A 1,153,433-nucleotide genomic window follows, 5' to 3' on the forward strand; every position below is an offset into this window, starting at 1 on the left:
TATTCCTTATGATATTTTGAGATACTTTGATAGTTTTCTACAGTGACTAAGTCAGATAAAATTATATATTTATGGATCATTATCATTTGTATTGCTATTAACAAGGTACAACTTATAGGTATATAAATGTTCATAAAAAAAATGAAAGGCAAAATCACTATTGGCTGAGCCCATTTCAAACTCTTTCAGAAATTTTTCCTATAGTTTCAGAAACCAGTCTTTTACTTGTTCTTTCTCTGTTGCTCAGTACTTGTGATGGACAATTATTCTCCTTTGCTCCATATTGACCACAAATAGACAACAGCGTATCTTTAGTATAGCCAGGAGGAAGTGGGAGCATAAACTCTGCCTGTAAAGCAGAGAGGGTTCAGTGGTCATATCTAGCATCTTGGTGAAACTTCAGAAAGAAAACATGAACAATTATTCATTATCATGCTCTCTCTCAGCAGCATTGGAAGAAAAGATTTAGCCTAACGAGTCATTCAGGTGTTCTTCAAATTCTTGCTGAAAAAAATAACCAGTTACACTCTTACAGAATCTTATTCACAAAGGTTAAATTCTGTAATAGCTTCCTCTGTTAGCTTATTAGGATTCTAGGAGAATCTGAGATCTCACTTGAACTCATAAAGTCACCTGTTCCAACTTTTGCTTAATTGTAGAGAAGCAGGTGTATGTGTTCAGAGTTGGGAGCAAAATGGACCCTACCCAAGTTGAGCTGCCAACTCCCCATGTGTTCTTCCTGGCAATAGCGATTGCTATAGGGATGATCCTGGATCCAATGGGCTTTGTGCTCCCCATAAATCATATACTTTTTTGGATGCTAGTATAATTTCAAAACAGACAAAATTAGTATGTAAATTATGCAAGAGAACAAACTTGAAAGATTGTTGAACAAAATTTTAAAATGTAACATCCATAAATGGTGTAGGATTTAGGTAACTAGTTCTTTAGGAAGGTATGTAGTTTATGATATGTTAGTCAAAATAATCTACATAGCATCCACTATTTTATCTGACTTCTGATAAAATCTAATAGATGAAGCAAGAATATTTTCATAACAAGTGGGAAAAGCAAATATGCTTCATTGAGATTTCATTAACATTATGATTGTCCTCACTCTTTCAGTACTTTTCAATCCAAAGTATGAAATAGAAGATACTATGTGTGTATAATGATGGCTTTGTCTTCAAGCAGACATAAACAGTAAGTTTGTGTTTTATTTCCTCTAAGTTAAAAAAGCATATTGTTTATATTTTTAAACACATAATTCAAAATATTTAAGATTCTACATTTTTAAATGTTCTAAGACCCTTGCATGGTTTTTAAATAAATAAAATGCAATACCATCTAAGGAATAAAAAATACTTAAACATTTTGAGGCATATGGTTTGAAAAACAATACCTTCAGCCTTCCTTTATTACGTCCACTTCGGTGTTGGGCATTTGACAAATGTATCCATCTGTCCACTGTATCATTGATTTCAGAGGTGATTTCTGGCTCTGCAAGGGGCCTGCTCTTGAGTTTGACAGCTTTTGATGAAAATGTGAAATTAGAGAAGAATTACTTGAGCTGAGACAGATGATCAAAGTGACATGAGGCAGTGAAGATAAGTGCCCATCTTGTTCTCAGATTGATGATTTACTTATCAGAATGCACTGGGGAAAGTAAAGCTTATCATGAATGATTGAGGAGACAAGCAAAAAGGATAAAAGGGCAATAAATAAATAGCGTAACTTAAATACTGTATTCCTGAACTATCCCCTAATACTTAAGAGATGGAGAAGAAGGAAAATGTTAAAGCACACAAACATGCATGCACACACATACACATGCACAAAAAGCAGTGCAATGTAAGGCATTCCAAGGAAGAAAAACAGAACACTTAAACATTTAGTGAGATTCTAAGGTAGATAATAAGCCATGTAACATTAAATTTGTTAATGAGGAAATAGCCTCGTTCTGACCCATTCATGAAGGCTCTGCCCCCATGGTCTAATCATCTCCCCAAGTACCTGCCACCTAACACTATCACCTTGGAGGTGAGGATTTCAACATATGAAATTTGGGAGGATATAAACTTTCAGATCATAGCAGTTATCATGCTTATATTCTAACTACTAAATAAGAAAAATTGTAATGCATTTAATAGTCTATCTCATGCATTTCTGTTCCTCTTTACTCTAAAAGGGAATGGTGTTATGGGAAGAGGAAGATATGATAAACACTAATTTGAAACACCTCTTGCTTATTATACTCCTCTTTGTTTTGCTTAAAGTGTTTGGAAAGGCAGTAAATATAAAGAGATTTCAGACTGGATAGGGAAAAGACTAAATTTCTGAAGCCTATATTAAATATTTGTTTTGACCGCTAGCATTTTTTCTTAAAGAATAGACCCCTTTTATATATCTCAGAATGTCTATAATTTTATTATGTAGAGGAAATTGATATTTTATATCAATAAGAATATTAGTCTTCATTTCTACTCTCTTGGGTTACCTTGCATGTGTTTAATAATTTATAGACTTCCAACTGAAAAATCATGTGAATTAAAGAAGCTTCAATGTAACCTAAATTTCAAATTTTAATTTATGGTATATATATTGTACACAATTGCAAGTAATGAAAATAATCCCTGAAGACAGAGAGAATATTGAAATCTGAATTGATGAAAATCCAAAGCTAATTTTGGAGTGTGGTTCTTAAATTTTTCTGGAATTTGGATTTCCAAGATCATCTTTTCTAAAAAGCAAAATATATCCTAGAACACTTCTCACCATTCTTACAAAACAATACAAATGTAAGATACACACAGTTTTGATAGTGGCATAACTAATAAAATAATCTATTACTAGAATTAAATGTTTATATTTTTTAAAAAGTCAAAATATCACCTTCTTTCAAAAACAATTTAGAAACTAAGGTATTCACCTAATGAAATGTACTGTGGCCATCATCAAAATTTTATTTTAAGGAATTAAGAAGTTCCAGAAAGTTATTGAGTCATGTCACCATAAGTAACAATGAATTGGTTCTGTTATTTAATGTGTGAAATAAAATAAATTCCTACTTATAGCAAAGATCTTGTTTATTTTAAAAATCATTTCTAAGCTAAACTGGAACAGAGATTATATTGGTATAGATATATGTATAAGGTGTAAGTATAGATATGTGTATGGGTGTGGGTATAGATAGGTATATATAGGTATAGACGTATCTATGATTGGGGGGTGGAGAGAAAGGGAAATTCAAGGAGATCATGTTAATGAATTTATTTTTTTAAAGTTTACATAGTGTTCTATGATTGTGAACCATCTCTTATTTCTGTAAAATTCTATAGAAATACATCTGGAAGTAATATAAGTAGTTAAAAAATCATAGAGATCAATGTCAACTAAATGCAATAATCTCGTTTTACAATTTTTGAACATCGCCCAAAAATCATCCTTCATCTACATAAAGAACTATTCTGATGGGACATAAATATCTTACTAAGTAACATTTAAAAAAATAATAATAATTACAAATTGAAAAACAATTCCATGTAGTGTTTTGAACAATTAAGTAGAATTCAAGAAACCTGCCATTCTGCTTCTATTAGTGATATTGGAAATGCCATTTAACTTTTCTAGATTTTTTATTTTTTATTTAAATCAAAACTTAATTTGAGGTCTAATTTTCTTATTCCATAATGACTTGGTATTTACTTCCTTCTTCTGTTCTAAACATCAATCTTAAACTTACATAAAAATTCTCCTATATAACAGGCCACCTCATGTTTGATAATACTATGTCTCATTTTGTCCTTTTTTACTGCTTTATATTTCGCCAATGGTAGGTGGTTATAGCACACATTTGTGAATATCAAGCACTGATTGTAATTACTTATTTTATCTTCTTCATGGACAATGCAAAGAAACTTAAAACACATCATTTCAATCTGTCCCTCTTGACTTGTGTATTATTGTTATATATTTTTACTGTTCTTATATTTTAAACTGTATAAGAAATTCTTATTATTTTTTATTTAGGCAATCATTATTTATCCTTTTTATTGCTCTATGTCCTTCTTTCATCTCCAGACTAATATCCAGGATGACTTTACTTATAATAGAAAATATATTTTGGTATTCCCTTTGTTGCAGATACGTAGGTGACTAATTTTCTCACTATTATTTTTTTGGGGAATGTCTTTATTTCACCTTCAATTATAAAGGGTAGTTTTCTGAATTGGCAGTATTTTCTTCGAGCATTTTGATAGTATCATTCCATAATTATAACAATGTTGGCTACTTTTAGGATTTTTTCTTAATTTGGTTTTCAGAAGTTTTAGTCTGATGTGCTTAGATGTGCATTTCTTGTATTAATCTACTTAATTGTTTATAGTATTTCTTCAATTTAAAGTTTATTTAGCCAATTTTGATAAGTTAGCTGCTAAATTTTCTTATATCCTCCTTTTTCTCCTTCAAAAAGAACTCCAATGACCCAAATATTATGTATTGTCACTGTGTACCTCCATATGCCTCATTCTGTGTAAATTCTTTTTTGTAACACTTCAAGGTCAGATATTTTTCTCCAGCTCTTAACTCGAACACTAGTTTCTTAATTTTAGTTTGAATAATTTTCACCATAGTATTTTCCATTTCTTATCTGAAATTCTCATTTTTGTCTTTTTCTCCTTGAACATAAGAAATATTTATTAGCAAGTCTATTAATAGAAATGCTTATTACCTCCCTGAACTTTCATATTGATAGTCATGTCACATAATTAGTTTGATATTATTTTCACTTGCCAGTGGAATATGATCCCTTGGAGTGGTGGTGTTGTTTTTAAAGCTTTTTAAAAACTCTGTATAAGAGTCTTATGGATCCCTGTTTAAGTTTGTGTCATTAGTTTTAATTTCTTCTTCTTCCTTTTTGATAACTCTCTAAAACATTTTTGTCCTATAAAATGTTTCCCTATTCTTTTCTTTGTCTTGTAAAAGAATGTGGAAACATTGTTAATGTTATTATATTTGATATTAAATAGTTTGGCACCCTAATTTATTGTCTGTCCTTCCCACTCTAAAAGGTAAATATTCACTACAGGACCTCAGCACCTAAAAAAAAATGCCTGGCAAGTAGTAGGAGCTCAAGGATATTTAATAAAACAATATGCTAATATCCCTCTATGCCTTTCAATGTGTTATTGATTAAAAACTGAATAATTCTAGTGTCAAGGCCAGTACTTTATTCTTGGGAACATTCATAAATAAATTACTACAATATGATTGTTCAATAAATTCAGTCAACAGCCCATGTTGTTTTATTTTTTCATAACCATCTTCTGAAATTCTCTCAAATTCATTGCTAAAATAAAGGAATAATACATGCATTAATCATATTTAGTAACATGAATATTATTTATTGTATAATTTCAAGGGAAACCTAGAGGGTAATTATTCCTTTAAAATTTTTGCAATGTCATTTTATTTATTGTACTTTCTAAAATATTGGAAATTAATATTGTTAGCTCTTTGGTTGTTTCTTTAATCTTTGATTTCCAACCCCAAATTTCATTTTGTTAAAATCTTGATCTGCTGATTTTCATCAGGCAATATTAGAAACACACTTTTTTAAAAAAAACAAAATAATATATTCATGCTTGAAGCTCTGATTCAGGGAGGGCAAAGATAATATAGGTAATCTAAACATTTGTACAACCATAATATGCTGAAATAAAAAATAAAAATAAACAAAAATAAAAAAATAAAAAATAAAAGAAAAAATAGGGAAGTAGAAAAATAAATAATTAAATACCCCAAAATTAATAATTACCCATTTCTAGTTAGATGGTACCAGACGGAGGCACTGTTACAGTTTTAATACTGGAATATTTAACTGTCTCTGTGCTCCCAACACTTCCTTTCCCTCCAGGAAGTCCCAGCGACTCATGAAGTCTTTAAAAAAAATATTTATTTTTAACTAATATAGATACATAATAGTTGTACGTATTTATACGGTGCATGTGATGTTTGATACGGGCATAGAGTGTGTAATGATCAAATCAGGGTAGTTGGGGTATCCACTACCTCAAACATTTATTTCTTTTTGTTCACAACATTCTAGTTTTACTCTTTTAGTTAGATTAAAATATATAATAAATTATTATTAACTACAGTTGCCATATTTTGCTACTGAATACTAGATCTTACTCTTTCTATATAACTATTTTCATACTCATTCGATTTAATCTGTATTTATCATAAGGATTTTTGAATGATATTTACCTGATTTGGGAGATTTGAATTCGTTTAGAGGAAAAAAATCCTTTTTAATTACTCTCCTTAATTTAATTATATTTTAACTTTCTTCTCTTAACTATGTCTATCTTATCATTTTTAATTTTAAGATAATTATTTTGGATAGAAAAGGTAGAAACAAAATATATTCAAGTAATATACTATATCTGTCCTTTACTAAAAATACAAGTCCCACCACAATACTATTTTAATGCTCTGAATTAGACTAAACCAGCTGCTTTGCTTTGTCTTTCACTTTCTTCATTTAATTCTGGACTTTAGCTTTCCTGACTTTACCTAAGTTCTCTCCTTCTCTTTTGAATTGTGATACACTCTTCTAAATTAATATTCAATTTATAATATTGTACCCTTCATAGTTAGATCAATTTAAGGATCCAAGTGAAACATATAAAATGTTCAATTTGAATACATAAAACAATGCAGCAGTAGTTAAAATCGTATGTACCACATAAAAACTATGAGCCTTAAAGTATCACCCCATCAATTAAAGAGCATGGCTCTTTCATTCTTCCTTGATGGTCATTAGAGCAAAGGCTTGACTGACTGAAAACTTGATCTGAATTACCTGTAGTGCTTATATCTAAAAAAGCTCTGATTCTTTTCAACACAAAACAAAATTTCAAACTGATTTTTTAAAATATCATGTAAATATTTATGATTATATACTCATATATTAAACAAATATCAAAAAAGGGATTTTATGTCTCACTATCCATACATCTTTGAAATTCTCAGGTTTGCAGCAGCAGCTCTTCCCAAGTTACTTTCCCTTCTCATTTCCACAAATCTTACCATCAATTTTCTGGAGTATACAGATATCCTCAGTCCAGGCTAGACTCTGTCAGACTGCAATGGCTGCTTTTAGAAACAAATCCACTTTTGGTTTTAGAAGCACACTTTTGTGTGTTTGATGGAGGATGTTTATATGGTGTGGGTTAACTTACAGGGGTTGCAGAATCATTACACAGCATAAGAATGGGAGAAAGAGAAACTGGCTGAAAACAGACTTGAACTCTACAAATAAGGACATCTGCTGCTATTTTATCTAGAAAACAACAAGAAAAGGCAGAAAAAAGAAGAGAATAGATAAAGTAGAAATTATAATTTAACTTTTTTTTTTCCCAAACAGGAAGAACCCTTAGGGAGAATGGAAACAAAAATGACTAATGTTTCCAAATCTCTAAGGTTGTGCCTAAATCCCATTTCCTACCTAAACTCAAGATTCTAGAGAATGGTTTTGATTACTGGCAAAGATTCTAAGCATATGAATGCTTAACTTCAATCTTTTTTAGAAACCCTTTGTAATCAATTGATGTAATTGATATTTAGTGTAGGCACCACATCACACCCCTTTCACAATGTCTTTATAAATTATTATAAAATAACATCCAAGTTATACATATAAACATTCCAATGGTTGTTGTTTCCATGGGTACCAGGAAATTGAGATCGGTTGGTTCAGTTTCAGAACCTCAAGAAAATTCTTTCACTCACATGTTCCACCTCAAGTGAAAATTAAAGAAATTTATCTTAGCAAGAATTATGTCATTTAATCTTTTTATTTATTTATTTTTTTGAGACAGATTCTCACTCTGTTGCTCAGGCTAGAGTGCTGTGACATCAACCTAGTTCATAGCAACCTCAAACTCCTGGGCTCAAGCAATCCTACTGCCTCAGCCTCCCGAGTAGCTGGGACTACCGGCATGTGCCACCATGCCCAGCTAATTTTTTCTATATATTTTTGTTGTCCAGCTAATTTCTTTCTATTCTTTTAGTAGAGATGGGTCTCGCTCTTGCTCAGGCTGGTGATGATGTCATTTAAGCTTTATTCAGTTTTTGATTATTTGTGCTTATAACTATTTACAGATTTGGTCTCATCAAATTACTTTAACAACCTTCATCCTTTCAACAAGCAGCTGCCATATGAACAGATATGTCTAAAGACATATTCCTCAGAAGCACAGCCTGAGACAGGGATACTCATATAGGTGATTTCAGGGAATATTCTCAGGGGAAACCTATAAGGCAATGAGGGATACATAAACAGAGAGGGGAAGAGGTGAAGCGAAGATGTGAACTCAGGGAAAACTAGCCTCACCTGATCCCTTGAGCAGTTCTGGCACATAAACTACAATACCAGGCTTCACTCCACACAAATAAAAGGAATTGAGCTCAGTAATTGACTAGAAGGTGACCTAAGAGTGAAAGAAGGGTATATAGCTTTTCTGGCATCACCTATGAAGATTCCTGTTAACTATGGCAATCTTTGATGAAGGATGCAAGTATGTTTGTTAGCTTCTAACATTGCAGCACCTAATGGTGAGAGAATTAGCCTGGTTAAAAAAAAAAAAAATCTGGGTGATAAACCATTACTATCTGCTATAAGGAAGAAGAGAAATAATGAAAATAAATGAAGTTGAGAAAGATTTCAGTTATTTTCTTTGAAGGTCATAATTACTCTAGTGAACTATTTGCATCTTTGATTGTAGAGAAGCAATTATTTGCCACTACAAAACCCACAGATGGATGGAATCAGGCAGTCTCAGATTCTTGTTTCAAATGTTATCTCTTAGATTCATTCATGACTTTCTCTACCTCCTGCTTCATGTAATATCATCTAAATATTAAACAAACAAATCATGTACTGTACGTTCTCTAAAAAACTAGGGTAAAGATAAACAGGGCCAGCCTTTAATTATCTTACTATACTGTAATCTTGAATGAAGACAGTAAAAAATTTGATAGGCAAAGGCAATGCCAAGGATCTACGAAGAAAAAAAAGAAAGAAAGAAATACTCTTACATCTGTGTTTCCAGTCCTGTTCCATTGATCTATGTCTTGGTTCTTGTACCAGTACTATGTTGTTTTGGTTACTATAGGCTTGCAGTATAGCTTGAAGTCTGGTAAATTGATGCCTCCCAATTTGTTCTTTTTGCCTAAGGTTACTTTAGCTATATGGACTCTTCTCTGGTTCCATATGAAGCATAGAATTATTCTTTCTAGATCTGTGAAAAATGATGTTCGTATTTTAATAGGGATTGCATTGGATCTGTTGATCACTTTGGGTCATATAGACAGTTTAACAATGTTGATTCTGCCAATCAATGAGCATGGTAGGGTTTTCCACCTGATTATGTCCTCTGATATTTCCTTTCTTGGTGTGTCATAGTTCTTCCTATAGAGATTCTTCACCTCTTAGTTAAATATATCCCTAGGTATTTTATTTTTCTTTGTTGCTATTGTGAAAGATATTGAGTCTTCAATTTGGTTCTCAGTTTGACTGCTGTTGGCACATGTGAATGCTACTGATTTGTGTACATTGATTTTGTAACACGAGACTTTGCTAAACTTATTTATCAATTCCAGTAGTCTCTTGGCAGAATCTTTGGGGTTTTATAGATGTAAGATCATATTGTCAGCAAACAGTGATAGTTTGACCTCTTCTGCCCCCCAGCTGGATGCCCTTGATATCCTTCTCTTGTCTGATTGATCTGGCTAGGACTTCCCGCACTATGTTGAATAGAAGTTGTGATAGAGAGCAACCTTGTCTGATATCAGTTCTAAATAGGAATAATTTCCCTTTTTTCCCGTTCACTGTGATGTTGGCTGTGGGTTTGCCCTATATCATTTTTAGGTAAGTCACATCTATGTCTGTTTTGTTAAGTGTTCTTATCACAAAAGGGTGCTGAATTTTTTCCAACACTTTTTTTCTGTCTGTGGATCATATGGTATTTGTTTTTATTTCTATTTATGTGGTGAACTATATTTATAGATTTGCATATATTGAATCATCCTTGCATCACTGGAATGAAGCCCAATTGGTTGTGATGGATTATTATTTTTTTTTTGATGAGGAGCTGAATTTTATTTGCTAGGATTTTAAGGAGAATATTTGCAGCTATGTTCATAAAGGATATAATAATTTGATTTTTTTTGACAAAGAAGACAAAAACATGCAGTAGGGAAAATAATCCTTATTCAATCAATGGTTCTGGGAAAATTAGATAGCCACATTTAGAAGGCTGAAACAGGATCCGTACTTCTCACCTCTCAAAAAATCAATTCATGATAGATAACAGACTCAAATCTAAGACATGAAACCATAAGAATTCTAGAAGAAAATATTGGAAAAACTCTTATAGACATTGGCCTAGGAAAAGAATTTATGAGGAAGACCCCAAAAGCAATCACAGCATCAACAAAAATAAATAAATGGAACCTGCTCAAATTAAAAAGCTTCTGCACAGCCAAAGAAACTATCACTAGAGTGAATAGACAACATACAGTCTGGGAGAAAATATTTGCATGCTATACATCTGATAAAGTGCTAATAACTAGAATCTATATAGAACTCTGGAAAATAAGCAAGAAAAAAATCAAACAACTCCATTAAAAAGTGGGCAAAAGACATGAACAAAAACTTTTCAAATGAAGATAAGCTAATGGCCAAGAAACTTATGAAAAAATGTTCAAAATATCTAATCATCATGGAAATGCAAATAAAAACCACAATGAGATATCATTTAACTCCAGTAACAATAACTTTTATCAAAAATCCCAAAACAACAAATGTTGGTGTGGATGTGGTGGGATAGGAACATTCACACAATGCTGGTGGGACTCCAAACTAGTATAACCTCTATGGAAAGTAATAAGGAGATACCTCAAACAACCAAAAATAGAACAACCATTTGATCCAGCAATACCACTACTGGGTATCTACTCAAAGGCAAAAAGAAAACATTCTATAATGAAGATATCAGCACTAGAATGTTTGTGGCAGCACAATAAACAATTGTAAAGATGTGGAAACAATCCAAGTGCCCATCAATACATGAGTGGATTAATAAAATGTTGTATATATATACCATGGAATACTACTCAGCCATAGAATACGATGGTGAACTAATAATTCTTGTATCATCCTCAATGGAGCTGGAGCCCATTCTTCTAAGCAAAGTATCACAAGAATGGGAAAACAAGCACCACATGTACTCACCACTAAATTGGTACTAATTGATCAACACTTATGTGCACATATGGAAGTAACATTCATCAGATCCAGGCAGGTGGGAGGGGGCAGGAGGGGATGGATAAATGCATACCTAATGGATGTGGTGTGCACTTTCTGGAAGACGGGTACACTTGTAGCTCTGACTCGGGTGGTGCAAAGCCAACATATGTAACCAAAGTATTTGTACCTCCTTAATATTCAGAAATACAATAAAATAAAATAAAATATATATACATAACATTTACCATTTTAACCACTTTTAGGTGTACAATGGCATTAAGTGCATTCACATTGTTTTACATTGATAAATGTACATTTAAAAATAAAAAAAGAGAAATGCAAGTCAAGTTAAATTTTATATGCTCTCTGATATCAGACAACTGACTGTTAAGTTGGAGATGGAGTCATGGGAGCATTTTATTAAATATTTTTCCTTAATCTTACACAATAATCCATATACCCTATATGTGTGGTAGCTGTCTTCCAACAAAACTGATTATGTAATAAGTGCCTGTGGTCAAAATTTTACCAGTCACCTGGAAAAGAAAGTATATGTCCATCTTACTTAGTAGGACAAAAACAAATATCAATCAACACTCAATACAAATAATATATTCAAACACTCAGTTCAGACAAATACTTATAATAAATTAAGAAAAAGAACAATGGAATAACAATTCTTTGATGTTCAGATATAAGTTCTGGGGAAATGATAGATTATTTCGAGCATGAATCACTATAAAGCTTATATTTTATTTAAAAATATATAACCCTATGTATGTTTGTGTGTGTATATATATTCGCAAATATAGTTGTAAAAGCTGAGTTTGGTCATGTAGCTTGTTTCAAGAGAGTGGAATAAATAGACTCCGTGTGGAATGTGTTCAAGGTGTACTCTTGCTTTGAGGCTGGTTCCTCTTATTATGTTATTATGGCTCATTCTTGAGTGGGGGATTTAATCAGAAGTTTAAAAAAATTGAACATAGTGAAGGTTCTGCATATAGAGTTTTCCCAGTTTCACACCACAGAGCTATTTAGCATAGGTGTTTCTATAACTGTGAAAACAGTGCCAGGTTTTGATTTTGTTTATAGTGCCGTAGGGATCCACCGCAGCCTGTGGCATCACAGACAAGGCAGCATCTGGCACTTCGTGTTGGGAGAGAAGAATTCTACTTGCAGAGTACTAAAATGTTTGCTAGCACAAATCGGCTCAGGATTTCCTTTTCTCCTTCCCCTAATTTTCTTTCTCTCCATTTATACAAACTGTAAATAGATCAAAGAACCCATTTATTGAAGAACAATAAGCAGCCAAGTGAGAAATCTAATTTAGTTCAATTAGTCTATTCTTTACCAAAACAAAATGATTTCCCCTAAAATATTTTTATTAATATTTATTCATGCAATTAGACACTATGAGATACTTAGTTTTCCCTTAAATGTATTGAAGAAAATTTAAACAATCTCATATAGATCTATGATAATTTTTTCAGAAATTATAAGCTATACCTTTTTCATCCTTTTTAGAAGTGACATTTTTTGAACACACTGTTCTTGCTAGTCTTCTTCAGCCATCTACAAAACTATACAAAAGTGACAATAAAATGTTCATAATAAAACATGGTACTACAAATTATTTTTTACTGGAATGAAATAGAAAGATTGATATCTTTGAGTATGGTTCCATTGAACAAAATGATCATTATATCTGTTTTCTATATGATTTTGCTCTAGTTGTACTATGAGTTATTTCTACAATTTCATACACTCAGTTCTTCCACATACAAATTATCTATAATGTATTACATTTGATATTTTAAATACATGAAATAAATACCAATCCAGAATCTTCTTTGAAGCAAATTTTTTCTAGTCATAAAAACATAAATACTATAAAATAAAAGAGAATCACTGCAATGCTAGTCCAATATCATATCCTACTCAGTAGCCGCAAGAGACATTTTCTTACTTATTGCCACTTTGTGTCTTAAGTTTTTGGCTTTGTTTCTTAATAAAAGGAATGCAACTATCAGTCCAAGAAACATCTTTCTATAGACATGTATAGTTTGGTTTTATAGTGTTTATAATAAAAAAGTTGTAACTAACATTTAAAAATTACAAGACTTCACCTAAAGGTACACAAATATGACTTCTCTTGAAAAAATTGAAAGTGCTGGTGGCCGTGGACCCCGATTTTAACGTGGCCACGTTTAGCTGCAGTAAAATAGCAAGGCCTGCTTTAGTTGGCAGTGCCTTCCGTTGTCCCTGGTCACAAAGTGAACGCATACAAACTTAAACCCAGGTGTTTCCTTCTTGTTTTTTTGTTAAATCATTTAAACAGCCAACAAGGCCCCAGCGGGGATTTGAGTTTGGGAATCCTGCCCAAACAGATTTTGTTTATTATTGGTGTTATTTTCTTTGCACAGTCTAGGATAAGTATCCTTTAATTCAAATAATCAGTAGGTATCCTAGTTAAGCTTTTGGAAAAGATAGATGAATATTTTATTGAGAAATATAAAAATTAACTCTACTTTGCCTTTAATTTTTATAAAATTTTTCTTACACATATTCTTAATTATTAAAAACAAAACAGAAAAAAGAAATTAAAAAAATAAAAATATATGTTCCCTTCACAAAGGACATTCTAATGTAATATACTCCAGATCATTCATATATATATGATAAAAAGATACTCAAAATATACTTTTAAAGGTCAGAAATAAGCTGGTGACATAATATATATACATATATCTCTCTATATAAATAAATATGTAATATTTATTTCAAAAGTGATTATAATATAATTACTGATTTGCAGCATATATTTACACTGAAATATAAACACAGTTCAAGCCAAAATATGAGTCTACGTTATCATTTTAATAGCTATATAATATTCTATTTCATAAATATTAAAAAGATAATTACTTTAACTGGGCTTCCATTATTGGACATTTAGATTCCATGAAGGTTTTTGTTAATTTAAATAGTGTCTTCTGGACACCACTGAACCAGAAATTTCCCACCCATGCTTACTTTATTACTTGGGGAAAAATTCTTAAAAGACAATTAGCCAGATGAAAATATTCGTATTTTTAAGCCTCTAATGCTTATTAGAAAGTTGCTTTCATAAATATTATAATTATATTTCCTCCAACAGCATATGAGAAAACCTATTTTACCTCACCACATAGTGATACTAGCATTAGATTAAGAAAGATGTATCCACCTAAGGAGGTTTTAAATTACAGAAAACTAATTTGTAAATAGCAATCTCAATGTTATTTCAACACAGGGGATGTACCCTTTAAAGTCCATGGTGTCTAACCATTCATTTAGCATCACGACTAAAGCAGGATGATTGATGCTCAATGGCTAAGGATGGCTTCTGGGGACAGTCTGCGCAGGTTTTAAGACCGACATTACTTCTTGTTAGCAATACTATTTCAGACTACTTATTTTGTTTCTTTGTTATTCTTTTGGAAAATGGCGCCTATCTTGGAATAAGAGTAAATAAAATAGGGTAAATTTTATAATATTATAGATCATGACATATTAATTTTTTATAAAGTAGGTGTATGCTAAGACTAGTTTGCAGGTTTGAAACAATATCATTCAGAGTTATATTATTAGCAAGAAAGAGTTGTATTCAAACCAAAGTCTCCATGCTTCAGAAGCCAATTCTATTTTCTGCCTTTATGTTTTGTATTTCTCCTTGCAATATTTAGAACTCTATTTTTAACAACTTCAAAAAATCTAGGGAGTTTCAAAAAGAGATTTACAACAGATTTTAAAAGGTCCTTCACGTACTGGTAATATTTCCTACTTAATCTTCACCAAGAATTAGTGAATTATTTTCCATTAATTCACATAAATGTGAAATAGTCTTAAGACTTTTTTAATCAATTGCTTTAAAAAACTGTCCTCTAGGCTCCAAATTTGCAAACATTTAAAATTTTAGTAAGACATAATTAGGAACTCTAGGTTATCAAAAAAGAAAAAAAAAAAAACAACCATGGTTCTTTCTTTAAAAAGAATGTAATAGGAGTAAGTTAAATACAGGATAAAGAATTATTAAGTAGACAAAAAAGAAGACAAATGTACCTTGGAAAGTGACTACACAATATGGTAGCCTCTAGCCAGGTATGATTGTTTAAATTTACATTTATTGTAAGTAAAGTTAAATTCAGTTAAAATTTACTACTTCAGGTTCAGTGGCCATATTTAAAGTTCTCAATTGCTACAGAGGCTAATATCTACAGTACTGAACAGTGCATTTACAGAACACTTCCCATAAGTGCAGGCAGTGTTTCACTAGGACACAAAATAACATCTAACAGAGGGAAAGCATCACATCTGTCATAGTTAAAATGTCATTACCCAATCCTCATATTAAGAGTCTTTTTCTCAAAAAAGGCAAGAAATTAAAACAGCAAAGTAAACATCAACACAACGTATATTATAAACTTAGTCCAAATACGACCTTTAAAGGTGGTATATATAAATACAAAGACAATGTTGAATGAAAAGATAGATATGTAGATAGAGATAGATAATTATTTCTTATTTTTCTTTAGTTTGCTTTAATAAATTTTATTGTGTATGTTTAAAGTATACAATATGATGTTATGGGGTATATACAGATAGTAAAATGTTACTATAGCAAAGCAACTTAGCACATATACATTATCTCACATAGGAACCTGTTTTTTTTTTTTTTGTTTTTGTGGCAAGAGTAGCCAAAAACTACTCATTTGACATGAATCCCATATACAGTTCATAAGTTTCTATAATATTATAGGTAATACTTTCCTATAATAAGTTCATAAGTTTCTATAATATTATAGATAATACTTTCACCTGTTTCAAAGTCAATGTTAGAAAGAAGAGATAATTAATATTCCCCTGCTCCCAATATCTGCTCCCAAACAACCTCTCTTCTTGGGGCATCCAAATATCATTTTGTGATGCATAATAAAAGTACATGGTTTTGAGGTACATGTGATAATTTAATACATTTATAATGGTTGTAAAGATCAAATGAATGTGCTTGGGATATCCATCATCTTAAATACTTGTCTTTTTTTTTTTTTTTTTTAAGGCTGGAACCATCGAATTCTTTTCTTCTAGCTATTTTGTAATGTACAATGGGTTATTGTAAACTATAGCCACCATACTGATCTATCTAACAATAGGTCTTATATCTTCTATCAAACCCCTACTTCATTTTTTAAAGTAAAGATCTAGAGATATTTTATGAAACAAGAAATGTGCATACATATTTTTTTTCTTCTTTAAGAAAACAATATCATTCATCATGTTCTGCACTTCGGTTTAAACTTAATATTCATAGGAGATCACTCCATGTCAACAACCAAAGTATTTTCTTTTTTTTTCATAAACACACATTATCTGTGTGAGAATGCATCAAATCTGTTTCACCAGATCCCCAAAAGTGACATTTAATTTGCTTCCAATTTTTTGGAAGACATATTTTGTTTCCATTACAAATGATCATGTGGTAAATAGCCATATAAATAGCCTACATATCTGAGCATATTTGTAAGATAAATTCCTGGAAGCAAAGTTACTGAGTCAGAGGCTATGCTCTGATTATTTTGAAGTTCAGTATGAATTATTTAAAAAGACAAAAAAAATAATAAACTTTATTCTTTTAAATAGAACAATAATCATCAATGGTTACCATTGATAAAAGATAAAATGAAGTATTGATATATCTCATACTTAGTCTCTCAGTTTCACCCTTGTTTTGCTTCTTGCTTCTTTAAGAACTGACTCAGAGTGGGATATTGAAATTTATTTACACAGGTACATATAATTGAATAACTGATAATGGATGAAATTTTATAAGGAAGTCAAAAGGGAGGCTCAACAAGTCCAAAACCGTAAATAAAAAAACAAAACAACTTGAACTTACTGAATCTGGAATGTATCATCAAATTCATTATGAACAATAAATATATCTTTAAAGAAATTTATTTCATCGGTCTCTGGTACTTTTGTGTAAAGTAGAATGGCTTGCACACACCTTCTATCTTCTACTGGCTCTAGGGGTACAACTGGATAAAGTAATTTTTTCTCCTTTAAGCAAAGAACAGGACTGTAATAATCTATTAAGCATGATAATGACAATGACAATGATAGGAAATACTTTGTTTTGGAGGAGAAAGAGTAGCCAATGCATCATCTTTTTGCCATACCTAAATTCCCAAAGGATATATTCACTATTTTGTTGTACAAGGCCAAGGAAACCAACTCTCCTACAATAAAGACCTTTAAAACAAGCTCCGATGAAATATCTGTTAGTCTTGTAGTAGTTTCCTATTGTTGTCATAACAAATCACCACATGTTTAGTATCTTCAAACAGCACATGTTTATTTTATTGCAGTTTTGTGGGTCAGAATTCCAGCATTGGTCTTAGGGGGGCTAAACTCAAGCTATCAGTAATACTCTGTTTCTTTCTGGAGCCTCTAGAGGAGACTCTGTTTCTTGGCTCATTCAGATTGTTACTAGAATTCAGTTCCTTAGGGTTGTCTGATGCCTGCTGTCCCTGGTGTCCAGAGACTTCCCACATCATTTGGCTCAGGGCTCCCTTTTTTTTCAAAGCCAGCAAAGGCAGATTGAATTTCTCTCATGCTTAGAATCTCTCTTGCCTCTTATTACAGGGTATCTCTCTGGCTCAAGCTGGGGAATATTCCCTAGTTTTTAAGAGTTTGTATGGTTACATTGGGATCACCTAGATAATCCAGGATAATCACTCCATCTCAAGATGCCTAATCACATGTGTAGAGTCCCTTTTGTCATATAAAATAGCATATTCACAGATTCTAGGGATTAGGGAATTGACATCTTTGCAGGGGTGGGGATCACTTTTTGGCTTACCAGAACCGCTGCCTCTTTTACATATATATATGTATATATGTATATATATGTATGTATGTATGTGTATATATATATATATATAAATTAACAGACTTTATTTTTCAGAGTAGTTTAGGTTTAGAGAAAAATTAAGCAGAAAGCACAGAGTCCCATACTTCCTTCTCTACTCCCTTCTCCTACATAATTTTCCTATCACTAACATCTTGCATTAGTATTGTACTTTTATCATCACTGACAAACAAATATATAATGTAACACCATAGTTTACATTAGGCTGCAATCTTTGTGTTGTACCATTCTACAGATTTTGACAAATGTATAATGTCATATATACACCATTGTAATATCATACAGAATAATGTCACTTCTCTAAAATTTCCCCTCTGCTCCATGTACTCATCACTTCTTGCCTGTCCCCAACCTCTAGCACCTGCTGAGTTTGTACTATCTCTATACTTTGGCTTTTTCCAGAATTTTGTATAGTTAGAATCATATAGCATATAGTGTTTTCAGGCAGACTTCTTTCACTTAACATTTAAGATTCCTCCACATAATTTTGCAGCTTTTTTTTTTCTTTTTATGGTTGAATAATATTCCATTGAATGGATACACCGTATTCACATATTGAAAGACATCTTGGTTGCTTCCAAGTTTTGGCAATTATGAATAAAGCTGCTATAAATATTCATGTGTAGGCTTTTGTGTGGACATAAGTTTTCAACTCATATGAGTAAATACCAAGGAGCAAAATTTCTGGATCATATGGCGAGACTATTTTTAGCTTTGTAAAGAACTGCCAAACTGCCTTGTTATGTGGCTGTAGCATTTTGCATTCCCATCAGCAATTAGTGAGAGTTCCTGTTGCCAGCATTTGTTGTTGTCAGTGTTTTGGATTTTAGCCATGCTAGTGGGTATGCAGTGGTATCTCATTGTTTTAATTTTCCATCCCTTAATCTCATATGATGTTGAGCATCGTTTCACATGCTTATTTGACATCTGTATATCTTTTTTTGTACAACCTCTTCTTTAATTAATAAAAGAATCCACTTATATTCTGAAAAGCAGGTAAATGTAAGCTCATGTACAGATTAGTCACACATACTTCTTAGAAAAACTTTATGGGGATTGTGAAAAGATGAAATACTAAACCCTATAAACCTCTCCTGACTATATCACAACCAGATTCAAATCTTACCAAAGAAATGCCAGAAACAAAAGCAGGTAGATTGTGCGGAAGGCTACAAATTTGGTGAACTCTACAGTAAGAGAAAAGAGTTTAGCAGGAGAAGATGCATTGACCGACCAGCAAAGAGAAGGGTAGCAAAGTCTGGATAGGTGGTATTGAGACGTCTGCTCTCCAAAGATTGAGAGAGCTCAATAGATAGCTTGGTTCCTCTCTACTGAGGCTGGGGGCACTTGCTTTGCACCAGAGTAGATCAGAGAATAAAAAGTTTTCCCAGTCCATCACTTGCCACAGAGCTAGATACCCATGAAGCTGATGCTACCTTATGTGCTACAAAAGATCTTTCTGAGAAGAAACCAGAGATTTGGAAAACAAGTAGCATTCAAAATAGGCAATCTATGCTTAAAGACAATTGCTGAAGGAGACAAAGGGGAATGTAAATAACCATCACAACATAACAGCAGCACTGAAGGAGATTCTGTTGTACCTTCTTAGACATAATTTTCTAGTACAACAACAAAATATATGATTGGAATTTAAAAGTCCAAAACAGGAAAAGGAGGACCAACATTTTGATTTGGAAGTTCAGGCAGGAAAAATATCTCTACAATAGAGCCAAGTTACGAAGAATGAGAAATCAGAAGGGGAAAGATATAAGACTTGAAAGACATCTTGGGAAGACTTTATATATATGAATTATTGCAGATACAAGAGAATAAGTGATAAGAGATTGAAAAAGAAAAGAAAAGAAATTTATCCTGAGCGAAATCATATTTGAATCTACAGAGTAAAAGTTTGTATTGACTATAAGCAAGAATCAATAAAGATATATGCCCCTTGGCATATCCTGGTAAATCCTATATGTCTAATTCTAAATCTACAAATATTCAGAAGAAAGAACAAACATCATGTGGAGGAAAAAGAATTAGACTGGACTTGAACTTCTTAACGAAGATATTGAAATCTATAAAACAAGTGGATACTACTATATATTTTTGTAATTAAATTTAAATTGAAATGCATAGGCTGATGAATTATATGCTGTATTTGTGCTAAATAAGTTTTTTTAATTGAAAAGATAAGAGATATGTGAAACGAAAACATAGTGAGACTCTAAACTAAAAGAACTAGACTCCCACAGGAAATCAAAGTTTTAAGGAGTCTGCTGGGAGAGGAACTGGTGAAGCTTAAGCATTTAGCTATTTACTTCTGGAATAAAGTGAAGGAGAAAGTGATGCAAATAATTAGAAAGACTAATATTGTAAACTATGTAACTTCAAGTATACACATTTAAGCTGGACGCTTAGGTTCAATTGTTATGAAAAAGAAAATAAATATATCATGAAAGATAGGATTAGGTATGTTATAGACTGGGAATAAAGCTAATGCACAATACATGAATCACTACACAGATGTCTGTCTCCAACTGTCTGTGCTCAACCTCAGCTCCAACATTCACCAGCAGTATGACATTTGACAAATAAAACTGAAAACTTCTTTTGTTTATCTCTAAAAGGGGCATAATGATAGTACCAAATTCTTAAGACTGTTTTAAAATTAGGCACAGTATATCACGACACTTGTCATAAATCAAATTATTAATAAATGTTAGCTTCAAGAATAATTTTTAAATAATTCTATAAAATATAGATGTATTATTTGATTCTGGCACATTTATAAAGTCTTAAAAAATGTGGAATCTACAACATTAGTGAACATGTTATAAAAAACAAACCAAAGCCATAAACAAAACACAGCAATAATAAAAATGAATACAATCCAAGGAAAAATATCCTACAGATGTATATTTACTCCCCCTGATATATAGGAATCATGTCAAATAAAGATAAACAACAAGCAATATTGTCATTTACAATATTTTTGGTATAGTTACAGTGAACCTGTTGAACAATGTCTTCTACTCTACAGAAGTGCACTGCCACACATTTATATCATCAAAGAAATGGCCCCACCTCCCACCTTCCCACTTTTCTATCTTTAATAAATCAACTTCATCCTTAGTCTGGTAAATGCATTATTATATTAGTTCAGAACTCCCATCCAGACATAACCACATGCAGAGGCAGAAGGCAACTGTCTATTCCTCTCAATCTCTTGTAAGAATGAGGAAATCTCTTTGTTGTTAGATGAACTCCCATACACGGCTACTGGTTTTCTTATTAACAGAGGAATAGTTATTGGGTAGACAAATGATACTATCTGCTTGTGACAATATCAATTTGACTTTAAGATGGTACTAACAAGAATTAGGAAAGAATAGTCATGCATACACTACTTTAAAAGTAATATTTTAAAGTTCCAATTTCTAAAATAGTCACTAGAATCTAGTAATCTTACTTTTTATCTGTTTTCAACCAAAATAAATTTAAATTTTATGGTATTACCAGCAACACACACACATAAAGATGCATAAAGTGAAAAAACAGTAGTTGATTACCTATGTTAAATTATTTGATGTTAGGTCATTCCCTTTCAAATACTTTTCCATACTTTGACAGAACTTTCTTATTTTCACCAGGAAAAAAATAAAACAACTTATTGTGAAATCAACAATTCGATTTCAGTTGTTCCTTTCTCTTGCCATTTGTTTCCATTTTAAGGAAAATTACATGGGAAGGTGACAGGCAGATCAAAAAAAAAAAAAAAAGGAAGGGAAGAAAAAGGAGAAGGAAGAAGGCAAAGAATGGGAAGAAGATGTAAGAATAGAAGATGATGAACAAAATGAAAAATTGGAGATACAGGAAATTTTCTTCAATCTCCATAAATAGGTTATAATTTTTGAGGGGGAGGATTGCATCATTTTTAATGGGAATTATAAAATTTGCTTAACTTAGAAGAAAAATAGTCATATGATTCTGTGATTTTAAAAATAATCAAGAAAATATGGATTTTATAAAATGTTAAAAAATATAGAATAATAACTCAATACCCTAAAGTAGAAAAGAATCCTAATGGAGAAAGATAGACATTAAAAGGAAAACAACTAAAATAAAGAAATGTTAGAAGGAATATGAAAAATGATATAGTATAAATAAAATCTATCTTAGATATGGCAAAGGCTGGAATGTATATAACAAACATAAAATTAGAGGAAAGGTCATCTCTCACAGAAAGAAAAAAGGTCAGATATGAAATCATAAAGAAGACATTGATGTGTTAAGATTAAAAACAAAACGTGTGGTGTTACTGAAAAAGGTATTGAACAAATAGAAAAATAAATAGGTCTATGTTGAAGGTCTTAATGTGATAAATCAGTGATTTATTTAAAACCAAACAGGATTTATATCAGGAGAAAAATACTTCAATTAATTTGAAAGAAAAGAATGCATTTAACTGCAACCAAAAATATCCACGTTTTCCAAGAAAACCAGTAACTTTATATGGAAAGATAGAAAAATGTGTTGGGTTTATTTTCCATCATACAAAATGTCAAAGGACAAAAGAAAAATTGCTACATTATTTTGAGAGGAAATGTTTAGAGTGTAAGAATTCAAAACATAACCGCTTTGTTATTCCTTAGTGAAGGTAATCAAACGATACTCTTTGGATATGCAAATCTCAGAAAATATATCATCCATATAAAATTCATGAAAAACACATTCCCTCTGCAAGGTTATATGCCAGTCAACTGAGATTTTTTTAAAAAAATGAAAATGAGGGCATAGTATTGGACTGTCAGAGAATATTGAAAATAGTTACCCATGTATGATATATATATAACTATTCTATGTGTCTATAAATGGAATTCCAAAGTACCAGATGTCAACAAAACCTTGAAGCTGATAAACCGGGAATGATATAAAAATATACTACTGTTTTTACCTTACATATAGTATAAGCAAGTATAATTTATTGTATTATGTAAATATTAAAAAAAACTCTTCCACATATTTAAGTTCAAAATTTGCTTTTTTGATTGCTTCATATGAGTTGTTTTATTTATAAAAATAATACATGATCAGGCAAAAGTTCAAATACACTAAACTGTATAATGACATGATTATTAATCTGTCATATAATTCACACTCATGTGATTTTTGGGTATAAAATGTACATACAATAATTAAAAGTAGAACTCTCAAGAAGATTCTCATTGTAGTTTATGTTCTCAAATAAAATAACAAAAAGGATATTTTACCAACATCAGTATCTTGGTAAGATTTTGACTACAAGAGAGTAAAATTCAGGAATTTCTCCTCAGTAAAGTGATATTGGATCAAGTTTGAAATATTAAATATGGCCAGATTTATACCTTCTCCTCATGAGAAGTCCCAAGAGAAATTAAAAGATGTTATAAACTAAATAAAAATATAACATCCAAATTTGTGGGATATAGAAAAAACAGTGCTTAGAGAGAAATTTGTAACATTGAATGAACATGTTAGAAAAGCAGAAAGATCAACATTCAATAATCTAGCTTCTGCCTTAGAAAAGAGGGAAAGGAGCAATTTAAGCTTAAAGCACATTGGAAATAAACAATAAAAAAATGCAATAGAAATAAATGAAAGTGAAAACAGGAAAACCAAAAACTGATTCTTTAAAAGATCTTAAAGAATTGATAAAACTCTAGCCATGCTAACCAAAACGAAAAGAGAGAAAACAAAAATGAAAGTGCTTTTTTACTCATTAAATCCTAGCTAGTGTAATGAGATAAGAAAATGAAATTTAAAATTTGTACAAATTTGAATAAAAGAAATAGAATTTCCTTTATTTGCAGAAAAAAATGATTGTCTACATGGAAAATTCCAAAGAAATGAAAAACAAAAACAAAAACAAAAACAAAAAACCCTCTTGGAACTGAGTATAGCAAGGTTACAGTAAACATGTTAATGTAACCAAAGTAAATTACTTTCCCAACTCCTAGCAATTAATAATGGGAATTTGAAATTAAAAACAAAACAAAACAAAACAACAGTATTATTAGCAATAACATCAAAGAAGGAAATACTTAGGTGTAAACCTAATTAGGTATGTATATAGGCCCTAAATGTGGAAAACTACAAAACTCTGATAAAAGAAATCACAGAAGATCTACATACAGACAGATTTTTCATGGAGGTACATATTAACATTTCTGAAAGCACTACACATATATACTGAAAATGAACAATTATATTAGTGATAGCAGATGGTGTTGGAGAAATGATTATGAACCTATGGGTAGCTTAATATAAACAGATGATTACACATATAAATATTTATAAATATATGTATATACATGGTTTCATATAATGTAATATTATATGAAATGTATAATGAAATGTATAATTGTAAATATTTTTAAATTTTCTGTATATTATGATGTTTTGATATCTTAAAAATCTTTTTGGCTTAGGAGGGAGAGATTGCTCCTCCCAAGGCTAGCCAATTCTTAACGATAACAGGGCTCAGCCAGAGCATCTATTTGAGAGCAATTAGCCAGTGAAGAGCCATACCTCCTCTGGGTGGCCCGTGCACCCCAGGAGGCAATATTCCTCTGCCTTAATTATCCCAAGGCAAGATATCAGGTAAATAGGAACCACACCTATAGCTTAAAGCAAGTAAAAATCATTCCAATTAGCCAATTCTAAACTCTTCACCTTGCCCTGTCTTGCCTCAATCAAGACAATGTCCTAAACCCTGCCGTGGCTCCTGTCTTCTGCCTCCTGACCACCTTGGTGTCTTTCCCTTGTTGCCCTGTGTGATATGCTATGCCTCCTGTTTCTAGCACCCATGAGTATTAAAAACTCTGTTTTTTTTTTTTCCAGAGACTTCTTTATGTCTCCTTGTGTGGCCACACCTGAAAGACCATCCTATGAATAAATATAAGACATATTCATGCATACATTTCATTGCTCTGTTAACTGAGAGGACCTAAAAACAATGACACCCCAATAACCATGAGTACACCCAGCACCAGATCTTGGTTTGTAATACGACGTTCTGATAAATGTGACCAGGGATACTTGATAAATGGCTGATTCAAGAACTTGCAAGAAATATGCAAGATGAGCCAGGAGCATCTTATAGTGACAGAAAGTAAAGGAGTGTTCAAAACAAATAAAAAAACAAACAAACAAAAAACCACAATGATTGTGGTATGTCAAAGGGACCAGGAGCCAACTGAAACAGCCTTCAGTGGTCACAGATGAGAAAATTTGAGCAAGAAAATACATAAAATAGTGTTGAATTATAACCTAAAGTATAAAATACATATATGAGAGGCCATACTGATCTTAATGTATAAATAATTGAATACATAAATGAGTAAGGAAAAACAGAAAAGTCTGTGCAGAAGATATTCAAAAATTTATGTATATATAGCACACTCAAAAAGGGGCAGCATAACTCCCCACTTCTTACATACAGTCTGTGCACACTGACTTTCTCCCAAAGAGTACAGTAGGAAATGGGGGAAAAAAATGGTGAAAGTTCACAGTGGAGAAATGTGACAAACACTACTGCTTGAGCTGGGTTATCAAGTCTAACTTCAATAATGATAAGTGATATTGAAATATATGTCTTTGATAGGATGTGATAAAAATGGCAATTTACCTCTGCGATCTTCCTCTAAAAATATACACAACTCTAGTCTAATACAGAGAACTATATTAGACAAATCTCATTTGACAATGTTGCTACAAAATCCTTGCCAGTACTCCCCAAAACTGTCTGTGATTGCAGTAGGCTGAATAATTGGTCCCAAAGTTGTTTATCTCCGTATTCCTGGAACATATGAATATGTTAGCATACATAGTAAAAGGGATTTTGTAGCTGTGATTAAATTAAATATCTTGCGATCAAGAGGTTATTCTAGATCATAGAATACTCTGTACAATCAAGAGTCCTCACATGTATTACATAGAATTGTAATCACAAGGGTCCTTGTAAGAGAGAGGTAGAATAGTGAAAGTGAAGAGTAAGACATATGATGGTGGAGGGAGAAATTATAATGAAGAGAGGAAGGGTCATAAGCTAAGGAATATAGGCAGCCTCCAGAAGGTGTAAAAGGGAAGGAAAAGGATCCCCCAAGAGGAAACAGCCAGACTGAAACCCTGATTTTTCACCAATGAGACTGATTTTCAGAGCTTTAAGGTAGGTTCAGTATGGCAATTTGTTACAGCAACAATAGGAAAGTAATACAGTTATCAAATTTAAGGAAATTCTGAGACACTGACGCAACCAAGAAGAAACTAAAGAGACATGACCACTAATTGCAATGTGGTATTCTGCATGGGATACTGGAACAGACAAAAAGGACATTAGATAAAACTAAGGAAATCAGAACAAAATATCAGCTTTAATTAATAATAATTATCAATATTGATTCCTTAATACTAACAAATGTATCATACTACTGTAAAATGCTAATAATAGGGAAAACTGGGTGTGTTGTGTATTGAAACTCTTAATTATCATCATGATTATTTCATAAATTTAAAAACTTTTAAAGTTTATGAAATATGTATGGAGTGATTCTCCAACAACAGACTGATGAATATGGTCTAATGCAAAAAAGGTGAAATGTCTTTTAAATTAAAGTTTAAATTAAATTTTGTTTTAAATTAAAAACTGAATTAAAAGTAATCTGTTTATAACAAAAGTCAAACATTAGTAATATAGCTGTTAAAACTGAAAAATATTCAACATCCAGAAAAATATGAGTTTTTAAAAATTAGAAGACAAAAGTTAAGATATCATGGTTACAAAAAGTTAGTATATGGTTATAAACAGAAAGAAAACAAGAAAAATTTTATTTGTGCAATGGATGTATGAAAAAATGTTACATAACGAGGTTTATGTAAAATATTTTATTAAATTATCTTTGGAGGAAGAAAAATTAAATTTCAATAAAACATGTTTCAAAAACAAGAGTAATCAAAACACTAAATATAAAAATTACACATCACACATGACTTTTAAATTTAAAACAGTCTCATGTGCAACTCTAAAGTATTAAATTTAAGATATGTGTTATTATTAAAACAAGAGAACTGCTCAGTATTTACTGAAAAATTAGACAAATAGCCATAGAATGATTTTTTTTTAATGCAGCAAAGAATTACTTTGAAGAAAGTTTCCAGTCCCAGGTGCTTTTATGGGGAAGTCCTTTCAAATATTAATGGAATAGATATGTTAAAGAAATTGTTCCAGAACAAAGATGGGAAATTTAAGTTCATTTTGAACTCAGAAAAGCTCTGACAACCAAACCTAAAAGAGATGAACTGAGAAAAAAAAATCAACAATTTTTTTTTCCTGTGAGGATAGGGGCAGTAATATTTGTGGTAGAATTTTAAGATGGTGCCCAACTTTTCCATCCACCTGCCATACACATTTGGCATAACATATAAGATTGTAAACATAGTGGATTGTACTCTCGTGATTAGGTAATGTTGCATGGCACAGATGACCTTAAAATAGTAAGAATATCCAGGTGTGCCTGACAAAATCACAATACATCTTTAAAGCAGGGAGTTTTCTTTGACCGTTAATAGAAAAGGAAGTCAGATTTGAAATATGAGAAGAATCTGACAAAGTGAAGGTGAGAGGAGCATATGGTAAGGAACACAGGCAGCCTCAAGTAACTAAAAATGTCTACCAGCTGACTGTCAGCATGTGAACAGGTATCTCAGTCTTAGAATTGCAAACATCTGAATTTAGTCATCAAAAGAATAAACTTGGTAAAGAATTTTTCCCAAAAATCCTCATATGAGAACTGAGCTCAGCCAACATCTTGATTTCAACTCTGTGATACTCTGAACAGAGAAAACAGAAACAAAATGATTAAAAACAAGGAAGTTTTAAATAGCATAATTAATGAGCTTGACATAATTAACCTTGATATAAACCAAAGGATATTTGTAGAAATTCACTTTATATTAGCAATACAGTAAATATTAATATCCACAAATTTCACAGAATCAGTGTCATATGGATCATGTTCTACGGGCCCAACGCAATTAAGAATACATAAGCAAAATGTTAGTAAATACAACCTTCACACTATGGGAAATTAAAATAAAACATGTTTCTCAATAACAAAATGATTTTAAGACTGATCTTGGAAATTTTCAACATAAAAGTTTGAGTAAGACTAAGCATTCAGAAAATGATGGGGTTGTATATGAAAATAAGGTAAAAAGAAAACTGTGACACCATGGAAGCCAAATGAGAAAGTGTGACTACTGATGCTCAGTCTTAGAAATATTTTATTATGTAATGTCATCAACATGTTTGCAATACTTACAACACTTATTTGCCATCCGAAAATTTTAATTTGTTACTGGTGTAGTTCAAACAGGTTGTTAGTCATTTTCTTTTCTTTTTTCTTTTTTTTTTCATAAATTAATGTATGTTTATTAAATGGAAAATCTAAAGCCCTAGGTTGTAAATTACTGTTTCTGACTTATGAGCTGACATTTAAATACACATGAGATATATGATCTATTTTTTCTGAAACATCATTACTTCCAGGAATTTTTATGATCATTTCAGAAACATTATTTGAAACCAAGAAAATATATTGCAATTCTAAGAAATCTCAAGTATTTACTGAAGTCCTTTAATATTACATTCCGGTCTCTAACTCATTAAATCTCATTTCCTTTTGAACAAGAATTAATCTATATAGTTACTATCAGGAAATGCTTCTTCATGCTTAAATTTCATTTATGCCCAGAGCTTTGTTCATAACTTTGTTTCTTTGGGTCAGTTAATGGACTTTGATATTCTGGGATATTTAATTTTCATTATATAAGATCTAGACTATAAATTTATTTTTCTTTTTATATATTACATAAAATGTATTATTATTTATTACCCTTAGAATCATTAGTTCATTTGTTTTTAATTTCAAAGAAAAGAAACGGAATGTGCTGATATTTTTGATATAAAGAGATTAGTGATAAATACCTATCTTTCTTAATGCTTACCTTCTTAAGTCTTTATACACTTTAAATTATTTACAAAATTTGTCTTGGGTAAGACAGTCTGTAAAAAAGACATCTGCACTAGAATGTTTATAACTGCACAATTCACAATTGCAAAGATGTGGAAACAACCCAACTGCCCATCAATACTTGAGTGGATTAATAAAATGTGGTATAAGTATACCATGGAGTTCTACTAAGCCACAAAAAACAATAGTGATACAGCACCTCTTGTACTATCTTGGATAGAGCTGGAACCCATTCTACTAAGTGAAGTATCCCAAGAATGAAAAAGCAAGTACCACATGTACTCACCATCAAATTGGTATTAACTGATCAACACTTAAGTGCACATGTAATAATAACATTCATCAGATGTTGGGCAGATGGGAGGGGGAAGGAGGAGAAAGGTATAAACACACCTAATAGGTACATTTGAAGCTCTGACTTGGGTGGGGCAAAGGCAAAATATGTAACCTAAACATTTGTACCCCTGTGATATGCTGAAATAAAAAAAAATTAAAAATAAATAAATACTGAGAAAAAGTGGGCAAATGACATGAATAGAAATTTTTCAAAAGAAGATATAAGAATGGCTAACAAACATATGAAAAAATGCTCAACATCCCTAATCATCAGAGAAATGCAAATCAAACCCACAATGAGATATCACTTAACTCCAATGAGAAGGGCCTTTATCAAAAAGTCCCCAAACAACACATGTTGGCGTGGATGCAGAGACAGGAGCACTCATACACTGCTGGTGGGACTGCAAATTAGCGCAACCCCTGTGGAAAGCAATATGGAGATATCTTAAACAGATTCAAGTAGACCTACCATTCGATCCAGTAATCTCATTATTGGGCATCTACCCAAAGGAACAAAAGTCATTCTATGACAAAGACACCTGCACCGAATGTTTATAGCAGCACAATTCACAATTGCAAAAATGTGGAAACAACCCAAATGCCCATCAATCCATGAATGGATTAGTAAATTGTGATATATGTATACCATGGAGTATTACTCAGCTATAAGAAATAATGGTGATACGACATCTCTTTGGTTCTCCTGGAGAGAGTTGGAACCCATTCTATTAAGTGAAGTACCCCAAGAATGGAAAAACAAGCACCACATGTACTCACCAGCAAAGTGGTTTCCCTGATCATCACCTAAGTGCACATTTGGGAATAACACCAATTGGGTATCGGACTGAGGTGGAGGGTGGGGAGAGGGGATGGGTGTATACCTACATGATGAGTGCATTGCACACCGGCTGGGGAATGGTCACGCTTAAATGTTCTGACTGGGGGGGATGGTGGGTGGGAGGAGGGGATGGGGGTATAACTACATGATGAGTGCAATGCGCTCTGTCTGGGGAATGGACATGCTTGAAGTTCTGACTCGGGAGGATGGGGGGGACATGGTCAATATATATAACCTGAACTTTTGTACCCCCATAATAAGCTGAAATAAAAAAAATAAAAAATATATATTTATACAATTTGTCCATAATCCTTCTTGGTATAACAGTTCCTGACAATTTACTAAACTATGCCTTATACACCTTATGCCAGCACGTTTTCAAATCATCTCTGACCACCGAAGCCACATCATTTGCTTCATATGCCACCCAAAGTGGTCCAATAGCAAATTGCCAAAAAAGTGGGGGTAATTCTCAATTAATGCCTTTAACCTCACTTTACTCTTGTCTTTATTTTCTAACTGTTTGAGGTGGTTCCCTTTTTGTGGATTTAATCTCCAAACAATACACTGTAATTTATTTTCCTATTTCCTTTTAGCCCATAAAAATGAACTCCCATCATGTTGAACCCCAGTAGCTCTACATAATTTTCAGTTTTTCTAGCCACATTCAGTCCATGAAGTATTTACCAGACATCTACAATGTATTAGGGGTAACAAAAATACATCACTTCCATCTTAAGTTATGTTTTGTCAAGAAAAGTCCTTGTGTATTAGCCCATAGTACAAGACACACACACACACACACACACACACACACACACACTTTCTGAGGTTATGAAAGAAGGAACTATAAAAATTTAAATAAAATAGATTAATAGATATCTTTTAAGCAATGTTGCCAAACAGAAGTTCCATGCTAAGGAGAAGTATATTTGAAGATGTCAAGATATAGCTCAGGGAAGGGCCTGATTCAGTATTTTCCTCTATTTCTTCAGAATCATTCTGCTTCATATTAGAAAATCTTTGATTTAAAATTAATGATCCTAGCTAGTCTGCTGGTAGAAATTTGCTAAGACTTACTTTCAGAGCTTTTTATTGACTGATACCATAATTGGGCAAGTATATTCTAGAAAGAATTCACCATCTTTGAACAATGTTAATTCTAAAAATATTTAAACTTTTCTGTGAGCCTTTTGAGAAAGCAGAGTAAAACGGCAATACAAAGCTCTTACAATCCACTAAGCTAAAATTGTTCTCTGTATAGTTAATTATAGCCAATTTGTTGCATTCATTATTAAAATCAAGGAGATATTTGTCTGGGGTTGAAAGCATTACTATATTACTCTTTATCAGAACTATGGTCATATGCTTTGATATTTTTTTATGTGAAACATTGAAGTAAAAATTTATCTTTGAAGTCAGTGCCTGACTAAAATTTCAGATATTAAGATTAAGAAATCCATGACTCACTGTAACGAAGTTCCAGATATACACAAGAGTCTGTTTACACAAAGCTAATTGATGAAGCACTCTGAGTATGTCCTTTCAAAAATAAAAAGTACTAATAAGAGATATTTTTGAGCCACTTCATAGTAACAAAATGAAATATGGAATAAGACCATAAAAACATTGGGTTTTTTTTTTCCCCCATTTTGTAGGTCACTTTTCTGACAATTGCATTTCTAAATTCTTCTTTCTGCTTAACCCTTGCTCATTTAGTCAGCCATGTTGCTTCATCTATAGATGAGGCAACAGGTAAAAACACTCACAAATATAATTCCCAGTATCAATATTTTTCCTATATTTCTCTTCTTGAAGTTCCATTCTTTTAGTCTGCTACTCTGAAACTTGCTCATAGATTATTGTTTTCATCTTGGAATTTTGATATTTCCACATAACAGAGTTCGATTCCAATTTCCAACAAATTTGACTTAGGCTAGTCCAATGTGCTATTGTTTTCAGAAGATATGGATCTCTACTTTTAATCACAAAAAAGTTTATTTTTTTCCCAATTCAGTGAATATTTTGGAACATGCATTATGACAATGAGATTTTTTTCTGGAGTTTTTGAGGATTCATTCATCAAATATTTTAACCATTGTAGTCTCTATTGTTATCTGCTTATAAATTAGCTAAATTTTAGAAATAATATATGTTAATGGTCATGGTTTTAGGCTTTCAACTTAACAACATAAGAGTCACAGACACTGAGCAAAATACATCATGCCAAAAGGACTATTTTTCCTGATAATATTTCTAATTTCTTATGAGATAAACATACTTATACATTATACACACATACTCATATGCATATATATAAAGAACTATACACACACATAAAAATTAATGTGCAAACTGATTCCTCAGATGCAGTGGAGAGATTCTTACCATGAACTATTTTGAATATAGAAAAGAAAAATAGAATAATAGGTTTAAAAGGAGCATTCATAGTAATCAAGGTAAAAAAATTGATTATAAATAATTATTTCTTCTTTCCTCCTTTTCTCCAAAATTGTAGTGGACATTTCAGACCAAGTCAAAATATGCAGGTTCTGATTAAGTATATTCTACTACCTAACAATGGTGCACACATTTTATTAATAATTCATGCATTTAAAAATGCAGTTATGGGGTAAAGAAGAGTAATATAAAACAATGAATATGTATTTCCCAAGGTAGTATTTGAGGCCTAAATTTATAATTATTTACTACAACTGTTTTGTCTGTAATACAGATTTTAAAGGAAAACCAAGAAAATGTTGATACTTAAATCCAACAACCATTGCCATATTTATTTTTGAAAATCACAGGATTGAGCAATAAATTTCCTTGCTCTTTATATATGACAAGAAAAAAATAGTATTAGAAGTAAGACAATGCTTTTAACAAAAATTCATGTCTCCAAACTCATTTTTTCAATCTTTAATTTTAATATTTAATCTTATATTGAAGTATAACATACCTATGTAAAAGTACCCAAATCATAAAACTTAGCTCAGTCATTTTTTTATAAAGCAAACTCACCTATAAAACTAGCACCCACACTGGGAAACAGAATATCATCAACAATCCAAAAGACCCCTCAAGCTCCTCAATCACTGTAGCCCCTGAATTATACTTACTAATCTGTCTTCCCAAATTTTAGGTTGGCTTTACCTGTTTTAAAACCACACAAGTAGAATTATACAGTGGTTTTTCTTTTGTTTCTTGCTTCCACAAAAGGTTAAGTTTCCAAATCTCTAAATAGTTATTTCACGTGGCAATAATTCATTAACTTTCATTTTTATTTCATGAAGCAATATTAAATTTTATGAATCAATATATGAATATGCTACACTTTCCTTGTTTATTCCATTAGTGATGAAACTTAATATCTTTTACTTTATAGCTTTTATGAATAGCACTCTTGAGAACATCAAATAAATGTATTTTGGTAAATATATTCATTTCTTTGAGAATATACCTAGAAAGAAGAATTTCTAAATCCTCATCTATGATGTTGAAGGCATTGCCAAACAGTTTTCTAAGTGTTTTTAAAAAATTTTATACTCTCATCAACAGTGTTTGAGTGTTCCAGTGACTGCATGTCCTCATTAACTTTTAGTGTTTTTCATCTTTTTCATTTCATTTTCATTTAGTCATTCTGGTGTTTGTGAAGTGGTCATTCATGGAAGATGGCTAATGAATTTGACTACATTTTAATATGCATATTAATTACTTTAATATCCTCTTTTTTAAATGACTAATTAAACCTTTTCTTTGTTTTGCTATTGGCTTTTCTGTATTTTTCCTCAATGATTATAGGAGTTCATTTTAAAGTCTGGGTATTAAGACTTTGTGAGTAATGTGTGTTACAAATATCTCCTCCCACCTAGTGGTTTGCATTTCACTCAATGGTATCTTTTAGTAATGAGTTCTTAATGAAATCCAATTTATTGATTTGTACTTTTATGAATAGCAGTTTTGTATCTAGTTGTAAATATTATTTTCTATTCCAAAGCCAGGAAAAACTTTCTTATATTTTTCTCAAAAATCTTGCCTTATTTACCTTTTAGCTTTAGATGAATAATCCACTTGGAATTGATATTTCTTTATTTGTGTTGAAGTGCAGTATCATTTTTTACATATGGCTATCCAACTGATCCTTTTCACAAAGCTCTACGGTTCCGTGTTTGTCACAGAACAATTTGCAATATGTGTGATGAAGACTATTTTACTTCTTTGGACGATTTATATATGTGCCAAGACCACCACATCTTGATTATTTAGCTATATAAACCTTGAAATTTGATTTTCCTTAAGTTTCCTTTCTTAATCTTTTTTTCTTAGTTTTAGACTTGATTATTCTTTGCCAATTGTATTTCCACGTAAACTTTCTACTCAGGTTATCAGTTTTCACAAAAAACCCTACTGGAGCTTTCATTAGAATTTAATTGAACATGTGAAACAGTTTTTGGTGAGTGGACAATTTACATGATATATTCTATGTTTAGTTATTTGCAATTTCTGTAACTAAATTACTTCATCACATTCTGAAGAGGAAGTCTCCATAAAAGTTGAAATTACAAATGACTTTACAAAAATCAGAGATCTTCAAAATAAAATTAAATGAATATACATGTGAGATTGGACTTTCAGTAAGCAGGGCTATCACATAAGCAGAAAGGCATGACATTCCAACTTATAGTTTATATGGGAAATATTTGGAGGCTACCATAAACATATAAAATTCTATGAATCTTTTCCAATTCAATTGTTTAGATTTATTTTTATATTAGACCTAAAAAGTACTTTAATTGTCAAACACCAGAATCCAAAAGAAACATCAGGAGAAGACAGAAGATAGAAATACTGTTCAACTACTTTCCATTGTAGTGGCACTTACTTTTAATTAAACTATTTAATAAAAACTTTCATGGAGACAAAAGAAAATTAGTTGTATCAGAATACACTGTGATCTTAAAATGTTAAGAAAGAAAAGTAAGAAACTTTTTTTAAAAAATGAAACTTCTCTGTTTAGACCAAATCATAGTCTCAAGATTTCAGGTCAACATTTCATCTCAAGAAATTATACAATCAGATCTCTGATATAATGGACTATAAAGAGCAGCTCAATGTTATGGATAACCAGGTCTTTCTGAGAACTACTACTATTTTACCTGTTTCAGAATGTATTTAAAATAACGTTTTCCTCATATTCACTTATTTCTTGACAGCTGCTGATAACACAAGCATAAATCATCTGTAATCTAAATTGTGCAATATAACTCAACTTCAACCAAAGTTGCATGCATTTTATTTTGCTAGAATATTCTAAAGAGAAAAATTTTTTTGTCAAATTTTTACTAAAAAGATAATAAAATGCACTTTTCAATTATATTTAACATTTTCTCACATACTTTATTTAATTCCATAGATAAATTAGATGTGTGCACACTAGCTACAAACAGACAAGAAGAACAACATTGCTCTATTTTCTGATGACATTGTTGCAAACAATGGAATCAATAGTTATCAAAAGAAACATTTTAAGAGTGAATGAAATAAAATGAGCATTGTTGAATCTGTATGACATTCTCTGACAGGTAAATGGATGATACCTAACAATCTTTTTTGATTTTTTAACAGCTTTATCGAGATAAAATTCACATATCATACAATTCACCCATTTAAGTTTACCATTCAATGGGATTTCAATTAAAAAAAAAAATAAAACTTTAGGGGGTACAAGTGTTTTTTGTTACATTGATGAATTGTATCATGCTGAAGTTAGGGCTTTCAGTGTATCCATTACCAGAATAGTGTACATTTTTATTCCTCAGCACCTTCCTACCCTCCCGCTTTCTTAGTTTCCAATGTCCCTGACATCTGTTTATGACAATATATAGCCCTCATTTAGCTCCCACCTATAAGTGAGAGTATGTGGTATTTGTTTTTCCATTCGTGAGATACTTCATTAGGATAATGGTCTCCAGTTCCATCTAAATTGCTACAAAAGACATTATTTCATTCCTTTACATGGCTGAGTAGTACTCCATAGTTTATTTATACCACATTTTGTTTATCCACTCATTACATGATGAGCACTTAGGTTCGTCATATATCTTTGCAACTATGAATTGTGCTATAAAAAACATTCAGATGAAGCTATCTTTTTGATATAATGGCTTCTTTTCCTTTGGGTAAATGGTAGTTGGATTGCTGTACTGAATGGTAGGCCTACTATTAGTTCTATGATGAATCTCCATACTGCTTTACATGGAGGTTGTACTAGTTTACATTCCCATCAACACTGTGTAAATGTTCCCTTTGCACTGCATCCACACCAATATCTATTATTTTTTACTTTTTAATAATGGCAATTCTGACAGGGGTAAGGTAGCATTTCATCATGGTTTTAATTTGCATTTCCCTGATAATTAGTGATGTTGAGCATTTTTTTCATGTTTGTTGGCCATGTATCTCTCTCCTTTTGAGAAAAATCTGTTTATGACTTTTGCCTACTTTTTGATGGGGTTATTTAGTTTTTCTTGATGATTTGTTCGCGTTGCTTGTAGACTGTGGATATTAGCCCTTTGTCAAATATTTCTCCCATTCTGTAGGTTGTCTATCTACTCTACTGATTATTTCCCTTGTTGTATAGAAACTTTTTAGTTTAATTAAGTCTCATTTATTTATTTTTGTTGTTTCTGTATTTGCTTTTGGGGCCTTCCTCATAAATTCTTTGCCCCCATATGCCAATGTCTGGAGGAGTTTTTCCTATATTTTCTTCAACATTTGTTTTATAGTTTCAGGTTTTACATTTATGTCTTTAACCTATCTTGAGTTAATTTTTGTATGTAGTGAGAGATAGGGATCCAATATCATTCTTCTGTGTATGACTATCCAGTTTTCCCAGCACCATTTATTTAATAGAGTGTCCTTTTCCCAGTGTATGTTTTTGTCTGCTTTCTTAAAAATCAGTTGGTCATAGATAAGTTTTCATTTTGGAGTTCTCTATTATATTCCACTGGTCTATGTGTTTACTTTTATACCAGTACCATGCTGTTTTAGTTACTATGGCCTTGTAGTGTAATTTGAAGTCAGGTAATGTGATGTCTCCAGACATGTTCTTTTTGCTTAGGATTGCTTTGGCTATTCAGCCTCTTTTTTGGTTACATAGGAAGTTTATGATTATTTTTTCTATACCTGTGAAAAATGACATTGCTATTTTTATGGGATTTGCATTGAATTGGTAAATCACTTTGGGCAGTATGGACATTTTAACAATGTTGATTTTTCCAATCCTCTTTCATCAGTGTTTTGTAGTTCTCCTTGCAGAGACTTTTTCACTTCTTTGGTAAAGAATAGTCTTAGGTCTTTTATTTTCTTTGTAGCTACTGTAAATTGTATTGAATTCTTCATTTGCTTTTCAGCTTGACTGTTATTAGTGTATAGAAATTCTATTGATTTGTGTACATTAATTTTTCTACTTGGGAATACCTAACAATCTTATTCAATATATAAACTTGCTCAGCTAATTAAAAAAATACTTTATATGTCTTTATCTTAGTGGGCTAATCAAAAAGGCAGAGCTTTTCAAAATTAGGTCTTGCATTAAAAATATACAAAGGAATTTTTTATTAATGTGTTTCTTTTATTAATATCTTTCTTAAACATTGTAAGTCAAAAAAAATTCTCTTCCATGATTTTTGGAACAAAATCTTGGGTCTCAATTATATACCTATTAAAAAACATAGATTAAAATCTCTTTTTTAAGGGAAAACAAAGTATGTGTTCCATACTAGTAGGCATCTATGATGCCCGTATGTCTAATGATTGTTCTACATATGGTTAAGAATAAATCACAGGCTTCTAAATCTTCAGAAACTAGTTTTCTGCCCTACTTATATCAAAATCACATTTGGCACTTTGGACACTTGTTCTCAGGCATCAAAGCATGAGGATATATTTATAAAGCAATATGGCATAGTAGAAATAGCAACAAACAGTGAGACAAGGGGATAAGCTGTTTGGTTTAGAGCTGTCACTGCTCACAGTGGATCGTGGACAAGGTGCTTAACCTCCCTGAAGATGCCATATTTGAGCAGAATATTGACTGACAAAGAGGAAACAACCAAGATCTGTGTAAAAAAGCTTATAAAAGACACACTTTGCCTTATGTTCCCTCTGTTGCTGCATGCCTTGGATTTATAGGATGTATACCTTTTATGCCTCATGGAATTATTAAGATACTGTCTCTTTTTAAATGTATCCTTTCAATCCTCAGATCATGATTTTATGAGCATAGTATATTGGGGTCAAATTTTTGGTTATTAATCATGCTAAAACATATTATTTCAAATTTTTGTCTTCCTCTACAATGTAGAATATATCAACATGATAGTGCTATACTACAAAACTTTGTACCTTTGTACATAAGCTCTCTGCTGTTTAAAGAAAATCTCTATTCCTGTAACTCAGAAATCCCATAAGAAACTTTATCCTTGTCCTCAGTATTGCACTTTGTTTAACTAGCCTCATATTTTTGCTTACTCTTGTTAACCTTTTATCCTCTGAATAGCTACCAAATTATTACATTGGAATATTTAAGTACTGCCTTTGAATACATCATCATCTTCCTCAGGACAGAATTTTTTGAGGAAAAAAATGGCTTATTTACTTAAGGGAAATATTTCACTTCTACCTATCAAACATATATATTAGAAAACCATTAGAAGGAAAGGAAGAGTAAAGAGATTATATAATTTTATTTAGTGCCCATTTTAAAACTCTATAAATTTTTAGAAATTAGTGGAAAGTTTAAAATAACTTATGTCTCAAAATTCAGGTTCTTTTGTACACAGAAAAAAACCTAATGCTATTCTATTTTTCAAAAACACTAATTAAAATTTGTTTTTACTTTTTTTTCAGTTATAAGTCCCATTATATCTAATGACCCAGTTTATTTTGTTTGTCAGAAAACTGATAAGTTTTGATTTGGGGATAACTAATAGATTATAGTGGAAAACACATTTATACAATTGTATGATGACATATCCCATCTTGTAAATAAAAATTTTCATTCACTAAAAAAATGTTTTCTCGTATTCAGAATAGCGCAAGGACATACAATATTTAAGTCATAATTTTATCTATATTGTAGAATGCAAAATAATTGCATTTGTCAAAACATTTCAGCTTCAAGAACATTTGTATAATTCAAGATTTCCTGTTCTATTAGCTGTACTGAAAGTTATCTCAAATCACAAAGCGGAAATTATGTAATTGACAGAATGACTTTGATTAGATCAAGTACTTTGTAGATAGTGTGAGACAGTAGTGAAAAACTTTGTTTGAAATAGAATAACATATTCAATATTACTTTTAATAATCCCCTCTTATGTCTCATACATGGTGATGAACTATAGAAATAAAGAGATAAATAATATGAAGACTTTTGTTCTCAAAAGAAAAAAGCAAAATAAAGAACAAAAGCCTGGAGCCCTCTTTAAGGTTATAATCAGCTGTTTTCTATAGAATTAATTCTTTTAAAATTTTTATTCTGAATACTTCCTACCAATAGTTTACCCCTTTGCCAAAAATCCATTGTGGCTTTGTAAATGCATGTTATTTATATAAGCCAACTCCTCTGTGATCAATTTTAGTAAATTATTTACATACTTTCAATGTTTATGTTTGAATTGAAATATGCCAATACTTTTAGAATTTGTTAAATTAGAAAAAAAGTATGCATGCATACAAAGGAACTTGACTATCCATTATTTATTTAATGGAATTTGATATAAGGCAGATATATTTTTGACCGTTGTCAAAAATGTCAGTTACTGCATTAATAAAGCTCTTTGTTATTGCATATCATATTACCCACGTATATCTTAAAGAATAATGTGAGGTCCCTTTGGAAATGCAATTTTGTTTTAAATGCATTTTGGAAAATAATTGCACACTGGGATAACGTTTCAATCATTTTTAATGAAATTCATTTTTATTTTTGAAACCAAAAATGTCTACTGAATCTTGAGAAGATCAATATTCACCCTTTGAAAAAAAATAAATTAAAGGAGGTTATATTATGGATCCAAGTAAGGAAGCTGAATTTGAAACAGATGCTGACTTTCTTGTTGGTCCCACAGTATGAACCCAAAGTACAATGCTAACGCATAGCTTGCTGGTTTTTTTGTTTGTTTGTTTGTTTTTCTCTCTCTCGGTGTATCAAGAAGGGAAACAAAATGATCAGAGGAACTAGAACAAGGGTGTGAGAATCCACCTTTAGTCCAATAGCATTCAAAATATTTCAATTGCTTATGGCAGATTACAGTTCACATATTTGAATATAGGGGTTATTTGTAAAATAATTAAACTTGGAGACTATGGACAGAAAACTGCAAACTCATTTTTTTTACTGATCTCCAGCCTAAAACTTTTCACCCACTTTCATATTCAAAAGAATATGACTCAAACAGCAGTGTTGGGATGTTGAGCCTCTCCACTCTTACAGTGGTCAGTTGGGCATGGGGCTTTCAGAGTCCATAAGATTATTACTTTTACTAGAATTAGCCTCTGTTATTTATGCAACACATTATTATTTTCTGGGTATGCTGGGATATGAAAAACACTAGGGAGAAATATTTTAAGTTTCTAAAGAAGACAGAAAAAGACTCCCAAATCCACATTATGAAACTAAGGAATATTTTCATGTCCTCGAAGGTTCTGAAGCATTATACCTCTGTACACTGCAGTGAGAGAAAATCTCTCTCTTTACCTGCCCATTTTTATTTTGCATCATCATCATATTTTTATCTTCTGTAATTGATCAAAACCTGAGAGTGATCTGTTTTTGTTTTCAAATAACATTTAGATCTCAACTCTGGTATTCCGCATGTAGAATTAAAAATATGATGTCAACACTTTTATTGGTTAAAGGTTAGCAATAGCTGGGCAGTGGATGCAAACAATATGGTCTGGTTCTGAAACAAAACTTCTGAACTTGGAAACGGAACTGCAATTACAAGAAATGAAATACCCCTAAACACTGGTGGATTGGGGCACATTGCATAACTTTGAACAGGAATATATTTGTGGTTTAATACAGATACCAATAATTCTGTTCCCCAATTCTTTTTGTTTGCCCAAGTCTCCCCTTTCTCCTCAACAAAAATTTAGAATAATGAAGCAGATATAATAGGTCAGAACCTAATATGAGTGTGGTAGTTAGTAGCCTAAGCTTGAAGAAACTAGAATGCTAGTGGTAGTAACAGACAGCTCTACGGGCACTTGGGGCACGAAGCGAAGCCTCTTTACTTAGCCCCTTTGTTCACTTTGCTTTGGCCACACCAGCCTTCTTGTGGTTCTTTGTATACACCAGACATAGTCACAACTTAGGGATCATCGTTTTTGTTTCCCTTGTTTTTCCTGTTGTACCCTAAACACCTCAGGCAGTAACTTGCATGTTATAGATGATCAATACATTTAGCAAATAAAAAGCACCAATTACAATATATATGACAATTTCCATCACTCTGATAAGGGCTGTAAATCAACTTTGGATAGAAATGGTTATGGTAAAACAAATCTAACTTTTGAAATTTCATAAAGTTTATTGACCCTAATATCATAGAAAACATAAAATGTGATGTTTCAAATCTAGCTTTAAATCACTTTTTTTTCTGATATTTATTCTACCTGTTTATTTTGTAATCCTTTTTAATTCCTTCCTAGTTGTCTCATTATAACATAAAAATCCCACAACTCTGGGTGAACAATAGATGCCTTTATCCTGAATGGCAGTAAAGGGGATGCTTTCTATTAGGGTCTGATCATGGACTCTGTTTTTTGAGGCCAGACTCTTCATTTCTTGGAATGTATAATATATGGGCAACTGAGATTCAGGCACTCTCACCATGTCTGTACCATACATATTTCTTACTTAATCAATGCAATCTTCTAATTCAGGCAATGTTGATTTAAGAATAAAACTAGAATTACATATACCTTTAAGGAAATGGACTGGCTTTTGAAAGATTGCAATAATAAGTATAAATATGAAATTACCTATAGGAAAAGAAATGCTGTATGTAATATTAATAATAATAGGACTTATTCATTATAAAGGAAATATTCAGAAGATAAAAGGAAGCAGACTGCAAAGTAAACTGATGGGGCAAGTTTATGACAGCATCCAAAACAAATACCTGTAGTATACCAAATTTTCCATGGAGAAGTGCAGGACAAATAACACTATGATATGTACTGAACACTGGTCTGTGCCATTTATACTGGTTGACAGTGCACTTTACCCCATCTCTTTCTGTGCATCCCTCTTTATAAACCTCTACAACAACAAAGCTCTGAGTACTGTCTAGACATAAACTAGTTTAGGATTTCCATAAGATAGAATTGTGAGTGGATCCCGGTACTGAACATTTTTGTGCCTTAGATTATCAAAATATAAAAAAAAAAATTCAGGTTTGTACTTTTGAAAGATTGTGAAGGATTTTTAAAAATAACTGTGTTTTTATTTATGGTGGCTATTGGCTATTTTTTTTTCCTACTAGCCAAAAATTGTAATAAGGAAAAGAAAGTTCAATACTTCATATCATGTTTTCTTTTATAGATAACAGTCACTAGATTTGCCAAAAAATATACATGAAGCTTGCATTTTCATGATATATAAAAACCTCATGGATTTTTTTTTTGAATAGAGCTATGTCACTGATATTAAAATTGGCAGTCTTAAAGGGATTTATTTTATTTGACAAAACATATTGTGTTCAAGGTTAATAATACATTTCAGCAACGTACATAGCGCTTTTGGCAGACATGTGCTCAGTTTCATCATTTTGATAGGCAGATTCCATTCTTTTCCTCTTTATAATAAGTAAAATCCTGCCAAAAGTCAATGTTCTGAATTGCTTTAAAATTCATTTTAATGTAAATTTGGATAGAACACTTTTTCTCTTGCTATCAGACTAGCCAGTCTCTGCAAGAAAACTGCTTGGCTGGAAAGGAAGTTGGTGATTTTAATGTGAAACTTACTATAAAATAATGAATGGAATAAAATTGCACTTATGTGTTTGTAGGGAAATTTTAAAAAGTTTGCTTTTTAATGGGAAGAGAGAAAAGGCGACTACTGAGAAGATTATGTCTAAAATTGAAAACATCTTTTATCAGTAAAAACATGATATTAAATTTTGAGATCTTTTAGTGACAACACAACTCCATTTATGTATTGAGATTCTGGGAAAATATAAGACAAAAAGTCACAGATTTATGAAACATAGCTATTTCAAAATGGTCTTACTGTAAACTATTATTGGAGTTGCTCATAAATATGGTGTCTAAAAGCAGTCTTTATGTTAATCCACACATGAGACAATGTTGAATTCCAACATTTTTCTCTTGATTAAAAATATCTGAAATTATGCTACTTGTCAAAGGTTATATTACATAAGAGTCTCATTCTGTTTGACATAAAGTACTATTAATACAAAAATTATTTACTATAAATTAATAAATATTTATTGAAACTTTGTAATGTGCCAGCTTCAATGATAGTTACTGGTAAAACAGATTCAAATATTAACGTTTCCTGCCATTAAGTGTTTCACAGTATATCTGTAGAGTAACTCAATGTAACTAGGAGAGCATAATTGTTTCTGTGTTAATTTTGTATAAGTATAGGGATGTGGGCATAAAGGACATTGTCTAGGTTATCCTGAATTTTTCAAAAGAATTTTCTACAGGCAGAATGACTCATAAAGAATGAATAGGGACCATCTATATTAATTAATATAAAGAGGAAGACTTTTTGTTTGGAATACCTAGTAGATTTGAAACAATATATACCCTTTGGGTTATTACAGTTATGATAGTCTCATAAGCCTACAGCAAATATTATACTACCATTGGAAATAAGACTAGCGACATAAGCAAAAATTAGATGATGAAATGACTTATGTGCAAAACTAATGATTATGCAAATTATTATAAATATTATAGAGAATAATTACAGGATTTTAATATCAGTAAACATTAGGTCATTGTTGAAGACTGGTTTCTTCAATGGTACAGAATTAAGTGGAAAGGTACAGCACTTTAAGTGGAATCAACTGAAATGCTTGGGTTCCATAGCAGAGAAAACACACTTGGACAGAGCCAACTGAAATATTTATTAAAATAATTTTCAATTTGCTTCCTCTCTCTTTCTCTCTCTCTTTCTCTCAACAGTTGCCTAAGACATTTTATTTTTTAAAAAAGAATATAAAACATATGTTTATTTTATTTTTCTAAGTATCAGAAGTAAGTTCTATCAAGAACATTATGAAAAATTAATTTGTAGCCTTAAAGTTGACATATTTTTATTTTCATAATAAATACTGTTTCCTTCTATTAATCAAAGATGTTGTAACTAAATTGATAAAATATTAAACAAGTATAAAAATACCTAAAAATGCAAATAGGTATACACATGCAAACCCAGAACATTGAGTGAGAACTAAGAGATCATTCAGAAACTGATCTGTTCTGGCCTAATAAACTCTACATATATTCATTTAAAAGAAGTTAAACATTCTTTTAGAAATTCTGGACAGGATATATTTTCATCACAATGTTTTATGCATATTAAAATATTCTGTCAGGCCTCAATTTTATTGAGTTGCAACCTCCCAGGGAAGTTAAGCCTATTGCTTCTGACTCCTCCAAATTATCTGCTGATGCCTATCAAGTGAGAACCCTCAGGGCTGGCTAACAGGACACCTCTGTGGCTGAAGAGTTAATGCAGCTTCATAAAATGCTTACACTCAGTTTCTCCCTGGAAAGTCTGGCTCATTGCACATCCAGAATGTACAAAGCAATTTAGGTCTGCAGACAATAGCCAGATGGCTGCCTTGAAGACAGAAGTCCCTTGTTTATAGACAAAACAAGTAAAGAAATGCAGCCTAAGGCCAAATGTCTACAAACTGCCTAGGCAAGTTTCAGGTGATTAAATCCCAAACTCAACCTAATGTCTCCAAGAGGGTAGATTTTTGTATTAGAATTTATTATTGCATTCATGATAATTGATTATATTCTTCTGAGGCAACAACTCTTTTATTAATAGCATGGATTAGGAAGCCCTTTAAAGAGATATGTCATGAGGGAAAGAATTGCCTTTGATATAACAAATAAGAATAATTAACCTTGAAATGAAGATTATAATTCATTATAATGCTATGTAGAAAATACCAGAGAAGGCAGAAGTAACTCTGTACAAAGAGTAAACCTTGACAAGATTAATTCTTTTCCATTTTTTCCCTAGAATAGAGATTTGTTTTTATTTCCCGGTTTAAATGATGTGAGGATGATAACAAGCCTCAGGTATATACTTAAAGTCATACACTTCATGTCATTGAAATGAGACAGGTAACATAACAAGGTATCCTACACTTGTTACTTAAAAAAAAGTGAAAGAAAAATAGTATCTTACAAGATCAGGGATAAAGTAATAAATGTCTTAGATGATGACTTGGATTTGAAAAACATTCAAATTTTACCTTATTTTTATATAAATCTTTGACTGTACTGCTACATGCTATATTCTATAATGGTTTCTTCTCTTTCCCTTTCTTTTTTAGAAAGTTAAGATCTCTTGAGTTTGGGGAAATGTAATCAACTCAGAATCATTCAACAGCACAGAACATTGCAACGTTTATGGAGTGAAAACACAGCATGCTGGGAGGAGTTTCATCTGTAAAAAATAAAAAAAAAAAAAGATTTAACTTTTTTAAATCCTAGCCTTGGGGATATAGGGACATTGTGTGTGTGTGTGTACAAGTGTGTGCACATACACAAAAATGTCTGTTAAAAATAGCTTGTCTATCCAAACTAGAAACTTGGCATAAATCCTTGAAGTCTATAAGTAGTATATGGTAAACTGTGAAAAAAAAGTAAGATATTACTATAAGCTTTTCTGTTTTAGGGAAGATATTTGTCTACATCTGAATCAAGTCTGCGAAATTAGAGCCATTGTTAAACAACTAGTTGTTTACTTGTAATTACTTTATTTACATGACCGATAAAGGTGTGAACAACAAGTGATGTGTTTTTTCTTTTAAGTGTTATAAGTATTAAGTATTTTTCTTTTAAGTACATAATAGTTGTATACATTTACAGGGTATGTGTGATGTTTTGATATAGGCATACAATGTGCATTAATCAAATCAGAATAATTGGAGTATCTATCACCTAAGGCATTTATTGAGTGATGTTTTAAAGGTAAAAATAATCCTGTCTTTAAAAAGAAGTGGAAACTATTCCAATCTCAGTAGAAAAAATAGTATGTGTACATAGAGAAGCCTTAACTAAACCAGCATTTACTGAGCAGCCACTAAGTGCAACAATTCTGTAAAATACTGTGAGAATCAAAGGAGAAATGAAACAGCATGTCCAGAGAAAAGTGATTCTAACTTTCCCTGGACATTACAGTGGCCGGTGGAGTCTGTCAAAATCCCTATTTAGATCATAAGTAAGTCCAATTAAATCAGGATATTTTGGGGGTGGGAGTCAGGAATCAGTTCCCTCAAGTGATATAGATGTACAACCCAGCTAGAAAGGTTCTTCTCAAATGTTAATGTTCATAAGAATTACTTGAGAATCTTGATAAAATTCATATTATGAATTAGTAGGTCTGGACTGCATACAGAAATTCTATGAAAAACTTCATCTTCAATCAGGACTACATTTCAATTTGAAGGTGGAACTCAAAAATTGGATGCAGAAGAAGCAATAGGTAACCAAGTTAATTTAAAGTGATTCTAGACAGACAATGCACTAAATACCTGGCAGGTGAAACATATATCCTCTCTGTAGGAATCAATCGCTATTTTAGCATGCAGGTAAATTGCTAAGTAAAATAAGGGTTAAAAAAATAATAACTGCACTCTTTAAAGATAGTGATCTCCTTTCCTGAAGTAAGAATACACTGAGCTTTATGCTATGAACAGGTACTAGGTTGGTACAAAAGGAATCGCAGTTTCAGCATTGTTGATACTTGCTGTTTGATATTGGAATACATTCTTAAATAAATGTGGTTATGGTATACATAATTTTGTATTAATGTGCATTTCTTGCTTTATGATTTTTTGCTACAAAATTCTTACTTGCTGTTATTTTATATTTATTTTTGACTATGGAAATGATGTTAGACTAAACGCAAATTTGAGTGATTTTCTTACTTGAGTTCAAATTGGGTCATAAAGTAACAGAGATAATTCACAACATCAACAACACATTTGGCCCAGGAACTGCTAATGTACAGTTCAGTGGTGGTTCAAGATGTTTTGCAAAGGAGATGGGAACCTTGGGGATGAGGAGCGCAGTGGCTGGCCATCAGAAGTTGGCAAGGACCAATTGAGAGCAATCATTGAAGCTGATCCTCTTACAACTACAGGAGAAGGTCCTGAAGAACTCAAAAGTGGACCATTCTACAGTCGTTCAGCATTTGAAGCAAATTAGAAAGGTGGAAAACTCGATTAGTGGGTGTCTCATTAGCTTACCGAAAATCAAAAAATATCATCGTTTTGAAGTGCTGTCTTCTCTTGTTGTAGGCAACAATGAACCATTTCTCAATCTGATTGTGACGTGTGATGAAAAGTAGATTTTATACAACAACCAACCGGTGACAACTAGCTCAGTGGTTTGACCAAGAAAAAGCTCCAAAGCACTTCCCAAAACCAAACTTGCATCAAAAAAAGGTCATGGTCACTGCTTGGTGGTCTGCTGCAGGTCAGATCTACTACAGCTTTCTGAATCCCAGCAAAATCATTACATCTGAGAAATATTCTCAGCAAATTGATGAGATGCATTGAAAACTGCAATGCCTGCAGCCAGCATTGGTCAATAGAAAGGGACAGATTCTTCCCCATGATAATGCCTGACCGAATGTCACACAGCCAACACTTTGAAAGTTGAGCAAACTGGGCTACGAAGTTTTGCTTCATCCGCAGTATTCACCTGACCTCTGGCCAACCCACTACCATTTCTTCAAGCATCTCAACAACTTTTTCAGGGAAAACACTTCCCTAACCAGCAGGATGCAGAAAATTATTTCCAAGAGTTCGTTGAATCCCAAAGCACAGATTTTTGTGATATAGGAATAAACAAACTTATTTTTCATTGGCAAAAATATATTGATTACAATGGTTCCTATTTTGATTAATAAAGATGTGTTTGAGCCTAGTTATAATGATTTAAAACTCACGGTCCAAAACCACAATTACTTTTGTACCAACCTAATAGTTTTGATGGTATTGAGGGGAGAAATATTTGAAAATCTAGACTGAAAGGCAGCACAGAAAGTCATATCAAACGGAATAGACCACCAGAGATTTTTAGAAAAACTGTAGATGTTGGAAAAGTTCTTTAAGAGCCTACCTGCAAAGTCTTTCCTCTGATTCAGTATCAAAGGCAAAGAAAGAAAGGGCATTGGCGATTTCATTGATATAAGCCCATTTAGGGAGAATTCAGTAGTAGATCCTGAAGCATATGTGACTGAGCCTAATAGGGGTTTTAACACACACAAAAAAAAACTAGAATGAAAAATAGTTCCATTGCCTGATCTACAACACCAAGCTGTATATTTTGAAAAAGCTTACCAAAATAAAGTCTCAAACTAAATTTTTGGCATTGAGGGTTAAAAAATAAATAAATAAATAAATAAATTTTTGGCATAGAAAAATCAGAACAACTAGGTAACTTCACTTCAGTAAATAAATACAGTGAAATGGTTGTTTCTTTTGGGAAATATTCTTGTAGATAATACAAACACAAAGGATTTTGGAAAAAAGTATCAACCCACACTAGTAGGAAGCAAAAATTAAAAAAATAAAATAAAGTGAGTGATCAATGAAGGTGCTCAAACATAGAATCAGGAGCTAGTTTCCAGTTTTACCCTTAAATTCACAAAAAGGCATTTCTCTAAATATTGAAGAATAATATTGCAAAATTATTATTGATACAAGTACAAACTTATCATTATATAGCCTTTCACTGAGATCAGCAAACTACTCCCCTGGTAATAATCCTCAGATGTTTTCCACGCCTCAGCCCATAAATGTCACCTCTAACCTTTAATTAGGAAATATTAGGTCTTCCCTTGCGAAACTACACCTTCTAACTTAACAGGAAGGGATCAATTGTATGAATAGAATTGCCAAAATCATGCTAATCTGAAGATTTCTATATTGAAATCCTTATTCAAAATAGGTCATAGCTAATTTTGAAAGGAGCTTACCAGAGTCTGTGCCTCAATCAAGCCCAAATTAAAAGACTCAAATTGGTGTGGGACTTCTTGTAGGCCAAAAATTCTACTGATATAAGAAGCAAGAGTGTTTGGGCTGAACATATTTAGCTTCAGCTTGACCCATCTAACTTCTACCTAAACTCACAAAAGAACTTCTTAAATTAGAAGGTAAAGAAAGACAAATAAAAACAGTTGAAGGCTTAGTAGATAAAAGACTCGTTACACCAGGACTTGTACCATTCATATCCTCCTAGTCAAAAAACCCCAGAGTGCTATTCTCAAGTCCTCAACTAGAACTTGTAAAAAGAATTTTAAATTTCCCTTTAATTTTACTTTTATCTAATGTGTGGATGACCTTCTGTAGTATTCTAAAAATGAAATGAGTTCTGAGACTGATTCCATCTATCTACTTACACTTCCAGCTCAGAAAACAAAAAACAAAAAAACAAAAAAAAAACAAAAAAAAACAAAGGTTTCTAAAGATAAGTGAAAATTTTGTTCAAAGTTGATAACACAGGCTGAATTATCTCAAGGAAACAAATCCATTTTACTTGAAAGCATACAAGCTATCCAGAACTTTCTCAGGCCCAATGATGAAAGGAAAATTTAGAGGATTTTGAGGTCTGTTTGCAGGCAATGAGGTCCCAGGTTTTCTGAAATATCCATGTCACTCTATCTATGACTTAGCCAAGGATGCAGATATCTTAATGAAATGGCAATAGAAGTTGATATAATAGAAGTGGTCTTCCTTCAGAAAAAGTTTTCCACCCATTTAACAAAGCTACATTGCAGTTGGTTCCTCCCCTAGCTAGCTTCCTATTAGCCACTTTTGTGTGTTCATGCAGTCATGAATAGCTTATTCACAATCACAAAAATCAACAAAAAAATCTGAGCCCAGCTCACTTCTGGACCCCAGAGAGAAAAAGAATTTTCTTCCACCTTGAATTTAGTCCTGTCTTGGTGAGCCCTCTGATGTTGCCTTGGAATAAAATCCTTCCCTACGTGGCATACACTTTTGAGCAAACTACAAACACTCCCCAACCTTAAAGCTCAGTCAAGGTAACAATACAATAGTTCAATACTTCCTTTCCCAAAGTCAGTATTAATTACTATTATATATATTTAAAAAAGGTAGAACCAAAAGTTTATCTTGGGTTATGCATTTATTTTTCCAGACTTTCTTCTATTATAGACTAAAGAAATGTTTGAGCATGTGCTTGCAATCATTTCCATACAAATGCCACAACTGAAAATACCTGCTTGTAGAATTATATAATAAGAACATTCAGAATTTTATAGCAACAGGGAAGATTACCTCCATATTTATAAAATAAGTATTTTTTTCCTAAAGCTGTAGCTGTCAAGTTTTATATAAAACTTGTTTGTGGATATGGTTAGAAATGCAGGTTTTCACCCCATTTCATCCCACCCCCCAAAAAATGAAGTGATTTGTTAGATTACCATATAGACAAATTGGACATTAGCCAGAAGGATTGGAAGAGGAATAAAATGATGATTTTAGGAAAAGCATATATTACCAGGGATGTGTGAACCTGGTGAGGATTCAGGAAGAGAAAAGCAAGAGAAACACAAAAAACAGATGTTTTAAATTTATTTACATATTTTTCTTTGTAATTTTTATCTTCTCTGCATTTAGATTTGGCAGATTAGGAGGTGCATTAATAACTGAAATTATTTTATAATTCTGGGGGAAATGTCAACCTCAGAAGGTGTGGTCTATTCCTAGAACATGGACCAGTCAAGTTGACGGTGCCAGTTCAGACCCAGAGAGCACACGTATGAAGTTTAACAGTACATTAAGACACCTAGAGAAACCCATCTGCAGTGGGTACTGTGTTGAGAGTCAGTGAATTTCCCAAGGAGACTACTGTTTTTGATTGGGTTGTACAACAGCAGATGCTACTGGTGGATCTTAGCACCAATAAACTGGATGGAAAACACAGCAGAAATTCAGGAACTGCTTCTGCCAAGGCAGGTGAAGCCAAATCAGTTAGCCAAAGTTACCACGTTTTGAGTCAACTGGAAGAATACAAATCATGAGTTCAATCAAACACGGATTTCAGATCTGGAGGGCATGGAGCCAGTCCAAGAAGAGCCGAAGACAATACAAAGACACTGTCAATCCAAGTGCCCTCTCTTTGCCAAGCACTCACACCTTGTGTAAAAGAGAGAAGCAAGTGTGAGTGTGAGAGGACGGACGTGGATCACCAAGAGCCTGGGTACTTTATCAAATGAAACTAAGCCTTATATACATAGACTGTTAAAAATCACTATCTATGATAAATGTGACTGATTGAATAGCTGGGGCATTCCTCTCCCCAGTCCAGTTATGCAGCAGCACACTGAAGCCCTAGCATCTCTCATTCAGCTGCCATGACAACAAAGGGGCTGAGGGGGACAGCAGAGGGGAGAGAATCCTTCCTCTGTCCCCCTGGAACATGCTGTTCTTGCCCTCTGAGCCAACACAGTAATATTTTCTTTTTTTTTTTTCCTTCCAGAAGAAAGGTAAAGGGAGGAAATATATTTTATATCGAGACCACCCATGGTCTGTCATTAATTTACCATAGACCTGCAACAGAGTATTAGGTTATTAAGTATAAAATAGCCAATTCCTTAAGTACTAAGTTTGACAGTTGATATCTCTGAGATTTCACTTTGACACTTCTTGTTTTATTTTTATTGTGAAGGTACATATTCAGTCTTGCAAACACATGGCTTGACTTATAATTATATTTCAAAGTTTTTTTTAGAGCACTTTTTGTGAAACTGTGGATAAGTCCAAAATTGTTGTTATTTTCAAATAGGAGTTCTGTTGTGGAAACAATGCAGCACAGACAGCTTGAAATAACAACAAAGCGTTTAGGAAGGATGTGGTTAATGAATGCACAGTATGTAGATGGTTTGAGAAGTTCTGTTCTGGTGATTTTAATCTTGAAAATGAGCCATGTATAACGATGAGCTGAAAACTGTAATGGAAGCAAATCCACCTCAATCTATGTGTGAATTAGCAGCAAGGTTTGACGTTACTATTCCAACAATATTGAACCATTTAAAACAAATCAGCAAGGTAAAGAAGCTGGACAGATGGGTTCTGCATGAATAAATAAGCATCAGAAAAGAAATTATCTGGAAGATTGCCTTTCTTTGCCGTCACAACATAAAGACAAACCATTTCTACACCATTGTTACATGTGATGAAAATGGATTCTTTTGACAATTGTGAGCTTTTGGCACAATGGTTGGATAAACATGAATTGCCAAAACACAGTCCAAACCTGACTATTCATCAGAAAAAGCTAATGGTATTTGTTTAGTTGTCCAGTCCTGATATTGTCTGCTACAGCTTCATGAAATCTGGTCAACTGATTACAGAGCATGTCTACTGCAAGGAACTGGATGAAATGATGAGTATGCTTGTTATTAAGCAGCCCAGATTGGTCAATAGAGACAGCCCAATCCTCTTGCAAGGCAATGCTTGACTACATGTCACACAAACAATGCGGCTCAAACTACAGAAGCTGGACTTGGAAACTCTCTGTTGTCCACTGTATTCACCAGACCTTACATCAAATGACTAGTGTTTCTTCCAGACTTTGGACCACTTTTTGCAAGGAAAAATACTCAATTCTCAACAAGCTGTGGAAAACATCTTTTACGATTTTATCACTATGCGTTCTCCCAGCTTCTTTGCTGCTGGCATAAATAAGCTACTGTTAAAATCGCAAAACTGTGTCAATAGTTTAGGTACATACTTTGATTGATTGTCCTGCTTTTTGTTTGCGATATAATAAACTAACACTTTTCAAAATCAGACATTTCATATCAAAAGTGAAGACACTGGGAGAAAACAGTCATCTGCAATTCAATTAGAATGGTCAAACCTGCTGAGGACTTAGCTTGGACTTAGAGCCTCCAGAACCATGAGACAATAAATTTATGACTGAAGTCACCCAGTCTGTGGTATTTTGTTATGGCAGGCAGCCCCAGCAAACTTATCCAACCTTTTTATGAAAAGATTTGTTGCATTTATCAGCACCACCAGTTAGCATTTTATCATGTTTAATTATAACAGATCTGATTTGTCTTATTGCAAAAAGTATAGGTTTAAATTGACTTTATCTTTGGTTTGAATAAAGGCAAAGAAAATTAAAAAATATGATTCTAGAAATCAACTGCATGTCACGAATTACATAATTAGTTTTAAAAGGGAAGAAGATTACTATTAAACCACATGGTATTTGTGGGACACTGAAGGGATTTTCTACCTTTGAAGAATATTATACAATTACATTTTTATAAAAAATAAATTATTCACTAGAGATTTTAAAAATATATTATCTGTGTTTACTGAAATAAACTGGATGCATATGTTTACCATTTACCATCCAGTAAATGAGGAAACCAATATAAAGTATAATAAGTTATAAAAAATTAAAAGTGCAAAATATTTCTTCGTATATCAGAGTTACCATGTGACAAATTTGAAACCTCACTCTAAATGTTTTTATTATTGTTTTTGCACTTCCTACAGTGAAAAGAATTTAAATAATTTTAGGTCTTTTTCTAATTCACTAGTGTATTGCCAGGACTTAGGTCATGCCTAAGATACAGTAGATTCAAAATTATCATGGTTGAATAAAAGGATCAATATTTATTGAATATTTTTTGCTCCTCTTATGAATATTTTCCCATTTGTTGCAGATACTTTAAAATTTATAATTGTACATCAAAATATTTGTCTCTTTAGTGAAAAATTATAGTTTTCCTAACATACGGACCTTGAAATGAACCAGAAAAAAAGACAATATTTCCAGTAAAACTCCAGTAAAACTGACATATGAAACACATGTATTTACTAAACACAAAAATGGAACACATTTAAGCACACATATGTTTCAAAATAAGTTTCATTTTGACAAAATAAATAATAATGAAAAGAAAATTCCAGATATAATTTCTACATTTATTCTCTCTAGAAATATTGATAGAATGAGGAAATTTTTAGCACTGGGAAAATAGAAAAACATATAACACATGGTGTTTTTTCATCTCAAAAAGCTTACAATCTGTGTAGTGAGCAGTATATATGAGTAAACATTTGCAGTAAATGATGATAATTATCATTCACAGATCATTTAATATGTATCATCTATTGTTCAAAGCATTCATACATATCTCCTCATTTAATCATTAATACATTGTGGTTTATTATTATTACTTTCACTCTATAGATGAACACTCTCAACAACTGACAGCCAAGTAACTTGCTAATATTACAGAGTTTTGAAATTTCACATCATACTCAAGCCCAGGCTATCTGTTCTCAGAGCCCCTCCTTTTAAATTTCACCTCCAAAAAGCAAAGAGAAAACTTAAAATCGGCCAGGGGCAGTACTGCCTGCCCAGGGATCCACCCAGTGGGAGCCCTCCAGAGGACCCAGAGGAAGCCAAACCATTCCACGTGCCTGGTAAAAGGCCTGCACTCTGTGGACCCCAAAGTGGACCCTCATCCAGCACCAGCCCTATGGACCAAGGCCCAGGAAACAGTCCAGCCCACCCAAGAACTAGGAGAGATCCCTGCCCACTAGAGCCCTTGTAACAGGTCCACCAACTGGGATGTCCACTGTGGACCCAACCCCAGCCATGTGACCCTGATCCAACCCACTCAGCTGGGATCACAGGGAAAATTCCATCAGCCCAGAGACCTAAGAGAAGGTGGCCATAATGTGCCAAAACTGAAACAAAATACCCATTGAACGCAGATTCTACCCTTCCTCCCACCCCAGCCCTTGGAAACCACCCTTGTACTTTATGTGTCTATGATTTTAACTGTGTTGCACACTTCATGTGAGTCGAATCCTATGGTATTTGTCCTTTTGTGACTGGCACATCTTGCTTAGCATAATACCTTTAAGGTTCACCCATGTGGTAGCATGTGACAAGAGTTCTTTCTTTTAAGGCCTGCATAATATTCCCTTGTGTGCACGTATCATGTGTTCTGTATCCATTCATCTGTCAGTAGACATTAGATTTGCTTCTGCCTCATGGCTTTGGTGAAGAACGCTATTAATACAAGAAACATGAGTGTGTAAACATCTCTTTAAAAAAAAAAAAATCGGCCAGGGGGCAGAGAGAGTATTACACACAGTGGAATATTGTTCAACAGCTCACTTGTCATGAGAAACAGTGGGAGCTAGAAGATAACAAAATAACATGTTTAGAGTACTAAAAGATTTTTTTAAATTTATCAATCTAAAAGTAAGTAGATGTCTAGTGGGAGAATCCTTTAAAATGATTCTAAAAAAAAAAAAAATTCAAACAGAAATTCCTGAATTTATCTTCAACAGAAAAGAACTACAATCATAGTCAACAAAGTCTTCCGAATAAAGGGAAATGATGCAAGATGGAAATACAGATCTGCAGGAAGAAAGAAGAACACTAGGAAAGTGAAAATTGAAAATAACTGTAAATTACCTTTTTGTTACTTTTTATGAGTAATTTCATGTGTGTGTATTTATAGATATAATACTTTTTAAATACTAAATATTGTCAACTGAAGCAAATATGTTACAGATTTATTATGGGGGTTGTATTGTATGGGCAAGTGGGAATTATACTATATACAGCAGCAGCACGAAGGATAAAGAAAGTTACAAATAGAATAAACTGTTGTGAAATTCCTACGACATTTAAATAGTATAATATTATTTGCTGATTCAGTGTGATAAGTTAAAGATTCATACTATGAATTTGAGGGTAACAGTGTACAATAGAACTTTCTGTGATGAAAAATGTCTTTGATTCATTTATGCTGTCCAATCCTGTAGCCACTAGCTACACAGGCTAATAACAATTTGAAGGTGGCTGCAAAATTAAAATCCAATGATGTTTAATTTTCATTTTAAATTTTTTTGTTTCAGCATATTACAGGGGTACAAATGTTTAGGTTACATATATTTCCTTTACCCCACCTGAGTCAGAGCTTCAAGCATGTCCATCCCCCAGACAGTGTGCACCGCACCCATTAGGTGTGTATATACACATCCCCTCCTTGCCACTCCCATCTGCCCTACACCCAATGAATGTTACTTCTATATATGCACATAGAGTATTGATCAGTTAATACCAATTTGATGGCGAGTACATGTAGTGCTTGTTTTTCCATTCTTGTGACACTTCATTTAGCACAGGTGGGTATTGGCAACTCTATTGGATAATCCAGCTCTAATGCCATGAATAAAATTCAAAACATAGAAGAAGTATAGCTTAAATGTCAATAGAGCAGATAAAATAAAATAATAAAACCTATTTAGTTACCCCCAAAATGGGAGAGGAATAAAGGGAAAAAGAAACAAAGAACTGAGATATCCAAAACCTAAAATAAAGATTTTAAGCTTAAACATAACCATACAAATAATTTCATGTAAATAAATTAAGCCCTTCAATTAAAAAGTAGATATTTTTAGACTATATAAGACAGCAACTACAGATTGTACTGAACCCTATACATACAATGTTTTCCCCTATACATACATATGTATGTTAAATTTAACTTATAAATTAGGCACATGAAGAGATTAAAAATAATAGCTAATAATAAAATACAGCAATTACAACTATATACTGTAATAAATGTTATGTGAATGCGATCTCTTTCTCTTTATCTCAAAATATCTATTTTAGTGTATGGCAGATAACTTAAACCACAAAAAGCTAAACCAGGGATAAGAGAGGAGTATTGTACACACACACACACACACACATTTAGGCAATGAGTCCATTCATTCATATTACTTCCATGGCCTCATTATTAATTTTTTTTTTACTTTATACCCACGCTTAGCTGGACAAATATATGTAAGCATATCCAGAGACACAAGTTTGGGAAAGGAAATTTCAACAATGTGAGGACTGTTTATCTGTTCTGTCTTCTATGGACACTGAAACTTTGCCTGCAACAGGCATCCTTCCCATATGCCTGACCCACACAGGTGCAGAAGAATTTGAGTTTAGAACACTAAGAGGACAATAAAAAAATTAAGAATAATAAACCTAAAGAGTTTTCTAATTTACCAAAGTCTTAGTAATGTTAATTAGTGTTGATTTCTCAGATATGATATAATTTATGAGGGATAAAGCCCTAAGATCTTTACGCCCTTCCAAATCTTAAAAAAAAAGTCTCTAAAACATATAATTTCCCCAATCTACAAAACTGAAGATTCAGAATAATGATGGCACTTCGAAGAGATGTGATGAGAATGAATTTGGGCTGTGTTTGGGTTATATTTGGGCAGCAAATTTAAACTCACTGCAAATGACCACACACAAAATGTAATTTCTTGGTTTTCTTTAACTGAAACAATTTTATTAAACTTTTATAATCATAACTCCATCCTTCCCGTTTCCCACCACTATACCCAACAGTACAACTTTTATCCTCCTGCCTACTACCACCTAATAAAGAAAAAAAAAGGGTAGGGAATTTTAACTTGAATTATGTCTCAGTCTTTCCTATTCTAATAGGATGTTTAGATAACTTAGTTACATTTATAAAAATACTCATTCATATTCTCTCTCCTTACTCTTGGAAGTAACAATATAAAGTCTGAGTTTATGGAGATCTTATATAGACTCATGGGAAAGGAGATCTCAGATGCTACAAACTGGTCACTGTTTAAAGTGTCTTTTCCAGTGTGTTGTTTCTAGATGTGTCTCTTTGCTCCCATAATCTACTGATGATGTTACTGATTCTGTGTAGCCACTGGGCATCCAATGGCTATTACTGGTGCTGAGAACTAACCCTACGTTTTCCTCCAATCTCTGTGATGTCTACCCTCGGTAGCCTTCTCTTCCCATGACATGATCTAACTCACGAAACAGGATATTTTTGGATCCACTTCATATCACATGCTAACCATAATGATCTAGTAGTATAACTTCAGGCCATCTCTTAGTCTCCTTCAAAGAAATAATAGCAACAATAATAATAAATAATATATTAAATTTGAAAGTGCTATGTGGCTAGGGATGTTCTAAAGGCTTTCTATATGGTAAATCATTGATGTTCAAATAATCCTTTGAAGCAATTACAATTAATTCCTACTTTAAGAAAAAGAAAATGGAGAATAGAGAGGTTAAGTGGTATCCCCAAGTCAAACAGAAAGCACGTAGTAGAGTCAGGGTTTTGAACCCAGACTCAACATTGGGAGAGCCAGACTCTTCGGGTCATGAACTTTTACACAGACTTTCTAGGAAACCAGGCTGCTGAGAGGGAAAGCACCATCTAATGGTATTTTGGGCAGATCAAATCTTCCTTATGCCAGATTGTTTCACTGATTGCACAACATGTAACATCTCACTACATTTGAGGATCACCCTCATAGTCACTGTGAAAAAGATCTGAAAAATTTCTAAATTATCCCCTTTGGGCATTATTGACAAAGGAAAAAAAAAATCTTTCTAAAAGTTTCTATAGCCCAGTTCCTTCTGCCCTCTGGTACAGCAGTGAAGGCAGAGAGGAAGAAACAAACACCTTGAGACTGAACTTCTTAATTTACCTTTATCTCCTTCCCACACTTCTTTTTCATATGCCTGTATCTTGTTTCATCTCCCTATCTTCTTTCTTGAGGTGGCTCTCACACTCTACCCAAGAATGCTCTCCCTAACCATGCCAATAAAGAAAGATTCAAAAATACTACCCATCTGGATACAGGACAGTCAAATCATTGGTCATCTGATTAAAAGATAATTCCCCCCCCAATAAGAGTCTGGAAACATGTATGCCTCAGTTCAAGTCCTCATTGCTACAGATATACTAAGTGTAGTCAAAATTGCAAATGCTAAATGTGCATAAGGGAGGGATGTACTGTACACTCTGCAGCACGCTGCCTGATTTTCATATTATTCTATGAATTACTCTCTTTTGAGGCTTAGATGTTCGTACTAGCTGCCTTTTTAAAATCTGTTCTTGGTAATATTGAAGGTTCTGTATCATGGTAATATTGAAGGTTTTAAATTGAGAAACTAGCAACAGAATAATTGGGGACAAAACTACATTTCCTACATGGACTACAGAAATTGAAGTCCTGGGTTCCTATGAAATCCAATTGGACGTACTCTCCACCCAACACACATGGATACACATAGCATACACAAATTATTTGGCACAATCGCCCTTTGGCCAAGGACAGTCAGTTTTAATATTATCCATTTTATTAATATCAAGATATGCTGTAAAAGCATTTTTATGTGTCTTACAGCTATTCACTATATTGTTTCTATTAGGTGTTATTTTGGGTACCTATGATGCAAAAGAAACCACCATAAAGGAAGTGGTATAAAACAGCAACCATTTTAACGTACTCACAATTTTATTCAGCAGAAATTTGTGCAGACCACAATGGAGAGGACTCACCTTTCCTTCACAATGACTGAGCCTGGGTGGTTCAAAGAAGTGAAAATGGCCATGATGGCGTTCCTGGAGCCATAGGTCTGAGGTCTCAGTTTGGGCTGTTTTAGCTTCTTGAAAATGTTTTATTCAATCACATGTCTGACTCCTGGGCTGGGCTGGCTGGACTAGCAGAGGCTGTCTGAGCACCTTTCTCTCTTTTTTTTTCTGCACAGTGTGACAATCTCTAGGTTGGTGGATTCTTTACATAATGACAGGCTTCTCCCTGTGGCAGCATTCCCAGAGGCCTAGGTAGAAGCTGCAAGACTTCTTATGGAGTAGCTTTGGAAATCCCAGAATGTTTTTTTTCTCGCACATAAAATTGGTCAAGTAAACAATTAAGGAAAACCCAGATTCAAAGGAAGTAGAATTAGACTCCACCTCTTAATGGGAGAAGTAGCAAGAGTTTGAGTCCATATATAACATGTGACAGACTCGGATGTGCCTATGTAGCTCAAACTTACAGTGATACAGAAAAGTATAATCAACCTGATTACACAGTTGTCACTGTTTAATTCATGCAAGTCATACTGAAATACTTCCACACGCTGACTCCTTTTCTATTCCCTGATTCTACAGTAGGTTCTGCATTATCAAATTATGCACATTACCCAACAATTAAAGATTTCCTACCCTAATCCCACACTCCACTATCAAATAGGTTTTCTTTCATGTGAAACCTTTAGTTCAATCTAATTCATTCTTATTGTAACTTTATACCTTTATACACCATGCCTAGAGTTTTGTAGGCATGGTGTCTTTGGAAATATTAGCAAAAGTAGATGATTCTTGCAACCTTTCAATGAATGTTGTTCCTATATCATATCCTTTTTATCTTAATAAAGTGCCATAGATATGTAAGGTCTTAATAAAGATGACAAAATTTAAGAGTCTATAAGAAAATAAAGCCAACAAAAAAGGAAGAGAAAAGGATGAAATACATAAAGAAGTGATGTTGGATGTTATTTTCTATAATTACATGTCAATTTAACTAAAATAATATTAGCTCAAAAAGGATTATTTTAATATTAACTAATTGAATGTTTTCTGCGTACAGTACACAGTTGATCTCATTTTAAAAACACATAGAAATAAAATTTTGTAGAAACTTTATTTTCACAAATTGAAAAAGGCAAGCTCTTTCAAGTATTATAATGAGATTTCCTGCTTTTTAGAGTTATGCAATTTCTTAGTTTAAATTCTTCCAGGTGGAGTTTAATGTATTAGCATCCACTTGATGGAAGGAGAAAAGAAATGCAGCAAAGGCACTACAGTATAATCCCATTTCAATTTAAGATTATTTTTACTCAGAATTATTACCAAGATAATACTCAATGGATTTGTTAAACTATTGTGGCAAAACAATTTGAGTAGCACAAAAAGTGTATTCCTGATACTGCAAAACAAATTATATGGCTTTCCTAATGAGAAAATATTAATAGGATCAGAAACTTTGGTCTCTAGACATATTGGGACAAAAAGAAAAAAATCATGGTAATAGTATTCATCTTCAAACACTTTATTGCTTCACTTTATGAGTTCAAAATGAATAAACTAGAATTCATGTGTGTTCCTCACTTTATGAATTGAATTCAATTTTTAGCTGCTATATAAGCTTTCTAGTAGGTTTTCCTTAAGAGATTTAGTATTGATATGCTTTGGGACCATTTTATTAACCCAGAAAAATACATGTTTACCATATGAAAGTAAAAAATCTGAGACTATATGGAAAATAATACTAATTTGCTAAATTGTCTTTCTCGCTAGAATAGGAAAATGCATTTGATTCATAGACGTGGAAACGAGTATAGATACAGATATTCAAGCCATACACACACACACACACACACACACACACACACACACACATATCCATAGTTAAGTAACAAGACAGAAATGGTTATATGTCCCATAACTGATAAGTGATTAGAAAAATTCTGTTATGATGTTCAAAACAGTTAAGAGATTTTTGTTTTGCTTTTTCTACTGTGAAATAAGAGAGATATTTTTCAGCATAATACAACTCTTCCATTTACTTAACAATTTTCAGTTATTAGAAGCAGATGGTGTTTTGGTGGTAAACACAATTAATTTACATTTTAGGGAATTTACTTAATTAGAATTGGACTCCATGTCTCACATGCATTGGATCTCATCATTATACATTCTGTTTATAATTCTACCAGCTGTCATAAATGTACACTTATTTTTTCAATTCATAAAAACATAATTTCTAAACAGGAGGTAATCTATCCATTTTCCTGCAAAACCTGGAAATGAAATACATTATTTTAAAATTTAAGTTTAAAAGGATGTTATAAGCCATCAAATTACCTTTTCTACAATGCATAAAGAATGCCAAGTACTACAAGGTGAATGCCAGGCGCACTGTCTGGAGAATGGACACGCTTGAGTCTCTGACTCAGGGAGATGGGCGGGACACGGACAATGTATATAACCTGAAATTTTGTACCCCCATGAAGAGCTGAAATAAAAAAAAAATGCCAAGTATCTACAAATTTTAGTGCATGTCACCATTTTACATCTCTTCAACTATTTTCATTTCAAAAGTATTAACCAAAAGTATTATACTTTGAAGATCTATAAAAATAGTAATGATGATAAAATATATGTTTATTAGACCATGAAGATACTCTCAGTTTATTCGCTTTTTTTCAAAAATGTTGCCAAAGTAGATTATATGAAAGAACCAAATAGTCTGATTAAAAGTAAAAACTTTACCCAATTTCCAGATGTTGGTTCTGCATAATGCTACTCATTGAAATGATTGACATTTTATTCATAAACTTTGTATGTTCATGTATGTGTGTGTGTGTTTTTGGTGTGTGTGTTTCCTCTTAATCACACTTGGCATTCTAATATTAAACTGCTAAGGATTGCTTGAGCCCAGGAGTTTGAGGTTGCTGTGAGCTAGCCTGACGCCACGGCTCTCACTCTAGCCCGGGCAACAGAGTAAGACTCTGTCTCAAAAAAAAAAAAATTATACTGCTGAATTAAATGTAATAATAACTTAAGATTATTAATTTAAGTTTTTACATTTTAACATTTATAAAATATAATTTTTTGTTACTTTGTTCTTATTATAAAGAATAACACTTTCTTATGACTATAAGGTCTGTTACACCTGTCATGAATCACCAGCAAAGACACTGTGAGCAAATTATTCTTTTGCTTCAAGAAAGTGCAATTGATAATTTATTTTGAGTATTTGCCTGTTGTAAATAGTACACTATTACTTAGCATAGTAAGTATGCTATGGTTAAGTAAGTATCAGGCTATAGTTAAAACTCATGTATTTTTTTAATTTTTAAAATTTATTTTTAACTGTCTTTAGAGACAGGGTCTTATCAGGCTGTACTCAGACTCCTGGACTCAAAACTCCTGGGCTGAAGCAATATTCCCGTCTCAGCCTCCCAAGTAGCTGAGACCACAGGTGAGAATCACTGTGCCCAAGAGTTATGTATATGTAATCTAAATAGAATAAAATTGTAAGGAATATTTTAAATTTGTTAAAAACTCCTTAAGCTTTATATTTTCTCAGAAACTATTCTTAACAAGTTTCGGGGCTTAGGTTAATATTTGATTTTCACTTATCTTACTTATGTCTAACAACAAATTAATTATAGGTCACTATTAAAAATAATTTCCAAATATTGTAAATAATAATTTAGAGTACAAAAGTAATATTTAAGTGGTATGACTTCTCTTAACAGTAACACATTATAATTAATGGCTTACATTTATACTTTATATCTTATTAGCAGGTTTTACTGAACCAAAAAATAATCATCAGTAAAAATAAATTAGCCTTGTTGGTGATTATTTACTTCACTACTGTATCAATAGTTCAGGCATAAACTCTAATTTTTTACCCCCATTTAATGGAAAGATTTTTATTTTCAGGAAAAAATATGGCATCTCATATTCCCACTAAGTATTAGCAAAGCTCTCAAATAAATATGTTTAATGATTAGCAATAAATTTTTGTTAACTATACTATGAAGAATTTTTAGATTTATAGGAAATAGTATTTAGATGTCTCTTTCAGCATTAAGCTCTAGCTTATCCCTCCTCCACCATCAATTATTTAAAAAAAACTTTTCATCTTCTCATATTTATCATTTATCTCTTCTGAAGTAACAAAAGAGTCATGTTACAGATCCATAAGGAATTTTGAAAAGCTCCCCATATTCCTGTTAATCTAAAAGGCTGGATGCATGTCCCAGACTGTACACATACCCAAGCAAGACCTATAGAAGGAGAAGGCACCAGGCTCAGACCTCTGGCTTCAAAAGCAGGAAGTGAAAATTATGGCTCTATTGTAAACTGCGGTTTGAATGTGTGCCTTCTCACACAGATTCCCCTTTGTAAAAGGGTGGAAAACATACAGTCAAAATATTTAAGGAAATCTGAATAATGGTCTCCCATTCCATCCAAGTTGCTGCAAAAGACAGTATTTCATTGTGTTTTATGGCTGAGTAGTACTACATAGTATATTTATACCACATTTCTTTATTTTCTCATCAGTTGATGAGGACTTAGGTTGACTACCTTTGTAATTGTGAATTGAGCTGTGATAAACATTCAGGTGTCTTTTTAATGTAATGACTTCATTTCTTTTGGGTAGATACTCAGTAGTGAGAGTACTGGATGGAATGATAGGTCTAGTTTTAGTGTCTTAGAATCTCCATCATATTTTCTGTAGATTTTCTATAGAGGTTGTACTAATTTATATGCCCCACGAACAGCATGTAAGCATTCCCTTTTCACTGCAACTGTGCTAATATTTATTATTTTTTGATTTTTTAATAATGTCCATTCTAACAGAGATAAAGTAGTATTTCATTGTGCTTTTAATTTGCGTTTTCCTATTAATCAGTGATATTGAGTATTTTTTCATGTATTTGTTGGCCATCTGTACATCTTCTTTTGAGAAAAATCTGTTCTTGTCTTTTGCTCACTTTTTGATGAGTTTTGTTTTTTGATGTTTGAGTTCCTTGTAGATTCTGATTATTAATCCTTTTTAAGATATATAGTTTGAAAATATTTTCTCCCATTCTATATGCTTTCCATTTACTCTGCTGATTATTTCCATTTCTGTGCAAAAATGTTTCGGTTTAACTAAGTGCCATTTATTTATTCTTGCTATTGCTATATTTGCTTTTAGAGTCTTAATCATAAATTCTTTGCCTAGGACAATGTCCAGAAGAGATTGTCCTATGTTTTCTTCTAGGATTTTTATGTTTTCAGGACCTACATTTAAGTCTTTAACCCATCTTGAATTAATTTTTGTATATGGTAAGATATAGGGATCCAGTTTCATTCTTTTGCATATGGCTATTCAATTTTCCCAGCACCATTTATTGAATATGTCTTCTTTTCCCCATTATATGTTTTTGTCTGCTTTGTCAAAAATCAGTTGGTTGTAGGTATATGGTTTTGTTTCTGGGTTTTTTATTATGGTCCATTGATCTATATGTCTACCTTTATACTAGTACTATGCTGTTTTGGTTACCATAGTTTTTTAGTATAATTTGAATTTAGGTAATGTGATACCTCTAGATTTGTTCTTTTTGCTTAGGATTTCCTTGGTTCTCATGTTCTTTTTTAATTCCATATGAAATGTAGGATTTATTTTTCTAATTCTGTGAAAAAATGGCAATAGTATTTTGATGGGAATTGCATTGAATCTGTAAATCACCTGGGGCATCATGGACATTTTAACAATATTGATTCTTCAAGTCCATGAACATAAAATAAGGTGTTTTTCCATTTGTTGTATCATCTATGATTGCTATCATCAGTGTTTTGTAGTTCTCTTTGTAGAGATCTTTCACCTACTTGGTTAGGTATAGTCCTAGCCAAACGAATCAAACAACCCATCAAACACGTAATTCACAATGATCAAGTTGGTTTCATCCCAGGGGTGAAAGGATGGTTCAACATGTGCAAATCAATGTATGTTATTCACCACATAGTCAGACTTAAAATCAATAAAAACCATATGATCATCTCAGTAGATGCAGAACAAGCATTTGATAAAATGCAACATCCTTTCATAATAAAAATCTTCCAAAAATGAGCCTAGAATGATCATAACTGTGAATAATAAAAGCTATATATGACAAACCACCAGCCAACATAACACCGAATGGGGAAAAGTTGAAAGCATTTCCCACTTCGAACTGGGACAAGACAAGAATGCCTACTTTCACCACCACTATTCAACATAATACTGGAAGTCCTAGACAGAACAGTCATCCAAGTTGGAAAAAAGTAGGTCAAACTATCCCTTTTTGCAGATAATATGATCTTATAGCTAGAAAATCCTAAAGGCTCCTCCAAAAGATTCTTTGAATTGATAAATAAGTTCAGTAAAGTCTCAGGTTCAAAATTAATGTACATAGCTCTGTATCATTTCTATACACTAATAACAATCAAGCTGACAGTCAAATCAAGAACTTGAAATTTTGCTTTTATTCTACATTATTAGTGGTTTATATAGCCAAATTGCCTGGCATTGAATCCTAACTCACTATTTTTCTGCTGTGTTACTTTGGTCAAATTATTTAACCTGTTTCTGCCTCATTTTCCATCTTTATAAACTGAGAAAGTTCTAGTGAAGACTAAATAATTCAATTTTTGTAAAGTGCATATAAAAATGCCTGGCATGTAGTGAGCGCTACATAGCTGTTAATGTTATAATAATATTATCACACACAAGCACACATACAAATGTTTGTGCAGGTAATTGTTAACATATATGTAACATTTACTATGTGCTAGATATGAATATAAGTATAGCCTAATTAGGGTTTATTCAATTGGTAGCTTTGAACCTTTTTCACTTAAATGCATATCAAGATTAAATTTAAGTCAATTTATATAACAATCATTCCTAGTTAAAATTCTAGTACATAGAACGTTATGCAGAACCAATTGAAGGATATAAAGGAAGAATACGTATAAAATTAAAAGCCAAAGGGTAGGTGGTAAGCTAAATAGAATAGGTATATTTTTAAGGTGTTTAATGACATTTATTGAAACATATTCTTTGTAATAACATAGTAATATTTTTAAAATTTATTTGCATAAATAAAAGTTGATCTTTAAATGAATAATCATATGCAATATTAACTGATCTTATTTTTATAAATGTATGCCTTCAGGAAAATGTAAAAGTTGAATCTAAGGCATTGTATTTAGCAGGGTAATGTTAGTTACATTTGGGATTGAATATATCTTTCCACATCTTTAATAGATTTAATATTAAATTCACTGTAATATTGACCTAGGAAAAAATTATCAAAATTTCTGTGGCCATTTACACATTTTCTTTTTGGTTTTTATATGACTGTAAAACTGAAGAATGAGTGATAAGTAAGAGAAAAAGAATAAAATAGGGAAAGAGAAAGGGATAAACAATTATTAAAGTTTTGAACATATACCAGTCAACTAACCAAAAGAAAAAAAATGTATCACTTTTTGATGAATGGACTCAGTCTAAATTCGCTATCTTCACTATTTAATGTGTATCAGATAAAATTTCTCTTTTTTGTGTGTGTGTTTGGGTGTGTGGGTGTGTGTGCGGATATGTGTGTTTATGTTAATGAACAAACAAAAAAACTCCTCTGAATTATAGGTCATTTAACTACATGATTTTGAACTTATGAAAATACTGTATGTTCAAATTCTTATTGAGTTTGTCTCTGAAGAAACAACTAAACCTACCATACATGGAGAAATTGCTTCTCAGGGCACAATATTTTTTTGGGAAATTGCTGCATTGACTAAGGAACCAAGGAGACTAAGTCCCCTCTTCATACAATTGTTATCTCATTGACTAGTGTTACATGAGAAACAAGTGTCAGAGCCAAGGACCCAGGAACAATTATATTCCCCTGGGAACAAGCATGAAGCCCTGCAGGGACTTGAATTCTAGAATAAATCATTGGAATTGTATTGGCAGCAGGATGTACTGTTTGAAAATAAATTTATCACATGTGGTTACCATGCTGACTGAAATAAATACCCCACAATATACAAGCATAACCATTGTTCTCCAATGGAAATTATTTCAGTCATTGTTAGTGTATTTTTTCTTTAAATTATATCTGGAAATATACCTGATATCTGGGAATGTACTGACAGCATAAGCAACAAGAGGCTAATTTTATAGTGTTATATTTTTTTCTTTCTAGTAATAATTCATTTTAAATATAATGCCATGGCCCACAAAAGCTTACATAATTTTTAAGCCTAAATTGTATGATAAGCCCAATTTCTCAAAAAGATAATGACCATAATTAGAAGTTATATTCCTCACAGAAACTAGTCTCAATGTGGAAAGTCACGCATACTCTGGTGTTTATATATTCAGTGTAAGTGTGTTGTCCATTTATTCTCATTACTTGATGAATATTAAGGGAAAAATAATGCTGGTGAAAGAAATAAAGACTTCTAGTGTGTTGAAAACTACAGAATTAGCTTTGTGTTCATATATTCTTTTCTTTCTCAGATACTATGTGTGACCTACTTGTTTCTTTATTTCCACGACCATAATTCATCCTTTGCCTTGAGTCTTGAGACAGAACCATTCAGGTTCCCAGTGTCCTCTACCATGCAATGTCTCACATGTGGCCCCTAAATCATTCTCTTTATGTGGAAGTTTAATGCTCAAAATTACAGGAAAGCTATAAGCTTAATTTCTTCCTACAATTATTCTTTGCATTCATTTAATAAGTATTTATTGAGTATCTATATGTACTAAGAGCTGAACATATAATGATGAGCACAGTACGAGCTTTAAAATATTTACATAAATATTTTTATTTTAATAAACAATTATTCTGACCACCGATTTACTTGCAATTATGGTTGGAAATGACAATATTTCAAATATGAAATTATTACTTAAGTATGTGATTTCAAGTAAATAAAGTAAATACGAACATACAAAGGAAGAAGATATATTATATTTTTACTGATAGATCTCTAATTGGTATTTTAATCTATGAAAAGGTTTTGGCTTACAGTGCTACTGTCTAACAAATATTTGAGGAGTTTGCATGGAAACTGATGAAGTTTAAGTTATATCTCCCCTGTGCATTTGTCTCATAATCTTGTGCAAATTAATCCAATATCTAAGCCTCAGTTACATCATCTTTAAAATGGAAATAATAATAACAACTGATAGATTTATTATGCAGACTGGGATAATATAGGCAAAGTGATTAGCATCAGTGTCTGGAACACAGTAATATCTCAATAAGTGGCAGCTGTCATTTAACGGCATATTAGAAATAGAGCAACATTCCTTCCTACAAATGAAGTACCTTCCAGTAGGCAAATCATGGAAATGTAATTCCCAAAGCCACATTTCAGAACCTTATGCAACTATGATTCTGCTTTTATATAGATTTGGAAAATTCTTGAACATACCTTGGAAATGAAAGTGAAAAATATTTTTAGAATTATACATTATTTTAGATTTCCTTTTATCGCTAGTTCCCTTTGAAATTTCTCTGAACCCTGAGCTATCACTCTACTAATTTTCCTAAATTTCCTAATTTCTTGCTATTCACTTCTAGATTGCATAAATTTTTTATTTCTATGTCAATAAATATAAAATAAATTTAACATAATTTTCATTATCTAAAATCTTTATATACTTTAAGATTTCTAGGAAAACATTGCTTTATTAATTGTAGAGATAGATGTGATTCTTCTTTATCAAACTCTTTTATTTAAAGCTCACATTAGACTCACTTTAGTTCAGTTTTCCTACTCATTACAGTGAAACATTTACTCAAAGATGTAATAGAATGGGCTCTGTTAGGGGAAAAGATTTTGGAAGGGGGTGTACCATTCACAGTCATATATAGTACCATTAGTTGTTGATAAAGACGTTTCAGAAAAAATGACAGTGTTAATATTAAGTGTACCATGAAAATTTTTAATAGTTATTAGGGTAAATTCAGCTAAAAGTTATAGTGCTGTTAATAAAAACATCATCAGAATGCAGTGTCAATTGTAAATGAGTGTGAGTTTGAAAGGACATGAGAGTTAAAATAAGAAGTTAATAAATGCTAAGATTAGGGCATTTTATAATAAGAATAATAAGTAAAACCATCAAGCATGTCTGTTGAATTTCCAAGGTGATTTATTGTAACCTAAAAAGAACTCATCAAAGCCATTTAATATAACCTAGAAAATATTAACAACTGAAAAATAAGTGTAATCCTGTGAGAACAATTATACCCAGAAAGCAGAAGGAGATAAAATTTCAAGAAAAAGCCATTAGATGTGTAGAAAGACATACAAAGACTATCTCATTTTTCTTTAAAAAAGTTAAAACTCCATCAAAGTTGGAACTCTTGTGGCATGTCAGGACATTGCAATTGAACTAAATCCAAAGTATATTCAGACTTGGGTACTGTGAATGAATGACTATTGGATGTGAATGTACAGTGCCAGAGCATGGCTGTGGCATGTACACTTCTGTCCTATATTGATGAAAAGGATTGTATGAAAATAAAGGTTATCTTTTCCTTAAAGATATTTTTAAATCTGCCTCTGTATGTCCTCCATTTATAAGAGGAATATATGATCTTTATTTGAAAGAGTATGTTGAAACTTGTGTATGTAAACAAAACCATTCACTACATCATGTGAAGCTGGAAATTAGGCAGAAGTATTCATTAATTCTTGATATTAGAGTTTAGATTACACAGATCATATTCATAATTATAATGGTATTTTCCTTAAAAATTAAATTCTGGAAAAAATGTTCTTGCTCTCTTGCTTTTGAATTTGAAACAGAATTGAGGGAATGTTGAGTTATAATTGAAAATTTGCATTAACGCTGGGATTCGGCTCAGCTAAAGACATTTTCTAACGTTATGCACTTTCAATAAGAAGATATAATGGGTAACTATGAAAATGTAAAATACGTCACTGTAACTAATCGCTATTTTATATTGACAGGTTTACTTTCAAAATTTAATTTCAACTACATCCAAAAAAAATCTGGTATCTATTTCTGCACATATAGACTTATTTAAAGATCAATCATTCTAGTTAGCAGATTTCATGGAACAATGAGATACAAAATGTATTTTCAAGATGTTTTCGTATGACACACTTTTGTGATAAGCCAAAATGGAAAGAATTGCAAATGTTGAAATAGCTTGTGTGAGAAACAGCCCAAATCACCTCTCCTTACTATTATAGTCAGAAGAGTATGGATATGAAATTGATAGGTACTTATAGAACTAAATGCAGGAAGTGCTTTTGAATGTATTAGGATTACTTGGAATTGAATATTTGTTCAGCATTTACTGATATTGTACAAGAAACAAATAATGTGAGAAATAAGACACAGAAATGTTACTTAAAACATTTATAGCTATGTAAGGTAGACAGAGAAGTGAACAATTACAATGGAAAGGTATAAATTCTATGGCAGTGAACTGCTATGAATCCTTTGGGGCCTGAGAGAAAATAAAAACAGAGTCTTTGCAAGACTGAAAAAGAAAAGTTACTTCATGGGAAATTAATGCACACATACACATGCGCGCGCACACACTCACACACACACGCACACACACACACACACACTCTCCAATACTATATTTCTAGATAAAGAATTAAATCAGAAGAGAAATCAGAAAACATTTGTACCATAATGATTCTGAGGTTTGACAAGTCCCTTTAGTTCCAGGTGATCTCTGGTTTTGTAAGATATTAAATTAGAAACATACTATTTAAAATATAAGTTTATAATTGGAGAGAACTTTTATGTTCCTTTGTAAAGGAAGCTTCAATGACAATAGAATATTTGACAGGATCCAAAGTGTTTCCCATGTTTGTAATACTCAATATTTATTGCACCAAAACAGCTCTGCCATTATTATGGTTTTCTGTACTTATTAGCAGAAAGTAATATTTTAAATTGTCATAGCCAATGATAAATTTAGAAAAATTGCATTTGCTGAGTATTTATCATGTGCCAGGCAATGCATTGAAACCATTGCCTATACCCACTGATTTAATACTCACAAACATAATCTGAGATTAGACCTGCTATCATCCCATTTTACAAGTAAGAAAAAAATGAGTAAAAGAGAAAACGAAACTTCCCAAAAGCCCCATGGTAATTAAGGGGAAGAACCAGGATTTAAGAGCAGTTTAAGATCAAATTTTCATAAACCACACGCTAAAAACGTGGTTTAGCATTATGCGATTACGCGATTAAGATATCACGTTTTACTTTTTTCACTAGAGCTTTTTAGACTAGACAATATAAAATCACATTGGTTCTGTTAAATCAGCAGCCCAAGAATAGGATCTTATTTATAGGTAGCCAAGTTTACATTATAGAATAAAATTATAACCTGGCTTTTAATTAAAGGCCATTTTAACAGTTCTTCCAAAGAAATATACAAGTAAATTAAGGGAGAACGCACTTTCATTTAGTACTGTTAGTATTAGAGTAGTAGATGTAATTATTAAAAGTATAATAAGATTTGTGAAAAATTTAAAGTATGAATTACTGTCCTTTCAAATAATGTCTAAATGCTATGATTTGTATGGAAGAAATAAATAGTACATTATTAGTTATCTCAAGCTTTGGGGGCTCTTTAAAAAGCCCAAAGAAAAAAGCATATGATTTGACAAAGGATATCTAATTAAGAAAAAAAAATGTTATCTTAGCACTTAAAATTAAATGTAACCCGAGTTTTAGTACCAGTTCTTTTGCTAAGAAGCTGTGAGAACTATGAAAAATCATTTAACTTCTCTGAGCCTTAGTGTGCTGATCAGTAATGAAGGGGATAGAAATCACAAATTGACCTCTGAGGTCCCCTCAGACTATGAAAAGCTATGATCATATGAAATTAGCAGAGTTTGAGTAGAATAAAGTCAATAGAGATAAACATGCCAATTACCACATATTAATTCAGAGCTTCTCTCTCATAAACTCATGGTTTAAAAGACATGTACAGCAAATAGAAAAGATTTATGTAGAGATATTCAAATTATTCCACACCAAATTTTACTTGCTGTAAAGTATTTCCCGTATCAAATATTTCAATGCATTGTAATATTAAAATCATTAACTTTAGTAATTTGAGAAGAGACTTGGGATTATGCATAATAAAAACTACTTGGTACCTATTTGCAAGAGGAATGATGTTTCATCGCAAGTTGTATGGATGGCTGCATTTGTTGTGCAGCCCTCTTCATTAACTTCATTGCCATGTTCTGTCCAAGCAGCTGGTTTTTGTTAAACGTTATTGTACCTATTATGTTGCTTTGCTCTATATTATAACAAACACATATGCCACTAAATACTAAAATCTGATTAGAATTTGATCAATATTGCAAATATGTCTATTACTTTCATAACATTTTTGAAGATTCTGGAAAATGTACTCAATATTTTCCTAAGAACAAATAGAAGTTATGTTTTCAACAAAAACGTGTTCCTCCTAATAGTAATAAAGATTTTCCTTATAGTATTCCTTTCTCAAATTTGATGACAAACTATGACAAATTCAAATGTGAGCAAACTGTCCCTTTAGGAAAAAAGCCTCTATAATATTTCAGGAGATTTCCCTCCCACATAAATGCTTGATATCTAAAAAGATTGTTTCATATTACAAATGTGGAAACAATGACAGTGAGTGCTTCCATAAAAAAAAGATTGACTACTCCAGAGATGATCTACATTTTCAGGTCAATGACAAGTGCCTTGGACCTATCTCATGAGACAGAGAGGCAAGTTCTTCCATCATTCAGCCTTACCAACCATTATGTCCTCATTTCCACAGAAGTAGAAAGCAAGCATGGGGGGAACACAGCTCTGCATGAAAGACTTGGCTTCAAAATGCTAAATACAACTTATATTTCAATTCCTGTGATTAGAACAGATTGATGTGGCCATTTCAATTGACCTTATAATGTGGCCAATTGGAAGAATGACTGGAAAAATATGTGGGCCCACAAAAAAATGAATCAAGAAAATTTTGGTTAACAGTTAGAGACTCAACCATATCTGTGGCTTTAGTTTTGTATTTGTTTAGAGCTGCCACCAGTGAATTCTAACTTTTATGTTATAATGCAAAATGAATAATTTCCTTGAATTAAACTGCCTAAAACTTTGAGGACAAAGCCCATATTAACATAATTCTCTAGCAAATGTCATTATTCTAGCTAATAAGACAATAAACAAATTAAAATTATAATTGAGAAATGTCACTGCTAACTAACCAGTCTTTAAACACTTAAAAATGGAAAAATTATTAAACATTAGAAAATAATTTTTGTGTCTTAAAAAGAAGTACTAAATATAGTAGCAATCATGTAAATACACATAATTATGCTTATTGCTTTACATAACCCAAACCTTTATTACAATGATTAATGTTTTCATTTGTGCTATGTATAACAACAGAAGGTCAGAAATCTTGTTAGATCATTAATCCAAAGCTTAAACATCTAAACTGTGAAATAATTATCTTTTCAAGTAAAGTCGCAGTAACAACTATGAATCACGGTGGTATAAATCAATACAAAATTTTTTCAGTAACATTTTTAGTTGTGGAAATGATAACATTTGCAGAAAATGTCATTTTTCATACATGTAAACTTTCTTTAAACTGAAAAACCTAGAATAAATGAATCCCTAGACACATACAACATACCAAGATTGAACCAGGAAAAAAAATCCAAAACCTAAATAAACCAAAAAAAGTAATGAGATAGAAGCAGTAATAAAAAATCACCAATCAAAGAAAAGCCCAGGACCTAATGGCTTCACTGCTGAATTATACCAAGTATTTAAAGAAGAACTAATACCAATCTTATTTAAACTATTCCAAGAAATCTAGGATGAGAGAATATGCTCAAACTCATTCAGTGAGGCCAGTTTCACCCTGATACCAAAACCAGACAAAGACACAATAAAAAAATAAAACTTTAGTCCAATACCTCTGATGAACATAGATGTAAAAATCTGCCACAAAATACTGGCAATCCAAATTCAACAATATATTAAAAAGATTACTCATCATGACATAGTGAGATTCATCCCAGGGATACCAGGGTGGTTAAACATATGCAACGAAACCAATGTAATGCATCATATCAACAGAATGAAGGACAAAACCATATGTTCATTTAAATTGATGCTGAATAAAGCATTCAATAAAATTTAACATCTTTTCACAATAAAAACTCTCAAAAAATTGGGTATCGCAGAAACTTACCTCAACATGATAAAGATCATATATTACAGAGCCAGAGCTAGTATCATAATGAATGGAGGAAAACTGAAAGCTTTTCATATAAGATCTGGAACAAGAAAAAGGTGCCCACTTTCACCACTGTTATTCAGATAGTACTGGAAGTTTTAGCTAGAGCAATTAGACAAGAGAAAGAAATAAATGGAATCCAAATTGGAAAGAAAGGAATCAAATTATCCTAATGTGAGATGATCTTTTATCTAAAGAAACCTAAAGTCTCTAAAAAAAATGTATTAAAACTGATACCAAATTCAGTAACCCTGCAGGTTAGAAAATCAACATTAAAAAATTGGTAACATTTCCATATGCCAACATAAAAATTATCAAAAAGAAATAGGGTGATCAATAATAAAATGTGGTATATGTATATCATGGAGTATTACTCAGCTATAAAAAAATGGTGATCTAGTATTTTTTGTAACAACCTGGATGGAACTGGAGACCATTCTTCTTAGTGAAACATCACAAGAATGGAAAAAAAAAAACAACAAAACTTCACATGTACTCAATACTGAATTAGGAGTAATTGACCAACACCTACGTGCACATGTGAAAGTAAAATTCAAAAGAAATCAAGTAGGTGAGAGGGAGGAGTTGGGTAAATTCACACCTAACAGGTACACTGCACACTAAATAACTGAAGAGCAAACTTATAACTTTGACTCAAACTGTACAAAAGCAAATTATGTAACCAAAATGTATGTAGCCCTGTAAAATTCTGAAATAACAAAAAATAAATTCTTCATCTTAAAAAAGTGATCTCATTCATAATAGCTACATAAAATATAAAATACCTAGGAATGAAGTTAACAAAAGAAATGAAATACCTCTATAATAAAAACATTGATGAAAGAAATTGAATAGGATAGAAAAAAACTAAAAGATATTCTGTCCTTGGATTGAAAGAGACAATATTGTTAAAATGTTTATACCATTCAAAGCAATCTACAGATTCAATGCAATCCTCATGAAAACACCAATGACATTCTTCACAGAAATAGAAAAAAAAATTCTAAAATTTATATGGAACCACAAAAGACCCAAAATAGCAAAAAACATCATAAGCAAAAAGAACAAAACTGGTGGAATCACATTTCTTGACTTCAAATTATACTACAGAACTGTAGTAACCAAAACAGAATGATATTGCCATAAAAACAGATACATAGACCAATGGAATTCTCTATTCTTAGAGAGCCCAGAAATAAATCCACACGTCTATAGTGAATTTATTTTTTACATAGGTGCCAAGAACATATAATGGGGAAACGACAGTCTCTTTAATAAATGATGTTGGGAAAACTTCCATATGCAGAAGAATGAAACTACACCTTTATTTCTCCACATAAAAAATCAAATCAAAATGAATTAAAAACTTAAATCTAGGACCTGAAACTATGAAACTACTAAATGAAAACATTGGAGAAATGCTTGAGGACATTGATCTGGGCAAGGACTTCTTGAGTAATACCCCAAAGCACAGACAACCAAAACAAAATTGGACAAATGGAATCACATCAACCTAAAAAGAAAAGGAAACAATCAACAATGTGAAAAGAAAACCCACAGAATGGGAGAAAAATATGTACAAACTACTACTCATCTGACAGGGAATTAATAATTAGGATATGAAAGGAACTCCAACAACTCAGCAGGAAAAAAAATATCAAATAATCCAATTAAAAATGGGCAAAGGATCTGAATAGACATTTCTCAAAAGAAGACATAAAAATGGCCAATAAGTGTATGAAAAAATGCTCAATGTCATTTGTCATCAGGGAAATAAAATGCAAATCAAAACCACAATGAGATACCATTTCACTCCAGTTGAAATGGCTTTTATGGAAAAGACAGGCAATAACTAACGCTGCCAAGAATGCAGATGGGGAGCCCTCATACTCTGTTGATCATAAGGTAAATTAGTGCAACCATTATGGAGAACAGTATGGGCCTGTAGAAAACTAGAAATAGAACTACTGTATGACACAGAAATCCTACTGCTGGGTTTATATCCGAAAGAGGGGTAATCAGGATATTAGAAAAATATCTGCACTTCCAGGTTTATTGCAGCACAATAAACATTCACAACATTATTCACAATAGCCAAGATTTGGAATCAACCTAAGTGTCCAACAATAGATAAATAGATAAGGATATTGTAGTACATATACACAATGAAATATTATGTAACCACGATAAAGAATGAAATCCTGCCATTTGTGACAATGTGGATGGAACCAGAGAACATTATCTTAAGTGAAATAAGCCAAGCACAGAAAGACAAATCTTGCATGTTCTCACTCATTTGTGGGAGCTAAATATTAAAAACAATTCATCTTATGGACACAGAGAACAGAATGATGGATTCCATCAACTAGGAAGGGTAGCAGGGAGCGAGGTATAAATTAGGTCTGGTTAATTGGTGAACAAATATATTAGATAGATAAAATCAACAATATTTGATAGCACAGCAAAATGACCATACTCATCAATAAGTTAGGGGATGCTTTAAAATAACTAAAAGAATAAAATTGGAATGTTCCTAACACAAAGAAATGATAAATTCCCGAGGTGATGAATACCCCAGTTAACCTAATTTGATTAATTCACATTGTGTGCTTCTATCAAAACATCCCATGTACCCTATAAATATATGTAACTATTGTATGCTGATAAAAATTAATTCTTTTTAAAAAAATTAAGAGAAAAAGCAGTTAATTACAGCAGAAATCAATCTAAGCAAGCATAGAAGTTGACAGACAAGAACTATAAAAGAGCTTTTATAAATATGTCCAATGTATAAACAGAAATAGCGATCTAGCAATACTATGACAGTGGAGAAACAGAATCCAAAACAATGAACAAAATAAAAACTCTGGAATTAGAAATTCTGATTTAAAAAATTACTGAATGGTATTAACAACAAATGGGACAGTCTAGGTGGGGGGAAAAAGGTAGGTTAACTAGGAAAAACCAAGACAAATTACGGAAACAGAAAATTTGAAAATATAAAAGATTAAAAAGACAAGGTTACTGACATTTTACACAGTATCAAGTTGTCTGGCTAATGTTTATTAGAAAATTTGTCAACAAAGAAAGGAGTAGAAAATATCTTTAAAAATTGCTAAAAATTAACCAAATTCGCTAATATGTATTAACTTACACATCCAAAAAAGTTCAGTGAAGCTCATGTTAAAAAAAAAAAAATACGAGCATCATGGTCAAACTGATGAAAACAAAAAGAAAGGGAAATAATTAAAAGTAGCTTGAAAAATCATAAAAATATTCATGGTATACAAGAGGAGGGAACAATAATAAAGATGAATATGACTACATGAAAAAAAAGTCAATGAAAATGTTTTTAATGTACATAAGATTTTATATCCAGCAAACAGATTCTTTATATTAAGGAGAACTAAAGACATGTTTGGGTAAAGAAAATGTTGAAAGAATTTATTAAAGACAGAACTGCACTATAAAAAATGTTAAAAGATGTTGTTTAAGCCAAAAAAAAAAAAAAAAAAACCCTGAAAGATGGAAATTTGAATCCTTAGGAAGTATGAAAAACACTAGAAATCGGAACGAGGCAGAAAAATAGATGGTTGTGTTAGTTTTCTATTATTGCTGTAAAAAAATACCACAAACGTACTGGCTTAAATCTGTTTGCTCACTGTTCTGTAGATCAGGTGTCCTGATACAGCATGACCCAGCTGTACTCTCTGCTAATAATCTCACAAATTGGGAATTCGAGATTTTGACAGAACTGCATTCCTTTTCGGTGACTCTAGGGATAATTTCCCTTATAAACTGATTAAGGTTGTTGGCAGGATTTAGTGTTTTGTGGTTATGGGACTGAGATTGTTTCTTTGGTAACTTTGAGCCTGGGATCGGTCTTTGCTCCTAGATTCTGCTCACATTCATTCTCAAACATTCCCTGACCCCTTCCCCACTTCAGTGGTATCTTGAGCCCCTCTCAAATTTTGTATTATTCTTACTTCTTTGGCACAACTTGTCTGCCTATGTCTGGAGAAGGTTTTCTGTTTAAGATCTCATGTGATTAGATTGGGCCTGCCAGGATAATCTTCCTGTCTTAAAGTTTGTAAACTGAATTACATCTACAGAACCCTCACAATTTTTTTCTCTTAATTTTCTTGAGATTACCATCAATTTAAAGCCAAAAAAGACAAAATGTCCTTATGTTGTATAATGTATTATACTATATATAGAAGGAAAATAACAATAACATAAATATTGGGCCTGGAGGTAAAAAGAACCATAATAATCTCTTTTTTAATAATTTATCCAAAGTTATACAATATTAATTATGAATAGACAGTTGTAGTGGATGCATATTGTGATCTCAAAAGCAACTGCACCCCTCCAAATATATATATACATATATATATATATATATATATATATATATACAGAGAGAGAGATAGAGAGAGAGAGAGAGAAGTATTTTTAAAAAGTGAATAAGGAAAATAAATGGAAAATATTCATAAATACTTAACTGAAGACAGACAAGATAAAAAAAAGAACAATAAAAAGTGGCTAAGGTAGCAAAAAAGTTGAAAGTTAGTATATAAATATAAACCCAACAATATAAATTATTACACACAATATAATTGGACTAAGTACTCAGAATAAGAGAGATTGGGGGCTTTTATTTAAAAACAAACAATTGCATGCTGTCAACATATGAATTTTAAATATGAAGGCACATATATTTTGAAAGTTTCATTTGAATAATAAATGTAATTTACTCCAATAACCTAATAGAGGAGAAAATCATATTGTTATTCCAATAGATGAAGAAAAACTTCTTGATAAAAATCTATTATTTAAATCACTCAGCAAATTAGAGAAGGAAATATTTTCAGTCCAATAAATCAGCGGTTCCCAACCACAGTTTTTACACAGGCGGGCCAGGTGGGAGGGGAAGGTGCGTGAGAGGGGAAGGTGTGTGGGAGGCAGAGCTCAGGCCATGATGTGATGATGGGGAGCAGCTGTAAATACAGATGAAGCTTGACTGGCTCCCCTCACTCCACAGCTCACCTCCTGCTGTGTGCCCCTCCATGCCCCGCCCCCTGCCCCATTTGCTAAGTTTCATGGAAGACAATTTTTCCAGGGACAGGTGGGTGGGGGGATTTAGTGATGAACGACTACATGATGTCTTCCTAGGATTAGAATAAAGACAATGATGTTTGTTGTCATCACTTCTATTCAGCAATGTAATTAGGTTCTGTAGCCAATTTAGTAAGGCAAAATTTATGTATAAGACTTGAAAGGAATAAATAACTGTGTCTGGAGAGAACATGGTTGGATGCACAGAAAATCCTAAGGAATCTGCTACAAGTATTCATACGTACATTTTGTAAAGCCATGTACTACTAATAAATATCAAGTGCATTACTATATACTAGGAAAAAAAATGTAAAATAACAGTACAATGCCACTTACAACAGCATCAAAACCCATAAAATACAAAAGATAAATTTAGATAGATGATAGAAATATAGATAAACATTGTACACTAAAAAAGTAAAAATCATTTCTGAAAATAATTAAAGATGACTTTTGTAGATGGAGATGTATTATAGTATCATGGATTGGAAGATTAAATATTATTAAAATGTCATTTATCTCCATCTGTCTATAAACTCAATTCAATCAATAGACAATTCCAAAAGTTTTTATAGTTTTCTTTTAGAGATTGACAAGCTGTTTCTAAATGTATTGAAGAAATACAAACTGAAAAAAATACCCAAAATAAACTTTAAAAAATAATATAATGAAAAAATTTGGACACCCAATATATGATTTTAAGACTTACTATAAAGCTATAATAATTATGAATGTGTGATATTGGTGTTAGGAGAGGAAAATATAACAATGGAAGAAATAAAAAGCCAGGATATTGATTTTTCTTCAATCTTTCTTTTACCAGTTCTTCAAATTGCATAATCTCTATTGATCTATATTCAAGTTTGATTATTCTTTTGTCTTCCAATTCAAAACTGTTCTTAAACCTCTCTGGTGAATGATTCATTTTGGTTATTGTATTTTCCAACTACAGAATTTTCATTGTGTTATTTATAATAATTTCCATATTTTATTGATATTCTCTATTTGTCAATATGTTGTCAGCATATATTGTATTTTTAAGCATTGTTTCTTTAGTTTTTTAGCATATTTATGACAGCTTCTTTGAGGTCCATGATGATTAATTTTCTGGGTCAACTTTACTAAAGCAGGGGATGCCCAGATTAATTATTTTTTCTGAGTGTGTCTTTGAGGATGATTCTCAATGAGATTAGCATGTGAGTTAGTGGACTCATTAAAGTAGATTGCCTTACTCAATGTGAGTGAGTACCATCCAGTATGTTGAGAGCTCCCAAATAGAACAGAAAATTGGAGAAAAAAAGAATTTTGCCTTTTACTCTTCCAGGCTGCTTCCCTGAGCTGAGACATTAGTATTCTCCTGAGCATTGACTGGGATTCATACCATTGGCTCCCCTGGTTCTCAGGCCTTCAGACTTAAATACCACTGGCCTTTTGGGGTTTCCAGCTTGTAGAAGGCAGATTGTGGGACTTCTCAGCCTCTATAATTTTGTGAGATAATTCATCATAATAAATCTTCATCTATCTATCTATCTGTCTACCTATCTATCTCCTATTGGTTCTATTTCTCTGGAGAACCCTTAAAAATGAAAGATTTTTGTCGTTTAATTTCATCATCTGGACCCTTTCAAAGGCATTTTCCATTGTCTACTTTTCTCCCCTTTTGCATGTGTAAACTCTTTGTTTATTTACATATCTTATTTTTTTTCTAGAGAAAACTAGACATTTTAGATGATATAGCATAGCAACTCTTATCCTGATATTGCCTTCCCGGAAGTTGGGGATGTTGTTATTTGCTTGGTAATTTTTTATCTGTTTACTGATTTTGCTGAACTATTTCTGTGAAATCTATTTCCTCTGCAATTTGAAGCCTCTTATGTCCCTGCTCAGTTTATTTTCTCTTTGTTTTTATCTTTATGCCAGACTACCTATGGTTTACCCTTGAGTTGGCATAAGCTGCTTATTTTACAAAAGTTTTATTTAAGTTCTTTTAGCCATTTAGATTTTACCACTTGCTGTTAAGGAGGTGTATGTGTATGTGTCTTGTTATATTCTAAGTTTCAGCCAGAGATCACCAGTTTGAAGTTACCCATTCTGATCATTTCTAAGAGATTTTGGCCTTCAGTATGCACAGTCTTATGGACTGCCAAGGATGAAGGTTATTTTGTTTTAAATTAGATTTTTAAAGTCACAGCTCAGAGTAGCTATAATTTAGTCAGCATGTGGCTAGACATTTTGTTTAAACCATTGTGTTAGTGGGTCTTCCATCCTACATTGATGGGCCTGTTTGTGGCTTGAAGACACACTCAAGTCAGCCCCACATCCTGCCTCATTGCTCCTGAGGGGGTGCAAACTAGTTCATGTACATAAGCTTCCCAATTTTCAGAGATGACTGTCATCCTGAAGGCCTATTCTTGAATTTCTCTTTTCTTGTTTGTCTCTATTAAACATCTAGCTGCTGTACCATTTTGCTTGTATCATGGAGCTCCAGCAAGGGCTTGGGTGAGAAATAGACACCTGTTCTTATCAATGTGCACCTGCCTGGGATAGAACCTCTGCAGCCTAGGGCTGGGGAAGAATGAGAGCTATAGGGAGGACCCCATCTTCTTGGTGATACTTACCTGTAGCAGGATTTCCTGTGTAGAACTCCTGTGTCATGTTGCTAGGAAGTAGTGTAAGAGAGGTGGTCATGGCTTAAAGACCATAGACTTTTGCCATTCTTAGATTTAGTATTTTTTTTTTGAATGAAGGTTATTCTACTTGCTATAATTCCTTAGGAAAATTTCTAGATACTTTAAAGTGTTGTTTTATTATTTAAATGAATTATATTTTGTTTAACTGGGGAGATGGTCTGCTGAGCTTCTTATTCCATCATCTTGGAGGCCTCTTGCTCCTTCTACAGTGTACCTTTTTAAAGTATATTAAATTAGTGCTAAGTATTTCTTATATATATGCAAATTGAGTTTAAGGACTAAGCTTAGATGAGTATTAACTACTTTTTGTTCTATGTTTTGTTATATTTTCACCTAGATAGTTATATTGCGAGATATTTTAAAAGCATGCATTATCTGATTTTTTTTCTGTTTGTGCCATTGCATAACACATTGCAGGATTCATTTGACATTTATGTAATATTTCTTGCCACCCCTCACTGAATGTCAGTAGCACCATACCAATCACTGTGACTATTAAATCCCCCTAAAAAAATTTGTAAAATAGACACTTTTGTAGGAATGTGACTATGCTATGATTATATATTCTATAATTTGTGTGTATACAACTATATCTTTGACCAAATTCAATTTCAGTTTGTGATCTACATCATTCCTTTAAATTGCTATTTAGTTTCAATACTATATGTATATTCTATTTTCCTATACCAAAGCTAATATTAGGTTGGCCTCTGTTAAAATTTTCCTGGTAGATGTGATTCTATAGGCTCTTATTTAAAAACTGTTAAAAGTAATTCCTATCAGATTAATTTTAATCATCATGGTTAGGTGAAAGAAAATTATATTAAACTATATCATAGCTTTTACCTTAAATTTTATCTTTCATAAACATGATTTCTTTCAGCTAAGATTCTATTATTGTATTTTACAGAATGGAAAATGAGGATAAAAGGGGCTAAGCAATTTTGAAATGACTCGACAAGATTAAGAGACTGGGAAATTTAATACCAGCTGTTAGGTTTTCCTTTGCACTCTGTAGCTGGGCCTCTCTCCTATATCTGAATTGTTCACTCCACACTTCAACCAATGATCTTGAATTCTAGTCTTTTAAAATATTTCTACCATCATCCAACTCTCCTGGGCGGTAACTAGTGTGTAAATTGAAATGTCTCTTTCAAAGAAAGCCTATAAGCAACAAAATTGTTTAGAAATTGGGGAAATGTCTGTTACATTGCCTACAAGATCCTATTCCATTTATCAATTGCAATTGGTTAGATCAAAGTTGAAGGACACCTGAAATTCACTGTGAACCCTGCAAATAACAGAGCATGTAGCATTTATTTCTTTAGTTTGCTTCAGTACAAAACTTTGGCATTTTCCCACATATTCTGAGATTTTTAACAGGCATTATTGCTTTCATTGTGTGTTTAATACCAAAGTATAAACAAGGACAATTTCCTTAAAAAAATATTCTAATTGTTTCAAAAACATCAAACTATTAACAATTTTTATAATGAGTACATAATCATGCATTGTTTCATGAAATATAAGAATTTTATGATATAGAAATATGCCAGATCTTTATTAATTATACTTTGGTTACATTTTTTCCTAAATTGATATTATGCATGCTAAGAATTTATTATGAATTATTTTATATCTAATTGACAGTAAAAAAGGGATTAGCCAATTATATAAAAGGGTCATAAGAGAAAATACATTTTCATTTCCTGAAAACTTTGTTTCCCCCAAATTTCATTTTTACGGAGTCTACAAATTTCTTTTTCCCAGATTAAAATTGTTTTCAGACAAAACATCTAAAATAACAACTGGAGTATTTTCTTCTAAGTAAGACAGTGAAGTGGATTTAATTTTTTAAGTAATAATAGTACTTATCCAAAACAGAAATCCGGTAAAGAAAATGGAGAGGGAGTGGTACGGTTTGACTTTCTTTGATATATATTTTTTCCATTTAATAATCAGGAGCTCATTCTGGTTGCATGCATTATATAGTACTAGAATAACACTCGTTCAACTCCCTGAGCCTTTGCATTTCAACAGGGCATTTTATCCTCAAGTTTCTTGACTATAGCCACAAAAATTAACTCTGTAAATTTAAATATATTATTGGAAGTTGGGAGATCTAAAGAGCATATAATTAGGCACACATTATATCAGGAAAAAAACAAAACCAAAACAAAATAGCCTGTAATATATGGAACAATGTTTTAAGTTCTCTAACTTGAGTCAATAATAAAATATTTTACACACTGTAAAACAATGTTAAATTATAAAATAGAAATCAAAACTATGATGTGTAATATTGTCATAAGTTCATTCATTTGGGTATTTAGGTATTTAGAAAGTTATTAATCATCTTTTTTTTCCCATGGAAAGAGTTTCTTTATTCATTGTAATAACTGACACCACAAAAACTACATGAGAAATTAGCTAAGTTCAGAATCTAAGGAAAAGAAAAATAATTTTAAAATGCACAATCAAGTAAAAAGTAATTTAAGAAAATGCACATTTATATCAATTTGTTAAATGCCTATTCTGTGTTGTTTTCTTTATTTCCTTTTTTTTTTTGGTAATGCTCAATTTTTTTTTATTTTTAATTTTATTTCAAAATATTAAGTGGGTACAAATGTTTTTGTTTACATGGGTCTGTTTTATAATGCCTGAGTTAAGGTAATAAGTGTGTCCATCACCTAAATAGTGTTCATTGTACACTTTAGGTAGGTTTTCAACCATTCCCTTCTCCCCCCTTACCTGTGCTTGATTTCCCCTGAGTTTTACTTCTTGCTGTGCACATGTGTGATCATTGGCTAGTTCCAATTTAATTGTGAGTATATTTGGTGTTTATTTTTTCATTCTTTAGATACTTCACTTAGTATAATGGTCTCTAGTTCCATACAAATTATTGCAAAAGGCATGAAGTCATCCTTCTTTGTGGCTGAGTAGTACTCCATGGTATACATACACCACATTTTGTTAATCCACTCATGAATTGATGGGCACTTGAGTTGATTCAACATCTTTCCAATTTTAAATTTCGCTGCTATAATCATTCAAGTGCAGATGTCTTTTTGATAAAATGACATTTTCATTTGAGTAGATACATGGTAGTGGGATTGCTGTATTAAATGGAAGGTCTATTTTTAGTTCTTTGAGGGATCTGCATACTGTTTTCCATAGAGGTTGTACTAATATGCAGTCTGCATTCATATCAGCATATGTTGTTTTGGGACTTTATAAGTAAAAGCCATTCCAACTGGGTAAGGTGATATCTCATTGTGGTTTTATTTGCATTTCCCTGATGATTATTAATTTTGAGCATTTGTTCAAATGCTTATTGGTCATTTGTCTATCTTCTTTTGAAAAGCTTCTCTTCATGTTTTTTGGCCACTTTTTAATGGAGCTATTTGTTTTTTCCTTGCCAATATGCTTGAGTTCTTTGTAGATTTTAGTTATTAGTCCTTTATTGGATGTATAGCTTGTAAATCTTTTATCCCATTCTTCAGGTTGTCTATTTGCTGTGTTGATTATTTCCTTAGCTGTGCAGAAGCTTTTTAGTTTAATCAAGTCCCATTTATTTATTTTTGTTGTTGCTGTAATTGTCACTGGAGTCTTAGTCATAAATTCTTTGGCTAGGCCAGTATCAAAGGAAGTTTTCCTATGTTTTCCTCTAAAATTCTTATGGTCTCTTGCCTTACATTTAAGTCTTTTGTCCATCTTGAATTAACTTTTGTGAGTAGTGAGAAATATGGATCCTGTTTCATTCTTTTGCATGTGGCTATCCAATTTTCCCAGCACCGTTTTATCGAATAGGGCTTCTTTTCCCCAGTGTATATTGTTGTCTGCTTTGTCAAAGATCAGTTAGCTGTATGTGGATAGTTTTACATTTGGGTTCTCTGTTCTGTTCCATCAGTCTATGTCTCTATTTTTGTGGCAATACCGTGCTGTTTTGGTTACTGTACGCTTGTAGTATAATTTGAAGTCTGGTAATGTGATGCCTCCAGATTTGTTCTTTTTGTTTAAGATTGCTTTGGCTCTTAAGCCTCATTACTGGTTCCAAACGAAGCACAGAATTATTTTTTCTACATCTGTAAAATATGACACTGGTATTTTGAAATGGATTGCATTGAATCTGTAAATCACTTTGTGTAATATGGACATTTTAACAGCGTTGATTCTACTGATACATGGTATGTTTACAAATTGACCTTGCTGCCAGTAGGTGGTGCTTGCTGGAAAGAACCACCTGCAGTGATTTTCGGGGACCTGTGACTGGCTTTAGCCCTTCAGGAGAAGCACTAGAATGTCTGAGGGGGTAAGTGGGTTCCAAGTGAGTCCTTATTCTCCACCACAGCAGAAGCAAGTGAGGAGCTCCATTGGGCAGGTCTGGGTTGGGTGAAACTGCCCTCAGGCTCCACAAAAGGCAGTAAGGTAGCTGTCTGGTGGGGTTGAAGGTCCTTCCCAGGCTGCTGGGCATAGCCATGAGGGAGAGACTAAAGTGCCCCACCAAGCCAGAAAGTCTTCTTGTGGGACAGGGCCATCTATAATTCATCACTTGGCTGTTAGGAGTGGGTTTCACTCTTCCCCCCGCCTTCCCTGCTCCACAGTTTCTCTGTGCCATTTGCCAGCAGGCAGGAGCCCAAACAATCCCATCTTCCCAGTAAAGGTGCTGGGGGTGGGGGTTCCCTTGTCCAGGATCCTGCCTTGGTCTAAGAGCATGATTTTTCTTGTGGGGGAGGGTTGCTCCACAAGTGTGTTGTGGCTCAGCTCCACACTGCACTCTCCTCTCACTTCTGCCCAGTCAGGCTCACTTGCCTCCCAAGATTAGTTCACAATCTTCCCATGCCCCTGAGCAACATGCTTGAGTCCTGGGTGTATGGAAACTGGCCTGCAGATCCCCTCACCACCATGTCCCTGAACATCAGTCCCTGATCATGCCATTGAGAAGCGAGCTGGTCCCAAGTTGCATATGGGGTGCTCAAACAGGTTTGAAGTCCCTCTGCTTTGGGATGTGGAGCAGCCAGGTGAGCAGCACCCAGGAGGGCCAGTGAGCAGGGAGCTCACATTCCGAGCACCCCTTAGTCTGCTGCAGGTTGTTAAGAGGAAAGGTTTGAGCCCCACTCTCTGTTGAAGCCTCCATATGGTGTATGCACCAACAAAGGGGAAGCAGCTGCTCCTGAGAGCCCAGACTCAATAGTGTCTCTTGGCAGCCAAGGGTGACAGAGGGGCAGGGAAGGAAAAGAGTCTAAATGGAAGAAAGCTAGCACCCCGGTTGTTTCTGTCCCTCTATTCAGAAGGCAGTCCTCCCAGAATGTCCAGGCTCTGGGGTTACACAAATCCCCTGGGACCCACTAACACCCACGGCACCCTGCTGTCTGGGTCCGAGTTGAGAAATGTTTATGTGGGAATGAGCAAGACAAAAACTAAGGCTGAAGCTCCTTGGGGAAGACAAAGGCACACAGTGGGTGGAGAAGCAATATGGAGCCTGCCATCTTGGCTTGGGTCTGTAAGGATGGGAAGTGACCCCAAAGGGGCTGGCAGCCTGGTGCTTTGTCCTCAAGAAGCTCTCAGTTCACTGGTGGAAGGTGCTTTGGGGTTCATGAGGGTAGAAAGGCTCTCCAGCAGTGAGAGAGCCTGCTGACGGCCAGAGATGTGAGGAAGAGAGAAACTAACCACCCCACCTGCTCTTTTCACCAGGGTGCAAGCCCCTCGTCGGTTGATGTCTGCTGGTATCTTGCTCCTTCCTGTTCTGCTACACAACTTCTTCCTGTGGAAGCTCTGGTAGGTTCTGGAACTTTTCCCTTGGAATTATACCCAATCTATGTTTCTTCCCCCTTTTTCATCTAAAACTTTTTCTTCTTTCTGAGATGATGTGGCAGCTGATGTCTCAGGTCAACCATTTTGTCTCAGCTTGGCAATCAACCACAAATCTTTTTTTAAACATTACATGTTGCAGAAAATTCTTTAGAAAATAAAATTTGTTGGTGTAAATAATTCATGAACCTATGTACTTGACCAATAATATTGCAAGCTATATAGAAGATTAACAGACAATAAGTAGATTTTATATATGATTAAATGTTAATAATAGTTAAAAACTACAATTTAGTTATTAAAAATGAAAGCAAATTAATTACTGACAAGCTTGTTAATATATGTGGGGTGGTAATTGTGAGTGGGTGTGCATGTGTGTGTATACATATATCAACACATACATATACACATATAGTATATAAACCATTGAATAGTAATTATATCTTAATTAATTTATATCATAATCTATTATATAAATTCCAATTATAATGTCTATTTTTTTATAAACTTATTTTTCTAAATAACAAGTTCTAAGATTAAGCTGTCAGTATATTTCTTAGGATAAATAAAGCCTTTGGGCCTTTAAATATCTTATATTTTAAACTAATTTATGATAATTTCAGATTATGAATATGTTAATTTGTTCAACCGTTGTAACCACTTTACTATGTGTATGTGTATCAAAATGTCATGTTGTACATTTTAAATATATACAATAAAAATAAACTAATTTATGATCCAGGTTATTACTTATAATTTACAAACTTTATAAACAATTATGTGGTTAAATATTGCTTTTCACTTTTCATATAAAATGGAATTCTATTTTATGAAGAAGAAATAAAACAGATTGCCTTTGTGCAGTCATTCATTTTTCAAACATTTGTGGAAAGTAATATATTTTGCAACAAATACATTTTAAATTTTTTATTACTCTTATATGTTCAATTTATTGTATATTGAAGTCTACACTGTTTTTAAATATTTTAAATTATTTTAAATATGATTATCATACATAAATATAATTTGAATATGTTAAGTACTTTGTCCAAAACATTGTCTATTTGGAATTTGAAATGAGTCTGAAGCAAAGTTTTATTTCAAAACACTAATGTCTTAGCTAAGCCAAAAATAATGAATAAGTATTCATTTCAAAAAATAAAATGTCCAGAATATATAAAGTGGAAGATGAGTCTGTTTATTTTAACCTTCTATTAATATGTATTTGTCATTAGTTTATAATACATATACTGCCTTAAGTTAAACATTGGTATTTGTAAGAAAATTTAGGTGCTATGTACATGTTTCTCTGTGTTGAGTGTGTGTCTCTGTGTGTGCAAACATATGTGTGTGTTAGAGACAAAGTGAAAACAGACATTATTGTATTTGAGACTATATAGAAATCTCTTTTTGTTTTCATTAGATACAGAATATTTATTGTTTGAAGTCCCAGAAAGTGAAATAATTAATCTTCAAAAACTATGTAATATTAACTGAAAATAGATAATTTAAAAGCAAATATACAAAGGAAAAAATGTCTGAAGAGCCAGCAGGGCAAAGCAAATTTGCTAAAGGACTTCTTGCTATATTACAGATATATATTAGATAAACTGCAGTAAACATCTTTTTGAAATCACTTTTATGCTCAAAATCATTTATTTTAAAATCATTAAAAGAATATCCTCAAAGCCTTAAAAATACAATACGTAAATAGCTGAAACTGTGCAAGTTACTATCAGAATACATAAACTTATCCTTGATAGGATTTGGGGAGCAAAAGCAAATGCTGATATGAAGTGGAGGCATTGAATCTATGTAATGTTCCAAAATTCCACAATGGAGTTTAACCTCAAAGGTCCTCATTAAGTCAAGATCCAATAAGGGGAAATATTCAGTTGCTTAAATGACACAGAGACAGTTTTATTTATATAATTGATAAAGATATAAAAGGATTATTAGTGGATAATTTCAGGATATTTAAGTTGACTATATTTAGAGCAATATTTGATATATGCATACTTCTTTGATATAGTGATTTTGCTCCTAAAATTTTTACATATTGGGAAACTGTATAGATGTGTACAAATTTGTCAACAGCAATACAGTATAATATTGATTATGATAATAAAACTATGTAATTTACATTTTTTTTAAATTTAGGTGTTGGTAGTGATTTAAAGAAACATTATTTTTCAGATCTTCCCCAATAAACATGAGAAAATACATAGGGAGAAATTTCTGAAATATAATTTTAAAAAGTAAATATTTTAAAATATTTGAAAATGGAAGGAGGTCAATGTGGCTTTTTTCTAGATGCTAAGAAGTCCAAATCCAAAGGAATAAATGCATAATATTGTATATTATGTATTTATGTATTTGATATGTATATATCAATATGTGCATATATATATATATAATGAAATCATAATTACTAGAAATCTGACCTAATGAAAAGAATAACAGATAGTGTTAGAGAAAGGGTGTGGGATTGGGGAAACATTTATCTCAATTTGATTCCCACCTCTACCATCTGTATGATTTTCAACAAGTAATTGATTTTCCTTCATTTTTAATTTCATTACTTGAAAAATCAGGCTAGTGAAGACTTTAGTTATGTAACCCTGGATATTAAATAAGGCAATATTTATGATGTACTCAATACAATGCTAAGAAGTAAGTGCCCAGTGATGGTAGTTTTATTGCTGTTTTGTTATTATCATTATTGTTATTGGCATATATATTTATTAAAAGGATCTCTGAAATAATCTAAGTCAATAACTGTGCACATACCCTTTTTAAAGAGGTTAACTAGGTTCTGCTAGAATATTTCCTGAGACAGGGAGAACACAATGTTCTAAAAAATTTCACAATCTGTAAGTGGTATAATTTTATATAATTGTTGCTGTACAAAATGTACACATGTGTATATGTTAGCAAAATACATAACTTTAGTCTTTTTAGCAGCTACTCAAAATTCTTATGAGTTTGTTTAATAATTTATGAGCAAGTAATTTATATATTTAAGCTATTTTATTTAGAACACAAAGATAATTGCAATATAAAAGATAACCAGCACATAATCAGTTTGATGGGAAAAATAGTTTGGGATTTCCTTTGAAAAAAGAATAGAAATATATATTGAAGATGGAAAGTTTACATATTGCAAAATAAGGCTGAGGCTTTGTGCCATTCTTGAGAAATAATGCTTAAAAATTGGGAAAATGGCAGAATTCCCCCCACCCCATGTTTCCATTATAATAGCCTTATTTTGAAGATGAAAGTTTACTTATTAACGTGTTAAATCACATTTTGCAGGGAGGAAGTGAATAATGAGCTTGTGGCAATAACTACCCACGCACCTTTAAGAAAAGCATCCATATAGAGGAAGCCTTTGATTTTAGTTTTCTTAAATGAAGATCGGTTAGATTGCTTCCTTTTTGTACATAGCTAGAATATAATTTAAATAGATAATTAGAGAAAGTAATTACTGAGTTCTTCTTTCAGTCCTTGCACATTCACTAAGGATTATATGTAAATCTAAATTAGCCTAAAATGTACAGCAGTTGACAGCTCAAAAGCTATCTTGAAGTATAATATTAAGAACAGTCATATTTTCTCATAAATATCTGTGTTTCATTTGGAACTTTGCACAGTTCTATTAATTTGTATAATTGGGTTTTTTAATGATGCAAAGTAATGAATGATAGACCAGCAGAATAATCTGAATATATATTTTATATTTATTTTAAATAGAAAAACAGAGACAATTTTGTTTCCTTATTCCATTTTACGTGCCTATAGTTTTATATCCCAAATGTTTTGCTAAGTCACTGTTATGTCTATAAGATAAACTGTATATAAACTGATACCTTTGCCATCTTATTTGGCTGTTCAAAATAGATGAGCTATAGGCATATTCTTTGTATTAAAAACAAAGGATAGCCCAATAATGTGAAATGTTAATGCATTACAATCATTGATTTCTCCCTTCATGAATGAATTCAAAATATGTTAATTTTATAGGATATCAACCTAAATAAAGAATCATAAAGGAATCTCTAGCATTAGTAGATATTTGCAGTCTTGAATTAGATTACAATGTGAATTGCATGTGTTTAAAGGCAAACATCATTGTATTGTCATGGACTTTTTGCACTTTGCAGATACTGCGTTTTTTTTACAAATTGCAAGTTTGTGGCCACATTGCTTCAAGCTAGTCTGTTGGTGCCATTTTTTCAACAACATATGCTCCCATCATGTCTCTGTGTCACATTTTGGTAATTTTCACAATATTTTAAATATTGCCATTATTATTATATCTATCATGATGATTTGTGATCAGTGATCTTTGATGTTGTATTGTAATTGATTTGTGGTGCTGCAAACCACACTCACATAAGGCAGCTAACGTAACTGATAAATGATGTGTGTCTTCTGAGTGCTCTACCCATGGCTGTTTTCCAATCTCCCTCCTTTTCTCGCTCCCTTATTTCTTAAAACACAACAATATTGAAGTTAGGCCAGCTAATGACTCTACAATAGCTTCTTAGAAGTATTCAAGTGAAAGGGAGAATTCCACATCTCATACAATAAATCAAAAGCTAGAAATGGCTAAGCTTGGTGAGGAAGCCATGTCAAAAACCATGATAGGCCAAAACTAGGCCACTTGCATCAAACAGCCAAGTTGTGAATGCAAAGAAAAAGTTCTTGTAGGAAATTAAAATTGTTAATCCAGTGAACACAAGAATAATAAGAAAAGAAAACAGTGTTATTGCTGATATGAAGACAGTTTTAGTGGTCTGAATAGAAGAAGGATGATGGATGTGATTCAAGGTTCATTTAATACTTCATTTCTTAAGGAATTTGTGCAGAACATAGCCCTTTATTTCATATATATATATACACACATACACACACACACACACACACACGCACGCACACAATACATACATGTATATATTTAAAATAGTCCATTTTTAGGGTACATGAAAGCAAATAGAAACAAAAAATTATGAAAACTGGAGTAATGACTATTTTTAAAGCTAAAAAATTTAGAGGTCAAATGGCAGTTTTAGTTTAAGGAAAGTATTTAAGATAATGGAAAAATGGAGGAAATCTATTTATTTTAAATGGAAAATATTATTATGATGGTTTTAATCCATTAAACCAATTTTAATTTTAAAATGAATAGTATACACTATGGTACATGTTCAAAGCTTCAAATGACTATTGATATAATTATGTAAAGAATTTTAAAAACCAAAAATACACTTAACATCCTACATTATTACGGAAAAGAAAGAGGTGAAATAGAGGCCATAGTTACTGTGAAATGTTATTTTCCCCCACTTGGCAAATGACGAAGCATCCTCTGAATTAGAAGAATTATCTCTCCATTTACCCACCCTCATGGTGGCCCTACCACTTGACTTCATTTCTAAATGGAGTAAAGTACAGAGGGTCATTTGTGACAGACTGTTCTTGCTTAAACTACAAAATTTATTGCTTAATTTATTTATTAAAATAATACATGCTTATCTAGAGTTTACCTACCACATCATTTAATGTATTTGAACACATTTACCAAATATATCATTATATGCACTTAAAGAAGCATCTTCCTACTGAATTAAAATGAAACAAAATCCAGTTTGATTAGTACATATGAACAGATCATTGTTCAGCAGCTAAGTGTGACCTTAAGGAAAAAAATTTTATTGATACATAACACATTGATGTTTTTTCATCATTCTCCAATCACTATATATATGTGAATATATATATGTAATGTATTTATAGAGATCAAATGGGTTGAAGTGATTTATTATTAATTATATTTCTTTATAGCGATATTTATTGACAGTGACAATAGCCTACTTTTCTTCAGGTACCAGTTTTTAATTTTTTATATAATCATAATGGAAATATTCAGTTTAATTATTTACTTTTACTTCTAAGAGCATGTAATAGCTCAGGAAACACTATGAAACATATAAAAATCTAACATTATTAAGCTATGACAAAGACAACATTAATTACACAAAACTCATCTTAAAAGTTAATCAAATATTGGCAATAGAGATTTAGAAAGTAACCCATAATATAAGCCCAAACTAATTTATAGAAAAAGTAAGAAAAATATATTTTAAAAGATTAATCAGGGATATACTGTCCTCTTTATCTGGGAACAAATTAGAATAGGTACATAATGCTTCTTGTAATTGAGGTTTGGAATTTTTTTTCCTTTAATACTTGAGTGTCATAAAAAATTAACTAGATTTTATAATATTTTTCTTAGAAGAGAGGCTTAAAGAAGGGCCTTTTACCAGAAAACCTCTTAGTTTTAAAATTCAAGAATAATGCATCACAGTAAGTGGAAGATTCAAATAAGAAAGCCATTTCCCTTCCTTCCTTTTTTTTTTGTTTTGAAGCACATTATAACATCAAACTCCAGTTTGTTCTCTCCCCTAGTTTATTTTCTCCAATGTTTTCATTCTCTGAATTCTTTCCCTGATAACTTCTCTAATCTCATGGGGAATTCTGCTGCTTCATTTTATTGGATTATGAATTATTTCATTTGTCTTAGATATCACAGTTCAGCTAGATTGCAAGCCCCTGGAGAAATATCCACTGAATTAGAAGGATAATCTCTCAGTTAACACACCCTCATGCATAGGTCCAACACTTGCAGTGGCTCATTTGTGACAAACTGTCCCATCTTACATTACAAACAATATTGGTGAATTTATTTATTAGAAATAGCACGTTTATCTAGAGTTTTTCTACTACATTTGTGTATTATAGTGGATATTTAGCTATGAATGTCATTATAAACAATTATAAAAGAAATTTTCTTACTGAAGAAAAGTTTAAATAAAAATCTGGTGTTGGCAGAACATTGTGCAACAAGAAGTTTAATTTTGAGGAAAACAATTTCTTTTGAAGCACAATGCATTGCTTCCATTTAAGTATCTCCTAATCACAATAAAATATATATAGTAGAGAAGAAATGGGTTGACCTGAATACTAGATCCAGAGGACAAAAACTAAATGGGTTATGTATGGTCAGACTTGAACTTGAGCTGAGCCTTCAGGAATGGATAGTAGACACAGTATTACAAGAGGAAGGGGAAGAGCCTGCTGGAAATGAAATCAAAGATACAGGAAGCAGGGTTAATTTAAGAGAGGAAAACAAGATAAAAACTCTAGTTTAAACAAAATCAAAAGTCCCTGTCATTAATTCGGTCTAAAAATCTTTTTAAGCATCATCTTTTCTTGGGAGATGATTCTCTATGGCTCCCTTTTGTTTCTGAATCCTTGCAAGCAGAGGTACTGACAGCTTTTTTTTTTTTTTACTACATTTTTAAAATTGTGTGGATAGTGCACCACTCTGAAAGATAGAGATAGTGTATTTCTCTAGAGCAGAGAGAATTGTTTGCTGGCCATAGTAAAAAGCTGATGTTTCACTCTGGGGCAAAGGTTGGGCAGGTTTGATTGTATCACCTGAAAAAATATTCGCATTTTCTGAAATTGGAGTTCTTCAGATATGCGCAAAAACACTGCATGTGCTACATCCATCACCAATTTGGTTCACTGCCATGAGACCCTGGAGGCATGTGGAGCCAGAGCAAGCACAAAACTCATGGTATCTATTTTGTTGTGAGTAAAAAAAAACAAAAACAAAAAAGTCTTCATATTTGATGCAGGAGTCTTGGGTATCTTTGAAAGTAGAATAAAATCTCAGCCCGTTCATAGTTCTTGACACCTATTATGTGCCAGGCATATTTTTAGTCATTGTAGAACAAGAGTGAACAAAACTGGCAGTGATTTCTGCTGTATTGGAACTTGCATTTTAAGGAGGTAAAATTTTAAATTCTGGGGATTCAAAATTTAAAAAATAATAATTAAAATAATTAAATATAAAGTATGCAAATATTTAGAATTTTTATTAAAAAAATCAAAATGGGAGCTAATTTGTGTAAGGTGATGGCCTGAAAAAATGTGACATTTGGGCAAATGCTTGAAAGATTATTTTTAGTAGAGTGCATTAGTACTGCAGTCTAAGATTAATGGATTAAGATGTATTTTGTAGCAAACTGGAACCCCTTAAAAGCTTACGGTTTTGAAATTCTTAACCATAGTGAAGATAGAAAAAAGTTAATTATTTGTGTTTCAGGGACAGTAATATATTTATAATTGTAGCATTTGTTGGAAAAGGAGCTAATCTAAGATTAGAAAAATAATTATTAGTCTGAAGTTAAGAGAATAAAAAAAAAATTGACAGGGTAGTCTTGAAGTTAAAATATGGTCTTGAAAATTGCTAATCTCTAAGTTGATAACATAAATGAGAGTGGAAAAATTATCCAGGAGGGGCTTTCCTCATGTTTTAGGCACTCTTATTTGGAGATAATAGAAAGACTTCCAAATGAAAGGGCTCAACAGGCAGTTGAAACTTTGACCCTAGAATTTAGAAAACTGAATGTGAGACAAGATTTGGGATCATCCGTATAGTGTAGATTATTAAAGCTGTGAGAATAGATAAGCTCTCAAAGATGATGCAAAAATGGAAGAATAGATGACCAATGACCTAACGTGGCATCATGCTCACTATCAGAGAGTTGTAGAAAATAATCCACTAGAAAGAAGTAGAAGAGGAGAAAGAAAAGCAGGAGGAGAAGGAGGAGGAAATCCAAGATAGTGCAGAGCCCTGAATACAAAAGGAGATGAGATCATAAGCTAGGAAGGAATGACCACATTGCACAGTGAAAAAAGGATTTTACCTCCAGAGGAAAAAGTGTAGGTGACCTTCAGTTTTGTAAGAGTAGAGGTCATAGAATTCATAGAGATGAAAACAAGATAAATTTAAAACTTAATTATTTTTAATATATCTATAATTATTAAAATAACTTAAAAAAATAAATATTCTTTTGACAAATGCTTCTTAATATTTTAATTTTTTTGACTAACAGAAATAAGTTTGTTACATATGAAGCGTTTGATATGTAAAATATAACAAGCAAATCTTATTTTTTATGTTATTTCAATATTAACAATAATGATGGTATCTAAATATAATTTTATTCAATTCCAATAAGTCATTTCTTTATTATCATTGCTGAGTCCCACAGGATATTCATGAATTTCTTTCATCCACTCAATTTATATTAACAAATGTATAAAATGATGAAACCATTTAGTATGAGACAGGGAATAGCACTGGAATAGCAGTAACAATTCTTCAATATTTTTCTTCTTTTTTATTTCAATAACTTGCTGTAGGTATTTGGGAAAGAAATATAGTTTCACCTCAATTTTAAAATTTGTGATATAGAGATAATAATATTTGCTATAAACTTATCTAAAATGGTATGATTGATTTCTAAGCAAATGGGGAAAAAAAGAGAATGAGAATACAATTTAAAGTTTCCTTTAAAGAGTGTTTAAATAGTTTTGAGGACTTTTTACTGCATTGCTTGGTTTAGCTACACCATCTCCTGTTAAATAGTAATATTTTCTATATATATATATATATATATATATATATACACACACACACACACACACATATATACATTCTAAAATATATGTGAATCCTTAAGTCTCCATCTCCCTAAACTAATTCTAAATTTATGAATAACCACTAAGTCCATTAGAAACTACTGATGTGTGCAAAATAATTTGATAGTTCATAATTTCATGTATTTGGCTTTGTGAAAAAATATTTTAAAAGCTATTAGATTTGATGCCACTTTCATGTGCCTATGATCTTTTGCATCAACTAAAATGAAAATTAAAGTACAGTGCTTTTTTAGAATGTTAATTTTTACAACTTCTTGAAAAGGCTTCAGTAGACTATTACATACTCAATCTGGAAGAGAGAAAACCAAAAGAATGTTATAGATTATTTACTGTGATTTATGCCACCATAGTGACATCACAAGCCTCGTTAAAACAGCCATCTCATTTTCATCACTTTCAATTTTCATTTTCATTTTATTGTGAGAAATGATTGTGCAGACAAGGACACTAATGAAATTTAGTAGAAACATATTCCACAACTATATTAAAAGCAAAGGTAACAAATAGAGATTGACAGGTACATAGCACTATTTACAGTCTACAAATTAGTTATAATTTCAAGGAGTATCAGTTCATGTGATTCTGGGCATAAACCTAAGGCTACATGTTCACAATAGGAAATACCTTTCTTGTATTTTATTTCTGTGTAGATAGAGATGGGCAACTTATGTATTTTTATCACTAAAATGCTAGATTGAAGCATGTGACATTACTTAAAATTAAAATGATTATAATAAACTACTATTTACTGGGAGTTGACTATATTCTAACCACTATAATTGTATACAAGTTCTCACTTAATTCTCAAAATATCTCTATATCCGAGGAATTATAATTTCCATGTCTACATGAAAAGGAAGGAAGGAAGGAGGGATAAAAATGGAGGAAAGGGTCAGGTTTAACAGCATGCAAAATGATAATGACATACTGGCAATATAATTCATTTTATGTATTATAAATACCATATTAATTATTTCCAATGTTATGTTGTTTATAATGTCACTGTTATTATAATATACAATGTAAGCAAAAAACTATTTCTGTTTTTTTTTAAAGGAAAGTATTGGTTATTCTCATCCAGACCCCAACATTAATTGAAAGATCCTAATTTTTTGAAATGAAAAATAAATTTTTCTTGTTTGATGCAAGTTATAAGTAAATTTTATCTCTTCCATCACTTTCCCTGACATCAGCTTTATTTCAAGTAACATTTGTTTTTTCTTCCCTTTCTCCAGGTATGAGGTAGCCAGATTATAAAATTAGTACGTATAAATCAGCTTCTGCTCTAACTGAAAGACCCCAAAGAATATTAAGAAATTTACTTTTCATTTCATTAAAATAATGTTGTTGGTAGTCAATAAAACAAGCTTGGTCAGTACTGAAATATTCTCCAATGTCACTCACATACTATCACTCAGTTCACAGTGATCTTTCTAACCTTTCAGTCAAAGCTCTTTTCTGTATCACCACTGTCATAGGTAGGCATGCACTGAAGTATGAAATTGCTATATTCTTAAAGTATTATTATTTTATAATTTATGTTTGATTAGCCAACTTTTAAAAATTCATATAACCCATATTATATTACCTTGACAATAATCAATGTTCAGTAAATATTTGGTATTTGATTTCCAAGTATTTTGCATAGAGAAGACTCTAACACCACCCACCACATTCTCTGTTGCTGCATCTACTTTTTTTCCATTTATAGCTAACTAGTGGTATATTTCAGCCTCTGCTTACACTGAGACATCCCAAATAATATCAGGAGTTCAATGATAATGAATTTGAAATAGCTCTAATTTTTTTCGTTTTCTATACGTAACTTACTATTCCTTTTGGATTTCATTCTATTATATAGTTTCTGTATGGCACTACCCCCTCACCCTCCAATGGAGTGAGCAGAACATTTATCACATGTAACGTCAATACTTCCTTCTAAAGAAAGCCAATCAAACATATATTGTGTAGAAAAGTTCTTAAGTCAATGTTTTCCTTGACACTATGTTTCATTCTCAAGTTAGTTCCATTTTATTTTAGGCTCTGAGTCAAGTTTTTCTTCCAATCTAGCCTCCATTGTATAAATAGGTCTTAAACAGTGTGGATTTATTAGTGAAAAAAAAACTATTAAGAGATCTCTTTCTGTCTCTCTAATTTCAAAAATATGTTAGGACTTCTAATCACATCATATGGGGCATTATTGTTACATACTGTGATAAATTGGATTTTCTATCTCCAGATTTCTTATTGTATAGTTATAATGATTAAATAACTTTTAATTTACATCAGAGGGCTGCACATTTTGCTGGGCTGACATACATCTCTTCCAGATTCTAAGTATGCTTGAGTATGACTTACCAAGAAGCAAGAGAAATTTAAAGAAGGAAAACAAAACAAAGAGGAGTAAATGCAGACATTAAAGAAAATATATAAAACATAAAGATTTGCCAAATAAATCAGAAGAGGAAAAAAGAGAGATGGTAAGAGGATATGTACAAAAGAAAAAAGGCAAAGAGGAAAGCTTCTTTAATGGGAAGGAATCAAGATAAAAGACCTAGGAATTGTATATTTATGTAAAATCCCCAGAGCTTTTGATGTTTCTGCTAATAACTGATCTCTATTGCATATTCTTCCAAACCCAAATCTAAATTCCCCATCATTCCATTTTAAACAGATCTTTGATAATGAATAAGTTAGTTAGTTAGTTTCAACCAGATTAACTCATAGTTTTTAGTCCAGAAGTTTTTCTGTATTCTCTGCTGATGGACCAGTCTCATGGGAAATAAAGAATCTGTACTAAGTATGACTCTTTTTTACAATCCAAGGTACTATAAAAGTAAAATTCAACTTATGTTTTAAAGTAGTTTGAATATAGATAATCTTTCCTTTCCTGCTTTATAACAGTATAAGGGCAGAATGTCAGTCCAATGTGAGCCAACTGTGAACTACAATATGTCAGAATCTATCCTTAGCAATCACCACTTCAAATCTGAGGAAAGAAGTCAGATTTTCTATTTTAAATGAATAAAATTCACATGTCAAGAGGTGAATTGAAAGAGGATATTCTTTATCCACAAAAAGTAAAGAAGACAAAGTGATTTGGATTAAGGTTTTCTATTATACATAAAACTTGACATTTGACCTTTCAATTCCAAATAAGAACTAAAGTTTGGAAGTGTACGTTTTTAATTATGCTATCAAGAATGTAATAACATCTGAACTACAACACACTAGTGCAATTAATTTCAGTCAATCTCTTTATGGATGGATCTAGACATAAGATGTATATCTAAGTGCTTATCTGAGTTGAACTTAAAGAATCAAAATGAGAATATGCATTAATAAAAATCTCAGCACACACATTTGCAAAAATGCACCTAAATTTCTTGGTCTGAATTTATGCTAACACAAATGCCAACTTTGTCTAGTATTTTAAAATGATCCATGTTAATTAAATGTAAAACTAGTCAAATAAGGGGTTTCTTTGTCAACTTACCTTTCTCACTTTTTTTTCTTCCCTGAGCAAGTGGCAATTGTGAAAATGTGTATGCTCAGTCAGTACATTAGCAGGAGAGTCTCTGATATTTAATTATCATCTGTCCTATGTTCATCCACACACACATACATGGTGAGGACATCATTTCATCTCGTTCTAACATTGTCATCTCAACCCAGTAGCATTCACCAAGATGCTTGGCTCTGATCTTATGATCAATCATCTATTTTCCACGGAAACTTTCCTACCAAACTATTAGACCTCTCCAAGTCCCAGGCTTTCTTATGTGTCTCCTCATTTCAGGGGTCTTTCAATGTCAGGTAAGAGAATACTTGCTAAAAAGTAAGTTAAATAATAGAGGTTTATTTTTAAATGTAATAAGAATTACAGGAGTTATTAGTTATGTAATTAACACATTAAAAAAACAGTGTCAGTGCTGTGGGTGACTGTAATTTATTGTTCCAAGTCTCCTACTCTGCTTAAAAGTTGGGTCTTATATACTAATCCAAATATTGTTTGATTTCATCATGCCAGTAACTAAGGTGCATCTACCATAAACAGATTGATAAGACAAAAAACATTGTGCTTAGTGACCACCCCAAACCACCTTTCATCTATTATACATCATTAAATATGTATTCTTTCACTTCTTGCTCTAAAATATTAAATTAGCTGTCAGGAAATATAAATTAAAACCACATAGAGGGAGCTCTTAAACCCTGTGAAAATGGTCAAAATTGGAAATACTGATGTCCCCAAGAGAAATGAAGACATGTATATATTTATATGAAAAAGGGGGAAGGGGGCTTGTATAGGAAGGCTTATAGATAAATGCTTCTCATAATACTCCAAACTGGATATAACCCAAATATCCATCCATCAACAGCATAAAGGATAAGGTATAAACTGAGTTTTATACACAAATAAAATGTAATACCATTGAATCATCAAAAGGGGGAAAATAAAACTACTATATTTCCAACAACACAGATCATCTCCAACAACACACAAGGCAAAAATTCCAGACACCAAATGACATGAACAGGCATTTTTCAAAAGAAGATATACAAATGACCAACAAACATATAAAGAGATCTTCACTAATCATCAGAAAAATGCAAAGTAAAACTACGATGAGAAACCATCTTACTCCAATCAACATGTCCATTATTAAAAAGTCAAAAAAGTCAAAAAATAATAGATTCTGGCACAGATACGATGAAAAAGGAATGCATATATCTTGTAGGTGGGAATGTAAATTAATGAAACCTCTGTGGAAATCAGTATAGAGATTTCTAAAAGAACTAAAAGTAAATCTACCATTTGATCCTTCAATCCCACTAGTGGGTATCTACCCAATGGAGAATAAATCATTATATCAAAAAGATACCTATACTCGTCTGTTTTTGTAGCATAATTCACAAATCTGAAGTTATGAAATAGACCTAAATGCCCATAAACCCAATGGGTGGATAAAGAAAATGTACACACACACACACACACACACACACGCACACACACACACACACACACACACACACACACACACCATAGAATACTACTCAGCCATGAAAAAGAACAAAATATCTTTTGCAGCAATTTGGAATGATCTGGAGATCATTATCCTAAGTGAAGTAACTCAGTAGCAGAAAAACAAACACTGCATATTATCACTTATAAGTGGGAACTAAGCTATGGCTACACATGGTTATACAGGCTGGTATAATAGATGTTGGAGACTCAAAAGTGAGGAGGTGGGAAGGAGATAAAGGATGAAAACGTACCTATTAGGTACAATTACACTATTCAGGTGATGGGTATACTAAAAGCCCAGACTACCACTTTACAATACATCTATATAACAAAATCCTACTTGTACCTGCTAAATCTACTAAAATTTTAAAAATTATACAAAAAAGATGCCAGATAAAAAAGAATACATGATTTTATCCATATGAAGTGAAAAGATGGGATAAAAATCAAATCATAGTTGTTTGGGGGATTATGAAGGTAAGGATTAACTGGGAAAGGGTGTGAGAGATCTATCTGTCTCTTAGGATGTAACTCTTCTATATCTCGATACCAGGATGCGTTGCTCAGATGTGTGCAAATATAAAATCACAACCTGTGTGCCTTGTGTAATGCTATTTTTTTTTAAACACAATCTTACTATGTTGTCTAGGCTGACCTCGAACTCCTGTGTAAAGTATATACTCTCTTTCTCATTATAACAACTTATGTTTAATTTAATGTATCTGTATACATCTAATTAAAAAGTACACGTTCTTTTCACATACATTCACACTTTTAAAAATGTCTAGATATCATTCACTATCATTTACATTATCTCCCTGTCATTGCTGGAATATTTCCACGTTTCTTTATTTTTCTTTCTGCTTCAAACAATTAATCTCTATTAAAATGATTAAAAGTAGAAACAAGATTAAATAGGGAAGCAAAATTAAAGATGGTAAAATCAGATTGTTTAATTAATGTATGTAATTAAATATGTAATATTTTAATTTTACCTTCTCATTTTAAGAGAATAAATATAAACACTTTCTCAAATTTTCAAAAAAATATTTAATCCAAAATTATTTCCCTACTTTATTCATTAATTTATTTTAAACAAGAAAAACATTTATTTTATCCATCCGTAGAAGTAAAGATACCCATTGTTTAACTGGTGTGATAAAATGGCTATTAATGTTCTTTGAAAATCTTCTACTGGGAATTATTTCTACATGCTCATGTAACATTTTTAATAGACCTTTGATATAGAACTCATTACAGTATTTTTGACTCATTCATTTACTTTTATATTTTTTCTACTAAATTATAAACTTCCTCAATCCAAGAACTAAAGTGGATTCATTTCTGTGTTAATAATACCTAATTTAGTACCAGAATATATAGTTAATATTCAATAAATATTTTGGAATAAGGAAGTATTCCTTAATAAAAACATTTTCTAACCACCCAAATTCTATTTTTTAACTTCATTTGGTCACATTAGCTCAGATATTATCCATTAATTTTTATGTGAGCTAACACATTGGGAGTTTGTTACATAAATAACCTGGGAGTTTTAAGGGCTGCCATTTGTATAACTTAGTTTAGTTACTTGCTTTCCTTCTAACATCTTGAGGTAAAGAGAACAAAATGGGCATGTTAAGTATACAGTGATGCAAAAAAAGAAAGCAAACTTTTCAAGTGTGTGTAAATGAGGGGAGGAGTGAGTTCTGTAGGGCTAATTTACTGAGTCAAAAAGAAAGTTGAGGGCACAAAGTAACTGGGGAAAACAGAAGGATTTTGTGAAGGAGAAATAGGAGATTACTAAAGACAAACATTCACCGTTTGTCATTTTTGCCTGGAACTGTGTGGCTGTGCTCATTCCCCTCAACCTCTTCTACTTTCTGACTCGCTGTATAATACCATACATAGATTTATTTTCCCATATCCATATTTTTCACTTTTTCCAGTGAAGCCTAGTCCAGATTCTAGCTACTACACATGCTTTAATATTGTAAAAAAAAAAAAATACATAAATATGAACTCTCACAAGGATTGTTAAAAGTATGTTTGCTTCAATACCACATTTTCAAATTTAGTGTTGTGTTTTTTTAGGGCTTCCCTGAAGCAGTGTTTTTCAAATCTGGCAGCTTATTCCTCTAGCCTGGAGAGATTTTAAAATATACTGATATTCACACATCAGTACATATTTTTAAAGTACCCCTGGTGATTCAAATGCACAGCTATGGATGAGAGATACTACCAAAAATCGAAGCAAACAATTGATTCACTTTAGTGGACATTTCATATATAACTGATGATATCTTTAAAATCAGACAAGAAAATGACTTGTTAAAATTTTTTCCATATATAAACAGAGATAAAAGTGTTTATCAGATCTACCTGAAAAGAAGAATAAAAATATAAATGTCCAAAATGAAGATTTCAGGACAGCACATTGGGAAATGCAGAGTTTGCTTCCTCTTTTTTTAAGTTTACTTTTAAAATCAAAGATACCATATTTGTCCTCTTCCCTCTCTATTTCTTCTCCCATAAAACAACACAGGAGCTGCCACACCAGCAATCTCTTTTTAATTTTCTATTTGTAGAATCCTTAAAAAGAAATCGTGACCCATAGGAAAAGCAATTCTTAATGTGAAAAGTCTTTTTTTAATGCAATGTTTGTATTTGAATAACAAATTTGAAAAATAATTTTATTTTTAAATGTCTTAAAAAGGAAATTAATTTAATAAATTTGTTCTGAATAACAGAAATCAATAAGAAAAAAAGAATGTGACACAGAAATGCCATATAATATATGTTTTCTTTTACTTAACACATAGCTCTATATTCCACAGGGCAAAGGTGATTTGGTATCTCAATTTGGCCTACAAAGCTAATTTTTTATGTCCTACATTCCGTGAAATGTCCAGGCCAGGGCGGTTTACCCCAGAAATAAGCATCATATGTATCTTCTTAGTGATATATCTAAGATGACCTTGTTTTGTGCTGGTTCACAATGTGATTCATGATTTCTCATACATGGTGCACAAATTGTTTAGTTTTCTAAGAAACATTCAGTCCCAAGGGTTTGATTTTATTGTGTATGAAGAAATTCTGAATTCCAGAAAATTTAGGATTTAAAGACATTTCTAAACTCTTTTTATGTCAAGACCACGTGCTTACCTCAGGAAATATTGATATTTAAGACAAAAAGATTCACATAATCTACTAGATGTGGTTTCAGGAAGCTTCTGCTTCCCTGGCTTTGCATTTTCCTGTGGAGAGTTTTCAGCTAAAGTAACATATCTGGCTCTCCTACCTCTCACTCTCTGTTCTCTATAAGTGGTGACCTATGGTAAGTTTGGGGAAAAAAAAACTGAAGATGTCTGGTTCTTTCCTTTACTCTTTTGTAAATTTTAACTAACTTAAAGAAGGATGCATTCTGGCGTATCCTTTAAAATAACCTTATCAAGGCAGGGTCTCCTCCCTTGTGGATGTGGTGTGGGGTCAGTGGGAACTCATGAGACGAACAGAAGAACAAAGGCCTGAATTGTTTTTCTACGTCAGTAGTGAGGTAGAATATATGTACATGCCTGGGATAAATATTATCAAGCTGTTTTGGCTGAAATTTAAAGTCATGTTTCCAATGAGTTTATGTGTCATTAAGCTGACATTTCTATTTGCTAGTCCTTGTGTGTAACTCTCAATTCATTTTGACGTATGGAAATAAATAGGTCTGATTTAATTGACTTACTGAGACCTCACCATTTTGATACTTTAACCTTGAGACATAGATAAGGATTGAGATTTGGGGAACAGTGTTTCATAAAGAGATTGAGGAGCCTTGTCTATCATAGGATGTTCACAGATGGGCCTAAAAGAACGTTCAGAAGCCTGACTAAAATTTGGTCAAAGAATCTTTGTCAATAGGATCATACAGATATATGGTAGTTATTGGCATTAACTTATCATCATCTTTGGCAATGTGTTTGTAGATATTCATATGTCTCACCCAGGAAACAAAGATAAAGTAGAAGGAAAAAAAAAGGTACTTAATACCCAGAAAATTATGATAGCCCTCCCTAAAGGGATGAGTGGGAAGCAGATTAGAATCTAAATCTTGACCAAGCTCTCCCTCCTAGAATAATTATAAGAGAAATAGAAGAGAAAAAGTGAAAGATAAGAACATGCCCCCTGTCCTTAGTCACTTCAGGCTGATATAACAAAATATCATAGTCTGTGTGGCTTCTTTTTTTTATGGAAAAGAGACTGTCTTTATTTGCAGACAACATGGTTGTATCTATATAAATTCTTTTATTTTGTTTCAATACATTTACGGGGTATAAGTGTTTTTTTGTTACATAGATGAGTTGTATAATGCTGAAGTCGGGACTTTTAGTGTATCTGCCACCAGAATAGTGTTCATTGTACCTGATAGGTAATTTTTATCACTCTCCCCTTCCCTCCCTACCCCTTTCTTAGTTTCCAATGTCCATTATACCATTTTATGGCCTTACATACTCATCATTTAGCTCCCACTTACAAGACAGAACATGTGGTATTTGTGCACCCATTCCTGAGATACTTCATTAAGATGATGGCCTTCAGTTCCATCCAAGTTGCTGCGAAACACATGATTTCATTCCTTTTTATAGCTGAGTAGTACTCTATAGTGTGTGTGTGTGTGTGTGTGTGTGTGTGCATATGTATATGCACACACACCACATTTTCTTTATCTACTCATCAGTTGGTGTGCATTTAAGTTGATTCCATATCTTTTATTTATTTATTTTTTTTGGTTAAAAACCTGTATTGTAGTAATTTTACTATGAACTCCATTTTTTTTTTTGCATTTTACCTCTACTTTATTATTTGTTTTTTTTTGAATTTAGGATATTATGGGGGTACAGACATTTAGGTTGCATGTAATGCATTTGCCTTGCCCAAGCCGGGCTATAAGCGTGCCCTTCCCCCACACAGTGCACTTCGCTTCCATTAATTGTCGGTTTATCTCACTCACCCCCCCTCACCTTACCGGCACCCAGTGAGTATTACTACTATGTGAGCACCTTAGTGTTGAAAAGTTAGTACCTATTTGATGGCTAGTACATGTGGTGCATGTTTTTCCATCCTTGTGATACCTCACTTCAAAGGATGGGCTCAATCTACATCCGGGATAATATAAGAGGTGCTAGTTTCAATTTTGAATTTTGCTGCAATGAAAATTTGAGTGCAAGTGTCTTTTTGATATAAAGACTTCTTTTATTGTCCCAGAACAGTGGCTCATCGTAGCACTCTGTGAGGGTAAAGCAGGAGAATCACTTGAGTTCAGGAGTTCAAGACCAGCCTCAGCAAGAGCCAGACCCTATCTCTACTAAAAACAGAAAGAATTAGCCAGGTGTCATGGTACATGCCTCTATCTCAGCTACTTTGGAGGCTGAGGCAAGAGGATTGCTTGAGTCCAAGAATTTGAAGTTGCAGTGAACTGACAATGACACCATTGCATTCTTCCCTGTGTGACAGAGCAAGACTCTATCTCAAAAAAAAAAAAAAAGAAAGAAAAAAGAAAAAGAAAAAAATGGAGACTTGTTTTCTTTTGGATAGCTATCCAATAGTGGGATTGTTAGATAGCTAAATAAAAGAAATTTATTTCTCATAGTTCTGGAACAACTGACATAGGAGGACTGGCTTATTGGAGAAGCTAAATTTATTACTTCCTCGTAGAACACTGAGCCTCTGCTATCATCTTTAGCAACAGAAACAAAAGTTGAGATCAAAAAATGAGTTTGGTGAGTCTCAGTATGTTTGGGGAGCCTGCTATTGTAGCAGGGGTTGCTGGTATTTTTTCAATGTACTGCATCAGAGTTGATTCAGAGATGATCTTATGTGTTCTATTAACTCTTCAAGATACTAAAAAATAAAGCTTGATTTGAACTAATTGAGTTTCTGAACTAGTGAAGGAGCCAAGACCAATAAGTTTATTTTTTTCTTTTTGAACCACCCTATGGAAGACACAAGAGATGCTACAATTGCAGAATTAACCCCAATTTACAAAGGCAGTGGCTGCTGTTGAAAAACCAGTTTCATGAAAAGTGGGAACTAAGAGCCCTGACATTCTGCTGGTCTCTGCAGAAGGAGATTACCACATCCTGATGGATCCTGAGTTAATAAGTCCAATGCATTAAGAGAGAAAAACCTGGGGAATTATAAGAGGCATCTCCATTTCCATTGTCTAAAGTTTTCACTGGACGAATTCTCATGAGTATTTGTGACCTCTCTTCTCACTTCCCTACCCATAAGTAATCTCTTCGGCTCTACTTCCACTAATTTCAGTAATTTGAAAGTATGGTCACCTTAACTGCAACTAAGGCAATAATGTTGTAAATCATAGTCACACTCAATTCTTCAACTTCTAAGTCAATACTTTTAACATCATTCTTTGAGAAAAACAATATTTAAATTACCACATAACCTAGCAATTCCACTTTGGGGCATATACCCAAAAGAATTGGAGACAGAGATACAAATATTTATTTATATACTCATGTTCACTGCAGCATTGTGCATGACTGCCCAGTCATGGCTCATGCATGACTGCCCTAAAATCGTGTGTTTGAAACTTCTGTTCCAAACTTCTACATCCTGTGTAGTAGTTTTCCTATTAGATCTTTCATCAAAAAAAGCCTTTGAATGAGTAAGTCCTTTGTTAGGCTGGGACTTATTGTCTTGTATTTTTTTTTTTATTATAGCTACTTAAGGGAAAACACAGCACTACCATTTGACTTGTATGTTTATTTTCTATATAATCAGCATCAAATAATCAGCATCATCAGATATTTTTGCAAAGTTAACCTTTTTAAGTACTTTCAAGTATAAGTCTAGATGATTCATACCCAAACATGAACAAAATATATAAACTCTGGAAAGTTTCTTGTGTTTTACTCCTCATACAAGTTTAAATTCAAACTACACATATATTTCTATGATCAGAATTGGGTTTCAACCCTAATGAGACCAATACAGTCAAATATAACTCCCAGTAAAATTTTTCAAAACAAATACACAAGTTAGGCAACTAACACAAAAGTAATTGATGACTAAATTGAGAATTTGTTCAATTAGTTATGAACAAGAGCAGTAAATGAGAATTAGTTTTATTTTTTCTACCTCATAAAAGCTTTGAAATAAACAACGGAAGATGTTTGACAGTAGGAAATGTTGCATCCTCCAAAAATGCAATTATAACTTTATAAGCATTATTTTATGTCTGTATGTATTTGTGTAACAGTGTGTATGTGTGTGTGTGTATATATATATATATATATATATATATATATATATCATTAAAATTTAATCCAAAGTTATTATCTTCAATTCTACCAAATAGCATGAAAGGGAGAGAAACAATACTCAGTAAACTGGCTATTCTTTATCTGTTTCACTTCCTCAGCAGTGTGTTGGACAGGAATGCAATTCAAATAACATTGGCAAGACTTTTGTTATGTGACTATTTTTTACTTAACTACTATTTATATATTAGAATAAAATAGAGATGAGAGGTGAAGAGAGCAATCTTCTCAAAAGATGGAAAATGATCCTTTCTGCCTCCAAATAAAATTGAATTACAACAGTCTTCATGTCTCTCTGGGTACTCATGTTGCTTAAAGATTGGAAGTTAAATTTTAAAAGCAGGCAGAAGTTTGTATCTAGAGAATGACATTTTCACTGTAATAGTCATCATTATTTTAATGCTTGTAATGTCCAATCAATGATAAATGTCAAAATCATAACTGAATTTACTACATGCTCTATGAAAGTTGAGATATGTGGAGAAAATCTACTTCACAATGATGAAAAAAAGAAGAAAAGAGAAATTATTATGGCTTTTCTCTAGAGAATATTTTCTTTAAAAAAATGACAAAGGTGGCCTTTAAAGGACCAAAACCAAAGAGTACAGTAACATGTGAGATAGTTTTATGCATTGTCTGCTTTTTCCAACCAGTATTTGAGTATGATTAATAGTACTATTTAATATTACTGAAATACCGTGAACAAGGAGATGTTACAAGTAGAGACTTAGAATCAAGCAAAAGAAAAAAAAATGAAATTGAACGTTAAGCAAAGGTAATCAAAGTGTATGTCAAGAACTTTAAATATAGTATCAAATTTAATATTTGCACTAATATTAGATATTATTATCCTCCTTTTCAAGTGAACAACAACACAAGATTGAAAAAGGTTATGAAATTTGCAAAAAGTATATAACATAATACTAACACTAAGCACTTGCTTTATTCACTGGCTGTCCTCCTACCTCCCCGCCTAAAGCCCTGAGTGAATAAAAGAGGAAAGAAATATTGTAGGGTATGTATTTGATGAGGTAACATTTAGCTGTGATACTGAATTCACCTGGGAAAAGGTATAGGAAAAAAATGTGTAAGAAACGAAGAGATTTTTGAATATCAGTCAAAGGTCTCTGTTTATTGAATTTTTTGTCTTGGCTAAAGTGTGGCTGAGCAAGCACTAATGCATGGGAGTTCAACTGAGGTTAAAGAGAACCATATGGGGCAACACCAGGAAGCTTAAAGGCACAATTCCTCTGAGAACTTGTGTGACTGGGAACCTGGATTCACATAGTTAATGGAAAAACAGAACTCTGTAGAAACGTGTTGAGAGGAGTACAGCCAGATCACATTTGAATTGTGAAATTAAGTACATCAAAGGCACTGTTTCAGGGACCTGCCATCTGTAGGTCATGTTGACCTTCCTGGCCAGAGGCCCTCATGACATATATGTGTTGTGAATGGATTTGAAGCCTTCTGCCGGAAAACGGTTTAAGAAAAACTGGTTCTTCACAGTGTTTACTGAGTCAGTAAAGAGATCAAATGGCTGCAAAATATGATGAGAGAAATGAATATAATAGAAAGTTAAATGTTTTATTAGAAGTTTCTGAAGAAATAGAGAAGAATCAGGGTCATTGCTAGGATGCAAGATGTGATGGAAACAGAGATGTGGTGCCCAGATGGCCCCTCAGGAAAGAACTTGCTGCCAGTGCTGCAAAGTGCAGTCAATAGTATTTCCTCCTCTTTTCACACGTATTGATCCTTATTAAATGTTGAATACACAAAATTCTATGTCAGAATCTGTTTCTGGAAGATCCAACTTGCAAGATATGGAGTAATTAGTTCAAAGAATGTGTTTCCAAAAAAAAAAAAAAGTACTATTTTTTCCTCTAGAGATATGCAGTGTTTTCAGAGGATCTACAACAGAAGGTAACTCTTACAAAGGTCATCTAGGCTCCATTTATTTATAAAGATCTGAGAAAATCTTTAATCTTCTTCAATGGAGAAAACATTAAGACTGGAAAGAGAAGACTAGAATTTAGTCTTCCAGATTGAAGTGAATCTGGAATCTATCATGTGTTTAGTTGTGTAATGTTGGGCAAGTCACTTAGTATCACTGAGCCCCAGCTTCTTCTTTGGTAAGATAGTCTATTATTAATAACTAGCTAATTAGAGTACTACGCTCTCCCAGCCCCTCTCCCTGACTGAAGCATTTATTACTCTACCTTCTTTGCTCTAGTGTCCTTTGTCAATTGCACACAAATGTCCTAGTAACTAAAAAAAAGTATAGGTATGCAATAAATAATAGAGATGAATTGTACACAAGATATGACTTTTTAAAGAAACTGATCATTAACACTTCTGCTGTGTTTCAGAAAATAAAGTTGCTCCCCAAATTCCTCATCTTTACCTTAAACATATTTGATATTTTTGTCAAAGAATTTAAGTGTATAAAAGAATTTTTTTCCTAGTTAAATTTAGATCATTGCAACAGTATGCATCTTATTTAGAAAGCCACAGAAAAAAATTCTTTCCCGCAATACAAAACTTTTGAAAATTCCATAAGGATTTTTCTTTTAAGGTATGCATAAAAGTTCACCTATTATGATGACAATTTCAAGCTTCATGAACAAAACTGATAATTCCTTCCTTTGCCCCTCTAGTGTACATGTGCCTATTTCTTCAAAGGCACTGAAGACACATAGCATGTCATGGTTTTTATATATGTTTCTCTCTGGTAGACTACAGGACATTGAAAGCAATGACAACTTGAGCTCTGTGTCTCTAGAAGCTTTCAAGTGTTTGATACGTGTAATGGAAAAAAAAAAGATAAGTTAATTATAGGTGAGTTGGGTGCATATTGTAAGCAACATGTGACTTTCAAATTGTTCTTAGCTGAGTTCCTTATGTCCTAAGATGGAGAAGGAGAGGATAGAGAATTATTCCTTATGCTTGCTCTAACCACAAAATGATAATAAATTGCTTAAACCAGTAAGAGCACAGGTTCTTTACATATTTATGCACACACTGCATTCTGCCTCTACTACTTCCTGACAATATGATCTCATAAAACCTTTCTGAATCTCAAGAATTTGTCTTTGCAATGATTTTAGTAATCCCTACTTCATAAAATTCTTGTTTTGAAGAACAAACAAGATAACATATGCAAAGCTGTAATGTGGTGCCTGGCTAGAATACAGTCAGCATAACGCAGCAATTTTTCCTCTTCCCGTTCCCCGCCCAAAAGAAGAGCTGCATCATGTGGTGAGTTTTCTCAAAATTAGATGCTGTAACTACCAAGATCACTTTGTCAATAGATCATAACTTCTATATAGCATTTATTCTGGTTCTCAGAATCTTGGGTAGTTTATTAATATTATGATGTTTGTCACATCATGGAAAGTAGGATATGGACTTCTTCATAATTCACATGTAGATTTTGTTATTAAAACTTATAAAATAAAGGAAAGTGGAGTTCTGGTTCAAGATGACGAACTAGATACAACTAGCGTGTACTTCTCCCACAGAGAAAAATCAAAATTAGTGAGTATTCATGTTTCGAACAGATAGTCTAAAAAACAAAACTGGGATTTAACAGAGAAGTGACAAGAATCAGGCAGGTAGAGGAGAGGGAAGCCAGATACTCTGCTCAGCCAAGATCTGCAGGAAGAAGGGAGAAGCTCCCAGAGGCTGGGAAAATGTGAGTGAGAGGTCCTCAGGGTTCCACACTACTGTCAGGGACTTTTAAGATCCTAGCTATAGGAGAGCCCCTAGACTCTTGTGGGTCCCCAGACTAATGCAAGGAGCTAGCTAGAGAGCGTACAGATGAATTGATCAAACTCCTGTGAAGTCCCAAAGGCTTTTGAGCCCTGAGCAGCTGCGGAGAGTCTCATAGGCTTTTGAGCCCTGAGCCATTCAGGGAACCCATGCTCCACAGGTCTCCATCCTGCCCAGGGGCCACCACCTTCACTACTGGAGCCAAAGCCAAAGGACAACTGAGGGAGCAGGGAGGCTGGGCAGTTTCATGCACCCCAAGGACCAATACCACTGCCTCTGCTGAGGGAAGGTGGTGGAAGCAAACCAGTGCCCTACAGCTGTTTGCCTCTACTGAGTGGAACCTGCCCTCCCTTGTGGCAAGTCCACAAGACAAATGCTCTTCCCCTGTGTGAACATTCCAACCCATTCTGGTAGCCCAATCCCAGCAGTCTGAGCTGCTGCCACTGCCACCACCTCTGCCAGGCCAGAGAAGCAGCTGGCAATTCAGGTGGTTTCCTGCACCCCGAAGACAGAGACTGCTGCCAGTGCTGAAGGAGGGAGGTGTGCGTAGCGGGCGACCCCGTAGCTACATGCCTCCACTGGGAGGAGCCTGCTCTCCCTGGTAGCAAGTCCTTGGGGCACAACTGCCTTTCTCTCCTCCTGAGGATTCCAGCTGCAGCCCACAGCCATTCTGGAAGCCCAGCCCACAGAGCTTTGATTGCCCCCTGCCATCACCATGGCCACCAGGCCAGGGAGGAAGCATGGAAGCCAATGCCTTTGAGCTCCCCAAGAATGGTGTCTTCTGTTGCTGCTGAAGGACAAAGATGTGAGCAGGTCACGTGCCCCACAGCTGTGACCTCCACTGAACGGAGCCCACCCTCCCTAGTGCAAAGACTGTATCACCACTGCCTTGTCCTGCCTGAGCATGCCAGTTACAGCCCAGGGACACCATGCTGGGAGCCCAGCCCCCAGAGGTATGTGTCCTGCAGTGCCCACACTGTGTCCCACAAGCTCTACAGCTGCCTATCTCTGCTAATCCCTCTGAGACAGGCCTAACCCCTGCCGTGTGGCAGGTCTGCAGTGTACCCATACTGCTCCAGCTTGAGTGTTCTGCCCCCTACCAGGAGATCACCTTGTCCCTTCCTACCACAACCACGTCCTAAACTCAGGTGGACCTGACAAATTTACCATCTCAGTCTGAGCCTGGTCCCCCCAGCGGGCTGGGGACTGGGGATTACCTAACCTAGCCCCCTAGTCCACCATCGCTGGTGCCTGAACACTCCCACAGAGGTCTTAGGTTGTATCTATCAAAATTGTTAGCAACACTACAGCTGGTATCCACCTGAATGTGAATACCAAAAAGCAGGACACCTCTCCCTCTTCTCACAGAGCATCAGTGTTCCCTACAGAGGAGAACAGGCAAGCCACAAACCCATCTGTTTTAGGCTGAGGGAAAGGTTCTGCCTTAAAACCATCTAGGCAGAGAGATTCAGGACAGGAATTTTTTGTGACTTTCCACAACATTGAGCCTGGAAATAGATAACAGTATCTGACCTCACTGAGAATCACAATCCCCAAGACAGGCATGCGATACTGATACAGAAGTGGATAGTGTTCCTACCAGCCTAAGACAAGGAGGAGGTGCAGAGCTCTCCTCTCCCATTGAGGCTTTGGTGAAATTAACCAGGAGTTCCCCCTATCACCCCATCAGTGTTGGAGCTTTTCATTCATCCTTGGCTTACCCGTGGGTGAGCTTGATGGTCCAGCCCTACAGAGCTTTATCCCTCCCTCCAGGCCTGAGCAGGAAACTCAAGGCAACAGGCACTCTCCACACTAGTCTATCACCTGAGACAATAGAGAACCCCTCCTGGTAAAAAAAAAAAAGAAAAAAAAAAAGTTCAGTCACATGCCCACCAGCTTCGGCTGCAGCCAGCTCTTACACATAGTGCCACCTACTGTCCCTGGAGGTTGAAATGCACAACCCAATATAATACATGCTGTCAGAAGGGCATAGTGCTGGAGAATTCAAGAAGTTTCCTGAGGCTTCCATAATTCCAGTCTGACAGAAGGTAGTGAAGCTGCTCATACACCAGTATATCTCTACTACAGTCAGCATTTCAGAAAGCCATAACACTAAGACTATCTTTAACCAAAGAACACATACAGAGCTTTGGGCCCCTGAAAGCACCCCAAATGAAAGCCAAACAACCTAACACAGCAAACATTATAGTCACACCCTCAAGGTTTAACGGGGAAAAATAATAAAAATAAAAAGATAAAAAAGTTCCATCAAAATGAAACTAAATTCAAAAATAACAAATGACAGCTTCTCCAGATAAAAAGGATGAGGCATAAGAACTTTGGCAGGATTAGAAAACAGAATGTTTCAACACCCACTAAAGATCACACTAGCTCTCTAGCCATGGATCCCAACCAAAATGAAAATTCTGAAAGGACAGATAAAGAATTCAAGATATGGACTGTAAGGAAACTCAGTGAAATTCACAAGAAAGTTAAAAACAATACAAAGAAATCAAAAATTTAATTGAGGATGTGAATGACTTTAAAGGAAAGCCCATCAGGTTAACAAGAGGATTATCAGCAGAAACTTTGCAAGCCAGAAGTGATTAGAGTCCTATTTTCAATATTCTCAGAGGAAAGAACCATCACCACAAATTTTATATCCAGCTAAACTAAGCTACATAAATGAAGGAGAAATGAAGTTTTTCCCAGACAAGTAAAGGCCAAAGGAATTCTTCACCACAAGAGCAACCTTATAAGAAATGCTCAAGAAAGTTCTAAACATGGGAATGAAATGTCAATACTCATTACCATAAAGACATATAAAATTATAAAACTCACAGGTCCCATAAAAATTTTTCATAATTAAGAATACAAAGCAATTAGGTAACAATTAACATTATGAATAGAACAGAATCTTGCAAATCAATGTTAACTTTAAGCCTAAATGGACTAAGTGCCCTACTTGAAAGATACAGATTGGTGGAATGGATTAAAAAAAAAAAAAAACAGAACTCAAATATCTGTTATCTTCAAAAGACTCACCTGGCAAAGATTTTATAGACTCAAGGTAAATGGTTGAAAAAAATATTCTATGCAAATGGAAGTCCAAAGTGAGCAAGAGTAGCTATAGTGATATCAGATAAAACAGACTTTAAATCAACAACAGTAGAAAAATACAAAGCAGACCATTCTGTAATGATAATGAGATCAATTCAACAAAAAGAAATAGTAATCCTCAATATCTATGCACCTAACAACAGAGCACCCAGATTCATAAAACTAATGGACCTAAGAAAAGAGATAGACAGCAATACAATAATAGTGGGGGACCTCAACAGCCCACTGAAAGCACTAGGCAGATCATCAAGAAAGAAAATCAACAAACACTGTAGTTAAACTGGACTATACAACAAATGGACCTAACAGATATTTACAGATCATTCTACCTAACAATTGCAGAAAATATATTCTTTTGATCAATATATAAAATATTTTCCAATATAGAACATATGTTAGGCCACAAAAAAGTCTCAGTAAATTTTTAAAAAATCAAAATCATATCAAGTATCTTCTCAGACCACAGTGGAATACAACTAAGAATCAATTGTAAAAGGAACTCTCAAAACTATGCAAATACATGGAAATTGAACAACCTGCTCCTGAAAGATCAACAATTGCAAGAATTTGAAAGAAGTTTATTCCTACTCTCTTGGAGGACTTTAAGGGGTTTAAGACCTCAGTGAAGGAAGTAATTGCAGATGGGGAAAAAATAGGAAGACAAGGAGAATTGGAAGTAGAGCCTGATGTTGTGATTGAATTGCTCCAATCTTATGAAAAACTTGAATGAATGAAAGTTTGCTTCTTATGAATGAGCAAAGATATTTGTTTTTTGCTATGGAATCTATTCCTGATGAAGATGCTGTGAAATGACAACAAAGGATTTAGCATTTTACTTAAACTTAGTTTATATGCATTGGCAGGCTTTGAGAGGATTGACTCAAATTTTGAAAGAAGTTCTACTCTGGATAAAATATTATCAATTAGCATCACATGCTACAGAGAAATCTTTGGTGAAAGGAAGATTCAATTGATGTGGCAAATTTCACTGTTGTCTTATTTTAAGAAATTGCTACAATCATCCCAACTTTCAACAACCACCGGCTTGAACAGTCAGCAGCCATCCACAATAAGGCAAGAGCTTCCACTAGGAAAAAGATTACACTTCTCTGAAGGCTCAGATGTTTGTTAGGATTTTACAGCAAGAAATACTTTTTAATCAAAGTATATACATTTTTTTAGATACCATGCTATTGCACACTTAATAGATTAAACACAGTGTTGCTATAAATTTTATATGCACTGGGAAATCATTTTATTGTGACATTTGCTTTATTGCAACGGTCTGGAATAGAACCCACAATATCTCTAAGTTATGCATGTACCACTATAAGACTTTTGGAATGGTCAAAATCCAGAACACTGACAACATCAAATGTGGAGAAGACATGGAGCAACAGGAAAGCTAATTCATTGCTGATGGGAATGCAATGGTAGAGCCACTTTGGAAGACAATTTGGCAGCTTCCTACAAAACCAATCATACTCTCACCTTATGATACAGCAATTGGATTCCTTAGTATTTTCCCAAAAGAATTGAAAATGTACACCAAAACTTGCACAGTGATGTTTATGGCAGCTTTATTCATAATGGCCAAAACTTTGAAGCAACTAACATGTCCTTCAGTAGATGATTGGATAAAAAAACTGTGCTACATCCCAACAATGGAATATTATTCAGCACTAAAAAGGAATGAGCTATCAAGTCACAAAAAATATGGAGGAAACTTAGATGCTTATTACTAATTGTAAGAAGCCAACTTGAAAAGGCTACATACTATATAATTTCAACTATATGACACTTTGGAAAAAGCAAAACTATGGAGACAGAAAAAAGATAAGTGGCTGCCAAATTTTGAAGAGAAAGGAGGAAAAAATATGTGGAGCATATTTTTCAGGGCATTGAAACTGTTCTGTATGATAAAACAATGGTAAAAAAAAAAGTCATTATAAATTTTTTCCAAATCCAAAGAATATACAACTCCAAGAGTAAACCCTAATGTAAAGTATAGATTTTGCATGATGATGGGTCAATATAGGTTTATCAGTTTTAACAGATGTACTAGTCTGGTGGGGGATGTTGATAATAGGAGAGGCTATGCAGGTGTGAAAGCAGGAGATATATAGTAATTCTCTGTACCTCCTCTCAATTTTGCTGTGAATCTAAGACTGTCCTAAATAAATGAAGTCTATAAAAATGCAATTTTTAAAACTATTATTCTTTAGTTTGTAATTGCTGTGTGTCATAGAAGCTTATTTTCCTGATGTTAAAAGCATTATCAATAGGATATGATATATATGTTTAAAAGCTGTTAATAATAAATGCATAAAGGTTGGAAAGTGAAGAGACTAAAAATGAGAAACATTAATAAGTCAGGTTTACCCTCTAGTAGACATATTCACATATGTGCCTAGAAATATTTATCACTACCTCCAAGACAACCACACATTTATCACCTGAAAGAGTGGTTATTATGTTGGTTCACACTGGTCTAAATAATAAGAAAAAGGTAAGGAAGAAAAATCGTTGATGTTGGTGAAAAGTGAAGAATAAAATCTATAAGAAATATAATTTCAAATGTTCCAGAAGAGAGATTAAATACTTTAGCAATTTATCATAAACGCTGAGGAACACAAGACACACAGATTTTTAAAAAGCATGAGGTTTTGCTATAGAAGAAACACGTTCAGCCCTTCCTTAATTAATAAAAAGAAAATCTCATAATTAATTCCTAAAAACATAATATGATTGAGGTGTTTTTGGGTGCCCAATCCCCCTTTCACTCATGAATTTCTACAAAAGCATCATCACAGAAGGATCAAACCATTAATTTGGGTCAAATATTATATAAATACTTGCTCCTCAATTTTAGTTAGATGCATGGACTCAAACTTGAATCACAAGCAGCCAACATGAATATATTTTATTTGGATTCTATTTTGCATTTTCTTCCATTCAAGTCGAAATTCCTTGCAGGTAAGTTCTTCCACATATTATATTTAAAGCTGTTGTTAATTCTGCCTTCTGAAATGACATATAGAATAAGTTAATATTTGTTTTTTTTTTAATTTGCAACCATATTTATATTTTAAGATATTAGCTTTTTCTGTTAGACATTTCCACAGTATCCACAGTATTCTCTTCTACCATCTATGTAACCTAAATATTTGTTTAGGTTGCTTATAATAAAATGCAAAAGGATAGAATATGGCTTAACTCCCAATATGTACAACTCAACCAAAAACTAGAATATATCCCTCAATTGAGATTGAAATATTCTATGAAACAATGGCTTGATGACCAACTGGCAGGAATATTGCAGGAAAAAATTTTCTACATGATACATGAGGGGAAACTAAGTATTATCTTCACTGTACTTTTTTTTCATATACTATTCAAATTCTTTTGTTCCTTTATGGATCATAAAACATATTTTAAATACTTAAAAATACCCAAATACATTATAAGATATGTATAAGAAGTATTCTTATACTTTTATCTTACAAAATTTGGATTTGGTAATTAGTTTGTTCACCAGGAGAATCATAAAAGTTTACATAAGTTGCCTATCAATTTTCAATCATCCACTATCTAAAAATTTTAAACAGTTCCAAGGCCACACAATCTTTCTTTAATAAATCAGGCATATATTATAGATTTTTGGAAGATGTTTTATGTATTTATTTATTTGATACATGATAGATGTACATGTTTCCAGAGTACATGTGATATTTGATACATTCATATAATAAAATCAGGGTAATTAGGATATCCACTACCTTAAATGTTTATCTTTTCTTTACAATAGTAATAATCAAATTATTCTCTTCTAGCTATTTTGAAATGTACAATTGATTATTGTTGACTATAGGCACACTACTGATCTGTTGACTTAAAATGTTGCACGAAAAATTTGAAGACAAATATGAAATAACCAAGGCATGGATTTGTTTAAAATCTGGATATTCAGTAAACTTTACCTCCATTACTTTTACAGTAGCCTTATCTATATCTAACATGGCAACACTTTATTTAATGATTCACCTTTTTAAGTAAGACATTTATTGTAATTTTAATAGAATAAGCGACTGTCTTTACAAGCATTTTCATTAGTTTACTGAACTATTCTTTTAAATTAGAAATTACAACAAATATCACCAGCATAGCAATGGAAAATGTTGATTAATTCTAATAGTTGCTTTAATGCAATATCATTGAAAGGGCTCTTCTAGTATATAGATATTACCATGTTAAAATCAACATTAAGGATTTACTAATATAATAGTTTTCTTGTGTACATGTATCTCCCTTTTTAATAGATGTAAGAAATGTGAGTCTCTATCATTTTATATTTTACATAATTTACTATGAGTTCATGGTTATAATGGTTCTTTTATAATTAAGACAAAATTTGGAGAGAAGACAGTTTTCTATAGCAGTAAACACTACTTAAAATAGAAGAATAGTGAATCCACCTTTTCTAAAATTTTTTCTCCAAGTACAGAACACATATCTATACTTACATTTAATATTCACAGGGATTCCACCTGGTAGACATTCTTAACCCCATATTTTAAATGAAGAAACTGAAGGTTATTTGCCCAAAGATCCCCTAAGATAATTTGCATAAATTTTTTTTTCTATAAAGTAGAATATTCTTGTGACTTCATTATTAAAAATGATGAACATAAATTTCCCTGTTAGGTTTATGTTCTTTACTCTTGAGACATCTTTCGCATGTTTAATCCTCTCTGCCCTTTATCTCTGAGAGATAAATATTTCTCCAGTATCCCAACTGTCAGCCTCAACTATCGCAAACTTTATTTAAATCTCTACAGGCTTGCATCAGCTAAGTTACATAAGCTAGAGTTAGATTAAAATTGTATCCTTATTCATGCAATACACATTGATTTCTTTTTCAGAAACGGTTATGTCATTTTCAAGTATTACATACATTTTTACTTTCCTCTGAAATAGCATATTTAAGAAATTTTGCCAAAGAAATTCAAAGGTATAATTGTAAATAAAATATATTCTTTACACTAATATTCATAAAAATAAATACATTTAAAATTACATTTTGAAATTAAGAGGGTATGTTATTTGTAGTGTACAAGTGAACAGCCTTAAAAGATGGTGTAGTTTACTAGAAAGAAAATAAAATTGATTATGAAACTTTTTGGATTCTTCTCCTAGTTCTGCTGTTGCTTAGCTTTGGTAAGATTTAAAATATAGTCAACTCTTCACTTACTTCATGCATATGAACTAAATTAAATGATTCCCCTCCCACCCATATGGTGATATTTCTGCACAGATGCAGTTAGTATTACATGCTGTGCAAAATCCCAGCTGTAAACTGAAAACAGGGCTTTCATTTATTTTCTATTGTTTTTATCTTTTTTTTTAAAAAAAAAAAAGCTTAAGAAACAAGTGAAAAACAGAAAGGAGAAGCAGAGTATTGTCTAGGTCCAAAATTTAGTGATGGAGGATAGAAAGAGCTAGAAACAAAAAGGGAAATATGTAAAGAAATTTAAGTTAAAAGTATATTCCAAATGAGGAAAATTCACATTTGCAAGCTTCTTAAAATATATTATCTTCAAAAGAAATGTCCTTCAAAAGAAACATTCAGTAGCCACAAATGTTCTCCAAAGTTCTATTGAAGAAAATGAGTTCTTAGAGAAAAATTCTTATGCTCCATTTTATTCCACATAGTATAAAAATCTGAAAGCAGGGTATAAAATATGCAGTACCATATATATCAGTATTTAATTAAGGCTGTGGACAGTTCTCAGTTTTAATACTAACTTCTTAAACAATTGGGTTTAAAATAATTTCTTTGCTGTAATTCAAGTATTCTCATGATGAATTTCTGTCCAGTATATTCTTTGCTTCCAGATTCCTAAAGGAGTCTAAGTAGAGAAGCAGATTTACAATTCTTCAAACTAAAAGTCTATTTAAATATTTGGAAGGATACAGCATTGGTTATGTGTGTGTATAATAGCAGAGACAGCAATGTACTTGACTATGCATTGAGAACTTTCTAAATTGATGTACACAAAACCTATATAGAAAATTCTGCATCAGTTTTTAGATAAAATAATTCTTTAAAATTGTAGCTAAGTAATTAATTTTATTGCTGGCACAGTCTCTTAACTCTATGTCTCCCTTTCATTCTCTCTCTCTCTCAGTTGAAGTCATATAGGTAGGCTTCCCGGAGTACTTTATACTAGTGGCAAACATTTTGGCCTGCAGAGTATTAGAAAACTTCATTTACCTCTAAGTATTCCATCAGCATATAATAATGCAACTTTGATGAAAGAATAAGATTTCAAAAAAGTTCATGTCCCTCCCAGTTCAGCCTTCTACCTTTACCATAATAGCACATAATAAGATTAGCAAAATTACAAATAAAAATGTGATCTTTGCTATTTGCTCTCTTGAGTCTCTTATGTAATTCTCTTTACCTAAAATGGTTGTTATTATGTGATATATCTTAGCAGACAAGTTGTTCCTAGAAAAAATTTAATTATATTTGAATTGCTTATATTTCAGAGGGAAGAATTTTACATGTTCTTGCAAATATCCAGCAACCTTACATTAAATAATGGACAAATATTAGCAGTATATAAAATGTTTATAGAAAAATTGGTTAAAAGTGAAAACTTCAGATATTTTTAGCTAAACCTCAGTTATAGAGACTGAAAAATATTCTAAGTTAACAAAAGAAATGCTGTATATCATTGACTTGCATGAAGCATACAGAAAGCAATATGAAGTTGTAAAAGTTGTTAATCTGGTTATAGCTGTGTGGCTACCACTTCAAGAATTAGTGGCATAAAACAACAATTATTTACTGTGATCACCAATCTGCAATTCTGCAGGGCTTGGGCAGGATGGCTCCTCTCTGCTCCAAAGGATGTCACTGGTATGGCTCAACTGAGTCTGGAGAATCCACTTCTAGGAGGTCTCATTCTTATTAGTGCAAGCTGAGCCAGAGTGGCTATCAACAAATCTCAGCTGTGTTACTAATGGGCCTCTCCTCAAAGCTACCTGGGCCTCTTCCCAGGATTTGGCTGGATTTTAAGAGAGATTATTTCAAAAGGTAGAAAGTAGGAATTGTCACTTTCCTAAGACCTGAGCCTAGAAATTGTCATAGCATTATTTCTGACATATACTATCTGTCAAAGCACTCACAGAAACCTCCCGTATTCAAGGAGAAGGGAAATCAGCTCACCTCCACCTCTTGGTGGAAAAGTGTCAAAGAAATTGTGGTCAGCTTTACTTTTCCACACATATTAACAAGGTTAAAAAAGACAGCTATATGTAGGAAACTCAGTAAGTTAGACTTGCAATATCCACTAATTATAGATCTTTATTCCTCAAACTGTGTTCCTAGTTAGTGCCCTCCCATTTCAAGTGAGTATATCATTTTTCAAGCATCTCCAAAATACACATGCATCTTTGTGAATAACTGACTTTGGATGAATTCAATAACTTTGAATACACTGAAGACACATTTTATATGTAATACACATGCAGTTTATCTTCTTTATGTATCTCTTACTATTTTGTTAATAGAAAAAATGTCATTCAAAATAATTAATATAATTATGATTGACCTATTAAATTATAGCTAAATTAGTCAGCATTTTAATAACATTATTTATGGCATCTAACATTCACATAGTTATAAATATTATAATTATTATTTGCTAATATTAGAACCTATAACTATTATAATTGTCATTACTTTTAATTAACTAAGTTTATCTGAGATTGTCACAAACATAATTTGTCATTTTAGCTTATTAAAATAAAAAAATTCTATTTAAAATATAATTATAATCTAGTCCTCATCCAGCAATACTCAAAGCTAATCCTATCATTGCTTCAAAAATTTAATGTTTACATTTCTTTAAGTTGTCTAAAAAGTAAGTGTAATAGCTTTGCAAACCGATGTCTGTTTATCAAAAATACTGCAATTGGCCATGATCAAGGTTGTTTTGGTCCCAATTAAGCAGGTTGAAACACCACTGAAATATGAAGCTTCTGTAGCAAAGACTATTTTTGGTAAAGATAGGATCTCTGTGTAGCTGAAGGTTATAAAAGTCACGAAGTCCATTGGCTGTTTGTTTGTTTGTTTTTCTGGCCTGTTTAATTTTTCATTCTAAATGGAATACATTGAGCAAAAAATTTTGTCTCTGTCTCTTTCATGAAGTCCCTAAGGATATAGGTACCAGGAATCTATTTTCACCCATGTACATCTCTTTCTGATTTATCCTTTGTATTCCTTATTTGCTGGGACAGTGGTAAACTGAAATGACAGCAATTTTAGCTGAGTTTGGGTTGTCATCCTTGACAGCCTTTGAACCCTGAGTAGGCTTTGTAGTCTAGCTCACAAACTGACAGAGCTGTCAAAGGCAAGTATTCCATGTTTGGAACACCAGTGAAGAATACGATGATGCAAGAAACAAGAGATCTAAAGAGGTCATATAATCATAAACAAAAGGGCAAATATCATTCCCTCTAGTTTCAAGACAGTCTCTGAAATGTGTGTTCTTCTGTACATACAAAAATAATACACTTGTTTGAATCATAGACTTGAATCCTTGAAGTGGAACAGATATTCAGTACCAACGACTATTAAATCCGCACTTCACAAAGGAGGGAAATACTGAGAAGTTTAGGAACTTGTCTCACCCATACATCTCATTAGAAGCTGAGTGAGAATTGGGACTCCTACATTTCTAGGCCTTCAGTTTAGAGTATTTTGTATGGTTATTAAAGGGTAGTATTTTCTACTAAAATATGTTCTCAGTATAAGCGATGTGACAAACTATTTTAAATTTTCTTTTTATATATTTGTAATTGTATAAGGAGATCTATTTTGTTGATTAGCAATATTACCCCAAAAAGCAGTGCACATTAGTAAAGGAAGGAAGCATGGAGCAAATATTTGGCTGAGAAGATAGAGTGCTGTGTTTCTGCTATTGAAACATACAAATGCAGAATAAAATATATAACATATATAATATGTAATATATATAACACATACAGAATGATATAGAGTGCTATATCTCGGTTACTGAAACATACAAATGCCTATTATAATGTCTAATATTTCTTAGTCTGTATTACAATAACAAAATATCTAAGACTGGGTTATTTATAGAGAACAGAAATTTATTTCTCACAGTTCTGAAGTCAAAGGTCAAGGCATCAGTGAGGGACTTCCTACAACATCATATGATAGGAGGCAGAAGGGCAAAAAGGGGACCAACAATACATCCTTACATGGCAGAAGTGCAGAAGAGAGTCAACCTATTCTTATCAGCCCATTTTATAAGGATCATAAATAAATCATTCATGAGGCAGGAATCTCATGACCTTTTATGACCTAATCATAACACAGATGCCCCACCTTCCAATACCATCACCTAGATGATTAAGTTCAACATAAATTTGGGAGGGGACACCATATTCAAACTAGAGAGAGAGAAAGAGAGAGAGAGAGAGAGAGTGTCAAGCTTGAAATTAAGAAAGGGAGAAGTTCAGAGGCCTCAGCAGCAAATAAACAAATGAGGTGAAGGCTGTGTGGCATATGTTTAAAGTGACCTAGTTTGCCTGGGTGCTCCAGTATATGCCTATTGTACTGGCTTAATTAACAGCACTCCCTTATACTCTCAAATATTTTTCTGGGTTGGATGAAAATTTATCTGGTGGCTATAGCTATGGGGCTATGGAATTCCAATGTGTTGGGCAATGCCCATGAATTGATGGCAGATACAAGACCATAACAAAACCAAAATTAACAATCCTCTCCGTGAATAGGAAAGACACACTGCCAACTCCTCCCAAAGAAGCAGACAGATGTGAGAGGTTATGAGTTGAAAGAGCATCAGCTGTGACTAAACAGAAGCCTAAACTTGAACCTCATAGTTTCTGGTGACAAATCCTCTATCTGAAAAAACTAACATAGAAATTGTTCCGACTGAAAGGATTTCTGTACAGACGTATATTAGTTTTGGTTCTATCAGGAAAACAAAATACTTTAATGAAATACTTGGCTTAATAAATGCATCAGAATACATGTCTGTAGGGAGAGCTCGGAGAGCTACAGTCAGAGGAACTGTTGCCAAATTCAGCATTTGTACGTTGCCAAACTCCCACTGTTTCCTTACAGGTGGGAGGTAAGGAAAGCAAATATCAAAGGATTCTACTTAAGCACTAAATCAAATGGTTCTCAAACCTTGGCTGGTTAAAAGTTCTTATCAACTGTCTTCTCAGTAGAGCAAAGTAGGTGCTTCCCTCATGCTTGTTGAGAACCTGCTGTGACTCTTCAATAGGCCCACAAGACTGGAATAAAATATTTTCTAAATATTGTATTTGTTTCTCTTATTGGTAGCGATAACCCAAAAGTTTATAGGGAAAAGGGTTCTAGAAAAGGAAGTTCCCTGCTTCTCCTCAATAGTGCAGAGGAAACCTCAAAAGGAGTGGTGAGGTTGATGCCAAGTTGATATTGGACAAACTAGCACAGTGCCCAGCAGAGATAAATGCACTCTGATTCCCCATAGATACTTCTACAACCTGGCAACATGTGAGATTTCTTCTGCAGACAATTCCTTTGAAGAATTGTTCACACAGAAAATTATAAAGTACAGAAATACTTCCTTTCCTCTGAAAGTGAGCAGAAAAAAAAGGAAAATTCACATTGAAGAATCTACAGATATATAACAGTCTAAAATTTATTTTATAAGACATATAGTTAAATTATTAAAAGAGATAAAAAGAAATTGTTAATTGGCCTAGAACATTTTAAAAATATGTAAATTCTAGAAATGGTTAATATTTCTATTTAAATTAAAAATTGATGTATTACAAAGTTAATTAGTTATTTGTTAATTACTTTATTTGGCCAATCAATCTGGAAAAAAAAATACCAAGAATACATTACAGTGAGTTTAAGATGATGCTTGCATCAGCCAGATAGAATAAAAGTCTGAATATATATCTAGAGAAACACCAGGGAGTAAGAAGAAGAAAGTCTACCTTCAAATAGAAACAAATTAATCTTATCCAGAAATAAAGAAAAATGTATTCTTAAACTGAAAAAGCACAATGAGTTCTGAGTAGGAAAGTAAAGCAATCTCCACTTTCAGAACATCAAGAGTAAAGAAATAGTACCTCTATTTACTTCTGTGTATATGTAAGTAATTGTGGTAACAATTGAACAATTAAGACATAGAGTAATATCTAAGAATCACTTTCAACTCTACCAGCTAACAATTTGATCTGATTAAGATGAGCCTTAGTTTATTCATTTTAAAAGTGGAAATAACTTTATTGATTTTAACTGCATCAGAGGGATAAGCTTAATACAAATGCAGACATGATATTTTAAAGTTACCTAACAAACTATAGAGGAATATGCAAGTACGAGTTGCTTGCTATCTCCATTACTGATTTGAACTCTTAAGGTACCATCATGTGTCCTTCACCTATTTAATCATTGTTTCGAGATTTATTTAAAATGCTAATTAATATAAAAAAATTAAATCATAAAAATCATTGGCATGTAATAGCAATTATTTAGGGAAGAAAATTGTAAGAAATAAAAAAATTTTAAAAATCCTCTTCATTCCTATTGAAGTATCATAACTATATTCAAATGATGTTATATGAATTAAAGTGCTGCAGTAAGAGTATAAGTTCAAGATCAAAAACGGCTTTCAAATACAAGAATAACTAATGATGAAGGCTGAGGGTTTCAGGTTGTTCTGACCTCCCTAGAATTATAACTAAACAGACAAATCATACAGCTTTGGAGACAACATATTAAATTGTCACTTTTCAAGACTGACCTGAGTTATATGAGGCTGAATATGTGGAATATTAACTGTATTAACCCAAGCACTTACAAAAGGTTTTCTTTTAAGAAAGATGATTTAGACCATCAAGACTAAACACAAATCTTCCTGCTAATAGTTATATAAGCCATCTTAAATCTTTGGGAACTTGCATTCATCAGTGAATCAATAAATAAAATAAGTAGTAGCAAATGAGATTTTGAAAATGGAAGAAGGAAAGAAAACATTGTTTATGATTTTTTGTTTTCATTTTTGTAATGCATATTACAAAGTGAAACTTCATGTACTTTATAAAATATAGTATATATTATTTATAGAAAATGCTCCAGAAAAAAAATCAAGGTTCATAATACAGTGATTCCTCAAAGAACAGATGCCTTTAAAACCAAGTTATTTCATTCAAATGTTGAATAAATTTTCATAATGAAAACAGTTGTCTGTATCATTGGCTTTACGATGGAAAGTCATCGGTAGCTTCTTCCTCAAAGAGGTCAAAATAAATTGGGCCCATCTTAATCAAGGTTATGACTTCCTTGAGGCTTATACTCTGATGGAATTATTTTCTATAATCATTTTCTTTTCTGTTAGTAACTATTTTCTGAGACTTCTTCTATCACATTCCCCTGTCTACAAATCAAAAAAATGATTTGATACTCAATTATTTGTACTTTATTTAACAGTCTATACGTAATTAGAATTGATTCACAAATATAAATTAATTATGGTTTAAATTTCTGGTTTATGAGTGGTTGTCTAATTAGAGAAAGAGCCTGAACAATGCTGTCTGTCTCCAGTTGGAAAGCAGTGAGTATGGGGTATTGGAGAGGAACGAAAAAAGTCAATCTCTGTGGGCTGGTATCATCCAGAAGAAATGGAAAAATCCCTCAATGATCAGACATCTCCCTGAGTGGCAGGGCTTACTTTACTCTTGCTGAAAAAAGGACAAAACATTCAACATTTTCCTTACTTCCAAAATTAATAATTTTGTTCAATCATGGGCCATGTTGAATGCTGACTCACTAAAATACCACTGAAACAACTTGGCGAAACAAAGTTGAGTTCATTTCTTAACCATAGTAAAGGAGAAGAATACTACGTCAGCAGAGGGGAAGAGAGATTTATTGAGATTCTGAAATCCGATTTAGGTGAGTCTTACAATGTAGGGACTTGGTTAGGGTTGGGGAAAAATCATAATACGGTTGCTTAGAATTGTAAACACAGTGAGGAGAGAATTCTGAGGCAAATAATTCAAATAGTCTTGACATATGCCATTCAGTAAGTTCCTGGAATGAAAAATACTGTCATTTGCAATTTTAATCTTCTTGGGCAAGAGTTTGCTGTAACACTAAATACTAAAGTTAAGTTGATGAAGTCAGTGGAGGAGGAAAGGCATGTTAATGCAGACAGTAAGTTCTGGAAATGTAGAACGTCTCAGTTCTCGGCAGGGAGTCCCAACATAACAGTATCAAGACTGATGAAGCAGGACTGAGGAAAGCAGATACTGTAACAGAGAAACAGCAGGTTCAGTGAAGGGAAGCAATTAAACACAAAGAAACAAAGTTATAAAATCAGATTTTAAAATAAGTATGACTTTAAACACACATACACATACAAATACAGTAACACCATAAAATAAAACTAGGGCTTTTTAAAAATAAAATAAAGAAACCCCTCAATACTTACGCTAAATAGCAAAATGGATACTGTTGAAAATTAAACTAACCAGCAAGCATTTTTAATTGAGGGTTATTCTCAAAGGAAAGAGAAGTGGGAGGTATGAAAGAAGAGATAAGAGACTTGGGGAAATCATGCAATCCAGTATCTAAATTGCAGGAGTGCCAGAAAAAGAAACACAAAGAAAATTGTGGAGTCATTGTTATACAAATCAATTTCCTCTGAGCATGTCTAAAGACAGAGTTAATCATGCATTTGTATCCTAATCAAGAATTTTGATTTTAATATAGAATAAACAAAAAAACATTTATGATTCATGGAACAATGGTCTGTTACTGAGAAAAGCAGAAAAATATTTGAGCTACAAAAGAGCTCCTGAAGTTATACTATCTGATAGTCCTAGATAGTGCTTCTTACTTATTGCAATGTGTAGTAACTTGGGTCGGGGATGGTCCACCTGCGAGAAGGTCTTTTTCTTGGTAAACATTTCCTTGAGATCATGAATACTAGGAAGCTCTTGATGAGAGCTTCTGAGTGACCAGAAATTCTTAGGATGGAAAAGCCCATGTCTGGCATGTATGACTTTTTCCATTGCCTAGAATTCTCTTTGCTATGACTAACACAAAATAGACTGATGGCATGTCACTTGCCTCCAAAATTTTCGTAGCTTTTTTTTACTGAACCTAAATCTGTCTGCCTTTCTAGCTTCTAGCAACAACCCTCTCCTGACTTTTGCCTAATCCTTGAGATGCCTGCAGATCTGAAGATAGGAGCATTTAGTCCTTTTAGTTCCCTCCTCCCTCCAAAAAAATTAAAAATTTTATACATTGACTATTTTATGAGTCATTTGGTGATTATTTTGGATAATATTAATAACATTTTCCTACCAAAATCCATGTTCCCTATTACCACAAAGTATATTGTTACATACCTTTTATTTCTACATCTGGATGTAAAATTCCTTGAAAAATATGCTATCAAAATGTATTCATTTTATTAAGAAAGGTATTCATGTTTCTTCAAAGTGGTTATTCAGAAAAATAAGTACCACCTGTCAACTACTCTTCGCAAAGACACAAGGTAGTTATAATGCTATTGTGGACCAGGAACCACAATTTTATCTTTGAGCAGCTAAAATATATTACTAAAATGACCTTTTATTACCAGCTTCATTCTCTCTTTAGGTTCATAAAGACTGTTAACTATATTCATAGAGGAAAAAAAAAAGCATCCTACCTTGTTCTGGTTCCCACCATTACAGCCAGGTTTAAATGACACCTGCTGTTTTTATTCATTGCATTTTTCAGCACTAATATTAACATGTCTTTGTAAACTTTATCATAGGGGTTACATAGTAATGGTAATGAAGGTGCTATGTTTCTATTTTTTTCATCATTGTTAAAAAAAATAAAATCTGGACTAAATAGGGCGAGACTCTACTTGAAAGGATTATTGCAAGACAGGGAAGGACTATTGCAATGGGAGAGGGGCAGTATTCCAATGCGGAGAACATTCTAGTCATCAGATCTGCAAGCATCTCAAGTATAGGCAAGTGTATATTTTTTTCTTTTACAGAGGGCATGAACAAGGCTACAAAATAACCAGGTGTGATCAAATATGAGATCATAGAATTTTCACTGAGGCCAGCCTATTCTCAGGAAGGGCTGTTAAGGAGGAGCTGAGTGCTGACCAAAGTCTAAGACCTGGGAAAGGAGAGAAACGTAACCAAAGTTTGTTGTTGGTGGTGGTGTTTTGTTTTAACCCACATTTTATGTTCATAGATCAGTGGGGCCACGCAGTTCAACTAATCATTTATGAAGAATGGGAATTTGGAGGCTTTCTGTAGTTTTGCCATAGGTAAACAAGGGGAACATATATGAGTGTTATATAAATCATTTGAAAACGGTAGTTCAAGGCAGCAGGCCTTTTCAGAGAACACAAAACAGAAGGTGGTGGTGGGGGGGTTTCTTAACGTCTAGCATTTACCTGGGTCACAATATTCAGGTAAAATTCAACATTGCCATTAGGAACATTGTGAATAGGCACTAGAGATACCAAAAAACGTGTCTTGATATTTTCCAGGCAAAATATCTATCAAATTACTTATAGTCATCAGTGAGGTTAAAAATGAAACATTTAGCGGCTCTTTGAATGAAGGAAGATTTGAGCAGAGTCTGAATCTGGCTGTTGCATTCATTGTTTCTAAGTGGTACATACATGCATTAAAAAAAGGAATGTTTTCTGTTATAATAGTATTTAGACACTATTAAAACCAGAAGACTTCTATCTCTAAAATTATTAATGTTTTTATGTACAACACATGAGTTTTGTCAACACAGAATGGAATATTTGTATTTTATTTTGAATTAGGAATAACTAGAATAAGTGGCCTAGGCTTCTCTTTTCTTACTCAACATATAGAAAATGACTATATACCTATTCCAATGTTATGGATAGAATACAACTCAAAACAACTATAGAATATAAACTATAACTATTCTATAACAAAATTCCAGAGTAATACTCTACAGATTTGGGGGAAGCCTGACTTCCAATGCTGATTCTGCAGTTTATTACATTAGTGTTGCCACTTTAGTAAGTTATTAATTTCTCTGTGCTATATTTTCTATATCTATAAATTCATGACATCAATGCCTACTAAATTAAGTGAGAATTAGTGGGCCAGAGTTGGAACTCGGCCTTTTTCAGATCTACTGCAGAACAAAGCTTGGATAAAATTCAACATCACTTCATGATAAAAACTCTCAACAAATTAGGTATAGAAGGAATGTACCTCAACACAATAAAGCCATATATGAGAAACCTGCAGCTAACATGACACTGAATGGCTATAAATTGAAAGCTTTCATTCTAAACTCTGGAACAAGATAAGGATGCCAGTTTTCATCACTCCTATTCAATACAGTACTGGAAGTCCTAGCTAGAGCAATTAGGCAAGAAAAAGAAATAAAGGGCATCCAAATTGGAAAGGAGGAAGTCAAATTGTCCCTATTTGAAGATGACATAATCTTATGTGTAGAAAAACGCTAAGGACTCCACCAAAAAAAATTTTAAAACTAGTAAATTCAGTAAAGTTGCAGGATACGAAATCAACATACAAGTATCAGTAGTGTTTTTATACATCAATAACAAAGTATCTGAAAAAGAAATCAATTCTATTCACAATACCTATGAAAAATATAAAATGCATAGGGATAAATTTAATGAAGGAGGTAAAGTATTTACACAAGAAAAATTATACAGCATTAATGATAAAAATTAAAGAGGACACAAAAAAATGGAAAGGCATCTCATGTTCATGGACTGGAATAAGTAATACTATTGAAATGCCCATACTTCCCAAAGTGAATTAGTATTATCAGTATGAAAAACAGTATGAAGGTTCCTGAAAAAATTAAAATAGAAATATCATATGATCCAGCATTTCCACTACTGGGAAGGGAAATCAGTAGGTCAAAGAGATATCTGTACTCCTGTATTTATTGAAGCACTATTAACAATCATCAAGATATAGAATCAACTTAAGTGTGCATCTATGGATATAAAGAAAATGTGAATATTTACACATTGGAATTCTATTTAGCCATAAAAAAGAATGAAATCCTGTCATTTGCAACAGCATGCATGAGCCTGGAGGACATTTGGTAAGTAAAATAAGTCAGGCAGAGAAAGGCAAATACTGCATGATCTCAATCATGTATGGAATCTAAAATACCTGATCTTAAAGAAGTAGGGAGGTGCTGATTCGGGGAGGTGGGGGGGGGATGGAGGTATGACTATCATGGTGAGTGCCAGGCGCACTGTCTGGGGAATGGACACGCTTGAGGCTCTGACTCAGGGGGATGGGCGGGACATGGGCAATATATATAACCTGAGCTTTTGTACCCCCATAATAAGCTGAAATAAAAAAAAAAAAAACTGGAAAAAAAAAAAAAAGTAGGGAGTACAATAGTGGTTACCGGAGGCAGGGAGGATGAGAAGAGGTTGATCAACAGGCATAAAGTTACAGTTAGATGGGAGGAGTGAGTTGTAGTGTTCCTTTGCACAGTAAAGTGACTATAGTTAATAAGATATTACACATTTCAAAATAGCTAGAAGAGAGGATTTTGAATGTTCTCACTACAAAGAAATGGAAATGTTTCAGGTGATAAACATACTAATTACACTAATTTTATTATTATACATTGTACACATATGTCAAAGTAATATCTGTGTTCCCCAACCCTCGGGCTGCAGGCTGGTACCAGTCTGTGGCCTGTTAGGAACTGGGCAGCGTAGCAGGAGGTCAGCAGCTGGCGAGCAAGTGAAGCTCCATCTGTATTTACAGCTGCTCCCCATCACTTGCCATCTCCCTCCAAACACCAGTCCGTGCAAAAATTGGCTTCCATGAAGCCAGTCCCTGATGTTCAAAAGGTTGGGGATAGCAGCATACCTCATAAATGTACACAATTATTATGTGGCGATTAAAAAAAAAACTTTAAGTGAATATAAATATGTAAAGTCTATTTACTGCATGAGGATTAAAGTACCAATAAACAAAACAGCAAAACATAAGGAGAACAAAAACACTGTGATTTGATAAATTTCCTTATGAATGGATTCCAATAATATGGATAGTCAATACATGACATCTGAGCACAAGAACTGAGTTTATCTAGCAAAAGTGCTACAATTCTGAATCTATTTACTTAGTGAACTTTCTCCCTGGTCTGACCACATACAATATAAAACATTCTTACTTTTGATGACTTTTTTTGTAGAACAAAATCCAAAACATTCCATGCTCATATTTTTCAAACTTTATGAAATGTTTTCCACCAGCAATAAAAGATATGACAGATGCAATTTCAAAAGCAAATCATTTTCATGTTGCACCCCTAGAGTTTCCTCAACTAGCATAATAATAACTGGGTCATTATTCCACTGAGAACTGAAAATGAACGTTCATAAATAATTGAGTTTTTAAAAGCCATAATAACAAGGACTTTTAAATGTCACATTTACTTACCAAGTTCACCTTTTGTTCTGCCATGTAATTTTAATATATCTTTATGTGTACTGTACATAATTCCATTCTGTAGCATTATCTCTAGAGAATGGTGGAATTTCCATAACTCAGCCTGCAAGAAAAAATCTAGAGGAATCTTGGAGATTTTTAATTGCATAAGGAGGCATTATGATTCAATACTGAGTAATTTTTAATCTTTATGAGCATCCTTGATAATCATATTACACTGTTTAATAAGAGTGTCAGAAAGCAGTGGGGTGAACCTATAATCATTTAATAGCAATTAACAAGAAAATTTTTGTGGCTTACTTGTTCCTTTTATGTCTGTTTTTGTCAGGGAGATTTCATTACTACAGCATAGCACATCTTTCTGGCACCAATGATATGAGTCTGTTAAAAAGTAAATTAGGCCATAACACACAGAGAAAATGGGGCTATTCAAAAGCTATGTGCAATTATCTGAGGGCCCTAAGGAGAGCAAAGGGAAGCATTTGCTACTAAGGGAAGAATCAGAAGTTGATGCCTACCTACATGCAGTGAAAAATCAACCAAATAATATGTGCAAACATTTTAATATAACATCCATTTTGTAACTTCAGCTCCCGTCACATTTAAACTGGGCAAAAGCCATGGAGAACAAAAGGCCACAATCTCTGTTAAAAATGTACAAGGCAAAGTAATAAATTTATGATCTAGAGCCCTTCATATTGGTTATTTTAGCTATTCTGCTATTTTTTTCTAACTGGTGTACCAAAGTTAGAGTGTGAGAACATGAAAAATAAAAATAAAAAAGTAAAAGAAAATGTACTAGAATTAGTTTTTCCAATCATTTTCTCTATTCTGTTACCTATATAGGCAACAGATGGCTACCCATCAGTTATTATCTAAATGCATATATATTGAAGGTTTGTTTGCAACATACTTTGTAGACAGGAACAATGAAAGAACAGAAACCAAACCCTTACATGCTAATCCTAAGTATGTTGGCTGGGCGCAGTGGCTCACACCTGTAATCCTAGCACTCTGGGAGGCCAAAGCAGAAGAATCACTTGAGGTCAGGAGTTCAAGACCAGCCTGAGCAAGAGCAAGACGCCCCCCCCCCACCCCCCACCCCCGTCTCTACTAAAAATAGAAAGAAATTAGCTGGGCAACTAAAAAATGGAAAAATCAGGCCTAGCTACTTGAAAGGCTGAGGCAGGAGGATGGCTTGAGCCCAGGAGTTTGAGGTTGCTGTGAGCTAGGCTGACGCCACGGCACTCTAGCCCGGGCAACAAAGCTAGACTGTCTCAAAAAAAAAAAAATCCTAAGTATGTTTATGTGATCCACGGTGTTACTAAATTATTGTTGTAGTTCATACAGTCAATTTCAAGTGTTTAAAACTTGCACAAACACGAACACACACAGTGGATCTTTTTCCTTTGGAATGCATAAAGATAGAATTTATATTTCCTCAACAATAGTGTTACAACTTACTGTCATTTTTCGGATGAGTATACCAAGATTCAGAGAATTCAAAGAATTTCCAGGGATGCAACACTAAAACTACAAAAGTCTCGGGTCTACAATCCAGGAAGTCTGGTGGGCATTTCATTAATATTCTGTGCTTCAGGGAATGAAATGCCAAATTCAACAGGAGCTAAACAAGTAACACAAATAGAGGGCTGTGCTGAGTTGAGGGAGGTGAATTAAAGGGTACTTCCCCTTCGAAAGGGGCCAACTGCTACATAGCTCAAGCCAATTGTCCATGAGGTAATCAGCCTAGCATTTCCAGTACTTTCGATATTTTTTCAAGAGAAGGTAGAAGTTTCAATTTTAATATGAATTCTCAACATTATAAATATAGGCAACCAATTCAATATCATGAAAACACTACTTCAAAACACAAAAATCCACAGGTGGATTTCAGCTGTACCCAAACCCTTTGCCCTAATAAGTGGGGAACATTAAATCAGAAAGCAGTCTTAGTTCTCTCAGCCCAAAAGAGAATAAGAATTATCTCAACAAAGAAAAAGATCAGAAAGGTTCACTCCTGTTTGTTTTCTTGTTCCACAGGGAGAGTACCAAGAAATTTAAATCATGATGTCAGTTTAGTGTAAGCAGTTAAATTCACAGGAAGAAAAGTGTCTTTCAGTCATCTTTATTGTCCATTTGGTGACAGAGGGAATGGGATTAGGAGTCTACTTTTTAAGTTAAAATCAAGAGTTTTAATGGCAAATTCTGTGGCTTCATGAGAGTTAATGGTGGGACTATGTTAATGCTAGTTGAGCATTGTGATGACAGTGCTGCTACGAAGGCTGGCTTACGTGGGTGTGTGGTGGACTTCAGTCTCCACAGTCTTTATCTCTGCCAATAAAACCACTCCAGATTTTAAAATATGCATGCATGCTATTTTATGATAGGACCACTTTGAAAACATTGTAGAGACTAAATTTAAAAAAAATTATAAGATATTAGAAATTAATATCTAGATATAAGTGGGAAATATTGGGAAATTGCCATTTCTATGGCTACATTCAATGTAAGTGAAAAATAGTTTCCTTGTACTGAGAGGAAGACAAGGAAAGAGCTGGTGAAGGAAGGCAGTGAGAATTATGTTTAGGATGACAATTTTGTTGAGGTGGTTGATTTGATGTAATTATTACATTGCTTTTTTTAATGATTAATTTGTTTTTAAAAACCAACAATTTCATTTAAAAGTACATACAACATAGACCAGAGATTGAGAATGTGTTATGAAAACAAATTATGATTAATTCACTTTTGTGCAACTGAGCAAAAAAAATATACAAATCTCACAAAAGCATAAAGCAAATGGGCTTTCTATACAAACACAATTTCAGCTCATATCCATGCCTTCCACTTCCAGCTAGATACTGTTACTTCCTAATTTCCTTTCTTTATGAGATTCTGGTGCCAATAGGGAGACTAGGATAGTGGGAATATACCCATAGCCACATGCTGTTTGCATTTTTAGTTTGCAAGAACACATATCTTGGAATGCAAGAAATGAAATATATTTTCCTCTTGGAACAACCAGATCAAAATTGCTCTTCTTTATCCCTACACTGAATTATATTATTTTGTCCTTTGGTAGGTAAAAGGGCAGTACAGACACAGAAATAGGAAAGATTTGATGATGTCCATCCGGCACCAAGCCCAAAGTATGGGTGGTAAATCCTGTGGAGATATTAGTTTCAGCAGAAGTTGCCAAGACTCAGATTTTCAGGACCTGATAATACACTTAGTTTCAATAAAAATAATACACTTTGGAATTTCTCAGCCTCATGAGTGATCCTCAGGTAGGCAGCAGTGAGAGCCGCCATGGAGACCATGTTGTTTAGTGGATAATACCAAATATAGGTTAGACACATGCTGGGCCTGTTGCCCATAGAAGATGTCCAGTAAGAGAAGAAAGATTCCTAATGAAAATGGTGCTAGAGTAGTGCCTTTCATTAAGGTCAAACTGAATGTTACAATAAGGTAACATGTAAGGTTACCATAGGGAATGCTAAAAAGTATGTATTTTGAAGCTGTCCTCTTAATTTGATCAATTTAGGCTATATGTTTAACTAGCTCAATTCTTAAAAAGTATACTCATTGTAGACAGCTGACCACATGTAGCAAACCAAAAAATACTTTGTTTTAAAATAATATTTTGTGACTTTAGAAGATGATTTTTTTAGCTCCTGATACTGGTGCCCTCTTTGCTACAATCTGCTCCTGTGGCTAAAACCTTCTAAATGAAGTGGATGTCAATAGCTGACAGTATGTTTGTAGGGAGTCATAAAGTAGGTGGCATGTAGTAATGAAGACATTTGGTGTTTTTTGCTGCTGTCAAGAAAACTTGATTGTAAACTCTGCCCTCTAATTGACTTTTAGTAATCATTAGCTTTCAATCCAAACACATTTTTCCTCACTAACGTCAACCATGACAGGAGTAAACCTCCTTTGTAAAAACACATTACGCTCTCTTTCGTTAACTATGTAAAAGATGAAAGTCAGAAGCTCAGATAATGAATGAAAAGTTAGCTTAAAAATTGTTATTACTGTAAAAATAGCAATGAAATTAGGTAATATCACATGAATGTTTCCATCTAGAAAATATAACAAAATTTCTTGTGTCACTATCAGAAATAGTTCTCAGGACAAGTTTACCACTGGTCTCAGGACTAGTAGAAACGTATTCACAACCTGAGATCCTGCCCAAGCATAAGGGAAAAAATCAAATAAATTAATGTTATACATAATTACACAGAGTACATCTCAAGTACCTAGTACAGAGCTGAGCACAGGGCCAAAGCTCTTCAAAATGAATGGACAGAGGAATACATTAATAAATAAATAATACTATCAGTCAAAATGTCCTACTACAAATTAGATTAAAAATGGACTCAAGTTAACTCAGGTAGAAAATAAAATCATTGGAACAGTAACAGAAAGATCACAGAAGGGATGGGTGTCAGAGATAATAGCTAATCAGAACAGTAGCTCTGCAGTAATAAGCAAATCCAAGGACACTCCACAGAAACAATTGGTTGGGAAGTCATGTTAGTGACATTGCTGTAGAACACGTGATATCATCAGTACTGATCTTATGGTGCCACCCTCTATGATGCGAACGCCCAATTTACTGAGACTTTATCAGATGCCCAAGAGGGATTATCTAGCCCCTTAGAATTTTATAGTAGAGTATTGGGACCCATGTTCTCAGGAAGACTTACACAATAGAAATCCTGCTAAAGTAGAATATTAGTTTCATGGCAGTTTAAATAATAGCAAAATTCACTATAATATTGAAGAATATTATACCATCACTGTTTATAAATATATGTTTATATATACATATTTATAAATACATTTATATATTAAAATATATACTAAAATCACAACTATGATTAGTTTGAATTATGAGACTGTAAGTTTATTTACTTGTTTGTTTTCAGTTTGTATTTTTATATTTAAATAAAAATAAATAATTGCAATAAACTATAAAAAACAGATAATTTATTGCTTTAGATTATGCATTCATTCATTCTTTTATACATTGATTTATTCAATAAATGTTTATTGAATACTATATTTTAAAAGCTGTCAGAAACTGGTTTGTATACTGCAGTGAACAAAAAGACTGGTTCCTTACCTTTATGAAATATATAGTCAATTAGGAGAGAACACACTACACAAATTTAAAAACAACTAAAAATTTTGATATGGAAGGAGAGTGTAATTTTGTCTGTGATATAAGCTCCAACTGAGGAGTGACATAAAATATGAGACCTGAAGAATAAAATGGTTTGCTAAGAAAATTTGATGTAGACCAGTCTAGGTCAGCGGCAGGTATACTTTTCTGTAAAGTTCTACATTGTAAATGTTTTCAACTCTGCGGGCCATATGATCTCTGTTGCAACCACTCAAGTCCCCCATTGCAGGAGAAATGCAGCCACAGATAATGCACAATAAACAAATGAGCATGACTCTTTTCTAGTAAAACAGGTATCAGGCTTGATTTGGCCCAAGGGCAGTAGTTAGCTGATTTCAAGCTGAGCAAAGAGCAAATGAGGCATGTGTGAAAACTTCGATGCATAAGACTTGCATGTGTGGCTTATTAAAACATACAACATTCATTGTGCACTGTGTCTGAAGCTGGAACTAACCTTGAATTTATTATCTCATTTAATCCTCACAACTATTTGATTACTTAGGTACTATTATTATTCCAATTTTACATATATAAAGAAAATAAGAAATAGAAATATTAAGAAAATTGCCACAAGTCACATATTTGCAGAAGATGGTAATTGGACTCAGGCAGTTTGACTCCATAGATGACATTTGGAAGTGATATTCCAAAGAAAATACAGCTATAATTCTAATTGAAATATCATTACATTCTCTATTAATTTTGAAGAATTAAACATATTATGTCTTTGTATTTGTTCATGTCTTATTTTATATATTTCCATAATATTTTATAGATTTATTTAAATAGGAGCTGAGAGGTATTTTTTAGTGCTAATTACTTTACAGTTTTGTCACTATTGTAAAACAACTATTTATTTCCACATTCATTTTAAGTGCTTATTGCCAAAGTAAGTTTAGCTATCAATTTCAAGAAAATGATTATATAATTTCAATATTTAGGATGCTATTTGCGATTCCATTTTGTTATATTAGTTTTCTTCTTAAAAATTCTATTTTGCCTAGTTTTTAATAAGAATGTTTGCTATAGTTTACCATTTTTATAGCAATTATAACTAGAATCATGTCTTCTTATTTCCTTTAAAATTTAGATAAAATGAATTCTGTTGATAGATTTGCTAATGATAAAATATCATTGCCTTTCAAGAACAAAACCTTCTTGGTCATAGTACACCATTATTCTGATACATTGCTATTTTGTAAACATGACTGTATTTGAAATATTTACAACTGTATTTACACATCATATTGGCTTGAAGTTATAGTGTTAAACTGAGTTTTTTTTTCAGACTTTGATTTTAAAGTCTTGGAGGTTTTCCAAAATAAATGAGAACCCTTGATGTTTTATTCTATGGCATAAAATGCTATAAATGAACTTTAAATAATAGGTTATTTGACAACTAGAAAAAAAGATCTCTTGCTCCATCTTGTTCTGGTGTCTTGTTTTATTTTTTTACCAGTCGAGGAAGTATAATCACCTCTTAAACTTCTGCTATTTTCAATTGTTCCTCTCATGTCAAGACATAAAACTTATATTTTGTTAGAAAACTTTTCATTTTCTACTATTTTTCAAATTTAAAGCAGTAGAGTCATAGGTGTTTTTTCTTATATTTTTCTGTCAATTTTTCTTCTATTTATGATTATATCTCCTTCCTCCTTCATAAGCTTGTATATTTTGCTACCCCCATCCAAACACACACATGCATACACACACACAAACACACATGTTTCCTTAAGTTTATGATAGAAATGATAGAATTTTTCTTAATTTACTTTTTTCCAGAATTAACCTTTTATATCATTCTATGATTTTTCCATTAATTTCAGCTTTTATTTTTAATTCATTCTTCTTTAATTTATATTTAGCAATATTGAAATGAATAAGTCCTTCATTTCAATTATTTTTTCTTTATTAATAATGGCTTTTAAAGTCATACATTTCTAAGAACAGCTTTAACTATTTACCTTAAGGTTTTATTGTGAAAAGCTCTATTTTCATTGCTTTCTAGACAATGTTATGTCCCTTTTTGACCTAAGCTAGAATATGAATCTTAATTTCCCAGTGGTTACGATGGCTTCATGACCTTTCAGAATTTATTTTTGACTTTATTGGATTGTATTCAAAGATTATTACTTATAAAACTTTTACCTTTTGAATTCATAAAGCACTTCTTTAAAGTAAATTGCTACAAAAGTTTCATGAACAAATAAAAGATTTTTGAGATGTACTTTTTATAGATATTAAATCAAGATTATTAATTATTTTTTCTTAATAATGGATTTATTAAAAATACTTAGCCAATTCTGAGAGTGGTTTATTAACATTTCACAATCAAAATGAATTCAAATCAAGTTCTTGTATATTTAACGACTACAGTAAGTAGTTGATTTCTTATTTTACATACTTTTGATTGTTATGTATTTTCCATTAAGTGTACCTTTTATCATATTTAATGTCCCATTTTATTTTGATTAGTAGATTTCAACTTGAATTCCACTTTGACTTAATACTGTCATTGTTCTTTTTATTTGCATTTATCTAATATCTCTTTTCCCATCTGTATAATTTCTTTATCATTTTAAAATGTATTTATTGAAAAAACAGCATTTTTTAATTTATTTTCAAACCAATTTTTTCCATTTCTGTCTTATTACATGTTCAATTATTATATTAATTGGTAGACACGATTATTATCTCTTTCTCTTTGTGTTGAAGTTATTTCACATTGCTTCCCTTTCTATTTTACCTCTAGCTCATGTTTATTCTAGTTTGCTAAAAAACACATTTTATTTGTGTTTTCCTTTTGATCAAGAAACTTTTTTAAAATATTTTTTTATTTCAGCATATTACAGCAATACATTTTTTTTTATTTTGTTAATGGTCACTATTTTTCCTTACCTGCTCTTTTCATCCAAATGAATTTTTTTGTGTGAGGAGATAAAAATAAATTAAGAAAACAAGATTACCCTAAAATATATTTTCCAACCTAATTCCCCTAATTCCTCTTACATAAACTTCAAACCAGAATTAAAACACATTTTTTCATCCCATTTCACTTCCCTCATGCCAATATGGGAATCAGCAAACGCTTACTTACTCTCTCTCTCCAATCCAAGCTCTATCTTTCCAGTTTTGCTGAAATTATTTAATGCTTTTACTTGTATTTATTGTTATGATGACTCCTACATATTTCCATTTAGTTTCAAGGCTCTCTATATTTAACACTTATATTTACATTTACTTAATGTATGTCTTATCATTGTTTCCTCTTCTTTATTTTTCCTTATTTTAAGTTTGTATTCTTGTTCATTTTTGGTTTAGTGTAATAATTTCTCTCCTGCTTTTCCACACAGATTATGAATGCTATGCTGCCTGAATCCACGTTTATCATCAAATACCATGACTTCACTTGTAAGTTAGCTCTAATAGGTAACTGATATTTTGAAAGCCATACATATCTTGGATCATAGTCCTCTTATCAGCACTCTTCAGAAGCTATTCCTATTGTTTCCAGATTCCAATGAAGTAAATGTGAATTCTGTTTATTGTCTGATGCTTTTGATTTTTCCCTTTCTGACATTTTTTTTCTATATAGGTAAGTTATTATTGAACTCCAGAGTCATTTAATTAATTGTGATTTAATTAATTTAATTATAATTAACTGTCACTATTTTATTCCTATTAATGCCTATATTTTCCAACAACTTCATTTTGCTCTGTATATTATTTGTTTTTACAGATTAATCTTTCAATGAATAAGTGGGTGAGCAAAGACCTGAAATGATACCAGATTCCAGTTTTTCTTCACATAATCACTGCCCAAACTATGTTATAAGTAATGTAATTCAAAGAGAATGAACAAGAAATCCTCCTGCCTAAAATACTTCAGCTTTTACACTCATTACTCCTTCTTTTCTATTTTTTCTTATGTTGAAATTTTCTCAAGTATTTTTGTCAGATTAATGATGAACTACATATCAAAAGGCAATATTATTCTTTAACCAAGAAAACTGTGACTTCACTAAAACAAGTTACTAGTAATGACAGGTGTTATAAAGAACAATATTATTCCAAAGGTTTATATATCTTGCTTGTCTTAAGAAACTATCTGCTTACAATTGCAATAGATGGGATAACATGACTGCATAGTTTTTGAACAAAATTTCTAATCCTTAATAACAAAAAAGCAATGTGATAATTCTATGACAACACAGGTGCAATGTTACTACCTAATACCAAATAACCAAACAAGAAGTTTTTTTCCCCTTATGTTCTTTGGTTGAACATTGTTTATATTTTATAGGAAGAATTTTACATATTTGATCTACTCTATGTGTAGAAGATATCATGGGCTATAGACCGTTTGGCTATATAAAATAAACTTTGGCAGTTAAACTTAACAGTGCATTTAGAAACAATGAAGAAATACTTCATTTGAGGTTTTGTTTTTCTACAAGAAATGTGGATCTAAATATGCCACTCATTGTTTTGGTATTCTAATATGTTCTAATAATATTTCCAAATGGAAGGGAATTTTTATATTCCTATGAGCTTTTCATATTATCCATTGCTTTTAGAAAAGAGTAAACATGCAGCACCTATAATCACATGTAGAGCTTAGTTTACATTCCATTTATCATTACTCTTATGGCTAAAAACTATATTTCCAGGAATATTTCATTTGTGTGGCTCATTTCTGTGTTATATTAGACACTGTAACTACAAAAGGAAATATGATTTAAGGAGAATTATTTTTTTCAAACAATTTCACAGAAACATTATTGTGACTTTCTTTCTGGTTCTCCTAGAGAAAAGGAAGTAATGAAGAAGAATATGTTCGGTGTCTGATAGTAAAATAATATATTAGTCATCAGTTGTTTTATGGCCAAGTAATTGAAATCAAGTATGCTATAGATTTATACTTTGAAGTATATGAAAATAAATTTTTGATATTTAATATCAGTAATAACTTCAACAATTGAGAGAGATTGCTAATCTGAAGTGGTTTGTTTCTTTGTGAATAAAGAAAAGATTATTGCTTTTAGAAACAGTTCTGGTGCAGAAACACAGAACTCATTACAGAGAATGACAGATTGGGGGGTTACCATTGTCAACTTTAAGCTGTTTAGTTTAGATATTTGAGTGATTGTTACCTCCACTTGGAAAGATAAGGATAGTAAATGATGAATAACTTTGCAATGAGAGAAAAGTAGGTTCAGTTTGGGATTTTATCAGTCTAGTGTGACTTTTGGTCGTTCATACAGGTGTATCAGGCAAAAACTTCAAAGACTATGAAACTCATGAAGAAATTTTTCTTCAAGGACACCATGTTCACATCCAAAGCTTAGATGGAAAAAGGACTAGAAATAAACTCTGGTTTCTGGAATTAGAAAGAAGAGGAGTAATGGAGTTTAGAATGCTCTTGGCTAAAGTTTGGTAGTGAAGAAAAGAAAAAAGGTACAAAAAATAAAGATAGTACAGATGGAATAATGTCTCCCTGAGGGTGAGAGAAGAGAGTTTGTTCAAGATATCAACAGGAAAAGTTAAGAAGTTAAGCCAAAAAAATAAACAAATAAACAAGAAAAAGTAGGTCTTAGTGGTGAACTTTGATTTAAAGGGGGGAGGATCTGTTGATTTTCTATTTTCCAATTACTATATTAGTAGAAATTAAGTTATTTATACACAATGAGAGGTATATTGATAGTATACATTAGGAAGGTGATAACAGTTTTTAAAACTGTCTTGAAAAAGAAATACATACATTTTATTATACTTGTTTATCACATATCTCTTTATCCATCCTACTATTCATTCATTAATTTGACTCATTTTTTCAAGAATTTCACAGTAAATTACAGACATCATACATTATTTATAAATATTTTAGGATGTATATACTAAATTTATAATAACATTTTGTGAAATTATTTTAGATTTTTCATGTATCAGTAATTTTATTTATTTTATTATTGATATCTTTAAAAGATTCAGAAAAAGCTTTTAATAAAATTCAACTCCCATCCCTGAGGAAAAATATTTTAGAAAAATAGGATTAGAAGCAGTATTTTTTTCATGTGTGACAAAGGGTATCAACAAAAATCACACAACAAACATTATATGATGGTGAAATATTGGAGGCATTCTTCCTGAGATTGATAAAAAGAAAAGTACACTTGCTATAATCACTTCAAGTCAACATTGTACTGAATGTCCTTGCCAGTGGAATAAGAACAAATAAATGACCATGCAAGGATTGAATCCAAGAAATAAAATGTATTGTTTTCCCAAGTGGTAAGGTGGCATAGAAATTACTAAATAATTTATATATAGGCAATTGGAATTGATAAAATACTTTAACAAAATCTTTGGATTTATGGTGAATTTGTAAGTATTAATGTTGTTTCCATATTATCAACAACAAAAAATCTAAAAATGAAATAAAATACTGTTTGCAATAACATCAACAATCATCTAAAGGATGGAAATAATTGTAAATGGTATGCAAAAACTCTCCACAGAAATGTTTTTTTTTTAAATTGAGATAATAAATATCACAAATGATTTTATATGTATTACATTCAATGAATAGTATACTAAGTATTCATGTATACTGTATATAAATTTAATATAATTCCATATATGCAAATATATGAATATGGATATGTATGCAATAATTATTATTCATGTATACTATACACGAATTCAATATAATTCCAGACAAAATTATAAGATTGTCCATGTGTACACTTCATTCTAAAATTGATTGCACACACAAAGAACAACCAAAGTTGAAGGACTTACATTGTAAGATGACATGATTTAATACAAATTTATATTAATTAATGTAGCATGATTAGTTGTCATTTGGGCACAAATATTAAAAATAATTCAATGGACTAGAATAGTCCAGAAACAGAACTTCACTTATATAGATGCTTTAATTATGACAAGGACAGGACTTCAGAACAGTAAATATTTATGAATCTTAACCCAGTTTCACATCATACCTTAAACCACATTCTAGATAGACAGTGAAGATAGAGGATATCAATCTACAAGATAAAACCATAAAGCTTCCAGTGGATAACATAGGAGAAAAATAGCATGAACTTGGAATAGAATGACATTTCTTGAATAGAACAAAAAGTGCCAAATATGAAGAACACATACAATGTAAGTTAGGAAACTGTATTCTCTCATAGCTATTATTAACATGTGAAATGTAGAATATAGAGAGGTGGAATACATTTCCCACCTATTTAACTATCAAATATGTAGTTCCAGGTTCTATTCTCTAAGTAATAAGAAAAAGACAATAAATCAAACTTAATATTAAATAAATATTTCAACAAAGAAGATATCTACATATTCCATAAATATATAAACAAGTTCAAAATCTAGGTTTCAGAGAAAATCAAATTAAAACCAAAATGCACTATGCACCTATCAGAATAACTGAAAATGTAAAAATTCAATAATGCCAAGTGCTGTGGGGAGTGCAGCAACTTAATTCACACCTGCCCAGTGAAAGCATAAATTGGTACAACCACTTTGGTAACTGTATTGGTGTTAACTATAAAACCTGAACATAGGCACATCATATGATCCAGTACTTTCATTCCTAGGAGTATGCCCAACATAAATGTTCACAAAATGGTGGACTTCAACACTAGCAGCAGCATTAATCAGAATAGCCAAATAGTGGAAGTTAATTTCCATCAATAGCAAAACACATAGGCAATGGTATATGTAGTATCAGACAGTGGATTACTTCAGAGCAATGAAAAGGAGTAGACTGTAGGCACACACAATGGCATACATGCATCTCACAAACATTGCTATGGTTTGAATGTTTTTGTCCCCACTAAAATTCATGCTGAAACTTAATCCCCAAGGCACAGTATAAAGATATATGGATTTTAGGAAGAGATTGGATCAAAAGAGCTCTTCCTAACCAAAATGTTTGTACCCCCGTAATATCTTGAAATTTAAAAAAAGAGCTCTTCCCTCATGAATTGGATTAGGTGTATTATAAAAGGACTTGAAGGAGAGAATTCATACCTTTTTTCTGCTTCTGTCCCTTCCACTATATGAGAACACAGGGTTCCTCTCCCAGGCGGAGACAGCAACTAATTGCCATCCTGGACGCAGAGAGACTGGGCCCTCACCAGTCAGTGAACTTAATCATGGAATTCAGACCTCCAAAATTGTGAGAAAAATTTCTGTTCTTTATAAATTATTCAGTCTCAGGTATTTTGTTAAAGCAGCACTAACAGACTAAGCAAATGCAATCGATAAAAAAGGCAAAAAAAAACAAAACAAAAAAACCCCAAAACCTTAATATATGATCCCATTTATATAAAGTTCAAAAACATCCAAACTAATCTACAATCATAAACTTAACTAATTGCATTCTGGTTTTTTTGATCTAGATGGTGGTTTAATTGACATGTTCATTTTTATGCAATTTATTAAGCTGGTTAATTTTGACATATGTAATTACTTTTATGTATGTATGTATTTAAAAAATAATTTTTTCAATATTCAAAGTATCTCTCAATTTACTGATTACATTATTAATAATTCCATGATAATTCTGTACTTTATGATTCCATTTCCTTTGATCTTATAATTTTTTCTCAGAAAAAGTGATATCAGATTTTGATTAAATTTGAATATATTTTTATTATAATATCAATAATACCATATGTTAAGAGACAGGAATTTTATATATTTTCATATATTTTAATTTTCAAATGCATGAATAAAAGGCTTAGCTTGTATATTGGCATCTTTCCAAGAATTTAAAATTGAGTCTATCAAGTATACAGGCTTAAAAAGCACTGAACATACCTACTTATTTAACTGATAAGGGAATGGAATCCAAAGCATCAAAATGAGTTGAACATAGTTACATAAGTAAAACATGGCAAAACCTGAATTTAATTTTTTGATTATAAGTTCAATATTCTACTCTTTGATACTTTTATATATTTCCTAGAAATTCTCTTGGAATGGAAAGTATTTCTTCAGTCTCCCATTCCTAGGCTTGCTGCTTGTAGTAGCTTGAAATGTAATCTTCACTGATCATAAATTTTCAGAAAAAATGCTCTTTGTTACTGAGGGTAAGATTGAACGTAAGACCAACATCTTTTTTGCATGTTTTCGCAAGTAATACACCCAGTCCAAAAGTGGACAAAGTGGTTTCCTTATGAGATACAAAATTATAATATGAAGTAACAAACATAAAATCAATAATCATGTTTTCCTTGAAAATTTCATCAAGAAATGATGCATTTTCTGATCATTCCATCTTAATTTATAATATAGTTTTATTTTGTTTTGGCTACTGATATATATTTTAAACATATAAATCCAGCAGCATTAACAATCTTCTAAAACACTTTGCTAAAGCATCACTGTGGTGAATTTTTTTGTAAAGCAAAAACTCTTTTATAACAAGGATGATCTTTCTTTGGTAAATCTGCTTTCATGTCTGTTTTTCTGAAATTTAATTTTGCAAAACTAGAGCACAGTGAAAAAAAAGATCTGAACAGATAGCTCAGCAGAGAAGATATCCAGATGGCAAATAAGCATATGAAGACATGATGAACATCATATGTCATTGGGGATTGCAAAGTAAAACAATTATGTGATAACATGATACATCCATTAGAATGTCTAAAATCCAAACACTGACATTACCAAATGCTGGTAATGATAGGGAGTAACTGGAACTCTCATTCATTATTGATCAGAATAAAAAATGGTACAACCACTTTGGAGGACAGTTTGGCAATTTCTTAGAAAGCTAAACATAGTTTTCTTGATGAATAACATCCAGGAATCATACTCCTACACATTCACCCAAATGAGTTGAATACTTATGTCCACACAAAAACCTGCATATAAATGAATATAACAGCTTTATTATTAATTGCCAAAAACGGAAGCAACAATGATGTTCTTCAATAGCTGAATGAATAAAGAAACTTTTATACATCCATACACTGGGATATTGTTCAGTGATAAAAAGAAATGATCTATTAAGCCACAGAAATACATGAAGAACATTTAAAATCATATTGTTATGTGAACGAAGCCAGTTTGAAAAGTTTACACACTGTATGATTCCAATTGTATGACATTCTTGAAAAAGCAAAACTATAGAGGCAGTAAAACAATCAATGGTCACTGGTGGGTTGGAGGAGAAAAAGGATGAATATGTAGAGTATTATACTATTATGATGGAAACCTGACATTATGCATGTGGCAACACCCATGCAATTGTACAGCACAATGAACCCTGATGTAAGTTATAGACATTAGTTAACAATAATTTAATGCTATGGATTGAATTGTATCCCTCCCCCCAATTCATATGTTGAAGCCCTAACTCCCAATGTGGATATATTGGAGATAGTTAATTAAGGTTCAATGAGATTATAAGGGTAAGGATCTCTCTCTTTCCACCTCCCAGGCATACACCAAGCAACCTAAGCACACAGAGAGAAGGCAACTATCTTCAAGCCAGGAAGAGGGTCTCCATTAGAACCCAACCATGCAAGCACCCTGATCTCAGACATCCAGCCTCCAAAACTGAGAAAATAAATTTCTGTTGTTTAAGCAACCCAATCTATGGCAGCCTGTGCTAAGATATGTATCAATACTGGTTCACCAGTTGTAACAAATGTACCTCACCATTGAAAGATACTAATAGGGGAAAATATGGACCTGGAGGGAAAGGAGCTCTCTGTGCTCTCTGTTCATATTTTTAGTAAACTTAAAACTACTCTAAGAAATAAATCCCATTCACTAAAATGACAAACAATAACTAAAATCTTCTGCACAGCTAAGGAAATAATCAACAAAGTAAAAAGACAACTTACAGAATAGGATAAAATATTCACAAACTATACATCTGATAAAGGGTTAACATCCAGAATCTACAAAGAACTCAAGCAAACCAGCAATAAAAAAACAAACAGCCCCATTAAAATGGGGAAAAGACATGAACAGAAGTTTTTTAATAGAAGGTAGATAAATGGCCAACAAACATATGAAAAAATGCTCAGTGTCACTAATCATCAGGGAAATGCAAATTAAAACCACAATGAGATATCATCTTACCCCAGTTGTAACGACTTTTATTAAAAAGTCCATAAACAATAGATGCTGGTGTGGATTTAGAGAGAAAGGAATGCTTATACGCTATTGATGGGACTGCAAATTAGTACAACCTCTATGGAAAACACTATGGAGAGTCCTCAAAGAATTAAAAGTAGACCTACCATTTGATCCAGCAATCCCACTACTGGTATCTATGCAAAGGAAAAGAAGTCATTTTATCAAAAAAACTCCTCCACTCAAATGTTTATTGCAGTAAAATTCACAGTTGCAAAGATATGGTATCAACCCAAGTGCCCAATGCTTCATGAGTGGATTAATAAAATGTGGTATACGTATACCGTGGAGTACTCCTCAGCCATAAAAAAAAAAAAAATGAGTAAATTCGTTTTGCAACTATTTGGATGGAATTAGAGACCATTAATCTAAATGAAGTATCTAAAGAATGAAAAACACCACATATACTTGATATTAAATTGAAACTGACTGATGAGCACACATGTGCACAGAGGAAAGTAAAATTCAGTGAAGATCAAGCTGGAGGGAGCAGGGGAGGAACAAAAACCTACCTAACAGTTACAATGAACACTATTTGGGTGACGGGCACACTTATAGCCCTGATTCAAGCATTATAGAAGTGATCCATGTAACCAAAAACATTTTTACCCCCTTAATATTCTGAAATTAAAAAGAAACAAAATAATAAAAAATCAGAAACACAAATATGTTTCTATGCCCCCATTAATCACTTCTTTATCTTCTAAATTTTTTGATAGAGGCAGAAGATTCTTACAAAGCCAACAATGAACTAAGAAGGAGCCATGAATTTTAGCCTTTCTTCTACCAATTAGGTGACTGTGACTTCAGGATATTCATCAAAAGTGCCTAAGCTTTCAATTTTTAAAATTATAAGTTAAGATGTGATAAATTTATTTAAACAATTGCTTATCCTGTTTCTTGATCTAATTGTATTTTTACTTCTTGAATTTTTATTTGTTTAAGGAAATATGTTTAGCTTAGGAGCCACAAGGTCAGCTTACTGAAATATAAATAGTAAATTCATCTTTTCAAAGTAATGCAAAAGCAATGCTTTTGTTACAGTGGTTGGTTGTTTTTGAGTTTATGCCTATGCATGTGTGTATGTGTGTATATGTGAGAGAGAGAGAAAGAGAGAGACAGAGAATTTTCAGATTTTCATAGTGAATGAAAATTAGTAATTTTAATAATATGAGGTTTTGATAATTTTAATAATATGGGGTTTTGAGAATTTTTTAAATGTGGTTACATTTATGATTTTAGGAATTTTAATGTGAGTTTATGTGAGTTATTAAAACTGCATTACTATAAGGGAAAAGCATATTGTCTGTTACTAGAAAATTATTTTGGTAATGTGAACAGTCATGTTTCTTCTTACATTTTCCCTTGAATTAAATAGACTTATTTGCTTTTAAAACCATTTATTTGTCATAAAAATAATATTTGATATTTAAGATGAAAAGATATAATATTAATAATTATGAGAGAGACGTGTTTACAGTTTACATCAAGTTCAACAGGTATTATTCATATTACAGGCAAGGTATGTCTCTGAGTTTTGTGCATTCCAGTGATTGTTTAGCATTATTTCTTAACTTCTGGATTGATAAACCTAAAAGATTCAAAGTGGTAATATAAATATTTTCAGACACAAATTATATGTGATTTCCCCTAGGAATAGCCTTTTCTAAACTGTGAGAATCATGACAGATCATTTTGTTTAGACTTCCTCATGAGTAAATTTGGGGTTATTACATCTTTAACTGAAAAATTTTAAGCACGTATTTTAATTATCATTGTGTCATTAGGTACATGTAGTATTTTTCCGGATTCAATCATTACATGACTCATGACTTGCTACTCATGCTGTTGTTAAGGTTATAAAGAGATTAATATAATAACTTGTCTGTGCTTTCTCTTAATTAATGTAGAATGTGCTTCATTCTCTTACTTCTATTTGACTGAAAATTAGCAAGAAACATTCTAGTGTTAACTCCCTTCTATAGATTTCCCAAATTTTAGTATGCCTAACAATCACTGGAGTTTTTAAAAAATAAATTCCTGGGCTTCATCTGAAACCAACTGAACTTGAACGTTTTGAATGGATCTAGAGCAAGTGGTAGGTATTGTCCCTCCCCTCCCCTTGCCTCCTCCCTCCTTCTTGATTTCCAGTGACTTTTACTCCTCTCTGTGTGGCCATTGGTTAGTTCTAAGTTATTAGAGAGTACATGTGGTGTTTGTTTTTCCATTCTTGAGATACCTCACTTAGGATAATGGTCTCCAGTTCCATCCACATTGCTTCAAAAGACATTAATTCATTTATTTTTATGGCTGAATAGTACCGCATGGTATATACATAACACATTTTATTAATCCACTCATGAACTGATGGCACTTAGGTTGATTCCACATCTTTGTAATTATGAATTATTTTGCAATAAACATCCAAGTACAGGTGTCTTTTTCATAAAATGACTTTTTTCCTTTGCGTGGATACCCATTAGTGGGATTGCTGGATCAAATGGTAGGTCTGCTTTTATTTCTATGATGACTCTCCATACTTTAATATTCTTAAAGCCACTATATTCTCCAAATTGATCTACAGATTCAATACAATCCCTATCAGATTTTCAAATGCTTTCTTTATTGTTTGTTTGCTTTTGCAAATATGGACAAGCTAATCCTAAAATTCATGCAGAAATCCAATTTACCCTAAATAGCCCAAAAAAATTGGAAAAGAAGAACAAAGTTGGAAGAGTTTCACTTTTCAGTTTTAAAACTTACTATAAAGCTACAACAGTCAAAACAGTGTAATACTGGCATAAAAACAGAAATACAGATCAATGGATAGAACTGAGTCCAAACGTAAATCCAAACATCTGTGGTGAATTGATTTTTAACAAAAGTTCCAAGACCATTCAATGTGGAAGTAATAGTCTTGTTGGTGGATCAATATACATGTATATGCAAAATAAACAAATTAAAAAAAAAAAACCTAAAATCAAAACACCTCAAACCATATTTTGTACCTTATAAAAATTCAAAATACCAACAACACTTTTGTGATTTTGTTTTAGGAAATTATTTCTTAGTTTTAGCACAAATTCATGAATCAGAAAAAAATGGGATTAATTTGACTTGATCAAAACTAAAATTTTTTGCTCTTGAAAATACACAGTTGGAAAAAATATAAACTACAGACTTGCTATCCAGAATATGTAATGAATTTTCAAAATTCAACAATAAGAAAACAAAAAATCCAATTTTTAAAAATGGAGAAAGGTTTCAAATAAACATTCCAATAAAGAAAATATCCTAATGGTAAGTAAGCACATAATAAAATGCACAATGTAATTACTAGATATAAATTAAAATCAAGATAGGATACCACTACATGATTATTAAAATTGATTAGAAAAACAGACAATATCAAGTGATGACAAGGATTCAGAGAACTGGAATGCTCACACATTACTGGTCAGAATGCAAAATGGCATGGCCAGTTTGGCAAAACAGTTTGGCAATTTCTTATAAGGTAAAAAAAAATGTCTATATACTAACTGTATAACCCAACAATCCCTTTCCTAGGCACTTACTCAAGAAAACCAAAAATATATATTGTCATAAAAACATATGTTTGAATGTTAATAGCAGTGATGTTTATGATTAACCAACACTGCTAATAGTTCCAATGTCCATCAAATTTTGAATCAGTGAACAAAATGTTGAGCATCTATACTATATAATGGAATCCTACTCAGCAATAAAAAGGAACAAGCTATTAATAACCACAGCATGAATGAATCAGTGATATCCTACTCAGTGAAAAAAAAACTCTCTCAAAATGTTACATAGTGTGTAATTGCATTTATATATGTAACATTCACAAAATTCTAGGAATGGGAAGGAGTTTAGAGGTGGCCAGGGACCAGGGTTGGGGAAAGAAGACTGATTAAAAAGAGAAACAAAGAAACTTTTTGAAGTGATAAAAATCCCTTATATATTAAATGCAGTGGTGGTTACACTACATTTTTTTCAAATTTAATAGAAATGTATGTCTAAAGTGGGTGAATCTTATTATATATGTAAATTATGCAGCCATAAACCTGACTAAAAAAATAAGTACCATAGAATAATTATCACCACCCAACAACAAAAAGTAGGTCCTCATTTTGTATTCCCCCTGGTGCCCAAGGAAGATGTGCTTATTCAAACATATGTTTTTAAAATTTATCTCCAGGTCAGATCACTTTTGTGGGTTTCCCACCCATGTATACAATTGTCTATAATTACTTTCTTTTATATATCCTACAGATAATTCAAACGCATCATACTTAAAACAAAAATCATTTTCTCTGTAACCCGTGCATCAAAATTGTTTCTCATCCTTTGTTTCTCATCTCCCTTCTCATCTCATGTAACAGAACTCAATTGTTTCAACTAAAATTCTGGATACTATGGGTGTTTCGTTTTTCTCCCTTTCCCTATATTTAATCAGACCCAATCGATATCTATCAGATAGTAGACATTCAAAATATGATTTAGAATAAATAAATGAATTAAAGAATTCTGCTCTTGGGAATAGAATAAATGTTTGAATGGTACTGAAGACCGTCTGCGCCTCCAGAGGAACATCATGAAACATTAACTCTGCTTTTAGGAGCAAGAGTGCAATTAAGAGCAGGGTGTGGGGGAAGGGGTCAAAGTTACTTAGCTGCTCAGTTGCACAAGTTAAATATTTTTGAAAAATAAGAATAAATAGATTGAGTCAAAAGTGTCATAAACTCTCTCATGTTTATCTCCTTAAGTTTTATGCTCTGCATCCTAGATCTCATCTATAATTCTTATATCTGTCTCTACTTATGAATTCATAACTGCTTTGTTCTCTCAAAGGCACTCCATTTCTCTATATTTTATGCCTGGCTTTGCTAAATCAATTAAGTTCAATTGAATTTAGCTAAATAAGTCACAAAACTAAACCCAGAAGACCACAGTAACAAAGACATAGTGCTGCATTCACTCCCAATGAATATTTAGTAGTATCCATATTTCCTCAATGTGAAAGCTTACTTGATTTATTATTTAAGTCTGTAAATAGAATAAAATTGATTAGTCTTAAAATAATAGCCGCTATTATCTAAAGGGAAGAAAAATGTAGTAAACTGAAAATAGTGGTATTCATGAGACTATCCTGATTACTCAAAAATAAAATTTAAATAGGAATCTGAGTGGGATGTGACAAGCTTTCCCTGCCTCCCCTCCCCTGTCCCTGTTTTTGTAGAAATCAGTCTGCACTTGGAAGCTGAACTGGAACTGCATGTGACTTATTTTCACAAACCTGTGATGGATAACAGCTAATGGGCAGTACGGTGGTAACAAAGCACTGTGTTTTGAACAAAATAGCTGTGGGACTTGAGGATATTCTTGTGCTTCTTTTGCTTCACAAATACACCAAGTTTCCCAGAAGAACTGGCCAATAAAACTGCCAGAATGGGGAAGGTCAGAGCACAAAAGAACTAATAGGATCTCAAGGGAAGAGCAGTGCAGCTGGTGGTTATTACCACTCATGCCTAGACCAGGAGTTCTGCTAAAAAAAAATGCTAGAACTCTTTCAGAAGGTAGAATAAATAAACTTACTCTGCTTCAAGTTGATGTTCCTTTTGTTTCAGATAGTTGAGACAACATCATTTTCTTTTCTTTAAGATTTACATATTGATACACACTAGATGTACATGTTTTGGGGTACATGTGATATTTTGATACATTCATATAATCAAATCAGAATAATTGGGATATCCATCACCTGAAATATTTATTCTTTCTTTATGCCAGGAACATTCAAATTACCCTCTCCTAGCTATTTTGAAATGTACAATCAATTAATGTCAAATATAGTCACTCTGCTTATTTATCAAACACTAGGACTTATTTCTTCTATTTAAGTGTATATGTACCCCATTAAAGCTGCATAGTTTTCTTTCTTTAGACTGTGTTAAAATACGCAAGATGCAGTGGCTCATGCTTGTAACCCCAACACTTTGGGAGACTGAAGCTGGAGAGTCACTTGAGCCCAGGAATGTGAGACCAGCCTCAGCAACATAGCATAGACCCTGCCTCTACAAAAACATTAAAAAAAATAGCTGGGCATGTACCTGTAGTTCCAGCTACTTGGGAGGCTGAGGCAGGAAGATCACTTGAGCCCAAAAGTTGGGGTTTATAGTGAGCTATGATTATGCCACTGCACTCCAGCTTGGGCAACAGAACAAGACTGTGTCTCAATAAATAAATAAATAAATAAATAAATAAATAAATAAATAAATAAATAAATAAATAAATAAATAAATCTAGCCTTTGAAACTATTCTAAATATTGTCTCAGGGCAGGACATAAATCCTCAAGTGGTAAATAAGAGATAAAGCAGGGAATAATTTTAAATGACTTAAATCATAAGATTATTATTTTGTTTCAGAGTTATGGGTCTATGTTCATAGTGTTCCATGGATACTAAATTATATTCTAGGGAATCCTTTCTATAAGTTAGATTTTCCATGGATTAATTAATCTCCTTTCCTCCCATGGGCATATATTATTATTGTTTCTCATCAAATATAAGATACTAAGATAGATCATCAAGAAAGAGGCTGATGAGGTGGCTCATACCTTTAATCCTAGTGCTTTGGAAGGCTGAGGCAAGAGTTATCACTGGAGGTCAGGAGTTCGAGGCCAGCCTGAGCAAGAATGAGACCCCATCTTTATTAAACTTAGAAAAAATTAGCTGGATGTGGAGGCACACATCTGAGTCCCAGCCACTCAGGAGGCTGAGGCAGAAGGATCACTTGAGCCCAGGAGTTTGAAATTGTGGTAAACTATGATGATGCCACTGCACTCTAGCCAAGGCAATAGAGCAAAACAATGTCTCAAAAAGAAAAAAAAGAAAGAAAGAAAAAAAGAAAAAAATACCAATTAAAATGATACAATTCCTTCTCATCAGTTAGAGCTTTTTAGAAAAATTAGACATAGATTTTATTAATCAACCATCACCATTGTACATAAATACAATAGAAATATAATTATAATTAATTAGCATATTCTAATTATTGATATTCAGAATCCAATTGCAACATTTCTGAAAATAATTAATGAACTAACCAAAAGCCAGTGGTGATATGCTCTTAATCTAACTTCATAAAAAACCACTTTGAGATTATTCCTCACCCTGTCTGATTCACAAATTCCCCAATGCCTGCCTATGTAAATCCTTAAAATATAAAAGGACATCTAATATTGTCATTTAGATTTTTCTCCATGTCTCTGCGACTCATTTCACAAATTTTGAAGCTGAGTATTCATTTTTCCAAAATGTATGGGCAGTGATGATTACGTCATAGTGATTCTCCAGCTGACATCAATTTTAAGACAATACCAATAATAAGTTGCATCCAGATACTAGAGATACTAAGTTTAATGTAAACATATTTCATACCAAAGATAAACAGCTAGTAAAATGGTCATGCAAGGATTCAAAAAAATGGCCATCAGACCCAAGAACTCTCACTGTTAATATCTTTCAGTTGGACTTTTCTATACATTTGCATATTTAATAGTCTGCACAGAAATAAAACAGAAATTTTGCTCAATATGCTTTCCTAGCCTAAATTTCTGCTACACGTTTTAAACTGCTATCCTATTACCACCAGGTACACAGCACCAGAGTATTCCAGCCATGTAAAATTACTTGTCTTCAACCTACAAGTTCTTTCTTCCTTTAGGCACAATTATATTAGTCAGAGTTTTGCTTACTGTTATAACAAATTGACTCCAAAACAAAATAGCTTCAAAAGGAGTTTTATATAAATGATCCTTGTTGGGAGTTTAGGTAAGTCTTCAGGGGTCACTGATTAATGAAAAACAAATTTTCAACCAATGATTTTCAAGGTTGTTTTATACTATAAGCCAGAATAAACAGTGATGCCTTGCTGGGGGAGGCGGGCAGGGGCAGAGACATTGCTTGCCTGACCATCCTGTATAGAAAGTAGAGTTTTAGTTAAAGGAAAGGGGAGAGAAGGTGCAGCTTAGGTGTAGATCATAGAGAGAAGTGCTGGAGCCTGCGAGGGACCTCACAGAGGAAAACTGTGAAGCAAAAAAGGAAGAAGATACAGGAAAAAAGATACTGGCGAGGATCAAACCCAGAGAGACTCAGAACCCTGTGAAGGGGTGTGGTGGGGTCCTTTTGCTCTCCCACACTGCTTTGGTGACCAGTGGGCTGCCAAATTTCTTGGAAGCTTTTCCACCCCCATGAGCCCAAGCACAGTGGAAAACACGGAATAGGTGGGAGAACTTGTGTGATCTCAGAGCTTAGACATTCCAGGTGGGGCTCCCCTCCAAGGAGGTTGATGAGAGAGGTTGGAAAACTGACTTTTCTTCCATTCAGATGCTTTTCCTTCCCTGCCCCTGCCCCATCCAATGCAACCAGGAGAGCAGTTTGAGCTGAGAATCTGGCCAGCAGCCTCCTCTCCCCAATGGGCTTGTGCTACAGGTTGAGGTTTCCACAGAGAGTGGGACCCTCACCTTTCCCCTTGGGGACCTGCAGTGGACCCAAGGTGCATATTCTGGAAGCTCCCTGACCGCTGGAGTTTTGTAGAGATGCACACCAGTGGGTCAGATGTGCAGGCTAGATCCTGTGCTCCCTGGACTCAAGCAGGTTGCTGGGGGATACACTGCCTGCCTCCTCCACTCACCTCTGATGCTATGGTGGACATCAAGCAATGCCCTGGGAGCTACAGGGCCCCTCCCAAAGCCTGGGGCATTCAAGTGCTCCACTTGAGAGACCAGACTTACCACCAGCACAAAAGGACTTCTGGTCAGTTTGTTCTTTCCTGCAAGTATCAACAACTGACAGGGAGAACAACTCTATACAGCTCATTACAGCATCTATCAACTCAATCAAATAGGGTGTGGCTGATTCTTACAAGTACCACTCATCATTTCCAAGATTAAGCTGGGGGGCCCAATATAATTCACACTGCTGGGAAGAGGTGAAGACAGCAGGATAAAGGTACCCCAGGGGGACACTGTCTTTTAGAAGACAAACGAAACTTAGAGGCAGCTTGATCTGTGAGGCATCTTTCTCTTCCAGTGCAGACCTCTGGGCTGATCGGGGAACTGCTCAGAGTCTTTGGGGGACATTCCACCAGACAGCAGGCACAGCAGAGATCTGGTGTCTGCCAACCCTAGGCTTCTGCAATTGATGACATCTTGATCATTCTGGTGCATGGAGCCAGGTCTGCTCAGGACCCAGCCACCCAACAGTAGCCTTAGAATCACCACTGCTAGGCTGGGGAGGGAAGCGATGACCTCCCATATGGAGCCCTGTGACTGGGGGCTGAGCACACCTCTCCCCCAACATGGAAACCCAACAGAGTGGGAGCCTCAGATGACACAGGCACCACTTGGGAAGCTTTGGGCAACTGCCTCAGTGGGTTCTAGGTGTTGGAGGAGAACCTTGGCTGACCAGCAGCTCCAGCACACCTACATGGAGCTTTGGACACTGAGAGAAACCCCTGCCTTTGTGACTGGGCATCAGCAGTCCCCATAATGGTGGAATAACCCCCATGTGGGTGGCTCTACTCCCCAAATCCTCAGAGCCAGCTCTGAAGCTCTCACTGGGCCCAAGTCCAGGGCTCTCCATGGTCCCCACCAGGCCTGCGACTCAACCTCCAAAACTCCATAGTTGTGCCTGGACCTGAAGACTACTGAGTCCTCTTTTCAACGAATAATTCCTGCTGATCTAGTTAAACCAGAGAAAAAATAGGAATCGATTTCCACCTTCATTTATACTCAAGAATATATCTTCTCAGGAAACAGAAAGGACTATTCCATTCATAGTAGATTGGTGAAGATAAAAATGACAGTGAAGTGTGAATGCGTACCTGGTTGAAAGGAAAACAAACAAAAAAAATCTAAATATATAAAAGACATTTGCATTCTAATGCTCATTGCAACACTATTCACAATAATCAAGACAAGGGAACAACCTAAATGTCCATTGACAGATAAATCAAGAAAGAAAAGATGGCATATACATCACAAAGGGACATTATTTGGCCTTAAAACATAGATGAACATGAAGGACATTAAGCTAAGTGAAATAAGTCTGATACAGAAGGACAAACACTACATAATCCTTCTTATGTGAGGAATCTAAAATAGTCATACTCACAGAAGCAGAGAGTAGAGTGGTGGTTGCTAGGTGCTGGAAGAAGGTAGACTTGAGAAAATATTTGTCAGTCCTAGAAATCTACTCTATAGTATATATAGTGCCTATAGTTAACAGTCCTGTATTATACACTTAAAATTTTGTTTAGGAATGTATTTTTATTGATCTTATCACACACATGCAAATAAAAAGTAAAGAGGGTAGAAGGAAAAAATAGATATAAAAGAGTACATCATTCAAGAATATCATTGATCATAAAAAATATTTCATATATCATACAAGATCATATAGATGACAAACGGAAAGATGATGATTCCTGATGCAGTGGACTCACCCCCAAAATGAATACTTCTAATGTTCTTACCAAAAAAATGAGTTGGCGGAGGTATTCAGGATTGTGTAGAATTATGCATTTTGAGGTTTGATAACAGATAAAAATGCTAATAATAACTAAAATAATAGAAGTATATGCATTTCAGAGTACATTCTCATATACTATCCCACTCCGGCTTCAAACTACAATCTTTTATATTAGGACAAGTGTTATCACAATTTTAGAAGTAAAGAACTCACAGCACCAGTCAAACTATAACTGATGATTTCAAGAATTCAGCTCCATGGTTTTTCCTTTATATCATTTCTAGCATCACCTCTTAGAAGAGCAAGTCATGAGTTAAGTCATTCATTGACTTCTGGGAGTCAGCGTGGTGTGGGAAGAATATATGCATCACTAATAAATAGCCTGATTCCTCAAGCCAATAATTCCCTAAAGCTAGTTCATATAATTTGCTTGCCCAGATTTAAACTGTATGATATGCACCCTCTCTCCTTAAGGTCCTGGTTAAAGTAATCTGCAACGTACAGCCATGGGCCCCCAGAACTTGACCAGAATTATGTTCTTGCTGGCTTTTCTTGTTTTAGCAGAATTTTGACTGTTTTCACTTATATTGTTTTACATATTTACTTCAGTTCTACTCTGTATCTAGAACAAAAATATTCTCCCTAATCCCTCCATCTATTAATATTTATTGGAGATTTATTGCTTCTATGTTTTCAAGCCATAGAAACAGCATAAAAACTTAAAACCTCATCTCAGTCCATATCTCATTAGGAAAGTATTATGTGTTTAAAGAACTAGCTTACTCTAATTGTACTGACTTTACCTCAAAGGCAAAAGACTGCCCTTGCCCTTCCATGAATTTTTCCATTGAAAGACTTGGCTTGATTTAAATGCCCCCTTTCAATCATTTTGTGGTGAAATTAATTGAATTATCCAAAATTGACGGTGGGAGCTCACCCTGGATTTCCTGGTCAATGAGCTAGCTAATACTTGGGAGCAACACCCACCCCAACCCTATTCTTTCACCAGAAAGGGCTGCACCCAATCTCAGCTTCCCACAGGATGAGCTGCTGTCTTTTCTTGATGAGAGAAGATATACTATCTTATGGGCCCCAAGCTCTTCCTCATGGGTGCTGTGTATCTGGTATTCCCAATAAAATTCTATGAAGGGCTGGCATCAAAATTCTAGACTACCTGAGGCCAAGTTTCCTTTGTTTTTCCCGCTTAGAATACTGTTTTCTCATGCTTCCCCCATAAAATGAAGAATAAAGGGAAGGAGATGTCCCTCCACTACGACATTAACCACTCTCTGTGTCTGCGAGCACCTCAGGCTCTGAAAAGACTCTGTGGAGAGACCAGGGAAATTTGGGCTTTCTCTTCCTTTGCTTACCTGGCCTTGCAAATAGTACTTTGCTAAGTTTACCCAGATTATTGCCTGAAAGAAGAAAATTTAGACAACCAGAAAAAACCTATTTTGCACAACAAAATGCTTTGCAAACTCTTACTTCTGAATCATAAGTAAAGGATCATGTAGCATATCCAGGCACAGAAATTGACTCAGAAACAATTTGCACTAAATGTTATGGTTTTCACCTTCCAACCAGTATATTGTTACCGGTATAAGGATAAAACTAGCAAAACTCATCATTTCTCTCTAAGCTACCAATTCCTTTTATTTCCCTAGCTTCTCTGTAATAGTGGCTTAATTAATTGGAAATAATTACTTTTACTTAAGCAGACTTTACAGATGTTTTGGAAAAATTCCTTGTTCAAATTGTATAGAATTTTATTAGTTTTCATTGGGACATTTAAGCACCCATGGAGAAATATTTCCACAAATGCTATTTATAAAAATGTATGCCATCATTTCCACCGAAAGAACATGCTTCCTATTACTTAAGAATACATATTTCAACTTTTTATCATTATTACTATTACTACAATAATAACTTGATTGTGCAAATTAATTTATTTTACTGTTTAGGTGTTTTCCTGTTATATTTGCTATATTAGATTCTAACTTAAGAAATTGAATATTATCCAAAATATTTAAGAAAGAGAGCTAGACCTGAATTTATAGTTTGTAATATATTAATGATACTATGTTTTAGTACTCTGAAGTTCACCATAAATTTTTCATTACTAGTTAATTTAGAAAATGTAATTGACCTTTATATGCATTTTTATATTGTCTAACTACAAAAACAGGAAAATATAACAGTGGTTATCTCTGAGTAGTGGGATTATAGGTGACTTTTGTTTTCTCTTTATTGATACTCTACAGTTTCTAATTATTTTAAATAAATATTTATTATTCAAGAACATAAAAAATGATTTACAATTTCAAAGGTGGCATCAGAACAGTTTTGAAAAGGATAAAGACTTTTTCATTAGTCATTATTAAACACTTTATAGGGAAAATACTGTCTCACTCAGGGTCTCTGGGAGGAGAGCTACACAGATTTAAGAAGTAAGGTATACCAGATGACTTATCTTTTTTTTTTTTTATTTTTAATCTTAACAGAGACGAGTCAATCATTTCAACTTCTAGGATTTTAATCTTCTTGTTTAGGTACTCATCAGGTACATTCACTGCTTTATCACTTTTTGATATCCTAATTCTAAAATTACTCTGCTCTTTTTACTAGATAGGACTATCTTTATGATACCCATTATGACATCTAGGTCTTTGTAAAATAGCTCACATATAACTAAAACTCACTGCTTTCTGTGTGGCAGGAATAGTATTTCTATTTGTCAAAAGTACCAGGAAATGTAAGTTTAACCCAGTTTTAAGGTAAAGAAATTAGGACAGGTGTAATTACAATAATTTGTCCAAGGTCACTTACAAGTAAGCAACAGAATCAAAATTCAGATTTCATTTATTCTCTTTACCCAGCTCCAGGGAATACCATTCACCTGATAGCCTAAAGGAAATGGCACCCCCATTCCATCAAACATTATTGCCCTCTGCTCTGACTGTGAAATTGCTGTAAATTCCTTCTCAATATGCCAGGTTGCCTCCCAATCAGAATCTCAGACAGACAAATGTGGCGAATGGTTTGGCCTAGGAGCATACTGCTAAGTGCACAGGTAACCATAGACTTATCCACTCCCTCTGTGAATTCAGCAATGAAAAGACAGCTGCATTGTTGTTGCTGTGAGAGAGGAAGCCATTGATTTCAGGTTGCATTGTCATTGTTCTCTTTCTGAGTGACTCAGAAAAATAACACAAAAATGAGAAAGATAGCCTGTCTGTAAATTTATTTTAGAAAAGCCACAATCAATAAAAGTTTTAGCATTCATATCTCAGCAGCCACTGGCAGATTGTAAGGTTAGTTCACCTCTGCTGACTGTGTTATGTGAGAGGCTAAATTCTCTGACTTCAAACAACCCAGGATGCTGGGACTGTATGTCTAGACTCCAAAGAAATTTTCTTTTACTTTGATAAAGTGAGTTTTCTACACACTCTTTTAATAGCTGAGTACCCTCCCTTGTTTTAGAGAGGAAGTGCCCCTGTTTAATATCCCCAGGGGATTCTCCCTTTGGCTTAAATTAGGGTCTGTTACCTCCTTCGGATAACACCAAGTAATATGGTGGGGGCAGGCAAACAGAAGAAAAGTAAAGCCTCAAGTAAAAGTACTGACTGCTTTGTGAGTATTTACAGAAAAAACAATTGTTTCAGGAAATAACATGAGATGAAAAAGAAAAAAAATACATATATAAACAGCAGCTTAATAATGCTTTTACAGTTTTCTGAACAAATGTATTTCAGTCTAAGAATTTTATCTCCAAAGAGTATGTTGTAAGGCTGGGTACTGTGGTTCATGCCTGTAATCCTAGCACTTTGGGAAGCCGAGGCAGGAGGATCACTTGAGGCCAGGAGCTCAAGACCAGCCTGAGCAACAAAGGCAGACTCCATCTCTACAAATAATTTTAAAAATTATCTGGGTGTGGTGGTGCATGCCTATAGTCCCAGCTACTTGGAAGGCCTAGTCAGGAGAATTGCTTGAACCCAGGAGTTTGAGGTTGCTGTGAGCTATGATGACACCACTGCACTCCAGCATGGGCAACAGAGTTAGACCCCGTTTCAAAAAATATATATATGTATATATTTATATATACATATTTTTTTCTAAATACTGTCATCTTTTCTTCATACTAATGTGTTGCACTATACATAATGAAATTACATTGGACTAAGACTTAGTAATGTGAATTCTAAGAGATGTTAATAGCTCTTGATTACTTCTTAATTCAAAAGATTTTTTCATCATGTATTATAGAAATAATGCAAATAGCAATATCAGTAAGATGAGTTTTAAATAATGTTTGAAAAAATACAATTTGTGTTACTACTATTAATAATTGTTTTCAGAAAACAGAATTTATGTATACCTACTGGGTCGGGGGCTTGCTTAGAATGATGACAGACAGGGTAGATAATCAGAAACAAAAAATATTTAGCATAAAAGAAGTGGAGGGAAGAAAGTGGCCACTGAGCATTCTTCACCTTGTTAGGTTTCATGGGAAAAGCAAAAGGGATTAGATTAAATTTCAATGCACATAATATCTAGCAACTTTAATTATTTTAGGCAAATTTGGGTAAGGAAAGTGGCTGGCTGGTATTGAAAGCACAAGTGAGCAAAAGATCTCACTTTAGAGAGACAATTGTTAATTGGCATTGGTGTGGTCCTCAGTCACGTGACTGTTTCTTTTCTGTGTGTTCTTCACGTGCCTCCCTCTACTCAAAAAGGTAGTCCTAGACTTCAATACACTGCACTCTCCAATTCAACTTAAGACTTCCCATAACAAAAGTTAACTATATACCACTATGCCACCATGTTTTTCTGTAGGGGTACCCTTAATGTCACAAGTTGTCTACTTGGAAAAAGTCAAAATATATCTAGATCAATTTCCTTCTACTATGTCCACTTAGCTTAATAATGTGCCCTGCATTTTTGTCAAATCAAACTTTGGACAGAAAAATGGTTCTTATGATAGTCTAGAAAAGAAATTTTGCTATCGTCATGGAGCGCTCCAAGCAGACTCTCAAATTAAGGTTTATCAAGGAAAGATTCAGGTTCAGTTTTTATGCTCCAAAAACTCTAATAGTTCAAGTTGGTCCCCATAATGTCTCACTTGGTTCTGTGCTTGTCCCATAGCAATACTAGACTATTGTTAAAGAAAAAAAAAAAATCCATGACATTTAAGGCATTGTGAGGCTAACTTTACTCAGGACTGTCATGATAGAGACATAGGGCCCATGGCAAAGGGATTTTGTGCTGGGGAGAGAGATTGTGCTCAACTCCAAATACAACATGGGCAAATGGGAATTTGGAGACAAGGAGAAGGGTGTGCTGAGGGGGTGGTCAGTAGGTGGAAAATTAAGAAACATCAGGGGTAAGGGGGACTCTGGTTAAACCGACCTAGCAGGATTCTTGCTGAAGACAGGCCAAACATGATCCTACATCACCTAGGGGATGGTAGAGAATGAGGAACCCAGTTAAATATCAAAGTTGGGGGGTTCTTGCTAAATTGACTTAACAAGGTTCTTGCTAAAATTGGATTTTACAAGGAAGTGCACTGGATTTTACGAGAAAGTGAGTGTAGGAGAAGGGTCAGAGCCTGACTAAAGTTTGGTCAAGCAAAGACTTTTTGTCACCACACAAGTCAGCATCTTCCTTCTCACCTTCCACAAGTCCTGCAATTCAATTCCATTATACACATGTGACTTGAAGTTACAAAAAGGATAAATGTACAGCAACGACTACTACTGTTTTTAGAGAAATAGTATCTTCTCTCAAATCTCTTCTCTACTTGTATTTACTGGCTAAAAGTAGTTGCTGGGAGCCGGGCGCGGTGGCTCACGCCTGTGATCCCAGCACTCTTGGGAGGCTGAGGCGGGAGGATTGCTTGAGGTCAGGAGTTCAAGACTAGCCTGAGCAAGAGCAAGACCCCGTCTCTACTAAAAAATAAAAAGAAATTAGCTGGACAACTAAAAATACATAGAAAAAATTAGCCGGGCATGGTGGCGCATGCCTGTAGTCCCAGCTACTCAGGAAGCTGAGGCAGGAGGATCGCTTGAGCCCAGGAGTTCGAGGTTGCTGTGAGCTAGGCTGACATCACGGCACTCTAGCCAGGGCAAAAGAGTGAGACTCTGTCTCCAAAAAAAAAAAAAAAAAAAAAAAAGTAGTTGCTGGGTAGGAGTCAGAGAACCTGTTGTTGCTCACTGCTGAACAAGTCTTGCTCGTGGTGCTTACAGAACCTCTCTGGAGAATGTCTTCTATTGTCCCCTGCTTCGAGACTTCAGCCAGTATTCTGAGCTATTTTACTTCAGAGAAAACTAAACTCATTCAAAATGAAACTGTTTTTTTAGTAATGTATTAGAAAGTTTTAAACTGAACCTATCCAGAAGACTTTATACCTCATATTTCAGAAAAAACAGAGACAGCTTAGATATGATTTGTTTCATCAGAGACACTACAATTTAAAAACTAATAGTAGTACTAATAGCAATAATGAAGAGGTAGGCACAGGAAGTCAAAGGAAGCAAATCAATCTTTTCATTGATCTATGTATAAAATTTTGATTGAATACCTAAAGTAAGGATCACGATTAATGTGGACATAGTTTACTGGTAAGATCCAGCTCATATTCTTCTCGCTAACACACACACACACACACACACACACACACAGATACACACACTATATTTTGACAACAAACTCCACCTGAGAGACAAGAGTCTACAATTGTTCATAATTGTAAAAGACCTGCAAAGTCAGTCGTGAGACAAAATTGAAAAAGTTAAGCCTGTTTAACGGTGAGGTGAGGAGGGGTAGAGAAGAAAAAAAGGTCAGTTGCAACCAAGATATAAGGACATTTATGTTAAGTTAGAATTTAAGATTTAAGAGAATGTGAGGAAAAAAAGAAAGAATAGAATGTTCTTAACCGATGTGATAATTATCACATTTTAAAGATAATTTAACAATTCTTTAGATTTGGATTTCTTACTTTGATAACATTAAGCAACTGCCAAAGAGAGGAAAACAAGTTGACTATTACTTCAGAAAAAAATGTCTACTGAAAAGACTAAGAATCATACTAAAATACACACTGGGCACAGTGTGTATTAACTTCTTAATAAGGTAAGGAGACTTATTCAATTGTGTATTTTGAAGAAAGTTATTCTGAGTTCTAGGACTCATTTTAAACATCTGTGGGTTTCAATAAGCTGATTTTTCTAAAATTAAGATTTTTCTTAATGTGATATAGCTTAGAATTTTTAGAAAATCAATCTCTCACCCCCCTCCACTTACACATTTATTGTAAGATGGTGTCATACTCGTTTCTACATCTGGGTCCTTGGTAACCCCAGACTCTATGCTAACAGAATGAGGTCTTTACAAAAGTTAAAAAGATAAAAATAAACACTTTTTGAATACTAAAATAGAAAGACAGCTCTTTCATTCATTAGTTCATCAAATATTTATTGAGGACCAATTATACACTGGATATATACTAGGTATTGGTATTTGAATGGTAAATAAAAACAGATATTTTCTACCCCCATGGAACCCAGTTTGGTGAGTAAAACAGTGTTCAAATAATCATACAAAAATAGAAATTATAATTATCACTACAAAAGAGAGATGAATTATGCTATAGAATCTTAATAATAGGATTTGACTTGGTCATAGCCACCATGAAAGACATCACAGAGGAAACAACTGAGCTGTAAAATAAAGCAAGTATTAACTAGAGGAAGTTGGAGAAAGTTATTCTAACATAAGATCCTCTTGTGTAAAGTTCCTGTCTCAGAAGGGACATAGGGTGCTTGAGGAACTGAAAGCCAATAAAAAGCTAGAGAATATTTTACTGAGGATGGTGACATTATCAGATGCATATTTCAAAATGAACAATCTTTTTGTGACATATGGAGAATTGATTTTATGGGGCCAGATGGGATGAAAAATGATTATTTAAGAAGACATTGAAATATTCCAGATGAAGATGTTGATAGGAGAGAGAGGGAAAGATAATTACAAATGCAATTCTGATGTAAAATTGACTATATTTGGTAAAGTATTGACTATTGAGGAATCTGAGAAAGGAAGATATTGAGAAAATCTAATGTTCTAGCTTATATTTTAAAAAATGGATGATATTACACCGAACAAAGATCATATTGTGAATAAAAAGGTCAATCATAATTTCAACTTGAAACATGTTGGGTTTAAAGTAATTTTGCTCAAAGTAAGCAGAAATATCAAATACACAATTGACACATAGATTATAAGATGAGAGTAGAGCTCAGATGCATAGATTTTTTTTTAAATGAGGCTCATGGATAAGTAATAATTTATATACTGAGCATTAATGCTATAGCTTGATCAATAAAGACCATAGAAAGTTTGGATTTTCATGAAGGGCCAGGAAGGACATTGATCTTTTATTCTCTATTCCCCTAAACAGAAATATAATCCAATTTCAAACGCAATTCTCCAGTTCAATGGAAAGAAAATGTAACAGAGTTGAATGAAAAAAAGAAAAAAAAACTGAATCATAGAATTAAAGAAAGAAGAAGCATATCCTATTGCAAAAATTGTGCACAAAGGTCTGAGGCAATCGAGGGAAAAAGAAAGAGGTCACAGGTAAGGCACTTTCTTGTATCTCTGTGAGATGGATTTAGATATGGACTGATAGACTCAAAGAAAAATACAAAGTTTTTTGCACCATCTTTAGGTCAGAAAGAGAAGGGAGGCAAATTTTGCCATCAAATAAGACTTATAAATTACATTTTGCTTTCTTATGTCTTTTAGGGTGACAATCTATACGAAAATTGACCTGATATGCAGTATGTAAATTAAAGCTTGAATCTAAGCACACCATAGAAATGAGTTTGATTCAAAGCTCATTATAGAATTAAGCCATTTAGTAGGCCACCCTGACAACTAAATTATAGCTATATAAATGTAATTTAATTATATAATTTTAAAGCATAAAAATATCTGGCCAAAGTAGTAATGGTCCTGGGAATAACTCTCTCAGGAGGTAGATATCGTGAAGAAGGACAGTGATTGCAACTCTAAATGCTTATTGATTCGTGCATCATATTTTGAGGGTAGGTCTTTGAACAAAGATGAATCTATCACTTTGTCATATGATTTTATCATATAAGTCCCTATAGGAGACATCTGGGGCAAGGCAGCTCACAGACAATAATACACATGCATGCATTATCCAACACATAACTATTAAAAAAAATAGATTTACTTCTGAAGAAGGAAGGCAGTTTCTTGAGCAATGTTATGAAGTTGAGGGGAGGACTCAGAACAACAGATATGGCATAGGAAGCACCAGGTGTCTGGCCTGATGCCCTGGGACAGGGGATATATTAAGTGATGCAGCTTGTGCCATGGGACCCCAGTACTGACCACAGATTTGGTTCTTATTCACTTTGGGGACCCACAGGATTCAGCATGAAATCATGGCAATAATTTAATACAGTAAGAGGATGATTCCAAATTAGCAAAAGGAAAAGGTACATGGAACCTGTGATGGACTGAATATTTGTATTCCCACAAATTTCAGATGTTAAGCTCCAACACCCAATGTGATGGTATTTGGAGATGAGTCTTCTGAGAAGTAATCAGGGTTTGATGAGATCATAAGGATGGGGTCCTGATCTGATGGGATTAGTGCACTTATAATAGGAGACATCTAAGAGTGAGCTTCCTTTCTTTCTCTGTCTCCCTTTCTCTCCATCTCTATCTATCTTATCTCTATCTCATTCTCCCTTTCTCTCACTGTATCTCTCTCTGTCTCTCTCTCTCTCACCAGAACCTATCATGGTGGCATCTTGATCTCAGACTTCCAATCATCAGCATTAGGAGACAAAAACTTTCTATTCTTTAAGCCACCCAGTCTATGGTATTCTGTTACGGCAATGCACACTGACTAATGTAGGCTTTTCTAGAGGAAACCGGGTACTAGCTTCCAAGAGTCCTCTCTTAACTGAGTCACACAGTATGGGCTTAATTCCTCCAGCAATGAGCTGCAACAACACATGTAAAACGTTTGTTGTGTGTGTGTGTGTGTGTGTGTGTGTTTAACCAGAAAAACCTCATTAGAGACTCAGTGCCCAGGATTTTAATTGGCACTGCTCATAGAAATACCCTCTGCCTGATATGTTCCAAAATTCCAGACTTCCAGAAGGAAGGCAGGTGTTCAGCATAAACCACATCATTTGAACAAACAGGTTAGGCACTGCAAGCCATTCTTATTAGTTCCAGGAATGGTGGAAACTCTCCCTAAATCCAAGATGCCAGCCAAGGACCAGTCTTGCAAATGGGCATTTCAAAAGAAAAACGTTTTATGCCTGCTATGTTAACTCTTTTCTGCATATTGCCCAATCTGAATTCTGCCAGATACAGACATCTAAGGAATTTTTCAAAGAAAGCAAAGTGAGTGTTGAAAGATAAAGCATGTGGATGGTGCATAGCAGATAAGAAACAAATATGACAGCATAAAATTTCTGAGAGCTTAGGAAACAGACAGTTCATGGAAGCTTTGGTGGCCTAGCTGTGAGGTGGTACCTGGGGTGAAAGCCAAGATTGCACTCTTACCTGTACTTGACTGGTTACTGGCATTAGATGAGGAGTTTGACAGCATAGAAAGTGCCAAGAAAACATATGTGGACTGTGAGGCCATCTGGCATAAGAAGTTGAAAAGGATTTTAGCTTTGTAATAATATGAAAATATTGTTTGCAACAGGCAGTTCAGAGGGAGACTGGGGAATGTGGCTCCGAGAGCCAAGCTATGATCAAGCATATGTAAAATAGAGCTCACTTTATTTAAAACTAGGTTATTTTTGCCTCATCCCCAAGCTTTCAAGGAATCTGAGAGCTTCCCTCTAATATTTTCCTTTATTGTTGCAATTAATTTGGGTGCCATAAGAGAAAGTCATAGCACACAAACGCATCCTAGCCTTGGAATGGCATAATTTTCACTAATTAATAGATACTTTAAGACAGTACAGTGCCTTATACTTGAGGCAGGGAACCACAGCGTCAGGGATACATCATGATGCAGACAATAAATGAAGACTGATAACAGTGAAGAAGAAGTTCTCTAGGACAGGATTCTCTATTCTGCTTTCTAAACAAAGAAAACAATGTTGAGATTATTACTTTTGGCACGATTCAAACTGATGGAAATAAAAAATTCAAGGACTGTCTCCAATGATGTTGAAGGACGTGCCTAAATAAGTTAGTTTACAGAAATTTACTAAGCAAGCAGAGAATTTACAGACCAGAACAGAGCAGTCAGTGAAGCTGCCATGTATATTTACTTCTAAAATCATTTAAAACCATGATGATTGGAAGCACCCATTTCTTACTTTACCTCTTGATATTCAGGAGGAAGAGTGCCTTGATGCCCACTCAGGGGTGAATGACAAAGTTAGGAGCCACTTCCAAGTGGCATATTAGTTATCATCTTTGGCAGCATAACAATGACTTATGTCTATGTGTATACTCATATAAATATAGAAATTATATACACACATTTGTCTGTATATATATTATATTAGATATATATACATAATCATTGAAATGCTATGTCAGGGAATAGAAAATCTTGATACAGAAACTGAAAGTCATAAGTAGATATAAACTACCAGGCTGCTGCTGGAAGGTCAATTTTCATGTATTAATAATTATGGATGCACTCAATCCCCTATATATTAATAAAACGAAGCCAAAAGCATAATTAAAACCAGAGTCATTGTTGACGTTTTCAAGTGCTTATTCAACTACATATAATTAATCAGCCAGGGGACTGGCTTCTAGGGAATCTCCTGGGCTTTATGGCAATTATGATGACAGCTCTGGTCTCCATAGCACTTGTGCTGCCCTACAGAGATTACACTTGGGAGTCAAACTTTAGGAAAATGGAGGTGGAAGAAACTGGCAATGCTCAGGATAAGTGTGTATATCTCATAACTGTTACTGCAAGAATGGTGAATCCCTTCTCCAGATTGGTATTAATGGTATAATGATCAAGACTAGGAGGCACAATGTGTCTAAGTTAAACAAAAGAAAGGACAGCTTGATTATTTGGAAGGAGAAGGTAGAATTTCAGAGAAGCACAGAAACATCTCTCCTGAATACAAAGTTATAAATATATGTATGCATATATCCCAAAACACTATCAGTAAATAAAAATGTACAATATTTATACCATTAGTTAACATTGGGTTGGAATAGTTTCACAAAACATAAATTTAAGTTGACAAATATATTACAGGCTCAGAGAAAAATTGAGAAATACTTGGGATTTACATTTTGTTCTCTTTGTGGGTTTTACATATAATACTTAAATGAAAACTTTACTTTTTTTCCCCCCTCCTGGGAAAGTACTTTCCTAACATTATATAGAAAAGGGATACAAAATGAAAATGATGATTTTTTAAAAACATGGTCTTTAGAACCATAGTATCCCTTGGGTTAGTTAGTAGGCATTTCACAAGCACTCAAAAAAATGCTATGTTTAAATATGTGAAAAACATTATGTCAAACAATTACACAGGTTTCCTTGGTGCAGATAGGGAAAGAGCTATAAAATATTGTGTATACAATCAGCAAAGAATTGATGGAGCTTTATTTTCCAAAATGAAATCTGATGCTGGGAATACTAATAAGCTGTAAAAGACATTTGAAAAAATGCTGATCTCAGGAGGGTTTCTCAACCTTTTCATACATACAATACATCCTTTTTAGGGCACTGTTGTATGATAAAAATATACATTTGGTTTTTGCAATGGGTTTCTGACACAGAGCTCCAAAAGCCCTTTGAATTCCTTGAGTGATAGGAGTATCTTTTGTTATTCATAAAGAGCACCTTTAGACCATACCTGAGTTTAAGCTAAAGGGGTTGACTTATGGTGGGGTCCCTAGCTTCAGGATGGGGACTGGTCACCAGAAAGACCAAAGACAAGGTTAGAAAATTGGAAATTTCAGCCCCATCCCTCACCTCTGGAAAATAGAGAGGGGCTGGAGACCAGGTTATAAAAACTGAACCACAAGATTTGGAGAACTCCCAGGCTGGTGATCACATCAATGTGCTGGGAAGGTGGCACATGTAAAGAGGGAATAAAAACTCTCTGCTGTCACCAGTCTCACCTTACTTTGTCCGACACATGTCTTCAATTTGACTGCTCCTGAATTGTACCCTTTGTAAAAACCTGATCATCATAAGTAGAGCACTTCTCTGAGTTCTGAGAGTCGTTCTCGTGAATTGTTGAACCTGAGGAATGGGTTATAGGAACTCCCAAATTTGTAGTTGGCCAGGCAGAAGCATGGGTAACCTGGGAAGCCCATGGGCAGTTGCCCTCTGAAGGGTCAGTCTTGAGGGGACTGAGCCCTCAACCTGTGGAGTCTGCACTAACTCCAGGAGTTAGTGTCAGAATTGAATAGAGTTGTTGAACATGCAGCTCGTGTTGTATAATTAGAGGACTGGTTGTTGGTGTGGAAAAATGGCACGTATTTTGTGGCAGGGGAAAAAAAAAAACAAACAGACAAACTCAAGAGAGCAAAATAAAGGTGATCAGCCTTAGCCCCAGCCATGAACCATGCCTCACTGCCCTGAGAGCTGAGAGTGATGGATTCCAAACCCTGCCTCCATATAGGCAGCTTTTCCTTGGGCTCCACTCCACAAAATGTTGCTTTCAATTTTAAATGTTATTGTCCTGTAGTACATATAAAGAAAAGTCCACATTCTGTAGGGTACAACTTGATAAATTTTTACAAGCTGACTCTGACTCATGCAATCCAGTAACCAGCTTTTCTTTTCTTTCTTTTCTTTTCTTTTTTTCTTTTCTTTTCTTCTTTTCTTTTCTTTTCTTTTCTTTTTTTTCTTTTTTTCTTTTCTTTTTTTTTTTTTTAGATGGATTCTTACTCCGTTGCTCTGAGTAGAGTGCATGGCATCAGCCTAGCTCACAGCAACCTCAAACTCCTGGGCTCAAGTGATCCTCCTGCCTCAGCCTCCTGAGTAGCTGGGACTACAGGCGCACACCACTACACCTGGCTAATTTTTCTATTTTTAGTAGAGATAGGATCTCGCTCTTTCTCAGGCTGGTCTCTAGCTCCTGAGCTCAAGTGATCCTCCAGCCTCAGCCTCCCAGAGTACTAGAATTATAGCCATGAGCCACTGCACCCTGCCAGTAACCAGCTTTTATTTGAATTGTAGGGTTTCTTTATTTGTTCTGGCTATGAGATCTTTATTGGATATAAGAATTGTGAAGATGATTTTCCACTTTGTAGTTTGAATTTTTACTCCGAATGATGTTTTTAGGAAAATCAATGTTCTCAATATTTTTTATTCTTTTATTATAAAATATTAATGTGACACATTTTAATTTGTCATTTTTGCAAGTTTGGATCCTGTTTAAGAAATTATTAACTATCCTGATGTCAAAGTTTTTCTTCTATATTTCTCTCTCAAAACATCAGCCCTCAAACCATGATAATTTTATTATTAACAATATACATAGTATTTTTATTTTTTAATATTAAGATCTACAATCCATCTGTGTTTCATTTTTGTATACATTATGAGGTAGAAGTAAAGTTATTATTCCTTACTTCAAGATCAAAAAATATTTCCTTCTTAAACCTTTATTATTATTTTTTTGACATTTAGATTGGCAATACATCTGGAGTTTACTTTTGCATACAGTGTAAAGGAGTGAAGATACATCCTTTTCATAAATCGATATCCAATTGACATATAGTGAAACACAGTTATTTTTGCACTTCACTGAAGTGGCACCATTGTCATAGATTAGGTGACATCATACATTTGAGGCCACTCTTGGAATCTATATCCATTTCATTTTTTTCTTTTGCCAGAACCATAGTGTTTTTTTTTGTAAAACTTCATAGCTTTATGATAGAATTACATTTGGTACAGTAATAACCCTAGGCTTTTTCTTCTATTTGAGGGTCACATTGTCTTTTCTTGGTACCTTGAATATACATATGAATACGTAATCTATTTGTCAATTTCTGAGGGGAAAAAAGCCTACAAATATTTTGTTTGGCATTGTCAATATGAATCAAAATCTTTACAATATTGAGTTTCCAGAACATACACATAGTATTTATTTCGGTCATCATTAACTTTTTTCAATAATATTTTATAGGTTTTTGTATGAAGTCACTACAAAAATTCTGGATTTATTTTTAGATGTTTGATTTTATCACTTTATAAGTGCTATCATGGCTTAAATTTCCAACTGTGTTGTTTTATTTCTGGTAGAAATACAATTGATGTTGTTTTTATTTTTTCATATTGATTTTGGATCCAGTGATAATTGTAAATTTACTAATTTAGTCAAATAATTTATATGATATCTTAGAGTTTCTACTTGTTATATTATATACAAGCAAATGATAACTGCATTTCTTTCTTTCCAATTCTCTCCCATTTTTCTTGCCTTATTACAATGTTCAGGCTCTCTGCTATAAGATTAAAGGAGAAATAGCTAGTATCCTTATCTTCTTCCTCCTCTATGGGGGAAAGTCTTCAACTTTTTCCTTTTTTAAATCACTGAATGTATACCCACTGTAGGTTTTCTGCAGATAGGTCTTATCATTTTAAAATTTCACTTTTTTTCCAAGTTTATTCAAAGTTTTTTCATTAAGGGTGTTGAATTTTAGTCTAATACTTATTTTTTTAACTTCTGTTGATATATATATTTTTTTCTTTTTTGAGTCTCCTTTGAGAGTTTTTAGAATCATGGTTTTCTTAGCCTCAAAAAAGTAGTTAGGATAGGTCACCTTCATTTTTCTGCTTTTTAGAAGATTTTGTAGAGATTGAGATTGTTTCTTTCTTAAACATTTGGAAGAACTCACTATCCTTCACCATCTGCTTCTGGAGTTTACTTGTAGAAACTTTCCTAAAATAAAAAATTTAATTTATTTGACAGATGCCTCACTACTGTGATTGTATATGCCATCTCTTAACTTTGGTAAATTGTATTTGTGGAGGAATGTACTCATTTCCAGCAAATTACCAAATTCCTTTGCTTAAAGTTTATAATATTCTTTTTTTATTCATATGTATAGGGTTTGTATTTATGTTCCCATTTTTATTTTTTTAATTCTGTTTTCTTATTTTTCCACCTTGATCAATGTCAATGATTAATCTTTTCAAAGTTTCAACCATTGAAACCACTGGTTTTGTTACTTTCTCTAGTCTACATTATTTATTTCATGCAATTCTGTTCTTATATTTATTATTCCTTTCTTCTTTCCATAGTCTTTCTTCATGAGATGGAAACATTAACTGTTGATTTTTACCCTTTGTTCTTTCTCATCTATAGTTTTTTTTCTATAAACATTTTTCTAACTGCATTCCATAAATTTGGATCTGCCATATTTTATTAAAATTTAATTGAATAATTTTCTAATTTCCATACTGATTTCTTCTTTGATCCATGAGGTATTTAGCAGTATATTCTTTAATTTCCAGTAAGCAGATCTTTTTCTAGTTATAATTTTATTGCTGATTTCCATCTTAATCCCATAATTATACAACATATTTTGAATTATTTCAATATTTTAAGTTTTGTTAAGGCTTTGTTATAGATTATTACATGGTTGATTTTGATGTCACATGTACATTTAAAAAGAAGGTAAATTCTGTTGTATACAGTGTTTTATGTTCTGTGTATATCAATTAGTACAAGTATGTTAATTGTGATGTTCAGATCTATTTTCCTTTTGTCTTTACTTATTTTTGAGAGACTTTCTGTAACAATGGAGAGATACTCCAGATACTTAAAGTCAAAATCCTTCCAGGTGGGTTTCAGGCAAATGAATGTTTCAATATTGCTTCAGGTAATTCTAATTTTCAGCCAGCTTTGTGAAGCTTCAGTTGAGAGATTAATGACTTGGACATTGATGTAATCCTTAAATAGATGACAGTGATCCATTTAATGCACAAGTTTATATTAAACACACATCTCAGGATGTTCTGCAGAATAATCCATTAGCACCTTTTTTGTTTTTAGCAATATAGTTTTTCCAGTAAATGCAGTAAAGTAAAGGCATGTTTCTTTCATAGACATATATTTTTTTCTTTCTAACATTACAGCCTTTCATGAATGTATATGGTTGAAGTAGTAAGAAAGCATGATAATTCCATAAGATCTATCTTGAAGGTTTCGATATGCTAGGGAAAAAAAAGATACAAATACCATATTCCTCTTTGCTCATTATCTAATGAATTACAAAGGAATTTCCTTATTGTGATTTATTTTCCTCACCAAATGTTCTCGACTTATGTTTGCAAGTGGCAACTCAACAAATTTTTATTTTAAATGTATATGTATTTAAATGTATAGATATATTATGAAATGTAATCCCTAAATTAAACATTACAAACTGGTAGCCTAAGACCAAATTTTGCCCCTCATATATTTTTTGTTTGACCTGTTGAGTTTTTTTAAAAAATTGGCCAATATTTAAAAAATTAGAGATATTACATAAAAAATAAAGATTTTTAATTCTTTTAAGATATTAGAAATATGATAAGAGTAATGCCATAATTTTCTCAGTATTCTACAACCTCCGATATTGGAGCAAACATCTGCATTCTAGTAGCTTTATCCACTTAAGTATCTTGCTTGGCAAATGCAAGTAGATATTTCCAAGCCCTGCCATAAATAAATTCTATAATCTTAAGCATCTTAATTATCATCCTTCATTCCACACTTTGTCAAGTGGATGTGTTCGAGGTACTGATTGGGTAGAAGATACTATAGATCAATCTGTGGTAGATATTGTTTGGAGCAACTACAAATGTGTGAAAAATATGCATCAAATTTGTAAAATCATATGATTGGAGAAATTTCTAACAAAGCTGTTAGTGGAATTTTAATTAGGTGGATGTTAAATCTGAGGATTTTAATTTAAAAAAAAGATGCACAATCCTAGTAGCTGGTGACATGTTATCAGAAATAGGAGTAGCAATGGAAAATAGACCTAGAGGAAGAGATTGGGACCTATTTATTGCCCACTAGGGAATCTCCCTCCGCTCCTCAAGCTCCAGGTCATTAAAGCAGAGAAGCAATGAAGAATTCCCCGAAATGAACAACATATGCACATATTATGTGGGTTTCTTGAAGTAGCTAGAGAGTTCAGTGTTTAAAATCTAGGGTCAATGTAACTAGCACTTAATGTTAATAGAATTTAATGGCAGTTTTTGGAATGATGACTGTCATAAAAGTGTGTCATTTTTTGGAATCAGAATATTAGTTTAGAGAGAACCTGTAGGGAAGTTGACTTGATCATAAGCCTCTGAGTTCTGTGGAATCAGAGGTTATGACATCCTTCTGCCTAAAATGCTATAAGTCCCAGTGTTTGAGATAGAGATACTACTTCAAGGAGGAAGGGGTTAAGCTGTCCAGAAGTTGTGGCAAAATAAATAATCACAGTATTTTGTAAAGAGAGAAATAATTTGCTGCATATTCTATTTGCTTATTTAGATCCAGAGAAGCACAGAGGACAACAGAAATTGGATATACTTTAAAACTAAAAAACAAACAAAAAATCCATTCCTTGATTTCTGTGATTCCATGTAGACTCTGGAATGTGCTTTAATTGCACAAAACCAGAAAGCAATATTTTAAATCCTAGCAACTCTCTCTTTCATTAAGAAAAATAGATGAGACCAAATCATGGTTTAAACGTAACACAGAGCAAGGAATTTAACTGAAAAGAGTGTAAAAACAGTTTAGATAACTATACAGAAGGTTGAAACATTGAAGAAGCTTTCTTTTTCTGAACTTACAGATAAAGATAATTTTTTTCCTAATTCAATACAATTAACTTTAGCTGCTAGGAAAGGAAAGAATAAAAAATACACAGTACAAAAACATTTCAAAAACACTACAGTTAATCTTTGGATAACAGCATCAATGCATTTAAAAATACACTAGAATACTGAATTTTTTCCACCTTAATTTCATGCAATTCATCAACACATCTAGATAGGAAAAGTTTTTTAAAATAATTCAACACTGTGTTTGCTCACCCAGATTTTCCTGGATGAACTTCAGGCTTCCACAGATATCTATACCTTATTTTTTACCTTTCTTGAAACTTGAAACCATTCCCTGTGAAGAAATATTACGAAAACTTACACAGATGGCCTTGAAACTTAAATATATAATTGGAATTTCTCTTTTCTTCACCAAGAAAAAGAAACAATTCTGGTTTAATGTTGGGATGGCTAGTTATCCATGACCCAATTTATAGTTTCATTTCTAGCCCATTAAATTCTATATAGGCAGAGATTTAAAACTAGTCCAAAAAGGCAAAAGACATGCTTTTAAGCATTTTAGAGAAATTGCCAACTGGTCTTTCTCATTCTAGGACAAATATTTTTTTTAGGTTGTCTTTTCCTAAAAATTTTTATTGTCGAGCAAATAATAAAAGCATTTATAGAATGAGTTTGCATTCCCCTAACCTCACTCTAAGAAAAATAACTTATTGAGATACAGCTTCATTTTCATGTGTACAGTTTTCACTCATTTTATGGGCCTTTGATACATGAACATTTGGGAGATGAAATGTGGAGCTGGAGGAAGCATATCATCAATAGTCCAAGAGTCCTTTGTTATAATATCTTTCTAGATTTTCCCATAGCTTGGAAGCTTTTGTTTTTAGTTAATAGTCTGTTTGTATCATACTAACACAATTACTCTGTGACATGATGAAAATTTGAAGACTGCTCTCTTTATCATATTTCAGGAGTTTTTTCAATACATAACCCTTTATCATGCATTTTTTTTTTAAATTTGGCATATGCTCACAGTCAACATTTAAGGCATTTTATTAGGAATAAATGTGTTCATTAAACCAATATTTATTGAGGTCCTAAATGTATCATAAACAACTCTAAAGAACTGGAAGAGATAGAAAGTAACCAGACAAGAAATATAAAATGAAATATACAAATGGTATAATACAGAGGAGGGATTATCCAGTCATCTAGGAATGCTTCCTAAAGGGGAGGTCTGTGCTGAATATTTTAAGTTGCAGGAAAATTAACATAGGAAAGATGTGGAGAGGTTGTTCCTGGTGATAAAGGCTCAGAGGTGTTAAAAGAATGGAACAGCTATAGAGAATAACAAGTAGCCTATTATGCTGGAGCAAGAGTGAGAGTGGTGGGTTGGTGAGACCTGAGTTTAACTAGGTCATCTGAGACCAGTTCTCAAAAGGCCAGGTGAAAATTTACACTGAAGCTATTGAAGAATTTCAAACCAACTAAGATTGTATTTTAGAAAGATTATTCCAATAGCTGTCTTGAGAATTAATAGATTGAAGAAGGTTGAAACAACAGACAGAGAAATAAAGCAGTGAAAATGGAGAGAAAGAGAAAATGAGGAGGTATATTATGAGGGTAACAAATATAATAGAAAGGATTTGGATGTGGGAAAGATAGAAAGAAATAGAAAAGATTTCCTTGGCTACAGACTGGGTTTAGAGGCGACTCCCTCTGAGGCAAAATATAAAGGAGGAAGAATAGGTTTTGGAGGGAAGATAAGGAGATTGGTTTGCAGTATATTAATTGAGATTTCAGTATGACTAATATCATAATTAGTCAGTTGTGATATTCAAAATATTTGATGACTGATACAGCAAAGGCAATGTTAATCAGGATGGATATTGGCTAACTCCCTACAGCAGGATCCTTGGGGCTCCCTGACATGCCAGATAGCAGGGAGAGAGAAAGGTGCTTGACTCCTGCATGGTTGGAAGATCCATCACACCAGAATTAGAGCAAAAATTTCCCTTCCAGAGAGATGATACTTAGAGGGTGTGACAGCAACTTTAAGGGGCTTGTTAGTATATGTTCACATGTTCACAGCCGTACTGGTATACCAGGATGAACATCAGCTTGGAATATGTGGACCTGAAGGTCAAGAGCACACTCTATATTATAAACAGAAATTTGGGAGCCTTTTTCCTTTGTGTCAGTTACTAGAGTCCTTTGTAATGAAGATATTCCCTACTATTTCAATTTCATTGTTCAATAATGTTTTTACTCAATTTCTTAGGGGCTTATTCCCAAAGAACAAGAGATTCTCCTTTCTCCATGCTTGCACTAAATTAATTAAGTGGTTCTTTCATATGAGTATCAAAGAATTTTTTAAAAAGTCATATTTATATGGAGTATTAATGAAGATTCTTTTAATTTTCTATTTAGGATTATATTAAGTAATGACTAAATATCATGTACATTGGTTTCTTAATGCTTTCTTGATAATTTCTTTTCTTTTCTTTTCTTTTTTTTTTAAATCAGAACTAAGATAGCCAAACAGCATGTCTCAGAAGTGTCAAATACTGAGAAAATTCTTGGATTTTATTCCTCTTGCACGCCAAGTTAGCCTGCCACCGTTTTGTGGATGCTGGCAGAAGATATGACACTCCTGGGTGAGGCACAAATGGATGTATTAGTCACAACAATTCCAGTAGCCAGAATATCAACATTTTCTTGAGCAAGTGTCTCAAGCTCCAATTCCCACAGGACAAGCGGAAGACAGTTAGGGGAAGCTTGCACATAAAGTGAGCTGTGTTAACAGAGAAAAATCCTGAATTTAAGAAAGCTAATTCTTCTATAAGGGCAGTAGACATGCTTTCTCTTTGCTCCAGAGATAGACATTATTTGACCATACTAGACAGTAAACAAATCTGCCCTTTGTGCTTGAGGGAGATATTATTTCTATGTTCAAAGGCTTTTCACTGAGCAAACATCATTGGAAGGAGTCCAGACCGACAAGTACAGAAATAAAGGAGATCATAGAGGATTGTCTCCCAATAATATCTGCACATTACTTTACCATCTTGACATCTGGAAAATTTCTCCATAAATATACCTTTCCATTGACTACTCTGGTTAATCTGACAGTTAGTAGCTGAGAACAAATGTGTTCAATTTGTCTTCTTTAGCATTTAACTTCGGCAACTATCAATACCACCCTAAGCAGCAGGATGAGGTCGGCCTGCAGATTTCAACCAAGCCCCAAGGTCCTGGGCTCAGCCAGCTGAACAAACCCCTAAGCCATGAGGGTCTGCCTTAGAAAGCCATCATATGACTTGCTCCTTAGGTTTCCAAATGGCTGTTCCATGTGGTTGGAGTCATTAATTAAGAACAACAGAGTGTGTTAATGAATATATAGATTCCACTTTTGCATGTAAGAAGGGATTCTAGAAGACTTCTAAATCCAAAATAGTCCAGTGAATTGAGACTGAGCTGGAAGGGGCAAGTAACATTTCCTTAAATACTTGAATTTCTCTTATGACCACCTCTAATGAGCAAATCGCCTTATTTACAGAAAAGAGAAAGTTAACATCTGGCTTCTACTGGAGAAATATAGTACAGTAGTTTTCAGTTAGGGTTCAGTTTAGCTTGAATAATTGGGTTTATTCCTTGTTTGTGGACAGCCTGCTGAGGGCATTCTGTTCAATCTATACTGTCTCTATTATCAGCTGGATGGCATTCCTTTCCCCAGGGAATGACTGAAGGACAGCTATAAAAATGCATGTGAGTCAGACAGTACATGTGTTTGTTACAGGTTGCTTAGGACTTGCAAGATCAGGAGACATCCTCTCCTCTTTTCCATAAATTTCTCTATAAAATTTAGGAGAATTGTGATCAAATTGTGCAGAGAGATGAAAGACGTAGCTAACTCAGCAGGAAGTTAAACTGAAAGTTCTTGCAACAGTTCAGGAGAGATGCTCCCTAGTGTTTCTTTTATGAAGACAGCTCCAAAGGCGGTTCTCAGAGACAAAGATCTCCAATGTCCCTCCCTCCCCAAACCTGTTACCTGGGACATTAGGTAACCTAGCTGTTGTTCTCCATTTACTACCACAAAATCTATGTGTCCCATTTCAGTAGATATAATTTTACCTATTTTTCTAATCATCTTCTTTTTGTACTCAGGATTTTTATCTGGAAGGGTCAGGTGTATGAAGGGCAAGAACATTTTTATAAAAAAGAACTTACGGAGGAGATCTATTGTGTTCTCTAGGTTGGCCTGTTGCCAACTGTAATATATTCAACAAAGTAATCACTATCTTTATGATCTGGGACTATGCCTATCTTACATGAGAGTCCAGGTAACTGAACTAAAGTGGAGTCTAAGTTCCCTAGGCTCCCTTTTATCCAAGTTGCCACTCAGAGTGTATTCCAATCAGGTGGAACTTGTGTTGTTTTTACGGGAAAAAACGAGGTATCATTCCAAGAATGGTGATGGTAGACACCTGAAATGGGTATATATTATTCCCAACTTGTTCATGCTGATTATTACCCAGGAAGAACTTGAGAGTGGATTATCTCTTTTTGGTGACAGCCACATCGATTTTTAAAAACTACCTTATATATTTGTAAACCAAGAGGAGGTAAGGATGATAGTCAAAAAATTTATGTCAATTTTTGAAGAGGACTTTCTAACGCTCAAAAATACCAGATGCCTGCAGATGGCAAGGAACATGGACAATCCATTGAATCCTATGATAATCCCTTATTGTTGAGTGGGCTTTGTGGCAAAAAGCCCACCACTGTCAAGTTTCAACAGTCTGGAAAGTCAAAAATATGACTCATTAGTTCTGAAGGCTATGGTGGTGTGGCCTGAGTCAGCAGTTGGACTAGAGCAGTAACTCTAACTGAACAAAGTGTCAACAGCAGTGAGGCATGACAGGTTGTTCCATATGGGGTCAAATATCTGATATATTCATTCTGCCAAGAATAGGCCAGTGCAATACTTCATGCCATGTGGTTTCCTCAGCTCAAGATAAAATAAAAAGGTCAACATTTTTTGATAGTCACAAATGTTGCATGCAGTGGTAACCTCTGTACCAGAACATTAAGTTCTTTATTTTGTGCCTAGCAAACCATTGTTGAATTGTGGATGTGTTTTCATGCCCAGTATAATGATAAGTACAAGAAGCAATGGTAACAATCTAGGTGGTTTGTACTTGATCAGCAGGTTGGTTCCAATTGTTGTTATCAGAAAATGGATCCTTATTATGGACATCTAAATGAGTTACTCAGATGAGCAGTCATGTTTAGGAGTTTCTGGTCCCAAAGAGGGATGACTTTAAAATGCTAGTCTATAGTTTTCCAAGTAGCAGACCCCACACTATTGAGAAGAGCCAGTATTGGAGAAAGACATTGTTTATCATAATGGGCTGTTACCAAACCTGCATTTTGTTCCAGAGGGAAGCACTATCTCTATCTTCCAAGTCTGTTCACTCTACAAACCTCATGAAAAAATAGTCCATAAAAAAGGCAATCAGATGTTCATAGATCTCCGAATAAAAAAATGGTAGGCAAAGGTTTAACTACACTGAGAGAATGCTCTATTAGCTGCTTCACATAGTCTAAGTGTCCTTATTCCTTTTATAACCAAGATAACTGACAGTTATACCCACCAATTAAACCTTTTTTTTTCTAATTGGACTGATGACAAGTGGGCATCCTCTATTTTCTAGTAGAAATATCATAAGTACTAGCCATATTTATTTATTATATGTAACTAAAAGAAATAGAAAGTTTTCAGAGATTACTGTGTATTCATTTGGTTTGCTTGTTATCAGTTGTATAAATTACCTTTTGCAAACATGTCCTAGGTCTTGTGGTAGAATGTTCAAGGTGATAGTTCAGCAAGCAACTTATCCAGAAGAAGAAAAAAATTGTCACATGCAAATGGCCAACTCTCTGGACTGAAAGTAAAGGATTTTCTGCAAATATCCTGACATTCACACATGATAATAGTAAGTATTCCACATTTCAAAGTAATAAATATTTTACATTATTAATACAAAAATGGTTATTGTAATGCAACCATTTCTAGCTGAGTTCTCCTACACTATGTGAGTATGGGTCTTCTAAGTTCAAAGGCAATTGGATACTGAGAATTATTACATAAAGATTGAATGAATTCTCCTTTTCCAATGCGTTTATAAATTATAGCATCCATCATTATCTTCCCTATTTAGCATGTGTATTAGCTTGCTAGGCTATCATAAGAAAATACCACAGAAATTTATTTTCTCACAGTTCTGGAGGCTTGAAGTCACAGTCAAGGTGTTACCAGATTTGGTTCCTTTTGAGGCTTCTCTCCTTGGTTTGCAGATGGTCGCACTCTTGCTACCTCTTTACATGGTTGTACTTCTGAACATGCACACCCCTGATGTCTTTCTGTGAGTCCAAACTTCCTCTTTTTATATGGACACCAGCCAAATTGGATTAGGGTCTACCTCAACAGCCTAATTCAATCTTAATAACCTTTTGAAAGGCCTGTCTCCAAACACAGTCACATTCTGAGGTACTGGGGAGTTAGAAATTCAACATTCGAATATTGGAGGGACACAATCCAGGCTCTATAGCATGTTTCCTTAAATATTAGTTGGAAACCGTCTCATTAATGGCAGTATCTATGGGTTGTTTTCCCTTTTCATGTAAATTATAGCATATTGTAATGATGGGTTAGGTCACTTGGAGTGTCTGGAGGCCAAATATTACCATCTCTTATATACTACATGAGAAGACAATTTCTATAACTTCCATGGCATGGGCTCTGAGAAAGGAAAATTTAGAAACCAAGATTAAGCAAAGGGAGAAAAGACATGTTTGGCTCATCTTTCCATCGTCTCTCACAGAGACATCCTGGGGACTGGGGGATCTGCTGGTCACACACCGTGGGTTTACAGTCTAGTGAAGGGAACTTCTACAGGCTAAGCAGTAGAGCAAACTGATCCACAGAGAGATACTACAAGTTTCAGATTTGGGTGCCAGGATGTCTGGGTTGACTTCCAGCTTTTTTCAAGAGTTGTCTGAAAATAGAGGTGTCTTATAAATTGAATCTCTGTGTTTCACAGGAAACTAAATGTTGGTGTAGTCACTTCCATGGGAAGACGAGTGGCGGCCATGGTCCTGTGAAGCATGCAGCCGGCAAGACCAAAGCCAAAGCCTGACTGATTCAGCCACTAAAACCACAACAGCCTCTTTCAGATTCAGACAGATCGTTACTTACATATATTGTGTAAGGAATAGTAGCTAAAGGTGCCAGTTCCCCATCTCCTTATCCCACGCACCAAACAGGATGACACTTACAAAAAAGGCAATGAATAATTGCAGTGTGAGTTGTAGAAAACTGCTAAGAGTCAATTCCTGGCTGTGATTCATCCCTTTTATAGTCTGCAACTATACCCTGAGGTGGAGTGGGGACATACCTCTTCAGAACCCTGGAGACAATGAGAAACTATTTCATAATAGCCTCCCAGGGGAAAGAGAGGATGAGTTGGCAATGCCCTTGAGGAAGAGTCTCACAAGGCTTCCATCTTCTCCCATTCAGGAGGGAGGAGCACAGGGCATTCTGCCAAAGATTCCGGTAACGGTGTTTCAAGTCTTGGCCCACGTGGCATATGCAGATATGTGTAAGGTCTCTAGGGTACCATGGGGCTGCTGTTCTTGGACAGATCCACCTGTCTCACTGTCCAGGCAGTACAAAGTGAAGATTCACAGTCATTTCAGACAATCCTACTCCTTTATCACAGATACAGTAAGTCAACAGTAAATACTAAATCAACATCCACTTGAATCATAAGCAAGAGAAATGATTTCTAGGCATTGGTTTGAATTGCAAGATGTTACTTAAATATTCTGTAGACATAATTTAATCTCAAGGTCACAAAATAACTCATTTTAAGAAAAAAAATCAAGTTTAAGGTTGAAGGCAAGGATGCATTAATGGAGATTGTCTATTATTTCTCTCTTTGATCTTACTGACTGTAATATTACTGACAGGAATTCAATTATGCTGTGGGAGGTTACTAGGGTCCTTTGTAAGAAAATAATTTTAACAGATATTTTAAATTTCAAAACACCACTGTCCTTTTAAAGTCATTCTCGCACTTAAATTATTCAATGTTGGCAGATTGTTTGCGCCATCTCATTAATGGCAGTATCTATGGGTTGTTTTCCCTTTTCATGTAAATTATAGTATATTATAATGATGGGTTAGGTCACTTGGGGTGTCTGGAGGCCAAAAACTTTGAAAGAAACCCAGGAATTTTCAGAAATAGAAAAGCTCCATTTTACATTTCACTCTAATATGAAAAAAAAACACGAGATTGGCATCATCATACTGAGATTAAAATAGATTCATTCAACAAAGTATCTTTTTAGATGTGGCCTGTACATTATCTGATTTTTCGGAATATGAGACACTTTATCTTATTTCCTGCCATAACAGCATGTGATTCTTAAAGTACATAGTCACACAGATAAATTAATGTCGTTAACCAAATGATCATATAATTTTAGTTCATCACCTTTGCAAGTTAAGAAAGAAAATATACTGCATCATAATACCTTTTATTGAAACATTGCAGAAGTAGACAATTTTAATAAGCTCCACTGCTCAGGAGACATGAAAATAGAGTACTAAGAGTCAGCTTGGGAATACACAATGAGGATTAGTCACATTGCTTATTCAATATCATATCCCATAGCATCTAACTAAATCTGTACTGTATTTGTCATTAACAGAAAAACAAGTTCACAGTAGGAAAAGGAGAGACTCATTAAACAGTAGGAAGAGATATGTATTGGTCACCTAATACAGTGAGGTGCTGACAGAAAGTATTAGATATTATAATCACTGTGTTCTATCTATTCCATTTTTATTTTATTTTTCATCTTTTAAATGTGTAGATTTCTTAGTGTAGGTATTGCATAAATATGATTATACATTATATAGTTAGTTGCACATGACTATGATTTATAAGGAAATATAAATATGTTAGCTGCATATGCTGAGTTATTTTTGCCCCTGAAGATGAGAAAACAAATAAGTTTAGTAACTAAAGGGATAATATATTTCTCTTCTTTTAGACAAATCATTAAATTATTCTTTATTTTGTGCTTGAGATAAAAAGCAACAAATACACTTTTTACATTAGTAATGACTGAGTATTCAGAGCATATTAATGGCAAAAATATTGATAACAACTAATGAGCTCAAAAGCCAATTGTTAAAAAGAACACAAAAAATAGCTTCTAACAAAAATAAGCTTTCAAAATAACACATTGTATTCATTTTCTATTGCTGCTATAACAAATTACCACTAATTTAGTGGCTAAAAACAGCACACATTTGAACGTATTTGTAAGATTTCTTCTTTGTGGAAGTCAGAAGTCTAAAATGGGTCAGTAAGGCTGTGTTCTCTGGAGGCTCCAGGAGAAACCCCATTTCCTTGCCTTCTCCAGATTTCATCCTTTGGCTCATAGCCCTCTTTCTCCTTCTTCAAAGCCATAGATGTAATGTCTTCAAATTTCATTCTCTGTCCCTCTGTTTCAGTAGTTACATTGTCTTCTTGCTGTTTCTGTCTCCTTCTGTGTCCTTCTTAAGTGGACCCTTAGGATTCCAGTGGGACCACCTGTGTAATCCAGGATAATTTCCCAATTTCAAGTTATTTGACTTGATCACAACTACAAAGTCCCTTTTACTACATAAGGTCAGAGTCACAGATTCTGAGGATTAAGACATGAACATCTCTGGAGGCCATTAGTCAGCTTCATAAGTCATTTTAGCTTTCTAAAATCTTCCTAATCAAAAATATTTTTATTTAGTCATACTACTCCCTTAAAAATCTGTCTTTATTCACTTCTTTCTACTAATCTCCTCAACAATCATTCTTAAATAAGGTTACTTTTCTACACTGAAGGTAAAATAAAAACATCAGTAATCAAAATGTCAGCTTGAATATTTTTTTTTCTTCGAAATTCTCACGAAGACTCTCTTTGAACAAAAGCATTTCTTAGTGGTGTAAAATTTACTGAAGCTTTTGTGGGAAAGACAGAAAGGGTTTACATTACACCTACCCATTACAAAGCAAACAACCTTAAACATTCCTCCTCCAAGGCAGGTAGACCAGAACTCCATAGCTTCCAACACTGTTGTGCCAGTGCTCTCACTTCAACTTATGTTCAGACATAGGGACCACTTTAAGAAAATAGCAAAATGCCTATTTGGATTACAGATGGCTTGGCTCAGTATGTGATTACAAATCAAAAATAGATGGCAGCTGCAGTATGCTTCTTTCTGGGGTGATCGTGAAAGAGCTGGGAAAAAATGTTCCCAATGGGCAGAGATTCATAAGCAGCATCTCATCATGCACTTTATGTGAAAAAAAGGGAACCTATGGTTAGCAAATATATGGTCTTATGGGTAGTCAGTGGCTGGTGGCCTGGCCAGTGGGTCAGGGGCTTAGAAGAAAAGGATTGAAAGATGAGAGGTAAGGAATTCAGGGGTAGAGACATGAGGATAGACACATGGGAGTGGGCACAAAGCGTGAAGTTCTTTTTATAATATATTAACAGATACTAGAAGACATTTCATCACAATGTTCAATTAGATAACCAAGTAGACAAAATGACTGAATAGGTTGACATCCACCAGCCTCTGCCATTGACCAGTTCAAAACTAACCCAATAGTCAAACGAAAGAAGTGGTCATTAAAGGCAGAGATGGAGAATATGCATGGGGCCTGATAGAATGGACTTTCACTATCATGGCTGATCTAGCTACTTCCATTGTCAAGCAGAGTCCCCTGCTCAGATTACATAATTCTACCACCCAGGATATGCTGATATGATATAGAATTGAAGCAATGGTCGGTACATACCTGAATCACCAGTCTAGAGGCAATATTCTGTGACAATGAGATTACGTCCGCCAGGAGGCAGGATACACATCGAGAGTATTATAAGGCTCTGTGGTCCAAGATAGAGAATACACGCTTTTCCCACATAAGGACTGGAAGCAGTAGTCATCATTCTAATGATTCACTAGGGGACTTTGTACTTTCCTACAACTGCAACTCTAGACTCTAGAGTAGATATCCAGATTCTCAAAATTGTCATAAAAAGCAAGTGCCCGACTCAGCTAGAAACTACAGCTGCCACCTTGGCACTTTGAGTTTTCTGTTCTAGGGACAAGCAGACAAGAAATAGAGTCACATTCTTGGCAGTGGTAATTGACTGTGATCTTCAGGAAAATGTAAGAGTACTCCCAATGGAGGAGTGGAGAATATGCATGGAACCCAGGTAATCCTCTTGGTAATTCTTTGCCCAATTATGACGATTGAAAAAAGACAAATCCAGTAACCTGGACTGAGAAGCTGTGATGAACAGAAAGGTGAGATTCTCAGGGATGATGGCCTAGGTTTAAACATTAGGTCACCCATGAGGATGGCAGAGGTAGTAGCTGAGGATATGTGTGAAAGACATTGAAAAGTAGAAGAAAAAAATCTATGAGTATCAGCTGGGCCCTGAGAATAACTACAACACTGGGGATACAGTTCATTTAACTAGCCTGTCACTTTTAGTTTTCCCTCAGGAAAAGAGCACTGTGAATTCATGGAGAAATTGATCACTGAAAGTGTATGGAGAAGTGGATCCAAGAGGCACAGGGGTACACTGTGGCAGGCACAGGGATGCTCCATTTGTTCCCCCTTTAAGAAAGCACTTGCTGCCCAGCTGCAGAGAATGTAGTCAGTAGACACCTCCAGCTGTCATTTCCCTCTTGATTTGTCTTAGCTTCAGAGAGCTGCCTCCCTGAAGGTAACATGCCATCCAGGAAAGTACACATCCAGTTACCAAGAGAAGTGAGAATATAAAGACCTAACCATTTCACCTTGATAGGGAACAACGCTGGAGAGTGATATTTGCTCCGGAGTTCCAAGTTCTGTTTCCCAAGACATTGTCAAGCTTACAGAGCATGTGTGACTTCTCTTTGGAGAGAAGAATGAAGCAAATGTGAAGACATATGCCTAAAGGAGAGGTGCAGTGACCTTGGGCTAGGTTTCCCAAAATTTCCCTTTTCTTGAATAGTCCCTTTTGAAGATTGGCTACCCTTGAATTCTCTGTTACAGCCCTGGATACTTTCATAAAATCTCTCTGATTTTTTTTCTTAATCTTGGTAGAAGTGGATCTCTATTTATTTCAACTAAAATTTCTTAGGCAATCTTCCTATTTTCTACTTACTAATTTATGTTCTTTCATAGCCCACTTTTCTATGAAAAAATATCTACGAATTTTTGGGGGTTTTTGTAGTAGATAATTTTCAGGTATTTGTTTGGTTTTCTAGTGCATCGTTATGGTATTGCTTCCTTTACTTCACTGTACAAGAAATTTCACAGAAACTATGCTCCTTTAGTTTTTTTTTTATTAATTTCTTTACTGTAGATCTAACAAGCAGAAATTTATTCAAATCCATTATTTTCACTGACCAAGAAGATGTGAGAATTTCCCTTACCTAGGTACATTTTTCACATAAATGCTGTCTAAACTTGCCCATGTCTAGACTTGACAAGTTGATATTTAGGATGCAGTGTTCTGTCCTATTCCCATTAGCCTCTGAATTGACAGAACACAGGTTTCCTGTACTCAACCTCAAATAAGATCATTGCTTGTTTTTCTGATAATCTAAAATAAAGGACGACATGATGCTGAGAATTCACTATTTCCAAGAATATTCTCATATCCACCCTGCTGAAAGTGCTTTATTTTGGATGAAATTGCTTCTAGGTTGCAATACTTTATACTTCTACACCACTTTCAGTCTTTCTGACTCCCTGATGCATTGATTTCTTAGAACTGCAATCCCCAAGTGGCTATAAAACTATGGGCAAGAGTACAAAAACCTCCTCAGAATGTTTCCACTGAACATTATAAGGGTAACTATCTGGTTTTCCAGTTAGTAGAGACCTGAGTCTCTGGGTCAGATGTTAGAGTTAGAAAACAAGTGAAATTTCCTTCTATCTGTAGCTGTGGAGTCTGCTCTATCTCATAAGTGAAGTATTTGTAAGTCCATAATTATTTTTCTCAGTCTAGTTCCATTAACCTTATAGCTTGTGGAAAGATCTTCCAAATTCTGATATCAGTTATTTTAATGTTTCTACTCTGGTGATTTAAAAAAAAAAAAAAAGTAGCTAACTTCTGGCCTGAATCTATCACAATGATTTTGAAGTTGCCAATTATTTTGTGTTGTTTAAATTCACTATCAATTATTACAATAACCTTTATATTTACCACTTGGTTTGTGCCAGTTATTAAGCTTTCAGGTCTCGGGCTCAAATTCAGATTTCTGTACTCAGTCTTGTTATTCTAGGAACTCTAAAAGCCATCTTTCTCAATTGGGTTTCTGGTACCTCTGGGTTTTGCAGCAACATGAATGAAATTTTACAATGACATCTTGATTGTGAAAGAAGCCAAACTCTCCAAAAATGTGCACTCTACCTGATTTCATTTGTGTGAAATGTTAAAATTAAGCAAAATAAATTTAAGGTGATAAAATTCTGAAAAAGTTTTTGTCTCTGGTGTATGTAGACTGACTGTAAGAAGACACAAGGAAATTTTCTTGTATGACTTTATCTCAAATGAAGTATTGATTATACAGGAATATACAGTTATCAAAACTCGTCAAATTGTAAATACAAATATTTGTATATTTCATTATGTGAAGACTTTAACTCAATTTTTTAAATACCTGATAGAACTAAACCAGGGCTAAGAGAAAATGAATGAATCACAGTTATAGATAAAAAAAAAAAACAGCAAAAATACATTAGTAGTGATTACTTTTCGAGTAGGCAGGTAGTGATCTAATGGAGTATGATAGAAACTTCTGGAATGCTAGCAATATTTGCATTCTTGATTTGAATGCTAGTTTTGTGGATATGTTCAGTTTGTGAGAATTAATTGAACTGTGATTTTACTTATATATATATTTATGAAGTTGAAAATGGCCTATAATAATTTGTTTTTTAGAGTCAATGACTTGATATTCAATTACTTCTTGAGAGAATTATCATAACTGAGATAGTCATTCAACAATATAGTCATCTGCAAATTTGATTATTGTAAGTAAATGAAAGAAAAAGAAGGAAGAAAAAGAGCACAACATTGGAGAAGAGTGACAGACAAGATAGAAACAAAGCAACCTTGTGAGAGGCAAAGTTTGAATCTGAAGAACTAGTGGAGTCTGTTCCATGCTTCATGTGATGCAAGCAATAAATTTCAGCTTTGCCCTCTTGGCTGACAGCTGTTTTCAAGATGAGAAAGAGAAATGAGAATGATTTTTTCTTGAAGAAAACAGATGGTTACTTAGGTGTGTAAATTTTTGCAATTGAAGATTACAAAAGCAGAAAGAAATGCTCTTTGAACAAAGCTTTAGTTTTATACTTTTATTAAAACTGTTTGCCTGTTAGCTGCATTACCGGCTGTCATTTTCAGTTGTCACTAGTGTAACCAATGTAAAAATGAGAAATAAATATTATGGTCATGAAAACTGCTGCTTTATTTGATATATATGTATATTGTCTGTTCAATAGATATTTCTCTTTTGCTATATGTTTATTTTTCAATTTTACACATCTGTCTATACACATTGTCTTTCCATATATATTAACAGATGCAGCATTAAACTATTATTGGCATGGATATTAATAATTGCAAATCTGCTATAAAACCAGAACCATTCAATTTTTGAACATGAAAAAAATGCTTTTACTCCAGTTTAGTAACTGAGCTGCACTGGTATATAGATGTATGTACTTAGGTTGTTGCAAAAGTGTTTTAATGATTTAGCAATATTCTTTGTGATTTTTACTGGAGAGGAACCAAAAATATTGAGGCTGTTATTCTATTATAAATCTGTTAGCCTTACTCTCCAGATGTCTATCTAATTGCTTCCTCAGAAGCATTGCTAAATTGTACTCTGGTACAATAGGAGACTTAGACATGTGTGGGTCCTCATTGCACCAGGTTCCTTTAATCCCTAAAAGATAAAAATAAAGAAGCCATCTCAACCCTTCTCTTCAGCTCTTTCTAATAAGATGGAAAATATTTCAGCAAGAGGCCTGCTTAAATGTGATACAGGAAAGTACACAATATCACCAAGTGCTCAATATCTAGGTCCCCTCCCTTCATGATATTTGAGTAATAATGGCAACATAAAGTCATCAAGAGTAGTGTTATTTAGTCCATCTTCTGGTTGAGCCAGATAGATGAGAGCTATTTTCTGGGGAGGTAAAAGAGACTGAAAAATAAGCTAACACCAGAGTGAAGCCCTTCAATCTCATCCACAGACATAGATGGTACATTAATTTGCACAGAATGATGGCTTCAATTCTGTCTTTATTAAGCACAATCCATTGGGAGTTCTGTTTGGGCTGGCTTGAACACCAGGAGACACATCCAGTCACACTCCAAAGAACCAAAGAAACAAACCAACACAGAGAAGAAAGAATTCAGCAAACTATACCAATGTCATCCTACCTAAAGAATTTGAAATGTAGCAAGAACAACACAGCTGCCATAAGTACCTCAGTGTTAAAACAAAACAAAGTGCTCCCATCTTAATTTGGGCAATTTAATATTATTTTTTGTTCTTAAATAAAAGTTGTTTTCAGTAATTTTCTGTTGCATTATTCCTAAATACTGAAGCATAATTAAAATATATAATTCCAATTGTTTGGAAAATATTTAATTTCCAATTAAATATATATAATATATATGCATACTTGGCTTTATATATATACATATATACACATATATGCATATATAGTATGTACATATACATATCTTGAATTTAAACATGATCTTCTAATCAGAAATATTTATGTACTTAAATTCTTATCAAGATATTTAAATATATATGTTTGTCTGTATGTATATACATGTATATATAGACATGATTATGATCAAAGTAGAGAACTTCTAGAGAGAACAAAAGCTACAGACAGTAAAAAAACTTTACTTTCAGTGTAAAAATTTGAGACTATATTAGCCAAGAAATTGTCAGCTCTTCATTTTATTTTGAATAACAGCATCAATCATTACATGGAACGTTTACATGAAAACAATGTAGGGTAATTCTCTCAGAAACAGAATGTTTTCTATATTAGAGCATTAAATTTGAAATTTAGTATCTGTGCACACCCTGATCACTTTTATAAATTATATTGAACTTGTATGTCATGGAAAACAATGGAGGAAATATAGAAATATCTGGTTCTCAAATTTACTTTTATGAGAATGTAATTTTAATAGCTAATAGTTGAAAATGGCTAATCTATAATAATGACTTAATATGTGCTGTATATTTATCTAAGTAATTTATATTTAATGATTAATTTAATGTGCACTACACTCATAGCACATAGCTGATTTTACAAATATGTAACACAGAATAGAGAGAGGTAAAAGATCTTATTCAAGTTTATAGCTTTTATGTGGCAGAGTAAGAATTTGAATCTTGTCCTTGTTCCTAATTTAAATCATATGCTTAATTCTGTGCCATGGACTTTCTTTACTTCTAACAGATCATGTCCCCCTAGATTTATATTTTTAAATCTGTATGATGCTAACATCCTGAATCTTTCCACTAATATGATATTAGATAGAAAAAAAATTTTTTTTTTTAAATTGTGTGGAATTACTTGTCACTTCAAAATTCGGGGGAAATAAATGTGGAGTGCTAACAAGTATATAATATGATCAGAAACAACCTTACGATTTAAATGACCTCACTACTATGGACCCCAACTATTTTTTGTCTTTGAAAAAAACATATTAAAACAAAAGAGAACGTGATAAATGCCCTATTATTTAGATCTTGAAAAAATTCAAAGCAATGATAACATGGGATGAAGAAATTATCCCACTTTTCTTTCTGCTTCAATAATTAGTGATATGTTGAGGAAGATGAAAAGTTTACCCTAACTGGTGTCTGATACCATCCGTTGATTTTTGAGATATTCCCTACCTATATCTGGCTTTCAAGAAACTTTGTAAAATATAAATGTAAGCATGATGACCCTAATAAAATGTAAAAGTAAAATGTAAAAGTAAATCGTAGAAAGTAAAATGTAAAGGCATGTATGATATGCATGCTCCCAAAATAATAACTAGAAAAAAATCAAGATGAATCATAATTTTAGCTATCCTTCTTGGGACCTCTTTCCAGAAAGGAGATGTAAGGTTGTTAGACATTTAATCTTACCCTATCTCACTTTGTGCTTGAAGTTAAATAACTTTCAAGTGACACATGAGACTAGATAGGAGACTCATCACTGTTAAGTGATGTTCAAGTCTCAGTTCTTAATGGGGACTTTGTTCTTCTTTAGATCTTATAAATGGCATTTCCTTCTTACTCTTCCCTCAGTGATGGCTCTAAATCCTTTGAAAGACCCTCTAACGATCACTCTTGTCATACTTAGCACTGAATAGCTCTGTGCTGCCCAGGAAGGAAGAAATCAAATGTGTTTGAGGCATTGACATAGAGGCATATGTCAAAATAAATATATACAAAACTGCAAGATTTATTAAAGACATTGTCAAACTTTTATGCTTGAAAATTTACAATTAGCCACATGGGACTATAAAGTCATTCTTCAAACTCGTTTGACTCATTCTTCTATAGTGCTTTCTCTCTTTCTCTCATTCAGAAGAAAAACGAATATCATAATTTAGATGTGATGTAACATTCATCTCTGTAAGGGAAACGACTAATAAGATTGACATTGCCACAAACGAAGTCTATAATTTCTTCAGAAAAGAAGACAAATGGTATATGAACATAACCTGTCACCAATCTTAATATTTAGTTAAAGGAGAAAAAGTTCACAGCAAAAGAAAGCATTCAATTCTACTAGAAAATGATTAATCACATTTTTCCTGCTGAACAACATTAATTGTATCATCATTAATTTGGTTTTATTTATCTAATTTATATGAAAAGTAGTAACATTTTCAAAAATGAAACATAAAGTTCCCTGCACATACATATACTCAAGTTTCTCTATTCTTGAATTCTTTACCTCTTGAGTATCTAAAAACAAGCTCAAGTTAAAATACTGAGATCATACAGTATTGTTTCAATCTCTCTTGGTAATTATCGATGACTAATTTAGCAAAATTTATCTACAAAACATTAATATTTTTTGCCTGCCCTCACCATCCTCACCATAAGTTTCCTATAACAATCTCTTATCACCTTTCACTTGGACAATCTCAGAATTGTTCTCACTCCATTTGACCTCTTGAAACAAATTTCCATCAATCCTTAAAGATGATACATGCAAAAAGAAAATATGGTCACGTTGTGGCCCTGATTTAAATGCCTCATGGTGGCAAATGCATTACATGTAACCAAAAGGTTTGTACCCCCATAATATCCTGAACTTAAAAATAAATAAATAAATAATGTAAATGCCTCATGGTCACCCTGGCACACATAGTGATGGTTTATAAATAGAAAGATTTTGCTGAAGAAACTTTTTTGCACTTGAATTTCCAATCCACTTTATTTCCTTCCCCACTATTACATAGCATAAGTTATCTTAATTCTCATCACTCTCAAACTTCCACTTTACATATCACTCTGCCCATATTATCCCCAGCCTGGTTATACCGCTAATTCCACAGTTTAGCAAACATCTTACTAGGGATCAGGATACCAGTTTCCCCTGAGTGTAAACACTTCAATATTAAGGAATTGCCCCCTTGCTTGGATTAAAGAATTAGAAAGGAAACATCTCAGAAGTCCCCAGGAAACATGATTTTTCATCTATTCTCCGCTGCACTCTATATAGGTAGAGATAGATGGGTGGGAAACTGGAAGGGTCTTTGTTGGGTAGCAGAGTTATTGTGAGCAGCTATTATTAAATCCACAGAAATATTTATGACTGTAATTTCTATAATGCTTCCATGGTCATTTATTTGGAATATGGAGTGTTTAGTGTCTCTTCTTCTGTATCCTTAAATCCTAGTTGCAAAATGCAGAGCAGCTGGAAAAGGTCCACTCAAGATTATATCTCATAACTATTATAAGTTGAATCATCAGAGAGGAGTGGCTGATTAAGAATAGGGCATTCAAGTTACAGGGATCAGTATAGTAAATATATGGAAACATAAAAGAACATGGCATGTTGAACAATCCTGGATGCTCAGAATTTTGGAATGCAAAGATCACAAAGAAGAAAGGAAAATTGAAGAGAGAGGGGTTAACAGGAAACAGACAAGGAAGTGTCTTAAACATACTGTATTTAAATTTCAAGTATAGTCAAGAAATTTGCTTTATTAAAGAATAATCTGATGTATACATGAGGGAAATTTTCAGAAAATGTGTCTTAGAGAATATTTTCTTTAAGCAATTCTACAAAAATTGAGTCCTTTATCTTTATCCAGTGGATCTAAAGAATTTCACAAACATAAAGAGTAAAATTTATGTAAAATACATTTTTTATCATTTTCTACAAAGTATTACTTTAAATAGAAAGTATTCTATAAATGATTTTTATATACTTTAAATATTAGCATCATAAATGAAATAAAGGTCTTGAAGATATTTTAGTTTGTAACTCTGTGTGGAAACACCCAAGAGCTAGACAATTGAAACAAATGTCAAGTCAAGAAGATACTAAAGATGGCTGAACAACAGTAGACTATTCGGCTGAATATCTGGAAATCAGTTAACACACAAAAACTGTAAGTGTACTGAGTGTTCTGAAGCTATAAATTACTCTGAGTTACTCACTTACCTAAAGAATATGATTTCAGTGGGTTTTTAAGTGGATATTAAAGGAAGTCTCATTATACAAAGAGCAGTTTTTTATAACTCTGGAAAGAAGATGCCAAATAGTATAAAAATTTGGAAGCATGGTTGAATAACATTATCAGTTTCCAAAGATAAAATAGGAGATTCTAAGAATAAAAGTGTTGTCCATTTTAATGTTACATTCTGTGGTAAAAATAGCCAATGTTTCAAGTAATGACAATAAGTAGGAGCTGAGTAGTACAAATTTATTCCATAAATAAACGATTTTTACATTGTCAAAATCAAGAATGCATATTTGATGAAAATGTACAAATTTGTATAAGCATGAAATGAAATCTCCATAATAAGACTCAAATTTTGAAATCAGATTAAATATAGACTAAGCGTAAATGTATTCTTTCTTTTTAAATGATATACATTCTCTGATGATAAAAATCTATTGCCATTTTTGAACTTTTAAAAAATTGTTCATATTTCTATTGAGATAAATATTATATAAGCATAAATATTGTAAGTATTACATTTTTGAAAAAATATGTTTTAATATTACATCTACAAAGGATTCTAAAACAATCTATTGGGAAGACAATTATCAGTACTCATTTTATATTTTACAATTTAAAATAATGTGTTAGGTAAAAGATAAGGAATTTTTATTTGCAAATAATATTTCAAGAAAGATGAATAAATCTGAATATACTTTATATCAATAAAATCATCTACTCTGATTAGGTAAATTTTATTTTTAGATCTTAATATAATTTTTTTTTTCCTCAGGAGGAAATACTTTTAGGCAAGGACCATAACATAAAAATCAATCCTCAAAAAGTCTAGACAGAAAGCTAGCCTTGGTTGGGCACAGTGGATTATTTTCAAAACTCAAATTTTAGAAGCAATTGAAATCTACATCCTATAGACACGAAAGTAGAGATAAAGGAGTTAGTTATATTAAAAGAAAACTGGGCACTGTTGTGTATATACCTGGAGTCCTAGCTACCCTGTAGGCTGAGATGGGAGAACGTTTGAGCCCAAGAGTTCAAGACCAGTGTGGGCAACATAGCAAGAAGCCATCTTTACAAAAAAAATTAAATTAGCAGGGCATAGTGCCACATGTCTATAATGGTCCCAGCTACTTGGGAGGCTGGGGCACGAGGATTGCCTGAGCCTAGGAGTTTGAGGATGCAATGAGCTACTATTTATTGTACCACTGCACTCCAGCCTGGCAGGCGAAGCAAGACCCTGTCTCTAAAAATAAATAAATAATAAATAGAAAGAAAGAATAAAATGTAGCCTTTCTAGTATTATGTAATTAAAGCATGATTTCCTAGCATCTTATATTTTTAGCTGTGAGTAAAAACATCATTTCTTGTCAAAAAAGAACACATGTGGACAATCAATGTAAGGTTAAGTGTGGTAAATGAAAGAAAAAGAAAGCAGGACATGTCAAGCCTCATGGTCATTGTATCACTTGGAAGTCATACTTTATAAATGTCATAATCAGTAGTGATAATGCACATCTCTTTACATATATATTTTAAAGATATGGTGTCTTGCTGTGTTGTCTAGGCTGCACTCAAACTCCTGGGCTCAAACACCCTCCCACCTCAGCCTGCAGGATAGCTAGGACTTCAGGAACATGGACTACAGTGCCCAATTTTCTTTTAATATAACTAACTCCTCCATCTCTACTTTTGTGTCTATAGTATGTAGATATCAATCATTTCTAAAATTCGAGTTTTGAAAATAACTTGGCATATTTAAAGTTAATATAATCTTTAATCATCAAAAATTGTAAAGCCTTCATTGTGCTTTGTGAGCTTCTGCTAATCTTTAAGTCTTCACTAGTTTGAAATTTACTTGTATGGTAATTTTTATGAAACCACTTGTAATAAGCTGCATATATCATAGAAGAAAATGTTTGCAATTATAATAACATATATCTCTAATTGCTTTAATTCTCCAATCTTTCCCAAAAGGACTGCTGAGTTCCTAAATTCCCAATTTATTGTGTGCCCTAAACTTAACATGGTGATATTTTCAGTGACTTCCTATCCACACAGATTCTCAGGCTGTTTAATTTTAGTTATGACTCAATATGATTATTATAAGTAAATCATCTATTTGATATAGAATTAGGTTATAGTTTATTTATCATCTTTTGAGATTTATAATAAGAATCATAATAAGAGAGGCATGGGCAAGACATAAAGATTCCAAAATGAATCCAAAACTAGAGTTTCAATCCACAGACCCACAGTTTCATGGGGAAGAGGGATACATGGCAGAACATTATAATAACGTGAAAAGTTCAGTAATAGCGATTCACATAGTGTTGTGGTTTCACAGTGACAATACTTTACCCAGACTTGAGAAGTAAGAGGTGATTTTCTAGGTAACTACCAAGCTAGGGCTAAAAGCAGTATTTAGTGTGGGATTAGAGAGATGGGGGAAAAGGTGTTGTAGGCTGAGAAAACCACAAAAAACAACAACAAGAAAAATTAGTGCAGTGGAATTCAGGAAATTAAAAGCAGAAACAGAAGCATAAACTGTGGAAGCAGAATAATAAAATAATAAGGGAGGAGAGTGGGGCCGGGGAGTTCCTCTCAAGTAAAGTGGTTCTAGAAAGTGAAAGAGTGACACGGAGTATGGGATTATATTTGATGTGGGGAGTAGGAAGAGTGAAGTGGTAAACATTAATACACAAGGATGTGTATCTTGGGTACCTGGGTGGAGCATAAGGGCACACAAAGATATAGCAATACAGTGTAATTCTCACAGAATTTTAGGCTACAAGCACTAGAAGACAATCCTGGCTACCCTAAGTAGCAAGGAAAAGCCTTGGAAAGTATAAATATAGTAGGCAGCCTCTAAGATGTCCCTCAGTGATCTCTCCACCACCACCCCCTACCCCCACGATTCACAGCCTTGTATAATCCCTTCCACCTGAGTGTGGGCTGAATTTTGACTCACTTCTAATGAATAGAATAGGGCAGGAGTGATGGGATATTGCATCAGAGATTAGGTTGTCAGAACGCTGCAGCTTCAATCATGGATGCCTTCTCTCTCTCCTTGCATTGCTGACTGGTGAAAAGCAGTTGCCATGTGGTGAGAAAGCCCTGTGGAGAGGCTCACAAAACAAGGCTGGAAACAGATACTCGGAGTCCTGCCAAAACCACATGAGTGAGCTCACCTGCCCCAGATAAGCCCGACAATGGCTGTGGCATTACCAACAGCATAATTGCAATCTCATTTGAAACCTTGAGCTGGAGGTACCCAACACATCCACTCCCAGATACCTGACCCACGGATACTGAAAGAAACAATAAATATTTGTCATTTTAAGCTGTTCCATTTTGAAGTAATTTGCTTTACCTTTTTTTATTTTTTTTCCTTCTTTATTTGAGGTAATCTGCTTTATATCAACAAATAACTAATATAAGAAGATATCAGCTGGGACATAGTTGGAATAGTAGCCATGATAGCACAGCAACCAGGGAAGAAACTGAGGCAGCAAGAACTACTCAATCATGCAAGAAGGATGACACCACTGACATAAGTGGACTTCCAAGTTTTCAGTCCTTGTATCACAACGTTCAAAATGAAAAGTTTCTGTACGGAGAATCAAATTGTCTATGATTTCAGAATTGTGCTCACCCATAGGCCACATATTATGGTAAAGGAAAAGACCTAGCAAAAACAGCTCTTTAGATTCTCCAAAGAAAGACACCCTTGGCATCTGTAGAGAGAGGGTAGGGCCCCCTGGACTGATGAAATGTGAGGGGAGGAGTAGCAGGGAGAGAGAGAAAGAGATATTTCTCCAGAATAAAACCAAGGAGGCATCAAGAAGAATAAACTGGTGTTGGGTAGACAAGATAAGATGAATGTCCCTGTATGAAAAGAAAGGAATCCAGTATTGAACACAGTAACATTTTTGTGACATCCAAGTAGAGATGTACATGCACAGTTTAATACATCTGTCTAAACGTCAACGAGAGAGGCCAGGGACATAGTTGAGAGTCATCAGCACTTAGCTACTATTGGAAGAAATATAAATTTATTGGATCATAGGGGAAAGCAGGTTGAATGAGAAGAGTCTTTAACTGAAGACAGAATACCAACATTGCAAAGAAATGTCAATGTTTTGAAGAAAAAGATAAGCTCATAAAGATGCATAAGAAATAACAGCCAGAATGATTTGGGGTGACTCAGTAGAATCCTGGGCACAAAAGTCAAGAGAAAAGAGAATTTCAAAGAGGAAATGACTGGCAGGATCAGTTGTACTAGAATATTTCAGCAAAATATAAATTACAAAATGGCCTTCACAATTAGAAATCAATGTTGATAGATTCCTTTTCCTAAAATATCTCAAATTAATATCAAAATCCTGTTCATAGAAGTTGGTGGCTATACTATACCCCCAGAATCAAGTTCAAAGTTCTAAGCTTAGTGTTCAAGGTATTCACATAACTGATCTATTCAATTTAGCAACTGCAAATACGGCTTATCCCACTGACAAGCTTATAATTCCCTTGAAGATAGCGACTGTATCTTACTTTTGTATCTACTGCAATATCTACCCTAGTACTAAGACTATAGTAAGTTACCAGTAAATCAATTTTTAGTTAAAAGGTGTTTACATTGCTTACTGTACCTATATCTATCATCTATCTACGTATTTTTTATAAAACCTAGACTAGACTGTTTATAAGCTAGCTTAATTACAGTTTAAATTATAAAGTTGACACCAAAGTCTCTCTTTCTCATTCTCTCTCTCTCTTTCTAGCATGTGTGTGTGTGTGTGTGTGTGTGTGTGTGTGTGTGTGTGTGTACATTTCAGTTGTAGTCAATAAAAGAGAGTTTCCTATAGCTTCACTCTTTTCCCCCTTTGTATACTAATTCGCAAAAAAAAGCAGAATGAGTCTAAATACCAAGTGAAGTTGTTTATGGTTGTCCACCTTTGCTTGACAACTTATCCTTTTCATTTTAGAAAACCAAGCAGCAAAAAAAATAAATAAATAAAAATAATTATAATAATAATAACAACTAATTGCCAGTGTATAATTTATTCCTTAACCTAATTTTTCTTAAACTATAATTTGTACCTCCATCATTATTATAAACACAATTGCTTTTTTTACAAGTACCATTACTTAATGTATTCAAAAATAAGCTTTAATACTTGGACAAAGAAAAAGAATGAAAATAAGCCTGAACAAAAAGTACATAATATGTGTTATCTACACCCTTTCTTTCCATTTTTAATTTCGGAGGTATTATTTTGTTTGAGGATTTGCCAATCCATCAGAGCAGGCAAGCAAAGTGCTGGATGAGTCCTTGGAATAAACAATTTCCAGCTTTTGTTATTGTTTTTACTATTTAAGTCCCTGTCCTAATAATCTTACAAACTTTGGGAAATATTTCTTACACCTAGTTTTAGAAGTAAAACTTTTTGAGTATTTGTTTTATTTACACTGGATGTATATTTGGAAGATCTTTTCCCAGGTTAATAGTAACACTGATTTGTTTCAATGTCTCCTGATATTAATATTTTATAGGTCTTACATACAATTTGTGACATGACTTATTTAAAGTTAGCAGGAGAGCAGCCATCGTCCTTTTCCAATTGCAGTTAGCATACTAAATGCAGATATTCTCATGCGGTACAGCACCTGCATAAATTTGAAAAATTGAGAATCATGAAAATAGTATTTCAATAGCAGTTCAGTTCAGCAAAGGGACAAAATTTATCACGCAACATAACACCTTGAGCAAGGTTAATGCCCTGTGGAAACCATATTTCCCTGAAAAAAAATTTTATTATTGTTGATGATTATTTTAAATAAATACATATATAATCCTTCTATTATACATGTTTTTTTTTCCTTGCAGATGGATATCCAAGCACTACTAAATTATAGGTCAATATCATGAAAAGAAAACGGCTACAGCAAACTAATGTATAAGACTCACATAAACAAACAACACACATACACAGCTAAATGAGAATGAACCAACAATACTTCTTAAATAATAAATATCTGGAGGTGATTTTATTTCACAGAAAGACTAGTGCTGCTAATTTTTTAGTCTTCTTTTATCCATTTTCAAATTCAAAAGTAATGACAATTTACCTGAATTACACAGCTAATTGTGTTCTTTCTTTTTAACTAGAGAAAACTGTCCCATTTTAGCGCGCACACACGGACATGCAAAGAGACAGGGTGAGGGGAAGAGAGAGAAAATTCAATAATCTGTCACCTACTATCAAGCTATGAGTCATTATATTTATGAAGAATTTGGCAAATTTGGATACTTTGTAGAACTTGAAAATGTGTAATAAATGAAAAAAGTTTGTCTCTTTTAAATGGATTGTTAAACAGAACCCCTGTGCCGCACTCATATTCTCTCTCTCTCTCTCTCTCTCTCACACACACACACACACACACACACACACACACACGCCATGAAATTTTTTTCGGCAAGTAATCAAAGCAAAGAAAATTGTTGAAATTCCCTGAAGACCTCATTCTTTCTTAATACAGAAAATAAGATATATTGGCAGAAAATCTTATAGGAAGCTCTGAACATCAAATAAATATAGAATAATTTGTTCAGTAAAGATTTTCAAAATTTCTATTTTGTTTCATTGAAATAGAGGTGTTCATAGGGTATAAGCTGGATTCCAAGTTTAAATGTGCACATATGTAAAGTTATCATCTACTAAGTAATTAATACTTTGCACTCCTATTTTTACAATTAGTTTTTAAGACACACGTTAAAAAATCAGCTCAAAGCATTAATTTTCAACGGAAAAATAAAATTCTTTAGGAGAATATGACACTGTGGTTACCCAGTAATTGATTGTATTTGAACTTTAAATTTTTTCATTATGCAAGAATTTGTCCTTGGTAACAATATACACACTGTATACACATATATATAGATGTGTATATACGTATATACATTTGCAGAAGATGTTGGAGCTGCTCCAAGTGCAAGTGTACATACACACACATACAAATACATATTCATTCATTCAAGTTTTAAATTTCCTAAGGAATATTGCTTAAGGAATTTTATGCCATAATTTTCACATATTAAAATTTTATGAGATTTTCTTTAATAGCATTCAATTTGGATACTGTGAACTAGGCAGTATGAGAAGATGGTGACACATTTTCCACCTTCAACTAACTAATAAAGTCATGCATAATCTTAACAGTGCATAATTGAATAGCCATGACATATGAATAGGTAAATGTATTATTGTTATAAAAGTATCTTACACTTCTCTATACAACTTATTATCCTTATGATAGATAAATAATATAAAATAAAAACTTAAAATTATAGTTTAATAGATGGTGAAAGGAGAATGTTTTGGCTTGGAGGTATTAAGAGATGTGAAAGTCAGTACTACCTTTTTGACAATCATTTTTCTTTGACTATTTCCTCTGTCAGACTCTAGGGATAGAAAATGATCAAGATATATTCCTTCCATCAGGAAATTCAGAGTGTTATTTTTATGTTTTCTATTTTCCTGTCTTTGTCTCCCAAACATATTTTCCCTACCTACCAATATTTTTAATTTCTTTACTGGAAACACACAAGCACATTCACACAAGTGACATTCATTGTGGGATTCCTTGAAAGTAATGATAATTGTGTCAATGTTTCAATGGTAGTTCGCTTACATTCTAAGTAATCTAGGATCAGCTGTAGTCAAAGGCAATTCATTTGTACGAAGAATGAAGTGATTAGGAGTCAATGTATTTTTTCCAATTGATAGTTCAAAATGTAATTGTTTCAGAAATTGATTTACTCATTTATGCCTTTATTTACTTTAGAAACATTTATAGACCATCTTATTATACATATGGAATACTCTGTTATGAATTTTTAAAAATCGAAGGACTTAAGAGTCTAAAGTAGAAACATGTAAATAAGTAAAATTCAAAGAAAAAAGAGATACAGAAAATACTTGAAGGCATAGGAGAGACTGTGCCAACTCCTTCTGCAGTGTTGCAGAAAAGCTTCTGTGAGGAGGTCATAATTGAGTTGATTATTTAAGCTTGAGTAGGATTTTACCAGATGGTACCTCAAGTTGGGGATGTGGGAGGGGAAGCTGCTTTTGTCAGAGTAAAAGTCATATGAAAAAGAATAGAAGAGAGGGAAGGGGTAATAATTTTAGAGGCATGAAGTATATAAGAAGGTAGTTGTGTGTTAACACTAAGATACTTAAATCCTAGACAGTCAGGAGGTATTTAAAAAGTGAAACAGGGAAATGTCATTCTTAATTTTTCTCTCATATTTTAAATTTTAAGGGATGAGTTAGCATTTTTAATTTCATGTTTTTAGTTAGATTATTCACACATTATAGGAACCATATTTAGAGTCAGATAGAATTGGAGTTCATTCTGACTGTTCTGATAATGTACTGAATCTTCTCTATCCTAAAATTTGTCAGACTGAATTGGTATTTCCTGATTATAGTCTTATATCTCTCATGATTCAAGAGTAAGGACTGTATTTCTTATTCATGTAGGGACCCCTAGCATTTCAAATAAAATGAAATTGTAACAATTATTTGGTGTATAAATAAATGAATGATTCACTCTTCTTCTCCCCTTGCTCCTGGGAAATATTCACTCCTTACTCGTTATTTTATATCTCAGCAAATGCCCCCGCAATCTAACCAATTGCATAGGACATTTACCTGGGCATTTTTTTTTACTCTTTTCCCTCACAATGTACATTAATCCATGATAAAATTCTATCAGTTTTTGCTTTAAATTATGTCATGAACTTGACAACTTTTCACATGTTCAACCACTGTCTGAACTATGGCAATTTTTTGCTGACTGATGTCTTCAGGTTATACTTGACAGATCCCATAGAGCAGCATTATCATTCAACAAAGATATAAATCAGATCACATCACTACTATGCTATAAATGGTTTTCTCTTTTCACATCTGCCTAGAATGTAGAAAGCTGATAAGAGCATGAATCTTACTTAAACAATAATAAAATCCAGATAAACTACAAAAGTAAAGCTTTGTTTGAACTCACAACTCAGTTTCTATTTTTTCAAATATAATATTCAACATTAAATCACAAAATATGAGACACTCAAAAGAAGCAAGGAAAAAAGTGTTACCAATAGACAAAGCAATCAATAGAACCAGACTCAGAGATGACCCCGTGTTGGAATTCATAGAGAAAGTACTTATAATAACATTATTAGTATTGTACACTACCAAGTAGATCATGAAAAACTATATGAAGAATTTTGGTAGAGACATGAATGATATAAGAAAAGGTTAAATGGAGATGCTTAGTGGGAAACACACACACACATACAAATACAAACACACACACACATCTCAACACTATTAAGAATAGAACTACTTAACTGGAAGACAAAGCAATATAAATTACACAAACTAAAACACACAAAAAAATGTGGGACAAGAACATACATGTAATTTGAATTCCAGATGAAAAAGAGAGAGCAAGATGGGCCAGAAAAATATTATACCAGGCAAAAAAAGTGCATTCACATACAAAAAATGAAAGTCTTTGGAAATTATAATAAAAGTAAATATGTTTCTTTTATGTCCAATAATTCTATAGCAGGTTTACAAGCAGAAACAATTTTGTGCCTCAGAGCACATTTGGCAATTTCTGGAAACAATTTTAGTTTTTATGTTGGAGAGTGGAAGGAGCTACTAGAATCTAGTGGGTAGAAATAAGAAATCCTGCTAAACATAATATAGCACAAGGCAGTCCTCAAGAGCAAAGAATTACCTGATCTAAAATGTAAATACCGTAAGTATTGAGAACATGTGTTAAAATATAGTTGATGTTCTAAAGGAAAAAGGTAGTGTATTCTGTGGCTTTATAGCAAAACTAAAATTAAAACACATGATTACAATAGCACAAAAATTGGGAGAGAGAGATTAGAAATATAGATCTGCAAGGTTCTTACAATAAAAGTAAAATGGCATAATATTATTTGAAAAAATACTGTAATATATTAAAGATGATATTGTAAACCCTAAGGTAACTACTAATTTTTTTTTACAAAGATCTATGTGTGTACAAATAATAAGGGAATAGTGGAGAAGATAAAATTTAATGAGAAAATAAACACACAGATAATCCACAAATGAGGAAAATTTTTAAAAATAGAGGTCAGAGGAAGGAAAGAAGAACAGAAAAATAGAAATTAGTAAGGAAGAAGATTTAAATCCAATCATATAAAAATTATATTAAATATAAATAGTCTAAATACAAAAATTAAATGACAGAGATGGTCCAATAAGATGAAGAAAGCCACATTAAATACAAAGACATATGTAGGATAAAGATGCAAGGATTGAAAAATAGATACCATGAAAACACAAACAAAAGAAAGCTGGGAAGACAAGATCAATAACTGACAAGGTTGACATCAGAACAAAGAATATTACTAGCAATGTATAGGGACATTGCATGAAGATAAAGAGGTTAATTCACAAGTACAAACTTTAAAATGCATGAGCTGACAGAATTGAAATTAGAAACAGAAAAATGTACAATTATTGTTAGAAATATGTACACTTCTCTTTCAGTAATTGATATACCATGTAGAAAGAACATCAGTAAGAATATAGAAGACCTGAGCAACACTGACAACCAATTGATCTAATTAACGTTTATACCAAAGAAAAAGAAAAATAAACATCAGGATATATATTCTTTTTATGTACTCAGAACATATTTACCAAGATAGATAAAGTTATCAACCAAATAATACAAACCTCTAAAATTTAAAAATAATTAAAATCAAATTAAGTGATGTTCTAACTATAACAGAAATAAACCAGACATCAATTACAGAAAACTGAAATATCTCTCTAAAATTTAGAAATTGAGCAATTTATTTTTGAGTGACAGTTCTGTCAAAAAGGAAAACACTAGGAACATTAAAAAGTATTTTATTTGAATGACAATAAAAACAACATATCAACACAATACTGGAAGAGTTTGGAGCAAAATTGTATAGCATTAAAAGCTTATATAACATTAATAGTAGAAAATAAGAGGGGTCTCAAAAAAGTTTAAATGTTCACTGTATTAAAATTGAAAAAAAAAGAGAAAATTAAACTAGGATCAAGTGGAAGGACAAAAATAGTAAAGAAAAAAGAAAAAATGAATGAACTTTTTATTAAAAATTGAGAAGATTAAAACAAAACCTGGTTATTTATTTGAAAAGATCAATGAATCAATAATCCTAAAGCCCAATGAAAAAAGGGGGAGAATACAAAGATTACCAATATTAGGAGTGAAAGGCTGACTACTACTGCAGATTTGAAAGACATCAAAACAGTAACAATAGACAATTAGAAAAAAATAATGCCCCTAAATTTGACAACCAGGCAAATGGTAAATTAATCTAAAGACACAAGCTATCAAAACTCACTCAAGAAGAAATAGATATACTAAGTAGTCCTAAATATTTTATAGAAGTTGAATTAATCATTATAATATTTCCTATAAACAAAATTCTAGGCTCAGATAGTGTCACTAGCATCTGTGAAATTTTAAAAGGAAAAAATGATATAACTTCTACAAAAACACTTCCAGAAAATACAAGCAGAGAGAATATCGTCCAACTCATTTTATGAGGCCAGAATTACCCTAACAAAAAACAAAGTCCCTCTATCAAAAACATACATCTATCATTATATGAAATGGTGAAAAATTAATCCTTCCATACAAAGACCAGGAACAAAGCAAAGATATCCATTCTTACCATTTCTATTTAAAATTTTACAGTGTAAAACAAGAGAATTAAAGACCATATGAATAAAACATATTTGTGGATTGGAATGTTTAATTATTTTTATTTTTTAAATTTTAAACATTTAAAATTTTTATTTTTTATTATGTATGCATAATAGTTGTACATATTATCAGATACATGTGATATTTTGATACAGGCATATAATGTGTAGTGATCAAATCAAGGAAACTGGGGTATCTATCACTTGAAGCATTTAATATTTCTTTGTGTTAGTAACATTCTAATTCCATTCTTTTAGTTATTTTAAAATACACAACAAATTATCGTTTACTTTAGTGGTCTTAATGAGCTATTGAATATTAGATCTTATTCTAACTGTATTTTCAATATTGTTAAGAGGCAATTCCCCCACGAATTATCTATAGATTGAATTCAAACACAATAAAATTGCAGCAATATATTCCATTTATTTCACTTTCATTTTTAGAAATCAACAAACTGATTCTAAATTTTATCCAGAAAAGGAAAGGAATTAGAATAGGGAAAATGAATTTGAAAAATAATAAATAATAATTTCTTCAAAAGCTTCTTTTAAGAAGATAAAGTGAAAAGCCTCTGACTGGTGGAAAACATTTACAAACATATTTCATCATAGGCTTGTATCCAAAATACATAAAATAGTCTCAAAACTCAATAAAACACAAAATGATCTAATTAGTAATGGACAAAATATTTTGATGGAGAATTGATTAAAAATATTAATGGCAAATATTATAAGTTTATGAAAAGATGTTCAACATCATTAGCCTATAGGGAGTGACAATGAGATATCACTATACTTCTGAGTTTACAAAGATTTTGCCTTATGGCTTTTTCTAGAAATAGAAAGTTTCTATATAGTTTTAACTTTCACATGTAATTTTTGGATCCATTCTGAGTTAACTTATATTATATAAGATATGAATCAAGTCAATGCTTTTTTTTTTTTTTTTGGCATATGTATGTCAAATTGTCCCAGCACCATTTGTTGAAAAGACTATCATATCCCCATTTGAATTGTCCATGTACCTTTTTTGAAAATTAATTGACTATGTATACATGAACTATTTCTGGAATTTCTATTCTGTCCTATTGTTCTAAGCTTTAACCTTTTTGTCAATATGATACTGTCTTAATTATTGCAGCTTTCTAATAAGTGTTGCAAAAAATTAGCATGATTCCTTTAACTTTATAATTTGTTTTTAGGTTTTACTTATTTTTTTCTCTTACACTAAAATATAAAATACAAAATAACAAAGGCAATATTGTCTATTTGTGTCCATTGTGTTCACTGTATTTATTTGTAGTCACTAGAATAATCATAAGCACATAACAGACGCACAATGAATACTTGTTGAATGAAAAATAACATATGAAAATCCTATCCTAATTAGAAGAACCATATGAATGCAGATATTTATTATCATTGTAATCTTTTAAGAATACCAAATTTTACACTCAGTGTTCTATAAATTTCCTTATATAGATTCTTTTGGAAGTTGTGTGACACATTTGGTGGCCTTCTCAGAATATTTTAAAATCCTGAAAATATTAAGAATTTTAAAACCCACAAATATATTGAAATAAATATATAAAATAATTTATAAATTTATGGTATACTACGATGAATGCCTCATTACTAAGCACTTTAATATGCTTTAGCAAGGAATAGTCTAGTAAACATGATTGAAAAGTAGTGATGAAGGTAAAATTAAACTCATAAAAATAACATCATTTATAGAATAGAAAAAATCATATATGTTTTCCATTGGTAAAAATGTACCACAGATACTGCTGTGAGTTGTCATCCACACATATAATTGAAAAATAAATGTTAAATGTCAGATGAAAGGTAGATGAAAAAATGTGTAATGTTTGTATTTTTTTCCATCCAAGTTTATGAACTCATACAGGCATACCTTAGACATTTTGCAGGTTCAGTGTCAGACCACCGAATAAAGTGAATTCACAAAAAAGTGAATATGAAAACCAAGTGAGTTGTATAAATTTTTTTATTTCCCAGGGCATGGAAAAGTCCATGTTTATAATAGCTGTAGTCTAATAAGTGTTCAATAACATTATGTCTGAAAAATAATGTACATAAGCTTAATTTAAAAGACTTTATTGTTAAAAATGCTAATGATCATGTGAGCCTTTACAGAGTCATAATGTTTTTCCTAGTGGAAGGTCGTGCCTTGATATAGGTGGCTGCTGACTGATCAAGGTGGTAGTTGATGAAGGTTGCAGTGGCTGTGGCCGTTTCTTAAAATAAGACAACAATGAAGCTTGTCAGATCAATTGACTCCTCCTTTCAGGAACTATTTCTCTGTAGCATTTCAGGCTGTTTGAAAGTGTTTTACCCACATTAGAAATTCTTTCAAAATTGGAGTCAATCCTTCCAAAACCGTACCACTCCTTTATTAACTAAGTTTATGCAACATTCTAAATTCTTTACTGTCATTTTAACAATGTTCACAACATCCTCACCAGGAGTGGATTCCATCTCATGAAATCATTTTCTTTGCTCATCCATAAGAAGGAAGTCCTCATCTGTTCAAGTTTTATCATGAGATTACAATTCAATCATATCTTTAGGCTCCATTTCACTGAACTCTTGAACCTCTTAAAGCCATCCATGAGGATCGGAATCAACTTCTATCAAACTCCTGTCAGTGCTGATATTTTTATCTACTCCCATGAATCATAAGTGTCCTTAATGTCTGCTAGAATGGTGAATCTTTTCCAAATGGTTTTCAATTTACTTTGCAGAGATCCATCAAAGGAATCAGTATCTATGGCAATTATAGCCTTATGGAGTGTATTTCTTACATAATAAAACATCAAAATTACTCCTTGATCCATGGCTGAAGAACGAATGTCACATTATCAGACATGAAAACAATATTAATCTCCTGTACATCTTCATCAGAGCCCTTGACTGACAAGGTACATTGTCAATGAGCACTAATATACTTTTTTTATTGAAAAATCTTTTTTTCTTAGCAGTTAAGTTTTAACAGTGGGTTTACAATATTTAGAAATCCATGCTACAAACAGATACACTGTCCTCCAAGTTTTGTTCTCCCTTTTATAGAGTACAGGCAGAGTAGATTTAGCATAATTCTAAAGAGTCCTAGGGCTTTGAGAATGATACCTGAGAATTGGCTTCAACTTGCAGTCTCCAGCTGCATTAGTTCCTTACAACAGAGTCCTTAAGAGAAACATTGGTTTCTTCTCTCCAGCTACGAATGTCCTAGATAGCAATAGAAGGCTGTTTCACCTACATTGAAAGTCTGTTGTTTAGTGTAGCTATCTTCATCAATTATCTTAGGTCGATCTGGATAACTGTATGCAGATTCTACAACAGCACTTGCTGCTTCACCTTGCACTTTTATTTTATGGAAATGGCTTCTTTCCTTAAATCTCATGAACCAACTTTTGCTAATTTCAAACTTTCCTTCTGCAGCTTCCTCACTTCTTTTAGCCTTCATAGAATTGAAGAGAGCAAGGACTTTGCTCTGGATTAAGCTTTGGCTGAAGGGAATGTTGTAGCTGGTTTGATCTTCTGTCCACACCACTAAAACTTTCTCCATATTGGCAATAAGGCTATCTCACTTTCTTATCATTCATGTGTTCATTGTAGTAACACTTCTAATTTCCTTCAAGAACTTTTCCTTTGCATTCACAACTTGGCTGACTCTGGCACAAGAGGTCTATCTTCCAGTCTGTCTCAGGTTTTGACATGTCTTTTCCATTTAGCTTAATCATTTCAAGCTTTTGTTTTTCATTTTAACACTTAAAAGTCATTGTAAGGTTATTAATTGGACTACTTGCAATATTGTTGTGTCTCAGGGAATAGGTAAGCCTGAGGGAAAGCAGAAGGACAGGAGAACAGCTGGTCAGTGGAACAATCAGAACACCCACATTATCAACTAAGTTTGCAACTTATATGGGTGCAGTTCATGGTGCCCCAATACAATTACAATAGTAACATCCAAGATCACTGATCATAAATCACCATAACGGATATAATCATAATGAAAATGTTTTAAATATTTCAGAAATCACCAAACCATGACACAGAGCCATAGAGCGTGCACATGCTGTTGGAAAAAATTGTATCAATAGACTTGCTCAATGAAAGCTTGCCGCAAACCTTCAATTTGTAACAAGACACAGAAAAAGAAAAAAAAAAAAAGAAAGAAAAAGAACAAAAATCCCACAATATCTGCAAAGTACAATAAAGTGAAGTACAATAAATGGGTATACTTTATTCTATTCATAAAACTATTTTTGATACATACTATTAATAGATGCACATATTTCACAAAACACTTAAATGACTGAAGACACCAGATTAAGAATCATTGCTTAATGGAAATATACATTTTTAAATGCTACTCATTTGTAATATTAGAGAAAATTATCTTTAAAAATTTAGTCAGCAACAGTTAAGAATATAGAATTCCTGTCTCTCTCTCTTTCTCTCTCTATACATACATACATATATATATATATATATACATATATATATATATATATATATATATATATATATCTCACACCACTCCATAGGAATTTTGCAAAAAATACAAGTTAATAGAAATAAAATTTATAAAAATTTTCTTATCATGAGTGAATCAAAGAGACTTTTCTTCCTTTACAAAATGGTGTTTGCTTTTAAAATAGGTACCTTGGGAACCATAGCTATTTCACAGAAAAGAAGATCTGAAACAGTCTATTGCTCAGGTTCCCAGAGTTGGCTGCAAAACAGTTCTCTTGAAAGCTTCTGATAGAATCCAGAGATAAAGAGCCAAAGGTAACAGGGAGGTCTGCCAGAAGAGTCTATAGAATTGAAAGTACTTTATAGAGAAATGCCCTAAGGTAATTGATAAAAACTAGAGCTATAGTCCACTGAGATAAGAACTTACCAAACATAAGAGAATAAAAAATTCCTACTGGGAAATACTGAGATAATCCATCAACTTTATTTTTTTTTAGTCCCTTTCTATTTCACTTTCCTTCAATAAACTCTTTATTTTGACAATGCAGAAAGGTTTTCACAAACAGCTAGTAATGGAAACATATAATAATCTTTAAATTTACTTTCTGGGATAAGTTTACTTGCTATAAAGTAAGGTAGAAAGTTGGCAATTTTTTATCATATTTGGGCAGGCTAACTATAAGAAAGCAGAGTTTACAAAACCAGTGTGGGGATTTAATTGGTTTGTTTAGTTGAATGGAACTCTGGCTTTTAGTAAAGGAAAAAATAGAGCATGCATTAAACAGCTAAAATTCCTTTCTACCTCTCACCCAAAATATATGGTTCCATACAATATAACTCACGTTTAATAAAAATTTGTACATTTAAACCATTTCGTACTTATATAGGATGGCCTATAGAATTATGAAAGAAGGAATCATTATTCCTTGATAGCCAATATCTACCAGATATTGTTCTTAATATAACCAAATTTGCCCTGAAACCTAATAGCTTAAGTAACATAGAAAGGGCATTTTAGCAGTTTGCCCCCAGTATTCTTGGATCATTGGACATCCAAGATATAAAATAAAAATAAAAGCCTCAGCCCATTAACCTGCTTGGGGCTCTCGACATTCCCAAAGTAGAAGTTTCTCACAAAAATCCTATTGCTTGGTGGCCTATAGATCTCTGGCCTAATTTGTTCCCTTAACATGCTTTTAGCTCTTTATCGCGTTGCTTCTCTTCTGCATCAGTTCACCTGCAGCAGTCTGGTCTACGAGCTGAGCTCCTCTTGAGCAGACTCTCCAGAGTCATTGCACTGTACTTGATCTCTGACAACCTTGGGAGTATTAATCACTCTGCAGTCACTGCTTTGAGCTCCATTATTTTTACCTGCTTCTTTATCCATGAGGTTTACTTCTGTCTCTGGCAACTAGGAAAATAGATTCCCTTTATCATGTCTGACTCTTGTAGCAAAAGATTAGAAAGCAGAACTTCTTGGCTGCTAAGTCACATGGTTCTTAACATGCACTTATACAGGTCTTACAGACCCTACCATGCAGTCTTCCTTCCAGCATGCCTGAGATGAGAGTGCCGATAGGTCAGTGAACACCGTGTTCGCATGCCTGCTTTGTTCTAGCATGTGAGCCCTCTGCTGAGTCTGGCTCACCTCACCAGGGTCCTTTCTCATTAATGGGCATATTTTTCTCTAAGGCAGCCTCATGGTCTTTTTCCTGTAATCTGTATTTTATGGCATTCTATTCTCACCACCATTTTGTTAGATGAGTTTTGAGTCCTTCTTTTCTATATTCGAAGGGGATTTGTGACTGTAGATTGGGGGTAATTATGGGGTATGTTAGATATGAAAAATATCTTACACATTTGATAATCATTAAAAAGCTGTGCTTGCCCCAAAACACATTTGGTAATTCTTAGAAGGCAGGCTAATCACATTGGCCGGGTTAACTAGTTTATCCCAAACTCAGCTAAAGCCCAGAAAGAGCAACCTGTTACACAGGCACTGACGTAGATATCGTTTCACTAAATTCTTAGTATCACTCAGTGTTGTTGTTTAGAATTATTATCATATATTCATAATAAAAATAAATTGAAGTCAATTAAGATGTGGCTAAGTTGAAGTAAAACAAGTTATATCTAAATCCCAGAGATACCATTATGCAGAATGTTATTGGAGTTATAACAATTAATTGCTGCAAAGACTAATACAGTGCAACATATGTTTTTCTCTGTAGCCCCAGAACATGGAGTAACACTGCTAACTTTGGAAACTCAGGAAGCAATATACCCTTTCTTATTCCTCCTGTCTTTTAACCAAACCATTCAAACTCCTTCTGATATGTTTTGGAAGACAAGGTATGTAGTGGCTAGACCCACAGTCTCTGGAATCCACAATCAAACTTGTTCAAATCTCGCATCTACTGCTGATTGTGTGGGTTGAGGTAAAGAATTTAACATCTTTGTCTTTACTGTCTGAACTGAAAAGGGGATAATAGTAGAAAAAAATAACATTGTTTTGAAGACTAAATGAGATATGACCTATAAAAATGTGACATTGCCTGGCACTCAGCAGGCACTCAAAAATAATTTTAAAATTGAAAATAAAATACAATGTATACATCGAGACAGAAAACAAAAGAAATGGCCGATGAGTGTATGTTTTAACATTCCCTTTTTTGTATCCCAAACATATTTACTAAATCATAGTAGAAAAATGATCACAGATTTTGGTTAATATCTAGCTTCAGTGGGCTAACACTATTTTTTCTAGTACTGTTATTTATTACCTATTGTAAAGCATGAAACTATATGTTCAAAGACAGAGCAGAAGGTATGTAATAGTTGCCTGTGAGTGGGAGGTTAAATGCACTAAGAAAATACGGCTGAATTGCAAAGCAGCATTAAGAAGCCACATGCTATTAGTGATCTTGAATTTAAAATTAGACCAATCAGTAAGCTAGTCTAGTTTTTCAGCAACATATTAGTAGTTATAACAGAGAATAGGATTTAACCAAGTTTGGCTTTTTACTATTCAGGTGCAAGGTGTATCAATTAAGAAAAGGTAAGTTATGACACAGAAAATAAAATAAATGATTAATATTCAGCAGCATAAAACAATCCAAGTTTATTTCTGTCACACTACATGCCCAGCATGATCAGTGGGGGTAGAGGATTGCTAGTTGTACTCAGGCTCTGAAGGGTCCAAATTAGACATTTAAATGCTCCAACTTCAAGGAATACTTCATTCACTTGTACTCGCAAATTATATACCAGAGCTAGGCAGATGGCCACCACCCAAGAAAGAAACCAGGAAGTGCAATTCTACCTGAATGGAAAACAATCAGAATATTTGGTAGTACCATTGAAGTTTTCCACCCCTTAGAAGTAGAAGGATCATCTTTGTATGTACTAATATTAACAAAAGGTGTTAGAGAATCAGTATTGGTTTCAGCGAGTACAGAGTTAAAATCTTAAAGAAATGAAGGATAAATGACTAGGAAATCTATAAACAAGTGTAAAACAAAAGGGAGAATGTGTAACAAAATCTGATAAGTGTTTTAAATCAGTGATAGGGAGGAGGGGATGTGCAGGTAGGTAGAATAATAAGTCTCAGTAAATGAGGAACAAAAAATAGTTGTCCACTTTTAGGTTCAGTTGAAACCAGCAAATAGAAACTATGCTCTCTGGTGAAAGCCAGGTATCATTTGGAGCAAGAAAGTGAGGAAAATGATCAGGAGAGAGTTTGTGGTTAGAAGAGATTTTGCTAATAATGGATCATTTGATTTAAGAATATAATGGAAGAATTTCAGAAGTTGGCATGAATGGTACATGGGGTCAATGTACAGATGCATACAGGATGTGTTTCCAGGGAATGAAGCATGATCTAGAATTTCTTGGTGTCTTATATTGTCTGATATACAAATACAAAGTACATTATGAAATTTGTCTTCATGCTTTCTAAGGCTGATTATCGTGGTATCACTGTGGAAAAAAAGAAATGTTCTTGCCAGGGACACAGAGAATTTATTTGTTCCATCTAATCTGCACCATCTTCACTATCATAAGTATTGGAGAAGTCAAAAAGTGAAAGGAGTTATGCTACAAGGAGTTTGCACCGTGGCAGCAACAAATTCAGACAATAATATCTTGGAATGCATTCAGTGTCCCATATAAGATAACCTTCCAGTTTACTAGCAAATCTGACTAGAGTTTATTTTCTGTGTGGATGAAGAGCCTAATAAAAGTCCTAATTAGGTCGACATTCACTTCTGTGAAATAAGTAATGGGTATGTATATAATTAGATGTTGGACTAGAGAAATTGCTGGAAATGTGAATATGATTCCATTACTAAAGATTTGTTATAGTGATGAGGTTTTTGCCTTTGTATTTTATCTAGCAGAATTGTCGAGTAGGTAATTATTTTAAAAAATAGATCTATTCAACTAAGGGATTAGAATGAAAAGCTATTAAAGAAGATAGTGGTACAATTGGTTTCTGACCCAGTAAATGGTAACTTGAGGAAATAAAAATTTTAAATCACTTAATTTATCACATACCTTTTTTTAGTTTCCTGTAATTTAAAAGCATCATTTTCCCCATCTTTACTTTTAATGAACTCTGCTGATTAGATCGATGAGAATCTTTCTCTAAATTTGAATTATTAGATGTTTATATGATGAGCATACCTATTGTATATTTCACATAATCAATTAAAAAGTCTACTCTAAAAATGAAAGGGTTTGAATTAAGAAACGTATAAAAAATGAACATTGTATGGTAGCCTTGAAAGAGAAGTGTATTATCTTAAAATTAAAAGTGTGAAACTTCCTCTATAAATAATATAAAAAGGGAAATGTTTTATTAATATGCAGAAATCAATCTCAAGAAGGTATTTCTAAAACTTAATAGTAAAAGAACAAAACACTGAATAATAATCATCCTGGCTTTATAGTGAACAGACATTTTCAAATCACTTCCTATTTAGCTCCAAAAATCAACCCACAGTGAGGTTTTGGTTGGCATTAAGGACTCACTGGGGAACCTCTCTCATACTTCCAAGCCCAAGATGAGGTTACCTAACAGGTAAACCTCAAACAAATTCAATCTGCATTACTACTACACTCTACCTGCTTCTTATTTTTAATAAGTGTGTATTTGCCTAATTAGCTGATTTACCTAATTGAGTAGGTCTCAACCACCTTTAAGTACAAAACATAAAAATATGGGCCTACATTTCGAAATACTCAGGTGGGGCATCTGAGATGTACAAGAAAATAAGATTCAAGTCAAAAGAGTACGTGTACCAGGTTTAGATTGTGTTATGAAAATTTATAAATCAGATTCATGACTAGATGTGAAGAAATTTTAAAAAATAGACATTTGGATATTTACACTCTTTAAAATCAATTTAGGGAGATTTGAAGATGATTGTGGAGATTTTATGTATTTTAATACAGGTTGTTGACGTTTTTACTTAGGTGATATTTCAGATTAATTTGTTAACAGATATGTTCAGTTTTGGTTAACAAGGTTACAATTCCTTTCCTATGGGATATGAGTTATGAACCCAATGAACTTGAAACTGCAGAGGAAAAATTGCATTGCTGATTTTTTTTAACTGATTGGATGTCTTCAGCTTTAGACTTCATTGACATGTATATAGATTGTACTAATTCTTCATGGTAGAAATGCCAGCAACTCAATAAAATTATGCTTTCAAGAATTACTGAGTCATGTGTTGATAACTGAAATTTGAAATCATAATTTCAAAAATGATTCATTGATTTAAGTGGAGCACATAGTGAGGATATGTGTGAATTATAAAACTTTTCTCGTGTGTATGTGTTTCCGATTCAAGTGAAGCTGGTTAAACTAAGAGAAAACTTTGCCTTAAAACCAATGACATACCTCTAAAGTTGTGGGGGCTAGCTCTTGACTTGAAGAACTATTTGGAAATGTTTAAACAACAGTGGTTAAATTTAGGGTCACTTGAATCTGTTTAACCATTGATAATATAAATATAGTTCAGATATATTACTGATTTAAAAATCCTCCAACTATTAAATACTACATTCTTAAATATTTTAAAATTTCTCAGAATGTTACATAGATTCTTCAATAAAGGTACTTAGTAACTACTTTTCCTCTCATTGGCTGAATAAAAATCTATTAGTAACTAGCACTAGGCTTAAAACCATATCATTGCTAAAAAAAGTCTACATTTGAAGAGTAAAGGCTGTATACACTTAACCCTGCATACCATGGGGTAGATTTTAAGCTCTATAGCATGATATTGCAAGACCATTAATATTTGTGTGTTTCCTTGCTTTTTAAACTTATCTCTTCTATACCCACCTTGTTCTTTATGTTCTAGCAGTTCAAATTTATTATAGTTTCCAGAATCAATCTATCATATTTTACACTTTGTTTTATATAGATATATATCTAGGTAGATATATATAGAGAGAGATAGATATTTTCTTTTTGCTAGGTAACATTAACTCAAATCTCCTAAGTCCTACATATTATGTTGTTATACTTCTAATCTTTTATGTTATCATTTACATTTTTAAAAATTTTTAGACTTTTTTGGAGGGGCAAATTTTGTCTACATTTATATTTTTTGATATGTAGCTCCTTTTCTAGATAATTAAATAAGTTAAATACTCTATTCTTTATTCAGTTATGAACAAAATATTTTCTGTACAAAATTATATGCATAATAATAATTTCTTACTTGAATGAACTTTTTACAAATAAAAAATCATATGTGACAAATTGATATACATATAGAGTTAGAATATGGTTATATCATTGAAAAAAATCTGTGCAACTTTTAAACTCTGGAACTTCAGGAGTTCTAGAAGAATCTCAGGGTCATTAGAGTTGCTCAGAGAATCTTCTGTGACTCACAAACTCTCAAATAGACTTTTCTTCAGCTCAGGTTTTTCTGTAGTCCCAAACTAATATTCCCTTGTAACAGGAATGCACAGTTGACATTGTGAACAAAGAGTTTCTGGTATAGAAGAAATATGTTATGTTTTTATTCCATAAATTCTTGCAGATATTTCCCTTATTACTTACATTTTCAAAGATTTTACTGAATATGGTTTACCTTTTCTAAAACAAAACCAGACTATTTTCAGTTTCATTTTTTTTTCTTCTTAGAGTATTCATATACAGGCTTTTAAAAAGCGTAAATTAGCTTGAGGCTCTGACTCAGGGGGATGGGTGGGACATGGGCAATATATATAACCTGAGCTTTTGTACCCCCATAATAAGCTGAAATAAAAAAAAATAGCTTTTCTTTCACCTCCATCCCTATGGAACTGATAAAAATATAGTAATGCTAGTATGTTATGTAACAGAATATTTGAAAAACAACTGGGCACTTCACATGTAATCAGAAATCCTGCAGGAGGACTGAACTCATGCACAAACATGGTTGAACTGAAACTGATAAGGCCCCATGACATTTGCAACCCCATAATATTCTGAAATAAAAACCAAAAAGCCTCATGATAATTAAATGTGTTGATCCTTAGAAAAGTACTTAGGGCTGTGAAAGATACAGAATTAGCATCAAAGTACTAAATAGTTGCAATCTATTTGGAAAGCCAAGATTTACTAGCCTGAAACCAAAGTTTATAGTAAAAAAGAGCACAAATTTTAGAACATTAAAAGATACCATTGAAGGGAAGAGTGATAGAATAGATTATTGTCCTAACTACTTGTACTCCCTCATAATAGACTTATAGATTCCTGTCTATTATCAAGTCACTTTCCCAGGCATTCTGTACATGGAAATTATGCATTTATCTCACTAGCCTTTAGCTTTTTATCATGCAGTGTACTTCGATTGATGGAATGTGAATGATGGTGATATTTATGTCAGAACAAAACTTTAAATGTGATTTCATGGTCTGACTCAGTTCCTCTCTCGTTTCTGCACTCTTTCAGAGAGAATACCATGCCCCAGATGGCGGCTGCTTCATTCAGTTCCAGAATGAGAAGACATGGGGAACAGAACTGAGCTGCACAGCTGCCAACTTGTCATCCTCATTGTAACATGAGTGAGACATAAATGTTGTAAAGTGCTGATATTTTGAGACTGTTGTTATTGCAAGAATCACATAGAATAGAAGTTAATATTACAGTAAAAGTGCTATACTATAGCACACATAAAACCAAAACACGGGCTACTGTCTTTGGGCTGAATGACAACCAGTGCAGAAACCATGAATGAAGTTAGATAAATGACAATTCATGTTATTTAACCCAAAATATTTGGTAAAACTGTTCCCTTTCATAAAATTAGTTAATGTACATAATGAATTTGTGTCCTTAGTTTTTTTTATTAGCTGTGTTTAGTATGAAACCACAGGAAAGAGACGAGTTTATAAAAAACATCAAGCTGTTGGCAGACACAGATAAAAGAGACAAAAAGAGAATTAACAAAATTCATGACTTGTATGTTTGAAAGATACATTCAACTCCAGTCAGTAAAACATAAATTTGGAAAAAGGCATGAACCACAAAAACCAATGAAGACAGGTCCTGGTACAAATAAATCAGGGAGGGTGGCGGAGCAGTCTTCAAACTCTTTGCTAAGACAACTCATTGACTTATGATCAGGAAAAGAAACCAAATATGTGACCCCAAAGGAGTCTGATAAGATCACTTTACCTTGTCTAGACAAGAGATACTGTATGTCTCAAAAAGAACTGTGGATGTGACTATTGGCACAAAGAGTTAACTGAAATCAAATATCTAAAAGCCAGAAAATGTTAGCAAGTTATATTTTTCAAAATGCCAGAAATCTGGTTTAAAGAAACTATAATTAAAAGGCAAAATAATCTTTAGGCCCTGAATTTCATAACAGTAGCAAACAGGCAAAGTTGCTCAGCTGTGATGATAGACATATTCTCCAATGCACCTTTCGGATATGGCCAAGGAAGGTGTGGATAAAAGAATAGCCTCTCAAAGTGCATGTTTAAAGTTATGTGAAGCAAAGATTGGAAATCTACAAGCAGAGAGTGGAACTTGGGTCTAATCAGGGAATACATCCTGCATTCAGAGATGGCCGAAGCCGACTTTCAATATTGTCACACAGGGATTAACTGCCATGAAGCAGTGACTCTGAGTGTCATCTCGTCTGCCCCTATCTGACTGGGTATGTTTGTTATAGTATCCCTGTTAAATCAAAAAATATTGACTGTAAATAGAGAATATACTTATATTATTAGTTCATAAATTTCCAGATCAAAAAGAGCTACATCTGGACCTGACTGAGATCATGAAATATAGGACTTTGCATGTTATGCCAGGTTTGGAAAAGCCATTTGCTTTATTCATAAAGGAAGTATTAAGTATATTTTACGTGCAGGAGGAAAGTGAATTATGTGCCATCACATATGTGCAGATTAGGGTAATTGGTATTATTGTTTGAATATTGGCTCTCTCCCCTCTACCAGTGTTATATAACAGTATCTCCCAGACAGTGAAATACACTTTATTATGCCAATGTCAGTCTTGGGTAAGTTATTTGTTTTGGAATGGAATAAGAGTAGACATGACATTTAACATGACAGAGCAGAGTCTTTGGGTACACCTATGTAGTTTATTTTAGACTCTTGCCTTCAGAAAAATATATTCCAGATAGTAGTCAATCCTAGATTGTGTTCTGGAACTAGAAAATACATGGAGCCAATCTGAATCCAGTTCAGTCCAGCCTACTCCAGTAGACCTTAGTTAAACCCAGAGCTTACCTATTGTCTACCTTTTATCAACACATACATTTTATTTACTGTAACAAAAATTAATGTTTTCCATTGCAAAAAAGAAAGAACAATAAGCAAAAATCTTGTAGAACAGATGGGACTTAAGTCACATTGTGAAGAATAGGCACCTGGATAAGAAGGGGATAAATAAGGTCCTGGATATAAAGTTGGCTTGTTAGAGGAGAATAAAGAAACAATTCTGATTGTAGAACTCACTGCATGAAGGCGAATTGCAAAAAATGGAAACTCTAAGCAAGTTGGTAAGACCATCTTTGGGGCTTTATAAATGGCAGAGAAGTATAGCATAGCCAGCCTATATTGTAGTCCCATTTTTCTAGCTTCTATAGTCTTATGACTCATGTATGTGCTGGAAGGTGGCTTCCTTTTAGAGTGCTCTGAATTGCCACAGAGAGGATCTAGAAAAGGAAGCATATTTCCAGTGTTTTCATTCTCATATTACAATTTGTTAGAACATATTTGAATCTTAATTTGCTAATATGAAATCTTTTAAACATAACCTAAACATTTGTACCCCTGTAATATGCTGAAATAAAAAAATTAAAAAATAAATATATATACATACAAAAAATATTAGTATATATTAGCTTGTGTAACAGCTAGAGCTAATGAACATTAAATGGATGTAAAAAAAATAAAGGGGCAGAAATAATTATTATAATTATTGCTATTGTTTAACCACATTCTTACCCCTAAATATTCACCATCTGGGGGATGGACACGCTTGCAGGTCTGACTCAGGTGGGCCAAAGGCAATATACGTAACCTAAACATTTGTACCCCTGTAATATGCAGAAATAAAAACAATTAAATATATATACATACATACCAAAAAATGTTAGTATATGTTAGCTTGTGCAACAGTAGTTGTAGTATCTTATTCAGTAAGAGAGTAACACTGTCAGCGACTGAGAAAGGCTATATTTGAACTATGCGACCTAAGACCTGTGGTCCAGAGGGTAGAGCCATCAGTGACATTTCTTTCAATCTTTATGTCATCAGAGCCAAAGTTTGGGAGACAAGAGTTTATTTCAAAATGACAGGTGAACACTGTAGCAATTTTTCTTTCTCTTTTTCTGAGAAATGATGACTTTCAAAGTATGGCTAATTTTTTTTTTATCATTTATAGATGGTAAGTAGTCTGCAATAGAAAATTGTATGTTTGTTTTTATTTAACCTATGAATTCCCTCTGTCATTAGATAATTGAACTCATTTTCTGCAAAAAAAATGTAAATTTATCTATTGGCATAAAAATGAGTTCTAACATGAGCAGATATTAAAGCATTTAATAAGATGGCTCAATTCATAATTCAGTCATTCATTGATTCAATTGGTTATTTTATTTTTTAGTCTCAACTGAGTGGTATCAGTTCCTTTAATTAAGATATTACTTAACAGAAAAATGAGCTCTTCATATTTTCCTTCTTTGTGCAACTATAAATTTGATATTGGCTTAGCAAGCCACATTTGAAAAGCAGTCATGCTGCTTTAGCATTGTCTTATATAGATATGTACATAGATATGAACCAAAAATAATTTTTAGAGTATTTCTTTAGGCATTGAATGTTGAAAATATAACCACATTGGTTTAATTAACTTAGTGATACAATTTAAGATTTGCATTGCATTATAGCACAGTAGATAGAGTGGCATTCAGGTTTTTGAAAGCCTCCTCCAAATACCTGCTCCTGGCTCAAATGGATGTTTCCAGAAGCTGGACATAGGACTAAGAAAATTCCTCCCTACATCTTACTGTTACCTGCTCTCTCGTCTACCCGTTTCCCCAGTCCTGTTTTCTAGTAGGAAGTATATGAACTCCAGTATTATTATTTCTATTTAGTGTCTGGATGCTTGTAAAGCTTTAAATTAAAACCGTGTTAAAACACATTATCAGATATTTTGGTATTGACAAAGACTCTCCCCTTAACCAAACTTCCGTCAACCTCCTCTAAGCCCTCTAGACTTCTACTTTTGCATTCATACTCTTTGGGGCTACATTGCTCAGTTGTAGTAAGAGTCTTCCTACGTCAGTTTAGTGAGAATCCCCCACCCTTGGTATCTGATCACTCTCAGTATGTAATCAAATTCATCATCCCCTACAACCCCTTAGGTGATGTCTGATAACCCTGCCCTGCCTTTTGCAAAGAACCCTGTCAAATTGGTTCAGCTAAATCTCCTTCCTCTTACCCATAATGTTTCTGTTTAGCAATTTTTCATCCACTGATCCCCATCTCTACGCTATATATTCCCACTATTCTTGTTGTATTCAGATTTGAGCAAAGTTCTAAACTGAGGTCTCTTTGTCCTATTGCAGTAGCTCTGAATAAATTTGCTTTTATTGCTATAACTACTGTCTAGCTCTGGTTTTCTTTGACAGTACTTATCAAGTGCTATTTAGAAGATTTAAACTTTTTTCCTAGGTAATAGGATATATAATATCCCCCATATAACTTTGTTAAAAATTATTCAATGATACTTATTAAAACACAATAAGGAAAACTTTATTCAGGACCATTGCAATAAATGTAGGTACCATTGCAACAGAGTCTAGGAGTAAAGGAGAGAGTTTGAGCTCAACTTATAATACATCATGAACAAGTGGGAATCTATAGCCAAGGAACAGTGTTAAAGGTCAGTGGATGGAAAATTACTAACAGGAAACATCCAGCATAAGAGGAATTCTGGCTAAACCAACCTAACGTGATTCCTGATGAAGACAGGCCAGGATGATCGCACATCACCTGGCGCATGGTGGGGGCATGAGGAAACTGATCAAAATCAAGGAGGGGTGTTCTTCCTAAACTGACTTAATGGGATTCTTTGTTAAAGTTGAACTTTACAAGGAAGTGCATAAATGAATCTAGCAGAAGATTCAGAAGCTGACTGAAGTTTGGCCAAGCTGAAAATCTTTGTCAGCCTCAAAGGCCCTGTACCAACTGGTCCTTGTATCATTCTCCAGATGTATTTAACACCACACATCTGCATCCAGATTCCTTTGTACTCCTTTTTGTTCCTCTAAATATTTATGCATCACAGAGCCTCCAGTTGCTTGAACATTATGTACCCACTCTCCTTTGCCTTGTTAATGGTGCCTTAATCTTTATGTCTCAGGACCCAAGTCACTTTTTTTATCAAATTTTTCTGAAGTCCCAGACTAGTTTATATGAATCCATTACACACACACACACACACACACACACACACTCTCTCTCTCTCTCTCTCTCTCTCTCTCTCAGAAAATAATACCCCAAAATATGGCACTTTGGCATGTTCGGGGCTTTGAATTATAGAAAATTGAGAGGGCTCAGAAATAAGTTTCAGAATCAAGGTCTTTTTCTGACCTTTCCCTGTCTCCCTGTCTCTGTGATCCTCTTTCTTTTCCAAAGTGCTAGGAGGGGATCTCTCTCTGAAAGTTCCCTTATCTGAAGGAGAGAACTTCTTTGCAAAAGTAATGCAATTGTCCTTAGGAATCTTATCAAACAACCAGAAGAGGTTAACTAACCAACAGAGAAGAAAAGAAACTGAGAGTCGTCATCACACCTGGACAGACTTTTCATCTATCCTTCTGATGGCAGCTCTAAGAGATTACCTGGGCAAACTATACTTGCATAATAAGAAAACCTTGGTTCACCATGCATATTTTCCCCTCACCTTTCTGTAACTTGTCCACAATCTATTGTTTGTTTTTTGGTCCCATTCAGCATCCAAAGAAAATCATTTACAAACCATTTTCTTTGGATTTATTCATTTACAGCCCCTCTACTTCCCTCTCCCCAATGAAAAGAGTATGTAAGTGTCAGCCATCTGACCCTTATTTGAGCTTTCACATATTTTTGCGTGGCTCTCTTGCTTATGCATGCTAATAAATTTTTTATGCTTTTCTCTTGTTAACCTGCCATTTGATATAGGGGTGTTGACAGTGACCCTTATAAAGGGATCACCCTGTTTCCACATCCATAGAGTATAGCTTTCTAATATTTATATTGTAATTTTAATTAATTTGTTTATCTTTAAAACTATAATATAGAATAAAATAATATGTTTGCTAATTCCCTCTTATTTCTTTATAGCAGCCCTCATTAATTTTTCTGGCAGTAGTTACCCAATTTTGAAAACAAATGTCTGGCTGCAATGAAAAGATTGCTAAATTCTAGAATTACAAAACCAAACATGACTCAGGAGAATGTCTAGCACATAGGCAAGAAACAGGTGATTAACTCTTCTATGTATTTTTAAAATTAGGTAAATGTCTTACTTCATTTGAGAGTGAAATTTTCACTGAGTGTGAACTCTTTACTGGCCCACTTTAATTGCCTGTCTTGGAAGATATTTGATAATTGCAATGTATAGTTCAAATAAACTCCCTAACTTGTTTTCAGCAATTTCAGTAGGCTTCCTGTAAGTTAAATGAAAGTATCAAATCAAAAATTGCAATATTCTTTTTTTCCCTAATTAGAACAGATATTTTATTACCATTTTGATTCCTGCTATTTCATCTGTGATCTCAAAGTAGCTGCTGTTTGATGACTGTGGTAGGGGATAAAGGTCATGGCTAACTTTGTATTAGCAGCTTGCTTTTGTCTAGTAAAAACAGAACCCATTGCTTTTTCACATGTTTACAGAAAAGAAGAAATCTGTGGCTTTTATGATGATTGAGAAACTGCACAATGCCTGAGTATGGGTTTAATCAGGAATGAAAAGGGCTTAACATCTCTCCCCAAGCAGATATCTTCTGGGAGGTCGTTTTCAGAGAGATGCAGACTTATGCATCTCTGAAGTCTTTTTTAGAAGAAATTCTTTTAGATAATGAAGAACCAGCCAATCATCATGAGGATCAGAACTAGAAAGCATTCATTAATGAATGAGAAGTAATTTCAAAAGTACATTAAGAAGTCTAGTAATTTCTGTCTGTTAAATCATGCAATTTGCATGTATTTTTCTGTAGATGTGATAAAATAATAATACTAATTTATGGCAGACATTTTGTAATCGATTGCTTCAGTCATTTTTCTGAGTTTGTACTAAATGAGAAATATTATTCAGTTTGTATTTATGATTAAAGTGTGTTCAGAGTAATGAAAGGCAATTATAAATTGTTTGAAAGAGAGAATCTGTTAATTTCATCCTATTCACATCACAAAATATAGACAAGGCATTGTTGTGACTATAACAGCAAGTTAGTTTATTCATTGATTATCAAATAAGTATGGGGTCTTATGTTAAACACAAGAATAAAAATATAATAAAAAGTAAAAATAACCACAAAACAAAAATAAAATACAAATTTACATAGAAAATATTTTCTACCTTACAGTAGTTTATAATCGTCTAGCTACTAGAAGATATGTGATAGCTTCAAAAATTAATATGAGATAGTAATTGCTTACTGCCAGTAGTTATTTGATGCCCAAAATGCATCCAAATAACCTGTGGATAAAGCAAAGCCAGATTTATTCCTATTGCAGTAGGGGAAACCACTACCTTCACAGAGTCTTAGTAGAGTCTCAGATGAGAGACATCAATAACAGTATATTCAAAAAGTTTGGGAGATCTCATTTAAGAAGGATCTTCTATAAAAATAAGCAGAAATTCAAGATAAGAATTTTGAGATTCCCCTCCCTGCCTATTTCTTTGAGCATTTACTTTAGAAAACATATAATTTTCAGTCCTTTCTTCTCTCTTTGAAATCTATATGTAATAAAGCCTTTTGAAGACTAGATTGGCATTTCGTCAGCTTTGTGTTCTAGGAATGTCTTTCTTAAGGACTGAGAGTAACCTATTTGAAAGGTAAACATCAAGGGACATAGCACCCCTGTATCCCAGCTTCTGTGAGAGGTTAGGAGAATAACTTTGGTGGGCACCTTGCTTCAACTTATGAAATTACCTCCTATCATAAAGATATGAGTTCATTTTTTTCTCCATCTAAAGGTCACTCCAGTTATGGTAAAGTTAAAAAGAACTATATGTGACAAATGGTGCTGTCAAGTCCTCTGACTTGAGGACTAGTTATTGTTTGTCTTGAAACATGTAAATATGATCCCTGACTTATAATGGTTCAACTTACAACTTTTTGACTTTACAATGGTGCTTTTGTTGGGTAGTTAGCAAGGGATTCCGGGTCTCCTAGGGACAAAAGTTTGGACCTTGCTTGATGCAATAGCCCCACTTAGGAAGAAGAACAAATTTAGGCCCCGGGCCCCCATCTTGGTCCTGCCCCACCTTAATCCTTCCCTGAGTACTTCCATGCCTATGGGGAGAAACGAACACCCTGTAAATCTGCCAATTAGAACTTAGCGTTCCAACTGCAGAAGAATGCAGAACTCTCTAGCCCGCAGGGCAAACAGTATAGGTAGGATAGAGTCTGGAAGAGATCTAAAACCCACATGCATAGTAAGACTCAGGTCATGCAACTCCCAGCCGTCCAATCAAAGTGGTTCCCTGGTGACCTCTGAGCTTTAGGGAGGTCCCAATCCAGGCACTTTTAAAACAAGACTGATACCATAACCAAGCCTTTTTTAATTTGTTTTTCTTTTTTGCCCTTGTCTTTGCTCTCCCTTTGCTGTGACAATGGGTCCAGTCAGTGGTCATCTATGACGTATGTATCACGCTCTGTAAACCTACATCTTGTTCTTGCTCTGTAATCCTATCTTTCTCTCTTCAATGAACCTCATTTTCATGCTTGCCTTACCTTGGTGAGTCTGGTCATTCTTCGGCCATGAGCATGTCAAGAATCAATATTTCACACTGAAATCTGACACTTTCAGCTGTATATATTAATGATGAGTACCCATGCAATCATTCTGTTTTTTGCTTTCAGTATTGCATTCAATAAATTACATGAGATATCCAATATTTAATTATAAAATAAGTTGTATTAGATGATTTTCCCCAAATGTAGGCTAATTAAGTTTTCTGAGAACATTTAAAGGAGGCCAGGCTATCCATTTTCAATTTATGAAATTTGAAACTTTTCATGGGTTTATTGATATGTAATCCCATCGTAAATGAATGAGAATATGCATGTAATGAAAAGTGTGTTCTTAACTATATGAAAGGTTAAATTTCTTTTTGTTATTTTTAATCTTTTAATAGATTTCCTGTGGTACACATCACATTTAGGTTTAATGCTTATTCAATAATAAAAATGTTCTTTCTATACTACCTTTGTGGAAAGCATTTCTAGGTTGGGAGATGGTTTTATTTTTAATTATGTTTCCCCAACACTTCCCATGCACAGAGCCTATTTGGGACTTGGCAAAGTTTGTGATGTAATAGTTTAGGTTTCATGGGCACAGCGAGAGAAGAGTTTTTTAAGTGAGTCTTGAACTGTAAAGGTTTGCTTATTCAGCTGAACTGAGCATGTATTGTTCTGAGAAAGGGCTATTTACCATCAGGAGGGAAAGTAGGCTAGTCTATTGTTCAGATAAATGGACAGTCAGGAATTTTTTAGAGCAAATCATAAAGTTGTTACAGTGCTGGCTCAGAAAACGATACCCCAAAGTATGGCACTTTGATATGCTGGACTAAAGTAGCAGTTTAAAGGTCTCTCTCTAACATTTCCCCACTTCCCTGTCTCTCTAATTCTCTTTCTGGGAGCCCTGGGAGAGACTCATCTTCGAATTTCCTTATCTAAGAAAACTTCCCAAAAGAGGTGCTATTGTCTTAAGAACCCCTCCTTAGGAATCTCATCAAATGACCAGGAAAAATTAACCACAGGAGAGGAGAAAACTGAGAGTTTTTACCATGTGCATACAGATTTTCATCTATTTTTCTGAGCGCAGCTCCCTGACTACCTCAGAGGTTTTATCTGCATAATAAGAAAACATTTTTCCCAGAGAAGTTTAGCCTGTCACCTACCTACCACCTTCCCAAGGGTTCGGAAGAAACTTAATTCTTGGCCACTGTGTTTTAGGCTCACTCATTTCCCCTAGAAATCATTTACACATATATGCCCCATTTCCTCTTACCCTTGAAGAAGGGTATATAAGCACCTGGGGCTCACTGTGTTATTGAGTAATCATCCTCCTGTGATTCTCTCATGGTATGTATGTTAAATAAATTTGCGTGTCTTTTCTCCTATTAATGTGTCTATTGTCAGTTCATTTTCAGTGAACCTGCAGAGGGCAAAAGCGAAGCTTTCCCTTGGCCCCTACAACAGCTTCATCTTCCTGGGTTAAAAACTTCTGGACTATTTACTTCCTGTTAATTGCAGACATTGGAATAGTAAATTTATGTTAGTTTAGACAACAAGCTGTGTGGCTGTAAATGGTTTCAGTCCTCATGTGTAAAATTGTCATTTGAATGGTACAAGCCAAATGTTGTTGGTGTTCAGGGTAAAGAGACATCATATTTCAGTTATGATGCCAGAAAACATGTTCATAAATTTTTGAAATTCATGACTATTCTTGAAGACCAGAAAGAATTTCAATAGGAAGGCATGGAAGGGAAGGATGTTCTTGTTACAGATGATTGTTTGGACATAAAGCAAAGCTCTAATCTAGGGAGAGGAAGTGACTCTGAATATGCAACTCCATCAATAAACAGCCAGAAATGAGGCTGGAAATAAGATAAGGGAGAGAATATGAACTTAACCTAAGGACATAGGCCTCTACTTTGTAGGAATGAGGGGAAAAATTAAATCAACTGTTAATTCAATAAAGACATTTCAGTTCATTATATCAGTAAATAAACCAGCTAGGATGTTCTTAGAAACTGGATATATTATTGGTGACTTTAATTACCCAATATTAAATTATATCTAGAGTAGATGAATCAAGGGTTGGATAATTCTGCTTCTCAACATTTCTAGTATTCTGGGTCAGTTTCATACTATTCTCTTGGTAACGAGATGGCTGTCCTACAGATATGGTATCACATACTCACATGATCAAGTCAAATTCAGGATTTAAAAGGTTAGCTCTCTGTCTTTCTGCTAATCTTTCTCTATTTTGTTTTGTTTTGCTAATCAGAAAGGAAAATCTTTCCAGAAATCCTCCAGAACACTTCATTTTACGTCAAAATTGGGCAGGATTGGAGTATATGCCCATGTCCTTGCTGCAAAGGAGGGGGTATGAAAGTCAACAGAGAGAAAAAAAAAGAGAAAAATATATCAAAGTACATTCTACAAAGCTATAATAATGTAAAAAACATCATTTTACCTCAAGACATGAGATTGAATTGACAGACAACTTAATGGGATAGTTAAGATGAAAACAAATGAAAATTATTAAATAAAATATCAGAGGGGTTGTGATAATAGGTTAACTAATTCAAAAACAATTAAGGTATAATGTAATCTCATGTCATATTATTGCATAAGTTCCAGAGAGACTAGCATAATTAATTGAAGAAGTTGAAACCATAACATAGATTTAAATAAATATTTTTTTGATATTGAGGTCAGAATATGTCTAATCATAAAAGTGAAATCCCAAAGGAAAAGGGAGATCACAGTGGGAAAAAAAATTATAGTTTTAATGATTTAAACAAAATAAAGGATAAGAAAAAAATTAAAAGGGAAATGCTCTGAAAATATTTATAATCTGTTTGATGAATATATATCTATTATTGCTAAAATTAAAGAGCTTTTACAGAATGATTTTTTTTAAAACTCACAAAATTTCCTTAGATGGGAAAATAACAGAAAGAAAAACATATAAAGAAAAGATTGTTGAAGAAAAGCTACTAATAACCAACATTTACATGTTTAAACACAATATTTTCTACCATCTTGTTAAAGAAGAATAAAAATGAATATACAAGGGGTGTTAAGGATGTTGGAAATTGGTCTTTCATATCTTGCTTGTTGAAATAAAAAAAATACTACCATTAATAATTTCTGGAAGATTATTTGATGCTAGATATCAAAATATTAAAATGTGCTTTTGACTTATTAATACTGTGGTCAGTATAATACTGTATTTGCTCTACACATACCAATCTGTGTAGTCTCACAAGCCTATGGTGTACTTATTGCTATTTCCCTTTTACAGATGAGAAAACAGAGATACTGAGATGTTAAACTCAGGGCACACAGCTGATACATTGAAGCCAGATTTCAATATCATGTGTCTGTCTGAAGAGCTCATAAACACCTTGCCTTTCTACTTTTCATACTCTTATTTACAGAAGTAATCAGAAGTATTATAAAGATGTATGTAGAAGGTATTTGCATAAGAATTTTTTTAAAGTAGCTAAACCTTTAATAGGAAGTAAGTGTCCAAATACAAGAGAGTTTTGTTTCACATATTTACGTTCATCATAATTGGTAGCCATAATCCCTTGCTTCAGGCTTCTGATTAATCCTACTCATAATGTCCACTTCATAGATCTTAACTAAATGACACAAAATTGTCCACACCTAAAGAATTCTCTAAAAGTATGCTATTAGAAAAATCAGGACATGTCATGTTGTAATTATTACCTTTTATGAAACATCAGTATATTTAGAAAAAATAAATACACTAGGGTAAAATAGCCACTAGCTTTACAGACAAAAAAAAAAAACTAATACTAATAAAATATGCACTTATATATGATAGTTTGGATAAGTACTACTAATCTTTTTTTTATTTCAAATTGATTTCTTCAATTGATGATTTTTTTGTCTAGAGATGCAATGACATCTCTTGAAATATTAATATCAAAGAATATATGTCACAACTCATTAGCATCAAATTAGCTGACAGCAGAAACATAGATAAATAGAAATTTTAAAATTCAAAGATGTCAGCTTATTTTTGCACATTTTCTCCACTTGTATTGAGGAAACTCAGACACCTACCTACCTTAAACTCACAAATACTAACAAAAATAGATACAGCACATGAGTTTAAATTGTATTGATGAGGGATATGAGGGAGCTGGGATACAGAAAAAAGGAGTAAGAATATGAAAATCAGAGGTAAAATCATAGCCAGCAGTACTTGTCTAGTGTCATTGTTCAAAGATAAGGGGATGGGGGTACAAATTCAGGTCTTTATTTTCTTGGTTGCTACCTTTAAAGAGTGAACAGGCTTTATTCTGAGATTCTTAATTTATTTAAGATAAAAAGAAATCACTTGCTCACTTAATCAAAGTTTGTCATTTGTTTGTGTGCTTGCCTGCTTGTTTGCCTGTTTGGTTTTCCTAATACTAATATCTGAGAAACCTATCTCCAGAGAACCTGTAACGACGTAGAGACTTAAGTTCTCAAGAGCATTCCTTCATACACTCTAATGAGTTCTCATTACCATTTCATATAAACTTCCTAAACAAGAGACAATTTTTCAAGTAGCCAAATCACTTCTCAGAATTCTAATTGTTTGATATGATTTAAGAGTAAAATTCTTTGAGGAATCTCCATACTGTTTTCCATAGAAGTTGTAGTAGTTTGCAGTCTCAGGAACAGTGTATAAGTGCTCCTTTCTCTCACATCCATGCCAGCATATACTGTTTTGGGACTTTTTGATAAAAGCCATTCTCACTGGGATTAGGTGATCTCTCATATTGTGGTTTGATTTGCATTTCCTGATGATTACTGACATTGAACATTTTTTCATTTTTATTGGCCATTAGTCTATCTTCTTTTGAAAAGCTTCTGTTTATGTCTTTTGCCCACTTTTTAACAGGGTTGTTTGATTTTTTTCCTTGCTGATTTTCTTGAGTTCTTTGTAGATTCAGGTAATTAGCCCTTTATTGGATGTACAGCATATGAATATTTTCTCCTGTTGTGTAGGTTGCCTATTTGCTCTATTGATTGTTTCCTTGGCTGTGTAGAAGCTTTTTAATTTAATCAAGTCCTATGAATTTTTGCTGTTGCTGTGTTTGCACTTGGGGTCGTCTTCATAAATGATTTCCATAGGCTGATATCTAGAAGAGATTTTTCAAGATTTTCATCTAGAGTTTGTATGGTTTTATGTCTTAGGTTTAAGTCTGTTATCCATCTTGAATTAATTTTTATTAGTGGTGAGAGATTTCTGTGGCTATCTAATTTTGCTAGCATAAGTTATTGAATAGGGATTCTTTTTCCCAGTGTATATTTTTGTCTGCTTTGTCAAAGATCAGATGGCGATATGTGGATGCTTATATATCTTGGTTCTCTGTTTTGTTCCATTGGTCTATGTCTCTATTTTTGTACCAATACCATGTTGTTGTGATTACTATAGCCTTGTAATATAACTTAAGGTCTTGTAAAGTGATGTCTCCAGATTAGCTTCTTGTGCTTATGGTTGCCTTGGCTATTTGGGCTCTTTTCTGGTTTCAGACAAAGCATAGAATTATTTTTTCTAGGTCTGTGAAAAATGACCTTGGTGTTTTGATGGGAATTATATTGATTCTGTAAATCACTTTGGGTAGTATGGAAATTTTAACAATGTTGATTCAGTCAATCTATGAGCAGGATATATTTTTTCATTTGTTAACATCATCTTCAATTTTCTTCCTCAGTGATTCATAGTTCTCTGTAGAGATCTTTAACCTCTTTGGTTAAATATACTTCTAGGTATTTTATTTTCTTTGTAGCTATTGTGAAAGGTATTGAGCATTTGATTTGATTTTCAGCTTGACTCTTGATGTATAGGAATGCTACTGATTTGTATACATTAATTTTGTAACCTGAGACTTTGCTGAATTTATTTATGAATTCCAGAAGTCTCTTGGTTGCATCTTCAAGGTTTTCTATATATAAGATCATATATTTAGCAAAGAGCAATAGTTTGACCTCCTTTTTCCCCTTTGTATATCCTTAATTTTCTTCTTTTGCCTGATTGCTCTGACTAGGACTTCCAGCATTATGTTCAATAGAAGACAGTGACAGTGACAGTGGGCATCCTTGTCTTGTTCCAGTTCTTAGTGGGAATGCTGTCAACTTTTTCCCATTCAGTATGATGTTGGTTGTGGGCTTGTGGCATATGACTTTTATAGTGTTTATATATGTTTCATAAAGAACTAAAAGTAGCCCTACCATTTGATCTAGCAATCCCACTACTGGGTATTTACATAAAGAAAAAAAAGTCATTTTTTTCAAAAAGTCACCTGCACTTAAACGTATATTGCAGCACAATTCACAATCACAAAAATGTGGAATCAACCCAAGTGCCCATCAATTCATGAGTGGATTAATATAACGTGGTATATGCATACTGTGGAGTACTATTCAGCCATAAAAAAGATGAATAAGTGCCTTTTGCAACAATTTGGATGGAAGTGGAGACCATTATCCTAAGTGGAGTATCACAAGAATGGAAACACAAACACCACATGTACTCACTATTAAATTGGAACTAATCGATCAGCACTCATATTCACAGATGGAAGTAAAACACACCAAAAATCAAGCAGGTGAGAGGGGGGAAGAGGGGTCATACCTAATGGGTACAATGTATACTATTTGGATGATGGGAAAACTTATAACTTTGAATCAAGCAATGCAAAAGCAATCCATGTAACTAAAACATTTGTACCTCTGTAATATTCTGAAATAAAAAAGGAATAAGATTAGGACTACCTGGAGAAGTGATTGTTTGATTAAGACTACATAACTATTTCAACACTCTCACCCAGATCTCTGGACTTACTAGTAATGATATCTGCAGTATTAAATTTTATATGTAATTGGTAATTTCCTAGACAACTGTGCAGATTTAATATTATTTAACTTTCATTTTCCTTTATAAATATATTTATCAGGGTAATCTCTGATAGATATTTTTACTTTGGAAAATTTATTCTTTGTTTTTGTTAAAAAGCTTCTTATAGACTTCCGAAGTTACAGGTGAGTAAATATATGCTTTCTGAAAAATAAATTGACTGAATATTCAATTCAGTCAGACAACTGCATATAGACAGAGTCTTGTTGGGAACTTTGTTTCTGAGCCACAATGTCACTTTCTTGAGAATGAAGGATTTTGCTGATGTAGCGATTTTGAATGACTTTTAGTACAGGAAGGATGCAGGGCTCCAGATTACTGAGGGTCTACCACTGGCCCTGAGGCTTGAATTGCATGTGTGGACTCATAGGACAGTTCTTGCCCATCTGTGTTCCAAATAAAGCACTGCCTCTGACCACACTACTCAAGGACAGCTGAGGAGGTGGAAGACACCCTTGCATGTGTGTGGCCCATTACTGCCTCTGAGGGCAGTCCATCTCCTCCTACCATGGTTTCCTTGATACCTGTCAAGAAGTCCTTGGGCATGGCCGTATGTATATTCTCTGAGGGATTTTCAGACTATGTTGCTCCATAATGCCAATGGGCTCTTCCAAACAATGCTATGTATACCTTGCCTCTGATCAATGTGATGTTATGTTTTTTCTGGCAGGTCATAAAATGAGCTAAAAAAGAGATGGACATTGTATTGGTAAATGAGAGATTCTTCTATTTCCTCATAAGGTCCTTCATCTAGTCCCCATCCTTTCTCCTCCATGGTGGTGTGTAGAAAAGTAGTGTTTAATGTCAACATTGAAAGAGATTACAGTCTATAAATCCCGTGACTGTCGATTGCCTTAATAGTTCAGGAGAACATATATGTTTGAAGGTGGTGTTCTTCTACATTTACACCATAGACTCCCAATGGTAAATATAATATGATCGGGAAACTATTTTTCATTCAGTTTTTCTGCATATTATGGATAAGATTGCATTTGTTTTCATCATCAATGAAGCACATTTGCAACCTTTGAGGGAGTCATTTGAAGCCAGTATTCGCATGTGGCACAATGGATGATTGAAGTTTCATGAGGGATGACGCAGGCAGCATTCAATAAATAATATTAGAGAACTACAAAGGCAAACATGTCCATATTGTTTCCATGTAAACAGGCTGAGAAAAGCCACATCATTATGTGCAAGTATTATTAAGGCAGTATTACTACGTTTTTTGCTGTGGGAGTTGTAAAATTAGCAAGAAATGGCACATTGGACAATAAATAATATGAACAGAGGGTTCCTAGGTCTGAATAAGAAAATATGGGTTAGAATATTACAAATAATCTCCCTGTGCACTGAAAGAACAATAAACAAATATATAAATACCTCTCTCCTACCCATTAATTTAAATCTTCCTTAATAAATCACTCTATCTCATATTAGTCCATGCAGTTTAAAATTTTTTAAAAAAAGAATCAAAATATATATACATATGGTTAGTACAAAAATATTTGCTCACAGCTTCACATATCCTTCATTTAGTACTGATAGTCCATGGTACAGCATGATCAATACAGTCACATGATCTGGAATCTGCTTTCTAATTTCTACTTCATCCTTCACTTCTATGAGATTCTGGACAAATTAAACTCTTTGTATTTATTTTCCTTGTCTTCAAAATGGGGATATAATAGTCCTTACATCATTGGAATAGTGTATAAACTAATATCTCATATAGAGTGCTTTGTAATTATTGGTTATCATTATACTATTGCTACTAGCTTAATGAACCATGAATATTGACTACTATTTTTTATTAATAGCAGTAGTAGTGTTGGTGGGAGGTTGGAACTTGTATTAATGAGTTGATCAGGAAAAATTTCCCGGAGGCAGAAAAGTTTGATGAAATTTTATAAGAATACATTCTTTAATATTTAACATTTGATTGTTGCATTGTCAAACTCTTGTGAAATTCCTCTGTTCCTCTGAAAATTGAGTAAAGTCTGGTATGCACAGCTTTGGGTCCAGGTCCCTAAAAGGAGATGGCTTGTGAGAAGTGACACAATATAGAGAATGTGACTTCTGGAGACTAGCACAGTATAGCAAATAGATGGTAGGTAATGGAGAAAAAAGAAAATCCAGAAGGGAGATAAGGAAGCTAAAGTAGAAATTTCGAGCTTGAGATCCTTGGGAGAAGTATATGTAGGCGATCCTTCCTCCATATTTCCAGGGATCCCCAGGGACACTGGAAACAAAGTGTTTCCCTTACCATGTATGGAGAATTGATTTAAACTAAATTTCCCTAAAATAATAAAAGAAAAGGTGACACACGCAAGCAACCTGGAGAACTTGGGGACATACAGCAAGTAGGCATGCTGGCTGTATACAGAGTTATTTCCTGTATTGTCAGAGTGAGTGAGTCTGCTTAACACAATTCTTCGCTTGGAAAACAAGCAAAACACATATTTGCTACTCAATGGGAAAACATTTTGAAAATGTGGAAGGGTGAGTCATTAGCGCAGTTAAGTTTCTTAAATAATTCAATCTGATACTTAATGATATGTTTATTTCATTAGTGTTGATTTTCTTCTCCAATAAAATGTCCCTGAACATTATTTTGTTGCTATTATATCCTATGAAGCATCTCTGTGGCAGGAAAACTTGAGCATTTCAAGGTTTTGTACGAGTTAATCTCTAAATGAGAATATTATTAGAGAACCTAAAAATTATACTTTTGACTCAGTTTGAATGTGTCTTCTTACTGCCAGCTAATACACACTTTTCAGTGGTCCGTCCACTGTCTGCAGTCTACCGTCAGAACTCCCAGGTCTGGTCCCTCACTATGCCACCCTGTCCATGTGGAATGCCTCCTCTCTTCCTCTGCACTTCTCCACTCTTCATATTAAAGTACACTTTCAATTTCTCTTTGTCAAATAATTATTTCTGATCATATCAGTGCACTAATTTATTATCAACTCACAGGACTTATTTTCTAGTAAGCTAATGGGGCTCACTAAACAAATATTTTCTAAGGAAAGTCTCATAGAGCTGACTTGTATCACTATATTTCTTTTTTTTTTTCTTTTCTTTTCTTTCTTTTTTTTTTTTTTTCTTTTTGAGACAGGGTCTCACTCTGTAACCTAGGCAGGAAGATCATAGCTCACTGCATTCCTGCCTCACATTCCTGGACTTCAAGCAATCCTCCTGCCTCAGCCTCCCAAGTAGCTGGCACTATACACATGCCACCATACCCAGCTAATTTTTTTTTTATTTTTATACAGATGGGTCTGGCTATGTTGCTCAGGCTAGTCTCAAACTCTTGGCCTCAAAGGATCCTCCTGCCTTTGCATCCCAAAGTGCTGCGATTGCAAGTATGAGCTACCGTGCCTGGTCTCTATTATTTTTTCTGTGCCTAACTGTGTTGTGTTCCTTTCTAGATTATGACCTCAGAAGGGTTAGGTCCCTGTATTATATTCCTTTGCTTAGAACAATGTTCAATATATAACAGCAAAGACGGTAGTCTGACTTAATATTTTCCAAATAAATTAAAACTATCTTTGACATTGAGGATGGGGAAAACCTCTAGGAGAGTCAATGTTGAAATTTCAGTGACATAGATTTTGGATCTAATTTTCAGAAATTGGAAAGAAAAAATATAGATTGTAAATTATGATACAGTATAATTATATGTTAGGATAAATAAGTTTTTTAATAATAAAAAACCTGCATAAACATTCTCCAGGAGTTTCACAGATGAGATGATGAATAATGGTCAAAATTAATTAATAATAAGTAAGCTAATAAAATGCTGATAAACAAATATTAATCAATTGGATTATAGGTTGACAAAAATACTTGTGGTCACTTGATTGAAAAAATGCAGTCTTGAGCCTGGAATCTAGGGCTGTTGGTGGTGGAGCATTTATAAAATACATCAAATGTAAATACAAGTAATGTTTTTTTGTGGTTTTCTGACTTTCCCTATGATGACAAAGAGCTATCAGAGGTATGGAAAGTAGCAATTTTATTTAAAAATGTTTTCATCAATATACATATAATTAATGATAACTGAATGAGAAATACCTCTGAAAGAGACTTATGCTATGGGCAGATCACTTTGAAACCAAAATTTGAAATTTTTGTACTATATGTATCTTAGTTTTGAAAATGATATGTGTGGTGAGGGTAAGGTATCACTTTTTAAAATTCTAATTTATGAAATGTAAATACTTACTCATATTTTATAGCCTGCTAAACATTTTAACATTTGGAGAGTTTCAGTGTGGTATTCATTTATTTGTAAAATGTAGAATTATAGGTGTAAAACATCAGCATAGCTGATGCAAGTATCTATTAGGGATAACTGATGAACATTTGGGGAGATGATTATTTTATAGTTAAATTGCAACTAAAACTTTTATTACATTTTTAGTATTTTAGAGATAGAACTGAATGGAAAGAATTTTTAAAGAATTTGATCTATTCTTTCATGAACACATCTTTGATAATGATGGTCTCAGTCAATTGGGTCCCCACTGCTTTTCAGATTTGACAGAAATATACAGTCTGAATTAGATAATTTTGATTCCAGGATAATATTAGGTGATTTTAAGAAATGAAGATGCAATGCCTTGGCTATATAAAATGATGTTTTATTAAAATGGCTCAGATGATATATAAATAGAACCACAATCCTTTCACGTGTCTATTTGGTATCACAAATAATCAATACATTTGTCCATGATTCTGTAGGTTTGGGGCTACTATGAGGTCATAAATAGTAAATAGTATGAGGTCATAAATTAGGACACAAAACTCAAATTGTGTCGTAATGAAAAGGTTTATCCTTAGAAAAAGAAATACAGGATGGAGTCATGTGCAGTTATGCTCCTGAGGTATGTATGGTTCTAGGAAAACAATTTTAGCAGGGATTCTGTTTGTATAAACATTTTTTAATGTTCTAAAATATCATGGTCCATCTAAGGCATAGTAATGTTTGATGAATGTTTATACTGTTAAGTAGAAGAGAGGTCCATGGGCAATTTTTTTTTTTATTTCAGCATATCATGGGGATACAAATTATGGGCACTTGTTTTTGTTCCAATAGTGCACCGGAGGATTTGTCAAAGTGACTAAAGCACGGCTTAGTACTGTGCTTTGTTGATGATAGACATGAATAGAAGTCTCACCAAGATCATGCAGGAAAATATAAGTGATAGTTCAGAGTTTGGTCATGTTAAATATACCATTCTGAATTTTCTAGCAGTAAATATAAATGGTACATTTTTTATCTATATTTTCTCTTCTACTGTCTAGGTCACAATCATCATATTTCTAGAATTTGATCTCTTTCAATGTTGACTATATACCTGTCATCCATATACACTGCCAGTGGGGAGGATAGATAAGGGAGGATTGTCTGACTCTTATCCATATTCATTATGTAATAGGGTCCCTTCATGTTAGAGCAATAGTCTCAAAAACTCAGAACACACAGGTGTAGGCACTCTTGGAGGACTAGTGGACATGTGGTCAGGAGCCTGTAGCAGTAGTGTGGCCAGTGACCTGGGTGCCAGCAGCATGGCTCACAGGGTAAGGGATGCCTGCTGCTGCTCCTGTAGCTCTGCAGTGCCATAGACCAAAGACACTACCATGGTGAACATGTGCCTTTGCTTCCTAAGTTGTAGCTCAAACCAAAGCCCAAAAGATGAATGTCAAGAATCCAGAACCTTGCATTCTAAGAGCCATCCAAATGAACAGTCAGCACCATTCTGGGTATCCCCATCTCATGTGATCCTGTGGAAAAATACAGTCCTGACCCATGGGGTGATTAGTTCTCTGTGCCACCTCCTAGAACTTAGATGTTCAGAGGATTCCACATGATCCCAAAGGTGTAAGCCCTGGAGCTCTTCTGGGCATCTGGTGGACCCCACTGAGGGGCTTGTGAGAATGTCATAGAGGCCCTAAATGGAAGAAAAGGACCCTGAGCCCACTCAGGTCCTTCTCAGTGCTCATGGGGCTGCACTGAGACAACTGCAGGCCATGGCAGGTCCCGGGCACTGGAGGTGCCTTAGAACATTTTGAGGAAGAATGAAGGAAGGCTGAGGCCAAGGCTGGGGCAGGTGCATATACTGGTCATGGGGTTATAGATGGTTCTGAGCCTCCTTTCTTCACCTTAGACACTCCCACCCCTGCTCTTACTTACTTGCAGTTCATCCACAAATTTCTTCCTGATGATCTGTTTACTTGCCTCATTCCGGGCCCACAGGGAAGATCCTGTGTGTTAAGTATCTACAACCAAAAATGCACCATCAAAATACTTTGCTAAAGTCAGACAGTCTTTCTGCATAAGAGAAATTCTGTATTTTTTCTTCCAGCTATGTACACTTGAACGTTTCCCTCAATATTTTACAAATGTTATTTGAATGTAAAACTCTTGTTTTGTATACAGTAGAGACTGACTGTATGAATGTGTGGTAGACAATAATTTCCTCTCGTTTTCGTTGCTCAAAAATATCTTAAATCAAATTCCTTCTCTAGTTGGATTTTATAATGAAGTATGACTTTTAAATCTGATTTTATCATAGCCTGCAAAATAAATATTAGACCTACAGGGCTGAAAAATGTCATTTGTATTCATCAGATCTATTATTTTACCTTCAGTCATAATCTTACCCAAACCATCACCTGTAGATAGGAGAATATTTTATTTTTCTAAAGTCTTTTAGTTCTAGAAACTCCTTGAGGAGCTTGTTCACATATTTAACAACCTCTCATGTCAAGAAATTCATTTTGCTCTCTCTCAATTTTTTTAACCTTGTTATTTGTCCCTTTAAAAATCTCTATAAAACTTCAGCATAGGCAATTTTTTTTTTACCCTTTAGTTGAACTACACATATACTGAACATAGTTAAATGAAAGCAGAAATTGTAGTATCAATTTTAAATTCCTTGGTATTTGATTTGATGATACTAACCTGAATAAAAATGAAGAGGTATATCCAGTATATATGGTAGGATATTTGCAAAGTTTCTTCCCTCCTTTAATTATCCCCATACTTGAAAACCAATATCATATTAAGTAGCTGCAGTAATGTTATAATAATGTTGCATTGCAACTTTAAGTCTGTTGTATATGTTTAAAGTAAGCTAAAATATATAATTGTTTTACTTACTAAGTAGGCAAAAACTTTATGTCTCCAATTTATATGTCTAAAGTTCTATAATATTAGCATCTCCCAATTTTTCCTTGATTAAAATGGGCACAATCTGTTGCAAATAACTGAGAAGATTAAATAAATGTATTAGTTATGTAAGTTTACCTCCTACCAAAGGTAAATGAGTAGGAGTTTCCAAGTCTAATGGTCTCATTTTATAGAAAAACAAATTAATATCTTGAATGTGATTTGCCTACTGAAATTTATGGGCAATACAAATCAAGCAAAATTAAATATCTAATGCTTCTGTGCTGTCACAGCAAATTTAATTATATATAAACATACTGACTAAAGTATACATTAATTTGTCACATCCTGAAATATTAACAAAAACAAACATTCCTAGAGTTCATGGAAAGAGCATGATATTCTGAGCCCTTTTGGTTTTCCTACATTATTTGCCCATATACTGTAATAAGCCTGTAACTCGTTTCATTCTAAAAGAGCAACTACTAGATTGGTATTTAGGTAAGTGGTAGGAAATTTAAAGTTTGTAGGGTGCAAAGGCAGAGCTAGAAAGTGGCAAGGGTATGTGTGAGAAGAGAGGCCAGAAAGGGAAAGTGATCAGGAGAGGAGGAGATCTGGCTAAAGTCCAGCTTGGTCCACTGCTCCAAGTGTTGCACAGCCTGCTGACATCAAGTGTACCCTAAGGAAGGTTGGACATAAATGCAACCTCTGCAAACTTGAACTTGTCAGTTACCAAATCATTAGGAATAATCTTGAACATTTTTGTTACTGCTTCTACTTTTCATTCTATCCAGGTCCCTACTCCTAACTTTGCCATCACTATCTTTACATATTAGGAAAAGAAAGAAAAATGAGAACAAAACTACACAAATCCTTTAAGTTTATGGGAAGCTAGAATAGCACAAGGGTACTCTCAGTTTCCTGGAACAAGATAATTACACAAACGGGAATTGCTTTTTTTTTTTTTTTCTATAGAAAGTATTTTACAGTTAGCTATGAGAGAGGAAAGATAAGTAGCCTAAAATAATATTTAACTGGAAAGTTCTGAGTCAAGTTTCCAGGAGCTGTGCATTTCTGGCCACGTGGAGGGGGTGCCTTCTTCAGACTGAGTTGAACCAGACTCAATGAGCTTTGTAGCATTGAACAAGTCTGCCTTTTGTTATTGCTGCTGTGGTTTTATTGGTTTATACAATTATTCTCTCTTCTCAAAATTTGTCTTTTTGGGTCTTTTTGATAAAAGCCATTGTTGTGTGTTCTTTCCCCCCCTCCTTGGAGTCTTTTAATTGTTTTTTTTTTTAATTTCAAAGTATTATGGGGGTACACATATTTTTGGTTACAACATTTTGGTACAAACATTTTGTAATGTTTGAGTCAGGGTTATAAGTGTGCCTGTCACCCAGATAGTGTTCATTGTACTTGTTAAGTAAGTTTTTGTCCATCTCGTCCTCTCTGCTCCTCCCTGATTGATTTCCATTGATATTTACTTCTGTCTATGCACATATGTGCTCATCAGTGAGTTCCAATTTAATAGTGAGTACATGTTGTATTTGTTTTTCTATTCTTTAGATACTTCACATAGGATAATGGTCTCCAGTTTCATCCATATTGTGACAAAAGGTGTTGCAACATAATTCCCCACAATTGCAAAGATGTGGAATCAACCCAGATGCCCATCAATTCATGAGTCTATTAACAAAATGTAGTATATGTATACTGTGGAATACTACTCAGCCATGAAGAAGGATGATTCAATTACTTTTAATCTAATCTGTTCATTAGGAATGATAATAAGTATTGGGAGAGGAAAGTTTTTGTGATCTAGGCCTGCAAATATAATATTTCAATTCATAGTCCATACCCCATATCTAATTTCATGTGAGGCTAAGACAAGCAATTAGCTGTGTGTCTATTTCTGCCACTGTTCTCATAGTGTCAGATACAATTTCTCATCTGGACCATTTCAACAGCCTCCTTACCACCTCCCACTAATTTATTCTTACACATCTTCAATATTTTCTCCAGTGTATGTAGATTCAGAATCCTTAATGTCAGCCTATGATTTTCTCTATGTTATCTCCCTTTTAATTTCATTTTTTAGAACAGAGTCCTTGCTCTACAGTGTCTTAGGGCTCAGTTTGCTTCCTGCACATAATCTTCTTCTACCCCAAGTCTTCCTCTACTGATATGCAAAGCACAACAACTAATAATTATAGGAATGAGGTTGTTAATAATAGTAATATACTATATTTATAGAGCATATGCTACATGCCAGTGCTAAGAATTCTACAAACATTAACTCATTACATTCTCACAATAACTCTAAGGGCAGGTACTATTATTATCATTTGATGGGCAAGGGGCCTGAGTATAAGTAAAATGAAATAACTACCCAGGTTTCCAGGCTAATATGTTGCAGAGCCATGATATTTGAACCCAAACTGTCTGCTCTCTGATTCCAAACATGCAATAATTGTTCTATCTCCCCCAATGGACGTTTTCTTGGGGAAGTCTTCTTAATGCCCTAGTCCAGGGCAGATTTCCATGGTATATGCCCTCATGATGCTGTGGACATTTAAAAAAAAATTAGTTACATGTTTGACTCTTTTTGTTCATCTTTCCTCCTGGATAGTGATTTTCATGAAAGCTGAAACCATAAGCACTTTAGCTGACTGGCATTTTCCTGACACATTAGCACAGTGTCTGACACATAATATGTGCACAATAAATCTCTCTATCGCAATATAGTGCTTCCAATTCCCCAAGTTCCAGGTAGATGTGATTTCATTGATTCCTAAACTTTAGAGAGGTTTTTTTTAAAAAAAATAACATGTCAGCAAATGCGTACGTAAACATCCAAAGATTATTTGAAAGTCATACCTGGTTAACCTTTTAAGAATCTGCCTAAGCATTTTTGTTGTTGTTGTTAAGAACATAAAAACTAATTTTATTGACGGCATTTATTGTCTGACAGACACTTTGTTACATAGAATTTTCTCATTTCATTTTCAGAAGAAATAATGATACAGATACATTCCCTTATTAATCTCTTTTTTACTGATGAGGAAATATGGTTAATTTGGGTAATTAAACTCCCCAATTTTACATAGACACTAAGTTAAGATATGGAACTCAACCTATATAGCCAAAATTAATTAGCTCTTTGGCTTATTCCAGCCCTTGTTATGCAAGTATCCTGAGAGAGAAGACTGGGGCTTTGGGGATGATAAGATACAAATAAGGATCTGTGAGTAGCTGGTTTGGGGGAAATAGAAGCTATGTCATCTAGGATCTCAGAGTTTCCCTTCAAGCAAGTCCTGTTTTTTACCACTACTCAGAACTCTTGCCTGTGGAGTAGCCTGACTGGGTAGGAGGCAGATATTGGCATTTGTCGGAGCTGAAATAAGAACAGATTCCCTATCTTTTGGGATGTGAGAGGCTTCTTTAAGCCTCCTATCAACCATGTTCATGTGTATTCAAGGCCTGGTCAAATCCAAGCCTAAACAGAAGAGTTTTTTCTAGGCCTAGAAGATGGCACAGGAAAGACATAAAGCAATGTGAGCAACGTGTATTTTTTTGAGTACTTTATTTCCCTAATGTCTGAGCAGAGGGACATCTCTGGAGATACAGATCACTCAACTTCCACTTGGATATTTTGATTCCACAGATATGCTTAGAGCATAGATTGCCACCCAGGACAGGCAGATTAGTCTCAGAAGACTGACCTCTCCTAAAGCATGATTCTCTCCAGATACTCTGCATGTCCTGATTTAATGCATGCATATTGAGAACGTCATACATTCCAGCACAGCCATCCCAGATGCACGAACATCTCTGGCACATTGCGCTCTTCTTCAATCCCAGCAGTTTTCATGATGGCATGGATGGTGCTAATGCACATGGGTAATTTATGAATGTTGAATTAAGTTAGCACCCCTAATGAAAGAATAGCATACGACAACAAAGTTTGGTCTATTTACAAAGTCTCATGCTACTTCATCTGCCGCAGTATTAGACTGTTTACATGTCTTTGCTGTCCAAAGAAGCATATAGACTGGCTATAATAAAGTAGATTGAACAAACTGTATAGACAAGTGCACATTGAATCTATAGCACATATTTCCAAATTTTATGTATAATAGGTTCAGCTTATATCCTAAAAATTAAAAAAAAAAGTCTAAGATCTGTAGCTTGGATTTTTACTTGATTTTTGATTTAATGCATCTTAATATTTAGCTTATCCTTTCATAAGGATGTTTCATTTTTTGTCTTTTTCTCTTTTCAAATCAGATAGTTATAAATTTTGACTACTGGCAGCTATATATATATATATATATGTATATATATATACACATACATATATGCATTCAATATACCCCATCAGAATAGATATTTTAACATTATTCTTCAAGAATATTAGTTCAGTGAAAACTCACAGAGGCTGACATTTTTCATACCTTTAAAAGACATATTTGACTTAGAAAAAAAGTGATTTCCTTTATAGAGAGTTTTAAAAATACTATTATTTTACAATAACATCACTTCTTAAAATACCTAAAATTCTTAGTCATTGGAAGTACAGTTAATATAGCTCTCTAACATGGATCTTAGACAGGACTATAATTGTGTGGATTTGCCTAATCTTTAAAAATACTCATTGGGTAGCTTTGAGATACGTATAATATCTCCACTCAAACGTTTACAAGTTGTAAAATTTTAATAGGATTCTTAAACCTGCCTACTTATATATACAAATTTATTGAGAAGTAATGCATCTAATATAAGAATAGCACTGCTTTAATGTTAAAATATTTAAATATGTGAAAATTAAGCCTCATTTGAGAACCAGTTTGAAAAGTTTATAGAAAAAGTCCAAAAATATGTCTTCTCTTCTTCTGTGTCTCTCAGAATGGTGGAAGAAGTCCCAGAAGCTTTTACTAGATGATGTTCAGTGTGTGAAAAATGGAAAGGTAGGGAATATCATTGGTTCTAAGGAAACTCTGCTTTTTTTCTGGTGTAAAAGCAAGAACTGAAACTGCATGAATAGAGATATAGTTTTTGTTTCATATGAAGTAATTCTTTTCTCTGAATTCTGCAATGAGTTTTTTGCCAAATAAAGATGACTCATAAAAAGTTTTATTGAACACTTTTTAAAAAGAAAAGAGTTCAAATAATCATAGGATATACTTTGGTTGGTGGGCAAAGGACCAACATAGTTACAAGAGTATTACTTGGAAACTATTCTCTCTTGATCATATATATATTACAGTAATATTGCTACCCAACCAATGATTTTCCCAAATGTTTCTCAAATCTGTCTTTTTAGCCAAGGTAGTATAATAAAAGTTTCCTAAATATTTCTACTTATTTTATTTCTCTATTTTCTTGTATACAGCATTCCTTCTGCCTGAAATGCTACATCTCCTAAAAACCCACCTTCCTCCCATTCTTGTCCTTTTCTATTTAGTATCTGTTTTCTTTCCTTGGCCTTTTCTAAATATTCTATGCTTACACATTTTATTGATTCTCTTAATTATGATTATAATTGTAATCTCACATATCCATGGGGCATTTCACAAATTAAATTTCAAGTTTAACTTTTTTTAATATTTACTTAAATATTAAATATTTTAAGTTATTATATTACAGGTCTGGGAATATTTTATCCAACTTTATGCTCCCACCCAATCCCCATCCCCACCATACCACAAACATATAGATCATGTAGTAGACAATAAATATTTATAGATTAAAAGAGCAATTCCTTTACACTGCTTATCTTCTGTATGGTTTTCTTCTGTTTATTCTTGTTCCATCATTGTAATTTATCTTGTTTCATATATTAATGCCATATTTAAACAACGTAAATAAATTAGGGACTCTAAGGACCAAGAGTACTAATCATGAATGTGAAAGTTTCAGAAGCAGTGAAGTAACAGGAGTACATTATCCTTATGAAGCAGGGCTGGAATTATAACTAGCAGTGTCTAAGTCATTTCTGTCAGATTTGCATTTTCATTACATGACTCTGAAAATTTGGTAAGAATAAGTTACTACTCATTTTTTTCCCTTCATTCATGTATCCATTTGATACATACATCATGATTTAACTTTGCATTTGAAGTCAACAATTGCCCCATTTAAAAGCTCAAGTGGACAGATACTCCCCAATAAATACTTTTTATAAAAAGATCAATACCATATTGTACTATATAGAGAAGAAGGATCTAAGTCAGGGATGGTGAACCTTTTCTTGTTGGAAGGTCATATTAATTTAGCTGTAATCAAATAAAGCCACATTCAAGAAACTTCAAATAGATATATACTTAAAAATGTACCTTATTTTGTAAAAATCTAACTACCATGTGGTTAATAATTTCAAAAAATGAAAGCTATTTGTTAATTTTAACTAATCTTTTAATGACTGTATTATGTCTGTTTTTTGTTGAAAAGCATGTGAATATTTGTTTGCAGCATGGAGGTGTGCAGTTTCAGTTGATCCTCTAGATGAGTATCAGTCATTTGTGACTTTAAGGGATTTGGGTTAGGTAGGAAAATATAGATTCACAGCAATGAGTGGTTGAAAAGAAAGAAAGCATTTTTTGAGCTTATTGTTGAAGACGTGGGTATTCTGTATTTTTCCATATTTCAACTGGATCTTTCTTAGCATCAATGACTTTAAAATATCATCTACTGAGAACTCAATCCATCTGTAGTTCTTTAGGTGCCTTGGTGATATCAACTAGGTGGGGCTGAAATCCTAATTTGAGTATGATATCATTATTCTCAAAGTCAGTGAACCTATATTGTATTCTCTAATTAATAGGTCTGTAACAGCTGTATATTCTTCAAATGATTCACATATATCATTCTGCTCATCAATGAACTTTGCTAACTGGGGAAAATGTTCATCTGATATTTCCTTTTGAAGAAGTTTTTTGAAAAAAGATAGCTTTATTGAAAAGGCTTGTATTTTTTGCCACATATCATATATAAACTTAGTTTTACCTTGCAAAGAAATATACAAATTGTTTTGATTTGACATATCACACAGAAATGCTACATTCCTACAGAAATCTTCTTTCAATAATTTATATTGCTGATTCTGTTCTTCATAAAATTTATCTGTTCTCACAGAGATAAAATTCTGATAACACCTTTCCCTGTAATAGCCAATGCATTTTAGAATGATATGGCAAATCCTCACTGAATATGCTCATCCTTCAACTTTAGGGTGTTATGAAACTGATGATACCCTGTTGCATTTACATGAATATAGTTAACAATACTTACAACTTGTTGCAAAGTGTCACTTAACATAGTAGCTTAAGCACAGAGATTTTGCTGATGCAAAATACAACGAAATGAGAGCATCTGGATATGTTAATACTTTTTTTAACTGTGCAATAAACCCTTCATGTTTTCCTGTACATACACTCACTAAATTTGCCAAATTCAGTCCAAATTCATGACATTTATCTTGAAAGTAATTGAAAATATTTATTCCCCATGTTCTGTTCACAGGAGCACCTAAAGTAACTCTTTATAGCAAAGAAAATCTTCCGTTATGACCCCAATAGAGTACAAACCCTGTGCTGAGTTAGTAGTGTCACTTGATTCATCCAAAATGATTGTACAATATTTATTTTTCTTTTCAATATTACAGGAAGTTGTGTTGTTAAGTTTAAGGCTAATTCATGCCAGTGATCATTTGTGGTTCTCCTTGAAAGAGGCAGCCATTTGTACTTTGAGACATTACCAGGGTCTCTGCATCCATAACTTCCGGCAATGTACTCTTTCACAATATCTACATCACTGAATGGCTTTCTTTCTCCCCTCAAGCATATAAGCTACTTTATAAGTTGCTTCAGTGGCATTATTTCCAGGTCTTATTGCTGCTTGAAAGGATTATCTTTGCTTTTCATCTTTTAGTTTCTGCAACACAAACTTTCATGATTCTCCCTCTAATTTAAACTATTTATGGTCCTTATGAATGTTATAATGCTGAATTGAATTTCTTTAATTTTGATATTGCAGTATCACAAAGCAAGCAAATCATCTTATCTTTAGCTGAAACAAGATGATACTGTAATTTCCCAATCCTCATTAAAAATGTTTTCTTCTTTCAACATTCTCTTGGTCTTCTTTGACTTGATGGGCTGTTAAGCAAACAGAATCAAAAACTACTGTTAAGCTGTGCAACTATTCACAAATTCCACTTCAAGCAGAAACACAGTGCACCATTGTCAAAAGCTGAGAATAGACTGTTGTACTCGATCGTCTCATAAACTTTTGCCAACCAGCTTCGTGTGGTAGTGGCAACGGTCATGAAGAAGTTAGAACTACATCATGAGCATAGCAGCTGTCAATTTCCCCCTTATGGCTTGCTAATGTTCTAATTGTGCTGGTCACACTGGGAGGATTATTTTGTTGAAACTTATTCTTTGATATTAAATCTGCTCATTTTTAAAATAAAACTATAAAAGAAAAAAATTGTATTAATAAAAATAAAAGAATCTATTCTGTAAACTTTGGATTCAGTCAAAAAGTCACATTTAACGACCTAAAAGGCCACATGTGGACTTAAGGCCACAGGTTCCCCACCCCTGTCTAAGTATATTCTGATCTTTACCAAGCAATGGGAAAATTACAAACTGAATCAATATGTCCAACCGAATGCCTGTTCATTTGCTACCAACTCAGGCTATTCTTGGAGATTCCTGTGCAGCTTTTTTCTACCTTTTTTTTTCGGAACTGACACATGGAAACTTGAGGACTGAAATGCTAAGACTTCAAAGCTCCCACTCTGTGTGGGCAAGATCTTTCACTGGCATCAGGGATGACACAATCTCTTTCATCACTGGGCTGAATAATAAGCCTTCCTCCAGGGGATAACTCCATGGAGAAAGCTTCCTGCACCCATTATGTCAGACTACAATTTAGCAACTTGAGGAATTTTGGCCCACTTGCACATACGGCGTTTGTATTTTTTTACAGGCTTTAGTCCAAGTGATAATCGTAAGACTTTATTCTGAGGTTAAAAAGAAAAGTCACTGAAATTTCTGTTCTGAACATTTTTAAAATACTCTGAGTCCCACAAAGTGACATTATTGTTTTAGTGCTAAAATATGACTTTTAACATAAATTTTCCTACAAAGAATATTACAACTACCACAGAAAAATCAAACTTATGTCCTAAGTTTTTGAAGCTGAAACACTTAATTTTTTTTTTTTAGCTGAGGCCAACTGCAAAAATAATTCAATACTGCTCTTAAACATTTGCATTTATATCACAAATAATAATTGGTGTAATAAGAGAATTTTCTAAATGTTATATTGTGTTCACATTTTTGGACTATGTAAATATAGGTTCTGCTTTTACATAGCTACAGCCAAACATATTATTGGTAAAATTTCTTAATAATGTAGTCTTTTACAGAGATCATGGTAAATGCTTGCATTTAAACATATTTTATTCTCTTTGCTACATTAAAATCTTTTACATAAGCCTAAATCCCTAAGAGAAAGATTTCTGCTACTTTCTTACCACATAAGCCTATGCCTGCAAACTCATCATGTCTTTGATTTAGGACTGAAAATAAAACCTTGAATTACTTGAGTAGTCAATCTCACCATGACAATTAGCGGCTCAACCCTTTTTATACAAATGAAAAGGATCCTTTATATATATTCATTTGTTTCATTTTCCAGCATGAACAAAGACCCCTTCCCCCTAATGGCTATGGAAGCTCTGGGGCTTATCTTCTGTAACAAATACAGAAAATACAGAAAACCTAATATTTCATATACTTTTGGGTGTTGAATCTGACTTAAATGTGACATAATTAGGCTTGAATTTATGCAAAGATTGAGTTTTTGGCTGCTGGAGTAATAGGAATAATATTGTAGTTACAACAACAATAAAACACTTCCTGCTCCGTCAATAGTACCATTACCAAGATCACCATATTCAGCACTATTATCAAATTCAATAAAATTTCCATAAGCAAATCAAGCCATTTCTTTAACAAATGTAAGAGAGTCTTAATATTTAAGTATTTTTATGTCATATATTAAGCTTACACTAAGTGAACATCAGATTTTAAGTTTTTAAGTATTTGACAGCTGGTTTTGGTTGGAATCAGCCTAGGTAAAAGCTTGGAATGGCAATAAAGGGAGGAACTATAAAGACATTAAAATTATGTCTAAGTTTTTAGGCAAAAATGAAAATTTACATTAAAATTTAGATCTAGTATTTGTGTCTTCTCCTCCGTCTTTAACTCTATCTTATTCTGAAGTCTTCCAATGCACCTGATTTGAATGTTTTTAGATTAGGCAAATTTTGTGAAACTGTTGAAATGAATGGTTTTATACATATATGCATAAATACATTACATATATACACACATGCATATGTGTGCATATATACATGTATCACAAAATGATAGAAATACGGAAATAAAAATATCTTAGAGGTTCTTTTCTGTAACCAGGCGCAGTGGCTGGCACCTGTAATCTCAGCTACTCAGGTGGCCTAGTTACAGGGATCACCTGAGCACAGGAATTTAAGGCTGCCATCGGTTATGATAATGCCATTGCATTCCACTCTGGGTGATGACCGTGAAAATTGTATCAGACTGGGATGGGGGGTGGGGGGAGGGGATGGGTGTATGCCTACATGACGAGTGCGTTGCACACCCTCTGGGGAATGGTCATGCTTGAAGGTGCAGACCCGGAGAGGTGGGGGGGGAGGGGATGGAGGTATGACTACATGATGAGTGCCAGGCGCACTTTCTGGAGAATGAGAACGGACGCGCCCGCGCTTGGGACTCTGACTCGGGGGGATGGGCGGGACATGGACAATGTATATGACCTGAACTTATGTACCCCCATGATGAGCTGAAATAAAAAAAAATAAATAAGTAAAAAAAAATAAAATAAAAAAAATAAAACAAAACCCAAAAAATCTTCTTTTCCAATTGAATAAATTTTGTTGATCTTTTGAAATGAAGCCATATGAAGATGTAAAATTTGACACAATGAAATATAAGAACCTAGTTTCATACTCTGTAGTCTTTTATCAACTACTTTATAGCCTATGACTTTACATATATTAGGCACTTAACGCATAGCCGTTTAATTAATGAATGGATGCATTCACTTTCTTTTTAATTAAAAAAAAAACACTTGTGTAGTATTTTCAGACACAGTTCTAAACACTTTACTACTATGTACTATTTAATTCTTATAACAACCATGTAGCTTAAATAGTGATATGGTTAATATTGTATTTTTATGATAGTTTCTCTACATAGATAAATTAGATTTGTGCTCACGATTTTGAATGGAATATTGTCTTAAGGGAAATGAGTTTTACCTGCACTTTTAAAATGTTAGAAATGATGAACTCTATTTGGGCAGTATGCATCTAATTCTTTAGTTCTATGTAAATTCACTGAATACAAGAAATTGGAAAGTTTATTTAAGAATAAAATATATTATTATAGCCTCACAAAATCTCCAGTAATACTTTCTATTGCACAAAATAACCCAAATCCTATTTCTACTATCCAATGCTTCTAAATCAATTCTCTTTAGATTACCCCTTATCAGAAAAGGGAAATTTTAGAAAAATAATCTCAGATCCTTCTCTAGATATGAAATATCATGATTTGACTATTATTTCTATATATCTAAAGCTCTATCTTACTTTAATTGTCTAAATCTGGAGTAGACAAACTGTTTCCTAATATTTAATGGCCTCTTCCTTTCACCTCTCTTCCTTCCTTTCTTCATTTATCTTTATTATAAAATAAGGCTGTGACAGTTCAGACTCAAGTAATTCCCACATTTAAGAATCTGTTTATATAATTTTTGAGGGGTTATTGACCTTTTGTCTTAGTCATTTTTATTTAATAATTTTGAACTCAAAATTTAACTAAACTTTAAATTAAATTAATGGCCTAATTAATAAAAAAAACACTTATTTATTTGAGTCTCCAAACTAGAGACTGTGGTTTCTTTTAAAGAGAGCTCTAAAACTCTTACATATTTTTATAATCATCTTTAGAGAAAGATGTATCCTATGGCTTCATGCATACTTTATAATCTAAATAAAGACTGCTTAGTGTTTACTCATTTGAAGGTGTGAGATATCATGGTGAATAAATACAGAGATTTGTGAACTTTTAATAACAGGAGCCTAACAAATCCATATTAATTATCATTTGCAAAGGTGATATCTTTTTGTTGAATATCCCATGAATGACATTTCCTCATATTCCAGTAATTTTGTTTTGTTTTTATATAATTTCTAGCAATCAGCAGGAACAAGAAGCCAAGGAATCCATTGGCAAGTAGAATTATAGTTTATAGAAACAAGAAAACAGACTTAAATAAAGTTTTAAGATGTGTTGTCACCATGGTGGGCCAGGCAATTGGATAATCCAACCTTAGACAAAGAGACTCTAGTACATTTCTCTTGATCATGCTCCTGCATCTTTAATATGTTATAAATTTGTAAGTTAGAAGCAGCAAGAAAAAAATACTAGAACATGAAAATTCCAAGTAAAACTCCTCCAGTGTGTAAATACCAAAATAGCACTTCTCATGCTTATGTATTTACTTAAACCTAAAGACTTAAGCATATTGTACAATAAAAAATTTGGTAAGAACAGACTTATATTTTAAATGAAAAGGAAAATATTCAAAGTCTTTTAGTATAAGGTTAAAAGGAAAACCAGCTGACTTCATATTTGCAAAGTTTGTTACCAGGACTTTTAAAATGTTTCAGAAAAAAATTATTTTGAGTAGGCTTCATGATCTGTCTCTGAAACTTATCTGTATTTTAAACATAATAATTCAATGATTAAGAGGAAATATTTGAGGTAGGCTTATAATTCTCTAAACAGTTTCCAAATCTAACAAAGTAAAATGTTTCATTTAGTCAAAAATCCAATGCATTTAAAGAACTTATTTTAATAAATATTATTCAAAATTAGTTAGTCATTAGTATGCCTTTACAATCTTGCCCACACAGGAAAATCCATGTCTATAAAATTTATTTATACATGTACATATACAGTGTATATATTGTTTCAAAACCACAAATAAATCAGTGATGTCATCCAACACTACTATAAAGAAAATCATATATCCATGAAAAATATTACTATGCAAACCAATTTCTAACTTTGAAAGATTGATTTTTATTTTTTAATAAATGAGAATAAGATTATACATTTATCAAATTCCAGTCTTAAGCCAATTTAGAAGGAGCAAATTTTTCTTTCTGAAAATAGAAATTGTTAATATATATGTCTTAACAGACACAGTCTTCTACTTTATTAAATACGTGGTTTTACATATACTAATATTACAACTTCTTACTGTCTGACCATTTGTGTCAGTTCTGAGTTGGTTTCACTTCATTGATTTTTCTCCTCATCATGGGCATATTTTCCTATATTTTTGCATGCCTGGTAATTTTTTATTTAATACCAAACATTGTCATTTTTACATTATTATTTGCTAGAGTTTTTTGTGTTTCTTTAACATTTTTGTATTCCTTTAAATGTTTAAATGATATTTCTTTGCATATTAAAGATTTAAGTGTAAAGTTAATTTTGATATTTTAGAGCATGTATATATGACCAGTGAATACTACCCCCCAAATTCAGGTCTACCACAACCTCATGTAGGGGCAAAGGGAAAATGTCCCCTTTACCCTCTGAAGTTTCACTGAAAAATTAACTCACAAAAGGCAGATTAATAGCAGAAAAGAAATACAAATGTTTTGAGGGAAACACTAGGATGCAATACAGTATGTAAGCAAGGTGAAGATTAATAAGACCAAATTTAAGAGTTCAGGTAAATGTAAAGAAATAAATTTATATATTAATAAAATAGAGCTGCCCATAATCATCAAAATCATGATTCAGTAGTGTGGCAATGTTTTTTTTCGTTCATTTGTTTGTTTTCAATTTTATAAACTGAACATTTGGAGTGTATTTATTTATTTATTTATTTATTTTTGAGACAGAGTCTCTATCACCGAGCTAGAGTGCCTTGGCATCAGCCTAGCTCACAGCAACCTCTAAAGCCTGGTCTCAAGAGATCCTCCTGTCTCGGCTCCCGAGTAGCTGGAACTACAGGCGTGTGCCACCACACCTAGCTAATTTTTTCCATTTTTTAGTTGCCCAGCTAATTGCTTTCTATCTTTAGTAGAAATGGGATCTCGCTCTTGCTGAGGCTCCTCTCAAACTCCTGATTTCAAGTGATTCTCCTGCCTGGGCCTCCCAGAGTGCTGCTAGGATTACAGGCGTAAGCCACCGTGCCAGCTTCTTGGAGAATATTTCTTAATTAAGGTTTTCAAGTTCAAGAACTATAATATAAATTATTCCAAACATAAAATATGGTGTTTTTTGATAGATTTTCATAAATTTATTGAGTTTTAGAGTTATTAAGGAACTTTACCATTTATCCATTCCAATCTTTTAATTTTGAGAAAGTTCTGTGATGTATTTAAAAATCATACATCTAGATAGTTGCAGTACATGGTTAGGAATCTGTATCCCTCAATTCCCAGTCCTATAAACCACAACATCAATTATGATAAACCTGAATAACTATTAAAGTCTAGTTAATATGTGATAATGTGGTTCTATGTATATACTAGAGAAAAACAATTTTTTTTTTCTTCTGGAAAAATAAGATTCCTTGAATATTTTTTATTTCAGTGTTTCGTTGCATTTTCTTCTTTCTCTTGCTTCCTCTCCTTTCTTTCTTTCTTTCTTTCATTTTAGCTTTCTCTTTCTACTTCTGGGAAACAAGACCCCCATATTTTTAGGACTGTTAAGACTGTTATGTTAGTTTGCCTGCACAGAGATTTGGGCTGGATAAAGAGATAGCAGGAAGCAGTCAAAAGCACAGGCATTAGCAAGAGGTTAGGGGGCCACCAATGAGCCCACGTTCTGAACTACTCTTGATGTTTTGCAACCTGATAGAAAGTGCTATGAAGATTGTATGGGGGAAGGGCTCACCTCTAATCCTGGCTTGGGTGAGGCAGAGTCAGTCATAACATGTAACCAAAATGTTTGTAGCCCCATAATATCCTGAAATAAAAATTAAAAAAAGAAAAAAAATTTTGAAAAAAGTCAAGTAGACACATTTGAGTGATATTAATAGTTCCCACAGTTAACCATACTGAATGTAGAAAATTAATAGCTTTGTGTTTATATAGAAGATAGATGTAAAGTTCCATAAAAATCTTTAACATTTTGGAATTTTTAAGTAGAACAAATTTAGATCTAGAGAGAAATGTGCACAAAATCCAGTTCTGGTACTTGTTAAGAATTCTGTCTCCAAGAACTTGTTGGAAATAACAGATTAATAAATTATAGTACATAAAAAAAAAGAAGTACAACGTCTGAATTCTATGGACATTACCACAGGTTTCTATTCTCACTTATACTGAAAATATGTATATATTGACTTTCTAAAGAATTGGTTATTATAATGGCTATTCAAAATATACTGTGCTAATTAAGTTTAAATAAACCCACCCAATTGTGACCCTGCCCTCTTCCCTCAGCTCCACCAATAAAGAAGAAAGGTATTTATGATCTTGACTGATATGTGACTTTTAGCTATTTCTATCCATGAGAATGTACATTCTTCTTGTGGTAATTATTTTAATTTGTCAGCAATAAATAAATAAATAAAGCTATGTTTGGCATAGCTTCTATAAAGGTTTTTTATTAAAAAAACAAAAGCAAAGTTAGGAAAATTATTTACTTTAATTTTTAAGATTTTCTAGTCACCATATTTATGTATTTTTTTCAACTCTTAGTTCAATCCAAAAGCTACCTTCTAGGTTTTTTATTCATTATATTACACAGAGATTACATTCACTCCTGTTTTGAATTAATCACTACCATTTTAGAAAACATATTGTTGTATGAACAATATCACATTTAATATTTTAGATAAGCCTCATTTTGTCTAAAAGCTGATAACTAGGAAAGTTATAATTAGAATGTTAGAAAAAACTGTCTTATAATTAAGGTTGAGCTGTCCTTTAAATTCATCTCCACAATATCTGCATACATTCATTAACTTCAGATGTAATTGGAAGGCACATAATTAATGCAATGGTTTTGAATGTTTATCAAATTAACACCAATCATCACAGTTTCTTGATGATGCTCGGCAACATTGTGCATGGACATCAATAAGATACTAATTATGAATTACTAATTGTAATGACTCCACAAGCCCTAAAAAACAGCATCACTCTTTAAATTAAATTAAGTTAGTTTTATTGACTTAATTATTGAAGGATGAGCTGTTTCAAGCTGTAAAATTTTGAACTGACATTTTAAATTTTTTCTACTGTTATAATTAATGCCAATTCTTCTGAAAGTAGAAACCACAAACAGAAAGATGGTGAAGATAATAGGTCACATGAATTAGCACATGCTTGCTTACCATATGCCATGAAGTGAGAGAAGTGTTAAATATATTCATACGTTTTTATTTTAACTATTAATTTTAAAAACAAAAAGCATGAAAATATAGAATCAATTACCTCTCAGGAATTTCTAAGCAAAGCTTTCTTAGACTTCATGAATGTAAAAGTATGTAAAACTTATAAAAAGAACTAAAAAGACCACCACTGATTTGCTATGAGTCTCATGTACAGGAGTGTTACACTCAATCTGTGCATTTCTCCAAGGCTGAAGTCCCCTGCTATCCATCATCTAGGTGATCATTTTCTAACAAGTCTTTTTATAGTATAAAATCTAGAAGAGTAATCTTTTAATCAATTAAATTATATATTTAAGGAAAAACTCACAATTAATTTATTTCATTATTCATCAGATTGAAACTCGGTTCAGAAACATAGGTCAAAACCAAATTGTTTCCAACCTCAAAACATTACTTTCAACTGGAAACACGTTAATTTTTTAGGCATATCAAAATTAATATCTTAATTGTTTTTTCTCACATTCTTACTGACAAGTGGAGTACATTTGTAATTGAAAGCATTGTGTTAAAGGACAGTTTCTGTCTGGTATTCACATACTCAGTTTTCTTCAGAGGAGATTGGCTCATGTGATCTCCTACTATGAGACCTTGAAAGACTGTAGGGGAAAAAGAAAAACGAAACAAACAAGCAAACAAAAAATAACTTCAGGACTAATCGGCCTTCCTGGTTTTATTCTTGGTAGTTTTGCTACTATAAAATTTAAGTAAATGTTTTCCAGACCTTGTGAAGCTGAAAGAGGCCTCCCAGTTTATCTGGAAAGTGCTAATGCCCTTCTTTCCCATCTACATATTTTTCTCATTGCAATAAAGCTACATTATCTACTGCCTATGTGTGTTCTTGGTGATGAAATCAGTCTAAGAATAATAGTGTCTTATATTTCAGATTGAAGTAAACTAGTCCTAAAACTTAGCCTATTAGAATTCTGGATCATAATCTTGGTGATTTCTTAAAGCTTCCTTGCAAATTTTCTAAGGCAATAATGTTGTCCATAATAAATCCCAGCTGGTATTGCCTTTAAAAGCATAACATGCTTCAACTTCTCAAATGGCATGTGTCATTTGAAATCTATATTACCCTATTAGCTGGTTTGTTATTACATCTCTTTTTTGTTGCATCGGCATGGGAGAGGAGGGGAACCTCATCCCGTGGAAACAGCCCAAGGACGTTTTTTTTTTTTTTTTTTTTTTCTCCTTGGCTCAGGAAGACAGATGGATAAACCATGCCCTAAATATCACAACTCCAAAGTAGCTAGTTAAACATTCGCTGTCATGGTTCCGTCAACATGTATCATTCCTTATTAGTCCTCGAGTTGCTAAGCTTCTGGTTATTGTTTCTTCCAATTTATTTTTCTTACTACATTTTGGTTTTAAGGTGATATAATGGCATCCACATGAAAGCTACCTTGAAAATTTACCTTGGTGCAAGTGATATGAGCTATTAAATCCATCACTTGGTCAGATATTCCATTCTGCCTTAGGGAACCCAGTAATATTTATGTTTGCTAATGCTAATTGAAAAAAGACTTGGAAACATAAAATTGACACTTATTTCCAAGAGCTGTAACTGTTATGAGCTTTCAAAATATCTTACCATATTTGGAAAAATAGGATTTTCTTGAGGTCAGTGCTGAAGACCTTTGGAAAAGTACTTTCTGAGGAATCCTAGATATGCCTTTATTTTATTTTTTAATGGCTTTGCTCCTCCCTCAGAGTGCTACTTAGAATGAATTGCATTTACGAAGGTGACCTTAATATTCTATTCAGCTTAACAAAATTTTAAACAGGCTTCTCCTGTCTCTAGGTGCCTGACCTGCGCTCACTCTGCACCAGGTGGGCTAACCGCAGAGTCTGTTGATCTCACCTCAGCCTTTACAGAATCCAGGTAGTCTAATCATAGAGCGAAGCGTTCCAAGCAACTGGTACTAATCACAAATGCAATATATGATTCAGTTCACATGACACATCCCATTGATCAACCTCCACTAATATCTCCCATTAATTTTTCACTAGGTCATCCCAGCCCTTAAAACGCCAACCATCCTTTATTTCAGCTTTAAGTCCAGACTTAGTTATTGCTTCTCTCCTCTGTTGCGATAGTCTTGAATAAAGTCATTCTTACCTATTTAACATTGCTTGGTGAAATTTTCTTTGACAACCATGAACAAAGGCGGTGATGTTACCATACCAGTTGCATGCAATGCTCGTGCAATATGAGAGGTTGATTGACATCTTGTCTATGAGCACTCTAATAATCATCGACAATGGCAGCTTCTTTGGAAGAATGCTAATGCACTCTAACAGATACTCTGAAGTTCCAGTAATTGTTCATTTAAAAGATGGAGGCAAAGAAATACAATAAATGATATTGGAAAAGAGCTAGAAAGTAATAAACATGCCAGTTAATACAAATTATCTACATTGAATTCTCACAGTATCTTTGAAAACTAATAAAATGAGAGCTGTGACAATGGGCATGTACATCAATAGAATGGTTTGGCTAGAACTCTGATTAACTGATCTCTTTAGTTAATGTAAATTGCTATACAGCATCGCGTCTGTCCTGCACTATATGTGGACAACAGGACATCTGTATTCTAATTGTTTATAAAGTTAGTGATGTGTCCAAATGTTTCCTTTCAACAAACCAGCGTACCCTGTGTGGACCGGTTTCCCTCTACTTTTTTTATAAAATAGCCTTTCATCTAAGATATCTTTTTCTCTGTCCAATTGAGGGACATGCTGTTTTCTGTTATTAATACTAATGAAGAATTTGGCTCCATTCACACTGCAAATGATGCCCTGGGGTAGAGGAGGAGGAAGACTCTTTAATTAGGTGTGTATAGTTGTATGAGTGTTTGTTTATTTGTTTTACTTTCAGTGGTATCCACAACTCCTAGAATGATTAGAACAGCAAATTATAATTTACTCTAGAGTATCATAAAAATATTTTTCACTTACATGTACTATGTCCTTCAAGCTATACATCAATTTTTTCCAGAATTACTCAATTTATACCTCTTACTGTTATGTTGAACAACATGATTTTGGGGACTATAACAAGTCAATGCATATTTCCTAAAGAAACTCTAATGTAATTATTTTTTTTCTTATGTAAGTCTAATATCTTCGACAGAAACCTAGCAAAGAATTGGAATAAAATATTAATGAGAAAATCTCAAGGAAAGTACACCCTAAAATATTCCAATAAATAAATATTATAATCAAAGTATTAAACTGGACAGTCTGACTCCAGAGCCCTTGCCCTTAATCATTTTGTTCAGAAGACACAAATAAGAAAATAGACGATATCAGAAGGAGATGAAGCTAATACATAGTTGCTATAAATAGAGGTAAATCATTATAGGCCATTTATATTTTAGTAAGGATAATACTAGCAAACTAATAACAATATTAATGTCAAGACTAACAATAGTTATAGAAATAATAAAAGCTAATGTGTTTAACACTTACATTCTAGGCCTTTTTCTAAACACTTTACTAACAGTATTTTATTTAATTTTTGTTTAATTCTTATTAAAAGATACATGAGGTTTACAGAAAAAAACATGGAGAAAATATATGCAGTTTGCCCAAAGTCACATTTGTAGTAACTGACAAGGCATCTAATAGATTTTATATTTATTTTTTTGACAGAATATTGATCTCAGTTGGGGGGAATTTCTATCACCTTCCCTTTTTTTCATCTGAGAGTTCATATTTTGGTATAATCACCTTTATATGTATATCTTAAATAGTAAAACAATATATCTCTAGTAAGAAAAAATAAGAATTCACTTACTGAATTCTATAGAAACAGGCAATTGTCAAAAGTTTAAGGACATTCTTTCTAACAATCTCCCCACACAAACACACACAGCACACATGCCACAGCAAAAACATACCCACATTTGGAATTCTTGTATCTCTTAACTCAGAGATTGAACTATTATTTTAATGTTTAACAGCATTTTTAATCATTTTCAATATATGGCACCTAACAACAGGGGCATTCAATACATGTTCCGGATTTTAAAAATGAACAAAAGACTGAATAGGTATAATTCAGTCAGCCTAGAATAATTTTAGTAACCCAATGGATTTTGTGTTTGTGATGCTCATCACTTATCTTTTCCCCTTAAATATTTTGGAATGGACTCTGAAAACATACAGACATAATATGCTATAATAATTTTTTCAACAAACAAGTTTTTAACTTTATTCAACACATTTTCATTTTTGTTGTTGCTTCGTTGTGTAATTTTGGTAAAAGGAGTTACCATAAAAATTTATTATATTTTTCCCTGTCAAAATCTTTGCAGGCTGGGTGTTCTTATGCTGGTCCATGTCAGTGATGACAGTTGTGTTTTGAACTGCACCTTCCCTGCTACCTACATATGCTTTTATATCTTAAAGAGGAGTTACAGCTACCTCTTTCATATTATCTATTAAATCTCTTTTGTGGCTGTTACAGGTATTTTAAAGGTACAGACTTTGATGTGCTATATTAGGGCCGACCTCTCAGAAGTGGAGTTTTCTTCTGAACAAGCACCGTTTGAAAAAGCACAGCAATGTATCTCTAGTTAAAATCGTTTGATAAGGAGCTAATGATTTTCCTTTTAGTGGTACAGCTCTGCAACTCTTAGAAAATCATTTTCTGAACACCTAACTGGTTATGTTACCTTCTATGAAATATTTATCTCACTCTAATTCAAAAGAATTAAGAGATTATTTACTATCCCCTCTCCCAGCTTAAACCAACCAGACCTTGTTAGCTGCACAAATCTAGAAAAATATCAAATAAGTATATTTCATCAAAATTAAGACTAAACGTCTTGTTTATAAGTATATGTAAATAGTACTAGCATCAATATACCATCAGGCCTAAAAGGAATCTTTTTATAATTTTGTCTCTGCTTGAATTTGCCACCCCCATTTTAAAAGTAATGATTTTCTCCCCATCTTCCCATCCAATAGCATCACTTTTTTTTTCACACTAAAGAAGAGCACATGAAGAATATCCTGTATTATAAAACGTGTTACCCCATGCCAGGTTCTCAACATTGTACACTCTTATCACCTTTGTAAAGTGAGAGAGATGTTAACAACAGTGGTCTGAGAAATGCTGACTGCAATTAAACTTCATTTTCAAATACATTTCACAGCTCTTTGTGGCGACAAGCCTTTTCTTATGTGATATGCTTAGAGACTGCCAGATGAGCCAAAATGGTAAAGGTTCATTATCTTTTCAAAAAACTAAACTTAGTTATTGAACAAAGTGAACAGCACCCAGAAATTTATGGCACAAAAGGGGGGAAAAAGAACAAATTGAGAACTCTATATATTACAGAAAGATCTAATGTGGAATTTTAATTTGGAAATAGTCAATGACAGCCTGTGTTTTTCAAGTAAAGAATAAATTTACTACAATGGTTCTTTCCTTATAGCAATTGTTTTGTGTTTTCCTTGATTGAAAAACATGAATACAATAATTATATAAAAATAAAAACAGCTAAAAAATATACACTCCCATTTCACAGGCAGATTTCAGAATTCTTTTACATACAAGATTCCTTTTATATACTACATACAAGCTAATCCCACCTTTGTAATTTTTCATTGAATATTCTTAATATTCTTGCCAAATTCATGCATCATTCTTTAAGAAAAAAACATGTCTCAAAATCCTTCAAGTTTGCCATATATATTTGTAATATGAGTTTGCCCATATTAGAAAGTCAATTTTTTAATTTGTTTTGTTTTGTTTTTTTAATTTTTTTCTTGGCCAATCATACATAGTACTCTGTGTACAAAAATACTTCTTACAGATTGAGACTTACTAAGGAATAATAGAATCTTAGCAAATTAAGCTTGACATAGATATTTACTTTTCTATCAAGACCTTAGTAACAGATGAGAGTTCACCTAAAATTGCATAGAGGGAAAGTTATCTATCCTATAGTTTGAAATTTCATTATTCAATATTTGCACAAATACAAACACACATGAAATAAATAGCAGAAGGCACAAAAAATATTATAGCATCATGGTGAATTCTCTTCATCTATATCCCTCAGCCTCTAAATTCTAATGTTATAGACAACTTTTATTGCCAATTCCTCTCTATTTTGCTTGAGATATGATATGCTTGTAGAAACATATCTAAAGTAATTTCATATTTCACCTTTTTTAATTGTCATAGCTTAGATATAATTTACCATCAGTGTGTAGAAAGTTCTCTCATTTGTTTTAAAGGGTACCTAGTATTCCACTGAAAGGATTCACTTTAATGTATTCAATCTTTATTAAAATGTATTTAAATATTTTTCTTTTGAGAGGCTGAGGTGAGAGCCCAGGATTTTGAGACCAGCCCGGAAAACATACCAAGACCCTGTCTCATAAAATGAAATAAATAGAACAAAATACAAAATAAAATAAAATATAAAAATTTTCCCAACTGCTTTCCTTTTACAGACAAGGTTGCAATGGATATCTATCTTGGATTGGGTTCTACCAGAAGCAGGATCTGATACAAGGACTAGGGTACAAATAATCTATTTGGTAGTGATCTCAGAAACACATGAAAAGGCTTGAGGAAAGAGATGCAGGGAAAGGAGAAAATTTAATAAAGAGCGCAGTTTTAAAACACTCACCGTTGTGGGCAGCTAGAGCTCAGTCTTGCTGAAGAACTCCGGCAGACAGTGTAGAACATGCCATAGAGTTATTCTAACTCAGGAGTCAGGAAACTAAGACATTTATCCAACAATTTGCCATCTAGTCCATCATTGAATAAAGGCTGCCTACGGGGGATTTTTAACTCTCCAGTAGTTTTGGATTTTTCTGTGCATAGTCTGAGCATGCTCTTATGGCCAGGAAAAAAAAAAAAGAGCTGTCAAACTTAAAATTCAGATTTTTTACATGAAGTAGTCTTCTTGTAAAAATGTAGAGGGAATGTGAATAGGATATTCAAGCTATCGTCTCACTATGCTTACTGATATGTCTTTTTGTACAATGGTTAAGATAGGTCCATTTACAGTTTTGACCTTATATATTTGCACCAGCAATGTGTGTTTTTCTACCCATTTTCCCACCAACTGATTTTTAATAAATTTCATTGTATTTGCTAATCCAATAACTAAAATGAATGCTATTTTACTTCAGTTTTGCTTTTAGTAAATCTGTTAAGATTGAGATTAAGCTTTTTTAAAAGTCTGAGTCATTTTATATGTTTTCCTGTAAGCTCTCTGTTCACATATGTGACAACTTTAAAAATCAGATCCTTGGTCTGTTCTTCATAATTTTACAAGCTTGTCACATATTGAAGAAATAAAGCATTTGTAATATAGAAGGAATTATAGTTAACTAGCTTCATTCAACTATTTCATGTGTTTTAATATCATGCAGAAAAAGAGTATGGGTTTTCAGAAATTGATTGGTACACAGACATTATTCAGCTCAGGAGAGAAATTGTCAAATTTGCACTGTAGAAAGTCCTATCAATTTAAATTATCTCCAGCAACTTGCATGAATTTTTATTCACACCATAATACTGTCCATGCCTAATTTTATAAATTCATTTTTAACTGACATACTTTAATTGTACACATTTATGGAGTACAGAATGAAATTTCCATACACATAATGCATAGTGATCAGAGCAGGGTAATTAGCATATCCATTATCTCAAACATTTATCATTTCTTTGTGTTGGGAATATTTCTATATCCTTCTAGCTATTGAAACTATATCTTATTGTTAACTATAGTCATCCTACAGTGGTATAGAATATTAGAACTTATTCCTCTTATTTAGCTGTTACTTTGTAAACTTTAATAAATTTCTCCCTATCCTCCCATTCCTTCCACCCTTCCCAGCCTCTCTTTTACTTTTTACCTCTATGAGATCAACTTTTTTTAGCTTCCATGTATGTGTGAGAACATTTGCTGTTTAACTTTTTTTTGTTTGTTTATGGCTTATTTCACTTAACATAATTGCCCCCAGTTCTAATCATGTTGTTGCAAATAACAGGCTTTACGGCTGAATAGTAGTTCATTGTGTATATATACCATATTTTCTTTACCCATTCATCTGTCATTAGCCACCTAGGCTGATTCTATATTTTGGCTATTGTGAATAGTGTTGCAATACACCCAGAGTGCAATGTCCCTTTGATATACTGGTTTCCTTTTCTTCAGATAAATGACCAATAGCTGGACCATATGGTAGCTCTATTTGTTGTTTTTGAGAAGGCTACATACTGTTCTTCATAGTGGCAGCACTAGTTTACATTTTCACCGAGAGTACATAAGTGTTCCCTTTTCTCTACATGCCAGCATTTGTGATTTTTTGTCTTTAGTCATTCTAACAGGAATCAGATACTTCATTGTGGTTTTGATTTGCTTTTTCCTGATGATTAGTGATGTTGAACATTTTTTTATTTATTTGTTGGCCATTTGTACATTTTCTTTTGATTGATCTTTGTTTTGTGTTTTTGCTGTTGAGTTTCTTGTATATTCTGTTGATAATACCTTTTCTAGTGAATAGTTTTCAAATATTTTCTCTTATTCTGTAGGCTGTCTGTTCACCTTGTTGATTGTTTCCTTTGCTGTGCAGTAGCTTTTTAGTTTGATATAATCTCATTTATTTATTTTTGCATTTTTTGCCTGTGCTTTTGAGGTTTTATTCATAAAACCTTTTCTCAGGCCAATGTCCTGAATCCCTAATGTTTAATATTAAAATTAGTTAGCAATCCAAAAGGGCATTTACTTTTATAATAAAGTACCTAAGAGTGGTAAAAAAGCATAAAGATCATTGTAAAACATCTCAATATAACAGAATGGGAGCACAGGGATCGAGGGTTATGATATGCAAAAGCCTTAGAAAACTCTGTGGAACCTGTAAGAATTCAACCAAGACTTGGAAAGAAGAATATTTAAATGGTCAGAAGAAAGAAATTAAGATTTTTCTGTTTTTAAAAATGGCCTAAGCAAAATCATGACTACAGTGACTAAGTACTACATGATGAAGTATATTGTACTTGTAAGGAGACCGGTCTGCCATCTATTAAAAATATTGATGAATGAAAATGAATTCTGAAGACCTGGAATATATTGATGGTTTAGACAAGACAGGATCATTGAAGATTCTTGAATTAGCCAGGAGAAAGTTTATTATAGAAATATTCCCCTAAACTAGCCTGGAATAGCTGTTTGTTTTTTCTTTTTTTTTTTTTTTTTATTAAATGAAGGTGAAATAGCAAACAGGGACACCAGATAAAATAATAATGTGTGGCAAAAAGTCACTTGAAAGGATTACTAAAGTTCAAGTGGCCTCATGATATGCATATAAAACAATAAACTGGGTGCCTTCTGAAAAATACATCCCAGAAGCATCAGAAAAGACCACATCTTGAGATTATCACTGCATAATTATTATGTTTATATTTTCCAGTCAAAAATTCAAGGATTACTCTGAGTATAATTATGGAAAAGTATTAAATATATATTTGTCAGCCTTTGATTCTTTGAATATCTCATTGTAAGTATTTAAAACTATCAAAAAGTTTTACCCAAATTTAGATTTATGCTTACTTATTTTTTGCAGGTAAAAAATGTATTCTGAAAGACTTTACAATGCAGATTTTGAGAAGTATGGTTTTCTAATCTAATTTTGCCTATATGGCACCCAATCTGCAATAGAATTTTAGGATAATTTTAGTAACCACTTTCTCATTAGAGGATGAAATATTCAGTCAACTAGAACACAAAGAGAAACCACTGTGTTCTTCCTCTAATGAGAGAAAGAAATTCAACCACACTGATCTGAGCTGGATTAATGAACAGATCTCCTATCCTTTACTGAAGTAGCTGTGATTGACCCTAACTCCTCTTGCCTTAATACAAAATTATGGAGATGTGATTTCCAGGGCATCTCAATTTGCTGTCTCATTAATTCTCATTTTTATTTGATGGGTTCATAGGAACTAGTGCCTCTGCTTCCTTTGCCAATACTTCTCTTTCTTTGGTTTGCTACTGGTGTTAGCCACTTGAAATTTTCTATCACATGAATGTTGATGAATGTTCATGGAAATAAATCTATTCATCAAAACTGTAGTAACTGGATACTCAGCATCAATTTTCTATTTGTGAAAAACTAATGGGTTTGGTAATGAAGTGTTTATGAAAGGCAATGGAATAAGATTTATAGTTTATATTTCTCATTCAACCCAATTCTTTTTCTTAAAGTATGCATCACAGTATTGAATGATAATGTTTAATATTAAATTGACTTTATCATAACACTGAATGTGTACTCAGAGTCAAAGTTCTATTGACAATATAATAATTCATTTTGATATTAACTTTATATTTGAGAGAAACAGTGATAAGATTTCTTTATTTCTAGATAACACTTCATAAACTTGAATCAAAAAATATAACAGAGCCATCATACATCATAGAAAGTTGAACCATTGTAGGGGATTACTTTGATATCAAAGAAGATTCAAAAACTTTGACACAATCCTTGTATGACAAAGATTGCTAGCTAATCATTTTGGGCACACATTGAGACTACATTTTCCAACTTCTTTTGTAGTTAATAGGAGAAATATAGTACCCCTCCCTCACCTTGTGACATTGGAAGCCAGGCTGTAAGATGGGGCAGCCAAAATTATGGAAGGTGAACACAAGCCCTAAATCTCCACTTGAAGATGATCTGACTGCCAGTGACAAACATTTTGAACTTTCCTTGAGCAAGAGTTTATGTTCTCTTAAGCCAACGAGATTTTACAATTTATATGTTAAAACAGTTTAAGCTACATTAAAATATTCAGGAAGAAGATTTGGAAAAGGTTTGTCTTAGTCTGTTCAGGCTGCTATAACAGAATACCTTAGATTGAGTAATGCATAAATAATCGAAATGTATTTCTCACAGTCTGGAGACGGGCAAATCCAAGATCAAGGCACCAGCAGATTCAGTGTCTCTTGAAGTTTTGCCCTTTGTTCATGGATGGTGCCTCTGTCAATGTCCTCAAGTGGTAGAAGGGGTAAACAGCTCTCAAGCTTTTCTCTTTTTTTTTTTATTTCAGCTTATTATGGGGGTACAAAAGTTTAGGTTATGTATATTGCCCATGCCCCCCTGCCCCGAGTCAGAGCTTCAAGTGTGTCCATTCCCCAGACAGTGCGCATCGCACTCATTATGTAGGTATACACCCATCCCCTCCCCCCAGCCCCCACCTCTGTCCGATACCCAATTGGTGTTATTCCCAAATGTGTACTTAGGTGATGATCAGGGAAACCAATTTGCTGGTGAGTACATGTGGTGCTTATTTTTCCATTCTTGAGATACTTCACTTAGTAGAATGGGTTCCAACTCCCTTCTCTCTTGTAAGGTCACTAATCACATTCATGTAAGTTTCACCTTCATGATTTAATCATATCCTAAAAGCTCCACTTATTCATACTATTAATATCATATTGATGATTAAGTTTCAACATATGAATTTTGTGGTGACACATTCAGACTGTAGCAAGTCCTAAAAATGGAGGAAAATTTCAAGAGTTACTAAAGGTGACATTTTTCATCTGCCTGGAAAAGAAGTGCTTTCAAAATGGAAATTGAGTTAAATTTTAGAAATAACATAAAGTGTTATTTACTACACACACAAGTTTAAGGACATGGATTTATTGAAATCCATTTCCTAGAGCAATGTATTTCCTTACTATTAAGCTTTCCACTCTGGTCAATATCTAAGATTAAAAGAAAAAAAGAGAAGAAAGAGAAGGAAGGAAGAAGGGAAGGAAGAAAAGAAGGAAAGAAGGAAGGAAGGAAGGAAGGAAGCAATAAAAAGAAGAAAGATGGTGAAATTAAGGAAAAATATAACTTCATACTTTCCTTTCATTTTTTATCATGATTTATAAGGCATATATCTGAGAAGATAAATTAATTAAGATTAAGTCTCCATTCCCAAATTGCTTGTATTGAATGTGTGATATATTTGTCAATTTTTAAATACAAAATTTAAAGGTTTACATTTTCATGCCTCCATACTTGAAATCAGAATTTGAGAGGTTCAGTTAAAGTGAAAAACACCAAACTCTTCATTACATTAGGTAGGGAAATACCAAAATTTCAAGTAACGATGGCACAGTAAACAAATATATCTCTTATCACATCCTACAGGATTCCAACACAAAAGACAGTATAGGAATATATTTTTTGTAAAATCAATATTATAGAGACAGGCAACATTTTAAAGGAAAAAATATCATGATAATCTTGAGCTTTGAAAACAGGCCGGGGATTAGTAAACGCAAGGCAGGCTTCGTGTGTGCAACCAGTGCAGTCACACAGGTCCCCAAGCACAGAGGTGCCTTGCAGTTGGTCTAATAGGCTACTATTGCTGTCTGGAAATTCTTAATGATTTTTCAATAAAGGCTGCCACATTTTCATTTTGTACTATGGCCTGAAAATTATGAAACTGTAACTAAGCATATGATTTAGCAAATCTAAGAAAATGGAAGAATAAATACATTTTAATTTTGCATTTTCAAACATTTTTTCCTCATTTGCCCATTTAGATGGTTTTGATGGCTGTGCTCCACCAAAACAAGGGAGCAAAGAAGTAAGAGAAAGCCTTGCGATATACAAACTAGAGATCAACTCAAGTCCCAGGACAATTGTTAAAAGAATTGCAAGGTGACAATTGTGCAACTGCCACAGAGAGCAGCCATTCCAGAAAGGATTGGCATCAAGTCCTCCAGGAGACATCTTTTGAAAGAAGAAACTCATGGGATATCTAATGGGGGTCTGAATGTTGTAAGAAGAAATTTAGATTTGAACAGGTGCCGTAGAAAGAGTAAGTTAAGCAAATCACCACCAACAATGACAAAAAAGGCAATTAGAAATTGTGGAAATAATAGAAAATAGAGAAATAATAAAGGTAATCATTATTTACTGCTTAATTATCTATGAATGGTGTTTTCATAATGTAAACATTGATCTAATCAAAATTACCACATTATTGCATTGATGAGGGCATTTAGGTAAGTGATGAGGGAGGGAAGAAAAGAGAAGTAATTCTTCATCTGTGTCAGTCAATAACGTTTCAACCTAAAAAATCAAAAAATACCATCACAATCACAAAATTTAGCAGTAAATTGAAAAACAGTGAGCTAATAGAGAAGGAGTCTTAGAATAGAGAACAAAGAATAGAAGACCAGAAACCAGTGTTTTTCATAAGAAACATTAGGGAGTTATTTTGCTCTTTAAACAATATACATACATAAATATTATAAAACACTTTAAAAATATTAATGTCACTCTTTTAATGATTAAATTTGAAAAATGTTATCCTAACCACCTCTTAGTTTGTTTCACTTTTCTCATACATTATGTAGCAGCAGTTTGGAGAAATGAAACATTGATTATGTTGACAAACCAACTTGAAATATTATATAATATAAAATAATGAAAGAAAAATATAATGTGTGGTATAGGAACTATTTTTGCCTTTTACTGTAAACACATATTTTCTAAAATTCAAGTATAGCTTGGCCATCATTTAGTCAGAACATTAGGTTCCTTAACCTGTAATGATAGAAAAATGCCTCTACCTACTCTTCCATGAAGCATATTCATGTTCAAGAGAGTTTCACTTTTTGTAACAAACATCTTCATTTTATAATTGCTGAAATATAATTTCTTGATAAAATAGATGTTATCTTCAAGGAGTATTCTTTTTAATAAAGATTGCATTTACTTACTTGCATCCCTTTTTTTGGAATCAAATGTTGATGATATTTCATAAATTAGAGAAATAAGGATTCCTTAAGAGCTAGACTCAATGTGCTTTCATGCCCATTATATAAGCCAGTAAATATTAATTCTGTGAGGGATTAATGGGCATATTGGGTATACCACTACACCATTTGTGAATCTCCTCAAACTGATGATATAGAATTCTATTTACATATTGCCTCAAAACCTATGGCTATTCACGTTTTACACATTTTATTTGTCTGGCCTATGAATTCGTAAGCATTAGTAAAAATACATACTTTTAATTTGTGTGTGTGTGTGTGTTTGTGTGTGTAGACGATGACAGAAGGTAATGTTATTTCAAACATTACAGACATAAATGCTAAACATACTATTTGATATTTCAGTTCTTCTATTTCACTTTCCTTTTAAAAGAATGAAATCCTGTCATTTGCAACAACAAGGATGGAACTGGAGAACAGTATGTTAAGTGAAATAAGCTGAGCACAAAAAGACAAATCTCACATGTTCTCGCTCATATGTGAGAGCTAAGTATTAAAGGGATTGATCTCATAGAGATGGAGAGTAGAATGATGGTTACCAGAGGCTGGGAAGGGAAGTGGGGAGGGGAGGATAAAATGAGGATGGTTAAGGGGTGCATAAGTACAGTGAGGTAGTTAGAATGAACAATACTTGATAAAACAACAAAGTGGCTATAGTCAACAGTAAGTTACCGGTATACTTTAAAATAAGTAAAAGAGTGGAATTGGAATGTTTCTAACACAAACGGTGAATTCTTGAGGTGGCAGATACAGCAATTACCCTGATTTGTTTATTATACATTGTGTGCCTATATCAAAACATCACATGCACCCTATAAATATATTTAAATATTTTGACCCCATAATAATTAAAGAAAAACACAAAATCCAAACTTCTATCCACATATTGCTTCAAATTAAATTTGGTTGCAGACTGAAATAAAAGTTTGGCAGTTAAATAAAAAGCCTTTTTTTCTATTTCTCTGAGAGATAGAAAGGATAGTTTTACTGCTTTTACTTATCATATCACACTTTGCTTATGAAATGAATTTCATTAAATGTACTTCTAGGAAAATAAGAGTGGAGTTTTTGTCAGTTATTCTCTTTATAGCTCCTCCTAAACCTAAAAGTTTTGTCTCCTCCATGGCTATTTCTGTTCTATCTTATTTCTGTCTCCAGATTTTAGATTAATAAAACAAAATGACCCTAGCATTTTGAATTTTTAAGCAATTAAATAAGCTGCCTGAAATACTCCTGACCTCCTTTTCATTGGACTTATTCAAGGAGAGATTGGATAAAGTTTTATCAGGAATTTTCAAGGCGGGGGTGCCCATATTTGAAAGGTGACCAACAACTTACAGTAATTCCAAAGTTCCTTTTAATTCCATGGTTATTACGATTTTGAAGTCAGCAACATTCTTATAAATATTTTCATATGTCGTATGCACACATGATAACTTTAGGGTAGCTATAAAGTCTGGAATAGATGAATATACCTAAATGTTTATATTATGAAATGCACATTACAAAATGGTTGTATTACAAGATAAAATTATATGCTCTGTGTTTTCAGACTTTATATTCATGTTACATAATTTAAATAAAAATAAACTTTTAATTTTGTCCAATTCATACTGTGCAGGATACGGATTAATTCAAAATTCTCAGCTATTAAACTTAGGACAAATCCTACATGAATGTTATGATAATTATGATTTTTAGCTAATTACAACTTTGGTAATGGAATTTGAACATCATTGTCCATATAAACTATTTTGTAAAGAGATAAAGGATTCTGAGATCATGGGAATTACTGGGTAAAAATAATTGTTAAAAATTCAAGATTTTATCCCTCTATAAGCAAAAGTTGGAGGTAAAGAAGTCTATTGAATGTGCGGCAGTGTCTTAGATGTGTGTCTGAATGGAAAATCAAATATGATCTTGCTCCAAGTTCTATACACCTAAATATAACTAGGTCTTGCCACTCACTAGAGACTGGGCAAAATAAATGTACACATGGTGTGTGAGATTTAGCCTTATGTTCATACTGAGATATGGGCATTCTGAGCCTAGAAAGGTTTTAGCAGAAGATGTGAGAACTTATACACTATAAAAGGTAGAGACATGCTTACATTTTGGATTTTCTTTTAAAAATATAGTCATGTACCACATAACAGCGTTTCAGTCAATGATGGACTGCATGTATGACAGTGATCCAATAAGCTTATAAAGGAGCTAAAAAATCCCTATGCCCTAGTGAGGTAGTAGCCATTATAATGTCATAATGCCATGTATCACACATGTATTTGTGGTGATGCTGGTGTAAACAAACTTACTGCACTGTCAGTCATATAAAAGTATAGTACGTATAGTTATTTTATGTTCAGTATGTAATACATGATCATGATAATAAATGGCTGTGACTGGTTTCTGTATTTTCTATATTTACTTTGTATTGTTATTTTAGAATGTACTCCTTCTACCTATAAAAGAAAAAAAGTTGACTGTAAAAGAGCCTCAGGCAGTTTTTTCAGAAGATATTCCAGAAGAAAGTAGTGTTATGATAGCAGGTAATAGCTCCATGTGTGTTATTGCCCCTGAACACCTACTAGTGGGACAAGATGTGAAGGTGGAAGACAGTGATATTGATGTTCCTGATCCTGTAGAGGACTAGGCTAGTGAGTGTGTTTGTGTCTTCGTTTTAAAAAAAGTTTAAAAGTAAAAAATTTAAAATAAAATAAGCCTTATGGAATAAGAGTATAAAGAAAGAAAATATTGTTATACAGATGTGCAATGGGTTTGTGTTTCCAGCTAAGTGTTATTATAAAAGAATCAAAAAGTAAAAAAATTTAATAAGTTCATATAGTAAAAAATTTACAATAAGCTAAGATTAATTTATTATCGAAGAAAGAAAAATATTTTTATAAATTTGGTGTAGCCTAAGTGTACAGTGTTCATAAAGTCTATAGTAGTGTATAGTAATGTCCTAGACCTTCGCACTCACTAATCGCTCACTCACTGACTACCCCTGGGCAACTTCCAGTCCTGTAAGGTCCATTCATGTTATGTGCCCTATATAACATTACCATTTTTTATCTTTTATACTGTATTTTTGCTGTACCTTTTCTATGCTGAGATACACAAACATTTACTATCGTGTTACCATTGCTTACAGTATTTCATACAGTAACATGCTGTATAGATTTGTAGTCTGGGAGCAATAGGCTGTACCATCTAACTTAAGTGTGTGGTAGAATATACTATCTAGGTTTTTGCCAGTATGCTTCATAATGTTTGCACAAACCGAAATTGCCTGAGGACTCAGTTCTTAGAACATATCCCCATGGTTAAGGGATGTGTGACCATATTGCTAATTTTGAAATGGTCCTTCTGACAAAGTTGTCGGGAGTGTGGACAGAGAAAATGCAGTACTAGAGCTTGGGCAGCTGCATACCATTCACTGGATGCAACTGTGTATTTATTTACCGGTTCCACTATCAGGACTTCTAACATGCTGATATTCTTTGGAAGATACATTCACTTGCTAATCTGCCTGAAAATGTCATGACTTGTTTTTTTGTTTTGGGGGGTTTGTTTTGTATTTGTCTTTTTTTTTTTTCCCTAATCCAAAGAACAGGTCTTTCATCCTTTGATATTTAAAGCCTCTCTCTTCTATCAGCCCACGATTTTTTTTACATAATAGATCTTTTTGTTTTTCTATGTTTCTTTCAGGTTTTTTTTTTCCCCCTATTTCACTCATTCTTTACTCCTTCAACCCTCTTATTGATCCTCACCATTCTCAGAGGTAAATCATCTGAAATCTAAAACTACTTGACTACTTGGCAGCAGAGACAGCGTTTTTAAAATCTACAAGAGCAGCACTTTAAAATTTACAAGCTTTCCCCCTCTTGTTTCTGTGTAACAGTAAATCTGGATGATGGCGGTTTTAGACTGCTAGTGTTGAAGTAACTTAGAAGACTGCATTCATTAAGTACTTTTGATGAGAAGGGAGTTTTCTTAAATCCATTTTCAAAATGGATAACTTGCAATGTACTCAAACAGCAGAAATTAAGTATTATTCTCCAGAGGAAATGAATTATTTAGGTTGGAAGAACATGTAAAAATATTGGAGCCAAATTGGTGAAAAAAAAAGAGAAACTGACTGTGCATTTAAATCTTATGATAAGTTTAGAATAGAGTTTGAATCTGGGAAATTCTATTGAATTCTCTAACTTTTATTATTTCTATCCACAGAACTAAGGAATCAAATCTGATAATAAGCAAAATTTCTTTTAATTCAAAAAGTCAAAAATTATAAGCAATGGATCCATCTAGCTAGATTTGTGTTGATATTGAGTCATTATGGGGAGTGATAAAAATTAACTGTCCTTTCTCACAGAAATGCATTATGTTAATGTCAAACATAAAAATAAGACAAAAAAGACACAATATATCTGCAGTACAGCAGATTCTCAGAGTAACTCGCGTATCTTCAGCCATCCATGGGAAAGTAGCCCTCTAAGAAATCATTAGAAAAGAGAAGAGACAAAATATACTTTAAGATACCAAAATTTTTTTGTCACAATGTTGAATATCACCAAGTTTAAAAAATGTTTGTTTTACATTTTACATGTCGAGTTACAAAAATCCATTAAATGTTTTGGACCCCTTTTGGTTGAAAATATGATACTGGGATAATTAATTATGCGGTAACTACCCAAATAGATTGTTTCTTAAAAAAATACATGAATGTAATGATATATGTCATATAAAAGGGGTGCCAATGTTAATTTTATAGACCTTTATTGAAATGAAGAGTAACTGTTGATTTCTTTATATAACTATTTATGACATTTATAGTCCAAAATATGTGAATTCTCTAAAACATTGAGAAGTCTCACAGGAAATTTACACTTACTATTTTACACCCAAACTCCATAGATCTAAAGTTTCCACTTAAGCCAACCTTATTTAAACCAATATTCATTTATTTAGAGTTATATTTTTGCCTCTGTTTTAAAGTGTAATATTTGCTCAATTAAACTGCAGATATTACTTCTGAGATACAAATATTGCCTTTGAAAGAAATCTTCAGTAACTCGCTCAAGATCATGCAGTTAGTACATCACCAAAGCACACACATGAGCACAGACATCTGCCCAATGTTGATGTTCTTAATTACTGAGCTGTATTGCCTCTGATCCATGGATGTAATAAAAGGAGGTTCAAAGTTTTCAGCATGTATAACCACAACTCAGTATCATAGTTTGAGATGATTTTATAAAATCTAAGTACGCATTAGGTAAAAGATATTAATTAATATTTCATTTTATGATAGAAAACTCAAATGCTCAGAAAATATGGAAGGCATTCAAAGGGCAATCTAAAATAGAAAATTGAATACAAATCAAGTATATTTTCTCTTTGAAGCAAAATTAAAAATTAACTGTTAAATAAAATGTGAGAATGAGGTAATGATCAGTGATACGCATATGGACCAGTCAGTGGTTGTCATCATAGTTGAAGACTTTACTCTTAATTCTACAAGTGATGTTGAAAGTGTGTTTTTGAGAAAGAGGTAAGACCAAAGGGTGATTTTTTTTTCTTCAATTTACAATAAGAAGGCAATGGAATGAGGGCTAAAAATAAAAGAGGAAAAGAATAATTGATGGCACAGTTTTCTAGAGCATGCATTAGCATCAAGAATCTAGAGTTTGTATTGTATTTTCAAAAGAATAATCTGGAAAGAGAGAAGACTCAGTAAGAATTGATGAAATAAAGGCGAGTAAATTCTGAATTGCTCACACTTGATGTGGGTGACTATGTGCAATTATTTAAAGTACCATCTTTTATTCTGTGAAATTGTCATGACAGTGAATTCAGTAATCCTTCAAGAATGAAGAAAATCCCCTCAATGAATATTTAATTTTTATTTTGAACAATGAAAAATTCTTCTAATGGTACAATGTTATGATCAAACCAATAAGTAAGAACAACAACAACAAAATGAACATCAAACTTCCATTTGATGTTTACTTTTAAAAATGTTAGTGTGTGAACGACCAAATAATAGATCTGCTGGCATAGATATCACTGTATTTCCATGATTATGCTAAGAAGGCTAAAAAAGGTCTTCGCTTTACTTGATAATTACCAGCAGTAGACATGACATAGTTATTAAAAAGTCAGAAAGGTTACGTATTAAGTTTGACACCCTTGTACAATACTAAGAGTATTTCACCCCATTTTTAAAGTTCACTTATCAAATATAAAAAGTTTTGAAAATGCACTGCTAAATCATTTTCTAAAAAGACAAATAATTCATGTTACACAACAGAATAAAATCTCATTTCCCCTTGACATAAGAATGACAGTCTTTATGCAACACAAGTCAGCAGCGTGGTGTGATGCAGTAACCATCTGATCAGAGTAACGGAAGTGTGCTTTCATCTTTAGTGTCTGCTACATGCAGGCAAAGCGGACCTATACGGTTTTCATCCCTGTATAGTGGTCATCATTAGAGTTATAATAAAACTAGAGCCCTGATAAAGAGGACATGTATTGCCAGAGCCACAGTGGATTGTCATGGGTATTTGGAAGGTATTTGAAGACAGAGGTGACAAACGATAGCCAATTAGTGCTCTCTCAGATTGTTTTACAGAAAAAATATGCAGCTCATGATAAGGAGCACCAGAAAAATGTCATCTGAAATTCTCTGCATAAAGAACATAGATAAGGCAAGAAGATATGGGTAGCACAGTGTTTCATCAGACAGAATACTGAGAACTTCCCTGGTGTTTTTTGACGCTTCCTCTTGTCCAGTAGTTTGATGGGCACTGTGGTGTTCGTGCATTCTCTTCTGTGTTAATCTCTGTTTCCTTGAGATAAGTCTATACAAGTAATCCCAATGTGTCTCCCACTCTTGGCCAATCACAAAAAAATATTTAAAATGCGGAATTAGGAGTCAGTAGATCTGATTTATAAGCTTCTATCTACTGTTGAGTAAGAAGGTAGTGTGAGAAAAATCACTAAAATCCTTCTACCTCTATTTTCTTATATATAAAATAGAAATAATAGTAGGTACATTCCTTACCTACCTAATAGATATGATGCAAATAAAATACTGTATGCAAGAATGTTTTAAAATTTAATATATTATAAAAATGTTAGCTACACTATGTTATGAAACTACAGAGGACTATAATTTCACCGTCACACATCAAGAAGCATCTTTTGTACAAAAAGATGAAGGTAAGAAGCTATTTACGCATGCAACTTGTTTAAATGATTACCTTTATTTTTGAAAGATAAACATAATGTTCATAAATTTATGGACACTATTCTCAAAAATAACTTTTAACCAGTCATATTTTTAAGCAAAGTTGATAAGAATCTAGATAGAGAATTAAATCTTGTTTGGAATTAGGAACCCAACATTGTAAATAGTAGATTTCATAAGTAAATTTAAACATGTGTGACCCTAGAATTCTAACTTATATAATGGCTTCCTATTACTACACATGGAAACTTTATCTGCATTTAAATGAAAAATGGGTTTAATGCAGTTTGAATCAAAGTTTTCCCAATCTTGGAAGCTCTGGGACATGTAGCGTAGTATCATGTATCTTTTATCTGTTCCTCCATGCAAGTTATTATTAATAATATGTTTATTGAGAAACTATTAAATATGTTAATAATGATAAATTACTTTAAAACTTGTGATTTAGAGGCATACAGTACATTATGGATAATAAGAGTTAACACCTACTGGTATTTCCTGTGTGACAGGTAGTCTTCTCAATGCTTTACATGTGTTAAATCATGTAATCCTCACAGTAACCCTAAGAGATAATGTATTGGTTCTTGTTGCTGCTATAGCAAATTATCATAATCTTAATAGCCTAAAACAACACAAATTTATCCTCGTATAGTTCAGGTAGTCAGATGTCTAAAATTATGTTTTATTTTAATTTTTAACAGTTATGGATACATAACAGTTGTACATATTTATAGATTATGTATGTTATTTAGATACAAGCATACAATACATAATGATCAAATCAGGGTAATTGGGATATCCATCACCTCAAGAATTTATTATTTTTTTGTATTGGGAAAATTCCAATGTTCTACTCTTTTAGTAATTTTGAAATATATAATAATTATTAATATTAACAATAGTCACCCTACTGTACTAGTGAACACTAGATCTTATTTCTTCTAATAATATTTTTTTATTTCAATAGATTTAGGGGGTGCACGTGTTTTTTGCTATGTGGATGACTTGTATAATGTTGAAGTCAGGGCTTTTAGTCTACTGGTCACCAGGATAGTGTACCATTGTACCCTGTAGGTAGAATTTCATCAATCACCCTCCCAACCTCACCCTTTCTTAGTCCATTACACCACTTTATGGCCATATATAACCCTCATTTAGCTCCAACTTGTAAGTGAGAACATGTGGCATTTGTTTTTCCATTTCTGAGATAATTCACTTAGAATAATGGTCACCAGTTCCATTCAAGTTGCTGCAAACGACATTATTTAGTTCCTTTTTGTGGATGAGTAGTACTCCATGAGTACTGCTCTTCTTTATCCACTCATCAGTTGATGGGCACGTAAGTTGATTTCATATCTTTGCAACTGAGAATTGTGCTGAGATAAACATTCGGGTGCAGGTGCCTTTTCTATAAAATGGGCAGCTTCTAGAAACTGGAAGAAGCATGAAACAGATTCTCTCCTGAAGCCTCCAGAAAGTAACTATCTTTGCCAATATCCTGATTTTATCCCCATAAGAATCATTTTATCTATGAAATGCCTCTTTCAGTTTCTGTAGACTGCCAACATTCTTCAACTTTTGGCCACATCATCTTAATCTCTTCTTCTGTTTTTACTTTACATTCTCCTCTCGGGTAGTACAATTTCCTTCCTTCTCCCTCTTATAAGGACACTTGTGGTTGCAGTGGGCCCACCCAAATAATCTAGTATAACCTCCCCATCTCAAGATCCTTAATTTATTCACATTTTCAAAACCACTTTTACCATGTAAAGTAACATATTTACAGATTCTAGGGATTCTGATGTTGACATCTTTGGGGGGATTATCCTGTCTACCACAGATAACTATTATTTTTCTCATTTCATAAATGAGAAAACTGGGGTTTAGAATAGATCAAGTAAGCTATCTAAGATTTTACAGCCACTGAGCACTGGAGCCTGAAGTCAAATACAGTGAGTATCGTGCTCTTGACCTCTATGCCATTCTGTCTTTATGTTAGCTGAAGGAGTAAAAAAGCCCCAAATGTAAAATCGTGTCTGATCCATTGCAACTCTCATTTTCAGAAAAAAAAAAAAAAAAAAAAAAGATTATGTATCATGACACTGGGTCCAGCCTGATATGGGGTCCATGAGAGTGGATGACCTAGCTGCTTTTCTCTCTGCCCTTATTAGTATATGTGTCTATTATCCCCAGGCTCCTTTGGTTACACAGATATCTCCCTGGCTCAGGTATCCTTCATAATGTGGAGCAACTGAGGCAGACTTCCCGTGATGCCCTCACTACTGAGAGTCTATTTGTGTGTTCCTCTCGTATCAGTGCTGCATGTTCCCTCTTCTCAGTGGTGGCATTTCTCAGTCCTCTGTGTGTGCCCCAATCACCTGGTAAATTTAGTATAAAAGTAATTGTCTGGACCCTCAGCAGACCTATTCAATCAGAATCTCCCAATGTGGGCCCCAGATGGGGGTGTTTCACTAAGTGCTTTCTGATGATTCTGACATAGACCAAATTTAGGAAGTCACTGTAGTATTATGTCTTGATTTATGATCTAAAGCACTTTTTCACAATTTTGTTCCCCAGGGAACATTTAACAACTATTTTTGGAGATAATTTTTGCTGTCCCAAATGTGAAGTTGCTACTTGCTTCTAGTGGGTAGAGGCCAGGGATCTTGCTAAACCTCCTACAATGCACTAACAGCCCCTGCTAACAAATAGTTATCCTGCCCAAAGGGAATCTTCTAAAAGGGTGTAAAGAGATGACGAAATACTTTATGTTTTAACCTAAATCTAGTCTCCTCTGTGCAAATGTGTTTCTTCATATCAGCAACTGCATTTAGCTTTGACTCTGAAGTGAAAAAGAGAAAGGGAGAAAACAAGATAAAAATTGAAAACCTTTTTACATGTATAAGGGTGGGAAATATTAAGCTTCCCATGTTAATATTTAAAACATACTTTATAAAAAGTTACCCTATAGTCTACTGTTCCCCAGAAAGGGCTCTAGGAAATCGTTCAGCATCTAATTGTGGTTCCCTGCCATTGTATGATTGTTTCACGCCTCTGATTTGATAAGCAACAGATTGAAAGCGAACTTTTGCAGACTTTTACAATTAGTCAATGCCAGAATGTCTAAGCTTGATTTTCAGTCCTGGATCTGTCCCTCCAAGCTGTGTGCCCATGGACAAGTTAATTAACCTCTCTAATATCAGATTCCCTCATCTATAAAATGAGTGTCAATTTCATGAACTTAAATATCACATCTTGCATCTCTAAATGACAAATGACTGATGTATGTATGGAACTCTATTTTATGGGGAAATATTTTTATTGAGAACTTATGATGCACCTGGCATCATGTTAGGAATTTTATCAATACTCTTCTCCGCCCCCCCCATTTTCCATAATAAACCTATAAAAAAGACAGTATTTTTATGCTGAAAATATTTACACATGCTCCTGCCTTCTAAGAGGTGGAAAGACATAAACTGAAACAGTGAAAAAAATAAATCTCTGTGCTGCTGACTCTCTGGTGATGGGATAGGAGAAGACATTGTGATTTTTATATCCTTTGCCAGTTTTCTCATACTATTGAAAAGTGATATCCTCAGTCATAGTTATTTGTATTTTGAACAGCTGAGAGATTAAAGAATCTAGGCATATAGAGAAAGTCCATTAAATAAATCATCCAACAAAAAGAAATTCTATTGTGGATTTATAGTGTTTTATTCATTGAAAATACAGCAGCAAATAAAGGAGAAAAAGCCCATCCTTGGTTCAGGTTTTTATAAGAGGTAACTCTTCTTTTTTCTGAATTCCCACAAACAGAATCAGAATTAAGATTTGAACCTGGGTCTACAAGATGTAAAAGATAAGAATAGATAGTTTGGGATTTAATATACACACACACACACACACACACACACACACTTGTATATTTTGGCCAATCTTGCCATCTTCAATCTGAGTGATCAAAAAATAATTATATTAATAGAATTTTATTATTTGAAATTTATAAAACTAAGTGCATACTCAGATAATTTAAAAAATAAATTTTCTTTTTTTTAAAAGGTTACAATGTTTATACTTCTGAAGTTATTAAAGCTTAAATCTGCACTAAGACTTTTAGGACACAGGTATTACTGTTTCTCCTTATTGTTCAGGGTAATCAATTGATAATCAAGTATTGCTCTTGTGACAGAAGTAGAGTTTAAAAAGAGAAAAAGAAACAAAAGTGGTAGAATGTACCAAAGTGTGTCCAAGCAATCTGGGCATTTAATCTCCCGAAGAATTCCTCCCTCCACATGATCTTATTTTGACATTTGACTAAATCATTTTATTTTTATGCATAGTATTGCTTGTTGTTGCTTTAATAAAAGTAATAACAAATTATGCTTATGATTCATTTTTAATCTTTCTTGCTTACAGAAAATATGGGTACCTGAAATCCCTTTTTTTTTCAATTAGGTAGCAGCTGCAATTCATCCTTTGACGAAAGATGCCACAGGCAAAAGCTATTAAAAATCTCTGTAACTCTGCACACGCTACCCTTGTTTGTAAGGTAGACCATTAAAAGGCAATTTACTATATGTGGGTTGAATTGCAAAACACATAGTATTTACAAATATGAGCAATTAAATTGAAAAACACTCATTTCAGTTATAGTACTCAGCCATATGACATTCAATCTATAAATATAAAACTTAAATTATATTTAAAGTGCAACCAAAATTTTAGGGTGAGGGGGCAATTCCCCAGAATGCAATTTGAAAGTAAAATTTAGAGGAGTAAATGAGAAAATAGACTTGTGGAAAACCGTTTCTTAAGAAAAATACTTTGCAATTTAAAGTGGAAATTGTATTCATATTTGTAGTGTGGACCTTAGTGGATTTCAAATACTCTCAGCATAAACATACATAGAAGCTGTTATGTTTTAAACACCAAGGTGTAAAGAAGAAACTACAATAAAAATCACAGGAAATTCTTAAATGTATAATTTTACTAATAACCTTTCTTGAATATGAAATATCCTCTTCAAGGTGAAAAATATATATCTCTATATATACTAGTCACTATTATTTAATAATTTTAAAATATTCAACAAGTAAAATATCTGTTAAGAGGAAAACTAATTCTTATTGAAAAACTTTATCTCATTCTCCCCACCCATCTCCAGTCATATTAGTTATCAGTTTCAAGTGCTTTTTGTTCATGTTTTTATTTTCATTTTAATACCAAATTTTCCTCTTTGTTAAGATGGCTATTTGTGTTATCAAAACTATTGTTGGAAGGATGAAAACTGAGAGATGCTGGGGGTTCAGTAAGGCATCTGGTTTGAAGAATGGTCCTTATCTTATTTGCACAGTACTCTGCAGACATACCAATCCACATGCAGCCTCGATTGCTCTGTCTTAGTACAGACATTTCTTTTATATGTTGAAATATCTGGTGTGTGTGTTTCACTATCTCTTGTTTGTGATGGGAGACAATTTCAACATTATCCACTTTAGAAATATTCCCCACACCAGAGATAGTTAAGGGCCTCTTACTGAAAATTTCATGACACCCCCAGTATTCACCTGTATGATAACAGTTATCACATTATATTATAAAGAAGTTTTAAAAACATGTTTGAATCAAAATTAAAAGCCTTTTAAAATTAAAAACTCCTAGAAGATAAGAATTATTTATTGTATATAAAATCATTAGTAGCCTATCACAATAGTTGACATTTGTAACCTGTTTGGAATTTTGGGATTAATGATGATATTTTTCTTTGGTACCTTCAATGCTGTTTCATTGCCCATGCATTTAATAATATACAAATAGGTGTCTATGTAGACAGACGCCTATTTGTATATTATTGTATATTATTTTTATATTATTTGTATATTATTCATTGCAAGAGCAATGTACATATATGTATGTATACATACACATACTTATACATGCATACATCTATAGCTATACATATATACATGTATATGCATATATGTGGGTATTTGTGTTTGCATAAAATCATGTGTTAATTTTATAGACTTTCTTCCATGCTGGATATTTCTTATTTGTTCTTGTTAAATCAGGATACCTACAGCTAGAAGAGGAAGCTTAATGTTCCCAAAATAAAGAAAAGATAAATATTTGAGATGAGATGTCCTAATTACCTTGATTTGATTATTACACATTATAGATACATGTATGAAAACATCACAATATCCCCAAAATATAAACAACTATGATATTTGAATAAAAAAGAAAAATGTTAAAAAAAATCATGATACCTAGTATATGCTTGATCTTTGATTAGACTTCACAAAAGAAATCAAAATTATGATTGAAACTTATTTTTAAAATATTAAATAAATTTTAAAAGTGCACCATGACTGCACATAAAATTGAGTATTCACTTAAATGAACATCATATGAATTGTTATTTTTCCTTTTAGTGAACAAATTTATTCAGTAGCATGAGATGTGTAGGAAATGGCCATTCACTACAAGATTAATGAAACAGAAAAAATATTTCTCCTTATGATCCAATGCTTTTTTAACTCAACCGAGATACTGAGATTCAAGTTTTTATTAAGTGTAGTTTAATCAAGTTTCAGCATGCATATATCACTGTTGTACATCAATAATTGAAGAAGACAGTGTTGCCTACACTATTATCAGGGATTTCACAGGAACATGAAAATGGAGAGAATGAATACTCGGGTCAATATAGTACCTCTGGAGGGTGCCAAGATTTTTATTTTCATAAGTACTTATTTTCAGATCCTTTATGAATATTAAACAATTTCTAAAGTGTCATTACAATTTGTATTTCAAAAAGCCTATCCTAGAAATAAATGCATAAATTAAATCTTCTTAAACCGTACGGAGAAGGGTTTAAGGCCTTGTGGCCTCATGGTTGTAGAAACTGACGTTGTCTTACAGGTGGGTTCTGAGAAAAAAATTATCGTCACACATATTCAATGAAGTATAATAGTATTTTCTCATGTGAGTGAGAATAGTTAAAGTTTATTTGTTATATTTTTCTTAATATTTATGGGAGTATGTTTGTATGTGTGTATGTATGTGTCTCTTTGGGCTTAATTTCTAAGATTAATATTTTTACAAAAGACTGCATTTTACCTTATGCTGGACTCACTATAAAATTAAATCATAAGGATAAAGGCATGCTTTGTTTACCATGTACAAACATTTGGATATTTGCACTAAAATGGCAATGAATTTTACAGAGTACATAAGGTATAGTGAAGGCTAAGTTGATGATACAAAAACGTTCTAGCAGCTTACAAAAAATGATTGGTATTTCAGCACTACTACAAGAAGTTAATCAAGGGTTCAGTTATTATTTCACCATTGCATAGGGCATAGTCCTCTTTTGCATCTTTTGAGAGTGAGTATAGCCATATTTTAATTCCAGCCTACAGCAAGAAAAAGAGAATGGAGGACGTCACACACAGTGCTTTAAAGCCGAAGCCTGGAACTGGAACACATCATTTCTGCCCACCCCCAACTGGCCTGAACTCATTTAAGTGACTGTTCATAACTGCAAGGAAAGTGGTGAAATGCAGTCTCTGGCTATGTGTTCAGTTTAAACTCTGGGTGGGAAGTTCATTTTATTAAAAGGAAGAAAAAAAATGCATGCTGGGGAACAAGTAGGTGTATCACTCACTCGGATGTCTGGCAAAAGTTTTATATACTCGGAAAAGATTACAGAGTAGCACTACGAGTTGAATTCAAAATGATATAATTTGTGCTACAGACAGTTGTGTAAAAAACTATGTTTCTACTTATGCCTATTTCTTTTGTAACTTAAATCTTGGAGATCAGCCACATTTAGATGTATTATAAAAGTTATCAAATTACAATGTTAGGCATATTTTCCAAACAAATCTTGTTATATCGGTTATTACGTTTAGATAGTTAATATTATATTAATGATGTGTAGGAAAGATAAACTGAATAGTGGATATACTATTTGTTTTATGTATTTATATACATAGTATAAATGCATATATAAATAGTGAGAGAGATCTGTGAAATTGGAGTCAATTATACGTATTATACATATATTTTGACTGACCCCAAATACCTTGAAAAAAATTTCTTTCTAAATATTTAGATTTAAACTACTGGTTTACTCAAATGCAGGCCTCTATTAGGGTTATTCTTTCAGTGATTCATCCTTCAGTGTTCCAAAGTCCCCAAGAAACTTCTTTGCCTTTGTATTTTGTCTTTGTAAGGGATAATTTTGATTATTATTTTTCTTTCTTTTTTCATTTCTATAGATTTAGAGGACACAAATGTTTTTTGTTACACGAATGAATTGTGTAATGCTGAAGTCAGGGCTTTTAATATACCTGTCACTAGAATAGCATACATTAAACCTGACAAGTTTAATGTTTATACTTCTCTCTCCTCCCACCCTCCCCCTTCTTAGTTTTCACAGTCTATTACACCACTTTATGATCATATATACCCCTTGTTTAGCTCCCACTTATAAGTGAAAATATGTGGTATTTGTTTTGTCATTCTTGAGACATTTCACTTGGGATAATGGTCTCCAATTCCATCCAAGTTGCTGCAAAAGACAATACTTCATTCCATTTTATGGCTATGTAAACTACATGGTGTGTGTGTGTGTGTGTGTGTGTGTACATAGCATTTTCTTTATACATTCACCAGTTGGTGGACACTGAATTCCCCCCTCCCATTTGTATGTCGAAGCTTAACCCCTAATGTGACTGTATTTTCAAATAGGGTCTATAAAGAGGTAATAGGGTTAAGTTAGGTCATGAGGGTAGGATTTTAATCCCATAGGACTCATATCCTTATAGGAAGAGGAAGAGACTCCAGACTGTTTCTCTTTCCCTCTGTGCACATAGAAGAGACCATGTGAGGATATAGAAAAAGGGTAGTGATTGGTAGGCCAGGAAGAAAGAGCCTCACCGGAAACCACCTGGCACGTTGATCTTGGACTTTCAGCCAGCAGCCCATGAGAAAATAAATTTCTATTGTTTAAGCCACCCCCAGTCTTGCCATTTTGTTATGGAATCCTAGCAGACTAATACATCTGATGATATATATATCAGTGTGTGTGTATACACACTATATATATACACGCATATATACATATATATATATTTTTTCTCTCTAGCAAAGGAAAAAAAACAGTTTACCTGCGATGCTGTGTGCTTTCAATTGTGAGTACTTTTCTATTCTATTTTAAATTTTTTTTTTTCCGCTCCATCTGCCTCTCCATTTAGGAATCTCGTGTTCTCTAATTACGGAACTAACCCCTCAACTCTTTGGATGAAGAGGCTGATTGCCACACAGTCCCCAGGCTTTTAAAATGCCATATGCTATGTGTGTATTCTCGGATAATTGTGAACCACTTTAGACTTCCCCTATGCCCCACTTATGGGTTGACTGATGTGTGGTAACTTGGATCGGATCGGCTCAGTATAAATTCTGTCTGGCTTGTACAAGGAAAAATAAAATAAGCTTTTAATATGAGATGAAAGAATATTGATGAAGGCTTAAAAGAGAAAGGTTAAATCAGAATTGGAGTGAACTTCTTTGTCCAAATTTGAAAGGAAAATGGTTTTTAAACCCTACCCCAGCTTGAATCGCTCTCATGTTTGTTCAAATATACCTACTTCTATTCACTTTTTTTCCTCTGATTGAAAAGGCTTTTTGATGGAGAACATCATTTTCCATATACTGTATTTGTCCTTAAATAAATAGAGAACCTCAGGTTGAATTCCTTTAAAGCTCTGTTAGATTTGCTTTCCATCAAGTTTGTTATTAAGGTGTATTTACCAAGATAGTACCTACCTAATCTAGGCACTCATTTTAAACTAAATGTACAAGTTCTGGAAAATGCAGGGCAGGAGGAGGTGGAAGTCTTATGTTGGGTATGCACAGTTAGGCTGGGCTGATACAATCACCAGCTAATTGTTAGGGCTGCTGCTTATTGATTTCTAAATTGTTTATATATCACTATTGAGGATGCAAAACAGTATTTTTTAAACACATTCTGAAGTATCTGGGAGAGCAACCTTCAACCAAATACATGAGTGTTTCTGCATTAAAAACATGAATAGTCACACTAAGTGCAATTAGTTCAAGTTAACTGGTCAGGCTGAATTTGCAGCCATTTGAGTTACTAAATAAGCTTCCATTTTTCAGAGTTTTGTATTTCAGAATCGGAAGACCTGCAATATCTTCACAACTCAGATTTATGAGGAAGAAACTGAGACAGGAGCACAAAGTGACATTCTCAGGGTTCCACAGCTGGTACCTGATGAAGGCATGATTCAAATCCTTCTAGTACAGATTCATTATGCCATCTCAGTGAAGTGAATAACAAGGCGAGAGAAAGTCTACTGCCTTTGATGGGGTGAGAAGGTGTCTTGGAAGAGGCGGCATTTGACCTTTACTCTGCTGGATTTTTCTAAGTGTGTTAGTTACTCTGTGCTGTTCCTCAAAAAGCAAATACAACAGTTTTAGTCAGGGCATGAAGGAAAGGGATTCAAAGGTGGCCTTTGGATAAAATTGACTGGGATGTTTGGAAATAGGACCAAAAATGATAGGAGGGCCAGATTGTGGATTCTAAGCATTAAATACATGCAAGAAAATGCAGACACTATTCTGGAAGTAATAGGGGAATGATTAAATAGTGAAATGATACGGTCAGAGTTGCAGGAGGTTAATGAGATAACAACACATGGAGAGAGAGAAAAGTAGTGATTAATTAAAATGCCCTCACAATATGTAACTTCTATAACTAAAGACAAATAATTACTTGCAGTTCCTGTCACCCTGCCCCTTAGGTCAATGCATAAATTCACAAGAACCCTTGCTCCTGTTATTGTTTTAACTAATAGAATTGGTTCTACGTCCATGAATCTTAAAATATGACATGGTCCTATCCTCATCAAGGTAGGGCACAATCTATGGTATAGATTGCAGTACAAACACAGCATGTACTTCTTGAAATTCATAAAGTTGGAACTAATTTGAGAGATAATTTTAATGGGATGCTAGTCAATGTTACCTATTTATTTAGTTAACATTTGATGAGTTAAAGATTCACTATGAAAGATTTTAGAAGTGACAATATTGAAAAAAAGAGGAAATGTCTTAAAATATATGGTTATCTTATAGTCTCTCAAATTGTAATTATGTGACATAAAAACGACCTATTGGATTGAGTTCAGAGTCCTATCTGAAGACATTATTCATTGAGTAAATATAATGCATTGAAGTAACTAAAAATGCCGTACCCCTATAAGGGAAGAAGGGATAAGAATGTAATATACGTCAAATAGAAAATATCTTCTCTCCATGTACTGAAGTAAATTAAGATTGAGTACAGAAAGGGGATCAAGCAAAATAAGGTGTCAAAATCTATAATGAAATATCAAAACTGTAGAAGAAACAAATAAAAACATGTTAGCTGCAGGTTACAAATTACTGCTACTTTTGTTATCAGTATATGAGAGAATTAACTATAGTAACACTCAAATAACACCAGGATAATTACAGTTCTGTCAAGTTCCCTGTAATAAGGCCCACACTTTCATACTCAACCATATAACTTGCCTCAAAGCTAAAAATTTAGGGGACAGCTGAAGGATAAGAAATTTTACGCTCTAAATGAATACCTTGGATAAACACGTACTCTCTATATGTGTAGGTATGTGCATCTATCGATGTATATATGTGTGTGTATTTTCACATACGTATTTATGTGTATGTACTTATATATTATAAAAATGAAAGAAAAATAAATATTTTAATATAAGATTTCCAAAAATTAATTTGATATGAAAACTTCAGAAAGTTTAGTCTATTAATCCTTTGTCCACAAGCTACTATTTCTAATTTTTTGTTTTTTACCTGAAGTCTTTCTAAATTTGTAATATTACTTCCCTTATACATTAAGTTCATTTGCAGAAATTTAGCTTACATAGTTTATAATCATGCTTTTCATCAAGTTTTTATTTGTTTTTTATTTGCCTTTAACTGTCCCCACCAACTCTAAAGGATATTTTTGATTTTAAATATTAAATTGTAAATGTTGTTCAATATTTTAAAGGTGAGGACAATGTGTTAATTATCCACAAAGGCTGACTACTTGACAGACCTCCAACTGACCCACCCATTAGTCATGTTTATGTCTAATTTATTAAAGGATTGTTCTTAATCCCAATTTTATTAATATTTCCATGTTTCTACTTTCATTATTGCTCTTTATTTTACTGATTTTTCAACAATCAAACAAGGCATCTCTAGAGAATTAAAAATATAAACTTTAGTGATAAAGTAGATATGGACAAAATAAGAAAAAAGAAAACATGTTGAACAAGTTTTTCTGGACACATTTATGTTTATCATATGTCCCAGCTCCTACAAGAGGGATGTTGGGAAGAGTAAGAGATTTTTCTATGCAACATTCTTAGAAAAATTATGTGTTTTGCAAAGTTAAGCTGCTTGATTATGTTGAAATTCAAGTACTGGCTAAATATAATTCCCATATAAGCATATTTATGCATATCATCCATTATTAACTTCTGTACAATATTAAATATAAGCTATTTCCAGGCAGCCTTGCATGAATTAAAAATATGAATGCCACCATACTATTGATTATTGTTCTACATGGTTACACTTTAATATGCATAGTAATGCAAAATAAATATGCTAAGAATCCTTCAATAATAAACACCATTCCTCTGAAAATGCTAGAAAATATTCTGTACAAAATCCATACAGTCTGCAAACTCTTAAATGAAAAAAAGTTTGCAAAATGATCTACTGTTACAAATATAGTTCTCTATCACAATATATTTCAAATTATTAGGGGTTTTCTCTGTGGAGTATTTTCAACCTTTTACACATGTTGGAATAATAAGATTTCTATGATATAGAGTACATCCCATTGTTATTAATAATAGCTGCTACTATAAATCACATCATTCACTGTTTGAGCATTTAACACATGTCATCTGAAATTCTCACAGAGGAATCCTGTTGGCTAAACAGGCTCAGTAATTTCAATCAAGATACTATTGTTGTAAGCTATCAATATGCAAGCCATTGTGCCATGTGTGGAAAAAGTCAAAAAGTAATAAAATAATTTCAGAGCCCTCTGACCTCAAAGAGCCTATCATCTAACTAGGGAGATAAAGTACAAACAAAAAGGATGTCTACCAATTTAAGGCTTCTCTCCTTATGATGATTTAAACATTTTAATAGCTTCTTACATAATAGTTTCATTTTTAATTGTAAACAAGATAGGTTTATGTGTGTGTGTGTGTGAATTTGTACACAAACTTAAAAAATAATTACTTTTATTTCTTTTACTAGAATCATGATGGAACTATTTTAATCTAAAAGAAAAGTAGGAGCACAATCAGATTCAATATTAAAGTTAGAAAATTTTATACAACTTTCTTAGAGAAAACAAGGCGCCAGCATTCAGAGTCTATAATTGGGGTTGCTAGGATAAGGAATTGTTATAGAAAAGGAATAATTTCTAAATACAACCACCCTTATTTCCAGTCAGAAAGCAATCACTATTTCCAAGCTACATTGGGCTGAATTTCCTGCTAACAAATGTGATAATATAGAATTCTATGAAAATTAATGTTCCAATGAGAGCTCCTAAAATGATGTCCTCAAAAAATAATATTGGTCCATTAAAATAAAGAATTACACATTAAGTTCCAAGTTAAAACTCTCATAGCATTAGTGCAAAAATATGCTTTGATGTATTTACTTAATTTTTTTTCCTTTTAAACATTTTCAAGTGCTGGAATGTTTAGGGAAATTAATCTATACAAAGATTAAAGACATGCTGAGGCTCATTTATTAGAAACTTCTAGAGGTATTTCACACAAATAAAATGAAGAGTTTCAGAAATAGTATTAAATTCCTGTTATTGATATATTTTTCACGACTATTCTTTCATAAGTTTCTTGATTAGAATTTCATAATATTGTGATACTCAGTTTAATTATACCTGAGCCATCGTGTGTCAAATTACTTTCCTGTGTCTCAGAAATCTTTATTTTCTTTCTTGCTTCTTTTCTTCCTTCCTTCCTTCTTCCCTCTTGCTTTTATTTAGACCTTAAAAACCTATGAGATTTGATCAGGAATCTGTACTTTGGAAATAGGCCAACTCTGAAAAACAAGTATCTTTCCAGTATCTTCACTATACCACTACCAATCTATATACACATCCTTCTAAACAGGTTGATCTGCTCTCAGATTATTTTATGAATAATAAGAAAAAAGCATAAAATAGTGAATGTACTACGTTAAAGATTCCAGTTCTATCGGTTACTACAACTGGCTTAATTAATGTGGTACATATAAAATCAGTTTAGTAATAATATATGCACTAAGCAAACATTAGTGAGGTATTATTTGTCATCATACGCTATCATTTTTGGGTTCATAAATACATGGCATACAGTATTTACTATATCACAGGCATTGTGTTACCTCTTAGGAACACAAATAGACTACCTACACTGAAATCTTTTCTTCAGGGTCTGCTTCTAGGAAAACCCCAAATAAATCAGTGTGTATGTATGTACACACATGTTCACACATATGTGCACATGCTAATGTATTGGAAGGGCAGGGTAGGAGATTAGATGTAAGGCATTATGGGCAGCTGCAATGCCATGTATAACAGCAGAGGTGACAAACAGAGATGAATTCCTTGAATGTCTCTAATCATTCATGGAATGACTAGAGGACACAACATGCACATGGAATGCTAAGAGAACATGCTGTGTTGGATGACATAAGCAAGTGCTTAAATAGCCTTCTATGGCCCATGAAAAAGGGCTTATACTTGCTCATGAAGGGCACAAGAGACACATTGAGAAGGGGTTTTTACAAGGGACTATCTTAGATGCACTTCATATTGCTTAAAGAAGTTTTGGATATTCTTTTATAATAACAAAGAGATCTAAACAGGCTACTGGGAAAATGTTAAATAAGCAAGATATGGATACCATGGTCATTACAGTTGTTTGATGTTCATTTATTTTATGTTAATCAAAACATATTGGTTACCAGTGGGGGAAAAAACTAAACCTTTGCACCTCCATCTCCCCTTCCAATCATGCTGCACCCCTGCCATGGAATCCCCATCACAGTCGGCAACGTGCATCCCGCTGCTGAGGCCAAGAAACCTGGAGTCATCTTTGATGTCTCCCTTTCACACCGTCTACACAATCCCCCAGCAAATTCTATTGTTTCTATCTCCAAAGCATAGCAGAATTTAATTGTGTCCCGCCATCTGCCCTGCCTTAGACTATTCCAACCTCCCATCTTCCCCTGTCTATACAGAAATTGACTTTTAGCAAGTGCCCCAGCTGCTACTCATGCCTCCCAGACACTTGGCAACACAGTCACCGGAAGTGAACCCTTTAAAACTTAAGTCACAATAACATCAGAGTAGAGTAAACTTATTTGTATAGGAGCAGACCCCTTTCTGTCTCCAATTTTACTGCTCTTTACACCCAACTCAAGTTTTCTTAAGCTGTTCAATTTCTTTTAAACACCTAGCACATTAGATGCTGTTAAAAGTTAATGTTATATGCTCCTCTGCTCAAAACCCATGGGTCATTCCCCACTTGACTCAATAAAAGTCAAAATCATTACAGTAACCTAAAAGGCTACCTGTTTGTTCCTTTTTATCCTCATTTTTGCTATTCTCTCTCACTCTACTCCAGCCACATTGACCTCCTTGCTCCTGTTTGAACAAACATGTCTCAACCTTAAGTCTTCCAAGATCATTTTCCCCCACAACGTCCTCTTAGATAAGCCCTGAACCTTCTTGAAGTCTTTGTTTATATACCACTTTTTAAATAAAAGTTTTTTGAATAGTGATTAAACTACAGAAAACCTGTACATCAATTTGGAAAAATACCTCTCAATATCAAGTTCCATTTGGAATCATTGCCTTGTAATTATGCTTTCATGCTCTTTTATTAAAGATATCTCTGGAGAACTATTATGTATCCTTTTCTTCATAAGCCTGCTACTTTTTTTCAGTCAATCTTCAATAGATCTTTGACTAACCATTGCCATTACTGGAAACAAGTATGGATCTGGGATATAAAATGACTAGGACAGGATTAGAATTATGCTTGCTTCTAATCTTAACCAAAGCAGTATCCTTTTCCTTTTCCATTTAAAAACTGCACATATTTTCATATTAAAATAAATGCATTTTATACCTTTTTATTTAGGGACCTCTAGGACTATATAACCAAGTTTAGAATTTGAGGAGTTACCAAGACATATAAGACATACATATAAAAACAAACATTAAACTCTACTCATTTTTTTAATTAACAAGAACATTAAAACTGTCTTTCCAGCAAGTCATAATTTTTGTTAGTTAATATTTTTTATGATTAAGTCATACTAACACTTAAGCTGTACCATACCTTAAATTCAGCTTAGCAGTAGATAAATACCTGTTAATCAAACCTAACACTGTACTTGAATTAACTTAGGTTTATTCTCATAATCATAAACTTAGCCTGTACGATTTAATTTCTAAATATTTTTTTTACTTTGCTAATTTGTGCCCTCTCACTAATGTGAATTAACAGCAATGGACTGGCTTATTACTTCTGTGAATTAATATCTTCTTTCAATGTAGTCACTGTTAGTTTATTTCTGTGAGATTTTTCCTCTTTTTTTCAGTACAATTAGAAAAGTGTGGAATACACCTCCTTTATTTAAGCAGATCTTCCAGGGAAATATGAAACCTAGCGGAAGGAAATCCTAACCTACTAGGATGCCCAGTGATATTATCAATTTCTCTAATTACAGCTTTGGGCTTTGCAGTCTGTAGTATAATTTTTCTTAACTCTCCATTGCATCACTGAGAAAGACCCATGCCAATTTATACTACATAGTTTGCCATGGCTATGGGCCAGCCACCATCTTCCACCCTTCACTGCTTTCCCACCACACTATAAAGTCCAGAAACCCAGTAATTGTGATCTTTTTTTTTTTTTAAATGTGGCACACACTCTGCCAGTATAAAGATGTACATGGGAATGGCTTTCCTCTGGAAACTAAAGAAGAATATCTTGTTGTTCACACCAACTATATCACATTGTTTGTAAGCAGTTGTCTGTCTCCTAATTATAATTCATCAAAGAATAGTGGATATCCTTGGTTTTAAATGTCTGGACTAAATTCAGATATCTACTTAGTTCTGAAAAATTACCAGGACAGAGCTGGCACTTAAATTTTATTGAACAATACCATGATACCATTAATAAATTCTTAAGCTGAGATTTTCTTTTTCTTAAATGAGGCAATAAGCAAAAATCTCAGTGTACCATGTAAAAATGAATTAATTTTAGCATGGCCCTTTGAATCTATTTTAAATATTATATCCATTTATAAATGGGCTGCTGAACTGATGAGAAAATAAGAAGTAGCCTCCCAGGCATTCAGAGATAGAACCAAGAATAAAAATCAGCAGCTTTAGTTAAAAAAATAAGATGTAGTGCCTCAAAATAATTTCAAAATTTAGTGTGAGAAAAATTGCTTTGAAGATTTTTAAATCAACTATGCAAAATCGGTCCTTGGAGTTGTTATGGAGCTGTGTTTGGGGTAAGTTCAAAATAAGGATGTAGTAGATACACTATTACCTGGATTTTTTTTTCTCTATTCTCTCACTATTGCACTCTTAAATCCCTGAGTCTGACTTTTCTGGAGGGAAAATGTATTAATTAATGTCCTACAGCAGCAAGGATACAGAAGGAGTGCCCACTTTTAACACAACAACAATACACTCTTGACATTCTTCTTGCTCATCCTCCAAAAACCCTCTACTCCCAAATTCTCTGCTCATATCATCATCATTCTATAATGAATTGATACTCCACTTCCCCAATTTACTTTCTTTTGACTTAATTATCTACCCACAATAATTCCATTGAACAAATAAACATAGCTACAAGGAAAGCACATATAGAGACTCACATACACACTCCAATATCTTTATGTAAAACAAACAACATTTAGAGAAATTATGAATTCTCTTAGGTTATGAAAGTGAAATAATCTCTCAGCTGGGTGTGGTGGCTCACACCTGTAATCTTAGCACTCTGGGAGGCCGGGCGGGAGGATAGCTTGAGCTCAGGAGTTCGACACTAGCCTGAGCAAGAGTGAGACCCCTGTCTCTACTAAAAAGAAAAAAAAATCTGTCTTGGTTTATTACTCTTTCTCAGAGACTTTCCAAATTGATATGCTTACCATTCACATTTATGGATCCAACATGACTTATGCTATTGGAATCATACTAAATGTCAGGGATAGAAGGAGCCTTTGTCAATATTAGAATTCCCAAAATAATATCCTGTCAAATTGGCATCAAGGAACTCATGGTAGCAAGATAGCCCATTCCATTTTTATTTTTTATTTTCAGAAAGTTTTTTTTATAACATAAACAATAATAAAGAATCATGTTTTATTAAAAAAAAAAAAAGAAATACAGAGAGTCTTTGTGAACCTTGCCCAGTTTCCCAAGTGGTAACATTTGCAAAACTGTAGTACAATATCACAACTAGAATATTAACATTAATATAATCCACAGGTCTTACTCAGATTCCCACAGTTTTTTTTTTGTGTGTGTGTGTGTATTTGCATGTGTGTACATGTTAAGTACTGTGCAATTTTAACATCAGTGTAAGTTTATGTGTCCATCAGCAGTCAAGATACTGAACGTATTGTACCTTGAACAGTTCCAAGACTGTAAGACTCTACTGTGTGATGTAAGTTTTTATACTGAATCCAAAACTGTGACTATTATCTTCCACCTACCATACAGTATTACTTGTACCTTAATGAAACACATAAAACAGGATTTCTTCTGAAATATGATGTCTGTTCAAATATTTGAAATGTACTATTATTTCTTATATTAACATTTTCATTCAAGCTGATATCCACAATTCAGTGGATCATTTTCATGAAATGCTTCCCACTAAGATCAACATGTAAGTCATCCCTTATACCATGTTTCATCCTTTTTGCTATAAATTTTTTCCTCTCTGTAGAGTGCTTAGAACTATGTGAATTAATTTCTTTTACTTAACATTTATTCATTATCTCATTTCATAAATTGAAATAAATTCCCTGCAAAAAGAAACATATTTATCCTCTTCATTATTTAATCCCTAGTATATACAACAATTCTTGGCACATAGTAGATATTATAGAAATTGCTGTTAAATGAATGCATAAATGGATGTATCCTGTAGCTCCAAATGATCTTAGGGAATAGGAACTTAATATAAACACTTTCTGTGATACATGATACTGAATCACAAGAGGATAGTGAATTATTTGAAGTCACTTAGGTAGTTTGCAGCCAGGTTTGTACCAAAATGCAGGTCATTTAACTCATTCCAGGGCTTGTTGCCTTTATACTGCACAGCCTCTACCCTGACAACTGGGACCTGCATAATCGCAGTTAAAATGTGACATTTATAATTAGATATGATTTCATATGTTATTTCATGCAGCTTAGAATAAATGTTCCTATGATTGCAATATTTTTAATATAGTCTTCTCAAATTGTGTCAATTTTTTTTATTTTTTTATTTTTAGCAATTTATGTCTTTGTGGCCACATACTCATGACTAGCAAACTCTACAATTTTTAACATCTCACTTGGAGTTTGTGCATTTTCACACTTCATTTATCCCCATTAAGTTGATAGCTGTTGGTTTCAACCTATGTTTCCAGGGTATTGAGATAATTCTAAATCTTGATTCTGACACCCATGATATTAAGTAGCAATTTCAGATTTGCGGTAACCACACATTTGACTAAAATGCATCTATGCTTAAGGATGCAAAACAAAGTCTCAAGGGCAAAATTTAACCTATATAAGTATTTTCATTAGCCAGTACGGACATGTTTTTAAAATGACTAAGAAAGCATATTAATTTCCTGGGGCTGCCATAACAAAATATCCAAAACTGGGTGGCTTAAAATTACAGAAATTTATTCTCTCACAGTTTGGAAGCTAGAAGTTTGAAATCAAGGTGCCAGCGGGACCATGTTCAATCTGACTGCTCTAGGGGAAAATTCTTCCTTGCTGCTTCTAGCTTCTGCTGTTTGTCTGCAATCCTGGTCCTTTTCTTGGCTTGTAGATACATTGGTACAGGCACAAGGCCGTCTTTTCCCTGTGTGGTTTCACATCTTTTTCCCACTGTCTGTGTTGTATCCTAGTTTCCCCATTTTATAATGATATAGTCATATTGGATTAGGGCCCACCCTAATGACTTCATCTTAAAGTGGCTATCTGTATAAAGACCATATTTCCAAATAAGGTTACATTCAGAGGTACTCAGGGTTAAGACTTCAAAATATTTTGGACAGGACACTATTCAACTCATAACTGAAAGCATTTGGATATGTGATCTCTGCTCAAAGTTGTAGGTGTATATTATATTACTCACGATATTATGTATAATATTATATATAGCATACATGTCATATATATATACTAGTCATAAATGCCTATATATATAGGCATAAATGCCTATACATATATATATATGTATGATAGTGCAAAGTTACTACACTTTCTAGTCACCATCAAATTCTTTTTGCTTTGACACAAGCCATCCATCAGTAATTTAAGGCACTTATTTAGTCCATTGTATCTTAGCTGATCAACTTATTTTTGAAGTCTATGTGACTTCATTTTATATACAATGATATCACAAATCCTAATGCTTCTTTTCAGTAATGTAACATTTTAAAATGGAGCAAAAAGAGGAATCCATTACCACATTGCTGGAGCACTGAAGTGACATAATGTCTAGTAATATTTTTATAGATCCAATAGTGTCCAATAGAAAATACAAATTTTGTTGAAATGATTCTGAGGCTTAGAGAAAATAATTCATACATGAATTACTGAATCCAGATATTTTCCAGTTGCAATAAGTCATTTCTCATTTTACTTATGTATAGCTGAATATTAGAAGAAGCAGAGGTCATCAATTTGCATATTTGTATCAGTTACAAATATAGAAGAAAAACAGCACATTTGATTAAGAGCTTTCTATTCCTCTTACCAATGGTACACATGGAAAAATAGCAAAATGGAGCATCAAATTCTAATTCTTTTAAGCAGCATAATACATTTGTCTAATAAATCTGAGGAAAGTATTTTAAATAACATATGGATTACTATGGGATTTGTTACGATAGGCTAGAATGTAATAATATACAGTGGAAGTCCTACTTGCTAGAATCTTAGTTTAAATTCCAGACATGTTTACTTACCTCATAATCTATTATAATCAAAGTGTCGATCTGTGATTCTTGCTCCTGGAATGTGGTTCCCAGTCACATTGTTCAACTGCAGCATCTACTGGCTTCAAAGTCCACCACTAACTTCTGTTGGTTGGATTTCTGTTGTTGGTATGTTTTAAATGTCATTCCAGAGAGTGATTTTCAGTTGGAAGTTTGTATTATGTGGGGAGAAATAATAGATAATCAAAAGGTCTAGGAAACAAATGTCTTTAATAGCTTGATTTTTATTTGACACCTAGAGAAAATAAGATCTTTTCATTCAGGGATTCTACAATCTCATTGCTTGCGGGGATGGGTGTATACATACATAATGAGTGCGATGCACACTGTCTAGGGGATGGACAGGTTTGAAGCTCTAACTTGGGGGAGGGCAAGGGCAACATATATAACCTAAACTTTTGTACCCCCACAATATGCTGAAATTAAAAAAAAGAGTTGTGTATCAGAAAGTCACTTATGACCAATGTCCAGAGTAGCCACTTCATAGATTTGAAGCATAGATGTATATGGAAAGAATAACAGATTCTGTAGAGATAATTAAAAACAAAAAACACTGTATCATATACATTAGTATTTAAAGGATATACTTTATAATTTAAAGGTAGTTATCACAATAAGAGTGCAAGATTTGGGGGAATTGCAGATAACTTTATTGTCTTTCTTATTGTTTTCAGCATATTAACTTTGAATTCCAAACATAAACTATAAATATTATCTAAAAACATAAATGGTGCTTTTGATGTAGTAGCTCACATCTCACAATGTAAGTAATGACTGTACAACTCTCTGATTTGCATTCCTTGTCAATACTCTTATATAATCAATAGCTTTTTAAAAATTTAATTTGGATATTTGCCTTATTCCATTTCAAACTTTTGTTTTACTGATATATTTCTATTATAGGCTTAAATTTCTTTTAGGAAGGGTGAGATGAACTTGGAATATTACTTTAGCCTTAATAATTTGTATTTGATACAGCAATCTCACTACTAGGTATTTACCCAAAGGAAAAAAAGAAATTTCATAAAAAAGACACCTGCACTCAAATGTTCATAGCAGCACAATTCACAATGTAAAAGATGTGGAAACAACCCAACTGCCCATCAATACATGACTAGATTACTAAAATGTGGTATATATATATATACCATGGAGTCCTACTCAGCCATAAAAATATGGAAATCTGGTATCTTTTGTAACAACCTGGATGGAACTTGAGACCATTCTTCTAAGTGAAGTATCCCAAGAATGGAAAAACAAACACCATACCTACTCAATACTAAACTGATCAACCCTTTGTGCATATATGGAAGCAAAACTCAATGGAAACCAAGTAGGTGGGGGGAGGAGGAGATGGGTAAATTCACACATAATGGGTACAATGCACACTACCTGGGTGAAGGGCACACTTATAACTTTGACTAGAACTGTACAAAAGTAAATTATGCAACCAAAACGTGTGTACCCTGTATTATTCTGAAAGTAAAAAAAAATAATTTGTATTTAAAAGAGAAATTTAAGCATTCAGTATTCTGGAAAGAGTTTTTTACTACCACAGTTTAATATTCATATCACATATATATATAAGGTTTTCTTTTTCTAATTCTATCAAGTTATTATCTAATTGATTACTGCTGATGGTTTGAAGAAAGAGTTATAGCAGATCAGCAGATAGCAATTCATTTTGATACTAAGAACATATAATGCTGAAGAAATTATTTGATTTCACAAATTATCACTGGTTTGTTCATTTATGTAATTTTATTTAGCAAATTCTTACATACTATATTTAGTATGTAATGTAGTATGTCCAGGTGCTGCCCTATGTGACTAAAACATTAATTCATTTAATTATTTGACAACTATAGAAGTCTCTGGAATAACCTGGCTTAATTTTGCTCAGCAAATATTCACTCCCTCCCTCACCCATTTTGGGTAAATATTATTACCCCAACCGAAATGAGACTGGGCTTGGATTTAAGACTTGCTTTGGCAAATAAGCATATTTGATGGGAGCAGAGGTCTTCAAGGTATTTGCACATTTTGGCTTACTTTCTTTTTATGCTCTTACAATATATCAGTAACTGTCTTTTTATCATGGGTTCCAGAATGAACAAATTAAGACCTGAACCCAATCTGCAAGTTCAAAGCCTAGCCATGCAGAGCCTCCTAATCAAGCTCACCTAGGTTAACTGAACCTTGTGTAGGGTTTCACTAAATCTAACCTTAATGGTGCTTCTTGATCATTTGGCCTCAATCTGACTGTAACACAGCAAACACTCAAAAAATGTTATCATTCTTACAGGGGTAATTGACTCTACTTCTCATGATAACAGTGGGTCTGGTTTGTTCTGATACTACAGAGGTAGGAGTTTGGTTGGACCTGAGGTGATTGTTTGGGTAACCTCTTGGCACATCTAAGTGGGGTAAAAATCATAAGTAACCATAGTTTGACAAGAGCATGGTATCGAAGTTCTCAATTTCTTGAAAATGAAGGTCTGGGTTATCTCATAAGGTAAGCAACCTAGACCTGATCAAGTGTAGAGGAAGAATATTATAAGTACTATTTTTACCCTCAGCACCCATTATAGCAGTGGTTACTATAGATTGTTCTGCTAACTCTCCTTTTATTTTTTTCCCTCAGAAATTACATGTTGCCACTCTCACAAATAGCACTGCGGTACAGAGAGAATATATTGTGAGACACAAGGCGATGTGAGTGGTATAAGACATGAACTCATCAGTGCCGTAGCATTAGTGTGTTACATTTATAACAGTTGATGAACCCATATCGATGCATAATTATTAACTGAAGTTCATAGTTTACATTAGAGTCCACTCCTTGTGTTGCATATTCTATGGATTTTAACAAATGTATGATGACATGTATCCACCATTACAGTATCACACAGAATAGTTTCATTGCCTTAAAATTTCCCAGTGATTCCCCTTTTCATCCCTCTCCCCTCTATGCTGAACCTTTGGCAACCACTGATCTTCTTCCTTTCTCTTTAGTTTTCATTTTTCCAGTATTTCACATAATTAGGCCTCCCACCCTCCTTGCTTTAAACCTTGCTTCAAGAGATATTTCAACTACAAGTGAAAACCTGAGCAGCTTTCCCCTAGCAGAACAAATATTGAATATATATATATGTCTACATATATACACATATATATATATACATGCTTACACACATATATACACATATATATGCATATATATCCACAAATCTACTCAAAATTATAGGTAGAAAAAAATCACAATTTAGAGTTAGAATTAGGGAGTAGGAATAGGATTCATGGCGCATAGAAACTCAGGACTTTAGGTTTTGCTTCAAATAGTGCCTTAAAATTTATCCTTTTCACAAATTTGTAAGTTAAATATTATGACTATAATATTTTTCCTAAAATATATGCTCCATTACCCTTTTCTGGGGCTATTCTCCAATATAACCTATAGTCCCCACTGAATTGGTCATGGTCATTCTGTTTCAGGTGATATACTTAAATTTTTTAAGGGATTTTATGTTGAGCTACTTTAAAACTACTACTACTTTTATCATTACTTTGTTTTCACATTTGGAAAAATATGACCAACAAATTGCATATCTCTGTCTACCTTCTTTCTGTTAGTATTATAACCACAAACAAAGCAAACAGATGTTTATGTTACAAAAACATTTTGAAAATATGTAAGACTGAGAAAAGCAACAATAAACACAATGTGTTTATTGGTAAAAGCAACTATTCAAGAAGGGTCTTTTTTATGCTACTCCTACTTTCTTAGGGCAGCTGCTAATTGATTACTTACAATCAGGAAAAACTACTTTCCTTTTGTCATGCTGAAGGCCCAAAGAGTATGAGTTTTGTATCAGTGACTTACATTCTGCAATACTTCCAGGTCATATGAAATAATATGTAATTTGGAATTTAATTACTCCAAACATTATCATCAGCTATTCTTTCAAGAAAAAAAATATATCACATTTTATATTACCTCATTTTTGAAATTGGTTGCATTTAAAATAATAATCCCAAACATGGTCTCCTAAAAATATATAAAATTAGCCACAAATAACATTAACAATATTATATACTATTATCTTATTGGGGAATAAGTTTTGTCTATCTCATTAGATTTGCCTTTGGATAACAATTGTGTGTTACAATGCAAGGTCTAAGGTTAGCAAGGTATAAATTACTGGTAAAATAAATATTATAAAGTAATAATTTGAATAAAAATTTAAAGTATGAAAATTAGCCAGTTTTTATATGATATATACTTCATTTTATAAGTAAAATCCACATCCATCATATGCAATACGTTTGCACAACGTACCAACTAGCAAACTGTGGGCAAATTATGTCTTTGTGTTGACTATTAATCTTTCCAAAAACTAAACCCTTTTCAGATTATAAATTTAATGTTCTACAATTTATATTAGTAAATAAAATTAATATTTTGTTAGGAAAATTCTCAGGAGTACAATTATGATCCAAAATTTGAATATGTTTGGTTTACAAGGTAAAAACTCTCTTGATTAAATCTGTAGCAGTTGACACCCCTCCCACGGGTCTAAAAGAGTTTCTAATTCCTCCACAAACACGTTGAAATTAAGCATTATTATTCTTAGATTTGATGGCAATTTAAGAGGTAAACACATGTTTTACATTTGGTTAATTCATATTTTTTATTACTATTTGTATCCGTATATTTTAGATGACATTATCTGTATAACTAAACTTCATTGTAAATTGCATGATTATACCCCTTGGCCAATTGTATATTGGAGTATTCATTTATTTTTTACTATTTAAATTAACTCCTGTATAATAATTAAAGCTTCCTATATTATATGTGCTGTCTATATTTTCTCAATTTTTATTTACTTTTCAATTTTGCTCATTTCTCATCATTTAATGTACAAATGTCAGAATGTTTGTATGGTCCAGTCAATCTTTTCCTTTATGGCTTCTGTGTTGGGTGGTAAAGGGTAGTTTTGAACCAAGAGTTTTCATTTCCAATAAACTTTTATTGAACACTTTTCTTAGCTTAGGGACACAGAGAGTCAATTAAGTGCTTGTCCTGCATGCAATTTCATCCAGTTGTGGAAATAGAAAAATAAGTGTACATTCACACAACATTAAGAAATATTTTACCAACAGCAATCTACAAATGAATGCAAATTGAGAATATATTGCTAAAAATAAAAGAATGGGTAATTGAATGGAACTTCTCAAAGGAGGAAAATTAGAGATAATATAACACACATTGCTTTCAAAATTTTCATGATGTCTTTTCTTCAGTGGTTTTTCTATGCATCTATGAATTATTCCAATTTGTATATATTGGAACAAGTTGGGCCTTGCTGAACAAATTTTATATACTTTCTTCTAGAACAAGAGAAGTTGGAGTTGATAAGCTATAAATGCATAAGCATAAATCGCAATTTTTAGTATCTTTCCATAAGAAACTGAAAGTGAAGAGTTAGGTATGGTCAGGAAAGAAAAATGATGTCTTTTACAAGCCATGAACACACTCCACACCCTAATATCCAGCTATACTTTCCCACCCACCTGCCACATACAACTTTTGAAGTTTTGTTTCAGAGGTAAAAGTATAATAAGAGAGAAATTGTGGAAATGGTAATAGTATTATGAAGTTATCAAAGGGATAAAAAACACAAAATAAGAAAACAGAAGTGCTTAGTTTTACTTCCAAATACATACCTAATAATCTAGCTGTCATTATGTATGTCTGATGCTCATTTTGAGTGGGAAAAAGAACTGCAATTTTTGAGAAATATGTTCGTGAAACATTCTCAACACTTTGCAGTTAAAACACTTCTATTCTAATGTCTTAAAATGACTTCATAGTCATTGTGTTTCTCTTTTTCCAGTTGTCCCCAACACTTATCACTGACTATAAAGTGAAACAGGAAGAACTGATGACATTGTGACATTATTTACAGTTCCTGCTGTGTACTTTACCTTTCCTTACAGTCGGGTTCTGAATGGTCCAGTTCTAAAGCATAATTTTTACTCCTACTTGGAGTATCTTTCTTCGATACTGAACTTCCATATTACCCTGGTGAGCAGGACAGGCCACTTGAGAGTAAAATCCAGGAAAGTGCACTGATGTTACTTCTTAAACCAAAGAAATTCAAATTATGTTTCTCCTCTGTGGGAGCTAATCTAATTATTTGATACTAAGGTAGCATCTGCTAAGCAAATTAGCTAAAAATTCCTCCTGTACTCATAGAACTAGCTTTTGTTTGGATATTCGTATCTTTCTTCTCTGCCAAAGTCCATTGTCTAAAATTTTGTAGCTTCTTCTCCAACTGCAGAATGAGAAAGTGGAAAAAAAAAATCATAAGTATCAAGTTACAAATTCATTGAAGGACTACTGAGTCATTATCCCTTCCAACATTTCTGCTTTAGTTTTATGATAATTAATATATGCCATTCCATCATTACCCATAAACATTGGTCCATGTTGAATTTTTGTCTCTTATAAGGTAGCATGCAATAATAAAAGAAAAATCTCAATTGAAAAAAACAGAAGACTCATCTTTCAAGAAACAAACATGAATTGATTTTAAGAAAGAAGTTCCAAATTTTGAAAGTAGTATTAGTGTAGGATATGTAATATATGAAGTTATAGAATCAACTATACTGAACTTGTTATACAGGACACTATACAAACATATAGCCCTTAGGAAAATTTAAATTTTCTTATCCTTGGCTCTTGGTGATTAAACACTCTTTGCCATTTTGGTCTTATTTCAAGTAACTAGACTTTTGAAAACAATGATCCATTTAAATTGAACTACTTTCTGTTCCTGGAATATTCTGTAGCTTCCCATCCTTTTCTTATGCTGTGCTTTCTGCCTAAAACACTTTCTTTGACTCCCTTCAAATATTGAGTTCCTACTTCACCTACCAGTTTGGTATTTCAGGATCAGTTTCTTGATCCTCCAAATCCGGGTCAGTTCCCATTCCCATTGCACCCTCTGGTGGCCATTTCCATATCCACCTTAGTTGATTAATTTAAGGCAAATCTGATAATTCCATACTCTGCACTCGTGGCAGTTTGGTTCAGAAAAAGGCAGCTGATCCAATTCTAGCCAATAGAACCAGAAGTAAATTCTACTGGAAGGCTGCTAAGAAAAGTTTTCTCATTCACGAAAAAAGCCACAGGAAAAAATAGTATTTCTTATATTTTTCAAACTGCATTATGATTATTATCACAGTTGCTGCTCATGCTGCTGCTGTTGATGATGTTGTTTTCATTTTGACATAATGCTGAATCTGCTACTACCAAGGTTATAACAGTTAGAGGTTTAAATCAACTAAAGATGGAAGCATGGAGACATGAGAAGAAAGTCAGTTTGTGTTCACTTTGTACTACCCAGTGTCAGAGGTAAATTTTAGCAGTCATTTTGCATTCATTTTGTCCATCCAGCATCTGAGTTGCCTTCTATGTTTGCAGAATCTTCTACCTTTTGAAGAAAAGCCTAAAACTCATTAGCAAATCTGAAAATGCCATATTCACTTTCTTTGCCTTCCTTGTATTATAGGACATTTCTCCACAGATTTCTTGCATTTCTGTATAGTCTGAGTATTCTAAGCAAAAGCATTTACAGCCAATCTTTGTATATGGAAACATTCCAGGATAGTGAAGTTTTTTTTTCTTTTTTGCAGGATATTTATCTAGATCTCAGGGTAAAAAACATGGAGATGCCTTTCTCTTTTTCCCTAGAAATATTTGCTTATATTCCAGAGTAAAGATAATATTCCTGTTTCTCTTTTCTCTTTGGAAGGGAGGATGGATGGCACATCAGCAGGCCTACCTAAGAAACCAGAGTTGCCTAATGTTTAGGTTTCTTTTCCATGATGTATTCCAGTGAGTGTACAGATAGCATCTGGTTCTCATTGTGTACTCTGTGTGAATTGATGTACAGGGAACCAACATAAGAGTGATAAATGGCTTTTGTCTCTGACTCAGGAGTCATATGTATTTTATCAGTCTGCTGAAGATATATATTCAACACAGCAGCTACTTTCACAACACTTAACAAAACGGATTTGGAATGGCAGCACAGTCCCTGGTTTTCTGTGGTGAGTTCTTGTTAGTTTGCAAGTAGGGTAAAATCATAGACCCTTCACAGTTATAAACTTAACACTTTATGGCTAGACTATGGTCAAATAACTTTTAATTCAACAACTGGCAACACTTTCCCTATATTTTCAACTGGAAATATTGATATGAAAAATCAGGCACCATGCTGAAATTATAAACACAGGGATTGAATTTTCTAGCATGCATTGGTAGTTATGCCTCAGTGCAAGATTTCCAAACTGTACCTACTGGCATTGTCAACCCTGGGGATTCTACTAAAACATGAGTCAGTGTGTGTTATCCCCAAGCTCTTTCCTCTCACCTAAAGGATATATTATTTTCCTTTGTGGTATATTGTTATCTTATGTGGCATAATACTTACCACAGTCTGATTTACTTCATTGTTTATTTTCTATTTCCCATACTGGAATGTGGTCTGTATGAGAGAAGGGATTCTATATGTTGTTTCCTCTGTCCATACATGGTAAACTCTCAAAAATATTGCTGAGGGAATGAATATTAGGAATTTGGAAGAAAACTATTGGCTTTCAGTAATTTTCTTTTGAGGAAATTATCCAGTAAATGGAGTTTTCTTATTAATATCTATAAATTAAATATTTTTCTCATGTCTCTGAAGAACAAGTGCAAATGTGATTATAAAGAATACAATATACCAATATATAAGTAGAGAGAGTTTATAAAAATTTTAGTCCTCAATTGACAACATGATTGCAGTTGTATTAGTTATCCAGCTACACAATAACTTACCAAAAAGCTTACTGGCTTAAAACAGTAAACATTTATTATCTCACATGATTTTTGTGGTTGAGGAATCCTGGAGTGGCTTAGAGGAGTAGTTCTAGCTCTGAATCCCTCACAAGGTTGCTGTCATGATTGTAGCTATGGTTGTAGTCATCTGAAGGCTTGACTGTAGCTAGAGGATCTGATGGGCTCACTCCCAGAACTGGTAAGTTGATCTGTTTGTTGGCAGGAGTTATCAGCTTCTCACCACATTGACTTTTCCATGGGAGTGTTGGAATGAACTTAGACATAGTAAGCAGCATTCTGTCAAAGAATGATCCGATAGACCGATACAATATCAAAATGTCTTAATGACCTTGCCTTGAGGACGCCTTCTGTAATTTCCACAATATGCTATTCGTGACACCATTCAGCTTGATTCCATGTAGCGAGGGACTTCACAAGGTGAGAATCTGGGGGGGGCGGGCAATGCTGGAGGCTGGCTACCACAGCAATAATCACAGTCTTGCAAGTCTCACCTTCTGTAAAACATTTCTATTAATGGACAAAGAAAACAACTAGACAGACCAAATAAAGAAAAGAAAGTGTGTACTTTTGTGTTATTATATCAGATTCTTTTGTAGGCATCATTTTTCTTTAACCCTTACTTGAAAGGGATGTTTTGAACATGTGGAGAATGACTTGACAAATCTAGATAATACTATGTGAATAGTATGAATTATTATTTTCATCACCAGGAATATCTCTTCTTATCCACAGAATTCCCAATAGAGATAATTTAATGAACATATAAATTGGTGATTTTTTTTATGTTGCAGGTTTTATGATAAACTGACTGGAAACTCAAGACTTCCTCACATATAGTAAGTACTTATGTTGCTTATTTACTAATTTCAGTTTCTGGCAGATGTTTTCATTAAAGGAATCATAAGCTGTAGTGGAACCTAATATATGACTGTTTCTTAGATGGCAGCCTTCTTGTATTTACATTTTGATCGATGTCAAAAGAATTACAGCCTCTTATAAAGCATGTTGAAGAAAGATCTTAAAGTGTATAATTTATGGTATATTGTGAAGATATCTTTCTTCTTGATTTATAGAAGGTCTCTGAAGAAAGTATATTTGGACAGAGAAACATTTGTTTTAGCTAACCCTCTATCTCATAATAGTTATCTGCCATTGTGATCTCTTTTGTATACTTTTTTTACTTGAGCTCTATTTTTTTCCTACTGAGTTACATAGAATCTACTTTTTCTACTCTACCCAATGCCAACTGAGTCTATTACAAAAGCTCTTTATGTATTTCCTTCTGATTCTGTTGTCATTAATTAATAGCATTCTGAATTTTTAGTTGGAATATTGCTTTATATCTTTAATCAATATTTAAAATTGTACCCAGACTTATGCCTAATATGATATATATTATTCAAAAAGCTGTTCTCACTTATGTCTTAATGTTCTTAAGAGTAAATGTTTTAAAATATTGTAAATATTTTAAAGCTAATTGAATGTTTTAATTTGCTACTTTTAGAGGTACAGCAATTGTGTTTTCAATAATAAAACAAATTAAACTGTGTTAAATGATCACAGATATTCTGGATTTTTTGTCATTTTTTTCCTCAATCTAAATGAGTACCTGTGTATGGGTCAAGGGCTTATGTAAATTGACAATTTTACACAGAAGAAATTTGGGACTTACATATTTTAGTCCTATATACATTCACATAACAGAACTTAAATACTTTATATGTCTCAATATAAATATGAAAGAAAAATTCAAAACCTCAGTGTTTAAGGTTTTATTTTTTTAAACTTTCACATTATGTCTAATGTCTAATTCACTGTCTGTGACTATTAGGTATCTTCTGGCAACATAATATTCCAGGTTGTTCCCTCCCACTGAAAATATGTTCTCAAATTATTTTTTTCCCGGTAGCAACTAGATTTCATTTTTCAAAGTTTAATCTTGTTATTTTTCTCATCGTTATTTTCTAATAAAATTCATTTGTGATATTAAACTACTTAACAGTTTACCTCTACTCTCAGAGTTAACATTTTATTCTGTCCATCTCATAACTAAAATGTGATAAGAATGACCATAAAATAAAACTATTCAAATTATGTGAATTAAAGCAATAAGAAAGGAGACAAATGTTTCCGTTTTTCCAAAGCAAATACAAGGTATGAACTTTTATATGATTTTCTTTGTATTCATTAAATGCTGCCCCATACAACTAATTAAGCATTTCACACAATGACCTTCATTTGTAGTTTGAATTTATGTACTTAGAGATTAAATTGGATTTTGGGTCAAGCATTCAATGATGTATGGAAAAACATGTTATTAAGCTATGATTGCCCACAAAAATTAATAAAATAAAACAAAGAAATCTATTAAATATAAAGTTGACATTAAAAAATGACCTCAGTTTTAAATAAATCTTAAAAGTATTTTTTGCTTGTTTTCAAAATTAGGCTGACTTTGAAGTTTTAAACATCCTGAGAAATCTTACCAACAAGATTAAACTTTGAAAAATGAAATGTAGTTGCTATCTGGGAAAAATAGAGAACAGATTTTAATGTTAGTTTTTCACAGAGAGCCAAGACATTTTTTTAAAGGGGTTAAATGTGTCTCATATGATATCCTTAGATTTCATGATTTGTCATTACATTTATGAAATATATTATAATTATCTGTTTTGTCTTAGCTAAATCTTCTGCTTCAAATATTTATTTGGTATTTTTATGTTAAAAATGCAAAATAGTTATTATTTGGAGAATTAAACCCTTCTATACTTTCTGGAGGTAATTTCCAGGAAAATAAATTTACAAAAGTATAGTGTTCATTCAGAATTGGGAATGGACTATGAGATTTAGAAATTCTTACTCTTACATGTGGCCAATTTTATTAGACATTTTCTGAGATCTCACAGCTTATTAATGGAAGGCAAGGTAAAAATGTGGCTCAATCATTCAACAAATATGCATTAAATATAATATTATACAACAAGTGCATTGAATTGTTGGTACTCATGGGATATAATAATAAAATTATAATAAGTTGAATTTTTATTTTCCATCCTTTAACCTTTCAATCTGGATACATCTTCCCTTAAACCTGCTTGAAAATCTAGAATGACTTCATGGCATTTATGATCATGCCTAAATAATAAAAAACCCAACAGCCATTTAATAATGAAAACCCAGTTTTAATTCAGTAATCAACAATACCCAGTATATTAATCAACATTGTCATTCAATGATAAGATTTCTTTTTTTTCCCCCAGCTAAAGCCAGCTGGAATGGGTTGCCAGTTGCCTTGAGATACTTATCTTCCTTTACTCTTAGTTGTCACTCACCATTTTTCCTCTCTTTTTCTGCTATTTTAACCCCATCAGGAGAGATGAGAGGTGAGGAAATCACAAAGAGAGTTTAATTCATTGGTAGTATGCAAGGTGGTTTTGCATTCTCTTGATTACTAAATGTTTAAAGCTTATTCTTTCACAGGTACCTTCATGAATCTTCAGCTGGGTTCTTCCATAACCAAGACATGGGCTCTGTATTTCCTTTAACCAGCTTCAGTGGTTTGAGTGTGTCCCTCAGGTCTGATGTGTTGAGAATTTTTGTCTGCGGTGTGATTGTGTTAGCAAGGGAAGGAGTTTAAGAGGTGATTATGTCATTAAGAGGGATTAATGCTGGTCTCTTGGGACTGAGTAAATTCTCACACTCCAGGGACTGGATTAGTTACCCAAGAGCAGGTTGTTTTAAAGCAAGGCCACCCCTCATGTTGTGTTCCTTTTGCACATAACCACTTCCCCTTCTGATTCTGAGCCATGTTATGACAAATTATGAAAGCCCTTGTCAGAGGCTGCTGCTATGCCCTTGGACTTCCCAGCCTCCAGAACCATGAGCCAAAATAAACCTCTTTTCTTTATAAATTACCTGGCCTCAGGTGTTTTGTTATAGTAACAGAAAACAAACTAAGATACCATCCACTTCATATTTTTACCCCCCAGCATCTGCTCCCTGTGCAGCAGACCACAGCCTCCTATTGCTGGGGTCCTACTATCCTGACACACTGTCTCTTGGGCTGGCATTCCTATGGTGGTTGCCACATCTGGTATCAGGAATAACACATATCTGATTCACCGTTTGAGGGTAGTACAGTTGCTTTCAAATTTTAGCCTTCCTTCCTGATACCATTGGTTACTACTTTCCACAAGTATGAATCAGAATCTCGTTCTCTGTGCCTTTCCAACTTAAAATCTTCCTAGACTTTTAAGATCCAGGAATGACCTAGTTGAAACCTGCTATGGTCTGAATGTTTGTGTCCCCAGAAAAGTTATATGTTGAAATCTTGTCACCAATGTGATGATGTCAGGATGCGGTACCATTTGGGAGATGATTAGGTCATGGGAGTGGAGTCATCATGAATAGGATTAGTACCCTTATAAAATAGGCCTAAGGGAGATGATTTTTCTTTTCAACTATGTGAGGACATAGCCAGAAGGTACCATCTATGAATCAGAATGCAGGACTTCACTAGACACCAAACCTGCGGGCACCTTATCCTTGGACTTCCCAGCTTCCAGAACTATGAGAAATGAAGAATTTCTGTTTATAATTTACCCAGTTTATGTATTTTGTTATAGAAACCCAAATTAACCAAGATAATACCCCTCTGACTCACCTTGAGGTTAGAAAAAAACATCATCCTCGCATCACTGAATGGGTTAAGACTCAATGCACTTCCTAAAAATCTGGCTCAAAACTCTTCCTTTTATATCCACACCATCAAACACTTTACCTCATGGATTTGAGCAAGATAACCCTATATCAGTCATCAGCTTTAAATATTCACATGAACTAGCAAATCTTTGGAGATAAAACAAATTTTGTGCTTTGATCATTCAGCTGAAAGTTTTGAGTTTAACTTTCTGTTATAGCTGTTATATATTAGGCATTTGTAATGCAGATGCAATGGAGAATATAAAGAGTTATTATCTCTGTCCTCATGGAGCTTCTATCTATAATGGAACTTAGACAGTATTCAAATAATAATAACAACAACAATAATAATAATTTGAAAAATTATGATAATTGGTTGGAAAAGGAGGTACATGTTGCTGTGAGACATATTCTAAAGATGGTTGGACCAGTAAAATGATCTGTAGAGTTTTCTGTAGATAAGGCACCATTTATCTGAGATCTGAATGTTGAGTACAAGTTAACTTAGTAAAAGAAAAAGTGAAGTTTACAGAGAGTTAGGAATAACATCTTAGACATAGTAAACCTCTCATTCACCATTTCAAGGTGTGACAGACAACAACAAGGCCCTTGGGGCTGGTTTGAGAGAATAAGGTGTTCTTGGGGGCACAAAGCGGGATTGAGAGTTTAACATAGAACAGATGAACATGCAGGGCATGATAGGACATGTTAAAGATTTACTCTTTAGTCTTAAATGCAGTCCATATCCAGTAAAGGGTTCTAACTGCGGGGTAGAGGTTGAGTGTGAAACTATTATTTTGAAAAGAGTATTTTTATTGTAGTTTCAAAAAGAAAAAAAGATCTTATTCTGAGAAGCATGCAAAAGTGGATGAGGAATGCCAAATTAAAGAGATGATTGCAATATTCTGTATGAGATTTGTTTCAACCAGAGTCAGTTAAAAAGATCTCACTTTACCGTGGTGTAGTTGTAACCTTCCTTTTCCAGCAGTTTTTAGATTCTCTGGTTGCCTGCATGCTAAGCCAGATACATTTTTAACAAAGTTTAAAAGCGCTCATTTTAAAAAATGATAGGCTACAACTGTAGCAGGCCAGCGATAGTCTGCCTAATGGCTGATACAGAAAGTTCCCCTGATTCTACACTTTTCAGATTTAAGTATCATCTATGATGCCTTACTAAACTCAATATCATTTATATATTAAAGGGTATTGACATTAGATAGCTACTTAAAACCAAACATAATGGGTGCTGGCTTTATCTTTATGTTTCCACTATTAAATTCTTGCATGACTTATAAGGCAGTTGCATGCATAGAACATCTTTGTGCAAAACACTGTATCTGCATTGATATTTTGGGAATCCTCCACCACATACTCTTAATCCTTGCAGAAAAGGGCTTTCATGATATGGATGCTTTCTATTACTGAAAAATGATGTAATCTCCCACTAGTCCCCACCTCACAGTTTATACTCCAACTTTGGTAAGCTATTTTTGATCCCCATACATACGAAGTAGTTTCATGTCTCTAGAAATTTGCAAATCTCTTGACCTGAAAAAAGATTGTGCCACCCTCCTATTCTCTTGTACATATATTTTTCATTCTTTAGCCTTTAACTCAGATGTCACCATAACCAGGTGTCTCAATGTCTCTTGTCACTACCCCAAATCCAATCTTCAAGACACAGAAAAATATCCTTTTTTTCTTCTCTAAAACTTTTTGAAACTTTATTCATTGCATTTGTCACATTTCATTAGAATTTTATTTTTGAATATCTAATTTTCCTATAGTAAACTCTTTGAGCGATTTGCTTTTAATTCCGCTGTGCACGCCTAGAACTTAGTACACTGTGTAAGTGATAGGTACTCAGAAAGTATGTATTGGAGTAAACCATGCTGGCATCCCATAAAATCTTTTCAGAGTCCCGACTATGAAAGTACTTGTTTGAAAAATGGGTCTCCTTATGTGTATCTTGGACCTAATGGTTATTGTTGAATGCAATCATTTATTCAGGACATGCACCATGACTTTGGCACTAATTAGATTGAATCAGTTAATAAGATTGCCATGGCATATTTATGATACAGTAGTGGAAATAAGTTATTATCCCTGTAGAGATATTTCAAATTAATCTTATATTTTCTTTAGTTTCTTTATCTGTAGATATGCCGAATAAGGCAATTGAATATTCACATTTTTCAGAATGCATTTTAGGAGCAATTTTGAAGTGTGAAGTGCTGAAATAATATGCATTTATCTTTTTCCTCTTATCTCAGAGCTCAAAATGATAATTTACCGTATTGAGTTCATAAGAACAAGCACTATGGAAATGCATTTAAAAAAGAATATAAAACTCTTTATAACAATTTGCTTTTTGGAAAACAAAGTTTAAATTATCTTTAAATCTTGAAGTATATTTTGAACAACAAACCTCACAATATTAATATTTTTATCAGTATCCATTTGTAATCATAAAAGTCCTTTCAAATATAATATTATTTTATTCAGATTAATATTTTTGGTATTTTTGGATATTTCTCTGTGCTGTCCTAAGAGCTAGAGGCTACAAATATAAATGTGACACAGTTTCTACTCTCTTGGATCTTTCTCTTTAATTGAGAAGATATGTAAGAGATGAGTAGATTAAGGTTAGTTAGTATTTATATTGGGATAAGGGCAGTGACACTAAGAATTTCTCTAAGAAATCTGAAGTAAGGCAAACAACACCACTTTTATGAATTCACAAAGAAACAGTGGTCCCAAAGCCTAAAGATGTAAGCAACAATTTACTGAATGTAGATATCGTATCTAAAGAAGGAAGTGGCTACTCAGAAGAGGGAAAGGCTAATGGAGAAAGGAGAGCATAGAAACAAATGCAGACAGTTTTAATCAGAGAAATATTCCAGGGGGTGGGACTTTTAGCCAAATTGTTTTTAATTATACTAGCTCTTTGGCTAAGATTTTTTTTAATTTCAAAATATTAAGAGGTTACAAATGTTTTTGTTACATGGATACATTGTATAATGCTGAAGACAGGATTTTAGGGTGCCCATCATGAGAATAGTGGTCATTGTATCTGATAGGTAAGTTTTTATCACTCACCCATTTCCTATCCTGCCCCCTTCTTGGTTTCCAATGTTCCTTACATATCATTGTGCCTATGTGTACCCATCATTTAGCTCCAACTTATTAGTGAGGATATGTGTGTTTGTATTTCCATTTCTGAGATACCTCACTTAGGACAAGGGTCTCCAGTTCCATCCAAGTTGCTGCAATAGACATTATTTCATTCATTTTTATGGCTGAATAGTACTTTATGGTGTGTGTGTGTGTGTATGTGTGTGTATATATATATGTATTCCACATTTTCTTTATCCACTCATGTGTTGATGGTTGATGGGCCCTTAGGTTGATTCCATATCTTTGAAATTGTGATTTGTGCTGTGATAAACATTCAAGTGCAGGTGTCTTTATGACTTCTTTTCCTTTGAGTAGAGCCCCAGTGGTGAGATTGTTGGACTGAATGCTAGCTCTACTTTTATTTCTTTGAGGAATCTCCATGCTAATTTCCATAGAGGTTATACTAATTTGCAGTCCCACCAACAGTGTGTAAGTGTTCATTTTTTTCTGCATCCTAGCCAGCATCTATTGTTTTTTTGACTTTTTAATAATAGCCATTCTAAGAGGAATAAGGTAGTATCTCAGTGTGTTTTAATTTGCATTTCCTGGATAATTAGTGATGTTGGATATTTTTTTCATATGCTTGTTGTTCATTTGTCTATCTTCCCTTGAAAAAATTCTCTTCTTATATTTTCCGACTTTCACAGAATAATTTACAATGCTCTCTCCAAAAACGTCCATCTGTATGTGGGCATCTACTTGCAACATTTTTTTTTCCTCTCCTTGAGAGAGGCATGTGTGGGCTACTTCTAGTCCACCATCTTGTCCCATTTCAATATAGCTATATGACTAAGTTTAATTATATTATTAAGAGTTATACAAGGAATTAAAGCCAAAATATACCAAGAATCTGCTCTTGTATTTAAGACCACACCCTTTATAGAGAAGAAGGCCATTACAAATTTTATCTTTTTTAATTCTTTTCACTATTTTTTCATGCTAACTAAGCAAACTTTACTTATGATGTGGCTTCCCTTATATGTCTCCTACAGGTAAAAATAATTATGCTGGTTAATTCAAGACAGACATTCCAATCTCCATGGAAAGGACATCTCTCTTTGTGTTAATAGATGGAATTTTGATGTGAAATCCTTTAATGTCAATCTACCATTAGAATAGATAGATCTAAAATGTGTTTTACAAAATCAAGTTCCAGTACCTGCAAGAGTGAAGATTTTGGCAAATTAGACAACACAGAAGAGATGGTAGAGATTTAGGCAGAATTTGGAAGAGAGTGCTTAAATTCATTTCCAGGATTAACTACTTATTCTCCATGCCACCTTGAAAGATTTATTTTCTGCATCTCAATTTCTTTATCTATGAAAAAGGAACAAATATGTTATTTACCTGTAGAATTCTTTACAAGACACTCTGCTATTTTAAGATGGGGAAGAGTGCTTACAGAATAACTGGTAAATCCAGAGCAGTGCATTTACTTATTTTCTAAGATCTCATTATAACTTTTAGAAAAATTCAGAGAATGGGCTACTCTGTGCCATGCTCAGAAATTATGGAATCAATACATCATTGCTACAGCTGTTATCTCCAGAAAATACAACATTGTCACTTCTGCCCATGGATCAGGGAGCTACTGATTCAATATTTGGTTCTAAAGCCACACTCTCTCTTGGATCATTAATTGCAAATGGATGGCTCATGTAGTACAGAGTGTTGGCATTCTCTCTTTTCTTAAATGAATCATTTCTAAATACAGATGTTGTGAAATTGCAACTGATTAGAAGAGCCTCAAAAGCACCCATAATTTTAGTCACTAGGGAGTTTGAGGAATGAAATTTAGCTTCCCAGACTTTGTAACACAGGAAAGGAGAAAAAGCTTGCTACAGGGGTTGGGTATGACAATCTACTGTAGTGGATGGCACCCTTCTATCTTTTTAAATATTTAATATTTATATAGATTGAGCAATCAAAAAGCCTCCTAGCAGTGGACACATATAAAATGAATGTTTAAAAACTCATGAACAAACAAAAACTCTATCTTGAGTTACTAGGGCAAAGAAAAAGTCTTGGGGGACCCCAGGCAGAGTGAAAAGCAGGAGTAAAGTTGCTGAATGAAGATCTTACAGTATATTTACTTCCAAGCTAGTTCTGTTTGTATGGCTAGAGAGCACAATTTGAAACCTGAAGTGATGAATTAAACTGGGAACTGTGTGAGGAAACCAAGGAATAGCAAACTTTGTTGCCATAGCAAGAACATAAATTTCATCCTCTAGTCATTAGGGAGCTACAGGACTATTTTAAGTAGAGAGCAACTAATCATGTTTGCATTTGTGGGAGAACACTCCACAGTTTCAGGAAACATGGTTTTGGATGAGAGTAGAGTGTTCCATGCAGAAGGTGGGCAAGACAAGGGCACAAGAAGATTAGGTGTATAGTTACAAATTACTAAAATTAATGATGAGAAAATAGCAAAGGTTAAAACAGGAGGTCTGGAGACTTTATATATTTAGGGGACTATTAATATGTAACAATAAATACTTGGATGGGTAGGGTAATGAAAGTAGATGATTTCAAAGTTAGACAAATTTTTTGGCAGTGGAGGCATTCATAACTGTTGGGACAAGAAGAGTTGAATTCCACATATTTAATGTATTGCCCTGCCTGAAGGCCTTCCATGCAGAGAAAGTTTACATTCAGTTAATTATATGGGCAACATTCAGTGCTTTAGGGAAAGATCTGTTCCAGGCATAAGTATTTATGAGTTTTAGATATAGGTAGAAAATGATGCTATGAGTATGGGTATGATCTTTCATATAATGTTGTACGAAAAGAGCACACCAAGGGGTGGAACTTTCCAGAAAACCAGTTTTTCAGTCCAGTAAAAAAGAGATTCCCAAAAGATTGAAAAGATGTAGGAGAAAATAAAAGAAAAATACTAGCACAGTAGCTGAAAATGCTAAAGGTTACAGAGAAGTCAAAGAAGGTACTATTGAAAAAATATTTGAAATGTTATTATGGATAATTCATAAGCTATTGGAAACATTGGCAAGGGTAGTTAGAAAAAAAATGACAAAGGAAGAGACCTGAATTCATGGTTGGAATTGAGGATGGAGTTGAGGATGGCATCATTGATAAGGGAAAAGAAACAGAATTTTGAGAATTTGAGAATTTTGTGGGCACAGGGGACAACTGCCAGTTTACACAGTAGAAATTATGAAGTATTGAAAGGGGATATTAATAAAGCAGAAAGTGATAAAATTGCTGTGAAATCCTCCTTCTGCCAATTTTTTAAGTATTTATGGGTAAGGATTTATTCATATTTTAGAGGCATAACATAATGACATTATTCCAAGCCGGTGGGCAAGCCTATTCAAGTTATAGTAATATGATGATGGGAGAAAGAGAGAAAATGAGTGAAATTGAAGAAGCCACTCTGTAATTGAATCTTTATATCAAATATCAAGTGTAAAGCTATAGATGAGGAAATCGTGACTAGCATAGTTATTAAAGGACATAGCCAGGATTAGAATACAAATTTTAAGAAAATAAATTAAAAATAAAACTTTCTCATATTTTCCTGTTCATCATTGTAAGATAGAGAACATACTTTCAGAAAGGACAGAACTGAGGCTATAACTGGGTCTAGAAAACTTGTCCTGATATTTTTTCTTTGTATTTTGAAAACATAAACCAATTTTTTACATATTTACCAGAATTCTCAAGTTTTACTACAAAATTTCCCTTTTCAGGAACAAAGACTTATTGAAAGAGAGGAGTGATAACAAAGAGCTTGAGCAGAAAAAATTGGAAGATGTTTGTAATTTTCTATGAGGCAAAGAAGTTCAGAGGATGGTCACAGAACAAATAAATGATTTGTTTGTTTGTTTGTTTGTTTATTTAAACACATTCACAATGGTTACTATACTACATTCTCCTGATTTTGCAAGCATTAATTCATTTATTCTTTCTGTACCTGTATCTATTCACTCTTTCTTTTACAGGAAAAGAAGCTCAACTCCATATTTCAAACAAAGAGAAATTTAATCCAGGGAATTGGTTACAAATGGAAGAGCTGAGCTGATGACTTGAGAGAAGCCGAGGCATCCCAATTAGCAACAGCAGAAACCTGTGCCAGTTTTGAGCGGAGAAAAAAAATTAGAGGAGCATAAATTGCCAGAGTCTAGGGCCCAAGTCACCCAACAGAAGCTGGTGCAGAGGAACTATCCCAGTAGCTAGAGCCATTGTCCCTGCCCTGGGGAGCTGCAGCCACTGTCCAAGGAGAGATGCAACCATGGAGGAGGCGCAGTTGTTGGAGGAGCACCAGAGGCAGAGAGAGTGTTATGGGCTGAATTGTTTTTCCTTAAAATTCTTATGTTGAAGTCCTAACACCCAGGACCTCAGAATGTGACTGTGTTTGCAGACAGCGACTTTAAGGAGGTAATTACAAAAAAGTGAGGTCATATGGGGAGGCCCTGAACCACTATGACTGGTGTCTTTATAAGGAGGAGAGATGAGGACAGAGACAACACATAGAGTGAAGGGCAACCATCTGCATGATGAGGAGGCGCCTCGGAAGAAAAAAAAAAAAAGAAAACAAAAAAACCCTGCTAACACCTTAATCTTGTACCTTTAGCTTCCAGAACTGTGAGAAAATAAACCAGTTGTGAATGAGAGCTTGTTATGGCATCCCTAGCAATCTGATGTAGAGAGGCTAGAGATAGACTCTGGCTTCTTTCCTCTAGCCCAACAGTCCCCCACCTTTGCTTCCCTTTGGCAAATATATCAGCTGAACTGGAAACTGGAAAGCATAGACTGTAGGAGTAGATCCTCTCTGTGATATGAAGCAGAACAACTGAAAGAAAGCCCAGGGACAGCACACATCATGACTACCCCATCTATTGTGCTATCTCGTTATCCCTAATAGAAAGAGAAGGCGACTACAAGATTCAGACAGGTCAAGCTACTCATCTGAGATCACAGCTAGTTGTGGTTCCAAAGTTCATGCCTAAACCAACAGCTATGCTGACTCTCAAGGTTAATAAGTTCCAGGATTATTAAAGGTTGATGGGATAATAGCCTTTCTTTGCTACCCCTTTCATCATTTTCAGTAAAAATATTAAATGTTCATTTATTACAAAGAACATGGTAATCTCAGAGTGCTAATGTAATGTAGAGAATCAAGGTTCTGTGTGTGTGTTTGTATAATACATAATCTCTCTAGAATATATCCCCAAACTGATTCAATTAAATCAATATTACCAAACATTTGAAAGAGTAGCATCACATTTAATATCATGCTTTGTTTCTAATCATTATATTGTCTAATTCTATGTAGTATGCATTTATTTAAATTGAAACTGTGTGTGTGTGTGTGTGTGTGTGTATGTCTATGCTTGGGAGGATTTAATAGCAGCTCAAAATAAGATTATTAAAATTAGATGTACTGGGAGTAAAAATTATGTTATTTAAATTGTTCCCAAGGGCATTTTGTCATTCCTTACAATGGCTACTGAGATTATCAGATTATAGATTCTTTTGCTTATTTAGGCATATCTCACTGAAATTCATCAGTCTTAGTTTTCCCAAAATAATTGGTTATTAGGGAGACAAGTAATTAACTGGTGAGGGTTCTATAAGGAAAGTAACTAACTGATTACCCAACTCTTTTACATCTTATCCAATAGTTTGGGTGGCTTACAGAGAGGACATCATTACTGTACCATCTAAAAGACACACTGATTTCTGCCAGATAAATAAATACAAATTCTTATTGCATGATATGTTGGGCACATTAATAGAAATATTTTCAACGTACATGCTTTATCCAGTGGTATCACTGGAGCAGTCAGGCATTTTATAAATTGTTCAAAAGCACTTTATGAATTGTGCTTTTGAACAAATGAGTGGCCTACTAAATAAATAATTTTGATTACTTCATCAACATTTTTTTGCTTTAGTAGTTCTCTTCCAATAGCATATAGCTTGCAATATATCCTCACTATCCTACTTCCATTTAAAATTTTCAGACTCTGAGGAATTCTGAGAACTCCATAATCACCTTGAGAGGAAAGCTCAAATGGTCTTTCATGTCTTTGGATCCTGAAGATGTATCACCTTTTTAACAGGATCTCTTGGTTGTTTTGCATAATTCATGGATCACATAAGACTTTAACAAGGAAAAATGCATAGTTTATATGATGTTTTGCTGGCATTCTGCATATTGAATGTCTATTATATTTTATGTCTTGATTGCAATATTTTTCTCAAATAATTCACTTTTAAGTGGTAGGACTATAATATTAAGAGTGACTCAGAAATCTATGTGCTAGAGGTTTTCGTATTTGTATACGTTAATCCTTTTTCATTTCAGACTTCAAAGCAGACGTATTTCTAGATGCTGTATGATTTAAGACATTAAGGAAGTCCCCTTTATGACAGAGCTCTGTAGTCTTCTATACTAGAAAACCAATGTTTTTGCTAACTCTAAAGACCCTCCCCAGAATATAAGCATCATTAAAAAGCAAAGCTCTACTCATGCTTCTTAAACTATTGTTACATCCTCAAAATTATAATTACACTACAATGCAAATAAATATTCATTTGACAAAGGTCAACACAAAGAAATAATGTTTTCATTCATATTTTAAGCACGTATCACTTTTCATTTTTGCTTTGCAGGGGGAAAAATCCAACAGAGCAATCAACCTAAAAATATAACTTAGGTATTAGAATGATTTTTGAAGTGCTTGACTCTTTAAAAGAGAACACTACATTTTCCATAATCAAATTTTACTAATTGAGTAAGCAAAGCCTACTTGTATGTAGTTGAAGTAGCAATTCTTTATTGTTCATTTTCTTAGTTTAATAAACAATGTGTAGAAATAATGTAATTGTCTGTCTTAACTAGCCTGCATTTTCCAGTGCACCTATGTTTGTTTTGAGTTTCTGAAATTTGTTTTCCAAATGAATTTATCTTGAATAATAAAATAGGGAAATATTAAATAAGGTCTAATCATAAGGAGGCTTTACAAAATCAGAAACTTAACTATTTCTATAATAAAATATGTATGTAATTCAACCTTTACTGAAAATATATGTAAACACATATTCAGTTCTGCCAATTGAATTTGAATCCTTCCAAATGACCAGTTAATTCATCCCTTACTATTCAAGTGCAATACCATGATTGCTTCATCCTTTGAAAGTGGTCAATCAAAAACATGAGAGATCCAGGAATCTGTGCAAGTAGACAGTAAAAAACAATCAGTGAAAATAGTTATTCTCCATTTATATTCAGCAGCTGTTTGATTTTTTCCTTTCTTCATATGGTTGTATTGTTAAGTAGATACAGCCTGAGATGACATGGTGATTTGAATATGTGTGACAAGTGAACAAATATTCAGCTCTAAAGACAATGCTGCCTTTTTTACCCCATTTTGGCAAATAGGAAGAGAACATTTTAACCTAGCACAACTTGTGATTCGACAATGACAATGAAGTAATATTTGAGTTAACATGCCAAAGCACAACTACAGACCACGTCATTTTCAAAGTAACTCTTTTTTAAATTTAGTATAAAAAATAAATACATCCATAGTATTGGGAAATTTTGTTATTATATCAAAAAAATAGAATCTCTACTTTTTTGTCTTATATCCTTTGTAGATCATTGCATGAAAATTCACCCAGCTCCTTTGGGGAATAAGAAAGAAAATTCAACCTGAAAATCTGATATATTTGTTTTAGATTTGTTTTAAAGTAGTGGTTTTCAACTAAGGATGATTTTTGCCTCCAGGGGACACTTTGCAATGTCTGGAAATATTTTTGGTTTTCACAACTGGGAAGGTATTACTGTCATCCAGTAGACAGCAACCTAAGATGCTGGTCAACATCCTAGAATGTACAGAGAAGCCCTCTCATAATTATTCAGTGGAATATGTTAATAATTCAGAGGTTGAAAAGCCTGTTTAATGTAACCTGCAAGAAATATGCTGCACTCCCCTTTCAGAGAGAAAAGTTACTTTGTGGAGTGTGAAAACTCGTCTCCCTTTGAAAATGCTGTTGTCATTGTGCTCAGATGTCTATATAATCTCTATGTCAAAACTGTACCTCTATAAAATCTCTATGGATCTGTGCTGAGAAAATAATTATATGGTTTTTTGCTCTGATCAAATTAGGATTTATCTGTAAGTTTAAATATTCTGAAATATTGCTGCCAGACAAATGTAAAAACTTTATTTGTAAAGAGGCCACTGTTTACGATTAGATAAGGTAAGATGGGTATAATAAAAGAGGGAGAAGGAAAAAAAATAATCAAAATGGTAAATTTGAGAGGTACATCTTTAATATTTTGAAGGGAATGACAATTACAGCAAGCGTGCTCTGTCTAGAAACATTGTGAAGATAAAATGAGCTGATGGGACCAAGAGCCACCATTTGTGAGCCTTGATGTTCTAATGTGTAAAAAGATCCAAATCTACTGGCTAATATCAGTACTCTTTGGGATTTGAAGGAGAATGAATAGATCAATTACTTCTCACTATCAATATTCTAACCACTGTCAGTGAAGTGCTAGTGTAAATGGTGCCAAAGGATGTGCTGAAAGTTCTGTATGAGGTGTTTTAACCTTGATGGACAGGATGAGACAATGAAGCAAGTATCTATTTGTATATTAAGTATTTTTAGGTTATTATTATGAATTTTCTTCTTTTTAAAAATAAAAGAAAAACTCACATTAATGCTTTTAGTTTTCAAAATATTTCAGATAGTTTTTAAATAAAATGTAAGATAAATGGTCATGTTGACCCAATTAGTAAAATGTTTTCAATTAATAAAGTTGTATCTCTAAATAACATTACTGTGGAAAACAAAGATAATTTATCATCCAAGCTTCTGATTGGGTCTTCATGAAATTGACTCATTATAAATAAGCTTTTTACTGCTGATGGAGCATCAAGGACCCAACTCACGGTGTGCAACCTGTGCATCATATGGGACTCTTACTCAGTTTAACATCATGCTGACATTGTCTTGAAATTATTAAGGGCATTTGAACAGGGAGCCCTGCCTTTTCATTTTCCATTAGGCCCTACATATTTATGTAGCCAGTCCAATGGGGAATCTTTGGGAGGACGGAGTTAAGGAAGAGCTGTCTTTGCTCTAGTGGACAGACACGGAGAAAAGCACCCACAGGGAGAGGTCTGAATGCTGGCCCTGGCAGAGAGGGTCCATTGTAGTTAGTGTTACATCCATCCCATTAAAATAGAATTCTTAACCCAGACACTATTGATAATTTAGCCCTCTCCTTGTTGAGGGACTTTCCTGAGCGTTGTAGAATGTTTACAACCGTTCCTAACCTTCTTCCACTTGATGCAAGTAGCAACAGTCTCCTCTCCTCCACCAACCTCAATTGATTTGTGACAACCAAAACTTTTTCTCCAGGCATTACCAAATGTCCCTTGGGGAGCAAAATTGCTCCTGGTTGAGAAGCACTGCTTTGGGATAATACATTGAGACCCTGCTATTCCTTTTTCTATCCCCAGACTGGAAGGAATTCTGGGTACACAGGAGACTTCCTACACTCACTGTAAGTAGGTTGAATTGCAAGTTATTATTCAAACCAAACCAATTCTGAGAGTTAAAAAGGGATACTATTAATAATTATGCTTGGAAAACACATTTAAAACAATACTGTGCTGGCCAATGGGGAAAACTGGTCCTATTGCCTGTAAGCCTCAAACAAACAAAGATGGCCTGAGAAAGCTGTTTACCCTGGGACAGAGTGCCACACCATAGACTGAGTAAAAGGAGCAACTTAAAACTTGTCTTTTATGCCCATACATTCAACAAATGGGTCTGTTTTCAATCTTAAAGTGTTAATTGTAAATTAATTTTAAGTGTTGACAGAGAGGATAATAGAATGCAATCTTTAAATTCTTGTTAGCTTGTAGAAGCCATTCTAGTATAGTGGGATTTAAGGTTTTCATAAGACATAGCCAAGAGTCATTAAATCCCTGATCACGTACAAGTGTGATATGGTTTCTCTGACAACACATCTACCTTAGACCATCTGGAATGCTGGTGGCAACTTTGGACATACTGTTTTCTTGTAATTCCCTTTACCCTACTGTGATGGTTAATTTTATGTATCAACTTGACTGTACCATAGAGTGCTCAGATTAAACATTATTTCTTTCTGTAAAGGTGTTTCTGGAAGAGATTAGGGTTTGAATCAGTGGACTCAGTGAAGCAGACTGCCCTCCCAATGTGGGTGGACATCATCCAATCTGTTGAAGGCCTAAATAGACCAAAAAGGCAGAAAAGGGAAGAATTTATCCCTTTTTTCCCCCTACCTTCTTACTTGAGCTGGGATATCTCTCTTCTCTTGCCCCTTCACTAAAATTCACATCAATAGCTATCCTGGTTGTCAGGTCTTTGGACTTGGGCTGAAATTGTACCACTGACTTATCTGAGTCATCAGTCATGGGACTAATCAGCCTCCACAATCACATGAGCCAATTCCTCATAAATTTCTCTCTGTATCTATCTAGATAGCTATCTATTTATCTATCTCCTTTGGGTCCTCTTTCTTTGGAGAACCCTAATTAACATACCTACCCAGTGGCAAATACTTTCTTCGCTGTTGCTTTTCCTGCAGACCCTAATGCCATATATAGGTCTAAATTGTTACCTTTCCCACCTCTCACATCTGTGAGGTCTAGATAGCATTGCCAGTAGAAGGTGAAATATATATTGCACAAAACGTTATTGATTTCCAAAATAACCAATTTATAAAAAGCACTTAGTACTTGATAAAAAAGGTATTATCTACATAAAGTGACAGAAGTGATAAAGCAGTGAAAACATTTACAAAAATATGATACTGTGCATCAGTTTACCTTTTGCATATCTTATCTGACTCAATTTAAAACATGAAAGCATTTCTTTTCCACCGAAACAATTCTATCTGCTGGTCATTAAAGAGCAACTTCAAGTTTTTCACTAGTAAGAGAAAATATTATGTCATTATTCTTTTTGATAAAATTATTTTTGTATTATATATTTATAGCACTGAAGAAATATATCTAAAAGGATTATGGTAATTTTTATTACAAATAGAATTCTTTTTGTGTTATTACAGTAATAAAATTATTTTTGGTCTACTTTAATTTTAAGTTACTTTTCTTGTTTTATGCTCATCATAATATAGTTTATACTAAAAACATAAGTTGTTCCAATTGCCATTACATTTGTTTTCCAGAGGGATGGGATTTTTACATGTTTTGAAGCCTTGACATTAAAATTAAATCTTATCAATATTAGATTTTATTTTGTGGTCTTTTCATATAACTGTAAAAGGTTATATTTCATATAACTATAAGCTATCAAATGGTCTAAATATTTAGACTTTGCTATCAGGTGCAAATTTGATTCTTTAGCAGGAACATTTATAGGAAAATAACATTCAACAGTTTAAATATTACTGGACTTGGTAAAATTTTATATTTCCAGCACAAGCCATACTAACTAATTTCACTTGCAATTAATAGCCGTAAATCTCAAATGGGTCCCTTTTATGATCCAGCAGTTCTATTTCATTTGTTTTAGTCCATTCATTACCCTCTTCAAGTGACCATTTCATAACTCCCCAAGTTCCACTTCAGCATTTTCAAATTTACCTCTACCTACATCCAAATCTTCTGCTTTTCCTCCCTTTCTTGGTCTTATTATTGTTGTTTCACTTGTGAGAATTCTGGCTTGTTGCCACTATCTATTTTTTATAATACCTATATATAGATGATGTGGCAATTCCTTTTTAGCAATTTATGTTTAAATTAGTTAGATTTTATTGTCCTGCTGTTTGCAGTATGTTTGGAAAAATGGACTATTTTTTTTTTTTTTGAGACAGAGTCTCACTTTGTTGCCCGGGCTAGAGTGAGTGCCGTGGCATCAGCCTAGCTCACAGCAACCTCAAACTCCTGGGCTTAAGTGATCCTTCTGCCTCAGCCTCCCGAGTAGCTGGGACTACAGGCATGCGCCACCATGCCCGGCTAATTTTTTTTTATATATATATTTTTAGTTGTCCATATATATTTCTTTCTATTTTTAGTAGAGACGGGGTCTCCCTCAGGCTGGTCTCGAACTCTTGACCTCCTGACCTCGAGCGATCCACTCGCCTCGGCCTCCCAGAGTGCTAGGATTACAGGCATGAGCCACCGCGCCCGGCCAGAAAAATGGACATTTTTAAGGAGCCAAGTAAACTTCAGGATTTTCAAATTAATAGGTCCCTCTCTGTTGCTGCTTTCATGGATTATTTCAATAAATTGCAGCGTCTCTATGTAGTCCCACTGCTCTCACTCCGTACCTCTCTTGGTTAAGGATGGCTTCTAGCCCTGATTTACCTAATGACTTCACTAGCTGCTGACTCTAAGAAGCAGGCTATTGCTAAAGTGGATAGATTTGCAGGTATATTCTCAAATTTTCAACCTCCAGGCTAACTGGATATTTTATGAGCCTTCTTATTCTACCTTGTTCAGTGTTACCTACTCTGGTTGCTTCAGCCCTTTTCACAGCCCTTCCCACTTTTGGCGAGGCACTTACTTTCTAGAAGCATATTTTTATTGACTTTTCTGAGATCTACCACTGATAAAACCCCATGACCCTTTCTTCTGCTCCTCACTGCCTTGGTCACAGCTTCTAAATGTCTTCCCACAGGGCTTGTGCTACTCCAAGCTAGCAAGTCACGACCTACAGGGAATGTGAATGATGAGGATATTTTCTGTCTTCGAGTTTTGCTATAAATGCAGCTTACAAGATTTTGAGTTTGTGTTTCTACGAACTATTTTGTATAATTTAAAGAAGGAAAAGCAGATAGAATCAGAAACAAATTGCCTCCATATCCACATTAGAAGCCCCTTCGTTGACTTTTTTAAGTCAATCATATAATTCAGTTTTTATATCAATAAATGTAAAAACCATATTTATTATGAGAGCAAATGCATTCTTTCTCTCTCTTTCTCTTTACCAAGGAAAGCATATATACTGCAAAGAATAATGAAGAGGGCATAAGTAATGAAAAGATAAATACTGAAGATTTGTATATGCTGATGAAAATCTGGTAAGTTAAAAATGCAGAAGATTTAAATGGTATCGGAGAGAGTTATTAAACCAGAAGAATCTAAACATTTATATTTTAGGTATTGAAGATTATTCTCTGTTTAATAGAAATTATAAGGGACTTTTATTGTGTGTTTCTTATAAATGGTTTCTAATTTTGTTTTAATTTTAAAACGCCATTTAAATTTACTTTTCAAACCCACATTTGAAGTAGATGTGAAAAGCACTGAGTTAGGTGCACTAAATATTAATAAACTGTGCTAACTGTCAAGCAATTTTAAGCAATAAAAACAAAATGGGAGGTATTAATTTGCCAGACTTCAAACTATACTACAAGGCTGTGGTTCTTAAAACTGCCTGGTATTGGCACAAGGGCAGGGACACAGACCAGTGGAACAAAACAGAAAAACCAAATATAAAACCAACCTCATACAGCCATCTAATCTTTGACAAAGCAGACAAAAACATACTCTGGGGACAAGAATCCATATTCAATAAATGGTGCTGGGAAAACTGGATAGCCACATGTAGAAGACTGAAACAGGACCCACACCTTTCACCTCTCACAAAAATCAAATCACGGTGGATAACAGACTTAAACCTTAGATGGGAAACAATTAGAATTCTAGAAGAAAATGTAGGAAAGACTCTTACAGACATTGGTCTAGGCAAAGAATTTATGAAGAAGACCCCTAAGGCAATCACAGCAACAACAAAAATAAATTAATGGGACCTGATTAAATTAAAAAGCTTCTGCACAGCCAAAGAAACAGTCATGAGAATAAACGGGCAACCTACAGAATGGGAAAAAATTTTCACATACTACGCATCAGATAAAGGACTTATAACAAGAATCTATTTAGAACTCAGGAAAATCAGCAAGAAAAAATCAAACAGCTCTATCAAAAAGTGGGCAAACGACATGAATAGAAATTTTTCAAAAGAAGATATAAGAATGGCTAACACACATATGAAAAAATGTTCAACATCTCTAATCATCAGGGAAATGCAAATCAAAACCACAATGAGATATCACTTAACCCCAGAGAGAATGGCCTTTATCAAAAAGTTCCAAAACAACACATGTTGGCGTGGATGCGGAGAGACAGGAACACTCATACACTGCTGGTGGGACTGCAAACTAGTGCAACCCCTGCGGAAAGCATTGTGGAGATACCTTAAACAGATTCAGGTAGACCTACCATTTGATCCAGCAATCCCATTAGTGGGCATCTACCCAAAGGAACAAAAGTCATTCTATGACAAAGACACCTGTACCCGAATGTTTTTTTTTTTTTTTTTTTTTTATATATATTTTTTTTATTTCAGCTCATCATGGGGGTACATAAGTTTAGGTTATATACATTTTCCATGTCCCACCCATCCCCCCGAGTCAGAGTCCCAAGCGCGTCCGTTCTCATTCTCCCGACAGTGCACCTGGCACTCATCATGTAGTCATACCTCCATCCCCTCCCCCCCCCACCTCCCCGGGTCTGCACCTTCAAGCATGACCATTCCCCAGAGGGTGTGCAACGCACTCATCATGTAGGCATACACCCATCCCCTCCCCCCACCCCCCATCCCAGTCTGATATCCAATTGGTATCCTTCCCTGATGTACATTTAGGTGATGATCAGGGAAACCAGTTTTCTGGTGAGTACATGTGATGCTTGTTTTTCCATTCTTTGGATACTTCACTTAGTATAATGGGTTCCAGCTCTCTCCAGGAGAACCAAAGAGATGTCGTATCATTGTTATTTCTTATAGCTGAGTAGTACTCCATGGTATACATATACCACAGTTTACTAATCCATTCGTGGATTGATGGGCACTTGGGTTGTTTCCACATCCTTGCGATTGTAAATTGTGCTGCTATAAACATTCGGGTACAGGTGTTTTTGTTAAAGAATGACTTTTGTTCTTCTGGGTATATGCCCAATAATGGGATTGCTGGATCAAATGGTAGGTCTACTTGAATCTGTTTAAGGTATCTCCATATTGCTTTCCATAGGGGTTGCACTAGTTTGCATTCCCACCAGCAGTGTATGAGTGTTCCTGTCTCTCCGCATCCACGCCAACATGTGTTGTTTTGGGATTTTTTGATAAAGGCCATTCTCACCGGAGTTAAGTGGTATCTCATTGTGGTTTTGATTTGCATTTCCCTGATGATTAGGGATGTTGAGCATTTTTTGATATGTTTTTTGGCCATTCTTATGTCTTCTTTTGAAAAATTTCTATTCATGTCCTTTGCCCATTTTTTGATAGGATTGTTTGATTTTTTCCTGCTGATTTTCCTGAGTTCTAAATAGATTCTTGTTATCAGTCTTTTATCTGATGTGTAGTATGCGAAAATTTTTTCCCATTCTGTAGGCTGTCTGTTGATTTTCATGACTATTTCTTTGGCTGTGCAGAAGCTTTTTAATTTAATCAGGTCCCAGTCGTTTATTTTTGTTGTTGCTGCGATTGCCTTAGGGGTTTTCTTCATAAATTCTTTGCCTAGACCAATGTCTGTAAGAGTCTTTCCTACATTTTCTTCTAGAATTCTAATTGTTTCCCATTTAAGGTTTAAATCTGTTATCCACCGTGATTTAATTTTTGTGAGAGGTGAAATCTGTGGGTCCTGTTTCAGTCTTCTACATGTGGCTATCCAGTTTTCCCAGCACCATTTATTGAATAGGGACTCTTGTCCCCAGAGTATGTTTTTGTCTATTTTGTCAAAGATTAGATAGTTATATGAGGATGATTTTATATTTGGGTTTTCTGTTCTGTTCCACTGGTCTGTGTCCCTGCCCTTGTGCCAATACCAAGCAGTTTTAAGAACCACAGCTTTGTAGTATAGTTTGAAGTCTGGCAAATCAATACCTCCCATTTTGTTTTTATTGCTTAAGATTGCTTTTGCTATACGGGGTCTTCTCTGATTCCATACAAAGTGTATAATTATTTTTTCTAAATCTGTGAAAAATGATGTTGGTATTTTAATAGGAATTGCATTGAATCTATAGATTACTTTGGGTAGTATAGACATTTTAACGATGTTAATTCTTCCAATCCATGAGCATGGTATGGATTTCCACTTATTTACGTGTTCTGCAATTTCCTTCCTTAGCGTTTCATAGTTCTCTTTATAGAGGTCCTTTACCTCTTTAGTTAAATATATTCCTAGATATTTTATTTTCTTTGTTGCTATTTTGAAAGGTATTGAGTCCTTAATTTGGTTCTCCGATTGAATGGTATTGGCATATATGAATGCCTCTGATTTGTGTGTATTGACTTTGTAACCTGAGACATTACTGAATTCGTTAATTAATTCCAGGAGTCTCTTGGTTGAGTCCTTGGGGTTTTCCAGATACAACATCATGTCATCAGCAAAGAGTGAGAGTTTGATCTCTTCTGTCCCTATTTGGACACCTTTGATTCTGCTCTCTTGTCTGATAGCTCTCGCAAGGACTTCCAATACTATGTTGAAAAGTAATGGGGACAGTGGGCAGCCTTGTCTGGTTCCAGTTCTGAGTGGGAATGCTTTCAGTTTTTCCCCATTCAGTATGATGTTGGCTGTGGGTTTGTCATATATGGCTTGTATTATTTTTAGGTAGGTCCCATTTATGCCTATGTTGTTAAGTGTTTTTATCATAAAAGGGTGTTGAATTTTGTCAAATGCTTTTTCTGCATCTATTGAGAGGATCATATGGTCTTTATTTTTGCTTCTATTTACGTGGTTAATTACATTTATAGATTTTCGTATGTTAAACCACCCCTGCATCTCTGGGATGAAGCCTACTTGGTCATGATGAATTATTTTTTTAATCAGCACTTGGATACGATTTGCTAGGATTTTATTGAGAATTTTTGCGTCTACGTTCATGAGAGAAATTGGTCTGTAGTTTTCTTTTTTTGTTGCATCCTTTCCTGGTTTTGGTATTAATGTTATATTGGCGTGGTAGAATGTGTTGGGGAGAATTCCATCCTTCTCAATATTGAAGAATAGTTTATGTAGGATGGGCACCAGTTCATCTTTGTATGTATGGTAAAATTCAGGTGTGAACCCATCTGGACCAGGGCTTTTCTTTTTGGGAAGGTTTTTTATTGCTGTTTCAATTTCAGTTGTTGATATTGGTCTATTCAGGAATTCTATTTCTTCCTGATTGAGCTTGGGAAGGCTGTGTGATTCTAAAAATTTGTCCATTTCCTCCTCATTCTCCAATTTGTGTGCATAAAGATTTTGTTTATAGCAGCACAATTCATAATTGCAAAGATGTGGAAACAACCCAAATGCCCATCAATTCACGAATGGATTAGTAAATTGTGGTATATGTATACCATGGAGTATTACTCAGCTATAAGAAATAACGGTAATATGACATCTCTTTGGTTCTCCTGGAGAGAGTTAGAACCCATTATATTAAGTGAAATATCCCAAGAATGGAAAAACAAGCATCACATATATTCACCAGAAAATTGGTTTCCCTGATCATCACCTAAATGCACATTTGGGAATGATACCAATTGGATATCAGACTGAGGCGGGGGTGGGGGTGTATGCCTACATGATGAGTGCGTTGTGCACCATCTGGGGAATGGTCATGCTGACTCGGGGAGGTGGGGGTGGGGGGAGGGGATGGAGGTATAACTACATGGTGAGTGCCAGGCACACTGTCTGGGGAATGGACACGCTTGAAGCTCTGACTCAGGGGGATGGGCGGGACATGGGCAATATATATAACCTGAACTTTTGTACCCCCATAATAAGCTGAAATTAAAAAAAAAGGAAAAAAAACTTAGCTAGACATGGTGGCACATGACTGTAATCCCAGCTACTTGGGAGGATGAGGCAGAAGGATTGCTTGTACACAGTCATCCTAGGTTACAGTGAAAACTATGATCATGCCACTGCACTCCAGAATGGATGACAGAGTAAGACTCTGTCTCTTAAAGAAAAAAAAAAAAAGCAAGCAAAAAGCTTTTCATAAAAATATTGACCACACAACTTTTGTTTCAAGATGGTCTATATATAATATTCTAGGATTTTCCATACTTGGAGACCTAAATGAACAACGTATGCAAGAGTATATATCAAGGGGCAATGTTGGGACTATTTTACACACAGCCTATGATTTTCAACAAATGATATGCAGAGCCCAGAAGTTGCATCATGATTTCTCCAGAGCTTGCGTGCAAGAGAGGGCACTATTAGCTGAGCTAGCTTACTTACAAAAGTTTGTAAATATTCTTAATAAAATAATGTAAAATTCTCCAAAAACAAATAAATCTCTATATTTTAAATATAATTTTTAAAACATTTTTGCTTATTGTTCTGAATCCAGACAATGTACAAGGAATATTTATCATATTTCCACAAATACTTGATACAATAGTAATTTGATACATTCCACATGATCCAATAATTCTTTACAGGTTCCACAGGGGCAACTTTAGGATTCCTGTGAAAAATAAAATGGCTAGCTCTGCACCCTACATTGTCAAATTTTAATTTACTTCATTTCAGTATTATAAACACTCACACACACATATATATATGTGCTCACAGATATCTAGAGTTTTGAGTAAAAATTAATATGAAAATGAGTATAATGTTAACAAAGATTTGAATAAATATTACAATATAATTTCAAATTAATTTAGTAATGTGCCATTTTATGACTATCTTAAAAGACTTTTTTTCAAATCAGAATCTTGGAGATTTAGTTGACTTTCTAGCCTATGCTTGACTATATTTATGATTACAACTTTAAAGTACATTTGGTAAACATTAAATATTTATATATAATGCTAATAATTTTCATGTAACACAATGCAAAAATCACAATCATGGATTATTTCTAAATTATAATGAACATGGAAATATTACCAATCAAAAATTAGAGATGTAACCAAAACTCTGTTGAAAAGAAAACCGATATTCCTAAATTCTTTTATTATTTAAAAATAGGAGCTATAATTAAGTATTTATCTTAAGAAAGTAAAACAAATAATAATATCCATAGTAGAGATGTACTTGGTGGGATGCAATTTGTTTAATGTATGAATTAATGCAGTTTCAAACAGAAAAATTAAACAGTGACTATATCTATAAGTCCTTGAACTCCTCTAATTTTCTGACTTTGTATTCAATATTCTGAATACCTTATTGTGTTGAATCTTTTTGCCAGTTCTATAAAGCTGATACATCTCCATTTTACATAAGGAACTAAGACATAGAGATATAATGGAAGTGCCCAAGGTCAAAGATGCAGTAAAAAGTAGATGTGAAATTTAAACCAGTTGTACCTGAGGACATACTTTTAATAAATACATAATAAATAGCCATTATATATACATTAGATATATACATATATAATTTGATATATATATATATCAGATTCTTTAGTGAGATCAATTAAATTAAAATAGATTTTGAACAAAAAATGTTTCTGCTGTCCCCATGCTCCTTAGATATGCTTTATCTTTTCTGTGCCTCTAGAAATAGCAAAGAAATATTTAGGTACTCCTATAGAACTGAAGGGGAGAAAATTATGGAAGAAATCAAGGAGAAGGTTGAATATTAAGCAGTACATTATGGAGAGGTCTTGGTCTGCAAATATTTGTAAACTTAGCATAGGTGATTATGTCTTAGAGAATGAAAAAATTAGAGAAGTCGAGTCCTCTCTGTCCAGTGAAACTGGAGAACTGGAGATTTTGCCATCATTTGCAACTCAGTATTTAGATCCTGAAAATAACTGTTTCCTACTAAACCAATTGCAACAGACTGTTGTACCTCCAAACATGGTCCCTACATTATTATATCCACCAACTAATTCTGAGTCTTACTGAGAAGGCAAAGAAAATAATATAACCTATAAGAATATTATTGGCAAAAAATATAGTATCTAATTTGGAAAGAAGTGATAAGGTCCTTGTATTCTTTGTGATGTACATAATTATATAAGGAAATTTTATACCTGTCAATAATATGTTGTAGATAAGCAAAGATCCAGTGAACTGGTAGAAGAGGAATGAAGGTATAAAATGATTACGATGAAAAAACTTGTCAATTAAACACACACACACACACACACACACACGCACACACAGAAAAAGAAGTGAACAAAAACAAGATCGAAAAAGTGGGAAAAAGAGAAACATAAAATAAGATGTTAGAAATAATTACTATATATGAGTATTCACAATATATTTCATGGAGTAAAATTTTCAACTAAAAGACTAATATGGTGAGGCTGAATAAAAAGAGAAAATTCAGCTGAATGCTGTGTATAAAGATATATTGACAATATAAAAGAGATAAATGGAAATGTAAAAGATAAAAAATGCATGCCAGAAAAATGATAACAAAACAAGACTTGGTTTAGCTTAAGTATAATAATATAACAAAATAATTGACTTTTTTGGGAAAAGATATTATGTGTAAAATAATATTAAAAATAATGATACTATATTCAATTCACAGTGAGGAGATATTCAGAATTTCTATACAAAATATCACATAGCTCCTAAGTACATGAAATAAAAATTTGACAGAATATAGAAGGAAAAAATTAATAATTTCACCTTATTTTATGAAACATATTTCTGTTTCACTAAACAGATGAAAAATTAATAAAGGCACATATTGTAAAACCAACACAATTAGAAAACAAGTATAAATTATCTAGTGGAGAAAAATAAAATATTACACCCAATAATTTATGAATACATATTTGTCTCAAGCACAATTAGAATACTTATTTTTTAAAAAGATCATACTTTAATAGTTTTAAGAGAGACGTTATTAATAAAATAGAAACAAAAGTATGTGAAGTATATGCATAGTAAAAGAGGATCCAAGTCAATGATGAGATATGACACATTCTCAAATAAGAGCTATAAAATAAATTAAAATTTAATAGAAATCACTCATGGTTCATCATAGAACTTGATAAGCTAATTCTAAATTTATATACAACAACAATGAAAGACCATGAATAGTCCAAGTACTCTTGAAGGGGTAGTAATAAAATCGGCTGGCTTAAACAATTTTTGGTTTATTATGGAAGTAGAGGTCCAATTTCTCAGAGAAAAATTAGAAAATCATATATGTAATCTACGGTTTAACTTTCTAATCAAAACAGGAAACAGTACTATAAGAGAAAAATATATTTAGATATATAAAATTTAAAACTTTTATAAGACAAAAGATATGAAAATCAAAGCCAGGATATAAAAAAATCAATAAAAACAATATTGGAAACTTAGAGATCAAATAAAGGGTAAATATCCTTGCTACATAAAGAGAATGTGCATATTGATAACACAATTAAATCCAAACAAGAATACAAATGGAAAAATTATATGAAAAAATTACACATAGCAAAACCAAATGGTCAATCGAGATATGTAAATTCTTTTTGGTGGTTAAGAAGATGAACATTAAATTCACACACACACAAAAATCAGTAAGCTTCTATCTCATTACCAAAAAATAAATACTTCAATAACATGTATATTAGGTGGAGATTTTGGGGGTGGGGGCAGAGGGCTATTCAAATAACTAAAAACAAGACATTTTTAAAAAAATAACGTTTTCACCCAAACATTTAAAAATTATGGAAAAGTATTACACAAATGTTTATGCATCAAATAGTATTGCATCTGCATCTATAACTACTACAAGGAACAAAAAGAAAAAGTATAAATGAGGTAGGAAAAAAATTTTAAACCAAATGAGATAAAAACATATAAAGACTTAACAGCAAGTTAGATCTAATTCCAGTATATTGTATTGTATTTCTTTTTTTTTTAATTTCGTTTTTCTTTTTTTATTTCAGCAAATCCTAAAGATCTTTAATGGTAGAGAACAGATCCAGAAAAGTAACAGAAAAAACCACCTGAGTGGATGAGATGTTCCTAACTATAATCAAATTGTGTGAAGCTAAAGAAGACATATTTGCCTACTTGCAAATCAAATATCAGTAACCTCACAAAAATCAAAATCTTCTACATGAGAATGCAAACCACCATAATTAAGGACAATTTGTCAAATGAGAAAAGTGTTTGTGACACATAACTGAGACAATTATATAATTATAAAAAAACTCCTTCAAATTACTAAGGAAAAGAACAATAACAACAAAAAGAGACAAAAGGGTAAACAAATAGCTCACAGAAATTCAGACATAAGTGGCTCTTAAATACACACCAAAAAACATGTTGACCTTCCTGATAGCAACACAAATAAATACATAACTGTGGTATAACTTTTCCACCTATCAGTTGGACGAAGATACAAGTGTTAGATTGTATTATGTTTGCAGAACGTAGTACAGGAGGCTCTCCCAGATACTGTTGGTGGAATTGCAAGTGCTACAAACACATTGTAGGCAAAATATCTTTCAAAATAACAAATACACCCTTTATTCAGCAATAAACCCATTGTAGAGTACATAGTTTAATTATATGCACAATTTTGAAATGACACATGAGCACATCAATAAAAGGTAATACAAAGTAGCAGGGATTTAGGGATAGGCTGCATATAACCCTAGAAAAGACAGGGAAGTGAAGAGAAATGGGAAGAAATGAGCTTGAACATATTGGTAAATGAAAATTTCAAGGTGATGACTATTGTGTATAGTATACTTAATTTTGTAAAAGAATACAAATATATGTATGCATGTAGGTACTTACATATCTATGTGTCTATCCATCATCTACCCAGCTATCATTAATCTAAACATTCATGCCCATAAAATATCTCTGAAATAAACATAAAAGACTATATCTTTAACTTTGAATTTTAATGTGTTACCTCATTAAAATCAGGAAAAGGAACCACAAAAAGTAGTCAAAATTTTTTTTCTGTAATTTCCTTTTTCTAGATTGATAGCAAATAAAATTTAATACAGATGATTCCTATTTCAATGACATTAAAGGTTATTGTTTGATGATATGTTTTGTATCCAATTTTGACATGAATATGTTCCTAATATTTCATATGCTTTGCTCCTAGAATTTAACACTAGAATTGGACAACAGGGAAAAACAGCTATTGCAGATGTTGGATCAGAGATAGGGAGATCCAGAATCATTTTGAGACATGTGGGACTGAGGGTGAGCCTGCTGCCCTCCAGATCTCAGGACTGACTCAACAAGCAGAGAATGTGTGACTATGTGTATTAGCTCAAGGCACCAACTCTCTAACCATTTCAATTTCTCCACCCAAGAGTAGAGATAACAATACTATTCTCATTCTCTCTCTCTCTCTCTCTTTCTCTCTCTCTCTCTGTTTTACACACACACACACACACACACACACACACACACACACACACACACACATAAATATCAAGTTTGTAAAGCAGGCTGAGCAATGTCCCAGCAAGTTTTAACAGTCAGAGGTTCTGAGAGAGGAGGCAGGGAAGAGCAGAGAACTTTACCAGAAAGCTCAGGAACCCATTAGGCAAGTGCAAATTTAGTCATAAGAAGTTAGAGAGAGAGTTGGAGAAACAATCTGAAACTCTTAATCTCTTGATCAATAGACAGACAAGAATAATTTTTTATAAAAGCCAAATTACTAAGGAATTGTTTTGTGGTGACTAACAATTCATTAATCTGTTCTTTGATCAAATATTTGAATTCCAAAGAATCCCGTCTTGACTATTTCAAAGTAAAAAAAAAAATATGTATTTATATAATTATAATTTGTATATACTTAATACATAATTATATATACACTAATATATAATCATACATATATACACTAATATATAGTTATATATGTTATCTTTTTAAAGTATTTTTAATGGCTTAATATACCATGGATTTTCAGAGATGATCCTCAATATAGATTCCCCTTCCATTTTAACTATAAGTACTAAGTTCTTTAAATTGATAATATTCTTCAATAAACGAATGAAAGAAAATAACTATATCATCCTTACATCACATGACTTTCTCTCAGTGCATGTATTTTTTTCAGCATTTTTTTTTAAATTCTTCATATAAATATATTTTTCTACAGTAAGCATTTAGTTGTTTGGGGGATATGTTTGAAAGCTATGGCTTCTGATTTCTACACCACATGAATTATAAAACTTATCAATCTGGGATGTCACATGTAAAATGAATTATTTTTATTATTCACCTAATAAATATTTTATAAACAATTGCATGTGTGAGCCCAGTATTGTGTATACTAAGAAACAAGAGTTAATTACTGAAACACAGACAGCTGTGAAAATATTTTCTCCTATGATAGACTTCTCTTCATATCACTGATTTATTTGTAGAGTAAAGCTAAAGAAGTATTCAAAATCTGTATCAAATGGGAATCAACTGGACCTGGAAAAGGCAAGAAAAAAAATATTCCTATCATGAGTTTTACTTTTTGAAAAAAAAATCCACAAATACATTGTTTTAAGGGTATACTTGAAAGAAATAGGAGAAAACTGTCATAAGATTTCTCTTATTAATATTAAAAATTGTGTTCTAAGCTTCTTAGCATATATACCACCTTCTTAGAAAAAATGGTTTTGTTCTAACATATGGACTTCTTTTGCAGTTAAACTTGCTTGTACGAAATCTTTTATTAGGGCCTTATTTTCATGAAGACACTTTAGCAGAATTAAAGATCAAAGGGATAGCTGACAAATTCCTGCTTCTTTATTCAGATGTGGAACTTTTGCGTAAGAAGATAAATATTATGAGAGGAATTATGATATGATCAGAGATCCAACAACTTAAGTTTCTCCATCTAAGAGTGGAGATGACAATACCATATATACATATATATATGTACATACACACACACACTCAAATCAATGTCAAGTACCTCAGGGACTAAAAATAGAGGCTATAAAAATGGCACCTAATAAAAAAAATTGAAAAATATTTATTGAATGCCAGTTATGTGTCAGGAACATTATTATAATTGTCACTATTATTTTTCCATAAATTAACATTTTACGTCAAATAGAAAATTACTTTTTAAAGGTAATATCAGTGACAATTTACATTTGGACAAGGTGGAGAATTTATTTTGTTAAGGACATAAATTGTTTGTTTACAAACATCAACTGTTTTTAAGCAACTAACTTGTTCTAAGGCATCAAACTTTGAGGTAAAGTGCTAAAGATTTATGGATTAGTTGAATTATAATCACTCCAGAAGACATAATGGAAGAAGAAAGCAAATTGGAAGCAATGAGTATGATAGCTGTTGAAAAATAGGAAGCAAATGCAGGTTGGACTGAAATGTGAAGCACTGATGATACGAAACAATGTGGAAAATAAGTCATTTCTTTAAAATATTGTTAAAATAATTCAGATTACAGAGGAAGAGTGGGTAAATTTCAGTATTTTTGAAAAAATTCTACACAATGGCAGTTTTAATATATGTACATATTTAAAGATAGTAGGTTAGTAAGTTACAAACCATGTACACAGGATTTTGGCATGGGAGGTTGGGATTTCCCATTGCTTAAGTAAAATATTGCTCAAAGCAGATTATGAAATGAAATATAAGCAATGGTTTTCACTACAAGTTAAGCCTAATGATAACACATATTTTAAATAATTTAGTCATTAACTTTTTGTCAGAAGTTTAATAAAACAATAAATAATACAGAAAAATACATTCAAATTTATATGTTGAATATTTGTAAAATATTTTATATAATGAAAATACGCAGATGATTAAATCACTGGAATACTGTGATCTCTGTGTGTGTGTGTGTTCTAAACCTTCCTCTATATCTATTATCAAGTGTTAACAAATATTGGATCTAACTCACATATTTTACATGATAACATTAAGAAAATATTAAAAAGCTTTCATTACATTGGAAAGCTTCCACCTACTGTTCTTAAATATAATCAATGAAGAATATTCTCCAGATGGAGAGTATATAACTGATATCTCTATGTAGAATGTAAATAACAACTCAATCTACATATCTTAATCTTTATATAGGTGTACATTCACCACCATAAATTTTACACTGTAACATTCATTGAGTTATTTTCAAGACTGACTTTTGGGAAGGAGATTAAAAATAAATTGCTATAATAGAAAACTTATTCTAAAACAAGTTTAGAGTCATTGCTGCTTGCTTATTTCTCACTTAAATTCTGCAGCCTTTTCCAAGTTGTCTCTACTTTTCCCAAGCTGTTTGTTGTGGGTTTTGTGAGATAATTTTTATCTAAGTAATAAAAATGGATAGAATGTCTACCATGGCTACATTTGCAATGTCACAGGTTTCCTTTATCCTCTGAGGAATCTAATGAAAGAGAAAAGGAGTTCCTTAGTACAAACACTTCAAATCTATTTAAGTATAATAATAAAATGAATCATAGTAGAATAAACTGTAATTTGCTTGAAGTATTTGTTATATAATACATAATGATATGTGTCCACTTTAAAAGTACGATCTAGAGATAGAATTTAGTTTCTCAATTTTATTAGTTCATTATTTTTACTTAAATTATTCTATAAAATCTCTGTGATTCTCAGAAGCTGAGTATTAAATTTTGGCTCGACAGTATTTAAAAGTATTTATTTATGAAAATCTCTTAAATGAGATTTGTAAGTTCAATTGCCAAAGATTGCAACATAAATAGCTTATATCCTTGTCCTATGGTTAATTTTAGATTTATCTGCAAAGGCTCTGTTTTAAACATCATTTTGTGGATACTCAGCAGTTCATTTTGATGTAGTCATTTATTGGTAATTATGTCTTGATTCATCAAAGAGGGAATCCAGGTCGTTTCTACAGATTACTTCATTTATGTAGAATTTGGTTAATTCAAAAATGACCACTCTTGCAGCATGGTTGTCATCAACTATATTAGTCTCATGTGTTTAAGAAGATTATTTGTTTCATGGCTAAACTTTTTGCAAATGATCATACTCGTATGAAATTGTATGAAATATGCAGTTGTGTGGGGAGTTTTGAGGAGCATATTATCTTGATCTTTAGGGCAAATATATGAATAGTAGCTATTTTAATGAGCTCCCACAGATTGATCAGGTGTATTTTAACAAGTTGTACTGACATACCCCATGTGGTAGAAGTATATAGTGTTTTTTCTTAGGATATTCACAAATTTTGATTTTAGGAGTCTCATTCTTGAGTCTTCCGAAAGGGTTATAATAAGATAAACCTAGGATTATCAACAATAAGTATTAAATAGTATAACATAGGAAGTGGAATATTGTCGAAATCTTTTTAAAATGCTTTTTTTTTTCAGGAGTTATCCATTCAGAAAGATATTGTCTTCCAAAAATTTAGCATAATGTATATTGAACTTCCCCCCTGACTTCACTATTTCAGTCATTTCCCAGCATACTCACCCCAAAGAGCACGTGTTGGGGATAATGTGATTATCACCATTGATAACAATAGTACAAATTATGTCTTTTGAATAACATTGGAATTCATGTGTCTACACCAGTGTATTCTAGTATTCCATACCACTGTAGGGTAACTATCGTTAACAATAATATATAGTTTCAAATAGCTAGAAGGAAGATACTGAATGTTCCCAACACAAAGAAATGATAAATGTTTGGAATGGATGAATATGTTAATTACTCTGATCTGATCACTATACATCATATGTATTGAAATATCACTATGTACCTAATGAATATGTATAATTATTATTTGTCAATTAAAAATAAAGTTAAGAAATAAATTAATTATAAATGGAGAGAGAGAGAGGAAAGTTCTTCCTCAAAACAGTGATAAGTGAGTGTAAAAGAAATTATTGAAACAGGAAATCATTTGGCAATCATCATAGTAATAATTAACTCAAACATCAGTAGATGCTCAAACTAGTATGTAAAAGTTGGATGAGCACTGAGATATTTGCATCATTTTAAAGTGTGTCTCTGCAGAATTCTTATCAATTATAAAGAGGGTAAAAGTAACATCATAGCAGAGAAAGCACACAACTTTAATTGATATTGAGTCAATATTCCCAGGAATCTGATAGCTTGACATGAAATGATAAAAACGCAGCCTCACTTCTGTGATAGTCCTGCCAAAAATGCATACTATGTATTTCATCATGAGAAAACATCAAACTCAAATTGAGAAATATTTTACAAAATAACCGGTCTATCTTCTTCAACAACAGAAGGTCATAAAGATCAAAGAGACACTGAGGAATTATTTCAGACTGATGAAGACTAAATGGACATGGTGATCAATGCAAGAAATGATCCAGGATTAGATTTGTTTAAAGAACATTACTGGGACAGTTGGAAAATTTGAATGGGATGCTTGGCAAAGAGTTTTGTGGGACTACTTTGCACTGTGCTCACAATTTTTTATTAAGTTTGAAATTACACCAACACAAAAAGAAAACCATATATACTGATAATTCTATTAATATGTAAAGTGATTCATAGCCTATTGAGAAATATAGTATTAAAATAAAATTATGGTAAATTTTATTTTATCATAGGAACTGAGAATTATTTATCTTTCAGTCCTTTGTTAGGCATACTTCTTTTCTTATATAAAGTAAATGTTTCAATTTCTTGACTATATGAACAGATATACTAATCAGGGAAAATTAGATTTGTCCTGTGATTAACCACAAAGATGAAAATCCAAAGAAAAATTAATTAAATTCATTTCTGATGAAAAATTTTTAGTGAACTACTCATCTACATCACAATTCTATCAAATTTTATGTGTACTAGACATGAAATATACTTGATTATTTTTATTTAAAATTATTAAATATTCAAGTGTTATTAGCCAAATAACTGTCTATCATGGCAATTTTCTTTTAAATCGTGGAATAGATTTTACTGTATCACATTTGGGGCAGAGTTTGAGTAAGATAATGATTAATTGTGTCATTGCTCTAATTATGATGTTGAGACAAGGCAGTTTATCTAACACAAACTTGAAATAATCTCTTATCACAAATATGTATAACCCTTCCTCATATGTCCAGCATTTCATTACTTACCAATCTTAAGATAATTGTATAATTATAAGTGATTTGCCATATTGCTTTTTTATGGACTATCTCAGGTGTAGAGACATATAACAACTTTAAAAAGATTCAAAGAAATTTAAGTATATGTGTTTATTGTATAATAAGCTTCACCTCATCAAATATTACTCAGATTACAATGAACTGTACTTTATACACCATTTCGGGAAAAGAAATTGCACCTACGTAATCTGAATGTTATATACATTCAAATTTGTTATGTTTGAAAAGAAAAGAGGTTTCTTTGTAGTTGTGTATTTTCAATTTCAGTAAACCAAAGGTGTATTAGTTTTACGAAAACACCTGAGTTCTGGTATACAAGTATTGTTTCAATATTAAATGTAAATGAAAAGTTATTTAGAGAATATCATTATCTTGTACACTCTACAAAAAATGGTGAATAAGGCGATATGCAGCAATTTATTTTTAGTAATCTGCACTGCCCAATTCTTGTTAAAGCCTAGGGTTGATATCTGATGAAAGGAATCTCATAACCACAAATTACAGTTATCCCTTGTATGACTATTTATAAACATATAGTAAACAACTGTGAGGTATTTATTTAGAAACTATTTCAGTTATTTGATGATGACAGAGTGTACCTTTCTAAAAACCCAAATATAGTCATAATAATGGACTTTCATGATTAAGGCAATGCTATATAATCTGATTAGACTATTTCATTTCCCCCTGGGCACATGGAAGACTCCATTTCTTCAGCCCCCTATTAATTAAGTGGGGCAAAGGGGCAAGTTCTGAGCAATGGAATATGGGTGAAAGTGATGGATGTAGGGCACTTCCAGTTCTGGCCATAAAATACCATACACATTCTTCCATTTTGTCCTTGGTTTTAGTAGCAGAAAGCAGAGGACTGATCTGAAACAAGAACTAAAGCAACCATAGAGCCAATAAATGAAAGATATTTCCTTCCCTAATTCACTCCTCGCAGAAGAGAGGTCCAGGAGAATTATCTGCCCAACAATATCCACATCAGACTGTTTATGAGTATGAAATAAACTTTAATGATATTAATTTATTGAGATTTGGGATTGTTATAGCAGCTCACCTATTTGACTAATACAACTGACTACTTGGATCATAAGGTTATCTGGAAACAAATGGTATGTAAGTATGGGTGTGGATGTATGTAGAAAATTGGGTCAAGTTGTGTGAATTTCCCATTAATTGTCAAATGTAGAGTGACTGCATTTTCCCTCCAATTTTTGCAGTTTACTTAGTAACGATGGCATGCATTATAAGCAAAAAATTCTGATGATTTATTTTTAAAAGGAACTTGAAACAATACAGATTTGGCCAAACTTTCTAACTGTTCATATCTGTGGTAGCATGCAATCAATGCTTACTGGTATCCATAAAGATGGCCCTAAGTGAGTACAAGATACTTAACCTTTGGGTCAACACTTTATTTTAGAGCCAAATTATGAAAATGTTATGTCTAATATGTCAAATATTATTTTTATATATTAATAACAACATAAAGTGTAGAAAGCTTAACATGTAGATGGTGAGAGTTGGCAAGTCACTCACACATTGGCCCTTGAGAGAGCAATTTAAGGTCTCTTATCACACTAAGAGTATATATATCTAATATTTACAGAGTGGCACTGTAGAAAGCATTTTCAATGGATCCTCTGATTTAATCCTCACAAGCAATCTAGAAACTGAGAATTCTGATGAGTACTGTTTTACAGGTTAAGAAACAAAGCCAAGAGGCCATTATTCTGAGACAGCCCTGTATGGGGCAGCTTTACTTTATTCATCAAGGTAACTTCAGTCCTTTATCTAGCATCTGTTAAACAATAATGCCTGAAAGATCTTCTCTGACAAGCTAAATAAGTGAAGAACTAAATAAGCAAGGATTTCCTCCATGTCCTCTGATCCCATACCCATCCTGTGTGCCAGTAGCCCCTGTGTCTCCACCTAGGGAACTCCTATAATATTTTAGTTGTATGCCTCTCCTGTAGCTAAGATTGTGCTTTTATTCTTGTACCCGCAATAAATAATAATAGAATATGCGACCTATATAATGACTAAATGAGTAACCTATTCCTACTAAACTGAGGAAACTTGAAAACAAAGTCACTCTTATGAACTTGTTTTAAGTTTATACTGGAGCAACTACAAACTGACTGATAAAATAACCCAGTGCTTTGCACTTTAGAAGATGTACCTTGGCTCTGCAAGCCACCCCTACCCAATCACACTCCCATGGGGCTGTGGGTTATATTCTAATAGTAAGAGGGAAATGCTGACCTCAGCTGCCAGTTCCAAAAATCAATGTTCACACCCACCAAATCTCAAAATGCTGCTTCAGCCCAACTACAACAAATGGTGATCTCAGTGGAACCTTCAAGATTAAAAGAAAACTACAACGTCTGAGTTAATCAATACTTTTCTAAAGAGGAATCAGTCACTCAGCTAAGATATCAACAGAATTCTTTTCTTCCTATTAATGTTTTAAGAAAGGGATTTGAGGTTTATGAGTAAAGTTTAATTATAAATGCAGTGTTTTAAGGTTTTTAGTATTTGATGGCCTTCTGTGCTGACATTTAGAGAAAAAATGATAGGATGCATATCTTTCTCAACTTCATTTGTTTAGGGAAAAAAAAAGAAGGCAAGGGGCACATCTTCAGGAATTAGGAGGTACCAAAAAGAATTAGAATTGATATTAAATCTAATAGCTATATTAATATGACTGACATATGGGGAATTGTATCTTTCAGATCAAAAATTAAATTTCTTTTGACATGTCAAAATTATAAATGTATGTTCAATTTGGTTTAAGGCTAGCTTTACTTTTATATCGCAATCTTTTTTAAATTTGCAATGTATGAGACATCTATAAGCCAATTCTCATCCAGTTAATTCAACATTGAGTCACTTACGGTGTCTTATTTTTCATCCATTGGGGATGCATGGCCTCTATTCCCTACTCCCTATCTAAATGTTAAACTGCACTGGAAGGGGATTTGTTTAGTTCAAATTGGAAGAACCTCCATTGTTGATTTGTTTCTATGTGAAGGGAGGATAAAGAAGAAAGAACTTAAAACTTGTTTTGATTTTGAGAATTTTACAAGCATCACTAATTTAACTCTCATATAACATCACATAAGATAGATGTTGTTATTCTCTCTTCCCTACTTCTCTCCTCTGCTTTTTGATTTAAGTTTAGGAAAGTGAAACTCTAAATTGGTAATTACGCCAAAAGCTACTCAGAGCTTTTCCTGTCTGATTTCAAAGTTACTGGTTTATTTTTCTCTATTTAAAAATAGAAGGCTGGACGCGGTGGCTCATGCCTGTAATCCTAGCACTCTGGGAGGCCAAGGCGGGTGGATCGCTCAAGGTCAGGAGTTCGAGACCAGCCTGAGCGAGACCCCATCTCTACTAAAAACAGAAAGAAATTATCTGGCCAACTAAAATATATATACAGAAAAAATTAGCCAGGCATGGTGGCGCATGCCTGTAGTCCCAGCTACTCGGGAGGCTGAGGCAGTAGGATCAATTAAGTCCAGGAGTTTGAGGTTGCTGTGAGCTAGGCTGACGCCACGGCACTCACTCTAGCCAGGCAACAGAGCGAGACTCTGTCTCAAAAAATAAATAAATAAATAAATAAATAAATAAATAAATAAATAAATAAATAAATAAATAAATAAATAAAGAGATGTTTCAGCTATTAGACAGACCACTGCTCTGGGAACTCTTCCTTATAGGATTACCTTTAGGGAAATAGCTCAATCTACTTTGAAGGAGTAATTCGCCTTAAATATTAATATAACTCATCTCTTATGAAGACAAAGGAAAGGGATTAAGTGGAAACTCAACAGAGAATCCTAACATTTATTTGGATATTTACTTGTCCAATCTTTGTCAGTATGCTAATATCTATTCTGGGCATAAAATACATAATTAAGTTGTACCTTTGTGAAACATGAATTGCCACCTAAACTCCAACTCAAGTTTATCTCCCATCATTGCTTTAAATGGTATTTGGTGGATAAAATTTGACTTGTCCCTTCATGGAAACTCCTATAGATTCCATGGCCTTTCTGCTTTCTTATAGGAAATAGACACACATATGATTTCTCATTATTTCAACACATCTTAATTCAAGAAATTGAATGTCCAGTCCAAGATGTCAATCAATACTATGAACCTGATTTAACATAAAATCTTCTTCCAGTTTGAGACTAGGGCCTGCTTAAAGTTGGGGAACTACTGAGTGAGACAGCAAGGCATGAGGATAAGACTTCTGTATTCAGTTATTTACATTTATCTTCTTTTCTGTCCCCCATCCCCCCAAAAATCAAACAGTTAGTTTATTATCTGTGCACTGGTGTTGGTTGAATAATGACAGGCACTGGCAAGAGGAAAGGGAAGATTTCATTTGAAAGGATCCCATGATGACTTAGCTTCACCCTCTTTGAATCTGGCAAATGTTTCTTTTGACTTTTCTTCCTAGGTTCTTCTCTTCTGCAGTTACCTCATTTTGGGTAGAAATATCTCTGCCTTTTTAATAAAAGTGGCTGCTTGAAATACCTTCCTTAGCTCTAGGCATCTTGTAGCCACCTCCAGCTTCTTTTTGCTGAGATTTCCCCACTTATCTTAGCAGCCTTATTGGACAGGACACAGGGCAACTGCTCTCCCCTATATAGAATGCATCTGAATCATGAGTTGAAAACAGATATTTTGCCCCAACACTCTGGAGAACAAGGGCATTCATTGCAGAGTACTAATACTCTCTTGGCTCTGTCTTACAGAAGCCCACAGACCAGAATGACCCAAAATGCAAGTACGTCAACTGAAGGTCTAAAGAATACCCCCGGCCCTTTAACTGAAGAAGGGAGTAGCAATCCCCTCTCTTTCATGGGATATGGAGTGGAATTAACAGTATTTCTTCTGCAATATAGTTTCATAAAAACACTCACCTCTTCTAATTTTTAAAATGTTAGTTGAGTGAGAAAGAGGTACTTAAAAGTCACAAAATTAGTTCAGACATTTTCTTTAAAACTCCATTTGTGTTGATTTGCTTATTTAGGACTCTCATAACTGATATTTGCACCTGAGTTGAAACTCAGACTGCAAGCAAGAGTTGATTCTAAGCATTCTGTTGCAAGCATTTGATGATTTTACCATTTGTCAAGATATCCCAGCTAGCCACAGAAACTTGGGTCATCAATAGGAAAAGCAGGTAAACAAATGAAGATATCTTAGATATCAGATCTCAAACCCATATGTAAATATTACAACAGTGTGTAGGTCAGGAAAACAAAGGACACTTGGGACTATTTAACAGGAGAAAATATAATACAGGGAATTAGAATCTTACAGAATAGTTTGGAAGAGATGGGGCATCTAATATCTGGAAAACACTCTGACATATTTTCTCAACTGCCTGTAGAACAAAATGAATAATTTCCTCTTCTAGAAACTGATTGCAACACCTCACATCTAAGGCCTGTAGATTTACATATACCTACCTGGAGAACCGACTAAAGAATAATGATTTTTAGACCCCCTCATCAGCAGAGCCTAACCAGGAGCCCCACTAAAAAGGCTACCCTCCACTAAAGTATTGCCCTGTGTTCCCCAGCAAAAAGGGTTGAAGAAAATGGGGAAGATGTTGAGTAAACAAAAGACATTCCCAAACAGAGATGTACATGTGATTTCAGTTGCTATAACCGAGAAATGATAAAATAGAAAAAAAATCTTAAAACTAAGGTTGCAATATAGGTGAAAAATCATAAATCATCTCAGAAATATGTGACCTCATATAAACATATGAATTAACAAAAATGTAAAAATACCGTTGTGTTGTGATGTGAAAAAGTATAGAACGGAGTTTAAAGAAAGACTATGTATGTATTAGTTTTCTGAAGTATAATTGCTGGTGATGTCAATCTTTCATTTTCCAAAACATGTACACTGGATTAACCAATTGTCAAAGTGCCTGTTTATTTTCTAGTAAAAGTGACCTTTAGAGAAAACACATTATAAAATTGATATTTTATAAATTGTACATATGATAAAGAAGGGAGCATTGTAACAGATTGAAGCTCATCTTCTTTTGACATTTTTTATACTCACCAAACACATCAGCAAGAATCTCAAATAAGAATAAAAAAAAAAAAAAAACCACTTAGCAGATTTTGACATGAAGTCTTGCCCCTCGCCCTACCACCAAGATACTACTGCGTGTGTTGTGGGTGCCTCTCTCTGAACTAGCACATATTTTTCAAAGAGCTCCAAAGTAATAATTAGTATAGCAAAGGACATCTTACAGTTTAACACAGTGCACATTTCATTAACTAATAGATCACTAAAGGTATGCTAAGGAGCCACTGAGGTACATCAGAGTACAATTCCAAACTATTTATTTTGCACACATGTATATGTATAATAAATGGCATTTAATAATTGAGAGATCTTGATTTTAAAAGATACTGCCCTAAATGTAGATAATTTTGTATTCTGTTATTCATAATATCAAACCCATAAACTTGAATTGGTAAGTATAAAGCCAAGTGTAACATATTTATTGCTCTCTCCACAGTGGTGTAGGGGCTTAGATTTCAACTGAGATTCTAATAGTACTGTTTCTTCAAAGAACGTAAAATGAGCTTTCAAGTCAAAAATGTGTTTTTCTTGGGCTACTGCTATCTTTTAAAAAATGGAAATATATCTGCAATTAAAAAAAAAACATTGATTCTGACAGATTTTAAGCATTTTTGCCAAGTGCTATATTTTGTATCCTGTATGCAGAATAACAAATATTGTAAGAGTTAATAAAGATTCTTTGCAGCTATGCTTTTTAACTGACAGCAATTTAAAAGTAAATAACAGAAAAAGTTTCTATGCATTGTATGTTCTTTTGTTTTATTCTCTCATATTACCAGTTTCTTCTGTGCATTATTAGTTTGTGGAATTTACTTTCAGCTTGTCCTTTTTGTCCTCCATGAGCTAATCGTTTGTGAAAATGGTGAGATTTATCTATGGTTACTGTATTAGTAAGTGTTCTCCAAAGGAGGAACAGAACTATTTGGAGGAAATACACATACACAAACACACACACACACACACCCCACACACATAGTCTTCAATTTCCTGTGAAGTTGCATCCTGATAAATTCATTATAAATTAAAAATATCGTAAGTTGAAATTCATTTTCTATACCTAACCTATGGAACATCATCGCATAGCCTACCTTGAACATGCTCAGAACACTTATTTAGCCTACAGTTGGGCCAAATCATCTAATGGAAAGCTTATTTTATTAAAAAGTGCTGAATTTCTCATGTAATTTATTGTAAATTTCACTGAAAGTAAAAAAAAAAAGTATGGATACATGAAGTACAGTTTCTACTGAATGCATATCACTATCACACCATTCTTGAAGTCGGAAAATCATAATCAAACCATCGTAACTCCCTCACCTGTTTGTGTTCATTAGTTTATTTATTACAAGAAATTGGCTCTCATGATTGAAGACTGAGAAGTCCATACCCAGAAGAACTGATGGTACAGATCAAGTCCTACCAGGAGAGCCAGTGATTTAGTTGCAGTCTGAGTTTGATTCTGAAAGCAGGAGAGGACTTATATCCCAGCTCAAAGAAAGTCTGGCAGAACAAAATAATTTCTTTTTCCTTTTAGGTCAAATTTATTTATGTTTTTATTTACTTATTTTAATTTCAAAGTGTTATGTGGTAACAAACATATCTGGTTACATGGATCATTTTTAAAGTGCTTGAGTCATGGTTGTAAATGTGCCTGTCACCCAGATAATGTTCATTGTACCAGTTAAGTAGGTTTTAAGCCATTCTCTCCTTCCCACTCCTCCCTGCTTGATTTTCATTAAGTTTTACTTCCCTGTATGCACATGTGTGCTCATTAGTTAGTTCCAATGTAATAGTGAAAGCATGTGGTGTTTCTCTATTCTTTAGATACTTCACTTAGGATATTAGTCTCTAGTTCCATCCGAATTGTTGCAAAAAGCATTAAGTCATCCTTCTTCACGGCTGAGTAGTAGACTGGTATAAGTATTTATATATTTTTAAAATTTAAATAATTTACTTAAATTTTCATTAGTCTTTGATACATTCTCATAATACAGTATGATTGGATGATTTTGTTTCATCAAGATATAGCCTATATAGAGCACATTTTATTCTGGAAACTCACTATGTTGTTTTCACATCAGGATGTCTCTTCAGGGATAAAAGTTATATTTAAAAGTTCTTCTCTATAAGTCTATTCATTCAATCTTTTTTTCCCAGAGATATACTTCTTTCTGTATTGATATTTAACCCACTATATAATTTATTTTGTTTTGTTTTTTGTATTTCCCAACCTAGATATGTCTTATCTTGTTTTATTAATTTCAAAATATTAAGGAGTACAAAAACTTTTGTCAAACAGATACCTTTTATAATGCCTAAGTCAGGGCTTTTAGAGTGCCCATCACCAAAATAGTGTTCATTGTACCCTATAGGTAGGGTTTTGCAACTCCCCTCTTTAGCCCCTTGTTCTTGATTTCCAATGAACTTTACATCTCTTTGTGCCCATCCATTAGCTCCCCGTTATTAGAGAGTACATGTGGTGTTTGTTTTTCAATTGCTGAGATATTTTATTCAGAATAATGGTCTCAAGTTTCATCCAAGTTGCTACAAAAGACATAATTTTATTCCTTTTTATGGCTGAATAGTAACTCTATTCACACCATATTTCTTTTTGCGGGGGGGGCTTGAACCCAATTTTCTAACTTTATTATTTTTTTTATATCAGCTTATTATGGGGGTACAAAAGTTCAGGTTATGTATATTGCCCATTTCCCCCCATCCCCCCAAGTCAGAGCTTCAAGTGTGTCCATTCCCCAGACAGTGCGCATCGCACTCACCATGCAGGTATACACCCACCCCCTCCCCCTACCCCCACTGTTATTCCCAAATGAGCACTTAGGTGATGATCAGGGAAACTAATTTGCTGGTGAGTACTTGTGGTGCTTATTTTTCCATTCTTGGGATACTTCACTTAATAGAATGGGTTCCAACTCTCTCTAGGAGAACAAAAGAGATTCTATATCACCGTTGTTTCTTATAGCTGAGTAATACTCCGTGGTATACATACACCACATTTTACTAATCCACTCATGTATTGATGGGCATTTGGGTTGTTTCTACATCTTTGCAATTGTGAATTGTGCTGTTATAAACATTCGGGTGCAAGTGTCTTTTTTATAGAATGAATTTTGTTCTTTTGGGTAGGTGCCCAATAATGGGAACACACCATATTTCTTAACCCATTCATGAATTGGTGAGCACTCAGGTTGATTCCACATCTTTGCAATTGTGAATTTTGCTGCAATAAACAGTTGAGTGCAGGAGTCTTTTTCATAAAATGGCTTATTTTCCTTTGGGTAGATACCCAGTAATGTGATTGCTGGGTCAAATGGTAATTCTGTATTTGTTTCTTTGAAGAATCTCCATACTGTTTTACATACATAGAGATTATACTAATTTGCAGTGCCACCAACAGTGTGTAAGCATTCCTTTTTCTCTGCAACCATGTCGGCATCTATTTTTTGAAATTTCAATAGTGGTCATTCTGACAGGAGTAAGGTGGTATCTCATTGTGGTTTTAATTTACTTTTCTTAATGACTAATGATGTTGAGCATTTCTTCATATGTTTCTTGGCCATTTGTCTGTCTTCTTCTGAAAAACTTCTCTCCATGTGTTTTCCCCACTTTTCCATTTTTTTTTTCTTGATTTGTTTGAGTTCTTTGTAGATTCTGGATATTAACCCTTTATCAGATGTATAGCTTGTGAATATTTTCTGCTATTATGTACGTTGTCTGTTTGACTCTGTTGATTATTTGCTTTGCTATGTAGAAGTTTTCCTTATTCAGCCTTTTATTGTATTTAGGTCTTCCATGAATTGGATGAGGACCACCTGCGTTGGAGAGGACACTGTTCTCTACTCAGTCTACCAACTCACATGTTAATCTCATCCACAAATACTCTCAAAGACACACTCAGAATAATGTTTAATCAAATATCTTGGCACACCTACGCCCAGTCAAGTTCACACACAAAATTAAACATTACATTACATTTGCCTGAAAGAACATTGAATATTAACACTTAAGTTGTCAAGGGAAGCTCTGAAGCTCTAGTAGAATTCCCAAGATTAAATTCCTTGTGTTCTCTTGTGTTCTCTTCACATCTGGGAGATGATAAATGAATGTAATGCTTTTAGTTTAAGGACAAAAGTGAAGCATGTAGAATCCATAACAATAATTAACATCTATGGACACATTATTCAGTAAATATTTAGCAAGTGCCTATTTTGCTCCAAACACTATGTTTGAACCCAGACATAGTGTAGTCTAGAATAAAAAATGGCTTTGAGTAGGTTGGAGTCTTGCCACAAAATTTCTCTAATGAAATAAGTTTAATTGAAGTGAAAAATACCACAACCATCACCATATTCTGATGAGTTGATAGTTCTACATAAGCCACCAATTTGTTCATTATTTTGGCTGGTACTATCTTTTGTAATGTCAGGGTTTAGAATAATCTTAATTCAAATAGTTTTCTCTTTTATATTAGGGGAAAGACTGTAAATCACATGTCTTTTTAGTCCTTTGAACTTGATCACTATACTGTTGTCTACCACTTAAGGGTTACTTAATTCTAAACACCAAGGGCCTTTTCTGTCACCAATACATCACCCAAACCCTGGCTTTGGGAGTTGAGTATCCATCATCTCTCCATCTTGTGACTCAAACCTATTTAACGATACATGAGAAAGTTTGGCCCGGTGCTAAATCAACACTTCCTGACAGGGGAATAAATAAATTCTGGGCTTGGAAAGCTTTGTCAGCTCCTACACGACTTGTATTGCAATAGGGACTAGGGGAGCCTTGTCAGCAATTTGTCTGACCTAGCCCACTCAGATGTGACTGTACTTCCTCAGCTTATCTACAGGAAGGGAACAATCACACCAGGTAAGGTTATATTTATAACCAGAAATTAAGTTACCAGCTATTGCATAGGACCCAGAAATGAAGAACTGGCATTTGTGGAGTAGTGGTGTTAGTATGAGATGCAGAGCAGATCAGGGAAGGCTACAGGTGACAAGTCACTCTATTATTTCATTGAAGAGGTGATGGCAGGACTTTTGCAGTTGTCAGGACTAAAAATGATCCCCATTCCAGAAGATTTTAGCAGCACAGAGGTGCTTAAAAAACGGCTTCTTCATTTCATAGGAAAAGTTTCAACTAGTATAAATACCTGCCTAAAGTGATTTTTCAGTTGTATATTCCAGTGATTGAAATGAGAAAAGAATCAACTGTAGCTCTGTATACAAACATTAAGGTCTAATGTATAGACAATTGGTTAAATTATATAATTTATTCAAAATTACAAATAAATTGTTGCTGGTTTTGTAAGATACACACACATACATATTATGCAATCACATTCATGTGTCAATTCACATATTTAAAATATGATGTTACTTGCACCGATATCCCAGAATGTCAATCACTTAATTGACTTATAATTTATTTTATTCTACATGAACAATAATAGTTGTATTTCAAAGATTATGGCATTGTTTTCATAGCTGATGGCATTTTTATCTTATTAAGCACCACAGTTGAGACTGCTATGAATCTGAACAATGTATCTGCAGTTAAAAATCAACTATAATTTCAGATTTTTTCAAATGTTATTTCAGTATTTCTCTCCAGTTTCTTGATGTTTATGAAGTTTGGCTTTCTGCTGTTCAGTTCTGTTCTGTTTCCTGGCTGGCTTACTTATTCAGCCTCATGAAGACGGCATCTGTCTATTTACTTTATATTGACATACAGCTGAGCAATGACAAAAAGATATGAAAATATTTTAAATATTCACCAAGGCATGTTTTCATGTGTTGACAAAGATGTGGACTGGAGAAACAATGGCATACAGATCATTCAGATCAATCTGTGGCTCAGATATCTGAAATTATGGTTCTTTGTATTGTGAAGCAGGCAGAGAATAAGAAAGCATTTTCAAAGTCCTTGTTCAATAAAGGAGATCATGACCCAAATCAGTGTCGCATAGTTTCAAGAAGGCTTTTGAAGTGTTAGCATTAAATACATTTATTGGCAATGTCCAATGATTATCATTTTTTGTTCACACCCTGTATATGGACTCACATGTACCTAAGGCCAAAAATACTAGATTGTATTCTCAAAATGAGCAGAGGCCTCAACTCTATTGTTCCCGCTTATTTTACAGACTAATATGTCAGCCAGGGCATGGTTCACAGGCATAGTTACTTTCTCAAAGTTCCTCAAATACTTCTATCTTGTAGTGTATCTTGAGACCAATGGACCAGAGAAGTGTTTCCAACATTTTAATGTTCATGTAAATTACCTGGGTATCTTGGTAAAAGACAGATCTTCTGATTTAGCAGGTATTGATTCGGTCATGAGAATATGTATTTCTACAAAGTTCTTTGGTAATGCCAAAATTAGTGTTCCATATACTACATGCCAGGGATCAGAAGATACGGCAGGATTAATTGCAAGCTCAGCAAAATGTGACAGTTTTAACCATGGCTATACTGTGCCATCACCTTTTTAACAATTTAATACAGAAACTTCAAAATTTCAAGTTGCAAATAGATATATATTTCGGTTCTTTTTTTTCCCAATGAAGAGTATGAAGATTTGCCAACGTGGTTATCTTATCTGCACTCATTTTTCTAGGATCCAATTGTAAATAAATATGCTTTCTGAATAATAGTCACACGTCTATGTATAAATTTGTAAATATAGTATAAGGCCCAGTATACTGAATATGCTGTAAGGTAACAATATAATAAAAATAGATTGATGTAATATAATAAAAGCACAGTCTATTGAGTCATTGCTTGGGAGTACACTCCCTGAACGAGCATTACATGAAATTGTGTTACATAAAACATCCAAAAGGATTATTGCTAATCAGGATATTCTCTATTGTTTTCTCTTTGTATTTTCTAAAATACACAACTGCTATACATTTCTAGCTAAATCATTAAACATATCAACCACTTTATGAATGAGGAAACATTGGATCTCATATTATTTAATCCAGAACTTTCCCTTGCATCGATAGCTTCAGTCAGTCTTTCAAATACATCAAGAATTTGTTTTAACTTCATATTAGGAGAATATCTATTTGGTACAATACCAGAAGTAACAAATATAGTAGTTTGCCCTCATCTATTTTTTAAAATATTTCTGCCCTATGTTATGTTTTGCTAGGAGCAAGGCCAAGATTCACATTTGTTGCATTTTGGCAAAGGCATTTTGGCAAGTTCTTTTTATTGCTTGGTTATGACAAGATGTGTTCAGAAAAGTAGTGAAGTTTCATGCTATCGGTGCAGAATTCCTTCTTTGTTAGTGGTGTGTGCAAAGCCATCTGTTCTCTTTAGAGCGGCAGCAATGACTTGTGTGGGACAGTAAGCGCTTGTCAGCGCCTGGAAGATGGTCCTCTGCATAAATCATTATTCTGTCTTTATGTCTCACAAGCAGTGAGCCCTTTTTAGGCTGCATTTCTGGCTGAGGTTGGCATACACTGGGGGAAGAGTATCAGAGTCAAGGAGAGTTGCTTATTAAATTACTCATCTCACTTTTACAGAACAGCTGCTGAACCAAACTGGCTAAAATATCTTAGCAGTTATCCACAGCATATGCTTGAATACAGATGCTCACTTTAAGCAATTCAAAGAGCCGAGGCTGTGGAGGTTGATAAATGTTCAGCTTTTAGATACAAAGCAGAGGTTAAACGGATATGTCAAGATGCTTAGCTAGCCCTGGTACTCAGGGCTGAAGAATAAATGGCAAAATTGCCACTAGTATATCTTCTAATCCTAGCATGCAAAAAAAAATAATGGAAACATTTATCTATTGATTTTTTTATTTTAAAATATTAAGGGGGTACCACTGATTTTGTTACATGGATACCTGTTATATATAATGCTTAAGTCAGGACTTTTAGTGTGCCCATCACCCGAATCGTGTTCATTGTACCTAATAACTAAGTTTTGATTCCTCCCCACTCCACCCTTCTTGATTTCCAAAGACCTTTAATAATGCATTGACCCCATTTTATTTGATTAGATTTTTAAATGATAAGCCCTTTTAAATACTATTCAAATCAAGATAAATCATATAGTGATATGTTTATTCATGCAATGAGATGTGCAAGTACATAAATCTCTAATATAATTTCTTCTGGATCGTACCTTATTGGGGGTAGACAGTTCACTCCAAAGAACTATTTATTAAAGGCTAATGCATTAAATTAATAACTGTCACAAGCATGAATTTGAGATATGGCAGTTTGCCTTTGAGAACTTAAAATCAGACCACTAGCAAATTCCCATGAGTCACTAAATATCCATCAAATTACAGCAAATTTTAGTCATAACTAATCCTGATGGTGTTTGTACTAGTGACCTAGAGATGAAAGGTTTTATAACTCATGCAAAATCTCTAATCAATCAAGTGATTCTGATTTGAGGATAAGAGCTTCTTTTTTTATTTTTTATTTTTTGGTCAATTCCTAAGTTAATCCCTGAGTTGATTTTAACAACAAAATAAAGAGTAAAGAAAAAAAACCCCAGTTTTTCGTTAGAACTATTTCCTCCTACATAAAGAATTGGCTCACTTAAAATCATTATTATTTTTATAGAATTAAGAAAACATTGAAAATTATGCTGGCCTAGGCTGTTTGAGTTTGAATTCTTTTTCCTGATAGGTCATTATTAAATGCACTTGATGGAAGTTCCTTAGTTTTAATACTTATGCATGCAAAAGAATTCAAAGTTACAGCAATTCCCTAGGCAAATATAAGCCCAAGCGGTATTTAATATATTCTTTGATTAGCTAGATACTGAATCACTCTTATCCATATATTCAGTGCCATATTTACTGCTCAATCCACAATATCACCACTAATTTAAATGAAATTCTGCATCTGATTTCTTTTACATATTCAGATTCAATTCACTCTCAATTTCTGGTATGAAGAGAAAGAGGAATAAAGTAAAGCTCAGGGAAAGTTAAAAGTAATCAAAGGCTGCATTATTCTTCAAAGGAATTCTTAAGCCATCCTTTGAAAGACAGTGAGAAATTCTTTTGTGAAGAGTGGATTTATCATACGTGCAGGTTACTGATATTACAGAATATGTGGGAATGTGACCCTAATATTAGCAAGAAAGATCGACATAGAAAATTAGAGTGACAATGGTCCATTCTTCTGTTAAAATATTAAAAACAAGATCACTCTCAAGAAATTGCAAAATGAACCAAATTGTTGCAAAGAGGCATAAATCCTTTAGAAATATTTTTAATTGATCTGTGTAACTTGGAAAATATTGCTTAAAAACAGGACGTGTCCAGATGACTCCTTCACTTTCCTCATTTTTAGGGCTGTTGGGAGAAGACCGGATACCAACAAAAAAATATTTTTGAATTTAAAAATATCTACAAATAAAAAGAATCTTTACCTATTTTACATGACCTCTATTTCTAAATGTTACATAGAAATAATCTTGATAATTAAATAATAGATTTGTCTACCCATTGCTTCTACTCTTTTCTAGACCAGAGAATTGCCTTCATTGGCTATTGGTATTGTTTGTTTAGTCGATTCGCTGAATCACTTTTTGTTCTAACTCTTCCCTCAATTTCTAAGGGCTCTCTAAAATCTACATTCTGATGACTGCAATTTTATGTTTTGTACAGGTATTTTTTTTCCCTTAAATTACACTCATCTATTGTTTTACAACATTTTATAAAGAATACAAATACAAAAATATTTTCTTTCATATCCTCCACAATTTATTATTTCTTTCATAATTAAAATTGTAAAGTCTGTGAATTACATCCACTGTCTCTGTTGCCATAATTATTATATGATTGCAAAAATAACCTTTATAAAATTTACTATATAATGTTCTCTTTTACAGGTACACCATAGTTTAAGGTATCACTTTTCTGTTGTTGGAGGGGATTTTTTTTTGTTCACTTTTTTTATCCTAGCATTTTTAAAACAGTAGAATTATGAATGGCCATCTAAGCTTCTAAGTTTTCATCTTCCTTTGTAAACATTACCAATAGAATTTATTTTAGTTTATTCTTTTACCACTTCATTGAATCTGTCATTGCAAAGATTATCAATTTAATTTAGACAAATTAAATGTCATTTCTTGAAATCCTGTCTTAACTGGCTTGTCTGAAATATTGACTCTACTCACTTAATTTGCCTTCTTGAATCTCCCTATTCTTTCAGTTTCTATGAGAATACTCAGTGGTTAATATTTGATCCTGGAATGCATTCTTCATTTAAGCAGATGTAGAGGCAACCGCTTCCTTTCAATTCAAGCTCTAGGGTTGCTCTCTATTTTAAAATAAAGCAAACACTATGATTTTGACTGTAATAAAAATCTTGCCTCAAATTTTTGTCATCCTGGAACTTTATCTTTTCTAACAATTCACCTCCTAATATTTTCTCTATGCTAGTATCACTTGTGTCTAGTATTTTTTGTTGAGTCTTAGAAATATGCACTCATAGCTATCCTACAACATCTGCTTTATTCTTTATCTTCTTTGTCTTCCTTGACTATTTTCCACTGTTTTTTCCTGCTCACTTGTTATGCGAATCTTATAGACAGAAACCTGCATAAAACATAAACATAAAGCTTGAATTTTCAAAAAGTGAATGCACCTGTGGCAGGCAAAATAAAAGATGGTCCCCAAGATCCCCACCTCCACGTGCCTTTCCTTGAATGTGAAGAAGACTTGTCAACTTGACGTGATTTACTCCTGTGATTAGATTACTTTAAGTTGCAAAGCTGTTGTTATTAAGGTCCAAAATCAGTTGACTTTGAATCAAAAGAGGATTATCTCAGGTGTGATAACCAAGTCAAGTGAGCCTCTACAAAGAGTCCAGATCTTCTCTGAAGTGAGTGATTTGAAGTCAGGGAGATTTTTCTACTACCTTAAAAAATCAAATAGCCATTCTTCAAAGGGCCTGTGGGAACTGTGGGCAGCCTCTATTTGCTGAGAACAGCCTCTAGCTGAACCTCAAAGAGAAAGCAGAGACCTGAGTGCTACACCTGAAAGGAAATGAATGTTACCAACATCTACGTGACCTGGGAGGAGGCTCCTGAGCTCCATAAAGGAACACAGCCCAGCCAGCACCTTGGTTGCAGCAAGACTTGAAAAAATGACCTTCAGAAATAACTTAGTTAAGTCATGCCTGGTCTTCTGATCCATGGAAACTCTGGGATAAGAAATGTATGTGGTTTCAAGCCACTTAGTTTGTGGAATGCTGTTAGACAGAAATAAAAGACTAATATAACACCCAGGTAACCAACACTCAGATCAAACACCATGATAATTTCAGTATTATAGGAGCCCATCTCATGGCCCTTTCAACCTGCTACACCCCTAGACACATTAATAATGATTCTGATTAAAACCACAGAGGAATTTGGACAGTTTTTAACTTTATATGATTGTAATCATATACTTTTTTATTATTTCAACATACTACAGGGGGACAAATGTTTAGGTTACATATATTTCCTTTGCCCCACCTGAGTCAGAGTTTCAAGTGTGTCCATCCCCCAGACAGTGTGCACTACACCCATTAGGCGTGAATATACCCATCTCCTCCTCCTTCCTCCCACCTACCCAACACCTGATAAATGTTACTACTATATGTGCACATAAGTGTTGATCAAATACCAATTTGATGGTGAGTACATGTGGTGCTTGTTTTTCCATTCTTGTGATACTTCACTTAGTAGAATGGGCTCCAGCTGTATCCGGGATAATGGGCTCCAGCTATATACTTTTTATGCTAAGCTTTTCACTCAAAATTATATTTGTGAAATTCATTCATTTCCCATGGAGAAATAGTTCATTCATTCTTACTGCTATACAATATTTCATTTTATAAATACAGTATTATTTATCCATTTGGCAAGTAAGGGAAATTTTGGATGTTTCTAATTTTGGGTTGTTGGACATATAATCCTTTTACATGTCTTGTTTGTGAGCATTGTTAGGTACATTTCTATGGTATATCTAGGAGGGAAATGCATGGTCTGGGTCATAGGATTTGAATATTTTCAGCTTTACTAGACAATGTCCAACAATTTTCCAAAAGGAAAGGTAAATTTACATTCTCTTTTTAATTTATTTATTTTTTGGATATTATTAATGGAATTAATTTAATTAATTGAATTAGTATAAATATCTTACATCTGCACAACTATGACTTTTTTCCCAATATTCTTTTTTTTTTCAGCTTATTATGGGAGTACAAAAGTTCAGGTAATATATATTGCCTATGTCCCTCCCATCCCCCTGAGTCAGAACATTCAAGGGTGACCATTCCCCAGACGGTGTGCAACACAGCAAATTGGTTTCCCTGATCATCACCTATGTGCACATTTGGGAATAACACCAATTGGGTATGAGGGGTGGGGAGAGGGGATGAGTGTTTACCTACATGATGAGTGCATTGCACACCGTCTGGGGAATGGTCACACTTGAATTTTTTATTTTTAATTATTATGTGTTAATAATAGTTGTATATATTTATTTAGTACAAGTGATATTTTGATACAAGCATAAAAAGGGTAATATTCAAATCAGGGTAATTGGGATATCCATCACCATAAGCATTTATTATTTCTTTGTGTTAGGAACATTCCAATTCCATTCTTTTAGTTATTTTAAAATATATGATAATTTATTGTTGACTACAGTCATCCCATTGTGCTATCAAATACTAGATCTTGTTCATTCTATCTAACTATATTTTTGCACCCATTAAACATCTCCACTTTATTGCCTCTTCCCTGCTACACTTACCAGCCTCTGGTAACCATGATTCCACTCTTGATCTCCAGGAGATCAATTTAGTTTTTAAAGTTTTAACTCCCATATATGAGTGAGAACATGGAAAATTTGTCTTTCTGTGCTTGGTTTATTTCACTTGACATCATGGCCTTTAGTTCTATCCATGCTGTTGCAAATGACAAGATTTCACTCTTTTTTTTTTTCTTTTGGCTGAACAATGTTCCATTTTGTATATGTACCATATTTTCTTTATCCATTAATCCATTAATGGAAACTTAGATTGATTCCAAATCATAGCTATTGTGAATAGTGCTGCAATAAATATGAGAGTGCAATATCTCTTGGATATACTGATTTCCTTTCTTTGGGATATATACTATATACCTAGCAGTGAGATTGCTGAATCGTAAGATAGCTCTCTTTTTAGTTTTTTGGAGGCTTTCAATACTGTTGTCCATAGTGGCTGTACTAATTTACATTCCCACCAAGAGCATATGAGGGTTCCCCTTTCTCCACATGCTCAGCAGTATTCATTATTACCAGTCTTTTTGATAAAAGCTATTTTAACTGGGGTAAGATGGTACCTCATTGCAGTTCTGATTTGCATTTGTCTGATTAATAATGATGTTGACCATTTTTTCATATACCTGTTGGTCATTTGTATGTCTTCTTTTAAGAAATGTCTATTCATATCCTTTACCTTTTATAATCAGATTATTTGATTTTTTCCTGTTGAGTTGTTGGAGCTTCTTATATATTCCAGTTATTAATCTCCTGTCAGAACAATAGTTTACCAATATTTTCACACAAATTCCTCTTCACTTTGTTGATAGTTTCCTTTACTGTGCAGAAGCTTTTTAGCTTGAAGTGATTCTATTTGTACATTTTTGCTTTGGTTGCCTGTGCTTCTGAGGTGTTACACAGGAAATCTTTGGCTAGCCCAATACCCTAAACTGTTTTCCCACAGGTTTATTTTAGTTGTTTCATAGTTCTGGGTCTTAGATTTAAATTTTTAAACCATTTTGATTTTATTATTGTAAATAGCAAGAGATAAGGATCTAGTTTCATTCTTCTGCATATGGATATCCACTAATCCAAACACAATTATTGAAAAGAATATCCTTTTCTCAATGACTGTTCTTGGCACCTTTGTTGAAAATGAGTTAACTATAGATGTGTGAATTTATTTCTCAGTTCTCTATTCTGTTCCATACCATGCTGTTTTGGTTACTATAGCTCTGTAGTTTAATTTGAAGTCAGGTAATGTGATTCCTCCAGTTCTGTTTTGTTTTGTTCTCTCTCAGGATGGTTTTGGCTATTCTGAGTCTTTTCTGGTTCCATATAAATTTAAAAATTATATTTTCTGTTTTTGTGAAGAATATGATTGGTATTTGATAAGGATTGCATTTAATCTGTAGATTGCTTTGGTTAGTATGGATATTTTAACAATATTACTTCTTTCAATCCATGAGCATGCAATATCTTTCCATTTTTTTTGTGTGTGTGTCCTTTTCAATTTCTTTCATCAATGTTTTATAGTTTTCATTATAGAGATTGTTAGACAGGAATCAAATCTGTAAGTTGCAGATATAGGCCAGGAGCAGGGTTCTTAGCAGTGGAGAAGCTGGTGGACCAATCAGGGGAAAAGACTGCAGAAAAACACAGAACCCCTGACAATCATGTACATCAATCATTTGGTAATATCCCACACCTCCCATAAGCCCTCCCCTGGGCCACTAAAAGGAAATCACCTGGGAGTCCTTAACTTCTTTCTTCACTCATGGAGAATGGCCTAATCCTCTTTCTGGAGCATATTTTTACTTTGTGTAGCTTTCTTCTTTCTTCCTTCTTTTTTACAATAAAAGCTATTTTTGTGGAATTACTTCCTGTCTGTGTTCACTCCCTTGCACTGGCCCTGCTTGCAATTCTTCCAAGCAAGGAGCCAAAGAACCAGGACAACATTTCTCTTGCAAACTCAACCCTGACATTTTGGTGCCGAAACCGGGAGAAATATTCACATTTCTCTCTCACTGTTTTTACTTCCCTCTTTCGTCTTTCTCAGCCTGCCCTGTCCCTTCTTCTTGATCTCCACTGCACCTGCCCAGGCTGGCCAAACTCCCTCCCTGCCTGTGCACCAACTTCCTCTTTAGGAGGCTGCTAGGTCAGAAGGCATTACAAATCACTCAGCCTTTCATGATTGTTTGAAGCCTTTCCACTCTTTATTGCTTAGATCCTGGCACCAGGGAGGGACAATCCAGCCTGGCATCGCACGTCATCTCACAGTTGGCCCCTGATGTTCGGCACAAACTCCAAAAGCCAAGATGGGCCTCAGACTTCACAAGCAGAACTTTAATACTGGCCTTTAAGGTCTTTGATAACCAAGATGAGAGGGAGAGGATGCGAGGCTGATAGCAGCCATGAGAGCAGAAGGGAGCTTTTCAAATGGTGGCTAACATAGAGGTTTTATAGAGACAGAGATGTCCTGGAGGCTTAGGCAAGAAGACACCAGGGCCACGTTTTCTTCAGGAACTGAGCCCTACCTCTACTATGACTCTGGACCCCAAAGTTAGAAATGCCCCAGGGGGCAGAGATCACTGAGACCACGCACAATCTACAAAAGGGAGGGGACTAGATTGGGAGCCCCCCTTGATCTGGCATCCTCCACACCCATGGACCTTCTAGGACTACTTCACCCTGACAGACAGATCACAGCTTTGGAACAAGTTTAACTTTATCACACTGGGATGGCTGAGCCTTGGATAACTTTTTCTACTATAGATAACCAAATTAACTTTGATTAACATTGGACCCACTCATTCTGCTCTTCCTGAATATCTAGGGCCTGCTGTTTACCTCTGTCTCCTATCTCCATGGTGGGAGTGAACAGTAAAATACAAACTCCCTGTACTGCTTCTCTTCTTGCTCACTGGGAGACTTGGTCTCTGTTCATACCTCTTTGTGCTTCCCAGTTACCCCAGACTGGGAAAATAAAATGGCTAAGTTAGTACACCTAACTTGGTTAACACAATTTTGTATGTGATCAAGTTGGTTATAATTAAAAAGGTAAACTCTTTGTTTTGAGGAAATATTTAGAGGCCCTTGGTAAAAAACTGCTCACCAGGATAAGGTACTGGGGTCCAACTTGTCCACCTGTCAGGCTTCCAGTGCTCTCCTTCATTACCTCTGTTATTGTTTCAGCCGGCAACCTTCTATGGGGTTCTTCACTCCCCATCCCACGGGGGCAAAGAGGGCAGCCCTTAAACATTTCTTTGACCATGTAGGACAGCTGAAGGAAGCTTTACAACCCTTTTTGCTAAGCCAGTGGGCAGCCCTCACCTTGTGGAAACCAGTGAAAACTCAGGTGGAATGGGAAGCAATACATGCCAGGTATCATGAGGAGGCAAAGGTAAAGGGGTGGCACCCGATGATTGATGGTTGGGCAGTCAAAAGGCCAAGAGAAAGAGCCACAGTGTAGGGTGGGGGCAGTTGTGTGCCCCACAAGGGTGGCTCTGCACAGTTTCAGGGACCCCCACACGCCGCATGGTGTTGGGGCCAAAAGTTTCACCAGGACCCTCAGAGCTCCAACCATGAGGGACTGTTCGGCATCTCCGTGGTAAACAGGGCTACCCCAGAAAGGGATGCCTAAATCGGCGGACAGCCAGTTCACCAGACCAGGATGCCTGGTTCAAGGGGAAGTTGGAATAGAGATTTCGGGCACAGCCTAACTAAGCAAGCCCTACCTCAACACAGAAGGGTTTCAGGGCACGACCTAACTAAGCAAGTTCTTATCCAAACCTAACGGACACAGGGATGCCTAGTTTGCCAGATAGCCGACCCTCTCTTCCCTCTAGGCTTTCTCCCACAGAATGGGGCACCGCCTAACCAACCAAGCTCCAGACCATGGTACAAGGAGTCTCTGTTCCCGCCAACTCTCCCCTGGAATGCCTATTAAAAAATCTCAATGCCCCTTGTACTTGATAGCCTCTGGAAAAAGAAATCAATATTTTTTCTGCAACATGGCCTGGCCCCAGTACCAGCTGTCAAATGGAGAATCCTGGCCTGAGAACAGGAGTCTCAACCAAAATAGTATCTTACAATTAGACTTCTTTTGTAGAGGGAAAGAGAAATGGTCAGACAGTCCTTATTTAAGACTTTTATATACCTGAGAGACAAACCCCAATATTGCAAATCCTGTGTGGAAAGGTGTCTTTTGGGGGCACAGGAAAATGTCTGGGTGCCTCTTCAGCTCCAGATAAGCCTCAAACTTTAGAGGAGAGATAGGGTAAAGGAAAGGGAACTGGATATCTCCTCCTCTCTACCCTCTCTCCTTAATTCTCTTACCAACGTGGGCTCTAACTTGCTCGGCAAAGGCAGTACTAGTGATCAACACCCATTTCATTAATCTTTTTCTAAAATCCTTATGAAATTTCATAAGTTAATATCAGGACCTCCAACAGGTACTACTCAACTATTGTCAGTGGCCTCCAGTGTCTACAACAACCAGGATCTGGAAATAACAGAGGGACCGCCAACAGCCTAAATTGGTGGGAGTGGCTATTGCTGCGCAGGCTCACCTGGCTATTCCGAGGAGCCCAAGAGGTGACGACAAAACCTATTATCAGTGTGGTTCTTAATAATTATATTGCCCTAGATTATATCTTAGCAGAACAAAGAGGGATGTGTATAGTCCTTAACAAAATTTGTTATACTTATATTAATAATTTGGAATAGTGAAAACAAATGTAAAACGACTATATGAACAAGCTAAATGGCTATGAAGCCTAACCCAGTTGTTGCCACTCCTGGGACCAATAGTCTCAATCCTGTTATTCCTTTTATTTGGTCCTTGTTTATTCAACCTTTTGGTGAGAATTTGTATCTTCCAGACTACAACAATATCATATGAAGCTGATGTTTGCCAGAGGGTTCCATCCAATTCCAGCTAATGACATCAGAGAACATCACAAGATGAGACCCTGAACCAGAGTGCCCTGGCATTCCATCTGTGACTTCTTCCTCCTCCTAAAAGAGCATGAGGACCTGAAAATTGACACAACACCCATATTCAACTAGAAACAGTTACAGAAGATGCACCTTTGACCATAATCTCAAAGAGTTCCAGGTCGTATGTCTGTCGGGGGGGATGTTTGGCAGGGATCAAATGTGCATGTGGCAGATACAGGCCAGGAGGGTGGTTCTTAGGGGCATGAAAGCCAGGGGCCAATCAGGGGAAGGGGCTGCAGGAAAACACAGAACACCTGATAATCATGTACTCAATCAACGGGTAACATCCCACACCTCCTGTAACCCCGCCCCTAGACCAGGCCAATAAAAGGAAACCACCCGGGAGTCTTCAACTTCTTCACACGTGGAGACTGACCCATTCCTCTCTCTGGAATGTATTTTCACCTTGTGTAGCTTCCTTCTTTTCTACAATTGTGTAGCTTTCTTCTTTCTTCCTTCTTTTCTACAAGGAAAGCTGTTTGTGCGGAATTGCTTCCTGTCTGTGATCACTGTGTTGCACCGGGCCTGCTGGTGATTCTTCCAAGCCAGGAGCCAAGGAACCAGGACAACATTTCTCTTTTAAAAACCCAACCCTGACAGATCTTTCACTTCTTTGGGTAAGTTTATCCTAGATATTTTATTTTATTTATAGGTATTGTAAATGGAATTACTTTTTAGTTTTTTTTCAGATTGTTGTTGGCAAATAATAGAAATGGTACTGATATTTTTGTATGTATCCTGCAACTTCACTGGATTTGTTTATCTTTCCTAATAGTTTTTGGGTGCAGTCTTTAGGTTTCTCTATATATAATTTAAAGGATAATTTGTCTCTCTATAAGTTTATATAACCTATATATAGATTTCTCTCTATATAAGTTCAAGGATAATTTCTCTCTATATAAGTTCAAGGGTAATTTGACTTCTTCCTTTCCAATTTGGATGTCCTTTATTTCTTGTTTGATTGCTCTAGCTAGAAATTCCAGTACTATGTTGAATAAGAGTTCTTAGAGTGGGTATCTTTGTATTTTACATATCTTAGAGGAAAGGCTTTCGGTTTTCTCCCATTTAGTCTGCCACTAGCTGTGGGTCTGTCATATATAGCTTTTATCATGTTGAGGTAGGTTTCTTCTATACCCAATTCATTGAGAGTTTTCATCATGAAGGAGTGTTGAATGTTATAAAATGCTTTTTCAGCAACAACCGAAATGATAATATGGTTTCTGTCCTTCATTCTGTTGATATGATGTATCACATTGATTGTTTTTGGTATTTTGAAACATTGTTGCATCCATGTATGAATCCCATTTGATTATGGTGAATGATCTTTTTAAATGTATTGTTGAATTCAGTTTGCTCGTATTTTGTTGAGGACTTTTACATCCATGTTCATCAGAGATATTAGCCTGTAATTTCCTATTGTTGTCTTTGTTTGATTTTGGTGTCAGGGTGATAATGGACTTGTAAAATGAGTTGGGGAGGATTCCTGCTCCTCAATTTTTTTAGTATGGTTTGAAAAGGATTGGTATTAGTTTTTCTTTAAATGTTTGGTAGAATTTACCAGTAAAGTCATCAGGTCCTGGGATTTTCTTTAATGTGAGAGTTGTATTATTGTTTCTATCTTATTACTACTTATTGATTTATTCAGGTTTTGGATTTCTTCATGGTTCAATCACGGTAGATTGTATGTGTCTAGAAAGTTACCCATTTCTTCTAGGTTTTCTAATTTATTGGCATATGGTTGCTGATAGTAGTCTCTAGTTCTGCTTTGATTTTCTTCAGTATCAGTTGTAATGTCTTTTTCATCTCTGATTTTATTTATTTGGGTCTTCTCTTTTTTTTTAGTCTGGCTAAAGTTTTGTCAATTTTGTTTATCTTTTCAGAAAGCCAACTTTTCATTTTGTTGATCTTTTTCATTGTTTTTTCTTAAGACACAGGAGAATTCCCTGGATAACCAGGCAAAGTCTCTCATTTTCTTTCCTCACTTCCCCCCAAACAGAAGCAGGCTTACTATCTGTGCTGGGCTGCCTGGAATTGGGGGAGGGTGATGAGCACTCCCATGGCCACCACAGCTGGGGCTGCTTGGGTTGTACTTGAAGCCAGCATAGTACTGGATCTCACCCAAGGCCCTACTACTGCCTGGCTATAGCTGATTTTATTCAAGGTCCTAGGACTCTTTAATCAAATAATGGTGAATCCTGCTGGAACTGGGTCCTTCCCTTCAGGACAAAGGGTTCCTGTCTAGCCCAGGGTGGGTCTAGAAATACTGTCCAGGAGCTAAGACATGGAACCAGGGGCTTAAGGAATCTACTTGGCACTTTACTTTACTATGGGTGAGTTGGACCTAAGTTGCAAGACAAAGTCCATTGTACTCTTCCCTATCCTTTCCTCCAGGACGAGGAGTCTTTCTCTGAGCTGCACTACCTGGAATTGGGGAAGGGGTGACTGCTGGTGTCTCACTGGGTCACATGCATCCCAAGCATGCTGTCTCCAAGAGGAGTGATGTAGGCAATGCAAGACTGTTTTTCATATGCTCTTCAGTGCCTCTTTTTCTTCACATAATGTTAAAACCAGTTACCATGATTGCTCACCTGATTCTTCGTTCTTATGAAGGTGGTTTCTTGGATGAATAGTTGTTCAATTTGGTGTTCTTATGGGGGAATGATGCCTCAAGAGTTCAATGTTTCCCATTTTCCTCCATCTTGAGCTGGAATCCAACTTACATTCTTAAAGTCTTTTTACTAATTGAACTGTAGTTCTTTGTAGATCTTGGACATACATCTTTTATTGTATCACTGTATTGCAAATACCTTCTCTGAATCAATGGTTTTCCTTTTCATTCATTGAAAGTTGAATTTTGATGAATAGAAGTTTTTATTTTAATGTAGACCACTTTACTTTTTTTTTTAATTTGGCACTTTTTGTATCCCATTCAAGTATCCTTTGTCTACCCAAGGTCTGAAAGACATTCTTATATATTTTTTTCCCTAAATTGTTGAGTCTATTATTTGTTTACATTTAAATCTAAAATCTAGCAGATATTTTAGGGGCAGTATTATGGTAAGAAGAAGAGATTAGGAAAAATTTAATTTTCTATATGAATATCCAATACATCTAGCCCCAATTATTGAGAGACCATACCTGCCATATTATATGTCACCACTGCCATTGTCAGGTGGCTGTTTATGTAAGGGTATGGGTCTATACTGTATTCTAGCCAATTTGCTTTACCTTTGTATCTACTACGCTATCTTAATTACTGTAATTTTATAATAATTTCTTATTTCTTCTTCAAGATGGCTTTGTATACTCTTGACCCTTGCAGGTCCATATAAATTTAAATTGACCTTGCTTATGCACGCGCGCACACACACACACATAAGTACCATACACAGTACAAAACTTGCTGGAATATTGATTGGGCTATCATTGAAACTGCCTATTAATGTATGCAAGAATTACAAGTTTGTATTGAGCTTTCTTGTCGCTCCATTTTTATAATCTAATTTTGGTCAGATATTTTATTTTATTTTGGATATTTCATTTTTTGATAACAGTAAGTGGAAATCATTTTTAAAAATATATAATATAGTTGCTGGTAGATGGAAATAAGAATAATTTAACTTGTGTGATTTTTCCTGGTATCTGGTGACTTTTATATACTCTTATTATGTGTGTCTATAAAATTCTATATTTTCTACAAACACTGATCAGCAAATAATTGCTTTGTTAATTTTCCTTTCTAATGACTTGCCTTTTATTTCTTGCTCATGTTTTATAGTGTAAACAATTGTAAAATTCTAAACAAAAGTGGTGATGGCAGATATTTTTGTCTCATTGTTAATTTCCAAGGAACACTTGTAGTAATTTATTAATTATGTATTTTTCTCAAATTTATATGTGTGTGCTCTTTAAAAAATGAGGGGAGGTTTCTTCTGTCCCTATTCACTGGGAGTTTGTATTATAAATACATGTTCAATTTTGTCTTAGAATTATCTGTACCTATAAAGTTATGATTTTTTTCTACCTTTTTGTTAATGGAGGAGTTTGATCTTCAAATGTTAAACCATCTTTCATAACTGAAATAAGCCCCACTTGATCTTTATATTATCAGTTAAATACAAATACAGGAATTTTTTATCAGAGTTTAATAGTGTCAAAAGACAAAGTTAAAACAAACTTAATTTTAAGCTCTAATTGACTTTTATGTGTGATTCTAGAATTGGGCAACACCTCATTCTATAATAAAGTAAGTACTTGGATGAGCTGATCAGAGGAGGTTGGATTTATAGGTAGAAAAGGGCTGAAGAAACAGGAACAAAAAGTGGATTGGTGGTTTCAATATTATTTTCCTTAAAGGGTTGAAATGGAGGGGCTTCCTTATCATACTGTCTCAGATTGCCTGGAAACTGTTTTTTCTGGAAAACACCCATTTCAAAGTTTAGTTGATTAATTTGCACCAGTGATTCCATTCTGATTTGGGCTGGTTGACTGGAGACCATTGCAGGAAGCTAGTTCAAAACAATGACCTCTGATAACCTTTAACATTGATATATATTTTTCTACCCCTTTGCTTAAATCTGTGTGTCCTTCACTTTGATGTGCAGTTGCTATAAACAGTATATGGTTATGTTTATTTTTAATCAAAATTCACCGTCTTAGATCTTTATTCTGAGTATTTAGTTTATATTTAGATGATTAGTTATATTTTTGGCATTTATGTGTTTTTTATTCCTCTTATTCTCCATTCTTTTATGCTAATAAAGAATTTAATTTTTTCCATTTTTTCCTTTACAAACTAGTTAGTCATAGAAACATTTAAATTTTTTAATGGTTGAACTAGAGATTATACCATGTATCTTCAATTTATTATTGGTTTTACAAATAATTTCCTTCTAAAAATTAAACTATCACTTAATTTTGTTAATTCTTCATTGTTTGCTTTTAGTATAGTTTTGCTTCTAGAACATTTTTTTCACTTCACAATTGCTTTAAGACTTAATTATAAATGTTCAAAATCAATGACCCTAAGGGACCATCAGAGATCCAAATTCTCTCTGAGACTTCTTTCAGACAATTGGAAGAGAAATAATTGTTTTTACTAGAAAGTGATCTTCAGACAAAAAGCAGAGAAAGGAGGGCCATGGATGAAAAAGACTAAGGCCAAGGAACCTATTTATTTTGAAATTTAAGCATAGCTAATGTCTAATTCATTTCTGGAAATTTAAAAATCTACTAGCAAAAGAAGACCTGCCAAAGAAATCAGAAACATTTTTAAATTATCTTAGTTTTTCTTATTCTTGATAAATTCTGACCTACCCACAATTTCCTACTTTTCTTTATTCAAATTGTCCCTCTCAGCACCTCGTGTGTATTAAATACTGATTCTTCAATGAATTCTTTGCTATTTCTGTTTATTATACCAACAGTATTTTCAGAAGTAAACAACTCTAAAGCTAATTAATTCATGTGAAGTATCTACTTTAACTGAATTTTGTAAATTTCTAAGTGACTTATTGATTAGTAACATAACATATTGTGTTTAAATTGACTTCTTCCTGAATTTATCTGGAATGGAAACTCCATAGTTTGCAACTCAGCATAATAGCAAAGGGGATATTCCCCCTAATAGTTATGGTGATGGCAGTGGTGGCCGATGTTTGTTTCTTACAATTTAATACTGAAAAACTGGCTTCTTATATTATGATTTGTTTTTATACATGTAATAAAATCAAAAGGGTTTCCTTTCAAATAAAACTGTGGTTGGAAACCAAGAACTGTTTTCTAATAGTTTTAAGATTTCACAGTATCAAACATAAAATTTCAAGCGGATTTTTCCAAAAAGTTGGGATAAAAATAATTCAGTGTTCTAAATACAATTTTCAATTAAAACTTGGATATATCTAGATTTGTATGAGGTACTAATTTTCTCTCTCAACCCTTGTCCTTGACTGCGCCAATCATCTCTTTTGTACTTATTGTGGATCTATAGAAAAATTATCTACAATGTTTAGATAATATAAAATTACTATAAATGTGATTTTAATAAAATTATGTACACTTTGAATCTCTAAGTTAAGGTTAAAGTGTGATAAAATATTTGTAATTGACATTTAAAAGCAAGTGAATTAAAGCATTTATTTCCTTTTAATTACAAATTAAAAATGGATTCCAGTGGCAAACTGATATACAATATCTGATAGCAAAAGAATTGAGAATTTCATTGACTGTGAACTCAATTTGCTTTCACATAACATTTATGCATTTTATTATGTATTCAACCGAAAACATGAAACCAAAGATTTCAAATTTGAAAAGACAACATAGATTATAAAGAAGATGCAAATTTTGGCAACATATTTATATGACAAACCTCAGTTTCCCTCAAAATTAATAAATTATTGTATTTCAAAAGTTTAATTTCTTCTCTGCAAGAATTGGTTCAAATTTTTCATAACTATAAGTATTAGTGAAAATGGCAATTAAAATCCATTGACATGAGCAAATATTGTTTTATGAGACTGATAATTTATACAGTTTTTAAAAATAACATTAAGATTAACTGTTATTTTTAAAGAGGGGTATTTTTTACTAGGATATTATATATGCTAGGCAAGATCCACCCCCATTTTGCCATTTTCTGCTATGCTATCCTTCCCTATGTGTAGAATATAAAGAATGGCAGGTAGATGCTAATAGATGTCATCAAAAATTAAGAAAATTTATTTTTTAATGCTATAGATAAAACCGAAAAGTGCAATTTGATTGCTATTTTCATGATAAAGACATTTGGTCAGCTTTCATATTAGCAAGAGAAATTATTTCCATCACATAAATCAATGACATAAATATGGTTTATAATATATAGGAAATTCTGCAGATTAATAATTTTACCTCTAGGTCCCAGATCACTGATTTTCTTAATTTTTGACCTAGAGAAATTCTCCCTATTCTAAATTTTATTCAATTTGGAGAAGAAAATCTTGATCCTTCCCAGAAAAATGAAAATTTGAAAATTAACAGAAGTGTCTCTAGCAGTACATGTCCAATTTCTTCAAATTCAATGAATCTCTTTGGAATCTCAAAGTAGAATTTGCATCCAATTCTGGTTAGATTCGTCTTTTACATAATATGGGATTTTTATTTATCATTTTGGAAAAACAGAAACAAACCCGATTGCCTAAACTTATATAATCAATAAAAAATGTGAGTTAGCATCTTTTGGCCCAAGGGGTTTCCCTTTACTTAAGTCTTTAGAGAGATTAGAATTTATCACAATGAAGCTGTGTTTCATAGTAAAGTAGGATGTACTCCTCTAAGTTTGCAAATGTTTACAAAAAGTTAGGTTTCCTTTATGTTTTAGAATGTAAACTTGTCCAAGGAAACATACGTTTTTTCTCTTCCTATCTACATTTACCCTAATATAATAAAATAGAGACTAGAAGAAAGATGTAGTATGTTATTATTGAGGATATTACACTTCTTATTTTAATGTTTTAAAATTTTTTGCAGAGACAGTGTCTCCCTGTGTTGTCCAGGCTTGTCTCAAACTCCTGGCTTCAAGTGATCCTCCTGCCTCTGCCTCCCAAACTACTGGGACTACAAGTAGAAGCCACTGTGTCTTGCCACATTTATTTATTTATTTTTAAGACTTTTGTGAATGCATTATTATAGCATTTGCCTAATCATGATATTCTTGTTTTGGTGGCTTGTCTGTTTTGGAAATAATTGGGGAAGATTTTTGCTCTGCTTATTGCATAATATATTTGGTAATTCAGGACTTATTAGAATCTAGAGTTAGAGAAATATAATTTGTGTAAGCATGACTTGAGAACCACAAATTAAGCTACTGCATTTATTTTGAAGTGACAAAAATTCAGAATATAATCTGGGAATTGGCCTTTGTTTCTCCAATTTAGGGTAATCACTTATGACCCTTCCTGGATAGCCTATCTCACAAAGAAATCACTTCTTTAACAGGAATGTCTTTCTGGTGTCACTCCTGGAGGGACCCATTCGTGTATTTGCCTTATTCAGCAACATCTCTGAATTTACTTTTCTGAGTACTGAAGCTCCCTTCCACCACCACGCCTGCCTTCCTTCCTAATCTGCCTCTTCTTGTTCTTATTTTCCAGTGTGATATAAAATTTTGCTTTTAAAGTATGTATTCTCTAGGAAGACCTTGTTTGAATCCTGGTTCTATAAATTACTGGATAAGTTTTCTAGAGCAAGATCTGACCCTTTATTTTCTTACCTGTGAAATATCAAAATATAGGATGTGACCTATGCAATTGTGAGGAGGAGATATAAGTGTTCAACGCATTTTTCTTAGCATGATAACTAAAATAAAAAACCAAAAAACTGCTTAATGAACAATAGATTCATCCTTCACCTGTCTATCTTACATATTAATCACCTAAACATTTGTTATAACCCTTCTATCTCATATATGTAATATTGTGTGAAAATTATAATGCAGAAGTATGAAATATGGTAACAGCGGATATTTCACCAATTTTACACAAATGGTTTTGTGTAAAGTTTTCATATTCAAATAGTTAGAACCTTGGATTGTTCTGTAATGAATGATAAGTTTTTCAACTAATTTGAGAAGACATCAATTGAATCCTCTTAGTAGCAAGACATCTTTTAACTCTTTACAGTAGCACCTTGAAATTAAAGATCAGTTTATTGCTGAAATATGATTTTCCCAATTTTGAAAAAGATTAGAACAGTAATAGAAGAATGGAAAGGATTTATTTACCTTTATTTGATAACTATATTGTGGAGAGAGGTATGTAAAGAACTAGACAGATAAGAAGTGAAAGAAGTTAGAAATAGTTTTGAAAGTAATATATGCCTCAGTAAAATAAAAAAATTTAAAGTGAGTAAAAAAGGCCAGATACCAGACCCTGGCAAAAATAAGTTTACTGTCAACAAAGTCCACCCTGTGTTTTACAAATGATAAAATTGATGATTAGAGAGTTTAAATTGTTTGCACAAGATATTAACAGTATATAACATCAGACCTAGAATTAGAACTCAGATCTCTTAATATGTTCTTTTTTTCCTGCCTCATCATGATACTAATAGCAAAAGCCACTAAACCATCCAATCATTGTCCTTGTTGCTAAAACTTAAGAATCTAAGCCCAAGAAGTATAGACTGAAATAATGCTATATTAGGCATTTCTCGAAGTATATTCCAAATGAAAGCAGGAACTATGAGAGGTTCAATGGAAAACAAGAATGTCTTTGGCTTCTAAAATGTTTAGAAAACACAATTTATCCCTCTTCACCACGTACATTTAGTGTGTTAAGGGATCAGAGATCTAATGTAAATGAAACCATTCAAATTGTTATGACACCTTGGTTATTATAATTAACACATTTTTGTTTATTTTCATGCAAATATTGAATGGACAGCCTAGACATTATTATATTAAAGAATATGCTTTGAGTAATGCAGTTTTCTGTCAATTCCCCATGATTTTTGAGAACCAAATAGGAGCCCAGATTACCAAACAGGAGACAGTTACCATTTCTCTGACCTCCAGTCCTGCTGATGATTTCCTTGACTGGTGATGACTTCCTTGTGGAGTTTTCCTTGAACCCATAAACTAGAGTATTAAGGCCCCAGACTTTTAATTTACTGAAATACTTTTATTACAAATATTTATGTGATTTATTATGAATAGTATGTAGCATCTTGAAATCATTTAATAAGTCAGTCTTGAAGCATATGTGTGGTGATTTGTATATTATATTGAGAGGCAGTGTTTTAAAGTAAGTCTATGGGGATTTATAAATGTGTAGAACCTGCAGGCCAAACCATAAAACTAATCTTCAATGATTTAAAAAATGTATTTTCCAGTTGAACCGTTAGAATAAAGTGTTTATTTTCACATGGCACAGTTTGAGCATTTTCAGGTTTCAGCATCACTCAAATACAGCCCCTCTGGTGAGTGAAGGGGACTTCACTTTTAGCCTAACTAGATTTTTGGTGCAATGGAATTAATCTTAGATTTAAAATCAGGACATTGAGGTAGTCAATCATCAATTAATGACTTGGTATCTCAGTTTACCACCAGTTAATGTTTTACATGACTCACTAAGCTATGAGTATCAAAACAGGCCTAATGTGTAAGTTTTTTCTAATTCCTTAAATAGTCTACAAACATAAATTGACATTCTCATTATAGTTTTACATAAGCATTACCCTTCCGTGTTCTGTGAATACCTTGAGAGAAGCTATAATTTTTGTAAGTAACACATATCCCATATTTTATTGCCAGAATCTGAAGAAATACTAAAAATACCAATAGAATACGAGTTAGAAATGAAACAAGAAGAGTGATTAGAACACATTTCCCAGGACACACAGTAAAAAAGATTTCCCTTTAGTATCTGTATCTCTACCTAAAACCAAGCATAATGGCATCCATTAGAAGTGCTCAGTGAATTCCAGTTGAACTGGGCTGTAGAAGGAATATAGATAACAAGCTTTGAAGATAATGTGATATTAGCAATTCTAGTCAATTAGCCTTTCTTTTCTAATATTTTCTACATTCTTTAAAGTTCAGGTTACCTGCTTGTTTTCCACTCATATTTCATCTAAGGAGCATAAAACATTATGAAAACATCTATAGAGTCTTTGTCATTTTGAAGGAATTATATGTATACAAGTGTGATAATTATGTTGGGAGTGAGGTTGCTGTTGAGAACATAGACATTAAGAGTCTCATCACTTTTGAGGACTCATAAAAATACTCAAGGGGTGATTCTCTCATCTCTATGTGGATACCTTTATTGAAATAATATATATTTTTATCTAGTGCTAAAATATAATTGTCTATATGTACATTTTCCAACATGGTAGCCACTAGTTACATGTGGTTATTTAAATTATTGGAAATGAAATAAAATGTAAAAATCAATTTCACAGTTGCACTAACCACATTCCAAGTGTTTAATAGCCATATGTAGCTAGTGGGTACTGTATTGGTCAGCAAAAATTATTGACTTTTTATCATTATAGAAAGTTCTGTAAGACAGTGCTGGTCTTGTTAGAAAAAATGTACATTTCCACTCAATCAGGTGAAAAATTTTAATATTCCATATAGAAATTTAGTTTTAAAATTGTAATCATTTAAATTTCTACTCTATTACTAGTACACATTAGGCATTGTGCTGGAGAAAATGAATAGAAAAAATGTGATAGATCTATATTATATATAAAATCATAAGCTCCATTCATCTCTCTCTGGATGAAATAAACTATGTGTTGTATATCTGGGTTACCAATGAAATATTCTAAAAATTGAGATGTTTTATGTTAAAAATGCCTACAGGAGTCACTTAAACACTTTTGTCCCTTTAATTTTTAAATCAAGTAAACAAAAACCTAATGAAACTAATATTACATACATGACAGGTTAAGATTAAAATATTCATTTTTTTCACCACCTAAGGAAGAATATTCATTCTTTAAAAGTCTTTTCTTTTATATGCTCTGCTATATTTTCATACTGTGCATGCATTAAACTGAGAAAAACACAATAAGCCAATATGAAAGGATTATATAATATTCTTCCTACAATTCTTTTCCTAACCTTTCACTTCTTTCTGTACCTGTTGGGGATTTTTCTTTATCAGTTTTAACATTTATCTACAGTTAGTGTCTGCTTGATTATAATCCACTAACTAAAGATACTTTTATATGCAGAAATTCTCTTTTTAAAACCCGAGACACTCAAATTGCACATTGCTACATTTATGAAGATTTCAGCACTATTTTTTATTAATATGTTCTGAACTAAAATAGGCAAGTTTTTCTTGAGATTTGAGATGATGACATGCTTTTGGCTCTTCCGTTTTATACGAAAAAGTAAAGAACATTAGAAAAACGTATAGAGATTATTCTGTTGTGTATGTGCACACACTGCATATGCAAAATATTTTTTAATATGTTGTAGCCTTGGAGAATTTAACATTTTCTCTTCCTTGCCAGTGTCTAATTATCCTAGTGTTATTACAACAAGTGACATTTAAATCACTAGTCTATTGAAAGCACTGTTCAACATAGTTTTAACAACAACTCTTTGAAAAATACTGACCTTAATCCTTGAATGAATTGTTCACTTTAAGCTCTGTTTTTTCATATGAACACTTGTTTATCTTGTTGAATATTCTGCCTTTTACATCACTGGTGTCTTAACTTTCTACAATTGGCAATGATGTGGGTCACTGATGTATCACTCTTGTCACCTCTGTCCACACTAAGGTTTTTCTTCTCTTGTTATCATTTGTCTTCATTCTTTGAGACAGTTCTTTATCCAAGTAGCTGTCTTTCACATCCCTCCGTAACGGTTAACCTTGTAGATTTAGTTTTCTATCTGGTCATTTAAAGAACAATTTGTACTGTAGGAAAATTATGCCCCCAATTTTCTCTGACAACTGTATTATTTTATCAAGCAAAATACTATCAGGTTTGTCAGATGTGCTTGTCTTCCTGTGATCCAGGCTGATTTCCTTTAAACAATTTATCACTCTCTGAATGATCTGTTTTCTCAACTCTGATCAGCATTTCCTGTTGTTTTCAGTGTACCTGAATTCAGACAGAAAATAAAACTGCCAATTTCCTTTTTAGCGAAAATTACTAGATCTTTCTCCAATAATCTATTTCTCATATCTCTTTAATTGTTGTTGTAATAACTCTATGTATGTTTGCAAAGAGTTTCAGAGTTGGCAGAGTATTTTCACATGCATTATCTCATTTAAATTTACACTTTTTATATGGATTGCATGATAGCAGTAAATGAGGGCCCTTCATTTTGTTAAAAGGTGATTTTCAGAAATATAATTTTGAGGAAAAATATATATGAAAATGAACATATATTAATGATTTTTTAAATTCATTTAATGAAGGGCCAAGGCAGACCCTATATTTGGTTCAAAAGAGAAATCAAAAAGCAGACACATTTGTAGATTAGGAATATTGAAGTAAATTAAATGTGTACACACATGGAGGCAAAGTTAGGTTTTCTACAGTGTGGAAGAAGAAAGTCAACTAAACCTCTACTAGATAGGGCATAATTTGTATGTTGATCAATTACATAAAAATTACAGTTAGAAAACAGCTCAAAGACAGCAAAGACTGGAATCGGGTAACTCAGAAGGGTGAGCTGTAGAAAATTCATAGTTTTCCAAAAATTTTTTTCTAAAGTTGTAAATTAGCAACATTTAATAATAGTAACTTCCAATTGCTTGCATATAGACATTAATCAAAATAACTAATATATAATGAACTAAATTTTTATCCTAAGTTTTTAAGTCCAAATCAGGTATGCAGCAGCCTGTATATTTTATTTACTTGTTTATGTTTAATTATTATGGACACATAATAGTTGTAAATATTTATGGGGTACCTTTGAAGTTTTGATATCAGCATACAACATGTATTGATCAAATCAGGGTAATTGGGATATCCATTATGTCAAGCATTTATCATTTCTTTGTATTAGTAACATCCCAAATTCTATTCTTTTAGTTATTTTAAAATATACAATAAATTATTATTAACTGTAATCAAGCTATTTTGCTGCTAGATCTTATTCCTTCTAACTGTATTTTCATACCCATTGACTAACCAGAATATATAAGGAGCTCAAACAACTCAATAAAAAAAAGAAAATAAATAATTTAATGATGAGAAGAATATCTGAATAGATATTTCTCAAAAGAAGACCTACAAATAGCCATTACATGAAAAAGTATTCAACATCACTAATCATCAGAGAAATGTAAGTCAAAACTAGCATGAGATATTATCTTACCTAGTAAAAATAGCTTTTACCCAAAAGACAGGAAACGATGAAATGCTTGTGAGAATGTGAAAAAAGGGGAACTCTCGTACACTATTGGTGGGAACATAAACTGTACATTTTATTTTATTTATTTATTTATTTATTTTGTTAACAGAAGTCAGGCCAAGAATGGGAGTCTAGAAAATGCTCAAGGAAAGAGATTTATAAATGATATGCTATGGTATCCTGATACGTCCCAAATGGGTAACAGGTGAGCCATGTGGAATTAGCCCCAATAGTCCACAGGACATCCTGGTGGAGCCTGGCAGGGGCAGCCGGGGGTAATGGACTGGTCACCACTAATCACAAGTAACCTACTTTGGGGATTAAACGGTGACTCAAAATGTCACTTTATTGACTGTGCAGGCAATGTATACAATAGGGGAATCTAAAATTTGATATTATACGTGTCTGTGGCTAAGAACTTGCACAATACTGAAATTTCTTTTCAGCAGCTAGTTGCAACAATTGACTCTACCCTTTATAAATAAGAGGCCTATTGGGCTGTGGGAAAATTCTGGGGTCCAGGTGCCTAAATAGTGCAGTGAGCAACCGAAGATACAGAGAGTAGGAGTTGGGGATGGAGGTGGGAAGACAGCAGGATTAAAACCAACAGTGGGCCAGGCGCGGTGGCTCACGCCTGTAATCTCAGCCCTCTGGGAGGCTGACGCGGGTGGATCGCTCGAGGTCAGGAGTTCGAGACCAGCCTGAGCGAGACCCCGTCTCTACTAAAAATAGAAATAAATTATCTGGAGAACTAAAAATATATATAGAAAAACTTAGCCGGGCAGGGTGGCGCATGCCTGTAGTTCCAGCTACTCGGGAGGCTGAGGCAGTAGGATCGCTTGAGCCCAGGACTTTGAGGTTGCTGTGAGCTAGGCTGACGCCACAGCACTCACTCTAGCCCAGGGCAACAAAGTGAGACTCTGTCTCAAAAAAAAAAAAAAACCAACAGTGACCTGAAGACTGTGCCTTCATATATGTAATACTTCTCATTTGCAGCTATTATATTTTTAAGTGGTAGAGAGTACAGCCTCATGCTGACTTCTTTAACACAACATACTTGTTGATTATTAATTTAAAATTTTTGGTTTGTAAAAGTTTGATTTGAAAACAATTCAAATTACATGAAACATTTTAGCACACCCTTTGTGTTAAGGGAAAAGGGAAAGCTATAGATTATATGAACGTAATTTCAATTATTTTACATTGTTCAAAAATGTTTTTTGTCAATAGGGATTATTAATCACTTCACTGATTGACGTTCACTTGGCTTGAATCTATTAGATCTGATAGCTGGACTGACGAGAGTCTGATATGAACATTCACCTGTCATGAAAACTTTCTATTACTTTTATATTCATGTACTATTGAATTGCAGTGAGGAGTTCAGTACATAGAATCTTGCTTCTACAATTTGTATCTGTGTGACCCCGGGCAAAGCATTTAATATTTATAAGACTCATATTCCTCATATGTAAAATGGTAATTAAAATAATACCTGCTTTATGAAAATTAAATAAGTAATCCATGTAAAGCATGAAGGAATTGAAAAAAACCTTTGCTCTAAGAATTAGGTATCATTTCATTTACTTATTTCTTAAATTTTGTCAGTTTCAGGGTCATTAAGGAGAAAATCACATTTTAAGGACTCCTATGAAAGGGCGCTGTGTTTTCTCTCTCTCTTCATAGACACCCCATTATACTGAGGTAAATTGTTTATATAAAAATTAATGAAATTAAGATTAAAAAATATTCAGTTATTTGACAATCATAGATAAATAATATACTTACTATGATTAAAAAAGATACCCTGTAATAAAGGGGCCAAATGTTTCTTATGAATAATAAAAAGTGACAGAGTTAGTGATCAATTCTTATTGCTACCAAGTCTTTATGAATGGGGAATTGACAAATTTCTGAAATCCTTTCACTTCTAAACTTTATAATTGGGCTTGTTAAAAAAAGTTTTATTGCGGTATAGCTAATCTAAAGAACTGAACATATTAATGTGTATATATTGATGAGTTTGGACATTTGAAAGTAAGTAATTAAAAATATAACCTGTTAGAACTCTAAATTATTATATTTTAAGGCTTAAAGGAATGTTGATTAGTGAGCCTGAATCATGTGAAAGGCAGCAATAACCTAGGCAGCTGTAACCTAAAAAGTTGTCATTTTTGTTTCTCTAATTACAGATTTAGCCTTATTCCTTATCCGTATTGTTTTGTTAAACTTCTTTGTTATATCTGCCTATATAAGCAAGAACTTAACCTTTAACCTCAGAAAAGTGATCTCATTTCTATGGAGTCTGTATCTCCTGCGTTGGTCATTCCCAGATTTTCACTTGAATAAATGCTTTAAAACTGGATTTCTTATTCTTTTGATTATTTTAATTTGACAGACATATCAAACACCTATGATATCATCACCGCAATCAAGGTAATAGGTATATCCAACATCTTCTAAATTTTCCTTGTTTCTGTGTGATTGTGTGTATGTGTGTGTGTGTGTTTTAGTAACACTTTTTATGAGATGTATCCTCTTATTGACATGCATGATACCATACTATTAACTGTCACTGTGTTGTACAACACATCTCTAGGATTTATTCATCTAGCATAACTGAGACTTTATACCCTTTCAGTAACTACTCATATTTTCCACTTTCCATCCCTTTAATAACTATTTTATTTTCTGAGTCTTTGAGTTTGTCTACTTTAAATACCTCATACAAGTGGAATCAAGCAATATTAAATGTTGGTAAGATGAGGTTGTAGAGAAATTGCAATCCTTGCACACTGATGGTGGGAATGTAAAACGGTACAGGAACTATAGAAAACAGTGTGGAAAACAAAAGATTCCTCAAAAAATTAAAAATAAAACTATCATATGATCCAGTAATACCACTTCTGAGTATATATCCAACAGAACTGAAGTTGGGACTCAAGCAGATATCTGCACCTGCATGTTTATTGTAGCACTATTCACAATAGTCAAGGTATGGAAAAAAGCCAAGTGTCCACCAACAGATCAATGGATAATGAAAACCTGGTATATGCATACAATGGAATATTATTCAGCTTTTAAAAAGAAGGAAATCCTGCCATTTGTGACAACAAGGATGAACCCTGGAAGGCATTATGCTAAATAAACTGGGCTTGAAAGCATGAATTCCTCCTGCCCAAACAATGATGGAAGAAAGAAACCTGTAAATCACCTAAGGGAGTCCAGGACAATCCTCATCCTCCATTCTTTTTACAAGTTGGTAAATATGGACCTTGCTTGACTGTCAGACATATTAATAGAACATTGTTCAGAAGGGCATTTGCTTTAGCATCTGCCTTTGATGCATTAAAGGATCCCCAAGCTCATGGTCAAGGAATAAAATAGAAAGGGAGGTTATACTGTGTTATCCAGTGTGAAAACACTTCCCAAATAAAATCTTAAGTGCTGTGTGTCACCATTGATTAATCTCTAATGACATTTCTGAGCACTGTGATGGCCTGGAATGAATCTGTAATAACATGATCTGGAGATCCCACAAGCATGGGACCTCTGAGATCCACACAAGATTAATGACCATAGGATGATTCTAGGTTGCCTACTAGGACACCCACTACAGCAAATATTTGGTGCCCAGTGTAATTCTGAATCCTTAACAAATAATGTCTATTATATTTTGTGTTTTCTGTAAAATTTGGGTGCACATTTTTAGAAAGTAGATATCAACACTGCGAATGAACCTAACAGTCTTTATTTGCAATCCTGTTACTCACTGGAAACCCACGCAGAAAATTTCTCACGAAGGGGAGGAATCCATGTTCACATCCTCCTTTAATCTTGGTTGACTTTTATTGAAAATGTCAACATTTCTTCCCATAACAATTTTAATTATTCAATGCACTGTCTTTTGTGTTTTCAAATTGATATTTTAATGAATCTCAACTGTTCTTAAAATTGTCTGAGTCACTATATAACATTTTTTTGCTTTTATATTTACTTATATATTACCACTCTTTGAATCCTGTCTGTTTCATAGATGGTAGTCATAATTCATGCCACATAGTTGCTTCTTAATGAAATGATTTTTTAACTTTATTTCCAAATGAGATGTTTTTACTTTATTTCTTCTAACCCACATGCTCTTTTCTCCTTTTAGCTTATTCATTTCATTGTTTTTCTATGACTGCCTATGTATTTCTAATAAAGTTCAATTATTTTTTTACTTTTGCTGTTAATTAACACTTAATTCAAATATATCATAAGAGGTTATGGTCTCATATACTTAAATTTGCTGCACAATTTTTTTTCTTGTGTCTGTGCAACTTAATAACAAAGTAAGATTTCTTTATTTCCATAAGAAGCAGGTATTTAAGAAACATGTAAAATTATCACTATGTTTGTTTGTAGATCAAAGATTCTAGAGCTTTTGGTATGAGGGCTATAATCATGAAAAGATATAGAAATAGTATTAAGAAATATATAAACTCAATTTTTTAGACTTTGAAGATTTGCATGTTCTATTTGTATAGAATTTTACATATAATTATTACTCCAGTAAACTTAACTTTATTAGTTATTCTTTACTTTTTACATGTTTATATTACCCTTTTTATATTTTATAATCTAGTGACATGTGTGTGTGTATATATATAAACTATAAATACTCTTAATTCATTGAAGTTATTCTACTTCTATAATTTTCCATTATTCACATACAAACATGTATCTTATTTCTATGACTCTGCATTCAGATATGTCAATCTCATAATCAACTTCAATCACTGGATTGTAGGATGAAACACCTCAAAGAAAACACCAGATATGTCATATATTCGTGTTTAGGATGTTCGTGTTCATTTTCAGGTAGAAAAAACACTTTAATGGGAAGCAGATCATATTCAATAACTAGTATTGGAAGATTTTAGTCTTATGATTATCTAACAATTTGAAATATGTCTGTGACTCAGAACACCTGGAGATGAATATTTAATATGTTTTAAAATTCCCATCAAAGGCACTAAACAACTATATAACCAAAGTACTGATTTTTTCTAATAATTGCTCCAGGTTGTATTTGGTATAACTCCATCATGCTTTTGTTGTTGCTTTATTTCAATATGCGTATGTACTTTTTTCTTCTGAATTAGAGTTGTTATGCACTGAGACATAGAAAGTATTCTTTAAAAATATTGGGTAAGGCTTTTTTATTGAGGTAGGTGGGACAGAAAATGATTGAAGAAGGTTCTGATGTTGGAAACTATTTCAGAAGGATAAAAGTTAATATGTATGTGAGCATTTATATGTCTCTAAAACACAAAATGTGGCATAATATTTCATAATTATAAAACTTTAAAGTTATTGAAAATAGCCCCTTTTTGAAAAGTATAAATAAATAAAATAAAAAACTATGCTAGATTAATTTCTTCAAATTGCAAATGTGAAGTTAAACTTATTTTAGAAATAAAATTTTTATATTTTTAATCACTTTGGATTATCTATGCTTTGGCTACACTTTATTCCTTCTGATAACATTTTACTGAGTACTGAATTTTGGAGTAATTCCTTATCAGTCAAAACAATTGAAAAGGAATGTAATCAATTACATGAAATTAGCTATTTCTTGACAAACCATTTTGTGTAGGCATTTTGGAAAATGTAATAAAACCCACAAAAAATGAAAGGGAGAGAGAAAGAAAAACTACATTTAGTTTTTCTATATAATGACTTCACAATCATAATACATCAATTAATTCAGTGTTAATGACAGCTTCCAAGTGAGGTTGGTTTAGTGTGTTTTTCTCCCTACATGGGAAAAGCTGGCTAAACTCTTCCAAGGTTGCAGGGCTGGGGATCTATTTTGAAAGCAGGCCTTCTCCAGTTGTCCATACATAATAGTTCTAGGATTTTCATTCTGAAAGAAAACACAGAAATTCAAATTTTACTGGACTACAGTGGCTTGTACAATTAGCAGTCACCAACCGAGCATGCTTCCCCTAATGTTTTGCTGACCATGGCAACCACCTGTTCTGTCTGGATGATCGAGAATATAGGAGCATGAAGGGGAAGTGTCCTAGCATGGCCTGGGCATGGGGGATTGAATATACAGGTCCCTTTGCTATAATTGAATGCCACATCTCTAAATCAGTATATAGCAAACGTACCACTTCAATGCCATGAACACAGAGAAACGCCTCTTCTCTAGGAGTTTGCTACACATTTTGGAAAAAAATGGTTAAAATGTAGAAATGTAATTTCAAATGGGATTTAGAAAATGGTTTATTATCAAATTTGTGTTCAATTATAGAGACACTTGCTGTTTGATCCAGGCAGCTCATAGACTTCTGAAACTTTTTCTTCCTCTGTATGCACAATGGTTAATATAAGAGGAGGTTATAACACTTTAAAAAATGAATATACTTTTTATTGCTACTTTCTTACATCCAAGTTATGGTGAATAAATGTGATTTTTTTTTCAGTATATGATGACTAATATCAGGAATTCTATATACATTGTATACCCACCATTTGCCTAAGATACTTTTCCAACTAATATTTAAGAAGATTGCAGTATTTCATTATGTGTATATTTCTACAACTTGTGGTACTTAAGGGACATATTTATTCATCAAATATTTAAATTAAACTAAGACATATGTTGCCAACAGAAACTAGTAATCCTTTTTTTATCAAGTCTGTGACATGTTTTCATGCATTCACTTAATATTTTTATGGATACAGTGTTCTATCCCAAACAAGTCATCAGAAAATTCTCATTAATTTAGACCAGATATACTAGGAAATGGGCTTTGAGCTGAGAAAGGAATGCTCAGGTGCCAAACTGCCAATTGAGCTAAAAGCAGAAAACATTTCTAGAACTAAATATGCCATTGTGGTTTGGTAAATCTTTAGTCCCACGTTGGGACTTTTCATTCCTACTACAAGTGAGTAGAGCACAAAGGGAAAAGCACCTTTGGTGCTTTTCTGGTGTGGGCTTTGGTTTTTGGAGCTTTTTTAACAATGAAAATCTTCAGTATAACGAAGAGAGAAACCCCAGGATCCAGGCAGGATTGTTGCATGTGAGTCACAGAGGATGCATGTGAGGAGACAGGGAGGCAGAGGAAAGGCTGAAACATGGTATATAGACCATAGTTATAGATGCTGAATAGGAACTCAAGATTTAAGTTAACACAGAGTGTGTACTGCAGAGTGTAAATGACTTTAAAATCCCAGTAATTGACAAAGACATCCACTTCCTATTTCATTACTACCAAGGCAAGACATACACACACAAAAGTGTTTTTAGTAGAAGGGCATGTAAAACACAGTACTGACTGATCTGTATTATCTTCTTTAGTATATCAATGACCTCAATACAGTACTCCCTTTTGTCTGTTTGTCTATCTATCTCATCTATCAATCATCTATCTAACTTTTGGTGAGAGTTCAATACAATATGTTGGAGAGAAAACTTATAAAGATAAAAATTTATTTCCAATGCAATTATAGTATTCATCTAGAGAAAAAATCAAAGATATTTTATATTTATCCAATAGCAATTATGAAATATACTATGCCAAGTGTTTCATATAAAGCATACATTACATTGTGACAACAGTTTCAGGAGATGCATATAATTTTTAGAATTGTGCAAACAAGGAAACTGAGAATTAAAAATGTAAGAAATGTGATCAAAATCATATGGTCAATAGTTGGTACCAGTACTCATGATGATCTCTTATCCTTTATAAATTCTCACCCTCCTTTTTTTCAGAACTCATCTCATTTACCCTTAGCCTCATAAAACTTTGAAATACTTGTATACACTCGTATTTTTTTTAGAAAAAGATAATTTCTTGAAAACTTGCCTGTAAATATTTCCTAAGTGATCAATTCTGAAAACATACACATTTTTATATATATCAGCCATATTTACAGTAAGTATCCTTTTTTAAAATAAAGTATTGTTTCTTCCAGATACACAAATATTGGTCTACAATAGAAAGTCATGTAAGAAATCCAGCGAGTATGGCCATTTTTACTTTACATGCATGTATGGTCAAGAAGTAACACTTCACTCCTTAAGTTCTACTCTTCCTACTGGATAAATTCCTATCCTGTTTTAAAATGGAGCTATTAGAGAAATGCAAAGATTCTTTACATATACATTGTAAATACATTGATTTAATCAGCTATTCAGAGCCATATCTGATATCAATCCTTTTTTTACAGAAGGTTGTTTTAAGAGAAGGAGGAGAGAACTAGTGATTGGGAGAAAAAGGGGTTAATAAAAACCCACCACATAACTGGAGGAAAATGGTGGCAGTACAAGGAGGCTCTCAGTAATTACAGTACATTTTATCAATGGACAGAATGACTAGAAGGAAAATGAATGAATGAAAAGAAACAGATATACATTATAATTCAAAGGAAAAAAAGGACAAAATTAATTTTTGAAAGGTATATTCAAATAATATTATATTAAGTTTAAAAATCACTGGCAAAAGTATTTTTAAATGTCAACTTCACAATAGCAATTAAAACCTATTCAGGGATTTGGAAGAATGATTTCCAAAAACGGTTGTAAGAGTCTCATATCTAGACTAGTTGTAAATAAACCAGAGGTTTTTTTTTCCTTTGCCACTATGAAACACACTATTTGTTAAGACAGAATATACCAAAAACAAACAAAAAAAATAAAAACCCCATAGAGCATTAAATATTCCTGACAAATAGAATATCATTTTCATATGATTATATGAATTGGCATTAGAATTATTTGAAAAACATGCAATCAATAAGCACTTTTAAGAAGCTGTAAAAGGGAATTTAGAAATTCTTTTTGTTGTTCAAAGGCTGAAGCTCCAGATGTTTGAACTGTAGCCAAAAAGCATCAACCCAAACACAAGCTCTCCCTGTCTTTTGCCTGGCAAATGTTGGAATCTCTATTTTATTACTGCTGAAGGCCAAGTGAAAAAGTGAATTGCTTTAGCTCTAGGTATTTTTTACATGCCTTGCCTTTAGGGAAAAAATTAAATCTGGGTGGTGAGAGGAAGAAATGCAATACTGGCTTAGAGAAAAGTTTCATCATTTATAAAACAATAAAACAAAATGATAGACTGTGAATACAGCAAACCAACATGTTCTTTTAACAGGGGAGGGAGATGGACCATGCCTTCCAAGTACACTGAAATTCAAATCTTAAAGGAGTCTATATTATCCTTCATACACACTTTCTCAAGATTACAAGTTGTTTTAGAAATTGTTCATGACTCCGCAATCTATTAGAAGCATTCAAAATAATTTGTGTTAATTGCAATGTTAAATAGTGAATGTGTATATTGCAGCTTGCTTTTTATAAACTTAGTTAAGCTAACCATCGTTTTCTTCCATTCTTAGGTGTGTTGGACTGACTCTGAATATTAAATTTGTTTGTGAGTAGGATAACTGATGATGTTACCTTAGCTCCTGAGAACAGGGTTAGGTAACTTTGGGCTCCCTCTGGTGTCTGCCTAGTCCCTTTTGCAGTAGCAAACAGAAAAAAAAAAAAAAAAAAAAAAAGATCAAGATTTTAAAAAATCAACTTCTATATTAAAAACTGTCATAAAAATAACAAGAATAACTAAAATTTTAAAATTACTTTCCATAAAAAGTGAGTATGAGTTTAATTTCATTTGAGAAAAATAAATGGGCATTTTTATGACAGATGTTTAATATCCAGAAACTGTTGTTTACTGGAAATAAGAACATAAGATAAATGTAATGTAGGAGTGGTCCTTAGTAATTTTGTCAGAAAAATCTCTAAACTTCATAGGAAGAGGTTGTTCATTGCTAAGAAAAAAAAATCATTGTTTATATTTTTATTTAATAGGTGAGCTAATTAGTATGACAACTATATTTAATCAAAATATTTATACAAAAAAACACACTATATTTAACCACCAACACTGTGCCTTAAACAAAACTTTCATTTAAGTTTAGAGATAATTTGAATAAATTCTAGAAAAAATCACAAATTTTACAAGGCTTATAAAACTTGTAAAAGGCTGTTATGTGATTTAAAGAAGATAACAGAAGAGGTGAGAGTTTATAACTATATAAAAGACACTCTATTTCCTGATATTTACCTTGTTTACTTCATTAAACTCTGTGGTGTGAGTGTGTCTATTTAAATCTACTCAACTTTATGATATTTATGCTGTGGAATTAGTTCTGAACATTTCAACAGAATTTTGTATTCTAAGCCTTAAACATAAAAATACATTTTACTCAGTATTTTTTTTGTTAATTTTTATAGTGACTACTAGTAGAATATAAAGTTTTATTACTTTCATTGTTTCTATAAAACCATACTCCCATGCATTTAATAATCAAGAAATGCTTATTTATTATCCATATTTACCAGGTATACAATCTTAGGAGTCTCTGCTCTGTGTATATATGTATATATACACAATTATATATTAACATATATATATAAGTATTATATAATATATAACTGTATAGTTGTATAAATTATGTTTATATAAATTATTTACCTTTATATAAATATATACATTTATATAGAGATTATGTATTTATATGGATTATAAATATTTATATAAATTACATATTTATATAAATTATATAGAGCATATACAACATTAGCCACTGAAATGTTCTCACATATGCTTACCATCCATGTAGTGCTACCTTAAAAGTAGATAATTAAAATAAGATAAAATATGCAGGGAATAAAGTATAATCCCCTAAATACAAAGTATAATTCTCTAGAATTAAGTATAAGTCTCTGTGAGAATCAGGTAATAATTAGTTCACATATACTCCAACTTCAAAGTAGAAAGTATTTTTATAGAAGACACAAAACAGAAAACACAAAGAAAATAATGATTAAATGATGACAAAAGTTAATGATAAAGGAATCTAGTAAATAAATTTGGAATTTTTTATCCAGAGACAAGATAAGCTAGCATAGGGGTAGAGTAGTTTCATAATGGCTCATTCATGTACTTACCCATCCATTCATTCATTCATTCATCAGTTTTAAAATATGTATTGAGTACCTATTATGCAATCAGCATACTTTTGGTTGCTGCATGGTTTTAGAATTTAATTTATTACATGGAAATGGGAAAGAGGAATGGAACATTCATCTTACTTCTCAAGAACAAAAGCCAAAACAGAAATAATATGAAAAAAAAATTCAAATACATCTGTTAGTATAAATGTTTAATCTGTGCTTTAGTCCAATCCGGTGTAGTTAAAGCTGGAAAGCTTAATCATTCAGGAACTGTCACTGTGTTAGAACTGATGGAAAAAAAATTCAGGATCAGCAGAGACATAGGAACAAGTTCAGGATCTGGCAAGAATGGGAAGGTAACAGTTGACAATTGTAAGAGTCAGTCAGTATCAGAGAGTTGGATACCAGGTGTGTGTTCTGTCAGAAAAGTGAAAAAGGGTGATGGCAAATCATTTAAGAACGCCAAGCTTCCTAATAGCCTTTAGCCAAAATACTGCCGCAGGCTACTAATGAAGATTCCAGTAATTAAGAGGAATCATGTTTTTTGTTTCATAGATATTAATTTCCTAGACATGGAGTTAATGTTTAGGGACCAGAATTTAGCCACAACAAGGATAGAATAGAGTATTACACAGCCTTTTGGATAAAAGAAAAGGATACATATTCAGTCATCGAGATTGAAGCATAAGATCAATGCAGGGAAAGCAGCAAGTTAACCTGGGACTTGACAACGTCCCCTGTCTTGGTGGTAGCTAAAGCAGGTCATTATCTTCCTCTGGCTTAGGAACAGGATCTGGTCAGACAAACATAGATCCAAACGCAGGGAGGGAATGGAGGCAGAGGAAGGGGGTGTTAACAAATGCGGGGAACTAGACATACATTGCAAATTTCAGGTTTTTATTAAGATATAATGGAAAGAATTTCTAAATATATTAGTAGTACATGAAATATTCTCATCTATCAATATCTGAGGGTGTATGTGTGTGTCTGTATATATATCTTAAGAGGGTTTAGGATAAATTCTACCTAGATATCCAAGAAAATAAATTGAAATAGTATTTCATGAATTTTCTAGTCTTTCAACTATTTCTACAGAAGGACCACTGCCTAAGCACAGTGGAGACAAATGTGTTTGAAATTTTCCCTTCTATCCGACAGATGTCCAACCAATAGAAGTCCCTCCCTGCAACTTATGAGACTCTTGTTAGAAAATATCTATTCATTTTTGCCCTTGTATTCAAATACAACTGTTTCTCCCGAAATATCTTTCAGTCAGCTAGACAGGTTACAAGTTTTATAATTATAAACATTACTAGATATACACTTAAATAAAATACTTCCAACAAAGCCTATTTTGTGCCCTGTAATTGTGAGAATGCATATAAATTTAGCATTCTGTCTTCTTTGCTTGGTAGCAACTCAGCCAAATCTAAAAGTTAATTTTAATTTTTTTGCTATTGTTTTAAATTCATGTATTAATTCTCATTATATTCCTGATTATGATTTTTCATATTTTTATATCCCGATTGTCAATTTGTATAATAATTTTTGGATATTTGCTTGAGTTGTAGAAACAAGAGGTCTTTTTTAATAAGAAATAGAGTGTAAATAAATATATTTTCTCATTTATAAGGCTAACCATTCATTACATACAAGATTTTTGAGAAAATAAAAAGGAACTGTGTTAAATATACAAATCTACTGCTGCTAGATGAATCCTTTTTCCAGGAAATTGAAAATATATAATAATATGAGTCTTGTTATTGAGGGAACACTATGTTTTAAACAAATATAGCTCAGTAGGACTAACTAAAGAAAAGCAATGTATAAAAACCTTTAGTCTGGTTTGTGTTTGAATGTCTATTTTGAAAGAAAAAAAAATTTCCCTGACTTGCCCTTTGCAAATATGCAGCCAAACTTTTTTTTAAAACTTCACTTCTTTTCTCAGTTTTGATGGTAGATATGATCTTAATGTCTTTCTGGGAAATTATAGAAAACTGCCTAACTAAACAGATAGACACACATACACATTATATAATCAAAGGATATATGTAATGCATTCATATATGTATGTACATATATATTTATAAGTTGCATGCCTTCTAATATTTCATAATTATATCACATACTGGAAAACTTATTTGATTGCCATATTAAAAATGTAGGAAATATTTTTGAAAGAAGGGTCAGACATATGCAAAAGATGTTTGATGCAGTTAAAATAACCCACAATTACTCTAATCAAGGTGAGGAAGAATTTAAAATTTAAAACAACAACAACAACAACAAAACAACAGAATGTGAACTTGTGCTAATCAATCCTTGCAAAGTATCCCTGGCCAAGGCAGAAATTTAAAGCTTCTTAGTTAATACCATTACTAAAGTTTACTGTGATTTTAGGAAATCCTATTGACAAAAACAAAAGGGATTTCTTTCCTCCCTTTGTGAATACAGTGCATTGTCACTAAAAAATATAACAAAAGTTTTTCTCAGACATAAGTGTTTGCTTATTGGGTAAACTAGAGAGAAAATCATCCCCAGATCTGTCTTGTATGAGATATAAACTAGAGTTGGTTATCTACTTTGATTCTCTCTCTTCCTATAACTCAAGCCACCATCTTTCTCTAGGAATAGCCACATATATTCAGCAAAAACGAGCTCTTCTTAACATTAAAAGGAAGTCCGAAGTGCTGCACTTGGCAGGGGGATTATCCTGAGAGATTTAAAAAAAAAAAAAAAAAGAGTGTTTTGGAAAGAAGTTGAGTCCAATTGGCAAAGCCACTTTTAAAAAATCCGAGTTCTAAAAGTTTTACTGTTTTATTGTCAAAAGAACCATTCTCTTAGAGCTGCAATCTCAAATTCCTACATAGTGTTCTGCTCATTTGGAATCTACCTGACTCTGACACTGCAATAAACAACTTCATGTACCTAGACTCAAGTTTTGCATATTTTTGAACTCTAAGTTGTATAGGTCATTAGTTTCATAGGTAAGGAAAAGTAAAGAAAGGTAATTGAGTCATCTTTTGGGGATTACAGATAAGGTCTTTTTGCCTTCACTCTAGGTTACCATGCTGAATCACTACAGGTCGTTTCAGCCAAGGAAAGACAAGAGTGGAGGTCAACTTAATACTGTTACTCCTATCCCCAGGAGTGAGATACAGGAATACAGATATAACATTCCTGATTCTTAGCAAAAAAACACCACCTGGGTAGAAAACAAACAGACAAACAAAAACTCTACCGTGCTCTAATCCATCTAGATGTTGATATAAATATGGCACTTATTCTTTCCTTCCCTGAAAGAACATATATTATGAACTTAAAAATACACCATATTTAGTTGTATTATTTTTAGTAGTTCTGTCATAATATTGTCATGCATTTCTAGCTTAAATTTTTGTATTTTGTAATTCTATTTAGTCAAAAACTGACTTCTTTTTATGAAAGATAAACACATTTCAAGGTAAAAGAATTTCAATATAAACTCTGTCATAGCATTTTCATTTTTAAAAGCACAAAAAAAGAGTAAAATTATGCATGTTAACTTCAAGAAATCCTCAGGTATTATACAAGTGATGGCATGTCCATTTAGAGGAAGACATGCATAACTCCAGTGTGTGGATATAGTATAGAGGCAAAAATGTAGGCATCATTATTATTTTAATTATTTCTTATTTCAAGAGACATATGAAATGGTCTGAAACATTATAAAGCAAATGAATGGTAAACTAGAATGCATTTTCATTTCCAACTACATAGCCCCTCTTTACACAATCCTAAAAGTCCTATTTATATACCATCTGAAAGTATAAAATAATGTGCAATTTTTTGTTACAAAGAGTTACTGATAATCTAGCAATCAGCAGAGATTGTAGAGGAACTTTATAATACATAGCAAATAACACATATAGAATAGCATTCAGTGTGTATGAGTACCAGAATTTTTAAATGATATTATTTCATTTACATCATATTTTTATTGAAAATAAGATCCAGACCGGGCACAGTTGCTCACGCCTATAATCCTAGCACTCTGGGAGGAAGTGGGAGGATTGCTTGAGTTCAGGAGTTCGAGACCAGCCTGAGCAAGAGTGAGAACCCATCTCTACTAAAATTAGAAAAATTAGCCAGGTGTGGTGGCACATTCCTGTAGTCCCAGCTACTTGGGAGTCTGAAGAAGAAAGATCATTGGAGCTCAGGAGTTTGAGGTTGCTGTGAGCTAGGCTGATGCCACAGCACATTAGTCTGGGTAACAGAGCAAGACTCTGTCTCAAAAAAAAGAAAAAGAAAAGGAAGTAAGATCCACTGACTGGCCATCACAATGTTATAGAATAGAAACAAAAGTACTGTGCTATGAATGCATCCTCCAAAGACAGAGGTGTTGCAATCTGTTGTTAATGTACCTAATGCTACTGTCATTCTGATATTTCATATATCAGAGATGTAGGTGTGGAAGACCAAACTAATTATGAGCCTTGGATGGGCAATGAAAACCCCACTGGGAATAACACAGGATAGAAATTGCTTCAAACAAGTATTCAACATAGGAATGGAGAAGAGATAGGTGCATAAAAGTCATAACAACATACCAGATTTTCTAACAAGGAACTGAATGGTATCCAGGGACCAATAATACCATTAAATTAGTATCCATTCTTGATACCGGTGATTGCTTGACCTAACACCTATATAAAAAATATAATTTGGGGCAGAGGTAATCTTATTTTATTTTATTTTATTTTTAATTGGAATGTAATAATTGTACATATTTATTTCAATACATGCATGTAACATGTCATTATTAAATCTGTGAAATGGGCATATCTACTGCCTCATATCCCCTTCTGAAACTCCCAAAATGCTCACTTAATGATGTCCCATATTTCATGCAGGCTTTCTACATTTTTTCCTTTTTTTTTTTTTTTCTTCAGTCTGACTTGGGTTATTTGAAAAGGATTATCTTCAAGTTTAGAAATTCTTTCTTCTGGTTGATCTAGTCTATCATTGCAGCTTTTGATCATATTTTTATTTTATTCATTTAATTCTTTATTTCTGAAATTTTTCTTGGTTCTTTTCTCTGATTTCTATATCTTTTTAAATTTCTAATTCAGTTTATTTATTATTTGTTTTTCTAATTTCTTTCTATTGTCAATTGTCAATTTGGGTTTGTTTTTTCTTTGCCTTTTCATATACATATATATATATTTTAATTTTAGAATATTATAGGGGTACAAATGTTTTGTTTACATGTTTATTTTTGTACTGCTTGAGGCAAAGTTATATGTGTGCCCATCACCCAGATAGTGTACATTGTTAAATATGATTTCACTCCCCTTCCTCCCACCTGTTTGATTTCCATTGAGTTTTACTTCCTATTTTGCATATGAATGCCATTCAGTTAGCTCCAGTTTAATAATGAGTACATGTGGTGCTGTTTTTTTTTTCATTGGTGTGATACTTCACTTAGAATAATGGACTATAGTTCTATCCAGATTGTTACAAAAGGTATTAATTCATTTTTTATGGATTAGTAGTATGCCATGGTAACATATACCACATTTTATTAATCCACTCATGAATTGATAGGAGCTTGGATCGATTCCACATCTTTGCAATTGTGAATTGTGCTGCAATAAACATTCTAGTGCAAGTGTCTTTTTTATAAAATGACTTTTTTTTTTTTCCTTTGGGTAAATACCCAGTAATGGGATTGCTGGATCAAATGGTAGGTCTACTTTTAGTTCTTTGAGGAATCTCATTATTATTTTCCATAGAGGCTGTGCTAGTTTGCAGTCCCACCAACACTGTATAAATGTTCCTTTCTCACTGCATCCATGCCAGCATCTACTGTTTTGGGACTTTTTAATAAAAGCCATTCTCACTGGGATTAGGTGATATCTTCTTGTGGTTTTTATTTGCATTTCCCTAATTATTTGTGATGTTAAGCATTTTATCATATGTTTATTGCCATTTGTCTATGTTCTTTTGAAAAGCTTTTGTTCATGTCTTTTGCCACACTTTTGATAAGGCTGTTTAATTTTTTTCTGGCTGATTTCCTTGAGTTCTTGTAGATTCTGGTTATTAGTCCTTTATCGGATGTATATTTTCTCCCATTCTGTATGTTAGCTATTTGCTCTGTTGATTGTTTCCTTGCTGTACAGAAGCTTTTTAATTTAATCAAGTCTTATTTATTTATTTATTCATTTATTTATTTATTATCTTATTTTTTTTATTTCAACATATTACGGGGGTACAAATGTTTAGGTTACATATATTGCCTTTGCCCCACCTGAGTCAGAGCTTCAAGTGTATCCATCCCCCAGATGGTGCATACTGCACCCATTAGGTGTGAATATACCTATCTCCTCATCCCCACTCCCACCTGCCTGACACCAGATGAAAGTTATTACTATATATATCTATATATATATGTGCACATAAGTGTTGATCAGTTAATACCAGTTTCATGGTGAGTATATCTGGTGCTTGTTTTTCCATTCTTGTTATACTTCACTTAGTAGAATGGGCTCCAGCTCTATCCAGGATAATACAAGAGGTTCTAGATCAACATTGTTTTTTGTAGCTGAGTGAACTCTATGGTATACATACACCACATTTTATTAATCCACTCATATGATTGTCATTGGGGTCTTCTCCATAAATTCTTTCCCTAGGCCAATATCTAGAAGAGTTTTTCCAACATTTTCTTCTAGAATTGTTATGGTTTCATGCCTTACATTTAGGTTTTTTGTCCATCTTGAATTAATTTTATTGAGTGGTGAGAGATATGGATCCTGGTTCAATATTCCGCATGTGCCTATACAATTTTCTCAGCTCCATTTGTTGAATAGGTCTTCTTTTCCCCATTGTAAATTGTTGTCTGCTTTGTAAAAGATCACTTGGCAAAATATGGATGGTTTTATATCTGTGTTCTCTATTCTGTTCCATTGGTCTATGCAGAGACCATAGTCTATGTACCATGCTGGGGTTTCGGAGGAAGATTTTTTGTATGTTTTTATTTTGCTTTTGTACTAGTACCATGCTGTTTTGGTTACTATAGCCTTGTAGTATAGATTAAAGTCTGGTAGAGTGATGCCTCCAGATTTGTTCCTTTTGCTTAAGGTTGCTTTGTCTATTCAGGCTATTTTCTGGTTTCAAACAAAGCATAGAATTATTTTTTCTAAATTTGTGAAAAATGATGTTGGTATTTTGATGGGGATTGTATTGAATCTGTAGATAACTTTGAGTAGTATGGACATTTTAACGGTGTTTATTTTGCTGATCCATGAGCATGACATTTTTTTTTTCTGTTTGTTTACATCCTCTGTGATTTCCTCCCTCAGTGGTTAGTAGTTTTTGTTGAGAAAGTATGCAAGTTTTTGGAAACATACAACCTCTCTAGGCTCAATCAGAAAGAAATAGCTCTCCTGAACAGACCAATATGGAGCAATGAAATTGAAGCAGCAATAAAAAACTTTCCCAAAAAACAGTCCCACACCAGATGGTTTTACAGCTGAATTTTACCAAACCTACAAAGAAGAATTGGTACCCATACTGCAGAAATTATTTCATAACATCAAGAAGGAAGAAACCCTCCTGAACTCATTCTATGAAGCCACTATCACCTTGATACCAAGGCCAGGAAAGGATACAATAAAAAAAGAAAACTACAGACCAGTATCTCATAAGAATAGAGATACAAAAATTCTCAGCAAAATTATAGCGAACTGAATTCAGCCGCACATCAAAAATTAAACCACCACAAGCAAATGGGCTTTATCCCAGGGATGCAAGGATGGTTCAACATGTGTAAATCCCTAAATGTGACTCACCACAGAAATGGAAGCAAAAACAAAGACCATATGATCATCTCAATAGATTCAGAAAAAGCATTTGACAAAATTCAGCATCCTTTTATGATAAGAACTCTCAACAAAATAAGTATAGATGGAATATGCCTCAAAATTATAAAAGACATATAAGAAAAAAACCCATAGCCAACATCATACTGAATGGGGAAAATTTGAAAGCATTCCCACTTAGAGCTGGAACTAGACAAGGTTGCCTATTGTCACCACTTTTATTCAACATAGTGCTGGAAGTTCTTGTCAGAGAAATCAGGTAAGAGAAGAAAGTCAAGTGTATACAAATGGGGAAAGAAGAATTCAAACTATTTCTCTTTGCTGACAATATGATTTTATATCTAGAAAATCCCAAAGACTCTGCTAAGAGACTCCTTGAAGTAATAAATAAATTCAGTAAAGTTTCATGTTACAAAATCAATGTACACAAACCAGTACCATTTCTGTACACCAACAGCAGTCGAGTGGAGAATCAAATAAAAGACTCAATACCTTTCATAATAGCAAAAAGAATATAAAGTACCTAGGAACATATGTATTGTCAATTTGTATTCTCTCATATCTCACTGAATGTCCTTAATATCATTATTTTGAATCCTTTTTCAGTATTTCATAGATTTTCTTTTCTTTGTGGTCTGTTACTGGAGAACTACTGTGTTTCTCAGAGCTGTCATGTTTCCTTACTTTTTCATGTTTATAGTGTCCCTACATTGATATCTGAACATCTAGTGTAATAGTCACTTCTGTCAATTTTATGGAGTAGCTTTCATAGGGAAAGACATTTTCTTATGCATGTATCTTTAGTGTCAATTGAGTAGGGTGCTTTGTCTTTGTCTCTGAATGGGCACAGTAGTGTAGTATCAGTATGATTTCTTTAGCTGTAATCGACATCAGATGTATTCTTAAGTTTGCCAGTGGCTTAAGCTGTAATTGTTTATGGAGGGTATGAGGCTGTTTTGTTGGAGATGAAGATGAAATTTGGGCTGCTCCTTGAGCCTGTGGGAGGCACACATGTGCACCATTTCTCCACTGGTAGAAGATGTGTGGTCACTGTTAGTGGCAATGGCCCCAGTAAAGTGGTTCTCATGTTTTGGGGAATGTGCACTTTGGCTCCCTATATCTTGAAGGCAGCCTTTGTGATGTGCTGGACCATTTATTCTCTGGGGTATAAAGAGTGATACATTAGCTTGGGTGATGAGGACTTGGATGCACCATTGTGTTCAGCTAGCGTTGTGCCCCTAGGGATGTGGAGATGCAGGGGCTATTGCACCCAAGGTTAGGACATTGTCATGTGGTGACTCTGCTCTCAAAATTGTACAGTGCTGCAGCAGCCTGAGTCCTGGGGTTGGGGGATACCTATCATGACTTTCCTTTCTGGGACATGTAATTGTTGGACTCGAGGAAGCTCTCTATATTAAGCTTAGTACTTATGAGGTCTGAGGGGCTTTCCTGCAGTCAGGATTGCAGGCATGGCATCATGTTGGGAATGTAGACTTCTGGGGATCTCCCACTTAGCTTTTTCCCACAGTAGGGAGTTCCTCTTGGCCTTGAGCCAGTCATAGCTGGCTACTTCCCTTGTCTTTCTGTGCTGCCATTTTGAGTCTTTGTGCCTTTTTTGCTGAATTTAAGTGTTCTCCCTTAGTTACTCTGTTTGGTCTGTGATTATCTATTCATTGTTTTGATACTTCTATTTGGAGGAGGCAAATGATGGGTGCCTCTAGCCACTCATCCTGATGATGTCTCCCAGGTTTTATTTTTTTTAAGAATGGTATATAAAATATCATTTTAACACAGAGCTTTCTGATTGTGCCTGTGGCAGAAAAATATGTTTTATTATTTTTGGTTTGGGACAGGGTAGTGAAAACAGTACCACTCAATGTATGCATGACTCCAGGGATGTCAATTTACTATGGCTGGGCTTTAGTTTGAAGCTTACAGGGTTGGATCAGTTCTTCTGAAAATTCATGCAGCTATAGAATCCTATGATCCTAGGGCATGTACTCTCATTGGTTACATGGTTTAAAAGGTCAGTATATGGCACATGGATTGCCTAGAGGGCTGCATCTGCTTTGTGAGCATCTGTGCCAACCTTTTCAAAAAACATTCCAAAACAGTATGACATGTGGCCCATGCTCTTTCCCTCTTTTATTTGCACTTCATTCATTTCAGAGTTTGCTGCTTGATTGTTGCCTATTATAAATAGAAAATACACTCAGGGCATACATAGAAATGTCCTGTAGGACAGAATGACCCCATATACAGCACATTCTTTGTTAAGTTAGTATATTTTCAGTAATTCCTAGATTTAATAAATAATTTCACTGCATAATAGCCTATTTTGCTATTATTAAATTGATTTCAGCAGATTCAACACTTAGTGAAACTAGAGCTGTGCACCAAGTGCTGTCAGAACTCAAAGTTAGTCACATTCCCTACTCAGTGGGCGTAATTGCAATCCAAATTAGACAGGGAAATCAGACCAACAAAAACACTGACAGCTTTCACAAACACAATGGTCATCTCTAATGAAGGATGACACTGTAAGGTGATGGTATGTAGCAAAACAGCTTCTGTCAGTTTATTATCACAACAAATTTATCTTGTATGTCACTAGTTTTTAAGGATATTAGAACTAAAATAGTACTAATAGTACATTTTGTGTCTATTTTCAAGATTTCTTTACCAATTGAATAAAATAAATAATATAGTTGTACACTAAAATAAATAATACAGTTGTACACTCTAGTATAGTTTAGGTTAGTGTCTCTTTAATCGTGTTTGCAGTATTCACAGGGAAGCATTCTGTTTGGATAATTACTCATCTTGGTAAAGATCAGCAATTTGGCTCATGAGCACTTCAGAAAATTACTAGAAATGTGGCAAGAAAAGAATTTCCTACAAACACTCAGGCCTAAAATTTATAAGTAAGTGCTTCTTTTATCCTCTTTTCAACAGAATATTTTAAGAAATTCTTCTAAGTAAGTATTTGTTTCTGCTTTTAAGTTGTTTGTAACAGTGTGCTTTTTGGTAAGAAGAGCCAGTTATTTTCCTTTCTTTGTGTACAATTTACTAAGCCATATACTTTTATAAATGTTATGATCAAGGATTAATTAAACATATGCTAAGATACTTATAAGGGATGAATATATCCAAAATGTATAATAAATAAAATTGGTAAATATCATGTCTTAACATATATAAATATATATTGTAATTAGTACTTATTTAACAGTATATTGGGTATTATTTATTTGGTAGTTATTTACATATACATACAATTATGAATAGTAGCAGTTAACCTAATATAATTTGGGAATCCACTGAGTAAATAAAGCTATAAATGTCATCATGAAGAGGTAAAACAAAAGTATAGGATTTACCTTTCCCCCAGGAACTTACAAGTTTTCTCTCAAATATACATATATATATATATATATATATATATATATATATATATGGAGAGAGAGAGAGAGAGAGAGAGACATATATCTTCTATTTATCCATTATATATAAATCATAACTAATTTCATATAGATGTCATAATTAATGTCTCTAAAGTTTATGATTGTCAGAGATCAGCACACTATTGTTGTGAACTACTTTTCTTATTTTAAGCAATCTACCTGTAATTTTTATTGTTGTAATTGATGGTTTTTCTCTTCACCTAATTACATCATATTTGTAGGCTGTCAGGAAAATTTTGAAATTTTTACATTTTTTCATTTTTAAAAAATATTTTTGTTTCCCTGAGAACCTTTTATAAGTAGCTTATAAGTGCATTATATTAAAAAAAAAAGATGTTTTAAAACTGATTGAGCAAAAGGGCTTTACAGTCAGGAATGCCTGGGTCCAAATCATGGCTTTGATACTCCATGGTTCTGTAATCTTATAAAATTGTTAGAGCTTTCTGTCTCTAACTTTCTCATCTATGCAATAGGAAAGCTAACATTCCTTATAAAATTGCTGTGAGAAATGCATGATGTCTTTAAAGGGTTTATCAGCAATCTCCAAACTTTTTGGCACCAGGGACCGGTTTCATGGAAGACAATTTTTTCATGGACGAGGGGCGGGGGTGGTGGGGAGCAGAGGTGGAGCTCAGGCAGTGACACAAGCAATGGGGAGCAGCTGTAAATACAGATGAAGCCTCCCTCACACTCACCCGCTGCTCACCTCCTGCTGTGCAACCCAGTTCCTAAGAGGACCCTGACCAGTACCAGTCCATGGCCTGGGGGGTGGGAACCACAGGTTTAAATCAGTACTTAGCACATGTTACCTATTCAAAATTCTCAGAATTGCTAATGAATGTGAATATTAGTAAGGTCTCTAGCTTTAGATATGGCACATAGATTATATTATACCATAAACATGAATATATTTAATAGATGCTTTCCTTCTATAATTATAGCTTACTCTGTGTTCTTTTTCTCATTTGTATTATAGTCATCATAAGAGTTTATTCATTTTAATTATAGGCAATTCAAATATGATTTTTTCCTTTCAATAGATATCTAGTAAGTACCTACAATCAATAAAGCAATTTTATATGTTACAAAGAAAACAGAAAAGGGGGTCTATTCTATGGAACTGATAGTATAATGCTTTCTGAACTGTCTCATTACATTAATATAACTTCTATTCTCTCTTTTTGCATTATACTCAAACAATTGATTACAGCCAATTACCTATTATTTATTAAGCATCTGTTTGTTGAGCAGACATCTTTAGAAATATAATAAACTGTATTTGGGGGATTTTTTAGTCAATATATAGTCAACCTATAATGATTTGGCTCAGTTTTACATTTTTAAATCAGTTTTTGGTATTTATAGCTGTAGTCATTCTAGTAATTAGAGAAGAAAGCTGAATTAAGAAGATAAGAATCTATTAATATATAATAATGGCATCCAAGTTACCAATAAATAAAACTGCCCTTCTGAAATTATTAGAATAGAATTTCACTTTGAAAAAATGTCTTTACAGGCAATAGTCTCACATTTCATTTAGGACGTAAATTATAGAATTATGTTAGGCAGTGATTGGGAAATTAATCTTACATTTATCCATTTTTAAGGATTCTGTAGTAGCAAAATCATTACCCTGAATTCAAATCATAGTTTTGTTCTTGAAGCTTTATGAAATTAAGCAGGTCATTGGTCTTTTTCAGTGTCATTTTTTTTCATTTGTAAATTTAGAGTCAAACTCATATGCTATATGTAAAATCTCTCATACAATACCTGTAACTAATTGACATTAGGATACAAATGATGATGATACAGAGAACAGAATGTTTTCCATTTTATATTTGATTCTTAGTAAAAGATAATCCATGCATAAAAGACTTATAAACAATATTATGACTTTTAATTTTAGAGTAAAAAAAGTCTTCTTACAAATCTACCAAATAATGTGTTCAAGGAAATGAGTAAAGAGGAAAACATTGTATTGGACAACACTTTGGCTTTTCAAATATTGAATGAATCTAATTTTACTATACTTAGGAGTTACTATGTTACTTTCTTGAGACACCACCTATAATTTTAAAAAGATATACTTAAAGGTCAAATTTTCTGAACACTGATTATCTTTCTTGTATGAACAATGGATTTTGAAGTTACATTTTATGACCACCCTTTAATATTGCCATTTGCTAATTTCAAGGTGCATTAGGTATAATTATTATTTTAATAAGGCAGCAGTAAAAAGTTTATTTGAGTAGCAGGCTTCACCAAAGTTGCCATATTCCCAGTTCCTCCCTACAGCATTTTTCTTCTCCACCTTGAAACCAGTATTAGACAACGGTTCTATTTCAAGGTAAGTTAAAGAACAGCCCATCAAGCTCCTCAACTTTTTTAAGACAATGCTGCTTTATATCTGATAAATAACTCTGTGATTCATGTCAGAATGACCCTATCCTGTTATTACAAGTGCGGAACATAGGTAGGAACACTGCTATATTCACATTTCTAGGAGGCTGGTCTTGATGGCTGTTCATTAGTGATATTATGGAAACATCTATGAGAAATGAAGAGACTCAGCCCTAAATTAATATAGGGAAGGGGGGGCAGTTACCATGGTAGTAGGTAAGGAGTCCTTGTGAAATATGAGAATACATGATTCAAAGTGGTAAGAAAAGGATGGGTCAAAATCAAAGATGGACTCACCATAGTATATAACAGGACTATAAATATGACATGCTTAAAAGAGATGAATAACTAAAATATAAAGCCAATAATGGAGTACAGAAACCAAGAAAGTCAGTGAAATTTTAGGTGAATCTGGAGAAATTCCATGGTTTTATCAGAGGCCCCCATGGATGCTCCCATTCTTGTTTACCTGATAATATGGTCTGAATGTTTGTGGAACTCTGAAAATCATATGTTGAAACCATATCACCAGCATGATAGTATTAGGAGGTGTGGAGCCTTTTGGAGATGATGATGTAATGAGGGGAGATCCCTCATGAATGGGATTAATGGTCTTATAAAAGAGGCCCTGGAGTGCATCTTGCACTTTCTACCATGTGAGGACACAGGTAGGAGGAGCCATCTGTCAACTAGAAAGTAGGCCCCAATCAGACACTGAGTCTGCTGGCACTTTGATCTTTAGCTTTCCAAACTCCAAAACTGTGAAAAATAAATTTCAATTTTTTATAAGCTACCCAATTCATGGTATTTTATTATAGCAACCCAAAGAGACTAAGAAGAAAGAAAGAAAACAATATACTGACATTGCTGATGTTACTGGGTTGGCTGCAAGCCAGTATGTGTGACATCATCCTACATTTTGTTTAGTGTGTGGTGGAGTATTAAGTATATTGAAAAGGGGCTCATAGCACTTAACAAGAAAATACTATTTAAATACCGACTGTTTGTAGAAAAATGAAATTTCTCCTACAGATGATTACAATGAATTTTTAATTCTGGTTTGATCCTAAAAGGTTTCAACCAAAAGGCAACAAATGATAAAAGCAGAGTTTGTCTTCCTCGTCTTTCCCTCTATCAGACTTCTTTCCTTGCTTTTAATTTGACACATTAATTCCTTAAATGTTTATTGAATCTTTATAATTTTCCAGTAGTTTTTCTAGGCATTAAAAATATAACTATGACCAAAACAAACTATTTCTTCATATTTTTTAACCAATAAAATGCCTCTGGTGAGTCTTTCTGGAAACCAAATCAAGATTTCACCCTTTCTTGGTGGTTTTTCTTATCTATGATCTATTTCTACAGCAATGTACTAGTTGTGATAAAATAAACTGATGACATTATTTTAGCACTCTGAATATATAAGTTTGTTGAATGAAGTCTGGATCCTAACATTTTGTAAGCAGCCATTACAGGAGATTGTTAGCAATTTCTGCAGTTATGACCTCGGATCAGACGTTTTCCTCTCTTGGAGGAATTCCATTAATTTTAATATGGAGGTATAAGGCATATACCAATTTTTTCTGGGATATACCTGACCTAATAAAGTCATCTATTTGTAGCTGTTTTCACTTTTAAATGTTAAAAACATTATTTTAAACCATGAATTGAGTGTTTGATTAGCAAGACAGGCCTTCCTAAAAATTTGTTTGATTTTTCTTTTAATGAAGTAAAACTGTACTGGCTATAAAACAGTAGTTTATTTTTATGGTTTTCCTTCCCCATCCCTGCTCCAAAGCCATGCCTTTTCCAAATATTTTTTTATATGGAGATTGAGGGACAATGTCAGGTCAGCAAAATTAGGAAGACCACTCTCCTCCTAGGTTGTTTCAATTTATACTTAATTAAGAAAGTTTATGTAAATAATATAGACACACCCCTGGGGTTACTCTAACCCAAGCATTTTTTCCTTTGGTTTCCCCAACATGATATTTAGATTGGAAAAAATCTAACTTTGGAAAATTAAATTTCCACATAATTACTGTCTTTATTGGGTCACGAGTGGTCACAGCATATTCTATGAGGGGTAAAGTTTTTCTCTGAAAGAAGAGAATTATACCATTAAAAATATTTCTGAGAAGAAAATGGGACAGGCTTTGGTTTTAGAGAAACAAGCAAATTGCCGCTTTTCTGGGGATCCAGGAAGTCATTCCTAGACTCAGCCTAAGAAAGATAGTTTGGAGTCGGCTTTCTCAATCTGCCATTTTGTACTGGATAATTATTTGTTGTGGAGGGCTCTCTTGTGCATTTTCAGATCCTTTCCACACTGGTTGCCAGGAGCACCATTCTACCAGTCATAGCAGTATAAACAGGTCTCCAAGCATTATCAAAATTTTCAGGAAGACAAAGTAGTCCTCAATTGTGAAGCACTGTGTTAGAGAAACTCTTCTTGGGGAGACCATTGGTACTAAACAATTCAAGACACCAAGAAAGAGAATCTATGAAGGAGACTCTATATAGGGAGATGGAGAAGTAGCTGGTAGTCTCTAAGAGAACTGGTAGATATCTATTATTCAACATTGGGTTTCCCTTTTATATTTTATTGTGTCTCTGTTATTCTCAAACTTTCCATGTGCTTTATTAAATATCTCTGCTTGGGCCCTGAAGTGTTAAGGAAGGCAACTGTGTTTAGGCTTCAAATGAAGTGAGACAGAAAGATGGTGCAGGCTTGGAAAACCTGTTATAAGATGGCAAAATGTAACCTCCAGGGAGTAGAGCAGAGATGGAGCTGGAATGAGAAACACTTACCTGACATTATATGTGAAACATACCAACATTTCTCAGGCATCCTCAGATATCCCTAGTTGCAGATGAGTTGGGATATTTAGACTTTAATTTGTGTAGGTGTAATATGGAAAGTTTGAAGCTGGTGAGCTAGAGTAATTCAGACTATTTGGTCACCCATATACAGAGGTTTTTCAGCATCCTATTCTAAAAGTATTTCTGGATTCTGGATAGAAGAACAGAGTTAAAAAGACTAAAGGAAGAAACCACAGAATGGAAACTCTCAGGAAATTCACATACAAATTATAAAATAAAAATAAATTAAATAGTCAATATTGATAGAAGTGAAATGCTTTCATGTCTTTCTGATTAGAGGATAAATTATATAGTTTGAGAAACAATTTGAGCAATATTAATCCAGTACCTATAAGTGGTCATACTTTTTGTCAAGTTATTTAACTTTCAGTAGTCTATGCATGTAATCTAAATTATGTTCAAAGCTCTATGGACAAAGCTATTCACACTATAGTGTTATTCATCATAATACAAAATTACAGAGACACTCTTAATGTCTTTGTGTAGGAAAATGGTTAAGTGTATTATGTTCAGTCCATGTAAACAAATGAATTCATTAAATTTATATTTTTAAAAATTAGTGAAAATACAAAATTAATTTCCATTATAAAACAAAGTACAAAGATGCCAAATAGTGTTGTTTCATGCTATATTAAGAAAGAAACTGTGAAAGACTAGGAAAAAATGTGTCAAATGTTCAAGAGGTAGACTCTATCTGGTTGATAGGGTGTGGGCATCTCTACTTTTCTTTTTAACTAGCATTCAGAAATTTAAGAAGAGTAAATATTAATTTATAATTATACATGTACAGATATTTCACCATTCCAATTTATTTTACATACCCCAGCTATTTATTTTCAAGTCTTTTTCTTCCGTAAGTGTTGAGTTCCATGGCTTTAGGAAAGCTTTTATATCCAGCAACAAGTGTTAAATACATATTTATTTAAATATGAGGACTAATAATAAAGAATGTTGGCAGAGGAATGTATTATATTCCTTAAAATAAGTGAGGGTCATCTCATATAAATGTAAAATATAAGTTTTTTTTGTTTTTTTTAAACATTGAAATAAAAGAACATATGTATTTAAATTACATGTAGTAGTCGATTATTTAGAATATTAATAGTTTTTGGTTATCTAGGAAGAGATCCCATTGCTACCACTAATTTTCCAGTTACTAATAGAATTGCTTATCTAACTTGAAAATTAACAGAAACATATGTCAATTAAGGAAAGAACCAAATGATTCTGTGCAATAAGAGATTTTCAAATTTAATTACCAACTTTATTGCTCCACAAAAAATGCATTTGATTAATGTTCTGTGTCCTATCAAATCTATGCTCGTATGGGATCAGTTGCCAGAGAGGAAGGATTTGTTGTTATCTAGTATGTAATAACTGCCCTCCAATGATAGGATTTGTGCAGACATCACCTTGGTCAATACTAGCCATGGATAAAAATATGATTTCTGAGTGCTGTGATCAATATTTGGGCAACCTGCATTTCACATCATGATCCTTGTCATATCAAATAGTTTCATTGCTAGCTACTGCCTGATTCCTTTTTCTTGTCTGTGTTTGTCCTGAATATATTTTTGAAATTGTGTCAATCACTGTTTTGTCAACGTGTTATAGGTTTGTTACATTTTCTGCTTTGTCCATCATTATATTTTCCAGGAATGTCTTGGTGAAGAAAAATATATCCCCTTAGAGTTAAGAAAAATATTATTCTGGCAAGTGGCAAATTATAGGCAGTTATTGCATAATTTCAGAGCGAAGTGAGCAGTTATTTGCCCAGAGGGAACATGAAGTAGCCATGAAGGAAAATGACCCCATGTATCTTGAAAGAAATTAAAAAGGTAGAATCTGGGACAATTAGGGTGCCTCAGTACTATAAATCTGTCTCTTCTGTCTCTTAATTTCATGTAGAACAGCTGAGAAAGTAAAGCATTTGTAAAGGAAGGTGTTAAAATCTAAAATCTACCACTTAAACTAGCTGCTGTCATATACTCACAAATAGCGTGGTTAAGTGTCTAAAATGTTGTTGTATCAAGAAAGTTGAAATTATTTTCAAAGACACGATCATTAGAAAAAGTGGCATTAATGGAGAGGGGAAGGCAGTAGCAGGATCATCTATTTATAGAGGTTTCAGGCTATCTGTCTTTATGTACAGTGGGTATTTTTCTTCTTTGTGGTAATAAAAAAAGTCAAAACAGGCAATTTTCTAGACAAGTAAATGAATAGGTATAACGGTTTGTGACATTTTAAAAATATAAATGAACACATGGCATATCCAATTTCCTAATAGTATGATCTTAACACACATGAATTCCATCAACAGAGAGATTAAACAAAAATAACATCAGAAATACACAAATAAAAATAATGTTTAAATACTGGCTACAGCACACCATTCACACGTAGACCTTATGTGTACATTATACGCATGTACACTTTTTGCAAGAACAGACTGCAAATGTAAGAAACAGAATCTCTCTGAGAAGATAATTTCCACATATAATGCACCTTATCGTTTTCTATCTCTCTGCTACTCCTTCATGTTCATTTTATTGATTCTTTTAAAGCAAATTTATCTGTTTTCCTTTAACCATGCATCCAATCCTGATGGTATTTCCTACTACACAGCTTTTCATAGATTCCTGAGTTCTGTTCAACTTGCTCTTATTTTTATAAAAGAAATAACTAAAGCTCCAACTCAGCCTCTGAAACATTTTGTCAGGTAGATGAAGTTGATAAATTGCCTTAAATGTAAATTATGAGTCACATAAAGGAGGGAGGATGAATTTCTATACCTTTTATATCCTACACGGTGCTCATGGCATAAATGTTCATAGATTTGGTACATTTGATAATAGTACTCAAGGTCTGCACACTGGGAAGCACTGTTTTGAAGCAGAGAGGAGAACAGTGAGCAGAGAGGATTTTTCTACACGTTGTCATCACATGATCAATCTATTAAGAAGAGGAACTGACCAAGCAAATGTCAGGCAATATATCACTTTGTCATTGCAATGGGAAATGAAGTTGCTTCTGACAGAGCCCTGGAGAGGCACTTCTACCTTTGGCTAAGAAGCAGTTGAGGCAAGTTTCTTTGAGTATGTGACATTCAGGTATTAAGTCATCACAGCAGCATAAATTTAGGGTAATGATGGAGAAAACCCACAAAAGCCTTAGTTAATAATTATCTTGGTTTACCTTGGCTGCTGTAACAGAATACCTCAGTCTGGGTAGTTTATAAACAACAGAAGTGTATTTGGCTCACAGTTTTGGAAAATGGGAAGTCCAAGATTAAAGGGCCACATCTGATGAGGTCTTTCTTGCTGCCTCATAGCATGGTGGAAGGCATCACAGGGACAAGAAAGAGTGTGCAAGAGAGCAAACTCACAGCCTTAGGCCTTCTATAATTGGCATCAACCCATTAATGAGGGTAGATAACTCCCATCAGGCCCCACCTATGGAAACTGTGGCTTTGAGGTTTAAGTATCCAACACATGCTTTTTGAGGGGCACATTCAAATCACCATCTTCCTGTGAGCCTATGACTCACAATTAGGCCTCTAGCCCTGGGGATGGAGACAGCCATTCTGACTCTTCTTGACCATGCATGTCAGGGCTTGCATTCTGAGAGGCTATAAATATCAGGTTTCTTCAAGAAAGTAATCCTATTTACAATAGCTACAGATAAAATAAAATAGCTAGGAATAAAATTAACCAAAGAAGTGAACAAACTCTACAATGAAAACTACAAAACACTGGTTAAAGAAATTGAAGGGGACACAAAAAAATGGAAACGTAATCCATGCTCATGGATTGGAAGAATCAATATTGTAAAATTTTCATACTACCCATAGCAATCTATAAATTTAATGTAATTACTAACAAAAGACCCAGAATATCCAAAGCTGTCCTGAAAAGAAAGAACAAAACTGGAGGAATCACATAACTTGACTCCAAATTATACTACAGAGATGTAGTAACCAAAACAGCATGGTCCTGGTATAAAAACAGAAACATAGACCAAATGAGCGGAATAGAGAACCCAAAAATAAATCCACACATCTATGGTGCACTCATTTTTGACAAAGGTTCCAAGAAAATACATTGTGGAAAGCACAGTCTCTTCAATAAATGGTGCTAGGAAAACTGGATATCCATATGCAGATGAATGAAGCTAGACCCTTATCTCTCACCATATACAAATATCAAATCAAAATGCATTAAAGACTCACATCTAAGGCCTGGAACTATGAAACTTCTAAAAGAAAACATTGGGGAAACACTCCAGGACATTGGTCTGAGCAATAATTTACTGAGTAACACCCTCCAAAACACAGGCAATCAAAGCAAAATTGGACAAATGGGATCACATAAGGCAAAAAGCTTCTGCACAGCAAAGGAAACAATCAATAAAGTCAAGAGACAACACACAGAATGGGAGAAAATATTTTCTTAGTGGCCATCTGACATGGAATTAATAACCAGAATATCCAAGGAGCTCAAACAACTCAATAAAAACAAAATCTTATTAAGAAATGGGCAACAGATCTGAGTAGACATTTCTCAAAAGAGGACCTACAAATGGCCAACAGATACATGAAAAAATGCTCAACATCATTAGTTATCCAAGAAATGCAGTTCAAAGGTGTAATGAGATATCATCTCACCCCAGTTAAAATGGCCTTTATCAAAGAGACAGGCAATGACAAATGCTGGTAAGGATGTGGAGAAAGGGGAACTCTCATATACTGTTGGTGGAAATGTAAATTAGTGAAACCACTATAAGGAACAGTATGGAGGTTCCTCAGAAATCTAAACATAGAACTACCATATGACCCACCAATGTCACTGCTAGGAATATATCCAAAACAAAGGATATCAGTATATTGAAAAGATATCTGTACTTCCATTTTTATTGCAGCACTATTCACGATAGTCAAGATCTGGAATCAACCTTAATGTCAGTCAGTGGATGACTGGATACATATCTACATATACACAATGGAATATTATTCAGCAATATAAAAACGAAGCCCTGTCATTTGCAGCAACATGGATGGAACTGGAGAACATTAAGTGACAAAAGCCAAGCACAGAAAGCCAAATTTTACATGTTCTCACTCATATGTGGGAGCTAAACATTTCAGCAATTTATCTCATGAAGTCAGAGAATAGAATGAATGATCGTTACCAGAGGTTGGTAAGGGTAGTGGAGAGTGGAGATAAAGTGCGGATAGTTAATTGGTGCAAAAAATATAGTTAGTACAATGAACAATATTTCATTCACAACAAAGTGACTATAATCAACAATAAGTTATGGTATACTTTAACTAAAAGAATGGAATTGGATTGTTCCTAACACAAAGAAATGGTAAATACTTGAGGTGGCAGGTGCCCAAGTAAACTTCATTTGATTAATACACATTGTATGTATGCCTGTATCAAAACGTCACATGTTCCCTGTAAATATATACAGCTGTTATGTACCCATAATAATTAAAAATAAAAAATTAAAAAAAAAATTATCAGGTTTCTTAGCATAACTATCCCACCTTTGTATTTTACACTCTGCGCTTTTTTCAAATTAGACTTCTCTGTGCTTTCCACACACTTTGTGTGGTTTCACATCCCCAGGCTTTGCTTAAATTTTTCTCTGCCCTGCCAAAGCCTCTACCTATCTAGTTTCTCCCTTTTCTTCAAAGCTTCTCCAAGCCTTTCTTAATCCCCTATTCAGAAATGATCCCCCCCTCTTATGCCATAATAGAAGCATGTTTTCACATTTCTTATGTCAATTTTACAACCTGATTTATAAGATCGAATTGTGTGCTTATGCCTGATCTCTTCAACAAGAGACTATTAGGAAATTGAGGGACAGAATCGATAGCTGTATCACCCTTGTATATTCCTGAGTACCAATGGTTTGTCCATTATCTTTTCCATACACACAGATATACTCTGTCTGTTACACACGTACACACACATACACATGGGAGTTTGGACACAGTCTTACGATATTAATATAAATCACTAATCAGAAATTTCATTAATGTCTGATAGATTATTGCTACCCACTCTCCTCCCTGACCTTACTGTAAGAAGATTTAATGTCTAAATTACCTTGCAGGCTTCTAGACAAATTCTCTTCTGGCATGGTTTAACCCATTGCCTGAGATAAAAGTAATTGGACTTCTAATAATATAGAAGAGAAGCCAATTGTCAATATTTCCCTGATTACTGGGCTGTGTGTGTATGTGTGTGTGTGTGCGCACGCAACGAACTTGGCCACTCCTGATGTCAGGTTGAAAAATTGCAGGTTTGGTAAAGAGGCTATTTGGCACAGGTAGTATCCTTTCAACTGTCTTCTGTGATTTTGTGTGTGTGTGTATGTGTGTGTACAGTCATCTTTTGGTATCTGCAGGGGTATGGGTTCCAGGACTCCCACAGATCCTTGGATGCTCAAGTCCCTTATATGGCATAGTATTTAGATATAACTTAAGCACATTCTTCTGTATACTTTAAATCATTTCTAGGTTACATATACCTAATACAATATAAATGCTATGCAAATAGTCATTATACTGTATTGTTTTTATTTGTAGTGTTCTTATTGTTATTTTACTTTTAAAAAGTAATTTCCATCCAAGGTTGGTTGAATCTGAGGATTCAGAACTGTAGATATGGAAGGCTGGCTATATAGTATTTCTTGATCCCCTAGAGAAATCACGAAAAAGTATCAGTATATCCCTTTTTGGTCTTTCACACCTGTGAATGTTCTATTTCCACTCTTTCCTGCAAAGATCTGACCTTGAGCTTACTTAAGTGGGGTTGGTGCATCTCAGAACTAGTAAAGGGTATGAGGAGGGTACGTCAGCAAAATAACTTCCTAAATATATTGTCTGCTCTAAAATCAAGAAAGATGAGGCTCACAAGCTGGGAGGTACTGAGAGGACTGTTGCTTAAAGGAGTCTGGCACTGATGAGCGTTGAGACCTGCCTTTCCTCCTGCTCTCTTTCTGATAACTCCATCCCAGGATGCCAAGGAAGTGAATCATCTGTATAAACCATTCTGCCTGGAGAGGACACACTGCAGACTGTGTCTCCCCCGTCCATGCTAGTTTCTGTCTACTCTTGTCCCTAGCTCTCCCTGAAGGCAATGAAATGTCTATTTCAGCATCGAGTCCCCAGGCAGGAGCTAGATTCTGAGCTCTACAATATTTATATCCCTTCTTATTTCCGTGCCCTCCTTGATAAGGAAAGGGCCAAAAGTCCTCCCTGAGCCGGGGGCAGGCAGTTAAGTACTCTAAGGAGTCAGTCATAGCAGGTCGCTATGACAAGGGTGGGGGCCCAGAACGACAAAGGCCGTGGGTCCAGTGATTCTGCCTCTCATCGGCTCTTACAGCAGATTTCATATTAATCTGACCAACCTTTTCCTACCTTTCCAGGAGTAATAATAATATGTCCCTACCTTCAAGAAAAGAGTTAGTTATGGGTGCCTGTCACCCTCCACCCCTTGAATTTACACCCGCGCGCACACGCAGGTACCTGGGTGTGGGGGACGGGGAAGGGGACAGGCGGGACCGGCCTGAGGAAGGGTTGTCGCGCGACTCCTCTTTGTGCATTTGCAGGGCCGCCCTTGGCGCGCCCCTCGCGGGGCCTCGACTTACGCTGCAGCCGGGGACGAGGGCAGAGCCCGCAGTGTGGCGAGGAGACTTTACACCTCCCTGAGGACGCAGCTAAGGCTGACAGCCGGCTGGAACGCAGCCCTTCCCGCCTCTCGACCCCTCCCCAGGGTCTCTCCCTCAAGGTACTGCTCTCAAGAGCAATGGGTCGAGATGGGAAAGAAACACTGTGCATCCTTCCGCCCAGCCTCTCCAGCGTCCGCGTAGACGGGCAGTGTAGACACCAGAGGACAACGGCTGCCTCTCTGCCGCGGCGGAGTGGAAGGCGTGGGACGGGGACAGCCGCGCACGGTGCCAGCCCGCTCCCGGTTTGCGCGAGAGGGGAGGCGCAGAGTCGCCGTCCCCCCACGCCCTGGAAGGGACGAGGGCCGCGGGGGACACCGCGCGCCCCCCGATGCCCCGCTCTGGCTGAGCCCAGGCCGGCAGCCGCCTGCGGCACCGGCAACGGCGTCAGCTCCGCTTCCCCGAAGTGGCCGGCGGCTGCGAGGGAGCCCCAGGCTGCCCTCCCCTTGCTCGGCCCAGAGGCATCCATCAGCCTGCAGATGGCCCGCAGGCCGGTGGCGCCGTCACTCGCGGGCATACTGGTGCCAGCGGGATCGCGGCGGCAGCCCTAGCTGGAGGCACCGGGGACCGAACCCGTGGCTTCTAGCTCGACTGCGGACGAATCCTGGGTCCGCGCGTCCAAAGGGAGAAGCGACCGCCGAGCGGCGCGGAGGGATACGCCTCGGCCGCGCCTCCCTCCCCGCCCCGCCCCCGCCTCCCTCCCCGCCCGGCTCTGCTGCCGCCGCGGCGGCCGCTGCTGCTGCTGCTGCTGCTGCTGCTGCTTCTGCCGCCGCTGCCGCCGCCGCCGCCTGGATATAGTGCGGCAGGAGCGGAGCTTGCAGTCACTTTGCGAGGAGGAGCGCGCGGGCTGCGGGCGGCTGGGGCACCCGGGAGCGGCGGCGGCTCTAGCGGAGGCGGCCGGGGCAGCGGAAGGTTCTCTCTCCAGGGCTGGACTTAATAACTTTGAAACTGTCCACCGGTGTCACGTCCTGAACATGAGCCTCCTCCTCTCCTTCTACCTGCTCGGGTTGCTTGTCAGTAGCGGGCAAGGTAGGAGTGTGGCGCTTTATCGCATTTACTTTCCCTCCCCCTTCTGCCCAACCAAGAGAGGCAAAGAGGGAGGCACAGGAAGAATTCAAGGAAATAACTAAAGTTACAGTTATTGTTGTTGTTATTATTATTTTCGCTCTTTCTATTAGCTGCCCCTAAAATTGTATCCGTTTTGTCGAGATCCTTAAATAAGAGAAGAAAAAAAAAATACTGAATTGAAGATGGGGATCAGTGAGCAGGAGATCGGGGCAAACTGCTTCTTTTTCTGGGATTTTGGCTTTCTCTTATTTTCATTATCAAAAATTGGATGAGCCTGTTGGTGTGTATGAACAGCTAAATAGCGGAGGTTGCGGAAGGAAAGGGCACGATGGTGTTTTACAGAAGCAGGAAAAACTATCAACGTTAAACTCATTTGTAAAATATCTGTTGTGTGCAAGAAATTCAATTCTTGGAGACTTTTTTCTCCTTCTTTCCAAGACCCTAATTTCTGACTATGAAGTGAACGATGATGGCTTATTTCTGTTGGAAACTAAGAGAGGGGCCATGGATGTTGTGTGTAAGAAAGCAAATGGATAAAATTAGGGATGTGTTGCAGTCATTCATTTTTGACCCCCCCACCTCCCAACCCCTCATTAATATAACAAGATTGAAGAATTTTATAACATTAGATTGTAATTGCACCTGTAAGAGATTTGGGGGGTTGTGGAGAACTGGTGGTGGGAGCTTTTTATCTCTAAAAGAAAAAAAAAATGAATAGCCCGGTAGAATAACCTGAGAGAGAATTTGTGGAAGCTACCTCTGTTTGTCTGTACAGAGATAGATATGAATCTGTCTTGCTTGTTTAGACACAACACAGTCTCATAAAATATATTTGCAATTAATGGAAGCATTTTCAACTGTCCAGACAAGTTTGGACATTTAATTGGGGGCACAAAATGCTAAAATATACATTTACTGAAAGTCTTTAAGGGAAACGAAAATAGCACTAATTTTGAGATGTGTAATAATTGTAGATAATTTTATATTATTAGTGTGGCATGGAATTTTTTTTTGAGAAAATAATAAATTACAAGACAAGTTAAAATATCTCCACTATATTCAATTCTAAGCATTTTTTGGCTGCTTCTGTATTGCTCATTTGGTCCAGCAGGGGGTGGTAGAACTCCATTTTAAGCCAGAAAATGGTTGTTTCTGCTCTTCCACAGTCTTTCTATCATTCTTCGGCAGGGCTTGACATTTTGGATGTGAAGCCTTCCTTTCTCTGCCCTTCTCCCCAAAGCTGTAGTGTTAGTGGCTGATGAAACACGATTGGATGCAGATTTTATGTTCAGAAATCAGAATGCAAATGCTGGTTATTGCCATAGTTTGTAAAGTGTCTTGGTACGATGCTACTCATTTTTCCTTAATAACACGGAGTATGGAATATTTCAGTCTTAGCAAAATTGTGGTTATGTCCATCTGAAGCTATTAATATTACCCCAGACTGTTAATTCAGTTGCTTATACCCAAGATCAACATACACTTATGCCCTACAGATTTGCTGCTTTGATTTTTGGAGAGCTGCTGATTGTGTTTAACTGTTCATTTATAATATAGACAGGTATTTCTGGATACTAAGAAACAGTCCCTGAACATTTCAGTTAAAATACAACTGCAATTAAGTAAGTGGAGATAGTGTGGAGAAAGATGGGGGCTTAATAGGAAGCAAGTTTATGCAGACTTATGATTACATTGTGAGTGGTTTGGAGAAGAAAAATGTCTCAGTTGTGGAATCTATGAATTTATCATTGCAGAGGGTAAGTGTGTTGGAATTTGGGGACACAAGAGAAATCTAGGAATATTTAGATAGCTAGGCTTCAATACTACACATAGACATATATAATTTGGGTCCATATATGTAATTGTAATTCAGCTAATTTATAATTCAGAATAGAGGTGGTTATAAAGAGGGACTCTGAGACTGAAACATGTCTGGAGGAAAGCCCATATTCACTGTAATGAAACAGTAGAAGGAGAGTATCCTTGTAAAGATGATCTCTCTTATCTAGTACAATTTCAGAATGCATGGCACTCCTAGAGACACAGATGCATATCAGAGGGATCTAGCTTTTGTGAAAAGAAACATGTGGTACTTCTGTGCCATGTGTCCTAATGAAGTCAGAGATGCTTGGAAATAGAAATTCTCATCCTGGAGCCCAATTCCTTTATGCTAGTGTTTTGTTCTCTAATTAAGGATGCAGCAGCAAGTATCACACACACCACTGGAAGCTGTGTTTTAAAAAATAGACCTAGTGTAACTCAGAATTTTGTTTATTCTTTTTTAAATGAGGCCATGGAAAAACCACCAGTCAGTGATCCCTAGGCTTGCCTTAGAAATACTAAAATCCCAGCTTGCTGATTTATGTTTCCAACAATATACTTGCAGGGGATTTTATGAAGCATGATTGAAGCTATTGCTTTGGAAAGTGGTGTGCAGTTAGACTGGGGAAAGGCAACAATGATGTATTCCCTTTTAAGCAGTCAAAACGTTTTGAACTGCAGCAGTTGAATAGGAGAAAATGACACAAGTGAGAAACTGACTAACTTAAGTGAATGCCAATACCATAATTAGCTAACGAGGTCTAATAGTTTTACTCCTAACGCTGAACATAACCTTATTGTTCTACTGTAGTGAGAGCATTTTTTATTGTAGCAGAAATACCCCTTTAAAAGCCTCTCATTTCCACTGTAAGATTAATATCTAATGAGGTAAGGTTGGAATTTAGTTGTCAAGTCTGAATTTCATTGTCAATGGAAGGGAAATTCTGTAATTCTGTAACTTTTGCAATTATTTTTCCTTTGTATTCAAAAGTTCTTCATATCCTCTGTCATCATATATCACAAGTGATAACTTGAGTCTCTGATTAGCAGTGCATTTGCCGTTTGGATTTTTGTACATTCAAATTCCCAAACTGTAGTCTACATGGGTTACTTTTCTGAGAATTTTTAATTTTTAAAGCTATTTTCTTCTCCTTTTAGAAATTATTCAAGTATGATTAATAAACATCTACTCTTGGATGCTTACATACGTAAAATAGAAGCACTGTTGTAGTAAACCTTAAAGTAAGAATAATGCTATTCATCTCTCCTGCAATCCAGCTCAGACAGACATAGTTAGAACACTAACCTGAGCCAAAATCATGGGAGAGAGGGGAGAATTGCCCAGTTAATTAGTTAAACCAGGCATCTGCTTAGTTATTCTTTCAGATTAAGTATTAGGAAGTCATGGTTCATTAGAGAAATTTACCTTCTAAAAATAGAACACAGGTGTGTGGGTGTTTACTAGTTTCAAGTCTATAGGAGAGATCACCACAAACTCATCTTCTGTCTGGGTTGTTACATGGTTATAACGTCTCTTTTCCTTTTTCTATCTACCCTGCTCTAATTCTTTGATATCAGCCTCTCTGTGCAAGGTTTCTGTTAAATCAACTGCACATTCATTTGCACTTTGAGAAGATAGGCTATGTAAATTAATATCTTTATTGTCAGTGAATAACCCAGAAGATCTCCTTCCCTACTTCATGTAAAAGGAGTTAAGTGGAGCATTTTCTCACTTTAATTCTTCTCATGCTGAATCGGAGCCCATAGAGCAAGAAGAGAATTTGGTAGGTCCGGAGTGTCAGATGAGTCTTTTCAATGACATGGGGGCTAATGTTCTCCCAGCGGTGATGTCCTACTAGAGAAGCAATTAATGGAACAAAAGTACCTCATTCAGTACCAGAAGAAAGTGAAACTTCACATAATTTTGTAAATAAAATGGTCTTCTTTCAAAAATAGAGCTAGTTTGTAATGGGACTGAGAAATGAGCTACAGAGATTGAGGCTAGTAACCAAGCTGAACACTGTGATTTGTTTTTGCTTGTTTCCTTGTGTGGACGCAGTGCAAGTAGTAACAGGATTGACAATCTGAATGCTCTGCAACTAGTCCTGCTGCTCTGTCTGGCTTTTGACATTTGGGAAATCATTTTAACTTATCTGTTTTCAGGGTCATCTCTCATAGCAATGAACGTTTGGGAGGATGCAGAAAAGTGCTTGATAAGTAGTAGAGCAAGTCTAAATTGCTTTTATTTATTTTATTTGTTGGTCCAAAATAACATTAATCCTCTTGGTGTTGGCATGCACAAAATTAATTTAATAATTTTAATATTCTTATCAAGGGAATATCATTGTTTTTCAAGTTTATTGCCCTAGATTCTAAATTCCTTGTGCCCTTTATACAATCCCAATTAAATTGAGGGTAGACCTATTTAAAAGATTATATATTGGTTTGAATTTTGCAAATTACGTGATATGAGGACACTTTAAGATGCGACCAGTGCTTTTATGCTTTTATTAAATGTAATATTCCTGCCCTTTATAGAGCCAAGCTTTCTTTAATTGTTCAGCAAATAGAAGTGCTTCTCTATGGCAAGCTTTTAAATATTTTAATAACTTTTTAACTATTTACAGTTATAATAATAGTGCTAGTCCCAAATAGCTTTCAGCATATTTCCTAGTTTCACTCGTTCTCTTGTGCCACTAACAATTCGTCAAACATGATAAGACATTTTAGAAAGCTATGATGCAATGAAACAGACTTGCCTGAATTTAAATAATTAAGAGGGATGATGAGGAGTTTTAAGAAAATTTGTAAACATGGCAATAAAAAGTTGAGAGTTTGAAGAATTTTGGACGACTTGATCAAATTTTTCTTGGCTCCATTTTATTTATTAGAACTAACAGGGAAGGGAAAAGAGCATTGTATTTTGAATCAGAAGACTTAGACTGCAAAGAGTCTGTTAACCTTCAAGAAACGACTGAAACTCTTAGATCCACTACATGCTTATTTGAAAATTTGATATAAAACCATCTGACTAGTTGATCTTGACACTCAGCCATGAGGAACAATTGTGATAATAGACATGTATAGGTGTCTTGAAAAATGTCAACCCTACTAAGCATTCTTTATATTTTTTTAATAATATGCATACAGATAAATTTGTCTATGGTTTAAAAACATCTCATTTATTTAATTTATAAAAAATCATAAGCTGTTCTGTGTTTAAAAAAATATTGAGCGGCCAGATTACCTAAGTCATCACTGAGAATGACTCATTCATCACTTACTCGTGTATCTAACACTGAACACCTGCTCTGTCCCAGGCACCTCATTAGTCAGGATTAGTAGGAATGATTGCAAAGGTTCAACTCCAGGAGGCGCCACTTTTCGTGGTAGTGATAGAATATATATTTATTTTTACAGTCTGCCAGCAGGTGGCAGTAAATGGTCTGGAGGAATGGGTTGCTTTTTTTGTATCATGAAGCCTTTCTATGGGCCAACATCAGGATGTTATTAGGAACCAAGTGGCTTAGGATGGGCAAACAATTTGGAAGAGTGACTTACTAAAGATCAAACAGAAAAGCAAAAGGGTTAATAACTCTCTGGTCTCCAAACTCTTAATTCAGTTCTCCTAACACTAAACTTGTTCATTGATTTTCAAAAATTAATTTAATATGTCTTCAGCTTAAAGAAACAGATTTTAAATTGTGTGTTATTTTGTCAGTTAATCAATTAGCAAACACTTGTTGATGCCTTACAGTTTATATAATGTCAGCACCTTATAACAATACAGACCACTCGTTCAAAGTGCTTTCCATCACCTTGTAACTTAGGATCATTAAGAATCCAAGAAACTATTAGCCTTTTTTAAGGATAAAGAAATTGAGGTACAGAAGTATTATCTAATTTTCCTATATATCAATTATAGTTAGTAGTTATCTGGAATTAGAAGTAGATTTTCTGCTTCTAGTTCAATGCCTATTTTTAAAATATATTTGATGTATTTGTTTGAAGATTTGCATGTATGTGGGGAGGGATAGTATGTAGAATCAATGTTGATAGCTGAGAAGACAAAAACATATAAATTTGAAAAGCCAAATAAGCATATGACAGATCAAAAAAACTGTTATATGAAATGTTGGAAAACGGAAAAGGATGTCTTATTAATTAAAAACTAAATAGTCTAAGTGAGTCCTTAACAGTACAGCATCTAAAATTGGGTGTTTAATAACTACCAGGTTCCATTATCATAATCCTCTAATTATTATCGTATTATTATCTCTATTTTAAACATGAGGGTTATGATGTGTAGAAAATTTAAGTAATATCAAAAGTTGCATGGCTAGGAAACAAAGATTTGAACTTGGGACAAGTCTGGCGCCTAGCCTCTGAAGTGGGACACCACCTTGCGACTCACTGAAGCAGAGAGGGCTTCAACATAGTGAGAGAAAGTGAAGAAAATAATACAAGGAGAACAAAATGGGTGAGCAAATTACAGGAAAGGAGGTAAACATTCAGAGGACAGAAGTAATCCATATTAATGAAGCCAGCTTAAGGATTTATAAAACTGTTTAGATTCATTAGACAATTTGGAAAGGTGAGTCTTTGGACTCAAGGGGGAAATATTGGTGAGAATGGCAGGTTGAAAGACTTCAAGGCCAAGCTGGACTTTGAGTCTTGTATAGATCTTTGGGAGCCATTGTTTGGGCAGGAGGATAACATGGTTTAAGCTTCATTTAGTTTGCTGGCCACGTGTAGGATGGACCAGAGGACAAGGGAAAGGAGTGAGTGGACATGACACATGTTTCTGTGGAAGGATTAATGAATCTTAACAACAAATTCAATTAGATAAATTGGGAGGAAGGTGGTACCTGAAGTTTTAAGCCTATTTAACAAAAGGAAAGATTATCTCTTAATAGAAATAGAGAAATAAATATGAAAAAGTATACTTATTTTTAGCAAATTTTAAGTTATTTTTAAAAATTAAATGTGAATTTTGCTGTATCCATGGGACATCTAGATAAAATTATCAATAATAAATTTGAAAATGCAAACTGTTGATCTTTTTTGTCATTTCCTTAGAATCATTTCTGAAGATTTATGTAATCATTGTCTTAAATAAAAGATCGTTTCTTTTATTTAATAGCTGTCTTTATCTCGTTCTTCCATCCCCATTTGTACTTTAAATATTGTTTAGTATATGTTTGGAATTTTGGGTAAAATTTCAAAAGCAAATAGTTAAAATTTGTTCTTAAATATTTTTCATTTAAATCATTTTCTCTGCTTTATCCATAGTTTTTTTTTTTTTTTCTTTTTATTCCTGGTAGTCTAAAGAAAAAAAAAAAAGAAAAAGAAAAACAAACAAACAAACAAAAAAACCTAAAGGGAAAAAAACCCTAAAAACTTAAAGCAAAAAGATTTTTGGGATTGAATATATAGAATTGAAAATTTTTTTGTATTAGTTTCCAAAGGAGGAAAAAGAAACTAATATTTTTGAACACCTGTTCTATGCTGGGAACCTGTGCTGGACATTTTCACTCATTATCTGATTTAATCCTGATAAAAATCACATTTTTAGATTACGTTCCTGAGATTGAGAGTGACTGATTTACCTAGAGCTTTTAAATATGTTCTGTAGGCCAATACCCAAATTTATAGGAGCCAGGAAGCATGAAGATACAATTCAGATTTTTCTGCTGCAATGTGTGTCTTTGATGGATCTTACCCTATTACACCATTAGTAAAAAGGGAGGTGGTGTGTTATAAAGCAGGCAATTCATATATGATTTTCTCAGCTCGTTAATTTTTAAGTGCTCAAGAGCAAGGTTTCTCACAATGAAGAGAAAGCCTAAGCAACCTATTAAGACATCAAGGAAAATATAGACAAAAAACAAAAACAAAAAAAACCCTCAAGTACCTTCCTTTAGTACAAGTATTTCTTTAGTAGCTAAAGAACATCTTGGTACCCTAACCATAGCCCTAACAAAGAACATCTTGATTTCCACTACAACATGCATATGGCAAAATAGAGAGTGTAGCTGAAGAAACTGGGAAGTCATTTTGCCCTGTGAAAAATCATGTTTGTTATGTTTATTTACTTCATTTTTAATTTTTAAAAGCTACACTGTGGATCATAGTTTGCATTATAAAGTGAATGCCCTTCAGGCCTTGCAACTTGAAAGAAGATTCAAAAGCTAGGTGCAAATGCCATTAGAGGATGAACTGTGCTAGTATTTTAATTAAGATTGTTACGGGTTTTGTTAGTGCTTGGTTACAAATTGTGAGTTTTGAATGTTTGCCTCCTAATCCTGTCTTTTTCTGTAACCTATGATATTTTTTACTGAACAATTTTGTAGACACCAGAGATTTTCAGGGATGCAAATATATCATTATAGCAGAAATATGTGTCCCTACTAGTAAAATAAGCCAACGTTGTATGGCTAAAACCTATGTTATACTATGAGTAGGTATCAATGTAAGAAAATAAGCATGCTTATAGTTTATTCTAAGTATTAATGAGAGAACTTGTGGGCCTTTATTATTGTAACTCGTTCATTCCTAGTGAATTTTCTAGTATTTCCAATAGTAGACTTTCTGATTAATTTTACATTTATTGTCTTAATTTTTCTCTGATTATTATTCTCTAACAATCACAAATATTGAACATACTGTCTGAGCAGAGCAGTTGCATTTTTATGTTTTAGCAGTAACAGTGTAAGTGTCATGCATGAGAGAAATACTAAATACAGTTTGTGTGAAGATCAGTCAGGCACAGTGGCTCACGCCTGTAATCCTAGCACTCCGGGAAGTGGAGGTGGGAGGATTACTTGAGATAAAGAATTTGAGACCAGCATGAGCTAACTAAAATAGAAAAAAATATCCAGGTGGTCTCAGCTACTCCTCAGGAGGCTGAGTTAGGAGGATCGCTTGAGCCCAGCAGTTGGAGGTTGCAGTGAGCTATGATGATGCCACGCTTTCCCGAAGTACTGATCTGTGATATTTACATGCTTTTGATTTTTAAAATTTATTTACTTAAAGCACTTATATTAGTAACTTTCTAATACCAACTGAAATGAAGCTCATTTTCAATCCTGTTCATTTTTTTCTCATACTCTTTAGGATGGAATAACTGGCTTCCCACAACGTATTCCAGGGATTGTATACTAATACTTTACACCAGGTAGAACTTTTGAATTATCAAAGGCTAAAAGTTTTACTATAAAAATAACATTTCAATATATATATGCCCTACACTGTGAGGCACATTAACAGACAAAATTCTTTTTAGTCAACTTTAATTTTCCTATTTCATTTCCCACAACTGTTCTGAAAGTCAGATACTATTTCTGATTTGAAACATAGGAAAATGAACCGCAAAAAGGTGAAATGTGATATAAATATTTTATGCTGTTTATATCTATGCATATTTTCCTATTATAATGTCTCTGGTTTTACCTAAATGTTTCTTTTACTCATACCCATGAAGCAATTATCAAAGATTCCTTTTTGATATTGTACATAGTTTTTATGATTAGGAACTGCAAAGTTACTTTTGGACCGTGCTTTCAGGATGCCATTAATTTTAATTAGAGGTCTACTTTGCATTTGAATTATTTGGGAGTTCCTGACTTAGAACTATTAATGCTTTTTACATTTTATTAATTTGCGCAATCCTGTTCTCTCAGCCTCCTCACTCATTACTGTGCACGCAAAACACTCTTATACCATGCCTAGAATTCCCAGCCTTTAACCTGTGTATACAGCCTGTGTGTTTTATACTTTTCCTACCTTTCTTTGCCTCGCCACTTTTTATTATTTTTCTTCAAGACTCAGCTTGAGCATCTCCTCACTGAGGACTGCTTTCCTTGTTTCAACAAATATACATTAATTGCCTACTACACACAAGTCCTTGTTTAAGGCATTGTAGAGCCAATCAAAGATGATAACAAACATGAATTCTACAGGTCAAACTTATGGTACTCTGCAGTGACCTTTCATGTGAATTCCATGAGAGCAAGAATGCCTTTTCCTATTGGTTTCTCACTAAATGCAGTGTACTTAAATAGAGTTCACTGTGAATTCATATGTATATTCCTGGAACATAGTAGATGCTTAGCAAATATATGCTGAATGAATATGTAAATATTACCCAGCAGACATGAACTACATTGACTGACTTTTAAAAAATATATTTACTCTTGCCTTTGGATAATGATTTTGTTTGTTGAAAATATACTACATGTTGGTCTGGGTATTTATTTCAAGCATTTTGTTTATATTACTGGCATGCAACTGGCAGACTTTCAATAATTATATGAATGTCTATAAAATTATAAAGTCACAGTGACTAATTCAGGAGGAATAGCAAAGATGACCTGCTTTACCCCTGATCTTATCTCCTCACTGAAAATGAATTAATCTAGGAATAAGACAATCTTAAATCTAGCTGTAAGATTTGTTCTATTAAAGCCTTATGTGAGGCATAGGAGGTAGTTATATAGTTGGATTTTCGAAAGTCTTCAATATATATATTGAAATATATAAATAAATGAGAGGGATATGATATGTTGATAATAGTATAATTAACCAGATTCAATATTATTGATAGTAAATGTCTGATATGTCATTAAGGCAAGTATTTAAAGTCCTCAAAATCAACATAATCCCCTATGGTTAATTAAAGGTTGATTATTCATTCAATGTTTATTGGAAACCAATTCTAAACTTTATGTATAGTAAGAGGAGAAAAGTAAGAAAAGAGTTGTTTTACCTTATTTTTTCCACAGGCACTTGGATTTTGTCTTTTTTTTTATAATGAAATTTTATTTAACCTCAAAAATCCTCTTTTGTCTGGTGGCTGTTTTTCTCATGATTTTTATAATGTTCTCTAGGTCTAACTTCAGTGATAAAAGCATTTAACTTAATTGGACAGAATACATTTCCAGATACTACGAAATATTTTTATCACCTATTTATTTGTCTGCCTACCATTTATCCATTAATGTTACCATTATTGTCTATGCCACTTTTAACTTGAAACACATTTGCAATTAAAGGTCTCACTACTGTTTCTGATTTATCCATTTTTGCCTTAATTTCCCCCCTCAAATGTCACATACTTTATAATCACTTTAATTAGTTGTCTAGATGAATCATTTTATTTCAAAGCCCCTGTATAAAAAGCCCCATGCTAATGCTTTCTACCTCTGTGAGGGTTGCAGGTGGTCTGCAATTTAAAAACAAATCCAACATAGGTTATTAAATGACATTATGCCATCCTATAGGCTTTATGAAAACTTTCACAACTATATCCAAAATGATTATGAAATGTTCAACTTTAGTATTCTCATGTTATTAAAATAACACTTCTTTATACAAAATTCCGAGCTATTATGTAATGCTCTAAGTTGCTAATGTATTTTTGCTTTCAAGTCCCTGTTTCATTTCTATTATAATGAAACATTTTATTAAAAATACCCTCCTTCCTACACTGTGCATTCATACAGCAATTGTTTGATGAACAATGACTTCTTAAGGCAGGACATACCTCTCTCTTGCCAGGAAAATCAAACGATTAAACTATTGACCACGGCGGGAAAGGGGACTCACTTTCACTTGACTCTTCCTGCTCAGTGAGCTCCCATCCCCACCTTTAACCTCACTGATAAGTCTCCATGTCTCAGGTGATGGACATGGATGTGGGTGTGTGATGGGAGGAGTTAAGTTTTTATAAGTATAAAATGTCTTTTACTAATTATGACTTCAAAACACATTCTAATCCCCTGAGCAGAAATGCATGCAGAGAGCTGAAGTTGAGTGATAAAGTGAACACTCATAGTAAAGACCAATCACTGTTTTGTTTCAAGGAGGATAATTCATCAGCTAAAGGAAAGTGGGGATGTGGGTGGTTGTGCCAGATGTTTGAAGAGTTTGGAAAAAAATCTGACATAGTTACATGCATACAAGGGAGAAGGAGATGCCTAACAATACATAGAATGATTACTGGCAACCTTGTTTCCTCAATGAATAGTGTTTATTTATGTTGTCCTCAATGAAAAGTGTTTATTTATAAGTATTGGGTGAATTTATTGAATGAAGGAAGAAGACCTGTCAGTTACTCTGCAGGGTATTTTCATAGGGGTTACTTTATTTTTTTATTCAAAACATAGAGGAATTATGAACTATTATTTTCCAGATGAGGGAATTGAATTTCATAAAAGGTATGTAGCATATAATAAATGAAAAACCTGAAATTCAAATTCAGAATCAGTTGGTTCTAAAATTATACTCGTTCCACTGACTAAAGCATGGTGCCTTGAAGTAGCAAGGTATTGTTAAAGGAAGAACACAATCACTAGTAGTAGCTCTCGCTTCAGGTTTTTACTGTTTTCTTCTGGTCATTTATTTTTTTCCCCAGCTCTGTAAGATGTAATTGACAAATAAAAATTGTATATATTACAATTTACAGGGTGATTTTTGACATATGCATGTATTATGAAATTATTAAATCAAGCTATTTAACATATATATCACCTCATAATAGTTATCTTTTTTGTAGTAACAGTATTTAAGATCTAATCACTTAGCAGTTTTCAAGTATACATTATATTAACTGTAGTCACCATGCTGTGCAGTAGATCTCCAGAACTTATTCATCCTATCTAATTAAAACTTTGTACCCTTTAACCAACATCTCTGAATTTCCTCCATCCCCCCGCCCCTAGCTGCTTCCATTCTGTTCTACTCTATACTTCTGTGAGCTCAACTATTTTAGATTTCACATATAGGTGAGCTCAAGTGGTATTTTTCTTTCTGAGCCTGGATTATTTTATATAGCATAAATGTCTTCCACCTTCATCCATGTTGTTGCAAATGACAGGATTTTATTCTTTTTAAAGACTGAATAATATTATATATTAAATATTTTCATGTATTTATATATCAGATTTTCTTTATCTCCTCATCCATAGATGGACATTTAGGTTGATTCTATATCTTGACTATTGTGAATACTGCTGCAATGAACATGGGACTGCAGATATCTCTTTGACATACTGATTTCATTTCCTCTGGATATATACCCAGAAGTGGGATTGCTGGGTCATATCACCCCAAAAGCACAAGCACCAAAAGCCAAAATAGACAAATGGAATTGCATCAAACTAAAAAGCTTCTGTACTGCAAAGAAAATAATCAACAGTGAAGAGACAACTTATAGAATGGGAGAAAATATTTGCAAACTATAACTCTGATAAGGGGTTAATATTCAAAATATATAAGGAACTCAACAGCAGGAAAACAACCTAATTTAAAAAGTGGGCAAAAGAGCTGAATAAATATTTTCCAAAATAAGACATAAATATTTCCAACAGTTTTATGAAAAAAATGTTCAACATAATTAATCATCAGGGAAATGCAAATTAAAAAACCACAATGAATATCACCTCACACCTGTTAGAATAATTATTATTAAAAAGACATAAGGTAAATTTTGGTTAGGATGTGGAGGAAAGAGAAGTTTTGTGCACTATTTTTGGGAATGCAAATTACTATAGCCATTTTGGAAATCAGTACAGAGGTTCCTCCAAAAATTAAGAACAGAGAACTACCATATTATCTGGTCATTTCTTTTGAGTGGTCAAGTCCAGGTTAGTGACTGCCAATTAGTAAATGAGTAATTTTTTTTATCAACTTAAAATATTAATGAGCATGGAGAACCAGTAAGATTTGGAGTTAGTAGGATGGGGTTGGGGTGGTTGTAAGGTGGGACAACTTGATTGTTTAGGTTAGTATAATTCATTAAGGACTATGTAAGCATTAATATTTAAATATAAGCTATATCTTTAAATGTCTTCTTTTATTGTGAAATTATGCTTATTAATAATTCAGTAAGGCATCAGTTTGTGGTTGACTTACTGAATGCTCTCATAGTGAAGTTACATCAGTTTAGGATGCTTTTAGGGGCAAAGAAGAGAATAACAAATTCAAAGTAGCTTCAAAATAAAAATCTGGTATAGCATGTAAAAGGCCACATGCAGGCAGATTTGAATTTCACATTTCAACTCATGGTTTTGGTTGTTTTTACTTGACTTTGTTGAATAAACATGGTTTCAGCAGCTCCATGTTTTACATTCTTATGTAATAATATATGAAGTTAGGAAAGAAATAAATATAAGCATATTTCATTTTATTGTGCTATGCATTATTGCATGGCACAGACATTGTTATTTTTATAAATTGAAGTTTTGTGGCAACCCTGTGTCAAATCTATTGGTGCCATTTTTTCAACAGCATGCGCTCACTTCAGATGTCTGTGTCACATTTTGGTAATTCTTGTATTATTTCAAACTTTTTCCTTATTACATTAATATCTCTTCTAGTGATCTATGATCAGTGATCTTTGATGGTAAAACTGTAGTTGTTTCAGGGTGTCACAAGCCATACCCATATAAGATGACAAACTTCACCTATAAATGTGTGTGTTCCTATTGCTCCACTGACTGGTGGTTCCCTGTCTTCCTGTCCTTGGGCCTCCTACTCTGTGAGATGCAACAATGTCAGAGTTAGCCAATTAATAACCTCACAGTGGCCTATAAGTGTTCAAGTGAAATGAGGAGTCATATGCCTCTCACTTTAAGTCAAAAGTTAGAAACGATTAAGATTATTGGTGAGGAAGGCATGTTGAAAGCCAAAACAGGCCAAAAGCTAGGTGTCTTGTACCAGTCAGCCAAGTTGTGAATGCAAAGTAAAAATTATTCAAGGAAATTAAAAGTGCTACTCCAGTGGAACACATGAACAATAAAAAGTGAAAGGGCCTTATTGCTGATAAGGTGAAAGTTTCTGGATAGAAGATCAAACCACCTACAACATTCCTGTAAGTCAAAGCCTAATCCAGAACATGATCGTAACTCTCATTAAATCTTTGAAGGCTGAGAGAAGTGAGGAATCTGCACAAGAAAAGTTTGAAGCTAGCAGAGATTTGTCCTTGAGGTTTAAGAAGAGAAACCGTTTCCATACATAAAAGTGTAAGGTTAAACAGCAGTGCTGATGTAGAAACTGTAGAAAGTTATCCAGAAGATCTAGCCAAGATCGTTGATGAAGGTGGTTACAGTAAACAACATATTTGCATAGGCTGACTCTATAGTTAAGGGCTAATGCATCTGGTGACTTTAAGTTGAAGCCAGTGCTGATTTGCCATTCTGAAAATCCGAGGCCCATTAGGAATTAATGCTAAATCTACTCTGCCTGTGCTCTATAAATGGAACAAGAAAGCCTGGATGACAGTACATCTGTTTACAACATACTTTACTGAATATTGTAAGCCTGCTGCTGAGACCTACTGCTCAGAAAAACAGATTCTTTTCAAAATATTACTGCTCATTTAGAATGCATCTGGTCAACCAAGAGCTCTAATGGAGATGTGCAAAGATAATGTTATTTTCAAACCTGCTAACACAACATCCATTGCCCATGAATCAGAGAGTGATTTAGACTTTCAAGTCTCTGTTATTTAAGAAATGCATTTCATTAGCTGCCATAAACAGTAATTCCTCTGATGGATCTGGGCAAAATAAATTGAAACTCTCTTAAAGGGATTCACCACTCTAGATGTCATTAAGAACATTTGTGATTCCTGGGTAGAGTCAAAATGTCAACATACACAGGAGTTTGGAAGAAGTTGATTCCAACCCTCATGGATTACTTTGAGGGGTTCAAGAATTCGTTGGTGAAAATAACTACAAATGTAGTGGAAAGAATAAGAGAACTAGAACCATTAATAAAAGTGGAGCCTGAAGATATGACTAAATTGCTGCAATCTCATGATAAAACTTTAATACACGAAGATTTGCTTCTTAAGGATGAGCAAAAAATGTGGTTTCTTGAGATGGAATCTACTCCTGGTAAAGACGTCAGGAACCTTGTTGAAATGACAACAAAGAATTTAGAATATTGCTTATACTTAATTGATAAACCAATGGCAAGGTTTGAGAAAACTGACTCCAATTTTGAAATAAATTCTACTGTGCTATCAAATAAATGCTATCAAACAGCATTGAAAGCTACAGAGAAATCTTTCATGAAAAGAAGAGTCAATTGATGCACTAAACTTTATTATTACCGTATTTTAAGAAATCGCCATAGCCGATATAACCTTCAGCAGCCACCACCCTGATTAGTCAGCAGTCATCCACAGTGAGGCAAGATCCTCCCCCAGCAAAAATATTATGACTCACTGAAGGCTCACGTGACCATCAGCATTTTTAGCAATAAAGTATATTTTAATTAAGGTATGTATATTTTAGACATAATTCTATTGCACACTTAATATACTATAGTATAGTGTAAACATGACTTTTGTATGCACTGGGAAACCAAAAATTTGTGTGACTCACTTTATTGTGATATTCAGTTTATTGAGGTGGTCTAGAACCAAACTGGCAATATTTCCCAGGTATGTCTGTATTTCTTTCATTGGCTTCCTTTGAAGGAAAAATCCTCCTATGTTGTCTAGCTGACTTCCCTCAATTCTCATTGGCTAGAATTGTTTCCTATAATCACTCTTAAACTAATCATTGGTGAGAATAATGACATTAACATGATTTCCCTTAAATAATTAAATCTTTTTTATTGCTGATGAGGAGATCTGCCTCCCTTCAAGCACATGATTACACCATCAAATTCAGTGTCTATCTCCTAAGGAAGAATGGAGGAGAATAGTGTTAGTTAAATGTGTCTGCCATGGGAATATTGAAAAGACCCATTTTGGCAAAGAATGTAAAAAGCATCAAAGCCAACATTTATAAAGTATTTACAGTGTACTGTTTTTATGTGCTTTGCATGTGTGAGCTCATATAAGTCTTCAAAGTTACTTTTGAGGTTGATTCTCTTTTGTAGATAAGAAAATGAAGAGGTTTAATGACTTGCCAAACTGACAAAGCTGCTTAGTGAAAAAGTTGTGGTTTGAACCCAGGCTAGCTGGCAAAACAGTTATCTTCTTCCTGCCAGGTCACCATAAAAGGAAACTATTAGCATTGTGCATGGTTTTACTGTTGTTAAGTTTGTGAATGATAAGGTAAGGATACTATGTTCTTTGAAGGTGCTATGTCCTGTGCACTCTCCAAAGAAAACTATTAATATTATGCTTGAGCTTATTTAAAGCTATATATACATACAACTTTTATTATTATTTTAAAATTTTACAAATAAGGAAATGAAGGAACAGAGAAAGTAGTTGCCTGAGGTCACACAGCTATGTATTGGCCCATTGCAGGTTTGCTTTGACTTTGAAGGCCTGAGTACCTCCCTTGTAAAATCCTCGGGCACAGTCCTCAGTGTTCAGCACTGGAAGAGTAATAAATTGGAATAAACCAAATTGCATAACCTGACTAGCCCTCCAGGAGCTTATAAATATAAAAGAAGCTAAAATTTTTAAAGGAAAATGTATTTAGTTTCTTTTCTTTTCTAGACTAGATAGGAAAATAATGTTTTCAAGTTTAGGGAAGCTAAGGAGAAGAAGAGTTGGTTAAAAATTAGAAATTGGAACCAGGGTCTTCTTTAGAATGAGAAATTGAAACTGAAAATGAGGAGTATTGATTTGAAATTGACTACTGAGGCAGATTAAATATTGAAATGTGAGTGATCATGTGAACTTAACTAATCAGGGTTCCTGCCTTGAACAAGCTGTGAGCTGCACCCATTCCCCGGTGCACAGTGAATTAAAAGGTAGATTAGTGCTAAATCAGGGATTGAGGCACCGTGTGTATGAAATTATGTGCATGCTCTGTAATTTCTCCTTTTGTTTTATTTTTTATTACTTATTTTATTATTTTTTATTTCAGAATATCATGGGGGTACACATGTTTTGGTTACATGAATTGCTTTTGTACAGTTTGAGTCAAACTTATAAATGTGTCCATCACCCATGTAGTGTGCATTGTAGCAGCTAGGTGTGAAATTACCCATCCCCTCCTCCCTTCCTCCTGTTTGATTTCCCATGAGTGTTATTTCCAAATGTGCACATAAGTGTTGATCGGTTAGTTCCAGTTTAATGGTGAGTACATGCGGTGTTTGTTTTTCTATTCTTGTGATACTTCACTTAGAAAAATGGTCTCCAGTTCCATGCACGTTAATACAAGATGTATTAGTTAACCATTTTTTTTATGTCTGAGTAATACTCCATGGTATACATATACCACATTTTATTAATCCACTCATGTATTGATAGTCACTTGGGTTATTTAATTTCTCCTTTTTAGATAGCCGTTTTTCCCCTTTTCTTTGCCAGATACTCTCACCAACACAGTGTTTTTCCAAATGGTGAAATATGTAAAATATTATGTAAAATATATTAAAATTATTTGTAAAATATGTACTTGTGTATAGGTGTATATATAGATGTGTGTATATGTAAATGTATATTTTTGTGTATGTGTGTAGATAACATATAAATACATACACATATTAAATCTATGTATATGAGAACTTTGGAAAACTATGTTATATCAAAATGTTTCAATACTGTATCAAAATGTTTGCCATATTTGTTTCATTACTTTCATTAGTACTGAAATTCATGAATATTTTATTTGATTTGTTCTTTGCTGATTTTTGCCTCTAAGAAGAAAATGTACTCTATTATAAAACATTGGACTTATTATTCCCGCTTTGTATAACTGAAGTCTAATTAGACAATGTTTAATTTCTCAAGACTACAAAACAGTATCTGTTGTCTCTCCGTTACACAAAATGAACAGCTAAAGAGCTCTCCTACCTTATTTTTTAAAGAAACTCCCAGCAAACAAGTATTCATAATTGATGATATTTTCCATCAAAACATATTCAGTGACTATAGATAAAATCGGCATTTGGAACATGAGTGCCTTGGTTCCAGCTCAGGGACTGTGATTGAACTGCATGCACAGGCTTGAATTCTCCATTTCATTTTTCTCAATTTATAATTAAAGAGATGAAGGCTGCTAAGTTTCTAATGGTGTTATCCCTTCTTTTGCATTGCATTGCATAACTGAATTATAACATTTCTTGTTACAAAGCTGCTGAAAATTTTTAACATATCTGTAGCAAGAAGGAATGGATCCTAAAACTATCCATACATATTCTGTTGTATATCAGTGGTTGATTGTCACGTCTCTTTTGAGGATTACTGAATAGGTAATCTGCTTCCATTTCTGATGACAGAGAACAAATTGATTTGTATAAAGAGCTTTTGTGAGATAAGTTGATTCTGTTTTTCTTATAAGGCATTTCCATATTTACAGGTATTCAGGACAACTAAGTGTACATTTGCAGCAAAAGAAGAGTGTTCAAATTCTGTAGTTTCTATTAACTTCACCGCTGGCTTGTTTACAGTTTTATGGAAAGAAAAATATTTTGAGAGGAGCTTTCATTTTTTTAAAACCAGTATTGAATGGTTCCATTTTAAAACATTTATTTGATTTTCTTTTACTCCTTATGGATTGGTGACACCAGTCAAAATTGTTTCTAAGATTCTCAGAATTCACGTCACGTGGCTGGTCATTGAAGCACTCTGGCTGAGCGGTTGGGTACTAAATGGATTTGTGCCAGCACATGGCAGTTCCAGGCATTGAGGCCAATGGCTGCTTAGTGCTGGGCTGAAACACTTTCTCATGCACAAGTTGGTCATGATTTCCTGTGAGTAAATTTGGATCCTGTGGCCCAAATTATATCTTAAGCAAACAATTCAATGTATGTGTTTTGTTTCTAATTCTGTTCCACATGTATTGAAGCCTACATCTCTATTTATGCCTAAATATCTAAATTTCTTTTTTTTATTCGTTTTAGTTTCAAAGAAAAATTTTTGAAGATTATACTTGTAAAAGTTTTTATTTTTGTCTGTGGACATGGAAAAACTTTGAGCCTTGACAATTTTTCCTATGCCAGAGGCGGTATGATGCCTGAGAACACAGAGTCTGAAGTCTGGTGGATTTACCTTAAACTCCTGCTCACCCACTCATTCAATGTGAGATCTTGAGCAAGTGACTCACTTCTTATTCTTATTAAGAATATTCCTTAATATTCTTATCTGCAGAATGGGGATAATAATAGTGCTGGCGACATAGTATTCAATTAATAGTAGCTTTCTTCTCTGGAGCCAAGTTATAATTACATATTTTCGGTAATTTATTCACCAAATTTCCTTGAAAAACTTTCAAAGAAAACTTGGATGTGTGAAAAACAATGCTCGGGTAAAATGTCAGCATGTTTATTTTGAGGTAATTATTAGTTTTGGAAAGCCACAGTGCCACTTTGCCATTCGGTACATTCTGTATTGTTTCCCACACTGTTAAGGGCAAGTGGCAGCTGGTAGATTTGGCTTTGGGGGCAGTTATAGTATCTAGGAGCTGTCTGTCCTCTTTGTTAGCCGTGTTTCATCCTGGTGCAGGGCTTCCTAACTGAGGCAGAATGTGGAATTGAGGATAATCACTCAATTTATTACTTGACCAACTGTCTAAATTGTGAATGTGGTGCGAAGTTCAGTTTCCCTCTCTGGGCTGTACTCCACTCTCAAGGACTCTCCCTATTCCTTCCCATCGCCCTACTCAGACTGTTGTCCCCGTTCCGGTGGAAGCCTATGGTATTTTTCTCCACTGCTCTTCAACCTTAACTCAAGTGTAGATCTTGTTTCTGCATGGATTTGGGCAGTGTCTGGACTCCTGGCATTTCGTACGGTCTGTTTTCACAGCATAATCAAGGCGCAGTGGTTTCCACAGTACTGAGAAAAAGCTCCACCTCAGCTCCCACTGACTCAGTCTTGCTCCCAGCCTTAGCAGTCTCTCCCTCAGGACTGCGTGGTGGAGTTCCCCCATCACCTTTGCTACTGGGTTTCCCACTTTGAGTTTTAGCAGTTTCCCCAGCTGGCTCAGTAACAATCCATTTTCCTCTAATATTTTCATCCTAATAAGGGTTTTATAGGGCACTTTTTAAAATCTTTCCCACATTGCAGTAGCGCCAATAAAGATGTAGGGGAGGGAGGAAACAAAGGCCTTCTGCAGCCAAGTAGACTTCCCTATCTTTGTACCTTACATACCCAATCATTCTGATGCACCACCCAAATTACAACACAAGAAAGGAAAAGGTAGTACGCTAAGAGACACTTGGCAATCTCCTGTTTTCATCCTTCCCAACAACTTGTTGTGTTCTTTTCTTTTAAGGGAATGGGAAACAGATGCATTATTCTTTTTCTATGGATCCTTTTTTATGAACTCTATAATCCTTAGTTATTGGTATTTAAAGGGGGCACTTATTAAGAAAACACTCTTTCTTTCAGGTGCCTGGATTTTGATTTTAAAAGCCTAGCATTCAAGGGTATTCATTCTGTCATGCTCTTATTTAAAGATACTATCTGCAAATCAAAGCTGATGCTGACTTTTTGGTTCTTGGCTTTTGCAGTCCCTGCCAAGCAATGGATGGCTTGGTTCACTGGATGGAAAGCCAGGGAGAACAGATTTTAGAGAGCTGTAGGGCAATAAAGACTCAACATATATACACGTAAGAAAGAAATGGAAATAAACAAAGGGAGAGAAAATTGAATAAAGTGATCTTTATGTTTACAAAACTAGGATTGGTTTGATCTCCTACTTGCAATTTCAGAATAATTTTCTAGAGGTAGCTTTTTAGACCTTTCACAAGTTGTCATTTTCCATTGACCTCAGTTTAATATATAAAATCCAAGTTAATCCTTACTTAATTTTTAAAACCTTTCTTAGTCATCTCAAACCACATTTCTCTGTGTCTCATAAACTACTAGAACATAGATTAGTACTGCACATTTTGCCATGTAATCTCATACAATCATGGGTTATTTAGAGTGTTTTTATTTATTATTTATTAATTTTATTAATCTTATCTTCTAGACAAGCTCCCTATCTGCAAAAATTTTATGTTATTTAATTTACATAGTAGATGCTCTATAAACAGTTATGGTAAAACAACAAATGAATGATGCTCTCCTATTGCTATTTATATTTAGAATAAAAGAAGAGACTACTGTAATGAAAGAAATTTTGTTTAAATAAAGTAAATAAATATTTGTGATGGCTGTTATGAGTATATTATACTGATAAATGGTATGGAATATTTAGTCTTTTGAAGACTTTAAAGATCAACATACACTTTTATCTACTTAGAACAGTTTAGGTGAAAATGAAAGTGAAATAATGAAAGTTTCCTCCAAGTTCTTTGAAAATATATACTTAAAAAATTAAACTCATATGTATTTTATTCTTTATTTATGTTAATAGTTTATTGGCAATTTAATAAACACTCTTTTTCTCTATAAGCTTTTTTTATAAATTATCAGAGAAGATAGCAAGTAAATGTAATAGTCACAATCCTAAAAGATTATCTTTGTGTATATGCTTTTGTTCATTATTTTCATGTCCTATCTAACTAAATTATTTCAATTCTTGCCTGGCTTTAAATGTTCTACACTTATATCAATTTTAGCTACAAAAAATGAAATGGATTTTCAAATGGCACCATCCCGATACACACTATTTGAATTACTTTATTACTAAGACTTATATTAATTAATATTTACAACCAAGTTGATTCTTTCTGACTGCCATCTTTATCTAAAGAATGCATTATGACATATATAAAATTTCTTAAAAATGCAAAATATTTTAACATAATTTCTTTTATATGTAGTCTATTTGTGTTTATTTAATATTGAGTATTAATAAATTCTGAATAATTTATTGTTTTTTATAATGTTTCACTTTGATAAAAGAAATGGTAAAATCTTTTTTTTTTTTTTTTTTATTTTATTTTTTATTTATTTTTTTTATTTCAGCTCATCATGGGGGTACATAAGTTCAGGTCATATACATTGTCCCTGTCCCACCCATCCCCCCGAGTCAGAGTCCCCAGCGCGTCCACTCCCACTCTCCAGACAGTGCGCCTGGCACTCACCATGTATTCATACCTCGATCCCCTCCCCCCCCACCTCCCCGGGTCTGCACCCTCAAGCATGACCATTCCCCAGAGGGTGCGCAACGCACTCGTCATGTAGGCATACACCCATCCTCTCCCCCCACCCCCCCATCCCAGTCTGATATCCAATTGGTATCCTTCCCTGATATACATTTAGGTGATGATCAGGGAAACCAGTTTTCTGGTGAGTACATGTGATGCTTGTTTTTCCATTCTTTGGATACTTCACTTAGTATAATGGGTTCCAGCTCTCTCCAGGAGAACCAAAGAGATGTCGTATCATCGTTATTTCTTATAGCTGAGTAGTACTCCATGGTATACATATACCACAGTTTACTAATCCATTCGTGGATTGATGGGCACTTGGGTTGTTTCCACATCTTTGCGATTGTGAATTGTGCTGCTATAAACATTCGGGTACAGGTGTCTTTGTTAAAGAATGACTTTTGTTCTTCTGGGTATATGCCCAATAATGGAATTGCTGGATCAAATGGTAGGTCTACTTGAATCTGTTTAAGATATCTCCATATTGCTTTCCATAGGGGTTGCACTAGTTTGCATTCCCACCAGCAGTGTATGAGTGTTCCTGTCTCTCCGCATCCACGCCAACACGTGTTGTTTTGGGATTTTTTGATAAAGGCCATTCTCACCGGAGTTAAGTGGTATCTCATTGTGGTTTTGATTTGCATTTCCCTGATGATTAGGGATGTTGAGCATTTTTTGATACGTTTTTTGGCCATTCTTATGTCTTCTTTTGAAAAATTTCTATTCATGTCCTTTGCCCATTTTTTGATAGGATTGTTTGATTTTTTTCTTGCTGATTTTCCTGAGTTCTAAATAGATTCTTGTTATCAGTCTTTTATCTGATGTGTAGTATGCAAAAATTTTTTCCCATTCTGTAGGCTGTCTGTTTATTTTCGTGACTGTTTCTTTGGCTGTGCAGAAGCTTTTTAATTTAATCAGGTCCCATTCGTTTATTTTTGTTGTTGCTGCAATTGCCTTAGGGGTTTTCTTCATAAATTCTTTGCCTAGACCAACGTCTGTGAGAGTCTTTCCTACATTTTCTTCTAGAATTCTAATCGTTTCCCATTTAAGATTTAAATCTGTTATCCACCGTGATTTGATTTTTGTGAGAGGTGAAATCTGTGGGTCCTGTTTCAGTCTTCTACATGTGGCTATCCAGTTTTCCCAGCACCATTTATTGAATAGGGACTCTTGTCCCCAGAGTATGTTTTTGTCTATTTTGTCAAAGATTAGATGATTATATGAGGATGGTTTTATATTTGGGTTTTCTGTTCTGTTCCACTGGTCTGTGTCCCTGCCCTTGTGCCAATACCAAGCAGTTTTAAGCACCACAGCTTTGTAGTATAGTTTGAAGTCTGGCAAATCAATACCTCCCATTTTGTTTTTATTGCTTAAGATTGCTTTTGCTATACGGGGTCTTCTCTGTTTCCATACAAAGTGTATAATTATTTTTTCTAAATCTGTAAAAAATGATGTTGGTAATTTAATAGGAATTGCATTGAATCTATAGATTACTTTGGGTAGTATAGACATTTTAACGATGTTAATTCTTCCAATCCATGAGCATGGTATGGATTTCCACTTATTTACGTGTTCTGCAATTTCCTTCCTTAGCGTTTCATAGTTCTCTTTATAGAGGTCCTTTACCTCTTTAGTTAAATATATTCCTAGATATTTTATTTTCTTTGTTGCTATTTTGAAAGGTATTGAGTCCTTAATTTGGTTCTCCGATTGAATGGTATTGGCATATATGAATGCCTCTGATTTGTGTGTATTGACTTTGTAACCTGAGACATTACTGAATTCGTTAATTAATTCCAGGAGTCTCTTGGTTGAGTCCTTGGGGTTTTCCAGATACAACATCATATCATCAGCGAAGAGTGAGAGTTTGATCTCTTCTGTCCCTATTTGGACACCTTTGATTCTGCTCTCTTGTCTGATAGCTCTTGCAAGGACTTCCAATACAATGTTGAAAAGTAATGGGGACAGTGGGCAGCCTTGTCTGGTTCCAGTTCTGAGTGGGAATGCTTTCAATTTTTCCCCATTCAGTATGATGTTGGCTGTGGGTTTGTCATATATGGCTTGTATTATTTTTAGGTAGGTCCCATTTATGCCTATGTTGTTAAGTGTTTTTATCATAAAAGGGTGTTGAATTTTGTCAAATGCTTTTTCTGCATCTATTGAGAGGATCATATGGTCTTTATTTTTGCTTGTATTTATGTGGTTAATTACATTTATAGATTTTCGTATGTTGAACCACCCCTGCATCTCTGGGATGAAGCCTACTTGGTCGTGATGAATTATTTTTTTAATCAGCACTTGGATACGATTTGCTAGGATTTTATTGAGAATTTTTGCATCTACGTTCATGAGAGAAATTGGTCTGTAGTTTTCTTTTTTTGTTGCATCCTTTCCTGGTTTTGGTATCAATGTTATATTGGCTTGGTAGAATGTGTTGGGGAGAATTCCATCCTTCTCAATATTGAAGAATAGTTTATGTAGGATGGGCACCAGTTCATCTTTGTATGTATGGTAAAATTCAGGTGTGAACCCATCTGGACCAGGGCTTTTCTTTTTGGGAAGGTTTTTTATTGCTGTTTCAATTTCAGTTCTTGATATTGGTCTATTCAGGAATTCTATTTCTTCCTGATTGAGCTTGGGAAGGCTGTGTGTTTCTAAAAATTTGTCCATTTCCTCCTCATTTTCCAATTTGTGTGCATAAAGATTTTTGTAATATTCATGGATAATGTCATGGATCTCTGTGGCTTCGGTTGTGATTTCTCCTTTTATGTTCCTGATGGAAGTTATTAAAGATTTTTCTTTTCTGCTCTTGGTTAGTCTAGCCAGTGGTGTGTCTATTTTATTTATCTTTTCAAAGAACCAACTTTTTGTTTTATTAATTTCCCTTATAGTATTTTTGTTGTCTTTTTCATTTAATTCTGATTTGATCTTAACAATTTCTCACCTTCTGCTGGGTTTGGGGTCAGTCTGTTCTTCTTTCTCCAGCTCTTTGAGTCTATTCATTAAGTTGTCTATTTGTAAGTTGTCTGTCTTTTTGAAATAGGCATTTATGGAAATGAATTTTCCTCTCAGGACTGCTTTAGCTGCATCCCATAGATTTTGATAAGTTGTGTCACCTTTGTCATTTAATTCAAAGAATGTTTTGATTTCTGACTTAATTTCTTCCTTTACAAAATTGTTATTCAGAAGAAGGTTGTTTAGCTTCCATGACCTTGAGTAGGAATGAGAGTTCCTGTTAGGGTTCATTATTACTTTTATTCCATTGTGATCTGAGAAGATGCAGGGTATGATTTCTATTTTTTTAATTTTTTGAAGACTTGCTTTATGGCCTAGGATATGGTCAATCTTAGAGAATGTTCTGTGAGCCGATGAGAAGAATGTATATTCAGTGGATTTAGGGTAGAATGTCCTGTAGATGTCAGTCAGGCCCATTTGTTCTAGCCTTCTGTTTAAGTCTACTATGTCTTTGCTTATTTTCTGCTTGGAGGATCTGTCCTGTGCTGTCAGTGGGGTGTTAAAGTCTCCAACTATTAAAGTGTTGTTGTCTATCATTTGGTTTAGATCGAGTAGGATTTGCTTTATGAATCTGGGTGCACCTACATTGGGTGTATATATATTAAGTATGGTTATGTCTTCTTGTTGAATTGTGCCTTTCACCAGTATGTAGTAACCGTCTTTGTCTTTTATTACTTTTGTTGGTTTAAAGACTGAGTTATTGGAAATTAAAACTGCCACACCAGCTTTCTTTTGGCTACCATTTGCTTGAAATATCAAGTTCCATCCTTTTATTTTCAGTCTAAATGCATCTTTGCCGGTTAAGTGTGTTTCCTGAAGGCAGCAGATACTTGGTTTGTGTTTTTTTATCCATTGGCCCAGTCTATGTCTCTTGAGTGGGGAATTCAGGCCATTGACATTTAGTGAGAGAACTGATAATTGGGACAGATTTCTGTTTATCTTATTGGGTAGAACTTCTTTTCTATGTTTTCTCTCTTGAGCCATTGTGGTGGCTAGAATTTGATCTTTAGTTCTTGGGTGGTTTTACATTCGTGGGCCTTTGTTGTGATGATCCGTGTGTAACTCTCTTTTGAGTACTTGTTGGAGGGGTGGTCTTGTCTTGGTGAATTCCCTCAGTCCTTGTTTATCTGAGAATGTCTTAATTTCTCCTTCATATAGAAAGCTTAGCTTAGCTGGGTACAAGATTCTAGGCTGGGCATTATTCTGTTTCAGAAGAGTGAGAATGGGGCCCCAAGTTCTTCTTGCTTGTAAAGTTTCATTTGAGAAATCTGGCGTAATTCTAATGGGTCTCCCTTTGTATGTTACTTGTTTCTTTCTCCTTACAGCTCGAAGAAGGGTCTCTTTAGTGGATATTTTGGTCAGTCTGACGACTACGTGGCGTGGTGTTTTCCTATTTGCTATGAGTCTACCAGGGGTTCTTTGAGCTTCTTGAACCTGTATATCTAAAGTTTTAGCAAGGCCTGGGAAATTTTCTTCTATTATGTCTTCAAATAGTTTATCCAGCCCTTGCTTATTATCTTCTTCACCTTCAGGGATGCCTATAACTCTCACGTTAGGTTTCTTCACATAATCCCACATTTCTTGAAGACTCTGATCTTTTTTCTTATTTCTTTGCTCTATCTCTGTGACTGTCTTATTTAATTGGAAAGAGTTATCTTCGATTTCTGAGATTCTGTCTTCTATTTGATCTACCCTGTTCTTGAGACTTTCCACTGTGTTTTGTAGCTCCCTGAATAAATCCCTCATTTCTAGGAGTTCAGTTTGGTTTTTCTTCAATACGTCTATTTCTTTAGTGAATTTTTCTTCCAAATCCTGGAATTTTTTTGCGGTTTCTTTGCGGTGGATATCAATTTTTTCTTGTATATCATTCAGCTTGTTTATAACCCAAGACTGAAATTCTTCTGGTAACATGTTGGTATTCTGAAACTGGCTTGTGCCAATTGGAGGAGAGTTGGTATTTCTCTTTGGGGGCGAGGTTTCCGTTTGGTTTTTTGTGCTCCCCATATTTTTCCGCTGAGCCCTTCCCATCTGGCTCTATCGTTAGATCTTTTCTCACAGCTTTAGTCTAGTTAACAGCACGTCTTGTACTCTGTTCTTAGGCTGTGGAACAGTCTAGGAATGTTGCTTCCTTTATCTATAGGGAGAGACTGTTGTGTGCTGTTTAGAGTTTCTTTTTTCTATCTCAGTTGGGGGACTGCTTCTGATGGGTCCACCCCCAGAGGGTTGGCTTGACCTAAGACCAGTTTGGCAAGTTAAATCACTGTGTTGTGGACTTTCAGTTAGTAGGCAGGATTCACACTATTTGCAAGCAGAAAGCCTCTTCTCCCTCTCTTTTTCTTTCCCTTCCTTCTTCTTTTTTTTTTTCTTTCTTTTTTCTTCCCTTCCTCTCTCTTCCTCTTCCTTCTTCTTCCCCCCCTGACTTTTGGTTCTTCCTCTGGGTGTGTGGTTTCTGTCTCTTTCTGCAGGAAAGACACTGGCTAGGCAGAGGAGGCAGTGCCCTCACTCCCTCAGTGCCCCAGCTGCTGCAGCTCCCACGGGCAAGGGTCTACACTGTCCCAGCATTCCAAAGGTCCAGGCTCCACACTCTTGCGTCTGGGGAAGCACTCAGTGTTCACACCTGGGAAGGGGACCTGGAGAGGGTCTATGGATCAGGGGATGGAGCCTCTTGGGGAGCCGCCTGGCACCCTATGGCTCTGCAGCAGTTAGACCTTGGCCCGCACAATTGCTGCTGCCCACCCACAGTTCACTGGTACTGGGGGGCAATATTCAGGGACCAATAGGAATCAGAGCTGGGGGTCTGGAGCACTCAGGAGTATACAGTAGCTCCTGGGCTGTCCTCGGAGCTCCAGGTCTCCCGCGGTGATTCTGCACCAATTTCAGTCAGATCCCTGACCGAGTGGATGTGGGGGTCAGTGGGGAGATCAAGCCGCTTTGCTGTGGGGCTGAACCCGCCCCACTGTCCGGTGAGGCAGGTACGGCCGTCCCGCACTCCGCTGTCTGTTTTCCGTCCCGCACTCTCCAAATTATCTCGGTCTGATTTCCCACTCGCCTCTGTTTTTTCCTGTTTCCTGTGTCCGATGGTGATTCTCCGTGGGTTCACCTCACCCTTCCTGTGGAGGAGCAATCCTCCAGTCAAAATGGTAAAATCTATACTCTCTTTTTAGTTTAATTTTAACAGGGAGAAGATGAGAATGTCACGTAATTTTATATGCACATATATTATACCATTATTAAATAACCAAAATAGCAAAAATCAAACCATAACAAAAGTTAGAGTGGAAGAAATTAACCATTTTAAAAATGCCTTTGATTTTACATAAAATAGTACTACATATTTAATTTACTTTAAGATTAGGACTTATTGTCTTCAAATGTGGAAATGTATGTGTGGCCACATTGTAGAAGACATATATACAACAGTACTGCTTAAAACCTAAATAAGAACATGGGAAAATGAAAGATAATGGCTCAAAAATCTTAATTAGCTATGTCATATTATTAAAAGTGACATTTAATTCTGAGATTTCTGAGAAAGAAATAAGATAGCATGTAGTATAATAAATTTTATGATGAAATGAGGAGACCATCATACTATTTATCCAGAAAGAAGATTGAAATTAATTTATTGTGTGGTTATTCAAGTTAGATAATGTTAAACAGCTTAATAGATGATGTTTCCCATACTGGTTTTAGATGCTGTCTCCCAAAAACTTTTTCATAGTATCATTTCAAATAATCATGCTTGGAAATAGCTTATATCATAGTGAATTGTATTTATCTGTAAATCAATTTACCTATATATATGCATATGTATACATATATAACTTTATATGGAAATATGCATTCATATATCATAAAGAAATGAGCATTGTTTAACATTTATAGGTTAGTTAATACATTTTAGATATTTCAGTTATATCAGATTTGTTACATTAAAGCAAGGTATTAAATGTAATTTAAAATTACATGTAATAAAACAATCTTCACCAACATGTCTTAAGGATTTGGGCTTCAACTTCCCTCATTCCTATTTGTCAAATCCTTGCTTTGTGCAGCCACTGAGCCCTGTGGGTAATAAAAAGATGTATAAACTCTGGATCATTTTCTCAAGGGATTTACCACCTAGCATCAATAATAATACACTATTCCCAAAGCAATAACACAAAGAATATATGATATTTCCATATAAGTGAGGAAATGTGATATCAGCCTGTGAATGCTATTTGATTGTATGGATGTTCACGAAGTGCTGACAATTTGATTGAAACAACACAGTAAAAATGAGTCACTGACTGAGAAAGAAGTAGAAAATCAACCAGTTTTGTTCTACCATGTAAGTGATATCAGTTCTTTTGTGATACCACTGTTGCTGGGGGCAGACACCTTGCTTTTGCACATGTAGTTCTGCCATGGAGCAAAAGAGATGCTTAGGTTTTTTGTTTTCAAGAAATCCTGGAAAAAACAGAGGAAATTGAAGTGTTTATTTATAAAAGGAGGATATGCAAAATATTTTAATGCAACTTCACAATTTTACAAATACAAAGAAAAAAAATCCCTTAAAAAGATAAGTGACTTGTTCAGTTATTCACAGCTAGCACATAGGGTGGCTGGGTCCTAGATCAACTTTTTGAGTTAAATAAAAAGAATACTTTAAACATTTCATACTAAGGAAAAAAAATGAGTCCTTTTAGGCCACAATTTCATGTGCTTTTAAAAATTATTTTAAATGTGTCAGATTACTGGTTGCATTCTTTCTTCCTAATACCCACTGTGGTCTTTTATTCTAAAGGAAAAGGATTTAGAAATTAAAGACTAGATGTGTTTTTAAATGATATTCAGTCTCCCCAGGAGTGATGATCCCTCTATATAAAAGAGGGCATTCCCAAGGTATAGAGTGTCTGTCCCACTGTTTCTTTAATATTTTGTGATTAATTGTAGAAATTCAATTTTTATCTTCTTAAATACTGAAATTGATGTTATTAAAGATAATTCTTAACTGAATCTGAAGAAATGTGTTAATTGTACTTTGAATCAAACCAATATGTTTTATTTCCCAGGAATTTATTCTGTTATATAAATGTTCATTTTTTCATAAAGAGGAGGTATTTTAAAAGAAAATTAATGAAAACAACTGTCACTACTTCCTGGACAAAAGAATACAGTGTTGATAGGATGGAGCTAGTGAATGAACTGGGTATACGAACTATTCTGTATTTGAATGAGAGAGTGGACCCAGAGTAACTGATTGTATACCCACAAGTATATGTGAAATCTTGGGTAAAAAGTGTTGAGTAAGTTGATAATGTCTTTGGGCAATCGATGTGAAGGTAGGGTTTAGTAAGTTCAAGAATGATCAATGATTTGTATTGAATTGTGGATGGTAACAGGAGTTAGGTGGAGAATGACCTAAACCTTGCTCTATCTAGAGTCATTTAAAAGGTTAGAAGTGAGAAATAAGTTTAATAAGAATGATAAGAGTGAACTGGGGAAGTGCCAGTGTAACATGGATTTACTGAGGTATGGTGATGGTGGTGAAGAGAGAGACTGATAGGACCCTTGGAAGTAAGCAAGGGTAAGAGTGGCCATCTTCTAACATTGTGTTAAGGGAGAATAAAACAATGATTATCTGGCAATAGCTAGAGTTTCGCTGAGAAAAAGAGTTTAGAAAAGAAGGTGTAAAAGTCTTTTCAAGTTTAAGTGCTCAGAATGGAAAATTCTCGAGAGTCAGACTATATTTAAGATTATCCTAGAAAAACTTATTTGAAAGTTTCAAATTCAGTCTATTTCCTGGTCATCACATAGTTTCCCTATTCCTAAGGAATTCCATCCTATAACAACACTTGCATTGATATTTCTGTGCACTTAACTCCAGTGATATTTGTTTATTAACAAATTTTGAGGAGAAAATATCTATTTTTTATTGTCATAATTTTCTTAATCCTACATAAGGTTTTTAACCATGACAACTTTCTCCTTTTCTTACTAAGTTCTAATTTTTTAATTGACTACAGGCAGTACTCATTTTTTTAATTGACCAGGCAGTCTGGGGTATTAATTTATCTATATTTTCCTTTGCTAGATAAGGTGAGTTCATTTATGTATTTATTAATTTTAAGACATCTTTGGAGAATCAACTGTTTACAAGTCATTATGGTAAGCATTATGATATTAATTTGATTCACAGAGATAAAGAAAACATTGCCTTTTTCCTCAAGGAACTTTGTTTACTTCAGAGAAGGGACTTGAGCAGATTGTTCCAATATAATATTTTAATTATAACGAAACTCTCATATATGGAAATATTTTGTAAACTAAAATAATACTCATATATCATTTCATCATGTTATTTGACTAGTGTGCTTTCAATTTATAATGATTTCATCACTTGTGAAATATGAGACTGTAACTGAATTACAAGTGTGTTTTATCTCAAAGGAAATACTATGAATAAAAATACTTTTATTTGTTTTAACACATCCAAGGAGTTCACATTACATATGTTTAGCATGGACTTATTGTTTGAGTCCTCTACACTTTTAATTACAGAGCCCATTATGTGTTATATATATTATCTCCCTGGATATATATTATCTCCCCCAGTAATACATCAAAGTGAATTCCAGATATGTAATACTCAATTCCTTTGCAATGCCCTTTCCTCTGAATTATATTTCTTTCTTATTTCTTTTCTTTTCTTTTTTCTTTTTTTTACTTTTCTTTTTTTTTTTGAGACAAGGCCTCTCTCTGTGACCCAGGCTGGAATGCAGTGGCATGATCATAGCTCACTACACCCTGGAACTCCTGGCCTCCTGCTTCAGCCTCCCCAGATATTGAACCACTGCACTCAGCCTATTTCTTAAGTCTTAAGAGTGAACAGAGTTTTTGCTAAAATCTTTTAAATGCTTATTGGCTTGTTAATTGCATTACAATGTTGATATTTTTTACATGTACTGAATTTGTTGTTTTGGTTCTCTTTAGAAATGAGGTAAATCTCCCAATTCTAATCATCTTGTTATTGAACAAAAAAATGTTAAAATCATAATCCGATTCAAAAGTTAATATTGTGTGAAACATATTTACTTATAAGAGTCTTTAATGAGGCCTGACCAGCTCTTTTGAGAGAAAACCAAACATAGCGATTCACATTTCACAAACAAACCTTCAGTCTAAATTATTTTGGGTCATATATGAGGTCACCTTGTTGTTGTCCTTCTACTTCAATCTTCTCAGCATCTCATTGTTATTGCCAGAAAACTTCGGTGTGCAGCCTGCAAATAATCAGAGACAAAAAACTGCAGCATAGACTACCTTAACTGAATTAAAATGAGACACTGCAAAGCAATATGCAGAATTATGTAAGCCAGTAATGTTTTACTGGTACACACAATGCCCAGATAGTCTTTTATTCTTGTAGTAATGACATATATGTGATTTATCTATGATATGCCAATATCATTGTATAAAACTTAGTGTTTTTATATGAATCTACCTGATTACACTTAACATTCTGTTGAAGTATAGGGCAACAAAACAAGTGTGTGTTTGTGAGGGTAGTGTTTAATCTTATAATCAAATTTTAAGAATTATGTAAGTTACCATCATAGATATACAATCCATGTTTTTCATACATATGGGTCTTCAAATTTACTTTTATTATGAAAATTCAGTATGGAAAAAACTAATTTTTGACAGTATTTTTTTGAATGAAAATACAGCTGTTTTCAGGCTAACTTGAAATGTGGACTTAGAACTACAGTGAAATGAGTAAAATGTTTTAGCTTATGTATCAAGGTTATATTATAACCCATAAACAGAATTTCACAGTCTTTGGTTTAAAAAATTTATAAACTCATTAACGAATATCTCTGCATTTACAGAGATATTTAAAATGTTTTCTTTTTCTATTTGACTACCTCCATGATCTCAAACCTTAATTGTTTTATTTTTCAGATGATATCTGTGACAGTGGTCAAGGTGTACTCTGACTTAATCACAAACATTTAATGCAATTCAGAGAACAATAGATTCTTTCTGATGTAAAATTCTTGGTTGTCATGTTGCTAGTGTGCTGTTTGTGACTAGAATGCCAAGTAGTTTTAATCCATACATCCTTTTTTCTGTGCTGGGATCCCTGCCAAATCTATGTCTGTGATTAACTTTTGAGGTTGTCAGTTTGAGAGAAATGTAGGGACAAGGGAACTTAGGACAGTAAATTTGTAGTTAATGTATATTTAACAATAGTGTTAGCTTTCAGAATTAGAAAACAAATAATACTCTTCATAAACTAAACCGTTGCTTGGCATTACATTTGCTGTTTTAAACTGGCCTACACTTTTCATGTAAATCTTCCATAAATTTTATGTAAAGGTGATATAATTCAAAACATTGTATGTTAAAAATCTTATTACATAATTATTCATAGTATTTCAATGTCTAAAAATCTCTTCTCTTTAGCTGGAGGTGAAAGTCAGCAACATTCAAAAGCACTTATTACCTGGTTTTCTATGGTTTTTTGAATGATTGGTTAATATGCCAGGCAAATGTGATATAGGGAACAAACATTTGTCTTGAGAACAGAATTCCAGGGTTCAAATTCAGGATTAACTTGGTTCCTCTGGGCTTCCCTGTCTTCACCTATATAAATGTACTTCACTTGTGTTACATGCTTCAAGGATATTCAAATCATTAAGGCTAAGTAAGAATGAGACATAAAAAAATTCACATTCAGTGAGCAATACCCACTGTGTCCCAACTTTATGTTATATGCCTTGAATGAACCCTAGTAGCAAATCTATGAAGAATGTTTATTTTATATAAATTACCAATTACCAAACTAAGTCTCAGAAAAGGTTAATCACTTGTTTGAAATTTGCCAATTGATAAGTGAAGAATCAAGAATTCAAAAACCATGATTGTCTACTTTTCAAAATCCATTTCTGATGACTCCACACAGCCCTTATTCTGTACCTATGGCTGTAGCTGCCGTTCCTGTTTCTTGACACTCACAATAATGGGGAGAGGAAGAAATATTGTATATTTAGGAATAGATCTATGAAAATATGGTCATGTTTCTTGAACATTTACTATGCCAAACACATTGCTGAGCATTAGACATATATTATCTCCCTTGAGTCTAAACATAATCTTATAAGGTATACTAAACACATTTTACAAACTTTAAGTGATTCATCTAAATTTTAATACAAGGTAGCTTGACTTCAAAAGGCATGTCCAACTGGAACAAACTACCACTACTTTAGTGCCTTGAACAATACAAATTTATTGTCTTACTGTTCTGGAGGTCAGAAGTCTTACTGGTCTAAAATCAAGGTGTCAGTATTTCAGTGTTCTTTTTATGAGACTGTAATTGAGAATCCATATTCTTGCCTTTCCAGCTCCTAAACGCCACCTGCATTCCTTGGCTCATGGCTCTTTCCTCCACCTTCCAAGCCAACAGTGTTGAATCTTCAAATCCATCTTTCCTGCAGCCCACCCTTCTCTCTCAGTCTCTTTCTCCTTTTCTGTTATCACATCTCCAACTGAATGACCTGGCCTTCCTTTTATTTTTATAAAGATCCTCGTTTATTTTTATAAAGGCTCAACCAGATGATTCAAGATAAGCTCCTCATGGCAAGACTCTTATCTTAATCACTTCTGCAAAATCTCTTTTACCATGTTAGGCAACATTCACAGGTTCCAGGGATTTGAAAGTGAATGTCTTCAGGGGAGTCTGCCTACTGCAAGCATACTCTACTGACTGTTGACAATTCATCTTAGGATGAATTGTATTAAGGGCAATGAATTGGAGAATGTATTTCTATTCTCCTTTGTGAAGAGCTGTAAAGGAATGATTAACTGATTAACCGTTAATTGATTATTCAGACAAAATAGTAACACCATTTAAACAAAACAACTAAACTTTCTTAAAAAATTAGATAATGAATAAATAAAAGACATAGTGGACTTTAAAAGCTGCATAAATTGTACAGCAAAGAATTTATCACAATAATTAGATTGGTAAATATTAATATAGTTATGAATGTAACAATCCAGAGAAAAGATAATGGCAAGAACTAAGGCAAATATAGAAGGGTTTTCATTTTCAATGTTTAATTTTCTGTAAAATGAGAAATAATTTACATTATGATATATTTTAACTGCATAGCATTTTATTAGTTTTGAAAAAAATTTTAATCTGTGTTCCCCTTTGATTTTATATTAATCTTGCAGGCAATAGAGCTGAGGCTTTTAAAAGTGCTTTATCAAACATCTTTGTTGAGGTCTGGTAACTAACTTGTATTGTTAGTTTTACTGTTTATTTTTTATAATATTTTTAATTTAAATTTTGCCATTTTATATTGAGTTGTTTTATAACCTGCTGTAATAGTCATAGAGACCACACAGTGTATTAATCCTAATTTTAAAAATGCCATCATCCAACATGAAGAGTTTTAGTAAATTCATCAGGGTCACACAACTAATGAGTAACAGAGCTTCGTGGGCTACCTGGTTCACTTGACTTCGCTCTAAAGTGGTTGCATCTGTGTCAAACCACCTCCCAAATCGAAGACCAAGATAAATGCCCCCTTAGCCTTCTGATTTTCCCACTTATGCAGGTTCATTTGTATATATAGTAATAGGCAATAATAGTTGTCTGTTGGTGTGTTCTAGACCATTGTGATTTCAGAAAAGGAAACCTATATTATGAAACTCTAAAGTAAGTCTTCAGTATGCAAGTAGGCAATGGTGGGCATTGGATTTGGGAAGGAAGCTAGAGACATATTTAATGTCCTGATAAAAGCCTTTTCTAAGTTAAATAAACATTTTTTCTTTAACATTTATTAAATGAATTTTATCTCTCTGTCTCTCTCTTTCCCTCTTTTTCTCCCTTCCTCCCTCCCTCCCTTTCTCTGTCTGAGACAAACATGCAAACACACACACACACACACACACACACACACACACTTTTTTTTATCTTTATTTGTAACAGTACACTTTGAAAGTTGTCATATTATTTCTATGACACAGGTAGACTTTTGGGGTTTGGGGTTTTGTTTTTGTAGTCCTCATACAGAGATCTTAACAAAGCATGCTTCATAGAGGAACACCAAGGCAAATTTGGCTTGGTAAATTTTAATGTTAATAAGATATATTTATAATCTAATCAAAGATTATCAGTCACCATTTGTGATGTCATATCGATGTAATGGTGAGCATACAAATTAAGGAAAATACTTAGCTGTTGTTGATCCTTTTAAATTAATTTATTTTAAAAAATCTATTCTATTGTAACTCCATGAATATTTCCTAAAGAAATGATCTCTACCTAGTGGCAGCACATTATAGCAGTGATTATGGAAATGGAAATAAAGCTAAAGCAGTTAAATATATTTTTATTTATTATTCAGTAAGTAAATTAAATTATAAGTTGTATTTTCTTAAGCCTAATATATAAAATGGCTATTTTTAAAATTTAAAGTTTGCTATGAGATTTTGCTTGTGATGTGGGCTAATAAGTCTCTATGATTCTTTTTTCCAGACACCACTGGCATTAGTCTATAAATTACAGGGTGGCTGTGCATTAGCACCAGCAAATGTTATTGTAATTGCCAGAAGCACCATCAGCAAAGTAATACTAATGTCTATATTACATTTGTTTGAAAAGAAAAATATGTGTTGACTACAGCAAATCAAAATAAATCTCTCAATATTTCACTTCTAAATTCTTCATTTTGCCTTAGTTCTAAAATAGGGATTAGCTCTTAGTGTTTTTTTTTAAAGAATATAATTACAGGGCATTATGACACTATCAGAAAATGTTATTTCAAGTACCAATTTACCCAAACAATAGAATAGTCAGAGACACAATTATTATCTTATTTCATAAGGTAAATTAATGGTTGTTGGTAGGAACAAGGTCATAAGTAGTTTTGTGTGATCTCAATCCCTCTTTTTCATAAAACATATTTAGAAATTTATTACACCTTGGCAAAATAATATACTGTTTGTTTTTTTTTTCTGGTAGTAAGTTTAACTCTGAACAGCACATGGTTTCTTGGTTTTTATACAAGATTTATAATGTGTACCATATTGTTTTCAGTCACATGGGACAATAAATTGGTGTAGGAAAGTTTAAATTTATCCCCCGAAGCTTTGATAATTTGAGACTATAAAACAGAATGTTAATAGATTAACAAGAAAAAAAGACATTCAAATTTATTAACATGCATATGAGCATTGGAATCATATAAAATATGAAAGCTCAAAGGCGGGCCAGATGGTCGATGCTGACATGTCTTCTTCACTAGGGAGATCGGCGATGAGGGAGGACGATTTTCATGGGAAATGTATTTGCCCCAAGAACAAGTACCAAGTTTCTTTGGGCTCTGGGGAAGGTGGCATCACAGGTTATGAAGCAGTGAAATAAAAGCATACCAAGCCTATGTCCTGTTATGCAGGTGAAAATATCTTAGGCATTCTTGAAGCTGCTTTCAGAAAGAATAGATGATATCCTTAGGTTGAGTTAATCTTTCCTAGGTCCGTATGAAAGAGGGGCCTCCGAGAAAGCTTGGCTGTTAATTTTGCTAATATAGGTTTTTCTATAGAGACTCAAATGTCCCCCATAAAAGGCAGTTTTTCAGTGCTGTTCCTGTCTGCAGGCCTTCTAAATAGCCATCTCAAAAAAATGTCAAAAAGCATATTTTGGAGTTAAATATTTTTTTATTTTCTTTAGTCTCCCATTTGAAACTTTATTTTCAGAAAGTTTCACATATTGTGAGATGAGAGATAGGGAAAAGGGGAGAAAACAAAGATTGGAACAAGTAAGAAAGAAAAACAAATTTGAATACATTGCTTTATATCATCCTTTATATCTTTTCTTAGTCCTGAGAATAAGGCAGTTTGGTTAAACAGCTGTGTCCCATTCCAGGGGGTGGCGTTGTAGATGGCCTCCCATCAAAGTTAGGCTTCTGTATGCTGTAATCACCTCTGTATGCTGGAAGCATACGGTATCTAATAAGAGTTTTTTTTTTTCCTTTTATGGAAACAAAAGAAAAAAACAGAGGTTAATGTATGAAGTAGTTTTCAAGCCAGTTTTTCTAGAGTCTCTGAGGCATCTTCAGTTGAAGTAGGCAGGCAATGAAAATATGACAGATTTTTCTGGACTGCAGTTTGAATCAGGTGTTCCAGTGAACTTTCTCAGTAGTCCATATATCAACAGGCATGAAGGCTGTTTATATATAATTTGCTGCAGTGATTTCCCTGGAAGTTGATATCATACTGTATACCTTCAGTTCATAGGCCTTCAGGAAAAGCATAGTTTTAATTTCTAGTGATTTTAAGTCAGAAAAATGGGAGATAAATTTCAAATATTAGTTTGGAGAGTAACAGATATTGGAGAGACCTTAAAAGTCAGGATTTAGTCCAAATAATAAAAAAACTCAAAAACAACGGACAAGGCTAAAATGCATCATAGGTTACTTCTGAAATATAATGTTTCCCTGCAGTCCCTCATTTCTACCAAAAAAATTATGGCTAATTTTTTCATAAAACAAGTTTACTTTAATTAGCTTGGCCTGATTTTTTGCATAAAGTGCAATAAGAATAATGCTTTATCATATAGATTCTTTTTCAGTTGGCTTTACTGGAACTTTTCATAAGAAATTTGAGATTAGACTTTTAAAAGCATCTCCAGGTAGGAAGCCAAGCAGAGGATTTTCCTTGCCCCCCAACTTGTGTAGAATACCTGTATGGTTTTGGTGAATTCCTCTCTTCTCAAGTTCCCCAACATATCTTGACATTCTTACACCTGTGAGAAAGTAACAGGCTAGCCTTTCCAAAGGGCTTTATATTGGCTCCATAAGTTAACCTCAATCCCTCAAAGCAGTCTGAATATATCTGAAAATACAGCCTTCCACTCAAAGCCTTGGTATTAATAAAATTACCAATGTCTCCAGTTGTGTCCTGTTACCGAAGAAAACAGATTCTATCAAAATTATGCAAATAACTGTATTGCCATAAACTAAGAATACTCATAGATGGTTTCTAAATTCTGGAGGGATCAGGTAAAGAGAAAGGTAAATGTTTGAATTTTGTTCACAGAAGTACACTTAATGGCTGTAAGCTATAAATAGCTTAAAAGAAAAAGTTATTTTAACTCTGGAAAGCAAAACATAAAATGAATCAGTGAGGTTTCAAAGAAAAAATTCGTAAAATAATTTTAGTTCTGCATAAGTTCAGTCTCATGCTATTAATTCTTGTTCTGCTTGATGTTAGGTTAGTAATTTTTTAAGTGTAGTTTTTTCCACTGGAGTTCCTGAAATTCTTATGCAGTCCAATTTTATAATCTAAAATTTGTCCTAAACCTGTATTTGAGAGTATTGATGTAGTCTTTTCCATAAACCTCATTGAAGAAACACTTTAGGATTTGAAAAGAGCTTTTAGGGAAAAAAGCATCGCTATATAGCAATTTACTGTAGATAACAAGACTTAAAATTGCCATTGCTAAAGAAAATTGGCAAAGAAATTTGGTCATTTTCTGTGTCCTACAACAATATAACATACAGATTTTTAAGGATCTCATACAATTTAGGAACACATATTAATAATCTGTGTTTAGGAACACATATTAATAATAATAGTCATACAAATATAACTCAAAGAAGATTAAACATCTTTTTGACAATATATCCATATTATTTAACATATCAAATATATCAAATATGCCTGTTTTTTCTCTCTCATTTGGTTTTTCAAGGGTCCTTTGTAACACCTCAAAGTTAGTCTGAAGTCAAAAAAACTTAATTTAGAATTTTAAATTTAATTTTGGGAAGCATGTCAGATATGTCAAATGTTTAAAACACTTGATCAAGATGGGATCACAGGTCACTGTGAAATAATAGTGATTTATTTAGGCAAAATGATAATTGAAAGACACATAATCTTTTACTCTTTGATAGAGAGGAGATTCATTTTCTAATAAAAACCTAATAAAGATAGCATGAGACATACAAAATCTGTTTCTCTTTCTCTCCTCTTGGTTTTTTTTTTTTCTGCAGTTTACTCAAAGTTAAACAAAAAATCTTTTAATAGCTCTTATGATGCCAAAACTGTAGGGAAGTTTAAATTTCCCCAGAGGTTTTGATAATATGAGTATATGAAACTGATAATAGAAAAACCAACAGGAAAAAAGACATACATATTTATTCACATGTATATGGGCATGGGAGTCATGAAAATACAAAGACTCAAAGGAGGGCTAAATACTAGATCTTAAATATCCTGTTCCTTGGGGAGAGGGGAGGGTGGGGGACTTTAGGAGTAAATGATGTTCAGGCAAAATGAATAAGCCCAAAGAACAGTGGCCTGGGACCAAGTTTCTCTGGGTTCTGGGGGAGGTGGCATCTCAGGTTATTGGACAATGGAGGGAGAAAAGCATATGAAGCAAAGGTTTCCCTGTTATGCAGATAAAAATATCTCAGGTAATCTAGCAGCTGCTTTCAGAAAGAATAGATAGGAGCCTGAGTTTGAGTTAATCTTCCCTAGATCCAGACAATAGAGGGGGACCCAGAGAAAGCCTGGATGTTTATTTCACTATTGTAAGTTTTTCTCTACAGAAGCAAATCTCAAAAGGCAGGTTTTCAGGGCTATTCCTGTCTGCAGTCCCTCTGAATAGCCATTTCAAAATATGTGAAAGAAGTATATTTTGAGATGAGTTTTTTTTTGTTTGTTTTTTTCTTTTTGACAAGTGACTATAGATAAAGTAATGGTATCAAAAAATGTTCATCTTATTGAACAATATTGATTATAAAATATAATTTCATACCAGTAATAGTCCATGTTTACCCGTTTTATTGCATGGTGTTACTCTACTAAAAACTACTAAGCCAGTCAAGAATTTCTAAGAAGACAAATGAAATTATGAATCCTATTTAAACTCTTCAAAATGAGAGAGACTGAATGACTTATAATTGATTATTCACTTAAAGTTGTTTCAGTTTGATATAATTCTTGATAATAGGAAATGCCAAGCATTAATCATATTTTTAGGTTCTATCTTAAGCGATATGTCCAGTAAGACATTACAGATAAGCACTAATTTGCTTATTTGCAGCCCAATTGTTAAAGCTGTGTGATTACCATAAACCAAAGAATAACAGCAAACTATGGAGGTACTAATGGAAATTACATTTTGTCAATTAAATATTCAAACCTAAAAGTGGAATGGGTGTAGGAAAAAAAATATTTGTTTGAATGGATTGATTCCTTTTGACATGTAGTTCCATTATATACTGCGTGCTTGACGTTGATATTTTATGTTTACTTTATTAAAATTAGAAGACAAAGAGTATAATGATTTGATTTTTGATAGTGTTGATATTATGATAACATAAAGTTTTCTGCTCGACAGGTGGGATGCCCATTATGAAGATACATTAATGCAAATAATATCATCGTTTTGTCTTGAGATATCTTATTCAATTAATTACTCTGCTTCGTTCATGAGATTATGAAAAATGGGAAGAAAAGATATTAGAGAAGATCTTTCTTTTATTCTAGCCATAATTCATAGTTTACTTCGAGATGCCTGTGTTCACAATTCTCTTGAGAATTTTTCTGCTGCCCCTGTTAAATTATCAATAGGCATGATCCAAATCTAAATTTATTTTAATAGCTGGCGAGACTTATTTTCATTGAGAATACACAGAGTAAGAAGCAGTCCAATAGGCATGCTAAGAATTGTGTTCAGTTAGTAATTTCCCCCCAAAAAGAATGATACTGATTTTTAAAAATATTATCTCATCTGAATTTTTTCTATATAAAACAAAATCCAGAATGAATTAAGTAGATATTTTAAAATGATTTTTTGTGAAAGAGGGAAAAAAAACCTGTACATTACTTGTTACTCTGAAAATGCAAATCCTGACTTTGTACTGTCACTCTTGAAATATAATGATTTATGTAATCCCATTTGACTGTAGGCCGAATGCAAAATCAGTCTTCATGCTTCCCAGGTTTCAATTAGGATGGCTCTGAATAAGGAACACCCTGACATGGCAGAACCTCCTTCTTCTATAGAAATACATTGTCTATACATATCATCTTAGAATCTTAACCAGATGAATCACATTTCCAACAATAATGCTAAAAGGACATGTTTCTTGGTCAGAGAAACTAAGGTCTATAAGTGTAAGGGTATTTTATTTGAGTAATAATCTCCATAAAGAAATGTTTCTCTCACTTGTTCTTTATAATTTATGACACTTCAGTTAATTAAGAAGGTAGCTGTAACAGGTGAATTTTTATAAATTTTTTCTTTCACTGTAGTGGATTAATAAGAGATATCTTTTTCAGAGGGAAACACAAATCTGTTTTAAAGATATCACATGTTCTTACTCACGGAGAAGCTAAAAAAGTTGACTTCATGGACGTAGAAAATACAACCATAGGTACTAGAGACTGCAAAGGGTGTGTCAATGGTCGGCGGATAAAGAGAGGTTGGTTAATGGGTACAAACATCATCCGGGTAGGAGAAAAAAGTGCTAATGTTTGATACAGAGTAGGGTGACTAAAACTAACAATAATGTATTGTATATTTAAAAATGAGAACGAGGACTTGAAATGTTCCCAACACATAGAATGATAAATACTAGAGGTGATGGACACCCCAAATACCCTGACTTGATCATTATACAGTCTTCACGTGTAACAAAATATCACATGCACTCCATAAATATGTACAGATATTTGTATCAAAAAAAAAAACATAACTTCAGAAAAAAGCGGAGCTGTATTCAAATGTGTGCATATTTTAAGTTAATATTTGAATAATCAAAATGAGTTTTGATGTGTGAAAACATTAAAAATTAAAATGAGAACATTTTTCCAGCAATCTCATAACTTTTTTGCCACAGACGTATGCAAATCTCTGAAGTTGCCAGAGGGTCACTTGTGAGATTCTCTCTCAAGTGCATCAGTAAATGTTAGGATTGCTTGTTGATACCTAATCCCCGGTTAACATCATAAATCAGCACTTGTCAGATCAGGAAAGCATATTAACTAGAGTTATTATATTTCAAAACAGTTAGGAGTGTTTTTTATTCTGACAGCTTCACAGAGAGGAGACTCTGTGATGAGGAGCTGCAGATATTTCATACCAGTGAGGAGGATACACATTGCCAGTTATTACTGTTAAGGGCAACCTTTGCTAGCACATCGTAATTCTCTCTAAAGTCCTCCATTTGAATTTCTGTCATGCCACAGAGTTATTTACTCTTCTTACCAAGCTAACAGCTGCCAGCCATGTACATTTTTATAGAATTATAGAAGTTTTGAAAGGGGGGAAAAACTGTAGAGAATATCTTATCTGAGTCTTCATTTTCCCATTGAAGATACTGATGCCTTTTCAGTAATAAAGACTTGCTAAGCTCTGGCCTAGGGAAGGTATTTAACTCACTTTTTTATAATTATACAACTGACTTGTCACTGTCAGTTTTCATTTTAGCATCCTATTCATTTTCTCTCTGTCTCTTTCTGACTGAATGCACCATTACTTATATATATATGTGTGTGTGTATGTGTGTGTAAATATATGTATATATCTTTTTCAGTCTTACTGTAATGTTTTGTATTACAGTATTAAACCAATGGAAGCATCCACTATAGAGATAATGCAATATTCTATAGTAAGTACTCAGAAAGATATGGAATCAATCTATGTGTCCATCAACAGATGAATGAATTAAGAAATGTGGCTGAAATGCTATTCAGCCATAACAAAGAATGAAATCCTGTCATTCATGGCAACATGGATAAGCGTGGAGAACATTATGTTAAGTAAGCCAGGCACAGAAAGATAAATACTGCATGTTCTTATTCATATGTGAAAGCTAAAAAAGTTGATCCCATAGAACTAGAGCATAGAATTTTGGTCATTAGAGAATGGGAAGTGGAGGGGCAGGGGGTTAAAGAGAGATTAGTTAATAGATTCAAAATTACAGTTAGATAGAAGGAATTCATTATAGCATTCTATAGCGCTGTAGGATGCCTGTAATTAACGAGAATTTATTGTATATTTTCAAATAGAGGATTTTGAATGTTCCCAATACAAAGAAATGATAAATATTTGTGGTGATGGATATGCAAATTGCCCTGATAATGATCATTACACATTATATACATGTATCAAAATATCACCCCAAACCCCATATATAGGTACAATTATTATGTTCATTGAAAATAATTTTTAGAAAAAGAAGAAACAAAGGACTATGAAAAACAACACAAAGCAAAAACACAAAGAAAAGAAAGTTATCAATTGAAAAGGGGTTGTCTGGTAGACACATTTACAAAGAACTGTAACAGAAACAGAACCAATGAAGAATGCAAAATTAGGTCATTTCTCCATAAGAATATTACAAAATTGTTATAGCCAAGAATAAGCTGAGGCTTTTGGAAAGTATTGACAACAATAAAGAGGCACTTAGGGAAGTCATGGTGCTTTCTGAACAGATTTTGTCATTCAATAATTGTATGTAGGTGGTTTTGAATAAAACAACTGTAGGGTTAGCTGACGACAGAAAGAAAATGGATATATACTTCTCTGTGACTTTGTTGAGGATGATTTTCCAAAGAGATGATACAGGAACACTGAAAGTGGAGTTAGGTGAGAAGTCTTTAAACAATTAGCTCTTGTAAGTGCTGCTCAGTTTCCTTATTCCAACAGATGATATCATAGAGTAATGTCTGAACCTGAGTGAGAACATGTTAATATGCAATCTTTGAAGTAGCTAAAGAAGAATAGTAATAATGTTGTTTTAAGGATGGGAATGTTTTGAGCTTTATCACAAAGTAGATGCAGCAAACTATAGGTTTGTGAACTTGACTTTGCTCCTGGGAAAGACTTTGGAATATATTGTTTAGTATGAAAGAGGGAGAGGAAAAGGGAGAGGGAGAGGGATGTGTGTGTCTCTGTGTGTTTTTGGCCTAGAAGAGTGGGGTCTTGGTTGACTTTGTTGTTAGTCATCTGACCACTAGTAAGGGTAATTCTATATACCTGACATATCAGAATTTGAGCCCAGCATTGAACAGAAGCTTACCTTGTGGATAAGATGCAGAAATATGGACAGAATAATCAATTAGTAACAGGTTAAATGACATGACAACTTTCATTAATTTTAAGCACACTAGAACCCTTTCTAACATATTTCTGTATTTTTTCTCAGATAATAACGTATAAAGGGCAGAGAATATGCTATCTAAACAGAATTAAGAATATAAAATTTGGAATATGTTTACAGATTAGTCAGTCTCACTATTTCTAATAGACTGTTCTGTCAGATAAATAGACATTGTTCCTTGCTTTCTGGGGTGATCACTTTATAATTTTAGAAATTAACAGAGAAGGCCCGTCTTTCTAAATTTAGAAGTAAATGTTAACATGCAAAATCTCAGGGATTCTTCTTTTCATGTATCTTAAATTCTTTGAGCTTCAATTTTGTCATCTACAAATGAGAAATATCATCAACTAAAAATGAATTATTCCCTCCTGACCCTTTATTTCCCATAGCATCTGTTAGGCAGGGTTGATGTTAGGCACCTGAAACAGACTAGAGTTTCAAAAGTAATGAAAAATTGGGTTGGCTAGATAAATGGAATGCAAGCTTAAAAATCTTAATTTCTGCAAGAACTATCCTTTGTTAATAGGTTTAAATTACAATATAACTTACTTATCTCAGAGAACATATTACTGTATTTTGTCTGTTTGAAAGTTTTATAAGTAAGCAAGAAAAACAAAAGAAAATGTCTGGAATCTAGATATTAATATCATTATTCAATTTTATTGTAACATGTACTATCAACATAACTTACCCAGGCATTTGTGTTTCTTACATTATTAGACTAATGAAATGGGAGGCATTCTTTTTAAAATGTCAAATTTTAACTAATTTACATGTGTTAATTATATCTGGGTAAATATTTATATATCAAGCCAGCATAGGATTTAGGGTAAATGATTATTCTTTTCTCTGCCCCATGCCCTCTACAAAGGTCTTTTTGTTAAAGTCCATGCCATTATCACAAACACAGTAATTGAATTTATATAGGAGATATAGCTCACTAGCTTAGAACCAGAGCTCTGAGCTCAGTAAAACTAATACAAAATTCCAGTAACACAGGGTAGAATCTAAGATAAGTAATTTAATCATGTTTAAGTTAACAATGATTGTGTAATCTCTATCTCATGGGGTTATTTTGAGAATTAAATGAGATAACATATAAATTGGATAGCAGCACATCTGGTACCTAGTAAGTCGCTTTTGTTTTAAAGGCAAAATAAATTGTTTTGAAGAAACAATATTGGATACAATGTTAGTAATTTGTCTTTTTATTAGATAATGCTATCAAGTTATGTTTTCATTTAAAAGGCAAAGTATGTATGCAAACCTTTGAAAGCTTAAACCAATCCAAAATATGTGGATTATGAAATTTAAAACAAGCTTTACTGGAACCACCCAATCAAGTATTTTTATAATTGATACTTTGATCATTTTTGCCATAGAAAGGGTTTTTTCTTTTCAGATATGTATTTGGAGACTTTATGTGTGTGTGTGTGTGTGTGTGTGTGTGTGTGTGTGTGTGTGTGAGACAGAGAGAGAGAGAGAGAGTTTATTGATTAATGAGAAAGGGGAAAGGTCATGGTAAAACATTCCAATACATTTTTTGTCTACCGAAATATGAATTTCAAAGACATGCCTCTAATCCTCGCTTCTGTGAGGCAAAGACATAAAATGTAACCAAAATGTTTGTACCCTCATAATATCCTGAAATAAAAAACAGATATATATTTCTATACACAAAAAAAAACAAAATATGAATTTCAGTCAATATTTTTAAGGATATTATTTTATATATACGCTCTTTAAAAATATGGTCTTATTGCAGATTCATGTTTTAAGGAGTTGATCTTCCTTTCAAAGGCTGTGGAGGATCTTGAGGAGCAAGAGCAGTTTTTCTAATAGATTGTTCCTCTTTACTGCGATATTTGATATTTCAATATTGCATTTGAAATACGTAATCTTCAAATGATGAATTTGAAGGAATTCAAGCACACTGCACCCCATTGTGGATGTTACCTTGATCTGTTGTTAAAAGTTATATGATATGACTATAAACCTGGATAGGGTGAGAAAGAAATGTCATAGGATCAGAGTGTTTTTTAGTCTTTTTTTTTTTTTCTTTTGGTAAGATAGATTTAGTGAAACTTGCCGTATGAAATGATTATGGATACTAAGTGAATTAATATCACAAATGTTAATATGCAAGCTATGCCTCAGAGTAGATAGAAACTAGATATTAGGGGAATTAATGAATCAATACTTCTGTCATTAGATAGGCTTGACTTCAAGATTAAAATAGATCTATTTAAATGAGAAATAATTATCTGAGCCCTCAAATTCCTTAAATTTAAAGTGATAAAATATTTCACATGAAGTTAGCCAGTTTTTTTTTCTCTTATCTATCTGCAGAAGTTTTGCTCTTTCAAGACCATTCTTTCTGACCTAGCTGGTATACCAGATATGTAGCAAATTTATATCAGATATATATGCATATATATACACACACATATATACATATATACATATATGCACATATATACATATATATGTATATACACACACACATATATATATCTACTACTGCTAGAGCCACATTTTCTGGGTTCGAATTTTGTTAGTACCACTTACTGGTTGTCTGACTTCGAACAAGCTACTTAACCTTTTTGGGGCCCTGTTTGCTTGCCTGGAAATGGCTTATGATAACAAAAATAGCTAACTCCTAGGATGGGCATGCAGGCTAAATGAAGTAATAATGTGTAAAACTCTTAGAAAATCTCAGATCTCAATAGATTTTACTATTGTTTTCTGTCTAGTGGTCTCTCATGATGCTAGTTTATATGTGTCTTTAATAGGATACTGTAAACTCCTTGACAGTAAGGAAACTATTCTTACTATCTTTCTATATTTAAATTCTATCTCAGTGTAGAACAAATGGCAGGGGATTAATATTTGGGTGGTTGTTACATTTAACTTTAAAAGAGGTTCCTATAATTTATAGGTATTCATAATGCCCTAAATATTTAAATTTGTGATCTTCATGACCGGGACTAAATTTTCTTCCTAATGCTATTGGATTATCTTTTTATAAATTCAAACATTTAAATCTCAAATTTTCCCCATATAAACACGTGTGTGTATGTGTATGTGTGTGTATATGTGTGTGTGTATGTATATGCATATGTGACTTAAGAGAATTTTTTTTCTTAAAATACCTTTTCAAATAAAGCCTTTATTTACTCTTCCAACCAACACTTATTGTCATACTCCAGACTGTTATTGTACAGATTCAGGTTTTCGTTCCTGACTCTTTCTGCTTCACCTTTTGGTTCAGGTTTTCTTGCCAGCACCAAAATATACTTGTAGCTCCGTTTTCAGTTACATGTCTGCATTGATATTGTAGTTCAGATAAACTTTATTCTTACTGTTGTTTTTCCAGTTTAATAAGATATAATGTCTAAACAGGAATAAGCAAAAGGAAAGAAATTAAACTCTAGTTTCTGCTACTTGCCAAAAAGAAAGTATGAGGAAAAACAAGCACCAAATCAAACAATAATAGCAGAGAAGTATCTAAGAAAGTTTAATAATTATTTTGTCAGAATGAAAAGTTTTCCTCTAAGTGGTATTTTTGAGTGATGATATTCTACTCCCTAATTTATGTACCTCTTTTATTATTAATTAATCTCTAAGAAAATAAAGTTAGTATTTACCTTTAGGACATATTACAACTTGCTCAATGCTATTTGAATAAGAAAATCTGCCTAAGTCTTTACAGCTGTTTTGTGAAAAAGCTCATGTTCTTTCTTATATAGGATTTTGTGTTATCGCTTGGTTTGTAAAAGTTAAAGAAGTTATGTCATTCATAGTGAAATAGTTTCATTAGGTTTGCTTTTAATGATGAAGATTATTTTTGAAAATACTTTAAGGAAATTTCTATTTTTACTGAGGTATTTAAGACAATACTTGTAATTCTTCAATGATTTCATTGATATAATTAAGTGAATTTTGGCTAAATACATATTTTTTAAAATAGCAATTATTTGAAAAATAGAAAATTACCCTTGAAAACAAAACTAGTTTTGCTAATGGGATGCCATTTAGATTCAAAGTAACCAGGAAGTGGCTAATGAGCAGATGTTTAATGAGCAACAGAAATGAATAGACAGGTTTTTTTGCTTGTTTATTTCATACAGACTAAATGTATAGATGTGTTGATGAAACAAAAAAAAACCTAGAAAGTATTCAACTTGATGAGACTTAATGGAAAGATGTTCTAAAAATAAAATTGAGTATGGTGTGGAAACTTGCATTAAAATTTCAGGAAAATATTGATACAATTTTAGGAGTAAATCTAATACACAAGGAGCACTAATACAGTTATTGAAACAAATGTAATCAACTCATATTTTATACACTATGCAATGTTTTTTATCTTCTTTTATATCTCATTACCTTGCTAATGACCACTTTACTGCTTATTTCCAGAAGTAAGAAGTTCTGTGGATTTTTGTTTTGTTTTTCAAGTCTATATGTCCATCATTCTTCCATCTTGGATTCAATTCTACTGACTTGAGATTTCTCATATATTAGGTATTTCTCATAAAAGCTTCACAAAAAACTGACAAAAGCATTAGGAAATTTTGTATATTTTCTATTTACTATTAATATTTACTATTAAATGTTTTAATAGTAAAACATTTGGAAAAATAAATCAGTTTGCCTTATATTAAAAAAGAAAAGTCTCAACATTCATATGCCTTTTCCATTTAAAATGACTATTTTTTCACTGTTTTCTTCTGGTCAGTCATTTATAACTAATTTTCAGGTATAGAACTCTAAATTTTGGACTCCTATGTGATAATTTTCAAAGAAGCAGGTCATTAAGCCTCTTCCTTAATAAAACCTTTACTGGTCCATCTGTGCAAATAACCTCCTTTTATGAGCCCTTAAGCACTACACACTTTAAAAAATCAGTTTTAATTTTACTTTACCTCCCTATATTTTTCACCAAACCAAAAATCACAGCTTTTCTCCAAATTCTTCTTCATGCCTGCAATCAAATTGTTTTGGTTGTAACCACAGCCCCCCATCCAAATATGGAGCACATTTTAGGATTAGGGGAATTGAATTAATCATAATTTATCTCTATCATTGTTGAAGAAATAGTACAGTATTAAGTTTATATTTTATTTCCTTTATTTTTATATTGAATATATCTGCTGATACAATTAAACTATACAAATTACTGTATAATGATCAAATTCCAATGCAATTTTTCATGTCCATAAAATACCACTACATTAGGCTTCTAATTACATGTTTTATTCTTTTTAATGGATTCATAATTGATGGCACAGACCCTTCTGATTGCCTAATAAAAAGAGCATGAATATTAGAATCAGCCACTATTGCAGTGACTACTTTCACTTCATTTTCTGTAAGAAACTTAAAAGACGTCTTAGGTTTCCATTTAATATTGCTAATATTACATGATCATTCATATAATAAATGAGATGTTGAAAATATAAATAGTATGAAGTGGAAATGTTATGTTGAGGTAGGAGCATTTAAAGACAACCTAATTTATTTTATTACATGATTAGACACATGGTATCCCACAGTGTGCCTCAGATTGTGACTGAGCAAATGGCTCCTCAAGTTGTCTAACTGGACTTCGCAAAATTTGGATGTTTCATTCAATTTACATTGAATATTGTAAATTGCAAGAAAAAATGATTTTATTTCTCAGAATCCATTTTAATCTGATCTACTCTTCAATTTTTATTTCATGCACTCTTCCAATTTGTACCAGAAATAGGAAGGTAAAAAGGGTCAACTTCCTTAAGAATGCATTGGAGAAGCTATCGTTTTAGAAGCCATGTAGTTCAATTATTCCAAAACCTGCTTTTAGCAGGAGTTAAGTGAGAGATTCTGTGCCACTCATATGATTATTTTTTGGGGGGACACTTAGGAGTGTTAACAGAATGTTAGTGTCTCATGTGCCACCATTTTGGTTAAAATAAAGAAGGACCATTTATTCATATTGCTTTCTTTGTTCCTTGCGGACTCCTTTTGGTTCCTTATTTTTTATTCCAGCTGTACATTATGCCAACCCCACTTAGCCTATTGCTTCAATTTTGGATGTTGAACATTTTTTTTGTTGTTGTTGTTCTACTAGAATGAGAGATCTCAATATTAGCGACCGTGTTTTAATCGTCTTGGATTCTACACAAGGGATTTAATATTGGGGGTCTAACAAGGAGCCTGAAAGATGTTTTAATATTGGGGATGTTATTTTCTCAATTCCTTACTCTCCTGATCTGCAAAATGAAAATGAACACAATACCTGGATGCCTGCATGGTTGTAAGAGTTAAATGCGTCACTGCTTGCCATACGTAGGCCAGACAACATACTTATTGAATAGTTGCAAAAATTGTGATTGCTGATGTTCCATTGTGAAGGTATTGAGAAGTAGCTGTTATAATTCTATAGAATTAGAAATCATATTACTAGATTTTAATTAGCATTTACATTTTGCTTCTGAGCAAATATTTATATGATGATCGTGCATTTAAATGTTGAAAGGGCAAATGAGTTTGCATTATAAATATTCGTGGGGACATCAGAATATAGTTAAAAACTTTTCTTTGCTCTTTTATGTTTTCAGCATTTCTAATATTTTAAAAATTTTCGTCCAACTTCTTAAGTGAATATGGCATATTATTCTATATGATTTGTTTAGATTACAAAGGAATTACCTTTTACTACCAATTCTGATGAAACTTACCTGTGAAGCATGTGAACCAAGTACCATTTTAAATAATTTAATTAATTTCCAGTTCTTTTTGTGTTTTTATTTACTATTCTGGTTTTCTGAACACTGGAAGTCAACTCTGTAGACTATATATTATTAAAAAAATTTTCTCTAAATTTTAATTTATGCCATTTATTTGTGTATGGTATAATATTATTTTTCTATTACATGCTTGTGTCCGTTTATATCATTCCTAATGCTCTATACTTTTTTCCCCTCTAATTTTTTGTCATGAGTGTATTTAAGGAATTTTTGTTTTTATACGTCCTCTTTCTATTATTTTGTATTTTGTTTCTTCTGTAATGCTATTAATCTTTTATCCATATTAATCCCTCCCCTAAAGTCTTCTTGGTTTATTTTGTTGCTCTTTTTCTACTTATCATATATTTTGTTTATATTTTCTAAATAATAAAATTTTTACTACTTTGAAAATTTCTCTGAGTACAGCTTCAATTATTCTCATACATTAGGGTTTCAACTATTGTCTTTTTTTCCAGTCCTGCATTTTAATATAATTTGGAATCTCGGTTTTGATTTCCATGTAGGTTTGTAAAGTTATCCTTAGAAATGTCAATTATTTACTCCAAATCAACATCTAAAAGGTCACTTGACATTTTTACTGGTCTGACTTCAGAATTACAAACCCTAATTTTTATAAAATAAGTATTATATACTCTAGATCATTTCTACCTGATCAACAGTTATTGTTGAAGCTTTCTATCACTTTGTGCTATTGAATATCTGAATTACAAATCTCTTCAGTGATGTTACATATTAGGAGTCTAGGCATGAATACAAATTCATCGTTGAATATACTTTGGCCAGTGTCACCATACTGTGTAAGATATCAGGTATTCAAACAGATGGTTTAGTTTTAGAAATATATCTTAACTCTTTTCCTTCAGGTTGTAAATCTTACTACTAATATATGCCTGTGCTCTAACAGATTAATGTAAATTGTTCAGATGTAACTATGATTCAATGCATAACTTATATTTCTCATACACATGTCTTCTAGCTCATGATGATTAAGAATAAAATTTAAAGGCATGGTTTGTAATAATAGACCGAGTAATATTTATCAGGATGTATTGTCAAAGAGTAATCACCTCAAAATTAACACACAAGTATCTAGGATCAATGTATATGATTATCTTAAATTTTCATGATTAATAATTTTGAGATAAGTAATTATTAAACATGTTTGAAAGTTTCATCTAGAAATATATGCATTAGTGGAAATAAGTATCAAATTAATTTTTAAAATATGAGAGAAAGTAATAATCTCCAGGTAATTCTATAGCTAGCAGCTATTACTATATAATGATGATTTAAAAAACAACAAAATTGATTCCAAAAGACATGATATCAAGCTCTATTTTAAATTGTTATAAGATAACTGAATTGAAAATTTGACCTAAACAATATACTTTTTGTCAAAATTAATTTGCCTATTAAATGTAGATTGTGAATATTTGTCTTGAAGAGAACTGAGTGTGGGAAAACATGACAAAACCTGAATGGCGTACTACTTAAAACTAGCCTTTAACTTTTTTTTTAGATTCCTCTCTTCTGTCCCTGAAGAAACGGTTCATGATACCATTTCTCCTTTATAAATCTTTGCAGTTAAACACTTTCTTAGAATGAAATTTTTTAAATATAGAAATAAGGAAGTTAGCATAAGTCCCTAAATTGGGACCATTTTCTTTTGAGGTCTACAGGAAAAATGTATATCACAAATACCCTAAGGGGAAAAGCAATTTTAAAATATAAGCTACAAGAAAGAAATACATATATATGGTATTTCTTTTCTAAGGACTTTTTATTTTCAGACAGCAGAACTTTCTTATCTATTAAGTATTGGCATATATTTGATCATTGCTGGATAAACTGAGAAAGGAGGTTAAAACAGAGTAGCCACTAAAGTCACCTAAATCATCTCCACATCACTTACACATTGACTATGTGATAATCCTGTGAAACTATTCATAAAATTTTTGTGTATATGATTATGCCTACTGGGCACCTTCGAAGCATAGTTTAAAGATAACTTTATTATCTCTCTTGATCTAGCAAGATATTACCTAGTAGGTTATAAACAGAAGCCATGTCCTTTACTAGAATAATGAGAGTTTTAATGTATTGTATTGACACCCTCTGCCTTGGGTAGAGGGTAATTATGGGGAACCGGAATAGCTTTGAGAGTAGTCCTGCTTGACCACTGTCTTCTTAATCTAATTTATTGATATGTTTCAAGTATACTGAACTCTAAGGAGGACAAACAGTTCCTTAATAATATGTAGGAATAAAAGCACATTTGAGCACAAAATGGAGAACACTGGTAACTAGTGGTAGAGGTTGGCAGTTAGGAGAAGGCTCAGGTGCACCTAGCCTGGGATTTGGGATTAGACTAATTACATCATCACTTAGTAGCTGCTATTTACACTTCCTAAACCTTACTTTCCTCTTGTTTAAAATTATAATAATAATGGATCCTAACTCACATATTTGATGTGAGAATTGAAAGAGAAAAATCAATGTAAATACAATGCTGGCACAGTCCATGTTCAGTCATTAGTATCACTTGACACCACTAATATTACACTTGTACATCCCTAAATGTATACTACACATTTCCTTAGGACTAGGAATCTATTAGTCCTTTAGACTAATGAAAGATAAAATATCCAATAAAAGAAAAATAGTATAGATGTTTTTAAAGTACCTCATTTTAGCAATATTTTTATAGCCAATAAACTGTTTTCTCTCTGGGGAGAGAAATTCTGGCTTACGTATTTTTATTTGCAGTGAATTAACTACTGTCCTTACACATAGTAACAAAATAATTACAGGAAAAACAATTCTGTGTATTTATATATTAGAAATGCTACATAGTACTGACATGATTCATTTTAAGATCTAAACATGGAGCCAGAGAGTCATATTTATTCATGAAACTTTCCAGTAGCTTACACTTTGATCAACAATGGGTGTTGAATATAATTTTGAGGGAAGGTGGCAGAAACATTGTGCAATTGCAGTTGGAGTTAATGAAGAGATAGATGTTATTTGACTTTTTTTTTCTTCCCTTTCTTCCGATGCTGTAATTTTAATTTACATTTGTAGAGTTTTATTGCTCATTTATCTGGCTCATTTGTCAAGTGCACAAATTCTCCCAGAGACACACTAAAATAAATAAAGAATTGTGAGTGGAGAGCAAATGACACGGTATGGTTTTTATTATTATTTTGTTAATCACAAAAGACTTTTTGTGACTTCTCTTAAAGAAAAAAACAAACGTGTAGGATGGGTTTCTAGAAGTAATAAACTGATCCGAAAGGGAGGAAGGGGCAAAACTCTTTCACCTTGGCATTGTACTGTGGAATTGTTGCCGTTCATAGAACGTTGTGGTACAGTTTTGATTTAAACATTTTTAAATTGGGGATAAACAAAGACAGATAAGAATATTTTGATGAGAAGGTGAAGGGTAACCTGGAGATTTGAGAAGGATACTCTTTCACAGAGCAGGAATTAGGTAACAGTAAAGAAACCAAACTCTTGCTTCTTTGTACTTTTTTCTTTCTCCTCATCTAGTTCTCTGACATTTTATAGCCTCTTTAATAATAGATTGGAATGAAATATTTCTTTGATTTATTATAAACAATCCTACTCTTCTGTAAAATGGTTTCTTAAAGAGCATTTCATATATGTGATATATATAAATATTATATATTTTTTTTCCTAAAAAATCTTAAAGGACTTAAACCGCTATAATATTGAAAGCATGATCCAGGGTTTCTAAAACAGATTTAAAGATTCAGCTCTAAAATAAGTTAAAATGTTTCCTTGTAAGCACTTTAAACTTCTCCTTTAAACATTGATGAAAATATTATAAAGAATTCACAGCAGTAGTTACATGGAGGTAGAAAAGATTACTGGGAAGAAGGAGAGTGATTGCAACAAGTACAAAGAAACTACTGACATATAATGAAGAGATGTAATTATCTATGAATGGGTAAGCAAGTTATATATTCTGCTTTCATAGCATGAGATCATTTTTAATTTGAAATGGTTTACCATATAATGACAATTCTATTTTGAGGAATTATGATGTATATAACCTTAATATTCTCAAGGTTTCCAGACTTCTGAGGAATAACCTTTACTTTTAGTGTACAATATCAGAGTACTTATATTCCACAAGTATAAGTGATCCCAGCAGGGACAAAATTCTTCCATACTCTACAAATACTTCCGGAATTTCTCCCCATCTGTGGGTTGTCTGTTTGCACTGTTAATTATTTCTTTGGCTGTTCAGAAGCTTTTTAATTTAATGGAGGCTCATTTATTTATTTTTGTTGTTGCTATGATTGACTTTAGGGTCTTCATAAATTCTTTGCCTGGCCTGATATCTAGAAGAGTTTTTCCCACATTTTCTTCTAGAATTCTTATGGTTTAATGCCATACATTTAAGTTTTTTAATCCATCTTAAATTAATTTTAGTAAGTGGTGAAAGATAAGGGTCTTGTTTTATTCCTCTGCATGTGGCTATCCAATTTTCCTAGCAACATTTATTGGATAGAGATTCTTTTCCCCAGTGTATACTGTTGACTACTTTGTCAAAGATCAATTGGCTATATGTAGATGATTTTGTATCTGACCTTTCTGTTCTGTTCCATTGGTCTATGTCTTTATTTTTGTGCCAATACCATGCTGATTTAGTTAGGATAGCCTTGTAGTATAGTTTGAAGTCTGGTAATGTGATGCCGCCTGATTTGTTCCTTTTGCTTAAGATTGTTTTGGCTATTCAGGCTTTTTTTCTGGTTCCATACAAAGCATAGAATTATTTTTTCTAGATCTGTGAAATACAATGTTGGTATTTTGATGGGAATTGCACTGAATCTGTAAATAACTTTGGGAAATATGGACATTTTAACAATGTTGATTCTACTGATCCATGAGCATGATGCATTTTTATATTTGCTTATATTATATGCAATTTTTTTCAATGTTTCATATTCTCTTTGTAGAGGTCTTTTACCTCTTTAGTTAAGTATATCCCTAGGTATTTTATTTTTTTTTTGTAGCAATTGTGAATGGTATTGAGTCTTTGATTTGACTCTCAGCTTGACTATTATTGGTATATTGGAATGCTACTGATTTGTGTATATTGATTTTGTAACCTGAGACTTTGCTGAATTTATTTATCAATTCCAGGAGTCTCTTGGTGGAATGTTTGGGGTCTTCTATGTATAAGGTCATATCATCTGCAAAAAGTGATGATGGTTATCTAAATTTGGATACCCTTAATTTCTGTCTCTTGCCTGATTTCTCTAGCTAGGACTTCCAGCACTACATTGAATAGAAGTGGTGACAGTCGGCATCCTTGTCTTTTTCCATTTCTTAGTAAGAATGCTTTCAACTTTTCCCCATTCAGTATGAGGCTGGCTGTAGGTTTGTCATATATGGCTTTTATAATTTTAAGATATGTTCCTTCTATGCCTAGTTTGTTGAGAGCTTTTATCATGAAAGAATGCTGAATTTTGTCAAATGCTTTTTCTGCCTCTCTTGAGATGATCATATTATCTTTATTTTTGCTTCTGTTAATGTGGTGAATCACATTTATTGGTTTACCTATGTTCAACCATCCTTGCATCCTTGGGAGGAAGCCCACTTGGTCAAGCTATACATCCGAGGGCTGATAACCAGAATCTACAAAGAACTCAAGCAAATCAGCAAGAAAAAAATCAAACAATCCCATTAAAAAGTGGGCAAAATATATGAGCAGAGCTTTTCAAAAGAAGATAGACAAATGGCCAATAAAATTATGAAAAAATACTCAATGTCACTAATCACCAGGGAAATGCAAATTAAAATCGCATTGGTATATCACCTTACTCCAGTCAGAATGGCCTTTATTAAAAAGTCCAAAAACAATAGATGCTGGCATGGATGCAAAGAGAAAGGAATGCTTATACACTGTTGGTGGGACTTCAGATTAATACAACTTCTATGGAAAACAGTATGGAGAGTCCACAAGGAACTAAAAGTAGACCTACCATTTGATCTAGCAATCCCACTTCTGGGAATTTAACCAAAGGAAAAGAACACATTTTATCAAAAGGACACCTACACATGAATGTTTGTTACAGCACAATTCACAATGACAGTGATGTGGAATCAACCTAAGTGCCTAGCAATTCATGAGTGGATTAACAAAATGTAGTATATGTATACTATGGAATACTACTCAGCCACAAAAAGGATGACTTAATACCTTTTTTGTAGCAATTTGGATGGAACTGGAGACCATTAACCTAAGTGAAATATCCAAAGAATGGAAAAACGAACACCACATGCACCGCACCGCCTACTAAATTGGAATCAACAGATGAGCGTACATATACATAGATGAAAGTAAAACTCAAGTGAAACCAACCTGAGGGGGAGAGGGAATGAGGAAACATATGAAAACCTACCTAACCAATACAATAAACAATATCTTTATGACAGGTACTCTTTTTTAACCATGACTTAAGCATTACAAAAGCCATTCATGTAACCAAAATAGCAAAATTATTTGTTCCCTTAATACTTTGAAATAAAAAAAAAAAATCCTTCCCGAATGTTACTTGTCATCTTTCATCTGATGTGTTCTTGTGACTTCTCCCAGATCACAACTAGTCTTCTTGGGAACTTCTCTATGCAGTTGTCATTCGTACATTTAACAAAAACATTTTTGATGTTGTCATTAAAGTTGTCAAAAAAGACTTTCTTAAGGGCTGCATATAGTATAATGTAATCACAACATTGACTAAAACTAGATATCGATCACCTCTGCTTGTAAACTCTTCAGAGATCCCTTTTCTTTCCCTGTGAGCCCTTTAACAGCTGTTTTCACAAACTCTGGCCTTTTTTATGAGACCCCTTGGATAGTAACCTTACCTAACCCATATAAAGATTCCAACACTTGTATCCTTCAAGCCTCAGCCACTGGGAATAGAGGGACATGATATAATAATTTCTTCTAAGAATTTCCTTCTCCCAACCAAAATGACGTCTACATAGTTGAACATAATGCCTTATACTTTATCAAGAGCCATCTGCTCCAGGATTCAGTATTGCTCCGGAACTCTGGGTAGACTGACCATATATGCTTAACAAAAAGAATGTACCAAGGTGGTCCCTAAGTATCTCCCTTAAAAAAAAAAAAAAAAAAATCTAGCTTCCACACTTAGAACCAAAAAGGAAAGAAAACCAAAAATATGTAAAAAAAAGTAATGTGTTCCCACTTTCAGTTGTTTAAATTCGGAAATACTAGGACCCACTTGCTCTTGTGTGGGCATTATGTGTGTGCCTGTGTGATGTTGTTTCACTACACTTGTGAATACATAAAACCAGTTTCATATTTAATATGTTGGGGGTACTTTAAATATGTATCTACTTTAAAATAAAGAAAATAATATTTTATTTCATTATATGTATTAAATATATATTAATATTTATTAAAGATAGCACCAAGCATATATCAGTACACTCAAGGAAAAATAATGTGATTATTGGGTACAGAGTCAGAATTATGTTATCTCAAGTATATGATTTACCTATGTAAACCTATTTAAAGTGTTTTTGAATGCTGCTGTTTTATCAGCCATACATTCTGATATTTGTGGAAGCAGTCTTACATTTAAATTCATGCAGGATTTTTGTTTTCTTTCTTTTTTTTAAATCTCATTTCTACATTGATCCATTGGGGCATGTATTTCTACATGGAGCAACAAAGAAAAAGTGTTTTCTCTGTTAGACCATTTTTTCATTCATCATTGCATTTTTGCTTTTCCATTCTTCATTGCATTATTTAGTATAAATAATCAATATGAATATTTCCATATTAATTTATATTAGACTGTTTTTAGACTTTCTAGTGCTTTCTTTGAAGGACTGTCTACGATCACAAGTTTCTAATAGTTGGTTAAAATATGGCACCCAAAACTGAATTTAATATCCCAGATATTTCTTGACCATGGGTAAGTATGTCTCATTTTATGTAATGTAGGCTTTTTTTTTGTAAACCAACTTCAGTTTTTATTAGCTGTTTCATCTACCGATGTCACATGTTTGGCTAATTTTAAACTTGAAGTGTACCTACTTTATCTTACATATCTTAAAGATGTAAATTTCTTTGCATTTCTTTATTTTTGATCCAATGTCTAGTATTTGAAATATAAGGGAAATATATATGAAGGCAGGGAGAAGGGCAGATCCAACCCAAGGAAATAGGCTTATACTATGTCACTTGATCCAGAAGAGGATATTTAAAGTCAAGTTTTGAAGCTCAATAAGTCAGAGACTTGGGGACATTAATGAGTGAGAGTATTGAAAGAAAATAGTGCAACAGAAATATAGCATTTCAAAACTTCAGATCATGCAACTTTGGTTAGCTTACTTTAAATACATTAATATCTTACTCTAGACTTTGTGGCTGCTGAGTTGTATATGCCAAGACTTGTTTTATAAATGGGAATAGTGGGCTAAATGACCATACTATTCAGGGAGTATTTTAACATAAGAACCTTTTTATATTCAGAAATAATAGCTTGTTGTATGTATTAATCTAGACCTTTATCTTTTACATAGCATTTCTCTTACAGGCCCCATTTTATTGACAAGTTAAAAATGGTTTTGTACAATATCTTCTTTGATTTTAGGTTAATAGTCAACTTTAAAATAGTCATTCTAAATTGGGACGTTTTGTTCCAGAATATGTTAGGCAATTTGTGGAAACATTTTGGGTTGCCACACTGCACATTGGTGTCTGGAGTAGAGACCAAGGAAGCTGCTAAATATCTTATGTGCACAGACAGCATCCTCACTCTCAACAAAGAATTATCCATTGCAAAATGTCAATAGTGCTGAGATAGAGAAATTCTGCCCGAGAAGTTAGAAGGTTGTAATGTCAGAACAGTTATTTTTGGCAATCTGTTTGTTCAGATATGGAAATGCACAACTCTATGGACTTAATATAATTATAATTAATTATGTGAAATATACCATTCACATGTCTGAACTAATCTGATAATAAGGTGAGGATTATGTTTTTGCATGCTTGACATATATTTGTAAATGAGCGGCTCTTATAGCTATACTAATAACAGTGTATTTACTCCACTGCTTCTAAATTTAATTGGATTTCTTATGCATAATGTCCAGTTTAAAAGTAATATTTTGATACATTTTAATGTACTGCATCACTGATTATACCATCTGTGAAAATAGTCACCAATAATCAAACCATATTAATTTCAATTCTAGTGTTCAGTAATATGTAAACTTATGTTATTAATGTATAAGCACATCTGTGTATGTGTTTGTGTATTTTTTAGTCCAAATCCTCCAGATTTTGGTACTTTATAAAATATCTTATCTGAAGAAAAAAGTCAATTGAGGAGAAAAAAAGTCAGTTGATGTATATTAAATTATTTGTCCCTTTTTTTTTCTGTCCAGGTATTTAAAATTTTGTCTTAAGCAGACAATTTTGGAAATCAAAACGTTATTAGGAACAAATTTTCAAGACATATGGGAACATTAATAATACTGAATGACAATTAACATTCTCTATTATGATGGAGTCTAAATTTGTCACACCCTATTAAGCAGGATTAGAAAGTGACAAAATTGATATTATGAGATGTTTCTTTTTCAAAAATCATAGCTTAGCGGGAGTGTGAGTAGTATACATACATACACACAGACATTTACATAAGCATATGGTCTTATTTGGAAGGGGCAGTTTTTTTTTTTTTTTTTTTTTTTTTTTTTTTACCTGTTTGTTGGCAAATTGTAATGAACCTTAGAGCAAACAGAGGAGAAGAAATGGAAGATGTTAAGTGGAGAAAACTTGGTTGATGGAGAGTGCTCATGAATGGAAGGCAAATCATCCAGGGCCTAGGTAAAGAGATTATTCTTGGACCATAGACATGCAACTGACAATGACAAGAGAAAAGGAAGAAACCAAAGGAAGATGGGCCTAAAATTAAGTTTGTATTCTAAGATAGCTTCTCAGATGCCATCTTTTTTTTTTTTCCTATCTCTCTAAGTTATAAATGTGCCGAGTGGAAAGGTGTCAGGATAATATAAGATTTGAAAAGAAATGAAGGTTCAGAGTACCTGTTCATAGAAAGGAAACCATCTGTGGACATTAGCAGGTAGTCTGAAGTGTTTAGCTGAATAGAACCAATCTACATCATCTGCAGCTTCTTTGATATTTCTATTCTAAAAGTGTTGAAGATTTTATTAAATATTATGTAGTCCCTTTGAAAGTGTTCTTGAAAATAGTATTGTCATTCCAAGGTATCCCTGGGAGTTGCCTGGATTACTGTTCATGTTGGCTGCTGTAAACAACCACCATTCAACACATTTTTTTCTATTGTCAGGTGTTGTTTTTCTTTTGTTCCTGTTTTAAAGATAAAAAATCAGACCATTTAGATTTAAGGGCATTTTATATTATTAACCTTGATAAACATTCAGGATTCTTTTCTATTTTAAATCTTTTTTAATTTTTAATTATTATGGGTATATAATAGTTGTATATGTTTATAGAGTAAAGTGGCTATAATCATTGATGTTAGGATACACTTTGAAATAACTAAAGGAGTGGAATTAGGATGTTCCTAACGCAAAGAAATAATAAACTCCTGAGGTGATGGATACCCCAGTTATATTGGTTTGATTAATACAGATTGTAGCCTATAGCAAAACATCACATGATCCTTTTCTTACATGAGTTTAAGATGATATAGCTTTCCATGTTAAAAAAGTGAAGCACTCAATCAATAATCTGAATGGAAACTTTTAATTAATCCGTTAAATGATGAGTTAAATAGAAGAAACTATTTAAGTTTGAATTACAGAATTTCTTCTCTTTGGATCTTTTCCTTCTTTTGAAATAAGGGCTCTGACAAAAGAATAGAAATAAAATAGTTGTTGAAATTGATTAAATGTTTAAAATATAAATTTGGTTTGACATGGAGATATGTTTTAATGGTCTGACTATTTACAATCCTTTATATGAGTTTGTCTTGCTATTTTATGTAATTCTGTTAATCTGCTATCAAATATTCATTGTAGCTTTAAATAATAACCTATTTATAGTGTTCTGATTTTCAATCACCTAATATTACAGGAATATTACTAGTATTTCAATGTAATAATGGTTGCCATCACCTGTGATTTCTATGTTGGAAATCACCAATAATAGAGAAGGTAGGGTAGAACCGACTTTACAAAATATAGATTGTCTAGCTACCTTTAGTCCATATATTCCAGTTCTCCTCACTTAAATGGTAAAGTGAAATATCACTCATATATTTCTTAGTTCTTTAGAACTGGTTTAATGTAAAGTTTAAACATTTAATTTGGAAGGAAGAGACTTTGCTTTAAAGATGAAAATGCATCAAAGGGTAGGGAGTTTTGTTTTGTTTTTAAATATCAGTGTATATATATGTGCAAACAAAGATGAAAGATAGTAATTGGTTATACATAAAATTACCTCCGTCTCTAAAAGGCTGACTAATGGCAATATTTCAAAAGGTATTTTTTGTTTATTTTTGTGTTTTTTTCTAATTATATAGAAATCATCATCCCCATCTATAATGCTATAAGCATAGAATTTTAATTTTAATCACCATAATAAAAACACAAAAATGACATTTGAATTGTAAATCACAACATACACACTTTCATATATCCCAGTGAAGTACACATGCAACAAGTATTAGGCATCTATCTATTCAGTGCCATGTGTTAGGCAGTCAGGGGAACAGCAAGCTTGCCCCTTTAGGACTTGCCCTCAGAAAAAACTAACCCTACTGACATCTCAGACTTCCAGTCTCTAGCACTGAGCCAGAATTTTTTTGTTTTAGCCACCCAGTGTATGGTACATTGTAATGGCAGCCCTAGCAAATGAATGCTTTAACTAGTAAGTTAGTGTTTTGAATGCAAAAATGTTTTTAATTTTATATTGATAAAGAGGTCAACTATACTGCATATTTATGATTACAAAAATCGTATAATGTAATCATTTTCCAAAAACAAAATTTTCCTAAGTTTATCAGAATTGTTTGTGTCAGACAATGAAAAAGATGATCATAAATAATAGACATATTAAGTAATTAAAATTCTTGTTCAGGGTTCACAAAATATAAAGCACTTGCATTGCAAGTTATCTTTGTAGTGTGTGTTAGTGTTATCTTTTATTGTAATGAAATCCAAACTGAGCAAAAGCTCTAAAAGAGAACATAGACATTAATACAAAACAAAAATCCTGAATGGTTTTCTCTTAGTCCAAAGTCCACCTTACCTCTCTGTTTTCTTTTATCTACTGCTGGCAAAACCAGTTCTGTAGTACAACTAAGTAGATTTAAAATCTCTGTAAAGTAGTAAGGAATCTTACACTTGTCCCTGAAGTCATAGTACTACTTACCTTTATAGCCTTAATGACAAATGACTGTACAGTTGGGAAGTTTAAAAATGCATTTATAATTTTAAATGTCAAAAGAAAGTAAATTCCCTAGTAAATAGAATACACACCTTACTTAGTATGTGTGATACTTTAAACAAAAGAAAAAATACAAACAAAAATGAAGAAAAATAAAAATAAAACAAAAACTGATACAATAAAATATTTAGTGCACTAATATCAACATTTTTATGGTGTTTATTTCTGATATCATTTGTTCTAATTAATACATGCTTGAATTTTTCAGGAGGTTTATTAAGAGTTTATTATCTGTTGGGCACATTGCTAAGTTCTGGGGGTAAAATGATAGGAAGTATAAAGTTTCTTACATCAGTGGAGTTTCTGCTCTGGCTGTGGGCATGGGATATATGCACACACAATTATATTTTTATAATAGCCAGTGGGAGAAGGAAATTTAAAGGATATAATGAAAGATAATTACAGGGCAATTGTTTGGGTTTGGACATCCAGGAAGTGACATGTTGTCTGTGACCTAAGGGACACTAAGATATTCTTGGAAAATAATTAGGGGTCACAAATCTCAGCAGCAGGATGTGTAAAGGCCCTGAGTTGAGATGTTAGTTCGTGTTGGAAACAGATTTCAGTCAGTATGTCTACAGCATACAGCATTAAATGTAGAGGCTGTGAAGCTGGAAGTATAGATGGGGGTAAGATTACACCAGCCCCTGAGGATATCTTAAGAATTATGACTTTAATTTGAGTACATAACTCTATTTTGAAGACTCTTGTCAATCTTTATTTCTGGTATTCTTAAAAGGGCTGGCCTAGGATTTTTATGGAATAAACTATGCAGAAAGCTTCTGAGATATATATTCTGCAAAGTTTCTCTGTCATAGCACTTATTAAAATTATACTATTTTCTATTATTGATGTCTTGATGCAGTCCCCCTGTACGGTTTCTTGTCATTTATTTCCCTTTTCTACACCAAAAGCATCCTGCCTTCCACCTGCAGGTGGTCAATAGCCAGGCTAGTCATTCTAGGAATTGTGGTAGAATCAAGTATTTTCATGTCCCTTAGGGTACAACACTCTCTGAGAAGTGTAGTTTTTTGTCACTTCAATTTCTTCTTTTCCTAGAAATTCACAGGGATGGTTTCTGGTAACAAAATTCTGCATCATGCTCCAGAAAACTGAGAAACATTCATCTCAGTCCTCAGGAAATGGTTTCTAGCTTATTGTAACTTTATTTGGTATGGGGGTTGCTACCATGTTTCCCAGGATGTAAACCTAGATGTAAATCAGAAAAGAAGTTGTTCAGTGGGCAATTTGATTACTCTGTCTTCATCTCTTTTCTAGGATTGGGTCTCACTTCCAATAGAAAATTAGAGAACTTACAGAGCAACTGTACTTCTCTTTCTTGAGTTCCATTTAATTTGAAATTATCTTGAAAACTTCAAGTTGTACGGCCCTTTTTTTATTTTTTCCATTTGATCAGGTGAACTCAATTTTTAAAGAACTTAAGCTTTATTGCTTTCACTTATATCTGATCTGTGGATAACACAAACTACATAAAACAACAAAAACAAAAACAACAAACACTTTAAATAAGCCTATAGTCAAAACATCATAAACTATAAGTTATGTGACATTGCATGGACACTTACTTTTTATTTTCCTCATTTTTGATTAGGTGACTCTTCTTTACAAAGTATTTCTACTCATGTGAATATCTCTTGTTATTAAAAACAATGCCCTGAAAGGTTATTCCTATAATCAATACACAGCAGGGTTTCCAGAGTCCCAAATCCTTGAGGACAGCTATTACTAGGCACGTTTAATATTCATTGTTTAAAATGCATTGAGTTCTAATTACTTTTCAAGGTCGTGAAAGTGCTTGGTTATTTTGAGGGGAATGTGTACTACAACTAATATGTTTATTATTAGCCATTTGTAAAATGGTTTATACATACGTTTTATGTCAATAAATTTGAGCAAATTAGACAAAGGAGTGTTCTATTTCAATTCAAAGATAATTTTAATTCACTAACTCTTAGCTAGATTAATGGTCCTACTAAAAATTAAGCACTCCCCAATGCATGGTATGTGTACCAAATGACCTCATTAAATAGGTATATGGAGAACAGATGCCTCTATGACCTGTCTCCAGATTTACTGAGCTGGGAGTGTCCTTGTTTTAGTGTCCCTATGATCAGAGAATGAATTTCAAATTAGAGACACAAGGACGATACTTCCTCATGGGATGTTCTCTGTGTAATTTGGATATTTCTCTATGCGGTTCTCCATGCAGTTGGCAGAATTTGAAATGTTAAACAAGATTCATCTTTTGCTGAGGAATTTATCATATTCTTTACAACTCAATAAATGCTTGATTTTATGTTCAGAGTTTAGTTGTTAAGTACAATTTTTTTCATTAGCATACCCTTACCAGACAATGAAGATTGGTCTTTAAGTTAATGTTTGTAAGCATTATTAGCACATTTTAAAATGACACCTGGTTTGAATTATTCCATATATAATATACAAGACTAAGAATGCATTGTTTTTATGTAACATATATTTATATATTGATATACACACATACATATACACTTTTAAGGCATTTAATTAAAACAATTATTTCTCAGTTTTACTGTTGTTTTTTCTGCACTTGTTATTGATGTTAGCTAAAAAAATAATGCTCTTGTTATTGGTGTTAGCGAAAACATAATGTAGCTGTTAAACCAAGGCTTGATCTTTTGCTATACTAGTGATGGTGCTTCTGTGTACCGGAAAATTTATGTATATATACATAAATATATAGTAAAATTATAAAATATATATTCTAATGACATATTTTAGGCTGTTGGCTTTTCTTTTATTCTAAATCTTTACTTTGAAACCCAAAGAAAACTTAGAATGATTTTTTAAACAGATTTACATTTTAAAAGTAACATAAGTATATTCAAATTTAAAGCTATTGCAAACATCTGAAAAGTAAGCTAAAATTTGTTGACAAGTATTTCATTTACACACAGCATTTTTAGCTAATTTGAAGCCAGTTTTCTCTGGAAATGCCAAATTACTATGTTATTGATTGAAAGTGCTCATTGCTTATTTCATATTAACAATTTGAGAGAACCACAGCATAACTGTAGCATGTGTTATAGATATTCAGTCTATTGTGGATGTTACGTTAATGTTATCTAAATGTTACCTTGCTACTGTAAATCTTTGAAAATATGCACATCCAGTTAAGTAGATTTATGAACATGTGGAGTATAAATTATTAAGAAAGTCTCTGCCTGCATAAATTATTAAATTTTTTGATAATATATTTAAATTTTATTTAAAATAAGTGTTTGTTTTAAAATTATATTTAAAATTATTTAAATATAATCAAGTTTACTATGCAGTCAATGTAATTACAAAACTTAATCATCATATATAATTATCTATCTTTAAAGATAGAATGGCATGAAAGAATAATAATTCAAGTAAAGATGAATTATTGAAAACAATCTTTTATAGAAAAACTATGCTCTTTATAAACATGTATGATTACAGGAATTGTGTAAGATGTTTGCATAAAAAAATAAGAATTTTTTTACAAGCATGGTGGCTCACGCTTGTAATCCTAGCACTTGGGAAGCCGAGGCGGGTGGATTGTTTGAGCTCAGGAGTTCGAGACCAGCCTGAGCAAGAGTGAGACCCTGTCTGTACTAAAAGTAGAAAGAAATTATATGGACAACTAAATATATATAGAAAAAATTAGCCGGGCATGGTGGCACATGCCTGTAGTCTCAGCTACTCGAGAGGCTGAGGCAGTAGGATTGCTTAAGCCCAGGAGTTTGAGGTTGCTGTGTGTGAGCTAGGCTGACGCCATGGCACTCCCTCTAGCCTGGGCAACAGAGCGAGACTCTGTCTCAAAAAAAAAAAAAACAAAGAAAAAAACATAAGAATTCTGTTAATGAATATTATAAGCTTTACAATCAACATTCTTTATGCTTCTTTGCATCATACTACATTTCTACAGGCTACTCTTCAAACACTGGTAAGACTTTGTATAAATCTAATATAATTTTTCTACTTACATTGATTATATAAAATTATCCTAAATTACTATGTAGAGAGAAAAAAGTAGACTAGCATAAATTATTTTGAGAACATAATGATGATATATAAAAGAAAAAATGAAGTGGCAGGGTTGTAACTATAAAATATTTCTCTTTAGGTAAACATAAAATCAGTAGATGTTTTGTTTGCATATGTTTGTATAATCAAGGAATTATGGAATGTAGCCCATTGATTTGTTAACATTGGTTATAATAGAGGTACGATTATGTATATTGGAGCAGAAGATGCGGTATTTGGACAGAGATACATAGGGAAAATTAATTTTTTCAAAAAAGTGCTATCTTTGTAAAGGTCACTTTCTTGATGAAAGAACTCTTTGGCCGGGTGCGGTGGCTCATGCCTATAATCCTAGCACTCTGGGAGGCCAAGGCAGCAGGATCCTTTGAGGTCAGGAGTTCAAGACCAGCCTGAGCAAGAGCAAGACCCCATCTCTACTAAAAATAGAAAGAAATTATCTGGACAACTAAAAAATATATATAGAAAAAAATTATCGGGGCATGGTGGTGCATGCCTGTAGTCCCAGCTACTTGGGAGGCTGAGGCAGGAGGATTGCTTGAGCCCAGGAGTTTGAGTTTGCTGTGAGCTAGGCTGACACCATGGCACTCTAGCCCATGCAACAGAGCGAGATTCTGTCTCAAAAAACAAACAAACAAATAAAAAGAACTTTTTACTTGAGGAAACTGGTTTTGATAAATATATTATATATATATATATATAAATAAAATATCTTCCTTTAATGTTCCAGGATACAATAAGATTCTTAAACATTATTTACACATATTTACAGCCCTCCCCCCAACATCATCATCATTACAATCATAGTAAAAAAGAAATCAACATAAATGTTTTGAATAAATTATAGCAACATGAAGATGGATATTTTCATCATCCACATACTATGCTTTTCTTTCAAGAAGATTAAGTTGGAGTAAGCATTTGTTAGCAGGAGTTTACATAGTATTGAGGTAAAAAGACCTCCCCAAAAGTCATTATTTTATGTCTGTTCTTGCAAACCTAAGGTTATCCATCATAACCAGTTAAGAGGTCAACATAAATAAAGCTCTACAGCATCTCTTGGTAACCTATTTTATTGGCAGGATTACTTTTACTTTCCATGATAAGGATTATTAATTGAAGCATGGTGTATCAATTAATCATGATAATAGCCATTAACACTTAGCCAAGGTATATAACCACCTACACAGGTAATAATTCACTTTAAGTCACTACCATGATGAAGATAATGTATAATAGACTCTGTTGACGTATATCAAGAAATATAGGAAATCATTGTTTTCTATTTGGCTTTTACTTAAAATCATGTTTGTAATATAGTCTGAATTTTAGGGAATTTGATTTTATTAGCACCATTTAAGGCTATTTTTATTACTAAAAACACTGAGAATTATAACTCATCACAGACTTGGTTTGAACCATGACCTGCTAATATTTTGTACCACTATAATTAATAGGTACCTATTAATTGTAATGTTAGCTAAAAGTAGGTGGGGAGGGCATGTCAAGAGGGATTTTAGAATTTGTAAGATAAGACTTTTCTTCTTGGGAAATAAGATTTTGTATTTGTGATTGCTGGTTACGAAGTACATCCTTTTTGAAATATAAGGAAAAATGCTTGATTATAACAAATATGACTTATTTTTATATCAATTTTTAAAATGGGTTTAACATGGACCTTTTATTAAAGTAATCAGAGTGACTGCTATCTGCCATTCAATAAAATCAACTGATCAAAACATTGTGTTTCTCACAAGCATATAAAAGCATTCCACTCAACGTTTCTGAATTATTTGTATGACATAATGTATGCTGGAGAATAGGTACTCAGTTGCCTGTGGAATGAAAGGATAAGTGGTACCAATCTAGAGTAGATGGAGGAGAAACAATCACCTAAAAATATTAATAGGTCTTATTTTATTTTCACTCTATCACTTTGAACTCAAACATGAGTTCTCATTTCCTTTCAGCTATTTCAACAAGAAATAAAACTTTTAGAGTATAATTCTATAAAATTATAGAATTAAAAACTACTGTAATAGGCATTGGGTACCTAACTTAAATTTTGGCATAGATAAAATTTGTAGTTGAAACTGAAGTCCTAAAACTGCAGTTGCTGGAAAGAGAAAAAGAGAGTGAGTAGATGTAGTTTTTAAAGCTCAATCTTTCAAAATATTTTGAGACATTTCAGTTTGATATACTTTTTTATTGCTTTGATATGATGATCCTGATTTTTCCTTCAGCAATCATGGGGCAGCACTTCATACTCCAAGGTGGTGATGCAAAGATGAATAGGGCATAGTTCACACCTAAAGGTACATAAACCAGGAAAGATATACGTAAACAAATAAACAAACAACTGAACAGAGTCCTGTGGTATTCATGATACTGGATTTTTTACAATAACCAAGGACTTTTTTTGTTTTATTGCTCTCTTCTTTTGTATTGTTCTCTGGGTAATCGGTGCTACAGTTTTTCTTTGAAGTTGTTAATAGTCCACTTTGTAAAGTAACTTTTTATATTTCTAAAACACTTTCATTCTCATACCATCCATCATTTTCTTCACTGCTAGTTCAACCTTGTAGCTCATTAAAAATATAAAATACTGTCTGTCATATTTCCATGGCCAAATGCCAGCCTAGAATCACTCCACTAAGTTGATACTTTATAATTTCAAAAGGGATGCCATTTTATCTGACTTTAAAAACTGATTTTATCAGATTACATGTGCTCTACATAAATTGCATATGATTAAAATACAATTGTAATTATATTTACTGTGGAGAATATCTAAAAAACTCATTGAAGTTTAGGACAATTTCTCTTTGCATACTATTTCCTCAAGTACAGATTTCAAACTGAAACCAGTTGAGTTTGCTAATTCATATCTAAGAAGAGATTTGAGTAATTTGTTAATATATACTTAATTAACGCTATGTGTCTTTTATTGTGTGTTATGTCAGATCACTTTCTAGGAGGAGAAACAATGTAAATTATATATGAATGTTTATTTAATCTTGAAAATTAGAGAAAGACCCTTTAGTTTAAATAATACTTTAGCTATAATACAAACATTATCTCCTTCCTTAACTTAAATATTTTCCTATATTAGTAATTGCAAACCAAAAAAGAGATTTCATTCTCTTTCTTTTTGCAAATAAAATGTTTCCTTTCATAGCTTAGCCATAGTGTAATAGTACCTCTTTGCTATAGGTAAGCTGGTGATAATTCTCCAACTGTGTACTCACCCAAACACTTTTTTACCTACCCCTGTTTTGAAATATGTTTTCAAGAATTGCAGAAATAAAATATAGGAAACAAATTATGGGACTAGGTAAATACCATGATGCTGCTATTGTTGAAGACAGGGAAGTGATCGGTGGTAAAATAAGAAATTCTCTAGTGCTTTGGATTCAATTTACTGTTTTAAACTTTTTAGTCTCTGTTTACTTCAGTACCATTTTCCCAATTTCAGCGTTTGAATTGTCTTTAAAAATAGGCACCCTATTGGCAATTCATATCAATAATATTGAACAATTAATACATGTCCTAGACTAAAAGGTATGAGAGTGTGGATATTATATGTAATCTAATATACATGTAAAATACATTTAACCACATATATATGTGTGAGTGTATGTGAGTGTGTTAAGTATATATCATCAATTTATGGAAAATCCTCATGATGATAGAAGATATAAACAAAACCTGGTAGTACCACTTAACTGACAAAATATCATATAATTGAATGGATACTTATAGGAAAGATGTAACAACTGAAAGAATAGTAGCCAGCAGTGATAAAAGGTCAGGGAGAGGCCAGTGGGATTGAGTGGAAGAAGAGAGTGGTGTGAAAATATGATTAGTTATGTACAATGAGTTGTTAGAGGCTGAGAAAAAAAGTAGGACCAAATCTGAGTCTAAAATATTGTGGTAGTAACTGTGATATTCATGTTACAGGTGAAGAAGTCATTAGGTATTTTTAGATAGCGGGATCGTATGGTCAAGATCGGGTTGCTGGGAGAGTAGTTTGCAACAGTGTGCCAGAGGAACTCACGGTGGGTGGGCTGCGATAATGATGGATATTCCAATAGCCCTTCCCACCTCTACTGATGAATTAGTAAGAACCTAACCAGGTTGGTCGTAGTGAGTCTAGATAGGAATGGGATACCCAATAAATATTGTGAGAGGACAAGAGGAAAGTAGTTATTTATTAATTTTGAAGGATACTTAGAGAATTGGAAATGCCTCTGATGAGCTTGGAAACTGGAAAGATGATGGTATCATTAAAAAGCAGGAAAAAAAGGAAAATGGGAAATAAAGTTTTTAAAGTACATTTCTAAACTTCATGAATTGAAATGAAGATTATCACCAAGAGGAAATGGGAGCCTGTTTGATTATGTATTAAAAATACATAATCAAAGCTCCTGAGCAGTCACTGATTGAGATAGAGTTTCAGCATTTTCACCAAAAGCTGATATATGAATTCATGTGAGTAAATGAGATCTTCAAGAAAGAGAATCTAATAAGTGAAAAACATAAGGCATAGTGGTCCATTTTAGGAAACACATATTTAAGAGGAAAGGAAGAGATACGAGGAGTGAAGGGGGAAATGAGAATGTCATGCTAGCTATCGATTTAGTGCAAATGAAACAAATTGGTAGAATGTAGTGAATTTCATGGGAGTATTGATGACCTAGTCTCTTAACTTCTTTGTAAATTGGGAATTTTTAAAATAAAGTATGTGGGTAATTGCAAAACAAATGTGGAAACAAAGATCAGAATGTAGAACTCAAGATGACTAAGAAAAGCATTTGATTTTGTATTTGAGATAATTAGCATTTTCGTGTCTTTAAGGTGGAGTTGTAGAAGCTGCATTGAAGTGGGTTTATGTAGCTATGGGATATAGAAGTACCTCATAGATTTAGAAGTGAAAATACTTCATAGCCCCCAGTCATAATATCAACTTGCTTTTAATATTTCACTTTTCTTCTGGCTTTTCAAAAAGTTGAGGAAATTGACAAAATATAATTACTCTAAGATGGAGTGATTCAAATAGCATTTCAATCAGCAAATTTTAGCTACCTAATGAAGAAAAAGCATGCTACTCAATTATTTGTCATATTTTTGAAACTTAGAATTTGATGATTGCAAATATGACAGGTTTAAATGGAAGTGGAATTATCAGAAACGACATGATCCATATTGGCTTCTTTCACAGTAATGTATTGTAAAGGAAATAGCAGGCATGTAAATACTGGATGCCTCTAAAATTTTTCTTGTATCAAAAAATAGATAAGCTCTCATGTACAAATCTAAGGTTTTCATTTAAGAAACAAATAAATAAACAAATAAATACTTATTGGAGACTTACAAAACCTCAAAAGTTAAAATCATACTTTCTGTCCTTTGATATAACATAGAGGAATGGAAAGAGGAAGGTTCAGTGACAATGTTTGATAAAAAATATCATTGAAAAGTTTTATAGAGGAAGATACCAACAAATAAAACTTTCTGTTAGTATGGGTTTTACCATGCACAAAGGGAAATGGATCTCAGAATGTTTTATTGAAAATTCCAAACATGGAAATTCTATTTGTATTATTAAAAGAATTGAAAATTGTTGAGTACTTGTTATTACTAGTTTAAGTTGCGTAAATTTTATTTCCGTCCCGTTTATTTTAGTATTCTGACTTTTGTATATTTTAATAAATGTAAGAATATTAAGGTGTTTTTAAATTTATTTATAACTTTTTATTCTGTTAAAGTATACATAACATAAAATGTATCATTTTAACCATTTTAAAATGTACAGTTCAATGGCAGTAAGTACATTCACCTTGTGTTATCATCACAACCATACATCTATGGAACTTTTTCAACTTCCAAACTGAACTCTATACCCACCATATAATAACTTTAAATTCCCTCCTGTTCCAAATTCCTGGTAATCATCACTATACTTTTTGTCTTTATGAATTTGACTACTCTAAGTACCTCATATAAGCAGAACCATGCATTATTTGTACTTTGTTGATGGATTCGTTCACTTAGCACAATTTCATCAATGTTCATCCATGTTGTAGCATGTGTGAAAATTTCCTTCTTTTTAAAGAGTGAATAATATTCCATTGTAGGTATATACCACATTCTGTTTGTCCATTCATATATTAATGGACACATTTATAAATGTTATTCACCAAGCCTTGCTTTTAAAATTCCATGAAGATTTTAGTTTTACTGCTGTAGACACTGTAATTATGAAGATTTTCAAGTAAATAGATTTTATATTTGATGGTATACTACTATAAATCCATACCTAAGAAAGAATTGCAAATGTAAGATATGGGTCACAGTATTTAATCAAGTATTTCTTCTTCAGCATATTACTTGGAGATGGACATTTATAGAGATACAGGGTGGCTATAGAATTTTAAAGTTTATTGACATTACTTCACATGTGGTATATCTAATGTATCATTCCTCAATCATAATGCATAATTCAGTGTGTCCTGCAAATTTGCAATGAACGATTAACCCAGCACTTCCATAAGACCCTGAATATACTATGTCATGTGCTACAGAGGAGTTGTTTCTCTGATTTTCACTGCACCTTTAATATATCTCAAATGGAGTAATTAAGGAAGTCCATATCTGGAAGTCTCAAGCCCACTCCATACAACCACAGTGTTCAGTTCATTTTAGAAACTGTCATTCAACAATTCCTTCACCACTCGGGTATGGTATAGTGGTGCACCATTCTCTTGGAACCATGCAAGTAACTTTCCCCTAGCTTGTGAAACATGGGCATTTATGGATCATGTAACATGACCAAAGATACAATTTATGCTTGTTTCACATCTTTATGATCACAATACATGTTAGGCAGGTTTATCTCTCATAGTTTACAAAAGAGAAGCTGAGACTCTCATTGAGGGTTTAAGTGACTAGCTGAGGGTAAAAAATTTTTGTCAGAGCCGGGAATAAAATTAAGACCTCTTGATTATTTGCTGTAGTTTTTTCTATAATATAGCATTTTTTGGTAGTTTCTAATATTGCATTATTTTTATTACAAGTTCGTTTGCTTAACCGTAGTTTGATATAATTGTACTTCCATTTATGTATTGAAATTGTCTCTATGAAGGTCAGATTTAATATCTTATCTTTTTAGAAAAATGTCCAAGTATATCATATTTCTGTACATCGTATAGATACAGTATATAAAGAAATGTTATTAATTGTTATCAATTAAATATTAGGCAAATATAATAGGTAATATAAAATATTTTAATGAAATTAAAATAATTTTAATAAAATGAATTTGTGTGATAAATGGTAAATGTAAACATACTATTAAGGTTTACTTTAATATTCAGTATCAGGTGGAAAGCACTCTCATTTGACTTAATATTAGAATCCAGGTTGATGTGCTAGACTGTTCTAGATGGTCAGGAGCTGGCATTCATCAGGAGAGTGGAGTCTGGTAGGTGGAGAAGGGGAAAAGCATGAGTAATTATTCTGCTTCTGAAGAACCTGGAAACATCCATAAGACTAAATAGGCTTAAGCTAACATTTGGTCTTTCTGGCTTCCTCTCTCTTTTCTTCCTGTCCATTCTGATGTTCATAAAGTCAGATTAGAGAGATTTTTGTGGCATAATTGGTGCAGGGAAACTACAAACAGTCATGTCTCTGTTGATGATGGTGGTGATGGTTTTATGTGTAAATAGCCCATATGTGAGACTCAGTTCTCTTTTTAACAATTGCTAACAGAACCACATTCTCTTACTTGAATCACACGTTAGCACTAGTACTGGGGACAGATTCATCATATAATGAAATGGTTTCTGACAGATAGCCAAGAGCTCAATTCTCCAAATGTTTGTTGAGGTGAATAGAACCAATAAGTATTGGTGGGAGCAATAGGTGATAGGTAGCACCCAGTTTACATAGGTAGGCATTCTGCAGGAGTAAATGGATAAATGGGTATGTTCAATGCCTAGGAAACAGTAATTCTATAGCAAATATTGGCAAAAAGGTGATAAAAACCAGATGTGATTAAAGGACAGCTTCTTTTAATGTATAATCAATTTTGGATTTACCTGTGTTTGCTAATGCCTAAATGAAATTAGGGGCTGACATAGAAGCCTGATTTTGCTGCAGGGCAGAGAGGTTTCAGCGGATGTACATGGCAGTTTTATCAATCTTCAGCATGCTGTTCAAGTAGACCTCTACTTAATTCCAAAGACATAATAACTGGAATAATTGCCCATGATTTAAATACATGTTGACTTTCTTTTATTGGAGTATTCAATCTTTAAATCCCATTTGAACATTGCCTTAGTCAGTTAGGGATAAGAATATAACAGAATATCATAGACTGAGTGGCTTAAACAACAGAAATTTATTTCCATAGTTCTGGAGTTTGGAAGTCCAAGATCAGGGTGCCATTAGGTCAGGTTCTTGGGGAAGCCCCCCTTCTTTGTTTGTATGATAGTTGGCTATCGTCTTGTCATAGTCTCACATGGCTAAGAGCAAGCTTTCTTATGTCTTTTTGTAAGGGCACTCATCCTGTTCATGCGGACTCCACCTAATTACTGCCCAAAAGTCTTACCTCATAATACCATCACATTGGGATCTAGGATTTCAACATATGTTAAGACATAAACATTCACTCTATGTTAAACGTGATTCAATATAGCAATATACATTTCACTGTATATGAAATCTTCCTTAAAGATAAACTGAGAAATGTATGTTAAAAAATAAAAAGCTTTATTGTTTATAAAATAGTTTAAGAATATGATTACAAAGTTCAGCATTTTCAAAAGAAGTTCAATAAAAGTGTAATTTGTATTACAAGAGAAATGAACTGAAAACTTTCTTCTATAGTAGTTTTATGGGATTTGTTTGAGCTGACTATGCATTTAATGCAGCACATAATGAAACTTGGTACCTTATAATTTACTAAAAAAATAAACAAAAAGCATGTCTTTAGTTTCTGTTGTGATCTCTTTGAATGCTTTGCTAAGTAATTATTTCAGGCTTATACTTGCAAAAATTTGTTAGAAAATTAGAGCCATTTCATTTTTTTAACTATCTTCTTTTGTGTACATTTTGCTTTGTCTAGTTTTCTCTTTTAAAGATCTTTATAGTTCTGTCAGTTGAGTTTGAAACATGTCATTCCCTCTTCCTTCCTTTGTTTCTTCCTAACCATCATTTGTTTTAAAACCAGGTCAGTCTACTTTGATCTCATTTTCCTTACATTCTGAAGGTTACTGATTCCAAAACAAAAAAATATCCTCGTATGTTCAATATTACATATGATTCATAAAATACAGGTTTTAGAATACTTACAAGGTAAATCTACAAAGATATAAAACTGTACAGGTTCATAATTGGCTATTTTTTAGGCCCAGTAAAAACAACACAAACCTTCTCAAATTGTCCTTTTCTCTGTAGCAATAGGGGAAGACTCTCATAAGCCGTTTAAGTGCATAAACTCTCAATGATCTTCTTTCATGGAACCAGCAAGGGTTGTAGAATTGAAGGACAATTCTCCATCGTCAAATGAGCATAATGACATAGAGTCTGAGGTGACTGCAACCTTGGCCAAATTGTTGAGGCTTATTTCTTTCTATTATGAGTTTGTTTATAAGAGAAAAGGAAGTAGTATTTGGTGTAGAGATGTCAAAAAATGAGACTTTGAATCATTTTCTACCACATAAAAGATCTGTGATCTTAAGCAAGTTACCCAGATTCTCTTAGTCTTAGATTTTCATTTAGGACAAGTTTCCTATTTTTCTAGAAAACTTTATGACAAAATATTTTAGGTAAAGTTCATGTCATAGATTATTTATTCCACAATTTGCACCTGATATGCTGATTACTTATTGTAAATTACATATAGTTTTGGAATTTACTTAGCATTTTACTTCATCCCAATATCTTCACATTCAATGATTTATACTTAAGAGAAAACATTCTTTTATTGTAGATTTTAGGTTTGTATTTTTTTAATTGGTAAGATAAATCTTTAATAGACTTTGAAAGATAATTGAAAGATTACTGAGAAAGAATCATCCACTGGTCATTGTACAAAAATAAAAACAATAGACCCTTGTTTCTCCATCTGTTTCTCGATTTCAGATTAAAACGACTCAGAGTGTAATATTTGTAAATGAGAATGCCCATATGTAACCAATTTTTTATGCTCTAAAAAGCAACCTAGCACCTTTGCTTTCATGTTTACAATGCAAATTTTATAAGTGAAAACTAAAGAGAAGTACAAAATAAATATTATGTTTCTTCTGGAAGAGCAAATAAAATAGTCTAAATAAATAGAAGATTGTTTAACTCAAAATGTTAAGGTGAATTTGAGATTAACTTCTACTGACTCCATTGCAAACAGTTTCAAGTGTATTTTAACTATTTTTAAAAATAGACTATTTATAGGTAAATATTTTATGCCACATGTTTTTTTTTTCATTTATTAGCATACTGTTTTACTCATTTGCTCATTACTCTCTTTCTTAGGGAGAAAATTGATATGTGACTTTCACTGGCCAAGTCTCAGCTAACCTTTTAAAATAAGGTTTTTGTGAAGTACAACAGTGAATTTTGAAGGTTGTTTCATTTACAGAATTATACAAATTTTCGTTTTCAGATAACAGAAATATTAGGTGAATTGTCTTATCGTGATAGTAAAATTGAAGTTGGTAAAATGCTAATTCATATTACACTATGAATATGGCTTACTTTTAAGTAAAATATTTCATCTGACTTACAAAGAGAGTATATTTGATTTTATTTCATGCTATAATATAACAAAATAGAAGCATTTAGTATTATCACCTCTAGTTTATTCTCAAATATTCCTATTAGAGCAAAATATATCATGTTTATGTGTTTGAGAGCTTGTGAGTGTTGTTGAGTGCTTGGGTATATGTGTGTTTTAATCATATAATATTATAATGGTTAAATAGATAAATGAGTTTATTTTATTAATTATTTTATAATCCGGCTTTGTCTAGATGCAGCCAAAGGTGATGAAGTGTCTGATATTCACAGAGAAGTCACTGTGCTTTGATGATTTTGCTTTGATTGTAGAATAAAACAAAGCTCTTTATATTAATTCAGACATGTAAAAAGTGGTATTGCTTTTAAATTCAATTGCATCTGAACTTGTTACTCTGAATTCCTGTTTCATCTTAGAGATGACTGTCACTTTTCTCTTTATTAATAGAGAATTTCATTCATTGAATAGACTTTTAGTAAGCCACCTCCATGAGTGAGAAGCTGTGACAGAACTTATAGATATGTCAAAGATGAAAATACATCTTGAACCTCAAGAACTTTATGTTCACAGGGGAAATAAGCCTGATGTGTCAAAAATTAACCTAAATAAATTACTTAAAATAAGATATTTTTAAGAGGATAAATAAAACATTGATGCAATTACTACATTTTCTCAATTTTGCTTTGGTAGAAACTCTTCTGCCTATTTCTTTAGTCATTGCATTCTTTTCCTATTCAGTCCATCACCTTCTCTCTCCTGCTTTATTGTTATAACTTCCTTTGCCTCTGCTTTGTTTCTACTCCCTAACTACCTAGTCTATCTTCCACATTATCACTGGAGCATTTTCCTAAAAGAATCATTTGCTTAAAAATATTGACATCTTCCCATCCATATGGCATTTAAGTCCATGCTCCTGGCTTACCCCGAGTGTCCCTTTGCCATCTGGATATACTGTGTCTGTCTCATTTTTCAAATATGCAGTGTTATATCTGTTCCCCCACATAAAACATCCATTTTCTAACTTTATTCATTTTCTGCTCCTGTGCTTAAAACACTCTTCCGTTCCTGCTGCTGCTTGGAACAAGAATGTTTATCTTTAAAGATGCTAGTAATGTACCATATAATGCCTATAACTAACAATACTGTATTGTACACTTAAAATTTTGTTAAGAGATAGATCTCAAGTTAAGTGTTCTTACCACATATGCAAAAATATTATAGAATAAAACAAAACAATGTAAAAACAAAAGAGCAGGAAGAAACTTTTGGAGATGATGGATATGTTTATTACTTTTTGGTGATGGTTTCAGGGGTATATCATATGTTTGGCCCCCATCAAATTGTATACATTAAATAATTTCAGGTTTTTTATGTAATAATTATAACACAATAAAGCTGTTAAAAATAAATAAACGGCTAGATAAAATGTCAAAAAAAAAAAAACACCCTAAAAGTGACATTAAAAGTTCACCTTTTTTTCAGTGGAGTGTCAGACTTTCTAAGTCAGAATCCATAGCATCATTAAAAAACAATGATTAATACACCACATATCTAATACTTTTCTGCCAGGTGCGGTGGTACCCGCCTGGATCGCTCGAGGTCAGGAATTCGAGACCAGCCTGAGCAAGAGTGAGACCCCATCTCTACTAAAAAAAAAAAAATAGAAAGAAATTATCTGGCCAACTAAAAATATATACAGAAAAAATTTGCCAGGCATGGTGGCGCATGACTGTAGTCCCAGCTACTCGGGAGGCTGAGGTAGGAGGATCGCTTGAGTCCAGGAGTCTGAGGTTGCTGTGAGCTAGGCTGAGGCCAGGGCACTCACTCTAGCCCGGGCAACAGAGCGAGACTCTGTCTCAAAAAAAAAAAAAAAAAAAACACTTTTCAAATTATTTTAAATTTTCTTAGGTAAATTTCTGTTTTTCTCATCATCTGTGAGTTTCTGAAACTCAAAGGACAGTGTATTATTTGTTAAGAATTCTCTTGTGCTTTATACCTATCAGAGCTCTAAAAAATCTTGCTGATTGTAATAATTATTGAGGTGCTATATGTTTGGAAGAATTGCTCAGAAATTTCTAATTTTTTAAAATGTTTTAGGTCATCATCTGACCATTGCCATAGGTGGGACTTATCTTAACTGTCTTGCTTCACAGAATATTAAAATTTTCTTCCATAACGATAATTAAATTTAGCTTAAAAAAGCCAGCTCAGTAAAAATTATGTATCATTTAAATAAAGACTTTCTTTAAAAGTAATACTGAATATCATTAATACCTATGTTATTTTTACCACTGCTACTACATCTAATGATACAACTACTTCTAACAGCTGAAGTATTTTATATTTGTTGGGCACTGTGGAGGATCCTTTGGATCTTATCTGAGTGTTTGATGCCAACTGAAGGTTTTACTGGACTGATTTATTATGGGCATCCTTTTGTGTTTTCTTGCAGTGTAACTGCAGTTTTCCCCTCTCCTACTCTTTGTTCCAGCTGTACTGGCTGCCTTAGATTTTCACAAATTCCCCATCTCTCTTAGGTCTCTGAGCCTTTGAACATCTGTTTCCTCTGCCTGAAAAGCTCTTCCACTGTGCTGGACTCCTATGTAACTTTCAGGTTTGAGGTCAAATATCCACACATCCTGTACTCTAGAAAGCTTCCTAGACTCTCTTTTCAGAAATCTAAGTTAGAGATCTGCTGTTTGCTCCTTGAGCAGTCTTTACTTCTACCAAGGCATTTATTTGTTAAAATAAAGTTTTGTAAGTTTGGTTCTTTCACTGGCTTATGCATCCCTTGAGGTCAGGAATCTCTATTACAATTAGTAGTATTAATAATAACAGTAGCAGGAGTCTTAGTAAAAACAGTAGCAGTAGTAGTAAAATTAAAAGTACTAATGTTCATATTCCCAGTTTGTTAGCATAGTACATGGAACACAGTGAATGTCTTATTTTTGGATGGATAAATGAATAATATAGTACCTTTGATACTTGGTGGTAATTATTACTCCATTTATTACTTTGGTGGTAATTATCTCTATTTAAGAAGGGAAAAAGTGAAGATCATATGTTTGAAATTATTTCTTTACAGACATACAAGCTGAACTTGGAATCCAGACCTCAGTTGAACTCTATATATCCCACTCCTTTTTAAATTTATTTTTATTGAGATAATTGTAGAATTACATGTAGTTATTACAAATTATACAGAGATATTCATTATTCACTTTTCCCAGTTGCCCCAATGATAACATTTTGCAAAACCATAATATGATATCATAACTAGAATATTAACTTTGATACATGATTTCTATCTTACTGAAATTTTTACCAACTCTACTTGTACTCGTTTGTATGAATGTTGGATAGGGTAGGTGGTGTTTCAGTCCACTAGGGCTGCTATACCAAAAACATCTTGACTGTGTGGCTTAAACAGCGGAAACATATTTCTCATAGTTCTGAAGGCTAGAAAGACCTATACCAAGAAGCCAGCAGTTTCAGTGTCTGGTGAGGGCTCATTTTCTGGTTTATAGAAGGCCATCTTTTTGCTTTGTCCTTATATGGCAGAAGGGTTCAGAAAATTCTCTGGAATCTGTTTTATAAGGATGGTGATTCCACATTCATCACCTTCCAAAGGCTACGTCTCCTAATACCATCACCTTGGGGGTTAGGATTTCAACACATGGATTTTAAGGGGACACAAATATTCAGAACATAACTGGTGATAATATCTATACAATTTTATCACCTGGTTAGTTTTCTGTCAACTACCACTGTCAAGATATTGAACAGTTTCAATGCCACTCACATTCCCCATATTGTTCTTTTATAACCACACCCACTTTTCTCTGACCCGCCCCTGCTTCAGCCCCTAACTCCGGCAACCATTAATCTGCCCTCCATTTCTAAAATTTTGTAATTTAAAAAATATTATAAAAGTGGACTCATACTGCATGTAATCTTTTAAGTTTCTTCGAATTTGAAATATTGTGGTAATTAATAAAGTAATAATAACATTAATAATTTACTTTCATTTTTGCATGTCATATATATCATTGATTAAGAGACTGTCATATTTGGATACTTCCTCTCTATGCCTTGGAGGTAGGGACTAGTATTTTTTCCCTTAGTTCTTCTGTTTTCCAACTGTCTTTTATGTCACAGGTAATATAGTTAAAATTTAATAAATATTTGTCTATATGAATGAATAAATTAATTCTTTATAGTTAAAATTATAGAGCTTTATACTCTAGGCTTATATTAAAAATAGTACCTTTGTGTTTGATAATTATTGCTCATGTAAATAAAATGTAAATAAAATATTTTATATGGACTTTCAATAGTTGGTCATTGTGCTGGTGTGATTTTAGAGGCACTAGAGAAACTATACACCTTTCCTTCTAACCCCACTTCTACTCATTAGTTACTATCTTCAATCAATGATAAAAGTTCTTTCATTAACATGAGATTATGAAAGCCTAAAATTTAATCTCTTTATTAAAAATATATTTGACTAAGTTAAAGCCTGTAAAAAAAAAACCTTTCCTTATTATTATTATCATTATTCTTGTTGTAGTTAACTATTATGTATGTTCTAGTTAGGGATCTTTTGTTCACAAGGAATGGAGAGTCTCTTATTACAATTTAACCTTATGTTAAAAGGGAGTTTTGAGAAAGGATGCATATGCCCAGGAACCTGGGTAGGAGTGAAAAGCTCAGCCACTTTCAGAATTGAACACTCTCTCCACAGTCTCTGTCATGGAACCTCTCCCTGTGCACATGTGCTCTGGTTCTCTCTCCACTGGCTGGGTTCCTCTGCTTACATTGGCCTCGTATGTGCCAGTTGCAGCCCAGTCTGTATCTCATGTCTATTTTGCTAGAATTCTCCTTCTTCCAGCTGGGCTTCTAAGCCGCAGGCTGATGGCCAGCCACTGGATGGGCTCCTTTCTCATCAGGTTTTTACCACTAGTCCAGCTGTCATGGCTGGGGACCTGGGGTCCTGATACACAGAGCACCAGTGTGCCATCTCTGCTAGGGTGTGGGTGAGGAAAGCTTTCTGGAGATAAGATTCTAGCCACGTGAAAGCATCTCTAGAGACTTTTACTTTACTTTTAAAGGTTAGTTTCCTGTTGTTGATTGCTATTTTCTTGAAAGTTATTCCCTTGATTTCTTTCAATCTAGGAGTAAATCTGTTATTCAGTATGTATAGTTTATTATAGAAAATCATAGGAGGAAGCGCATTTTATGGAAACCATATAAGACCTTGAGGTTTAATTGGCTGTGCTTAGATTTGTTTAAAGGAAACTAATAAGAATGTTTTCATATCTTATTTGCAGAATAACCTTATTATAGGAATACATTGAAGGTTTTCTCACATGACTGAAGTGTAACATGTGAGGAAACATTCTTTAAAAGAGATAACATGTTCCTTTTTATTAATCAACACATTTACTGTAAATGAAATAAAAAGTAAATGAAAGCATGGAAGCTGAAGAGACACGTAATATTACTGATGCTGAGATATCAGAATGTTTTCCATGACCATGAAATATAAAAGAGAATCTCAAAACAGAATAGAAGAGGACTTTGGTGCCACAGAAAGAAAAAATGAAAGAAATCTTAGCTGAAGTATGTTTCAGCCTTTGGTTCAACAGTTCATATTGCAGAGAGCAAAGGGGGGCAGTCTATTCAAAAGCCACTTGCACATTTTACATTCTATTTGTATGGGAATATATAATTAGCAGAAGTCCATTCATATAGTAGATAGCCGTTCAAAGTACATATTTTATATATTACATGGTCAGGGCAAGTTTATCTTGTTTTCCTATACTCCTTCGTTGATGTAATACAGTACTTGGATTACATATAATTTTTTTTTTTTTTTTTTTTTGGAAGACAGAGTCTCACTCTGTTCCCTGGGCTACAGTGCCATGGCGTCAGCCTAGCTGACAGCAACCCCAAACTCCTGGGCTCAGGTGATCCTTCTGCCTCAGCCTCCCAAGTAGCTGGGACTACAGGCATGCACCACCATGCCTGGCTAATTTTTTGATATATATTTTAGTTGTTTGGCTAATTTCTTTCTATTTTTAGTAGAGATGGGGTCTCGCTCTTGCTCAGGCTGGTCTTGAACTTCTGAGCTCAAACAATCTGCCCGCCTTGGCCTCCCAGAGTGCTAGGATTACAGGCGTGAGCCACCTCGCCCTGCCGGATTACATATAATTTTGATTTTGAGGTGCTGCAGGGATCAGAACCATCAAGAGAAATGAAGTGTACTTCAGTGTAGCAATATGCAGCAACATCAGAAATTTTCATTAGACTTCTGAAATGTTTTTAATAACAATGGGTGTGGTGGTGCTGAAATGTGAGTCCAAGTAAAATGGGCAATCAATATAACCAGAGCATGTGTGCAGAGCAATTTTATTTGTTAGAACTGCACAGGGTATGCTTCAAGAGGTTCCCAGTTGAAATGCATGTTTGTACTTATGTGTGTGTATCTTCCTATTGTTAGGCTTTACAGTTGTCTTCAGGGTACTTAATGTTTTGCTGATTTTTTTTTTCAAATTGAAATAGATTGATTTTATCTATTATTTAAATGAAAAATTAAGTTGATCCTTTTTTTTAACCATTTTGTGGCCATATCTAATATTGCAATACCTCTTCCATGAAAAGTGACAAAAATTGTATGAGAATTTACATGGTCTTTAAAATTATGGGGGTGAGTGTGTGCTTGTGTGTGTGTTTTCCCTTAAGTCCTTTCCTGATAATCACTAGCATTAGAAAGGAAATGTCAATTTGTGCAATCAAAGATAATTTCCGTATTCTGCTGAGGGTTTATTTTGGTTAGGTTTCATTTGCCTCTTCGGGTTTCCTCTTCTCTCTTTTGGACCCTACGAAGGAAACTGAATTGTATTTTAGCCTGTTGAGATTGGCCAAGGATAAGCAAAATCAAGTGACTGAAGAAAAGAAAGAGATCTGAGTGTTTATTCTCCTGACTTCCTCCTTGAAACTTTGTCCTTACCTAATGCCACCAGCCAGATCACTATAGCCCAATCCAACAACTGTCTCTCCTCCTGGGTTCCCATAGCCTCTTCTCCCATTAGTCCCTTGGACCAAAGAGTGGCAACATCTCTTCCACTGCTAAGCCTTGGTCCCTGATCTCTCCCTTATTCCCCTACACCTCACCCACAACTTTGTAATTAGTCCCTTTGTAAATAAGGCGTTATCTTAATTTGAGCGTGCCATCTGTTTTCTGTTGGGACCATGGGGAGATACAGCGTTCTGGGTCACAGACAGGACTGGGCATGCAATGAGACAGGAAATTGTGATATTATTGCATAAGGTGCTAAAGATGCATCGCATTTGGATCCTGGCCTTGCAATTAAGACCCAGAATCTTCTGTTTGGCTTTGGCTTTGGCTTTGACTTTTGAAAGGCCAAATTGATGAAAGTCTGTTTAACATCATCTCCAGCAAATCTGATATTGTGTGTGATCACATAAAGGAATCAGTCTAAGAGTAATATGTCAGGAATAAGCCATTGAATTTATTTGTACTATCTGAATATCACCATTCACATGCATGTATGTTATCTAAATTTATCTTGAAATAAATATTTTCTCATATGTTTTATATGTGGAAATTCTGTAAAGTGATGTAGAACTGTAATTGCATGTGGCAACTATAAGATGTTATATTAAATAATAATATAATTCTTTTAATTTGTATATAAAATTAATAGCTTCCCAATAGGTAAATATTAACATGAATCAGATTAACAACCCATACAAACATGAAGAAAGTACATTACCAAGATCATTTTAGGAAGAGCATTACATTCTTTACAATCCATACGTGTTAATAAAAATTTAAATAATGCAAAGCCAGAATAATAGATATTAGATTATATCATAAATACAATTCATATGAAATTGTTTAATGTACTGCTATCCATATCAATATAATAACTATATTGTAATTTTATATAAGTGCATGTATGGACTGTAATTTTTCAAAAAAAAGTTTTGTGTTAGAATTCTTCACATCTTGTGAAAATGAATTAAAAACAGAATGTCAGTGTTGTTACCTCAAACTTTCACGTAACGGGAAAACTCTAAATCACAAGCCCCATGAGCAATTATGTTGCATGCAGACAAATTTTGTATAGCCTTGCATTTTGGAGGTTCATTTTGTATGATATTTTTATTCCAGCTCAACTTTGGGAGTTTGTTGACTTTGACATTCAGTGTTTAGCAAACTGTTCAATTGAGCACTTCCAGTCACTAGAGACAGTCTTACATAGTGGTTTTTAGGCTTCAGAGATCATGTATTTACACTTTTGGTGTTTGGCTATATTATGGTAGCCCTTGTTGAGTTTATTATTTGTTTGTTCTGGGTTTTTGCAAAAACTGGCCATTCTTTGTTTCCCACTCAACACAAGAATTTTAGAACTAAAGAAGTTATGCTTTGCAAGAAAATAGAGGCTGTATGTGAAAACAATTTAAGAATTACTCCACTAGAAATGTTTGGGAACAACTACTGTTAATAAACAAATCTACTTTTTAGAAATAATTTTGTTTTCTGAAAAACATTCTCCAAAAGAATTTTGCTATTCTCAAAGTTATGAGGCAATTTAAAATATAACTGCTTATTTTGGCCAGACAAGTTCTGCGAGCATGTTATCTCCCTAATGTATCTATCCCATCTGCTAACTATTAGTAGCAATCCAAGTCCACAATAAAGAATTGAATTAAAAACAAACTTTTTTTTCCATTAGTTCTTCAAGCTTTTCTCACTACAGATATTGATGCAGCAAGGCTAGATATTTTTATGAACATTCATTTCAAACAGAAACTAAATGCCTATGCCAGAATGACTTTGTCTGAAACTGGGTTTTGTGTCTGGATGTGCCTGACATCTAAAGCCACTGCTCTCTGTTTTCTCTTGTTTTTTCCGTGTTTACATTGTTCAGTTATTGTGCCACCTGCCCATCCTTTCCATTGCATTCTCCTTTGAGATCTCCTCACGCTCTTTACAAAGTGCTTTTAAGTTGTCTGGCCATGTGTTTCTTGAAAGTCAACTGCCTATATTTGAATGGTAAAACATGATAATATTATTTCTTTTCTGTTTATAAGTATATAGCTTATCCACATGAAATGACAACTCCTGGTTTAAGAAAGGCCATCCTATTTATTCAATGCAATGATACCAGCAAAATCAACAACAAATGTGTAGAGATGTGAGGATGGGGAGTGGTAGTAAACTGCTATTGCCCATCAACTCTTTTCTATGCGACATGTGCTCCAAGAACCTGAAAAGGCAACCACTGGAGGTTTGTTGAAAATGCAGAATTTCGGCCCTACCCCAGAATGACTAAATTGGAATCTGTCTTTTGCGATTTTCCCAAGTGAGATGTGTGCATATTAAAGGTTAAGAAACACTGCTTTGCTCTCCTTTTTTTTTCTTTCTTTGTGCCTTCCTATCTAGTGTTGTCAGATATTCTGACTTATTTTTGCTTTCTAGGTATATGGGTTTTTCATGAGAGAGTTCTTAATTTTAAAAACTTGTCTGATTCAATTTTTGTTATTGTTGTCATTTTATTATACATTTTCTAGGAACAATAAAATACAGTGCAGATGTCATTAGTTCCAGGGGGCCAGCAGTTTGCAAATTCTGTTTTAAAACATGCCATGTCAAAGAGTGAATATGGGCAGCCTTATTTTTGTATTTTCTAGAAATGGTAACATTTAAACATCTAAAACTGTTGATAGTAAAATAAAAACCCAAGTATTTACATCAGTAGATGCGTCAAACCTTATTTAATTTTTAATAAATGTCACTGATCTGTTTTACCTATAATGCTGCCTGTCCTCACCACTCACAGTGCATTTTATCTATGCAGCAGCCAGGCTGACCCTTTTAAAACCTAAGGTGAAACTATCAGTTCCTCCAAAGGCTTCTGTCTTACTCAGAAATAAAAGATAGCAGCTTGTAAACTTGTTGAAAGTACCTTACTCTAATATTTCTTTTTAAATTTTATCCAGCCACCCTAGCAAGCTTGCTATTCCTTCAACCTCCTAGGCAAACTCTGCCTCAGTGTTCTTTCCCCAGATGTGTGCGTTGCTTGCTCTCTTACTTACTTAAGTACATTTCTCAAATGTCGTTTTTAAAGTCAGGCCTTCCCTGATGATACTATAAATTGAACAACCCCAACAACCCCACCTTAACATGCCCCTCGTTAATGGTTTTCTCCAGAGCATTCACCACCATTAGATGTCTGTAAGTTGCTTCATTTATTCCATGTCTTTTATCACTAGAATATTAGTCCTGTGAAAGAAGAAATTTTTTGTTTTTTGTTAATACTGTATCCCCGATCTGAGTTCAATGCTTGGCACATACAAAATAAGGTTTTAATACTAGCTGTTGCATGAATGAATTATATCCTTGCTCACAAATTACTTGACACTACTCACTTCTCTGTGGCTTTCGATTTGTTTGTTCTTGGCAGTAGTACACAGTTGAAGGTGATTTTATTATGTAATTATATAGTCCAGCTATAACTCATGCTTAAAGAGTTTTTTTTTAACTTTATAGATGAGATACACAATCTATCTGTGGGTTATTTACTTCTCTGCTATCTTGGAAATTTTATATCTCTATTACCTTACTTCCAAATGTATCTATAACATAGTATCTTTAATCAGGGGCACACATAACATATTCTTCAAATGCAATTCTTTTAAATTGTGAGTGCTAATCATTAATTATCAACTATTTTAAATTAAATAATTGAACTGTACTGTGTTACTTAGTTTGAACAAGATGCAATTTAAAGTAGGAAATATCATACAATACAATGAAAACATAGTTATCCTTAGAAAAAGTTTTTTTTTCCTCAAATCAGAATGGCAGTGCAAATGATTTTACATTTTACTGAGAATAATAAAGATGATTTCAAGTACTACTTAGTTATCATTCTAAGAAAGAGATTTGAAACTGTATGTTACTTTTCTCAAGTATAATAGTTAGCCTCACAATTATCTGACACTGAAATAGATCAGTGTCTTAAAAAATAGAATGCAATTCATCTCTGTAATTAAGTCTCAATGTTAGGGAAATATTTTTTGAAAAGATTCTTCCCTTTAATTTTGTTTTCCTTTTTATAAGATGTGAAAATGTGCACAGGAACATTGTGAAAACTAATATTCATTTATACACTCTATATTAATTAGGAAATTGGTTTTAGACACCTCTGTTTTTAGCACTTAAAAGAGTATGGTGAACAAATGAACGAATTCATGTTGGATGTATTTATCTATGTATAATATGGCTAAGTCTATTCACTGAGTTCTGAAGAAATTGCTTATGATCAGAAGGGTCTCTTTATTGAAGCTCTCTATATGAAATGGAATAGGTGGCTGGTTAGGAGAACTTTGACCAAGAGTTGCATAAAATATACTCAGCAGCATTGTTAAATATTCCATTGTGGTAGACACAAAACTGAAAAGTAGGAAAATTCTGAAATATCATTTAATCTACTTTAATGAGTAGACTTCTTATAATAGCTTTATTTGAACTGAATTTCAATTTGAATTGTAAAAATAATTCTAAATATTTCTTTTACCTTTATATACTACAGACTCTATAGCTAGGTTAAAAGAATTTACTGAGTGAATAATATAATTAACTTTGCCTTTCAATTACAGTAGAAATATTTATTAGTTTGAATAATTATTTTTACTTTATAAACAATGATGACTCATAGTAACCACCTGCTTTGGTGCTAGTAGAAGACACACAAATGAGTAACATTTCTCAGAATACTAATGGGGATATTATGTCAACTAAATATCAAGTTAATTGACATATATTTCTATTTTAAAGTGGAAAACAAAATATGAGGACAAAGGAAGGAAAAAAATGGGGAAATCTAGAATAAGAACTTGAGTTCTTGGTTCCTACTTCAGACATGGAAAAAAAAATATATGTGTGTGTGTGTATATTAAATAGTTACATATCACAGACATGCTCCAAAATATTGAACCAGTATATAACTCTATTATTATCTAATGGAAAATAGTATTTTATATCTCTTTTGTGAATATTTGGTTGTGATTATCATTTATTAAATAAAATTTTAATATTTATATAAAACATTAAAACAAAAATAACAATGCAAATTATCAAACGTTCCACAGAATTTTTGCAGCAGTGAGTAAAATATCAATGATTTGACATTACCTGTAGCCTCCATAATTTTTTCATGACCTTCATAACTTGATGCCAAGTCCCAGGAGGTCAGTAAATACAGGTATCAAAGGAAAATCATGTCCGGGAAAATCATTCAGTAAGAATAATATTAATAAATTGGGTCAAGGTTTGAGATGGTGCTTAAGAGCATGCATAGGGTGTGAGTGACAGGAAGACAGGCTGAGACTCTGCCACCTGCCTCCTATAGTGGCAACTGCTTATTTTGTTTCTTCATTTTCTTCTTCCTTATGAAAATAGAATACCTCTTCTTTTGGAAACTGCCTAACTCTCTACCTTGTCTAGTTAGGGATCCCCATGACAGATGCTCTTGAACATTGTGATCAATCCATAGGTGGACATGTGCTACAAACTCCCATCCCCAAATCTCCCAACTTCTAATATTTGTGTCTGTGAATAGCATTGCCATTCACCCATTGCCCAAACCAACATCTTGGCGTTATCCTGGACATCACTCACTCATAAACAATCCATTAAAAAATTGTGCAGATTTGAACCCTTAAATAAAATTATCTTTGACTATCATCCACTTGTTTTCATTTCTAAAGGTTCCATCACAGTCTGAGGCACTATGCTCTAGTAACCTCAATAAGCGTTCTCATCCATTCTAGGACCTTTTGTAGGAAGAGCATCCTTTTTGAATTGCTGGTATTATTATACCAGCTTTTTTCTGCTTACAAAATAAACTAATGACTTCTCATTAGAGTTAGGGTGAAGTATAACACCTTAACGTAGGGGTTAAGCCGGCAGCATCTTTCTCCGTGTGAATGACATTGAACTCTAGGCTACAAATTCTTGTCTTTATTTGAGTCCTTTTGTACTTCCTTCATTTGTGCTTCTTTGCCTAGAATGTTCTTACCTTCTTTTTTCATTTTTACATTTTATCTAAAGTATGTTTTCCTCAAAGAAACCTTTTCTCAAAGGAAATTTCTCCAAGTGGGTCAAATGCCTCTTCCCTAAGCATTTTTCATCAAAGCTGCAAATTTTTTATATGTATTTTGTTTCCAGAGATACGTTTATGTTCCCCCGTCAACTCCAGGAGAGGAGATCCAGTGCCTCATTTGACACAGATTGTATACTTAATCTTGATTATATACTTGATTCGTTGATTCTAGGGTATTGTAACTGGCTGTATAGATTGAATATTGATAAACATTGTAACTTGAAAATTAAATATTATATTGATGGATTCAAACAAAATTCGAATGTTCATTGGCTATCTTTTATATAAAATGTACATATGAAATTAAGTTACAGAGAAACTGAATTGTTCGCAAAACATACAAACAACAAAGAAAATAAATCTTCAATTAGATAATTCAAAAAGAAAATGTTCCAGGAAAAAGATGGAAATAGTAGGTCCTGAGAAAGCCTCCAGAAAAGGTTATATAAAAGCAGTTAATCCTTGGGCGTTTTTCATTACCTGAAAGGTAAGGAATATACTCAGACATTAAATATATCTCTTCTAGATAAACTATTATTTAGAATTTCAATTGTGACTAAAGGAATTGAGATTTTCCTGGATGAAAGTATTTAATATGATTTTATGCATTTCAGTTATTACAACATTTCTAAATATGTTCTCAGAATGAATAAATAAATATAGTCTTTTGTTTTGAACTTTACAAAATTATGTATATCATAGGGTGACTTTCTGCAAGAATTTCAGATATGAAATTATTGGAAGGCTTAAGTACAGATGTTAGTGAGTCATGTTTACTTAATTCTCAAAAGGTAGATTACCTATGAAGATTTAAGAAAATTTGAATTAAACACTTCAAATTGGAAAAATTTCCATGGGGACTTTAATCAAAATCAGTGCATAATGAAGAATATTGTTGCATATTAGAGGCATAATTGTTGACTTTTAAAAGAGTTTTACTTTTCAGTGAACATTGATATTCACTACTAAAATGGAATTATTTCATCAGCTTTTTCCACATACTAAGTAATAGTTTATTAGTCAAATATACTAACATACTAAGTATATTTTGACTAAGTATATTTTGACTAAGTTTATTAGTCAAATATACTAATATACTAAGTAATAGTTTATTAGTCAAATATAATCATTTTACTGAAGTAGTATTGTTATCTTGCAATGTCTTTGAGAAATGTAAAGTCAAGTCCAGTTATGTCTCATGTTTTAAGTAGTAAATTGCATATCAGTTCTAAAGTGAAAATTCAACTTAATTGTTAAAGAATATAAACCAGCAAATTTATTCCTTCAATGCCCATGTGCTACAGTTCAATATTTTCACTTGAGGCCACATTTTGTTGCAAATGAATGACATTAATCATAGGAAAAAATCATATATGTATATATACACACACACACAAACAATATATATATACACACACATACAGATACACACAAAAGACTCTTGATAATAAAATGGAAGGGCTAATGCAATTGGTCATTAATTATGTTAAAGGTATAAATTTTCTAAAAGTATTTTAAAGTCACATCTTGATGTATTATCTGTCTATCTATCTGAAGACATCTATCTTCACCTTAACAAAGAAAAAGAAAAAAAAAACCATCAAGGATATAGACAAGAAGTACATGTCCAAAAACTAGGTATGAAAGAAAAATAAGTAAGTGAAGCTACATAAGTTCTTTTAGGAGACCAAGGATCATAAGAAGCTTTAAAACTATGCCCAGTTCTACAAAGAAGAAGATATTGTATACCTCTGAAAAAATAACTGAAAGAAATTACACATAATATCACAAATAAATCAGTGAATCAGAAGATGTTAGAATATCACTTATTTAGAAAACTTGCATGTTAACTTTTACTTTTCAGCTTTCCAAAAGTATCTTTCAGAGAGCTGTGATTTTATTTATCTTTCCTTTATATTTCTAATCTAGCCCAGTCCCTGACACACAGTGGAACTCATTAAGGGTTGGCTGTTGAATATTACACTTTCCTGTCAGAAATTCACAGATGTACCATTTAAAAAGAATTGAAAGTGAGAGACAAGAGAGAAGAAACTAATGAGGCAGATATGTATCAAAGGGAATAAGAGCAGAACATCTGTTTATAAGAAAGAGAAAACTCCTTAATTATCCAATGGGGGCATCTATGGAGCGTCTTCATTTCCCCTTGTATTGTTGTCTGTGTCTTACAGAAAACTTGTTAACTATTACTTTTAATTTCAGTTAATGCACTACATAATGCCCAAAATTCTTATCAGCAAGGATAACTTTGCCAGGTTGTTCCAATGTCCTTTATAATAGAATAGATAAGATGTTGACAGTAAATGTTTAAATTCACTTTATAAATATTCCCAAGTGCTTAATGTGAATTTCTATTTTTACAGTTTTACAGGACCCATTATTAATAATCTCTCAAAGTGCACAGAGACAGTCCTTGCTTTGCGTGGTAGTGGAGGATCATTAAAATGATAGTGCAAATTGAAACTGCAAACAAGTTCAAAAATTATAATTGTTCTGTGACATTTAATATTTTTAATCAAAGTACTAAAACCTTTCTTACTCCCATATAAACATATAGAGAAATTAAAAATAGTAAACTAATATTTATTTAGTACTCTGTAGACTCTTATCATTATACATATTAAGAATGAAAACGTTTTCTTTCTTTGTAAAAATTTTATCAAGAATAGTTTAGTTTAAACCATGCCTCTCTTCTCGTGTATAATTTATTATCAGTATCATAAACAAGAATCTTTTCTATGCCTTGTTCAATTGTCATGTTTATTTTCCTAAGTTTAGATCATCTTGCAACATTATATTCTTTACTCTTTCAATGTCATGAAATATCTCCAAGAGTTCCTTTATAATGTTTAGTTTTAGTTTTGCTTTGGTGTCACTTCCTCTGGAATATCTTCATTCTTCTCATTACAACCAATTTCCTCATTTATGTCAATATCTGCCTTAACTAAGTTCCTCTGGCTTCCTATCTAAAGCTTCTTCAATGGAGTCAGTGTCAACATTCCCACGTCAGTTATTTCTTCTATTACTGCATTTACTTTTGATTTGAGTTTCACTTACAGCGTTACCACTTTTATAATAGTTTCTTCCTTGAACTTTCATCTTTGTTGGCCAGTTCCTACTCTCACTGTCCATTTCTGTTACAAGTCATGTGGGTGTATCCCTCGGAAACACAGAGGCAAGTGCACAGAAGGCTTTGCCTTCTGTGAGTGAACTGAATAGGTGCACAGTGGCCAATTACCAAGAGACTATGAAGTGACATGATTGGTCATTGGTCATGATAAGAATGTGTTATTTACATAGTAATCCATGTACTGAAGAGCTAGCAGCAAAATTTGTACTTTATTCAATTAATATACAATCAATATATCATAGTAACTAAAATTTAAAACGTGTTGTGAGATGCCGGTATTATTTCACTAAACTGTATGTGGTAACCAAGATTCATGCATTTTGGAGCTGTATAAAATTGAGGACTACCTGAGTTTTTATTATTGGCTATGGCTATTGATCATTTTATTATGTGTGGACATGTAAAATTATCTATTTTTTAACAGTGAGATGTCAGTTACAACCTCTTATGGGTTTACAATTTTAAATATAGCCTTTCTGTGTTTTATAATTGCATGTGGATTTCAATAGATGATCCTATTTACATTGTGCTAACTTGGATGCATAATAAATACTTACTGAGGGCACAGGAAAAAAATACTATAATATCTGGCTCTTTTAGTCCTGCCAAGGCTATACTGTGCAAGGAAGAGTCCACAGTTTTGTACGTCTAGAACCACGAGAAAATTCATTGTTTACTGGACCTTCTGGAATTGCTTCATTCTAACCAAACTAGTAAGAAAGAAATTGATCAGCCAAATAAAATTTTTGAATTGACAATCAGAAATATAACCATGAATTGGATGAAAATTATCATGGTGGGTTTATAGTACATATTTTCCCAGATGGGAACCTCAGTCCTACCTTCAGTTGATCATTTGGTGGGCTTGGTTGGACCAAGAACAAAAATATGAGCAAATGTTCCCGTTGTATAGGCCTATTGAAAGTCAGGATGCCTAATACTTTAAAGCACATAATTTAGTGTAATATATCCTAGTGTGATAGCCATTAGCCATATAGGAGCTATCAAGCACTTGGAATGTGACTAGTCGAAATTAAGATATAAGTGTTTAATTTAGAAGACTGCTATGAAAAACTAATCTAAAAATCTCAGGGTCTTTTTTTGTCTTGAAAATGTTGAAATTATATTATTTGGATATACTGATTTAAATAAAATATAATATTAAAATTAATTTCTTTTTTTTTTTTTACTTTTTAAGATGTATCTACAGAAAACTTAAAATTGCATATGTGGCTTCTATTGTGTTATTAGTCAGCAATGCTTTACAACCATAATGCCTTTGTTCAAATCCTAACTTTACAATTTACTTATTGTATGACAATAGGCCTAGTACTTAACCTTTTTGTTCCAAATTTCCTTATCATCTGCCAAATATAGAAAATAATACTTTAAATAAGTTAATAAGTATTAAGTACTTAGATATATGCCTGACAATTGAGCACTGTCTGTTAGTTATTGTTGACTTTGATTAATACAGGAAATTCACTAACTATATTGTTTCTCTTCAACTTTTTTTTTGTATTTTTGTTTTTTTATAATGAGAATCATTTGCTCTTTCTAGACATATTGCAGTATAATTGGGTCAGATTACATTTTGTTTAAACCAGCCAAATCAAGCCATGTTTGCCTAAGAATACACACAGGACTGTTGACAAAGTGTTGAAACACAGCCCAATTTTGTCACCAACTTGTTTATACTTCATCATGAACAAGTTTACACACACTATATTTGGTTTACTTCTGTAAATGGTTAAACTTATTCAGTGTGTGTGTGTGTGTGTGTGTGTGTGTGTGTGTAAGCATCCATACATTATAATTATTACTTTTATGATCAAAGGGTAGCTTTTTTGACTGTGTCCAAATCAAGGAAGCTTTTTTCTTACCCAAGTAGGAAAAGATTAAACCATTTTATTATCTAGTATCAAATATAATATAGAATTTGCACTTAATATAATATTAAGTTATATGTTAATATTACATGGAATTTTATTTATGAAAATTAAGTTTTAATACAGTATTTGATTTTACACTTTCTGTTGCAGTCCCAAGTATACTATAGATAGTCTATAAACCATAATAGTTTAATCAACTGAAAGACGTTAGTTTTAGATATATTTTTGTAATAAAGTTTAATATAGGAAATGAAATGTAAGTATAGTTGGATTAACTAGAATTCTGTTAATAAATTGACAGTATTTCCATATTGTTTAAGTATCTTGAGAAAACAATTCTTTTAAATATTTGGAATATAATTTTGCATTTCTTCAGCATAAGTTATGAGCTAATACTCGTATTTCATCTTTGGGCTTTATTTAATGTGTATTCTTCCTACAACTAGAAAGAAGCATAATCCAAAATAACTGTTTCTCTATGGCCTTCCAATTACATCACTCTAGTTTTTCTATATCCTTATTTTTTTCTTAATGTCAAGACTTATAACAATATATTATTTTATAGTTAACCATAGTAATCTTTCTCTATTGTCAATGAGAACACAGGATTTTAACAGTGTTCATCTCCATTATGAATTTTTTTTAGTTCAAAATATTTCCATCCTAATATTATTGCCTTCTCTTCTAAAAATACTCTCCTGTCCTAATTAATTTTACTTCCCATTACATGGTATTTAATTTATCTATTAACATCATATGATAATTATCATCCAGTGCTTTCCTAAAGTCTAGCTACACTTTATGAATTGAATTTGAATTATTTTGGCAGTAATAACTTCAAAGTATTGTAATGGGTTTGTTAAGCATGACCTCTCCTGCCTGAATTCATGCTGGCTGTAATTAATCAAATTATGCTTTACCAGGTGTGCATTTGCCATGCTCCCTAAATATGTTTCCATGAGTATAATTGTACAGTAGATGTTAACCTTTGCTCCTCTTGATTCATCTTCTATTGTTCGTTTTATAGCATATTCTGTGGTTTAGGTGTCCATTTAATGAACTAATAATGTTCCATTAAATAATAGAATAGATTATTTATTCCAGTTGAAGTTATTATAACTGAAATTCCCAGAAAGATTTAATCTTTACTATATCCTTAAATTCTAAATTATTATAATCAACACATACGAGGGAAGTAATTATTGTAAAATATAGTATTTTTCATGGTTTAAAAGGCCATTTTACTTTTTTTCAACGTTCTATTAATTTTTAATCACTTAAAAGAAATGAAGGACATTTAAAGGACGTTAAAGGAGAAAGGAAATGAGGGTCTCTGTAGTAACATTTATCCAAATGATGAACTATCATAATCAATCACAGGAAGAAGATACTTTATCCCTGGAGTCTGGATTAGAGTCTGCAGGCAATGAAAAGATTATGGTGATTTTAACAAATATTAAGATGTGCTTAATTCCAAAAGTTAAGAAAATAATTTAAGATATTTACCCTCTGCTAGAAAAGTGGCATTATGACATATGCAACTAAGAATTACTGTTATTATAGATGATCACCATTTAGCTTTGCAGCACAGAAACAGTTAAGACCAGAGAAAATAATATCCCCTTTTCTTATTAATTTTAAATAGAATTCAGAGTATTTTTTCTGTTGAAAATTGTATTGTTTTCCAGGTGCAAATGATGGAATTAAAAAAAAGGTGTGGTCATAGCAATAAAAAAATAAGCATACAAATAAATTCCTGAGATTAAGTTTATTGAAATTAGAATTATTATTAAGTCATTTTAGTTCATTTTCATAAGGATTTAATTATCAAGATTTTGTATAAATTCTATACTTTAAATATAAAGAGACATTAATGAAATTGATATTTATGATGTGAAAATGATTTTTCCCCTTACAATACTGAAGTTAGTTTATAGAAACCTAATGTTTGTACAGATGTGCATTAGTATTATTACATAAATATAAGTTTTAAAGTTATATAATATCAAAATTTTAATAATTACAACACTGTATTTCTCAATTATAAAAGCTTATTAGATTTTTTTTCTCTATCTGTCTTCACAATAGACCAGTTTATAACATGATGCTTTTTGGAATGAATCTTTAGAGAACCAGTCTTATTATTAATACTCTTACTGGAACCTGATATTATATTAGAAATATCCAAATAAATTTCAGAAGGAGCACAATCCATTTTTAAATGTTTTACTGTTTGTCAGGTATTGAACTAGACACTTTATGCATAACATTTAATATTTATATTAATTCTATTAGAGAAGTATTATTATCCCCATTTTATAGCCACATAAACTGAGGCTCAATGTGTTAGTCTGTAAAATTTGTTCAATTTAAGTTTAAAGCTGAAGTATTTTCTACGATGTGCACTGAAATGTGAATAAATGTACTTCATAACTTGCTCTGAATGTTCATTAATTCTAATGGTCTGAGACATAAAGATTGACAAAAAAAAAGAAGGACCTTTGTAAGTTCACATCAATATTGAAGCAATTTTTTAATTGAGTTTTGTTCATAGTCCTAAGGACTCATCTAAGGCACAATTTTAAACAAGCAATCGTGAGAGGCTGATGAAGGGAAAATGTTTTGCCTGAAATGGCCAGGCATAGAAATAACTAGGGATGAGGTTTGGTAAAAGCACATAAAGAAAGTTAAGAATCAAATGAGGTAACCAAGTGCAAGGGATGTGACTATCCAGAAATCATTTATTCACTCATGTGTCAATGGATATTTATAGATGAGGTACAATCTTACAGACAATGTGTTAGACATTACCCAACGGCCATAGCAAAAAACAAAATACATAATAATAATAAAATGAAACCAGGGGAGTGAGTAATGAGGCTCAATAATCAAACAATTCTATAGTATAGCAAGATAGATCCTGGACAATGCCTTGAATTGTGCTGAAGTATTAATATATCCATTTTGCCTTTATTAATTATGAGTTTTGGGATGACCTGGCTCAGGCACACTACACTAAAGGTGCACACTAAGAGTGATGAGATAGACTTTAAGAAAAGGATGAAGGTTACTAGTTTTAGTGGGTTTTCAAATTCCAGAAGCAGTATTGGCAGTATTCTTCCATTTCCCTTTTTTATAGAATTTATAATGGCTATCTAACTCACCTAATCCATCCTGCTATGTCATCTTTACTTCTATACTACTGACCATACCTCAGTCATGAAACTTGCTAATCCTGTCATTTTTTTGACTTTGTATTTTTTTTCTTTTTTTCCTGCTGATCAGCACAGATTAAGAAATTAAGTCATGCGTTATTATCACAATTTTAATTTCTTGCCTTCCATCTTTCCTTCCTTTTCTTACTTTCTCCTGCTCTCCCTTCCTCCATTCCTCCTTTCTTTTCTTTCATTTCCTCCCTTCCTTCACTTTTAACCCTTCCACCTTTTCAACATCCAATCTGACCATGGTTTTTGCCCCCAGAGAAGGGCCTGCATAGTCAAATACTGTGAACAAAATATAAATTTCTTAGCTTTCATGTCTAAAATAGGATTTTTAAAATTGATGGCAACAAGTATACTTTTAAAAGATGTTTGCATCATAAGGCCATGCCTTGTAAAGAGGAAAATGTTGTATGTTCTATATTTGATCAACAAAAGAGAAGTCCCAAAGAAATCTATGCATAAAATTTATGGGATAATATCAAGAGTAATCAAGGATTTGCAGAATGCAATCACTAAAGACCAGAAACCATAATGGGGCTATAGGCATGCAATGGAGGCCAACAAAGATAGATGGCAGTGACCCCCCAGAAGATAGGAAGAATTGTATGAGTGGATACTGACACTGAATGCCAAAGCCAGGCGGTTACCCCAGCCAACGTTATGCCATGTAGAAACAGGGAGAGGGGGAAATTCTGATATGAATACAGGAACCTGCAAGTGACCAGGTTTACCTGTGTTTTCCTATATTACATTTACTGTTATCAGGCAGAATGAAATCTTACAAAAGAGAATCAGTTTAGTAGTAAAAAATATTTTTACATTTCTTACGCTTGAGTCTAGTTCCACTGAATATTGCCTTTTGAGGTACTTGACCTTTCCCCTTTCTATTTAGTTTGTTTGGTTTGTTACCTCTCCCAGTAACTCTGCTCTTTGTCCTCTTCCTCACCTATGCAGGACCTACACACAGAAATACATAGCTATTTTCTTGAGAGCACACTTCATTCAGGGATCTCTGTGCCATTTTATCTGTCTTATTGTGACAAATCAATGTGTTTTCCTAGGATCTAATTTCCTGGTCCCTTAGATTCTAATGAATTTGATCTGTTACACTGATATACTGACTATGACCTAAATGTTCCCAAGAGTCTCTATCCCCAAAGAAGACTAAAGAACATGGTGGTATTTGAGGACACACTGTGTATGTAATATATTGTCTACTTTCTGAGATATTGCAAAGAGAATAATAATTGTTAATTTACGTGAGTCTTTTGGATTTACTCTTTATGAAGTGTTTTCACACACATTACCTGATTTTAATCTTAGAATTATGCAAATAAAGATTACATGGCATCTTTTACTTTTCCTTAAAATATAATATGTAGAGGTAACATACTCATAAGCTATACATATAATAGACAATAAATATGTATTGGTAGAATATGGAAAATATGTATGAAAAATATAGAAAACACATAATCATAGCTAATTATAAAATAAAAACTATATTACATTTCCTTTGTGTTTTTATTCTGCGATTATGATTACTTAGATACCACTTTTTAGTTTTGGAAGCACAAGAAATACGTACTATACCACTTACACAGGTGCATGCATATTCTCTTGAGAAATAAGGTAGAGTCAATATAATTAACTTTTTTCTACCCATATATGAATTCCGTCTTCACTATTTACCAGCTGTTTGACTCTGAACAAGTCACTGAATGTCTTTATGCCCGTTTCCTCATTGCTAAAATGATGATACAATATCTGCTTTATAGTGTTGTGAGAATTAAACAGAATAATATGAAGCACCTAGTAAGCACTAAATAATTGTTAGCTGTTTATTATTATTCTTATTATAGATCATCATTGTAACTTTAAAGCTTTCTTTTGTTTCAAACCTATAATTATGATTTAGTAAAGGTGGCACAGTGGTTGGACAGGCAAAAGCAGCAAGTTATTTGTGATTCGCTAGCTGATATCATTATAGAATGGATTAAATTTCTGGAAATATGAATTATTTTTAATTATAATGCTTGTTTTTTAAAAAAATATAAATGTAATCATTTTCCAACAAAGTCACAATACTATATTCTTTTCTGATTTTGAGATAACTAGAAGAACAAAAGTGGAAGGAAACAAATGCATTTAAGCCTGTGCACAAAAAATTAAACGAACAAAATAAATAAAATTAACTTAAAATCATTTGTCTCACGATCTTGCTTTCATTTTTTTTACTTTCCCAAAATCTGCTACACAAAACCATATCTTTGACAATTTACAAATGGCATTTATTGAATACACCTAGCTCCCACTGTTTTTGTCTATGTGCTAGGTTTGTACTTGTCTCTGAAGTTGGGGCTGGCATGTGACAAGAGTTGGCCAATGAAGTGTGAGTCAGAGTGGCATGTGTCACCTCTTGGCTGACTCACTTTGCATTACTTTTGTGATTGTGGAGGTACCATCATCCTGAGTCTCTGAGTTTCATGATGAGAGAGCCCCCTGCTGACCTTAGCCGGAGATGAAACAACAGCAAAACATACCCGTTTTGTGTTAAAACATGACACTTTAGGATTGTAGGTAACTGCAGTAGAGCTGTAACAATCAACGTTAATTTAGATTCTGAATCATTGTTTTTTTTTTATTTTTAAAATTATATAAAAGCATGTAATATAAGTTATATGTTATAACTTATCATATAAGTTTTTACTAGAATCCCTATTTACCTGTAATTCTCAATTTAAAAGGTGGTGAGAAATTGACAATTTAATCTTTAATTCTTCAAAATATAGTACTTCTTAGGTTATATTTGATATATGGTATAGCTTTTTATTAAGTTCCAGGGGCCATACAGACATCTTTTAAGCATAGCAGTATGTTTGATGGAGGTGAATTGGACTTTTAACAGCATTTTTTGGAACCTAACTGAAAACTCACACATGTAAACCAAAACAATTGCAGTCAAAATAAATGAAATTCAGGAACATTTTTCAACTGTAACTACATGTAAAACACTGTGATCAATTTTTCTGAAAAAAAAGGAAATGAAAATTCTTGAGAGGAGATATTCATATATGATGATTTTCTAAATTAATGATGCTCATTATAAAAATTCCAGTGGAAAATATCATAAATGTATTGTTAAACAGTTTGAAAAGACCTTTCTGTGAATCAACCTGTCTTTGGTTTTGGAATTTATTTATTTGTTTATCTATTTATTTATTGAGAGAGAGAGAGAAAGAGACAAAGAAAGAGAGAAAGAAAAAGAAAGAAGGAAACGAAAGAAAGAAGAGAAAGAAAAGAGGGAGAGAGAAAGAAAGAAAGAAAAGAAAGAAAGAAGAGATAGAAATAAAGAAAAAGAGAGAGGCAGACAAGTGTCTTTCTCTCTATGTTATTTTCCTGAAAAGTGTTGATTAAACCAAAGAGAAAAAAAAAATTCTCCTATACAATTATGTAATATATCCTAATATCTTATCATAGTTTTCTGACTTTATAATTCTATATAAAGTCTGTCATAAATAGTTTTAAATCTCATCATCTAATGCATGCATTCTTGTCTAGTCTTTTTATCAAAGGATTCATTCTTGTGAATCAACAAGGCATAGACCCAGACTAAGAGAGCTTTCATCGTTTTTAAGAAAGTGACGCTAGCTTACTGTCTCCTAGGAAACTCAAAAATTCAGCAGCTGTAGAAAGTCCAAGTTTTACAAAACAGCTATTATTGGGGGTAAAATCTTCCAAGGAAGTATTCTATGAAATCTCACCTTATTTTTAAATTTAGTCTAAGAAATTCTTTAACAGTATTTACGGTTAGTAATTTATTCCAAGCAGAAAAAAATGAACAAAACCCAGATCTGGACACTTTCCATTTCTTGATCTGTGTGGAACTGCAATTGAACTCAGGAAACTTAACAAAAGGCTGATTATTTGAAGGGAATGGTCATCAAACAAACACTGAAAAACACAAATCCAGAAAGCTCAAACAGAATAATTAATAAGGCAATGTAATAGCAATTAATTGGGAGAAATAGATATACATAATGGAGAAATATGTATTCCAAAATATAAAATGTGAAAATTAAAAATACACAAAATAGACAGTTTCTCCCTGTGAAATTAAGAGCTTGTACTAAAGGAGCTTCAAAATTGCTATTATGAGGGGAAAAAAAATCTATGATTCTTCTATACTTTCATATAAGTATGTAGCATGCTCATTTTGTTGGTTTTGTTTTCTTTTAGATGTTAAGAGCTGCATAATGGAATATTGTTTTTAAAAATATATGTGTTTTATACTGTTACGCTGCTTTGGAAGATAGGCATACATTTTGCTGTCATGGGAAAAGAGAGATTTGGAATTGGGTGGACACTGCCTAATGTTAGTCATTTTATTTGTGTGTGTTAATGACTCTTTTATTATCAATGCATCTTGATTAGAAACATGTTAGCTTAACAAATGAAAAATGAAAGGTATTAGTATCATTTCTCTGATAACAAAAAATAACAACTGAGAAAATAAATATGGCTGTGGAATTTTCAACATGTTGACTCAGGCTTGCCACTATGGAGTAGAACTACAAAGAGGAATGTCTTTGACATCCTACAGATCTAGGTAAAATGTTTTTGCCTTTTCAGTATTATTTCTGCGACTTTGGAGAAGTTAATTAATGTCTTTGAAACTCAGTTTCTTAATGTGAAAAATGTATATGTTTAGAATGGTTAGAAAAGTTTTTTATTTTTTTTACTACATATTATCATAAATTTTCAATAAATGTTGTCTTCCCTTCTCCTCCCCGTTACCATAGAGACTTAAGTGATTTTTAAGCAATAGTTATAATTGGATATACACAAACATACATATTAGTGCATTAGTGTTTTGTGCATATCTCCACGTAAATCCAAAATATATAAGATGAAAAAATAAAAATGTGGAAATATTTGCCATATGTGTTACATAAAAGGGTTATCTATTATTTTTTTCTCATATAGATGCTAGCATATAAATAACTTTCACAAAGATACTTATCATTTGCCAAGCATTTGTTTTATGCTTGGCAGTAAGCAAGGTAGATATATATTCTTTGTTCTCACGTAGCATATATTCTAGTAAAGAAGAGAGAATGAGAAAGTTAATAAGTAAACACAATTAAAGAGGTTAAAATTTTCTTCAGGGAGGAAGTATTTGAACTGAAAATTGAATGCTTTATTAGAATCAGTCATATTATGTTCCAGGCAAAGAGAACTGCTAATGCAAAGTTTTTAAAGCGAGCATGAGTGGGTAACATGCAAGAAATAGAAAGAAAATTCTGTGGCTGGAGTATAGTTAGCAAGGTGTAATAACAAGCCACTGAAAGAGTCTGTTCTTACATTGTACCAGGATTGGTTTGTGTGACCAATGCAATAAGGCAGAATTGATGTTGCTTCTGAGATTAAGTTATAAGAGACGCTTTGGCATCCCTCTTGGCTGCTGTTTTTCCTTTCTCTTGGATCACTTGCTCTGGGGGAAATCCTGTTGTGAGCAGCCCAGTGGGGAGGTTCCCAGGGAGAAGAACTAGTCTCCTGCCAACAACCATGTGAGTTAGCTTAGAATGAATCCCCAGCCCCAATTGTCTTCAGAGATTGTAACTCTAGCAAACAGCTTGACTGCAACTTCATTAAAGATCTTGAGCCAGAAATGCTTAGCTCAATTTTTCCCAGATTTATGATCCTCATAAAATGTATGGAATAATAAATGTTTATTATCTTGAGCACCTACATTTTGAGATAATTTTATATAGCAATAGATACTGAATAAAAAAGACAGAGTGATTAGAAATGGAGTGATATAATGTAAAGACTTCGTAGGCCACAGTAGGATTTGGATTTTCTTTAAGATAATCAGTAGTAATTTGAATTTAAAAAAAAACATCCATGCAACATGTTTTGACTTTGTTTTAAATAAAAATGAATTGATTCTTGAGTACACAGTACTTTGAAGGGGCATAGAATGAATCAGAATGTCAAGTTAATAGAAGTAATCCACGTGTGTGTAAGACATTGATTAGAGTAAAATAGCCAAAATGGAGACAAGTGGAGACTTCAGGGATACAATTGGAGATTGAACTGGCAAGAAATGCTACAGATGGGGGTATCTCTAATATGCATGAGAACTTACCATCAAAGAGAAAAATAAAAGGCAAATGATTAATTTACAAATGGCAAAATATGTTTTAAAAGATGCTCAATATCATTAGTATTGGCAAAATATCAATAATAATAACATTTTTTAATCCTGAAGAATTAAAAAGACTAATAAAAGCTTTCATTGATGACGAAAATTATTCACTGTCACTTATTGTAGGCATGAGTCAAAGTTGATATAAACTCTCTGAAACTATTCTGCAAAGTTCATACACTTTCTTCTAGTCATTCCACCTGTAGGAATTTATTCCAATGAAATGTCTGAAATATTAATACACACTCATTGTTCACTGCAAGACAGTTGATAATGCTGGAAATTTGACACAATTTATAAGCTCACCATGTCATATGTAATAAATGTTGCTTATGACATAATATGGAATAACATAAACTTTTCAAGATGGTATGTTTATCATGAATCTGTTTATGTAAATGTAAAACTGTATACATCCATACTGTATTTCATGGTGTGTTTGTGTATATGTATGTAAAAAAGGCAATATTTAGAAAAAGTTCAGCAAATATTATTTCTGGGTGTTAGATTTAGAGATAACTTTTAATTTGTTAGTTATATTTTCCTCTATTTAGAGGTTCCTTTTGTCGACATTATTTTTGCAAGTAAAAACAATGCAAAGCTACTCACAAAAATGTAAAACATAGAAAAGCTAACTGATGAAGTTGTTTAAAAAACCTTTACCTATATCATGAATTTCTATTATAAAAAATATTTATAAAAATAGCTTTATTTCATTTGTCAGTTTCTCCATTCAGATATTTTCTTCATAGTAATAATTTTAGATTCTTAGTGGTCTGTTTCTGCTTACCTTTTTAAGTCTTTAGAAAACTTTCTTTTTATACATTGGTTTTAATACATTAGTTTTAATTACAACAGAAGAAAAAAATCATATGAATGATGAGAAAAGTAAAATAGAATTGATCATTAATGAGAAAAAAAATCAAGACATGTAGTAAAAAAATAAATAAATAAAGCTATACACTATAGATTTATTAGCAATATAAAATTCCCTGGTTTTCAGGTCAATCAGAGCCTAATCACAAATGTAGCAGTTGCTAAAATGATGCTTTTGTTTTAAGTCAATCTTTGAAAAAACAATTCAGTAGGATAAATGCTATTTCTCAAAAATTATTCTCACACTGAAATTTAACATTATTCAAACTCTGAAGTAGTAGTGGTAAGAAAATCATATCCAGTAGAATACTGCATTATAGTTTTCTTCTTTAGAGAGTGACCAAAGATCAAATCTAAAATCAGTAAGAAATTTCTGCATTTCTGTTTTCCCTATTTATTTGATACTGATCTATCTTTTTTAGGATTTACTGGAGGCCTTAAACATCTGGCAATACCAGAATAATAATAGTGAGTTATTTAGGTAGTTATTATTCCTATTTGTGTTTCACAGGTATTGTTGATTTTATTCTTATCGCAACATGGGTTAGCTTTGATTAATGGCCTCCACTCCAGAGTTAAGATAGCTGAAGCCGAGAAAGGTTAAATGATGTCCAGCACTATAAATCTAGTAAGTGGTGGGGCAGGACAGAGCCTACAATGAAATTATGTCTTCAAAAAGTAAATCAGATTTTTTTTTCATGCAAGGTTTGTAGACTTATTCATGCATTTTCCAAAATATCCCAATTGGTTTCACTATTGCATAGGGACAGGACATTTTTTTTCTGAAAAGTGTCATTCCACCTCAGTTTCCCAGCCTACATTTTCCTCCTGCATAGTAACTTTGTCAGTTGCTTAATTCCTATTTTATTTTTGATTTGAGTATAATTGTGCTATTACTTCCATTTAAAAATAAGTTCAAAACCTTCTGATATATTGAATTTACTGTACATAAGCACTTGAGACAAGACTGTAGTCCTAATGGAGCTTACTTAGGTAATTCAGGATATAAAGCATTTTATAGAAAATTTTGAACAGTAAGGTAGAGCAACTGGTTCCAAAGTGCGTCATTATTGACAATTTTATTCTTATTTCTTCAACACTATCTGGTGGATATAATATAAACTGATTTTGCTTCAACCTTGATGCCATTACTAAGGTTTAAAATATATTTAGTGGAAGAAGAATTACATATTTTTCTTCTTAAATCCTGGCTACTTCAGAATCTTATTCAAAATATAACATTTGGATATTATCTAATCTTATTTCACAGTTTATTAATATATTTAACAAACATTTGAATGTTCTTAGTATATGTTGTAGGGCTTAGAGTACCTAAATTTCCATAAGCAGAAATACATTTCCCCTAAAATAAAAGCAGCTGCAATATATGAGTAATCATGCAGTTTAATTATTTAAATTTCAAAGTGTAATTTTATTCATTGTTATGTATTATGTCACAAAAATGTTCTTACATTTGAAAAGCCGAATTGTTCGACCCAACCATAGTCAAATAGTTTTAGAAGATAATTTGGATGATAAATTCTTGATTATTTTCAAAAAACACTTATTAAAATGTACTGTATCCCAGGCTTTAAGTCCCACCCAAGAATTCTGCAGAGTGAAGCCAGATTTTCATACAACTGAATTTCATTTACAGTTTAATTTCTGTTGTAAAAGTTTGAAAAATAGCACTCTAGAATACATTTGGCCATTGATGGCACTTTCAATTTTGAAGCTATACTGAAGCTGTCACACTAGCATCCAAATTGCTGTCAAAAATGAGTATGCTAATTGAAAATCTCTGGCTATGAAATTAAGTGTTGCAATTTTATCAAGCATAGATGAGAACTCTATATAAAACATGGATTTTAAGGTGGATTGAATTTATCAAATTGTAAGAGCAGGCCATAATTTGAAAATCCTACAGTAGATGGATTTTTTAATTTCTAATTTCTTGTGAATAATAATGTCCAGAACAAGAGAAGAGACTGTATTATTTGTATTCTTTAGTTTAGGAATTTGAAATAAGGACATTTCTACCTGTATCCAAATTTCTTACTGCCATAGCTCATGAATCTGCTCCCTGCTCTTTGTTGTGTTGGAACAACTATCCAGAATACAAGATATTGAAATTTCAGGAATTTGCCATATACATTTCCATATACAAATATACATGCCATCTACAAATCATATACATTTGTTTCTAAATCAGATCATATATCTAAAAAGTACAGGATAAATCAACCTCACTATTTGCTAACTCTCAGGTATCACCAAAGGTTGTGGGTGAAAGTCCATATTTTCTTCCACTATAGTTACAATAATAGATACATATTTTTTTCTGGTGTCCAAGTAATTGTGATAATAGCGTGACATATGTGAAAGTTGTTTAGTTGCTAGAGTCACTGCTAATATGTAAAGATCAATAATACTTTTTACAGGAGTTGGAATATATTATACTTTTAGATTTTATCAGATGTAAACATCTTGCCTTTAAAATGCCTTTCCAAGGATAAGCCTGTTGTGAGGGAGGTATGATTCTATTGATTAAGATTAATAATATGAGGCTCTGACTCAGGGGGATGGGCAGGACATGGACAATGTATATAACCTGAGCTTTTGTACCCCCATGATGAGCTGAAATAAAAATAAATAAATAAATAAATAGATTAATAATATGAATGACCATTTAAATATGGTTCTGCACTGACTGGAAACTCTTGAAAGATGCAATTCAAGTATGTGAGTTGCTTTGTTTTATACATGCATCATGGATATTTTTAATACAAAAATTTACTAAATGTATCAGTTAGCTTTCACAAAATATGATAACAAAAATTAAACCTTTTTTCCTTCATAGTGGCAAATTACAATGACTCTACTTGTCACTATTCCTAACATTCTATATCTTGTATTTTCTCCATTTCATTTAATTGTTAATTGAAATTAAAAAATGTTCATTACAGTTCAGTGAAAATGTTTTTCCCACTGAATTATTTCTTTCATCTCATTTTTTTACATTGTTGTAAGACTTTGACAAGGGGTTGAACTAATTGAATATTTGTTAAGCTTACTCTCATAAATATATAGTCAAATTGTTGGATCAATTAAAGTATTATTTTCTTTATCTCATTTACTTTTTGAAGATAGGACAGATGTCTAATTCACCTCTTTATTCTTCAACTGTTAAGACAATATTTGGCATGTGGTAATAACTCACTTAATGTTTCAAGACAAGAATCTTAAATACAAAATGCCAGTTAGTTTATGTAAAGGAGACACGGGGTATATATTTTCTGTCCATGATTAAAGTTAGGTATGAGATATCACATGCTCATAATACTCTCTAAATTAAGGTATATAATGTGTTTTGTCTGGCTGAACTCATAGCTGGAGTTGCCCCCAAAGCTGTGGCAGGGAAGTTCCTGCAAAGGACTACTCCAAAATGCCTCGAGGTGGGGCCAATGGGGATTCCAAACAAAGAACGACTAAACGCCAGGGTGATCAATCCCAATCATTCACAGTATTAGGCGAATTTGCATACAGAGACCTTCAGCATCCTCATGACAGACAGTGGGAAAAGATGTTCTACCCAGGTATGTTCTTAATGAGGGGGTCATGCTATAAAGTTTATATGAGGGATTCAGGAATTTGGCTCAGGCCAAGGCTAGTTTCTATGTGTTTAGCAACATGCTTGATCTTTCACAGTTTGGAGAAACAGCATAAATAACTTTACCTGGGCCTCAGAATGTTTCCTGGTGCCTTCCAGCCCTAGGTCAGGTTCAAGCCTGCAGGGGAAAGCATACAACTGGCCGGTCACAGAGCACTCAAGGCACTCTGATTTGCTGGGCCAGGAAAAAGAAAGAAAATAGGGGAAAATAAGAATCCTATATAATGAAAAAATAATTTCCTCTATGCTTAATAAGCTCTAGGGTACATCAGATTAATATAATAAATTATTGTGCATCTGAATCTTTTCATGAAAGTACCCCGGAATGTCTTATATGAGCTATTTTTTGAATATTGTATTTTGAGATTTTATTAAAACATTTACTTGGAGATTGTATCTTTCTCTACTATAAAACTATCATTAGATACTGTCCTTTATGAGAGGACAAAGAATATGTGACCGAATAATGGCTCTACCACTTATAGATGAAGCAAACTTAGTTCCTTAATACAGTAGCTTCAGCTTTTTATTTAATTAAATACAGATAATAACTGGTAAGATTATCAAAAAGTTAAGAGGAAAAGAGTTCTTGGATCTAATGTGTGCTTAATAACAACAGTTGAATAAAGGGATACATCAAAGTACTATGTACATAAAAATAAATCATTGAGCACATGTTATTTCAGGAAACGTAATTGTGTATTATCCTTTAAGAGGCAACAAAATTAATTCTTCACACAATATAGCTCCAGGCAAAAGATTATTCTCCAAACAAAAGAGTATGTTTACTTTTATCTGAAAAAAGAAATTATAAAATTCATTGCATAGTCTTTTCTAATGAATCTTTCTACATTTCTACCAAACTCAAATTAAATAATAAATTACAAGTAATTGTATTTTTTCAAGTCTTGATGATTTTATTTTACTAGTCATACACTACCACTTTTTTTAAATATAAGTCCATAATTCAATAAACAGATCAAGATTACAGTTGTTTATTGAGGATGAAAGCACAGAGATGTTATTTGATGCTATGGAATTGGATATGATCTTCAAAACAGGGAAGGTGAATGGTAGGGAGTGATACCAGGCTGAGTTCTGGGACATCTGCCATGGGAGTTCTTGAAGATGAGGTTAATCTCACAAGATTGAAGACTGAGATGAAGGAGAAGAAAGAAAGAAGAGCTCCAGAAGCCAAGTATGGGTAGTACAAGGAGAGTGAACCCCACTGTGCCACACACACTACAGATCAGGGAAGATCTGATTCAGAGCAGGGATAATCTACTCACTGGAACAAGAAGAAAGTAAAGCATATGAAATAAAGTGCTTGGTAGACTTGGTGGAAGGGTAAAGATCGAAGTTTCCTTTAGATTTTTACTATATCCCTTCTCAACAAAATTAGAGACACATTCATCTGCTGAATGGGAAGATGTAGTAGAAGATATCTGAGGCTGAAGGAACACAGGAAGGACTTGAAACTCTACTTCACTAGAAGACTGGGACTCAGATTGAATAGGGAGGTATTTTGTCCTCTCATTGGTCTGTGCATTTTTCAAAGCAAAAACTAAGTTTTATGTTCATTGGATGTAAAGTGCCATGCATGGGCTCTAGTATAGTAGATTAATGTTCATTCTGTAAATTACTGAGCCATTCATTTAATGAATCACATAATAGTTGTGGTAAAGCCTGTTTTTATTAATATTTTGAGTAGTTTCACAATTTGTTGATACTCTGTTATCATTTTATTCGTTATAACTCTTTCATACAATATTTTCCTCTTCTCTGTTAAAGGAAAATACTGTATTTTTAACATTTGAAGTTGCTTGTGCTTTCTTTTCCTTTCATTTTTTTTTTTCCTTTTTGAGACAGATTCTCACTCTGTCTCCAAGGTCATCATATCTCACTGCAGCCTTTAACTCCTGGGCTTAAGAGATTCTCCTGCCTCAGCCTCCCAAGTCTCTGGGACTACAGGGTGCACTACCACACCCAGCTAATTTTATCTTATTTTGTTTGTAGAGACTGGGTCTTGTTATATTGCCCAGGCTAGTCTTGATCTTAAACTTCTGTCCTTAAGCAGTCCTCCTGCCTTGGCCTCCAAAAGTGCTGGGATCACAGTCCACATCCAGCCTATTTTCCTTTTTTTACAGAGCATAATATTGTATAATGATTCATTGTGCTTTGCTTTTACCTTGCCCCTGTTCTCATCTCTCTTTCTCAGTCCGTCTCTCTTTCTCTTTCTCTTTTCTTTTTCCCTAAAATATATTTTGCTTTTTTTTTGTTATATTCTGCTATTAATTTTGAATTGGGCATTGAGAAATATTATTTGTCTGTGAAGAATAGAGAGAAAAGCAGCTTGGAAAAGGTGGCTATTTTTCTAAAGACTTGGCCCATCCTTCTCATTTATTTCCTCTTACCTGTTTCTATCACAGCTTCTATCAACAGTGTTGATTCCCTATTTGAAATAAAGTTGAACTGTATCTGGTGGCCCAAATGTAGTTCAAATACTCCTCAAAATGAATCAAAATGGCTCAGTTCCTCCTCATTCTTCAAGGGCTGCAGTCACTGCTCTCTGTCAGTTATTTTATGACACACTGATTGCCTGATGGTATCAGTCCTGATAACTCCATTTAAGAAATGTATGAAGAGAAAACATGTCACCATCAGGCCTTATCCCCCACAAGCAAGTGGTCAAGCGAAAGGAACAGTACAGATCATAAAGAATGCCCCAAAACAGATTATTATAGGAGATTCGTCAGCAAGATTGAGCAAGTTGCACTGGATTCATCTTTTCACTCTTGAATCAATACCAGGTATTAGTAAAAGCATATCTTGGGGCCTCTTTAAACTACTTCCATTTAGAGTTGGCTTCGTAGGGTTAGAAAGAATGGGTTGAATCCTTTTGCTTTCCTGCATGTGATCCTGCACGTGGAATACATATGTTGCTTTTCTGCACATGATTATTTTCTCATAAAACTTTGTTTTTGCTAGGTGGTAGCTTATGTTATCCATATGTTAGAGGTATCAGAGCTTTTAGAATTGAAGACATATACCAGTGGTTCTCAAAGTGACAACATCCCTTGGATCCATGGAATGTAACTTTCAGGGGGTCTGCGAGGTTAGAAACAAAACAAAACTGTTTTGATAATAATACTAAGACAGTATAGGAAATTTTCAATGCGTTGACCTTTGCACTAGTGGTACAAAAACAATGGTGGACAAAACTGCTGCTCCTCAGCAAAAACCAGACAGTGGCACAATATTGTTCTAGTAGTCATTTTATTCTTTACCATCACACAATCAGGGGAAGAGAAAAGCCAATTTTAAGAATGTCCTTCAACAAGCAGTAAAATGTATTCATGTTTTATATCTCAACACTTAAATGCACATCTTTTCACTATTTATTGTGGCAAAATTGAATCGTATAAAACATTTCTGCCACAGACAGACACAATCATTATCTTGAGGAAGAAGCAAGTGTGGGTTAAGTTGTGAGCTAAACTAGGGGCTTTTTTTTTTTTTTTTTAACATGGATCATTATTCTTATTGGAAAAAAAAAATGACTGCCAAACAACAATTATTCTTATTTGGATAGTTAGCAAATTTTGTTCTTCAAAACTGCACAAAATGGATCTGTCACATCAAGGAAACACTGACGGTATTTGTTGATGTTGATGAAATTTGTGTTTTAATCAGTTGATCCTAAATAGAGCTATCCCGCATTATGAATGTTTGATGTGTATTTTTTTTCTCAACTTACTTGTCTAAGATTTGAGAGCTTAAATTAATGCCTCTTTTTTCTTCCATTGGCCTTACAGTAATTTAATATGAATGTTGGTTTTTACTATGGATAATAATATTGTTAAATATTCTTCATTTCTATTTGTATGGCCTCAACATCTTGCTAATTGTTTTATTTTAGGGTTAAGGATGGTCCAAAAGTTCCATATCATTCTCTGACTTGACCATCGAGTTATAATCAATCCTGAGTTATAATCAAATTTGTTATGGCTTGTTTAGCCATCATTTCTCTCCTTCTTTTAGTCTGCACCTTCGTAAAATGTTTTTAATAGTCTATGAATACTTATGAAAAAAGAATAAAACCTTCCAATTTATTTTCTGTAGTATTTATTAGAAAACCGGTAATATTTTGAGTCTTTTAGATTTCACCTAACTCTCCAATATCCTGATACATTGCACAGGTTTTAGCAGAAGAGTGTGACAAGCTTTCCTTGAGAAATTCCCGGCATGTACACACTTGAAAGTCACATTAAATATCTGGTATCTTATTCTCCTCCTGATACTAGTTTTTAGTTCTACACCAAAATCCTATTCTTTAAACAGGAATGTGGTTTATTATAAGTATTGTTTTATTTTCCTATAGTCTGTTTAATATATAATTTGTAAATTGCAATTAGTCTTGCATTGATGTGTTTCTAAAATTGTTTGGGAATACAAGTGTAATTATGTAGTAATGGACCTCCTGGGATATAACCCTTAGTTTACAAGGGTTGGTGTTAATGCTCTACCATAGGAACAACTTAGTAACAAGGGTGGAGCTGTCATCCGTGCCAAAAGCTCTTTCTTACATCTGAAGTGATTGGCAGAAGATACAGTTTGGGCTGTTTTGATGATGCTGAGTACCACAAAAGTGGTCTGTCAACAACTAATACAAGGTTAAGGGACCACTGATCAGTATTTTCTTGGGGTGATATGGGAAACTGAGAGGCACACCAAAAATATCTCAGGGCTTCCTAGGGCTTCCTCCCCTTCAACCTAAGCAATTATGTTTTTTGTTGTTGTTGTTGTTTACCTGGTTCACTCATTTTTGTTTATTGCTTTATTTGAAAACAAAATTTTCCTGTATAAAAACATGTGAGGAAGGTCTAAGGAAGTCCCAATTAATGAGTCCTCAGGCCAGTGCTACATTTCTTTGGGAATATATCTATTGCTATTGACTAACATGAAGGAAGAGAGTTTCGGAAAGATTTATCTAGCACAGGTGTGGGGAACCTGGGGTCTTGGGGTCATATGTGACTTTCTGGGTCCTTGAGTGTGGCCTTTTGACTGAATCCAAATTTTACAGAACAAATCCTTTTAATGAAGATTCTAGCCCCTGCTTGTGGCATTGCCCTTTAGTGTCTGCCCCAACCCTGAATGTGTAGTCGCTATTTAGCATCCTTATTGTTTAATTACCATAAAATGGAGATTCAAGGTATGAATTCTACAGGAATTAGTTAAGTTAAATGAAAACATGAAAATCTTCAAATTCATTTTCAATTTCTCTGCCCACTTAATTCTTCACCACATCTCTTCTGGGCATTTAGAAAATTAGATTCATCCTGGTCCTAATGGCCAGGTCAAGGGTGAGAAGTATAGCTCTCACAGATTATTAAGTCCTATTACCAGCTTATGTGATTACATTTGTGAAATGTCTCTGCATTAATTGTTTCTGTTCCTGGTAATAGGGTTTTTAAGAAAAATTTCTCCTGAGATGACTTTTCCTGATACCTATTTTATATACTTCTATAATCTGCTTTAATCGTCTTCTTGCTTTGACTATTCACAATTCTAAAAATGTCCTTCCCAACAATTATACATTATTTTTCTAAATAAGATTAATTATAAGTTTGAAACCATGGGAATATTGTGCATGCATATATGTCTACCTGTAAAATTTGCAATGTCTTGTATTCAAAGAAATGCAATCCATTAAAATTGGCTCCAAAATATTGAAATGTGTTTTCTGAGATAACAAGAAGTTCACATATAGAGATGGAGTTCAGCATTTCAGTTCCACTTTTCTGAGATTCTCTTTTTTCTCTTTCATGGGTTGAGTTTTTTTCTAAGTCAGCCTGTTTCATATAGATGAGCAGTTTTCAAGCATCATGTTTGGGCACAATAATGTCTAGAGGAAGATAAGAGGCTGTATTTTCTTGCATTTCTTAGTTTAGGATCAACTGATTGTTTTTCAGCTGCTTCCAGCAGACATCTACTTGGTGAGAAGTGAATCACATGCCTTATGTAAAGAGATTATCATGATTATTTGGATGAAATCACTGCTCTGACCATTGTGTTGAGGGTAAAATATTTGTTTACTAGCACATTGTTAGATTCTGTGGGAGATAACATAAACTAAATATAAAGCAGAAAACCTCCCTTTAAATTATAGTTGATTGAGTGTTACACACACACACAGACACACATATAAATCTCATAGATATACAACAACTGCATAATGCTGGTGAGGAGCCTTTCCCCTTTATTGGCTTGTCTATTTAGTTAAAGGACTTATCAGTAATGCTCATTGTCTTTAGCAGTTGCTTGGCCCATTTACTATAGTAAGTGCTCAAGAAATATTCACTAACTAATTTGACAAATAAGTGAATAAATAAATAAATATCAAAAATAATTACAATTTCAAGGCAGTTGTTTTTGAAGAAAAGTAAAATACCACTGATACTACTCTTTACTTTTTTAAATTTTAAAATATTTAATTGACAAATAAAGATTATGTATATTCAAGATACACAACATAATGATTTGATATATTTATACATTGTGTTATGATTGTCATAATTAACACATCGATGACTACCCACACTACCCATGAGATCCTCAGAACTTATTAATCTGATGCCTGAAATTTTGTACTTTCCCAACTCCTCAGCTTTTGGCAACCACTCTTCTACTCTGTTTCTATGAGTTTGACTTTTGAAATTACATACATGAGATCATACAGTATTTGGTACAGCCATTCTGGAAAACAGTACAGACGTTCCTAAAAAAATAAAAATAGAATAATAATACAATACAGCAATTCCACTTCTAGGTATGTATCCAAAGGACATAAAATCAGTATCTTGTAGAGATTTCTGCACTCCCATGTTCATTGGAGCATTATGCACAATAGCCAAGATATGAAATCAACTTGTGTCAATCAACAGATGAACAGATAAGGAAATTCTTATGTGTATGTATAAGCAAATGAATATTATTTAGCCATAAAGAGCATGAAATCCTGTCCTTTGCAACATCGATGAACTTGCAGGGCATTATGGTAAGTGAAATAAACCAACTCTACCCTTTGAAATTACATACTGCCCTTTCATCATTTCATTCATCCTCTGAAATCTGATTGAAAATTATTGGACCTGGTCTTTTTTCTTCAAAACTTGTATCACTGGGATTCTACACTTACACTTGTGTTTTATTGAGTCTTGGTGATCTCTATTACTTGATTTCAAGTTCTTGGAAGACAGAGCCTCATCTTTGATCAACTACTTAAGGACATAGCTGAATATTAGGCACGTGTTAAAAACTTAACTGGATTCTATTTAATGATTAGACTAATAAATGGATTAGTTAAATTAAGTTGTCTGGTATTCATGACTTTTAAATATATTAATAGACCTAGAAATGGCTTTGCATTGAGTTAGAAATAATTTTTCAAATCCTAATGGAAAATCTTTTGGTGAAGGCTAAATTAGAAAAAAATTCCACAGTTTTCCCCTGTTAAAATATTTGCCAGTTCAAGTGCTTACCAAGACTCTCAACAACAAATAGAGAATATGTTCTTGTGATGAGGTTTTTGTGTAACCTTGGATGCTCTTCAAAACGAGAATCCATCATCTTCTTTTGACTTGCTCAATAGCCTTGATTGGTTATGTAGATCACTTCATCAGCAGGGAACTAGGGATAAGTGTTCAAATCATCATTATGCCTGCCTAACCATCTGTTCTAACAAATTATTTATTATAAACAATCACCAAGACATAAAAGAGGCAGAATATGATTAAATCTCAAAATGCATCGAAGAACAAGCACCTTAGTAGTTCAAGAATGGGAGAGGTCATTCTGTCTTCCTGCAAGAGAGGTGATCTGAACTGGACCCTGAAGGCTTAGCCAGTTCAGACAAGCTAACAAGAAGGGGTGAAGGACATTTTAGGTGAAGAGAAATCAGTAGGAAGAATGTTCCACATTCAATTACTGTATGTAATTGGAACTGATCAGTAGCCATGTTAATTAAAGTAACTTTAAAACAAAGTCTATTGCTTTATTTTTCTCTCTTTCCCTTTTCCTTCTTTCTTTTACTCGTTGTCTCCTGTCCTCTTCTTTTGTCTTTTTTCTTCTCTTTATCTTCTTGTGTCTCATTCTTATCTTTCCCAACATTTCTACTTATTAATATCCCCTTCTCCATCTTCATCCCTAGGTCACACATTCTCTCACACAAGTGGATTTAGAGTGTTTGATAGCTCACTTGCTCTCTCCTCACACTCCTTACTTTTTGATATAAAAAGATAAGCCTCCTTCCCCTAAATGTTTCCATATGACTGTGTTGGTAAGAACAAAATAACAAAATTGTGTTTAATACTGAAATTATTAATTCTATGTCCATTCCTACCTTTTTGGACTAGTGAGCACTAACATAAAGGTATCTATATTCATTCTCATCACCCCCCTCTTTCATTTTATGGTTTCCTTTATTGTTAGTTTTACTTTTTATTTTGGTTTGATCATACCATGCATTATTTTTCAAAAGTTCAACTGTAATTTTTCATTTGGGAAATCATGATATTACATTTGAACTTCATTCAGAGTCTAGATAATTGGGCATTTTCTCTCAGTTCTAATTCTCTTTTATATGTTCTCTTTAGCATAATGATTACTTCATAGTAATATTATAGTCCTTTCCTTACTTTAATTAATGTCACATATCAATTCTAAGTGCTTGTTTTCAGCCCCAGGGTACTAATTTCATATCTTGTTTCTTAAATTAGCTGACTATAAGCTCCAATTTCTGGTGCTTACGATAGTCATACAGCTATTCCATATCCCCATCAATAAGAAGAAATTAGTGTTTTAATGAAGGATTTTTTTTTTTTTTTTGCTATTCTGTAAGGTATTTGATTTTAAAGATTTGTAGTATTGTTTCTTGGCCTTAAGTTGCATAATAAGCAATGATTGCTTTGCAGCTAATATATTTTTGTTATTGCTAGAATCATTCATACTTTACAAAATGGCACAAAATGTATAAAAACTAATCAGATGTGTCTTAGCATAACTTTTATTTTATTATTGTCCTATTCAATAAGTCAATTTAGAAAATAGTGTAAGTTTCATAGGAGCCTTAAGAATATTTATTTATAAACTCAGTTTTTTCTTGATAATGTTATCGAGGAACAAAAGAAAAATAAATTATCTGGATATATCTTGTTAACACGACACCCAAACTTTTAGAAAAAAGAAGTAATTCCAAATTCAGCTTATAAATATAGAAATAAGTATTTCTTATGTTGATTCCACTGAAAATTTTGGATATTAAAACATTAATAGATAAGTAGATGTCAAACTCTATTGTCTGTGTTCATGTATAACCTTTCTCCTTTGGTTTAAATTTTTGTAAAATCCAATTGTGACCTTAACCTACATTAATCTCTAAGCTCTGATACTTATCTACTACTTCAGTGCTTGACTTGTTGCCTAGTTATTAGTGATGATTATATTAAAGCTTCATCATTGTTTGATAATTGCTTTAATCTGCTGCCTTATTTAGTTAGAAGGTTTTCTTGGCTGTGCTTGTTCCTTGTGTGCTGTAGAGGATGAGGTTTCATTAGTTTATTAGGTAGAATGATAATGCATTTTCTAAATATATGGAAATTTATTGGAATTTACAGCTTTATCAATGATTTGTAAGGATAATGACATAAATTCATGAACTCTCAAAATTTGTTTGAAAATGAAAACCTGGAAAAGAAATGATGTCACTTGACTGTTGGCAGTTATTATGTCATGACTAAAAATTCAACTGATTTTCAGTGAAGAAGGAAATAACATTTATTTGGGAGTGGAAAATGGATTTATGTAGAGGCATTGGGTGTGTAAGTGTGTGTTATGTGTGTGTGTGTGTGTGTGTTTTCCCAAGGAAATGATTTTAAACTGATGTTGGAAGCATGAGGTCAGAGTAGGTGGCAGAGAGGGGGTGATAGTTTACAGGCAGTGGAAGCTGCTGATTCAGGGCCCCTGCAATGAAAATGGAGCTAGTGTTTTCCAGAATGAGGATAGGTCCTGCCGGTCCAACACAGAGAGGGAACGTATTGTGACATGTTTAAAGGCAGTAACAGTTTTAAAAGAATTTGATGTTTATTTCTACATTTTGAAGGACTTTACTGAGTTTATCTTTATTCCTTGTCTCCTTGTTGGGTTTCTCTGTAGTTCACTGATATTTCATGTGATAATTATTTATAATATTGATTTCTAATATTGCAGATTTTTGTATCAAATATCTCAGAATTTTATCTTCATCATTTACACTCTGACATGTTAATTTCAACAGCTCTTTATAAGTACAATGAACATCACAGAAGCTTCCTTCTTTTCTTTGTTTTTCATCTCCTTTCATCTTTAAGCTCTCCATTAAGAATTGTTCTTTAATATTTATTTAAGATAGTGCTGAAATCTTCTGAGTACATTAATTAATGTCAAGTTTAACTGGATAAAATCAGTAGTCTTACTTGATGTTTATTATTTGATACAAAGTCCAAATAATAGAACAATTTTCTTTTTGTCATAAATTTGCATTTAGATACATATCATAGCTGAAAATCTGAATAACTTTGAATTGGGCTCAGATTATGAATGATAAAGCTATGAGAGTTTATTTATTATTCTGTATTTATTAAGCAATTAATATATTCCTAGACATGGTAAAGGATACAAAGTATTCATGATCCTTCTTTTAAGTTCAGGTGTGTACCGTCTGGGGGGTGGACACGCTTGAAGCTCTGACTTGGATAGGACAAAGGCAATATATGTAACCTAAATATCTGTACCCCCATAATATGCTGAAATTAAATAAATTAATAAATAAATAACTATATTAAAACTCAAATATCCTATTTTTTATATAAAGTTTAATTTTTTAAAGCCAAGTGCTTATTGGCCTTAAATAATCACACTTAAAATCTAAAAAATAAAAAATGAAAAATAAATAAACAGAAAAGAATTCATTCTAGTCAGTTTAAGCAAAAAAGGACTTACCATAAATTATAGCTTGCTCACTGAAATGTTGGGAAGTGTGATGGAAAAGGCTACATATAGGCTGAGCCTTTAGGAATTCCTGCCAGAATCACGCTGTGCAAGCGGCCCATGGATGGATTTGCTGCCTGTGTCATTATCGGGTATATGATAAATCAGGGAGCCAGTACCACAGCTGCAGTCTCCAGATCTACATTTCTTCCAAAGCAATGGGATGGGTTGAAGTGAAAAAGACAATTCATTGAGCTAAATCCAAGAGTTATTCTACCTGTATCCAAAAACAACTGTGAAATGTGAGAGTATGCACTTTAGAATGAGCAGTGCATTCTTTTCTTTTATTTAATTTCAGAATATTATGTGTATACAGATGTTTTGGCTATGTGAATTGCTTTTGTACATTTCGTTTCAAAGTCATAAGTGTGCCCATTATCAGACAGTGTGCATCATACCCGTTAGGTGTGAATTTACCGATCCTTTCTTCCCCCCTCCCACCTGCTTGATTTCCATTGAGTTTTACTTCCATATGTGCACATGAGTGTTGATCAATTAGTTCCAATTTAATAATGAGTACATGTGGTGTTTGTTTTTCGTTCTTGTGATAATTCACTGAGGAGAATGATCTCCAGTTCTATCCAGGTTATTACCAAAGGTATTAATTCACCATTTTTTTATGACTGAGTAATACTCCATGGTATACATATACCACATTTATTAATCCACTCAGGAATTGATGGGCATTTGGGTTGATTCCACATCTGATGAGGATTTGGCTCGCTTGGGTTTTAGAGGGAACTAAAATAAATTAATGTTATTAGTGGAGGTCTGGTAATGTTTAGAAACTATGAAGTTAGACATTAAAGGTGACAAACACTGTTAGGTTAGGAAAAAAAATTAAAGTCAACCATTTAACCAGAGAAATTTTGTTTTGTGATTGCCATGCATAATTTAATATTTTAATGTAGGATGCTACATCTTATTATTCATTAATTTAAACTCTTAACATAATCTGATAAAGTGATTACATGGAATGACATGTGGTTCAATATGGCAAAATCCCTGGGTCCTTCATATACTGTGTAAAGCCTGAGTTTCATAAAATACTCAATCTAGAGGCCTAATTTTAGTAACAGGTAGAAGAAAGATATTTATGAATACTTTTCCCATGATGGAGACTCCTTATATTATTAGTTGTGAATTTCAAGTAATGCTGTGCCAAAAGTTACCCCAATAATTACAATAACTATTTATTATTATTATTGCTTACAATTCTATGTTCTGTGAGTTGACCGGGTGATTCTTTTTTTATTGTTATTGTTGAAACAGGGTCTCACTCTGCTGCCCTGTCTATAGTGCAGTGGTGTCATGGTAGCTCACTGCAACCTCCACCTCCTGGGCTCAAGTGATCCTCCTGCCACAGCCTGCCAAGTATCTGGGACTACAGGCACACACCACCATGCCTGACCAATTTTTCTATTTGTTGTTGTTGTTGTTATAGAGACAGAGTCTCGCTATGTTGTTCAGGCTGGTCTGGAAGTCCTGGCCTCAAGAGACCCTCCCACATTGGCCTCCCAAAGTGCTAGGATTACAGGCATGAACCATCATGCCCAGCCCTGGGTGATTCTTTTGATCTGAGCCCGTATTTGCTAATGTGAGCTGGGCTTGCTCAAGCATCTGTACTTAGTTGGTGGGATGACTGGAAGCTTTATGGGCCATGCATGGCTGGGTTTATTCAGTTCTCCTACATTATGTCTCCCATCTTCCATCAAGGTAGCCATGTGTTCTTATATCAGAAGCAGAGGTCAAAGAGTTTTTGGAAGCATGCAAGAGTTGTTGTATACTAAGATCAGAACTGACGCACTGTGACTTAGGTTGCATTCTAGTAGCCTAGGCAAGTTAAACGCTAGCACAGAATTACGAGATAAATAAGCTACAGCTCTGATAGAAGACTGCCAAAACAGTATTTCAAACCATTTATTGGAGTCTTCTGTATACTTGTAAGAAGCAAATCAAACAAGGTGACGATCCTGAATGACTCTTCCTCAACTGACTTCTTTCTTACTGTAATAGCAAGTCAGTTTCAAATAAACAAATCATTATGCAGGCTGTGCAATATCCTTGCCAATAAAAACACAAAGACATAATTAAATTTAAAAATATTTATTGAGCACATATTTGAACATTTTGCCATGTGCAATGAGAAATTTTTTATAAAACAGTAAATTATGCCTACAATTATTCTCCTTTGATACTCATTTAATATTATCTTCTAACTTTCTTCCATGTAAATCCTACCCCCAAAGTCTGGGATTGTAACAACCTGATTACTAAGGGCAATGTGCAGTGCTGTTGTGAGATGCCACAAATGTCTTGGAATATTTTCCTCTCATTGAAGTGCTTCTTTAACAAATGTCTGTGATGGGCATTCCAATTAGTATGTTCTGCTGTGAGATTTGATGAAGTAAGTAAATAAGAAGAGCTAATATGTGTTATGTATTTATACTAATAACCTATTCTTTACAACAACCTTTTATTTAGTTGTTATTGTTATTCATATTTTATAGATGATGAAGCAAAGTTATGGAAAAATAGCTCACATTTGAATTCATTATTGATTGCTTTCTAATGACATTCAAGTTGATTATCTTTGGCAAATGTAAGGGCCATTTCAAAGATTAATCAACACAGTGGCACACCAGGTAATGTTGAACAAACTCTTGTTGTTTTCCACCATACTTCTTAATTATTTATAGTGAAATTGAAATGCATTTTTATATTTAAAATGTAACACTATCTACAAGTATCCATGTATAATCCAATGATCACACAACTTGAATTTTGTCTGGTTTACGTAAAAAAGTAATATCAAGTAGCATGTTTTAGTCACTTTCAATATTTTAGAACTTTTAGTAGCTAGAATAGGCTTCTAAAATAGTAACCGACATCAATTTTTGAGGGCTACATTTGATAATGAAACTAGCAAGGATGGAAAGGGGAACTGTCAGGTAGACATGGAATTAGGGTAAAAACTTATGCTCAGGAAAATTTTGAAACTTAAATAAAACACATTGTGTTGACTTCCTGAACCACGAACCAAGCCTAAGAAGTAGTTTAAAACTTGAGTCATATGATAGTAATTTTAACTACAATTTTTTTTTCATTCTACCATGTTCCTTTTCCTTAGGCTATGATACCACTCCTACAGCCACCTCAAATTCCCACCCTAGTGCTTTTGCCATCCTGAAACAACTAAAATTTGGTCCTGCTTCTCTTAGGAATAGTCTCAATGGGACATGTTTTCACCATTTTTATCCTTAGAAAAATGACAGACTATGTAAAACTAGAAGGCAGGGATGTACTAGAGCTTGGTTGTACCAACTTAGGAAAACTGTTAAATTAAAATTTTCAGGCCATTTGTAAGCTGATTGTTAAACACAGCCATTATTAAGAATTAAATTATGTAAACCATAAATATAAGTTATAGTAAAACAAAGGTAATACATACCTAAAACTCATCACTTCCTAAGCATTTCATTATGTATCACTACTATCTGTGTTCTTTGTTATTTATGTCTGTTGTATGTATATATGTATGGCAGAAATACTATATAATTCTGTATTACTTTGCATCTCTTTTGAATACCACGTTCACTAACGTCACATTGGTGGCTTATTTGCCACTTCTGTGTGGGAACTGTCATGCAGTTTTTTTCCACATGAATTCTCATCATTTCTCAACACAGAATATTTCTTTGACTGTATCACACTCTTGATGTGAAATTTAGTTCATCTAACTGCTTCTTGGAAACTTGTTTTGAAATTTCTGCCTGGAGATAATACTATATTTTTAAAAAAGATAGAGGTTTTTTCAGTCAAAATAGAAACTATATATCCTTTTTTTATCAAACAAACCTATTTTTCAAAAATTGTTGAACTGGAATGAAATCAACACAGCACAATAGTCTTTAAATTGAAAATGAATGAAGTTTATTTTCCACTCATTTTGAGATTTGATGGAAAGCAATCCTGGAAACAGAGTTAAGCAAATATCTCATTCCTTTCTTCGCCAGTGTATCAAATTTAACCAACAAAAATTCTATGCAAAGCTTTAGTATTTATTTTGTTGAAGCCAGAGAGTTCCTAAGCCTGCCCTAATGTTGTAATATTTATCTAACATGTTTTCAAAAATTGGCTACATCCAATAATGTTTTCCTAGTAAAGATGCTCTATTTGTCTCATTTACGAAGCTTGTTTTTCTTAGCAAAATGTAATGAAATGATTGCTTTTGACAGGTTAGTGAGAGAACTTTTACTGTGATAAGTGCTATGAGAAGATGATGTCAGATTTGACTTCCATTTCTGATACTATCAGGGAACATTAAGTAAAATACAGAGATAACTTTTCTTTGAATTAATGTAACCTAGTGAAAATATTTTTGAAATTATTATGGTCCACTTCTCAGATTATATAAAATGGTGAAACACATCTAAACAGATTTGCTTATTTGGTAATGTTAACAATACAAATATACCTACATATGTACATATATACAATATATATATGTAGTTTAGATAGAATAGAGAAGATGTTATTTAATCTTCAATATGTTGGTTTATATTCCTATAATAGGAACATAATATATCAAGTAATTGTTAAACATTCTGAATATTAACTTCATTTGCATGCTTGTTTGTGTTTGTGTATATTGTTCTTGCGTATGGTTAAGGCTTATGGAAAATCATATAGAGTCAAGATATTTGAAACACTTAACATAATCTTATAATGCAAGTGAGATTTTAACAGAAGCTGCTGTGGAAAGAGGACATAATCTTAACACAAAAAAGAAGTGCATATGTTATATTCTTAGTGAAAAGTAATGACCTCATTACAGAAGTATTAGCAATCAAATAAAATACTAGTTTGCTTAGCAGTAATGTTGAAAAAAATGAAATATTTTCCCGTATACAATATATTTTAACTGTCATATGTGTTCATTTTCAAACGTCATTGTCATTTTTTGTAAGAGAAAAATTTTAAAGCTAAATACATAAACTACACAGCAAAGTGGTGCTATCTCCATCCAGGAAAAAAAATAGAAATGAAACAAACCTGCATCTAAATTTTATTGTTTCAAGTACTTCTATCATAAGAAATTTAAAAGATAAATGATACTTATAAATAAAACAAAGTCATGTAAATATTTCAGATTTAACATATTTGTGTTATGACAGGTTATTACTTTTTAATAATGGAAAAATATAATAAAATGGCATAGTAACAATTTATAAGTAGTTTTTAAGATAATCTTAAAAGAATACTTCAATATATATTTAGAAAATAAGTATCAGAAAATACATTTTCAAATGGAATAGAAATGCTGAAATTAAACGTTTGCAAGTATATTCAAGAAATTGATTATAATTTATTTATTTATATTTCTATTTTTAAATTTTATAATTAACATATAATATTTGTGCATATTTATAGGTGCACTGATATTTTCATACATGCATACAATATGTAATGATCAAATCAGGGTAGTTGGGATGTCCATCACTTCAAATATTTATCATTTCTTGTGTTGGGAACATTCCATATCTTCTTTTTTAGCTACTTTGAAATATACTATAAATTATTCTTAACTATAGTCACCCTACTGTGCTATCAAACATTAGAACTTATTCCTTCTAAGTGTATTTTTGTACCTATTAAGCAATACTTCTTCATCCCCTTTTGCTCCCTACCCTTCCTAGGCTCTGGTAACCACCAGTCTACTTTCTACCTTTATGAGATAATTTTTTTAGCTTCCACATATGAGTGAGAACATTCTCTATTTGTCCTTCTGTGCCTGGCTTATTTCACTTAACATAATAGCCTCCATTCTATCCATGTTGCTGCAAATGACGTTTGTCATTCTTTTTTATGGCTGGATAATATTCTATTGTGTACACATACAACATCTTTCATATTTCTCTCCCTAAACATATACATTTATATGTTAAACTTTCCAACCTCTTTAGAGAACAAACAATGATATTAACAACTGGAAACGTGGCTGGCACCCAGCTCACTGATGAGACCTGCAGTTTGTGATGGCCAGCCAGCATGATACTTTTGCCATCCCTTGTTTGGCTTTGAATGAAAAAGTGAATGAATGAAAAGCAAGAACTGTAGGCCACGAAGGAAATATTATATACTACATTTGGGGTGTGAATTTCAAAGAAGTTGAAATCAGACAGAAAATACACTATGAGTAGTTGACAACGGTTAAAGAAAAGACAGCTTGTTTGTGGTTATTGTTTGTTGGTCAGAGAAAAAATAGAGTGAATCAGATTGTACAGGAAATTTTTTTTTTTATATTTCAAGGACAGAACTACAAGAGTAAGCTAAAGTCTCTCTTTATTTTGGTATTAAAATAGATGTATGCTTGATATTCACAGGAACTTTGTCTAAGGGTTGTGCATGTCACCTTGACTACCAACTTAGCATCTGATAGGGGAACTTGATCAGCATACAGATGAGTAGATAGAATGACTGATATAATGAACTCTTCTTGTAACATGTACTGAAAAGATTAAGATCTCTCCTTAATTAAGAGTTAAGAAAAATGAAAAATAAAGGGTGGGGAAAAATAAAAATTGAGCATTTTATTCTACACCCAAAAGTTGTAATTTATAGATCCTGAAGAAACAAAGCAAAAGTAGTGTTGAATAATGATTTATTGATCTTTTTTATGTCATTTGATTTGATTCTGAGTGAAACATAAAGTGAAATCTGCATATACTGTATAAAATATTTGAACTTTATAAGACAAGAATAGAAGCTCTGACTTGGGTGGGCAAGGCAATATATGTAACCTAAACGTTTGTACCCCCATAATATGCTGAAATAATAAAAAATAAAATAAACAGGATAAACAAGAAAAAAAGAAAAACATATATCAAGAGATAAAAAAATTTGTTTTGACACAACAGAATAATAATGAAACTAAAGATCAATAATTACGTTAAATCTACCTTTGAAATCATAAGGAATATAATTATTACTGTACAAAATGAAATCATAATTGTATTAAAAACAATACAACTCAAGTGCCCATCAATCCATGAGTGGATTAATAAAATATGATATATGCATACAATGGAGTACTACACAATCATAAGAAACCATGGTGATCTAGGACCTCTTATATTTTCCTGGATAGAGCCTGAGCCTATCCTTCAAAGTGAGGTATCACAAGAATAGAAGAATAGGCACCACATGTACTGGCCATCAAATTGGCACTGACTGATCAACATTAAGGTGCTCACACAGTAGTAATATTCTCTGGGGGTAGCAAGGTTGGGGGTGAGTAAACTCACAACTAATGGAGGTGGTGAGCGTTGTAGGGGGGGAAGGGCATGTTTCAAATCATGGTTGGGATGTGGCAAAGTCATAACATGTAACCAAAATGTTTGTACCCCCATAATTTCCTGAAATAAAAAAATAGAAAACAATACAAGATATCAGAAGAAAATCTTAGAAGGATTAAATATAATTTATTAGAAGATACTTGTGAAAGACCAATATAAATATATCCAAAGAAAGAATAATGGGTAGAAATTAATGAAAACAAATGCAAACACAATAGCCAAATATAACAAATATTAACCTTTAAATTGCTTTTAAACTCCTTATTGAATAGCCATTATCAATTTTACAGGCAAACAAATTTTAAAACATGTATGCATTTACATATGCATACTATGGCAAATTTATTGGTAATACTAGTCATTACAATATCAAAATTTTTCACAGTCTTTGAAAATTAATAGACTGAAAATAATTTATATCAGTTACTATATATATTTCTCTTTACTAAACACTTTTTTCTGCTTTTTAAAAATATTTATTTCACAACAAGGATTGTATATATTCTAGGTGTACAAGGTGATGATTTGACATACCTACACAATATGTAATGGCCACCACAATCAATTTAATTAACACATCCAAACATCTTACTAATTTAGTTAGAGCAAATGAAAGGTTTAAATAATGATTCAACTAGTATTTCCAGATTTTAACTTGCCTGTAAATTCTGCTGGCAGCAGAAAGTTTTCTTAGTACATAAGGCTGCTAAAACAAAAATGCCATAAACTGGTGGCTTATAAAGAGCAAAAATTTATCTCCCGTCTTCTGGAAACCGAGGAATCCATGATCAAAACATCAGCCGATTCAGCATCTGATGAAGGCTAACACTCTCTCTTTCATAGATGATGTCTTCTTGCTTTGTCCTTACATGTTGGATGGGGCTAGCTAGCTCTTTAGAATCTCCTTTATGAAGGCATTGATCTCATTCATGAAGGTTCCACCTCATGTGTTTTCACCTTCCAAAGGCTCCACCTTCTAATGCTATCACATTGGGAATTAGGTTTCAGCATATGAATTTTAGAGGGACACACATCCAGTCCATAGCAAAAGTGCAGCATAAGAATGACCTCAAGTATCATAAATTATTTATATGATTTATCTGTATATTTTTTCAAGAACCCATTTATGCAGATTCTAGTGGTAGTGAATTTTAGATTTGGAAAATTCAACCATTGAACAAGAATAATGAGCCCCTTGCCCGGAATATTACTTGAAGGTGCATCATTTGATTTAAATAGGAACATGGAAACAATGTCTTCAGAAGGACTAATATGTTGAGCTAGATAATGGACTTCTAACTCTAAATCATATTGTCAGATATGCATACTTCTATAAACTTTAAATAAGGAAGAAGCAGAAAATAAAGAAATATACAAAATAAAAACTAGCATATGGTCTAAATATATTTTAAATAACAAAATTGTGCATGAAATGTTTTTGGATAGTTTGTTACAGTTTTATGCACTGTCAAATAGTGCTAACATTTTATTTTTTTTATTTTTTTATTTTTTGCTTTATATTCCTTTATTTTTTTTATTTTTTTTTATTTCAGCTCATCATGGGGGTACATAAGTTCAGGTTATATACATTGTCCATGTCCCGCCCATCCCCCTGAGTCAGAGCCTCAAGCGTGTCCATTCTCTAGACAGTGCGCCTGGCACTCACCATGTAGTCATACCTCCATTCCCTCCCCCCCCACCTCCCCAAGTCAGCACCTTCAAGCATGACCATTCCCCAGAGGGTGTGCAATGCACTCATCATGTAGGCATACACTCATCCCCTCCCCCCACCCCCCATCTCAGTCTGATATCCAATTGGTATCCTTCCCCGCTAACATTTCAATTTTCTATTATCTAGCAGTTAGTAATGCAAAGCTTTGTATACCTGGAAATCATACAAACGTTATCCTGTTTACCTGGGGAAATAAATATTGTCAGTAAGATTTTATTAAAGATACTTAATAACATATTTAGTGGAACACTTGTAAAGGTTTTTAAAAGGATTTTTTAGTCAATATTGGCAATTCTCAAAGATGTTGAATAATATATAACTTTATGTGCATCGATCTCCCAAACTTTTATTTGCCTATGTAATTATGCTTCTAGTAACATTTTCACTAATATAAAAGCCTCGGTATAATGTATTAGGGAAAAGTCCATATAATTATAACTAATTCCAATTTTTATTGATAATCTGTAAGGGATAGTCAGCAGGGATGAGTTAATATGTTTATGTTAACTTAATTTGACATTTTAAAATATCATTGCCATTGGATGCCATCCCTATCTGAGGAAATGGTTTATTTGCTTACTTTGTGCTATAACTCTTGACTCTATGTAAACTACGACATTGTTATGTTATTGTTAAAAGAAATATTATCTTATTAAGTCAAAACAAGTTGAAAATATGTTTTAGGTGAATAGTAAAAATCTTAATACATATATCCAAAAATATACATGGTAAATTTAATAAAAGTTTAGTTTATATTTATATAAATTGACCATGCTAAAGTCATGATGTTTAGTTAAACTGGGTGTTTCAGGTGTAAAGTTATTATGCTGATATTAAACAAAAACATTGAGTAATATATTTAAATTTTTCTTGTGAAGTTCCTTAGATGTTTCATGGTTGCTTCCATGATCCATATGTGCAAAAACATAATTATGCCACAATGAAAACTAATAGAGAATTCATTTAATTAAGTTTGAAATCCTCATCTAAAAATGTCAAGTTGTGTTAATACCTATGAAAATAATAGCTAATATAAAAGCTTCTAATTGATACTTGGGGTAAATGGTGGGGTTTGTGATATAGGCAAAAGTATCATCATTCAATAAGCATGTCTAAAAGTAATGCCAGGTTAGTAATTTTTTTTCTAGGGCATGATTTGTATTTTCAAATTAGACTTCATGCTTTACTCTTTTAAAAATTATGCATTGACTTACATTTGTTTAGAATAATACCTTAGTTTTATCTAGATATGTTAATTTCTACAATTCTATATATGGCTACATATTTGACACTACCTATATAACAGTGATGTATGAAAATTTTACATTTATTCAATTTTATATTTTATTCAAAAGGTTCTTAACTTAAATAAATTTAATAAAAATCATCACTGAAAATATTACCACAGGATTAATTAAAATTTATGTCTTAGAGCAATTTAACATATTATTTCTCCTTCTCTTTTTCTTGGCCAAAGTCCTTCTGTTTATATAAATCACCCTATTCACAGGCTTCCAGGGTCATAGGGAACATAAAATGAACATCTTGGTAGTTAGGGTGGCGGGGGTGCGGGCGGGAGTGGTTCTCTGCCTACCACAGTCAGTATATCAGCATTTCTGTTACAGCTTATATTTAATTATGCATGGGTATATATTGAATAGAAGAAAAATTGCCTCAATATTCTAACTTCAGATTGTAACATAGTCTGTATACACATTAAAATAACTTACTACTAAATTCCATAAACCTTACTAAAGACTTTAGAGTAAATTTCTTCATACTCCAAAATAAACACAGATTTTGGTTTTGTATTATCAGCGTAGGTAAATCTCAATTCATTTTATGAACACATTTTTATTATGGAATATAAAACAGAGACAAGCACATAAGCTTAAACTTGCAGCATAATGATTTTTTTTTTTTTTTTAAATGAACACCCACATAACCACCACATAAGGCAAGAATACAACCCTACCAGCACTCTGGAATCCTTGGCGTGCCCCTTCCAGGGTAAAACATTAGACATAACTACTACCCTAAGCTATGGTAATCACTCCCTCTATAACTTTTACCACTTATCCATACATCCTTAATCAATATGTTCATGCCTGATTTTATAATATAAATCAAATCATATTCTCTATATTTTGATGATTTTTGTTTTCTTTGTTCAAGTTATATTTTTAAGACTCATCCTTTTGTATGTGATTCTGGGTTAATTTCTGTACAGCATTCCACTGATTTCATTTATAATGCAGCTGTTTTAGAAAGTAATACCAGAAGTACACGCTGAAATAACAAGATAAAATAATAATAACAATGAAGAAATCATTCACTATTAATCAGAATATGCTGTGGTAACAATCTCCAAAGTCCTTGCCCTGTCTCACTACACATCCCTCATCAGTCTATTCAACATGATATTTAAGACTGTCTGAAGCAGCAGCCATATCGGGGATATAGGCACTTTCCCTGGCAAAAGGAATGAGTAAATGGGTCATTTGTGTTCTGTCGCTTGAAGTTTCTGCCCAAAACTGACACAGTTCACTTCTGTTCCTAATTCATCAGCCAACATAAGTCAAATGCCCTTATCTGATTTCAAGGAGGCAACCAAGTATAACTGCACTGTGTTCCTGGAGGAAAAAGACCCATATATGGTGAAGTACACTAATAAGTTCAAAAACTGTAGTATTAATTAGTCGTCAAACATTCAAATCACTCCCCTTTCTGTGCACAAAATACACTCACCCCTCCCTGATGGAGCCAATCCAAAAAGAGCCCTTCAATCATGGAATCATACTTAAAGGCCAAGATACCAGAATGGTATGCATCATGTTCATCATCAGTACATACTGTACAATTGTTGCTACCTCAATCTGGATCTTCTCCTTATCTGAAGACTTATGAAATTAACAACATGCTTAACTGACCCACATCTCTTATCCAACATTCAGTGGTGGAAAAGGAACAGGATACTCATAGGAAAAACACTCCACCAAAAAGGGGAAGAAGTTGAGATTTTAGTAGTGCATATTAATTCTGAAATAACACTGGGAAAATGTTATGAAAATTCCAAACATCAGTGGTGAAGAATGTTCCTAGGTTAGACTTCATTTCTGATTCCTATGATTGTCTCCCTGTCCAAGGTTTTCTGTTGTTTTTATTTTCAGTCTTTGGGCGGCCTTTCCTTTTCTATTTGCTTCTTAACTAGCACAGAGGAAGACACTGGAGGCCAGGAGTATATGCCTTCATGGATTCTGGGAAGCTTTGTCAGCCTGGTTTTTGTCTGTAGGAGTTAGAGAGCCTAATGATCAATTAAACCTTAAGATTTTCCAGCTCTTTAGTACCAGAAAATATTTTCTTGTATATGTATGCTAAAACTAAGTAGTATTTTTATCATTTTTATTCCAGACTTTTTCATATGCTAATAGAAAGTGAAATATTGTGTTTAGATTTACCATATTTCTTTGCTTTGTATCTGCCATTCCACTTCCTCCAACTCAGTTATGGTTATGCTGTGTCTTTGTGGCTTTAGGGAGAGAGCCACAGTTTTAGTGCTTTTCTCTGGTGACATTTTGTCCAATAGAAAGGATTTAGTATGTGACAAATATATTATTTGTGTTTTTGTTCTGAAATATTTTGATAAAGTTGTGTTTGCTGACAGTGGATGTGATAGTCTTACCCTTCATTCCATCCTTGCTGCAAGTCTGAGTTCAGTTGACTTTGTCACTCAAAGCCCCTCTCAGTTTTATGTAGTACCAGGTGGCTTTGATAAGCAATTATTGCTTCTAATCATGCAAGTTCTTGCAACACTTGCACTCTCACTATTCCCTACTATTTCTGCATTCTAACTCACTAAATGTTTTCTGATCTTGTTCCTTTCTTTTGATATCCTGTCAAATTTAATTAATAAGAACCAAGCTATGCTTTTTTTCAGTCTTTTCCACTGGGACTCCAAGTTCTTTAGGTACATAGATTCATCTTCAAGTTACCACAGGGGACAGTTTTACCAATAGTTCACAACATGTATCATGGATTCCATCTTTCCAGCTCATCATGGTGTTTTGTTGATGCACATTACACCACCCCTAAGTCAGTGTCCCTTATATTAAAAAAAATTGTTATGGCAGCATTTGACTTCTGGGTACCAATTTCTGATGTTATGGCCCATGTTATGCTACAGTTACAAAAAATGTTCAAGTCTTAGTGACTTAGCAAGAAATGTTTATTTAATGCTCTTGTTACATGTTTACTATTGGTTGACAGGGCTTTTCTTTTATTTTAAAATCTGGACCTAGACTATTCAACAGACACTATCTGCAATCATTAAGGTCCTGATGGAGGAAAAATAAAGGAAGTGAAGAATCCTCACTGTTCCTTAACTTTTTTTTTTTTTTTTTATACAGGCCACTACCATTTGCATGTAAATGGCTACATGAAGTCATATATCCATGACTAACTTTAAGGGAGAATGGCAATACAATCCAACCATGTATCCAGAAGGGAAAACAACATTAGTGAACAACACTGTAAAACACCACAAATGATAACAGAATTCAAAAATCGTCAGATTTATCTAAATATGGCATACTCACATTCTAAATTCCACTTCCACAAAAGGTTACTTGCATTGAAATCCTTCTTCCTGTTATAGACACCAATGCAAAGCAAACTTAGAATCAGGCGTTCCTCAAATTAAATTTTGAATGTCAGCAGGTAGAAAATAATTGATTTCTCTTGTTTAAAGACAAAATAGTGATAAACAGCAAAAAAAAATGTGTAATTTTCAGAATTACTGTTGCCACCAAGAATGAATGCTGACAAGTGCCCTTTCATGACAGAGTTGTTTGGTCTCTTGTGATAATTTGGGATTCAATTATACACCCTTTTTAGCTCAAACTTTGGTTAGTGATTTCACTTCAAGTTTTGTTATATCCCTTTCTACTACAATCCTACATATATTAGGAAATTTGAGGGAACTATTATTGATTGTGTCCGTGTAAAAATACTATGCTGGGAAAATCTGGTGCTTTTCCTAATGTGCCCTGTTAAATTTTACTTGTTTTGAAAATCATCCAAACTCATATCTATAAAAATACTGTAGTTTACTATAATCATTCCCATCTACCATTTTGAGTATAGCATTTTCTAGAGATCGAATATATTGGAAAATTTAGATTTGGAAGGAGGTCCAAAGTCTTCACATCTTTGCAGAATGTCTACATGCTTCTGTGGACTGAGGACTACTTAAATGAGGTTGGGCAAAATATTAGCCAGGTCCATGTTCACTTCCTCATAACCATCTGTTGTAGCTGATTGTATATCGTAGTTATTTTCGGGAAATATTCAGCACCTAGGAAAATATTATAAATTATCATCCTCATCAGATATTTTTGTTCCTGAATTTAAATGGTTTACTATTTAACATTAATTTTAAAAGTAACATCTGAAGGCACATATATTTTGTACTCTGTTGCCATTTCTAAAATATGCTGGCAATAGTTAAGAAAAATATAATTATACTTATATATAAACATTTTTTTAGTGCCTTAAAGAAAAAAAGCTTTTTCTTTAGGCTTGGCTCTGTGTGTATCCCTTCTTTACTGAGCACTTAATTTCCAGTGTTAATACAGCATCTTGAAGAGCAGTAAGTAAAATGTGCAATACCATTTTAGTTATTTATCTTCTTTTACCCCCATATTTTCGTACCTATCATTGTTTACCTATCTTATTGTATATAGTATTACTTTTACCTGCATTCCTATGCACAGAGAATTTACTTTCTGACTTAAAATAATGCTACAATTGTCATTATTCCTAAATTATTCTCAAAATTCATAGTCATGTATAAAAAACATATTATTAAATAGATAACAAAAATATTAGAAAATATGGTTGACAAGTTAAAATTACTATAAACATATTACAAAGTATGTTTAACACACATTGCCTGTATTGTAAAATTTAGAAATTAGAAAAATGCCCTACCAATATTATGGTAAAAATATGACTTCTTATGCCAGCATATCATATAAAAATTATATTACTTAACAGAAATTATTTATAAATTAGAACTTCTAAAAGAAGCATGCATTTCATGGTAAAGTACATTTTTAAAAATGTTATTATTTAAAAATGTATATAAAACTTTTAAATCAGCTGAGAGATTTTTGTAGCATTCAATACAATTTAGAAAAAATGTTGCCTTTTTAAAAATTGTATAAAATCTCCAGCAGTGTTATAAACAGAAAATGTCCCATATATGTGACCATTGTGCTCCAGCAGGTAACTGATTTTAGCAGTGACATATTCAGATTAAATGGTATATATATAGGGTTGTATAATATTGAAAAATACCCCTGATAATCAAAACACAAGTTTATAACCAAGCATTTTAATACCAAAAAGATGTTTCTACTTTAATATATGACTGACCTGACATTTTGGAAGCTAACTTAGGTAGGTAAAATACCTCTATTTTGTAATTATTGTAGTAATTATTTTTCAAACATGATTGCCATTTTGTTCATGTTAGGCTAGTTTCACAATAAAGAATAGTTATATAATGTAGTCAAGTGAATGGTGACACTCTCAAAAGATGTGCCCACATCCTAAATGCCTGAACCTGTGAATGTTACCTTATTTAGAAAAAGGATCTTTGCATATGTAATCGAATTAATGATCTCTATACAAAGAGAGATCATGAATTCTCTGGATGGGCCCTAAATCCGATGACAAATGTCTTTATAAGGAAAAGGCAGACGGGTATTTGAGACACAGAGAAGAGGAGGCAGAGACAGAACTGGAGTGATGCAGCCACAAATCAAGGCATGCTGAGAGCCACCAGAAGCTGTAGGAGGCACAGAACAGATTCTAACTGAGGTTCCCAGAGAGAGTGTGGTCCTGCCAAATTTTAGATTTCCAGCCTCCAGAACTGTGAGAAAATACATTACTGTGGTTTTAAGCTACCAGGTTTGTGGTAATTTTTTACGGAAGCTTCAAAAATCTAATACAGATGTGTTAATGTCTCTAGTTTCAGGCACTTGTTCCTGAAGATTTAGCATGATTTTTTTCACAAACATTGATACATTTAGTTTTCTTTGTAGAATACAAGAAGTAAGCAAATATGTCAACTATGCAGAAAAATCTAATTGCAACAGTCTACAGAAGTTTTATTTCATTTAGTGTCTGTTTACATGTTATATAGGACAAATATTCAGATAGATTTTAAAAATTCTTATGTTTAGAATATTCAGGTGCTAAAGAAATGAAGAAAGTGTTTACAAATATTGGGACAGAAGAGAAGTCTACAATATAACTATATAGAATGGCTCATAACATATGTATACATGCATATTTATAAAAAATATATATAAAATACCAGTGTATGAATACTTAATGTATAAAAATACTAGATACCCTTATTTATTAAACATAATTGGTTAATTGTTAAGATTTAATACTCTAGTATAAATAAATTTACAATTATTTTCAAGTTCACATTTTATAAAGATTTGCTTTGTTGGAAATATACTGGTAACTTCTGTAATAAGAAAACTTTCATCACGAACAATTGTATAATTTGCTTACTGAAGAAGACAGTATTTCCAAGAATTTAGAACATAAAACAAGTGATGATGATTGCTAAAATTTATCCTATGGCTAGATTAAGTTGTCACGTTACTATTTAGAAAGTGAGAAAATTATATTGAAATTCACTTTTAAATCATTGTAATTGGTATGATTTTATTGCTTTTATTAATTTTAAAAGTGATAGAGTAATAAGTATAAGGAAGCAGAAGTCTTGAAAAACAGATGGTACTGGAAATTTAAACACCGTTTTGTGGGATATAGAGACAAATGATTGCATCCTCTTGGGCATTAAAGCTAAACATTTCTGTTTTAGTAATGTTGGCTGAATCATCTGAACACTCACATCGGGGCCCCCTGGGCACAGCAAATATTATACACCCAGTAAGCCATACCTTCAACAAGTGATCCTTAGTGAAAATAAAACTACTAACAGAAACATGATAATATTTTGCTTTGGGGCTTTAGTAAATTATCTTACTAATGTTAATAACTGAGATGTATTAAAATATAAAATAAAAATAAATTTTTAAAAAATCACCTGCGATTGGCATACTTTCTTCATTCTAACCTTCGACTGCTTTCTCCTAGTGGAATGACCAGGATCCAGAATCCTGGGCCCTGATTTTCAGCTGTTATTTTTACTCAGAGGTGCTCATGAAGAGCTTACAATACATTATTCTTTGGTGTTCTCTTTTCTCTCTTTTATTCAGACCACCATAAATAAAATCTTAAAAAAATCGCTTTACCTATTGTTTTATAATTTTAACATGTTATAGTTCCTGAATCCACATTTAACTTTTCAAGAATAAATGCTAATGAGATTTGAGGAGTCAAATTAATTCATTGATAAAAATCTATGCATATTACTGTGAGGCCAGGGAGTAGGGGTTACTCTTTGGAGGCTTATAGTGAGCAGCGACCACAGAGAGCAACTAATTTCTTAATTTAACCCTGATTTCAGATGAATCCTTTTTTGAAGGCCTCTGTAACTATCAAAATGGACTATTTATCTGTAGTCCTCAAGGCAAACATGCTCTCAAGAAAGACGTAGTATCCTAAACAATAAATATTTTCACAGCTTTGTACATTTTTGTATGCATTTTTTTGGATCCTGATAAAATTAGAGGGCATAACATTTCATAATTTCAACACTTAAACATTTATTTGAAAATGTTTTTCAAGTGTTCTTGCTAGAGTTTTGTAGAATCACTGCAAATGTGTGTACATAAACTTGACATGATGCAGTTTAACACATATCTCTTTATTTCCTATACATTATTCTTCCATCAGGAGATATGTGTTTGTTTGGTGACTCATTTAATGATGTTAGCAGCTGTTGATGATCTTTTCCTAGATCCATGAATCGACCAGCAGTTGGAAAAAATGCTTATTGTTATTATCTCCTTTAGTTTTCATTTTCATTTTTCATTTTTAATTATTATGGGTACATAATAGTTGTACGTTTATAGGATACATGTGATGTTGTAATACAGGCATACAATGATGCTTATTTTAATTCTATAATTCTTTTCTCACTTATTAGCAGATATTTTTATTTTAAAAATCCTCTTATCAACTATATGGTTACTATTGTTATCAGAAAGGCAGAATAAATGTTTAATTCTTTGCCATCATTTACTAGTTTCCAAAATAAAGTTTTGCTTTCCTAACACCTTCATCTGTAAGTAATTACTAGTTTTTATAAACATAATTATTAACACTTAAACATAAGCATATTTGATGGATTTCAACCCACTCAAGATATTCTCCTTATCCATGCTCAAATTTTCTCCTCTTTTACACATGACAGAGTCTTCAATTTAGCTAAGTCCTTTTGACACAGCTCTGATAGTCTTTCGTAGGTTCCAGGCTGTCTGGCATAGCACAGTGTTCCAGGCTTAAGTTGTATATTTCCTACCCTAGACTAGGAATCAGACATTTCTCCAAAGTGAAGTGATTACTTTTAGTGGGAAATTTTAGCTGGACACCATAATCTGAGTGCTAGGTATGCTAACTACTACTGGTTTTATTCTTGTTTCTAGATATTTCAGAGAGCAGAGCCATGGAAATGATAGACACATGAAAGGTGATAGATACACAGGCACACAGACAGTGATAGATAAAGAGACACAGATGAAATAAATCAAGTATTCATAGGAATGTTCCAATTCAAATTCAGCCTTTAAGGGGTTTTGTATAATCTGTTCATCTTACATCTTGATCTTATTTTTTTCAGGTTTAAAATGATATTGGAAATACATTAACATTTACTTTACTCCATGATGCACATACAGTCTCAGATAGCAATAGCAAACATCTAATATGAATACAGTAAACAGTTTAAGACTCTTTTATAGCTCTTTCTGTATTTAGGGTGCATCTTGCTAAAAACATATACTTTGACTTTGTGATTTAAAGTCACTTGGAATAGTTTGTGTGTGTTTGCACATGTGTGTGTGCATACTTAATAACTAGAAATATATTTAAGTTCAATATTTTTTCTTTTGATTTTTTGTCATTTTTATTGTAATTATGTAAAATATTTTGTATGGTTGCTCGGTCAAAAAGCGAAGCAGAGAAAAGTGCATATAAGGATGTATGCACACACATCTATATTATATGCACTTTACAAACCATAACTATATATAAACTGTTCCTCATTCCTTTTTAGAGCTATGATTTCATAGGTGTAGGGTACTTTATTCACCTAGATCTTTATTGACAGGAATTTTGTTTGATACTAGATTTGGGGGCACTGCCCTCCATTTCATAAAGTGTTACAATTATTAGCCATAGTAATACATATTTATAAAAATATTTTTACCAGTGTATATTTTCAATATATTGCTGTTATATTGCTAGGCACAGGGTAAATGATTAAATAATTTGGTCACATATGCCAAGTTACTCTTCATAGAAAGTTTAGCATTTTGCCATCCCACTAGCAATATATGAAGGTTCATGTTTAGCTACCCCCTATTTAGCGGAATATGTTCTTAAACTTTTGGATTTTTTGCCAGTGTAGTAGGTAATAATAATGGCATTTCAGTTTCTGGATTATTTTTATTTGTTTTCCTATGAAGTGTGTGTTTATTTCTCTATTTTGATAGGGTTGTTGAAAATTTTGTCGAATTTTTGATGCTCTTCATTAAGCATATTGACCATTTGATATTTTAAGTTTCAATTATTTTTCCAACTTTGACATTTGTCTATTTACTTATGGTGTCTTTTGTCATGCAAGTTTTTAATGTCATAAAATATATCTAAGTATTTTATTATTCCTTCTGCATTTTAAATTATAGTTTTAAAATGTCCCCCGCACACACACTAATAGAGAAGGTAACCAAGTTTTCCTCTATTATGTGTGTTTTTGTTTTGTTTTCTTTTGTTTTGTTTTTTGAGACAGAGTCTCACTCTGTTGCCTGGGCTAGAGTGCTGTGGCGTCAGCCTAGCTCACAGCAACCTCAAACTCCTGGGCTCAAGCAATCCTACTGCCTCAGCCTCCCAAGTAGCTGAGACTACAGGCATGCGCCACCAAGCCCAGCTAATTTTTTGTATATGTTTTTAGTTGCCCAGCTAATTTCTTTCTATTTTTTTTTTCTTTTTTTTTTAGTTGAGACGGGGTCTTGCTCTTGCTCAGGCTGGTCTCGAACTCCTGAGCTCAAACAATCCTCTCGCCTCAGCCTCCCAGAGTGCTAAGATTATAGGTGTGAGCCACCGTGCCCAGCCTATGTGTATGGTTTTATCTTTTTACGTTTCAATCTCCAGCCATTTTTGGAATTTATCCTGATGCATAATAGGATGAATTGATCCAATTTTATCTCTTTTCCATATGGTCCCTAGTTACCAACAGTACTTCTTTAAAAGCCCATTTCTTCTTCAGTGTCCTACTATGCCATTTTTCTGTTTTGGCCACTTAGCTTTTCTGTCTATTCATATGCCAAAAAACACATTGTTTTAGAATATTTAAAATATTTGTCATATTGTAGGTCTTTTCTCCTTTTGGCTTATTTTGTTTTTCTTCAGGAAATTTTTTTGGCTAGTGATTACTTGTACATATTTGTTCTTTTAATTAACGTTTTAATCATATTCTCATGCTTCAGGGAAAAAAAGAATTATAATTTTGTTGGCATTGCTCTAAATGCTTAAATTAGTTTATTGAGGACACTCATCTTTATAATGTGGACTATTCCTCTCCAAGAATATAGTATTTGTTTTCTAATTCTTTGCGTCTACTTCTATACTTTACTATTATCATTATTTTCAATATTACAAAGTCAATTTTTTATTATATGCCAGTGTTATACAATTAAAAATCACAATTTAAAATTATCAAAATAGAAAAACATTTAAAATAATTTTAAACTGATATACCTAACAGGTGACTTGAAGACCTATACATTGCAAACTAAAAACATTGCTGAGAGAAATGAAATAAAATCTAAACACAGGGACACACACATATGGTGATCATGGACTGAAACATCCAGTGATGTCCAGGTATCAATTCTTCCTAAATTGAACTACACATACCATTCAATCACAATCTCTCTCTCTCTCCCTCTTTTTTGATTTAAGATTTCTATTCATGGGACATCTTTGAATTCCCTTCATCATACAGCAAAAGGGAAATCCTCCCCAATTTAGATCAACCACCTCTACTCCCAAATGCCCAACACATGCCTCCATTTCTTCTTCTTTCTTGAATTCATAGATTTTGTTACAGACAAAAGAAGCAAGACTAGAAAATCTAAGATATCTTGTTTAATGAAATGCATAATCAATAAATGAAACATAGGAAAATGTGGAGAAACATAGACAGAAAGCATGCCAACATTAGTGGGATACTGGTTAAAGTAAATGATATTGAAGAAAAAATCATTATAGAGGATGGAAAAACTTCATTGCCACTGATATGAATATCCTTTAAGTGATATTACTCTTTACAAGAATGAATTTCTTTTTTTTTTTTTTTGAAACAGAGTCTCTCTCTGTTGCCCGGGCTAGAGTGAGTGCCATGGCGTCAGCTTAGCTCACAGCAACCTCAAACTCCTGGCCTTAAGCAATCCTTCTGCTTCAGCCTCCCAAGTAGCTGGGGCTACAGGCATGTGCCACCATGCCCGGCTAATTTTTTCTATATATATATATTTTTTTTAGTTGGACAGATAATTTCTTTCTATTTTTAGTAGAGACGGGGTCTCACTCTTGCTCAGGCTGGTCTCGAACTCCTGACCTCGAGCGATCCACCCGCCTCGGCCTCCCAGAGTGCTAGGATTACAGGCGTGAGCCACTGCGCCCGGCCAAGAATGATTTTCTAATAGAGATTTAAATTGATAACCAATGCAGTTTGCAACACTAAAGTCATTTTATTTTATGATGACTCAACCAAATTTGTCATGATTTCTTATCATTTAAAAACAAGAAAACCTTTGACAGTGATGAAGCAAAAGCAGAATGGAAGGCTTTGAAGCTCATGCTAATATGAATTGCAAATTGTTTTTACAATGGATTCATTCAATATAACAAGAGAACAAAAGCAAAACAATTAAATTATGCTTACTTGCTTTTGATGACATGTAATGTTTTCACTATCTTGACCATTACTTAGATTTTTAAAATTGAATAATTTGAAAGAGTATAAACTAATAACAACTTACTAAAATGTATTTCAATCACTATCATTCAAACAATGTTCACAAGATTTTTTTCCCCTCACCGAACTAAGTATATCTTACAGATAATTAAATGTTGATGAAAACAGTTACTTATGACAGATGAATATGTGTAATTTTTATGTAATATACATTTTAGTTCTTAGTTGTTCCGCAAAATTTTAAGGCATTTTATAAAGCTATATGCTGAAAACAATAATATTTAGTCAAAATAGAAGTGAGTAAGAAGATTATTGCCAAAGGAAAAAAATATGGATAGTAAAATATAGCCAATACAAGAGAATGTGTAAATTAAAGATGTATCCAGAGGAGGTTTATGACCTCCAGTATGCATGGCACAGTTCAAAACACCGAGGACAGAAAGATGAATAAATAAGATGCTTTTTTATAATCCAAGGATTTTACAACAGTCTTGTAGGAAAGATAGGCAGTGACTCAGGTGGAGTGTGATACATTTAACGATATCACTGTACATAAGGAACTTGGTAAAATATTGAAGAGTGTGATTGAATTTGCCTGAGGAAAGCAGGAGGCCAGGAAACCTTCAGAGAGGAGCTGGCATGTAGGCAGCAAAGATGGCAATATATTAAAATAGCAGTTCTGCCTGGTAACTTTCACAATAGAGAACCACATTTTTCAACAGTTTTAAAAAGTAACAATAAAGTGACACTATGAATTGAATAATTTTTATCACAATATGCTGTTGTAAAAATATTCTCAAATATAAGATTCCAGAATATTTGTATATGAAATATTTATGATATTTTTACTGGATAAAATATTTTTAAATATTATAGTTCATACAAATATACTTTAGGAAGATACACTATTTGTACAGGTATCATCACAGCCTTACTTTGCTTTTAGTTTACACTCAGGGATTTGTTTTTGCACTGATTATAAAATACTATAAAGGAAAAGTTCTCTTTCTGACACGAATTTTATCTGATTCTTAGGAGCAGATGTTTAAGTCTTCAGTAGTGATACTTTAATACTGTATATGGACTGAAATTACTCAGAGGGTGTATTAGTCAGATTTATCTAAAGAAACAGAACCAATACCAATATATATCTCAATAGGATTTATATATATATATATTTAAATATAAAAATCTATAGTATATATATTTTAAAATATATAAATACATATTACAATTATATATTAAATATATTTATAATATAGATAATATATATCTATGATATATACATACACACAAATAGGATATACATTACACAATAATACATAGTATATAATAATATATAGTTGTATATACCACATAAATAGGAGATTATATACACACATATTATATATATATATGCATATTTATTATTATAAGGTATTGGCTCACATTGGTATGGAGCTTGACAATGCCCATGATTTGCTATGAGCTATCTGGGGATCCGAGAACGCTGGTGCTGTACTTAGAAGTCCTGAGAGTTGGAATGCCAGTGGTGTAGGCTCCAGACTGAATCTGAATACCTGAGACCCAGGAACACTGAGGGCAGGTTAAGACCAATGTTCTAGCTCAGGCGCTCAGGCAGAGAGAGGGCAAGTCCTGTCTTCCCATTGTTTTCATCTATTCAGGTCCTCAATGGATTTTATAATGCCAAGCCACATTGAGGAGGGCCATGTGATTTACTCATCATACCAACTGAAATGCTAATCCTTTCCAGAAATATCCTATTACAGACATACCTAGAAAATAATGTTTGATCAGATTTCTGGGCTTAATTAACTTCAGTCAAGTTGACACATAAAATTAACCATTATGGAGGGTGTGTGATTAAATACTTACTATGACTGCAGAAACGAAGCCTTTCTCTGCCTTAAATATTGTGGAATAAGCAGTGATGGGCATTATGGCTTAGCAAGAAAAAAGCAGATTACCAAGTAGCTGCCCCTGGAAGATGCTTCACAATGAGGGTCACCTCTCTTTGATTGCTTTATAATCAGACAGGCTTACTGGAAAAACTTATTTCTCCTGCAGGGAGAAGAAGATGCTGTTAAAATGGAGATTTTTTTAAAACAAACATAACAATAGGCAAATATACAGCATTAGACACTTAAAACCTTAGGAATAGATATCTTAGTCTTTAATTTTCCTTTAGAATCTTTAAAAGTAGAAAAGAACTCTAGGCCTGAAACTTTCCTTGTGGGAAGCATTTTTTTATAAGTGCAGTGAGAAGTGTTCATAAGTGCTTACATTGTCACAGTTATTAATAGTTCTGAAAATTTCCCTTAGATTCCCCAATATATTCAGTTGGTGTTCAAATATTTGCATAACAAATGACCCAAATTTATTTTCTAATCTCTGAATATTTCTTAGAGTAGAAATAAATAAAGTGTGATTTGGAAGCTATATATTTGAAACAATATTTATGAAAACTATTTATTTCACTTGTAGTGTATACATAGATACATCTTTTCCCAAAGGGATATTCAGTTCCTCTAGCCATATTTACTGTCATCTGTCTTTCTGGATTTAATAATCATAGGACTTTGTTTCAAATCAACTGAACATATTTATTTTGATCTATTTCTGGGCTCTATTTTGTTCTATTAATATATATTTCTATCATTATTCCAGCACCAAACTGCCTTGATTTCTATAGGCTTATAAAAAGTCTTAATCAGGTAATGCACATTGTCTTACTTTGTTCTTTTTTAAAAAATTGTTTTGCTATTCTAGATCTTCATTTTCCATATAAATTTAGAAACTTCATGGTAATTTCCTCAGAAGAAAATGTCTACAGGGTATTTTGGGGTATTACATAAAGGATTTTTATATCTTTCTTGTGAAATTACCTTTTTATTATTTTGAAATAATAAAGCCGTTTATATCTAGTCATGTTGTAATAAACTTGGGTCCTGATACTAATATAGCCTTCCCTGCCATCTTATTGTTTGCATGATATATTTTTCCATATTTATATTTTTAAATATGTGTTTCCAGTTTTCTGGTTTGCTATGTTTCCAATGTACTATCTGCATGTTTTTATATTTTTCCTTTGTTTATAAAGTCACTTTTTTTTCTGTAGCTGCTCTCAAGATCTATATTATTGATTTTTAACACTTCTGTTTATTCTAAATTGTCAAACTTTTTGAATTAGTGAGTTTGTATTTCTTCATAAAATTTTGAAATTTTTCACTCTATATTTCTCTAATGCCATGCATGTTGAACAGGTTGTTGTCTCACAAGCTTTTATACTTTGTTCATTTATTTATTTTTTTCTCCCTGTGATTCTATCTGAGTACTTTTTATTGTCATGTCTTCAAGTTCACTAACCTTTTCTTTTTGGTACTTTGTAATCTGCTTTTATATACAGCCAAAGGGTATTTAAATTTATATATTGCACTGAGGGCTTTAAAATTCCACTTTATTTCTTTTTGTTATAGTTTCCATCGCTTTTTTATTATGATTCATATTTTCCTTTAAATCGTTGAACATGTCTGCTAATTCCATTTTATTTGTCATTTATATCTATTTCTATGGATTTATTTTTCTCCTGATTATGGGTCATATTTTCATGATTTTTCATTAGCCTTCTTATATTTCTTCTATGCTGGTCATTGTGATCATCACACTGTTGAGTTTCTAGATGTTGGTGTTTTCCTTTAAAGATGGTTGTGTTTCTTTATAAGAGTAATTGATATATCTGAGGATTAAATTAATCTGTTTACGTTCTATTTTAAAATATTTTAGAGTAAACTTTAAAGAGCCAGTACTCTAGAACTAGCTTAGTCCTACTTCCTAGTCTTGGCTTTCTTTGGGTCCCTAAAGAAGGAGCCAGTTACTCAGCAAATAACCCTACTCCGCCTTAATGGAACTTGGAAATAACTCAGCATTGTGAGTTCTGGTAGCTTTTGAGTTTACCACTCTTCATAGTTGTTGTTTCCCTCTTTAAGATTAGTTTAGTATTAAACAAAAGAGTCCATGAGACACTTATGCTGATTTTTGGAGCTCCTCCTTTGTGCAACCTTTTCTTATATAATCCTCTGACATAAATTTTAGCCACCTTAGCTCTTCTAAACTTGTCTTTGTGTCTTTATAGCTCACAGAAACCATTGTGCTTCTGTCTCCCACTGTGTACTTGATTCTAGTAAATGCCTCCCAGCAGAAAATCAGGGTAATCTTAGGCCTCATCTAATTTTCCCTCTTATCTCAGGGATCAATATTCTTTACTGTGTGTTTCCCAGATGTGAAAATAGATTTTCAAAAAATATTATTTCTATTTTTTGATTTTTTAGATGAGTCTCTGAAACCAATTAAATCATCATGGTCAGCAATGAAAAGTCTACTCTCTTTTTTTCTTTGTTTTACCTTTTTTAAAAATTTCCTTATTGGAATATATTATAACAGCCTTAATGAAATGCTGTTCCTTCCATCTGAAACACAATTTCATTATCATTTTATTTCAGTCCTTTAGATCTTAGATTAAATGCCACTTACTTTTTCCAGGAAGCTCTCTGGGATCTGCATGTACAGATGTCTCCTTTATTTGCTGTCACAGTATTCTGTGCTTTCTCCGTAAATACATTTACTATACTACACTGTATTCATTTGTTTACTTATTTATATACATAACTGAATCATACACAAAATAAATATGGATGTACATAATGGAATTATAATAGAAAATATGAAATATTTAGTATCACAAATGTGAATATTTAAATTCAAGTTTGGAGAAGAAAGAAATAAATTTTAACCTGTGAAACCTTTTTAAGACATGGCTGAGTGTGAGCACTTTGGAATGGGAGAGAACCACATTATAGTCATGAACAAAGACATAAAAATTTGAAAACATAGAAGTGAATGTTGGAACATAAGTATAACTTAGGTTAAAATCTGAAGAATATTGAATGATGGGGTGATGATTTAAGAATTACATTTGATTAATCAAAAATTTTTTGGCAAAAGATTGATAGGTTTAGATAATTCTGAAAATAGTATAAAAGTAGAGGAGGCAAAACTAATTGAGGAGCTTTTAGAGCAACTAGATCAAGCTGTAGTGACCAAAGGCAGGAGAGAGAAGGGATATTCAAAGTATATTCTTAGTTTTTATTTTTCTTAGATGAATAACTGGTTATGCTTTGAAATGATGAGTAAAAAATTTAAGGAAGAAGTGTATCATTTTCAGCGTGTATGTTTGGAGATATCTGGTGTTCAAGTATGTATGTCTGTTTGTCACTTGAATTTTGAGTTTTCAAGTAAGACAAAGTATAAACGATAGAAGAACAGATTAGGTAACACCACAACAAAATAATTAGCCAAATTTGTGTAGGAAATTATACAGATAAAAGGACCCATTTTATTTAGTTTATCAATTATATGAGAAAAGAAAAGAAAGATTGTTGTTGAATAAAAGGTTTTATGAGCTTTGATGAACAATGAAATATGGAATGTTCTTTGATCATGATTTGAACAAACCAACTCTAAAATATATTTTGGAGAAATTGAATGTAGATGGCACAGTATATTATATCACAGGCTGAAATGTTTTAACTTAATTAGTTGTGAGGATTTCATAGTGGTCCTATTAAAAGTGAGATCTGTATAAAATGGCCTGATATTTTTAATTTACTTTAAAATACTGTAGCAAAAAACACTAATAGAAAGAGACAAAAACAAAAATGACAATATTTTGATCATTCTTTAAACATGATGGTGATGGGTACGTAGAAATACATTGTACTATAATTTTCTGTTTTTGTGTATATTTGACATTTCTATGACATTAAAAAATGGTGTCTGCCAAGAAAACTCTTAGATTAAAGCTATAGATTTGAGAGAAATATATGTGTGTGAGTAAATTAATATTTATGTGTGTATGTATCTTTGATACTTTTAGTTACACATTGTATAAAATAACTATAGAATGGGATAGAGAATGAGACGGCCAAAAGCAGACATCTTGACTCTAGCAATAATTAAAGTATTTGGAAAAATGAAGAGATGTAGAAGAAGCCATACAAACACCTGGAAAATTAGTAGTGGTAAGGGGTGGGGGTGTGGGGCTTTCACTACAGTAATGAAAATAAAAACTACAAAAACTACGAGTAAATTCAAGCTGCAAGATACATCATTGTTTTGGTAAAATCAAAAAGTTGGCAACTGTTTCATCTTTGGGGGCAAGAGAGGGGAATAAATTCAATTTTGAAACCAAGGTTTTGTACTTGGCTAACAGGAAGGATAGACAGTAATGCTATCCACCAAAATAGCAGACATAGAAAAAAGTGTAACCTTAGGAGGAAATATAATGGCTGGGGGACAATGGTAAGATAGTACATTAAAGAAAAGGCACTTTAGAAAACGTTTGCCACGTGGGCCGTAACAAAGGTGATTGCACCTCATTGTTTCTTCACACACTCTAATTTTTGAGTCTTGGTTAATGCCACTATTGAAATGTTTGGCTTAAATATGTTTAAAGATTGTATGCATATAAATTGTCACATTTTAATAGCAGCTCATTAAAATGTTAAACTCATTTACATACATATGTCTAACTCTTTTGGATATTTCATCTTTTTGTTTTTCTCTTATTTAAATTTAATACATGCCCGCCTGGCCTTGTGTTAATTATTCATAATTATTCTTCACACCACTGTGTCTATCATAGTGCACTTTATGCTCCTTTTTATTTTGAAACTTTTGGTTAAATAAATTATTAATATTATAATGTAACCTTGGAGTTAACATTGGCTTTAATATATCATGTGGCCTCCTTTTTTTTAAAAAAATAAGATCTTTAAATGACTACATATTTAATACAAATTATTATAATATACAAAATATCCAGAGCCATTTCAGATAATTTAAACACAAGTCATGTAATTGCCACACAATTTAGCTTGATTATATTCTTTACAAAGCAAATGAGGCACTGATTCTATTCTATACAACCATGGAAGTTTTTTCTTGTAATAAGATTTTTCAAAATATTTTTATTGTATGTGAAAATACATAAAATACTAAGAAATACTTTGGGGAAAACCCCTTAAAATAGTACAAAACCAGCTAATCAATAATTAATTTAATTTGACATGTGGAACCATTATCATAAACCTTCATTTCCATTTGTGTGGAAGGTTCTTCTTGCTTTAGTTAAGTCCTCATTGGGAGTTTGCAGTAGTCAGTACTCTCTGCTTCCTGCCCTTGACTCAATATCTGGAAAATATTCAGACATACTCCCAATTCACCTTCAATCTCCATCAATTCTTTTAGGCTCCCATATACAGAAATGTCAAAAGAAAAATGTGCATGCTACTGTGGCATGCTTGTTCTGTAATATTTCTGTCTCTTACAAAGGAGGAAGTATTTCCCTTTTTAAAAACAATAGAAACAAACAAAATTAAGGTAAATTCTAAATTACTGATATTTGAGTTCTAAAGGAGTAAATTTATTCTGGACACATTTAAACACTGTTGATTAGATAGTAATGTATTCAGCAAGAGCAACAATATTTTGACATTAAACCATTCATAAGAAATGTTTGCCCTACATATTTAGTCTGAGTATATGGAGTGCATATTACAATACAAGTATAATATACCTAGGCAGAAGAAAGAATTGCTTGATAATCCTATGAAAGTTATGCAAATGTTTTGTTTGTTTGTATGCATATACTAAACACCAAAATCATCACTATGGAAGCCAGGCGTAGATAGATAGGTGGTAGATAAGATAGATAGGTAGATGTACTATTATAGATAAGACTTTAGTTACAGATATGTTTCCTATTCCCGGGATGATATCCTTTTTATTGATTTTTTTCTAGGAATAAAAAAAGAAAATGAGTTGAGAATGACTGAACTTAAATAAAAAAATGAGAATTTCTTCTGGAAATCATATTCTTTACTACATATATAGGACTATGAACATAAAGTAGGTTTAATTTACCTCCTAACAAAGACAATGGAGGAAATCTAATCTATTGTTGACTAAGATGATGGCATGTGTTCTAGAAAGGGTTTAATGTCTCCTTATTCATCGTGTAAGTTCCACCTCTCTTTTCTCCCATGCCGGACTAATTGCTCTTCTTTATATCAAAACCCAAATCATTGTGAAAAATTTCTAGGTTCCTGCACCTGCAGGTGTTCAATACACCACAGAGAACAACTATATTTCTATAGATTTTCTTTTTCACTCTTCCGTGATAGACTCTATAAGTTGTCTGCGACATGTTCCTCATTCCCAAGAATGACTTCACTATTTATCTGTGGACGCATAACTGTATCTTTCACTCAATCGATGTGTTACTTGCTGCTGCTTTAATAGAAAGGAATTATATCCTGCTCTGAATTTTGGAACAAAAAGTAATTCACTGCTTGAATTCTGAGCTAAAGTTAGCTTCCACATTGAGGAGAAATATGAATACTTTGTTATGTCCTTTGTAATACCATTGAATATTTTTCCTTGGATGCCACACTTTCAGTTTTAGGCTTAACTATATTTTGCACACAATGTTATAGATTTCAGTAGCTCTGTGCATTGGTGGAAATTCTGTTTTTGTACATTTACAAATTATTTTGAACACAGGATAGTTGGTATTCTTGAAGAAACCATGTATGCTCATAATCATAAAGCAATTAAATATTTAAAATTCTAGAAAGTAATCATATGTCACCATCTTTGTACATTGTCCAGTAAATGAAGGGGAGGAATTAATTGAATTATACTTTATAATGTGTTCCCTGTTATAAAATCTCCAGAGTGAGAAATTTGTTTATAAGGAATTATCAATGTTTTTTAAAAGGATGTTCATAAAACATGCAAAGAACAGCTGCCTGTACTTGCAGCTGCAAGACAGAAATATTTTTGTACACAGTTTCTATTTGTACTAGGGCAGGTGAAGTTTGGAAGGATATACTCTAGGCAAAATGGTGATCTTTAAAGTTTTTTCATTCTTGTTCTTTTATTTCTAGCCAACTAGAACATCCTTTTTGACAACTTCTTTCCCCAGTAACAGAAATGTAGAACCTAAATATGCTGTTCATTCTTTCTGCTATAGAAGATGCTTTTAATTAATACTTGGGAGCCATTTAGGTGAATGATTCTGAACTCTGAACTCAGCCTTATCTAGGTTTGAAACTCACTTCTGAATTTCTCAGGCAATCTTTGTAAATTTTACCTGGATGTTTTCCCATATGTTTGTTCACTCTGAAGTAGTTATTGAACTGTACTAATCAACCTCTTTGACTCATAAAAATTAAATATGATAATTTAGAACAGTGAACAAAATATGTGGAATATAGTTTGCCAAATATATTATAATTCAGATTTTTTTCCTTTCTATATTAATCTATGATCAATTACATTTCAAAAAACATTCACAGTGTTTTGCTTACATACACCTAAATGTATGTGTGTATACATACAGTCATGTGCTACATAACAATATTTTAGTCAAAGAGGGACATTATATATGGTAGTCCCATAAGATTATAATGGCCTTGAAAATTTCCTATCTCCTAGTGATATAGTAGCTGTAGTAATGTTGTAGCACAACACATTACTCACGTTTGTGGTGATGCTAGTGTAAACAAACATACTACATTGCCAGTTGTATAAAAGTATAACATATTTATGTACAGCAAATAACACTTGATAATTGTAATAAACAATAATGTTATTTGTTTATTTATTTACTATACTACATTTTTTTATGGTTATTTTACACTGTACTCCTTCTACTTAAAAAAAGAAAAATATAACTGTAAAATGGCCTCAGGCAGGTCTTTCAGAAAGTATTCCAGAAGAAGTCATTGTTATCATAGATGACAACTCCATTTGTGTCATTGGCCCTGAAAACCTTCTAGTAGAACAAGATGTGGAGATGGAAGACAGTGATATTGATGATCTTGATCCTGAGTAGATCTAGGATAATGTGTGTGTTTATGTGTTAGTTTTCAAATAAAATGATTTAAAAAGTAAAAAAAAAAAACAGAAAAACTTACAGAATAAGGATATAAAGAAAGAACATTTTTGTATATCTATGTAATGTGTTTTAAGTTACGTATTACAAAAGAATCAAAAAGGTAAAAATATTTTAAAAGTTTAGAGAGTAAGAAATTACAATAAATTAAGGTTAATTTACTATTGAAGAAAGAAAAAATGTTTTTAGTAAATTTAGTGTAGCCTAAGTGTGCAGCTGTACATGTTTGTAGCCTATGAGCAATAGGCTACAATGCTACACCATATGGCCTAGGTGTGTAGTAGGCTATACCATCTACATTTGTGTAAGTTCACTCAGTGATGTTCACACAAGGATGCAATCACCTAATGGTACATTTCTCAGAATATATCCCCATCATTAAGCAACACATGTCTGTGTGTGTATGTGTGTATATATATGCATATATGATGTATATATGATGTATATATGTGTGTATATTATGTGTGTCTATACTGTGTATGTGTGTACTATTAAATTGAATGTTTGTAATGTAAAAATTTTTGTTATAATGTAAAAAAGAATATATATATATATATATATATATATATATGAATTATATTGAATTTCAACATCGGACTGTATGACTGATATATAGAGGGGAAGAAAAAAACGCCTGAAAGATAGTCATTTATTGTTATCGACTGAGGTAGGGAATGACTGAGAGAAGTCAGTTTATGCCTATTCTGTTCTCATATGGATTGTGCTTTGGTATATGCCAGTTAGATTACTGAGTTTTTGTTTTACCGTGTTTCATTTACAAGTCCTCTAAATACATGTGCAGTTTAAATTTTCTGGCAGACTCAATTGCATTTTATTTACTTTTTGGAATGTATATATTTTTGTTCCATAATGTGGGAAAAAAGACCAAAAAAAAAAAAAAAGATAATGGATGGAAGTTTGAAATAAGCAAAGAGAAACAATAGCTTAGTAATATTGTTGATTCATGTACTTCTATGATGAAAAATGTAATATAAATATTACATTTTGTAGCATAAAATATTTATTTTCAAAATATTGCCATTGCAGACAGGAATTTTAGCAAATTAAATTTACAGTGACTATTTGTGTCATGTAACTGCTAAATATGATAATGGCTATTTTATTGATGAGAAATATTTATTTCTTGTAAAATATCCTAAAGTCTTAAAATATATTCTAAAATCTTTTCATTTAAGTTGAAAAAAGTGTTAACATTAATTGAACAAAATTTGAAGATGCAAAGATTTAGGGACTACACTGAAACTTCATATCAGTAAAATTGAATAAATCTTAAATGTTAAATCATTAATCATTTCTTAATTTCTTGCTCTTTTCACTTGGAAATTAAAATTCCAAATTATAATGTGATGTCTGCAAGATAATATTGGATAAGGTAAAATTCTAGGGTGTCCTAGAAAACTTGGAGATAAAATAACAGACTTTATTAAATGGAATATCTGCATTTCATATACACTTAAACCATGAAAACAAGGCCCCCAAATCACTGTATTTTTTAGTTTTGATATGCAATAATAACATTTTGCTCCAATTATTCATTTAATTGTTCTTTATACATATTATATTTGAATGAGCACTGAAGCACTAAAGAATATTGGAGAGATTTTTTATTCAGTTTGGATTGAGTTTCAGATTTCAATATGGTTAATATCACTTCATACTGTAACAAAAACATCCCTGAAATACTGATTGAGAACTTCAGACTATCAGTGTATGTTTGGGTTTTCTGTTGCTGTCTAGCACACTATTATTACAAAATAAAGAAGATGTTGTCCTGTAAATTAATTTAAACCAGAAAAGGCAAGACATTTGAACAAAATTACAACACATGGATATTATTTGCAAATAGTTATACTTAAAAAAAGAATCATAATCTTAACACAGAAAAGGATTAAGTTAGAAATACTATGTCCATAAGGCATTTGGTAAATTTTATTTATTTATATAGTTTTCATTTATTTCTTTAACAAATATGAATTAAGTGCTTACTATGTGCCAAATTTCAGAGTAACTTACTGAGCGTTATGGTTGTTCTTAATGTACTCAGAACTAGATTATCATAAAAGGTTATTTCAGATGATGTCTACTTTGCTGGACTTAAAGACAATCTCATAACTGAGAAGTATTGAGTCTCATTTATGTGTGTGTATGTGAAAACCTATATAAGTTATATATATAAGTTATATGTAGTATATAAGTGATATATATGTATATACATATATACACATATACATTAGTCTTACTGTGAGGGCCAATGTATACTTGAAGTCTATTGACTAATTAAAAGAGATAGAGAGCAGGAGGTACACCCAATGACTAATTGATAATTGATGTATTCAGGCCAAGGAAAGCCAAAATGGGCAGAGAATTTGTAGTAGTACCAGTCAAGGGACATAATGGGTCTGTATGACAGACACAAGAGCAATTGTCTCAATGGAGTGTTTAATCATATTATTTTATACTTTAAAAATGTTTTAGATTAGTTTGAATTTTATAATCAGTTAATAAACTAAAGAGTTTTTATTAATTTCATCAATTTTGAGGACACATGAGAATCCTTTTTTTCTTTAATCCTCTTTTCTATAAGTAATTTTTTAAGTTTGAGAAAATAAATTTCAACATACTTTTAAAAATATATACGCAGGAGATATGATTTTGAATAATTGGCCACTATTCTGTTTCAACCCCAACTGATGTACTGCAGTTTAATTCTGAAACTAACCACCTGGCCTCAGCACAGTGGGTCCTCACTTCAGACACCAGCTGCAAGTGGGCTTCCCAGGCCACCCAAAGTTCTGACTGACTGGATACAAATTAAGGAGTCCTTCTGAGCCTCCCAGGTTCAATAATTTGCTAGAATGACTCAGAGAAACTCAGGAAAGCACCATACTTATGATTAGTCATTTATGATGAAGGATACAGCTCACGAAATACTGAAAGAGACACATAGGGAAAGTTTCAAATACAGAGTTTTGGTGCCATTACCTAGTGAAATGGGGGTTCTTCACCCTCTTGGCACATCAGTGTGTTCACTAACCAGGAAACTCCACTAAGCTAGAGGTCCTGAGTTTTACTGGGTTTCTGTTACATAGACATGGTTGATTAAATCATTGGCCACATGACTGAACTCATGAACTCAATCTTCAACTCTCTCCCCTTTCTAGAGTTTGGGTTGGTTTAAAATTCTAGCTCTCTAATCACATGGTTGGACTTTCTGGCATGACCTGTCCCATTCTGAAGCTATTCTGGGAGCCACCATGAGTCACTTCCTTAGCATAAATGATGTAATCCAAGGAATTCATGAATAACAAAGACACTCCTATTACTTGGGAAATTCAAGGACTTAGGGACTCCCTTCTAGGAACCAAGGACTACAAGAAGTCAAATTCTTTATAACACAACAGTGACCATTTGTGTCATATTGGAATTCAAAGCCACGTCTATGAGGATGAGAAGTATTTTGTTGGGTACACTTTGAACAATTTTGAAATAATTTTGTTCACAAAATATAATGAAATGTAAAGGAGTTAAAATGTTTTATTTCTCATTTGATGTTCATGCACTGTGCATTATTTTTCTCAAAAATGATGAGGATTTTGACAGAAAGGATTCTATGACTAGGAACTCATTGCATGTTTTACTGAGCCATATGATAATATATTCAGAGATACTTATTACAGTTTTCACATTTGCAAATTCAGATGCACCTTATATCACTTTAAAAAAAGCTCTATTATGCCCCATTTAATGTAAGAAACACACTCAGAGAATCCTGTACTTCACATAAATATTTGTAACACATTTGGAATATAATTATATTTTCACAAATACATACTAAGATATGATTTCAGAACCATTTTATGGAATGAATGACGACTGTATATGTAACTTAAGACAAATATTCTTCCTAAGAAATGGAAAAATAAAATGGGTCACAAGTCTGAAAAATATACGTGGAAACAAAAAGATGAATGTTTGCTGATTCACCAGATTGTAAATTTTCATGAGCAATTGTCCTTAAAACTTTAAATACTAGTTTAGCAAATTACTGGCATAAAATATCACGATTTACATATGACTGTGGTCTGGTAAGGGAATTGGAGTATATTTAGATCAGCAGAAAGTCTGCATGAAAAGAAAGGTCCTCTCAAGTTCATACACTTTTGTCTCTACACATTTAGTGAAAAAGTCCACATTTTGCGTTATGTATTACAGTGTTGCATTTGACATATGTACTTAAATGATTGCAACCATGAAAAAGAAGAAAAAAGTTATTGGTAATGATTGGCATGTACTAAGATACAGACAAAGGCCTGTAAGAAACCTGTCAGATTACCCAAAACCTTGGAAAGCAAGTAATCGTTATTTCTAAATGTTCCCAGCATCAACACTGATCTGAAATATATCCGTTATTGGTGAAGAAACCAGGTTGATGTTTAATCTGTCAAAAAATATCATGAACAGTAGTTTAAGTTTGTCACTTGAAAGAAATTTGGCAGTTCCTGCGAGGATATTAAACTGCTTTTGTGAATAGATTAAAAAAAGGGAAGTCCCAATTGCTTACTCAGTCCTTGTGCTTAAAATAATGAAGTGTCCAATTAGCATATTCTTTCATCTCCTTTCTAAATAGTAATGTTGAAGCAAAAAGAGATGTTCATATAATCATGTATTTTTGTCCTTGATGTATGGCATTGAATTAATGATGTCAGGAACACAGACTAAGAAATAACATCAGAAATTCTCCTGTAGAACCTTACAGTCCAGTAAAAATAAAGACAAATGCATTGTGTTCAGTGGTGACAGCCAAAATAGAGGTCAGCGATTACCTGTAGGAGAGAGCATGATTGAAGTACTTCAAAGACAGTTTACTAAAAGAGAAGAGGCTCAAGAGGGATGTAGGAAGGTGGAAAAGAGATTAAAAACTCCATTATTGTCCAGAGTGTAGTAAGTCTCTCTGGTCCCCTTCTCTACTATACTAAATGTTCTTGATTAATCAACACTCTTCCCCCCTGAAGACATTTTATTTTGATAAGTGATATTGTAAGGGATTGATTTCTTCCTCACACATACACAAAATTCTCAAAAAAACCACATATATCTATAATATAATGTTAACTATATTCCTCAAGCCCACCGTTCTCACATATTTTAGTTTGTTTTATTTTTCTTCGATTAGGAGCTTATTTATTGTTATATTCAAAACATTGATTCCACATGCTCTATTTTTTCTTTTCTATGCTTATGTTTGTTGATATAATATACATGTATTAAGCATTAATGCATTTAGGTTTTCTAAGAGTAGCTTTCTATGTGGTTATCAACATGATATGACACTAATAGCTTTTTGTTTGCTTGCTTGTTTATTTTTGTTTGCTAGGTGTCAGGAGCACTTCTAGGAATTTATATGTATTATTTATTTAATCATTACAAAACCCCTAAGGAGAAATTACTATTATTACTCCTATTTTACAGATAAACTAACTGAAACCAGACAAATTTAGGTAAATATAAATGCTTCACATCTAGTCAGTGGTGAGAATGAAAAATGAACCTGACATTCTGCTCCCAGAGTCGTGTGTTCTACCTCTAAATTATTAATATTATAGTGGGACCACGTTGGGTTCTCATGGCCTCAGTTTTCTCCTGGCCCAGTCTCTCTGGATGGGACCAATGCAATGAATGAAAGCTAAAAATGATTCCTGGAAGCACTTCAGGGTTATGTGGAAGTCTCAGCCAACACTTCAGGACCAGGAAAAACCTCCATTTATATTTAAGCTACACTGGACAACTGCCACCAGGTGGCACCAAATACAATTAAAAATGGATGCAGCAACTTCCCTGATAGTCCTTGGCTGGACAAGCTTAGTCTTATCGGTTTTTGCAATTCTGTAGTTTTCAGTACTGAAATATTGAAATGTTCTGGACTCCAATAATCTTGCTATGGTGGAATTTTCTGTATTTTTTATTATAAGTTGGAAGAAAACATCCAAAAAGGAGAATATTAAAATTGTATAGATGATTACACATTCTTTTAGGGGAAACTATAAAAGTGTGGTCTTTTGAAGCAGAATGTGAAATTTGTAAAGAAATTAAAAGGCCATGAATTCTAAACATATGGAATTATTGAATTCCATTTACAATATCTCTGCAAAGAAATAGAGATATTTCCTGAACCTATATAGTAAGTGATACAACCCCAGAGACTAACTGTGCCAGTTTTGGTCAGATGACACAGAGTGCTAGGTCATTAAATTAAGCCAAAATCTGTATCTTCATCACTTTTTTGTTACTGTTCCTAGTTTTAATTTTAGAAACATTATAAAACCAAATGAGGCCTTTGCAACTTAACTTTTCTTCAGCTATTTTAAGCAAATTATCAGGATTGTTTTTTAGAGTTATTTTCCAAACTAATTCATTATAATTCCTCAGCTTCTTAGTCATATTTATTAATTTATTTATTGAAAAAATATTAATTAAACCATTACTCTTTGGTGTTAGGTATCAAATGGTAAATCAAACAAATACAAAGCCCTACCATTGTGTAGTTTACGCTCTAAAGGGAAGAATAGCTGATTCACAGGTAGATAAATATTGTGATATTGTTCACTCTCTGAATGCGATACATAAGGACTTAAGATAATAATAACGACACTAAACTTACTGAGTCCATATTATGTGCCAGGCACTGTCTTCAGCACTCTTCATGCACCGTTTTATTTAATTCTCATATGAACCTTATTAGTTAGCATTTTGCTGAACTCCCAAACAACCCTCAGTTTTGATAATTCACTAGAAAGACTCTGAGGACTCAGAAAAGCTATTGTGTTTATGGATAGCATTCATGATAGTGAAAGCATATGGACCAAAACCAACAAAAGAAAATGGAACATGGGGCAAACAGGAGACGCCAGGCAGAAGCTTCAAAGTGTCTCCTCCCAGTGTAATCACAGGGGAACACATTTCCCCACAACAATGTGTGACAGCTCATGCAAAGGGCTGTCAACTAAGGATGTTCACCTAAGCCTTGGCATGCAGAACTTTTATTAGGGTCATTAGATAGGCATTCAGTACCCTCTTTTCTGACCACAGCTACTTATGCACCAGTGCAGAGCAAAAATAGATGTTCACCATAAACCACATGGTTTAGCAAACTGGTACTCTGTGGCCAAAGTCCTCAAGCATACCAAGACTGGTGTTCAACATAGATACAGTCTGGCCCAAGGCCTCAAGCATACAAAAACATCCTTATCAGTCAGAATATTCCAAGGGGTAAAGGTTATCTCTTAAGAGCCAGTCAAGGTTGGGACAACCTAGGCCTGCTGAGTTCACCTTTTTACTTCTCAATCCACCCTTGACCTAGACTCTCTTAAAATAAAACAGTCATATTTTTCTGAGCATCTACATTCACTATGGCATTTATATTTTCTCCACAGAACAAATCAGTAAAACTTGCAGATGTATTTGCTATGCCTTCCGGACAGAATTGGCCCTTGCACATATTTTGCTGGACAGAAGTCATTATTTAATTGGCAATATTCAGTTATTTCTGGGCTTCTTGTCATTTGGAGACAACCCAGGTTACTTGTCTTGGTCACAGGTTTGTACTGAGACTAGTAAGTGGTGATCACACCTGGATGTAATTTAGTTTTAGTATGCCATAAGACCTCTCATAACCTTCTTTATCTTATGATGGGGCCATTTACTGTGGGAATTTGGACCCATCCTGTGATGCCTATTACTGTATTTCCCTTAGAAACCTGCTATATTTTTCAACTCTATTTAATAGCTTTCCATCGACCTAAATAAGGTGCTTTGTATTTGAACAAAGCACATTTTGACATTCAGGGCATCATCTGCCATTTTTGTCCATTGTAACCAGGGGCTCCTCTATGCATCTGGTCATCAAGGTTTATAGTTACACAGTGATTAGTCTTCCAGAAGTTGTATAGCACCACATTGTCTGATGGCCAAATGGGGAGTAGTGTTTGAAAATATCTTACCAAATGATATCCTTTTTGGTACATGTAACCAGAAAAATAAGAATCAAAAGGAACTGACACATTACTAGAGTTCCATTCAGTTATCAACAGTTAGTCCAAATCACCATCATCATACTATTGTATGACCACATTGTCACCCAAAATGATGCCACTAAGGTGAGCAGGGTTTTATTTGAACTTGCCGGGTTCAAATAATAGCACTCCCTTACTGCATCATGGATTTACAAGCAGTTGTTTATTCTGTACCTTAGTCCTTGTCTTCCTAAAAAGGTTTGTTTCATGGAATAGAATCTTTTTGGTTAGTCACAATATTCAGACTTGAATTTGATTTCATCAAGTTGTATTCATAACCTGTATAAAATTATGTAAATCCTTTGCCATAACCTGTTAACTACCTTGCTCTAATTGTTGCTTTATCTTCAAATGATGCTCTTGGTTTTGTTGTTCCACTTTCTCTCTCTTTCTTTCTTTCTTTTATGTGATTAACCTCTATAGAAATGATTCTTAAGGTTTTTTTTGTTTGGTTTTTGGGGGTAAAATTGGGGTGCTACTGGTGGATGAGTAGGTGGGAATTAAAGTGAACATCCTTTTCTAGTGTTCAGAGAGTCCTGCCAATTTTAGCTACAACATCTTTCTCCCTCTCTTCTTCAAATCTATTGTGCTTTATAATCCTATTCTCAAAAATGTAGCCATAATTAGGCACAGATTTTGAAGAAGAAAAAGGCAAAACTCAGTGGAAATGTCAAAACTGCAAGGGAGTTTCCGTGGAAGTCCAGTTGCTTGTTGCACAAAGATTCATTTATTGTGAGGATTGCCAAGGAGGAAAGGAATTTTTAATATGACAGCCTGGAGAATGGGAGAAGCTGCCTTAAGTCCATCTCTGTCTATCTGACTGAGGGAAACCATGGGCTTTCAAAGGAGAGGCCACCTGTACTCGGGCAGGTCATGGTGTAACTAACAGGAGGCTGTGTGCACTGGTGCAGGTCATGTGCATCGGGGCAGGTCATGGGGGGGTGATGATTCTTGGCATCAAGAATCTTGCTCGGGGGCCTTTGGAATCTCAACTCCTGTGTTGTACATAAAATCCATCGTGTCTGGGAAACGACTCAAAAGTTACGATTGTTATTATTTTTGTTGTTATTATTTGGGGTTTCTTTGTGTTTTGTTTTTCTTTGCAAGTCCCCACACTAAACTCGCAGTATTGTGGGGAGAAGCTGTGACTAAACGCTGCGCCCCGGGGAGAAGTAGCAGTGATGGGCGCCGGCCCTGTGCAGCCGGGGCGCAGCTCGTAGTAATCACTGTTGATTTAAAGCTTTATTTAGCCTTCATCTCTACCCTCATAGTCAATAGGGTCTTGCCATATTTTATTAGTGAGGTTGAGAAATGTATTATTTGTTTGTTGTTCTGCCCCTCCCCTGATATTAAACTGTGAAATTTGTGATTTGTTTAAACTCTGGGTGAATCATAGCTTAGATTGCATGTCCAGCCAATTTGTTTCTCTACATTTTGTTGGATTCTCTTTCTCCTCCTCTCAGGGCTTTTGCAAAATATATATATATATATATATATATATATATATATATATATATATATATATATATGAATCTTCTGAAAAGTTTTTTGAGGTGCAAGTTTTTTCTCTTTTGTTTTTTCTCTTCGATTAATGGACACAGTGCTGTGATTCAGTCACTACATGAAACACCTGGCTGTGAAAACAAAACAAAAAAGATCCCAAGGGGCTGTTTTCCAAGCAGCGCTGGGGAAGCTACATAACAGTTGGATGCCAGTTTCAGAAAGATTCGTCATGTGTTCTGACCCTCTGTTCTTCTCTTTCCTCTCCTCTCTTTCTTCAAGAAGGAAGTTGATCCTAGTAATTTCAGCCCATGCATTAAACAGGAAACAATAATAAATGTGTAGAATTCATATTTCTCTAAAGGGAACTTAAAAACTGCTTCTACATGTTATGTACAAAACTGGCTTATGCCACATGAACAGAGAATCACAAGTTTGGTTTTGGTACTTTTTATTCCTCTTGTATTCAGTTGTATAGAACTTCCAAATTCAAAATGAAGAGAAAGCTGTTCTGTATTAAACCATCTAAGCAATAAATGTTATATTTAAAAAAAAAAAAAGTTCAAGGGATCATTACAGTTTGTTCAATGGGGGACCAGTTACATAGATAGTATTTAACGTTGCATAACAATTTAGTATGTTCTTAGTTTGAATAACATAAAAGAAAGATAACATATTTATAACATATTGCCCCTAAAAATTGTATGAGCTTGAACTTTAGGAAACAAGGAAAAGAAGAGCAAATTAATCCAAACTAAACAGAATAAAACAGATAAATCAATAAAACCAAAAAACACATGTACCCCTGTAATATTTTGCAATTAAAGAAAAAAACTTGTATCAAAGGCCAAATGGAGCTCATATATAAGGATAATTGGGTCTGAGTCTTCTAGGCAATTGTCTTTACTTTGGCTCCAGTAGACTCTTTAAAAATCACATTAAAAAAAAAAAAGAAAAGAAAAGAAAATAGGAAATTGGTAAAGGAAATCAACAAAATAGGTTCTTTGAAAGGATCAAGAAGCTTTGACAAGCTTCTATCCAGGCTATCTGAGATAAATGAAAGAAGACAGAAATGACTAATACCAGAAATGAAAGTGGGGACATGACTACAGATCTCATGGACATTAAAAGGGTAATAAACAATATTATTTTTAAAAATTCTGTGCTTACAAATTTGATAACATGCATGAAATAGACCAACCCCTTGAAAGGCATAATCTTTGAAAACCCACGAAAGAAGAAATAGATAATCTGAATAGGCTCAGATAAAAGAAATTGATTCCATAAGTAATAACCTTCCAAACATAGAGAGTACCAATCCCAGATGCGTTCACTGCTGAATTCTACCAAACATTTAAGGAAGAAATTATACTAATTCTCCATAATCTCTTCCAAAGAGAAAGAGAAACAGAGGGAATACTTCATAAATCATTCTATGGGGCTGGCATTACCCTACTACAAAAACCAGACAGATATTACTAGAAAATTATAGCTCACCATACCTTATAAACATAGAAGCAAAAATGTTTAACAAAACATTAACAAATCAAATCCAACCACTTATTAGGTTATTAAGTATGAAATGTCCAATTTCCTTAAGTACTAAGTTGACATTTCTGACATTTCACTTTGACACTTCTTGATTTATTTTTGATTGTGACGGCACATCTTCATTCCTTCAAATGCATGGTTTGGCTTGTGATTATCTTTCAAAAAATTTTTAGAGCAATTTTTGTGAAACCATTCATAAGTCAAAAATTGGTGTTATTTTTGAATATGAGTTCCAATGTAGAATGCAGTTCTCGGTTTGAGTTCTAATGCAGCACAGACAGCCTGAAATATCAGAGAAGTGTTTGGGGAAGGATATGGCTAATGAACGCAAGTACCTTGATGCTTTGAGAAGTTCTGTTCCGGTGATTTTGATCTTGAAAATGAGCCATGTGGGTGACCTGAGACCAAGGTGGATAGTAATGACCTCAAAGCTGTAGTGGAAACGAATGCATCTTAACCCACCCGTGAATTAGCAGCAAGGTTTGACATTACTATTTCAACAATATTGGACCATTTGAAACAAATAGGCAAGGTAAAGAAGCTGGGTAGATGGTTCCACATGAATTAAAGGACAATCAGAAGAGAAATCATCTCGAAGCTTGCCTTTCTTTGCTGTCACGACATAAAGACGAACCATTTCTACACTGTATTGTTACATGTATGTAAAATGGATTCTTTTGGTAATTGCAAGCATTCGACACAATGGTTGGATAAAGATGAAGTGCTGAAACATAGTCTCAAAGTGAATATTCATCAAAAAAACGCTAATGGTGTCTGTTTGGTGGGCCAGCACTGGTATTATCCACTACAGCTTCATTAAACCTAGTAAAAGGGATTACAGTGGATGTCTACTGCAACCAGTTGAACGAAATGATGAGGATGCTTGCCATTAAGCAGCCAAAATTGGTCAATGGAGACAGGCCAATCCTTTTGCAAGAAAACACTCGGCCACATGTTTCATAAACAAGGCTGTTCAAACTACAGAGGCTGGACTTGGAAGCTCTCTGTCATTCCCTGTATTCACCAGACCTGCACCAAATGACTACCACTTCTTCCAGGCTTTGGACCACTTCTTATGAGGAAAAATATTCAATTCTCAACAAGCTGTGGAAAACACCTTTGGCGATTTCATCACCACTTACTCTCCAGGCTTCTTCGCTGCTGACATAAATAAGCTACCGTTAAGATGGCAAAACTGTGTCGATAGTTTAGGCACATACTTTGATTAATTGTACTGCTTCTTGTTTGAGATATAATAAACTAAACTTTTGATTCAAATTCAGATATTTCATTTTTAATGACCTTAATATAAAAATAATTGTACAGCACAACAAAGTGGCATTTATCCCAGTTATTCAATGCTGGGTTAGCATTTGAAAATCAATGAATATAACCCATTATATCAACAGGCTAAAGAAAGAAAAACATAGGACACTATCAATAGATACAAAAAAAGCATGTCATTAAATCCAACACCCATTCATGATAAAAATTCTCAGCAAACAAGGAATGGAAGGTGACATCTTCTTTACAAAGAACATCTAGCAAAACCTACAGCTAACACCTTGATTAATGGTGACAAATTAGAAGCTTCTCCACTAAGATTCAAGAACACAGTCAGGGTATCCAGTATCACCACTGCTTATCACCATTATACCAGAAGTCCTTGCTAATGCAATTAAAAAAAAAAAAAACCTAAAAGGAAGTAAATGGCATGCAGATTAGGAAGGAATAAATTAAAATGTCCTTTTTTGTTAATTCAGCATCAGAATCAAATGTCTTTTTCACAGATGACATGATTTTCTGTGTAAAAAAAATCCAAAAGAATCAACAACAACAACAAAACTCCTGGAACTAATAAGCAATTATAGCAACGTTGAAGAATATAAGGTTAATGTATAAACATCAATCACTGTCCTGTACACGAGCAAAGAGCAAGTGGAATTTTAAATTTTAAAAAATGACATTTATATTAATACTCTCAAAAATGAAATTCTTAGGTATAAATCTTACAAAATATGCATAAAACTGTATAAAGAAAACTACAAAACTGTGACAAAATATATAAAAGAAAAACTAAATTAATGTAGATGTATTCCTAGTTCATACATAGAAAAACTCAATATTGTCAAGATGCCAGTTCTTTCCAACTTGATTTTTAGATCAACACAATCCAGATTAGATCCCATCAAGTTATTTTGTGGATATCAACAAATTGATTCTAACGTTTATATGGAGAGGCAAAAGCCCCAGAATGGCCAACTCAACATTGAAGCAGAAGAACAAAGTTAGAAGAATGTGCTATTGAACTTCAAGATTTACTATAAACATACAGTACAGACAGTGTGGTATGGGTAAAACATACACAAATAGATCAATGCAACAGAATAGAGATCTCAGAAATAGATCTACATAAATATAGTCAACTGATTTTTTTGATAAAGGAGCGAAGGTAATATTAATGCAATGAAGTAAAGATAGCTTTTTTAACAAGTGGTGCTGGAACAACTAGACATCCACATTTATAAAAAATGAATCTAGACACAGACCTTAAATCCTTCACAAAAATTAATTCAAAATGGATTACAGTCCTAAATGTAAAATGCCAAACTATAAAAGTCCTAGAATATAACTTAGCAGAAAATCTAAATGACCATGCATGTAGTAATGACTGTTTAGATACAGCAACGACACAATCTATGAAAGAAATAATTAATAATCTGAACTTCATTAAAATTAAAAACTTTTGCTCTTAAAAGATTCTATCAGGAGAATGAGAAGATGAGCCACAGACTGAGAAAAATATTTTCAGAAGGTACATCTGTTAAAGGACCGTTATCGAAAATTTGCATAGACCTCTTAAAATTCAAGAATAAGAAAATGAACAACCATATTAAAAATTGGTCAAAAGACCTGAACAGATACTGCACCATAAAATATATACAGATGACATGTAAGCATGTGAAAACATGCTCAACATCATATGTCCTTAGGATATTGCAAATTAAAACAGCAGTGTGATAGGACTACACACTTACTAGAATGTCCATAATCTAAAACACAACAACAAATGCTGGCAAGAATGTGGAACTATATGGATTCTCATTCATTGCTGGTGGGAATGCAAAACAGTATAGCCACTTAGGAAGACAGTTTGGCACTTTCTTAGAAAACTAAACATACTCTTAACATACAATCAAGCAATTGCACTCCTTGGTATTTACCTAAATGAACTGAAAATTTATGTACACACAAAAACCTGCACACAGATGTTTATAGCAACTTTATTCATCATTGCCAAAACGTGAAAGCAACCAAGATGTCTTTCTGTAGGTTGATGGATACACTGTGGCACATCTAGACAATAGAATATTATTCACTAAAAAGAAATGAGTTATCAAGCAAAAAAAAATACATGGAGGAAACTTAAATGAGTATTATTAAGTTAAAGAAGCCAATCTGAGAAGGCTCATTTAGGTAAATAAATTTTCAGTGGTAGTTTCTGGTCAATTTTGCTGTGAACCTAAAACAGCTCTGAAAAATACAATGTATTGATTTAAAAAAAATCTTATGAGTTACAAACTTCTGCTTTTCATTCAAAGAATATTTAGAAACACATTTCAGCTATAAATTTTGATATTGTAATAGATTTCATGATAAATTAGACAAGGGTGTGGTAACACATTTGTAATGTGACACTTTCAGCCACTGATATGATTAATTACCTTGCATTACACATTGGCTGAGAAATCACATTTAGAAATGATCATGGGATTATTACTGTTTAAACTGGGGAATGACTAAGACTTGTAGCATGTTTTCTTAAGGAACTATTCTTAATTGCAAATGCCTGTACTACAATATTTAGTAAGAGATGAATCATGTAGAATTCAGAATATATTTGTTATGAAAGCTAAACTCTAGTGAGCACTCATGTGTGCCAGGGACTGGTAGTAAGAGCAGCTGCATGAGTAATCTTATTTAATCCTTCAATTATCCCTATTTGGGAGGGTATATTTTGTCTTGTTTTGGTATTGAGAAAACTGTGAGATACTCAGAAGTAAATAAATTTCTCAGCCACAAAGAAAATGCTGGAGTCAGGTGTTACGTGGTCTTGCCTCCAGAGTATATCTTCTAGCGATTTTCTCATATGGGTCCCCATTTGCTCTGTTGTGCCTCTTAAACACCCTTGACTGTCACTGACTGCAATAGCAGGGGCATTGAGTTTTGAAGAAAATATTTGATGCTACTCTAGGTCAGCTTCCATCTGAGAAGATTGATGGGCAAAGAGAAACAAAACAAGGAATATTTTGAAAATATTTTCTGTCACTTAGTGATAGTAGAGTACAGTTGATTGAACTAAAACACATGATAAATTATTATACTTGAGAATGCTAAATTATTGTAGGTGGAATAAGAGGTCAATATTAAATCAGTAGAATCTTTTTTTTTCTTGGTAGGTGTAGAATAAGTGCAATGAATTATGCTAATTAGTGTAGCTTATACACTATTTATATTTCTAAATTGTGAGAATTTCTGTTCCTTACATTTTAAAAAAGCCAAATCATTGTGAGCAAATGAATAAATTATGTCTTTTATTTCCAATTAACCTTAATAAATAAGCATAGCATTAATAGACTGTTTCCTCCACATTTTGATTTTTTCTCACCAAATGTAGATGATCTTTTTTTTTTTTAGTATATTATCCTATTTGAACTTTTTATAGCAAGCTTGCATTTGTTTCAAATTGTTTTCTGACAGATAGTGACAAAGTCATCAGTTTGGTAAACTGGGAGGAAAAAATAACAGGTTTCCACATGCTGGTATTACTATCCAAAAAGTAAAATCTTTAGATAATAATAATACCACCCTTATTTAAGAATATTACAATATTTGGTGAAAATAAAACCATCCAATAATCATTTTATCTTAGAAAACTATATTTCATTTTGATCTAACATAATTCTAATCATTAGGAGATTTTTTTAAAAAAATAATTATATTTGTTTTTTTTTTCTGAACCTTTTCATTGTAGTCATGTCCAATCTGTAAGTGTGGAAAGTTCTGTAGAAAGACACCTTAAAATAATTCCATCTTAGTTATATACTTTACATGTACATTGAACATTGCACAGTTTTAGACATATATAATTATGTAATAACTTGAGTGCAATTTATAAAGTTTGGCCTAATTATATAGAAGAAGCAAGTACATTGGTTTAAAAGTATTCCAACACTTAAGTGGGCAAAGTGTTTCTTCTCACTTACTAAAAGACATCATCAATTTTATCTAGAGCTTCAGGCAATTCATTAATACTTTAGCAGTTGAATATATGACATTTAAAATATTTATCTAACTGAAAATTGGACACTTATAAACTTCATCAAACATGGTATTGGCTGAGATTTTTCTTGAAATTTATAGACATTTGAATTTTCTTTTCGCATATATCTCTTAACATCGATTATTTTCTGAATGCATATTTTATGATGAAGAAATACTGAATAAATAAACAGAAAAATGAAAATATATTCGTTTAATTCACTTTTCCTGTCTGATCCTCTTCTGCCTTCAATTTTTACATGGTAATATTATTTATGAGATTCAATAATAGTGGACGTGACTAATGGTTATAGTGTAAAATGTGTCTTCACTTCTTGCCAGGGGATTTGAGAGTATGGAGTCATGTAAATAATTAATGTGACACAATGCCTGGAGCATAGAGGGTATTCAAATGTTGTAGAAATGAATTATGAAAATTATGGCATTTTTTCATGCATTTAGTAACATAAAAGAAAATTTCTCTACTGACATAGAAATATATCTTACGGAACTATTTGTACTCAGTGTCTAATTCTCTGCTATTCACTGGAAAAAAAGTGGACAATGTTCAATGGAATTAAGTATGGCGATGTAATGAAGAGTTTAATACCTATCAATCTCTTTCTCTCTAGAGAGAGATTTCAGAGTAGCTACATTTCAGAGTAACACAAACTTGGAGACATATTAATGACATTTTTTTCCTTTTGGTTTCTAAAATTGTCAAAAACAATGAGTCTTGTATTCTGTCAGAAGTGTACCATGGCAATGAGGTCAGAAATAATATATATTATGCACATCTTCATTTAGTGAACATTGGGAGATACAGTAGAAAATGACCTTAAGTTTATCCCTGTGAAATGTACTAAATTGAGTATATTTAGTTGTTCCTTTAGATTTCCTTAGAGTAATTCAAGACCATAACTCCAAAGGCAAGGCCATAAAACCTCTTTTGTGAGAGGTCTAGGCAGTTTGATGTAAATACACCAATATCCTGGTATATTAAATCCTGAATCATCCTGCATCTTTGGAATAACAATTAGCATGCTTAGATAAATAAATATTTCAGGTACCCTTCAAACTTTCTGCCATATATGTGATTTTTATCAACGAGACTACTGATGACAATTGAGCCTGGAGCATAAAGATTCCCTTTGACTGATAATTAGCATATCCATAGGCATTAAGAGACACAAAACCTAGGATTGGCATATCATTTTGAAAATAAGAGGGTTAAACAAAACTTTTCCTTTATAGAGTTAGCCATTCATCCCTCTGCATAGAGTATAGTTTGTGGTAAGATTGCTAGCTTTAGCAAATAAAATCACAAGATGCATAATTAAATTTAAATTTCAGATAAACAGTGAATAATTGCTTAGTTCTGCATGCAATATTTGGGACACACTTATAGCAACAAGAACAAAAAAAAATCCATTTTTACCTGAAAATCAAATTGAACTGAGTGTTCTATTTTCTATCTGGGTCAAGCCTCTACTGAGCCATCTGGGGTAGACCAGGGTGGGCGTCAATTTTGCCACATGACCAGTACTGTCTCAGGGATAATGAACTTCCCACAGACTCTGTTTCTCTGGAAGGCAATAAGTATAAATTTCATTTTTAAATGTAATTCTTTCAGCAAATATTACTGAGCACCTACCTGTTGTAAGCAATCCTGTTAAGGTGCTTGGCAGTGAACAAATAGGATTGCTGCCTTCAGGGAGAGAACAAGTTAGCTAGAGGACAAAATATTAAAATATATATATATATAATAAATAGAGAAAAGTGTTAGGAAAGAAATAGGAGGGAGAGTGAGAGAAAGGGGGGTGGGGGGAGAGAGAGAGAGGAGGGTCATCTTTAAATAGAGGCCAGGGAAAGATTAGCTGAGGGGATACCTTTTGAGTCAAGGAGTGAGGATTAAGAATGGTCTGAGTAAAGTCATTTCCCAAACTAAGTTAAGATCCTTCTAGGGAGCACAAATCTATACATAATAAAACCCTAAATCAACTTAATTCTAAAATCATTTTTAGTTTCAGCAGAAAATTAAATGAAAATCATGTGGAAAGCCTGTGGTTTACTAATTTTTCTGTGCCAGGTAATTGCTGTACTAGTTACTTACAGCTCAGGGTTATAGAACTGTTTGTTGATGGAATGAGAAAAACAAATAAACAAATAAAACATAACAAATTCTGGAAATTAAAATCTCTTCCTACATCATTAAATCAAGAAAGGACTTCGTTAAATGGAAAATTATTACTGGAACATAGTGAAAAGTTTTATAGTCAAATTATACAGATGCTTACAAGTCATAATAAGAAATTAAATTTTCATTTTTTTTCCTTTTTTTAATTGGAAAGCAGTTGGATGACTTAAAGGAGAAATGTAACATAATTTGATTTATGTTTTTAGAAGATGAGCCTCGTTAACACACGATAGGTGGTAGAAGAGCAAGAATATCAGCTGGGAAACAAGTTAAAATGTAAAGGTAGTAATCTAGGATGGGGGGCCAGGGAGCTGGTGATGGTAGACTTGAAAAACCCTGGCAGTAGGATTCAAGATGGTAAGAGGTGGATGAATTTAAAGTTCACTTTGGAATTAGTGGTGAGGGCAAATAGGAACTGCGGAGAGTTTAGTGGTTGGTTCTGACAGAAAATGAGAATGAAGGCTGACTCAACGTTTCAGCTGGGCATAGTTAACAATACATTTACATAGGAGAAAAACATGTGGACAAAAGGCTTGTGAAGGAAAATTGAGTGTTATGATCATTAGGGACAAATGGATATGTACTATGGTAGGTATCCATCTTATTTCTCAAGTGATTCCTAAAATGAGTAGCCCAACATTTCCACCTGATAGTCAAAACTACGAATTTTGTTTGTTTTTTCCTTGCCCCAAGAAAACGAATTCTCTGTAGAAAGTTTGGATTAAAACAGAAATATCCAAAAGTTAACTTTTCCTATCAGAAATGTACAGCATGTTCTATTCCCTATTATATAAAAGAGCAAAAGACATTCTATAATAAAGACATCTGCACCTGAATGTTTATGGCAGCACAATTCACTATTGCAAGGATGTGGAAACAACCCAAGTGTCCATCAATTCATGAGTGGACTACTAAAATTTGGTATATGTATACAATGGAATATTTCTCAATTATAAGAAACGACAGTGATCTAGTACCTCTTATATTTTCCTGGATTGAACTCTAGCGCATTATCCACAGTGAGGTATCACAAGATCGGAGAAATAGCCTCCACATGTACTCGCCGTCAAACTGGTACTAACTGATCAACACTATGGTGCTAGGGTAAACTCACATCTAATGGACACGGTGTGCATTATAGAGGGGAAGGGCAAGCCTCTAAACCTCACTAGGGTGAGCCAAAGACATAAAATGTAATCAAAACATTTGTATCCTCATAATATCCTGAAATAAAAATAAATAAATTAATTAAAAATAAAAATTAAAAATAACAAAAAAAGAAATGTACAGCATGTTTAGGCAGTACCCAGTATTCTAAAAAAAGAGCATTTTGGTAGCTGTGAAATCATTCTGAAAAATTGGGTTCTTTCAGTTAAGAGATAACACCTGTGAATTATTTGATTTTTCACTAGGCTATTGTATTATTCTATTACCTTTTCTGAATCATTTGCATAGAACTCTAGGATAAAATCAATCATACAGTATAAGTCTATATTGATAACACCAGTTCCATTTCCAGTTAATTGGACTAACAGTTAACATCAGAATATTTCCAAAAAAGCTCTATAACCATAAATAATGAAAGTGTCATTCCAAACATCTATATATAGTTGAAATATCCTTTTAATGGTGATGGATAATCATAATTGAATTTCATTATTAACCATCTGTCTTTCACATACATTTGCTAATTTGGTTTTATAATTAATTTTTGCCTGATATCAATACAATCTTTAGAAAAATATGAACTCTAGAGTTTTTCTGTGGAAATGTAAGTGGATACTTGACACATTTATTATAACATAACATAGAAATTGAAAAATGAACAAAATATAAGTAAAAATGCTTAGAAGAGGAAAATAATAGCATATTTAAGACAGTTTTATATTAGAATATTTTAAAAAGTATTTTTTAGAGTTTTGTTTTCCATGAGCAAATTTCAAAATTTTACATATTAAATACATATTTATTATTGTTTGCTATATGAAAATTCTTTCGTAGATGAAAATATTATATCTTTTGTGTTCCAGGTTGGATATGATCATGAAGCATTGTTTTGTTAAAATAGACAGATTAAATGATATATATTTCTTTATGCAAACAACATTTTTCTGTACTAGATAATTGCTGTACTAACTCCTTATTTCTTAGGATTATAGAACTGTTTGTTGATGGAATGAGAAAAAGAATCATAACAAATGCTGGAAATTAAAATCTCTCCCCACATCATTATTTATTACAACTAAAAAGTTCATGTAAATAGAAATGTCTAGGCTGTATTGAACATAAATTCCTTGGAACATTTCCACTTATTTTATTGGATCAATCAACTTTAATGTATTCTGGAAAGACAATGCCAACCACATTAGAGAGAGAGAGAGAGAGAGAGACAGAGAGAGAGAGAGGATGTATTGTAGGAGCTATTGTCACAATTATCTCTCAAACAACTTATTTTTAAAATCACCTTTAGTTTCAGCAGAAAATTAGATGAAAATCATGTGCAGAGCCTGTGTTTACTAATTCAGTGTTAGTGACTTATACCCTACAAATGAATTAAACTCTATTTGTTTTTTCCTTTGTAACTACTTTCTAAATATCAATTATATGTTTGCTTAAAGGTTTCACCTATCATATATCTCTGACTCAAAATCCCTATTTACTCATCATGTTTCAAAATGAATTTATAGACTGTCTAGAAACCTACTATGATATGCTTACTGTGTTATAATCAACAATTTAGAAATATTTATTAATTAGGACTACCAAATGCCCTTGAAATGCTTACCATTCCACATGAATGGCAACAAATAATAATAATGTGTTATGTGACTGTTTTTGTTTCATACACCTCTATAAAAATTCTTTATCATAAATTACATAAGTCAATGAAGTGAAGGGAAACCACATATTACATTAATTTTTAATGAAAATCATATTTTGTAAAAAGTAATGCAATGTTAACATGCATTTCTTTCCCTTTCTCTCTCCCCCTCTCTTCTCTTTCTCTTTCTCTCTCTTTCTCTTTTCCCTTCCTTACCTTCTCTCTTGCCTGCTCCTCCTCTCCCCTTTCCTCTTCTTCCCTTTTTTCTGACAATCAACTGGACACTTTCCTCTCAATGAAATGAATTGCACTCCATCTTCCTTGTCATAATGACCATCACTGCTTTTGCCTTGGGATAATATTACTGATAGGTAAGTTCATAAAATAAAAAGAGAAGTATTTTGCTTGATAATTTCTGTTAAATATTTTGTGAAACTGTTTTATACACTTTTGTATTTGATTTTAGATTGAATAGAAATTAAGATATTACTATTTTATGACATTGCTTTAAATTAATAAGTTGAAAATTAGTTTTTTTGTATCACATAATTTAAATGTAAGGATTTTATCAGTTGAAATACATAATAAAAGACAATTTATTGGTGTTTTCTTCTTAGGATGATAAACAATTCACATAAAATTTTTTCACCAAAGCAACTAGTCTGGATGAATTATTTTATCTTTATTTTTATTTCTGATAGAACAATTATGGCCTTGAATTTGATTAGTAGCCTTGATTTTTCTTAGAGAGAGAGAGAAAGAGAGCGTGTGAGTGTGTGTGCTTAAGCAAGGAATGAGCAAACTAGTGTAGTTTATGGCAAATATCATCAGCAGGGCTTTCCTTTAATTTAATCTAAAGATTTAGATATATTAAGTTAATTTCTGATTGCTATGTCTTTCCCTAGATCATCTTCAGTTCTTATATAAACTATTCATTCTGCCTAGCAAATTTTTAATTTTCTGATTTTTTGCGGAAGAGACAGATATTTTCCACAGAAGACATTTAACAGAAGACAATACTATACATTGAGTCTATACTATGAGCCTAGACACAGGGCTTGAAAGAGAGGATTTAGAGATATTTGCTAACCCCATACTCTAGAATTTCCAAATCTGTATTTTTATAGTACATAGCAGTTAATAACCTACCTTTACCTTCATTGAATTATGTAAAGTTGTATCCTACTATTACATTATTTGACGGTATTAATCACTTAAAAATAATAGTGTTATAACTACATGACTTTAAGTTATACATTTTTAATAGTTGATATATTTTTATAAAAAAGGATTAACTATTGTCACTACCTATGATATGATCCTCATATGCTTGGGCTTCAGGCTTGAAGGGACTACACATTTTGGCAGTTCATGTATGTCAGATATTTGCAAGTGCAGGGTGAAATTTTATGACAAAGGCAGTACATATTTTGCAGCTATTTACTACTTGACCTAGAATTGGTAAGGGCAGACTCAGAGTGAAGAATCATAATAATTGAATGCTGTTCAGGCCAGAGGGATTGACACACAGATTCTGATAATTGTCAGAACTTTCAGAGCTGTCTCTGAATTCTCATGCAATAGTTTTATGAAATTAAGGTTTGACATGTCTTTTCCTTCTAATGAACTTAAGATAATAAGCCTTTATGCCTTAAATAGAAGTAATCATTACCAGCTTTAACTTAATATTTTTGCATGGCTACTTGGAAAGTATACTAACTACATTTGCCAATTATATCATTTGATTAATGTTTCCTGATAGTTGACTTGATATAATTCTCACACTGTATATTTGAAAGCAGTTCAAAATCATGTATAGCTCAAATGGACTAAATTTCTCATCTAGATTCCTCCTTTCCTCCACTCATGAACTGCTTTGCCCTAAGAAATTGTTTTCTTGGCATGAAAACACTAATCAGAAATCCCAGTCAATCCTAAAATGACATTCTCACAACATGCTGCCAGTGTTAACTACAATTAATCCCAACAGATGTTTTCTTCTTTTATGTGTGACATTTGTCAAAAAGCCATCTTCATTGTTTTAGCTGATTATTGTGTATCTGGACTGTTTTATTCAAATTAGAAAGTGTATTTACTTCTTTATATAAGTAAATGCTTCCGGTTGTTACGTTTGTCCTTTCATGGGGAATACACAATTGTTTTAAGGTCAGTTTTCAATGGGCAGTTGTAGGACATCATGGATTGACTCCACTGTAAACTTCAGTGTCAGATATGTCCCCAAGAAGCCACGCTGTATCACCACAGAGGAAGCACTCATCTGTTGTTTCAGTTTCCTATTGATGTGTAATAAAGCAGAACTAAACTTCATAGTTTAAAAGAAAAACAATTTTTTATTCCTCACAATTCTGTTGGTTGATTGGAAATTCTCTTTCATTGTCAACTGGGACATTGGGCTGCCAGACAGTCCCAACCAGCCTCACTTAAATGACTGACTGTAGGTGCCACTACCATCTGATCTCTCAGATCAGAAGTTTTTGAGTAGGCACTTCATTTGTCCTTCACGTTGGTTTCTCCTCATCACTATTTGGCCTTCCCCACAGAATGATGGCTGCCTTCCAACAAGGAATGCTCCAATGGGTGATGGAAAAAGCTGTGCAGCCCTTAAGACTCAAACTTTAATGTTACACAGTGTCACTATTTTTTTTATTGTTAAATTTTACAGATACATAATAGTTGTATATGTTTATAAGGACATATCATAAATGTCTATTCAAATATTTCACCCATTTTAATCAGCTTATTTTATTATTATTTTTTTTTTTTTGCTATTGAGTTGTTTGAGTTCCTTATATATGCTGGTTATTAATCTCTTGTCAGTTGAATAGGTTGTAAATATTTTCTCCTATTATGTAGGTTGTCTCTTTGCTTCACTAATTGTCACTCTTATGACATCCAACTAACTGAAACACTTTGTGGGATGAGATCATAGTTAAATAGCTAAATCTATTTTGTCTTCCTTAGACTACTAATAAATACAATTTTATGTATTTTACAAATGTTAACCAGTTGCTATGTTGAAGACTCCATAGATGTTGAGTGTTTAAAGATGAGTTTTATCCATTCAAACATTTATTTCATATTAATTATTTGCCTTGTTCATAAAATATTTATATATTTATCATGGTTTATAAAACACTCCAAGATAATACATAAGCAAACAATACAAACAGAAAGCCATCATCCTAGGAAGAAGGAAGAGGGTCACGTAGAAAAGTGCTTATATTGTGTTGATGTCTCAGGACACAAACTGTACCAATGCTGTGGGAAATTCAGGAGCAAATATGCTTTCAGGATGAAGTTATCCATGTGATATTTGTCAGAAGTAGGTGGAATGTGTATGCATGTGTTTTTTAAAAGAATGTTGTGATATTCCACATTCATGCCAGGTACAGAAAAGTGTCATTCTCCTTTTGCATATCTTTCTCTGTTGATTATTTCAACTTCAGTATTGTTGAAAACAAGCTATGGTCTCAAATCCAACTTACTCATATAACTACACATTTCCACATTAGAAAAGAGCTTGCTTGAATTAGATTTGTAAAAATGCAAACACTCTTTTGCATGCCTTTCACTAGATATTTTTCCGTTGTCTTGAGTTTCATTGAAATACAGCAATGTCATAGGATGAAAAATACTTTTGATATGAGTCTAATTTCACATCATCTTTAATGGGACAAAACTACTGTGTGTAGTTTCTTCTGTAAAGAGATAGTACTTGAATGTCTTTTTATGAAATTACTACTTCGTAGTACATAAATAATCTAAGCATTTTATGCAAGCAAAAATGTATTGTGATACAAGTAAAAATCTATCATGTTCTCTTCTAATAGGCTTTATTTAGTATGAGAAATAGAATAAGCAGTGTTGAGGCAGAATTCTATAATTTACAATAACTGATGTTATCACACTCACTGAAACCCTATTAAGTGCTTATGTGTATTGCAATAAATAAAAGTAAAGTGATTGTCTTAAAATATGCATTTTATTAGTGTGCTAATGAATGACTTGCCACACATTCTTTGTAGGACAACCACTCAACAGTTAGGCCCTTTCCTATCCTCAGGCCTTTAAACTTTCTGAAAATTCTACTGGAATACATTTCTCCAGACACTTTCAGGTCTTGGCTTCTTCATTCCATACTCAGATCTTTATTGAAGTGTTTCTTCTGTCTTTGTGACAGCCCACTGAGTCCTTCAATATTTCTTAACCTCTTTCTATATTTTGCCTGCACAACATTTATCACCGTAGATAGATCATATATTGTATTAATTTGTCAGTGTGCTGTCCCCCTGCCCTGTTAGATGCAACCTCTGTGATTTCAGGCAACGGTCTTTAGTTCAATGTTGTTCATTACCTGGAATAGCTACTAATAACTAGAAGTCACTTAGAATATTTTTGAATGAAGGTGGACCATTACTGAGAAATAACTCAGCATTAATACTAATGATATATTTAACAAATATATTTTAACTAGTGTTGATATAAACTTTCACGTTAATTCTCATAAAACATCATTTAGCAACTTTATGACAATGTTCAATTCCCCAACAGGAATAAGAAATATATCTTAATTTCCACATTGACACATATCACTGAATGTAGGGAGCAAATATCTTTAACAGGAATCTTTGAACAGTATAAAAATATTTTAACACTTAGTCAAGATTGAGTGTGGTTACTATTTTCACAGTAAATCCGGAATTCATATTTTTGGATGAAATTAATTCCTCTATGTTTACTCTGGTCTTGAGTTGCAAAGACAGTAGCTTCGACTTTGATATTCATCTCTATTATACCAGCTATTAATGTGTTTCATGGTCATGAATAATATCTAATATAAATTTGTCATATGTCTCTTTTATCATTTTCATTAGTGTTTTGCACTGGTTGAATTGGCTTCGATAAAATTTATATTAGCTATCTTCACCAACCCAATTTTATTTTAGCTGTTCAATTTAGAATGTTACTTCACACACAATTGCTATCATACCCCAGTGCACTGGAAAGCCAATATCTTTGCAAAATATACTTTAGTTATGATTTTGGCAGAGATTAACACTTGACAACTTGACACATTGGGCAGTATTATTCCTACTAAGATGTATGTATGCCTCATCCAAATCATTTTAGTCACTTGCTCAAAGTGTTTTATGGAACATTTGCTCCTCTGTGAAACATAAGAAATAGTCCAGAAAAAGTAAGATAATTTCATAATAATTTTTAAAACCAAATTTTGAAAATGCACTTTTGTAATGTTTGTATTAAACAATGCAATACAGATGATAAATCATTCAACCAGCATTAACTATGCATACATTCCATGATACACTTGGTGCTAAAATTAGGGTGTGGGAATAGGTAGCAGTTCTTGAGAAGTTACTAAATCTTAGGCACTGTGCTGAGAACTTTATTTAAATTATTTTATGCAGTCCATACTACAACCCTGTGAGGCAGGCATTAATTTATCATTTCCATTTTACAGAAGAGGAAACTCAGGGACAGAAAGGTGAAAAAAATTGCCAGGGTCACACAGCTGATACATTATGAAGCCAGAGTTAAAATGCTTGTGGTTTGACTTCAGAAGCCAGTCTCTTAATCTCAATGCTTTGCTGCCTCCCACAAAACTGTGAATAACAGCCACTGCAGATAGTGTCTACGAGAAAAATAAAAAAATAGATCTGTCTCTCTTTACTGTAAGTAAGAGATGCTATAGGAACACATTAGAGGGGCCAACTAGACCAGCTTTGGTAGATAAGTACATGAGGAAATGGTGAAGAAGTGAAATTGTTTATATTTTCACTGTTGTATTCCCCAACCTGGCTATGGTAGTACTTGGCAGGGAACGCACTAAACAGATATTGTTGAATTGGTAAATTAACCACGTATAATATCTAAGCAAAAATTTAAAAACTTGTAAGTATGAAATCCCGAGAATTCTCCTTGAGAAATGTATATGGTTCAAATGTAGGTAAGTCTGAGAGTACTGTTCTAAGCCTTGTTATATTTTTAATCTATTATACTTAAAATAACACCACAGTCCCACTGACCATGAAAATTTAGGTGTCAAAGTCCAATTTACTGTAATGAGATTAAATGAGAAAAATAAGAAAAAAAGCAACATCAAAAGCAAAACCCATCAACTCCATAATCCCACATTTTCATTTGAATGATGTAACAGTTGGTACATGTAAAGAGATGGAATTGAATGTTGATCATTACATTATAATTAGTTCATGATCATAATAAGAGCTTATCAGAATGTTTATTAGCTAAGATGTTAAAATATAGTAAAGGAGAAAAATATTTACTGTCAAATACATATGTATTCATAAACATAGGGGGCATGTACTTAGGCTTTGGAGGGGTTTTATTATTATACTACTGTAAAATTTTTGTTTATTTTATATAAAATGCTTTTAAGAGAGGTAATCTAGCCAATTGAGGTCACACTTCTGACAAAATCAGATAGTTAAGGTTGGGGAATTTGTGGAGAAAAAAATAAAACCAGGGAATTAGTTTCTGCGAGAACATGGGAAATGCTAATGACTTCACATGCCAAGGGAGTGCTTTAAAGTTGGGATTTGTAAAAGAAAAAGAAATGAAAAGAAAAAAGAAAAGAAACCAAACCACAGTAACTCTTATTATACTAACTTCAAAGAGTATTTGAACACGCTCTGCTTTAACTGTGGGGTAGATTTTGGCATTTTAAAAGCTGATGACATCATACAGTGGTTCTCAAAATGGGCTGCTTCTTAATATCACCATGGGAATCCTTAAAAATCTGATGCCTGGACTCCCCCTACAGATTTAGGTTTAATTGGTACAGGATGTGATGCAGACCTGGGCATGAAAATATTTTTTAAAGATTCCCAGGTGATGCTAATGCACAACTATTGTTGATAACAACTAATCTGGGTCTCTAGAGCAAATTAGTTGGAAAGAGTTAATATTCAAATAATAGTGCCCTTTGGTCCCAGTTACTTGCCAACTTTCCATGCTAGTAAATACCTAAAGTATTAATATTGAAAGAAGTTGCTCCTTGTTCCCAGTGAATCTCTAATGAAATGAATCAACATTGAAAACCCTAGGCTGTTTCTAGGAAGAGAAAATGAAATGTATTATTTTAGAAACTGTTCACTGAATACTGTCATTTTAGCACTTTGATAGCCTATGTTTACAAAAGAAGTTTATGACTTGGAGTGGGAGGGATTGCTGTAAATAGACTGTACTTATAGATGTGTTTGTCAGAGGTGATAGAGGAGTCAGCATTAGTTTAGTCAATGTGGACAAATGGCACCATATTCTCAGTAGGAGGAAAGTAATGTGCATATGCAAAATGATGCATTTTCCAGTAATTTGATAGTACCACAAAGCAAGTTAAAATGACAATTTAATCTTCTACAGTTACGAAATAAATTCTAACACACTCTTACGTGTACAAATACGCATTATTGGTTTTCTTTTAGGTTTATGCATTAAATCAATAAGAATGGCTGTCTAAAACTCATGCTCATCCAATGTGTTCTAGATGTGATTTTTATTTTATGCCTTTTCAGATTAGTTGGAAGACAGCTAAGTCTCAATGTTGGCGAATCTTCATACTTAAATGGCATGTGGTTATGAGCCATTTTCTATTCAGATACTCCACTTCATCTTTAGCTAACCTGCTCATGATGTTCAATTTCAAGCATATATCTTTTGACTTTTAAAATTACAATCTTCTTTCTAGAATTATTTCTACTTTAATTGTAAAAATTTCTTGTTTTTTTATGTGCCCTAACCCTTTATAGAAAAATAATTATCAACATTTATTATTTGACTTTAACTTAAAAGTTTGCCATACAACCTGTTTGGAAAGAAAATTGAATCTTCCAAAGCTTTACATGTTTTGTACTACCACACAACTTTTCTACTCTTATGTATATTCACAACAGAAATAAAAAAGGTATATTTATAGCAGCACTATTTCAATTACCATCAAGTTGGAAACTACATGATTGCAAATCATTATTAAAATGGGTAAACACATTGGTAATTCACATTTCTATATAGCAATGACAACTAATGTCTAAAGTTATATGCATAATGGGTATTTTCAATAATACCATATTGAGGAAAGGATTGAAAACAAAATGAAGAACCATATAATATATAATTCCATTAATAGACAGAAAAATATAGCCAAAATTAATATATCATTTTAGGGGACAGGATAGTGATAATCATGACCAGGGCATCGTGAGGAAGCAGATTGCAGTGGTAATAAGACAGCACAAGAGGTGCTTCTGGAACGCTGATACAGTTCTCTTTCTTGATGTAGTTTCTAGTTACTCAGTTTGTGAAAATTCGTAGAGAGGTAACTTTACACACACACATGCATTTTTATCCATATCATATCTGTTATTCTTTAATAAAATATTACAAGGGAAGTCCAACACTTTTCTGGATCATGAGCTGAAACACTAAATGTACCAAACATTAGGATGTATATTTTTTTCTTTTTTTCTGTTATTCTTCTTAAAAGTAACTTATAGCAAATGCTAATGGTGGAATTTCTAATTACTGCAAAGAGCAAAACATAATTCTGGATGTTAAAACATTGATATTTTCAGAACTAAAATATCAATTACTCCCTTTCTTTTATATTCATACTATTTAAACTGATAGTTGAATAGTTAATGGTAGTTTTAATCACTTATGTGTTCCTGCAGGAGACCTAAGATTTATTCTCAAGCTGCAATTATCCTACTTTTTACATCCAGTAGGTTTCTTAAACTTTTGGACTTATTTGTCTTGTGTACATACTAAATGAAGTTTAAACCAGTTTCTAAGAGAAACAAATATGGTCTTTTAAAAGGTTAAAAGTGTGAGAATTAAGGTGAATGATAAATAAGAAAACTGACTCCTTTTTTGTAATTTATTGTGAACTATGGAAAGTAAGTTTTTTTCAGGGAAATTCTAGTGCTTTATTTCACTTTCATTGTTTACTTAGTAATTAATTTAGATAGATTTTACTTTAAATGATTAAAGGATTATAAAAATCGGTAAATGGAAATTCAGATTATCACAATTTAGAAATCTTTAGTATGAGAAAATAAACTTGTTCTTGATTTTTTAAAGGTTGTTTTATCACTGTCCTTTAAAAGGCTAAATCATCTAATTCAATCAAGCAGGAGAATTTTTACTTGCTTTTCATGCATTACAGTATTACCTATTTTAAATATAACTTCTCTGAAGAATTTTACAGAAATAAACTAATCCCTGGAAAACATATTACCTTTTTTTTGAGACAGGATCTCATTCTGTTGATCAGGCTAGAGTGCAGTGGCACGATCATTGCTACCTACAGTCTCAAACTCCTGAGCTCAAGTGATCCTCTTGGCACAGCCTTCCAAGCAGCTAGGACTATAGGCACATGCCACCAAGATTAGCTAATATTTTAAATTTTTGGTAGAGATGGGTCTTGTTATGTTGTCCAGACTGGCCTTAAACTCCTGGCCTCAAGCAATCCTCCCTCATCTGCCTCCCAGAGTGCTGGGATTAGAGGCATGAGCTACTGTGCCTGGGTATTATATTATCTTTTTGAAGAGATATGTAACAGCCTTATAGAGACATAGTAACATTTAAATGCAATACTTAAGAATAAATTACTATTGATAATTCTTAAGTGTGATAATTAAGCATATAAGTAATATTATGATTAAAAGCTTCTGATTTCAAACTCTTGCCTGGAAATTCAACTGCTTCTGTTATCTCAAATATATGATAATTCCTGTATTATAATTTATCCCAGTCTGTTTTCAAGATTTAGGAACATAACATTCTTAAGGGTGTATGTGTGTGTGTGAGTGAACTAATAATTTAAATAACATTTTAAAAGTAAATTTTAAATGACACAAAAATATGTACATTTAAGATACACGTATTTACTTGAAATCTTTATGAATGTTTTGATGATTATGCTTCAAGTCACTAAAATGAAGGACAGTGGAACTTAATCAATTCTTTTCATGTTGCCTTTAATTCATCTTATGTTTCACTCACCCCTTTTCTGTTTAGATGCTTTGCAAGACCTTACATTTTGTATGGAATATTTATTGTAAAATAATGAAATTTGCCCTAGCTCTTACTTTTAAAAGTTATCGCCAAAAACTATAGAACTATAACTTTAAGAAAAATATTTGCAGGCCTTCACTGTTTTAAATATACATGCAGTTTTTTTAAAAGTTAACAAAACTTTATGGATAATATTTGAAACATATTTCCTCAGTATTCATCCTATTATCCTGAAATAGATCAAGCTGAATAACTAGGTACGATTTGGGTAGGAGGGACATGGTTTATTATTAATTGCCCTGAAAATGAGAAAGTATTTCTATCAGACATGCTTAAACTTTTGTTACATAAAGTGTGTGTTTGTGGGTATGTGTAAATATTAAGTATTTTTAAAAGTCTGCAAATAATGTATCCTTTTAAGGACATTTATGTAAACAGGAAATAATGTATGGCATGAGTTTAATAATTTTCAGGTGGCTATGAGTTTAGCTTTTTTTTTCTCTCTTATTACCTTCAAATGTACTGTTTTAGAGAGGATTTAAGGAGTAGACAAAACAAATTGTTATTAGTCCTCTTATAATGAGAAGTGAATTATGACACAGTTGGCTTAAATGACTTTTTAAAGGTTATAAGGGTAATAGTTGTTTGAGTACAGACCCAAATTTGTGTCTTCTCATTTTCCCCCTTCTTCTTTAAGGAACTTAAACCTGTATCCAGATTTGACCAGTAATATATAAAATATGATGGCTATTAAATAAACATTTCAAGTTTACATTTGAAATTAGTTCAATTCAACAAACTAAAAGAAAAACTAAAAAAATTTCTGAATTCTATGACATCTAATCAAATAAGCAATTTCAGGAATAATTGCATTTTCATAAAACTAAAAGAAATACCTAAGACCATGTTATCTATGTATCATAATACTACTATGTAAGAAACTAATTGTTGGCAGTAATTCATTTTGTTCTGCTTTTAATCTATACAAAACAATACATGTGAACCTTAAGAAATTATATTGTAAAAATTTTAAGTATAACTTTATCTCTAGTAAAAGTTTCTAATGTGAAAAAATATTATTTGGACATAAATTTGGATTTATCTTAGTAGATGCTATGCTTACAATTTTCTACATTTTGAATCCCTTCATATATAAAACAATATCTGATGACTAAGAATAAGTGATTTAGTATATCTTCTAAAATAAATTGAACAATGTAGAAATACAATTTTCTTTGAAATTCCTGCCTAAAAGTAAAAACACAGATGAGGTGACTGTTTTACTCTTAAATATACAAATTGGTTTACCTTGACTTAAAAAAAATAAGAAAGGAAAATCTCTATCAATCAATCAATTGCATTTTGCCAAAGTCTATTCCATTATCAGTAATATGTAGGCTGTGGGGTCGTGGAACACATTCAAAAGAGAAAACATCTTTTAGTCTCTCTTTTTTTAATGATGTAATTTAAAATTAAAGGGTTAAATAAATGATTTTGATCCAAATATAATTATTATATGACATAAGCCATGCAAATAGAAGGTCATGACACAAGTGATTCTGGTTATTAAAACGTTATCCCTTCCTTGGGAATACAACATAAGAGTTTGTATAATTGTTGTGCCTTGGGTATTCATTAAACGTGACTCACTACCGAATGAGCACATTAGTGAGGTAACACATCAAATTATCTTGAGACTTGAAATCTATAGGGAAAATAATGTCAGTAAGGGTCAGATAGTATCTCTAAACGTCTAGACTCAAAACTTTATAAAAACATATTTCTAGATAATTTTATCACATCTTAAATGAATTTGATACATATACTTTATACTGTTATTGAGAATAAATACTTCTGCAAAAATGATGCTTCATTTGACTGGTTCTGAGTGTTTTACAGGGTTAAAATGAAATGATTGTAGCTTTACACAGCCTGGTTACAAGTAATTTTAGTAGCCTTCCCACCCTATTTATTTCTGTTATTTATTAACAGCTAGTAACAACTGTTAATAAATACTTTTGAGTTTTAGTAAATATTTAGTAGTGTACAGAAATCAGAACAAATTTTATAGATAATTTTTCTTTATGTTCAATGATGGTATATGGCAAAATTATTTCCCACAGAAGTTCTTAAATAAATATATTTTAAAATTAAAAGGGTTATTCAGATAGAAGACTGAAAAATTTCTGTAATTGTCTATGATTTAAAATAACCTTGGTATTCTCATGTCATTGTAATGGAAGCTCTTGATAAAAATAAAGCAGGATATAATTTTGACTAGAGATTTCCCATTAACAGTCAGGAATACTCTGGATTAAAACAAGTGTTTGATAAATAATTTCATAAGGGCCCTTGGATTTTCAAGTCATGAAGTACTCATGTTTATGTACATTGCAGATGGCAAAACTACATAATTCCAGTGAATTGTGAGAAAGGATAGAGCTAATTACATCATATGGACCGTGAGGATCACAAGAGACACATGACAAGAGATGTAAATGGTTCTGTCCATTTAAAAAAAATGAACACATATAAAGAGCTAGATGCATTCAATGTCCTTTGAACAGTAGTTTCAGAAAATTAAAAAAAAAAAAAAACATTCAGACTACGGAACCTTTTCTTCAAGTGCAATTTAATGTAAGACCTCATCATACACAAAGTATAAAAGCAAGACTGATTAAAACAGGGCAGGTGTCTTGGAAACCAGCCCAGAAACTTGTGAGAACCCTCCAGGGATCCCAAGCATTCAGCAGAACACATGTGCATTTTAAATTATACAATGTTAGAACCAGTAAAACTTTAACATTTATCTGGTCTCATTCTTTTATTATACAAATGAGATATTAAAGTTCATGAGGTTTTGTGGTTGTCCATAAGAAGTAGTCAGAAACTATGTCTTTTGAAACCCGATCAAAGGTTTTAAAGCCATCCTATTCTTAAACTTTTGTATAATTGGTCCCTATTTTAATAGCAAATAGCTTTAAGTGGAGTTTTGAAAGTATGAAAATAATAATAAAAATGAATTATCTCTTAAAGACTGGCCTTGAAGTTAATAATGCCTGAAAATATAAAACTCCTTTACTTCTAGATAAGATTTAAAAATTGTGTGAATGAAGGTTTCAAGGATTAGTAATTGGATGTTAAAATTTCCAGACTTGATTGCAGAAAGATTTTAGAAAGTGTGATAATCCAAAGTTAAGCAAGATTTACATTTCAGAACAGTTACTTCACACCTGATTACTTTTGGATTACTCTTAAATCTTCATCCACTACAGGTTATAAAAATGATGAATTGTTGGGTGTGGTTACAGAAGGGTATTTTTGATAAATATCTTTGGTGAAAACTGCTTAGAATTTACTTTATTCAGACCCTAAGGAAAGGAGGTCCGTGCATCTGTCTGTTCCAGTCAGCAGGTAAAAAGACCACTTAGAGATCTCAATATGAATGTCCTATGGCAGAGAGACACAGTAAACGGTGTCTGCCTAGTCCCTGAGTAGTCTCTAGGAAGAGAGATGAGCAAAGGACAGTAGCTGCTAAATTCTGTTTATTCTCAGTTTCTGGATTTTATCCTAGAGAAGAATGCATATGTGTTTACAGTGACGTGATTTTGAATATGGAGAAGAGATGCATTGAGGAAGAAGGGGGTTGATTTAGACTCTATCTTGGGCAATGAAAACTGACCAGACAGAAGCTGGAGAGACACCACTGGATTCCTAGGGGTTAAAAAGTGAGCAAGCAGGTGCTGGAAAAGTTATTGCAAGTGAAGAGAGGTCTCCAGATACCTACAGAAGAGTACTGTGAACACGAGTTAGCCTTAAACATCTCCCAGTTCTAGGAAGCATGGGGAATTTTTGGACATTACCAATCAAATAAGATTTTAGTTCTTTTTATCTTCCTTGTCTACCCATCTCCAATCCCCAACTTTTTATCCAGGGGCAAATGGACAAGGGAAGAAATTTCCCCACTAAACAAGTTGAAATGAGGCAATTGAAGAAAAATTAATTTGCTCTTAGTATTAGACTCTGAATCCTGTGTCTTCAGTGTTCTGTTTTTTGTTTATGTTTATTTTGTTTTGTTCTTTGCAGCAAGAGAAAAAGGCATTTCCTTGCATAGCACGAAGCAAGGAGAACTTACAGCTAACTCTTTTTTTTATTCTAAAGTATTACAGGAGTAAAAATATTTTGTTTACATGGATCACTTTATAATGCTTGAATCATGGTTACAAATGTGTTCATCTCCCAGATAGTGTTCATTGTACCCATTAAGGAGGTTATTGCCCATCCCCTTCTCCCTCCTCTCCCCCTGCTTGATATCACAGAATTTTACTTCCCTCTATGCACACGTGTGCTCATCAGTTAGTTTCAATTGAATAGTGAGTGCATGTGGTGTTTATTTTTCCCTTCTTTAGATACTTCACTTGGATAATGGTCTCTGGTTCCATCCAAATTGTTGCAAAAGGCAATCAGCCATCCTTCTTAATGGCTGAGTAGTATTTCATGGTATACATATATCACATTTGTTAATTCACTCATGAACTGATGGGCATGTGAGTTGATTCCACATCTTTGCAATTGAGAATTGTGCTACAATAGACATTCAAGTGCAAGTATCTTTTTGATAAAATAACTTCTTTTCCTTTGGGCAAATACCCACTACTAGGATTGCTGGATAGAATGGTAGGTCTACTTTTAGTTCTTTGAGGTATCTTCATGTTTTCCATATAGGTTGTACTAATTTGAAGTCCCACCACCAGTGTAGAAGCATTCCTCTCTCTCTGCATACATGCAAGCATCTATTATTTTTGGATTTTTTAATAAAAGCCATTCTAACAGGGATACGGTGACATCTTCTTATGGTTTCAATTTGCACTTCCCTGACGATTAGTGACATTGAGCATTTTCTCATATATTTATTGGCCATTTGTCTATCTTCTTTTGAAAAGCTTCTGTTCATGTCTTTTGCCCACTTTGGATGGGGTTGATTTTTTCTCACTGATTTGCTTGAGTTCTTTGTAGAGTCTTGTCATTAGCCCCTGATTGTATGTATAGCTTTCAAATATTTTGTCCCATTCTGTAGATTGTCTGTTTGCTCTGTTGATTATTTCCTTGGCTGTGCAGAGGCTTTTTAATTTAGTCAGGTCCCATTTATGTATTTTTGTTGTTGCCATGATTGCCACTGAGGTTTTCTTCATAAATTCTTTGCCTAGGCTGATAGCTAAAAGAGTTTTTACAACATTTTCCTCTAGTATTCTTATACTTTCATGTCTTAAATTTAAGTCTTTTATTCATCTTGAATTAATTTTTGTGAGTGGTAAGAGGTATGGGTCCTGTTTCATTCTTCTGCATGTGGCCATCCAGTTTTCCCAGCACCATTTATTGAATAGGGATTCTTTTCCCCAGTGTATATTGTTGTCTACTTTTTCAAAGATCAGATAGCGGTATATGGATGGTTTTATAACTAAGTTTTCTTTTCTGTTTTATTGGTCTATATCTCTATTTTTGTTCCAATACCATGCTGTTTGGGTTACTATAGCCTTGCAGTATAGTTTGGAGTCTGGTAATGTGATGCCTCCAGATTTATTCTTTTTGCTTAAGGTTGCTTTGGCTAATTGGGCTCTTTTCTGGTTCCAAATGAAGCATAGACTTATTTCTAGATCTGTGAAATATGACATTGGTATTTTGACGGGGATTTAAGTGAATCTGTAAATCACTCTGGGGAATATGGACATTTTAACAATGTTAATTCTGTTGATCCATGAGCTAATTCTTAAGACCTGAACTCCCAGGTGGCTTACAAGTGAAGGCTTTTAAAGACAGGGGTATAATCCAGGAAAGCAGAAGTTATAGACAAAATTATAAACAAATACATGGAAATTATCCATTGATTTGGTCCCTGCTTGTAGCTCTCTCTCTGGGCCCCTCAGGAAGAAATTTAGAACAAAGAAGCTGGTCAGAGTTCAGTCCTCAGTTGCACCTTATCTGAGATCTATGGCATTTTTCATCTCATAGGAGTTTCTTAAAAACAATTCAAGAATGTATGTTAAGGTGCTATCTTTTATTTTCTAAAAGGAACCAAAGCACCTTATGACTCTGGCTTGCTTAGGAGACTATTTTTACTATCTCTTTGCTTATCAGGTTGCTCATTTACTTTTTTAATTTCAAAATATTAGAGGAGTGCAAATGTTTTTGTTACATGGATGCCTTGTATAATGCTTAAGTCAGTGCTCTTAGTGTGCACATCACCAGAGTAGGGTTCATCGTACCCAATAGTTAAGTGTTTATCCCTCACTGCCTCCAAGCTTCCCCTTCTTGGTTTCTGATGTCTCTTGTATCTACTGCTCTGGTTATTGATGGAGGATTTACCACTGGTGCTAACAATACATTTGGAAACAGAATTGAGTATGTACTCCTAGCTTGGATTGTAAATCTTCCTCATTCTCTTCCCCTGATAAAATTCTCTGTGCATGTATATATTTGTTTAAGACAGCCAAGGGCATGCAGGAAGTTAGGAGAATGGACTGTAGAACTGTGATCCCCACCCCCCAGATCAAGGACAGGTACCAGTCCCTGGCCTGTTAAGAACCAGGCCACACAGCAGGAGGTGAGCAATGGGCAAGTTTGCCAAACTTCATTTGTATTTACAGCTGCTCCCCATTGCTCCCATCACTGCGTAAGCTCCACCTCCTGTCAGATGAGTGGCAGCCTTAGATTCTCATAGGACCGGGAATCCTACCATGAACTGAACATATGAGAGATATAGGTTGTGTGTTTCTTATGAGAATCTACTGCCTGTTGGTCTGAGGTGGAGTTGAGGCAGTGACACTAGCACTCGGAAGCAGCTGCAAATAACAAATTATCATTAGCAGAGAGGTTTGACTGCACAATAAACGTAATGTGCTTGAATCATCCTAAGACCATATCCCCGCTTTCCTGTCCGTGGAAAAATTGTCCTCCATGAAACCATTCCCTGGTACAAAAAATGTTGGGGACCACTACTCTAGAACAAGACTGCTGGGGATCAAGTTCCAGCTCTACCATTTACTAATGGTGTGACTTCCAGCAATTTACTTAACTTTTTAGTGCCTTAATTTGCTTATCTGTGAAGTGGGTATAAGAATAGCATGTCCGTGACAGGGTTCTTTTGAGGAATGAATGAGTTGCACAATTCCTAGCATATGTAAAGTTCCACAACATTATTTATTGTTGCCAATATTGTTATAAATGAGAGTAAGCTGGATATCTTGTTACTGACAATGTTAGATCACAGGTCATGAATATTTACATACAGTATTTATTAGACACTGTCAAACTACCCTCTAAAAGCCTTTTACAAATAATTCTCTGTCTAGATTTAAAAGAAAAAGCTATTTATAAATGGAGGCCATCTGAAGGGAAACATCAGGAGTCCCTTTAGCAATGAATGATAGTTTATAGAGAGTCAGCCGCTTCGAAAGTTATGTGGGAGAAATATACAGAACAGGTGGACTGCACGACCTGTTTGCCCTGTGCAAATTGGTATTTGAAATGACCTGATTCTCAACCTGAGAATTTTCAAAGTGACAAATTATGCTCATTTGGCTTGTAATGATGTTCTGATTATAGGCTATAAGACCAATGATGGATTTCCTTGACTTCTTAATGTTCTCTAATCCTGTTGTGACCTTTTCATATTCAGGCATGCAGTAATGTTTTCAGAACAAACTAAAAGTTTCATAATTATACATGTAAATATGTATTTGTTTTCTTAGGATAAACATACATGCTTTATTTTAAATTAACGTTTCCATATGTACCTTAATTCTCATAATATGAATTAATTTACTTTAAAAACTGTGATTAAAAAATTTTAAGACTTATCTGATTTGTCTTTGGTAGGATTTATGAAGCTCTGCAAGTCAGACGTATTTTAGATATACCTGTGTGAGAGATATTGACACTTATTTGTTTTCATTAATTTTAATTTTCTTCATTAACTTATTTTACATTATAAGTATTTATTGAGTTTCTACCATGCAGCAGGCATAAAGCCAGGTACTGGAGATACAAATGTGAGCAAGAGAGATGAGGTCACTGTCCTCATGATGCTTACAACCTAGTGGGGGGAATGGATCATCAACAATCTTACATTTATGACTCGTCAGCATAGAGAGGGAATGGGTTAGATCACCTGGGGGAAATTGAAAAGAGGATCAATATTTAAAAGCTGAGCAGAGGAGAAGAATCAAATGAGAGTGAGAAAGAGAAGCAATTAAAGTGGGATGAAAATTACAAGAATGCTCCACCACAAAGGTAGAGAAGACTCTATCCAAAAGGAGGTGGCAGTAAAGTCCAGGTATGATGTACAAACAAGGAGGTTATTGGAACCTCGGCAGAGCCTGTTCATTGCAATGGTGGGGATTAAAACCAAGCTGAAGGCGATTTAGGAGTGAATTGAAAAAGAGAAGTAGAAGCAGAATAAATCCCTTATGAAGAAATATAGCTGAACAGGATGACAGAGAATTGGGATGCTTGCTGGAGGGGAATTAGGAGTGAAGGGATAATTTTGAACACAGAAGATATTCAGGCAGGACGGCATGACACAATGTTCCATAAAGGGCTGAGACAGATAACGCAGTGAAGAAATGCTGAGTGAACAAGACATGGTTCTAGCAGGGGAGCAGCTCATAATGAAATTGCAGGTTGAGATCAGCAATACAGATCTAATAATTAATACAAATAAGAAGAGACCTGAAAGGAAAGAGGTTTCATTGACCAGAGTACCAGCATCAAGATTTCATCTGTATGGGCTAGTGTAGTGAGGCTAGTGGAACAGAATGAGAAAGTAGACAAAAGCACACAGCTTTAGGAAAGATAAAAGAAATGTTTAACACACTTATAAATCATGGGCTATTTCTTTTCTTCTTTAGGTTAACTTTTCTATGTAAAATACTTAGCTTTGAATTAAACAGATATTGATCTTAAATCAAAGCTCCTTTTCTTATTATGATGAAAGTTAACTAAAATGTTAGTTCTATCCCCATCTCTTTCTTTATCCTAGTCCATCCCAACAGAAACATCTCTTTATCTATCATGTCTTAGCCAGTCTGTGTCCACAACAAACTCTCAGATTTCAACTGAATGAATGAATGTATTTTAGGTATGCAATACTGATATTTTATTAGGTTATTTTCTTCCTTAATGTTTAATAAAATTTCCTACACATTTTGATCTGTTTGAGCCATGCTAAGAGGCAGAAAAGACAAAGAGTGTTACTGATTTCTGGAAGAAAGTTTAAGTATAGCCTGTCCCGGGAATAATTCTGGCCACAACAATGAAGAAAAAAGTGAGAAACCACTAAGAACAGCTGAAGATAGATAGCCTTCTTTTCATTTTCATGACATATAATATCACAATTCTATTTAGAAATTCAACATATTGATATTATTCATTATTATTTCAAATTTAGGAGGAAATTAAATTGTTACAATTAAATATTGGTATTGAACTTAAAACATTTTTACTAATCTGGGTGATACTTTTTTTTTTTTTTTTACTGAATTATATGTTACATGTGTTACATTTCACTTTCAGATGAAAAGACCAAAACCAACAAAATTTTTCAAAAATAAAGAAAACAAAAAAGATAAAATAAAGATAAAGAATGAAAATGTGATAATAAAAACAACCCACATTTAATTTTACAGAGACAGTTTCCAATATATAAGTTGATCATAGCATAAATTCTAACTTTAATGAACATCTTTAATTTCTATTTTATTAAAACTATATTGTAATTAGTATATGCTTTTTCATTTATGAATATTTTATTTTGCCATGTGATTGGTCATTCTCTAATTCTTTATGAGAAAAGCATTCCAGGCTAGAGTGACTTTTAAATATGAGAGGGGATATATAAATGAGTTCTGATAATGTGCGAAGACTTGAGTTAAACTCTTTATATCTATTAACTTATTTAATTCTCATAATTGGTAGGCAAATCTCTTGGTATAAAGATGAGCAAACTAAGAGAGAGAGAGACACACACAGATTTTAAGTAGTACAAGGTAGTTTACCTAGTAAGGGGCAAACCCAAAATGATCCTAATTACTCTATTGGACACTTAAATGTTTCTATAGAGTCCAATAGCAGTAGTAAATCTTACTAGTGGCTATGTATTGCAAATTTACAAAATTAAAATAAGAATGACAAATATATGAAAAATTTCAATATTTTATTTGTATTTTTAATTATAAATATTTAATTGACATATAGAGGATGTATATATTTAAGGTAGGTGTACAGTGTGATGATTCAATGTATATATACAATGTGTAATGAATACTGCAATCAAATTAACATACTCATCACCACGTTTGCTGTACATTGGACCCCCTGAACTTGTTCAATTTCTGCCTGAACGTTTGTACCCTTTGAGCATCATTTCCCCATTTTCTCCACCCAGAGCTTCTGGCAACCACCATTTTACTCTCTGCTTCTATGAGTTCAAGGCTTATGGAATCCACATATAAGTGAGATCATAAAGTACTCTTCTTTCTGTGTGTCCAGTTTTGTGTATGTAATTGGTGGTAAGGATGGGGTAGAGGTGACCTTAGGATGAAGAAATAAGTGTTACAGCAACAACTGAAGAAATAAGAAATGGAGAACATTAATAAACATCATTCACTTACGTGTATCACTCTATTTCAGTAGGAAAACAAATAGAACTTGAAAGAAATAAATGAGTAGATATGTAAAATTATAAAAATGTAGGAAATATAACACTCAACTTAGCGTCCTAAACTATAGAATAAAAGAAAAAAAAATAAACGTGAATTTAAAAGTATGCCATGTTTATGCCTTTCAATAATATTATTCTACAAAAAAGTTTTGGATATTTATCTTAAAGATCTATACAGAAGTGCATGCATAAGAACATAGAATATTCAGTTAAAAACAGATTCCAAAGAAAAAATTGAATAATTAGTGAATGTGAATTTTTTCTTTTTCAAAATCACTATTTTTTGCTTCTATTATGACATGAGATTCTATCTGTAGCAAATCATCCCAAGGGCATAAAACTCTAAAAATTGACATAAATATAACACTGTTTAATAGGATAAGTAAAAAACAAAATCTACAATCTAAAAGACATTTTCTATTTCATGTGAAATTATAAGAAAATGGTATGACTGAAAATTACTCTGATGTGTGGATGCTAAACTGATGCTTGAACATGAGTTTTGACAGAATGGGCAATACTGCAGATGTTATTGCTGTAGCAGAATGCACAATTCAAAATGTGAGGATCAAATGTTAGTTAGACTCCAGTAATATTTTCTCTATTTTATACATTTGAAAGTGCCAAACCTAGGAAGTAAGTGAATGAATGTTAAATAAAATTGTGATTGACATTGACCTTATGTAATTATTATGAGGATGAAGGCAATTGTTTAAAAATTATGATAGAGTTGATTAATATCTGAGTTTAATTAAAATAATCTGACTTCTAAAAATATATTTTTGCATTCTCAATCAACTTAAGTTGAATTGCAGAATGTGAAGCTTTTGTCAACTTACTTTATCTAAATTCTAACCAAAAGCCCTTTGGTGTGATTGAGATCGTATAGTGTAATAACAGACATGGAGAAGCACTACTCAGTTGCCACCTTATGAGAAGGACTTGCTGGTCTTACTTCTGGAAGTTTGGTCAGACTTAGCTGTCAGCATGTTTAGGGATTGTTTCAACTGCAGAGAACAACCTAACCTGAAGTCATGTCCTTGCAGGAGTTACCCACATCTAATAACTGATTGAGATGGGCATAAAAAGACCTGACCATTCCATCCCAACACGAGATAATTCGGGTGAGCCATTTCAGGTCCACAGTCCCCTGTGAGGATAGCTGAACTCAGTGGGTCTTCATTTGGCATCATAGCTGGATTTTTCCCTCTTCCCAAATCTCCCTTCCTGCTTTCCTTTCCACAGGGGTTGACTCCCAAGCACTAAATTTCTCCTGGAGTCTACTTCACAGAGAATCCATATTATGATATAAGATATTTGAAGCTCATATCAAATTTATCACCTAGGCTCTAGGGTCACAAGATCAAATTCTACGGGAGTCAAGTGAGCAACTAGTTGAGTGAATCAGTTAAAGTATAAAATAGTGAGTGTGGCAGTGGTATGATATAGGCCAGAAACTGAAGAGCACAAACCTCCTATAGAAAAATAAAATTCAATCAAAATAAAATATTATGAGGCAAATAAAATAGATATTAGAACCCAAAGGGAAGACTCTCTGTTGCTAAATCTTCAAAGCATAAAGTTGGGTGTGAAGAAGCATAAAATCAAAGCAACACTCAGGGCTTTTAAATCTTAGATTCTGTTTATTTACTTATTTATTTTATTCTTATTTCAGCATATTGTGAGGGTACAAAAGTTTGGGTTATGTATATTGCCCTTGCCCCCCCACCCCGCTGAGTCAGAGTTTCAAACGTGTCCATCCTCTAGAGAATGCGCATCACACTCATTTGTATGTATACACCCATCCCCTCCCCCACCCACATCTTGTTTAATGAGTTTCTACAATCACTTTCCAGAGCTGTGTCCCTATGGGTCTTATGTTTCTTGGACAAAATGGCATGCTTAAAACTTATGTTAGAATTAAAATTTCCAAAAGTATTTTAGACAAAAAAAGAAAAAATCTTAGATTCTGAATAACATTTTACATTTTCTAACTAAAATAAGACTTTGCAAGGTGTACTGCATATTATATCTGCACTTTTTGATATGAAGGATAAGCTTTGCCAATTCCCTTCCAACTCTATAACTAAAGAGTTGGCAGTATAGAGATGGCTGGAGTCATAAGAAACCATAGACTGAGCTGAGGAATTTCTTAGGAAACAGATGGGTGTGGAAGGGAAGCCCTTGAACTCAGTTAACATGGAGCTGAAATATCACTTAGGCATGTGAAGTGGAAAGCACCTCACCTTTCGTAACAAAAGATTGAGTTTCAATGTTGCCTCCACTGTCACTAACTGTGGCAAGGGATATAACTGATGCTGTCCATGCTTCGTCATCTTCTCTGTTAAATTATGTTACTAATAAAACCTCCTACTTTATCTGGTTCATATCACACTTATGGAGGATCAGGTGAGTTAATGTGTGTGAAAACACTTTATTAGTTATATATGTCTATTTTTATCCTCCAGAGTTTTTTCAACTGCTTCCCATCTATCCAAAGAGAATCTACTACATATAATCATTTAGAGATCTGTCCTCTTTCAATTTTAATATCGTTAACTTGATTCTATCTATTTTAATACAGTTAAAGTTAGTGTAAGTTTCTCTTTTTCATTTGCTTTGAGTTCAAATAATCATACAGAATACAATGGAAAAATATATTCTTTCAGTTTGGCCAGAATGTATTTTACTGGAAAGAAAATGATATCAAAAATGCATTGAATTAGCAGTTTCTTGCCTTGAATAGAGAATGACCTTACAGAAAAAATGAATGAAAATGCTTTGGAAGTTGAACGGAAAACTGCTGGTTCACTTAATAAAATCAAACATTGGCCATCCAAGGCTAGCAGTGGAGGAAAAATAATTTTTATTACCCTTACTCTTGTCCTCAAGATTCACTTTCTTCTCAAGGTCTGTTAATAACTACTATTGGTTTAAGGATGTGGGAACAGGGAAAAAATACATGCATGTCCTTTAAGACTCCTGCTAATGTGGCTATAAACTTCCCTGTGTTCCCCTCTATATTATAGACAATATATCCCTGAAATCAACAGTGCAGAGCTTAGCACATAACAAAAACTTGATACATAATTTCTTAATGAATATAAATGTCAGAGAGGAGAATGGAGCATTAAAAAGAATTTTTACCATAGTCTCAGAGATAAAAGGTGTACAAACACAGAAAATTAACTTTCCACCATGGATTTGAGTGGTTAAGTCAGGCTCAATCTAAGGTATCCTACAGGTAGGATAACCTTATGTCCTGGTTTGCTGGAACTGTCCCATTTTTGCTTGTTAATAAATAAATAGAAATTTCCTTTTTTAAGACTTAAATATAGCCTAGTTTGGATACTTTGTATGATGACCCTACATTATGAAGATATCTCCTTCCTCATTTATATTATGGTAAGGGTCAGTCTTCCTCCACTAACTAACAAGGACATCTAATATGTCCAGAATTTTCATCCAGGCCCAAGAGAGCAAGATATGGAGGGAGACAGGATTTCCTACCTCTTCCTGTCTAAGCCCATTCTCCAATTCTGATTATCAAAAAGCCTCTTCTTTTGAAAATGAATAGCAATCTCATTCAGCCAATAGTCCTGACCAACTTTGGGTGGCCTTCATGACTTCAATAGAGAACAAGAAAATAATACAGTAAAATTAATATCTGTATAAGGATACACATATACCACTTCATAGATTATTTTCAGTAGAATAGGATAAAGTCTATTTCAGATGGTTTGTGAAAAGTTTATTATACAAATATTGTTGTCTTGTTATATAACTGTCTGGAATTCCTATAAAATGCTTACATATGTGAGCCGTTCATGTCATATCTTGAGTCTTCTGTTTGACAAAATGCTTCATGTTTATAGCCTGGCCCTTTGAATACTCTATAGCATTTTTTACAGTGACTTGTACACTTTAAGAAATAGTCATTGAAAGAGAAAATAAAACTCTAGTGTAATTTGCATGCTCTTAATTATATCTATGTACACATTAACTCAAGATCATTTTTTGCTACTACATCAAGACCGCACCCAAATTGTGAGGGGTTCCAAAAAAGAATCTGTCTCCATTTTCTTTTATTCACAAGGATGCAGCCCTAAAGAGAAAGGAAAGAGAATAACAAACCAAGGTAAAGCTGGGATTGGACTAACTCAGCTGACAGATAAAATAACTATCCCTGTGAAATCCAGGCTTGACCCCTAGTAACAGTGCCATGAAAGCATAAATGGAAATACATTTTAAAAAATGGCACTTACTTTGGATAACAATAAAATGGACTTGCATTGGTGACAGCATTTACTTCATACCAGGAAACACTGCATGATGGTTCTCAGAAGTTGCATGACTCATGTAGTCGATCAAGCCTCAGGATTGTGTTCTGAGAATTCCAAATGAGATAACACCATACCAGAAGGAAAACTGAAATCTTCGCTGTCTTTCCTTAGTAGTTTCTGTAGGTATTATTTTTCCAATTTTTAGAGATAAGCTAGAAACCAGGAGGTGGCCAGATTAAACTGTCAGGCACAATATGTAAAACCTCAGAACTTTCTGCTGACTATGGAACATGAAAAGAGATACACAGAAAAGGCAGATTACATTTTTAAATAATGTCTTGCTGTTTAACTTTCTATGATGCTATCTTCTATTTATCAGAGAATGAGTTAGTGAAATTAGTGACAAGAATCAAAATATGATTGTTCTAAAATATGTCTTCTAATTTATGTGGTCCTTCAATTTTTTTTTTTCCTTTTTTTTTTTTGAGACAGAGTCTTGCTTTGTTGCCCGGGCTAGAGTGAGTGCTGTGGCATCAGCCTAGCTCACAGCAACCTCAAACTCCTGGGCTTAAGCAATCCTTCTGCCTCAGCCTCCCAAGTAGCTGGGACTACAGGCATGTGCCACCATGCCCGGCTAATTTTTTCTATATATATTTTAGTTGGCCAGAAAATTTCTTTCTATTTTTAGTAGAGACGGGGTCTTGCTCTTGCTCAGGCTGGTCTCGAACTCCTGACCTCGAGCGATCCACCCGCCTCGGCCTCCCAGAGTGCTAGGATTACAGGCGTGAGCCACCGCGCCTGGCCTAGTCCTTCAATTTTTAAGCTTCAACTTTCCCGACAACATTTTGGTTGCATCTTTGAGAAATAAAATCAGTCTCATAAATTGTGTGTGTGTGTGTTTGTGTGTGTGTGCATGTGAGTTTTCTTGTCTTACACTTTTCTAATCCTAGACTGTAAATTCTTGGGTGCTATGATAATGTGTCTATGGATCTTTGTTCTCCACCTGCATATATCAGAGTGCATAGCAATGACGAGAATACATTTTTTATGATTTTAATCTACATTGTCACTTCTAAGAAGTTTGGCAGCAGAATACAATAATGAAACTGAAACACAGTGAGGGATTTTACTGATATTTCCTAATACTATATGTGCAGATAATTATGCCCATCTCTGTTTTGAAACAACTTTCCCATTTTCATCCCATTCCTTTAGCAGCATGTTTATAGTTTATTTTAAGAGTTATTAGAAGATATGGGAAGTGAGACTATGGATGTGAGTTTAGTGTCCAGTTCAGAGGAATTTGTCTTTGGGCTGATATGAAATAGTTGATACCTAAAGATGACGTATCCCCTCAAGATCATGATTTTCAAGTATGCTGCTCCCACTGCCTTTTTGCAAGGAATGCCTCTGAATGACACAGGCATCATCCCCTATGATTAATTAGTAGGTGTATGCCAGAATCACAAAACAGCAAGTTTACAACCTAAGAATCTCAGCTCAGGTAAACTAAACATGACTCTATAGTAGCAAATGATTATGGAATTCTGAAAAATTAAAGGACAATAGTGATATCATTCTATAGTAAATTAATGGAAAGAAAAGTATTATGGAGAAGAAGAGAAGCTAGAAGATGGAGGCAGATTAAATAGTGACTAGATGGATATCTGTGATGCTTAAACTATACTGTGTAGTTAACTACAGTTATTTTCAATGTACATTATTTTAATCTTCCACATGTTTAATGAAATAGATCATTCAAAGCAGTGGTTCTCATCCCTAGCTGCACATTTGATTCCTTTAAGGAGATATACTCACTCCTAGATTTTGTATTTCCATTCATCTGGGACAGTGGCTCTCAAAGCATAGTGTCTGGACCACAGTTTCAACATCATCTAGGAACATGTTAGAAATCCAAATGCTTAGGGGCTGGGTGCAGTGGTTCACGCCTGTAATCCTAGCACTCTGGGAAGCTAAGGCGGGAGGATCACTCGAGGTCAGGAGTTGGAGACCAGCCTCAGCAAGAGCGAGACCCCCATCTCTACTAAGAATGGGAAGAAATTAGCTGGACAACTAAAAATATATAGAAAAAAATAGCCAGGCATGGTGGCACATGCTTGTAGTCCCAGCTACTTGGGAGGGTGAGGCAAAAGGATTGCTTAAGCCCAGGAGTTTGAGGTTGCTGTGAGTTAGCCTAATGCCACAGCACTCTAGCCTGGGCAACAGAGTGAGACTCTGTCTCCAAAAAAAAAAAAAAAAAGAAAGAAAGAAAAGAAAAGAAATCCGAATGCTTAGATGCTTAGAATCTTCCCTAGACATACTGCATCAAAATATGGGTGGGTCCCTAAAATGTGTTTTCAAAAAATCCTTTTAGGGTGATCTTACTGCATTCTAAATTGAGAATGAGGCTGGGCGTGATGGCTCATGCCTGCAATCCTAGCACTCTGGGGGGCTGAGGCTGGAGAATCGTATGGGCTCAGAAGCTTGAGACCAGCCTGAGCAAGAGTGAGACTCTGTCTGAACTAAAAAATAGAAAAATTATCCTGGGCATGTGGCATGAGCCTGTAGTCCCAGCTACTTGAGAGGCTGAGGCATGAGGATCGCTTGACCCCAAGAGTTTGAGGTTTCAGTGAGTTATGATGATGCTAATGCATTCTACCCAGGGAAACAGAGTGAGACTCTGTCAAAAATAAAAATAAAAATAAAATTTGAGAATGAGAATCTAGGATGGTGCCCAGCCATAGGTATTGCATAAAAACTCTTTGCAAGTATAATGAAAACTAGGGTTGAAAACCATAATCTTACAAGATCCTCTTGAAAGGAGGAGAAAGTCTAACAGTTGTTTTGAGAGTCATAAGGATTCAAGGCTGACTTTGAAGCTGGATAGTCTGGGTTAAAATTTATGCTTGGCCACTTAGCTGCTTGGTGACTCTGTATAAATTACTTCATCTCTCTGTGCCTCATTTTACTACTATGCAAATTTGGTGATAATGATTTTATGTACTTATTAGTGTAGTTGTTTTTTTTACACAGATCAAGCAATGTAAAACACTTAAAATTGTGCATGGCACAAAGTAAATGCTTAATAAATGTGAGCTACAGCACTATCAATAGTTAAACTATTTAACATAGATAGTTAACATGCTTTGAATATAAAGAGAACATCTATGCTTTGTTTATGTACTTTTAAAAAGCCATTAAGTTATTTTGAGTAACTTGAACTAAAAAAAAAAAAAACATTAAATTAGATTAAATCCCCAAACCTTTAACCTGCATGAGTGAAATCCCCTAAATAAATGAAGATTTTTCATTTAACTAATATATTTTTAAAAAATAATTGTCAGTTTAGGAGAGATGCTTTTCTAAAATGTATCCTTCCTCATCTTTTTAAATCGGGGTATACCAGATACAATTATTTGCTTCTCCAATCATTATTATTAATATTCATATTAACATCAGTTGTTTGTCCCCAATTACAAAGGCAACACAAAACTGCAGTCCTTAACCTAGATTCCAAGAACACCAAAAATTTCCTGGTTGAACTCAACATAAATAGAGTTGGTATTTTTGGAACTGCATTTTGTTTTATGGATTTAAATTGTAATTCTGAGTCAAAGTCATCAGATTGTCAAGTGAGTCTTTGGAACAAAATTCTGAAAAATTTAAAAAAATAAAATATTAAGGATTCCTGTGTATGAGGAATTTAATTTTTAAATTAATTGGCTTTGTTTTCTATTGTATGTTCTTTGATTTCTGTTGTTTTCTTGCCACTTTTTCTTATTTTTTACTAGCTGTAGATCTGCTTATTATTTACTTATACTTGCATACTTCATCTAGGAAATTAGAAAAGCATCTAGTCTCTATAAGAATATCCAGTTTCTGAGAGTGCATAAGAGTAAACGGAACAAACTGTCAACATGGGTTTAATGACATTTATTTTTGCCCGTACAAAGTTCAGAGTACGTGAAATTAGAATTGCTTATAAAGTTGCCTGCTAGGCTGATTTCCTATGGGATACAAACTTTGTATCATTCATTCCTGAATCTCCCGGGCCTGGTGCTTTTCTTAACACATGGTAGATGCTTAATGAATATTTTATGAGTGAAAAAATAACAGAAACTCCAGGTGATGCTGCTTTGCTGTAGAAGGCCTGAAATAGGCAACTGTGTGAATAATTGAATTATGTAATCCTCAGTGTATGAAACACGCAAGATTTAAAGATTTTCCTGATTACTTTTGAAAAAAGTCGCTATTGAGATACTGATTTTATGTTCTATCACTGTGGTTCAAATTGGTTTATTTATGACTGTAGAGGCTTATTTGGAAATTAAGTTCACTAGAGATTTATTTTATATGAGTTCTTTCTTTGAGCTATACCAATTTAAAATCAGTTTACTTATGCCCATTAGTTCTGTTTATGTTTCTTCTTATTAATGAACAAACAATTTTGATATCATTGCAGGATATTTGTCATATTTTATTTAACAATGAAAGTCATTCATTATTCAACAAGTGACCCATTGAATATCAACAAATATCTCCTAACTTACGTGTTTAGTATGACCTCTGGTTACTGCATATCCTCCATCTTTTCAATTTTGACATGTATAATTACTGAGTCAGTACTCTCATTTAAAAATGACTAGTACAACCTCTATGGAAAATAGTGGAGATACCTCGAAGAACTAAAAGGAGAACTACCATTTGATCCAGCAATCCAACTACTGAGTATTTACCCAGAGGAAAAAAAGACATTCAATAAAAAAGACACCTACATTCAAATGTTATACAACACAATTCACAATAACAAAAATGTGGAAATAACCCAAGTTGCCATGAATACATGAGTAGATTAATAAAATGTGGTATATGTATATCATGGAATACTACTCAGCCATAAAAAATAGTGAACTAATACCTTTTGTGTTAACCTGGGTGGAACTGGATACCATTCTTTTAACTGAAGTATCACAAGAATGGAAAAACAAACACCACCTGTACTCACCATTAAATTGGAACTAATTGAGCAACACTTATATTCACATATGGAAATAACATTCCTTGGAAATCAAACAGGGGGGAGGGAGTAGGAGGGTTGGGTCAATTCACACATAAGGAGTGCAATGCACAATATCTGGGGAATGGACACATTTAAAACTTTGACTCAAACAGTACAAAAGCAATTTATGTAACCAAAATGATTGTACCCCCATAGTATTCTGAAATTTAAATAAATAAACAAATAAGATCCTACCTTTCTCTCCCTTGGTTCTTACAGTTTTAGTGTATAGCTCTGAATTTTGACATCTATTACTACCAACATCTTAGCATGGCAATTATACATAGAGAACCGTGCCATGAAATAAAAATATAACAAGAGTATTTATGGTGCCCAAGATAGTTATTGCTGAAATTATTTTACGAACATATTTTATCATTGAGATTTCCAATAGCTTTGTTATACAGAGTACTTCGTACTAAACATATACTGTATAACTTTTTGTTGCATAATTTATATAAATCAATTAGGACAAAATGATTTCTTTGATACAATGAAATTTGTTTTGTTCATTATTTTTTAATAACATTTTCACACTTGTGATGATTTTAAAGCTAGGAAGCAATTCACACTGGAAATCAGACCTGGCTTCTAGCCAATATTCTGACAAAGAGTCAGGTAGCCTTGGCATTCAGCTTAACACAAACCCCTTAGGTTCCACCCTGAATATTTACCTAGACTGAGGTGAAACTGTCCACTTTATTTGAAAGAAACTTTATGAGACTGGTGATACTTCTCTCTAATATATAGTAAAATATTTTAGAAAAATTGGGCTGTTGCCAATTTATTCATATCATTGCATACAGCCATCTGGCAAATATTTCTCTTAATTGCTTTTTGGGGTGTTATGCACAGCAAGAAGCTCCTGGAGCTCTCCTGACTACAATTTCTACATAAATACGGAACTTATCTTTTGTTAGTGGATATATCCACATTCCATTCACCCTTTCCATCCTTTGTTTCAGTTCTAACTTTAATTTAATTTTTCTAGGCACAGATATTCACTTTAATTCAAAACGTGACATATTTGAAGTTCCTACAAAAATTATGTATATAATGCATATATTTATATACACACATGTGCCATCCCGTGTGCATATAGATATATAAATAAATGTATATGTATAGCACATACATACACAGACTAAAGAGTGTGATAGTGGAACTTATCAATTTCTTGTACTTACAATCTATCATTGCTGTTGTAGATTTTATATTTCACCTGCTGACAAAAATTAAATATATATTAATATCCAATCTGAACATTTGCTTTTTTTCTATATGTACCTGCAGTCTTTTCATCACAAATTTCTCATAAAACCGTACTCTGTGTTTTACTTTGAGTATTTATTGGCATGTCAGAATTAACTGAGGCCCTTTTCAATTATATTTTAATTTATATTAGTGCCTGGACACTATTACATACCAATTGAATCAGATTCTGATGGAATATAGCCTTCGTATGTCATTTCTTTTAAATTTCTTGGGTCGTTCTGACGTGCATTGACATCCTTGAGTGCTACTGTTTTCTATGGGAATTATCTTTGGTTTATATTTTTTTAAGTTTAAAGAATTTTCAGTAACTAGCAATGAGTTTTGAAGCCTAAACTTTTTTCATTCAAAATAGAAAACAAGGAAGGAAATGCAATCACTGTAAATTACCTATACGTATTTGACTACTCAAAAGGAATTTTCAGGATCATTAGTTTAAAAAAAAAAAAAAAACTTTGAACTTTTAGGAAACTTTAGGAGTACTTTTCTTTGTCCAGTTAGGCTACTATAGCAAAATACCACAGACTATATAGTTCATATGCAACAGAACTTTATTTCACACAATTCTGTAATCTGGGAAGTCCAAGTTCAAAGTGCTGGCAGATTAGGTGTCTGATGAGGACCAGTTTCCTGGTATATAGATGGCCCCTTTTAGCTGTGTCCCTACATGGTGGAAGGGGTGTAATAGCTCTCTGTGGTCTTTTTTATAAGGACACTAATCCCATTCATGAGGACTCTGCCCTCATCACCTAATTAGCTCCCAGAAGCCTCACCTCCTAAAACCATGGCATTAGTGGTTATGTTTCAATACCTGAATTTTGGGGGGACACACAGATTCAGACTATAGCAATACACTTAGCAACTTATCCAATTCCTAATTCTGTATCTCCTAAACTATGTAGTATGCTTTCTTGGACATCACAGGTGATTACCAAATGTTAGTTGATTGAATGAAGAGTGTTTAGAGATGTATATGAGTGACAGAATGATGGTTAACTTGGGTTTTATTATGTTTTAATTTGTTATACATTAAATTTTATGTCAAAGTTGTAAATTATCATTTATGTAATAATAAAGTCATTATTACACCTTGATAGGATAGATTTTTCACAGCTTCATGCTGTGAAAGCTCTTGGAAACTTCTGTTATTACTTACCTTTTCAAAGAGCATTCAATAACTTATTTAAATTACAGTGAAATAATATAAAAATGGATTCACCTAATTATAGTTGATTCACCTAATTATTCTAAGCTAATTATGCTCCACAACGCTGTTATAACATGACAAATAGACTCCTTAGCATGGTGGAATATCACATTGTCCTACTGAGATTGAACATTTAATGGCGTCAGAAACACAGCCCCCAGTATAGTCTTGTGACAAGAAAAAAGCTTTAAGAAAGTATTTCTAAAGACCTGATTTTTTTTTTTTTTTGTGACTCCAGGTTATAGATGTTGTTATATGCTTCTGCAAAATAAAATGATATGCTTAATAACTTTTTTGATTTTATCACACTTTGACATCTAGGATATCTTAAATTTGTACCTTAGTTTCTCAGTATGTAAGATGGAATTAATGTAACTATTTTTGGTATACTTATTAAATAAAAGGATGACTATACAGATTTATTCAATAGGAACCCAATGGAGTAATATAAAGTGCTGCTTGGCTCAGTATGTATAACATTTACAGTTAACTCATATCATCATATTTATTAAATAATGTTAACTTTATAAGGGAAAAATTTGCACACGGATCAGGTGATAGCCAATATTTATTTCTTTAGATTACACAAGATGTTTATCAGTATCTCAATAAGCCAAAATCATATCCATTGAAATCTTCCAGAAGTTTAATGTTTTCTGTAGAAAACTGAAAAATAAAGTGTAGACATTGTGATTATTATTGAATATTAAAATAGAGGAACAGAACAAGACACTTTATCAATCATATAGCACATAACACAGGTTGAATCAAAATATTGTTATGTTGAAATACAAGTTGTCTTTTTAATTGAGGAAAGTTTCAGCAAACTTGACGTTTAGTTTAAAGAATGTGGAAAAATGAGTATGAGCATATGTTTGGCATTCAGAAAGAAGCAGAGTTTTATCTACCTCAGATGTTTATTGGCCTGTATCTTTGCCAAATTTTCCTATAACCTCAAACTAGGGCAAGAGTTGAGAGATGGAACTGCAGTGATTGATGAGAATTAAAGTCATTCTATTATATTTGAATCTGTCATGCCAAGCAGAGACCCAAGAGTGGGCCTCTAACATAAGAGAGGAAAACAAGCGCATGACCATTTGAACTAAGTTGTCAGTTGGAGCTTACCCATAGAGAACTTAATAAGAATTTCACTATTGGAAAGATGTACAAAATCATTAAGGGTTTACAAAAATCTCTAACCTGCATGTGTAAACTTGAGCTAGAGATTATGTAGGCTTATTCAGGTACCTATTCTAGGTACCTATTCCAGGACAGCATGAGAATTGGTCAACTAGTAGGAGATTGAGACTATGTAAGCACAGGAAATTAAACCTTTAGATATAAGAAGATTCACCCCTCTCCAAAAGGTAAAAGATCAATAACTCATGTGCATAAAAATCTGCTTCTAAATTATTTCAGTTAAAGCTAAACTTCATAATATTATAGAAATACAAATGCTTTAGTCTTCTTTTTCATATGCCTTGTCAGAAAGAATTAAACAAAAACTCTAAGACATTATGTTAATTGTGCTATTTAATATGTTCCTTAAGAAAGGTATGATTGTCATTCTTCCAAGTTAAATAAGCAAAACTGTGCCTATGAATTATGAAATAGCTCTGTTTAATACATTATTAAATTTTTGTGACTGTGAACTTGAGTAACCAAATTAATTGAAATGCTGTTAGATCATAAGTCCCTTTGAAGTTAATTACAATTAGTTGCTAGAAAGAATTTTCCAAGATATATTAAAAATATACCAAACTATAAATACTTCCAAGGTATAAATTGAAGTAGAAAAATGTTAAAGTGTTGAATATAACAATGGACAGTGGCATATGACCTTGAATCAATTGACAATGAATAAAATGGAACATATTAAAGGAACATTTTAATTATCACTTCAAACCATTTAAAAGTCTTCAGACTAATAAAATGCAATCTGTATTAGGCAGCAGGGGAGGATGGAATTGATGTCTCTGTTGTAATATTAATACCAGTTAAGGACTTTGCAATATTTAGGGCCCGGGTGGGCAGACATCTCCTAAATATAATAATTTTATTCCTAGTCCATTTTTTAAATGTTAGGATGACCTTAGGTAAAAGACTTACCATCTTTTTAATTTTAGCTTTTTTTATGGCAAAATGTACATGATTATAAGTTTCAGCTCTCATTTAATGAGTGTATCTGATGATAGATCAGATTCCAATTATAAGCTAATGTAAAAGCTTGAAAAGCAGTACTACCTATGTAGAGATTATTATAAAACAGTTTGGCAGGGCACAGTGGCTCATGACTGTAATCTCAGCACTTTGGGAGGCTGAAGTAGGAAGATCACTTGAAGCCAGGAGTTCAAGGCCAACCTGGGCAACATAGTAAGAACCCCATCTCTACAAAAAATAATAACAAAAAAATTATCTGAGCTTGGTGGTGCACACCTGTAGTCCTAGCTATTCGTGAGACTAAGGCAAGAAGATCACTTGAGCCCAGGAGTTCAAGACTCCAATGAGCTATGATCCTGCCACTGTACTCCAGCCTGGATGAGGGAGAGAGACTCTGTCTCTACAAAAAAGAAGAGATATTAAGAAAAAAAAATTTCTTTAATATTTCCTTCTTGTACCTGCTTAGTTTATGACCAAAAATAACAGTAGAAAAATAACTTCCAATTCAATTCTTAAAATGTCCAACATAAGTTTCTCATTGCATCATTTTATTTCAGTCTCAGTAAGTTTTAAAATTCAACCACAATTAGTTGCTTACTTTTATAAACACATTTTCTTTTTCTTTGTTTTATGTTTAATTAGGTAAACCTATTTGAGATTAGACTATGTGATTTTAACCTTAATAAATAGGGGTTGAACAGGATTATATTTTAAACCTGGACTAGCACATTGATGCCTCATCTGTGCTGTGATTTAATGTAAAAATAATCCTGACTCTGGGAAATATATTGATTTTGTACTTTCATGTGATTGCTTTATTGACACCTTGACATTTCCATTCTCAGCATCCTATTAAGAGATAACTTTGAGAACATGAAATGGTAATGAGCCCTTGGCTAGGGTTAGGAATAAATTGCCATTTCTAGGGTTGATAATGGATTTGGCTTGAGTCCTGAAGCATGGTGATATATCTGGCAATGGTGGGAGCTGGTCCTGGTCACAGGAGGCAGGGTGGGAAAAGAGCAGGGAGATTTGCAGCTAGTCATGGAAGTGGGCCCATCTACAAAGGTACAGAGATTATCTGTATTGTAATTACATTGTGTTATAATCTGCTATCATAAAAGCTCTGACTCTCTGCTCTGTTGAAAAATTAAAATACAGTGTGTATTCAACATGTGCAATAAAATAGACAAGGGCTGGAAGTTGTCCCTCCACCAGAGGTCTGAGGAAAAGGAAGAGTCCTGCTAGGTTGAAAAAACAATGTTGCCTGCCACATGTTTGGCCTTCCTCAACCCCCACACAAAGATAGTGACATGAAAACAATGACAAGTTGTTGGGAGTAGAAGATCCTGAGGAACCTGTCCAGAGGACAGATTTCTGGGGAATTTCCTAGCAATATCTGAGAAGTAGTGTTGGGTTGGAAGTGCTGGCTAACTTTCAGTCAATAGCTCATGTTACTGTAATGTGTCTTAGAGGAGGACACAGATAATAAATAATTGTTCTTTCTGCCATGAAATAATGGGAATGCTGTAATAGATCAAATTTGAGCATACAATTCATTGTTTTCTCTTACTGCCGATCAAATACATGTTACTTTGAGAAATTTTATTGGAAAAATAAGCTAATTTGTCAAAAATTGTGTCAATTGCTGGATATTGCCACTTTTGTACTCACTGAACTTATTACAAATTAGGTAATAGATTGGAAATATATAAAAACTAAAAATGGAGTGTTTATTTACAAATTGAGATAATTATGAGCTACCCTATCATTTGATGGTCATAACCTGAAGAAGTTTTAAACTCCTATGTACAACCTGAAGAATTGATTGCTTTAAGCCTTTTCAAAATAGTGAGATAGTTAAAGGCACCAGAACACTCCATAACTGATTTACTATAAGAATCCCTTAGGAAGGACAAGTAATTAAAAACTTAAGGATTATAAGAGACCTAAAGAAAAGTTTCTTCTCCAGACTTATTTAAAAACTGCCACAATGGCGAGTTCTGATTCGCGAGGACAAGTTTACCTTTATTATCACAATAGACAGGACCTCTTTGTTGTCTGGAAACACAATGAAGCATTCTGTCTTGAAGAAAGGCAACTAGAGACAGATTATGGGAAGGTCAGCTGGACAGTTGCCCAGGGCTGTAATCTATAAGGACTGTCAAAATGTCATTAAAAGCCAATGAGGTGGAGAACATCTTATTTATTAGAACTCTCCTAGAGGGCGAATATGTTTTGTAGTTCAAAGGGATGCTTTGATAAATCACCAGTGGTGTTGGAGTAAGGGACAAGGGTTGGGGGTGAGTTGCGAGGGTGGGGAATAGGAATAAATCACCACACTGGTGCTAAGGAACCTTCCATATATTAATAGAAGGGGTATCGGATTTTTCTGATACTGTCCCCAAACACACACACACACACACACACACACACACACAAACACACACAATGGGTTAGTTATATCAAGAATTGTCACCAGCAATTTCTTTTATAAATCACTAAATATATTTTAATAATCTCACACTCTTCACTAAATAAACCCAAATAATAAATACTATTTTAAAAATTATGCCTTCATTTTGATTCAGTTCCATGGTCAACACCCTCTTCTCCCCACATACAGACTTGGCAGCTGGTGGACAGTTTCACCTGAAATACACAGAAACTTTTGCTTAGCAATAGTGTATCTGATTTCTGGCAAAATATTTTTATCTAAGAAACAACATACTGTGGTATTTACCATGAATTGTGATAAATCGTTTCGGAACAGACTTCAATTAATCTTTACCACAATTATGTGACCAACATAGGTTAAGAGCCAGGATTTGAGTCTAATCCAAATCTGTCTGACTGCAGAGTCCTCAGCATTTTCAATGTATTTCTGGAAATAGCCTTAATTTGGGTACCGTAAACCACAGTTATACTTTTTACCACCTAGTGTATTAGTGAGGATTATTATTATTGTTATAACTTTTAGTTACAGAAAATAACTAGGCTAAGAGGTGAAAGTATACTAAAATATCTCATGGAATACGTGTGTTGGAGAAAGCAGGGCACACATTTTCTAAAAGAACAGCTTATTCCAATATTGAAGTGCTATTAGTTTCTTCTCTGCTGGAGTTTCCTCTCCACGTGAGGCTTACCTTGCCTTCTCTCACTGAATAATGGCTTCCTTTGCTCCATAGTGCACTGCAGTGGAACACCATCAACTGTCAACTGCAGCCTGTGAGTTTCTGGTCTGGCTTGATTATAAGCTCCTAGGATAGGGCCTTGTCAATTCCTCTTCACCTCTGATTCCCATTTCTTTACCTCAAATACTGGTGAAGATTTGGAGAAACTGGATCAATTGTACATTGTTGATGGGAACGGAAAATGGTACAGCCACTCTTGAAATCAGTTTGGCAGTTTCTTATAAAACTAAACATGAGATTACCCATATGACCCGACACTTTCATTCCTGGGCATGTATTCCAGAGAAATGATAATGTACATTCACACAAAACCTGCACATAAATGTCCATAGCAGCTTTATTTGTAATAGCTCAAAACTGGAATCAGCTCAGATATCCTTCAACATGCAAAAAACAAAAAAACAATAAAAAAAAACAAAAAAAACAAAAACAAATAAACAACAACAAAAAAACCCCCACAAAATACTCTGCCTAATGTAAACATACACACAGTATTTAGGAGTGATTGCTCAAAGGACATTCCAGATAGTCTACAAATAGACCTCTTGATTAACTCAGATCAACAGAACTGAGTAAATGACAACTACATTTTAACAGTTGCCACTAAATGTACACATTCATTTGAAATCATTGTGATTCATTGTATAGGACAATATCTGAATACCAGTTTCCACTTGAACCTCAATGTGATGAGATATAACAGCACTAAATTTTATATGTTTGCTTTATTTTCCTTACTTCAGTGAATGAATTTCACCTACACCAGAGATGTGTAGGAAGTGGAACTAATGGTGCTCTGTGGGTGTTTTTTGTGCTTTCAGCTTATTTTTGTGTAGCTTTCCAGTTTTGGAGAATTATAATCTTTTTAAATAAAGCATTTTATGAAAAGTGCTTATGGGTCAAGATTGTTGAAATAGAGTGGTAATTACCGAGACTCTGCTTCTTTAGTAATATCTGTATTTCTAAATAGTAAATAGCCAGCTCCAATATTCTTTCTATATCTTTTTCGTGATTTATTAAATTATGCAAAGCTTAGTGAAAAGTTAATTTCAGTAAGGTCGTATATTTAATATGGATGCCAGGATGATTGGCTATTTAACTACAATGCATGGAGATTTGAGTTTCTTCCTTCCAATCCACATAATTATCTTTCACTTCTTAGAAACTCCTAGGAAGTGTTGTTTCTTGAAAAAATATAAGATGTGCTATCAGCACCAGGCATTATACAGAAGGATAAATACAATCAAGTTTTAGATACTGAAATATATTTAGATGTGTGCATTACAGGGAATCAACAAAATTATCACTGCCTCAAATACAGCAAAGAAGTTTGTAAAGAAAAGAAAAAATGAAATTAGGATCAATTTATTGGAAGGACTTAAACACTGATATAATTAATTTTAGCTTGAATTAGTGCTACAAGAAACTCTTGGCAAGAAGAATAATGAAATCCTGAAAATATGCTGATTTTAAATGTCTTTTGAATGAATTTAGAGATATGAAATATTGAGTACTGAAGTTTTACTGATCATTGCATTTGTGACATCAAAGCCTTGAATAAAATAGTTGTGATGAAGTAAAGATGGTGTAGTATCAGGAACCAATCCAGGAGCTCCATGAATCTACTGAAGTTCTGTTCATAAGATTCTCTACATATGTACATGTTCATCATGATGCAAAGAGTTAACACGTGATGTATCAAACGCTTTCAGGATAAAATGACTTTGGCAATGCTGTATGGAACAAAGTCATAGACACGTACTCATCTTAGAGCAGCAAAACTATTAAGAGATATTTGAAGAATGCATGTAAAGGATTATGTTTGACAAAAACAGCTCACTAAACTAAGTCAGTAGTTGTTAGATAGTGAACTTTATATCTAATAAATAAAGATAGTTAATACATTTATTTAGTCTCTTTGAGAGGATGTGTGTGTATATGTTTATATATATGTGTGCACATATATATATTTTTTTTTCAGGGTTGTGAGATGTTTGATACCGATTCTTTTCATAAAGAAGAAAGAAAAACAAGTTTCCTCTCCTTTTCCTGCCTGTTTCCACTTGAATGGGAAGAAATATAAATAGTATGGCAAGGAGAGAGCTAAAATGTAATATGAGCTGAGATACAATGCTGATAAAATAATTCTTTTGGCAACCAAAGCAGACACTGTTGGTTTCCTAAGTCTTTGGGTCTCAGGTTTACTATCCCCAAGGCAATTTTTAGCTTGTAATTTTAGCAGAGGTAGTCAATAGATAATTAGTGGGTTTCAACTATATTGCAGGCACTATTCTAGGCACCAGGAAAATATCAGATTATCAAAATCCCAGACCCTTAATTATCTGGCACCAGGAATCTATAACATCTGGGGAAAAAAATATAACAAAGAACAGAAGAAGTAGAAAAAGCACAAACTGAATAAATGGAGTATGTGGGGGAAGAGTGAATAAAATACGAGAGCAGATGTAAGATACTGCTGTGTTTTGAGGGGTCATAATTAATCACAGTTTTTCTTCCCCTGTGAGTTACAAACCAACTGAGAAATAGACGTGGAGTTGGACAGATGGAGAACAAAACTTTAGCTTTATTACTGTTAAAACTGGTAGGAAGGACATGACCTAGATATGGGGCTGCAATCTGGTATCCTAATACTTGCTCTCTGAGCTGAACTTGCTCATCCAAAACTACAGGCATTCCTCAGTAGCATTACTGAAGGATTGAGAAAACCAGCTGAATGTGCTGTCCTGCCCAGCCAGCGGCTGAACCAACATGCCCAGTTCCTTTTCTCTAGCTCATCAATTATACTGACCATTCCTCTCTTGGTTACAGTGAATACGAGGTCTTAAATGATAGGTAGAGTTGTTCTTTCAATCCTGTTAAGGATTGAAATGGGGATTTTTTTTTTCTTCTAGAAGTGAGAAGAAGAGTTGCTTCAAGCTCCTCTCTGTTAGGTACAAGTACAAAACCCCTGGATTACAGGCCAGAACTACATGTGCTAAATTAAAACAGAAAAAATAATCCTGAATTCTTTAGCAAGCATCTACTGGTTGGAGTAGGTAATTTGGACACCTTGGCTGAAGTTTTATCTATGAACAAAGGCAAGTGATAATATTTTGCAAGCAGAAGCTCCCTAAAGAAACAAAAAATGTTAATTTAAACCTGGAAGGACTACCAGTGTAAAGATTGAGAAGGTAGAGGTTGTACATAGCACAGGGGAAATGCTGAAGGTGCCAAGTAGTTTTTCTCTGGGTAAAAATTTAGTTTTTGCTGTCAGGGGATATGAATACTGACAGACAAAAATTAGAGGAGTAGAGAATATATCTGACATCCAGTGACAATGATCATAATGTAACATGCCACCAGGGCATTGAGATAGCTTAGTACAAACACCATTTAGGGAAAAATCAATGCTCAGGTATCTAAGCTGAGCATTAAGATCTCAGCTGTCTAAAACCCTAGAGCAACAAGTCTGAAAATAGGACATGGCCTTGGAATATAGAATTAAGAATTCCTAATCAAGTATATCCTACTGGTACCTAATCAGTGTTTGGGTATATATTTTTATTTCTCTAATTTATTTAGTTATGTCTCTATTGCAGAAGTGAAAGTTTGTAAGGCACTATAGAAATGAAAAAAAAATTAAATATAGTTTTTTTTTTTTTTTTTTTTTGAGACAGAGTCTTGCTCTGTTGCCTGGGCTAGAGTGCCGTGGCATCAGGTTAGCAATCCTCCTGCCTCAGCCTCCCAAGCAGCTAGAACTACAGGCATGCACCACCATGCCTGGCTAATATTTCCTGTTTTTAGTTGTCTGGCTAATTTCTTTTAATTTTTAGTAGAAATGGGGTCTCACTCTTGCTCAGGCTGGTCTTGAACTCCTGACTCAAATGATCTTCTCACCTCGGCCTCCCAAAGTGCTGGGATTACAGGCATGAGCCACCATGCCCAACTGTATATATAGTTCTTATATGTAGTAGGGAAAATTCTAAAATCACCCTTCAAGAGTCTCGTCTCGTAATTATTCAATCTAACATGAACCTAGGTACTGCTAGGGAAAAACTTTGAAAGTGGAATTAATTTACTCATCAGCTGACATTAAAATAGGGAGATTATTCTGGATTATCCTGGTCTGTACAACGTAATCACATTAGCCTTTACAAATGTCAGTCAGAGGAATATCTCAGAAAACAGAAGCAGAGAAGACATGATGCAGAAGAGGAGAGCAGAGAGATTCAAAGCATGAGAAAGATTTGATCACATTAGCAGGCATTGAAAGTAGAGGAAGTGGGCCAAAAGCCAGGGAATGAAGGTAACCTCTGGAAGATGACAACAACCCTAGCCTGAAAGCCAGAAGTAAAATGAAAACCTCAGTCCAACTACGACATCGAACTGAATTCTGTGGAATCTCCAGAATGGAAAGCATCCCCGACAGTACCTTGATTTTGGCCTTGTGCAGAGGACTAGCTATTCCATGTTGTACCCATACTTTTGACTCACCAAAACCATGAAATAATAAACAGGTATTCTTTAAGCCACTAAATTTGTGATGATTTATTACTGCAGCAATAGAGAACACATTGCACAAATGCCTTTAGGATATTCTATTAGGCGGGACGTACTAATACTTGTGAGCACTGCCTACATGCTGAAACCAAGAGCTGCTCACACAGTCCAGTGCACTATAAATTTAAGTTACCAGATTCCATCGAGCATATTTGGAAATAGAAATAATAAAATTATTTCTCACATTAGAAGTTTTCAACCAAGTATAATTTCAGAAAATCCTGTTGGTGTCCAGTTCATTGCTGCTTAGACTCTCCAGCTGTGGATTTACACTTAGCAAGGATATTTAGGGGTTAGAAGTAGTACATAATCCACCAAATGTGTGGCCTAACACTAGTCTGAAGGGTAGGCTGGTTCAACTCTCTTGCTTAACTCACTGCATTACTTAATTTATTTTTAATGGGAGTATAGGTAGCTATCCTAATACTACCTAAAATATCTAGGAAGTAAATTGGCTTCCAGATGTCTAGTGAGGGAAAAATTCAAAACAAACAATGGACTACAGTAAGAATCATGTTATGTGTTGCATCTATGAACCAGCATATCATCTATTTACCTCTCCCAGCCATACACCAGCATGTCAGTACTCCAGAGTCTGGACAAAATTTGGAAGCCACCCTCTTCACACCCCTTTGCTTAAGTCTCAGGCCAAGATTTTCATGGTTTGCAATCATCGAGAAGCTTTTTAAAAAAGCCTCATTCCAGATCAACTAAAGCAAAATCTCTGGTGATAGATGTAAAACATTAGTTTTTGTTTGTTTTGTTTTGTTTTGTTTTTATTTATTTATTTTTTTAAAGCTCTCAGATGATCTTAGCAGTCTGCTCAGGGCTGAAGTTCGTTGGCCTGGAATGTCACTGTGTAATACAGTAACCACTAGCCACATGTGAGTATTGAGCATATAATATTTGCAGAGTTTGGATTGAGATGTCCTAGCAATGCAAAATGTACCGAATTTTGAAGGTTCATGTGAAAATAATAATGTAAAGTATCTCATTAGTATTTTTTATTTTGATTACATGTTGGCATAATAATTTGGATATATTGGGTTAAATAAAATATGTTAATATTAATTTTTCTTATTATTTTATGTATGTAGCTACTAGAAATTTTAAAACTATATATGTGGCTAACACTTGTGGCTTCTCTTATATTGCTATCCAGTGCTAGTCTAGAAAGGTGTGTATGCTCTTTTAATTTGTTAACGGAGCACTTCTCTCTTCTGCTGTTAGTCCACTCTTCCTTTTAACACATTTCAAAGTACTAGATGTTTAAATCATCCTCCTGCTACCTTAGTGAATATTGAGTAAAACCAGTTAGTTATAACAGACATCTCCAAGCTTTTCTCTGTAGAAATTCTTTTCTTCTTATTTCTCAAGTAATATGTGAGCTCTGAAAATGATGAGGTCATTATTTATTCCATTGTTTATGGTAATTAGAGTTTCACTGAATAACTGAGCATGATATATTAACAGAATAATATCTTACAAAGAAATTATTGCAATACAAATCCTAATTCCAAAAATAATAATTGAAAAAAAAACAGATTTTAAGTACTAGTGAAAAAAAGTAGAAAAATATAAATGCCTTTATTTTGAAAATTGTTCATAAATTCATGTGTTTGAGAGGACTACAACAATCTATGATCATTTATATGATAACTACATTTATTTTTGCCACTCTCTTTATCTGCCTTTTGATTTCTTCTCTATCTTTAACATCATTATATTTGTGGAGGAGTCAGGAATATAAACCTTTTAAAACTATATTTCATCTTGAGAACTGGGCAAATTGTGTTATCTTTTCTCTGTGGGAAGGGATTCCCTCTGCCACCAGCCAGTCCACTTTCATTTTATTAGAAAATGCAAAGAAAAACATTATAAGCTCTTTAATTCGATTTTTCACTCTTTTTCTATACTTTTTCTCTTGGGATATGATGGTTTATTGATCCATGTGAACCCTGGCTGTTATTGTCCATATTGTCAATTATTTTTAATCTTTCTTTCAGAAAGGCAATTCTTTTCCCACATAATATATAAAATATTGCTTTTTTTCATATTTCTACTCAGAACCAAATAATGCACCTTTTGGGAATATATGTGTATATATACCCATACTATATGTACATATACACTACATGACTAATTTATACATATGACCACTACAGTATATATGTCCATATACATACAAATATATATATTAGTGACAGTTCTCCAGAGAAACAGAAGAAATAGTATATATGCTGTGTGTATATATGTGTGTGTATCTATTTATATGCATATATACACATATATACATCTATATATAATTGATATATATGCACACATATGTATATCTATATATACACAGACATATACATGCATACATAATACACATAGACACATATATAAACATATACACACCCATACATATACATATACATATGTGTATGTATAAAACAAGATTTATATTAAGTAATTATATAATTGTGGGGACTGGAAATTCTGTAATCTGTAGGGTTGGCTGTCAGGTTGGAAACAGGAAATTAGTATTTCCTTGTTACAGTCTTGAGACAGAATTATGTCTTTTCTCAGAAACCTCAATTTTTGTTCTTAAGACCTACAATTGATTGAATGAGGCCCACCCACATTATTGATCATAATCTCCTTTGCTTAAAGTTAGCTGATTGTAAATGTTAATAACATCTGCAAATGAAATATCTTCACAACAACATCTAGACTTGTGTTTGATTGAACAACTGAAACTATAGCCTAGCCAAGTGGATACATAAAATTGAATAATATAAATATGTTCATACATATATGAATGACTTGATTCAATATAAAATGTTTTTAATCTGGTGACTATATTTGAAATGATTAAGAGCCTCATGTGATAAAATGAGTTAGATATCTTAATTTCTATCAGAGTCTCTTGTGTGTGTGTGTGTGTGTGTGTGTGTGTATAGGTAGGTATATATCCATATCTAATATGTCTGCATATTAGATGTATATCCATATATATATGGATAGATGGCGGGGGGGGGGAGAGAGAGAGAGTCTTTCAGAAGTCAGTGGAGGGCGGGGCGCTGTGGCTCACTCCTGTAATCCTAGCACTCTGGGAAGGCCGAGGCGGGTGGATCATTTGAGCTCAGAAGTTTGAGACTGGCCTAAGCAAGAGCAAGACCCCGTCTCTACTAAAAAAATAGAAAGAAATTATCTGGACAACTAAAAATATATAGAAAAAATTAGCCAGGCATGGTGGCGCATGCCTGTAGTCCCAGCTACTCGGGAGGCTGAGGCAGGAGGATTGCTTGAGCCCAGGAGTTTGAGGTTGCTGTGAGCTAGGCTGATGCCACGGCACTCCAGCCTGGGCAACACAGTGAGACTCTGTCTCAAAAAAAAAAAAAAAAAAGAAGTGAGTGGAGTTCAGAATGACAGAAATGCCATCCCTACAAAAAGAATCCATAATTTAATGCTCCCATTCTCTAAATCATGGAGGCTGTATGATAATAAAATTAAACTCAATCATAATTGATATATATTTTGGTAAATTCATATACTACTATAATACTGTTGGAGGTGAGCTCATTATATGGAATGCAAAAATATAAGTCATTGAGAAGTATTTTTATTAAAATAAGTCAAACTTAAAATTTAAGTTTACAAATTTAATATACCTGCAGAATTTTTGGTCAAATCACATATTCCTGTAATTTATCAGGTAGGAAAAATAAAGACAGGTGCTAAAGAAGATGTCACTTTGAAATACTCCATAGGTATAGAAAGTGAGTATAAATAATCCAGATGAGGGACACCCTTGGGGGAAAATCACATAGTGTGAATTCAACTCATTTAGTTCAAAAGTTCTGATGGCTTATCCCCTCATTTAAACATCATGAATGCATTATGGAGGGTACACTGGACTACAGAATAGCTATAATTTGTTTATTTTGATACAATATTACAATAATGAAATTTCAACTAACTCTTCATGTATTTGGTCTCCTATCAATATATTTACTGTATCTGGTTTTTAACTTTGTATTTTTCCCCTGTTATATTTCATTGTTTCTACTCATTTTGGGCAGATTTCTTCAGTTTCATTGAACTTCAGAACCCTTTGGCTTCACTGAAGTTAGATTTCATAGCAGTGAACAAGTTAACAAATAGATCTGAACACTATGTAATTTTATTCACTAAAACATTAAATTTCCTTATATTCTAGTAATGCCTATTAGAATACATTTTAAAATCCTTTTCATTAATGCCAGTTGCACAAAAACTAATTGAGTGAATACAGGGGAAGGGAAATATAATGAACTGATTGACACGCAAATCATTGGCATAATGAAGCTAAAATATTTAAAAGTGGAATAGTTTCACAATTCTTTTAAAGGAAAAGTTCATATTATACAAATTTAGCCAGAATCCCATGTGTTTTCTATATTCTCATGAAAAATGGGACTACAAAAAGTTTTAGGTTTTTAAATTTATGAACACTCTAAATATCTCTTCTGCGTATTTTTGACTGAAATCTATTGACAGTTAGCAATAAGTCTTTTTTTCCCCATTGACTAAGTTGTGATACTATTGTTACAATGCTGGTTAAGCAGGAAAAAGAGAAAACAGCCTGGTAAATGTGGATTTAAGTCCTTCTGATAGACACCAACTGTAAAGTCACAGTCACAGACAGCTCACTTAAAGGGTCTCAGACGCTAAGATAAATAATCTTATAAAATTGAACAAAATAATATTTCCACGGGATTTTGATTAAAACAATGTATCATTCTTTGTATATAATAAATATTCATTTAGTGGTAACTATACTACTAGATGTACAAATGACATTTATATTATTTATATTATATTGCTACTATTGCATAAATACATGCATGCATACATGTCCTTTCAGACCATTATTTTAAAGAATATATCTTATGTCCTGGCATACAAAATTATCTATAACGTAATCCCCTCTGCTTAGGGCTTTATATGTGTTCTAGTAATACCCATAAAAACTTTGATGGCATAAGCATTATCCTCCCAGCACTGATAAAGTAACTGATGTTTAGAAGGCTAAGCAACTCTGATCCCTTCAAATGGAAGTCAGGATTCACAGGAGAGACTGTCTGAATGTGTCTGTTCCTCTGCATTGTCACATATTCTTCTACCAAGCTACTGAACTTATTCATTCAAATATCACCAATATCCAAAAGATCACCAAATCCAATGATTAAATTATGTCAGAGAGCCATTGAACATTGTGGAAGATTTGGAAGTTTCTGTTTGTTTGTTTTGGCATTACAGTATTCAACACTCCCTTGGCTTTCCTCCCCTTTCCCTGGCAGTATCATCAGTTGGTAGCATGTTGTGGCAGATAAGGCATGGGTTATGGAAACAGACCTGGATTAGAATCCTATGATCTTGAGCAAACCTCATTCTTATGAAACTTGTTTTCCCATCAGTATCTAACAATGACACCTATCTTGCAAGGATATTATGATGCCTGAATGGATAACATTTATAAAGGACCTACCAGAGTTCATATCACACTTCAAAATTTGGTTGCATTACATTACACATTTATTTTTGAGAGTGTGGTCTTGAGATGTATGAGTTTTCTAAAGTTCTTCCATTGAACTCTCTTCTTCCTCTATATGTTATTTTTGTTGTAAATTTCATCCACTCTCATGTTTACAAATATTATTCTATTATTTTACTATCTACAATTATTCTGCTTTTTATGATACAGGTACCTCTCTGCCTTCCTCACTGCTTACTTGAACCTCTGTTCAAGTTTAATCTCTGCTCTGTTTCCCCTATTTTGTGTCAACTCTCCATTCTATTCTCAAAATATCCTCCTGATCCATATATTTTATCTTAACACGTGTATTTCAAAATGGTCAATGACTATCCATTGCTACTCCAAAGACTAAAATTTATGTATATTCAATTTTTTGAGAATCCCTCTGCAGCGCATCTTCTTAATTTATTAACGAATGTACATTTCTTGAAGAGAAACAGAACTATTTGTTATTCATCATAGTATTTTGCTCAAAGGCTTAATTTGTTAGCATTCTGTAATTTTAAAAAGTAGTGTACTCTCCTTGAAATTAAACCCATTTTTCAAAGGCTAAGTCAAATCCACACGTATAACTAAAGTTATTAGAGATCTTTCTAAAGAGAAAAATAGCTTCCCTCCTACATTTTTACTTCTTACATACTTGTTGATAACTTGCCTAAAAACACTTCTCCTCCTTTTCCTTTTATTTCACACAGCACATATATGTTCATAGCCATGTGCTCTCTTAACCCCCATACTATTTAATAAACTGCCTTGATTAGATATTATTACGTTTAATCATCTTTATATAACTTTATACACGATTTTTATCCTATAAATATTTAATTGCATTAGAAAATTTCTAAAATCACAAAAACATCTAAACAGTAAAGATAAATTTAATGACATTTAGTATTTTTAAAAGTTCATTCTTATTTTTCTGATTTTTTTATCTCATATCTGTGAAAACCATTAAACATAATCAATGCCATGCTTTTAAAGTCATGATCATCCAGTTATTTTCTCTATAATTACATGTTTCTTTTTTCATCTGTTACAAAGCTCACAATTTTTAGGTATATAAAAAAAATGGTGAAGAAATGGAGAGGAAAATATTACTCTTCTTTCAAATCAAGTATGCATGTCTTCAGATCAGTAATAGCCAGCCTAAAGAGTATCAGTATTAGATTTTTGTGAGCCATGCAGTGCCCTTAAGAATTTATATAACTGGAAAACAAAGAATGAATGAGTGCACCATGCAGTGGTATGGGGTATATAGCAGATTTTGTCAGTACTGTGGAAGCAGCCTTGCTTTGGAAGTTTCTTTCAGATTAGAGCGTGAGTGAGGCATACAATTGAAAGAGAAAACAGTTACATTAATGAGATTCAGAAACCGATGTTTTATCTGAAAACACTGGCAAAGTATATAAAATGCAAACAGAGATAAAGTGACATGCCTAAGATGAATAAAGCATCATCAGAAAGGGCATGTGAAATCATCTCATTTGAAACACAATTGTAGAAACCCAAAATACATAGTCTATATGAAGGAGAAAGTAATTACTGAACAGTATGCATGACAAGGTGGGGAGTGGAAGGTCCAGAGCTCTCTGAAATATTTATTATCATTGTAGAGCTCTGTAAGTACTTTTCTTATGAAGACGCTGACACTCAGTTTCCAATCCAGCCATACAATTGTGCAGCAATTTGAAAGTCAGCACAGAAAGTGAAAGACAAAATTTTCCTCCATGAGTGTTATCAAATACTGAAAAGTCTTGAAGGCTTGAAGGTATTTTCACATTTGTACATTTTTGTGAGTAACAAAGAAATTTCTCCAAAAGAGAAAAGCAATCTTATTTACTGTAAGGGCTAAAGAATATCACTTTCCATTCTTCTTCAGATGTTACTATGTATCTACTATTCTTAAACCTGTACAGATGACCTTATCCTGGGTAGCTGTTGCAACATTAATAGATTTTAATCTTATGTGGGGAATTATTTTAATCATTTTTCTTAAAAAGTTTAGGCTGGGTGCGGTGGCTCACGCCTGTAATTCTAGCACTCTGGGAGGCTGAGGCGGGAAGATCAATTGAGGTCAGGAGTTCAAGACCAGCCTGAGCAAGAGCGAGACCCGTCTCTACTAAAAATAGAAAGAAATTATCTGGACAACTAAAAATATATATAGAAAAAATTATCTGGGCATGGTGGCACATGCCTGTAGTCCCAGCTGTTCGGAAGGCTGAGGCAGTAGGATCTCTTGAGCCCAGGAGTTTGAGGTTGCTGTGAGCTAGGCTGACGCCATTGCACTCTAGCCCGGGCAACAGAGCAAGACTCTATCTTGGAAAAAAAAATTAAAGCTATCAAAACCAATAATAAACTAGAAAAGTTACTTGCATATTATCCTTAAAACATAATAATAAAGCATTATCAACTACAGTAGAAATATAGGAACTGTGATTCATTATATATTATAATGACATCTAAGAAGATTTGGCTCCTTTGCACATCAGGACAAAAATTTACAAATTCTGCAACTATACAGAATATACTGTTTGTGTTGAAGGTTACGAAATTTACATCTAAGGATGTTTACAGAATCTCTCAAAGTTCACATTGTTAGTTAATGTTATAGTTGACCCTTCCTACCTCAGTGTACTGTTAATTCAACTGACACTAAATAACTTATTACAGGTGTCAGAATATGTCTGTATATTTTAACACTAATACTAGATATCGACTCATTTATATTGTTGTTAAATTTTCTGCTTATATCATATTCTGTTTAATATCTTAATCTTTAATCATAAATTTTGCTTAAAAGTAAAGTTGTAAATTATACAGCCAATAAAATTTAAATTGAATTTTTAGACACAACAGCATGTAGTATATTACAAAATTGTCTTGGAATGAGGTCAACACGCCAGTGAATTTAGAGATATTTATCTATTATTATCCATAATAACATCTAAAATACTTTGTTCTTGGATTTAAGAATAGACAAAATAAAGGAAGACTGAAAAAGAAATGTCTATGAGATATATTAATTGACATTGCACCAGAATTAAATTTTACTAAATATAACTCAGATCAATACCTAGAAATACCTGATATAATTCTAACTGCAAAAATCAAAAGAGATGTATATGAATTTTAGCACAGGCAGTTTTATTGGACTAAATGCTACAATTTATATTATGCCTGTTTCAGAAATAAAGATATATAAAGAACTACATGACCTTAAAAATAGCAAGAACGTAAAAGCCATAATGAGGTCACTGGATTCACCTAGCACTATCTGGAGGTAACTATATTCATGATTTTTATTCAGAAAGGACAGCCTGCTTAAAAACAAAGGATACCTTAGTATCTGAGAGTAATAAACACTAAAGCTTTTGGAACTCTGCAAAAGTATAGTTGAATCACTTTAGAAACAGAGCTCTTATAATTCACACACACCATACACTTTAACCTACTAATGTAAGTTTACTTTAACATTAGAAAGCCTATTAATACGATTGGCTGAATCAATAGATAAAAGGAGAAAAAATATACATATATAAGATTATCTCAATTGATGTTAGAAATGGAATAATTTAAAACTCATTTATGACAACTATTATCAAGCTGGGAATAAAATGTAACTTTCTTAATCTGATAAAAAGCTATCAATAGCCTATGGCAAATATAATTAATGGAGGACTTATGTCACAGTCTCTTCAAAGTAAGAAATAAGACAACATTCCTACCAGCAATGATTCAATTGAACATAAAATTAAAGGTACCAGTCAGCACAATAGCCAAATAAACATATGTAAATAAAGAATTAAAGGAAGTGAAAAAGAAAAAAAAATACTATTTTTGCAGCTGATATAATTGATGACAGAAAACTCAAGAGAATCTACAGGCAAACTATTAAGGTCCATTAAAGAGTTCACCTGGATCACTGAAACTAAATAAAGAAAATGTAGTTACTATAAAGTCAAAAAAAGGATATTTAATTTCAAATATAAAGATGTTATTTTAGAGTAGTAAGTAGACATTTAGAAATAAAAAATTAAAATAATGTATAAGTGCTTTATAGAGATATGTAAAACATAATTGAAGTCACAAAGATCCAAACAATGGAAAGATGTGTTCATTGATTGAAATATGTTGTAACATAATGAGGAATGATTTCATAAAACAATGTATAAAATCAGTGCAATTCCAATAAGTATTAATTAAAAGTTTTTCAACGAATATGAGCTTCTGAATCTAAAGCGAATTTGAAAATATAAACATCCATGAATAGCAAAGATTATTTTCGAGAAGAAAACAAGGTAGGGTACTTTTTCTAGCAAGTAGTCAGCCTAATTAAAAATTATATTAATTTGTGGTGGACTTCTAAATTGTGAGGAAATAACTCAGTTAATAATTCTCAGAAAATTGGCTATCTGAATAGAGAAAAGACAAAGTTATATCCCTGTCTCATACTGCATGTTACAAATCTTTCCAAATGAATTAAAGAGCTTATGTGAATAGCAAAATTTTAAAACAGAAAAATATCAATGATTTTTATGACATTAAGTTAAGGGTAAAAAGATAAACAATTCAATATATGATGGTTAACAAATTTGATTTCATAAAATTAAAAAAATTGTGTGATATGAGAAAAATTATAAAAGCACAAGGTAAAGATTAATCACAATCACAAATACAACCAATGCCACCAATAATGAATTGAGATACAGAATATATAAAAGCTACACATCAATAACAAAAGAACAGAAATTTAATATAAAATTGCCAAAGAAAGTCAACAGAGAATTCATAGAGAAAGAAAACTAAATGTCCAGTGTATCACCAGCAATCAAACAAATGCATACGTTAACAATGATACCATTGACATCAAGGATACTGGCAAGAAGATGTAAGTCTACGAACATCAAATGCCAGAGTTGTCCAAAAGCAGGACCAATTATACATGATTAATGGGAGTAAAAAGCCATAAAATTTATTAAAGTTAGGAAGTTAAAGATTCACATCTTGATACATCAGCAATTTTCTGGCTGATATCTAGTCTTACATGTGCAACTTTTCATTGTTTTGAATTGCAATGTTTGGAGTAACAGAAAAGTGGGATAAACCTGAGTGTTCTTCAGTTAGAGAATAGGCAATTTGTGATTTATTCCCACAATAAAATAATATACACCAGTGAAAAGAATGGAGGTACATCTTCATGAATCATAGTGACTAAACATTTGAACATCTAATATTGAGAGAATACTAAAATATAAAATATTTAAAAAGTGTGAAAACAGCATACAATTCATCTAAAATTTTAAAACACAAAAAATTTTATGTGTGTTTATATTTTATATATTAATACACAGTCTAAAGACAAAACTATTCACGGAGACCATCAACACAACTTTGGGGATAGATTTTACTCCTGGGGGGGAGAAAAGGAAAGGAGATAGATGGGGGTGGAATATTAGCTTTGCCTGGTACTAGCTTTAACACATTGTTTGTTTACTAAAGAGAAAAATACAGAGAAAATATGGCAAAATATTATATCTTTATATTTGGTAATAATTGTTTTTTATATTTTTTATTCTGCACTTTATGTTCACATTTCATTATTTTAGTTTTAAACTAAAAAAGTAATTTTTATAATAAGTTATATTTAAATTATTTTGTGTAAACATTGAAATGATTTCAATGAGATTACACTCTTGTGTATTTCAAAATATGTCTGTGCATGCTTGTGTGTGTTCCTGTGAATGGCTTAGATTGATAATAATGGTCAACATTTGCTTCTTCAATTATTTCCCCTGCCCTTTGCTGCCCACAAAACACATTGAACTTGCTTAGAGGCATTGGTGTGGTATTTGAGGGGATTTTAATGTATAAATATAATTTAAAAATAATAAAATGTACTTAAGTGCATTCTCAAATGCTTATCATTTTAATATCTTAAGAACTTTAGCTTGATTTCCAAAGTGGTTACTATAGAGCATAATAACTATAAAGTTATAGTTATATTTTATATACAAGCTACTGACTTTGTTCATGTCAGAATTTTATTTGAAATATGTGTAATATATAAGAACATAAAATGGTATCTATAATAAGATATTATTTTACTAACAACTTTATTTGTTGACATTTTAGGTATATAATATTAATAAGTATTTTTCTGTAGCTTTATATGTACTGTGCACATTTGTAAGTACTTTGCATATGTACATTTATTGAATCCTCATAAAGCCTTATGATAGGTACAACTCTTACAGATGAAACAACAGAGTCAAGAATGTCAAGTAACTAGCCCAAAGTTGCATAGCCAGTTAAGTGGCACATCTGGAATTTGCACTCTGATAGTCTGTCTTCAGGGATGTGCACTTATCTCATTATCTCATTCATTCTGTGTATGAATCCCTTTTGTCCATATTGCATATGAATCTATTCCCTAAATAGTTTTATAAGTATTTTGTGAAAGTGTACTTTTATCACTCATTTTTTTAGCCTGGTAATACAGAAGTGATAAAGATTTTTAATGCTCCAAAGATAAATTAGCCATCTCAGATGTGTTTATAAGCCTAGGCTTTTAAGCTTATCTAAATTATCAGATGGTTGGGGTTTTGGAGATCATATTAAATCTTCTATAACAAAAATAAAAATATTATATAACATTACTGAAAACACATATGTACAGGAACTGTTCTAAATGATTTAAATGTATTCATTTATTTGAGAAATGTATACATTTAACAATGAGTAATCTAAGACAAAAAAATTGTAAGAAATTTCTTTAAGTTCTCATAGCTATGAATTGCCAGAACTGGATGATGGGTTTCTATCAGTAGTCATAAAATGCTATTCATTTACATAAAGAAAAAAGAGTAAAGAAATATTATTTTTGTTTTATTTTAATTAGGCCATAATATATTACTAAATTAAAAGGATAAAACTTTATTCTATATTTATTTAATCTATATACTTATTTTAAATTATTTTTTAAAAATAATCACTCACTTTATTTTTTGAAAGTGTGATGATAAAAGGTGATTTCAGGCTTCATTGATTTTAATGTTATTACTTAAAAACATAAAAATTGCCAATTTTATGTCTATCCCCAAAATATTTATTTTGTTTTCATTATGTGATTTTACTGGACCATGAATTTCAAGCTTGAAGCCTAAAGATATTAAAGCACTCTCTTTCAATCACAATGAGCTTTGATCCTACAAGTGCAAATATTAATCTGTGGTGTTTCTTCTTTCCCCTCTATCCCCTCTCTTTCCCACTGTCATGTCACCATGATGAAAAATACCAAGTCTGTCTTATTCATCTCTGTAAATTGTTTTGCTGTCAGTATGATGCTTAACCACAATCTATTTTTAAGGATTTTGTCAAAATTAAATCATGTTTCCCTCGAAAACGGTATCTTGTAATGTCAGAACCAGAAAATTGGGAAATCACAGCTTTTGTTAATGTTTTATCTGGGGGGTTTATAATCTAAGCACATAAATATTGCATATCATATACTTAAGTGCTGGTTCAGTAACAACACTTCTGACAATGCCAATGAGGTTCAGAACCATGGACAGAGTATGTTTTCTCCCCTTAAGGCCATAGTTGTCGGTAAGCGGAATATCTCATTATAGCAAGAGAAGTGAGAGATATGCAGCACCAACTTGTGCAATTATAAAGTATTTTCGATCATATTACTCCAGTTTCTGCTGGATGCTAAAATTTTGACATCCTCACAAAATTAGCAGGCAATTAAGATTGATGGAAACACCTTCCACTGGGAATTAATCATTGCTAAAACCCAGAAGTCGTATATTGATTTGTACTAAGAAAATTTAGAAGCACAAACTCAAAAGTACCTGGTTGCCTAACTCTTGAAGCTATAGAGCTGATTTAGTGGATGAGAGGGCAGTAAATTTAATAGAACTTTTCATAAAACAGAGATGTGCATGGAACATCCAAAATATTACCTAATAAATTGAACTACTGTAGGATTTATATGGCAGTTCTCCCTTTTATAATTTAATGAGCAAACTTCTGACAAGAAACTTACAGGAATATATGTATCATTCTCATATACTTCCTGGGAAAAGAGGGTAAGATATGCACTTTTGGGTAAAGTAACAGACTATAAAATTAAATGTAAGTGCCAAAAGGCTTGGCTTATTTTAACTATAATATTATACTATATAATTAATGAATATTATTATGGGCTGGTTAATGACTATGTATTTAAGTATATTTCAAAGATAGTTTCCTTGAATTAATCATTGTTAGAAATTATTAAGGGACCAAATTTAGGAGAAAGTGTATTTACTATGTCATCATGTTTCTAAAACTTAGAAAAAGTATCCATTGAAGTTGGTATCACAATGAATAATTTTATTTGATTTGAGGGGCACTCATAAGAAGGCATTATTTATGGGTATTATACAGGTCATATTGTTTCCAACAAAACATACATCTTAATATCTTATTTTTCTATCTATTGATGGGCTAAGATTTCCAAACAACTGATGTTTATCTCTTTAAGTGTCAAATCTTATTTTTATACATCATTACCATTTTACATAAATATTTAAATGCATTTTTGTGTGTTTTATACCTACCCAAATAGCATATACTCAACACAATAATGATTTTTCTTGATGATGTTTTACCATTATGAAAACCAACTTTGTTAATTTTAATAAAATTATGTTCTTGTTGTAGTTGAGTCTATTCCTCTCAATGGTCGTGGTTTTTTAGTTTCTATCTCAAGAATACCCCTATACACATCCATGTTACTTTTAACATATGCATAATTTTAAAGACAATTTTGAGCATTTTTCCCACTTTACCTTGAAATAAGTGTAAACTCTGACAATATTTGATCATAAGGAGCTTTCAGATGTTCAGAGTTCTAGATTCCTGTCATCCAAGTAATACTGGCATTGCTTAAATTTAAACCAGTCATGCATATTTAAATTTTTATTATACTCAAACTATATGAAGGAAATAATTTTTAAAGAATATGTGTATTTATATTTAAATTACCAATGGAAAACAAACTGAAATTGATACAAACAACAAATACATTAACTTATTAAGTTAATATTAATAGTTCTATTTACAAAACCTCTGAACTAAATATTTTCACTGGTTAGAAGTATCAGTCAATAATCATTGTTGAGTTTAAATCGTACAGAAATGTTTGAATATTGCATGAATTGCCACTTGATGGCAGTCATGTTTTTGGTTTCAAAAGGGCAATTTGCTTCTCTTCTGGTAAATGGGGTTGAGAGGATTTAAAAATATAGTCAATGATCTACAGAAAATTAAACTTGTTATGGGGAAAATAACATATGTTAATATGGCAAAATTTTGCTAGATATATAAACATATATTACCAGAAAAAAAATTAATAATGAGTTCAGTTTTAAAAATAATTTCCTGGTAAAATCCCCAAATTGTTTCAATTTTACATTACATCTTTTTTTTTTTAAGGTTGATTTTTTTTTATTTTATTTCAGCTTAGTATGGGGGTACAAAAGTTTAGGTTATGTATATTGCCCATAGCCCCCCCAAACCCCCAAGTCAGATACAGTTGTTCCTTGGCATCTGCAGCAGATTGGTTCTAGGCACCCCTGTGGATACAAAAATTCTTTTTTTTTCTTTTTTTTATTTCAGCTTATTATGGGGATACAAAAGTTCAGGTTATATATATTGCCCATGTCCCACCCATCCCCTTACATCTTTTCCATCAGTGTCATTAACTTTGGAGTCAACTAACCCTTGTGTTGTATTTGACTCAGCCTTAAACTGATCCAGAAGCCTGACATCTTTGATTATTAACTGGTTTCCATATTTTAGTTCTGGCAGAAGGAAAATTTCCATACTCCTGGGATTCCACTGAAAATTCCTATATCTTTACTTTTCTTTTAAGGCATAAAGACTTATTTAGGTGTTTTACCCAGAATATTATCAATTTCCTTATTAGGTACTTTCTTTTTCCTGGTCTTAGTTAAGCTTCAGAGGCAATTGTTTTTTTTCTGTGACTTTTCTATATACATACCTTTTATTTTCTCCTTATTCTTGAAAGAAGAAAGATGATTGATAAAATCTTATGAGTTTTCTGTTTGTTTCTTAGTTTTGTTTTGTTTTTAATTCTTTTTCCTTCATTGTCTATGAATTTCCTAAGACATGTTCCCCACAAGCAGCATGAAAGTTGACTTTCCTTATCTTGGAAACATACAACTGCTAGGCACATTAAAAAGATATTCTACCATTCTTCTGTTTCCCACAAAGCTCCAATTTTACATTTTTTCACAGTTTACCTCATTTAAACTAGAGTTCCCTACGAATGACCTTCACCAGGATATAGTTTCATTTCTTTTTATTCTAATAGTCAAAAATACATTTGTTATAACCTCTCAGTATCAGCACAAAGCCCTTTTAGTTTAACATATCATTTTCTTTCTCTCTACATATAAATTTTATTCAAGTTAATTTCTAAAATGATCAGTTCATATAGGGTACTATAACAAATTATTTATGTAAAGATCATCATATTAAGTATTTATTGTTATCTGGACAATGATATCAAGGGTATTTAAATTTATGGGATTCTTTTAAGGTATATTGTGAGTATAAATGAACTTTTGGCATCACTAACTATGAGTAAAAATAAAATGTAAAATCACAATAAATTATACATCAGCAACCCCTAAAGATGCTGAAACTCAATAATAGATTTTTCTCCATGAAGTTCGGTCACAATATACTTTGCTATCCAGAAATATCAATAAAAAATAATTGTTGATTTTTGTTGATTTGTTTATATATATATATATATATGTATATATAGATGGAGAGAGAGAGAGAGAGAGAGCGCCCATTCTACTAAGTGAAGTGTCATAAAAATGTAAAAACAAACTCCAAATATACTTACCCTCAAATTGGCATTAACTGATCAACCCTTACGTGAACACATAGTAGTAACATTCATTGGGTATTGGGCAGGTGGGAGGGGATGGGTATATTCACACCTAATGGGTGCGGTGCACACCATTTGGGGGATGGACATACTTGTTGCTGACTCAGGTGGGACAAAGGCAATATATGTAACCTAAGTATTTGTACCCCTGTAATATTTTGAAATAAGAAAAAAAAAAGAAGTAATAGAATTAAATCGGGTTATCATACCAAATGTCATTATCGATATAAAATACATGAACTTCTGAAATAAGATATAATTTTTATATACTGTATGATGGAATGCCCATTTATCAGTGGGTATATACAGTACTATATTTAATAACATGGATAGGTTCATGATTTTCACATATACAAATGCTCAATTGGCATACACCCAATTAAAGAAAGCTATTTAAAATCCTCGTAGAGGTTTTGTTAGTATTAGCCTAAAGAAAATTTATTGATATTGGATCACTGCTTGAATAAAATGTATATTGGGTCCCGTGCAGTAATTTATCTGTCCATTTATTAACAATCTACTGTGTACTAGAACAGCACCTTGCCCTTGTGATACCATAATTAGTGCAAGAGCAAGATACAACCCTGCCCTCATGAAACTTGGAAGTTTTTCAGGGAAGATAAGTGATTTAAAAAATGGGCAAATATATTTAATGCTAGGAAGACTACATGATCCTATGTGCCCACAGAATAGAAGTATCTAGCTTAGTTAAGACAGAATCAGGAAGATTCCCTATAGGAAAAAATATTAAATATGCAACTTAAACCTCTTTTAAATGGAGATATGCATATACCTTTTTTAAAAGAGTGTTGAAGTATTGATTCATTCCCAATGAAACATTTACTGTGTTAAGGTACTCAGTGGAAATAATATACTGATTTTCAATTTTGTAATAACTTTATTTCATGAAGACATTTCTCATTTGCACATTATCCATGGTGTGAATCATATATACAATTGTTTTCCCAGCATTAATGACCTCTTAGCCCAAGCTTTTCCTACGAGTTAATGAGTGTCTGGAGCAGTAGAAGCTTTTAAGCAGAGTAGAGGACCCTTGATCCATATGGTCATTACCTTACAGGAAATGCCTGACCGACAGGTCATTACTGCTGTTACTGTGCAGAGAATTTAAATGAATGATGAATAAATTGTTCAGAAGATAATTTTTCAAATCAAATAGATATTTAGTAATAAGCAACTTTCAGCTAATGGTATTTTAACTCCATCTTTTACTTTTATAGTGTCTACTTTTATAATAGCATAATGTCCTCTATAATATTTTACACTTTTGTAAGTGAACCATTGTAGCAAAAGAGTTTTAAAATAATGTCTACATATCCATCAGGCAAGTCAAAGATGGGCATCAACTTGAATTATTTAAACACCCTAGTCTTAGGTAATCTTATAGCTGATACATAGGCAAAACAAACAAAAAAGAAGTAAAAGATTTAAAATTAATTTTAACATGCTTTCATAATAAAAAGATAAAATATCTCTTTTTACTTTTTTAACCAATTTAATTTATATAAGAAGGTAGTGAAATGTGTTTCCTTATTTTATATTTTAGCTTTTGGCAAGGAAGACATACTTGGGATTGAAACATTTCAAGAACTTTGCATCCAAGGAAATTTAATATATAGTTTTATGCATTTCTTCTCTGATTAATTAATATCAAAACTATATGTTATATTATTTATGTAAATTAACTTGACAAGATTTTGAAAAATATATCAGCAGATGGACCTAGTCTACTTTATTATTTTTATTTATTCTATTAAATTCATTAATCAGAAAATTCTCCAGAAATATCTAAAATTGTAAACTGAAAATGATGGCAGTGCAAGTGGTCAGTATGCTCTCAAATCAGTTGGGATGCTTTGAATTGAATGTAACAGAAAAGTAAAATACATAATAAACAAGGTTAATTGACTCATCTATCTAAAAAGCATAGAGACTGTAGAAGCAGCTTTATCCAACAACTCAAACTCAGCAGAAAATTAACCTCTCCATCAGTTTGTGTAGTTAATTCCCAGTCTACACTCAGATCTCAGCTCAAAGGTCAATGCCACTGAAGGCCTGTCCTCCACCCTGTCTTTACTGAACTAGATCAAGTCCCCTTTTTAGATGTCCTCATAGAACCTTCTATTGTTTCTTCACTGTATGCATTATTATTAGTAGCAATAGTAATGCAGTTGTTATGTTTTATAATTATTTTCTTTCTGGCATGTCATAAGTATGTAATCTGCACTGAATTAATGAATGCTGGTATGAAGTAAAGCATCCATTACCATTCTTAACACATGAAATGACCATGGACATAAACACTATGAATGATGTTACTTTCTCTTGGCCTTTGTTTGCTGCTGGTCATTGCGGCTCACTCTGCTGAAATTTACCCTCTATGAGATTTCCATAATTAACAAAGCAAAAGAGGGTTTTTAAAAATTCTTCCCTGCTTTGGAAACCCCAGGAAATATTATCTCTCTCTTTTGTCATCGATCATAATCATAAATACAATGTAGTAATTTCTACTTAATTATAAACTTTGGAAAGCAAAAATTATGTTGTCTTTCAATTCTACATGGTGAAGAATTAATTGATATGCAGCTATCAATAAATATTTTAGTCAGTAAATAAATTAAATGAAAGATGTGCTTCTTTTTTATTTGAAGACTTGTAGATTTCACCTGTGTTACAACCAGCCGTGTTTTTTTTTTAAAGGTGAAAGGAATTCAAATCATGATTTGTGCAGTTAGTGGTCTACAAAACTGAATTTCATCAAATTGGTGTAAATTAAACAAATATGACTACTTGCTTTTAAAATAATTATCCTCTCAGAAATAACAAATCAATTTTTGTTACATAATGGTCTCCAAATATCCATTTGTAAGTAAAGTGGTATTAAACTGAATTCTTTTTTATGATGCCTGGTATTTAATAAACATATAGATGCTTATTAGGCAACTTCATAGATGCCCTTTCCTATGGGATAGAATCTTAATGAAATAAGTAGATATGCAAGATCTAAAAACTGAAGCTTTAGCTAGACAAATAAGTACAACATAGGTAGTTTCTAAACCCAATGAGATAAAAATGAAAGTGATTTTTCTATGTTTTTAACACTGGTGTTTTTTGAAAAAATATTTGGTGGGAGATTTTGAATATCTAAGAGTATGTATAGCCATAATAGGTAAAATTTTTTATTTTGATGAATTAAAAAAGACTATTTTTCAAAATAATCTATATTACATATGTATGCGTATATGTATTTAATAATTCTACCTTCATTTATGAGCTTTTGTAATTTCTTTATAGGATGGGAAGTATGAGTACAGTGCTCTGATAAACTAACTTTTGCTGCAGCCTATTGAAAGATAATTGTTTTCTACTTTTTAGACATTTTCAAAATAAAATCTATTAGACTTGGGGGCTTTGGATTTAATTTTATGATGCTGCAGTATTTATAAAAGTCTATGTTCAAGATAGTTGTCCGCAGCATGTAAGAGGACCTATCAATAAACTTACAGAAAAATAACAAATTCTAAGGTTCAAGCAATATCCACATAGGTCACTGTGTGTGCATGTGTGTGTACACAGTGCACTTGCATGTATGTTTTTTAAAAAATTTGGAGCTTTCATGTTTTCCGTATTACCCATAATATCACAAAGAACAGCAGAATCTTTAACCTAGGCACTTCGGCAGAGTTGGATGTTTAGGATAGAAAATAGATTTACGTAGGTAATCTTGTTTTAGCACAATTCCCCTATCACATTTGTCTTTTTTCAATGCTTCTTTTTGTCTTTTTATTTTCCTTAAGGGCAAACCTGTTAACCTTATAATTCTGCTCATTATTTGTGTTTCTATCCCTGCCTTCTCTGCTTTCCGGATCATTAATTACTGATTGATATTTAATCCTATTTCTGGAGGCACATGGTTTGTATTTTCAGGAGAATGAACAGAAAGAATACAACTGTAATGGGCATGACTACCTAATTCCATAATCCTTTCATTAGTCAGGCATCCTCTTTAGTAGAGTATTTAATCCTGCAGAGAGCCCCAAGAGATCAGCTCATATTGTCACTGTGGTTTCAAATTTTTTAAGGTTTCATATCATTATATCTTTTGAGGAAAAGTTCTATCAAACTACTTTCTATAATTAGCTATGACAATAGATAAGATGGAAAGTAAAACTCTCAGCATATTTAAGTATTTCACAAGAAATGATGATATCATTATGAACATTTTGACTACTATTTTCTCTTTCTGGCATTTTAACTCACAGATAAGATTTTCACTCTTTTATGAATTACAACACTATTTCCTAACCTCTGACAGGGTTACCTTCTAGCTTACCTTACAGACTCAAGATTATATTTAAATACAGGATTTCTCTCCCAGATTAAGAATATCTATTTTACGTTATTTTTCCTGCTCATGAAAGCATATGTTCTATTGGACAGTTGAAGGTTTGCTGTTCTTCAAATTAATGTGAGACTTGTATTTTAAGAAATTTTAGTTAAATTCAATTTGCCATACAGCTGTATTTCCAAATAAAGGCATTAATACAAAAAAAAAACCCAAAAAACAAAAACACTTAAACCTATCTCCACAAATCATACAATATAGTTATGGTTTCAGTGGAATTTCTTAAGCAATGCTCATATTTAGTATTTATTGAAAATTTTAGACATTATTAAATGTTGAATTGCAGATACTAAAAAAAAAATAGGCTATGTCATTTTAAGGATCTTTTATTTCTTTTTATACTTTATCCAGGGCATTTTATTCCTTAAAACTAAAATTCCCAATATCAAGATAAATTTACAAAATAGGTATCATTTACTTTCATTTGCTGTATAGTTTGCCATAGGAATTGATTATTAGAACAAAAATCAGAACACTATTTTGATTTACTTCATTTTGTTTTTTCTCAAATAATACATACATTATTTTTTTTAACCAAATAGTATTTATATAACACTAATCATTAGAAGTTTGGCAAATTGCATTACTTTACCTTTTAATTGTGGAGTAGGATACATTTTTAAGCCTAAAGATTACAGAAGATAAAATACATTACATGAAACTAAGAAAGGAGGGTGAGGTGAAATATTAGACATGTTTATGATCATAAACATTTTATTTTTTCATGGAAAACTTACTTAAAAAATAAGTTTTTGTTTTTCATTATATAGAATGGAGTATTTCAGTTTTTTTCTTAACATTAGTGTTAACTCAGGCTTACATCAAAGCACTTTTCAGGAGAGTAAAATATGTAAAAATGGAATCTTTAGTCATTTTGGTAACAAACATTAGAGTGATATTCTTTCTTGTAAAGAGTTGTCATAAGATAGCCATTTTCCACTGACATAATCAACTGGAAGTTCAGAGAGTTGTTTACCTCAATTTTCTGAGGTTGCAAAGTGGCAGATCCTCAAATATGTATTAAAATAATGATAAAGGCTTCAATCATATGGTGTAATCTTCTCAGAGCAATTCCCCTCTGTGGGTCATTACAGCAGATAATGGAAGCATTTGTAATCTGTAGATACAATTGGACTAAATGAAATTAGATTTTCAATTTCCTTCACATGAGAATATTTCATAATGTTGTCAGCATTTATTGAGCAATAAACGGGGGGTTTGACATTGTACAAAAGATAGAGATACACAGCTCCCTCATCTCCCTTAGGTTTGACTCTAGAATGTTTATTCTTTAAATCAAACATTTATGCAAACTGTAATTTCAGATGTTGGGCAAGTCTGATGATCAAAGGATTGGTGAGGAATTTTTCTCTGAGGCATTTGCAACCCATGCTAAAATATATATATATATATACATATATATATATATTTACATATATATATTGTGTGTGTGTGTGTGTGTGTATATATATATATATATATATATATATATATATATATATATAAAATGATTCTGTGTGGAGAGGGAAAGAGTGCCTGCCACTACAACCATCTTCATGCAATGCTCAACCAAGGAGATATCTGGAGCAGAAAATTTTAAGAGGGAAAAAATGTGGTTGATGGAAGAAACAGCAAGTAACCAGTCTGTTGCTGGGTTACAGAGGGTATGGTTAATCTCTACATACCATATGGCTCTTTGAAATCAGCAATGTTCATTAAAACTCTCTCCCTTTAAAGATATGATGAGATATTCCTTTATTTATTTATATATTTATTTGTTTATTTTATTTCAGCATATTAGGGGGTACAAATGTTTAGGTTACATATATTGCCTTTGCCCTACCCGAGTCAGAGCTTCAAGTGTGTCCATCCCCCAGAATTGGTCAATGCTAGGGTGATATTTTTATAATAAAACATTAAGACTTTCCATTTTTTAGCATTGAACTTGAAGGTATCATATTGACCAAATAAATATTAAACCATCCCTTTAAAACTTTTAAGTAGTATTCCTAGCTGCTTGGAAGGCTGAGGCAGGAGTATTGCTTGAGCCCAGACAAATATTGGTGGACTAACCTTTTAAATATTACGATCAGAGATACTTAAAAATACTGTGTGTGTGTGTGTGTATATATACACACACATATGTATATATATACATACACATATACACACACACATATATATTAAAATGCTAATTATATTAGGTAATTTAAAGTATTTTTTCTTCCAAACAGCAGTCACCTTAAGATAATCAATCTCTCTCTCTCTTTCCCACTCTCTCTCTGTCTCTCTGACACTCACACACACTCACACAAACACATGGACACCATTATGTACACAATGGTATATTATCATCTACCTTCTCTTTACTTTAGGAAGTTGTGTTTGAGCAAAATATATATTTTTAGTGTTATAAAATTTCTCTACTGAAGAAGTGTTAAAAACAAGACTGAAATTAAAACTTTTTAAAAAGGGACTATGTGAAATGCCCAACAGATTACTTTTAGCCATTTATAGACCATCAACTATCCCTCTGGTGGTGGCATGTATACCTAAAATGTAATGTTCAAAAGCACATATGTTTTTTTTTTCACAAAAGTTTATGAAGTTTTAACTACTAAAATAATATTTTCATACAAAAATATATCAGATTATTTTGCTAAAATATTTTTAAAAAGCAAAAGCAGCAATTCTGCATGAATTCTTTCTGAAAAGAAATTTGGTCCCTGTTTAAGACTGTTGGCTATCAAGCTGAAGGAAAGGCTATTTAATTATTCTACTTTTTAACCTGAGAGCCTGAATGGCATGGTGGACAGTTTACTTAACCCAGTTCCTGGTTTTCATTCTGTCACTAATTACTTAAATTGTCTCTAGTGAAATCTCTCAACTTCTCTGAGGGACAATTTAGTCTTCTGGAAATTTCAAATTTTCATAAGGTTCATAAGGTTTATTTTTATATCATCATCTCATATTTTCCTCCTGTCAACTCCAGTGAAGTATCTGGGGAATGCTTATATCAATTAAGATGAAACTTTGCCCCAGTTAAATATCATATGTTAAGGGTTCATAGTGAATTTTAGGCCAGTTATCTATCTCCTATGCTTCAATTGTCATTGGAAAAAACATGGAAATAATTATATTTACCTCACAGGATTGTGAGTATTAATTAATCTTTATAAAATATTTAGAACAGTCTTTGGCAAAAATAAGTACCAAATAAATGTCTCAATTATTATTATTGACAGTGGTGGTGTTAAAAAGAGCATTATTATTAGCATTATTATCATTGTATTGCTAGGACCAGATCTCCTATAAGACTATATTATGGTGATTTGATGAAAGCAAACTATATATAGCATCTGGAAGTATCTCGAAAACTATAATAGTTTCCATTTGTAAAGTGTTATTAATAAATTCAAAATACACTTTGGACCAGTATGTGTCCCAGACACATTCAGTTAAAAACAAAAAGTCGTCTGACATTTAGAATGTCAAAAAAAATATTGCTTTGTAAAAATGTGTTGTGCTTTTAAAAATTGTTTCTACTGACCTTAAAAAACCTTAAGTTCCTGATGATTTATCTATGAGAAAAAAAACTTTGTCTAAACCATTCTAAATATTATGTACTATATTCACAGTTTGTATAGGTTGAACATACAGAGTTTTAATTTCCATAGTTTGTAAATTATGGAACTAAATAAATACATGCTAATTATTTTGGCCAAGCTCACTGAGAATGTGTGATGGAGTTCACACTGTAACCTAGATTTATTCAGTGCAAACTGCATGTGCTTTACCCCGCTGCAGTAGGACAGATGTTGGAGAGGGGTCTAATAGCAAGCTGTCCAGGAAATCTTTCCAACTCCATTCATGTGAAGCACATGCCAGCTTATAAAGAGTTTGTTCCAGGTAATTTAAAGAACTGAAATCAAGGCTCTGATTCATTGTTTTAACATAATCTATGGTTTTGTACAAAAGCGGCATATTCTGAGCACCATGTTGATGCTGTGTTTTTGATCAATAAAATTTGATCCTGAAAGTTAAAAACCTGCCTTCATTATTTAGCCTCTACACTAATTGATAGTACAAGTGTGAAGAAAAACACTGCTAATTGTAAAATAAGCTCTAGCTAGAATTCTATTTTGAGAGCTTGCAGGCTAATATAATCAAATAAAAATTCAGAAAACAATATAAAATGATGGATCTCAAAATAAAACCGTAGAAATTAACTCATACATTCAGTCAGCCATTACATCGCAATTGTTGAATACCCATTAAATTCCTGAAACTATATTGGGTGATAGAATGAAAAGTACATAGACAAATGTTAACTAGTTGTTTGTTTTTTCAATCAAATTTCTCTGTTTTCTATTTTAAGTTTTAGTTTTAATGTTTATTTAAAATAATTTAATTGGCCGATAATTATATATATTTATATGGTAAAATATGTTTTGATATATGTATACATTATGGAATCATTAAATCAGGCTAATTAGCAAATCTATCACCTCACATACTTATCATTTATTGTAATAAAAGGATTTAAAATCAAATCTCTTCGCATTTTCAGAATGTACAATGCATTGTGATTTATTAGAGTTGACATTCTGTGCAATACATCTTGAAAGTGTATTCTTCCTGTCTCACTCAAACTTTGTTCCCTTTCATCAATATCTCCCCTTTCCCCAACACCTGTCTCCCCCAGACCTTGGTAACCTTCATTCTACCCTCTACTTCAATTTTTTCAACTTTTTTCTCTGTAAGATCATGTCATATTTGTCTCTTCACCTGCTTATTTCACATAGCACAGTAGCCTCCAGGTTCATCCATGTTGTCACAAATTATAGAATTTTCTTTATTTTTTAAGGCTGTATAGCATTCCATTGAGTATATATGCCATAATTTTCTTTATTCATTCATCTGATAATGGATTCATAATATTAGCTATTATGAATAATGCTGTGATTAATATGAAAGTGCACACATCTCTTTGGTATACTGATTTCAAATTTTTGTTCTTTGTTCTTAATATTTAGGCAGGCGATAAGGATTTTGGAATTGTCATGGAGAGAAAGAAGTGTATGGCAAATGAGTGAAACTTTGCCAATCAGAGAATAAATGAATATAGCAGGAAAATGACTGAAGAAAAGATATATATGAGAAAGATAATTGTTCCCTGTGTATTTTAGACCCTCTTATTTAAAAAAATAAAACCAGATGAACTATCAGCTAAGATATCGTAAATACTTAAATTAATACTCCATGCATATAGATAATTCCGAGATGAATCAGGGAATCTTAAAAGAGATACAGAAAACCCATAGGGCAGACACTTGCAAGGTTTTAAGAACCAAAGAAATAACATGATGTTAGTGCAGGCAGTGGTTGTGTGAACTCAGTGTCCCAGAGGTTCAATATTTCTATTAATAAAGAGCAAAAGTCTTAGAACTACAGGAAAAAATACATTAGAATGCATAGATATGTTCCAGGCCATCTGAGAAAGAGAGTTACACCTTGAAAAAAATCATAAAATACTATTACATTTTTTGTAGGGGAAATATTATAGCTCATAAAGTTAAGCAGAGATTCAATTATTACAGATTGAAATGTGTTTGGTGCTGTATTACCCTTTTTCGGGTTTGGGGTTTTAAGAAGTCCAGGCATGCTTGGGCTAACCAGTGCTGAAAATTTATTTTACAGTTAAGATATGTTGAGAAGTAAGCCTTCAAAGCTATTTTCCATGTCACAGTTGGCTAGCTTTGACTTTAGTCATGACAATCTTGTCCTGACATTGGTGCCCATGGTAGTAGTGTCACATGACCACCTAGCTTAAGGAGTACCTGAGACCATCCATTCTTCTGAAAAGATTTCTAAGCCATTTTCCCGCACTCAAACACTGCTTAGAAGGTAGAAATGTAAATGGCTTACAAATCCATAGCTTGTCCACTAGAACAGGTCCTAAAGCATACATATATCTGAAAAACTCATGACAGAAAGAATAATGCTTGGGTCCTATTTAAGGAAAATAAAAAAGAGTCTAAATTAAAGATAATAAGATTATAGCATGAGAAAGATAAAGATCAATGGTCCTAGTTTTAAAATGCATATAAAAATCATCTGGGGAATTTTTTTCTAATGTCTATATCCCTTCCCTTAAATTATGGTTCAGTTGTTCTAGGATGGGACCTAAGCATTGTTAAATTTTGAAAGCTTCCAATGTGATCTAATGGACAACCAGAGGTGATAACCATTGGTCTAGATTAGGAAGGGTATTTGCTTGTCTGAGTAAGGTGAGACAGATTTAGGTTGGTTAGAGTCCTAGAACAAGGAGCACACTGTACTGTATTTTATGCATCTCCTAAAAGTTTCAGCTAGACAGTCAAAAGAATAAAATTGCTGCAATGTGAAAGGAAACCTTTTATTTCTCCCTAGAACGAAAAAATAGTGGAAGAAGTAGGAATGCCAGAAACCATAGTGGCTTGAAATATTTAGTTAGCTTAAATTTGACAAATTGAAGTCAAATACAGTACAAGATTTGTGCAGATTCTAATACCCTTATTCTAAAATCTCAAACACCTTGCTACTTTTCCTTCTTAGAAGCAAATGAAATTTAGTTATGAAGTTTCAGGTAAAAAATTACTTATTATATTTTGGGTTGCGCTTAGCATATACTTTTTATATTAAATGCCAAAATTATATATAAACAGCAACAAAAAACAAGGACATTCTCTATCACAGTACTTCATTGTGATATCCATTAGTTTCATTGAATATCTGTTTTTCCAACTGCTTCTTTGAATTGAATCTACGAAAAGTTAGTTATATGTCTCTTTAGTGACACAGAACTAGAAGTCATCAAAATTCTTCCAATCACCATTTAAGGTTGAGAATAACCTGCATCCAGGGGGGATACATACTGCAAGGACAGTAACTGGAGGATTGGGAGTGTTGAGACACATCTGGGACCACTCCTTACGTGTTTCGTTTCATTTCACAACACTCCATGCACATACATCCCTCCAAGCTTTTGCTATTCTTTCTGTCTAGATACCTTTCTCTCCCTAAATCACTTATTCGTCATTAAGAGGTCAACTATTATCAACCATGTAAACACTTCTCTGTTTACTGCACTCACCACTTCCATGCTCGAGATAATCAATGACTAACTCCCTCATGATTCTATGAAGGTTTTCAGTTTTATCACATTGTATATTTACAGCTGACTGATTGCATATATATCCGATCCTTCTTTTTTTTTTTTTTTTTTACCTTTGGTAAGTTATTTAAGTGCATGAACATGTCTTTTCCTTTTGGCATAAGTGTAAGTTTTTCCCTGTTGTTGGATGTACCTGAGAAGTCATTTCATCATTTAGACATGTAATGGCATGCAGCTCCAGTGGCCAGATGTGCCAACTCTTCAGTAAGATTGTCAGGAAGGACACAAAGATAATGTGGTCAGGGTATATGGACCAAATTACCAGATATTTCCTCTTTATGTATGTGCCTAAATATTTCACTGCATCACTCTCCAAAAATTGTGTTGCAAATACCAGAGCTCATAATTTATTTGTTTATTTTATACTTTCATTTCTCAGATACTTTTCTTATGAAACCCTCAATTGGATTGTTTGTCTTTTGAGAGAGAGAGAGAAAAAGAGAGAGGAAGTTAGGTGAATGCTAGATGAAAGATAGGAAGATGGTGGAGAGGTAAATGGTAGATGGTTGGTAAGAGATAAAAAAAGAAGGAAGATAAGTAGGTAGATACGATATGAGCTGAAAGGTAATAGATGTGGTGGTTTTAAAATATGCCCATAAATTCTTTGATACCTCTCCTTTCAAATGATGAAACCTAATTCCCTTCTCTTCTAGTATGGATTATACTTAATGACTCACTTTTGACAAATGGATTAGAGATGAAATGGCAGTGTGCTGTTTTGGAGAAAAGGTGTTAAAAGGTACTGAGTGTTCCTTTTTACTTGCTCTCTCTTGGCTCCCTCACTTTTGGGGAAATTACCTGCCATGTCATAAGAACTCTCAAAGAACCTATGCAGAGTCTCATGTGACCAGAAATGGAAGTTTCTTGCTTCCAGTCACATAAGTGGGTGATCTTGGAAGTGAATTGCCCTGGTGACATCCTAACTATAAGAACATAAAAGACCCTAGCCTATACTCTGGTTTCTCTTCAGATTGTATAAATCTTTTGCCTTTTAAAAGACCCTCGCCAGAACCACCCAGATAAGCCACTCTTGAATTCTTGATCTACAGAAACTATGAGATGACTATTTGTAGTTTTAGGCTATTTTGTTTGGTGTAATTTAATGTGCTGCAATAGATAATATAGTATAGGACATAGATAGATAGATAGATCAGAAAGAGATATAAATATAGAAAGATGCAGATAGCTTTGCATATAGATATGCTACTACATAAATATGTTTGTAAATTTTAAAATATATCTAATGATAGAGTGATAGCTGTCATTTTATATAAATTAATTTTACCACAAGTTTGGGTGTTTTTGGTAATAACCAATTTCACATAAATCTACAAGCTTTTTTTCTTTTTCTTACCTATTTTTCTTACCTTTATTCTTACCTGCACTTTCTAGATATTCACAATAATCACACTGAGTGAAAAGAAACAAAATATATCAATGAAAGATTGGTAGTCAAGCCAATGTAATTTCCTTCCTCTCAATATTTGGTTCCAATTTTTAAATTTAAAAATGAATTTTAGAAACTTTTGAGAATGCTGTTAGTCATTATCTTCTCATGCCTTTTGGAGTACAATGATTTCAAACTTAACTTGTGAATAAGGAGACTAAAAATTCTAAAGCAATATAGGTAGTGGGTGGCTAGAGTGTGAATTATAGGTATCTTTTCATCGCATTCTCTCTATAGCATAGTTTAATATATTGAATAATGAAACAGATTTTAGTTCTTATAGGACCATTTCAGGGAAATCTATTAAAGAGTAGAAAAATCCAAAATAGATTTTTGAAATTTTAAAGTTTAAAATTCATTTTATTCTGGAACATCTGTATTCTACTTACTATGCTTTGGTGAATGAAAGTCTATCCAGGTAGTCCTAAAATTATTACTGTGAAAGTGAAATATAGCCACCTTATAATTTATGATGAATTATTTTTTATCCAGCAAGGAACTTTGTGTTGAATGAAATGAGTTACCATATAATCATATTGTTTATCTTAACCAGTGTTTGCTCATGTAGATTCGTATTGCCATGTAATTACGGTATTAAAAGTACAAAAGTATGAAAAAATGTGCATTCATTTCTATTCACACCTGTTTTATTTCAATTGCCCAGTACACACTCCTTATGATTTTATCATAATAAGAATCATGTTTTTTAGCCTAGAGGAGAATTTTTTCTGCTAATACCCATCACTGCAAACAGATGTTTTTTTTTTCTTTTTTTCTTTCCTTCTTTCTTTCCTCTCTTCCCTCTTCACTCCTTTCCTTCTTCCCTCCTTTCCTTCCTCTGTTCTTCCTTCCTTCCATTTTATTTAATATAAGAGTTTAAACTGACTTTAAAATTCTACACTTGGTGGAAGGCGTAGACAGAGGTGAAAGAATGGGAGAGAAGAGGCATTTGTGTGTTTGTGTGTGAGACATACACAATGTGTTTTTATCAATTCAATTAAATAGAAATATATATATGTGTGTGTGTGTGTGTATACTATAAAAAAGTAACCTTCATCTGTGTAGGGAATTCTTCCAAGAGATGAACAAAGACAGTATTATTTCCACTTTATAGGTATAAATATTCAAGAAGAGTCTAATTAACTTGCTGATCCATATGCTTAGTTCTTCTCTGAATGTCTTTCTTGAGACGATGTGGTTATACAAAAGTAAACTGAATTATGATTTCTGTCACTTTTTTTTTTTGCTTTCTATTTAATGAATTAATTATTTTCTTTCACCATTTAAATAATTTTATTTTGACTATCATTAAATGATTGAGTAACATTATTTTCCCCTTTTATAAACTATCAGTGTTCTTTTAAATGTTCCTTGACTAAAGGAAAAACTGTCATGCTCAAGAGTCCTTGTTCGCTTATAAATAGAATCCACTAAGATTTAAGGATTTCTTCATTTGCCAAGATGTCGTTGCCCTCAAATTAGGAACAAAGACTGATTACACTTGTAATTCATCTTAAATAATGGAATTTTGCCTACTGGTAAACATTTTTGAGATCTCAAGCCCAGGTATCTACTAGATTGCTCGACTGTATGGGTTTGAAAAATATCTTGAAAGTGAGGTAATGCTAGTTTTTGAAGAAGCCATTATATCTCCCTGATCTTCTACTGTCTTTCCTTATTATGAGTAAAGAATAGTAGTAATAATAATAATAATAATGTCACATGGTTAAACTAATAATGTTACCTAGAAGATAAATAAAAAAATGTTGATTTTTTTCCTACATCCATGATCAGTTGTTTCTTCAACACTTCTATTTCCCAGCCTTTTCAACCGAGATTCCAGAAGATAATTAAATTTTATATAATGATTTGAGTAATTATTTTCTCATTTCTCTCAAGCATGGTGTGTAGCTAATACCATTCTTGATCCATATGAGAGAAGTTAATATATTGCACACAATACCTTAGGGCACTGGAGCTTAATTTTCTTGTTGAACTACAGTTCTGAATAGCTGTTCTACCCGCCAAGATACTGAAACAGTACCCATCTGCCCCGCCTCGCTCCTTACCCAACCAGGGCAAATCATTGGAGCTTCTCCTTAAGAACTGCATCTTCAGTTATAGTGTAAATATGTTTTCACATTTCTAAAATTCAGATGTTTCTTATAGCTACAGCATACATTCTATAAAGTGACATTTTCTTTGTTTCCTGATATTTTTTTACTATGATCATGATCTGCCTTATAATAAATGACTTATTCAGATCAAGAAAATTGAGGGCTTCCTTTAGCAGACAACAAATATCCCCTTATAGATTTACTGAGTTTTTCTTTTATTTGTTTTTGCCTATTCTTTAGGTCTATAGCAGAGTGTCTCGGCAAGAAACAACATGTTTTCCACAGGTAAAATGTGTGAACAATTATTAAAATTTTAAATGAATGAAATATTCATAACAAAATTATCTTCTATTAAATTATTTAAATCTGTGATTTCTTTTACTGTATTAGATGGCAGTATAAAATGACATCGGATTTAGCACAACCAAATATATTTATTTTTAAGAGTAATGGATTAAGGAGATCACCGAGTGTACCATGCCTCTCCATGGTCTGGCATTTGAATGATTTCAAGAACTACTGCCCTCAGGCCCTCTTTTGTGCTGGTTGATAATGTGCGGTAATAGGTTCAGATAGACTAATTTGTGCCTAAGTGATAGCTAATATATCTTCCTCCCAGGTAGTATTTAACTTGATTAAAACGGACAGGTCAACATAAGGCATTTCAAGTGGGAATTTCAAGCACCATTGAAAGCTAATTGGGCAAGACAAAGCTTATAAGGAAAAAAGTACACTTGGAGTCGACAAATTCTAACTGGATGCTGGAAAAAAATTGTATTCATATCAAATTTGATACAAGCACTTTCGTCCTGCTCAATGCATGCTGCCCAGGGAGATGCTTCCTTTACCTATGAGTTTTACAGTCATTAATCATTAGCAAATTGTAAAAAATCTCCAGTTGAGATTTTTACATAATGTGACTACATATGCCACATGAGTCCAAAGTTTGTATTTGATGAAAAGTTAGTTTTAAAAAATACATGAAATATGATCATCCTTTTCCTTCCTAATTTTTTTCTACAAAAGCAAAAGAAAGAACCAAACAAAGGATAAACAGAATATGCAACACATGGCAGCTATTAGTGCAGAGGCAAGGTAGAGAGAGAGCTTAACAACCCTGAGTGTGAAAGATTTCTCAGAAGGAATTCAAATTCATTTTTTAAAAAAAACAATGTTGTGAGGCAAACAAAACATTTCTACTGGCCATACTGTATATCCATTGAGTACCAGTTTGTAATCTCTAATAGAAAATTTCAACTCCAAACTTTCACTTAATTATGAGTATGCTATCAAATATATTAAACTTCATCTGGTAAAATTGTATGGAAGAACTTAGAACATGTATGGCTATTTAATAAATTCCTTGTCTGGTGTTCTTGTATTTTTGATACTATATTTTTTCTGTAGCAATTTTTATCATAAATTTTTCTCTGTAGCTACTCTAATATTACATGATTATAATTGCTTATTGTTTATGAGATAATATGTCCTCCACTAGTGCAGAACTAAATTAAACTTAATTACAAGGTTCTTTTTAGCACCTGGCTCATCTATTCTCCCTACTAAGAAAGGAATAAATGTGGTGAGAGTTGTTTATTTTTTTTTTCATTTTGATCATATATCTTTAGATAAATCTACATGCTCTCTATCTAACATACATCAGCTAGAATTATTGTTAACAAAATAACTTTATCCATGAATCAGACCATCTTTGCTTTATTACCTATCCAAATATGTTCTTTAAATTAAAAAAAAAATCCAACATTTTATTATATAATATATAGTATATTGATTTGATTTGTAGAAGTTGCCAAAACACAGGAGAACTATGCAGGAAAACCTTTCAAAAATTAAATAAAAATAAAACAAAAGAAGAATGACATATATATATAGACTTCCTTGCTGTTTTAAGTAATAATGTAATTTTATGTCCGGCAATTAAACAAAAGAAACTATTTTCCATACCCATGCACTCTTACTGTATTCTTAAACCCTTGAGAAATTGCATTGAATAAACTGTAATAGTAACCAAAATCAACTTAAGTAAAAATAAAATTATCTCTGTCAAACCTCCAAAACCTGTCTTATTCTTTCTTTTCTCTCTCCCATTCTCCTTCCCCTCATTTCTTCCCTTTCCTGTCCTTTCAGGGAAGGACACTGTTATCCTACTATTCAGGTCTAAGCCTTCTGTTTCATCTCTTCCTTATATGTTAATGCTTATCTATTTTCATAGTATTAGAAGTATTGCTACAATCTGGCTCCAAATTGCCAAATCCCCCAGTACCAAAAACTACTAAAAAAATGGCCATTTCTTTTCCTTCCTTGTGTCCTTGATTGTACTGTTTTGCTTTTCCCCTCTCTCTAATCCTGATTGGTCAATTACTAGAAAGCTGCCTCATAGGACTGCTTTTTCTAAAATGTTTTTACAACACTCTGCCAGTATTACTGTCACCAGTCTTTCTAATATGATCACATTTTGCTTATGCACTATTTTCACGTTCTTTCTTGAATATCACCACAGGTATGTCTCATGTTCCCTGCTAAGTTCATTGAGCAATTTGAACTGAAGCTGACTCATTTTGGTAATCCTTAACATTACTCAGAACAATTTCTCCTTTACATGGTAGGTCTTCGATACATATTGTTTACAGTGTATCATGGTGTATTACAGTGTATTATTTACAGCGCATGTTTGTGTCCCTTCAAAATTCATATGTTGAAGCTTAATTACCACTGTTATATTTAATAGTATTAGGAGGTGGGGACTTTGGGAGGTGATTAGGTCATGAGGGTGAAGCCCTTATTAATGGAAGTAGTTTCCTTATAGAAAGACTCTAGAGAGCTACCTCACCCCTTTCAATATGTGAGGACTCAGCTAAAAGTTTCTATCAGTGAACCAGGAAAGGACTCCTCACCAGAATCTGCCAGAATCTGCTGGTTGCTTGATATTGTCTCCATAACTGTGAGAAATAAATGTTTATTGTATCTAAGCCACCTAAGGGAAACAGCTTAGACACTGGCATTCTAGAAACCAGTAAGCAATTGGCCTAGGTTTCTAAGACATAATACTCATTATTATAATCTTAGGTTCTTTGGCATTAGACTCCAGTGAGATATCCTCTGTGTTATAGGAGAACACAGGAAATTCCAAAATTCAGAGGGATTATAAAATCCAAGACCTTTGCAGAATGCCTACTTCTAAGAATAAAAAAGGAATATATGAAGATTTGAATAAAGATTTGTCAAACCAAAAGCATCCATTGGAAAAAACAAGTACCAAAACAAAGGTTCTACTGCAGGAATACAAAAATCAAGACAGCTAAAAGTTTTATTTTATTTTATTAAGCTTTGTTTGTCTGTTTTTTTTTTAATATTTTTGTCCTAAACATTGTATCGAACACTATACCAAGCTCCTTCCATTATTAGTCTTTTTACTTCTCAGGAAGAGTGTATCTCATAAGTGCTACTTATCTGCCACGTTGCAGATGAAGAATCTGAAACAATGAGAGATCCAGAAAGCTAACTGAATTGTACAGCTATCAAGTGGCAAAGGCAGAATATCTTACTCAGGTCTGATGTCATCCTCAAGCTCCTAACTCACAACTCTGCCTCAGAATTCTAGGCCAATTGCCTGTAATAGAAGCTGTTATTTGTAGCTTTGACTTTTATCTTCCAGCTAGGTCATGTTTGTGGGTGATCAGAAAATGACATGTTGATCAATTGACATACTTTTCAGGTTTCCTCCTCTAGTGCATTTTTTCCTGGAAGAGGTAGACTTTAAAGACTAGACCATAAACAGTCATCTAGACCATATTCTTCTTACCATGATATTTGCTAAAGTTGGCCATATTATATTGTGCAATTTATTTTACCTTTTCACTTGTCCAGTCTAGGTGTAAAGATCTGAATTGAAGGAGGATACCTCTGAGGCAGGATAAATATGCATGAGATGTGTGTAGGGGTGTTAGAATGAGAGGGCCACCTCAGTGAGTTTACATGACTTAGGGCAAAAGGTCCTCCATTTGTGCCAAGGTTGTTTTTGTATATCTATTGTAAAGAAAGGCAGATGTTGAAGGTTTATTCCTAACAATATGTAACCTCATCCTATCACTTGGCAATATAGTTTGTGTGTATTCATGGTTGTGTATGTGTGTATTTATAATACTAGGGGTATTCAAGAAATTTTTTCATCAGAACAGATTTGGTTCCAAGTGATATGTTGGACAGAATAAATGTCAAGCTAACAGAATGATATTGACAATCTGGGAAGGGCACAAGTGAAGTGTAGGTATCCTATGGTCATTTGAAGGTTGGGATCATAATAGCCCTTTTTGTCTTCTGGGGCTGGTTTTGGTCTTAGCACACTAGTATCAGAGTTATCCCTGTACTGGAACATAGCATAGCTTATGAGTAGCTTCTAGACTTCCCTGTGAAGTGTGTCCTATTTGCTGAATGGACTGAAGTGTGCTTCTCTGTTGAACTTTCTTAAAGACTTTGCCTCCCAGGACCTAAGTCTGGCTGTTTTAATAAAGCAGGGCTTCACCTTCTATGAAATATCTAAGCTTCTACCCATTTCTGAATCTCTGGTACCATGGCCAGAAGAGAGTAATCTGCTGCTAACATTATACTGTATCCTTCAGTTGATAGTGTTTCAGCTTCTGTGACAGGATGCCTTTTAAAAGTGTTTGTAGAAAATCTCTCAAAGTGTTTTGAAGAATGCTCTTTTGTTTTTTCCATAGCACTAACCACTTTCTAATATATAATTGAATTATTTCTCACATTTGTGTGTCTCTCACCTGCTAGAATGTAAATTTCACAAGGGCCGGCATCTCCATCTGTTCTCTTCACAGAGATAACCTGACTGCCTAGAATAGTACGTGGTTCCCCTAAATATTTGTCAAATAATTGTGGCCCAACTTATGTGACATAGACTGAGATGTGCCTTACATACTCCAGGCTGTACTCTTAGGTGATCAGGCCTAAGAGTCTCAAAGTCCCAGCTATTGACTCTCTGCCCAGAATATACTTTCACTGAAAAGTTTTCCCTCAAGTTTGCCTTCCTTTGTCAAGTTTGACTGTGGCTTCAATACAGTTCCTGGTTATAACCAACAATATAGGCAAAAAATCATAGTGGTGTAACTTTTCCTTAGTGTGGGTCCATAGCCCCACCTAAGCCCACATTTAAAACCCAATACAGTAATGTTATTATTGGGTTAGGGAGTCTATAATGAGAACAGAAATAGAAATATTTTCAACTACTAGAATACTACGGATTTTATTAGGGACCAGACTAGTCCTTTTCCTTGCATGTAGTGTTCTATTATTTTAACTAGGTGGTGTAAGATTGTATGATGGGTTGCTTACATCTTCTTGAAAATGCAATGGACCGTTGATCACTCTTGATTGTTAGAGAGTCTCCCTCATTTGGATCCTGGGAGAGAGTACCCTTAATTTCTCTATAACATAAATTTCCACCTCGACAATCACATGCATTTCTTAAGGAGTACCATGGATCCAAATGCTGAATCCAGAGACTCACATAAAGTACAATCAACAGAACAATTTACAATACGTTTCAATTATATCTTGTCAATATATACATTCAAGTACTCTCCTGTTTATGGACATTTAAAAGAAGGGAAGTGATTTATTTGTGTTGGAACCTTCTGTGTTCACTGTCCAGAGGAGGTTCTATACACCCCAGAAGTCCAGTTTCATAAAACTTTGCTGAAAAGGTAATGATCTTGAATAGTGTATACTCAGTAATTCTAGAAAAGGAAGAATCTTCTATTCTTTACCAAGAATAGAGATACCTTTGGTGAGATCATTGTGAATTTCTCTCCTTTGGTTTTCCTGAATTGGGCCTGCAACCATTCATCTTTTTAACCTTAATCATTTACCTTAGTAGAATGGATTTTTGCAGTAATTTAGGATGTCCAGTCCTAAGAGGCATTGTTATGGGCTTTGTGTATGTAGGAGGAGATCTTTGTACTATTCCAGTATTTCTGATAAAGAAGTCATAAAAAACAGAAACCACTTGTCTGGGATTTCCATTAAACCGTAAACTCTTTGGCTTGTAAAAGAAAGAGATGGATTGAATTGGAATACAACCAAATTTCTCTGGAGGTTATGAACAAAGGCTGTTCACTGGAGTAATCCCAGAATTGACAGCCAAGCACTCTTTTCCATCAGTTAAATGGAGAGTGGAGTAAACTGTTTACATGATTTTATCCTTCATTCTAAATGGAAGACAAAAGCTTCAGGTACATTTGAAGCCAGATAAAATGTCCTATGCAATCTTCTTGGCAGTAATTAGAGCAGGTTACTTGGCATCGAGATGGTAAGAACTCAAGCAATCTAACAATGTCCTTGATGTTTTTGGCAGGCAAAACAGTACAAAAAATAAAAATCAGGAACATGGGAACCAAATATGTATGAGGAAGGTCATGCAACTTTTGATTTTTACATGACAGATATATTCACACACATATTACGGGGAAGGGAATGCACTTCAGGTATTGGGGAGAAATTCAGTCACGGGCACCTTCCTCTTGCTTTTGGTTTTGGGCTGTTTAGTTTCCTGATGCCTTGAACTGGTGTCAAAAGGGAATAATTCATGAAATTTAAAAGCACAAGTTCAGGAGAGATTCACATGCATTGAATTATTTTGAAAAGCAACTTGTATAGGTAATGTTGAAAATTATTTGTGAGTCATATAATGTGTATTTTGGCTGTGAATATTCTATTTTAAGATATATATATTTGATATATACTGGTAATACTTTTTTCACTTATGTTAAGATATTAAGGTACTGTTAAGTAATGACATATTAACATATAAAAAAATTTGTCATCTATGCAACCAACTCTATTATATGAGATGTAACATGTTTGAATGAAAAAGATTAATGAATATGTGAGAGTGTTATTTTGGTTGTGAAGCCTGTTATAGAACTCACTGATATAGTAATAATTGCCTTTCTTTGCAATCAATCAATCAAGTAGAATATATTCAGATGCATTTAGTTCCTTCATTATTTAACTGATATTTAAACAAAATGGTTTGGTTCCAGAAACTCTTTAAAAAATATCAATAAAATAATTACCCTCCCCTTCCTGGGGATGGGAGTGGGGAGTAGAGTTGCACCTTTTTATCTGGAAAACTTAGATTTAAATATATTGATTTTTTTATTCATTCAACCAATGTTTTCATTCAGTATTTAAGAAATGTAATAGATGCCTGCAGTGTTCCAGGCTCCGAGAAAGACTCTGGGGGTTAATAAACTGAATAAGACATTCTCCTTTCTCAGCACAAATTGCATTCTAATTAGAGGTATGGCCATATAAAGAAATAATTATTCCCCAAATGAGGTATGTCAGCACAGTGAGAAAGAAGGAGCGTAAGGGAGAGAAAGGGATGGGAGGAGGGAGAGGGAAAGGTAGGAAGTGGGGAGGGAGAGAGAGATAGAGCCACTGAGAGAGAGAGAGATAGAGGAAGACAATCTAATTCTGGAAGATCAAAGTGAAGGTAGAACATAGGAGTAGAATGTTGCAATAGAAGGGTAAAACAGAACAAGGGCTGAGGATATTTCTCATGTATAAATGGCAACTCTCCAAGGGGACGAGTAGGGGGAGGAGTCATAATTACATGGGAGAAAATTTGAAACACACAGCATACTTTAATATTGAATTATGATTATTACCAGACTATTTGTACATAAACAACCACTCTTGATATTATTATGATTTTTCTTAATGTGGGTTTAAAAATTTGGTCACTACAAGTGGATTTATTTCATTATAATAGGCTTTGTCTGGTCCACAATTTTCTTCAAATGGTTACTAAGAAAATAGCCTTTTTTTCTTTTTCTTTGTGGTTCATAAGAGTAAAACTTCAAATTTTGTACTACATTTTCAACTCCTCACCAGGGTAATAGAGAATCATGGAAATGAGCATCACAACTTTTTGTAATATCTGTGCATATGTCAACAAATTCTACAGCCTGTTGTACAATACAACCTTACTAGGAGAAATCTTAAGCATTTTACTCAACATCATTGAATATAGGTGAACTAATTTTGCTCAAATACATTCCATTTAAATTTGGATTGAGTAAAGATTTCTCAGTTTATTTCGAAAGAAAAAAAAAACTGTAAGTGTAACTTTTATTGGTGACCTCAATTCAGTGATGTGCAAAGATGGAGTGATTTTCTGATGTAAAACAAAAAAATATATAAAATTTGTCTTTCTGATCCCCTCCAGAGTTAATTAAGAGGAGGAATTACTATTGCAGCAGTTAGCATTTATTGATTATTTACTATGCATCAGACGTTAATTTAAATGCTTTATACTAATCCTCACCAATACAATAGAGCTAAAATTATCATATCGACATTATTTACAAGAAAGTTCTAAAAACAGAATTTTTGGTTTCTTGTAGTTTATACAGTTAATTCAAAATCTTACAGATAGACTCCGAGTTTAATACACCTTTCCACGATATTTGTATCTAGTGGGGAGGTAAAACCTGCTGATGTAAACCTGCGGCCAATAGGGCGACCCTTAGATACATTCTCATCCTCTGGTCAGCAGCTCTTGCGGGTTTCCTGACTCCTTGAACTGGTGTCTTCAGAGAAATTGCTGCTGGATCTGTAGTTTACACTCATGACTTGGTCGGGGACAAGGGACTCCCTCTCGCTGCATCAACACTTTCTGTTTTACTCCCCGCTGGCTTGTGCCTCAAGGTCGGTCATTTATCTCTCACCAGGGAACCTCCCACAGCAAGTATAATGATGGAAGCCACTTTGTGCAACATGGGGCCTGTTTGGGGTTTTGGGACCTTCCCAGACCATACAGGAGTCAAGGATAACAGAGTGACATGACTCTGATTCTCTTTCGGACTAACCGTGCCACGGTGATTTTTTTCCTTTGCTGCTGCAGATTCATGCAGGATCACCATGTACGGAGTTGCTTCACCCTATTCTCTCTGTCACATACATTCATTCTCTCTCTCTTTCACACACACACACACACACACAGTGCCACAAAAGATTGTGAGCTTCAGTTTCTTTCTTTCTTTTTTCTTTCCAGCCTTCCTCTCAACATATGGAAAACCTTCCACTCTTTTTTTTTTTAGTACAAGCTATGGAAGAACAAGTACTGGCAACCCCATAATTCTTACCTTTCTTCTGATTCACTCTGCTCCATGGGAGAATGGGTAGGCTATGTGTTGTCTCTTCCAATTTGGAAGGAATTTTTCCCAAATCAAATTTTCCTCCATTCTGAGAGGGTGCAGAATTTGCTCCCACATTTAAATTTTTTGACAGTATAAACAAAATAGCACCAACTTGGGGTGGGGAACCTGCAGCCTTCTGATTTCAAGATTGTTCTTTTTTAGGCACCAAAGGAGGCAAGAAAAGCTTCATCTTTATCTGCTGCACCCCTTTTAGTAAAACAATTTGTTCTGTAAAATTTGGATTCAGTCAAAGGCCGCACTTAAGAGCCTAGAAGGCCACAGGTTCCCCACCCCTGCTGGGAATGTTTTCAGTATCTTTAGCTATCCAAATTTATTGGCTCTTTTAAAACTTCTCTTTCTCTTCTATCTCTATGAGCACTTTGGAATAAATTCTTCGTAAGATGTGTTTTCTTTGTGTAATACCTAAATCCTGTTATAAACATAAGTGACCCTGGTATAATATAACGTGCTCCTACAACCGATTTAAAGGCATAAGAAATGGAACTCTTGTTTACTACTTAGAACAAATAATTGTTTATTTTGTGAAAAGTTGGAATTTTTCAGCCTCGTGAAATATTTTTCCTGTGGATACATAACAGCAAACTTTAATATCAGCTCAAGCATAGCTCCTCAGTGTTTCCATTAGTGGTTACTGAATGAACCACTTAATTAATGAATAAATAGCTGTATATATCTTTATTATAAATGTCAATTTCATTCAAGTGACCACTGCTACCATGTGCTACTGAAAACCTAAAAACACTATGATACGTACCTTGTAATATCTATTCTAAATTGTTTATTTTAAAGGTGCATATTTCTATAGAAATATTTTGGAATCTCAATTTCTCATAATATAATAATTTTATGATTTTCACTGAACAGAGAACAATAGTATATTCTCACATTAAGGGTGATATCTTATACTGATCTCTCATTTTAATGCATCTAATTCTAAACATTTTGTTCCTAAAGCTGAAGAGGTAGTGTTCTTTTTTCTTTCTACACTATTTTATGTAGCGTTTGGAATACTTTGATGGGTTTCACACTTTCTGACAATGCATATCATAGTTTACTGTTAAGCAATGTAAGTGTAAAATAGCTAGTATTATAATATCATTCAGGAAAGGAAGGAATGTGAAGCCTCTGACTAAACTGTTCAGTGACAGATATGTTTGATTTCTTTTGTGAGGCTTATAAATAAGTTATCTGCTGATCTTAATCTGGAGAGAAACTATTCATACTTGGGGTACACAAAACACTTACACAAGCATCCAGAGATTTAAGTATTGGGCCCAATGCAAACACTTCCCCATAATTTAATTTATTACTGCATAGTATTAGTGGTGATAAAAAATTTTACACTATGTTCTATGCTGGCTTCATCAAGGTGGCTAATAACTTACATGTCTAAGTGGTGCCGGTTGAAATAAACTTGGATTGGATGCAGAACTTGAGTTTAGCTGCCTCTTCAAGATATTTTAGTTTTAATTAAATGTCACACTCAAAATAAGTGATGAGTGACCTGTTCCTGGTCTTGAAATGGGCTCAGGGCCTGACTACCGCATAAGCACAGATCGCCTCTCTCATCACTAGGACAACATTCCCTGTCTAATTGGCATTATGGGATACATTCTAGTTTTATTTACTGTAAGAGTATATATATATATATATATATATTTTTTAAAAAGGATTGAGTTTAAAATAAATATTGGACAGGTAGTTTTATTGCTTCTCGTTTAATAAATATTGAAATTAAGTAATGATTTTACTTTTATTAATAAATTTTGCTGGGTATTTCTATGCAATAAAATATATATAATGATTTTTGGAACTATACCTTCTATATTTACTTCTTAAACTTATTGTATGATAATTTAATTTCATGTAACGTATTTTAGACAAAAATCATACTGTTTGTTTTCAAAACAAAAACATATTAAAATCAGTCTAAACTTTATTTCACAGATATTTCCTCTTTAGTGTGATGTAATCTTTGTAATTTTTTGGTAAGCCCAGGTTTGTAAATATTTGACTTTTGCTCAGTTCTCTAGTTTGATGACTGATGGCTGTGTAATAATCATACAATATTATGTCTGGCAATCATGGTTTTCCTAAACTCATCATTTCTTAACATTTTCCTACAGATATTCTCACCTTTACTTTTATTTCTTTCTTTTCTTATATAAACCTTATTTGCTCTTTCTTTTCATTCATATGACCTCTTTTGGACATCAGTTAATTTTTGAGTACCAATCATTTAAATGACGTTTTTGTACATTTTATGTTCACATATGAAATATATCTTTGAATTGAAACATACACACACACTACTGATTAATCATATGGTAGCAAAATTTTTACTCAAAAGTCAATTTGTGGCCGGGCGTGGTGGCTCACGCCTGTAATCCTAGCCCTCTGGGAGGCCAAGGTGGGTGGATCGCTCGAGGTCAGGAGTTTGAGACCAGCCTGAGCGAGACCCTGTCTCTACTAAAAAAAAAAAAATAGAAATAAATTATCTGGCCAACTAAAAATATATATAGAAAAAATTAGCCGGGCATGATGGCACATGCCTGTAGTCCCAACTACTCAGGAGGCTGAGGCAGGAGGATCGCTTAAGCCCAGGAGTTTGAGGTTGCTGTGAGCTAGGCTGACACCACGGCACTCACTCTAGCCCAGGCAACAAAGTGAGACTCTGTCTCAAAAAAAAAAAAAAAAAAAGTCAATTTGTCCCTAATTTAATTTATATAAATTTTTGTATGATTAGTAAGCAAAATGTAACAAGTCTACTGAGAATAAAACTAGATTTAGATTGCTCTTTATGGGATTCAACTTTTAAAATCAACAAAAAGATCTATGGAGAGATATGAATAACAATTTGTTTATTTTGTTTTTGTTTTATTTTGCTATAGCATCAGTTCCTTTATGCACCAATATTTTAGCATGGATTTCTTCCAGACCCATGCTGGGTGGATAGACTAAGATAAATTAGGCATGGTCATCATTTTCCAAGAGTATAACGTCCAGTGGAGAAACAGATGCATGAATAAAATTGAGTTGTTAAGTGCTACTGGAGAGTAGTACAGAAACTAAAAACAGGCAAGCAACCTTCTTTAAATTTAGATTAATTTTAGCTTAAATAGCACTACATGATTTTGGGGAAGGTAACATGATGGCTTTAAGTGAAAGTGTACATTAGTGTTTTCTGCATATTAATATTAACATATTTTTGTGCAATGTGTTAAAAGCTCTAAAAAAAGTACTGCAGGATTTTAGAAGATATTGAAAGGTTCTGGCTGTTCTGAGGACTCGTGCAAATCTTTAACAGAAAGTGACAGGCATACCCTTTGTTGAGAAAAAGGAGAGAGCTCTAATAAATAAGGAGTACAATGTGAGGTGAAATAGAGAAATAAGAAAGTGGGGCCTATTTGCAAAATTTCCTGATAGTTTCACTACTGTGTGAGTTTTATTTTGATTTGGTTGGAAATAAGTTCTATTAAGTTGAGGTGATGGCCAGAGTGTTAAAGGTCTTACATGTCAAATGTGAAGAAATTGGGTTTTATCTATACACAATGAGGAGTATATTTGCATTACAGGTGGTAAACATATTGACTGCCATAGTCCAAGCCAATGATGATCACACTTTAATGTGCACACGAATCAACAGGGGATCTTTTGAAATTATAGACTATGACTCAGTTGGTCTGAAACAGGACCTGAGATTCTGCACTTCAAAGAACCTCCTAGTTGAGGTCAATGATATTGGACTGCTGACCACTTTCTGAGAAGCAATGGTACCACGTGGAAGTTGCTTAAAAATAGAGAATCCTAGGCTCTACATTAGATATATTGAATGAGAATTTCCAGGAATGGGCCCAAAACCCAATAAATAGAAAAATGCATACATTTTTCCTGAAAAAATTACGCACACATACACACAAAAACTTCCTCAGATGTTACTGATAAATTGAATACCTGACATTGCTCAATTTTGCAGACCATTCACTAGACCAGCCTAGCAATGGTGAGAAATGAAACTAAGACAGCAAGGATGCAGAACAGAGGCATAGTTGAGGAACTGGTAAGAAGAAGAATAAACTGAATTTGACAAGTGTTTATATTTGAGAAAGGAGAAGGAGAAAGAATCTTGTATATTTCTTTATTTCTTGTATATTTTCATTTTCTTTTTTTGCAAAATAGACTCAGTGGATAACAATAGTATCACTTAAGGTGGGTAACAAAGAATGAGATAAAACAGGAAGAGAATGAATGCACTTTGAGAAATTTGTTCGAAGTAAAGAGTATAGTACATATTAGCAAGTATGTTTCCAGACTTCAAAATTGAAGATAGGGACATGAACACAAACCCAATATCTGTAATTAAAATGTAGAAAAGGGCCTAGTGGTCACATAGAAGGTGAGTATTGAGTGCTCACAAAGGCGTGTATCAAAAAGGGTACTTTTTATATATACGAGGCTTTTAGTACAGTGGTTAAGATCACAGACACTGGGCACAAATGGCTGGACACAGATCTAGTTTCAACATGTATTGGCTGAGTGACCATTAGCAATGCCACCATTCTTGCCCTCAGATTTCTCATCTCTAAAATAGGAGTCATAATAGTATCTACTTAATAGAATTGTTTGAGGATTAAATTAGAACATGAGCAGAGTATAAACACATAGGTGTCAGGAAATAGGACAGTTAAAGAAGAAAGTAATCATATCTAATCCTTCATTAAATCAAATAAAATTAAAACTGAAAATTATTATTGGATTTGAAAATTATGAAGAGTATGGTTGATCTTAAGAACACTAAGCTTATCAATAGAATGGAGAGGACAGAATAAAATTGAATAATTAATGAGCACTTAGAGAGTTTATTTATTTATTTATTTATTTATGGAAAATATGATGAAGACAATTAGAATACACCATAGAAATTTGAGAGAGAAAACAGGGAGATGATTATTTTTCTTTTCATATTATTTGATTATTTTGTTTTTTTCTTTTTTTTTGTTTTATTTATTGATATTTATTGTTTAGGATGACAGTGATTAAATAGTGTTCACAGCTTGGCAAGAAAGGACCAAGAGAAAAAGGTGCACTAAGGAGGTTGACCAGTTAGTCTTAAAAGGACAAAATGATACCATGCCTGTGAATCAGCAGAATCAACATTGTTAAAATGTCTATACTGCCCAAAGTGATCTACGGATTCAGTGCAACCCCTATTAAAATACCAACATCATTTTTCACAGATCTAGAAAAAATAATTCTATGCTTTGTATGGAACCAGAGAATACACCGTATAGGAAAAGCAACCTTAAGCAGAAAGAACAAATTGGAAGGGATCAATTTACCAGACTTCAAGCTATACCACAAGGCTATCATAACTAAAACAGCATGGTACTGGCACAAGAACAGAGATATAGACCAATGGAACAGAACTGAGAACCCAGATATAAAACCATCCTCATATAGCCATCTGATCTTTGACAAAGCAGACAAAAACATACACTGGGGGAAAAAAATCTTATTCAATAAATAGTGCTGTGAAAATTGGAAAGCCACATGTACAAGATTGAAATAGAATTCATACCTCTCACTGCTCACAAAAATCAACTCAGGATGGATAACAGACTTAAACCTAAGACATGAAACTATAAGAATTCTAGAAGAAAATGTTGGAAAAATTCTTATAGATGTCAGCCTAAGGAAAAAATTTATGAAGAAGACCCTGAAGGCAAGCACAGCAACAACAAAAATAAATAAATGGGACCTGATCAAATTAAAAAGCTTCTTCACAGTCAAGGAAACTATCAGGAGAGCAAACACACAACTTACAGAATGGGAGAAAATATTTGCATGGTACACATCCAATAGAGGGCTGATAACTAAAATCTGTATAGAAATCAGGAAAAGAAAAAAAATAAAACAACCCTATTAAAAAGTGGGCAAAGGACATGAACATAAACTTTTCAAAAGAAGACATACTAATGCCCACAAACATATGAAAAATTCTCAACATCTCTAATCATCAGGGAAACGCAAATCAAAACCACAATGAGATATCACTTAACTCCTGTGAGAATGGCTTTTATCAACAAGTCCCAAAACAACAAATGTTGGCATTAATGCGGAGAGATAGGAACACTCATATACTGCTGATGGGACTGCAAACTAGTACAACCTCTATGGAAAGTAATATGGAGATACTTTAAAGAGCTAGAAGTAGAACTACCATTTGATCTAGCAATTCCATTAATGGGAATCTAGCCAAAGGAAAAAAATGCACTCTATACCAAAAAAAAAAAAAAAAAAAAAAGACATCTGCACTTGAATGTTTATAGCAGCATGATTCACAATTGCAAAGATGTGTAAAAAGCCCAAGTGCCATCAGTACATGAGTGGATTAATAAAATGTGGTATGTGTATACCATGGAGTACTACTCAGCCACAAAAACCGGTGGTGATCTAGCACCTCTTGTATTATCCTTGATAAATACTAAGTGAAGTATCACAAGAATGGAAAAACAAGCATCACATGTACTCACTCACCATCAAATTGGTATTAATTGATCAACACTTATGTGCACATATGGTAGTAACATTTATGGGGTATCTTGCAGGTGGGAGGATGGGGGGGGATGGGCATATTCACACCTAATAGGTGCCGTATACACTGCCTGCAGGATGGCCACGCTTGTAGCTCTGACTCAGGTGGGGCAAAGGCATTATATGTAACCTAAACATTTGTACCCCAGTAATATTCTGAAATTAAATAAATAAATAAATAATTTAAAAAAGGGCAGATAATCTAGTGACTGAAATAATTATTTTTCTAACTTAGAATAAGAAGTGCAAACAAATTTAAGTGTAGATATAAAGAATATGGAGGTGGAGAGAAATTACAAGAAAAAGTATGTTTTCTTGTTAAAATTTGATGAAACAATAAATAATATTTTTGATAAAATATTTATAGTTATTAGATTTTCTAAGATGTTGGGTGTTAGAGTTTCTCTTTTAAGTGATCCAAAGGTTCACAAAGTTCATGAATATTGTAGCAATTTTCAGAAGTTACTAACCACATAGACTGTTGTAATATGGTAAAAATCCAATAATAAAATGAATAAATAAATAATGTAAATAATTTTCTCAGAATAGATAAATTTTAAAATATGTTTCAGTGAGAAAAGTATATTCATTTGATATAATCAATAATTTATAAGGACCTTTTAGAAATAAGACAGACTCTATGGGAGGTGCTGTAATTACTAAATAAGTGTCTTAGTCTTTTCACTCCCTTGATGTGAAGGCCAAGTAAAATAAAGTGCTTGCTTGAAAAATATTGCAAGTTGTACCAACATAAATCAGTGCCTTAAGTTATCTCTGCATATCTGTTGGGATTCTAAGTGATTCCAAGTCTGCTCTGTGTGAGAGAGGTAGTACACTGACTAATGGTCAGTTTTTAAATCTCTGGAGATGATAAACTGGCCATTTCAAAAGACCTCACTAAATGTTATATGAAAGCAAAGGAATCTTATTACCCTGATGGGACTTAGAAATGCCAATGACTTAATTAGATTTATTTTCCTATAAAATTAAAAAAAGTCCCTTTTGATTATCTATTTGATCTGCATGCTTATGTAAATTATAAATACTAATTTAAGCTTTGTTAGGCTAGTGATTATCTTTTATTCATTCATGTAATTATTTACTTATTTATTTTTATTCCAATAGATTTAGGGGAGTTAGGTGTTTTTTTGTTACATGGAAGAATTGCACATTGGCGAACTCAGGGTTTTTAGTGCACCCATCACCTGAATAGTATACATTGTACCTGCTGGGTAGTTTTCGATCTTTTACCCTCCTCTCATCCTCACCCATTCTGAGTCCCTAAAGTCCCTCGTATTACTCTGTATGACCATATATACCCATCGTTCAACTTCCACTTATAAGTGAGAACATGCAGTATTTGTTTTTCCATTCTTGGGATACTTCACATAGGATAATAACTTCCAGTGGGGATGTAAATTAGTACAACCTCTATGGAAAACAGCAATTATCTTTGTTTTAATATTGCCTGTGTTCTATTTTCAAAAAATAATTTTCATTTATAAAGTAAATTTATGGCTTTATATGTTCTCCTGCTTTAACCTGAATATGAGAAATATCAAAATTGCTACCCCTCTTTTTTGTCATATATAATCACTCATATTGGAATGTCTTTCTCTTTTGGGGGACCCTTGTGTCAAAGAAGTAGAAAATCTTAACATCTTTGACTTTTCCCCTTTATCACTAATGTTCTAATTAATCACAGAGAAAACTTAGTTTAATTTTTTTTGTTACATCCATTCCTACCTTTCCACATTCTTGGCTACTATTCAACCCAGATACTCATCATACATAGCGTATTCTATAGTGCTTATCCCACTTTAATTGGATTTATCAGTCATCTGCTGTCCTGACCAGTTGTAACTAAATGTCCATTTTACCAGGTTAGTTTCTATTTATAAATAATTAGTAGATAGAAATTTAAGTCTAGATCTTTTACTATGGTTTTTGAGATCCTCCAGAGTCTTTTCCAAACCATTTCTTCAACATATCGACAATATTCTATATGAGATGAACTTCATCTATATTGATTTAAAAAATTCCTGAATGTTTCTTGAATATTTCTCCCTTACACAATATGGAATGCCCTCCCTCATTTTGTGTTTTTAAAACAATATCTATTCCATGTTTTTGGTGTTTTTTTAGTTTTATTGTCCTTTATGAAGCATTCTTGATCATAGATTTTATAATGGCCATAATTTATACACAGCCTCTTGTTTTTCTGTTCGAATTATTTGTGTAGTTCAATTGTCTTCCCAAATAAATGTTAAATCCCTTGATGCTATGAACTATGGTTATGGTCCTGAGGTTAGGACCATAGAATAAAAGAATGATTTGCTAGTTGCATATAGTTCATAAATACTAAGTGATTATGGTAAATAATTTTTAATTTATCCAACTTTAAAGATTGTTATTACATGTACTTTGAGAATTGTTCACAGAGAACAGGTATTTATCAAAGCTTCATTTTTAAGTCTTTGGGTTTAAAATCTTTTCTCATATAAGTTTCTCTTGTGAAATACTTAATGATATTTATGAATAGCTGGATAGCAATTGAATGTATCATTCCTGTCCAGTTTTTTCCAAACATTACTTTTTGGCATTAGTAAACCATTTAATTTGCTTCTGACATTTGGGTCCAGACTCAAGTCATTTGGAGGTGGGCACAGGTCAAGACTGATCACAAGAAAAAACCCTGGATGTTAAATCACTACAGCAATAATTAAGGATGACCTCAAATTTTAATTTTCCAATTTTTACTAGCATGCAAATATTTTAATATATCTGTAGGGGTCAATTAGAGCCAGTCTGATCTTTGGGAAATGTAGTAGAGAAGTATGTTTTCTTTATATATTTTAATTGTATATAGCAATGAAATACATCATTGTTCCCAGTCACCAAAATGTCCATGAAAAATATGGCTTCATTAAGGGGTAAATTGATAATTTGTACTGAATGAAAAATTAAACCAGTATTTTAATATAAATTAACTAATTAAGTCCATGCTTAATTTAATTTTATTACGATGAATGTATATTATTTATAACTCCCATCAGTAAATCAGTATAAAAATTGTCCAGAACTGTATTTGACTTTTAAAGTGCCCTTATCTTTCAAGTTCTGTCTTTTCTATGCACTATTCCTTAGAATAGCAAATTTACTCCAAAGGTCAGTGGTCGGAATTATTTAAGTAGTAATTGGCAGACATTCCTCAAGCTCTTTTATATTCTTAGATTCAGTTTAAAGTAATGAAGTCATTCCCAAATTATATGCTGTTAATACTGTCAATGTTCTGTACCTCGTATACCATAAGCTCTAAGTAAGTGTTTTTCCATTATTTTGCCATCCATTCATACATTACCAGTTTAGGAGAATAAAAGTTTGATTGATGAGCCTTGATTTCCATGAATTTATATTCAAATTAGGTAGGGAAGTGAATATAATTATTAACAATGTTTTATTTGTTTAATGAGAATTCTTACTGATCAAAGGTATTTATTTATTGATATCATAGATAGAGCTATCAGGCTCTATCTCATATTTTAGATTTCATGAGGGCACAGGAAACATTTTGAGCAAATGTGGGAAAGTCTGAGTCAGATTGGGAGAAGAGAGGGAATTAATCCTAGTCATCTACAGCTGTAAAAGCATTGTAGGGGAATAATTGGAAATAAACTTGAAAAGATACGTTTTCTTTGAATTAAAATTTGTATAATATTAATTGGATAAAGCAAATCCACTTTTAAGAACTTTGAGTATGAGGGTGAAATTAAACACAGATTTAGAAAGGTATGCATGCAGTAGCCTGAGAAATATTTCATAGGGAAAAGAGATTTAAAGATGTAAAAGTCAGAAAAAGAAATATGAAGGCTGACAAAATATATTGAATTAAAATTAATGAGTGGTTGAATAGTATTTCATCATGTGTATATACCACTGTTTCTTTATCCATTCATCTGTTGTTGGACACCAGATTGATTCCCTATCTTGACTATTGTGAATAGTGCTGCAATAAACATGAGGATGCAGATTTCTTTTCAATATATTGATATCCTTTCCTTTGGATAAGTAGTAGTGGAACTGCTGTATCATATGGTAGTTCTGCTTGCAGGTTTTGGAGGAATCCCCATATTGTTCTCCATAGTGGCTGTACTAGTTTACATTCCCACCAACATCGTGTAAGAGTTCCCTTTTCTATGCATCCTTACTAGCGTTTGATAATTTTTGTATTTTTGATAATTGCTATCCTAACTGGGGTCAGATGATACCACATTGTGGTTTTGATTTGCGTTTCCCTGATGATTAGTAATGTTGAGCATTTTTTCATATACCTGTTCACTATTTATGTGCCTTCTTTTGAGAAATGTCTGTTCAGATCATTTGCCCTTTAAAAAAAAAAAAAAAGAATTAAATCCTTTCATGCAAGATAGATGGAACCGGAGGACATTAAGTGAAATAAGTCAAGAACAGAAAGAGAAATATTGCGATGTCTCACTAATATGTGGAAGGTAAACAAATTGATCTCTAGAGCTAGAGAATAGAATGATAGTTACCAGAGACTGGGAAAGTTGGAGCTGAAAGAAGAGAGACTGTTTAATGGGTATAAACATACATTTAGATAGAAGGAATAAGCTCTACTGTTAGAGAGCATAGTAGGGTGACTCTAGTTAACAACAATTTATTGTATGTTTCAAAATAGAATATTTGAAAGGTTCCCAGCACAAAGATAGGATAAATATTTGAGGTGATGGATATCCTAAATACCCTGATTTGATCATTATACTTTGTATGCATGTGTCAAAATATAACATGCATTCCATAAATATTTACAATTATTCTGTATCAATAAAAATAAAAATAATGAGTGTATGTTGTTGAAAATAAACAAAAGTGTATACAAATGACATTTCAGAGGTTATATCACCAAGAGCTGGAAACTGATTCATGTTGACCAGTAAGCAAATTTTGGTGGAAGGGAAATGGGTTCAGTTTGCAAATAGAAAGTTTGAAATTAAAGTATATTAACCAACTGAATGTTAGATGCGAGTTGAAGATTTTAGGATTACATTTTGGGAAAATATAGATTAAAAGTACACAGATAAAAGGGAATTGATGCCATGAAATAAGATGGTGTTTTAAAGGAGAATCTAAAGAGAGGAAAGAAAAGAGAACGAGGGACATAATTATATTTTTTTCTTTTTTTTTTTCAACCCTATAATCTCTTCTCTGCGTCCTTCCCTTCTATCTATAGGCATTCTCAAATCTTCTCCAATATATGAAATCCCTGCCCTTCTGCCCAGAATTGTGAATCCCAATAACCCCATCCATTTTTTTTAGATTCAAGCTTTTTATAAAGGCAATCTGATTGAGTTCTGCAGTTTACCTCTGTTAATCTCATTCCACTGAAACTAAATTCACCTGTGGAATTGTTACTTCTTTAAAAGAAAAATTTCTGTGAATTTTCACTAGAATTGGCATTGTGATGGTTTTTTAGATACTCTCTTTTTCCTTGATTCTACTAGTTTTCATTCTATTCTTTCTGACTTGTGCTCTTCTTTATCTGTTTCTCTCTGAAATATTAGATTTACTTGAACATTTGTTGAGCCCCTATAAAATAAGAAGCATTCTCTGAGAACTGCGGAGTTATGAATAAAAATAGGACCCAAGTATGAGAGGAGAGAAGAAAGCCATGTACCCTACCCCAAATTTTCCAGAGATGTTTCTGAAAAAGAACTAATTTAACAATTGAAGACAGGGAGTATCAGGAAACTTATTTTTAAAACCTTAAAAACATATTTGACAGATCTTTCTTAAATATTTTGTTCCTTTCTCATGCTTTTGATGCCACACTTTATTTCTTTAAACAGTTTCACATAATTATGTTATTTTCTTATTCTAAAAATTTTTAGAAGTGTTGTAGGTTTATTTCTCCCTTTTATTATTTCTGTAAACTGTTGCTCACAGTGCCTTATTTCATTATGTGTTTTTTTTTTTATTTTGGCTTATCATCATGGGGGTACAAAAGTTCAGGCCACATACACTGCCCCATGTCCCACCCATCCCTCTGAGTCAGAGCTCCAAGCATGTCCATTCCCGAGACAGTGCACACTGCACTCATCATGTAGTTATACACCCATCCCCTCCCCCCAACCCCATCCCCCCGAGTCAGAACATTCAATCGTGACCATTCCCCAGATGGTGCGCAACACACTCATCATGTAGTTATACACCCATTCCCTCTCCCCACCCCCCACCTCAGTCCGATGCCCAATTGGTGTTATTCCCAAATATGCACTTAGGTGATGATCAGGGAAACCACTTTGCTGGTGAGTACATGTGGTGCTTATTTTTCCATTCTTGGGATACTTCATTTAATAGAATGGGTTCCAACTCTATCCAGGAGAGCAAAAGGGACTCCATATCACCGTTATTTCTTATAGCTGAGTAATACTCCATGGTATACATATACCACAATTTACTAATCCACTCATGAATTGATGGACATTTGGGTTGTTTCCACATCTTTGCAATTGTGAATTGTGCTGCTATAAACATTCGGGTACAGGTGTCTTTGTCATAGAATGACTTTTGTTCCTTTGGGTAGATGCCTAATAATGGGATTGCTGGATCAAATGGTAGGTCTACTTGAATCTGTTTAAGGTATCTCCATAATGCTTTCCATAGGGGTTACACTAGTTTGCAGTCCCACCAGCAGTGTATGAGTGTTCCTGTCTCTCCGCATCCACACCAACATGTGTTGCTTATGTGTTTTTTAACATCAGATGTGCATTTAGATCAAAAAGAACCTCATTTACAAAACTCTTGGGCAATCTTGTCTGAGGATGTGATTCTTCTGAAGATTTTTGCTTGCTTTCTCCACGTACCTGTGAGCCCTACATGTGAGACTACTTTTTAGTTCAGTTTTCAGCTTGGGGTTTCCCAAAGAACCCATGTTTATAATTAAAATCCAAAACCTGGGATATGGTAGAACTTCTAGTTAATCTAAGGAGAAACGTTTTCCCCTTACCCAGCTGAAGGGAGGCAAGTCTCCTTGTCATATCTCATTCCTGGTGAGTTCGTTGATTCTATACACTCCTTTGAGTGTGAATATTATTCTGGTCCAGTGTTGTCTGGTGTTATGAGTCACCCTGTTATTCTAGACAAGCTTGGATCTTATCTCTGTGTAGTTCATGCTCACCTAAATAAGCCTTTTGCTTACTATGATTAGCAAATCCCCAGTGCAGACTTGTACTCTAGTTTCATATATAAATACACACACACACACACACACACACACACATATATATTTATATTTATATTTTGCATTTATCCCTTGCAGTTTCATTGCTTAATGAAAGCTCAACTATGCATTTCTGAGAGCACGAGATAGTGGAATAGATTTTGGGGAGTGGTTACACTATCTTGTTCACCATATTGTTAAAAATATATACATCAATTCATATTAAAATGACATTTTCATTACCTTCTAAAATTCTAGAATATTCAGTGCTTTTATTTCAATTTTAACAACAAATGTTTAAAATATTGAGTATCTCCTCTATTTTATTGCCACCGTCTTGGTTCCTTTACTTAGCTTATTGACCTTGTGAAAATCAGTGCTCATTCACCTTTCCCTAAGCAACAATGCTGCCTTCCCTATGTGTGCCTCCTTGCATGGAAATATTTTAGTAGCTCATCAAAATGTAATTTATATACATGTTTTTATTGTTGTAATTATAGTAGAGGACTTACTCTTTCAAAGTTCCAACTTTTGGACATTTTGCTATTGCTCAATCTAGTAGTACATATAAAGCTTAGCCTGCGAATAAGGAACAGATGTTAGAGTATGAATTTGATCATTTTCTTGAATAACAAAATTTCAGCATATTAACTTGAATGTGTGCTGTAGTTGATCTGGTTGTTAAATTCATAATAATGCAACATATATGATGTTGGATTGCATTTTACAAAACTTCCATTTTTCTTTATGAGTAATAAAAGTTTGCAGGGAAAGTAATTGCTGTTTGGACCATGTGGATTAGACATTTTGTATTAAAATCTTAGAAATCATGTTTAAAACCACAATTGATTATTACTCATTTTTTTCAGGTCTTCTTCAAGTGACAATTTCACTCAGCAAAGTAGAGCTCAGTGTGGGAGAATCTAAATTCTTCACATGTACAGGTATGTATTCCTGTAAATATTTTCACACTGCTTGTTTTCTGCTTTAATTACTAAATAAAATATATTGGCTAAATTTAAATAGTTAAAAACCCAATTCTGTAAAAGTATCATCTTATCATTGGGTTTATAGTGATCAGAAAAGTGTTAATAATCACATTTTGCATATTAAACACTATGGCTTTATTTCTGTTAATTCCCATTTATTAATTTTAGCTTCCAAACTAGATAATTTACTTAGAAAATAACTTATTATCAAATGCAATGTATGTCTACATTTAAATCAATTTAAATATTATTTCTGTCTAAATAGTAATAGCAGGATGAATGTACACATTATAACTGAAACATCTATTTAAATATGCAGTGAATGTCACACTGCATTATAGTTACACCTGAATAAAAATTTTAGGGCAAAAATATTATATTCTTTTAAAAAGCAAATATTCATTTAAAAATTAGATATCTGTTTAATCATAAAAGGGTTTGCAAGATTTTTGTGACTATTAGTTGTAAGTATTGTATATCATGATGCCTAGGGAAAATCATTAATATAGTATAAGTATTCATTCAGTATAAGTATGTACATACAGAATTTTTTCAGAAGACATTTAAATACTTCAGCATCAAATTCTAATTCAGTGTATTGTGGAACTCACAAATGAACACATTCTACATCTATTTAGATTCATCATATTTATTTTTATAAATGCTAGCCTTCATACCTAAAGTTTTCAAAAATATTCACTTAGTGCCAAAATTCCTTATGAGAATATTTTAGATGTGTTTCTAATCCTGATTATACTAAAGCAATTCAAAACTAGATTAAAATAGGCATTAGTGACTTAAAATGCATCATAAAAGTTGTCTTGAGAATGGAATGGCTTATTTAAATCATTATTAAAATTACTACCATTAGAAACAGTGGTGTACACTTGTAGTCCCAGCTACTCAGGCTGTTGAGGCAGGAGAATCTCTTGAGCCCAAGAGTTTGAAGCTCCAGTGTGCTATAATCTCACCTGTGACTAGCCACTGCACTCAAGCCTGGGCAATATAGTGAGTATCCATCTCTTAAGAAATAGTAGTTATAATAATGTATGGACTGATCATATTCAGAGTGTATATGTAGAAAATACCAAAACATCTCATCTTATTAAACATTAATAAAGCCCATGATTTCATCACACATTTACCTTCCAAAGGTCAGAATTGATAGGTCTGTTAATACATTGTTTTTTATACTGACAAATGGAAAATCAGGGAGTAGAAGACAGATTGACATCTATCTGACATCATGTATTATGTCAGAAGAGCTTTGGCAAAAGAGTATTATAGGTCACTGTTTCTAAATCTCACCCACATTTTCTCTACGTAGATGCATACACACACATATACATACATTGAATTGCATGATATAATATCAGGATAATACAATAGGTAAAATGAATTTTTAAAATAAAATGAAATTGTATTATTTGTATTTATTCATATCAGTAAGGCATATATTACATAATGCAATTGTTTTTATGTGTTACATAGGTCAAATTAAAATGCAGTTTTTAAGTGTGAATTAACATCATTCAGTGGTACTGAGTTTTGCTCTTAATAAGGCAATCTAAGTAAACCTTCTTTTCTTTTACATAAAGATGTATCACCAAGAATTGTACTGTAATTATGAAAGTGGTCTTATTTATATTAAATATAGTGGAAAAACAAGATCCTAAAGAAAAAGATGTGGGAAAACTAGGCAAATCCAAGTGCTAGTATGTGTTTTTTCTATTATTAATACAGTGGTGACTGTACAGATATGACTCTAAAATTTCTAGTGCCTTAAAAACATAGATATCTGAAATTAAATAAGATAAATTTGTTTTAGATTTAAACTAGAAGATAGTTATACCCTCAGAGAACTAAAAAAAAAAGTGTGTCATACATAGTAAATACATTTTTATAACAACATTGCAAAAATGAAAAGTGTAATGGAATTTGTAAATATTTTGTCCAGTAGTCCAGTCTTACCAATATGGAAAGTTTTGATGAACATTATTTGCTAGATATGCTAGGAAAAAGAGAATTATGACTGCTTCATGAAAATCCAGAATAAATTTTCAATGATAATGAAATTTTCTATCATTTTATTAAGAATGAAAATATATACACTATTTCTCAGAATATCCTATTTAATTTACTGTATAAAATGATATTTTTTGTATTGTTCAAATTTAGAGTGATGCTCATTTAAATTATTCTTGTGTTACTTCTCTGTGGAGGGTGAAATTAAAACAAATCCTCCACCTCAAATGCATTATCCTGTACCCATCATGGTTTTATGATTTGTTCAGAAAAACTGAAGATAACAACTAAGATCCATTTAAGATTCACTAAACTTTCTTTTATACTTTTGCTCAAGCATGTCTAATTTGTTATAGAAAGTAGGATAATTTATTTCTAAAACCATTTCTTAGAAAAGAATGAGAAGGAATAATTTTCTTCAAAGAGGTCCTGCAGATGTTAGTTAACTTTACGCATTTTCCTCTGATACTTTTGAGTTAACAGTGTATGCTGCTTCCACAAATGATCTCTCAAGTAATTAGGTGAAATACATCCTTTTGGTGACTAAAAGCAAACACAGGATGCTTCAGCTTTTAAGAAGAGGATAATAACCTAGATTCTGAATTGGAAAACTTAAATAAATGTTTACCCTGTAATGATTTGGTTGTAATTACCTAGCAGTGTAAGTATCATTTCAATGCATTCTAATTATCATATGATTAAATAGTTAACAGTTTTAGATTAAAATTATGAAACTACTCATTTCAGTTGGGAAAAGAGATTAGGACTTCATTTTAAAAATGGTCATTGGCCACTATACAAGTTTAGTAACTTGGGAAATTAATTCAAAATTTGGTATTATCAAAGGCCAAAGTTTGTTTTGTAAAAGATTTACATTTTTGTTAGCTCTGCATCATTAAAGATAAAATTGCTGTCTTCTGACCCTAGCAGAGATACTTGAGCAGGTGAAATAATTTTGATAATCATATTTCTGTTCATTTATTATCTATCAAGTGGGTTTTATGTCTAGCTCATTAATTAACACAGTTTCAGTACTTAAATGTAGTAATAATCTATTGATTTCCAAGGTATAGTTTCAACTATCACAGCTTAAATATCATACAGGAAATTTCCTACGGAACTTTTGGGTTTCACTTACTCAAACAAGATTGAATCCTCAATGTTGGATAAACAAAAAGGAACATTTGTGCTAACATTTGTGTTTACTTTCAATTTTGTAAGATTTTCAGATTTCTAGTCTTTTACTTACATTTGTTTCTCAATTGCTAAAATTGTTACATAATAGTAAATGTCAGTGCCAAAACAAGCATTCAAAACGTATTTTCAAACCTTTCTTTTCCATGACTCTTTGCAGCAATTGGTGAACCTGAGAGTATAGACTGGTATAATCCTCAAGGAGAGAAGATAATTTCAACCCAGAGGGTAGTGGTGCAAAAGGAAGGCGTTAGGTCACGATTAACCATTTACAACGCAAATATAGAAGATGCAGGGATATATCGTTGTCAAGCAACAGACGCCAAAGGACAGACACAAGAAGCTACAGTAGTTTTGGAAATTTACCGTAAGTCATATTTTTATAAGTTTCAGTTGATTCAAATTGTAGCTACTTAGAAAAAATTCAAACAAAATAAAATGTATTTTTTCTTTTTCTTTTTTTAATTTTAATGGATTTAGGAGGTACAAGTGTTTTTTTTTTTTTTGTTACATGGATAAATTGTGTAGTGATGAAGTCTGAGCTTTTAGTGTATCCACTACCCGAATACTGTAAAACTAACACTCATTAAGAACTATATGTTATGCAGTGTTCTAAGACTTTCAACAAATATCAGCTTATTTATGTTTTCGTAGACTGCATCTTAGAATAGATAATAGGTAGTAGGTGGCTACACATATGCATGGAACCAATTCTGCTAGTTAAATAATATAAATGAAAATGTTTACATTTTCTCAAGCTATTAAATTTCATTGGTTCAATAGAAAATAGTGGTTTATTTAGTAGTATGAAATATATCAGGGGTAATTTTTGGCTCTAAAATAATTTATCTTGATTAGAAGACATGAAATCACTTATTTCATAGCACTGACCATTGTAGAATCAGAATCTGGGGAAGGGTCAGTGAATAGGAGAAAACAGACAGAAAGCTGAAAACTAATCTAGTAGAGAATAATTTCTAGGCAGAATTTTCTATCATTAAGCATTTTCATTAACAAGGTATTCCACAATTACACTTCATTTTATGACTTGAGATGGATGACTTCCTATGTCCTTTTTTCTTTCTCATATTTAGGAATCATTTAGCTTCTAGGAACTCGGTTTTTGAAAACTGTTTAACTCCTTGGGTTTGAAGCCAATCTCTCAATTGCTTTGGTGACCTTGAACAAATCACCTTACACCTCTGTCTTCAGGTTCCTCGTCTGTAAAATGAATATAATAATTATACCTTCATCATACATAGATTTGTTTTGAGGACTGCTTTAAATAATACTGTAGCACTTAGAGAAATGTCTTAAATTAATATGTGGTCATTAGCATTTCTATTAGTGAAAAATTATATATATTTTTAGATACAAGCGTGTAAGCTGGCTTATGCTTATAGCTTTTAAAATATTAATCTAGAAATAGAATATGAAAAACAAAGTAAGAACATTCGCACAGTAGGACTTCCTGTTTGATGACCAGGGCTATTTCTTGCCATATTGTTGCTTTTGTTTTGTTTTGTTGATTTAGCATTTTTTTCCGATTAGATTCTAAGCTTCTCAAAGAATATTTTCCTAATTTATGGTACTCCCTGAACTATCTATTTCACACTAGCAAGCAATTAAATTGAAATGGCCATTTCATAGACACAGTATTTGGAAAGTTATTTTATTATTTTAAATGTTACAAAGGGGAATTCCCTGATATTTTATTTGTGAAGGTAAAAAAAAAATTCTGCAAGAACAATATAATACTTTTGTGAAGATTTCTCCTCGAGCATAAATATCCATGTTCCTTCATTCGGTGATTCAACACACTTACTAAATGTATACCCAATACTATTCCAAGCCTCAGATGGAGACAGATAAACAATAAATAAGCTAAGAAATACATAGATGCTAGATGTACATGCCATGGAATTTTATGGAAAAGAAATTAAATGGGAGTAGACAGATAGAGAATGTTGAAATGGAAAGGGATATTCCTATCGTATATAAGGGATATTGGGCAGAAAACATCTGAATGAATTGAAAGGACTGTAAATGCATAGGATGAGAACAAACCGGAGTGTTTAAGCAACTTCTAAGAAGACAATTTGCCCAGATCTCAGTGACTAAAAAAAGAGGGAGAAATTGGCATCAGAGTTGTAAGGTAGACTACAATTTATATAAGATTTGGTATGACATTGTAAAATCTTTGGGTTTTGTTCTCAGTGAGATGGAAAGTTATTGGGTAGAGAAATTAGATTCTAAAGTTTTGAAGTATCTAGTCTTGCCTAATTATTTTATTATAGCACCAATAAACATGAAATCTAGAGCATATTATGGGAGAAATAAGTAATAATACTTATTATGATTTGTTTTACTTTCCTGATACAGAAAAACTCACTTTCAGAGAAGTGGTATCTCCACAAGAATTCAAACAAGGAGAGGATGCAGAAGTTGTTTGCCGAGTTAGCAGCTCACCTGCTCCTGCTGTCAGCTGGTTGTATCATAATGAGGAAGTCACCGCTATTTCCGACAGTTAGTATTTTGGTAACTCCCTAAGTTATATGTTCTAATAATATTGAAAATTTTTAAGAAATACTGAATCTACGTGGCTGACTATAGAAATCGGAATTTATGACCCTAAACGTCAAACAACTATTTTGAGAGCCTTAAAGCTCTAGACTAGGGTTTGGCAAACTAAAATGCTAGGGACCCCAGGCCAAATTCGGCCCCACTGCCATTTTTTTGTTAAGTTGTGATCAGAATACAGCCATGCTCAGTTGTTACATACTGTCTATGGTGGCTTTGTGCGCAGAGTTGAACAGCTGTAGCACAGATGGTTTGGCCTGCAAAATCTACAGTAGTTAATATCTGGAGATTGACCGAAAAAGTTTTCTGACCCTTGCTCTAGTTTCAAAGAAAGATTAATGCTTATAAACAGTACTAAGTAAATGAAGGAGTACATCCTTTGGCACTCAGATTCTGTATTTTTAATTCATACATGATTTCTCGTGCTCACTATATGTAAACCTAAAACAATATCTGTAGGAGTACTGTTTATTATTCTGGGGCTGTTCTTTCAAAGACATCTACATGTTCCAGATATTATGGGAAAGTGCATATAGATAATAGACAGAGAAAGTACATTCACTCAAATTGTCTCCATGATTTTGAGTTAGACTGAGCTAAAATTTCAGAATAATATGACATCTGAAATTGAAAGCATAATTTGCTTACATTATGCTCCTTTACCATTGTGCATAGGGAGCATTTTCAATTTAGGATATTTTTCAATGCACCTGCATTGCAGAGAGGTACAAAATAATTGAATCTTTAAAATACTTTCCATCTTGGATGATTCTGTTTTGTGTTTCCAAGGCATGGAACTTCTACAGTATAAAGGAGAGAAAGAAGACAGCATCTATTTTTGAATATGTAGGAATAATGTATCATAATCATGTTCAATAGTCATTTTTTAAATGTTGAGAGCATATTTCTGAGCTTGGCACATTCATTGCTTGTCAGTTATGGACTAAAACTGTTTCTATTATAATAAGTTAATGAGAAGCAGTACTTTATTTCCTCTTGCTTTATTTTAGCATTACTCTTTAGATTTTATTAACAAGTCACATGAGTAAATTGTGTGATACATTTCCAGCTCTTTTTCTCTCAATAATAAAGAAACAGCACTTATTTTATAGCAGTAAAATGACAGTGTCTAAACATTTTTAGATTGTCAAATCTTAAGCTTCAAGTGTACATCTGGTTTATTGTAAACCTTAATTACAAGAAGGTTTTGAAATGGGTAGAACAAAAGCCTCAAAGCAAAGATTGATGGTCAAGTGTGGCGGTGATACAGGAGTGATGCTTCTATACTGTACAGCTTGTTCATGTTTTCCTAGGATCCCAGGGTGGAATGATGTAAACCTTACATTCCATTTTGGCCAAATGTTCGTTGACCTTGAAGCTTTGAACAACCTTTCTAACGGTTCTGTGCCTAAATCACTGTTCATATGTAAACAATAGAATATTACATACATTTTAAAATACAGATTTTGTAAACAAGACACGAGTCATATAATATTCCCTCAGTGCCCACAGCGGACAGGTTCTGGGCTCTCTCACAAATACCAAAATCTACACATGTACAAGTTCCTGATATAAAATAACATAGTATTTGCATATAACTTATGCAGATACTCTAGTATACTTTAAATCATATCTAAATTACTCAAAATACCTAATACAATGTAAATGCTATGTAAATAGTTGTTATACTGTATTGTTTAGGGAATAATTTTAGGGAAAAACTTGGTACAAGTTCAATGCAGATGCAATTTGAAAAATATATATTTTTCATCAGCAGTTGCTTTAATCTAAGAATGGGGAATGCAAGGATACAGAGGCCCAGCTGTACTTTATTTTTTAAGTGAATGAATAAAATATTTGGCTATATTTCAGGTTCTCAATAAATGAAATTTATCATTTTCATTTCTTGTTATTGAGTTCTTAAATTTTGGAATCAGTTTTACCAAAACTATATGCATTTACGTTATATCTAGGATCAGAAAATCCAGTGTGGGGAAAGTGACTATAGTTTAACATGAAATATAACAATGAATCGCATGGCAGGCAAAAAAAGAAAGAAAAAAATAGTAATTATTTTTTTACTGTAGGATTTAAAGTATTCAAGTGAATTGTGAGGCAGGAATACTTTTCTGACCTTGTAATATTGGAGGAACTTGCCCATAGTTCATTTCCAATCAATGTGTGTACTTATGATGGATTTCCAAGAAGTAATATTCTTCATCTGATTATACTTTATATGGTTCCTTTATTAAAGCTAAAGGAATAAGATTAGGTTTATAACTATCAAAGGAATGTGTATGGGCAATTAGAATAATGTCATGGATTCTGGTAAATTCCTATTGCCTTAATGTGATGTGAAAGTAAAGTTTAGATGTTCCAGATGAAACAATAAAGGCTTGGACATGTTCAACTTATTAGTTATGCTTTTGATCACAGCTATGGGGCAGGTTTTCAGAATTAAAATTCCTACAGAATGTAACTGGAGGTTTTCCATGTTGCTCATTGAAAGATCCATATGCTAGAGGATCCAAGCATTTAGGGAGTAAAACTCACATTATATTATAAAAATTGAATATCCGGACTTTTAATGTCATGTTGATGGAGGGATATTCTGTTTGCTAATTAAACTCCATTACTGCTTTGGTCAACACCTAGTTGATGTGCATCACATGTACTCTATAAAGAAGTACAACTATTATGTACCCAGAATAATTAAAAATAAAAAACAAAAATATATAATTGTATGCAAACATTAAAGAAAAACTATGGATGAAATCATCTTGTTCAGCAGAATTTTAATATAATATATTACTAATATAAAAGACTCATTCAACAGTTATTAAACACCTAGTATGCCCACAAGATAAACAAGTGTATTATATTACCTTCAAATTACTGATGGTCTAGAGGGAAAGATCCCTAATAGATAAATCAGTAAAACAAAATATGTTGAGTCTATGATAAGGAAAGTGTAGTTATAGAGAATGATAAAAAAAGAGCACCTAAACTATTTGGTCAAGGGTGAGTGTCCAAGATGCCTGTCGGGTGGAAAAAGTTACCTTTATATATAAACAAAGGTTAGCCCAGCAAAAGGTGGTGGAGATTTTCAGGAAGAGAGAACACCATGTGCAATAGCCCAGAGATGAAAGACAGTCTGGAAAGCACATTCCAGAAACTGGAATATGTTTATTATAACTAAAATGTATGAGTCAGTACGACTTGAATGCTTATTCTAGTGGATAAATGTAACTAGGACTTGTTAGTAAAGGACTAATAAGAAAGGAAGCTAGAGAAAACGGCCAAGCCAAATAACAGAACCTTGACATCTGCTAAGGAGTTTGGAATTTATTCAAAAGGCGACATCACTGAAGGGTTTTAATCAAGGCAACGGCATTACCTAATATGTATTTGAGAATGACATTAGTAAGTTAGTAAAGAGAATGAATTGGATTGGAGGCAAGGCAAAACTTTAGACACTGAGAATAGTCCAAATGCTAATGAAATAATTGCTGAGGGAGAAGTCTTAGATTAAGTAATGATAAAGGGAGGAGTGATAAGACATGGGGTTTGATTGGGTCTGCAGACTAACGGGCATTTAGATATTGAGGATGACTCATGGAATGTGCCTTGCATACGGAGTTCTATAACTTACATAATTTTCCTTAGGCAACTAGTTCCATGTAAAGGCATGTTAAGACAGAATTGGAGAATGCCAGATGAGAAATTTCAGGTGGAGGTAGTGAGCTGAATTTTAGACATAAGGTAATTGCAACCCTTCCAAGTAGGCACATCTGGTAGACTGTTAAACAGCTATGGAACTCACAGGAATAATCTAGTCTGAAGAAAAACTTTGAGTCATTAAGATATAGATAGTAATTGAAGTTATAAGGGTAGATGAGACAAATCATTGAGTGAGTGTAGAATGAGGAAAAAGAAGAACTTAGAAATAACTAGGTTAAAGAAGTATAAAGATACCTTATTTGGTATTATTTGATTTCATTTATTTTTTCTTACTTTGATAATGAAAATTGGATTTCTGTATAACTGAGAAAAATATAATCTGTGATACTAAAAAAACTGTAATCTCCACAATTATGTGTGACTGACTAAAGCAGTGCTTTCTTCAAATGTTTTCTGGAAATACATATTAATGATGTCCTCTTTTTTTATAGTTTGCTAGCAATAGTCCATGGGCTTTACACACACATTTGGTATTTGACATGCAATTTTCACATAGTTTATTTTCTGTGTAGAAACAAATTTTTGTATACATAATGGCATGCATTTAGAGTTAGCAAGTAGTTACTGCTTTCCTAATGTACTAACAGTTCTCTCACAGTAGAGGTAATGAATTAAAATGACCATTTGAAAATACAATTTTTCAGTTAGAAAAAATGCCAATTTATTCACATCAAAAACATGTATTATGTAATTATAATTCTTTCTCTTTTATATCAAGCATCACCTGCCTGATTAAAATGCTTCCCTGTACTATTTTTCCTAATTCAAATGAAATGTAAACACTAACAGGTATTATAGTTAAAAGATGATATATATTTTAACAAGTTAGAAAATTCAATATTATAATGATTTAAGTATGGTTGAGTGTGTCTCTCCTAATTTTGAACTTTTTTATTTATAATTGTTTCTCATTCTAATTTTCTTCCTTGTACTTTAAAACAGGATATTTTAATTGACTTTGAAACGTATGAATTTCCAGGAGTTCTGAGTTATTCTCAGACTATTTGTGAGTTATAGTTTAAAGTTTGTTGCAGATTTTTTTCTTTTTAATCCTCATTCTTTCCTTTGGTGAGGAAATTTCATGTTTGTTTATTACTTCACCAGGAGAAAGGATCTGCATAAATTTTTTTTTTTTATCTCTCTTCTTAGGGTCAAGCAAAAGAAGAAATAAACATGGAAAATTTATACCTCCTGGGCTGAAAACCATGTGGCTGTAGCTTTCTAATACGTATTTTTTGTCTTGAGGGAGGCTCTGAATCTACACACTTTCACTTGTTTTTAGTTATCTCTTAGATAATAAGTAACCACTTGATTTCCTGTTTTAATATCTGTCTAGAACCTGATAATTCCTCTATTTGTTGTGTCTAGCTCAAACTTCTCCCTTCCCATTAATGAATTTCCATGGCAAATTAACTCCCAAATCCAAGTGGCTTCCTACCATAGTTTCTCATGGAAATCTCAATTGGCACCAAGGGTAAAATAGGATTCTACCCCTCATAACCATTCAATGATCCAGGCTGAGGCCGGGCACGGTGGCTCACGCCTGTAATCCTAGCCCTCTGGGAGGCCGAGGCGGGTGGATTGCTGGAAGTCAGGAGTTCGAGACCAGCCTGAGCAAGAGTGAGGCCTCGCCTCTACTAAAAATAGACAGAAATTAGCTGGCCAACTAAAAATATATATAGAAAAAATTAGCCGGGCATGGTGGCACATGCCTGTAGTCCCAGCTACTCGGGAGGCTGAGGCAGTAGGATCACTTAAGCCCAGGAGTTTGAGGTTGCCCACAGCACTCACTCTAGCCCGGGCAACAGAGCGAGACTCTCTCTCAAAAAAAAAAAAAAAAAAAGATCCAGGCTGATAGAGGCTCTACTTTTTTCACATGTGACTTCAGTGATAGTCCTAACCTCCCTCTCAAGCCAGCACATCGGGGAAAAGCAGTAAATATTGGAATAGGTCCACAGAGTAACCTACAGACTATAGATAACTTAGGGGTTACATACCTTAAAATAATGACATTTATATTAATACTTTACCAAAAGATCCAAAGGAGATAGAGGCTTATTCGTCAATGGATTTTACAGTATCTAGCAAATGGATGATGGTCAATGAGATCAATGGATGTGTTAATCAATGAAATTTAAGATTTTGCCTATACAATATGTTTCAAAATAGGACTAGATGTGAAACCCTTCCTTAAATGATAAGAGAAACAGTTTTAACACCGCAACAAAATCGTGATGGTTGTAAACTGAGGCCAGACATAGAAAATTGTCCAGATTCAATGCGGCTTTAAGAAATCATTTAATGCACATTCTATACTGGCTTATTTTTGTATGTATACAAGTGCATACACACACAAATGGAATATTTAAATAAAATTAATGAAATCTGAACTATTCATTCCTAAAACAGATTATCTCATTAGCCAAAAAAATCCCTTAAGTAAATTTGAGATATAACCATTTTCATATCCTTTATGTGACTTGAATATTATTGTATCATTTAGCTGCCTTCTCAGGGTATGCAAAATTATTAGTTTAATTATTGTATGAGGTAGAATGTTCAATGAATTTTCTTATCCTTTTCTAACCCAAATTGCTACATATTTGCAGTCAAAAGTTTTCATGTCTGCAATATCTAATCTCTCTGCATTGTTCTTTTATGTATCATTTCTGCATTCAAAGCACCAAGGGGAAAATAATATCCTAACCATTTCATGTGGATATAAAGTCTCGAATGCATTTTAGAAAAAAAAAAAAAAGGTATAACAAAGCAGTGTGGAGTGAAACATTGAAGTCATGAAATTACATTTTACTTTCAAATTTGAATTTGTTTGTTGATGAAAAGTTTGATTGTGTCAGACAGTGCCATATTTTAACTCTTACCAATTTAGAGTACACTGGACTCAGCCTTCAATTACTGATATCGTTTTCTCCCCTTTGCTTACTTTCTAGACCGGTTCGCTATGTTAGCAAACAATAATCTGCAGATTCTCAACATCAATAAGAGTGATGAAGGTATATACAGGTGTGAAGGAAGAGTGGAAGCACGGGGAGAAATTGACTTTCGTGATATCATTGTTATTGTTAATGGTAAGCAGTCAATAATTTGCACATATGTTATGTTTCATTTTATGTTTCATTTTAGCAGTATGTTTCTTAAAAGAGCAACTGTGTAAACTCAAAATCCAAGTGTTCCCTAATTAACCTCTTCTATGCCTGGAAAAAATCTCTCCACTTCTATGGTGGCATCTGTTACACCATATTATGCCTCGAGGCAGGATCCATGACTTATTTTACACTGTCATCTTCACAACACTTTTTAAAGAGTCTATATGAGAGTAATTGCCTTTTTACCGGATTTCTAGATGTTGAATGTCCAATAAGCATAATAAAGTATCACACTAAATTTTACTTTTAAATTACATTAATTACTTTTTGCGCAAATTATTGAAATTTATTTGCATTTTCCTCAAATTTAACAATTGAATTTAGAAGATTACTTTTTCAAGTATTAATGGACATTATAACTAAGTTTATGAAATCATGATGACCTTTCTCCAAACTTGCATCTCCTACTCTATTTTCTGCCTGTGTTAACATGACATTCTATGAAGCTAAAAGAGATATTAAAGTTATCCTAGATTTCTCCTGGTAAGCTAAGGTGCTATCAAGACGTGTCCATTGTATTTTTGTACATATGTTAAACATAGTCTATTTTCTCTATCTTCTTGTTTTCCATAAGAGTGCTATACTTTCTAATTTTTTTCTTAAATTGCCACAGCTTGGTTTCTCTACTCTTAATCTCACAATTCCACCATTTTCACCACCAAGCCTTTCAACCATGATTATTCTTCAATGGTTCTCATTACCTTCAAAATGAAATCAAAACAACTGCTTTTCATGGCATTGGAGCCTTTTGTGATTGATTGGCCTCCTTCCTTAAATATTCTGCCATGAGCAATCTAGATTTAGCCATAGACATTGGAGGATTGAAGTCCAATTTCAGTGCTTGAAGGATTAGGTTTAAATATGGAGCTGTCCATTCATATCTATATCTATGTGCATCTCTTATCTCTTTCTCTATTTTACACAGTAAACAAAAATAACATACAGTGACTATTTAGTTTGCTAATTATTGACTTACCTGTCTCCCACATTTTGTTTCCAAAAGGATTTAAAGTAGCATATGAAATCGTATTTCATCATGAACAAGTCTTTGTGTTCAGTAGTTCCTTATGAAAATGGGAATTACAATATAAATTAATATACGTAAAGTTTTTTAAAAAGTGATGTTTATAGGAAGTAGGACATATATTATGCTATTATGTATACAAATATATAAGTAATTATATGTATTTTAAACTAAAACATCAATTCAAGTATGATATTAAAAAAAAGAAGTATTATCTGACAGGAATAGTAACCCTTCATTACCCATTCTGCTATTGTAATTTCTTCTTTAATACCTTCTTTATTGCACTTATAGTGTGTTCTGTTTCCATACTTAATGATCTGTGAGTGTTTGTTTACTAATTATTACATTTATTTTGAAGAAAGGATTGTTTAGATATGGGTGTGCATCCCATTAACAAAGTTTAGGTCTTCAAGTCCATCATGGTTTGCATTCAAACTGGAATATTTAGTTTTGTATTTGTCTACTTATTTATTTCAGTATCCATAGGGAGATAAATACTGGATTATGTTATTTTGTGCCACTCACATCAGCCATGGAGATAATGCACTATTTTGTCTATGTCAAACTGACCCTGCCAAAAGCAAATCCTCCTCCTCCATATCCCACTTTCCTCTAACAGAATCAACCACAGTTCCTAATCTGATCTCCTGTGCTCAAACTATGATAATTAGTCATATTTTCCCTTACTGGTCAGCAAATCTCATACCTTAAAATTTTTAGAACTTTTCTCTTCAAAATAGCAGTGTTCACAGAATCAATCATCAATTGATTCCTCTTCTGGGTGATGCAGTTGGACCTTGTCGAGAGACTGCATTGACTAATGCTATGAGACACCTGTGCTTCTCTGTCACATTTTGCCTTGACTTCAGCCAGGAAAATCATTCTACTTCAGTCTTATTGACTCTTAGCCTGCTTACCAGCTCCTTTTAAATCTTGAGCTTCTCTGAAAGCTTTTCCTTATTGTGCCTCTCTTATAACACCTCTTGAAAATATTTCAGTGAGAAGTTTGAGGTTACAAAAAGTAACAATAAAATAAAAGCACTGCTTTTATCCATATAACTTCTTTCTTCAATTGTAAAATCTGACTTATGTTCTATGCTCCTCCTTTAATTTATAGTCCAAGCCCTCTCATTTAATTGCTACTAATTTTTATCTTTACTTATTTTGCCTTTATTCTGGTCCCTTTTCATTCATCTCCTTCCCCCTCAAGTATATTGAAGTCCCGAGCAATGCTCCAGTCAAATATTTGTTCATGTGTGTTGCTTCCTTATCAAATCTTGGCTCTGGAAGAGGCTCTGCTCTTTATCACATTGTTTGTTATTTGCAAAATTTTTTTCTTCACCAATTTATACTCTTTTATTTCAACAATTAGTTAAAAGATATGCTTGCTAGATTCTTCTGTTGTACCAATGATACTGAATGTTAAGGATTTTTTTTTGCTTAACTCCTTCCATAACTTTCTTAATGTATTTCATGTCAGTTATAATTTTTCACAAATATTTCTTCTTTTCACTTGAAGAAGGTTATACACCACTGATCATTGAGATGTGGAGTATGATGCCCCCAATGGGAGGATTGTGCAGCCCCATCCAATGGATCATGTGACTTGCTCTTGCCAATGTTATATAAGCAAGCATAATGCACACCATGGCTGAAATCAAGCTTCAAGAAATATCACGTTTTCTTATACTCCCTTGTTCTTTTCTTCTGCCATGAAACTAACATTCATGCCCCAACTAGGGACTTTTTTTTCATTCTGAACACCATGGTGAAGACATCAGGAACAGAGGCATAGCTGGTCTTTAGGTGCAGACACATAAGATGAAAATGAAATAAAGCATAACTTTTAAACACTGAGATTTTAAATTTGTTGTTATCACAAAAAAAAAGAGACAAATGCAATGCCACTGGATTTTTTTTTTCCTTTTTAGACAATCAATTTAAACATTATCTGACCTAGGAGTACTTCTGCAGTTACCTAGCTGAGTGTCCCTTAGATATACTCCCACTTTCCCTGATCATTTATCACAATTTTTTACCACCTTATCAAGATATTTAAAATTTAACTGAAGATTTTTGACTATCATTACAAAATTAATTTATATATTGCATTTATATATATATATATATATTTTTTTTTTTTTTTCTTGAGACAGAGTCTCACTCTGTTGCCCAGGCTAAAGTGCCATGGCATCAGCCTAGCTCACAGCAACCTCACACTCCTGGGCTCAAGCAATCCTCCTGCCTCAGCCTCCCAAGTAGCTGGGACTACAGGCATGTACCACCATGCCCGGCTAATTTTTTCAATTTTATATATATATATATATATATGTTTTTAGCTGTCCGTATAATTTCTTTTCTATTTTTAGTAGAGACGGGGTCTCACTCTTGCTCAGGCTGGTCTCAAACTCCTGCGCTCAAACAATCTGCCCGCCTCAGCCTCCCAGAATGCTAGGATTACAGGCGTGAGCCACCGCACCCTGCCTATATATTGCATTAGTATGTTTATTCCACAGATATATGCAAAATTCTAGCTATATGTTTTATATTATGTTATGCTTGGAAATCTGACAGATCTAGTACAGCATCATTTTCCTTATAGCATTTACAGTTTTATCTCAATGACTTAAAATAATCAACTTTACTAAACTACTTTATTGTTTATGGAGTAGCTGGATTCATAAGCATACAGTAAGTGCAGTTTTTATAGACATTCACAGACTATCTTATAATAAGAAAGAACACCTCTTGTAGCTGAAGAGAGGAGAGTTCCTTCATATTTGGGATAAATCTGCTGATAGTAAAATAGTAGAGAGAAAATATATTGCAGTCAGATAGAACCACGCATGCGAAACAAAGAGTTTAGAATGTGAAAAATATCTATTTTTTAGTATTTTTAGCAGGAATGAGTAATGATGGTGTTAGTTGGTTTGGGAATTATGTGGAGGTGCAGCTGAAAAACAAGTAGGGGCAGATAATGGACATTTATGGAAACTCCATTAAAAACCTGATTTTCTTCTATGGGACTAAGATGAACTACCATTAAGAAGCAAGTAATCTGGAGTGCAAGGAAGTTGGCAGAGGGATACAGACAAAGAGATAAAGTGAGTTCAAGGAAGAGATAACTAAGGCCTGGACTAAAGGGTAAGGAAATGAAAATGAAGGCATATAATGAGATCATATTTGAAGCAAAGTTAAGATGTTACACCTGTGTCACAGAGGCAAAAATATCAAGCATAATTTCAAGACTTCCAGTGAGGGTTTTAGGTCTTCCAATGTAGCAAATTCAAGCAGAGGTGACCAATAAGCTGTGAACAAAAATACATCCCTGAATTTGGCAATTACAAAGTCATAAGAGACATCAGGGTGAACAATATCACTTGTGTAGCCTGGATAAACTTCTGATTACAATAAATTGAAGAATAATGTACATGGACATTCATCCAAGAATGAAAGTACAGAAAGTAGAGACTTATTACCTCAGGTTGTTGGAATTGAATATCAAATGGGAAACATTACAAAATTGAGTTAAAGACTACAGGAAATGTTTGGCGTTTTAGGACATTTTTAAGAAAGACTTTCACTGAACGTAAGGAGGATATCTTTTATTCTGAACCTGGAGGAGATGAGTAAAAAACAAGTGAGAATGTGAATAAATTCACAGATAGGTTGGTTGATAATTTGAGAGAAATCCATATAACATCAACATTCTATTTTCAATTAGCTGATTTCCCTCACCTAGCAAATGTCAATGTGTTCTTGATATCTCTCAAATATTTTTCTATATTTTTATATGTGCTTATATCTTCTTTTTATTGGATCTTCAGGTAAACTTTCCAATTTGCCTAAAGGCTTTCTGTTCACTAGCCTCCCAGTGACTGCCTTCCACTTATTATCAAGCCTTGCTTGACTTTGACACACGATGTGCAATCTTTCAAAAGCAGATCAACAGAGACATTTGCTCAAATGGTTAGCCATCTTTTCTATAAATTCATGTTCTCTTTTAATTACATAATTATACTATACATATGCACAAACATGCCCACTTCTACGCACATCATGGACACACTCTTTTAAAAGAGAATCAGTGGTGTTTCTCTTGCTTTAACCCCAATATATCCTCCCACCATTTGATTCCTAGCACTTAGTTAAATAAATCTGCCCCATGCTACATAGAAAATGTTCATATAGATGAAAGGTCTGGAAATAACTTCTAAATTTAAAATACAGACATTAGAGAGTTATTTTTATAAAATGTTCTTCTGAGGTAAAATGATTCATTATTTTCTGAATCTTTTGTAAATTTGTGAAGAATGATCCACTAATGACAGGTTCAAATTTGGGGTAATGGAGGCGGGAACAATTGAAATTGGATGAAAAACACTTAGTAGTACAATTTTAAAGCAATTTTTTCTTTGGTCTTCCCTTGAACATTAAAATCAACAGTGCATGATAATGGCCAGAGATATTTGTGCAAGTGGGTGTCTGAATGTATAGTGCACTTTGTTACCTCAGTGACTCTCAGGCAGTGCTTTTGTATTCTTACCTATTGTAGCCATTTCTTAAAGTCAAGAAAATAAGGAAAATATTTTTGTATAATAATTGAAAAATTAAGTCCAATTTTTTTCTTTAAATTGCATGCAATGCTTTATAATGTAAAGCATATATAAGTATAAAAGACAGTGAACTAGGCTCTTGTTTATCAATAATATAATTTTATTAATCATGCAGATAGCTATTTTAAATCAGCTTAATGACTGAAAATTATGAAGGAATTTGTAAAAGTGACATATAATATACAATATATAATTTACCCATGTCAATAAATAAGCATTTAATAAAACCAGAGTATTTTCTAATTTTTTTTTCCCCAGTGATACCATTAAATTTCTAAGAGTAACAGTCTGAGAATAAAAGACAATAAAAATATTTTTTCTCCTTAACTCTTAACTAACCATTATTTTAGAAAAGTTCAGATTATAGAAACTAGAAAGATATTACAGATAGAAATGATGAATCGCCTACACAATCTAGGCACAGATTTCTTTCACTTTCTCCTCTACATAAGTGATTGATATAAGTAGTTACAATAAATCCTTCCTTCCCTTAAATCTCCGTTTCTCTTTTACCCAGATTTCCTAAGTATACTTACTGGCATAATATCATATTTGAAAGGCTTTATAAAAGTATGTATTCATTTTTCAACATATTACTTTTAATCCCTGATTAAAAGAGAAGGCGAAATTTTCTCACTGTTGAATCAGATCCTCACTCTAAATTCATCTGTCTCCAGGATAGCAATCTTCTGGTCAAATAGGGATTGATCTTTGTATTTTTTTCTTTAACATTTGGTTGATAAGCACATAAGTGTATCTTGTCATTTGTGAAAAAAAACAATAGAAACCTTAAGAAATCTATATGGGGACATAAGATACTGCAACAAAACAAAATTTTAACATTTCATAGAATCAATGAATTTATTGTTCTATTGTTATTTTTATTACTTTTTTCAAATATTTTCATTCCATGGTTGGTTGAATCCTTTGATGATGAACTTGTGGATGTGGAAAGCTAACTATACTCATGCAAAACTTTTATTCTAAAGAAAAGAATATGGTTCAGTCAGAGAAAAAGAATGCAGTCAACAATCTCCTGCACAAGATTTCCAAGAGCCCAATATGTACACAAGATGGGGCTGTATCTTCAGCTTAAGACACCAAGATTTGAATGGGGCAGCTCAAAGAAACTCTCAGTTGAGAACCCTTAAGTAATCAAACCAGGCTTCACAAATTGTTTAGGTCAGGTGCAAATTGTCAGTGCAGAAAGTGACTTTGGGAGTTGCTAGGAAAGCTTCTGGTCCCTCATAAATTCCGATGTCCTTACCTTGGCCAAAAGTCAAATACCAGCCATTCAAATATTTTTGAAGATATTGATAGAATTTTTTTCCAGTTTAACTATAAATCAACTCCACTTCTACAGCCCTAACAGTGTATCTTTCACACTGACTTAAAATTATGTTTTTGTGTGAAATTATCTCACAGATTAGAATATTAATCCTTCAAGAAAAAAAGTAATATTTTACAGCCTTAAGGTACATCTTAGAGATTTGCACAGAGGCAGTCTATAATTTCCTGAATAATTTATTCAGTTTTAAATTATTTTGTGCAAAAATGTGATTTCCTTAATCACAAAGGTTTTTATTTTATAATTATTTCTATTTAGTTTTCTTTTAGGTTAAATAATCCAAATTATTTTATTATTACCTTGAGGACATTTTCCCCTTATATTACCAACCTACTAACCCAATTCTAGTTATTTTCAATGTATTTTATCAGTTTGTGATATACAATAAAATACACACATTTAAAATGTAGATATACATTTATATCTATACATATATATGTAGATATGTGTGCGTATGTGTGTGTATATACAATCACCATAATCAAGATAATGAATATAGTGAATATATCCATCATCCACAAAAATTTGTAGAAATTATACGAATGTAACCATGAAGTAAATATAATACTCTTGTTTGGGTGAATTCACTGTTTTTCTCATTCAGCAGAATTATTTTGAGATTCATCCACATTGTCCCATGAAACAATGTCATTCCTTTTTATTGCTCAGTAATAATCATTTTAAGAATATTTCACAAATTGCTTACCCATTCACCCAAATGGCTTTTGGGATGTTTCAAGTTTTTGGCTTACAAATAAAGCTATACATGTTCATATATAAGCGTTTGTATGCACATATGCTTTCATTTCTCTTGGGCAAATACCTGTAAAAGGTAGGGCAAGATCATATGGTAGGTATGCACTTAGCTTTTTATAAAAACTTCACAAATGTTTTTCAAAGTGATTGTACTATTTAACATTTCCAGAAGCAGTGTATGGGTGTTCCAGTTGTTCCACATCCTCACTAAGACCTTCATGTGGTTAGAATGCTTATGTTTGGACATTCTATGCGTGTTTAATGGTTTCACATTGTGAATTTAATTTGCATTTCCCGAATGACTCAGGCTGTTGAACATCTTTACATATGCTTGCTTTGTTGCGAAAAGTTTTATATACAGTCCAAGCTAATCTTTTGCCAAATATGTCTCTAAATATTTCATGTATTGCAATGCTGTTATAAACCACATTATCTTTTAATTTTAATTTCTAATTGTGACATTATATATAAGTATTAATAGAAAGATAATGTTCTATTCTGAAAAATTACAAAATTTGCTTATAGTTACACTTACCATAGAGTTAGCTTATAGTTAGGTTCCTTAGAAAATCATGTCACTGTAAATGAAGACATTTTATTTTTTCCTTTCTAATCTATATGCCTTTCCCCTCATTGCCTTATTATACTTGCCAGAACCTCCAATACAATGTTGAATACAAATGATGCAAATAGCCATCCTTGCCTTGTTCCTAAACTTTGCAGAGGTGGGACATTCATTCTTTCAATATTAAATGTGTTGTTAGCTGTAGGTTTTTCAGAGATATTCTTTATCAGGTTGAGAAAGTGACCTTTTTCTAGATTACTAAGAGATTTTATCAAGACTTAATTTTTCTCTCTCTTTCTCTTTTCTGACCAGTTTGGCTACAGTTTTATCAGATATAGTGATCTCTCAAAAAAAAATTTTTGGTTTCCTTGATTTTATACTTGTTTTTTCTTTTTTACCGCATTTTTATTGATTTGCAGTCTGATCTTTTTTATTTTATCTTTTATGGCTTATTTGGGTTTACTTTACTCTTCTTTTTTTGTTTTACTAAGGTTCAATCTGAGAACACTTATTTGAAACCTTTCTTCTCTTCTACTGCATGCATTTAGTGCTCAAAAATGTCTCATATGTACTGTGTCAAGTACATTCCACAACTTTTGATATGTTATATATGTGCACATTGAAATTTAGTTTAAAATATTTTGCAATTTCCCTTTTGATTTTTTTATTTGTCTTATGGAATATTTAGAATTATGTTATTTAGCTTCCAAATAGTCATAGATTTGACAGATATAATTCTGTCATGATTTTCTAATTTGATTCTAATATGGTCAGAGACCACTTTTTTTTGGTTTAGATCTTTTCAAGTTTGTTACTTGTGCTCTTAAAAAGAATGTATATTCTGCTGCTGTTGGTTGGAATTTTGGTAATCATCAATTAGGGTAAGGTCAGCTGATGATGTTAATCTTGTCTTCTATATGCTTTTTAGTGTTGTGTCTACTTGCTGTATAAGTTATTGAGAGAGAGCTGTTTATTTTCTAAAATTATGGATTTGTCTTTCTCCTTGCAGTTCCATTAGTTTATTCTTATTATATCCTGAAGCTCTGTTATTATATGTACAAAAGTATATAATTTTTATGTTCTCTTGATGAATTGACTACTTTCTCATTAGGAAATGATTCTATTTATCCCAGATTATATTATTAGCTCTGAAATCTACTTTAACTGATATTAGTATGGTTAACCCAACATTCTTTCCATTGTGTTTACATGGTATCTTTTTCCTTCCTTTTAATTTTAATCTAATTATTTACATTTAAGCAGATTTTTGTAGGAAGTATATAGTTGGACCTTTATTTTTTTTTTAATTTATTCTGACAATCTCTACCTTTGAATTGTAGTATTACACAATTTACATTAATTATTGATTTAGCTGGGTTTAAAATCTATGATCTTGCTATTTATTTTCTATTTGTCTTGTCTGTTCTTTGTTCCCTTTTTCTTCTATTTCTGCCCCCTTAATTTTTGAGGATTTTTATGACTAAATTAATTTCCTATTTTGGCTCATTGACTATAACTCATTGTTATATTTTTTCAGTAGTTGGTTTTCAGGCTTCTTTCAATAATGTTACACTACTTCACATATACAGTATAACAATATCGCCTTCCAGCCTTTATGGTAATCTCATCAGACATTTTTACATAAATTATAACCCTCATAATAGTTTTTTTTTAATTTCTGCTGTAACAATTTATCACAAATATTCTGTTTCAAAACAACCCAAATTTATTATTTTACAGTTTCTGTATGTCAGAAATCCATATAGGATATGCTGGAACTAGCTCAGGGTATTACAAAACCACAATTATGGTGTTGGCAGGACTGTGTTTCTTTGTGGAGGCTCTGGAGTAGAATCCCTACTGATATAACTCTGGTTCTTGGCAGAATGCAGTCTCTTTCCTCTGTAGGACTGAGGTCCTGTTTGCTAGCTGGATGTCACCTGGACAAGGCTGTCATTGCCTTTGAGTGAATCCTCTCTGATCCTTGCATGTGGGTCTGTACATCTCAGTGCCAGCAGCAGCATGTTAAAATCTTTCTCATACTTGGAATATTTCTGAAATCTCTTTTCTGCTTCATCTCCTCTGCCTCTTCTTCTTCCAGCTGGAGACAGTTCTCTGTTTTTAAAACATCATGTGATTGGTGTCACCTGGCTTCCAAATACTTGCAGATTTGCCAGATATAAGTCTGCCATGATGCTTTCTATTTAATGGCTATAACCTTAAACACATTTGCAGAGTCCCTCTTGCTATGTACCTTACCATATGCATAGTGGTCAGGTGTTAGGGGATTGACATCTTTGGGGAGGTGCATTATTCTGCCCACCGCAACTTTACTGTGTGTGTGTGTGTGTGTGTGTGTGTGTGTGTAGCTTTTAACTGCCAATGAGCTAATATGAATTAATCAATTATTAAGTAAATGATTAATAGTAAAATCCATTAGAAAAAGTATTTATCTCCATAGTTATCATCTCCAAGGTTCTTCATTACTTTGTGTGTATCCAGATTTCTATCTGGTATCATATCAGTTTCCAGTTACTTGAATGACTTCCTTTAGCATTTCTTTTAGTGCACATCTGCTGTTGATGATTAACTTCACCTACTGTATGTCTGAGAAAGCCTTTATTTTGCTTTGATATATAAAATAATTTTTGTTGGATATAGAATTCTAAATTAACAGCTTTTATTTTTTCAGTGCTTAAAAAATTGTCATTATTTTTTGCTTGAGTTATTTCACATGAAAAGTCTGCTGTTAGATTTACTCTGTTCCTCTGTCCCATCCATCCAGTTCCACCAGATTGTTGCAGATTTTTTCTTTATATCTTCGTGGAGTTTTTTCTTCACTATTCTTATACCTGGGTGTTGTTGATGACTTTGATTGATAATTTTTATCAAATTTGGCAATGTTTCAGTGTTTCAGCCTCTAGCTCTTCACATACTATTCTTTGTCTCACATTCCTTTTGGGACTCCAGGTTGGCGTATACTAAGCCACTTGTACTTACTCAACATCTCTTAGATTTTTCTGATCATTTCCTTTCAGTCTTTTCTTCTTTTTTTGATTTATTAATTTTTGGATAGTCTCTCTTGCTTTATGTTCTAGTTCACTAATCTTTTCTCCTGCAATGTTTAATCCAATGTTAATTCCATCTAGTGTACATATCATCTCAGTTACAGTGCCATAGTGTTAATATGTAGATATTTGACATCTAAAGTATCTTTGAACTCTCTGATGTGATAAATATGTTCTGTAGATTCCTGAGCACATGGAATTCAATCATGATGCTTTAATGCTCTAATGTTCTTGACTACTAAGTATCATCTGTGTCATTTTTAGTTTATTGTATTTTCTCATCATGTCTCATATTTTCTGCTTCTTTTTTTATAATAATTTTAGATTGGATTCTAGATCTTGTGAATTTTACCTCTTTATACACTAACCATTTTTTGTGTTGTGTATTTTAAATATTTTAGGCCTTCGTTAAGGAATGTAGATAAGCTACTTGGAAACAATTTAATCCTTTCAGTTCATGCTTTTATACTTTGTGAGGTTTGACAGAATAATCCAGGACTTATTTTGCTCCATTCTTGAGGTACAGATACTTCTCATGCATCATGAAGTTTTTTATTCTGACTCATGGGAATGGGAACTCCAGGCAGTCCCTGGGTTATGGACACCTGACTTAACAGTATTCCATACCTAAGAATGGGCTCCCAAGGTTCCCCATAAGGATAATTTCTAATTAAATAATTAAATTAATAATTTGGGAACTATTTTCTTTCATGCATGTAAACAAACCTGCATGGTACATGCGGTTCGTTGGCACAGCATCTTCACACAAGAGCCTAGTCTTACTGTTTATACGGTCACTTATAAACAGCATCACTTTCATCTTTACTTTTATTGGATTTTGTGAGTCTGTGTTTGCCCTTATGACCATACCTCCAAAGTGAAAGCCCACTGCAATTAGAGGTGAGCCTGCAGCAAAGAAAAAGATGATTAGGTTGGAAATGAAAGTAAAAATAATTAAGCATTCAGAGAAAGGCCAGACGCCATCATTCATTGGGAAAGCATTAGGATTCAGTCACTCCACTATCAGAACAATTATAAAGAATAAAGTGAGAATAATGGAACATGTGAAAGGCAGTGCTCTAATGAAAGCATCAATTATTACTAAGCAGTGTAGTGGATGAATTATTGAAATGGAAAGGTTATTATTGATTTGGTTAGAACATCAAAATAAGTGTAACATTCCTATTAGCCTAGCTTTGATGCAACATTAGGTGAGTATTAGCTTTTAATATATTTTTTTGAAATTTCTCCTCTTATCTAAACTTTTTGTATGAGTTTATTTTCATGTTTTGTTTGTTTGAATTAAAGGAAAGAGCACAATAGTTTCTGTAACTTATTATTAGAGCATAGGGGTATTATTATCATTATTACGCTATTACATTGTATTATTTTTACCAAATGCAAGTCATTATATTATAGTATTTTTATTATTATTATTATTATTATTACCGTATATGCACTATTCATTAGAGATCCGAGTTACATGCAAATCCAACCTAAAGACATTCTCAGAAACGTATCTTGCCCATAACCTGGAGACCACCTGTGTTCTTCATTTACTCTGAGCTTTAGAAATTGTTCCTTCTAATTGTTTTGCATAGCACTTTCCCTCACCTCAGTTAGTGTCCTCTCATTAGTGCACTCATCAGTACTCACCTGAAGACACCAAAAGAGCCCATTGAAAATCTGAAGGAATCCTCACGTGCACTCTGCCCTGTGAATTACAGCCATCTTCACACCCTTGAATGATTAGCCCTACCTTCTCAGTCAGGGAGACTTCCAGACTCCAACTGGGGTCCTCTGCCCCGTGCTACAGAGGACAATATTCAGACAGTAATCTGAGACAGTATTAGGACTCACCTCGTTTCCTCCCACATTTCAAGGATCAATATTTACTGATTTTATTGATTGATTTATAGTGTCTTGAGAACTCTTGTTTTATACAATGTGTATGATATCTTTAGCTGTCTCAGGTGGTAGGATAAATTGGGTACCTGTTTCTACATCTTGGCTAAAAGCTGACATTCTTGTATATATATTTCAGTGCAGAAAACAAAATTTTATGCAGTATTCCAAGGTCTTGAAAATGTGTCATAGCAATATATTTTGTTTAATGTAGTGTTACTTATACCTAAAACATGATTTCAAAATATTTCAGCCTGCCATTCTGTAGTTTCAGATATGCATATCAATAGATCTATATCTAAATTTTACTTTCTGTTTATTTTGTTCACACATTTCATTCCATACTTAAATTATTTTAATTAATTAATTAACTAAATAACTAAATTGTACTCTAGTTTTGACACTGAACAATTTATAGCAGGGTACCACAATGTTACTTTGAAAGAACTAAGGTGATGAACTGAAACACGGCCAACATTTAGGTCACTCATAAACATGAAGAATATAGAAACAGTTCAATCTAAAGATCATGACAAACAAAGACAAGCAATGAGATTGAAAGGATCTTCAGAATACATTGGGCAGATCAGAGCAATGAATTAAAGAAAAGTCAAGAGTCTGATATACTGAATTAAAGTTGGACATTCCTTGAACATAAGCCAAGAGTCCTTCAGGGAGGGAGATTTTAAAATTTTCTCTGCTTTACAATGATCAGGAATAGAATTTTCCAGGAGTTGAGGACTATTGCAGTGCATCAACTTATTGAATCTGATAGTAATTGTTATAAAGCGATTCTAAATTTTTTTAAAAAGCCTCACAAAATGTCATCTTTAAATATTTGCATGTTGGTATTGTGTTTAAATTAACATACAATCCTATGAATTTTAATGTGTACACAGATTCATATATCACTACCACAATCACTGCACAGAATTGTTTCATCACTCCACTCCTTTATATTATCTTATATTATCCCTTCCCAGTTGTACCCACTTCTCAACCTGTAACCCCTGAAAACCACCACACTCTTTCCTGCCATTATAGTTTTGTCTTTCCAAGAATGTCATGTAAATGGAATCATCCACCCTGTTTTGAAAAAAGTCTACTGTTGCCATTTTTCCAATACCATCTGCTCACTTCATGTACCCATGTCACATTTTGGTAATTCTCATAATATTTCAAATGTTTTCATATTTATTATATCTATTATTGTGGTTTGTGATCGGTAATCTTTGATGTTACCATGGTAGTTGTTTTGAGGTACCATAAATTGCATTCTTGACAGTGAACTTAATCCATATATGTTATGTGTTCTCTGACTGCTCCGCTGACCAGTCATCCCACCATCTCTCATCCTCTCCTCGGGCTTCCCTATTTCATGAGATGCAATAATATTGACATTAGGCCAGTTAATAACCCTACAATGGCCTCTAATTGCTTAAGTGAAAGGAAGAGTTGCATGTCTCCTACTTTAAATCAAAAGCTAGAAATAATTAAGCCTAGTGAGGAAGGCATGTCAAAAGCAGAGATAAGCTGAAAGCTCGGCCTATTGTGTCAAGCAGTTAGCCAAGTTGTGCAAAGGAAAAATTCTTGAAGGAAATTAAAAGTGCTATTCCAGTGAACACACAAATGATAGGAAAACAAAACAGCCCTTATTGCTGGTATGAAGAAAGTCGTAGTTGTCTTAATAAAAGATCAAACAAGGCACAACATTCCCTTAAGCAAAAACATAATCCCGAGCGAGGCCCTAACTCTCTTCCATTCTGTGGAGGCTGAGAGAGGTGAGGGAGCTGCAGAAGTAAAGTCTGAAGCTAACAGAGATTGGTTCATGAGATTTAAGGAAAGAAGCTTTCTCTATGACATAAAAGTGCAAGGTGAAGCAGGAAGTGCTGATATAGAAACTGTAGAAAGTTATTCACAAGATTTAGACAGATAATTGATGTATGTACATAGCTACAGTAAACAACAGATTTTCAGTGTAGATTAAACAACCATTTACTGGAAGAAGATGCCATCCAGGACTTTTATTGCTAGAGAGAGGTCAATGCCTTGCTTCAAAGCTTGGCTCTTATTTGAGGCTAATGACCCCAATTTTGAAGGAAGTTCTACTGTGGGTAAAATGCTATCAACCAACATCACATGCTACAGAGAAATTTTTTGTGAAAGAGACAGTCAGTGTGGCAAACTTAATTGTCTTATTTTAAGAATTTCCACAGCTAACCCTATCTTCAGTGACCCCCTGTCTATTCAGTTAGCACCCATCAACACTGAGGCCCAACCTTCCACTGTATCAATATTATGACTCTCTGAAGACTCACCGAAGACTCAGATGATTGTTAGCATTTTTTAGCAATAAAGTATTTTTAAATTAAGGAATGTAGTTTTTTTTAGACATAATACTATTTCACACTTAATAGGATACAGTGTAATGTAAACATAACTTTTTTTATGTACTGGGAAACCAAAAGGTTTGAGTAGCTTGCTTTATTGCAATAGGTACTTTATTACAGTGGTCTGGTATCATGGTGTTCTTCCAGTATGATGTTGAGGAGTGCTGAGTGAGGACTTATTTTTTCCCAATCTTTAGATAAAGTGTTTATTTCTTTACCTTTATGTCAAAGTTAGGTGTAAATTTGGGGCAGATGTCTATCATCAGTACAAGGAAGTCTCCCTCTATTCTTAGATACTGAGAGTTTTTTTTTTTTTTTAATCTCAAATGGATATTGAATTTTGTCAAATTCTGTTTTAGCATAAACTCATATGATCAAATGATTTTTCTTCTTTAGATAGTTGATCAGTTGGATTATATTAATTGATTTTTCAGTATCGTGTCAGCTTCACAATCACAGGGAAAAAAAACACTTGGTGGTGGCATATTTTTGTTTTTATTTATTGATGGATTTTATTTTCTACTTTTGTTTAAAATATCTGTGTCTATTTTCATGAGGTATTTGTTTGTGGGTTTCTTATACTATATTTGACTGGTTAAATTATCAGGATAATTCTGGCTTCATAAAATGAGTTGAAAAATATTCCCTCCTCTTATATTTCCTCAAAGTGATTATACAGAAAAGCCATTATTTCTTCTATGAATGTTTGGTAAAATCCACCAAATAAACTATCTGGTTTTAGAGAATTCCTTTCAGGAGGATTTTAACTTCTTATATTTCTTTAATAATTATAGAACTAGCTGTGTTATAGATTTTATTTTGAGAAACTTTTGGTAGTTTCTGCTTTTCAAGGAAGTGGTCAATCTTTTCAACATTGTTGTATTTATGTGCATAGAGTTGTCAGAATCATTCCTTTTCCAAAAATCTTTTTAGCTGTAGTGAAGTCCCTGCTTTCAATCCTGATATTGGCAAAAAGTGTCATGTTTCCTTTTTTTTTTTTTTTTCTCCTGAGTCTTGCCAGAGGTTTATTAATTGTATTGATATTTCAAAGATCCCTCACTGGTTTCTTTTATCTTCTCTATTGTATTTTCTGTTTTCTATTTCTTTGATGTGTTCTCCTATTTACATATTTTTTTTTTTCCTTCTGCTCGGTTTGGGCTTATTTTGCTCTTCCTTTTCTAGTTTCTTAAGCTATTTACAGAAAGTAATTGTGAATTTCTCCAGTTCTTTTTTTTCCTGCTTCATATATTTTGAAGCTTTTTTTTTTTTTTGGTGTGAATTTTTTATTGAAATAAACAACAGCATAAAGAATACAAGTAGCCAAAATGGTTTTGAAAACCTAAATTAGGTCAAAGTTCTAAATTAAAAATAGCAGTTGTGTATCAATTTACCTTATTGTAGCAATTTAAGTTGGTAACATACAAAGTTATTCTGATACAAGATATTAAAGACATACTCAGTTTAAATCAACTACCTTTCAAGACGCCAATCTAAACACTACTGGAAACATTGTATACACTACAGCCAAATGGACTTGAGCCAAATTCTCAAGCACGAATGCAAATTCATTAAGTATTTCTTTCAATATCTAAGAATACCTTTATTGAAAACAATAAAATCAGTTCGCCAGAAGCAGTTAGAAGTGTGGCTTTGTTGGTGTCCAAGCGGATTGTTAAAATATATACATAAAGGGAAATCTTGCCAGATGTCACAAATTATAGCAGCACCCGTTCAGATTTAGGGCCAGTTTCTGATAACCTATCAGTCTCCAATTTTACAGAGGCCCTACTGTTTCTACTTCCACTGTTGCCCAAAAGTATCCTGATAAAACTCCTGGTTTTCAGATTTGTAACCATAGTTACCAGAATGATCACCACCTTGGAGCGGTTGCTGAGCAATGGGTTGGGAGCCCCAGTTCTAATTGTTGGTCTGGCGCCGCCTGCCATCTGGCTGGTTGTACCCATCAGCTTTCCGCTTTCCTCCTATCGTGGTGAATATGAAGATCCATACTATGGTTATGAAGATTTTCAAATTGGAGCTAGAGGAAAGGGTGGTAGAGGAGGAAGGGGTGCTGCTCCATCCAGAGTTCCGTGGGGCTGCTCCTCCCCACGGTAGAGCCGGTTATGCACAGAGAGGAGGTCCTGGATCAGCAAGAGGTGTTCCTGGTGCGAGAGGAGGTGCCCAACAACAAAGAGGCCTTGGGGGATGTGGTGCGAGGGGTGGCCGCGGTGGAAATGAAGCTCTTTTTTTTTTATGTGAATGCGCATGTAGATTGTCCTATCTTCTTGGAGAATTGGCCCTTTTATCATTATGTAACATTTCCCTTTACATCTAGTAATTTTATTTGCTCTGCAATGTACTTTTTCTGACATTAATATAGCCACCTCAGCTTTCTTTTAATTTGTGTTTGAATCACGTATTTTTTTTTCATGTACATTCACCCATTTACTTTTCATGGTGCTCATTCTCCTTTCCTTATTGGATTTTATGACATTTTAGTATCATCTCACTTGTTACTGAAGCTCTGTTCATTTTTTTCCTTAATAGTTTTCCTTTTGTTTTGAATATTGAATAATTTCTATTTGTCATTTTTCAACTTTAATAACTCTTTCCTATGTCATAAACATTCAACATATCCATGGATTATTTTTTGTTGTTGTTAATATAAATTTAGCTCTAATATTTACTTTTTAAAATATATTGTATGTCTTTGCAGGGACTTTCTAAGTTTTCATTTATTTCAAAAAGGTTCACCATACTCTTTGGAACATGTTTAAAATAGTTGCTTTAAAATTGTTTTTAGATAATCTAACATGTGTCAACATGCCATTGGCATTTCCCATCAACATGAGATTGTTTTAGTTCTTTATATGCCAGAAAAATAGATTATATTTTGGATTTTCAGTATTACATTGTAAGACTCTAGGTCTTATTTCAGTTCTATAAAGAATGTTGAAATTCTAGTTTTTGCAGGCAATCAACTTGGTTTGATTCAGACCACATATTCTGACCAGCCTGTTAGGTTTATGCATTCAAAATCAGTTTCATTTTCACAACCTTTTCAGTGTTTTTCAGTTCTGTCCTGCATGTATACCCATCATCATTCCAGGACCCGTGTGATAGTTTATCTCCTAGTTCAATTCACAAAGTCTTGGTACTGTTTAGAGTCAGATCCACATAAGTACAGCTCAAAGCAGAGATCAAAATTTCATAAATAACTTGTTGTGGTTGCTTTTCCAAGCTCTTCCTACTCTGTGATTTCTGCTATACTTTCCTATTCCTTTATTTTAGTTCTCTGGCCAGAAAGCTGGGGTTTTATTTACCATTATTTGCTCTAACTATACCCTCATTCAAGACCAACTGATCAGAGAAATGAGGAGAAAAACAATGGGAATTTTGCTCTTGGGTTCATAATTCATTGATCAAAGAAGAATACCCTCTCTCACAAAATTAGGCACCTGAAGGTCCTCCCTGCTGCCACTGTCACTACCACATTTCTTTTCTGCTCCTTGAGTCTGAACTGGAAGTCTTCTCTCGGATCTTTCTCAGACAATGTTGATGCCCACATCTGGGTTTTGGGCTTTCTTCAGTTCAGGCTAGAACGGTCTGAAGAAAAAATTGTAATTTCACACTTTTTCTTGTGGTACTTAAAACCTTGGCATCTTTCTAGTATAATATGCCTGCTACTATTTACTTTCCAGAGTCCTCAAATAGACTTTCTATTTATTCTTTCCAAGTATAATAGCCAGAGATAGAGGGTGCAGTGAGGTTCCCTCAATTTACCCCAAACTGGAATTGCGGGCAAATATTTTTAAACTTGTTAGCATGTATATGGTTTTTCATTTTCTTAAATCTAAGGAATTAATAAAAAATTAACTGAAGTGATTTGCAACTGCTCACACTTTTTGGCTTTTATTTATAGCACCACAATGCACATATGCAAAGGTGTGGAAACAACCCAAGTGCCCATCAATACATGAGTGGATTAATAAAATGTGATATATGTATACCATGGAGTACTACTCAGCTATAAGAAATAATGGTGATATAGCACATCTTGTATTTTTATTTGTAATAAATTTAAGGAGTATAAGTGCCGTTTTGATACATGGATACATTGTGTAGTGTGGTGAATTCTGAGCTTTTAGTGTACCCATCACCCGAATAGTGTATGTTGTACCCGTTAAGTAATTTCTCATCCTCACCCCACTTCCATTCTTCCAAGTCTTCAGTGACTATTATTCCATACCTTATCCCCATGTATGCATATTATTTAGCTCGCACTTATAACTGCGACCATGCAGTATTTGACTTTCTGTTCCTGAGTTGTTTCATTGAAGATAATGACCTCCAGTTTCATTTATGTTGCTGCAAAAGACATGATTTCATTATTTTTTTATGGCTGAAAAATATTCTAGTGTGTGTGTGTGCATGTGTGTATGTGTGTACAAACATATACCTCATTTTATTTATGTAGTCATCCATTGATAGACATGTAAGGTAATCCCATATCTTTGCTATTGTGAATAATGCTGTGATAAATATATATGTGCAGTTATCTTTTTGAAATAATGATTTTTTTTTTCCTTTGGGTATATGCCCAGTAGTGGAATGCTAGATTATATGCTAGTTCTATTTTTAGTTCTTTGAGAAGGCCCCATACTGTTTTCCATATGGAGTTATACTAATTTACATTCGCAACAGGGTACAAGCATTTCCGTTTCTCTGAATCCTTACCAACATGTTATTTTTTGGCTTTTTAATCATAGCCATTCTGACTGGGGTAAGTTGTTATCTAATGGTGGTTTTAATTTAATTTCCCTGATGATTAATGATGCTGAGTATTTTTTCCTTCTTTTGATTAATACTCAGTTTATCACTCCACTGTAACACTGAATATTTTGCTCACACTTTAGGATAAGCTCATACTACTTATTGCCTATTAACTGTTGTATATTTAAGATCACACTTATCTGGCTTAGTTGGTGGGACAGGATTAAAAGATTTACAGAGAAGAGAATAAAAGAAGTTATAATTCTTTCTTTCTCAAAGTTTATCAAAGGTGGAAATAATGTTGGTCTTGCAAAATTTGTTTTTAAAAACATGTAATAGTAGCTTCCCAAAATTATGAGCCACCTGATCATTTGATGATGTCCTAGTATTAAGGTATAATAGTAAACAGACCAGTTTTAATACCAAAATAACCCTTTCTCCCCACAATCTCCATCATCACCCAACTTCACCTTTACTCTTGTAATATGCATAAACCAAACATGGCCTTTGTATATTAGTCTTTGGGACGATCAGCTCAAAAGCCTACCAACACCAAATTCAAAATTTTACACATCCAATTATTTTAAAGTTAGTCCAATACAAGCATATTTTTAACCATTTAGAATCAGCCTGGTTTGCATACTGCAAAACTGCACTCAACTTCTGCTAGCCACAGACAAACTCCCGAGACAATGTGAGATGCCACACTGGCAGCTGCCTTTCTAAGTTCTGAGAGACTGTCTTGCTGACTGAGAGACTCTCTGCTATGCTGCTGAGTGACATCACCTGGACCCATTAGCACCCTCCCCTCAGATTCCCTTCTTCCCAGGAGTTCTCTTACCCTCCACCAGCAAGTCATGGCCAGATTTGCTGTCTCTAAAAGGTTTCCTGCTTTGAGGAACTGCCCCTTTCAAGCAACTTGTCCAGGCACACCTACGTCAAGCTCATTGTGCATTAATGCCACTTTTCATCATGTCTTTTCCCATGATCGGTCCTGAAATCCTCAAATTCATTATGCATCCCAATGAATTTTTTTTCAAGAATTTCTCAAAAGTGATTATTACTGTCTAAGAATATATTCTGAAATCTTATACATTATATTACTTTTAAACAGACACTGTAGCTTTTATTATATATTATTCTGGGTAGTTTTATGACTTCTTTTAAAATGGTAATTTGAATTACCAAATTGTATTCTACTCCCTTTTGTACTCCAGGTGGTCTCAAAACTTGTTGACCTAGGAACTTTTTATGCTTGTAAAACTATTGAAGACTCCTAAAACTTTCGTTGATATGGGTCATACCTGTTTATATGTTATAGTAGACATTAAAATGAAATAATTTTAAATATATCTCAGGATCACATTTAAATTTTAAAGTGTTAATTTATTAATTTATCAAAAATTATAACTATGCTAACCAAAGTAACATTTTTATAAAAATAACTATATTATATAAATAAAAACAATAATGGAAGAGTGGCTTCTTTTCACATTTTTGTAAATTTCTTTAATGTGTGGATTAACAGAAGGCAGGTGGATCTGCAGAACAGTTGCTGCATTCAATCTCTTGAGGTATATTTTTGAATCTGAAAAAACAACTCTTTCAAATAAGGAGATTATTGAACTTTTCCTCCATTATCACAATCCAGTAGCTGGCTTTTGCAGGAAAAAAAATCCCTCTGCACAGATACTTGCTTGGAAAAGGGATGGCTCCGGCGATCCTCTGAAAGGGTGTTGTGGACCTCAAGGTTTCTTGAAGCACACTTTGAGGACCTCTGTTGTAGAGTATTGTTAACCATAGAATGCACTCAGAAAACAGTGTAAAAATGGCCCTGGTTTTTTTGGTGAAACTATCTTTCAAGAATTAAAAGAAATTTTAGGCTTTTATTATTTATTTATTTATTGGCGTGTGAGATCTTCTTCCATATTAATTTTGACCTTAAATTATCACCTCTTATGGCAGAAACAAAAAGAAAGCAAAGGCAGTATTTTCCATACTTCCAAATGTCATTTCTTATTTTTATTTCCTTTAATAACCGTTTTATTTTGGAGGTATAATACTGTAGAAATCTAGCTATGAATTAGCTTTAGTAAATTGAATGGAAATTATTTATTTCAGTTTTTGTTATGTTTTTTATTTGTTCATTTATACTTTTCTGATTATAAAATAATCGATTGTTAGTTTAGAAAATTGCATAATTTTATTAAGGGCAATTTGGAATAACTAACTTAGTCTTCAGTCAATATTAAATATTCATTTATCCTTTGACCCATAAGTTTCACTTCTAGGTAATGAAATGCAGGATTTATTGCAGTAGATAAATGTTGTAATCAATATATATTTGGCCAGAAGACTTAATACACATGCAATAGAATATGCACAGGATTTGGAGTACTGTGCAATTTGAGTAAAGGTGAGGATGTTCTCTACACAATGACATAAATGTATCTCTTACATATGCTGTTAATTTGGGAAGAAGCATGGTGCAAGAAAGGTATATTTTGTAAAAGAAAGAGGAAAACATAAAAATATGTATTAATATTTCCATCAGAAAATTCAGGTGCAGTTAGCCCTTCATATCCATGGTTCTGCATCTATGGTTTCAATCAACAATGTATCAAAAATATTTTAAAAATACAATAAAAAAAAGTGCAGAATAACAATTATACTGCATTTACATTAGGTATTATAAATAATCTATATACAGTATTTGGATGATGGATACTCTAAAAGATTACCACTACACAGTCTATTCATGTAATAAAATCTCACCTGTACCTTATACATTTATGTAAAAAAAGTATACAAGAAGATGTTCATAGGTTATATACGAATACTATGCCATTTTATATAAGGGACTTGAATGTTCTGGATTTTGGTATCCAAGGGCTTTCCTGGAACAATCCCCCATGGATACCAAGAGAAGACTATGATTAATAAAAGTAACTAACCAGAAAAGAAGTAAGGTCAATAATTTTAAATGTCTATCATTTTATTTTATTTTCAAACTTCTGAACATGATCTATTTAAAAAGTCAATTCAGAAAAATGTAGTAATCAGGTTCATTGGCAAATATTTGGAAAATGGAGAAAAGCATGATTATGAAAATGCAACAGAGGATCAGTTTAATGTTTTCTCACTGTTTTTGTACTTGCTATCCATGGAAGGCAACATTTCTTTGATTAAATTGCTGATTCCTCTCATATTAGGGTTTGCTAAGAGAGAATTTTAAATGTCTGTGTAAACCTCTCACTTAAGGTTCTTTCAGAAAAATGTAATGAGCCAATTTGATCCTCACTATCCTGCAATCTGATAGTATCAAATAAAGCTCTTAATATGTTCCTCAGATAGGTTTGAGTTTTAAAACTCATTGCTCACCAGATGACTGGAATTATGTCACTGCTATAGTGTAGTCACAAATTAGCAACAAATATACAGAAAATGCCCAAGAATTTGTTACCAATCAAGTATGTAAGGAAATGCTGCATTGATTAAATTTTGTAGTGAGTCAGAGATATGAAATATGCTGACACTCTATATTGGAACCACTTAACTACATTTATTTAAAAAGAACTTATTATATGCATTTAGTTTATTGTAATCAGTGTGCTTGACTTTTTTCAAAATTAAATTATAAAATTAATTAGCTTTCTTTATGCCTATCATTTGATACTTTATATTTGTTAAATTGTGTATGTGTTTTGAGCTCAAAAAAAATAAAGAATTCCTGTTAAATAGCTCTTTATACTGGCCACCCTTATAAATGCAAAATGAAAAAGTATTGCAATTAACAACAACTGATATTTGCATTTGAGACAGTAGAGAAGAGCAAAACAAACAAAATTAAAACAAAGGAGAAAACAATGCAGCTGTGATTTGAATTGATGCCTGATATGACTGTCAGAAAGTAACAATCACATGATCAAATCCTGATGACAATGGTATTCTTTATAATTGAAATGTCCTATTGCATAAGGAGAGTCTACAAAATATTAAATACCAATCATTCTTTACTTCATGGTATTATCAATATAAGAAATTAATTATATGAAAAATTGTCAAAGATGTAAGTTCCAAAATGAGGATACTTGCTTCCTTATCAAAGAAGGGTTCTTAAAATTAACTAAAAAAAATTGCCAGTTTCTACCATTCCTTAATAATATGAATCACTTTTGCAAATTCGAGTTCTCAGTCATTTCAATTTTTCTATCTTCAATATTAATGTGCAATGGAAAGAACCACATGTTAATGAAGTCATGGGAAGACCTGAAGAAATAAACTAATTTGCTTTCCATACAGACTGAGAATATCAATATAGAATGTTAAGACTACAAGATATTTCAGTGTGAGCCTGGTTCATCTATTCTCTAGGCTAGGGGCTGAGGTAGCTTCTGTGACTTTCTAGGTGTCACACAGCTTTATAACTTAAAAACAGAGAAAGATAAACAAAAAAGAATTGTCTTAAGATTAGCAGTCCTCTGCCAAATGGAGGATCTATGTATGAATTTATTTGGTGATTTATATTTAGACCTGAATAGGGAATGAATCACAAAATAGTAGCCTTCCTGACTATGGTAGAGTGGAATCAGTTATCCTTAGTCTGAATAAATTTGAAGAATGAGTGAGTGCTGATTAATCTGAACCACACTAGCTGTGACATGAATAGATATTCCTGGTTAGGATCATAGTCTTCATCTGCTGAGAAATATTTGAGGGGAAGTGAGTGGAGAAAGACTTGCAATATTCAGAAGACGAATGAAATTGCTGGATGCCAGTATTGAGGAAAAGGATATCAAACTGTCAATTTAGAGGTATCTTTGGTGTCTAAGCAGCCAGTGAGAGGAATTATACCTTGAAAGTAGACCATAGCCTCTGTATTAGCGAGAGTTACAGAGCGACTTCCCTACACACCATGTTTTCTACAGTTAAAGAAGGAAAATATTAATAGAAACTTATCAGAAAGTGTCAACTATTTAACACATACAGAAAACAAATGTCAGTAAAGATATTAAAACTGGATATTTTGGATATAGTCTAATGTAAAAGAATATTTTTAAGGAGTAAAAATAGAGTAGATGTGGGATTATGAAAATAAGAACTTCAGATGAAATATAATTGCAATTCCTTTTAAAATTATTTAATCCAATTCAACGTGGTATTCAGAACAAATGAGGTAATATACATGAAATTGCTTTCTATAGTCTAAAACAGTGGCCAACAAACTCCCTGAATATCTTGGCATATGACCTTGTGAAAACCTCCTCAGATTTTGATATTATTATTCTTCAGAATAGTTCTGGAATTGCTGTGAATCAAAGTACTATGTGAATATGCAATATTAGTATTGTTCTCCTAAACTACACTGTAACAACAGTTATTACATTAGCAGAATCAATGTATCATAAAATATAAACATTAAAATGTGTCAATGCTTAGAGATCCTAGATTAAACAGTTCACTTTGTAGACAAGAAAATTATGTTAAAGATTAAAGAAGTTGTTGCAGTTAGAAGTAGTACCAGGACATGAACTGGAGCACTTGGTTCTCAATTTGGAAGTATTTCTATTCACATAAATACTTAACTATACAGAGAATTTCCATTAAAGAGTTCATTTTCATTGTAATTCCTGAATGGGTTAAAAATCTTCATTATTGTAATAAAAATAGTAATCGTTCTCTTGCAACTACATTTATAAATAAAAGGTAAAGCAATTCATTTTGATTAAAATGTTATTTTTCATAATTTTATGGGAAGGAAAACAGACTATAGAAAGTCAAATGACAGTGTACTTAGAATTCAGTGTTAATATCTGAAAAAGTCCATAATATCTAATACTAGTAATTATTATGTCATTTTAGAGACAGTGTGTCAGATCATGTTCCTTATATCTAAATTCATAAAGGCAGAAACTTGATTTATTATGTTTAATGACTAAGTTATATATCAGTTTTTATCCTCACTATCATTGGGGATAGTGCAGCATCAAAGCTGACCTGACTGCTATTGTAGATATAATTAGTTGTAATCACACTTCTAAATGCCTGCCTGGTCATGTTGTTTAGAATAGTAAAAAACAAATTTATTGATATAATTAATTTTAGTAATATTACTTTGTCATATTCAATTTAAAATCATGAAAGTGTGTGTTGAGTTGCAATTTACGCTGTACTTTGAAATTTAGCTTCTATTGTGAATGTTAGTTATTTGTTTATTGCAAACAGTGCATTTTGGTAACAGTTTCAACATGTCCAAAATGTGCAGCATGTACAGTTTTTGCAATGTAATTAGTTAGAAATTGGGGACGCTTAATTTTAAAATTGAACAGTTCATGAAAATCTATTTTCGTACTCTCTATGGCTTACACAGTTTCTCTTCATAAAATGTTCTATAGTTGTTTGAAGAAATTAAGTGTAGTTAATCAGAAAGAACATTATGGTTTGACACCTAATTTGAAAGCAGTGTCTTGAAGCAGTGATTGATTGCTTATGGCATTACACAGACCAATGAGAACTCAAATAGGAAATCCATTTATGCTCAAAGTAGATTTCAGTATTGATGTAAATCAGGGTGGTATTGTCTCTCTTTTTGTGAAACATATTTCATAAAAGTATACATGTTGGCTAAAATGTGTAGTTCATCATTTAGTATAATAGAATAAAAATTGTAAAAGAGCATTACAATGAATTGATCTAATTATTATACATTGGAAGGCAGATCAGTGATCTTAAAGTCATTTTACTATGAAATTAAGTCAGCTCTAGTAACCAAAGAACAAAAGTGAAGTATAAAGTTCTGTAGCTTAGCATTAAAATAAAAGCGGTAAAAAAAAAATTCTGAAATGATGTTGGTGAAGATGTTTTTATGTCTATTCTATGTCCATCTCTCCTTCAGTGCCGCCAGCAATCACAATGCCTCAGAAATCCTTTAACGCCACAGCAGAGCGAGGAGAAGAGATGACATTTTCCTGCAGGGCCTTGGGCTCTCCTGAACCCTCCATCTCCTGGTACAGGTAAGTTATGCGCCCACATCCCTGTGGCTTGTGTCCATAATCAGGCTTATGGAATAATATTTGGTATCTTAATAATTTGGGCAAGCAGGAAACCACTGTTTTTTAGTTTTGTTAAAATATTCATAATACTATTGTTTTCAGTTAAGGTGGTAATTGCTAAAGAAATCAGCAGTATGATCTTGCCCTAATTTTCTGAGTCAGAAACTGTGCTCATTGTACTTATTCTATCTCTAAGGGCATGTTTCTGGCCAAAATGGGCCCAAGAACCCTGTGTTTGAGTCAAATATTTTATTGTTACCACAACAGTGTGTCTTGAAATAGACATCCTAGTATTGCTGGCACCACTGTTGAAGGTATACAAAATCATATTTTATAAGAATATAGTTGTATATTCTATTTGTGTACTATATTACAGAAAACCACTGATTATGTAGGGTTAAAATTCTATGAATTTAATATGTCATTTAAAAAGTATTTTACCTCATCAAATAAGTAACCTGTATACCAAATATGTACTTTCACAGTTTACTTATTTTTTTTAGAATTTTTAAATATCTTTGATTTCCAGTAAGATCAAGTCTATTTTAGGTTATGGCTCAAACTACTTAAATGGAGACAATAAAGTTTAATATTGAACAGTCTTGTAAATGTACATTAGTAATGCAGCTTACTACATAAGCCTTAGCTACAGATATTTATGGAATCACTTCTTTACTCCATAAAGCATTTTATATAAGAAAAATCATGAGAAAACAGTTAGTAACATATACATTTAAATATGCAAAAGTGTCCACAGTAAGGATTAGGTTTAAAAAAATAATAATTATAGGGACAATAATTAAAATCCAAACTATTTTTTCATTACTTTCTTTCTGAGCATTTACTGATGTTTTCTTTAACTTTCCAAACTTTCTGTATTGTATTTATCCATTTAATGCAGCAGGTAACAATAAAAATATTTCTTCCAATAATATGGTTTTAGATGATTGGATTACACATCAATTATTAACATATTCACCCCAGATAATCATCATGTATCTCAGAGACTGCTGGTTTACTAATGTGGATCCTTAACAGTCAATATCAGATCTAATTGCATCACAGAAAAGCTCTTGCATAAGAGCTTTTATAACACAATGAACAACTATGGTTGTACAATTTTATTCTAATGATTTTATAGAGACTTGTTTTATAAACACTTATTTTTTTTTCCTTGAACAAGATTTATTTAACATATAAGGAAACTGAAGCACAATAATAGTACCTATGGGAAATTGAACAATGAAAGTGAACTTGAGATACCCATGCACCACTTTGACACATAGTGAGATAAACATCCTAAACTTCAAGCCCAGGCCTGTCTTGGCTAATGTAACTGATGACTCCACACACCAGTAATGGGAACAGAAGCTGATAGGAAAGTACTGGTGGATAAACATTGTTTTGAAATTATTATGTTGAGTCACTTATTAAGGAATGTTATAAAACACAAGTCGTTATGGGTAAAGGGGTTAAGATGGCTGGGAAACTGCCTACATTCAAGAGCAAGAAGTGAGTGTGTATCTTATCCTGTAAAATAATATTTGTTTGTACTCTATCATTTCTGAGGGGTAAATATATGAAAATGATATGCTTGTTACAGTTTCAGAACGCATGCCCCTGAAGAATGTGACCCCAAGTCTGAGAATTAAGAGTTCTTTACTTCTTAGATATCTATTATTAGCTTTCATCACAGAGATTCCAGGTTTGATAGTAACTTCAGTTTTCCCATCTATGTAAGTTGATGTTAAGTTACGCAGATTTGTCCTTAGGTCCATCTTCAGGGGACATAAGTTTTTGGTGTGTCCATATATAGTTATCTATACTGAATACCCTTCCAATTAATAATTTAGCAATTTATTCTACCCAGAGCATCAAGACTCTCCAGCAGATAGGGAATGTTGGAAAACGGGCTTGGTTTTCCAGAGAGGCTTCTTTTTTGCTTAGTTTTTGGTTTCTTTTATTAGAGTTTCACATTTATTCAAAATTGTTTTCTTATATTTAATTAAAAATATTATATAAATCATATTTACAGGATAACATAACAAGCAATTTAAATCTATTATTTATCCTTTCCATATCTTCATATGGCATTAGTTTTATTCCTTGGGTAGGATGAAATAATAATTCACTTAAAACCTAAATAATTGGTGTAGTCTCTGGATATAAAATATATATTGGGGTAATGGGAGAGTGTGGTTGTGAGATTAACAGAGATAAAATTATTATTGGAGGAATTTTTTTTTAATTTTGGTCTATTTATTTCTAGATATGTCGTGTTTGTGGAAAAATATTTTTGTAAGCTTCAGAGAACGTTGGGTAGCAGCCTTGACACAAAGATCCAGACTAAGTGTTGGGTAGAGATAATATCTCAAGTGCAACGAATAAAGTCAGTTGCATTAGTCGGTTGAGGCTCCCATTACAAAATACCACACACTGGGTGGCTAAAACAACAGAAATTAATTTTCTCACAGTTTGAGAAGTCACATATCCAAGGTCAAAGTGCCAGCAGGCTTGGTTTCTGGCCCTTTTCCTGGCTTCCAGATGACCACCTTTTCATTAATCCTCACGTGGGTGTTTCCTTTGCGTGCAAACACAGAGAAAGAGATCCGTTGTCTCTTCCTCTTCTTTTAAGAACACCTGTCTTATACAATTAAGGCCCTCATTTAACCTTTATTACCTCCTTAAAGACCCTTTCTTCACTTACAGTCACCCTCGGGGTAAGGACTTCAACTTATGAATATGGGAGGCAGGAAACACAATTTAGTCCATAATACCAGTAAAGAAGATAATTAAGGAGCAAAATTAAGATATTTTCACAATGAGAATCAAGAACACTTACTGACATGTAAATCAAAATGGGAGGAAATCAGGGACTCTAATAGTTCCTCCCTTTCCATTCACACGCGTCTGTATTTATTGGGAATATGATATGAATTTTTATTGTTATCCCATTAATTTGGTGAATTTCATTAATTTTCAAACGTTAAAAGAACTTTTCATTCCTGTTTAAAAGCCACTTGATCATAATATGCAGTCATGACCGGCATAATGATATTTCAGTCAATGATGGACCACATTTACCACGGCGGTCTGTAGATTACAATGGAGCTCTAAAAAATCCTATCGCCTCATGACATTTTAGTTGTCATAACATCACAGCAGGGCATATTACCTGTTTGCGGTGATGCCGGTGTAAACAAACCTACTGTGCTGCCAGTCATATAAAAGTGTAGCACATACAATTATGTATAGTACATAGTACTTGATAAATTACTATATTACTGATTTATATATTTACTATAGTTTTTATCATTATTTTAGAGTGACTCCTTCTACTTATAAAAGAGAAAAGTTAACAGTAAAACAAACTCAGGCAGGTCCTTGAGGAGATATTCCAGGAAAAAAAGGCATTGTTATCATAGCTCCATGAGTTGTATTGCCCCTGAAGACCTTGCAGTAGGATGAGATGTGGTGGAAGAAGACAGTGATATTGATTATTCTGACCCTCTGTGGGCCTAGGCTAATGTGTGTGTTTGTGTCTTGGATTTTAACAAAAACTTTAAAAAGTTAAAAAAGAAAAACCCTAAAAATTAAAAACAGAGAAAAGCTTACAGAATAAGGATATAAAGAAAATATTTTTGTATAGTTGTAACATGTGTTTGTGTTTTAAGCTAAGTGTTATTACAAACGAGTCAAAAATTTAAAAATTTATAATGTAAAGTAAAAATGTTACAGTAAGCTAAAGTTAATTTTTTTTTTTTAAATTTAGTGTAGCCTAAGTGTTTGTTGCTTACAAAGTCTAGAGTAGCAGGGTACACTCATGTCCTAAGCCTTTATATTCACACACCACTCATAAAACATATCTCTCTATAAATATATATGGAGTCTATAAGTAGGCAAGTTTTTACTCTGCTTCTGTTTACTGATAGAATTTATATATAATGTTTATTATTTACTACTTAACTGTTTGGAAAAATTCCCATTGAAAGCACCTGCATTACAATTTTTGTTATGTAGAGGTTTAAGTATAGATTCATTTTTTTTCCATAGATATAAAGCTATTCTCATAATCTCTTTACTGAGCTGTGATGATTTATGCAATTCTAGGAATTTGTCCACTTCGTTAAAAATTTATTTACTGTCATATTCATAGTTTTCATTTTTTATACATTAATTTGCATATTATTTATAGTGGTCTTCACTTTCTCATCCTGATAGCATCATAACTGGTTATTTGTTCTACTCTTTAATCCTGATTGATCTATATGTGAGTTTATAAACAAAATGGTATCCATAAGTTAGCTTTTGGTTTCACTTATTTTCTCCTTTTCATGGATCATATTTTTGTGCTTATTTACTATACTGATAATTTTTATTGGGTGACTGGCACCGATAATTTTATATTTTGGGGTGCTGGATATTTTAGCATTCTTTTACTTTGTTTTATAGATACAGTTGAGTTACTTGGAAAAAGTTTTTTTCTTCATGAGGCTTGCTTTTAGGCTCTTCTATGTGGATCCAGAAGAACCTTCAGTGTAGTGTTAATTTATCTCTATTATTGAGCCAATATTTTTCTAAGGACATAACTTAAAGCCCTGTGTTTAGGAAGTCTTTCTACTCTGGATAGTTGAGATGCAAGTTATTCCTGGTATTAGGTGAGCCTCTAGGATTGTTGTACTTTATCTTTTCCAATGGTTCTTTCCCTAGCCTGAGAAAGCCTTACTGGAATGCACCCATCAATCAATATTCAGTTAAAGATTTATTGGGAACTCTCTGCAGATATTTGTAGCTCTATTGCTTGTGCAGCTCTCTTCTCTCACATGTTCTAACCTGAAAACCGTAGGCACTTTGACCTTTCCCAACTGCAAACTCTGTCTTTCAACCCACATACACTACCTGACTCTGTTCAGTTTCTTCCTCTCCCAGCTGCAGCCTGAAAACTGTTCAGGCAGTAAGCTATGGTGATTCTCTGTGGCCTCTGTCATGTGCTACCTATTGCCCAGTGTGTGAAAATTGTAATTTTATATGTGTAGCTAGTGTTTTTGTCATTTAAATTGGGAGGGAAAATATGGTTCTTCTCTTTCCATTATTGTCAAAACTGCAATTAGTATCCATTCTTTATTGTTTCCATTAATTCTACAATTTTGATTCCTATTTTCTTGTACCTGGAAAAGGGGCAAAAGTCGTTTGAGTTTTAAAAGATGAGCTTAAGGGAATATATCAGAATCCTTTGGGATTCTGTTTTTTCAGACATTGACACCTCATAGAAATGTGCTATGAATAACAATAAGAGCATATTCTAAACACATTAGTTGAGAAAGAGATATTAAGAATATTATCTTATTTATTATACTTTAATGATGTTTTAATTAAACATTAAATGAGAACATATTCTTTATGCACTTATTTCCTCCAAATCTCTTCAAAGACCAAATCAAGGGATTTTTATTCCAATGAAAATTCTCAGAGTATAAGTCATCTTCCTTTCTTTTTTCTCCTACTATAACAGACCACTCTTCAAAAAAATTATAAGTTCATTAATGGAATCTATATTATCCTGTATTAATTCCAACCAGATTATGAATTCTTCATGATGGGTGACAACTAATTTGCTATACATCAAACATTTAGTACAATATTTCACATCAAGTAGGGAAATATCTTTTTTTATTGGAAAGAACACCGGAACTTAATTAACCTGCTACTTTTATTACTGTGTGAGCCTGAGTCTCTTCATTTGTGAATTGAAAGGTGAAAATATACATAAATTTTAGTTCTCTGATCTGTGAATGAGGATGGAGGAAGAAAATACAAATCTATAGGCTGATCATACTTAATAAAGGAAATAATAAATTGAAAGTGTTTTATAAATTATAAGCTGCTGGGACCTCTATTGTATAATTATTATGATTATTATTAAGGAACAAACATATTGTATCACTAATTGTGGTTAAAGCCCTATCTGTACACTAAATTCTAGACAAAAATGCTGAAATGTCATTTTTATAAATGTAAAGATTGAATTAGTAAAATATGAGTAAATACATGAGAAGTATAATATGGTATGTATGTCTTCGTTATTATTATTTTAATAAACACTAACTCCTTCATCCTCCACTCTTCTTAAAATTTTTTTGCACGTTATATTTAGAGATGTCATGAGAAACTGGAAAAACAAATGCTATTGAGTCATAGAAGAATAAGGATAGTATTACCATATATGTCAGTGCTTGCTGGGAAGTAGAACCAGAATTTACTGGAGACAATTTTAGTGTATCAGAGAAATCTTCTATGTTATCTCAAGAGCGATTTTTTAATAATCTTCATAGACATTTATTCTCTTTGAATTAAAAATTGTATGGAGAAGTACATCTCTTCAACCAAAATAATAGATCCCCAGATTTTTACATTAGTGAGTCTTAGAATCAATTCAGTCACCCAAACTATTACTATAAGAAAAATAAAGGAGAGGCAAAGAAGGAGAAGAAAGGGAGAAGGAGAAAATGGAATTGAGGAGAATAAAATGGAAGTGAAGCAAATTCATAGTATAAGAATATTACACAAATATTAAGAACTATAGAAATATTTCAGATTATATTTACAATATTTCTGTAGGTCATAGTAAGTAAAAATGATTGAAAGTGATTATTCTAAAGCACTACAAAGACTAGAATGGGAGCAGAATAAGATCCATTTCAGTCCATAAAGAACTTGGAAAATATTGACAATTATTTGTGCCTAAGAGGAAGCATAAAAATGATTTCTCGTAATAATTAACAAGTTAGATCATCATATGCAGCATAATTTCACAAATTAATTATATTTTCATATAAATCTCTCATCTTACTCTTATTGACAGTATTTATATGTAACATAAATTTATTATGTATTTATATTGTATTTATTTTAAACTTCTTTAATGGAAGTTTCCGTAGAAATTATTTTAAATGTGTCCCAGGAAGCCAGTTAATACACAATTTTCCTAAATATGTATTGGCTTACCAACATTTAAGTTATGCATGGAATTGAAAATCAATAAACAAATATATTTTTTCTAATAATCAAAATAAGAATTGAACTGATGTGCTTTTTATGCCTGACTAATGTCAAGATTTCAACATAGCTCAAATGTTATTTTTGTCTCTAAAATCAAAACAATTTTCAAGGAGAGTTTTAATATTTATGCATTACATTAATGGGTTACTAAAAATATACTTTTTGTTGGAATACAGCTGTGTCTGCCAATGACTACAGCCATGAAATAATTGATACTTAGAGATAAAAAGTTGATTATAATCTTTTGAGTTATAAAGTCAGATTTGTGAAGTTCGACCTCTTTTTTCCTCTTTAGGAACGGCAAGCTCATTGAAGAAAATGAAAAGTACATATTGAAAGGAAGCAATACAGAACTCACTGTCAGAAACATAATTAATAGTGATGGGGGTCCTTATGTCTGCAGGGCCACAAATAAGGCAGGAGAAGATGAAAAGCAGTCATTCCTCCAAGTCTTTGGTAAGTATTGTAGCATAGTGGTTAAAACTGTGATGTCCAGAGGAAGATCTGAGTCAATCTACTTTGTCATTCATACACACTGTTTAAACTTTTCATAATTAAACCTAGTTTCTTCTTCTCTGTAATATATTTTTAATTTTCACCTATCAGATAGAATTATTTTCAGAATTACATAAAATTTCATATGCAAATTTTTATGAGATATTCACTGACTCAGAAGCTTTAAGAAAATTCATTTAAATTACACCTATATGTAATTACATATATTACATTACATTTGTAATGTATCCATATAAGTGTTGATCTTCATAAGTCTTTAAATGACAAATTTGGGGATTAGTTTTACTTTCAATATACTTCAAAAGAGCACATCTATAAGGCTATAATTTAGAAACATTGACCTATAATTATAATTAAATATTACTTTTTCTTTATAGTAAAAGAAATTGTAAATATTGTCTGTATTTACCAAGAGTGATATTGTCCTTTTTTGAAAACTTAAAGATCATAGGAAACTAGTCCTTTAAAAAATATTGATTTAGCTTTCATTATATTTGCAAGAAGACAGTTATGTTGGTGTATACCTGTAATGTGATTTTTCTCTTTAAATAGCATAACACTAAAAATCACATGCACTATTAACATCTGGTATATTCTCACCATCTTTAAAAATATTTTTATCAAAATGCTTTCACAACAAATAGAGGGAAAAGGAAAAAGGAAAAAATAATCTATGAGAGTTAGAAGGACCAATGGTTGCAGTTGGCAGGTGCAGAGGTACTCCTTACACTGGCCACAAGATGAATGGTAATACCTGTGTGGACATGCTCTTTGTGGGTTAGTCCTGTGGTTGCTCTCTCTGATGGAAGCATTTTCTGAACCAGAGAGATTTTCGTAAAGCTTATATTCTAGTAGAGTGAGACAGAAAATAAACAACTATATCAAAATGTATTAAAAAATTAAATTTGAATAATATGTCTTAAGAAGAGAGTGAAACTGGATAAATCAGGTGGTGTTGGATAAAGAGGATTATTATTGTGGATAGTGTGGTGTTGAAAAGTTATTCAGAAGGGTAATGTCTAGACTGTCTTTACACAAAAAGCTTTAATGATGAAAAAAAGTAGGCCAAGCTAAGAGGGTGGAGAAGATTGCTCATGTAGAGGGAAGAGTAAATAAACTTAACACTATTAGAGACTATAGAGAGCCCCTACCATATGCCAGCAATGTTCCCCCACTTAAATATATGGTTTTCTTTGAAACCTACAACACTAAGTAAATATGACTCAGTATAAAAATAAATTAATTTATTAGAAATAGTAGTGTATGTGATAATTCCAAAGGATGGATATTCTCAATCTATGTCAGTGGGCTTATCTGAAATACTGTTTAGTTACTTCTTTTTTATCAGGGTAGCCATGAGTGAGAACAAACAGATAAATAAAAGAAAGTTTCTATTTTCATTCTTTCAAATAGAAAGTAATGCATGAAATATTATATGTCATGTCACTAAATGTAATCATTTTGTGTGGTAAAACTGAACAAATTTCGGTTGCTTTGTACACAAAAGCATGTACATATAATGAGAATATAACTGAATCCATTAAAGGCAAGAGAATAAACAGTGAATTGTTAAAAATTTGTCTGATGTCAGAAATTTCTGATATCTGAAATGTTATTTTCTGGTATTAAGAACAACTTATTTACATTCCATGATTAATTTTATTAAAAAATTTTTAAAAACAAAGCATTATACTAAAATAACAAGTGCTGGTTTTTATTGATTTTATATCTGAACAAGCAAAAATTTAAGAAATGCAGGTAACACAAAGTTCAAAAATTAAAGGTCTGTGGTATTATGTAATTTTATGGAAGAATATTTTTAATATTAAGATCATTTAAATTTGTAGGTATAATGTTTTTCTTTTTATAGAAGTTATAATGTACAAAGAAAAAATTACAATGTCTCATATATGACTAAGTAAACTGAAGTCAAAATAAATAAACTGTAATAATACATGTAAATTACATGTTTATATATTTGGTTTATAAATATTTTCACATTTTTATATAATTATATTTACTACATATTCAGGATAAATTATCATTTCTTTGGTGAATTGTTATTACAGTTCTAGAGATAATCATTAAATAGATACTATGGTATATATATATGCATGTGTATATGTATGTATATTTGCACACATATACACGTGTAGCTTTAAAAGAAAAACTTTTAATTTCGTGGCTTTAATAAGGTAATAAAGGAAAATAAATTATAAGATAGCTTTTAAGTTGGTAAAATTTTGAAAGGAATTGTAATTTGTATGTTGATTTCTAGGCCACCTCAAATTAATTTTATAATGATAATGAGAATTATTTTCTAAAACTTTTTCTCCTGTTTCTCCTGTACTTTGCAACTCTCTTGACACCTCTATAAAGCAAAGGATGCCACTGTGATTGCTACAAAGTTAATAGTCTCCTACTCTACTAAAGTAAATTTAAATGTCTACCATGAATTTTATGCCTGAGTGGTAATATTTTCCTCCTATACCGATTGAGTAATATATATATTCTTTACAGTACAGCCTCACATAATACAGCTTAAAAATGAGACTACGTACGAGAATGGTCAAGTCACACTCATATGTGATGCAGAAGGGGAGCCTATTCCAGAAATCACTTGGAAAAGAGCCGTGGATGGCATCACATTTTCTGAAGGCGATAAGGTAAGAGCATCTCAATATGTAGTAGTTTTCAATACCACTGCAATTTCTAGTGTTTTGAATATTATTAAATCTCTTATAGTCTCCAATTTACCTAGTTACTTGTAGGCATCACATAAATGGTTTAATTTTTAAAAAGGTAACTCTACCACAGTCAGTCTAAAACTTCAGAGGAGAAAAATGTCAATATGAAATATTTAAAGATGTTATACATTAAGTCATAAAATCTTAGGTTGGTGGTATTTTCCTTAGAGTTGCTTACACGGACTTCAGGTTAAACATTGAATCTTTAAAACATGTTATTGCAATTTTAACCTCTACCCCTGCTGTGTAAGTATCTGGCCTTTGAGAATTCATTGACAGTGAGAAAAGTACTTGAGACAATAATATTGCCATTTCAAACAGAACAAAGATTCACAAACCAGTACTTTTGACTGGAAACCTTAGCAATTTCAGTTTATTAAAGAAATGATTGTACATTTAGAAACTACTATGGTGAGTAATGAGTGCTGGAAGGGATTTGTAAAAAAAAAATATTTATTTCAAATTAACTTAATTTCCTTTTTACTTAGACAGGGGTCAACAAACTATGGCCCACAGGCCAAATCTGGCCTACAGTCTGTTTTAGTAAATAAAGTTTTATTGGAACTCAAAGAAGAAAAGCAATTCAAATTCATAAAAGTCTGGCTATCATTTAACATTTTAATCTTTAAAACTATCGTTGTGCATACAAGTATAGGTTTCTCCTTTCATATAATTTTGAATCTATAAAGAGAAATAACTACACACAAATTACTGTACTTTTGTCACCAGAAGCATTCAAATTATTTAGAAATTAAACATTACTATACATGTCACTACCCTTCATGGATTTTAATTATTGTTATTTTTCATATAAAACTCCAAATACAAACAAAGGTGAAAAAGAAAGGAAAAGATAGTAAAGTAATGACATAAAGGAACTGGCATTTTCACATTGGTAAACATTATAAAATTAGGCTACCGGAGAGCTTTTCTCTGCTCAGTGTTAAAGGGAAACCTGCTTTAAACTTTTTTCATTAATTTAGATTGATTTCTGCCAAAAGTCTGATTTCTAAGATATCCATGCACATCAATGTACCTTTGACTTACTAACATTCATAGTAAAAATAAATAGAAATCATTTTGTCCATAATATACTTTCTATCCCTCCAACTCATTAGGTTATATTTAACAACATGCTAATCCCATAAGATGATAAGAAGACATCTCTCTGACCCATTTATTACTTCTCTTTTGACAGAATATGTTATAATATATAACACCCTTTTTTGTCCCATTTTTCTTCATTATAGCATTTTGAACAAAATATATTTCTTTTGGTAATAGTTGTACTATTTTGATATATTTTATATATTCAAGTTGAAAATCAAATTTATAAAATGTGAATGACAATCATAGTCTTTTGGCAACTCAGGGAAATGTTACAGTTTGCTTTAAAGTTTTCTTAGCAGAAAATCATAGGTATTACTGTGACACAGTTGCCAAAGCTGAAAATAATTAAATTTCCATAAAATTTCAAAAATGTAATGAGATATTTAAAATGATTGGAAATTATTTTATAGTTGAATTTCGCACATGTATTTATATCAGATCACTCAAGAATATCTATTTCCATACCTTTGGCCCTTATTAACTGTACCCTCGTATTTCTAGTGCTATGCTTTCTAATTATTTTCACGTCTACTGTAAACTTTCTAAAAGTTCTCTTCTCAAAGAAAACTTTTACTCTCCATTTAATATGTATATGCTGAGAATGAGAGGTAAATTATATTCAATTATTTTATTGGTTAAAATTTTATTAAGTAATGAGAAAGCTGTGATATTTTATTCTAGGATCTATGCCCCAGACCACGCCAAACACACACAAAAAATTTTTCTGTACTACTTGTAAAAAATAACCTTTCATTTTCTGTTTTCTAAGATTATCCCAGTTAAAACAAATCTTTTAAATTTTTTGACGTGGTTTATTTGTCACAAAACAATTATAAAAGCCCAAATATGTTTTTCTATACCACTTTTATCCAGTGGATAAAGAAATTAAATTAAGGCTATTGTTGTTCTATCATGACAATACTCCAAATATATTTTAAGATCCTCAGATTATTTCTTGAATTCCAGTAAGCATCTTTTCTCTTAATATTCCTAGTTTCTTCAACAACAAAATTCACAAATTGAATGGTTGAACTGAGCTTTGAAGTAAAGCAGATCAAGTTTTGAATCTCAGCTCTGCCATTTATGATGCTTTTACTTTGGCAATATTATTTGAACTTTTTAATATGAGTTTCTTCCCCTTTAAAATGTTGGAAATAATATTTATTTTCCCTATTGTCATCAGGAAGATGAGAAGTACATTATAAAATACATGCCAAAATGTTTAGTATACTATAAATATTCAATACATTTTATTTTTATCTTTGCCATATTACATAATTTTTTAAACACAGTTTATTTTGTTGCTATTATTCTGATTAAATTCTGGCTGCTAATAGACTCCATAAAATCTGACACCAAAGGGTCAATCAAACACTATCACAGAGTATATTGAGATCATATCATTCTTGTCTTGGAAAGTAGCATGAGATTGTATTTTCCATAAGCATCCCTTGGACAGCCTATTATAATGCAGATTCTAGATTCTTGCTCTTGGAATTTAATTTATTAGGTCTAGCCTGGGGCCTAGGAATGCATATTTAATAAATTCATCAGTTGGTGTCATATAGTCTTCAGGCCATATTTTAGAAAACAACTCATAACTCTAAGTCAAGATGAAATTTTACAACTAATCTATTCAACATAAAAATGCTCTTAACAGATTAGTTGGCACCCAATAGGGACTTGGGAAATACAAAACAAAACTAAACTAAACAAAAGTTCCCATTATGCAGACACCAGTCAAAGTTCTGATAAAATTTCAAACATGTAGACAGTGAAATATCTTCAATGCCATATACTTCAAACTAATAATTTCATCCAACAACATGACAATTACGTTTAGCCAATATGTTCATCCTTCTACATTTTTCAAAGTGGAATCTCAGTTAAGAAAATCTCTTTTCCTTGTCTAATTCACAATAAATCACCAGATAAGACAAAAGAAATAAATGAGGATAAAATATCATATGGCTTAAATCTAAAGGTAAGTGAATGTTCTTATACTAAACTTAAGAATTGGATAAATGTACTTCACACAGTACCAAGTAGCATTAGACTTTGCAGCCCTGCCCTGGGAGAAGAGATGCTAAGCCTACCATCATGGATGAGAGTAGTGGAGAACCTATGATCCTTTCTGAAGCTGAAAAGGAAAGGAGTGGTAAGGAAGTGTGTCCAATTTGGTATCCCCATAGTTAGCGATCAGATTTCTCCTTACTTCTCTTGGGAGCAGTAAGTAAAGCAGTTGCGAAGTCCAGGAGTGGTATGTTAGAAGAGCTCCCTCCTCACGGAATAAATATTCAGAGTCTATGAGAAGTGTTCACTGCTCAACTAACAATATGCTAATAACATTTTAGTAATCACTATATACACATTATCCCAATTTATCTTTGGATATTCTTAATGCCCAATAAATGACCCCAAAACATAATGGACTAAACCAACTATTTTATTTTGTTTATGATTTTGTGAATCAGGAATTTGAGTAAGGCTTAGCTAAGTGCATATCACTTGGATTTTCTAATGTGCTTGCTCTCAGATGTTGTTTGTAGCTGTAGTTACAGGAAGGCTCAACTGTGCTGAGAAGGCAAGATGGCTCACTTTAAGTTGCTGGCAGTCAGTGCTGGCTGTGGGCTATAAGCTCAGTTGTAGCTGTTTTGGGGAACACTTACATGAAAGTGTCTACAGCATAGCTATTTTAGAATAGTCTGTCCTCTCCTATGTCAGTGGGCTTTCTCCAGAGAGACTATTGGAAGACCATCAGGCCAGATAGACACTACAGGAACTTTTCTGAACTAGTCTTAGAAGTCACATATTGTCACTTCTGCCACACTATAATGGTTAAAACAAATTATAAGGCCAGCCCATAACCAACATGAGAAGAATTAGATTTCATCTCTTGATGGGGAAGGATTCACAATCACATTGTAGAGAAGTATGTTGATTGGGAGATATCATTAAGGCTATCTTTTGAAAATATATCTGCAACAGTTTGTCTCCAAAATATTCCCATGAGCTAAGTCCACTTGTTTTTCTCAGGCTTGTAGAAGAGGCAACTGAAACTCAGGGAAATACAAGGATTTGGTCAAGGTTACACAGAGAGTAAATTTCAGTGCCAGGGTTTTAACTGTCTCTCACTCTTCATAGTAAGTACACGCCTACACAGGTGCGTTAGGATTCCTTAAAGAGTATGGCTGGCCTTCCTAAGAGTTTACATGATATTTCCATTCAATCAAATACAATTGAAAAATCAGAAGATACTTTCATTTTTTAAACTTGTTTGTAATCTGATACTTCCTACTGTAAACTATTTAAAATATAATGGTCAGTAAACACTAAAACTTCTTAATGGGTTTTATTAATATATATATATACAAATTACTTCTTATAATAGATATTACCAAAAATATTTGAAAGTTAATGCTTTAAGAAACAATCTAGAATCTTAATACTATTCTTTTTATGAAATAAATGATTAGTTTAAGTTAGTAAGGAAATTTTTTCAGAATTTCTCTTCAACAAATATGGGTTAAAGTTTTAATGATAGTAACTTGATAACTACTATGTACTCCTATTTTATTATTATTATTGGGCACAATTTTATACTACAATCGAGATCAGCTTCCATTAAGGATAGAATCATATTCATTTCACACAAAAGCTATTGAGAAAAAAATGTGCCTTTTATATGCAATTTTCTATATTCTATGCAATTTTCCATATTCTGCTGGTTCCTAATGCTGATAATACTCTCTTTATTTGTGGATGATATTAAACTATTGAACTATGCATATTAATATTCCATAAAATATCCTTGCATACTATAAGGTCCTTCAACAAGACACCAAAAACCATGGTACTTAAAAATAGTTCTTTTAAACTAATTACTATTTATAAATTTAATGCATCACATGTAATTTTAAAAACTCTTTTTGTTTCTTTGTTTCAACATATTATTGGGGTACAAATGTTCAGGGTACGTATATTGGCTTTTCCCCACCCGAGACAGAGCTTCAAGTGTGTCCATCCCCCAGATAGTGCGCACCACACTCATTAGATGTGAATATACCCAGCTCCTCCTACCTCCTCCAACCTTCCTGAAAGTCAATGAATGTTACTATTATATGTTCAGATAAATGTTGATCAGTTAATACCAATTAGATGGTCAGTACATGGAATGCTTGGTTTTCCATTTTTGTGTTACTTCACTTAGTAGAATGGGATAAGGCTCTATCCAGGATAATACAAGAGGTGCTAGGTCACCATTGCTTTTTGAGGCTGAGTAGAACTCCATGGTATACATGTACCATATTTTATTAATCCACTCATGTATTGATGGACACTTGGGTTGTTTCCACATCTTTGCAATTGTGAATTGTGCTGCTATAAACATTCAAGTGCAGATGTCTTTTTTATAGAATGTCTTTTTTTCCTTTCAGTAGATGCCCAGTAATGGGATTGCTGGATCAAATGGTAGTTTTAATTGTAGCTCTTTGAGGTATCTCCACATTATTTTCCACAGAAGTTGTACTAGTTTGCAGTCCCACTAGCAGTGTATGAATGTTCCTATTTGTCTGCATCCATGCCAACATTTATTTCTTGGGGATTTTTTGATAAAAGCGATTCTCACTGGAGTTAAGTGATATCTCATTGTAGTTTTGATTTGCATTTCCCTGATGATTAGAGATGTTGAGCATTTTTTCATATGTTTGTTGGCCATTAGTCTATCTTATTTTGAAACGTTTCTATTCATGTCCTTTGCCCACTTTTTGATAGGGTTGTTTGATTTTTTCTTGCTGATTTTCCTGAGTTCTACATAGATTCTAGTTATCAGCACTTTTGTGGATGTGTAGAATGAACATATTTTCTCCCATTCTGTAGTTTGCCTGGTTGCTCTCATGATAGTTTCATTGGCTGTGTAGAAGCTTTTTAATTTGATAAGGTCACATTTATTTATTGTTGTTGTTGCTGTGATTGTCTTTGGGGTCTTCATAAATTCTTTCCCTAGGCCAATGTCTTTAAGAGTTTTTCCAACATTTTTTTCTAGAATTCTTACAGTTTCATGCCTTAGGTTTAAGTCCACCATGAGTTAAATCCACTGTGAGTTGATTTTTGTGAGAGGTGAATGGTGCGGATACTGTTTCAGTCTTCTACATGTGGCTATCCAATTTTCCCAGCATCATTTATTTAATAAGGATGTTTTTTCCCCAGTGAATGTTTTTGTCTGCCTTATCAAAGATTAGATGGCTATGTGAGGATGGTTTTATATTTGTGTTCTCAGTTCTTTTCCATTCATCTATGTCTCTGTTTTTCTGCCAATACCATGCTGTTTAATTTATTACAGCCTTATAGTATAGTTTGAAGTCTGGTAAATTGATGCCTCCCAATATGTTATTTTTGTTTAAGATTGCTTTTGCTATACAGGGTCTTCAATGGTTCCATATGATGCATAGAATTATGTTTTCTAGATCTGTGAAAAATGATATTGTTATTTTAATAGGGATTGCATTGAATCTGTAGATCACTTCGGGTAGTACAGACATTATAACAATATTGTTTCTGCTGATCCATGAGTACGGTATGGTTTTCCACCTGTTAACATTCTCTACTATTACCTTCCTCAGTATTTCCTAGTTCTCCCTGTAGAACTTTTACCTCCTTAGTTAAATATATTTCTAGATATTTTGTTTTCTTTGTTGCTATTGTGCAGAGTATTGAGTCTTTTATTTTGTTCTCAGTTTGAATGTTGTTGTCATATAGGAATGCTATTTATTTCTGTACATTCACTTTTTAACCTGAGACACTGCTGAATTTGTTTATCAATTCCGGTGGTCTCATGGCAGAATCTTTGGGGTTTTCTAGATATAAGATCATATCATCAGCAAAGAGTGAAAGTTTGTCCTCTACTGCCCCCATTTGGATGCCCTTGATTTCCTTCTGTTGTCTGATTGCTCTGGCTAGGACTTCCAGCCCTCTATTGAATACAAGCAGTGATAAAGGGCAACCTTGTCTGATTCCAGTTCTAAGCGGGAATGCTTTCAATTTTTTCCCATTCAGTATGATGTTGGCTGTGAATTTGTCATATATGGATTTTATCATTTTGATTTAAGCCTCTTCTATGCCTATTTTGTTGAGCATTCTGATCATAAAAGGGTGATGAATTTTGTCAAATGCTTTTTCTGTGTCTATTGAGAGGATCATATGGTCTGTGTTTTTGTTTCTATTTATGTGTTAAATTAAATTTATAGATTTCCATATGTTGAACCATTCCTGCATCTCTGGGATGAAGTCCCTTGGCTGTGAGGGATTATTTTTTGATAAGCAGCTGCATTCAGTTTGCTAGGATTTTATTGAGAATTTTTGCACCTATATTCATAAGGGATATTGGTCTGTAGTTTTCTTTTTTTGTTGCATCCTTTTCTGGTTTTAGTATCAGAGTGATGTTGGCTTCATAAAACTAGTTGGGGAGGATTCCTTCCTTCTCAATTTTGTGGAATAAATTCTGCAGGATAGGCACCAGTTCTTCTTTGTAGGTCTGGTAAATTTCAGGTGTGAAACCTTCTGGTCTTGGCGTTTTCTTTTTAGGAAGGTTTTTTTATTTATTTATTTATTTTTTTTTTATCGCTGCTTCAATTTCAGTACTTGATATTGGTCTGTTCAGGAATTCTATTTCTTCCTGATTGACCTAAAAAAGCTGTGTGTTTTTAAGAATTTGTCCATTTCCTCCACATTTTCAATTTATGTGCATAGAGGCTTTTATGGTATTCATAGATGATATATTCTATTTCATAGTATCAGTTGTGATTTCTCCTTTTCATTCCTGTTGGAGCTTATTAGAGTTCTTTCTTTTCTACCTCTCTTTAATCTAGCAAGAGGTGTGTCAATTCTGTTTATTTTTTCAAAGAACCAACTTTTTGTTTTATTAATCTTCTGTATAGTTTTTGGTTATTGATTTCATTTGGTTCTTCTCTGATCTTTGTTATTTCTTTTCATCTGCTGGGTTTGGGGTTGTTTATCCTTTTCTAGTTCTTTGAGCTGATTTATTAGATTGTTGGTGTGTGATCTTTCTGTCTTTTGGATGTAGCCATTTATGGATATAAATTTTCCTCTCAGGACTGCTTTAGCTGTGTCCCACAGATTTTGATAACTTGTATCTCCTTTTATCATTTACTTCAGAGAATCTTTTGATTTCCATCTTGATTCCCTCGTCAATGCAATAATAATTCAGCAGAAGATTGTTTAGTTTCCATGACTTTGTGTAGAGAGGAGAGTTTCAATTGGAGTTGATTTCTAATTTTATTCCACCATGGTCTGAAAAAAATGCATAGTATAATTTCTATTTTTTTTTAATTTGTTGAGACATTCTTTGTGCCCTAGGACATGGTCAATCTTAGAGAATGTCCCATGAGCTGATGAGAAAAATGTATATCAGTGGTTTTGTGGTAGAATGTTCTGTAAATGCCAGTCAGGCCCATTTGTTCTAGAGTTCTGTTTAAGTTCATTTTTTTCTTTGTTTATTTTCTGTTTAGAGGATCTGTCCTATTCTGTCAGAGGGGTGTTGAAGTGCCCAGCTATTACAGTGTTACTGTTTATCATTTTGTTTAGATCAAATAGGATTTGCTTTATGAATCTGGGTGCACCTGAGTTAGGTACACAAATATTTAGAATTGTTATGTCTTCTTATTGAATTATAGCATTCACCATTATGTAGTGACCATCTTTGTCTTTCATTACTTTTGTTGATTTTAAAACTAAGTTATCTGAAATAAGAACTGCTACAACAGCTTTCTTTTAGCCTCTGTTTGTATGAAATATTGTTTTCCATCCCTTCGCCTTGAGTCTGAATGCATCCTTGTTGGTTAGATATATTTCCTGAAGACAGCAGATACTTGACTTGTGTATATTTATCCATTCAGCAAGCCTATGTCTCTTTAGTGGGCAGTTCAAGCCATTCACATTTATTGAAAAAATTAATAGGTGTGGCAGATTTCTGTTAATCCTGTTGAGTTGAACTTTGTTGCTTTGTTTTCTCTCTTTAGCCATTGTAGTATCTGGCCTTTGACCTTTAGCTTTTGGTTGAGTTTACATTGGTGAGTGTTTATTGTGCTGATCCTTGTGTAACACTGTTCTGAGTACTTCCTGGAGTGTAGGTTTTGTCTTGATCAATTCCCCAGTCTTTGCTTATCTGAGAATATCTTTATTTCTCCTTTGTATAAGAAACTTAGTTTTGTGGGGTACAAGATTCTGGCTGCACATTATTCTATTTGATTAGAGTGAGAATAGGGCCCCAGTCTCTTCTGGCTTGTAAGGTCTCAATGAGAAGTTTGCAGTTAGTCTGATGGGTTTTCCTTTGTAGGGTACCTGCTTCTTTCACCTAACAGCTCATAAGAAGGCCTCTTTCATGGTTATTTTGGTCAGTCTGATGACTATGCATTGCGGTGTCTTCCTGTTTGCAATGAGTCTCCTAGGAGACCTTTGAGCTTCTTGAACATGAATATCTAGATTTTTAGCAAGGCCTGGGAAATTTTCCTCCATCATATACTCAAATAGTTTATCCAACCCTTGTGTATTTTCTTCATCGTCAGGGGTGCCCATGCTTCTCATGTTAGTCCTCTTCACATAATCCCACATTTCTTTGGTCTTTTCTCTTATTTCTCTGATCTATCTCTGCAACTGACTTATTTAATTGAAAGATGTTATCTTCAATCACTGAGATTCTTTCTTCTCTTTGATCTACCTTATTCTTGAGACTTTCCACTGTTTTGTAATTCCTTGAATAAATTCTTCATTCCCAGAAGTTCTGTTTGATTTTTCCCTAATATTTCAATTTTTTTTTAGTGAATTTTTCTTCCAAGTCCTGGATTTTTTTCTTTCTTTGTGCGTTTTTTTTGTGTTGAGTATCCATTTTCTCTTGCAAATTATTGATTTTTCTTACAATCCGTGTTCAGAATTCTGCTTCTGTCATTTTAGTGTTCTGAATTTGGTTGATATCCATTGCTAGAGAGGTTATGCTTCCCTTTGGGGGTGTGCTTTCACTTTGATTCTTCATACTTCCAGAATTCTTTCGCTGATTCCTTCCCATCTGGATCAGCTGTTACTTCTTACCTTGAGATTTTTATTTAGATAATGGCATGCCCAGTTTAGTCTCTGAGCCAGCAGGTGGTGTTTGCAGGTGAGATTCCACCACACCCTGTGTTATGAGTCAGTGAATGCAGTAAATGGGCGTGCAAGTTGACCTCCATGTCAGCAGGGGGTACTTGCTGGGAGGTGCAAGCTTCAGTGTTGTTTTGGGTTCCTGTAAACAGCTCTAGTTCCTTTGGAGAAGCACTCTAGTGGGTCAGGTGGTGGGTGGGGCCCTGGGATTTCCAAGTGTGTTCTTTTCTCATCTCAGTAGGGGGAGGTAGGAAAGTGAGGCTGGGTGGGGCTGGGTTGGATGAGCCTCCCCTCAAGCTCCACAAATGCTATTAGCAGAGGCCAAAGGACTATTCTCTGCTTATAGACAAAGCTGCCAAGGAGGGGCTGAAATGGCCCCAATTAGCCAAAAAGTCTGGGTGTGGGGATGTGGCTGAGACCCACAATCTGGCACTCTGGAGCAGGCCTCCCTCCTTTCCACCTGCCTCTTTTCCACAGTTTCTCCCGGGCCTCTACCAACAGGCAGGACCTCAAGCCAGTGGATTTCCCCTGACTGTGATGGAAGCCAAGAGGTTCCCTGCCCAGGATCAAGCCTGAGCTGGGAGCACAGTCCTCCCATGGAGGAGAGTTGCCCCTCAAGCATGCTATAGCTCAGACCCACTCTGATCTGCCCTGAAGGCACACACACCTCAGTAGACTAGTTCACAAATATCCCTCCTGTGCCCCTGGACAATGCGATCGAAACTGGGGTGTATAGGATCTGGCTGGTAGGCCTGTCCTCTGGGCCCTAGGGATAATCCCTGACTCTGCCAGGGAGAAGAGTGCTGGTCTCAAGTTACCTCAATGGTGCCCAAGCTGGATCAATGTCTCTCCACCTCAGGATTTGCCCGGCTTTGCTGGAGTTACCAGCCAAGCAGCACCTGGGAGGGCTGGCGGGTAGGGAGTTCACAGTCCCAGGACCCCAGAGTCTGCTGCAGGACCCCAAAAGGAAAGGTCTCATTCCCTGGAGATGCCTCTGGGTGGTGGCTAAATTGTCTCTCTCAGCAGCCCCAGGTAGGGGAGGGGAAGGGGTGAAAGAAACAATATGGTCTCTCCCTCAGGTCTGTAGGGGTGGGAGTTGCCCTGAGGGAGCTGGGAGCCTGGTGCCCTGTCCACAAGAGGCTCACCACTCACTGGAGGCAGTCATCTCTGGGCTTGTGTTAGTAGGTCTCTCCAGTAGCTGAGGAGCCCACAAGCAGTCCAAAATGCAAGGGAGAGGAAATTTAACTGCTCCATCTACCCTCATTGCTGGTCTCCAAACCTCTCAGCGTTTATACCCTGCCAATGCCTTTCTTCTTCCAGTTGTGCTCCACAATTTCTTCCTGTGGAGTCTCCTGTAGCTTCAGGCAGCCTTCCTTCTGACTCTCATTCAATCTATATTTGTCTGCCTATTTGTTTTTTTCACTTTCATCTAAAATCTATATTTCTTGAAGAGACACTCTGGCTGGTGGTTTTTCTTGTCTGCCATCTTGCCTCCCCTCTTCAGATAAATTTCATATATACATATAAGCATATCCACTTGTTTAGAAATGTTTTCCAGTATATAATATTTTGGGAAAATATTCTGTTCTCTATTTTATTTAGTTAGTTGTTTCCAATATCATATTTTTTAAAATTTCAATATATTTAGTGGGCACAAATGCAATACTGTTATATGGGTACATTGTATAGTGGTGAGATCTGGGCTTTTAGTTTACCCATCACCCAAATAGTATACATTCTACTCTATAGGTAATTTTTCATCCCTCAGCCCCCTCCAAACCTCCCACCTTTGGAGTATCAAGTGTATATTATTGCACTCTGTATGATGATGCTAACCAATAGTTTAGCTACCACTTACATGTGAGAACATATAGTATTTAATTTTCCATTACTGAGTTACTTTACTTAGGATAATGGCCTCTAGTTCCATCTATGTCACTGCTAAAGACATTATTTCATTCTTATTTTATAGCTGAGTAGTATCCCATGATATGTGTATAAAGAAAATGTATATGCCGAATGTATATATCATGTATATATATTTTCTTTGTCCATGCCTTAGTTTGTGGACACTTAGGTTGATTCCATGTCCTTGCTATTGTCAATTGTGCTGTGATAAAGGTACAAATGCTGATGTCTTTTTGTTATAATGACTTCTTTTCCTACATGTAGGTACTCAGCAGTGGGACTGTTGGATCAAATAGTAAATCTACTTTTATTTCTTTGAGAAATCTCAATACTATTTTCCACTGGAGTTGTACTAATTTATAGTCCCACTAATGGCATATAAGGATTCCCTTTTCTGCACATCCATGCCAAAATCTATTGTTTTTTAACTCTTTAATATTGGCCTTCTAACTGGAGTCAGATGGTATCTCATTGTGGTTTTAATTTGCATTTTTCTGATGATTAGTGATGTTGAACATTTTTTCATATTTTTTTTTCCATTTGTGTATATTCTTTTGAAAAATGTTGTTTCATGTCCTTTGCCCACTTTTAATGAGATTATTTCTTTCATTCTTGCTGAACTGTCTGAGTTCCTGGCAGAGACTGGATATCAGTCCTTTTTCAGATGGATAGTTTGTGAATATTTTCTCCCATGCTATAGGTTGTCTATTTATTCTGTTGATTATTTCCTTTACTGTGTATAAACTTTTTTAGTTTAATTAAGTGTCATTTGTATATTTTTGTTGCATTTTCCTTTAATGTCTTAGTCATAAAATCTTAGCCTAGGCTAATGTCCAGAAGAGTTTTTCCTAGGTTTTCTTCCAGAATTTGTATGGTTTCAGGCCTTACTAATAAGTCTTTAATCCATCCTGAGCTAATTTTGTATCTGCTGAGAGATAGGGAAATAGTTTCATTCTTTGCATATGGCTGTGCAATTTTCCCAGCACCATTTGTTGGATAGGATGTCCTTTTCCCAGTATATGTTTTTGTGTACTTTGTTGAAGATCAGTTCGTTGTAGGTAATATGACTTTAGTTTTTAGTTTTCTGTTCTGTTTCATTGATCTATGTGTCTACTTTTATGCCAGTACCATGCTGTTTGGGTTACTATAGCCTTGTAGTATTATTTGAAAACAGGTAATATGATGCCTCCAGTTTTGTTCTCTTTGCTTAGAATTGCTTTGGCTATCCAGGCTCTTTTTTGGTTCCCTATGAATTTTAGGAATTGTTTTCTAGTTCTGTGAAAAATGATGTTAGGATTTTGAGAAGAATTGCATTGAATCTATAGATTGCTTTGGGCAATATGGTCATTTTAACAATATTGATTCTTCCAATCCGTCAGGATGAGATATTTTTCCATTTGTGTGTATCATCTATGATTTCCTTCATCAATGTTTTGATCTTTCACCTCCTTGGTTAAATATATTTCCAGATTTTTTTTTTGAAGCTATTTCAAATGAGATTGAGTTTTTGATTTAGTCTTAGCTTGGATGCTATTGTTATATTGAAATGCTACTGAATTATGTTCTTTGATTTTGTAACATGGGATTTTTTTTGTATTCATTTATCAAATCTAGAAATAATTTGTAGGAGTCCCTAGGGTTTCTAGGTATAAGGTTACATCATCAGTAAACAGATAATTAGTGACACAACATATCAAAACTTCTGTGACACAATGAAAGGAGTGCTGAGAGGGAAGTTTATACCATTAAATGCCCACATTAGAAAGATGTAAAGATCACAAATTTTTTATCAGTTTATTTAAAAATTTTAGGACATTTATTTTAGTGATAACTAGAGTATTATTGGTGATTTCCCCTTAAAATGTCATTGCTGTACAGTACTAGGGCTATCTAAAAATTCATTAAATTGACAGCTTTATTTTAGCACATTAATTTGGCACCTTCTTGAGATGTATGGGGTACAAATGTTATAAACCACTTACCTCTTTATTGAATTCATGTTGTACATTTAATTGTAATATTTAAATGTATATATAGTAAAACTTAGGACAGAAACAAAGCTATTGTCAGAGAATATGAACTAGCCGTGAATTAAAGTTCTAAATTTACTTGTACCTATTAAGCAATCTAATTTTTGCAGTGAAAACCTTCCTTTATTAAATAAAACCATACTTCATTCAATGGGTTGACCTGAGGAATATGTGAGATTATGTGTCTAAAGTGTTTTAACATAATCCGTGGCACATAATGAACACTTACTAAATGTTTCCACTTAATAGTAATACCTCTGATGTATTTTTCAACCAAGATTTCTTTAAATTATTGCTTATCACCATTCTTCCTGATCAATAAATGTTAGTACATATGAAATCACAGATATTAATGAATTATATTGGGAAATCATGGACATTGTCACACAATCAAAATTTAGTTCTGATTGGTAGGTTTTTGTGTGTGATTGACCATGTTATTTCTCATGTCTGATTCCAGTTTCTGCCTGTATAAATCAGGGAAATAGTAATACCTGCTTGGAGAAAGATTCTGAAAATAAAATGAGATTACACATAACAATATCTCTGAAACAAACTGAACAATTTAGAAGTGTTATTTTTTATTGTCCTTGGAGGTACACAATCATTAAATATGACGCCTATTATTATGTTGCATTTAGATTTTCAATAAATGAAAAAAAGTGAATGTGGTAAATCTTAGTCATTGATTGCTGCCATGAAAGTGACCAGATAAAATTTTTGTGAGTATGGTCATATATATATTCTACGTAGGCATACTGTTCACAAAATTGACTGAGTCTGCTACCCCTAGTTGTCATAGATTGTGCTTCTTAACATAGCTATATAGAAGTTTACTTGAAAAATCCCTAGCAATATGAATTCAATAATTCAGATATCAAGTTGTCTTACTGCACTAAATTCCAGATCTTTTGACTGTATATCACATTTTTCTTGGAAGCTGACAATATCAGAAATATGCATTTGGATTTCATCTTAAAGACCTTATGTTTGACTTCAATCTCCATCCATTCAGGGAAGTACAGAGGAGGTCTCTAGCTTCCTATCATAGATGAGGTAGATTCTGAGGCCACTCTTAAGTGGCAAAGGCTGCTCTCTCTTCCTCTGAGACACAAAATCAGAATCAGAAATTATTTCCTAAAAATCCCAGGACAGGGTAGAAAACCATCCATAAACTGAGAGGGAGCTGAGAGATCAAAGAATGACTCAGTCAAGTCCAGCTTGATGAGATAGATGAGTTTATTAGAGGTTACTTACAAGGGCCCTTGCTGTTGTGTAGTATAGGAATCTTTTCAACAGCTTTCTAATATGCAAAATCTGCATCTGCCGACCCTGTGGGGTTGCTTTAAATCCTTTCCCAATAAGTAATGTGAAGTTTTTACATTGTATCTTTGCTTCTTCACAGTGAAACAAATCACAGCTGGCACAGTACCATCACCATGCATGGTCATGAAACTCATGTTATGTTAATGACATTGCAGTTTTTCACTAGGCCAGGATTTTAGTATTACAGTTAGCTGAAGGGCACTATAGGATGGCCAAAGCAGCTCTAAAGCAGTCAGGGCTGGTCTGAGTCAGCCATTTCAGGGCATGAAAGTACTGGGCATTCTTCCAGGGCCCAGTGGTTATCTTGGTGCCTGTGTAGTCTATTTTGTAACAATTTTGCTAAGTGCTCCAGGCTGGCACTGTGTTTCTGTTAGGTGGTGCAGAAACTACATCTTTCCCTCAGAAATATCACAGATTTCTTACATCATCATCTTCTTCTTCCTTTTCCCTTACATCTGTCTTCCCTCACTCCTCCAATGTTTTCCTCTCTAAAAAACAAGTGATTTTTGTCTCCTTCTGGGCCTTTGCGTACTTGCCATATTATATAGCAGTAAATACTGATGTGTAATTGACTCTTCCACATTCTTATTTTTTAAGACAGAATTTCTGTCACCCAGGCTAGAGTGCCATGGCATCAGCCTAGCAACCTCAAACTCCTGGGCTCAAGCGATCCTCCTGCCTCAGCTTCCCGAGTAGCTGGGACTACAGGCATGCGCCACCATGCCCGGCTAATTTTTTCTATTTTTAGTAGAGATGGGGTCTCGCTTTTGCTCAGGCTGGTCTCTAACTCCCGAGCTCAAGCAGTCTCGCTTTGACCTCCCAGACTGATGGAATTACAGGAGTGAGCCACCGCACCCAGCCATGATTCTTCCACATTCTAAGACGTATCTAAACAGGGCATGAAGGTAGTAATAAAAAGAACATGCTGGGCTCCACGGAAAAAAAAAAAAAAGACTGCTTAAGAATTTTTTGTTCCCATAAATTTTTCAAAATATGATTTTATATCCATATAATAAAACTGATTTCATTTAAACGTTTTCCTAGAAATATTATGTTACTTGTCAATTTTAGTATTAAATGAAAGTAACAAGTTCTACTAAGGGGGTGATTTTTGCTCCTAGAATTCTTAGAATATGATAAACATAACAGTAAGCAGTTTCATGTATGTGAATAGAATGTTTTGTATAATAACTATAAAGTGCTTATTATATTGTCTAGTAGATGACATCTTTCTTATGTCATTTATCTACTCTTAAGACGCAGAATCTATAATTATTTTATTCCTGTTATACTTGTCCTACTTAGTAAATTATAGGCCTACATCCAGTAGAAATTAATCCCACTCTACATTGAATAAGAAGTATTTGAAATGTACAGCAATAAGTTATAACTGTCTTGAAGCAGCATTTCTCAAACATCAGTAATTTGGCAACCAGCTTCATCTCTTCTCTGTATTCAAGTACTGCCTGGACTGTTATATGCCCATGTTTTTCTTTAAATTGAGTTAACTTTATTTATTCTCATCCTAACCCAAATTATCATGAAATCCAAAGTATGATGCATATACTAGTTATATATTTAAATGGACTTTAAAATAAATATAAAACTACACAATAAAAATTGTTTTTCAAAAGAGTACCTAAACTCAGCCTATATTACCTGAGTATAGTACAAAGACCACATTTTGAGAAATGCTGCTTTTATGTCAAACATATTTTGAATTAATGTCATGTATAATTTAGCTATGAAATTTTGAGTGAAGCATATTTAAAGATGCTTCAATGAGGATAGAACTCATTCTCCATTACCCTATTTGTGGGGTCATACACTTCCCTCCAGTAAATAATATGTTTCACTTTACTTATGTGTATGTACAGAGTTCCTTCACATGTCACTGTAACAGAAACTCATTTAATTTCAATCCTTAACACCAAATTGTTCTTTCAAGATGATGCCAATAATCTGAATAAATAAAGCAGAATAATCAATTTTTAAAAAATTTCTTCCTTTTTTTTAGCTAAAGTAAAATATGAAATAAATGCTGGTCTTGGTCTGAGTTTAGATCACCTCAAAAGTTTGTAATTACAATATTAGGATTTTGTGTTCTTTTATATTCATTTGAAAAAAAAATGTGTCTTTCTGTGTTAAAGAGAACAGACTTACTGGTTCAACATTAACTTTTTCTTGGGAAGGGTATCCATCACTTATATGTGGGAGTTAAATATCAATATTAAATTTTGTACTGTAAGTACATTTTACCTCTATTCCTCTCAAAAATTAGATATATTCAAACTGAAATGTCAGATTATTTCTTTTAATTTTAATTCAAAGTAGGAATAGTCAACTTTAACACTCAATTTTACCAAAACATTCCTTTATATTTTTATAGTGTAGAAATAGTAAGCATCTTCCTCAATGATTTTAAGTGCTATGATCTGGAAGATACACACTGAAAATACTTTTGCAAACTAAAATACCAATTCAAAAGGGATTTCTCCCGGTAATGAAGATAGACAGTTCCTTAGATAAAAGTACAGGAATAAAATATGATGCTTTAAAGTTTATAACAATTTAAATATCTCAACATATAAATATTTATTATAACACTGCTGCATTCATTATTGTATTATTGTTTTAAGTTCAAGTATAGTATTCTTTATTATGTATGTACAAATATTTTAGTGCAATTTAATGTCATTTAATAAAGGGGTTCTTGCTCTGGACTTACTTAAGGAAACTTTATATTTTAAAAAATCATTTACTTAAACCATTTTTATTAGAAGACAGAATATAATGGGGTGAATTTTTCACATCACATGAAAATCGCCACTGAAAATTCTTAGATCATTTTTATATACAAAATATCAAGACTATGTTAGCCTTTTACATGTTTCCCCTTTTTTTATTCCTCCAGCAAATTTTCTGAGGATAAATTTCATAAAATGTAAGCAAGGAAACAATATTAAAGTGATAGGAATTTCTGTGATTAACATTTCCTTTATCATTAGCCCCAATTCATTTAACAACTATCAACAAATATACTGTTATTTTGGAATGTCCCATTCTAGGCACAAGGAATGTAGCAATGGAAAATACAAGTTTCTTGCTTCATGGTGCTTACAATTTCAGAATGAAGATAGAATGAAAGCATATTTAAATTTAGCAATCATTTCTTTATGAATATATACTTTTGAAATATACAATTTTCATCTTCAAAATGCCAGTTTTGAGTATGGAAGTGGCCTCCGCAAAGTCACAGATATAGTTCTGGAATATTTCTCTGCACTATCACAGGCCATTTCCATTTGCTTGCTTGACAGGTCTCTGTTTTGGTTCATGTTGCAAACTATGTCTATGCTCACCAAAATATCTTAATTTGTTTCAGGCTAATAAAAAGTGATTAGACTCTGACATAAAAAAAAAACTTAAAAATATGCAATTGTATAATTAATTGAAAACATCTTTATATTATAGCTGACAATTTAAGATTTTTAACTTTCTCCTTAAATAGAAATCACCAGAATGAGTGAAAAATCCACAATTATTGATTTAAAAATACAGAGAGTGTAGAGTTTCAAGTATGTGTACTTAAAAAAAAAGACCTCTACTGATATGAAAAACTAAATAAAATATAAAAAAGATGATGGCATATTTATAACATTATCTTTGAGAATGAAGAATAGTATATAAGTATTTTTATATGTCTTTGTAAGTAGTTATATTTCTGAGCAGTTTTTTATAGCTTTATTTTTATAACTTTTATGAAGAATTTTATTCATACCTTTTTTATCCAACCCCGCAGGTGCATTCTGGGATGCAATTTGGGCAATTTGTAATGCATAATTCTAAGATTGATTAAAAAATATGAAATAAAACATTAAAACCAAGAAGAGAGGTCAAGGAGAGAAGCCTCGTGTGGAAAACAAACAAATAAACTTCATAAAATGTTTTAGCAAATAGTTGAAGGAATATTAATGGAATGCTTGTTAAAATATTTTCGAGTTATATATGCAGTTGAACTAGACACATAGCTTAATTACCATGGATGGCAGTATGACAATAAGGCTGACATTGCAAAAATGCATAGAATTTCCAACAATCAGAGCTTACAGATAATAGAATGTATTAAATTACAAATGAGAGATGATCCATTCCTTTGAATTTCTCTAGCAAATCTGCAAGATCATCAATGTCTAAAAGAAAATCTTTTCATTTGATTGTGATGTTGCACTAGAGGGTCTCAAATAATCTTAGGTTTCCTGATATTCTGCCTTGCTGAGGATTTAAATCTCTGAGATAATATTCAGGGTAGTGGTTTTTAACCAAATCTGTACATCAGAATCACATGATGAGCTATATACACATAGGTGTGACTAAGCCTCACTCCTAGGAGTCTGACCGAGCCTATCTACTAGATCTTCCGATCCACTAAATCTTTGATGGAGATTAAAAGTCATATTTTGAAAATGCTTAGAAATGGTTCTTGTGTATGTGCTCTGTAGAGATCCTCTATCTTTGAAATGGCTGTATTTCTTCCATCCCAAACACACACACGCGCACGCACACACACTCATAAAATATTTATTTTGAAAAATTATTATGATCTTGACATTAAATACAGCTACACACAGACTACGTTATATTAAGGAAATTAATTTGTATAACCCATGGCTTCCCAGTCATGTTAGCTTTGGAATTCTAAGTTTATAAAAATAGAGCTTAATGAATTAGTGTTATGGGGTGGTTGTAACACTGATTTATTTGCTCTGTGATATCAGGTAAATTACCACGTTTTTTCTGAGGTTTAGGTCCATCATTTATCAAATAAGTTCCTTTCTATTTCTAATATTTCCTTGTCCTATAAATCTTTCAGAGTTGACTCAGTAAATTTAATAAGTTTTAAGATGCAGTTTTTATTTCTGTGCTAAGCTCTTCTGTATAGATATTTACTAATTTTTCAGTTCATGATTTTTAATAACAGTCTAGTAATGGAATGTTTTTTCAATTTTCTTCTATTTAGCTTTTCCGTATAACTCAATTAGTGAGAAAAGCTAAGATTGCTTTGATAATATCTTCAGATTAGATAAAAAGTCAATCTCTGATTGTGGAGAAGAATGCTAAAGAGCCTACCACCAGCTTCTGGCACCTGTAGATTTTAATGCTGATAGTTTTTTTTTTTTTTCCCCTTTGCAGAGATAATGGGTTTTTCTAGAGGATTTTTTATTTGAATGACACTTTTAAGATTTACCTAATGCATTTTTTCCTACTAGTGCTCTGAGAGCAGTAATATAGGTCCCTGCTGGGCAATAGGCAAAATGGATACTTCTATTCACCCTCTGATGTAGGTGGTGGGATATAATTAGGCATGTTAGAAATCTTCCTTGATGCTTCTGAGCTTGCTGAGAGGTAGGTTTTCAATCATTTACAACTTTCTGAAATCTTTTTCAGCCCACAGCTTGAATAAAGATTCTCAGAGAAGTCTAGTCATATGGTGAACATATCCTTTTAAAAAACTATTTTTGAGAGAATTCTAAAAGTATTTTAAAAAATGAAAATGCCATTCTTATTTAAAAAAAATCATTTATTAGTAATCCATTATTTGAAGTCTAAGAACTTCATTTGAAATAATCTGACATCAGATTTGTAAGATGACATGATAGTAGTTCAAAATTTTATAAGAATTGTTTTGGGGAAAATGCTATTTATATATTAAAAGTGATTTTAATATGGCTCTGCGCAGGAAATATATTTTCTTCTTGTAAATAACATATCATACATAGAGAATTTAGTTGGTATTTACTTCTCCTTATAAAGTGATCTACTACTACCCTGAATAAAATATAAAATCATAAGTTATAAAGAAATATAAAGATATCAGTGAATTTGAAGAGGCAAAACAAAACAACAAATTTTCTGGTAAATATAATTTGAATTATCTATGTGGTATTCTAATGAATAATGCTAACTAAATTTCAGCAATATGATGGAAAAATTTGAATAAATGCATATAGAAATGCAGATAATTCAGTTCAATTTAAAAATATATATACAGAAAAAAATAAATTTTAATAAATGTATATAAGTAGATACAGCATATCTATGAAAATATTTGAGCAAACATAAAATTTTCAGCAAAATAATACATTTGATTAATTCCATTGTCAACTTAAGTATGCAATAAAAACAAGTACATAACATAATATTAGTTTCACAATAATTAAATTAACACAGTAGTTGCAATGCCTTCCTTATTCTCGAATCATAGATTAACAAATAATAAATTTAAATAAGATATATTTAACAAACATCTTCAGTTATAAGATCATCCATGGATTTAATAGCATGTTTTGTTTCTTAAGGGGTAAAAAACAACTCCTAGATAAGTTATCTTTATTGACCATGATGTTATATTGTCAAGATTTACCTCTTGGGGTAGGATCATTGCTTCCGTTTTGTGATCCACATAAGTTCTTTCTAAATCTTTCATTCTTGAATGCCAGATGATTTTTAGATACATATTTAATAATGTGCCTACTTAGGTTTTCCTTATATTCTATCACATAGGTAGGAACAGTGTAAGTCTAATATTCGTGGATCCTATCATCTTTCCCCTGGTCTATACGACTCACTTTTGTCACTTCTTTTAATCTCTAGCTACAATTTCATTGCATAGTATTACAATCACTGCATCACAGTTACTCCTTAATGTTTTTTTTTCCTTTGCATGTTTAGATGTTTATTCTTCCATTTGTATAATAGAGCCAGATATTCAAGTATTCAAATTTGCCTAATAGCTACAAACAGGAAAAAAGATATGTGTGTTAGTTCATATTGTTAAACAAGTTTCTTCTCATATGTTTCCATTCGCTAAAAGAAATCAGTTGATATTGTTTTTCTCTCTCTTTCTTTCTCTCTCTCTCTTTCTTTCTTTCTTTTTCTTTCTTTCTTTCCTTTCTTTCTTTTTTTTTACTTCATGAAATCTATTTGGCAAAACACCCAGGCATTGTTTAATTTAATTCTATGTTCTTTCTCCACAAGCAGTAGCACAAATGAACTTAGGCAGAAAAACCCATAGTCAGCCTCTATTAAATATTATGACCCGTAACCTAATGTGAGCTCTTTGCACTGCCTAGCATTCGTCCTACTTTTTCTAGGCCCATTTTCTTGACCATCATTTTATATAACGATTTCATAGATTTCTTTTATTCTCAAACTTACAAACCTTCTCTATTACCAAAAAGCTCAGCTTCCTATTTTACTAATTAATAGAAATGATCAGAATAAAAATGTAACAAATCCTGACTACTCCACCTGCCCAAAAACATTGTGGAACCTATATGTTACCATGAATGAAATAGACCTGAATTTTTGTGTGGATCCCATCCTCTCTAACATTTTGTGGTCCAGTAATTTATCTCTCTATTCCCAACACTTTTTATACAGTACCTCATTGATTATTTCCATCAAAACTCAAAAATATTATTACTGTTGGATACACACACATCCTTAATACATAGGTGTATATTTATGCCTGTGCATATAGACAGACAGATAACACATACTGTCTGATCTCTCTACTTGCAATATAATACCCTGTAAACTGTTTTTAACTTACTTTCTCCAATTTTCTTCCTCCAATTATCTCTTGAATATACTCCAGTCTGGCTTTGACCACACCATTCCACTGAAATTCTCTGGCAAAGTTACCAATAAATAGCCTTCAGTTTCTGAAACCTAATGGTCAGTAATCAGTCCTCACTTTTTTTCTGTCTAGCGGCAGCACTAACCCAGTTAAACAATGTCCTCTGTTTGAAGCATGTTATTTGGCTTCCAGTACACTTCCCTGGTTTTTCTCTTACCACACTGCTTACTCCTCTCAATCTCCTTTGCTCATTCTTTGTCTTCTAACTGACCTCTAAATAATTGAGAGATCTAGTCTGGAGTCTATTTTTGGACTTCTCTTCTCTAACTATGCTCAGATTCTTCGTGGTTTCATCTAGTCGTGTGGCTTTAATTATTAACTGGATTCTGCATTCTCCAAATTTGAACTGTGAACCTCTCCACTGAACTCCAGTCTTCTGTGTCCAGTGGTTTACAAGACAGCTCTACTTGGATATTATATACATCTTTCAAAGTTAAAATATCCAGTTCAACTGTACATTTTCCTCATAAATGCTTCTCCCTCAATCATCCAAATCTCAATACAGGCTGGGTCCTTTCTTTTAGGGTAAAATTCTTGCAATCATCTTTGTATCTTGTCTATTTTTATATACACATATAATTTTTTTTTAGAAAACCCTGCTAATCTTACTTTAAATGTATTCATAATTCAATCATTTCTCAAAAACCAGCTGTTACTGCCTTGGTCCAGTCCATCATAATTACTTGCCTATGTTATTGCAATAACTTAAGAGATCTCAAAGCATCCACCTTAGTCTCTGTTATTCTCATAAAGATAGTTAGATCTATCCATTTGTAACAAAGCTAGATAATATCACTGTTCTGCTCAGAAGCATTTAATAGTCTCTTATCATTTGGAACTCTGTGGTATTAGCTACATGGCTTAACATGAGAGACCACTCTCCCAATCCCTTTACCTCCTATTTTTCCTCATACCCTACTATTAAGATCAATTAATTTTTGCCAAATGAAATTTCATATTTTCTCCCATCAATCTTTGTGATCCTTGGGCATTCCTATCTTTTCAATGGCTTGCAATGTATATTTGATCTATCTAGAATACTGCACATTTCAAGTCATAAGTGTAGTGAAAACTATCTCAAAACTTTGATGTACTTACTGCAGTTTCTAATTATTTTTGAATTTCCTAAGAGAGTTCTTGAACTGCCAAACTTAAATTTATATTATAAACTATTGATTTTTTAGCAGGTAATAAGTATGACTATTTTTAGAGTAATTTTTGGGTTCTTTAGGTAAACTAGGGATAAAGTGCAGCCTGTTAACTTACAAAATGAGAAGCCAATTTAGTGTTTAAGCATATGAAACCCTACACAGTTGATTTTCTATATGGATATTGGCATTCAATGTTGAAGTTCACTCTATCCAGCAGAATAGTAGGAGCTTTGATAATATTGGGACCAAAATTTAAAAAAAAAAACCACAACTTTATCTTAAAGTTATAGTAGCATATACATTTGTAAATGTTCACATGAATAGATATAATCATTTGATTGTTTAGTGAATTAATAATGTTATGTATAATAAATTCTCCTTTAGGGACAAACGATAGAAAAAAGTGATAATTAAGGAAATCTCATACACAAGTTTATAGAAGCAAGATATTAGAAAGCAATGAAACTGCACACTTTTGTTGTGTGTACTGTAGAGAAGATGTTGGAGGTACACTGTGACTTTATCTACCTCTTCCTAAATTATAGGAAATATGCAAACTTTGTTTTGATCAGCACCATGAGAAAGCACATTACATGTTTTTACCACTAAGTAGTAGTATTTTTTTTAATACCCTCTCATGAAATTTACAGCAATTTTCCCTTAAGTATAAGTACTTGAACATTTCTCATACCTGGCTTTCCCAAAACACAGTAAGAAGCTGGAGGAAGGCTGTTTCTCATCATTTTAATATCTTACAGGAAAGATACATATGATTTCCCTGACCATCTCTGCCTCCTGGGTCTCTAACACCTCTGACACCAGACTTTCTTTAATGATAATGTTCACAGTTTTTTTTAAATCATCTAGTGCTTGATATACATCACTGTAAAGATTCATACCAAACCTTTCTGATCCATCATTTTCTTTGATTCTTTTAGAGGTAAGGATATAATATAGAAATATAGGGTACTTTGCATTCTGTTAATATTTTTGACAAAGTACATACTGTGTCTTCTCCTTTACATGGTTTATGTTTGCAGAATTGCTTCTTTTACCCCATACTGGGAAAGTTTTTTAATAAACCTTCTGGCCTTCAGTTAAAAAATATAACATTTCATCAACATTTTCAACCTTGTTTCCCCTATGCATTATTTTATTATCTTTGTGTTATCTGCAGTTTTAATTTCTAGCCTCTCATCTCTTAGAGATAGGTTATTTCTATGTTTGTATAATAAAAATAATTTAATGAAATTGTGGTTTCCATAGTTTGGTGTTTGGTGAGTAGTTGTTCATGTTGCAGTTCTATAGTATATTTGATATATTCCCAGTAAATATAGACTTCTTATATTAAAGATAATTATATTAATCAATTATATATTAGTTAGACAGCAAGACAGCCTGAGGAGCATTGAAAGCACACTATATGGATTCGTTTTACACCTTCTTGAACTTCTCACCCAATGTGTAGTTATGAGGCATTATAACAAATAAAGTATATGAAGCACTCAGCATAGCTCCATATTCAAAAAGAAATATATATTTGCTAAAATGCCATCAGCATGTACAATAATTATATACATCAGTTATATAAAATTTCTTATATAGCCAATGGCATAGATATTTCAACATGTGTTTGGCATAATGTGATTTTTTAAAAAAAGGGAAAAAAATACATATATATTGCCAGGCACTTTGAAATTTATAGTATCATTCCAATAAAAGCAATGCTGTTAAGAGTGATATGTTGTATAAAATTAGAAATCTCATATCTGTAACAAAATGTGGTCACTAGACGGTAAATGCATTGCATTTTCTGACATTAACTGTGGCACTAATGCCAACTTAAAATACTTCTTAGACCTTCCCTTTCTATGCATAATGGATTAAGTAGGGCCTGATTTACACTCTGAACTTAAACAACCACAGCAACAACAAAACAAAATGTACAATATGATGGGTAGCATATTGATCCCTAAGAGAAGAAACACAAATGATGTAAACTCTATTATTGCTCAAGCCTGCTGCCTAGAGAGAGTTTCCATACTGGAGCACAGGGATGAGGACTTCAGTTTTTTTTTTTTTTTTCTTTGTTGAGGAGACAGTGTTCTGGGTTTGGGTGACTAAGGATACTAAAATTCACAGGGTGGTGTACCAGGAAGGACAAAGCCCTGTGGAAAGAGAACTCCAGAGATCTTCAGTGCTTTTCCCTGGAGACTTCAGCTGAAAACTAATCAGCATGTGTGTGAGGAAACTATGCTAAGCCATGGAAAGAACCACTGGAACGCCGAGGAGTGTTGCTTTGGCAGTGTGGACAAATTAGTCCTAAAGTAAAGGCTGCTCCAGACTCAACTAATAAAGCTTAAATGTAAGCCTCAAAAGAGTAAAATTGTTCTCAAGTAACTTAAGAGTATCTCAGAAAAGAGAACAAACATATTTAAAGAAGTTCAAAAAATATCCAGCACTCAAGGTATATAAATTGCAATATCTGGCATAAAATAAAAAATTCTGAGGTATGCAAGATGCATGAAAATATAACCCATAATAAGGAAAAACAGACTGATCAATAGAAAAGAATCCATTAATTACGTAGATGTTGGTAGTAGTAGACACGAACATTAACCTATCACTTTTTATATATACTGCAAGTGTACTACAGGATACAGGAAAACACAAACACAATAAGGAGAGATATGGATGATATAAAACAGATCAAATTAAAATTGTAGAGATTTAAAAGACAACATGCCTGAGATGAAAAGGACACTGGATAGGATTAACAGCAGATTGGATACTGCAGAGAAAAAGATTAGCAAAATCAAAGACATAACAATATATCCTATTCAACTGAAACACAGACAGGAATATGGTTAATATTCCTTTGCGTATTCCTGTGTCTTTTCTGTGCTCTAAGTAAGAGGTAGCCAAAGGCTCAAAATGGGGATCTTATTTATCTTGGTAGATGAAGCAAAGAAATTATGTTCCCAAAGTATTTTGAGTTTCTTCATCCTGTATTTTTTCATCCGTAGAATATCTTATGGAGATTTATATAAAAACTTACTGAAGAACAAGTGTAATGACTGTAGTTAACATTTGTTTTATATGTACTATATCTCAGGCATTTTTATAAATATTTTCTGTAGTATCTTTGCACTATATCCTGTTGGGTATTTGCTTCTTGCTTTTAGAACGTTATCTGATATTTGTCTATAATTTGCACTAGATTCCCAAAGAGCTGAGACATTGGGCACTAATTACATCACTGATTATAATCATATTTAGCATATACCTAGCACTGAGCCTGTCTAATCTTAAGTAATTCTCACCAGATGTGGGTAAAAGCAAACAACACTAAATATTGTGTATTAGTCCACTTGTACTGTCATAACTCTGCAAAATAAATGCCATCGAAATCTCAGTGGCTTTCAATACAAAAATTTATGGTTGTATAACTAGGCTGCAGCAGCATGCTCTACGCTTGAATCTGGATTCTGATCTGTTCTACATATTCTCTCGATTCAGGAAACAGGCTGCAGGAAATTATCCCATCTGGGGTATGCTGTCTGAAAATTTCCATGATAAAATGTGGAATGTAATTTTAAAACAAAAGACTAGAGAATAATATAATAAAATCCTATGTGTATATCACCCAGCTTCAATAGTTATCAACACTTTGCCATTCCAAGTCCAATATTTTTATCTATTTTCCCAGAAGTAATTTTGATCTTTGTGTTAGTGAAACATGTTTAATTTTGAAAAAGTTGATCCATATGACTTAAGATTTCCTCAAAGCCTTGAGATGATGTACTTATTACTGACTGCTTGCATTATTTCAGCTAGTGTGGTTTAATAACACGATATCAACATTCACAGGGTGAGTTCAATTATGGGACATAAATCATCACAGTACATCTGACCATGTTATAATAAATGTTGAGTAGGATGAGTTTCATAATATTATTTGTGTCATTCTTTCAGATCTCTGTTGTGTTCTCATTGCTTTATGACATGAAAGTATATTTTACCTCAACATAAGATGCAGTTTTCAGATCTGAATGCCTTCTCAGCTTTGTTATCTCTTATTGATTTCTTAATAGAGAAATATTCTTACTTTCCTTCTTTTCCATTATGAAGGATATAAGGACAAATTGGGAATTCAAAATCATTCTAATATTCCTGGTTTCTTAGCCTTGGAGAAAGCAATGAAATTTTACATGGATTAATAGCTTGAAGCAGTGATATTTTCCAAGTCCTAACTTTCTACTCTAGCCCATATCATGGCATCAAATATGCATGTCCTGAATTTTCTGAAGTACCTTGATATCAAATATTATGTTTTATCTTTTAATTCAATCAAATTGCATACATATCCAAAAATATTTTGTCAGTCAGAGTAAACACCGGTTATGATACAATTATGTTCAGCCATACTATATGCACATCCCCCTTATTCTAATTTACTTTGTTAGAGCTCCAATCACAATGAATGACCATAATAAATAAAAATAATATCATAGAGATGGGGTCATATGAAATTTCATATCATTTATCAGCAGTAATTTTCCTGTTCTATAGTAAGTAGTTCTTTGTCCCGATCATACTTTTGTGGCTTACTGAAGATCTTACGTATGGTTCATGGACAAAATAGTATAAATGCTTTGCATATGGTTCATGGGATCAAGAGAAAGGTTTAACAGCAATGATACACTGTCAATTAAATAGACGATGGGGAAGTTATTATTTCACTTTGAGATAGAACATACATAGTATGCTTTTGGAAATCACAGTGAAAGGGATAAATGTATAAAACTCATGTATTTATTGCTTATATTTGGATATCAGATGCTTTGTGCTAATTTATCAAATAATAAATGCTAAACTCTTTATAAGTACTCACTCATTTAATCTGCATAGCAGTCGTATGAAATCTGCATTTTTATTGTACCCCTGATACAGAAAACTGAGGTACAACTAAGTAGTTACCCCAGGTCTTAGATCTTATAGCTGGCATATTCAGGATATAAACCTATCCAGTCTGATTCTACAAAGTCTATGGTCTTAACTATTATATTATATTAAAATAGGTAGCATGACCATATAGTAATAGAATATAAATATTCAGGTTCCATTCTGAAAAGCAGCATTTTTACAACTGTCAGTGAAATGCACCTAGTCTCATTTTTTTTAAATAAAAATCTCTAAAAGGTTTATTCTACTTATGATTTTCTTACTATAATATTTTAATATTAAATATTAGTTTTAAGGTACTGAATATATAATACAGAATAGAGTGTATGCATATTATAGAATATGTGTGATTATATTAAATGTGAATGTCTACAGACAGCATAATTTAATAGATATAACAATTGACTAATAAAGATAATATTTCCTACTTAAGGGTCTATGACAAAATCCTGGAAATATTTCTCTCCTTCTTTCTTTCATCACCACCCGCCATTTAGTCATTCAGTAAACACTGTCAGTTCCACCTTAGTAAGTCTATGGAATCCACTCACTTATTTCTCTCCATCTTAACTACTGCTACCTTTTCGCAACATGTTATCCTTGTAATGAATTTGCAGTGGGTCTCCCTGACAGTCTGTTTTTACTCTGTTCAAGCTGCTATAATAAAATACCATAAATTAGATGGCTTATAAACAACAGAAATATATTTCTCACAGTTCTAGAGGTTGGGAAGTCCAAGCTCAAGTTACTGGTAGTGCAGATTCAGTATCTGCTGAGGGCCCACTTTCTCATAGACGGAGTTTTCTTTTTGTGTCCTTATTTGGAGGAAGGGACTAGCTATCTCTCTGTGGTAACTTTTACCATCCTCATGATCTAATCAGCTCCCAAAGGCTCCACTTCCTGGTAATATCACCTTCGAGTATATGATTTCAACAAATGAACTTTGGAGGGGATATAAACATTCAGACCATAGCATCCTCAATAATTTATTCTTCACCCTGCAAAATGAGTGACCTTTTCAAATCACAATGCCTCTGCCTAAAATCCTCCATGTATTTCTCCAATTATTTGCAAGACACACAAACCCCTGCCATTGTCTTTCATGTTTTAATGGTGTTATTTATATACATTTGCATAGCATATAATTCACCCATTAAACTGTACAATTAAAAGCCTTTTATTCTTAGGGATATGCAACCATCAACATAATCAGTTTTAGATCATTTTCATCATCCTTTTTGGTCATGACTCCCCAATCTCCTCACTACCACCTCCCATTACCCTGCCAGACATAGGCAAACATTACTATACTTTTTGTAGCTATATAATTTGCTTATTCTGGAATATTTAAGTAAATTGAATAACTCAATATGTGTTCTTTGTTACTAGCTTTTTCCACTTAGCATAATATTTTTAAGGTTCATTCATGTTAAAGAATGTGTAAATAGTTTATTTTTATTACCAAATAATATTCCCTTGTGTGGATAGATCGTTGTTTTATATATATGAATCAGTGAATAGGCATTTGGGTTGTTCTGACTTTTTGACTTTATTAATAATACTATTATGAGGACTTATGTACAAGTTTTTGTGTGAGCATACATAGTCATTTCTCTTAGGAATGTTAATAATTGCTGAGTCATGTGGTAACTCTGCGTTTAACATTTTGAGAAACTCTTGGACATTTTATCCAAGACCTGCATTATTTTATATTCCCACTCACAAGGCATGAGGGTTCTAGTTTTTCCACATACTGGCCAACATTTGTTATTAGCTGTCTTTTTGATTATAGCTACTCCAGTGGGTATGAAGTGGTCCTGTGGTTTTGGTTTGCATTTCCATGATGGCTAGTGATATGGAATATCTTCCTATGTTCTTATTTCCCTTCCCTTGGCTTTTGAGGCTTTTTATGGTATTCTTGATTATTTTTCCAACTCCTTTGTAACTCACCCCTTCCACCTCATATTGAATATCACAGCTACAGGGAGTTTCTTTCAACTTTTTAACACGCCATGCTTTCCCTCAAGTCCAGGCCCACATAGTTCCTATATCCTACCTACTTTTATTACTGAAAGCTCAGCACTCGCCCTCAAGGCCACATCAGAAGAATGAGGATGAGTGGTTTGAGGAGAAGGAAAGAGAAATTAATTTGCTGGCAAATGAGGAGGATGGGGACTACTATCTGAAAAATGCCATCCTCCTAATAATAAGAAATACAGAGCTTTTAAAGGGTGGGTTCTCAGCTTCAGGCAATTGCTCTTCAACTAGAGTTGATGATTTTGATTGTCCTATATCCACCCCATCCACTGAAGACAATCCCCTGATCTCCACCCAGATCTCCCTCTGCCAGGTCCTGGGCTGAGCCATCTCCAGTAGCACAAAGAACAGAAGACATTACCCTGTCCCTCCCAACCACTGGCCTGAAGCAAAGCAGGCTTTAGTTCACAAGAAAGAGTGCAGGATGTTTTAAAGAGACAGAAAATATTTTTGCCACTTTTTCAGGCCATTTCCTCTGTTTCACTTTCCCTCCTTTTGGCCTGGGCTGACTTTGTGGGGGTGCAACCTATACAGGAGCCTACACTCAGAATGACTCCATGTTGGGCAAATGTGTTGATATCTTCAGCTTGAAATTGTAATGTTTTTTTTAAACAAGAAACCACACATTTTATTTTGCAGTGGGCTCTGAAAATTATGGAGCCGGTCCACTGCCTTGCTTATCATTATTACTTGTCCTTCAGTTTAGATGGAAATACCTACAGGAAACTTCCTTATCTTTATAGACTGTATATGATTTTCTTCCTGAATTTCATCTACACTAGCATGTATTATAATTTGTCATTTTCTTCCTCTAAATCATATTTCCTGGGCTACTAAGGTGTTTGCCTTCCTTTTTTATTCTTTCTTACACTTTTTAACTTATTTTTTAAATTATTATAGGTATATAATTGTATATCTTTATATGATACATGTGATGTTTTGATACAGGATTACAATGTAAATTAATCAAATTAGAGTCATTAGAGTATTCATCACCTCAGACATTTGACATTTCTTTGTGTTAGGAACATTCCAATTCATTCTTTTAGCTTTTGCTTTCTTATTTATCTTTCTATCCCCAGAATCCAGTATCGTATGTGTCACATAGATGTGGTTGACGTGTAGAGCAACCTCATAGTTGTGGTTCTGGTTGTAGACCACATAGCAAGAGTAATTCAGAACATAAACTTCATGGCCAGACTGCCTGGACATCCATCTGCTATCACTTATAAGCTGTAGGACATGGCAAGTTATTTAATGTTTCCCTGCATCAATGTCCTCACCTTAAAATGGGTGTGTTATTAGTCCCAACCTCATAGTGGTATCGTTGGGATTAAATGAACTAGTAAATGTAAAATGTTTAGAATATTGTTTAACAGGTATAATTTATCATATGCATTACCTGTAATTATTATTATCTTCAATTCCTAGTTGTTGAATAAATTTCTGACAATATATGCAATGAAAACAAAATAGCACTAGGATCTAGTGAAGAAACTAAGTTAAGAAATTTTATTGCACATATTTCTCTTTATGACATCATTTACACTGCTAGGAGAAAGAGTAATTATAAAAAAGTTCAGTGCATAAAATCAAAACAGGAAGAAAATTAGAAAGTTCAGAGCAAACCCAGACCAAAGAGAATATAGCTAGTAGCAAATAAAAGGATCTTATAAGAACGAAAAATAATCTTTCTGTTTAAAATTCTTGGTGTGACTGTAAAACTTTGTCATATTAACACAATATTAAAACAATTTTGAGATGTTTGTTTGGATAAATTAATGCTTATAATCTTTGGAGAGTGTTGGTTTTCCTCTTTATATATTTAGCAGTTATACATTGTCTTAACCGTCAAGTATTTGAAGTTGAGTTTACTTTAAATTCAATAATGAAACAATGCCAATAGGAATGAGACCAACAGAATATATAATGCAAGGGTGCAAAATTGGGTGCACATTTTTTGTGTATATGTATTTGTCTTGGGTTCTGCATGTGGTCTCTATTTGCTTGTCCAACATCAGGAGAGGTACATGCCCATACTTGCTTTTGTGCATCTGCTTGCTTCCCTCACTTCTATATATCCTCCCGGCACATCTGCCTGGAATTCACTCCTCAGTATCACCCCTTTTTCACCATTTGCAGGTCTCAATTCACATTTTGGTTTTTCAGGAAACACACCTCTGCCTCTACCCTGTCTCTCCATTTACTTACCCCCAAAATGAAACTGTGGTCTTCCGACATGGTACTTTTCACAATTTATTTGTATTGCAATTTAAAATTAATATGTGTATTCTCTGATAAACTGTAATGCCACTAAGGGTAGAAACTATTGCATTTTGCTCAGCACTTTATCCCCAGCTCCTTATTGTAGAATGTTGCACACACACACACACACACACACACACACACACACAGTTGTTGAGTGGCTAAGTGACATGATCCATAATTCCCTCAAAAGGCCAAAGGGGTTAGTTAGTCACTCTAAAAATGTTCAAGGGCAAAGTGTGATGAAGAAAGATAGGAAGTACTGACCACCTCAAATGTGCTGTGTACTACAATTGGATTCTAAATTTGATAATAAATGTCTAGCCAGGTAAGGTCACAAAAATAACCTATAAACATGACACTTTGTATAATTTCAATTGAAATTGCCAACAGAAAATTTAATTTGAAACTTAATAAGGTGGTTATCACATGGATATTTTATTAAGGGATTCTTGAAAGGACAATAAACTCTAAAAATAGTCTTTTATAAAAATATTGAAATAATATTCAAATAAGCAATTCTTAAACTGACCTTCTAGAAAGGCAAAGAATATAACATCAAATCAAATTTCAGAAAGTACATTTCTGCAAAGGATGGGAATAATAATGCATAGTCAGACACTTTGCTTTCTAATCATCTGACTTAATTCAGTGATAGAACCTGGAAACACTAGATAGACAGCTAAAATGCCCATTAACCTGTCTCAATCAAATATCAGATGTCTTAAATTAATCTTCAGTAGGTGTTGCATTAAAGCCAAGATATAAATGAATTTTCTCTCAAATATGTGTAATGCTTTTTTGTAACACAAAGAGAGACATGTCTTTTAGAAAAAATGTCTTTGGTCTTCTAGTGCAAGTATTTGAGTCAGCTGCACATCATGCATCATTACAGAGCCAATGTTAAGTCTGAAAATGACTTAGAACTTCCTAAGGAGTCACACATATTCTCCAAAATTATGTTTTTTCCAGAATTTCTGTTAATGATTTCAGATACCATAATAATAATGTCTAAATGCCATCACTTTTACTAATAGTATGCTGATATTATCTACACACTAATAGTTTTCACAAGTTAAAAACTATACCATGTAGAACAGGTAATGACAAGAAAATATGTTTACTTTCAAGGGAAGAAAATTATAAATTTAAAATGCACTTTTTTCAGTAATGTGAAAGAATATATTTTCCTTATAAAATGAAGAATTTACTTTGTATTATTATAATAATAGAGTATCTTGTTGCTACATTCTAATAAAAATAACTATATGCAAGTTTTTAACCCATAGTAAATAGTAGCTGAAGGATTATCTTTTCTTTACTCAACTACATGTAAATTTCACTGTAATTTAATTTGCTATATAAAAATATTAAAATACAATGCTTCTGTCCTAGAAGTCCAGGTATTTTTTACATGAAGTTCCATAACAATTTCCTCACATTCCTTCAACTATAATATCATCCTACAGGAAGAAATCTGAAGTTCTAAGACCTTAGTAAAAGCAATGTGTCCCAAGAAAAGTATGGAATTCAAAGAAGTTGTAATTATTTATTTAGGCAATCAGGGACAATTTTGAATATAAATTGAAATTTGCCCATAAATTAAAGGATAGACAGCAGTATCTTGGCATGTAAATATGGAAGTAAAATCAGGAGAAATATTTGCAACAAGTCTGTGAAGGGTGCTTACGGAAAGCGTAAGACGTTCAGGACAGCAGAAGTAATTCAAACTAATTGAAATTAATGGTATCTACATTGTAAAATGTGCTTGTACAGAAAGGTTATAATACATAGAGATCTTTAAACTTCAGGCTGAGTCATTGGGGTTTTATTTGGGAGGCAATGCAATGTTATTTATGATTATAGAGGCGAGGGACATGAAATCTTCGTGAAGTTGTTTTGAGAACTTAAAAAGTTTGTTTTTTTAAAAAAACTTATTCTCAGCTATATAAGAAATATTTTCTGCAGCTGGAATGAATTTTTTATTTTTGGCCAGAGAAACATAGAAAATAACATAATGTTATGTATTTGGTCATCATTTTGCACAAACAAGCATAAAATCTTTCTTTTTCCTGAATCAATGTAAACAGAGCCCAGACGGCCGTATTGAAGTCAAAGGGCAGCATGGAAGCTCATCACTGCATATTAAAGATGTGAAGTTGTCAGATTCAGGGAGATATGACTGTGAAGCTGCAAGTAGAATTGGAGGGCACCAAAAGAGCATGTACCTTGATATTGAATGTAAGTTTTTTTCCTTTTGTATGTTTATTAAAAGAGCTTTGTCTGCTTTAAAAAATAAGAATTTTTATAGAAAAATCACAGTACCTATGTAGCTCATGTTTTAATATTTAATGCATAGCTTTGGAAGGAATGTAGCCATTAAAAGTCAGTTATTGGAGACATCTAGTGGATGCTATGGGACATTTCACAGTATATTTAATGATCTTGATATTAATTATCCTGAAAACAGTGACTGTCTTTTTTTTTTTTTGCAATATTTAACCCAAAACACATTTGGTCAATATATCCTCAGATTTTTATCTGATTCTTTATAATATTTATGATTCTGTGTCTCAAACATGCAGTAAGTGTCTTCATTTCTAATTCAAATTGGTTTGGTAAATTATTTTACATCTTCATATAACGTGAAATAATATTTTAATTTCAGTGACATATGTCAGTACTTATATCTTATCAGAATAGTATTTTTTGTCTGTCTGGAAGGAAGGACTATAACAGGATACTTTTTAGAAGAAATAAAAATTTCTGAGATTTGGGAAGTGGAACAGCTAATATGGATAAAACCTTCACAAGTCACCTTAAGTCATTGCTTCGGAATTATAAAATAATTTAGTATACTTGTTATAAGAAAATGAACAAATTTAACATCATTGTCAATAAATATTTATGAATCATTAATGTTGGAGGTTCTCTGATGCTTGCAAGGACTTAACTGTCTTGGTGGGAATATATGAGACACACACTCTTATTGACAAAACATTTCTATTGGAACATTTCCAGCACATTAATACTGATGGATTGTAATGGTAACTGTGAAACAAGATGCATTTTCTTATGGCTAATGCCTTTAGAAAGAAAATATTTTCTCAAGAACAAAGTAATCCATATTATTGTACATATTTGTAGACTGTGTTTGTCAAGAAATTCTTGGAAAGAAATTAACAAATTCTAAAAGGATTATGAAGAAGGCACCTTGATTCTATCACAAATTACTGATTTTATTTGATTACGTTAGACAATTTCCTAGAAAGTCATTTTGTTGCCATTGCACTTCCTGAAAAACAAAAAGACAACCTGATATTATTGAGAATCCACAAAGAAGGAATTGATGCTGATAACATAATTAATATGATTTTTTCCCCTAATACTCTTTTCTGCTATTTTTCTATTATCATAAGTATGTTTCTTTTTTAGGTCAAAATATTGTTAGCAAATTACAAACATTTCTCAATATTTCAACACATTTGCTTATATTTTGTAATTTGACATTTGTATATTTAATCCAACATTTACTTCATATATATATTTTTTGTTTGTTTTCTTTAATGTGAATTGAAGTGAACAAAAACTTAAAGATACCAAGATATGATTTTTATTTGAACTACCAAACCATTTTGGAGGGGAAATCTTTAGAATAATTCTGGCCTCTTTTCACTGTCCTATAAAAGTGCTAGGCAATGCACTATGTTAATGAAACTTAATATTTAAAGATTCTTTTATTTGTATTTTCTAAATATTTTTAAATGTATTTGACACATCATAAAATTATTATGAAATCTCTGTTGGAGATACTCAGAAAAGTGGAGTTTATGGGAACTGAGCATCTTTGATATTTCCAAAACACAGTAAAGCAGAATGGCTCATACATAATATGCCAATACTAGAATGTTAGGACTAGCCAATATGCTAATTGATCACATGACCTGCATCCCTGGAACCTCAATTTCTTTGTTTATAAAATAAGATGGTTGAAGAAAGAGATTCGTGGGACCTCTTCAAACTCAAACATTTAAAAATACTTTTACTCAAGCATATCTGCATTTATCAAGGATGCCTGGAGCTTCTGAATTATTCTTCTTCATGCCTGCCAGCATAGGTATTTATATGAAATAAATAAAAACCTAGACTAAGATCTATGGTTTCTATATGTTTATATCACAAAACCTTATTGAAACAAAGTTTTGAAAACATACAAAGTCCACTTTAATATTCAGGTTTTGTGTTAAGTGATAGCAGGAAGAAGGATGAATAAAACATAGCTCCCCCTTTATGAGAACACTATAATCAAATGAGATTTAAATTGGACCTCAGCATATATTCAAATTTCAAAGTGATAGATGGAGAAAATAATGTGAAATGCTGATACATGATGACATGAGATTTTTAGTTGTCACTGGTTTCAGGTAGGTAGAAAATAATTGGATCGATAAACAATTGTATATTGCAATAAGAATTATTTGCTCTTGTGATCTTTTAAGAAAATGAATACCCTAATAAGTGTTTAGGGTATTAGGATATTCCATTTTTCAAGGACTGATTTCCAGCAAAGTACAAGTTGCTTTTGATCACAGATGCATTCCTCCATCACGGATTTAAATATTGGTTTATTTTTCTACTGAATTATTCAGAGGTAAATGTTTAGACTAAAGCTCACCACAAAATTATGTAGTTTCTCCTATTTAAACAGGATGAAAGATCTTGTCTTGTAAATAGATGTTTTGAGAACTCTTTGAACATTTACTGAGATTATTGTTGCCACCGTGTTGATTAGAGGCTGCCTAGGTAAATATATTTTGAAAACAATAAAATGTTTTTTTTTCCATCTATTAAATTATTGTTAAAAATGACTATTTTTTGTTTTCATTAAATATTAATTTTCCACAAATATTGTTGAAAGTGAGATTTACGACTCTTCTAATGCTTGATCAAGTTTTCCTTTTCTCAAAGTAAAACATTTAAATTTATTGTACTTGAGTAGGAATAATGAGAAAAATAAATATCCTTTATTTTAATACTTTATTGCAATGGAGTACAACAAAAAGCGCATATATAAAGTGTAAAATGTGATCAATTTGACATGTGTGTACATCTGCAAATCTATCAGAATCATCAAAATAAAAATTTCCGTCATCCCAAGAGTCTTCCCAGATCACTTCACAATCTATCTGTCCATTTACATTTATCAGTAAACATTCGTCTATTTTTAATCACTATAATTTAGTCTACATTTAGACTATATACATATAAATACATGTATATAATGTACATAAATACATGTATTACTAATAATTTGATATACATGGAGTCATATGGTATTATTTTTACTTTATTTTTTGAATTTATTTTACTTTTATTAACATAAAAATGGTATATATTTATGATGTACAATTTGATGATTTAAAACACATTATTTCTGATTGCCAATCTTCATTGTATACATTTATGGGGTACAATGTGATATTGTGATATGTGTATACAATGTTAAATGATTAACTCAAGCTAATTAACATATCTGTCAACTTGCTTACCTATCATTTTTTATGGATAGACATTTGAAATTTAGTCTCTTAGCTATATTGAAATATACGTTATTATTAACTATAGCCAGCCAGCTGTGCAATAGGTCTCAAAACCTGTTCCTCCCATCTATCCTAAACTGTGTGTCCTTTGATCAACAACTCCCCAGTCTGTTCCTTTCACCTTCCTCTCAGGCTCTGGTAATCACCATTTTAGTCTTTACTTCTATGAGTTCAACTTTATTAGATTCCATATATAATTGAGATTGTGAGGTACTTATCTTTCTGTGTCTGGCTTATTTAACTTCCTTTCCTCCAGATTCATCCATCTTGTTGCAAGTGACAGGATTTCTCACTTTTTGAGGCTGAATAGTATTTCATTGTGTATCTATAACACACTGTCTTTATCCATTCATACATTGATAGACACTTAGGTTGATCTGATATCTGCATTATTGTGAATAATGCTGCAATGAACATAGGAGTGCAGATTCTCTACGAGGGGCTAATTTCAATTCCTTTGGGTATAAATACCCAGACAAGGGATTGCTAGATAATATGTTCGTCCTAATTTACATCTCCCCCAACAGTGTTCTCTTTTCTTTGCATCCTCTTCAACACTTCTCTTTCAGCTCTTTGAATAAAGCTATTCTAACAGTTGTGAAATGATAGCTCACTGTGGTTTTAATTTGCGTTTTGCCCAATTATTAGTGATGCTGATCATTTTTTCCTGCACATATTGGCCATGTGCATGTCTTCTTTTAATAAATGTCTATTCAGGTCCTTTGCCCATTTTTTAAATCAGGTTATTTGTTTTTTGTTTTTGTTTTTGTTTTTTTTATGATTGAGTTATTTGATTTTCTTATATATTTTGGATACTAACCTTTTCATATGTGTGGTTGCAAATATTTTCTCCCATTCTGTGCATTTTCCCTACAGAGATCTTCCATTCAGTATTCATTGACATAACATGTGTGCATCAGTAATTTATAATACTTGTTCCTGTTATTGTATCTTATGGATATATTAGAGTTTGTTTATTTAGTACCTGTTGAAGGACATTTTGGATTCTTTTATTTATGGAAAAAACCTATTGTGAACATTTTTGAACATTGTATGAACATATACTCTCTTTTCTCTGCAATCAAGATTTTTCTTTGGTTTCTTAAAATAGATTTTTGAAGAGCTAAATATTTTAATTTTCCTGAAATCTAATTTCTTAATATCAGATTTATTAATTGGACTTTTATATTTCATACTGTTTGCTTTTTATCTAAGAAATCATTACTTAACCTAAAGCCATGAAGTTTTATGCCTATGCTTTCTGTTCAGAGTTTTCCAGATTTAGGATTTACGTTGGAGTCTATAATTCATTTTGAGTTCATTTTTGTGGAGTTGGTGTTCATTATCTTTCCATGCACATGTGTAGTTGATCAAGCACTAGTTATTGGAAAGACTTTTTCCTAGCTAAGGCTTTGCCACGATTGTTGATCTATTCAAAGTATCAGATTTTTGTTTTGTTAATTTATATTTTCTATAATCTTTTTGTTTTCTAGTTTGATGATTCTTGTTTTATCTTCATTTCTTTCTTCTAGGTATTTTGAATTTACCTTGCTCTTTATTTCTAAATTTTTAAAATGCAATTATAGGACATTTATTTTAGATATTTCATTTTTTCTAATAGAACCACATAAAATTCAAAATTTTTGGTAAGCAGTGCTTTACCTGCATCCCACAAATTGTGATATGTTACATTTTTGTTGTCATTCACTTAAAAACATGTTCTTATTTTTCTTTTGATTTTATTGTTGGCCCAATAAGAATCCTTTTAACTTCTAAATGTCTGAGGTATTCCTAGATATTTTGCTGTTATTGATTTCTAATTTAGTTCAATTGTGCTCAGAAAATACTCTCTATGATTTTGATTCTTATATATTTTTTGAGATTTGGTTTATGTCCCAGAATATGAAATATTTTGGTGAATATATGATGTGTATTTGCAAAACATATGCCTTGTGCAGTTGTATATTTTGCTCTGTAGATGTCAATTAGATCAAGGTGGGTGATAGCATTGTTTAAATCTTCTGTCTTCATTGAATTTTTTGTGTAGCTGTGCTGTCAGAGTATGGGGTGTTTAAATCTACCATGATTGTGAACTTTCTTCTCTCTCTTTAATCCTGTTGAGCTTTACATTGCATATTTTGAGGCTCAGTGAGGCACACGTATATTTATACTTTGTGTGTTGTATTACTTTCGTATTGTTGCTACAACCAAGTACAACAAACTTAATTATATAATAAAACAAATGTATTGTCTTAAAAGTTATGGAGGCCACAGGGCTGTAATGATTCTCAGTGGGCTGAAATCAAGCATCAGTGGGGCAGCATTCTCTTGTGGAGGCTCTAGGGGAGATTCCATTATCTTCCCTTTTTCAGATTCTAAGAGGCTTTCCACATTCCTTGCCTCATGGTCCCCTTCCATCTTCAAAGCCAGCAATGGCAGGTCTAGTTCACACCACATCACTCTGAACTCCACTTCTTCTTCACAACTGCTTCTCTGTCTGGGACTCCACTGCTCTTAATTGTTAACTGTATCCACTCAAGTAACCCAGGCCAGCCCTCCCATCTCAACAACCTTAGTGACAGCTGCAAAGTCCCTTTTGCCATGTAATGTAACATATTCACAGATTCTGGAGATAAGAATGCCAATATCTTTAAGAAGTCATTATTCTCCCTACACGTCTTCCTCATGAACTGCCCTTTTTATCAAAATGAAATATTCCTCTTTTTCTCTGCTGATCTCTTACCTGATGTGTTATATCTAAGATTTAAATAACTACTCTTGGCCGGGCGCGGTGGCTCATGCCTGTAATCCTAGCTCTGGGAGGCCGAGGCGGGTGGATCACTCGGGGTCAGGAGTTCGAGACCAGCCTGAGCAAGAGTGAGACCCCGTCTCTACTAAAAATAGAAAGAAATTATCTGGCCAACTAAAAATATATATACAAAAAAAAAATTAGCCAGGCATGGTGGCTCATGCCTGTAGTCCCAGCTACTCGGGAGGCTGAGGCAGGAGGATCGCTTAAGCCCAGGAGTCTGAGGTTGCTGTGAGCTAGGCTGATGCCACGGCACTCACTCTAGCCCGGGCAACAAAGTGAGACTCTGTCTCAAAAAAAAAAAATAACTACTCTTGCCCTCTTATGCTTACTTATATTTCATATGAAATTAAAATATGTCTTCATGGCAGCATATGCTAGAATGTTGCTTTTTCATCCACTCTGTAAATTTACCTTATAATTGGATGGTTTAAATGAGGATTCAGCAGTTAACAGATCAGGAAATGAATATTTTAGGTTTTTTTGAACTGCAAATAGTCTTTGTCACGTTTCTTTTTTTCTCTTACAAATCATGAAAAATGTAAAAAACTTTCTTCATTCTAAGCCATACATATAAGATTCTGTCCATGGGCCCTACTTTGGTAGGCACTGGTTTAGCCTATTAAATTTACTGCAATTGTTGATACCATTTTATTTAGGTGTGCACTGTTTGTTTTTGTTTCTTTTTCTTTTTTTTTTTTTTTTTTTGCTTTGTTGCTTTTTGTATGTTCTGTTCTCATTTTCCCACTTTCTCTTGGGATATGTGAAGTTTTAGAATTTTATTTTAATTTATATTGACAGTATTTCTTTAGTTTTTGTTTTATCTTTTTGCTCTGTTTTAAGTGATTCTCTAGGGATTACAATATAAAAACCTATACTTTCACAGTCTATTTAGAGTTAATATTTTGACACTTTATGTCAAATGTAAAAATCATGCATATATCTTATAACCCCATTATTTAATGATCTTTTTATTTTTATATCATATATAATATCATATATTCATTAAAATCCCATCATATATTATGATAAATTTTGTTTTAAGCAATTACAAGTATTTTAAGGAACTGAAAAGATACCTTATGTGTTTATCTAAATACCATGTCTTTTGTTCTTTCTTCATCATTGAAGATCCATATTTCATTTAGCCTGAAGAAATTTATCCTCCATTTCTTATATAACTGATTTGCTTGAGATAAATTCTATTAATTTTTTTAATCTGAAAATGTCTACCCCACCTCTATATTCCTATTCCTAAATGATTTTTTTTTCTTGCTAGTAAGAACTTTAGATTGACATTTCTTTAAAAATGTGGTGCCACTGTCTTCTGGACTTTTTAGTTTCTGAAGGAAATGAGTATGCCATATATCATTTTTCTCTAGCTACTTTCCAGCTATTTTCTTTATCTTTGTTATTTATTTGTTTGATTAGGATGTGTCTAAGTGTGGTGCCCTTTCAATTTTCCTGGTTGGGTTGAGCTGAGCTTCTTTAATCTATAGATTTATATTTGTCGATATATTAGGTAGTTTGGGGCCATTGTTTCTTCAAATATTTTTTCTGTGTCATCTGTGGGATTTAACTTATACACATTAGACATTTTGAAAGTATCTTACAGGCTCATGAGACACTTTTCAATTTCATCTATTTTACGCCTTACTGCACTTCAGATTAAATAATTTTCAGTTGTTTCCTCTTCAAGTTAACTATCTCTTTACTTCATTTCTTTTCTGCTATTGAGCCAATGATGAGTCTTTTTTGTTTGTTTTATTCCAGATACTACTTTTTTAGTCTTTAAATTTCAACTTTGTTCTGTTTTAAACTGTCTGTCTGTCTCTTTGCTGCCAAGTCTTATATTTTCATTCATTCTAAGTGTGTTTTCCTTCACCTCTGCAAGCGTGGGTAAAGCTGCTCTACAATAGCTGTTCTAAAGTCTCCGATCTGATAGATTCAACATCTAGGTAATTTTAGGATTTGCATCTGTTACTTGTCTGTTCCCTTTTAAAATTGGTCATAGTCTTCTAGCTCATCGAATGCCAAGAAATGTTGAATTGTTTCCAGGACATTGTAAAAACTAACTTGTACAGTCTGCTTTTGATAAACTTCTGGAGAATGTTTTCAGCATGAAATCACCTCTTCAGTTGCCAGGTTCACTCTGAATCCCTTCAAGGAAGGCCTAACCTCTGGGCAAAGCTTTGAGAGAAAAAGAAATAAAACGCTGAGAATTAGTTTTTATTCCTCTTCACAATCTTCCTGATTTTGTTTCCTCTAGAAAATCCTTAGATAGTTTTTTTTTAATTTATTTTGTATTATTTTCAGAGTTTCAAATTTTTGTCAATAGTGGAGATGGATATATTGTTGTTAAACTGCCTTTATATAACCATAAATTTCTATATATTCTATCTTAGTACAACTTTAAAGCATGAAAATATTTGATTAGCCTAGTGCCTGGAACCAATAACATGTACATTTTATTTTCAGTTTTCAGAAATACTTTTAATTTGCTTCTTCCTTTTCATTTCTTTTTCAAATTTTATTTTAATATTTTATGTCATATATTCTAAAATAAAATATTTTCCTAATCTATGATTATTTCAATTGCAAAATTCTAAAAAGATTGGAAGGTTTTTCCTCCCCTTCAGTCTTCTGTGAAATTTTATTTAATATCTTTTTCATCAGCATTGTATGTGTTGACACTAGTATCTATAGACAAAAACTTAGCCTTCCTGGAAAGCATTGTAAGTTTACTGGCAAAATATGTAAATGATTTTAAATTTTAATTTGAGAGATATTATCACTTTAGCTGAGTTTAAAGTTAGATGTTTAGAGGTTGTCATAGTATCCTTTAACTTTTGTAGTTAACTTTTATGAGTTATTTCTACTCATATAGGCTGAATTTCATATAAACCACAAGAAAATGGTTTATACTAAACAAATTCTCAAAATTTTATCATGGATTACAATGAATATTTCTATTTTTCTTTTTTCAAACTCCAACTGAAAAGCTTTTCCCTTGTGGATATAACCTCCAAGTAATGAAGGCTATATTTAAACTCTTTCCTCTTGTTATATCTCTGGTTATGAATGTTTTTTAAATATCTATTATATATTACTTGTGAGTCTCTAGCAGTCTAGTTTCCTCTTTGATTAGTCTACATTCTTGTAGCATTTCTTCAGCTATATTAGTCAGAATTTTCTATTTTTCACAATTAAATTTACTCATGAATGCTAGGGCAAAACAAAATATATTGGAATCCTATCTCATTTTTCCAACATTTTGCTACGTTTAAAGATAAATTTTAATTTTAGTGTATTTATTTGCTTATATATTTGCCTAATCTGTTCATTATTTTATGGATACAGGATTATTACTTTCTAAGAGATTATTAAAATGTATTAAAAAAGTGACTCATGTAAATATCTTGAGTGAATATAATGTGAATTCACTTATGATAAATTATATAATATGCTTATGAAAGATTGATTTATACTTAAGTAGAAAATAATATAACTATTAATATTAATTTTTCTAATTGCTGAGAAGTAAAAATAAAATTCTAAGCCCCTCAATTGACTGAACATACCCACTCTAAGCCAAGAGGACCCCAAAGAAACCCTAAAACTGAGATCCCAGCCATGACAAGATGGGATGTCAGACACACCTCGTTATCCCCTCTTCCTTGTTAACCATTATTAGGCTTTCTTTTCTAGGGGTTAAACATAGCCAGACTTCTGAAAGGACTTGCTTCACCCCTGATTTCAATAACTGTCTAAGGCTGCTCCTCCCTTTTTGTGATTTTGCAACTGACCAACATTCCTTCCTGATAAGAGACTCCTGACTGTCAAGCTGCTCTGAACAAGCTACAGAGGATGTACAGTCAGGGTTTTCATGTCCTGTGCTTCATCTTATGACATCAGAGGGCTGAAAATGTCACCCTCAGAACATGCTGACACCTCCATTTTCTGTACATGGATCCCACGAAGTAGCTTGAGCTTAGTTGTGCATGCTCATGCTTTTCCTTTCATAAATATTCAAGATTCCTCCTGTAGCTTTAGCTTTTATAATGCTTTAGTCAGAGCTGTAAATTCCCCCATCACCTGAGTAGTGTTCACTGTACCCATTAGGTAGCTTTTTAACTCCTCCCTTCCTCCCCCTTCCCCTTCTTGATTTCCAATGATTTTTAATTCTTTCTGTGATCATGTGTGCCCATCAATTAGTTCCAAATTATTACAGAGTACATGTGGTCATTTATCCATTCTTGAGTTACTTCAGTTAGGATAATATTCTCCAGTTCCATCCAATTTGCTGCAAAAGACATTAATTAATTCTTTTTTATGGCTGAGTAGTACTCCATGGCATACATATACCACCAGTTCGTTAACCCACTCATGAATTGATGGGTGCTTGGGTTGATTCCACGTCTTTGCAATTGTGAATTTTGCTGCAATAAACATTCAAGTGTAGGTGTCTTTTTTGATAAAATGACTTCATTTTCTTTGGGTAGATACCCAGTAGTAGGATTGCTGGATTGAATGATAGATCTACTTTTAATTCTTTGAAAAATCTCCATATTGTTTTCCATAGAGATTGTACTAATTCTCAGTCCCACCAACAGTGTATAATCATTTCTCCCTGCATCCACACCAGCATCTGTTGTTCTCTGACTTTTTAATAATAGCAATTCTGACAGGGGGATGGTAATATCTCATTGTGGTTTTAATTTGCATTTCCCTGATGATTACTCACATTGAACATTTTTTCATAAGTTTGATGGCCATTTATCTATGTTCTTTTGAAAGGCTTCTGTTCGTGTATTTTGCCCATTTTTTAATGAGGTTGTTTGTTTTCTTCCTTGCTGGTTTGCTTGAATTCTTTGTAGATTCTGGATATTAGCCCTTTATTGAATGTATAGTTTGCTAATATTTTCTCCCATTCTCTATATTGTCCGTTTGCTCTGCTCTTTATTTCCTTTGCTGTGCAGAAACTTTTTAATTTAAACAAGGCTCACTTACTTTTTGTTGTTGTTGTTGTTGTTATAATTACCTTTGGGGTCTTAATCATAAATTCTTTGCCTAGGCCAAATGCTAGAAGAATTTTTCCCATGTTTTCTTCTATAATCTCCTATAATTTTTCTGATTTTGTGCCTAACATGTAAGTCTTCTATCCATCTTATATGAAGATAAGTAGAAACTGTAGTTGTATATTATTAATACAACAAAATAACCATGTTATATACAGAAGCTGTCTAATAAACTTTTTTTTTTTTTTGGTAATTGAAGCCTGATCTGTTATATTTTATTTAGCAACAAATGTATAGTAGTAATAAACCTCTCAGTACCTTACATGAAATGCCATGAAAAGCTAAAGCTATTGATGTAAATAAATAACATATTAGGAATGCTCAGAATACTTTTATTATGATCTTTTGCTATCAAAATGGTATAGAGACTATGAAAATGACAAAGACATTACAAAATGTCACAAAAAATACTAGAACTGTCTTTACCACCTATTACCTACAATGTCATGTTGCTAAGAGTGAGGGGAAAAGAATCAAACCATTTATATTAATAATTTGATATGAGCCCCATTTATTATAATAGCACTAAACGTAAAGTATTTGAAGATTAAGCCTTTTTTTGCTTAAAACGTCTTTTGTGTTTCAGCTTAAGCAGATTCCTTGGCATCCTGCCAGTTCTTTTTCAACATTTCAAAGGCGTTACTTTACTAAGAAGCAGGAGTTGAACTAAAGTTGCAATTTATAAAACAAAGGAGATAACAGGCATGTGATACGTAGTTTAATGCAATAAGCACCGATTACATAATACCTTTGACTACAATTAGAATATTATTAAGTTTTGTGAGTAGGTAGTCATTACATATTAACTATTAATTAGACTTAATTATTTTATGTATAAATTTAATTGAACAGTTATATGGTAACAATGCATGTTAAAAAATAGTGAATTTTTTCATTTACTTTTTTTCTAACTGAGCTTCTGCACCTGCTTTTAATTCTTCTTAGACATAATAGCATTTTGTAAATACATTTATTCCCGTAGTGTAAAAGAAGAAGTTAGGAATATCAGATATATTCTAAAGTTATATATAATAATATTAACTAATCTTATAACAGCCTCATGTTACTTCTATATTTACATGCATTCCAGAGTTAATAGATAGATGCTTTATTAAACAATTCTTTACTCAAATTTTATATTCTCTCAATATAACAGTGATTATACTACCATGATTTCTGCATATATAGGATGAGGTAGATAAGATGTGAACATGATTTTAGCATTTAAAGAAACTCACTTTCATAAATATTTAGAAATTAGAAAAATTCCTTGGTCATAGCAGACACACATTTTATATCTGTGATTAAAATTTTGTCTTATGACCCTGACTTTTACAATCACCATAGTACATTTAAGCCATTTAAACTTTAAAGAAGATGGCTCATTTGCAGACATAAATTGGTTCTACTGCCTGCAACTATTTAGGTTTTATATCCAGTATGGTAATTTCAAGGACAGCAACTGAGGAATATGCAAAGTATATCTCTTTATCCAGAAGATAAAAAGAACAGAACATTAAAAAAGAAAGGAGAAAAGTCTTTTATTGTTCAGCTGTATTTTTTTAACCCAAACTTTACATGAACCCCTGGGAAAATTTTAAGTATCACATATCTCATGTGTATAGATACTATGAATTATTCTACTTTTAAGCCTTTTTTGTTTCCCTCTGACAGATATTATTTGATTCAGATCAAATCTTGACCTTAAAATGTATTTCAGAGATGATGGTGAGGAAGAGTTTTTAAAAAATTTTAGAAAACATTCAACTCTTGAGCGGATAAACCTTAAAAATGAACAAACATCAGACATATTAATAAAAACAGGCATTTTGTATAACTACTGGATTTATCACTGCCTCTTGGCATCTCTTTAACTCTGGTAGCCAGAAATACCATGCACTCTACTTCCAACTGACCGTAGCTGCCTGTCCTTCCTCTGGAATGAAGACTTGCCCTGAGGATCCTAGTTCTCACTGGGACAGTGAGTATTTTAATCAATATAGGCTGCTATAATGAAATATCAAAGACTAGGTGGCTTAAACAACAAACATTTATTTTCCATGGTCTGGAGGCTGGAAGTTTTAGATCAGGAATGTCCACTTCTTGGTGAAGGCCCTTTCTTTTTGTTATGTACTTACGTGGCCTTTTCTTGCTACATGAACATACACGTAGAGATATCAAGTCACTTTCTCTTTTTATAAGGGCATTAATCCCATCTTAAAGTTTCCACCCTCATGACCTCACCTAAGCATAATTACCTCCCAATAGCCCCACCTCCAAATACCAACACGTTGAGGATGGGGGGTTTACATATGTATGTTGCGGGGAGCCAAACACTCAGTCCATAGCAGGAAAGCCGCTGCTTCACAAATGGAACTAGTGCAGAATTTCCACAGGGTGAGACTTCCCATGGAGATCACATCATACTGAGCTTTCACTGACTTTCAATGCTTTTTTCATCTTGAAGATCTTGAAAGATACACTAAAACCTTGTGGCAGAGGACTTAGCTAAAGCAATATACAAATTTCAGTAATATCAGCAGCTCTACTTTGATTTTAATTAATCTGATAGGTCTAATCCTAAAATTAAGTCATTTATATTACTCAAGTTTCAGTATCCTGATTTATAAAGAAGAAGAGATATATCTAAACTCATGTTATTCTTTGAATTAAGACATACTGAAGTTAGGGTTTTACTTATATTTTTTCGATAATATTTATCAGGCAAATAATGTATACCAACCACTTTTTTTTTTAGGTTTTTAGTATACAGAATTGAAAGAAGCAAGCAGAAATACCTGCTTTTATGAACCTTGGCAAGGAAAACTGATAATAAAATAAAATAGCAAAATATATGATATAGGAAACAGTGAAAGGGGCCAGAAAGGGAAAAAATAAATCTGTGCAACAAGATACATCAACCAGCTGTGGCCATAATAATTATGCACAATAAACGATCCCAAATTTGATGTCATGCAGTAATTCTCACCTTGACTAGAATCATTTGTTCCAAGCCAGTTTTGAATAAAGAGTTTAGTTTCAAGGAGCAATGCTTAGCTCTATGCTATGGATCCAGTAACAGGTGTAACCAGGCTGCAGAGACAAGAAGTATAGAGAGGAAACTATCTCATGGTTGACAGCAGAAGCATGAAAAAAACAAGCTTGATAATGAAAACAAAGTGTTTAAGTGTTTGCTCACGTTGGCAGGTGGCTAAGCTAAACATCAATCCATAGGGTAACATATTCATCTTCTATTGGGAAGTCTTTCGGAGTGAATGTTGGCTGAATAATTTAAGCTATGTTAGAAGTACATGCTGTGGGTGAAATTTTAGATATAATGGTAAGAGAGGGACCCACTGCAAATGTAGGGGGAGAATCTTCCAGAAAATGAATGTCAAGTGTGAATTCTTTAAGCAAGAGCAGTTCTGGCGCACTCAAGGGGAAGCACAGAGGTTCATGTGACTGAAGCTGAGTGGGCGAGAGAGAGACAGGAATAGAAGGTGAGGCCATGAACTTAACAAGTGGCTAGAGCTATAGAGATGTGCTGTCCAATATGGCAGCCACTTGTTACATGGGGCTATGGAACACTTAAAACACGACTAGTGCAACTGAGGAAATTAAATTTTAATTCTGTTTTACTGTAATTAATTTAAATTTAAAATATGGTAGTTAATTTAGTTATTGGAAAACATTTAAGTATGTTTTGAACAATTTGAGCATATGAATGTACTTATTTAGCTGTACATTATATAAAATCTAAATGCAGAAGAGGTTTTCCCAATACAAATCTAGTGCCTAATGTGAGATACACTTAAGTGTGAAGTTTACGACAGGTTTGGACATCTTAGAACAAAGAAAACATGTAAAATATCTCAATAATGTTTATTAAATTTATTTTTTTATTTTTAAATTTTATGGACATGTAATAGTTGTGGATTTTTACAGGATACATGTGATATTTTGATACAATCATATAGTGTGTAATGACTAACCTGGGTAATTGGGATATATGTAACCTCGTTTATCATTTCCTTATTTGGGGAATTTTCAAAGTCTTTTCTTCTAGCTATTTTGAAATATACAATAAATCATTGTTAACTAGAGGTACCTTATTGTGCTACCGAACACTAGATCTTATTCCTTGTATCTAACTGTATTTTTGTGTCCACTAATCAATACCCTTTTCATCTCTCACCACTATTCTTTCCAACCTCTGGTAAGCACCATTCTACTCTCTATGTCCAGGACATCAATATTTTAGTTCCACATCTGAATGAGAACATGCAATAATTGTCTTTCTGTGCCTCATTTGTTTCACTTACCGTAATTTCCTCCAGTTCCATTCATATTACTAAAAATGACAGGATCTCATTCTTTTTTATGACCAAATAATATTCCATTGTGTATATATACCATATGTTCTTTAACTATTCATCTATTGCTGGACATTTAAGTTGATTCCATACCTTAGCTATGATTTTTTTACATTGACTACATGTTTCAATTATACTATTTCAAATATATTGGTTTAATTATATTATTACAATTAATTTGACTTATTTTTAGTTTTTAGTATGGGCCTTAGAAAATTTAAAATTGCACAAATTATTCACATTACCTTTCTATTGGACAGCACTAATAATCTTAAGCCTTATAAACTTAAAGAGGTCTTTGGAAAGGATGGAAAGCTACTGAAGGGTTTTGAGTAGGGGTGCAAGCAATGTGCTCTGACCTATGTTTTAGGAGAATAACCCTGGCTGCAGCTTTGAGAATGGATTGAAAGGGGTACAAAAGTGGAAGCAGAGGAAGGAGAACAGTAGGGACACTACTGCAATAATAAATCAAGCGAATTTCATGGTATAGTAGTTTGACATCACTTCAATGTAAATTTATCCTTAGTGAATATCCTTAACAAAAAAGTAATAACATAGTCAACATACAGTAATAAGAATGGATTATATTAAAATCAGAAAATTTATTTATTATTAAATTATGTATATGCATGTCAAATTATTTCAAGAATTTATAAAAATCAACTTGCTGACTGCATTTTTAAAAACATATCAATTCTAGAAGGCCAAAAGCTACATTAATCACAGAAAAATATTGCACTCTTGGGCATAACGTAAAATTGCACTTTGTTTCCTAATCATATAAAGAGAGTAATACTGTCAAAAGAGTAATACTGCTTAGTTTTAAAATATTATCCTGCTTGTTAAAATAGTTAAAATATGTATATTTGCATTTTTCTCTAAGGAATTTCAAACTTGCTTGAACAATCATGAAATATTGATTAGAAAAATCAACATATTTTTAATAAATTGTTTTAAAATCATTAAAGAAGTGGGTTTTCTGTATCTTCCTTTAAGAACCTTCAGTTAAAATGATTCAGTTTAATAGTATTTATTGTATAACACTAGAAAAAGAGTATTATTAGTGCTTCTAAAATATGCAAATGATTGAAGGCACATACAAATATTGTAAAATGTCTAGGGAACCAGAATCTAATTACATAGAATAATTTAGAAAGTGTCATAAAATATCATACAGTTTAATGCACTTATAATTAAATATGTGTCATAGAGAACATTCAAATGAGTGGTAAGAGGAAAAAAACTCTTAAGAAAGTAAAATAACCACAGTATTTTAAATAAGTAGAATCTAAGGACCAAATTATATGTATATATATATTATTTATTTTTTACTTCAGCATATTACGGGGGTACAGATGTTTAGGTTACATATATCGCTTTTGCCCCACCTGAGTCAGAGCTTCAAGCATGTCCATCCCCCAGATAGTGTGCACTGCACCCATTAAGTGTGAATATAACCATCCTCTCCCCACCACCTGCCCAACACCTGATGAATGTTACTGCTATATGTGCACATAAGTGTTGATCAGTTAATACTAATTTGATGGTAAGTACATGTGGTGCTTGTTTATCCATTCTTGTGTTACTTCACTTAGTAGAATGGGCTAAAGCTCTATCCAGGATAATACAATAGGTACTAGATCACCACTGTTTTTTGTGGCTGAGTAGAACTCCATGGCATACATATACCACATTTTCTTAATCCACTCATGTATTTTTGGGCACTTGGATTGTTTCTACATCTTTGCAATTGGTGAATTGTGCTGCTATACACATCCTAGTGAAGATGTCTTTTTTATAGAATGTCTTTTTTTCCTTGGGTAGATGCCCAGTAATGGGATTGCTGGATCAAATGGTAGTTCTACTTGTAGCTCTTTGAGGTATCTCCATATTACTTTCCACAGAGGTTGTACTAGTTTGCAGTCCCATCAGCAGTGGATGAGTGTTCCTATTTCTCTGCATCACGCCAACATTTATTGCTTGGGGACTTTTTGATAAAAGCCATTTTCACTGGAGTTAAGTGATATCTCATTGTGGTTTTTATTTCTATTTCCCTGATGTTTAGAAATGTTGAGCATTTTTTCATATGTTTCTTGGCCATCAGTCTTTTGAAAAGTTTCTGTTCATGTCCTTTGCCCACTTTTTGATAGGGTTGTTTGATTTTTTCTTGCTGATTTTTCTGAGTTTCATATAGATTCTAGTTATCTGCCCTTTATCAGATGTGTAGCCTGTGAAAATTTTCTCCCATTCTGTAGGTTGTCTATTCACTCTTGTGACAGTTTCTTTGGCTGTGCAGAAGCTTTTTAATTTGATCAAGTCCCATTTATTTATTTTTGTTGTTGCTGTGATTGCCTTTGGGGTCTTGTTCATAAATTCTTTCTCTAGGCCAATGTCTATAAGAGTTTTTCCAAAATTTTCTTCTAGAATTCTTGTAGTTTCATGCCTTAAGTTTAAGTGTGTTATCCACCATGAGTTGATTTTTGTGAGAGGTGAGAGGTACGGATCCTGTTTCAGTCTTGTACATGTGGCTATCCAATTGTCCCAGCACCATTTATTATTGAATAAGGATTCTTTTCCCCAGGGTATGTTTTTGTCTGCTTTGTCAAAAATTAGATGGCTATATGAGGATGGTTTTATGTCTGGGTTCTCAGTTATGTTCCATTGTTTGATGAATCTGTATCTATACATCATTAAAACATATATGACTAATTTGACTTAGGATATTTATTCATACAGATGTTTTCATTTTATATTCATAGCTCACCAAGGCTAAAATGTCTTGTCTCTGCTCTAGTAGAGTAGACACGGTAAACATCTTCTGTCCCTAGAATGTAGATGAAGGCTTGATCAGAGCTACTCCTGTCTTCAAAGAATTATTTTTAGCATTCTTGGTGTCCCCAAATACTTCATATTCACAAAGATTTGAAACATTACTTGTTAGAAAATAATTATTTCATGATAGCCCTGTGTTTAGGCAATATTTAATTTTCTTGGGCCTGTTAGAAAGTATTTTAAGATTATAAGTGCAAATATCAATGTAGTCAGTCCAATACCATAAAATATTTTTATATATTTTTGTGCTTTTTTTCTTTTCTATGATTTTTTTTACTACCATAAAATGACTAATTTCTGTACCAAGTGCTTTTGAGTCACAAATGTGACAACAGTTGTCTTATCCACTTTTTCTTACCTGACTGAAATTTATTTTTATGACTGCTTATTTCAGTTATTCGAAGAGATCTTTATTTATATAATACTATTGGATACATAAAAATTCCAGGTCATATCTTAATAAATCAAGATTATAATTGTTTTTGAATATGTCCATTTATTTTAAACATCAAATTCTAAAAAAGTAGGCCTTATTATTTTTCATAAAACAACTTTAACACTGATATATCTATATGCCAAGCATTCTTTTTGGAAAACTCAGAAATTTTTTATGAATGTGACTCATTAAATCTTTGTTATATATGTGAAATTGTGCCTAATAATACATCTGAAATTATGCCTAATAATTTTAAATTCTTTAAAAAATAATGTAGCTCTTTATGAAAAATTTGATTATACAAAGTCACAATAAAGAACAAAATAGCCATTCCCAGTACAGGAATAGTATTTTTATTAGTATTTTATGTATGATTTGAAGAATTAGAGATATCCAAACAAGATAAAAAAAGAATAATATTAGAAAGATGAATAATGCACATTAGTTATCCAACTTCTCTTATGGCCAGTATCATTAAAATAGTCAAGTTAGAGAGAAACCCAGTGCATGCTAGAGAAGTCACATATAGGCATCCCTTAATATAAATTACATTTATGACTCAAAGGTCATAAAATATGCTGAGCTTTATGCATAACTTGGCTGTTCAAATTTAGTACAAAAACTGCACATCCAGTGTTATGGTTAATTGGCAATAAGCACACATCTAATTCTGTATTCCACATAGCCATTAGAATTCCCCTGGTACATGATCTGAATCCATTTAATTGCCATAGCTGATTCTGCATATGACTGAACATACAGTAGAACTAGATCTATGAAATCATTAATTGACTTATCCTCTAAATGTGCCAAAGGATATATTAGTTTTTACTCTCTTGGTAGTTTCCCTTAGTGTAAGTCAAATGAGAAAATTCAAATAACTGAAATAAAGAGTCAAGGTGCTTCAAATATTTTTTCAAAGTGTGCAGTTAATACTTAGTTAATTTAAGGAGCTAACTTCCTTCCAAAATAACATTAAGAGTCTAAGAAAGACTGCATATTACAATAGAAATCACAGTGGATTGGAGTCCAAAATTCTGTGTCTTTAGAAATATCAAACAAATTTGGGTATATTTTCATCTTAACTATGTTTAAGGAACATAGTTAACCTAAATAGAAACAAAGTCATGTTTTAAATGAAGTGATGATATCTAGAATACATATTTATCAGGGTTTTCATTCATCCATTTTACTATTATTTTTTTTCTTTTTTTTTTTTGAGGCAGAGTCTCACTCTGTTGCCCGGGCTAGAGTGCCATGGCATCAGCCTAGCTCACAGCAACCTCAAACTCCTGGGCTCAAGCAATCCTCCTGCCTCAGCCTCCCGAGTAGCTGGGACTACAGGCATGTACCACCATGCCCGCCTAATTTTTTCTATATATATATGTTTTTAGCTGTCCGTATAATTTCTTTTCTATTTTTAGTAGAGACGGGGTCTTGCTCTTGCTCAGGCTGGTCTCGAACTCCTGAGCTCAAACAATCCGCCCGCCTTGGCCTCCCAGAGTGGTAGGATTACAGGCGTGAGCCCCAGTTCCTGGACATTTTACTATTATTTTCTGAGTATCTATTGAGTGTCAAGAATATATTCAGGTGCAAAGCATTGTTCTTGCTTTCATGGAACTTATTAATTAGGGCTATGGAACACACACAACTACAATAAATTGAAATATATCAGAAAGTAATTAGGCAGATGGGACAGCTAGTACAAAGGGCTGAAAGCACAAAAGAGTTAAAGATGATTAATGTTTAAGGAACATAGTTAACCTAAATAGAAACAAAGTCATATAGTCAGGCCTAGCTAGGCCAGGCTATGTAGAGCTTTTTAAATCATCGTAAAAGTTTGGAATTAACACTGTGAATAGTATCTTCTAGAAGGTTTTAAGCAGGATAATAACATTCTCTTAAAGTAGAAACCAGTTGGTAGGTCAGTAAGCCAGCAAGGGAGCTTCTGAAATTGACCAGGTGCCCATTAGTAAATGGATAAGAGAAGTAATGGAGGATATTGAGAGAAGTGAATGGTATTTATATTAATATATATTGTGCATTCATGGTGAGAAATGAATGGCAAAGCTCTTAAAATCAAACTCTGTATTGCACATTAAAATTGCTATTGTCATTATTTTTAGTTCTTAAAATATAATATTAAAGGAAAAATTGAAAATTTTATCCTACAAAATATGATGGCTAGAAGAGAAGAAGGAACTCACTGTAGTATGTAAATGCTTTGGAGAATGTGCAAGCCAGATTTGCTATGCTCCCAATACTGTTTTATAAGGACAATACCTATGATTATTAACAAAATGATTTTAAAAGACTTAAGTTTGTTTTTCATTGATTGTAAATATTTTCCCCAATAATGTTTTTTGGATTTGATTCATAAAATGGATAGTGTACAGTGAATTTGTACAGTGAATTGCCTGATTCTAATATTCATGACCTAGTGGAAATTCAGGTCAAAGATTTTTATATTTCAGTTCCCAGAGCCTGTGTTAGGCTTTGTTATCAGCTCCAGCCCGCTCACGCACAGGCAGAATTCAGGAATCCAGGCCAGGACTCAGCAAGAAATAAGACTTTACTTAGGTCACAGGTACCAACCACAATAAACGAAGTTCAGAAAAAAGATTTCAGAGCCTGAGCAGAAATGACAACAGAAAGTGGAAAGCTTTCATTAAGCAAGCAATCAAGTCAAAAAATCTCACATAGTAGCAGAATGCAGTGATGAGAACTGGCTTTAACTTCAGCTCTAGTTTCAGCAATAATTAGCCAAAAAAAAAAAAGGAGGGGGAAGATTTATCATTTATCACAACACGTGTAACTTGGTACAAAGTCTAAAGGTAGACTTAAAAGTTTCTTTTGTGTCCCCTGGCCCTGAATAAGCTTATCCTAAATGAAACTTTGAGGAAGGCAACAGATTCAGATCCTGGCACTGGTCACTGTTTCTTGCGATGCTGGTAACTTTAATTCAGAGATTCAGTCAAGGTCATGGATATAAGAATTGATTAAATGTTCTTGCTCAGCCTTCTGCCTGTACAGCTGCCATTTAATTAAATCTAAATAATTTCTCTTTAGGGATCATTTCATTGTGATAATAGCTAAGAGAGCACAGTTCCTTGTTTTTTAAAGTCTATAGTCATATTACTCCCTGTTTGCAATCTTCCCCTTCTTACAATCTATGCAGTAATGCATACATTTTTTATTAATTATATAGTCATTAAATAGAGCATTTGGGAGCCTAAAGATAGTCAACAATTTAACCAGCAAGGACGATTACATTATTTTCCCCCACGTAGTCTCTGCTTTTAACGAAATGAACTTACTGAAATAATATTTACCAATGAATTATTTTTATTTTAATTATTATACATATATTTGCATTGTAATGTATGTATGTGTATGTAGTAAACTACACTAGAAGCTTTTAAAAACATGAAATAATTAACATTACCCCGAGAAGTTTATTTAATTCTTACAAAAAACAGACATCACCTTTTAGATGGTCCAATGCCTCTTTATATATAGTGAAGTGATATTCATGTATATTTTTAAAATTTGTCCCAAAGTCATGTTAAAGGACTCCCAGAATTTAAGGAATTTAGAAATCATTTACCTAGAGCAAATTTTTAATTCTTTGAAGAAAAAAGAAAAAGAAAAATATCCCAAACTAATAAACAGAAACTCATGGTCATGTCCTTGCTACTTGGCAGAGTTGGCACTCAAATCCAATGGCAAGGTCAGTGCTCTTTCCAGTACCATACTTTGCTTTTAAGCAGCAACTACAACTTTCTCCATTGTATTTATCCACTATTTCATGTGTCTGTGCACATGTGCTTATCTCCAGATTATTTTTAGATAATTATATATATATTTGCAAGTCACAATGTGATGTTTTGATATACATGTAAAACGTGGAATACCTATGTCAAGCTAATTAACATACCCATCACCTCACATACTTATAATTTTTTTTATGATGAGAACATTTGAAATTTACTCTCAGCAATTTTGAATCATGTAATACATTATTATTAACTATAGTGACCATACTATGCAATGTATCTCAAATTATTTTTCCTCTTTTCTAAAGGAAACTTTATACCCTTTGACCAACATGTCCCCATTTCCCTCCTACCACCATGATCTCTGGTAACCACAAATCTACTCTTTTTCTATGACTTTGATTGTTTTAGATTCCATATGTAAGTTAGACCATGTGATATTTTTCTGTGCTTGGCTTATTTTACTTAACCTAATGCCTCCAGGTTCATCCAAGTTGCCATGAATGACAGAATTTCCTTCTCTTTTTAAAGCTGACTAGTATTCTGTTGTGTATATATACTACATTTTCTGTATCTATTTATCTACTGATGTGCCCTTAGTTTGAATCCGTTTGACTACTGTGAATGATGGTACAATATACTTATTATATCGAAGGTAAAAGTTCTTGGTAATTTCTTAATCACATGAGGGCTAGAGTGTAATTTTGAAATTCACCTTTGAAATTCAAACATGGTCTATAAGCAATAAGCAAATACATTTTCAACACTTTTAAACATTTCTTATTAATTCAAAATGGAAGGTATTTTAAAGTTCCCAAACTGGAATCTAGAGGATTGTCTTTGACTTTCTTATATTGAAACAATTGGTTAACTTATCTGTTAGTTCATAATTTTAAATAAACTTGTAGATTGTCATTTAACTGTAATATATATTTCAAATGTGCAAAATTCACAGGAAAAAAATCCAACAATTTTTATCAGTGATATATTTGCTTCAGATCTACCTCTGTCATCCTCTCCTTAAGAAAGGGAAACAGGTTTTCCTTTTAATCACTCATCTTGGGACTACCTTCCTTTGTCAAAGAGAAATGATTCTTAAACTTGTTAAAATTTTAAGGAAGACTTTATTTAAGACCACTGCAATAGTGGTCAAGACTGTTGGAAAAGGGGAGAGATTGAATTTAACTTCAAGTACAAGTACAAGCGGGGATTTATAGCCAAAAATTAGAGTGAAAGGGTCAGTGGACTTCTAAAAATTACTAAAAGGAACTTGATACACTGCAAAGTTGGTGGCATTCTTGCTAAACTGGCCTAATGGGTCCTTGCTAATGGCAGGCCAAAGACTTAGACCACAATGTTGGGGAATGAAGAACTTGGTCATATATGAAGGGAGATCAGAAATTGAGGTGAGGGAATTCTTACTAAACTAATTTAACAGGATTCCTTGCCAATGGCAAGCCATGGACAGGGCCAAGGCCACGGCCTAACTGATAAGTGGGCTTAGAGGATCCTGACTAAAATTTGGTCAAGGAAGGAGTCTCTGTCCCTTTCCTGGTTTTCACTGGCACCAGGGGCTTTCTGAAGGACTCTCTCTCCCTCCACACCCAGTGAATGATATATTTCCATCTTGTCACTGCTCAGATTTCTCTGATTTTTCTTTTCTACTTTATTCAGATAAAAATTTGTTCTTCTAATAAAGTTATTTCTGTTTCTTGTAATCAGTATTAGAATTGTAATTAGAATAATATATTAATTTGGACTTTAATAGGATTTGGGGAAACACAAGAAATGTTTCCATAATGCTTTATTTCATGTAATTAGGAATTAATTTTCTCTATGCATAGAATATGGGGCACAAATTCTAGGCAAAAAATAAGCAAATACATTTTCAACACTTTTGAACATTTTGTATTAATTCAAAATGGAAGGTATTTTAAAATTCCCAAACTGGAATGTACAGGATTGTCTTTGACTTTCTTTTATTTCTTTATTTCAGCATATTACAGGGGTACAGATGTTTTACATATATTGCCTTTACCCCACCCGAGTCAGAGCTTCAAGCATGTCCATTGAAACAATTGATTAACTTATCTGTTAGTTCACAATTTTAAATAAACTTGTAGCTTATTATTTAACTCTAATATTTCAAATGTGCAAAATTTATAGAAAATAATAATATTAATAACTTCATGGTGAAAATTTTCATATATATCTGATGTATATGTAAGATATATATGTCAGCAATTGCTGATATTTCTAGATTGGCTTATGTTATATTCTTCTTTTCTCCTCCTTTTCTGTTTTTGTTTTAAAAACCAAAGTATATTTCCTCTGTACATTTGAAGCCTTTCATAATGTAAAAGCTCTTTCTATTTTCTGAAAATTACAAAGTTTGGTATACCAACATGAAATATTGCTACATTTTTTAGCCTCTTCACATGTTGTCGTGCCAGAGTCGCATCCTCCATCCCATATTGGCCCAATACCAATTCTTTAATTTCATTAATACGCTAATATTGTGTCAGTGAATATTGCTGCCTTGGTACTGTTTTGATATTTACAAAGAATATGCTGTACAGAAATTGAGTTCCTGTTTTATTGTAGACAAGAATTATCAATATATTCTTGCCTCATACCACAGATATGTGTTTTTAATGTGGCTTTTAGTATAGCATGTATTGCCTGTAGCACATATTACATTCAACGTCAGTAATTCTGAATTGAATTCCCACTGAGATCACCAAGCAAGCAATTAGTGGCAATTGCTTTCTTTTATAGAAAAACCAAATCTTACCATAAGTTTATAGTTAAATTATAATAATATAATATACATACAGATATACATTGTGGACAGAGTATGACTGTGAGTCAGCTGTTAACAGTTCCATTAGCATGTATGATTTTCATATCGGGCTATATTTCTTTTTAATTATATTATCTATAAACCTTTCTATAAAACAGCATAATGCTAAGGAAATTACGTTTTATATATGTAACAGTAATATGTTGTCTGTATATATATAAGCTTAGCTTTTTGTTGAGCCTAAGAAATACTGATCTATAGAAATGCCCCCTGTATTTATAGAGACAGATATGATTTCAGAAGTCAAGCAAGGCTTTGCCCTAAAGGAAAATGTAAACATCTTAGTTCACATATCAAAAGCTGCCTCGCCTCAGGAAGGCATCTCAATGGTCAGTAGCAGCTGCTTTCCAAGGCAACACTGCAATCTGGGTCCATGGCTCTCACTTGTTTTGAAAAACAAAGCAGGTGTTGCCTAGAGCCACCGGATGCCAGAGCTGATCAACAAAGACAGGCCGCAGGAGATGAGAGCTGATCAAATAGATATGCTAAGCACTGATCAAACAGTTGTGCTGCTGCCCAAGCCGGGCCCAGACGGAACCATGTGGTTAAAGTAATTAGCATAAGGCACAGCTCATGTTGACTTCTAAAATCTCTGTTCTAATACACGATTACCAGAGCCATGATGTCTCTGTTTTTGCTAAAGTAATAGCCTTATCATAAAACTTAGAAGTTTGCCCTAAGAAGATTTTATAACTCATTGTTCACCTAGATAGAGTAAGTTAAAGGATCTGTAGTAGCCTTTTAGAAGACTTTGACCCTAAACCAAACTACCTATTATTATGTAAATCTCATTACCCTTGGCAACCAAGAGTCTGTATCTGCCCTATAAAGTACCTGTGTAAAACTTCAGTCTGGGTTGATTTCCGCAGGAAGAGATGTAAACCATCTGGGCACCCTCCTTGTCTATCTTCATAAATCTTTACTTTATAAACTATATCTTTGGCTCTGCGTATTATCTTTTATTTCTGTTTCCTACTGTTTTTTCATCCTTTGCGACAACCCCTGCCTGAGGGACCTGTAACCCTTTGCAGGGAGCATAGCTAACTCCCCACAGCTTTTGACTATGAATGTCAAGAAGCTTGGCTTCTCGTATAGTTATTCCTTGAAGTAGTTATGCGTTCTTAGATTCTTTACTTCTCTCACTTGAAGATTTTGGTTTTTGTTTTTTCCCTTGGACATATCTTCTTTTCAATTTAGTTGAACTGCTGAATTAAATTTAACTTATTATTTAACTTTCAGTCAATTTGAGGTGCAGTTTTTGAGTTTTGAAAACACTATGTAAGATATCAAATAAATAATTATGACTGAGACACATTCTCACCCACAAATGCAGAACCTTTGGGGGAGAAATAAGTCAATTCTTCCAGTGTCTGGTGACCGTTATGACAGAGAATATGCTGTGGGTGCAGGAAGTAGGGAGATTCACCTGGAATTGAAGGGTGTGGAGAGGCCGTGTTTAGGAAGTGTGGAGCTTAGTTTTGAAGGCAGCTTGTTGAAAGCACATGTGAAGTTGACAAAAAAAAGTAAAACATAGGCAAATATGCCTGTGTAATATTTAGTACACCTAAGTACAAAGATGTACCACCATTTTATTGGGTAAATACTCTTTTGCACGGCATTAAGTTGTTCTGAATTTTTATTATTAAAATACTAATGCATTAAAAGTTCCTTACAGAAACCTTTATAATACTTCTAATTATTTTCTCCAGAAAGATACCTAAAACTGGATTGGATTGCAGAATCAAGATTACAAAGCTTTTTAAGGCCTTTTATCTTCTTGAGAAATCATTCCAATTATATTCTACTCAATAATGTATGATAGGGTTCACATTACCAAAATGTTGCTAGCATTGAATATTATAATTTTATTTCTGGGTTTGATTGGGAATATAATGGATGTTGGTTAAAATAGCCCTAGATTCAAGTCCCAGCCTTTAAAATTAGTAAATTAGTTACTAGAATGAGCTTGACATCTCTAACTCCGGATTCGGATTCTTTATTGATAAAATATGGATTATACCTTCCTTATGAGTTTATTAAAAATATCAAATAGAATAAGGTATATAAATTTATTGTCATATAGAAAGAAGTCAATAAACATTTCAGCTTTATGTGAGATTGGCATTAAAAAGGTATGTTAAAAAATGAGACAGGGATTTTTTAAATTATTGCTTCCACATTTCCACTATAGATTATAATTTTATACTACGTATCTGATATATAATTAGTAGCTATAACAAAATTTTACGTAGATTATTTTATGCTACTATGAATAATAAAATGTTTAAAATTTAGACAATGGAAATTGATAATTTATGATGGGAAAGTAAGTTTAAGTAGTTAATATGACTAACATCAATAATCAGTGTAAATACCAGCGACATAATTGTTGTACAAATACAACTTAATTGAAAATTACATTTTTATGTAAAAATAAAAAACAATCCTCTGAAATAATCATATAATCAGGAAATTAAGGCTCAAAGAGGTTACAATATTTGGGATTTTTGTCTAGGTCCTATTTCTGGAATAGAGCAAGAGTAAAAGCAATATGTAATCTTCACAATTAGGTTTATTCAATAAAATGATATAATATATTGTCTGTTTTCTCTCTGCTATTATTAGAGAGTTCTGGTGTAGAGACCTGAAACTTGGCATGGAATCATAGGAATAGGGACTGGTTAATATTCAAATTAATTATTTTTCATTAATTTAGAACAACCCTGGTTTAATAAAAATTAGAAATGTGGATACTTCAGAAAAAAATTGGTTTTAGTTGTGATGTTGACATTTCAGTTTAGATTTCATACCTGCTTCTCAAAATGTTTTATAGAAGAAGCCAGGTGCAGTGGGCTCACACCTGTAATCCCACTACTTTGGGAGGCAGAGGAAGGAGGATGTCTTCAGGCCAGGGATTTGAGACCACCCTGGAAAACACAGCAAGAACCTGTCTCTAGGAAAATAAAAAAATTAGCCAGGTGTGGTGGCACATGCCAGCTACTTGGTAGGAGGATCACTTGAGCCCAGGGGTTTTAGGTTACAGTAAGCTATGATTGTGCCACTGTACTTGAGCCTAGGTGAGAGAGTCACACCTTATTTTTTTATATACATATATACACACACACACACATATACATACATACGCATATATACTCACACACATATTTAACAGAAGAAATTATTGTGCCTATATATGCATACATACATATATATATATACACAAATATATATTTAATAGAAAAAAATTATTATGCCTAAACTAGATTTTAAAGACATAAGAACCATTGATTTAATTAGGTTTTATACTAAACTCTTACTTTATAATGTAGTTTCTTCCAGAAACAGTTTCTAGAAATGTAGACAGCAATTAATTTAATTGATAGAAATTTTTGTCAGATTAAGAGAAAATTAAACTCTGACTTTTGTTTCATATTTTAATAATTGGCTAGCTATGAATGTTTGTGTACTGACATTAAAATTATGTTAATAAATATTCAAATGGCATACTTGCATGAGTTCTGATGCCACATATTAAATACAGGCAGTTCCTGAATTATGGAAATCCAACTTCATGCTTATGAACAGGTATCCAAGGCTCCACATAAGATCATTTATAATTAAATAATTAAATTAATAATTCGGGGCCTAGTTCTTTCCGTGCACATAAACAAACTCACGTGGCATAAGCAGTTGGTTGGCACAGCGTCTTTATGCTGGTGGCCTGTCTCATTATTTATACCGTTGCTTAGGCAAAGCATCACTTTTGTCTTAACTTTTTCATTCAATTTTGTGAGTTTGTGTTGACTCTTCTGACCTTGCCTCCAAGGTGAAAGTCCCCTGCAAGTCCAGGTGAGCCTGCAGTAAAGAGAAAGGTGATTAGGATGGAAATGAAAGTACAAATAATTAAGCATTCAGAGAAAGGCCAGATGCCATCATTCACTGGGAAAGCATTAGGCTTCAGTCATTCCACTCGGAACAGTTATAAAGGATAAAGTGAGAATTATGGAACATGTGAAAGGCAGTGCTCCATTGAAAGCATCAATTATTACTAAGCAGAGTAGTGGATGAATTATTGAAATGGAAAGATTATTGATTTGGGTAGAACATCAAAATAAGCGTAACATTCCTATTAGCCTAGGATTGATGCAACATTAGATGAGTGTTAACATTTAATATTCTTTTTTGAAAGTACTCCTATCTCCCATTTAAACTTTATTTTTTTTAATTTTTTGATTATTATGTGTACACAATAATTGTATATCTTTATAGGATACATGTGATGTTTTGATACAGACATAAAATGTGAATTTGTGAGTTTATATTGTTTGCTTGAATTGAAAGAACACAATAGTTTCTGTTACTTATTATTACAGTACAGGATATTATTATTACAGTATTACAGTGTATTATTATTACCGCATATGAGTCTTTATAGTATTATTATTATTACCATATATGGGCTGATCATCAGGGATCTGAGTTATATACAGATTCGACCTAAAGATGTTCTCAGGACTATATCTCATCTGTAACTCAGGGACTTACCTGTATGTGAAATTATAATGGTTTGGCTTATTTTTATTGTCAGATAAAAATTACTGATATTTATGCTAATTTAAATTAAATGATTATTTAACTTTAAAAACTTATATAAATGTTTATTATATTTTTTATAGATGCTCCGAAGTTTATATCAAACCAAACGATTTATTACTCTTGGGAAGGAAATCCTATCAATATAAGTTGTGATGTGAAATCAAATCCACCAGCATCAATCCACTGGAGAAAAGAAAAATTAGTCTTACCGGCTAAAAACACCACCAATTTAAAGACATATAGTATAGGAAAAAAGATGATATTAGAGGTAAGTATGCATGTATACATCAATAAATTGTATTATTTTAGCAATTATCTACTATTTTAGATATATTTAAATATCTTCATACACAAATATATATTGAAATCCTAGTATATATATTTAATGTTTATTTACTTAAAGGTCAATTGGATTATGACCCATTCATGACTAATATCTCAGTATTTACTTATATAGAAATGTGCGTATTTAGCCAAAACCATTATTTTTCTTGAATTTACTTTTAGAAAGAAAAACAATTATATCAGGAAAAATATAGGGAAAAGATATTAATAGTTTGGCAGTTATTGAGCACCAGTAATTCAACTTCAGTGTTGATGCTTTCATTGAGTCTGTGGATTGTAACTTTGTTATCTTCAGACTGGCATGTATAAATGCTATCTGCTGGCTACATATTTACAATTCTGCTGCGTGCAAGTTCCTAAATAAACCAAATTTACTTGTTCAGTGCCTCATTTTATTTTATTTTTTAAATTAAGATTGTATGTAATTGTTTTTGTACTGCCAAGTGACTGGCCTGTAAATACTGTTAGAATAAAATGCCTTTATTTATTAATTGCAGATTGTGTGTTTATCAATTTCAAAAGTTTATACAAATTTATGGAAATGACCATCAGTCTTTCTAACTTACGATGCTGGTAGAATAACTGGTAATCAGCACTGCCTTATTTAGCTAAAAACTCGTATATTTTTAGTCACTAATTTCAGTTTACATAAACTAAAAGAAATGCACGTTTTAGAATAACATCCAATGCTTATACTTCATGGATTTAGGCTGTCCTCAGTGATGACAATTAGACTTAGAGAAAGGTTTGTATAATAGAAGGATTTAGCCATCACATCTCCACATGTTTGGATAACTGGCTATTTGTTAATTAAGCCACTTTGTCTAAATCTATTTCGATTTAAGTAAGTTTCTTTGAAATTGTATTAGAACTAGCTACTGGTGAATTGACAGGGATGCCAATTTCACCAAAAAAACTGGGCAGCTTTAAACTAAATTTTAGGATTTATCTTAGTTTAAAAACTGAACTTAGATTTAACTTCAGTTGGGTTACCGTATTAGTCTCCTTGGCTGCCATAATATAATACCACAGACTAGATTGCTTAAATCACAAAAATGTATTTTCTCAGTTCTGGAGGCTAGAAGTCCAAGATCAAGGTGCCCATGGGGTTGGTTTCTGGAGAGGATTCTCTTTAACTTGTGGATGGCCACCTTCCTACTGTGTTCTCACATGCCCTTTTCTGTGGGGGAGAGAGAGAGAGAGAGAGAAAGAGAGAGAGTTAGTTCTGGTGTGTTTTCCTTTTCTTATAAGGACACCCGGCCTACTGGTTTAGGCCTCAGCCTTATGACCTCATTTATGCTTAATTACCTCCTTAAAGATCCTGTCTCCAAATACATTCACATTGAGTGGTATAGTTTCAATATATCATATTGGCAGGGGTGAGGGCTGGACATAGTTCAGCCTGAAACAGGTAAACTTAGGTTTAAATTATGGACTAATATCTGCTTTACTTCATCTTGACATTTTTTTAGTTTTGGGGCAACTCATAATTCTTCATAGTTAATGTCAAGGTACATTTTATACACATAACCTTTGTATATTTTCATTACACAAATATTTCATGCTATTTAAACTTCTGCTTAAATGGCATTCCTTTGCACTCCAAAGTGAAAAATAAACAATTTTTGTTTACTTTGCACATAGCTAAATGATCTATTGGTTAAAGTTTTGACTTTGAACATACATGTTTTATGTGCATACCATTTTTCACAAATTAAATTTAAATCCTGAATAAAGAATAAACATACCCTGAGGTTATAACACAACTTATCAATATGGAAAAAATTAAGATCAGGAAGTTTCTAATAGGGTTGTTGAAATAATATTATGTTTTGGATTATCTGTATCATTGTTTCTTGTTTTAACTGTTAACTGTTAAATCTATTATTTTCTTACCATGGAACATGTAGAAAGAAGAAATCAATTTTTTCAAGTTTAAGAAAAACACTAGCAAGTTTCTTTATTAACGTTGTACTCTCAGCCTATATTTAGATGTTCACAACTATATTTGTTGATCCATTATATTCTGTGAAAGCTTAAAATCATAAAATAAATTTATTTTCATTGGATTATATTTTATCAAAGCTTAGAATCATAAAATAAATTAAATTTATTTTCATTGGATAGAGGCGTACCTTGGGGATATTGAAAGTTCTATTCCAGACTACTTCAAATAAAGCAAGTAATGCAATAAAGCATGTCACAACTTTTTGTTGTTTTCTAGTGCTTATAAAAGTTTTATTTACACTATACCATAGCCTACTAAGAATGCAGTAGCATTATATCTAAAAAAAGCAATGTATACTCCTTAACTAAAAACTACTTTATATTTGGTGGCTTCTACCTGTAATTTCAGCAGTTTGGGTTGTTGGGATGTTGAGAGAATTGCTTAAGGCCAAGAGTTCGAAACTAGCCTGGGCAACATAGTGAGACCCCCCCATCTCCAAAACAAAACAAAACAAAACAAACAAAACAAAACAAAACTTTATTACTAAAAAATACTAACAATCATGTGAGCCTTCAGCAAGTTATAACTTTGTTGCTGGTGGAGGGTCTTGCCTTGATGTGGATGGCTGCTGACTGACCACGATGATGGTAGTTGACAGTTGGATTGGCTGTGGCAATTTTTTACAATAAGACAGAAATGAAGTCTGCTGTACAAATTAACACTTTTTATCCCACAAAATATTTCCTTGTCATATATAATGCTGTTTAATAGCATTTCATGCACAATAGAACTTCTTTCAAGCAGAGCCAATCCTCTGAGGCCATGCCACTGCTTTATCAACTAAGTTTATGTTATATTCTAAATCTCTTGTTGTCATTTTAACGTTGTTCATAGCATCTTGATCCGGAGCAGATTCCTTCTCAAGAAACCACTTTGTTTGCTCATCCATAGGAAGAAACTCCTCATTTTTTAAAGTTGTATCATGAGATGGAAGCAATTCTTTCACATATTCAGACTCCACTTTTAATTCCAGTTCTCCCAACTTTTTCCCCACATATGCAGTTACTACCTCTACTGAAGTCTTGAACCCCTATGGTCATCCATGAGGGGTAGAACCAACTTTTTCCAAACTCATGATAATGGTGATATTTTGACCATTTTGGAGAGATCTCATCTCTCCAAAAAAAAAAAACACACACACACACATACAATTGGCCAGGCATGGTAGCACATGTCTGTAGTCCCAGCTACTTGGGAGGCTGAGGTAGGAGGATCACTTGGACCCAGAAGTTTGAGGTTGCAGTTAGCTATGATGATGCTACTGCACTCCAGCTTGGGTAACAAAAAAAAAAAAAAAGAAAGAAAGAAAGAAAGAGAGAGAGAAAGAAAGAATGAAAGAAAGAAAGAAAAGAAAAGAAAAGAATTGAGCCTTTTGAAATTGTTCCAAGGAAAATGGCTATATTTAAATTATTAATCTTAAGGAGTCGTGCAATAGTCACAGTTCTTTCTTGTGGCTATCCTGTCTCTATATTGTATTGATTGAGTAAACATATTCTTCCTCATTGAATATACAAATAACTTTTGCATATTCCTCTAGAATAAGATATATTATTGTTAAATCTTTCTCATTAGTAACATTATTTTAGAGCTAAATTAGCCTTGTTTATTAAAAGCTGCACATATAATAAATGTTAATATTTTAATCACTTATAAGTACTTACGTAAGAGCTGTTAAAACTTCTAAATTTTAATTGTATGATTTTTTCCTAAATGGACAGCTGACTAGAAAATGAATGACACAGCTTTTTTGTGCTCTTTCAGAATTATCATCTTCAATGGACCTCAAAATTGCACTTTTAGTTAATAGCCTCCCATTACCACAAAATCATTTTTCCTTCTTTTGGAATAGAGTTGAAATTAACAGCAACTCTTGTTGTAAGCATATTCTCTCTTAATAATAGTTACTGGGATTGAAAATTATATCTGTTACTATCATCAAATCTCTTTTCTAAATTGATACTTCGGAATTTCTGGACATTAGAATTGCTAGGTTGGTCCCAATGTTCACAAGTAGAATCCCCGAAGGTTAACTTAATTATGGATTTCAAATGTGTAAGGCTTGAGGGAAGTTATTTTCCACCTAAACTGAAAGAGAATGATAGGAATTGAGTGGAAATTGAGGCAAGATACTGTTATTAGATGTCAAGAAAAAGTACCTGTCTACAGGGATTGTTGCGCAAGGGTAATATTTTTTTGCAGAATACCTTCCTGGAAAGATTTTGCTTTTAATAATTTCTCATCCTTCATTAGTATTTTATGTTCAGTAAACTCAAGAAAGGGAGAAAACTTCAAATATTTTGAGCCTTTCTTAAACTTTAAATCAGCCTGGTCTGAAGCGAAAAGAGAGAAAACAGAGTTAACAATGTTTTTGGAACAATCCTCTATTTTTCAAGTTTACACCTGCATCGATTGCTATACATTATTTTCAAGCTGTGTACTACTTTTTGAGCTTTATATATAGGAGGATATAATGGTTTTGCTATTCAATAGATACATCAAAATGGTGGCATTTGTCCACTTAATTAATAAATACACTATGATTCATTTAGTCCTATGGATAGTATCAGTTTATAGATACATCTTAAAAGGATTTATGTTATTTAATAATGCTTAAATGAAAAAGAAAATAAAACAGTTATGGCAAGGAGTTGTGTGGTAAATAATTGAATATGTGTGCAACTGGTAGGCACATTATGGTTTATTTTAAAACTTCTGTGATGCTTTAGAATTATAACTTTTACTATTATGATTATTTTAGATTGCACCTACATCTGACAATGACTTCGGACGATATAATTGCACAGCCACTAACCGCATAGGAACAAGATTTCAAGAATATATCCTTGCTTTGGCTGGTAAGTGTAGAAAAATATTTTTTGAGATCTCATAAAATATTTCTGTAAGCAAATAAAATTTTAAATTGGTAATATTGTATCATTTATTTTTAAATGTTAACAAATAATGTTTTTTTGCATTTTTATGAGTCATGATCCAGGTTATTATTTGAAAGAATGAATCAGTGCTTAAAAAACTGGAACAGTTGTATCTGACATATAGTGAGGACTTAGAATGTGTTTACTGATCAAGACTGATTTTAAACCCTGATTCCTTTGGCTTGAAAATGTTTCATTTCATTCAAATAAAAACATTGTATAATTCTGCTTTAAAGTTTAAAGATGTAGAAATAACATGTAAAGCAAAAAAAAAAAGTCATTTTAACCAGAAATCCAGCCATATACTTAGTTTTATATATGTATATGTATGAAATTTGCCATTATGTTATACAAGACTGATTAGAATCTGAAAATACTCTTTTAAAAATAGTTTGTGTAGCTCAGATGGAAAAATGTGATTAACAGTCTTTTAGGTCTAGGTAAGGAAATATCAGAAAATTACTGAATGCTATGTTTTAATAGAATAAACAGCTTCTGTAAATAAATTTTAAAATATTTGTAATAGAGATCTTATATGTAAGTGTAATTTCCTATTAAGTTATGAAAGAGGTTCATTTTATTGTTATATAAATATATTTTCAAATGTAATGTCATCAGTTGTAAAGGCCACAAGGGGAAATTGTTTTTATTAAGCTCATAACACTCAAATTATTATATAAATTAGAAAACCTGTTCTTCAATTCAAGTTTTACTACACTGAGAAAGAAGGGAGACAAGGTAGTGTGTGGAAGGAATTGAGGCTAGAAGGCAGAGAGAAAAATTCAAGGTAAGAGAGAGCTAAGACAGGAGGGAAAAGAGGAAGAAAGGTATGAAAGAAGGAAGAAACTAAACTAATATTTATTGTCTACCATGAAGCCATTAGGAATTTATGTATTTATGTATTTATTTATTTATTTTTGAGACAGAGTTTCGCTTTGTTGCCGGGGCTAGAGTGCCGTGGCGTCAGCCTAGCTCACAGCAACCTCAAACTCCTGGACTCAAGCAATCCCCCTGCCTCAGCCTCCCAAGTAGCTGGGACTACAGGCATGCGCCACCATGCCTGGCTAACTTTATCTATATGTACTTTTAGTTGTCCATATAATTTCTTTCTATTTTTAGTAGAGACGGGGTCTCCTTCTTGCTCAGGCTGGTCTCGAACTCCTGAGCTCAAACAATCAGCCCGCCTCAGCCTCCCAGAGTGCTAGGATTACAAGGAATTTATTTTTAATGGAAATCATAGTAAGTAGGCTTTTCACATTTAGAAATATCAAGAAACAATTTTATAAGCAAATTAAATTCTAGGAAAATGAAATGTACTAAGATACATCAAGATTCATTAGTAATAAATTGAAGTATCAACTGTATTGATAAGAAGCACTCACTAATAAAGTTAATTTTGAGCCTTAGAAAATTAGGTAAACTTCCTTGTAATTTGTGTGAAATTTTTATAAATAACTAGATATGTGATCAATATATGTGTATGTAATTGTATTATTATTGTACCCTTATATATTGCCATTTTATAAATGATATAGTTTTCTATTAGGTTCAACTTGATAAATTACCAGAATTTATTTAGGATTTGAGAGTTTTAACTCTTGGGAAAATGTATGAAAAATGAAAAAATTATATTGATGAAATTTAAGTAATCCCATTAAATTTACAGAAATATTTGTTTATGTACTTTCAAATATCACAATATTTACTGTGTGTCACATTTTTCTTTGGAAAATATATTTGATGACTACCTTTCTAAGGAAGATATTAAATTAGTGCATTTCCCTCTGCCTAACTATAATATAAATTGAAATTATTCCTTTTAAATAAGAGAATGTTTTGGAATTTTTTTTTGAATACTGCAATTCCTCAATAGCCCAAGTTTGTACAATTCTGGGATAAAAATTTGTTTCAAGAAAAGCTGTTCTCAATTCAAATTATAAGGAAGATATGAAAATGAATTAGACACTGACCATTAGATGGGAAACATATATTTAAACATCAACATTTATAAGTATGATTTCCTTGATAAGAACCTTTAATACTAATATTTCATAGAAAATTTAATTTTTCCTGAAGAATCCAAACATTAAGCATGTAATGTGATTTTAAATGAAATGTAATAAAATTATATAGAAATTTAAATATTTGCAAATATTTGTAAATATCACAGTTTAATATTTCATTGGCCTATTTGACCTAGTAAAAGGTCAAGATCATTTGGCATAGGGTGTTTTACACTGTAACAGATTACTTCCAAAGGGCAAAACATTAAGAGCCAAAATTTAGCATAAAATGTTGTTATATATTCAATGAAAAATATAAAACAGATTTACCTATTGTATTTTATTTCAAAAATATTTTTTCCCTTGTTCCTTTTTTTCTGCCTTCCTTCCTTCATTCTTTACTTGCATTTTCTCTTTTCAATAATTTAGTTCTACTAAATTGGACAAGGTAGGCATCTCTGTGGGGGTGGAGTGGAGCAGGACAGCAGACTGGCTTTGGGTGTCAGAACCTAAGCGGAGTGAATGGAGTGGAGGGATACCTCAGGGATCCAGTGGGGGGTGCTGGGAACCAGACAGGGTAAAAAGGGTGTCCATGTGCCAAGAACGAAACAGCAGCCCAGAGAGGAATATTCGAGTCTGATCAGGGTAGGGCAGGGTCCACGTAAGCTGGGTAGGTGTGGAAGAGAGTTTAGAGTGATGGAAGATTGATTTTTCCAATGACATTGATAAAATTGGCACATATAGGGAGTATTATCAAAGTTGTCTCACTATTGGAGAAGAGAGTTACAGTTAGGGAAAAGTCAAAGAATAAGATGATCATGTACTAATGTTTTGGTATTTGGTGGGATTGGTATGAACTCTGTTTTTAATTTTTGTAGGTGGATAGAGGAAGGAGAAAAGATGTAAAGGAGTGTATATGTGTATGTGTGTGCATTTGTATGTGTCTGACTGTGAGTGGCCATTTCTACAGGGAACTTTTTTGGAATGCCACTTAGAAAACAATTGCTGAGCTAGCTCTATTGATTGAGAAGACATGGGATTTACAACACTCCAGTAGCAATGAGCACACCTAGAAGCCAGATCTTGGTTTCCAAATATCATTCTTGACTGAGTGTAACTGGGGCCCCTTGCAGAAATGGCTGATTCCAGAACTGGGACAGAGAAAGTATAAAATAACCTTATAACAACTTGTGGTGTCAGAAATTAATGAAGTTAAAAAAAATAAAAAGATGAGAACATGTCAAAAAAATCCATAGCCAATGTTAACAAACAACAAAGCATACATTAATTCAGCCAAAGAGCAACAATGGTTGCTAAGGTAGGTGCATGAAAGTTAGATGAGGAAATAATAAATAGAAATAGGCTTAATGTATTTATCCTCAGATTACTAATTAATTATAAAAGGAATATATTAGGTTATTAAGTATAAAATGTCCAGTTTCCTTAAGTACTGTTTGACAGTTGATATCTCTGGCGTTTCGTTTTGACACTTCTTGTTTTATTTTTATTGTGAAGGTAAATCCTCATTCTTTCAAATACATAGTTTGGCTTGTGATTATGTTTCAAATTTTTTTAGAGCAATTTTTATGAAACCATGGATAAGTCAAAAATTTGTGTTATTTTCGAATGAGTTCCATCGTGGAACCAATGGAGCACAGACAGCTCGAAATATCAACAAAATATTTGGGAAAGATGTGGCTAATGAATGCACAGTATGTGGATGGTTTGGGAGGTTTATTCTGATGATTTTAATCTTGAAAATGAGCCACATAGGCAACCTGAGATCAAGGTGGATAATGAGCTGAAAGCTGTAGTAGAAGTGAGTCCATCTTAACCTACATATGAATTAGCAGCAATGTTTGATGTTACTATCCCAACACTATTGGACAATTTCAAACCAATGGCCAAGGTAAAGAAGCTGGATACATAGGTTCCACATTAATTAAACGAGCATCAGAAGAGAAATCATCCCAAAGCTTGCCTTTCTTTGCTGTCACGATATAAAGGTGAACCATTTCTACAACATGTGGTTACATGTGATAAAAAATAGATTCTTTTTGACAATCACGAGCATTTGACACAATAGCTGGATGAAGATGAAGTGCCGAAACACAGTCCAAAACCAAATATTTATCCAAAAAAAGCTAATGGTATCTGGTGGTCCAGTGCTGGTATTATCCACTACAGTTTCATGAAACCTCGACAGTTAATTACAGTGGATGTGTACCTCAACCAGTTGGACAAAATGATGAAGATGCTTGTGATTAAGCAGCCGAGACTGGTCAATAGAGACAGGTCAATCCTCTTGCAAGACAACACTCTACCACATGTAGCACAAACAATGCAGCTCAAACTACAACAGCTGGACTTAGAAACTGTCTGTTGTTCACTGCATTCACCAGACCTTGCACCAACTGATTACCACTTCTTGCAGGCTTTTGACCACTTCTTGCAAAGAAAAATATTCAGTTCTGAACAAGCTGTGGAAAATGGCTTTTGCAATTTCATCACTACTTGCTCTCCAGGATTTTTCGTTGCTGGCATAAACAAGCTACCGTTAAGATGTCAAAACTGTGTTGATACTTAGGCGCATACTTGTATTAATTGTACTGCTTCTTGTCTGAGGTACAATAAACTACACTTTTGATTCAGAATTGGAAATTTCATATTTAATGACCTAATAATAACTTTACAGTTGATAACCCTAATATTAATAGATACTACATTAAGCAGGTGATAAAAGTTACATCGCTAGTAATAAGAAAATTAAACTTGAGTACTACCAGAGTCCATGAGAAGAACACGGAATGACTACTATGGTAATTCTGCTAAAATGAATGATCAGAATCTAGTATGAGAAAACATACAGCAAATCCAAACTGAGGAGCCATCTACAAAATAACTTCAAAGTGTCAAAGCCATGGAAACCAAGGGATGGTTAAGGAAATTCCCCAGACTAAAGTGTAGTAGAGACATGACAAATATATTCCATGCATGGTTCTGAGCTGCATCCTCTTGCTATAAAAGACATTATTAAAATGATAGGTAAACTGTGATAGTGGTCTGTAGATCATCAATGTAAATGTTTTACAGAGCTTATGTAAGACCATGTTTTGTCTGTAGCAAATACACACTACATTTGCCATGACAACTTAAATGACTTAGATAAAATGTTTCTGATACAAAAATACCTGTGTGTACTGTTTTCGCAAATTTTCTATAAAAATGAAACAATTTCAAAAGAAAAAGAAATACTAAAAAGTGAAGAAAACTAAGGCCAATAAACAAATATGCGTAAGATAGAGAAGCTTTAGAAAAGTGAAATGACTCAAGAAAATAAGTAGCATTTTTGATAATAATCATGCACATCTTTTCTGTGTGCATATGTGGCATGATATGTGACCCCATAAATTAAAAATTGTTTTAATGGATTAAAATGTTTTTATGGATTAAAAATGTTTAAAATAGCATATTGCATATTATTAAATACATAATAATTTATTCACAGATAACTAGCATTCTCTAATATGCAGTTATACAATTTTTCCCTAAAATATAGCAACCTTTTAGAAATAACTTTCAAATATCTTAGTAAATATGATAATAACTTTGTCCTTAACAATGGAGATGATAATCCCTATTTAGTAACAATGCAATTATAACAGGGTTTAGAAATAAGATATATAGATGCCAGTCACATATATTTATTATCTGAATATTTCATTTCTACGCCTCACACTACTTTCTGCCATTATCTCTGGTGAGGAAGAAAAGCTTGGTAAAATATATTAAGAAGACAGGAATAAATTGCTAAACTGAATTATGAGTAGTCATCGTAATAATTTTTAGCTCAATTAAGTACATGAGATATTATTCATACCTATTCTACAGAAGGAAAATAGGTTTACAAATTAGAGAACAATATATATATAAACACAGTATATTTTATTGTTATCTATTATTATTATGGGTTAAACAGTGAGTATCATTAAATATTGGCTATATCAAAGGGCTCCCTTAAGTAAAGAGTTAGCCTGAGGACAGCGTCTCTTTTTTCTTGCACAGTTTTCTACAAGCGATCTTAATGATTCAAGCTCTTTTATTTTTAACCCTTTTTCACATTCTTAAAACTAATTTCAAAGAACCAATGATTGCCAATTTCTCAAATTATATTCTTAAATAAAAGATAATTAAATATGCTTGGTTTAAATTAACAATAACAACAACAAAAAAACCTGAACAAGATCTTGCCATTAAACCCTGGCTTCATTTTTATGAGCAAAAATTAGATTAGCCCTCTTTGATCTAGCTCCCCTCTCTTTAGAAAATTGAAAAAAGAAGGGTTTTTTTCCTATAATTTTATGGAAAATATGAGATATTTCACATATATGCTTGATTTATCAAAATATCAATTGGAGCCATGAGAGAGGCATATATATATTTTTATGACTTAACTATAAAAATATATATGCATATTGTATTTTTTGACTTGACTATAAAATTGTTTTTTAAAATGTACCTCCTAGGTGATAATTCTGCTTTGTAGTTCGGAAGCATCCTCTCTTTTGGGGTTTACATACCTACTTTGGAACAAATTAAAATTGTAGGACACATAAAGCTAAATAAAATTGTGACTATATAGTGTTATTTCTACTTCCAAAAGATCGTGACTTCACAAGGCATTCCATGTATTTGTACATGTGTTGCATTTCTTCTCTTAAAAGAGCTTCACTCTAACTTTTAAACTTTATTATCAAATAACTTAATTCAACTTTTTTTTTACTTTCATAATTCATTATTGTTATATTTAAACTTTTTATATTAAATCTTAATCTTTAATACAGTGTTTCCACCTTTGCTTCATTAATTAATGCACTTATCTAATAAAGTCATCTTCTCCTGGGCAATTTTAGGGGAGGGAGTTGGCTGTAACCTGTCATCAGCTAACACATCCAGCCCCTAAGAATGGGAAACTCAGCCCTGTGAGGGTTTCCGGGCAGTGCCCCATAGCAGTCATTCTAAGATCTAGCTGATGAGAGTGTTGTGATGAACAGTAAGTTAATGCATTCAAAGCACCTAGCACATGGCAAATACTCAAGAAATATTAGGGTAGCTATTATTATGGGCAAATTATAGTTCACATTGGTCACTTTTCCTTTGGTTAGAAGTCAATATGTCAATGTCTCTTTAGATATAATACATTGATCCAGACACCATAGACCAATGCATAATAAAATGGGATAATGGCCTTACTTATTCTTGATACTATATTTCTATTAAACAATATACATTTTCATTTGATTTGGCCTCTTTTTTCCCATCTACTGTCTTGTCTGATATCTTTTTTTTTTTTTTACAGAAACTGCTACTAAATAAAGTCTCTGATACTGTGTTTCACAATTGATTTACTTAACCTCACTTCAGGACTCTAGACTTACCCCTATTAAATCTCATCTTGTCAGCTTGGGCTGATCTTTTGAACCTACTGAAACCCTGTCAAATCAAATATTTGAGCTCTTTTTTCAAGATTAACTTAATTCGCCAGTACAGTATCATGAAGTGGCCTTCTGTATTTTCACCAAAGTCATGGATAAGCCTATATAAGTCATTTTGAGAACAGAGACTTGCTTAGAGGTTAAGCTGTATCACTTGAACAGAATTCTATAGATATAGAATTATAGTCAATCTACTTGTCCATGTGCCCAGACTATATCTGGTTCAGAGCCTTATTCCACAAAACTTGAAAGCTTGTTAAAATTAGTTCATTTGGAAGCACACTTTCTTCACCTGAATATAAAGCCAAGTTTCTTTTACATAATCAGTTTTATGATCTAGCCCGGAAAAGTCTACATCTTGATCTTTTTCCAGAAGTCATGAAGCAAACTTAGTGATGAATATGAAACTATTCATAACATCCTCTGTATTATCTCATTCTCATGTTGCTATGAAAAAGGAAATCAGGATAATGTGACAATATTTTTAGAGAATCCACGCTTGCATCAATTCCTTATCATTTCTTAATTCACTCACTCAAAAAGTATATAATGAATTTCATGTAGGTGCCAGACATTGTTCTAGATTTGGAATCTGAAGATGAATAATATATGGTACCTGGTCTTTACACATAAGTTAGAGTTCAAAAGATAAAAGTTATTTTAGAAGTGTGAATCAAGGCTTGGGAACACCAGACTGAATTATGATGGGAGTTCTTGGTGAAGGCTTCTAACAGGTGTCACCTTTGAATTGAGTCTGAAAGAGTGAGTGGAAACAGGTCCAATAAAGAAGAAAGGGAAAAACTGAAAGAATCAAGATGACATTTGTAAAAAGACACAATACTCTGAAAGAGTGTGAGCTGTTAAGAAATGAGGCATTTAATGGAACACGGGAGGAGTACATTGTGTAAGGAGACCAGTGGTTGGTGACGTGAATAGAGAGATAATGAGAGACCAAATTATGGATTTCCTTAAAAACATTCATCATGTTTATATTCTGTCTTGCATACAGCAAGGCGAGTTTAGAGTCTTTTAGTGATAAGGCAACATGATCCATTTATCTTGGAACAACTATCTTGGTAGAATTCTAAAGACTAATTACAACATAGCATAACCTGTGGGTAATTGCCAATTTCCATGTTTCTCCAAGTTGCCAAAATATGTAAATATAAACTCTAATATCCTAAAGTAATGTCTACTACTCCAGAGAACAGATATATCTGTGTGTGTGTGTGTGTGTGTGTGTGCGTGCTTGTATGTGTATGAAGAATATCATTTTATATATACACACACACACACACACACAATGTATTGAATATCATTTTATATATGCAATGTATATTTCTAGATCATAGTAGTTTTAGGTAAATTTATTAACTATATGAAGGGTTTGTTGTGTTATATTTGATTTGCTTATGAGCCATTATTGAAATGCCCAAATAACAAAGGGACCTAGGTGTCCATGACTTGTGAGAAGTGTCAAGAATTGGATATGAAGGAAGAAATAATTTTTGTTGATACCTCAGGAGTGAGTGAACACTTCCATGGAGAATATTAGAGATAAAAGCGAGATAAGGTCAGATCCCTGGACAACTTCAGCTTAGTCAATGGACTTAAAAGCATATGAACAAATGAAATTGAAAGCAATTATTCATTAAGTTAGTGTAACTGTTTCTGAGGAGAAAAATGTAAACATATGTGATCAAATGCTGTGAGAAAAATCAAGAAAATAGTAATTTGGATTTGGAAATTGGAGAAAACCAGATGACTAGTGAAATATGAAGTAATTTACAGAGTTTCAGATGTGTTGCAAATAAGCTATAAAATTAGGTAAAGTTCACAATTTGTCTTACTCTGTTCTGGTTGATATAACAATATGCTGTTGACTCTGTTAATGTATATACAACAGAAATTTATTGCACACAGTTCTGGAAGATAGGAAGTCTACGATCAAGGTGCCGTCCGGTTCTGTTTTGGGCAAAGGCCGGTTCTTCACAGTTGGTGCCTTCTACGTGTGCTCACGTGGCAAAGGGAGCAAAACGTGCTCTCTTCAGCTTCTTTTATAAGAGCACTAATTCATTCATGAGGGAAGAGGCCTCATGTCATAACCACATCCCATAAGACCCCACCTCTTAGTAATATCACATTGGGGATTAAATTTCAACATATGAATTTTGGTGGGACACCAACCTACAGACCACAGCGTAGCTGAAGTAATAAAATTGTATATAAAACCTAACTGGAAATTAAATGGTCACCCAAAACAAAAGCAGATGAACTCCTCTCATCCTAGAGTTCCTGAGGTGCAAGCAGTTGATGGTGACACTCTGCATGTTATAGCCTTGCTGGATCTGGGATGTTTGATTACTTAAGTGTCAATGCTTTTAATATTTGGGACTTCTATCAGATAGAGATTGGTGAGGAAAACAAGCAAAAATAATTTTTTATGGAGAATTAAGTGGTTATAAGATCACTGGAAAGGCAGATACAATGAAAGACAAAAGAGAGCCAACACTCTTTCACCTTCAGTGTGACAAAATAGCTCAAGTGAGGTCCAGGGGTCAAGTCTGCAACTGCTAAGTAAAGGTCAAGAAGCCTTGCTGCCAAGCTACTCCTGTGCTGATATCACAGCTGCCTCATACCAGAAATGGAATGAATAAACTGCGGAATTGTGGGTGGAGTCCAGCTGCTACCCTCATTAGCACCTTCAGGTCCTCTTGTCCACATGCATCCCCTGAGAAAAACAGGAAGAGCATTCATATCCTTGCAGCATTAGAAGCCATATACATGAGCCTCTCATCCTAAGTTGCATACATGAACCATAGCAGCAGATGAGTCTGAGTAATGAAGATTCTAACCTGCCATTTCTATGATAAAGAGCAGTAGCTTAAAGGATAGAATTTGATGCTGAGTGTTAATAGAAAGTACCTATGCTAATATTTTAAACATCGTTCTGGAAGAATATTCATGTAGATATTTCCTTTTAAAAGAGGGTTTACAAATATCAAACTCTTCAGATTCCTGGATCTAAGTTTAGCAACACAACAGCCTCATCTATGGAGAAAGAGCTAAGTCAGTGTCTCTAAACCACACCTTAGTCACCAGCTTCTCAGCATTCTAGAGGATCAAATTTCCATAAGTAAAGATGTTGGGGCAGAAATTAGGAACAACCTATTTAAATACCGTGACAGGAAACAAAACAAGAAGAAGAAGAAGAATTTCTTGTTTTAAGAGAGAGCAGGACTGAAGAAAGTTTGTCATTTGGAGAATCTTTATAATTGGTGATAATAAGATGGAGAAGAAAGATTAAAATTCCAAGAAAGAAGAAAAAAGATGAGAAGAGCTCTCTGATGAAACAGATTTCTGGAAAAGAAAAAAAAAGTAAAAACAAAATTCCATTCAGATGTGGAGTGTTTAGCTTTGGAAAATATGAGGATAGGTTTTTCATTACGGGTTAATCAAGCAGCGATAGCTCTTCAAGATATTGATGTCATTGTAGCATTATTCACAATAACCCAGATAGGCAAGATACAAAAATATTTACATATAGGTGTGTGTGTGTGTGTGTGTGTGTGTGTATGCTGTGTAAAATAACCCAGACATGGAAAGACAAATACAGTGAGATGTCTCTCATATGTGTAATTACAAAACAGTCAAATTCGTAGAAGCAGAGAGCAGAATGGTGGTTTCTAGGAGCTGGGGAAGGAGAAATGGGGATATGCTGGTCAAAGGATACAAAGTTTTAGTTATGCAAGATGAATAAGTTCAGAGAATCTAATGTACAGCAATGTGTCTATAGTTAACAATACTTATTTTATATATGAGATTTTCTAAGAAGGTAGATCTTAAGTCCTTTCATCACATACACACACACCACACATCCACATACACAATGGTAACTATGTAAGATAATGGATATGTTAACTAGGTTGATTGTTCTGATTATTTCATAGTGTGTACATATCAAAACATCAAGTTGCATATCTTAAATATATAAAAATTTTTATTTTTCAATTATTTCTCAATAAAACAGAACAAATGAGATGATAGGGTATAATTTGCATGAATTTGCTTTATGTTTCCTCTTTTCACTTTTGATGTTGATTTCTGTTTATTTGCTGAGAATTTCGAATGCAGTTGAGAAAGAGCTAAAACACATCACATACACATACACATGCACACACATATGCACAACTAATCTTTGTCATTATTGTCTTCAACATTCAGCTTATTCAGAAGCCTAGGAAATGCTGGTTTGTAATTCCATGTTCTCCTTCATTTTGTAAATGTTATTTAAATATATGTTCATCAAGATCTCCTTTATAGCCACACATAATATTGATTAGCTCCCTTCCTTTTCTTCCACATTAGTACCTTTGGGCCTACCCTTTCAAGATTTTTCTTTATATACTGAATCTTCGCTTGAGAAGCTTTTTTTCTGTTAGGAAGATGATATCTCATGTATTCTTTGCTCTTTCAATTCTGTTCCCAATAATAGCTCTCTCTCGCGCGCGCTCTCTCTCTCTCTCTCTCTCTCTCTCTATATATATATATATATATATTTGATTATTGCCCTCTTCCTTTTCTGTGAGGATTCATGCGCTTTCATTTCACTTATTAGTTCCTCTTTATTTAATTGTATGTCTTTATTTTATCAAAATAACATCAGAGGAGCAACTCCTCCCATTGTTCCTCTACTTATTACATGGTAAAATTATCGCCAAAACAGACATTTTAGTAACTTTCACATTTATACTTTGACCAAACTAGGACTATAGGTATACGTATAAATATAAAATGTTTACCAACATTATTTGTACATGGACAACTATTTTTAAGGATAGGATAAGTGAGAATAGTATTTATGAATCCCCAGTGGTTTATATACATCAACGTATTTTCATAATAACTTTAATGCTGGCATTGTCATTACTATTTTACTTATGAGAAAACTGATGCCAAATTAATTTAATTTGCCCAGGGATTGTTCCTACCTGACTCCTAAATCATAGCACCAGCTCTTTGCTATTTACACACAGCATACAATTTCTAAGCTGAACCTAGATACTGTATCCATTACCTACCATTTGACTAAAACATTGATATATGTCAATGGATAAAAAAAGACATAATGTAAGGAAGATAGTTATCAGGAAGCCTTAACAAAAATTACAATAACTGACATTTACTAAGTGCTTAATGTATACCAGTTTCTCTTTAAGTGCTCTACATTACTTGATACTGCCAGTAACCCTAGCAGTGGGTACTAATCTAACCTCCATTTTAGAGAGACAAACACTGTTATGTGAAAGATTAAGGCAGTAGTCCCCAACCTTTTTGGCACCAGGGACCAGTTTCATAGATGATAATTTTTCCATAGACAGGGTTGGGAGGGGATAGTTTCAGGATAATTCAAGCACATTACGTTCATTGTGCAGTCAAACCTCTCTGCTGATGATAATCTGTATTTGCAGCCACTCCCCAGCACTAGCGTCACCACCTCAGCTCCACCTCAGATCATCAGACAGTAGATTCTCATAGGGAGCACACAACTTAGATCCCTCTCATGTGAACAGTTTACAGTAGGGTTCATGCTTCTCTGAGAATCTAATGCTGCTGCTAATCTGAGAGGAGGCAGAGCTTACTTATGTGGTGATGTGAGCGATGGGGAGTAGCTGTAATTACAAATGAAGATTAGCTCCCTGGCCTGCCACTCACCTCCTGGTGTGCAGCCTGGTTCTCATCAGGTCATGGACCAGTACCTGCCACAGCTCAGGGATTGGGGACCACAGGATTAAGGGACTTGTCCACTGTTGCAATTGACAAAAGTGTCAAGACTATTCTTTGGATCCATAAATTCTGAGGACATATCCAGTGTCTTAATCTAACACTATACCAGCACTAGCAGAGGTAAAAAGAAAGAGTAATTAAATAAATATACATTTTCACAATTGTTTTCATTCAGTAGTGGGTAGAATTTATTAACTATTGAGATGACAAATGCTAGGAAATGGTTTAGAAAAATATGATAACAATGAGGGGAGAACTGTCTCTGGGGTCGAACACCCATAAGCCCCAGCTGAAATACCAGGCTGTGTTTGATAGTCTTTAACAATATGCTCTTCTTTTTGCATATACCCAGTGAGTTAGATAATCCAGGATCCTAAACATAAAACTGGAAAGACTGAGATTGAGGTTGTAAGAAGAGTAAAGCTCCTGAATGCTCTTCTCAGGGAAGTGAGGTGATCAGAGTGGTTCTTTGGATAGATTGATTTTGCATTTGCATGTCACATGGATTGAAGTTTTTGTGGGACACCCAATAGAAAAGGAAGCCAAGAGACACTAATAGCATTGCAGGCAGACGCAGATAGGGCTAGAGTTTAGGAGTTAACTGAGGAAATGGGAAGGAAGAAATGGATACAAGGATCATAATGTAGGAATTATTAAAATAATGTCTTGACTAATTGGGATGTATATAATAGATAGAAATCAAGGATGAAGGCAATTAGAAAATAATTGAGAGAGTGAAGAAGTAGAGGTATTGATTCTAGGCACATCAGACACTATTTTCTCCGACATATTCTGCATCCTTGCATATTATTTTTGATTACTGAAATATCTAATTCATCAAATATTTCCTGAAGACACAATATTCCAGTCCCTGTGCTCAAAGTTACATGTATATATATATGTATAAATATATGTGTGCATGTGTGTGTATAAATATTTGGCCCTTTTTCAAAAAAAACTGATAATTTGGTAGTCATTTGGTGGCTGGACACAAAAAATCAGAATGTTAAAAAAAGTTTAGAAAGATACTAGAGCTGCAAGTCATAAGCATGCTTTTTCTTTTAATAAGATAACAGAAAGAAGAGGCCAAAAATAATATAAATAAAAAAAAAAAAAAACAAGAGTCATTGCAAATAGACTGTATGGCTAGAAAAGCGTAGTCATTGGCCCGTGTTCTGATGATTGGACATTTGTCCTATGAAGAAAAAGGATCTTGTGTCTCTGTAGGTGCACCATGTCAGGTGCACAGGTTAGTGAATGGTGCACACCTCTACAGTCAGAGTGAAACAAAAAATCATATACATGCCGTGTATTCAAGGTGGGATCCCAAGAGAATAATATCTTTCCTTATTCCTAAGGATACTCTACCTTCACTTTTGATGTGTGTCCCCAAACTGAAGACTATAGTTGCTGTGATGTCCAACTTAGACCTAATAGACACTAGAAAGTCACTCAGCGTGGACTGAAGAATTGGCAACCTAAATAAGGGCATCCATGCATGACTGTTTTTTTCCTCTATTTTGGATCAAACCTACAGATGAAAAGAACTGCAGATTAATTTGGAGATTAAAGACACATGAAAACTATTAGACTGTTTACATATGACAGTTTAAACGTATTATTTAAATAACTTAAAATTATATTTCCAGACAATACTTTAATAGTACTATGACTTTTGGCTGCCTCAGTATTTTCTACACATGTGTTTGTGAACCTTAGAGCCATAACATAATGTACTTCATAGACTTTCTAATTTACAGTTACTAATTAGAGCTGAAATATACACTATGGAATTCTTTACAATATTCACATACAGAAGGCCATAAAGCTGTCCTCCTGGCTCTTGTCCAGTACCATTTATAAGGCATAATTTCTTGTGATCTATAGTACTCTTTTTTTAGCTCCAGCAAATAAAGCACATTTTGACTGACATTTGAGATTTCTATCTGAATGCTTGATCAAGAACAGAAATTTACATTTACTTCATTTTTGTCAATCAAGTATATATGAAATAGTTATGTTTGTTTTCTTTTCCAAAGTTTATTTCAAATGTGATATATGGGAAAGAAACAGTGAGATTGATAGAGTGAGAAATTCCTTTAATGTTTAATGTGCCTCTAAACTTGATGTTTCTGGAGCACGGTTTTCATTTATTTCTTCATTAAGATTTTTTTCTCTCTTATTTTCTAATTCTGCTTGTTCTGCCTTTGAGATAATTCTTTCTAAAGAAGTTTGTATATTAGAAACTAAAAGTTCAACCAAAGATATTGAACTTGAAATAATGTAAATAATGTATTGATGTAATAACATGCACAAGAAAGATTTTATAGCTGTTTTTAAAATAATTTAATGAGACATCAGTATCTCAACTAAAGTTTTACTCGAATTATATAATATATAAATGAAATTAGACTAGAAATTTTGCAGTTTTATTTAATTCAGAATACTAACATTTTCTCGGTACTTAGCACTTTGCCAAAAGTAAGTAATATAAATTTGTTAAACAAAAAGAAAATAAATTTTACATTTTCACAAGACATTATTATTTATGGCAATCATTGAATAATAGATTTATTTATTCTTAGGTTTTAAATATTACCCTTTATCTTTATCTCCTCTCTCTCTTTCTCTTCTTCCTCCATCTCTTTCACACATAGGCAAACATAAATGCACATTAGTTTTCTTTAACATCAAATACAATATTTATATTGTCCTGAAAATGTAGAACTAATATATCTCCTCAATAAATGAAATGTGACATTGAATGTTTTACTTTTTTGTTTGCTGAGGTAATGAAAATTGACTTGTGTGTACTCTCTTATAATTTGAAGATATTATTCAAGCTCTGAAACTCAGATCTATTGAATGATATAAGCAGCCATTTTTCCTTCATTACTAATTCTCATAAAATCATAAGTCTTAATAATGGCTACCCACATTACCTGCTATGTTTCCTTTGTGCTTGTTTCTTCACAGATGTGCCATCCAGTCCCTATGGAGTGAAGATTATAGAGCTGTCACAGACCACAGCCAAGGTTTCTTTCAACAAACCGGACTCCCACGGAGGTGTGCCTATTCATCACTATCAGGTGGATGTCAAAGAAGTGGCGTCAGAGATCTGGAAAATAGTACGCTCCCATGGAGTTCAAAGTGAGTCAATAATTTCAAAATGTATTGATTGATTCCGGCTTATCTTCAATATACCTGTGTGATTAGCTTTTTATTTTCCTTCAGCAGTTTTTTTTTTTTTTTTTGATAAAGTGATGCTGGGAAGATATTTTCACTGCCCTATTCTTCTTGAGAATAACCTCAATACAGAAAGGAAAGGTTTCCATCTTTAGATGGAAATGCTTAATACAATCAGCAAAGTTTTATTCTAGGGAGGAAAAATTACTGTTTAAAATTTTGTTGGTGAAAAGAAGACTCCTGATGTGTTAGATATGATGGTTGGGTATTCTAGAATGTGTGCTTGTTTTTAATTTATTAATATTTATTTCATAAGTAGGTGCGAAAGTCATACTATAAAATGTCAGTGTCTTATGTGTATTCATGAAGCCATCCCAGAAAATTCTATAGAATTTTATATTTTTATGCTTACTTTTATATTTATATTTACTTTTATATTTCTATAAAGAAGGCAAAATGATTCACAGAACTTCTTTTCAATTATGTAAAATTTCATCATGTTCTGAAAATGTGGTTTGTTTCCTCATTATGAGGAGAGAAAAGTAAAGTAGGAAATAATAAATTATCAGTATTGGACTCTGTTGGTTAAGACATAGAACTACTTTGAGTGGTCCAAAAGAGTAGCAGAAAATAGTGAGGAAATTAATGCATCATAGTGTATGTCCTATAAGGATCTTTCATTGACCCTAACATATATGGCATAAGGGTTCAGTAAAAGCCAAAGCCCTCCTGAGAAGAAAAGAGAGAACCAATTGCGGTGAACTTGAAGAGAGAGCAAATTAAATCACTCCAGTCTCATCTTTGTTGACACCAGCTTTTTCAGTTTTCACTGAGAATAACTACAGGCTTTTGATAGAGAAATGTCACAAATATTAATCAATGAGTCATCAGTTATTTACCCTATGCTTCAAATAATGTCTTCAAACAGGTGATCTTTTATTATTTCTTTTAATTATCAGCTATTTGAATAATGTTCTTAGTGCACATGCTATGTGGTTCAGGAGAGATTTATAAAGACAATGCCCAGAAAAGAATAACTGAGTGGGGCCAAAAACTATAGGAAAAAAAAATTAACTTGGCTGGTAGAAATAATATTTTATAAAAAATTTTGGTTTCATTAAGAGAAAGAAGGGAGGGTGGTAGGTGAGAGACAGAAAGGCAAAATGAATTATTTCTCACACTGCAGAAAACTCAATGTGGGTGCTCAATGACAACCATTCCACCCCTGTCACACTGGGGAGAATATTAATAGACCCTGTCCAGATTTTTTACGAAGTTGCAACACCATGGAGAATTTATAATGGCCTTGATCAGGCCAAGTTGATCAAGTACAAAACCTGACTTTGGAGCACATATATCCATCTGTCCAAAGCAGATTCAATGCTTATTAAGACTGATATATAAAAACAAAATATATTTGTTAATTTGCAATGACAAATGGTTGTCCAGAAATTAGAATGTTCAGAGTCTATATAGGTACCTTCTTTACCCTTTACTATATTATGTTGGAAATAAAATATGTGTCAGAAACTTGTCTGGTGAATCCAGAATATGAGCAAGGGAAGCTTCATAAATAAGATGTTTAATGGCTTCACACTGGGACAGCTTTAAGGCTTGCCAAAAAGATGAAAATTACTCAAGGTCCTATGACTGGAGCTTGCTCTCTTTTATTTGAGGAAAATGTTTGCATCAGTATTTTTTTTTTTTCTGTTTCCATGGCTGACTCTTCTTTCATAGATCTGTTAATGATTACTTTAAATTGGGTTACAGTCATGTAATCAAACCATTGCATGATCTCAGCTCAGCAAAATACAAACATGAATTTTTGTTTGTTTGTTTTTTAAATCTAATCACTTCTTTCAGACATTCTTTTTGAATCTCCCTTTCTGTTATGTAATAATGTCTTTGGAAGACATGATACATTTATGACCATTTTCAAGTATATAAAAAGTCCAGTTGCATTTTGCACAGTTTGAAACTTAAAATAATGTCTAATTTTGCATTCACATTTTCTCTGATCCCCATGGTCTGGGGACATTAGAGGTGGCATGAACTGCATCTTCTCTTGGGAAGGAGAAAGTAGACAAATATCTCTTAATTTTCTGGTGCTGTGGGTCTGTTTGGGCTGTCCTTGCCATCTGGTCTCTGTGGCACAAGCACCTGAATACCTGACTTTGGGGTGCACATTTGGGGTGCAGACACATTAGAAGACTTTTTAGAGACAGAGTGTCCTCAGATGGGATGCTACTTCATCTCACCTCCTTAGACACCTCCTCACCATTCTCTTCAACAGATTTCATTTTAAGTGTGACTGCAGCCCGCTAACTTTATGCAATATCCACTTGACCCAGAGAAAATTTCCAAATCTTTACTAAGCTAAAATGTAAGAACCTAGATTGCTTCAGAGTTCTTTCTCTTTCTCCATTTTTCTTTTTCCCCACTTTAAAGACGCATAGAAGATAGAAGAGTCTTCTGTAAAAACAGAAGCCCAAATGGGGATGGAAATGCCAGACCCTTCTTCTCATCTGTTATGCAAAAAACGTCTAATGGATTTTATTCATCTTTTTGAATTATCTTCACTTACCAGGAAGAGAAGAGACATCACAGCATGCTCTCCTGGGTGGAAGACGCATGAGTGCAATAAGATTTTTTTCTCTTTCTAGTCTTCTGGTTAAACGGCTGAGAAAAGGCAGTGTGGATGGGGGTTGGAGCCTCATGCCTGGGGTTGTAGACCCAGTTCAACCTCTTATTATTCAGCTCTGCAGGAGTGCCTATCCTCCTCTCAATAGTTTAGTATTTGATGTCTCTTTCTTCTCTTTATGAATTGTACCAGTTGAAAATTTCTAGCACTGCAGCAACATGCCCACTCAATTTTCCATACAGGTTTCTATGGCTGGGCTGGTGCTATTCTTTCTGTTTGAGATCGTGTACTTCTGTAATGTGATTTATTTAAAGCTTTAATATATCAAATGACAACGTGATCTCATTTTATATATAAAAACATGTTTTTAAGGGTTTCTTAGTATAGCCCCCATATTTGAATGACAGGCATGAATGTAGTAAATATGTGACTAAAAGGAGAACATAGATAACAATGGCTAGTCCGGGAGAGAAGCTGGGTAACTCCACTGGGAACACTTCTGACATTCTAAGATATGTGTTTCTAGCATTTACTATTCTTTCCCAGTTTTGTAAAAATATAGTGAATATTTTCATAAGAATAACAAATTATTTATGGTTATAGAAATGTGAAATGTGCTGTAAATAATCATTATGATGTTTACTGTAAAGTGACGGCAATGATTTGATTATTAAAACATATAATGTAGTTTTGACTTAAACTTTCTACCTTAATCACACATATTTTCATCGAACCCTGTGGTTTTATCGAGTCACTATGTCGTTTTTATGTAACCTTTCAACCTTACTGACATTTATCCCATCAGACAGGTTCAGGTCCATTTAACACTGTCCAGAATTATGCTTTTACCCTGAACCACCTATGACATGCTTTTGCAATCACTCCTTGGAAGTGCTCTCACACTGAAATTCACTCTTCCTCCAGAATGAGTGACTGGCAAATGACATCGTATTTCTTACATTATATTGTACTGTATATATTTTAACATGTAGTATATTTTATATTAAATTTCTTCTAACTGTGATTTATCTTTTCTCTTAGTTTATAAGCTCTAGTATGTCCTGTTCATTGATATTTCAAGTACCAAAACTTTAGAGTGGAGAGAATGTTGAAATTTGGTAGATGTGGGATAATGGAAGGATTATTTTATAGTACCTCTGATTGGGTCTTTATAAGTGAATCAATCATTCATCCCTATTCTATAAATATATGTGTACAGAAGTGACATTTCTTCATTTTAAATTATTTTTGGTACATAATAGTTGTATATATGTATAGGGTACATGTGATGTTTTGATACGGGTGTATAGTGTGTATTAATCAAATCAGGGTAATGGAGATATACATTGTCTCAGGCATTTATCATTTTTTTGTGTTAGGAACATTCCAGTTCCACTCTTTTAGTTATTTTAAAGTGTTCCCTAACTTTCTGTTGATCATAGCCGCTTTTTTGTGCTATCAAATATTGTTCATTCCATCTAAAGCAACTTTTCTTTGCAGACTAGTATTCAAATTGTTTTTTAGGGAACAACACTTTTGAAAAGAGTGGGGAAGAAGCAGAATTGGGGAAATGGAGAAAACTGTAATGATGCAGATTTCAGTAGAGCATGCCAGGAGGTATTTTTTGTTTTGTTTTGTTTTGTTTTCTAATGTATACAATTCTATACTGTATATGACATTATGGCATTACATTGATCAAGAAAGCAGGAGATTTCATTGTAATTCTTCCACTGGGACTCGTCACAAGTTCCACACATTTGTTTTCATCTCTAATGTATTGAAGAGCATCAGTCTCACCAGATCAATCATATGCCCCACACAGCATGGCTGCTTGAGCCACTGCTTATACCTGTTTCAGGACTTTTTCTTCCTGCCATCCCAGTTCAGACCTGGTGTGGTAGCCTTTTGCACTACTTAGCAAATGAGCTACTCTTTGCTCTACACATCACAAAAGTCTTATGCACCACATTCACTAGTGCATGCCCTATCTTATCACCTGCTTCGTCAGGCACCCTAGTATCTTCTTCTGCTTCTGGTATCTACTGTTCTATGTATTTTTTATCCCTTAGCAGACTTAGTGATGAAGTTAGGCAGCGAGACATCTTGTAAAAGGGAGCATGGCCTAGATTAGGCAGAAGGGAAGGTTTTCTAATGGAGGCTTTACAATGGCTCAGCCAACTCCAAAATGATAATTACTTCCACACTGTATGCCCTAGGCTAAAATAGCCAGTCCTTTTATATCCTGGCCTCCTCATTTACTCAGATGCAAGTTTTCCCAGTAAGAGCATAATTATCTATACTCAAGTCAGCTCTCTGCATCTGAGACAGACCTTAACTGTATTCCTCCAGCTGGGCAGAAAAGAGGATCTGAGCTGGAACCTTCATATCTACCATAATATTTTTTTGGTACACATCTCTTGTAAATAAAATCTAAAAGGCTGATCTAATTTTATGGATCTTAAAACCTTGTTGAAGTTTGAAATGTCAGATATAATAGATTCTACAATCCATGTGTCTATGCATAGTCATGAACATGTATATATAGAGACCTCAAAATTTATCATTTTCATTTATTTAGGACTATTATTCAACGTTTTCTATTGCAAAGGACTTCTGTTTATTAAATAAATGATTAATATATTTAAATATATTACCCTTTTTCCTTCAAAATGTTTACATATGTATTTCCAAGTATTCCTGTAGATGATCCAGGGAACAAAATCAGCATATATTAAAAAGTGAGCACATTCTTATTTAACATATGACAATTAACTGAGTATGTATTTTTTTGAGGGAAATTGTCTTTTTTAAAAAAGACAATTCCCATTTATCAGCTTAAAGTTCTTTTTTTTTTTTTTTTTTTTTTTTGAGACAGAGTCTCACTCTGTTGCCCGGACTAGAGTGCCGTGGCATCAGCCTAGCTCACAGCAACCTCAAACTCCTGGGCTCGACCGATCCTCCTGCCTCAGCCTCCCGAGTAGCTGGGACTACAGGCATGTGCCACCATGCCCAGCTAATTTTTTCTATATATATTTTTAGCTGTTCATATAATTTCTTTCTATTTTTAGTAGAGACAGGGGTCTCACTCTTGCTCAGGCTGGTTTCGAACACCTGAGCTCAAACAATCCGCCTGCCTCGGCCTCTCAGAGTGCTAGGATTACAGGAGTGAGCCACCGTGCCCGGCCCAGCTTAAAGTTCTTTAGAGCAGAAGTTCAGGCACAATGTGGCTAGGTTTCTGCTCAGATCATACAAGGCAAAAATCAAGGTGTTCACCAGAATTTGTTAATTTCTGGAGTCTCTGTGGGAAGAATGTACTTCCAACCTTGTTTCCTTTTTGGTTAAATTCAGTTTCTTGCAGCTATAAAACCAAGGTCCTCATTTCCTTGCTGGGGACTGCTCTTACCTCCTGTAGTTCACCCACAATTCTTGAGAATGAAATTACTCTTAAAAGTGACTCACCCCACCCATATTCTATATTGATAACTTTCTATATTGATAACCTTCAGAAATGATCGTATTCTTCTCTGCTGAAGCAAAATTCCAGTAATCAGGCAATTAACACACATTAAAGACAGCTAACATTTCCTAAATATTAATTCTATTTCTGTCACTATCTTAAGTACTTAAAATAGATTCTAATAATAGAACTTGACCACAAACTGAAGAATTTGGTGATATCAATATCCTTTATTTTATAGAGGGAAAAGTTGAGTGTAATTCATTTGAAGGAGAAAACTGAGTCTACAATGTTTAACAAACTTCTCCTTAGGCCATATTGATAAATAACATTGAACTAAAAATCAAACCCAGGCAAGAAGTCAGATTTCAAAGCCTGTAAAATCGACTATTATGCACTTTTCACCTGCTATTAAGAGTTGACAAAATGAAATACAAGTCACTGCCCTATAGAGTGTATGACACCCTGTATATATAGTGCAGTGTGTTTTGGATAGCTAACGGGAGGTGGTTGTATAGAAAATTTATGGGGTGATTTGCCTGAGCCTGTGAAATATAAATTATAAAGTCGAAACATCAATGTTCTATGGAAGTTTTTCATGAGAAAAAAAGAAAGTAGGAGGGGAAGGCAGGAAGGAGAGAGGGAAAGAAGGAATCAAATTTTATGTAATGTACTATAAAGCTTTAAAAATATACTATTAATAATATAAGATTTCAAATAGGTAACCTGGATAGTACAAAAAGTCTATAGTATGGCTTTCAAAATGTTTCTTAGCAAAGTTTGTAGTTTAACAAGAGCAGAGTAGGAATTTTAAATATGTTTATTCACTCTACTCCATGTATGGGTGGTTGATTAGACCTTAGGGTGACTGAAGAACCCTGACAGTGTATGATAAATATTGTATATATGTGTGTTGTCAGATTATGTGATATGGTAGTTGGTGTTTTTGAAAGCATTACAATTGAGAGAAAAATAATTATATTTTTGCTTCTTCTCAATGTGCCTGAATACCAAGCATATTATATAAAAATCACAGTAATTTAGTAAAAGCTTTATTATAAAGCATTTAAAGAAGGAGGCCCAAGTACAGTCAGCCCTCCATATCTGTGGCTTCCACATTCATGGATACACCAACCTCAGACCAAAAATATTTGGGAAAAAATAATAAAAAATAACAATGAATCAATAAAAAGTAATACAAATAAAAAACCCATATAGTATAACAACTATTTACATGGCATTTACATTGTATTAGGTATAAATAATCTAGAGATGATTTAAAGTATTTGAAAGGATGTGCATACATTATATGCAAATACTACCCCCTTTTATATAAGGACTTGAGAATCCATGGATTTTGGTAATAGGAGGATTCCTGGAACCAACCTTCTACAGATACCAAGAGACCACTGTTTACAACTCTCTGATGTAGCTGGCTTTAAGAGTGAAAGCTACATTATCTGAAGCAGAGGACAGGTAACAGCCTTTAAGAGAAACTGAAAAGTTGTATGCAAATTTTTAATTGTTTGTATGTGAATATTTTGGAAAGGAAGTCCATAGTTTTCATTGATTTCTCAAAAAAATTATCTTAAAATATTTTTATTTTAACTTTGCTTTCAAATTATAGTTTAGCTGAGTATGCAATTCAAATTTGATATTTACACTGCTTTGGCAATCTAAAGAGAAAGTTTTACTCTTTTCTTGCTTTTACTGTTATTATTTTGAATTGTCATTTCTTTGTAGATATTTTGACTTTTTTTCCAATTGGGTGATTTTAGGATATCTATTTAACCCAGTATCTCAACGTTGATTTCTATTATTTAATCAGCTTGGGATTCAATGTAATAACTAAATCTGAAGAAACATGTCTTTCATCAGTTTTGGAAAGTGTTACCTTATTACCTTTTTGAATATTGTTTCCTCTCACGTTCTCTCTCTAGTTTTATTCTAAAATGCAAGTTATATGCTAAATTTGTTATTTGAGACTAGTATATGACATCTTCTTACATATATTTTATATTTTGTTGTTTTCAATCTTTATTTTGAATTTGTGGTAATTTGTTTAGTTCTATCTTCCATAACACTAATTATTTGTTCACTTATGTTTAATCTGGTGTTTAACCTTACCATTAAGTTTTTAATTTAATGCCCATATTTTTAATTTACAGAAATGCTATTTGGTTTTTGTCCAAGGTAGCTTGAAATGTTTTTTTAAATTATTTTTATTATTCTTTTGATTTTTAAGTATTTTAAGCCCACTTATTCTATATTTGGAATTTGAATATTGCAGTTTTTGAAGTTGTGAATGTTCAAATTCAAATTCTTAGCATTTGGTTTGTTTGCTGTATTTGTTGGTTGGTTTGTTTCGATGGAATCTCATTCAGAGTGGCTTATTTGCTAGTGTATTTTAAGATTTTAGATTGTAATCTCATATGTTGCCTGTCCTATTTATTGGAAATAATGCAGGGCCTGGGTTTTGGGTGCATTATTCCACACAAGATATCCCTTTGCTTCTGGAAGCTTCCCTGGAGCATTACAAAGCTGGGAGCACCAAAGCAACCTAAATTAAAGTCTTGATTTGGAATTTTCTGTACAATGATAGCAAGTCTATAGTTATGAATTTTCAAAGAAATATTTTTCTATCTCCCTAACAAACCAGGATTTGGTTCAAAGACAAGCCAGACAAGTTTTGGTTGCCAGAAGTCAGCTCTGTGTGTGTGTGTGTGTGTGTGTGTGTGTGTGTGTGTGTGTGTTTTCTAGCATAAGTTTTTGTTTCCTTCCAAGAACATTGAGTGTCCTGGCTTCACACAGGAGTCCTAGCTTCATCCCTAATTTTGATGTTTTTTATCTACTAAGGCCCCATATTCTACATCAGGGATCCATAAAAAACCTCTTAGTATCTGAGTACAGTGATGTTGTGATGTTTTCAGCAAGACTGCTATAATTGACTTAAAAAAATTACGTGGCTGCCCCTCTAGCTTCAGATCCCTCCATCCACTTCACTTTTGTTGTTTAAGGGTTTCCCTTTCCTTCTGTGATATAATCAGTGCATTGACAAAGATTTTTGAAAATGGTATGCATTATTTGCAGCTGTACTCAGAAGGCTTGGTTTTCTGGCTATGTAGGTGAACATATTGCTCAAAATCTAAATACATTTTAAAACATATATGTATATATGTGAATAGTACTAAAATGCGTTATTTGTGCCTTTGTTTTATAAATTTTAGGTTGTGTTAATAATGCATCTCAAATTTTAAGAGATGTAAACACAGTTAATACCTCCTTGCCTTTGTGAAGCATTTGTGAGAAAATAGATTGACGTTTATCTATGAAAATTCAGGTACATATGGTCATGAACATTTCAGCTAATTTTTTTTCACTCAGAGTGGCTTTATTTATTTATACTAATTTATGTGAGTTTAGTACATGTTTAGTTACTTATCCTTGTTAGTAAATATCTATAATCCATTATATACTATGCATGTATCTACTTTTAATTGCTGATGTCACCAGCTAGAAATAAATATCAGCTCTTGCTTGATTGCAATGACATTTATTTAGCTGGAAAATTTTAGCATAAAATTTTTCCAGTTAGTAGATTCTGATCTTAAATAAATCATTAATTAATTTCCTATGAATGTCACCTGCTCATTCTGCACCTGGGTCTAGGTTTAGGGTACATTCAAATTCTGACCTATTATTATATTCTTTTTCAAGGTTTAGTTGAATCCCTACTAATCATCCCAACCAACAATGGGACATGAAAGTAATTTTCAAACTGGTGAATTGGGAAAAACTCAGTTATGAACAACTTGAACTATTCAAATATAGAATATGAGTCATTCTGACACTTAATTTTGAGCGAAAAACATGTTTTACAGGTGTAGAAAAACTTTCTGTTGGAAGAGCTACATTATGTGTTCATTGCCATATCATTTAACATTTTGTGTGTTTCATGCACCTCATCAGGCACTTAATGAAGAGAAAATAATAATCTTGGAAAACAGCTACTTTCTTCCAGTTTTCAAAATAAAAATGAAAAATTATTATTTTAAAATATTAAGTACTTTTTAACAAAGCATAAAACAATTCTCTCAAATAGGATAGTCTATTTCTTTATATTTTAGACATATTTAACCAGCTATAATCACTCATAGAAGTCCTTTCAATCTTAACCAAAATTATTATATGTTTTACTTTATTCAGAGATGAGGTTATAGTAGAATGTGTCTTTGTTGCTAAAAATAAGGGAAATAATTTTTATTTCAAAATAACAGCATTTTTTTTTTTTTTTTTGAGACAGAGTCTTGCTTTGTTGCCTGGGCTAGAGTGAGTGCTGTGGCGTCAGCCTAGCTCACAGCAACCTCAAACTCCTGGGCTCAAGCAATCCTACTGCCTCAGCCTCCCGAGTAGCTGGGACTACAGGCATGTGCCACCATACCATGCCTGGCTAATTTTTTCTATATATATATTTTTAGTTGGCCAGATAATTTCTTTCTATTTTTAGTAGAGACGGGGTCTCGCTCTTGCTCAGGCTGATCTCAAACTCCTGACCTCGAGCGATCCACCCACCTCGGCCTCCCAGAGTGCTAGAATTACAGGCGTGAGCCACCATGCCTGGCCAAAATAACAGCATTTTTAAATAGAATTTTCACTGGTAACTTTAAGATTTTCAAGTTCTTACTATTTTCACTAATCAAGGATGTAATAATTGACTACGATTTGTAAACAGCTACACAGTTGTATTTTTCAGTTTTTCAATGCATAGTTCCACTAAACCTTTAATGTCTATGTAGGTTATAATTTCAGTATAGTATTTAGTTTATAAATACTGTAATTAACGTTGTGTACATGCTGAATTATTATATATAATTCCAAACTTTATTCAGCTTTTAATTTTAGCAAATGTTCTTATTTTAATGAAACCCGAAGGAAAAATCAATATGTATTTTAGAGAATGTCATTTTCAGTTTTATGGAACAGCAGTTATTTCTTGTTTTCAATATAAATTTTTTCCAAGAATGTTTTGAAGTATAGATTTTGATTTATAAAATATACACCTGTGCCTGATGGGTCAGGAAACCAATTTTGAAAAGAAGCCTGAATTGGAATAGAGTGAAGATTAATAGATCAAATACTGAGATCTTAGGTGCAAATATGCAAAGTATTAATATCAACAGTAAATATAGCCAACATTCAAGGAAACAAATTGCTCCTATTTATATAAATAACACTTGGAAATGTTTTTAAAATACTTGTGGTATAGATTGTCAAAGAAAAATACTGCAATCCTAATAAACAGCTGGGAATGTATAAAATGTATTCATGCATTCAAGTATAGAACATGTGTATGTTCATCTACTTAGTCATTGGTTTAATTAGTCAGTAAACAAGAAGTAACTAATGAATCTTCTAAAATCTTATAAAACAGAGGATTTGACCCAAGGAACATGTGTAACTCCTGCTGTCTTAGTTGTGCAATAACAATGTTCTGCTTTAGTCAAGGCTAAGTTTATAGTAGACTCTCTCTTAGCACTTCAGGTTCAACATATTGTTTCAGTTATCTGCAGATGTAGAGATTCATGTTTGCATATTTCTAACAACATGACATTTAAAACATGTCATCAGAATAACCTTCTTTTACATAGAAATAATTTTAGTTTTATAGACGAGTCCGAAGAATTTTCACATACCCTTCACACAGCCTCCTCTAATATTAACATAGTATGGTACACTTACCAAAACTAATGAATCAACATGGATACATTAATATTAACTAAACTACAGACTTTATTATAAAATGTCATTTTAAAACAGCTTTTCTATAATGTAGTTTTCTCCCATTGGAAAAAAAACTTGTTAGATTAATCACAATGCAAACAAGAAAAACTCATAATAATTTCTACTTGTTAAAAATTTCAGAATTTCTATTCAAGTGAAAACTGTGTGTACTAACCAAGCTTAATAAAAATTTTAAAGGTATTTTACTTTCCTATTTATTTAAAACCATGTTTCGATAGAAATATGTCAAAGTTAACAATCAAGCTAATTTAAATGACTTGAATTAACAGTATGTCAAATAAAACTTTATGAAATTATTCATAACCTTTAGTCTTCTAAATCAAATTTTTCAAATATCCTTCTATCTCCCTCTCAGCATGTGTCACTCCAAATTTATAGGTTTTTCTAAAAGTTCTGAAGGTGTTTCTGCTTCAACAATAGCTAATATTTACATCACCTTCAGGTAAACTTAATACACTATTCGTGAGAAATGTCTGTTTCTATGTCTACATGACTAAAAATCTATGTCTGTTTCATGTCTACATGACTAAAAAAGGCAGTTATTATTTTATGAAGCATAGACTATAAAAAACAAAGCAGTAACTTTATTTTTTTTTAGAGACAGGGTCTCCCTATATTGCCCAGGCTGGAGTGAAGTGGCACAATCATAGCTCACTATAGTCTCGAATGTCTGGGGTCAAGCGATCCTTCCACCTCACCCTCCAGAGTAGCTGCTGGAAATACAGGCATGCACCGCCATGTCTGGCTAATATCTTTCATTTTTTGAGGGGGGAGATGGGGCCTTTATATGTTGCTCATGCTGGCCTCAAACTTCTAGCCTCAAGCAACCTTCCCACCTCAGCCTCTCAAGTAGCTGGGATGACAGGCACAAGCCACTGCACTTGGCTCAAAAACAAGCACTTCTAACTGCCATTCTAGTGAATCTCCATTTGTCACCAGATCCCAAACTTCTTGTACAGGTTCTGGCACAGACTTATTACTCATATTTATTCAGTGGATGGATGGATACATGCATGCATAGATAGATGATACTCAAATTAATTTCCACATCTTCAAATAACTTAAGATAATTTTTAATACTACCCAACATAGTATGTACTTAGTATATGCTACCAGTGATTCATTATTCCAAAAATTTAGGGTACATCAGTGAATAAAACAAAAATATTCTTTGCCCCTATGGAACTTACATGCTAACAAATAGATTCAGATAATAAGAATATGCATTTTGAATAATTAAGTTATATATTATTTTATAAGTTTAAAAGAGCAATGGAGAGAAGAGAATAAAAAGAGTGATTTAAAGAACTGAGAAGGTTAGGAGACATTAGCAATCTTAAATAAGATATTAAGGGTAGGACTTAGTGGAAAGGTGACTTTTTTTTTCTCTTTTTGTATTTCAAAATATTAAGGGGCTACAAATATTTTTGTTACATGGGTAGCTTTTGTAATACTTGAGTCAGGACTATAAGTAGACTCATCACCCGAATAGTGTTCATTATATCTGTTAGGTAGGTTTTTGCCCTTCCCTTTCTCCCCCCTCTCCTCTACTTGATTGCCAATGACTTTTACTTCCCTCCGTACACATGTGTGCCCCTCAGTTAGTTCCAATTTATTAGATAGTACATGTGGTGATTGTTTGTTTATTCTTGAGATACTTCACTTAGGATAATGGTCTCCAGTTCCATCCAAGTTGCTGGAAAAGGCATTAATTCATCCTTTTCTATGGCTGAGTAGTACTCCATGATATACATATACCACATTTGGTTAATCTAGTCATGAATTGATGGACATTTGGGTTGATTCCACATCTTTGCCGTTGTGAATCATGCTGCAGTAAATATTAATGTGCAGGTGTCTTTTGCACAGATAATGAAATGATCAACAGAGCAAATAGATAACTCAGAGAATGGGAAAAAATATCTGTAAACTATACATTCAAGAAAGGGGTAATATCCAGAATCTACAAAGAACTCAAACAAATCAGCAAGAACAAGACAGTGGACTCCATTAAAAAAAAGCAGGCAAAAGATAGGAACTAAAGTTTTTCAAAAGAAAATAGACAACCAACCAATAAACATGAAAAAATGTTCAACATCACTAGTCATCAGGGAAATGTAAATTAAAACCACAATGAAATATCACCTTACTCCTGTCACAATGGCCATTATTAAAAAGTCAAAAAAACACTTTTTAATGGGGTTGTTTGATTTTTTCTTGCTGTTTTCCTGAGTTCAATATAGATTCTATTTATCAGGCCTCTATTGTATGTGTAGGATGTGAATATTTTCTCCCATTCTGTAGGTTCTCTGCTTTTGTGATAGTTTCCTTGGCTGTGTAGAAGCTTTTTAAATTTGATCAGGTCCCATTTATCTATTTTTGTTGTTGCTGCGATTGCCTTTGGGATCTTTTTCATAAATTCTTTCCCTAGGGAAGTGTCTATAAGAGTTTTACATAGAAATCAGAAAAATCAGCAAGAAAGAAATCAAACAACCCCATTAAAAAGTGGGCAAAGGACATGAACAGAAACTTTTCAAAAGAAGACAGACTAATAGGCAACAAACATATGAAAAAATGTTCAACATCTCTAATCATTAGAGAAATGCAAATCAAAACCACAATGAGATATCCCTTGATTACAGTGAGAATGGCTTTTATTAAAAGGTCCCAAAACAATAAATGTTGGCGTGGATGTTGAGAGATAGGAACACTCCTACACTGCTGTTGGAACTGCAAACTAGTACAACCTCTATGGAAAGTAATATGGAGATATCTCAAAGAGCTACAAGTAGAAATACCATTTGATCCAGCAATCCCATTATTGGGAATCTATCCTAGGGAAAAAAGACATTCTATAAAAAAGACATCTGCACTATAAGTTTATAGCAGCACAATTTACAATTGCAAAGATGTAGAAACAACCCAAGTGTCCATCAATACATGAGTGGATTAATAAAATGTGGTATATGTATACCCCATGGAGTACTACTCAGCCACAAAAAACAATGGTGATCTAGCACCTTTTGTGTTATCCTGGATAGAGCTTTAGCCCATTCTACTAAGTGAAGTATCACAAGAATGGAAAAACACGCACCACATATATTCACCATCAAATTGGTATTAACTGATCAACACTATGTGCACATGTAGTAGTAACATTCATGGGGTGTTTGGCAGGTGGTGGGGGAGGGGATGGGTATATTCACACCTAATGGGTGTGCTGCACATTCATTGTCTAGGGGATGGGCATACTTGAAGCTCTGACTCAGGTGGGGCAAAGGTGATATACGTAACCTAAACATTTGTACCCCCATAGTATGCTGAAATTTAAAAAAATGTCAAAAAGTAATAGATGCTGGTGTGGATGCAGATAGAAAGGAACACTTACACACTGTTGGTGAGACTGCAAGTTAGTACAACTCCTGTGGAAAACAGTATGGAGATTTCTCAAAGAACTACCATTCAATCCAACAATCCCTCTACTGGGTATCAACCCAAAGTAATAGAGTCATTTTATTGGAAGGTAACTATTGAACAGAGACTTGAAAAGGTGAGGGTGGTTATGTGGGAGTAAAGTCTCACAAAAAAGCTCTTAGGCTGGAGTGGGCTTGTTTGTTTAAAACACAAGGTCAACATGGTTGGATGAGAGAAAATTCAGGTAGAGTAAGGAGATGCAATCTGAAATGTAGAAGGTTAGGGGTGGGATTAGGTCACGTAATGAATGTGACCTAGCAGCAATGACATCACCAAAGGGATTATTAGAAATGAGGACCCTAGGATCCTTTTACAAACCTATTACATGAAGGTCTTCATTTAAAAAGACAACCAGGTATTCACATACACATTAAAGTCTGAGAAGCACATTGTAGGACATCCCAGGACTTCAATTTTTTTCAGGTAAAAGGGGGATTGATCCCTCAGCGTGTTTGTGCAGAGTGACATGACCAGAAATATTTTAGTATCACTCTACCTACTCTGTTGAGAGAAGAAAGGAATTAGGTTAATGAGTTCATAGCCAATGGTGATCTTCTAAATGAAAGATATTCAGCATTCTAACCAGACACTTCAGGAGACCAGAGAAGTGGTCAGATTCTAGACATATTTTAAAGATGCTGTCAGGAGTATTTCCTTATATGGATAAGAACATGGAAGATAGGACATAGGGTAGAAAGAAGAGTAATGACATCAAGGCTAACTCTGAGATATTATACCTACATTCTTCTCCACTAGAAGAATGCTGAGAAGGGGGAAACTAGAGGTGGATCTTGTTTGGTGAGTGAAAATCAGCCTTATGATTTATCATTCACGGTGATGTCTTCAGTAAAGGATGGCTTAAAGAGAAGTTTGAACTGGAGACGCAAATTTAGAAGTCATTGGCATTTAGATGTTTGAAGTCATGATGTTGTGAAAACAACAGAGGAATAAATGTAAAGAGGGAACAGAAAAGATCCACAGACTGAGCCATTGTGTAGCCTACTTACATATTAATATTAAAAATGTTATTTCCTCAAATATGTTTACCATATAATAATAAATTATCTAAATTGTGAGTGTTCTAAATTTCTAGGGAATTTTTCTACATTGTGTTACGGTACCTTTAAAAATAAAGAAAGAAATTCTTTTTTGAGGGGAATGCACCTCAGAATATTGTCCTGCATGATAACAATTCTCTCTCTTCAATCCCCCCCACAAACAGGGATCACTTTAACTATTTTTTTTCCTTTTTTATTCTTCTCTATTTTGCTTGTTTTTTCTGGTGTTGAAAAATATATTACTGTGCATTTTCTTTTGTTGTATGCTGCATTATCAGGCATGTTTTTTTAACAATTAGTAAGAGATTCATGGGGTCCATTGATTATCAATGAACCATTGATAGTTATTTCATTTTTGAAATGCTGTGGCATGCCAGATCTTAACAAGCCTCTTTGGTTACCAATTATGATGACATAAGTCTAAATTTTTACTTTTAAATAATCAATGAGAGGTAGCCATTATAGAAATGGTTTTTCTGCAGGGTATACAGATTTCTCAGTACCTAAAGGTTATTGTAACATCAGTTCAAGTTATGCTTCAGGGTGTTTATACTGAAATGTTTCTTTTAATCCAGGATATTCACAATTGCCTGGGTGAAACTGGATTTCCTACTATCATACTATTCAATTTCACTATTATAGAAACAATTAAAAATAACCAGTGTTTAGTGTTAGCTTTAAACTACTACAGATTTTAAAATCTTAATGAGTTTTAGTGCCTTTTAAAAAATTCTCTAAAAGGAATATTTTCTGTGATTACACTATTTCCAGCTTAAACGTGCCCAAATAAAAATGACTATCATTACTACATGCTACATTTCATATGGTAAAGAAGAAATTGAATGTAAAATGCATCTGCCTATGTTAAATGCAAGTGCATTCATAACTTATGAATTGCAGAAAAAGGAGGGAAATAATCTACACTAATTCCATATTTTCAGTGAAAGAAAAGTTGTTCTGAATTGTATATAGTGTAAGGTTTCTGTTTATTAAAATTCAAAACAAGACAATTTTAGACTGTTTTCACTGTGGCCATAAAGAGAACCAGAGCTAAATTATAATTTTATATATAATTACATTCTTAATGAATTTAAACTATGTAATTCTAAGTATACAATCAGTAAGCTCAGAGAGAAATTAAGGAATAATAACAGTTTTCAGTAAAATTACTTGTCTGTGAGAAACTTCCTCACATATCCCAATATAAAGACGCAAATTCATACATAATTCCGTACCCAGTCTGGTTGCTGCTATATGATAAAGAGAGCTTCTATGCAAATATTTTTTTTTAATTTTCAACAACATTAATGAGATTTTCTCTGCTTATATAATTTTATGAATCAGACAAATATATGGTACAAAGAAATGATATTAATTTATGTAGGGATGGTGTTTGTGAGCAGTCAGAAAACAAATATGAATATTTCATGAGTATTTTCTAGTAATTTAATCCACAGGAGGAAGAAAGTATTCATGGTTCCAAGAAATTTTAATTCTCACTGCTCAAACATATGCTTTTCTGGACACTTTTAAGATTTAGTGTAAATATGATCTTTGCTAGAATGTGGCTTAAAAAGTCGTCTTAATTCCAGTGAAGAATCTTGGTGGATTTACTTATCATGGTTATTTTGGTAGTGAATTTTACTGCTAGAACATTTTAGAAGACAGATTTAAATTATATAACTAAAATTTTTGAAATAATGGCAACCATACTTCACTGTATTAAACATTTGACTTTTTGATTATTAAAATTATTATGAACATTATTTATTTTCTCTATTATAGTATGTAAATAAATATCTTCAATGGTTAAGGAAAATTATAGAGCCATTCCTATATTCATTAAATGGTTTAAGATACTTGTATTTGGAAAGTTTTAATGCCCTCATTCAATAGTACCGTTTTATAGGGGCTGATGAACACCACAGACTGGTACAATTAGATATGGTTTCAGGAACTGGTACCATCCTATTTCTCACAACTTTTACTTTATATGTGGACCATGGAGATAATGTTATTATTTTGTCTTACTGTTGCCATCTCTTCTGTTCCTTATTTTTCTACATGTCAGTGTCTGTTAACTTTTCTGTTAATCTTTTAAATTAATGCACTGCTTTGGTTTGCTTTTTTAAAATAAACACCATTACATGTAACAGTGATATCTAAACTAGGATACACATATTCCAGGGTATCTGAAAGGTCAACAGTTAGGGTGCCTAAAGATAAATCATACAATATTTTTCATTTCTCTAATCAAACCATACAAACATTCAAATAATTATTTGAATTATCATTAAAATAATCACATTGAAGAAATGTATGACATTACTATTACATATGCATATGTATATGTATACTATTATACATATATATGTATATGAGCATATACATGTGTATGTATATATGTGTGTTCTTCCCATGTATTAATGCCTTAACCTTTCTTTTCTATCCTATCTCATAATCGTTCTCCTACATAAATAGTTGAACATCCAAGCCTGACAACAAGCTTCCCAACATTCATCCTATTTTCTTATAGTCATACCTGAATTTATGCTATTCCTCCTCCCACTCTTTTTAAGTCTATCCTTCAAGACCCAAGGATATTACTAAAAAGGGATCCTTTTAACTAGGGAACAACTTTTCTCAAATTCTCCGTTATCACATGAAGCAAAATTCTGGTTTATAAAAGTAAAAGCATTTTCCTTTCATTATACCTTTAGTAAAGATGAAGGACACTTAGTATATCATATCACTTTACATAAATTTTCATTATTTTTCTAGACTACATTAATGTTTCTTTGTTATTTTTGAAATTCCCATTTTCATTAGTTCTCAAAATATGGACATTTATTTTTCCCCTCTATATATTCTTAAATTAGTCTTTACAATGTAAAGTGATATTTATAGTTAGGTTTTGTTTGTTTGCTTGACGGTATGTTTTGATTCTTGAAGTTCAGAGGTCTACAATAATAATAATTCGGTATCTTGTCGATGTTGTTTCTGAATTTTTAAAGAGTATGTTAAAGCTGAGTTACGATTTTTTATGCCTAGGATCTCTATTACCACATTGTTGAAATTTTTTTATCAGACTTTAGGGAAATATGTTCATCTACTCTTTTCTAAATACATATATAGACACATACACAATCATAAAAATCATACCTTTCCTGTGTTAATCACAAAATTATACAGTGAAATTAAAGTTTTCATGTGTTAAATGACTAATATCTACAATATTCAAAACTGTTCAATGTAGTGAGAGTATAATAACAAAAATTTCTTACCTAATCCTGCATGTGTAATATATAGGTAAGCATGTTCCCACTAGAATTTTATTCTCTCACTTTGTGTTAATTAGTCTAAATCAGATAAATTCAATCAATATTTTTGAATTTCACATTCCATTACCTATTTCATTCATTTGTGTTTATCATTCCTTATGATAAGTTTGAGATATAATTTCAATTTATAAGGTGTTACTATTCCTACCTTTATGTGAGTATAGCTAGTAAATATGAACACATGTCATGCAGTTCATATATAACTGTATTCAAAAGAATATGTATTATACTATAAAACTATTTTTAATACATTCCATAAATCTGTTCCTGTTTGAAGAAATGGTAATCTTATTAAACCTAAACTTTGCGATCCTAGGATAAAAAACATATTCAAGAAAGCCTTAAAACTGAAGTATAAAAATAGATCTGGCCCAATATATGTATTAGCATATTAAATCACCGAAATGTTAGAAGCCTTATAAACATCTGTGCTTTAAGGGTGGTAGCAGATATCAAGAATTCAAATTTCTTAATAAATGTAAAAACAACTATAAACAGAAAGAGGTTACACTTGCCTTTTTCATTAAGCAGGTGGGTTAGTACCATTATTTGAATTTTCATAAGCTTAATATACATTTTTCTTCTATAGATACAAGGGGAAATTATCACAATTTTGCCTAAGGATAATAATTAGGATTAGTAATTTATTCTCCTTTGCATTTTATTAAGCTTCACTAAACACAGGTGGATTTCAAATGAGAAGATTATAAATTTTTTTACATCTAACATTATAACTTCATACAACAAATTAGATCACATGATTTCTTCACCAAGTTCTAACACAATTTTACCTTTAATTAGTGTCTTTTTGAAGAGAAGATATTTGGCTTAAAAAAAATACCTTATTTCAATTGTATTTAATGACTCAATACAGCCATAACATCCCAAATCAAAGTTATTGGAACAAGATTAAGTTGTTATTTTTACATTTTCTGTCCACAATCATTGCATTTATTAAAACTTTCATGTATAGACATTAATTCTTTGAGCTTTAAAATTCAAGGTTCACAAGATTTTTTTTTTTTAATTGGAGAATTTCTGGTGAAATTATTCAGGTGAGCATCCCTAGTCTGTATGATGTGCTCATAAGAAAATGATTTTTGCACACAAATGTTTAGTCATGGGACTACTGTCCTCATAATTTAAATTCTCCAAAAAACATATTTTACAGTATTCTATGTCAAAATAATGTGTAACATTTTAAAATAGCCTTATGGAATGTAATGTAATATTCAGTGTTTGAATTATGAATATATTTTTTTATAAAAATTTTTTAGAGATGTGAAAATCTTGACTGTCATATGAATTATTTTGAAACATTTAAATTTAGATAGAAAATGATAAATTACTATGAAGCAGCAACAAGGGACAGAAAGGAACACATGTTTACAAATATCTTGAGAGAGTAGTATGTTTTTGTGTCCTGAATTTCATTGAAAAATGAAAAGCAATTTATTATAACAATAGAGATGTCTGGATTAGCTACAGAAAGAAATGAACTATCAAAGAGAAATTTTAAATATTACTATGTTTTCCAAAAAAGTAATATTGCACATTCCTTAAAAATAAAGAGAGAAAACTTTTAAAAATAAAAACTAAAAAACAAACAAACAAAAACCCGGTCAATGTTGAACTTGGGGCCCTGATCCCAAATCTTGTTCACATTCTAACGGTATCTCTGAACTCTCTGTGGGGTTTGATACATTCCATAATGCAGAATATAGATGACAAAGCAAGAACAGTTATTCCTCATTATCTGGAAATGTGACTGGGAGTTTTGAACAGGATACATGAAATAAACTGACTGATTTGGCTGTTAAAAACAAGACAGAATAGATTGGCCAGAATGTACAATAGGCAGAAGTGGCTGGTAAGTGCCTCTTTTCTACAAGAGACTTAAAAATAAATTCTCTTAATCAGATAGTCTAACATGACTTTGTTCTAAACCTTTCTTCTTTACATTTTTACTATGATTATAATGTGCTCCTGTGAACTATAATAAAAATCACTGAATTGTGTCCATTTTAGAGTGGTAGGAATTCATGAAGATAATCAGCATGGATTTACATTGTTTAGTCTAATGAGATCTCAGAAACATATAATTAAGTATTCTAAGAAAGGCATTGTGTCCTCTAATAGCTTATGTTAAATTTCAAAAATATCTTACACTATATGCAAAAATCAGCTCAGAATGAATTGAACACTTAAAGGTAAGACTTAGAACCATAAAACTACTGGAAGAAAACTGCCATAAACTAATTATTTGTGTACCCTCAAAATTCATATGTTATATCCTAATTCTCAATGTAATGGCATTTGAAGGTGGGGTCTTTTGTAGGTGATTAGGTCACAAGGGCAGAGCACTCATGAGTGGGATTGGTGCCCTTAAAAAAGAGACCCCAGAGAGCTGCCTTGTCCCTTTTGCTCTGTAAAGACAAAGTCAGAAAATGATTATGAACCAAGAAGTGGGTCCTCACCATATATCAAATCTGATGGCACCTTAATCTTGGAATTTTCAGGTTTCCAGAACTGTGAGAAATACAGTTGCATTATTTATAAGCCACTCGGTTATGGTATTCCATTATTGCTGCTCAAATGAACTAAGGTAGGAATTTCTACCAAGAAGTGGAAATGCTGCTCTAACAAATACCTGAAAATGTGGAAGAGACTTTGGAACTGCATAATGGGTAGATGCTGGAAGAGTTTTGAGATACATGCTAGTAAAAGTGTACATTGCCTTGAACAGACCCTTAAGGGAAATTCTTGTGAGAACACAGACAGAAAATAGGAGAGGTGTAGAGAAAGCCTCATTTTTCTTAGAGGATACTTAATTAATCCTGAACAGAATGTTGACAGAAACATAAACATTAAAGGCCATTTAAATGAGGTCTCAGACAAAAATAAAGAACATGTTATTGGATCACGGAAGAAAGGCTATCCTTGCTATAAAATGGCAAAGAACTTGACTGAACTGTGCTTATGTCCTAATATTTTGTGGAAGGTAGAACTTGCCAGTGATGAAATCAGATATTTGACTGGGTAAGTTTCTAAACAAAGTGTTGAAAGAGCAGCCTGTTTTTTCCTGACTACTTATATTATTAATAAAACACAAGAAAAAGAGATGATTTAAAGATGGAATTATTAATCAAAAGGGATGCAGAATTTAAATATTTGGAAAATTTTCACCCTATCCATTTTGCAGAAAATGAGAAAGATTGGGAAAAAACATTAAGTGTTTGGCCAAGAGAATATTTGATGAGGAGATTAGTATGGATCAGCTATCTCAATTTTAGAATCCAGGAACTATTTTTCAAGACAATGAAGAATGATCATAAACAGATCTGAAGATTATTAGAGCTACCACTTCCATCAGATGACCAGAGTTTAAGGGTCTTTAGGAGAGAGATTGTAAAGGAGGGATCCGAAGTGCCTGCAAGACTTCCTGGTACCACTTTGCATTGCAAACTCAGCTCCTTGCACTCTGGCACCAGGATCTTCACTGCCCCAGGGGTAGCTCCAGTGGGCCCTGGTGTGGTGGTAGGCCATGGTGGGCTCTTCTTTAGAGGGCACAGGCAGCAAACTTTGGTCATTTTCTGTGTCACTGTCCCCACTGACATACAGACTGCACAGGCCCTGGGAGCATAGCTGTCTCCACGTGGATTGCAAAGGACAGACCTCCTAGCAGAACTGGAAACTCAGATCCCCAGCTCTGGAGAGCCTCTGGGCCCAAGCAGAGAACTTCTGTAGGAGTGGGGCCCAGGCACAGAGCATCCATGGGGGTAGGGCCTTCTGGAGCCTTGGTGGTCCAAACTCTGTTTAGCAAAGATTCATGACCAGGACCTCTTCACCACTGGGTTCAGAAGACAGAACCTCCACCCTAGAGGCCCTGGAGGGCAGAGAATTGAGCCAAAGAGAATTATTCCCAAGGCTTAAGGTCTAATGGAATGAGTATGTGGAGCCATCATGAATGGAATTAGTGCCATTATAAGAGAACTTCTCCTCCCCCATAGACCTGCCTCACCCCTTTTGAAATGTGAGAAAAAAGTGAGAAGATGTCTATGAACTAGGAAGCAGGCCCTCACCAGACATTGAATATACTGGCTCCTTGGTCTTGGACTTCCCAGCTCCCAAAGCTGTGGGGAATAAATTTCTGTTGTTCATAAGCCACCCAGTCAATGGTATTCTGTTATAGCAGCCCAAACAAAGATGAAATAGAGAGAAAAACTTCTTGACATTGGTCTGGTCAATGACTTTTGGGATATGACACCAGAAGCACAGGCAACAGTAGACAAATGGGATTGCATTAAACCAAAATGCTTATGCACAGCAAAGGAAACAATCAACAATTTGTAAAAGGCAGCCTACAGAATAGGAGAAAATATCTTTAAACAATATATCTGATTAGGGGTTGATATCCATAATATATAAGGAACTCATACAACTCAACAGCAAGAGAACAAATAACCTAGATTAATAATAAAGAACAAATTACAAAATGTCCAAAGGACCTGAATAAATATATCTCAAAATGAGACACACAGATGGCCAATGGGTGGGTATATGCAAGGGTGCTCAGCACCACTAGTGATCAGAGAAATGCAAATCAAAACCACAATAATATATCACTTCACACCTGTTAGGATGGCTATTTTCATAAAGAGAAAAGATAAGTATTGGTGAGGATGTGGAGAAAAGGGAGCACTTGTACACTTGTTTTATGGAAAATAATATGGAGGTTCTTTAAAAAATTAAAAGTAGAACTAGCTTATGAGTCAGCAATCCCAGTTCTAGGAACTTACTCATAGAAAATGATATCAGGATCTTGGGGAGAAATATGCACTCCCATGCTCATTGCAGCATTATTCACAATAGCTAAGATATGGAAACAACTTAAGTGTCTATCTGTAGATGGATCAAGAAAGTATGGTATAAATACATATACACATACAGACACACAATGGAATATTAATCTGCCTTAAAAAATAAATCTTGCCTTCCATGACACTGTGAATGAACTTGGAGGATACTATGTTAAATAATGCAAGCCAGACATAGAAAGACAAAAATACAACATGGACTCACTTAAGTGAGGAATCTAAAATGATCAAACTCAAAGAAGCAGCACGTAGAATGGTGATTCCCAGGGTTTGGTATGTGAGGGAAATGGAGAAATGTTTGTACAAAGTTTCAGTTATGCAAGATGAATAAGTTCTGGAAATCTAACGTATAGCAATGTGGCTATAATTAGCAATGTCATATTGTGTATTTGGAATGTGCTAAGAGGGCAGATCTTAAGTGTACACAGACACACACATACACACACAGAAAATGGTAACTATGTGAAGTGATGAATATGTTAATTAGCTTGATTGTGGTGGTTATTTCACAATGTACGCATGTAACAATCATCAAATTAAATATCTTAAACATGTACAATTTTATTTGTCAATTATCTCTCAATAAAGCTAGAGCAAAAAGCATATATACAATATTATCATTTTTATTTTTATATGTAAGTAATGTCTTTGGGAAGAGAGAATAAGTTTTCCTTATATTCATGTTTATAAGGATTTTTTTATTCCTTTTTACAGAGGCTTTTCTGTGCTCTGGTTTTATAGGTTAACATAAAATTGTGGGCCATGCTAAGCTTTAATTTAAGATAGAAATAGTGCTCAAATCCAAGCTCTGCTGTTTAGTGGCTGGTACACTTTCTGATCCTCTATTTACTTATCTATGAAATGGAGAAAGTAACTAAACTGTGTTTGTCTAAGTTTTAATGAAATATCATCAATAATAGCAGCTGCTTCTTCAAAACAAAAGTTTTACTTGGAGAAGTACAACGTACTTTAAATGTTCAGCAACAAGAGCAGAGTGACTAAGTGATAAAGGATAGCAACTATAGGTTTAGCAAGTATCCTCTTTGGGTCAATTTCTTTAAAAGTGATGTTTTGTTTGAAATATTTTTTAAAAATCCAAACTCAAAAACTCTTTCTTGAATTATTGTTTTCCACTTAATATTTGAGGATTGGAGATAATATTTATGATATATGTGATATGTGTTCTTCTTACAAGATCATTATAATAAAAACTTTCTTACAATAAAATAGCCAAATACAATAATGGGAGCATGATCAATAACTGAGAAAAATGTATGTATATAAGTTATTAGGAGGTTAAATGGCTAAAATGAGGTTTAGAATCTCTAAGCACAGAGAGGGGGCATTTAATTACTAATATAAAAGATTAACTTATCCACACCCAACTGCCAAAAAAAATGAAATAAAACATAAAAAGCTTATAGTAGATAGTTTTGTGGTATGGACATTTTGGGAAATTATCAATTTTGTGAGTGAGAAATCATTTTCAGCTTATTTTAAGTCATCAAGATATTACATGAGTATTTTATGAAAACCTATTGTTTTTTCCTGTAGAAGGAAATATTTGGTAATTATACATCTATGATACGCTCATGGGTCCTGAAAAAATGTATCAGTTAAACTCTTCTTGGATAAATAACTTTATATATACTAAAAAATCTTATATTTGAAATGAAAAAGTATGAATTCTTTATGAAACATTTCATTTGAGGAAACATTGTTAAATTAAGGTTTTTCTTTTTTCATTTTTTTACATTAAAATGATATATTAGTTTATTTAGATACTTTAATGCTTTTTAATAATTATTTATTTGAAGCTTCTTTTAGTTTGATGTATTTTATAATTTATTGATTTGGAATATCATAGTGCTGTATATATTATATTTTCTACTTTCTGGTTTACAGAAATGGAATTATCTTTGGCATATATGTTTATATGCAATAGTCTTGAAGAACACTTCCATAATTTTATTTTATTTTTATTTTTTTTACCTAAGACTCTTTTATTTATTTATTTTTTTAATTTCAGAATAATACTCTAAGGTTTTTATATAGGAGGAAGTTTTTATATTTTAATGGAAGCCATCTGATTTCACAGCATAATATATATTTTCTATATAAAATCTCATATCAATTAAAACTCAATTGTCAGTTGTTTATTTTTATGTATAACTTATACTGGATGGAAAAGACCATAAAAAGCAGTATAGTAAATAGATAATGAAAATTTAGAAATGATGGATTGTGATCTTAAAATAGTGCCATCAACATATTGTTTTGATAAAAGCCCAAGACAAGTAACACATACTCATTAGATTTTTTTTTCTATTCTTCATCAAAATATCTATACATATGAATTATTTATTACAAAGAGTTTATTTATAAATGTTATTTGTAGGAAAGTATATATTGATACATGTTATATATTATGATTCATAAAGTATTTTAAGTACTTTTTAAAAGATAGGATCATATTTTTATGCAACTAATGGGAATATGAAACCACAATATAATTTGTTCAAAAGTGAAAATTTAACTTTCAAAAGCAAATGAAATATAATCAAACTGAGATGACTACATACATAGACTTCTTAAGAAAGCTTAACAATTTTCATTAGTAATGAAATTTTCCCTTAAGTCATGTTTATGTGGGTCAAAATATTGAAAAATTCTAAATCATGAATAGAAATAGTAAAAATTTACTTTTATAATTATTCAAGCTTGTTGAAAACTCCTGCAGAAATGAGTCAGAGAATTCTCTCTTTCAAAAAAAAAAAATGTTTTTGCTTGTTTTAATTGTTTACAGAGCAAAAGCTGATTCTTCTATGGAAAACTTCAGGGACTTCACCGTATTCTCAGATCTATCTAAGGAGATTAACAGCAAGTGTAATCTTGCATGATCATTTCTACCATAGCTAACCTTTGTGATTTCTCATAGCTATTGGAATTGTTTCACAGTTTCTGACAACATGAACAGTTCCATTTTAGGTGGGTGATACAGTAAGTCTACATCAAGGGAGACCTTATCTGCTTACACTGAATGACAGGAAAACCCCATGGAGAAATCTAATATTTGAGAAAGGGAAGAGAGCATGAATAAATCTTATCTCACTTTAGAATGTTGCTCAGTTGCCCAGCCTAATTAGTTAACAAATATGTATTTTTCCCCCCCAAGGGTTGTAAATCTTCTGTAGCCTCTGCTTTTCTTGACAGCCAAAAGGAAGGGGTTTACTGTACATTATCTGAACAAAAACTTATTTTTCATAGCTCCTATTAATAAAGTCTTATTCTCTTATAAAAGGAGAATCAAATGTCAAAACTTTCTATCTAGTGTGATGATTTCCAAACTTGTAAAAAAAAAAAAAAAGACTTATATGTTCCTGTCACCAGTTTAAATGTCATTGTTTAATGTACCTCAATGTTTTGCTGTAGTGTTTGCATTGATAGCCAGATGACAAATGATTATTTATAAAACTCAATTACATATAAATCAAGAAGAAATATTAAATTAGTGAGGGAAACCATATTCATTATAGAACCCATCCCTGTTGCCATGTCAAAGAAAAATTCATGATTTGTAATTTTTAGAACAATTTTATTCTGATTTCCAAACCATGCTGATTGAATATAGCTATAAAATACCTTAATTTATGCCATTTGTCCTTAGAGAACTTTTACTGGTTTTACTAGTTTGTAATCTAGATCTACTTTCATCTAATTTTGGAGTTTGAATTTCTAATAAATTGTAGGGATAAGAACCCATCCTACACCTCAATTTGCATATCTATTGTTCTATTGTATGGGCACATTTAGAGAAAGAAAATCTTCCATTAACTAACTTCATAATTTGAGGTATGACTCTATTATAGAGTGCACAGCCTTTCATATTTCAAGTGGTGGTTTGCTTTCAGGTCCCACCTTGGGTGTTCAAAAACCCTATGTTTGGTAATTTGCCAGTAAATTACAGATGCTTTAATGTATATATCCTCTCATTTAAGAAAGGCAAGTCAAATTACAGTTCCAGGGTTTGCCTCCCCCGAATCTTTTCCTTTTCTTCTCTTTAATTTGGTCTCAATGTATGGAGTTCTTTCTATTTCACACAGTAATCATCACAGTCATTCATGAAATGTTAATAAGCTTCATAATAAGAGTTATTGTACCAAAATCTTTATATTCAGAAGTCAAAAACAAACTGACTTTTTGTACATAAACTTTGTAAAACTTGCGTCAATAGGTTTATTTTCATGTCTCCCCACTATAATTGTGAAAATCGTCTATAACACCTCCCCTCATACACTTTAACTCTGAGTGCTTTAGCCCAGCATTGTAATAACAGTTTAGCCATCATTGTGGTTGCCCTCTTTGCACCTCTCCTCTGCCAACTGCTCTGATGTGAAACTCGGTCAGCACATGGGAGACCCTTGACACTAAGAACAGAAAAATATGAGGGAACATGGGGAAAATCCATTCTGAGTTGATCATAATCTAACTAAGGAAATAGAGTTTTCTTTGGTAGAGGTAGTGCTATTCTCAAAGCTCCTCACAGCCCCTGTGAAATGTTAGAAGGCAATGCTGACAATCCAAGCCAGAAAGAGCTTAAAATACTCAGATAATTCAAGTAAATTGTGGAATTGCTTTTTTCAATTTTTTTTTTTTTGTGGGGGACAGGTTTTGTTTTCATTGTTTAGCCTGGTAATAATCTCAATCTTTATCTTATTATATAGGCTCTGGTACTTTGATAGCTCTGTTGTCAACAATTTTTAACCTAAAAAGATGAAGAGACCATGTCTAGAATATGATCTTCACACTTGCTAATGGATGTGGAATTTTATTTGCCGTTAAAATTGTGTTTTAAATTCTGTTGCTTTTCTTTTTGAATTGTGTTAAGACAAACAATTGAATATAGCATTACCAGTTGCTCTGAGCAACACAGCCAAGCTACCCTCTACCATATGTTTTTAAAATGGTGGTTGCAGCTGCATCTTTATATCACAGAAATTTAGAAAGGTGTAGCATATATCAAAGTTCTCTGCTTTATGAAAGTATGCTTATTCTTCAAGCCTTACAAGAAAAATAGTTAGGCTTTTGGACAGTCAATACAATGTCTTAGAGCAGTCGTGTTCAGCTGTATTATTCTTTACTCTAAGGAAGCAAGACTATATGTAGCATGGGGACATATGAGCCTAGTTTACTTTGGTTTTAATTTTTTTATATTTATTAATGGATTAAATCAAGAAAATGTTATGAATTTTTAACTCTTGAATCCCTTGTTGTTCTGACTTTGATCAAAAGCTTTCCCTCTTAAGAGCAAAAGAATTTGAACTTCTTAGCATTTTAGCTTCCTAACTGTTAGAGCCCCTTTGCCCTTTCCATAATCTGTATACTCAGCTCCATCTATGCACTCAGCTTCTCTTCATTGTAACTATATTCTGTTTCTGGTGCCAGACTTCTGTATTTCTTGACTCCAGGTCACCAACTGGGTCGAGGTTTCGTGGAAAAGCTTGCAAGTTGTTGGCCTGTCAGAAATTGTTAAATTTAAGCCTTGGTCTTCCCATTTACCCTTGAAGCTTCTAATGATTTGGACTTTTATGCCAGTTAGTGTTTTCGCAATTGGTCTCTCTTAAGTCTAACATTGTGTGTTATAACCTGGGGCTTTGACAAGACGGTGCATTCTGAAAAGAAAATTCAGTTTTCTTATATGGTAGAGAAATTGAGAAATACAAATGTAAATTTTGCCAATTAGAAATGTATTGTTTCTTTATGGAATTAAATAAGGTTTGGTTGATATCTGGAATATGATTTTTGGCCATTAATATTTACCTGACATTAAGTAATTTACATATTTTTTGCATCTGCATTTTAGACAAAGAAACAACTCTACTGTGTATTCAGCAACTTTTTACTTTTCCATTGATAGAATATGATAAATAATTAATTGAAGTGTAATTAATTGCAATAAAAAACTAAATAGATATCATGATTTCTATACAGTATAGAAAGACAAACTGTCATTAAGTGAATCTGTATTATAACATAATTATCAGAAATAATATATTAATTTTTTTTTTTTTCTGAGACAGAGTCTCACTCTGTTGCCCGGGGCTAGAGTGAGTGCCGCGGCATCAACCTAGCTCACAGCAACCTCAAACTCCTGGGCTTAAGCGATCCTACTGCCTCAGCCTCCCGAGTAGCTGGGACTACAGGCATGCACCACCATGCCCGGCTAATTTTTTCTATATATATTTTTAGTTGGCCAGATAATTTTTTTTCTATTTTTTAGCAGAGACGGGGTCTTGCTCTTGCTCAGGCTGGTCTAGAACTCCTGACCTCAAGCTATCCGCCCGCCTCGGCCTCCCAGAGTGCTAGGATTACAGGCGTGAGCCACTGTGCCCGGCCCCAGAAATAATATATTAATAAATTTGATTTTATTTATTGAATATTTTTAGGCATGATTCATGTAAAAAATAGCTCTGCAAGTATTATCCTGATTACCTACAATTTAATCTTTTATATATCTTCTTTTTTTAATTTCAGAATACTATAAGGGTACAAAATGTTTTGTTTACATAAATTGCTTCTATACAGTTTGAGTCAAAGTTATTGTACCCATTAGGTATGAATTTACCCATCCCCTCCTTGCCCCTCCCATCTGCCTGATTTCTGATGAGTGTTATTTCCATAAATGCACATAAGTATCGATCAATTAGTTCCAATTTAATGGTGAGTACATGTGGTGTTTGTTTTTCCATTCTTATGATACTTCACTTAGAAGAATGGGCTCCAGATCCATCCAGGTTCATTAAAGAGGTATTAATTAACTATTTTTTATTGCTGAATAATTTTTTATTGCTTCTTGGTGTATATATACCACATCTTATTAATCCATTCATGTATTAATGGGCCCATGAGTTGTTTCCACATCTTTGCAATTGTGAATTGTGCTGCTGTAAACATTCGAGTGCAGATGTCTTTTTTATAGAATGCCTTTTTTTTTCTTTTGGGTAGATGCCCAGGGGTGGGATTGCTGGATCAAATGGGAATTCTACTTGTAGCTGTTTATCTCCATATTACTTTCCACAGAGGTTGTCCTAGTTTGCAGTCCCACCAGCAGTGTATGAGTGTTCCTTTATCTCCTCATCCATGCCAGCATCTGTTGTTTTGGGACATTTTGATAAAAGCCATTCTCACTGGAGTTAGGTGATAACTCATTGTGGTTTTGATTTGCATTTCCCTGATGATTAGAGATGTTGAGTGTTTTTTCATATGCTTGTTGGCAATTAGTCTATCTTCTTTTGAAAAGTTTCTTTTCATGTCTTTGCCCACTATATATCTTCTTTTAATATAAACTGATCATTTGACTTGGAGTTAGTGTGTAAGTTATAAATAACTTCCTTTTGATTGTCATCAAGACATTGCCATTTCCACTAGTTAAATGTTTGCTTTGTTTAACAAAAGCAGTTAAGGATAGAGGCAACTATGGAATTTTGTTAGCTACATCAAAGGAATTTTTGAAGATGTGATATTTTGAAATCTGCAATTGCATCCAAAATTATCTGTCAAACTAAAAAGGTTGATATGACCCAGGAGAGGTTTCTAATAATTTTTAATTCCCTATACCTTTTCAAATTCTTCCTGCTCCTTTGTGTCATTTTGAATCCAGGTCTGATACAGTCTATAATTGAGAAAAAATTCAGAGAGCAAATTTAAGTTATAAGACTGTTTTATGATAGTGTTAAATAATTTGATTTGATTTGAGATTATAGAATAAATGAACCAATTTTGCCGTAGTTTCAACTTTGTGACACTTCTTTGATATGACCAAAACACCTTATATTGTATATCAGTGTTCTATATATTGAATTCCATGTCTCCATTAAATTTCATGGAAATAATCCATTTAGAGCAGACAAAATACTTGGGATACATACAGAAGAGATGTTTTGTTCACATCATTTTTATTTTTTGGATATTAAACAGGTGAAACAAAAGATTTTACTTTCCACTTTGTTAATTTTCTTCTTTTAAAGTTAACGCATGGGTTTAGAAGCTAAAACAGAGGTGACAAAGGAATGCTCACAAATCGTTCTCTTGTATGAATTTTCTATTTTTTCACGTATTTCATAGAAAGCTTTATAGTGAAATTATGATCTCAGCCTTGTAATACTAGATTGATTTGTTTTCCTTATTAAAATTCATTAAACATAGGCATATATATATTTTTTTCTTCTAGCAATGGTTGTTTTGAGCAACCTGGAACCAAATACAACTTATGAAATCAGGGTTGCAGCTGTAAATGGAAAGGGACAAGGAGACTACAGTAAAATAGAAATTTTCCAAACATTACCAGTCCGTAAGTAATCATTACTGTTCTGTTCTCTGTTTTGTTCTCTGCTTTGTTGCCATGCTCTACACTTCCATATTTAATAGATTTTAAAATGCAGGGAGATGTTTCAATACTTTTGGGGAGTGAAATACGTCTTTGTTGAAGTGGTTTCTGAAGATGGTGACATCTCAGACTTTTAAAAATAACCTTGCTTTAGACCAAGGCAAAAAGAAAAAGTACACTAGAATACATTCAGTAAAAATTGCTATCAGGAAATTGTCTCCATTATGAAGGTGGCCTTCTTATTCATAGTCTCATTAATTGGATTGTACTGTTCAGATTATATTCTGTGAGAGAGTAGAAAAATGTCTATATAGCATGTACAATATTCTATTCTTTTGATGAGGCATGACTACTGCCTTTAACCCACAAATTATGTAGGTGCTAAATGTGAGAAAAATGAACCACGAAATTAATTCATTACAACAGTGACTGTAGGAGAAGAATAACTATTGTAGCCTCGTTCTGGTAGCTACTCTATTTTGGCATATTGCAAATCAATTGCATTTATGTGAAGTGAAGATTAAATTTAAGAAGATTTACATTTCCTTTATGTTGAATAAATTATCTAAAATATGAGAAAACATGTGTGACCGAACAAATGCTGTTATAAAATCTGTGCATAATCCTGCTTGTTATACACACATGTTAGGACAGTCAGATTGAACAAAATAATTGTATTACCTTAATTTGTGACCAATAATTCTCTGTTATCATAAAATCTGTCAGATGAGTTTTCATTTCTCTATTCCCAAGGCTAGTATCATTTTTAGCCCTTCATTATTTTTTCACCAGGATGACTCCAAATAGATCTTGATTCATAATCTTACCTCCAGTCTAGTCGTCCCTTAACTCATCTTCCAAAATGATTCTCAAGTAACTTTTCAGAAATTTCAATAGAGGCCTATTCCTGCCCTGCTTAAAATTCTCAACAGCACCACCCTTCAGCTTCCCACCTTCCCTGAAGATCCTATTTTGTCTTCCTGCTATCTCACACCTCGTCTCCTAACTACCAAGAAGCTGTGTGCATCAGGATGTTGAACTATAGTTTGCTGATGCTGTTTTCTTTCCCCACAGAACTGTGCATTCTGCCTGCAGACCAACCCACTGTCATGGCATGATTTCTTACATAACACTCCGGATAAGCCCTCCAACTTTTTTTCCTCCTACATTTAGGCACACTTTCCTTTATTTGCTCATAAAACACCTCTCTTAGTGTTTCAAAATTAAATCACCAGTTTCTGCCTTTTTCTCTCTCCCTTTTATTAATAAATTATAATGCTTCTATTCTCTTAGTGTACTTTTGTTGACTTGTCAACCTCTTCCCTGCCTAGTGAGCACTTTGCGTGTAGAGACATTGGATTTTTAAGTAATAAATATGCATTTTTAGTTTTTTCTCAGGATTGTTTTGAACCTCAAATGAGATCTTATACAAAGTACTTAATATGCCATAACTATCTTATTACTAATTATTGATTAGCATTGATATTATTACTTTTTCATGAGCACTCTATTGTAATCAAGAATAGAAACCACTAATTTATTTCTTTCTGATAGAATCTTTGTTCTGAAATTTATTTTTTTTTTCAAAGAAAGTATCAATTGTAATATAATCACATGTTTAGTGTTTGGTAAAAATTAAATATATGCATAAAAGTTTTAAAATGTGTAAAATATTTGCTACAGAAAATGGTTTCTGCTTTATAATTACATCAAAATGATAATATAATGATAGTATAATACACCACCATTATTAAATAAATTTATACTGTATAGCCTGTAAATTCTAAATTCCAGTTTAGAAATCATTCTAAACCATCTGAGCTATAAAATCCATTATATAATATTTAGATTTTTTCTCATAATATGTTATTAAATACTTTTAAAGAAATTATACTGACTTTTACAGAAGTTTTAATACATTCATCCAAAATATATTTTGCATCTTAATAGCATGCTGTAATATCTGCACACTAATTTAATTAATTTTAATGCAAAATTACTCTACATTTTGTCTATTCAATGTTTCTATATGGCTTTATCATGCAAGCCTATTTTATTGCCTACTTGCATGTCAATGCACCCTATTGTCATATTTCTTTAATGACTGCCTTCCTGCAAGCAAACTCCTTACTTATTTAAGGTATAAACACCATATTAGAAATAAAGATAACTTGTTGAGAAGAGAAATTCCAGGTTCTTTACATTTGGAGATGGGCAATGCTCTTTACTCCATTGTGCTTTGTTTGTCCTGGAATTACTCAGAGAAGACTGAGTATTTCAGTTTTTGGAAAATGCATACTAAAATTTGTGTATTAGATCCTTTGTTTTATCATGTTCATATCCATAAAGATATTTTCAGAGAATTGGATTAAATAGAAGCAAACAGATGCTAGTGGATGCCCAAGCACTCAAGTACATCACCTCAGTGATACAGAGCAGAGAGTTCCCATTCCAAGTTGCCAAGCAACGATGGTGCCCTTCGTATAGAAAACTCTTATACTTCAGTATATCCCTGTTCTATTCAAAATATTATAAATATCTTTGTTACAAGATCATCTATGTGCTGAAGAATAACATCAAAGACAAGCATGCTCATGAAGTAGAAGAAAAATAAAATATTGAAGCATAGGTCTACGAAATTCGATATTACAAATTGTATTCAAATTTGCATCTAGGGAGGAAAATGCTCATTAAAGCATATAACTAATTGCAAGTCATTATCTTTCCTGGCAGGTATACAATACATACAGATTGATGTGTTAATATGTTTATATTAATAAAAGTTTACAAAATAAATTTACATTAAGAAAATAAATAGGTTTGAATACTATTACTAATAAGAGACATAAAGTTTTACACTTACATTAATATAATGCAGTACTATTTTAAGAACATTTGAAAATCAATATAAACAATACATTTAGACCTGAAGTTTCAAAATTTTGGCATGATACTTCTAGATTTATGAATGTTTCTGCTTATTGGGTAGGAAAAATGGGGATCTGAGGTTATATCACATCATAGGTAAAATATCTCATGGTAAATCCATGAAACATCATTTATTTTGATTATATGACTATTTTCTTTTGATTTAAATACGGTTTCCCAGGTATATGGAATGTGGGCAAATGAAGAACTGTTGTGTTGTATGTCTAGGTGAACCAAGTCCTCCATCCATACATGGACAGCCAAGCAGTGGGAAGAGCTTTAAACTCAGTATCACCAAACAGGATGATGGAGGGGCCCCTATTTTGGAATACATAGTGAAATATAGAAGTGTAAGTACCTTGTTTATTATAATTTGCTACAGGTTTTTTCAAATTATATTAAGAATTGCATTGAGTTTATAGAAAGATCAGGAGTAAATCATATTCAGTAACCACAATGATAAGTGCTAATTTTCTGTTCCTGAAATTCATCATTATAAATGGTGAAATTTCTTGTAAGATCTAAGCATAGATCGTCAAAATAATCTCATGGTTTTCATCTTGTTATTTCTAAGTCTGAAATGGGACTTGTCAACATTTCAGAAATGAAATATCATTTTCCCAATTTTCCCTACAAATTTCCCATTCTACTTGATATTAGTAACTTCAGGCTAAGTCCTCATGTCAATCATACTTACTTACTCCTACATTTGGTAGGATTATTAGAAAATCACACCTCAGAATAAATTACTTTACTCAAATAATTGGATTGCTTAATCCTTAACGGTGAAAGAATGGCCACACTGAATTTAAGGAAAAGGCAATAGTTTTATTCAAATTTAATCAGCACTAGCTAGTAACAGATTTTGGAAAACTTAAAGATGCACGGGGGTTTTTGACAGGTGTGGAGGGTGAAAGATGTCCGCTAGTTGCAGAGTGATGAAGAATATATCTCTATGGACTTTACCTCTTTGCCTTTAGTGAAAATGTTGTCAAAGGTCATTGAAAATTATTTTTCCAAAAAATTTTTTCGTAAGTATCATAGGGTATTTGCATCTACTGTAGAATGTGTCAAAAATTAAACATAATTTTAAATAAAATTCTGTAAGATTTATTTACTAATGTTTTTGACTGTCTCTATGATACAGCATATATTTTAGCAGACAGAATTTTAAATAATTGGTCCTCAAAAGTATTTGGATTAATTTTCAATATTTTCCCACACATCCACAATTTTCTATATTATAATATTGCTACTTCTAATTCAAATATTTAAGTTTGAGGGATAATAAGAAAGGAAACTTGATTTTGAATAGCATAGTTTAATTTTAGACATCAATTCAGTTTTTTAAATTTAAGATTAATAGTCCCTTCACAGCTCAACTTCATTTCAGGTTTCACACAGGCAATGACCGGTAGCTGTATCTTGGATACTCTGCCATGGAGACTTTAAGCCTCTACCCCAGGACAGCTAGGAGAGAGAGGCTCACTGTTCTCTCAGTGAATCTGACAGTGTCATTCAACTCCAGCCAGGTCTCTTGGTCATTATTATTCGCCCATCTGGAAAATCTATGGAAGGAAGAGAGTCTCTCTGTCTAGGAGAACCGAATTCATGAATTGGATTGGGAGAACAGGCCCCCATGCAGATTGTAGCCCACAGTGCTACCCAGAAGAATTTATGGTACAAAATACAGGTGGATAGTAACAGTTTGTAAGGAACTCTAATGAAATCCCATAGTGAACACTAAAATGCAATGACTAGTTATAAGAATATGTCTAGTATATTTACACGTATATCATTTTTACTTAAAACTAAAAGCTATACTTGACTTGTCCATTCTAAAGAGTTGATATTAGAAATAACATAAATGCTATATTCAGTTCTCAACTCCACTTGTTTATTTCAATTGATGATATCAAATATTTATTATTTCCTATTATATATTTTCTTCATTTCTTTTATTAGTGGCTTTTATTAACAAAGCATGTATGTATATTAGGAATGCTGTGACTTTTTTAGGCTGCATTTCTCTTTCCAGTTATCCAAAAGTGAAGTTTAGAAACTAATAAGAATATTGCTACCTACAGTATGAACATTTCTTAAAATATTTAATAAACAATAAATAAAAACAATACAAATTTACTCAAAAACTTATTAATATATTATTTCCAGAAAGTGGTTGGTAAGTTTTAAATATATTTTACTCACAAAATCAATATAGGCTATTTCTTTTTTAAAATGTACTTTTGGACTGCAGATAAAAGAAAACATGACTAAAGGGTGTTAAAACAAGAAGATTGTTTTTCACATTGAAAACATTTATGTGTTAGATAATCCAGGGTTAGGGTAGAAGCTCAGCAATAAAATTAGAAATCCAAATTATTTTTCTTTATGTTCTTTCATTCTAAGCATGTTGGCTTGCTTTTATCCTCGTGTAGATTATCTTGTGTTTGTAAGAAGGTAGATTCATACCCACACTCAGCATGTGAAGAAAGTCCAAAGAACGAAGAGGACAATAAGTTATTTCAGCTGAATGTATCTCTTTTTATTAGCAGTACAGTAAATCTTTTTGTAAAACCCCACTAAACAAAATTAAAATTATCTCTCATTAGAGAGAAATATATCCAGTGACCTTCTTCCATAAAAAGTGGTTAATGTGAAGACTTGAATTAGCCAAACAATAAGGTATGCTGCAAATTGTTGATGTAATTATTTTATTATCTTAATGGCTGTCATTAATTATATATATCTAACAGGCACACTATTGACATTTTAGGTGGTATAATATTGAGCTATCCAGAGCTCTACCACCCAGTGTCTCGCGTCACTGGCTCCCATTCACTATACTGCCATAGCAACCCCACTCATTGCTGAAACCAAAACTATTCCCTCAAGTAGGGAGAATGCACCTGTTTAGAGACAATTAGAGTCACAAATGGAAAATAATGATGTTTTAGACATCGGGGGATACATATAGAGAGAAAGAGACAGCATATATACAACATATATATATAGTATATGTATATAATTTATTTTAAAACATAAATGTCTTTAAAATCAACTTCAAATTTATTTTTATTTCTTTATATTTGGATTAGAATTAACCATTTTTGAGAAATTATGTGTAAAATCCATTTGGATACAGATAAGTAAAGTTTTAACCATGATGAAATTGGTGAGATTGTAGAGATTCAAGTTTACATAATGTTTCTTAATAAATTTTGCCTTTGATAAGGATTAGTTGATATGACTTAGTCTTAGATTAATATTTGAATAACAACAACTTTTACCTTCAGTAATTTCTATCTTCTGTTTTATTGCCTTTTTCTTTCTCCTCCCAACCTAATGGTAGTGGCACCTTATTGTTTCTTCCCATTTACTCAATATCTATGTTTACCCTACCAATAAAATAATGTCTTTGTCCTTCCCCAATTCCATCTCATTCCTGTCTTCCTGTACTTCTTCTCTCCATTTCTAAGTTCCAGCCCTTTCTAACTCTAAAAGTATTGAGGGCCTGTTTTTAATATTATAATCAAAATGATTAATTGCATTAATTCAAACACAGTTATAATTTATTCATAATAAACTAGTATGCTACTTGCCTTAGAGATGCTCACAATTTAACAGGAAATATTGTTTTAGTAGTACACACTTAGGCACTTATGGCAAGCTTTGTAGAAGTAATGGCTCAGTACCCTCTGTATTATATGAAAGGCATTGCCAATCTTGGAGACTTTATTTTATAATTAATCAAACATAAAGTGATACTTTTTCATATTTTTGAAGGGCAAACTGAAACTTAGAGAATTTTGGTGACTTAATGAGGAATGGCAGCAGATATCAGAATGCAAGACTTTACAGTCTAAACACTGTAGTTGTCATAACCAAAAAGGAATTTACCCGCAGAGATTATATCAACCCCTGAACCACTATCCCATCTCAGCCTCAACTGCCCAGCTCTTGTGCTTCCAGATACAAACCTTGTGTCACACTTGCTCGTGACTATATCATTTAATAGTATGCTTTCTATTTCTATGCATTAAAATACTCTAAGTCTCCCTATTTTTTTGTCTCTCCCTTCTCTACCTCCTCCATCCTGTCAACATCGTGCTCTGAAGTTACAATTGGAGATACCATGATTGAATAAAAAGTGAAATAATCATTTCAAAATGTTCTTGATCATCTCCTTTCTTTGTATGATTCCAAGACACTTCATTTATTAGTTACTCAAACTACATGAATTCCACAGTATAGTAAAGTGCAACTGAATAACTTGAAAATAATTTAGATAGGCTCTGTGCAGTTTTCAATTGGATAACTTCAGTTTAAAAAGTAGATAGGGGAATCTGGAAAATAAGAACACCTCTAAGGTTTGCACTTCTTGATTTCTTCTTTGGCGCCCTATCTTTCAACTCTGCTATGCACAGGACTATGCATTTTATATTCTCAGAACAGCGTAAGCCATACAACTGTATGACGGTTGGTTTCTAGCAGACACTGGATCTAAACATTTTTTTTAGATTTCACTGGGAAAGGACAAAACCAGCCATGTCCTGATATAGAAAGTGTACAATTTCCTATATATTTTGAACTAGGTAGCACCATTATCCTATGTTATCCTATAACAGAGCACATGGCTTTGTTCACTCTCCCATTAAAAAGACAGACTTTATTAGAACAGAACTAGGGTAATAAAAGCAGTGTTAGATATCTCTAATGAACCCTTCATGAAAATTAATGTCTCTCACAATGCCAGTAAGATTAAACCATATATTTGGAAAATAAAGACAAGCACATTAATTGCATAAAATGTTTGGAAAAATGCAAGAGGTTATTTTAAGTACAGAATATTTTATATCTACTTTGTACTTGTAATATCAATATAACTCCATACAATTTAATAAATAGTTTTTCATGCTTCTATGAGTTTTTTACTATTTTCTCTCTAATTTGATGATAGCTATGGGATTATAATTATCACTTAGTGTTGGCGCATTACATAAATTTCCTGAGCTAAGAAAATTGGTAGCTTAAAATCAATTGTGAGGAAGGTATTTTAGGGACTAGTAACAGTTCTTACGGTGTATGTTTGTAAGTCTTAATTGACCTTTTTAAGCTATTTGGAGCCCAGGAGGTTGTATACTATCTCAGTGGTAACAGGAAAATATAAGGTAATTTTGAAAAGGTCATTAAAATAATAAAAAAAATAAAATTGAACTTTGGTTGTTGGGAGAACTTGTTTCCCAGTTAATAATGTGTACATTTGTACATTGAAATTTATTTAAAGCCATTAAAGTTTGTTTTGAAATATCCTCAAAAATAACTACTTATGTACATGAAAGAGTATGAAGCTTTTCGATAATTTTTCTTTGCTGCGAATGAAGAGGATGAGTTTTATTCACCTTTGTTTTTATAGTATAAAATAGACTATGTGTTACCTGAATGAACAAATACAGCAATTAATTAATGAATTAGCCCATGCTATGCAATTATAAATAGTCTTATAAGCAGATTAATAAATATGAGAAACCAGGAAAAAATCTTGCTCTGCCAGTTTTTATTTAGGTGAGAATGCAGAAGGTGACAAATAGGAAATACTAGGATTCTTGCCATTTAAGTAGTAGTTATGTGGGTAGTGGAGACTAGAAACAGGTTACATAGGCCTGGTTGAGAAACCTTTACCAAGGTTCAGGACATGACACAAGGCAATTTCAAACAGTTAAATTCTACTCTAATCTGTTAGATTAGAATTTATAACTCTTCTAAAAACTTCTAAACCTTGTATCTTCCCAAATCTCAGTAGAGTATCTTTTTGTTCATAGAATATACACATGTGCATACTATATATGTACAATATAAATTATCCAGATTGCTAAATCACCTCTCTCATATTCAGAGTAGCAAACTGAGTTTTTCAGAATTCTGGGGCCTTCTGTAAGGTCAAATAAATTTGAATAGCTGGACTGTGTTATTAGGGAATCCAAGAACCAGGAACTGCTTTCCATATGTACAAAATTTTAAATCACAGAACATGAGAATCAGAAGAACCTAAAATTCATCTAGTTAATATGACCTGCCTCCTCTATTTTCCTCTCATTTTAGAATTATGCAGTTTTTATTATAATGAGAACCGAAAAAGAAAGTTAGTGTGGTCTATATCTTGTTATGAATAAAAGTATCAAGGGTCCTTCTAAATATAAGAAAATAATGACCCCTTACACTTTTCCTCCGATCTCCTCTCTGTACATATAATAGCAAGTATTTCCCTAAATGCTGATACTATGACTTTAGAATTACTAATAGGAAGTGCCCTTAATTGTCATATGGCCCTGCTATCTATTTTCTAACAAAAAAAGTTCACTTAAGAGAAGCTAAAGCAAATGACTTCTTTTTTCAGTAGATTCCCTTCAACATTTAATTGGCTTATTAATAATAGCCCTATTCAGCAAATCATCTCATTAAGTTACCTAAGGGAACATTTTGCAACTAGATTATCTTAAATTGTTCCCTAGGCATTTAAATTCTGTAAATTAGACACGCTACAAATGCATAATTTAGATTTTGATGCCTAGGGGAGTATTTGGTAACACCCACTTTAATTTTTTTCCTATTCCCTAGGAATAGCAATGAGGGAATTTAAATGCCTCTTTGTCTAATGTTGAATGGAAAATGAAATTGATTTGTATTGGGAAAATACTATAACTCCCTTTGGGTTCTTTTCACCATCAGTCCAAATATTTAAAATGATGGAGGGAGGGGCTTTTAATTTATCATGTTAAGAACTTGAATAATTGAGTTAAATGATTCTTAATTCAGAAGAGACTATCTGCACGTCTTGTGCTTTTCAGGAGGTTTCACCTCAAATACGAAATTCCCAGAAATGATATTTTCAAAGGATTACCAGAAGGACATGAAGTCTGTCTATCCTTCTAGATTTTTTTTCATGGGATGACCCAGATCTCAGTTGGCTTATTTTCTGGCTCTTGCACCCACATCTCCACTCATATCCAAAGCAAAATTCAATTCCTTGGATTTCCAGAAAAATATTCATTCATACCAAGCACTGCGTAATTGCATAGGATGTACTGAATAACTGGGGTGGTGCCAGAGCCACAGGGGCATGCAGCTCTCTTCTGCCTTGTCTAGCACTTGTCTTCATGTAACCCTTCAGTCTCCTTGTTCCACACACTCTCCTGCCTCTGTGTGTATGTGTATACAAAATATATAAGTTATAAAAATATGTTCTATGTGCTTATGTGTATATTCTATACATAGCATACAGATTATATGTTCCATGTGTTTGCATGTGTGTGTATATACACATATATCATATATCATCTAAAATTAATTTTGTGTTGACTTTTTAAGCTTTATTCTTTTGGTCAACATCTATGGAATGTTTTGGAATTTACTTGAAACAATTAGCCTACAGTGTTCATTGATACATCTCCCAGTGATTATGCATCTCTCTGAGGTTTAAAATCATTTGTTTATTTTTGTATCTGAAGCCCTGTAAAAAACTCACACATTCTTTCATTAACAAGGTTAAGACAACAGAAAAAAAATAGTACAGCATTTATTATTTCTGGTAAATGTGATGTCCATCTCTCCCAGAGGAGATCTGCCTGGCCCGGGGATTTTATTCTTTCTGTTACATGCTCTATTGCACCCTCTCATTCCTCAAGGAACTCATGTCTTTCTTCTGTGCTGGTTTGTAAAATCCAAGATGAGGGTATTGCACGTCTTGTTCACGATCATGTTCATTATTCCTAGAAAAGCCTCACCACCCAATTAAGCCTGAATGAACAACTGATAAATGAGTAGATGAAGACAGAGTGTGCTGGTGAAACGGTGGCTGTTTAGCACATCTATCCTAAGGACTTCAAAAGCATGCCTATGTTTCTTCCTCAAGTTTACTACTCATTTAGTGGCTTAGACAAGTTAAAATCTCTCTGGCCCAGGCTATTTGTTTTTCCCCATGAATTTTCCTGTACACTTCATAACATTTTAAATAGTAGTGGGAAACAGGCCACTTTGACAAATGCATCTACTTACAAGTTTCAAAATTCAAGGCAAGTGCCTATTGCTTAAATGCTTGTCCATGTTGGGGCTGCTAATATCTTCAGTTTTAGATGAAACAGCAGAACAGGCCATGCTGTCTCCTTTGCAATGAAAGTTCTATGTCACTAAAAAATAATTAAGTAGAAAAAGAGAATGATACTAAGGTATCAAAACCATAATACCTTCTTTGTCTCCATCTGAAGAATGCTCCATGTTTGGAGTACTATTAATTTAATGCAATATGAATTTACCTTCCACAATTTGATTTTAGAGAATAAATTATTGTTACTATAAACTCAGAAAACATTGATTATTATTCTCTATAGTCAAAGAAACGTTGTAAAATTTTGGTTCAACATAAAGTAACACCTGGCTTAGTTAGCTATGAGGTTAAAAATTATGTCTATTAGTATAGACATGCTGTAATTTATTTATACTTATGCCTTGGGAAAATGAGATTTGCAATTATAAGGATAGATTATTAGAGACATGATTCCAGAGAAAATGTTTCATTTCCATACAGTTATTATGAAAAGTTATCTTTTAAATATAGCTATTATTTTTAAGTGGTTATGATCCCCTAAGGCCCTGGAATACATAAGTTACTCAGTGTTCTTCATTGCTCCCTCAAAAAGATGACAGAGCAGCTGATACCATCATTTTTTGTTATAAAGAACAGAGAAACAAGACAGAAATGTTCTGGAACTTACCCATGTTTAAATAGTTAATATATGGCAAAGCCGATGATCACATTGTTCAAGTGATTTAATTCATAAAATTGTATCAATTTGTTTTTCTTTGTTAATTGTAGTACTCATAGTATTTTTTTTATTTTATTTTAAAGGATTTGGGGGGGGCAAATTGAATTCTGTTACATGTATACATTGTATAATGGTGAACTCTGGGCTTTTGGTGTACCCATCACTCGAATAATGTACACGGCACCCCATAGGTAATTTTTCATCCCTCACCCTCCTGCCCCCTCCTCCATTTTGAGTCTCCAGTGTCCATTATAACACTCTATGTGCTCCTGTGTAGCCATAGTTTAGCTCACTCTTACAAGTGAGAACATGTGGCATTTATTTTTCTGTTCCAGGGTTACTTCACTAAGGATAGCAGCCTCCAGTGCCATCCAAGTTACTGCAAAACACATTATTTCATTATTTCTTATCACTGAGTAGTACTCCATGGTTGTGTGTGTGTGTGTGTGTGTGTGTGTGTATCTGTTCCATCAATTGTACATTTAGGTTGATTCCATATCTTTGAATTATGAATTGTGTTGTGATAAACATATAAGAGCAAATATGTTTTTGATATAATGTTTTTTTTCAAATAAAGGGAAATTCAAATATCATATGGCCCAAAACTTTTATTTTAGAAACAGAATTAGATAGCATTTAAGTGTAGAATGTTTGAGGGAAGAGTAACATTCTTTTATTTTCCTATGCTAATGACCTATTTCACAGGTATAATTTCCCTTGTATGTTGTTTCATTATAAACCACAAAACATAACAGCAGTAAAAAATATATTCAGTGGTAACATAAATCTATAAATAATTGCCATATTATGCTTCCAAGACATTTTATCTTTTTCCCCCCTCAGGAAACTTTTGACCTCAGTCTCTGGCAGTTATTTTAATTGACATAATAGGATTTTTTCCTATATATGATATTTTATTTTTTCTGTTCATGTGTTATTAATAATGAAATAAACAAACTGTCCAAAACCAAACTTATATATATATGAAATTTAAAAAAATATAAAGGTTTATTACTAACCACTTAATCAAGGATTAATTATAAAATCATCACTCTTTGGCTGATACAAACATTAAATTTTATATAGAAAAATGTTATAGGTAATAGGGACTTTACTGACATAGCAACTGTATTCCTGTACATAAGAAAATGTCTTTTTTTGATATTAGTAAAATGACTTGTTCCAATGACAAGATAAATTATTTTTTTTAAAAATCACTTTAGTGTATGAATATTTCCAAAATATATTTTTATTGCCTGTACAGAAAGATAAGGAAGACCAATGGTTAGAGAAAAAAGTTCAAGGAAATAAAGATCACATCATTTTGGAGCATCTACAGTGGACAATGGGTTATGAAGTTCAAATTACAGCTGCCAACAGATTGGGATATTCTGAACCAACCGTTTATGAGTTCAGCATGCCACCAAAGCCCAACATTATTAAAGGTAAGCAAAAGTATATTTTTCTTAGGCTGAACATAAATATGATCCCATCTTTTGATAAGCCCTATAAATTCTTTCTTAATAATGAAAACAAACTGAAATGTAAATTCTAGGTTCTAATCATGACTATGGTGACACGTCATACTCAACATTTCTTATTGCTCTTGCTGTAGGTTATTAACTTGTAAATATGCTTTGACACCATTGACAGTTGAAGTGGTAGGTAGAGAATGAGCAGAGGGAGAGGACAGAAAGTAAGAGTGATTGATGATAATGAACATAAAAAGTTTCTGTTGAAACCACAAGAAAACTTGGCGAGGAAGGCAACTTCTCTGTCAATCGTGTGGGGGCTGGTGCTCCACTTATTGTTAGTTTTGGCCAAAAGTAATGATGAGCCCATCTGTGCCTGACTAAGCAATTTGATGTTGGAAACATAAAATCAGCTACAAAGTGAGGCAGAAATGGTCACAAATGTAAATCCATAAGAGTTATAACTAGAGCCTCAAGCGGCCTCATAACATGGCAGGACATTCAGAGTCAGTTGGTTTTCACAACACACTGGTAGATTGTACTTTTGAAAGATAACAGTGCTTACATCATTACTTGGTTGTATATTAGTAATGTTATCAATGTCCAGAAGCATGGTATTAATTGTTTTCGGATACATACTATAGAGGTAAAGATGCAAGAGTTTATCCTGCTTCAAGATCATTTTTATTTCTGTTAATGAGTTGCCATATTGATCATATTTTAACATTTATTTTACCTTAGGTATTACCATTAATATTTAAGTTGTATACTCACATGTACATATATAACATATGTATTTTATATATAGTGTATTCTTTATATGTATAGAGAGAGATTAAAACAGCATAAACCATAAAACCAAGATTTATTTAAATCTTATTATAATAGACTGTCAGTACTGGTACATGATATTTTTAAAACTGGAAAATAAGCAAAACTTCTAAAGTCAGTCATGTTATTTAATTTAATTTCAAATTGATGGTAATCTCATTTTTTATGATGTTGTTATAATGTCCATCAGGTTTTTAAAAAATTGAAAGCAGTTTTTATACAATTAATCTTTCAGTTGAAAGTGATTACCTTTGGTTATAAGGCTTAAAAGTGATTGACATTATGGCTTCTTATTGCTAATATTAACCAAATAATGCTATCAATTATAACTAAAAATTATAAAATCAGAAGTTTCTAGAAATAATAAGGGCATCATGTTATGATGGCATTTTCTTTTTAATTTGAAAAATACTTCTGTATTAATTATCTCATTTTCATTCTTAAATCTAAGTTGGATAAGGAAGAGTTATCCACATCTTACAAATATGGTTTTAGGAGATTTAATGATCTGTTGAAGATCAGACCTACTTTTAGTGATGTGATAAACCTGATACCCTTATGAGAGGATGCACCTAAATAGAAATGATTGAATGTACTAACAAGTTCATTGCCCCTGTGAGTTTGAAATTTGAAGGACTGCCTCTACAATTCAACAGTATACTTCTTTCTTCTAAATCTTTAATTTACTGTGCATATATATTTAAAGGAAATAATTTTATTAAAATAAAAATAATATTCTGTGAAGTAGAAGGCAAAATTTTAATAGCATTTTGTAGATAAAACACAAAATTTTAAAAATACACTTCAAGCAGGTTATTCAATGTGATACTTCAGAGACTGCCATATTTATGAGAAATTGTTAATGACAAAAAACAACAACAGATATAAACAAGTTAAAAATATTAAAAGGTCAAAATATATTTAAAGGCTCAATGATAGCCAAGACACACTGCAATGAATTTTCTCTAAAAATATTGCTTTTTGGTTTTTTTCTTAATATGAGAAACTTGTGGGCTGAAAGCTTATGGGTAAGACTTGGAAGGAAAATGGATAGAATTCTGGCTTATATTCCCACATTTGTTCATGTCACATAACTTGTCTTGATATCTGTTTCCTCATCTCTAAAGTTAGTTTTTCTGGCTCTGCAATGTTAAGATCTATTCACTTATTCATTCCAGAGTTATCGGGCTTTAAAACATGTACTTAAATGAGTACAAAGGATTCATCTGTGAGAAGTACAGAAGTTGCCCTTACCCCCACAAATTTCAAAGTCTAGTAGGCAGGACAGGCATTTCAACACAAGTTAGAATAAACAATGAATAGTTACAACTAAGAAAGGTTTCCTTTAGAAAGTGATTTTCCAAAGGAAACTGGCAGAAATGAACTTTCCAGGGAAAATATGTTACATGGAAGGAATCTCTGAGACAAGAAAGAGCTTGATCTTCCTTGGGAACTAGAAAAGGCATGTCTGGAAGAGAACCTGGAGGTGTATGACTGAAGGTACAGCTAGAACCTAGATGATCCAAGGGCTTCTAAAAACCATAATTTTAAAACAGATCCTGAAAGAAGCAATAATTTTAAGAAGGAAAATTATATTAGTAAATAGGCATTATAAACATATTATTCTAGCTGATATGAATAAGAGCAAGTAATGGTTGAATAGCAACAAAAAAAGAAAAGAATGAATAACTTCCACACACATTTTGACATAGACTAACTCTGCCTTTGTAATACATAGGATTCAGTCTATGATGATGACTTTTAGCTTTCTGGCTTGGGCAACTTCAGCATTGTTGATGTCATTTCTCAAGGTGAAAAATATTATTGGAGGAGTAAGATTTGAAGAGTAAAGATCAAATATAAGATCATGTACTTGTAAATTTTAAATGTCAAATCATTGGTAAGATATGTGGGTGTAGGTATAAGAAAATAGCCATGGCTTGGAGACATATACCATAAGGCTGTCAGTCTTAACAGGTGAATGGTCTTTGAAGCCTGGGTGAAAATGAAATCCCCCAACAAATAATGTCTACTTTTAGATATTACTCTAAAAAAGCATTGGTGTATGTGATACTCATTGATGTTTCCTACCATGTAGGACTACCTGCACAGCACAGAGGTTCAAAGAGTATTTCTTGAGTTAGTGAAGAGTAGAGGATTAAGAACTGAATCTCAAGCAACTATAATATTATACAGGAAGAAGAAACCACACCCCCTCCCGCCTCCCCCAGTGAGACTTAGATGTAATAGAAGCACTGGAAAAACACCAGAGTGTAGTGTCTTGGAAGTTATATTTCAAGAACAAAAGGTGTAAAAAGAGTCAAATGATGCTGAGAGTTCAACAGAACTGAACCAAAACTCACGTGAAATTCCTTACAAAACTTATGTGAAATTCCTTATCACATGCAACTTTGCTGAAGTGGTTGGGATAAATTAGGTAGGAATGGACTGAGGTTAGGAAATTTAAACTCCATGTTTATTTAAAGCTTTCAAGAAGTTTTTCTGTGAAGATGAAAAGAGGGGGAAAAGGGCAGTGTCAGAACACAACTTATTGGAAAGGAGGGGAAATAACATATTTATTTCATCTATGAAAATGTCACAAAATAATGTCTAATTTACTGTGACTGAATCCACTTATTACCAAGGACTGACGGAAAGCCCATATCAAAGAAACACCCATATAGATTAAGAATTGATAGATTTAGATCTAGATTTCTTGAGGCAACTTTAAAGGCTGTGATGATGGGGAATTTGAGAGCCTTTAAACCCACAAAATCCTATATATAAAGTTAACATTATGCTTTTGAAAAATAAGGAAAGATGCTTTCATTACAACTACTCTAATAGTTATATGATTTATTTTTTCATTTTAAAAAAACATACTCAAACTCATTATAAATAAGTTATTTATAATATACTAGTAGGTCTTAAGTCTTCTTGTTTAAGCTGGAGAAGAAATAGAGTTGAAAAGTTAATTTATTTTTTATTTATATTTGTATATCATGCATTGTAGACTGTCCAAATAAGTTCTATGAATTTTTAATTAAAATTTCATTACTTATGTGCATTAAGACATATTTAATTTCTGTAAGCAATAGTCTAAATCTAGAGAACATTTATTTGACTAAAGCATTATTTTTTAGCAATTTTCTCACCTTGCATTAATAGACAATATATTCTACTGATAATAAATGTTTTTTCTTGTATGTATCTTGGTGGATACCACATCTAAGTAGTTTATGATTTTGATTTTTAAAAGTATTCTCTAATCATTAATATTTTCTCATTTTTATTTCTTATTAAATATGTGCTTACTTTGAAAGATGTGTCTTTGGATTTACACAAAAATAAAATATGTGGAATCAGTCATGTTCCTTTTTGGAATATTCATACAGCATAATTCTATTTTATTTCTTTTATAAATAACAAGAATGTTGGGAATTTATGGTGAATTAAATGTTGTAAAAATTATCACCAACTTATTTATGGAACTAGAGGCCGATAAAAGCATTTATTAATTTGTTCTATAATTTTAACGACTAAAAATACTACTCAATTCATCAACTGGATATAATGTAATACTTTAAAAAAATCCTTCGAGATAAATTTGTTTTGGAAGCTATTTCTTTTGGCTTACAACATGTTTGATGTTGTCTTTATTTCAACAAAGGAAGACCTTGGTATCTTCAGTAATTGTGTACTATATCTCCTGTTATTCTGAGTTGGTATGTCTAATTTTAACATTGACTATCAATATAATTTGATGACAAAAAATTCTGATCATACATTCTTACAATCCGATGGTAATATAATTCTGTATGGTAATACATAATACATACATAAGATGTCTTCAAATTGGATAAGCTAAAAAAGAAATGATATAAATTGTCAAAAAATATATTGCTAAAATTTTTCAGTTAATTTGTATTTTCATGGGCTTTTAAATAGTGCTTCTAATGCACTATAGAGTAAAATTATTTTGATGACTTTTAGTCTAGTTTCAAGTAACATGAATACACACTTTCATTCCTGGATAATTCAACAGGAGCAGAAAATATAATTGTTGTCTTAAGATTAAATTTATGGTTGCAATAGAACATAAATTAAAGAAATTTTAAAACAATGGTGAAAGTGAAGTCTAGTTAACTGGAGAAAACAATTTTAAATATCTGGAATTCTTAGTCAAAACTAAATATTGATACTACATACACAATATATTTATTTGATTTAGCATGTAATGAAAAAGTAAGTCTATAAATTACATTCATAATCTTCAGTTCTTAAAATTATTTTAAAAGGGGTACAATGACATATATCTAGAGTTTGCCTATGGCCAATTGGGCTAATGCTTTTAGCTTCTATTATTGCAAATTTTCATTATATGAGGATGTAATTATCACTTATATTTCTTGGTAGTTCATTTATTATTAAAATATAAATGCTTTCATTAAATATGTATTCTAGGAAATTATGATAGAAAAAATTACCATCAAATATTATAGAATATGTTTAGCTCATATTAAATGTAGCACTGTGAATTTACTGGTAGCACAGTGAAATTACTGATGACGTTTCCCTTATAAGTTATAATTTCAACTTATAAGTGAAAGATGTTCACATTTAAATAATCAGTGACAGCAATAATGTCTGAGTAATGTTAAATAAATATTAATATTGATCCTCATTTAAGTTGTTAATATGTCATAGCTCTTTAGAAATGCTTTATATAATATTTTCGACTTTCTTTGTCTTGTATCAAAGTAATTTTTGTAGATAACTGTTAATGGCTTTGTGTAAATCTGGCATTAATTATTTTCTCTTTTTTTTCTTTCCTACTGTCATGTTTTTTTCTTTTTTTCTTTTCATATTTGTAACTACTCTTTTTTTCTTAATTATTTTATTCTTATTCTATTTTCAAAAACAATTTTCATCATACAGATAAATGCTGTGAAGCGAATACAGGCGAAAATGGAAGCCAGTCATGGCAGCTGAATGCTGCTGGGTTTTCTTTCATTATAGCCATAAGTTTGTCTTGTGTGTTTTAATGTTGTTGTTATATCATATATTTCCTTATATGCCCTACAGATTAAAGCATTAGTAATTACAAGGCTCTATAATTATAATAAAATTTTTCTAAGGCCCAATTAATTATACATGTGTTTTTGCCTATGAACAATTAGTCTTTTTCCCCTTCTCCAAATTGTCAACCTTTAAAGTGGATAATTTGTCAGAAAATTACTGAAGGAAATTTAGTTAGAATTGTTTCTCCCATATACCAGTTCACTGCATAACATGCTTTATTTTTAAGTTACCTTTAATTCCTAAAGTTGACCTTGTTAAATATCATGTCACTTGTACTTGGAACTTAATCATTTGCTACATCTAATCTTCTTTCATTTGATTATTTTGCAAACATAGTTCAATGTCCGTGATCATACATTGTATAAATTGTAATTTTATTATGTAGAATTGTGGATCACTTCTATTGCTTTTTTACTTGTTACTTGTACATGTAAGTTTCCCACTTTCTGCACATTCCTGATATTTCAAGACATTTAACATTTATATAAAACATAAACTGATATCTTATTAGACATGTATGACTATTATGCTGCCTATTTTTCCTTTCTTGACCTAAAATGTTTCAAAGAATAAATGTGCAACAATTTTTTTCTTTTAAAATTTAACACTATTTTTTTCATAAAGTGAAAATATCTTTCTGCAACTGCCCCATAGTAAATACAATAAATTAAATTTTAATATGTCTAAATAGTTACACCCAGTTCACTGGATTCATATTATGTGTTGAGCTGGCCTCAAGTCCTTTTGTTTTAACAACATATATAGTTATTTATTCCACTTTTCTGAACACCTGATAGTCAGCTTCTTTGCAAGGATCAGAGAGACAGAAGTAAATGCTTTAGCCACTACTTTCAAGAAGATAAAATTAAGTTGGGAAGGAGGTATTACTAGATTCTAAATTTCAAAGAAAGCTCCACTTGAGGGAACACAAAAATTATTTTTCATGTCTTGCATTTCCAGTCATTTTAAAATAAGAGGAGAGTGTGTTTTTCACTTGAAACCACATTCTAGCAAGTTATTTTTACTACTTTTTCAAGAAAATTAGGAAGCAACTGGATTTTTTTTTGTGTGTGTGTGTATATATATATATATATATAAAATGACCATAACTTATTTGGTAAATCAAATCATTGGATTCTGGGCTTTGAGATTCACTCATCAAAAGCAATTAGTTTGTGGCCAAAAGCATTCTCTCTGTCTCATTTTAAAGAAATATCTACAGAATCCTTTCATGTGAGGTCTAGGGCTAGGCCTACCTTTAGTAGCGGGTTTTCTTTTAACTTTCTTTTCCAAACTCTTTACTGTCCACTGCTGTTCTTTCTTGTCATCTAACAGTAGACCTGTAGACTACAGAAATAAACCAACAGAGTAAACACATTTCTGCTTCTCTCCTTTCTCCCTTGCTAAGTCATACAATATTGAAATCTAGCTAATTTATCAGGAAAGTTTTGTTTTTCAAATCACCATAGTCAATATTCTGTTTTTTAAGTAACTATAATCACATATTATATTTCTTGATATTTGAAACTGGAGAATATGTATTGATTACTAATATGTAGAAAATGTTGAGAAAGAAAGAAATTGTAGTAACACCTCCAAGAATTGTTTTTCACATTCTCTGTAACCTTACTGGATCTTTCGAGGAAAATGTCACATAGAATTTATCTTGACTTTGGATCACAAAATATTTTTTGAGAACATGCAATATGTCTTTTTTAAGTGAACACAAAGTTGATTTATTTTAAAAATTTATATTTCATAACTCAAGGACATTAAAACAATGACACAAACAATACTCAAGGTCAGATTTACACGAATATGAGACATTTTGATAGCTTAGAGAAGAATATAAAATTAAAATTTTATCCCAGCAGTTATTCACATTTAAGGAGTTTAGATTTTTTTTGAACATCTAAATATGGATCTAATTTTTAATCCTGAAATTTATAAGCAATCTCTCATTTGGTCAAATGTTTATTCTTAGATGAATACTTGTTTTACAGATCCGAGATCTGCTAAATTCTTTAAAAATATTCCCAGAGATCTTAAAATAATAGACTTTGTGTTTTGTTTTGTTTTCTGTAAGAAATGGGACAGAACATACTGTAAGCAATGAAGCTATTGCATTTCAATAAATGAGAACTTAGAGATTCTAAATTATGGGGTTTAAAAAAATATATTAATAATGTAGGTGCTACTGAGTTATCTTTTTTATTACTTGGACTTTACTATTGTTATGTGCAACAATAAAATCTGACAGTTTACTTTTTGGGTCTAATTAGTATCTGTCTATAGGTTTAAATTAATGTGATTATTGGTAAGAAAGACATAAAAATTCAAACTTATTTTAAATATCTCCCTCATATCATCCAGTAGTTATTTCATATGGTGGAGTTTGAAATAAATTCTGTGTCTGAACATGTGTATATATAAACTTGTGTATTGAGGTGAGTGTAAGCTTTAATCACTATATATAATCAGAAATACATGTCTACATCTAATAATGCATGTATCATATCTCCTAATGTTAAAACATTTAGAAAGTTTGTTTGACCATATTATTACAGTTATAAATCTAAACTGATGTATTTATACATGATCACCCTTATCTGCATGTGAATTACCAAGATTAATTTTTTATGGACCTGGATATGTCCTTTTTTTTCTTTCCAGCCATTTCTAGTCTGTCTTCTTTCCTCCACTTTACATTCAGTCTCACCAGTCTCTTAACGCCAATCAAAATTTTGTAATTATCATTTCACTATTAAGCCCACAAACACCATGTTTCAGATATGTTCAGAGACTATGCCTAGGAGGTAGCAGTAAATTCTTCTTTCCTATGAAATTTCTTACATGAAAAAACTTTAGGTAAATTGCCATTTTTGATCCTTCCCCTGCTAACGTTATTGCTTATAAGTACTAAGTAAAATTTTGATAAACCTGACACTCATATTCTTCCCAAAAACATTACAGAAATGCCCATATATGCCTTCATTATTGGTAGACATGAAAAACATTTGAAACTCAAATGTGTAAACATTTTTAATATGCACATAGGTACTGGGTTAACATTTATGTAAGTGTAATTTCAGTTTTTATATATAAAACAAATACATACATGATTTCATTGCAAATAAATTTGACTTTTCAAATATTCAACATTTTTTAAATTAATAATTAAATTTACAAGTATGCATAGTAGTGCACAGGTTATATAACTGGAGTCAATTAGTATAAAATTATAATTTAATTCTAAAATTTTCTATGTAAGAATGCCCATTTATTATGCTTGATGTAAGTCAAAAATAGAAGAAGGAAAATTCCAAAGCAGTTTCAACCACGTACAGTTTGATATATGATTATTCATTTATATTAAGCAAAATATATTATGCAAAAAGAAGCCGTGTACTTTTGAATCCAGAGATACTTTATGTATCTTTTAGATACATTAAAAGTATTTTAAATGTTAATGTGGTATACTTGCACTAAGAGTTGTGAAATAAAATCTGAAAATGATATATGGTTTCAGCAATCAGTATGGATTTAGATACCAATATAGTAATAAAGTATATTTGAGCCTAGTTTTCAATAATAATAGCCAACATTATGCATGATATTTTCAGTATGTAGTAATATATTAAGAAATACCCCTAGTCATGTAACATTATCTTAAAATATTTAAATTTAATATTAATATGACAATAGAAGCATTAAGAGCTTGAAATAATCAGTTATGAAATTACCTAAATGAAATATTATTATGTTTTTATTGGCCCTTATGTGTTTTGATTTCACTCAGTGAATAATGATGTAGGATTATAATGGTCATACCTAAATGCATAATTTTATGTGATTTATTCTGGTTAATATATGTAAGGCATAGTGTTATATCCTTTAAACAATCTTCCAAATGAGGTAGGTTTTCTCATGTTTTAAAAATTTATTTTCTTTCTTCCTTCCTTATTCGTGATCTTTCTTTTTAATTATCTCTTTCTCTCCCTTTCTGTCTCTCCCCTTTCTTTTTCTCCCTTTCTCTCTGTTTCCAATCTCTTTCTCTCTCTCTCTTCCTTCCTCTCTCTCATTTATCTAGCCAGAAATAAATACAATATATTTCTTCTATTATTTTTCTCTTAATTGTTTGTAAGTTTTAAAATCCTAGCATTTGTAGTGGTATGGAAATATGTTATAAAAATTTCAACAATTCTAATATATTAAGTAGGTGGCTCAAATTTATATACTTCAAGTGATTGGATATACAAATATTACACAAATAGCCCTTGAAGTGATTACAGTGTAAGTTGAAATTGGTTGTAAGTCATTTCCAGATCAGTTATGTCATAAATATAATAAAGAGTATTATTTCATCTTTAAATCTTGATAGTTAATATTTAAAAGATATGACCACAGTAAATTTTAGGATTTAACTAATGGAGAATAACTCTTTCTAATGGCTTATTAATATGTTCTCTTACAAATTATCATCTAAATTGGAGTATTTTAGGTTTAACTTTAAATATCAAGTTGTAGTATTCTCTCTGTTGACTGCATCATACTTAAAAACTTGATGAACACATAAGGATTATTCAAGTATATAACCATAATCTCAATTTTATCCAAGAGAAAAAAGTCTTCAGTTTAAATCTAATTCATTTTTTTTGAAATAAAGATGAAAATGAGAGTTTAATATCAATAGTTTGTTTCTCAAATACCTTTAGTTTTGTTGTACTATCTAAAATTATGTACCCAATAAAGATTTTCAGCAATAATCCTCCATTATTCACAACTCTTAACTAATCTCCACATCTAAAATATCTGCCAGTAAATGTTAAAAATAGAGTAAAACATTCTATAACATCTTCTTTAGCTAATATTTAGTAAAATGAAAAAAAATCAATATTTAAGGAATGTAAAAATATATATATGTTTAAGAGTTCTATTAGTGTATCTGAGAGGGTATTAGCTGTATCTCTTTTCCTTTGTTGGTGGATTATTTTTTACCTACTTTCTTAAGCATACATTACATTCATTGACGTAGAATTAAATTTTATTTTAAGTATGAACTAATCCAATGGTTGTATTAAGTCTAGGTATATTTCAAATTTTCTTAATTTGTGTATGTTCAAGTTAAATTTAGTTACTCTTCATCATTCCATTTTAGATAATAAAAATATAAAGTTCCACATGGCAAAGAATGCATAATATTAAGACATGACCTCTTTTAAGAAATTATACTGAGTTTATTTTTATTCTATGTATGTACTAAATGGGAACTATGAAAAAAATCTCCTAACCTTATTTTTTCCTAAAATTAAGTAATTAAAACTATTGTTTTGTATAACACACACAATTCATTAACTTCGTTCAAGAATATATTTATCTCACATATTATTTTGATTTTATGTATAATGCTTCTGTTTTAAAGTGACTATTTCTGATCATTTTAATTGCATTTGTTTTCATCATAGCTTATTTTCTTGAAAAAATGTACATGTTGTAAGTGTATTGTCTTCGGTATCATCTTATTTAAGACCCCCCAACATAATATCCAACACTATGTGTAATCCTATGCATGTGTTTCATAGTATATTAAATGTCATTTTATTTTCTGTAGCTCTGTGTCTCCATTGTTGTAATAAAGAAAACTGAGGAAAAGCTTTGTTATATGTGTTTTCTTTATTACTGGTACAATCGTTTTTGTCCTTGTTGTGTGTTTTCATTTCTAACTTGATCAAATTTAATATCTCAAAAATTATTTACTTCATCAGGAACTGGAAACTAATTGGGTAATTTCAATTTTTTATAACCAATACATCATCTGCAGACTCATAACAATTTTTCATGTTTGTAGACATAATTTAGAAATAATATCAAATATTGTTACTTTCTTTGTAATCTAGTTCTAGGGCATTCTTAGAATCTTTGACCACTAATGGAGGTCAAAATGATCATATGCTATTTTAATAAAACACATGGACATAATTAATAATTTCAATAATGTAGAGATTCTTGAGTAGTCTCCATTGCTAACAAAAGTTCATGAGCACAAACATAAATGCTTAAATTGTTTTTTCACCAATTCCTTGGGTTCCTACATTATTATAATTTACTTGGGTTTGGGCACCATGAGAACACAGTTGCAGAAAATTACTTACATCCCGTGTTTATCCACTGCCAAGGTTTTAAACAAAAATAATAGGTTTGGAAACTTATGAATAATAATAATTACAAAAACAAAAGCAGCTTCTCTTTGGACATCAACTATATCAGACACTGTGAAGAATACCCTAAATGCAATGCTTCATTCACTCTTCATAAAATTCCTCTGAAATAAATATCATTTCTCCCATATTCTCAATAATAGTGAGGCCTAGAGAAGTTCAATAACTTACATAGAGAAAAGTCACAAGTAAAAACACTTATTACTTTGTTAGTTCTATATTCCTCTACTATTCTGGGCTACTGTGAAGAAACAAAAGAGATTTGAAGAAATCTGGAAATATTCTGACCGTATTCTATTTTTTTTATCATCATAACAAACTGAGGACCAGAGAAACCAAATAGTCATTGACACAGTCAAGTGTCTTGGACTCTCAGTTTTCCTCCTTTTTTTGAATCAAATTACTCTAAGTTAATGTTGATATTACTAAATCTGTGGCCTATAGGTTATATTGTCAACCTAGTTCCTTTGCTTTCTTCTTGGTTGGCCGATAGAAAATAATGTGTGGCAGAGAAGAGGCCATGCACACACAAACCACAGTTTCTTCCAGTAATCCTAATACTTCTCTTAGTCAGCTGCTATCTTTCTCACTCAAACTTTTACATATAGCCACTTCCCATGATCAATGTAATTAAACATACAGTTTATGGTTTTCAATGAATATCAAATTAAATTTTAATCACTTCCTTGTGTTTACACAGTTTCTGAAAACATCTTATAAAATGACTTATTTACCTTATTGGTAGAAATAGGTAATTTTCTATTACTATAAATGCCAGGTTTTATTTACTATCTACTAAAAGTAAAATAGGTATTTGCATCTCAATGTCTATCCTTTCATTTTAAGAAATCAACATAGTTTCAATACTTATAATTTGCATAGCAGCTATGTTGCTTGCTTCTCTACTGATTTCTTGTTTAATGCTACGAAGAGAACTGTAAAATGTTTAAAAATTAATATTAAAAATAGGGGATTTTATTTTTCTGTTTAAATATTATTAAAAGTAAAAATCATCTCTTCAAATTGGCATTTCTGTTTTAAAGAGGTTTGAGCAACAAGCTTCAATTTGCTATTGTTTCTATATAATTGTCAAAAGCTGCATTGGATGATCATTACCTGGAATGTTAAATGGAAAACTACTTGAGGTTTCTGAAAAATGACCAGAAAAATATTCTGCTTCTTAGTTTTTGTTGGTGAAAACCAGAAAAGTTTACATGGGATTTTTACATTGTAGCCTGTGACTTTTTTTCCTTTGAATGGCACAGTTATGCAAGAAGATTTATTTACAGGGAGAAATATTTCACTAAAGTAGGAAATAGCATAGTTCATTGACGGGTTACATTATTCAAAAATAGAAGGCTAAAAACATGTAAGACATGTATGTTTGTTACTCATCACTTAATATATGGTCTTTTTTTTTTCTTAGTTATTACAGGTAATAAAAGAGTGAACATTGTTTTTATAAACAACTTCAATCAATTCAGGCATATTATCCATTCCCATGCAGGTTTGAAAATATTACCACTGCATTTTTTTATTTTAGAGAAACTTTATTTTTAGACAATTTTAGGCTCAGAGCAAGATTGAGGAAAGGTAAGAAGAGTTCCCGTGTACCCCCTAACCACGTTAGGTACAGCCTCCCCCATTATCAATATCCAAAGCCAGAGTGATACCTTTATTACAGTTAATGAATCCACACTGACACATCATAATCACCCAAAGTGCCTGGATTAGAATTCTCTCTCTTTTTTTTTTTGAGACAGAGTCTCGCTCTGTTGCCCGGACTAGAGTGCTGTGGCGTCAGCCTAGCTCACAGCAACCTCAAACTCCTGGGCTTAAGCGATCCTACTGCCTCAGCCTCCCGAGTAGCTGGGACTACAGGCATGCGCCACCATGCCTGGCTAATTTTTTCTATATATATTTTAGTTGGCCAGCTAATTTCTTTCTATTTTTAGTAGAGACAGGGTCTCGCTCTTGCTCAGGCTGGTCTTGAGCTCCTGACCTCGAGCGATCCACCCGCCTCGGCCTCCCAGAGTGCTAGGATTACAGGCGTGAGCCACCGCGCCCGGCCCTAGAATTCTCTCTTGATGTTGCATATTCTGTAGGTTTGTACAAATTTATGATGACATGTAAAACCACCATTATAGTTTCATCCAGAATAGTTGGAGTGGTCCAAAAACCAGCTGTGCTCTACCTATTTATCCCTTTCTTCCCTTCTAGTCCCTGGTAACCACTGATCTTTTTGCTATCTCCATAGATTTGCCTTTTCCAGAATGTCACACAGTTGGAATTATTCATTATGTAAACTTCTAAGATTGGCTTCTTTCACTTATTAACATACATTTAAAGTTTCTGCATGTCTTTTCATGGTTTGCTCATTTCTTTTTAGTGCTGAATAATATTTCATTGTCTGGACATACAATGGTTTATTTATCCATTCACTCATTCAAAGATGTCTTGGTTGCTTCTAGCCATTGTATTTTTAAAACAAATTGAAAATCTATAGCTCTATTTTATAACTCATAGTATAAAATGTACTAATTCAAATTAAGTATATTATAGTAGATGTTTATATGAAACTACATGGTTAAAATATGTAGTTTTAATATGGTATATTTGATTTGTTTGGTGTAACTCTAAGTAGAAATTGAAATCTCTAAAACACAATACAATGAATATCTAAAACTGAAAATGTTGTAAAACCTAATATTATCACACATTTCTAGGAAAATAATAATACTTACCATTCATATATTTGTTCACAATTTTTTTATTTATTCTGCTACATGTTTAGAAAAGTTGTAAGTCTTACAGATAAGTAAGAATTTCATATTAAAATAGATTAAATAATTTTGAATTTCAAAAGAAAATTCTAAAATACCAATTGAAGTATAATGCAATATAAGTGTTTTCAATTTGTAATATAGTATTTAAGAAAAAAATAATTTGTTTGCACAAAGGAAATTTATTATCCACTTTCTGTATATTGGACTGCTTTTTAATATTAACAGAAAAAGAAAACTGGTTAAGTAATGGTTGAACCAAAGAGCTAATATTTAAATTATTAAGTTCTTTCTCACTGGCCAATATCTGTTTTGTTCACATTAATTCAGATCTATGAAGTTCCTTTCCAACTAGATGAAAACTTTACTTTTTACTTTTTTATGGGAAGTAAATAAAACACATTCATGAATACATAGCATCAGATTTAAACAATATATGGAAAAAGTATCGAGCTAGTGACGAAAGAATGTACTTCAAAAGTAGCAGTTTGGTTAGATAAAACATATAAAAGTATTTTATATGCTCTTCTATGTCATTTTTTGGAGAGGGTTTGGTGGCAAAATGGTCTCATATCCAACATAAGTAACAATTTAAAATGTCAATATCAGTAAGAGACTAGATATTCTGTTGTGCAAGGACTTTAGATATTTTAAAATTTCCTATGATTTATACTTGTGTGAGATTTATTAAAACAGCATTTGAAAATATGCAGTTTTAAAGTTTTCAGTAATTTGAAACATTTATTACAAAAGAGCTTTTATCTCCTACTTTGTTTTTAGGTGAGACTTTTTTCAAAATTAGCACAGTTAATTATCTTTAATTCTCTTTCTTATGTTAAAATCTCCATTACTTTAAAGGATACCAAGAGTTTGACAAGTTTCCATCAACATTTCCATAGAAACATAACAACTTCATATTTTAATCATTCAATTTTTACATAAGATTGTTTTAAAAAGATAGATACCAAAAACTTAAAGAGGATTGTGTAGAAGCAGGGTGAATATGATGGACCACTTGAAATGTCATTTCAATTAAACGTACATAGAATAGTTATACATGATTATAAACATATGCATTATATCATTTTATAGTATTTTATTCATCTATTTTAAAAGCATACTAATGGAAATTAATCATGTAATATTAATTCAATCACTAATCACATATAAGAGACTGAACCTAACTACTTCCTCAGATCCTCAATCCAAACATCAACAAGGGAATTCTCATGCTTATACAGAGTTTGGATATGGGCATGGAACAGGAGGGGAGGCAGACTGGACCAACATTTGACAGGTACTGCCCTGGCCCAGGCCTCCACTAGCTCCCTTCTAATCATCCTCAATAGATTTTATATCACTTTCTGTGTACTCCCTAATGGTTCCCTACTATCTTTGGAAAAAATAATTCATAATTCCTAGTTTGTTGGTGGTGTTATTCCTTTTTTTTTTTTTTTTGGTTACCCTACTTCTTAGTTAATATATTCACTTGCAAGTCCCATTCTTTTTAACCTTATTGTCCATCACCTAACCAACCTCAACCCCCATCAATCACCTATAATATCTGGTTTGTTATCTCTGATTCTTGCTAAATTCAGAATATAGCATATATTTTCATATTTTTGCTGTTGTTGTTCACCCCATGTTCTGACTGAAATGGACTTCCATATTGAATGGAAAGCTGGTTCTTATTCTTGAAAACCATTCAAACATTATATTCTCTATTATGCGTGACCATTGGCCATTAACTTATATGTGTCTCCTACCTATCTGCTCAAGTCACATTATTTTTTGGCAATAGGAAAATAATCACACAGCATTCCAGTTTCTAAATGATATATCTTAATAACTCTTCCCAGTACATTGTAATAGCCCAGATAAAAGAGTCATTTGCCTTATTCTTACTTTATCCTCACAACTGGTTCATATAATTTTTTAATAACATTGTGATAAATCAAAGGATGATTACATATTTTGACCTATTTTTACATGGGCAAAAATATCATTGTTGTACTATCAGAGGGCTAGAAAATATTTTGAGAAAATATTTCATTTATAATTTCGCCTTTGTAAACAACATGTATAGGAAAAGTTACCCTTAGAAAAAAGTATAAAGTTTTATAAACTTAAATGCCATTTATGCAGTATGCATGTTTATAATTCCCTTACCATTATTAAACAAAATATTCTCAATTAGTTACTTCATGCCTTAAATCAGAAATTAAGGAAAAACAAATAATTAAAAGAGTATGGTTTATTAGTGCTAATTTTTTACCCCTCCTCCTCCCAAATAATACTTCTTAGTAGTGAGAATTGATTTGAAGGAACATTTTAGATTGTTATTGAGCTTATCTATCATACAATTACTTATACATGTAACAGAACATTTCCACAAAACATTCAAAATGACTAGAGAATGGAGAGGTGGCAAAAAATAATTGATGGAAAATTCAATCTTCTCCTCCAAAAAAGGAGGGTTTGTGAAAAACAAAGTTGTTAGTAAGCAATAAAATTTCTACATCAACAAGGAAATTGACATACCTGTATGGAGTATGGAAATGGGCATGGAATAGGAGAGGGGGAATTGCATCCTAATTGCATCAAGATTAACTAAGTAAACATAAAATGGTACAAAGAAAAGAAATTAGCACTTTATTAAAATGTACCAAAAATACCCTAAGGATGTAAAACATAAATATCAACACTAGTTTTTATTCACATATTAAGTAATGTTGAAAAATTATTGACACAATTTTTAAAATCTGAAGTTTTCAAATTCCCCAAATAATATGTAGATGCTGCCAATACTATTATCAAGAATAAGAAAGTGAGAAAATCACATATAATGAACATCCACAAAAGTGTATTCACCTTTAACATAAACTTTTGAGATTTGTTTCTATATACATAAAGAGCTTCAATGAACTCAATACATATTCATTTGAAAACAGAACATATTACTATTGCATGATTCTAAAAACTAAAAATCCCTCAGACTGATCACAAAAAATCTATGAACTGGTCTAATTTCATATAATTAATTACGTTTTCATGGTTGTAACTCAATTTTTATTTTTAGTATTTTTAAACTTTTTCAATTTTTATATGCCAAGACTCCTTTTGCAGAATGTAATCCCTTAAAAAAGGATCTGTAGTTTTCTCTTTTCTGATATCAATACTCTATCCACAGCCATCACAGATAGTACTGGCATTACATATGTCTTTTCTTTAAATTATTATTTGAAAAATGCGTGAGATTGCATGTTGTACTCACACCATTTTCATTCAGTTAGTTCTGTAAGCAGTTGCATATCTGAATAACATAAACTTGAGTGAACTTAAAAAGCTGTTAATAAATGCATTTTGTCAGGATGTTGAAAGATGTCAATGTCTTTTGCTCACTTTTAATGGTGTTTTTATTTTTTTCCAGCTGATTTGTTTGAGTTCTTTGTAGATTCTGTATATTAGCCCTATATTGGATGTAGTTTGCTAATATTTTCTCTCACTCTGTAAGTTATGTGCTCTGTTGATTATTTCCCTAGCTATGTGGAAGCTTTTTAATTTAATCAAGTCCCATTTATTTATTTTTGTTGTTGCTGTAATTGCCTTTGGTGTCTTGGTCATAAATTCTTTGGCTAGAAAAGTTTTCTACATATCTAGAAGTTTTTCTACATTTTTGTTTAGAATTCTTATGGCTTCATGTCTTAAATTGAAGTCTTTTATCCACCTTGAATCATTTTTTTGTCGGTGGTGAGAAATAAGGATCCTGTTTCATTCTTCTATATGTGGCTATCCAATTTTCCCAGCACCATTTATTGAACCCACCCAAAGTGATTTACAGATTCAATGCAATCCCCATCAAAATACCAGTGTCATATTTCACAGATCTAGAAAATATAATTCTATGCTTCATTTGGAAACAGAAAAGAGACTGAATCTGAACAAACAAAGCAATCTTAAGCAAAAAGAACAGATCTAGAGGCATCACATTACCAGACTTAAAATTATATTACAGGGCTATAGTAACCAAAACAGCACAGTATTGACACAAAAACAGAGATATAGACAAGTGGAACAAAACAGAGAACCCAGATATAAAATCGTCTATATACAACCAACTGGTCTTTGACAGATGTAAATTATTATTATTTTTTAATCTCATAAATACCATGAGCTATCCAAAGAGGAACCAAGACTTGACAGAGTAAAAGATTAGAACACAAATGAAGAACAGCTTTTATTTTGGGGAGATGATTTTGATCCACTTTTTAATAATCCTGTGAAAGTTTTAATATTATTTTCTTTTTCAATGAAGATGAATTTATCTAAAATATTGAGCAAAATAACAATAGAATAACAGTAACAATTACAAAAACTACTGTTGAACTAGAGAAAAAAATAAATTATAGAAGAAAATGTCAAAAATGTTATATATTCTTAAATGAAACAGAACAAAAGTCAATGTCACATATAAGTGACAATAAGAGAATTACTAATAGTTATACGGCTTTCATTCATTTTAACATTAGTCTTACAAAGTTCAAGAAAGATTTTTAAACTGACATTTAGGAATAAGGAAATGACAAAAAAGAAAGTTTACTACAAAAAAATGAAAAAATAAAAAATGGAATGGTATTAAAATACAAAATTTATTTAATTCTGGTCACAGTACAATGCATACCTAAAACAAGAAGAATAGAAATGATTTTAAGCATTAGGCCATAGTAAAATAAAATGTAAAATAAAAGCACGGATTTCCCAGTTATTTTTATGCACCATCATTCAGGATTATTAGCAATGTTCAATCCACTTGCTAAAATCTAGGAGGGTTTTGGGTAAAAGTGGAGAAGATCTAATTCTTTTTAAAAAAGATACTATATATAAATGAAAAGTAAAAAGAATTTACTATAAACAAATTTTTTTCAGTATAATAGGCATAATAATTGAAATAATAACATATTTGTATAATGCTTTGGAATTTCCAAAGAACTTTAAATATGCTTCTAAATGTGTGTCTCTACACAATATATATAGATATAGATATGAAATTATATAAGAAGATATATAAAATAGAATCTATATGGTTCTATTTTAGTTATGATATAAGGGTTTCAGTGTTTACACTTTATCAATAGTGAAACTGAGAGTAAAACAACTATTATTTAGGTATTTCCAATTGTAGTGTATGGGTCACAAAGTGAGGAACAACACAATCCACTGTAGATATAAAAATATTAAAATCTCTAATGAAATTTATCTCATCTTTCTACTTTTTATGCTTTATAATGTGCATGAATATTTTAATGTATAAATATAAAATTTTAAAATAATCAATATTCCTAGCACAAAGAAATGGTAAATGCATGAGGTAATAGATACCCCAATTACCCTGATTTGATCATTACACATTGTCTGTATCAAAACATCACACATACTCCATAAAGATAGAGAATTGTTATGAACACATAATAATTTAAAATAAAATTTAAATACACATATGTATATTACCAGTTCATAATTAAAAGTAAAAACACATATCTTGGGATAGTATATTCAATTTTTTTCTAGGTGTAGGGGGAAAGAAAGAAAAAAGGTGGAGAAAAAGAATATAAAATCCAATCATGGCTTCTGTAGAGTTTGCTGCTTATTTATTTTTTAAAATTTTGAATGAATGGCAAATGGTATTTGTAAATATCCTTGCTGATGCAATTTGCAATGATTTCCTCCCTTTTTCCCAATTGATACAGTTAAAAAGTTTTTGACCAGACATTGCAAACCTCAGAAATTCAAACATTTGCCTCAAGCAGGGAAATTAAATGTGAATGAAAATTGAATGGATCCATCCATTCATGGATACACATGAGGCAGCAGAAATGGAGGAGGCCTCCTGTCATGATACAGAAGAGAAACGTGGTGTTTAGAAAATTAGAAGTAGTGTTACATTGTGCTCAGATTTAATATCAGTGATTTCATATATAAGTCAGTGAATTTTATAATGTGTGAATCAAAATTTTCTTTTTTCTCTTATTTATTTGTGATTGCAACAGTTGCTAATGTGATTTGAAAGTCACATTGTTTCAAATATAGAAAAATTGACATTTTGGAATAGTTTTTTCTTAAGACCTATAAATATATAAATATAACATTTAAACTTCTATTTTTGATTCTCCATGTATTTTAACTGAGAGAAGGCCATTAAATTCCAAACACAAATCTTAACTAATTTAAACTATTTGGTTATTAGATTTCTGATGAGCATGTCCAGTTTTCCCTATAGGGAATAGAAAGTCTTATTAATATATAATAAGACATGTCTCTATAAAACTCCATAAAGTTAAGGAATATTATTTTCTTTCTTGACAAGGGGCTTCTCTCAAGAAATATAAAGTCTGCCACTTGGTCTATATTGGAAGAATATTGTGATTACACTTCATCTCAATATCACCACCATTTTTAAAGTTGTGAAACATTAAATATTTTAAAATTTCTTTTTAAATAGGATTTTGCTGACCTAAAGAGTCTAGTTTCTACATTGATTGGCTCTTTCTACTTTCTGCTACATTATTTAGCTCTTTGTACTACATTTTGGTATTTTATTTTTTGAGGCGATCCTAGGGAAAATATCACAAAAATAAATTTATCAATTTAAGGAAATTTCCAAGTCTATAAGAAACAGATAATCTTGGCAAACAGCTTGTCTAACATAAAACAAGAAACTTTGTAAAATCCTTAGGTATGGTAGCTGGTTTCTAAATTAGTGTAATATATTTTCCTTTAAAGGATGTATTATCTTAGAGTGTGTCTTCCATAATGCAAAGATATTATCATCATGCTAGCAAAAATTCTTACTATTAACAATATACCCTTGTTAATATCAACATCTTATCCCTTTGTTCCTTTGTTGTGTCTCTGGAATTCAATGAATAAAATAACATTTTGAGAATTTATAATGCTTCATAAGTAAATACAGACTTAAATTGATATTTCAAGCATACCATAACTTTTTATTGACTATAGTCACTTTAATTCTGTTATAGTACATTTCAGGGAACCTCTCTAGTTCTACACTAGTTTAGTGTGTACTCAATGAATGCTTATGAAGTATAAATGGATTAATGGTCCTTTATATTTTTTTTTTTCCTCACTATGTAGCCACAAAACTCTTTAGACAATCTGGGTGTTTCATTTCCACAATAGACAGAGCTGAAAGATGTCTGCTCCACATTTTTGCATACCAGATATGCAACAGGGAGAGCACTATTTGACTATATTGTTGTGATTTTTAACTAATTGGCCCTATAGTTTAAATATACCAAAGTCAAATATGACAAATAACAATGATGCTTGTTTTACTTTGGTGATTTACAAATCTGTTCAAATACAAATCAGCAATATTTTAAGAAACATCAATATGAAGTTCAACTTAGAAAATAAATTTTCTAGAAATTGGTAAATGAGAATAATTAGGTACCCTCCAAATTTTTAAAAAAGAGTATCTTCACTAGAGGAAAACCTTTCCACTGCCTGAAGTATTTTATGAGAAAAAATTTTGTTTAGTTATTATGTTTGACTATTTTGTTTTAAGTAAATGTAATGTTTTCAACATTTCGTCATCTTAAGTATTCCTCAAACCATTTTGAACTGAAGTTGTTGAAACTTTGGATTATATACATGCCTCTCAAGGATACTTTTTGTGTATGTTTTAGAACAGATAATTTCTAAAAAATATTTTTCAGAACTCTTAAGAACCGTTATTTATTCTCTTAATTTTCTATCAAGGTATAACATTTATTTAATTGCAGTATGAACTCTAGACGAATTAAATGATTCAAGTTCTCAGATAATATTTGTAAGAGTATGTTTTAAAATATTCTGAACTTAAATTCACTTTCATAAGATTGCACAACAGTATTGATGAATTAATTTTCTAATGATCTTTATCTAAAAAGCAAACCAAAACATTCCCCATGATAACATCGCCAGGTAAAATTCCAATAAGTTGCAGGGGATTTTTTCGTCCTCCTTATTTTCTCTCAACTCTTTCTGCATAGGGCATATACACGCAGGTATTTGCTACATATAGATGAATGCCAAGATTTCCTATACAGCAGTTGATGTCTGGAAGTCTGTGCCTTCCAAAGGAAAAACATGTCATCATGAGTCAAGCAGACTTACCTCTAATGTGGGAAGATAAGGTATATAGCAATGTCATGCTGAACACCAGACAGGGTTTTTTAATGCTTTGGTCCTAACCCCGGCGCCACGGACTGGTACTACCAGGCAGTGGCCTTTTAGGAACCAGGCTGCACAATTGGGCACAGCAGGAAGTGAGCAGCGGGCAAGTAAGGGAACCTTCATCTGTCTTTACAGCCCTACAGCAGCTCCTGCCATGGGTCACATGGCCACAAAAGCTCCACCTCCTTTGAGGTCAGCAGCAACATTGTCTTCTCAAAGAAGCACAAACTCTACTGTAAACTGCACATGTGAGGGATCTAGTTTGCATACTCCTTATGGAAATCTAATGCCTGATGATCTGTGGTAGAGCTGAGGTGGTGATGCTAGTGCTGGGGAGTGGCTGCAAATACAGATTATCATTAGCAGAGAAGTTTGACTGCACAATAAATATAATGCACTTGAATCATCCCCAAACCATCCAAACCCCACCCCACCTTGGGTCTGTGGAAAAATTGTCTTCCATGAAACTGGTCCCTGATGCCAAAATGGTTGGGGACCATTGTTTTAATATCTTCTCTTTACCTTTCATATGTTTAACTTACTTGCTAACTGCTTCTAGCAATATTTCTTATGAAAAGTCTGGAAGCAACAATCAATCTCCATTTTATAAGCCTTTGAATTTTTTCTCCATGTTTTTATTGCACCTTTCCAAGTTTTGCAATTAATTTTCAATGTACTTGGAGAAGGTTATATGTACACGTAGAAAAAGTTAAAATATTAAACTATTATTCAAGGAATCCAAAAGCAAGGCTGGTTTTATGAATCTACTAATATATTAGCTTTTGAAAAACTAATATTATCAAATATATCAAATTTCATGGAAAATTATTTTAGTAGTGTTTTGGTATTGACTTAATTTCTGCCACAGAAACATGAAAGGCATTTATGGTAGTCCACCGCATCCACAGGGGATATGTTCCAAGACCCCCAGTGGATGCCTGAAATCATAGACAGTACTGAACCCTGTATGTACTATTTTTTTGTATACATACATGTCTATGAAAAAGTGTACTTTATAAATTAGGCATAGTAAGAGATTAACAATAACTAATACTAAAATGGGGCAATTTTAATAATATTCCAGCATCACTGTGATTACACTTTAGGTAAAATAAGGGTTACTGGAACACAAGCATTGCAAGACTATGACAATCAATCTGATAACAGAGATGGTCCTAAGTGACTAATGGAGTGGGTAGCATACAAAGTGTGGATAACGCTGTACAAATGGAAGATTCACATCCTGATGGGGACAGAGCAAGAGGGCACAAGATTTCATTATGCTAATTAGAATGTCATGAAGTTAAAATTTATGAATTGCTTCTTTCTGGAATTTTTCATTTAATATTTTCAGACTGCAGCTGACCATGGGTAACTGAAATTGCACAAAGTGAAACTTTGGATAATGTGCAACTGCTACGTATAACAAATTTCAATTGAACTCAGATTTTCTTATTTTAATACTTTGATGTTATGTTTTATGAAAATTAGAATGCATTTACATAAAGATCTAGGGAAATAGATTTAGTAAGCCAATTTCCAATTTTCATGAGGTTGGAGAAATGCAGCTGAGAGGGAGGGTTTTAGAAACTCAATCTGATTCTCATATTTGTTTTCAATAATAAAATATGAACCAAAGATAGAGGCAAACTTTTTTGCTTCCTAAATTATTTATTCTTATTCAATTCTAATATAAATCCCATTTTTCATAAGAATAATTGAAAATGATCACTAAAAAGAAAGCTTAAAGCAGGGATACAAGTTAGATAAACAATTTACATGTACTTCATTTACATAGCTTTCAAATCGTTGTTGCTTCACTAACAGTAAAGGTAAATGACTATTGGAATTTTTCTATAAGAATAATATATTATTATATTATACTTTATATTATACTTTATCCTTATCTTTTATACTTATATTATATTATACTTTATTATATTATATTATACTATATTATATTATATTATACTTTATCCTTATCTTTTCATTATTTGATTGTGAATATATAACGTAAAATGTTGGCTCTAGCACAGGTATAAAAAGTGTAAAACCTAAGTAGTGCTTCATTTGTGCGGATCTAATTTTAAGGGTCATTGTGTGACTTTGGTCAATGACCTCTCTGAACATCAGTTTCTCATCTGTAAAGTAGATCTCATAATATAGTTTTCCCACATAATGGATTTGTCATAAAAATTGCCACATAGAGTATATGTATGAGTATTCTGGAAAGCTAACCAATAAAATGATTTTAAAATCCTTTACATAATTATGTATGTTCAGTTTCAATTTGTTAAATAATTAACTATAATTAACTTACAAAGGAGGAATTTTCTACACATTTTTGAGAAAATAAATCATTCCTAGTATCCAAATCCCAATGATTTTATTTTACATGTAGTTACAGTTTTATTTTTTGAAAAATACAAAGTAGAAATAAACTTTTTATGCTGGAGTAAACTTGTGGCAGAAATAAATAATAAAAACATTAGAAAATAGAGCTTTCATAGTTATTGTAGCTAACCTCATGGGATATGAGAAAGTATAAACATTTAAATCTATTCTTAATCTTAAATTTATATATATAAAGACAACTTTATTAAATATTTATAAAATAAACCTATGTGATATCCACTCCTATCTTCTGCAATGACAAAAATATATTTACTTTCTCATAAAAATAACTTTAAACAACCTTCACAAATTTTAATCATAAGTTTAAATGGTTTCATTTTATTTTATCTAGAAAAAGTAATGGTTATTTTAGCATCTATATTTCTTCACTATAGATGCTTTACAAATATAATTTCTCTAGGAGCTTTTTCTGAAAATGGAACTGAAGCAAATCAAAATACTGGTTTAATGCTAAAAAGGTAATGAATCAAATATTTATCATTTAAAAGCTAACTAGCTAAACCTGAATTATTTTTTTAAAAAGTGATTATATTAAATTGTGCTGCCATAAACATTCAGGTGCAGATGTCTTTATTATAGAATGTCTTTTGTTCTTTTGGGTAGTTGCCTAATAGTGCTATTGCTGGATCGAATGCTATTATTCTTCAGGGATTAGGGAGTTGGGGATGGGTAAACTCACAACTAATGGACGCGGTGAGCATTGTAGAGGGGAAAAGGCATGCCTCAAATGATGTTTTAGGTATGGCAAAGTCCTAACATGTAACCACAATGTTTGTACCCCCATAATATCCTGAAATAAATAAATTTTTTTAAAAAATTTTAAAAATTAAAAAAGTGATTATATTCTCAAGAGAATAATCATTACTTAATAAAAGAAATCCACCTCAGATTGCTGATGTAGAGATATGTTTATAGAATCATTTAGGATTTAATTTTGGATGATCTATGGTTTTCTACAAAACATTGTTTCTCTAGAATTTTTTCATAGTAAAATAATAATAATGATCAATACTTATTAAATTTTTACTTTGTGCTGGGCAGTTAAGTGCTAGGGGTGTTAGTATTAATACTTTACCATATTCTCAATAATCTTCTCAGCAACCCGGTGCCCTAGCTTGCACCTGTCATTGTTATCATAACTGTCCCTATTTTAATAAAGGGGAATCTCAGTCTTAGAGAAATTAGATGGCTTACCCCAAGGACATACAACAGTAAGTGATGAAACTAGGATTTTCTGACTCCTAATGCAGTGCATTTAAGTACAAAGCAAAACTCTTTACACTTTGGAAAGGTAAATGGGAATTTGTATAATGAGCCAGATACATTATCATTGATCTGTAGGATTTATTGCCTACAATTGTGTCTGCATGTGAGAGGAACCCAAATGAAGTAGGAGAACAGTGACAAGTTCAAACCATAGGATCATTAAGTCAGTGTATCCTCAGAGGATAAAGCCCAATTATGTAGGTATGTTTCCACTCCATTTTTCTGAGCTTTGGTTGTTCAACCGTGTGCAGCGTATATAAAATCATTACATGTTAATTTTGAAGAAAATATTGTAGTTTTAAATATAATCAGAAGTGTTCCATAAGTAAGTTGTCTTCGTTATATTGTAATAATAGATTCAGAAGAGGATTATTTATATTTCTAAATAGCTAATAGAAGAAAATATATACGATGATTTATTTTTAAATTGATAACAGAAATCCTAATTTGCTTGATATATTATTTTTACAGCATGAGGCACTAGTGCTTTTTTTACATCATTCATAGAGATACACCTTTGGAAAATTGGTAAATAATCATTAGCCTCTCACTCTCCATTTGTTTATTGGGATTCTGCAAAAGGAAAAATGAAGATGCTAAATCCCCATGGCTGAAAAATACTATTCTTTCTCTAGCCATTCCTTAAAGTGGGTTAATGTGATAAGATAATAGCTTTGTGGAAAATCAATAATTTCTCTGGACATTAGTTAAATAATTTTCTTAAACTATCACCATCTAAGTAGCGTATTAAAATTTAGTAGAGGAAGGAGATTCTGAAAATGGCATGAAAAAAATTATTTTTCCTCTCACACTACTGTGTGTTTATTACCTGGTTTTCTTTATCAGAAACAAAAGAATCATAATAAAAATTATTCTTTGCTTGGACATGTAAGTTCTAAATTTGTTGATTCAGGGCTTAAGGAATTCTCATTTGCCATATCAGGGAGATATTGTAGAAGTACATTTATGTTCCAACACAGGTGAACCACAATATTGCCTGGGTAAAAATCCAGGCCACTATGTCACCAACAACATGATTTTTCCTAGTCTAGCTGCAAGCTCCAAAAGTGTTAAGGAATGTAAATAACTTATATCTATTTCCTGGAAAAATAAAATAAATGTAGACATGAGACTCAGTTGTTCTACAGGACAATAAAAATTCAGGCAGGTCTGACTTGTTCAAGGTTGACCTGCTAGTGGTAGATTTAGAATGAGAGTAGTTACTCTGATTGCTTTGAATTAGTATTTCTTCAAGTCATTATTAAAATATTAAGCTTAAGTTTAAAAATATGACTTAGGAAAACTTCGCTTTACATATGCATATTTTTCAAAAGCGGTTTTCTCAAAAACCAAATTTATATCTGTACATGTGTCTGTCACTTGTGTTCCACATCAGTTACATAGAAAATATTCCATATGTGTTGACAGTAATTTTGAATGTCTGTGAAATTATGTTATCTCTCTTTTTCCTCTAGATAACACAATATAAACAGTTTAATTTATTTCTTTCCATTGTCCTTATTTTTTTATGTATACTGTTACACTTTGTATAGTCTATCCTCATATTAAACTGCAAACATATAACGACTGATTCATTGTTATTACTAAGTGCCCTCTTGCCATTTCTAATTTATCAATCAGCATATTACATCTTATTCCCACTCACCGCTTTGGTGGGTACTATCTGCATGTCTTTGAAGATTTCCTGTAACCATATGCCAAGGAAAATTAGTTCCAACTTCCTCTACCTTCTCATGATAGGACCTAACAAAAGGTTCTCAGTACCATAACTCTGTAAAAATTTGTCTCTAATCTATTGGTTAAAATATTAACTAGAGAGAAGTGAACCATTTAGTCTAAGATGGTGGTTTTTAAAATATTCATAGAAAGGTATTTTAAAATGCAATCTCTGTCAAAGTAAGGTGCTTGAAGCCATCCATTTGCAAGTTTAAGTCTTAAAACTAAAATAATTCCATATGGAACATTTATTTAACACCTCTCTTACTGGAGTTTTGACTAAAATTTCTTTTTAACATTGTGATGAACTATTAATGGCTATGACTTTCCAAAAAAGCACAGTTAGAGATATGAGAATATTCATTATCTGCCCCACAGGGAATCAAGAAATATATTGAAAATAAGAGTTACTTAGACTTTTTTTTTAAAGAGAAAGTTTGAGAAAATATTGAAATAATTAACAGATCAGTTGTTTAAAATAATGTTTGAAAACCAGAGAGTAAGTCTCAACAACCATGAGATTGGAAGTCTGCCAGTTACTATTACTTTTTTCTTACTGCTTTAGGTGAAGATTTCTTGGATAAGTTCTATTTTTAATATAATTCTTTGATATTTTCTAATTTGGGGTTTCATAATTTTTTTTTTTTTTATATTTTAAGACACACTTTTTAATGGTCTTGGGCTTGGAGCAGTCATTGGCCTTGGAGTTGCTGCACTTCTGCTAATCCTAGTGGTAACAGACGTCAGCTGCTTTTTTATTCGGCAATGCGGGTTATTGATGTGCATCACCAGGAGAATGTGTGGAAAGAAAAGTGGCTCCAGTGGCAAAAGTAAAGAACTGGAAGAAGGAAAAGCTGCATATCTGTGAGTATCAGGCTTATGCCTCATCTTACATGAAGTGTCACAGTCAAACTTGAGTGTTTTATTTGGGGCATTTGGTGTCCCCCAAGGTAAAGAGTCTGACTATAGGATATTGAGCACAGCACTACCTGCTCTCTGTCTTAAATCTCTCAACTTTAGTATTTCACCTTATAGAAACAAATGACTTTACAATGGTCTACTTAAAATTAAACCTCAAAATGGGATGCTCACTGAAAAAAATCACTGCAATCATTTAAAGATGATAGATGGATAGATGGATAGACAGTTATGCAAATGTATTCAATTTTTATCTCTCCCACCGTTTTTCAGTTTATATTGATTAAAGAATGGCCTCAACAGAAATCTAAGCTAAAAACTCACACTTATTTAAAAACATAACAAAATTATGGCAACTCTCACAAGTGTAAGTGACTACATGTAAGTTTCAAGATTCTTTGTATAGAAAATTTGTATTTGCTATGTAATACATTTTTAGATTCTGAAATTACTCTTCCAAATTTTGATAAAAACTCAAATATGTTTTATAATTTAGAGTTCTTTGTGGAGTCTCAATTAAACAGAATATGAATTCCAATAAAATATGTAGAGCTGAATTTTGTAGAAAATTATCTTGTGTAAAAGGGTAATTAAGATGTTTTAGTAATTCTGTTTTGTTTTGTCTTGTTTGTCATTACATAGATTTGTATTTACAAATACAAAAGCAAATACAATACTCAAAAGTACAATATGCTCAATGGGAAAAAAATCATCAAGAACAGAAAAGAATACACACACATATATACACACAGGTTTGTGTTTGTATATATGGTGTTTGTATACAACTATCTATATGTATGAAGACCAGCAATCAAAAATAAGCATTTTTAAGAGTTCAAGACATCTCCATTATTTTTTTATCTTAAAGTCTTTATAGTTAATGTTTTTTAAAGAATTTTTCAACAAACACATTTACCATCCACTGGGGCTATACAATTAACATTTTATTATATGTCCTTTATCATGTATTTATCTATAACTCAATCCATCATATTTTTTAATTAAAAAACACAGCACCTACATAATTCAACTGGCATATCATTATATACACTTCAAATTTGTTTATGTTTTCCTTCAGTAAAACTACATAGAACAAAATGCACAAAATGTTCCATTTTATGAGTTTTCACAAATATTTTTATAAGTATAATCTAAATCCTAATCCTATGAAAACTCAGAACCTCAAATGATTCCCCAAAAGTTCTTTCATATCCTTACCCAGTCAAGCCACACTAATCTCCACTACCCTAGGCAACAACTCATTTTGATTTTTCACCACAGATAATTTTTCCCTATCATAAGACTTCATATAAATGGATTTCTACAATGTGCACTCTTTCAAATCTGGCATCTTCACTGAGAATATTTTAGGATTCTTTTGTGTTTTTCCATAAATAAGGAATTCATTATTTTTTGCTGTTGAATAATTTATATTCTTTTTAAATTTTTTCATTTCAAAGTATTATGGGGATACAAATATTTTTGGTTACGTGGATTGCTTTTGTAATGCTCGAGTCAGGGTTAAAAGTGTGCCTGTCACCCAGAAGGTGTTCACTGCACCCATTAAGTGGGTTTTCACCCATCACTTTCTCTCCACTACCCCCTGCTTGATTTCCTTTGAGATTTACTTCCCTCCATATAAATGTGTGCTCATCAGTTAGTTCCAATTTAATAGTGAGAACATGTGGTGTATGTTTTTCCATTCTTTAGATACTTCATTTAGGATAGTGGTCTCCAGTTCCTTCCAAATTGTTGCAATAAACATTCAAGTGCAGGTATCTTTTTGATAAAATGACTTCTTTTCCATTCGATAAATATCCAGTAGTGGATCAAATGATAGGCCTACTTTTAGATCTCTGAGAAATTTCCATACGATTTTCCACAGAGGTTGAACTAATTTGCAGTCCCACCAACAGTGATTCTTATATTTGGCCATTCTGCATAATCCCATATTTTTGTAAGTTTTGTTTATTCGTTTTCATCCTCTCTTCATCATTTTCAGCATTTTTGATGGACTGAGTTAATTCAAAAGAGTTGTCTTCAAGTTCTGAGATTCTTTCTTCTGCCTAGTCTAGTCAATTCTTAAAACTTTCCACTGTGTTTTTTATTTCCTTAAGTGGATTTTTCATTTCCAGAAGTTTCTATGTTTTTTCTTAATGTGTTCATCTCTTTAGTGAAGTTTTCGTTCATTTCCTGAATTGGTATTCTAGTTTCTTTGAGTTGGTTTTCCGTTTTCTTTTCAATTTTGTTGAGCTTCTTTACAATCCATATTTGGAATTCTTTATCTGTCATTTCAATATGTTCATTTTGGTTGGTATCCATTACTGTACAGCTGGTGTTCCCTTTTGGGGCTGTCCTTTTGCTCTGATTCTTCATACTTCCAGAGTTCTTTTGCTGATTCCTTCTCATCTGGAGTAGCTATTGCTTCTTATTTTGGGATTTTCTTTTGTTTATAAGGCTTTTTCATTTCCCCTCACTGATACAGGTGTATTTGTAGCATATGTTGGGTGAGAACCTTTGGCTTTGCTGGTGGGTGCTTTGGTGGTGATCTGTGTTCTGGGTGAATGCCTTGGTTATGGATATTCTTAGTGTGGTGGTTTTCTCAGTTGCTAGTTGTTTGTAGTCTGTAGGATTGGTGAGCTATGTGAGTGGGCTGATTTCCTTTCTCTCTTTGATTAGAGAGGATGGAAGTCTTTGAAATCCTTTCTTTTCTACAACCTTGTTGTCTTCTTAACAGTATAAATTTTAATGGCACACCCAGTTTATGAGACAGTAGGTGGTGCTTATGAGTGAGACTCAATCACACCCTGTATAAGTGAGTCAGTAACTGTTGTAAAGGGCATGCAAATTGATCTCCCTGTCAGTAAGTGGTGCTTGCCAGAAGGAACAAGTTGTGATGTGGTTTGGGGTCCTGTGACCAGCTCTAATCCCTCAGGAGAAGCACTCAAATGCCCCAGGTGGTGAGTGGGGCCCTAGAACTTCCAGGTGAGTACTTATTCTCGGACACAGCAGAGACAGATGAGGGAGTGCAGCTGAGTTTGGCTGGGTTAGGTGAGCTTGCCCTCAGGCTCCACAAAAGCTGACAAGGTAGTCGTTTTGACAAAGGTCAAAGGTCTGCTCCAAGCTTCTGGGTAAAGCCCTCATGAAGCAGCTGAAGTGGCCCCACCGAACCAGAAAGTCCACTTACGGAGGCCAGGCTATCTGTGATTCACAATCTGGAAGTCTGGATTTTATCTTCCTTTTCTCCCCCTTTTCCTACTTTGCAGTTTACCTTTGGTGTCTACCAACAGCATGAGCTCCAGCCTGACTGTGCTGTGGACCAGGAGGTTTCCTGCCCAGGATCCCAGCTGGAGCTGATAGCATAGCCCTCATGTGGGGGAGGGGTGCTTTACAAGCATGTCACAGCTAGGACCCACACTGTACTCTCCCCCCAGATCTGTCCACATGGAGTCCCTTGCCCCCTGAGACTAATTCACAAATCTCCCCTCCATTCCCCCAAGCAACATGATCAAGATCTGTAGATATGGGATCAGCCTTCAGGCTGGAGCCGCCAGTCAAGCAACACCAGGAGGGCTGGCTACAAGGAGGCTCACTGACAAAGCACCTCTTTCTGTGGTATTAGTTGTAAGGTCTCCTTTTCAATTGTGATTGAGCTTATTTGAGTTGTCCCTCTTCTCAGTCAATATAGCTAGTGGCCTATCAATTTTGCTTATACAGTCCAATGAGAATCTTTTAATTTGTTCATCCTTTGATTTTTTTTCTTTGAATTTAATTTAGTTATTCTCTGATCTTTATTATTTATTGTCTCCCTGCTTGCCTTGGAGATGGTTTGTTATTGTTTTCCTAGTCCTGTGAGTTGTGATGCTAGTTTGTATATTTGTGATCTGTCTTTTTGACGTAGGCATTTAGTGCTATAAACTTCCCTACTGCCATTCCTTTTTCTGTATCCAGAGATTTTGGAAACATTTTTCACTATTATAATTCATTTCAAAAGTTTTTAGAACTTTCATCTTGATTTCATGATGAAATCATGATCATTCAGCAGCAGATTGTTTAACTTCCATGTATTTGTATAGTTTTGAGAGTTCTTTTTGAAATTTCTTCCTAGTTTTACTCCACTGGTTGCCTGAAAATATATTTGATAAGATTTCAATTTTGTTTTAAATTTGTTGAGACTTGTTTTTTGCCCTAACATATGCCTAACATATGGTCTATCTTGGTAAATGTTCCATATGCTGATGAGAAGAATGCATATTCTATAGTTTTGGGATAGAATGTTGTGTAAATGTCTGTTAGGTTCATTTGTTCTAGAGTTTTATTTTAGTCCAGTGTTTCTTTGTTGATTTTCTGCCTCAGTGATCTGCTGAGCTCTGTCAGTGGAGTGTTGAATTCCTCCTCTACTATTATATTGCTGTTTATTTCCTTTCTGAGGTATTTGTTTCATGAATCTGAGATCTCCAGTGTTAGATGCATATGTAGTTAGGATTGCTATATAGTCTTTTTGAATTGTTCATTTTATCATCATATACTGTCTTTGTCTTTTTTTTTTTTACTATTATTTATTTAAGTCTGTTTTATCTGATATCAGAATAGCCATTCTTGCTCTCTTAAGTTTTGTGTGGAATGTTTTTCTACTCCCTTTCCTTCAGTCTATGAGAATTTTTATGATTTAAGTGGATCTTGTGGAGATAGCAGATATTTGGCTCTTTTTTAATACATTCTGTGAATCTATATCTTTTAAGTGGGGCATTTAGACCACTTACATTCAATGTAATATTGGTATGTGAGATATTGTTTCAATCATCATGTTGATAGTTGCATAGTTGCTTTGTATTCTCCCTCATGTTATTGCTTTATAAAATCTGTGTGTTTTTATACTTTTGTGTGTTTTTATACTAGTGAATATCAACTTTTCATTTCAATGTTTAAAACTCTTTTGAGTAGTTATGGTAGTTCCAATCTAGTGGTAATGAATTCCCTGAGTGTTTCCTTATCTGGGAAAGACTTTATTTCTCCTTCATTTTTGAAACTTAGTTTTGCAGGATAGAAAATTCTTGACTGACTATTATTCTGTTTAAGAAGTTTAAAGATAGTATTCCAATCCCTTTCACCTTGTAACCTTTCTGCCAAGGACTCTGCTGTTAGCTTGATGGTTTTTCCTTCATAAGTTACTTGATGCTTTTGTCTTGCAGCTGGTAGGATTTTTTACTTCATGTTGACTTTGGCTAGACTTTTGACTATGTGCTATGGTTATGTCCTTTTTTCAGTGAATCTTCAAGGAGTTCATTGAACTTCTTGTATCTGGATGTCTAAATCTCTATCAAGAACAGGAAAATTTTTCTCCATTATTCCTTCAAATAGGTTTTCCAAGCTTTTTGCTTTATCTTCTTTTCTGTCAGGGATACCTATGATTCCTATGTTTGGGCATTTTACATAATCCCATAATTCTTGAGGACTTTATTTCTTTTGATTTTGACTGATTTGGTTAATTCTAAAGACTTGTTTTCAAGCTCTGAAATTCTTTTTCTGCTTGGTCAAGTCTATTGTTAAAATTTTCCTCTCTGTTTTGTATTTCCTAAATGCCTCTTTCATTTCCAGAAGTTCTGTTTTGTTTTATAAATATATCTATATCTTTAATAATTTTTATTCATATCTTGAATTATTTTTTCTTATATATTTGAGTTAGTTTTCCATTTTACCTAGGGTGTCGTTGAATTTCCATACAGTCTATATTTTGAATTCCCTGTCTGTCATATCAATATTTTCATTTGGGTTGGGATCTATTGCTAGAAACCTGATGTGATCCTTCCAGGGGGGTCATTAAACTCTGTTTTTCATACTGCCAGAGTTCTTGCTCTGAATCTTCTTATCTGGAGAAGCTGTCACTACTTATTTTTGAATTTACCTTTATTTAGATGGGACTTTCTCCCCCTGTTAAGGGTGTAACTGTAGTGCATGTTGGGTAAGAACTTTTGTCTTTTCTTATAGGTACTTTCAGGGAGCCAAGACTCTCAGTGAATTCCTTGGATATAGATAGTCATAGTATGGTTAGTATGGTTGTTTTCTCAAATACTCATTATTAGTAAGCTGTAGAAGCAATGTATTATGCATGTGGGCAAGTTCCCTGGCTCGTACCATGAAGGAGAGATGGAGGTCTCCACAATCTTATCTCTTTCCACAGCCCTGTGCACTTCTAACAGTATGAATTATATGGGACATCCAGTTTACTCTCCAGGCCAATAACTGGCTCTGGCAGGTAAGAGTCAGCCAAGCCCTGTACAGTTGAATCACTAAATGCTGTAATGGTCTGTACAAGTTGACCTCCTTGCCAGCAGGTGGCACTTGCATGAGAGAGCCAGGTGCAGTGGTGTTTGTGGTACCTAGTCAATCAGAAGAAGTGTCCTGACATCCCATGTGATGAGCAGGGCCATGGAACTCCCAGGTGTTCCTTTTTTGTATTACACCACTGCTAAGGCAAGTGGAGGGGGCAAAGCTGGGCAGAGCAGGGTTGGGGTTGCCTGCATCCAGGCTTCCCAAAGGCAGGTGCAACAGAAATCATGAGTCAGTCCCAGACCACTGGTGGAAGCCTCCAGGGAGTCTCAAAGGGATCTCCTCAATGTCAAAGAACCTTCTCATGGAGGAGTGGCTGTCCAGAATCCACAGTCCAGTAGGCAGAAATGAGTTTTTCTCCACTCCCATTCCTTTGACCTGATGGATTCCCCCCTAGTGTCTGGCTGCTGGTAGCAAGCCAAACCAGCCAGGGCAGTAAAAAGTTGACTGCACTTAGGTAACAGAGCCACCCCAGGCTGCAAGCCTCCCCACCGGGAACAGAAAGCATGGTTGCCCTGACTGTTCCTGGTGGGGGAGGGATGCCCATTGTGTGCTCTGCAACACAGACCCATACCACACTTTCCTCTCAGTTCTGCCCATGTGGGCTCCTTTCCCACTTGAAATCAGTTCACAAATCTCCCCTACATGCCCCTGAATGATCTGATCAAGTCCTGGCAGTACAGGATCAGGTCTGTGGACCTGATTCAGGTCCTGGGTTCAAGCTCTAACTGTGACAGGGAGAGTCAGGCTGGTCCTGGGCTGCCAGGAGAACACTCAAGCAAGTCAACTGCTCTTCTACTGCAGTCCAGCCACTGGGGGTGTATGCCCCTCTCTATGGGAGCAGTCAGGTGGGCAGCTATCAGGAAGGCAGGGAGGGGTGGAAATCATGGTTCAAGCACCTATTCCCACAGTGGCCCACAACAGTGTTGTAGAAACTTGACTTTTGGTCATGAGAGATCACCAGGTCCCCCTCTCCCCCTCCCTGACTCAGCAGCAGATTGGTAGTGGCCTCAGGGCAAGGCTTAGAGCACTGGGGGAAGGGCTCCTGAACTGGCTCTGGCCATAGGTGATCAAGGTTTAGAAGCCTGTGGAATGCCATATGAGATCATGCAGTGCCTCTTTGTGATCTCCTGGCAGCTACTCATACCACTCTGGAGGCCTGTGGGGGTCTAGGATTTCTTTTGCAGCTAAAATTGTAAAGATGTGATGCGTGAGTGAGGAACTTGCTTACCCCTTTCCTTAGCCTGAGTCTGTGGGCCACTCAAGGCTTTCAGAAGCACTTGCCAGGCAATGTGGCTTCTATGTTTACCTTCAGTGTCTCCTGTCACCTTGTTATCTTCAAGCATTTTTTTTCCTGATGATTTATTTGGCTTATGGTTATTTGATTGATATCTTGATTATTCTCTGAAGAAGTGACACATGTCAGCTGCTGTTAGTCAGCCATCTTGCTGGTCTCTCCAACATATTCCTCTATATTTTTATTTCTATTATTCTGCTTGGTATCTCACTGTGATTTAAATTAGCATTATCTGAATACTAGTAAAGTTATTTTCTCATATTTTTAAATTACTTCGATATGTTCCTTTTTTTGAGGCAAGGTCTTCCTCTGTCACCCAGGCAGTAGTGCCATGGCACAGTCATAGTCACTGCAGCCTCAAACTCCTTGGCTTCAGCCTCTTGAGTAGCTGATACTATAACATTCACCACCAAGCCTGGTTAATTGTTAATTTTTTGTGCGTGTATGTGTGTGTAGACCAGGTCTCACTACATTGCCCAAACTGGTCTCGAACTCTTTGCCTCAAGCAATTCTCTGCTTCAGCCTTTTAGAGCAATGGTGTTATAGTTTGAGCCACCATGCCTGGCCTGGTTATCTTTTATTGATGTCCTCATTCAAATATTTTAGCCATTTTTATTGGGTTGTCTTTCTTTTCCTTATTGATATGTTCTTTTGTACAATGTGCTCTGCATATGTGATTTTGGCTATATATATATATATGATTTTTTTTAATTTCAGAATATTATGGGGGTACAAATGTTTAGGTTACATCTATTGCCTTTTCCCTGCCTGAGTCAGAGCTACAAGCATGTCCATCCCCCAGACAGTGCTCACCGCATCCATTAGGTGTGAATATACTCATCCCCTTCTCCCTCCTCCCACCTGCTCCACACCCAATTAATGTGTTTCTCTATCCTTTCACCAATAAAATACTTAATTATCTAATATATACCTATAATAATTCTTGCTAACTGAGAGCATAAGCCCTTTGTTGTTCTTCAAGATTGTTTTGCTATTCTTGACTTGCGTATCCTTTAAACCAACTTGCAATTCCTGCAAAAAAAAAAATCTGCTAATATTTTGATTGGGATTGCATTACGTCTATAGACTAATTGAGAGAGAACCAATATCTTTACAATATAAATATTTCAATCGACAAACTAACACTTGTGTATGTGTGCTTTTTTAAGAATCTAGGTTCATGTATGCAATGAAATTCAAAAAGCACTTTGTTTTCTCACATGCAGCCCTCTCAAGTTGCTGCATATATCCAGGCATGTGTTGTTCTGCACAAATCCAATGTGGGCCATTCACATGAGCTATTAATACAATGTTAATGGCACTCTTGACTTATACTGTTACTGTGTGCAGTCACTTCAAGGCCAATTAATTATTTTACTCCAATAAGGAGCTGTTCATTAAAATACTATTATAGGTAAACAATTAATTAAAAAATTATTTCTACCTGTAACCACTTGTCTTTAATATATATACCCTTGAAACATACTAAAAATCATCAATATATTCTCTAAATTTTAAACAGGATTATTTTTAATCATTTGTTATAGCCAAAGCAAATTGTTTTCCTGACTCAAAAATATTTTCTCTAATTTAAACTTTCCACATTTGAAAAAATACTCATTTCTTTCTATCTCATTTCATTGAATAAGGTAATTTTAATAAAATTAATTCAATGGAAAAGTTCAATTTACTATACATAATACCATAATTCAAAACCAATGTATTATGGAAATCCACCACAGATACATCCACAAACAGTTTAGAATATTGATGACACTATAACAATGCAATTTTAAACTCATATAAAGTATTGTTGAAAGACTAGAATTAGCTAGAATTAACTGTTGGGTTTAGGAATTTAAAATCTTGTTATTAAATTCCTCTTTTATATCTGAACAGGCAATAGATTTTTAAGGGTATTTTTCTTGTCTATAAAAATGAAAGTATGGACTATATAATCTTAAAATTTCTTTACAAATCCTAAATTATTTCCTCACAAATCCAAAAACTGTTCAGTAATTAACTACATAGTTGATAATAAGGTCTCAGGAGTTTGAGGAAGCCAGAAGGTCACTCTATGTCCATGTACTTAATGGAAATAGAAGTGACAGAAACATAAGTTTTAGACAACAAAAGGAACAACAGTGTTCCACCCTAGGGATTACTCCCCAAAGAACTACAACTAAAGTTTGTGGTCTTTGTGTCTGACTTCTTACAGAAAATACTGTATTATTCAAAAATGAAAAGTAAGGTTTTCAGTACCTGAGAAATAAAGAAGAAGAGATTTGCAGAGTCATTTTATAACATCAATGCTAAGAAATGGAGAGAAAATTGAAAATTTTTAAAAACAAATGATTTTCCAAATAATCCATTTTAAAAATCCATCTAATTTTTATAATTAGATTATAAAGATAACAAAATTTATTATAAAAATTTATTAAAGATAGATTATAAAAAGAGTAAAAATTATTTTTCCAAATCTAAGACAGAGTAATCAGTTCTTTTCTTAAAATAAATCCACACATACCAACCATGATTTGTTTTTCAAAATAAAAGAATACAATTTCTAATCTGCTTTTTGAATATCAAGATACTCTTGAACTTCTAAATCCCCAAACTCAAGGAATTTGACTTTAAAATGTTCCTTTACTATAATGTTACATTTTAATTTGCATATCAGTATTTTCTCCCTTCTCTTCTCCAAATCTGTGTCTTTTTATTGAGAAAATTTAAAGGATTCCTCTATTTACATATATTTTCCCTTTTAATTATCTCATTCATTGCTTAACTCCTTACATTTTTGACTTATACATTCCCAAAACTGTTTTTTTCATGAGAAACTTTATGTTGATGAGATCTCTTGTCTTACCTCATTTTTTATATTTTTGAACTATCTTGGAGCATTTGACAATGTTGAGATTTTCTCATGCTTAAATTCTATTATCCCCTTCCAAGACTAAGTGTCATCTATTTCAATGTCCCATCCTCAGTTCTCTTCTATCCTGCTTCAAATATCACCTCTAGGCCGGGCATGGTGGCTCACACCTGTAATCCTAGCACTCTGGGAGGCCGAGGCGGGCAGATTGTTTGAGCTCAGGAGTTCGAGACCAGCCTGAGCAAGAGCGAGACCCCATCTCTACTAAAAATAGAAACAAATTATATGGACAGCTAAAAATATATATATACAAAAAAAATTAGTCGGGCATGGTGGCACATGCCTGTAGTCCCAGCTACTCAGGAGGCTGAGGCAGGAGGATCGCTTAAGCCCAGGAGTTTGAGGTTGCTGTGAGCTAGGCTGACGCCACGGCACTCACTCTAGCCTGGGCCTCAGAGCGAGACTCTGTCTCAAAAAAAAAAAAAAAAAAAACAAATATCACCTCTACATGAATGAATACCAAATATTAATAAACATACATACATGGTCCTTGTATTCCTCCTGAGTATTAGGATGCCTACCAGATATCTATTTCTAAATAAAATGGCAGTAAGTGACATCCAAAATGTCTAAATTTTAACTCAGAATGATTTACCAAAAAAGAGTTTCTGTTTCTGTGATGCCTGTTTCTCTCAAGTATATGTCAAGATACACTTCAATTTCAGTTTAAATGCTTCTAGTTCAATAAAACTTTCCCATATCACAAACTTGGCTAAACTCCTGCTTTTTCTGTGTGCTCACATCTTATTTAACATATTCTTATATCTGCTATCATATTTTCTTTGCATTATATTTATTTCTTAAAATTTTCTTTTTTTAACAAAATCAGCTATGGCACTAAATGATTTCTTAACGTCATACATAATAAAACACATGTTTCTTCCTTTTCTCCTGTATCTATTCTACAAGGAACGAGGGGTGCAGAAAGTTCTGTTTTCCTCTTTAGTATGTGGTTTTTCAAAAACTAACTCAATCACTTTCATCAGTTTTCATTCAGTAAATACTGATTTAAAACTTTACCACATTGTCGAGGAGTACGATTTTCAGTTTGTTTTTATGCAGTGTGGAAAGATTCCAAGAACCAGAGGAGAAAATAAATGAGCTTGTATCCTGGGGCTCAGTATTTTTGTCCAAATCATTTTACTTCTGGAAACATTAGTTTCTTCTTCCATATAATGAGTATATGCATTCCTGCTTCACATGTTGTATAGCTCAAATAAAGTAATGCATTCAGTATATGCAAAAGTACCCCTATAATGTCTGGAATTTAAAAATTATTATTTTTTTAGGATTAGGAATATAGGAGAATTGATTATGCATGACTGCATTATTTTTTTGTCTCCAAACCTATTTGAATCTTACTAGGCGATTTGTCTACATCAATTTCTTATGGTTAATCTTTAAGAGATATATTCACTTCATGAGATGGTATATTGGATATATTTTTTTCAGTTCAAAAAATTATATTTCATTATCCTCAAACACAAAGCCACCTGCCTATTTGTTGCATATGGAACATAATAAAGAACAAGCAAAATTTAGGCTGTTATGAACACTTGAACAAGATACTAATGAGCAATGTGAAAAATGAAGTGAAGTCAATTCATTACCCAATATCTCTTGCTTTCTTCGTCAGACCTATTCTGCCTCCTAATAATTTTCTGTACTTTTGCATTGTTTTGCTAACTAAATAAATAGATCACAAAACTTATTTTTCGTTTTTTTTTAAATAGAGGCAAATGATAAAATACATCGAAAAATGTGTTATATAATATAAATACATGTATAGATGTACCACATCTTTATATGTATATATGCATATTAAATGCATCTGATTATTATATATAAAGCATTATGTAAAGTGATATATGTGTGTGTATATATGTTGAATATTATTTATCTTCATTCTTGCTCATCCAATGAGCAAATATTTATGGAATAAATGCCAGAAAAGAAGAGCTGTTATCAAACCTAGGAACGAGACACACAAGAGCTTTGTGCACATGGAACTCACGTTTTAATGCAAGAAGGCAGTTAATAAACATTAAAAATTAAAATGTCCAGTAATGATAAGCACTAAGGAAAATGAGAAGCGGAATGATAATATGTTATTTGATAGTGAATCATTAAAGACACCTCGGGAAATGCCAGTTAAGCTGAAGGGTGAGTGATAAAGAACCAGCAACACATTAATCGAGGGGCAGAACATTCCAGGGAGGTGTAAGACAGTTAATACAAAGGCCCTAAGGTGGGAATGAGCTTGCTATGTTTAGGAACAAATGAACCTCAGTACTGTGAGGCAGAGAGAGAGAGACCAGTACAAATACCAGGTTGGAGAATCTAGGGACCAGAGTGTTAAATCTTTCTGGGTCAAAACAAGGGATTGGAATTTTATTTGAAATTGAAAACTACTAGAAGAGTTTTAAGAAGATTAGCTACAGTGTGAAGAATGGATTAATGGGAGCTGGTAGGTACAGAGGAAAGAGAGGTAGAATCAGGGAAACCACGTGAGAGGACCTTGAAATATTTAATATTGCAAATGAAAAATGATCGTCTTTTGGCCCAAGGCCAACAGGCACGTAGGCATATAAAAGTGAACAGATTTTCAATATAGTTAAGGTAATGTCACCTACTTGTTGATTGATTTTACTTTGGAGTGAGGAAAAGGGAGAAATCAAAAAGGACCTTCCTGTTTTGTCCTGACTCCGTGGGAGGGATGGTGGTAACCATGTGCAAAATAACCAGGTGCATGTAAGTTCTGCTGTTTATTTTTATTTAACTCTACTATTTGTTAATTTGTCCACCAGCATTTCTGTTTATAATTCCTGCTGAGTTCAATTAACCTGAAAGAATTGGGAAAATGAAACACATGGTTAAGAGGTTGCATCATTTTTTATAACAATTTCCTTTGCCTTCGGAAAGCAGCTTTCAACTCTTTTTATTTTTAATTTATTCTGATCAACACTAAGGTACTCAACATGGTAGTAATATTCATTGAGTGTTGGTCAGGTGAGGGGGTGGGTAAACTCACAACTAATGGATGAGGTGTACACTGTGTGGGGGAAGAGCATTGGCTCTAGCCCTGCCTCGGACAAGGCAAAATCATTACTTGTAACCAAAATGTTTGTACCCCCATAATATCCTGTGATAAAAAAAAATGTAGTGTTCAAATTTGAAAAAGATAAACAATCTAAATGAGAAATAGAGTATAATTGATATGATTATTTGAATTTATATTAGCTTTTAAACATGACCCCAAACATTCAGAGACTAGTTTTTGCATGTTATCAAAAATTATATAACTATGATACTTTATTACAAACACATTAATTGCATAGTTAGATCATTTTTGTTTTAAGAGCATTATGTAGCAGAAAAGAGGAGAAATTAAGATCAATTTCATAGAGGATACCATTAGTGTTATATTCCATTTTCATTTGGCTTTTGTCACTTTAAATTACTGTATATCTTGCATTCTCATATTTTTTGTAAAAGTGACTCATAATTATTATTTTATCATATTATCTTTTTATTGTTATTTACCCAAACATTAGTTTATATAAAAAAATTTATTGAACAATTACATAACAAGACACTGTCCTAAATTCTAGGAATATATCTGTGAGGAAAAGCAGATTCAGTCCTTGCCACCAGGAAACTTTTGTTCTGGTAAAATTTTAGTTAATAAAAGCAAATGAATAAATAAAATATTTCTTATAAATACTATGTAAAAATAATTATATTAATCTGAGCAAGGCATGAGAGAACTAAAATGTAAAAGAAGAATAAGAATTAACTAGCTGAAGTGTGTGTGTGTGTGTGTGTGTGTGTGTGTGTGTGTGTGTGTGTAGGGGAGGGTGTGGAAAGTGGCTCTTCAGGTATAGGGAATACACTGTATAAAAGGCTTTGTTGTAAGAGAAAGCATGATTTCATACAAGAACTGAAGAAATATGTATGAAATATCAAATGTGGATTTTTTGGGTGATACTGATAGAGGGGGAAAAAAAGTTAACATTCCTAGTTGTAAGCCTAACAGACAAGGAGATTAAAAGTCACCACTTACTCCTATTGAAAAGTAAAACTCTAAACAATCTGACAATCAACAATTCTTATATTTTTAAAAAATTGAGACTGCAGTGCAAACTGCTGTCCTCAAAATTGAAGAAAGAGAGAGGAGGGTACAGGAAATTTTAATTTACTAGAGCAGAAACCTATAAGCAGCAACCTCTATCAGAACCAGTTCTGGGATAGGAAAAAATGTGGAATATTATTGATGAATTGCTGAGGGCTCAGTGTGGAAAAGTCTGTGCAGTTGAAAACTCCAGAGGAACCCAGACTTTGGGGGCCCTACACTTCTGAAAATTTTACCTTCAGGTGCTTAACTAAGTTCTTATAGTGAATATTGGAGAAAAAAATCTCCTCATATTTCTGGGAATGTAAAAGAGGAAAGTAACTACTTGAAACACACCAAAGCACTCTGGTCCTAACAAAGTCTACCCACAGGAGAAACTATTTAACCAGAGCCTAACTTTTTGAGGTTTTACCAGAGCCTAACCAACCAGGGGAAGGGGAAAGCCCAACACCACCCTGCCCTAGGCTTCCTCCTGGAAATAGCCAACTTTAGCCCACTCTAGTCATTTTGCGCCACTAAAGTTGGGGGAGGAAATACTAAAAAATGAAGATAGGGATAAATGAACAGAAGAAATATTTGAAGTAATAATGACTGAGAATTCCACCAAATTAATGTTAGGCACCAAACCACAGATCCAGGAATTTCAAAGAACACCAACTAGGATAAATGTCAAAAAAAAAAAAAAAAGAAGAATAGCTCACTTACGCACATCATATTCAAAATGTCAAAATGCAGAAAATCAAATATTAAAAAAGAGCCCTTTGAAAGAAGCCAGAGAGTCAGAGGTAAAAACACCTGACTAAGAAAGGAGCAAAATAAAATTTACATCTGACTTATGTGCAGAAGCCATGAAAGCAAGAAGAGAGTAAAGTGAAATATTTAAACTGTTGAGAGAGAAAAACCCCAGCAATCTAGAACTCTGTCTTTTGTGAAATTATCCTTCAAATGTGAAGGAATAAAACCTTTCTCAGACAAACAAAAGTAGAGGGAATTTATTGCTAATAGACCTTCCATGTAAGAAACATTTTAAAGAATATTTTTTAGAGAGAAGAAAAATGATATAGGTCAGAAATTCAGATCTACTGATCTTTTGTTCATTTTTAATTGAATTATTTTTTAGGCTATTGAGTTGTTTGAGTTTCTTGTTGTTATCAATATGTTTGTTATTAATCCCTTGCCAATTGAATGATTTGCAAATATTTTCTCCCATTCTGTAGTTGTCTCATTCCTTTGTTGATGTTTCCTTTGCTGTGCAGAAGCAGCTGTGTGTGATCCCATTCATCTGTTTTTGCTTTGGTTGCCTCTGCTTTTAAGGTGTTGCTCCAGAAATCTTCGCGCAGATCAATGTTCTGAAGCATTTCTCCAATGTCTTTTTCCAGGTTTTTCATAGTTTCAGGTCTTACGTTTAAGTCTTTAATCCATTTTGATTTGATTTTTGCATATGGTGAGAGATAGCAGTGCAGTTTCATTCTTCTGCTTATGGATACCCATTTTTTGAAGAGATGACCTTTTCCTCATGATGTGTTTTAAGTAAGGGAGTATTTCAGAAAAGGAATAAGTAAAAGGAAAATAAAAGTTTTTATTTATTTTCTTACTGTTAATTGATGTAACAGATAACAGTTTATTGAAAATAATAGCATCAGTGTATTTTATTAAATGTGTGTATATATTTATTTATAAGATAAATGTATGACACTGATATAAAGTATAGAAGGGAAGAATTAAGAATAAATTGTTATTATAAAGAACTCTCACAGACTGTGAAGCAGTATAGTGTTATTTAAAAGTGGACTTTGATTAGTTGTAAATGTATGCTTAAAATGCTAGAACAACAACTAGAGCAAGTAAAAAAAAAAGTATATATGACATGCTAAGAAAGGATAGAAAATGGAATCATATAAAATGTTTAGTTAAAATAGCAAAAGGCAGAAAAACAGTGAAAGACAAAAATAGAAACAAGGAACAAGGGCAAAGTAAGAAATTGTAAAAAATATAATGGATATTAATCCAACTATATCAATAATTACTTGAAATGTAAATGGTCTAAATATACCAATTAAAAGACAGAGATTGTCATAGTAGATCAAAAAACAAGAAACAACTGTATATTGTCTATAAAACCTCACAATGAATAAATATAAAGACACATATAGCTTAAAAATAAATGGATAGAGAAAGATATACTATACTGACAGTAATCAAAAGAAAGCAGGACTGGAAAATGATTTCAGACAGAGCCAACTTCAAAGCAAGAAAAATTATCATGGCTCTAAAGGGGATCATATAATTATAAAGGGGTCAGTTCTTCAAAAACTATAACAATTTTAAGCATGTGTATGTCTAACAACAGAGCATCAAAATATGTGAGGCAAAAACTGACAGAACATAGGGAAAAATACATGAATCCGTTATTAAAATTGTATCTTTAATACTCCTCTATCAGAAATGGACAGATTCATCAGGCAGAAAAACATGGAAAAAAGAGGAAAAGGGAGAAAAGAGGAAAAAAAAAAAGAAGGTAATTTTTTTTTAAAAAATGGAAAAAAATAAAGATAATAAATGAAAATCAATAAGGGCATAGTTGAACTAAACATCATTAATCAACTTTATGTTAACAAAAGTGACATACATAGACTACTTCATCCAATAACAGCAGAATACACATTCATCTAAAGCTCTTCTAGAACATTCAATAAGACAGATCACAGCTGTAACACAAATCAGTAAAAGAAAGGTAGCTATAAAATACCTAAAATGCTTGAAGATTTAACAACATACTTTTAAATAACACAAGAAGAAGAAATTCAAGGAAAAAATGTTTTTAAGTATTTTAATCTAAATGAAAATACAACTTAACAAAATTTGTGGGAAGAGGTGAAAGCAATACATAGAAGGAAATTTATAGCATTAAATGCATATCTTAGAAAACAAGGAAGATTTAAAATGAATTATCGAAATTTCTACCATTGGAAACTAGAAAATATGATCAGATTAAGTACAACATAAGCAGAAGAAAACAAACTGATAGCGTAAGAGCACAGATAAATTCAAAAACAGAAAATCAATAGAGAAATCAATAAAACTAAAAGCTAATTCTTTGAAAATATCAATAAAATCACTAAACCTCTACTCAGGCAAACTCGAGAGAGAGAGAGAGAGAGAGCGAGAGAGAGAAAGAGAGATTGAGAGAGATAGATTTACGTTTACTATAAAACCCCTAGAAGCTAATATAGAAGATAATCTAGATGATCTTTGGTTTGGTGACAACTTTTAGGTCCAACATCAAAAGCACAATCCACAAAAAAAAGAATTTATAAGCTGGATTTCATTAAAATTAAAAATTTATGCTCTGCAAAGGACACTGTTAACAGAATGAAAAGACAAGCCACAAACAGTGAGAAAATATTTGCAAATGACATATTTGATTAAAGACTGTTATATATACAAAAAACTTTTAAACTGGATTTTTAAAAAAATAACAACTCAATTAGAAAATGGGCCAAAGACCTTAACAGACATCTCACCAAAGAAGATATCCAAATACCAAATAAGTATAGGAAAAGGTGTTTCACATCCTATGTCATCAGGTAAATGAAAACGGAAACAAGATTTTGTACCACTAAAAGTTATTAGAACAATCCAGAACACTGACAATATCAAATGGTGGAGAGTACATGGAGCCTAGATTTCTCCACTATGCAATTCAGCGATGTAACAAAAACTACTTGTATCCTATAAATCTATTTTTACAAAAATATTATATTCCTTCCCCCCAAAATAAAATTGAATATGCCAAAAAAAAAAATCAGCAAAGGGAAAAGGTACAAGGCAAGAATAAGAAAAGGAAATCCATTCATTTCTGAATGCAGTGGTACAACCACTTTGAAGGACAATTTGGCAGCTTTTCACAAAACTAAACATACTCTTATCTTATGAACTAGCAATTGAGCTCCTGAGTATTTACTCAAAGGAGTTGAAAATGTATGTCCACACCAATACCTACACACTGATGTTTAAAGCTACTTGACTCACATTTTCCAAAACTTGGAAGAAATAAAGATGCCCTTCAGTAGATTAATGGATAAACAAACTGTGGTGCATCCCAACAATGAAATATTATTCATTGTTAAAATGGAAGAAGCTATCAAGCCATAAAGAGACATGGAGGAAACAGTTGCTTAATATTAAGGGAAAGAAGCCAATTTGAAAAGGTTATATGTTATATAATTCTAACCATATGACACTTTGGCAAAAGGGAAACTATAAAGATCAAAGAAAGATTAGCAGGTCCAGGTGTTGGAAAGAAGAGAGGGGTGAATAGCTGGAACACACAGGATTTTTAGGGCAGTAAAATCATTCTGCACAATAAAATAATGGTGGGAGAATGTCATTATAAATTTTTCCAAACCCAAAGAATGTAAAACTCCAACAGTGGATCCTAATATAAAGTATGGATTTTGAGTGATTATGATGTGTCACTGTAGGTGCATTAATGGTAACAAATGCATCACTCTGATGGGAGATGTTGGTAATGGTGGTTGTGGTGGGGCTATGCATGTGTGTGAGCAGAGGGTATGTGGGCAATCTTGTATCATCTGTTCTATTTTGCTGTGAATCTAAGATTGCTCTAAAGAAGTAGTCTTTAAAAATAGAATTTTTATAATTATTCTTTGTAGTTTGTAATTGCTTGGTATCATAGGTGCTTATTTCCTTGTTGTTAAAATAATGGTCCAAAGGATGTATATGTTTGACAGCTTTGTAATAATGAAAGCATGGGGGTGGGAAAATAGAAAAACTAAAAAACATTAATAAATCAGATTTACCCTCTAGTGGACATATTCATATATGTGCTTAGACATATTTATTACTACCTCCAGGACAACCACACATTTATCATCTGAAAGGATGGCTATTGTATTGGTTCCCTCTGGTCAAAAGAATAAGCAAAAAAGAAGGAAGACAGATTGATGCTGGGGAGCAGAGAAGATACAGAATAAAATCCACAAGAAATGTAATTTCAAATATTCCAGAAGGACAGATTAAATTGAATACTTCAGCAAGTTATCATAAACTATGAGGAACACAAGGCATGAAGATTACAAAAGAGAGTGAAAATTTGCTGTAATTGGATATTAAAAGAATCTAATTGGTGTATTTTAATGACTTTCAGCTCTTCCATAATTTATAAAAAGATAATCTCATAGTTTATTTTAAAAAACACAAGATAAATCAGGTCTTATTGGATTCTCAGTCCCAATCTCCCTTTAACTCATGAATCCCTGCTAAAGCATCATGACAGTAGGATCCAAATGCTATTTTGAGTCAAACATTATATAAATACCTGCTCCTCAATTTTAGCTATATACATGGTCCAAAACTTGACTCACAAGCAAGCAATCATAAAATATAAGAAAATAAAGAGAATAAGAAGTCACATTATGATACTCCCTGTCAAATGCAGATATAAGGAACATGAAATTTCCAATATTAAATTTGTTTTTGAATGTCTTTATTTGGATTCTACTTTTCATTTCCTTCCATTCCATTTAAGTCAAAATTCTTCATAGGGAAGTTCTTCATATTAGAGTTAAACCTTTTATTAATATTACCTTCTGAAATAAAACATAGAATAATCATTTTTTTAAATTAGTCATATTTATATTTTAAGATAACTACCCTTTTACTTTTCCCTTTGCCGAACTAATCATTTCCAATGCTTCTTTCATGATTTATTCATTGCCTGAAATCCTTACATTCTGACATTGTGTGTTTATTAATTAATCAATAATATCATCTCTCAAGATAGACCGATGACATCTGACAGCGGCAGAGTACATTGGGACATTTTCAAACTGTAATGCGAAACTCTCTCTGTCTCTCTATTTCTGTCTCTGTTTCTGTCTCTCTGTTAATATAACATAACAAAGTATTAATGCTTATTTAAGTAACTAAAATATTTTAGTTTTAATTACAAGAGAAGTACATATATTTCTATATAATTTTATTAAAAAACTCAAACAACAAAGGAATATATAAAGTAGAAATCAAAGACCTTAATAGTGATTCTATTTACCTCCTCTGGTAATAATATCATGAACATTTTTATGTATTTACTTCCCAGTAATTTTCCATGTAGTCTATAGTTGGTAAAAACATAAGATCCTAGGACACACATACAGACACATACAGTTATTTATATGTACGTGCGTATATATTTATATAAATTATACCAAATTTTTGTTACACAGCAATATAGTTTCAATATTCCATTTCAGCCCAAGAATCTCTGCCTCATTCTTTTTATAAATAAGGAGTATTCCATAGTATTAGATATGATAATGTATTTCTCCACTTCTTTATTATAAAAATTTAGATGAAACATTTAATATCTTTGTAATAAACTGTGCTGTTTTGAACATCCTTATGTATTAATCTTGCAAATATACTGCAAGCTATTAGGTGTAGAGTGGAAGGCCAAAACTAAAAAATGCTGATAAACTGCCCACAAAAGTTAATTCCAATTCACACTCTCAAAAAAATAAGAAAATGGGTATTTCTCGCAGCTTCTAAAATATTAAATATTATTGATTTATTTTTAATTTTTCTTAATCTAAGTGAAAAATATTATTTTTATATTATTTAAGATTTGCATTTTCTGGTCATCAGATCTTGTCTGAGCTTGTTTTATTTTGCCACTTTTTAAGAAAAAGTGCCTCTTCATGTTCATTACACACTTTCATGGAGTTAACTTTTCCTCTTACTTGTTGTTTATAAAATTTGTCCCTTAATCATTTGATTTTTTAGTTGTTACAAATATTGTTCCCAATGGATCCCGAAGTTTGAGTTTGCTTATGATTCCATGGATTAAACGAAACTTTTTATTTTTTATTCAAGAATTCATAAATTTTATAAAATATTTTTCTCAGTTCTATCACAACATTTTTATTTTTGGAAAGTTTATTCAGGTTGCAAATTTCAGTAATGTATTTCCTAACGTAAATCTTCTTTCCATTCCTGGGATTCTGATGGCAGTTAACACTGATTGAGTGCTGCATATATGTTAGACACTATTCTGAGTACTCTATAGGAATTAGTTTGATGTCATTATCATCTGTGTTTTATTAACTACGCAACGGAGGACAGAGTTTGATTCCAGGAAACATACTCTTAACCACTACGCTATAGTTATCATTATTTTCTGTTTAGAAATCTGTTCTAGAAATCTGGTAGGAATTTACATGATGCTAATCAGTCTATGAATTGTAAAAGCAATCCATATTACATTGTTGTGCCAGTTTTGACAAAACATTGCCTCATTCACTCGATAATTGCTCTGAAAATTTTGGTAATAATTCTGGTAGTACCTCAAATATACTTGGACTATAATTTATAAAGGATAGGAGATTAAACTCATGTAAATTATTTGGGTGCTTCAGATATAGCCACCTAAGAGTCAGTAAAATATGCACTTGATATTCCTTACAGTATTTATTGTAATAGAAACAGTTGGAAACAACCTTAATGTCAATTGGGTACTGGTTGTATATATGGTGGTGTACACATAAATTGGAATACTATGCGCCTTGAAGAAGAAAGACTCTGCTTTTGTGCAATAGAACATTTTTATTTATTTATTTATTTATTTTGTGCACTGAGAAGTTTGCAGGTGGTCACTTTTCTTCAGTGGGTGGGTGCTCCTGGCAGAGGGCCCCACAAATACAGAGGCTCACACCTTTTCTGGTGAGGCAGCATTAAATGTTCATTTATAGACTCCAGGTAATACTTAGTGTTAATTGAAAGGCAAAATTACACACAGTCAAGTGTATTATTATTTGTTTAAAAATAACAATTCATTTTAACACATGTGCTGTTATCTGCATAGAATAACCCTGGAAAAAATGTAACAAAAAATTTTTAAAAAATTAAAAAGATCACTATAAATGAAAATAAAAATTTTAGGGACAACTTACCATTTTCTCTTATTAGCTTTTCATTTCCTTTCAGTAATGTTTACTTTATCCTTTCTAGTTTAAAAGTGTTTGTATGTATGTTTATTTTCAGTAAGAAAGTTACAACTAACATCCAAATTCAATAGTTCTTTCTTCTCTCTTAATTTTGTCTTATTTAATCATATATTTGCCCCAATTGTTAATATAATTTTTAAAAAATTGAATCACTTTTCTGCTAAGCCACAATCATTGTCAATAAACACATTTTCCCAAACAGGTATCATCCTCTATGTTATGAAGAATATTGGTATCAGGGAGAATTTTTTAATATCATCAGTTGAAGAATAATAAAAACAAACAAAACAAAACTAAAATTCAATGGTGATGGGCTCTTGAATCATCTTTACTAATTATATAGATCTTGCTTATTGGGGCCCCTGATCAGAGAATATGGCTAAACCTGTCTTAATCACTATCTCTTACAGACATCTAATTTTCAGAGATAAAAACAATTCTTCATTACCCATTTCTAGATTTTCTTTTATTTTTACCAAGACCCATTCTTCAAATTTTGATGCACGTGTTTAAGAGGTATGTACAGACCTAGATAAAAGCAACAATATCAGACCTGCCACCTGATCGAAAGTATTTTATCATCCTTAGTATTTTTTTGTAAAAGTCTCAGCATTTGTGGGGTCTGTTAAATCTTTAGGCCATTGTAGTTTTGTTTGTTTGCTTTATTTTATTTGTAGTCCTAGTTTACATGCTTTTTAAGAAGTAATTTCAATGTCCTGTGTCCATCCTTATAGTAACAAATAGAATAGTTTCACTTTCCTATTAATAAATGTTCCCTGTGCTCCACCTAGTCATCCCTTCTTCCCCCATCCCCTGGCAACCACTGATCTTAGTACTGTCGCCATAGATGTGCCTTTTTTAGTATGTAATATAATTATAATTACACAATATGTAGCCTTTTCAGACAGGCTTAATTCCTTTAGTAAATACATTTAAAGTTCTTCCGTATCTTCTCATAACTTGATAGCTCATTTCTTTTTATCATGAGTAATGCCCAGTTGTATGGATGTAACACAGTTTATTTACCCATTTGCCTATTAGAAGACATCTTGGTGGGTTATAATTTTTGGTAATTATGAAGAGAGTTGCTATAACATTCATGTGCAGAGATTTTGTGTGGATATAAATTTTCAACTCATTTGCATATGTAGAAGCACAAATGCTAGCTTATACGGTAAGACTATGTCCCTGGGTAGTCGAAGCCCCCATCCATTTCTTATTTTTTTTTCTGTACCATATTTGAAATCTGTATTAGGAGTACATCCCTTCAAACTCTTCTATCTCACTTCTTCCTTTACCATCACCAAATGGCTTCCTTTTTATTCTGTCTTTTTGTTCTTTTTACTGAGATATGCAACTTTGTAGTAAGCTTTTTATTTTTCATCAATTATGAAGAATTGGATTTACTTTCATATTTGAGAAATCTGACAGAGATGATATTAGGATGTGAAATTACAAATGAAAATGCATGCATATGTGCTGCAATTATTTTATTATTTAAACTATTTTCTTGAAAACATGAAAAGATGTTAAATGTCAGTGATTACATTATATTCAAAATCTTTCATATATATTGGGAGACATTTAGAACAGTAAAACATACATATAAATATTGTCTTCCAAATTTGAAAAAGCAATATTTCTTGTGCATTTCAAATGTTTTAAAATATTTTACAAATGCTTTTCAAATATTTTTTAGTACTTTAAAAATGTTTTAAAATATTTTCATATTAGGAGAAATGAAGCCACTTCATGCTATAAATTTTATTTAACAAAATATTTTTATTTATTTCCAAACAGAAACTGTACAATAGAATTTAAAATGTGAGCTACTTTTACAAAATAATTGACATGATTTTGATGAGAAAAAGAGATATTAAAAAAATGAAATTTTTTCTGTTTTTTTCTGAGTGGAAATATAGGGTGAGATAAATTTAAATTAAAAAAAGAATTCTTAGCGGTAGTCTTAATTTGACATGTTGGATTTATTTGGAGGAAGGTAGGATCAGGTGGGGATTTTAAACTGTATTCCACAACGCATTGATTTTTACATTGCACAGGTATGATGTCTTTCTTTATGTTTCTAGGAAAGATGGATCAAAAGAACCAATAGTAGAGATGAGAACAGAGGATGAAAGAATTACTAATCATGAAGATGGCAGCCCAGTAAATGAACCAAATGAAACCACACCACTAACAGAACCTGAGTACGTATATTGAGATGCTTACTTATACTTAAATCAGTATTTTAAAAGTGATAACCCATCATCATTATTTGTAATGTGTATTTGCAATAGTTATTATTTGTAAAAGAATTATACTGTTTTATTTTCATTGAAAGTATGTATGAATATTTAAAACCCATGTATATTGAGAAATTTCAAATAAAACTGTTATCAATGTCTGAGAAGGTCCATTTTTAACTATATATCTCTACTTTTAGGCAAAAATATGAAACAGACAGAAAGAAGTATGTTACAGAGTTGGAGTTTCCAGCACTAATCTTACTCTTTAAGAATGTAATACTTTGACTTTCAAAATAAAAAAAAATTGATTATTACTAAAATAAAGGTATATTGGGACATTAGTCATCACTTTCAGTATTCAAATGACAGTGAAATATACCCAATATCATTAACAAAAAGAATATTTTCAAATAAAAGGAGGAAATACAGTTAAACTATTATTTTAAAGTCTATGTAGTAAATGATGCTTGATCTTCATTCAAGACTATGTTATTCATTTCTGCATCCCTCATAGCTCCATTAAAACTGTAGTAGATATCTCGAGTAAACCTGCAAAGAGGAACATGTGCCTCGCTTAATGTACATTAAATTTAAAATGATTCAAAGAAAAACCATTATTAAGAAATTGTAATAATTGTGTTCTTTTGAATGTATATGGTACTAATGGTGCTAAGAATGGCATGGTGATCACAATCTTCTTTATTGCTTACCAAAATGAATTTTAAATGTTATTATTTTTCAAAACAAATAGCTCTTTTTCTATATCAGCTAGTATTCCCTTGCAGAGTAACATGATTTAGATTTTTCACCCTAAATTAAAGGCAGAGTGTTACAGCTGCAGAAATGATTTTCTTTTTGAAAGCCCCTCTATTTGTCTTAAAGGGGCTGAAATGATTAATATTTCCATAAATACAAAGTATCACTCTACAGTAAAAGTTTGAATATAAATCCTGAAGCCATTGTTTTGTGATTTCATTTAGAGATTATTACATTCTGAATTGAAGTTAACTTTTTGAAGTGGGTTCTGTAATGTCACCTTCAAAAATTAGAAATCTTTTCAATGAAGCAAAATATTACACAACAAAACACATCACTGTTTATTAAATAACATTACAGTGTTATATTGGTTTGCATGGACTCTAGTTAAGACAATGTCCTTGGACTGGGGCTATATTTTGAAGTGCAAATATAATTTAACTACTTTATGTCTCAGTCATAGAAGTAGTAACCATAAAATAGAATTAACAGTAATCTTTAAAAATATTTAACATAAACATAAGTAGTGAGACATTATACATTCAGAAATACACCATCCAAGAGTATTTGAAAACACTGGTTCATTAAAAACTCAAGTGGATCGCTTGAGGTCAGGAGTTCGAGACCAGCCTGACAAGACCCCATCTCTGCTAAAAATAGAAATAAAAATTATCTGGACAACTAAAAATATATATAGAAAAAATAAGCCGGGCATGATGGAGCATGCCTGTAGTCCCAGCTACTCAGGAGGCTGAAGCAGGAGGATCGCTTAAGCCCAGGAGTTTGAGGTTGCTGTGAGCTAGACTGACACCATGGCACTCACTCTAGCCCGGGCAACAAAGTGAGACTCTGTCTCAAAAAAAAAAAAAAAAAAAAAAAAACTCAATACATAGCTCTATGAGTAAGAGATATATTAAGCATTAAATTAACCTCTTATCATAACTCTAAATTTATCCAAATTTTGATGCTAGGAATGACTCATTGTTTTTATAACTTTTATTGTCAATATTTTCAGTACTTGGGAACGGTAGAAAGAACAATGAGTGAGCTATTTATAACATATGTAAAGAGCCTGCTTGCGTTGGTATGATGGTTCTTTATTCCCAACAATGGATTTTATTAGTTTTTGCCTATGATTACTTTTGACTGATTAGTTCTGACTGTTTTGACCTTCAATGTTTTACTTTCCCTATTCAAAAATTTAAAATAAATTACAAATAAGTCCCAGAGAAACTAGCATAGTAACATTCACTCCCTCATAAAATGGTGAGATTAAAGTCACAGTGGTAGATTAGTACACTTTGTAATGAATTGTCTTGATGTGGAAAAAACATTTTGTCAAGGGAGGAAAAATTACTCCCAAAAATTACATTCAAAATATGTAATATCAGTGATTTGAGAATGTTAGAAAAAACTGGAAAGCATGATTCATTGGCATCATAGTAAGATTTGTGAGGCTGTCTTAACATTAAGAAATAAATTGTTATTGCTCCAGATTCCAATTGAAACCAACTCTCAAACAGTGTTCTTGTAAGTTATATAAAAGTGACAAAAACAAAATAATAGTGAAAAGAGACCAAAGAAAACATACACAATAAACATAAAAAAGTGAAAAAGTCATAAAATATATTTTATTTGTATTAAGTTCCAAAGAATATTGATAATTCAACCAGTTTCTAATTTTATGTAACAGATTCTGGCAACAATTATTCATTGGTTTTATTTGAAAAACTTTAGTTGACATATAAAAATGTTTTGCCTTTTTACCTTCCAAAACACTGAATTATATTTTTAACATCAGCAACTAGTTACCAAATCTAAGCACTCTATAATGAACAATTTGGGACGTCTAAATATACAAATGTATTGTTTCATTTATTCTTCTACATTACATTACATTTTTACAATAAACAAAGTTCATGGTATAATTATCTTTTATATTATTTTATATCAATTTGATATTACTTTAATAAATTTAGTTTTTTTTCTTTCTAATTATTGTAGCATATTTCCTGTCTAAAAGTACTTAAATGTTAAAGGATATCTCTCAAAATACCTTAGCAAATGAAGATTATTTTTTTCTATTTTCTTCCAGAAAATTGCCTTTAAAAGAAGAAAATGGGAAAGAAGTTCTAAATCCAGAAACTATAGAAATTAAAGTTTCTAATGATATCATCCAATCAAAAGAAGATGACAGCAAAGCATAACGACAATACTACAGCAGCTTGAACACCACTACAAAGAGCATTTGGATTGCAGTGACCCTATGACCAAAACTATTCCATTGACCTTAATTTCTTGGGAAACTTCTAGCTTGGAATAGCTTGTACACATATACATATGATCAAAATACTCCTGCCCATGGTCCATTTCCTTTCATTGTCGTTGTTGTTGTTAATTTTGTTAAGAATTTCAATATAGAGACCTGACTGGCACCAACTCGGGTATTTAATTTGATTCTATGGCTGACGTACTGCAATTTGTTATTTGGCTAAAATGCTCTATTTCTTCAGAACTATATTTCTTAACACCAACAAATATAGTTCAACGTCTCTAACAAATAGAGGTTTAAGATACAAAACAAAACAAAACAAAAGCTTTGTGAGCTACATGTATAAAAAAGCCCTGCATGTTTATGAACGTATCTAGGGCAAATAGATTTTTAAAGTGGCTTTTAGCTTAAGATGAAGGCAGTTAATAAAGATTATACTTTTTATCAGGGGAATTTCAGGGAATACGGGCTTGAAGGAGCCAGTTGTCTTAAGCGGATATTAAAAATTGAGAAGAACTTTGGAGATTTCTTTTCAAGTTATGATTCAGTACATTTTCAACATTGATTTTTGATAGACTGAAGTGCCAGATCAAAATTGTTACCCATTTGAAAGAATATACATTGTGTGTAAAATTAGATTAGAAAGATTACCTAAATCTCTCTTTATATGTGTCATATTCATTCATAATGGATTACACAAAAAATAAATGTATTGCAAGTGAAAATAATATTGATTTCTGCCCTCAGCTTCAAATAAAATAAATTGAAATGGGAACAATATCAATATGGTGTCTTGATATATTTATAAATATGTGATTATCATTTATTTTTAGAATAATTTATCAAAAAAGACATTAATATTCAAATACTTCAAATCATATATTCAGACACATTTTTAGCCCATAGTTGTAGGTAATCTTTAAGAGCTAATGTGCCCGTTGTTATAGATCCATCATTACATATAATTGGCTAATGGAAATTATAAACTTAAGACTGGTTAAATTAAGAATAAATTATTTAACATTTAAATGTGTCATAAAAGTGTAAATGATAAACAGTTGAATTGCCACTCTGTGTTTTTTCCTGGATGTTTTAGCTAGAAGTCATTTTAAGATTTTGATAAATAATTTTGGTTGGAGAAATTCCTCAAATATTCAAAACAAACTTTCTAATATCACTTGTTAGGGCCTATACCAGAATAAAATACTTATTAACTTCCAAGCTATGCAAGCTCCCAGAGGTAAAAACTGAAACATGCTTTAACTTATATGTAAAGTTTTAAAAAGTACATATGATAATAAATATACATACCAATTGGGAGCAGATTTTAGATTATTTCTTAACCTAGAAAGCCAAAGGTTTCTTTAGGCCCCATCACATTTAGAACCTTTGGTGTTTCAGGTGTATTATAGCTCAGATATTGATTGGTTGGAGAATGCGTTCCAATAAAATATTGGGAAAATTTTTAACAGTGAAGAGAGACCTGGTTTGGGAGTTTCTCTCTGTAGAGATAATTTAATGATTATGAAACGTAATATTAATGCCGCTCATGAATATTTTTATGTACAAAGTGCTTGAAATTGTCAGCCAAGAAAAGACAATTTTGTACCATTTCTCATTTTTTTTCCGGCTGACCGCAGGACAGACTATAACCATCTGCATGTTAAGGCACCAAGTCACTGCAGTGTCTTTGCCATAAATTGCAGGGTTATGATGCAGGAATCTCTTCTTGCTGTCTGTCTGGCAGATTTTGATGAAAAGAACAGAATTCCTATGCCTACTTAAGGATTTGAGTAGTGTCTAAACAAACAAACCAATTAGGTCATTTTGACTAACTTGATTATCCAACTGGTCTTTGAGGGTTTTGATTGTTGCTATTTTAGTTTATGTTTGTCTGATCATCTGTTTTGCTTTATTTCACTGTGTTTTCATCTGTTTTGTTTTGTATCAATGTACTAAAACTTGTCAAAATACTTGAATTAGTTTATTTGTGCAAAGTGAATAAGCGTAGTAAAGTATCCATGAAGCAATAGCCATGAATGCTAATTTTTCCTGGATAGAGACACATGGTTTTCAACTAAAGATGGTGAAAGATTTAGGATGACTGAGAAAATGATTCCGCATGTTTACCATTGTTATATTTGTGCTTTACTTCAAGAGTGGAGAAATCATAATAAAGAACAAAATATTTTTGTGTTTTCTCAATTTGAAATTTTGTTCTTCTCATTTATTTAGATTTTCCATGTAAAAAAATGACTTAAATATTCCATATATATATATACACATATATATATGCTGTTAAATTTCCTGCCACTCACATGGAGTGATGAAATTAACAGATAATGTAAAGCTACTTGTAGACAGACTGTTTGAAGTGTACTGTTTCAGTTGTCCAAATGATTCTTACTTCCTGAAATTTATGCCATGCAGGAGCAAGGCAATACTGTGATAAAATTTTTTTTAATATTTCAATGGAATGCTCCAAATTACTCTGTTTATAAAAAGTTTCCAAATAAGAGATGGCTTGTAGTAAATTGTAAATTATGAGTAGAATTGAATAACATGCTTCATTCTTATTCTAAACATACCCATATGACTGTGTAAATGTTATTTTTACTGTTTTAGAGTACTCAAGTATTAGTATAAAATTTCAAAGGGTTGACTGAATATAAGTACTGTTAAAATAATCTGAATCTTACACTATTTTAAACCAAGAGACAAAGATATAACTGAAATATTAGTATTTCTTGATAGGTTAGGTGCAATTAGCCAATGACAATCTATTTTCAACAACATATAAGAGGAAAAAGTAATATCAAAATTTTAATACTTATTTTACTTTCAAAAGTGACACAAATTAATGTGTTACTGTATTTTACAATGATTTGCAAAGGAATTTAATTAATAGTTTTGATTTCTAAAGATTTATTTATTATTTTTGTGGGGTAAGACATATTGGCATTCTATTGACACTAATGTCTAACATTAATGTAATGATTCTTAAGTTTTCCTTTATTTTTTAATATCGATACCTATAAAAGCATTTTTGAAAGGTTATTTAGTACAGCGCACTTCATATAAATCTTAGTCTTTGAATTAAATATTTATATAAATAGATTTCACTAATCAAATTATTTATTTGTGTGCCAACAATTACTTGTAACTGTATAATCATATCTTTATTTATTTTAAGTAATTAAGATGTATTTGTGCCTTTGAATTAGCATGACATTCTGCTTTATCAAAAGAAAACATTACAATTACCATTATTACTGATATATTTTGCTCAGATCTGTGACACTCAAACGAACTGTCTTATTTATATCCAACGAATAAGCTCAATTTAAACTACTCTAACTTGAACATACAATCTAAATATAACAAATTATACTGTGTAATTTATTTTCATGCATGACAAAACAACTCTTTTTATACACACACAAAATATTTTTAATCTGTTCTGTATTGTTTTTCTAGACAATACATACATTCTAGATATTGTTGAAATTGAATTTTACCAGTTGTAAGACAAAGACACCAAAGAACTTTTAAAAATAGAGCAAATTACTATGGTGTCTTTTGGGTCTTTATTATTCCTCTGGTATATATTTGATTTGGAATCATAAATCATCCTTTATTGTTGTTGATAAAATAATCCCTGGTGAAAATACTACAAAGTGGTAGAAATAATATTTTTCATTTCTTAATTTAATAAATATTAAAATTATTTTTTAAATTCAAAATGTTCCTTTTCATGGAGAATAATGTAAATGTTCAGTTTAAATGCCTCATGGAGTACTTTTTCATATCCAGAGTTCATGTTCAACAAACTTCATGAGTAGGTAAAATATTTTTAAAATAAGACTGTTGTTAGCATCATTTTCCATTAGAGAGGAAATATTTGCATCTGTTTATTAATCTTCAAAGCATTATTACATAAGAGTCTCACATTGAAATTACATTTGAATGTATTGACATATGCTGAAATTAAATTGCTGATGGTCACAGAAATGAAATACTTCAATCCTAAACTGGAAATTTTTAAAGAAAGTATTCTCATAGGCTTAATAATGTTCTGAAATAAAACAATTATATGTATAAATGAGAAAGTTATAAAAGGACTTAGATATAGTCGCTAAGCAAATAATTTTCTTCCAGGTCCCACCCAATCCTTCTTTAAAAATTACATTTACCCATGAAATACAGCCAATTAACATTATTAAAAGAATGCTAATAGATTAATTCTTTCCCCCATATAAAGAAATATTTTAATTTATATATAATGGTAAATATTTATTTGATAACACTTAATATTCTTAGAAAAATAGTTTATTATTCACTTTAGGATTTTACCAACAACTTACACATGTTAGCTGGTATAACCTCCCTAAATTTTTTATACAATTTTTGGAATTCTGACCACACAGTGTTCGTAATTATTGCTCATGTAAATTTAAACATTACTACCTATTTTTGTTCTTTTCTGAAATGAAAATACATAGCTTTTGGCATCTGCTTTTAGCCATCCATGGAAGAGAGTAAGCAAAGCAGTGACTGTTGGAGATTTCAAGTCACAACCAGACATAGGAGAGTAGAGGAACAACGAAATGAAAGGATCCAGAAAGGCAAATTGAAATTCTACATTTAGGATAGGTTAGAAGGACCTGACTTTGAGAAAGTACTGGACCAGGGACTAGGAACATTGCTTAGGTGAAAATTAAAGCCAATTATGATGATGCAAAGAAGAAAACCTAGTGAACTCCAGAGGAGAAAATTAACAGAGATAGAACCTATGATTCAATTTTGCAAATAGGGTTTTTCAGAGAACAACATGCATACTATAAAATAAATGGTACTCTTTAAAGAGCAAACTTATTTGTTTGATCTCTTAAAGAAACATTTATGGTTTAGCATTTGCCTCTAAACCCTGTTAGAAATGTATGAACTTAGAAATAAAGGTTTTTAAAGAACACCTTTGTTTTGGTATGTGAATTCTATGCTGTGCTCAGTATGCATTAAAACATACTATCTTTTATTTTCTTTAACTTATATATCGATTTAAATTCTATATTCTTAAGTTGGCTACCACAAAGTTTCTAATTGTTTCAATATAGTATGTCCCTATGAAATGCTGTATATATATCTAAACTGTAAAGATTATACTGCAAATGTTGAAGTTTTGTATTTATGAGAGACATTGAAAGTATGGCTTATAGTATATCAAACTTGTCACACTTCACCATTTGTATATTAATAGTAAAAATACTTTTACTTTAATAAAGTGTTGCATTTTATGTTTATTTTGAATAATATCTTGTGATGAGCGAGCTTATGGCTTGACAAATACTTTTAGTTTTTTAAACATTTTTAATCATATATCTAGATATTTTAAAGAAGAGAATGCTTTTGGTCATCTAGCCTCATAGTGAGTCAATCATTTGACTTCTCAGAGAATTTCATGAATAAATAATTGGTTTAGAGCAGTGGTTCTCAAAATGTGACCCCCAGACCAGGAGCATCAGCCTCACCTCATAAAAACATGTAAGAAGATGTTTTCATTTTTTGTAAACCAGTGTAAAGTACAACTCACTCTTAAAAAAAAAAAAAAAAGTAAATCTAAATGAAAACTTTCCACAATGGGACAATTTTCAATACAAGCTTTACAAATTTCACAAAATGCATACACCTATAGAATAAAAATAACATTAAATGCACTTTGAAGGGTGAACAAAAGAGCATTTATAAATCATGCTTGTTCCTTCAGTATTCTACATTTATTAAAAGAAAGGCTATAATATATTGCAAATTATGCCAGATGAAAGAGGCCAAAACTAAGTCTCTGATGTATTTTGGAATTTTTTTTTTTTTTTTTTTGAGACAGTCTCACTCTGTTGCCTGGACTAGAGTGCCGTGGTATCAGCATAGCTCACCACAACCTCAAACTCCTGGGCTCAAACAATCCTCCTGCCTTAGCCTCCCAAGTAGCTGAGACTACAGGCATGCGCCACCATGCCTGGCTAATTTTTTCTACATATATTTTCAGTTGTCTGGTTTATTTCTTTCTATTCAGATAATGTTATTAATAATTTAGAGAATTTCTTCTTCTTTTTTCTAACCCAAACCATTGCCTAAATATAAATTCTCTTTGTTTTTAGTATTGGTAATGAACATACCTCCTAAGATCCATGCCATATATGGATTCAGCATTTTAAATTTCTAAGTTTTTAAAATGAGTTTTTTTTCTTTTTATTTCAGGCTATTATGGGGGTACAAACGTTTTGGATACATGTTATGACTTTGCCTCACTCAAGTAGTGAGTTTTTAATACACAAATTAGAATCCTCTCAAAATATAAATATTTTCTATCTTGTGTGAAGTGTGTTATGTATGTAATTATCTTCATCGTAACTTTGCTCTTCAGTTAAAACCATACATTTGTGTATTTTTACTTTCCGGTATAATATAACTCATCTTTCATAAATAGCATTCAAAAAATTTTGGGGGGCAGTGGGGTGACCATTAGAATAGAATACTATCAAATTCATCAAAATTTAATTTGCTCTGATTTTTATTAACACATCAATATATAAAGGGAGATATTTCTAGTACTTATATCTTGATATTGGGGGAAAAAAGATTGACTTGGTGATTTAGTTCATATCAACTTTTCCACTTCCACCTCCAATTTCCACAATTCTCACTTTCCTCATCTGTCTTTTACACATCACCATCATGATTACTTTCTGAAACTGACCTGGGAAGATTGAGATATATAGAGGAACAGATAACTACCCCAATCAGTCCAAAACACACATATTATCACATCTGGAGATAAATTACAAATTCTCTTTGAGCATTCATTTTAAAATGGAGGGTTCTTGAAGGAAGTTGCTTTTTCTTTTTTTTTTTTTTTTTTTTTTTGCATTTGGAGACATTGGCTGAAGGGAAGGAAATGGGCATCTTATTTGTAAGCAACGACCAAAACTGAATCCACAAAAGGGGATGAGACATGTACCCAGGATTACTCAATGGGTGTTGGGGAAGTTTTATTGCCAGGTTTGACTATGTGAAGTTCCTCCAACAGTTGTAAGGGAGAACACTCAGAAAAGCATCAGTAAAATTTTCACTAAGTCAGAAACCAAGAAGAGAAAAGAAAAAAAAAAATGGGAAAAGAATTTTGCACATCTTTGCAAGGGGAATACAAAGGGTTTAGAACTGGGATCCTTGAAGTAATATTGAAAAATAGATAAGAACCCAGATATTAGAATAAACCTATGTTCACATTCCAATTCTACCACCTATTACTCACCCTGAACTTGATAAATTTATACAAATATTTACACCTTGGTTTCCTCATCTATAAAATAGTTGTTCTAAAGTGGATAAATTCATCTTCAAGAATTGATTTAAGGAGTTATAGTGTTTATGAAGTTCCTCATGCAATGTCTATCATACAACATATAACCAATAAATAACATCCATGATTATCTTTATACCTGCCATATTTCAACAGTGACTTTGATAAGTTGAGTTAGACACTTATCTATTGCTGGATAATAAAGCAAATAAAATGTGGTAGTTTAAAACAACACTTTTTTTTAATAGTTTTATTTTTGTTTGATTAAACTTGACAATTATTTTGCAACCTAGGTGCAGCTGGGCTCTCTTATGTGGCAACTGGCTCCCAAATGGAAGTCCCAGTGTGTAAGTACCTACCAAGCCTCTTCTTGCATTATCACACTTGGAATGTTCAATTGGTCAAATTAAGTCATATAACTAAGCACATAGTCAATATGTATGCATAGGGAGTGTAAACAAGGGCATGGCTGAGTGAGCAACACCAATGTTACAGTGTAGCACAGTCTTCCTTATGTTTCCTAATGTTTCACATCTTTTCCAGGTATAACATTGATAAAATTGATTCAACCTCTTCTCAAAACATCCAAAGTTTTATACTTTTATGTTATCAACATAAAGCTAGAATTTAAGAATTTATTCAACTAAATCAATTTCAGGTGCTAATAATTTCTCAGCTATCATATCTGGGTGAACTTCTTCAGTGCAGAGTCCCATCCACTGCCTCCAGGAAACACTTCAGACAATTTTAAGGCAAGAGCAGGATATAACAATAGACACTAGCATTCAAAAAATGAAGGAGGAAATGGAGGCATTTGACAGTTACTTGTCTATGGATATTTTGAGATGCAGGCAGGCAAAAATTACTAGTACCCTTTACCCCCAACCTCCATCATAGGAAATCGTCCTTGATCAGGGCTTGATTCTACTCCATGGGGGTGGATACTAAATCTTAGTGGCTGTTAGGGTGACTCTTTGAGATATCCTTACTTTTCTGAAGGAAACGGTGTGTGATTATAGCTGAGGAAATTTCTTGGCTTGCTTCTTGGCCAGATATATTTAGTACATAGAAACCTATTTTCATTTAAACTGTCTAAATCCCATTAAGTTCAAGCTGATACAACTCTTTTAAAAACAGCATGAGTTTTTTCTATGTTTCAAATTATAATTTACTACAATAGACAAAAGCCACACTCTCTAATCTTTTCAAGACAGTTCACCACTCTATGTTGAGCTGAAAAAGGGGTCCTATTGAATAAGATCTTTAAAAGCCAATTTACCCAGTAAAACAGGTCTACAAAGTACTTTCTTACATTTCTATTGGGATTGTGCCTCTTTCTTCATTGTAGGAGAGGCCAGATTGAACAATTTATCCTTCACTTTAAAAGATATATCTTAACATGACTTACACTAGTGAATCCCTGCAAATTTATTAGGTAGAGGACCCTGAATTTTAGTAACATTTAATCCTCTTTCTCTAATGTTCAAGAATCTTACCAATAAACCTGTAAGAGTGGCTACTTCTTTCTTACTAAGTCCAATCAGTATAATGTCATCAATGCAATGAATCTGTATGATATCTTATGGAAGAGAAATGTAATAAAGATCCCTGAAAGCTAAATTATGACATAGGGCTAGAAAGTTGATATACCTCTGAGGAAAGACAGTGAAGGTATATTTTTGTCTTTGTCAGCTGAAAACAAACTGATACTGGTGAGCCTTATGGATAGTCATGGAGAAAAAGGCATTTTCTAGAATAATAGCTTTATATCAGATACTAAAGTATGTATTAATTTGCTCAAACAATGAAACAAAATCTGGTAGAGCAGATGCAATTGGAGGCACTACCTGGTTAAGTTTATAATAATCCATGGTCGTTCTTCAACATCCACACATTTTCTGTGGAGGCCAAATAGGTGAGTTAAATAGCAACGTTGTGGGAATCACCTCTATATCCTTCCAATGCTTGATGTTGGCATTAATCTCTGAAGTACCTCTAGGAATGTGATATTGTTTTTGATTTATTATTTTCTTAGGTAGAGGGGGTTATAATGGCCTTTTCCATCATAATAGACCTCACTTTAAGAGTAGACAACCTGCAAGAGTAGGAGTTCAACTTCTCTTTTATAATTTAGCCAGTCACAAGGTGAAATTCTGAGTTTGATTTTCAGTAATTTCAGCCTTGTGGCTACGAGAAATAAGGCTCTCCTTCAGGGTATTCATAAAAATCCTGCAGTCATTGATATGATGCTTGAGGTGAAGATTGAAATGTCTAAGCCTATAGCTTTGTTTTTTTTTTTTTGTTTTTGTTTTTCTTTTTATTACTTTGTTCAGTGACATTAGGAGCAAGTAACTCATGTCATTATATTTATTAGTTTTCCAAAAATATTTGAAGGTGCCATATACAGAATCACCTATCTCCTTACTTTTGGTTTGTGGTTGATTAGCGGTATCCAATACACACATTTTGCATATCTCTAGAAGCAGTTCACAACTTGGACAATCAGTGCTCTGTGCATTGCTGGAGATGGAGACATCTATAAACCTAATTAGATTAGAAAGCAATGCCAGAAACCCCGCAATCAATTTACAAAACTCTTCCTTAAAATTGTTTTACTTTAGAACCACTCTTGGTATCAAAATTTCATAATTTGCATTAGTCAACATTCTCCAGGGGAACAATAGGCAATAGGATATATATATGTGTGTGTGTGTGTGTGTGTGTGTGTGTGTGTGTGTATGTAAAGTTATACTCTTTATATGTCTTTGAGACTTTGCAATGAAGAAACATTATTAGAATCAGCTATATAATTTTAAAAGTATACTTTATTACTTATTACTGTATATTTAAGCATAAGAAATAGACTATAAATAGTCTTAAAATATAAGGAATGACCTTATAGAACATGTTTTAGAGCACTGACATTTAAACTATAGAGAAAAATTCATCAACCCAAATAAATTTTTTTTTTATTTCAACTTATTATGGGGGTACAAAAGCTCAGGTTATATATATTGCCCATGTCCTGTCCATCCCCCTGAGTCAGAGCCTCAAGTGTGTCCATTCCCCAGACAGTGCTCCTGGCACTCACCATGTAGTCATACCTCCATCCCCTCCCCCCCCACCTCCCCGAGTCAGCACCTTCAAGCATGACCATTCCCCAGACGATGTGCAACGCATTCATCATGTAGGCATACACTCATCCCCTCCCCCCACCCCCACCTCACTCTGATATCTAATTGGTATCATTCCCCAATGTGCATTTAGGTGATGATCAGGGAAACCAATTTTCTGGTGAGTACATGTGATGCTTGCTTTTCCATTCTTGGGATACTTCACTTAATATAATGGGTTCCAACTCTCTCCAGGAGAACCAAAGAGATGTCGTATCACCATTATTTCTTATAGCTGAGTAATATTCCATGGTATACATACACCACAATTTACTAATTCATTCGTGAATTGATGGGCACTTGAGTTGTTTCCACATCTTTGCAATTGTGAATTGTGCTGCTATAAACATTCAGGTGCAGGTGTCTTTCTCATAGAATGACTTTTGTTCTTCTGGGTAGATGCCCAATAATGGGATTGCTGGATCGAATGGTAGGTCTACTTGAATCTGTTTAAGGTATCTCCATATTGTTTTCCATATGGGTTGCACTAGTTTACAGTCCCACCAGCAGTGTATGAGTGTTCCTGTCTCTCCACATCCAAGCCAACATGTATTGTTTTGGGACTTTTTGATAAAGGCCATTCTCACTGGGGTTAAGTGGTATCTCATTGTGGTTTTGATTTGCATTTCCTTGATGATTAGAGATGTTGAACATTTTTTCATATGTTTGTTAGCCATTTTTATATCTTCTTTTGAAAAATTTCTATTCATGTCTTTTGGCCACTTTTTAATAGAGTTGTTTGATTTTCTCTTATTGATTTTCCAGAGTTCTAAATATATTCTTGTTATCAGTCCTTTATCTGATGTATAGTATGCAAAAATTTTTTCCCATTCTGTAGGTTGTCTGTTTATTCTCGTGACTGTTTCTTTGGCTGTGCAGAAGCTTTTTAATTTGATCAGGTCCCATTTATTTATTTTTGTTGTTGCTGTGATTGCCTTAGGGGTCTTCTTCATAAATTCTTTGCCTAGGCCAATGTCTGTAAGAGTCTTTCCTACATTTTCTTCTAGAATTCTAATAGTTTCCCACCTAAGATTTAAGTCTTTTATCCACTGTGATTTGATTTTTGTGAGAGGTGAAAGCTGTGGGTCCTGTTTTAGTCTTCTACATGTGGCTATCCAGTTTTCCCAGCACCATTTATTAAATAAGGAATCTTTTCCCCAGAGTATGTTTTTGTCTGCTTTGTCAAAGATTAGATGGCTATATGAGGATGGTTTTATATTTGGATTTTCTGTTCTGTTCCACTGGTCTGTGTCCCTGCACTTGTGCCAATACCAAGCAGTTTTAATAATCACAGCTTTGTAGTATAGTTTGAAGTCTGGCAAATTAATACCTCCCATTTTGTTTTTGTTGCTTAAAATTGCTTTTGCTAAACGGGGTCTTCTCTGGTTCCACACAAAGCGTAAAATTATTCTTTCTATACCTACTTTGTTTTCACACCAGAGTTATAAGGAATTTTCAAAGTTTAATTCTTCAGCCAAACATATGGAAAATTAATTACTTTAATTACTTTTTACATTAAAAATGAAGTAATTCTTAAAAGGGAAGAACTATTTACTATTTGTAATTTCTGTTCTATCTCCTCCAGTTGACAAGAAGTTGTTCATAGATCACCGATTGAAATACACATATTTGTAATAATCCATGTTTATTGGGGGTTCCAAATTAGTCATTTACCAATTATCATGATCTTAAGATATTTCATATATTATAAAATGAGAAACAGTTGTGGTTTTCACTTGTACATTATTAGGTAAATGAATAAACAAATTGTGTTACAAGAACACAATGCGTATGACTTGAATGCCTTTAAATTCATTAAGACTTATTTTGTGCCTCAAAATACAATATATCTTGGTAAATGTCTAGGTAAACTTTTCTGCTGCAGTCAGGTTGAGTATTCCATGAATGTCAATTACGTCAATGTGGTTAAAAACACTAATTAATTGTTCTATACACTTACTGATTTTCTATCTCATGGTTCTATCTAATATTCATAGTGTTGTTAAAATCTGCAACTATAATTGTGAATTTGTCTATTCGTCCTTGCAATTCTATTACTTTGTCATCTTTTATTTTGAAGTGTATTATTAAATGTAAAAATGTTTCAGATTATTATGTCCTCTTGATGAATTGGCCCCTTTATTATTATAAAACGATCTTATTCATCCCGGGTAAAATACTCTCTTTTAAAATCTATTTTGTGTGATATTAAAATAGCCACTATGCTAGCTACCAATAAAAGGAGTTAACTATCATCAAAAACAATATAGTTGTTTCTCAAAATTATTTGGCCAAGTACAAAAGGCCAGAAACAAAAGGCCACATGTTTTATGATTCAATTTATTTTTTAAAAAAACATACAAAACACACCAAAGGACTCTAAAAATGCACACTAATCCATAGTGAAATAAAGAATATCAGTAATTTTCTGGGCCTGGGGAAAATAGGGTGAGATAGGAAAGAGAGCTTACAAAGTGCTGCAGGAAATCTTTGAGGTAATAGATATGTTCATTATGTTGATTGTTTTGGTACTTTCATAGTTATGTACATCTGATAAAACTGATCATATTGTATACATAAACTTGTGCAGTTTATTGTTTACCAAATATTCCTCAATAAAACTGTTTAAATGTGATACACAGTCTTATGGCTTTGGTCAAAATGTACCAAAATTTGTGCTGTGTACAATTGATAAAATCAAATTATAATTTTTCTAAAAAAGAATACATTTTACTCTGAAGATATTAAGATTATCTATCCAGTATGTTTCAATTTCTGTATGAAAAATCCAAACAACTAAGAGAAACTGATGAAATATACTCCAAAATATTGGTATAATTTAGTTTTTAAATTCTCTCATTTTTACATCCTGACATCAAACCCCTCTAAGGCTGCTTTATTGAAAATACTGTGTAAGGTAATCAATTAAAACATTTCTTCCGTATTTTTAGAAGATTTTCATTAGGTATAAGCAATGAAATTTTGAAGCTCTTTAATGTTAATTGTACAAACTTTAATTTTCAAAAATAAGAATGGGATATAGTAAAAATGACAGGTGCAAATTTAGTTAACACAAAAATTATTTAGGTCATCAAAGTAAAATTGAGTTAATTTTTTTAAATACAAAAAATATCAAAATTTCAATTCAAAATTTATCTTAACATAGACCAGAGATAAATTAAAGCAAAACCAAAGCATCATTACTACAAATAGCTTGTCATAAACTGAATAAGTAGCCTTTTCGTTACAATGAGAGACTTAAAGTGGAAAATCTTGAATTTTTTTTCTAAATGAAATGGATTATTTATTTTGCATGTTGGAAACATTTTAATGTAGCTTTGACATGAAATTAAACTTTAATTAAAATAAATGGGTTAAAATTTAAAATTACATTTAAAAGTAATCATTGTGGAAAATTTGAACCATGGTTTAAAACTCAAAGTGGAGAAAAAAGTAAAATAAATAATCTATTAAGAATAAATGGAGAAAGATAGAAAGAATAAAAGAAAAACAGAAAGAATAAATAATGAAAGAACTCAACCAGAGAAAGAATATTATCAAAAGGAGCATTTAACAGATTCTCATCATATGTTCTATTATTTATGTTCGACTATTGTTAAGCATAATTAGAAATGGCAGCACAAGGAATACGAACAGTCACTGTCCAAAGCTATTGCATCTGATTTACTACGATTTTTTTAGGTCATTTTATTTTTAAGATTTATTTTAATGCTATAGACTAGTTTAGCTCTTAATATTAAAGATTAAAATACTGATGGATGACAATTAAAAGTCCTTTGGGAAATGATCATGACAACATAAAATAAATGTCCAGAAGTTAGAAATGCCCATCCTTAAAACGATCACTTGCTTTATTGATCATTTCAGTAATTATTTTTCTTATTTGTTTGTGTGCATATTCTCCTTCAGTTCCAAGCGTTCATAAACTAAATCCATATATGTCATTTCTTCAACCAAAGAGTACTGAAGGTTGTTAAGTAAGCATTTAGATCACTAGTTCTCCAACTTAGCTGAACATTAGAAAAATTTTAAAGCAATGATGCCTGAGTCTCATCTCAATCTTATCCTCAGAAGTTCTGACATTGTTGATATGAGATATGGCCTCATTCAAATAAAAGCTCTTGAAGTGATGCTAATATACAACAGTTTTGTGTCACTGGAGATCATTGACTAAGAGCTTTTACCACATTTCTATTTAGGTCCTTTTACATCTGGTTTTTGAAAATTTAATTATGATATCTCTGTTCTGAATTTCTTTGGGTTTCTTTTGTTAGGGTCCACTCAGAGTTTTGGATCTGTGGATTTGTATATTTTGCCAATTTTGGAAAGTTTTCAGACACCATTTCTTCAAATAATCTTTTAACTCCACTCTCTTTCTCCTCTTCTCTTCTGGGTCTGAAGATATACATGTGAGATCTTTGATTATTGTTCTACAGGTCTGTGTGGATCTGCTCAATTTTTTTTGAGATATCCTGTTCGTTGTTCATACTGGATGAATCCTATTGTTCTATTTTAAGTTTACTGCTTTTGTTCATTGTACTATTACGTCCACCTAGTGAGTTTTTATTTTATGTTTTAATTCTAAAATACCTACTTGTATCTTTTTATCTTGTATTTTTTGTTGGTATTTCCTTTTTTAAACTTTGTTTCAAGAGAATGTGTTATTGATCATTGAAGCATTTTTAGGTAGCTGCTTTAAAATTCTCCTTAGATAATTCTGACATCTGATTCATTTCAGTATTAGCATTAATTGAGTATCATTTCTCAATCAAGTCATGATTTTTTTGGTTTTTTGTATGATTTGTGATTTTCAATTGAATCCTGGTCAGTTTGTCTATTATGTCAGTTGAGTCTTGAATATTTATCTTTATAATCTTATATTTAATGCATACCTAAAGTGTTCTAAATCAGAAACAGATTTCCTATTAAATATACTTCACTGTAAATAATAAGTGGTAGGTCCCCCTAAGGTATATTTTCTTACCTATAGGGAGACAAGATGAGAGCTAATGGGAACTTTTCCTACATGAATAGCTGGACATGTTGTGGATCAGATGATAGAAGAAAAAAAGTCTTTGCTTATAAAGAAGAAAGAGGCTGATGTTCCTGTTTTCCTGAAAGTGTGCCCTTATTCCAGATATTTGATATACATATATAACTTTGATATATAAAAAAATTTAATAATCATGAAATGGCCCTCATGTCTCAGATATTATCTAGAGCTCTCTGCAAGGTCTCTCTAGGCCCTCATTCTTCACTGAAATGCCAATATTGAGGAAGATAGTCCCAGTCTTCCTAGTTCCTTAGTGACTTAATCTAGGAATCTAATGGCACTATATTTATTTGGACCCTTCAAACAGATAGAAGAAATTGTGCTATCCTCTGGATCAGAGCAATTAATTAGACAAATGGCTACAGATCTAATTCTCCTGGTGTATAAACACCGAGGAAAATATATGACTGTTTATGGGAATTCTGAGAAATCCAGGAAAGTTTAATTTCTCCACAGTTAGGAACTCTAGATCTACTTAATTATTTTCATTCTTATTTACTATTTTATTAGGCAGTCACCTTGTTTAGGGTTAGGCCACAGGTATTAGCCTACTTTTGCAGGCTTTCAGTAGAATTTTCAGAGCCTTCAGTTTTGTTTTTTTCTGTGTCTTAGTCTGTTAAGGCTGCTCTAACCAAAATGCCATAGACAGGGCAACTTATAAGTAATATAGATTTATTTCTCACAGTTCTGAAGGTTCAAAAGTCCAAGATCAAAGAAATGGAAGATTTGTTGTCTGGTGAAGGTTTTCTTTCTGACTCAGAGAGAGCTGTCCTCTCTCTGTGTCCTGACATGGTAAAAGGGGCAAGGGAGCTCTCTGGTACCTATTTCATAAGGACCCTAACCCCAAATGTGCATTAATTAAGTAGTTAGGCTCACCTCCTAACACTATGTCATTGGTGATTAGATTTCAACATATGAATTTTGGGGAAACATGGCATTCATATAGTAGCAGTTTCCTTGGTTTACCTGTTGTAACTGGAACTCTGCTTTTCCCTGCTGGTGTTGCTTGAGGAGGCTGAAGGGGTTTTCCCAGATTGGCAGGGTGTAGAGGAGGAGTATGGTAACCCCCATCTCTCCTACCTGAACTGGCAAGCACTCTCTGAGAAGTAAAGGGGAGTATCAGCCCTATGTGGACAAAGAGGTTTCCTTGTAGGTAGTCTCAGATTTTGACCAGAAAGGGCAATGTATCCCCTATAGCTGCTTAATGTTTGTGGGCTCCTGATTGATTCCTGTACTCCTCATATTGTCAGAAGGACCTTTTGATTGATTCAGGGGAGGAAGGAATCTACATGGGCTGCCTTCTGTTGCTAGCTGGAGGTCGGAAAACAGTGTGTCTGGGTGGCTGTGTGTGTGTGTGTGTGTGTGTGTGTGTGTGTGTGTTGCATGTTCCTCTGTGTTTTTTTAATCTTGGATAGTTAACCCATTCACTTTTTTTACTGCATTTCAGAGTCCATTTTTGGTTGTCTTTGGGTTATTTCAAGATTTTATAGCTGTACTTGGTGGGGAAGAGGAGGGAAGAAAGGAGAGAAATGGGTCTACACCATTTTGTCTGGACTGAAAATTTCTCACTACACTTTAAAGGAAGCAAAAAAATAGAAATCCAAGAATATGCATTTTGGGTGTGTTTTAGAAAAAGAGGACAGCCTGCAACACCACAGTCTATGAATGTCTAAAGAAATCAGTGTTAATGCTGGAGGAGACACAACTGTAAAATTAGAAGAAAAACTACCAAAAATAAGAATTATGGAATCAGATTATCTTGCAAATATCTTTCAATATTTATTATAAAAAATGAAAATGGAAATCATAGAATATGTGTTGTGGGTATGTTTTATGTTTATGAAAGGAAGACAATCTTGTACACCATGCTCTAATAGTTGCCTTGGGTCTAAATCCAAAGATTTGTGTAAAATAGATACCTTTATAAAACTTAAATTTAAATATATACATATATATTTCTTTTTTAAAACATTAGCTTTAACTGACTTCAATGACTAAACTAGCCACTACTGATGTCAATCACATCAAGTAATTTTTGAACTGTATTTTATTATTGTGGAAATTTGTTGCTTTAGCTACCCAGCATAACTATGGATCTCTTCTTCATTTGCTCATCTTTTAGCACATATGGACTGCATTAGCCGGGATGAAACAATTGGTTTGGTGCTCTATGTTCAGTTCTGGGCATGATATGCAGTCTGATTCAAAGAGAAGAACTGGGATTTTAACAGGGGTTGTCAGCGTAAAAATTCTTTCCTACTAAATGTGGAGGTAATCCCAGAAGTTAGGCAGTGACCTTGCAAGCACATGAAGCTTCCTGTGAGAAAATGAAGTAAACTAGGGAAACAGAGTCAATTTATGCAGAAAAACCAAATTTAATGACATTGCTTGAACTTTTAAAACAAGCTGTGCCTGAAGCCATTACTTCCTTTGAAATTTTCAATTATACAGGATAATAAATTCCCTATCTTAAGGCAGCTTGAGTAAGGTGTTTTTGTTTTTTATTACTTGTATCCTAAATATTCATAAATATTGCAATAATTACGAGGTGCTTTCATGTTTGTTTAACTCATCCTATCTATACCTTCCCTGGTGGATTAAACTTTGAGGAGCCTAGGTTCAATTTAATTGTGCACCTTTTTTTTTTTTTTGGTGGGGTGTGGTCAATGGATAATGCCTCTTTAAATATGAGTTCTCTCTTTCCATGAGCTATTTACTTACAGATAGAGTACACCAGAAGGACCCATAAAAATAACGATTATTCTTCATTATTATGATCAGAAGAAAACTGAGCCATCTGTGATGTTCCCAGTGGTAAATATTAAGTGGATGTCAAGCAAATAACAATGAGAGGCCCCAGCAGGGTCTTTAATGTTCTGATAATAACAGAAGCTGTGAGTGACCTATGTTATAATGGCCGTAAATGATTATGAAAATGAAGGAGTCATTAAGTTTTTGTTATTTAAAAATTTCATTCTAAATAAAGGACATCCTAAGATGGCAATGAAGTTGACAGAGAATATATTCGTATATGAACCATAAAAATTTTGGTCTCAGTGACATAAATTATATCAAAACTGAAGCATTTAAAAGATAATTATGCTGTTTAAATTCTTAGCCTTTCCATATCTGGAATTCTAAAATAACTAAATGATGTCTTAAAAGTATCATATAGCTGTATTTGGGTTCCAATTGTATAAATTCAAATGGATATTGCTTGTAGATTATTAGATAGTTCACCAATAAAATCAAATACCTGGTCTATTCTCTCACCTTTTATGTGTCTCCATCCTGTCACATAATCATAGAAATGTCAAACCCAGTGACAGGCTTGTATTCCATGGAGGAATAAATGACCGCATGAACATTTTCCATAGCGGTTATTTTACAGGGGTGCTCAATAGTTAACCAGATACATTAGTTCTATTGCCAGCAGAGAGCTCATTTAGAAAATATTAAATTTCTTATCAAGGAAAATATCCTTTGTTCAACCTATTTCGGTTCTGTTTCATAGTGATTTAAGTGATTAGTGGCAGACACCACAGCTTGATACATAAAAAGCTGTTGAAACTGTCCCAGCCTCTTCTCTACTCACTGTCCTTGTCTCTGTGCGTTCAGTTCATAAGGAAATCCCTATGTTCATTGCCAATACTGCAGACCCTCTCATGACCTTGCCTGTGATAATTATTCTGGCCTCAATGTTCTGTCTTCTGTACTTTGAACACTCCCTTCCATTCTTTATGTGCTGCCTTATAACTTAGTTTCTGTACAATTCCTTTCCTGCCTCGGTTACGGTTACTACCCTCTTTCTAGTCCCACATTAACCCATCCATGCCTTTTATTTATTTGGTTCTGGTTCCTCAACAAATTGAACTGGGAAAGAAGAGGTATAGTTCATTTTGCATAGCATATATTTTTGTTTGTTTGGTTTTTTTTTTTTCCTAAAACTCTTTCTTTAACGATTTAATAAATTAAAAATGGTTTCAAGATTGGGGTTAGATCCTTTTTTAGGATGAAAGATAGGCTAAAGAATGTCTATGGGATCTATGAAATTCTTCTAAATATTGAGTATGTTTACTTACATGCACAAAAAAAAATTGATCAGACAGATTCTGAAATGTGTCCTATACATATGAAGTCCCCAAGTCCCGGGCTGCAGACTGGTACCAGTCCACGGCCTGTTAGGAACCGGGCTACACAGCAGGAGGTGAGCGGCAGGTGAGCAAGCAAAGCTTCATCTGTATTTACAGCTGCTCCCCATCGCTGGCATCACCACATAAGCTCCATCTCTTGTCAGATTAGCAGCAGCATTAGATTCTCATAGGAGTGTGAACCCTTCTGTGAACTGAGCATGCGGGGGATCTAGGTTATGCACTCCTTAAGGGAATCCAATGCCTGATGATCTGAAGTGGAGCTGAAGTGGTGATGCTAGTGCTGGGGAGCTGCTGCAAATACAGATTATCATTAGCAGAGAGGTTTGACTGAACAATAAACGTAACGTGCTTGAATCATCTGGAAACCATCCTCCTGTCTGCTCCTGCTACCCCCCGCCCCTGGTCCATGGAAAAATTGTCTTCCATGAAACTGGTCCCTGATGCAAAAAGGTAGGGGACCACTGCTATACATAATAGAGATTGAGGATCACAGCTATAAGAGATTGGAGGAGAAAGCTGAAGGTCCAGGAACAATAGGGAACTCTTTGTTCTTTTTTTTTTTTTCCTATTTCTTAGAAGTCCTATTGGATAATTTTTCCACAGAGATGATACTAGATCAGAATACTGAATTTAATTTGATAAGAACATGACCTTGAAAGACCTTCAAGTTATTACTGATCCCAAATATATTATAATTTTCAGAAATGTTGGCATGAATCAACAGTGATGTGGAGAAAAGTAAAATTGTAGTTTAACTATGGACTTTGGCATTTTCAAACAAAAGCAGTCACTCTATGTTCTAATATTCTATTCCAGAATTAATGAATGATTCAATGGACAATGTGAGGGCATATCAGTGTGTGAAATATGGTTTATCTTCAATTTCACCATTAATCCATTTGTTTCTGTCCCAAACTGAAAACAAACTACAAAACAAAAAGCTCATATTTTGAGTAAAAAATAATAAACTGCTGTTGTGTGGTTATAATCTCAGAGTCGCTCTGAAAACCAATTTTCTATATGTTCTTTTCTTGCTTGATGGCACAAATGTGTTTTAGGATTTTCAACAGAATAGGTGTTTCTCTCTGTTTTCTTTTATAGTGAGTAGAATTGATGGTATATTTACTGTGTTTGTTCATTTTGTTGATTACTATCTCTACCATAGACTGTAAGCAAAGTGTTCATTTTACTCCTGACTATGTACTCAGTGCTTAACCTGGAGCCTGGCATAGCCACAACTCAATGTGTTCTTGGTAAGTGGGTGTATCATTTGCCTACTTCAATGACTGAATGAATAAATGACTCTTTTCGTCTACTCTTGACCTTTCATAGCTTCCTTCCTTTCATATGACTTTTTGTAATTTCTTCTTATGCTGCACATATTGCCCCATCTTGTTTTCTGTTTCTAACATCTTTCTTTCATTCCCTTCTTCAGAATCTTTTCTTCATGTCAACATGTAGCTTTCCTAAATCACAATGTGTTTCATATTGCAATTTTAAGAGAACATCTTCTTTTACAATCAGAATATGTAACAAACCTCTCATTGTTATGCATTCACATTTTGTCCCTCTTCTAAATTATTCAGAGGTAAGATAAATGTTATAAATGTGTATTTTCTGTTCTCAAAAAGTAAAAAAAAAAAATGCTTCCTTTTTCTTGTTTGTTTTACTCAACTCTAAATTTTCTGTCCTATGAGTTCAGAAATCCTTGTTATAAAAATGGTCTCTATGCAACAGAAATGTAGGCTTACTGAAAGAGAGACAAATGTTACCAACCAAAGCAAAAATTAACAAACATTAACACTTAAAATCACTACATTATATAGTTTTCATATTTTTATAGTTTTTCAGTATGCTAAAAATCAGTTATGAAGCCATGTAATTGCAGCAATTATTGATTATGAGAGAGTAAATTTTATGTATACCAAAATCTTGAAAACTCTAAAGTTAATATTTTTATACAAATGTATTTACATAATCACTGTCTTAGTCTATTTTGTACAACAGAATACCTGAAACTGGGAAATTTATAAACAACAGACATTTATTTCTCCAGAGTTCTAGAGCTGGCAAGTCTTAGATCGAGGAGCTGGCATTCATCAAGGGCCTTTTTGCTGTGTCGTCCCTTGGCAGAAGGGAGAAGGGCAAAGACAAGGGAAGGGACTGGGAGCTTAACTCATCTTTTTATAAAAAACGCACTCCCATAATAATTAATTCACTTCCAAGATGATGGCATTAGTCCATCTTATCATAAGGGTGGTTCTCCCATAACCCAAACATCTCCCATTAAGTCCCATCCCCCAACATTGCTGCACTGGTGATCATGTTTCCAACACATGAATTTTAGGGGACACATTCAAATCATAGCAGTCACAAAATATAAAAACTTTTTTTTTATGCCTAAGGCCCTTATCCATATAAAACCAACAAATACATTAATTAATTACAAACAAAGCCATAATGCCAATAAAATTTGAATTAGCCACATTATATTAATACAATGGATCTCATTATTTTATTGAAACTGTAATGGCAATGAGTTGTGTTTGAAAGTAAAGTGCACGTTTTGCTTTTCACTTTTTCCTTGAGCCTAGCCATTCAGAACATAATTTATCCTAATTTGTGATGTCTTTATATTTGCTACAGTAATATATCTTTTAAAACAATTTTTATAAGTTCTCATTATTTTAAATGAGCAATCAATTTAATAATGTACCCATAAATATAATTTATATTATTTATTATTTCTAAGGAACAGTTGCAAGTTAGTAAAAGGACCACAATTGGATATTACTCTACTTGAAATATAAATATTTTGTTGCTTTTTTTTTTTTGCTTATTTGTTTTGTTTTGTTTTAGTTCAGTATGCCTATGCTAATTTGCACTTTAGGATAGTTAAATTCTCCTACCGCTTCCACTTTTTTCTGAAGTTAAACCACAGTGAAATCTTTACTTACATCCTTAACCAGAATATGACTTGATTTTAACTTCCTACAGACAGGCTGTAACACACAACAGCAAATAAATAAAAAAATGATATGGCCATGTTTGTTTATCAAATTTACATCTAGTTGATCAGACCATGTTGATATTGATTCTTTTCAGGATTATCACATAATTTAGAACCCATGAATAATAATATGTTAGAACTTTGTAGATGCCTAAAACATTTTAGAAACTTGTAAGAAGCACATTATATATGTAAATGAATTAAATCCTCAATAGAATCCTATGAGATATATAGTGATGTCCTCATTTTACATGCTGAAATACTCAGGTAAGTTAAATGTGTGACATCACACAGTAATAATATATTAAGATAAGATTCAAAGTAGGTCTGTGTGATTCAAAGTTTCTTATTCTCTCAATCACTATGCTTTACTGATCAGTTTCTCTTGTTATCTGTTACGATATATACTCAGTAGCTGTTATTTTAATATTTTAATGTATGCAACTCAGCCTTATGTACAAAACACCAAGCACATGCAAATATTATATTAAGTTCCTAAAATAACAATGACCAAAATCCTTCCAAATGCTACTGTTTGTGTTTGTAGCAATCTCCCTAAATTAAAAATATACATATATATTTTTTTATTTAATTCAGCAGTGGTATCCCAGCTGACTCCTTCTCTTGAAGACTCACAGTGCTCCAGGTTATAGTTTGTTTCAGTTGAACCCCAAACAAAGAAAGGCCTGAAAAATATGAAAAAAATAAAACATTAAATTCTTTACACTTTATAGATATGCTGTGATTAACAGAGTTGTGAATTCCCGATAAAGAGTACAAGAGGAGGGAAGGAGAGCTTGAAATTGGGATGAAGATGATTGCATATCACAAACTTTAAATTACTCATCTTAAAATGTTGGTTTCCCTGTGGCTATTCAGCACATCTGATTTTCCCATTTTCAAAGAATGCAACATGATGGTCTTTGAGCGATTTTCTTTTGTTCAATGAGTTTATCAACCAGTCAGTATACACTTCCATCTACCTTTATATTTTGACACTTTTCTATGTTTAGTTCCATTAAATTGGGAACTACTATGGTGAATCTGAAAAGGTGTGGATGTAATAGGAAGATGTAGTAAAGGAAGAAGAAAATTATGAGTTATTAGTCGATTTCAATGGCAATTAATTAGATACCTGGTATTATAATGGAAAAAAATTAACATTCTTACCTCTGAATTTTTCACTTTGAAGTGAATTACTGTTAAACTTTTTCCAGCATTAAGTTTTCCTCTAATTTATTTTTTTCTCATAGAAAAACAATTGACTTGAATAAAATCCCATCCTGTTTGAATCCCAACATATATTCTGTTAGAATGTGTATTTTATTAACTATTTTTTCCTAGATCCATCTAACATAATGTTTTTTAATAGCCTCAGGGTAAATATTATGGTTTCAAAGGTTTAGTTCAGTTTTGTTTTTATTTTATCCTCAGCCTGCTGTGAGCCATTTTTCTTATGGTTAGAAAATCCATTCCTATAAAGTTAATTGGCACTGACTCATACAATAATTTATCCTTACTTTTGCTGTCATGGTTTATACCAACTATGCCCTAAAGAATATTAGGGTAATTCAAAACTACAAAACAAACATCTAAGGAAGTATTCAATAGACAGAATAAATGAAAATATTTTACAGGGTATTTGACACTAAATCAAGAGTCAGTTAAAAGTAGAAAGAGTCTATTCCAAAATGTGTAACTTGAGATAAGAGGAGTCCTATTATAATAAAAGAAAGCTGCTGAATTTTCATAGAATTATGGATTTGCCACAGAAAAAGTAAGCATTTGATCTCTTCCACACTGTAGACAAGACACAGTCCGAGGATACATGCCACTTGAAGTCCATGTAGCCAGTTAGAGAGGCTACCAAGTTGGAGATGGGTCAGTGAGAGTGATCTGCCTCTGGTGTAGGAAATTAGGGAATAAATTTTGTGTGGGGAATAAAATGAAACAATAAGAAAGCCAACTCAATTTTGTTCTGCTTCTTTGTTGTCATTCTATATTGAAATTTCCAAACAGTATCAGTAATAAAATGTTCCCTCTAGGCAGGGCAGACTGCTCCATGCCCTCTCTCCGTTGGCATGCCACTGATCAAGGGTCAACAATGGAGCCTGTCATGGATGGCGCCAGTTGTACATTTGATCATAAGACAAAGTGGGATCCAGTGGCCACTGTGGTTATTTTTTTCTCCTTTCCACTGTCATGGTTATGAGTCAAAGAGGAAAGAGCTGCTGGTATTTCCCCAGATATTACTTTAATGAATTTCATAGTAGTCTAGTTTTTCTCGATAAAGATGGATAGGGGTAGAACTTGAAGCAAAACTGGTACATTGAAAAATTTCTTTCAGAGAATTTCTAAAAGTATTAATTTTAAAGACTATTTCTTAATTTGTTTCTAAGATAGATGGGAAGTTGGTTTAAAAAGAAAAAAAAAGCTCAGATCTTTGCTGAGACAGTGTGATAACTTTTCAAGGTGTTACAAGGTAACAAATCTATTTGTGCCTTATTTGGCATTGACTTTGGCTCAGAAAGTTTGTTATTCCCCATTTATTTTAACCCCTTCCAGGTATTCAATTTATTTTCCTTTTTCCTTTTTACGCACACACACACACACACACACACACACACACACACACACACACATCACATAGATGTAGGAACAATAATAAAAAACAAGTCTATAAGATTTTATTTTAAATAAAAATAGATGTTTTTGCTTACAATCTTTTCTTTCTACATGCCGTGAAATTCCAATATTGTGGATGCTAATAGGCATAGAAGTAGAGTGTGTGGATATTTGAATGTGTGTACATGAACAAGAACAACAGATATCAGTTTAGTAATTTTATATTACTTTAGAGGCTGTATAAATTCTAATATTTCCCAGCACAATTGTGTATAATATAGGAATACTCAAGTTTATATATACATATATATGTATATCTTTTTTAAAGGCAAAATAAGACAAAACCCATGACTTTTCTTTATTTTTTCCATAAGCTGTTTTATTTTTAGCAACTGTATAATCTTTTCTGCAAAATGTTCTATGACTCAAAAAAATTTCAGAAACTATCTGCTTCAATTATCCACTTAATCCTAAAGCCACTTGTAATATCTAGAATACATAAAGAGGGAATCAGTCCCTCATACTATTTTATGGAACCTCTGTCCAATAGAAATCTGTGATATTAGAAATGTTCTGTGCTATCTAATACAGTAGCCACTAGCACATGTGACTATTGAACACCTATAATATGACAAATGGCTAAGTATTAGGTTGGTGCAAAAGTAATTGCGGTTTAAGCATTTTTGAAACTTGTCCTTGATATTGGAATACATTCTTAAGTAAATGTGATTATGTTATAGGTCATTTTAATGGGCATTTCTCGCTTTATGTTTTTTGCTAATGAATTACCACTTGCTGCTTATTTTATATTTATTTTTGACTGTGGACATGATGTTAGACAAAAAGCAAATTTGTTGATTTTCTTATTCAAGTTCAAAATCGGTCATAAAGTAGCAGAGACAACTCGCAACACCAACAACGCATCTGGTCCACAAACTGCTAATGAACATACAGTGCAGTGGGGTTGAAGAAGTTTTGCAAAGGAGATGAGAGCCTTGAAGATGAGGAAGCTTAGTGGCCAGCCATCGGAAGTTGGCCCAAATGAGAACAATCATCGAAGCTGATACTCTCACAACTACGTGAGAAGGTGATGGAAGAACTCAACCTCGAACATTCTACTGTCCTTCAGCATTTGAAGCAAATTGGAAAGGTGAAAAAGCTCTATAAGTGGGTGCCTCATGAGCTGACCAAAACTCAAAAAAAATCATCATTATAAAGTGTCATCTTCTCTTTTTGTCCACAACAACAGAGAACCATTTCTCAATCAGATTATGATGTGCAACGAGAAGTGAATTTTATATGATAACAGAGGAAGCCAGCTCGGTGGTTGGACTGAGGAGAAGCTCCAAAGCACTTCCCAAAGCCAAACTTGCACCAAAAAAAGGTCATGGTCACTGTTTGGTGGTTTGCTGCTGGTTTGATCCACTACAGCTTTCTGAATCCTAGCAAAACCATTACATCTGAGAAGTATGCTCAGCAAATAGATGAGATGTACTGAAAATTGCAATGTCTGCAGCCAGCATTGGTCAACAGAAATGGCCCAATTCTTCCCCAGGACAATGCCCAACTGCACATCACACAACCAGTGCTTCAAAACTTGAATGAATTAGGCTACAAAGTTTTGCTTCATCCACCATATTAACCTGACCTCTCGCCAACTGACTATCACTTCTTCAAGCATCTCAACAACTTTTTGCAGGAAAAATGCTTCCACAACCACCAGGATGCCCAAAGTGCTTTCCAAGAGTTCGTTGAGTCCCAAAGCATGGATTTTTATGCTACAGGAATAAACAAACGTATTTCTCTTTGGCAACAATATGTTAATTGTGATGGTTACCATTTTGACTGACGAAGATGCATGTGAGTCTAGTTATAATGATTTAAAATTCACAATCTAAAACCACAATTACTTTTGCACCAACCTAATAACATATTTAATGCAATTCCTATCAAAATACCAATATAATATTTCACAGAACTAGAAAAAATAATTCCAAGCTTGATTTGGAACCAAAACAGAGCTCTAATAGCCAAAGCAATCTTAAACAAAAAGAACAAATCTGGAGGCATCACATTACCTGATTTCGAATTATATTATAATGCTATATTAACCAAAACAGCACAATACTGGTATAAAAGTAGAGACATAGACCAATGAAACAGAATAGAAAATCCAAAATTACAACCATTTACCTACAGGATAACTCTCTCTCACCATATACAAAAATTAATTCAGGTGGATAAAAGACTTAAATGTAAGACATGAAACTATAAAAATTCTAGAAGAAAACATACAGAATACTCTTCTAGACATCAGACTAGGTAAATAATTTAAGACTAAGACCCCAAAGGCAAATACAGCAATAACAAAAATAAATAAATGGATGTAATTAAATGTAAAAGCTCCCGCACAGCAAAGGAAATAAGCAACAAACAAACAACCTACAGAGTGGGAAAAAATATTCACAAACTATACAGCCTATAAAGAACTAATGTCCAGAATCTATAAAGAATTCAAACAAATCATCAAGGGGAAAAAAGAAACAACCACATTAAAAAATGGGCAAAAGACATAACAAATTTTTTGAAGGAAGATAGACAAATGGCCAATAAACATGAAAATATGCTCAATATCACTAGTCATCAGGGAAATGAAAATGAAAACCACAATGAGATACCACCTTACCCCTGTCAGCAAGGCCTTTATTAAAAGGCAAAAAACAATAGATGCTGGTGTGGACTTTTAATTTTGTATTTTCCCACAAGAAACTAGTTGCTATCATAGTGTCCAATGCAGTATGTGATGTTGCACTTAAAATATACTCGTTCTGTAAGTTGCTTTTTCTCCTTGTTTTTAGTAATACCAGGAAAAGGTTCTATATTCCTTTCAATATTTTAGCCAAGATAGACTAGGCTGTTCAACTAATTGGCATACCTTAAAATTCCAGTGGCTTAACAAAGCGAATTTTGATGCATCTCTTTCTAAATCCAGTGGCACCTGGTGGATGTGCTCAGCGGGTGGTTATCATTCATAGCTTTTTAGTTCATTTGGGTTGCTGTAACAAAATACCATAAACTTTGTAGATTTTAAATAATAGACATTTATTTGTCATAGTTCTGGAAGCTAAGAAGTCCAAGATAAGGCACTGGCACATTTGGTGTCTGGTGAAGGCCCATTTTTTGGCTCATAGTTGACATCTTCTCACTGCATCCCCACATGGTGGGAGGGATGAAGATTCTCTCTGAGGTTTCTTTTTTTTTTTTGAGACAGAGTCTCACTTTGTTGCCCGGGCTAGAGTGAGTGCCGTGGGGTCAGCCTAGCTCACAGCAACCTCAAACTCCTGGGCTTAAGCGATCCTACTGCCTCAGCCTCTCAAGTAGCTGGGACTACAGGCATGCGCCACCATGCCCGGCTAATTTTTTCTACATATATTTTTAGTTGTCCAGATAATTTTTATTTCTATTTTTAGTAGAGACAGGGTCTCGCTCAGGCTGGTCTCGAACTCCTGACCTCGAGCGATCCACCCGCCTCGGCCTCCCAGAGGGCTAGGATTACAGGCGTGAGCCACCGCGCCCGGCCTGAGGTTTCTTTTATAAGGGTATGAATCTCATTCATGAGGCTTCCACCTGCATGGCCTAACCTCCCAAAGGTCCCACATCCTAATACCACCACGTTTAGGTTTAGGATGTCCACATATGACACAAACATTTATCTCATGGCACAGGGTATTAGCTACTTCTATCTTGCAGCTCTGCTAAGTCGTTTCATGGCCTCAATGGCTGGAACATCAATGAAAAAGAACATGTGGAGAGCTAACATGTGCTCCTAACACACTCTCATCAGAAGTGACACATGCAACTTCCTCTCATAGTCCATTAGTCAGGATAGTCACAAGGTCTCCAGGAACTTCCAGGAGGGCTGGACAGTCTTCATAGAGCCCAAGAAGCAGAGAGGAAGCTGATACAGTAAACACAAGTAATCCTTAATACTCTATATGTTAGCTGTGTGATCATGGATACATAAGTCAGACTCCCCAAGTTCCAATTGCTTCATCTTCTTAAAATAGGCATATTAGAATAGTTTGTATAAAAGTACTCAAGGATTAAATAGATTCATCTCATAGAAATTGCCTAGCATAAAATTGTCCTTATAGTAAACGCTTAATAAACATTAGTTCTATTGTTCTTGTAGGTCATTATTCATTTCTGATGCTGAGAATTCTCCTTGTGGCTATCCATTTAAATACATTCATCCTAATGTTATCTGCTTTCGGTTTCCCTTGGTGCTACATTTTCATTTTGCTCCTAACAGGATGGGAAGATTATTCAGTGGAAAAAGTTAAGGGAAATATGAAATATGATATGTCTCAGAATATCTATTGAAGGAAGCATTTATTACCTAATCATGGTATACCTATATAGCAACTGAATTATTAATAACAGAAAAATGTATATTAGAATTTTAAAATGCAAAAGTCAATCTATTGATAGGAGAAAAATAATTTTTCCTCCTTACTTTCAGTAGTAAAATTTTTATAAATCTGAAACCTTCTGCAAAACTAAACCATGCAGTGTTTTCAGGCATGATGTGGGCAATTTTGGGGGTGAATTAAATGGGTATTAACCAGGTAAAATGAATACTTGAGTAAATATTAGAATCAAAATATATGTATATCACTAGAGGGCAAGTTCCAGCTGCTCCCAGTCAGATTTAAGTATATATTATTAATTTATTAGACCTTTATATTTGTATTATTTTGAAAATGTCTTCTTTGTATAATTTTTATAAGAAAATGCCATCTGTGTTTTTATTCAATTGTGACGTAATCAGTTTCAAACTAGTATTCAATATAACGAGGCTGTTTGATTAGTGTCATTTATTTTAATGATGGCTCAACTCACACTGGTGACATTACTTTATATGAATATGCTAGAAAGATAAAATCAGAGACAGCTCATCTTAGTTCCTAAGAGTAAGACTGATTGACCGATGTTATGTCTTGTTAAGGTGCAGTGGAAACCAAGAAGAGTTTTTGTCCCATATTTGAGTGCAGGAACAGATTGTAGAGTCCTCCTGACATTCAGCCTGTTTCCAGCTTCCCAATTTTTCTTATGCCCACTGTCCCCTTATACTCCTGCGCACACACACACAGACACACACCAGTACTTACCTCATCTTTTTTATTTTTCTTTTTATATTTCTCTGATGAATTTCTTAGTGTGGAGCCAGTTGCAACCCTGGTTTGGGCAAGGTTATGTTTCAAAAGGGCGTATGTTATTATTACATGATTTTTGCCAACAAATCTTCATTCACAAATAGTTTGAGGCTGAGAAACCATAAAGAATAAGCAAAGTATAATGCAGAAATGTCACCTTTTAATTGGTTTATTCCATTTTTAGCAATCCCCTTTCCAGATAATAAGCTGTTATCTATCTCTAGATCTCCTAGCCCATATATAATTGTTCTTACAATATCCAAATTTGTGTTTTATTCATTATTGTTAAGGGAGTAAAAATGTTTTAGGTTACATGAATAATTTTTGTAATGCTTGATTCCTAGCTATAGGTGTGCCTGTCACTGAAATAGTGTTCATAGTAACCATTGGGTTGGTTTATTCTCCTCCCCTCCTTCGCCCTGTGCCCTGGTTGCTTTCCACTGAGTTTTACTTCCCTCTGTGCACTTGTGTTCTCATTGATTAGTTCCAGTTTAATAGTGAGTACATGAGGTGTTTTTCCATTCTTGCAATACTTCAGTCCAACTGAATGGACTTCAGTTCCATTCACATTGTTGCAAAAGGTATTAATTCATCTTTTTAATTGCTAACTAGTACTCCATGGTGTACATATACCACATTTCCTTAATCTACTCGTGAACTGATGGGCACTTGGGTTGATTCCATATCTTTGCAATTGTGATTTGTGTTGCAGTAAACATTCAGGTTCAGATATCTTTTTGATAAAATGACTTCTTTTCCTTTGAGTAAATACCAAGTAGTAGAATTGATGGATCAAATGATAGGTCTACTTTTAGATCTTTGAATCTCCACACCATTTTCCATAGAGGTTGTACTAATTTGCAGTCCTACCAACAGTGTATAAGCATTGCTTTCTCTCTGCATTCATACTGACATCTATTGTCTTTGAACTTTTTACTAAAAGCCATTCTAACTGGGGCTTTAACTAAGTCATATCTCATTGAGTGTTCCATGCTTTGGGAGGAGCCCTGTAGGTCCCGGAGGGTTGCGTGATATCCACCATGGCATAGGTGGGTGGAGGAGCAAAGCAGAGTGTGGTTACATTGTGTTGAGTCTTGAAGGCTTTGCAAAGCCTTGGCATGCCTCAGAGGTGCTTGCCCAGCCACTAGGGGGAGCCACCAAGAGGAAAGTCAGGAAAGGCTCTCCAGACCTGGAGGGTTGTTTGTGGAGGAGGGGCCTAAATGCTTGGTTGCTATAGCACCCAGGGCTGGAGTGTTCCTTGCCAGAGAACCCACCCTAATCCAATAGAGCAGCTTTCCTTTGGTGATGGGTGAGATCACCATGTCTGGGATCCCCACAGTATTCTTCCATCAATTCTGTCCACGTGGGCTCCCTCAACACCCGAGTCCAGCTCTGAAACCTCCCCTCAGCCTGTGTGTCTGACCCAGTGGCACATGTCCCTGGGCCATATGTCCCTGGGGAAGGGAGCTCCCAGATTGGGCACCCTGGGGCTCTCAAAGGAAGAACCATGGGCCCAACTCTCTGTGGAGATCTCAGCCTGGAGTACACACACCTGTGCTGGAGAAAGGAAGCTGCTGCCAAATTCTTGGCTCAAACTGGTCTCCTGATTGTCATGGGTCGGGAGGGTCCACAGTTCCCAGTCAGCCTGAGTGCCTGAATGTGCCATGCTTGGTTACTATGGCTCTTGGAGCTGGGCTCTTCTTTGCAGGAGGGCCCACCCTAATTACAGGGTAGTTTCCTGAAGGCGGGATGAGCGTTCTCTCAGATCACCACGTCTTGGAATCCCACAGTATTCCCCCATCAGTTCTATCCATGTGGGTTCCCTCTCCACCCAAGTCCAGCTCCCAGACCTCTCCCGTGTGTCCCCCAGCAACCAAATTGCAAAGGAATTTTGGAAATTTAGGCTTTTTGTTTTGTTTTTAACTTTCTAGCCTCCCTAGTATAGACAGGCGTGGTAGAGGAGTGTTGGCTTACAAGTTTAATGAGTTTACAAGTTTAATCTTACAAGTTTAATCTTCCATGTCTGTCACAGAGTGCTGAATCAGATATTTGGAAAATTTTAGAAAAAATGGAAATCAACAAGGACCAGATTGACACATCAACTTAAGCACAGCACACCAAAGAATTCTTTTCTAGATAGAAACATAAAACATATTTATGTTTTATGCAGAGTAAAAATATATATATATGTATATATATATATAAAACAGGAATATGACATAGAGAAATAAGAGTAACTAATTAAAAATTGAACTGAGAATTGTGGTTTGAGTCATCCCATTTTCAAATCCTATGATGGAGCTGGCTCAATGCCTGTTTAAAGATACCTGTAATGTTTTTTTCTACGTGAAATGGATATAGACTCCAAGTTTGTATTTCCTTTACTATGTGTCACATCCCACAGTTTGATTCTACGGTAATCAACATTTGCATAATTACAGTATTGTAAATGCCAGATATTCGTTTTTAATGTTAGAAACAGTGGATAGATAAGAACAGAAGCTTAATTATCATTTGAGAGCAAAATGTAAGTACTAGACTATTTGACAACATAAAGTATAAAAATTGGAACTACAGCCACACCTCATTTTATTACATTCCATTTTATTATGCTTCATAGATATCGTGTTTTTTTTACAAATTAAAGGATTGTGGCAACCTTGCATTGAGCAAGTATATTGGTGCCATTTTTCCAACAACATGCATTCAACATGCATGTCTCTGTGTCACATTCTGGTAATTCTCACAATATTTCACACTTTTTGTTTATTATTATTTATTATAGTGATCTGTGATCAGAGATATTTGATGTCACTATTGTAATTGTTTTGGGGATTCATAAACTGTGCCTATATAAAATGGAGAGCTTAGCTTAATTTTAATGTTGTGTGTGCTCTGACTTTTCCAACAACCAGCAGCTTCCCCCCTCTCCTCTGGCCTTCCTATCCCATGAGGCACAACAATATTAAAATCAGGCCAATTAGTAATTCTACAATGGCCTCTAAGTGTTCAAGTGAAAGGAAGAATCACGTGTCTCTGAGTTTAAATCAAAAGCTATAAATGATCAAGCTTAGTGAGGAAGGGATGTCAAAAGCCAAGCCAGGTTGAAAACTATGCCTCTTTTGCCAGTTAACCAAGTTGTGAATGCAAAGAAAAAGTCCTTGAAGGAAATTAAATGTGCTATTCCTGTGACCTCACAAATGATAAGAAAGCAAAACAGCCTCATTGTGATATGGAGAAAGTTTGCATGGTCTGGACAGATCAAATCAGCCACAACTTTCTCCTAAGCCAAAGACTAATCTAGAGCAAAATCTCTTCAAATCTATGAAAGCTGAGGGAGTTGAGGAATCTGCAGAAGAAGTCTGAAGTTTACAGAGGCTGGTTCACAGGTGTAAGCAAGGAAGCCATCTCTCTAACATAAATGTGCAAGGTAAAACAGCAGTGCTGATGTAGAAGGTGCAGTTTTATCCAGAAGATCTAGCTAAGATAACTGATACATGTGGCGACCACAATAGATTTTCAGTATAGACGAAACAGCCTTCTATTAGAAGATGCCATCTGGGACTTTCAAAGCTAGAGAAGAGAAGTCAATGCCTAGCTATAAAGCTTCCAAGTACAGGCTGACTCTCTTCTTCGGTGCTAAATGCAGCTGGTGACTTCCAGTTGAAACGAATGCTCATTTACCGTTCTGAAAACCCTTGGGCCCTTAAGAATGGGGCTAAATTTACTCTGCTTGTGTTCTAGAAATGGAACAACAAAGCCTGGATGATAGCACATCCAGATTATAGCATTGTTTACTGAATATTTTAAGCCTACTGTTGAGACGTACTATTCAGCAAAAAAGATTTCCATTAAACTATCATTGTTCATTAAGCAATGCATCTGGTCACGCAAGATCTCTGATAGAGATGTACAAGGAAATTAATGTTGTTATCATGCTTGCCAACACAATATCCATTCTGCAGCCCATGGATCAAGGAGTAATTTCAATTTTGAACTTTTATTATTATTTAAGAAAACCATTTTGTAAGGCCATAGGTGCAATAGATAGTGATTCCTCTGATGGATCTAGGGAAAGTAAATTCAAAACCTTATGGAAAGGATTCACCATTCTAGATACCATTAAGAATATTAATGATTCATGGGAAGATATCGACGTTAAGAGGAGTTTGGAAGAAGTTGATTCCAAACTTCATGGACAACTTTGAGGGGTTCAAGACTTCAGTGGAGGAAATAACTACAGATGTGGTGGAAATAGCAAGAGAACTAGAATTAGAAGTGGAGCCTGAAGATATAAATGAATTTGTGAAATCTCAGTAAAACTTTCAAGGATGAGGAGTTGTGTCTTGTGAATGAGCAAAAAAAGTGGTTTCTTGAGATAAGATCTACTCCAGGTGACAATGCTGTGAACATTGTTGAAGTGACAATAAACAATTTAGAATATTGAATAGACATATTTGATAAAGCAGTGGCGTGTTTTAAGAGGATTAACTCTAATTTTGAAAGAAATTCTATGGGAGATAAAATGCTATCAAACAGCATCCCATAGTCCAGATAAATCTCATGCCAAAAGAATAGACAATCAATGTGGAAAACTTCATCCTATTAAGAAATGGTCACACTCACCCCAAAATTCTGCAACTACCACCCTGATTAGTCATTGTCCATCACCATCAAGAAAAGACCATTCACCAGTAAAAAGTATAACTTGCTCTAGGCTCAGATGATAGCATTTTTTAGCAAAAAAAAATGTTTTAATTAGGATACATTTGTTGTTTTTTATACATAATGCCATTAAATACTTAATATACTACAGTATAGTGTAAACATAACTTTTATATGCACTGGGAAACAAAAATATACATGTCACTCACTTTATTGTAATGTTTACTTTATTGTGGTGATCTGGACACAAACCCATACTGCCTTCAAGGTATGTGTCTGTCTAAAGCAAGACCCAAGTGTTAACTTAATTATATTTTATGAGAAAGAGGTTAGTACATCATGACTAAAGTTTACATACTAAGAAATAGAAGAATAGTTGTCAAAGAATTAAGAAAACCAATACTATTAAAATTAATATGTCACTTCTGTAAACTGGGATTAAAGGTATAAGTGAGGAAGAAAGACTTTTAATTTTCATGTATATAGTATGTATTAGTTATAAACTAGAAAAATCTCAAACTCTCCTGTTGCCATTGACCTCCCAGTTATTTTATAGTTTTTCACCAAATGTTTGAGACCCTTTAGACTGATTCCATCCATAAGGAGGAGCAGTATGGATATTTCTGCAATTATTTGATCCTATACTTGTATCATTGCTGTTTTTGTCTATTCATTTACACTGTGTGATTGTACCCATTACTTGAATTTGGTAACTAGTTCTCTGCGAATGAGCCCCAAGTCTCTCTGTTTAGCTCAGTGGCTTCCCCTACATTTCAGATCAGATGAAGAGAGCTTCCTGCTGGTCATCTCTAAGTAATCCACAATCATCATAAACTCATCATATCCAATACTGTCTATGCAAGCTGTTGGAATCACCAGTGACCTAAAATAAGTAGTCTTTGTTGGTATTCTCCCACACAAACAATCTTTCAAGTTCTTTTGATTTGATTTTTTCCATTCAAATATTTAATATTTTTCATATATATATATATACACACACATATGTATTCATTGTCTTGTTGTAGGCTTTCATCTTTCCTGGTCTAGACCCTTACAATAGCATCCTCACCCATATCCCCTGCTCTCCGAGCCATTTACAACATGTCCACCAGAGAGACCTATTGAAAAATCAATTACAACTATGTTTCTTCTTTGTTGTAAAGCTTTCAGTGGCTCCCTTTCACCTACAGAATATAGGCTAAGAGCCATAATATAATGATTATATGACCCTCCCCATTATTGGTATCTTCAGGCCTTTTAAAACTTCCTCCTTTGCACTTACTGTTTGCACAATTACAAATAACTTACCACATCCTACATATACCCAAATGCCAAATTGTTTCTCTTTGCTACTCCTAGCTTGCCTTCTCACTGCCCTGTTCCTTAGGCTCCTAACTTGCTTTAACAAGTTCTACATGACTTTCATTGCTCCACACTTGGCAATGTATACCTTCTAAATACCTATATCCACATATTACCATATACACGTAATATTAATTGCACTTTCCTGTTTGTCTTAGAATAATCTTTTTTGTGAGTCTGTTTTATAACTAGATTACTGGATTGTTGGGGTCAGCATCTTGTTAGCACATCAAATAAATAACACTTGTCAAATAAATAACTAATGAACAAATGACCCATTGATGATTCTGTTATCAATGTCATAAAAATACGATAACATTACATGTCAGTGGAGATGTTGTTAAATTGCTAGTACTGATAAGCACTTTAATAAACACTTTTGAAAAAATTATAGCTATGTATGTTCCAAAGAAAGCATTTCTTAAAAATTGAAAATGTTAACTTGTATTTAATGCAGAAGAAAGTATGAAACTTTTTTCTCATTTTGTGTGTTGCTCCAGTCCTAAGAAAGCTGTTTCTTTGAGCAGGTGCCTCCAGGTGTCAGTCTGCAGGAAGTCATTTAAAACTGGGGCACACCAGGGTAGTTTCCATGGAAGCAGAAATTAACCCCCAGGAACCTCATATGTTTTAAAAACCATCAGGAGCACATCTGGTATAGCCTCCTTCAAAAACAACAATTGAGGCAAATTCCCATTATAAAATACAAGTAGAAGAAAGAACAGTCACCTTAATAATCATTTCTCATACCACTGTGAACCTTCCTTGAAGTGATGTATGTTTTATGTGAATATTCAGAGTAAATAGCCACAATTTAATTTTCTTTTTAAAGTATTCTTTTCCAAAATCATAAATTATCTTGATTTAAACTATTGTATCAGTTTAAATACAATAGATTTGTAAGACCGATAAACATTTTTTATCCATGTTTTATCCATAAAATAATTTATCCATGCTTTTGCTTTTTGCACAGATTTTTCTTTTTTTTTAAGATTTGTATATGTCTTTAGTCATATTTCCTCAATAAATGTTTCAATAACTTGGAAAAAGATTAGACAGAGAAAATGTACACTCGAAAAAAATATTGTGGTCTCATAACTCTCATTGTTAGGAAGAATTCTTTAAGGACCATACTGAACTTATATAACAGTCTTTATCAGGCACTGTTTTAAGTGTTTTATAAATATTAACTCATTTAATACTATACATTTATATTAAGGCATTTAATTGTTATAACAACCCTCTAAATTGGGGACTATTATCATCTGCCCTTTTACAGAAAGAAGGAAACGCTGCCTAAGACAGTTTAAGACATTTTCCAAGGTCACACATTTAAATGGTGGCAAAACCAATATTGGACCCTTGGCAGTCTGGGACCAGAGTTCAAGCTCTTTAACTACTACCTCATGTTACATCCCTCTTGTTTCTATTAAAGACAGAGATTGAAGTTCCAAGAACAAAGGCTTAAGTAGGCCTGTACAGATCTCATTTCATGGGAAGATTTGAGATGTGGAAAGAATGAAAAGAACATGAATAGAATTCTTATCACAGATTCTTCCTCTAATTTTTCCTTGCTGTTATCTAGAATCTGTAACTTCTTAAATTCCTCTACCAGCCCTTAATTTCTGTGACTTACACTACAATGAGATTGGCTAGTGAGCCCTACATCATAAAGAAATGAGTTAGCTTAATAAGCAGACCCATAGCAAAAGCTGCCTCTTGCTTTCCTACGTCTATTTTAAAACTGACTTTGAGAAGAAGTACAATGAAAGAATCAAGAACTTAAGTAGAATATTGCCCTATTATCTGTATTGTAAATGCATTATTTATTACAAAATAAAATTAAATTCAAAGTAGTATTTTTCTATCTATATCCATTGAAATTTCCCATGTGGAATTTCAACTCCATGATTCATACAAGCATCTAGATTTTTTTTCCAATACTGTTTTCCTCTAAATGGAATCACAGCTCCTTAGAAAACTGGCTGAAATTGATGTTTGGAGTTGAAAGTACGAGATTAGCATGGAATACATTGCTATGTCCGAAAGCAAGACATCTTTCAAATTTCATTTGGTTCATGTTGAATGACCCAGAAAGTAAATTAACAGAGAATCACATTGGACATGTAGACAGTTTTAGATTAAAAGAATATTGAGTTTGTCTAATTTACAGTGAATATGAAAAATTATGAGTCCATAATGAAACACAAAAAATAAAATGTTAACCAAGTGTATTCATGAAGATGAAGAGAATAGAATGCATTTCTGCTAGGTCTTGTTAATTATTCATTTTTTTATCACTGACTAGTTTATTATAATAAGAAAGAATGCAAAAATTCATAAATGTAAATATCATAGTTAGAAAGGATTATCTAACTCTACTTACTGGAAATGACCTCCTATATTGTCATCTTAGACCATAAAATAGATATGCAAGTCTCCTGAATTCAATAGCATGTAATTTTAAGTATCTTTAAGAGTTTTATTCTCCTAACAGAAAAAATTATGAACTATTATCAAGTTCAAAGAAACTTAAAATTACATTTTTTTTAAGTAGTAGGAATTTCAGAATAGTAGAATGGTGGTTTGAGGAGCTTGGTGGACACTCTCACAGCTAAACCATTTAACAGCACAATCCTTAAGGGTCTCAAACAAGGATTTAGGCAGCCTCTGATGTAAATCTTGTTAGTTGGTAAAAAGCAAACAAAGTGGTGGTGGTCTAGATGTGAGTTTAGTTCAACTGACACTGGTGCTCACACCATATATATTATCATGAGAAGGTCTATGATGCTTACAGTATCTGAAGTCATTGTCCAAGACTAATTTCTCTTTCTACTTCCTTTTCTGCGTAAGTGTGAGCAAGCAAGCCAAGATGCTGCTACACACAGACACAGATATTTCAACTGAATTTTCTATAAATTAAAAATACCACTAAAATTCCTGAAAGCCCAGAAGCCCTATGATTGTGGTACACAACGGAAGGTTTAAGCTTGAATTCAAAAGAGAGATTAGCTGTGGTATCCACAGTTAATTGAGTGAGGGCCACAATGATGACTCAAGAATGATGTGGAAACAAAGGAAACTACCTGAGAAAGTACTCGTATGTACTGGAAAATCAGCAGACAGTATAACCCAATATTGCATTTACAGCGTTGTTTTTAGTTGTGTGATTCTGTCTAACAGAGAAATCTTCCTTTCCTACCTCTGACAATACTTACCTTCTTCATGTAATTCTTTCACTGGACAATTACAGTTCTCAAGGCACATGTAGCCTCTAAGATGGCCCTTAACCATCACTGCCTTTCTGGGATCTCCCCAACATAGGTCTGAGTTGGATATAGAGACTCTCTTCTAATGAATACAATAAAGCAGGAGTTTGTGGGTGTCAATCTGATATTAGGCTATAAAAGACCATGAGACCCTCTCTCTCTCTCTCTCTCTCTCTCTCATTTTCTCTCTTTTTCCATTTTCTTTTACCTCTTGCCCTCTTCCTGCCTGTCAGATTCCTTACTCTGGGGAAAGCAATGTCCTACTTAGTAAGCAGCCTTGTAGAGAGGCCCACATAGCAGGGAATTGATGTCCTCAGCCAACAACCATGTAAGTGAACTTAGAAGATGATCCTCAAGGCACCCAGTCAAGCCTTGAGATAACTGCAGCCTTGGCTGACATCTTTGTAGCCTTGTGAAGACCTTGAGCCAGAGGCACTCAGTTAAGCCACATTCAGACTCCTAACGTACAGGAACTGGGTTATAATAAGTAAATGTGCGCATTTATATATCCACACAAGGAATAATAATGAGTTATTTTTCATTCTCTCACAATTGATAAGAGTTTATGTCACAGATTCTAACAGTTTAAATTTCCACTAACAAATACTCATGTTTTTCTTCCTCATTGTCAAACTCTTGTTTATTCTTCTGACCAAATATTGTGATTCTCCTTGTTTTCACACATATTTGAGTCTTTTTTAAACAAATGTTTTACACTATTTACTTTAGCAGCCTTGTTTTTAAAACATATTTTAAGTATAATATATTTTAAAATGCTTCATCGTATTTACATTATCTCCTCTTGTTTTCAAATATGTATTTTAAATATTTTTTAAAAATCCATATGTACGATATTCAGCTTCATTTCCTTGTTTGTCTCATGTTATCAAATTATACATTTCATTTATAAAAATATATATTATTAGCCAATTCTTTTAAGTTTGTGTATCTGTGAGTAAAACAGCCTCCTTCTCCTGTAGATATCAAAATTAGTTGACAAGGTAGGTGGTGATTGAAGGTATCTTGGTTTTTATTTATGTACAAAATAAAGACCTGTAACAGTGTTATGTTAAGAAATGATGTGAAATATCCTAGTGCCTTCTGGCCTTCTGGCTATTTAATGTCCATATTGTTTCTTTCTAACTACAGGGTGGTGTTTTTGTAATTGGTTATTAACAAAGACATATATGGTTGACTCTTGAACAACACGGATTGGAACTGAGCATGTATATTTATACACAATTTTTCCATTCTTCTCTTCAGCCTATTCAACATGAAGACAGTGAGAATGAAAACCTTACAATGATCCACTTCCACTTAATGAATAGTATTTTGTCTTCCTTGTGATTGCTTTAATAACACTTTCTGTTTTCTAACTTACTTTATTGTAAGAATATAGTATGTAAGACACAAAACAAATCATATGTGTTAATTGACTGTTTATATAGTCAGTAAGGCTTTTAGTCAACAGGTTTTTAGTATTAAGTTTTTGAGAAATCAAAAATTATACATAGATTTTCTACTACACACGGGTTGGTACCCCTACCCCATGTTGTTCAAGGGTCAACTGTATGTATAACTATATATGTTATATAAATATTATACATATATTTGTATATATGTATAACTGAGAATTTGCCTTCTTTGGGGAATTTCAAAGTAATTTGCTTTTAAAATGCTAGGAAAGTGGTATCACAGGAGTTCCATCAGTTACATTGATGCAGCACTGTTTCAAGAACTTTCTTGCCTTCACTCTCATCCCATATAGGGTAGAGTGTCCATAGTGCATTTATTTCATTCATTTCTTCATATTGTTCATATATCCAAAAGCATTCATTAAATTTTAGTAGATAAACACTCTTTCAACTTAAAGCTAAGGAGCCATTTTCTTGAATTGAATGCCCAATAGAGGTAATGAACAGGCCAACATTTAAGCTTGTCTTTGCTAAGCACCCAAAACAATTTAGAATAATGCTGTTTCAAACAAGTAACTAGCTTAGTCTTAAAGAGGAACTAACTAAGCTGTGAAAATTTTTTTTTCAATATGATTCCAAATTTGAATTTGCCCTTCTATAAATGACACATTTCCATCAGATACCAATATTTACAGAGCCTAGGTCTAATTTACGTACAAAAAAGTTTCTAGATTTATTTATTAATTAAGCTTGGAAAATCCTTAATGGAGGATTGTGTAGCTTTTTAAATTAATAAATTGATTCTATTCTTTAATTATTTCAGCAAAACAGAGCTATTTTATTGTTTTCATTTGTTTCAGTTGTGTTAACTCCAATTTACATTTAAATATTTAAACACTTCTTTTATTGTCTTTATGTATTTGTCACATTCTATTTTCTATTCTCTGAGTCTAACTAAGCTTCTTTACAGATATTCATACATCCAAATACTGATTTATGCTAATCGTGCTTCTTGTTTAATTTTTTCCTTCTCACTGAACTATACTCACTTTCTTAAGCTATTTATAATCAATTTTTCAGTTTTTAATTACTTTCTTTGCCCCAAAGTAAAAGTCTTATTTCTGAAAATGATGCATTAGACTGGAATATGCTCTATCAATTCATACAAGTTTAATTAAAGTAGAGAATTCTAGATAAGTTTTCTATCAAAACAAACTTGTAAAACACGCTGACATTTGGATCCACTAAAAATGAATTATACACTGGCATCCTTGATTACAAGGATTATATTGTTTTTTTGTTGTTGTTTTCTTTTGTTTTAAAATTAGCTTATTTATTTTTAAAACCCAGTTTGCCATAATACATTTCTGTAGTATTATACTAAAACTAGAATGTATATCTTGCAAACAATTTTAACTCTATACTTTTAAATTCATGATCATCGAATTACCCGTTATAATTCTGACACTATCTTATCTACTTTAGGAACATAAATCACAACTTATAATCATTATTATAATCTGAAAAACTATAATACTTTACATTTTTGTGATATTAAAATAAATTTTATATATATTTATTTTAGTTGCAAACATTTTCCTGATTTATAAATTATACAATACAGTCTTTAAAGTTTTGTATATAAGAGCAGTTATTGATTGCTGTGGATCAAAGCATAAGAATCGGTTTCACTCATTAAACTCAAATTGATAAATTATAACACATCAACATTGCAGTAAACAGTCTAGTTAGAATTTTTTAGAAATTACAAGTAAAATTATATCTTTGTTAAGATGATACAATTAGATACAAGTTTTATGTTAAATTATAAAAACAAATATACAAAACACAAAATTATAGGCAGTAAATGAGACCATACTTACATAGCAGATAGAATTTTCATTTTGGTAGCAATTTATGTAATGATAAATTGTTTATAGGATCAGAATAATAAATCTAAGTTTTATTGTCATCTTACACTTGACCAAAAATATTCAATAATATGTACTATTGGAAGTTTTGATCTGATAGAAGTTTTTGATACAGGTAAATTAAGCTATGGCCTACATATGTGTCATTCAATTTTTATACAATTCTTTCATTTACAAGAAACTAATAACACTTCATTAACTAGTCTCCTTACTTCACTTCCCTTCACTGCTATGTTACTTCCTAATCATCTTAGCTCACACTTGTATGTCCTTGATATCCTAGATGATGTCGATGAACACCTACAGTTATATTTTTATAACAATCAGACAGCTCTCCAACTCCATAAAATCTTCTTATTCCTCCGACTTTCCAGGGTCCTTAAATTTTATTTTATTGTATGATCACATTTCCCCTTTGTACCTATGCTAATGGCAATGATTTTAAACTCTCTTTCAGAAAGAAGTCAAAATTCCTTGGAATGTTTAATATGATTTTTCACAATTAGTTGGAAGTTATTTTAATAACCTAATCTATTTCAATGTCCATCCAAACTTTCTTACCATCACTTTTTGCTAATACTACAGGTATATTGATCTCTGTATTGTGTCTTACAAAATTATCACCTCTAGGCTATGTAGGAAGTTGAGTTTCTAGGGAGAGTTTGGGTAGATTATCAAATCCTTAAAGAGGATAAACAAAAATCAATGACTGTAAATAAATTTGGGTCAGTAATGAGGTAAACAAGGAGTCAACCTTTTAAGCAGGAATAATTTAAAAAACAAAAGAGAAAAGGATTGTGATGAAGAAGATAGGGATATGGAGATGGTACAGGGAACATTACAAGATATAGGTCACCAGGTCTTTATTTTAGCTGCAAGTAATAACAAGTAAACAGCACCAGCAGCACCAACAATTACAACAATAACAACAAAATCTGGCCTAAACAATTTAATTTAAAAAAGGCATTATGTTTTACAATTTGAAATCCAGAGGTAAAGTGAAAGTGAGCTCAATTGCTTGTGGTGTCATAAAGGATCATTTTTATCTACCTGCTCATCCTACTAGGAAGCAATTATTTATGTCTGGTTTCTTTTCACAAAATATTAATAGGTGTTTGTTGTAATCACAATTATATGTTTCATTGTTCCTACTTAACAGGCAAGTTCCCAAAGTTCTTGCCTTCAGCTAGATCTGTTCAATTTAGGTCATGAGCTTGTCCTTGGACTATGGAGAGTCACCTCAGAATATCGTGCATTAATTGCCTTAGAATAAGCAGAATACAATTCTGCAGCTAAGGTTAGAGGTCTTCAGTTATATGGAGTATGGGGTCAGTAAATGATAAATTTAAAGTTTCCTTCTAGAAGAAAAAAAAAAGAAAAGAAATAATTTGTCTAGGTAGGAATCAACATTTTTGATACAACAAATATATGCCCTGTATAGATAATAAACAAATATACAAAATGAACAAATAATACATGACTAACAAATGGATAATTAAAAATGAATAAGAAAGAAGTTGATTAAAAAGCTCAGAAGGTTCAAAACAAACATATTAATGGATCACATTATATTTTGAGAGATTTCTGTATTGATTTTAAACAGATGATGCAATAAAACTGAAATGATATCATCTTTGGAGTCAAATCAATTTGGGACAATTTACTACTCACTATTTACTGTTTGTACAAGATCTTTGGAGTAACTTATTTTTCTCTGAGTTTCAGTTTCCTTAGATATAAAACTTAATTTTCTTTAAACAGTTTGATATAAGGATTAAATGAAAGAATATATAAAACATACTAAACTTAGAATCATCCTTGTCCTTTCTCAGTATTATCAAAGAATGTCCTTTCCTCCTCTAATTTACTGGCAAACTTCTAGGAACAGGTCAAAATCACTTGTTCTTTATTAGCTGCCGCAGTACATATTTTGCAAAAATGGCCACAATTGTACCCTTTTCTGTATCTGTGCTCCTTTGCAACGTGTCTTTATAGCTCTTCCCATCAAGAGATAGAGTCCATTTTCCTACCCCTTAAATTTTAGCAGAACCTATAACTAGCATTGACCTAGAGGATGTGAACATGACATAATGTAAGTTCTATGTCTAGGTTTCAAGAACACTTTCACATTTCTATGTTTTCTCTTAGTCCCTGTATCTGCAGTGTACAAGTCTGGGATAACATGCTGAAAATTGTTGATCACATGGACCCGAATTGAGTCAGCCCAGTTTCTCAGTTGAGGCCCCTGACATGGGATAGCCCAATCACAATCAGCATCCAACTATTAATGCCTAACAAGGTCAATTGCTCACTGTTCTGCAATTTTGAGTGCTAACTAGATGCTTGTTGTTTTAAGCCACTAAATTTTGGAGTGATTAGTTTCACAGCAATAACTCACTAGTCCACATATCCTAAATCTATAAGGCAGATTTTATTGACCCTGGGTGTGTCAACAACACATCACACTCAACTTACCACATTATTCTTTGCCTTAACATTGTCTTTCATCCTCTGTGGATCAGATATCCAACAAGGACAGAGGCGCTTTCCTGATCATCTTTGGAACCTTATAACTAGGTTAAATGCCTGACATATAATAGATGTATAGTGATACATAGTAAATGTCGTTCACTGCTAAATTCCATCAAAATTCTCAGGCTACTTGTAACGTGTTGGTACAATATAAGTTTCCTCTTGTTTCCTTAGCCCACCCAAATAATGCAGTGATTACTTGCTTTATGTTTTATCATAGCTGCAGAGGCTTGAAACATCCTGAGAGATTCAATGACATTTGCTATTCAAACATTTTTGTTCCAATTAATAGTGGTGCTTCTCAAGGGGGAGTGCAACACAAATGACTGGTCTCAGAGACATTCCCTCCCTGGGAAACTGAAGGGGAAAATCAAAATATGCCATGGTTTTAATGAAAAACAGTCTGCATAATTCTCAATAGAAATGGAAAACTGGGAATTATATTGTGAAATAGAGCATGTCAAACAGAATGTGGCCATTGCTCTGAGCTACTATCTCTGAATAAATCAACAGCAAAATCAATGAATTGACCTAGTTATCACATTAACAAACCTGTAAGGATTCCATTATTTTACAATGTTATTCTTCTAAAAGTCACAATCTATATATTCTTTCTATGTTTCCTATTTCTTAGGAAAGCATAAAGCAATTGTGATTTAAGAACGTTGTATGTTAAACTCATTAACATCCTATAGAAACTCACGCTTAACTATATCCATATATATGTATTATCATAACATATTTGTAAAGCAGTTTAAAGAGTATAAGATGTCATTTTTTTATTTTAATGATGTTCAAAAATCCAGTGATGTAGCTGGAGCAAGAATTACTAATTGCATTTAATGTTAGAGACAGCTGGGTCGAGGATGGGGCTCACACTTGTAATCCCAGTGATTTGAAGGCCTAGGCAGAAGGAATGCTTAAAGCCAGGCATTCAAGACCAGCCTGGGCAACACAGCGAGAACCCATCTCTACAAAAAATTAAAAAAATTAGCTGAGTGTGGTGGTGTGTGCCTGTAGTCCTAGCTCCTAAGGAGGCTGAAGCAAGGATCACTTGAGCCCAGGAATACAAAGTTACAGTGAAGTGTGATTATCGTGGCACTGCACTTCAGCTTGGGTGACAGAGTAAAACCCTGTCTGAATAAAATAAAATAAAATAAAATCATAAATTAGATACAGCAAACCCACAAAGTATTAATATAATAAATTTTACAAAGTAGTGAATAATCAGGATTGGAAACAATTCTTACTTCAAAATCGTTGTCTTTGTCTGAACCAAAACAAACTTGATGTTATCTGATTTCAAAAGTATGAATTTTTATTTTCTGCTTTCTTTTTTCTTCTACCATTGATCATTAGGTTACTTGTTTAACTCATGGTTTTACATTTCAGGCATCAAAGAGAGTCATAGAAACATCTAACCCTGATTTCTCATTTTAGCAACTTTGTGTATGGTAAGAAAGGCGTTACCCACAAGTGTAAACATCTTTTAGGTATGGATCACAGGAGTATGCATCTCTTGGTTTCACAAGTGAATAAGTTCTAAAGGGATTTGCTGAGTTCCCAGTAACTATATGAGATTTTATCCACTCATTGTTAGATATACATGTTAGAGATTAATTATTCTTTAACTTCATAGCATAACATTATTCATTCATCCATTTAATCAATACTTATGGAGTGTCTGCTGTCTTCCAGGTGTCGTGCTCAGTTCTGGCTGCGTGATGGGAAACAAAACCACTTTGTGCCTGTCCTCATGGAGATTATACTCCAGAGGAATACACATATTTTTCAAAAATAACACAGTATAAATTTTGAAATTGTAATACATGCTATTATGTAAAAGAATCGAGTTCTCTATAAGGAAACAGAGAGGGGTATGGATTTAGACAGAATTGAGGAGTGCACACACCAAGGAAACTGAAAAGCAAAGTCTGCAAGAAGGGAGAATTTGGAGCCCTGAAGGGCTACTGGAAAGCAGTGAGTGAATCTAAGGCTGCCAGAGGTTAATTTGGGATGGGTGGGAAAAGACAGATCATACCAAGATAAGGAGCTCAGTTTTATTCTAACAGCATTGAAAATTGCTTAGATTGTAAGATAAGGAATGATAGGATCTAAGTTTATAAAAAGATTACCATGGCTGCTATATAGAAAGGATTAGGTGAATGGAAATGGGGAAACAAGGTAGAAAATTTATTTTAATACCTTAGAAAAGACATTTTCTTGACTTGTCCTAATGTGGAACTATGAAAGTGGGATGAATTATACACACTTTTTAATTATTTGAGGGTAGAATAATACAAGGTGGGTGATTACATACAAAAGTTCAGCAGACATATTTATATCGAGCATGACTTATACCTTTCCATATTGAATATAAGCATATCTTTTATTATGAATATTTCCCGGATTCCTGAGAAAAATGTGATGGATGGATGTAGAAAGAATTCAATTCAGAACACATGCTGCAACATGGATGAACATTAAAGACGATATACTAAGTGAAATAAGCCATTTATAAAAGGACAATAATTGTATGATTCCACTTATATGAGGTAACTATAGTCAGAAACTAGGATGGTGGTTTTCAAGGGCTGCGGAGGAGGGAGGAATGGGGAGTGTTTAATGAGCATAGTGTTTCGGTTGGGGAAGATGAAAAAGTTCTGGAGACGGATAGTGGTGATAATTGCACAAAAATGTGAATGTACCTATACCACTGAATTTTATGCTTAAAAATGAATAAAATGGTAATTTTTTCTTATATACCTATATATTTATGACAATAAAAAAGAAAAAAATAATGAATGTAGCAACAGACTATAAAACTTCCTGGATGAATTCATGACAACCAGCATAGATATTTAGGAATATATTCTATATCAATTTAATGTATAACATATTGAGGTATGTGTGAACTTAAATATAATGTAAGAAATTGTGCATCTTTACTGTGGCTGCATTTTGAATTTTATTCAGAAATGCTTAGAGAACGTTTTGTATGCTCTTTGTGTCAAGTTTTAGGCATTTTCCTGTCCTTGTTAAGATCTGGTATTCTACTTTCCCTCATTTTAAATAACTTTCACCTGACTTTCATTTCCATACCAATAAGTTCATTCTAGCAATAAAATTTTATTGTCAGTCTTTCCAAGTTTTTATTTTCACCTTTTTATGAATACTATCAAGAGACATGAAAGAGCTTTGCCCTTATATACCAATGTGCCACTCAAATTTATTTTCTAAAGTTAATCAAAAAGTTTTGGAGAATTTATTTTCCCTTATGATTATCCAAATGTGTCAATTCAGTAACGTATAGATGTTCTAAAAATTCAGCACCAGGAAGACCACATTAAAGTCATTGTAACATTGTAGTTATTAGATTGAAGTGAATCTTAGGGTTTTTGAACATATAGAGGATTCTCCCCCGCCCAAAGCCTGGTTCAATGTCTTGCACATAAGAGGTGTATAAAAATACATGACTGTGGATATGTGGATATGTGTTATCTGCCCAGCATTTTCTGATTAGTCTGCTTATATTTGGTTAAGCTCCCATGTCATTCCGCATAGAGGAGAAATAACTCAAATTCCCAGCCTTCCTTACAGCTAGGATATGGGCATACAACCTGTATTCCCCCAACCAGATGCACCTCTGTAAGACTTTGATTGATGTGAACAGCATGCAAGCACAGAGCTGCATTAAGCCATCCTTTTTCTGGAGCGAGAGATGGTAGAGCTGTCTATTGTTAGGGACAGCCATAGTTAAACATGAAGTTCTTGACTCAGAAGTAGTGTCCCTATAGGGTAGTGGTGGTTATAGAGAAGTCACTGTCTTTGCATTCAGTGTTAGGTAGTAGCAGTGGTAACTTCAACAGTGTTTTCATTAAAGCATTTTCTCTTGGTGTTCACTCCTTTTCCCTAGAAGCAGAGCCTCAATTCTGTTTTTCTAGGCCTCAGGGTGATTCTGTGTGCTATCCAATATAATTTTAATTATGTTTCTGCTTCAACCAGTAATAATTGATACTATTGTTTAGAACAAAGAAACTGCTGATAAAATTAACAGATACCTTCATTCAGTTGGCCAGCCAGTTTTTTATCAATGGTATTTGTAAATGGCATTTATCACTCAATCAGTCAGCCAGTCATTTAGACAAACACTTATTCAGCATCTATTATATCCCCAAAACTGACTTGGGTGCAGAGTAAGGAAGGACTAATAACATGCATCTTTGCCTCAAGAACATTTAAATCTAGTCATGTGGCCTGCAAAGTAAATGGACAATCACAGTAATAGTGTGGTGAGCATTTTAAACAAATATTCAGAGAGCAATAGGTGAAAATACAAAAGGGACATCTTTGCTAGGCATGAGTGGTCAAAGAAGGCTTCTCAGAATCAATAATATTTTCCAAGGTGTGATTCGTAGATCATCTGCATTAGAGTAACCTGCTGATACTTAAACATGCCAAATTGCTTGCCTCACTCTATCTCTACTGAATCAAAATATTTGACTCTTTACCCAGGAATCTATATGTGGAACAAACATTCTAGGAATGTAAGTTGGAAAAGTGAAGGGAATGAATCTGGGAAGATGTTTTGTAGAAGTCCCAGAAGTAAGAGAGAACAGTTGATTAGTATCCCCCAACCAAAAGACTCAGAGGCACAGATAAAGTAGCTTCAAACATCTGTAGATTAGTATAGTTTGACATTTATGTAAAATGACAAAGTTTTGGGTGAAAGAGATCTTGATTTGAATCCTACATTACCTACAGTGGCTATATTATTTCAATGTTGCAAGCTATAGTGTTTTTCCATCTTGACAAAAAGGAGAGTGATACTGAAGTCATAGAAAGATGGTGAGAATTAAATTTAATTAATTGTATGAAGACACTCATGTCCAATAAAGATTAGTTTCACCACCTTCATATATATATATTTTGCCAAAAAGAGGAGCCTCTTTTGTTTGCTTGGTTAAATATCAGATGCCAAAAGAATGCTTATGCTAATTTACTTTATGCAGTGCACAGGAGAGATGTGCAGGTAGAAACTTAATAAATGGCTTTTAACAATAATCATCATAGCTATTTATACCTTCTTATATCATGTTTAATATTATTGAATTTACGTTACATTGTACTAAAGAGAAACATAGCCCTTTGAAAAGCATATGAGAACATATTTGTTAATTACACAAATACTGGCTCTGATTCAGCTTGCAAAAAATAGCAAATGAAAGACAGACATATTTGGCCACATGTCAAAGAAAATATTTTAAAATGTATTGGGAATATCTTATCAGATGTTTAATATTGTTTTTGGTAAAGTTTAGTGTTGACATAATAGTTTTATTCAGATCCAAACTACATTGTTCCTAAGAATATAAAAACAGTATCCACCTATCTGATTAGGAACCTTTTGTTATTGATTTGAACAAAAGAGAAAAGGCTAGAACAATTATGCTTGAAATCACTTTTTATTGAGGCTTTCCATTTTGATGTTTCATGCTGCCCTTGTTTTCTTGATTTCTCATGAAATCAGATATTATTTTCTAATTATGATAGAGCAATAACAGCTGAGCTACATCAGGCTTTTCCCGTTAACTAGTTTTGGTAAACAAGGTATTTGTGATTTCAGCAGATGTCTCTTATCTGAGAGTCTTTGCTTCTTATTAAGCAGGGGATGATCAAGCCATAGGCACAAGCCCACCATACCATGAATAGTGTACTAATCACATGATTAGCAGTCCCAAGATTTTAGCCATTACTCCCCGAAACCTTATCTACTCAGCAACCACACTGCCTACATACTCCTTATTGTTTTCATTTCTTCTGCATTATAGGTCATGACATAAAACTTGCAATAAAATGTAGTTACTTAGTACTAATATCTTTCTTGGGTTTTATGGTATTTACTGCTCTCCATTGCAAATATAGTTGTTCACCAATATTTGTTATCACTGTCTGTTTTAAGTTGTGAGTGTACATGTTTTCTTATTGTCTGTGATTTGGGGCTTTTTTAATTACTACTTTTATTATCCACTGTCCACAGACTAAAGTATATATTGCTTTCCATATTATGCAAAGCCTTCCATGATTTGATGTTAACCTACCTTTTTAGAAATACAGATTGAGCATGTTTTATCAGAAATGCTTGGTATCGGAAATGTCTAGGATTTCAGAATTTTTCAGATATTGGAATATTTGCATATACATAATGAGATATTCTGGGGATAGGACCCAAGTTTAACATGAAATTCATTTATGTTTCATATGCATCTTATACATATGGCCTGAAATTAATTTTATACAATGTTTTTAGTAATTTTTGCATGAAACAAAGTTTTGATTGTGTTTTGACTTTGACCTGTCACATGAGGTTAGGTGTGGAATTTTTCATGTTGGCACTTAAACAATTTTAGATTTTGAATTATTTCAGATTTTGGATTTTCAGACTAAGGATGTTCAATCCATACCACATATTATATCCTTTAGAAATTGCTCATTCTAGCTGAAGTAGTTTCTTTCCAAGGCATGTCTATATTTTTCTAGCTTTGGAAAGGCTTTCTAGTAAGCCTTTGCTTAGTCTGGCTTCCCCCATGATAAATATCTTTTTCTCATAGTTCTATGAGTTCCTATTTTAAAACAATTATAAATGTTTTTTTTCTGTCTGTGGACATCTAGAAGAGTTTTAATATTTTGCTATAACAAACAAGCTGTAGTGGACAATATCATCTAGGTCTTCATGTCTGTATGTACAAGAGTTTCATTGGGAATACACTCACACACATATTATATGGAATTATAATATGTAAAGCCTCAATTTCACAAATTATGCCAAAGTTGTTCTTAAGTTTTTGAATGACTTTATATTTCCCTCTATAAATAATGATAGTCCCTATGGCTCAATAGCAATGTTTGGTAAGGCTAGATTTTAATTTTTGCTAAATTTTTAAATGTCTACATTTCTCAAACATTTCAAAAAATGTGTTACCATGTATGACGATAAATTTTATGAATCAATTTGACTGATCCAAGAGACGACCAGATATCTGATTAAATATTATTTCTGGGTGTTTTAAAAGTCTGTTCAGGTGTGTTGAGATTAGCATTAGAATTGGTAGACTGAGTAAAGCAGATGCCCTTCTACAATGTGGGTAGGCATCATTTAATCCTTGAAAGCTTGCATATAACAAAAAGGTGAAGGAAGGTTGAATTTTCTCCCTGCCTGACTATTTGAGCTACATCAATCTTCTCCTTGGCATTCCTGGTTCTCAGAGCATCAGATTTGGACTAGAATATACAATACCAGCTCTCCAGCTCTCAAGCCTTCAGATAATGAGATTTCTCAGCCTCTCTAATCACAGGAAACAATACCTTACAATAATCTTCATATATACCCTGCATGGTTCTGTTTTTCTCTGGAGAGCCCTGACTAAAACATCAATGAACCCACAAGGAGGAGCAAACCAACAAAACTAAAAAGAAAAACAAAAACACAAAACATTGATGATCTCACTGTGGTTTTAATCGTATTTTCCCAAATACCAGTGACATTTTCTAAATGTTGATAATCACAAAAATGGACAAATTTTAATCACACAATGGAATAAAACTGTATTTAAAACAAAGAAACTAGACCTATATTATCAACATGGGTAAATCTTAAATATTATAATAAAATTTTTATTTAAAAAGATGTAGTAGAATCAAAATCTGTATCTGTTTATCTTCTATTACATACATAGAAAGGTACCATTTATATAAAATCTAAAGATAGGCTATCAAGATTATGTATGGTTATGGCTGCATTTATAGTGTTGGGGCTCCGAAACTGATATCCAAAATTATGGCACTTTGACATGCTAAACTGAAGAACAGGACTCAAGGTCTCTCTGACCTTCCCCCCTCACCTGTCTCTCAATCCATAATCTCTCCCAAAGCACAGGATGAAGTTGTTCTCTGAAGTCTTCTTGTCTGCCTAGAGTCCAAATCCTCCAAAGAAGAAAAAATTACCTCTGGTCTCTTACCTGAGTTTTCATTAACTGAACTCATATTGCAGAAGGGAAGACTGAAGTCTGTCAACACCCGGGAAGAGACTTTTGTCACAAACCATTGCTTTGGCCCAACAGACTTTGTCCCAGGCCATTATATGTTCTCCAACCCTATTGAATTCTCCTAAAAATTATTTGTCACACCATTAAAATTATCCATACTTCCCCATCACCCTTGCCCCTAAGAAAAAGCATATAAAGGCACCTGTACTCCATTAGGTTGGGGGGTAATCACTTTGTGATTTTCCCCCCATGCACATTAATAAAAATTTGTATGCCTTTTCTATTGTTAATCTATCTTTTATCCGTTTATTTTCAGGGAACCTTCAAAGGGATAAGGAAGTTGTATGTATGTTTTTTCTGGGTAAGGTAATAGGAGTCAGTATTCTTTGTAATTTTGAATATTGAGATCTTTCTAATAGAAAGTGATTCAAACACACACATATAATGTATATGTGTATGAAAACATTTGCAAACTGAAAAAGAATATTAATAATGAAACTTCTTAATATCACATCTAACATTTCTTAAATGTTTTCTGAGAGCAATGTTTGGAATGTTGTTAGTTAGACAGGGACCAAATCTCCAGGTGGCAGAGACAGGCAGGAGGAGGTCAGTTCCTAGGGGTGGAGAATCAGGAGAAGGGACTGCAGGAAAATGTAGAACACCTGACTAACAGTCATGTATACCAATCACCTGGTGACATCCCACACCTCCTGTAATCCCTCCCCTGGACCAGGCCAATGAAAGGCAACCTCGTAGGAGTCCTTAACGTCTTTTTCTACTAGTGAAGACTGGCCCATTTCTCTCTAGAATGTACTCTCACTTTGCATAGCTCCCTTCTTTTCTGCAATAAAAGCTGTTTGTGTGGAATTGCTTCCTGTCTGTGGTCACTCCATTCCACTGGCCCTGCTTGTGAATTTTCCAAGCAAGCAACCAAAGAACCAGGACAACAGTCCACCAAGAGGCCAGAGCTGACAGTATGAAATAAAATGAGAAGGGATATTATGAGGAAGAAGATTACTCCTTGAGTTTCCTCTGAAAAGATGATGAAAATAAAGAACTCATGGTCATAGCTCACTGTAATTAACTGCATAGCAGAAACTATCATTTATAGTTACCCCCAAGGCTCTTCTGTAGGTTAAATCCATTTTCTTAAGATTTTCTTTACATAAATTTTTCTTAATCATTTTGCAACTATTGTGGAAATGACTAATCTATGTGTCCTAAATGAAAAGAGTATTAGCACTATTACCTTACTACATTTTGAATCTTACCCACTGTTATGAAATCACAGAGTTGAACACCTGTTACCTCCTTGAATGAATACTTTTGCATTTAAAGAAAACTATCAGAGGTGCCAATTTCATTAATGAAAGTCAGGGAATTTTCTTTTTTTTTTTTCTTGTATGAGGTGGTTTATCTATAAAATATACAAATCTAAAGATAAAAAAGTATTTTTTCCTTACATAGTTCTTAGTATCTTCATATTTTTCCCAAAATGGTACTAGATGCTGTCCCCCAGAGCAAAATTACTTCTGAATGACTGACAACTTCTGTAGACACAGCTGTAGTGTATTATGATAGTAGAATTGATTAATTAATTCTCATTATATTTTGTTCCTATTACAATTATAAATATATTTGTATAAAGGTAATTTTCATGCATATAAATAATTATGCATTCTTTCCTTGATTTAATCAGCATCTGTTTTATTTTGAAACATCAATGACGCACTTATTTCAGCCAGCAAGTATATAGCATTAAGGAAAAACACTTTGCATTATAGAGCTTCCAGAGCCCAACAACTCTAATGTGATTAAGAGTTGGCAAAGTGCCCATGAAAGTGAAATATCCCGGGTGACACCATTAGAATTGCCTCAACAGTAAGCCTGAGAAGAGACTGGGCATCTCCACTTTTAACAAATGTCCCAAGCTGGAAGTTTAGGGAACTGTGTTCAGAGAAATATAGTTTTGAAAGCCAGAAAATGGAACTGAAAAGTTTCATTCTTAAAACCTGAAGAAGCAACTCTTCTATCACTTGAAACCTATGCCAACTTGTTCCAAGCTAAATAACTTTGTAACTTGCAGTTTCTGAGTAATTGTAATCAAAATTTTACATTACTTGGCACTTCCAAAAACAAAGATTGAATTCCATAGGTTTGTGAAAAATAGCTAATTGTTAAGTAGTGTGTATATAAATACAATATTTGAACACATCAAAGATAGAGAAAACTTTAAATAAGACATCCATAATAGAGGAGTATTTCTCAAATATTCAATAACAGTGTTCTTACATCAAATTTTTTTATAATATACAAAGTTAACTCTTGGAACATGATCAATACTTGTTTCCTTCTTGGAAAGATTTTAATATAAAAAAACATTTCCAGCGTGTAAACTTGGGAGTAATCCATACAAAGGTCATATTGTGAAGTATTTATTTTAGATGGTATAAATCTCATTTTTGTAATTTCTAAAAATGGTGGTTGGTTATAATGTAATAGGGTAATTTATTCTCCAGTTTTTATTTATGTTCTAATTTTTGGTGCTTGTACCCATCACAAGTGGCCATATCAGCCATTATGATCTTCATGCTCAAAGAGATGTTATGTTAGAAGGGAGGGAACAAAGTAGCAGAAATATCATATTTTAAAAATCTATCAAACACAGTCATTTGCTCCCATCATTTCTATTCTCTTCTCCTCCTTCCTCCCACTTCCTCCATTCATAGAGTTTAATAATAAATCTTTGCTCTTTTGGACTTCAGCATCACCAAGAAAAGAGCATGGCTTGGCTAACCTGCTGGTTCCAGGAGGAAGATGAGGGACTTGGGAACTGAATTGCCCCATCTGTAATGGGCTCTAGGAGAAAAATTCAGTGACCCCTATATGTTTATTATAATCCTCTCCCTTTCATGTTTTAGATTCTGAGGCTAGGAGGGATTGAAAACCAAAACCCTGTAACTTTTAACTAATTGTTTGACTTTTTTGAGTTATTTCCCTGGAAATTCCGGAATTTCTGTAAGACAAAGGAGTTGAGATTATGAAGGCCGCTGCATAGGCTTCCTTAAACCAAGACTTACCATCCTCCACTACCTGTTCCAATGCTCATAGCCCCGTGTTAATTTCAACAGAACCTTCTCCAATGCTTGTAGCCCCTCTTTAAAAAAACCTGAACTCTGTTAGTCAAGGAGGTAGATTTGAGGCTGATTCCCTGGTTTTCCACAGATGTCTTTCATATTAAAATTTTCTTTCTTCCTTGGCAATCCTCATTATCTCAGTAATTGACTCTCTGTGTGGGGAGTAACTGGGCCTAGGCGGAAACCCCCTTGTGTTTGATAACATATCCTGTGTGCTGGAATCTGCCTCCTTAGCTTCCTGAAGAACTACAGTGAGAACCAGAGATCAGTCAAAGGCCTCTGAGCACCCAGTCAACTTGCAGATGATAATACATGATTACTGCCTTAAATCCCTTAGTTTTGTGGTAGGTATGTGGCAATAGCTAACACATATAGGGGAAGTGGGACAGACAGGAAGAAGCAGAGCTGATACGGGCAAGGAAGTGTTTTGAGCATCTACTGAGAATCTTACAATGTAACTCCCATGGATAAGGGGAAACTGCTGTAGTCAGAAGAGAGAAATATAGGGTAACAGATTGTTAGTGTAAGCAATTATGGAGATAAAAAGTTAGGGAATAATCAAAACAGTTCCATAAACTATCCAAATTCTTAGGACTATATGTGTTTTCAATATAGAATTTTTCAGACTTTATAAGTTATTAGAATGTATAAATGGTATATTTGTAGCATTCATCAACAGGTTCTAGGGCAACACCTCATAATACTTCATTCTGAAGCAAAACAAATGAATATTCACACTAAGTACAATAAATAAAGACTATAAAATTCGTGTCAGTTCAAGTCAGGTTTGGCTTCCAAATGAGTCATCAAAGATGTTTTAGTTTTTAGAGCTTTCTGGATTTCAGAACTGCAGGTGAAAGACCTGTAATAGCAACATTGCAGAAAATTACAGGAGTACAAAAAATTAGAATTGTTGACTTGGATGTTAAGGTTAATACCTTGTTGGACTAGCTAAGGTTTAAAAAAAGTCTAAGAAATAGATATGTTCAGTGAAAACTTCAGGCTCTTAAATAATAGTTAAGGAAGGATATATACCTTCTCCTTCTATAGGTAGTTATCCTACGTATTTATGCCCCTCATCCTAATTCTTATTCCTGATGTTATTATTATTATTATTCAAAATTTAGATGCAAGAGATAATTTACTATATTTTCTGTGCACACAATAAAGGAGGTCTGCAGAGCCTGAGCAGAGTATGATGTGAGTACAGAGGGCAGTGTGAAGGGCTAGCTTGAATAATCCCACTCCAAACTCAATTGTTTGGCTATATTCCCTGAGTGGCTTTTCGGCATGTGTTTTAAAGTAGTCTCTAGTTCATGAAAGACACAAAAGTGTCATTATTTCTGGAAAGATAACTAGAACTGGCAGAAAATATAGAACTTTGTGGAAAACACAGGCTTAAAATAAAAGATTCTTGTCCCAGCCCGATACAACTACATCTGATAATTTAACAGCATGTTGCAGGCTTAATTCACATTTTTGCTGGAAATTTGTATGTCAATGACAAGAATGGTTCAGAACTAGTTACTATGCTCATATTTCATAGTCTCTAAAATCTTCCTTTAAATATTCTGTACGTTTAATCCCTATCCTGTTATCAAATGTATTATCACTAATATTATTATTAATGTCATTGGGATATTAATGTTAAAATTTTACAAATTATTTTGGAATGATATTAAATTGAATAGCATATTATCTAAGAAATGTTAAAATACATTAAGTAGTAAGTGTCCTTCATGTAAATAAACATTTGTAGAAAATGATCTCATTTGATATTATTTATCTATTGGCTTAATAATCACATTTGTTGACCAGGTGATTGAATGAACAATATGTTTTTAACCACCTACTAATATTGGATATCTCTCAAATAAAAGTGTTTATTATTTAAAGAAGCCACATGTATTTGAATACTAATGCATTTTACTTAATTTTCAATATTGTTCTTCAATTTTTTTACATAAACTAAATTGAATGGTTATGTTGTCATATTTTCATGGATTAATAAAATTTCTATGGAAGTCAATAGAAAAATTTTGTCCATATTTTGTATCTGTTATGTTTGTTTTCATCAAGGTACTATGAATAATTAAAACTCTATTATATCTCTATGCTTGCTTGGCTTAAATGTAATGTTCTTCAACATTTTATTTCTACATACATTTTTTTAACAAATCATCATCTATTCAGAGGTTTGACTACATTAGAATCCAAAATAAATATATCAGGTAGAATGCTCATGTATTAAACCATTAAAAATGCATTTTATATTAAAATGTTAATCTTTTATATTATCTCTCATAAAGTTGGTGAGTCTTCCATATTACTATTTTCCCCAAAGATATTGATAAATGAAAAGGCTCTCTAGTGCTTCTTTTTGTTAAAAGACTGAGAATATCATTGGGATTTCTCCAGAATATAAAGAGGTTTAATCGGTTAGCCATCCTGATACTGTATTATGAATGTCATTATCTCAGAGAGATGAATCTATTCCAGGAGTCTGTTAAAAATGAATCTAGTTCAGGAGAACATGGATCATAACAAAAGATACTTTTCACTATGTTGTAAAAGAGTGAGAAAAGATTTGATGTTTGTAGAAACTAGTTATATGGAAAATGGATCATTTAAGATATTAAGAACAGAATAAAGAAAATTTTAATTTTTGAAATTCAAAGATAGACTTCAGAATAGATAGACAATAGTGAGAAGTAGTAATTATAAGCAAAAGAAAAATAAATAAGTATTTAAGCCATATCTTGATCTGGAGCTTATCAAAAGTACAAAACCAGGAATTGTGGAAAAAATTAATTGTTAACATCAATGGATAACATATTCTTATTTATTTATTTATTTATTTTTCATATCCTTTTTTAAAACACTGAAAAATTTAGCTTAGAAAGAGAAAAAACTTTTAATTTTAAATTATGAATTTTTATTTCAGATGGATTTTTTTGAAAGATGTAAAAATGAACTTTTGTTTGAGAGCAGAACTTGTCTAAGAGATTTAGAACTAGATTTTGTATTTTATTGTACTGTGATTATAACCAGCTGAAGCTCATAAAGTATCATTAAATTTTAATACATAACCCAAGACACCAGACTTGTAGAGGACAGAATTAGAAGCTCCTTCCTGATCAATGAACAATGGGGACTACACTCCTGACTCCTGCTTCTGAGGCAAAAGTATAATAGCTCTAATGTTCCCATTTTAACAATTCTATGAAGGGTCTGCAGTTTATTTGAAGTGGTAGTCTAAAATTATTTCTTTTGAGGAATGCTTGCCTTCTGAACCACTTTTATGTGGATTGAGGCCTATGAAGGAAGGAAGGGTCAGGAAAGCTCTTATCTGTAACTTATTTGTGCTGCTAAACTATAACTATAAAAAAGATAAAAGTATGATTCTCATATGAATATAAAATTAACATGTCAGACGTTTTAACTGATTAATTAATGTGGGAACTAGTAAGATGTTGAAAACAATTCAAAGAAGTTGAAGAACATCATATATATTGTGTGTGTGTGTATATAAACACACATATATATACAGACATATATGATTAAGAATTCTGAAATAAATTTGCTAACAGATGAAAAATTGTTTCCTAGCTTAAAGGGAAATAAAATGCAATAGTTGGGGTTATATTTTCTACAGAGCAGAAATCTATTATATCTCCACTAGAAAAAAAAAAAACATTTTCATTGCTATGGATAAAAATTATTTGCATTTCTGTCTATTTTCTACAATTTAACTTCTACTCCTAAAGTTTTAAAATAGCCTTGTCAATATAAAGACAATTAAAAGTGAAAACACACATAAAATAAAATAACCCTTCAAGGTCCACTAGACGATGTATTGAAATGCAGTGAAAGAAAACCCAGTAATCTTATCTGCCCATTTTCATGTCTTAGAAATTTTCCTAAGAGCTTCTGGTTGTATCTAAGGCTGAATTTTTTTTTGATATGAACATTCTAGTTTGGCTGCCTTAATGCTTCCTCAAATCCATTTATTGAATAATTGTGATATTATTATAGAGTTTCCCTTCAAAGAGATTTCAATGCACAAAATCAGGAAATCAGTTGTCCAGAATGTTGGTTTACAAGTTTACTTTTCCCTCCGAATAAACTCTCACAAAATAAGTAAAAACAGAAACCCATACTTTGTTTTAAGCTTAAATGACAATTTATTTTCAAGAAAGATATACTTCCAAAAAATTATAACACTTTTAGTAATAATCTTACATCAAACCACACATTCTCAAATAAAGAGCTGGAATTAAAAATTGCAAGTTTTAGCAATCTCCACTTTCAACACTTTGATGGACCCAGAATTGACTGGATAAGCCAAAAGGGTACAGGCGCATCATAATAAACGAAACCGTGGCTAGAATGAATTTTTTAAAAAGCATGTATTTCAAATACTAAACATTTATTGATTGCATACATTGTTTGGCACAAGTTGCCTATTGATAAATATTTCAGGAAATAAAGACATGAAAACTACGGGAGGGTTGAAGATGTAGAAGCGAATATCCTTAACTCCTGAGGCACTTGTGACTAATAGGTTTTTGGAGGAAGTGGCAGGAGGTTATTTCAGCCCTAGGTCTCTTGAATTGGAAGCCTGAAGATTTTGAGAGATGTAAAACATGCATGTACCATTAAAAACCAGGCACGTTCCATCACAAGTGGCAAAACGAAGATAAGGAAATGGGGTAAGGAGCAAGCAAGTGGTTCAGATGTATAAATAGAAAGTGGAGACAGAAGCAAAGAAAAAAAGAATTAGTGAATACAATTTCAAGCAAAAGGCAAAGAACAAAGAGACAAGCTACCACGTCAGAACCAAGTCTGTAGTTTAAACCAGTCTATGGTGAAATATTTTATAACCTCTATAACTTCTGAGAATTCTGTACTCTTTTAATTTCCCAATGTCAAGCACTATCCACAGTCTATTTAGCTGTAGTGATTCACAGTAAAATTCTTTACTTAGAAATTAATAGGTTGGATATCTCTCTTCAATTGCCCTTGGGCTGGACGACAAACGTGGGGGATCAGGCAGAGCAATATTGAGAGAAAAAGAGAGAAAGGAGGAGGAGGAGGAGGAGGAGGAGGAAGGAAGAAGGAATAGAAAAAGAAGAGGAGGAAGAAGAAATAGAAGAGGAGCAGGGAAGAGGAGGAGGAGAGAGAGGAGGAGAGAGAGTCAGCCTGGGCGTGAAACAAAAGCTGGAATTTAAGAACAGAAAAGCCACAGCAGGTCTTTTGATACGGCACAGATAACACATGTGCATTATTCCAAATATCTCAACCTCAGGCAACTCTGAAGAGGGAGGAAAGGAGGAAAAGTGTCTAAACTAGAGCCTTTGGGGTCATGGGTTCAGGTTATAAGAATCATAAAAATGTTCACAATATTACAAAACTGTGCTGCTGACAAGTTTATGGTTTCAAACCCCAGTTGAATAAATTCTGTTTTATCTTTTTCTTCCTTCTGTTCTAACTTCTGTGAAGGTGGTTTCAAAATTTTTTTTTTCATTGAATATATTACTAAGGCGATGCTTACATGTAAATTTATTTATTTTTATTTATTTATTTATTTATTTTTATTTCAGCTTATTATGGGGGTACAAAAGCTCAGGTTATATATATTGTCCATGTCCCGCCCATCCCCCTGAGTCAGAGCTTCAAGCGTGTCCATTCCCAGACAGTGCGCCTGGCACTCACCATGTAGTTATACCTCCATCCCCTCCCTCCACCATCCACCTCCCCGAGTCAGCACCTTCAAGCATGACCATTCCCCAGACAATGCACAACGCACTCATCATGTAGGCATACACCCATCCGCTCCCCCCACCCCCATCTCAGTCTGATATCCAATTGGTATCCTTCCCAATGTGCATTTAGGTGATGATCAGGGAAACCAATTTGCTGGTGAGTACATGTGATACTTGTTTTTCCATTCTTTGGATACTTCACTTAATATAATGGGTTCCAACTCTCTCCAGGAGAACCAAAGAGATGTCATATCACCGTTATTTCTTATAGCTGAGTAATACTCCATGGTATACATATACCACAGTTTACTAATCCATTTGTGAATTGATGGGCATTTGGGTTGTTTCCACATCTTTGCAATTGTGAATTGTGCTGCTATAAACATTCTGGTACAGATGTCTTTGTCATAGAATGATTTTTGTTCCTTTAGGTAGATGCTCAATAATGGGATTGCTGGATGGAATGGTAGGTCTACTTGAATCTGTTTAAGGTATCTCCATAATGCTTTCCACAGGGGTTGCAGTAGTTTACAGTCCCACCAGCAGTGTATGAGTGTTCCTGTCTCTCCGCATCCACGCCAACATGTGTTGTTTTGGAACTTTTTGATAAAGGCCATTCTCACTGGAGTTAAGTGATATCTCACTGCGGTTTTGATTTGCATTTCCCTGATGATTAGGGATGTTGAGCATTTTTTCATATGTTTGTTAGCCATTCTTATATCTTCTTTTGAAAAATTTCTATTCATGTTGTTTGCCCACTTTTTGATAGGGTTGTTTGATTTTTTCTTGCTTATTTTCCTGAGTTCTAAATAGATTCTTGTTATCAGTCCTTTATCTGATGTGTAGTATGCGAAAATTTTTTCCCATTCTGTAGGTTGTCTGTTTATTCTTGTGATTGTTTCTTTGGCTGTGCAGAAGCTTTTTAATTTAATCAGGTCCCATTCATTTATTTTTGTTGTTGCTGTGATTGCCTTAGGGGTCTTCTTCATAAATTCTTTGCCTAGACCAATGTCTATAAGAGTCTTTCCTACATTTTCTTCTAGAATTCTAATCGTTTCCCGTTTAAGGTTTAAATCTGTTATCCACCGTGATTTGATTTTTGTGAGAGGTGAAATCTGTGGGTCCTGTTTCAGTCTTCTACATGTGGCTATCCAATTTTTCCAGCACCATTTATTGAATAGGGATTCTTGTCCCCAGAGTATGTTTTTGTCTGCTTTGTCAAAGATTAGATGGCTATATGAGGATGGTTTTATATTTCGATTTTCTGTTCTCTTCCACTGGTCTGTGTCCCTGCACTTGTGCCAATACCAGGCAGTTTTAAAAACCACAGCCTTGTAGTATAGTTTGAAGTCTGGCAAATTAATACCTCTCATTTTGTTTTTATTGCTTAAAATTGCTTTTGCTATACGGGGTCTTCTCTGATTCCATACGAAGTGTATAATTATTTTTTCTAAATCTGTGAAAAATGATGTTGGTAATTTAATAGGGATTGCATTGAATCTGTAGATCACTTTGGGTAGTATAGACATTTTAACAATGTTGATTCTTCTGATCCACAAGCATAGTATGGTTTTCCACCTATTTACATGTTCTGCAATTTCCTTCCTCAGTGTTTCATAGCTCTCTCTATAGAGGTCCTTTACCTCTTTAGTTAAATATATTCCTAGATATTTTATTTTCTTTGCTGCTATTTTGAAGGGTATTGAGTCTTTCATTTGGTTCTCTGATTGACTGTTATTGGCATATATGAGTGCCTCTGATTTGTGTGTATTGATTTTGTAACCTGAGACTTTACTGAATTCATTAATCAATTCCAGGAGTCTCTTGGTTGAATCCTTGGGGTTTTCCAGATATAACATCATATCATCAGTGAAGAGTGAGAGTTTGATCTCTTCTTTCCCTATTTGGACTCCCTTGATTCTGCTCTCTTGCCTGATAGCTCTCGCAAGGACTTACAATACTATGTTGAAAAGTAATAGGGACAGTGGGCAGCCTTGTCTGGTTCCGGTTCTGAGTGGGAATGCTTTCAATTTTTCCCCACTTAGTATGATGTTGGCTGTGGGTTTGTCATATATGGCTTGTATCATTTTTAGGTAGATCCCGTCTATGCCAATTTTGTTAAGCGTTCTTATCATAAAAGGGTGTTGAATTTTGTCAAATGCTTTTTCTGCATCTACTGAGAGGATCATATGGTCTTTATTTTTGCTTCTATTTATGTGGTGAATTTGTTAGAAATACTTTTATTTTCTTCTCAAAATATTTAATAATCAAGAAAAAATGTGAGTTATTATGGTTACTTCTGAATCAAAGATCAAAGAGTTTCATTAATACTACAGTGATATTTAAAAATGCCCAAAGCACTTTGAAGCCACTTTCCTCACTCCCAGCTCTTCACAGCAGATAAACTCAGAGATAATTTCACTAGGAAATAACTCTGAATTATGAAATAGCTCAACTCCAACCACCTCACCACAACTAGCTGCTAAAATATTTAACCTCTTTGGCATTTACTAGCTCCAAGAGAATTGGTGGAAACTAAATTTGTAGAAAGCAATTTGGTTGAAAGCAAATTGATCAAAACAATAAAGAGTTCAAAATAGAATATTCACAATATGTGGGCATTCATGTAATGTTAATAGTACCTTTAATCAAAAGAGGATATTTCTGTATTTTAGTTTGTCATAAGTTTTTGAGTCATTTTCTAATATATTCAAAAGTATTATTTAAAAATACAAATGTATATTTATTCAATTGTAACTCTTTTATAACAATACTTTCATGACATTTTAAGTATTATTACCACTTTCATGTCTAAGTGATTTTTCCAAAGCAAGTTTATTGAAATGAATGTTCTAAACATTAAAACTTGTTTAAACAAATTTTAAGCAACCTAGAGTAATAGAAACTCTATTTTATGACAATATTTTCATGACATTTTAAATACTACTTTCATCTCTAAGTGATTTTTCCAAAACAAGTTTATTGCAATGAATTTTCTAAACATTAAACTTATTTAAATAAATTTTAAGCAACCTAGAGAAATACAAAATTTAAAAATACTAATAATGTCCTATGTTAATACTTATTATTTTTATTACATATAATCATATGAGGCTCATGGTTTCCATTTATCCATGGTTATACTGTTAAGAATTATATTAAAATATTTCTACAGTTTTTCAATTAACATAATTTGCTTCTATTTGATATAAATATTATTTACAGTTTAAGTAAGAATTGAATTTCTATCTTTAAGAAAATGTGGCTAAAATTTAAAAATAGGGAAAAAAATTAAAACATGCTAAATTTATAAATAGAATATTTCTAAGTTAAAAGACTTTGGAATGAACTAAGATTTTGTGTTTGGAAATTTAATGAATATTAACTTATAAACCTAGAGGATAACATCTGAGTACTATTTTCTACATTGAAAAATTACACTTAATGGCATTAAAAACAAAATAAACCTTGCATTGACACCCCCCCCCACCTCTTTTTCCCTACAAATGCATAGTGGGAAATGTTAAAGTTCCTTTCAGTAGAAATAACTGATCTTTACTCAGTGAATTAAGAATGATTGATGGCTTTTTTTTTTCTTGGTTATTAATAGGCTTAAAAGGACAGCCCCTGCTATTTTATGAGGGAGCACTAACACTTCAAAAGAAAAAGTGCTAGAAATACTTTTTTTTAAATTGTAAAATAATATAAATACCATAATAACCATTTTAAGTGTATAACTCAGTCACATTAAATGCATTGAAACTGTTGTGCAACCATCACCACCATCCATCTCCAGAACTATTCTGTTATCCCAAACTGAAACACTGTAGCCATTAAACAAAAATCCTCATTCTCTCCTACCCAGTAACCACTATTGTACTTTCTCTTTGAATTTGACTATTCTTAGTACCTCATGCAAATGGAATCATATAATATTTGCCATTTTATATCTGGCTTGTATTACTTAGCATGATGTTTTTGAGGTTCATCCATGTTGTAGTATATATCATAATTTCATTTCTTTTTAACACTAAATAATATCCTACTGTAAGTATATACCACATTTTGTTTGTTTATTAACCTGCTGATGGATGTTAGGATTCTTCACAATTTTTGACTATTGTGAAAAGTGCTGCTATGAACATTGATGTACTAATTAATATCTGTGAAGCAAGGATGAATAAATACATAATGAATTTTCTTAATGTTTTAAAGGTGGCTTTTTCTTAAGTATTTTCTTGGTTGCTATAGGGCGTTAACTGTTTTCCAAAACTCTTATAATGTTAGCTCAGACAGTTCTGGTTGTTTTTTAATGATTTTGTGGGGGAGTGAGGGCTTCGAGCTTTTTAGTCAGCCATTTTGCTCCTCAAAAGGAACTTTTAAGCAGTGTTGTCTGGATTTTTTTTTTTTTAGCCTAACAATGGAAAGTTGTGATATGGAAAATAATTTATCTTACACTTCACAAATAAATTAAATTTATAATGATATTCATGGTACGTGGATACAAATTTAGCAGACTGTTCATACACCACAAAAATTCCCAGTATATGAAATAATGCTACAAACTTTTTTGTACAGTGACAGTGTAAGACAGGAGGGAAAGCTATGATTATCACTGTATCAGACAAAATAGAATTTAGGCTTTGAGACAAAAAGTAATCTACATAACTAAACTGGTGAATGAAAAACTTGAACATAAATTGTTTGATTTCTCTTTGTCAGCACATTTTCTAGCAGCCTTCTTTAATTGGCTTTGCTTGTTTCAATTTACAGACTCGAAAGTTTAATCAAAATTTTTCTGGCAATTCTCATCCAAACAGGCACAGGATATATTCCAGGTCTGTCATCGTTTATTACATAATCCTCTTGGTCTTCGTGGGCACTTAATAAATTATGGAAGTATAATTATTGGTTGTGGGTAGTTTAAAATTAAGTTCCGGTTACCTACATCTAGTCAAAGTTAAGCACTATAAATCCCCCAAGTCTCTGCTCAATTTTAGCTAAAAGCCAGCTCTCAGGTTTGACCAAATTTACCTTACATGTAGTTGTATTAATGGATTAAATTTGGCTTGGGAAAAGGGTGAATGAGGATGGGGCAAGAGATGATTACACTAAATCTAATAAATAATAAAAACTTCATTAAACAACATTGATTTATCATATTCATTTTTTTCACTTCTCAACATAACTAAGAGTAAATATGCTTTAGCATAAAATGATCTATTTTTTGTTTCCAATATTCCAAGGCTGAAATCAATCATCTACCTTATAAAGGCCAAACTTACGTCCTTCTTTATATTCTTATTCGATTTGTTGCCACTTGATTTCTGAACCATTCTCTGCTTTGATTCCTCTTCTTTCTTTCTTGCGACTCATTGTCAGCAATTGCTGCCTCTTCTTCCTCTTACAACCTAGAACTTGTTGATAGTCTTCAGGTTATCTTTGTTAGTCTTCTCATGTCCTCTCATCTCTCTTTTCATGATCTATCTGACCTAATCCCATAGTTTTAATCATGATCTTCAAACTGAAATTCATAAAGTCTTTCTTGAGATGTAAAACTGTAGTTATTCATCCACTCATTCATTCACAGTATATACTCATTTAAAAACTATTCACAAAGCATTCTCTTCAACTGTATCTCTTTAGTATTTCCAATTTGATTTCCATAAGAAACTTATATTCAATGTGTCCCATTATGACTTCATTCTCTATACTTGCAGCTATTCCCCTTTCAGTTTTTCTTGTCTCTATTGCTGATACCCTTATAAGTCACTCAACCTAAAATCCTAAATTGTTCTCTTTACTTCTCACCCTAAATGGAATCAATGTTGATATAGTTTGAGTCTCCATTCTAGGTAATCTCTTTCTAGAGACTGCTCTTACTGCTCTTACTAGTTAAAAGAAAAAAGATGAAAATATAATATATGTGCTTTATACAAAAGATTTATTTACTATAAATAAATATTAAAATTAATTTGGATCACTAAGGCACTAACAAGTAGAATCATGAGGTGTTACTAATAATGTGTAAAATTTGAGTCCAAAGTTCACACTTAAATAATTAGAGTTGACTACAAGTTTAATTAGACATTTCAAATATATTAGGTCTTAGAGTCTTTGTTTGTAAGTTCATATAGAATATGTTAGGAAAACTTATTACAAACTTAATGAACAAAAAAGCTACACTAAGGCAATGTGCTTGAACTTCTGGAAATAATCTTTAAGTGATTCCTTCTGAGGTCCCATTATATTGTTTTAAAATGACACTGGAGAGTGAATAAATGCAAACAATAAGATTTTACAAGAGTGAAAGCATTTCTGAAACCATATAACTGCCAAAGAATGGATTTTAAAGCATCTTAAGTGGTTTGATTAATGAATAATTTAAAAAGTCATTGTAGCTAACTACTCCATGTTATACGACCTTTACCCCTTGAGCAACTGATAAAGAGAGAAGTTCAGCTTTAAACAATGTAGGTGGAATTATAAATTCACATGCTCATCCCAAAGCCATCCATTTTATGACCTGATTGATTACCTATATTTTTCTCTCCTTAGATTTACTTATGTCTTTTCATACAGAATGAATTATATGATGACTATGAAAAATTAAGAAAAGAGTAACAGAGAAGAAATCTTTAATAACCCACACATGCCTGTATCAAAAGCAACTGGGTCTTTGAAGCCGTGTGTACAATTTCTACACGCATCAAACACTTCTTTGTGGTTGTGCCTTTGCTCAGCTATTCTCTGTGTAGAATTTTCTTTAGTTTTTTATATATAAATTTTACTCATCTTTCAAAACCTGATAGGTCACCTGCCCAGATTCTCTGATTCATAACTAAGAATTCATCACTTCCATATGTGCTTTTCATAACACTTTATCTATAATGCTATAACATGTACAATATTAATGTGAATTACAACTGGTTACATACATGATATAAACCCAATATATTCGCTTATAGACCCTACCTTACCCAATAAAGTAGTAGCTCTTTGTCATCAGAGGCCTAACTTCATCAGTTTTGTATTTCCTTGGAAAGAGCAAAATGCCATGAACAAAACCACTGCATAAAAATATTGACTTAATTGAATCTAGTGTGCCACAAAATTAAATTACAACTCAGAGAAAATGGCCCCAAAGTCTATAACTTTCATGATCAGAACTCAGCTTAGTTATAACTGTGCTTTGCTATTAACCCTTACAGGTATTCTTTTGATCAATTTAAAAAAAGTTAAGTATATTATATCGTATTTTCTATTTATTTTATAAAACTCTATCTGTATATAGAATTTCTTATTTATTATGACCACTGTATTAGTTACAAGAACAGAGAAAATAAATGTATAAAATCTACCTATGCAGAAACAAATGAAAACTTTCTTAAGCTCTTCCTGGATATTAAACACATTCAGAGTTGTCCTGTAGTGATCTTTCTCCAGCTAGACATTGACCTAAGTAGAAATAACTCTAGCTTAATTCAAGGCCCTTTTGATACATTTGCTTTCAAAATACATGGTGATCCTGTGGAACAAGTGGTGGTCATGCTCATGCTACTCATTTCAATGAGCTTTTTTTTTCTTTTTTTTAATCCTGGTAGGGCTATCTGCTGTTCACCCTACTTTTAATAAGAAATCACCACCAGTGGGCTACAACTCTCTTTTACAGGCCTAGAGATTGGAAATATGGATATTTATTGCAGTTAAGGAACTAAGAATTTTAAAGAGGCAATTTGCCAAAGCTGGTTGAAAAATGACCTCATTCTCCTTCAAGTTTATTGTCAAAACAGTGCTGTGCTGACACTCCAAGATACATGATGTGGTTTGTGTTTTTATGCATGAATTTCAGGGCTATAGCTCTCCAGAAGGAATTGTGCTTGAATAGCTGACTTCATTTTTTACTAAAGACTATCTCTTTTATAATTCATCAAATAGGAAAAGACTTTTAAAGAGTCTCAAATAATTATAATTTAGAATGCTAATACAGAGACTTTCTTCCTGTGGTCAGGGTGGGAGGGTTTTATGGGCTTGCAACCTGTGGAATTGCAGGGGCCACATGCTTAAAAGGACCCCATGCGTGGTTTTCTGAGCTACTGTCACGCCTTGAAATTCTTACTTGAACAAGGTATTTCTGTGATTTAATTTTGCACTGCCTGTGGTTTCATGGTTTAGAATAAGTCAAAAGGTTTTGGCTCCTAAAAGTGACAGGGACAAACCATTTAGGTAAAGTTAATATATATTCAACTTCTTGAATTAGCCATTTATAGAGTATGATCCAGAAAATTGCATTGAAAAATTTAGTATTAGCAGTAGAACCCTATTTCCTTTTATTTTTTTGTCTTCCAGTGAAATGTTATGCAGAAGTCCAACCTTTGAAACACAAAAAGTGGAGCTGAACTGGCTCAAGTGTGGACTGAGAGTGAGGGAAGATTCACTGTCCTCTGAGTGTAGAGATGTGGAAGGTGGTTGGGGACAGTGAGGAAACATTAAAAAGCCCTAACATGAGACAAAGCACAGTTTGAAAATCACAATGGCAGCCAAAGGTATAGGAATAATTGCAGGTAAGCAAAAACCTATTAATATTTAGAATTAAAACACTTTATCTAAATGACTAAAGAAACACCTGAATTGAACTGGGCTTAAAAAACATACAGTTCCTGGGTACTTGATATAAAAAGATAAATGAAATGCAGCAGACTTTTCAGAGGCTTACAATCTAGTGAGTACTAGAACTTTAAATCTCAGGTAACTTTTATCTTTCCATCTGAATACAGAAGATTGTAAAGTTTACAATTATGTCATATACAGACTCTAAACCAATATTATGGTATTAACAGTTTTGAATTTATTGAAGAAATATGGGACATATCTTAATATCAGCTCTCAGGCTATTGCTATGACCTCATGCACAGGTGTGTGAAATATTTTCATTAGAACTTGGTGTATAATACAGACCTGTATCACTTTATTGGAATTAGAAATAGCTCGGACACAAGGCCATTAACAGGAGCTCAACAGACTATTCCACCATGAATGGTCTTAGAATACTGGTAAACACCTCTCTGAATCCAAATTGAGCTGTAGACTCACTATCTCATTACATAAGAGCAAGGCATGAATTTTATGTGCTGAGGCCATGTCAAGCACTATTAAACTGACAAGGGTATAGAGAAGAAACAATGCAGACCTTTTGGAAACTCTCATTATTGCTTCCAGTCAAGAGAGGTGTGTTGTTTCAACAGAGAGAGATGGAGAAATGTTTTAATGCTGTCAGCAATCAATATTCTAAATGCACATTTTTTTAGAAAAACACAACACAGTGATCCTTTTTTAATATGCCTATCAGCTTGGTTATCAAAGTCATATTTCAACATTGCCTGAGCTCATTAAATTTGTACTTGAATATAAATGTTTGAATATGCATTTTTATGTGGAAGAAAACATCTTCAAATGAATCTAAAGTGGATTCAAGAACACATTTCACAGTTGATGATTTATCAACTAGAGGTATGACATTTTGATGATGCCTCAAATCTGTATCCCAGGAGACCCACTGCCCTTTTAAAGTAGTGATGTGTCCTATTGCCTCAGTCACACCTGAGCCTACTAGAGGGGTTTTTTGAGTGATAGAAATGATAACAATTACATCAGTTTCCCTGAAAGCCAACTTCAGGAACTTTAATGGCTCTGGCATTTTTTGATTGTGGAAGCAATTACTGACCAACCGAGTGTTGCCTTCAACAGAAAAACTGTGCCTGATAGAAGCATTTAGAAAGATACTATTTGACAACCAATGAGGTAAAGTTCTCATCTTGCTTTGATAATTATTGGACCTCATTTTATCCTTTGACACTAAGCTACCTGTTTATTCCAGTGTTATGTCAGCAATATAGTCCGATGTTTGATATTTATTTATTTATATTTTTAAATAAATATTTGGAATTAAAAGGTATCTGGCTGACTGAAAGTGGTTGGGATGAAACAGAAGCAGAGAACTGAATATCAGAAGGTAAACCAGAAGGATAGGTAATCTCCAGACATTCAAAGCCAGAGTGAAGGCCACCAGGAGGCAGAGTTTGGTATCAAAGTGTGTGTTTGTTTAAGTGGAGTTGACTTCAACGTCACTGCGTATTGCAGTAGTCTTGCATAAAGTCTTCCTTGTCTAATTCTGTCCAGTAAAATTTTTCTTAGATAATTTATAGACGAGTTTGTTGCTTTCCATCTTAAAAAGCAGGCCAGCCTTAGGTATGTTGCCATGGGAAAGTGCTGGAAAAAGAGTGGTAGGTTATTGCTGGTGATGGCGAGATTTACCCACCTGCTGTTAGTTTTGCTCACGGGGCCTGCACTTCACATATCACTAACAGAGACCTTGGCAGGAACTTGAATACAAGTGGAATTTTGCTGCAATCTCTCTGGCTTATTTTAATGCAATAGTTTGTAATATAACTCATTAAAAAGTGAAAAATCTAGGACAAATGCTGGAGGAAAGGTGTAAATCAGTATGCCCTAAGAAAACTACCTAGAGTAGAAAAGAAACTTTGGAGATGTGTAATTGTTCCTTATCCCTCAATTCTTGTACAGAGTGGGCCGCTGGCATGGAACTCAATTATCGTCTAGCACATGCTAGGAAAGACCATTATACATAAACAACAATGTTGTAGTAAATCAATTGCTGTGAGTCCTCCAAATTTAGTGCATTTTCTGTATTGGAGTACAAGGTGATTAATGGCAGAGGGTGGGGACCAGAGGGCTACTTTTGAAATATATTCTCTCCTCAAACATCATAACAGAAATACATTTTTCATTTGGCTTTAGCAGTTTCTATCTCTGTGTCCATCTTGGGAAAGAAGAGAAGAGAGAGAATACAGGTACCGTATTTATAGTCCTTTCTCAATTTCCATTGGAAAACGTTATTGACAAGTCAAAAGCATAAAAATGCAAAATTAAAAAAATGAAAGTGAGTGAAAAGTCTTTATATTATAGAATAAGTATGGTTGATCTATGCAAAAGTAATTTGAGATATCTTTATAAAATGCATAGTTTTTACTTCACAGACCAAAGAAAAACAGTTTGAATGTTTTCGCTTTCTCCTATTACTCCCAATCTGTTGTTGTATAGAAGTCATGGATCATTATCAGATATGTGAAAGTTCTTACTTCTTTAAGTTACTTTATGTCAAGTTTCTCCTTGATTATTAACAAATTTAACAAAGCCTTGTTATATGTAATTAGTGAACATTTGGGAGCTGTAATTTTATTTCCTTGGTATTTGCAAATATGTATGAAATTACAAGAATTTGGTTTAGTGGGATTTTGTAAACAATTTTCTCTTATCCTGTTCCTGGTATGCAACTCTAAGGTATTCTGGGCTGTTCCTACTAGGCAGGACAGTAGTTTCAAAAATTACCAGAAATCTCTGAGCATGAGTCAGTTTTACATGCCTGTGTATATATGGGGAAAGGAGAGAGGGCCTGAGATACTTAGTTTGCTTTGTGTGTGTGTGTGTTTTTTTTAATAATAGAAGCTATTTAGGATAATAAAAGCTATTTGTCCCTATCTTTTATTTTATTTTATTTTATTTTTATTTTTTTATTTCTGGATATTATAGGGGTACATATGTTTAGGTTACATATATTGCCTTTGCCCCACCAAAGTCAGAGCTTCAGGCTCTGATTTTTTTTCCCTTCCCTCCCCTTCCCTCCCTACCTCTCCCCTCCCCTCCCCTCCCCTCACTTTCCCTTCCCTTCCCTTCCCTTCCCTTCCCTTCCCTTCCCTTCCCTTCCCTTCCCTTCCCTTCCCTTCCCTTCCTTTCTTTTCACCTTAAACAATCTTCAACTGTGAAGCCTGTTAGCTTATTACTCGGTTTGAATTCTGCATCAACCACTTATTAGCTACATGACTTTGGATAAGTTAAAACGTTACTTAACAACAGAAACTTTCATTTATTGCAAGTGGAAATGAAAATGGTACAGCCACTTTACAGGACAGTTGGGCAGCTTCTTGCAAAACTAAACATACTCTTACCATATAATTCAGCAGTCATGTTCCTTGGTGTTTTCCCAAATGAATTGAAAATTTATGTCCACACAAAAATCTGCACAGAGTTGTTTATAGCAGATTTGTTATAATTACCAAAAGTTGGAAGCGATCAAGATGCTCTTCAGTGAGTGAATGGATAAATAAAATTCTGATACATCCAGAGAATGGAAATGAATGGAAACCATGAAAACCATGAAAAGACATGGTGGAAACTTAAATCCATATTACTAAGTAAAAGCAACCAATCTTAACAAGCTAGATAGTGTATGATTCCAACTATATGACATTCTGCAAAAGGATGACTATGGAACCAATAAAAATATTAATGGTTGCCAGAGGTTAGGGAGGAGAGAGGGAGTGACAAAAGAGAGCACAGAGAGGATTACACATCTGTCCAAACACATGGAATGTACAACACCAAGAGTGAATCCTAATGCTAACTGTGAACATTGGGTGATAATAATAATTATTATTATGGACTGTAACCAATGTACCCTTCTGGTGGGGAATAGTGATAGTGGAAGAGACTGTAGGGGTGTGGGAACAGGGGTTATATGGGAACTCTCTGTACTTTCTGCTAAATTTTGCTATGAGCCTAATGCTACTCTAAAAATAAATTTCATTAATTTTTTAAAAAGTTACTTAACCTCTCTAGAATTCAGTTTCATCAAATCTAAATTGTAGGTAATAATAGTATCTATTTCATTTAGTTGCATGGCCAAGTCAGAAGACATCATTTGCAAGAGTTTATCACATAAGAAGTATTCACATTAGCTGTTGTTACAGGGAGTATGTCATTAAGATTTGCTGTTATTAAAGGCTTTTTCATTTCTGTGGTCTTAATGATCACCAACCCCCCACAGTTAATCTGTGAAGTAGACTGAACAGAGATCCTTATCCTCTTTTTACATCAGGAAACAAAGTGTGAACATTGAAATGAATTCTGTTGGATCATTAGTCAGAATTAGAAATAGGCTTTGTGATTCCTAGAACAATCCTTTTTTCATTACAGATGCTTATCTAAAGACCCCCTTACACTCTTAAAATTGTAGGCTCCCCCTAGTTTGCACAGTACCCTGTTAGTGGAAACAGATTAATGTTAGAACCAGGCAAAGCAAGGGCAATGACTGTATCAAAGAACTCGAAGAACTTTAGTGTATGCAGCTCATATGTCTGGTTGTTCACTGTTATATGTATTTAAATTAAAACAATTTTAAGCCCAAGACACATGAGCATACAGTCTATTAGTCTTTAAACTCATGTTCTGAGCCTCTGGAAAAATACACTGCAAGCTCCTAAGAGAATGAGTGAAAAAAAGGCAACCAACAGTATTGTTATAAAAATAAGTAGATATTGTGGTTGTGAAAGGGTCTTGGAAAACCCAGACGTTGTCAGACCACACTTCAAGGACGACTGCTACATACCACATGTCAGGAGACCATGTAGACCTGGTTGCCCTCCACCTCGTCCTTCTAATCTGTTGCCTAAAGTCTTCCAGCTCTTCAGCCATAGCTTTTTCACAATGCCCCAATCATTTTATAGCCTGATCATTAATTTCACACTAGACAGCTTCTGAGTCCCTGTCCTCTCCAGCTCCATTGGTACTTTTCCTGCAGGCACATATTCCTTCAGAGTTAAATGGGGGAGAACAGGCAGAAGAATATCAGAGCTTTGTGCCCATACCAGACCCTCAGCTCAGTTCACGCACAGCAGAGCCCGGAATGAGAAGCAGCACAGCCAGAGAACCTGGAGCTGTGAGATGGCTTCAGAAGCCACAGTGGTGGCCTAGGCCAACCTGGAAGTTGAGGTGGCAGCTTTGGATGTGACCTAGTGAGTGGAGGCCACAGAGAAGGGTGCCAGCCAGGTCAGTGTATGAGCCAGCAGAGACCAATCCAGATGCCTCATGAATAATCAACAATGTGGAGAAACAGTGGTTGGCTACTTAATGCAGTTTATGGAGTATAATTTCCTTTGTTTTTACAACATCATGAATGTTGATGAAATGCCCTTTCCTTTCACCTTTAAGCTCTAAAATGTCACCACTATTTCCAGTTTATTAAATAACGTGTTTCTTTAAAACTTTTGGTTTTTCAAATACCATGCTCTGTTGTTGCATAAGGTCAATATTATTTTCTGCCTGTTTATATGCAGCTTTACCAACTAAATCAATTTTTATTCTTTAGGGGAATAGAGCTACAGCTAATAGGTTAGACTTTCCTGTACATAATATTTCTTCATAACAGACCCTTATACTGACTGTAATGACACGCCCTATTCAACAAGGAGTCATAAGACCCAAACCAAGGTCTCTGATAAAACAGGAGGCAACGGAGAAACCAGTCAAAACCAGTTGGAGCCCAGATAGTAATGAAAAATGGCCTCAGGTTACCCTCACTGCTCATTATACCCTGTTTATAATGTATAACCTATGAAAAGAAACTCCCACCAGCACCATGACAGTTTACAGATGCCATGGCAGCTCCCACAAGTTAACAGATATGGTTTAGACAGGGGAGGGACCCTCAGTTCAAGAAACTTCCCACCCCTTTCCCAGAAATCATATGAATAATCCTCCCTCTGGTTAACATAAAATTAAATGAAAGTTAAAAAATAAGACACTGGAAGCTCACAAAGTGCTAGTCTCTGTTACTCTAAGACATAATCACTGCCCTATGTATGGGGAAGTCTCCCTTTTTTTCTTTTCTTACTTTAATTAACTTGAGTATGCTTTACTCTGTTGGCTGGCTTGTGAAGCTCAGAACCCACTTGGCCTCCAGGCCGGACGCTAGTTTTGGCACTACTTTTCTGTATCAATACTAAGTGATATGATATTTACTAAAACATCTCCCTTTCAAACACAAGATGGCTTAAGGTATGCTAATTAATTACTAGACATCCTTCCCTATAATTCTGACTATCAACAAATGTTTATTGAACTCTTATTAGGCAAAGATCACTGGACTAGTTGCTGAGCATAAAGAACAACTAGAAAATGCAGCCTCCTAAGAAGACTTATGGTCTAGATGAGAACACTCATATGCATTCACAAATATATTTAGTAAGTGAGAAAATACAGTGTAGCTACAGTGATATAAGGTAAATCCTGAATGCAAGGCGATATAGCAGGGTAGAGGAGGAAACCGTGGTGGAAATTTGTCTTTTGTCAGTTCAGTGTTCCTTTGAAAATGAACAGACCATGTGATATAATAAGAGTAAAATGAACCCACAAGTTCAGGAATTTGTATGTAACTCCTGCCTGATTAATTAGCATGTTCTTTCCCCTAGCCACTCTGCCTCAAGCTAGGCCAGTGTAAATCTGCTTCCTGATTTACCAGAACAATGTAGCAGGAACTATTTCTGTGTGGGTCATAGGCTGGTAGGATGAAATCATGGAAGTTCTCATGGTCATCTTTGCCTCTCACTTAGAAGAGTCTTCCAAGAACAAAGCTCTGAAGAAGGCAGGATTGCAAGATACAGAGGGAGATATTACTGAAGCCAGCTATGCCCAGAGAATCTTCCAGTCCTGGTTTTTTCCAGCCATGTGAGCTGATAAATCCTTTTTATTTGTAAGACAGTTTGAAAGGGGTTCATGGCACTAGTCACTAAATGGGTCCTGATTCACACAGGAACAATAATCACTTGAGGACTGCAGTGGCCCAAGAGGGCTCCTAGGGATGACTTGAGCAGAACCCTGAGTGCTATTTAAGATTGTTAAAAGAAAAACTTCAGACAAATTAAATTTAACAGAGTTAATCTGAGCAAAGAAAGGTTCACGAATCAGGCAACTCTGAGAAGTAGAAGAGAAGTTCAGAGAGCTCTGTGCTGCAATGTGAGCAGGCAGCATTTATGGACAGAAAATGGAAGTGAGGTACAGAAATAGCTTGACGGGTTACAGCTCAGTGTTTGCCTTATTTCAACAGGGACTGATCAGTTGGCTGCTTGTGACTGACTGAAGTTTAGCTGGTGTGATTGGCTTAGGCTCAGCTGTTTGTTACAAAACTATAGTCCTAAATTAGGATTTCCTTTAAAATACTAAGTTAGATTGCAGTTTGTTTTGTAGGGACTCAAAGCATGGAGATATCCTCAGGCCAAATTTAGTTTATTATAACAAGACTCAATTAAGAAGGAAGGATGAAAAAGAATATTTAAGGCAGGGCCAACATGGAGGGGGGAAAAAAAGTCCAAGTGGGAAATTTAAAGCCTAATTTTATAATATAAGCCTCATGTATGAAATTAGATGTAAAGTTTTGCAAAAGAGAAAGCCTCAATTTTGCAGAGGTGACAGCGCATAGATGGCTGTAGGGGCACTCATATTAATATTTAAGCAATGGAACACAAAACTAAAATTAGTGAAAAGAGTCTAACAAGAATAAGCCAAGTAGCAAATAATGGAAAGGATTATCTACTTCTCATCTATCATCTGTTTATCATCTATCTCAAGCATATAGGTTTTTGGATACCACTGGCCCTGTGATATTTATGAGTGATACCATGAACCACTTATAAGCAATTGCCCAAATCTCCTTCACAACATTATTTTTTGTGTTTTTGCATCTATTTTTAGAAAAAGTAACACATTCCAGTGTATATTTTCTTAAAAAAAATGTTACTAAGGTTTATATTGAAAACTAGTTTTTTTCTAGCCTATTCCACTTTTGCCTTCCTCCTTCTCAAACTGGCAACACAAGAGAAAAATACTTTCAAGTCTTTTAGCTCTTTTTTCATATACTAACTCCATATTTCTAAATAATATGTTTGTACTGCTCCATCTTAATTTCTGATGTTGGACTAAGTTAGATTGCAGTTTGCTATATCTCCAAAGCATGGAGATATCTTCAGGCCAAATTTAGTTTATTATAACAAGACTCAATTAAGAGGGAAGGATGAAAAAATCTTCCTGTCAAATTAGTTGAGAATACTAACCACCTACCTCCATTTCCCTCAAATAGAATCTTGATTTTTGGTCAAATGATGAGTCTGTATTTATTTGGACTATGTAAACATTTAAACTACATTAATACTTTCACCAATGAGTCACATAGGGCTAAAAACAAGTGGGAGGCTATGATCAGGATACATTTTTTGAATTAAATAGCTTTCACTCATCTGCTATACCAAGCCTGTCACATACTTTTTAAAAATATTATTTTCCCAAGTGCTAAAATTTATCTGATAATCTATGAATGTCAACATTTCTTCTTGGTCTTTCTGGATCCTCTCCCCAATCCTCTGTTTCCAATCTCAACTTCAAACTCCCCATCTTCACTCACTTGTTTTCAAGTTACCAGATGCCCTAAATGTGGAACCCTTCTGGGCTTTGATGGGTCAGGTGGCTTTTAGGTTGTTTCTTCATTATTCAATCAAGTCAACTACTGCATCTCTATTTGCTCAGCTTTTCAAAAATACGTTGAACTCTTATTGGGATTTTCACACCTGCCCTCTGAACAACACTAGGTTGAGCTGCGAAGGTCCACTTATACATAATTTCCATTCAATAAAAGTTTTACTGAGTATGCCTTCCTCTCTTGCCTCGTTTTTTTGTCTCCTCTCCCTTTTCTGCCTCTGCCATCCCTGGGACAGCAAGACCAACCCCTCCTCTTCATCAATCTACTCAACGTAAAGATGATAAGGATGAAGACATTTATAGTGCTCCACTTGCACTTAGTAAATAGTAAATACATTTTCTCTTCCCTATGATTTTTTTAATATCACTTTCTTTTCTTCAGCTTACTTTATTGTAAGAATACAGTATAAAATACATATACAAAATATGTGCTAATAGACTATTTGTGCTATTGTTAAGGCTTCCAGACAACAGTAGGCTATTGGTAGTCATGCTTTGGGGAAGTGGAAAGTTATGCTTGGGTTTTTGCCTCCACAGGGGTTGGCTCCTGTAACCCCCACGCTGTTCAAGGGTCAATTATACATATTAACTTCCACTTTAAAAATGTTTTTTGTATTTTAATTTTGAATAAGAAAGAAAATAATGATAATGTGGTCCAACTATATGGATTGCCTGGGTATTCCCACTATGCACTTTAATCTCTGTTATTTCTACCCTGTTACCTCTGAATTTCATATTCCACATTCTCTTTGGAAAATAAAATACATTTTTAATCTTTGAATGTCTTTTAAGATTCTTTTTTTTAAAAGTAACTTTTTGGTATTGAGTATTGTCCGCAAATGTACCCATTTTTATACCTCAAAATTTCCATTTATATTCCCTAGAGTGTTTGCATTTACTAAATTTTTATTAAGGATTACAAAAAACTCAGAAGTGATTTTCAGGTCTCTAAGCTTCTGCTAACAGGTTTTAGTAATATCCCTGACTTGTTTTGTAGTCACATACAAGGGTACATCAATCCCTTCAAAACTGATTTTAGAATGATGCCTGTACTTTAAGAATGTCCTTAAAATCAGTGGCCTGCAAATATACACAGGTACCTTGACAAGTTAGTCAGCATGTGCTTTGGGGAAACACCCCAGAAGGATGCGGCATATTGCAACTTCAGTTGTTGTCAGTTTGGAACAGGAAAACTTGAGAAATAACAGCTTCCAAACCATTGTAATCTCCCAGATGCTCCCAGGACACCAAATACATCCTTTGTCAATCAGCTAGAGATGGAAGCCCAGATTCCATAAAACAAGTAATTGATTTCACCCACAGACTCGTCCTGGTCTAGGAATTCAAGTTCCAGATCAATCCCTCCATACATTTTCCCTAAATCCCCTCACAATAGAAAACAAAACCAAATAAAAACAAAATAAGATACGCTCACAATCAATTTAACTAAGGAAAAAAAACTTATAGATGTATTTCTTATGTTTAGTTGTTAACTATACTATCTTCTTTCATGTCTATGTTAAATGATGGAGCTCTGACTAATTTACTATTAATTTGTATTCATCTCATTTTCTATTTTGAGATATTTCAAGTGCTTTTGAGAATTACCTAAATTCTAGCTGGCCGTGTTCATTGGAGCAGTATCATCAGGGGACAGTGGCACAGAAGGAGAGATACAGGAGATCCTCATTATTCGCAGATTGAATATTTGAAAATTTACCAGATTGCTAACATTTATTTGCAACCCCTAAATCAGCACTTCCAGATCTTCCATCATCATTCACAGACATACCCACAGAACCAAAAACCATGTTTCCGGCTGAGGTCAAACTAGGAAGACCACCCTCTGGCTTCTTGTTTCAGCTCTCACACTGTAAATATTTTGTCCTTTTTATGGTCGATTTAGTGCCATGTTTTCTTCATTTGTGTGTTTTTTCTTGTTGATTTTGCTACATAAAATGCCCCGAAGTATAGTGCTGAAGTGTCGTCTAGGGCTCCAAGGTGCAGGAAGGCTGCAAAGAGCTGGAGAAAATACATATGTGAGATAAGCTTCTTTCAGGCGTGAGTTGTAGTGCTGTTGGCCGTGAGGTCAATATTAATGAATCAGCAATATATATTAAATAAGTTGCATTTAAATAGAAGCACACATAAAACAAGGTTGTGTAAAAGGTTAATGACAATGCTGTGACCAGAGTCTCACAGCAACTGCACTTCTAGCGCTGCTTCTTCCCTAGGAGCAATGGGTTCAGTATGGGCTGTCTCAGCGTCCACAGTGACTGCACAAAACATAATTACCGTGAATTATGATAATAGTTTGTATTTACATGTTAACTCTACAAAGTCTATTCTAATTTGAAAATCTTGGGGTGGAAGCTATGTTGTAGATTGACCATTTCAAGTCAAAGTTGGATCAATTGATTGCCCTCGGTTAATTTTTATTATTACCCTAAGATTCAAGATAACTAAGTTAATTACTTTATTTTCATTTATATTTTTTAACTTTCATGGATCATAAAAAAAGAAGGAATGACTCAAGTTTTATGTTAAAGTGAAGCTCTGTTTCACTAATATTTACATCGTTATCGTGAATGTAATCTTAAACTCATCTTTATTGTAAGACTTTACCACTATACGATATATTAATATAATATAAAAGAATTCAACCTGTACCCTCTACATTTATTACAAATTTTTGAAAAGTAAACAAATCTTTATTAATTTTCTTAAAAATTTGTTTTCTCCTGTTTTCTTGATACTTGTAACTGTAGCAATATCTAAACTTCTAAGCCCCAAATAGTATGTTGTTTACCTGCTTCAATGAGTGATTCTGAGTTACTTTTCTGCTAAATCCAACCGAAATCCACACCAACAAATACATGCTTTGTCAATCAGCTGTAGATGGAAATCCAGATTCCATAAAACAAATAATTGCGGGAAGCCAGGGAGTCTGAGGAAGTGCAAAGAACAGTAGCTGTCCTTTGCTAAAAAATGATTCCTGATTAGATTTAATGCATTGTTCTTGTCCCTAAAGGTAAGTCTAGAAAAATTAAAATACTCTCTTCATCATCTATTAGATATTATATGTGCATGTGTGCATGTATGTGTGTGCACATGCACACGGAAAGGAATATATTATATATCTGTATACACAGATATGTATTTGTGTGTATATATACTATATACATATATGTGCACATGAATACATATACATCTATATACAAAATTTCTGTATTTTCTTGAAAAATTCTAAAGTGTTCATTTTAAGTGCTATAATACAATAAAATATTTTCTACTTTTAAAATATAACATTATTAATTGACTCTAACACTTCAAAAATCTGAATGCATTTAACTATCATAATTCATCTGCAATAATCAAGTGATAATATCAGTTAAAATAAAATAAACTATAATTGAATAATTCAAATGGCCAAGTTCTGATTTTTTTTCTAAGAATTACAGCTTTAGCAAAATAAACTATGGGCTATTACATGGATAATAAGTTAATGCTTTAGACAGTCATTTGGATTTATTTTATATTTAACTTTAAATATTCATGTACTTGGATGCATTCAAATCAGAGTCTCTCTCTCTCTCTTTTTTAATGTTACATGCAAATGACTCTTGCCAACTGTAGGCCTTTGAGAGCCAACCTTGTAGGTCTATTATCAATAATTAAGATAAGACTGACCTTGTCTTGCCTTCCATATTTCTATTTTGGTTGCAAGAATGATGCTCCCCTCATTTAAAAAAATCCTCCCAGTTACCGAAGCAGAACAATTACTTTATTTCCTCTTCAGAGGAGCTTCTTTTTTGGAGGTTGAAACACCTGCTATTCATACATTATGTAAAGAACATACCAATCATTTAGAATGAAAGCTTGAATATAAATGCCAGACATTACAGAAATCTGTTTCATAATATACTTATGGGGGGCCAGATACGGTGGTTCACGCCTGTAATCCTAGCACTCTGGGAGGTCGAGGCAGGCGGATCATTTGAGCTCAGGAGTTTGAGACCAGCCTGAGCAAGAGCGAGACCCCGTCTCTACTAAAAATAGAAAGAAATTGTATGGACAGCTAAAAATATAGAAAAATTAGCCAGGCATGGTGGCGCATGCCTGTAGTCCCAGCTACTCGGGAGGCTGAGGCAGGAGGATCGCTTGAGCCCAGGAGTGTGAGGTTGCTGTGAGCTAGGCTGACACCACGGCACTCTAGTCCGGGCAACAGAGTGAGACTCTGTCTCAAAAAAAAATAAGTAAACAAAAATAAAAAATAAAAATAATATACTTATGTATTGCTTTTGTTGTTTTACTATTTTATTACCTGTAGAAGCAGAAAGATGTGTATACACACACACACACATATATAGTGTTCATGTGTGTCTATGTGTGGAATTAATGGGAAATAGTAAAAACTAGTAGTTAACATAAATAAATAACATCAATTATTTACCTATGCTAACCCCACCTGACCACAATTTTACAGATGTGATGCAAAAAATTTCCTGTCCTTGAATTTCTGCTACATTTTATTTGCTTTGGAGTATCTGCATCTACTCTATCAATGCTCTTCAAATTGCCTTACACATTTAAAGGGTATGCAGATTTATTCCATGAGCTTCCACTAAAATAAAATGTTGGGACTGAAAAGGAGAAGCAAAATGTGGAGAAAGTAAAATTTGATCCACTGCCAAAAACTTGTTAATTGCTTGTTTTATTTCAATTTTAATCTTGAGGTCCTGAGCAACTTATCCATCCTAACCAGGTCTGTACATTTGGTATTTTTGTATACGTTGGTCTTTCTCATCTTCTTTATCTTCTCTTTCTTTAAGTCAAACACTTGAGAGGGCATATATTAATATAATCACTATCTCCTTTCTAAACAATCTGTTTCAATATGGATTACATTCTCACCATTCTACAGAAAATATTGTCACAACTGTTAGCAAACATTGAGGATACAGTCGCAGTTTTGATCCTTATTAAAGTCTTCCTTCTTGAAAAGACTCTTTTCCCTTGGCTCTTTTAACACTGCATTCTCAGTTTTCCTCCTGCTTCTTTAACTTTCCTTTAACAATCTCATCCATCTCTACCTGGACATCAAATATTTATGCCACTTAAAGCTGGGAGCTTCAGTCTGTTAACTCAGTAATATTTCCAAAGCTGTTTTCCCATGTAAACTGCTTCCTTTTTCCGTCTACTCCTGTGACTCCTGGCATTAACTTCTCTTTGAATATGCATAGTGATTTGTTCAAATGCTTACTTTACACCTCCACGTTTTTCTGGAGGCACCTTGAATTAACCCCATCTGAATGCATGAAATGCCTTCTATAGTGTTTCACAGCAAATGTTACCAACAACCTTCTAATGATAAAGTTCAGAAAAATTACACTTTCTCAGCTGCTCTATTCCTTATTCTCTTTATCTAATCCATTATGAAGCCACATTTATTTCACTCATTGACTATCTGTAGAATATATTAACTATTTTCTATATGTTTCATTCCTTTCCTGGTTCATGGTATCACTTCTTGTCTAGACTGCTGCAGTTGCTTCCTAGCTGGTTTCACTAGCCCCACATTTATTTACTTCCTTCAAATTAATTTTTAACATTCACACACATGTAGTTAATATTATGAAATGTGATGCCAAGGGCATTGGACAGTCAAATATGTACAGTTGAATGTTGTTATCAGATCTATACTAGAAAGACATCTGGCAGCAGTGAAGCATCTGGGTTGAAGGAAGACTCTCAGTTGAGGTGAATAGAGCTGATGTAAATGGTAATAGAAATGAAAAAGAAAGTTACCTAAGTAATTAATTTTCAATATTGTGCTCGGTGGCTGCCAGGATGTGGCAGTGAGTGGAAAGTCAGGCAGTCTTAAGACCTGCAAAGAACAGTTCCTGTCTTTTACTAAAAAATGATTCCTGATTAAATTTAATACATTGTTCTTATCTCTAAAGGTAAGTCTAAAAAAATCACAATACGCTCTTTGTTGTCCATTAGTCATTATTTATGCATGCATGCATCTATGTATGTGCACATACACACATAAATGTATATATTATATATCTGTATATACACATTATATGTATTTGTGTGTATATACGTATACACATATACACATATCTGCATATCCATACATATACACCTATATATTAGTTTATGACAGTATAACTTCTTCATCTTGGTCTTACTCAGTGGTCTAGTGCTTTCAAGGAATATATTGCATCTGGGAAATCTATTTCAAAGACAAATCAGGCCAGTCATTTATGAACAGATCAAAAAACATCCAGAACTCATAGTCTTTAGCAGACTATGAACTTTTATACCCAGCCAAAGTTTATTAATTTTTTCATGAACTTTGTGTGTGATGATAGTTGAAGTTATAGGCTATATGTCAGAAATTATGATTTTAATTTATTTTCTAGGCTTAAAAATCAAAAAAGTCATCTTAAAAATCAAAAAAATCAAAAAAGTAAGCTATTTGACCTAAATTAGCACTCTGAATATCCACATCTGTAAAAAAAATTTCTGATCAAATATCTAATATTAATAAAAGAAACATAGTAATTGTTAAGCTGAAGACAGAGAATTACACAGATTTTCACCCTCTGTTATCTTTCTTTTTATATTATTTCCACTTGTAATATTCCATTTGTTATAGTCTATGTGGAGTCTTCTTAAATTTTTATTAATCATGAATAAGGCAAATAATAAATTTAAGCAATCTAACTTACATATATTGTTATATGGGCATTTGTCTTCGGAAAACAATTCTGTATAAAATAAAATATTTGAAATACAAAAAATATTTTGAATATATAAACTTCTTTATTTCAATAACTATTTTGAATATTCCTGAGATAAATTTAAGAAAGAGAACAAATATATTTTTCTTGTTATTAAAATGTGTAAGTAGTTTCACCAGTTTTTCACTCTTAACCTTTTTTCTGTATTGTCCCTATTGAATACAGATATATACAATCTACAGTGATCATAAGGAAACATACTTATATTGACATGGGTATATATTTATATTAAAATTATTTAGTAAATAATTATTTTCCAGTATACTAAGGTACAAAATCATTTATCATAATTTTTATGATAGTTTTCCTTAAACATATAGGAAAGTTATGGCAGCATAATGGAAAGATAACCAAATTTATCTTTTGGCTGTATAAACTTTCTATTTTGTATCACAGGTAAGCAGAAGGAAATTATCTCAATTAAGATGAAATGTCATTCTGGATTCCTCAAAGAAAAAGAATAAATAGTAGTAATATATGTGTTTATGTGTCTATATATATATGGGGAAAGAGAGAAAGAAATTGACTTGGAGTTGGCTCACATGATGATGGTGGCTGAGAATTCCCAAGATCTGCAGTCATCATACTGGAGGCTCAGGAGAACCAATGATACAGTTCCAGTCAAATTCAGGAGAACCACAAGAGCCAATGTTGTAAGTTCCCATTTGAATTTGAATCCAAAGGCAAGAGATGGCTGATGCCGCAGCCGGAAGACAGTCAGGCAGAAAGACAATTCTCTGACCCATCTTTCTTGTTCTATTCAGGCCTTCAACTGATTGGATGAGACCTAATGATATTGGGGAAGGCCATCTGCTTCACTCACTTCACAAATTAAAGTGCTAATATTTTCTAGAAATACTCTCACACAGACACACTCAGAAATTGTGTTTAATCAGCTATGTGGGCAACTTGTGGACCAGTCAAATTGACAAAGAAAATTAACCATCAGAGATTGTCATACTTTTCTTTTTAATTTCCTTGTCTCAGAAATTGATAAACATCAAGGCACAAAAGGATACTAGGTAAAAGCACACTCTGCAGTGACTGACTCGTTGGCTTTGTATCTCAGTCCCTCCACTTATAGGTAGGACATCATAGAAAATTCCATTACCCATTCAAAATGTTAGTGTCTCTAAGAGATGATTATAAAGCTGTTACAGAGCTATTGTGAGTTTAAGTGAGATAATCCATGGAAAATACCTAGTACTTAACACTTTTTAAAAAAACGTATCATTTTATGCAAATGTATAAAATTTTTAACTTTTTAAAATATTTTGCTGAAAATATAATGTAAATAAGGGTATTGAGCCAATGGAATTCTACTTAACAATGAGGAAATGGAAATTTTCTCTGTTCACCCATTACGAACCATCACGTTGAAGTCACCACAAATAAATGTTTACTCGGATTGTTACATTTATATACACATTTATATAAATTATATACACTAGATATTCTTTTAAACAGTTATAATTTTTATTATAAGTTTTCATAGTTACGAAGAGTTTAATTCCCAGCAGAATGTGGATATTGGCATTTTAGCTGCTATATCACTTCTTGAAACATTGCCAATGGGATTAAAACACAAATGATTTGATATCCATTATTATCAGTTTTTAAAAATATACTAACAATGTTTTGTTGAATAGTCAGTCAATTAACAGCCACTCAATTCCCCAAAATTAATTTTTATCATAATGTGATATATTTTAGAATAGAAATAGTTTCCTTGATATAATTTGTGTCCATAAGCCTCTCTAAATTTTGAATAATTATTTCAGGAATAAGTTATTATTACAGTAAATATTATTACCTAATTAATATAGACAATGTAAATTTATCATATATTTTCATAAACAAATTTAACACAATTAAAGTGATTATTTAAAATAGCTCTTTATGAGATATGTTGGACTTTTTAATTATATTGAGTCTGATATCTGTAATGAATAATTTATTGATACATTGAGATAGGATTTACCATAATTGTATTTTTTAATAATCTTTGGCTTATCTTTATAGGTGTAGATATTGAAATATCTTGTTTCATATAAATAAATGGGGGTAAATGTGTTATGCTAGCAATGTCACTCATCTTTGAACTCTTTTCAGGATGTTGGCAAAAGTCTCATTCTACTTCATCAGCAAATGGTTTTTTGAATGGCCTATCAGCTGAAAATTCAAGGAGATAACTCCTTTAGTTTTGTTCAGAAACTAATAGGAGAAAAGCATTTTGTTTTCAAATTTATTTATTTTTATCCTGTCATTAAAATTCTTTGTTTTCTCAAAACCAATAAAAATATTTCATTGATATCTCTAGTGAAGCCTTGGATCTTTGCAATTTTCTGGGACAATCACCTCTGTGAGTTTAGTGCTGTATAGGGGTGCATATTACTTTCAAATGTTGAGAGTTTATTATAGCTTGCTGGAGAAGTAGGACCTGAAGCTCCACCAAAGGCTCTTAGGCAATATTTAACATAAAGGATGGAATTCTTTAAATTAGAAATTAATTCCCTTAAACTATCTGTGCTCACATATATACCTTCAGGTATTTTAATGAGCTCCCCAAACCCAGTTGGTGGACCCTGATCTGAGAAACGATACGCTGGTTAGGCAAACAGCTCCACGATAGATCTGGCTGCCCATTCCAGACTTCTGTTTCTAGAATCCTTCCTAAATAGAAATTCTAGAGACTCACTAGGAAAAGTTTTTGTTAAAAAAATTCTTTTAAAAAAAGAATATTTTTAAACAGTTATATAATATTTTTTAAAATCTCATCTGAAATTTGTTAAGGTTGTTCTTATCAGGCTAGACAGTCTCCTGGGGCATAGTCTCTTTTGTGTACAGAACAGTTTCTTATTTTAATTTCCTATGTAATTTAAAACTTGATGAATTGATTTCATTAGCACATTAAATCTGCATAGCACTTACATTGCCCATCTCTCTTAACACAAACTAAAGTGAAAAAAAAAAATTCCTCTGTTGTTGTTTGAGATTTCATTTGGGTAGATTGGGTTCTGACTGATTGCCTGCTCTTCATTACCTCATCACAAGTTGCATTGATTAAGATTAAAGTAGCTACACTTAGATCTTTTCAACATTTTATTTAAAGCGTATTTCAAACTTTTACTCATTTTAGAAGTTGTGCATCATATATACTTGGAAATAGTTTCCAAAAATTCTTTCAGCCTATAATGTATTCACAAGCTCTTGATTTTCACCTTGCCCAGTCTAACACCTTTCATCTGAGGCAATTTTTAAACATCAGCTGTGATTTTCACCATCAACTGATAGTTGCACAAACCTGATAAAAAGCAAAGCTCCACCGTCCCTCTTCTAAACAGGTAGTTTCCCTGTCCCATGACATGAACTTCACCCTTAGTAGATTAGGTCTCCATTTAAATGGGTATCTATCAAAAAAGGCAAGTGATTACTGAAATACCATAGGTCCAAGAAATCCTCTAAAAATAAAACTCAGAGGTTAGGTGAAATGGCTCACACTTGTACTCCCAGCACTTTGGGAAGCCAGGTTGGGAGGAACTGTTGCAGCAGAGTTCAAGACCAGCCTAGGCCACATACATAGTCAGACCCTATCCCTACAAAACATAATAAAAAAAAAAAAATTAGCCAAATGTAGTGGCACATGCTACCTGTGAGGCAGAGGTGGGAGGATCCCTTGAACCCAGGAATTCTAGGTTACAATGAGCTATGATCAAGCCACTGCACTCCAGTGTGCACGACAGAACCAGACCCCCCTATCTCAAAAAATCAATTAATCAATCAATCAATCTTAGAGTGCCTTACTAATTTGAGAGACTAGATTTTAATGTTTTTCACATATATTATGTATAAAATATCTCAAATTTATAGATTTAAGGAAGTTATGATTTTTCTTATTGTCACTGAAAATAAAAAACTTTAAGCAATCATATTAATCTTAAAATCATGGCATATTTATCATGAAAAAATTCATGTGAACTTATCACATCATAAAGAAAACACCTGTATCAGCAGCAATGTGAATAATCGAGTTTTAACTTTTCATGTGTATTATGGAATAATAATTAACAATAATTAGGATTCACCCAGCATTTATTTTACACTGTGCTCTGGGCTAAGAACCGTACCTGTTTTATACTATTTAATCATTATAACTCCATGAGGCACATGCCTTTTATTGGCATTTGACAAAAGTATAAACTGAGTCTTAGAAGATACAGATGAATCCAGGATTGACACCCTTGGCCTACATTACTCTAAGATCAGTGTTTGAAACACTTACTTTAGAGTCATGCAGGTCAAGGATATCAATATCCCCCATCTCTGAAAAGAAGGTTTAGTTTATTCCTTTAAGCTGCATAGCATTCAAAAAGTTAAATGGAAAGGTGGACAGGTAAAATGACAGAAGTAATTAAAATGAGCATGCTCATTTTTTTTTTCTTGCCTCATTTTTCTGATGGAGATATCAATTTCTGCCTCAGTTGCTAGCTGGGTTCCTAGTAGCAGGGCATAGAAGTTTTGGGGACCACTTTCTTCATCATAAATTCAATATTGTAGTGATTCAATATGATGCTACACTTTTGAAAGTTTAAGTCAGCCCTGAGGAAAAGGAGAAATAAAAATTCATTGTCTTTGAAAACAAAAATAACAACACAGACAAATGAGATCACCTCCCCACTCACCAAAAGTTTGTTCATTCTCAGCAGGGACAATTCTTTTGGATATTTTTCTTGAAGGTCAGTCATTATCAAATTCAAATCATATCTGCCTGGGTAAGAATTTGGGGACATTTATCTTATATTCAAGAAGCCATCATTTTACCTGGTTGGGATGAAGTTGATGGTTCAGTAGAAACATGACTGCATCAAGGTTGGGACTCTATATGAATGTGAGAGGCGCTGTAGTCACAGAAAGGAGGTCTTGTTTCCCCCTTAACAAGACTTTTAACATAATATCTTAGTCTGTTTCCTGTTGCTATAACAGAATACCAGACTGGGTAACATATAAAAATAAATAAATTTATTTCTTATGTTCCTAGAGGGTAAGTGCAAGAGCATGGCACCAGCATCTGGTGGAGGCATGGTGGAAGGCATCACATGGCAAGAGGGCATGTACATGCATGTGAAAGAGGCAAAATATGGGGGATGGTTTTGCTTTACCGCCACCTGCTCTCTGAGTAACTAACCCAATCCTGTAACAGTGGCATTAATCCCTCTAATGACCTAATCATCTTTTGAAGTCCCAGCCACCTACCACTACCACACCAAGAACCAAATTTCCAACACTTGAATTCTGTGAGACACACTCAAGCCATAATGCCTAGGTCCTGTGTCTGATGACGAAAAGAATTATAGAGACAAACACTGTGGAAATACACTAACACTGAAAACAAAATAGGAACAACATTAGCCAGAGCCCCTTTCTCACCCAAAGCGTCTATCTTCATTTAGTTCTTGAACCAGGACAATCACACAATCAGTATTTGCTGAGTGTCATGTAAGGCAAAGACATAAGCAAAACCTCTGCCCTCTTAAACATATAATCCAAGGCAGAGACTCTATTTACAAAGACAATCTTTTTCCATGCAGCTATTTTATTATCCTTCAAAATCTTTAAAATGAAATCCTCTGTATAATAATATTGCATGCAAGTAGTGAGATAAGGATTTCTAGTAAAAACATACCCAGTATTTCCATCCCAAGGCAACTAACTCACTCTTAGTTTATTATTACATTCCAGAGATGATCTGATAACAAAGTATTTACAGCTCTTTCATTGTGAGTTTCTGGTGCCAAAGATTAAGTCATGTTCAAATTTAATTCAGGAACAGACACACAGTAGGCACTGCTGCTACCTAGGACCAGTTTGTACTCACATGTAATTCAGATATTATTACACCTATAATACTTAACAATTTTTTTTAGTGTAAAAGAAAATAGACCAGATACTCAGTAGGCCCCTGTAATTGATTTTTGAATGAATCATTAGACCAGTTGCTTTACTGGTAACTGATAATTATCATTCATCAAATGAGAACTTAGCAGGAAACAAACAAAATTTTCTGAAAACTTACCCTATTGTCCAGGATGTATTTGAGTTACATTTTAGTTCTGCCTTTAAGAGTTGGGTTTTAAGATGCTTAAGAAGTTTTATGAAAAGTTAGTATTGATGCATTCAGTAATCATACCCATGTTTAAATTCAGAACCCATTCTCCCTCCATGGTACTATAATTTATCATCTTATTAATTCATTTCTAATAGGGAAATAAGAGCTTTGAAATATTATTAGACAATTACTCTCTCTGTATACTGAAAAATAACATGTAACTATGAAGGCTTGCTTCTACCTGATTCCTATGCTCAATAGTTTCACTATACAATCATCATATGAAATCTACATTCATTCAATTATCTCATCTCCAAGTTTCTGTTAAATAGGCATGCCTATGTCAAAATATTATTGAAAATGAAAAAAAGAAAAGTTATTTTAATTCATAATGCTGTGTAACACAGCATGCCATTATGTCCCTATAATCCATTTTTGAACAGTATATATCTTTTCTGAACTTTGAATGTTCTTTGATTGTGCTTTGAAGTTAAAAGGTGCTTCATGCATAGATTAGATGGATGGCTCTGTGGAGAAGTTAAAAATTAGGGTAATTTTTAATTTTGGCCCAAATTCTAACATTAAATTTCTAAGAGAAATCTGAACCAATAATATAGTTCTCATAAGGTGGAAGTTCAACTAGAGCAAGAAATTGATTATATACATGTTTAATCACCAAACCTACACCTTGACAGAATGTTAAGTTAGGTTCCAGATTTCAAAAATAGTATTGCATACCCAAGTATACTTCTAAACTTATTCCAGAAAACTTGAGCTTCATAATTTAACAGCAGTGTTACCAATAATTGGAACTAAAAATATTTAGCATGCTGTCTTTTCGTTTTACTTATATGGGGAAAAATATTGACATCATTTGTCTTGCATTATGTAGTCTGGCTTCTTAGGAAAGAGTGGTTTTTCAGGAGCTGCCTCTGAGAAAAGAATAAACTAAAAGATAAATTTGGACTGAAAATTCTATGCTGTAAAATCATACTGGCTAACAAAAAATGAAATATTATTTTAACAAATATAGGAAGTTATTTAGAGAAACAAGTGTTTTGTGATATGAACATTCTTATGAATACCTAGAAACCGTGTGTTTTTTACTCTGTTGTCATCATGAACTTGTAGGAATCTGAAGATTAAACATGTCTTACATACCTGTAAAACAAACAGAATCCTTCAGGGCTGTTCTTCAACCCTTGAAGTCAATAGCTGATTTTTCAAATAGCAGTGTGAAGAAATTAAACATGACTTGAAACAAGAGAGAACAATGCTGTAAAGATAAACAATATCCTTTCTGCTGTACCAATTTTGCTATGAGTGGTGCAAAAAAGAAAAGTTACAGAGCAGAACATGGTTGCTATAAAATTACAGATCATACTAGTAAAAAAAGAAATGCTATAAGTTTATGATTGTTTTTGAAACAATTTCACTTGATTTTTTTCTGGAAATTTTTAAATTGATACACTTAAATCTTTACATAATTTAGATTAGCAATGATGTGATTATTTTTCTATAAAAATCTAAACATAGGTGAATTATTAAGCATTTACTAATTGCCGGATAATTTTGAGAGACTTTTTAGTGGTATCTTATTGAACCAAAGCATTTGCTGTAGTTTTTGTTTATTTATACAATTGCTATTTTTGTACAATTGATCTAGCTGCTGATGTAGTAGTAAGCACAGTTGGACTGAAAAAAGAAGAGATTGAACAAAGGCACTGGAACACTCAGATAAGCTTTTTGGTGAAGAAGATTACAAAAATAAAATGAGATTATGTAGAATTTGTAGAAAGATAATATTTTTGACAGGTACAAATAGGCAATAAAATATTTGCTTTCCACAGTGCATTCTTGCTTTCAGATTGCAATAAGGCTGAAATTCAAAATTTGCTCTTATTTTTCTCCTCATCCATTCTTGCAATCATATAAAATATTTGTATGAAGATTCTTAATAAATTCTAAAATAATTCCAACATTTTCCTAAGGAAGTTAGGACAAAATTGAAGCCACTTCCAATTGTCTTTGCTATTCCATGTGCACGTATGTAGGGGAAAAGTGTTAGTCTGACGATAGCTCACTGGATAATAGCAAGAAAAAAATATGTTAATATAATAAAGGGAGGATTGGAATCTACCTTGAATCCAAAGTAGAAATATTTTGATAGTGAATATGTGGAGTAGACAAGAAGAGATAATGAGAATGAAGACCTTTATGAAGGTCCAGTTCCACTTGACAAATAGTATATTTTCTCTTCTTTATGATTTTATTAGTAACATTTTCTTTAATAAAGTAATAAATTAGCTTACTTTATTTTAATTTTTCTTGTTTTTTTTCTGATTCCATTAACTTTTTATAAATTTTAATGGATTTGGGGGTACAAGTGTTTTTTTGTTACATGGATGAATTGTGTAGTGGTGACCTTAAGGCAATTCACCGCTTTAATTATGTACGTTGTACCTGATAGCTAATTTCTGATCCCTCACCCTCCTCTGAGCCTCCAAAGAGACTTCCCCCTTCTGAGCCTCCAAAGTCCATTATGCCACTCTTTATGATTATTTCTAGCATCGTCCCACTTATGAGTACATATGGTATTTGTTTTTCCATTCCTTAGATACTTTATGTAGGATAATGGCTTATAGTTTCATCCAAGTTGCTACAAAAGACATTATTATATGCTTTTGTATGGATGAGTAGTATTCCATGGTGGATGTATGTGTAAACATATATGTATAAATATACATATATGTATATATGTGTGTGTATACATATATCACAGTTTCTTTATCCTCTCATCAGTTGATGGGTGCTTAGGTTGATTTCATATCTTTGCAATTGTGAATTGTGCTGCCATGAACATATGAGTACAGGTGTCTTTTTGATATAATGCTGCATTTGGGTAGATACCCAGTAGTGGGATTGCTTGATCAAATGGTATGCCTATTTTTAGTTCTTTAAGGAATCTCCACACTGTTTTGTACAGAAATTCTACTAATTTACATTCCCACCAATAGTATATAAGTGTTCCCTATTCACCACATCTCTGCCAACATCTAATGTTGTTTGACCTTTTAATAATGGACATTCTGACAGGAGTAAGGTGGTATCTCATTGTGGTTTTCATTTTCGTCTGTTTGATAATTAGTGATGTTGAGCACTTTTTCATATGTTGGTTATCCATTTGCATATCTTCTTTTGAGAAATATCTGTTCATGTTTTTTGCCCACTTTTAATTTTTTTTTTCTTGCTGATTTGTTTGAGTTCCTTGTATATTCCAGATATTACCTCTTTCTTGGAAGTATAATTTGTAAATATTTTCTCCCATTCTGTTTTCTATTTACTCTGTTGATGATTTCTTTTGCTGTGCAGAATTTTTTTAGTTTAAGTCCCATTTACTTATTTATTTTGTGTTTTTTTTTGAGATTTGCTTTTGTAATCTTAGTCATAAATTCTTTGCCTATGCCACTGTCCAGAAGAGTTTGTCCTATGTTTTTTTCTTGAAATTTTATGCTGTCAAATCTTACATTCAAGTCTTAAATCTGAACTCGAATTAATTTTTGTGTATGGTGAGGGATAGGGATCTAATTTCATACTTCTGCATTTGGATCTCCAGTTTTCTCAGTACCGTTTATTAAATAGGATGACCTATCCACAGTGTAAGTTTTTTTCTTCTTTGTCAAAGATAATTTTATTACTGAAAGCTCGGCCAATTGTCCATGAAGCTGAATGAGAAGAACGAAGACAAGCAGAATTTACTTTGCTGACAAAGGAGGAAATATGGTAGACTTTCTCATCCCAAAATCCCAAATTTCCCAAACATAGGCAGAAATACAGAGCTTTTAAAGGGAAGGTTCTGGGCTTCAGAACCTTCTGGGCATTCACTGTGGTTAACTATTCTAATCGTCCCATCTCTGCCAAAAACAAAGTGTGTAAACTCTGCCAGCTGCCCACCTGGGGGACTGGCACTACCTGGAAGTTTTAACAAAACTGCCTCAAGGCTTCAGGCCAGAATGCAGTTCCCAAAAAGAGTGGGGGAAGTTTTAAGGAGACAGAAAATCTCTTTGCCATTTTTTTTTTTTTTTCAGGCCATTAGCCCTGTTACACGATGATCACAAGTAAGAAATGCTATAGACTTTAAAGTGTAAGCAAGGCAGGCAGACTGTAAACTACTTTAGGCATAAAGTTTCTTAAGTAGAAACAGAAAGTAGGCTTACTCTTCAACAGGACTCTGACTAGGGCACACTCAAAGGGAGGGAGCAGAGACATTAAACACCTCACCTTTCAGCCACAGATCCTTTCATTTGGTTTGAATATTACACCTCTGAAAAAGTGCCAACAAGCTAAATAATTAAGAAACCTGAGGAGGATATGACAAAATATATTTAGATACAATTTGGCTGAGCAGACAGAATAAAAGGACTTTTTTTATTCTGTGATTTCCAAGTTTAAGAACTATTATTTGAGGCTCCTAGGAAAGTCTTATCTTGTCTTATTTTCTTTTAATTCAATACTTGCTCATAGTCTTCTTGGTGGACATTGCATTGTGCCCTCTCTCGGGTGGCATTTGAAAGCCAGAGAGAGCTGCAAAGGTTGTAGAAGATTTGCAGGCGTCTGTGGTTGGGCATCACTTTTCACTGAGAATCACCGCAGAATAACAAATTGCAGAATTCTGGGTCTGACTAAATTTACTTCTAAATCCTCAGAGAGCTAAGTCGGGTTTTACATTGACAACATGTACTTATCTCCTCTTGTGAAGATTATTAAAATGATAGCAGACGAAAAAGTAAACTAGAGCTATGGAATCACTGTATGGCATAGAGATTGTCAACACATGAGAGATTTTTAAAAATAAATGGAATTAAGAGAGGGTAGAAAATGTTGACTGTCTAGAGAAAATGATAGCTTGAAAATGTTGGGAAATGAGAGATTCTCTTCAGAGGAAGGCAACAATCCTGCTGATAAAACCTGAATAATTTCCTGATGAAGTGGAAGCAGGTATCATGTATGGTAGCAATGAAAACTGAGGCCCAAAACATAGGAATTAATGAAAAAATTTTAAATGAAAAATTTGTCTCCTTCTGCTTTATTCCCCAACTCAAACTTCTAGAAGAAAGGAAGAAAGATCCCTCAGCAAAATGGCCAGCTCTTTATCCACTCATCTCTGTCCATTTGCTGCCATCAAAAAAGTACTGAAACACATCTATAATTCCATTTTATAAAGATGGTACCAAGAGGTACACACATTAAAGAAAAAAATTGTGAGAGTAAAGAGGGGGAAATTTACCTTGTGCTATTAAAAGGAATTGAGGGACAATAGATAACTAAGGAGGAAAAAAGCTTAATTATATTCTGACAAAGATTATAGGAAATATTGCATCCAAGAAACAAAAATAGGAACTGCTCAAAATGTAGCAAAGAACAATAGTAACAAAGGCCAGTTTGAATTCACTAAAATGAACAATAACAGAAGGGTCGAAAGAGAAAGGCAAGAAAATCTCCTAGTTTCAGAAACAGCAATAACGACAACAAAAAAGATTTGAGAAACAGGCAATGAAAGAGCAGAGACATAAGAGATCAATTAAGGAGATTCAATACCATACTTAAAAGATTTCTGCAAGCAGAGAATTAGAGAATAAAAAAGAGAAAAATATCAAGAATTAACAGAAGATACTTTTTCCATTGCTGAATAAGGACATATACTTCTGATTTCAATAGCCTATTAATTATTTAAAACAATTACTGGAAAAACAAAAAGATCTAGTCATCACATAACATTGTGAAATTTCCAGCTACTTAAGAGTAAGAGAATAGTTACAAAATCCAAAGGAAACCGAAGACCTTTGAGTATAATTAAACTGATATCCCATATCTCATCAGTAACACCAGAGGCTAGATGAGAGTAGAGCAAAGCCTCTAAAGATCCCCGGAAAAATAACTGTTTCTTTAAATTTCCATATCCCTGCAAACAATTAAACCAGTTTGATGAAATAAAAAATCTATAGGTGAAGACCAAACATTTTATGAAGAAAATGGAAATAATTAATATAGAAAAAACCCAGGCAAGTAGAGAAGGGAAGTCCCTGGGTGTGTTCTTTGAAGTCTGAATCGGTGGGAGGAATGTGTCTTGGTAAAAATGGGGCATTCATAGAAATAGTACGTGGATAAGCACTGAAAATCTTGAGGATAGATGAACGGTGTGTGTGGGGCATAAAAAACAGAGATGTAACTTAAACTTGGTGTCATCAACATTCTCCATGAGTGGCACGGCACAGTCATGAAATTGAACCTAAAATGTTACAAATAAAATTCTTGCCTACCCTTTGGTCAACTCAGAAGTGTGGTGATAGTCATGGGCACGTAGGTGTTTTTTGTTGGTATGTATGTTTTTAGAATCACTTCAGGACACACTCTAGAAAACATAACTAGTTTTAATACAGAATATAAATCTTACCAAACTTAATGGGGAAAATGAGAGCAAATGCAGTTGAGCCTGAGAGCTGTAATTAAAGGAAGGTTGTATGGGAGACAAATGGAAACACTACTATCTCCTTGGGGCTATAAGCAGGGGGTTATCAAGGGGCAATTTGATTACTGATATAAACGTAGAGAAGGATTATGTACAAATGAGCTACTGAGGCACAGGGAGAGAGAGAAGTGGTAAACCCCTAATATTTTTCGTGAAGTCTTTTTGGATCAGACTCTTTAGAAACTTTCCCTAGTTAAGATATAGAGCAATATTGTGCATAAAATATCAATTATTCTTTTGCAACCACTCTATTTACAAAATAGCCAAGGTTCAAGGAAATTAAGTAACCTGCCAACTGGATGCAGCTATAAAAACATATGACTTGGGTTTGACTGCATCTCTGCTGCCTGCAAAGCCCATACTCAATCCACCATACTATACTGCTTTCACCATAGGTCACATCTTTAGTGAAAAACACGGGGCATAAATCAAGATGTTCTGATTCCAAAACTGGTTCACTTGCTGCTTCACAGTTCACACGCTGAATCAAGTGCTGTTTATTAGGTGACAGTAATAGAGGAAAAGGACATTCAGCCTTTAAAAAACAAAACAAAACAAACAGAGTCTGTTCTTGTTATCAAGACTCTAGAGTGACATGATGAGTGCAATGCCCACTGTATGGGGAATGGACACGCTTGAAGCTCTGACTCAGAGGGGAGGGGGGGACACGTGCAATATATATAACCTGGACTTTTGTACCCCCATAATAAGCTGAAATTTAAAAAAAAAAGACTCTAGAGTGTAGCCTGAAAAAAATATTACTGCTATTACAACTATATGAAATCACAAAAGTGAAACCCAGCTATTAACTACAGCAAGCCCCTGGTTTGTGTAATGAAATTTCCAAGCTTTGGGATAATGTAGACATTGGATTGTTCCAGAGGAAAATAAATGAGGCAATATTTTCTTTTAAAAAATGTGAATGACTTTAACGGGGATTTGTGAAATAAAAATTATACGTTTGTGTTCATAAAAAGATCTATATGAAAAAAAAACTTTGTATTAACTTTTGTTTAGTTAACCTCATATATTTGTGAAAATATATTGCAATACATTTTGTTAATAATTCTAAATTTTAGTATGTTTAAATTATTTTTTGAAGATACCTTTTTAAAAATACTGCCTATTATTTTCATATCATAAGATCAATAAAAAATTTTAAAAACACAATTTTTCATTCTGTGATCAGTGGTACTGTATAAGTTGTGTCTAAACTCTGAGAGCTTTCCATTGACATTTAAACATCAGAAGTTTTATTTCATCAACAAAAATTATTATGTTGATATTTTTTGGAGAAAGTACCATTCAAAGGAGTTATATGTTGGTTTTGCTGTAGCTGTTATGCTTCAAGTACTTTTAAATATTTATAAATCAGTTTCTGAATACAGTTGCACTTGCTAGTAGTACTCAGAATCTTCCCTGCAGATAACAGATATGCAATTTTTCAGAACTTCCTTGCAGTATATTTATATTGAGATAAGAGTTTATGGATATGTATTACCAAAATATGGGCATTTTTATTTTGCTAAAACATAACTTATACTAAAGATTATCTAAAATGGTCATTTTAAATTTGTGTTCTGCTTTGAATTTGCATATATAACAATACAATAAAAATCAGGAGAAAAAAGTAAAAATTTCATCACCTAACATTTAACCTACAAAATACATTTTTTTTAAAAAAGAAGTAGATTTTATACTATAAGTTACATGGCGATTTATGGTATTGTATAAGTTAAACTGAATTTCAAATAGATACTATTAACTTATTATTATAAATATTGCATGTTATCTAATTTTGAGCTTCTTTTGAATAGGAAGGTTTGAAAAAATATTAGGGTAAGAAAACTAAAATGTATTAGGAAGATTCAAAACAGCATTTCAGATTTGGCTTATGGGTCAGAGAACTGGGCAGAGAATTATGTAAAAAAATGGTTCCTAGATGAATATTTTTGGAACAAACAAATAAAACTTGGGAAAAAGTGATTTTGTAGAGAGAGAGTTGTTGATGAAATAAGAGTTTTGTTTAGGTCATTTGAGTGTGAAATGCCTATGAGATAGCCATGTGAGTAATGTCTGTGTTTTTCAGACACCCACCTAGGGAGACTATATAGGACCAGATTCCCCCCATATTTCAAAGTGATGATAAGAAGGAATTACAACCATGACCATGGTGGGCTATAAGATAAAAATACCTTCCAGGGGGAAACCCCTCTTTTCAAGCAACTGAGACAGAAGAGGAACTTCCAAGATGAATATTTTGAATTCTATGTGTGTTCAACTACCTGACAATTTTCATGACTAACACCAAGTATAGACATTTAAAAAAAAATAACATGATGAAGATAAGATTTCAACTAAGTAGTGTAAGGTTGAATTAATCACTACATTATCATGCAGGTACAACTGATTAATCATTAAAAATAAAATAAAGACAACTATATTTCACACCAGACCCCTTACAAAGAAAGGAATAAGAAAAAAGTAGAAATTATAAAATCAAAGCTTAATAGTTTGGCCATATATAAATGTAAAACCTCTGTGTTTGGAAGGTAATGTAAAAGAAATGTAACTGATAAGCAACATTTTCTAAATAATTGCAACCTATATGAAATACAAAGATTAAAAAGCAAAACATTTAAATATCTCTTATAAATGAATAATTAAAAGACAAAACTTCTAGTGGAAAAACTGAACTATGGTTAGTCCAGACAACATACAAAAGAAAAACTCATCATGAATAGCATATCCAAATGTTTCATGTACGGAAGATCCAAGGAATACAAATGAAATAGCAATGAGATAAAACAACAAAAAAAGCTCTCATGTTTGTAGCAGTTGAAGTTGAAATTGATACATATGTTCTGATGGGCAATTAACTGAAAAAAGTTTACAGGGCATTGAGTCAGCACATTGGAGATGTCTAAGAAAATCTCAATTATTAGTATAATAATCACAATATTGTATGAAATGACAAAAATTAGAAAGCAGTTAATGCCCAGTAGAAAGTGACTGATTAAGTAATCTGGTAAGTGGAATACTAACAAGCCATTAAAATTACATTACAGATGTATGGGGCATCTGTTGTAGCATCTGGAACTGCATCAGTGTTTTCCCTACTCAAACCAATTAGCCTTTGAGAACAACCACCCCTTCCCCCCCCCACACACACACATAATTGAAAGAGTCCTGATGGGGAGTGTGCAGGTGCCCAACCTTCTCCTGCATCTTGAGTGGAATATCATAGTCACTTTTAACAGAGCCTATTAATCCGAACAGGGGCACCTGAAATTGATTATTGCTCCATTTCTGTTGGTTATGTTCTTGGAGCTCATTCAGTTCTTTAGCTTCTCTATATAGCTTCTATGAGCCAGTCTATATACATAAGATTCTTTGCTTGTTTAAAGTACTCTCTTTGGTTTTTGTTGCTTGCCACCAGATAATTTGAATCAATTTATATGTATTTACTAAGAAATGGTGGTCCCTAAATGGTGATTATAAAAAGAGAACCTCAACACAACATATTTGGTATTACATGATTATAATTTAAATTTTTTTTCTTTTTAGTGTGTTTGCTCTCCAACATGAACAAGAATATATTTTATTAACACTAACCAGTAAAAAATAATACAAATAACATTTTTTTATGTTTTGCTTGAAAAATAATGTGAGTATCCAATGACTACATTTGAATCTGCAATTTTCTCAATACAAATTTTAACTAAAATGCCTTGTAAGTATATGAAAAATGTCTACTTTCATTTATAGAGAAATGCAAATTAAAAAAGTTTGACACCATATTACACATAATAGATTGACAAAATAATAAAGTTTGAAACCTGTAGTTACTACACCTGAGAGTGTAGTGAAAATACTGGTCAAATTATTGTCAGTCTTGCAAGTTAGGACACACTGATCACAGGGCTATTGAAAATTTTTAAATAAAAATAACTGGTGAGCCAGCAATTATTTATCTTCATGCATATTCACCTATGTAGACATAAATTTCTGTAGAATGATGTCTGATAACATTCTTTTATAATTTATAATTAAAAATCAATATATATCCAAATGTTCATTTATAGGAGCTGGTAAATAAAATTTTATACTTCAGTACTATGTACCATTGAATAAGATGAGGCACTAATTTGAATATATATTATTATTGTTAGATTAATAACAGGATGGCCATTCAATCGTTTTTGTTAAACACTGTATTATTAGGTTGATAAATTGTTAAATCAATTTTAACAATGGTAATAACTCTAGTACAAATAATAGATATAGTAATATTTATTACATAATTCTATGAGCCAAAATGGATACTAAGACGATTAAGTGTATTTTTGCATTTAAACCTTTCTACAACCTGTTGAGAATACTATTATTTATTAACTAATATTGCAAATGAAAAGCAGAGGTTAGAAAGTGTGATGGAGTCTAAGTTGCACCACCCAGATTTCCCTGCTATGAAGGGCTGGTTGCTTCAGCCTTTGGGCTTGCTCTCAGCAGATAGATGCCCTTCAGATGTCAGGCTCTTGGGGATTGCCTTACGGCTACAGAAAGCCACTTGGCCCAAGGTCACTCCTCTCTTCCGTGGTGGCCCTCATCCAAAGGCTGATTAATGCCAGATTACAAAGGTTTGCACATCCTGAGCCAACCTGGGACAATTCTGAAGGGTCATGCTACCTCCAGCCTTACCATGTCATCAACTGAGGCTGTAGGGGCTGCATCTCCCCTGGATGCTTCTGCTCCCTCCCCTCCCTCCCATAGGTGTTGCTATCCAGGGGCACCAATTAAGAAACATCTGTGTACTAAACTCCTAAACTCCCTGTCAGCATCCACTGGTCTACAAAGTAGAGGCATCGAGATTCTAGAACCAAAGATTCAACCATTTTAAGTGAAAGTAAGGATGAGTGATTATGATGTGTCTCTATCATACAAAATAAAAGTAATTTGTGTATCTTGATAGATATATATGTTTGACATACATGAAAAATTTCTGGAAGGATAAACAAATAATGAATGAATGTGCTTATTTCTAGGATGAGGTAGAGGGAACTCATGTTTAATATTATACAGATGTTTCATGCACTGGTGTTATTTCAAAAACAAATATTGAAATTACAAAATAGGTATCACAAATCCCATTCTTTTTTTTTTTTGAGACAGAGTCTCACTCTGTTGCCCGGGCTAGAGTGCTGTGGCGTCAGCCTAGCTCACAGCAACCTCAGACTCCTTGGCTTAAGCAATCCTACTGCCTCAGCCTCCCGAGTAGCTGGGACTACAGGCATGCGCCACCATGCCTGGCTAATTTTTTCTACATATATTTTTAGTTGTCCAGATAATTTATTTATATTTTTTTAGTAGAGATGGGGTCTCGCTCAGGCTGGTCTCGAACTCCTGACCTCGAGCGATCCACCCGCCTCGGCCTCCCAGAGGGCTAGGATTACAGGCGTGAGCCACTGCGCCCGGCCTACAAATCTCATTCTTATAAAACATTTTTATAAATAGAAAAAAATAGAAACAGATTTACAAAAACCGTTAACATGATTGTCTTTACCTGGTTGGAATAAGAATTATTTTCATTTTATTCAACTGTTCGTGGGACATTTATTTTTGTTTTAAGTTTCCAAAATGCATGTGGTTTTATAGGAAGAAAGCAAATAATTAGATAAAATATAGGAAGGATGAGTGTTGTGTGAAAATAAGTTTCTTCAGTAGGAACTAACCTGAAACACCTGTAGTAAGTATTCTCACCCTAGTTTTTTTTTTTTTTTTTTTTACAATCTGAAGTCTAATTCAGTCCATCCAAAATTCCCAACAGCAAGGGTTTCCTTCTCTACAATGGGGATAAATTTCCTTCCTTGTGTGAAGGAAGGGTACCCTGTTATCACAGCCTTCCCCTCTAGTTGTAGAGGATGGCTCAGTCAAGCATATTATAGAGCAATCAGAATGGCTTCCAGCTGCAGTCAGCTCTGTAGTCCCTGGCAGGGATGCTGTCCTCATTCCCAGCTCTAGCTGGAACCACTCCTTCATTTGACAGTATTGAATTTCTCCCATCTCTACTTCATCCTGTGCCATTCTCTTGGTATAAAGGATGATTGCATGGATTTTACAAAAGGTAACATTCCTCTTTAATTTTTTTCTGTTGAGGACCTAGTTATAGTCAAAGCTTGATTTCATGAGCTGCGTGCACATCAACTAAAATATTCATATAAAATCATTGTTAAATAAAATGTAGATATGTTATATGTCAGTGCTCATTATTGTTATTTTACTTACTATGAATTATTTTCTTTATAAATTGGAATCCACTATGCTGCTATCCTTAAGATCGAAAGATTGCAAATAGTATATTTTTATATTGCAAAAAAACTGCGAAAAATTTTCAAGATCCATTTGAAACCAACTCAGCATCACATAAAACACAGTGAAGTTCTAAGATATTACTAAAAATGTATTCACAATTTTACAAACCAAAGCATGCATGGGTGTAATAGGTCTCTACTGCTTTGTCACATATTGCCACACACTTAGAAGTTTAGAACAGCAAACATCAATTATCTCATAATTTCTGTGTTTCAGAATTCCAGGCATGACATAGCTTGGTATTCTGCTCAGAGTCTCACTAGGTTGCATTCCTTTCTCAAACTTGGGGTTCTCCTTCCAAACTCATATGATTATTGATACAATTCATTTCCTTGCTGCTGTAGGAGTATGGTCTCACTTTTCTTGCAGGCTGCCAGCTGGGAGATAGATGCTCTTAGCTCCCAGAGGCCACCCACAAGTTCTTACCATGAGGCCCTTTTTCAAGTTCTCTTACAGACCTCTGACGTGACAGCTTAATTTTTCAAGATGAGAAAGAGTCTTCTTGGCTCTACTCTGCTAAGATGTGGTCTTATGTAACATAACAGTCACAGGAGTGACAATCCTGTCTCCATTGCTATATTCCACTGGCAAAAATAAGAGGTTTCACCCACACTCGAGAGGAGGAGACTTTTCAAGGACACGAAATAAAGGGGCAACCTTGTGTGTGCCTTCCCCAGTGGGCACAAACAATTGTAATAGCCCTGCTTTTAAGATAACCATATTGAAGAAGCTGAGGTTAACAAAGACTAATTTATTCCTATTATATTAAGTCTCATCATTTGAGCAAGCCTATCACAATAAACAAATTAAATATTTTCAGGTCATTTGAACATACCATTGTGGAGACATGGATGGGGAATCCAATTTAATACAAAGTACTAAATTTAGAAAGTAGTCAAAAGTGTGAACTATCTTGATCAAATAATATAACTTGACATGATCCACCCTAAGGAAAAAAAGAAGTCTTGAATTGTTCAGAAAATACTTCATTTGAGTGTGTCATAAATAAATGTCCTTCAAAAAAAGAAATTTTAAGGTATTTTTGGAAGTAGTTTTAAAAAAGATAAGATTCAATCAATTGAATTGAGGCTAGAGGGATATTTTGGTTAAAATAATACAGGATATTCATATCCATTCTATATTTATATTTCCTTGAACTAAAAATCAATTGAGCCAAAATCATCACATTTATTTATATATCAAGAAGGATATGACATAAAGGCAAATATAATTTCTAACCTCATTTCACTTTTTCAAAGAGTAAACATAAAATATAAAAATAGAACATAAATTTGCAATAGCTAATATTTAATATGAAGTATAACAATTTTTAAAGTAGGTATTCTAACTCAAGGACTATTTGTATGAAATAAAACCTAATGACTTTTGAGATCCAGCTGGAGACCATGATAAAGCAAGGATAAGTTAAGGTATCCTCAAGGGAAAACAAGGGTTTGTTGTATTAATTTTAGTGCTTATAACTCCTTTAATCAAAATTTGTATTTGATGGCTTTAGCAAAAACAACTTGACATTCTGATGTTCTTTGCTTCATTATTGTCACTGATAAATGGAAAAATCCTAATGGCACTTATTTGTAGAGTTCACATTTATGTTTTTATTTATTTTGTTTAGATTATATAGCTCAAATTCAGCAATCTGACATATTAATTGCTCTGATTTGTGATTTTTTCCTAAACTTTATTCTAGTATGTAAATACATAGATGTTTTAAATCAATATACGTGTCATATTTATGCTAAGGATGCATTTGGGAAGATGAAGTAATTTTTGCCTTATGCCTCTTTGAATACAGTTTAGCAGGAATGTTTTAGTAGAAAATGTGGAGAATGACATTACCATTGAGGGAAAATACCATATTAACATGATGATATGGACAGCTAGAGATGTTTGCTTTAATGATATTATGTTCTTTATTATAGAAAATGATTTTTTGAGAACTGGTCAAATACAAATGAATAAGTATTCATATATAAGATAAACTACAAGTATTTAGTCACTAGCAATGAAAAAGATAAATATGTTCACATTATAGTGTATAAATATTCCATATATAAGTATACTAAGGTTGAATACTGATTTTCATTCAGAGCAAGTAAAAAATTGATAAACATGTGAACACAGATTCAATGCAATGTGAAGGGGATTGCTTCTTTGTTTAATTGAGATGTTATATGTGGAACTACTCAGCCCGGTGTACCTATAAATAGTAAAGTACAGTAAGAGTTTCAACCCATAATGCCTGTTATAAATGTGAAAATGACAAGGCTGAACTTCCTACAAGAAGACAAAGATTTTCGGTGAAAGTTTTAGTTAGGTTCCAGGCATCTACATGACTACACAAAAATGCTTAAAAAACAGAAGTAAAGTTCAAGAAACAAATGACCATTGTAAACACAGGGGAAGAATTGTCTGAATAGTTTTGAAATAAACTATTTTTGGAAGAATTTAAAAGATATTTACAAGTGATTTCTAAGGTACAATTCAATAGCATCTCATACATTCCATATATAGCTTCAGCTTCACTTAGGGCAGTGGATATAGGGTGACCAAATGTCTTCATTTGCACAGGACAAAGGGGTTTCCCAGAAGTGGTAAAACCAATAAAATTCATAGCCCAAACAGGACAAGCTAGTCACCCTACCAGTGGTTCTCATCATTTATCCAAGTCATCTGAGGATTTTTTGTAAGAAAAGAAACCCATGCCCAGTCTCCTACCAACAGATTCAATTTGAACTGATCTGGGATCAATCCAGGTATTGTATTGTTTGCTTGAATATTAGCTTTCTATTGCTACCATAACAGATTATGACAAATTTAGTGGTTTAAAACAATACAAATTTATCATCTCACAGTTCTATAGGTCAGAAGCATGGGTACAGTGTGGCTCAGATGGTTTCTCCGATTAGTCTCAGAGGCCAAAAGCCAAGTATCAGCCGGCATGATTCTAAAGGTTTTGGGGATAAATCCATTTCCGTGCTCATTTAGGGTGTTGGCAAAATTCAATTTCTTGAAGTGGTAGGTATGAAGTCTTTGTGTCGTTGGCTGGATATAAGGTACAGACTGCTCCCAGATCCCAGTCCACTCCCATTCCCTGGGTTGTGACCAGTTACTACCTCATCTTCAAAGCTCACAGTGCTCAGTCGAGCCCTACTCATGCATCAAATCTGTGTGACTTGCCCTCCTGCTTCATCTCTCCTGTCTTTTCCTCCACATCTCTCTGACTCCTTTCCTTCCTCTTCTTCTCGTTTAAGGCCTGTGGAATTACACTGGGCTCACCCTGGGTTATCTAAGCCCATCTCTTTATTTTAAGGTGAGCTGATCATAATTAGTAACCTTATTTTCACCTGCAAAGTCACTTTACAGCAGTATCTAGATCAGCGTTTGATTGAATAACCAGGGGATGGGAAGTCTGTGGGAAGATCTTTAGAATTCTGCCTACTACAGTTTGTTTTAGGTTCTCTGAGTAAGTCTAACATGCACGTACGTTTGAAAAACATTTTTAAGGATGTCTTCCTCCTATCCTGCTACCTGATCACATCTACTTCCATTGCTCGACAAGCACCAGATGCACTCAATATAAAAATAAATAAAAAACTTTCTTTGGGAATTTCAGTTTTCAGCTATGACATAAAAAGAACTTAGAAGTTATATTACTTCCCTGTTATTGCTGTGACATGTTTCCACAAATATAACATTTAAAACAACACAAACGTATTATCTCATATCTCTGGAAGTTAGAAGTTCAAAATCAGTTTTGCTGAGCTGCAAGCAAGTTGCAGCAGAGTAGATTCCAGGCTTTGAAGGGAGAATTCATTTCCTTGCCCTTTCACCTTCCAGTGGCCGCCTGAGTTCTTTGGCTTGTTCCTCACATCATTCCAACCTGCTGCTTCCAACATCACATCTCTTTTTTTTTTTTTTTTGAGACAGAGTCTCGCTTTGTTGCTCGGGCTAGATTGAGTACCATGGCATCAGCCTAGCTCACAGCAACCTCAAACTCCTGGGCTTGAGCGATCCTCCTGCCTCAGCCTTCCAAGTAGCTGGGACTACAGGCATGCGCCACCATGCCTGGCTAATTTTTTCTATATATATTTTAGTTGGCCAGATAATTTCTTTCTATTTTTTTTTTTTTAGTAGAGACGAGGTCTCGCTCTTGCTCAGGCTGGTCTCGAACTCCTGACCTCGAGTGATCCACCCTCCTCGGCCTCCCAGAGGGCTAGGATTACAGGCGTGAGCCACCGTGCCCGGCCCAACATCACATCTCTTATGACTGACTCTGAACTCCGGCCTCCCTCTTCTAAGGTCGTTTGTGATTACATCATACCCACATGTGTAATCCAAGGTAATCTCTGCATCTCAAGATGCATGTTTAGGTAACATGACTTTCATGACAGAGAAAAGGTTTCAACCCTGGGAATCTGGCTGCAAAGCTGACACCTTTAACCTCTATCATCTATTTTGCAGACCAATGGCACCCTGTTACGCTTGATACCCTATGAATGTTCACTGTCAAATAGGTGATCTGGTGAGGGATTACCAAACTGACAGTTTATCTTGATTCTATTTAGAAAATTTGTAAAATTATATAATTTACCCTGAATTGCTATGAATAAATTTTCTGCCATTGTCAGAATAGGTGGCTCACAATAGAAATTAAATCTCTCACAGATAATAATTGCATCAATACACTGTGCATCTGTGAAAATTGAGACTTCCTGCATGTATACACCTGAGAACTAAGGACTGAGAATTAAGATCACCCATGTTGGCATGATTTATCTATTTGGTTCAGATGTTTTTGCCCAGGAAAATAAGGCTGTAAATCAATACACAATTTTACTTTTTTGTTCAGAAAATTCTTACAAACTATTTTTTTTTCTGACACAAACAATTAGCTCTTTTAGCCAAGCAAGTCTCCCCTGAGACAATAGATTTCTGACCTGTCTAAGCAGCCTGCTAATGTAACAACAGCTAACTTATCAAGGCACTCATCTCACTCTATCTGCTAATCTTAATTGTGTCACAATCTTTGCTCAAACCCAATTAATTTCTCTCTTTGAAAGACCTAGAAAAAAATATGCTTTATCTCAAACTCCAACATCCTGGAAATATTCACCTCTGACCATTCCATTCTGAAATACTGCAAAGACTCAAGACTTTTTTTCTTTTTTCTTTCTTTTCTTTTTTTTTTTTTTTTTGTAGTGGGGCCAATAAACTTATCTTTGGTTAACAGATCATTCTATTATCATTTGATGGTGCCAGCAGTCAACACCTACCTATACCTGGACCAGTTTCACCTATTTTATGCACTGTAAATATATACACTTTTCATTATACCACTTAATGAGAAATGGAGTATCAGAAAAGGCAAGTGATTTATGCCGTAGCACACAGGTAAAAAATGTAGAACCAAGTTTTAATCCATTGTTTGACTCAAATGTCTCAACAGTGTTCATTCATCTTATTAAATTCATCTCCATGGTAATTTTTCTCTATGGAAATGAACTGCCTTTAAAAACCCACCCACTTCTATGTGAAAGAATAATTTACATTAATCTCTAGTTTCAGCATTCTCTGAGCTTCAGTCCTGCATTTTCAACTGCCTGCAGGACTTTTCCACTTGAATGCATTTCCATCATCTGACACCATTTAACTGACACCATTTAAACTAAACTCACCTATACCGAAAATGTAATTCTCTGGACTTCATTATTATACTGAAATTTGACAGTCATTTAAAAAAATTTTATGCATACATTTCTTGTCTCCTTATTAACATTGTAAATGTCCTGAGGAAAAGGAACTCATGTGATACTTCTCCACATTGTCCTTCTCTGCTGCTAAGCATAATGCAGTGCATTAGGGTGTTCAGTAAAAGGAGAGTAAGGAAGGATGTCCAAATTGAAAAGTGAAAAATGATAGAGCTATAAGTCATTTTAATTACTACATTAAATTAGGTTTGATATGATGTTTAAAATTACAATTTAATTTGATTCAATGCTCATGAGCTAGTGTCATCTGGATGCTCAGAAAAAAAAAACGGGGGTACATATAAAGAATAATTGTTATACCCTGACCCCTAGGCAAGCTGTTCTTAGGTTTTTGGTATCATAAAATGAGCCTTGAGGGTGATAGTAAGGAGAAGAGAAAAAAAGGAGACAGAAAGGTAAAGGGAACCTATTTGATCTTTTGCTTTCTCTCAACTGGAGTAGTCTACTGAAGAGGGACATTTCAATTTTCAAGGAGATTTGGAGAGAAAGCACATTTTAAAAAGGGAAAAGGTAGTAGAGTGATGGGGGACAGATCAATTTTGCCCAGCGGTGCAATCACAGGAAGAAGCTCTGAAAGGAAGTTCTTAATAAACTGATGGGCTTTGTTTCCTAGAATCAACTAAGTTGGTGCCCATGGAGATGATCCAAGCAAAGACAGCCCTGCATTAAGCTTGTAGATCTCTCCCAGAGAATAGGCACCAACAAATACAACAAAAATCATGTGCAAGAGAGAGAGAGAAAGAGCAACATTGGCAAACACCAGGACTTCTGATCTGTGTCCCTGCCTTTGTGGTGAAAGGCAATCAAGAAAGCAAGCCTAAAATTCCTTCTTCCTATAATAGAATTATTCATAAGCATGAGAAATCATATATTAAATCAGAGATAAGTCATAACCGTTCATTTTAATTCAATTTAATTCAACAAATACCTAGTAAATGTCATGTGGTAGATACTCTAGCAATATTGTGGATACACAAAGGGAGTTAATACACAACTTATTCCCTCAAGAAGATGCGTTTATTTGTACTTTTCAGCCCCTGCTGCTATGTGGAAATTGTATGTCTCTATTCCATTCTCCTTTCTACTCTCTTAGATCATTTCACACTTTCCCCAATATTTTTACACTTTTCTCCCGATGAGGTAACTCTAAAGAAAGTTTCTGAGGAGAGAAAATGTACAATGAACTGAATGTGAATAGCTGAAATAATTGCATTATTTGTAGGTAATTCAAAAAATCACAGAAAGTTATCTGGTTGGGACATACTTTTCTTGGTAAATAGCTGTTATCTTCACAGATGATTCAGTTTTACAGGAATATTATCATAATTCTAGTTGTTTTTTTCACACCAACCATCACAACAAACAGGTAAATGAAAAAACCTTTCTAGTAACAAATGCAAATTTCAGAATGTAATGAATTTTAATGTAACCCTATTTTTTAACATTTTATTCTTAAAAAGGGCTTTAGTTTTGATCAAGCATAATTGTATATAAGTAATTACACACGTATAGAGGTATGTAGACATTTAATGAAATATAAATGTAAATAGAATTAGAAGCAAATGAACATAACTGAAATACACTATTGATGAAACTGATTAAGAATCCCTGGGCCACTGACAGTGTAGGTAGAACTAATTAAAATCAAAATATTTACTGATGATCTAGTTAATTACTGACATAATTTGCTTTTGATGGTTAAAACCCAGCTGTAGAAATTTTAGACAGAGAGTTTTCTTTTTCTGTAAAAGATGTCATACAGCATAAATGTCAATTGTCTAAAAATTTTTTATTTGCAGATTAATTTATGTCCATTTGAAAAATTATTAAGGTGTCTTAATTTTGCTGAACAACTTAGTTTCTCCTCTAAGTGTGTTCGTTGATATTGAATTTAAGTTACCTTTATAGTATTGAAAAATAGTTTTTAAAGTGGAAATTATGATTTGGAGCTTACCAACTAAATCTTGTCAGCTTTCAACGGTAGCAGTATCTGTTGACAGCAGCAATTGATGGTAGCAGTGATTCTTGTCTTCCTTCTTTTTCCTCTTTACTTTAATTAAGTAGAGATTATTTGTACGATAGCCACAAGATCAGTTAAGGTTTTTCCTGACTCACTTGGCTGCAATGGTATACAGCTTACTCTGTGGAGGCATTATTTTTTCTCTGACTAGCTGATCTAGAAAGTGCTGTTTGTGGTCAAGTCTGGTGACCATGCTCAGTGAAGTGGTTAAGGAGATCTAACAATTTTGTAGTTTGTGCCTTGAAAGATATGCAGTATCTAGTTCTGTATTCATGATTAAGTAACCAATGATATAGCTCTACTCCAAATTTTGAATTGCTCATGTAAATGCATCTGGATTAGTTAAAAAAGAACAGAAGTTACCATCAGTCATTCAATCATACAGTCACTCTCATCAGTCATTGAGGTATTATGTGTTCCAATTATTTATCATGGTATAACAAACTATTTAACACCTAGAACTTAAAAGCTTAAAATAATCACCATTTCATTATTATTGCTCATTCTCTGCATGAGGAATTCGGACTAGACATAGAGGGAATGGCTTGTTTCTAATGGAAAGACTCCAATATCTGAGAATAACTTGAATGTATAATGTTTTTTTTTCTTATTTTATTTAAAAGTTATCTTTATTGCTTACAGTTAAGGTGTACATAATAGTGTTTTATATACATTTACATTGCAAAATAATTATTACAGTCAAGCAAGTTAACATATCCATCGTCCCACATAGTTACTCCCTGTGTGTGTGTATGTGCACGTATGTATGTGTGTGGTAATAGCACCAAAAATCTACTCTCTTAGAAATTTCCAATATACAATGCATTATTTTTAGCTACATTCCTCATGTTATATGTTAGATATCTAGACTTACTCGTCCTATGCAATTGCAACTTTCTACTCATTTCCCCACTTCCCTGACCCTGGTAACCAACATTCTACTCTCTGTTCCTATAAATATTTGATTTTACTTTTTAAATCTTATTTTTATAATCATTATGAGTATGTAATAGTTGTATATATTTACAGAGAGTAGAATGATGGTTGCCAGAAACTGGGATGGGTAATGGGGAGGAGGTATAAAGTGGGGATGAACAATAGAATGAACAATATTTGATAGCATGACAAAGTGATCATAGTCAACAGGAAATTGGAATATATCCTACTCCTTTTAGATTCCACATATAAGTGAGTTTAGGCAGTACCTTTCCTTCTGTATCTGGCTTATTACTTTTAGTGTAATGTCCTTCAGGTTCATCCATGTTGTCACAAATGACAGGATATCTTTGTTTTAAGTTTGAATATTCTGTGGCATGTATGTGTACACACACACACACACACACACACACACACACACACACTACTCTTGATGGAATGAATGTCAGAGAATTTGGAGCCATGTTTTAAAACTGACATCTGGACTAGTGAAGGGTAGGTGATAGTAAAATAAAGCAGCCAGAGATAGCTCCTTAAATAGAATAGACAAAAAAGTCTTAAGTAGTATCTTAACTAGCATATTTAATCTAGATAGCCTATACAGAGAAAATAGTCATATCCTAAGGTGAAGATATAAGAAATAAGATGTGTAAGAGAAACATAATGACAATATAGATAAATTCTCCATTTTTAGTTTTATTTGACACCACATAGCATATTGAAAAGTAGTAGAATTATTTATTTTACTATTTATGACAACATCATTGTAACACTTTTTTTTAACCCAAATACATAAATTCTTTTAGCAATTGGCTTAATAATTCATTTTTATTCTGAAGCTTCCCAGGCAAATGCAAAGTGAACTTAGAATTAATGCACATATCTACACATTGAATGAGAAAAATACAATAAATGAATGAATGAATGGATAAATAAATAAACAAGGTAGAGCTTTATTAACCTCAATTATTTAATGCTTTCAGAAAACATTTTTATTCTGAATAATTCAGAGGGGAATTTTTAGTTTCTTATTTCACTTCAAATGATTCAAAATCATCATAAAAGTATTCAAAAATCATTCATCATGGAAATAATATAAATGTAATATTCCCTTCTGTAACTTGGAAAAAGTCAAAATCTACGACATAAATATTAGGCAGTTAACATTTGGGGGAAAAAAGAGGTTTAAAGATACAGATTAAAGAATCAGTTTTTAAATGGAATAGGCTAATATGTTGGTAAATGTCACTTCCAAATGGTTAGGAAGTGAAAGTTATAGACAATAAAAATTAATCAAAAGTTGATGTTTTTATCTAAGAATATTAAATGCTTTTATCATTATACTTAGTTATAACTTTACTGCATATGAATCCTTATTATTGATGCCAGGAATTTAAAAAAAATTAAGTATGATATTCGTCATGGATTACTCATCAGAGATATTGATTATGTACAAATATTTTCTATAAAAGCAGGATTCAAGTTCATAAGCATAAATGAGGGAGCTTGGTTTACTATATTGAACCCTTATTGAGATTATGTACATAATATAAAGAAAAAAATGTATATTTTTGTTGTCTTTGAAGGGTGTTTTAGTCAATTTAGTCAATTATGGTTATTCTCTGCCAAAATACCAATCCATCTTAATCCTCTGGATTATTATGAATATTCATTTAGTCATTGAAAATGTATTGAGCAACTATTAGATGCTTGAACTATATCACTAAATACAACTTTCTTTCCTTCTCACAAAATAACAACAAACGTAAAATAAATAAGCAAATTATATGTTATGTTTATATGTGATAAATTTGACAAGACAAAAATGGTAACATTACATCAAGTAAAGAGATATTTGGAGAATTAGGGATGAGTTTATGAGTATCATGGTTTATAATTATAAAGAGATTTATCAGGATCAATGTAGGCCTCAGTAGAAAAATGACATTTGACCAATAAATTGAAGGAGGAAAAATACTAAGTCATGGGTATTTACAAGTTCATAAGGCAAAAGTGTGCCTGCCTTCCCTGTTTGTGGAGGCTTTGAAACTCAGTAAGGCCAAGTTGAAATGTTCAAGGGAAGGGTATTGAGGAGAGAGGATGGTGCAGTATGCAGATTATAGAGGGACCTGTGAGCTACTGCAAAGACTTGCTAATACTCTGACTGAAATATGGAGCCTATCTTAGGTTTTGACATGATCTGACAGGGGCAGTCTCACTACTGGGTTGACTGTAGGTATGTAAGAGTAGCATTAGGGAAAATAATTGTGAGATACAATTACTTATAGAAATATAGACAAGAGATAATAGTGTCAGGGAACAGCATGTTAGTAATCAAGGTGGTGAACAGTGGTCATTTTCTGTATGTATTTCCAAGGTAAATGCCACAGAATTTCCTGATGAATTGGAAAAAGGATGTGAGAAAAAGCTAAGAGTCAAGAAAGGGGACTACATTTTTGGCCTGAATAATTGGAAGCGTAGTGTTGCCATCGCCTGGATGTATAAAAGACTGCAGCAGAGCAGATTTGGAAGGGAGGGTCAAGAGTTCTGTTTCTGTTTAGTATGCATACTCACTGCTTCTTTGAAAGTTCTTGTTCATTCAAAAATATTTTGTTTGCTTTTTGGAGACTAACACTATTTTTTTTTAAAACAGTTTTGTTTAATAGTCATAGAATTGAGTCAGTTTCTACCAGAGCATTGTACTGGGCACAGAATTGGCTGCATGACCTGCTTTGGCTAGTGGAAGCAAACGTAAAGTAACCACAGCTTAAAAAGTGCTTGCCTGCTGAGACTTGCCTACTCTTCTCCCTGGGAACCTTTTGTCCTTGTGTGAATAGGCTCAGTATAGTATTTTAAATGAGAGAACACTTGTAAAGACAGCCAGAGTGTGCCAGTCCCAGCTAATACTCCATCCAGACACTCGGGAGAAACCATCCTAGACCACCTAGCCCAGATCAAACAAATTGCCTGGCCAAGCAACAGTCAAAGAAAAGAACAATTTGTTTTGAGCCACTAATTTTTTCAGAGGAGAAGAAGGGGGACATTGTGATATAGCAGAGGTAAACTGAATTCCAAACAGGTTAATTATTCAGTTAACTACATGGATAACATCATTTGTAACCTAAATGATTACAAAATCTCTATTTAGTTGGAAAAAGGCTTTGAGACCAATAAGATCTGACTTTGAATCTGGACTTTGGCGCTTTCTTTTTGTGTGACCCTTAGTCTCGTAACTTTGCATCACTTCAACTGGGCCATAAGAAAAAAAATGGGGATACAAACTTGTACAATTTTGAGGATGATAAACTTTAAAAATAAAATACGCTTAGCACATAGTACGTGCTCAGCAAACTGTTATTATTTTTATTCATTACATGTCATTATTTAGACACCATGTGATTTAGTTATTCTTTGCCTTATATTTATATTATTATTCTTATTTTAAATATTTTACTCTCAAAACTTTAAAGCATGTAATTGACATTCTTTATCATTAATTCTGTCTGAGCAATTTGACTAATATTTTATGAAAGTCTAATCAGCATTATAATTCTTTGAAAAAATTGGATTTTCTTGCCACCCTCCCTGTATGTTTACTTATAATTGAGCTTTCTTTTCTGAAAGAATCGGGGGGGACATTTAATGGCATTTGGAGGCACTCATGAGAGCATCTGTAGGAGATTTATAGCACTTAATCTGTCAGAGATATGTCCTTAGAATTAGAGGAATAGGATATCTTTAGACCTCAGGTCTCATGCTTAGTTACATTCAAAATATCTTGTAAAATTAGTTTCAATGTCAGCATACTAATGCCTGTGTCAGCTTTTTAAAAAGAGTGGCAATGATATACAGCCACCTAACTTTGACTGGAGACTATAAAATAGATGGAGTGGTCAGGTTTAGTCCTAAGTAACCTTTTATTCAATGACAGTAATTACTTATTTGAACCTTTAATTCATTTAAATTTGCTTGAACTTTCAAGTGACTACCCACATATTTTCCATTTTGACAGATGAAATTAAATGACTAATATGTAGAACAACCTACCTCATGCTTTGGTGTGATTGACAGTTAAAAAAATCATAAGACACCTTTTACTTTGCCAGATTTGAAGAGCTAAATCTTTAATAAGATCAATTTATACTTGTTACTTTATTTCACTATTTTTCCAGAAACACCTTCTAAAATAAAAATTTATAATCCATGAATGAGATTTAAGAGATTCTGGAAAACATGGAAATTTCTTTTATATATCCACTTTGCTTGTGAGAAATCCAAACTTTTCATCATTTTTTGAATTTGTGACCTTAATAAAGTCACGGTCATTACTCTCAGTGACATGTATAATATTTGTGAATCAAATAACAAGTGACCTTACCAAAAACATTTTGCAAATTTATTGCTCCAATGAAAGAATTAAATAGAAATATTCCCCTTATTTTTTCCCCAAAGTATTTTTCTCTAACTCATTTGCATTTCTTAAAATTGTTAGATGTCACGAAATCCTTTGAAATGGTTTGGTTTAAGTGGGCTACTAAAAAAATTCATAAGTTTAAGTTTTATATTTGTACATTTGTCACTTCTAATTCAGTGGATGGCAAATCACCACCCATCGATTGGTTCACTAGGGAGCATTTGGGAATATCCACTTTGTCCTTGAACGCGGTCTCTGGAGTCGTGACGGTGTAGCCACATTTTCTCTCAGAGCTAATAATCAGAAAGTCAATGGGATTGTATTGCCTTTGAGAACTTTCAGTCAGTTTGCTGTGGGAATGATTATAAGGAGTAAAGATTCCTATGGTCTCTATGAACTGCTTGAACAGACTCCCTCCCACCTTACCTACCATGTTGCTATTCCCTAAAATCTAGTTCTATGCTAACCTGGAAATTTTCCATTAGCTATATCAAATAACAGTGCATTAGCTGTATCAAATAACTACATTCCTTCTAAGGTTATCAATTCAAATTCCCATAACTTGGAAGCAGTGATTATCCAGGTACAGAATAGATGACACATATCAGGTTTGTTAAAAAAAACAAATCAGATATGATGAAATCTGCGATTAACCTGTTATTTCTGTTTTGTAGTTATTACTGGCTGCAGTTTTTTTTTTCCTAGTTCTAATTTCAGGTGGTTCTCAGAGATTATCAGTACAGCTTGAGAAATTTACCCTAAGTAGTAATTATTGGGGTCCACTACCAGTTTCTAATTTAATAGATCTTGGATGCAGCCCAGGGATCTGCATGTTTAAAAAACTTCATGTAATGATTCTGTTTCTGGTTTTCTGAAGACCCTGGTTTGAGAAAACTGTTTGAGAATTTAAGTTGGGTATCTCACCTAAGAGACTGTCTCTGTTCACTATTCTTCATGTGAATTGCAATCAGAAGATGTATCCAACAAATTTTATACAATCATGGTGAAAATTCAAGTCATACTTTTAAATTTGTGGATTCTTGTTTTTGTGTATAAACTATAATGGGTTACCATTGTATTATCAGTTTATTTTTCTATCCTCCCTACTCTTTGTGCTTTTCCTTCACGGATATTCTAATTTAATAATATTTAAAATCAGAGGACATTAGAACCAGAAGTGACATTTATAATGATGTAAATAAATGTCTCAATTACACATGAGGAAACTGAGTCTAAAAAAGGTATGACTTGTACTTTAAAAGTAATGACTTATTTCGAGTCATTTAATTAGAAGTTATTTACGTATGATATTCAGTCTATTAGTAGATCTAGATACATTGACACTATAGTGTTATTTTTAACATTTTTAAGGATCTTGCTAAATTAGACCTTTTCTCAGTGATAAAATTTAATTTTAGTTTTAATTATGAAGTAATATATGCTTTTGTAAAAGTAAAATTGTCCCAAATGTTCTATAACAAAAAGAAAATAAAGGGTAAAACACTTTGGCCATTTTCAAATATTTTATTAGTCTTCAGAGATAAAGGTTATTTTTCAGATTTCTTAATGGAAGACAGGATATATATATATATATATATATGCATGTGGATATATATATATGCATGTGGATATATATATGTAGATATGTAATGTAAATATCTGTGTGTATACATATATATAAAATCAAAACATGTATATTTATATATGATTATACTACAACTTGTTTAATCTAAGAATTTATCATTGGCACTATGTTAATGTAAGGGTCCTAGAATCAAAACTATGTTGTTTTCAACGCTGTAAACCCAACCCTTACAACTGTGCCTGGCATACAGTAATTAATTAATACATATTTAATAAATACATGAACAGATGAAAGTGTTATATCGTTCACTTTCTATAGTTTTCTAGTTCCTCATTCTTATCTATGACTATAAAGCATTTAATTAGTGTACATAACTAGTAACATTTAAATAAAGCTGAATAAAGTAAATTAGAACAGATGTTCAGTGCACATTCTTCTTTAAGAAAAATTTAAAAATTATCCTATTTCTACTTATTAGAAAAAAGGGTTGGAAAAAAGAAATAATTTTATGTCATCAGAATATGTATCCATGATTCTACTGCCTTCTGAATATCACAAGGTATAAAATAAGCTGCAATATATTTACTTTCTTCACATATGTACTCACATATATATAATAGATGGATAAAACAATTAAATTAGTGAGGAGTCATCAAAGTATAAAGCTAGAGACAGCATAACATATTTGTTTTCTCATCCAGTATATATCACGAATTTTCTTAGTCCATTCAGGCTGCTCTTAAAAATATCATAAACTGGGTAGCTTATAAACAACAGAAATGAATTTCTTATAATTATGGAGGCTGGTAAGTCTAAAATCAAGCTATGGCAGATTTGGTGTCTGAGGCGGGCCTTCTTTCTGATTTATAGACTGATGTCTTTTTGCTGTGTCCTCACATGGTAGAAAGGCTGAAGGAGCTCTGTGGGCTCTCATTCATAAGGATACTAATTTCACTCATAAGGCCTCCTCCCTCATGACACCTCTAAAAAGACCCACCTCTTAAAACCAGCACCTTAGGCGTAGAATTTCAACATATAAATTTGGGGGGGATACAAATATTCAGTCCATAGCAGGAACCCATTGTATATATAGAACTGTTAAATGTTTGATATAACAATGTACAAGAGAACATAATCGTTGATTTCAGAATATTTAAAAGAATGATTTTTAAATAAGATAGTCTTAGGTTCCAATACCGATTCTGACAGCCACTTTCCAATTGTGTAAGTTTGGGTAATGTAAGCAGTTAAAATGTGTTCTGCAGCACTTAGCAAATTGCAAGCATTGGACTCAACCACTCATGTTCTTGATAAAACCTATCCCTAGAATGTATTTATCCCCTACTTATTTACCCTTAGGATGTGTGCTATGGAGAAGTGAGAATTGTTAATTAATCTCTCCCTCATCTCCTTTCCCTAAAATCTCAAATTCTTGTTTTTCTCTCTTCTTTCTAATGACCAACCAACTTGAGTTTATTTTCTTATCCTTGGAATGAAAAACGTTTTCCAGCATTTTTTTAATTATTTAATGAGATTTGCCAATTTTTATCCTTGGTAGAAACATGTCTTACTGCTAACAATGCTACTTTTTGTCCCCATCCTCCCTTTCTTTTCCCAAGCAGTATAACTTTGTCAGGTTGATGCTCTCCCTTACTATAGCAGGTAACAAAATTAGCTTTTGTTGGTCCACAGGCTATTCTGATGGTCTTTGGAGAGTCATAAATTTATATTGTTCGTGTCACTGACTTATAATAATATTTAAAAAGTAACTTTTTATAAATCAAATAATCAGTCTCAAATTAAAATTTTCCCTGGCTGTCATCAAATCTTTCACCAGACTATGGTGTTTTCCGTTTTATTGTCTATGATTTCTTCATTTGGTCTCATTTTTATAATGTAAATTGTATTATAGCCAATTATTATTCATAAGAGTCCACAACTGAATAGCAATTTATTTTTATGAGTGTTGAAACCGTCGTTATAGAGAGTTTGTCTGTAGATATAAAGTTTCCAAATCTCTGTTTTCCTCTATAGCACAGATTAATTTTTTTTTCTTTTATGCTATAGCTCTTTGGTTGTTAATTTCAGTGTTGCACAATCTGCACAAATAGTTGAAGTTTAAATCCCCTTCTAAATTAGTCTACATTAATGCCTTAATAAATGTAATTGCTTTAGCTATCTGCCAACATCTTCCATGGCTTTCAACATATGGACTTATTTTTAAGCTGTTTGTTGTATAAGCATAACAAAGGTCACATGTAAGGTAATTAATGTCTAATTGTGTTAGGCCAACTCTAAAAGGGTCTCCAACCATTTCTGCTTCCAGATATCCACAGCTTTATGTGATATCTACCCTCCATTAACTTACTTCTAACCAACAGAATGCAGCAAAGTTGAGATGTTACTTCCCAGATTAAGTTACAAAAGATTGTAACTTCTGTATTGCTAGCGTACTCTCTCAATTACCTTCTCAACTTGCATGCTTTTATAAAGCAAACTGCCATGTGAGAGAGGGCCAGATGGCAAGGAACTACCATCAGCCTCAGCCCAACCACCAGCAAAAACTGTGGCCCTTAGTCCAACAGTTTGCAAGAAATGAAATGCTCCAACAATTGCTGAGTGAGCTTGCAAATGATTTCTTCTCCAGTTGGGAATTTGGGTGAGACCACAGACCTTGGACCGGCATCTTGATTTACAGCTTAATGGAAGATTGTGAAGCAGAGGCCCTAGCTACACCATACCTGGATTGTTGGCCCATAGAAACTGTAATAATAAGTATGTGCTGTTTTAACTGCCAAATTTAGGGGTAATTTGTCCTTCAGTCATCAATAACTAACACACTGATATATCAATTAGAACTTTTTTTGTGTGGTTGCTTCTGATGCGTCTCAACTTATACTTCTCTAAGTGCAATGATAGTATAAAAATATAGGCTTTCTATGTCAGAAATGTTTTATGATTTAATCATTTCAAAGTCAGTAATTGGTTTTGTTTGGAGCAGACATAAACTCTTACTAATTAAGCAGAATGAGAGTTTTCTTTTTTAACTTTGTTTTTGTTTGCTTGTGGTTTTTTGTTTGTTTGTTTGTTTGTTTGTTTGTTTTTGATGGTACATGGAAGTACTGCAAGGTTAGGAGAGCCGGCTTGAAACAAAGCTTTCTAAAATACAGAGCAGGATGCTAAGGAAACCATCCCAGCTCAGGCTGCCCCAACTAAGCTCTAGGGGAAGATCCTGTAGCCACTGTAGAAACTCCATCTTAACAACACCTAGCACCTCTGAAGCCTGGACATAAGCTTTCCTTTACCAAATGGTTCCCCACAAATTGAAGTATCTTGTGAGTTCATCTGATTGGCAAAGCCAATGCTCTATCTCTGAATCTTGACTTCAACAGAGGCTGATATAGTTCATTTTTTTTTTTTTTTTGAGTTTCGTCTGGAGTGGATGGGATTTATAAGGCTAAAAATTACCCCAATGTAGCCAGGATTAAAAAAAATAAAATCACAAACTTTACAAATATGAGAACACATGTACTAAGGCATATATTTTTTTAATGAGTAGTTGCTGAGTGAAAAAATGAGGTTGTTGACCACAAGCCAGAAACAGGATATTATCTCACCAGTTAAAACACATAATTTGTGTAAGTGCATTTCCCAATTATTCCACATTTCCAATTATTATTATTTTTTTTTTGAGATTGAAAGAAAAAGGAAAAGCCCTTACCCTCAAAAGTAAAGGACATACCCAAGCATAATAATATGCATTTGAAACGTTATACAAGTATATATTTTGGAAAGAGGGAAGTAAGTCAAAAAGGTAAATCTATAGCTAAAAAATGTATTTAAATATTCATTTAAAAAGAGAGGCTCAGTAAACAAGTCGAAGTTTATATCTGAAAGGAAATTTAACTAAATATTTGAAAAGGAGGTGAATCACACTAATTATATAGAAAAAAAGAAATAGAATATGGAAGAAGTAAAAACTATTAAAGATATATTTTAATAGTTTGGTTACAGGTATAATGTTCTGCTGATTATGGATAGGAGGGTCTCCCATTTTACTAGGCAGGCAGAAAACAATTGTCAACTACAAACCTCCCATGTAATACAAAATATTCATACCATATTTAGTTTTCTAGTAATTTTTAAATAAGAATCTGATCTCTTTCTTCAAGCCTAGAATAGGTGTTTTTCTTGTTTCTTACCTCCACTTTAATTGTTACACTTAAAAAATTGTATTATAATTTCCTGTTTACTTCCCTTAAATTCCATTTGCATGTAAATTACTTTAGGGCACAGAATGGTTTTCATTCATCTTCATAACCACATTGGTTACCAAATTCTGAAACAAAAAATAACAGAGGCTACATAGATTTCTGTAGGGGAAAACCATGTGACTTACCTGAATTTTCCTACACATTTGATAAACTAAACCATATCAATCTATGAAATAAGAATACTAGAACTTTTTAAATTACAAAATCTACAAAAGAAAAAAATTAGTATTAAAGAGGTTATGAATAAAGAACACACATAAGGATACCTCTCTCCTATAAATCCTGTCTTAAAAAGCAAAGGCTCTTCATTAGCTCCTTTATAGTTGTCAACATCTAATAAATATTGTAAAATATAACTTAATATATATCATTATTATGTTTTAAAATTGTCTTCTTTCCAAAGAAAACAAATATTTCCTGATTTATTCATTTACATATTTACTCAATAACTTTTTTATTTCAATAGATTTAGGGAGTGAAAATTGAATTCTGTTATAGGCATCTATGTATATTTATATATTCCACATTTTTTAATTCACTCATCAGTTGATTAGGTCCAAGGTTGATTCCATATCTTTTTGATTGTGAATTGTGTTGTGACAAACACAAGTGCAGGTATCTTCTTGATATAATGATTTATTTTCCTTTGGGTAAATCCTTAGTAGTGTTCAACATCAATGTCTTATCGAAATGGGCTATCGGCTATAACACCTAGAGAGACATCACCTTCCACTTTAAAAACACCTAGACGGAAATAGTGATTTATAAAAGATATCAACAAACTTTTTAGCCTCTAGGAAAAGGACTGACAGTACCTAGACTTGCCATTCATTTGTTAATGATGTCAAGGAGAAATGGCTAATAGAATAAATACTGGTGAAGAAGAAAAGAAAACTGGAAGGCGTATTAAGAAAATACTAACTTAAATTAAGTAAAATAGAAAAATATATACAGCATAACCTAAGGAACTTTGTTCTCTGAGATAAGAACACTCAGTAAATTGGATTTAATGTAGCGATACAAAAGAGAGCAGGATAGCAGGATCAGCAGCTGATGGCAAATATAGATATTGAATGATTGATTATAGATTAGGAAAATGATTATAGTGGCAACAAGAAAGGATTTTTAAAATAATTCATTTTAAAATTTAGTTAATTTGCTTTAATTACATAAATAATGTATGAATAAATGTTCTGTATAAAACTTTCAAATAATACAAAATTATATAGGGAACTAAATTATCATACTCATACCTCCCTCCCAAATTTCATTTCCTTCAACAGGGAAACCATCATTCATAGTCTGTCACATACCCTTTCTGGTACTTTTTCTATATATTTATCTATAATGATCATTTTTATATATTTTACTATTGAAACAATGTAATCATATTAAATTCAAAAAATAGAAAAGCAGAGTAGTAAAATGCCCATAATAGCACTAGCTAACATAAATAACCAATTTACCTTCTTCAATTACTGCCTATGCATAATTTTCTTTTTTAATAATTTTGATTTCAAAATATTAGGGGAGTACAAGTGTTTTTGTTAAATGGATGAATTGTGTGGTACTAAAGTCAGGGCTTTTACCATGCCCCATCACCAGAATAGTGTACATTGTACCCAATAAGTAAGTTTTTATCCCTCACTCCCCTCCCTTCCTTCCCCCTTCTTAGTTTCCAATGTTCTTTATACCACTTTATGACCATGTGGACCAAGTTAATAGTAAAATACACAGAATAGGAAATGAAAATGGTGATGTTACCAGAAATACAATGTGCTGTAGTAACTAAAATCTAAAACTCCTTTATTCTTCCTTACTCTTTGTTAAAAGAGAGTGGCTGTTTTGCAAAAGTTCTTAGAAGTTCAAATATTATTTGAGGAGGAGCCATATTTGATAGAAGCATCTGAAAAATCTGGAAGATCTCGAGATGATGTCTTACATATCAAGATCTTTTATGAAGTACAATTGGTTCAGCAACTTCAGTGGAAGGGTCATAGATTTCTTTTTTTAAAATATTGTAGTACAAGGAAAATTTTTAATAACATTTTTGGTAGAAAAGTTTCATAGAAATATGTGGGTTATTTTAAAGAGTGTCTTGAAATGTGTATATTTTCATCACCTTGGTAAATATCTCTATTCCATATTTCACATGTTTCTTCAACTACTAGCATTGAGATCAAGATAAGAGTGGTAGAGAGCGACTAGTGGGAAGAGATCAACGATGCCTATAACCCAAAATCTAGTAAACTTGCAGTGTTCATGGAAAAGGGAACTCACAGAGGTGTAATGGCAATGGTGGAACTACTGGGTATTGTAGGAGAGTTGGGAAGAGAAGTAAAAATGAAGAATTTATTTTTAAGATATAAGTAAGTCATCTATAAGGAGTTTGGTAGAGTTGAACACATGAGAATTTTTTTTTAATATATAATGCAAAGATAAGACTTTGGTGGAGATACAGTTATTTATGAGCTTAAAGACCAGTGTTGATATTGGCAAAGACTATCTTTGGCCAGATTCTAACCAGAGTCCTCTGAGCAGTTTCAGCTAGTCCTCATCCTTGGGGCTTGTCCTCAAGAGCCCAGTTGTAGCAAGAGCCTTGTAGAATCAGTTTAGAGAGAACCTGCCCCCTCGACATCTGACTACCCTCAACATCTACTAAAATTCCTCATCCTCCACCATCCCCCAGGTAATATCTGACCACCCTTTCCTGTCTTCAGTAAGAATCTTAAATCTATTTACCGGAATGCACATTTACTTCTGATGTTTCCTTTTAGTAATTTCCCATCCCCTGATCTTCTCTGTTCCTCGGCTATGAATCTCCACTTGTCTATGCTGTATTCAGAGTTGAATTCAATCTCTCTCCTCTGCTGCAAAACACTATAGCCATAGTTCCTTGAGTAAAGTCTTCCTTACCACCTTTAACAAGTGTCAGAATATGTCTTTCTTCAACAATAACACTGGAGGAATGAAGTGCCCAAGGGAATTAATGTAAATGAGTATGACAAAAATGACCTAAGATGCTCAACACTAGGAGGTAAAAAATCCCAAGATGCTCAACACTAGGAGGTAAAAGAGAATGTGGAATGCAGTGTCCATGTGTCACAGGGCATTCACTTTTTATTAAGCCTGACTCTGAAATATTGCACAAAGACCTTGTGGTACAAAGAAACCTATATTTGGAGCCGGGTGATTATACGTTAAAATTCCTTTTTTTTCCTGTCTTACCAGCCACTTTTTTTTGAGCATGATTTATAAGCTCTTCTCAGACTTGAGTTTCTTTATGTAAACTGAAAATAATATCTGTTCTTCCTTTATTGGTTTAAATTTTAAGATTGCATTTTATGTAAGCACTTAATTAAGAGTTCATAGATACAGGTTTTATGGAGTTATTTGACTAGAAACCACTTTTCCCCTGATCTTAGAACTTTTAAAAACTGTGTATAGAGGAGGGTTGGGTCACCAGTGAACACCAGGCATTTCTAAGTTACTTTTGTAGAAAAAGCTGGGTGCTGAAAAAGTAAATAAAGTTGCCAATTCTTCCCTGTTTCTTGTGTGAGGCATAGTAAAGTTCTTATAATTATAATTAGGAATTGAACCACCTACCACACATTGGAAATAATGGCTCTGAAAGAAGTGGATGACAGATTTGAAGATGTGGAGTCAAACTTTAGATTGACTAACACACTATTTTCAGTGTTACAATAGCAGTTTATTAATTCAGAACCCAAATCTCTATATGTAAAAAGAAAATGAACATTTTTTGAAGGGAACTCTAAATATCATGAATTTGGAAAAAATAATCTATCATCCTCATTTATATGTAGAGCTGCCATATAATGAAATGTAATACCCTTAAATGGGAAATTCAGATTAGAGTCTCGTCTCTTATGAACTAAATCTTTTATTCCAAAATGAAAGTGTTGCATTTTTCAATGAAATGTGGTTTCTTCAATATTTAGAATTCAATATCTGCAAAAGCTGAATTAAAAGGAGCTTAATTGCCCAAAGGGCATCATGAAGGTAGCAGTGGAAAGGAATAAGATACTTGGGTCATTTATTTTCCCCCAATTTCAGTGTATCTTTTTTGTCATGATTATCATTAAATCTTGGAGTATTTTTTTTCCTTCTAAATCATAGAAACTTTAATCTTGTGCTGAGGTCTATAAAAATGAAATATTAATAAATTAGATGCAACTCTGAATTATTCACAGTAATGGGAGAAAATATATATAATTTAAAAATTATTATACGGTGAAATAGGTACTTTTCATGATAAAATTAGATACAGAGATTCTTTGCAACACGCAATTGCCTACCCTGTGCACACACTTTCAGCTACACTTCTTTCGTACCTTGCTGCCTTTTCTTTTGTACCTAACTGCCTTGAGCCTCATTCCTTTCATTGAATTCCCAAAAATCTAATATAATAAACAGGCTTATGGTTAATAGTGGCCATAGAGGGGCACATCTGAAAAGCACTATAAGCTCATGACGGTTTTCCAAAGCATGATTCATCATCATGATAATCATCATCATCATTATTTGTGCTATCCTTTGTCCCCTGTCTAAACATGCTAATGCTATGGTAAGATGGCTTATTAAATGAAATATGTATCTGTATAATTGGATGGTTAATGCTCAATAGAGGTCAATAATATCCATGATTTAAGGAAAAGTTGCATTTTTTACACCTCCTTTCTTTCTTTCAAGACATTTCCCTTTTCCACATTTTAGTGTGTTTTGCTCACATGTGCTCTTTATTACATGCATGCACCACACCAGGCTGTTGGTGGAAGTTTTCTTTCGCTTTTTAACTAAGTATTTTTTTTTACATTTGCGATTACTAAGATATGAAATAAAGGCATACAAAGTTGAGAGAGAATTGACTTCCTAGGTGTTTACATTTAAAAAAATATGTAGTCTAGTTTGATTTTTTTTAACTCTGTGTCACATATATAAAAAAGATCAGTGTACTTGTGACCTTCTCATAATGAGTTCATAAAGGACTTGCAGATATGTATATTTTTTAAATATCTCTTTTTGTTAAAGCAAACACACCACAAATTCCCAGATGTGTCTTCAAGATAATATGACATTGTTTCCAGGTATTTTAGGCATGTAAACTTTCACTGCAGAGAGCAAGTATAAACATCTGACAAAAATTCTCTGATTGGAGTAAATCACACACTACCTCAACCATCAACATCTTTTCTCTTTGCTAGATTTAGGAGAGAAGACAAATGGAAAGGATTTAAAACTAGGTTTTTGGTAATTAGCTATGACTGGAGCAATTCAAAGTCACTACTTAACGATAATTCTGAACTGGTTTACATTACTTAACGCAAATTCTTCTCACATAAATCTATCATCCATTAAAGGAAACATATTAATAAATACTATTTAAGATGCAAAGCTTAATGTAATGTAACATACTTCTAGAAAATAAATGCATCTTGCTGAAAGTAAATTTTACTATCTGCTGGCCAATGTTTATTCTCAAATCCGCAGGAAATAAAAAGTTGTTAGAAAGCATACAACAATTTCTGAGATAATGTAGATTCATTGGCCATTTTTTCCAACTCTAAGTGACAACCAAATCTAACAGATCTAACCCCCTTCCCATGCAGGAGCAAACTGAATGATTGTCCAGGACTAAAAAATATATTCCAATAAAACGTGTAAACTTTATAAGACTGTGAAGACTTCCCTTCATATAGAGGCTATAAGCTCTTATCTTTTTGGGTACCTATGAAGCTCTTACTCCAGAAAGACTACAATAGCAAAGCAAAGTATCAGTCTCTTACTCTTTCATTCTATTAAAAAAAAAAAAAACTAAAACTAAATATCTTTTTGTTAAAATGTTTCTGATTTTTTAAAAATCTTGACTTTATATGTCTATTCAAGGATCTCAGGAAATTTCACCCTCAAATATGACTCCTTGATATAAAGAGTATTTTTTTATTTCAGAATATTATGGGGGTACAAATGTTTTGGTTGCATGGATTGTTTTTGTAACACTTGAGTCAAAGTCATAAGTGTGCCCATCATCCAGATAGTGTACATTATATACATTAGGTATGATTTCACCCATCCCGTCCTCCCACCTCCCAGCTGCATGGTTTTAGCTGACTTTTACTTCCACCTGTGCCCATGAATGCTGATTGATTATTTCCAATTTAATAGTGAGTACATGTGGTGTTTGTTTTTCTATTCTTGCGATACTTCACCTAGGAGGATTGTCTCCAGTTCCATTCCTATTGTTATAAAAGGTATTAATTCATTTTTTAATGGCTGAGCAGTACTCCATGGTGTACATATACCACATTTTGTTAATCCATGAATTGATGGTCACTTGGGTTAATTCCACATCTTTGTGCTTATGAATTGTGCTACAAAAACATTCTAGTGCAAATGTCATTTTGATAAAATAACTTTTTCTCTTGTGGGTAAATGCCTAGTAGTGGGATTGCTGAATAGAATGATACGTCTATTTTCAGTTCTATGAGGAATCTCCATACTGTTTTCCATAGAGGTTGCACTAGTTTACAGTCCCACCAACAGTGTATAAGTGTTCCTTTCTTTCCACATCCACACCAGCATCTATTGTTTAGAGATATTTTGATAAAAGCCATTCTAATTGTGGTTAGGTGCTATCTCACTGTGGTTTTAATTTGCATTTCTCTGATGGTTAGTGACTCTGAGCATTTTTTCATATGGTTTTTGGCCATTATCTTCTTTTGATCAGCTTCTGTTCATGTCTTTTGTCCACTTTCTAATTGCTCTGTTTGATTTTTTTCTGGCTGATTTGCTTGAGTTCTTTGTAGATTCTTCTTATTACCATTAACAGATGTTTAGTATGTAAATATTTTCTCCCATTTGGTAGGTTGTCTATTTGCTCTGTCAATTGTTTCCTTGGCTGTCCAGAAGCTTTTTAATTTAATTAGGTCTCCTTTACTTATTTTGTTGTTGCTATGATTGCCCTTTGGGTATTCTTCATAAATTCTTTGCCTAGGCTGATACCTAGAAGAGTTTTTCCAACGTGTTCTTCTTGAATTTTATGGTTTCTTGTCTTAGATTTAAGTCTGTTATCTATCTTGAAATAGGTTTTGTGTGCGGTCAGAGGTATGGATCCTGATTCAAGCTTCTACATGTGTCTATACAATTTTCCCAGCACCATTTATTGAATAGGTATTCTTTTCCCCAGTGTATATTGCAGTCTACTTTTGTCAAAGATCAGATGGTTATATGAGGATGGTTTTATATCTGGGTTTTCTGCTGTGTGTCGTTGGTCTACATTTCTATTTTTTGTTCCACTACCATGCTGTTTTGGTTACTATAGCCTTGTAATATATCTTAAAGTTTGATAAAGTGATGCCTCTAGATATGTTCCTTTTGCTTAAGGTTGGTTTGGCTACTGGAGCTCTTTTCTGGTTCCAAAGGAAGGGTAGAATTATTTTTTCTAGATCTGCAAAAAATGACATTGGTATTTTGATGGAGATTGCATTAAATCTGTAAATCACTTTGCGTAGTATGGAAATTTTAACAATGTTGATTATGCAGATCCATGAGCATGATACATTTTTCCAATTGTTTACATCATCTGTAATTTTCTTCCTCAGTGATTCATAGTTCTCTTTGTAGAGATTTCTCACCTACTTCATTAAATATATTCCTAGGTATTTTTGAATTGAAGGCCCTTGGAGATCTGCAGGCATTGGAAGGGGCATTCTGTCTATCTCCGTAAACCAGGCTAACCCATCAGAAAGAACAATTGACTTCCTTTCTCCTCCCTGCTATTTCAATATATTGCAGGAAAGATGATCAAGAATGCAACCAAACCTGGCCCAAATCATTTTAAATATAACACCTGTCTCTTAGATTAATTTTATTTGCAAAGAGAATCATTTACAAGTCAATCTGCTTCTCGTATCTATCCATCCACCCTAGCAACCATTTATTGCCCCTAAGCAGATTAACCTATATTGCTCATCTCGCCATCCCCACTAAAAGGAGGGAATAAATATATATGGATGCCACAGGGATATTGGGTAATCATTCTGTGATTCTCCTCGTGCACATGGTAAATAAATCTCTTCCTCTTATTAGTCTGCCTTACTTGTGAGTTATCTTTCAGTGAACGTTCAGGGGAAAGGGAAAGTTTCCCCTCACATCCACACTGTTTAGTATTATAAAATCATGTATAGTATGGCACAGTTTATCTAAGAATGATGGAGAGTACAAAAATATCTGCTTGTTATGAACAAAACAGGAAAGAACAAACAAATTAAAGGAAAAGGCCATCTATAATGGTAGGAATAAGATAGAAGGGAGTATGGTTAAAAACCTTTTCTTTAAATAGTCCCTGTTTTTGTAAATTTTAGTTTAGAGTCATACAAACATCGCATATAATTATTAAACAGAATTAAACTAAAAATTCCAAATAATATAATCCAAAGTGAAATGTAACACATGTATATAAACATGCACATAGTTGGTCACATCCACACAGGTGGGAATTACGGCAAATGCTTTTAAAACACAGTTATTTGACTATAAGCTCATAGTGAGACACAAATAGGTATTTAAAAGCATTGAAATTTTTAAAATAATCGTAGTGTTTGTGTTAGTATTGGCATTTTTATTCTGAGATGGTTGTATGTGTTGTACAGTATGAAAATTGAGTAATTATATAATATTTAAAATCTGTCATTCTCAATGTCCTAGAGAAATGAGCTTCTCAGTACTACTAAAGAAGATCCAACTATAAGGTAAAAGATGTTAAGCATAAACTCTCCAACTGGCATTTTAAATTGGAAATATTATCATGAACTCATTTTGTACTTTATCTTCAAAACCAATAAATAAACAAAAATGGCAACAAAATTTTTCTAGTACTTTCTACTACAAAGAACCAGAAACTATAGGGCTTTCCCCTGTTACTGGTACTTTTAACTAGTGCCAGGGTGAGGAGAAATATTGAGGAGAAATAACTTATTCTACCTATGGACAAGATAATACATAAAATGTGTTTTGTAGTACCTAATATGCTAGATAACAAGGAAGCTCTCAAAGGTGCAGGAAGCCAATAAGAGAAGTTTCCACTGACCAAAGATAACATGTGCTTGGGATCACAAAAAATATTACTAAATCTATCAAATGTATTGATATCCATATTTTTAAATTATTTTTTGAGCATGAAGAAAAACTATTTTGAAACCAGATAAATTGAAAGACAGAAAAAATCATTCATTCCATTTTCTTCTCTGGGAAATGTACCACTTGGTAGCCAAACAGGAAATGATGGTAAATTTCCTTTTATAAAATTTTCCCAGATAATACATAAAGAAAGAACAATTACATACAAATATTATCTTTTTGAAATTGTCAATGAAATAATGAATCTGTGAAGTAATCACCAGCAGCTGCTAGCACCATAAAAAGATGAAAACCAGACAATGTTTTTTCTGATAGAAAATGCATATCTCCTGATGAAGAAAATCTCAACAGCACACATATGTGCTATAAAATAATCTTGTAAAAAATAAATAAAACCTGCATCCAGATTCATCTGCCAGTATAGAAGGAATACAACTGAGAACGCTGTTTGATGACTCCATAACAGTACATTCAGCACAATATGGAAAATGCAATAGAAACTTTTTTAATGGGAATAAAACAAAAAACAAAAACAATTTATTCAGCAAATAATTGGAAATGAGAGAAAGAGGAAGAGGGCAGCAAGAAAGAGAAAGAGACAGAGAGACAGAGACAGAGAGACAGAAACAGAGAAATGAGAATCTGTAGAGGAAAATAAACTTTTTTAAAAAAACAGCATTTTATTATAAATATCTTCCAAAGCAGGGTTAAATATTTGGACAATTTTGAAATGATTGAAAATGTGAACACTGAGTTTAAATATTAAAGTATTTACACATATTTTAGGTATATTAGTGACATTGAGTATGGTTTTTAAAAAGGCTTATCTTTTAACAATACATACTTAACTCTCCATGAATGAAATGTTATGATGTCTGTAATTTACTAATTACTAATTTCCTAATTTAATTCTATAACAAAAATAAAGGATGGGCATGGGTGGAGATGTAGACGAAGCATAAATTGATATGGAATACAGGTACTACCATTAAGTTGATAACTCTGGAAGTTTGGTAATGAACACAAGGAATCCATTATATCATTGAGTCTACTTTTGAGTTGTTTTAAAATTTCCTATTATAAAAGTTTAAAGCAATGTTAAAATTTAGAGAAAGTGTTAGCATTTGGGTATTGATTTTTATTGCTAAATAAAATATTTTACGCAAAAATTTGGATAGAGCAATTCAAAGATACTATTTCAGCTTTCTGAGAACTGCATTGTTCAATATGGTATTCACTAGCCAAATGTGAATATCGAGCACTAGAAAAGTGTCTAATTGAAATTGAGATGTAGTGTAAGTGTAAGCACATAATAAATTTCTTTTTTAAATATTGTTTTTAATTGACAAAGTGTAATTATATACGTTTATGGGGTAAAATATGATGTTTTGATATATGTATACTAGGTGGAATGATTAAATTAGTTAATTAGCATGTCCATCATATCACTTATCTATCGTTTTTTTATGGTGAGACATTTGAAATTTATTCTCTTAGTTATTTTGAAATATACACAATGAATTTCACATATGATATAAAATTTAAAATATGCTATTTATAATTTTGTATTGGTTGCATTTTTAATATATTGGTTTATATAATATAGCTTCATAACTAAATTTTCCATTCTTTTAACTTTTTAAATATGGCTAATATAAAATTTAAAATTACATATGCTTGAATATTTATATTGGGTAGTGCTGTTATAGGTAATATAGGAAGGCAAGCTAAATGATACTACTAGAGACATTTTAAAATTTACGTCTAATGTAGAAATATACTTGATATTAAATATGCAGATGATTATAACTGGTTAAGGCATTTAAGTCATCAAGAAAAATAATAATACAAATAAAATATTATTTATTCAGCTAGTAGGACATACAATAAAGAAACAAGAAAATTCAACATCCAAAATAGAATAATCATGATATAGTATTAGCTGATTTATTAAATATTACCATTTAATTAAGTGTAGAACAATAACAATATTTCTGTCACATATTATTTATAGAATAAATTATGATTATTGTGCATAATCACATTTTTAACAGGGAAAACTTTATTATACTTTAGAGAATCACAGTGAGAATTATAATATCAAAATAGTCCAAGATTGAGTTTAAATGTTTAGTACTGGATCATTGAAAAAAATCATTCACCCGTGTTTAATATTTTCTCAAAATATCATCTGACAATAGCACTGCATCATTTAAAATGAGATTTTGTTTCTTAGTAAATTTTATCTCATAAAAATTTACAAAACTAATTTGAAAAAGGAATAAAACAACACAAGTCTAGATAGAAACAATGCATTGGTCATATCAATTTATTTTATTATACGAAAAAGGACATTTTGGAAGCCCTTCCTACAGATAATTAATTTACATAAAAGAATTTCCTTAAGTTGATCAAAGTTTACCTTCCTATTTAATAATGTATCATGACATGTGTGCACATACATTAATTAAAAAATTAATTCTCACTCCCTTCTCTCAAAAAGGATAAAAATTCATCTTACTTTTTGTTACTTTCTTTCTTCGTTTCTACTTATCTGTGCATGGAGGTCACCCTGGATGTGCTCTCAACTGAGTCTGAATCCTAACTACATTTATCTGCTCTATGCAAGTTCCCTGACCTTCTGGGCCCAGGTTCTGACCAGCTGCAAAACACTGGGATAATATTATCTATTGTGGTTTGTTGGAAATATATGAGTCTGAGAGACAGAATATTTTGTCAAATGTGACCTCCAACTTGAAACAAAACTGAAGTCTTTAAGACAATGCTACAGTGTAACCAACTTTTAGACTTTAAGACCTTGACTTTTTCCAAAATGTCAGAACCTTTACCTCTGAGTCTGGCACTTCATCAGGAGGCAAAGATCATTGATAAAAAGTCCTGGTGTGTAGCAATTCTGCCAGTGTATGAACCATGCTCACACAGCAATGGAGAGATAATCTTGTATGAAGAATGGAAGGAAGCAAGCAGAATCCTCAAGCAGCTGTTTTGCAGTAGGTTATGGTAAAGTCATTTTAAGTAGCAAGAGGGAAATTCTTTGGGGATTCACAGTGGCGGCCTCAGCCAGCCCTGCTCTGTGTCTGGATTATGGCATAGGGAATAATTGCAGGTGGCAGTTGAGATTGGTGTTCCACTGCCTGAGGCTGAGATTCTTTACTTGAGAAACATCCCAAGTTTATGAGGGAGAGTTTACTGTTCAAGTGGAAACTCAGGTACACCCAATGGACAACAATCCAAAGTCTTGAAGGATAAATACTGACCAATGTGGTATTAACTTTGAAAATGAGGATTATCAATATCAGCATGAACGTTTGTCTAAAATATTTCAAAGCTGGTTTACTAACAAAAGGTATGGAATGTCATACATCTCAGGATTACTATTAATATTAATATAACACAGTTAGTATGGACCTATTATTTTCCATCTGTGGGTGTAACTCTTTATAGGCTAGAGAATCGAGAGAAGTACTATTAATAAAATTACATAGTAATGATGCATGGGGTCCTTGTCCTATAAAAAAAAAATCACACAATTCCAGATGACAGAATATGGCACTTGAAAAAGGAAAAAAAAAATAAACATGAACTTGTCTAATCCCTGATTATGTAAATAAAGGAAACCTTGACTATCTGTGGGGATTATGTTTTAAAAAGGAGAGGGAAATTCTACTGGCTAAGCTACCTCAGAAGACAAGTAGCTTCCTTTCTATTTTATTCTTTCTTGGACATGACTGCACTGCTTAATAGAATGGCTAATGGAGGATCACATTTTTATTGTCTAAGGAGTATACCCTGTTTTCCTACATCCTTCTTTGCATGGCTGTTAAAGATTTTCCAATGTCCATTATGACATTCACTATGACCATGCATACCCATAGATTAGAGTGAGGGATGAAAAATTACACTATTTGGGTGACATATACACTAAAAGCTCAAACTTTACCACTGTACAATTCATCCACATAACAAAAAAATCATTTGTACCCTGTAAATCTCTTGAAATAAATAAATAATTAAAATGTCCATCCAGTATTCATCTCTTTGCTGAAGAACACAGGGAATATATTTAGAGCCAATTCAATTTTTAATTTAAAAAATGAATTCAAAATAAATTATTGTTATGAGATTCTCATATTTTTTTAGGCAAATCCCTTTCCTAAGTTTTATATCCTAAGAAATAAAACTAGAAAGAACACTTCAGCTTCATTTATATCAGCTTCTCACATCCTTCTCCTTTGGCACCATCAGTGTAAACGCATCTTATTCTATTTCAGTTTACATTGGCATAAAAAAGGACTAGCAGTTCTTTTGTGGCAGCCAGAAAAATAAAAAAACACAGCAAATCAGCTATTAAAATGTAAAGCACTCCTTTATTTTCTTGGCAATTGTAACTGTGACTCACAGTTCAGGAGAGTGTTGAAAAGGTAGGAGTGTGACTTATCATCGTAAAATTGCTTGCTTAAGACCATCAACAATTTCACATACTCAAGATTGTTTTAAAAAATAAATGCAGAAGAAGTTCATTTCCTATTCTAAATAATTTCTCTAATCTCTAATAAAACCTGATAAAATCCTAACTAACACAGTAGACATAGTAGAGCTCTTGTTTCTAAAAAAAAGAAAAAGAAAAAGAAGAAGAAGGAAAAGAAAGAACAGTAAAAAAAGAACTTTATTTAGGGGGAAAATGTTGGAAAGGAGAGTGGGCCTGTTATTTCAAGATTCAATATAATTTCCTAGATTTTATATTATAAGCATCAACTTGAGGAGGAACAAAGAGAAATTTCAGTGCCAAATCAGACATTGGAAAAGCACATACCCTCCCAAGAATGATGATCTATAATTAATGCCAATCATTTGAGAAAGATTAGAAACTATGTACAGCAGCCCAAAGGAAAAGTGTAGTGATTTCCACCCATTGTTTTGATGGAGAGAAACTATGATTAGATTTAGTGAAAGAGCAGGTTTTGGGATGATGAGGAGGATGAGGATAGTGATTCAGAGCATGCCAGAACACAGTTTGAATAAAAACGATAAAAAATTAAAGACAATGAAACATTCATTTTAGGTTGAAATAATAATTCAAATAATTCTTTATTACAATATTCCACACTCCTGACTGATTTTCATTTTCTTGTACCTGCTCTGGCTAAACATTAACCTTAGATTAAGCCCAAGTATTTTTTTTTTCATCCTCACACTTACTTAATGCCTGTTGCTGGATGGATTTACTCGACTGCATGTAGAATTTACCTAAATAAATTAAGCTAAACATTTTATTTAGGCATTCAACATTGCTTTATACATCCTACTATGTTTCTCAAAATAGCTTACACTAATACCTTCCAAAACAACATATTCAATATTATTTTCTAATTATTTATTGTTGTATAGCAAACTACCCCCAAACAATACTGTATAAACTATATGTCTCATGGTTCGGTGTGTTGCCTCTGTTCAACTGAGTAGTTATCCCTTTCCATTTGCAGACATATAGTGTCTGGCATAGGGTCATCTGAATTCTTAAGTGTGTTGGACATTCAATGTGGCTTTCTTACTCAGATGTTTGCTACCTTGGTGCTCCTTTCCCCAGCTCTCTCTGTATGGCATCTGGTCCCCATGGCCATTTTGTATTGCTTTGGCTTCTTATAACATGATGGACTCAGCACAGCCATACTTCTAACATGGACCCAGCTTCCAAGAAGAGGAATCAGAAACTGAATGTCCAGTTACAGGCTACATCTGGGGCTTGCAGAGTCACTCTGGCTGTATTTTATTGGTGAAAGCAGTCACTGGGACTAGTCAGATTCAGGAAGACTAAAAAATAGACTTCAATTCTTAATTGGGAAGTGGTAATGCCACAGTGCTAAAAAGCCCGTGAAATGGGAAATACTGTTTTGTCCCTCTCTGAAAATTACAACATGCTATAATTATTACTATTATTTCAAATTTCTGAACCTCACCCCTACTTTTGTCCTCACTGGTACACTATAACTTGTACAAATGATCTCACTTCTTAGTTTACAGTGACAACTGAAGTTGTAAGGTGGATGCCATCACAAATGTGCACTGCCAATTCTATAAGGGTTGTTACATCTGTATTCATCTCTTTTTCTCTCCCGTCACAAATGGGGGAGGATCTGCTCCCAACAAAGGCTCAACTCTCCACAACTTCTGTGAATTTCATCCTTGTATTCCTTCTTGCACCTCGCCATGTCACTTAACTGCTTCTCTCCAATATCTCTGATGTCCTTCCTTCTACTGCTTAATTCTCATAACATGGCTTAAGTTTCTCCCACTGTTAAAACTCTTTGTTCTAAGGAGGCATTTAACAAATTAACAAAGAGACATTTAACAAAACAAAGCAGAAGTTTCCCTCTCTTCATTGTACCCATTCAATACCCATGAAGGTGTAATGCTATTTATCTTCCATGTTTCTCCACAAAAATTTTTGCAGGAGTTGTCACCATTCACTTTCTCTATATACTCTATTCTAAAGGAGCTCATGTCAGGGTCAAAAATGAAGTCTCTGGTTTCTAAATCCAAAGAGTACTCTTCAGTCTTTATCATATTAGAAATCTCAGCTGCCTTTGACAGACTAGACCATTTATTCTGGCTTAAGATACAATAAAGCATATCTTACAATGGTTTTAGAGAAATAGCTCTTTCTGAATTTACTTAAATTTGGCCCATGGCCCAGAGAAGAATCAGCAGGCAGAATTGATGACCTTTTCGTCCAATGTAAAGCGCTAGTTAGGTCAGGTTCATTGTGTCTGGTTTCCTTATCCTTTAAGATGAGTTCTTTTCTGGGAGTTTTCTCAGTCTCTCAATAGAACTCTTGGGGTCCACCCCCACCAGCACATTAGATGGTTATGAATAACAGTTTATGCTAAGCTCATCCCAGTAATGTGCTGGGTGAATAAAAAAGTATTTCATCCATGAAAACATATCAGAAAGTAGATTAATATAGTCATTTTAATAAATATTAATACAATTTTAATTTCTTAATATATAAAATGGTCACTTTTTAACAAATGTATTTGACCTAGTAAAAAAAACACAAAAGATAAAATCAATGTCTTAAGGTTTTCTTTGGAACATAAAAATTAAAAATACATAAATAAAATGACCTTTTGTTCATAAGTTGTTTAAAATTTAGCTATCGGAATAAATCCATGAGGCTTTAAAAAAAGTCAATAACTATTCTTATAGTGGGTGAAAAGGTCAAAAATGGATTAAATTATTATTTTCTTGACTAAACAAAACTCTAACCATGGCATACTGAATTTCTCAAACCTCTGTCGACTCTTTGATTTAATGCTTCATTGTAATTCTAGCAGGTAGAAGTACAAATCGAAAATAAAATTTGGTACATTTTCTGCTCTTAAACAAACTGTGATTATAAGTTCTTTTATGGAATTTAGTAAATAATAAAAAACAGATTAATAGCCTGATTATTCATAAATATCATAAAGAGGAAATATTTACAGTCCTGATTAGGATTCAGAATTCTCAATATGTTCATTCTTCACTGAATGAACTTTGACTGATAAAGAAACTCAACTTGGCAGAGGATGCTAACGATTGGCTCATTATTACTTATATTCAAGAATCAGTGGTGTTATTATGACATAAAAATTATCATTCTAAAATATTTGGGTTCTTTTAACAACAAACCTTTAAGTTACTGTAAGTACAAATCTTTAACAGATAGTGACTCAAAAATATTTTTTAGAATTTTTTCAATTCTTTATTGAATTTACATATAATTTATAACTGAATATTATCATGAATTAGCACAAATTAGATCATTATTGTGTGAACTATGCCATATTTTCTGTCCTATTCAAAATATAATGCTCTGATACATTTACAGAGTCCTGTGTAAATATGGAAACAGAGCCCAGAGAAAAATCACTAATTAAACAGGATAATAATCACATTAATAACTAGAAAATTATGAATTTTTTTATTTGAATTTTGAATGGAAATCTAGAATATTAAGAAGATGATTATACAAAATATGGAAAATACTAATTTATAAACACTGTTTTTGTTTTTGGCATTACTTAAAGCTACTTTCTTTAGAAATATTGTTATAATAAATGTCTGTAATTTTAAGGCATATACCAGAATATATTCCAAATACTATGAGCATATATATATACATTGTTTCAAAATACTAAAGGTCTTCAAAAAGTGTGAAGATCTTAAAGATTTTTCCTTAATATTCTTTCAACAATGTAATTGTATTTGTGTATGTGTGCATGAATATATATACACATATTTATTATACATATATATAATATTACTTAGTTTTTGTGGATATCTAAATTTGTGCTGTGGCTAGCCCTCAATTTCCATTTTTGTGAGAAAAGATTTTAAAAGTCAGTAATATGGTGAACTGTTTGAGCTCTCTGGTAACTTTTCTTATGATAGAGAACAAAAAATATAGAGATCACAAAGATCAGCTGGGAAAGAACGGATTTGGAAAGAGAATAAAGACATAAGTCAAAATCAAACTTAACCTATCTGATTCATACTTAAACTTTGTTTCAGCCAGTTATGTAACAGAAACATAGGCTATGGGCATTTGTTGCAAATGATTCTTTTAAAAGCATTACTTAGGATTATATTATATTTATAATCCAAATAGCAAGTAAAATCCTTAATACTATATAAATCTTTAAGACTGACAAACTTAGTAAATCAGTATAGTTTTGTGTGCAATAATCAAGAATAAAGGTTCTAAAGTAAAGTCAGACCACCCTGAGTCTGACTGCCAGTTCAGTCAAGTATTGTTGTTGTGGTTGGGGACATAACACCGAGGCTTTATTTCTGAGTCTTAGTTTTTTGTTTGTTTGTTTGTTTTTGAGAAAAATTCTTTCCAGATCTCCCCTTGAGAAAGAATCAGTTTTTTCATTTGTACAAGAGGCTTAGCAGTAGCACCAATCTCATGTAGGTGTTATGAATATTGCATGATAAATGGATAAATCAGTTATTTCAATGTCTGACATGGGAAATAGTCTAAATAAATTTGTTAATATAGCTTTAATCATTTAATTATTAATAGCTACCTAGAGTATTCCAAAATTATGTGACTCAAATTTACTTTCACAGAATAACTTACTTAGCTTACTTTTCTTCACATTTGGTTAATTTCTATCTTTTATGTTTTTTCCAACATTTTCCCCATCCTTTTCTTCTCTATTGCATTTCTTATACCCACAGGCAGGGCTATAACGAGATTGCTATTGACTAAATTGTTGCCCCCTAAAATTCATAGGCTGAAGTCCTAATCCCCAGTGCACCTCAGAGTGTGACTGTATGTGGAGATAGGGCTTTTAAAGAGATAATTAATGTTAAATGAAGTGGCATGTGTGGACCCTAACCTAATATAACCAGTGTTCTTATAAGAAGAGGAGAAACACTGGAGATACTCACAGAGAGAAGGCCATGTGAGGACACCCTGAGAAGGTGGCCATTTACATGACAAAGAGAGAAGCCTCTGGAAAAACTAACCATGTTGCCACCTTGATCTTGGGCTTCCAGCCTCCAGAACTGTGAGAAAATAAATTTTTGTTGTTTAAGTCACCCAGTCAGTGGTATTTTCTGATGGCAGCCCGAGCAAATAAATGCAATGGCTCATCACAGCACAGAACTGCACTCCTTCCAAACTTAATACTTTAGAATTTTTGTCTCTATTTATTCTATCTTATCCTTCCCCTTTATTATACATCCATGTTTAGTACATCTAATATTTTCCTTCACTATGACCATGTATTCTTTAAAATCTTCCATTTATCAGAGATAATAATTACCCTTTTAGTCTTAAATTTCTTCTTATCCAGCCTACGTTGAAGCATGTCAGACCCTATCTGTAGCACCGTTGATTTTTCTCTGGTTTTTAATTTTATCAATTATAAATCTCCCAATGTTTGGATAAGCTGTTTTAAGACACCACTACATCACTACTAATGGTTTCAAGATAAAGTCATAAAAATAAATGCTTGTCTACTTAAATTTCTTTCATCCAAACTTTGATGATTTCTCATTGTTGCTTTTCACACATTTAAATTATTTTCCTTAATACACAATCCAATGTGTTTGGCAATCTTTTCCCTACTTTCCTTAAGCTTCCTGGTTAAACTGGAGTTTGTCTTTAGTAGCTTTCTCAACACACTGCATGAAGCAACAGCCTCTTTATTTAAATGTACATAAGTACATACATGCATTCACACACACACACACACACACACACACCCCAATTGTGAATTTCTTCACAGAATTCAGACTTTCTATAAAACTTCATGTTCTACCCACAATATTTATTCTGATATCCCAAGATCCTATCTTATTACCTTCCATCCTGCCTAATTTCTCTTTATTTCACTTTTGTTAGAATGTATCTCTGGATATAGATGTCGACTTTTCTATGAAACTGTTTCTCCTGTGTTCTTTGACTCCACACAGGACAGCCATGGACACCTCTTCACCCAGGTCAGGTAAATGAAACAACATACTCTTTTTCTCTGGGCCCAGTGGAAGAGGCTAAGACTTCTCTCTGCCGGGGAAATCAGTTACCCCATTTCATCATTCCATCCTCTTACTTTCAAAAGCCGGCTCAGATTGCTAATTAATTGAAAAATGTAAAAGTGATTTTCAATATGAACTTTCAGAATTCACATTCTCTATGCATCACAATTCCCTTTATCTTCATCCCCCTTCTCTCTATCCTATTCTATCTTTCACTGAAAAGTCACCTTCATTTTCATCAAAGCAAATGTCATTTGTGTCCTCAGTTCAATCTATTTCTATATCTTTGGGGATTTTGTTCCATTATTTCCTTACTCTGCCATGCTTCTCAAAACTTTCTCCATGGAATCCTTTTTAACTACAAAAATGCTTATGATTTTCTAGCTTTTAAAACCCATTTCCCTTGCCACCACTGCAATATAATATCTTCTCTCTTTCATTATAATTGACATCAAATTTCTCTGCCCGTCCTTTAAATCTTTGCTACTCTTTTCTCATCTCATTATTCTTTTAACGTTATAACAGTACTTCACAATGGCAACTTTCACAGCATTTCCATAAGCCTCTTCCCCCTCAACTACTCAGTCGCCTTTTTAAAAGGTTCCACTTTTCTAGATCTGTAATATCTTACATAAGTTTAGAAAATCTGGGGAATTGCTAATAGAAGTCTCTTTCTATAACCTGCTTACTGGTAAATAACCTAAGGAAAGAGAATTGAAGCCCATTGACTTCAAGAAAGGATTGTCTGCTTAAAGATTCAGAGTGCTAAGTGGATATGATTTGAAGACAGTATGCACCCCATGTCAGCTATTTGGCCCTAGGTGATGATTTCAGAGAAGTCATCAAAAGATAGCTAAGGTTTAAGAATATAAGAAGAAAAAAGGAGAGCTTTTTCACTGACATTTCCATGAAACAATTCTGTTGGTTGTGCAATAGCAAAGGAACAAAGGGTGACAGGCAGTCTTCCTCCTTCATAAGCTAGTAGGACATTTATTCATTCTGTATAGAATTTATAATAAAATTAATGTATGAAAGTCCATCATTTTATAACTTAAAGTATGACAGTGTCCACATGTATTTTTGGAATTCTTTCTGGAAACAATTAATAAAATAATAGAAAAAAACTTAAATCTTTAAACACAGCATTCTGACTCCTTAAAAAGCTATACAAAAGAAATAAAAGTGAAATTACATAAAAATATATGCACAATGAAGATTATTCTAATATTGTTTTAAGTAGCAAATATTAGAAATGGAGTTCTGGTCATCAATAAAAATAGACAACATATTTATGTGTACACCATGGAAATACATACTATGGAAAATTACATAGCCATGAAAAAGAATAAATATTCATAATTCCAGTTTAGCTGGGAGACTTCTCTAAGTCATTTTTAAGTTAAAAAAATCAAGGTGTAGCAAAGTTGCATGTCATTTGCATTTTTTAAAAAAAGAAAAAATGAATAGCCTGTGTGATGGTGATGGCTAATTTTGTGTGTCAATATGGCTGAGCAAAGGGTTCCCAGAGAATTAGTCAAAAATTATTCTGGGTGTGTCTGTGAGGATATTTCTGGATGAAAATAACATTTGAATTAATAGACAGGGTAAAACAGATTGTCTTCCCTAATGGGGGTGGAACTCACCCAATCTATTGAAGGCTGGAATAACACTGACCCTCCCATGAAGAAGGAGGAACTCCTGCTGACTGACTGCCTTGAGCAGGGACTTTGGTTCCTTTCTGCCTTAGGACTTGATATTTCAGCTCTTTCTTATTCTTGACTCTGCCAGCTCTGGGACTTGAACCACACCATTGGCTCTGCTGGGTCTCCAGCTTACCAACTGTACTTCTTGGGACTTGGATCTCCAGATATGTACAACTTATTGATTCTATTTCTCTGGATAACCCTTACTAGTGAGAAGTTGATTTAATAACCCAAAGCATCCAACTGTTATATCAGATTCACAAAAATTGGAGATTTTTAACCAAAATTAACTTTTACTATAAATCTAAGTATATAAGAAGTCACAAGGCATAAGCAATTCAGGAATGCATCAGGGACTGGAACACTAATCATCAGGCAATTTCTTATGACATTGAGTATGTTATGGCTAAGATTAAAATATGTGGTTTCCAAGTAATGACTGTGGCCACATAGATTATAGCAAAAATACAAAAACCTATCTCAGTTATGGACCAATTCTATTTTACTCAGATGGTTACAAAGCTTACATGACATTTTCCAGAAAGCAAATGCCAATGACCTGTTTGACAGGAAATGTGGTCTAACCAATGATCTGTCTTTCTTCTTTCCTGGGGATGTGAGTGCCTTCCCATGATTGAGGAAAGATGGCTGTTCCTTTCACCACTTATTTTCCTGGTATCAATATAAGTTATCACATGGACAGTTAAAGCACAGGCAAGCAAAATAAGTAAATAAGGAAGTAAATAAATAAATAAATGCAACAAGCTTTATGAAAAAGGAAAACAGTATGTATGATAAGGCTTCACTTGTGTAAAATAGTTATATAACAAACTAAATATGCATTTTTAAATATCTGTCCCCATAAAATGTGTTATAGTGCCTTGCATACTATAGGTATTCAATTAATTTAACAGTAGATTTCAGCATTCTTTTAATAAATAGATTTTATTAAAATCTATGATTAAAATAATACATCAATCAAAAATTTTATTGTATCACATATAATATTATAACATTATTCCAAAATTAAATGTTGCTTAATCCCCCCATGTAAGTAATTCTGTTGGAAAAATTTTGGTGGAATGGGTTAGATTGAGCAGAATAAATTTCACAGGCAGATTTTGGGGATATTATTTTCTCATGGACAGTAATGAGAGACTAAAAGAGAAGAAAATGTATCAATCCCCACTTCATAAAGTGCTGCAGAAATATCCTGTGAATAGTGAAGTCATAAGCATTATCATTTCTCTAATTCTCCTAATGCACATGCAAATCCCATCTTTGGTTCACATTGTGAATATTCACTGCTCTCTGCCTGAATTTCTTAAAGAGTAAAAGTCTAAAGGTCCATATTTGTGCCTAAAGGTATAATAAAAAAATTGAAATACTTTTTATACTATCAGGAATAAATTAAGAGAAAATTATGCACTTATAAATTTTAGTAAACCAGTTGCATTTCCTAAAACAGGGTTTAGTAAAGAAAAGAATAATTTTCAAAGTTGGTGAGAAAAAGGGCTACAATAATGTCAAAGTTTCACTTTTTCCTTCTCCTTTTCCTCCTCCTCCTTCTCTTGTTTTTCTCCTGCTTATTATGTTATTATGCTGCTCTTCCTCTATCTTCTAGAGTTTTTTGATTTTTTATTATGAAAAAAAATTCTATGAGATTTGGTGAAAAATAATAGCAAAATCTTTAATTTATATCTCTAATTTTTTAACACTGTGAATCTCTATTTTTTATACTGTGAGAGAATTGATGGGCAGATTTTTACTTTTAATATCTTATTTTTGAGCCTCTTAATATGGTATGCAAGAAATTTACCTAATTAAGTGAACCGAAAATGTTATCAACAAGACACAGTGAAGAGTTGTTGACACTTTTTCGTAAAATATGCTTCCTAAAATTGGAGCATCCAACTACTTTGGAGATATGTAAAAGTGTTCAATGTGTACATCATTCTACCTAGAACTTTTTTTTTGAAGGGGAATAGCTGAACTATATCAAATATAGTTAGGAATTTATTGCTTATAAAACATATTTGTAGTTCTCGAAATTAGTTAATTAATCTATACAGGTTATCCTCCAAAACCAAAACCAAGTTGAATATGTATGGGATAGAAAATTACAGACCAAATTGCATTTTGAAATCAGAGGTCAGAAAACTTAAGAGGGAGTTAGATTGGGTGTATCTCACTCTCTCTCTTAATATGCTTTTATATTATCAGTTGTATTCTACTAATACCATTTCCTGTTCATAGACTATAGTATCCTGTGTCCACTGACTGCCCTCCAGTATATATACACATACTTATGCATTAAAATTCTTCTCATCTAAAGTCTTCTTAAGAAATGTAAGAGACAATGCTTTCCTTCAGCATTTAATACCTCAATACTTTTTAAAAACTTAATATTTTAATGGCTGGGCCCAGTGGCTCACACCTGTAATCCTAGCACTCTGGGAGGCTGAGGCAGGTGCATCGTTGGAGCTCAGGAGTTTGAGACCGGCCTGAGCAAGAGTGAGACCCCGTCTCTACTAAAAATAGAAAGAAATTACATAGAAAACTGAAAAAATTAGCTCGGCATGGTGGCGCATGCCTGTAGTCCCAGCTACTCGGGAGACTGAGGCAGAAGGGCTTGAGCCCAGGAGTTTGAGGTTGCTGTGAGGGAGGCTGACGCCACGGCACTCACTCTAGCCTGGGCAACAGAGTGAGACTCTGTCTCAAAAAAAAAAAAAAAAAAAAAAATCTTAATATTTTAAGATTATTCAATCATTTGTATGTGTTCTGATAACATTTATTTATACTTTTTGCAAATTAGTATTTAAATTCAACACTCTTTTCATATACCACAAAGAAAGTTCCTGCAGGGATTACAGTAGTTTGTCCTTGTCTGCAAGTTTCATTTTCCACAGTTTCAATTACCAGAAGTCAATCACAGTCCAAAAATATTAAAGAAAATTATGGAATTAAAAAATACATAGTTTAAATTACATGCCTTTCTGAGTAGCATGTTGAAATCTCAATCTCACATTCTCTCTCTTTCACTTGCTCCTTCTTCATCGTAAGAAGAACCATGAGGGCAGTACAATTGTTGAGAGAGAGAACACATTCACAAAACTTGTATTACAGAATATTGTCATAATTCTTGCATTTTATCATTAGTTATTACTTTTAATTTCTTATTATAACTTTTTATGAATTAAACTTTATCATGTGTATGCATATGTAGAAAAAAGCATAGTACCTTATATACAGGTTTCAGGCTTCTACTGGGTGTTTTGAAATGTATCCTCTGAGGCTAAGGGAGAATTACTCTAATATTCATATTACCTCTTTTGCAATTCTTTGCCTGCAGTGGTTGATAAAAATTGTCCAATGCCATTAAAATGTACTCTTTTATCTAATTTTGTTTAGATTTCACAAAGTTTTTCCATCAGATTGAGTAACTCATATTTCTATCACATTAGAATGTTAATGTATGATATAATCTCTGATCTTACTTCTCCATTTTCCTTCCCAATTTGACATAAGTATTCAGGGTTTCTTTTATTTTAGAAAGGGAAAAGCACAATTTAGATTCATGCATTCCTCATTTTCTCTATAGATCTTACAATAGTTGTTGAAATACCATGAAGTACTCTAAATTTCATCTAGGGATTCAAAATTATCTGGCCTTATTTAAAAGACATTTAAGTATGCATTAAAGAAAAATAACTGCTGCATTATGATAGTATGTGTTATTTTTAAAGGTTGAAAAATATAACCTTCTGAAAATTGAGTAATTTGATAATTGTTTGCTATTAAACTACTGAAAAATTACTGATAAAATATAGCTGGATGAATTATTTTTATTCAAAAACCATACAAACTATTGCCAATATACTGGTGATTGTTAAAAATGACTCATTTTTCAAATCTAAAGAAAAATTACCTTAATATACAGTATATGTATGTAAGTGCATGTGTATGTGTATGTTATGTGTGTATAAACCTCTTCATAAGCAACCTGCTAGCCAATAGTCACAGAGATGCTATTTGCCAAAACAACCTAAATACTGGGAAATTTTTATCATATGTTCTTTTAATATTTTAATCTGTTATTTTTTCAACATTAAGGGATATAAAACTAAAGAAATATTGAGGATCAACCCAAGAGTCAGCATGTCTTTTTTATGTTAACTTTTAATTTCTGAAAACTATTTAGGTTTGTGAAACTCACTGGTTCAGGCAACATATTCTAGGAGAATACATTCTTGAAAATATTTTGTTCTAGTAAAGAGTCATTCAGAAGAATAGAAGCCAGATGAAGAATTTCCCCAGAAGTAATTTAGTATAGAGTGATTTGTTATATGGGTGCTAGAAAGTTAATAATGCAAATGAGGGTCATTCGCGTAGCATAGATATCTGGCTAGAGAAGCAACAGGAGGAAGTTGGGGTTCTGGAAACCTATAAAATTGGAGAAGGGATCCCCTGAAATGGGGCTAAAATTCCCAGAACATGATGTTGCCTGTTTGTTGCTGGCACCTCTGGAAGGAGTGGTACAAAAGGTAAGCTGAAAGAAGCTGGAACCAAAACTGATAGCTTGTTCACTGCTGCCTGTTTTTAGGTTAATTTCTGAGGGTAAGCTGTGAGAAACACCTTGAAAATAGAGCAGATTCAGTCTTTTCTCTGCCCTCCTGCTTTCAACCTCCTTCTGGTTTTCCTTATTAACAGAACCGATTAGAAAGCCAGAAAGAAAAGATGTACCTTGCTAAGATGCAGTTCCAACATCACTAAATGAAGCATAGAAGGATGTTCCAGGTTTGGAGTTGAAAGATGGTAGCTTAAAGAACATAGATTGGCACACTCTCTTGGTGATTCAATCATTGAACCATAAAACTCGATTATTGAGGTTAACAGTTATTTTTTTTTCAAGATAAAGAATTACTATAGCCACAGGAGACACTAAATTGTGCAATGTATTTTTGGAAGTGTTTCATTTGTTGATATAGACTGTGTGTGAACTAAAATATGGTTTTTCTCCCTTTATAACTGTAAAGCAAAGACATTAGAAATAGATAAAGGGTGTATTTTATTGTTTTTGTCTTTTCTAATGCTTTTAAGTTTATGATACATGGCTATTCATCCTGAACAATGTAATATATTTTAATAGAATACATATTGACTAGTTCTGGCGTGCACATCATGAGGATTTCTAATGCTGACTCTCTCTAAATCTTGATTCATAAGCATTGTGTAAGTAAATAACAGGAAAAAGGTTAAAGTGATATTTTTAGTTTTAAAAGTATGTAATCCACTGAAAGGTAAAAGTTATTGTTTCAATATTCAAAGCAGATACCTTTCCAATAATAAAAACCCTGGTTTGATAAGTTTACTTTTATTTTCCCAAAGAATTATTTATGGCATCGAGGAACTTATAGAGAAAATTTTAATTGTAAAACTTTTGAGAACATACTGAGTTTAAACATTTTACTTACTTGATGCATAGAAGAGTGAAATGACTCACACAAATGTGCTGAAACCACCCTAGCAAATCTATAAAGGGGTACAAGGTGAGAACTGGGGTAAGGGCTCAAACTCTGCGAAGGCACAGGCCTAGCTAAAAATAATAATAATAATCAGCCACTGTCTCTTTGTTGGCTTGATAATAATTAGTCACTGTCCCCCTAATTTGTTTTCCTATAATTGCTACTCAGGAGTCACGTACCTGATGGTCATAAAGATTCCTTTTTTTTTTAATTTTTTTATTGATACATAATAATTGTACATATTCATGGAGTACATGTTACATCTTGATACAAGCACACAACATACAATGATCAAATCAGGGTAACTGGAACATGATTCACCTGAAACATTCATCACTGCTTTATGTTGGGGGCATTTGAAAACTTCTAGCTATTCTGAAATACAATAAACTGTCAACTATAGTTGCCCCATTGTACCACTGAACATCAGAATTTCCTCCTTCTATTTAACAGAATTACCCCTTCACCAACACCTCTTCTTTACTCCTTCCTACCACTCTTACCAATCTCTAGTAGCCACCATTCTATTTGCTACTTCCTTGAGATCAATTTTTTTTTTTTTAGGTCCCATATATGAGTGTGAAAATGAAATATTTGTCTTTCTGAGCCTGGTTTATTTCACTTAAAATAATGTCCTCCAGATCTATCCATGTTTCTGCAAATGACAAAATTTAAGATTCTTAACTTTCTCCATTGATGACATCACCTTTTCAAAACCTAAACATAGTTTCTGAGATATCCTCCAGGTCCCGCCTCCCAGTGGATTGGCTGACCCACCCAGACCTGAGGCCCATACAAAGAAACTTGACTCAACTGGAATTGTGACCCCAACCCAGGAAAAAATTCCACATAAGATTTTGCCCCAATTGCCTAATTCCTTTCCCACCAAACTGTCTTTAAAAACCTTGTCTCCCAAATTATTGGGGAAGTGGATTTGAGAAATTCCTCCCTTCTCACCACTTAGTGCCATGCAGAATTAAAACCTTTCTCTGCTGTAACATCTGCTGTTTCTGTGAATTGGCTTCCCCTTGGGCAGTGGGGAAATGAACCTGGTGGGGCAGTAGCAATACCACACTTGGAGTGACAGACCCCACCCAATGGGACCCAGATTTCATGGTGTATAACTACGATAATAAACTCCTTGCAAATGAAATAATGTCCAGGCAACAGCATATTCAGACTCCACATAGGAAGTCTGGTATATAACCTATCAGCCTAGGGAGTTATGCAATATAGCTCTTTTTATTTTTTTAATCACTATTGATGAAAATAACTTTTGTTTCCTGCTCTCATTTCATCTAACCTCTTCCAAAGTCCTCATTATATAAATTCTATTATCTTAGTTGTCTGTTGAACCAATATCAGTCACAATGTGGTGAAGATATTATTACTGTTACCAGTCCAAGGAATATCTAAACTTAATTCAAGCAGCCTTCATTCAATTGGATTCATACTACAGCATAATATGTATTTCGCTTAAGCATTTAATTTGATTTACTATATGGGATAGGTAAAACTGAAATGTAGTCACAACCTAGCACATACATTTTCATGACTAGGACACTCAATGTGCTTTATTTATAGGTTAATACAGAAAATATAGTATGAAACATATTAAATTTTAATCACGAAAACAAAATTTCCCAAGGCTTTGTCATCTGTGAATATTCACTAAGTCAGTGGTCCCCAACCTTTTTGCACCAGGGACTGGTTTCATGAAAGACAATTTTTCCGGAAAGTGGGAAGGAGGAGGCGGAGCTCAGGTGGTGACGTGAGTGATGGGGATTGGCTGTAAGTACAGATGAAGCTGCGCTTGCTGGCTGGCCGCTCACCTCCTGCTGTGTGTCCCTCCCCCATTCCTAACTTTCACGGAAGACAATTTTTCCACAGGACAGGGGATGGGGGGAGTAGAGGATTGGGGACAGCAGAGCTCTGTGGCCTGGTCCCTAACAGGCCACTGACCTGGAGAGGTCAGCCCCCGGACCGGGGGCTTGGGGACCGCAGCACTAAGTTATATTAATGGTTAGAATCCAACTTCCCTTGCCTCTTGCATAATATAATGCCTGGAACCTCCGTCTTATAAAATAAAAGCTCAAAGAGAGAAGTTCCTTATTTATCTTGTCAATAAATGTTTCCTCTGTCTGGAACAGTGCCTGACTATAATTATTCTTCAATGTATATACATATATATATGACTAAATATATATATACACACACATATATGTATACACACATACATAAATGAATAAATAATATATACTGAGTGACTTATGAGACATGCCGTGTGTAAAAGAACATAGGAACTGCATTTGATATTTCCCCATTTATAGAAATGGTGTGTTTGCATTTTATAAATATTGAATATTCAAATTTACTGTCATTATCTTTTCATGTTTATGGTGTATAACATTTTAAAAATAGAATATTGGGGATTTTCCTTGTAGAGCGTATGCTGTTTGTACCCCATATCACATCGCCTCAGAATACTTCTGATTTCAGCACAACTGTAGTGGAACCGTCTTGTAGACTCTGTCCCACCTGAAAAGTGCTATGTAAAGTTTCTTGGCTTTTTTGCCTGACTGACACCTTTTTCGAAATCAGTACAGGAACATTCAGCCTGCCTGAAGGAGCAGCACAGGAGTTTAGGACATTAAGGCCACCGGTAATAACCTAGTCCACCGGGGATGGAAGTTGATGGATAAATGTCCCAGCCTCTTGTTCTTCACATGACAATTCTAAGGTCTATTGTACACAGTTGTCCCTAAGGGAATGCAATCCCAGATGCTCACACCAATAATAATATCAATCATTTCTCCTTTATTATACTTTTCCTTCCTGCTCTCTTTGTTGTAATTTTCCTCCTTTCCTCTCTTTCTACCCTCCATTGCTACTTTAGGGTCATTCCCAACACCTACAGACATGCAAGTCGTTATTTCAGGCACTGTTCTTAGGAACACAAACTAAGAAACACGATAAGAGAATATTTAGGCAGACTTGTTAATATTTTGCTATTTTCACAAAATAAAGGGAGCACCTGGATACTTTGTAGCAATCATTTTGATTTTGATATCGTGGGATGTTCTAAGAGTATTCAAAATTTAGTTTAGTTAAACATATTTTTTTAAGTTTCTGCCAGGTGTCTGGCACTGTTCTAGGTGTGGGAGGAACAAAGGTAAAGAGAGTTTGATTTTCAAAAGCCTAAGAAGGACAAAAGGATGGAAAGATTTTTAGCAGAGATGATGGAAAGCATGAAGATGTGGGAAAATAGTGTTGGAAATTAATTATTATATAACTGATCACTAACTTAAGTGGAGAGAATTAAATAAAACATTTCTACTTGTATCTAATATGATTCAGAACAGGAGAAGGATAGCAACATAAATACTACTCATGGTTTATGCATTAAAAATGCTATTGAGGGCTACAGTAACATTTAAATTAAGATGCTATTTAATAATATTTTATAGACTAGAAAATGAGATTGAATTCTTAGATTATTTGCTTAATGATATATTTTTATTTAAGACATACTTAAGTCTAGAATCCAGGTTTCCTGACTTCAGATACATTTTCTCTCAATCATAATTATTATCATAAGAAAGAGGGCTTATTATTCAGACTGGTTTTCTGTCACGTTGTGTGGTTAACAGCTCTCAGTGGGTCCTTTAAATGACCACACATGTCGACATTTAACAGACACCCTTAAAAGCTGCCTGCTTAACTTATCTTCTACCCTAGGGTTGCCCACACTTATTTCTGAATAGCTTGTCTTGCTGTCCCTTTTGACTCTCTAGAACACAGATACTTTGCCTCCACATGTTTTATTTTCTACTACTTTCTGTCCCTGTGATATTATAAGCACTTTGAATCATAAGTTATGTACTTGGCATTTCTTAAATTGTTTTTCAAATTTCTACAGCACTTTTATGGCCTCAGGCTACTTTAGATTTTTTTTTTTCATCTTTCTTATCGATGTTGACAAAGTCCACAGGACCCTCTTCATCTGGTCTTGTCTGTCCTGTATACAATGGATTATATTCCTTCCTGGTTTATCCTAATCTTTTGAACAAAACTCAGCTATAACTTCTTACCTATTTATGACCAAAAAAAAGCTATAAAAATTCTTTCTGATTGTTTTCAGTGTACTATATTTCTCTTATGTGAATGGATTTAATAAATTTAAATGTATTTACCTCTAGTGATTTTTTTTACCTATTACAAAAATGTTAATATTAGCACTAAACCACTAATTCTGAGTCAAGTTATTTCTGATAATACTTTGACAAATCCAATTAATTTTGAAAAGTATATATCAATACTATCAAAATAACCTTTGTCTAAATTTGAAGGGTATGATCAATTGTTGGCATGTAGAATTCAATTTATTTCTTAGCTTGGTAGTAAAAGTACAAATTAATGCACTACTGTGTCATTGTCTTTTTTTGGAGATACGGACTGCAGCATTTTCAGAAATACAGCATATGGACTAATTGTTGCCAACATTTCTTCTTGGACTAATATCTTATTTTTGTCAGAACAAGATTGAGAAAGCTTAGGTCATCCTTTATTTCCCAAAGGTCCTTATCCATTTCCAACTGCAGATGCATTTTTAAGACTAACAAGATTAGGAAAGAATTTCATAGGCATGGCACACTTCCATAAGTGTTCTTTCTACAGTCCCACAAGAATCATTTCTCATTACACTTAGTAGAATATGACCTATCAATGACTTTTATATTGTCGTTCCACCCCTTTCTATATGCATACTGTGGGAGAGTTGGCAGTACCTCTACAATCTGTTTTTAGTCCCAGAATTATTTTCTGAAATACTCTGATAAGCTTATCATTTGAATATTTAAAATGATACACTTAAAAAGTTTAATCCATACATACATTCAGTTATTCAACAGTTATTTATTCAATCCCTATGATAGGGTATGCATTGCAAATATTTATAAATTGGTTGTTGGACATTTTTTAGTATATCTTATGGGAAACTATAAAACACTTATTGAATGACAGGATGGAAAATAAAAAGGATAGAAAATAATTAATTTGTACAATTCTATTTTTGTTGTGATACATTACTGAAACCTACGTTAAGTAACTTGTCCAATGTTAGCATAATCAATTACCAGAAGAAAAATAAACAGGACTCCAAATCTCCTAATTCTTTATCCAATTTTTTTCAATAATCCAACACTTTTTGAATTTATAGTTTAATTAAGTCCATACCAACACCATTATTTTAATAGTTCATTCATTCATACAATAGTTATTTAGTAGATGTCTATTATGTGACAAAAACTGATTTATGAACTTGGCATGCAGACAAAATTGCATATTATCATTGCAACTGTTAAATAAATCAATTATATAGTGTGTGAAAAGTTTTAATGTACTATAGGAACAGATTAAGTGGGATTTAGAGTGCAGAGAATGAATTTGGTGACTACTGAAATTTGAAAAAGGTAGTCATTGAACTTCATTGAAGGGGTGACATTTTAGCAAAGGACCGAAAGAGATAAGAATGTTAACTAGGTGGACATTTTGGGGAATAACACCTCAGGCAGAGGAAGTAGCCAGTGCAAGTCTTTAAACTGTGCAAGAGGAATAGCCTCTCATAAGCCAATGTAGGTGGTGCTGAGAGGAAGAGAGAGTGAGTCACAGGAGACAAAGTAGGAGAAGCAGTAAGTAGCCTAAAAGCACTTCTAAATACATTAGCAGGGATCTGTGTGTTACTCTGGGTAGAACTGAGAACCACTGCAAGGTTTTAAGCAAAGGATTAACATGATTTACACCAACTGGTTTATTGACAAGACAACATACAGGCACAATAGTGGAAGAAGATCAACTCATTTGGTGGCTCTTGCAGTAACTCAAGCTCAGGATAGGGCAGTCAGACTAGGCTGCTCCATGGGTAGTTCTGACTATGGAGGCAAGAAAACATTTTCTCTGAGCACAATTACAGCTTAAGAACTCATTTCTCCCACTACAGAGGAGAAGGCTTTAGTGGTATCCCAGGTTCCACTTTGACTTTTGAGACTTTCTAAAACGTGAAGCAACGAATAGTACAACAGCATCCAGGTAGAGAGGACTTCCAGGGAGGACAGGAGTAGATGCAGATCGAAGGTCAGAGTGGTTTTTCAAAGCTCTGATCTTGCTACAAAGAGCTCAGAAAGGAGGACTGTAAGGAAAATGTCAGGCTCTTTTTATTTATTTAATGTTTTCCTTAAATAATATGCATACCACACACACGTCTATCTATATCTAGTTATCTGTATCTATGCATATATAGGTATATCTTTCTGAAACCCATAAACCAGATGCATTTTAGAATATGGAATTTCATAGATACTTTGGAGAGCAATGTGCACATCTACTATGTATTACATAACAATCCTAGTGGGGTCTGAAATAAAACACAGCTTTTTATGTTCAAAGCAAATCATGAATATTCACACTAAGTGGGAAGGAAAAACTGTAAATAAACTTAAATCTATTCATTCACTAAGCGGATACAGAGCGGGTCAAATTTTACTATCAATTAAGTAATTAAGTAATAAAAACATTTTCAGTTTTTTTGAGATTTTGGATTTTGTAGTCACAAATAAGTGATCAAGCATTTGTATTTTATTACATATTTTATTTGCTGCTACAAATATATAGTCACTTTAACCTAAAAACAGCTTGATTAAAGAATACAAATGTGGCCGGGCTCGGTGGCTCACGCCTGTAATCCTAGCTCTGGGAGGCCGAGGCGGGTGGATCGCTCGAGGTCAGGAGTTCGAGACCAGCCTGAGCAAGAGTGAGACCCCGTCTCTACTAAAAATAGAAAGAAATTATCTGGCCAACTAAAAATATATATACAAAAAAAAAAAAAAAAAAAAAAAAAATTAGCCGGGCATGGTGGCTCATGCCTGTAGTCCCAGCTACTCGGGAGGCTGAGGCAGTAGGATCGCTTAAGCCCAGGAGTCTGAGGTTGCTGTGAGCTAGGCTGATGCCACGGCACTCACTCTAGCCCGGGCAACAAAGTGAGACTCTGTCTCAAAAAAAAAAAAAAAGAATACAAATGTACATTGTAGGGTTAGGCATTAAATTAATGCTGAATCTTATGTGTTGTTTTGATATCTGATGAACGCAGGGTGCCCTAAATAAAGAACTAGAAAGCAATTTTAAGCTTCTTAGAATACATATACTTTGAGGAGACTGGAGATTTAGTTTGTCAAGTCTAAAATGAGACTAACCTATACAAAAGCTTAAGCTCTCAGATATTTATCTGACCGATATTTTAATATTGACTGAGTTGGAAAGAGGATATTGACTATCCTTAATTTGCATCTGAGCATCAATTGAATAATGAAACATACATAAAATATATAAGGCATGCTTAATTGAAACTTGTTCACAGTTTTGTAGTTTATAGAAGAATATGTTTTTGGAAGAAGGAGAAACATAAAACACATAGGGACATTTTGATATATTTTTTAATTATGTCAAGAAGGTGATTCACAATGTATTTTGTGTTGCCGTATTTTACAATACTGGAGATACTTGTTTCCCATCACTATTCAGATGAATTATTCCAAAGCCTCTGAAACAGAGAAACTATAGTTGCTTTCACAAAAACATAGCTCACTTGCCATTAGATTTATTGGAGGAAAGAAGTTGCCTATTACACATGTTTAATATTTTATGTTCTGGGCTACATTGCTATTAAATTTAAATATTTGGAAGTTAGACCCATAAAATATGGATGTAATAAAATATTTATTCTATAAACTTTCTACCAGTTTAATTTGGTAAATGTTGAGTAACTCCAATTATTTTTACTCTTCAAATACAGTATTTTTATTAATATTTTGTGTAGTAAAAACATTCATTGGGAATTTATTTTTCTTTATTTTTTTTTAAGAACCAAAAAACATGACATTTTCTCATACATTTGGAATTATTAAGAAATTTTGTCTTCCTGTTACATACATTTAGACTATTTCCCAAAGCCCACCCATTTTAGCCAGAAAACAGGCTCAAATTTAGTAATGTTTAAACTTTTTCTAATATTCCTTACATCCTTGGGAAAAAAAGACAGTGAAAAACATCAAAGATGTATATTAGCACATATTTTAAATCTATCTTTGCCTGTGTTTGTCTCAAGGTAATCATGTTTATGTTAAAACTTTCTTCAGACATGCTCATATTTATTGTATCACTATTCACAATAACCAAGATAGGAAATCAATTTAATTGTTCATCAATGGATGAAAAGATTAAAAAAAAAATTCTGGTATAGATACACAATGGAATACTATTCAGCCACAAAAAAAAAAATGAAATCCTGTCATTTGCAACAACATGGATGAACCTAGAGAACATTATGTTAAGTGGCACAAAAGGACAAATACCACATGATCTCACTCACATGTGGAATCTGAAAAAGCTGATCTCAGAGAATTAGAAAGTAGAATAGTGGTTACTGGAGATTGGGGAGAGTAGGAGGAAGGGAAGAATGGGGAAAGGTTAGTCAATGGCTACAAAGTTATAGTTAGATAGGAGGAATAAGTTCTGGTGTTCTGTTACACAGTAGGGTGACCAGAATTACAATAATGTATATTTTAAAAGAGCTAGAAGAGAGGATTTTGTTCTCACCACAAAGAAATAAGTGTTTGAGGTGATGGATATCCTAATTACCCTGATTTAATCATTAAAACAACAACAGCTTTTCATCAGTGTTTAAACAGATGTGAAGATTATGTCCAATATTGCTTTAAACACATCTTGGCTTTAAACATGTTTACCAAGCATTATATTTTTTCTCAGATTTTTCCAACATTTTCTTCTTTTTCTTTCTTTCTTTCTTTTTATTTACTTTTTTTTTTTTTTTTTTTTTGAGACAGAGTCTTGCTCTGTTTTCCCAGGTAGAGTACAGTGGCGTCATCATAGCCACTACAATCCAAATTCCTGGGCTCAAGCCATCCTCCTGCCTCAGCCTCTGGAATAGATAATATTACAGGCACATGCCACCATGCCTGGCTAATTTTTCTATTTTTAGTAGAGATGGGGTCTTGCCCTTGTTCATTCTGATCTTGAACTCCTGAGCTCAAGCAATAATCTCACCTGGGCCTTCCAGAGTGCTAGGATTAGAGGCGTGAGCCACCACACCCAGCCTATTTTTTTAATCTAACCTTTTGCCCCTTCCAATGACATTGATCTTAGAAAAGCTTGTATGAGAATATCAAGAGCATTTTATATGCATTCTGTCAACTTCATTTTGCAGTCTGTAAGTTATATATCTCATATGTAAAAGCACTCAGAAACAGCTGATGCATCTTTTTTTTCAAGATAATGCTAAAAGTCCCATCTAATTTAATGGATGGAACAGTTCTTTACAAGTTGTGTTACAAAAATATTCATTAACATTGATCGAGAGTACTACTCAAACAGCAAAAATGTGTCTGTAAATGCTTATTAAGATTCAGAGGCTCAAATAATACAACATAAGAATTAAAAATCTTTGGTCTTTAGTGAAATTCAAGTGTAGGGGTTCTGTCAGATGCACCTTTCAAAATGGAATTTGTTACAAATCTAATTAGGTTCTGAGTGACAATTTTTTGTTGTGGTTTTAAATATTAAAAGATTTTCACTTTGCAAACAACAATGCAAAATGGTCTTCAATTTGCATAGGTTACATAGCTAACGTGAAATTGAGATTGCCTTACTTGTTTCTTAAGTGTAGCACAGCATGTTACTTAAAATTATTTTTCACTAAGATATTTTACTTGGGCTATAAAAATAATATTTTAGGATTTATATTTCTCTAATACGTTTGTAATAAACTATGGAGTTTCCATAATATAATCTCTCCCTCTAAAATGGTATTCTCAAATTTTGAGATGTCTTTTTTGAGTACATATTATACATTTTATTTTTTAATGAATTTATTTTTAATTATGTTTCAATCTTTAGATCTCTCCTACTCACTTATTGAATGCATGTAAACATTTTTAAACCATATAAGTTGAAACAATTATTAATGCTATACATAAGACTCAAAGGTATTTTATTCTTCTTGAGAAATACCATAAACATTTTATTGCTGTGTATTAAAAACTTTGCTATGAATTAAAATACAGTCTTTGTATAAAATATTTTATGTGCTTAGAGCAGAAAAATAACTTCTAATTGATGAGCACACATGTGCACAGAGGGAAGTAAAACTCAGTGGAAATCAACCATGCAGGAGGGGAGAGAAGGGAAGTGGCAAAAACCTACCTAATGGGTACTATGAACACTATCTGGATGACCAGCACACCTTTATCTGGGACTCAAACATTACAAAAGTGATCCATGTAACCTAAAACATTAGTACCCCCCTTAACATTTTAAAATAAAAAAAATAAGAAAAACAACTTCTCATCTCATTTTTTCTGCCATATTGATGCAAATTTTCTTTTCAAAATATAGATAAGGAAAACATGTTCAGGGAAGCTTAATATTTAAAGCAAAAAACAGTAAATTTTTCCAATATTGCTAAATAATTAAGAATTAAACTAGAATGATATATTGCAGGAGAGATTACACTTTAAAAACAGTCATAGTCAAATACACTTTGCTAAAGTTGTATTAATAATACTAGTAAAACCAATATTTGTGATGATAATTTAATAATCAACAGCCTCCCCCACTTTCAGCAGGAAATGATGAACATTTTTAAAATATTGAATCAGATGTCATCAGAACAAAAATATTATTTTTCAGAAAATAAATTATTCATTGATAAGCACAAAAGATGAAATTATGGCTTAGAATGTAAAACCAGATCACTATCAACAAATTTGTATTTTGGAAAAAGTACAATCTTTATATATTCATTTAGTACATTTTTATCTCTAATCCCTTTTAACCCTCCAGTGCCTTTTTTCAAAGAAACTCAATGTATTTTGTTTATTTAGTTTTTTCATTTAAACCTTTTGTAACTTAGAGAAAGGAACTCAAAAGATTAATCAAGGAAATGATAGAGGAAATTTATGTTTTCCAAAGCTTTTGGCTTATTGTACAATTTTATGTACAAATAAATATATTCATACTTAAAAATTCTATAGTAATAAAATTCCTATTTGTGACCAAAAAATTGTAGGGAATCACAGAAAAGCAAAATATCATGTTAGTTCCTCTAAAGCTAAAGCTAGTTTCTTCTTAACCAAGTCCATAGCCTATGAAATGATATTAAAAATAGAAAAAAAGAGTATTAAAAAAATGCCACAGAGGATTCCCCATAAGGAAATTTCCTTATTGTGTCCTGCAACTGATATTCTTTGGTCCTAGTTTTATGTTATCTTCTACAAATATGCAGTTATTATAAATATTACATGAATATTTAAAAAATTTGATCTGTTTTGTATCAGCAGATGATGTAATCAAAAATAAAAACAAAGAGATAATTCAGGAGAATTGTGTCTATCCTAGGTGAAAAAGAAACTCAAAATCTAAATGACAACAATAATTTTCCCTCTCTACTCCTCTAAGAAGTGAATAATAAAGGGCAGAATGCCTTTGAAAGTCATACTCCCTTATAAATAGACAGTATCCTCACAAATTCTTCTCTGACGTCATCCTTTATGATTCTACACTCTGCACTCGATCTCTCATCCTATTAAAATGATATTTTAAGGCTATATGATTTTTAGTTCAGTTCTTTCAAATAAAAAGATATTGTCTTAGTCTGCTGTAGCTGCCCTAACAAAATACCACAGACTATCTGACTCTGTAGCTTAAATATGAGAAGTTTACTTTCTCACAGTTCTGGAAGCTGGAAAGTCCAAGATCAAGGAGACAGACAATTTGATTCTTGATAAGGGGGCTCTCTTCATGCTTGGAGATAGTCTTCTCCTTTTGTGTTCACATGGAAGAAAAAGAGAGAATGAGCTCTCTGATGTCTCTTCTTATAAAAACACTAATCCCATTGTTTCTTGTCCCCACTCTTGCGACCTCATTTAATATTATTACTTCCTTACTCCAAATACAGCCACACTGTAGGTTAGGGCTTTCATAGATGAATTTGGGCAGGACACATACATACAGTCCATAACAGATATCAATTCCAAAAACAATGCCCATAATTTTTCCATATTCCTGTAATAATCTTTTCTATTACTCAGGCTTCCATTAATTTTGTCTTTATCATATTTATATCGTTTTCATCATTTAGAAAATTGGAACACAAACTATTCTTACTTATATTCAATTTTCCAGCTCAAAATTGCGTCTACTTTTGTACACTCTCATTGTTGTAATGGAATTTTAATATAGTTCTGAGTGAATTGATTTCACTAATATTATTTTAACCCTTTTCTTAATACAGTAATATATTCATAACCTTAAATATCTATTTATAACTAGTAATGATAGCAGAAATTATAAAACATAGACAAGAGAATTTAAAGCCTAATGATTTGATTGATAAAACATGTGTGTGTATTTATGTATATTTATGTGTGCAAATAGATTTATATATATATAAAATATAAATAAAGAATGATAATCTAACCACCTTTATGATAGGACTGCCATAACAAAATACTATAGACTGGATTGCTTAAACAAAAGAAATTTCTTCCCTCACATTTGTGGAGCCCAGAAGATCAAGATCAGGGTGCTGTTAGGGTTAATTTCTTTTGATGGGTATACTGTTGGCTTTCAGACACCCTCTTCTCACTGTATCCTCACATGTCCTTTCCTCTGTGTACCTGTAGTGAGAGCAAGGGTTCTTCTTAAAGGACATGAGTTCTACCAGATTAGGACCTCATGTCCTCATTTTACCTTTTTTAACTCACTGAAAACCATATCTTCAAGGACAGGCACATTGCAGGTGAGAGCTTCAACATATGAATTTGGAGAGGACACAATTCAGTCCATAACATCACCCAATTTAAAATCACTAGGGAGCACATTTTAATCTCCACATTGCTTCTTTATCATCTCCTACATTATCTCAATTCACTTTACAAAACTTGGAATTTATAGTATTATTTAAAAGAATATTTAAGTAAATACCATGCACTTGACATTGGGGTTATGGAACTTCTATCAAAAATAAACCTGACTCTCCTGTTTTCTTAAGACTCATACACTAGTATTATTTATAGTTAAGAAATGATGGACATAGTAATTACCCTCATTTGATCACTATACATTATATGTATAGAAACATCACAATTACCCCATGGATATACAATTGCTATTTGTCAATTAAGAAAATAAAATTAAGACCAAAATAATAATATGTATTTCAGTGTCCAACAAACATGGGTTTGCATACACAGCTTAGTTGTATTGGTGTGTGAAAGTTGTTTAATCTAGTTAAGCCTCTGTTTTCCCACAGGAAAATTGAAGATGATGATAGTATTTATTTGAAGAGTCGCCAAAAGTGTAGAGTGTCACCATGTGCTGAATGGGGGCAGCCTAATTCCTGGCATAGAACCTACCGATTCACTGCAAACACTCATCGTAGTCACTTTCAAGATCATCTGTAAGGCTGGCATTCATTCCACTGCAGCAGGTTTGCCTCAGAGTTAGCCCGCCCTCTCCTTCTCCACATCACTATTTTTTCTCTATATAATTATATCTATGCTGGACAATATCATTTTTTAAAATCAACCTGTTACCTCAATATTAAAAATGATAGAATCCAAATGTTTGTGATGAATAAGGGTGACACAGAAAGGTTTTTATTTCATCACTTCTTCAATAGAATTTTACTCAAATCATTCAAACAAAATAATCAATTTTTATTTTTGTCTCCCTAGCGTTTCATTCTGATGCTTATTGTAAAACATTAGGCAATCATTCCTCCTATGAAGTCTGTTTATTACTCTTTGTTCTCACTTCCTTTTGGGCTATGAGGCTTGGTGGAAATTACCTGGACATCACCCTTTGCAGAGAAGTGCCCTTCATGTGAACATAACTCTTAGTGGCCTCTTAGTATGGCCACCTCGTTTTACACTTCATTTACTGACCTTATTAATTAACCTTTTAAAAGGAAGTTAATTAATAAGGTCAGTAAAAGGCTATATGTCCTCCTCTGAATTTACCTCACATTTTCCATATATTGCAGACTATGTAACATAAGGAAACAAACAAAAACAATGGCAACAACAACCACCACAACAAAAAACAGCCAGCAACAAGAACTCTCATTTATTACTGGTGGTAATATAAAATGATACAGTCACTTTGGGAGACAAGCATGACAGTTTTTTTATAAAACTAAGGATACTCTTATCATACAATCCAGCCACCGTAGTATTTGGTATCTACGTGGAGGAGCTGAAAAACTTATCTCTGCACAAAAATCTGCATGTGAATAATTATAATTTTATTTATAATTGCTGAAACTTGGTTGAAGCAATCAAGATGTTCTTCAGTGAGAGAATAAATAAACTGTGAAACATCCCAACAATGGAATATTGTTCAGCACAAAAAAAAAAAAAGAGAGAGAGAGAGAGAAAGAAAGAAACAAAACAAAGAGCTATGAAGCCATGAAAAGGCATGGAGGAATCTTAACTTCCTATTACCAAGTAAAATAAGCCAATCTAAAAGGCTCCATATTGTATGATTCTGCCCATATGACATTCTGGAAAAGGTAAAACTATGGAGGCAGTAAGATCTGTGGTCACCAGGGATTGGGTGGAAAGAGAGGACAGATGATGAGGCAAACACAGAGGAATTTTAGGGCAATAAAACTACTGTGTATAATATCATAATGGTGGACACATGCCATTATACATTTGTCCGAACCTCTGAAATGTAAAACACCAAGAGTAAACCCTAATTTAAATTCTGGGTGATGATGATGTATCAATGTAGGTTCATCAGTTGTAACAAATATACCACTCAGTGGAGATGCTGATAGAGAGGGAAGCTATGCAGGTAGGAATGGGCGATATGTAGGAAATCTCTGTACCTTCCTATCAATTTTAATGTGAACATAAAACTGCTTAGAAAATAAAATCCTTAAAAAAATAGCCAAAGCACTGAGAATATAATTTGAGAATTCACCATGTTGTCTCTGGGTGCACTGTTCCTACTTAGAATTCAGTGCGATATTTGCTATCTCCAGAGCTGCCTCACTGGTTATGGACAGTTTGTTATCTACTATGACACTTAGCTATGTTTCTGTCACACTTACACATCTTGTACTTTTGCATTTTAAAACATATATTTCCCTGCAGCTATATTTACCTCATCTTGTTGTTAATGCATCTTGTTCTGTGTATCTTTCTACTCCTGGAATTCTCTTTAAATTGTTACCACATCCTTTTCCTCTTTTGCTGCTTAATGTTATCTGAAGAGTTAATGAGAACAGTTGATTTCTATTATCTTGATTTCACAGTTTCTTCTGTAAAATGATTCACAGCTTAACACTGACCACATACTTCTAGAAGGAATTCAATTAATTCAGTGCATATTCAGGTTAACTTTAATTGACTACGGCGTGAAATTTTAACTCATGGTTTTGCCTGAAGACTTCTTAGAATTTTTCAATGGTTCCACAGTCTCTAACAAATTAAGTCCAATTTACTTTTTCCCCAATACCTGCCATTGCCTGTTATTTGATCCTAATATGTTTTACAGGTTTACCTTTCACTACTTTTATAACCTGTGAAGACTGGATGGTGACACAAAGGAGAGTAAACTGGAATAAATGAAACCAAGAATTTTGTTTATTCCTTCATGCATTCGTTTATCCACTCAATATTTATGAATTATCTGCAACAGGCTGGATAGTTATAGGCACTGGAGACACAATAATGTAACGACATGAAAAAAGTTATGTTTTGGAGGTAAATATAATAATTACAAATGCAACTGATTTACAATGTGAAGAGAGTGACTAACTTGGGGCATTTCATAAGAATAGAAATTAGGTGGTAGGGGATAAAGCATGAGAGTATACAGAAAGAGGGAACGGAATGGACAACAGATTAGAGAAAAAAGAGAAAGTAGCCCAAGTACAGAACTGAAAGAAAGTTTGAGAACTGAAAAAAAGAAAGACTGCCATAAAATGGTATAGGAAAAGTCAGTCATGAAATACTTCATGAGCACACGTAAGAATTCAGACTATAAAACAAGAATAGATACATAGATTTTTTAAAACATATACTGAAATTAATATTATTATAAAAATTAATGTAACAATTAATATTATTAATTATATAATATACAATAATAAATAAAATAACAACTATATAATAACATAAATTAATATAATAATAATATTAGTTGTCTGGTAGAAGATGACATTTACTTTAGTTTGAACCAGCTGAAATGAATATGCAGTCATTCTTTCAACTGGAGATGCCAAGTACTTTGTTGAATGTATGGGTTTGGTATTCGATCTAGATTACAGATAAAGATTTGAGACTCCTCAAATAAAAATGCTAATAAAAGTCATGCTAGTGGAGGAGATACGGCAGTGAGTATATCTGAATTTTTTAAGTCATACCAATGGCTGCTAGAGGTCAGCATCCAGGACTGGAAAGTTCTGTCAGGGGTCCAGGCCTCCTGATACTCCTCTATCTTATTATTTAATACTCACTGAACATATCACTTCACTGGACATTGTGACTCACTGTTCAGATCCCATCATTTCCAGTTGTTGAGTTGTTAGCACCTGGAAGAGTTGTTTCAGTTGCAAAGAGCTTCCTTTCCCAAGGTCTCATATCTTCCCAGGGTAACCCATAGACAATGAATGAGCAATACAAGAGTATAAAGCTCTGGCCACGTCAAACCACTATGGAACTATTCTGAAAGACAACTCTAAATCCATACATCTCAAGAGGTTGTGGGGTCTTAATCTCAGTTCAACTCTTCCTTCTGTCTAATCTTGTTTCTTTTGCATATATTATATTCTGAATGATCCTACAAGCACTATTAAGAAATCTCCTGCACGCCAAACTCCATTTCAGTGTCTTCTTGGGAGAACTGAACCTGTGATAGCCTTCATATACAAAGAGTTTTCATGGTATGTGATGGCTTCTCCAGCTTCAACCATGATGTCCAAATTCCAATCAGTAAAAAGGAATTAGAAACAGGAAATGGCTGGACTCTTCCTTTTATATTTCAGCAATTTCAAAGATTATATATACTTATATCCCAGTATCCAGAACATAGTTTCAAGACTATACACAGCTGAAAATTAGACTGAAAAATATAATTTTTATGTTGGTTGATCATGCACCCAGATAGAATAGTCTTTATGATATCGAGCTCTTTGTCTTTATTATGAGAAATTATCTTAAGCCATTGTCAGTCATCTGAGCAATGTCTATAAAGTCAAGCTGCAAATCAAAGAGTTAGATGAAAAATGAGGAGAGTCTACGTTGGTGTTGGTGGCTAAGTACTGTTATTTTGCCTGAGGAAAACATGACAACTTCTTATTTAGTTAAGAATTTCCTGATGTTGAGCCCATATTTTTTATTTATTTTGAAAATAAAATGTTTAGCTGCACATAGATTCAGTTTCACAAATTACATTGATGAGTTCTATTTGATATCCTTTTAGGGGTTACATATCATGTACCAGGTGCTATCTTAGGCATTACAATAGATTCAAAATCTTTGCTTGGGACAATCCATGAAATATTGTCTTTGAGAATTCAATAAACCACAAAAAAATTCCTGAAAAAAAAATCTTTACTTTCATGACTTTGGAACACAGTAATCACTTTGAACTCTTAGGTTTGACATTGTTGAAAGGGAAATAATATTTTTTTTTCAGAAAATGTATTATGATGTACTCTAATGTCTTGTGCCTAAACCAAACCCTTTTCCATGAGAGGCAAACAATTCTAGTTGAAGAGATGGTATGTAAAAATATGAATAGATAACTAGCAGATGCTATCACATAATAGCCCAATTTGTGGCACGTGGACACTGAGCCTTGTGTCCTCATTAGGAACTTATGAAGATCTGAACTTGCATACTTGTCATGAAAAAATAAGGCCATGTCAAAATACGTCCAGGTATCTACCGCCAAAGCATGATTGTGCTTTCTCATTTGAACTAATTTAAGCATATGCCAGCTGCTGTTACTGATTTGTGATTAAAAATAAAACTTTAAAATTCCTTGTATTTTCTGTCACTGTTGTTTGACAGATACCATTAGATCAACACCATTAATCCAAACTGTTATGTCACACATATTTGTAAGTAATCAATCACCAATTTTATACACATACACACACACACACATACATATATGAATACTCTGATACTTTTTCTAAACATAACTCTCATTGCATTTTGGATTAACCTGGTTCCTGATTTTGATTTGATCTCATGACAGTCTGCTTTCATTCTTATATTTCTACTCTTTTGTCCATGGGAAAACACTTGTGAGATAGTGTCCTTGACAGGAAAGGGCGGTAACCTAGAAACACTCACATAGTTATCAGTTATGGGAGATTTGTGGGTGAAAGAAGTAACAGCTTCTTAGAATGAGAGCTCAGCCTCTGTTTTTCATGTATTTATAGAAGCATGATTTTTTAAACTCCATATTCTCCTTTTAATATGCAAGTTCTCAACTATTCAATTTTTTCCTGACAATATCCTTTTTATGTACCACATAAGGGAAAAACTGTGTAAGACAGCAAATTATAGATTATTGTGTGCCTTACTTAATGTAGTAGGCTGAACAATGAACCCCCCCTCCCTCCCAAATATAACCACATCTTAATTCATGGAAACTATGAATGTTATTTTACATGGCAAACAAGGATTTTGGAGATGAGATTAAATTAAGGATCTTGAAATAGAGAGATTATTTGGAATTACCCAGGTGGGCCCTAAATGCAATCACATGTATCCATATAAGAAAGAGATTTAACATATACTGAAGAAGAAGAGAGCCATGTGAATGGAGCACAGGAAGGCTGAGTTACAGAGTGAAGCTATGCCTCTGACTTTGAAAATACAACAGGGTTCCATGAGTCAAGGAATACAACTCTAGAAGCTGAAAACAATGCTCCTTCAGTGCCTCCAGAGGAAAGGTGGCCCAGTGTTCACCTTGGTTCCATCCCAGTGAAACTAATTTTGAACTTCTGGCTTCCAGAAATGTAAGAGGATAATTTTTGATTGTTTTAAACTACAAAGCTTGTAGTAATTTGTTATAGCAGCTATAGAAACTAGTGTCACATGCTGTATAATAAATTAACACTGTTAACTTTGTCCTTATGGGTCATAGCATATTTAGAGAATGAATTTTCATTTTTGTTTTAAAAGGATCTTCTTTTCGTTGCCTTAGTTTCTCAGATAGTATTTAACTAAAACTCTGATAAGTAATTCTAATACATACTTAAGACAACTATTCGGTACACAGAATAATTCTACATGGAGGCTCTAACTAAAATAACCATCACTGCACAAGGAAAATGCACCTGTGATTTTGGCACAAACAATTTAGGTCCTATTTTCTGTCACATCATTTTTCTGATTGTTGTACATGATTTGTGTCTGGATGTTCTTAGAACTCTTTAGGAGATTTCATAAACTGTGGGGAGCGCGGACGCCATTGCAAGATGGCGCCGATTTCCGGTGGCCTGGCTGAGGTAAACAAGTGTGGCGCATGCGTAGTACGTCTGTAGATCTGTTATATAAGTATGCATATGAGGTTTTCTGGCTTGGCCTATTGGTGACCGCTTGTGATTGACTTTGACCTATCTCTGTTACTTCCTGTTTCCCTGAGGGTATATTACTGTGTGAGAGCTTGTGCTCAGGGTCTTCCGCATCTTGAAGCTTAGAGGGATCCCCAATAAAGCACTGTTAGAAGAACTCCTGTTGCCGCGTCATCCTTGCTGGCGAGGCGGGCGCGACAAGTGGTGCCGAAACCCGGGAACTGTACCATCAGGGCACCAGCGGAGACGACCTCTAGTGAGGTGAGTTCAGAACTACAGTGTGGGACGGCCAACTTCCCCGCCCCCAAGAGAGACATGGGCAACATACCACTACGCAGGTTCCTGTGGCCTCTGAAAACCCTGCTTGCTGAAAATAAGATTCATGTTGACGATCATGACTTAAAGAGATTGTTGAGGGAGGTGGACCGGGTGTCCCCTTGGTTCCTAGCTTCCGGCTCGCTCACCATACCATCTTGGAGGAAGGTGGGCCATGATCTAAGCGAGGCGTTAGATTTAAGGCCTGGCGTCTTGATACTTCATAGGTTAGTTATGGATTGCCTAAAGTGCGATCCGCAGGGTTCGCGGAGCGCGGCAGAACAGCTTGCGGAAGTGCAGTCTCAGCTCTCAGAAGGAGGGAGAGGGGGAGGAGTTGCAACGCTTAATGATGATCAGTCAGGTCAAGTAGAGAACCGGCGAACGGGTGACGACCCGCTGTTGCCAGAATTTGAGAATTTGCATGTGTCCGAGGCGGAAGATGAATCGTCCGCCTCGGAAGGGGAAGAAGCCACCCTTTCTTTTCAGCAGTTGAGAAAAGAAGTACGGGAACTCAAAAAACAGGATGTGGCCCAGCCGAGAAGGCAGGCCCCGCCCAGGCTCGATATAGAGACCTGGCCTCCCCCGTATTCCCTGCCCCCACCTACAGCGCCCCTCGATGGGCCCACACCGGGAGGTGGAGCATCTCTCCTCCCCCCAGAAGCACGGAGAGAGCTAGGATTTGCTTTCCCTGTGTATGTGGACAATAATCAGCAGAGATATTGGCAACCCGTGGACCATAAGGAATTAAAGGACCTTGCAGAGGCGGTCCGCAACTGGGGGCATAGCGCAGCCTACACTTTAGTACTGCTGGAGAGGCTTGCCGCTAGTGCCCTAACGCCCACGGATTGGCAGCAGGTGGTGCGCGCGGCGCTATCCACGGGCCAATATCTAGACTGGAAGTCCATGTATCATGACGGGTGTGCCGCGCAGGCCCGTGCGAATGCAGCCCAGGGAGGAGGCAGGGCAGCGTGGACTTTTGACATGCTCACTGGACAGGGGCAGTGGGCCAATAATCAAACAGCTTACCCGGAGGAGGTGTATCGCCAGGTAAATCAGATAGCCATTAAGGCTTGGAAGTGTTTGCCCAAACGGGGGGAGGTGCGTGGCAATCTGACAAAAATTGTCCAGGCTCCGGCAGAGCCGTTTTCGGATTTTGTGGCCCGCATGATGGATGCCGCGGGAAAGATTTTTGAGGACCTAGACTCGGCCTTGCCGTTGGTTGAGCAACTAGTTTATGAGCAGGCCACTTCAGAATGTCGGAATGCCATTACGCCATGGAAAAGTAAAGGCTTAAATGCATGGCTGAGGGCTTGCAGGGAGATTGGGGGTCCTCTGACTAACCAAGGCCTGGCGGCCGCGGTCATAGCAGCACAAGCCCAACAACAACGCAATTGCTACAACTGCGGCAAGCCCGGTCACTTAAAAAGACAGTGCCGAGCGCCAAGTAAGGTGAAGCAATCATCTTCACAGCCGGGGATTTGCCCCGTGTGCCAGAAAGGCCGGCACTGGGCCGCAGAGTGCCGGTCCGTTAAAGATAAGGACGGCCAGCCCATCTCCCGTGGGCCTAGCGGCAGCGCGGCTGCACCGCCAAAAAACGGGAGGCGGGGCCCACGACCCCAGGGCCCGCAAACATATGGGGCAATGCTGGCACAGGACACCCCCCAGGGGCCCCCGGGCACATCTCTGCTGACCCCGGGGACTCGTCCCTCCTTGATCCCGGCGCTACCGGGGGGGAACCTAGGAGGGCCACCCCCGGTTCCGCAGGATTGGACCTCCGTGCCACCACCATCACAGTTTTGACACCCGGATTAGGATGTCAACCTGTCCCTTCGGACTTTACAGGACCCCTGCCCAGTCATACTGTGGGATTAGTGCTTGGGAGGTCATCAGCTACCTTAAAAGGGCTGATTGTCCACCCGGGGGTTATAGACTCAGACTTCCAGGGGCCAATAAAGGTCATGTGCTCATCACCTCGGGGAGTTATCTCCATTCACCCCGGGGACCGATTTGCTCAGCTCCTGCTTCTCCCTAGCCTTCACGCTTGGTTCCCCAGCAAGCAGGAGCCACGTGGTAGTAAGGCGTTCGGGTCGTCCGGAGGCACTTGTACATTTTTGTCTTTGGATTTAAACACCCGTCCGACCCTTGTATTGACTGTTCAGGGAATAAAATTTGAGGGTTTGCTGGATACGGGAGCGGACACTAGCATCATATCTGAGCGATGGCGGCCTAAAGGCTGGCCGCTCACCCGCTCAGAGACTACTTTACAAGGCCTGGGCTACGCTTCGGCCCCAGCCGTGAGTGCCCGAACTCTATCTTGGAGTGATCCCGAAGGCAGTAGGGGTAGTTTTAAGCCTTTTGTTCTCCCCTTGCCAGTGAATCTCTGGGGCAGAGACGTCCTGAGACAGTTAGACCTTAAGCTGACAAATGAGTATTCTGCTCAGAGCCAAGGCATGATGAGTAACATGGGATGGGTCCCAGGTAAAGGATTAGGAAAGAATTTGCAAGGCAGGTCAATACCACTTAGGCCTAGTCACAATCCCGGTAGACAGGGACTGGGTTTTTCCTAGGGGCCGCTGAGGCTGCCTTGCCCATTCCCTGGGTTTCGGAGGACCCGGTGTGGGTGTCTCAGTGGCCATTGCCCTCCGACAAATTGCTTGCAGCCCGTGAGTTGGTGCAGGAGCAGCTCACTCTTGGGCACCTTGAACCCTCTCATTCGCCTTGGAATACCCCTATTTTTGTGATTAAGAAAAGGTCAGGAAAATGGCGCTTACTGCAGGACTTAAGGGCGGTCAACGCCCAGATGCGCCTTATGGGGCCTGTCCAGCGAGGGTTGCCTCTTCTTTCTGCCTTGCCCAAGCATTGGAACCTGATCATTTTGGATATCAAAGACTGTTTCTTTTCTATTCCCCTTCATTCGTCTGACAAAGTTAGATTTGCATTTACACTCCCTTCCACGAACCACGAGCAGCCTGATGAAAGGTATCACTGGCGGGTCCTACCTCAGGGCATGGCTAACAGCCCCACTCTATGTCAACTTTACGTGAGCGCGGCTGTCCAGCCTGTTCGACAGAAGTATCCTAAGGTAAGAATCATCCATTACATGGATGACATTCTGCTCTGCCATCGGGATGCCCAATTGTTGCTTCAGGTCTTCGCCTTCCTTCATGTTCAGTTAAAGGAAAGGGGGCTGTCTATAGCTCCCGATAAAGTGCAGGAAGGGGAAGTGGGCTCATTTCTTGGCAGTAGCATCCTTCCTGATAAAATTGTGCCTCAGAGGCTATCCATTCGAAGGGATGCTTTGAAAACTTTAAATGATTTCCAGCGGTTATTAGGAGACATCAATTGGCTTCGGCCTTTTTTGGGCCTTACCACTTCTGAACTAAAACCTTTATTTCAGATTCTTGAGGGAGACCCTCATATCACATCCCCTAGAACCTTGACTCCGGAAGCCCTAGAGGTCTTACATAGGGTTGAAGAAGCCATTAAGAATGCGCACCTAGTACGCATTCGTCACCAGGACCCTTTTCTTCTATGTCTGCTCCCCTCTCCTACCCTTCCTACAGCAGTGCTCTGGCAGGATGGTCCCCTTCTCTGGGTACATCCTCAAGCCTCTCCGGGAAAGGTGATTGGTCACTACCCGACTTGTGTAGCTGACCTCGCATTGAAGGGCCTTCACTTGGCTCTCTCCCACTTCGGGCGCTACCCAGAGAGCCTCATCTGTCCATACACTGCCAACCAGGTAGATACTTTATGTGCCACTCTTGATGCATGGGCGGTGCTGCGGTGCGCTTTCCCAGGAGGCATTGATAATCACTACCCCAAACATCCCCTATTGCAATTTGCTATGAGGAATGACCTCATTTTCCCGAAGATGACTTCGGCACACCCGCTGCCAAATGCCCTGGATGTTTATACTGATGGCTCTAAAACAGGCATTGGGAGTTATGTTATCCAGGACCAGGTGTTTACTAAGCAATTTCCTTACACTTCCCCTCAGCTGGTGGAGTGTGCTATAGTTGGTCTGGTCCTTAGCACCATCTCCGGTCCCATTAATATCATCTCAGACTCTCATTATGTGGTTAACGCGGTGAAGGTTTTGGAAACTTCCCCTTGTATCCTCCCTAGAAGTACAGTTTTCTCCTTACTCACGGACCTCAGGAACATCATCCTGAGTAGGACCAGCCCATTCTCTATTCAACACATCAGAGCACACTCTCTCTTGCCTGGACCCATGGCGGCGGGAAATGCAATGGCAGACCGGGCCACCCGCGCTCTTTGGGTGGCCGATAATCTTGCTGCCGCCAGAGATTTTCGTACACTCTACCATGTCCCAGCTGAGACCTTGCGTCTCCGATTTCACATCTCGCGCGCCGAGGCGCGTGAGGTTGTGTTGCAGTGCCACACTTGTGCTCCGTTTCGCAATGTCGCACATACGGGAGTAAATCCCAGGGGTCTGTGACCATTGCAATTGTGGCAAATGGACGTCACTCATATTCCCTCTCTAGGAAAAACTTCCTTTGTTCATGTGTCCATAGACACCTGTTCTGGTATCCTCCATGCCACGCCACTGGCGGGGGAAAAGGCCAGTCATGTCATCATCCATTGCTTGGAGGCTTGGGCTGCCTGGGGCAAGCCACGTACTATTAAAACAGACAATGGCCCCGCTTATACCTCCAGAGTTTTCCAACAATTTTGTGCTCGCCTCGGAGTCAAGCATCTCACTGGCCTCCCCTACAATCCTCAGGCACAAGGCATTGTGGAGCGTGCTCATGGCACGCTCAAGGTTTATTTACAAAAACAGAAAGGGGGAGATGCCCTGGAGGCCATACAGAGGTCCCCTAAAGGCACCATTTCCCTTGTCCTTTTTACTTTAAACTTTTTGACTTTGGACGTGACCGGCCGCTCTGCGGCAGAGAGACACACGTCCCCCCCCCCCGGTGGCTCGCCGCGAGGTGGTAAAATGGAAAGACGTCTTGACGAGCCAGTGGAGAGGCCCGGATCCGGTTATAGCCAGATCCAGGGGAGCTGTTTGTGTTTTCCCACAGGATCGTGAGGACCCTATTTGGGTTCCGGCGCGATTGACCCGCTCGGTGCACCCCACGGCTGAGGAGGACGAACGTCCTGCGGACCGAGATGGCGCTACTGCAAATGCTGATGCTGGCGGGAGCCCTGACGACGGCGACGGCGGTACCGGAAGCGCGCTGGGCCCTGATGGATGTCTTCCCTCTGCCGATGCCCGTCCGGCATGACGCTACAGTTTTCCCTCGCTTCTTCACCACCAATGCGTCTCTAGACTTACCTTTCCTCCCGTTTGATAGTGAGGAGGCCAATTTTTCACATGTGGCCAATATCACTGTCTTGGGTACCTTGTGTTTCACCCTTCTGCATGTATCTGAGGTTAACCGGACTTGTAACATGACGCAGGTGCCCGAATGCATCCGCCTGCGCAAGCATGCCGGGGTTTGGCTAGATAAGCCCCAGGGATCTACTAACTCCTCCAATGGCACTGGCGTGGTGGCCTTCTGGCCCGCTGCAGCGGACGGGAGTATTGTCACGCAACCTAAGTGGGCACCTCGGTGCCAAGGGAAGCGTGACGGCTTGCTCCCTTGGACGGGTTGCCAGAGCAGATACGCCAGTTACGCAGTGCAGGGCCTCTTTACATTTTCTCCCCGTATGAGTGTCTTTTGTAATGAGACTGACCCAGTAGTCAATTTCACCGGGCAGAGCCCCTACATAGAGGGCACCGCCAACCCCTTTGCCTTATGGCTTCTGTGTGGTGCTAATGGCCAGTTCTTGCCTGTACACCACCTGCTGGAACGCTAGCCGGCATACCACTGCTATTGTAACCCGCTTACCCCGCTTTGTTCCAGTCCCCGTGGAGGCGCCCTCGGCCGCGGCGCTGTATCGGCAGCGACGCGACTTTGGCGTCACCGCAGCCATAGTTGCCGCCATAGCGGCCGCGGTGGCTGCCGCGGCGACGGCTGCAATTGCGCTCACCACTTCGGTGCATACGGCCACCACCTTGAACAACTTATCGTCGGGGGTGGCGACCGCCCTGGCGACCCAATCCAACGTCAACGCTCAGCTGAAAAGGGGCATCATGATCCTCAATCAAAGAGTGAACTTGGTTCAAGAACAAGTGGACTTGTTGATGCAGGTCATGCAGCTCGGATGCGAGTGGCGCCTGCCTGGCATGTGTGTCACCTCTATCCCTTTTCAGAACGCTTCCCGGGCAGCTAACCTATCACGAACCCTGTCGCAGCAGTTGTTGGGTACATGGTCCAGTGAGTTTGAGACTCTGCTGGAACAGCTGCAGGCTAGTATAGTTCACATCAACTCTACGCGAGTCGACGTGAACTTTGCCCAGGGGCTGTCGGATTGGGTGTGGCAAGTGGCCAACCATGTGAAAGAGTGGGCAGGAATGGGCTGTTTGTTAGCCTTGCTCGCGACTATGGCCCTGATAGGATTTGTAGCCCTTACCCGCATGGCGCGCCGCAATCGGCGCAACCAAATGTTGCTGCAACAAGCCTTTGCTGCACTGCAACTCGGCCAGGACCCCCACGTGTGGATGGCCAGGTTGTAGGCGCTCCGCGACTTGCACACTCTCCCCCTTTCTCGGCTGTAAGGTACCTCCATGACGGGAATGCGTGGGTCCTGAGCCTGGAGGCACACCGGTTGGTGCCAGGCCGGGGAGCAGCCCACGTAGCCTAAGACAGAGGCCTTACCCACGGCCGCCTTTATAACCAGCCTCTGCACGCCTCCGAGTTCGCTCATTGCACGAGGCGAGGTGGTTTCAAGTCTGGCAGGCCTTCTAAATTAATAAAGCAGGGGGAGATGTGGGGAGCGCGGACGCCATTGCAAGATGGCGCCGATTTCCGGTGGCCTGGCTGAGGTAAACAAGTGTGGCGCATGCGTAGTACATCTGTAGATCTGTTATATAAGTATGCATATGAGGTTTTCTGGCTTGGCCTATTGGTGACCGCTTGTGATTGACTTTGACCTATCTCTGTTACTTCCTGTTTCCCTGAGGGTATATTACTGTGTGAGAGCTTGTGCTCAGGGTCTTCCGCATCTTGAAGCTTAGAGGGATCCCCAATAAAGCACTGTTAGAAGAACTCCTGTTGCCGCGTCATCCTTGCTGGCGAGGCGGGCGTGACAATAAACATACATTTTGTTAAAGCCTTACATAAAGTTTCATTCACATACAAATGTTAAAAAATGATGGACTTATATTTGTCTAGTACTTTCTATGGAATTCACGATTGTTAGTGAATTAGATTCCACTAGAAGCAAAACTTAGGTTTTTTTCTCAGTTTTAAATTATTTTCTTATTTTGTTTTTTGATAAGAGTTGCGTAACATATTGTAGACACATATGCATGTGAAAAATAGCTTCACATGATAAAGATTAAAATAATTAAAACTGTATGATTAGAGAAATTAAATAAGATTTTTAAAAGTTAATTTGTTACCTATAACTGTTGTGTAATAGAGTAACAGTGAGATTCCATATGGACGTTGAAACATTAATTGATAATAAATGATTTAGTGATTGATTTTACTGCCTTCTTGCAGCTCCAATGTAGATCATGATAATTACAATTAAAAATCATTTTCTATTTAACGTTTTATGCTGACAGAAATCCTTTATATGTCCATTTGAGAACTCATTCAGTCTTATATCATTAACTGCCTACGTAGCACAACAATTAGCTGACCATCTAATAATTATGAGTGAAATATGAAACTTACTTTTTAATTTTAAAAGACGAAATGATTAATAACTATATTCTTACTTTAGATTGAAAGTGGCCTGATAGATGCCACAGTCTTTTGTTTTTGTTTTTTTCCTTAGGCTTTTATTTTTTTGCTTTTTTTCCTAAATTTTAATAGAATTAAGGGATAAAAGTTGCATTCTGCTACATGTATATATTGTATAGTGTTGAAGTCTGGGCTTATGTAGCCATCACCTGAATAGTGTGCATTGTACTTCAAAGGTAATTTTTCATTCTTCACCTCCTCCCTTTGGAATTTCCAATGTCTGTTATAACATTCTGTGTGTCCTTGCATAGTCATATTTAAACTCTCACTTATAAGTGAGTACATGCAGCATTTATTTTTCCATTCCTGAGTTACTTCACTTAGGATAATGGCCCCCAGTTCCATCTAATTTGCTGCAAAAGACATTATTCCATTTTCTCTTATGGCTGAGTAGTACTCCATGGTATATATACCACATTTTCTTTATTCATTCATGGGTTGATGGGCACTTAGGTTGATTCCATATCTTTGAAATTTTAAATTGTGCTGTTATAAACATATGAGCGCAGGTATCTTTTCAATATAATCATTTCATTTCCTTTGGGTAGATACCCAATAGTGAGATTGAAGGATAAAATGGTACATGTACTTTTAATTCTTTGAGAAATATCCCTACTGATCTCCATAGAGGTTGTATTAATTTACATTCACACCAACACTGTATAAATTATTACCACACCTGCACCAACATCTATTGTTTTTTAATTTTTTAATAATGGCCATTCTGAGTAAGATAGTATCTCATTGCAGGTTTAATTTTCATTTCTCTGATGTTTAGTGATGTTGAACATTGTTTCATATGTTTATTGGCCATTGTATATCATCTCTGAAAAACACCTGTTCATGTCATTTGCCCACGTTTAATGGGGTTGTTTTTTCCTTGCTGATTTGTTTGAGTTTCTTATAGGTTCTAGATATTAGTTCTTTGTCAGATATGTAGTTTGCAAATATTTTCTCCCATTTTGTAGGATTTTTATTTATTCTGCTGATTATTTCCTTTGCTGTGCAAAACTTAATTAAGTCCCATTTGTCTATTTTTGTTTTTGTTGCATATGCTTTTGGAGTCCTATTCATAACTTCTTTGCCTAGGCCAATGTCCAAAAATTTTTTTCCTAAGTTTTCTTCTAGGATTTTTATGGTTTCAGATCTTACATTTAAGTCTTTAATCCATCTTAACTTAATTTTTGTATATGGTGAGAGATAGGGATCCGGTTTCATTCTTTTGCAGATGGCTGTCCAATTTTCCTTTTATTATTTATTGAATAGGATATTCTTTAGCAAGTGTATGCTTTCATCTGCTTTGTTGAATATCAGTTGGTTGTAGGTATATGGTTTTATTTCTGGGTTCTCTATTCTGTTCCATTGATCTGTGTGTCTGCTTTTACGGCAGTCCCATGCTGTTTTGGGTACCATAGCCTTGTAGTATAATTTGAAGTCAGGGAATATGATGCCTCCAGTCTTGTTCTTTTGGCTTAGGATTGCCTTGATTATTTGTACTCTTTATTGGTCCCATGTGAATTTTAGAATTGTTTTTTTCCAATTCTGTGAAAAATGATGGTATTTTGATAGGAATTGCATTGAAACTGCACATTGCTTTTGGAACTATGGACATTTTAACAATATTGATTCTTCTGATCCATGAGCATGGACTGTTTTTCCATTTGTTTGTCTCATCTATAATTTCTTTCATCAGTGGTTTGTAGTGTTCCTTGTAGAGATCTTTCACCTCTTTGGTTAAATATATTTCTAGGTATTTAATATTTTTTGCAGCTATTCTAAGTGGGATTGAGTTCTTGATTTTCTTCTTATTTTGGTCGTTAGTATTGTATAGAAAACTACTGATTTTTGCATGTTGATTTTATAACTTGAGACTTTGCTGAATTTATTTATCAAATCTAAGCGTCTTTTGGAGGAGTCCTTAGGGTTTCCTAGGTATAAGATCATATTATCAGCAAACAGAGATAATTTGACTTCCTCTTTTCCAATTTGGATGCCCTTTATTTCTCTCTCTTGCCTGATTGCTCTGTCTGGGACTTAGAGTACTACACTGAATAAAAGTGGTAAAAATGGACAGCCAAATCATACAGAATGGGGAAAAGTTGAAACCACTCTCCCTAATATTGGATGACACAGTCTTTATTGAAAATGCTTCTCTTCTTTCCTTGCAGTGTCTCTGCCATCTTTTTTGTCAGTATTTTTCCCTCATTCCTTATTCCAAATAGCTAAATTAATTTTCTACCCCTCTGAAGTCCTCAGTCTCTAGTGTTTTAGATATTTACCCCATATTTCATACTGAAACTTACCTTATCCTAGTTATTCTTGATCTCTCATGGGAAAATGGTGGTTTCTGTCCTCATGTACCCATTTTTCTGAAGGAATATAATTCACTCACCATCTCGTCCTACACATCTGTACTTCAATTTCTTTTTCTCTATTAGTCCTTTTTTTCTTCCAGCACATATGTCCCTGTTTGAAAATTAAAAGGTACATCAAAAAGTAGGTCTTTCCAGTTCTTTAAGTTTTCTTTTTCTCTTTCTTTTCTTTCCCTGAAAACCTTTTGAAAATGTAGGCATATCTTTCTGCTTTCACCTGCTCGTTGTCTATTCACTACTCAAACTCTTGATATCAGGTTAATGTTGATTAATTATTCTCAATGGCTTTCTTCAATAAGTTAATATTTTTATGTTTTTGGTAATTCCTGAGAAGTTGTGAATTTATTTCCTCTGAAATTATTTCCCCTTTTTTTGTGGCTCTGGGTCATTTCATTTTTCTGCTGCTTTTGGTTCCTTGGTTGACTCCTCTTCTTCCTGAATTGTCTTGGAATTCTTCTGTTCCAAACTTAACTTGATCTCTGAGATAAAATTAAATAAAATATATAGTTAAAGGAGACAATATGTATGACAAACACTCTAGTTATAAACTATAAAATAAATGTAAAAGTAATGAATTATTATATATTATAATTTAAGAGCAGTTATCATGATTATTATCATATTCACTCTCTTAGTTTATATCCCCTCTAGTAGATGAATTACAAATTTCTATTTTAATTTATGTGCTGCTTTTAGTCCCATATATTATTCTTATTTTCAAATGTATTTCCATTTGGATATCACTACTTTTAACAACTCCAAACATAATATATGCAAAATGTTTACTCATCTTCTCAATTTCTTGGGAGGTAAATTTGTGGAACAGTATCTGCTTCTCCAGCATTCTCCATCTTTATAATAGAAATCTCCTCATTCACACAAAACATAAATGTTGGAATTTCCTTGGACTTAAAAATCAAGAACTCCAAAGCCAAACTACATGAACTTGATTCTTGACTTTGCTAATTATTAATTTTGTTATATTGACAAATTTATTAAGTCCTTTATGCCTTAGTTCTTTCATCTCAAAAGTGGGGATAATTAAAAAAACTTTTATCACCTGATTGCTGTATGGATTAAATGTGTTAAAATATGTAGAACTTACACAGGTAGCTAGCACTCAGTAAGCATTACATTTAAAATTATTATTATTGCGCTCACTCTCCCCTATTTAATTATTCACTATCCTGATAATTTTTATTAGTAGTCTTTCTGCTCTTACAAAAATAAAACCCTACTTCATTTCAGAAAATCTGCACTTGATCCCAATTCTAGGACTTTCTAAACTTTTTGGAAAATCACTTAACTTTAGAGAAAGTTAGTTTGTATAAAATTGTGAGGAAATAAAATTCAGTTTGCTTATCTCATTCTTCTTTTTTAAGTTTCAAACAAAATACCTTATGTTAAAATGTGATGGCAGTTTAATATTATTGCTTATATTTTTCTTCTTCCTTTTGATTAACATTGTTTTGTATCTATTTTTGAAGCATATTCCCACATGATTTAGAACAAGAGACTGTGGAATAATACTGCCTGGTTTAAAGCCTCATTTCCTTCATCCAAGGCTAAGCTACGACAGGTGTATTATCTAATTTATCTGAGCTGCAGTTTCCTCATCTGTAAAGTGTCACTAGTAATGGTATCTCTCTTGAAGGATTGTTGGTGTGATTGATGATTTAGTCAGGCACTTACAACAGTGTCAGGATTCTTCCTGTGTTTACTATTTTAAACATACTTCCATGTTCCTGCTTCTAATCCATTTTCAATATATGCTAAATAGAGGTTTGTTAAATCAATAAGCATGTACCAAATAGAAATCAAAACATATCTGGATGGAATTTCTACTTTTTCAATTTTCTTCTTCTCTAACCAATTTGGAAGACACTTTTAATATTTGATTTTTCATTTAACATAGACAACACTTTCACTAAATTTCCCAATGAGATCAGGGTTGACTTTAAAAAGAGTAAGTGTATGGATTTAATTTTTAGAGTCAATTTCATTTTTTAGTGTTTTGAGAGAGCCCCTCTTTTAAAAGGGAGCGTAAAACTTGGAAATAGTGTAGAAAACACTCATAATAAATAATTATTTACATATATAAATGAAAAGATACTTTTTTAAAAATCCAACTGAAATTATTATAAATTCATTTTGCAGCAATTCAGTAATACATTGCTTTAGCAATAATTATTTTCTCTATTTAGAAGGGGCATTATGTAAGTTACTGATAGTTTGATGTGCTGGAAATCTGATCCACTTGACATAAAAGATAAAGGTTATGTTTAATGTAGAAATTATTTTAATGAATTATGAAAATTTTAATTGATTTCTAAACTTGACTTTTAAGCTGTTTTCTTCTACATGTCTGCTGTGTTGTTTAATATTTAAATTATATCTCATTTATCACATATCAGTCAGATTACAAAATAATTTATTATGTCAGCCTACACCATTCTCATATAAAGTAGTGTGATAATTAATCTAAGCATTTTCTAACCTTTGCTTTAGCATGAACAATTTCAAACTTTTTTTACTTATTAAATTCGAGGATTTTCCCATTATGACTAGTAGCAAATATTTTCTCCACCTGGGGTACTTCAAAAATTTTACATAAAATGCTTTACTTTTTGCTTCTCCTACTTTTTTCTCCCATACTCCAAAATTTGAAGAGAACTTGATACTGTTATTTACTTACTATCATTTTGAAAAATAAAAATTACTGTCAAGAAAATATGTGGCTTAAAAGATACTTAACAGAATTTTGTTCCTTGCCTGTCTTAACTATTTTATCAATTAGTCCATGAAAACTCATATGTATTTCCATGTGCAAAGATAAGTACAAAGATCACTGTGGTTCAATAAGCCATTTTCTGGTTAGTAAATTATTAAGTAATAATTTGGGGGTATATGTGATATTGAAAATGATTATTTGGTCACTACAGAATAATTTTTTCAATGTTAAGATTATTAATATTTTAATATAGATTTTTCTTAACAAATATTTCCATAAGGTAGAAAATATTATTCCAGCTACCTGCTTTAAAAGGAAAGTAAAGTGTGCTCCTAGTAAAAGGTACCAATGTTCTTTGGAAAAATGACTGATTCCTTATTTAAGGCAAGCAAAGTAGAAGATGAATATTTAACATCTTGTAGAAAGCATGGAAGTTTTCAAAGTCTGATGTGAATATATTAAAAGAGTAAGAACCTACTTATAAGGCGTTCCCATGAATCAGATTTAGGACAAATTGTGCATTTTTTAAAAAAAGAAATAAAATGATTGATAGGAATGGATTTAAAAAATTGAATAACAAAAGTTTCCATGGACCTGTGATATGGTGATGCTTTAACAAAGGAAGGAAAAGGATAAGGAGAAAGCTCTTTCTTGCTGAACAATGAAAGCTAACATACAGAGAAGGAATGACAGAATTGAAAAGATCATGCCACCATCACTGCAGTAATCATCAATTGAGTTAAAGGACTGGGTTAATGCTGTTGGAGAGCAGGATATTTATAGGACATTTTACAGCCTCACTAATATCTAACTGATTGCAAAAAGAAAAAAAAAAAAAGAACACCTTTGCAATGGAGAATTCTCATGGCCACCACCTTAACTAATTGATTAAATTAGCACACAGTGGTACACACTGACACTGTGCGACTATATATGCGATGCAATGAAAATATAGCACCAATTGTGTAACACTTTTGGCAATAAAATTTAACCTAGTTATAATCATAAGGAAAGATAACACATATCCAGATTGTGTGACATTCCATATGAGAAACTGATTATACCAATGGACAGTGGCCAAACCATATGTAAAAATAAAACTATGGTCCACAGTCTGTAGCAACTAGCCCATGAAGCCAACCTACTATTTATCTCCAAATCAAACTTATCATATGTCACACCATTATCTCTAGCAACCAGTCTAGGAAGCTAGAAAATAACCCCGTAACAATCAGCTACAAATGTCCAGGAAGACTTGGTGAAAAACAGAGAGCTTCCCTTTTACACCTACTTTCAACTTAAGACAAAAGGGAGAAAACCAAATATGCATCACTAACAAATCACAAAGGAAGTCTTGCTTCTACTTAACTTGTCTACAGCTTCCCTATGCTAAGTTTCCAACCAGGACATACTTGAATTCTTCTTTTTTTGTCCTCTGTAAAGCTTTCTCACTATCTGTCTTTGGGTCACTGCCAAAATACAAGTGAGGGTGGCCGGCTCCCTGTGTAACAAACTCTGAATGAATAGACTGCTTGTTCTCATTTTGGTGGTCTTTATTTATTTCTATACATAAGACATCTGGCCCACTTGGATTCTTCAAAAAATATCAATATCTTTAAAAAAGAAATTAGGAGGGTTATTTAATAGTAGATACATAGAGTTTTCTGGGAATAAATTGTGCAAGTTACTTTCAAATATTTCTGTGTTTCTGCGTATGTGTGTTATTGTGTCTGTGCTTAAGCTGAAGGAGAGAAATCAGACCTGGAAAAAGTAAACATTGCAATTAATGAAATTAGGTAGCTGAAGGACATGCATATATTCATCATATATTTTTATCTTCCTGGTAGATTTAGACTTTTTCAAATAAAGACATATAAAAAGAAAGATATAGTGCTGTGAAAAGATGTGAAACCATCTATAGGTATCTGTAATATTATCCAAAATCTAACTGCATTTTATTAAGGGACCAGAGAAAATTATAATTTATGTTCATAAACAAGATATTTACTTAAATTTAAAAAATCATTGAGAAACCTATCCCGAAACTATTAATCTATAGTATCTATGTTTTAGACAAAACATAAAGTTAAGAAAGTTAAAGTCTAGTCAGGGAGGTAAAAAACTAATGCATGATAAGTTAATAATAAATAGTTAAAATATTAGATATTTGTAAATTGTGTATTTGAAATTGTGTATCTTATGCTGTTTCTCATTAATTTCAAAATCAGGAGGAATAAGAGGTCATGGGGAATAACTTGACATTTGAACCAGATTGTTTGAAAGAATGGAAGACTTGTGACTGACAGATTTTAAAGTGTATTCAGTTGAAAAGAATCGTGGCTGAAGAAGCGCTTGAAGTAGTTAAGTTCCCCCCAGAGAATGACAAAATTATGGTAGAATGGTATGTAAGGAGTCCAATATTTATTTATGACTATGAGAGAAATCTGTTGAGTGACCACTGAAGCCCTCTTAAATAAGTGTTTTATATGATTTGCACTTTGTTTAGTAAAATCTTATTTCGTAATAAATTTGAATAATAACAATTTAGAGGAAGTTTTATTTCAAAGGCTTAAAAGATGTCACAAGTATTCGAAATTTTCTCTAGTTACATAGTGAGTGTGCTTTCTTCTTATATAATGTACATGTAGCAATATGTTTAGGATCACATATTACTCTGATCCCTTCTTAATACTCGGTACACATATTCTAGCACCTGGCACTAGTTTTTACAAATAAGCTCTGAATTTTTTTTCTAAAAGTCCAACTGGGCTAGTTGCATGTTTATCTTAGTTTTAAGTGGCCTTACTATCCAGCTATCTTAATACTCTTTGTTGTTATATTATACACTTACTTTAAGAAGATTAACTCAACATATGGTGAGATACATAGCTAACAGTATCACAAATATTTAAAGAGCTGAAAAAACTGGAAATGATGTTATGTAGAACCACAAAAATAGTCTGGAAAATGAGAAGTGAAAGGCTAAACTAATTGATGGACTTTGGAAATCAAAGTACTAAGAGCCTTATAACTTGTCTTCTACTATATTAAGCATTATTTTTCAAAAGATGATAAAGTCAATAAAAAGCTATAAACATTTATTAGGAACTGACATTCAATCTATATAGTGAAGGGGTTATTAACAGGAATTGGAAATGACACAGAAATGGATTTGAATTTCATTGTCACCCCTGGCAGCTGTGTGTCCTAAATCATGTTACTCACTTCCCTGAGCTTCAGTTGCCTTGTCAGTAAAATGGGGTTGTGGATATTAAAAAAATGTAATATTTGTAAAGTGATTAATAACATGCCTAATTCCTCAGCAATCGTTAGTCATTTTTAAGTAATAATAAAACTGGTTATTATTAATATAGCCACTTTTAAAATACCATTTTTGGTGCCCCAGCACTGTTCAGAGAGCTTTACATATATCAACTCATTTACCCTTTATAATATAACTATTAAATCAATGCTGTAATTATCTTCACTTGACACTTGAAAAAAAAAGTGAGGTCCAGAGTTGCTTATTAAATTGCCTAAGACAGTAATTGTTAAAGCCAGAATGTGTGTACTTTGGTTTGGTTGGTTTCAGTACCCATGTTCTTAACCAGGATGTCACATTGCCTGTCTGCCACATCCTGTGTTGGTCCCTCTAACCTATAATAAGGAGGTGCCTGCTGTCCTCCAGAAAGTGTTAACTAAAAACGCTGAACACTGCTTGGCACATGCTAAATAGATGTTCTGACCATAGCTGCAACGAGCATGAGGGTGAGCCTGGGAGTAGCATGCACTGGATTAGCAGCAGAAAGCTTGCAATGACAGTAGGGACTGATATGCTTGGGATTGGAAGTAAGAGTTATAAAAGAGAGGTGAGGGGAAAGGATTTAGGGTTGAAGAACTCCAGAGAAAAGATGACAAGGTGGGCATATGAAAGTAATATTTAAAGGTCTGCCTGGGAGGAGATAAGGATTTTTATGCCTTGAAATAGTGGAAAATAAGTTTGGAAATGTAATTGGGGAGCAAATTGGGAATGGTGCAAGAGTACAAATTTGGATATGATATTGTACAAAATGGAGAACGATTTAAAGGAATTACAGCAAGCAAGCATGGATTTTGACAATTAACCTGAAAGATTTTATTTATGAGTTTTGAGTAAGTCTATAGGGAGAGCCTAATGTTTGGGAATCATTAAAGTGGTGGTCACAACAATCTAAATATCGGGCTGTAAGCAGACATTTAAAAGAAATACAGATGTTTTAGAAGACAGTATCAGTAGTTCATGAGAAGCTATTGAAATTTTTGTCAAAAGAAGTGAGTTTTTAAAAATAGCTTCTGGGATTAAACTAAAGGAATGGAAGAATAGGGATTCTACTGAAAGAAACAGGATTCTCTCTCTATTGTGAAGATTTGGCTAATACTAAGTTCACAGTTATGTTTCAGTTGAAGGAAGAAGTAACTAATGGTCATAGCAAGAACAGCATCAAGGAGTTTTGCATATTTATCACTAGAGTTTCAGAAAATTTATCTTTTTCTTCATTTCTTTTTTCTCTTTCTCCTTCCTCCCTTTCACCTATTTTCCCTCCTTTCCTTCATATATAGTTATCTTCCTTCTCTCCCTTTCTCCCTTCCTCACTGTTTTTTAATTTACATGTTTTTAAAAATAAATATTTATTAAGCATTTATTCTGTGAATGGTTTTTTTTGTTTTTTTCCTCTCTCTCTCTCTCTCTCTCTCTCTCTCTTACGAATTCGTTTAACACTGGGATTAGATAGTTGAATTTTGACTCACAAAGTCAGCTTGCTCAGTTTGATAAGCTACCACAACTTCATTTACACAGATAATGAAAATACCAACTCTATTATTAAGATAAATTAGAAATAAACATATGAATTATTGAGTCCAATAAATAGGCCTACACAATAAAAAAGTCTAGGGACCAAAATTTATTACAATCGTACATCAAAAATAAAGCATGTGTGCATGGGTGTGTGTATCCATGCTTGTGTTTTGTGAGTGTATAAGGACACAAAACCAATTATTTATTGTATTCTGTTCAGAGTCAATTCTTCCTGACAGCTGAGATTTGGGGTTGATTACATTTGAAACTTATTCTTGTCATTTGGCATAGGTTTATCAATTTCAACTCACATTTTTTTTTTGATAAACCTAATTTTTTCCCCTCTTTCCCCATTAATGCATGGACAATTGTAGATGTTCTTTCACTCCATTTTGCAAGATCTTAATGTTCCTTTTTGTATGTTTCTTGAGATTTAATCACTAACATTGTGAATACCATATGTTTCTCCTCATCTTTCTCCAGGATAAAAATTTTAATGTGTTTGTTAGTGCATACAAACTTTTTATGTTATTGCCAAACACATTACAGATAATAGAATTGTGTGTATTTCGTGATCAGGTGAATTGAATTTGCTTATCAGCTGAAGGGTGAATTATTCATTTGTTTTGTGAAAGAAAGCTAAAGGGCTTAGATGACTTCAGAGTTGGTTAATCTGAGAAGGCTATATGATTTCAGCCTTGAAATATTACAGAAAGTATGCCATGTTTATAAATGGGACTGAATTTTTAATGATAAAAATTGATATCATGTGTGTCAATCCCCGAGACGGTGCAAAACGCACTGATTACTTGTGTATATACCCATCCCCTCCTCCCCTCTCCAATCTCCCTAACCCCCAATGAATGTTACTACTATATATGCACTTAAATGTTGGTCAGTTAATACCAATTTGACGGTGAGTACATGTGCTGCTTGCTTTTCCATTCTTGGGATAGTTTACTTAGTAGAATGGGTTCCAGCTCTGTCCAGGACAATCCAAGAGGTGCTAGATCACCATTGTTTTTTGTGGCTGAGTAGAACTCCATGGTATACATACAACACATTTTATTAATACACTCATGCATTGATGGGGACTTGGGTTGTTTCCACATCTTTGCAATTGTGAATTGTGCTCCTATAAACATTCTAGTGCATATGTCTTTTTTATAGAATGTCTTTAGCTCCTTTGGGTAGATGCCCAGTAATGGAATTTCTGGGTCAAATGGTAGTTCTACTTGTAGCTCTTTGAGATATCTCCATATTACTTTCCACAGAGGTTATACTAGCTTTCAGTCCCACCAGCAGTGTATGAATATTCCTGTCTCTCTCCATCCACACCAACATTTATTGTTTTGGGACTTTTTGATAAAGGCCATTCTCACTGGAGATCAGTGATATCTCATTGTGGTTTTGATTTGCATTTCCTTGATGATTGTGTTTTCTCTTTTGTATTTGTAACTTTATTTGTGTGTCTCCATAATATAATTACTTTAAAACCTCTATATCAATCTCCTAATAGTTATAAATTACCACAGAGCTGGTGGCTTAAAACAACACAGATTTATTGTCTTCCATGTCTACAGATTAGAAGTATGACACAGGCCTCACTGAGCTAAAATCAAAGTGATAATACCTACTGCACTACATTCTGGAGACTCTCTGAGACAGGCCATTTCCTTGCCTTTTCCAACTTCTAGAACCAGCCCACATCCCTTGGCTCCTGGCCACCTTTCTTCATCTTCAAAAATGGTGACTTTGTATTTGTCTGGCTTCTCTTCCTTAGAATCATCTCCCTCTGATTACAAATGGGAAAAGTCTTCACTTTTAAGGATACATGATTAGACCGGGCCCTGGATAATTTTCATATATCAAGGGCCTTAATTGAATCATATTTGCAAAATCCCCTTTTCCATATAAGATAATACATTACCAAGATCTGGTGATTAGAATGCGGACATCTTTTTAAGGGAGAGGTGCATACTCTGCTTACTGTGACCTTTATTGCTCTGAGTATTTCCATAGGACATATCTACTCAGAAGAGTAACTTTTTTCATTTTATTTTATATGGATATTCTGCCAAAGAACACATTGCAAAGTCATAAAAATATATATAACACATATAACAACCAAAAACCTTTTTTAAAAGCAATTTATCTCGTAATGACATCTTTAAGTCATCTAATCTTCCATTGAAACTAAGATTTAGCTTTACATAATTAACATGGACACATAAGGAAAGTTGGTAAGAAGTAAGATTATCTTCATATTATATTCTTCCTCCTTTATCCATCACAACTTTTAGAAATATAACATTTCACTGCCAAAAGCAATTTTAAAAAATCCAAAGGACAAATCTTATTTAAGTTTCAAAATAAAGAGATTAAAAAGACTTATTTGCATTTCCCATTGGCTTGATCAATATTAAGGATGGAGTCAATATTAAACCATTATTAAATGATTGGCTGGGTGCAATGGTTCACACCTGTAATCCTGGCACTCTGGGATGCCAAGGTGGGAGGATCACTTGAGGTCAGGAGTTTGAGACTAGTCTTAGCAAGAGCAAGACCCTATCTCTACTAAAAATGGAAAAAATTAGCTGGGTGTGGTGGAGCATGCCTATAGTACCAGCTACTCAGGAGGCTAATGCAGGAGGATTGCTTGAGTCCAGGAGTTTGAGGTTGCTATGAACTAGGCAATAGAAAAAAAGAAAAAAAAGAAAAATTAAGCCATCATGAATTAAAATTTGTTAACAGTATTAATCAGGGTTCTCCACAGAAACAAAGCTAATAGCTTTATCCATTTATTTTCTTTCTTTATTTTGTTCTTCTCTTTCGTTCCCTCCCTTCCTGCCTCCCTCCCTTCCTTCCTTCCTTTGTTCCTTCGTTCCTTCCTTCCTTCCTTATCTATCATCATCATCATCTATCTATTGAGAGATTTATTCTAAGCAATTGTCTTTCACAATATGGGGGCTGATAAATTAGAAATTTGTAGATAGCGATCTGGAAATTCAGGTAAGAGATAGTATTGCAGTCTTAAATCTGAAATAATCTTCAGGTGAGCCAAGAGGCTGGAAAATTAGGGAGAGTTTTTATGCTGTAGTCTTTAGGAAGAATTGCTTCTTTTTTGGAAAATCTCTATTTTTCTTTTAAGCCCTTCAACCAATTGGATGAGGCCCACTCACATTACGGGGTGTGTCTGCTGTTTTGCTTTGCTATGAAAGAAATATCTGAGATTGGCTAATTTATAAAGAAAAGAGGTTTATTTGGCTTATGGCTCTGCAGACGGTATAGGAAGCATCATGCCAGTATCTGTTCTAGTGAGGGTTTCAGGGAGCATCCAATCAAGGTGGAAGGTGAAGGGGGAACAGGCGTGTTACATGGTGAGAGAAGGAGCAAGAGAGAGGGAGGAGGAGGTGCCAGGCTCTTTTAAACAACCAGCTGTCAAGTGAACTAATAGAGCAAGTACTCACTCATTATTATGGGGAGGGCACAAAGCCATTCATGAGGGATCTACCCCATGACCAAAATGCCTCCCACCAGGCTCCACATTCAACACTGGGGATCAAATTTCAGCATTAGATTTGGAGGGACCAAATATCCAAACCATATCAGGAGAGTCATCTGCTTTTATGTTAAGTCCTTTGATTGTAAGTATTAATAGCATCCACAAATAACTTCACAGCAACTTCAAGACCAGTGTATGACCAAATAACTGGACACCGTAGCCTCATGAAGTTGACAGATAACCAACATATTTAAAGAAGTTATTATGGAATTAAAGCTTCCTCTGAAGAATTCATCATTTTTGTGAAGACCTTTTAAAATTAAATACTGTCTTACATCTATATATTCAATAATTATCTGACTACTTACTACATGCTATATAACATTGACTGTATATATGTGTGTATGAGTGTCTGCATGTGCTGAATTTATCCTTAATTGTTTACTCTGTGCCACTTACTACATTCTGCCACACACTGGCCATAGAAAGATGAATGACACACTTTCCCTGACTTCAAGACAATTGTTGTCTAATTAAAAAGATAGGTGTATGTACAAACAACCCCAGCACAACATTCTTGGTGCTGAGAGGAGTGGGGATGCAGTAGCAAGGCTGCCGCAGGAAAGGAGCATCACTGACATATGCCTGGACGTCAAACTTGAAGGAACGCAACAAACTGGCTAGTGAAGAAAGTAGGAAGGGGTGTTACAGGCAAATCGTAGACCAAAAAGCATCACATTCCATTGCCTGTTTAAAAAACTGAACATTTTCTTAATCTCTTGAATGCAAGACAGGATGTTAGGAAAATAAGTGAAGTGATATTATGAAGAGCCTTGGAGGTCCGACCACATTTTGTCTTACAGTAAGTAGAGGGCATTAGAGTAGTGACTGTTAATTGGCTGAAAAACCCCAGATTTGCCTTTGCAGTCCTTAAAAAGGCTACTTTCATTTACAGAAATACCCTCAATTCTTTCTTGCTCCCTCTCTGTCTTAATGCGTTTGTGTTTCTATAACAAAATAACTGAGACTGGGTAACAGATAATAATAAACATATAAACAAATATATACCTAAATGATAGATATTTATTTCTCACAGTTCTGAAAGGTAGGAAGTAGAAGATTAAGGTGCCAGCAGGTCTCACCTCTGAAGGCTACTTCCAAGATAGCACCTTGTTGTCATGTCCTCCAAAGAGAACAAACATTGTGTCTTCACATGGTGTTAAAGGAAGAAAGGCACTCCCTCCCCCCAAAAAAAAACCCAAATGCTGTTTGAAGCCTCTTATATTGTCCTTAATCCATTCACGAGGTCTCCACCCTAATGACTCGATCATATCCCAAAAGTCCCACCTCTTAATTCCACCACAATGGAAATTAAGTTTGAACACATACATTTTGTTGAACACTTTCAGACCATATTACTAAAGATAGAGAACATGGAGATACTTATTCAGTCATTAGAGATATTAAGGAGTTGAGAGTAATTTTAATTATTATCATAACTTTTAATAATGTTTATAGATAATTCTGATTTATAATACCACTAAGAACCATAACATTTAAGGATTATAAATCCTGGGAGAAGAATGGTTCCTTTGCTTTGTCTAGTTTGATGCTTATTTTAATGGATCCAGGGCAAAAAATACAGAAATAAAATAATTTCCTCATTAAATGTATCTCCCTAAAATGTTAAATGCTTATTAAAGATGAAAGTGTGCATTTTTTAAAATTATGGCTGATTTCATAAGGTTCAGATATATTGAAGTGTTCTACTTAGGCTGCAGGCATACTCACGTGTGAGTGTATTAATTTCTATACTGCATTACCACACACTTAATGCCTTAAAACAACACACATTTAGAATCTCAATTTCTGTATGTGAGAAATCCAGCTATAGCTTAATTGGATTTCACTACATCAGAGCCTCTCCAGGCTGCAACCAAAGCATTGGCCAGGTTGGGTTTCAATCTCATCAGAGTCTCTCCTAGTATAAGAATCACTTCAGACTGGGGTTCACATTTTGTAGCTGGCCACCTGCTGGGGGCTTCTCTCTGCTCCTAAAGGCTATCTGCAGTTTCTTGCCACATGGCCCTCTTTGTAGTTTTTCTTAGCAATGGAAGCTTACTTTCAAATCCACAAGGGAGAAAGTTCCTGTTCAGTCTTTTAAAATGGAGTCTTAAATAATGTAATCATGGAAGAGGTGTTCCTTCACCTTTGTCATATTATGTAACCTAATCACAGGAGTGCAATGCCATTACTTTTGCCATATCCTAATGATTAAAAACAAGTCACTGTTCCTCCCTCCAGCCGAGGGGAGGGGAGCACGCTAAGGTTTGAATTACTCAGGATCTCTCTAGGGTGGTCTGCCAAAATGAGATATAAAAACAGGTCAAGTTGAAATGCTTTGGAAGACTCCACTCTTGAAGAATTCTGGATCAACACATAAAAAATTGTTTCTAGAATGCACTAATAGAGTAATATTTTTTAAAAATGTCCCAAACACTACATTTGTCAACCTGCTAAGAAAAAATGCAATGTTTATAAATTATAAAGAAGCTTCATAAGGATTAGTGATCAAGGTGGAATGCTAACAACAATGGATACAGATAACTATTTTCCTTGCTTAGTCATATTTAGGTTATTTTATTTTACATTAGGTATCTCCTTAATATATCTATAGCTTAGTTGCATAGCTTGATTTTACATATTATGTATTCATATATATGTGTGTATGTGCATATGTTTGCATATATATTTTTCAATACTTGAGAGCACTGAGATGGAAACTTTATCTTGTTGATGAATAGGTATTTCTATGTTGAATTATTGAATACCACAGATTTGCATTAAACATATGAAAATCCAAAGCAAACTATACAATGATCCCAGTGTGTTTTTGCTACATTAAGTTTAATGGATCAATCTCAAACTCCTTGTAGGAGGGCAAGTATTTTCACCTCTCCAAGTCTTTCCAGAAAATATGTAATTTTCATAAATGGTCACATTCGTATGCACAACTGGCAACAAAGGTAACATATGCTGTAGCACCTAATACATACTGTATCACTTTATAATGAGAAAAGATCCACAGAAAAAGATGACCAATGCCCTGACAGGCTTCAGGACAGACAGTAGTTATGACTAGAATGAGATGCTCCTGGTATTTATCAGTATTTTGCATCATTAAAAATATTGTGTTGCTCAAGTTAACTATCATGCCTGCAAAACTATAACCAACAAGTTAAAGTTATTCATGTCCTCTACTTCAAGTATATCTTTTATGCAGGATTTCCATCCACCCCTCTATTGTGTAAATCCTAATTTTGGACAGATGCCAATCATTATATAAAGCATTGATGTGAATCATCTCTCAATCATTGTGATTTTAGCCAACTGTCCTCATTTGTTCCACTTAGGAAAGCCTGTTTTATATATATATATAAAACATATATGTGTGTGTGTGTGTGTGTGTGTGTATTATATATATATATATATATATATATATATATATATATATAGTGATTTGTGCCTGACTTTGTCAGAATATTTGTTGCTGCAGTTGCTTTGTATTTTTGCTGCTATTTATGCACCTTCTCAGCACATAATTGCACAAAATTAATACTCCTAACTGATTCAGATTATTTTGTCTTGGTCAGCTTCTTCCACCCTGCCCTTCTCACTCTTCTGTGTCCCATCTTCAGTATGAACAAACTCACCATCTAATCTGCTTAAAAATATTTAAAGTGGAGTAGGTAGATGAATTGAACAGAGCATTTGCAAAATTTGTCACTGATATTTCAAGTTTCTACTTCAGTAATCTCAGTGCTTTGCAAAGGTGAATTCATGTTATCTATTAATAAGTATGCACTAAGTGAAAGGTATTATGTCTGGCTCCTGATTAGGTATTAAGCATGAAATATTGTCCTTTACAAGGCAGATTAGAGCACATATATCTCATGGAAATAAATTGAATATGGTAGATTTAAATAATTGATTAACTAAACATTAAAGCACATTACAGATCATTTCTTCATTGTGTAGAGAGTGTCTGGCTCAATATTTCAAATTTGTCTGACTTTTTGTCTTATATAGAATGGTTTCATATTATGGTAGTAAGTAAGAGTGGACATGAACTCTATTTATAATAATCTCTCACTGTCATAATGCCCATAATAAAGAATATAACCAATTAGTTCCTTCCTTCTCTCATTTATTAATATATATATAGCATTAGTGGACAATTACCTTGTGCTAGCCATAGTGCATAGAATGTAAACCAGATATACACTCTGAACAAAAAGAGGTGCAATATAATAAGAAACCAGATATTGAAAGTGAAAGCTCTGTTATGTTATTCTGGAACCCAGATATAAAACCATCCACATACAGCCAACTGATCTTTGACAAAACAGACAACATTATACACTGGGGAAAAGAATCTCTGTTCAATAAACATGCTGGGAAAATTGGATAGCCACATGCAGAAGAATTAAACAGGATCTGTATCTCTCACCACTCACACATATTAATTCAAGATGGATAAAAGACTTAAATGTAAGGAATGAAATCATAAGAATTCTAAAAGAAAATGTAGGAAAAACTTTTCCAGAAATTGGCCTAGGCAAAAAATTTATGACTAAGACCTCAATGGCAATTATAGCAACAATAAAAATAAACGGGACTTGATTAAATTAAAAAGTTTCTGCGTAACTAAGGAAATAATCAACAGAACAAATAGACAACCTACAGAGTAAGAGAAAGTATTTGCAAGCTATATATCCAATAAAGGGCTAATGACCAGGATCTACAAAGAATTCAAGCAAATCAGCGAGAGAAAAACAAAAACAACCCCATTAAAAAGTGGGCAAAAGACATGAACAGAAGCTTTTCCAAAGAAGATAGACAAATGACCAATAAGCATAAAAAAATGTTCAATGTCACTAATCACCAGGGAAATGCAAATTAAAACCACAGTGAGATATCAACTTATCCCTGTTAGAATGGCTTTTATTAAAAAGCCCAAAAACAGGCTGGGTGTGGTGGTTCACGCCTGTAATCCTAGCACTCTGGGAGGCCGAAGTGGGAGGATCACTCGAGGTCAGGAATTCGAGAACAGCCTGAGCAAGAGCAAGACCCCATCTCTACCAAAAATAGAAAGAAATGATCTGGACAGCTAAAAATATATAGAAAAAATTAGCTGGGCATGGTGGCACATGCCTGTAGTCCCAGCTACTCAGGAGGCTGAGGCAGAAGGATTGCTTGAGCCCAGGAGTTTGAGGTTGCTGTGAGCTAGGCTGATACCACTTCACTCTAGCCCGGGGAACAGAGCAAGACTCTGTCTCAAAAAAAAAAAAAAAGAAAAGAAAAAAATGCCCCAAAACAATAGATGCTGGCGTGGATGCAGAGAGAAAGGAACACTTATACACTGTTGGTGGGACTGCAAATTAGTACAACCTTTATGGAAAACAGTATGGAGATTCCTCAAAAAACTAAAGCCAGCAATCCCACTACTGGCTATTTACCCAAAGGAAAATAAGCCATTTTGTCAAAAATTATACACACACATGTCACTAATGCATTAAAAATATCTATATACCAAAAAAAAAAAAAGACATCTGCACACAAATGTTTACTGCAGCACAATTCACAATTGCAAAGATGTGGAATCAACCCAAGTGCCTATACATTCATGAGTGGATTAATAAAATGTGATATATGGATACCACGGAGTGCTACTGAGCCTTAAAAAGGATGAATTAATGCCTTTTGCAACAATCTGGATGGACCTGGAAACAATTCTCCTAAGTGAAGTATCATAAGAATGAAAAAATGAATACCACGTGTACTATTAAATTGGAACTAACTGATGAGCGCACATGTGCACAGATGGAAGTGAAAAAACTCCGTGGAAATCAAGCGGGGACAGTGGGGACAAGGGGATGGGCAAAAACCTACCTAATGTGTACAATGAACACTATTTGGGTGACAGGAACACTTATATAACCATGCCTCAAGCATTACAAAAAGTGATACATGTAATCAAAAACATCTGTCCTCCCTTAATATTTTAAAATAAAAATAAAAACATAAATAAAAAGAAAGTCCTGTTGTGTCATTCTAGATATGTTAAGCTTTATTCCTGCTCTCCATATGCTTTTGTAGTGAAAACTACTTATTCCTGCCTCATCCCTACCCTGCATTCCTATTGGTCCACCTGCCTCCGTGGTCAAGCCTCATACTACATGAACTAGACCTTTCCACCATGATCACAGTGATTTGATCATGAAGTTTATACAATACCAAAGCATTCAATTCATGGAAACTTACAGTCTTAAAAATGGGTTTATAAATGTAATAATACCTAAGCATACTTTCTTTCATAAACATTTGAACTAAGACTATATAAAGACATTGCCTTTGAGTGGTATAAAAGTTTCTCAAAGGTCATCAATTGAGTTTGGCTAGAGAAGCTGCTATGAGCCATGTTTCCCTTAAGTTGGAAGAACACATTCCTTGCTATTAGTATCTGATATGCCTTATGTATTTTGAGGACCGTGATAAGTAAGCTGGAGTTAGTTGACCTGGGAATCTGCTAAGCAAGAGAAGACTTGCAGGTGTAGTTATCTGAAGACATAGGTCCGTGAAAACTTTATACTTCTCGAGAATGTGTGTTTCCTTTGGAAAGAAATTGAATTACCAAAATATCCCAAGCCTGACAATCATTAGACTGTGTGTGACTCATACCAAGACTAAGCTGAGTCTTTTCCCACCATGCCATTTCATGCCAACCATGAATAAGGAAACAAAGGAAGAAAAATATTATTTGCTATGTAATTAAGTAGTCAATCAAATCCATTATCTCTAACAAGTGGCTGAGTGCTTTGGAATAGGAGATAGACACTGTAAATGTGAGGTGATATACTTTGGAGTGTGGGGTGTGTAGTCAAGATTATTGAAGAGGATTGCATTTTTCAGTGATAACCACTACAGTATCTCCACTCCATATGTTTTTTCTACAGTGTGACCTATAAGATCTGTGCCTTCTCCCCTTGAAACTCAATGGCTTTTTGTGACTGTTTCAGCATACTACATAAAGATGCCTTTCCCATCCACCATGATCTTTTGAAAGACTTGCTTTTGAAAAAGAACCACCATGCTGGGAGAATGCTCAACTAGACAAAGCAGAGAGACTCCATGGAAGTGAAGTGTGCATGAGCTTTGGATGACAATATAGCTGAGATCCCAAATGATAGCTAATACTAAATCTCCAGCTATGTGAGTCAACAATTTTGAAAATTCTCCAGTTCCCAGTTCAATTGCTTCATCTAAACTTCTTGAATCAAAGAGATGGTCCCTGCTAAACCTTTCACAAGTCTCACTCAAGCTAGAGATACAGAAACAAAATAAATGACCATTGTTCTTTTAGGCCACTAAGTTTGGGATTTTTTTAATACAGCAATGGATAAGTAAAACAATCAGCAACTAATATATTATGCTGTCCTTCTATAAATGGAATTTGCATTTTCAGTTTTTGTGCTTTTATCCTAATAATGTATTGTACTTAATTTATGTCACTGTTTATTCCATATGATTCACAAGAATTAGAAATAATCTAGAACAGAGTTGTGACTGAACTAAGAAATTAATGAACACAGCTTGGAAATGTGGAGTCGGAGACTGGCAAGCACCTTGAAAGAGGGTTTGTTTCTTTACCTCTGTATTAAGTAATAGGTTGTTTCTCTGATCATACTTTTATGAGGTGAGTATGAAAGTGATTATGATAGTTACATATGATGGTTAGATCACATTTAGAAAATGACATTTTTATAACTGATGCCATATCAGGTAAATAACATACATAACAGAGGATGACATATTTTTGCATTGGTGCTTATCTCACCCATATTTCCATATGATGGAAGTATATTTTGATTCATAGCCCTTCTCTTCTAGGAAGTCCTTTGGTTTATACCATGTAGCTATAGATCTAGTGTAAGCAATGAAGAGCAATAAATCCAGAAGCTTCTATATGATTGATATATATGTGTATACATATATATATATTCTGTAACATAGATCCTATCAAGTTTAGCTGAATTATTCAGATTATCTTTCCAAAATTTAACTAAAAAAACAGATATAATTTTACATTTGTTAAAAACAACAATGGGACTGGAGAACATATTGAGTTTTATTCATATCAGAATTATGGGGGACTTGATGAAGAAAAAGAATGAAACTTTGAGTAAATTGAGGGACAGTAAGACAGCTTTACAATGTAGATGGGCCATAGAGAGCAAGGGAGAAAACATAGACATAAAGTCATATTGTTAATCTTGACATGGTGACATTGAATCTAGAACTAGCTGTAGAGCTAATCCCTGTGGTGGCTGGCTCTCTTTGAATCATGTCTTTAAATACCCATTAGAGCCACTTCCTCCTTGTTGTACCATACATACCATCTCTATGCTGATAGCATCATCTCTGTAACCATTGACTACAATTTTTTTGTAATCAAGAAAGCTAAAGAGAAACAAGAGTATACTATGGCCACCGAGTTCATAAAGGAGATTGTGATCAATGAGTAGGTGAACTTCATTAGGGGAGTGGCCTTGAAATGAGTCTTTAAATGTATGTGAACAAGTATCCAATGGTAAACGAAGACATTCAAAACAGCATAAATAAAATTATGAATCATTCATTTTTTAGATGTCATTATGTTAGAATAGAAAAAAGCAAGAACTAGTAGATAGGACATAGTAAAAGGTGAAGTTCAAGGTAGAAGTGGAAAACTCATGGTGGAGGCACATATATATCCCATTCTACTAAGTTTACACTTGGTTTTGAAAGTGATAAAAAGTCACTAAAGACTTTCTGTGGGGCATGATATGGTTGGATTTGCATTACAGAAAGAGCATTTCAAGAGGAAGCAATTAAAAGCAGGAAGGTCAGTATAAATATAGTTGGGGATACTAACCTAGGTAATAGGTAATTCTGGTAGACAGAACAGACACAAAAATATTAAGACTTTATAATCAGCTGGATCTGATTACTGATTAGATGTGAGGCACAAAGGTAATAGATCTGAAAAAAACAAAACAAAACATGTGAATGGCTTGCCTGGTAATGGAACAAAAGGGTCAGATTTGGAGGGGTTGCATGAGCAATAATAAATTTAGTTCTGCCCAGATTATATCTGCTTGTGTTGCGTTCTTACCTAGTTTCTCAGACCAACACTTCAGACATATTCTGGCTATTTTTCTCTATTACAACTCTACAAATTATCTAGTATGATTATATTCCAAGTCTAGTATACATCTTGTCAGTTTCACTGATACATCTTAGTCCTCAAACTGTTATCAACTTCAAACGGATAAAGTATGTATGTGTTAATGTTCTATCCTTCACCACGAAGTCAGTATAGTTGGATCTTGGCGAGCGAGGAAAAGCCTGAAGGGAGATGATGCCACAGAGATAGGATTGAGCATGACTTGGAATTTCAAGCTATGGCAAATCATTTGAAATTTATTTTACATTTCAAAATAAGATACTGGAGTCCTGTCACTAGCCAAGTGAAGCATCTGATGAGGTTTTTAAATAAACACTGCTGTCTGGAGAACTGAATATAGGGTGGCAAAGATAAAATAGCTAGAAAGCTCTTTCTGTGATGTAAACTGAAGCTGGCAATTTTATTTTCTTTGCTGAATCAAACTTATTCCAATCTCAAGGCATTATTCTTGGTTTTTTTTTAATTTTTTTTCTTTACCTGGATGGTCTTTTCCTCAGATTATCACATGGCTTATCAATAAGACACAGGACACATTGCTATCAAAGAGTTCTTCTTTCAATATTCTTCCAAAGCAGCTTTGACTCTTGTCATACATTGACCAATAATTCTGCTTTGGTTTCTCAAAGCACAGAAAACTCTCCAAAGTTAAATTATTTACTTATTTGTTTCTATTCTATTTTCCTCCTTTAAATGTAAGGCATTTGAGGACAGGAAATTTATTTTTCTCGTTAATACTGTATTCATACCCAGCATAGTGATTAGAGTGAAATATGTATTCAGTACATGTTTGTGACTAGATCGACAAATGAAAACAAAATGAGATATAATTTAAAATTTGGGAGATATTTCCTTGGAGATGACAACTCCAAGAATGAGATTGTCCAAGAACAAGAGATTATTTTAGCCTTGAGGATGAGGGGGAGAATTTTGACATACATTGTCAATTTATGGATTGACAGTAAATTAAGTTTTAAAAGATTACAGAAAGTAAATCATAAACTTAAAATGCATAAAGAAGGGAAATTGAAAAAAACATGTGTTTAAGTAGCACATACTGTGTTAAGTACTTAATATATTTAAACCCATATAAGCCTCCAAAAGCCATGATATGTTCTTAATTAATTCAGTTATTTAAATGAAATATACATTTTTAAGCATGAAGAGTTACATGTATTAAAATCTATGTGCTTATATAACAGTGAAAAAAATCACATGTAAAATACACAGCACTCACTAAACTCAATATTGACAAATATTTATCTTTTTTAGCATAACAAATGGTAAAGTTATTTGCTTTTGGAAAAAGCGTTTCTTGGATATATTGGTCACTAAAGGATAAAGATGAAGTAACATGTCATGTTTGTTTTGTATTTACCTGCCTTGCATGAAGCTAGATTTGAGTAACAATAAAAATTTCCACTGTTAAAATGCCTGCAGAAACACTGTTCATGCTAAATTATAACCAAATACTCATGCTTACATTGCCAGGCCATCAATAAAACCATTCCAAGTTTATAGCACAGAGAGGTACATTGTACTCAGTGTTGTTATTGTGACATATTGGGCTGCCTTGTGCTATATCATACTGTAATTCAGACATTAACTTATGTGACTACTACTCTTTATCTAGAAAAGATAGTGTTCTCATTTTTTTGCAATAGTTATAAAATGCATATTTCAAACTACAAAATATATATATTTTCACAGTACTATCAATTATTTATTGTGACTCTTCGTAATATACTAGTAAACATATTTTAAATTAATTGTGAAAACAAATGAATAAAAAAATAAGTAAAGCATTTCAAGTTAATGAGACTCTGGGACATATAAATATGCTATTTCAATAAGGTACTGACTATACAGTATTATTCCAGTTTTCTTCCATCTATGTTCCTCAGACTTAGTTATTTTTCAAGCTTTTAAGAATTTGGATTAGTTTTTCTCAAACTGTTAAGAAATACTTCTTAGAGATAAATTATTAGACAAATAACGGGAAAATAAGCAGCTGTGGGAAGTAAAAGTAATTTTTTTTTAAGAAGGAGTCAGTAGTATCATTCTTCTATGCTAAGATTGAAGATGTACCCATATCATCCCCACCATTCACACACACACACAGGCACACACACACAAGAACTCACACAATTTGAATTTTAAAAATATTAATATATTACACAAAATAAAACCTATACCTAGGAAAAGATAGAGAGTCTGAACATAGTCCTCCAATAAATATGTCCTCAAGTAACTATTTTAAGTAGAAACTCTCAGGAGGATTATAGTGACGGTGGAAAAAAAGTCAAGTGAGAAGCTGAGTTGCTGAACTCCCAGCTCATGATTAAAGGAGAATGGCATTGATTTTTATTTGTTTTATATTTTGATCATCAATGATTCCCTTTGAACCTAATTTTGCCGCTAATTAAGGCTGAGAAAAAAATGAACTATTTGTAGAAGTCAACATTAACATAAAAACTGAAAAATACCAATATAGGGTGTATACAAATGATAAAATGAATCTAATCACCAGTGTTGTATTTTCATTTGCCATAAATTAATGGCCTTGGGTAAGGATGCTAACACCTAGTTCACATGATAAATTAAGATTTAATGAAGAACTATAATTTTCAGAAAGGGTGCTAGGAAATTTAAATTTATTCTTTGTAATTCACTAATACATTTAACTTAAAGATATTCAGTCTCTCAAATATTTCCATTTTAAGAATGAGATAAGGATTCACAAAAGTAAAATAACATGCCCAATGTTACACAATTAATTGTTGGCAAGAGGATTTCAAAGAAGTTTATAAAAGCTTCATATTGTACTCTCTTTACACCATGCTGGTATTAAGTTTGATAAAAAGCTTCAAAAACTTGTATTAAAACATTTTTAAATATCTAATTCAGTTATATGAATACTTTTCACATTCCTTCAACTTTAGAAGGAATGAAGGAATTACATAAATGATATATCTGCAGGAGGAAAGAATATAAAATGTTTCAGGAAATGCACATTTTACTAGAGTATTTACCATGTCTTCTATTTTTAGTTATCAACACAAAAATACATGGGAAAGACTTTGAGACCTTTCATAAGGGAGCAAATACAAAAGTGGTGGACAATATGATACATGAAAAAAGAGCAGAATTGATGACATCTTGCCTGAAAGGGCTAGACAGATTTAACAACTATGCCTAATCATATAAAATGTTATGCTTATTAGAATGGTTCCAGGCATTTTTGAGAGGAAGCAACAGGACATAACAGCTATAAGATCTTTAAGAGCAGTAAAAAGAAATTCCCTGCTTCTCAATGTAAGTACAACTAAATTATTAGAGTTGAAACTTTTCATTGTTTCTAGAATTCTTCAGAAAAGAGTAAAAGTATTAGGAGTGATATCTGTAAAGTAATAATAATGAAGATAAGAAAATATATACTCTGGTTGAAATTTTATAACTGACTACCTGTCTGACTTTATATAAGATATTTCATGGGTCTGAATTTCATATGCCTCATTTGAGAAAAGGTAAGGCTGAAAGATAATGGTGGCTTTTGATCTTCTTGGAATCATGGACATATTGAAATTTCGATGAAAGTTAGACCTCCTCTCTACATGAAAATAGCTGGCACTTGGCATTTAACTTTTAATTTCCAGAATATAATAACATCTTTTAGCTCATTCATGCATATTCCCCAGAGGTTTCTACTAGTTAAATAATTTTAGACTCAGAATCTACAATTGCACAAAATTCTAGATTTTTCTGTTTGTTTATATGTTATAGCTATTTAGAGGTTTAGATATATTTTTGCTAATTTCTTTTTTGTATAATAATAATAATGCAAGTAAAACTTCCTTCTAATGTAAAAAAAAATTGCCTGATTTGCTAATAATTTCCTTGGCATAAGGGGGCAGAAATCCAATCAACTTCTACATTGACTCCCTCGGTGTCTGGCATAGAGCTTAACATAAAACAAAAGACAAAAATCTCCCCAAAATATCTGTTGCTCAAATGTTCATGATAGTTTATCTTGATCAAAATACAAGCTGTGTTTTTAATAGTCATGTAACAAAATTTTAATCATCTAATTTTCCTGTATTAATTTGTCTACATCTCTTTTAAAATGAGAACACTGAATAAAATGTCTTCTGTCATCTGCAAGTTTTATGATAAATTTAAAATGAAATTTCAAAGTATCTCTCATGTAAATATTTAATCAACATTATTCTGGATTTTATTTATTCAGTTTAAACTCTCATTTAGAAAAATGTCCACTCTCTCATTTTAATGACATTATTTAATTATATTTTCTTCCTTAATCCGATTATTTTCTTCTCTTATAGCTACTTATTCTCCTTTTGTTTCCTATCTTAGGTATTCCCAAGACTATTTTTGAACATTGTTTCTTCTGTCCTTTTTCTTTCCCCTAGAGATTTTATTTATTTCCATTTTTGTTGTTACATTCTACATTTATATTTCCAGCCTTGCTTTTTTTTTTCATTTTAGCTCTAGAATTACTAACTCAGTAAACTGATAAAATAAATAATCAAAGATCTTTTTGGCATAACACAACTAATGTGCATGTTTTATTCCTCCCAGTCCAAGTAGATTTCTCAAACATGCAGCTCTAGTGGATGGTGTTTCTCAAAGAATTGAGATATAGACTACAGAATCCATCCGTCAAGTGGTCCCAATGGACTCCAGGAAAATGGAGTTCTTCACAGGAGCGTTTTAATCTGCCCAGCCTTCAAGAGGAAAGAGAGAGAAAGAAAATTTAACAAATAGAGCTGGAAAAGAGGTTCCTCAGTTGTGCCCACATTCTGTCAGCCAAAACCTGATCCCATGGTCTCAACTTCCCACAAGATGCTGGTGGTAGGAAAGAAGGGGATTTTTTAGCTTTGTGTCCATGAAGAAAAGAATGATTTGGTGAGTACTTTGGAGACTCTTCACACCATTGCCTCAACACCCTTTAATTAACCCATTTCCTTCCCATATTGGTTGACTCTGACCTAGGGTATCTCTTTTATCTTTTTAATATTTTATCAGCAGCTGCCCTTC

At 33.3% G+C, this 1,153,433-nt stretch overlaps 1 protein-coding gene across 3 annotated transcripts; it reads left to right on the forward strand.

Annotated features, from left to right (window-relative positions):
- Positions 1-427,951: 427,951 nt before the first annotated feature.
- Positions 427,952-946,734, forward strand: NCAM2 (neural cell adhesion molecule 2). Of its 3 annotated transcripts, none has more exons than XM_045557836.1 (18): positions 427,952-428,260; positions 703,803-703,877; positions 707,302-707,508; positions 709,524-709,667; positions 716,414-716,551; positions 743,973-744,090; positions 751,484-751,644; positions 754,225-754,370; positions 790,186-790,336; positions 820,539-820,726; positions 825,570-825,666; positions 842,006-842,179; positions 875,096-875,215; positions 878,408-878,529; positions 888,266-888,446; positions 917,700-917,904; positions 942,764-942,883; positions 945,774-946,734. In XM_045557836.1, exons 1-18 carry the CDS (start codon positions 428,206-428,208, stop codon positions 945,883-945,885), a joined length of 2,514 nt encoding a protein of 837 aa, XP_045413792.1. In that variant the 5' UTR covers positions 427,952-428,205; the 3' UTR covers positions 945,886-946,734. The 3 variants fall into 3 exon arrangements, with proteins under 3 accessions (XP_045413792.1, XP_045413801.1, XP_045413782.1); XM_045557826.1 differs by lacking the exon at positions 427,952-428,260 and adding an exon at positions 642,344-642,476 and having other exon boundaries at positions 945,774-945,885; XM_045557845.1 differs by lacking the exons at positions 703,803-703,877; positions 707,302-707,508; positions 709,524-709,667 and having other exon boundaries at positions 428,028-428,260.
- Positions 946,735-1,153,433: the final 206,699 nt, after the last annotated feature.

This window comes from Lemur catta, chromosome 1 (genome assembly GCF_020740605.2).
Source record: "Lemur catta isolate mLemCat1 chromosome 1, mLemCat1.pri, whole genome shotgun sequence".
Taxonomy (NCBI): Eukaryota; Metazoa; Chordata; class Mammalia; order Primates; family Lemuridae; genus Lemur; species Lemur catta.

Bases quoted from the DNA above. Each gene is read 5' to 3' on its own strand.
- NCAM2 (XM_045557826.1), top strand. From the start codon at position 642,344: ATGGCGAGTTCTGATTCGCGAGGACAAGTTTACCTTTATTATCACAAT. The intron at 842,180-875,095 runs GTGAGTCAATAA...TTTTTCTTCTAG, and splicing joins ACGCTCCCATGGAGTTCAAA to CAATGGTTGTTTTGAGCAAC. The intron at 878,530-888,265 runs GTAAGTACCTTG...TTGCCTGTACAG, and splicing joins ACATAGTGAAATATAGAAGT to AAAGATAAGGAAGACCAATG.